Here is a 921,083-nt window from a genome sequence, read left to right on the forward strand (position 1 = left end):
CTCAAAAATGATGGTGTCATGTGCTTATCTAGGTTCCTGATCGATACTGTGACCTTATGCCCCTATTCGGCTATAAAGCCCTTTATTCCCTATATTGGCATAACCGTTCAAGTATGATTTTCTGTAAAGTCATCTCTGGCCTCACACGAGCAGAGCCACAGAGCCACATTCCAGCATGACTCTCTGCTACTTCCTTTGCGACCAATTAGTGCAATGACAGAGCAGCAGTCACTATCTGATATTCCTAGATAACACTCCGAGTTCTTCAACAAGATAAAAACTTAGCAAACCTGGAAATCCCCGCTTGCTATGTTTTGATTAGTAATAGAACTCTAATGAGCAACTGATAGCTGCCACTTCCTAGTGACATCTTTAAATGACGTCTTATGTCCAGCAAACTTGCGTCAAACCCGGCACCTGTCAGGTATAAATATTACCAACGTTGCCTTAAGCAATGAGCGAACATGTTGCTGATGCCAGCTGCCTGCATGACCCCGTGTTGGTAAAAACTAGCACTCTGTCGCTGCAGCCTGCTATCCTGTGGTGGTGAAGCTACTGATTACCATTATCGCCGCTACAGCGCGACCTATGGTGCAGTACGCTTGAGGAGCCGTGCAGCCGTCCTCTGCGAAGACATCCAGCCCAGCTGCCCGCGGACGCTGTCACCCCTCCTTCCTCCAGACGCGCTGAGAGAAGCCGCTGCCTTTCTCGTGCAGAGAAATCCAGTCCCGGCGCTTCCAGTTTACCCTCGCAGGTGACTGGGATATCGAGAGAGACCCCTGAAGGAGATACCAATCCTCCATCATTCTATTCAGAGGTATGGTGTTGACTAAACCCTTAGAAGAGAATTCTTGAAACAAACCTTGGCAAAACCAACTTAACTTAAGCTACTTACTTACTCCCCCTTCTCACGTGTTAGGCCTAGGTCAGGCACACTGGGGTAGGCTTAGTTAGAAGCACCAGTTGAGTATGTTAGCCTAATGTATATATGACTGTATATATGTTTTATTACTTTTTAAACCATTGTATGGCTAAGAAACCATATCAATGCTTTTACAGTTCTATTTTGCTATTCTTATCTTACTGTACGTACTTTTCATAATAACAGTTATTGCAATTGTGGCAATACATTTCTCTTGTACGAGAAGAAAGACTGTTCAATAAATGTTAACCTTTATTGATACACGCCCGTCTCTCTATTCTCTACATACTGTGAAAGTAAACTGCACTAGACTGACTGAGTGAAATCTATGTCTATTGTTTCACACGACCCTAGAGATCGACTCTTGATCTGAGGAGCAAAGTTGTCATGTTGCACGGTTGTTGGAAAGCTGAATCCCTTCTTGTCTGTGCCAAGGAAGCTGATCACTTCCTATGCAGAGAAGAAAGTTTCCAGTGACCTCTGAGCTAGTTGGTAACACAACCCAATTAAGTTTAGCATAGTCAGTGGAGGCCTGGAATATAGCCAGTTCCACGTCGATACTACTGTTTATGTTATTCCAATGCGCAGGGCCTAGTGGGAAACTAGGAACTACACTACATGGCGCCCTAACGTTTGGTAAGGCGATAAACTAACGTAAGACTTGTAGAGTAACTCAGTCGTGCATATTTCACACCCCTTTCTCCCTTAAATACTCCAATAGACGTCTGGAGTGGGTGAAAGGTTAAAATCCGCCCGACCTTAGTAGGAAGAGATTCCTATGTAAAGCTCTGGTTTATTCAACGTTGAAGGATACAGTGTTCCAAAATATTGTGCATCTAATCTTTGTCTCCTTGGAGACCCACTCTGCAAAAACTGCATTTATACAATGTCAGTAGAAAACAACGGCACCACTGGGGCCGCAGTAGATGCGACTCAGCAAGGTCCCGAGTACACAGACCCGGATGCTATTATCATCCCGGTCCAGTTAAGAAGATCTATAACTTTAAAACTTATAGAAAACGGACTGCCACCTCAAGGTGGTACAGTAATTTTCGTGATAGAGGCTCACGAGTATCGGCAGACAGAGGTATTCTATTCATGGATAAACTTTCCAGCGGTAAACGCTATAACACAAGAGTTTCACTATTACAAAATAGAGGAACCTCCGGATGAGTACGCCCCTTTCGAGGAGGTTGAAATTCCACTTAAATTTCAAGAGCACCTGCTCTGGTTTAATGGCGCCCTAAAACACAATGATCACATAACTAGGCTCGGTCCACTAGGTAGACCAGGAGCCACGTGGCCGGTTCTAGCCAGCTACACACCACATCCTGACATTACAAGAATGTCTAGAGAAGAGCTGTTAGCACAGCTAAACACATTAATAAAAATACATAGGCAATTAGTCCAATATGTAATACGGACTGCAACAGTCCAGCCAGCTGTTAATACACCACAGCTGACCCCTCATCAGGGGAACACAAATAAAATTACACCACAGAACATACAGTCATGTCTTGGTAAAACACCCGTAAAACGGGAACAAATTCCTTTCTGGTTAGCCCAGAAAATCACTCAAATAGAGGCAGTATTTCCTGATACTACCCCTATTGAGAAACACAGAATCTTGACCATCTGCCTTCCTATGGGAATCGCACCACACGTGGAGGACTGCGACACTTGGGGTACAGTCTTTGCTTCCATTTACACAAAAACACACGGTGTTCCGTCTATGGCGGTAATACCAGACGTGCTAAAACAGATTCAAAATGAATTCGGTCCAGAACCAGCTTTAAATCTAGGTATGAAATTACTGAAAGACTTCAAGCAGGTCACGGCTATATTATTAGCCAACGTAAAGGGAGAAGCAGCATCTGTGGCGATTCGCCAGAAGTTGAGGGAAACAGATATAAAAGATCCTGTTGAGCTTGCAAAAATCATAGAAAAATGCTATGAAGAATTAGGTAGAGACAGCTTGGGTGGAAAACCAGTTAAGCCCCAACTGCTCGAAAATCCTGAAAAATTATTTATTAAAAATAATTTAAACACTCCTAAAAAGAGCTGGGATGGAAATAAACAATCCACTCCCAAGGAAAAAGTTTTCCAGTCCAGAGGAAGGTCTCCTCGACGGAGGGAAAGAACTCCGACTCGAGAACGCCAGTCTCCCCAACGGGAGCCCTCTGAGAAAAGATATAACCTTAGAAATAGGGATAATCTAAAAAAACCTGATAGATATCAAAGTATTGATACACGTCCCTCTCGATCTTTTCCACAGAATTCGGAAAGAAGAGGACGGTCAGACCCAGGAGAGCACACCAAGTCCAAAGACAAGGAACCTGCTCAAAATAAGAAATCTCAATTTCAGAAAAAGAAGGTAGCCAGTATTAGAGTAATCAACCATGCCGAGAATACTGAGGACACAGTTGAAAAACGGGGAGTGGGCATTGACAATGTTGGACAGTGCAGCAGAAATCAGTATAGCGCGCAAGATCTTGATGAGTCATCTGGAGACAGTGGACACGAATGAATACATTCAGGTTGAAACTGCCGACACCAGGCTTAGCGAGCCCCATAAAATATACGAAATAACATTGCGTATGGAGGGTGATAAGACTAGGAAAATTAAGGGTCTATTTTGGGATAAGCTCTCAAAAGGCTATGATATTCTGTTAGCTGAAAAAGATTGGCCCCCGGAGTTTGTCAGGGAGTGCCCTCGTGGCGAAGAAGTGATTATGCCTGCCTTCTCGAATCACATACCGATTCACAAAAAATACACATATGCAAGGAAATGGGCTGTAGCCCAGGCACCAGCATTGTATAAAAATCACGTAGGATGGGATGAGGATTCACCGCCTCACAAAATCCAACTAAAAAGTGAACCAACTGCCCAACGGCAGTATCCCATAAAGCAAGAAGCTAAAAAACAGGTCAGGGAGATCTTAGATCAACTTGAGTACCAGGGGGTGATTGAAACATGCACCTCTCAAATGAACAATCCTTTGTTTCCTGTCTCCAAGCCAGACAATTCATATCGTCTAGTTTTGGACTACAGACACCTTAATACATGTTGCAAAACCTTTGCAGTACAAAACTCGCATAGTGCAGCCCTAATGAATAATATAGTTAGGAAAAAATATAAAACGACATTAGACATTTCTAATGGTTTCTTTTGTCAAAACATTGCACCAGAAAGCAGATACTTGACCGCTTTCTCCGCATTTGGGTCACAGAAAAAATTCTGTCGACTCCCACAGGGGTTCAAGAACAGCCCAGGACTATTCTCAGCTAGGGTAACAGAGTTACTACAAATCTATGATGATGAAGCATTATCTTACGTAGATGATATTTATCTCACAGACGACGACTTGGATACTCACTTGAAAAGAGTGAACACCATTATACTTGGGTTCGCAGCAGAGGGTTACAAATTCAACTTTAAAAAGTCCCGAATTGCCCACCTGACAGTACTATTCTTAGGGTACGAATTATCAAGTGAAGGGAAAAGCCTAGCGGACAACTTCTTAGAGAAGTGCGCTGTACTCCAAGCTCCAAAAACGCTGAAGAATTTACAATCAATACTAGGTTTTCTGAATTTCGGAAGAACTTACATTCTAAATTACGCAGAGAGGGTTAAACCTCTCTACGAACTAATAAAGCCTGATTTAAAACAAATCAATTGGACTCAAAAACACACAGAAATTTTGAGATCACTGCAAACAGACATGTTAGCAAAAACAAAATTGGATACACGTGACAACACACGTGATCTTGTAATCCGAGTCATCCCAGGAAGATGCGGATTCACGTACCTAACCTCTAATGAGGGAGAAAAGGTACCAATTTCAATTAAATCTCACTTGTACACACAAGCAGAAAAAACATTCAGTCGCACAGAAAAAACTGTGAACGCAGTGCAAATCGCATTAGCAAATGAAAGAGAACTAGCACACGGCAAACGGATTAATATCCTTACAGCGGAATCCGCCTTCGAAGCGCTATTCAGCCCAGTAAACCTGCCTACAGTGTCACTGGATCCAAAATGGATACAGTGCATAGATTCTCTAGCAGCGGAAGATGTGAAATACTATTTCGCCCCGCAATACGAAGAACTGAATGATTTAGAATATGAAGAAGAATATCCTCTGCCAATCGAAATCCTGCCTCTCCCACAATACGCATGTATAATCTATACAGATAGCTTTGTACAGCATTTCAACGTAGAGAGAAAATCCTACGATGCAGCATGTGCGATTATTAAAGGTCGTTGGCTGTGCGGTAAATTCAGACCGAAAGTAACAAAAACTGAATCTGTAAGAAACTGTTCGGTTCAGAGAACTGAAATCAGATCTTTAAAGATGGCGCTCGAAAATGCAGAACGCGAATTCCCCACACTTATAGTGTGCGATTCTCATTTTTGCGTCAACTCTTACAACAATAAACTGCAGAGTTGGATCGAAAACGACTACAAAGATGACACAGGTGCCACAATAAAGCATAAATTGCTTTGGGAACAAGTAGCTCTTTTAAGTAAAGAACTACAAAAGACTCACGTGATTCACGCACAGAGTCTTCAACGTGATGGCGTTCACGTTGCAGGGAATTCATTGGCTAATACAGCCACAGCGGAAGCAACTAACCCGGCTTCCGTAGCCACAAAAAAGCGTACAGATAAGTATATAGACGGGGAAACAATGCTGGCAGTAAAAACGACCGTAAAAGGCGACTGTGCAGCATTACCCGTAAACTATCCACTCAATTATGCATACATAATCGATGCAAACTCCGTTCCTTTTGCTCGAATCCCTGGAGTGGGGGACAGAGTAATTCCAAACATGAACAGGAGAATATTTTTAATAGCGGACGCACACATGGGTTTGGGTCTTAGGCACAGAAAGATCAAGGAATCACTGACTGAATTACAATCAGTATTCTGGTGGCCGGGAATGAGTGTAGAACACCAAATATATGCAAACAACTGTGAAAACTGCAATAGGGATCGCAGTAGCGAACCTTGCTACCGGCTACCAATCAGAAAGAGCGTAACGCTGCCTACACCCCATCCTGCGTCCTATTAACGTTCAAGACGAAATGCACTTAAATAATGAGGCCACCAGCGCTCGGCTGACGCTAGAACGGTTATAAAAGATTAGCGAGTCCATATCGGCATATACGCAATTACCACGTTCCACTCTGACCAGGGTCCTGCTTTCAGCTCTCGAGCCTATAAGAGGGCCATGGCTAGCATGGGAATTGGGTTGCGGTATTCTTGTCCGTCGCACAAGTGTGGTAGAAAGAAAAAACCGGGACATAAAGCAATCTATAACAGCGAAGGTATTAGGTTCAGGCGCTGGGTGGGTCAAACATTTAATAAGTGTCCAGACTAGTCTTAACAACATGCCAAGAAATTCTCTAAAAGGTTTCAGCCCATACGAACTATTGTTCGGAATTAGAATGAGCGTTCAGGACCTCGATAGTCAGATGTCAGTGGTACAAGAAGAAACAAAGCAGTTTGAAGTAAAAGACCGTTTGGCTGTTTTACAGGAACTGAATGAAACAAGAAAATCATTAAGCAACATAAAGTTAAAGCAACAGCCAAGTACCACTGACGAGGCACCACCCGCAACAGCCCCAGCAAGGCCTGTCTGGATTCCAAAGATTGGGGATCTAGTCAGAGAAAAGATCGCGGTTAAGAAGGAATTTGGGCCTTCTTACAGAAAAGCAGTACCTGTCTTAGCAGTCACCGGAACAAGATCAGTTGTGCTACCGCCCCTTGCTGGTAAAAAGGAGAACAGAGTCGTGTCCATCGACCTGGTAAAACCACAAGCATGTGGCCTATAATCAACAGTAGGCCCAGTGGACTCCCAAGAAACAACAGAATACCCAAACTTGCAACAATCCAAGAGGTTCAAACTGAAAGACTAATCACATTCGATCAGCCTGCAGTGCACAATGAAGGACTATGCAATAATGCCATGGAACTCGTGCCTCTTGAAACACAGATTGAAACAGTTCGTCAAGAAACAGCACCAGTCTACAATGATGTGGCATCAGAAAGTGCTACCGAGAGACAGATTGAAAGAACAATCCCATCAATTGACAGAACTGCCTCTGGTTATTTCATCAACTTCGACAACTTCTCTGAAGATCAAAACGATCCCGAAGTGATGCCAGAAACAAAAAAGTCTTTTAAAGAAAAAGCAACGGAACTCTTTCATCAACTGAAGGAAATCTACCTCATTTCCCCTTGGCTAGAGTTCTGGTTCGGTCTAGGTGTATTTTTCCTCCTGCTTTGGCTCATCATGGTACTTTGTTTGGGAAAATTCATTGAAGGAAAATATATTACAATGGACACAGCAAGTCAGAACATCAACCTAGTCCTGAAACCACACAGATCATCCCACGTGAAGAAAAGAGAACTGTCAACAGTAAACGTCACAGCAATTCCAATACCTGGTGGGGTAGTATGGGAGAAAACTGACTATGAGATATATGGTCCAGTCGAAATCCTGAAGTATCCTCATCAACTAAAGGTTTCCTTAAGTGACTTTGTTACACCAAGTACATTCTCTGATGATTGGGACTTTAACAGTATTAATGATATGATGTCTGATTTAGTAATGTCAGCTAGATTCACAGATCATGATTATTTACAAGGTTCATCTAGTTATGAGCAGTTATTCTGTTACACCCACTATGGGGATCATTACTTGCATAAATCTGCACAGCCTAGAAATGTTTTTATGTATAACCAATGGGAACATTGTTCTACACCACCTAAAAGCAGTTCTAAAGCATTTTTTGAGAAATTCAAATATTTTTCAGGGTTTAACACCAGTGATGCAGAAACGTTTTATTATAAACTATTAGATAAAACAGGAATGAAAACAATGCTGACAAATTCTAAATTGATATATTCAGAAGCATTTTATGACAAAATGATGACATTTGGTTTTGATTATTGGAAAACTAATATTGAAACGAAATCAATTTGGGGTACAAAAGATTGGCAGGTGCAAGGCATAGAAGCACTTTTTAGAACCTGCATGATACCGGAACAAATGTTATTTTTAAATGACACTGTACACCAAACATCTTGTCTTGGCCTAGCCAAAAACAAAGAAATGAAAACACCGTCTATACCAAAGCCAATAGCTGAGAATACAACTGCAGATAATGAGTTAGACGTGTCACACATTTTACATTTCAACAGAACACATCCTGATTGGAAAAAGTGGTTAATCTGGCCTACAGACACAAATAGCTGTCAAGATCGATTCCTGAATAAAACACAGGGTTTAAAAATGACCAGATTAGACCCAAGATATTCCCAGAGACAACATCCAGGAATTATAACCACATACAGTGTAGGCAAACTCTGCCTAGAATGGCTAACTACATCCACACTGGCTGAAATTAAGCAACACTTGTCTTTATTAAAAGATGGTGCTGATTTGCGCGATTTCATTCTTGGACCACGCAAACAGCGTCAAAAGCGTTTCATAGCGACCAGCATCTATGCAGCTTACAACGAGGCTTGGAAAGTAAAGCAAATTGAAACTGCTGAAAAGATACGAGAAATTGATCGTATTAATTTGGAAAAATCACTTTCTGTGGTAGACAATGGGTTAATGACTCTGTCTTCCAGAATATATTCTTTGGACAATATTGTATCATCTGCCTTTGATGTGATAGACAGAGATTTGCTAATGTTACAACATGGCCAGTCTCAATTACGCTCTATTATAGAATTAGGCTGGACGCTGCAAAATCTTCGTTCAGGCTATGTGCCTTGGCGTCTGATAAACACAACGTCATTATTTTCCATTTTTAACCTTACTGATAAACAGATCAGTTTGGCACAGAAAGGAGCAGACTATACAATCTTGAGCATCGAGAAACTCGAGAGATTATCATTGACAATGTCAGAGAGCCCTGTCATTGAATGGATAATACACGGAATTATCACAATTCCGATAACAACTTTCCGATTTCATAAATGCCTTGAATACATACCTGCTGGCCAATATGAACAATTGGGTAAGGGATATGTTAAATCCGAATGGAAATTACCATACACTCATTCTTGCTATAGTGACAGCGACAAAAATGTATTTCTTAGTGGTGAAAATTGTAAACACTCACTAAGCGGTATACTTTTGTGTCAGGGTATTAATTTACACGGAGCATGTGATGGCAATGCAAACAACCTTTCATGCCACCAGCTAGTCACACCTGCAACTCAGATAGAGCCCTTCTTTATGCAACTCGCAAACGGGAGTTACATTCTTAGAACGGATCACAGGTGCTGTGGCCTCGCGCCCGGACTAAGTTATCTAGTAGAAGTAACGTCCATGGTCAAATGTTGTATGCAAGCATTGTTTCCGAGCGGGCCTCCAGACACAGTGACTCCCCTCTGGCCTCGTCTGAATCTCTATTCTATACGAATTGATACATTAAGCAAAATGAAATCTGTGCTTTTACAGACAACAGTGCCTATAACGTCATCTAAAGAGACGTATGATCTTCTAGTCGCAAGGACGGCTACTGAGGTCCATGACCTTTTATCAACAAATTGCCCCGTGCATTTCGTACAAATGCTCGAGCAACTCTTTAACATGTCTAGTGCCACGAGCATCCCAGGCATATTTAAGACAGTCTTTTCGGGACTGCTAACACCCTTCCAGGCAATTTTGGGAATCTTTCCTAATTTTGTGCACTCCATCTTTGGTGGTATTCCACTATTTTTTGGACTCATCGCAGGGATTCTATTTTTGACCATCCTGCTACGTTATGGCAAACCTCGGCTCAGACATAGCTCCCATGGGAATGGAAGAAACAATCCTAGCAATGCGCTACAGGGACAGGATAACTAACGTCCTCGGATTGGCCAGGCTGAGAGATTTAAACATGACCTGGTTCCTTTCATTCAGACCAATATGGCAAAATTGCATTTTACCTGTGCTACGGTGTATGCTTTGCGGCGAGGAATGCGTGTTGGACATCTGTCTTTCACTTCCATCAGCAGTACCAATGGACGTCGATACTTTGCTAAGTCCAATAACGGCTCACGCATTGTGTTGTCCCCAGCGGCTACCAATCCTGATGACGGCATTCGTGGAGACTCCTGTACTACAGCCAAGTGGTAACAGTGGAGCGAGTGACAAAAGCAACATCATCCAGGTACAACGTTCTGTGAGCATTGCTGATCCTGCCTTCGATGACAGCAATCATTCTCACACCTGCCAAGTTACAGCGCTATCTAATTTGGTTGAACTATCACCTGATTTTGTAGACCAATTCTTTGCGAGCCTGTCTGATACGATGTTCTCACCAACAGAGAAACAATAACTTTTGAGAAGCTTTCCGACACACGGCGTTCCCATAAACTCTGAATTCGGCCTTCAGTTTTGATCAACAAAAAACTGCCAGGAGCTTTGGTAAACTGATTTTTCTTTGAATTGGACAATTTTTCAAATATTGACCCTTTTCTTTTTGGCACGAACAATTCTTTGCTTAACGTAAAAACTATTCTTAGAGAACAGAAGCTTCACACTTCTATTTCTAAACACATCTAGAGACATCACAACATAACACCAGCCTCTAGCACACATATTATTACAATGCATTTTTATGTGATGATTTATCTCGCATTTCTTCTGTCAGAGATACTTCATGTGTAATTCTTTATGCATAATCGTTCATTGATTTCATATGCAATAATTTTTTGAATGATTACTATGCTTTTAAAACAACGTACAGTACCTAAATTCCATGTATTACAAGTACGCCTATTTCGAATGCATTTATGTATTTTGGGGTGGGCTATGTTATACAATGTTACACATGCATCTAATTGCTTAGTTTTAGTAATTTTGATGGACATGAATTCGTGGAGTGGGTGTCATGTGCTTATCTAGGTTCCTGATCGATACTGTGACCTTATGCCCCTATTCGGCTATAAAGCCCTTTATTCCCTATATTGGCATAACCGTTCAAGTATGATTTTCTGTAAAGTCATCTCTGGCCTCACACGAGCAGAGCCACAGAGCCACATTCCAGCATGACTCTCTGCTACTTCCTTTGCGACCAATTAGTGCAATGACAGAGCAGCAGTCACTATCTGATATTCCTAGATAACACTCCGAGTTCTTCAACAAGATAAAAACTTAGCAAACCTGGAAATCCCCGCTTGCTATGTTTTGATTAGTAATAGAACTCTAATGAGCAACTGATAGCTGCCACTTCCTAGTGACATCTTTAAATGACGTCTTATGTCCAGCAAACTTGCGTCAAACCCGGCACCTGTCAGGTATAAATATTACCAACGTTGCCTTAAGCAATGAGCGAACATGTTGCTGATGCCAGCTGCCTGCATGACCCCGTGTTGGTAAAAACTAGCACTCTGTCGCTGCAGCCTGCTATCCTGTGGTGGTGAAGCTACTGATTACCATTATCGCCGCTACAGCGCGACCTATGGTGCAGTACGCTTGAGGAGCCGTGCAGCCGTCCTCTGCGAAGACATCCAGTCCAGCTGCCCGCGGACGCTGTCACCCCTCCTTCCTCCAGACGCGCTGAGAGAAGCCGCTGCCTTTCTCGTGCAGAGAAATCCAGTCCCGGCGCTTCCAGTTTACCCTCGCAGGTGACTGGGATATCGAGAGAGACCCCTGAAGGAGATACCAATCCTCCATCATTCTATTCAGAGGTATGGTGTTGACTAAACCCTTAGAAGAGAATTCTTGAAACAAACCTTGGCAAAACCAACTTAACTTAAGCTACTTACTTACTCCCCCTTCTCACGTGTTAGGCCTAGGTCAGGCACACTGGGGTAGGCTTAGTTAGAAGCACCAGTTGAGTATGTTAGCCTAATGTATATATGACTGTATATATGTTTTATTACTTTTTAAACCATTGTATGGCTAAGAAACCATATCAATGCTTTTACAGTTCTATTTTGCTATTCTTATCTTACTGTACGTACTTTTCATAATAACAGTTATTGCAATTGTGGCAATACATTTCTCTTGTACGAGAAGAAAGACTGTTCAATAAATGTTAACCTTTATTGATACACGCCCGTCTCTCTATTCTCTACATACTGTGAAAGTAAACTGCACTAGACTGACTGAGTGAAATCTATGTCTATTGTTTCACACGACCCTAGAGATCGACTCTTGATCTGAGGAGCAAAGTTGTCATGTTGCACAGTTGTTGGAAAGCTGAATCCCTTCTTGTCTGTGCCAAGGAAGCTGATCACTTCCTATGCAGAGAAGAAAGTTTCCAGTGACCTCTGAGCTAGTTGGTAACACAACCCAATTAAGTTTAGCATAGTCAGTGGAGGCCTGGAATATAGCCAGTTCCACGTCGATACTACTGTTTATGTTATTCCAATGCGCAGGGCCTAGTGGGAAACTAGGAACTACACTACAATGGCTTAGAAAAATCCTTCGTAGTATGCTTAAGGAAGAGAACCTATGACAATGCTTTAAATTTAGCCAAAAGGTGGGCCTTGGGGTGTGATCTTGAAGGATCGCCCCCCCTCTTACCTCGCATTCTCTTCCCTCTGAGTCTGGCTGACGCCTCCATCAGGCTGACCTTGGAGAAGACTTCGATGGTCACCTCAATGGCCGAGTCTGAGCCATAGAACTGTACAAGGAGGTCCTTGGTGTCAGCCGGGTCTGCTTTCTCAAGGCTTCCTCGTGGGATGTTTCGCTTTCCTTTGAAGTTGATTTCTGATAATTTATTTTTAAATCTTTTGAACTCATCTTCGGTGAGATCCTCCAGGGCGTGGAGCAGGATGTCGCCAGATGTGCTCCCTCTGTCCACCATGGCTCACGGGAGGCTCCGTCTGAGAAAAAAGATGGATGATAAGAAAGAGGCAGGTCACAAACTCAAGAGACACAGAAGTGAGACACATTACAACAGACTCCTCACATCTGCACAATGTCTTTCAATTAGTGGATGAACTCTAACTCTAACTTGGCACCTAAATGGTGGAATGCCCTCCCTTTGGAAGTAAGGTCCCGCCCCACTCTACAAACTTTTAGATCTGCTCTAAAGACCCACCTTTTTACACGTGCATACCCTCAGTGGTGCTCTGCAACTTTTTGATCGGTTTTGATAGGCGCCTTGACACCTTCGGGTTTAGTTTGCGCGATACAAGTTGCTTAATAAATAAATAAATAAATAATGAACTCCACTTAATATAGCGCTATGTTGAGCCCAGTAGGGCATCTTGGAGCTGTAGCAGTTGCCCTGCTCTTAGATATAATCATGTCCTCTCTAATGTAGAGTGCAATCTAGAGCAGGGAGTACAATGTAACTGCAGAAGAGCTTGATCAGTGCTAGATTTTTAGGAAATCCAGATAAGGGAAATAATTAATATCACAAGGAAATTATTTACTTAGATATTCTAAAAATATGGCTTTATACTGCGTTGAACACCCCCAGATGCCATTACAGACACTTAAAAACTCTGCAGCAAAACTTTACAAACTTCCATGTAAAGGTTGGTTGGGAGGCATAAAGTGAGACTCTTAACAAAGTGTGTCGAGACCCTGCCTGAAATCAGGCCAGGAGTCTCACACTGCGACAGAAGACAGACATCTATTTGTAGATTAAGGGTTGACTGTTTTCTGTATGATGAGAGTAGGGAATATTGTTCAAATCATCAGCAGGGAGGAAGGAGGAAGACCAACAGACCCTTCCCTGAGACGTCTCAATGACAAATAAAAAGACATTTGAACCCGGCTTTAACAATCACGAGCCAGCGAATGAACCATGGTGAGTGTAGGCGACACAGAGTTCAATATTTGGTTATTGACTCCTGGCGTAGGGTAATCAAGACCTCTAGAGCTTTGCACTCAGCATCTAGCTTGTGTGCAAAATGACTTTAAAGGCAGTCTTCCCGTTCTAAAGCAATCTGGGAAGCGCAGATGCTGCGGCCCGGTCTGTGAGGACGGCCACAGCAGCAATACGCAGCTCTATTGTACGCTCAGTGGAGGCGGGTGCGTCATGGTGCAGCAAAGAATCGAGGCTGGGGCCCCCCAGAACCACTGTGGACACCACTTCAGAAAATAAAGGTGTTTTCTGTGGGCAGAGATTGACACCGTCGGGAGAGCCCTGCCAGAGACTACCTTAAGGGAAGAAGTACGGAATCCATCTGGCTGAGCCGCCCTACTGGAACGAAGGTACAATACAGGCAGGAGCGGCGGCCTGACCTGGAGAGACCAACAGCCGCCAATGCGCAAAAACTCTTTGTCAGCGGTGTGAGCCACTCTAAGCTGGTCCTGTCCTGGATTGCAGTGGAGACGGGAAAAGGCCCTGACTTCACTGAGAAGACGAGAGGAGCAACAAGGGGAAAATAAGCAGGATTGGAGGAGCTATGGCCCCGTGACAACTACAATGGGCTGATACAGAATGAACAAAGGCTGGCACAGGGCCCCCGCCCGGGTAGGCTATTACTGGCTATTTACCTCTCGGAGCACACCGAACTGTGAGTACTGTGCCCGCCTGGGCCTCACAAGCCCTCCACCACGTATTGCATGAATGAAAGGCTGGTTGGCGGCCAACCGGCCCTGGGTCCCACGGCCTTCTGAGTACACATTATCCCTAGACACCCAGGCTGAATACGGGGGACAAAAAAGCGGCAGGGATTCTTCTTACTGGCGAAATCCTGTTTGGATATTTAAATGAGCCGAGAACAGGGGTGAGAGGTTTGAGAGTGCTTCTCGTGGAAGGAGCGGCGTTGCCTGAGAGGGGTCTATAAATACTTGAATCCACACACTGCGCACTAATTACTGTGGAATATGGGGTGCACCAGGGGGAAGGAAACAAAGCCCCAGGCCTCAGGAGGGCCTGACCATATGGATCAAGATGGTACAGGCAGCACCCCTGACTCAGATTATATACCACTGACAGCAATGGAGGGGCAAGTTGATAAGCTGGACTTGATATTGCAAGAGGTGAGTGACTCCAGAAAAGCAATTGAGCAGCAAGTGAGTGCTCTCACCACGGGTTTCACTCTTTTATAGGCTGACACAGTCCACACCAATAAAATGCAAATTGCAGAGATAATGCCGCAACACAAAGCTCACTCAGAACAACTTGGTCAATTGCGGCAACAGCTCTCGAATCTGCAGGACAGAGTGAATGATCCTGAGGGGATGGCTCGTTGCAATAACTTGTGGATAGCAGGACTACCAGAACGGTGTGAGGGGCTTAATCCCACTCAATATATAGGGCAATGGTTACAGGACACGATTGCACCGGAAGGCTTCAGTGAAGGTTTTTGTAGCACTTGATGACCATGACGTACACTCGATGGGTGTATCGCATGTTTCTTCAGAGGACACTACAGTACACTCGGACTCTGAAAACTGTCTAATCTTCTTCCCTTCTATCATCCCTCAGACAGTGAAAGACTACTTGGCCTGATGTCACTTAGTTTTGTATGCACAGGAACTGGGGAGCCTGCAGTAGGTAGTCAAAATGTTGTACATTACATATGTTGACCCGGGGATGTTTGCATTTGCGTTAGGATCAGACCCGAGCTGGGCCGGCTGCGGTACCGATTCAGTGTGTTACACTCCTCTACGTACTGCTCTCTTGCTCGTATTCTTCATGCTTTTCGGAGATTTGCTCCTCTCCTAGGGCGGCGGCAGCTACCTGGCGGGGCCCGGGAGTCGGGTTCTTTGGGCAGTTCGGGTCACTGGCATAGTGGCCGACTCGCTGGCATCTGTGGCAAGTAACATTGGCTCGGAACCGTGGGCGCATTGGGGGATTGCCCCGGCCGGCCGGGGGCGGGGTGTTGTTAGCGGGAGCGGCCGGGACGGCGTCTCTGCCCCGGCCCTGGCCTCCTCCTCCTCCTCGGGGATGGTGATGACCTTGGTTGGTTCTGTTCTGCTCGTTTGGCCCACTCCGACCCACTCGGGTGCTTTCCCATCGGTCAGCCTCGGCGGCGAGCTGCCGTGGTTCAGTCAATTTACTGTCGAGAAGGTGCTGCCTGAGCTCGACGAAGCAGTTGTTGGAGAGGTGCTCCCACACAATGAGGTTGAAGAGCTGCTCGTAGGTTGTTACGTGGCTACCCTTGATCCATCCCTCGAAGGCTCTGCTGAAATAGTTCACATATTCTACCCAAGTTGTACCCGGGATCCGGGTGCAGTCGCGGAACCTCTGGCGGTACATTTCGGGCGTAAGCCCATATCGAGTGAGGAGGGCGGCCTTCATGTGGTCATAGGACGTCATTTGATGGTCCGGGAGCTGTAGCAGGGCATCGCGGCCTTCATTGACGAACCTCCCCCATAGACCGGCTCCCCAGTCACTTTGATCGATCCGGTGGGAGGTCATGGTGATCTCGTAGGCCTTGAACCACTGTTGTATGTCGTCGTTTCGGTAATATTCTCGGACGACATCTTTCGGGATGTGGACCTTTGGTTCTGTAGCTCCTGGGGTGCGTGGTTGCTCGGGTACCCGCAGGTCTTTGTTCTGCTTCGGCATTTCTATCTCTGCTAGCTTGCGCTCGTGTTCGTATGCCAGTCTTTTTTCTTCGAGTTCTCTCTCTCTTTGCTTTTCTTCCCGCTCTTCTCGGAGCTGTAAGTGTTCTAGGTTTATTTTCTGTTCCGCCAGTTTCAGCTCTCCGTCCAACTTGAGCCGTGCCAACTCTAATTCGTGTAGTCTGCTTTTTTCTCGTTCTTGGATCTCTTCCCGGGAGAGACCCGCTCTCCTTTCTTCGGTCGGAGCGGTGCTTGTCTCTGGTGCTTCGATGTTTTGGTCCGGGGTCTGGCGGCATTTGCTTCTGCCCACGATTCTAGGGCGTGTTTAAAGTCATCTTTCGTGCTCAGACCGGTGGTAGCAATGCCCAGTTCCATACAAAATTGTTTTAGCTCTCGATGGCTGTACTCTTCTAGTTTTTTCATTTGGAATTTCTCTGTAGATCCGCTCTCTTTGGTCGTCATTGTGGTTTAGTCGTGGGGTGAGTTACTCTCTGTACGATTACGCGTTGGTTCGGATCGCGCCGCTGGCCACCAATGTTAGACGGGGACCGGGAGGGTCGGCCGAGGACAAGGGGAGAGGCCTTCGGTGAGGGCCGTCTCCAGCGATCGTACAGACAAGTAACTTCCCCCCCACAGATGGACACCACACAAGGATAAGGTTAACGTTCTTTATATGCAATTCTTGAAGTACGGAGGTACGGTACAATGAGATCAGGACACGAGGATCCTCTCAATTCTAGTCTCTGAAAGGGAAAGGGGGTAGCGGGACAGTCTTTGTTACCAATCTGGTATTGAGATGAATCGATGGGTAGCTCACAATCCTCGAGCTCGGCGTTCGAGAAGGACGGGCCGCGGCAGCGCCAGCAGGTCCCGAGGTGGTCGTAGGTAGAAACGGGCCGCGGCAGCGCCAGCAGGTCCCGACGAGGATGAAGGTTGCAAGAAGGCCGTGGCAGCGCCAGCAGGTCCAACGTGGATGAAGGTTGCAGAGGGCCGCGGCAGCGCCAGCAGGCAGGACGACAGTTCACAAGGCAGGGCTGCGGCAGCGCCAGCAGTCCGTCAAGGATGAGTTCTTCACGGTGTCTCTCGACTCCAGGATACAACTGCCTTCCTGCTCTGGAGCTGCCCCAGTTATAGGTCTGGCACCCTTTGATGTCCGGACCCTCGCACTTGGAGGTCGGGAGGTCTAGGATGAGGGAGTCCAGACATCCAGCAGGGGGTTGGAGCCAGCGCCCGGGGAGGCCGGGGGCGATCGGCACCTGGCGGGGGAGAGCCATCAACACTTCTTTCTCCCATTGACCTGCCAAGTGGTCCGTTCACCTCCTGGGTGGGTGGTGGTGTCGGGATGTCGGGGCCTTGCCAGGCCCAGGGTCGGGGTCGGGCTGAGGCCACGCGGCCTCGTGGTGCAGTGTCCAAGATGGCGGCCGGGCCGGGCAATGGTGCTGACGGTGGCCCGGGCCAGTAATACAGAGATGTCCAGGAGCAGGGGTCCCGTAGGGGACGGTTTGTGGGTTGCTTCTGTGGGTAGCACCTGGAGAGCCGGTGTCCGGGCCCTGTCATGCGGGGAGGGAGCGAGCCCTTCATGTGGCCTGTCCAACACTACACATACACTACAACACTACCCTAAACCCTAAAACACTACACCCTACACTACACATACACTACTACACTACCCTAATTACACTGCCCCACTTACCTCTCTCAGCCCGTGGTCCACTCTTCTCCTGCGAAGTAAAAGATGCAAAGTAATGATTGTTTACCGTCTGGCAACAATGATCTGCAGGACATCGGGGAAGCATCAGCTGCTCCTGCATCAAGAGGTCAGGCTCTGTTGCAGGGAAGTGCGTACCTAGACTGTGCAGGACATCATGGTGATGGGTTCAAACTGGAATGGCATGGTGAGCAAAAAACGATGGATTTAGGCCCAGATCTCTGTACTGGGGTGAATGTATGACATTGTTCTGCATTCTGTCCATCAATTGTTCTTTTTGCATTTGTCACCCCGAGTGGGACGGGTATGCCAAGACGTGTGTCCCATGCTCTCCACACCACTGGAGTCAGGCTATCCTGGCCCATGAGGGCTGAAAGCCAGAAACCGGTCCTGGGATGCTTGTTTCCAGTCCAGGGAAGACCTGGCCTGGCAGTTTGGGCTGGACTGTTTCCCTTGGGCGCAGGGTCAAGACTGATTTGCATATGGCTGGGTCCACACTGGAATGGCATTGTGAGCAAAAAATGAGGATTGTAAATATTTAGGCCCAGATCTCTGTACTGGGGTGAATGTATGACATTGTTCTGCATTCTGTCCATCAATTGTTCTTTTTGCATTTGGTACTGCTCCTGCCTCACAAGGTCAGGTACTGTTGCAGGGATCTGTGTATCTAGACTCTGCAGGACATCCGGGTAGCATCTCCTGCTCCTGCATGAAGAGGTCATGCTTTGTTGCAGGGATGCGCATATCTAGACTCTGCAGGACATCGTGATGACATCAGCTGCTCCTGCGTAACGAGTGTAGGAAGGTGGAATCTAACTGCATGGTTGCCCCCACTTTTTTCGCTGTATTTTGATGGTTTTTGACTTAGTCTGGCTGGGGCCCTGCTATCCAGGTCGCAGCCTATGTGCTTTCCCCTCTAAAAATGATTGCATGTACGTTAGGTACACTCCAGTTTTGTTACTTAGGTACCCTTTTGAGTCCCTAGTATATGGTACCTTAGGTACCAAGGGCATAGGTACTCCAGATGCCTACCAGGGGCTGCAACATGTATTATGCCACCCTTGGGAGTCCTTCCAAAATGGCACCACAGGTCTGCTACTGCTGCCTGGGTAAGGTTGTGCATGCACCCCTTACTAAGATATAGTATACCTATATCTACGTTTAATCACTGACACATATAAATGTATCAGTCACTCCTATGGCAGGCCTTAACAATCCTGAAGGCAGAGTGCCTGGTTTAGTGTGAGAGGGTGCCCATGCATGAGCAGGACCCCTCGGCAGCTTTTGGAGCCTATTCTCTGAGGCTGTTCTGTGATGCAGCCAGACCATATAATCTTAAGTGCATTATATCCTCGCGGAAAATGCTAACTTTGGAATAGCTGCATGGAAACATGTCGTGTTTGGTGTCAAACACTTTGGAATCCTACCCTCCTCGCCAGTCCTGGCGGCGGGGGTAGAATTCCACCCTTCTAGAGGAGAGACATGTACACACTGGTCTGACGGGTAATAGTTTAAAAGTGCCCTGGCATCACAAAATGGATACTGCAGCCACAGAGAAGAGTATGGCCTCCTGCTGCTGACCGAAACTCCTGCAGGGGAGGCCTGGACAATAGGTTTCCTGTCACAGGGAGGTGTAACCACCTCCCAGACAGGCTTTAGTGTATTGGGGCTGGGTGGGTGCACTCTGAGAGTGCTTTGATGTCTGCACTGGGGGCACGTTTTGCGTCCCTGTGCATAGTCCAGTTCAAACCGGTTGCAGGGGCACTTAGCCCCTGCTCTGGCGCGAAACTGGACAAAGGAAATGGGTGTAGCCACCCCTCTTTCCATATCCTCCCAAAGGTGGGTCCCCAGAGTATGTCCAACCCGTTTTCTTATTATATGTATGGGGCCCCTGGCAACAGGACTTTAGATTACACCTGGATGAAACTCTGAAACTGAGTCCTAGAACTTCAACTCTCTAATAACGATTAGAGAACAGAAGCTCCTGCAGGATTCCAAAGTAATTGCAGCCCAGGAAGAGGATTTCCAGACTTCTCGAAAGCTGACCCGAGTCCCCAGCAAAGCTGAGACCCGCAGCCCTCACGAGTGACATGGAACCAGAACGCCTGGACACAAGCACATTTGCTAGTGTATTGACTTCCCAGGCTTTCCAGAAGTTGTGCATTGTGCTACTTGTAGCCCAAGCCATGAGCACCATCTGCACTGAACATTTTGGGCCTACATTTCACAAGTGTTCCGTGAGCCCGCTTCTTGCATTTCCACACAAGGCCACTTCGTGATCCCTGGTCCGTCGACTGGTGGGGCCCCTCGAAGGTAACTTTACTTTTCCTTGGGTTTTCCTGGTTGCTCCAGGCGTGCCCTGACTCCCTACCAAGTGGTGGGTCCCTCAGACCTTGCTGGTCTGCACCGAAGCCAATTTCTGCATGAGTTGCTGTTGCCAAGGCTTGTTGGGTTCAATCCAGAAACTGACACCGCAGCACTCAACATCCTTTGTGGGACAACTCGATTTCAGAACCTGGTCATCGTCGTCACCTCCTGGTCCTTATGGCTGAAGAATCAAGCTTCGCCTTCTTCACCTGCAAGCACCCGACATCGGTGGGCATCCGCCTATCGTCTTCCTGGTAACTGGCATGTGATCCATACTCTGTCATCTCTACTGTCAGGTTCTTCTGATCGTCGATCCCAGCTTGGATCACACCGGACACTTTTCTCTTGGACGCCACAGCACTTTTCAGCAAATCGCCATTGAAAACAACGACGAAACCCGACACAAAAAGACACCTATGCACCCGGCTTCCCTGGGTGAGGTAACTCGAGTACTCCGGTGCTCCTCTGGGTGTTGGCTCTAGAACCTCCTAGTTCTAAAGGGGTTTGCTCCAAATCCTCTTCTAAGTGTCCTTTAACTTTAAAATTCCAACCGCGACTTTCCATATAGAAGTTAATGGTGATTCACTGCTGTGTTTAGACACTGCACGCGTCCCCGTGAGTCCCCTGTATCACTACCTTGGGTGGTTTAAGGTGGCCCCAGCGGTATTACAAGCTCTAGGCCTTGTCTCTATGCAAGTCGTAGATCTTATACCATATAATATCATATCTTAATATATGGCTTGGTACGCCCCAAGGGCTCAACGTATATTGTGCTAATTTACTGTGTGTTATTGAGTTTATAGAATGTACTTTTGCCTCTAGTCTCATACCGAGACTAGATGGAGACTAGATAGAATAAATATATATATTTTATATATATACCTGGTGTGGGTCTCCTTTCATTTGGTCATTCATGAGATTATAGACTGGTAAAACAAGCTGCTTTACATTCCTCCAAGACTTACCCTGAAGGCTGCTCTCCACAGCTACCACTAGGATAGCTTTCTATAAGGTTGACTTTACAACCACCATCAATAAGGGGTTGTTTGGACGGGTGCAAGGCGCCCACTAGAATAGTGGACATCATATGCCAGGCTAACTTCTCACAATGAGGTCAGGCTCTGTTGCAGGGATGTGCATATCTAGACTCTGCAGGACATCGTGATGACATCAGCTGCTCTTGCGCCACTTAGGAATCCTAACTTTACTACTCCTAAATGCCTTTTGTGAATACCGAAAGTTGTAAAGTTAGGATTTTGTCTCAGTTTAGGAGTAGTAAAATTAGGAATCCTAACTTTACTACTCCTAATGGATGTATGTCATGACAACGCAGGCTTTACCCAGCGCTTCCATTACGACGCATCCATTACAACGCAAGTCATTACAACGACTTGCGCTGTGGGCGCTGGATTGTGGAATAGTTTAAATTTCTATTCCAACTCCAGCCCACTTTACAGTAGGGAAGGTGTTGGAATAGAAAATTAAACTATTCCTTTACCAACAGCGCCCTCCAGCGCAAGTCGTTGTAACGACTTATGTTGTAATGACAGCGTTGTAATGGCTGCGCGGGTTAAAGCCCGCGTTGTCATGGCTGCTTAGCCTCCTAAATGCACTTTGTGAATACCGAAAGTCATAAAGTAGGATTTAGTCTCAGATTACTTTTGTGAATTGGGCCTAAAATCTCTAAACTCATATTCGTAACAGAAATACATAATCTACGTTGCCAGGTCTGTCTTACCGAAATGTAACACAGATATTTGTTTGTTTCAAAGTGTATGTGAATTGTCTGTCTTGTAAATTCAAGCATTACGCAAATGTCACTGTTGCTGATACCACATACCTAAATAGACTGTCTATCTTCCGATCAGAAAAAGTAAATCCAGTGCTAATTACTTGTTATTGTCACACGTCAACCAATAATCCCTCTTACTTAAATGATGTTACGTGTCCGCTACTTCTGAGAACAGTGGAATAAAACATCATATCATAGAACGTCAAATATTGCATTCCATATATAGGTGACAATATCTCGAAAGGCGCACTATGCGACTGTCTTCCAGCCAGGCGATGGTTAATGAAAGGTTTGTGTTGTAAGAAAAGAACCATTGGAGTGTCATGTAAGAACACTAATTAAACATTTCCTGTGGTATTTCCTCATACGTTTCAAAACCAGAAACTTGACTTCATTGTGGCACCTTGTGGTCAGATGTACCATGGTTCGAAAGTGTGTGCTTGTCAGACAGGGGTAGTAAAGCCATAAAACACCCTGTTAGCGAAACAATAACAAAAGCTGAAGAGGGAGTGAGCTTCCACAGTAAATAGGTGTGCATGACTCCGCTCTGCCCCCAGTGGACACTTAAGGGAGTCCAGCCCATCAACCCGTCCTTCCATCAGCCCCAGTGATCCTTTAGTTTACCCCAAGTGCCTGTCCCTTTATTAGGTTTCGTCTCGTCGAAAGCTGCGCACTGCGCAGCTTTTCGGCGCAGGCGAAATCTAATGTTACAACAGTGTGGCCTTCGTTCCGCCTCTCTCTTCCATTGGCTAGCTCCATAAATGGAGGCTGGCCATTGGAAGAGAAAACGGTCTGTTATTTCCCGAGGCGATTGGTGGGCGTTCCGCCGATTCTTTCCCTCTCCGCAACGTCATGAAGACGTGGCCACTGTGGGTGTGTACTTTTTTTTTCCCCCCGATGTTTGTGTTCATTGTTCGTCTTGTTCCCTGTCCCGCTGGCTGTTTCCTGACCCCCCCCTCCCGCTGTCCGTTTGCCTTCCAGCCCCCCTCCCGTTGTCTGTATGCCTGCCCGCCCCCCTCCCGCTGTCCGTGTGCCCATCCCCGCCCCCCTCCTGCTGTCCGTGAGCCCGTCCCCCCTCCCGTTGTCCGTGAGGCCATCCCCCCTCCCGCTGTACGTGTGCCTTCCCCCCTCCCGCTGTCCCTTCCCCTCCCCTCGTTAGTCAATGGGTGTCTGAGGCGTGGGCGTGTGTGAAGCTAGCTTGGTGATGGGCCCCTGAAGATGCTTCTCCTGCCTACGATTCACATGGCGGTTTTAGACATGCTTTCTGCTCTCATCCTGGCGTGAGTAATTTTTCTCGTGTTCCATTAGTAGGGCTACAAAAAAATACCCACTCTGTGCGCTAGCCCACAGTGCAATTACATTAATTGAGCACCAAACATGTTCAAAGGGTTACTTACCTTATCGGAGCCACAGTTAACTTCTAATGACTGTCCTGGACACATATGCTACTTTGTTAGTTCGCTGCCCCTTCCTACAGCGACATCTGGGAGGATTGCAAAGGATTCCCACTCCTCCGCCAGCTTCCTGTTAAACCTTGCCGACAGAGCTACAATAGCTACATCTGTTTGTTGAACATATACTGTTTCATCTCTGTTTCACACTTTTTTTCCAGTTTTGATTCTCTTTGTGCATAGTTGCAATTACCTCACAAGCGATCTTCCTTTTTATCAGTGTTCCTACAGGTTCACTCTTTGAAGAGCAGCATTTAATATCGGGTTTGTTTATCCAAATTAAGATATTGAAGATTTACCGCCTGTGCTTTTCCTCTTCTGCTCATGTGCAGAGTCATGGAAACATAACCAGTTTGATATTAATTGAAGTGGCTTTTCCTTAAATGACCTCCACTCAGGTAGCGTGCATTTTCATGTTGACCTCTGTAGCTCTCCAGACCCACCTGCTTGATGGTAAAAAGCTAATTGGCCCCTCTCCACCTGGCTTCTTAGCCTCTTGCGCCTTCCTGGCAGTGTGGGTCTTGGTGGCGAGATCTGAGTCAATGTTAAGGCAGATTCTGTAAGCACGATTGTGAAATCCTAAAGATTCATGTTTTTTTTTAATTGTTTCCAGATTACAATAAATTGACAAGAAAACAATGTAAAAGTGTCCAGTTTGATGTACATTGGTCACATAACTTTAATCCCCTTGTTTGCAAGGGGCCCATAAATCTTTTGGACGTGAAGTTTCTGGAAATAGTTCTTCATAAATGTCTAGTTGTTCGTTGCAAGAAGTGAATTCCGTGAACCTTGCTTTTTACATCTGGGTGCAACCTCATCGCTATTAGTGGGCAACCAAACGCTTAGCAAGTCACAAAGCCAGAGCAGTATACTTTATTTTGGCACATGGTATTGTTTTTATCCATCCCAACAGAGCAACCACCAGGGTCAACTGTATAGATGGGTCCCTGATTTTGTTTTGTAATGTGCTTATCAGATGCAATGTAAAAAACTTTAGTGAATCAAACACAGCCTGCTTCTATGTGGTTTACCAGTTTGCAATTAGCAGTACTTTCCTATTTCATTATTTGGGGGCAGGAATAAATAATTGTATGGCTATTTCGTTTTGCTTTATCTTACTCTACTACAAAAAACAAAACAGCTAATCCTCTTCCAGTAAACATTAAAGTGAACTACAAAACTTAATTTTCCGATGTCCGTGAACCCGTCCCCCCTCCCGCTGTCCGTGAGGTGTAAGAAAAAGAAGGGGAAAATGGATCCACCCGAGTCCGCTGGGTCATCTGCAGGTCTCTAACTTTACCCTTCGGCTTCCCCCGGGGCTCCGAGGAGCAAGGAAGAGTCACGGAGCATACAGGCAGAACAGCGATGTGTCTGCCAGAAGCTCCCGGTGAGTGCGGGCGTCTTAGCAGCTTCAGGGGCATTTTGTTTTCAGAGCCCACGAGGCTCTTCCAAAGCGGGGGCATTTCTTTCGAGTCCGCCACAAGGGACTCCCACGACCGGAGGCATTCGTCTTCAGAGCCACGGAGGCTCTTGGGAGCATATTTTTGCTAGAGCCCATCTCTCTCTCGATCTATCTCCCCTATCCTTCTCTCTTTGCATAGATCCTCTCTCTCACACTATACTAAACTGTCTCTTTTTCTCTCTCCCTGTCTCCTTATCTCTCCTCTCTCTACCCATCTCGTCTTTCTAATTTCTTCTCTTTGTGTAGCTTAGTCTGCATTTTTTTTAAATATCTCTCTTCTGTCTTTCACTGTTTCTCCTCGGTTTCTCTCTTGCATGCAGCTGCAACCTTCCGTTAGGCCTCGTGATCTTACTGGTCACCCCCACAGTCCTATATAGGGTGACCACCTCACTCCAGGTCATCACGGAAACTACATCCCATTTTCCGTGTGCCTCTGTTGCCTGCTGCTTGCGCTCCGGTTTTGCGTGTGCCTCTGTTGCCTGCTGCTTGTGCTCCAGTTTTACGTCTGCCTCTGTTGCCTGCTGCGTGTACTCCGGTTTTGCGTCTGCCTCTGTTGCCTGCTGCTTGAGCTCCGGTTTTGCGTCAGCCTCTGTTGCCTGCTGCTTGTGCTCCAGTTTTGCGTCTGCCTCTGTTGCCTGCTGCTTGAGCTCCAGTTTTGCGTCTGCCTCTGTTGCCTGCTGCTTGAGCTCCGGTTTTGCGTCTGCCTCTGTTGCCTGCTGCTTGTGCTCCGGTTTTGCGTCTGCCTCTGTTGCCTGCTGCTTGTGCTCCGGTTTTGTGTCTGTCTCTGTTGCCTGCTGCTTGTGCTCCAGTTTTACGTCTGCCTCTGTTGCCTGCTGCTTGTGCTCCAGTTTTGCGTCTGCCTCTGTTGCCTGCTGCTTGTGCTCCAGTTTTGCGTCTGCCTCTGTTGCCTGCTGCTTGAGCTTCAGTTTTGCGTCTGCCTCTGTTGCCTGCTGCTTGAGCTCCGGTTTTGCGTCTGCCTCTGTTGCCTGCTGCTTGAGCTTCAGTTTTGCGTCTGCCTCTGTTGCCTGCTGCTTGTGCTCCGGTTTTGCGTCTGCCTCTGTTGCCTGCTGCTTGTGCTCCGGTTTTGCATCTGCCTCTGTTACCTGCTGCTTGTTTATTAAGCATTTAAATTCGTTCACATTTTACTAAAAATTGGACTGGGTCTCATAATGCACCAATTCGACAATATTTTGTTATTTTCTAAAACTCAAACAGACTACATCACCAGCACTATACCAAGGTTAAAAATTCTTAATTACAAATGTTACTCATAATGCCAGCATTTCATATATTTCCTTAGTTCAGGGACGTTTCTTATCAAATTTAGTATATCTCATGGGTAGAAAGTTTCTTTAAGAAGGTCAAGTCTTCTTTATGCATTCTTGAATTAGAATTCTTTGAAACAGAAATTAAATAATCTTGCCTATATTCAGTGTATAAGGGGCAAAACAGTATAAAGTGACTTGTGCTTTGTGTGGAAACTTGATCACAGTGACACAGGGGCAAGTCATGTTTCTAGATACTGTGTTGAGGAAAAGCTACCCTATAGTGTATCTTACATAGCCTAAACCCCCTTGCTGTGCTTGCTTCCCTGCCCCCGGAGTGTGTGTGTGGCTCTGAGTGGGTGTGTGTGGCTCTGGGTGGGTGTGTGTGTGGCTCTGGGTGGGTGTGTGTGTGGCTCTGGGTGGGTGTGTGTGGCTCTTCCAGACAATCCCATTGTCACTTATCGGAGGGGACCCTCCCTTAAAACTCAGATCAGTCACAAATTCCCTGAGCTTGACAAAAAAGAGGATTGGTTGAAATCCCGACCGGGATTTAAACGCTGCTCTACATGTAGAGCGTGTAAGTTTGGGAAAAACACCTCCCAATATTCTACTCCATTCAGTCCGGTTGCTAAGGACATTAAGGGCATATACAACTGTAAGACTGACTTTGCTGTCTATGTCCTGACATGCACCTGTGGCCTTAGATATGTGGGCAGCACGAAGCTACAGGTGCATGCCAGGATACTCCAGCATTTACGTGCCATTGTTAACAATGCTGGCACGTACCCAGTTGCCATGCATTTTAAAGCAATACATAATAGCAACTTACAATGCCTGGAATACTATGTCATTGCCTCAGTTCCAAAACCTAGGCGAGGTGGTGATAGGGAGAAAATGCTTAGGAGACTTGAATCTCAGTTCATTATAGAACTAGACAGCAGATTTCCCAATGGATTGAATGCAACGGAAGACTTACATGTTTTTCTGTAACCATATTTTCTACCTTACCTTCAGTATATGCAATTATCCGTTTTGATCTGTCTCACCCAACCATGATCTGCTACGAATTTCACTTACATCATTTTACACCTTTTCTGTACTCTTTGCACATTCTGTTTTTTCCTACATTCACTGGTTTAGAGGATTCACACTACTTTCCCTACTGTTTTTGGGACACAGACACTATGATTATTTTTAGTTTGTTTTCGTTAGATATATTCTACTTGAATGTATTTTGGAAGTCATCTGATGATGTTGTTTTCGACTTGCATAACAAAAGAAACAAGGAATCGCCACGATTCCTTGCAGTGTGGATAAAGATAACTCGCAATAGTCTCGCTTGCTCGATGCGCATGCGCATCGACAGGCGAGACCTAAAAAACGTTGTGCATCAGCGCTGTGAATATTGCAGTTAAATTTCCAATGCATTTATGCTGAAATTCAACAAACTGCTGATGGGAAACTGATAATGGTTTTTTATGGTTAGATTTTATCGATTAGATCTATTAAATGATGATCTAGAACGATTTTACCATAAAATTATTTATAAATATTTATATATATATATATTTATTTATATGCTGGGTTGCACATAATATCTTGCGTTTTTGCACAATGCATTTGCACTTTATTTGCGCACATTGCACTTTCAAATATCAAGTTGTATATAATGATTTCTGAATTAACGGCAGTTCATCTGGTTCAAGCATTTATGCTGATACAATGTGTCATTTTAACTTGCCAACTACAGCGTTTGTTCTTTGAAATTTCATATTTTGTCAAAATTTGGTTCTTTAAATGATTGTGAGTCATTTATTAATTGACCTGTAAATATTGAAAACCACACTTCCTTTTTTAATTCTATGTACAATATTTATTTTTTTGAAAACAGACTACCTAGGTCAGTTATGTGTAGCCTATCTTCAGTTTTTATTCTTTCATCACATGGTGTTGCAAATGTGAAAAAAACACTAATTGAAACCGTGCAGTATACCATTTATAAAGGGTGTTTGTTCATTAGCCTGACGATCTGTGACCAAGGGCGGACGCCCGAAACGCATCAGATTTGGTAAACTCTCTTTTCGAATAAAACCTGCCGAAAATACATTGGGACTCGCGTGGTCTTTCCTATTCCTGCCTGTTAGGTGGTGACGTGGTGAGAGACTGCTGTTGTCGTGTATATATATATATATATATATATATACACACAAATGTTAGGTGGCCAGAGCACATGTAGGCAAAATAAACCACAAACATTGTAAGCACAGTAATAAAGACGTGTCCCGTGCTCTAACTAATAGAAGGAGCAGACACACAAATGCCCCTCAAATCGTCTGGCTATGGTCCCCATTGTCTGATAATCTTTAATACTGGTTTCTTTTGGATTTACGGCCCACACTATGGTGTTGTTTATTGTTGAGAATGCAGGTATTAAAGTATCCCTCACGTGACTGAACTCATGATGTACCTTGGAAGACCGTGGCTAGTGTTTAAATATACAAAGCAAAGCATTGAGGATTTTCATTACAAACCATTGAGGAAGTTGTATCGTTGGTGTGTCCTTGGCAAACACAGCATGTTAAGCAATCTCCAGTTAAAAATGTTAGTCTGCTTTTTTTTAAAAATGCCCTCTGAAGAAGAATGGACCAAAAGTATTCAATCCACTAAAAAGTAGCCATTAAATAACTTATGAGGTAGACATTTTGAAATATAAACTTAGCCTTCTTGTCCTTAATAGGCTCATCAAACTCCATGTTGAGTTCTGAGAAATCTTCGACCCATTTGGACTAGCTCACTGGAAAGTAATGATGAAAAGTCGATGGCGCCCAGGATCTAGAATGCCCTTCCTCCAGAAATCAGACTCATCTCATCCGCGGAAGTAAAAGCTCTCCTCATGAATTTAGACTAATGTACTCTTGTCACTCATTATGTCTTCTCCAAAGACTAAGTAGAGTTGACCACCTATACACCGCTGCTACCTCACCTTGTTTACATTTGTTTAATTTGTTTGCTCATCTTTGCATTATATACTTGTTTAATTATTATTCCTTTATCTGTTTATCCCATATGTGTGTGTAAAGCGCTCTGATATCCGCAAGGATCTTGTTCAGGCACTATAAAACTTTCAAAATAAATAAATAAATAAATAAATCCTGCTAGAAACTAGAAGTGGGCAAGTCAACAAGTCAACAGAGAGAGCCGAGCCAGAGCCGAGCCAAGGGTCTGGATCTTAGAGCCAAGCCTGAGCCGAGCCAAGGGTCTGGATCTTAGAGCCGTGCACGAGCCGAGCCAAGGGTCTGCACGGATCTTAGAGCCGTGCATGAGCCGAGACAGAGCAGAGCCAAGGGTCTGCACGGATCTTAGAGCCGTGCACAAGCCGAACCAGAGCCGAGCCAAGGGTCTGCACGGATCTTAGAGCCGTGCACAAGCCGAGCCAGAGCCCAGCCAAGGGTCTGCACGGATCTTATAGCCGTGCACAAGCCGAACCAGAGCCGAGCCAAGGGTCTGCACGGATCTTAGAGCCGTGCACAAGCCGAGCCAGAGCCCAGCCAAGGGTCTGCACAGATCTTAGAGCCGTGCACAAGCCGAACCAGAGCCGAGCCAAGGGTCTGCACGAATCTTAGAGCCGTGCACAAGCTGATCCAGAACCAAGCCACGGGTCTGCACGGATCTTAGAGCCGTGCACGAGCCGATCCAGAGCCGAGCCAAGCCAATGGTCTGCACGAATCTTAGAGCCGTGCATGAGCCGAGACAGAGCAGAGCCAAGGGTCTGCACGGATCTTAGAGCCGTGCACGAGCCGAGACAGAGCAGAGCCAAGGGTCTGCACGGATCTTAGAGCCGTGCACGAGCCGAACCAGAGCCGAGCCAAGGGTCTGCACGGATCTTAGAGCCGTGCACAAGCCGAGCCAGAGCCCAGCCAAGGGTCTGCACGGATCTTAGAGCCGTGCACAAGCCGAACCAGAGCCCAGCCAAGGGTGTGCACGGATCTTAGAGCCGTGCACAAGCCGAGCCAGAGCCCAGCCAAGGGTCTGCACGGATCTTAGAGCCGTGCATGAGCCGAGCCAGAGCCCAGCCATGGGTCTGCACGGATCTTAGAGCCGTGCATGAGCCGAGCCAGAGCCGCCCCAAGGGTCTGCACGGATCTTAGAGCCGTGCACGAGCCGAGCCGGAGCTGAGCCAAGGGTCTGGATCTTAGAGCCGTGCACAAGCTGAGCCAGAACCGAGCCAAGGGTCTGCACGGATCTTAGAGCCGTGCACGAGCTGAGCCAGAGCTCAGCCAAGGGTCTGCACGGATCTTAGAGCCGTGCACGAGCCGAGCCAGAGCCGAGCCAAGTGTCTGCACGGATCTTAGAGCCGTGCACGAGCCGAGCCAAGGGTCTGCACGGATCTTAGAGCTGTACACGAGCCGAGCCAGAGCCGAGCCAAGGGTCTGCACGGATATTTGAGCCTGTGCACAAGCTGAGCCAGAGCCCAGCCAAGGGTGTGCACGGATCTTAGAGCCATGCATGAAGCGAGCAGAGCAGAGCCAAGGGTCTGCACGGATCTTAGAGCCGTGCACAAGCCAAGCCAGAGCCGAGCCAAGGGTCTGCACGGATCTTAGAGCCGTGCACAAGCTGAGCCAGAACCGAGCCAAGGGTCTGCACGAATCTTAGAGCCATGCACGAGCCGAGCCAAGGGTCTGCACGGATCTTAGAGCCGTGCACGAGCCGAACCAGAGCCCAGCCAAGGGTCTGGATCTTAGAGCCTGTGCACGAGTTGAGCCAGAGCTCAGCCAAGGGTCTGCATGGATCTTAGAGCCGTGCACAAGCCGAGCCAAGGGTCTGCACGGATCTTAGAGCCGTGCACGAGCCGAACCAGAGCCCAGCCAAGGGTCTGGATCTTAGAGCCTGTGCACGAGTTGAGCCAGAGCTCAGCCAAGGGTCTGCACGGATCTTAGAGCAGTGCACGAGCTGAGCCAGAGCCCAGCCAAGGGTCTGCACGGATCTTAGAGCCGTGCACGAGCCGAGCCAGAGCCCAGCCAAGGGTCTGCACGGATCTTAGAGCTGTACACGAGCCGAGCCAGAGCCGAGCCAAGGGTCTGCACGGATCTTAGAGCCGTGAACAAGCTGAGCCAGAACCGAGCCAAGGGTCTGCACGGATCTTAGAGCCATGCACAAGCTGAGCCAGAACCAAGCCACGGGTCTGCACGGATCTTAGAGCTGTGCACGAGCCGAGCCAAGGGTCTGCACGGATCTTAGAGCCTGTGCACAAGCCGAGCCAGAGCCCAGCCAAGGGTGTGCACGGATCTTAGAGCCATGCATGAGCCGAGCCAGAGCAGAGCCAAGGGTCTGCACGGATCTTAGAGCCGTGCACAAGCCGAGCCAGAGCCGAACCAAGGGTCTACACGGATCTAAGAGCCGTGCACAAGCTGAGCCAGAACCGAGCCAAGGGTATGCACGGATCTTAGAGCCATGCACGAGCCGAGCCACGGGTCTGCACGGATTTAAGAGCTGTCCACGAGCCGAGCCAGAGCCGAGCCAAGGGTCTGCACGGATCTTAGAGCCGTGCACAAGCCGAGCCAGAGCCCAGCCAAGGGTGTGCACGGATCTTAGAGCCGTGCACGAGCCGAGCCAGAGCCGAGCCAAGGGTGTGCATGGATCTTAGAGCCATGCACGAGCCGAGCCAGAGCCCAGCCAAGGGTCCGCACAGATCTTAGAGCCGTGCACGAGCTGAGCCAGAGCCCAGCCAAGGGTCTGCACGGATCTTAGAGCCGTGCACAAGCCGAGCCAGAGCCCAGCCAAGGGTGTGCACGGATCTCAGAGCCGTGCACGAGCCTAGCCAGAGCCCAGCCAAGGGTCTGCACAGATCTTAGAGCCGTGCACAAGCCGAGCCAGAGCCCAGCCAAGGGTGTGCATGGATCTTAGAGCCGGTGCACGAGCCAGAGCCGAGCCATCGGTCTGGATCTTAGAGCCGTGCATGAGCGGAGCCAGAGACAAGCCATGGGTCTGCACGGATCTTAGAGCCGTGCACGAGCCGAGCCAAGGGTCTTGCTCGGATCTTAGAGCTGTGCATGAGCCGAGCCAAGGGTCTGCACAGATCTTAGAGCCGTGCACGAGCCGAGCCAGAGCCGAGCCAAGGATCAGCACAGATCTTAGAGCCGGTGCACGAGCCAGAGCCGAGCCATCGGTCTGGATCTTAGAGCCGTGCACGAGCCGAGCCAGAGCCGAGCCAAGGATCTGCACGGTTCTTAGAGCCGTGCACGAGCCGAGCCAAGGGTCTTGCTCGGATCTTAGAGCTGTGCATGAGCCGAGCCAAGGGTCTGCACAGATCTTAGAGCCGTGCACGAGCCGAGCCAGAGCCGAGCCAAGGATCTGCACGGATCTTAGAGCCTGTGCACGAGCCGAGCCAGAGCCCAGCCAAGGGTCTGCACGGATCTTAGAGCCGTGCACGAGCCGAGCCAAGGGTCTGCACGGATCTTAGAGCTGTGCATGAGCCGAGCCAATGGTCTGCACGGATCTTAGAGCCGTGCAGGAGCCGAGCCAGAGCAGAGCCAAGGATCTGCACGGATCTTAGAGCCTGTGCACAAGCCGAGCCAAGGGTCTGCACGGATCTTAGAGCTGTGCATGAGCCGAGCCAAGGGTCTGCACGGATCTTAGAGCCGTGCACGAGCCGAGCCAGAGCCGAGCCAAGGATCTGCACGGATCTTAGAGCCTGTGCACGAGCCGAGCCAGAGCCCAGCCAAGGGTCTGCACGGATCTTAGAGCCGTGCACGAGCCGAGCCAGAGCCGCGCCAAGGGTCTGCATGGATCTTAGAGCCGTACACGAGCCGAGCCATAGCCGAGCCAAGGGTCTGCATGGATCTTAGAGCCGTGCACGAGCTGAGCCAGAGCCAAGGGTCTGCACGGATCTTAGAGTCGTGCACGAGCCGAGCAAAGGGTCTGCACGGATCTTAGAGCCCGTGCACGAGCTGAGCCAATGGTCTGGATCTTAGAGCCCGTACACGAGCTGAGCCACAGATGAGCTAAGGGTCTGCACGGATCTTAGAGCCGTACACGAGCCGAGCCAAGGGTCTGCACGGATCTTAGAGCCCGTGCACGAGCTGAGCCAGAGATGAGCTAAGGGTCTGCATGGATCTTAGAGCCGTGCACGAGCCGAGCCAGAGCCCAACCAAGGGTGTGCACGGATCTTAGAGCCGTGCACGAGCCGAGCCAAGGATCTGCACGGATCTTAGAGCCGTACACGAGCAGAGCCAATGGTCTGGATCTTAGAGCCCGTACACGAGCTGAGCCACAGATGAGCTAAGGGTCTGCACGGATCTTAGAGCCGTACACGAGCAGAGCCAATGGTCTGGATCTTAGAGCCCGTACACGAGCTGAGCCCCAGATGAGCCAAGGGTCTGCACGGATCTTAGAGCCGTACACTAGCCGAGCCAGAGCCCAACCAAGGGTGTGCACGGATCTTAGAGCCGTACACTAGCTGAGCCAGAGCCGAGCCAAGGGTCTGGATCTTAGAGCCCATGCACGAGCCGAGCCAGAGCCGCGCCAAGGGTCTGGCGTGGATCTTAGATCCGTGCACGAGCCGAGCCAGAGCCGAGCCAAGGGTCTGCATGGATCTTAGAGCTGTGCACGAGCCGAGCCAGAGCCGAGCCAAGGGTCTGCACGGATCTTAGAGCCGTGCACGAGCCGAGCCAAGGGTCTGCACGGATCTTAGAGCCGTACACGAGCAGAGCCAATGGTCTTAATCTTAGAGCCCGTACACGAGCTGAGCCACAGATGAGCTAAGGGTCTGCACGGATCTTAGAGCCGTACACTAGCCGAGCCAAGGGTCTGCACGGATCTTAGAGCCCGTGCACGAGCTGAGCCAGAGATGAGCTAAGGGTCTGCACGGATCTTAGAGCCGTGCACGAGCCGAGCCAGAGCCCAACCAAGGGTCTGCACGGATCTTAGAGCCATGCACGAGCCGAGCCAAGGGTCTGCACGGACCTTAGAGCCGTACACGAGCAGAGCCAAAGGTCTGGATCTTAGAGCCGTGCACGAGCTGAGCCAGAGATGAGCTAAGGGTCTGCACGGATCTGAGAGCCGTACACTAGCCGAGCCAAGGGTCTGCACGGATCTTAGAGCCCGTGCACGAGCTGAGCCAGAGATGAGCTAAGGGTCTGCACGGATCTTAGAGCCGTGCACGAACCGAGCCAGAGCCCAACCAAGGGTCTGCACGGATCTTAGAGCCGTGCACGAGCCGAGCCAAGGGTCTGCACGGATCTTAGAGCTGTGCATGAGCCGAGCCAATGGTCTGGATCTTAGAGCCCGTACACGAGCTGAGCCACAGATGAGCTAAGGGTCTGCACGGATCTTAGAGCCGTACACTAGCCGAGCCAAGGGTGTGCACGGATCTTAGAGCCCGTGCACGAGCTGAGCCAGAGATGAGCTAAGGGTCTGCACGGATCTTAGAGCCGTACACTAGCCGAGCCAAGGGTCTGCACGGATCTTAGAGCCCGTGCACGAGCTGAGCCAGAGATGAGCTAAGGGTCTGCACGGACCTTAGAGCCTTGCACGAGCCGAGCCAGAGCCCAACCAAGGGTCTGCACGGATCTTAGAGCCGTGCACGAACCGAGCCAGAGCCCAACCAAGGGTCTGCACGGATCTTAGAGCCGTGCACGAGCTGAGCCAGAGATGAGCTAAGGGTCTGCACGGATCTTAGAGCCGTACACTAGCCGAGCCAAGGGTCTGCACGGATCTTAGAGCCCGTGCACGAGCTGAGCCAGAGATGAGCTAAGGGTCTGCACGGATCTTAGAGCTGTGCACGAGCCGAGCCAGAGCCCAACCAAGGGTCTGCACGGATCTTAGAGCCGTGCACGAGCTGAGCCAGAGATGAGCTAAGGGTCTGCATGGATCTTAGAGCCGTACACTAGCCGAGCCAAGGGTCTGCACGGATCTTAGAGCCCGTGCACGAGCTGAGCCAGAGATGAGCTAAGGGTCTGCACGGATCTTAGAGCCGTACACGAGCAGAGCCAATTGTCTGGATCTTAGAGCCCGTACACAAGCTGAGCCACAGATGAGCTAAGGGTCTGCACGGATCTTAGAGCCGTACACGAGCCGAGCCAAGTGTCTGCACGGATCTTAGAGCCCGTGCACGAGCTGAGCCAGAGATGAGCTAAGGGTCTGCATGGATCTTAGAGCCGTGCACGAGCCGAGCCAGAGCCCAACCAAGGGTGTGCACGGATCTTAGAGCCGTGCACGAGCCGAGCCAAGGGTCTGCACGGATCTTAGAGCCGTACACGAGCAGAGCCAATGGTCTGGATCTTAGAGCCCGTACACGAGCTGAGCCACAGATGAGCTAAGGGTCTGCACGGATCTTAGAGCCGTACACGAGCAGAGCCAATGGTCTGGATCTTAGAGCCCGTACACGAGCTGAGCCACAGATGAGCCAAGGGTCTGCACGGATCTTAGAGCCGTACACTAGCCGAGCCAGAGCCCAACCAAGGGTGTGCACGGATCTTAGAGCCGTACACTAGCTGAGCCAGAGCCGAGCCAAGGGTCTGGATCTTAGAGCCCATGCACGAGCCGAGCCAGAGCCGCGCCAAGGGTCTGGCGTGGATCTTAGATCCGTGCACGAGCCGAGCCAGAGCTGAGCCAAGGGTCTGCACGGATCCTAGAGTCGTGCACGAGCCGAGCCAAGGGTCTGCACGGATCTTAGAGCCGTACACGAGCAGAGCCAATGGTCTGGATCTTAGAGCCCGTACACGAGCTGAGCCACAGATGAGCTAAGGGTCTGCACGGACCTTAGAGCCGTGCACGAGCCGAGCCAGAGCCCAACCAAGGGTCTGCACGGATCTTAGAGCCGTGCACGAGCAGAGCCAGAGATGAGCTAAGGGTCTGCACGGATCTTAGAGCCGTACACTAGCCGAGCCAAGGGTCTGCACGGATCTTAGAGCCCGTGCACGAGCTGAGCCAGAGATGAGCTAAGGGTCTGCACGGATCTTAGAGCTGTGCACGAGCCGAGCCAGAGCCCAACCAAGGGTCTGCACGGATCTTAGAGCCGTGCACGAGCTGAGCCAGAGATGAGCTAAGGGTCTGCATGGATCTTAGAGCCGTACACTAGCCGAGCCAAGGGTCTGCACGGATCTTAGAGCCCGTGCACGAGCTGAGCCAGAGATGAGCTAAGGGTCTGCACGGATCTTAGAGCCGTACACGAGCAGAGCCAATTGTCTGGATCTTAGAGCCCGTACACGAGCTGAGCCACAGATGAGCTAAGGGTCTGCACGGATCTTAGAGCCGTACACGAGCCGAGCCAAGGGTCTGCACGGATCTTAGAGCCCGTGCACGAGCTGAGCCAGAGATGAGCTAAGGGTCTGCATGGATCTTAGAGCCGTGCACGAGCCGAGCCAGAGCCCAACCAAGGGTGTGCACGGATCTTAGAGCCGTGCACGAGCCGAGCCAAGGGTCTGCACGGATCTTAGAGCCGTACACGAGCAGAGCCAATGGTCTGGATCTTAGAGCCCGTACACGAGCTGAGCCACAGATGAGCTAAGGGTCTGCACGGATCTTAGAGCCGTACACGAGCAGAGCCAATGGTCTGGATCTTAGAGCCCGTACACGAGCTGAGCCACAGATGAGCCAAGGGTCTGCACGGATCTTAGAGCCGTACACTAGCCGAGCCAGAGCCCAACCAAGGGTGTGCACGGATCTTAGAGCCGTACACTAGCTGAGCCAGAGCCGAGCCAAGGGTCTGGATCTTAGAGCCCATGCACGAGCCGAGCCAGAGCCGCGCCAAGGGTCTGGCGTGGATCTTAGATCCGTGCACGAGCCGAGCCAGAGCCGAGCCAAGGGTCTGCATGGATCTTAGAGCTGTGCACGAGCCGAGCCAGAGCCGAGCCAAGGGTCTGCACGGATCTTAGAGCCGTGCACGAGCCGAGCCAAGGGTCTGCACGGATCTTAGAGCCGTACACGAGCAGAGCCAATGGTCTTAATCTTAGAGCCCGTACACGAGCTGAGCCACAGATGAGCTAAGGGTCTGCACGGATCTTAGAGCCGTACACTAGCCGAGCCAAGGGTCTGCACGGATCTTAGAGCCCGTGCACGAGCTGAGCCAGAGATGAGCTAAGGGTCTGCATGGATCTTAGAGCCGTGCACGAGCCGAGCCAGAGCCCAACCAAGGGTCTGCACGGATCTTAGAGCCATGCACGAGCCGAGCCAAGGGTCTGCACGGACCTTAGAGCCGTACACGAGCAGAGCCAAAGGTCTGGATCTTAGAGCCGTGCACGAGCTGAGCCAGAGATGAGCTAAGGGTCTGCACGGATCTGAGAGCCGTACACTAGCCGAGCCAAGGGTCTGCACGGATCTTAGAGCCCGTGCACGAGCTGAGCCAGAGATGAGCTAAGGGTCTGCACGGATCTTAGAGCCGTGCACGAACCGAGCCAGAGCCCAACCAAGGGTCTGCACGGATCTTAGAGCCGTGCACGAGCCGAGCCAAGGGTCTGCACGGATCTTAGAGCTGTGCATGAGCCGAGCCAATGGTCTGGATCTTAGAGCCCGTACACGAGCTGAGCCACAGATGAGCTAAGGGTCTGCACGGATCTTAGAGCCGTACACTAGCCGAGCCAAGGGTGTGCACGGATCTTAGAGCCCGTGCACGAGCTGAGCCAGAGATGAGCTAAGGGTCTGCACGGATCTTAGAGCCGTACACTAGCCGAGCCAAGGGTCTGCACGGATCTTAGAGCCCGTGCACGAGCTGAGCCAGAGATGAGCTAAGGGTCTGCACGGACCTTAGAGCCTTGCACGAGCCGAGCCAGAGCCCAACCAAGGGTCTGCACGGATCTTAGAGCCGTGCACGAACCGAGCCAGAGCCCAACCAAGGGTCTGCACGGATCTTAGAGCCGTGCACGAGCTGAGCCAGAGATGAGCTAAGGGTCTGCACGGATCTTAGAGCCGTACACTAGCCGAGCCAAGGGTCTGCACGGATCTTAGAGCCCGTGCACGAGCTGAGCCAGAGATGAGCTAAGGGTCTGCACGGATCTTAGAGCTGTGCACGAGCCGAGCCAGAGCCCAACCAAGGGTCTGCACGGATCTTAGAGCCGTGCACGAGCTGAGCCAGAGATGAGCTAAGGGTCTGCATGGATCTTAGAGCCGTACACTAGCCGAGCCAAGGGTCTGCACGGATCTTAGAGCCCGTGCACGAGCTGAGCCAGAGATGAGCTAAGGGTCTGCACGGATCTTAGAGCCGTACACGAGCAGAGCCAATTGTCTGGATCTTAGAGCCCGTACACAAGCTGAGCCACAGATGAGCTAAGGGTCTGCACGGATCTTAGAGCCGTACACGAGCCGAGCCAAGTGTCTGCACGGATCTTAGAGCCCGTGCACGAGCTGAGCCAGAGATGAGCTAAGGGTCTGCATGGATCTTAGAGCCGTGCACGAGCCGAGCCAGAGCCCAACCAAGGGTGTGCACGGATCTTAGAGCCGTGCACGAGCCGAGCCAAGGGTCTGCACGGATCTTAGAGCCGTACACGAGCAGAGCCAATGGTCTGGATCTTAGAGCCCGTACACGAGCTGAGCCACAGATGAGCTAAGGGTCTGCACGGATCTTAGAGCCGTACACGAGCAGAGCCAATGGTCTGGATCTTAGAGCCCGTACACGAGCTGAGCCACAGATGAGCCAAGGGTCTGCACGGATCTTAGAGCCGTACACTAGCCGAGCCAGAGCCCAACCAAGGGTGTGCACGGATCTTAGAGCCGTACACTAGCTGAGCCAGAGCCGAGCCAAGGGTCTGGATCTTAGAGCCCATGCACGAGCCGAGCCAGAGCCGCGCCAAGGGTCTGGCGTGGATCTTAGATCCGTGCACGAGCCGAGCCAGAGCTGAGCCAAGGGTCTGCACGGATCCTAGAGTCGTGCACGAGCCGAGCCAAGGGTCTGCACGGATCTTAGAGCCGTACACGAGCAGAGCCAATGGTCTGGATCTTAGAGCCCGTACACGAGCTGAGCCACAGATGAGCTAAGGGTCTGCACGGACCTTAGAGCCGTGCACGAGCCGAGCCAGAGCCCAACCAAGGGTCTGCACGGATCTTAGAGCCGTGCACGAGCAGAGCCAGAGATGAGCTAAGGGTCTGCACGGATCTTAGAGCCGTACACTAGCCGAGCCAAGGGTCTGCACGGATCTTAGAGCCCGTGCACGAGCTGAGCCAGAGATGAGCTAAGGGTCTGCACGGATCTTAGAGCTGTGCACGAGCCGAGCCAGAGCCCAACCAAGGGTCTGCACGGATCTTAGAGCCGTGCACGAGCTGAGCCAGAGATGAGCTAAGGGTCTGCATGGATCTTAGAGCCGTACACTAGCCGAGCCAAGGGTCTGCACGGATCTTAGAGCCCGTGCACGAGCTGAGCCAGAGATGAGCTAAGGGTCTGCACGGATCTTAGAGCCGTACACGAGCAGAGCCAATTGTCTGGATCTTAGAGCCCGTACACGAGCTGAGCCACAGATGAGCTAAGGGTCTGCACGGATCTTAGAGCCGTACACGAGCCGAGCCAAGGGTCTGCACGGATCTTAGAGCCCGTGCACGAGCTGAGCCAGAGATGAGCTAAGGGTCTGCATGGATCTTAGAGCCGTGCACGAGCCGAGCCAGAGCCCAACCAAGGGTGTGCACGGATCTTAGAGCCGTGCACGAGCCGAGCCAAGGGTCTGCACGGATCTTAGAGCCGTACACGAGCAGAGCCAATGGTCTGGATCTTAGAGCCCGTACACGAGCTGAGCCACAGATGAGCTAAGGGTCTGCACGGATCTTAGAGCCGTACACGAGCAGAGCCAATGGTCTGGATCTTAGAGCCCGTACACGAGCTGAGCCACAGATGAGCCAAGGGTCTGCACGGATCTTAGAGCCGTACACTAGCCGAGCCAGAGCCCAACCAAGGGTGTGCACGGATCTTAGAGCCGTACACTAGCTGAGCCAGAGCCGAGCCAAGGGTCTGGATCTTAGAGCCCATGCACGAGCCGAGCCAGAGCCGCGCCAAGGGTCTGGCGTGGATCTTAGATCCGTGCACGAGCCGAGCCAGAGCCGAGCCAAGGGTCTGCATGGATCTTAGAGCTGTGCACGAGCCGAGCCAGAGCTGAGCCAAGGGTCTGCACGGATCTTAGAGTCGTGCACGAGCCGAGCCAAGGGTCTGCACGGATCTTAGAGCCGTACACGAGCAGAGCCAATGGTCTGGATCTTAGAGCCCGTACACGAGCTGAGCCACAGATGAGCTAAGGGTCTGCACGGATCTTAGAGCCGTACACTAGCCGAGCCAAGGGTCTGCACGGATCTTAGAGCCCGTGCACGAGCTGAGCCAGAGATGAGCTAAGGGTCTGCACGGATCTTAGAGCCATGCACGAGCCGAGCCAGAGCCCAACCAAAGGTCTGCACGGATCTTAGAGCCGTGCACGAGCCGAGCCACGGGTCTGCACGGATCTTAGAGCCGTACACGAGCAGAGCCAATGGTCTGGATCTTAGAGCCGTGCACGAGCTGAGCCAGAGATGAGCTAAGGGTCTGCACGGATCTTAAAGCCGTACACTAGCCGAGCCAAGGGTCTGCACGGATCTTAGAGCCCGTGCACGAGCTGAGCCAGAGATGAGCTAAGGGTCTGCACGGATCTTAGAGCCGTGCACGAACCGAGCCAGAGACCAACCAAGGGTCTGCACGGATCTTAGAGCCGTGCACGAGCCGAGCCAAGGGTCTGCACGGATCTTAGAGCTGTGCATGAGCCGAGCCAATGGTCTGGATCTTAGAGCCCGTACACGAGCTGAGCCACAGATGAGCTAAGGGTCTGCACGGATCCTAGAGCCGTACACTAGCCGAGCCAAGGGTGTGCACGGATCTTAGAGCCCGTGCACGAGCTGAGCCAGAGATGAGCTAAGGGTCTGCACGGATCTTAGAGCCGTGCACGAGCCGAGCCAGAGCCCAACCAAGGGTCTGCACGGATCTTAGAGCCGTGCACGAGCTGAGCCAGAGATGAGCTAAGGGTCTGCACGGATCTTAGAGCCGTGCACGAACCGAGCCAGAGCCCAACCAAGGGTCTGCACGGATCTTAGAGCCGTGCACGAGCTGAGCCAGAGATGAGCTAAGGGTCTGCACGGATCTTAGAGCCGTACACTAGCCGAGCCAAGGGTCTGCACGGATCTTAGAGCCCGTGCACGAGCTGAGCCAGAGATGAGCTAAGGGTCTGTACGGATCTTAGAGTCGTACACTAGCCGAGCCAAGGGTCTGCACGGATCTTAGAGCCCGTGCACGAGCTGAGCCAGAGATGAGCTAAGGGTCTGCACGGATCTTAGAGCCGTACACTAGCCGAGCCAAGGGTCTGCACGGATCTTAGAGCCCGTGCACGAGCTGAGCCAGAGATGAGCTAAGGGTCTGCATGGATCTTAGAGCCGTGCACGAGCTGAGCCAGAGCCGAGCCAAGGGTCTGCACGGATCTTAGAGCCGTGCATGAGCTGAGCCAGAGCCGAGCCAAGGGTCTGCACGGATCTTAGAGCAGTGCATGAGCTGAGCCAGAGCCGAGCCAAGGGTCTGCACGGATCTTAGAGCCCGTGCACGAGCTGAGCCAGAGATGAGCTAAGGGTCTGCATGGATCTTAGAGCCGTGCACGAGCTGAGCCAGAGCCGAGCCAAGGGTCTGCACGGATCTTAGAGCCGAGCACGAGCCGAGCCAGAGCCGAGCCAAGGGTCTGGATGGATCTTAGAGCCGTGCACGAGCTGAGCCAGAGCCGAGCCAAGGGTCTGGATCTTAGAGCCGTGCACGAGCCGAGCCAGAGCCGAGCCACGGGTCTGCACGGATCTTAGAGCCGTGCATGAGCTGAGCCAGAGCCGAGCCAAGGGTCTGCATGGATCTTAGAGCCGTGCATGAGCCGAGCCAGAGCCGAGCCAAGGGTCTGCACGGATCTTAGAGCCCGTGCACGAGCTGAGCCAGAGATGAGCTAAGGGTCTGCATGGATCTTAGAGCCGTGCACGAGCTGAGCCAGAGCCGAGCCAAGGGTCTGCACGGATCTTAGAGCCGAGCACGAGCCGAGCCAGAGCCGAGCCAAGGGTCTGGATGGATCTTAGAGCCGTGCACGAGCTGAGCCAGAGCCGAGCCAAGGGTCTGGATCTTAGAGCCGTGCACGAGCCGAGCCAGAGCCGAGCCAAGGGTCTGCACGGATCTTAGAGCCGTGCATGAGCTGAGCCAGAGCCGAGCCAAGGGTCTGCACGGATCTTAGAGCCCGTGCACGAGCCGTGCACGAGCCGAGCCAGAGCAGAGCCAAGGGTCTGCACGGATCTTAGAGCTGTGCATGAGCCGAGCCAAGGGTCTGCACGGACCTTAGAGCCCGTGCACAAGCCGAGCCCTTACAATATGTAATTCATGCAACAACCCATGTAAAATATGATAAAGAATCTTCAAACTTTAAAAACATATATTGCTTTCACTGTGGGAGCTTTGACATAAATAGCCCTGCACGAGAAGCACTGATTAAAAGTGACAGTTTTGCACAGCTGGTATTCTGAACTCACATGCTCAAAAGCGCTTTCATGTGTGATAAAAAAGAGAGGTGGTGAAACAAAATATCGGCCTAAGATCATACAGTTTAAGCAGGGTAGCTGAGATTTATCCTGGTTTCCTGGGTTCACTGTGTACTCATCAGCCAGTAAGTGGGAATCTATTAGTCTTTCCTTATGTTGAGGCTTTGATTTGACCTCTTAGTGCTTCTTTGGCAGTTTTTTAAATAAAGTGTGAACTCGGCTCTAAGTTATTGGAGCGCTTTGCATCAGCGCCAGTTAAGTTGCACAAGGTCACAAGCATTGATGAAGGCATCGGAGATTAAGGGATTTGACCAGAACCACAAGATGTTGAGCTGACACCGAGACTCCAGCTTCCCGACTTCCAAAGACGGCAGTTCTGGCCGTTTGGAGGGAGGCAGAAGCCACAATAAAGCTTGGCTCGTTATGGGCTTGAGGTTCCAAGAGGCCCTCGAGCCGAGCCCAAGCCGGGCTTTTGGCTCGAGCCTGGCTTGGGCTTCAGAGGCTCGAGCCTGCGCCAGGAAACCCATGGTGTCAGTGCGCTATACAAGCACCCCTTACGAAGCCTGGCTCGGGCTTCAGAGGCTCGCCCACCTCTGTGAGAAACGACTGTTAGTGATACCCTTTGCATGGACACAGCAGGGGCCTGATGCTGCGAGAGTGTGCTTAAACCCAGGGCCAGCTTTAGGGACGTGCGACAGGTGCAGCTGCACCTGCTGCTAGCTTTGTTTTTTAAAATAACTTGAGTTTAAAGGCAGGTGAACTTCCTTGTGTGTGGAGCAGTTTCAGGCAGCAATAAAAAGGTGAAGATAACTGGTGATTAATGTTACTGCTGGTAAGAGATCGGACTTCTGTGTAGTGTCAGTTCTGACTGCTCATAAAGTAGTGCCAAAGGATAATGTGCCTGCTGCGGAGAACAAGTACCATGCAGCTCACAGAACTGAGTGTGAGTGCACTGTGAGTAGCGCTTTACAAAATATGAAACGTATGACAGCAGTGCCTAGGGGACCAGGAGGGGAAGGGGGGCGCTGCTGGAGAGAGGTAGGGAGGGGATTCTAGATCGGGGGGGGGGGGGGGCGGCCCTGCATAAACCTCTCTGGCTCCCGCAACAAAGAGTCCCCAAAGTCCGTCCCATCTGAGGGACATTTACCCCAAGACTTAATGAAACAGGAGCCGCACCCCTCCCCCCCAACCCGTCCCCCCCTCCGCCTCAGAGCACCGACCGCCGGAGCCCCTGAGGGTGAAGCGCAAGCTGCTCGGACACATCAGTGGCGACGAAGAAACACAAGAGGAACAGAGGCGACGACAAAAAAGTAGGACACTCACCTGTGGGCTTTGACGCGACTCAGCGGGACGATCCCCGAGGTCCAGAGACCCTGCAGGGAGAGGAGGGAGGAGGGAGCTAGCGCCTCGACAACCCCCGAGGTCCACAGACCCTGCGGAGCCTCGGGCTCAGGAGCAGCCCCTCCCGATGCCAGGGGCCCGGAGGTGACTCGGGTGGGTGGGGCCGCTCACATAGGTGAAATTCAGGAGGAGGAAATGGCGCCAGGGGGGGGGGGGGCAGCCAGGGAAGACACGGCGTCGGGGGTCAGTGACAGGGAAAAGGGGGTCCAGTTCCTCCCGCTCTCCTCATTTCTCCTCGGCCTCAGGTGGGGCCCTGCGAGGAGTGTGGAGGGTTGCAGTGCCAGGCACTGGTGAGCGCTGCACCCACGGCTGGGCCCCGGGTGACTGGTAGTGAAGAGCTGTCTGTGAGGGAGGAGGAAGAGGCGCTATACAGGGAGCAAAGCCTTGGCGCTATGCAGAGGGCCCTGGGGGCAGGTGCCATGAAGGACACACTGGAGGCGGATGCAGTCCTGTGGGCGGGGGACGTTTTGATGCGTTTTTATCTCGTGTGGACTTTACCCGAAGGCGTGTCACGTCAGAGGCTTCACAATGCAATGGTTTCGCCTTTGGAAAAGTTAGAGCTAGTATTGGCATTGCTCATGACATTTCTTTTTACTTATAGATAAATGGCATTGTTATTTACATTGCCAACCTAAATGAAGGTCGAAGTCTCACAATGCCTGTCTCACAAGGCACACAGATACACAGCAGTCACCCACTTCACAAGGCATAACATACACTCAACTTCCGGCATCACAAGATACAAAATGCACAAAGTGATTTTCAACCTATTCTAAATGTACAACAACACAGCAGCATGCTCCACAACACACAACAAGGTAAAGCCAGTACAACATGCAAACGTCCTCCACACAATATAAAATTAAAGAACGATGTGGCACTACAGCCAGAGCTGCTGATCATGGAAATGGGGAGTCAGGTTCGAGTCTTGCTGTCGGCTCAACAGCCTGTGATTCTGGGCAAATCAAGTAATATCGTCCTATAAAATGAATGTGACCTTGTGTAATGTAAATGGTGCTCGTGTGAAGCACTGGGGTCGAGTTTGCGCTATATGAAACAGCAAATAAAGACCACCACAAACACTGCAACCTACCCCTACCATGCAAAAATATTCAAGTGTGCCCTACTAAATACACAACAGCAGGCTTGTATATAGGAAGAGGAGTTCCATGGGACTCAGTACAAGCTGAGAAGGCATGCACTCATGTTTACATGCCTATTGGTTGCAACTCCTTCCCACATCGCGAGCAATCAATAAAGTGTCCACTCCAGAACCAACATCCCTGCTCCTAAAAACATAAGACATAGAAGATCTACACTTCAATATTTTTGCAAATCCTCTCCGTGCTTCTAAATTTAGGGAACTTCAATTACATTTGCATGTGTGATCTGAATTCTTAATGGGGCTGTTTTATGATTGTTCTGAAAACTAAGGCAAAGGAGAGGGTCGAAGAAAGCACAACAAGTACTCCATTGCAACGGCGACCCAATACCCTGTCCACAAAACCAAATGTCTGCCAACCCAATTTTGAGTTGGTGGACTGCAAGCTTTCGCTGACAAGATTAAAATGTATTCAGATGGTGTAAAACTTCCTCCAATGACCCAACAGAGTAGGGGCTGTTGGAGGTAAGCCAACCGACCTGCAGCCAATGGGGTTTGAGAGCCTGACTTTCTTCTGCTACTACACGTGACGGGATCTAACTTGGTTTAGTGTTCATAATGCTGTGCCACCGCGTCAGTCTCTGGATTGCAGCGAGGTTAGCCAATGAATGACAGCCATTGTGCAGGGCCGGTCACAGTCTTGTCTGGCAATCACTGTACAGTGTTCAGGCTCTCAGTCCCTGACTGTCAGTGAGTGCACAACGATCTCACTATCTGCCCTGGATCGACAGCCAGATATATAGTGTAGGGATTTGAAGCCCCTGATTGGCATCCGATGTACGTAGAGTGATTTGTTGGCGCTAGGACGGGGAGGTAAATCACTGCCCCCCCACCCGCTCCGTGGAGCAGGTCTTCAAGGGGACGGCGCCCGGCAGATCCGTGCTCGAAGTTAAATTAAATTAAATCCATTTCATGGCACTTCCATTTTACGGCTCTCCCACAGTATATCCGTCCAGTCGAGGGTTTATGGGCAGGGCATCATTCTAAGGACAATGGAGTCCTGACAGACTGTGTCATGCGTGGTATCACGCCTTGCAAAGATAACTCAGTGGGTTAGCGGGGCTGCTTAAAGAGAAACTTCCAAGGGTACCATGAACCCTCATAAGAAATGAGCGATCACACCCACGGGTAGGTAGAAAAGGACAGCCTTACATAGGGTGCAGAGGACCACTCATAGCTCTGGACGGGTGCCACTGCACCCGCTGCACCCATGCTGCTGCTCTCAGTCTCTGATGCAATATTATTATACCCAATCCACTCTCCGCCACAGAAAACAGCGAGGAGGCAGGCAGTGCACAGGGCGGTACCACCAGGAGTCCCGGTGACCGTACTAACTTCCTGTGCGAATGTTGCCCCCTAGGGGCTGCCGCAAGCCTTTGTGGACCCGAACTAGGGATGCCCCCTCACCCCGTACCCCAAGAGGTGCGAAGTCAACTCTTCCGACAACATCGTTTATTTGCAAAATGCAGGTCGACGACACCCCCTCCCCCTCCCTTAATGGCGTGGAATAACAGAAGATTACACACAAGTCTCACATATCTCAGAGAGTTTATTACAGTACACGAAGGGTCTTATCCGGGCACACGGACAGCGGGAGGGGGGGGCAGGCTCACGGACAGCGGGAGGGGGGCGGGCGGGCGGGAGGGTGCATCCTTCTAGGGCGTGCAGCAGTTTCTCTTTGGTGCTGCACTTTGGCCTGGGGCACATGAGACGGGATAGACGAGACAGGATACACGCACAAACACAGCAACGAGACACACAAAGGGGAGACGACATAAGAGACGAGTAAAAGATGAGCGGGAAAGGCACGGACAGCGGGAGGGGGAGGGAACGCAAGGAAAAACAAGCACTCACCTGGACTTCCTCCGGCGGCGGTCGGCCGCGGAATGGCCAAAACAAACCTGGACGACAAAAAAAAATAAACCCCGCCCACGGCCGCATGACGTTGCAGAGGGAAGAAATCGCGAGAACCCACACGAATCTGGTCCGGCCATGACGGACAGGTCTCTGTTCCAATGGCTAGCCTCCCTTTATGGAGCTAGCCAATGGAACAGAGGGCGGATTCCCAAGCCACATATCATTCTCATTAGGTTTTCGCCTGCAGACGTTAAGTTACATGAATCAAAAGTGACAATTGTGAGCAAACAAAATACAAGAGGAGCAAACGGTACATTACAGGAGAAAAAAGTGATGTGTGCAGGTTACAAAAGCGAACAAATTACAAGTAGAGCTATAATACTGCAATAAATGGCAGACACTCAAACACAAGAAAAAACGTTACGTAGGCAATGGTGGCACTTGTGCAAGAATCGAAGGTAACAAAATGTAAGAGGTAGCATACAGTGTGTTACAAGAGAAAAGTGACGTGTGCAAGTTACAAAAGAGTACCAAACACAGGTAGAAGGATAATACCGGTCCTGCAGGGGGCTTGCGGCTGGGCCGTCAGGATTGACGGGTGCACAGAGACGTGGTAAAGAGAGGTACACAACACCAGTTAGTCAATGTCCTTTCCCCGTTCTCCTTTCTTTGGGTATATGTTTTCCCTTTCTCTTCCCGGAGTACACAACTCCTAACCGCCCCCCTCACATCCATGTTCAAACCTCGCCCCCAGGGGTAGCCTTATCTGTCCGGCACTGACTTGGTGAAAGACCCTGCTGCTCTCACGGGGGTGGGAGGGGGGGGGTTACAAGGCTCAAGTGATGGCGGCATGCCACTGCTGTGATCTGCTAGTCCAGGTAGTGATGGCTGCCTGCCACTGCTGAGATCTGCTAGTCCAGGTAGTGATGGCTGCCTGCCACTGCTGAGATCTGCTAGTCCAGGTAATGATGGCTGCCTGCCACTGCTGAGATCTGCTAGTCCAGGTACTAATGGCTGACTGCCACTGCTGAGATCTGCTAGTCAAGGTAATTATGGCTGCCTGCCACTGCTGAGATCTGCTAGTCCAGGTACTAACGGCTGCCTGCCACTGCTGAGATCTGCTAGTCCAGGTAGTGATGGCTGCCTGCCACTGCTGAGATCTGCTAGTCCAGGTAGTGATGACCGCCTGCCACTGCTGAGATCTGCTAGTCCAGGTACCAATGGCTGCCTGCCACTTCTAAGATCTGCTAGTCCAGGTACTAATGGCTGCAAGCCACTGCTGAGATCTGCTAGTCCAGGTAGTGATGGCTGCCTGCCACTGCTGAGATCTGCTAGTCCAGGTACTGATGGCTGCCTGCCACTGCTGAGATCTGCTAGTCCAGGTAGTGATGGCTGCCTGCCAATGTTGAGATCTGCATTCCAGGTAGTGATGGCTGCCTGCCACTGCTGAGATCTGCTAGTCCAGGTAGTGATGGCTGCCTGCCACTGCTGAGATCTGCTAGTTCAGGTACTGATGGCTGCCTGCCACTGCTGAGGTCTGCTAGTCCACGTAGTGATGGCTGCCTGCCACTGCTGAGGTCTGCTAGTCCAGGTAGTAATGGCTGCCTGCCACTGCTGAGATCTGCTAGTCCAGGTAGTGATGGCTGCCTGCCACTGCTGAGATCTGCTAGTCCAGGTACTGATGGCTGCCTGCCACTGCTGAGATCTGCTAGTCCAGGTACTGATGGCTGCCTGCCACTGCTGAGATCCGCTAGTCCAGGTAGTGATGGCCGCCTGCCACTGCTGAGTTCTGCTAGTCTGGGTAGTGATGGCAGCCTGCCACTGCTGAGATTTGCTAGTCCAGGTAGTGATGGCTCCCTGCCACTGCTAAAATCTGCTAGTTCAGGTAATGATGGCTGCCTGCCACTGCTGAGATCTGCTAGTCCAGGTAGTAATGGCTGCCTGCCACTGCTGAGATCAGATCTGCTAGTCCAGGTACTGATGGCTGCCGGCCACTGCTGAGATCTGCTAGTCCAGGTAGTGATGGCTGCCTGCCACTGCTGAGATCTGCTAGTCCAGGTAGTGATGGCTCCCTGCCACTGCTGAGGTCTGCTAGTCCAGGTAGTAATGGTTGCCTGCCACTGCTGAGATCTGCTAGTCCAGGTAGTGATGGCTGCCTGCCACTGCTGGGATCTGCTAGTCCAGGTACTGATGGCTGCCTGCCACTGCTGAGATCTGCTAGTCCAGGCAGTGATGGCTGCCTGGCACTGCTGAGATCTGCTAGTCTGGGTAGTGATGGCTGCCTGCCACTGCTGAGATTTGCTAGTCCAGGTAGTGATGGCTCCCTGCCACTGCTAAAACCGGCTAGTCCAGGTAGTGATGGCTGCCTGCCACTGCTGAGATCTGCTAGTCCAGGTAGTAATGGCTGCCTGCCACTGCTGAGATCAGATCTGCTAGTCCAGGTAGTGATGGCCGCCTGCCACTGCTGAGGTCTGCTAGTCCAGGTAGTAATGGCTGCCTGCCACTGCTGAGATCTGCTAGTCCAGGTAGTGATGGCTGCCTGCCACTGCTGAGATCTGCTAGTCCAGGTACTGATGGCTGCCTGCCACTGCTGAGATCTGCTAGTCCAGGTACTGATGGCTGCCTGCCACTGGTGAGATCTGCTAGTCCAGGTAGTGATGGCCGCCTGCCACTGCTGAGATCTGCTAATCTGGGTAGTGATGGCTGCCTGCCACTGCTGAGATTTGCTAGTCCAGGTAGTGATGGCTCCCGGCCACTGCTAAAATCTGCTAGTCCAGGTAATGATGGCTGCCTGCCACTGCTGAGATCTGCTAGTCCAGGTAGTAATGGCTGCCTGCCACTGCTGAGATCAGATCTGCTAGTCCAGGTAGTGATGGCTCCCTGCCACTGCTGAGGTCTGCTAGTCCAGGTAGTAATGGCTGCCTGCCACTGCTGAGATCTGCTAGTCCAGGTAGTGTTGGCTGCCTGCCACTGCTAAGATCTGCTAGTCCAGGTACTGATGGCTGCCTGCCACTGCTGAGATCTGCTAGTCCAGGTAGTGAATGCCGCCTGGCACTGCTGAGATCTGCTAGTCTGGGTAGTGATGGCTGCCTGCCACTGCTGAGATTTGCTAGTCCAGGTAGTGATGGCTCCCTGCCACTGCTAAAATCGGCTAGTCCAGGTAGTGATGCCTGCCTGCCACTGCTGAGATCTGCTAGTCCAGGTAGTAATGGCTGCCTGCCACTGCTGAGATCAGATCTGCTAGTCCAGGTACTGATGGCTGCCGGCCACTGCTGAGATCTGCTAGTCCAGGTAGTGATGGCTGCCTGCCACTGCTGAGATCTGCTAGTCCAGGTAGTGATGGCTCCCTGCCACTGCTGAGGTCTGCTAGTCCAGGTAGTGATGGCTGCCTGCAACTGCTGAGAACTGCTAGTCCAGGTAGTGATGGCTCCCTGCCACTGCTAAGATCTGCTAGTCCAGGTACTGATGGCTGCCTGCCACTGCTGAGGTCTGCTAGTCCAGGTAGTGATGGCTCCCTGCCACTGCTAAAATCTGCTAGTCCAGGTAATGATGGCTGCCTGCCACTGCTGAGATCTGCTAGTCCAGGTAGTAATGTCTGCCTGCCACTGCTGAGATCAGATCTGCCAGTCCAGGTACTGATGGCTGCCTGCCACTGCTGAGGTCTGCAAGTCCAGGTAGTGATGGCTCCCTGCCACTGCTAAAATCTGCTAGTCCAGGTAGTGATGGCTGCCTGCCACTGCTGAGGTCTGCTAGTTCAGGTACTGATGGCTGCCTGCCACTGCTGAGATATGCTAGTCCAGGTAGTGATGGCTGCCTGCCACTGCTGAGATCTGCTAGTCCAGGTAGTGATGGCTCCCTGCCACTGCTGAGGTCTGCTAGTCCAGGTAGTAATGGATGCCTGCCACTGCTGAGATCTGCTAGTCCAGGTAGTGATGGCTGCCTGCCACTGCTGAGATCTGCTAGTCCAGGTACTGATGGCTGCCTGCCACTGCTGAGATCTGCTAGTCCAGGTAGTGATGGCCGCCTGGCACTGCTGAGATCTGCTAGTCTGGGTAGTGATGGCTGCCTGCCACTGCTGAGATTTGCTAGTCCAGGTAGTGATGGCTCCCTGCCACTGCTAAAATCCGCTAGTCCAGGTAGTGATGGCTGCCTGCCACTGCTGAGATCTGCTAGTCCAGGTAGTAATGGCTGCCTGCCACTGCTGAGATCAGATCTGCTAGTCCAGGTACTGATGGCTGCCTGCCACTGCTGAGATCTGCTAGTCCGGGTAGTGATGGCTCCCTGCCACTGCTGAGGTCTGCTAGTCCAGGTAGTGATGGCTGCCTGCAACTGCTGAGATCTGCTAGTCCAGGTAGCGATGGCTCCCTGCCACTGCTAAGATCTGCTAGTCCAGGTACTGATGGCTGCCTGCCACTGCTGAGGTCTGCTAGTCCAGGTAGTGATGGCTGCCTGCCACTGCTAAGATCGGCTAGTCCAGGTAGTGATGGCTGCCTATCACTGCTGAGATCTGCTTGTCCAGGTAGTGATGGCTGCCTGCCACAGCTGAGATCTGCTGGTCCAGGTAGTAATGGCTGCCTGCCACTGCTAAGATCTGCTAGTCCAAGTAGTAATGGCTGCCTGCCACTGCTAAGATCTGCTAGTCCAGGTAGTGATGACTGCCTGCCACTGCTGAGATCTGCTAGTCCAGGTAGTGATGGCTGCCTGCCACTGCTAGGATCTGCTAGTCCAGGTAGTAATGGCTGCCTGCCACTGCTGAGATCTGCTAGTCCAGGTACTGATGGCTGCCTGCCACTGCTGAGATCTGCTAGTCCAGGTACTGATGGCTGCCTGCCACTGGTGAGATCTGCTAGTCCAGGTAGTGATGGCCGCCTGCCACTGCTGAGATCTGCTAATCTGGGTAGTGATGGCTGCCTGCCACTGCTGAGATTTGCTAGTCCAGGTAGTGATGGCTCCCGGCCACTGCTAAAATCTGCTAGTCCAGGTAATGATGGCTGCCTGCCACTGCTGAGATCTGCTAGTCCAGGTAGTAATGGCTGCCTGCCACTGCTGAGATCAGATCTGCTAGTCCAGGTAGTGATGGCTCCCTGCCACTGCTGAGGTCTGCTAGTCCAGGTAGTAATGGCTGCCTGCCACTGCTGAGATCTGCTAGTCCAGGTAGTGTTGGCTGCCTGCCACTGCTAAGATCTGCTAGTCCAGGTACTGATGGCTGCCTGCCACTGCTGAGATCTGCTAGTCCAGGTAGTGAATGCCGCCTGGCACTGCTGAGATCTGCTAGTCTGGGTAGTGATGGCTGCCTGCCACTGCTGAGATTTGCTAGTCCAGGTAGTGATGGCTCCCTGCCACTGCTAAAATCGGCTAGTCCAGGTAGTGATGCCTGCCTGCCACTGCTGAGATCTGCTAGTCCAGGTAGTAATGGCTGCCTGCCACTGCTGAGATCAGATCTGCTAGTCCAGGTACTGATGGCTGCCGGCCACTGCTGAGATCTGCTAGTCCAGGTAGTGATGGCTCCCTGCCACTGCTGAGGTCTGCTAGTCCAGGTAGTGATGGCTGCCTGCAACTGCTGAGAACTGCTAGTCCAGGTAGTGATGGCTCCCTGCCACTGCTAAGATCTGCTAGTCCAGGTACTGATGGCTGCCTGCCACTGCTGAGGTCTGCTAGTCCAGGTAGTGATGGCTCCCTGCCACTGCTAAAATCTGCTAGTCCAGGTAATGATGGCTGCCTGCCACTGCTGAGATCTGCTAGTCCAGGTAGTAATGTCTGCCTGCCACTGCTGAGATCAGATCTGCCAGTCCAGGTACTGATGGCTGCCTGCCACTGCTGAGGTCTGCAAGTCCAGGTAGTGATGGCTCCCTGCCACTGCTAAAATCTGCTAGTCCAGGTAGTGATGGCTGCCTGCCACTGCTGAGGTCTGCTAGTTCAGGTACTGATGGCTGCCTGCCACTGCTGAGATATGCTAGTCCAGGTAGTGATGGCTGCCTGCCACTGCTGAGATCTGCTAGTCCAGGTAGTGATGGCTCCCTGCCACTGCTGAGGTCTGCTAGTCCAGGTAGTAATGGATGCCTGCCACTGCTGAGATCTGCTAGTCCAGGTAGTGATGGCTGCCTGCCACTGCTGAGATCTGCTAGTCCAGGTACTGATGGCTGCCTGCCACTGCTGAGATCTGCTAGTCCAGGTAGTGATGGCCGCCTGGCACTGCTGAGATCTGCTAGTCTGGGTAGTGATGGCTGCCTGCCACTGCTGAGATTTGCTAGTCCAGGTAGTGATGGCTCCCTGCCACTGCTAAAATCCGCTAGTCCAGGTAGTGATGGCTGCCTGCCACTGCTGAGATCTGCTAGTCCAGGTAGTAATGGCTGCCTGCCACTGCTGAGATCAGATCTGCTAGTCCAGGTACTGATGGCTGCCTGCCACTGCTGAGATCTGCTAGTCCGGGTAGTGATGGCTCCCTGCCACTGCTGAGGTCTGCTAGTCCAGGTAGTGATGGCTGCCTGCAACTGCTGAGATCTGCTAGTCCAGGTAGCGATGGCTCCCTGCCACTGCTAAGATCTGCTAGTCCAGGTACTGATGGCTGCCTGCCACTGCTGAGGTCTGCTAGTCCAGGTAGTGATGGCTGCCTGCCACTGCTAAGATCGGCTAGTCCAGGTAGTGATGGCTGCCTATCACTGCTGAGATCTGCTTGTCCAGGTAGTGATGGCTGCCTGCCACAGCTGAGATCTGCTGGTCCAGGTAGTAATGGCTGCCTGCCACTGCTAAGATCTGCTAGTCCAAGTAGTAATGGCTGCCTGCCACTGCTAAGATCTGCTAGTCCAGGTAGTGATGACTGCCTGCCACTGCTGAGATCTGCTAGTCCAGGTAGTGATGGCTGCCTGCCACTGCTAGGATCTGCTAGTCCAGGTAGTAATGGCTGCCTGCCACTGCTGAGATCTGCTAGTCCAGGTACTGATGGCTGCCTGCCACTGCTAAGATCTGCTAGTCCAGGTAGTGATGGCTGCCTGCAACTGCTGAGATCTGCTAGTCCAGGTAGTGATGGCTGCCTGCCAATGTTGAGATCTGCTAGTCCAGGTAGTGATGGCTGCCTGCCACTGCTGAGATCTGCTAGTCCAGGTAGTGATGGCTGCCTGCCACTGCTGAGGTCTGCTAGTTCAGGTACTGATGGCTGCCTGCCACTGGTGAGGTCTGCTAGTCCAGGTAGTGATGGCTGCCTGCCACTGCTGAGGTCTGCTAGTCCAGGTAGTAATGGCTGCCTGCCACTGCTGAGATCTGCTAGACCAGGTAGTGAGGTCTGCCTGCCACTGCTGAGATCTTCTAGTCCAGGTACTGATGGCTGCCTGCCACTGCTGATATCTGCTAGTCCGGGTACTGATGGCTGCCTGCCACTGCTGAGATCTGCTAGTCCAGGTAGTGATGGCCGCCTGCCACTGCTGAGATCTGCTAGTCTGGGTAGTGATGGCTGCCTGCCACTGCTGAGATTTGCTAGTCCAGGTAGTGATGGCTCCCTGCCACTGCTAAAATCTGCTAGTCCAGGTAATGATGGCTGCCTGCCACTGCTGAGATCTGCTAGTCCAGGTAATAACGGCTGCCTGCCACTGCTGAGATCTGCTAGTCCAGGTAGTGATGGCGGCCTGCCACTGGTGAGATCTGCTAGTCCAGGTAGTGATGGCCGCCTGCCACTGCTGAGATCTGCTAGTCCAGGTACTAATGGCTGTCTGCCACTGCTAAGATCTGCTAGTCCAGGTACTAATGGCTGCAAGCCACTGCTGAGATCTGCTAGTCCAAGTAGTGATGGCTGCCTGCCACTGCTGAGATCTGCTAGTCCAGGTACTGATGGCTGCCTGCCACTGCTGAGATCTGCTAGTCCAGGTAGTGATGGCCGCCTGGCACTGCTGAGATCTGCTAGTCTGGGTAGTGATGGCTGCCTGCCACTGCTGAGATTTGCTAGTCCAGGTAGTGATGGCTCCCTGCCACTGCTAAAATCCGCTAGTCCAGGTAGTGATGGCTGCCTGCCACTGCTGAGATCTGCTAGTCCAGGTAGTAATGGCTGCCTGCAACTGCTGAGATCAGATCTGCTAGTCCAGGTACTGATGGCTGCCTGCCACTGCTGAGATCTGCTAGTCCGGGTAGTGATGGCTCCCTGCCACTGCTGAGGTCTGCTAGTCCAGGTAGTGATGGCTGCCTGCAACTGCTGAGATCTGCTAGTCCAGGTAGCGATGGCTCCCTGCCACTGCTAAGATCTGCTAGTCCAGGTACTGATGGCTGCCTGCCACTGCTGAGGTCTGCTAGTCCAGGTAGTGATGGCTGCCTGCCACTGCTAAGATCGGCTAGTCCAGGTAGTGATGGCTGCCTATCACTGCTGAGATCTGCTTGTCCAGGTAGTGATGGCTGCCTGCCACAGCTGAGATCTGCTAGTCCAAGTAGTAATGGCTGCCTGCCACTGCTAAGATCTGCTAGTCCAGGTAGTGATGACTGCCTGCCACTGCTGAGATCTGCTAGTCCAGGTAGTGATGGCTGCCTGCCACTGCTAGGATCTGCTAGTCCAGGTAGTAATGGCTGCCTGCCACAGCTGAGATCTGCTAGTCCAGGTACTGATGGCTGCCTGCCACTGCTAAGATCTGCTAGTCCAGGTAGTGATGGCTGCCTGCCACTGCTGAGATCTGCTAGTCCAGGTAGTGATGGCTGCCTGCCAATGTTGAGATCTGCTAGTCCAGGTAGTGATGGCTGCCTGCCACTGCTGAGATCTGCTAGTCCAGGTAGTGATGGCTGCCTGCCACTGCTGAGGTCTGCTAGTTCAGGTACTGATGGCTGCCTGCCACTGCTGAGGTCTGCTAGTCCAGGTAGTGATGGCTGCCTGCCACTGCTGAGGTCTGCTAGTCCAGGTAGTAATGGCTGCCTGCCACTGCTGAGATCTGCTAGTCCAGGTAGTGATGGCTGCCTGCCACTGCTGAGATCTGCTAGTCCAGGTACTGATGGCTGCCTGCCACTGCTGAGATCTGCTAGTCCGGGTACTGATGGCTGCCTGCCACTGCTGAGATCTGCTAGTCCAGGTAGTGATGGCCGCCTGCCACTGCTGAGATCTGCTAGTCTGGGTAGTGATGGCTGCCTGCCACTGCTGAGATTTGCTAGTCCAGGTAGTGATGGCTCCCTGCCACTGCTAAAATCTGCTAGTCCAGGTAATGATGGCTGCCTGCCACTGCTGAGATCTGCTAGTCCAGGTACTAACGGCTGCCTGCCACTGCTGAGATCTGCTAGTCCAGGTAGTGATGGCTGCCTGCCACTGGTGAGATCTGCTAGTCCAGGTAGTGATGGCCGCCTGCCACTGCTGAGATCTGCTAGTCCAGGTACTAATGGCTGTCTGCCACTGCTAAGATCTGCTAGTCCAGGTACTAATGGCTGCAAGCCACTGCTGAGATCTGCTAGTCCAGGTAGTGATGGCTGCCTGCCACTGCTGAGATCTGCTAGTCCAGGTACTGATGGCTGCCTGCCACTGCTGAGATCTGCTAGTCCAGATAGTGATGGCTGCCTGCCACTGCTGAGATCTGCTAGTCCAGGTAGTGATGGCTGCCTGCCAATGTTGAGATCTGCTAGTCCAGGTAGTGATGGCTGCCTGCCACTGCTGAGATCTGCTAGTCCAGGTAGTGATGGCTGCCTGCCACTGCTGAGATCTGCTAGTTAAGGTACTGATGGCTGCCTGTCACTGCTGAGGTCTGCTAGTCCAGGTAGTGATGGCTGCCTGCCACTGCTAAGATCGGCTAGTCCAGGTAGTGATGGCTGCCTATCACTGCTGAGATCTGCTTGTCCAGGTAGTGATGGCTGCCTGCCACAGCTGAGATCTGCTGGTCCAGGTAGTAATGGCTGCCTGCCACTGCTAAGATCTGCTAGTCCAAGTAGTAATGGCTGCCTGCCACTGCTAAGATCTGCTAGTCCAGGTAGTGATGACTGCCTGCCACTGCTGAGATCTGCTAGTCCAGGTAGTGATGGCTGCCTGCCACTGCTAGGATCTGCTAGTCCAGGTAGTAATGGCTGCCTGCCACTGCTGAGATCTGCTAGTCCAGGTACTGAGGCTGCCTGCCACTGCTAAGATCTGCTAGTCCAGGTAGTGATGGCTGCCTGCAACTGCTGAGATCTGCTAGTCCAGGTAGTGATGGCTGCCTGCCAATGTTGAGATCTGCTAGTCCAGGTAGTGATGGCTGCCTGCCACTGCTGAGATCTGCTAGTCCAGGTAGTGATGGCTGCCTGCCACTGCTGAGATCTGCTAGTTCAGGTACTGATGGCTGCCTGCCACTGCTGAGGTCTGCTAGTCCAGGTAGTGATGGCTGCCTGCCACTGCTGAGGTCTGCTAGTCCAGGTAGTAATGGCTGCCTGCCACTGCTGAGATCTGCTAGTCCAGGTAGTGATGGCTGCCTGCCACTGCTGAGATCTTCTAGTCCAGGTACTGATGGCTGCCTGCCACTGCTGAGATCTGCTAGTCCGGGTACTGATGGCTGCCTGCCACTGCTGAGATCTGCTAGTCCAGGTAGTGATGGCCGCCTGCCACTGCTGAGATCTGCTAGTCTGGGTAGTGATGGCTGCCTGCCACTGCTGAGATTTGCTAGTCCAGGTAGTGATGGCTCCCTGCCACTGCTAAAATCTGCTAGTCCAGGTAATGATGGCTGCCTGCCACTGCTGAGATCTGCTAGTCCAGGTACTAACGGCTGCCTGCCACTGCTGAGATCTGCTAGTCCAGGTAGTGATGGCTGCCTGCCACTGGTGAGATCTGCTAGTCCAGGTAGTGATGGCCGCCTGCCACTGCTGAGATCTGCTAGTCCAGGTACTAATGGCTGTCTACCACTGCTAAGATCTGCTAGTCCAGGTACTAATGGCTGCAAGCCACTGCTGAGATCTGCTAGTCCAGGTAGTGATGGCTGCCTGCCACTGCTGAGATCTGCTAGTCCAGGTACTGATGGCTGCCTGCCACTGCTGAGATCAGCTAGTCCAGGTATTGATGGCCGCCTGGCACTGCTGAGATCTGCTAGTCTGGGTAGTGATGGCTGCCTGCCACTGCTGAGATTTGCTAGTCCAGGTAGTGATGGCTCCCTGCCACTGCTAAAATCCGCTAGTCCAGGTAGTGATGGCTGCCTGCCACTGCTGAGATCTGCTAGTCCAGGTAGTAATGGCTGCCTGCAACTGCTGAGATCAGATCTGCTAGTCCAGGTACTGATGGCTGCCTGCCACTGCTGAGATCTGCTAGTCCGGGTAGTGATGGCTCCCTGCCACTGCTGAGGTCTGCTAGTCCAGGTAGTGATGGCTGCCTGCAACTGCTGAGATCTGCTAGTCCAGGTAGCGATGGCTCCCTGCCACTGCTAAGATCTGCTAGTCCAGGTACTGATGGCTGCCTGCCACTGCTGAGGTCTGCTAGTCCAGGTAGTGATGGCTGCCTGCCACTGCTAAGATCGGCTAGTCCAGGTAGTGATGGCTGCCTATCACTGCTGAGATCTGCTTGTCCAGGTAGTGATGGCTGCCTGCCACAGCTGAGATCTGCTGGTCCAGGTAGTAATGGCTGCCTGCCACTGCTAAGATCTGCTAGTCCAAGTAGTAATGGCTTCCTGCCACTGCTAAGATCTGCTAGTCCAGGTAGTGATGACTGCCTGCCACTGCTGAGATCTGCTAGTCCAGGTAGTGATGGCTGCCTGCCACTGCTAGGATCTGCTAGTCCAGGTAGTAATGGCTGCCTGCCACAGCTGAGATCTGCTAGTCCAGGTACTGATGGCTGCCTGCCACTGCTAAGATCTGCTAGTCCAGGTAGTGATGGCTGCCTGCCACTGCTGAGATCTGCTAGTCCAGGTAGTGATGGTTGCCTGCCAATGTTGAGATCTGCTAGTCCAGGTAGTGATGGCTGCCTGCCACTGCTGAGATCTGCTAGTCCAGGTAGTGATGGCTGCCTGCCACTGCTGAGGTCTGCTAGTTCAGGTACTGATGGCTGCCTGCCACTGCTGAGGTCTGCTAGTCCAGGTAGTGATGGCTGCCTGCCACTGCTGAGGTCTGCTAGTCCAGGTAGTAATGGCTGCCTGCCACTGCTGAGATCTGCTAGTCCAGGTAGTGGTGGCTGCCTGCCACTGCTGAGATCTGCTAGTCCAGGTACTGATGGCTGCCTGCCACTGCTGAGATCTGCTAGTCCGGGTACTGATGGCTGCCTGCCACTGCTGAGATCTGCTAGTCCAGGTAGTGATGGCCGCCTGCCACTGCTGAGATCTGCTAGTCTGGGTAGTGATGGCTGCCTGCCACTGCTGAGATTTGCTAGTCCAGGTAGTGATGGCTCCCTGCCACTGCTAAAATCTGCTAGTCCAGGTAATGATGGCTGCCTGCCACTGCTGAGATCTGCTAGTCCAGGTACTAACGGCTGCCTGCCACTGCTGAGATCTGCTAGTCCAGGTAGTGATGGCTGCCTGCCACTGGTGAGATCTGCTAGTCCAGGTAGTGATGGCCGCCTGCCACTGCTGAGATCTGCTAGTCCAGGTACTAATGGCTGTCTGCCACTGCTAAGATCTGCTAGTCCAGGTACTAATGGCTGCAAGCCACTGCTGAGATCTGCTAGTCCAGGTAGTGATGGCTGCCTGCCACTGCTGAGATCTGCTAGTCCAGGTACTGATGGCTGCCTGCCACTGCTGAGATCTGCTAGTCCAGATAGTGATGGCTGCCTGCCACTGCTGAGATCTGCTAGTCCAGGTAGTGATGGCTGCCTGCCAATGTTGAGATCTGCTAGTCCAGGTAGTGATGGCTGCCTGCCACTGCTGAGATCTGCTAGTCCAGGTAGTGATGGCTGCCTGCCACTGCTGAGATCTGCTAGTTCAGGTACTGATGGCTGCCTGCCACTGCTGAGGTCTGCTAGTCCAGGTAGTGATGGCTGCCTGCCACTGCTGAGGTCTGCTAGTCCAGGTAGTAATGGCTGCCTGCCACTGCTGAGATCTGCTAGTCCAGATAGTGATGGCTGCCTGCCACTGCTGAGATCTGCTAGTCCAGGTACTGATGGCTGCCTGCCACTTCTGAGATCTGCTAGTCCAGGTACTGATGGCTGCCTGCCACTGCTGAGATCTGCTAGTCCCGGTAGTGATGGCCGCCTGCCACTGCTGAGTTCTGCTAGTCTGGGTAGTGATGGCTGCCTGCCACTGCTGAGATTTGCTAGTCCAGGTAGTGATGGCTCCCTGCCACTGCTAAAATCTGCTAGTCCAGGTAATTATGGCTGCCTGCCACTGCTGAGATCTGCTAGTCCAGGTAGTAATGGCTGCCTGCCACTGCTGAGATCAGACCTGCTAGTCCAGGTACTGATGGCTGCCTGCCACTGCTGAGGTCTGCTAGTCCAAGTAGTAATGGCTGCCTGCCACTGCTGGGATCTGCTAGTCCAGGTACTGATGGCTGCCTGCCACTGCTGAGATCTGCTAGTCCAGGTAGTGATGGCCGCCTGGCACTGCTGAGATCTGCTAGTCTGTGTAGTGATGGCTGCCTGCCACTGCTGGGATTTGCTAGTCCAGGTAGTGATGGCTCCCTGCCACTGCTAAAACCGGCTAGTCCAGGTAGTGATGGCTGCCTGCCACTGCTGAGATCTGCTAGTCCAGGTAGTAATGGCTGCCTGCCACTGCTGAGATCAGATCTGCTAGTCCAGGTAGTGATGGCTGCCTGCCACTGCTGAGGTCTGCTAGTCCAGGTAGTAATGGCTGCCTGCCACTGCTGAGATCTGCTAGTCCAGGTAGTGATGGCTGCCTGCCACTGCTGAGATCTGCTAGTCCAGGTAGTGATGGCTGCCTGCCACTGCTGAGATCTGCTAGTCCAGGTACTGATGGCTGCCTGCCACTGGTGAGATCTGCTAGTCCAGGTAGTGATGGCCGCCTGCCACTGCTGAGATCTGCTAATCTGGGTAGTGATGGCTGCCTGCCACTGCTGAGATTTGCTAGTCCAGGTAGTGATGGCTCCCTGCCACTGCTAAAATGTGCTAGTCCAGGTAATGATGGCTGCCTGCCACTGCTGAGATCTGCTAGTCCAGGTAGTAATGGCTGCCTGCCACTGCTGAGATCAGATCTGCTAGTCCAGGTACTGATGGCTGCCGGCCACCACTGAGATCTGCTAGTCCAGGTAGTGATGGCTGCCTGCCACAGCTGAGATCTGCTAGTCCAGGTAGTGATGGCTCCCTGCCACTGCTGAGATCTGCTAGTCCAGGTAGTGATGGCTGCCTGCCACTGCTGAGGTCTGCTAGTCCAGGTAGTGATGGCTCCCTGCCACTGCTAAAATCTGCTAGTCCAGGTAATGATGGCTGCCTGCCACTGCTGAGATCTGCTAGTCCAGGTAGTAATGTCTGCCTGCCACTGCTGAGATCAGATCTGCCAGTCCAGGTACTGATGGCTGCCTGCCACTGCTGAGGTCTGCTAGTCCAGGTAGTGATGGCTCCCTGCCACTGCTAAAATCTGCTAGTCCAGGTAGTGATGGCTGCCTGCCACTGCTGAGGTCTGCTAGTTCAGGTACTGATGGCTGCCTGCCACTGCTGAGATCTGCTAGTCCAGGTAGTGATGGCTGCCTGCCACTGCTGAGATCTGCTAGTCCAGGTAGTGATGGCTCCCTGCCACTGCTGAGGTCTGCTAGTCCAGGTAGTGATGGATGCCTGCCACTGCTGAGATCTGCTAGTCCAGGTAGTGATGGCTGCCTGCCACTGCTGAGATCTGCTAGTCCAGGTACTGATGGCTGCCTGCCACTGCTGAGATCTGCTAGTCCAGGTAGTGATGGCCGCCTGGCACTGCTGAGATCTGCTAGTCTGGGTAGTGATGGCTGCCTGCCACTGCTGAGATTTGCTAGTCCAGGTAGTGATGGCTCCCTGCCACTGCTAAAATCGGCTAGTCCAGGTAGTGATGGCTGCCTGCCACTGCTGAGATCCGCTAGTCCAGGTAGTAATGGCTGCCTGCCACTGCTGAGATCAGATCTGCTAGTCCAGGTACTGATGGCTGCCGGCCACTGCTGAGATCTGCTAGTCCAGGTAGTGATGGCTGCCTGCCACTGCTGAGATCTGCTAGTCCGGGTAGTGATGGCTCCCTGCCACTGCTGAGGTCTGCTAGTCCAGGTAGTGATGGCTGCCTGCAACTGCTGAGATCTGCTAGTCCAGGTAGTGATGGCTCCCTGCCACTGCTAAGATCTGCTAGTCCAGGTACTGATGGCTGCCTGCCACTGCTGAGGTCTGCTAGTCCAGGTAGTGATGGCTGCCTGCCACTGCTAAGATCGGCTAGTCCAGGTAGTGATGGCTGCCTGCCACTGCTGAGATCTGCTTGTCCAGGTAGTGATGGCTGCCTGCCACAGCTGAGATCTGCTGGTCCAGGTAGTAATGGCTGCCTGCCACTGCTAAGATCTGCTAGTCCAAGTAGTAATGGCTGCCTGCCACTGCTAAGATCTGCTAGTCCAGGTAGTGATGACTGCCTGCCACTGCTGAGATCTGCTAGTCCAGGTAGTGATGGCTGCCTGCCACTGCTAGGATCTGCTAGTCCATGTAGTAATGTCTGCCTGCCACTGCTGAGATCTGCTAGTCCAGGTACTGATGGCTGCCTACCACTGCTAAGATCTGCTAGTCCAGGTAGTGATGGCTGCCTGCCACTGCTGAGATCTGCTAGTCCAGGTAGTGATGGCTGCCTGCCAATGTTGAGATCTGCTAGTCCAGGTAGTGATGGCTGCCTGCCACTGCTGAGATCTGCTAGTCCAGGTAGTGATGGCTGCCTGCCACTGCTGAGGTCTGCTAGTTCAGGTACTGATGGCTGCCTGCCACTGCTGAGGTCTGCTAGTCCAGGTAGTGATGGCTGCCTGCCACTGCTGAGGTCTGCTAGTCCAGGTAGTAATGGCTGCCTGCCACTGCTGAGATCTGCTAGTCCAGGTAGTGATGGCTGCCTGCCACTGCTGAGATCTGCTAGTCCAGGTACTGATGGCTGCCTGCCACTGCTGAGATCTGCTAGTCCGGGTACTGATGGCTGCCTGCCACTGCTGAGATCTGCTAGTCCAGGTAGTAATGGCTGCCTGCCACTGCTGAGATCTGCTAGTCCAGGTAGTGATGGCTCCCTGCCACTGCTGAGGTCTGCTAGTCCAGGTAGTGATGGCTCCCTGCCACTGCTGAGATCTGCTAGTCCAGGTAGTAATGGCTGCCTGCCACAGCTGAGATCTGCTAGTCCAGGTAGTGATGGCTCCCTGCCCCTGCTGAGGTCTGCTAGTCCAGGTAGTGATGGCTCCCTGCCACTGCTGAGGTCTGCTAGTCCAGGTAGTGATGGCTCCCTGCCACTGCTGAGATCTGCTAGTCCAGGTAGTAATGGCTGCCTGCCACAGCTGAGATCTGCTAGTCCAGGTAGTGATGGCTCCCTGCCCCTGCTGAGGTCTGCTAGTCCAAGTAGTAATGGCTGCCTGCCACTGCTGGGATCTGCTAGTCCAGGTACTGATGGCTGCCTGCCACTGCTGAGATCTGCTAGTCCAGGTAGTGATGGCCGCCTGGCACTGCTGAGATCTGCTAGTCTGTGTAGTGATGGCTGCCTGCCACTGCTGGGATTTGCTAGTCCAGGTAGTGATGGCTCCCTGCCACTGCTAAAACCGGCTAGTCCAGGTAGTGATGGCTGCCTGCCACTGCTGAGATCTGCTAGTCCAGGTAGTAATGGCTGCCTGCCACTGCTGAGATCAGATCTGCTAGTCCAGGTAGTGATGGCTGCCTGCCACTGCTGAGGTCTGCTAGTCCAGGTAGTAATGGCTGCCTGCCACTGCTGAGATCTGCTAGTCCAGGTAGTGATGGCTGCCTGCCACTGCTGAGATCTGCTAGTCCAGGTAGTGATGGCTGCCTGCCACTGCTGAGATCTGCTAGTCCAGGTACTGATGGCTGCCTGCCACTGGTGAGATCTGCTAGTCCAGGTAGTGATGGCCGCCTGCCACTGCTGAGATCTGCTAATCTGGGTAGTGATGGCTGCCTGCCACTGCTGAGATTTGCTAGTCCAGGTAGTGATGGCTCCCTGCCACTGCTAAAATCTGCTAGTCCAGGTAATGATGGCTGCCTGCCACTGCTGAGATCTGCTAGTCCAGGTAGTAATGGCTGCCTGCCACTGCTGAGATCAGATCTGCTAGTCCAGGTACTGATGGCTGCCGGCCACCACTGAGATCTGCTAGTCCAGGTAGTGATGGCTGCCTGCCACAGCTGAGATCTGCTAGTCCAGGTAGTGATGGCTCCCTGCCACTGCTGAGATCTGCTAGTCCAGGTAGTGATGGCTGCCTGCCACTGCTGAGGTCTGCTAGTCCAGGTAGTGATGGCTCCCTGCCACTGCTAAAATCTGCTAGTCCAGGTAATGATGGCTGCCTGCCACTGCTGAGATCTGCTAGTCCAGGTAGTAATGTCTGCCTGCCACTGCTGAGATCAGATCTGCCAGTCCAGGTACTGATGGCTGCCTGCCACTGCTGAGGTCTGCTAGTCCAGGTAGTGATGGCTCCCTGCCACTGCTAAAATCTGCTAGTCCAGGTAGTGATGGCTGCCTGCCACTGCTGAGGTCTGCTAGTTCAGGTACTGATGGCTGCCTGCCACTGCTGAGATCTGCTAGTCCAGGTAGTGATGGCTGCCTGCCACTGCTGAGATCTGCTAGTCCAGGTAGTGATGGCTCCCTGCCACTGCTGAGGTCTGCTAGTCCAGGTAGTGATGGATGCCTGCCACTGCTGAGATCTGCTAGTCCAGGTAGTGATGGCTGCCTGCCACTGCTGAGATCTGCTAGTCCAGGTACTGATGGCTGCCTGCCACTGCTGAGATCTGCTAGTCCAGGTAGTGATGGCCGCCTGGCACTGCTGAGATCTGCTAGTCTGGGTAGTGATGGCTGCCTGCCACTGCTGAGATTTGCTAGTCCAGGTAGTGATGGCTCCCTGCCACTGCTAAAATCGGCTAGTCCAGGTAGTGATGGCTGCCTGCCACTGCTGAGATCCGCTAGTCCAGGTAGTAATGGCTGCCTGCCACTGCTGAGATCAGATCTGCTAGTCCAGGTACTGATGGCTGCCGGCCACTGCTGAGATCTGCTAGTCCAGGTAGTGATGGCTGCCTGCCACTGCTGAGATCTGCTAGTCCGGGTAGTGATGGCTCCCTGCCACTGCTGAGGTCTGCTAGTCCAGGTAGTGATGGCTGCCTGCAACTGCTGAGATCTGCTAGTCCAGGTAGTGATGGCTCCCTGCCACTGCTAAGATCTGCTAGTCCAGGTACTGATGGCTGCCTGCCACTGCTGAGGTCTGCTAGTCCAGGTAGTGATGGCTGCCTGCCACTGCTAAGATCGGCTAGTCCAGGTAGTGATGGCTGCCTGCCACTGCTGAGATCTGCTTGTCCAGGTAGTGATGGCTGCCTGCCACAGCTGAGATCTGCTGGTCCAGGTAGTAATGGCTGCCTGCCACTGCTAAGATCTGCTAGTCCAAGTAGTAATGGCTGCCTGCCACTGCTAAGATCTGCTAGTCCAGGTAGTGATGACTGCCTGCCACTGCTGAGATCTGCTAGTCCAGGTAGTGATGGCTGCCTGCCACTGCTAGGATCTGCTAGTCCAGGTAGTAATGTCTGCCTGCCACTGCTGAGATCTGCTAGTCCAGGTACTGATGGCTGCCTACCACTGCTAAGATCTGCTAGTCCAGGTAGTGATGGCTGCCTGCCACTGCTGAGATCTGCTAGTCCAGGTAGTGATGGCTGCCTGCCAATGTTGAGATCTGCTAGTCCAGGTAGTGATGGCTGCCTGCCACTGCTGAGATCTGCTAGTCCAGGTAGTGATGGCTGCCTGCCACTGCTGAGGTCTGCTAGTTCAGGTACTGATGGCTGCCTGCCACTGCTGAGGTCTGCTAGTCCAGGTAGTGATGGCTGCCTGCCACTGCTGAGGTCTGCTAGTCCAGGTAGTAATGGCTGCCTGCCACTGCTGAGATCTGCTAGTCCAGGTAGTGATGGCTGCCTGCCACTGCTGAGATCTGCTAGTCCAGGTACTGATGGCTGCCTGCCACTGCTGAGATCTGCTAGTCCGGGTACTGATGGCTGCCTGCCACTGCTGAGATCTGCTAGTCCAGGTAGTAATGGCTGCCTGCCACTGCTGAGATCTGCTAGTCCAGGTAGTGATGGCTCCCTGCCACTGCTGAGGTCTGCTAGTCCAGGTAGTGATGGCTCCCTGCCACTGCTGAGATCTGCTAGTCCAGGTAGTAATGGCTGCCTGCCACAGCTGAGATCTGCTAGTCCAGGTAGTGATGGCTCCCTGCCCCTGCTGAGGTCTGCTAGTCCAGGTAGTGATGGCTGCCTGCCACTGCTGAGATCTGCTAGTCCAGGTAGTGATGGCTGCCTGCCACTGCTGAGATCTGCTAGTCCAGGTAGTGATGGCTGCCTGCCACTGCTGAGATCTGCTAGTCCAGGTAGTGATGGCTGCCTGCCACTGCTGAGATCTGCTAGTCCAGGTAGTGATGGCTGCCTGCCACTGCTGAGGTCTGCTAGTTCAGGTACTGATGGCTGCCTGCCACTGCTGAGGTCTGCTAGTCCAGGTTTTGATGGCTGCCTGCCACTTCTGAGGTCTGCTAGTCCAGGTAGTGATGGCTGCCTGCCACTGCTGAGATCTGCTAGTCCAGGTAGTGATGGCTGCCTGCCACTGCTGAGATCTGCTAGTCCAGGTACTGATGGCTGCCTGCCACTGCTGAGATCTGCTAGTCCAGGTACTGATGGCTGCCTGCCACTGCTGAGGTCTGCAAGTCCAGGTAGTGATGGCTGCCTGCCACTGCTGAGATCTGCTAGTCCAGGTAGTGATGGCTGCCTGCCACTGCTCAGATCTGCTAGTCCAGGTAGTGATTGCTGCCTGCCACTGCTGAGATCTGCTAGTCCAGGTAGTGATGGCCGCCTGTCACTGCTGAGATCTGCTAGGCCAGGTAGTAATGGCTGCCTGCCACTGCTGAGATCTGCTAGTCCAGGTAGTGATGGCTGCCTGCCACTGCTGAGATCTGCTAGTCCAGGTAGTGATGGCTGCCTGCCATTGCTGAGATCTGCTAGTCCAGGTAGTGATGGCCGCCTGCCACTGCTGAGGTCTGTAAGTCCAGGTCGGATCGGTGACTGCGCCGGTCAGCTGAAGGTCATTGCCTCACGTATCTAGCAGTTAGTGTCAAGTCTGTTTCGTCACTGAACTTCTGTACTCATGTCTCAACGCTTCACCAGCACGTCCACCCCCTCTGATAGTTCTGCATCCACTTGTGACCTCTCTACTCCAAGGCCCATAAACACTCGAAGGAGGGGGTCCTCTTCGGAAAGAACGCCTTTCACCAAAACATGTAGGGGCTCAAGGAGGGTGAAATATGCTCCACTCCGTTGTCGCGGCGCATTTGTATTTGCTCCCTACATGAGTACGTATGTGGAGCGCAGGAGGGGTTATATAAATAAATACGCATAGTACTACTTCCATTTCAGTGGGGAGGAGGGCCGGCATGAGCCCCTGCTAAGGGACACAGGTGACAGAAAGCCACACATGCTTCCAGAAAAGAGACAGAAAGAGCATCCTACGAGTCCCACTCTCACCACCCAACGGCGACCTAGTTGTCCCAGGGGATCGCCACCCGCGCATGACCCGGCACCCGTCTCCCCCGGTGGATATATACCAGGCCTGTCCAACAATATTCTTTCGAGACTCATTTGCAGAGTTGAACATTGTCAGTTATAATTATTCAAATAGAAGGTGATGTTGGCCATTTGGGGGACAGCATTAAAGTCAAAGGGGTAACACAGGGTCCCTCGCAACCTGGGTATTAACAAGAAACAGCTTTCTGTCGGGGAGAAAGAAATTGTTTAGCATGCAAAACTGGATTAAAAGGATAACGCCAGCTGCGTGGTTATTATAACAGAGGGCGTGCCTGAAAAAACAAAGGGGGGCTTGGCTTAGTGTGGTGCATGACTTGTATTTTGTGTCTGTCATTGCACCGATTTATATGTGTGTCACAAGAAGTAGCAGCATACTGACAAGAGGTCGGGTCTATGGGCTTTGTCAATGGTGGTTAGTTGCATAAGATAAATAAGCAGCAACTAAGGCTTGAGCTAAAGTATGTGGCAAAGTGGAAAAATTATGCGGCAAAAATAAAAATTTAACTATGCAGTATAATGCAGCACATTTGGGGGCATGTGGAGACTAAAGAGGTGCAAGCTGCCGAAAGATAGTGGGAACACAAGTCACACAACTACAGGTGAAAAGTAAAGGGACAAGGGGATGAAGGCACGGGGAGATGATACTGCTCACTGACTAGGGCCATAAAATAACGTACACATGTAACTACAAATGATACTAGGCAAAATAAATAACAAAATAAAAAGCCGCTCCACCAGAACAGTCGGTGTACAGAAAACAGCGAAAGAAAATTAATAAATAATAATAAAAAACATTTTAAAAAAGTTATTCAGCAGGACAAATATCTTTTACTAAGGATGGAGCTACTAAGGCTTCAATAGCGTTGAGGCATGTTGGTCAAGAAACAAAGCAGCCATGCATGAATGGGGGAAGCCATAATGCATGCGCAGACTCCCTCTTACAGCACGGTATGTTAACAGAGGTGTTAAGGTATCTCAAAGAGCTTTGGGTAACTTTCCATGGACAGGGTTGTCCCCCCCTCCCTTACAGGTCACTACAAGGAGGTGTAAGGTAGATAGTTCCCTACGGAAATTGGCCCATGGGGAGGCATATGGCACCAAGAACTCACAAAAAAACTCCCTAGCCGGTCACATGAAACGCTGTCAGGCCAGATAGTAGCAGATACCAGGCAGGAGGAGCGGGCTGAAAAGTGGCGGCTAGTTACATTTGTAAGTGGTAAGGCACAAATATTCGGAATGAGTTCCCTGTGGCGAGTGTACGGGATCGACGGCCATCATAAGGGGGACTCAGCGACAGGGTGGACAAATGGTACATTTTCAAGCGCTGAGAGGGCCGTATCGCTGCTGTCTGGCTGAGGGAGTATCAGGGGGTCAGGATAGGGGATACTGATCAGGGCGCCAATTGGGAAGGCAGAAACGTACTCCAAGTTCGAATGAGCTGGTGTAGTAGGCCCTCAAGTCAAGTCAAGTCAGGAGATTTGTATAGCGCGCTACATACCCATAGGGTCTCAAGGTGCTTGATGAAGGGTGGGGTAGCAGGGTGTGTAAAAGAATGAGTTTGGTATACGGTCCAACAAATGAATGAATTTACGTATTCCATTGATCGCTTTGTATACTTAGTAATAGAAATGGTAGCATTCAAACATAACAATACGAAAAGAACTAGGAATTCACTAAGATTTACCATCCCTGACAAAATATGTTTTTGTGGTTTGTTTTCATAGACTCAAGGGGAGTTATTTTCAAACTTAGGTGCATAGATTGCATGACGGGTGGCGGTGCGGGATTACTAGCTGTGGCGAAATGGGAAGGCAACTCCACCCCCGGCCTTGGGGGAGGGGCAAGGCCCACACCGGGGGTTTGGGGTGGGGGGTGTTGGGAGAATGATAAGCTCCTAACACCCTCTGCCCCCTTCCCCAGCACGCCTCTATCAATGCCGGAGGGTGGGGGAGTACAAGGGTGGCATGGATTTGGTAAAGGGTCAGGGAAGAGGATAGAGCGTTCTTGGTCACACGCTGAGAAGTAGTCCACATGTGTTTGGGGTAACAACATAGGGTTGTGAATAAGAGATTAGGTACTGGTGGTATATATTTAAGTTGGGGTATGCTACCATCAATAGACATGCCTGGGGCTCAACACTAGGGGAATGCCTGTAAGGGGACAACGGTAAAAAAAAAAAAAGTGCCTGTACGGTTAACAAAAGCGACGAAGTCTGGGCACAGGTGGTGAAAATAAGAAGGCTAATATGTTGGTTATAATTTGGATTATAAGTAAAGGAGCCGTGCATTCGGACGGAGAAAGGGGTCAGTAGTGGTGGAGGTCACGGACTGGGCAAAAAAAATAATAATAATAATAATAAAAAATAAAATAAAATAAATAAATATATATATAAAAAGCGAAAAATGTCAATGGTATGGCTAAATGCTTATGTTTCCAAAAGAAAAAGGCACAAATGTGAGATGTCTAGTGGAGCTTGCCGGTACAACGTCTTAGTTTGAGCTAACTACGACGCAGGAGAGAGTATAAATAGATAATACTAGACACAGGGACGGGAGAAACGTAAAATTTGCACATAATACTATAGAAGGTATATGGGAAGGCGTAAAAGGTTCCAGGTTCATGTTGTAAATGGAATTAGGCAGGTACAGGACACGTCTTCAGGTTACCAAGATATATTTATTAAGTTAGATAGAAGATAAGACATCAGAGCAGTAATACCCCACAGCTGACCAGACCAACTGCCAGGGCTGGAATTCCCAACACCACAGATAGAACACACAAAGGTACTATGGGAGATAGAGAAGGTAGGAACACTAAGAAAGGACTACAGACACCAGGTAGACATAAAGATGTAAGTATGAATATACAACAGTTTATACAACAGAAGAAATTTCGCATGGAAGGAGTGTCAAGTTGACAATGTGGTTATCAAAAAGGGCAAACACGATAGCTGAGGAAATGTTAAGCAGAAGGAGTTTTATCTACAGGTTCTTCAATGTTCACATGTTAAAAAAGTTTAAAAAAACAAAACAAAAAAAACCGATTTAGCCTTTAGTTTGTAGGGAAAGAAAGGGCCTGCAGCCCGGAGGCAATTAGCTACTGCCCGGTGAAAAGTGTGAACAGCTGAAGTATGAATTAATTTGTACGGAAAGTAGTTAATTCGGACCTCACAACATCGCCTTTTCATTAAGCCATATAAAAGAGATCAAATGAGCAGGAAACACGGAATAACTGTATATAACGTACAGGGGATGGCCAGCATTGCCCAGTTAGGCTCCTGGCTGGGTACAGGTGATAACAGGCGGGAGTCGATCACTAGGATACATCTTAACCCTGAAATATGTGATGCCAGAAGCTCAAGGGAAAGATGGTGTGGACATCGGTGCAAGAAGTCATGAACAAATGTCATGCTTAAGCGGTATATGAAAGTCATTCCTAAGAGATTATGAGTCACCATTGCTGTGTTTTTGTTCTACTTCACAGAGTGCTGAGCGGTGTTGGGCGATCAAGTACTGTGGCCTTTCCAGGGCTACAGACAGAGCTGGCGGCAATAAAGGGGGAATTCAGCATTGCTTTTCAACTGTCAAGGGTGCACTGCTTAAAGATTAAATAATGCCGCAACTAGTCAACAAAGGCTAATGTTGTGATTATTGAATTCTGTAGGAAATAACTTCCCATTTATAGGAAGGTGCAACTTCTTTCTCGTTATAAAGAAATACATCCAAACTTGGAAGGAGCATGTATTACACAAAGTGGGGTACTCTGAGATTATGCCCTGGAGGTCCCTGGAGGGGGCTCAATGTCAAGGAGGGAGCTATATGGTGGTCAGTTAAAAAAAAAAAGGCCAAATGTTCTACCGAACATATCGGCAATATTTAATACAAAATGTGGTAGGTGTATTAGAAGAATTGCACACCTGTGCGAAGGACCCGAGTGTTATGGCCACAGTTTGAAAGTGGGTAGGTTTAGGTAGCATCAGGCACACCCTGATTAACTTGCGGCAGCCGCACTATTACAGAGCAGATGGTGTGGTGAGAAGTTGGCCTGGTATATGATGTTCAGTATTCTAGTGAACACTTTGCACCAGTCCAAACAACCTTCATGGTGATGGTTGTAAGTCAACCTTATAGACCAGCTATCCTAGTGGTAGCGTGGACAGAACAGTCTTAGGCTAAAAGACTCTTGAGGGCGTGTAAAGCCAGCTGTTTTAGCATATGTAACCCCTTGAATACCAAATGAAAGGACACCACACAGGATATATATACAAAATATATGTATTTATTCACTAACACACTCCTCTGAACTCTTTATGAGGCCAGAGGCAAAAGCACATAACAAGTTACTCTCAGAAATACTTTAAATAGCACAATTTACAGTTAGGCCCTAGGGGCGCGTAAAACCATATACTAAGTAAGTGGTATAAGAACAACAACTTGTGAAAAGGAAAGGCCTAGGGCCTAGGGAATCGTTGGGGCTACACTACCTGTCCCTTAAGTTAGGAGTAGGAGACCCACAGGCGGCGCGTGCAGTGTCCTTACAAACACGCGAGAGTCAATAGAAAGTCAATGGGTACTTAAAAGGTAAGTAATTGAAGATTTAGGACACTTCCGGTCTAACTAGGATTACACAACTAATAAAACTAGACACTAGGATAGTCAATCCCTACAGGAGCACCAAAGTGCTCCTGTACCTCACCCATGGACTGCGGGTGCATAGGTGTCAAAGTGTGTCGGGTTTTCGCTTTGTTTCCTATGGAGCCTTGGAAGAAGATGCTGCAGGCGACCAGGAGGAATATGTCCGGGTGGATCCAAGGGTGGATCGGAGTTGAAGAAGACCTGAAAGCAGAGGGGACAGAGTCTAGGTCAGTAGCCAGTGACCAGGTGGAACCAGGAAGGAACCAGAAGTCGTCGAGGAGCAATCAGGTGCTGTCTTGAAGCTTGTCTTTGCAGCCACGCGGACCAGGAGGCGTCGAGGACAAGCAGGTGCTGGAGAGGAGCTGTCCCACGAAGGTTTTCGCAGATGGAGGGGTCGACTTCAAGATCAGAGCCAACAAGCCTAAGCAAAGGCAACCCACGCAGGATACCCAAAGAGCTTCTGGCGCAGACCAGGAGGGTCTGAGGTATTTCACCTTTTCAGGGAAACAAGTGCCAGTCTGGAGCAACCAGACCAGCGATGGATTTTTAAAAGGATCGTCGCCACAGGGCTACTAGCCAACGGGCCAGCAACCGGGCAACGCGTCGAGCAGAACACAAGCAGAAGGGCCCTACGCAGATCTCGTGGAGTGTAGAGGGCTGGTCTTCGGTGCAGGTGGAGCTCGGTGTCGGGGTGTCTCAGTCCCCAGTGCACAGCTTTGAGGAGGCCTCAGGAGCTGCGCTGCTAGCAAGTTGAAGACTTTCCAAGTTGCCTGGTTCCACGAGTTCCAACGCCTTCCACAGGGCTCAGCTGTGCTGGAGTCGTGCAGTGGGGTCAGAGAGGTCCTGGAGTCGAGGTCTTGTCAGGCTCTGTGCTCGGGTTCCGGCGGGAACGGGGACAAAGCAAGCCGTCGAGTTGCTGGATGGTGCCTGGTTGCCGAGGGTGGTCACTCCTTGGCCACAAGGGAGATTCTTCAGTCTTCAGCTCAGGTGAATGTCGAAGGTCCAGAGTTTCGTTTCAGTTCGATTCCAGTATTAATCTAAAGTCTCCTGGGTGAGCTCCTATCTTTATACAACTTAAGGGGGCTGGTTTACTCACTGGGTCCCTCCTAGGGGTGGGACCAGGAATGGGGGTGGTTACACCCCCTTTCCTTTGTCCAGTTTCGTGCCAGAGCTGGGGCTGGAGTGCCCTAGCAACCGGTTTGAACTGGGGTGTGCATGGAGCACCTAGTGTGCTCCAGACAGCGTCTACTTTCATTCAGCCCTCCATGTCCCAATACACAAAGTCCTGTTTGGGGTGGTTCTCGCACCTCTCCAGGCAGGAAACCTATTGTCCAAGCCTCCCTGACTGGAAGGACTCCCAGCAGCAGGAGGTCAGACTTGTGTCTGTGGCAGCAGCATCCATTTTGTGATGCTGGGGCTCTGGTTAACTTTAACCAGGTACAGTAGTTTTAACATGTCTTCTCCCTCTAGAAGGGTGGAATGCTGACCCCGTCACCAGAATTGGCGAGGGGGTAGTATTCCAAAGCATATGACACCTTACACAACATGTTTGGATAAAGCCAAACCAAAGTTAGCATTAACCGCGAGGATTATAATGCACTTAAGAGTATATGGTATGGCAATATCATAGAACAGCTACAAGGACATGGTTCCGAAAGTTGCAGACAGGCTCAGCTCATGCTAGAGCACCCTATCACATAAAACCAAGCACTCTGCCTCCAGGATTGTTAAGGCCTGCCATAGGAGTGACTATAGGTTACTATGTGTCTATATATAAGATAGGTATAGGGATACTATATCTAAGCAAGGGGTGATTACATGACCTTGCCCCAGCTGAGTGATCAGCCAGTTGTGTCAATTTAGGTGGCCAGCCAGGGGTGGCATAATACATGCTGCAGCCCCTGGTAGGCCTTGGGTGCACCTATGCCCTGGGTACCTATAGTACACTGTACAGGGGCTGATAAGGTGACCCAATATCCAATTGGAGATTTACCTAAGGTACATGGAGTCCATTTTACACAGAGAGCAGATAGCCTGGGGCCCTAATTAGCAGGATCCCAGGCCAACTAAGTTGAAAACCAGCTAAACACAAGGCAAAAAATCTGGGGTAACTATAGTCAGGTATCCACCTTCCTACAGAGTGAACCTATCAGACACGGGAACAGATGTCCTGCTACGGAATATGCTAGCAGCAATGAATGAACGGGGCTGTTGGTAGTTCGTAAGAATGGGGCCGCAGTAATGGCATGGGGGGGCCTCGCAGGCAGCGATCGCTTCCAGCGAGGCATGGCGGTACTTACAAAGCGATCCAAGAATAGTACAAAAAGCATGTTGCGAAGTGGGCACAGTCCGCAAACGGGCAGTCAGGACCCAAGGGGTCACTGGCAAGCTCCCCGAGCCCTCTGTGTTCAGGTGAACTGGAAGTAAACAATTACACAACAGATGGCAGAGCCTGTGACATGGAGGAAGTTGGGGTTCCGGTTACCGGGGCACCTCGCAGCGATGGGTGGGGGAACAGCCAACCAGGTTTGGTGGGCGGGAAGCACATTGGCTTGTCCAGGTAACAAGAGGGTACACACCGGAAGGGAAGAGGCACCAGGCTGGAGTGGGAACAAACGCTTACCCGGAAGGAAATGTGTGGACACCGGAAGTGAAAGGTCACCCGGCCGGGTGGGAACCGGCTGGTTACCCGGGAGTGAGTGGGCACCGGAAGTGAAAAGGGCCATCCGGTTGGGTTAAAGCAGATGCTTACCCAAGGAATGCATGGCAACCGGAGGTAAAAGGTTACCCGGTCGGGCTGGAAGCAGAAGCTTGCCCGGAGTGAAAGGGAAGGGTGTGTCCACAGGTGATGGGTTTACCTTGGCAAAGATAGCTGCACTGAATGTAGGGCACAGTGCAGAGCGGATGGTGTAAGGACACAGGCTCGCCAAAAAAAAAAATTAATTAAAAAAAAAATGGTGTGTAAAGGATCACTGGTAAGTTGGAAATGCCTAATAAACTGCAGCCTCAATTCTTCCATAAAAAAAGAAACGCGTGTGGTCTGAATTTATTGGGTTTCGGGTGGAGCGACCATGTGCGGGGTGCCTCTGCTGAGTTATCTACTAGTAAAACAAAAGGCCGGCACACGATCCAGGCTGTAACTTCACATTACTGTTAACTCGTGTAAGTGATGTTTGAAGACGGTGTTTCACAAAGAAATGGAAACTATTTACAGAGTAAAATAACGCGCCGAGCCGATATAAGCACCTGGAGGTGGCGTGCAGGAAGGAGAGCCGAGGACACAGGGAGATCAAAGGCCTCGTTTTTACGAGAGCCCTGTTGCATTTGAAACAGAGGTGCAGGAATTAAAGAAGGCACAAATGGGAGGGGGTGAGGAGGTGGTTGTGGTGAAAAAAAATTACAGACTGTGGGAGGGAAGGGTTAGAGGCAGAGGAACAAAACAGATTTTACAGTGAAGGGGCTGATAGCCTCGAAAGAATAATAATGACAACATGGCCAGCAGGAGGCGGGACTAAGAAGCTACATACCAATCAGAATGCTCAATTTATAATTGAAGACAATGAAACTTATAGATGGAAAGTGGGCAGAGCTTCCCCCACCTATAGTGTATACTGCATACCTCGCAAAGCAATGACAGCAATTCCACACTACATCACTACGCGAGCCCCGAAAAGGCATAAGAAAAAACACATCAAAAAGAATTGTTATTTTATTTAATTTATTTAAAAAGTTTTATATAGCGCAAACAAGACCAGAGCACTTTACAGAAAGGTAGTTATAAGGGTACAAGAAATATAAATGTCATTAGCACGGGAAGGACCGGAAAAGGACGACATCGGTCACAAAGGTTAAACTTTACAAAAGGAGGGAAGAGTAACAAAGCGGACCCTAGGGTGAGACGGCCAAGAATTCTTTCAGCAGCGCCCTTTGACTGTCTTAATAAGGAAGCAAAAGTTAACATCACAGCTGAACCGGAGAGGACAAAACTACATGACAATGACAATCATTGCAGCACACTTGAGACTAGGGTAATGCAGCACTTTCTCAAGTGGGCTGTGGAGCCAGACCAGAAATGTCTTCATCAGAATCAGTTTGACCTCCCTTTTGAAGGAAGCTGAGGAATTATTCAGTCTTAATTGCGGTGGTAAGGAGTTCCAAATTCTAGGTGCAATACCGGAGAATGCTCGATTGTATGTCTTCATTTGATGGAATTTCCGTGGTTTAGGCAGTAAGGTGCCGGAGCCCGAGAGGATCTGGAGCATGCGGAGAGCTCAGGTTTTTGTGCAAGATATAGTGGGATGTTGCAGTGTAGAGCTTTGTGGGTCAGGCAGGCAATTTTCAGATGTATCCTTGCCTCATACGGACGCCAATTAAGAGCTTTAAGCCCAGACGAGATGTGATGATAACTTTTGCAGCCTGTAATGAGCCTTGCAGAAGTATTGAGAGAGCCATCCTCAATTCCTCAAAACAAAGGGTTGCGCTAGCATGATTCAGCTTAGAGATCACGAATGCTTGCACCGCGGTTTTGAGGTCGTTGTGGGGAAGGAATGGTTTTATTTTCATTAGGATGCTTAACCTCTTCGATGCTCATGAAGAAAAGACCATTGTATTATATCTTTATCGCTACTCAGGCCACTTTCAATCTCGCTCCAGTTTTTCTAGGCATCTAAATTGATGAAATCGGCCACCGTGGAATATCAATTTATTTCCCCTTTTTATGAGGTATTCCATTCGACTAAGCGCTGTTCCGCTACATATATATCTGGCAGAAGTGTAGAGCCGTTTATCATGGTTATATGAAAATGCTTAATCTTTTGTGCTTTTTGTTTTTGCAACCATTGTAGTACTTTGTACCATACTTTTTTACGGTTTTTACACGTCTCAGTAATGTCAAATGTTATATTCTTTTAAAAATGTAATCATAAAAAGTTGTCTATACTGGATGAGCTGGAGCTGCTAATAAATCTATGCGAATTGTGTGCAAAATGTGCACAGTAATATTCCCTAAGGTCAGGAAGCGACATACCTCCTTCCTTGGATAGGATTATATAGTAACATCAGAGCCAATCGAGGTGTTTTATTTGCCCGTATAAAGAATGCGAATGAACCTTCTATTTCTTTAAAAAATGTCATCTGCAATGCATAGGGAATTGCTGAAAATAGAAAAAACAGAGGGGTATGATTGACATATGGAGTAAGGCCACTCCTCCGAATATAGAAAGTGGCATGTGGGTCCAGTTGGCAAATACCTGCTCGACCTTTTGTTTTAGCAGTATTTAATTTAGTATATATAGATCATTTGCATTTTAGGAAATATATATTCCTAAATATTGCTTTGGTCTTGTGTTGATCAAGGTCTGGAATTCGGATAATAAAGTGTCCTGTGTGCATTGATATAATAACATTTCGGTTTCAGCCTTGTCTTGCATCCACCCAATTCTTGAAATTCTTTGTAAATCTCATGGATTTCCTTCTGTGTATTGTCCTCAGGTTTAAGAAACAGAATGATGTCATCTGCATATGGTTTCATATTGGGCGTCCCATTCATTGGTGCTGACCTAGTTGCTTTTCCCCTTATATGTATCACCGATGGCTCTATAAACAAGGCGAAGATTATAGGCGACAGGCAGCATCGCTGGCGCGTGCCTCTGTTTAGTCTACGTGTGCCTATATTCCTGGAATTAATAATTCTATGCGCCATGGCACCATCAAATGAATGGGTTATGATTTGTGTGAGATTTTTCGGAACAGAAATTTTTCAACAATCAGAAAAAGTCTTTCCCAGGACACCAAATCGAAAGCCTTCTCAGCGTCTAGTGCAGCACCTGTGCTGGTATTTTTTTCTGGTTCATATAGTCTAAAGCCTCTATTAGAAAGTTAGTGTAGGAGGCTGGCTTAGTATATGGTGCTCACTTATGTAATTGTAGCGCCTGCACTTATCCAGACGTCCCTTATGGTGATTTTAGTGGTCTAAAGTAACCTTAGAACGCTCTCTAAGTGGTGGCTGTGACGAGCAGCCTTCAGGCTTAGTCCAGAAGCAGTGAAAAGCAGCTTGTTTTACCAGCTCGTAATCTTATGGTGTAGGTTAAGTGAAAAAGAAACACAGGGTGTACTTATAAAAAGAGGTATTTATTACAGACACTCACTAGCACAATGCAGTATCTCCTACCCAAAGCTACAATCACTATAAACACAATACTTTAGCAATAAAACGGGTAAGTAGCACAGAAACACAATGGGCTCCAGGGGAAGACAAACCATATATTAAAACAGAGCAATGCGACCCACGACTGAAGTCAGGAATGGACCCAGAAGACGTAGAAGAGTCGGGACCCAAGGAAACACCCAAGGTACGTATCTAGAAACCGCGCGGAGGCCGTGTGCGGAGTAAGAACATGAGCGCATGCTTAATAGAAGTCAATGGGTATGTCACGTTTGCAGGTTTGAAGGAAGAAGGACCCTTCCCAGTGGACCATGAAGAAACCCAGTGGAAGATGGAATGTTGGAGAGTCACCCCACCTGTGGATACCCCAGGAACCAGGATACCTTCACCAGGGAAGCCGGGTGCATAGGTGGGAAGAGACATCGAAAACCGCCGGGACCACAATGGAGGACTTCAGGAAAGGTGCCAGGGGAGAAGAAGACGAAGGAGTCGAAGGAGTCTGAGGCAACACATGGAGGATTCAAGGTGAGAAGAGCCTGCAAGCAGAGGGGACAGAGTCTACGCCACTGGAGTGACCATGAGGCATTGAAGATAAATGCCCACTGATGTTGGAGATGCAGTAGAGTTGACAGTGCCCTTTAAGTCGCAGCTGTATGGACCAGGCAACTCTGTAGAAGACAGGAGCGATTCACGATCTGTCCCCTGATGGATGTCGAATGCCCGGGGGTTGGTGTCCAGCAGAGGCACCAACAAACCTTAGGAACGGCAGCAGGCACAGAAGTCAAAGAAGTGGCGGTATTGGGACCAGCAAGGTCCTAGTGACTCACCACAATTATGTAAGTCAGAGCAGGCCTGGATCAAGCCGGGGAGCCTTCTGGAATCAAGGAAGAACCTCATAAGGACCCTCTGGCCCGAGGCGCAGGAGTCGCAAGAGGGGCCCAGAGATCTCTGGAGGAGAGATTCGTCAAGCCTTTACAATGGTCAGCCGACACGGTGCACTGAGACTCGGGTCCAGTGGTGCGGGTGAGGGAAACTGGCTTAAGACTCGGTATGAAGACAGTGCAGGCATTGAAGCATTGCAGAACCACCCCCTCTGTTACTTGAGCCTCTCGGAGTCAGTCAGAGTCCAGGATCAGCAAACCGGTCACCTATGTTGCGGTGCCTGGGGATTCAGGGGATTGACTCCTTGAATCCAAGGTAGATTCCTTTGGGTGTCTTCAATGTCTACAGGTCCAGTGTGGAACCTGTATGGAGCACTGACACTCACGGTGCGGCAGACTTGCAGGATGACAAGACTTGGAGCAGTTGGAGTCTTGCCGATCTGGTCATGGTTCCCAAAGCAAAGTCTGATGCGGTCAGTCCGACACAGTTGATACGACGGCGGTCAGAGTGTCCAGACAGTTGAAGATGAAGTGGAGTTGGATCTGAGTCAAATTACATGATGAATCTAGTGACCCATCGAAATGTAAGCCCTTAAAAACCCTAATTTTATTTATTTCTTTATTTATAAAGCGCCAGAATTGACGTCCGAATGGGTATCTCTGCCCTCGAGGCGGGCAGCGTGTGGAAAACTGTCTACTGAAAATCATAAACAAAAGAGGAAGGTCTTAAGCTGTTTCCTGAAGTGGAGATATTCCGTGCACTGTCTTAGTTGTAAAGGAAGCTTATTCCAGTACCGGGGGCCTAGATAGGATAGGGACTTCCCACCTTGTCTGGTCCTTTTAATTCCAGGCACCACAAGAAGAGATTTGGATCCTGAACGGAGAGGCCACCGAGGTGTGTAAGGGATGAATTTATCAGCAAGGTAGTTGGGCCCAGAATTAGACAAGGCCTTATATATGGCACTGCAACCCTTAAACTGTACTCGCTCCGTATCGGGAGCCAGTGGAGCTGATAAAGCAAAGGTCAGGAGGCAGTCCTGGGGAGGCGTTCAGGATCAAACGTACCGCCGTGTTCTGGACAACCTGCAGTCTGTCGAGGGCAGCCTCGTTGGCGGACACCAATAGACCATTACAGTAATTCGGGCGACTTAAAATAAGTGCCTGGGTCGGCGTCTTCCTGCTCGAATCAGGGAGCAGAGGGAGGGTGCGGCTCAGCAAACCCAGTACATGGAAGCAGGAGCCAGCCGTCTGTGCGGCACGCTCCTTCATGGTGAGAGCCTCCTCAAGACAAGTACCTAGATTTGTAAACACAGGTTTTTGGAATGTGGGGAGGGGGTGGGGGGTACCCAGATCAGTAGGCCACCAATCAGGGGTCCACAAGAGTTGGGCCTCGCCAAAAAGCATGATCTCCTTCTTTCTCACATTGCACTGAAGAAAATGACTCCTCATCCACTGTGAGATGCTTCTCATTCCCAAAGAGAGAGTGGCCGCTCTGATGGAGTAACCTGAGCCAATGGGAAAAGCAGCTGAGTATCGTCAGCATATGAGATGGGGGTAAACCCGTAACTCCTCAACAGATTGGCCAAGGGAGCCACATAATGTTAAACAAAGTCGGCATTAGACAGGAGCCCTGTGGTACTCCCTTGGACAGCTCTGTTGGAGCAGAACAATAAGGACCAAGGTTAACCGCCTGAGAACCTGAAGATAGAAAACTAGTCAACCACTGAAGGGCCAAGTCTCTAAGTCTGATCTCGTCCAATTTCCGGAGCAATATCTTGTGGGAAACCATGTTGAACGCGGCGGATAGATCCAGCAGCACCAGAATCGTAGAGTGGCCTCTATCTAGGGTCATCCTGATGTTATCGGTGACCGCTAGTAGGGCTGATTCTGTGCTGTATTTAGGTCGAAAGCCTGATTGAGAAGGATCAAGACTACCCGTCCGTTCGGCATGGTTGGGTCGATTCAGGGGTTCCTCCCAGAGGAGGGGCTGAACAGTGGGGAGGATACTTCCATATCCTTTGTCCAGTTTACCGCCATAGCAGGAGCCAATGGCCCCTTGAACTGGTTTGAGCTGGGGTATGCAAGGAAGGCACAAAGTTGGCCCTTCAATCAGTCTTAGTGGTGCTGACAGGCGCCCCACCCTGTTCCAATCCACTAAATCCGGTCTGGGAGGTGGTCACACCTCCCTGTGACAGGATACCTATTGTCCTACCTTCCCCTGCTCGTGCTCGGCTCAACAGCAGGAGGGCAGAATCATGTCACCGGTCGGCAGCAGCCCTAGCTTGCTGTCCGGTTTGGGAAGACTGGTACCGGGAGCACTGAGGGCCTCCTGAAGGAGCTTTACAGGGCATGGAATCGTACCTCCCACACCGGCTATGATACCAGACATGACCGGGTTCATTACAGGCAGTTTAGAGCTGGTCATTGCATAATGACGCATGGTCCCTCTATACGTCTAGTGGCTGATGCACTTACAACCTGGAGAATGGACTCCGAAGGTTGTAGCGGTGTCCTACTCATGCAGCTGTACCTTCCCACTAGGGACCCAGCACCCTGCCTTCAGGACTGAAAGGCCTGCCCTAAGGGTGGCTAATAGGTTTTGAGTGTAGTGACCTCAGATGTAGGGAAAGCTCTATCTGTCGTAAGTGGTGTTAACACCGGCTTACACAGGCTGCAATGGCAGACCCGGAGTCACAATTAGAGTGGTCCCTTGTGGGTGGCATAACACATTCTGCAGCCCATGGGAGACCCCTGGTGTACCTATGCCCTTGGTGCCTTGGTACCAGATACTACGGACTTATAAGGGTACATCAGTAGCCAATCAGGAAGGTACCAAGGTACTCACTATAGCCAATTTAGGGAAGAAGCTCAGGGACTGGGGTCCTGGGTAGCTGGATTCCAGTAAAAACGAAACGATGGTGGAGGTGCTCCTCCTTCCAATATGTGATTAGCCCGCTTTAAAATTTGTTTATTTAAAATTGGTGCAAATTTCTTATATAATTCTGCTGGGAAGCCATCTTCGCCTGCCGATTTACTGGTGGATAACGAGTTTACTACTCTCTCTATGTCTTCGAGGGTGAATTTTAGTGACCATCCACTGGCCTTGCTCATTTGAAAGACATGGGATAGGAGGTTTGTCTAAAAATAGCCTGAGGCAATGGCGACACTCTGCTGCTGTGCGTTATAAATTGTCTCATAATGTTGCATATCTTTGATGAATATCCGATGATTCATTTAAGTGCGCCTAATTATTATTATTATCATTAGTAGACACTTTCTGTGTCTACTAATGATAAGATCTTATTACTAGCTTGTCGTTCTCTGCCCTGCCATGCCAGTAATCAACCTGTAAATTCGCTTTCTTCATAAACACTTTGGAGATACGCAGTGTTGGAAGTATTTACTTATGTGTAATATTATTCTTGCATGTCTATTTAGGCTTGGTTGAGTAATTGCTTTGTTGCGATATTACTAGTTTTTAGAAATGCAATGCTAGCCTGATTCAGAGCAACTTCCAATTCATGCCTTTTTAAGAATACAGGGGCATATTACCAACAATTAGCGGTATTTATCGCTAAATGTGCTTAGCAAGTTTTTTTTCATCGCCAAGCATCGCCGGATATTATCGCAGAGATAACGTGCTATTAGCAACGTTTATCTCTAAAGCGATACAATATCCGGCGATAGCGGCGAAATGCGTGAATATCGCTGAGAATACAGCGATATTCACGCATTAACGCCAATAGGATCGTAGCCTGAATATTCACCTCCCATTGGATATAATGGCTAAGAAGTGGTCTGAGCAGGCGTTAGCTTTTGGAGATATTCGCGCTTAGCGCAAATATTTCCATCGCTACGCCTGCGTTGATAATAGGCGTTAGCGATGTTAGCGACTTTTTTTAGTGGTGGCTATAGTTAACATTCTTTTGTTTATCATTCCATAATGGACACCCATCTTCCCCCCGAATCTGTCTGCATAGTTCCTATCTGTAAGGGTATATGCTAACCAGTATATATCCCAACACCCCTGTGAGCAGCCCTAGCATTCAACAGACATCACATCCCAGCCCATTCTTGGGGAATTTCACTACAACTGTTTGTGTTTCTGTTCATAAAGTGTGTTTCCTGTAAGAACCCAATATAAGGGGTATGGCCTCTTAGCCAAATGTCGTCTGCCTGAGATGTACACTTATTGTTAAGGCCATTGGCATTAAATGATATTATCCTCAAGTATTCTTTAGACATCCTGCTTTCGTGTGTTTCGTATTTGCTGTACCTTTCCCCCTGCAGTTAAGAAAGAAGTGTTCCTAAATAGCATGTTATTATACATTTAAAGTGTAAGTAAAGTGACTTGTGCTTTGTAATAATTTTATTTTCCCTTATAAAATGCATTGCGTATAAGTTAAAAGTTCAAAAAGTACTTTATTCGGTTAAAAGACAATAACCATAAAAGCAACAGCATGAAAGTACAGTTTACATAGGGATAGTTAAAAGAAAGCAATTATAATTCATCAAGACCAATTGTTTTCCGTAATTTAAAAGCATGTTTAAAAAAGGCTAAAATTACTGCAACAGTTAAAACAGTGTCCATTCTCTGAAATTCTAAAAATGCTGGGCGACATCTATTTAAGTTCATTTCTTTGAGGATTGGGATAATAAATTTCCTATGTGGTAGAATATAAAATTTACAAAAAAATAAAACATGGATGTCAGATTGGGATGAAAATTCATCACACGGGCACAGAGGCAAATCACGCAACCATGAATTCATCTCTGGGAAGGACAAAAAACTAAAAAAAATATTCAATCTAAAACGGGTCAAGAGAAATCGATCATAATTAGTCATCGGCAAAGTTAAATACGGCTGTAATTTATCACCAGTTAATAACAAAAGATGCGAGGTAACTGTCTTTTTCTTCAATTCCTCTCGCCTTCTTTTCTCTTCGAGGTATTCCATACACAGTTTTTTCAACAATTTTCTGGATATATTAACCATTGTGAGTGGATCATCATAATGATGTTGGCAATTGATTTCTATAAGAAAACATTTAACATAATCTAGCCATTTAAATCCACTCACATTTTCCAATTTTCAGACCTCCTGCAACATAACCCGGTTCACGGCACACTCATTTATTTTCCATACCCTATGCCACAAGAGGATAGGCTGTATTCTGATTATATCTGATATATGGGGTTGTCCAAGTTCAGTATGACAGATATAAGTCGCAGCACTTTGTGGTGCTGCTAGAATATCCCTCATGAACTTATTTTCGGCTTTTTGGATTGAATTTATGTTGGAATACCCCCGAGCCCCGAGCCATACAAAGCTACTGATGTACACGTGGTATTATATATAGTTAGGATTTCTCTTATTGGTTTCTTACCCAACTTTTTTATGAAATTCTATAAGGCCATTATTATTTTTAAGAACAAAAAAGTTCTGGCCTTTACAGCACTTGTTGATGTCGGCGCAACATTTCAAGCATTGCGTATAAATAAAGTAGTGTGTGCATTAAGCTGCCTATGGCTCTAATGAGACCTTGGCTGATAGCCTGACATCGCCTAAAGTGCATTGTATAACCTATAGTGCAATCTGTGTCTTTTAAATACTTTTCCATTTTAAACTGGTTTATATATTTTCCATTCACTTCTTTACCTTCCCCTTTACCTTTATCATTGTTACATATTTGCCATGCTTACGACACATATCTAGAAACATCAGCATGAAATCACCATTTTCAATTTGCATCACCCGCATATCCCTGCACCCTGTTTGCTTGAGTCCTCCCCTTTTTCCATCTTCACCCCCAACCTCGACCTGGATGCCATTGTGGTGCATCCCTTCTGCACTCGACTGCTTCTCGTCCGAACTCTCATCCAGAGCCCCCCTCCCTCCACCCCTGGACTGAGATTCAGCTAGTGTTTGAATATGAGGAACAGCCTGAGTCTCATGTTGTGGTGCATGTTGTGGTTTCGCCTGTTGTTTTAAAAAAAAAAGTGTATATTGTTCAGAGCAAGCGGCTGCTGTTTCTATGAAGCCCGTGTTGTTACCTGCCACATCTTTGCTGAAGCCCACGAGAGCTGCCACAACTCCGCCCACGCCGACGCCCGGAACGGCCAGGGGACTTCATCCCCCACTGTCCTTTGCAGCGGACATGCCATGTACCGCGTCCCTGAGCGCCAAGAGGCACTGAAAAGGGGCACGCGGGCATGCTCAGGCCACGACCGGGAAAACCCTGGGTCAAGGGCAGGCCCGTCAGCGCCAGTCAGAGGCCTGGCTGGGCCACCCCCCAGAGCGGCGCTTCTTACGTAATGTGAGTGGCAACCCGATATTGAAATATGGGGAAACGTACTGCTACACCAGGCTCCTGGTGTCATGTTCCACACACTTGATTCGCGGCGGGCGTCTTATTGGTAACCCGGCCAGCCTCGAACTGTTCTTTGTTTAGGTATCTGAGCCAATCGGGAGGCCGGAACTACAACTCCCGGCATGCCTGGCACGGGAGAGACGGAGCGTCAGGCGTCACGTACGTCGGGATGCCTTCCAGGAAGTAAAGGGAGCCGGGTATTCCAGAACGCTGCCGATATTTCTTAGTGTTATGGTGGCATACGTCAAGAAGTCCGGTAAGGCTGTTCCGAATTATTCCTGCCTTGGTTCATGTACTTGTTGTGGTTCGGGATAGACGAAGAAGCAGCATTCTTTGTCCTCCCGCTTTTTGTGGTTACTTTTCTATCGGAGTCGGATATTCACTCGCTCTTTGTTTACAAGGGGGATTGATACTCTTATTGTTCTTGGCATTACCTTGGGCATTCCCGTGCTGGGATATCTTCTCGAGATACTGTTGGCTCTGAGGTTAAGAGTCACATGGGCTGCTGAGCAATATATCTTGCACAAAGAAATGACTAAAGGAGTTCATTGGAAGAGCTCTGATGTAAGAGCTATTTTTGGGTTGATTTCTACAGTACTTCACGTGTTGAACTTGTAAGGAGATACTCAGTGCATTGAGTTCGTGCAGTAAACATTTATTGCTGTACTCTGCGTTGGGTTATGGTGCAAGGACATTTATATGCTGCGCCCTGTGTCTTTGTTACGGAGGTATCAAAACCTATTGCCTCAGATCATCACCAGCAGTTTCATGGTTAAGAAGTATTAACAAAAGAAGCTGCAATTCCTGTTCAAAACTGTTTTCCTGTTTATTTTTTATAGGAGAGAAAGAACGGCAGGAACTGTCAGTGGGTTTGGTTAAGCACTATAACAATGTTCCCAGGTGTGTTTACCAGGTTGATAAGAATCATATATTCAGAGTCCAGTATGTCATACCTATGTTAAACCTCCCACTTCTTGTTTCTCTCATTTCCAGTTATCCAAAGTCCTTGTTCCATCCCTAGAGCTCTCCTAGATATAAGTCCATCGTATCTTTCTTTACAGGTAGGCAGAGGGTAGGAGCTAGCCACAACATAGGGGAAAGGAAATGTGGTTTATTGTATGTATTTAAGATTAAGCATTGTGTTTGAATATCTGTTGCTTGTCGTTCCAGATCTCCCTCCCCACCAATCCCTTCCTTTCCGTCCCGGCTTTCTATCTCTCTATCTTCTTATTTCTCCCTCGTTTGACTATCCCGGTACTCTGTGTATTTTACTTCAGACTCTGGGGCCGTCATGAGATGGAGCCCATAACATCGGTGTAATCCTGAAGAGTCTTGGACCCGAAGCCTGACACCCGGGTCCACTGCCACTATAGACAGTATGCTAGAAAGAGCAGTCAGCATTGTCTCAACAGAGATTGAATTAACAATCCTTGGGGTTACTCGCACCCCAACCTACCTTGTTGGAAGCAGAAGAGTTGGGGGACCCCAGCGGCCCTCCTTTGATACCTAAAATAATTATCAGCACTGTAAGTCATTCACAAACACAGCTGGACGATCAGGAGCTGCCGACCATTGAGGGAAACGAGATCAATGAGGACGCTATGGATTGTGAATCTCTGACTCATGTTAAAAACACCGTCAAAAATGCTGCTCCAGACCCCAAAGTAACAGGAGCTCAAAGGAAAAGAACTGTGGTGAAACCTATTACTACCAAGAGAAACAAACCACCTTGCTCTCAACCACAATGTACAGCCTTGAGCTCATGGATACAGGGCACAGCTGCCACTGTGACTGTGGAATTTTAGTTTGCGATCTAAACATCATCTGCGCCAACTTGTCACCCACGTACGACGTGCACGACAGCCATTTTAGGTATCATGGTCTCCCCTGTCCACGATCGATCGCCAGCGCGCCCCTCTGACCCAGCAAGCATCCTCCGCGCACCCTGGCTCCCCCTCCCTCCCCCTCATGAGCATAACCCTTCTGCATGACCCTGTCCTTGGGAGTCACGCCTGCCCCTGACCAGCACCTCCTCTCCTCCCATGAATGCCCCTCTGTTGATAAACCTTCCCTCCGCGCTCAATTGTCCACGCGGCATGAATACCACTCCATTGATGACCCCTTACCCCGTGTCCGACTGTCCACACAAGTCCGAGGCCATCGCCTAAGCTGGGAGATACCATTTACTGCCCCTCATTGTATGGAGTCGCCCCTCTTCAAAGGACACACTGTTGATCAGGGCCACCCCACCCCCTGGGATAAGATCAGGCGCACACATCCTAAGACTTGGCGAAACACTCAGCTGCGTGATGACCCCCTCCTCTTATCAGCAGGTTGAGGACCTCTATTGTGAAGGTATATGGGGGTGGGATTGGCACGAGGATTATGGGGATGTCTTTTCCTTACTTCACAATGTTCTGATTGTAATAAAGAAAGGTCACATGCCATAAACCAGTGTATAAGAGGCCAGGCCTCCGAGAGGCTGTTAGAGCACCTCGAGATGATACCTTGTTGTCTGATCTGATGTGTTCTGCTCCGTCGGAATAAACTTCTGTTTCCTGCCTTCTGGTCTCCGGCGCCTGCCTCATTGCTTGATAATTCGAATGGTACAGAGGCGGTTAGCACCGGGCAAATCTTGAAAAAGGTCTTAGCCCTACCTTTTTCCACAATTGGCGTCCCAAAGCGTGGGGCCCATCAGCGACACGTGGATCCAGTGGGAGAGGTCCCGACGACAGAGTGAACGACTGCAACGATCGGGAGAGCTCGTGTCCGATAGACCCTCGTCTGACAGCCGATCATCCGACCTTCACTAGTTCCGAACAGACCTCTCTCGAGTGATCTACGGTCCTGACTGGGAACCATCAGGAGTGCCACGAACGTCATGAAGAAGAGAGGACGATCGGGCGCTGGATTCGGAAGACAGGAAACCGTCCATGCGGTCCGGGTAAGGTCGTGTAAAAACGACAAACTGAGAAATGATTGTTTGGTTTGGATAATACTAGTATTACGCTTTGTTGATACCTCTGGAGATTCACCGTCTGCAAACGGAGAAAACAACAGGCTCTCTCTTTGCAAGCAGTGAAGGATAGGTAACGCAGACTTTTGTCCCCATTGTAATCCGTCGTGCCTATCTTCCTCCCCCACTGTTTTCCCGAACTGTCGTTCGTGGATTGTTGTCTGGAGATTCTCTGTCTGCAAACAGGGAAGAACAAGGTCTCTCTTTGCAGGTGGAGAAAGAGTGGGTAACGCAAACCTTTAACACGTCGTACCCACTTATTCTCCCCACTGATTGTTTGATTGACCGTACATTAAGTGTTCGGTATTGGTTCTTTTGAGGTATTCACCACCGACAAACAACGCAGAATAGAAATATTCTGTCTAGTCTTTGTCCGCCGTGATAAGATAGGTAGTGCAGACCTTTGTCCCCGTTATAACCCGTCATGCCTATCTTCTCCCCACTGATTGGTAGCCTGTACAGCCCGGACCGCTTATTAGAGATGAACCATCCAGCCCCACTGGAAGGCACCCCTAATAAGGACATGTTCACTAAGCATGGACTAGTCGCTATAGCTTATACTAAGCTATGGCATAAATATACAAAGAAGAACCCTGAAAGTCAGTGGCCACTGATAGGTTCCTTTGACGAAAATAAAATAAAAACATTGGAAATAGCGCTCCAGAAAAATAAGACCACGCCCACCATGCTCGATAGTATAGGCATGTGGCGCAAAGAAACGGAACTACGAAAGAAAAGAGAAGGAGCAAAAATAGGGAAAGAATTACGAAAGGCAGCCCACCTAGCCGCTAAGCAACTAGAAGAAGAAATAAAAGAAAGAAAAGAAGTTGCACAAAACCAAGAATCAGGGTCGACAGGTCAATGTCCTGTTAGAACCCCCTCTGCGCTCTACCCAGAATTGCCCTCCAAACAACGGGCGAATGATGAGTTACTGCTAGGTCCCCCAATCATCTATATGCCCCCTCCATATGTCCCCTGCCAACAAAGTTTGCAAGCCCCGAGTGCGAGCGAAAGTGACCTTAGCGCTAGTGCACCGGCCCTCACGGCCTCCGCACCAGCCACATTAACAACTTCGCCAGATGACCCCGAGGCTAGCAAGCAACCACCAGCCAGACCAAATAGGTTGAGCAAAGATGAACGGGATGGGATTGACAAAATAGCAAAGACATTAGTAGAACGAAGGGAGAGCGAAGAATACACAATGAACATGTATAACTCACATGCCGACAGCCATAGACGGCATTTCATTTTGCGATTCAGCTACCACACCCTGAACGCATATGAGGATAGGTATCAAAGTAAGGGCCCCGCTAAACTAACAACGCTGTATAGGAAGATTGATGTTGGAGATGGGACTGAATGTGAGGCGACGGAGCTCTTCATGCAGATGCTTGAGGTCTTCCGCCACCTCACGGAACAAAAACCAGAAGCCAAGGTTACAGTCCCTGAAACGACCTCAGTAGAAGTTGCCAATACTATGATGCCCATCAGAGAGGCGGCCCCTTACTGGATCCCGCCACGTGGCCAGGGAACAAGCGGTGATATTAATCATGCAGATGCAAAAGGGAGGGTTGTGTACAATTGGGTTTACCAACCATGGGACCGACAAGATATCCTAACCTTTAAACAAACTCTGCCCGATTTAAGAAAGAACCCGACGGCATTCTATACCGAATTAGGCACAGCCTTGGGTTCGACGATAATGACTTTAGCGGACATTGACTTGTTCTTCGGGTTATGCCTGTCAGCTGACGTGTGGAAGCAAATCCCGAAGGCTGACCACACGGATCTGTTTGGACATACCTGGGACCAACTCAGTAAACTAGATGGACAGAGAGAGCCTGGGAGGAAACCAGTAAAGGACATATTAGAACTCCCAGACAAATTAGTTCAGAAGTTAAAGACACTGATCCCAGAGAAAAAGGTAGATTGGTCGATAGTCACGGCCTGTCGACAGAAACCCCAGGAAGATGTGTCAGAATACTTCTCCCGATTCGAGACAGTGTTCTCCGACTACAGTGGCCAAGACATGACCACCGCAACCGGACAACACCTGTTTGTACAAAACTATGTAAAGGGCCTATTACAAGAGGTCTCCCACAAACTGCAGACGAGTGAGAGTAGTTGGGGGGCCTCCAAACCTGCAGCTATCCTTCAGATGGCTCAGTATTACGAGCACCAAAAGAATGAGAATGATAGGGCGTCCGAGAAAAAGAAGAAAGATTTAAAAGAAAGGGTGATGATAGCCCAGATACAAGGTATAGCGGTAGGACGGGAACTCCAAAGGGGGAACTACCAATCGGCCACCCCCAGAAATCTACCTCCTAAAGACCACACCCCAACACCCCACATTGGATGTAGAGACATTAGCAATGACCAGTGTGCCTTTTGCAAAGGATTCGGCCATTGGAAAACCCAGTGTCCGGTTCTGCTAGAGATAAACAGAGATAGGGACCCTAAGGACGTAGCGGGTGGACCAAGAAATAGGGGACAAGGACGAGGGCACACAAACGACACCAACAATGACAGATCAGGGAGATTGAACACATTTGACCGCACCCGACAGAACCAATATCAACTATCCGACGGTGAGAATGCCCCCGATTTTGCATAGGACTGCCAGGGGCAAGGGAGGGATCCAGTCGAGCTCTGTGTTGACCAGCAAGGTCCTTATGTCACCGCTAAGGTCCTGGGTACAGAGTCTCCATTTTTGGTAGACACTGGGGCGACACGTAGTGTGTTATCAAAACGACTGATTCCAAGGGCACCCTTGTCTGGCTCACACATTACATCGATAGGTTTCGATGGAACGCCCTGCACTAACCCCCTGTCCGTACCTATCACCTTTGACCTAGAAAACAACACCACTGACACAACATTTCTGCTCTCCTCCAACTCCCCTGACGCCATCATGGGCATTGACTTACTGAAACATTTTCGAGCTACCATTAGGTGTTCCCCAGATGGAATCCGAGTCATCCTGTACGACAACCCAGATATGCCTAAATCTTGCCCTGCACGACACATGTGCTCCATAACCGATACTGACCTGTCTTTGCTTGATACCCTGCCCCCGTACCTATGGGCCGAAAATGACTCTGATGTGGGACGAATGATGATTGACCCCATTCATATAACTGTAAGACAGGACGCTATGCTCCCGAAACTCCCACAATATCGGATATCCCCCGAAGGCGAGAAGGCACTGGTAGCGATCATTCAATCTCTGGTGGATGCGGGAGTGGTTGAAGAGGTGGTTAGCAACGTCTGCAACAGCCCAATCCTACCCATTGTTAAGAAGCAAGGCGAAGGAGATGAGAAAGCATACCGCTTCATCATCAACCTGCGAGAAATTAACAAAGTGGTTGTACCCCAATACCCTGTAGTCTCCGATATCACCACCATTCTGACCCTCATCCCGTCCACTGCCACCACCTTCACTGTTATCGACCTTAAGAATGCGTTTTTCTCTATCCCCATCCACCCAGACAGCCGTTATCTTTTCGGCTTCACTTTAAAATCCCGCTGGTACCGATTTTGTGGAGCTCCCCAGGGGTACACTGAAAGTCCCAGCATTTACAGCAAGGCCCTCAAAAGACAGCTGGATGCCTTCCAGCTACCAGATGGAGTGGTGTTGATCCAATACGTCGATGATATCCTTTTGGCGGCCGACACCACCCCCCTCGCAACCACAGCCACCGTCCAACTCCTACACTTTCTTGCAGAAAATGGCCATAAAGTTTCCAAAAAGAAGTTACAGTTCTGTCAGCCACAAGTGACATACCTAGGCCATCTCCTGTCCAAAGAAGGGAGGAAACTTACACCTGACCGAATCCAAACCATCCTAGACACCCCCCTCCCAAAAACGCAAAAGCAAGTCCGCTCTTTGGTTGGCCTAACCTCTTTTTGCAGGCAGTGGTTACCTAATTACAGCCTCATTGTGAAACCACTACTTGCCCTGTTGACTAAAGATGTCCCCTCCCCGCTCCCTTGGACCGCTGAGTGTCAAGCATCCTTTAAGGAATTGCGGGATGCACTCTGTTCAGCACCCGTCCTAGGAACCCCGGATTACTCCAAACCCTTCTCCCTCTTCACCCACGAAAGGGAGGGATGTGCATTGTCTGTCCTAACTCAATCGATTGGTCCTAAGCAGCGCCCTTGTGCCTACTTCTCCGCCACTCTTGATCCTGTAGCTAGAGCTTTGCCTGCCTGCCTTTGAGCAGTAGCTGCCGCTGCTGTCTCTATCCGCCAGAGCGAAGGAATCGTACTTTCAAACCCCCTCACTGTGTTAGTACCCCATGCAGTCGACACCCTTTTGAGCCAGACAAAGACCCAACACCTGACTAGCGCACGACTGACAGGGTACGAGTTGACTCTACTTGCACCCCACATTACACTGAAGAGATGCACGACTTTGAATCCTGCCACCCTGTTGCCCTTGCCTGAAAATGACCCCGACGCGCCTCCCATACACGACTGTGTGACCCTCACGGACGAACAAACTAGGAGTAGAATTGACCTCCGAGACACTGCTTTCACTGACCCCGACGGAGAGCTATGGGTAGACGGCTCATGCATCAAGCTCCCAGATGGCACCACTTCAGCTGCCTATGCAGTAACGACAGCCCGAACAGTAGTTGAAACAGCCTGCATCACACAACGATCTGCCCAGGCAGCAGAGCTGATAGCCCTCACGCGAGCATGCATCATAGCCACAGGGACCACCGCGAACGTATATACAGACAGCCAGTATGCCTTCGGGGTGGTTCACCATTTTGGGCTCCTGTGGAGGGAGAGGGGATTCCTGACGTCCCACGGCACCCCTATCCTCCACGGAGATCTAGTCTCCGCCCTGATTGAAGCAGTTCTCTTCCCCAAACGATTAGCGGTGATCAAATGTCAGGCACACAAAAGGGTAACAGACATAGTCGGACAAGGGAATGCACTGGCATACATCACTGCACGAACCACAGCTGAGAATAGGACGATGACACGCATGTATGTGACCAGGTCACAAGCAGAGAAATGGACTGACGCAAGGGAAATGATCAAAGACATCCAGTCGGCCAGCACCCCTCACGAACTGAGTAAATGGGCCGGGGTGGGTTTGAAGGATGATGAGGGCTGCTGGCGAACGAAGGATGCCAACAGATGGTTGCTGCCTGACTCATACCTGATCCCCATACTGACGATGGCACATTCCCCCGCACACATAGGATCTGCACCCATGATCGAACTCATTTCCAAAGTCTGGCACAACGACAAAATCCCCGATTCAGCCAGACGCCTAGTCCAGCAGTGCCTTATCTGTCTACAACACAACCCCGGGAAAGGAACTGTGGTACCCCGGGGAGGGTTTGGGACCCCCAATCACCCCTTTGAGGTACTTCAGATGGACTACATTCAACTAGAGAGATGCCAAAGCCTGAAGTATGTACTAGTCATCGTATGTGCCTTCAGCAAATGGGTAGAGGCCTATCCAACCCGAGACAACACTGCCATGACTACTGCCAAAGTACTACTGAAGGAATTCTTTCCTCGCTATGGCCTTTGTCGAATTCTATGGAGCGACAATGGCCCCCACTTCATAGCTGAGGTTATCCAACTAATCCTAAAAGGATTGGGGGTGAAACAAAGATTTCACGCAGTCTTCCACCCCCAATCCGCCGGCCTGGTGGAACGCCATAATGCCACGCTGAAGTTGAAATTGTCAAAAATAGTGGCAACCACCGGACTTAAATGGCCAGACGCTCTCCCTTTGGCCCTGCTATCGATGTGCTCTACCCCCACCAAACACCATTTGACCCCCTACGAGGTTGTATTCGGGCGACCGATGAACCTCTGGACTGCTCCCAAGCCAACCTCCATTCATGACGTCACGGACGTCCTACTATCTGATTATTTGTGCAAGTTAACTAAAACGTTGTCTGTCATTCATCAACAGGTGCAGCAGGCCATCCCCGACGCTTCCAAGGGCCCCGGCCACGACATCCAACCGGGAGATTTCGTCCTAATACGAAATTTCCAACGAACCAAGAGTCTGGAACCCCGGTGGACGGGCCCCTGGCAAGTGCTGATTACCACACGGACGGCGCTTCGAGTGGAGGGGAAGAGGCACTGGCTGCACGCACATCACTGCCGGAAGGTCTCTGCAAACCTGACCACGACAGAGAGCGTCAACACCCAAGAAGAGCTCCTGAACAAAGACCGACCGACATTGAACTGTATCCCGATACTGAGGCACTTGAACTTGCTAAATTCTCTGATCCCACTGTGCCATCCAGAGAAGGGTATTTCCTGCGTCGAAAGGAGGGAGCTTCGGCTAAGCAGGCCACGGACTAAGTTGAATCTCAGAACGGTGACCTAAGCACAACCAAGGGTTGCCGGGAGAGAAGCTAAACGAAGTCTGTGGTTCTGCCCGCTACCGAGCCCCTTGAAGGTGATGGAAGCGCCAGATAAGAAGATGATGGAAGCGCCAGATAAGAAGATGATGGAAGCAACAGGAAATACCCACTATAGAAACTCAAAGACTGACAATTTGCACAAATCAAAGACAATCGCCCTCTTTATTGTCCTCCTCTTCTGCCTCCTCCTCATGACCTCCTTCTGGATTCTGGAGGAAAGCACACCGGCTCATGAGGCATTGCTACCTACTGCACAACCAGCACCCCTGAAAGAGCATCTCCTAATCTCCCTATCGCCTCAGCTCCGAGAAGGGCGCAGGGAATTCTGGAACAATTCCTTCGTGCAACTGTTGCACCAACACAACCTTGCTGCAAATGCTACGAACTGCTGGATCTGCGGGTTGCTCCCGCATGCCACTGGACACTCCATCCCCTTCATCCCTTCTCCTTTCTCAGTTCACGGCTCCTGCCTCGCCTGGTTGATCCTCATGCAAGAGAGCCACAAGGACAACGCCACTTCCAGCCAGACAGTGTCGCACTTCTACTCTGGGTTCTGGCTGAACAAAACCGGAAAGACTTCTGCTCCCCTGTGTCCTGCGCTCACAGGCGCCACCTTCCTTAAAGACATTCCAGCCAAAGAACGTGTTAAAGTACAGGTACTCCACAATCCAGCTAGATCCACCTTCTCTCATCTGCAAAAACAAACCACCGCCACTCTGACTGTGGCTCTGTCTGTTATCAATGTCTTGTGTGCCTAGAAGGCCAGGGAACGCAACTGGTGGGCCACAGTTCCTGCCGAATCACCAGGACATTGGGCTCAGTTGACCCCCCTTCTTTTGTTGCTTCTCCAAATATGTACTTTGTGTGTGGCACCAAAGCTTACACCTGGCTCCCGAAAGGTTGGAAGGGTACCTGTTACATTGCCTTCGTTCTTCCCCCCACGTATGTAGCCCCTGCCAACCATCACCGGCAGAAGCGTGCAGACGACATCGGACAAGCCGACTCCACTGGAGCCCAGTTCCTAGATGCAGCAAAGGGACTTGTTCCTCTGTGGGGCCCAATGGCAAACAGCCGCGCTATCCGACACCTGACCCAGGCAGTAGAAACAACGATCAACATCACGGCTGGCATCCTCGCCAACAACACGGCGGAGCTTCAGGCGGTCCGCTTTGTGACCCTTCAAAACCGCCTTGTCCTAGACGTGGTCCTAGCTGACCGAGGAGGAGCATGCCGCATCATCGGATCTAGCTGCTGCACCTACGTGCCAGATAACTCGCCTTCAGTCTACAAAGCCATTGAACACCTCCACAGACTTTCCTCAGAGGTTCACCAAGAGCAGGAAGGATGGTCGCTTGGGAGCTGGTTTTGGGACACTTTGAGGAACTGGGGTTGGAGGTTGTTTTCCTTCATACTGATACCTGTTGTGATATTATGTGGATGTTGCTTGGGTATTCAATGTTTACCCTCCTTGTGCAGCTTCATTTCTACCTGTATGTGCCCAAAGACTTTGGACTTCCGAACTGAGCACATGAGTCCCCTCTACGAAGTAGAAATACGTGGCCTTATGGGGATAAATCCAAACTGACAAGTTGGCGAGACATGTTAAAAGGGAGGACTGTGGAATTTTAGTTTGCGATCTAAACATCATCTGCGCCAACTTGTCACCCACGTACGACGTGCACGACAGCCATTTTAGGTATCATGGTCTCCCCTGTCCACGATCGATCGCCAGCGCGCCCCTCTGACCCAGCAAGCATCCTCCGCGCACCCTGGCTCCCCCTCCCTCCCCCTCATGAGCATAACCCTTCTGCATGACCCTGTCCTTGGGAGTCACGCCTGCGCCTGACCAGCACCTCCTCTCCTCCCATGAATGCCCCTCTGTTGATAAACCTTCCCTCCACGCTCAATTGTCCACGCGGCATGAATACCACTCCATTGATGACCCCTTACCCCGTGTCCGACTGTCCACACAAGTCCGAGGCCATCGCCTAAGCTGGGAGATACCATTTACTGCCCCTCATTGTATGGAGTCGCCCCTCTTCAAAGGACACACTGTTGATCAGGGCCTCCCCACCCCCTGGGATATGATCAGGCGCACACATCCTAAGACTTTGCGAAACACTCAGCTGCGTGATGACCCCCTCCTCTTATCAGCAGGTTGAGGACCTCTATTGTGAAGGTATATGGGGGTGGGATTGGCACGAGGATTATGGGGATGTCATTTCCTTACTTCACAATGTTCTGATTGTAATAAAGAAAGGTCACATGCCATAAACCAGTGTATAAGAGGCCAGGCCTCCGAGAGGCTGTTAGAGCACCTCGAGATGATACCTTGTTGTCTGATCTGATGTGTTCTGCTCCGTCGGAATAAACTTCTGTTTCCTGCCTTCTGGTCTCCGGCGCCTGCCTCATTGCTTGATAATTCGAATGGTACAGAGGCGGTTAGCGCCGGGCAAATCTTGAAAAAGGTCTTAGCCCTACCTTTTTCCACATGACTGCGGGCCCATCATTACTACAACTGATACCACCGTTGATCTGAACACATCAGAACTCATTCTATTCATACACTGTGAGAAGTTGGCCTGGCATATGATGTCCACTAGTTCTAGTGGGCACCTTGCACCAGTCTAATCGACCCTTATTGATTGTGGTTGTAAAGTCAACCTTATAGAAAGCTATCCTGTTGGTAGCATGGGCCAGCAGTCATCAGGCTAAAACTTCAGAGAGCATGTAAAGCAAGCTGTTTTACCAATTATAATCCCTTGAATACCAAATGAAAGGACACCACACAAGGTATATATCAAATATATATGTATGTATTCTAAACACAACCCCTCTGCACTCTTTATGAGGTCAGAGGTAAAAGTACAGTACAAGTTACTCAATTAGCATACGATAAGTTGCACAGTATACGTATTGCCCTAGGGGCCTTACAAACCATATACTAAAATAGTGGTATAAGAACCACGTGAGCGTTAGAAAGCAGGCCTGGGGCCTGTGGAATCGCTGGGGCTACACTAAACAACCAAAGGTTAGGAAACAGGAGGCCCACAGAAGACGAGTGCAGTGTCTAAACACAGTCGCGAGTTACCATTGACTTTCTATTGGAAACAAAGACGTTACAATTATACACTTTAAGGATACTTCCGGATGGACTAGGATGAAACCCTTTTAGACTTAGAGACTAGGAGGGCCAATACCCTCGAGACTACCAGAGTACTTGTGTTACCTCACCCATGGAAGCCGGGTGCAAAGGTGCCTTTTGACGTCGGGTTTCGTCGTCGATTTCGATGGAGAGCTGCAAAGAAGTGCTGCAGGCGACCAGAGGAAAAGTGTCCGGGTGGATCCAAGGGTGGATCGAAGATCTGAAGAACCTGAAAGCAGAATGGACAGAGTCTGGGTCACTAGCCAGTGCCCAGGAAGGAACCAGGAAGGAACCAGGCGATTTTGGGTGATTTCAGGTGAAGAGGTGAAGCTTGTCTCTGCAGCCACAAGGTCCAGGAGGTGTCGACGACAACCAGGAACTGTATTCGAGCTGTCCCACAAAGGATCTAGTTGACTGCGGTGTCGGTGGGGGGAACTCGGGCGGCCTGGTGATCGTGCCCCCGGCGGGAGGAATATAGACACCTACTCGCTACTGGACCCCTCCTCCACGACCACTGGGGACCGCTTGAGGGGACTGAGTAAACAGTGAACGAATCCAAAGAGTGACAAAAGGACGCGCTGCGTGGTCCCATGGTAGGCCCCAGCGGCGATGCCCTACCCCCACTCCCGCTGATACCTGGCGATCGGGGGGCACAAATCGAGCCCCCGGTGTGCAATCTGATACAGCCGGCTCCCACATGCGCGTCGAGGCACTTTGCTGAGGCGGATCAGGGGCTGTTGTGGCCTAAGGGGACCCCACTGGTCAGTGTTTTGGGACAGTGCCAAACGTCACACACCTGTCCTGCTGAAAACAAAAGCGAGCTGCAGGACACCCGCGGACACGGCTCGCTAATATCTTGCCCAGCCACTTTCAGCTGTATCAACAACACAGAACACGAACCCGCAACCACCTTGACGAGAGCGAGGGATGCTGCGCCCGCCCACTCCACTGACTTGGTGCCCTAGTGGGATATTATCAAGACCACTTGCGGCCGAGGGGCCAAGGGGGCGACCTTCCGGACAACGAACAGCGGTGCAAGTCAACCCACACTACACGGACGGACCGATCACACCACAATGTCCAACACTAATCGCAGAGGGGGCCGACCAATTAATGAACTACTCATGAAAACGTCCACCAAAAACGAGAAATCCCAAACACCCACATCACCATCGGCATCGACGGCCACTCCAAACAGGGACGCTGAAGACGCCCCTATTACAAAGTCGTTTCTGGAAACCCTCTTCAATACGCTGCGTGAAGACTTCCAGACTTTAAAACAGGAACTGGTGAGTGAGCAGAGGGAACTGCGCCGGGACCTGGACGGATTGGGGGAGAGAATAGTGGCTGTGGAAGAATCTAACCAAGCACGCTGTGAAGATCTGGTACACCTCCAGCAAGAAGTTCTCCGTCTTCAAGAGCAGCAGGTGGGCCTCCGGGCCCACGCGGAGAACCTTGAAAACCACTCTCGGCGGAAGAACATACGGGTTAGAGGAGTACCATCGAAAGCGGATGGGAACAGCATCACAGAGTATCTCCAATACCTATTCAGAGAGATCCTCAACTAACCTGCTGACTTTCCCATTCGCATTGACGAGTGCACCGAGTGGGATTACCCCGCCGAGCTCCCGCCCCCCCTCCGGACATCTTAGCATTCCTCCCGGACTTTCCCCTGAAAGAGAGGATACTAAGGGAAGCACGTCGGGCACAACCCATCCGCTTCCGAGACAGCCCTGTTGAACTCTTCCAGGATCTCTCAGCTATAACACTTCAAAAGCGCAAGGATTTCAAAGCAGTCGCCATGTTTCTGAAGGAAAAAGGGGTGCCCTACTCCTGGGGCCACCCGTTTTGCCTGATCTTCAAATGGGAAGGTACCCTACATGAACTCCGCTCGCTTCAAGACACCTATGCCCTGCTGGGCCTTGAGCTGCCAGACGACACTTCAGACGGGGACTCCACCCCGGGGTCTTTCCAAGCTAATCGGACACAACCCTCTGGAAGTGGCTGGCAACAAGTACGGAGACGCCGCACACCTAAAAATCACCTCCGCCCGGATCTGGGGACGATCGCCAAAGACAGAGCCGCAGCCATCGAAGTAGTCGTTAAAGACACCGCCACTAAGTCCTAAGCTTGTCTCGGACAGGGAGCCATACTTGATGCACTCTTTTCAAGTGGGGGGGAGGGAGAGGGGTGGGAGGCCACATGGGTCACCACTGCCACGGTCTCCGTTACCTTTTCAACCTGCAGGCCTGAATTGACTCTGGATAGGCCTGGGACTATGAGTTTGGTTTGGGAGCTACAAGTTGGGGTTAGGGTGGGAAAGGGAGGGGGGTGTTGTTGGGTGGGGGGACAGGGACTGTTCCGGGCAGGGGGAAGGACGGACAGTGTACCGTCTGGTGTGTCGTTAGGGTCCGGGGAGGGGAGCAGTTTTGCGGAGGGGACAAGGGTGGGAGTGAGAGAGGGGACCAGTATGCCAAGGGAGGTCGACAGATCTCATGTACTGACCACTGTTCACTGCACGCATTGATGGGTGTGATGCCACGCTTTGCGGAACCCGTCCCACTCCAAGATGTCTGATACACTTAAGGTATTATCTCTCAATGTAAAAGCCCTCAACAATCCAATAAGAAGGTGAGCTGTTGTTTCATATCTGGAACACTCAGGGGCAGACATCTGCTTACTGCAGGAGACTCATCTCCTACCTAAAGACTGGCACAGGATGCGCTCCAGGGCCTTCCCTCAACAATTTTTTTCTTCACTCCCAACTAAAAAAGCAGGAGTGGCCATGCTCGTGTCCCGACGCTTCCGGGGCCGGGTGGGGGTCAAGGTAGGAGAAATTAAAGGTCGCCTCCTAGCATACACCCTCCTCATAGGGAATAGAACAATGACAATCGGCTCCATTTACGCTCCAAACACAGGCCAGGGACCACTTCTAAAAAACGCACTTTCGGAAGCACTACAGCCCTCTAACTCTCACCTGCTCATTGGGGGGGACCTCAACCTGGTTATGGACATGAACACAGATAGGTCCGGACACCGGTATGGGGAGGCGGGGGTGCTATCTGAAGCGGGTGGGTTATGGCTACGGGAAAGGGGCCTGTTGGACCTTTGGAGGGCGATACATCTTAACATGGTACATTTCACATTCTACTCACATGTACACCACACATACACACGCTTGGATCACTTCCTAGGCTCCTCAGAATTAACCACCCACATCACTGATATCTCCATTGTCCCAGCGGCCCTCTCTGACCACGATGCGGTAGAACTGACGCTTACTTTGCCCAAATCCACGCGCACCCCGAGTTCATGGCGGCTTAACGAGACCCTTTTGCCGAGACCGGCCGTCACCAAACAAATCCATAAATGCATTTCGGACTACCTCGCCACTAATGATAACTCTGCAACCTCGATATCGGCCCTCTGGGAGCCCTGAAAGCTGTAGTTAGGGGGGAACTGATCGCAATAGGAGGTGCAGACGCCAAAATCCGCAAAGAAAAAAGGGATGATCTCACAACACAAGTAGCCGAGTTAGAAAGGGTTCATAGCCGCACTGGCGCTCCGAGAATCTGGCGACAGTTGAAGGCCGCTAGGGCTCAACTGGCCAGCCTTGATACCGACAGAGCGGAATTCGCCGCCCTCCGACTCCGCCATTCTTACTACGTCGGAGGCAACCACACCGGGCGCCTTCTAGCTAGTGCCCTAAAAGCCAAGATCCAGCGCTCTAAAATCACCACCCTCTTGGACGACTCCGGGGAGGCCCTCACCGAAGAGGCGCAGGTTGCGGACGCCTTCCGCTCGTTTTATGCTTCCCTATACAGCGAGGATAAAGTGCCGCCCGCCGACATCGACGCATACTTGCAATCAGCGGAAATCACACCACTGTCACGGACGAACGTAGAGGCCTTAGACGTTCCTATTCGCCTGGACAAAGTCCTAGCCGCTATCTCCCGCCTGCGCCGGCTTAAATCACCAGGTCCTGACGGCTTTTCATCAGGTTTCTATAAACTCTTCGGCCTACTCTTAGCACCGGTACTCACGAGATTATTTAACTCGTTTGAAAGCCCGAGCTCCATACCCCCTGATATGCTTGTCGCGGAGATAGTGGTGCTGCCCAAACCGGGCAAAAGCCCAACACATTGCTCAGCGTTCTGTCCCATCTCGTTACTTAATCTAGATTTAAAACTGTTCACAGGGGTACTAGCGGCCCGTCTGGGCCCTTGTCTTCCGGGAATCCTCGAACCAGATGAAGCGGGCTTTGTTCCGAACCGCCAATGCAGCGATAATACTAAACTCCTGCACCTTGTGGATAAGACCCACTTCCAAGACTCGGACTCGGCGCAGCGTTTGACCGAGTCGACTGGACCTACTTGCAAAAGGTCCTACAACGATATCAGTTGGGCAATCGCTTTCAAGCCTGGATAGCGAGCTGCTACTACCACCCTCAAGCTCGGGTTCGCTTGGGAAGTATTAAGTCAGACCCCTTCGAGATACAGTGAGGAACACGTCAGGGGTGCCCTCTTTCGCCCCTCCTATTCGCCCTTTACGTGGAGCCACTTGCGCTGAAAATCCGAGACAATCCTCGTATCTGCGGTATTACCTTCGGCCATGAACCTCACGTGGTGGGGTTGTATGCCGATGATATCATTGCTGCCCTTGACAAACCATCCCACTCTATACCTGCTTTCCTGGAGGAACTGGAGAGCTTTGGGGCAGTGTCCGGCTTCAAATTCAACCGGGGGAAATCCCTGATTCTGCCTCAGGGTAGTAACGCCCACCCTCGCACTCAGGCACCTGACTTTGGCTGCGATTTGCACACATCTGCACAGCTCCCATATTTGGGAATCACTCTCACCTCCTCCACTGACGCAACAGCGTCCCTTAACTATAAAACACTTACCTCCCAGATCCGAGCCGATCTTGCACGTTGGTCGAAACAACCCCTTTCCTTATTGGGCCGCATAGCGGCAGTGAAAATGTCAGCCTTACCTAAGATTCTGTATGTCTTCCAGACTCTCCCGATCCCACCGCCACCTGGTGCACTGACTGACTTACAAGCTGCCTTCCACCAGTTCATCTGGGAAAAGAAACGCGCGCGCCTGCATAAACAAATAGCGCACAGAGCTGTAGATGAGGGTGGTCTCGGAATCCCCAACCTCCTGCAATATTTTCAGGCCTCACAACTCCATTACTTGGTGGAATGGTATAGGCCAGAATCCGAGAAGGGGTGGTTGTTTCAAGATAGGGCGATGGCCTAAACATCACTATGGAAGATACCATTCCTCGCTCGCCAACACAGACCGCAATATCTTCTTCGGTCCCCCATCACGTGAACCATTATGAAAACTTGGAACACGGTAGCGGTCAAGAGAGCCTTAACAACTTTCCCTTCCCCACTCACTCCAATCCTAGATAATCCGGAATTACCACCAGGCAATAACCCTCGTGCCTTTCCACAATGGCGTGGAACGGACTGCCGCTCTGCCTTGGAGGGCTTTCTCCCCCTCATCGATATTGTACAGGACTATGGGGTGACCAAACCTCACATGTTCCAGTACTTCCAACTCCGTCACTGGCTTTCGAGTCAGGAATGCGCTCCCTTAGTAAGTCGGCAACTGACACCATTTGAGAAGTGGCTGGTCACGAAAGATTCGGACCGGCACCTCATCTCGGACCTTTACAAGATGCTATCACCCGTGGTCGGCCCAGGTAAGACGGCGGGACAGAAGCGATGGGAATCGGAACTCGGCAGAGCATTGTCACCCAAGGAATGGGGGGTTATATACTACAGAGCGGCACACACCACTCGTAACACTAATGCCAGAGAAGCGGCGGTGATATTGGCACCTTACCCCGGTCAGACTCAATCGAGGCAATCCACTTCGAAGGGCGTTGTGCTGGAGGGGCTGCGGCGAGAAGGGCACCTTCACCCACCTCCTGTGGGATTGCCGCGCAATCCAAAATTACTGGAAGGCAGTCCTGGATGATATCGACTCCACCTTTCAAACTGAAATTCCACGCTTCCCCGCATATACCGTCTTTGTACTGCCCAACGCGCTTACATTTCCCCTGAGGTCCCCGCGCGGCAAACAGATGGGCATTGCCATGCAAGCAGCGTCACAACATATCCTGTCACTCTGGGGATCAACCACCACTCCTACTCACACTGGATGGCTGCATAAACTATGGTTCATGCTAGGCATGGAACGTATTCAAGCCACAGTGACACACACAACAGATTCATTTCAGAAAGTTTGGCAGCCGCTTTTATCCCTTCTGTACAAAGAATTTCACGAAATCACTTGCCCGAAATATCTTTGCATTCAGGACCACCACAAGATCCCCCATGAGCTCGAATATCCTGCAGCATACAGCTCTAAACGTGTCATACCAGCGGTCCCGAGTAGAAGGCACACTGGTCGGGGTGGGGGGAGGAAAGGGATGTTGGGAAGAGGGAGGGGGGTTTGGTTCCTTTTCTTGTTCTGGTCGGTTGACCCTTTTTACATGGCACCTTAGTCGCAGCACTGGCTCTACATATCTGTGTTGGCATATTGTTCTTGCTTACTTGATGACATTTAGAGAAGACGTGCCTGTCTGTCTCGCTTGCTATTTATGCCTGCTACTTAATTGCTGTTTTGAAATGCCTACTTTCGCTCTTAACACCAATAAAACAAATTTGAAATTAAAACTCACAGATGGTCGTGTTTCGCCGTATCTCTTGGGAGATGCCTAAGTTGGCGCATTGTTTGAAAGATACATTTTTTTATACGTTTTATCTTTACTTTGTGATCTTTTGTGAAAGAAGTCATATTGCTGTCCTTCTGTACATATTGGAGCTTTGGAGTTGTAGTGTAACCTGCCATGGTGGTTGTAAAACTCTCCCATTTCCCAACCTCGCTCACTCCAATTCTCTCATCAAAGTGTAGCTTTGCCATTTCTTGTAGGTCTCCATCTTTTACTACCAAATACTTAATCCTTTTGTAGTTGGTGGTATAAATTAGATCTTTCGGGACCAGCGATTGCTCAAATTTAGGTTTGCTGATGTTAAGTATGATTTCCTGAGGACAGTGGTCGCTGTCAGCTTTTTCCCCTACTTGAAATGAGGCAATGTGACGGAATAAGGATAGTGACATAAGAGTGTAATCCAATATTTTGCTAAATCTTGTTGCATGAAATGTACACGCTGGTGGAATATCTCCGATAAATCTCCCATTTAATGCTCTGAGGTTATAGCACTGAAGATTCTCTAACACCTCCTCTCCTAACTTTGAATATTTGGATGTTTGTGGAGGCTCTTGATACGGTATGTTCCAGGCTATGTTTTGATAGTGATTCTCATCATTTGTTGAGGTTCCCATCAGATTAAGGTTGAAGTCCCTAGTGATCATAACGTCCGTTGTCGGAGTATCGTTTATAATTTCCTCCAGGCTTTTACATAGTTCTTTTACAACCTTTCCTTTCCTTTTTGGGTGCATGTAGACGTTGATCAGTATAAGATTTGTGCCCTTCTTGCCTAGTTTAGAGTGGATAAATTTATTATCTTTAGGTCTGGAGTGATTGATCCTAGTTCCTTGATCTCATAGACACTTGCAGTTGAAACGTAGGTTACTAGGCCCCCTTGTAGATGGCCATATTTTGCTGTTCTCACCGCACTGGTGAAGAAACGTAGAAATCCATGCAGGTGCGGAGGCTCTAATTGTATAAAGAACATAAAAGGGATACCGGAACCTAAAAAGGATAAAGGGGAACAACCCACCAGGGCAATATATAATTAGAACAACATGAAAGGGCAGTTCCCAATAATGTAAAGAACTACACGGTATCAAGAATATAGAATGCCCACAGAACAGCTAATTATATTGAAAATATTTTATTGTCATTTATATTTATAGAGAAATCTCTGTCAGATGTGCAAAATACAAAAAATACATACTTCATTGAATGAGGACTGCATATAATTCATGTAACATCAGCCCACGAACAGGAAGAACAATAAAAAGAAGTACATACATCACTCACTCATTCTACCAATCACATACTCGCTCACAAACCCATACATTCATATTGACTCAACCAACAAGAAACTCTCATCAACCAGACAGAAAAAGCGCTGATGCACGTTTCGGAATAGTGCCACAATAGGGAATTCCTTCATCAGAGCGCAATTCATCGCAGTAATTTGGAAGGGCACAGAGTTCCCAGTATCCAGGTCAGTCAGGTAAGTTCCCGTTCAAAATTTCTGGGCAAGCAAAAGCATATCAGACAGTAAAATCCCCAGAAGGCTGGAACAAAGGAATAATAGACGAACAGCCTTACGAAATGAAATGGTCAATATCGGATACAGGAGGGACTTTCAGAAAAATCTAAATAATCAGAGAGGGATCAGACAGCCAAATGCATTCTTAAAAAAAAAAGGAAGTGTAGGGACGAATCTTCGGCGATCCAAGAAGTAGACTGAACACAATACATACTTAAGTCAGGCGTGTGTTAAATTCGCTTTAGAGACTCGCAGGTCCAATCCACGAAAATAGAAGAGGCCGTCAGGGTTGGAGAAAGATAAAACGATAGCGTGATCCTCGCCAAAGTGACCAAAGGATCTCCACATCCGCACTGCACAGGTCTGTCTCCCGCGCAGACAAGAGGAGGCTCTACTGGCCATGTTTCTTGCAGGGACACAATATCAAAGGATCGTAGATAGCTAACAAATTCTTGATCAGATATTTTAGAGGCAAGACCGTTGATGTTCCATGAGCATATTCTAAATTGGTTTTGCCTGCTTGTTTTTGGGAGGTTTTTCGTTGGTCAATTTGACTGATTATTTATTGTTCTCGAGATCCATCTTAGGTTGAATGAACCTAATGGTGCGCCATCTGAAATGCGGCCCCTGACATTGAGATGTTCCACACTTCTTGCTCCGTCTGTCCCTTTATCCCCTCTAAGTACTGTTGATCCAGACCTATTGGAGGAGTTCTGTTCTCCATCTGTTGCTGCTGGAATTAGTAGATCGGGATATTTTGGTTTTACATAGGGGGCAATTGTTATTCCCCAATTTGTATAGGTTGCAGTTTCTGCCAGTATATTTTGTGCAACTAAAGGTGTTATCCATTTTGCTTTTGTTTTTTCTGCCTCCATTCCAACTTATGTTATAAATTCAATAGAAGCCAAGTCCTGAGTTGTCACACCTGCCAGGGATGGAATGTGAGTTAGCAGCCGTAAGATGTTACCTCTATTCAATATATCATGCTTTCCTTTTGAGATGTAATCTGGGTTAAACCATACAATATTTGTTGCACCTTTTATTGTTTCCATGCTGCTGTTGTTTTTGTTGTCATCATTTCGTCCTTGTAAAAATTAATGTCCTTGCGGTGTTTTCAATAATGCTTGGTCTGAAAAGGGTGTTACTTCATCACTCCCTTCCTGGTGGTGAGTTTTTTGCCCTCCTAAGATTGACTTTGGATTCACATCTCCCTGGTCGTGGAATGCTAATTCAATTCCTGCACCCCTTACATGTGTCTTAGTATCGTCTCTCTGGTTTGCTCTTGAGTCAATAGATTTTGATATTCGTCTGCTAGATACCAGTCCATTTTCATCTGACTCTTTAGGTTCCCCCTTCGTTGTTTTCTGTTGTATATGCTGTGCGCTTTCTCTGCTATGCTTTGTTCAATTTGTTTCAGTAGAGTTCATTGCAGTGACGATGATCGATCGATGTGTGCAGTTCTGCTTTACTGGCTGGTTCTGGGCTGACTCTTTGATTTTATTTTCATTCAATGTTGGCGGAGACGGTCTATTAGTCTCTCTTTGATGCAGAACATCTACTTTTACAATTTTATTTGTTTCCTTTTTGGGCTCCCCTTCTTCATTTTTACTAGTGTCGTCTAAGAATTTGGGTTCACATTCATCCGATTGTGACGTCGACCCGAAGAGACGCCTGAATCTCTCTTGAGCTAGGTTTGTTTTTTGATTTCTACCTTTGCGTTTTTTTGCCCGCCTTTGTTTTGCGTTCAGTTGCTTCTCAGCCTTGTCTTCCATTGAAGCTGCAGGCCGTCGATCATCTGCTGTTATTATATCTTTAGCTTCTTCATTTCGGTTTTTGAAAATCTGTGTGTCCCTTGCCCCCGGACACTCATTTTTCATAATGATTAACGTTCCTGTACTTTTTGTTTTATCAGTTGAATTCGCAGTACAGCTATCAAGGGAATGCTTGTCCGCTTCAGCATCTGCCTGTCTGTTACACAAATGGCTGTCTTTTCTTCGCAAGGGAATTTTTTATTTGTGTACATAGGTCGCTCAACACTGATTGTAGTGTGGCCAGTTTGTCAATAATGGGGCCGCATCCACATCCCACGTTCCTATTTTGGGCTTGGTCCTGCTTATTTTGTAGCAGTGTGTTTAGTGTACCCAGCTTCTCATCGATAGCGACCCGAAAACAGCCAGAGTATCTAAAAGAGTCAGCTGGACGTCCATCTTATCTGACTGATAGTGGAGCGCTTCTACCAATAGTTGCATTGTTTTTAGCAAGCTATGCCACGCCGTTCCCTGGCTAGCATTCTTTGGTGGATCCTCCACACAGGCTGGAATTGTTGTGTCATTTCGATCTTCATTTATTTTTCCTCCCTCAAGTAAATCCTGTGTATATTCAGTTATATTGCCATGAGTTTTGGTATTAAGCCCACTCCTGCTTATATCTTGGCATAGGCGGCCATAAGGCCTTTCCATTCTTCTGTTCCGAGGTATGAGGAGATCTCTATGTCTTCTGTATCTTCGACTGGGTTTTTTACTGTGATCAGCTCATTGATTCCCCCCCCCCCCCTGTTTATCTCTGATTGATGATTTGGTGTTTCATTATTTGACGATGGGTTAGGCAGTGTCAGTTTAAAACCCGTGTCTACCTGCACCTCACCCTTCGTGATTTGGCTAGGGTCAATTCTCATGAGCAGCGGTTTTTCCCCCGGGCTTAATTGGCTGTTGATCGTTGGTGTATTAATTATGGCACAGTTGCCAATTCTGTTTTTGCTCTATTTTGGTCCACTGTCGCCATTCAGTAGCCAGTTTCTTGTGTATCTCGTTTTTTTCCTTGGGCGTCATTGGGCATCTTGTTTTCCTCATTACTTGGACTGTCTCTGTATTTCCAGTTGGCTTTCTACCTGTGGTTTCACAGCTTATCTGTATTTTGCTGTGTTCAGGGGTTGATGTTTTTTGTAAAGGGCTAGTAGCTACTATGCTAGCATTTCTTTTTGTGTCTGGACTTCTCCTTTCGTAAATTGGTTTCAGGTCTTCGATAACTTGTGATGATTGATTTAATCGTAAAGGCTGAAGAGGTGATTGAAGACCTGGGACCTCTCTTGTGTTTGAGAGTAAAGCGTCCCCAGCGTTTTTTAAAAAGCAAAATTTTGTACAAATTTCTGGTTGATAAGAAAACTGCCTTTTTGTTATTTTGTTGCTTGTCTCCAAAATTGGTGTTTGCCCATTCTTTCCTGTCCCAGAGATGTTTCCGTCTGCTGACATTTCTTTGAGGGAACAGTTTTTCTGGGTTGCCAGACCTGTTTCTGATGGTGAATCAGTCCTTTCCCCTTCCAGCATCATGGTTTTGGCTTCTGTTTTTTGTCTCTCTATTAACTATTGTATTGCCCCGGACGCAACCTGACCTCATACTGCCCTCTGCTTGTTTTTAGCTGTATTGACTCTTGTTTTTATTTTATTTTTTGTCACACGCAACTTGCCGTGATAATTTTGCCGTGATAATTTTGCTTAGGATTTTGAACCAAGATCAATATCCAGTATCCTCTCAAGTGCGCCAATCGCCAATCGCGCTTCCCCCGCAGCCCCCAATGCACTGTTTTTGCCCTCTTGTAGCTTGTTTTAGGTGTTTTCGTTGTTTTAGTTGTTTTTAAAATTTGATCCCTCGCCAGCCGTACTGCTCCACCAGCCCCACCGGGCCCGTCACACCCCTGTGTGTAAATGACCAATGTAGTGAGGCCCGGTAGGGGGCCTGAACCTGCGTCCAGTACAGCAGTAGCTTGATGACTTGGTGGCTCTATCGTTCCAGTTAGCCCCACACAAAGTCACAAAAGCCACTTGATGGCTCGATCGCTTCTGGTAGCCCCACGCAAAGTCACACGCAGAGTGCTCGGTACTTCTCCCTCCTTGCCCTAACCAGCTCCAAAAATGGACTCTGTACCCACAACAACAGACTGGATTTCCTCAGTAGTTTAGAACAGCGTAGTAAAGCTCCGAGGGCCAGTTGTGGGTGATAAGTCTGATAAGCCTGACAAGCCTGACAAGTCTGAGAAGTAATCTCCTCGCCTCACTTCATCCCACTCAGCTGCTGCTGTTCCTGTTGCTGTTGTTCCTTTGCTCCTTTTGCTTATTTTCCTCTTTGCCCCCTTTGCCCCTTTTCAAAGAACGTGCTCCCCCTTCTCCTTACCTCCGCCTCATCTGCGCCGTCGCCATTCATTACTCCACAACGTCTTGCCTCCCGGCCTGTCTGCTCAGCTCAGCTCGGCTCCCAAGAGCATGGGGAGAACCGTAAAATCCGCCGTAAAATCCGCCAAACCCGCCAGCCGCCAACCGCAAAACAGGTGAAGCAACGTTACGATGATGCGGTGGGGGGCGGTCAGCTGAGCAGCAACCGTCAGGGAAGGCAGCCGTTAGCGCGACAAGGCAGTGGCAGCGGCACCAGCAACGGGTGGTCCGGGTGGGGGCCAGGAGGGTCCAGGAGGTTCCGGGAGGGTCTGATGGCCTTATTGTCCGATAGCCGGCACGCTCAGCTCGGTTCAGCTCGCTTTCCAGCGCGTACTTCCAGCGAGTTCCACAACGTTTGCGGCTCGTCTCGCAGGTGCGTTGCTCCTCTCGGAGTGACTTATAAGTGCATATGTGTCTATATAGGTATATAGATGTAGGTATACTATATCTAAGTAAGGGGTGATTACACCACCTTACCCAGGCTGTGTGATCAGCCTGTGGTGTCAATTTGGAGGGCCAGCCAGGGGTGGCATAATACATGCTGAAACCCCTGGTAGGCCTTGGATGCATCTATGCCCTGGGTACCTATGGGGCTCACAAAGGTGACCCAATACCCAATATGTTACGTACCTAAAGTACATGGTATCAATTTATGGAGAGAAAGCAGATAGACTGGGGCCCTGAATAGCAGGGTCCAAGTCCAACTAAGTCGAAAACCAGCAAAATACCAGGAAAAACGTGGGGGTAACCATATAGTCAGATATCCACCTTCCTACACAACCCCCTCACCCCCCAAATGAAAGGAGATAAGGCTATCCTTGTCCAGGTAAGCCTATATTGACTAAGTGGTCATATAAGGAAGTACGTGCACTAGCATGTTTTTATTTTTAATTTTTTTTTAATTTATTTATTTATTTTAAAGAGTTTTATATAGCGCTGGCTAGACCCGAAGGTATCAGAGCGCTTTACATGAGAATCAACAGTGTAATAGAGAAAGTTCAACAATTACACAATACATCCCCAAAAAATAGGCAATACAATTTAGGGAGGAGAGAAATGAGAGAGAAAAGTTGTGGAGGGGGTATGGGAGGTGAGAAAGGGAGAATAAGTGAAGAGACAATAAGGAGAGATGAAAAAAAGTCTGTCTAAAGACCGACTGGGTAGGTGACGACCAAGGAGGGAATCCACGGCCCATCTCCCCTATAGCTAAACCAAGTAGCTCCATCGGGCATCAGACAAAATAGTTCAGTCTCAATACATTGATAGAGGGGGGAAGGAGAGACATAAATAGAGGGAGGATGTGGGAGGAGACGACAGGAGAGACGAAAGGAAGTGCAACAATGTAGTTCAACAATATACCAGAAAAAGATCAACAAGTAAACATTATATCAAACAATCAGCAATACATTAGGAGAGGAGAGAAAGGAGAAAGAAAGTAGTGGGGGTAAGGGGAGGAGAGAAAGTGAGGATAAGGGAAGAGACAACCGTAGAGATGAAAGGAAGTCTGTCTAAAGACCGACTGGGTAGGCAACGACCAAGGAGGCAATACCTGGCCCATCTCCCCTATAGCTAAACCAGGTAGCTCCATCGGGCATCAGACAAAATAGTTTGGTCTCAAGTGGCGGGGAAGAGGTTCACAGAAAAACAGGGTGAGGACAAAGGGCAAGGGCATGTGAGGGCAGAGAACAGAAGCTGGAAAGAGTAGGAGCGGAGAGGGGGAGGGTTGGGGGAAGGGAAGGTAAGGGAAGAGAGAGGGGGAAGATAAGGTCAGGAGAGACGCGGGAGCGTTAGCCCGAAGTCCGGCTGGGTAGGTGATAGTCAAAGGACGAAGCCCAAAGTCAATCTCCCCCATAGCTCGCGAGGTAGCTCCACATGGCATCATACAAAAGTAGCTAAGTCTCAGCTTTTCTCCCCGGGGCTGTCATAGTCGCCATCATGGGATGTTTCAGCCTAGATGAGTTTGCAGCATTGGATCTCCCAGCAGGGGTGGTGTACACGCAGGGACACATCAAAGCTGAAATGCGCAAGAGGGTCTCAGGAAATCAGGCCGTATGCGTCAGTTCTCAAGAGTATGGAGACAGCAGGATGTCAATTTCCTCAAGCGGTGGGCCCTCCAACCTGGAAGAAGCCATCAGTCCTAGCGCACAAAACGGGAGTATCGGCGATCGCCGCCATTTAAGTAAAACGTGCCCGCCATATTAGAGTCAGGCAGAGGCGAAGGGAGAAATGTCCAGCTCTCAAATGGATCCCTGTAACTTAACAAATAAAAAGTTTTATGAGGTTGCTTCTCTCTCGCAAAATATTCAGCTTTTGCCTTTTATATTAGATGTTGGGTTTATCCGCAGTGTTACAGCGTAATTATGCAGTAGCGGTTGTGGCGCTCCCCGTGAATTACGAAAATCGCTGCCATTTTAGAGTTAGCCCATTTAAACTTATGGTCACCGAAGATAAGAGCCAGTAAGCATAGTTGCTGCCGATATTGTACCTGATTGGAGCTATAATGAGAACTTTTGTGTCCGAAGTCGGTCCGAGCAGCTCCGGTGTTCCGATATGCAGATTCTGCCCTCAATGCAGAAACTCGATTGTGCAGCCATATGTCTCCGGTCAAATTCAGTTTGTGTGTTGCGCTGGATGGGGGTCGAAGCTACTGACACCTCTACTTCACACATGCAGCCAGAGACTTTCTCCTCAGCAAGCCGCCCCACGGTTACAAATGCCTCCCAGGACACGCACAGGTGATTGGACACCACCGGAGGGCTCCTTCTATGCCCCGTAAGTTCTTTAGTTTGCCATGGTGAGCAGGGACATACACTGACTTTTCTTTCCCTTGCTTCACCCCACCCCCGCCGGCTCGCTCCTCACACGCCAAGCGGTAAGATGTTCGCGCTGCACCCGGGGGTTGCTTACTTAAGTCTCCTTAGACCGCAGGCTCAAACTGTCTTCCTTGCCCCCATGCCCCCGCAGCTAGGGCTCACCATCTGCCCGACCCGCGTCACGATCCTAAACACTCTGCAATGGGCACGGGTACTCCAGGTTTTCAGACGGACGGACAGATGTTCAGCCTTTCACCATCGAACCCAGAGAGTAGCGCCAAGCAAGGTTACCCCATGTCTTATTTCTTATGGTCCACTAAGTAATCCCTCACCCTAAGGGTATCAGAGGGTCTCCACCATTGGGTATGACTTCCTGTGGGGTGTTTTGGCAAAGTAAAAGGCTGGTGCTGGGATGGAGTACTGAAGTGAGGCTCCCCTAAGGTTGGGCTCAGCTTCCTCTCATCACTATCCACCATCTATGCCTTACTTTCCATGACTGAGTTGCACTGTGCTCTCAGGGTCAACCTCTGTCTGCCTACAGCTGGATACTGGGTCCCTTTTGGTTGAACCTCTGGAAGGACAGGTCAGGTTTGGGGCCACTGGGTCCCAGGTTTGCCTGTGCCCAACAGAGTCCATCTGGGGGATGTTCCTATTCAAGGGTAAGGGAAATCCCTCAGAGGGATAAGAAATGTTCACCTGGCTAGGGCTACTAGACTGGGTGCCCCTAATCTGCTGATGGGGGGTTCCTTTGTACAGGAGGCCCTTTGGGGTCCACTGGCCTCCCTGACCTCTACAGCCCTGGGCTGGCTAAGGCAGGGTAGAGAGGGGCAGGTTAGCTGCTCCAGACGGGTACTACCTTGGAACGGTCCACTGACATCAGGGGCTCTGCCAGGCTAGGTCTGACTACCTCTGGGGCACTTCCTTCACAAGGGGTAGGGTCAGTTCCCTGAGGAGGTTGACCCTCACCTAAAGTCTGGTGGGAGGGAGACTTTTCTTCCTCCCCAATGCTCTCTGTCTGAGTGGAGTGATCCATAGTTTCAGGCTTCACAACACTACAATCTGTCTGTGTTTGGGCTGTGACCATCACAGCCCTACCAAGCTTTTCAGGAAGGCCTACCATTTTAGAATGGGTTTCTTTTTCTATCTCAGCCCAGGCTGATATCTAAAGATCATTGCCCAGTAAACAATCTACAAGCAGGTTTGTAGACACTGCCACTCTCTTTGGACCAGTCACACCTCCCCAGCTGAGATTTATTACTGCCATGGCATGATCTGACCTGACTCCATCAGTATTAGTCACCTGGTATGTGAACCCAGGTAAAAGCTGTTCTGAGGGGGCTAGCCTCTCTGTCACCATGGTGATGCTAGTCCCTGTGTCCCTATAGGCCACAGCTGTCTGTCCATTGATGTGGGGCTCCTGTCTGTACTTGCCCAAGGTATTGGGACAAGCAGTGACGTTGCCAAACCCCATGCCACCATCACACACTAGAGTTGCTGTAGTAGCGGACCTGTTTAGGCCAGAGTCCACCTGAGTTCCCCAAGTAAACCCAACTACATTTTTGGGGGCACTCCCACCACCTGGGGGATTACTACTAGTAGCAACAGGAGGTGTCGGAGTATTACTTGGAGGAATATTTTCCTTATTGTTGGCTTTTGGGCAACTGCTGTCAGTTTTCCAGTGGCCAGGTTGCTTACATACATGGCAATAAGGTTTCTTAACAGTAGAGGAAGGAGTTTGGGACCCACCCCTCTCAGATGATTTTTGCGGCCCTGTTGTGGATTTCTCTTTAGATTTATCCAAACCTTTCTCTTGTGGTTTGGTAGAATCTTTCTTCTGGTCACCACCCTGATTTTTAGGCCTAACCCTGGTTCGGACCCATTTGTCTGCCTTCTTACCCAATTTTTGGGGAGAGGTCAGATCAGAGTCCACGAGGTGCTGGTGCAGAAGCTGGGTTTTGACAATTATTAAGGATCTGCTCCCTCATAATCAAATTATACAATCCTGTATAGTCTTGTACTGTGCTGCCCAGTAACCAGCCCTCCAGAGCCTAATAGCACGATCGACAACATCAGTCCAGTCCTGAGTTTGTGTCTTCTGGGTGTCTCTGAACAGCAACCTGTACTGCTAAGTGGTTAAGCCAAACCCATCAATCAGAGCACTCTTCAGAGCTTTGAAGTTGTCAGCATCCACTTCTCTAACAGTAAGGAGCTTGTCTCTACCTTTGTCTGAAAAGGAGAGCCACAAAATTGCTGCCCACTGACTCTGGGGTACCTGCTGTACTTTGAAGGCCCTCTCCAAAGCAGTTATCCACTTTTTTATGTCATCCCCATGTGGTATTCAAATAAAAGCAGTAAGAGACTGACACAGAATTCTGAAATATCAAAGGACAGCTTATTACATTCATATGTGGTGAGGCTGCATCGCCCAAAAGCCATGGCAAATGAATGAGGCAGTCTGAGGAATTCAGAAGGCTGATGCCTTATATACATTTCAGACTTACACAGTAAGCATAAATGAAAAGGGGCAGTCTTGGCTCCTGTGAGCACACAAAGAATACCTAATATGGACATATAGAACCAAGTGGGAGGAGCTAACAGTTTCAGAACGTAGTGAACACATTCCTATGTAAAACTAATCAGTAACAGATGCAGACTCTACCAGGCATTTCTGAGCATACGTTAAAGTGGAGGAGGCTAAATATATCCTGTTACTAGGCAGACTTCAGGCGCAGCTAAAAGGAAGGTAGGACAAAGCACATAGTGAGCACATGGCAGCACATGGTAGACAAGATGGCCTCCAGAAACTAAAATGGCTTCTAAAAAGCGGATAAGATAACTTCTAAACATTAGATGGCTTCTGCTAACGCTAACCCATTATGCTAATTTACAACAGATGGCCGTTTTAGCGTTTGCTGAAGACATTCATATGATCTAGTAGGAACATAGAAAACAGGTGCTCATTAATTTGCACATATGTTAATCGATTTTCCTAATTCATTGCTAGAGAAACATTTTCCATTGTAATCATTTCAGCAAGGGTATGACCAAAAATACTAAAGAACGGGACATTAGGTCATAAGCATACATACAAACAGTAGGAGAAAGTAATGACCACTATTACAGAGAAAATTAGCATTTTCACAACCCTAAGCAATAGCAAATCCTAAAATCTTTCAGAAAACACTATATACTCATGTAAAACAGTGGCAATGCAATCCTTCAATACTCTCAAGTTGGATAAGGATACTGTTCCACAAAGAATGAACTTCTATTCTACCTGTACTAAAAAGAATACTACTCTAAAATACTGCAAGCAAGATAATAAAAATTAATTCCACAACACCCAGTAATTCATTTGTTCAGGAATCTCTTGTATAATCACAACTTATGCCCAGAGTTCAATCACAAGTCTCTCTGGCAGACTTTTAACGGTCATCAAATCTCTTCTTCCATCATCGCATGGGCCTCTTCATTTCAGGCCTTCCATAGAAATGTGTCTCAGCATCCGTTGGAGTGCCCTTTTTGGCAAACACTCATAGTCCAGTCGAAAGTCTCAATGTCTCAAAGCAGTGCAACAGGGTCTCTCATCGGCGGCAGACACTACGGCAGACACTACAAATGATGTGCTCTTCGTGATCAAGGGCACAAAGCATCTCGTGCAGATCCAAACACTATTGCAAAATCAGCAGCACTTTCAGACTCCAACACTCCTTATTCAGTGTCAGGGGACGCTCAAGCTGCTCTTTCATGGGCACCAGAATGTAGTGCCTCTTTGCCAATCTCGAATTCTCCATTTCACTGCTCTTCCGGTAGGCAAAAGGGGAAAAGGGAACGATGTTGCCAAACTCAGGCAAAGACTCAGGCCAAGACTCAGACAAAAGGGCTCAAGGGGCTCAGGCCAAAACTTAGGCCAAGGACTCAGGGGGCTGTACACTGTCAGAGGTTGCCAGTACATAACAGGTAACTTTTGCCCTTTTTCCAATTCAAATTCTGTTGCAAAACCAAATCCTCTTTTCTTCCTGTAGCAAACAAAGGTCTTGGAAATACCATTGATGGCGTGCAGATTCCTTACTGGGTGCTGGGACTATAGACCAAAACTTTCCTGCTTTCATATATGGCTGTCAAGGATAGGAATTAGAATTTGTCTTGGTCATTCGGTCTGCAGGATGTCACTCTCCCTTTAACTCTGGAAGAACCTGCAGGACCTAGTGATGTAGGAGATGTGACACAATTGTTAATTTCCTTCAATTTAGCACAATTCAATATTTAACAAGGGGATTGCAATCAGTTGACCTGCAATCTTTAAGAGAGTGGTCATACGCCATGGGACTATCATAATCTAAAATGCATTATCATTCTCATAGAAGGCAAAACAATGACTCTAGTCTCTTCAATTTGGTTTCCATATGAGAGCATGTCTTCTATCATCTAAGGGTATATAATTACATAAACATTCTATCTGAATGGAAGTCCTTACATATAGGGGCATCATCTAATGGGCTAAACATTTTCCTCAATGAGAAAATCTAAGTGTTCTAAAAAACCCTCATCTTAGAACAGCTCAAAAGCAAAATCACATAACAGACAAAGGCTAATTTATCAAAAATGTGAAAACAGAGAAAATCACAAGCTACAAAACTCTTAGTGTTTCCTTATTAAAACACATGTGGTCTATCAAATATTAAACAGCAGAAGAAAGAACTGAGAACCTAATTAGAATGGGCATTACATTTTTTTCCACATTCAAGAATGAACATACAGTGTCTCCCATTGAGATGGAGAACTTTTCACACTATATTATTAAGTCAGTTAGACAGTCTATCACGAAGCTAACAGTCAGACTGGAAAGCATCCTAAAGAAAAGTCTTAAGAGAAAGAAACAGTCTGGTCAGGTCATACAAAAGGGAATTATGCATAATGTGGTTGTTCCTATTACATCTCTGCAGTCTGGGCACAATGCAACGTCTGAGGAGAAGCACTACACCATATACGGTAATCTCAGCTAATGGTCCAGTTCCTTCTTCAAGGGAAAAATGAAAAATTTAGAAAAATGAGAAATTTAGGTCACCTTTTAACAAGAGCCAAAAATCTATAATTGCATCCTCAGGTCCAATCAAGGATATGTATATAAATCTAGGCCTGTCTGTTCCTTAAGGGAGAAGAGCAGTATCTGTATTGTGGCTTCTTGTATATCTCTTTTATTTTACTTCAATACTATTATGTCCAAATTTTAACATTCACTGGTGAGGCGATGTATTTTCATGATCACAGTATGCAAATATCATGTCTGTGAAATTTAGTATGAACGAAAATATTAACCACGTGGTGTTCAATGACACATACCGTCATACATGTCCCTTCACAACACGGGCAAACTTGTAATAATATCAAAAAGCAGCTAATAGAACAAAACAACATCATGATCAAACCATCAAATATACATGCAGTATAGTAAGCGCAAAAAGCATAGACAAAGCACCATAGCACTTGTAATCAAGCAGAAACGCATGCATTCATGTGTTGGGTGTTTATCTAGGTTCCTGATCGATACTGTGACCTTATGCCCCTATTCGGCTATAAATCCATTTATTCCCTATATTGGCATAACCGTTCAAGTGCGATTTTCTGAAATGTCATCTCTGGCCTCACACGAACAGAGCCACATTCCAGCATAGTTCTCTCTGCCACTTCCTTTGCGACCAATTAGTGCAATGACAGAGCAGTAGTCACTATCTGATATTCCTAGATAACACTCCGAGTTCTTCAACAAGATAAAAACTCAGCAAACCTGGAAATCCCCGCTTGCTATGTTTTGATTAGTAATGGAACTCTAATGAGCAACTGATAACTATCACTTCCTAGTGATATCTTTAATTGACGTCTTATGTCCAGCAAACTTGCGTCAAACCCGGCACCTGTCAGGTATAAATATTACCAACGTTGCCTTAAGCAAAGCGAGCTACTGTTGCTGATGCCAGCTGCCTGCAAGACCCCGTGTTGGTAAATCTAGCACTCTGTCGCTGCAGCCTGCTGTCCCTGTGGTGGTGAAGCTGCTGATACCATTATCGCTGCTAAAGCGCGAACTATGGTGCAGTACGCTTAAGGAGCTGAACAGCCGTCCTCTGCGAAGACATCCAGCAGATTCCAGCTGCCCGCGGACGCGCTGAAGAGACCCGCTGCCTTTCTCGTGCAGAGAAATCCAGCTCCGGCGTTTCCGGTCTACCTTCGCGGGTGACTGGGATATCGAGAGAGACCCCTGAAGGAGATACCAATCCTCCATCATTCTATTCAGAGGTATGGTGTTGACTAAACCCTTAGACGAGAATTCTTGAAACAAACCTTGGCAAAACCAACTTAACTTTAAGCTACTTACTTACTCCCCTTTTCACGTGTTAGGCTTAGGTCAGGCACACTGGGGTAGGCTTAGTTAGAAGCACCAGTTGAGTATGTTAGCCTAATGTATATATGACTGTATATATGTTTTATTACTTTTAAACCATTGTATGGCTAAGAAACCAAATCAATGCTTTTACAGTTCTATTTCGCAATACTTATCCTACTGTACGTACTTTTTATAATAACAATTATTGCAATTGTGGCAATACATTTCTCTTGTACGAGAAGAAAGACTGTTCAATAAATGTAAACCTTTTATTGACAAATGCCCGTCTCTCTATTCTCTACATCTCGTGAAAGTAAACTGCACTAGACTGACTGAGTGAAATACATGTCTATTGTTTCACACGACCCTAGAGATTGACTCTTGATCTGAGGAGCAAAGTTGTCATGTTGCACGGTTGTTGGAAAGCTGAATCCCTTCTTGTCTGTGCCAAGGAAGCTGATCACTTCCTATGCAGAGAAGAAAGTTTCCAGTGACCTCTGAGCTAGTTGGTAACACAACCCAATTAAGTTTAGCATAGTCAGTGGAGGCCTGGAATATCCGCAGTTCCACGTCGATACTACTGTTTATGTTATTCCAATGCGCAGGGCCTAGTGGGAAACTAGGAACTACACTACATGGCGCCCTAACGTTTGGTAAGGCGATAAACTAACGCAAGACTTTTAGAGTAACTCAGTCGTGCATATTTCACACCCCTTTCTCCCGTAAATACTCCAATAGACGTCTGGAGTGGGTGAAAGGTTAAAATCCGCCCGACCTTAGTAGGAAGAGATTCCTATGTAAAGCTCTGGTTTATTCAACGTTGAAGGATAAAGTGTTCCAAAATCTTGTGCACCTAATCTTTGTCTCCTTGGAGACCTACTCTGCAAACCTCGCATTTTTACAATGCCAGAAAACGGAACCTCTGGGGCCGCAGCAGATGCGACTCAGCAAGGTCCCGAATACACAGACCCGGATGCTATAATCATCCCGGTCCACTTAAGAAGATCTATAACTTTAAAACTTATAGAGAACGGACTGACACCTCAAGGTGGTACAGTAATTTTCGTGATAGAGGCTCACGAGTATCGGCAGACAGAGGTATTCTATTCATGGATAAACTTTCCAGCGGTAAACGCTATAACAAAAGAGTTTCACTATTACAAAATAGAGAAACCTCCGGAAGAGTACGCTCCTTTCGAGGAGATTGAAATTCCACTTAAATTTCAAGAGCACCTGCTCTGGTTTAATGGCGCCCTAAAACACAATGATCACATTACCAGGCTTGGTCCACTAGGTAGACCAGGAGCAACGTGGCCGGTTCTAGCCAGCTACACACCACATCCGGACATTGTAAAAATGTCTAGAGAAGAGCTGTTAGTACAGCTAAACACACTAATAAAAATACATAGGCAATTAGTCCAATATGTAATGCGGACTGCAACAGTCCAGCCAGCTGTTAATACACCACAGCTGACCCCTCATCAGGGGAACACAAATAAAATTACACCACAGAACATACAGTCATGTCTTGGTAAAACACCCGTAAAACGGGAACAAATTCCTTTCTGGTTAGCACAGAAAATCACTCAAATAGAGGCAGTATTTCCTGATACTACCCCTATTGAGAAACACAGAATCTTGACCATCTGCCTTCCTATGGGAATCGCACCACACGTGGAGGACTGCGACACTTGGGGTACAGTCTTTGCTTCCATCTACACAAAAACACACGGTGTTCCGTCTATGGCGGTAATACCAGAAGTGCTAAAACAGATTCAAAATGAATTCGGTCCAGAGCCCGCTTTAAATCTAGGTATGAAATTACTGAAAGACTTCAAGCAGGTCTCGGCTATATTATTAGCCAATATAAGAGGAGAAGCAGCATCTGTGGCGATCCGCCAGAAGTTGAAGGAAACAGATATAAAAGATCCTGTTGAGCTTGCCAAAATCATAGAAAAATGCTATGAAGAATTAGGTAGAGACAGCTTGGGTGGAAAACAAGTTAAGCCCCAACTGCTCGAAAATCCTGAAAAATTGTTTATTAAAAATAATTCAAACACTCCTAAAAAGAGCTGGGATGGAAATAAACAATCCACTCCCAAGGAAAAAGTTTTCCAGTCCAGAGGAAGGTCTCCTCGACGGAGGGAAAGAACTCCGACTCAAGAACGCCAGTCTCCCCAGCGGGAGCCCTCTGAGAAAAGATATAACCTTAGAAATAGGGATAATCTGAAAAAACCTGATAGATATCAAAGTATTGATACACGTCCCTCTCGATCTCTTCCACAGAATTCGGAAAGAAGAGGACGGTCAGACCCAGGAGAGCACACCAAGACCAAAGACCAGGAACCTGCTCAAAATAAGAAATCTAAATTTCAGAAAAAGAAGGTAGCCAGTATTAGAGTAATCAACCATGCAGAGAATACTGAGGACACAGTTGAAAAACGGGGAGTGGGCATTGACAATGTTGGACAGTGCAGCAGAAATCAGTATAGCGCGCAAGATCTTGATGAGTCATCTGGAGACAGTGGACACGAATGAATTCATTCAGGTTGAAACTGCCGACACCAGACTTAGCGAGCCCCATAAAATATATGAAATAACATTGCGTATAGAGGGTGATAAGACTAGGAAAATTAAGGGTCTATTTTGGGATAAGCTCTCAAAAGGCTATGATATTCTGTTAGCTGAAAAAGATTGGCCCCCAGAGTTTGTCAGGGAGTGCCCTCGTGGCGAAGAAGTGATTATGCCAGCCTTCTCGAATCACATTCCGATTCACAAAAAATATACATATGCAAGGAAATGGGCAGTGGCCCAGGCACCTGCATTATATAAAAATCATGTAGGATGGGATGAGGATTCACCTCCTCACAAAATCCAACTAAAAAGTGAACCAACTGCCCAATGGCAGTATCCCATAAAGCAAGAAGCTAAAAAACAAGTCAGGGAGATCTTAGATCAACCTGAATACCAGGGGGTGATTGAAACATGCACCTCTCAAATGAACAATCCTTTGTTTCCTGTCTCCAAGCCAGACAATTCATATTGTCTAGTTTTGGACTACAGACATCTTAATACATGTAGCAAAACTTTTGCAGTACAAAACTCGCATAGTGCAGCCCTAATGAATAACATAGTTAGGAAAAAATATAAAACGACATTAGACATATCTAATGGTTTCTTTTGTCAAAACATTGCACCAAAAAGCAGATATTTGACCGCTTTCTCTGCATTTGGGTCACAGAAAAAATTCTGTCGACTCCCACAGGGGTTCAAGAACAGCCCAGGACTATTCTCAGCTGGGGTAACAGAGTTACTACAAATCTATGATGATGAAGCATTATCTTACGTAGATGATATTTATCTCACGGACGACGACTTGGATACTCACTTGAAAAGAGTGAACACAATTATACTTGGGTTCGCAGCAGAGGGTTACAAATTCAACTTTAAAAAGTCCCGAATTGCCCATCTGACAGTACTGTTTTTAGGGTACGAATTATCAAGTGAAGGGAAAAGCCTAGCGGACAACTTCTTAGAGAAGTGCGCTGTACTCCAAGCTCCAAAAACGCTGAAGAATTTACAATCCATTCTAGGTTTTCAGAATTTCGGAAGAACTTACATCCTAAATTACGCAGAGAGGGTTAAACCTCTCTACGAACTAATAAAACCTGATTTTAAACAAATCAATTGAACTCAAAAACACACAGAAATTTTGAGATCGCTGCAAACAGACATGTTAGCAAAAACAAAATTAGATACACGTGACAACACACGCGATCTTGTAATCCGAGTCATCCCAGGAAGATGCGGATTCACGTACCTGACCTCTAATGAGGGAGAAAAGGTACCTATTTCAATTAAATCTCACTTGTACACACAAGCAGAAAAAACATTCAGTCACACAGAAAGAACTGTGAAAGCAGTGCAAATCGCATTAGCAAATGAACGAGAACTAGCACACGGCAAAAGGATTAATATCCTCACAGCGGAATCTGCCTTCGAGGCGCTATTCAGCCCAGTAAACCTGCCTACAGTGTCACTGGATCCGAAATGGATACAGTGCATAGATTCTCTAGGAGCGGAAGACGTGAAACACTATTTCGCCCCGCAATTTGAAGAACTGAATGACTTAGAATATGAAGGAAAATATCCTCTGCCAATCGAAATTCTGCCTCTCCCACAGTACGCCTGTATAATCTATACAGATAGCTTTGTACAGCATTTCAACGTAGAGAGAAAATCCTACGATGCAGCATGTGCGATCATTAAAGGTCGTTGGCTGTGCGGTAAATTCAGACCGAAAGTAACAAAAACTGAATCTGTAAGAAACTGTTCGGTTCAGAGAACTGAAATCAGATCTTTAAAGATGGCGCTCGAAAATGCAGAACGGGAATTCCCGACACTTATAGTGTGCGATTCTCATTTTTGCGTCAATTCTTACAACAATAAACTGCAGAGCCGCTCGCAGTGAGGTTTCCAGAGTGAACTTGCCCTCGGCTACAGGAGTAGCATTTTCCAGTGTTTCAAGCCCTTCGTGACTTTGGTGAGAGGAGTCTAACAGCAGCGAGGCCGCAGAGGAGGTGAGAGGCGCGGCCCCGGGACTGCGAGGATCAGCGTCTAACACCCTCAGCTGTTTCCTCTTCCCGCGTGAGCCGCGCCCCCTCCCAGTGCCACGCCCCCACCAGAGTGCTTTAACACCTCGCGGCCCCCGCTTCGCGGGTGCCGCTCGCAGTGAGGTTTCCAGAGTGAACTTGCCCTCGGCTACAGGAGTAGCATTTTCCAGTGTTTCAAGCCCTTCGTGACTTTGGTGAGAGGAGTCTAACAGCAGCGAGGCCGCAGAGGAGGTGAGAGGCGCGGCCCCGGGACTGCGAGGATCAGCGTCTAACACCCTCAGCTGTTTCCTCTTCCCGCGTGAGCCGCGCCCCCTCCCAGTGCCACGCCCCCACCAGAGTGCTTTAACACCTCGCGGCCCCCGCTTCGCGGGAGCCGCTCGCAGTGAGGTTTCCAGAGTGAACTTGCCCTCGGCTACAGGAGTAGCATTTTCCAGTGTTTCAAGCCCTTCGTGACTTTGGTGAGAGGAGTCTAACAGCAGCGAGGCCGCAGAGGAGGTGAGAGGCGCGGCCCCGGGACTGCGAGGATCAGCGTCTAACACCCTCAGCTGTTTCCTCTTCCCGCGTGAGCCGCGCCCCCTCCCAGTGCCACGCCCCCACCAGAGTGCTTTAACACCTCGCGGCCCCCGCTTCGCGGGAGCCGCTCGCAGTGAGGTTTCCAGAGTGAACTTGCCCTCGGCTACAGGAGTAGCATTTTCCAGTGTTTCAAGCCCTTCGTGACTTTGGTGAGAGGAGTCTAACAGCAGCGAGGCCGCAGAGGAGGTGAGAGGCGCGGCCCCGGGACTGCGAGGATCAGCGTCTAACACCCTCAGCTGTTTCCTCTTCCCGCGTGAGCCGCGCCCCCTCCCAGTGCCACGCCCCCACCAGAGTGCTTTAACACCTCGCGGCCCCCGCTTCGCGGGAGCCGCTCGCAGTGAGGTTTCCAGAGTGAACTTGCCCTCGGCTACAGGAGTAGCATTTTCCAGTGTTTCAAGCCCTTCGTGACTTTGGTGAGAGGAGTCTAACAGCAGCGAGGCCGCAGAGGAGGTGAGAGGCGCGGCCCCGGGACTGCGAGGATCAGCGTCTAACACCCTCAGCTGTTTCCTCTTCCCGCGTGAGCCGCGCCCCCTCCCAGTGCCACGCCCCCACCAGAGTGCTTTAACACCTCGCGGCCCCCGCTTCGCGGGAGCCGCTCGCAGTGAGGTTTCCAGAGTGAACTTGCCCTCGGCTACAGGAGTAGCATTTTCCAGTGTTTCAAGCCCTTCGTGACTTTGGTGAGAGGAGTCTAACAGCAGCGAGGCCGCAGAGGAGGTGAGAGGCGCGGCCCCGGGACTGCGAGGATCAGCGTCTAACACCCTCAGCTGTTTCCTCTTCCCGCGTGAGCCGCGCCCCCTCCCAGTGCCACGCCCCCACCAGAGTGCTTTAACACCTCGCGGCCCCCGCTTCGCGGGAGCCGCTCGCAGTGAGGTTTCCAGAGTGAACTTGCCCTCGGCTACAGGAGTAGCATTTTCCAGTGTTTCAAGCCCTTCGTGACTTTGGTGAGAGGAGTCTAACAGCAGCGAGGCCGCAGAGGAGGTGAGAGGCGCGGCCCCGGGACTGCGAGGATCAGCGTCTAACACCCTCAGCTGTTTCCTCTTCCCGCGTGAGCCGCGCCCCCTCCCAGTGCCACGCCCCCACCAGAGTGCTTTAACACCTCGCGGCCCCCGCTTCGCGGGGGCCGCTCGCAGTGAGGTTTCCAGAGTGAACTTGCCCTCGGCTACAGGAGTAGCATTTTCCAGTGTTTCAAGCCCTTCGTGACTTTGGTGAGAGGAGTCTAACAGCAGCGAGGCCGCAGAGGAGGTGAGAGGCGCGGCCCCGGGACTGCGAGGATCAGCGTCTAACACCCTCAGCTGTTTCCTCTTCCCGCGTGAGCCGCGCCCCCTCCCAGTGCCACGCCCCCTCTCACCCAGATCACCTCATAACAAGGTCACTGCCGCGCGCCGCGGGACGCGCGCGGGTCGCAGCCCGGGGCGAAGCCCGGGCCAAGGGCGGGCCCGTTGTTGCCCGTTAGTGACCGGTAGCGACCGGACCGGACCGGGCCATTCCCTTTACACCTGAAAGCTACCATCAGACTACAAACATGCCTCCGAAAACTAGGAGTACTACCAAAAGCAAATCTAAAAATGCCCAGGAGGTAGCACAAATAACCGGCCCTATTGACTTGTTCATCACCCGTACTCATGAGGTAATAAACCAGAGCATCTCCCTTCTTGAAAAGAGAGTGTCACTGGACCTCATGAATGCGAAGCGATCATCCTTGGGAACTATTGCAACTGCTACATCTCCGATCCACCTCACCTCCCAGAACTGCTCTTTACCTGTGCCATTGTCAGCCTCTGAAACTATCACAGTACCATCCATAGTAGACCTCTCAGTCACTCAGACAGAGTCTGACCTGTCACTATCCTTGGACAACCTTGAGGCAACCCCTGACTTAGCGGCTTGTCAAACCCAAAGTCAAACCCAAATTCAAACCCAGTCAGAATCCCAGTGTAACGTTATCTTACTTTCCCAAGGAGAAAGGGAAGGAGCTATCTCTAAAAAAGGTAGTACAAAACCTACCGACAGTGCGTCAGAAATAGCTCCTAATCCCGACCATGCCACAGTCCATTCAACTCCTGAAGTACAACCCCTCCAACAAAGCATATCACTTCTTTCGGTAGTCAATGTTCCACACCAGGTAACTATGAAAGAGGCAACTCCTAACCTCTGTAAAACATGCAATGTTACATCACAAGTCCTGACAACGGTAAAAGATTTACTGTATCAGTACTTAAAACCCATCCAACTTAGTATTAGAAACCTGGAAGCCCAGATGACCATTCTTTCGGCATCACTTCTTGACACAAACACACGTATAGAAATAAAAGGTCAGCGAAAAGCCCCCCAGTCTTCAAAAAATCATCCACATCCACAACCACCTAAAGCCATAAAACAACCAAATTTGACCATTCCACTCCCTAAAAATAAAACACAAAGTACCTCAAGTCTTAACTTACAGTCTGTAGAGCTCCAACCACACCAAAGCAAAACCATAGTGGCACGAGAACAGCCATCGTCTAGCGCAGGCTCGACAAATCAAGACACACCAGGACCAGCGACCAGTAAATCTTGCAAACCTCACTCAACAAAAAAACCAGCACCTCCTCAGCCAAAGCCAGCGGTCCCCCAGCCTTCTCCTAAAAATAAGCTTAACAAAACACCAGCTAATAGGCGAGCTGCCCACCTGCCCCCAGAAGCCACTCCATACACGTTAGTACTCATTGGCGTACCAGAGCTAACCGACGATACACCTGAAACTGCATGGTCTCTTAAAAACAAGGTCATGCAGTGGTTAAGCATCAATAGGCCCTTAGAACCCCACCACTCGGGAGGGATATCCACAGCCCGCAGAGTTGTATGGGTAGGCAAAACACCAAAAACGACCCGCGGAGACTGCATAATAGTAACTTGCAGAGACCCCTCCGTAGTGGATCATATTTGTGCCTGGCCCGCACTGGAAAAAAAGGGTGGAATTGACGCTCGTCACCTCTCTTTTTTTTACCCTCCTGCGCGGCAACAGCGCTATACTCCACCTTGGAACTGGCACCAGACACCTAGGGAGTCTTGGCGCCATCCTCCAAGAGAGCCTTGGTTTCAGCCGGAGTACACCTTTGACCAGGGAGGCAGAGACCCCCCGAGAGAATGGCCAAGGCAGCACCAACATTGGCAAGATAGGCCTTTACAATCTTATGATGGTTGGCAGGGTTTTCCAACGCAAAACCGTTATGACTGTCTGGAAATGGTCGATTGACCATCCAGGGCTGATTCTAGGAGCACAAACACTTCTATCCCATCACAGCAAACAAATCTCATCCAGCATCAAGCTTCCCCGGAACCAGTTTTCTGTAACAACGGAAACTTAGTTCTAGAAACATCAATCGTTTCCTTCCGTTCCCCTAACATTGTCACCCCTGAAAATTCCCCTTCGGCAACTTCCATTGTTTCCACAAGCAACCCCAATAAAGCTACTGATAAAACCTCCGCAGTTATAGGCAGAAATAACACTGGCTCGCAACATCACCGTATTCCAGTTCCCATAGTTCCTGTAAACTCATCACAGATTGAATTCCGTCAACCACAGACTAGTCTATCCGCAACTATCCCGCCAGTTTCATCCCAGGTCCGCGCAGTCTTCACCAATTTGACCATCTCCATTGCATACTGGAACATTGCAGGCCTGCTATCGAAAATAACACTAGGGCCTTGGCTTGAAACAGCTAGAGAACATCAGATACTGTGCCTGCAAGAAACGTGGTCCACAATTCCACTCCACCTTGCGGGCTATAAAACTTTCTTCACCACAGCAGTACCGGGAAATATGGGTAGACCTAAAGGGGGTCTCACGACGTACGTAGCTAACACTCTCGCCCTTAGATTTAAGTTAATAAAGGAGTCACCAACATTTCAAATCTTTGAATTCACCCACTTGACAGTATCCAAAGAAAATAACAAATACATACTTATAAATTACTATAACAATTTAGGCACCTTGGATAGTTGGTCAAACCTAGAGGAGATTGCCTCAATTTTATCAGAATTCCAAAATGTCAATACTTCGAACACAAACTACATTATTTGTGGTGGCGACTTCAATCTTCCTCTATGTCCAAACTATAAGAACGGCAATTGCGGTCTTCAAAACGAACTTGGGGACCCCATACCCCACTTTTCCCACTCACTATGTGGTAACAAACTTAATGAAATTTTATTCTCTTTTGATATGGACTATGCGAATGAATTGGTTAATCCGCAGCAGGATTTTCAGCCCACTTTCCACGGGCGTGGCCATTGTACAATTATCGATTACGTAATGGCATCAACCTCACTTAAAGGGCATTTAGTGAACTTCGAAACTGGGTCAAATCCAACAAGTGACCACTACCCACTCAGCATAAAAATCAACCTCAAATGGAAAAGAGCCCACACTACAAAATCGAGTTCCCTCAAACAACAAACTCTTTCCATGAATAAACTGAATGGGTACACAGTAAAATGGGCTAAGATCGACCCCGAAGAGGTGACACAGAGGGTCTTTGAAAAAACTGGTCAGTGGCTATCTAAATGCACGTCTCTGAATGCATCACCGCAGACGATTATTAGCAGTTTCCAAAACATCCAGGAAACAATTAGGGATGAGCTATTTGTTAAAATAAAAAACAAGATCCAACATCCTATTGCGAGATGGTTCGACACCGCTTGTCGAAAGGCTCTTTCATCACTGAAAAATGCTTTGCATAAGTCTACCAGGGATCCCAAGGAAATTTCCCATCTGAGGAAGATCTACAACCTAGCAAGGAAAGATCGCAAAAAACAAATTAAAAGAGATCTCTGGCTCCGCCTACATGACAGTGCCCAAAGAAAAGATAGTACTGCATTTTGGCAAACCATAAGATCGCCCTTTCTGGCCAACAACACAGACATTGATCATCTTGATGTGGCTATTTCAGAAGAAAACTGGGTTTCCCACTTTGCCAAAATCTTCAGAACAGCCCCAGGCCCTGCAATAGAAATCACACCACATGAGTAACAACATCTACCCTATTATGATCCATTTTCATCTAAACGAAATCAAAAAGGCAATCAGGGCCTCCAAACCTGGCAAAGCCCCAGGCCCTGACGGTGTTCCAATGGACCTGTTCCTCCATAACGTGGACTTTTGGTCACAGCTAATCACCCGGGTCATGTCAGCAGTATCCAAGATCGGCCTTTTCCACTCGTGGTCTACTTCCATCCTTTTGCCCATTTTTAAAAAAGGAGACCGCAACGATCCCGCTTGCTACAGACCAATTTCCCTTCTGGACTCAATGGGCAAGATTGCAGGTCGGGTACTCCTGGACCGTTTACAATCTTGGGCCCGGGAGAATAACATCCTAACCGATCTGCAATATGGTTTCCAGAAGGGGCTTGGGACCATGGAGCAGGCCTTGAATCTTGTTTTATTGGCTGGCAAATATGTACACGCCAAAGGAGGGAACATCTTCCTCGTCTACGTCGACTTAAGTGCGGCATTTGACTGCGTCCAGCATGCAAAACTCTGGCAGATATTAAGCGACCTGGGCGTGGACCCCTCGTTAATAACTTTCCTGCGAGAACTTTACTCAAACGCTGAAGGCAGAGTTCGGTATGGTACCAGTGGCGAGCTGTCACGCCCATTTCAGATAACGAAGGGAGTTAGACAGGGCTGCGTCCTGGCTCCCTTCCTGTTTAATCTTTATACGAATGGTCTTGAACAGGCTATGCTGGAAGGGAGCCAGGATCTCCCACAAATAAACCATCGCCCGATACCCACGCTGTTGTACGCTGATGACTCAGTGATCTTAGCACGGACCCTAAACCAACTCCAGATCCAAACCAACAAGTACACAGCATTTATGGACTCACTTGGCCTCAGGATAAATATCAAAAAAACCTTCACAATGCACCTCGGCCCTCGGACCAAAATCACAAAACCAATAATGGTAGACAATACCAAATTGGTAAAAACCCAGGTCTACCCATACCTGGGTATCCTGGTCGACGATGCACTGAACTGGCGGAAGGCAATTGAGGCCAGGAATCTCCACCTTCGTCGAGCTACTTCAGCTTTAACATCTTTCTCACGGAAATTGGGGAAACCAGCCCCATCAGAACTTTTGACCATTTACTACGCAAAATGCCATAGCGTGGCCACATATGGTGCTGGCATCTGGGGACATGGCCGTATTGACCAATTACAGGTCACTGAAAATTCCTTTGTAAAGTACATCCTGTCCCTTCCTCAAAGCTCACCGACATTAGCTTCACATCGGGAGCTCGGCATGGAACACATTGTTGACACCATCCGATGTCAGCCCATTCTCTTGTGGCATCGAGTATGGTGCAACCCTGAATGTCATCTGACCCGCTCCCTTATCACGGACTGTCTAGCCTTGGCTAATTGGCGTAAAATCCCTTGGTTAAATTACATATCCAACTTCTTTAAAGACCTGGGCTGCGATTCCTATTTCGAGGAACCACCATCAGCAGAAGATATCTCCAGGAAGCAGTTAAAGGCAATGTGTCTGGATCATCTAAGGGATTTACGGATTCAGACAGAGATTACCAAAACATCCAACGAAAAAATCGGCGCCCAACAAACTGGAAAGTGCATACAGCCTTATTTGACGTATTTTTTATCTAATCATGAAAGGTATCTACTAACAAGACTCCGATTTAATATTTTCTTTCGTTTAGTAACATTCCCCGAAACGAAAAACTGGTCTTCAAAGCTATTGAACTGCCCCTGTGACGGAACCTCTAGACAAACCACGATCCACGTAGTCCTCTTTTGCAAATACTACAAAACATCTAGGAAAAAATGGATTATTCCGATCCTTCGAACTAGCGGTCACAGACAAACGCATGCAGCATATCTATACTTGCAATCTTTAAAGTCAATGCATGAAGCCAAATTCATATCGACCTTTCTTAAAGAAGTTTTAATAATAAGTCGCAGCATTTCTAGTTAAATGAGAATTGAACAGTATTTCAAATCCTATTTTTTCTTTTTACCCATTGTAAAAAACGTTCTTAATATCGTGTTTTTTATTCATGTGTCAAAAGTCTTTTTTCTTTCTTTACTATGTACTTTTTATGATTATTGAAATGATAATCGAATAAAAGTTAATGAAACTAAAAGAAACTAAACTGCAGAGTTGGATCGAAAACGATTACAAAGATGACACAGGTGCCACAATAAAGCATAAATTGCTCTGGAACGAGGTAGCTCTTTTAAGTAAAGAACTACAAAAGACTCACGTGATTCACGCACAGAGTCTTCGACGTGATGGCGTTCACGTTGCAGGGAATTCATTGGCTAATACAGCCACCGCGGAAGCAACTAAACCGGCTTCCGTAGCCACAAAAAAGCGTACAGATAAGTACATAGACGGGGAAACCATGCTGGCAGTAAAAACGACCGTAAAAGGCGACTGTGATGCACTACCCGTAAACTATCCACTCAATTATGCATACATAATAGATGCAAACTCTGTTCCTTTTGCTCGAATCCCTGGAGTGGGGGACAGAGTAATTCCAAACAGGAGCAGGAGGGGCTTCCTCTTACTGGAAGCACACATGGGGTTGGGTCTGAAACACCAAACAATCAAAGCCTCTCTGAAAGAATTGCAATCAGAGTACTGGTGGCCAGGAATGAGTATAGATATTCAATGTTTTGCTCAAAATTGTGAAGACTGCAACAGAGATCGCAGTAATGAACAGGCCAGTGTAGTTTCAGGATCCCTTCTAGACAGCATAAGGCGGTCTATCTGCGCAATCAAAGAAGAGAAGCGCGTCCCAGTGTACACCATTAAGACGAAAAGCACTTAAAGAATGAGGCCTCCAGCGCTCGGCTGACGCTAGAACGGTTATAAAAGATTTGCGAGTCCATATCGGCATATACGCAATTACCACGTTTCATTCTGACCAGGGTCCTGCTTTCAGCTCTCGAGCTTATAAGGAGGCCATGGCTAGCATGGGAATTGGGTTGCGGTATTCTTGTCCGTCATACCCCGGAAGGGAAAAGTGTGGTAGAAAGAAAAAACCGGGGCATAAAGCAATCTATAACAGCGAAGGTATTAGGTTCAGGCGCTGGGTGGGTCAAACATTTAATAAGTGTCCAGACTAGTCTTAACAACATGCCAAGAAATTCTCTAAAATGTTTCAGCCCATACGAACTATTGTTGGAATTAGAATGCGAGTTCAGGACCTCGATAGTCAGATGTCAGTGGTACAAGAAGAAACAACGCACTTTGATGTAAAAGATCGTTTGGCTGTTTTACAGGAACTGAATGAAACAAGAAAATCATTAAGCAACATAAAGTTAAAGCAACAGCCAAGTACCACTGACGAGGTACCACCCGCAACAGCCCCAGCAAGGCCTGTCTGGATTCCAAAGATTGGGGATCTAGTCAGAGAAAAGATCGCGGTGAAGAAGGAATTTGGGCCTTCTTACAGAAAAGCAGTACCTGTCTTGGCAATCACCGGAACAGGATCAGTTGTGCTACCGCCCCTTGCTGGTAAAAAGGAGAACAGAGTTGTGTCCATCGATCTGGTAAAACCACAAGCATGTGGCCTATAATCAACAGTAGGCCCAGTGGACTCCCAAGGAACAACAGAATACCCAAACTTGCAACAATCCAAGAGGTTCAAACTGAAAGACTAATCACATTCGATCAGCCTGCAGTGCACAATGAAGGACTATGCAATAATGCCATGGAACTCGTGCCTCTTGAAACACAGATTGAAACAGTTCGTCAAGAAACAACACCAGTCTACAATGATGTGGCATCAGAAAGTGCTACCGAAAGACCGATTGAAAGAACAATCCCATCAATTGACAGAACTGCCTCTGGTTATTTCATCAACTTCGACAACTTCTCTGAAGATTTAAATGACCCCGAAGTGATGCCAGAAACAAAAAAGTCTTTTAAAGAAAAAAGCAACGGAACTCTTTCATCAATTGAAGGAAATCTACCTTATTTCCCCTTGGCTAGAGTTCTGGTTCGGTCTAGGTGTATTTTTCCTCCTGCTTTGGCTCATCATGGTACTGTGTTTGGGAAAATTCATTGAAGGAAAATATATTACAATGGACACAGCAAGTCAGAACATCAACTTAGTCCTGAAACCACACAGATCATCCCACGTGAAGAAAAGAGAACTGTCAACAGTAAATGTCACAGCAATTCTAATACCTGGTGGGGTAGTATGGGAGAAAACAGACTATGAGATCTATGGTCCGGTCGAAATCCTGAAGTATCCTCATCAACTAAAGGTTTCCTTAAGTGACTTTGTGACACCGAGTACATTCTCTGATGATTGGGACTTTAACAGTATTAATGACATGATGTCTGATTTAGTAATGTCAGCTAGATTCACAGATCATGATTATTTACAAGGTTCATCTAGTTATGAGTAGTTATTCTGTTACACCCACTATGGGGATCATTACTTGCATAAATCTGCACAGCCTAGAAATGTTTTTATGTATAATCAATGGGAACATTGTTCTACACCACCTAAAAGCAGTTCTAAAGCATTTTTTGAGAAATTCAAATACTTCTCAGGGTTTAACACCAGTGATGCAGAAACGTTTTATTACAAACTGTTAGATAAAACAGGAATGAAAACAATGCTGACAAATTCTAAATTGATATATTCAGAAGCATTTTATGACAAAATGATGACATTTGGTTTTGATTATTGGAAAAATAATATTGAAACGAAAACCATTTGGGGTACAAAAGATTGGCAGGTGCAAGGCATAGAAGCTCTATTTAGAACCTGCATGATACCAGAACAAATGTTATTTTTAAATGACACAATACACCAAACATCTTGTCTTGGCCTAGCTAAGAACAAAGACCTTAAAACACCGTCTATACCAAAGCCAATACCTGAGAATGCAACCACAGATATTGAGTTAGACGTGTCACAAATTTTACATTTCAACAGAACAAATCCTGATTGGAAAAAGTGGTTAATCTGGCCTACAGACACAAATAGCTGTCAAAATAGATTCCTGAATAAAACACAGGGGTTAAAAATGACCAGATTAGACTCTAGATACTCCCAGAGACAACATCCAGGGATTATAACAACATACAGTGTAGGGAAACTCTGCCTTGAATGGCTAACTTCGTCCACACTGGCTGAAATTAAGCAACACTTGTCTTTGCTAAAAGATGGTGCTAATTTGCGCGATTTCATTCTTGGACCACGCAAACAGCGTCAAAAGCGTTTCATAGCAACCAGTATCTATGCTGCTTACAACGAGGCTTGGAAAGTAAAGCAAATTGAAACTGCTGAGAAGATACGAGAAATTGATCGTATTAATTTGGAGAAATCACTTTCTGTGGTAGACAATGGGTTAATGACTCTGTCTTCCAGAATATATTCGTTGGACAATATTGAATCCTCTGCCTTTGATGTGATAGACAGAGATTTGCTTATGTTACAACATGGTCAGTCTCAATTACGCTCTATTATAGAATTAGGCTGGACGCTGCAAAATCTTCGTTCAGGCTATGTGCCTTGGCGTTTAATCAACACGACGTCATTATTTTCCAGTTTTAACCTTACTGATAAACAGATCAGTTTGGCACAGAAAGGAGCAGACTATACAATCCTGAGCATCGAAAAACTCGAGAGATTACCATTGACAATGTCAGAGAGTCCTGTCATTGAATGGATAATACACGGAATTATCACAATTCCGATAACAACTTTCCGATTTAAAAAGTGCCTTGAGTACATACCTGCTGGCCAGTATGAACAATTGGGTAAAGGATATGTAAAATCTGAATGGAAATTACCATACACTCATTCTTGCTATAGTGACAGCGACAAAAATGTATTTCTTAATGGTGAGAACTGTAAACATTCACTAAGCGGTATACTTTTGTGTCAGGGTATTAATTTACACGGAGCATGTGATGGAAATTCAAACAACCTTTCATGCCACCAGCTAGTCACACCTGCAACTCAGATAGAGCCCTTCTTTATGCAACTCGCGAACGGGAGTTACATTCTTAGAATGGATCACAGATATTGTGGCCTCGTGCCAGGGAAAAGTTATCTAGTAGAAGTAACATCCATGGTCAAATGCTGTATGCAAGCGTTGTTTCCGAGTGGGCCTCCAGACTCAGTGACTCCCATCTGGCCTCGTCTGAATCTCTATTCTATACGAATTGATACATTAAGCAAAATGAAATCTGTACTTTTACAGACAACAGTGCCTATAACGTCATCTAAAGAGACGTATGATCTTCTAGTTGCAAGGACAGCTACTGAAGTTCATGACCTTTTATCAACAAATTGCCCCGTGCATTTCGTAGAAATGTTAAGCCAACTCCTTAACATGTCTAGTGCAACAAGCATCCCAGGCATATTTAAGACAGTCTTTACAGGACTGCTAACACCCTTCCAGACAATTTTGGGAATCTTTCCGAATTTTGTGCACTCCATTTTTGGCGGCATACCATTATTTTTGGGACTTGTAGCAGGGATTCTATTTTTGACCCTCCTGCTTCGTTATGGCAAGCCTCGGCTCAGACATAGCTCCCATGGGAATGGAAGAGACAATCCTAGCAATGCGCTACCGGGACAGGATAACTAACGTCCTTGGATTGGCCAGGCTGAGAGATCTAAACATGACCTGGTTCCTTTCATTCAGACCGATATGGCAAAATTGCATTTTACCTGTGCTACGGTGTATGCTTTGCGGCAATGAATGCGTGTTGGACATCTGTCTTTCACTTCCATCAGCAGTACCAATGGACGTCGATACTTTGCTCAGTCCAAAAACGGCTCACGCATTGTGTTGTCCCCAGCGGCTACCAATCCTGATGACGGCATTCGTGGAGACTCCTGTACTACAGCCAAGTGGTAACAGTGGAGCAAGTGACAAAAGCAACATCATCCAGGTACAACGTTCTGTGAGCATTGCTGGTCCTGCCTTCGATGACAGCAATCATTCTCACACCTGCCAAGTTACAGCGCTATCTAATTTGGTTAAACTATCACCTGAATTTGTAGACCAATTCTTTGAGAGCCTGTCTGATACGATGTTCTCACCCGTAGAGAAACAATAACTTTTAAGAAGCTTTCCGACACACAGCGTTCCCATGAACTCTGAATTCGGCCTTCAGTTTTGATCAACAAAAACTGCAATAAGCTTTGGAACTCTGTTTCCCCGTTCAAGCATCTATTTTCTTTGAATTGGACAATTTTTCTAATATTGACCTTTTTTGGCATGAACAATTCTTTGCTTAACGTAAAAACTATTCTTAGAGAACAGAAGCTTCACACTTCTATTTTTAAACACATCTAGAGACATAACAACATTACACCAGCCTCTAGCACACATGTTATTACAATGCATTTTTATGTGATGATTTATCTCGCCTTTCTTCTGTCAGAGATATTTCATGTGTAATTCCTTTTGCATAATCGTTCATTGATTTCATATGCAATAATTTTTTGAATGATTACTATGCTTTAAAAAACGTACAGTACCTAAATTCATGTATTACAAGTACGTCTATTTCGAATGCATTTATATATTTTGGGGTGGGCAATGTTACACATGCATCTAATTGCTTAGTTTTAGTAATTTTGATGGACATTAACCCGTGGAGTGGGTGTTGCGTGTTTATCTAGGTTCCTGATCGATACTGTGACCTTATGCCCCTATTCGGCTATAAATCCATTTATTCCCTATATTGGCATAACCCTTCAAGTGCGATTTTCTGAAATGTCATCTCTGGCCTCACACGAACAAAGCCACATTCCAGCATAGTTCTCTCTGCCACTTCCTTTGCGACCAATTAGTGCAATGAGAGAGCAGTAGTCACTATCTGATGTTCCTAGATAACACTCCGAGTTCTTCAACAAGTTAAAAACTCAGCAAACCTGGAAATCCCCGCTTGCTATGTTTTGATTAGTAATGGAACTCTAATGAGCAACTGATAACTATCACTTCCTAGTGACATCTTTAATTGACGTCTTATGTCCAGCAAACTTGCGTCAAACCTGGCACCTGTCAGGTATAAATATTACCAACGTTGCCTTAAGCAAAGCGAGCTACTGTTGCTGATGCCAGCTGCCTGCAAGACCCCGTGTTGGTAAATCTAGCACTCTGTCGCTGCAGCCTGCTGTCCCTGTGGTGGTGAAGCTGCTGATACCATTATCGCTGCTAAAGCGCGAACTATGGTGCAGTACGCTTAAGGAGCTGAACAGACGTCCTCTGCGAAGACATCTAGCAGATTCCAGATGCCCGCGGACGCTGTCCCCCCTTTTCCTCGACGCGCTGAAGAGACCCGCTGCCTTTCTCGTGCAGAGAAATCCAGCTCCGGCGTTTCCGGTCTACCTTCGCGGGTGACTGGGATATCAAGAGAGACCCCTGAAGGAGATACCAATCCTCCATCATTCTATTCAGAGGTATGGTGTTGACTAACCCCTTAGACGAGAATTCTTGAAACAAACCTTGGCAAAACCAACTTAACTTTAAGCTACTTACTTACTCCCCTATTCACGTGTTAGGCTTAGGTCAGGCACACTGGGGTAGGCTTAGTTAGAAGCACCAGTTGAGTATGTTAGCCTAATGTATATATGACTGTATATATGTTTTATTACTTTTAAACCATTGTATGGCTAAGAAACCATATCAATGCTTTTACAGTTCTATTTCGCAATACTTATCCTACTGTACCTACTTTTTATAATAACAATTATTGCAATTGTGGCAATACATTTCTCTTGTACGAGAAGAAAGACTGTTCAATAAATGTAAACCTTTTATTGACAAACGCCCGTCTCTCTATTCTCTACATCTCGTGAAAGTAAACTGCACTAGACTGACTGAGTGAAATACATGTCTATTGTTTCACACGACCCTAGAGATTGACTCTTGATCTGAGGAGCAAAGTTTTCATGTTGCACGGTTGTTGGAAAGCTGAATCCCTTCTTGTCTGTGCCAAGGAAGCTGATCACTTCCTATGCAGAGAAGAAAGTTTCCAGTGACCTCTGAGCTAGTTGGTAACACAACCCAATTAAGTTTAGCATAGTCAGTGGAGGCCTGGAATATCCGCAGTTCCACGTCGATACTACTGTTTATGTTATTCCAATGCGCAGGGCCTAGTGGGAAACTAGGAACTACACTACACATGCACCCCAAAAGCCAAAATACAGGCCTGCTTAATTTGTCAGAAACAAAATCAAAATCAAATTGTACCAAACTTACGCTTTAATTTACTCACACCCCGCTTTTGCCAGGTGATCACCAGTTGCTGGTTATCAAAACTGGCAAATAAACCTTACCGTGTCACTGGTGACACATAGTGAACAGCAAGAACGATTCATAAGGAAAAAATATAAAATCATGAAAAAAACACACAAACATTTCATTTCAAAGAAGTCATAATAAAACCCATCTCTTTGCAACATACTACTAACACAGCGCATAACAGAGTAAATCTCAACTGTTAACCAACCATCCTTCTTTTAAAACATGCTAACCCACTTTAACATTGACTGTCCAAAAATAAAGCTTTTTCACAGACACACTGCGTCCCTTGCACCAGCCTTTCCATGCGGCCCCTCTAGACCCTTGGCCCTCAAGGCCCTGGGAGCCTGCGGCCCCTCATGGCCCTGGGAGCCTGCGGCCCTTCATGGTCCCCCCTCTACCCAAAGCCCCTGAGGGCCTGCTGTTTCCCTTTCTTCAAGGCTGGTCAAGAATGCACTTTTCAAAAACAAAAGCCTCGTGCAACCCATCTAATGTGCAAGCTTGAATTTTCTGTGAGACAGAGAAGCTTGCACCAAGCAGTCATTGCTCCATCTGTCTTCACTTACTCCTAAACCCCCTTCTCACTGACCTTAAGGTCAAACTCTGCCAGGCCGTGCGCTCCTTTCAGGCCCCAGATCCTATTCCCTCACTCAAACTGACAAAACCAGAAACCCTTCCCCACTCATTCTAAGCTACAAAATCAACCTTGTTGAAAAACACATGTTATATAAATGACTTCTTTTAGGGATAAAATTTATTTAGTCCTATATTATAAAACATTTGCTGTGAACAATTTACAGAACAGAATAACATAGCATACCAGCATTATTTTAAAGGTTTGCTACCACCCTATGCAATGGTACTCCTTTATCAACCCTACAAAGATAAAAGACAAAATAGGCCCTGCCAAAAAGGTAGAACCTTCAACCCTGATATTAACCATAAACCTCTGCACTGGGCACAGTGGCTCACTGAGCTATGAAGAACAACCCCGAATAATAACAACCCACAAATTTGTAATAATCACAAATATGCATGTTCTGAAAGCCAGAAACACTGCAAGGCTATGGGAAATGACAAGAGTGCTATGTAGAAAGTCCATTTTAACTGAATTTCGACTCTTGACTTTGGGGCACTTAAAAACAAAAATCCTGAAGTTGCATTACATATTAATCAACCCAGAATGTGCTTTACAAATTACAAAGAGCAAACATGAAGTATCTCGCATGTAATGGCTTAGAAGAATGAGCCTTCAGCCTGCGCCAAGTAAAACCCTAACATGCAAATGTCCGAATTATGCAGTCACACATTACTTTAATCAAATTTTAATTTTAGGAGGTCATAGTATGAGTATTAAGCTTTATGAATATCTAAAAACGATTTTAAAAAACACATATTTTTTTTTCAAATAATTTTTCAATTATTAATAATTTTTTATTTTATTTTTCCTCTAAACCCAATCTTAATTGCTAAATCCATATTTAAAAACCAAACTGCATCTTTTGCCTATCAGTTTAGATGCAGTCATGTATGAGCCTACGCACAAAAGCCTAACTTAGAACAAGACAGATTTTCGCGCCAGAATTTAAAAAAGAGGACATTTGAGCAACAACCCAAGAATATAGTTTGAAAAAAGTATTAAAAGAAAGGAAAACCGCAAGTAAAATGTTTTCCTGTGATACAAAATAATGAACCTTACTTTTGTAACCCTCCAAAACCCTTATTCTGAAATGCTAAATTCAGAGCGTAGGCTAGGCTTCTGGCTGAATAAACATTCCAATGTCATTTATGGCCTTTAAAAAAACAACAGCTGCCGTTCTCAAGGCAGGAAGTGGCCTGCACAAAGCTGACCCCAGAACTTTCAGTCTTACTGAAAACAGAAACTGTTCAGAAACGTGTGTGCCACAAGATGCATTTAAACGTAGCAAAAATTCACTTTAGCTGAAGTTTTAACATTTTACATGTATGAAAATGCATATAAGTAAAAAAGCTACAATTTCGTTTTCCCTACCAAACACACAATTTAATTTTGAGGCCTTTCATGTTCCTAGTGAATGTCAATTTTAACTTTATCTAATTTAAACATTTAACATTTTGCACATATGCGCCTTTGCTTAGTCTATAAATTAAAAAGCAACATATAGCTATTTTAGCAGGTAACATGGCAAATTACTGCGTTCTTATTTAATTTCCACCTAATATCAATTAATCCAACATTTTCCTTAACAGACTGAAAACATCAAGAAATCCACAATGACGCATTGAGTACATTTCACACAGAAACAGAAATATTTCAAACATGCAGGACACACAATACAGCGCTTAAGGCATGTTTTTCATAAATTCGCGCCAACGCTATTCACAAACAGAAATTACACTAACAGGAACAAAAACCCCACATTTAAACACGCATTGAACCCACAGATCCACACATGGGACTGAAACAAAAAACAAGCCACAAACAGATCTTAAACCAAACCAATTGTAAATGCTAGTTGTACGTCATATTTACAAGGAACGTTTGGCAATGATGTTTCAATTCACAAGTTTTGACTGGCAGAGCACCAAAAAAAAAATTGCTCTGCATTCCCCATTCATAAAAGTGCACAGAACAAAGGATCCTTACATGTATTATGGCCATATTTTAATTCCCTGGGGATACAAAATCACCAAGGAAGAAATATGTTTTCACCCCTAAACCTATTTAGGTATCCCTTCTAAGGGAAGCCGGCTCATTTACTTCACATCACATTATGGTACCTTTCACAGAAGCAACACATTTTAACATGTGAGCTTAACCAAAGACAACAGGCATGCCAAAAATAGTGCAATATATACACTATTATCAAAGGTTGAGGAAATATCCTCGCATGACCTGCCTATATGAGTTGCAACACATACATATCAAATCAAATCATATCAAATCATATTCATATCATATTCATCAAAGGTCAAACAAAATCCAAAGTAGACAATTCTATCTCAAATTCAAATATGCCAACAAAGGCATCCAAACTTAGAGCAGGCTCCACAAAATTACTTTTACCAAACATAAGCTGTCCAAATTCTAACTGCCAAGTTTTATCTAATAGTCTATCTTTTTATGTTACATTTTAATACTCACGCCAAAAGTGTTCTCAGTCAGGGGTGACTTCCTGGGGAGGATCAGAAATCAGGAAGGACAGAAACACACTGAGCCGCAGACACAAGGAATCACAAGAAGCGCCGTGCACAGCATACCATCTTTGCAGAAACCAGTCCCATGCTGCTCAGTAGTTTTCTGCCTCCTGGCAAGATGATCACTCCTTCAGATAGCCACCTCTCTGATGACTCCTGGCTGGCTCGCCATTTGTGGTATTCAAATAAAAGCAGTAAGAGACTGACACAGAATTCTGAAATATCAAAGGACAGTTTATTACATTCATATGAGGTGAGGCTGCGTCGCCCAAAAGCCATGGCAAATGAATGAGGCAGTCTGAGGAATTCAGAAGGCTGATGCCTTATATACATTTCAGACTTACACAGTAAGCATACATGAAAGGGGCAGTCTTGGCTCCTGTGAGCACACAAAGAATACCTAATATGGACATATAGAACCAAGTGGGAGGAGCTAACAGTTTCAGAACGTAGTGAACACATTCCTATGTAAAACTAATCAGTAACAGATGCAGACTCTACCAGGCATTTCTGAGCATACGTTAAAGTGGAGGAGGCTAAACATATCCTGTTACTAGGCAGACTTCTGGCGCAGCTAAAAGGAAGGTAGGACAAAGCACATAGTGAGCACATGGCAGCACATGGTAGACAAGATGGCCTCCAGAAACTAAAATGGCTTCTAAAAAGCAGATAAGATAACTTCTAAACATTAGATGGCTTCTGCTAACGCTAACCCATTATGCTAATTTACAACACCCAATCTGATAGGGAGGGACAATCTTGTTCAGGTTTCTATGGTCATGAGACCTTTCCCTACCAATAGGGTTGTTGCTGCTTCCGTACCAAACGTAAGCCTTTCGAAGAGCAGCATAAGGTTCCAACCTCTGATCTACTCTGTCAACACCACCCATGAACTTACTGTAAGCTAAAATGCACACTGGTTTGCGCACTTCAGCACCCTGACCCCAAACAGGCACAGGTTCTGTACTTTCATCGTGGATAGTAGTCAGCATGTACACATCTCTCTTGTCTGAAAACTTCACAGCTAGAAGCTCCCCACATCGCAATGCAGTAGACTGTCCCCGCACAAGCCTTTTGCAAACAAGTTCCTTTGGGAAACCTTTACGGTTACAGCGCATTGTGCCACAAGCAACAGTGCCCACTTTGGCCAACTCCTTCAACAACCGCACACCAGTGTAGAAGTTATCTACATATAAATGATGGCCTTTGTTAAATATTCCTCTACCTAGTTCCCACACAATTTTTCTCAGTCACTCCAAAAGTAGAAGGACAACCAGGAGGGTTAATGCTGGACTCCTTACCAGTGTACACCCTGAAATTGTAGACATATCCAGTCTCAGTGTCACACAGCATATAAAGCTTGATTCCATAGCGTGCCCTCTTACTAGGAATATACTGCCTAAAAACCAAGCGGCCCTTGAACAATAGCAAAGACTCATCCACTGCAATTTCTTTACCATGGGCAAAGATCTCAGAAAAACGATCAACAAAGTGATCAAGGACAGGCCGAATTTTAAACAAACGGTCACAATCAGGGTGATCGCGTGGCAACGCTAAACCATTATCAACAAAAAGCATCATCCGAAGAAGAAGCATATACCGATCACGACTTATGACAGCTGGAAATATAGCTGTTGCCATCAAGGGACTAGTGGACCAATATGAAGTCATTGATGGCTTCCTTAGCAAGCCCATCAAAAAAGTTAATCCCAAAAACTTCTTCATCTCTTCAACATTTGTGGGAGTCCACCGGATTGCTCTAGAATAGGGCTTTAGGCTGGCACTGTTGGCCCTCAAAAAGTGTTCTGCATACAAATTAATTTGATCAACAATCTCTTGCAAAAACACATCGTCAAAAAACAACTGAAAAAAATGTATTGGCAGAAAATTCTCAGTATTCACTCTACACCCAGGAACACCAATGAACTCTGGCAATGCCGGCTGCACCATGCCAGGGGGAACCCAGAGGCCATCCCTATCAACGGGGGGAGCAGCCACCCCAGCCTGCAGCCCAGAAGCCTCTTGCTGCTGTTCACCAATGGGAAGGCTAACAGCCACAGATACTTCTGGCTGTACAACACCAACAGAAGACATGGCATCCCCAGAGGGCTCTTCATGCACTACACCAATGGGAAGCCTAGCAGCCTGAGATGCTTCTTGATGCACTACACCACCGGGGAACCAAGCAGGCCCAGATGCCTCTTGCCGCTCTACACCAATGGGAAGCCTAACAGCCCCAGATGCCTCTTGCTGCACTACGCCAGCAGGAAGACGAAAAGCACCAGATGCCTCTTGGCGCACCACAGCAATGTGAAGCCTTTTGGGCGCAGGCTGCAGCCCACATGCCTCTTGCCGACGTAAAAAGAAAGGAAACCTTGCGGCCCTAGGCAGCAGCACAGATGCCTCTTGGCCCACTACCGGCACATCAATGTCTTCCACTACCATAGGCCCTTCATCAGCACTAGAAGAAGATTCATCATTAGATGATGATGATTCCATGCGAAGAGAAAACTCACTGCCTGAATCTTCTGCCCCTACCTCTGGGTCCGAATCGGACTCAGTATTTGAACCATGGTCAGAGGAAGACTCAAAAAGCAAACCAAGAACCTGCTGAGCAGTAATCCTGCGACTAGCCATTATCCTTACAAAGCAAGAAAACTGCACACACAAGTGAACAACAACCTACACTGTGCAAAGTAAGAAGTAAACAAGGTAAGGCTTTCACACAAAGATCAATACAATCCAAAACAATTTCACTCTTACCAAATATAGCTACACTCACCAGCACCTACTCTGCTGAGACACAGCAAAAAGAAATGATATCCCACTAGAAAGAAAAAAAGAAATGACAGATTATAAAACAAAGTGCACATCAAACACTAATGCTGAAAAAGAAAAAAAGAAACAAAGAGCCACACAAACTGCTATAAGTACAACCTTTTTCAAAAAGACAAACATCAAGGGAAAGTAGTACAAAATACATTCACTTGCCAAGCACAAGCAACTACACAAGCTGCAAACGGACCCGCAACCTACAACAACCCAAACAGCGTAAGCCTGGAACAAGACAAAAATAGAGAAGAAAAAAAAATTACTACCACATTTCACAAACAATATAACAATTAAAAAAACAACACGCAAACTTGCCCCCCAAATTTATATTCGCCCAGATGGGCCATCAAATAGGGCAAAGACCAATTGGGATTAGATGAGGTTTAACATCAAGACACTGGTTAATTTTTTTAATTTTTTTTACTGCCTGACCCCTTTGGTGCCAGTCGGTCTTTTGCTCCTACCAGTACCCCCATCACACGGGGGCAGTAAGGACATTCATACACCTTTCGTACGTGTGACACATACAAAAACATTCACACCGCCAGCCACCAGCGCCATTGAAGGGCACATCACTTTCACACGCCCACATATATAACACAGCAACCACAGAAAATGATGGTCTGCTTAGAGTGTCACTCAACTAGCTGTGTGTGTAGTGACCAACAGAAAGTAACTACTCACACACCGCCAGCCGAGCGCCAGTCCACCCACACCACCATCCAAGCACCAGACCATGCACACCGCTAGCCAAACACCACTCAGCGCACACCGACAGCCAAGTACCACTCCACACACACAGCCAGCCAAGCACCACTCCACGCACACCGCAAGCCAAGCGCCACTCACCGCCAGCCAAGCACCGCTCCACGCACACCATCAAGCCAATTTACACTCCACACACACCGCCAGCCAAACACCACTCCACACACACCACCAGCCAAACCACACTCCGTGCACAGACAACCAAGTACCACTCCACGCACACCATCCAGCCAAGCGCCACTCCACACACACCGCCAGCCAAGCAGCACTCCGTGTACAGACAGCCAAGTACCACTGCACGCACACCATCCAGCCAAGTGCAACTCCACACACACCGCCAGCCAAGCACCACTCCACGCACACCACCAGCCAAGCGCCACTCCACACACACCGCCAGCCAAGCACCACTCTACACACACCGCCAGCCAAGGCAGTAAGGACAAAAAAAGACCAACTGGCACCAAGGGAGGCAGACAGTAAAAAACAACCAAAATTATAACCACCATTGGAACAAAACTCAAATCCTAGGGCCTAGTGGGCCAAAAAACAGGAGGCAAAATGTCAAAAAAACGGGCCGATTTGCCTCAAGGGGGGGCAGAAATTCAAAAACACAATCATGGCCACCTGGAAGCTACCCTTACCCAAGGGGTCGCTTCCCAAAACAAACACATTGCCCCAACAAAAATCCCTGGTGCTAGTGGGAAATTTCTGCCCCCCCGGAGCAAAACGGCTGAAAAACAGGCCGATTTGCCCCTAGGAGGGGCAGAACAACAAAAAATTCATGTAAGGCCACTTGGAAGCGACCTTTGCACAAGGGGTCGCTTCCTAAAAGCTAAAAACAAAATCCCTGGTGCTAGTGGGTAAGCATGGGCGAATTTTGCGAATTCGCGATCCGCGAAGTTGCGGATTTGTGAATTCGCGATCCGCAAAATTCGCGAATTTGTGTGAATTTGCAGATTTTTGTTTTTTTGCATGTTTGCAAGGATTTTTGCGTGTTCGCGGGGATTTTTGCGTCTACGCGAGCCGCTTGCATAGCGAAGTTACCCATGCAGTCGTTTATGGGAGAGGGAGAGAGAGATAGATATATAGATAGATAGATAGATAGATAGATAGATAGATAGATAGATAGAAAGAGAGAGAAAGAGAGGGAAAGAGAGAGGGAGAGAGAGAACGAGAGAAAGAAAGAGAGGCCGGATCTCTGAAGGGCCAGATTCCTGAGTTGCCCCTACAGAACATACAGCTTTTTATTTTAAGCAAAATGCATATGGAAATTGTGCTGTAAAGGTCTCTTTCAGTTTAACCCCTCCTGACAACTCAAAATGGGTGTATTTGCCATCCTCTCCCTTCTTCCTGTTTTTTATATCTGTAAGTGCTTCCTGATGAGGTTTAATTCCTTTGACAGGTGCCTCGTTGCCTACTTGTAACTATTCTCTGACCCTGCTTCAAGGGTCAGAGCAGGGTCAGAGAATAGTTACAAGTAGACAACGAGGCGCCAGGAAGCAATTAGCAGCAGGTGTCCAAGTTGAAGTTAATTTGTTTGTAACCCTTTTGTAAAAGGTTACAAAGAAATTAGGTTCAACTTTTGCACCTGCTGCTGTAACCCTTGCTTGGCTGAAAATTCGTCCCCGCTGATTCGCGGATCGCGACATCGCGGAAAATCAGCAAATTCGCCCGCTAAACGGATTTTACACCCACCCTTACTAGTGGGCATTTTCTGTCCCCCCGGGGGGCAAAACAGCAAAAAAACGGGCCGATTTGCCCTCAGGGGGGACAGAAAAACGTAAACATTGAACATGGCTGCCATATTGCGACTAAAAAACAACCCTGGTGCTAGTGGTGAATTTCTACCCCCCCCTGGGGGCAAAACGGCTGATAAAACAGGCCGATTTGCCCCCAGGGGGGGGCAGAAAAATGAAAAGATAATTGCAGGCCACCTGGAAGCGACCCTTGCCCAAGGGGTCGCTTCCTGTAAACTAAATTTAAATCCCTGGTGCTAGTGGGGGCATTTCCGCCGCACAATCGCGACGTTGTGCGCGATCGTGAGGCAGAAATGCCCTGCAAAGAGAAATCAGGCGAGAGGAAAATCTCTTTCCTCTCCCCTGATGCCTCTTTGCGGCCCCAAACCCCCGCCGGACTCCAGAAACTTACCTTTCTGCACGGCGCTCAGGAAGCAAATGGCTTCCCGAGCGCTGGAAATCCCTGATGATGACAGCGCACGCTGTGCGCTCTGACGTCATCAGGGATTCCTATGGGGAGGGGCAGGGGAAGCAGAAACTCTTCCGCAGCCGCCCCCAGCAAAACGAGCGCGATCAGAGACCCTCGGGGGGAGCGCCAGCGCTTCCCCCGAGGATGGGGCTCATGACGAGCTGGCCTTGTCATCCGCACACGACGGGTGTGCGCCATGACTAGCACAGCTCGTCATCAGCACCGAGAGGGTTAAAGTGGATCATCACCGAATGTAGACAGACCATCACCCATGCACTCATAACGAGCAGAATGGACTACGGCAACGCCCTCGATGCCGGAATCAACAAAACCTGCTACACAAACTCCAGACCAACCAGAACACCTCAGCCAGACTCGTCCTCTGAATCATATTCTAGTATGGGCACCCTCAAATTGAGAGATGTGCAAATAACAGTTTTGTAAATTGGCCAGTGTGACAGAAATTCACAGATGAAAATGTTGTCACAAATTGCATTTTTGTCCTACTCATTTTCAATATTTTGTTATTTCAACAGTCAGCATCTTTGGGAAAATCTTGAGGGATCTACACATATGACCCCTTTCGGAATTCTGAGTTTTGTCTACTTTCAGAAATCTGCAGCTTTCCTGGATCCCCCCCCCCCCCCCCCCCCCCGGGTTACACAGTGGATTCCACCAAAAACTGGAAGAAAGTTGAAAGCAAATAATAGGAAAAATGGGCTAAAACTGTTGTAAAAAATGTTGTTTTGTTCCTACAAGCTTGAGATATGGTGACCTTAGCACAGCAAATGTTCGGTTATGACATTTATAGGAAAAAAAACTGTTTCCTCTGGAGCACTTTTTCCCTATTTTTTCAAAAAAATTTAAACATTTTGCCATATTTTGCCTATTTTCTGGGGAATCCAAAAACCCTGGGTACCTTTACAATCCCCAGGATGTTAGAAATAAGAGGGTGCCAAATTTGCCATGGGTACCTGAGCAGAAACCTGTGCAGGCGTGCCCAGACTCACAACTCCTCCTGAAGTGCAGATGGGGGGGCAGATCAAGGGTCTGAGGGGCGGGGCAAGGGCAGATCTGGGGTCTGAGGGGGGCAGGGGCAGATCTGGGGTCAGATGGGGCAGATCTAGGGTCTGAGGGGCGGGGCAGGGGTAGATCTGGGGTCTGAGGGGGGGAGATCTGGGGTCTGAGGGGGAGCAGGGGCTGATCTGGGGTTTGTGGGGGCAGATCTGGGGTTTGAGGGGGGCAGATCTGGGGTCTGAGGGGAGCAGATATGGGGTCCGAGGGGGGGCAGATCTGGGGTCTGAGGGGGGCAGATCTGGGGTCTGAGGGGGAGTAGGGGCTGATGTGGGGTCTGAGGGGGGCAGATGTGGGGTTTGAGGGGGGCATATCTGGGGTCTGAGGGGGCAGACCTGGGGTCTGAGGGGGGTAGATCTGGGGTTTGAGGGGGCAGATCTGGGGTCTGAGGGGGCTGATCTGGAGTGTGAGCGGGCAATTCGGGGGTTTGCGGAGGTCAGATCTGGGGTCTGATGGGGGCAGATTTGGGGTCTGAGGGGGCAGATCCGCGGTTTGAGGGGGGCAGATCTATGGTCTGATGGGGAGCAGGGGTTGATCTGGGGTCTGAGGGGGGCAGATCTGGCGTTTGATGGGGAAAGATCTGGGGTCTGAGGGGGCAGATTTGGGGTCTGAGCGGGGGCAGATCTGGGGTCTGATGGGGCAGATCTGGAGTCTGAGGGGGAGCAGGGGCTGATCTGGGGTCTGAGAGGGGCAGATCTGGGGTTTGAGGGGGCAGATCTGCCGTCTGAGGGGGGCAGATGTGTGGTCTGAGGGGGGAAGATCTGAGGTTTGAGGAGGGCAGATCTGGGGTTTGAGGAGGGCAGATCTGGGGTCTGAGGGGAAGCGGGGCAGATATGGGGTCTGAGGGGGGCAGGGGCAGATCTGGGGTCTGAGGGGGGATGATCTGGGGTCTGAGGGGGAGATGGGGCAGATCTGGGGTCTGAGGGGGGCAGATCTGTGGTCTGAGGGGGGCTGATCTGGGGTCTGAGGGGGGTCAGATCTGGGGTCTGAAGGGGGGCTGATCTGGGGTCTGAGGGAGGCAGACCTGGGGTGGGAGGGGGGCAGGGGCAGATCTGGGGTCTGAGGGGGGCAGATCTGGGGTCTGTGGGGGTCTGTGAGGGTCTGTATATTAAGGTAGCTGCACAGACAGGCTCCTTCCTGCTCTGCAGCAGGCTGGACACACCAGGAGAGGCAGGAAGTGATGTCACTGCAGCTGCTGGTGCTGTCTCTGCCGCTGCTGACCCAGAAGAGGAAACCCTTCTCCTTCCATCCCATGTGCAGCTCAGTGGGTTTCATCAGCAGGCGAGGATCGCCCTCTGGTGGCCGCTGACGGAACCACCGCCTCAAGGCTTCAGCAGGGAAACAAGCATTGGCGCCTGCAAAGACACAGACATGGGTGTTATTGGAAACAAGCATTGGCGCCTGCAAACACACAGACATGGATGTTATGGGAAACAAGCATTGGCGCCTGCAAACACACAGACATGGATGTTATGGGAAACAAGCATTGTAAAGACACAGACGTGGGTGTTATGGGAAACAAGCATTGGCGCCTGTAAACATACAGACATGGATGTTATGGGAAACAAGCATTGGCACCTGTAAACACACAGACATGGATGTTATGGGAAACAAGCATTGGCTCCGGGAAAGACACAGACATAGCATATGTGTTATGGGAAACAAGCATTGGCGCTTGTAAACACACAGACGTGGGTGTTATTGGAAACAAGCATTGGCGCCTGTAAACACACAGACATGGATGTTATGGGAAACAAACATATGACTCCTGTAAACACACAGACATGCGTAATATGGGAAACAAGCATTGGCTCCTGTAAAGACATAGACATGCGTGTTTTAAGACACTCACAGTACAAGGGCAGGCCTCACCCTGGTATGCTCATGAGAAGCCTCAGATTCAGCCCCTCATGCCAGCTCTGCCCCCTCCCTCAGTGAAATACCAGCAATTTGTTCATTGTTTACACTTCTGCAAAGGAACAGGTATGATATTCAGGAGTGAATTGAAATGAGGACTTGTATTTCATTCAATGTGTGCAATGTAGACACAGCTGCTGCAATGAGGCTGAGCAGCGTTTCTAATGTTCCTGATCCTGGGGGTGATTCTTTATATTCGACAGGGCCGAGAATCCCCAAGCCATAGCTGCCAAGGTTTCAGATTGCTGTGTGTGACATTTTCATAATTCAGTGAAAGTATGAGTGACATTCCAATGACTATGAGTGACACTGTCTTGCGGCGGTCTAAATCAAGTAATGAAGATTAGGGAAACAGATACATATCAGAAATGACCCCCATTTGAGCAACAAGAAACTCTAACAAGGTCTTAAAACTGCAGCAAAGCAGCAGAAATGGAAGGAAGAGCACTAACCGGAGACAACAGCATGACTACAGCTCACAGAGACAGACTGCATGACTGCAGCCCTCAGAGACAGACTGCATGACTGCAGCTCTCAGAGACAGACTGTGTGACTGCAGCCCTCAGAGACAGAGACAGCATGACTGCAGCTCTCAGAGACAGACTGCATGACTGCAGCACTCAGAGACAGACTGCATGACTGCAGCTCTCAGAGACAGACTGCATGACTGCAGCTCTTAGAGACAGACTGCATGACTGCAGCTCTCAGAGACAGACTGCATGACTGCAGCTCTCAGAGACACACTGCATGACTGCAGCTCTCAGAGACAGACTGCATGACTGCAGCGCTCAGAGACACACTGCATGACTGCAGCTCTCAGAGACAACAGCATGACTGCAGCTCACAGAGACAGGCTGCATGACTGCAGCTCTCAGAGACAGACTGCATGACTGCAGCTCTCAGAGACAGACTGCATGACTGCAGCTCTCAGAGACAGACTGCATGACTACAGCTCTCAGAGACAGACTGCATGACTGCAGCTCTCAGTGACAGACTGCATGACTGAAGCTCACAGACAGACTGCATGACTGCAGCTCTCAGAGACAGACTGCATGACTGCAGCTCTTAGAGACAGGCTGCACGACTGCAGCTCTCAGAGACAGACTGCATGACTGCAGCTCTCAGTGACAGACTGCATGACTGAAGCTCACACACAGACTGCATGACTGCAGCTCTCAGAGACAGACTGCATGACTGCAGCTCTCAGAGACAGGCTGCACGACTGCAGCTCTCAGAGACAGCAGCATGACTGCAACTCTCAGAGACACACTGCAGGACTGCAGCTCTCAGAGACAACAGCATGACTGCAGCTCACAGAGACAGGCTGCATGACTGCAGCTCTCAGAGACAGGCTGCACGACTGCAGCTCTCAGAGACAGACTGCATGACTGCAGCTCTCAGAGACACACTGCATGACTGCAGCTCTCAGAGACAGACTGCATGACTGCAGCTCTCAGTGACAGACTGCATGACTGAAGCTCACAGACAGACTGCATGACTGCAGCTCTCAGCGACAGACTGCATGACTGCAGCTCTCAGAGACAGGCTGCACGACTGCAGCTCTCAGAGATAGCAGCATGACTGCAACTCTCAGAGACAGACTGCATGACTGCAGCTCTCAGAGACAGACTGTATGAACGACTGCAGCTCTCAGGGACAGCAGCATGACTGCAGCTCTCAGAGACAGACTGCATGACTGCAGCTCTCAGAGACAGACAGCATGACTGCAACTCTCAGAGACAGACTGCATGACTGCAGCTCTCAGAGACAGACTGTACGAACGACTGCAGCTCTCAGGGACAGCAGCATGACTGCAGCTCTCAGAGACAGACTGCATGACTGCAGCTCTCAGAGACAGACAGCATGACTGCAACTCTCAGAGACAGACTGCATGACTGCAGCTCTCAGAGACAGACTGCATGACTGAAGCTCACAGAGACAGAGACAGCATGACTGCAGCTCTCAGAGACAGACTGCATGACTGCAGCTCTCAGAGACAGACTGCATGACTGCAGCTCAAAGAGAAAGAGACAGCATGACTGCAGCTCTCAGAGACAGACTGCCTGACTGCAGCTCTCAGAGACAGACTGCATGACTGCAGCTCTCAGAGACAGGCTGCATGACTGCAGCTCTCAGAGACAGCAGCATGACTGCAGCTCTCAGAGACAGACTGCATGACTGCAGCTCTCAGAGACAGACTGTATGAACGACTGCAGCTCTCAGGGACAGCAGCATGACTGCAGCTCTCAGAGACAGACTGCATGACTGCAGCACTCAGAGACAGACAGCATGACTGCAACTCTCAGAGACAGACTGCATGACTGCAGCTCTCAGAGACAGACTGTACGAACGACTGCAGCTCTCAGGGAAAGCAGCATGACTGCAGCTCTCAGAGACAGACTGCATGACTGCAGCTCTCAGAGACAGCAGCATGACTGAAGCTCTCAGAGACAGACTGCATGACTGCAGCTCTCAGTGACAGACTGCATGACTGAAGCTCACAGAGACAGAGACAGCATGACTGCAGCTCTCAGAGACAGACTGCATGACTGCAGCTCTCAGAGACAGACTGCATGACTGCAGCTCAAAGAGACAGAGACAGCATGACTGCAGCTCTCAGAGACAGACTGCCTGACTGCAGCTCTCAGAGACAGACTGCATGACTGCAGTGCTCAGAGACAGACTGCATGACTGCAGCTCTCAGAGACAGCAGCATGACTGCAGCTCTCAGAGACAGACTGCATGACTGCAGCTCTCAGAGACAGACTGCATGACTGCAGCTCTCAGAGACACACTGCATGACTGCAGCTCTCAGAGACAGACTGCATGACTGCAGCTCTCAGAGACACACTGCATGACTGCAGCTCTCAGAGACAGACTGCATGACTGCAGCGCTCAGAGACACACTGCATGACTGCAGCTCTCAGAGACAACAGCATGACTGCAGCTCACAGAGACAGGCTGCATGACTGCAGCTCTCAGAGACAGACTGCATGACTGCAGCTCTCAGAGACAGACTGCATGACTGCAGCTCTCAGAGACAGACTGCATGACTACAGCTCTCAGAGACAGACTGCATGACTGCAGCTCTCAGTGACAGACTGCATGACTGAAGCTCACAGACAGACTGCATGACTGCAGCTCTCAGAGACAGACTGCATGACTGCAGCTCTTAGAGACAGGCTGCACGACTGAAGCTCTCAGAGACAGACTGCCTGACTGCAGCTCTCAGAGACAGACTGCATGACTGCAGTGCTCAGAGACAGCAGCTTGACTGCAGCTCTCAGAGACAGCAGCTTGACTGCAGCTCTCAGAGACAGACTGCCTGACTGCAGCTCTCAGAGACAGACTGCATGACTGCAGTGCTCAGAGACAGACTGCATGACTGCAGCTCTGAGAGACAGCAGCTTGACTGCAGCTCTCAGAGACAGACTGCTTGACTGCAGCTCTCAGAGACAGACTGCATGAATGCAGCTCTCAGAGACAGCATGACTGCAGCTCTCAGAGACAGACTGCATGACTGCAGCTCTCAGAGACAGACTGCATGACTGCAGCTCAAAGAGACAGAGACAGCATGACTGCAGCTCTCAGAGACAGACTGCCTGACTGCAGCTCTCAGAGACAGACTGCATGACTGCAGCTCTCAGAGACAGACTGCATGACTGCAGCTCTCAGAGACAGACTGCATGACTGCAGCTCTCAGAGACAGACTGCATGACTGCAGCTCTCAGAGACAGCAGCTTGACTGCAGCTCACAGAGACAGAGACATTTTCCTTCTGAAATAAAACCAAACATAGAAAAAGCTAAATATCAGAAATTGTAATTGTAATTGTAATTCTGAAGCTTATAAAGCGCATGGTTACACTTACCAGTGTGTCCCAACGCTGAGCAAACCGCTGAGGAAACCGTCCTGGCGTGTTCCTGTGAGGCGCCCAACTCCTGGGCACCCCCCTGGTGAAGCCAGGCATCCTTAGCGGTTAGGGCCGGTGTGGAGACTAAGCACGCTATTGCCCAGAGTTGCAGCGTGGGACACCATGATTAGAGTAGGCACCGTGCCGAAAATTATCGGGTCTGCGGACATTTGAGCTCTTTAAATCAGTAATACGCTTTGGAAAGACGTCAAAGCTTGTGCATAGCCCCTGAATTGCAAACTTACTAACCTACAGCCCCTTTCTAAGATGAATCTTACTGGAAGGGGGCCTGCTAGCAGAAGGCATGTGTTTCAAAACTTCATGGGATATAAATTGCACACAGATGATCAATCATGGTAATTAAGAAATCATTTTTAGAACCATTAAATGTGAACTGTAACTCGTCCAAGCATGTTTTTTTTTTAAGGGACCATTTCTCCCTTTTCCGTCTTCATACTGCTCTTCAAAAAAGGTTTTTGTTTTGTCATTTATAAAAACAGAAGAGTTCAGGTCTTACACGCAATATTCTGCTTAGGCCGCATGTGGAGAGCAAGGCACGTGCACACTCCAGCACGGATGACAGCGCTAGGTCAGGTGTAACATGAAAACGAAGTACAGAACTCCCATGATCGCTTTTAGGTGACCTCGAGACGCCACAATGTACTAAAGAAACAGCCCACGGAAAATAAAATACAATTGTTTAGACAAAAACGCAGTCATGTAGCTAAGAACCGGAGTATGTTTCAAAACAAGAGGGTTCCGTATTAAATACACTCGTATCACTGCTAAACAATTCCCAAGCAGGCCTCTGCAACAGTTTATGAAATAATTGCATAACATTGTGATGTGAATGCAGAGCCCGCACACTGCTCAGGTGAACAGAAGGGCCCTGCACACATTTGTTTTCAGAAGTTGCTGTCACGGAGAGCTACTACATAGATACTGAGCACGTGAGCTGCGCTGAATTAAGTTCGCTAGAAGAAACCAAGAGAACCTGTTTACTAAATAGATTAATTCAGTCTAAAAACAAAGCTACATTGGCACAACTTAGCGGAATAGCTTAGACAATTGAGACAAATGAGGCCTCTGTCTTTACAACAATGGAATAAGACACCTACAGTGTATTCGCATGTCTTTTAAAAAAAACAAAAAACTCTGCCACACACGCTAGTTACATGATGAAAGAGAGCGCACAGCGGGAACGTCGTACCACACATAAATCAAGGACAATTTGCAATTAAAGAAATTTTTACTTTTTAAGGACGCTACAAATTGAAGATATTTTCCATTCTTATTGAACGATGCCTCTCCAGTAAGCAAAAACATAGCCGGGACTGCGTAGAAGAGGGTTTCGCTGTGAATAAGCAGCACAACCTTTTACTATTTAGTACAAACAACTCAGGTCACAAACTGGCACTGAAAGTATTAGGAACGGCAGCACTGGCAGCGCGCTAGCGCTATCAATTAAATGTGAAGTTCGCTTCGAAGAAAACCGATACCTCTCGAGGAGCAGCAATTGTATGGGCGGGACCTTGCCGCAATGACTACCTCCGACAATCAACTCTCTCCCGCTGCTTTGCACCACATCAGGGTTTGCATTTCTCTGCTGCTTTCCTGTCCATCACCCCCTTCAGGGGCTCACTCCTAAAACAAGGAAAGAAGCAGGTTGTAGTCACAATAAAGTCATGAGACAGAACCATCAGGTGTGACCCACACAGGGGTCTCTCACTCAGTGGATGGGGTCTGATGGAGGGAGTATTTCACCCACACAGGGGTCTCTCACTCAGTGGATGGGCTCTGATGGGGGGGGGGTGTTTCATCCACACAGGGGTCTCTCACTCATTGGATGGGGTATGAGGACGGAGGGGGTATTTCACCCACACAGGGGTCTCTCACTCAGTGGAGGGGGTCTGAGGATGGAGGGGGTATTTCACCCTCACAGGGGTCTCTCACTCAGTGGATGGGGTCTGATGGAGGGGGTATTTCACCCACACAGGGGTCTCTCACTCAGTGGATGGGGTCTGATGGAGGGAGTATTTCACCCACACAGGGGTCTCTCACTCAGTGGATGGGGTCTGAGGACGGAGGGGGTATTTCACCCACACAGGGGTCTCTGACTCAGTGGATGGGGTCTGATGGAGGGGGTATTTCACCCACACAGGGGTCTCTCACTCAGTGGATGGGGTCTGATGGAGGGAGTATTTCACCCACACAGGGGTCTCTCACTCAGTGGATGGGGTCTGAGGACGGAGGGGGTATTTCACCCACACAGGGGTCTCTGACTCGTGGATGGGGTCTGATGGAGGGGGTATTTCACCCACACAGGGGTCTCTCACTCAGTGGATGGGGTCTGATGGAGGGAGTATTTCACCCACACAGGGGTCTCTCACTCAGTGGATGGGGTCTGAGGACGGAGGGGGTATTTCACCCACACAGGGGTCTCTCACTCAGTGGATGGGTCTGAGGACGGAGGGGGTATATCACCCACACAGGGGTCTCTCACTCAGTGGAGGGGGTCTGAGGATGGAGGGGGCATTTCACCCACAAAGGGGTCTCTGACTCAGTGAATGGGGTCTGAGGATGGAGGAGGTATTTCACCCACACAGGGGTCTCTGACTCAGTGGATGGGGTCTGAGGACGGAGGGGGTTTATCACCCACACAGGGGTCTCTGAGCCAGTGGATGGGGTCTGAGGATAGAGGGGTATTTTGCCCACACAGGGGTCTCTCACTCAGTGGAGGGGGTCTGAGGGCAGAGGGGGTATTTCACCCACACAGGGGTCTCTCACTCAGTGGATGTGGTCTGAGGACGGAGGATATATTTCACCCACACAGGGGTCTCTGACTCAGTGGATGGAGTCTGAGGACAGAGGGGGTATTTCACCGACACAGGGGTCTCTCACTCAGTGGATGGGGTCTGATGGACGGAGTGCGTATTTTACCCAAACAGGGGTCTCTCACTCAGTGGATGGGGTGTAATGGGGGGGTATTTCAACCACACAGGGGTCTCTCACTCAGTGGACGGGGTCTGAGGACAGAGGAGGTATTTCACCCACACAGGGGTCTCTGACTCAGTGAATGGGGTCTGAGGACAGAGGGGGTATTTTACCCACACAGGGGTCTCTCACTCAGTGGATGGGGTCTGAGGATGGAGGGGGTATTTCACCCACACAGGGGTCTCTGACTCAGTGGATGGGGTCTGAGGACGGAGGGGGTTTATCACCCACACAGGGGTCTCTGAGTCAGTGGACGGGGTCTGAGGATAGAGGGGTATTTTGCCCACACAGGGGTCTCTCACTCAGTGGAGGGAGTCTGAGGACGGAGGGGGTATTTCACCCACACAGGGGTCTCTCACTCAGTGGATGTGGTCTGAGGACGGAGGGGGTATTTCACCCACACAGGGGTCTCTCACTCAGTGGATGGGGTCTGAGGACGGAGGGGGTATTTCACCCACATGGGTCTCTCTCTCAGTGGATGGGGTCTGAGGACGGAGGGGGTATTTCACCCACACAGGGGTCTCTCACTCAGTGGATGTGGTCTGAGGACGGAGGGGGTATTTCACCCACACAGGGGTCTCTGACTCAGTGGTTGGGGTCTGAGGACAGAGGGGGTATTTCACCCACACAGGGGTCTCTCACTCAGTGGATGGGGTCTGATTGAGGGGGTATTTCACCCACACAGAGTCTCTCACTCAGTGTATGCAGTCTGAGGACGGAGGGGGTATTTCACCTACACAGGGTCTCTCACTCCGTGGAGGGGGTCTGAGGATAGAGGGGGTATTTCACCCACACAGGGATCTCTTACTCAGTGGATGGGGTCTGAGGATGGAGGGGATATTTCACCCAACACAGGGGTCTCTCACTCAGTGGATGGGGTCTGAGGATGGAGGGGGTATTTCACACACACAGGGGTCTCCCACTCCGTGGAGGGGGTCTGAGGATAGAGGGGGTATTTCACCCACACAGGGATCTCTTACTCAGTGGATGGGGTCTGAGGATGGAGGGGATATTTCACCCAACACAGGGGTCTCTCACTCAGTGGATGGGGTCTGAGGATGGAGGGGGTATTTCACCCACACAGGGACGGTGGCGAGGGCGAGGTCAGCTGACCGAAGCTGGCGGTTCGGGGCATAGAAGCTGAGTCGTCTGTTGAGGTACGCTGGTCCGGTGTTGTGGAGTGCCTTGTATGCGTGGGTGAGGAGCTTGAAGGATATCCTCTTGACGGGGAGTCAGTGCAGGTCTCCCAGGTGGGATGTGATGTGGCTTGGGGGGGGTGTCAAGGCTGAGGCTTGCAGGGGCATTCTGTATGCGTTGTAGTCATTTCTGGAGCTAGGCCGATGTTCCTGCATAGAGGGCGTTGGCGTAGTCCTACCTGCTGGTGACGAGGACCTGGGTGACTGTCCTTCTGGTTCCGGTGGGGATCCATCTGTAGATCTTGCGGAGCATACAGAAGGTATTGAAGCAGGAAGAGGCTACGGCGTTGACTTGCTGGGTCATTGACAGTGATGAGTCCACGATGGACCCCAGATTGCGTACGTTGTCGGTGGGAGTCGGTGCAGCTCCCAGTTTGGCTGGCATTCAGGAGTCGTCCCAGGTGGACGGGGTGCAGTCTTCTTGTCCGAGTGAAGTTTCAGGCGGATGTTCTTTATCCATTCGGCGATGGCCTTCATTCCTTCGTGGAGGTTGGTTTTGGCAGTGGTGGGGGCCTTGGTGAAAGAGAGGATCAGCTGGGTGTCGTTAGCATATGAGATGATGTTGAGGTCATGCGATCGGCCTTTGTGGGTGACAATGCCATGTAGACGTTGCAGAGTGTCGGGCTGAGGGATGATCCTTGGGGAAAGCTGCAGATGATCTTGGTGGCTTTAGATCGTAACAGAGGGAGGCGGACACTCTGTGTTCTGCTAGTGAGGAAGGAGGTGGTCCAGTCCATGGCTTAGTCGTGGATCCTTGCGTTCTGGAGGCATGTGCATAGGGTGTGGTGGCAGACGGTGTCAAAGGCGGCCAAAAGTTACAGGAGGATGAGGGTTGTGGTTTCTCCATTGTCCAGCAGGTTCCTGATGTCATCGGTGGCGGCAATGAGGGCAGTTTCGGTGCTGTGGTTGCTGCAGAAACTGGATTGGATTGGGTCCAGGATGTTGTTCTCCTCGAGGAAGAGGGTCAGTTGCCTGTTGACAATCTTCACGATGACTTTCGCGGGAACAGGAGTAGGGAGATGGACAGGAAGTATTTGAGATCATTAGGGTTCACCTTGGGTTTCTTGAGTAGGGCGTTGATCTCGGCATGCTTCCAGCTCTCCGGGAAAGTGGCGGTCTCGAAGGAATTGTTTACGATCTTGATGAGATGGGGTGCGATGGTGGAGCTTGCTTTGTTGAAGATGTGGTGCTGGCAGGGGTCTGATGGTATGCTGGAGTGGATGGTGTTCATGATTTTGATGATGTTGTCGTCATTGACATGGGTACAGGAGGAGAGCAGGGGGTTGGTGTGGCTGACGGCGGTGAGTCTGAGGTGTCGGGGGGCCTGGTTGTTGAAGCTGTCATGGATGTCTGAGATCTTACAGTGGAAGAAAGCGACTTGGGAGTCACAGAAGTCTTGCAATGGCAGGATGTCGTTAGAGTTGGAGCTGGGGTTGGAGAGTTCTTTCATGATGTTGATGAGCTCTTTGCTGTTGTGTGCGTTGTTGTAAAGCGTTCCTTGAAGATAGTCCTTTTGACAGTTCGAATGAGTTGGTGGAGTATGCGGATGGCGCTCTTTTGGGCTGCATTGCTGTCCAGTGGTGTCTGTTCATGGTGCCACTTCATCTCAAGCCTTCGACAGGTCTGCTCGTATGCCTGAAGGTCGGCGGTGACCAAGATGGATTTTTTGTTGATGCGTCTGATTGAGGGTTTCTTGATCGGGGAGAGAGTGTTGGCGCAGTCATCGATCAATTGCCTGAGGTTGCAGGCCACAGTGTCAGTGTTGGTGGTATCAGTTGGTGGGTTTCGGGCAAGGGTGGTGATTAGTAAGTATGGGCGGAAAATCCATTCCGCTCGCGGATTTTGCGGATTTTCGGTAAATTCGCAATCCGCGAGATTTGCGAATTTCCCGCAAAATCCGCAAATCCGCGAGCAGCGGATTTTATGGCTTGCTCGCACTGTTCGCGTGAGTTCTCGGCTTCTCAGTTCAACTTCGCGCCCCGCGAATAAGCGCTAAATTGCAGAAATACGATCTTAGCAAAACTGAAACTACTTACCAGGTTCAAAAGTTCAAGCTCATCATTAGTAGCCATTTCCTGTAGTGCTTCCTGAGGGGCCCCTCCAGAGTTCAGTTGCCTACTTGCAACTATTATGTGACCCTGCTCTGACCCTCAGAATAGTTACACATATGCCACAAAGGTCCTGAATTACAGCTAAGGGAGACAAGCAGGAGCCAGGCTGGAAGTTCAAATCCAGTGACACATTAATCAGCCCCTAATTCATTATTGTCAGTTGGGGCAGGGCAGGTGTTGTAACTAATTTTGCAACAATGAAAGCACTTAGCAAGTGCAAAAGATCACTAATCAGGAAGCACTAAGGAAGCAGGTGCCAGCTAAAAAAATATTCTGTGACACATTAATCAGCCCCAAATTAATTCAGGTCACTTGAGGCAGGGAAGGTGTGCTTTGCTTTGCCACAATAATGTACACTGGACAGCCAGAGGGTGCTGTGATGAAACAGAGGGTGGCATGGGTAAGCCGGAGGGTGGCATGGGTGAACCAGAGAGTGGCAGTGGTGACAGAGGGTGGCAGTGATGAAGAAGAGTGTCCCAAACAGGCTGGACACGTAGAAACAACAAGTTCGCAAAACTTGCGACCCGACAGGTAAGTTCGCGTTTGCGAAATTGTACAAAAACCCTCGCGACCTGGCAGAAACCCGCGCGAACACAAAAAAAAAATCCGCAAATTTGCGAGAATTCGTGGATTTTGCGGATTGCGAGTTCGCAAATCCGCAAAACTCGCGAACGCGAGATTCGCAAAATTCGCCCATGCTTAGTGATTAGATAGTCTTCGGTGACTTTGCTCTAGCTGCAGCGAGTAGTCCGTTGTGTGCAGTGGTGCATGGTGGGTTTCCCGAAGGTGAAGTGGATGCAGCGGTGGTCGGTCGAGTGGAGTTTGGTGGTGTGGTTGAAGGTGAAGTAGTTGCTGGCGGAGAAGATGCTGTTGAGCATGTGTCTGGTGGAGTGGGTAGGAGTCGTGACTAGCTGTTTGAGTCCAAGGTTGTCGAGTAGAGTAGTAGACTTACTATTGAGGTGGAAGTTCAGGTCTCCGATGCGGATGTAGTCTGTGGATGCAAGGGCGTGCATGCTGACGGCTGGAGTTGCTACACTGTGGCCGGGGGGGGGGCTGTAGATGAGAGTTCCTCTGAGGGTGGTATTTTGGTCTTTGTGGATCTGGAAATGCTGCTGTTCGGCAGCGCTGAGAGTGTCGTCTGTGCTGGTCAAGATTCTGAGGGTGTTCCAGTGGACAATGGTGATTCCTCCTCCTGCTCTTTTGGTACGGTCCCTGCGTGTGATCTTCTAGCTGTCCAGGATGGCTATGGCGATGTCGGGTACAGAGGAGGGGTTAATCCAGGTCTCCGTCAGGGGCTTCGGCATCCCCGGTCTCTGCCCAAGATTCTAGGGCATGCTTAAAATCGTCCTTGGTGCTTAGTCCGGTGGTAGCAATACCTAGTTCGATGCAGAACTGCTTTAGTTCACGATGGCTGTACTCCTCTAGTTTTTCCATTTGGAACTTCTCAGTTGATCCGCTCTCTTTAGTTGTCATTGTGGTTCGTTGTGGGGTGAGCTACTCTCTGTACGTTATGCGGTGATTCGGATCTGAGGTGGTGCACCCTACCCCGGAGGGCGAGGTGAGGGCTTGGAGGCTGGTGAAGCTGCAGCTCGGGGAGGAGAATGGTCCTTGGGTGCGCTTCGGGGTGGCCAGGAAGCAGGTGTATGATTGGCCGGCGTTGAGTGCGTGGAAGGTGCTGGTGTCGTAGTGGCGGTGGGTGTCGTGGCATTCGGGAGGCCAGGGGGTCTGGTGCTGGGAGCGGTCCAGGCACGGACAAGTGCAGGCAGGTTTGCATTTGGCATGCTTTCGGCACGGTGGCCATTAGAAGGGGAGGTGGGAGGGAGGAGCAGCTGGGAGACGGGAGACGGACCAATGGGCAAGCGGGGGTAGGGGTTGCAGGGGACCCGGCGGCGGGAAGGGGAGAGGAAGGCTGGAATGCTGGAGGGCCACATAGCAATAAACGAATGGAAGCACAGAATACAAAGAGAAGAAATACAACAGTGGGAACAAAATAATAAAGCAGCAGAATACTAAAATGCAATACAACAGTGGATAACAGATTTCGCAAAAAGTAATACAACAGCAGAAAAATAACAGGAACAGAGTGAGCCCACAGATACTTACAGCACACCACTGAGCCACCAGGAATGAGGAGCAGGTGGGATCCTGTGGGTGGAGGAGGACCTTGAACTCGTGGCAGAATCTAGATCAGGAACATGGGCACAGACAGGTAAAAATGTGTGGCGTGGGGAGGGACCTGCCTGGATCAGGGTCAAGGGTCACTCCTTTATCTCACTCTTGATCCACCTCATGGCTCTTTATTCAACCATCAGCCACTCTCGGCTCCTTTATCTCACATTGATTCCACCTCATGGCTCTTTAATCCACCCCAGACACTCTTGACTCCTTTATCTCACTCTTGATTCCACCTCGTGGCTCTTTAATCCACCCCCAGACATGCTTGGCTCCTTTCTCTCAGTCTTGATTCCACCTCGTGGCTCTCTAATCCACCCCCAGACACTCTCAGCTCCTTTATCTCATCTTGATTAAACCTCGTGCCTCTTTAATCCACCACAGCCACTCTCGGTTCCTTTATCTCACTCTTGATTCCACCTTGTGGCTCTTTAATCCACCCCCAGACACTCTCGGCTCCTTTATCTCACTCCTGATTCCACCTTGTGGCTCTTTAATCTACTCCCAGACACTCTTGGCTCCTTTCTCTCACAATTGATTCCACCTCATGGATCTTTAATGCATCCCCAGGCACTCTCAGCTCCTTTATCTCACTCTTGATTCCACCTCTTGGCTCTTTAATCCACCCCAAGACACTCCAGGCTCCTTTATCTCACTCTTGATTCCACCACTTGGCTCTTTAATCCACCGCAAGACACTCCCGGCTCCTTTATCTCACTCTTGATTCCACCTCATGGCTCTTTAATCCACCCCCAGACACTCCCGGCTCCTTTATCTCACTCTTGATTAAACCTCGTGCCTCTTTAATCCACCACAGCCACTCTCGGTTCCTTTATCTCACTCTTGATTCCACATTGTGGCTCTTTAATCCACCCCCAGACACTCTCGGCTCCTTTATCTCACTCCTGATTCCACCTTGTGGCTCTTTAATCCACTCCCAGACACTCTTGGCTCCTTTCTCTCACAATTGATTCCACCTCATGGATCTTTAATGCATCCCCAGGCACTCTCAGCTCCTTTATCTCACTCTTGATTCCACCTCTTGGCACTTTAATCCACCCCCAGACACTCTCAGCTCCTTGATCTCACTCTTGATTCCACCCCGTGGCTCTTTAATCCACCCCCAGACACTCTCGGCTCCTTTATCTCACTCTTGATTCCACCTCGATCCTCTTTTATCCACCCCAGACACTCCTGGCTCCTTTCTCTCACAATTGATTCCACCTCATGGATCTTTAATGCATCCCCAGGCACTCTCAGCTCCTTTATCTCACTCTTTATTCCACCTCGTGGTTGTTTAATCCACCCCAGATACTCTTGGCTCCTTTATCTCACTCTTGATTACACCTTGTGGCTCATTAATCTATCACCAGACACTCTTGGCTCCTTTATCTCACTCTTGATTCCACCTCGTGGCTCTTTAATCCACCCCAGACACTCTTGGCTCCTTTATCTCACTCTTGATTCCACCTCATGGCTCTTTAATCCACCCCAGACACTCTTGACTCCTTTATCTCACTCTTGATTCCACCTTGTGGCTCTTTAATCCACCCCAGACACTCTCCGCTCCTTTATCTCACTCTTGATTCCACCTCGTGGCTCTTTAATCCACCCCCAGACACTCTTGGCTCCGTTATCTCACTCTTGATTCCTCCTTGTGGCTCTTTAATCCACCCCAGACACTCTCCGCTCCTTTATCTCACTCTTGATTCCACCTCATGGCTCTTTAATCCACCCCAGACACTCTCTGCTCCTTTATCTCACTCTTGATTCCACCTCATGGCTCTTTAATCCACCCCCAGACACTCTCGGCTCCTTTATCTGACTCTTGATTCCACTTCGTGGCTCTTTAATCCACCCCAGACACTCTTGGCTCTGTTACCTCACTCTTGATTCCACCTCATGGCTCTTTAATCCACCCCAGACACTCCTGGCTCCTTTATCTCACTCTTGATTCCACCTCATGGCTCTTTAATCCACCCCAGACACTCTCAGCTCTTTTATCTCACTCTTGATTCCACCTTGTGGCTCTTTAATCCACCCCCAGACACTCTGGGCTCCTTTATCTCACTCTTGATTCCACCTTGTGGCTCTTTAATCCACCCCAGACACTCCCGGCTTCTTTATCTCACTCTTAATTCCACCTCGTGGCTCTTTAATCCACCCCCAGACACTCTGGGCTCCTTTATCTCACTCTTGATTCCACCTTGTGGCTCTTTAATCCACCCCAGACACTCTCGGCTCCTTTATCTCACTCTTGATTCCACCTCATGGCTCTTTAATCCACCCCCAGACACTCTCGGCTCCTTTATCTCACTCTTGATTCCACCTCATGGCTCTTTAATCCACCCCCAGACACTCCCGGATCCTTTATCTGACTCTTGATTCCACTTCGTGGCTCTTTAATCCACCCCAGACACTCTCCGCTCCTTTATCTCACTCTTGATTCCACCTCATGGCTCTTTAATCCACCCTCAGACACTCTCTGTTCCTTTATCTCACTCTTGATTCTACCTCTTGGCTCTTTAATGAACCCCCAGACACTCTCCGCTCCTTTATCTCACTCTTGATTCCACCTCATGTCTCTTTAATCCACCCCCAGACACTCCCGGCTCCTTTATCTCACTCTTGATTACACCTTGTGGTCTTTAATCCTCCCCCAGACACTCTCAGCTCCTTTATCTCACTCTTCATTATACCTCGTGACTCTTTAATCCACCCCCAGACACTCCCGGCTCCTTTATCTCACTCTTGATTCCTCCTCGTGGCTCTTTAATCCACCCCAGACACTCTCGGCTCCTTTATCTCACTCTTGATTCCACCTCGTGGCTCTTTAATCCACCCCCAGATACTCTCGGCTCCTTTATCTCACTCTTGATTCCACCTCGTGGTTCTTTAATCCACCCCCAGACACTCTTAGCTCCTTTATCTCACTCTTGATTCCACCTCGTGGTTATTTAATCCACCCCCAGACACTCTCGGCTCCTTTATCTCACTCTTGATTCCACCTCATGGCTCTTTAATCCACCCCCAGACACTCCCGGATCCTTTATCTCACTCTTGATTCCACCTCGTGGCTCTTTAATCCACCCCAGACACTCTCGGCTCCTTTATCTCACTCTTGATTCCTCCTCGTGGCTCTTTAATCCACCCCAGACACTCTCGGCTCCTTTATCTCACTCTTGATTCCTCCTCGTGGCTCTTTAATCCACCCCAGACACTATCAGCTCCTTTATCTCACTCTTGATTCTACCTCTTGGCTCTTTAATCCACCCCAGACACTCTCGGCTCCTTTATCTCACTCTTGATTCCACCTCATGGCTCTTTAATCCACCCCCAGACACTCTCGGCTCCTTTATCTGACTCTTGATTCCACTTCGTGGCTCTTTAATCCACCCCAGACACTCTTGGCTCCGTTATCTCACTCTTGATTCCACCTCATGGCTCTTTAATCCACCCCAGACACTCCTGGCTCCTTTATCTCACTCTTGATTCCACCTCATGGCTCTTTAATCCACCCCAGACACTCTCAGCTCTTTTATCCCACTCTTGATTCCACTTTGTGGCTCTTTAATCCACCCCCAGACACTCTCGGCTCCTTTATCTCACTCTTGATTCCACCTTGTGGCTCTTTAATCCACCCCCAGACACTCCCGGATCCTTTATCTGACTCTTGATTCCACTTCGTGGCTCTTTAATCCACCCCCAGACACTCTCAGCTCTTTTATCCCACTCTTGATTCCACTTTGTGGCTCTTTAATCCACCCCAGACACTCTTGGCTCATTTCTCTCACTCTTGATTCCACCTCATGGCTCTTTAATCCACCCCCAGGCACTCTCGCCTCCTTTATCTGACTCTTGATTCCACATCATGTCTCTTTAATCCACCCCCAGACACTCCCGGATCCTTTATCTGACTCTTGATTCCACCACGTGGCTCTTTAATCCACCCCAGACACTCTTGGCTCTTTTCTCTCACTCTTGATTCCACCTCATGGCTCTTTAGTCCACCCCCAGACACTCCCGGCTCTTTTATCTCACTCTTGATTCCACCTCATGGCTCTTTAATCCACCCCAGACACTCTCTGTTCCTTTATCTCACTCTTGATTCCACCTCGTTGCTCTTTAATCCACCCCCAGACACTCTCGGCTCCTTTATCTCACTCTTGATTCCACCTTGTGGCTCTTTAATCCACCCCCAGGCCCTCTCGGCTCCTTTATCTCACTCTTGATTCCACCTTGTGGCTCTTTAATCCACTCCCAGACACGCTTGGCTCCTTTATCTAACTCTTGATTCCTCCTCGTTGCTCTTTAATCCACCCCAGAAACTCTCGGCTCCATTATCTGACTCTTGATTCCACTTCGTGGCTCTTTAATCCACCCCCAGACACTCCCGGATCCTTTATCTGACTCTTGATTCCACCTCGTGGCTCTTTAATCCACCCCAGACACTACCGGTTCCTTTATCTCACTCTTGATTCCATCTCATGGCTCGTTCATCCACCTCCAGACACTCCCGACTCCTTGATCTCGCTCTTGATTCCACCTCATGGCTTTTTATTCCACCCCCAGACACTCTTGGCTCCTTTCTCTCAGTCTTGATTCCACCTCGTGGCTCTCTAATCCACCCCCAGACACTCTCAGCTCCTTTATCTCACTCTTGATTCCACCTCGTGGCTCTTTAATCCACCCCAGACACTACCGGTTCCTTTATCTCACTCTTGATTCCATCTCATGGCTCGTTCATCCACCTCCAGACACTCACGACTCCTTGATCTCGCTCTTGATTCCACCTCATGGCTTTTTATTCCACCCCCAGACACTCTTGGCTCCTTTCTCTCAGTCTTGATTCCACCTTGTGGCTCTCTAATCCACCCCCAGACACTCTCAGCTCCTTTATCTCACTCTTGGTTAAACCTCGTGCCTCTTTAATCTACCCCCAGACACTACCGGCTCCTTTATCTCACTCTTGATTCCACCTTGTGGCTCTTTAATCCACCCCAGACACTCTGGGCTCCTTTATCTCACTCTTGATTCCACCTCGTGCCTCTTTAATCCACCCCCAGACACTCTCGGCTCCTTTATCTCACTCTTATCTATACCTTGTGGCTCATTAATCCACCCCCATACACTCTTGGCTCCTTTATCTCACTCTTGATTTTACCTCATGGCTCTTTAATCCACCCCCAGACACTCTTGGCTCCTTTCTCTCACTCTTGATTCCACCTTGTGGCTCTTTAATCCACCCCCAGAGACTCTTGGCTCCTTTATCTCACTCTTGATTCCACCTCGTGGCTCTTTGGTCCATGCCCAGACTGTTAAAATCTAGATTGCGGCGTAAACATTATCGGCGCCATCTTGTCCCTTTTTCAGGCTCCAACGTGTGCGTAAGCAGCAGCCATTTTGAGTATCATGGCCTCTCTGCCCACTGACGATCGCCAGCGCGTCTCTCTCTCTCTGACTTCACAAGCATCCCCCGCGCACTGACAGCCCCTGCTCTCACATGCTTGGGCCATAAACCACCCCTTCAGCACGGCCCTGCCTCAGAGCCAAATCCCGCACCTGGCTAACACCCCCCCTCCATTCCTTTCATGATCACACATCCTTTGATACATCCCCTTCCTCTGTGCCCGACTGTCCGACCCGATCCCAGGCCATCACCTAGTCCTGCGGATGCAGTTTATTGCCCCCTACTGTAGGAAGTTGCCCCTCTTCAAAGGATCTACGACTGATCAAAGCCCCCACCCCATGAGATCCGATCAGCCGCACACATTCCGGGAATCAGCGGAATGTCCAGCTGCGCGACAGTCATCACCTACTGAGATCGGGGAGGGGACTTCTACTGTAGATATGTGTGGGAACAGGTTTGAAGCGGGGATTCCGAGGATGTCTTTCCGTACATCAAAGTATTGGAATTGGAAGCGGTATTTATAAAGCGCGACTGTCGCTTCGGAAGAAGCATCCTGGCTCTGACTGGAAGGTGTGCAGAGGGGAGAGAATTAGGCAGGATTAGATGGTATCCCGCACATACTCGTCTGATAAACTAAAGATCCATGTTTTCAGTTGTTTCCTGAATTGGTATTCCTTTGTCAGGGATCTCAGATGCTGGGGCATGGCATTCCATGCTTTGGAGGATAGGTGGGTAAGAGTTTTACCCCCTTTGGTTTTTAGGTTGAACTTGACTAGTGTTAGAAGGTTGTTGTTGGAGGATCTCAGGGACCTGTGTGGGTTATAGTGGGGATAGCGTTTGACTAGGTACTTGGGACCGATATGGTTGAAAGCCCGGAAAGCCACGGTTAGGATCTTGTAAAGGATCCTTTTGTGCAAGGGTAACCAGTGGAGGGTTCTCAGGGCGGAGGAGGCGGAAGATCTTCTGGGGAGTTTGAGCACCAGCCTCGCCGCCGAGTGCTGGACACTCTGGAGTTTTTTGAGTGTGGTTTTCTTCACACCTGCCAGGAGGCCGTTGCAGTAATCTATACGCGAAAGGATTAGTGCCACTGTGACCGTCTTTCTTGCTTCAATTGGAAGGAAATCAAACATTTTTTGAGGGATTTGATGATTCCGAAGCAGCTTCCTGCGACTGTCCTGACATGCTGGTCAAAGGACAGGTCTGTGTCGAAGGTAACTCCAAGGTTTCTTGCAGTGGTGACGGTCTGTGGGGGGGCTGTGGAGTCCTTTGGCCACCAGAGATGGGGACAGAAGTTGACGTTTTACCTATGGGGAGGATTTCTGTCTTCCCTGTGTTACATTTAAGGTGGTTGGTTTCCATCCACAGGAAGACATCTTTCAGGCAGTTTGTTAAATTTTGTTCGGCAGTCGTTATGTTCTCTTCTAGCGGGACTATGAGTTGGGTATCGTCGGCGTAGGATGTAACAGCGATACCATATGATTCGATCAGGGAGATGAGGGGTATGAGGTAGACGTTAAAAAGCAGAGGGCTTAAGATAGAGCCCTGTGGGACTCCTGATCAAATCTTTTTCTCTGTGGAGTTGAAGGGTCCTAGTTTCACCGATTGTGATCTTTCGGAAAGGAAGGATTTTATCCAATCCAATGCCCGGTCGGCGATGCCAATGTCCTTAAGTCTGTCTAGGAGTATTTGGTGGGAGATTGTGTCGAACGCTGCCGTGAGGTCCAACAAAATCAGTACGGCGTTTTTCCTTTGGTCTTGGAGGGTTTTTATGGAGTCAGTCAACTCGATCAGGGCTGTTTCTGTTGAGTGCTGGGGACGGAATCCTGATTGTTGGGGGTGGAGGATATTGTTTGCTTCCAGGTGGGCTTTGAGTTCCCTGTAGGCTATTTGTTCTGTGATTTTACCCAGGACTGGGAGGAGGGAGATAGGGCGGAGGTTGGTCAGATCGGAAGGGGGTTTGTTAGGTTTTTTCGTCAGAGGTTTAACAGTACCATGTTTCCATGCACTAGGGACGATGCCAGTACTGAGGGAAGTATTGACTATTTAATTGATGACGGGATTGACAGTGTCAATCAGTTGATGTAGGATGCTAGGAGGACAGGAATCGGAGGGAGAGCCTGATTTGCATGCTAAGATTACTTCCTTGGATTGGGCAAGAGTGACCTGAGAAAAGGCCCTTAGGTGAGCTGAAGTATTGTCTTCTGGTTCCTGTCTAGCTGGTGGCTGGGATCGTTGGTAGGTGGGGAAGTCCTTCTGGATCAGATTGATTTTCTCTTCAAAGAAATCTGCAATTTTGTCGCAGAGATCTTGAGAGGGGGGTATTTCAGACTGTAAAGCTGCAGGATGGGTAAAGGATCTCACTATTGCAAACAGAGTTTTTTGCTTTTGTTTTGCGTCATTTATAGTTCTGGTGTAAAAGTCTTTTTTGGCGTTTTTTATAGTCAAGTGATAGCTTTTCCTTAGTAGGATATAGGAGTTTCTGTCTGTGCTGTCATAGGTTTTTCGCCATTTGCGTTCTCCTTTTTTGCAGAGCAAGTGTGCCTTGGCTACTTCTGGTGTGAACCAAGGGGCGTTTGTTTTAGTTTTAGATTTTGTACCATTTCTCTTGGTGCGTTTGGGTGGGGCACGGATTTTAATTTCGTGGGATATCCAGTTATGGAAGGATTGTGAGTCTTGTTCTACATCTCCCGACATAGTGGGGTTTTGGGTCTCAAAGATGGGATTGAGCTTGAAGGCTTCTTCTACCTTTTTCCAGTTGACCTGGTTCTCTGGAGGAGAGCAAGGTTTGGTTGCGTTTATATGCTGCGGGGTTCTGATGAGGAATGGGATAAGATTGTGGTCAGTCCAGATTTGTGGTACTGGGGTGTGGGTTTCTAAAGAGGGGAGATTGGTACAGATCCCATCTAGGGTGTGTCCCGCTCGGTGGGTGGGTTCCTTGACCTTTTGTTGGAGGTTAAAAATCTCCAGTGTTTGGTGGAAGTTAAGTGTTTGCACGTCCTCTGTGGAATCGAGGTGCAGGTTCAAATCACCCAGCAGGGTGACATGCGGGTATCTGATTAGAAGTTGTCCGAGGGTGTCACTAAGGGAATCTAAAAATTTGGTAGCGGTGCCTGGTGGACGATAGATAAGTCCTCCTGAGAATGAGGTGGACTCATTGAGTTTGATGGAGAATCCTAGGGATTCTGCGCCATTTAGTGAGTCGAGGGTGAAGATGTGGCATTTGAAGGAGTTTCGTAGTAGGAGGACTACACCTCCTCCTCGCCCCTTTGGTCTATCTTGCCTGTATATGGAATAGCCTTGTGGGAGGGCGGTGGCTAGATCAGGGTTACTGTTGTTCGTAAGCCAGGTCTCTGTTATGAAAAGACAGTCGATGTTTGATTCCTGAATGAGGTCAGCTATGTCTTGGCTGTGGCAAGTCATGGATCTTGCGTTGATCAGCCCTCCGATAAAGGGTGGGTTTTCTTCCCTGAGGTTGGCCTGTGGGGCGGAGGTCATGGCTGGGGAGGAGGTCCATCTGCATTGCCTGCAGCTAACAAGAATTAACAAGAATTAACAATTAACAAGAATTAACAAGAATTAACAAGAATGTGTTTCATGCAATAAAGCCATAATCCCGTGTATAAGAGGCCAGGTCTCAGAGATGCGGTTAGAGCACCTCGAGACGATACCTGTTGTCTGATTTGATGTGTTCTGCTCCGACGGAATAAACTTCTGTTTTCTGCCTTCCAGTCTCCAGCACCTGCCTCTTTGTTTGATATTTATCGAATGGTATGAGAGGCGACTAACGCCGGGCAATACTTAAAGGTTATCGGTTGCATCTGCCTACCTTTTACAAGACACTCTCAGCCCCTTTATCTCACTCTTGATTTCACCTCGTGGCTCTTTAATCCACCCCAGACACTTTTGGCTACTTTATCTCACTCTTGATTCCACCTCCTGGCTCTTTAATCCACGCCAGACACTCTCAGCTCCTTTATCTCACTCTTGATTCCACCTCAAGGCTCTTTAATCCACCCCCAGACACTCTCGGCTCCTTTTTCTCACTCTTGATTCCACCTTGTGGCTCTTTAATCCACTCCCAGACACTCTCGGCTCATTTATCTCACTCTTGATTCCACCCTGTGGCTCTTTAGTCCACCCCTAGAGATTCTTAGCTCCTTTATCTCACTCTTGATTCAACTTCGTGGCTCTTTAATCAAGGCCCAGACACTCTCGGCTCCTTTATCTCACTCTTGATTCCACCTCGTGGCTCTTTAATCCTCCCCCAGACACTCTCGGCTCCTTTTTCTCACTCTTGATTCCACCTTGTGGCTCTTTAATCCACTCCCAGACACTCTCGGCTCATTTATCTCACTCTTGATTCCACCTCGTGGCTCTTTAATCCTCCCCCAGACACTCTCGGCTCCTTTTTCTCACTCTTGATTCCACCTTGTGGCTCTTTAATCCACTCCCAGACACTCTCGGCTCATTTATCTCACTCTTGATTCCACCTCATGGCTCTTCAATCCACCCCAGACACTCTCTGCTACTTTATCTCACTCTTGATTCCACCTCGTGGCTCTTTATAACACCCCAGGGTTTCTCGGCTCCTTTATCTCACTCTTGATTCCTCCTCGTGGCTCTTCATTTCACACCAGACACTCTTGGCTCCTTTATCTCACTTTTGATTCCACCTCATGGCTCTTTAATCCACCCCAGACATTCTCTGCTACTTTATCTCACTCTTGATTCCACCTTGTGGCTCTTTATAACACCCCAGGGTCTCTCGGCTCCTTTATCTCACTCTTGATTCCTCCTCGTGGCTCTTTAATCCACCCCAGACACTCTTGGCTCCTTTATCTCACTTTTGATTCCACCTCATGGCTCTTTAATCCACCCCAGACACTCTTGGCTCCTTTATCTCACTTTTGATTCCACCTCATGGCTCTTTAATGCTCGCCCAGACACTCTCGGCTCCTTTATCTCACTCTTGATTCCACCTCGTGGCTGTTTAATCAACCGCAGACTCTCTCGGCTACTTTATCTCACTCTTGATTCCACCTTGTGGCTCTTTAATCCACCCCAGAAACTCTTGGCTCCTTTATCTCACTCTTGATTCCACCTTGTGGCTCTTTAATCCACCCCCAGACACTCTCGGCTCCTTTATCTCACTCTTGATTCCACCTTGTGGCTCTTTAATCCACTCCCAGACACTCTCTGCTCCTTTTTTCTCACTCTTGATTCCTCTTCGTGGCTCTTTATTTCACACCAGACACTCTTGGCTCCTTTATCTCACTCTTGATTCCACCTCGTGGCTCTTTAATCCACCCCCAGACACTCTCGGCTCCTTTAGCTCACTCTTGATTCCACCTCATGGCTCTTTAATCCACCCCCAGACAATCTCGGCTCCTTTATCTGACTCTTGATTCCACCTTGTGGCTCTTTAATCCACTCCCAGACACTCTTGACTTCTGTATCTTGTTTCTGATTCCACCTCGTGGCTCTTTAATCCACCCCAGACACTCTTGGCTCCTTTATCTCACTCTTGATTCCACCTCATGGCTCTTTAATCCACCCCCAGACACTCTCGGCTCCTTTATCTGACTCTTGATTCCACCTTGTGGCTCTTTAATCCACTCCCAGACACTCTCGGCTCCTGTATCTCACTTCTGATTCCACCTCTTGGCTCTTTAATCCACCCCAGACACTCTTGGCTCCTTTATCTCACTCTTGATTCCACCTCGTGGTTGTTTAATCCACCCCAGACACTCTCAGCTCCTTTATATCACTCTTATCTATACCTTGTGGTTCATTAATGCACCCCCAGACACTATCGGCTCCTGTATTTCACTTCTGATTCCTCCTCATGGCTCTTTAATCCACCCCTAGCCACTCTCGGCTCCTGTATCTCACACTTGATTCCACCTCGTGGCTCTTTAATCCACCCCCAGACACTCTTGGCTCCTTTATCTCACTCTTGAGTCCACCTTGTGGCTCTTTAATCCACCCCCAGACACTCTCGGCTCATTTATATCACTCTTGATTCCACCTCGTGGCTCTTTAATCCACCCCCAGACACTCTCGGCTCCTTTATCTCACTCTTGATTCCACCTCGTGGCTCTTTAATCCACCCCCAGACACTCTTGGCTCCTTTATCTCACTCTTGATTCCACCTCGTGGCTCTTTAATCCACCCCCAGACACTCTCGGCTCATTTATATCACTCTTGATTCCACCTCGTGGCTCTTTAATCCACCCCCAGACACTCTCGGCTCCTTTATCTCACTCTTGAGTCCACCTCGTGGCTCTTTAATCCACCCCCAGACACTCTCGGCTCCTTTATCTCACTCTTGATTCCACCTCGTGGCTCTTTAATCCACCCCCAGACACTCTCGGCTCATTTATATCACTCTTGATTCCACCTCGTGGCTCTTTAATCCACCCCCAGACACTCTCGGCTCATTTATATCACTCTTGATTCCACCTCGTGGCTCTTTAATCCACAAGGATCTGTTGCTTCTTGCTCAAACGCTATGGTGGTCTCATGAGCCTATGGATTGGTGGGGTAATCTGGTCTGGGAAAAACGCAAAGGAGACACATTTAGGTCTCCATATAGCTGCACAACCTATTATTAATGAATTGAATGAATTACATTCGTAATCTATTCTTTTTTTTGTTTTTCTTCACTTTTAACATAAGGTCTTCAATATTTTCTTCACTCTATTGTATTTCAATCCATTATATCCATTTGCTTTGGTCATTGGCCTTTCAAAAAAACACAAGAGAATCCATGTTTCCTGATGCCACGTTTTTAATGCAGATCACCCAATGCATTTCGGGAAAATTCCCTTCTTCGGGGTTTTCTAAATTGCAAACAGAATAACACCTAATCAATTTGATGGCAGACATGTTTTATAAAAGCAATCATTTTAAATACCATATATATTCCTGAAGAACTAGCATTAACCTTGTGTTAAAAGTGAAGAAAAACAAAAAAAAGAATAGATTACGAATTTAATTCATTAAATTCATTAATAATAGGTTGTGCAGCTATATCGAGACCTAAGTGTGTCTCCTTTGCGTTTTTCTCTTGTTTGCAGTGCAAATGGGCGGAGCACGGAGAGCGAGCACGCCGACAATGTTTAAAATAGACAGTACAAGTAGAGTAGTAAAATTCAAAGAAGAAAGAAGGTGTGCATCTCCCCACTACCCATGTAATCTGGTCTGGATCATGGTGGTCTCATGTTCCTACGGGTGGGGTAATCTGGTCTGGAATGAATTGTGTAGTACGTGCACACCCTGTTTCTAAAGTATGAACCAGAATGGTATATAAAACTTAAACAAGATAAGCGTGCTGCTTGGTGGGTGGGCAGACAGCCCAGTACAATGAGCAACAGCTAGTGGAAAACCACTGGTATACCAAACGCACGGCTGTGTTTAAAGTATAACATTTGAATAAATAGTACTAGTTGCAAATGTAATACAAGAAAAACAATCAATTTATCACTGGAATAACGTCACTGAATCAATGAGTTTGCAAACATTTCATTATTGAATGTGAGTGACCACTGCACCTTTGACGAGGCCGGGTCACTCCTTCTGACTCCCACGCCTGCCGCTGTCTCCTGCCTGCTTGGAGTGCGACCCAGCCGCCGCTGGGCCGCCCGGATCACCCCTCCTGCCTCCCATGCCTGCCGCTGTCCTGCTGCCTGGGTGAGCGACCCAGCCGCCGCTGGGCCGCCCGGATCACCCCTCCTGCTGCCACGCTTGCCCCCTGGTAGAGCCCGCCGTCCAGTGTTCCCGCCGCTGCCTCCCTGCGGCCCAACCACCACCAGCCCATTCGCCGCCCCGCTCCGCCACCCAGATGACCCGCCCTCCCAGGCTCCTTACTTAAGGGGCCCATGGGGTAGACTCAGGAGTGACCACTGCGCCTTTGACGAGGCCGGGTCACCGCTCCTGCCTCCCACACCTGCCGCTGTCTCCTGCCTGCTTGGAGAGCGACCTAGCCGCCGATGGGCCGCCCGGATCACCCCTCCTGCCTCCCATGCCTGCCGCTGTCCTGCTGCCTGGGTGAGCGACCCAGCCGCCGCTGGGCCGCCCGGATCACCCCTCCAGCTGCCACGCTTGCCCCCTGGTAGAGCCCGCCGTCCAGTGTTCCCGCCGCTGCCTCCCTGCGGCCCCGCCCACCCCCAGCCCATTTGCCGCCCCGGTCCCGCCACCCAGCTGACCCACCCTCCCTGGCTCCTTACTTAAGGGGCCCTCGGGGTAGACTCAGGAATGACCACTGCGCCTTTGACGAGGCCGGGTCACCCCTCCTGCCTCCCACGCCTGCCGCTGTCTCCTGCCTGCTTGGAGTGCGACCCAGCCGCCGCTGGGCTGCCCGGATCACCCCTCCTGCCTCCCACGCCTGCCGCTGTCCTGCTGCCTGGGTGAGCAACCCAGCCGCCGCTGGGCCGCCCGGATCACCCTTCCTGCTGCCACGCTTGCCCCCTGGTAGAACCCGCCGTCCAGTGTTCCCGCCGCTGCCTCCCTGCGGCCCCGCCCACCACCAGCCCATTCTCTGCCCTGCTCCTGCCACCCAGCTGACCCGCCCTCCCAGGCTCCTTACTTATGACGCCTCCAGAGCGACCGCGCAGCGGACGCGTGCAGAGGGAGCACCGATTGAGCGCCGAAGGTGCGCCAAAGGTAAGCCCGTCTGCGCCCGTCCGCACCTGGACCGCGCCCAACGCCAGGGCCCCTGGCCCCCGCAGACCACAGACCACCCGCTGGACTTAGGACGCCGCCACCCTCAGTGCCCTCAACACCGGCCGAATCCCGGGATGCTACCGAGCCACCCCGAGACGCACCCACGGACCCTTCAGCTGCCACTCCTGCAAGTTCACCTGCTTCCGGACCTGCACTGCACCCGCACCCACCAAGCTGAACACCAGCAGCAACCACCTCAAGTGTATCCTGCTCAACACCCGCTCCGTCCACAGACAAGCCGTCAAACTCTGGAACCTCCTTGACACCACATCTCCAGACGTTGCCTTCCTCACGGAAACATGGATGAACGCCTTCTCAGCGCCCGACATCGCCATCCCGGAGAGCTACAAGATCACCCGGAGAGACCGCACCAACCAGACGGGAGGAGGCATCGCTATTATCCACAGGAACACCATTCGCATCACGACCAACACCGACGACACCCTGACAACCGCCGAACACCTGCTCTTCCAGATCCACACCAACCCCAAAACCACCCTCAGAGGCACCCTCATCTATAGACCCCCGGGACCACGCACACAATTCAGCGAAGACATCGCCGACTTCATCAGCCTGCTCGCCCTCCCCTCCGCTGACTACATCCTCCTCAGGGACCTCAACTTCCACATGGAGAACAACAACGACCGCAACACCACCACCCTGCTGGACAACCTCGCCAACCTCGGTCTCAAGCAGCTGGTGACCACCCCCACCCACTACGCCGGACACACACTCAACCCCGTCTTCTCATCCAGCAAGGACATCATCTTCAGCCACGCCACCGGACTCCACTGAACGGACCACAGCTGCATCCACTTCAGCTTCAGAAGAACCATGATCCACCACCACCAGCAACAGGTTACATGAAGAAGCTGGAACAAGATCACAGCCGACCAACTCGCCGCATCCCTGAGCCAGCACCCTCCCGCCAGTTCAGCGAACCCCAGCCAGGCCGCCGACAACCTCACGAAGTGGATCAGCAACTGCGCAGACGATCTTGCCCCACTGAGGACCCCGCCCAGCAGACCCGGCAGCAAGAAGGCCCCATGGTTCACCGACGAACTCAAGAGCTCCAAGAAGAAATGCAGAGCCCTCGATAGAGCCTGGCGAAGAGACCCAACACCGGACAACATGACCACCCTCAAGATACCCACCCGAAAGCACCATCAACTGATCCACGCCACAAAGAAAACAGCATTCAAGGAACGGCTGGACAACAACGCACACAACAGCAAGGAACTCTTCAACATCCTGAAAGAGCTCTCCAACCCCAACGCCGGAAACAACGGCATCACCGCTTCGCCTCCTACTTCCACAACAAGATCACGGACATACACAACAGCTTCAGCACACAACCAACGCTCCCCATGACCGCACCAACGCCCCCCACCACCACCCTTAGTGCCTGGACCCCAATCAGCACCGAAGACACCATCCGCACGATGAACTCCATCCACTCTGGATCTCCTACCGACCCCTGCCCTCACCACGTTTTCAACAAGGCCGATGCTGTCATCGCACCCCATCTGCGGGACATCAGCAACACCTCCTTCGACACCGCCACCTTCCCGGAGAGCTGGAAGCACGCCAAACTCAGCGCTCCACTAAAGAAACCAAAAGCGGACCACACCGAACTCAAAAACTACCGCCCCATCTCGCTCCTCCCGTACCCAGCCAAAGTCATCGAGAAGACCGTCAACAAGCAACTGGCCGCCTTCCTCGAGACGAATGGATCCCTTGGCCTCTCACAGTCGGGCTTCAGGGCCAACCACAGCACCGAGACCGCCCCCATTGCTGCCACCGATGACATCCGAGCCCTGCTCGACAACGGAGAAACAGCGGCCCTCATCTTCCTAGACCTCTCTGCAGAATTCAACACTGTCTGCCACCGCACCCTAGTGCAGCGCCTCAGCAATGTTGGAATCCAAGAGAAGGCACTGGAGTGGATCATCTCCTTCCTCGCTGGAAGGACACAGAGAGTCAGCCTACCCCCGTTCAGGTCAGAGGCCACCGGAGTCATCTGCGGCTTTCCTCAGGGCTCCTCGCTCAGCCCCACCCTCTTCAATGTCTACATGAGCCCCCTTGCGGCCATCGCACGCCAACACAACCTCAACATCATCTCCTACGCCAACAACACACAGCTGATCCTCTCCCTCACCAACGACCCCGCCACCGCCAGAACCAACCTTCACGAAGGGATGAAAGACGTAACCGAGTGGATGATGACCAGCCGCCTGAAACTGAACTCAGACAAGACGGAAGTTCTCATCCTGGGCTCCTCGCCCTCCGCCTGGGACGACTCCTGGTGGCCCCCCGCCCTGGGCACCGCACTCAAACCGACAGACCACGCACGCAACCTGGGCTTCATCCTGGACTCCTCCCTCTCCATGACTAGACAAGTCAACGCCGTCTCCTCGTCCTACTTCAATATCCTGCGCATGCTACGTAAGATCTTCCGGTGGATCCCCACCGAGACCAGGAAGACGGTCACCCAGGCCCTCGTCACCAGCTGACTGGACTACGGCAACGCCCTCCACGCCGGAACCACCGCCAAGCTCCAGAAGAGACTCCAGCGAATCCAGAACGCCTCAGCCAAACTCATCCTCGACATCCCCCGACACAGCCACATCTCCGGACACCTGAGAGATCTGCACTGACTCCCGGTTAACAAGAGAATCACCTTCCGTCTCCTCACCCACGCACACAAAGCCCTACACAACCAAGGCCCGAGATACCTCAACAGCCGCATCAACTTCTACACTCCCACACGCCAGCTCCGATCAACCAGCCACGCCCTCGCCGCCGTTCCCCGCATCCGAAGAGCCACAACAGGAGGAAGGTCCTTCTCCTACCTGGCCGCCAAGACCTGGAACTCCCTCCCGACCCACCTCCGCCTGACCTGGGACCGCATCGCCTTCAGGAAGCAGCTCAAGACCTGGCTGTTCGAGCAGTAGCAGACCCCCCCTCCCCAAGCGCCTTGAGACCCTCCGGGTGAGTAGTGTGCTATATAAATGCCATGATTGATTGATTGATTGATTGATGAATGTTGCTTTGTAGTAGGGATACAATGAAAAAAACAAAAGCAGTCAATAATTGTTTTACATTGTTGGGTACAATGAAATAAAGTGATATAGCAAGAATGCTGTTAGTTTTATAAACATTAATGATCATCACATCTTGGACGAGCCCAATGCATTTTGGGATCACATCCCTTCTTCAGGGGAACTAGTAATGGAAAGAAAAATGTATTTAAAATGCTACTGCGCTAAAAACAATATTGTACCACGATGACACTTTGAGCTTAATAATGATGCAGTACAAAATCAATGGCCTAAGGCCAGCGGTAAACATAGAAAGAAGTTAATCCTGATGTGCCTGCAAATGGTCAAAACGGAATAGTGCACGTAAGAAATACTTTCACCGTGTGTTTCTTTAGTGAGGTATACTGGAAAAGCATATACTGTTAAATGGTGTTACACACAAAGTGCACAAAAAGAGTATTGCTGGTGACAAGAGTATAGAGTAGTCTGAACCACTACGCGTACAATGAATGAAATTCAAAGAAAGTAGTACCCACTTACTAGAGTCCTATGATAGAGAACGCTATCTGCTGCTAAAGACTCAACAGTGGTCAATGTCGAATCTACATGGGAAAAACACAGCTCAAGCTTCAGTATGTGAATTGAAGAAAACAAAGAAGAACAAACTCCAAGAATTTATGCTTAATTTGCGCCAACCAAGCCTACTTCCTCGAGCAACTACCTCATCGCAGTCACGATGATGGAAGGAAAGATGAAAGATCTGAAAAAGTGACCGGAGGCTATCAATTGCTTAAGTGCATTAAAAATGGCACAAAGAACAGACCAGCATGGACATGACCATCTAAATACCTGGCTATTCTGGGAGCTGTAACAGACGAATACCTGTGAACCAGGTGCTGAGATGGCAATGGAATCTGAAAATACAGAAAGCGAGCGCCTACTTTTAGAAAGAGTGTGAAAAATGCTAACGACCTCTAGACGTGATATCAAACCAGAAACCTCGCTCACACCACTTACTGAGGTAAAAAATCTGCTGACGAGGTCACGACTTAAACAGAGTAATGTAATGTGTCTTGTAAAGCGCACTGCTGCCCTGAGGCGTCGTGGCGCTGTAGACCGCTGGGGAACCCGTCCTGGCTATCCCTGTGAGATGGTCCCTACTGGGTATCCCCAAGCTGAAACCAGGCATCCCTGGCGAATGTGGGGGGCCGTTGTAGAGATGAGGCAAGCTAATGCCCAGAGTTGCCGAGTGTGATCCCTGGTTAGAGTAGGCACAGAGGCGAGAATTATCGAGTCCGCTGACCCTGGTCCACGACCCTGCCACGTGGGGAATTGAACCCTGGTCCCGGGCCGTTCTCTGCTTCCGGGTCTGCCACCTCTAACCAGTGAGCCACACCGCTCCACGTGAGCAGTGAGAGTGAGCAGAAAAGCCCTGCGGCGTTCGGAAAATTAATGTACCACATACTGCATAGAGCTAGAAAAGGGACTATCCACGGCGGACATCTTGGAAAGATGTAATACTTCAAAGGATTGCTACAGGTAAGCTCTGTCTCACTTCACAAGAAATGAGCATAAAAATGCACAAAAACCATGCAACCCGCAAATCTCCTAATACTGTGAATAACTGTGCAATGAATGAAACGTGTGATCACTTTAAAGACAGCGCTCTTGCTTTGAATAGTGGAATTGAGTAACCTGAAAAGGATACAGAAACATGATTGCTTGTGACTCAAAGGAAAAAACTGAGAATATGAGGTAGCCAGAACAATAAACCAACACCGAATGTGCCAAAAAATCCATAACCATAAGTGCTCAGAAGTGTGGCGTAATTTGACCTAAAGAGAGGCACATGTACAAAACTGCAGAGAACCGCCAGTGGCACATCAAATAATTATACGGTACAATTATTACAGAAAACATTGCGATTCGATCCTGTCATTCAACCCCCCTGGAGCAAGGGTCTGCAAATATTTTATCCACCATGCTTCTCTTTCAGCTAAAAGTGTGTTCGGGTTCTGACCTGTTTGTAATATCAGTGATTCTAGAATCGTGAATTGTAATTGCGCATTAGTATGCTGATGTTCTAACCAGTGGGAAGCGAAATAGGACTTGATAGACTTAGTGCGGATAGTACTTTTATGCTCTTATTCTGATTTAAGTTTTTCGTGAAGTATTACCCACATATAAGAGCCCGCACAGACATTTTATTGTGTAAATGACGTTAGATGAGTTACAATTCCCGTTGTATTTGAGGGAAATTGTTTTGCCTGAATGTGGATGATGTATGGTATTCCCTGTTATAACGTTATTGCAGTGGACACAATTGTAACATTTGCGCATTCCATGATATGTCTTGGAATGAGAGAATGTCTTTGAAGTTGTTACTGCGAGTAAAGGCGGAACAAATGACTTGGATAAACACGTCCTTACGTAGTTTTCTCACAGTACAATACCCTAGAAGACCTAAGTTTTACATGCTCCCCAAGGTGCACAAAATTTTAACAGATCCTCAATTTCGCCCGATAGTATCCGGCTGCGAATCGATCTTTGCCCCGGCAGGACAACTGATAGACCATTTTTTTAATCTTCTCCGACAAAATGAAGACCATCTTCAAACATCTTGGCTACTGTGTACTATTGATGTTACATCATTGTATACTTCGATACCATTAAAAGAGGGAGTTGAGGCCTGTGAGTGGGCTTTGTTACAACTGCCTGTTATCAGTGTCAACAATTATTTTATTGGAGTTACTTATTTTTTCTCCTTCCTTTTTTTTTTCACCACCCCCCCCCTCGTTCTTCTCTACTTTTTTATTGGCACTGAGTTAGTTGGGAGGTCTATGTCTTTGTCGCTTTTCACAATACTTTGCTTTCTCACTCACTAATTCTTTGCACTATTTTGTGTAGTGCTTGTTAAAACTTGAGTAGTTGGAAATTCGCAACTAAATCTAGGAATTTCCAACTCATGTCAATTTATCTCATGTGCACTGTCGATAACTTAATAACTTTTTAGAGTTCTGTTAAATCCCCTTCGTTTAACTTCCTTTATTCTTCTTAAATGAAAATTGTTCTCTAAAATAAAGTAACCATATCTCTCCATTTACTGATGGGTATACAATGGTTAATGGAATGTGTTATATGATTTTGTTAACAGCTTTGAAAAAGTCGCAAAAAAAATTTATGGTGACGAAACACGTGTCGGCTGTACCTGTACCCATGTTATAATCTAAGAACATCTGTAATGAAGATTGATTGCTGAACAGAATACACTTTATTAAGTTTCTGCATTAAATACGTTTTCTGGTTGTGCTCAATCAGCTATTTACTTGGTTGTCGGCTGTGCTCTGTCTATGTTTTTTAATTGTCCACTATGGTGTGGCCTGCAGTTTACACTATGGGAAATGTTGGGGGACACATTTCGGTTGAGGTGGAATTTTACGCTGCACTACACCTTTCTTCCAATATCATTAATTCCTCCAGTTCTCAGGAATATTCACCATGACTGGTCAGAAGCCATTCTTACCACCCATCACTGGTCGGAAGGGTGTGGTCATGGGACCTTCTGCGCCTCTCCTTGTGGCACCCCCTTCATCTTCCTCTCAGGGAAACATTATTTCCCAATTGGAAAGTCTTGAGATCGAGAGGGGCAGAAAACATATCTCGATCTCCAGAGCCTCCACTTTCAGGCCTGGAGATTGAGAGGGGCAGGACCTTTGCCGCACCCTGCAGAGCCTCCACCTTCATGTCTGGTGATCGAGAGTGGCAGGACCCGCACCTCAGCCTGGAGAGCCTCCACCTTCATGTCTGGACATCAAGAGGGGCAATATCCATACCTCTACCTCCAAAGCCTCCACCTTCATTCCGGAGATTGAGAGGGGCAGGACACGTGCTCGCCCTGCAGAGCCTCCACCTTAATGTCTGGAAATCGAGAGGGGCAGTAACCGTGCTCGCCCTGTTGTGCCTCCTCATTGATGTCTGCTGATTGAGGGGGTGGGACCCGCACCTCACCCTGCAGAGCCTCCACCTTCATCTCCGGAGATTGAGGGGGCGGGACAAGTGCCTCACCCTCCAGAGCCTCCACCTTTATGTCTGGTGATTGAAAGGGCCGGGAATCACGCTTCACCCTCTAGAGCCTCATCCTTCATGTCTGGAGATTGAGAGAGGCAGGAGGTGTACCTCAATCTCCAGAGATTCTACCTTCATATCTGGAGATTGAGAGTGGCAGGACCCGCAGCTCACCCTCCAGAGCCTCAACCTTCATGTGTGGAGTTTGAGAGGAGCAGCACTTACAACTCACCCTGCAGAGCCTCCACCTTCATGTCTGGAAAGTGAGAGAGGCAGAACCCACACCTCACCCTGGAGAGCCTCCACCTTCATGTCTGGACATCTAGATGGGCAATACCCGTACCTCAACCTCCAGATCCTCCACCTTCATGTGTGGCAATTGAGAAGGGCATGACCTGGGCCTCCCCCCTGCAGAGCTTCCATCCTCATGTCTGGAGATCGAGTGGTGCAGGACCCGCGCTCGCCCTGCAAAGCCTCTACCTTCATGTCTGCAGATTGAGGGGGCGGGACCTGCACCCCACCCTGCAGAGCCTCCACCTTCATGTCCAGAGATTGAGGGGGCGGAACACATGCCTCACCCTCCAGAGCCTCCACCTTTATGTACGGAGAATTGAGGGGCAGGAACCGCACCCCACTCTGCAGAGCCTCCACCTTCCGGTCTGGAGATCGGGAGGGGCAAGGACCCACGCTTGACCTGCAGAGCCTCCACCTTCCTGTCTTGAGATCGAGAGGGGCGGAACCCGAGCTCGCCCTGCAGAGCCTCCGCCTTCATGTCTGAACATTGAGAGGGGCAATACCCATACCTCAAACACCAGAGCCTCCACCTTCATGTCTTGCAATTGAGAACGGCATGACCCAGGCCTCCACATGCAGAGCCTCCACCTTTATGTCTGGTGATTTCGGGGGGCGGGACTCGTGCCTCACCCTCCAGAGCCTCAGCCTTCGTGTCAGGACATGGAGATAAACAGGACATGTACCTCAATCTCCAGAGTCTCTACCTTCATATCTAGAGATTTAGAGGGGCAGGACCCACACTCGCCCTGCAGAGCCTCCACCTTCATGTCTGGAGATCGAGAGGGGTGGGACCCGTGCTCTTCCTGCAGAGCCTCCACTTTCATGTCTGGAGATTGGGAATGGCAGGACCCGCACCTCACCCTCCAGAGCCTCCACCTTCATGTCTGTACATTGAGAGGAGCGGCACCCACGCCCCACCCTGCAGAGCCTCCACCTTCATGTCTGTAGATTGAGAAGGCAAGACCAGAGCCTCACCCTCCAGAGCCTCCACCTTCATGTCTGGAGATTGAAAATGGCAGGACCCGCACCTCACCCTGCAGGGCCTCCACCTTAATTTCTAGAGATTGATTGATTGTTTTTGTTAGCTTATTGCCCCCCCCCACCTAGTCAGTCTATTCCGGAAGGTAAACTCATACATCGTCTGGAGTGTTGATCATAACGTGGACCTTTCGAAGGCTCTTCTTTCAGAAAGTTTCCATTGTGCTCTGTCACTGGTCTTGCAGAGTTCAGCAGTAGACAAAGGATACATTGCTGCCCTGTCCAGCATCCCTCATGCAATCTCCATTCATATCCTGATTTTTAAGGGCCTGGCACATATCTTTGCACCTATTCCCTTTCTCATGTGTCAATGGTCTTTGTTGGACTTGGCCCTTTTTGCAGGGTCATCCCTAAACTATTTGCCTCTCTCCTAGCCTTTTTGATGACATGGTGTTGGTGATTTTAGGACTCTGGGCACTTTAGTGTAAAGTGCGTGTGCTCTCTGTGTTACCTATGGGAAGATTGGTCTATACCTATTTGGCCTATTTAATTTACCTGTCAGTCCCTTGTACAGTGGTATCTCATATACCAAGGGCTAGTAAGTTAAATGCTACTGGTGGGGTTGAGGAGCTGATTGCGCCACCCACCAAAGTAGCCTTTTAAACCTATCTCAGGCCTCTGCCATTGCAGGGCCTATGCGCACAGTGTTACTGCTGCTGTGACGTGGCATCTAAAGTGTGTGCCATGTCTGTGACCCCCCTTTTACTACAGTCAGTCACCCCAAAGGTAGGCCCTAGTTAGCCCTGTGGGCAGGGTGCATTGTAGGTAAACGATAGGACATGTATCTTAAGTGAGTGACATGTGCTGGTAGTGACAAACAGCCAATTTGGTTTCTCACTACTGTGAGGTTGCCCTCCCTTAAGAATGCATTGGGGATTCCCTAATAAGTGTTTCAGTGGCAATTCCTGATATGAGAGGAGCAGCGTGGTCAAGTTTGGTATATTTGGAATAGGGATAACAAATGCTACGCAATAATGTGGCCAGATTTATTATAAATATTTTAGAAATGCCACTTTTAGAAGTTGCCATTTCTGGCTGCTATGTGTCTGCCTGCCTGATATGAATTGCATATTTGGCTTTTGAGTGACAGGGCTTGGGAGGTCTGTGTGGATCCAGGAGGGACAGGGTGAGTCAGCACTGGGCTGAATAGGACATCAGCATTTGGAGTAGTGGGAGGTCAGTCCCGACTAACAGAGCGCAATACAAATCAACTATTAACATAACATAACAGTAGTCCCCTGACCCTGAATAGGATTGTGCCTGCCCTAGTGAATACCGGCTCAGCCCCCCGTTTGGTGTGTCTGATGGCCGAGCCCCGATCTCCCAAAGAAGAGTGTGAGCACTGTAAACAGAGTGCTCCAGAACCAGTTCTGGCTGGTCCCCCCATGCCCTGTGCTTTGCAGACAAAGAGATGTGTAGGATAAATACAGGGGCTGTGACCCCATGAAAAGTTGTGCTTTTTGTGCTTCTTTGGGACCTGTTGCTGCTGGGCCCCAGGTGGAATGCCACAAGGGACAGCCTCCCTGCTGGAGAGCCCTGTGTGCTGGCCTGCGTGGGCACAGCTTTGTCCCATGAGGAAATCTTTGCGGGGGCTTAAGTGCTGTGACGATCACCTTCATTCTCCCAGGATAGGAGAACCTTTGGTTGCAGGCAGCACTGGACTGCCTGCATGAAGAGATCGGGAGCCCACCCTGCGTTTGTTTGTGTCTAGGGGCGGGAGCCCCCCGCCTTTATGATGTTTGCAGGAGCCTACCCCGCTGATTTATGCTTAAAAACCGGGAGCACACCCTGCTAAGCATGGGCGAATTTTGCGAATCTGGCATTCGCGAATTTGCGTATTTGCGAACTCGCAATCCGCAAAATCCACGAATTCTCGCGAATTTGCGGATTTCTTTTTTTATTTGTGTTCCAAGGGTTTCTGCCAGTTCGGGAGGGTTTTGTAGCAGTTTGCAATTGCGTACTTACTTAGCGGCTCGCAACGGTCGCGACTATGTTGTTTCTACATCTGGTTCATCATCACAGGTTCCCAGCACCCTCTGCTTCACCACTGCCACCCTCTGTTTCACCCATGCCACCCTCTGGTACATCAATTCCACCCTCTGGTTCATCATCACTGTGGATTATGGGGGGGAAAGCAATTAATTTGGGGTTGATTTATTAATGTGTCACTGTTTTAAAATTCCAGTCTGGCACCTGCTTCCTTATCTGTAATTTGCTTTCTGTTGCAGTGCAATTTTTTTCCCAGGACCTTTGTGGCCTACTTGTAGCTATTCTATGAGCCTGTTGTGAGGGTCAGAGCAGGGTCATACAATTGTTGCAACTAGCAACTGAACTCTGAAGGGGCCCCAGTCAGGAAGCACTACAGGGAATGGTTACTAATGATGAGTTTGAACTTTTGCACCTGCTGAGTGCTTTCAGTTTTGCAAAACTCATTTTTCTGCAATTTCGCGGAATTCTCGGGGCGCGAACGTGCGCGAGATCGAATTTGGACGCTGCAAATTCGTGCGAATATGCAATTTGTTTTTTTGCGGCGTGTTAGTTTGCAAGGTTTTGTGCGTTTTAGCGAGCCGCTTGTAGCGCAACGGCGCGAAGTTACCCTCACGGTCGTTCACGGGCGCGGCCATCTTGTTTGCATGACGTATTTCCGTTTCCGGGCGCGATGTGTAATCTCGCAAAGTGTGCGGCTCGCTAGTACAATTTAGTGTGTGTTCCCGAGGAAAATCTCGCGCGAACTTACCCACTAGGTCGTAAACGGGCGCGGCCATCTTGTTTCTCATTCATTGCTATGGTTCTGGGCATGCTTTTTCTATCCTCTCTGAATCTCTGCCATCCTTTGCTTGTTTGAAGTTTTTTTTAATCTATTTTACTTATTATCTATCCCTCTATTTTTCTAGCTCTATATTTTTGTGTTTTCTGCTACTTTTGGTTAATTTTAAACTACTTTTTTAAACTCTTTTCTTTTCTTCTTCCCTATTCTATTTTCTTTATTATTTAGCTTCCTTTCTGCCCAGACCATAGTAAAGGGAGCCGGGAAGCATCCCGAGAAGGGGATGGGTCCCGCACCCCGTGCCTGGCTCCCGTGCAGGCTTTTGAGGGGTGAGCAGGTCGCACCCCGGGAGATCTTCAGCCCGGAGGAGGTGGCCGCACTAGTTTATTATGTTCAGCGCCGCCTCCCCAAGACCATCATGGCAGGCGGCAAGATCGCTCGCGGGTACGGGATCCAGGAGCGCCGGAAACGGTGGCAGAAGGTGTGCCGGGCCATGTACCAACACTCTCGGGTCCGGCGCGCCTACAACCAGGCCACCCGCCGTTGGACGGATCTCCTGGACCGGGAACGCGATCTGCTCGACCTGCTTGGCCTTGAGATCCCGGGCTTGGTGAGTAGTAGTAGCTATTTCTTTACTACTCTGTTTTCTCCTGCTCTGTGTGTTATTATATTGCAAATTTTCGTTTTTTACCAAGAGCAATAATGCTGCTGATTACATTGTAGGTAAATTATATTTCAAAATGTTCTGTGCATTTCAGGTGCACTGCTCTCCTTCTCAGTAGCGTTGCTACTATGCTTATTTGTTTTCGAATTTGTGTTTATTTCATTTGCCTGTGAAATTATGTATGAGTGTAGTTTAAAGAACTGCGTAATGCTAGACACTAAGGGTCAGATTTTTAATTACCGCCGCATCCCTGCAAAGTAGCAGGGATGCGCCAGTAATTGTGCGCCACGCCACCACCACCCATGGTGCGCCGTATTTACAATGCAAAACAATGCGGCTCACCATTGGCCCAAAACGTCACCAAAGCGTTACGCATCTGTGCCGTAAAGGCGGCGCATTGCTGGAGTTGCGTCGCAACGATGGCGCAGCTCCAGCAATGCTCTGGGGTGCCCTATCTCCCCAATGCTGCGTCAAGCCGTACGTCTGTTTCAAGCAGGCGCAGGGTTTGAGTCACGCATCATTGTCCTTAAAGTGACTGATTGAAATCTTGTAGATTTCCCTCACCCACTTTTAGGATGCGATGCAGGAACGCCCTCCTTTGGGCCGGAACGCCCCCTGATGGCGCAGGGCTTTCCAACATGATGCATTTCCCATATGCGTCACGTTGTTAATATACGCCGCACCATGGCGCCTCTTTTGTTCTGCCGCTGCGTCACAAAAGTCACGCAACAATGGAGCAAAAGAGCTGCAAGGGGCTTCTAAATCAGCCCCTACAGACTCAAGTCCAGTCCTTCCTTTGTACACATGGCGATAAGAAGAAATAGTGGTGGTGGACTGATAGTTTGAGTGTTTTAATGACTGGTTAATGTAGTAGGAAACTTTTTAGTGTTTTTTTTTTTTTCCTTTTTTTTTTTTCAGTTCTCTGGCCCAACTGCTAATTTGTATGTATTTAAATCTAGACAATGTCACCCCTACTCTTTCCCTAAGGGCTTCCCACGCTATCAGGATGCCACCATCAAGTAAATCCCCCCCATCTGGCAAGCCCAGCTGATATTAGAGGGGTGGCCCGAGAGTCTTGTAAGCATGGTGGAAGCCCGGGAGAGTCCCAAATTGGTGCATAATTAGAGTAATACGCCAACCCCACTCTGCGCTTAATTTGTACCCACGTCTTTAATTGCGTTAATAGAATCTTTAACCTCACCTTCTTGAAAAACTTTTGTTCTCCGAACTTGAAAAGAAACCCATCCAATGGGAGGTTTGCCCCTACCAACATTGCTTTAAATAGTTTCCCATTTGAGGTGACATCTGGTGTCTTCAGAAGCATTCTTGAGTGGGAAAGCTGGAACGCCCACGCATAGTACTGAATATCTGGGAGGGCCATACCACCTTTTTCCCTCCTCCTCCTCAATTTTTTCCAAGCCAACCTTTTCGCTTTGTACCCCCATATGAAAGAATTTATTTCTTGTTGACACTTAAGAAGTTGTTTAGAATCAAATGCAATGGGGATTGCATTAAAAATAAAGGTCAATTTCGGGAGGATGGACATCTTTACAATATTAACCCTCCCATATATTGATAGTCTAAGACCTACCCAGGATCTTAAAAGGGCCCTACACTCTTTGGCAACCAAGTCTAGGTTTGATTTTGCTAAATCGTCTATGTCTTGAGTGATTTTAACTCCAAGATAACGTATTGCGTGTGTTGAGGGCGTCACCCCCACACCCGGATTGGCAATATTCCATGTCATCAACTCGGTCTTTTCGGCGTTAATATCGTAGCCTGAGATACCTCCAAATTCTTTGGCTTTTTCGACCACTACGGGGAAAGCATTTGCAGGGTCACTGGTGTATATTACGATATCATCTGCATATAGCCCAACTTTCCTTTCCCATCCACCGAATTTAAATGAGGGAATTCTTAAGTCATCTCTAAAGGATTGTGCAAGTGGCTCAATGTATATATTAAATAATAAAGGGGACAGGGGGCAGCCCTGTCTTGTCCCCCTAGTGATCTGAAAGGGCTGAGTACACACACCATTCACCATGATACTTGCACTGGGGTCTTGATATAAGAGACCAATTGATCTTCGAAAATTTGGACCAAATGCAAATTTCTTCATAGTTTCTGCTAAGTATGTCCAATTTACCCGGTCAAACGCTTTAGTTGCGTCGAGGGTCATAATCGCCAAAGGAAGGGAAAAAGTGGAGGCAATGTCCACTGCCCCGATCAAATCGTATGTTAGGTCCGAAAGTTGTCTACCCTTTATAAAGCCTTTTTGGTCAGTATGAATAATTGACCCAACCTCACGTCCCAGTCTGTTTGCCAGCACCGCCGCAAAGATCTTATAATCGCTGTTTAAAAGTGAAATCGGCCTATATGAGCCGCATTTGGCTGGGTCTTTCCCGGGTTTTGGAATCAAGACAATAATCGCCTCTCCCCAAGACTTCGGAGGAGCCACACCATTTATTAGGATTTCGTTAAAGAGTCTTGTCAGCACCGAAATTATTTCCGGGGCTATGACCCGTAATAATTCGCCAGGGAGGCCATCCGGGCCTGTTGCCTTGCCCCTCATCACCTTTTTAATGCTTTCCTTCACTTCTTCTTCTGAGATAGGCCTATCAAGACACTCGCTTTGTTCAGAACTGAGAGTGGGAAGAGTAATCTTCTCCAACCATCTAAGATTTGAAATGGGGTCCTCCAAAATTTCTTCCTTGTATATTTTTTGAAAAAACTCCAAAAATGCATCCCCAATATCTTTAACAGATGTTTTTTCACTTGCCTCTCCATCTACTTTGATATGTTTTATGTGCTTTTTTGCCTGGTCCGATTTAATTTTCCACGCCAGGACTTTACCTGCAGACTCACCATATTCAAAATTGGAGATTTTACTTACTTTCCATTTTAGGGCGACTCTTTCTTGAAGGATGTTTTCTAGCTTTTCTTTTAACCCCTTACGTTGTTCTTGCTCTGTATTGGTTCCAATTCCGGTACCCATATATTGATCCAATAATGCATGGTCCCTTTCAATACTATTGATCTTAGCTCTGTAGATTTTCCCTCGGTAAGAGGCCCTATTAGTTATGTAGCCTCTCATATAAGCTTTAAAGGCTTCCCATACTGTGTTTAACTGTGTGGAATTAATATTTGTGTCCATGAAAAGTTTTGTTTCGTGGATGAGAAGGTCTGTTTCTTCTTCATCTAGAAGAATAGTGCGGTCAAATGACCACAAAGCCTGAGAGGGTTGCTGGCCCGATTGCAAACAAAAAATTATAGCGGAATGGTCTGATAAGTGTGAAGGTAAATACGTTACATCCTTAAGGTGGTCTCTAAGTGAGTAACTAAAAAGGGCGTATTCAATCCTTGATTTATGATTATATTTATAGTTGTGGTATGAAACACCGAGTGCCCTACCCGCTCTCTCCCTCCATGTATCTGCCAATCCGAGTGTCGACATAACATCCCCCAACACCTGCCTGGATTTTTTAAAGGTTACTGCCCTTGAATTAGGGGATTTATCCAGCCTTGGGTTGAGTACCAGGTTAAAATCTCCCATCCAGATTATCGGACCTTGTGTTGATAATAACTGGTTCTGAATTTTAATCAAATATGAGGGGTCATCCTGGTTAGGACCGTAGTAGCCTACCAAATTGTATATATTATTAACTAGACTGACTCTAGCGTATAACCATCTACCACTTAAATCCTCCTCATATGCAAGAATCTGGGCTTTGATTTGCTTTTTGAAGATGATTAATATACCACGAATATTCGCATTATGATTAGTGCAGATATAACAGTCAACCCATCTGGTTTTACTCAGGATTTCCTTCACTTCATGTTGGAGAAGATGTGTTTCCTGGATGACTATGACCTGCGCCGGTGAGTCCCTCAGGTATTGCAATATTCTATGTCTCCTACTCTTAACACGCAGGCCATTGACATTCCAGGACAGAAATTTTATTACTATCAGCCAGTGACCGGACCCCTCCCCCTACTCCAACTCAATAAAGGATTGTGCCTCCCAGTAAGACTTAAGTGGAGTATAAATAAAAATACACTCAATCGAACTAGTAAGTTTGAGACTTTTTAGTGTTGTCGCTGATCTGCAATCACGATGGACTTTGTCTGTCACTTCGCGTGCTGTGGACTGCTGCCTGCCAGTCCTAGGCGAACCTTTTTAGTATTTTGTTTAGTGAGTTACATAAGAACTTTCCAAGTCGACGGTCCGCAAATCAAGCAATACTAATAACGTAGTAGACCACATGAGAACGGTCGATATATCCTGTGGAATAGTTGTCTATTTGCTATTTCGCCAAAATATTTTGTTATTGTTCTTTTGAAATGTTTGATTTGGTTGACAAATATCATCCATGTTTTCTGGTCTTTCTTTCTTTCATGTTGTACATCAGCTCCCCCAGGGGCAAGAGGACACAGAAGGAGGAGGCTGCTGTTCAACAGGATGCAGGCCAGGAACGGGCAGGCAAGGGCTCCTTTGCTGGCCCCGGTAAGTTTTAATTTTAATATAGAGTACCTATTATTTCCTAGCGTTCCTCATTCGATTTTTTCTAAATCGTCTTTGATCTTCTTGTAGACTGTATCTAAATTCTTATCCTGCCTCGACTATGACTCCCTGTGGTATTACTAGATTATTCTTATTAGTCTGTCTGTGTAGCTTACTAAGATTGCACATTTGGCAATTCCATTGGACTCCCATTCTAGTCAGCAATAGCTCTATTCCCCTAGGAGAGCCTCGGGGAAACATGCATTACGCACCCTTCATTGGCTCCCAATAAAGGAAAGAATCAATTTCAAAACCATGTGCATCACCCACCGTATAGCCCACAAAAAAGCACCTCCATATCTCCAGGACTTGCTTCCAGTATATCGCCCTACACGTCCTCTGAGGTCGATGGGTAGCATGCAATTAGTGGTACCTCGGATACACAGAGCAAGGATGGGAGGACGCTCTTTCAGACTCCACGCCAGCAACAACTGGAACAACCTTCCTATCGAACTGAGGATGGAGCCCTCTGAAACCAGGTTCAGACAGAGGTTGAAAACCCATCTCTTTCCCAGGTTAAACTCAGCATAGTGTATTCTTGCCCCTGTGTCCAGCCTCTTGAGCCCGGCCGAAGAGTTGTAGGTAGGGTTGTCAGCGCGGGGACGCACTGTTCTTTGTGCAACCAAGCGCTTAATAAATGCCATAAACTAAACTAAACTATCTATGCACTGAGTGCAGTCTTCTGGGATTGTCCATAATGTCTTTTCAAGTCTTCTAAATGTTTATGCTTTGACAATTGCCAACAATAGAAAGGTGAATGACGATCAAGAAAGAATAATATACTACTTTACTTTTGGTTTGGATAGGAGGACAATCCATTCTACTAGGACAAATCTGCACAAACAGAACTATGGACACTAAATAATGCATTGCTTAGCTTATCAATTATAATAGGCGCTGTTAGACTTTCCACATACCTCAGTGATACAGACTTTGTAGTTGAACCCCCAATCTCCTTACTTACTAGATAGTGTGGCAGAGTCATTTAGCTCCCAAAGTCACGATGCTTGATCTCCTATGATGATTATTCAACGCAGGACAAGAGTACGGAGTCAGAGTCAAGAAGTGTCAGAGGCACGGACTCATGGTTGCAAACATTGCAAAACCTTTAGCTCAGCCACTCTAGTCTGGAGGACCAAAAACCACAGAGTCTATTTAAGTTTAAAAGCTTTATTAAAAGTAAACACATTTTTTAAAATCAAGTTTGTCATAAAACTAAACGTTTAACTGAAAATGGAAAAGTGCTTAGTGCTGACGATTATTTGAACACATTTCTTGTGGTCGAGCCGAACTCTCACCTGGTTTGAACTTGATCTTGCTCGTGTTCTTAGAAGTCAAGCTTCTGTCTGTTAGGAGAAAAAGTGGTGCGTGTTAAACATAAAAAGCAAGCATTCATCAGTTGTGCCAAAAAGTGCAGCAAGACAATAGCCTTCCCTGGAAAAAGGGACATTTTTACTTTAGAGTAGACAGTCACAAATTATTACATTGTTTTCTGTTTTTTTAACATTTCTTTATTCCTAGACCAAATATTATATAGTAGTGAGTGGTGTATTCTAACATTCTTAAATGTACTTGTAGGTGGAACATCTGGTGGCGAGGCCAGCGCGGAGGTGGTGGTGCTGGATGAGGGGAACACTTCTGGGGAGGATGCGGCGCAAGTCCCAGACGACACCAATGTGCCTGTTGAAGTACCGGGTTTTAAGAACCCAGCGGTGACAGGGTACAACACCCGAAGACGTCGAGTTCTCCTGTTTCGGACTACAGAAACACAGAGTCTTCTAGGTGAAGTCAAAGATCATATTTATTGGCTGCAGCCAGTAACAGGTATCCTAGAAGTACAACAACGTGTATATTCTCAGGAGACTGCTCAATCTTTCAAAGCCAGCGTTCTCTTTTTATACAAAATATTATGCTTTAGGCAAACATTCCTTATTTTACAGTTGACCATTCACATATTTCCACTACAAAGAAAAAGCAGAGTCATGTTGAGAAGCCCATATTTCAGTTTGTCCAACCCATAATCAATTATCCAGCAAGGCCCAGTATTTCCATCAGATATTGACGGACCCCCAATAAAAACGGGCACCTCCTCATCGTAAAGCAAGTCATAAAGAAAGAAACAGAGACAGGTGTGGATGAGATTAGACATAGCTGGTGTGTGATGAAAAGGTTTACGACATGTGCGCCTTGATGCTAATCTCATTTGGCCACTGGGAAAGGAACTGGCCGAACAGGTTTGGCTTCAGGCAGTGGACTCAGCTCGCCTAGGTCACAGAAGAGTCAGCGAAGGTATACGAGTCCTTCTGACTCGATCTCAGCTTCAGTCATTGTGCCTAGGTGAGGGCAATCACAAAATGGCTGCCGCTCACAAAATGGACCCCGAGGGTTCAGGACGGAAAATCTGAATTCTGGGTGACTACGTCACTTGAATATGACGGCAATGCTTGTACATAGTATCTCAATCATTACCGGTCTGCCAATACCAAAATCGTCATGATACGACGATGTTTATAACACGGGTCCAGAATCTTCAGTACTACAGGCCCTCCTTTTGCCCTTACATAGGCAATAACCTATACTCATGCTAATCTGAGTCCAGGTCTGTATTCATAAAGTCATCGAGATGTTGCTGTAGCATCATCCTATTTCTTAGCTCGTTTCTCGATACAGGTTTCCTTACACATGATGTAGCACAGAGGCCACATATTGCAGGAGCACACTGTACACACAGACAAAACAGAAAAAGAATGGCTAAGATCATCCCAATGACTATCAGAATCTTCCATCCCCAAGCAGATATCAGTTCCCAGAACCACCCCATCAATGACCAATCCCCTTTATCCAGATGTTTAGATTCAGAGATCTTATGCAATTTGGAAATGGCCTGGTAAACTGTCGGAGCGTTGTCGGGAATGAAAATACAGCAACTTGATTGGATCACTTTACATACCCCACCTCGGTCTGCAAGTACGACATCTAATGCGACCCTATTCTGAAGAGTCATAAGGTGATCCGACTGGAGCTCGGCCGTCAAATTACTAAGGGCACCAGCAGTCTCATCTATGGTGGATTCAACCACCCTTGTCAATTGCCTTATGTTCCTGCTGTTAACCATAGGTCCCCAAAACGGCAGAAAACCCTTCACAAAATCTCCAAATTCTTGACCCGCAGTGTCTTCTTCACTTATGACACCTCTAACTATCCTTGTCCTGTGGTAATCTGCTGTAGCCTGTAGGTGGGAGGCAACAGGAACGAGACAAAACATGTGCCAGAGAAATCAGGGGGCAACCATGTATAGGCTCTATCATGGCAAATGAAATAGGTACCCTTAGCTGCTAGAAACAGAGGGGAAGTCCGAGACGCAAAAACGTATGTCTCAGTGCAAATGCTTCTCCCCAACTAAGCTCCTAGATTCTTGCCATTACCTTGCAGACATAGGTGACCCTGATGGGGTAGGATCCAAATCGAGGAGGATCTCTTTGCTCGCTGGTTCTCACTCAAAGCAACTCCATATTTCATTATATTCCATCTAACGTAGGCTTGCAACTCATCTCTAGGAATCGTTCTATATGAGTCAATTGTTCTGCTCATATTTGCAATCCCTATTACCAATGCTTTGTTGCTCGAGTTTCTTCTCGTGGAACGCGGAGGATATGGTTCGATGGCATATATGAACATCGTCTGAAACGCCCACAAGGAACCATCGTAGCTAAATGGCAAGACCGAGTATGGGATACCTTTATCCGTCGTATGTGGCATAACACCACACACCCAACAATTAGTCGTATTCACTATTAATTGGTGTTGGTGCAAAAGCTGGATGAAAGAGTTATTGATAAACTCTAATCTTCTAGTAGACTCATGCTCAGGCAGAGGGTGAAAAGAATGCAAAGAAATAGTAGGAGGAGGTATGGGCTGTGTAGTGGATGCAAAGGTCACTTGAAAAGAGAATAAAACATATCCTATCAAAAACATCATTACACTAAGCAACATTAAAATACATATTATCAAAAATATTCTCTTTGTGATTATTGTACACATTCTGGCTTTAAAGTTAATTTGTTTGGCAGGTCTCTCCATCTTGAAAAACTCCATCCTCTCTAAGTGGCGCCCGCGGTGGTAGGGTGTTTCTGCTAAGGGATGCTTCTGTCAGTCCAGGGCAACTCCCTTAGACCAACCAGAACTGTCGACCTAACATCTTCAGCTGCACTCCAAAGACTTGAGCAACCGCGACCCTAGCAGCCGAACCAGATGGCAGTTAAAAAAAAAAATAAGCAAGTTTCTCAGATGAGAGAGCTGCACAATCAAAAAATAAAAAAGAATTTTATTTGTCCATAGTTCTTGGCCTCAGATTATAGCGGTTCTTTTCAGGCTCTGTAGTGTTCAATCGACTTGACGGTGGCACAGTTTCTTGCAGGATATTATCGCTCTCTTGTTCAGAAATTGTTCCTTTTACACGTGCATCGCTAAAAGGCAGAAAACAAATCAAACTCTCAGTCTCAGAATCAGCGATATTCTCCTGGATCCTACGTTCGTACGGGAGAGGCAGTGGGACCCTCTTACAATGTACGCCGTGGACCCAATGCTTTTTGACTTCTACTCGAACAGCTGATCTCATTGAGAGAAGAACAAGATGAGGTTCCGTCCAATGGGGTTGATCATTCTTTGTCCGCTGGAAGTTCCGGATCAGCACCCTTCCAGGATCATAGGATGTCCTGGAGCTTCAGACCGGAGGCAAAGTATTATGGACCTGTTGGTGTAAAACACACAATTTAGCCGTCAATTCGTACAAATAATCAAGCAGTACAGGACGCTCAAGTTCACTGTATTTCTTCGGCCTTGGCACTCCCCATACATTGGCCGGACGGCCAAACACAATCTCATAGGGACTAAGTCCCACACGTGAATGAATAGTCATTCTCGTTGATAGGAGTGCTAAAGGTAGAGCGTCAGGCCATTTAAGGCCAGAACTCGCTTGAATTTTTGCCAACTTCAACTTCAATGTGCCATTATAGCATTCTACTAAACCAGCTGATTGGGGGTGATTTGCAGCGTGGAACTTCTGTTGAATGCCTAGCCCCTCACACACTCTCTTCATCACTCAACCCACAAACTCACTTCCATTGTCACTCCAGACCATTTTTGGCATTCCGAACCTAGGGAAGAATTCCTTGACAAGGGCTTTGGCTGTGGATAGGGCAGTATTATCCTTTAGGGGATATGCCTCTACCCATCTTGAAAAGGTGCAAACAACAACGAGTACGTATTTCAAATTGTTGCACCTTTCCATAGAATGAAATCTAGCTGCAAAACCTCGAACGGATACTTTGGAGGAGCAAAATGACCAGCTTGAGTTGGAGTCCCCCTACCAGGATTGTATTTCAGACACACCATACAGTTCTTCACCAAATTCTTTGCACATTTTGGAATTCCCGCATTCTGCCTTACTGGAGCCAACAACTTACAAATCCCTTTCACGCTAATATGTGCCATTCCATGAGCCATCGTAACAACCTGAAGCACATACCCGTTAGTCAACAACCATCTCTGATGCTCTGACAAATCAATCCAACAACCATTCGAATCCAATCTAACCTTACTTTCTCTCCATTCATTCAACTCTTTCTCTGTAGCTTCAGCTTGAATGAATTTCACACTCTCAATTGTATCTTTACACATTCCAACATCACCAACCCATCTTGCAGGGCCTGCTACATACATTCGATTTGTTACATCTTTTGCTGATTCTTTTGCGATCTCATCAGCAAGTGCATTACCACGACCAACATCATCAGTAACCTTTTTGTGTGCACTGCATTTCACAATCGAAACCTGTAAAGGTAAGGTCAGTGACTCAAGAAGCTCATTCACCAATTGTCCATGCTGAATCTTCGTCCCATGCGAAGTTAAAAATCCACGTTGATGCCACAAACGTCCAAAGCTATGAGCCACGCCAAAAGCGTATTGGCTTTCAGTATATATGGTCACTCGTTTTCCTTTCGACAACACACACACTCTTGTAAGTGCAATCAATTCTGCTGCTTGTGCTGAATTATGTGGGATACGTGCAGTTTCAACAATCGTATGAAAAGTCGTAACAGCATGTGCTGCAGTCGTATCACCATTGGGCAACTTAAAGCACGAACCATCAACCCACAAAGTACCATCACATTCAGAAAGAGGAGTATCCCTCAAGTCTATTCTCCCTTTCGTTTCTTCCTCAGTTCTCAGAAAACAGTCATGCTGTTCTTCACTATCATCATCTGTCTCAATTGAAATCGGCAACAACGTGGCTGGATTCAACGTGTTGCATTGTTAAATGTGCACATGACTCGCTAACAACGTCAGCTCATAACCTGACAACCGAGCACTAGTTAAATGCTGTGTCTTCATACGATTCAACAAGGTATCCACTGCATGTGGAACCATGACAACTAACGTATTGTCCATAACCAAACCAGCAGACTGTCGAATTGAAACAGCCGCTGCCGCCGTAGCTCTCAAGCAACTCGGCAACGCTCTAGCTACCGGATCTAAAGTCGACGAAAAGTATGCACATGGACGTTGCTTATCGCCAAACTGTTGAGTCAAGACTGATAATGCACATCCCTCTCTCTCGTGGACATACGATGTGAAAGGCTTACTGTAGTCGGCAGTACCCAACACAGGAGCCGAACACAACGCATTGCGTAATTCAGAAAAGCTCGTTTGACATTCGTCAGTCCAAGGAATAGGATTTGGAGTATCCTTAACAGTAAGAGCTATCAAAGGCTTCGCTAGCAACGAAAAATTAGGAATCCACTATCTACAGTACGACGTAATACCCAAAAACGCACGCACTTCTCTCTATGACGTAGGCACACTCATTTTCGCAATAGCCTGAATTCTTTCTGGGGTCAGTTTCCTTCCCTCCTTCGATAAGAGGTGACCTAAGTAGGCTACTTCTTGTCGACAAAATTGCAACTTCGAGAGAGAAACTTTATGATGACAATCAGACAAGTGATGCAGTAACGACAAAGTGGCTTCCCTGCAAATCTCCTCAGTATCAGCGGCGACTAGCAAATCATCTACATATTGGATAAGGGCTGCACCTTCAGGTAAAGTCAACAAATCAAGTTGTGTCTTCAAAACTTGACTATAGACGAAGGACTCTCGCAATAGCCTTGAGGAGCGCGTTTAAAGCGAAAACTGCGACCTCCTAAAGATAATCCAAAAATGTCCCTACTCTCCATGGCAATCGGGATGCTGAAGAAAGCATTCTTCAAGTCAATCACTGAAAACCAGGTGGCAGTAGGTGGAATCAGAGTCAACATAGCCGTAATGTCAGGCACAACTGGAAATTGTGGAACAACAATCTTGTTCACTTTGCGAAGATCGATGACAAACCTATATACAGGAGGCTGTAAAGGATCAGTTCTCTTCAAAACAGGCTAGACAGGACTATTGCACACATTACCTCTCATTTCCTCGATGACACCCTTTACGATCAGATCATAAATAATCGCTAAAAGTGCACGTTCACCATCACTCGAGATGCGATATTGCGGAATGCGCGGTAACTTAGCATTCGCCTTCAGCGTCACAACATATAGAGGAATGTCCAATAAACCCACATCATTCGGACCAGTAGCCCACAATGAATCTGGCAAAAGAGACAATTCAGATGGAGGACAATCTTTCGACACGTACATCGGAGAAATCACTCTTTTGCCTGAAGTAAGATGTACTCCTGATGGAGAACAATACAATGTCGCATACAATCTCTTCAACAAATCTAATCCCAACAAATTCTCATTACAACCAGTAGTCAAAATAAGGGGTGCTTCGATCTTACACAGACCAACAGAAACAGACAATGGAGCAGAAATCGGATTCGTAACGGGGGCGCCAGAAAAATCTACAGAAACATTATCAAAGCCAGACAAAGGTGCGCCAGGGAGCTTAGAATGTATAATAGAACTCTTTGTAGCACCAGTATCCAACAGAAAAGGTTCTGACACACCTGATGTAATCACTTCAACATAAGGTCCATTCTGATCTACTGGAACTGAAACAGTTCCCTCTCTTTGTCCATGGCTGTCCTAACAATCATTACCATTCGCTTTGTCGCCTTCAACATAGTAATCGTCCACATAGTACTATGCTGTCCTACCAGACGAACTCTGCTGCTGATCAAAACAATTCATTGAATTCTGCGGAGGCAAAGGACGTACATTCTGTCCGCAACCTCTAAGTCTAGGCACTTGTTGAGCACCTCTACCTCTCACACCAGAAGCACCATTCGTGCGTTGTAACAAAACCGGACAACTATTCTTGTAATGACTCTCTTCTTTGCAATACGCACACTGATTTGGCCCATACGAGAAACGCTGTTGAGAAGGCTCATTTCTTTGCGAGTTTCTCGAATACTGCTGAGGCTGCTGATAATCACGCTGACTAGAAGTACGAGGTGGATAAGCTTGCTGTAGAAGAACTTTAGTCTTCAATTCCTTAGTCTTCTTATCCACTTTCTCTAACTCATCTTTGCGCCTATTTTCATAGTACTGGGCAGAAGCCAAAATTTGGGCTGACGTGGAAACAGCCCAAGCACTTTCAGAATCCTTCAACTCATTGCATAATTCAGGAAGCAAATTATGTACAAACTTGTCAACAAACAATCTCTGACCACCTTCGGTAGCCATATCCTGACCACTATGATCTACGAATGTCTCTTCGAACCTTGTGAAAAAGTCTGACACCGTTTCGTCTTTCTTCTGCTTACATGCAGACAACTTGTCCCAATTGACACGCAATTCGGGCATTAAAGTCTTCATATATGCAATAATTTTCTCAGGAAGTTCAGTAATCAAATCCTCAAGCTTAGCACCGCCTACTTGCCTAATGTCGGCGTCTCTAAGATGAACCCATGTATCACCTAATTCATCCGCATGATCCGTATGATGAATCTTACTCCAAATGGGTTGCGGAACAACATTGCCGAACAACATGTCGATGTCTGCCAAATTCATAATACACGAGCTCACAGTTTGAGTCAACTCTTTATAGTACCCTGCTGGATTTTTGCGTGGATCAGGCAAAGACTGTTTAATAGCTAAAACTTCAGCACTTTTCCACGGAACATGTACCCAAACATGCTGAATATGAGCCGGTACAGCTGGCGGATTATTACCTACACCAGTAGGCACTTCTTCCTTCCACACAGGAGGAACTTCCCTCATCGGATATTGTCGTGCCTTTCTCCCAACTGAAGAATTGGACTCAAACAACTGTTGAGAAGGAGACTCACTCCTAAATGACAACAACCGCTTTCTCAACATCAGATGGACTCACAATCGTTACCTTCGCAAATTCGGAACGTAAACTATACAACTTGTCAGGAGCTTGTCCTACTTCCTCATCCCATTTCTCAACAAGGAAAGCACACATTACATCAAAACGTACCGTTGCTTCGGTGGTTCCCATTGAAGGAAAACATGCATAACACCCTCAAGATCATATCGGGTATCATACATAATCCATCTACGCACCATATGATCCAAAATCGTACACTCATCCATATTTGTCAACTGACTACGTGACTGTCTACGATCAGTAACAGGGTACATACCCAATTGTCACGAAAAAAGAAGAAAAGAAACCAGTAACTGCAGTAGTCATTCGTTGTCTAGCAGAAGGAGAAGGTGAAAGAATAAGAGAAGACTGAACAGTAGCAGGAGAATTTAAAGTCGGAATAGAGGAAACATTAAGAACAGGCGTAGAAGTAGCAGACGAAGAAGGAGACAAAGGTGGCGGCCCCTGAGGAAGCTGCGCCAAAGGAAGAGTAGCCAACGGAAAAGGAGCTGGCTGTGGTGGAATCACAGGTGGCACAACAACTGGAGGTTGTGCAATCTCAACTGGTGGCGGTGGTGCTGTAGCATTCTGTGCATAGGGAGCTGGTGAACTCAAAAGGTGTGACATTAAAGGATCTTTCTCAAGATCTTCCCTTCCTTCCTTGTCTTTACGCGGCAAAACTGGGTAGCATCTATCTACCGCTAATTTGTGCATCCTAAGCATTTGTTCATTTTCCTGCTCTTCCTCATTATCCCTAAACGCAACCGCTGCTTGTACCATAGACATACCACGTTCTCGTTTATTCCTCTTCGCTAATTTAATTTCTTTCTGTTTGGCTTCTTTGCGCCATGTGCGAAAAGAGTCAAACATTGTCGGCTGGACTTTCTTCCTAAAAAGTTTGACCTCTAAATTATCCAAAATCTCAGTCTCGAAACTACCATATTGAGGCCATTTTAAAACACCATCTTTCCTGGTGTATCGGATCCATGCTTCATTATATGCGATAGGGCCTACGCCATGCTTCACATAGAGTTCATACGTTGGAGTTCCAATCGGAGGAACCGGACACGAGTCCTCCAATAGGGAATCCTTATTACAGCCAAAACAAAACATATTTCCAAGTCTGCTAAGACCAGGCATCTACGCTCTCTAGTCTAGGTTCAAACTTCGAAGGATTATCGAATACGATAGTCTCGCGAATACACGAGTCCCTCGGCTTTGGGACTTGCAAATTCCAAATCAAAGTGATCCTAAAAGGATACCAAAACTAAGAATTAAACTAAGGATGGGAGACACTCCACTCATACTTAACTGAAGGTATCGATGACGTCACCAAAAGACTCGTCTACCGTTCTGCTCTACCAATCATCAAGGGTCCAAAACAGGGCGATAGTCAGGGCAGCAGTCCTTCGTAGCTGTCAGGAAGCGGGGAACCTCGCAAGCAAAGACTTTCGGACCATGTCGACATACAGGGGTCGATGAAGTGGCTGGCCTTCCTCCAGAATTTTCACACGAAGCTCCTCACAAACCTCTGGCTTGGACCGGTACCGCTGAAATCGCCCCACGTGGGCGCCAACTGAAGTACCGGGTTTTAAGAACCCAGCGGTGCCAGGGTACAACACCCGAAGACTTCGAGTTCTCCTGTTTCAGACTACTGAAACACAGAGTCTTCTAGGTGAAGTCAAAGATCGTATTTATTGGCTGCAGCCAGTAACAGGTATCCTAGAAGTACAACAATGTGTATATTCTCAGGAGACTGCTCAATCTTACAAAGCCAGCCTTCCCTTTGTTGCGTGTTTATCTAGGTTCCTGATCGATACTGTGACCTTATGCCCCTATTCGGCTATAAATCCATTTATTCCCTATATTGGCATAACCGTTCAAGTGCGATTTTCAGAAAGTCATCTCTGGCCTCACACGAACAGAGCCACATTCCAGCATAGTTCTCTGCCACTTCCTTTGCAACCAATTAGTGCAATGGCAGAGCAGAAGTCACTATCTGATATTCCTAGATTAACACTCCGAGTTCTTCAACAAGATAAAAACTCAGCAAACCTGGAAATCCCCGCTTGCTGTGTTTTGATTAGTAATGGAACTCTAATGAGCAACTGATAGCTATCACTTCCTAGTGACATCTTTAATTGACGTCTTATGTCCAGCAAACTTGCTTCAAACCCGGCACCTGTCAGGTATAAATATTACCAACGTTGCCTTAAGCAATAAGCTGTCGACCTGTTGTGCAAGCTGCCGTGCTGCCGTGCACCCTGTGTGCATCCCATTGCTGCTGCAGGCAGTACGCTGCTGCTGTCCCTTGGTGGTGAAGCTACTGATACCATTATCGCTGCTAAAGCGCGAACGATGGTGCAGTACGCTTAGGAGCTGAACAGCCGTCCCTCTGCGAAGACATCCAGCAGATTCCAGCTGCCACGGACGCTGTCCCCCGCCTCCTCCTCCCGACGCGCTGAAGAGAGCCGCTGCCTTTCTCCTGCAGAGAAATCCAGCTCCGGCGTTTCCGGTCTGTCCTCGCGGGTGACTGGGATATCGAGTGCCCCCTGAAGGAAATACCAGACTTCCATCATTCTATTCAGAGGTATGGTGTTGACTAAACCCTTAGACGAGAATTCTTGAAGCAAACCTTGGCGAAACCAACTTAACTTAAAGCTACTTACTTACTCCCCTTCCACGTGTTAGGCTTAGGTCAGGCACATTGGGGTAGGCTTAGTTAGAAGCACCAGTTGAGTATTTTAGCCTAATGTATATATGACTGTATATGTTTTATTACTTTTAAACCATTGTATGGCTAAGAAACCATATCAATGCTTTTACAGTATTATTTCGCAATTCTTATCTTACTGTACGTACTTTTTATAATAACAAGTCTTGCAATTGTGGCAATACATTTCTCTTGTACGAGAAGAAAGACTGTTCAATAAATGTTAACCTTTTATTGACAAACGCCCGTCTCTCTATTCTCTACATATCGTGAAAGTAAACTGCACTAATCTGACTGAGTGAAATACCTGTCTATTGTTTCACACGACCCTAGAGATTGACTCTTGATCTGAGGAGCAAAGTTGTCATGTTGCACGGTTGTTGGAAAGCTGAATCCCTTCTTGTCTGTGCCAGGGAAGCTGATCACTTCCCATGCAGAGAAGAAAGTTTCCAGTGACCTCTGAGCTAGTTGGTAACACACCCAATTAAGTTTAGCATAGTCAGTGGAGGCCTGGAATATCCGCAGTTCCATGTCGATACTACTGTTTATGTTATTCCAATGCGCAGGGCCTAGTGGGAAACTAGGAACTACACTACACCTTTTGGCGATAAACTAATGCAAGACGTTAGAGTAACTCACTCGTGCATATTTCACACCCCTTTCTCCCGTAAATACTCCAATAGACGTCTGGAGTGGGTGAAAGGTTAAAATCCGCCCGACCTTAGTAGGAAGAGATTCCTATGTAAAGCTCTGGTTTATTCAACGTTGAAGGATACAGTGTTCCAAAATATTGTGCACCTAATCTTTGTCTCCTTGGAGACCTACTCTGCAAAACTTGCATTTTAACAATGCCAGGAGAAAATAACGGAACCACTGGGGCCGCAGTAAATGCAACTCAGCAGGATTCCGACGATATGGTACCGGGTGCAATAATCATCCGGGCACATTTAAGAAGATCTATAACGTTAAAACTTATAGAAAACGGACTGACACCTCAAGGTGGTACAGTAATTTTCGTGATAGAGGCTCACGAGTATCGGCAGACAGAGGTATTCTATTCATGGATAAACTTTCCAGCGGTAAACGCTATAACAAAAGAGTTTCACTATTACAAAATAGAGAAACCTCCGGAAGAGTACGCTCCTTTCGAGGAGATTGAAATTCCACTTAAATTTCAAGAGCACCTGCTCTGGTTTAATAGCGCCCTAAAACATAATGATCACATAACTAGGCTCGGTCCACTAGGTAGACCAGGAGCAACGTGGCCAGTTCTAGCCAGCTACACACCACATCCTGACATTGCAAAAATGTCAAAAGAAGAACTCTTATTTAACATAGGAGAATTAACAAAAGCTTATAGAGAGTTAGTAAAATTATTTATTAAAAATAATTTAAACACTCCTAAAAAGAGCTGTGATGGAAATAAACAATCCACTCCCAAGGAAAAAGTTTTCTAGTCCAGAGGAAGGTCTCCTCGACGGAGGGAAAGAACTCCGACTCGAGAACGCCAGTCTCCCCAGCGGGAGCCCTCTGAGAAAAGATATAACCTTAGAAAAAGGGATAATCTGAAAAAACCTGATAGATATCAAAGTATTGATACACGTCCCTCTCGATCTTTTCCACAGAATTCGGAAAGAAGAGGACGGTCAGACCCAGGAGAGCACACCAAGTCCAAAGACAAGGAACCTGCTCAGAGTAAAAAATCTCAATTTCAGAAAAAGAAGGTAGCCAGTATTAGAGTAATCAACCATGCCGAGAATACTGAGGACACAGTTGAAAAACGGGGAGTGGGCATTGACAATGTTGGACAGTGCAGCAGAAATCAGTATAGCGCGCAAGATCTTGATGATTCATCTGGAGACAGTGGACACGAATGAATACATTCAGGTTGAAACTGCCGACACCAGACTTAGCGAGCCCCATAAAATATACGAAATTACATTGCGTATAGAGGGTGATAAGACTAGGAAAATAAAGGGTCTATTTTGGGATAAGCTCTCAAAAGCCTATGATATTCTGTTAGCTGAAAAAGATTGGCCCCCAGAGTTTGTCAGGGAGTGCCCTCGTGGCGAAGAAGTGATTATGCCTGCCTTCTCGAATCACATTCCGATTCACAAAAAATATACCTATGCAAGGAAATGGGCAGTAGCCCAGGCACCTGCATTATATAAAAATCATGTAGGATGGGATGAGGATTCACCTCCTCACAAAATCCAATTAAAAAGTGAACCAACTGCCCAACGGCAGTATCCCATAAAGCAAGAAGCTAAAAAACAGGTCAGGGAGATCTTAGATCAACTTGAATACCAGGGGGTGATTGAAACACGCACCTCTCAAATGAACAATCCTTTGTTTCCTGTCTCCAAGCCAGACAATCCATATTGTCTAGTTTTGGACTACAGACATCTTAATACATGTTGCAAAACTTTTGCAGTACAAAACTCACATAGTGCAGCCCTAATGAATAACATAGTTAGGAAAAAATATAAATCGACATTAGACATATCTAATGGTTTCTTTTGTCAAAACATTGCACCAGAAAGCAGATATTTGACCGCTTTCTCTGCATTTGGGTCGCAGCGAAAATTCTGTCGACTCCCACAGGGGTTCAAGAACAGCCCAGGACTATTCTCAGCTAGGGTAACAGAGTTACTACAAATCTATGATGATGAGGCATTATCTTACGTAGATGATATCTATTTCACAGACGACGACTTGGATACTCACTTGAAAAGAGTGAACACCATTATACTTGGGTTCGCAGCAGAGGGTTACAAATTCAACTTTAAAAAGTCCCGAATTGCCCATCTGACAGTACTATTCTTAGGGTACGAGTTATCAGGTGAAGGGAAAAGCCTAGCGGACAACTTCTTAGAGAAGTGCGCTGTACTCCAAGCTCCAAAAACGCTGAAGAATTTACAATCCATTCTAGGTTTTCTGAATTTCGGAAGAACTTACATCCTAAATTACGCAGAGAGGGTTAAACCTCTCTACGAACTAATAAAACCTGATTTTAAACAAATCAATTGGACTCAAAAACACACAGAAATTTTGAGATCACTGCAAACAGACATGTTAGCAAAAACTAAATTAGATACACGTGACAACACACGTGATCTTGTAATCCGAGTCATCCCAGGAAGATGCGGATTCACATACCTAACCTCTAATGAGGGAGAAAAGGTACCTATTTCAATTAAATCTCACTTGTACACACAAGCAGAAAAAGCATTTAGTCACACAGAAAGAACTGTGAAAGCAGTGCAAATCGCATTAGCAAATGAACGAGAACTAGCACACGGCAAACGGATTAATATCCTTACAGCGGAATCCGCCTTCAAAGCGCTATTCAGCCCAGTAAACCTGCCTACAGTGTCACTGGATCCGAAATGGATACAGTGTATAGATTCTCTAGGAGCGGAAGATGTGAAATACTATTTCGCCCCGCAATTCGAAGAACTGAATGATTTAGAATATGAAGAAGAATATCCTCTGCCAATCGAAATTCTACCTCTCCCACAATACGCCTGTATAATCTATACAGATAGCTTTGTACAGCATTTTAACGTAGAGAGAAAATCCTACGATGCAGCATGTGCGATCATTAAAGGTCGTTGGCTGTGCGGTAAATTCAGACCGAAAGTAACAAAAACTGAATCTGTAAGACACTGTTCGGTTCAGAGAACTGAAATCAGATCTTTAAAGATGGCGCTCGAAAATGCAGAACGTGAATTCCCGACACTTATCGTGTGCGATTCTCATTTTTGCGTCAACTCTTACAACAATAAGCTGCAGAGTTGGATCGAAAACGACTACAAAGATGACACAGGTGCCACAATAAAGCATAAAATGCTCTGGAAACAGGTAGCTCTTTTACACAAAGAACTACAAAAGACTCACGTGATTCACGCACAGAGTCTTCAACGTGATGGCGTTCACGTTGCAGGGAATTCATTGGCTAATACAGCCACCGCGGAAGCAACTAACCCGGCTTCCGTAGCCACAAAAAAGCGTACAGATAAATACATAGACGGGGAAACCATGCTGGCAGTAAAAACGACCGTAAAAGGCGACTGTGCAGCACTACCCGTAAACTATCCACTCAATTATGCATACATAATCGATGCAAACTCCGTTCCTTTTGCTCGAATCCCTGGAGTGGGGGACAGAGTAATTCCAAACAGGAGCTGGAAGCACACATATGGGTTTGGGTCCTAGGCACAGAGAGATCAAGGAATCACTGACTGAATTACAATCAGTATTCTGGTGGCCGGGAATGAGTGTAGCACACCAAATATATGCAACAACCGTGAAAACTGCAATAGGGATCGCAGTAGCGAACCTTGCTACCGGCTACCGATCAGAAAGAGTGTAACGCTGCCTACACCCCATCCTGCGTCCTATTAACAGTTAAGACAAAAGGCACTTAAAAAATTAGGCCTCCAGCGCTCGGCTGACGCTAGAACGGTTATAAAAGATTTGCGAGTCCATATCGGCATATACGCAATTACCACGTTCCATTCTGACCAGGGTCCTGCTTTTAGCTCTCGAGCTTATAAGGAGGCCATGGCTAGCATGGGAATTGGGTTGCGGTATTCTTGTCCGTCATACCCCGGAAGGGAACAGTGTGGTAGAAAGAAAAAACTGTGACATAAAGCAATCTATAACAGCGAAGGTATTAGGTTCAGGCGCTGGGTGGGTCAAACATTTAATAAGTGTCCAGACTAGTCTTAACAACATGCCAAGAAATTCTCTAAAAGGTTTCAGCCCATACGAACTATTGTTCGGAATTAGAATGCGTATTCAGGACCTCGATAGTCAGATGTCAGTGGTACAAGAAAAAACAACAAACTTTGACATCAAAGATCGTTTGGCTGTTTTACAGGAACTGAATGAAACAAGAAAATCCTTAAGCAACATAAAGTTAAAGCAACAGCCAACTACCACTGACGAGGCACCACCAGCAACAGCCCCAGCAAGGCCTGTCTGGATTCCAAAGATTGGGGATCTAGTCAGAGAAAAGATCGCGGTTAAGAAGGAATTTGGGCCTTCTTACAGAAAAGCAGTACCTGTCTTGGCAGTCACCGGAACAAGATCAGTTTTGCTACCGCCCCTTGCTGGTAAAAAGGAGAACAGAGTCGTGTCCATCGACCTGGTAAAACCACAAGCATGTGGCCTATAATCAACAGTAGGCCCAGTGGACTCCCAAGAAACAACAGAATACCCAAACTTGCAACAATCCAAGAGGTTCAAACTGAAAGACTCATCACATTCGATCAGCCTGCAGTGCACAATGAAGGACTATGCAATAATGCCATGGAACTCGTGCCTCTTGAAACACAGATTGAAACAGTTCGTCAAGAAACAACACCAGTCTACACTAATGTGGCATCAGAAAGTGCTACGGAGAGACAGATTGAAAGAACAATCCCATCAATTGACAGAACTGCCTCTGGTTATTTCATCAACTTCGACAACTTCTCTGAAGATCAAAACGACCCCGAAGTGATGCCAGAAACAAAAAAATCTTTTAAAGAAAAAGCAACAGAACTCTTTCATCAACTGAAGGAAATCTACCTTATTTCCCCTTGGCTAGAGTTCTGGTTCGGTCTAGGTGTATTTTTCCTCCTGCTTTGGCTCATCATGGTACTGTGTTTGGGAAAATTCATTGAGGGAAAATATATTACAATGGACACAGCAAGTCAGAACATTAACTTAGTCCTGAAACCACACAGATCATCCCACGTGAAGAAAAGAGAACTGTCAACAGTAAATGTCACAGCAATTCCAATACCTGGTGGGGTAGTATGGGAGAAAACTGACTATGAGATATATGGTCCGGTCGAAATCCTGAAGTATCCTCATCAACTGAAGGTTTCCTTAAGTGACTTTGTAACACCGAGTACATTCTCTGATGATTGGGACTTTAACAGTATTAATGACATGATGTCTGATTTAGTAATGTCAGCTAGATTCACAGATCATGATTATTTACAAGGTTCATCTAGTTATGAGCAGTTATTCTGTTACACACACTATGGTGATCACTACTTGCATAAATCTGCACAGCCTAGAAATGTTTTTATGTATAATCAATGGGAACATTGTGCTACACCACCTAAAAGCAGTTCTAAAGCATTTTTTGAGAAATTCAAATACTTCTCAGGTTTTAACACCAGTATTGCAGAAACGTTTTATTACAAACTGTTAGATAAAACAGGAATGAAAACAATGCTGACAAATTCAAAATTGATATATTCAGAAGCATTTTATGACAAAATGATGACATTTGGTTTTGATTATTGGAAAAATAATATTGAAACGAAAACAATTTGGGGTACAAAAGATTGGCAGGTGCAAGGCATTGAAGCACTATTTAGAACCTGCATGATACCAGAACAAATGTTGTTTTTAAATGACACAATACACCAAACATCTTGTCTTGGCCTAGCTAGGATCAAAGACCTTAAAACACCGTCTATTCCAAAGCCAATACCTGAAAATATAACTGCAGATATTGAGTTAGACGTATCAAAAATTTTACATTTTAACAGAACAAATCCTGATTGGAAAAAGTGGTTAATCTGGCCTACTGACACAAACAGCTGTCAAGATAGATTCCTGAATAAAACACAGGGTTTAAAAATGACCAGATTAGACTCGAGATACTCCCAGAGACAACATACAGGGATAATAACAACATACAGTGTAGGGAAACTCTGCCTTGAATGGCTAACAACATCCACACTGGCTGAAATTAAGCAACACTTGTCTTTACTAAAAGATGGTGCTGATTTGCGCGATTTCATTCTTGGACCACGCAAACAGCGTCAAAAGCGTTTCATAGCGACCAGTATCTATGCTGCTAACAACGAGGCTTGGAAAGTCAAACAAATTGAAACTGCTGAAAAAATACGAGAAATTGATCGTATTAATTTGGAGAAATCACTTTCTGTGGTAGACAATGGGTTAATGACTCTGTCTTCCAGAATATATTCGTTGGACAATATTGTATCATCTGCCTTTGATGTGATAGACAGAGACTTGCTAATGTTACAACATGGCCAATCTCAATTACGTTCTATTATAGAATTAGGCTGGACGCTGCAAAATCTTCGTTCAGGCTATGTGCCTTGGCGTTTAATCAACACAACGTCATTATTTTCCATTTTTAACCTTACTGATAAACAGATCAGTTTGGCACAGAAAGGAGCAGACTATACAATCCTGAGCATCGAAAAACTCGAGAGATTACCATTGACAATGTCAGAGAGTCCTGTCATTGAATGGATAATACACGGAATTATCACTATTCCGATAACAACTTTCCGATTTAAAAAGTGCCTTGAGTACATACCTGCTGGCCAGTATGAACAATTGGGTAAAGGATATGTAAAATCAGAATGGAAATTACCATACACACATTCTTGCTATAGTGACAGCGACAAAAATGTATTTCTTAGTGGTGACAATTGTAAACATTCACTAAGCGGTATACTTTTGTGTCAGGGTATTAATTTACACGGGGCATGTGATGGAAATTCTAACAACCTTTCATGCCACCAGCTAGTCACACCTGCAACTCAGATAGAGCCCTTCTTTATGCAACTTTCAAACGGGAGTTACATTCTTAGAACGGATTACAGATGTTGTGGCCTCGTGCCAGGGAAAAGTTATCTAGTAAGCGTAACATCCATGGTCAAATGCTGTATGCAAGCATTGTTTCCGAGTGGGCCTGCAGACACAGTGACTCCCATCTGGCCTCGTCTGAATCTCTATTCTATACGAATTGATACATTAAGCAAAATGAAATCTGTACTTTTACAGACAACAGTGCCTATAACGTCATCAAAAGAGACGTATGATCTTCTAGTTGCAAGGACAGCTACTGAAGTTCATGACCTTTTATCAACAAATTGCCCCGAGCATTTCATACAAATGCTAAGCCAACTCCTTAACATGTCTAGTGCCACAAGCATCCCAGGCATATTTAAGACAGTCTTTGCGGTACTGCTAACACCCTTCCAGGCAATTTTGGGAATCGTTCCTAATTTTGTACACTCTGTTTTTGGCGGCATACCATTATTTTTGGGACTTGTAGCAGGGATTTTATTTTTGACCCTCCTGCTTCGTTATGGCAAGCCGAAACTCAGACATAGCTCCCATGGGAATGGAAGAGACAATCCTAGCAATGCGCTACCGGGACAGGATAACTAACGTCCTTGGATTGGCCAGGCTGAGAGATCTAAACATGACCTGGTTCCTTTCATTCAGACCTATATGGCAGAACTGTATCTTACCGGTACTACGATGTATGCTATGCGGAGATGAGTGCGTGTTGGACATCTGTCTTTCACTTCCATCAGCAGTACCAATGGACGTCGATACTTTGCTCAGTCCAATAACGGCTCACGCATTGTGTTGTCCCCAGCGGCTACCAATCCTGATGACGGCATTCGTTGAGACTCCTGTGCTACGACTAGGTGGTAACAGTGGAGCAAGCGACAAAAGCAGCATCACCCAGGTACGACCTTCCGTGAGCATTGCTGCTACTGACTACGATGACAGCAATCATTCTCACACCTGCCAAGTTACAACGCTATCGAATTTGGTTGAACTGTCACCTGATTTTGTAGACCAATTCTTTGAGAGCCTGTCTGATACGATGTTCTCACCCGTACAAAAAGAATAACTTTTGGAGAAGCTTTTCCGACACACTGCGTTCCCATGAACTCTGAATTCGGCCTTCAGTTTTGATCAACAAAAACTGCAAAAAGATTTGGAACTCTATTTCCCCGTTCAAGCATGAATTCTTTTGAATTGGACATTTTTAATATTGACCTTTTTTTGGCACGAACAATTCTTTGCTTAACGTAAAAACTATTCTTAGAGAACAGAAGCTTCAAACTTCTATTTCTAAACACATCTAGAGACATAACAAACTTACACCAGCCTCTAGCACATGTTATTACAATGCATTTATATATGTGATGATTTATCTCGCCCTTCTTCTGTCAGAGATACTTCATGTGTAATTCTTTTTGCATAATCGTTCAATGATTTCATATGCAATAATTTTTTGAATGATTTCTATGCTTCAAAAAACGTACAGTACCTAAATTTCATGCATTACAAGTACGCCTATTTCGAATGCATTTATGTATTTTGGGGTGGGCAATGTTACACATGCATCTAAATGCTTAGTTTTAGTAATTTTGATGGACATGAATACGTGGAGTGGGTGTTGCGTGTTTATCTAGGTTCCTGATCGATACTGTGACCTTATGCCCCTATTCGGCTATAAATCCATTTATTCCCTATATTGGCATAACCGTTCAAGTGCGATTTTCAGAAAGTCATCTCTGGCCTCACACGAACAGAGCCACATTCCAGAATAGCTTTCTCTGCCACTTCCTTTGCAACCAATTAGTGCAATGACAGAGCAGAAGTCACTATCTGATATTCCTAGATTAACACTCCGAGTTCTTCAACAAGATAAAAACTTAGCAAACCTGGAAATCCCCGCTTGCTGTGTTTTGATTAGTAATGGAACTCTAATGAGCAACTGATAGCTATCACTTCCTAGTGACATCTTTAATTGACGTCTTATGTCCAGCAAACTTGCGTCAAACCCGGCACCTGTCAGGTATAAATATTACCAACGTTGCCTTAAGCAATAAGCTGTCGAGCTGTTGTGCAAGCTGCCGTGCTGCCGTGCACCCTGTGTGCATCCCATTGCTGCTGCAGGCAGTACGCTGCTGCTGTCCCTTGGTGGTGAAGCTACTGATACCATTATCGCTGCTAAAGCGCGAACGATGGTGCAGTACGCTTAGGAGCTGAACAGCCGTCCCTCTGCGAAGACATTCAGCAGATTCCAGCTGCCGCGTACGCTGTCCCCCGCCTCCTCCTCCCGACGCGCAGAAGAGAGCCCCTGCTTTTCTCCTGCAGAGAAATCCAGCTCCGGCGTTTCCGGTCTGCCCTCGCGGGTGACTGGGATATCGAGTGCCCTCTGAAGGAAATACCAGACTTCCATCATTCTATTCAGAGGTATGGTGTTGACTAAACCCTTAGACGAGAATTCTTGAAGCAAACCTTGGCGAAACCAACTTAACTTAAAGCTACTTACTTACTCCCCTTCCATGTGTTAGGCTTAGGTCAGGCACACTGGGGTAGGCTTAGTTAGAAGCACCAGTTGAGTATTTTAGCCTAAAGTATATATGACTGTATATATGTTTTATTACTTTTAAACCATTGTATGGCTAAGAAACCATATCAATGCTTTTACAGTATTATTTCGCAATTCTTATCTTACTGTACGTACTTTTTATAATAACAAGTCTTGCAATTGAGGCAATACATTTCTCTTGTACGAGAAGAAAGACTGTTCAATAAATGTTAACCTTTTATTGACAAACGCCCGTCTCTCTATTCTCTACATATCGTGAATGTAAACTGCACTAATCTGACTGAGTGAAATACCTGTCTATTGTTTCACACGACCCTAGAGATTGACTCTTGATCTGAGGAGCAAAGTTGTCATGTTGCACGGTTGTTGGAAAGCTGAATCCCTTCTTGTCTGTGCCAGGGAAGCTGATCACTTCCCATGCAGAGAAGAAAGTTTCCAGTGACCTCTGAGCTAGTTGGTAACACACCCAATTAAGTTTAGCATAGTCAGTGGAGGCCTGGAATATCCGCAGTTCCACGTCGATACTACTGTTTATGTTATTCCAATGCGCAGGGCCTAGTGGGAAACTAGGAACTACACTACACCTTTTTATACAAAATATTATGCTTTAGGCAAACATTCCTTATTTTACAGTTGACCATTCACATATTTCCACTACAAAGAAAAAGCAGAGTCATGATGACAAGCCCATATTTCAGTTTGTCCAACCCATAATCAATTATCCGGCAAGGCCCAGTATTTCCATCAGATATCGATGGACCCCCAATAAAAACGGGCACCTCCTCATCGTAAAGCAAGTCATAAAGAAAGAAACAGAGACAGGTGTGGATGAGATTAGACATAGCTGGTGTGCGATGTAAAGGTTTACGACATGTGCGCCTTGATGCTAATCTCATTCGGCCACTGGGAAAGGAACTGGCCGAACAGGTTTGGCTTCAGGCAGTGGACTCAGCTCGCCCAGGTCACAGAAGAGTCAGCGAAGGTATACGTGTCCTTCTGACTCTATCTCAGCTTCAGTCATTGTGCCTAGGTGAGGGCAATCACAAAATGGCTGCCGCTCACAAAATGGACCCCGAGGGTTCAGGACGGAAACTCTGAATTCGGGGTGACTACGTCACTCGAATATGATGGAAATGCTTGTACATAGTATCTCAATCATTACCGGTCTGCCAATACCAAAATCGTTTTGATACGACGATGTTTATAACACGGGTCCAGAATCTTCAGTACTACACTGTGAGGGTTCACACGGTGGGGGCGGGCAGAGGTAAGCTATATATTCCTTACTTATTGAGATTGAAGACTGCAGAGTGTGCTTTCTGGGGCTCTGGGAGGGGGAGGGGGGGCACCAGCAAGTGCAAGGAGCCTGCGCCCGCTATCTGCACGGGTGTATTATAAATCAACCAGGTAGTAGCCTCCTCTAAATGTACTTCGACTTAGCTGTGAAGTTTTTGGCGAGAAGAATCCCAATCAGATCTGAGATGAACTTGATGGATGGGATGAACGAAAAGCTAAAGAAGGGTGTAAGTAAGTGTGGAAGGACGAGAAATATAATGATGACTGGCAAAGAAGAATGATATGTGTTTGCTTGGTCCCCGAGGTGGCTGTGAAGGAAAGAATATGGTATGGATGGATGACTGGATCATGGTACTATCTGACTTTTAGATAGCATATGTGTATCTAGAGAGAGTAGTCGGTCACTGGATGAACTAAGTGTTACTTTGAAGAGCATGTAACACCGCACCCGCACGTCGGTTCCAGTGTAGGAAAGGCAAGGAAAAGAAGTTGTAATTTTGTCCAAATACTCCCATGAATAGTAGCAGTAGTTTGTATTGCAACTGCAAGCACAGCATATATCCGGTTCTTACGGTGGACACTCCCTACCTCTCTTAATAAATTTAGTTTAGTAGTAGTAAGTCATTCATGTGTGGGTGTATCACTGTTCACTCAATAAAAAGCAAAGCACCTAAAGTCATCCCATATGTAATCAAATACATCCCATGTGAAGTGATAGATAATCATATTATTTAGCTACTTCATCTTCCTTTTCTAGTACTCATTTGCACTGTAGGGTGAAAGTTAAATTAATTAAGCAGTAGCCCTTTTAACAGAGTATTCTCAGTGCCACCCGTAATAGAAAAGTAAGAGCTTCACCACCTGCATTTACTGGACCGGTACAGTAACGCAAGTCTGTCTGAGTCATCATGGTGTGCGTCTGTTTTTCTCGGGTGCAAGTTCACTGCGCTGGCATTATGCCGGCTTGCATAAGATAACGTACCAATTTTGCTAAACAAGAGAGAAGAAGAAGAATAAGACTGGTGTACTGTTATAGTCGACTGTAATGGAAGTCCATAGTGCTCGTAGAATTTGTTCCTTAAACTCCCACTAATGTTAGAGCAAGGATGAAGAAGTGGGAGGTTAGATAGATACTGGCCTCAATAGTTATGTGCTGTGCTTTCAAGTTGCTAGTTGTACTGTGACACAACTTTCTGCTCAATCACTTTGTGTTAATCTTAAGGAGCATTGGTTACAGACTGTGTCTTTCTTTCTTCATATAGTTGCTCATTCCAAATCAACAACACCAACAAGGAAGGAGCGGGCTCGAATGGCCCGGCAACGGAGGCTGGATGCCACTGTCGCCGAATATCGGCGGCTGGTGGCCCTGGAGGAGGAGGACACGCAGTCTACTGGTACAACATCCACTGGGACAGCTGCATCCTCCTCTGGGCCCCCATGGGCAGCAGCCAGCGCAGTGCTCCAGCGGTACGGAGCTGGGGTACCAAAGCCAACCGCCACCGCCGAGCAGCAAAGACAGCAGCTGCCCCCCACAGGAGTTGCAAGGCACGCCAGCACTGCTTATGCCTCAGAGTGTCCTACCTGGAGCAGGAGGTCCTAACTTATAAGACCTAGGTGGAGGGCCTCCACTCCGACCATGCCACCCTCCGCAAGGAGTATGATTCCCTGGCCGCTAAAGTGAACAGCAGCCTGCCGTAGTGACCCTTGCCCCTTTTTTAGAGACTTTTGGGGGGTGGGAATTGGGAGTTGGGTTGTTTTTGGGACTTTTGAAGGACAATCGTTGGGGTTAGGGAGGGTCTTGCGGGAGATTATTTTGTTAAGGCTACACAAATATACTTTTTGAAACTTTATCTGAGCATACCTGTTTTTTACTGCTTTTGAGTCTGGGGGGTGGGGGTTTAACAGTAAGTTTGTTTTCCTGAAACTTAAGTCTGTGTCATTTTCTTCCTTTAAGTGTAAATGGCTAAATGTTTTCAACACTAAGTGCCTCTCACAGAGTAAGTGAATTCAAGAGTCCTAGGACTTTAGTAGTACTACCGTCAATCTCTCGTCTCTCCTAATACTCCATTTTACTACCTCCCACCAAACGCTTATATTACCTGTAATTTCTGTTTGCAAGTAGGGCTAGGCTCAGGGCTGGCTCCACGGGAAATGGCGATTAAGGTTGGAGATCCTGGGCGGATGAAATGTCCTCATTGCGGTGGTACTAGTGGTGTGACACAGTGGCAGTTGCATGCCTATGGAAAAAAAGAAAATGAAACCTGGTTTGTCCTTACTGTAGCATTACAACGATACTATAGAGAATATAGCAGGTGACAGTACACTAGAACAGTGCCACAATGTAGCCTAACAAATGGTAAAATATTGAAAGTATAACTATTACTTGCGTTGAATTTCTTTGACATTGGCTACTACTACAAGAAATAGTACTGAAGCTGAGTAAGTCTAGAATATATCCTCGGATTCCTTCACCAGCCTGTTGCTATGACCTTATCCTCCCCAGCAAGTGTGTGGAATTATTGATGTCATTTAGTCACATATCAATCGAAACCACACAGCCCGGGGGAAGAGGGTTAGGGTTTGGAAAATGGATGGGAATGGGGGTTTCTTTTTGGGTAGGTTTTGTTGAGAGAAGAAAAAAAAAGCACAGCATTGACAAACAATAATTGAAGATAAAGAAATCTTTGGGTACAAAGCTAACCATAAATCTTTTAAGTGACATAAAGGAAGTGCATGCACTACTGCATGCATTGTTACTGAAAAGTAAGTAGTACTTTCGACAACCGTGAATGACAGAATGCGACAGTACAGGGCTGCAGCGTTTTCACTTGCCTATCTCTGCACTCAGAGAAACACTTCTTACATTAAATTAGGTTTAAAAAATAGCCAAAGTAAAACCTATAAAATGGCTGTAGGGATCAATTTAGAACCAGAGAGAGATCCAAGAAATGCAGAGTCACACTCATAGAAGTTCACAGCAATAACATTACTTAAAAAAACATTACAAAAGAATAGATACTGTATCTGTATGTTGTTGTACTTGTCCTGTTGAATTTGGTAAGTAAGTTGCACGCATCAAACCATTCCTCTTATTAGCGGCACTCCTCCATTCCAGCTGACGCTCCGTCCATCAATGTTGGTGACCAGAAGACACCCTGTCCACTGCCTGCCTGGCAGATGCTGCATTGCGGCTCGCAAATGTGAAGCCTGACTTCATCCTTTTTTTCCCATTGCACAGACTGAAACCCGGCCTGTAATTATTGATGGAAAAACAGGAAGTGATATTAGAACACCACTGACAAATAAATATAAGGTATGTACACTGTATAGTGCAAAAAGTCGCACTTTGAGTTTCCTAATAGACAGTACAATATTTTTGAAAACGCGTACTCTGTCTGAGTCTCCTTTTGAAGGATAAATAAGTATGGGCAAATTAATTTAACGGATCTTTCCCCTCAAGCTAGGTGTACTGTAAACTGTGTTTTAGAACAAAATTAGACCTTCCAGCAGTGCTCCCACACAGACCCTTACTAAAGCCAGTCGCAAAAATGTAGAAGACCCCCAATCAGATCTCAATGAACGAGGCCTAGTAGAAAACTGGTGGGGCGTGGCTTGGACGCCGATCGGGATGGCGGCGTGAGCTCGCAGCTCCGCGCGGAATCCCGCTAATTCTCCTGATTCCTGCACCCTGGGCGACCCGTGGTCGACACTCCTGCCCTACGAAGTGTAGGGGGACTACTGGGCATCGATAGGAAGTTGCTGGGGGACAGCTGGCCCCGAGGAGACCCCGATACACGACGGCCGAGGTGTCGCCGAGAGTGTGAAGAAAATGGCGGCGGAGCGGACCGGCAGCTCCGGACATCGACATTGAGCAGCCTTGGTGCCGACTGGTGGGGGGTTCTGCAGCTGTGAGATCAGTGCTGTGGGGACTGTGGCGACAGTCCTGAAGATCGGGGGACAGGGAACCCGGCACCGCCCGGACCTCGGGGACGATTACTGGCCGATATCCCTCCTCCTTCCCCTCCTTCTCCAGACTCCTGAGGGGGCAGGTCGGACGGTGCTAACCCACTTGGCCCTTGGAGCTGCGGCATCGGCGGTGGCACTTGATCCTGCTCAATATTGGGAAGTTTGCGCTGTTCCACGAGTGCCGGGACCAGACGGGTTTCTTGGCCTGTGACGCAGTACCCTAAGATGGCGACTACGGGAGGGCCGGTGGCCGTGGAGCGCGGACAGGGTGACCTATCTGCGCTGTCCCAGGTGGGCGAGACCCCCCCGCCGGTGTTGGACCAGGAGCAGCGACTGAATCGGCGCTTGGATGCCATACTGGACACAATCACCTCGACTAAGGAGGCGTTGCAGCAGGACATTGCGCAAGTAGCCACGGGGCTGTGGCTATTGCGTGCGGACCATGCGAAGCTGGCGGATAGGGTCAAGGACCATGATCAGCTACTAGTGGACCTGAAACCGTCGGTGGTGACCGCAGAGCATAAGATCACGGACATCCTAGCCCGGTTGGATTCGCTGGAACGACGTGCGGAGGATGCCGAAGGCCGCAATAGGAGGAATAACGTGCGGGTCATAGGCCTGCCGGAACGAATTGAGGGGGAGGATGCGGTGGCCTACATGGAGGACTGGTTTCGAACTGTGGTGGCACCGGAGGGGCTTACTCCTTTCTTTACTCTGGAACGAGCCCACAGGATGCCGGCTCGCCCGCCAGGGCTTGGTCGCCCCCCCCGACCGATGGTGGTGCGGCTCCTCCATTACAAGGACCGGGACCTCCTCATCCAGAGGGCTCGGACATCGGGCCCATTTGAGGTGGAGAACAGCAGGGTTACAATCTTCCCGGACTACACCCAGGCGGTCCAAGAAAAAAGAGCATCGTTTCTGGCGGTGAAGAAGGAGCTGCGGGAGGAGGGTATTCAATACTCCTTGCTCTTCCCGGCCAAGCTGCGGGTCATTCTGGATGAGACCACGCACTTCTTTCAGACTCCGGATGAAGCATGGCAGTGGCTGGAGTCATACAGAGCGGGGACGGATAGGTCTCACAAAAGTAGGCGAGATCGGCCTAAACCGCCTCAGGTCAGACAATCGCAACGCATCCGGTCCCGCAATAGGCACCAGCGGGAGAAACGGGAGGCCCAAATGGCTGCGGACAAGAGAGAAGCGCTCGCAGCGACGGCGGCCATTACGAGGTCGCAGCAGGAAAGTGAATTGGCTGAAACGGACTCTGGCGGCGAAGGCAGCAGGACGGGAGAGGACCTTTCGGAAGCGGAGAGCTCGAAGGGGCCGGTGGTGACCCCTCAGACTTCTGATGGGATATTTCACGGCTGAGGCTGTGTTGGGACTTGGACAAGCTCTGATGGTAGGGTGGTATCCTGTTGGCGATGGGTGGGTTGCCGGGTAGGGTGCCGCGTTGGCAGGATGGGATGGGGAGCGCGGGGTGTGGGCTCCGCTGGCTGGGGTCGGCGATAACTCACCCCCCCAGGGCCCTCAAGGCCTTCTGTGGTGGCGACCACAGGTTAGGAGAATGTGTGGTTGGTTTGAGGTTTGGATCGGGGCTGACACTGGGTTTGTAGGCTCTGTCCTGGGGAGAGGGGTTTGGGGTGTTTTTCTTTTCGGAGTTTGTTTCGGGGGGGGCAACTGCTTTGGTGGGGGTGTGAACTGGCATTGTTTGACCTGGACTGTTCTCTGCTGGTATGGGGACGTTACCTAGCTTAAAATGCCTAACGTGGAATGTCCGGGGGCTACGAACAATCGTCAAGCGCCACAAGGTGCACGCATATCTGGTGCGAAGGGGGGTCCAGATTGCTATGCTACAGGAGACCCATCTGACAAAAAAGGAATGTGCTGCGTTGCAAAAAAGATGGAGGGGTCAGGTGTTCGGCACCACTTACTCAGCGTATGCCAGGGGGGTATTGATATGGGTGAGAGCGGGGATACCGTTTCAGGTGCTGAACCAAGTGGTGGATCCTGAGTGCAGGTTTGTGGCGGTGGAGGGATGGTTGTATGGTAGGGATGTGGTTCTCTGCTGTGTGTATGCGCCGAATGCTGATCAGGCCCGATTCTTCAATGGCCTTTCCGGGTCCTTGGCCTCTTTCCTAGCGGGCCCGGTGATACTGGGGGGGGATTTTAACTCGATTAAGGATGTGGTCTTGGACAGGTCTCACCCTCCCCTTGTTGATTCCCCGGTACGCAAGTTAGCCATGCACAGGAAGGATTGGCAGGACAGGTGGGGGTTGCTGGATGTGTGGCGGGAACAGCACAGGGACACCAGGGATTATTCCTTTTACTCAGCTCTCCATGCACTACACGTGAGGATTGATTCAGTGCTCTGTGGCGGGCCCCTGGCCCCATTGATCTCACACACGGAATACTTGGCTAAAACCATATCGGATCATAATCCCCTACTAGTACATGTTCAGTGGCAACGGGAGCGCTCGGCGATTCCAACATGGCGGCTCCGGCCAGACACGTTGGAGGACTCGGTGTTCAGTGAAGCTGTCCAACAGGGCATCGATAATTATTTCGGTGAGAACGAGGGCACTGCCACGTGTAGGTCCACTGAGTGGGATGCGATGAAAGTGGTGGTGAGAGGGGTATGCCTGGGTCGGTTTTCGAATGCTCGTACGACTGTGTTGAATGCACTTGCAAAAGCGGAAGAGACACTAAGAGATTTAGAGCGGCGCAGGCCGGCCAGACCGGACTTGCAGGCCCGGTTGCTGGAAGCGAAGGAGGTGGTCGCCACCGAAACGGAACGGTTGCGGAGCTACGACTATAGGCAATACGCCATCAGAGCGCATGCTGAATGGGATAAGGTGGGCACGCTCCTGGCCAGACTTGCTAACCCTGAAATTAGGGGCTGCCCGGCCCTTAGCATCAACAACGCACTGGGGGAGACGGTATATTCCTAGGTGTTGGAGTGCTTTCGTGTGTACTATGAGGAATTGTACCAGAGTCAGTTGGGAGTGGAGGCCCAGGAAATTGCGGAGTACCTAGAGGCGAGGCAGCTTCCGGTCCTTGACGAGGAGGTCGCGGAAGAGCTGGGCGGGCCGATCACGCTTACTGAAATAAGGGCGGCCATTAAAAATATGGCTCGGAATAAAACACCCGGTGTGGATGGGTTACCGATAGAGTTCTACCAGCAGTTTGTAGATAGCTTGGCACCCAGACTGCTAGTGGTGTACACGGAGGCATATGAGTCAGGGGGTTTGCCCGGATCCATGAGGGAAGCTTTGATTGTGCCGCTCCTGAAACCCGGCAGGGATGCGACGGATGTGAGGTCCTATCGCCCGTTGTCCATGTTAACGGTGGACTACAAGATCCTGAGCCGGATTCTGGCCACCAGGCTGGCTCCACACATGACTGGCCTAGTGCACAGGGATCAAGCGGGGTTTATCCCCACGAGGAGCACGGCGTCGAATATCCGTCGACTGGTTGGGATAATGGACGCTGCCCTGGATGAGGATGGGACCCAGGCGGTCCTATCAGTGGACATTGAGAAGGGATTCGATAGTTTGGAGTGGGTTTTTCTGGATGGAGTGCTGGAGAGGTTTGGCATAGGTGAAGGGTTCCGCCGGTGGACGAAGGTTCTGTATTCCTCGGCGACGGCGCGAGTACGTTTCGGTGGCTTGGTGTCTGCGGCTTACCCGGTGGATAGGGGCACGAGACAGGGGTGCTCCCTTTCCCCCCTCCTGTTCGCCCTGGCGATGGAACCCTTGGCCGTCCATGCTAGGTCGGGAGACAGATATGCGGGGATAGACAGCGGCGGGCGGCTACATCACATCTCGCTGTATGCAGATGATCTGTTGCTGTATTTAGAAGATACGGAGCGAGCCTTGGAAGGATTGATGGACCTGTTGTCAGAGTTTGGCCAGCTGTCGGGCCTTAAGGTCAACTGGGCGAAGACCTGTGTGTTTCCGCTGAGAGCGGAGACGCCCTGCCCTGCTCGTGACCTAGGGGTGGTTTGGGAGCCATCTTGCTTCACCTATTTGGGAGTCCGCATCTACCACGTGACCGCGGACCTATTAGAAGGCAATATTGGAAGGTGCATACGGGCGCTGAGGGGCAGTATGTCCTTTTGGTCGACCCTCCCGCTGATGGTACTGGGTAGGATTGCTCTCTTGAAAATGGTGGCGCTCCCCCGACTCCTGTACTACTTCCGGACGCTACCCATTTGGATTCCTCAGAGGATCTTTAGGGACCTGAGGACTATGGTTATTGGTTTCCTGTGGGGACATGGCCGCCACAGAGTGGCTTTGAGCACGTTGCTATGCCCCAAGATTGAGGGGGGGATGGCTGTTTCCGATTTTGAACTGTATTACTTGGCGGCGCAACTCCAGGTTATCACGCAGCATGTGGCCCGGGTGTTTAGGGGACCGGAATGTGATCGAGAGTTGGGGATACAGCGCCATGTGCTGTCCTATATCGTTATGCAGCAGAGGCTGGAGCTGCGGGGCCTCACTATGGAGGAACGGACGCTCAGGTTATGCTGGCAGAGGAGTCTCAGGAGGGCGAGGGCGACCCGGCCTTATGCACCGGCAATTCCGATTGGCATGCTGACAGCCCTACCACACGGGGGCGATTGGTCCCCTTTGCTGGAATGGGAGGAGGCGGGAATTCAGGTGGTGGGAGACCTGTATGTCGATGGGACTTTGGTGCCCTTCGGAGTACTTCAGGACCAGTTTGGGCTATCTGACGGGGTTTTTCTCTTGCATGCGACGGTGGTAGCGGCCATACAGAAGCATTGGAAGGGAGGGCTAATAGAACCGGACACAACTATGGCATGCCAGTATGTGGTAATGGCAGCGGGCACCTTTAAGGCGGTGACCTGCCTCCATAACAGGATGTTGCACGAGGGACTGGAACCGCTCCAGGGGCTCAAAGCGAAATGGGAGGAGAGTGTGGGTAGGCCCATTCCGGACACAGCATGGAGCCATATTTTACGGCGCACAAGGAAAGGCACGAGGAATGCACGTTTCCAGCAAGTGCATTTCTTTGTGCTACATAGGGCCTATCTGACTCCGGAAAAAATACGGCGGTACTTCCAGGTGCAGGACGCAAGGTGCCCGAGGTGTTCGGCATCGGAGGCGGACATGGATCACTTGTTTTGGGGTTGCCCTCATTTGGAGGTCTATTGGGCAGAGGTGGGGGACCTTCTAAACGAAGTGACTGACAGGGAGGTGGACTTCGACATGGCGGCGTGCCTGTTGCTCTGGTTCCCACACACCAAACACACTAAGGTGACGAGCAAATTTATTGACCTGGGTTTGATACTGGCACAAAGAGAGATTTCATGGCATTGGAAGTCCAGGGGCGGGCCGTCAGTAAGGAGGTAGAAGAATGAATTGCTGCGGTGGTCTGAATGTGAGAGTGTGCTCCGAATGAAGCAGGCTGTCAAGCTTGGTAATGAGAAAGCCTTGGATGCAGCGCGTGCGTGGGAATTGGTGGTGCAAGCCTTGCGTGATTCATCAGTAGAAGATGAGGACTGATTGGATGGGACCTGTGGACACCGCGAGGCATACTAGCTCAGAGTTATCATTGACACTGTAGCGGGACCCATACTACACTTAGGAACAGGACACACACCATTAGCGGTTGCCGGGGAGGGGACACTGGGGGGTTGTTTAGTGGGAGTTCGGGGTGGGTTGGGAGCCAGGGGGTTGATTGGCCGCGGTAGCGATTCTGGGCTGAGAAGGGCCTGTGGGGCGTAGGTGGTGAGCGGGAGGTAGCAGAGGGGAGCGGGTCGGGCATGGTGGGCCCCACAGAGCACGGGGGGTTTCGGAAGCGGCTTGTAGCACTGACCTGCATATGTGGGATGGCTGATGTTGTTATTTGTTGTGGGTGGGGGGGTAAAATGCAGATACGTAAAACGTTCTTTTCGACCATTGTCCTGTAGGGACACTCACCGTGATGCCTTCCTGCTATTTAGGGCACTACGCCGCCCGGCCTCCGGGATGCGGGCTGAATGGCTGTGTATGGTACACGTTTTAACGATTGAAGCGGGGGGACACCTTGAGTGGACTGGTTGAGTAATTGTAATCTGTGGTTTCTAATTATGCAATAAAAACAAATTAAAAAAAAAAAAAAATAGTAGAAAACTGGTGAGAAAACATACTTTGAAAGTAAAAGTAGGCCCAAATACCCCCTTACCCTCCGTGGATTGTATTCAAACCACTTGCAAGCAAGCAAAAGTATCCATACCCAGCATCGCTCCAAGACTCGCAAACCCCCCCCAGAAACAGCCCCCCACCCAAACACATGCAATACAAATACTGCTAACGCTTTCTTGATCTGTGCCAAATCCCCCCTTTCCCACCATGGATTTTCTTCAAATAACTTGCAACCAAAATTACACATTCCCACGAGTGCTCTAAGAAGACCCCAGAACTCAGTTGCAAAAACCTAGAACACCCCGAAACACATGCAATCCTGCTGCTAGGGCTAACCCTAACGAACCCTAAGCTACAAAAAGTGCCAAAAGGCTTTTCGGCAAGGATTTTGTCCAAACCACTTCGATCCAGTATTAGACCTTTCCAGCAATGCCCCAAGACCCGCCAACCCACCCGCAAAAAAGCACAACACCCCCAAAACAGCCAAAAAGGGAAATATCATACTTACAATATTTATCGGCCTTCGGTCCAAACGCGCTGTGCAGCTAGGTCATAACTCCCGTTTTCCACCATGGATTTCCTGAAAAGCAAATGCAATCAAGATTAGACTGTCCCAGCAGTGCTCCCAGACCCCAAAACTCACCCACAAACATGCGTAACCCCCCCCAAAGAGCACCTCAAAGGCAAGCAAGTCAGCAAAAACGCAAAAAATGTTCGCCTCCGATTTGGTCAAAACCACTTTTATCCGCTATTAGAGCTTCCCAGCAATGGCCCCAGAGCCGTCAACCCAGGAGAAAACTAGTAGAAGACCCCCAAACAGCCAAAAAGCAAAAGTACAAAAATGGGGACTTAGTCATTTTTATGGCAATTTCCAAAATCACTCCGCGCGCGCTATGCAGCTAGGCCCTAACTCCCCTCTGCCACCATAGATTTGCTTCAAACCTCTTGCAATCAAAACTATCCATACCCAGCAGTGCTCCCAGACCCCGAAACCCACCCACAAACACCAGGAAGCCCCCCAAACAGGCCCCCGAAAATGCTACATTGAGCAAAATGTCAGAAATAGCAAAAAAAACTTCAGCATGGATTTTGTCCAAACCACTTCTCTTTGGTATTAGACCTTCCCAGCAATGCCCCAAAACACTCCAACCCACCCGCAAAAAAGCGGAGGAGGATAGAGGAGCATGTTCTTGTGAACTAATGAACTTGAGGAATGCAGACTGCGGCACCTTCAAATCAATAAGCAAACAAGTGAAGACAGTTCTGCTGATGGGCTTGTTTTTGTGATTAGGTGATTAAAGTTTTAATTATATTAACTGTGCAAAACAAAGAAAGACAGACACACAGGAATAAAAGTGAAAAAGGACGAAAAAGAACGTTATTGATTCATTGGCTCATTTTCAGGGCTCGGTGTCAGGGAATAAGAATAAGAATTCGTTCTCATACTCTGCGAATTTAGGCAGGAGTAGGTCAGTGTCACCTAACAGAGAACAAATTCCCTCATCTAAGTTGCTGTCCTACTCGTCTTCATCCGGCGTTTGTTCTCGTACGTTGTAATCTGGTGGTATGAGGTGCTGATTCATCTTGATCATTGTTAACCTCTCCACATTTTTGGGCGAGAGGCGGGCCCGTTTGGAAGTTACAATGCAACCAGCAGCACTGAAAACACGTTCAGAAGACACGCTTGCGAGTGGGCAAGACAAGTAGGTTATAGCCAGGTTGGAGATCTGTGCCCACAATTCTTTTTTCCCATGCCAATACGCCAATGGGTCAGCATTAACATAGACCTCTGTTGAGTCATTCAGATAGTCCTGCACTATCGACTCAAGGTCCTCCAAGGTCCCTCCACTTTGCTTACTTTTTGCTGTGACCTTTTGAGAACCAAACCCAAGCCGAGTTAGCCAATCCTCTTCTGCATCCAATGTTTCTGTTGTGTCTGGTGCAGATGATCCGGTTGCCGGTGTCTTTTACGGCTGAGAGGTCACTTGTGCCACAGCCACAGGTGCAGAAGTGGATTCTTTTGACTGGGGATGGCCTGCTGATGCTGATGTACTGCCTTTTCCTTCAATTTGCTGCCGTTCTCTTTCAAACCTCTTGGCTGACAAGGCTAGCCAACGTTCAAACTTTGCAACATCTTCATCACCAAAAGGAAAGAATGCTCTGCCTGCAAGCGCCTTTTTGTAGCGTGGATCCAGAATAGTAGCACAAATGTAATTCTGTTCTGAGTGGATCATTTTAATATGTTCATCACCAAGTAGGCGCTCTAATAATTTCTCCGCCAAAACAAAAGCGTCTTGCTTTTTTTCATCTTTTTGAAACATAGAAGACACTGCCTTCAGTTGGTGCTCCAGCATGCGCAACAATGGGATAGCTTTTCCCAAGTTACAGTCCTCCTTGCTGACTGCACACATGAAGACCTCAAAATGACGAAGCATGTCTGTCAGGCTTTTAACTAGGTTCCATTGCGCCGCATCTAGCCTCAGGTCCTTCTGAGCTGTACCCAGTGTTAAGTAATAGTGATTGAGTACCGTATACTGCTCATACCGACGCTCAAGCATGTAGAAGGTTGAGTTCGAACGTGTTGCCACCTCCTGGATGAGTGCTTTCACTGGCATTCGACGTTCATGTAGCAGGCTCCTCAGATGCTTCCGGGCCTTAAAAGAATGGCTGCAATGGTTGCACATTCTTCAGCAGGTGGCCACTAACTCGCACGCTGGACTGTCTTCATCACTCAAGAATTTTTTAACAACCAGGTTTATACAGTGCGCCAAACATGGCACTCTGAAATATTGACCCAGCTCCATGGCCCTAACTACATTGGCGCCATTATCCGTGGAAACATAACCAATCTGGCGTTTTTTGGAGGACAGCCAGTGAAAGACCTTTGTGTTAAACTCATTCAAAATGTTTTCTGCTGAGTGACGTTTCTCCAAGCCAAACATGGCTAGTGTTGCATGTTTCCGAGCAGCTTTAAAAACTTGGTCCGGGTCAACACCTGCGTTTAGCTTTGCTTTAACCCCTGAAAAAGAGACCCAGTGTGCAGTGATGCACATGTAATCAGCACCTGCGCCACTGGTTCACATGTCTGTTGTCAGATGTATAGTATGAACAGCACTCTTCTGCAAAGCTGCCCCAATCACCTCCAGCACATCTTCGTGTAGTGCTGGAACCGCAACTCTGGCAAAATAGAACCGGCTAGGAACCTTCCATTTAGGGCTGAGCGCTGCCACTAATTCTAGAAAACCAACCCCATCTACAAAAGAAAAAGGGAGAAGGTCCAGAGCTAGCATTTTAGCCAGCTTAGTGTTACACAGACGCGTCAGTGGGTGGTTGCGATCATATGGCGCGTCTGAAAACAACATATTTCTAATGTTGCCCTGGACCAAGCATTTACGGGATGATGATGATGATGACTTCTTCGACCCAGTTACGCTCGCTGATGAACTTTTTCGCATTGGTGTCTCACTCTCTCCCACACTCTTAGTGTGGCTCACATGGGGTGTGCTGCTGACAGGGGTACTGGGTGTAAGTGAAGTGTTTGACACGTCTTCTTCCTCCTCGTCATCATCAGATGAAACATCAACGTTTTCTTGACTTGCAATTCGGGCTTCCTTGATCTCCTTTAGGTGCGCAAACCATTGGACAGCGTGCTGTCTCTTAAGATGACCTCTCTGGCCTCCGGTACCATAGTTGGTACCAAGCTTACCACGACTAACTGCAAGCTTACAAATGCTACAAATGGCAAAGTTTTCCTTTTTTGGGCAAACACTAAAGAAGTCCCAAACTGCGGACTTGAAATGTCTGTAGGAGCCGGAAGAGGCGGCGGTCAAGCTTCTAATGCCAGATTTAGTGGAGGATGTGGATTGCCAAACTTTACTACGTTGTGCACTTTCACCACCACTAATTGAGGTCGAGGTGGATGGAGGTCCCTTCTGGTGAAGAAGAAATATGGAAGCGGTAGGTGTTGGTGTACTAGTTAACTCCAATGATTGTGGTATTTCCATTGCCTCCTCATCGACAACATCATCACGCTCAGCAGCTTCTCAGGCTAGGGTCAAAATGTCTGTTTGCTGCATGCCCGCTGGGGCGGCAGTGACCTTTATGATGACTGGGTCGTTGTTGTGAGAGTCTTCATCAGCAGCAGTATCCGCCACTTATTGTTGAGTCTCATCACACTCCATAACTATGAGACTTTGGACGAGCTTCCTTTTACGCTTAACTACCTTTGTCAGATCATGGTGTGCCTCACTCTCAGACGGCAGTGGTGCTGGTTCCCAATTTTGATCCGTATCATCAGAAGGAGGTGTGCTTGAAGATGTAGATACCACCCTTGATCTCTTCCTTGCTAGGGATGTGGAAGACAATAAATGATCATCAGGAGGAGTGGCTTCCTCAAATGATACCTCGCCTTGATTGTCGATTTCCTGATGTGCCCCTACTTCGGGAGGAACAACTATTGTGGGCACTTGTGACCCTCCATGCACCTCTGCTTGCGCATCTCCTTGCGCTGCCTCTCCTTACACTTGTACTTGGGCTTGTACTTGCACATGTGGTTGTTGTTGCGGCTGTGGTTGTTCAACACTCGTCATATGAGTTACAACAACCTGTGGTGATTGAGGGACATTGCTGGTACTTTCTTGCGATGAGCCAACATCACTCGTCGATGGTGATTAAACAACTAGACTAAGTGCCTCTGCAGCACTCAAGAGCTTGGACTTAAGTTGGCGTGGTGGTGATGGTGGCACTGAGCTCAATGGAGCAGGGGTGCTGCTCCCAGCTTGGTCCCCAGCAGATCCCGCTGCTGCTGCAGGCGTACTTTTTTTTTACTCCCAAAAAATGTGACGGGCGGCACACCAGTCTCCTTGGTAACTTGCTTCTTCTGCTCCTTAATGGCGACTTTCTTGCTAGAGGAGCTACGGGGAACTCTTTTTGGGGCCATCTTCTTCAGAGGTCAGAACATCAGGCCGCAGTTGCACGAGTTGCAGAGTTGTCTGTGGCCAGACGTGACGTCGCGTGACATTATGCTGCACTCACACACCGCTACAGGACTTCTTCATGGCACTGGTTGTTCTCTTGAGTCTTGTATACCTAAAAGCAATGGAAGACAGAGGAACATCAGTTCAGTTATACACCCCAAAAAATCGAAAAACACAAAAAAATCAGCACAATCCCATGCCATCCATGCCCTCCATGAGGTTTAAATTCAAGACACCCCACAGAAAGACTAGGCCCATGCACCACTCACTACCCCTGGTGAAAAGGCCACAACAACAGCCCAAAAAAAATGAAAAACATAGAAAAATCAGCAAAATCCCATGCCATCCATGATGTTTAAATTCAAGACACCCCACAGAAAGACTTGGGCCATGCACCACTCACTCACTACCCCTGGCCATATCGGTTGAAACCTAGGCAAAATGGTTGCAGACCTAAGAACACTGCCTGCATTCAAAATGCCCCCCTGTCTCCCAGCACATGGCCTGCCTGTACCAGCACTCAAAATGGCCCCCACCTACATGGCCTGTCTCCATGAACACCCCAAAAAATCGAAAAACACAGAGAAATCAGCACAATCCCATGCCAACTATGCCCTCCATGATGTTTGAATTCAAGACACCCCACAGAAAGACTAGGCCCATGTACCACTCACTACCTCTGGTGAAAAGGCCACAACAACAGCCCAAAAAAACGAAAAACACAGAAAAATCAGCACAATCCCATGCCATCCATGATGTTTAAATTTAGATACCCCACAGAAAGACTAGGGCCATGCACCACTCACTACCCCTTGCCATAATGGTTGAAACCTAGGCAAAATGGTTGCAGACCTAAGAACACTACCTGCATTCAAAATGGCCCCCTGCCTCCCAGCACATGGCCTGCCTGTACCAGCACTCAAAATGGCCCCCACCCACATGGGCTGTCCCCATGAACACCCCAAAAAAAAGAAAAACACAGAAAAATTAGCACAATCCCATGCCATCCATGCCCTTCATGATGTTTAAATTCAAGACACCCCACAGAAAGTCTAGGGCCATGCACCACTCACTACCCCTGGTGAAAACGCCACAACAACAGCCCAAAAAAACGAAAAACACAGAAAAATCAGCACAATCCCATGCCATCCATGATGTTTAAATTCAAGACACCCCACAGAAACAGTAGGCCCATGCACCACTCACTACCCCTGGTCAAAAGGCCACAACAACAGCCCAAAAATTGAAAATTCCAAAATTGTAGTTGCAGCAACTGTAATGCCCCAAACAAACTTACTGGTGAAATTTCTAATCCAAAAGTGATCCATAGAAAGTCAAAAAGGCCTCAAATCCAAATATCCAGCAGCATCCACAAAAAGTATCCTTCCAGGTCAAGAATCCGAATGAAAGTCACCAGCACATGAAGAAAGCACTGGGAGGAGCCTGCTGGACAGGAACAAGAAGTTGGAGACTGTGGGGCACTTCCTTCCTCCCCCCCCCCCAAAAAAATGGACTCCTTGCAAAAAAATGCAGGCAAATGTCAACCTGAGGAGTTATTCTGATAAAAAACATCATTTTCAGAAGGTTTATGCTGCTTGCTGGTGGATTTCTTGTGCAGAATTTAATATTTTGTAATTTCGCGCGTGCAAGATTGTTGCTGCTCGCCGTATCTACGTGTTCGCAATTGCGAACTCTCGCGATGCGTGCTGTGCAAAGTGGTAAGCCGCGATTACGTAATCGCGGTCGCCTAACTCCCGCGGGATCCCGCAGCAAGATCCAAAATGGCGCAGCACTCGCAAAATATCGAGAAAAACAACTCGGCAAACGCTGAATGACGGTATGTGAACGCCGCACGCCGCAAAATTACCTTTATTTACTGCAGGAGCCCACCCCAAGTTTCAAGAGTGGGTGACCACCCCACAATGGCTTTATCTGAAGCGGTACCCACCCCGCACTTGGCCGAGATAAGACCGGAACCGCCATGGCCCGGAAGCAAGGCAACTTTCCTGGTATGGGGCGGTGTCTTCAAGAGACATCGTTGTCGTTCCAGTCCGGTGGGAGCCCACCCTGCCTTCTGGAGCCGATCGGCAGAGGTCCCGTCAGCAGGAGGAGAGGAGCCCCGAGTGGAGACAAAGCCTCCAAGCCTACGCCAGAGAGAGGAGACCGGTAGAAGAGGCCCCGATTGCTGGGCCGATCCGAGCACACTGCCGGTGCCCGTCCCCAGCCCAAGCGAAGCCCAGAGAGAGAGCCCGGTGAGTGGGGCCGAGTTGAGAGTCCGGTGGGGGGATGTGTTGGGGCCCATTGTTGGTGCCCTCCCTCTGTGGTCGCTCCTAAATCACTGTGGTGCCCATCCCTCTATTTTCCACAGCTGCACCGCCATTGCGGGCAGCTGTACCAAGGGGGGCACTTTTATTTTGACAGAGTCCCAGAGTGGTGCTCATGTGCTCCTGAAGCACGGAGAATGCCCGTGCTTCTTTCTTTCTTGGGGACTATTGTTTCTGAGTCCCAGTGGGACCGCAGGTAGCTGCTACCTGGGGCACATTTGTTTTGCCAGCGCCATCATTTCTTTGGGGGCATTTTGGAGACAGGAGTGAGATACACTCCTCCATGCCCCAACACAATTCAGTTGGCTTGGGGGCAATTTTTAGAGTGTTATGCCCCATGATTAGGGCATACTGTGTTTATGCTTTTGAGGTTGGCGCATAATGTGTTTTACGCCAAATGTGATGCTTATTGCATAATGTGATTTATGTTGCAGGATATAATGCTGAGCGCAGTATTTTGCCAGTAATCACTGGTTGTGTTCTACATTTACTATTTGTGCTTTTTGATGGTTCTGGCAGTGGCCCAATTGGCCCTGTCATGTGTATATAATCCCCTGTAAATATTGCATAGTGCCTGTTGGGAAAGTGTATGTGGTGTGATTACTATTCTAATGTGTTTTGGATAATACAAAGGCTTTTTTTTATATAAAACCTTGTGTGGAGTTTCTGTTGTGTGGTTCCTAGTATGTTGTTGCTGTGAGTGTGTTGCGCAAACGCTTTACACATTGCCTCTGGAATAAGCCTGACTGCTCGTGCCAAGCTAACAAGGGGGTGAGCAGGGGTTATCTTCATTGTGTAACTCCCTTGCCCTGACTAGAGTAGTGGTTTCTGCCTGGCTTAGGCGCAAGCCCTAACTAACCAGAAAATCCATTTCTTATAGACTTTTTCAAACATTTCTGAGCCCCCTCCACAATTACCTGCTTTGGTCACTGATACTGTACACTGTTTTTGTTGTCATCATTTTGATGATATACAACAAACAACAATGCTTTGCTGTAGACTTATTATGAACTAAGACAGTTTACATACCTTAGAATGAAATGGAGTGTCTATAGCGCCTGGAAGTCACTCGAGGAGTCGAGTCATTCGTCTTCACTTTGCCTCTCGATGCACCGCTGACTTCTTTATTCACATGAGCACCTGTCCACTTCTTGCGCACTATATTTCATGATTATTTCTGATCTCCTTTGCTAAATTCTGTGAATAGATTGAATCAAGTGCTATTGCTCTATCTTTGCTTTTCAACTGTATTTTCCAAATTGTCCAAGTCAAATCAGCAAATGCTAAAACAGTACATTTATGGTTAATTGACCGCTCGTGGAGAGCGGCGGCATCCGCACAGTCATCGAGTTGGTATTTTTCTGAAATCCCTCTACAGTGAAGCGTTGTTGCTTGTTATCTGCTGTTTCATCCAGTTCCTATTCTAGCAGTTTTGGCATACCTTTGTTCTCTTTATGGCATCACTTTGTTGCGGCGCATCAGTGAGTTACAGGCACCGAACGTGCGGCCGCACTTCACATGCTTTTTCTTGAAGGAATTATTCCTCAGAACTACATCGCCTCTCCCTCCCAAGGTGGTGACCTCTTTCCATCTGAGGGGATCTGTCACCCTTCCCACCTTCTACCCCCAAAGGAGGCAAGATCATATCAGTAAGAGCCCCAAAAGGAAGTCTTTCTTTATACTGACCTTACGTGTGGACTGTAGAGGCTTCAAGAAGGGCACCTCTGCCCAGAAGAGGACCATGTCTCATTTCATCATCTTGTGCATCACAAAGTAACTGACTGAGGGAATCTGTGCTCAGTCCCCCAGAGCAGAGTCCTCTGCATCAGCACTCCCAGGGGTGTTCCTGTGGATGAGATTTACTGTGCGGTGACATGGGCTTCCTTCCTCCACACCTTCACTAAGCGTTAGTGCATGGATTCAGAGGAGAGGAGGGGTGGCCAGTTCAGACACTCAGTGGGTCAGTGTTGGACTTGGCCCTTCTGGCAGGTTCACCCCTAAACTTTTTGCTTTTAGTATGTGACTTATTGCTGGTGATTTTTGGCTTCTGCGCACTTTCACTGTGTCCCAGTGGAAAATGTGTGCGCACTCTGAGTGTGTGTGGTGAGATTGGCCTGCCCTCCCATAGGAATGCATGGGGAATGTATGTGTCCCTGGTAGTTCCTGATGCGTGGGGTGTGCAGACTCGAGTTTGGTATGTGCGGACTCGTGTGATTAAATGCTGCACGATGATGTGTGCGGCGTGAATGTACCTAGTGTGATGGTGCCACTTCTAGAAGTTGGTATGTCCGTGTATTTTAGATGAAATGTCTGGCTTGTGATTGGCTGGAGCTGGTTGGTGAGCCTGGCTCCATGAGTCATGATGGGTATGCCCCAGTGGTGAGTGGAAGATCTGCATGTTGATAGCCGGGAAGGAGTGCACCTGGGACCTGAATAGGGCTGGGCTTTCACCACACAATGCTGGATCCGCCCCCTGTGGTGCGTCTAATGTCCCTAGCCTGGCCAGTGAATAGAGAGAGGGGCTGAGAAAAACAAAGTGCTCCAAAACCAGCTGTGACTGGTTTTCCCCCACCCGGCACCTAAGGACAAAGGATGTTAATGTATAAAAAGAGGCTGTGACCTCTGGAAAAGGGTTCTCTTGTTCCTGACCTGAAGAGGGGGGCCCTGCTGCTGCTGGGCACCAGGAGGATACCTCCACTAGGGACTGCCTCCCTACCTGGAGGGCCCTGTGAGCTGGATCCTGGGCCCAGCCTTGCCCCCCCTGCCTACCTGCCTAAGGACTCTCCTGAACTTTTTGCCTGGACTTTTGATTTTGTTTCTTGCAGCGCTGGGAGCGCTGTATTTGTCCCCCTAGCGCTGGGGAGTGCTCTCTTTGTCAGGTCACGTATGACATCCCATGGATCAACTAGTCAACAATCTCTTGTGGATCTGAAACCAGTCACAGGCACATACAGCTGCTCAAACTGCAAATCGTGCAAAACAGTTATACAAGGTCCTACTCTGAATTTTAAGAAACAAGTAATCAGACCTACAGATCTCAATAACTGCAAAAGTACAAATGTCATTTATTTAATAATTTGCCCCTGTCAGAAAGGATATGTAGGACAGACAGGACGAGCATTGAATGTCAGGTTGACAGAACATATATCAGCGATTCGAAGCAAGAAGCAGACAGCACCATTGGTCGCTCACTATCTACAAAACAATCATACACCAGATAATATGTCGTGGTATATTCTGGAGAGAGTAAACCACAAGACAGGGTTAGATCCAGATAAAATCAGAAAACTAAGAGAGGTTTATTGGATATTTACTCTGGGGACAGCTACTGATGGATTGAATATAGATATACCTTGGGAACAAGCGATATTGTAACACATACAAGAATTGTGTATAAAATGAACTGTCTAGTAAGTCAAAATTTGTCAATATAGTCACTTCTATTTACTGATTAAAACTTGTTTTAATAGTTGGAAAAAGTGTCTAGTAATTTAACTGTAAATAACATTTGCATGCATACACAGATATCTCATCTTATCCACTCATCAGAAACTACGCGGAAAAATGGTTTTCTCTACAACTTTCCAATTTTCACTCCTCATCACCCTAATACATTTACGCCTGCACCATTCATCTGTTAGGAAGACTCTTCCAGCTTAAGCATGTGTACGCATAGGAATTTTTGACATACAATTACGACACGCGAGTTCCCATCTAAAACCTCGTAGTAACTTTCAACACTTGAAAGTTATAAAAATTGTATTTCATGTACATTATATCAATAAGCTGAAACACATCAGCCCAAGATGACGGTGCTCGACATAGGTATGCAATCGGCTTTATTTTAACTTAGTGCACTACATTCCTATACTAGTTCAAGATGGAGGCTCACATTACGGTATCGTACAAAGCCCACAATTGCATTAGTGCTTGGTAATCTCATCTCGCGATATCAACTAGCTGTAATACATCAGCGTAATACAGCTGGAGGAAACAAGCACTTTCCCATTAGTGCTCTGTACTTGCATACCAGTTTAAGATGGCGGCTTACATCAGCGTATCCTAAATGGCCCGGCATTGACTTGCGTTTTTTAAAATCTCATCTTGCGAGACTTCAGTTTTGTACTCTCTCGCTCGCCCAGACGGAAGAGATACAGGACACAGAAGGGCACGCCGCTCGCTATAAACAAGTAAGTACTGGTCCGAGATGTTCTTGTTAATATTAAACTTATCTAAAGCCTCGCCTCATAATGGGAAATAAGGTTTGAATTGTACCAGATGGGAAGATGCCAGTGTCCCTCGCACAGGCACTATTTAAGATTAAATACCGGAAAAGCACCTATGTGTGAAATTCTTACAGTGTCTTTAAGCATTATCATTCTGCAGACACATTGCATGGTCATGTTATATTTATAGAGCCCGACCATATACAACTTGCCAGATAGATATATTGGTGAACAACATCGAGAACTGACCATTAAATACAGGTCCTTTCATTCTCATTACAATCTTCCTCTGATAATAAAATTAGTTAGTTTGTCAGACACTGTCTAGTTCAATAATATAGGCTAGAATACTTTTTTATTAATTGATACGTTTTTAACATTTACAGACTTCATCATTTCCCACCTGCAAAAGGAAGATATCGATCTAATTTAAGTTTCCCTATGAATCATCTCCCACAGGATATTCGTTTTATCCACTTGTTTATTTTATAAGCAGGTATATGATCTTCTCGCAGCCACCCTCATCACATCTTGTAGCATTCATAACTATTTCAGTCAGGACATGAGTCAGTTTCATTTGTAATGTTTCAGATCATCACTGGTGCATAGTACGATCCCTAGAAATCATCAGGAAAGTTCTTTCCACAATTCAAATCGGGAACACCATAGAATGTCCTATTCAGTCGGCTGATCAAGTAGGTAAATTTCCACGTTGCTTCATTGGTTATAAACCTCTTTAGTTGGAGACACATTAAACAATATATTTTACATTTTTGTATTCATAGTTTTTGTGGAAACATCAACTCCTTAGGATAACAAAGTAAACATCCTGCCGGTTACATCCTCGGAGTCTCTCCAGCTAATAGTAAAGGTCTGTAGAATATGCACCTTTAGCAACCCATTAGAAAGGCTATTGCTCCCTTCCTTACATAATTCCGTTTTCATACAACATCGCATCAATTGTTTTCTCTATGAATCCCAGAGAGGATAATTTATGCAGATGTACTCACATACTCAATTTTATCCGCTGATGAGTCCGTAAGATGAGATTCAAGATGAAAAAGTTTTTAATTCAAGATGCACAATGTTTTGTAAATATTGTATATAATGTAAATATGTATAGTAATGTTCAGTGAGATGTAAATTTAGAATGTGAATAGTGGTATAGTACAGTCATACAAATGCGTGTATTAGTATTAAAATCAGCTAGTTTGATTAGACACAGCTCCCTATGTAAATATCAGTCCAATAGATAATCAAAGTGAATGTAAATAGTGGAATCAGTGAGACGCTGTGAATTGAAATCAAATTTGTAAGATTGATAAACTAAAATCAAGTTTTTTTCTATTATAGTATCAATCTGTTAGGAAGGTTAACCGCAGAAACGCATTGGGGAGGAATTGGTTCTGTATTTCAACAAAAGACTGATCAACTTATTGTGATTTATCTGTGTTTGTAATTCATTAATATTTGCACATGGTCACTTGTAACAGGATACTATTTGTACAGTCAAAAAACATGTAAAGTTTTTAACAAAAATATATAGATACAAAAATGTGAACAAACTTTTTGATATAATAAATAAAATTTAAAACAAAAAATCGATCATACAAAAATTCATTAGTACCTGAATCTTCTTTCAGCGTCTTAACTGTGTGATTTAAATTTTTGCACTTAACCCGGTGCAAATTCCAATTTTTCCTATAAGCACAGGGCTTTTTAGCTGAGGAGAGGCCCGTTGGCCTGGAGACAGTTCTTGTGCTGTGCCCTTGCATGGGGTACATGTTTTTATGCCCTATGTAATTCTTTTTGCACAATTGTGATTTACCTGCCTAATGTTAGTTTTGCGTCATGTATAATGCTTTTTGCCCTACACCCCTGAATGTGTTTTCCCTGTTTAGGAGGTGGTGTGGCCTAGTATAGTAATACTAGTGAGTTCATGGTTAACCGCGTGATTTTCTCCTAAGGTGGTTAGGGTTGCGTAGGTGATACTTACCTTTCAACAGTGGTTACTGGTTGTGTGCTACATTTGCTATTTGGTGCTACAGTTGTTATATGTGCTATGTTCTAAAGTGTTATTACTACAAAGTGCTAATTCTACCAAGTGCTAGTTCTAAAAGTGTTTATTCCTGACAGTGGCGCACGTGGCCCTGTCCCATGTCCATATTCCCATGTAAATTTCGCCTGTGCCTGTTGGCACATTGTAAAGTGTATATTTATTATCTAATGTGTTTTGTACAATACAAAGGCTATTTTTATATATAACCTTGTGTGGTGTTTCCTTTGTGGTGGGCCTTGGGTGTTGTTGCTAGGTGCGTGCGCAAACGCTTTACACCTTGCTTCCGAGATAAGCCTTACTGCTCATGCCGAGCTACCAAGGGGGTGAGCAGGGGTTATCTTGGCGGGTGACTTCCTTGCCCTGACGTAGAATGGTGGTTTCTGCCTGACTTTGGCACAAGCCTTAGCCAACCAGAAATCACATTTCAAAAAGTCAGGCTCTGTAACAATGTTATTAACCCCGTAATTACTCTTGGTGTGGTTCCAGAATCATGGAAGTCTTCCATAACTGTGCTGATTCACAAGAAAGTGGGGAGAGATGACCCCTCCAACTATCGGCTAATTTCACAATTAGACAACATCAGGAAAATCTTTGGGAAACTCTTACAGTCACGACTCGAGACCTGGACAGAGGAGAACAGTATCCTCTCTAACCTTCATGCCGAATCCTGAAAAGGCCAAAGTAGAATTTGAGATTGTACATGATCTATATAATGTACGTGTCCCTGGAAACTCCCCACTCTTCTTGGTCTTTGGAGACCTAAAAACAGGATTCTATTCTGTCGCCGCTCCGTCCTTCGGAGTCTTCTGGAGGAAGGAGGTTCCCAAGCAACTATTTGAGTATCCGACAGGATCTGCCCTCTGGCAATCATTCCAGAGTAAGATTCAGTGTAAAAGGAGAATGCACAGAGAAGTTTGAAATAAACATTGGCGTTGGGCAGGGTTGTTTACTTGCCCCATCTTTATTCAACATTCACTTCAATGGAACAGATTCTCTCAGGAATCTTGGTCTCCATGTTCCGATATTGGAGAAGGAGAATATTCCGCTCCCGCTGGTTGCAGATGATACAGTAATATTAGCGCATACTGAAAAATCAATGCATCGACTTTTGGAAGGCTTTGAGCTAATCTGTAAGGTACAGAAGTTAATAATCAATAAAGAGAAAAATATATGATAATTATTCCTAAATCAAAGGTATTGTTGACATTCAGGATTGATAGTAAACCAACTAAGTGAGTTAAAACATGGCTACCTCGGCATACGAATGGATGAACATTTATGTTGTAAAGCTCATCTGCCGAAGTCGGAAACAAACTTGATGCCACAATTCTACATTTTGCTAACTCAAGTAGCAAGAGACTAATAAAGCTAGCACTGACACATTCAAGACAAATACACGGGTGGCCTGCTCTTATGGTGCAAACTGCGGGATTTTACGAAAGTTCAGGCCCTCCATAAACTGGGAAACATATTCTTGTGACGTGTACTGAACCTGGGTCCTATCACCTCAATGACAGTATTAACAGCTAAGCTGGGGTTCACTGGAGGATCTCAACCCGTAAGACACCGGGTGCGAGTGTGGTCGACTCCAGCTCTTGCCTCATATAGAATGGCCCCGCAGGAACTGCGATAATGCAGGAATTACAATAGTTTACCCTGGTTCAAGCATGCTGAGAACATTCTAACATACACTAGTTGAGTAGAGCAATAGAATAATCTGGAACTGATGAATAAGGCAACCCTAGAACTGGTTAAAAATAAACATTGCCCAATCATGTGGCGCAAGCAAGAAGCCAGGAAAGGCATCCTTGCGACTAATTACCAGAAAGTAAAATATGAACCGCGCTGGGAGCAGTTCAAGGACTTGCTGTTCCCTGCTGGGAAAATGGTTTTATATCTCATGTTCAGATGCTGGACTCTTCCGGTGGGGGCCTTTACTAAATCATGGGTAAAGCCCCTGGAGGCGGATCTAACATGTGTCCCAGTGCATAAGGGGGCCCTGAGTCATATATGCATTTTATGCTGCTGTGTGATATGTCGCTTAAAATCCAAAGGTGAATACCTATGTTCACTTTTTCTAAAACGTAATCTGAGATGCTGCAGTGCAGATCTTTACTTTTGTTATAGAACTGATCGTATGGAGATTTGGCAGGCAGTTGCTTCGTATATGCAGACCTACTACAGACAGCAGCGAAGGAAGTGGGTTCAAACCATAAACCAACTGTAGTGATGGTTTTGCCATTTTTCGTTTATCTCTGGGGGCTGTGGTCGTCCATTGATATATCTGCCCTCATAAACTGGAGTGTGGCTAGACTCAGGTATTAAAGGCACTAGGGCACAATGGAAGACCTGGAATCCCTTATTGCCTGTAGAGCATCGAGAGGTATTGTTGCACATTTCTATTTGCACCTGCACTTTAGAAAATGATCGCTTAGGTGTTGGACGTCTATTGGCCCATATCTGAGGGTTAATTTCCATAGGGCTGTCAGCAAAACTGTAATTATTTGGTCAATCTTCGTTTTTTTAACACACTAGGTAACGTCTGCGCAGCAGGCTTGTGCTCTTCTTTTATTTCTGATGTTTATAAGACAGCTGTCAGGCTTCCTAGGGGTTTACTTGCTCTGAGTAGGCAACAAACAGACGGAGACACCGGTATCTGCACCTTGGTACACGCTTGTTAGCTGGTAGGTTTTGTAAGATCTAATGACCGCTCTATCTAATTGATTGGTTTTAATAGTGATGTACGACATCCGTTTTCACTTGCATATTACATCAGATCATGGATTATGCGCAAAGTGTAGTATTTATATGATCTGTGCTTAAGTCGTTTTAATTAAACAAGAATTGTGATTGTTTTATTACGTGCTGTAAACATCAATGTTTTAGGCGTTATGGCATAAACTGCTGACAATAAACGTCTGCCATCAAGTACCGCACCTGCAGGAATGCTCAGTGGGTTGTGCGCTGCTAGATTTAACATGGACGTCTGTGGAAGTGTGTCCCCCCCAGAAAGCAGAGTAGATCATAAGGGGGTCAAGAAAGGTTTATTTAAGTATCACAGCTACAGAGACCCCATCAATCATCAAGCTAAGACCGAATGACAAATTCCAGCCCACGGCCCAGCACCCATCCCCACATTCCAGAGTATCATGACACAGGACGACACACCTTCTCCCCCTCACACAATCTAAACTTAAAATAAAAGGAAACTTAACTATGAATGCAAAGGATACAAAGAACATAATAGAGAATGCAGTTACGATCTTTGAAGAACTCAACAAAGCGAATTCATAGGCAAGGAGAAAACTGGGGTGCATGGCAAATGGGAAAGAGCTCACTTTAAGAAACACAATCGTGCAAACGGCGGGGAATACATTTCAAGTGAAGTGGCCCAGAGCCCCTTTCTCGTGCAACAGGGTCTTCCACCTCAGAGCCCGAATCAGGCCCACCAGTCGCGGTGTTGATATCAAAACTAGCACTCGCCTGGCACTTCGCCACTCGACTTAGATTCCAAATTCTATGGGCACTCGTCATTATTGCATTTTTGAAAACTATGATTACTTTAAACGGAAGACTGAATTTGGATCTGCCTCTGCCTTTCCCGGGAGACTTAATCTTGACCCAGTCTCCCACGTCGACCACTGTTCTCTTCACAGCCCTCCTTTTATCATTCAAGATCTTTCTTTTTTTCATCACCTCTTTCTCTCTTTCCAGTCCTCAATACTGCCCACTGTTAGACCTGGTAGCATTGGCGTGAGTCTCCCTTCCATTTTTCGCTGTTGTCTCCTCTGTTTTTGATATGTTTTTGCTGGGTTAGATGCTTTGGGCGCTGTGCCACTGCTATTCAGAGCCACCGTGCAAGTGTTCCCGATGGTAAATTGATATGATGGATTAGTGACGCCATGATTGGCTTATTTGATTAACTTGTCAGTCCCTAGTACAGTACACTGCATATGCCCAGGGCCTGTAAGTCAAATGCTGCTCGTGGGCTTGCAGCACTGATGGTGCCACCTGCAGAAGCAGCTTGTAAAGTGTGTCTCAGGCCTGCCATTGAATAGCCTGTGTGCAGTCCAGTACTGCCATGTCGACTTGGTAAGTGCACTCACTGACCAGTCCCTAAACCTGCCCTTTTCTACATGTTAGCCACCCCTAAGGTAGGCCCTAAGGCAGGGTGTATTGTATGTGATAGGTAGGACATGCCCTGATGTGTGTAGCATGTCCTGGTAGTGAATAACAGCCAATTTAGGTTTTCACTATTGCAAGGCCAGAATAGGCAGTTTGGTTATAACACCTTATAATCCTAACTGTCCCAGGGAACATGGTAGAAAACAAATTTAATATACCTGAACTCAGAATGATAAAATACATCTTTTAGTGAACATGGTTTTAACATTGTGTTTGAACTACCACTTTTAGAAAATAGGTATTTCCTTGCCTAACCATCCAAGCCTGCCTCTGCTAGGTTGTGTATTTCATGTCTGGCTTGTGAGTGACAGGGGCTGGGGTGGCTCCAGGAAACAGGGTGAGTCAGCACAAGACTGAATAGACCTATCTGCATTGGGAGTGGTCGGAGGAGTGACACCTGGGTCTGAATAGGTCTGTGCCTGCCTTCCACAATGCTGGCTCCACCTCGTGTGGTATGTCTGATGACCCTAGCCCACACTGACAAAGGAAGAAGTTTTGCACTTGCAGGATGCACCCAGAACTGGTTTGGACCAGGTACAGACACTCACTGCCTTCAGAGACAAGGCATTTGTGTGTATAAAAAGAGGAACCCAGACCCCAGAACTTTAGATCACTTCTGGAAATCAAGATGGACCTTTTGCCAAGGAGAAGAACCAGACAATCAGCAGGAGTTTTTGACTACCCCTATGCCAATGCGTTGTTTACTGGGTTGGCATGCAGTGGTTTCTTTATTGCCAAGGAAAGGAGAAAAGACTTTTATTGAAACTTTCATCATCTTGCAGGAAATATTCAAGGGCTTGAATTTGAGTTTGCCTCCTGTCTGAAGTCTCAGGGATACAGAGACTTCACCCCTTCTGCTTGCCTGCATCTGGAAATTACTTTTCTGGCTGCTACAGAAGGAAATTGCAACACAGACCCCAGCGAGCAATGCCGTAATTTGCAGTGAAGCCATAAGCGCTGCTCCGACTTTCAACGTAGGCCAGACGTCGGCCGCCGTGCCACATTGACGCCAGAGAGCGACATTGTATCCTGCCACAAGCCCTGAGCGCTGCTCCAACTTTGTGAGTAGGCCTGATGCCAGCTGCTGTGCCGGATCGACTCCAAAGTGAACATCATGTGGAGCTGATCCTCGACATGGGTGGACAAGAATCCATCAACATCGTACGGAACTGTGAACCTATAATGTGTAATAAGTGACGTGATGCTACATTGTTTGTTTTCTGTTTTGTTTTTCCATAATAAAATGTTTCTAAAAAATTTTTTTTTTAAAGAATGCCATTTGGACTGACGTCTGCAGCCTCATGAAGGGCATTCTTGGAGGCCTTCAGAGTGTCAAGGTGTATCCAGATAATGTGCTCATCTTTGGTGTGGATTTTGAGGAGCATGATGAGAGGCTGAGGTCAGTATTGGTGATCTCACCCTTAGGGCTGACCAGTGCAAATTTGGTGTCAAAGAAATAGAGAACTTAGGGCATTTTGTGTCTGCTGCAGGCATCAAACCTAAAGACTCATTGCTAAACACCCTTTGTAATTTGTCACCCCTTTGAACAAAGAAGAGTTTGTAAAGTTTCTGGCCATAGCTGAATCTTATCACAAGTTTGTTCTGAACTTTGCAGATAAAAGCTCTTGTTTGACGTCTCTCCTCCAGAAGGGAAGTACATTTGTTTGGTCCAAGTGAGTGCTGTGAGGAAGAGTTTGAGTGCATTAAGAAACAACTGAATGAAACACCTTGTCTATGAAATTTTGACCCCACAAAGGTATCTTATCTCATGACTAATGCCAGCTCGAAGGGGTAAGGAGTAGTTCTTTTGCAGAAGGTTGATGTGGAGGTTAAAACGATTATTTTCTTCTCTAGGCCCTCACGACCAGCACCGACAACACCCTGACCAGCGCCGAACACCTGCATTTCCAGATCCACACCAACCCGAACACCACCCTCAGAGGCACCCTGATCTACCGACCCCCTGGACCACGCACGCAATTCAGCGACGACATCGCCGACTTCGTCAGCCCGCATGCCCTCACCTCCGCTGACTACATCCTCCTGGGAGACCTCAACTTCCATCTGGAGAACAACAACGACCACAACACCAGCACCCTGCTCGACAACCTCGCCAACCTGGGACTCAAGCAACTGGTGTCCACCCCCACCCACCTCGCCGGACACACACTCGACGCCGTCTTCTCATCCAGCACAGACATCGACTTCAGCCACGCCACAGAGCTTCAATGGACGGACCACAGCTGCGTCCACTTCACCTTCAAGAGAACAACGACCCACCAACACCAGCAACACACCGCCCGCAGAAGCTGGAACAAGATCACAGCAGACCAGCTCGCCACCTCCCTGAGCCAACACCCTCCTGCCAGCTCAGCGAACCCCAGCCAGGCCGCCGATAACATCACGAAGTGGATCAGCAACTGCGCGGACGAACTCGCCCCGCTGAGGACCCCGCCTAGCAGACCCGGCAGCAAGAAGGCCCCATGGTTCACCGACGAACTCAAGAGCTCCAAGAAGAACTGCCGAGCCCTCGAGAAAGTCTGGAAAAGGGATCCGACACCGGACAACAGGACCTCCTACAAACTTGCCACCCGGAAACACCACCAGCTGATCCGCGCCGCCAAGAGAACAGCATTCAAGGACCGGTTGGACAACAACGCACACAACAGCAAGGAACTCTTCAACATCGTGAAAGAGCTTTCCAACCCCAACGCGGGAAACAACGACATCACCCCATCGCAAGACCTCTGCAACTCCCTGGCTTCATACTTCCACAACAAGATCGCGGACATACACAGCAGTTTCAACAACCAACCAACGCACACCACGACCGACCAGCCAGCCCCCCCCACCACCACCCTCCACGCCTGGACCCCGATCAGCACAGAAGACACCATCCGCACGATGAACTCAATCCACTCCGGATCACCAACCGACCCCTGCCCCCACCACATCTTCAACAAGGCCGACGCTGTCATCGCACCCCACCTGCGAGACATCATCAACACATCCTTCGACACCGCCATCTTCCCCGAGAGCTGGAAACACGCCGAACTCAGCGCTCTACTCAAGAAACCAACAGCGGACCCCACCGACCTCAAGAATTACCGCCCCATCTCGCTTCTCCCGTTTCCAGCCAAAGTCATCGAGAAGACCGTCAACAAGCAGATGGCCGCCTTCCTCGAGACGAACGGATCCCTCGACCCCTCACAGTCCGGCTTCCGAGCCAAACACAGCACCGAGACCGCCCTCATCGCCGCCACCGATGACATCCGAGCCCTGATGGACAATGGAGAAACAGCGGCCCTCATCCTCCTAGACCTCTCCGCGGCATTCGACACGGTCTGCCACCGCACCCTAATACGGCGCCTCAGCAACATCGGAATCCAGGACAAGGCGCTGGAATGGATCATCTCCTTCCTCGACGGAAGAACACAGCGAGTCCGCCTACCACCGTACAAGTCAGAGGCCTCCGAAGTCATCTGCGGCGTCCCCCAAGGATCATCCCTGAGCCCCACCCTCTTCAACGTCTACATGAGCCCCCTCGCGGCCATCGTACGCAAACACCACCTCAGCATCATCTCCTACGCCAACGACACCCAGCTGATCCTCTCCCTGACCAACAACCCCGCCGCCGCCAGAGCCAACCTACACGAAGGGATGAAAGAGGTAGCCGAGTGGATGACGACCAGCCGCCTGAAACTGAACTCGGACAAGACAGAGGTCCTCATCCTGGGCTCCTCTCCCTCCGCCTGGGACGACTCCTGGTGGCCTCCCGCCCTGGGCACCGCACCCAAACCGACAGACCATGCACGTAACCTGGGCTTCATCCTGGACTCCTCCCTCTCCATGACCAGGCAAGTCAACAGCGTCTCCTCGGCGTGCTTCAACATCCTACGCATGCTACGGAAGATCTTCTGGTGGATCCCCACAGAGACCAGGAAGACCGTCACCCAGGCCCTCGTCACCAGCCGACTGGACTACGGCAACGCCCTCTACGCCGGGACCACCGCCAAGCTCCAGAAGAGACTCCAGCGGATCCAAAACGCCTCAGCCAGACTCATCCTCGACATCCCACGATCCAGCCACATCTCCGGACATCTGAGAGACCTTCACTGGCTCCCCATCAACAAGAGAATCACCTTCCGCCTCCTCACCCACGCACACAAAGCCCTACACGACCAAGGCCCGAGCTACCTCAACAGCCGAGTCAACTTCTACGCTCCCAAACGCCACCTCCGATCAGCCAACCACGCCCTCGCCGCCGTCCCCCGCATCCGAAGAGCAACTACAGGAGGAAGGTCCTTCTCCTACCTGGCCGCCAAGACCTGGAACTCCCTCCTGTCCGACCTGCGCCTGACCCAAGACCACCTCTCCTTCAGGAAGAAGCTGAAGACCTGGCTGTTCGAGCAGTAGCGGCACCCCCCCCCCCCAGCGCCTTGAGACCCTACGGGTATGTAGCGCGCTTTACAAGTGTCACTGATTGATTGATTGATTGATTGATCACGCTGGCACATCGTGGCGCATATAATATAGTAGAGCATAATTTCAATAAGTGCCAAATTTGGCTGGATTCGTACATTTTAGCTTACATTCCAATCAGAGTGCTGTACTGGTTTGGACAGTCAGGTTGCTCATATAATACGTATTCTAAGAGAGAGTTCACGTTCTCCGATTGTAGCTTTGTGTTCTATAACTATCCCCCCTGACCTTTCCACCCTCACTCCTCGACATCCTCCCCCTCTGAGTCAGACATTTCGTCTTCTTGCAGTGGCTCACATATCTCCCCCTGAACACATTCCAGTTAGTCCAGATCTTATTCCACCTATGTGGGCTCGCTCTTCCTGCATATACCGCCCTTTCAGTAATCATCACCCCATCCATATTCCTGCACCATTGTGCTAACGTGGGAGGTTCTGCTGCGCCCCATTTTTGAGCTATGTCTCTCTTCGCTATCAACATGCCCACTGTAGCCCAGATCTGGCTGTGTCTAGTAAGGTCATTCGGTTCTCACACGTTCAAAAGGCACTTACATGGTTCAGGCACTAGGGACAATTCCAACGCCTGGGAGATGGTACGCATTACTTGTCTCCAGAATTCGGCAATGCGGGGGCAGTCCTATATAGTGCGTAGAAATGTTCCCTCCTCGCCGCACCCGCGAAGACAGTAGGGGTGTTGGGCCCGATGGATTTTGTGTAGGATGACTCTCGTATAGTACACCCAGTGTAAGATTTTGAGCTGCACTAGACGGAACTTTGCCGAGATGCCCACCTCCCTGGGAGAAGCCAGGGCCTCGTACCCCTCCGAATCGTCCAACTCCCCTATCTCAGTTCACCATTTCTCTCTTAGTTTCAGGGTAGGGTCTGGCAAGTTGTTGATCAACTTCCGGTATGTAAGGGATGTGGCGCGCTGCTGCGTGTATTCCATGAGGAGGCAGTCCTCAAGGGGCGAAGCCTCCGGGACGTCAGTGTCTGTTGGTATTGCTGTCAATAGGGCATGCCTGATTTGTACGTATCTATATGATTCCGTCGTCCCTAAGTCGTACTGTTGTTGCAGTTGGATAAAGGGAACCGCCGTTCCCTTGTGATGTAAATAATTAATTTACTCTCTTAATTTCTATGCAGATAAGTACTTAATCAATAATAACTCAATCGAAATGAAGGAAAACAGAGTCCGTGGTGTAAGAGTTTCTAAGGGTTTTATTCCTCATAAAGGAATCAGGATATCATGTTCTGACCACCACACAGGATGTCAGAAGGGATAGATGAGCGCGCTGTCGTTTATTGACAATACATAGCTTATATACTTGATTTACATCATAATGTTCAATGTAAGAGGCGTAACAGCTGAGAGAAGACAAGATAACAGTATACACGTGGTGCTAGTACATCATCAAGAGGCGTAAACTAGGCGTGAACTAGGGTGTGTGCTAGAAACGTCACTGATAGGTGACGCAAGTGGGTGGCACCAAGGGATGGTGCTAACAGAATGTTGCAATGTCAGCAGAAATCGGAAGCTTGGATGCGCGCGCAGCTGCATGACGTGTGATAGACGGGGTGCAGGGGACTTGACATTTACACTGGCGGAAAGAGACAGAAGTCTGGCATGTCAGATCAACTTGTGCTTCTATCATATCTGATATCTGATGTTTAGGAACTAAGCTATCTGGGCAGAAAGGTCTCTAGAGCAGAAGCTATTCTATACTTGCTGTGAGTGCGTGTATAAGCGCCTGAGTGTCTGTATGAGAAGCGTGGGGGCATGGGGCCTTCCATGGAAGCATGGCAACAGAGGCTATGAATTACTTGCATAAAGACAGGTCGGCCCTTTAGCCCTGTAGCTGAGGAAGGATGTTTACTGAAGCTAGCAGGCTGGAATGTATCTTCGGGGAGGAAAACAGATAACTCGAAGATTATAGTCAATCTTGGCAGGCAGCAGGCTGAGCTGAGCACGGAGGGCCGCGCTAGAAGTAAGTCAGAGTTCACGGGTACGGGGGCTGCTTGGGCAGAGGCCCTCGCAGTCAGAAGCCAGAAAAGAGGCTCGGTGGCAGAGATTCAGGGCCTACTTTCAGCCAGGCTGAAAAACGTAGGAGTACACTTCAAAAAGACGTTGGCATAGCATACTTAGGAACGGACCATCAAACCCATTCATGGTGGGTCTGAAAGAGGACAAGTTAACGTTGGACGCAAATGTATTTGCGTCTTCATAGCTGGTACAGGAGGGAAGTTACATGCACTTTTAACTCGTACATGGAGTCGGTGGGGTACTCGCTAGGGAACACAACATGACCATAAAATTTATATTACCTCATTCCCTCCTTGTTCCCTACGGACCCTTCATGATATATCGATCCTCATAAATCGATCAGTTTGTTCTTGTAACATTATATGTTCGTCTTTCTTTCTTTGACTGTTTGAGAGGCAACTGGAATGCTCAATGCAGGATGTGGCACACAGTCCACATATCGCTGGCCCACACTGCAGGCACAGGCAACAACTGAATACTATAACAAGGCCAATGCCTAGGAACGATAAGATCTTCCATCCCCAATCTGTTAACGTAGTCCAGAACCAACCGGACCAAGTCCAGGTGCCTGGATTCTGATGTATCTGATTTGCAATTTTATGTAAACGGGTGATAGCTTGATAGACAGATGGTGCGTTTTGTGGAATGAAAACACAGCAACTTGACCCGATGACCTTACAGGCTCCACCTCTATCTGCCAAGATGACGTCAATCACAAGGCGATTTTGAAGGACAACAGTCCGTATAGCAGACTGCTCCTCTGTTAAGTTACCTAGAGCGGAGGCAGTTTCGTTCACTACTGCTTCGAGTGTTCTCGTTAATCTGCGTATTAATTTACTGTTTTGGACAGGCCCTAGGAAGAAAAAGAATCCTTTATTGAAATCAGTGTACTGTTCCCATGCCGTTTCTGTGTAGTCGACAAGGGGAATATCTCTTTTGGGTCTATTCGGTGCTAGATTCGTATTTCTATGGTAATCAGGGGGAGCTAGAAAAACAGGCGGCAGGAGGAAGGTAATGTAACAGGTACCATCCCAATCTGGAGGCAAACGTATGTATGCGGTATGACCACAAACAAAGTAGGAATGACTGATAGCTTTAAAGGACGATTTACCATGGTCACTGAACTCGACCACAGTAGTGCATTTACTATGACCTACGTGTACTGAACCTTTCTTGCTAACACATAATTCACCTGTGACTGGTAGTACTAACATATGGGGCAGAACTGGAGCAGTTTCAGATTCAACAGTGAGGATCATAAGGCTAATTGTGTAATTACCTAATCCATATACTTCATTTTCTAGATCAGTTCCTATTCGAGTGGGAAGTCCCTCTTTATCAGGATAACAGACGTTGAGCAGGACTAAGTTCAAGTTTCCCCAAACCCAGCCCCCATCGAAAACAGCAATATCAGGATCTAAAGAATTAATTATTTTAAACCATGCTCCACAGGAGCCATTGTGAGTGAATGGGTACGGAAAGAGAGGCAGAGCTCCCTTGTAATTCTGGTAGGGAGGGAGTCGGCCACATATCCAACAGTCTGTAGCATTATTTGTCTGATGGGAATGGTGTAACATACTAATGAATGTATTGTTGCGCAGCGCAAGTCTGTAAGAGAGTTCATGTGCGGGAAGTTCACTAAAAGTGTGTTCAGCAGAGACATTGTAAGCAGATTGTTCACGCCTGAAAATAGGCCAGTACATAGGAAGCAGAATGCTGGCAATAATAATTAGAATACTCAGAATAAACATGATTATTAGTGTCACTATGCAGTGACTACGAAGTGATTTGCAATATGTTCTTCTCTTTTCCTCTCTCTCTCTAACTCGATCTAGGGGATACATGTCAGAAACTATTTAACCGATTCACCTAGGGGAGGACTTAAACAATTAAACTGTCTGACTTGCTAGATCGAAGCTTCATACGGTAAAGTTCTTGAGGAGTCTTTTCTCTTTTAGGCACAGTAACGTCTTGTGCTTCAACACAGTCTTTGGTGGGGGTGGACGAGTCAGAGTCCTGTTTCAGTCCGTTTTTTAGTTCATTGCATAGTTTGATGTGACTCGTGTGGACCCACCCCTTTCTCCCCTCGATTTTCACGGCGGTCCTGGTGGTAAGCAGAACGGTCTTTGGAGACTTCCAGCGGGGCTCCAGCGGACTTTTCCGGTCGAAATTCCGGACGAGTACCAGGTCCCCTGGACGGACCTCATGCGCCTTTACATCGGTGTTGTCAGGGAAGGCTGCGGCAACCTGTGAACGACATGATTGGAGTGCAGACATCAAGGAGGCAAGGTAATCTGTCAACATGTTACAATCAATATCAGTGATCTTTTTCGGAACGGGCGTCCCCCACATATTCGGCGGTCTGCCAAAGACCACTTCGTACGGGGATAGCCCTGATCTCGAGTGGGCGACCATTCTCATGTAGAATAGTGCCACGGGCAGGGCGACTATCCAGTCGACCCCTTTTTCCTGACAGATCTTGGCAAGACGGATTTTTAGTGTCTGATTATGCCTTTCTACAAGGCCAGCTGCTTCGGGATGTCGGACACAGTGGAACCTCCACTGATATCCTAGCAAGAGGGAAACTTGTCTCATCAGCTCGGACGAGAACGGCTGTCCGTTATCTGAATACACGACACGGGGCAAACCGTACCGTGGGAAGAATTCACGAACCAACTGTCTGGCAGTGGTCGGAGCAGTGTAGTCTGGGACTGGGTATGCTTCGGTCCAGCGGGACAGAGCACAAACAATTACAAGGACATACTTAAATCCTCTACAGCTATTCATCTGGATATAATCCATCTGGAGGACTTCAAAAGGGTGATCGGGAGGATGAAATCCACCTTGCTCAACAGGGACACTTTTACCTGGATTGAACTGACAACAGATCATGCAAGTACGCACTTTCTGTTTTGCTGCTGCTCGTAAGTGTTTGTTGTACCAGAGATTCTGTAAACTGTCTAACATGGCTTTCTCTCCAAGATGGGCAGGACTATGTGCTGTATTTATCATGACTTGAACCATTGAGTCGGGGAGAAACCATATAGATTTTCCCTTCGTCACCCAACCTTGATCTGTCTGAATCCCTCCTAGTTCAGTCCATTTCTTTATCTCCTCTGGAGTAGCATGTGTCTGGATATCAATTACATCTAGGGCGGGATCTCTAACTGCCATACACTGGGTCTGGACTATTGTCTTTGTCACATCAGTAGTCTGGGTGTGAGTCAGTGCTGTATGTTTTGCTGTCTGGTCTGCCAGGTCGTTACCCTGGGAAACAGAATCTGTGACTTTAGTATGTGCCTTACACTTCATGACTGATATGCCCGAGGGCAAATGTATTGCTTCTAACAGTGCTTGAATGAGGGGGCCATGTTGGATCTTGGCCCCATGGGAAGTCAGAAAACCTCGTTCTTGCCAGAGGACTCCGAAGTCGTGTACAACTCCGAAGGCATAGCGGGAATCTGTGTATATGTTAACATTTCTGTTCTTGGCTAGAATACAGGCTCGAGTCAGAGCGATGAGCTCTGCCGCTTGAGCAGACAGTGTGTCAATACGATGTGTTTCTTTAATTTCAGTTTCAGTGGTCACGGCGTACGCGGCCACTAATTCTCCTGTACTTGTTCTCATGCATGAACCATCCACATAAAGTGTCAGGTCTGGATTTGTCAATGGGACATCTGTTAAGTCTCGTCTAGGCTTAGTTACTGCATTAATTATTTCTATACAATCATGCGGAGCTGGATCTGTCATAACTGTAGGTAACAGTGTTGCTGGGTTCAGGATGCTGCAACGTCTGATTTCTATGTGTGGCTGGAATAGTGTTAATTCATAACCTGTCAGTCGTGCTATAGTTAAGTGTTGAGTCTGGGTTCTGTTTAACAAAACCTCTACAGAATGTGGTACTTGAACTGTTAACTGATGACCTAAAACAATTGAATCACTTTGTCTTATTGCTAACGCTGTTGCTGCTACTGACTTTAAGCACGCAGGGAGTGCTTGAGCTACTGAATCCAATGTACTAGAAAAATAAGCACAAGGCTTATGTGAACCTGCTTGGTCTTGAGTGAGGACAGACAACGCTGTGCCATCACGTTCTGTAACAAAAAGTGTAAACGGTTTGCTGTAACATGGTGTCGCTAAAACTGGTGCTTGGCATAAAACTTTCTTTAATTCTTCAAAAGCTTGTGTGTGTTCCTGAGTCCAAGGGAGGACAGTCGAAGTCGCTGCCTCCTGTGTCGTTAACTGGATGAGTGGTTTAGCTAGAAATGCATACTGGGGAATCCATTGTCTGCAGTACGAGGTGAGGCCTATGAAGGCCCGCACTTCCTTTTGTGTCTTGGGTTGCGGCATGTTCACAATTAACTGAATGCGATCGGGAGTGAGCTGTCTCCCCACTTTGGACAGCAAGTGACCCAAGTACACAACTTGCTGAACACAGAATTGTAGCTTCGAAGGAGACACCTTGTGTCCCTTGTCGGCCAGGAAATGTAAAACTGTCAGTGATGCTTTTTCACATTCGGGCTCACTTCGTGCGGTGATCAGCAGATCATCGACGTATTGTAGTAAAGCGGTGTTAACTGGCATTTGAATACAATCTAGTTGTCTTTTCAGTGCTTGACTATAGATGCTGGGGCTTTCTGTGAATCCTTGAGGTGCGCGCGAAAATTTGAAACTGCGTCCATTTAAACAGAATCCGAAGAGATATTGGCTCTCTGGATCAATAGGCACGCTGAAGAAGGCGTTCTTGAGATCAATTACAGTAAAGAACGTTGCTTCTGAATCAATAGCAGTCAAGAGAGATGATATATCGGGGACCACAGGATACTGTGGGATAATGCATTTATTCAATTCTCGAAGATCAATCACCAGCCGATATACTGGCGGTGCATTGGGATCAGTACGTTTAAGAATCGGAATGATGGGTGAGTTACAGATATTGGAGTCGGTCTCGACGACCACTCCTTGGGCAATGAGCTCTTCAATGATTTTCAGTAAAGCCGCTACAGCATCGGGTGGTAACTTGTATTGTCTGATTCTGGGTAATACAACACCTGCCTTGAGGGTAACGCGGTATGGTGTAATGTGCATACATCCAACATCAGTTGGGCCTTTTGCCCACAAGTAATCAGGTACATTTTTCAATCTGACGTCAAACTCACGAAGGACGTAATGACCCTTGAAATCCCGCAGAAAGAGTCTAACCCCCTCCGGGGAGCAGCATATTATAGCTCCTAGAGCCTTCAGTGTTTTAATTCCTAACAGATTTTCCGGACATGATTTTGTTAGTAACAGGTCTGTAACGCGTGATAATGGACCCACAGCCAGGGGAACTGGTTCTGATACTTCATTTACAATAGGTTGTCCTGAAAAACCAAGGGAAACATTTTGTGAGCCTGAGAGGGGTGCCCCTGGAACTTCGTCATGACTTATTGTAGTGCGACTTGCCCCTGTGTCAATTAAAAACTTTCTATCTTTCCCCAATACTTGACTGTGTACATAAGGACCTTCTTGATCTACAGGAATCTCGATAAGAGGCAAGCCACCTTCCCTCTCTAGGCTGTTTCATGTATATCGGGAATATTCGGGGTAAGTAGACTGGGCATACTGGTACATCTGTTGTGAGACTTGCTGAGTTGCAGCAATGGGCTGTGGCTGTGGTACTGCTACGGTCTGTGCTGTCTGTGCAGATGCATGCATGGGCTGTGTATTCTGTGTAGACTGATGCTGGTTATGGTCTTGTCTAGGCGGATGCGGTCTCTCTTTAGTTTTACCTGTCGCTATGTTATGTTTCAGAACTGCACATTCGTGTACGTAGTGACCTGGCTGCTTGCAATAATTGCATGTCCCTTTAACAGGAGCTGCAGCGTGACTTGTCTGGGTCGTACCTTTCCTGTGACTGTCGGATGGGACCGTCTGGGCTACTAACATTTTCATTTTCGTGTCTTTCATGCGCTTCTGTTCCTGATCTTGTTCTTCCCTAATTCTATTCTGGTGATATTGTAACATTTGTAACATCTGGGATGGCGTATTTGCTTGCCATGTACTCTCGACTTTATACACTCTATTTTTAACTAACGGTAGGGAATTCTCGACTAACTTTGATACAAAAAGATGTGGGTACGACTCGCTACTTGGCTGGAGGCCACTATTGATAATAAAACATTTCTCGAATCTTGAATAAAAGTCGCTAGTATCTTCATCATGTTTCTGTTTACAGGACGAGATTGCATCCCAATCCTCCTTTCTAGTTGTCAATAATCTGGGCAGGACCTGTACTATCAAACCTGGTAATGCTTTAGTTTTGTCCCCAAGGCCTAACCCTGGAACCCGTTTTTTCTCTTCGTCTTCTATTTCTGCCCAGGCAATCTTTGTGTCTCCCACCTCCCATTCCTTTTCCTTTAATTTCTCGAATATACCCGTAGGCAATAATACTTTCAACATTTTCATGATATCATCATATGTGTAGTCCCCCATTAATAACATGTCTTTAAGCTCTCTATGGAAACCTGCAGGGTCTTTATCATGGCATGGTACTAATTTCTTCATTTCTAACAGTTCTAATTTAGTCAGAGGCGTGTGCACATACACGCGTTTCAAAACCTTGTCCTCACCCATAACAGGGTGTACTTCTCGTAAGGGGTTCTGACTTTCAATACCACCCCCGCACTGCATATGGTACATTTTCCTTTCTGGAGGTGGGGCGGGGACATATTCAGGACTTACAAAGGTATCATATCTGCGTCGTTGTTCTAGAATTATTTGAACTAATTTAGTGCTTAGGCCTCTCCATCTATCCATCAGTAGTGCTTCTAGTGTCTCATGTAAGGGACCTGGATCGGAATAATGTTTTCTGTACTTAATGAGAAGGTGCTGAATCATATATATACCTGCTAATTTCTGTTCGTCGGGGGAGAGGTTCAGAAATGTCTGTGCTACGGTGTCATCATTATATATGTCTGCATTTTCGGCCCATGATACCGCTGATCGGGCTAATTCTTGTTCATCCATAGAATTGAGTACATGGTACCCCACTCGATCTCGAAGCCGTTTATCAGTTTCCTGGAACTGATGCTCAGCAGAATTCGGATTCGTTAAGGCAGAGAAGAAAACTCTCTTGCTTTCTGGACGGATACCCTTCCTAAGATAAGTTCCCTTACCTACATATGCTATAGTGCTTGTAGTCGGTTCTAGTTCTTCAGATTCTTCTTCCTCCTCGGAGGGAGCCTTTTCTTTCTCTTTCTCGTGTACTGCTATCACTGCTTTCTTAATCTTTTTATACATGGCCTCTATGCAATTTTGTCTGTCATGTTTTCCATCAGCTATATTTTGACCCCACTTGTTCAATGCATCCAATTCACTCTGATCTGTTCCGGGCCTGTCTCGTTCTCTTATTAGACAATTTATGAGAAATCGTAGTATCAGTGCTTGCATGTTAACTTTCTGTTTCTCCAGGGCATCCTTAATACTGTCGGGGTCCTTTCCCGTTTGAACGAACTCATATATTCTATCTAGGCGCTCCTTCATTCCTGCATAACATAACAAACTATCAGTAGCAGATCTTAACCGTAAAGACGCTAATATCATTAAGTCGTCCTGTCCAGGTTCTGGATCATATCTACAAACTGACATATTTTCTTTTAGTGCATCAAGACGGGATGAATTAGAAGAACGGGGGGATCTGTGCGTAAGAGGACTCTGCATACCTCTGAGATTTAATCTGTGAGTCGGTGGCGGGGTCTGGAGACCCGCGGTCGCACCTCCTGAAGCGGAAACTTGGGCATTATCTCTGTGTGTAGTCAGTATCTGAATTTGTCTTTTAGTAGGATCTGATTGAAGTGGTTTCGGCAGATCAGTTTTAGGTGAGGGAAGTGGCGGAGCTGGCGGAACGGAACTAGTCTTTTTCGGTGTCGGCTGAGAGTGATCTTGGGGGGCAGTACCACCCCCGGCCCTGTCAGTAGGCAGGGCACGAACAGGCAGATTGGTGTAAGCTGGCGCTACATCTTCGAGATATGAATTTAGGAATATGTCTTTAGTAGTCTTATGCATTACTTTAGTTGGAACTAATGGTGACGGCAAATTTTTCGGTATTTCTGAAATGGCGTCAGGGGTACCATCGGCCAAAAGATACATGTTGTTCACTTTGCCATTTTGGATACGATCTATTTGTTCTACTTTTACTCGAATTCCCTCAGTAACTAATTCGTTTTCTTGGGCCTTTTCTGATTCTTTAAGCCTGTCTTCTCTACGGAGTGCTCTATCAGCACGCTTACGTGATTCCTTACGCCAAAATTCTATGGCGTCTTTCTGAGATTGTCTAGCTTTCTTTTTCCGTAATATTTCTTCTACCTTTATGATGCACTCGGCATCCCATGTTCCGTTAACTGGCCATCGGTATCTTTCCTCTAGGTGCTTGGTATAATCTGTCCATAACTCTAGATACAAGATGGCGTCTATGCCATGCTTATTATACATGAAATTACCTGGAGTGTCCCTAGGGGGGATTGGAATCTCTTCCTCTAACATCCCTTTCCTAGTTCCTATCTGCTTTAATTTGTTAAAAAACGGCATTGTGCCTACTTGATACTGAAATGCTTGATCCTTAATACTTAATTTCGCCTGTAACTATTTAAACAAAAAAAACACAATAATGCACAAAACAATCACATTCATACCACGACATTAATCACATGAAACATTTAAAGACATAGCTAACTTCCCCCTACTCTGAATGTACCGCTCAACGATACAGATACACTGCTGTAACAGTGCAGAAATTCGGAATACTTTATATACTGCTAAACAGTACAGATACACTGCCTAAAAACAGTGCAGACCGGACTTGCGTACCCAAACCCGTCTAGATACGACCCAGCAATGGTACTCACCGGGAAGCACGGAAAACAGAAGGCCTCGGAAAACTCGACTGGACTCGACTCGGAACTTCGGAAAACTTCGGAAAACTTCGGAAAACTTCGGAAAACTTCGGAAAACTGGTGGGCCTCTTCACACCTCGGACCTTGCTTCCTTCGGCTGGGCTCTGGTCGGGATCCTCCGCACTCCTCACCGCCTCGTCTGGGCACTGATCGCAGTCTTCGTCACCTCCGTGTGTCAGAGGGGGATGCAGGAAATCCTGCCAGTACACGTGTGGTCCGTCTAACTGATGGCAGGGGACACGGATTGCAACGCACCTTCCGGCGCGTGAGGTGGGGGAGGGGTCCCTATTCGGGCGCCAAAATGATGTAAATAATTAATTTACTCTCTTAATTTCTATGCAGATAAGTACTTAATCAATAATAACTCAATCGAAATGAAGGAAAACAGAGTCCGTGGTGTAAGAGTTTCTAAGGGTTTTATTCCTCATAAAGGAATCAGGATATCATGTTCTGACCACCACACAGGATGTCAGAAGGGATAGATGAGCGCGCTGTCGTTTATTGACAATACATAGCTTATATACTTGATTTACATCATAATGTTCAATGTAAGAGGCGTAACAGCTGAGAGAAGACAAGATAACAGTATACACGTGGTGCTAGTACATCATCAAGAGGCGTAAACTAGGCGTGAACTAGGGTGTGTGCTAGAAACGTCACTGATAGGTGACGCAAGTGGGTGGCACCAAGGGGTGGTGCTAACAGAATGTTGCAATGTCAGCAGAAATCGGAAGCTTGGATGCGCGCGCAGCTGCATGACGTGTGATAGACGGGGTGCAGGGGACTTGACATTTACACTGGCGGAAAGAGACAGAAGTCTGGCATGTCAGATCAACTTGTGCTTCTATCATATCTGATATCTGATGTTTAGGAACTAAGCTATCTGGGCAGAAAGGTCTCTAGAGCAGAAGCTATTCTATACTTGCTGTGAGTGCGTGTATAAGCGCCTGAGTGTCTGTATGAGAAGCGTGGGGGCATGGGGCCTTCCATGGAAGCATGGCAACAGAGGCTATGAATTACTTGCATAAAGACAGGTCGGCCCTTTAGCCCTGTAGCTGAGGAAGGATGTTTACTGAAGCTAGCAGGCTGGAATGTATCTTCGGGGAGGAAAACAGATAACTCGAAGATTATAGTCAATCTTGGCAGGCAGCAGGCTGAGCTGAGCACGGAGGGCCGCGCTAGAAGTAAGTCAGAGTTCACGGGTACGGGGGCTGCTTGGGCAGAGGCCCTCGCAGTCAGAAGCCAGAAAAGAGGCTCGGTGGCAGAGATTCAGGGCCTACTTTCAGCCAGGCTGAAAAACGTAGGAGTACACTTCAAAAAGACGTTGGCATAGCATACTTAGGAACGGACCATCAAACCCATTCATGGTGGGTCTGAAAGAGGACAAGTTAACGTTGGACGCAAATGTATTTGCGTCTTCATAGCTGGTACAGGAGGGAAGTTACATGCACTTTTAACTCGTACATGGAGTCGGTGGGGTACTCGCTAGGGAACACAACATGACCATAAAATTTATATTACCTCACTTGTCCAATAGGTCTCCTACCGTGGAGATGCCAATGTTGTCCCAGCGTGTGAAGCCCTTACTACGTCTCAATCGGCCTAGGGCTTTGGTGTCCCATAGTGGGGTGAGTTTGGTGATTTTTCCTTTCCACCCTAATTTAGCCTGCGCTGTATGCCATAGCGTGGCCGAATGTCTTGTGGACCCCACCATCGTCATGGCCAATCTTTTGTCATATATGGCTGCGAGCAAACTGTTAGTTCCCAGTTGAGCCCTGTCCACCCTATATGCAGGATCATCTTGGGGTGCGTGTATCCATTGATTAATCGTCTTGAATTGCGCCACCCAATAGTAGAATTGCAAGTTCCGTAGTGCAATCCCCCCTTCATACCAACTCGTATTCAGTTTAGCGTGTGCAATACGTGCAGGAAGATTGCTCCATAGCAGATTGGATACCAGTGCTGACACCTGCCTGAAATATCTAGGTGGTACCGGGTACGGTGTATTATCAAGAGCATACAAGAACCTTGGTAGCTCCATCATTTTATTTAGTGCTGCTCTGCCTAGCAGCATCAAGGGTAATGTTGCCCAATGCTTAACGTCTTGTTTCAGACGCTCCAAGGGTGGTTGCCGATTCATTTCAAAGAAGACCGTTGGGTCCCCCGTGACATGAATACTGGTACTTAAATGAGGTCCCAACCAGTCGTAAAGGGCATTTAGTACCCAGAGCGGGAGCCGGCCCCCTAAGCACATATAACACCGATTTCGTCCAATTTATGGTGTAGCCTGAGGTCTTCCCCTGCATGTCGCAGAGAGCCAGGAGCTCCGGTATGCCACTCTCCGGGTCCGTCAAGTACACCAACATGTCATCAGCGTATAGTGAGAGACGATCTTCCCAGCCCTCCACCCAGGTGATCCCCTTCAACAGGGGTGTGGCACGTATTAATTTTGCATGGGGTTCTAAGACGATCGCGAATAATAATGGCGACAGGGGGCAGCCCTGACGGGTACCCAGAGCCAGCGCAAACGTACGGAAAAGATGCCCGTTTGCTCTGACCTGGGCAACGGGGTTGGTATACAGTAGTCGAACCCATGCTATAAATTTAGGGCCAAACTCCATGTAGGATAGGGTCTCAAAGAGGTACTGCCACTCCACCATATAGAAGGCCATTTTCGCATCAAGTGATAATATGGCCGCTGGTTCCGACGGCGAGGGCTCTTTGGCCAGTACTCTGTGTACACGTCGTAGGTTGAGGGCAGTGTTCCTATGGGGCATTAAGCCAATTGGTCAGGATGAATCAGTTGCAGGAGGTGGGAGATTAATGTATTGGCTAACAGTTTTGCCAAAATTTTAGCTTCTGCATTGAGAAGCAAAATCGGGCGGTATATCGCACAGTCCTAGGTGTATTCCTGACTTTAATTTTGTTTGGAACAGCATTAGATTTGACCTTTATCCAATGTACATTGTTTTTGAGACAAACCAGCTCACCAGCAAAGACCTCGGGGAATTTCTTGATCCAGTCTCAATTAGCATTACTAACAACCCTTACTGGTGGTAATTCTTTTACGCAGACAGATCTCATTGTGATCAAGGCAGATATGTAGATCATGCTGTTGGAATCAACTTATGAGAGAATTCCCTTTCATAATGACATAGATTTTACCAGGCTCGACTCTCCCTTTGAAGTCAATCGTGCCCCAGAAATTACCCAGCAACTCAATAGTCACCCCACCTTAACCTTTTGGTCTAATGTGAGGCTTCAACAGGGTGACTTTGCCCAGCAGTTTATGCTCATAAAATGTTTTTGGGACTAGAGTTATCTTGGCCCCAGAGTCGAAGAGCATGCTCACTGGAGCATCATGAATCAAAACTAACTACTGAGGGCCATCACTAGCATTGCCTGTGACTGGGAGAGTATTGATTGATTCCTTCCAATTCTTCTTCATAAAGATCAACTTCCCTGACTTTTTTATGCTCGTGGCCCGTTCTGCAGCATTTGGAGACGGGAACTTTTCTCTCATAAGTTTTGCACATGGCCTTCCAGCCCGGGCGTTTAACCTGTTGAACGCGGTGCAAATTATGCCACTGTGCAAGCATATTAATTAGTGGGCACGGTTCGGAAGGCCCCCAGCCATCTTTCGCGCATGCCCACTGTGACGTCGGATGGCCGGGGGCTGTCTGACGTACGCAACAGGTTAAAGTTGGCCATATGGACAGAGTTGCTACACCTGAAGATCTTCCCCTGAAAATTCTTTGTGTTAAAGAGCTTTGAAGTGGTGCTAAATTTGGGTTCAACTAATCTATCCACCAGCACCTTGACATTAATGTTCTCCTTTTTATCACCTGAACTGTCTTTGTGCATAATATCAACACATACTTTTGAATGCTCGTGACTTTTGGCTATGGTCAGCACTTCTTGAAGCAATGGCGTGTCTTTTTGCCACTGGGCGTCTCTCGTTTTGTCGAGGGGGCATCCCAACATAGACTGATCTCTTAATCGCTCCTCTAAAGCTGCACCAAAATTGCATGTGGAAGCCAATTTGCGCAAGGTAGTCATGTACTGTTCGACCGACTCATCCTGCCTTTGTATCCTTCTCCCGAAGTGATATCGTTCAAGCACAGTACTCACTTTGGGGACGTGGTGCAAGTCCAACTGTTTTGAAGCAGATCTCGTATTCATTAAGAGTGTCGGAGTCGCTATCAGAGAGTTCAGGAAGGTGTTCAAAGAATTCTTGTCCCTCAGAGCCCAAACAATGCATTAACAATGAGGCTTTCCTGTCTGCGCTTAAGGAAATGCCACAGACAGGAGCATAATGTGTGAAACCTTCTTTCACTTCAGGCACGAGAGAGAAGGAACTGCTGGAGATGTCCACAAGAAGGGAGGGGCAGTGACATTTTGCATGATGTACGAGCTATGTTTTCACCTAGTTACTTCTTAAGGGTGAACTTCAGTGATCTGCGTACAGTGCACAATATCCACAAACCTTATAAGCTGTGCGCATCAGCGAAACTACGTGAAACTTCAGCAATTAAACTTTAGGCCAATGCGTACAGTCACAGAAACTGTATTTGCTGTGCGCATCAGCGGAACCATCAGCCCGATTACTGATGACACATATTTATACAGGGAGGAGTCACTTTAGTCTGGTGCTCAATTCCATTTGTAGATGTGAGTCTGGTGGTGCCTGATAACTGAAAGGCACACATTTGTTTACATACAATTTTATATATGTTGATTTATTATTCTTATTACAGCACCTTCTACCTTGAGAAGGCCCATCCTAGACCAGTTTAGGGACAAAATACATGCCGAAAAATCAAGGACACAGGGATTAGTACATTGTCTAGGGACACTAACAACAAATCCTAAAAACCTCAAGTTTAACTGATGGAGAGCTATGAGCGACCTGAAGCGTAATACTGAGAAAAAGTAACCTGGAGATTTGCTGCAAATTAAAGTAAATAAAAAAAAACTAATAAATAACTACATAACAACAGCTGTGGGACCTGGAAGCCGATTGTTTCTCAATAAAGCCCTAGTTTGTGATTACCTTACAGTGCTCACATTATCATCCACGCTAGAAGAGATGGGAGCCTGGGGTGTCTGGTCACAGAAGCTCATTTACATACAAAGGGGGTGACAGCCTGTTCACAACGCACAGCACAACTTGTTTACGTAAAGTGCTAGTACACAGAACAGGTTAAAGTCTTGTGTCTCTATTTTCATTTTCTTTAATATATCCTGCACCTTGCTCTGTTCTTCTCTTTCTCTCATTTCAATTCATCATAAATTACTCAAATTCACTATTGCTTTATCAGTCGGGGGGTAGCCACAGGTCACACTTAGTTATAAGGCCAGAGGCACGAGCTGATCCATCAACCGATAACAGTGTGTAAAAGATGCAGGAAACGTTACTTAAAAACAAGGTATATGCTCTTTTATATCTAAAAATAGGTTATTTCTTGAACACCTGTGCTTTGCTTTAGTTCATTACATATACTGCAGTGGCATTTTGTTAATAGTAAAACATACATTTTAACAATGAAGCTTCCATCTCCAGAGCCCTGACAACATGTCCACTCTGGGTGTGTTGGGATTATTCGTTTTATCTCTAATCCGACAAGTTAGCTGAAAATACTGCTGTGTCGCTTATGCAGGTAGTGTGGTCAGGTGCGATTTAATTTTTTTCTTTGCATCTCTTCTTCACCAAATAAAAATCAACAATGTTTCTTTTCTTTTAGTCCATATTGTGCTCAGCTCCCACTTTGTATCCTGGTGCATCATGTTACTTTGCTATGTAAACGGAAGTGAACAATCACAGAAAACAAACAGTTTTATAATTCTGCAAACACTGTTATCTGTTTTTCTTCTCTAATGCTTGTCGGGTCTTCTATCATCTGGTATTTCAATGTTCCACATAATCTGAATTGTATCTTTATCCGTAATTAATTCCTCTCACAATAACTGCACTGTTCTGCTCTTTTCTATGTCTTCAGAAGGGTCAATATTATTTTTGATGTTCTTAAGTCCTTTCCGGAATCTCTTCATCTCTAGGATTATTTCCATGTGATTTAAATGAAGGAGTGTATTCACTGAGGGCTGTGTGGGATCGAAAATTGACAAAAGCCCTTCTCACTTTCAGTGCCCTTTTATGTTTTCCCCCTGTGTGTTTGCTGATGACTTTGTAGCTCTAATAGTCGACAAAAGCTCTTCCCACATTCATTGCACGTGAATGGTTTTTTCCCTGTGTGTGTTGGCTGATGACTTTGACGGTTTGATAACTGACTAAAGCACTTTGCACATTCAGTGCACTTGAATGGTTTTTCTCATGTGTGTGTTCGCTGATGACTTTGACAGTTTGATAACTGACTAAAGCACTTTGCACATTCAGTGCACTTGAATGGTTTTTCTCATGTGTGTGTTCGCTGATGACTTTGACAGTTTGATAACTGACTAAAGCACTTTGCACATTCATTGCACTTGAATGGTTTTCTCCTGTGTGAGTTCGCTGATGATACCTTAATGCTGAAGAGCTGCGAAAACTACTGTCACATTCACTACAATGAAAGGGATTTTCCCCTGTGTGTATTTGCTGAAGAATTTGTAGTTCTGATAACCTAATAAAGCTCTTGACACATTCACTGCACTTGAATGGTTTTTGTCCTGTGTGTGTTCGCAGATGACTTTTAGGGCTGATAATTGACTAAAGCTCTTCCCACATTCACTGCACTTGAATGGTTTTTCTTCTGTGTGTGTTCGCTGATGTCTTTGTAGGTCTGATAATTGACTAAAGCTCCTCCCACATTCACTGCACTTGAATGGTTTTTCTCCTGTGTGTGTTTGCCGATGAATTTGTCGGGCTGATAATAGACTAAAGCTCTTCCCATATTCACTGCAGTTGAATGGTTTTCCCCTGTGTGTGTTCGCAGATGTGTTTGGAGGCTTGATAAATGACTAAAGCACTTTTCACATTCATTGCACTTGAATTGTATTCCCCCCGTGTGTGTTTGCTGATGACTTGGTAGCTTTGATAATCGACCTCTCTGACTCTGTGAGAGTCGGTCGCTCCCCACGCTCCCTGCCTGGATATCGCTGCTTGGCGCTTGGCTCTCACTGCTTGCCTGCTAAAATATTGCTGCCTTGGTATCGTAGCGCTTGTGAAGATTACACGCTAAGATTTGTGCCTGCTATTGTCCTTTGCATTTAATTTGTGGCGCTCGCATTGCTGGAATTTAAAAATTATTAATTATTGCCTGATTGTGCTTCATCTGTGTGCCCCAATCTCACCCTGTTGGTGCTTTGTTTTCATCAGCCATTTTGTTTGTTGTGCCTCGTAGCCGGCCTCTCCGCCCCGCTCCGGCCTCCTAGCTGCTCCTTCCACCCACGGACTGATTAGGCTCGTCCGGTCGATATCAGCGCTGTGACCTCTGTAACTCTGTGAGAGTCGGTCGCTCCCCACGCTCCCTGCCTAGATACCGCTGCTTGGCGCTTGGCTCTCACTGCTTGCCTGTTACAATATTGCTGCCTTGGTATGTAGCGCTTGTGAAGATTACACGCTAAGATTTGTGCCTGCTATTGTCCTTTGCATTTAATTTGTGGTGCTCGCATTGCTGGAATTTAAAAATCATTAATTATTGCCTGATTGTGCTTCATCTGTGTGCCCCAATCTCGCCCTGTTTGTGCTTTGTTTTCATCAGCCATTTTGTTTGTTGTGCCTCGTAGCCGGCCTCTCTGCCCCGCTCTCGCCTCCCAGCTGCTCCTCCCATGCTCCGCCCCCTCCACTATCCACTTATGACAGATGGTTTTGCGCGCAGCATTCACGCGCAGCGGTCGCGCCCAATGCGCGCCGAAGGTGTGCCAAAGGTAAGCCCGTCTACACCCGTCCGCGCCTGGACCGCGCTCAGCGCCATACCCCCTGGCCCCCGCACTTCCCAGTCCGCCCGCATTACTTATAACGCCGCTTCCCTCTCAGCCCTTAACCCCGGCCGACTCCCAGACTGCTACCAAGCCGCTCCAGGTCACACCCATGGACCCTTCGCCTGCCACTCCTGCAAGTTCAACTGCATCAGGACCCACACCAAATCCACAAACTCCAAACAGAGCTCCGACACTAACCACCTAAAGTGCATCCCGATCAACACCCGCTCAGTCCACAGACACTCCGTTGAACTTTGGAACCTACTCGACACTACATCACCGGACGTCGCCTTCCTCACAGAAACATGGATGAACGCCTCATCAGCGCCGGACATCGCCATAGCCATCCCAGAAGCCTACAAGATCATCCGAAAAGATCGCACCAACCAAACAGGAGGAGGCATCGCCATCGTCCATAAGAACACCATCCGCATCACGACTAGTTCCAACGATAACCTTGCTTCCGCCGAACACCTTCACTTCCAGATTCACATCGACCACAAAACTACACTCAGAGGCACCCTCATCTACAGACCCCCAGGTCCCCGCACACAACTCATCAAAAACATCGCTGACTTCATCAGCCCACATGCCCTCCCCTCTGAGAACTACATTCTACTGGGAGACCTCAACTTCCACCTGGAAAAGAAAAATGACAACAACACTACCACCCTTCTGGATAACCTTGCCAATCTAGGACTCAAACAACTTGTAGACACCTACACCCACTACGCCGGACACACGCTCGACCCTATCTTCACCTCCAGCAGGCACATCTCCTTCGATCACACCATAGCTCTCCATTGGACGGACCACAGTTGCGTTCACTTCGACTACAAAAAACCCATGACCCAGAATCCCCCACTACCTATTCCTCGAAGAAATTGGAACAAAATCACCACCGAACAACTCTTCACATCGCTTCACTAAAACCCCTCCACCAAATCATCGGACCCTAACCAAGCAGCCACTAACATCACCCAATGGATCACCCATAGTGCCGACAAACTAACACCCTTGAAAAAGCATCTAATCAAGCAAGGTAGCAGAAAAGCCCCCTGGGTCAACGATGACCTCAAGAAATCCAAGAAGCTCTGTCGTACTCTCGAAAAAACCTGGAGAAAAAACCCAACCACTGACAACCTAGCCACCTTCAAGAACGCCACCCGCAAACACCACCAACTAATCCGATCCACCAAAAAATCAGCATTCAAGGATCGACTTGACAACAATGCCCGAAACAGCAAGGAACTATTCAACATCGTCAACTAATTTACTAACCCCACCGCCGGCACTAACGACATCTCTCCCTACCAAAACCTCTGCAACTCTCTATCCTCATTATTCCACAACAAAATCGCCGATATACATAACAGCTTTGACAACCAGTCCGAAGACATGTCCACACCACCCATTTCCGATCCAACACCGCCCTCTAACATCCTTTACACCTGGAACCCAATCACCACCGAAGACACCATCCGCCTGATGAACTCCATCCACTCAGGATCGCCAACCGACCCTTGTCCCCACCACATTTTCAACAAAGCAGACTCCATCATCACACCACATCTCCGAGACGTCATCAACTGTTCCTTCAACTCCGCTACCTTCCCGGAAATCTGGAAACATGCCGAACTCAGCGCCCTTCTGAAGAAATCCACAGCAGACCCCACCGAACTCAAGAACTATCGCCCCATCTCGCTCCTCCCTTTCCCCGCCAAAGTCATCGAGAAAGCTGTTAATAGTCAGCTCGCCGCCTTCCTCGAATCCCACAAATCCCTCGACCCTTCACAATCCGGCTTCCGAGCCAAACACAGCACCGAAACCACCCTCATCGCAGCAACAGACGACATCCGAACACTACTGGACAACGGAGAAACAGTTGCCCTCATCTTACTTGACCTCTCCGCAGCCTTCAACACAGTCTGTCATAACACCCTTATAGAACGCCTCAGCAGCATCGGAATACAAAGAAAAGCATTGGACTGGATCATGTCGTTCCTCGCCGGAAGAACCCAGAGAATCCGCCTGCCCCCTTCAAATCAGAAGCTAACGAAGTCATCTGCGGCGTACCACAAGGTTCTTCACTCAGTCCCACCCTCTTCAACGTTTACATGAGTCCCTCGCATCCATCACGCGCCAACACAACCTCAACATCATCTCCTACGCAGATGACACCCAGTTGATCCTCTCCCTCACCAAAGACCCAAACACCGCCAAAACCAAACTACACGAAGGAATGAAAGACGTAGCCAAGTGGATGAAGTACAGCCGCTTAAAACTGAACTCGGACAAAACGGAAGTCCTCATCTTAGGATCATCCCCCTCGGACTGGGATGACTCTTGGTGGCCAACAGCCCTGGGAACCACACCCATACCAACGGATCACGCACGTAACCTGGGCTTCATCCTGGACTCCTCCCTCTCAATGACCAGACAAGCCAATGCCGTCTCATCATCCTGCTTCAACATCCTACGCATGCTCAAAAAAGTCTTCTGTTGGATCCCCACGGAAACAAGAAAGATGGTCACCCACGCACTTGTCACCAGTCAACAAGATAATAACGTTCTGTCTCCTCACCCACGCACACAAAGCCCTCTACGACCTAGGACCCGAATGCCTCAACACGAGACTGTCCTTCTACACCCCCACCCGCCAACTACGATCATCCAACCAAGCCCTCACCGCCATTCCTCGCATCCACAGATCCACCATGGGGGGAAGATCCTTCTCCTACTTAGCAGCCAAGACCTGGAATTCTCTCCCCACCCACCTACGCATGACTCAGAACCACCTCTCCTTCAGAAAGCAATTAAAAACTTGGTTATTCGATAAGTAAACGCTCCTGCCTCCCCAAGCGCCTTGAGACCCTCTGGGTGAGTAGTGCGCTATATAAATTTATGAACTTGAACTTGAACTTAAACTAAAGCTCTTCCCACATTCATTACGCTTGAATGGTTTTTCTCCTGTGTGAGTTCGCTGATGATTCCTTAATGCTGAAGAGTCGCAAAAACTACTGTCACATTTACTACAATTATAGGGTTTTTCCTCCATGTGTGTTCGCTGATGACGTTTTAGGTCTGATAACCAACTAAAGCTCTGCACACATTCACTGCAGTTAAATGGCTTTTCCCCTGGGTGTGTTTGATTATGTCTTTGAAGGCTTGATAACTGGTTAAAGCACTTTGCACATTCACTGCACTTGAATGTTTTTTCCCCTGGGTGTGTTTGATTATGTCTTTGAAGGCTTGATAACTGACTAAAGCACTTTGCACATTCACTGCACTTGAATGTTTTTTCTCCTCTGTAGGTTTGCTGATGAAGCTTGTGTTTTGATGTCAAACTAAAGCTCTTGCTGCATGTGTGTGATTCTTCTTTCTTGGTTAGTGTCTGTGGGTCGGGTATATATTTGTCTACATCCCATGAATGCATTTCCTGATGGGCCGACATGGCTGATAAAGCACTTGTGTTTTTCGCACACATTTAATATGTGTGCGGTATTTTACACGTTTGATTTCTGTTTTAACAATAAAATACAATAGCCACCAAATATTTACCACACTCCTAATACGTAGAAGGTGTCTTTGTAGGTGATTGTGCCTTTAGATTGGATTATGGCTATGCACGATTGCGGGTAATGATGTATCTTCCTTCTGGCCGGTGCAAATTGGGACAGTCTGTTGTAATGTAGATATAAGAACTCCTCTTTCCTTGTGCTCTTCTCTGGTTACTGTGGTTTGGCCACAAAGAGTTTACAATTCACGTAGAGCACGGAATGATGGCCTGTCATCATTTTATAAAATAGAGCACTGCGGTAATCTCACCATACAGATCCCATGATCAAAGCTGGTGTTAGGCACTTGTTTATAAAGGAGGCGGTTTGTTATTGTTGTTGCCTTAATTTTCCTAAAGTCATTTCTTCGTCTTGTGACGTGGAGGTGCACAGCTCAGACTCTTACAATCACTGAACTGCCCTTGATACTTCATCCGGGATCTGTCAGTTTGTGTGCAGGTTCCTCTGTCGCCGACTGCGCTGATGTTTTCCTGAATACTGTATCTCAATATTTCTGCTATTATTGAAGATTTACAGCATTCGCTTCATTATTGATGGTCATTTCACACATTCAAGGCTTGTTTTCTGTTGGATGTAAAGATATTTAAAATTACTAAATTGAAACATAATGGAATGAGAATTCACAATGTTTAACTAGTTGTAAAAGACATTTCAGGGGAAATTTACCAAATCTCCACACAATGCAGCGCAGCCCTCCCCCCGCGAGCCTACGCTGCGTGGCGCGACAGGAAGGGAACAGGAGAGCACCATATTTTCAGAGATATGGCTCTCTCCTTCCCTTGCCCTTGCCCTGGCACTGATTACAGCGGCACTGCATCAAACACACACCTTAGCACCAGAGCGCTAGGGTGTGTGTGTGTGTGAGTCCAGCATCGGTTTTGTACAGGAAGGACACCCTTCCTGTACAAAATACTATGCCTCGACACGAGGGAAGGCTTTTCCCACTCTGTATGCATGTTGCGCAGTGCACCATGCATGCAAAGTCAGAAAAGGAAGAAGAAATTAAATCATTTCTCCTTCCTTGAGTCTTGTTTAAAAGTGTGCAGTTTACTCACGCTAAACCCAATCTATTGATTTTGGTCAAATGGGTTTAGCGTGAGAAATCTTAGGTGGTTGGACGGGAACGCCCATGCACCCCCCTTGGTAGGTCCCAATGTGTGAAGTAATGCAAAGCAGTGCTATGCGATGCTTCACATTACTTTTAAATTATTTCCAGCGCTAAAAAAGTTTAGCGCTGGAAAGTAAATTAGGAAAAAAATATTTTGCGCTGTTCTGTGCCACTTTTATGATGCAAACACGGCGCAAAATATTAGTATATCTCCCTTTTCTTCTTTACTGCCTTTGAAAATTAGCAAGAAATATTTCATCATACACAGATATTTAACTAAAAGTTCTGTTGATCAGGTGCTATCTTATTAATGTCTGAAAAGGAGGTGATTTGGATGAGATGTTGAAGAATGGGTTTATCCAGCCTTCTTCTTTGCCTGTATCCTCTTCCATCTTTTTTATACCGAAGAAGGAGGGTGATCTTGCGTGGACTACAGAGCGTTGAATAAAGTTACAATTAAGAACAAGTACCCATTACCTCTCATTCCGGTGTTGTTAGATCAGCTGCGACATGCCAAAGTGTTTACTAAGCTTGATTTAAGAGGTGCATACCATCTCATTCGCGTCCGAGAGGGCGACAAATGGAAAACGGTGTTCCGCACCAAGTTTGGTTTGTTTGAGTATTGTGTTATGCCTTTTGGTTTATGTACCGCCCCTGCCGCTTTTCAGTTTTTTATTAATGAGATTTTGCGTGAGTTTTTGGATGTCAGTGTGATCGTTTACATTGATGACATTTTGTTTTTTTCCCAGTCCTTTGAGGAACATGATGCTCATGTTTCGCAAGTTTTGTCTAAGTTGTTGGAACACCGTTTATTTGTCAAGCTGGATAAGTGCACGTTTGGTGTGACACATGTTGAGTTTTTGGGATTCTTGATTTCGGTGGATGGTATTAAGATGGATCCCCGGAAGATTGAAGCTATTATCAACTGGCCCATACCCACATGTGTCAAGGATATACAGGTGCTACTTGGTTTCGCCAACTTCTACAGGCGTTTTATCAGCCATTTCTCTGATATTGTTTTGCCTATGACTTCATTGTTGAATAAGGGAGTGGTGTTTGATTGGACGCCTGCAGCACAGTTGGCATTGGAAAGATTGATCTGGCTTTTTACATCTGCTCCTGTGTTGATGCATCCTGATCCTGCCCTTCCGTTGTATGTAGAGGTGGATGCGTCCCAGCTAGCAGTTGGGGGTGTGTTGTCTCAGCGTGACAGTGAAACTGGGTTGATGCATCCAATCGTGTTTTTTTCTAAAAAAAAATACTACCTGCTGAGCAGAATTATACTGTGGCCAAGAGGGAGATATTGGCCATAAAGTTGTCTTTTGAGGAATGGCGCCACTATCTTTGGGGGGGCTCGTCACACCATTACTATCTATACGGATCATAAGAACTTGGAGTTTTTCCGGTCTGCCAGGGCTTTGACTCCCAGGTAGATGAGATGGGTGCTGTTTTTTAATGACTACGATTTTACCATCACGTATAGGCCAGCAGCTCAACAGGGGAAGTCTGATGCATTATCTCGGATTTATGCAGATCCGTCACAAGGAGGGCGGGTAGAGGAGACCCGATTTATGATTCCAAGTAATAAGATTGTTGGTTGTGCCTCCGTTGATGACTTTCTGGTCAAAGTGCAGGATGAAATGAAACAGTTGGATCTGGCTCAGTGACTGTCGGAACCTGGGTTTACGTAAAAGGATGGGTTATTGTATCAGGCAAAGAAGTTGTTTGTGCCCCCTGAGTTGCGTACACTGGTTCTTACTTATTGTCATTCATCGTCTTTGGTTGGGCATCCTGGGGTCAATAAGACCAAAGAGCTGTTTATGCGTTGGTTTTGGTGGAAGTCTTTGGCCCATGATGTGCAGGTATTTGTGGACTCATGCCCGGTGTGTGCTGTCAGTAAGTCCTCGCACATGTCTCCATCTGGGTTGTTGCACCCTTTGCCAGTGCCTCCTTCCCCCTGGCACATGATCAGTATTGATTTTGTGACCGATTTGCCGCCTGATTCAGGGTTTACGACCATTTTGGTTGTAGTGGATTTATTCACTAAAACGGCACACTTCGTTCCCTTGCCAGGGTTACCTACGTCTAGAGAACTGGCTGATGTGTTTATGGCCCAAGTGATCCGATTGCATGTGGTGCCTTCTGCCATCGTTTAAGATAGAGGGGCACAGTTTGTATCACATTTCTGGACTGCCCTATGCCGGTCATTAAAGATGGATGTACGTTTGTCAACAGCTTACCATCCACAAAGTGAGGGGCAAACAGAACGCACCAATCAAACCATGGAGCAGTATTTACGTTGTTTGCTAACGTCACTGACGGGCAGTTGGGTACAATCCCTTCCTGTGGCTGAGTTCGCCTATAATAACAGTATGCACTCAGCTCTAGGTATGTCGCCGTTTTACTGTTCAATGGGGTTCCATCCCAAGACAATTCCCATTCAGCCATCTGAGAGGGTACCAGCAGTGGATTCCCTTAGTAGGGGATTGATTCAAATCTGGAATAAGGCCCAACAGCATCTATTTGAGTCCAAGAAGGTCATGAAGGTTCATGCAGACAGGCATAGACGGCCAGCTCCCCTGTATGCAGTTGGGGATAGGGTTTGGCTAGCAACAAAAAATCTGAAGTTGCCGGGACCAAGGAAATTACAGCCTTGGTTTGTGGGTCCCTTTCCTGTCCAGAAGGTGGTGAATCCAGTTGCAATTAGGTTGACCTTACCGGTTGAGTATGGTATTCATCCTGTATTTCATACCTCTTTGTTGAAGCCATTCAAGAGTTGCCACCTCCTCCTCCTGTTTAGATTGATGATAACGTGGAGTATGAGGCTAAGACTTTATTGGATTCCAAGCGGATGAAGGGGCGCCTGTATTACCTTATTGACTGGAAGGGATATCCCCAGAGGACCGTTCTTGGGTTCCATGAGTAGGGTGCTTGCTGCACAGTTGGTTTGTCTGTTTCGTCGCCTGCACCCTGGGAAACCTAGGCCGGTAGGAAGGCTTTTGCGGGGGGAGGTGTACAGTTGGGGTTCAGGGGGGGCGGTGCCTTCTGTCTAGTTCCCCGTTCATTGGTTTTAGCTCTAGGTGCCAAGTGCATATACAAATTTATGGACGCTCCCTAGGGCTCGCTTTAAACGGGCCTGCCTACAGGAAACAGGTGCTTGGTTTCTTGAATGTTTAACAACAAGGGGTGGTGATGGACAGAGTTTCTGAATTAAGCAGAATACTCTCAACCAGTCAAGAGATCAGGGCTAGATCCAACACAGTTTTTTAGCTCACTGCACCATCCCAGCTCAGAACCTGGCTATATGCAAATTAGTCTGTTCCTGTCCCAGTGCATGATGGGAACAGGGCAAACCAAACTACCAAGCCAATTTTTATACTGGGAAGGAAACAAGCTTCCGGGGACCGGTTTCTGGCATTTCAGCCGTTGTCGGCCCGGCTTGCTTGAATCCTGATGGCGCAATATGCAAGGGACTCACATCTGAGTATACCCTTCCACGCTTAGGGTGGACAAAATATTTAACAACAAGGGGTGGTGATGGACAGAGTTTCTGAATTAAGCAGAATACTCTCACCCAGTCAAGAGATCAGGGCTAGTTCCAACACCGTTTTTTAGCTCACTGCACCATCCCAGCTCAGAACCTGGCTATATGCAAATTAGTTTGTTCCTGTCCCAGTGCATGATGGGAACATGGCAAACCAAACTACCAAGCCAATTCTTACACTGAGAAGGAAACAAGTTTCCGGGGACTGGTTTCTGGCATTTCAGCCGTCGTCGGCCCGGCTTGCTTGAATTCTGATGGTACAATGAGCAAGGGACTCACATCTGAGTATACCCTTCCACGCTTAGGGTGGACAAAATATTTAACAACAAGGGGTGGTGATGGACAGAGTTTCTGAATTAAGCAGAATACTCTCACCTATTCAAAAGTTCAGGGCTAGATCAAACACCGTTTTTTAGCTCACTGCACCATCCCAGCTCAGAACCTGGCTATATGCAAATTAGTCTGTTCCTGTCCCAGTGCATGATGGGAACAGGGCAAACCAAACTACCAAGCCAATTCTTACACTGGGAAGGAAACAAGCTTCCGGGGACCGGTTTCTGGCATTTCAGCCGTCGTCGGCCCGGCTTGCTTGAATCCTGATGGTGCAATGAGCAAGGGACTCACATCTGAGTAAACCCTTCCACGCTTAGGGTGGACAAAATATTTAACAACAAGGGGTGGTGATGGACAGAGTTTCTGAATTAAGCAGAATACTCTCACCCAGTCAAGAGATCAGGGCTAGATCCAACACCGTTTTTAGCTCAGAACCTTTTCTGAATCGTTTTTGGCCACTATAGGTGTGGCAGGGTATACTCAGACATGAGTCCCTTTCTCACTGCACCATCAGGATTCAAGCAAGCCGGGCCGACGACGGCTGAAATGCCAGAAACCGGTCCCCGGAAGCTTGCCTCCTTTCTGGTGAAGAATTGGCTTGGTAGTTTAGTCTGCCCTGTTCCCATGATGCACTGGGCCAGGGACTGACTGATTTGCATATAGCCAGGTTCTGAGCTGGGATGGTGCAGTGAGCTAAATAATGGTGATGGATCAAGCCCTGATCTTTGGACTGGGTAAGAGTGGTCTGCTTAATTCAGACACTCTCTTCATCACCACCCCCTTTTCTGAATGGTTTCTTGAATGGTCCCTTGCCGTGTGTTTCCTGTTCCTGTTGTTCCACCTTGTTCCCTTTCTATTGAGCTCATTTTCAGCGGTTATTTTAAGGGCTGGATTTTGATTTCCCTTTTTCCCCTTTCCCCTGTTTCTTACCTTTGGGCACCTCTGAAGCCTTATTGGGGACCTGTTTTTGATCTTTCGGTGACGTTTTGGGATTAACGGCTGCATTTCCTATGAGTTCTGGCTTCCCGTTATATACCCTTTTTTGTACTCAAACCATCTTGTTGTGTGTCTTTTAGGTGGTTTCACGAAGGAGCTGAACAACGGCCGTTTTTTGCGCTACCTTCGTGTTCTTTTAAAGTCCAGGTTTTTTTGGGTGTCTTTCAAATTCCCTTCACGCCTTTTTTCCCCGGTCCCTTTTTTTTTGTCTTTTCATTGTGAATTCCACCCCCTTTGACATTCTCGGTGTTTCCCGAGGGGGCGTGGTTGGTCTGGGGTTACACAAGAAGGAACCAATACGATTGCAGTGGAAGTATTCCTGTTTCGTATCAAGCCACTCCCCTTTGTTAACTGGGGTAAACAGGGAGGTTGGTGGTTCGTGTGTGTACTTGCTACTGGTATTACTAGTGGGGTGTGTCTATCATTGTCCCCTTTTTTCTTACATAGCGGTCTCGTCTGAGTCAAGCAGTTAGCTGCCGAGAAGCCGGAAGTGACGAGCTGTGGCCCCCAAGACCTTGGGTTCCCTTGTTTTGTTTACCCACTTTCTCCCAATGTCGTGTTCTCCACCACCCGGTTTATTTGTGAGTGTTGGGGGTCACGGCGAGGGTAGAGGATTGGGACGTTCTTCACTCCTGCGGTGTTTGGCTGGTCGGCATCGGAACACGCTAGTGTGTGGTGCGGGGCTTCTATGCGTGTCAACATGCCTCTTGTGTATAAAGGGTCAGAGAGCGAGCAGGGCAGCAGGTGAGGAGAAAGCAGCCTCCTGGTCACAGGAACGGGGATTGCACTCGAGAAACTCAGGGATGCAAAGACCTCCCTCGGGTAATAAAGCTAATTTTCGACAGCAGATATGGGGTTAAAGCACACTTGCCCAGCCTCGACCGTGCTCATTAATGCTTTTGGGCTGATTAAAACATTACTGAATTTGAGCTTCAACTCGGGCACCTGCTTTATGTATATCTGTAAGTGCTTCCTGTTGAGGTTTAATTTTTGGGCCACAGGAAGCACTTACAGAGTTAAGGCAGGTGCCCGAGTTGAAGCTAACTTTGTAACCATTTTAGAATGGCGCCAGCAAGCACTCTGGCAGCTTGCCGGCGCCATTCTAAAATGGTTACAAAGTTAGCTTCAACTTAAGCACCTGCCTTAACTGTGCTTCCTGTGAGGTAAAAAAAATAAAATCCGCCCGCTTGCAAATTTGCTAATTTTTTTGCAATTTCACGAGATTCGCGGATTGCGAAATTGCCGTAAATTTGCACATTTTCTGAGCGGAGCGGATTTTGTGCCCATACTTAATACTCACAAGGCCATGGTTCTCACTTCTACAACACTTATTGTGGCCTAGTTAGGAGTTTGTCCAACAGATTATTGCCTCAAAACTAGGGGTAGGCGAAGAATTCAGCTCCGCCGGCGGAGCTCGCAAATGTTTGCCCAGAGTGCGGAGTTCCAAAAAACTTCAAGAAGTAATGCAGAACTGAGATTTTTGATTTTTTTCTCTAACAGTTCTCCAACGGTAAGGTGGTGAGTGCTTGTGAGAAAATATAATGCACTAGACCTCCTCCTGGCAAGATTTCTCATTGCGGTAGGTCCTGGCAGGTCGCGACCACTCGAGTGTACAAATCTGCCTTTCTCATTGATGAAGCTTCCACTCAATTAGAATATCAATTAGAGCGGCAGAAAGCAGCATCGCCCTCTGGCGCAACGCGTAGTGCTGTTTGTGCTGATTTTACAGTGCGGGTTAAACTCCTGGCACTAAAATTCAGTGAGAGCAGCGCAACTTAACAAACTCTGCCAGTAGCGGAAGTCTGCAGAGTGCGGCGGTGTTTCCTTGGCACTTCGTGGAATTCTGCGGAGTAAAACACTGCAAATGACGCCAAGGCATTATCAAACCGTGACAGATATCCTGCCTGCCTTATTATAATTGCCACAGGATGTAATGCATTCTTAATGGGTCGGGCAGGATACCTGTCAGGTTTGTGTTAGAATAAACCATCATCTGAAATCTAAATCAGGCTTTTGATGTACATTGCGTCCAGTGTGGCTAGCTGGGCTTGACGGATCTTGTGGTTTGTGGCTCTCTCACTGCTTTGAGGTCATCGCCAGGCAGACCTTCTTTCAGCTGTGCCCTGTGCAGATCTTCCTTCCAGGCAGGGGCTTCGGTCAGCTGTGCCTTCTGCAGATATTCCTTTCTAGGCTCGACTTCTGTCAGCTGTGACTTGTGCATATCTTCCTCCCAGTCAGGACCTCTGTCAGTTGTGCCTTTTGCAGATCTTCCTTTCTAGGCAGGACTTCTGTCAGCTGTGCCCTGTGCAGATCTTCCTTCCAGGCTGGACTTCTGTCAGTCGTACTTTGTGCAGATCTTCCTTCCAGGGTGGACTTCTGTCGCTTGCATCTTGTGCAGATCTTCCTCCCAGGCAGGACTTCTGTCAGCTGTGCCCTGTGCAGATCTTCTTTCCAGGCTGGACTTCTGTCAGTCGTACTTTGTGCAGATCTTCCTTCCAGGCTGGACTTCTGTCAGTTGTACTTTGTGCAGATCTTCCTTCCAGGGTGGACTTCTGTCGCTTGCATCTTGTGCAGATCTTCCTTCCAGGGTGGACCTCTGTCAGCTGTGCCCTGTGCAGATCTTTCTTCCAGGCTGGACTTCTGTCAGTCGTACTTTGTGCAGATCTTCCTTCCAGGCAGGACTTCTGTCAGCTGCACCTTGTGTAGATCTTCCTCCCAGGCAGGGTCTTCTATCAGCTGCACCTTGTGCAGATCTTCCTTCCAGGCAGGCCCCCTCTGTCAGCTGCACCTTCTGCAGATATTCCTTTCAAGGCTCGACTTCTGTCAGCTGTGACTTGTGCATATCTTCCTCCCAGTCAGGACCTCTGTCAGCTGCGCCTTGTGCATATCTTCCTTTCTAGGCAGGACTTCTGTCAGCTGTGGCCTGTGCAGATCTTCCTTCCAGGCTGGACTTCTGTCAGTCGTACTTTGTGCAGATCTTCCTTCCAGGCTGGACTTCTGTTGCTTGCATCTTGTGCAGATCTTCCTCCCAGGCAGGGCTTCTGTCAGCTGAGTTTTGTGCAGATCTTCCTTCCAGGGTGGACTTCTGTCAGCTGTGCCTCGTGCAGATCTTCCTTCCAGGCAGGGCTTCTGTCAGCTGTGCCTCGTGCATATCTTCCTTTCTAGGCAGGACTTCTGTCAGCTGTGCCTCGTGCAGATCTTCCTCCCAGGCAGGGTCTTCTGTCAGCTGCTCCTTGTGTGGATCTGCTTTCCAGACAAGGGCTTATTTCCTCAAGGATCAGTTCAAAGGTCGGGAGAGGTAGAACTGGTCTAGGTCATCTTCTTTATTGCAGTTCTACTGGTCAAGCCACAGAGCTCGCGCTCTGAGATGAAGGAGAGTCTGGATTTTCTGAGCTCCGTAGAACATTAAGACAGTTCTACCACATCCAGCACACACTACAAGACTCCAAGAGTCAACTCTACAAGTGCTGCTCCAAGGTTTGATTCACCCACTGTATCTGAACATTCCCTGGCAAATGTCAACTAGAGAATAAACATCCTGCCTGCACCAGCAGAGTGCAGAAAGCTTTTCAAGCACCTGGAGGTATATGGACTTTCTCTATCTGTCGTAACTGAAGATGTTAAACCTTGGTAACATCTATCCACTTTGGACAAGGTCCCCCATTTTGTTATCAGAATGTAACTCATCCTGCGCAGACACAAACCCTCTAGTCCGTATTGCATGAAGCTGGGTGGTTCTCACCCAAAAGAGGGCCCTCCACAAATTGCTGACATTTTTTTACACCCACTGGACAGCCATGGCAACACACAGACCAACTACACCCCCTCAGGGATCACCCGTCCATCTGCCAGGATCAAGACTCAGATCTTTCAACCTTCTCTGTTACCGTGCAGATCTTCCTCCCAGGCAGGGTCTTCTATCAGCTGCTCCTTGTGTGGATCTGCTTTCCAGACAAGGGCTTATTTCCTCAAGGATCAGTTCAAAGGTCGGGAGAGGTAGAACTGGTCTAGGTCATCTTCTTTATTGCCTGTCTCTGGGATTTGTGGAAGCTCCACACTCAGTGAGCTCAGAGTTGCCTTGTAAAACCATCTCATGAGAGTGGAAGAAAAGAACAGTATGTGACACGCACTGCACAGACATGTAAATAAATCTACCATTATCATTCCATGACCCGTTGTCCTACTGCTGATGTTTCGACATGGATGTTTTGCCGTCTATCACAGCAGCTTCTTCATTTAAGATCTTTCTCATCAGTTTGTTTTCTATCATACCTACTTACCTATGTACTGTTTCTGACCCTACAACATCTCTGGCAGACATGCTGTGCTGTCTGTTGCTTCATAAATGGGAAGTAGATTGCTACTGCTGTAGTGTAGTTCCTATATTCCCAATAGGCTCTGTACATTGGAAAAATATATCCTATAGATTAGACGTAGGACTGAGGTTGACTAGGTCTCTATCGAATATACTAAACTTAATACTGAGTGCCAGCTAGCTCAGAGGTCACTAGAAACTTTCTTGAATTCACAAGAAGGGATTAGTTTCTGACAACCGCATAAACATGACAACTTTGTTTCCAAAGAATAACAAACATATCTCTAGAGTGGCGGAAACGATAGATAAGTACTTAATTCAGTCAATCCTGCATGCTTCGTTTCAACAGAGTTTAAAGAGCAATAGAGAGACGGGCATTTTCAATAAAAAGGTTTATTGAACAGTCTTCTTTCTCATACAAGAGAAGTGAACTGCTACAATCGTTAAGCAGACTTCAAAGTATAATGCGTACAGCGAGAATAGTATTTTGAAATAATACTGTAAGAGCATTGCATGTTTTCTAAGCCATATAAAAATACATACATAAATACACAGGCTAAAATACTCAACTGGTGCTTCTAAAATACGCCTACCCCGATGTACCTAACCTAAGTCTAGTACAAGGGAAGAAGTAAGTATTGTGTAGAATAGGTTTAGATTTCTTTGCCAAGAATCTATCCAAGATTTCTCTAGGTTCTAATCAGCTCCATACCTTAGTTAGAATGAAGGAGGTCGGGACTCGATTTCCCAACACCCCGCAAGGGGAGCTCGGAAACACTGGAGCTGGATTCTCGGCAGGAGAAGAGACAGCTTCCTGATCAGTGCTTCAGCTGAAGTGTCGGCTTCCTTCGGCACTTGCTTTAGCGAGCTCCTTCGAGCAAGTAGATAGTCGAACTGCTCCGAACCACCATGTCTTGCTAGAGCAAGTGGAGGTATATTTATACCTTGAAGGTGTCTAGGAATTCCATAGTTTGACATAAAGTCAGACATAAAAATGTCAGGAAAGAAGCCCTAGGGAATAGCTGTCCTTTGCAAAGTACATGAGTTCTTGGACAACTCAATATTGGAGCAAAGGGAAGTTCCCTAACTGCTTAAGCCAATTTTCAAAGAAATCGTTGTGACGTTTGGTACGGGTGGAAGTAGCGATGCCTGTATTTGGTTTCCATGGGATATGTCTAAAGAAGGACTTGATTTCTATGCCTATATAAGGGCAGTGTGAATCATACCTATATAAGGGCATGAATCGGTAAAATTCACTCGGAGCCTAAAACGCCACACAACACTGCAGGAAGAGGGCAGTGTCCTTGCAGTCAGATGTACTTGATTGGGATAAAAGGTATCATGTTTTTTAGAAAAGCTGCAAATATTAGAATAATAACATATTAAAAGGAGCACATATAATGCAATAACAGACCAGGTACTAGAAAAACGTGACGCAAACAATGCAATAACACAGGCCAGTTGTTGTGACAACCTGACGCAAACAATGCAATAACACAGACCAGGCACTAGAAGAATCTAATGCAAACAATGCAATAACACAGGCCGGGCACTAGATGCAAAAAAGGCAATAACCCAGGTCAGGCAGTAGGATTGATGCAAACAATGCAATAACACAGGCCGTGCACTAGATGCAAACAATGCAATTACACGGTACAGGCACCAAGAGAATCTGATGCAAACAATGCAATAACACAGGCCAGGCACTAGAAGAATCTGATGGAAACAATGCAATAACACAGGCCAGGCACTAGGAGAATCTGATGCAAACAATGCAATAACAAGGGCCAGGACCAAGATAATCTGATGCAAAGAATACAATAACACAGGCGAGGCACTGAGAGAATCTGACGCAAACAATGCAGTAACACAGAACAGGCACTATGAGAATCTGATGCAAACAATGCAATAACACGGGCCAGGCACTAAGGTTGAAGCAAATACTGCAAAAACATGGGTAAGAAACTAAAAGAATCTGGTGGACTCAATGCAATATCACAGGCCAGGCACTAGGAGAATCTGATGCAAACAATGCAATAAGACAGGCCAGGCACTAGAAGAATCTGATGCAAACAATGCAATAACACACACCAGGCACTAGAAAATCTGATGCAAACAATGCAAAAACACAGGCCAGGCACTAGTAGAATCTGATGCAAACAATGCAATACCATGGGCTACGCACAAGGAGAATCTTATGAAAACAATGCAATAACACAGGCCAGGCACGAGGAGAATCTGATGCAAACAATGCAATAACACAGGCCAGGCACCAAGATAATCTGATGCAAAGAATACAATAACACAGGCGAGGCACTGAGAGAATCTGACGCAAACAATGCAATAACACAGAACAGGCACTATGAGAATCTGATGCAAACAATGCAATAACATGGGCCAGGCAGTAGGGTTGAAGCAAATAAGGCAATAACACGGGTGAGGCACTAGGAGAATCTGACGCAAACAGTGCAATAACATGGGCAAGGCACTAAGGTTGAAGCAAATACTGCAAAAACATGGGTAAGGGACTAGATGAATCTGGTGGACACAATGCAATATCACAGACCAGGCACTAGGAGAATCTGATGCAAACAATGCAATAAGACAGGGCAGGCACTAGAAGAATCTGATGCAAACAATGCAATAACACACACCAGGCACTAGAAAATCTGATGCAAACAATGCAATAACACAGGCCAGGCACTAGTAGAATCTGATGCAAAGAATGCAATAACAAGGGCCAGGACCAAGATAATCTGATGCAAAGAATACAATAACACAGGCGAGGCACTGAGAGAATCTGACGCAAACAATGCAGTAACACAGAACAGGCACTATGAGAATCTGATGCAAACAATGCAATAACATGGGCCAGGCAGTAGGGTTGAAGCAAATAAGGCAATAACACGGGTGAGGCACTAGGAGAATCTGACGCAAACAGTGCAATAACATGGGCAAGGCACTAAGGTTGAAGCAAATACTGCAAAAACATGGGTAAGGGACTAGAAGAATCTGGTGGACACAATGCAATATCACAGACCAGGCACTAGGAGAATCTGATGCAAACAATGCAATAATACAGGGCAGGCACTAGAAGAATCTGATGCAAACAATGCAATAACACACACCAGGCACTAGAAAATCTGATGCAAACAATGCAATAACACAGGCCAGGCACTAGTAGAATCTGATGCAAAGAATGCAATAACACATGCCAAGCACTAGAAGAATTTGATGCAAACAATGCAATAGCACACACCAGGCACTAGAAACGCTGATGCAAACAATGGAATAACACATGCCAGGCACCAGAAAATCTGATGCAAACAATACAATAACACAGAACAGGCACTAGAAGAATCTGATGCAAACAATGCAATGACACGGGCCAGGCACCAAGATAATCTGATGCAAACAATGCAATAACACAGAACAGGCACTATGAGAATCTGATGCAAACAGTGCAATAACACAGACCAGGTACTAGAATCTGATGCAAACAATGCAATAACATGGGCAAGGCAGTAGGTTTGAAGCAAATAAGGAAATGACACAGGTGAGGCACTAGGAGAATCTGACACAAACAATGCAATAACATTGGCCAGGCACTAAGGTTGAAGCAAATACTGCAAAAACATGGGAAAGGGACTAGAAGAATCCGGTGGACACAATACAATAACACAGGCCAGGCAAGAGGATACTCTGATGTAAACAATGCAATAACACAGACAAAGCACTATGAGAATCTGATGCAAACAATGCAATAACACGGTCCGGTCACTAGAAGAATCTGATACAAACAGTGCAATAACACAGATCAGGTACTAGGAGAATCTGATGCAAACAATGCAATAACACGGGCCAAGAACTAAGAGAGTCTGACACAAACAATACAATAACACATGCCAGGCATGAGGAGAATTTGATGCAAACAATGCAATAACATGGGCCAAGCACTAGAAGAATATGATGCAAACAATGCAATAATACAGGCCAAGCACTATGAGAATCTGATGCAAACAATGCAACAACCCGGGCCAGGCACTTGGATGGAAGCAAATAAAGCAATGACACGGTCCAAGCAGTAGGAGAATCTGACACAAACAATGCAATAACACGGGCTAGGCACTCGGGTTGAAGCAAATAATGCAATAACACTGGCCAAGCAGTAGGAGAATCTGACACAAACAATGCAATAACACGGGCTAGGCACTCGGGTTGAAGCAAATAATGCAATAACACGGGCCAAGCAGTAGGAGAATCTGACACAAACAATGCAATAACAGGGGCCAGGCACTTGGATTGAAGCAAATAATGCAATAACACGGGCCAGGCACGAGGAGAATCTGAAGCAAACAATGCAATAACACATGGCAGGCACGAGGAGAATCTGAAGCAAATAATGCAATAACACTGGCCAGGCACGAGGAGAATCTGACGCAAACAATGCAATAACACAGGCCAGGCACGCATAGAATCTGATGCAAACAATGCAATAACACATGCCAGGCTCGAGGAGAATCTGATACAAACAATGTAATAAAACATGCCAGGCACGAGGAAAATCTGATACGAACAATGTAATAACACAGTACAGGCCGAGGAGAATCTTAAGCAAACAATGCAATAACACGGGCCAGGCGCTAGGAGAATCTGATGTAGGTGAGCATTTAATACCTGGCGGGATCTAGTGTACTGTGTGGACAAGAGGGTGGGAGGGCAAAGACTTGTTTCATATGGACTGAAACATGGGCAAAATGAGCAATATTTTAAGGAAGTATTTACCAAATTGTAAATAATGCTGAGTCCGTTATTTTTGGGCCAGGTACAGGATATTACGTACCAAGGGGTGTCAGAGATATTATAATCTTCCCTTCAAGGGTCATCTGCTTTACAAAGAATTTCAATACAAAGAGTGACTCTAAAAAGCAGCAACGGGCATGCAGTGAGAAGAGAGAATGCAGATTATCACTTACGTTACCAAGATCGGGGTATTTACAACCATCCAAAAGTTGTAAGTAAAACTGTGCTTTTAAAATTGGGCTCAGACTGTGGTGATGCATCTTTAACTAAAGATTTCTTCCAGCGGCTCCTGGAATGTTGTTGTTGATGCTTCGCCAGGAGTGTTCCCGACAGTTACGTTTCTGGTCAGTTGGGTGAGTGGTGAATAAATCTTACCCTTAGCCTACCGATGACACGAGAGTTTGATTACCACATAGACATTGCCTCTGGTGGGGGGGAAGGGTACACAGCGCCCACTCTCATGGACTATTCACCAAAATGTAACATGGCCAAGTTATAACCTTTGGAAAAAGTAGTTCTGTGTTCATCAGGCTTAAACTGTTTAGTACTAGGTAAATCCTACTCTTTCTGTGTCTCTGTCCCCTTATCTGACAATGTATGTACCTCGAAGGAGGCAGGATGGAAAAAATAAACATGAAAGGCAGGTTCCCAGCTCAAACCACCAGCATGGATTTTATTCACTCGTTCAGAGCTGCATAATTGCAGGTCTCCGCACTGCATATCAGCATCTCTAAAGGCAAACACTGTCGAAGCAAAGGGAAGGGGAGAGCCCTATGATCCTCTAGAGCCTATGCCGCTCACTAGGAAACGACAACGAAGGACAGGACTCTAACAGGATAAACCGATCCAACTCAAATATGAGGTCAACGTATTATTTATCACCTTAATGGTGCAAAAGTCACTCTGGAATAAAATCAATACTATTAGAATAATCAATGTTCGATTTATAATAGAGGCATTGCTGTGCTGCAATAAAAGAAATCAGCGGCAACAATAGCTACTCTCCCAACAAAGTGTACTTATTTCAAGTTTGGTTTGCATATTTTACAAGAAGGGGATAAAGCGACAACTGATAGACAACATTATAAAGCTTACCAACTTGCCTTATAAAGGTTACTGGTACTTTTAGAACAACACAAAGATTAAGGAGAAGCAAAAGTATCAAGGTAGACAGTGTATCCGCAATGATGGACAATAAACCCTTATTAATAGTGACCACATACCCACCGTCTCCAGGTAGGATCGCCTAATTACAAAAGACCTGCTAATACGGTAAACGACCACAGTGCATAAAACTGTGACTATGACATTGTTCTATCAAAACATTTGAATTCTGCGTTTGTTCTTCTCGTTAGGTCTTGATCCTGGAAGATATAGGGTTTCGGGCTTGTGCTTTATGAACGCTTCAGGAATTTGCGGAACAAATGTCACCCAAATATCGCACCATGTTGAGGAGGCCACTGGGGTGAGAGTTGGTCGCGTAAAATGGAGCGCCATGATAAAAGAACTGTTCGAAGAAGCACTGGGGTTACCAGCTTCTCAAAAGGGCATGGCCTCTGTTTCGATAGCTGTCCAGAGGGCTAGAGACCTGGGTGGGGCCATCAATGTAAGCAATGGCCCGGAGCCTCCATGGCTAACTTGTAACTCCTGGGTCAGTTTGCTTGTTTGGTGTCGTAGTATGCTGGTATGGTTGGGTTGGGTTGTGAACACGATCCACAAACTGGCAGGTGGGCACTCACTTTGGGATCCTTGCTGCCTGGCAGCTCAAGCCACCCAACGGGATGGACTTTTATAGCTGAGATGTGTGCGCCCAGCCAGGCTGTTCCAGTTGTGCTGGCATCACCGAGCTGTACTAGATGAGTGCAGACAATGGAGCAGACCACCAGAGGGCGCAACAAACCTGGATGTTCGTGGTGACAAAGAGTAATTCTTTTTAAGAATACTGTGAGGGTGTTACCAGTACTTCTTCAAATGCAGTATTTTCATGGAAACCTTAAAAAAAGGTTGACACTAGCTACAGTATGATTGCGGTTACTAAAAATGTAACATCTGATAGCACAGTAAGAATTTACACTTTTTCTTTTTACAAATTATGCTCGACTGATTTTACACTCTGTACAGCCCATCCTATAATTTGTGTAGCCTATTTTATATTTTGTTTAATTCTTTCTTTAAACTATTGGCTTTCCTTTATAAAGTGCTGTCTCTCATGGGCAGACGTCACAGCACTGTAAAAATATACAAGTCACTATTCTCTAGTGCACTAAACCAGAATTCAAATTTGCGACCCTCCAGTTTGAGACGAAGACATCAGAAATTATAACACTAAGCCCAGTGCCCCAAGCGATCTGAACGGCATCCGAGTTGAGCCCATTTACGTAAATGCAGGCCACAGGCTGTGTGTCCAGCAGCTTCATAAATCTCAAACTCCCAGGCGATCTGAACGGCATCGGAGTTGAGCCCATTTACATAAACGCAGGCCACAGGCTGTGTGTCCAGCAGCTTCATAGATCTCAAACTCCCAGGCGATCTGAACGGCATCGGAGTTGAGCCCATTTACGTAAATGCAGGCCACAGGCTGTGTGTCCAGCAGCTTCATACGAGATCTCAAACTTCCAGGCGATCTGAACGGCATCGGAGTTGAGCCCATTTACGTAAACGCAGGCCACAGGCTGTGTGTCCAGCAGCTTCATACGAGATCTCAAACTTCCAGGCGATCTGAACGGCATCGGAGTTGAGCCCATTTACGTAAATGCAGGCCACAGGCTGTGTGTCCAGCAGCTTCATACGAGATCTCAAACTCCCAGGCGATCTGAACGGCATCGGAGTTGAGCCCATTTACGTAAACGCAGGCCACAGGCTGTGTGTCCAGCAGCTTCATACGAGATCTCAAACTCCCAGGCGATCTGAAGGGCATCGGAGTTGAGCCCATTTACGTAAATGCAGGCCACAGGCTGTGTGTCCAGCAGCTTCATAGATCTCAAACTCCCAGGCGATCTGAAGGGCATCGGAGTTGAGCCCATTTACATAAACGCAGGCAACAGGCTGTGTGTCCAGCAGCTTCATACATGATCTCAAACTCCCAGGCGATCTGAACGGCATCGGAGTTGAGCCCATTTACGTAAACGCAGGCCACAGGCTGTGTGTCCAGCAGCTTCATACGAGATCTCAAACTCCCAGGCGATCTGAAGGGCATCGGAGTTGAGCCCATTTACGTAAATGAAGGCCACAGGCTGTGTGTCCAGCAGCTTCATACGAGATCTCAAACTCCCAGGCGATCTGAACGGCATCGGAGTTGAGCCCATTTACATAAACGCAGGCCACAGGCTGTGTGTCTAGCAGCTTCATAGATCTCAAACTCCCAGGCGATCTGAAGGGCATCGGAGTTGAGCCCATTTACATAAACGCAGGCCACAGGCTGTGTGTCCAGCAGCTTCATACATGATCTCAAACTCCCAGGCGATCTGAACGGCATCGGAGTTGAGCCTATTTACATAAACGCAGGCCACAGGCTGTGTGTCCAGCAACTTCATACGAGATGTCAAACTCCCAGGCGATCTGAAGGGCTTCGGAGTTGAGCCCATTTACGTAATGCAGGCCCCAGGCTGTGTGTCCAACAGCTTCATAGATCTCAAACTCCCAGGCGACCTGAACGGCATCGGAGTTGAGCCCATTTACGTAATGCAGGCCATAGGCTGTGTGTCCAGCAGCTTCATACGAGATCTCAAACTCCCAGGCGATCTGAAGGGCATCGGAGTTGAGCCCATTTATGTAAATGCAGGCCACAGGCTGTGTGTCCAGCAGCTTAATAGATCTCAAACTCCCAGGCGATCTGAAGGGCATCGGAGTTGAGCCCATTTACATAAACGCAGGCCACAGGCTGTGTGTCCAGCAGCTTCATACATGATCTCAAACTCCCAGGCGATCTGAACGGCATCGGAGTTGAGCCCATTTACATAAACGCAGGCCACAGGCTGTGTGTCCAGCAGCTTCATACGAGATCTCAAACTCCCAGGCGATCTGAACGGCATCGGAGTTGAGCCCATTTACCTGAACGCAGGCCAAAGGCTGTGTGTCCAGCAGCTTTATATGAGATCTCAAACTCCCAGGCGATCTGAACGGCATCGGAGTTGAGCCCATTTACGTAAATGCAGGCCACAGGCTGTGTGTCCAGCAGCTTCATACGAGATCTCAAACTCCCAGGCGTTCTGAACGGCATCGGAGGTGAGCCCATTTACGTAAATACAGGCCACAGGCTGTGTGTCCAGCAGCTTAATACGTGATCTCAAACTCCCAGGCGATCTGAACGGCATCGGAGTTGAGCCCATTTACATAAACGCAGGCCACAGGCTGTGTGTCCAGCAGCTTCATACGAGATCTCAAACTCCCAGGCGATCTGAACGGCATCGAAGTTGAGCCCATTTACGTAAACGCAGGCCATAGGCTGTGTGTCCAGCAGCTTCATACGAGATCTCAAACTCCCAGGCGTTCTGAAGGGCATCGGAGTTGAGCCCATTTACGTAAACGCAGGCCAAAGGCTGTGTGTCCAGCAACTTCATACGAGATCTCAAACTCCCAGGCGATCTGAAGGGCTTCAGAGTTGAGCCCATTTACGTAACTCAGGCCGCAGGCTGTGTGTCCAGCAGCGTCATAGATCTCAAACTCCCAGGCGATCTGAACGGCATCAGAGTTGAGCCCATTTACGTGAATGCAGGCCACAGGCTGTGTGTCCAGCAGCTTCATATGAGATCTTAAACTCCCAGGCGATCTGAACGGCATCGGAGTTGAGCCCATTTACGTAAATGCAGGCCACAGGCTGTGTGTCCAGCAGCTTCATACGAGATCTCAAACTCCCAGGCGATCTGAACGGCATCGGAGTTGAGCCCAGTTACGTGAACGCAGGCCACAAGCTGTTTGTCCAGCAGCTTCATACGAGATCTCAAACTCCCAGGCAATCTGAACGGCATCGGAGTTGAGCCCATTTACGTAAACGCAGGCCATAGGCTGTGTGTCCTGCCGCTTCATACGAGATCTCAAACTCCCAGGCGATCTGAACGGCATCGGAGTTGAGCCCATTTACATAAATGCTGGCCACAGGCTGTGTGTCCAGCAGCTTCATACGAGATCTCAAACTCCCAGGGGATCTGAACGGCATCGGAGTTGAGCCCATTTACGTAACGCAGGCCACAGGCTGTGTGTCCAGCAGCTTCATACGAGATCTCAAACTCCCAGGCGATCTGAACGGCATCGGAGATGAGCCCATTTACGTAATGCAGGCCACAGGCTGTGTGTCCAGCAGCTTCATACGAGATCTCAAACTCCCTGGCGATCTGAACGGCATCGGAGTTGAGCCCATTTACGTAAATGCAGGCCACAGGCTGTGTGTCCAGCAGCTTCATACGAGATCTCAAACTCCCAGGCGATCTGAAGGGCATCGGAGTTGAGCCCATTTACGTAAACGCAGGCCACAGGCTGTGTGTCAAGCAGCTTCATAGATATCAAACTCCCAGGCGATCTGAAGGGCATCGGAGTTGAGCCCATTTACGTAATGTAGGCCACAGGTTGTGTGTCCAGCAGCTTCATAGATCTCAAACTCCCAGGCGATCTGAACGGCATCGGAGTTGAGCCCATTTACGTGATGCAGGCCATAGGCTGTGTGTTCAGCAGCTTCATACGAGATCTCAAACTCCCAGGGGATCTGAAGGGCATCGGAGCTGAGCCCATTTAACTAAACGCAGGCCACAGGCTGTGTGTCCAGCAGCTTCATAGGAGATCTCAAACTCCCAGGCGATCTGAACAGCATCGGAGTTGAGACCATTTACGTAATGCAGGCCACAGACTGTGTGTCCAGCAGATTCATAGATCTCAAACTCCCAGGTGATCTGAACGCTATCGGAGTTGAGCCCATTTACGTAATGCAGGCCACAGGCTGTGTGTCCAGCAGCTTCATAGATCTCAAACTCCCAGGCGATCTGAACGGCATCGGAGTTGAGCCCATTCACGTAAACTCAGGCCACAGGCTGTGTGTCCAGCAGGTTCATACGAGATCTCAAACTCCCAGGCGATCTGAACGGCATCGGAGTTGAGCCCATTTACGTAAACGCAGGCCACAGTCTGTGTGTCCAGCAGCTTCATACGAGATCTCAAACTCCCCGGTGATCTGAACGGCATCGGAGTTGAGCCCATTTACATAAATGCTGGCCACAGGCTGTGAGTCCAGCAGCTTCATACGAGATCTCAAACTCCCAGGGGATCTGAATGGCATCGGAGTTGAGCCCATTTACGTAATGCAGGCCACAGGCTGTGTGTCCAGCAGCTTCATACGAGTTCTCAAACTCCCAGGCGATCTGAACGGCATCGGAGTTGAGCCCATTTACGTAAATGCAGGCCACAGGCTGTGTGTCCAGCAGCTTCATACGAGATCTCAAACTCCCAGGCGATCTGAATGGCATCGGAGTTGAGCCCATTGACGTAAACGCAGGCCACAGGCTGTCTGTCCAGCAGCTTCATAGATCTCAAACTCCCAGGCGATCTGAAGGGCATCGGAGTTGAGCCCATTTACGTAAACGCAGGCCACAGGCTGTGTGTCCAGCAGCTTCATACGAGATCTCAAACTCCCAGGCGATCTGATATGCATCGGAGTTGAGCCCATTTACTTAAACGCAGGCCACAGGCTGTGTGTCCAGCAGCTTCATACAAGATCTCAAACTCCCAGGCGATCTGAACGGCATCGGAGTTGAGCCCATTTACGTAAATGCAGGCCACAGGCTGTGTGTCCAGCAGCTTCATACGAGATCTCAAACTCCCAGGCGATCTGAACGGCATCGGAGTTGAGCCCATTTACGTGATACAGGCCATAGGCCGTGTGTCCAGCAGATTCATACGAGATCTCAAACTCCCAGGCGATCTGAACGGCATCGGAGTTGAGCCCATTTACGTAAACGCAGGCCACAGGCTACGAGTCCAGCAGCTTCATACGAGATCTCAAACTCCCAGGCGATCTGAAGGGCATCGGAGTTGAGCCCATTTACGTAAATCCAGGCCCAAGCTGTGGGTCCAGCAGCTTCATAGATTGTTGCGTGCTTATCTAGGTTCCTGATCGATACTGTGACCTTATGCCCCTATTCGGCTATAAATCCATTTATTCCCTATATTGGCATAACCGTTCAAGTGCGATTTTCTGAAAAGTCATCTCTGGCCTCACACGAACAGAGCCACATTCCAGCATGACTCTCTGCTACTTCCTTTGCGACCAATTAGTGCAATGACAGAGCAGCAGTCACTATCTGATATTCCTAGATAACACTCCGAGTTCTTCAACAAGATAAAAACTTAGCAAACCTGGAAATCCCCGCTTGCTATGTTTTGATTAGTAATGGAACTCTAATGAGCAACTGATAACTGTCACTTCCTAGTGACATCTTTAATTGACGTCTTATGTCCAGCAAACTTGCGTCAAACCCGGCACCTGTCAGGTATAAATATTACCAACGTTGCCTTAAGCAAAGAGAGAGATACGAACTACGAGTTCGTTGCCTGTTGCTGATGCCAGCTGCCTGCATGACCCTGTGTTGGTAAAAACTAGCACTCTGTCGCTGCAGCCTGCTATCCTGTGGTGGTGAAGCTGCTGATTACCATTATCGCCGCTACAGCGCGAACTATGGTGCAGTACGCTTGAGGAGCCGAGCAGCCGTCCTCTGCGAAGACATCCAGCCCAGCTGCCCGCGGACGCTGTCACCCCTCCTTCCTCGACGCGCTGAGAGAAGCCGCTGCATTTCTCGTGCAGAGAAATCCAGTCCCGGCGCTTCCAGTTTACCCTCGCAGGTGACTGGGATATCGAGAGAGACCCCTGAAGGAGATACCAATCCTCCATCATTCTATTCAGAGGTATGGTGTTGACTAAACCCTTAGACGAGAATTCTTGAAACAAACCTTGGCAAAACCAACTTAACTTAAGCTACTTACTTACTCCCCCTTCTCACGTGTTAGGCTTAGGTCAGGCACACTGGGGTAGGCTTAGTTAGAAGCACCAGTTGAGTATGTTAGCCTAATGTATATATGACTGTATATATGTTTTATTACTTTTAAACCATTGTATGGCTAAGAAACCATATCAATGCTTTTACAGTTCTATTTCGCAATACTTATCTTACTGTACGTACTTTTTATAATAACAGTTATTGCAACTGTGGCAATACATTTCTCTTGTACGAGAAGAAAGACTGTTCAATAAATGTTAACCCTTTATTGATAAACGCCCGTCTCTCTATTCTCTACATACTGTGAAAGTAAACTGCACTAGACTGACTGAGTGAAATCTATGTCTATTGTTTCACACGACCCTAGAGATCGACTCTTGATCTGAGGAGCAAAGTTGTCATGTTGCACGGTTGTTGGAAAACTGAATCCCTTCTTGTCTGTGCCAAGGAAGCTGATCACTTCCTATGCAGAGAAGAAAGTTTCCAGTGACCTCTGAGCTAGTTGGTAACACAACCCAATTAAGTTTAGCATAGTCAGTGGAGGCCTGGAATATCCGCAGTTCCACGTCGATACTACTGTTTATGTTATTCCAATGCGCAGGGCTTATAGAGTAACTCAGTCGTGCATATTTCACACCCCTTTTCTCCCGTAAATACTCCAATAGACGTCTGGAGTGGGTGAAAGGTTAAAATCCGCCCGACCTTAGTAGGAAGAGATTCCTATGTAAAGCTCTGGTTTATTCAACGTTGAAGGATACAGTGTTCCAAAATATTGTGCATCTAATCTTTGTCTCCTTGGAGACCTACTCTGCAAAAACTGCATTTATACAATGTCAGTAGAAAACAACGGCACCACTGGGGCCGCAGCAGATGCGACTCAGCAAGGTCCCGAATACACAGACCCGGGTGCTATTATCATCCCGGTCCAGTTAAGAAGATCTATAACTTTAAAACTTATAGAAAACGGACTGACACCACAAGGTGGTACAGTAATTTTCGTGATAGAGGCTCACGAATATCGGCAGACAGAGGTATTCTATTCATGGATAAACTTTCCAGCGGTAAACGCTATAACACAAGAGTTTCACTATTACAAAATAGATGAACCTCCGGGAGAGTACGCTCCTTTCGAGGAGATTGAAATCCCACTTAAATTTCAAGAGCACCTGCTCTGGTTTAATGGCGCCCTAAAACACACTGATCAAATAACTAGGCTCGATCTACTAGGTAGACCAGGAGCCACGTGGCCGGTTCTAGCCAGCTACACACCACATCCTGACATTGCAAGAATGTCTAGAGAAGAGCTGTTAGCACAGCTAAACACATTAATAAAAATACATAGGCAATTAGTCCAATATGTAATGCGGACTGCAACAGTCCAGCCAGCTGTTAATACGCCACAGCTGACCCCTCATCAGGGGAACACAAATAAAATTACACCACAGAACATACAGTCATGTCTTGGTAAAACACCCGTAAAACAGGAACAAATTCCTTTCTGGTTAGCCCAGAAAATCACTCAAATAGAGGCAGTATTTCCTGATACTACCCCTATTGAGAAACACAGAATCTTGACCATCTGCCTTCCTATGGGAATCGCACCACACGTGGAGGACTGTGACACTTGGGGTACAGTCTTTGCTTCCATTTACACAAAAACACACAGTGTTCCGTCTATGGCGGTAATACCAGAAGTGCTAAAACAGATTCAAAATGAATTCGGTCCAGAGCCCGCTTTAAATCTAGGTATGAAATTACTGAAAGACTTCAAGCAGGTCACGGCTATATTATTAGCCAACATAAAGGGAGAAGCAGCATCTGTGGCGATTCGCCAGAAGTTGAGGGAAACAGATATAAAAGATCCTGTTGAGCTTGCAAAAATCATAGAAAAGTGCTATGAAGAATTAGGTAGAGACAGCTTGGGTGGGAAACCAGTTAAGCCCCAACTGCTCGAAAATCCTGAAAAATTATTTATTAAAAATAATTTAAACACTCCTAAAAAGAGCTGGGATGGAAATAAACAATCCACTCCCAAGGAAAAAGTTTTCCAGTCCAGAGGAAGGTCTCCTCGACGGAGGGAAAGAACTCCGACTCGAGAACGCCAGTCTCCCCAACGGGAGCCCTCTGAGAAAAGATATAACCTTAGAAATAGGGATAATCTAAAAAAACCTGATAGATATCAAAGTATTGATACACGTCCCTCTCGATCTTTTCCACAGAATTCGGAAAGAAGAGGACGGTCAGACCCAGGAGAGCACACCAAGTCCAAAGACAAGGAACCTGCTCAAAATAAGAAATCTCAATTTCAGAAAAAGAAGGTAGCCAGTATTAGAGTAATCAACGATGCCGAGAATACTGAGGACACAGTTGAAAAACGGGGAGTGGGCATTGACAATGTTGGACAGTGCAGCAGAAATCAGTATAGCGCGCAAGATCTTGATGAGTCATCTGGAGACAGTGGACACGAATGAATACATTCAGGTTGAAACTGCCGACGCCAGACTTAGCGAGCCCCATAAAATATACGAAATAACATTGCGTATAGAGGGTGATAAGACTAGGAAAATTAAGGGTCTATTTTGGGATAAGCTCTCAAAAGGCTATGATATTCTGTTAGCTGAAAAAGATTGACACCCGGAGTTTGTCAGGGAGTGCCCTCGTGGCGAAGAAGTGATTATGCCTGCCTTCTCGAATCACATACCGATTCACAAAAAATATACATATGCAAGGAAATGGGCAGTGGCCCAGGCACCTGCATTGTATAAAAATCATGTAGGATGGGATGAGGATTCACCTCCTCACAAAATCCAACTAAAAAGTGAACCAACTGCCCAACGGCAGTGTCCCATAAAGCAAGAAGCTAAAAAACAAGTCAGGGAGATCTTAGATCAACTTGAGTACCAGGGGGTGATTGAAACATGCACCTCTCAAATGAACAATCCTTTGTTTCCTGTCTCCAAGCCAGACAATTCATATCGTCTAGTTTTGGACTACAGACATCTTAATACATGTTGCAAAACTTTTGCAGTACAAAACTCGCACAGTGCAGCCCTAATGAATAACATAGTTAGGAAAAAATATAAAACGACATTAGACATTTCTAATGGTTTCTTTTGTCAAAACATTGCACCGGAAAGCAGATATTTGACCGCTTTCTCTGCATTTGGGTCGCAGAAAAAATTCTGTCGACTCCCACAGGGGTTCAAGAACAGCCCAGGACTATTCTCAGCTAGGGTAACAGAGTTACTACAAATCTATGATGATGAAGCATTGTCTTACGTAGATGATATTTATCTCACAGACGACGACTTGGATACTCACTTGAAAAGAGTGAACACCATTATACTTGGGTTCGCAGCAGAGGGTTACAAATTCAACTTTAAGAAGTCCCGAATTGCCCATCTGACAGTCCTATTTTTAGGGTACGAATTATCAAGTGAAGGGAAAAGCCTAGCGGACAACTTCTTAGAGAAGTGCGCTGTACTCCAAGCTCCAAAAACGCTGAAGAATTTACAATCAATACTAGGTTTTCTGAATTTCGGAAGAACTTACATCCTAAATTACGCAGAGAGGGTTAAACCTCTCTACGAACTAATTAAACCTGATTTTAAACAAATCAATTGGACTCAAAAACACACAGAAATTTTGAGATCACTGCAAACAGACATGTTAGCAAAAACAAAATTAGATACACGTGACAACACACGTGATCTTGTAATCCGAGTCATCCCAGGAAGATGCGGATTCACGTACCTAACCTCTAATGAGGGAGAAAAAGTACCAATAGCTTACAAATCACATTTGTACACAAAGGCTGAAATAAAATTCAGTTCAACGGAGAAAATTCTAACTGCGGTTCAGACTGCTGTAGCGAAAGAAAGGCCCCTAGCACAAGGTAAACGAATAATAATCGTAACTCCTATACCGGCTTTAGAAGCGGTAACTAAAGCAAGCATTCCTAATGCTAAAGCTTTGCATCCGAGATGGATTCAGTGGGTTAATTCTCTTGCTGCAACAGACGTAGTTTACGAATTTGATCCTAACTTAAAAACACAGGAATTTTTGAAATATGAATATGAATGTCCTCTGCCAATTGAAATCCTGCCTCTCGAAGAATACGGAAGTATTATATATACTGACGGATCAGCACAACCCGCAGTTGGGGGTAAGCAAGCTTACAGTGCTGCGTGCGCGATTGTTAAAGGTCGCTGGCACAAAGGAAAATTTAGACCAATGGTCACTAAAACACAATCTCTAGGAGATTGCTCGGCTCAACGAGCTGAATTAGTAGCATTTAAGATGGCGCTAGAAAATACCGATCGCGAATTCCCCACACTAATAGTGTGCGATTCTTTTTATTGCGTACAATCTTATAATGAATACTTGCAGAATTGGGTGGAAAATGGTTTCAAAGATGCAAAAGGTGGCACAATAAAGTATAAAATGCTTTGGGAACAGGTAGTTCTTTTACAGAAAGAACTACAAAAGACTCACGTGATGGCGTTCACATTGCAGGGAATTCATTGGCTGATGAAGCCGCGAAGGCAGCTGTGCAAACGGCTTCCGTAGCTGCGATAACTCGGTCACAAACAAAAATAGACAGCGATATTCTACAAGCTGTCAGTACGTCAGTAAAAAATGTTAAGAAAACACTCCCAAAAGGCTTTCCTGAAAAGTACTTGTACTTAACGGATAAAAATAATGTTCCTTTTGCTCGAATCCCTGGAGTGGGGGATAGAGTAATTCCAAACAGGGAACACAGACTAGGACTAATCAAAGCGGCACACGAAGGGCTTGCTTCTGCACATGCTGGCGTTTCCGCAACAATATCACTATTAAAACAAAGATATTGGTGGCCTCGCTTGAGAATACAAACTAAAAAGTATGTATTAGAATGCGACATATGCCAAAGGATAAAAGTATCAACAGTGAAACGACCAGCGCAGACACCCCTTCTCATCTCGGATAAACTATTTGCATGCGTTTACCTGGACCACTGTGGTCCCCTACAAAGGGACGGCAACTATAGATATATCATGGTAGCAGTGGATTCCTGTACGAGGTTCATATGGATGTGGCCCCAGCGCTCGGCTGACGCTAGAACGGTTATAAAAGATTTGCAAGTCTTTATCGGCACATACGCAATTACCATGTTCCATTCTGACCAGGGTCCTGCTTTCAGCTCTCGAGCTTATAGGGAGGCCATGGCCAGCATGGGAATTGGGTTGCGGTATTCTTGTCCGTCGCACCCCGAAGGGAATAGTGTGGTAGAAAGAAAAAAACGGGATATAAAGCAATCTATAACAGCGAAGGTATTAGGTTCAGGCGCTGGGTGGGTCAAACATTTAATAAGTGTCCAGACTAGTCTTAACAACATGCCAAGAAATTCTCTAAAAGGTTTCAGCCCATACGAACTATTGTTCGGAATTAGAATGAACGTTCAGGACCTCGATAGTCAGATGTCAGTGGTACAAGAAGAAACAACGCAGTTTGATGTAAAAGACCGTTTGGCTGTTTTACAGGAACTGAATGAAACAAGAAAATCATTAAGCAACATAAAGTTAAAGCAACAGCCAAGTACCACTGACGAGGCACCACCCGCAACAGCCCGAGCAAGGCCTGTCTGGATTCCAAAGATTGGGGATCTAGTCAGAGGAAAGATCGCGGTGAAGAAGGAATTTGGGCCTTCTTACAGAAAAGCAGTACCTGTCTTAGCAGTCACCGGAACAAGATCAGTTGTGCTACCGCCCCTTGCTGGTAAAAAGGAGAACAGAGTCGTGTCTATCGATCTGGTAAAACCACAAGCATGTGGCCTATAATCAACAGTAGGCCCAGTGGACTCCCAAGAAACAACAGAATACCCAAACTTGCAACAATCCAAGAGGTTCAAACTGAAAGACTCATCACATTCGATCAGCCTGCAGTGCACAATGAAGGACTATGCAATACAGCCATGGAACTCGTGCCTCTTGAAACACAGATTGAAACAGTTCGTCAAGAAACAACACCAGTCTACACTAATGTGGCATCAGAAAGTGCTACCGAGAGACAGATTGAAAGAACAATCCCATCAATTGACAGAACTGCCTCTGGTTATTTCATCAACTTCGACAACTTCTCTGAAGATTTAAATGACCCCGAAGTGATGCCAGAAACAAAAAAGTCTTTTAAAGAAAAAGCAACGGAACTCTTTCATCAACTGAAGGAAATCTACCTAATTTCCCCTTGGCTAGAGTTCTGGTTCGGTCTAGGTGTATTTTTCCTCTTGCTTTGGCTCATCATGGTACTGTGTTTGGGAAAATTCATTGAAGGAAAATATATTACAATGGACACAGCAAGTCAGAACATCAACCTAGTCCTGAAACCACACAGATCATCCCACGTGAAGAAAAGAGAACTGTCAACAGTAAATGTCACAGCAATTCCAATACCTGGTGGGGTAGTATGGGAGAAAACAGACTATGAGATCTATGGTCCGGTCGAAATCCTGAAGTATCCTCATCAACTAAAGGTTTCCTTAAGTGACTTTGTGACACCTAGTACATTCTCTGATGATTGGGACTTTAACAGTATTAATGACATGATGTCTGATTTAGTAATGTCAGCTAGATTCACAGATCATGATTATTTACAAGGTTCATCTAGTTATGAGCAGTTATTCTGTTACACCCACTATGGGGATCATTACTTGCATAAATCTGCACAGCCTAGAAATATTTTTATGTATAATCAATGGGAACATTGTGCTACACCACCTAAAAGCAGTTCTAAAGCATTTTTTGAGAAATTCAAATACTTCTCAGGGTTTAACACAAGTGATGCAGAAACGTTTTATTATAAACTGTTAGATAAAACAGGTATGAAAACAATGCTGACAAATTCTAAATTGATATATTCAGAAGCATTTTATGACAAAATGATGACATTTGGTTTTGATTATTGGAAAAATAATATTGAAACGAAAACAATTTGGGGTACAAAAGATTGGCAGGTGCAAGGCATTGAAGCACTATTTAGAACCTGCATGATACCTGAACAAATGTTATTTTTAAATGACACAATACACCAAACATCTTGTCTTGGCCTAGCTAAGATTAAAGACCTTAAAACACCGTCTAAACCAAAGCCAATACCTGAAAATGCAACAGCAGATATTGAGTTAGACGTGTCACAAATTTTAAATTTCAACAGAACACATCCTGATTGGAAAAAGTGGTTAATCTGGCCTACAGACACAAATAGCTGTCAAGATAGGTTCCTGAATAAAACACAGGGGTTGAAAATGACCAGATTAGACCCTAGATACTCCCAGAGACAACATCCAGGGATTATAACAACATACAGTGTGGGGAAACTCTGCCTAGAATGGCTAACTACATCCACACTGGCTGAAATTAAGCAACACTTGTCTTTACTAAAAGATGGTGCTGATTTGCGCGATTTCATTCTTGGACCACGCAAACAGCGTCAAAAGCGTTTCATAGCGACCAGTATCTATGCTGCTTACAACGAGGCTTGGAAAGTAAAGCAAATTGAAACTGCTGAAAAAATACGAGAAATTGATCGTATTAATTTGGAGAAATCACTTTCTGTGGTAGACAATGGGTTAATGACTCTGTCTTCCAGAATATATTCTTTGGACAATATTGTATCCTCTGCCTTTGATGTGATAGACAGAGATTTGCTAATGTTACAACATGGCCAGTCTCAATTACGCTCTATTATAGAATTAGGCTGGACGCTGCAAAATCTTCGTTCAGGCTATGTGCCTTGGCGTTTAATCAACACAACGTCATTATTTTCCAGTTTTAACCTTACTGATAAACAGATCAGTTTGGCACAGAAAGGAGCAGACTATACAATCCTGAGCATCGAAAAACTCGAGAGATTACCATTGACAATGTCAGAGAGTCCTGTCATTGAATGGATAATACACGGAATTATCACAATTCCGATAACAACTTTCCGATTTCATAAATGCCTTGAGTACATACCTGCTGGCCAATATGAACAATTGGGTAAGGGATATGTTAAATCCGAATGGAAATTACCATACACTCATTCTTGCTATAGTGACAGTGACAAAAATGTATTTCTTAGTGGTGACAACTGTAAACACTCACTAAGCGGTATACTTTTGTGTCAGGGTATTAATTTACACGGAGCATGTGATGGAAATTCAAACAACGTTTCATGCCACCAGCTAGTCACACCTGCAACTCAGATAGAGCCCTTCTTTATGCAACTCGCAAACGGGAGTTACATTCTTAGAACGGATCACAGGTGCTGTGGCCTGACGCCCGGGAAAAGTTATCTAGTACAAGTAACGTCCATGGTCAAATGTTGTATGCAAGCATTGTTCCCGAGCGGGCCTCCAGACATAGTGACTCCTCTCTGGCCTCATCTGAATCTCTATTCTATACGAATTGATACATTAAGCAAAATGAAATCTGTGCTTTTACAGACAACAGTGCCTATAACGTCATCTAAAGAGACGTATGATCTTCTAGTCGCAAGGACGGCTACTGAAGTCCATGACCTTTTATCAACAAATTGCCCCGTGCATTTCGTAGAAATGTTCAGCCAACTCCTTAACATGTCTAGTGCAACAAGCATCCCAGGCATATTTAAGACAGTCTTTACGGGACTGCTAACACCCTTCCAGGCAATTTTGGGAATCTTTCCTAATTTTGTGCACTCCATTTTTGGCGGCATTCCACTATTTTTGGGACTCATCGCAGGGATTCTATTTTTGACCATCCTGCTGCGTTATGGCAAGCCTCGGCTCAGACATAGCTCCCATGGGAATGGAAGAGACAATCCTAGCAATGCGCTACAGGGACAGGATAACTAACGTCCTCGGATTGGCCAGGCTGAGAGATCTAAACATGACCTGGTTCCTTTCATTCAGACCGATATGGAAAAATTGCATTTTACCTGTGCTACGGTGTATGCTTTGCGGCGATGAATGCGTGTTGGACATCTGTCTTTCACTTCCATCAGCAGTACCAATGGACGTCGATACTTTGCTCAGTCCAATAACGGCTCACGCATTGTGTTGTCCCCAGCGGCTACCAATCCTGATGACGGCATTCGTGGAGACTCCTGTACTACAACCAAGTGGTAACAGTGGAGCGAGTGACAAAAGCAACATCATCCAGGTACAACGTTCTGTGAGCATTGCTGGTCCTGCCTTCGATGACAGCAATCATTCTCACACCTGCCAAGTTACAGCGCTATCTAATTTGGTTGAACTATCACCTGATTTTGTAGACCAATTCTTTGCGAGCCTGTCTGATACGATGTTCTCACCCATAGAGAAACAATAACTTTTGAGAAGCTTTCCGACACACAGCGTTCCCATGAACTCTGATTCGGCCTTCAGTTTTGATCAACAAAAACTGCCAGGAGCTTTGGAAATCTATTTTCTTTGAATTGGACAATTTTTTCTAATATTGACCTTTTTTGGCACAAACAATTCTTTGCTTAACGTAAAAACTATTCTTAGAGAACAGAAGCTTCACACTTCTATTTCTAAACACATCTAGAGACATAACAACATAACACCAGCCTCTAGCACACATGTTATTACAATGCATTTTTATGTGATGATTTATCTCGCCTTTCTTCTGTCAGAGATACTTCATGTGTAATTCTTTATGCATAATCGTTCATTGATTCCATATGCAATACCTTTTGAATGATTAGTATGCTTTAAAAAACGTACAGTACCTAAAATCCATGTATTACAAGTACGCCTATTTCGAATGCATTTATGTATTTTGGGGTGGGCAATGTTACACATACATCTAAATTGCTTAGTTTTAGTAATTTTGATGGACATGAAAACGTGGAGTGGGTGTTGCGTGCTTATCTAGGTTCCTGATCGATACTGTGACCTTATGCCCCTATTCGGCTATAAATCCATTTATTCCCTATATTGGCATAACCGTTCAAGTGCGATTTTTTGAAAAGTCATCTCTGGCCTCACACGAACAGAGCCACATTCCAGCATGACTCTCTGCTACTTCCTTTGCGACCAATTAGTGCAATGACAGAGCAGCAGTCACTATCTGATATTCCTAGATAACACTCCGAGTTCTTCAACAAGATAAAAACTTAGCAAACCTGGAAATCCCCGCTTGCTATGTTTTGATTAGTAATGGAACTCTAATGAGCAACTGATAACTGTCACTTCCTAGTGACATCTTTAATTGACGTCTTATGTCCAGCAAACTTGCGTCAAACCCGGCACCTGTCAGGTATAAATATTACCAACGTTGCCTTAAGCAAAGAGAGAGATACGAACTACGAGTTTGTTGCCTGTTGCTGATGCCAGCTGCCTGCATGACCCTGTGTTGGTAAAAACTAGCACTCTGTCGCTGCAGCCTGCTATCCTGTGGTGGTGAAGCTGCTGATTACCATTATCGCCGCTACAGCGCGAACTATGGTGCAGTACGCTTGAGGAGCCGAGCAGCCGTCCTCTGCAAAGACATCCAGCCCAGCTGCCCGCGGACGCTGTCACCCCTCCTTCCTCGACGCGCTGAGAGAAGCCGCTGCATTTCTCGTGCAGAGAAATCCAGTCCCGGCGCTTCCAGTTTACCCTCGCAGGTGACTGGGATATCGAGAGAGACCCCTGAAGGAGATACCAATCCTCCATCATTCTATTCAGAGGTATGGTGTTGACTAAACCCTTAGAGGAGAATTCTTGAAACAAACCTTGGCAAAACCAACTTAACTTAAGCTACTTACTTACTCCCCCTTCTCACGTGTTAGGCTTAGGTCAGGCACACTGGGGTAGGCTTAGTTAGAAGCACCAGTTGAGTATGTTAGCCTAATGTATATATGACTGTATATATGTTTTATTACTTTTAAACCATTGTATGGCTAAGAAACCATATCAATGCTTTTACAGTTCTATTTCGCAATACTTATCTTACTGTACGTACTTTTTATAATAACAGTTATTGCAATTGTGGCAATACATTTCTCTTGTACGAGAAGAAAGACTGTTCAATAAATGTTAACCCTTTATTGATAAACGCCCGTCTCTCTATTCTCTACATACTGTGAAAGTAAACTGCACTAGACTGACTGAGTGAAATCTATGTCTATTGTTTCACACGACCCTAGAGATCGACTCTTGATCTGAGGAGCGAAGTTGTCATGTTGCACGGTTGTTGGAAAACTGAATCCCTTCTTGTCTGTGCCAAGGAAGCTGATCACTTCCTATGCAGAGAAGAAAGTTTCCAGTGACCTCTGAGCTAGTTGGTAACACAACCCAATTAAGTTTAGCATAGTCAGTGGAGGCCTGGAATATCCGCAGTTCCACGTCGATACTACTGTTTATGTTATTCCAATGCGCAGGGCCTAGTGGGAAACTAGGAACTACACTACAAGATCTCAAACTCCGAGGCGAACTGAAGGGCATCGGAGTTGAGCGCATTTACGTAAACGCAGGCCACAGGCTGTGTGTCCAGCAGCTTCATACGAGATCTCAAACTCCTAGGCGGTCTGAATGGCATCGGAGTTGAGCCCATTTACGTAAATGCAGGCCACAGGCTGTGTGTCCAGCAGCTTCATACGAGATCTCAAACTCCCAGGCAATCTGAACGGCATCGGAGTTGAGGCCATTCACGTAAATGCAGGCCACAGGCTGTGTGTCCAGCAGCTTCATAGATCTCAAACTCCCAGGCGATCTGAACGGCATCGGAGTTGAGCCCATTCAAGTAAACTCAGGCCACAGGCTGTGTGTCCAGCAGGTTCATACGAGATCTCAAACTCCCAGGCGATCTGAACAGCATCGGAGTTGAGCCCATTCACGTAAATGCAGGCCACAGGCTGTGTGTCCAGCAGCTTCATAGATCTCAAACTCCTGTGCGATCTGAACGGCATCGGAGTTGAGCCCATTCCTTAAACTCAGGCCACAGGCTGTGTGTCCAGCAGGTTCATACGAGATCTCAAACTCCCAGGCGATCTGAACGGCATCGGAGTTGAGCCCATTTACGTAATGCAGGCCACAGGCTGTGTGTCCAGCAGCTTCATACAAGATCTCATACTCCCAGGCGATCTGAATGGCATCGGAGTTGAGCCCATTTACGTAAACGCAGGCCATAGGCTGTGTTTCCAGCAGCTTCATACGAGATCTCAAACTCCCAGGCGATCTGAAGGTCATCTGAGTTGAGCCCATTTACATAAATGCTGGCCACAGGCTGTGTGTCCAGCAGCTTCATACGAGATCTCAAACTCCCAGGGGATCTGAACGGCATCGGAGTTGAGCCCATTTACGTAACGCAGGCCACAGGCTGTGTGTCCAGCAGCTTCATACGAGATCTCAAACTCCCAGGCGATCTGAACGGCATTGGAGTTGAGCCCATTTACGTAATGCAGGCCACAGGCTGTGCGTCCAGCAGCTTCATACGAGATCTCAAACTCCCAGGCGATCTGAACGGCATCGGAGTTGAGCCCATTTACGTAAACGCAGGCCACAGGCTGTGTGTCCAGCAGCTTCAGCCGAGATCTCAAACTCCCAGGCGATCTGAAGGGCATCGGAGTTGAGCCCATTTACGTAAAAACAGGCCACAGGCTGTGTGTCAAGCAGCTTCATAGATCTCAAACTCCCAGGCGATCTGAAGGGCATCGGAGTTGAGCCCATTTACGTAATGCAGGCCACAGGTTGTGTGTCCAGCAGCTTCATAGATCTCAAACTCCCAGGCGATCTGAACGGCATCGGAGTTGAGCCCATTTACGTGATGCAGGCCATAGGCTGTGTGTCCAGCAGCTTCATACTAGATCTCAAACTCCCAGGCGATCTGAACGGCATCGGAGCTGAGCCCATTTAACTAAACCAAGGCCACAGGCTGTGTGTCCAGCAGCTTCATACGAGATCTCAAACTCCCAGGCGATCTGAACGGCATCGGAGTTGAGCCCATTTACGTAATGCAGGCCACAGGCTGTGTGTCCAGCAGCTTCATAGATCTCAAACTCCCAGGCGATCTGAACGGCATCGGAGTTGAGCCCATTTACGTAAACGCAGGCCACAGGCTGTGTGTCCAGCAGCTTCATACGAGATCTCAAACTCCCAGGCGATCTGAACGGCATCGGAGTTGAGCCCATTTACGTAATGCAGGCCACAGGCTGTGTGTCCAGCAGCTTCATAGATCTCAAACTCCCAGGCGATCTGAACGGCATCGGAGTTGAGCCCATTTACGTAAACGCAGGCCACAGGCTGTGTGTCCAGCAGCTTCATACGAGATCTCAAACTCCCAGGCGATCTGAAGGGCATCGGAGTTGAGCCCATTCACGTAAACTCAGGCCACAGGCTGTGTGTCCAGCAGGTTCATACGAGATCTCAAACTCCCAGGCGATCTGAACGGCATCGGAGTTGAGCCCATTTACGTAAACGCAGGCCACAGGCTGTGTGTCCAGCAGCTTCATACGAGATCTAAAACTCCCAGGCGATCTAAACGGCATCTGAGTTGAGCCCATTTACATAAATGCTGGCCACAGGCTGTGTGTCCAGCAGCTTCATACGAGATCTCAAACTCCCAGGGGATCTGAACGGCATCAGAGTTGAGCCCATTTACGTAATGCAGGCCACAGGCTGTGTGTCCAGCAGCTTCATACGAGTTCTCAAACTCCCAGGGGATCTGAACGGCATTGGAGTTGAGCCCATTTACGTAAACGCCGGCCACAGGCTGTGTGTCCAGCAGCTTCATACGAGATCTCAAACTCCCAGGCGATCTGAAGGGCATCGGAGTTGAGCCCATTTACGTAAACGCAGGCCACAGGCTCTGTGTCCAGCAGCTTCATAGATCTCAAACTCCCAGGCGATCTGAAGGGCATCGGAGTTGAGCCCATTTACGTAAACGCAGGCCACAGGCTGTGTGTCCAGCAAATTCATACGAGATCTCAAACTCCCAGGCGATCTGAACGGCATCGGAGTTGAGCCCATTTACATAAACGCAGGCCACAGGCTGTGTGTCCAGCAGCTTCATACGAGATCTAAAACTCCCAGGCGATCTGAACGGCATCTGAGTTGAGCCCATTTACGTAAACGCCGGCCACAGGCTGTGTGTCCAGCAGCTTCATACGACATCTCAAACTCCCAGGCGATCTGAACTGCATCGGAGTTGAGCCCATTTACGTACATGCAGGCCACAGGCTGTGTGTCCAGCAGCTTCATACGAGATCTCAAACTCCCAGGCGATCTGAACGGCATCGGAGTTGAGCCCATTTACGTAAACGCCGGCCACAGGCTGTGTGTCCAGCAGCTTCATACGAGATCTCAAACTCCCAGGCGATCTGAACGGCATCGGAGTTGAGCCCATTCACGTAATGCAGGCCACAGGCTGTGTGTCCAGCAGCTTCATAGATCTCAAACTCCCAGGCGATCTGAACGGCATCGGAGTTGAGCCCATTTACGTAAACGCAGGCCACAGGCTGTGTGTCCAGCAGCTTCATACGAGATCTCAAACTCCCAGGCGATCTGAACGGCATCGGAGTTTAGCCCATTTACGTAATGCAGGCCACAGGCTGTGTGTCCAGCAGCTTCATAGATCTCAAACTCCGAGGCGATCTGAACGGCATCAGAGTTGAGCCCATTGACGTAAACTCAGGCCACAGGCTGTGTGTCCTGCAGGTTCATACGAGATCTCAAACTCCCAGGCGATCTGAACGGCATCGGAGTGGAGCCCATTTACGTAAACGCAGGCCACAGGCTTTGTGTCCAGCAGCTTCATACGAGATCTCAAACTCCCAGGCGATCTGAAGGGCATCGGAGTTGAGCCCATTTACGTAAATGCAGACCACAGGCTGTGGGTCCAGCAGCTTCATACGAGATCTCAAACTCCCAGGCGATCTGAACGGCATCGGAGTTGAGCCCATTTACGTAAACGCAGGCCACAGGCTGTGTGTACAGCAGCTTCATAGATCTCAAACTCCTAGGCGATCTGAATGGCATCGGAGTTGAGCCCATTTACGTAAACGCAGGCCACAGGCTTTGTGTCCAGCAGCTTCATACGAGATCTCAAACTCCCAGGCGATCTGAACGGCATCGGAGTTGAGGCCATTCACGTAAATGCAGGCCATAGGCTGTGTGTCCAGCAGCTTCATAGATCTCAAACTCCCAGGCGATCTGAACGGCATCGGAGTTGAGCCCATTTACGTAAACTCAGGCCACAGGCTGTGTGTCCAGCAGGTTCATACAAGATCTCAAACTCCCAGGCGATCTGAATGGCATCGGAGTTGAGCCCATTTACGTAAACGCAGGCCACAGGCTGTGTGTCCAGCAGCTTCATACGAGATCTCAAACTCCCAGGCGATCTGAAGGTCATCGGAGTTGAGCCCATTTACATAAATGCTGGCCACAGGCTGTGCGTCCAGCAGCTTCATACGAGATCTCAAACTCCGAGGGGATCTGAACGGCATCGGAGTTGAGCCCATTTACGTAACGCAGGCCACAGGCTGCGTGTCCAGCAGCTTCATACGAGATCTCAAACTCCCAGGCGATCTGAACGGCATTGGAGTTGAGCCCATTTACGTAATGCAGGCCACAGGCTGTGTGTCCAGCAGCTTCATACGAGATCTCAAACTCCCAGGCGATCTGAACGGCATCGGAGTTGAGCCCATTTACGTAAACGCAGGCCACAGGCTGTGTGTCCAGCAGCTTCAGCCGAGATCTCAAACTCCCAGGCGATCTGAAGGGCATCGGAGTTGAGCCCATTTACGTAAACGCAGGCCACAGGCTGTGTGTCAAGCAGCTTCATAGATCTCAAACTCCCAGGCGATCTGAAGGGCATCGGAGTTGAGCCCATTTACGTAATGCAGGCCACAGGTTGTGTGTCCAGTAGCTTCATAGACCTCAAACTCCCAGGCGATCTGAACGGCATCGGAGTTGAGCCCATTTACGTGATGCAGGCCATAGGCTGTGTGTCCAGCAGCTTCATACGAGATCTAAAACTCCCAGGCGATCTGAACGGCATCGGAGTTGAGCCCATTTACGTAATGCAGGCCACAGGCTGTGTGTCCAGCAGCTTCATAGATCTCAAACTCCCAGGCGATCTGAACGGCATCGGAGTTGAGCCCATTCACGTAAACTCAGGCCACAGGCTGTGTGTCCAGCAGGTTCATACGAGATCTCAAACTCCCAGGCGATCTGAACGGCATCGGAGTTGAGCCCATTTACGTAAACGCAGGCCACAGGCTGTGTGTCCAGCAGCTTCATACGAGATCTCAAACTCCCAGGCGATCTGAACGGCATCTGAGTTGAGCCCATTTACATAAATGCTGGCCACAGGCTGTGTGTCCAGCAGCTTCATACGAGATCTCAAACTCCCAGGGGATCTGAACGGCATCAGAGTTGAGCCCATTTACGTGATGCAGGCCACAGGCTGTGTGTCCAGCAGCTTCATACGAGTTCTCAAACTCCCAGGCGATCTGAACGGCATTGGAGTTGAGCCCATTTACGTAAACGCCGGCCACAGGCTGTGTGTCCAGCAGCTTCATACGAGATCTCAAACTCCCAGGCGATCTGAAGGGCATCGGAGTTGAGCCCATTTACGTAAACGCAGGCCACAGGCTCTGTGTCCAGCAGCTTCATAGATCTCAAACTCCCAGGCGATCTGAAGGGCATCGGAGTTGAGCCCATTTACGTAAACGCAGGCCACAGGCTGTGTGTCCAGCAAATTCATACGAGATCTCAAACTCCCAGGCGATCTGAACGGCATCGGAGTTGAGCCCATTTACATAAACGCAGGCCACAGGCTGTGTGTCCAGCAGCTTCATACGAGATCTAAAACTCCCAGGCGATCTGAACGGCATCTGAGTTGAGCCCATTTACGTAAATGCCGGCCACAGGCTGTGTGTCCAGCAGCTTCATACGAGATCTCAAACTCCCAGGCGATCTGAACTGCATCGGAGTTGAGCCCATTTACGTACATGCAGGCCACAGGCTGTGTGTCCAGCAGCTTCATACGAGATCTCAAACTCCCAGGCGATCTGAACGGCATCGGAGTTGAGCCCATTTACGTAAACGCCGGCCACAGGCTGTGTGTCCAGCAGCTTCATACGAGATCTCAAACTCCCAGGCGATCTGAACGGCATCGGAGTTGAGCCCATTCACGTGATGCAGGCCATAGGCTGTGTGTCCAGCAGCTTCATACGAGATCTCAAACTCCCAGGCGATCTGAACGGCTTCGGAGTTGAGCCCATTTACGTAAACGCAGGCCACAGGCTGTGGGTCCAGCAGCTTCATAGATATCAAACTCCCAGGCGATCTGAACGGCATCGGAGTTGAGCCCATTTATGTAAACGCAGGCCACAGGCTGTGTGTAGAGCAGCTTCATAGATCTCAAACTCCCAGGCGATCTGTAGGGCATCGGAGTTGAGCCCATTTACATAAACGCATGCCACAGGCTGTGTGTCCAGCAGCTTCATACGAGATCTCAAACTCCCAGGCGATCTGAACGGCATCGGAGTTGAGCCCATTTATGTAAACGCAGGCCACAGGCTGTGTGTACAGCAGCTTCATAGATCTCAAACTCCCAGGAGATCTGAACGGCATCGGAGTTGAGCCCATTTACGTAAACACAGGCCACAGGCTGTGTGTCCAGCAGCTTCATACGAGATCTCAAACTCCCAGGCGATCTGAGGGGCATCGGAGTTGAGCCCATTTACGTAAACGCAGGCCAGAGGCTGTGTGTCCAGCAGCTTCATACGAGATCTCAAACTCCCAGGCGATCTGAACGGCATCAGAGTTGAGCCCATTTACGTAAACGCAGGCCACAGGCTGTGTGTCCAGCAGCTTCATACGAGATCTCAAACTCCCAGGTGATCTGAACGGCATCGGAGTTGAGCCCATTCACGTAAATGCAGGCCACAGGCTGTGTGTCCAGCAGCTTCATAGATCTCAAACTCCCAGGCGATCTGAACGGCATCGGAGTTGAGCCCATTCACGTGAACTCAGGCCACAGGCTGTGTGTCCAGCAGGTTCATACGAGATCTCAAACTCCCAGGCGATCTGAACGGCATCTGAGTTGAGCCCATTTACGTAATGCAGGCCCCAGGCTGTGTGTCCAGCAGCTTCATACAAGATCTCAAACTCCCAGGCGATCTGAATGGCATCGGAGTTGAGCCCATTTACGTAAACGCAGGCCATAGGCTGTGTGTCCAGCAGCTTCATACGAGATCTCAAACTCCCAGGCGATCTGAAGGGCATTGGAGTTGAGCCCATTTACATAAATGCTGGCCACAGGCTGTGTGTCCAGCAGCTTCATACGAGATCTCAAACTCCCAGGGGATCTGAACGGCATCGGAGTTGAGCCCATTTACGTAACGCAGGCCACAGGCTGAGGGTCCAGCAGCTTCATACGAGATCTTAAACTCCCAGGCGATCTGAACGGCATTGGAGTTGAGCCCATTTACGTAATGCAGGCCACAGGCTGTGTGTCCAGCAGCTTCATACGAGATCTCAAACTCCCAGGCGATCTGAACGGCATCGGAGTTGAGCCCATTTACATAAACGCAGGCCACAGGCTGTGTGTCCAGCAGCTTCAGCCGAGATCTCAAACTCCCAGGCGATCTGAAGGGCATCGGAGTTGAGCCCATTTACGTAAACGCAGGCCATAGGCTGTGTGTCCAGCAGGTTCATACGAGATCTCAAACTCCCAGGCGATCTGAAATGCATCGGAGTTGAGCCCATTTACGTAAACGCAGGCCACAGGCTGTGTGTCCAGCAGCTTCATAGATCTCAAACTCCCAGGCGATCTGAAGGGCATCAGAGTTAAGCCCATTTACGTAATGCAGGCCACAGGTTGTGTGTCCAGCAGCTTCATAGATCTCAAACTCCCAGGCGATCTGAACGGCATCGGAGTTGAGCCCATTTACGTGATGCAGGCCATAGGCTGTGTGTCCAGCAGCTTCATACGAGATCTCAAACTCCCAGGCGATCTGAAGGGCATCGGAGTTGAGCCCATTTACGTAATGCAGGCCACAGGCTGTGTGTCCAGCAGCTTCATAGATCTCAAACTCCCAGGCGATCTGAACGGCATCGGAGTTGAGCCCATTCACGTAAACTCAGGCCACAGGCTGTGTGTCCAGCAGGTTCATACGAGATCTCAAACTCCCAGGCGATCTGAACGGCATCGGAGTTGAGCCCATTTACGTAAACGCAGGCCACAGGCTGTGTGTCCAGCAGCTTCATACGAGATCTCAAACTCCCAGGCGATCTGAACGGCATCGGAGTTGAGCCCATTTACATAAATGCTGGCCACAGGCTGTGTGTCCAGCAGCTTCATACGAGATCTCAAACTCCCAGGGGATCTGAACGGCATCAGAGTTGAGCCCATTTACGTAATGCAGGCCACAGGCTGTGTGTCCAGCAGCTTCATTTGAGATCTCAAACTCCCAGGCGATCTGAACGGCATCGGAGTTGAGCCCATTTACATAAATGCAGGCCACAGGCTGTGTGTCCAGCAGCTTCATACGAGATCTCAAACTCCCAGGCGATCTGAACGGCATCGGAGTTGAGCCCATTTACGTAAACGCAGGCCACAGGCTGTGTGTCCAGCAGCTTCATACGAGATCTCAAACTCCCAGGCGATCTGAACGGCATCAGAGTTGAGCCCATTTACGTGATGCAGGCCATAGGCTGTGTGTCCAGCAGCTTCATACGAGATCTCAAACTCCCAGGCGATCTGAATGGCATCGGAGTTGAGCCCATTTACGTAAACGCAGGCCACAGGCTGTGTGTCCAGCAGCTTCATACGAGATCTCAAACTCCCAGGCGATCTGAAGGGCATCGGAGTTGAGCCCATTTATGTAAACGCAGGCCACAGGCTGTGTGTACAGCAGCTTCATAGATCTCAAACTCCCAGGCGATCTGAATGGCATCGGAGTTGAGCCCATTTACGTAAACGCAGGCCACAGGCTGTGTGTCCAGCAGCTTCATACGAGATCTCAAACTCCCAGGCGATCTGAACGGCATCGGAGTTGAGCCCATTCACGTAAATGCAGGCCACAGGCTGTGTGTCCAGCAGATTCATAGATCTCAAACTCCCAGGCGATCTGAACGGCATCGGAGTTGAGCCCATTCACGTAAACTCAGGCCACAGGCTGTGTGTCCAGCAGGTTCATACGAGATCACAAACTCCCAGGCGATCTGAACGGCGTCGGAGTTGAGCCCATTTACGTAAATGCAGGCCACAGGCTGTGTGTCCAGCAGCTTCATACGAGATCTCAAACTCCCAGGCGATCTGAAGGGCATCGGAGTTGAGCCCATTTAGGTAAACGCAGGCCACAGGCTCTGTGTCCAGCAGCTTCATAGATCTCAAACTCCCAGGCGATCTGAAGGGCATCGGAGTTGAGCCCATTTACGTAAACGCAGGCCACAGGCTGTGTGTCCAGCAAATTCATACGAGATCTCAAACTCCCAGGCGATCTGAACGGCATCGGAGTTGAGCCCATTTACATAAACGCAGGCCACAGGCTGTGTGTCCAGCAGCTCCATACGAGATCTAAAACTCCCAGGCGATCTGAACGGCATCTGAGTTGAGCCCATTTACGTAAACGCCGGCCACAGGCTGTGTGTCCAGCAGCTTCATACGAGATCTCAAACTCCCAGGCGATCTGAACTGCATCGGAGTTGAGCCCATTTACGTACATGCAGGCCACAGGCTGTGTGTCCAGCAGCTTCATACGAGATCTCAAACTCCCAGGCGATCTGAACGGCATCGGAGTTGAGCCCATTTACGTAAACGCCGGCCACAGGCTGTGTGTCCAGCAGCTTCATACGAGATCTCAAACTCCCAGGCGATCTGAACGGCATCGGAGTTGAGCCCATTTACGTGATGCAGGCCATAGGCTGTGTGTCCAGCAGCTTCATACGAGATCTCAAACTCCCAGGCGATCTGAACGGCTTCGGAGTTGAGCCCATTTACGTAAACGCAGGCCACAGGCTGTGGGTCCAGCAGCTTCATAGATCTCAAACTCCCAGGCGATCTGAACGGCATCGGAGTTGAGCCCATTTATGTAAACGCAGGCCACAGGCTGTGTGTAGAGCAGCTTCATAGATCTCAAACTCCCAGGCGATCTGTAGGGCATCGGAGTTGAGCCCATTTACATAAACGCATGCCACAGGCTGTGTGTCCAGCAGCTTCATACGAGATCTCAAACTCCCAGGCGATTTGAACGGCATCGGAGTTGAGCCCATTTATGTAAACGCAGGCCACAGGCTGTGTGTACAGCAGCTTCATAGATCTCAAACTCCCAGGCGATCTGAACGGCATCGGAGTTGAGCCCATTTACGTAAACACAGGCGACAGGCTGTGTGTCCAGCAGCTTCATACGAGATCTCAAACTCCCAGGCGATCTGAGGGGCATCGGAGTTGAGCCCATTTATGTAAACGCAGGCCAGAGGCTGTGTGTCCAGCAGCTTCATACGAGATCTCAAACTCCCAGGCGATCTGAACGGCATTGGAGTTGAGCCCATTTACGTAAACGCAGGCCACAGGCTGTGTGTCCAGCAGCTTCATACGAGATCTCAAACTCCCAGGTGATCTGAACGGCATCGGAGTTGAGCCCATTCACGTAAATGCAGGCCACAGGCTGTGTGTCCAGCAGCTTCATAGATCTCAAACTCCCAGGCGATCTGAACGGCATCGGAGTTGAGCCCATTCACGTAAACTCAGGCCACAGGCTGTGTGTCCAGCAGGTTCATACGAGATCTCAAACTCCCAGGCGATCTGAACGGCATCTGAGTTGAGCCCATTTACGTAATGCAGGCCCCAGGCTGTGTGTCCAGCAGCTTCATACAAGATCTCAAACTCCCAGGCGATCTGAATGGCATCGGAGTTGAGCCCACTTACGTAAACGCAGGCCATAGGCTGTGTGTCCAGCAGCTTCATACGAGATCTCAAACTCCCAGGCGATCTAAAGGGCATTGGAGTTGAGCCCATTTACATAAATGCTGGCCACAGGCTGTGTGTCCAGCAGCTTCATACGAGATCTCAAACTCCCAGGGGATCTGAACGGCATCGGAGTTGAGCCCATTTACGTAACGCAGGCCACAGGCTGAGTGTCCAGCAGCTTCATACGAGATCTTAAACTCCCAGGCGATCTGAACGGCATTGAAGTTGAGCCCATTTACGTAATGCAGGCCACAGGCTGTGTGTCCAACAGCTTCATACGAGATCTCAAACTCCCAGGCGATCTGAATGGCATCGGAGTTGAGCCCATTTACGTAAATGCAGGCCACAGGCTGTGTGTCCAGCAGCTTCAGCGAGATCTCAAACTCCCAGGCGATCTGAACTGCATCGGAGTTGAGCCCATTTACGTACATGCAGGCCACAGGCTGTGTGTCCAGCAGCTTCATACGAGATCTCAAACTCCCAGGCGATCTGAACGGCATCGGAGTTGAGCCCATTTACGTAAACGCCGGCCACAGGCTGTGTGTCCAGCAGCTTCATACGAGATCTCAAACTCCCAGGGGATCTGAACGGCATCGGAGTTGAGCCCATTTACGTGATGCAGGCCATAGGCTGTGTGTCCAGCAGCTTCATACGAGATCTCAAACTCCCAGGCGATCTGAACGGCTTCGGAGTTGAGCCCATTTACGTAAACGCAGGCCACAGGCTGTGGGTCCAGCAGCTTCATAGATCTCAAACTCCCAGGCGATCTGAACGGCATCGGAGTTGAGCCCATTTATGTAAACGCAGGCCACAGGCTGTGTGTAGAGCAGCTTCATAGATCTCAAACTCCCAGGCGATCTGTAGGGCATCGGAGTTGAGCCCATTTACATAAACGCATGCCACAGGCTGTGTGTCCAGCAGCTTCATACGAGATCTCAAACTCCCAGGCGATCTGAACGGCATCGGAGTTGAGCCCATTTATGTAAACGCAGGCCACAGGCTGTGTGTACAGCAGCTTCATAGATCTCAAACTCCCAGGCGATCTGAACGGCATCGGAGTTGAGCCCATTTACGTAAACGCAGGCCACAGGCTGTGTGTCCAGCAGCTTCATACGAGACCTCAAACTCCCAGGCGATCTGAGGGGCATCGGAGTTGAGCCCATTTACGTAAACGCAGGCCAGAGGCTGTGTGTCCAGCAGCTTCATACGAGATCTCAAACTCCCAGGCGATCTGAACGGCATCGGAGTTGAGCCCATTTACGTAAACGCAGGCCACAGGCTGTGTGTCCAGCAGCTTCATACGAGATCTCAAACTCCCAGGTGATCTGAACGGCATCGGAGTTGAGCCCATTCACGTAAATGCAGGCCACAGGCTGTGTGTCCAGCAGCTTCATAGATCTCAAACTCCCAGGCGATCTGAACGGCATCGGAGTTGAGCCCATTCACGTAAACTCAGGCCACAGGCTGTGTGTCCAGCAGGTTCATACAAGATCTCAAACTCCCAGGCGATCTGAACGGCATCTGAGTTGAGCCCATTTACGTAATGCAGGCCCCAGGCTGTGTGTCCAGCAGCTTCATACAAGATCTCAAACTCCCAGGCGATCTGAATGGCATCGGAGTTGAGCCCATTTACGTAAACGCAGGCCATAGGCTGTGTGTCCAGCAGCTTCATACGAGATCTCAAACTCCCAGGCGATCTGAAGGGCATTGGAGTTGAGCCCATTTACATAAATGCTGGCCAAAGGCTGTGTGTCCAGCAGCTTCATACGAGATCTCAAACTCCCAGGGGATCTGAACGGCATCGGAGTTGAGCCCATTTACGTAACGCAGGCCACAGGCTGAGTGTCCAGCAGCTTCATACGAGATCTTAAACTCCCAGGCGATCTGAACGGCATTAGAGTTGAGCCCATTTACGTAATGCAGGCCACAGGCTGTGTGTCCAGCAGCTTCATACGAGATCTCAAACTCCCAGGCGATCTGAACGGCATCGGAGTTGAGCCCATTTACGTAAACGCAGGCCACAGGCTGTGTGTCCAGCAGCTTCAGCCGAGATCTCAAACTCCCAGGCGATCTGAAGGGCATCGGAGTTGAGCCCATTTACGTAAACGCAGGCCATAGGCTGTGTGTCCAGCAGGTTCATACGAGATCTCAAACTCCCAGGCGATCTGATATGCATCGGAGTTGAGCCCATTTACGTAAACGCAGGCCACAGGCTGTGTGTCCAGCAGCTTCATAGATCTCAAACTCCCAGGTGATCTGAAGGGCATCAGAGTTGAGCCCATTTACGTAATGCAGGCCACAGGTTGTGTGTCCAGCAGCTTTATAGATCTCAAACTCCCAGGCGATCTGAACGGCATCGGAGTTGAGCCCATTTACGTGATGCAGGCCATAGGCTGTGTGTCCAGCAGCTTCATACGAGATCTCAAACTCCCAGGCGATCTGAACGGCATCGGAGTTGAGCCCATTTACGTAATGCAGGCCACAGGCTGTGTGTCCAGCAGCTTCATAGATCTCAAACTCCCAGGCGATCTGAACAGCATCGGAGTTGAGCCCTTTCACGTAAACTCAGGCCACAGGCTGTGTGTCCAGCAGGTTCATACGAGATCTCAAACTCCCAGGCGATCTGAACGGCATCGGAGTTGAGCCCATTTACGTAAACGCAGGCCACAGGCTGTGTGTCCAGCAGCTTCATACGAGATCTCAAACTCCCAGGCGATCTGAACGCATTGGAGTTGAGCCCATTTACATAAATGCTGGCCACAGGCTGTGTGTCCAGCAGCTTCATACGAGATCTCAAACTCCCAGGGGATCTGAACGGCATCAGAGTTGAGCCCATTTACGTAATGCAGGCCACAGGCTGTGTGTCCAGCAGCTTCATACGAGATCTCAAACTCCCAGGCGATCTGAACGGCATCGGAGTTGAGCCCATTTACATAAATGCAGGCCACAGGCTGTGTGTCCAGCAGCTTCAAACGAGATCTCAAACTCCCAGGCGATCTGAACGGCATCGGAGTTGAGCCCATTTACGTAAACGCAGGCCACAGGCTGTGTGTCCAGCAGCTTCATACGAGATCTCAAACTCCCAGGCGATCTGAACGGCATCAGAGTTGAGCCCATTTACGTGATGCAGGCCATAGGCTGTGTGTCCAGCAGCTTCATACGAGATCTCAAACTCCCAGGCGATCTGAACGGCATCGGAGTTGAGCCCATTTACGTAAACGCAGGCCACAGGCTGTGTGTCCAGCAGCTTCATACGAGATCTCAAACTCCCAGGCGATCTGAAGGGCATCGGAGTTGAGCCCATTTATGTAAACGCAGGCCACAGGCTGTGTGTACAGCAGCTTCATAAATCTCAAACTTCCAGGCGATCTGAATGGCATCGGAGTTGAGCCCATTTACGTAAACGCAGGCCACAGGCTGTGTGTCCAGCAGCTTCATACGAGATCTCAAACTCCCAGGCGATCTGAACGGCATCGGAGTTGAGCCCATTCACGTAAATGCAGGCCACAGGCTGTGTGTCCAGCAGATTCATAGATCTCAAACTCCCAGGCGATCTGAACGGCATCGGAGTTGAGCCCATTCACGTAAACTCAGGCCACAGGCTGTGTGTCCAGCAGGTTCATACGAGATCACAAACTCCCAGGCGATCTGAACGGCATCGGAGTTGAGCCCATTTACGTAAATGCAGGCCACAGGCTGTGTGTCCAGCAGCTTCATACGAGATCTTAAACTCCCAGGCGATCTGAACGGCATCGGAGTTGAGCCCATTTACGTAAATGCAGGCCACAGGCTGTGTCCAGCAGCTTCATACGAGATCTCAAACTCCCAGGCGATCTGAACGGCATCGGAGTTGAGCCCATTTATGTAAATGCAGGCCACAGGCTGTGTGTCCAGCAGCTTCATACGAGATCTCAAACTCCCAGGCGATCTGAAGGGCATCGGAGTTGAGCCCATTTACGTGAATGCAGGCCACAGGCTGTGTGTCCAGCAGCTTCATACGAGATCTCAAACTCCCAGGCGATCTGAACGGCATCGGAGTTGAGCCCATTTACGTAAATGCAGGCCACAGGCTGTGCGTCCAGCAGCTTCATACGAGATCTCAAACTCCCAGGCGATCTGAAGGGCATCGGAGTTGAGCCCATTTACGTAAACGCAGGCCACAGGCTGTGTGTCCAGCAGCTTTATAGATCTCAAACTCCCAGGCGATCTGAAGGGCATCGGAGTTGAGCCCATTTACGTAAATGCAGGCCACAGGCTGTGGGTCCAGCAGCTTCATAGATCTAAAACTCCCAGGCGATCTGAACGGCATCGGAGTTGAGACCATTTATGTAAACGCAGGCCACAGGCTGTGTGTCCAGCAGCTTCATACGAGATCTCAAACTCCCAGGCAATCTGAACGGCATCGGAGTTGAGCCCATTCACGTAAATGCAGGCCACAGGCTGTGTGTCCAGCAGATTCATAGATCTCAAACTCCCAGGCGATCTGAACGGCATCGGAGTTGAGCCCATTCACGTAAACTCAGGCCACAGGCTGTGTGTCCAGCAGGTTCATACGAGATCACAAACTCCCAGGCGATCTGAACGGCATCGGAGTTGAAGCCCATTTACGTAAATGCAGGCCACAGGCTGTGTGTCCAGCGGCTTCATACGAGATCTCAAACTCCCAGGCGATCTGAACGGCATCGGAGCTGAGCCCATTTACGTAAACGCAGGCCACAGGCTGTGTGCCCAGCAGCTTCATATGAGATCTCAAAATCCCAGGCGATCTGAACGGCCTCGGAGTTGAGCCCATTTACGTAAATGCAGGCCACAGGCTGTGTGTCCAGCAGCTTCATAGATCTCAAACTCCCAGGCGATCTGAAGGGCATCGGAGATGAGCCCATTTACGTAAACGCAGGCCGCAGGCTGTGTGTCCAGCAGCTTTGTACGAGATCTCAAACTCCCAGGCGATCTGAACGGCATCGGAGTTGATCCCATTTACGTAAACGCAGGCCACAGGCTGTGTGTCCAGCAGCCTCATACGGAATCTCAAACTCCCAGGCGATCTGAACGGCATCGGAGTTGAGCCCATTCACGTAAATGCAGGCCACAGGCTGTGTGTCCAGCAGCTTCATAGATCTCAAACTCCCAGGCGATCTGAACGGCATCGGAGTTGAGCCCATTCACGTAAACTCAGGCCACAGGCTGTGTGTCCAGCACGTTCATACGAGATCTCAAACTCCCAGGCGATCTGAACGGCATCGGAGTTGAGCCCATTTACGTAATGCAGGCCACAGGCTGTGTGTCCAGCAGGTTCATACGAGATCTCAAACTCCCAGGTGATCTGAATGGCATCGGAGTTGAGCCCATTTGAGTAAACGCAGGCCACAGGCTGTGTGTCCAGCGGCTTCATACGAGATCTCAAACTCCCAGGCGATCTGAACGGCATCGGAGTTGAGCCCATTTACGTAAACCTAGGCCACAGGCTGTGTGTCCAGCAGCTTCATATGAGATCTCAAAATCCCAGGCGATCTGAACGGCCTCGGAGTTGAGCCCATTTACGTAAATGCAGGCCACAGGCTGTGTGTCCAGCAGATTCATAGATCTCAAACTCCCAGGCGATCTGAACGGCATCGGAGTTGAGCCCATTCACGTAAACTCAGGCCACAGGCTGTGTGTCCAGCAGGTTCATACGAGATCACAAACTCCCAGGCGATCTGAACGGCATCAGAGTTGAGCCCATTTACGTAATGCAGGCCACAGGCTGTGTGTCCAGCAAATTCATACGAGATCTCAAACTCCCAGGAGATCTGAACGGCATCGGAGTTGAGCCCATTTACATAAACGCAGGCCACAGGCTGTGTGTCCAGCAGCTTCATAAGAGATCTAAAACTCCCAGGCGATCTGAACGGCATCGGAGTTGAGCCCATTTACGTAAACGCCGGCCACAGGCTGTGTGTCCAGCAGCTTCATATCGAGATCTCAAACTCCCAGGCTATCTGAACTGCATCGGAGTTGAGCCCATTTACGTACATGCAGGCCACAGGCTGTGTGTCCAGCAGCTTCATACGAGATCTCAAACTCCCAGGCGATCTGAACGGCATCGGAGTTGAGCCCATTTACGTAAACGCCGGCCACAGGCTGTGTGTCCAGCAGCTTCATACGAGATCTCAAACTCCCAGGCGATCTGAACGGCATCGGAGTTGAGCCCATTTACGTGATGCAGGCCATAGGCTGTGTGTCCAGCAGCTTCATACGAGATCTCAAACTCCCAGGCGATCTGAACGGCTTCGGAGTTGAGCCCATTTACGTAAACGCAGGCCACAGGCTGTGGGTCCAGCAGCTTCATAGATCTCAAACTCCCAGGCGATCTGAACGGCATCGGAGTTGAGCCCATTTATGTAAACGCAGGCCACAGGCTGTGTGTAGAGCAGCTTCATAGATCTCAAACTCCCAGGCGATCTGTAGGGCATCGGAGTTGAGCCCATTTACATAAACGCATGCCACAGGCTGTGTGTCCAGCAGCTTCATACGAGATCTCAAACTCCCAGGCGATCTGAACGGCATCGGAGTTGAGCCCATTTATGTAAACGCAGGCCACAGGCTGTGTGTACAGCAGCTTCATAGATCTCAAACTCCCAGGCGATCTGAACGGCATCGGAGTTGAGCCCATTTACGTAAACGCAGGCCACAGGCTGTGTGTCCAGCAGCTTCATACGAGATCTCAAACTCCCAGGCGATCTGAAGGGCATCGGAGTTGAGCCCATTTACGTAAACGCAGGCCAGAGGCTGTGTGTCCAGCACTTCATACTGTAGGAGAGTAGGGTCGGCAATCCTATGATCACCCAGATTTTTTGCTTTTGTTTCACTGGTTTACGACTTTCTCTGGCTGTGGGCCTGCCAATCAGACCCACAGCCTGGCTGTTCTCTTTCTAAATTACGATATGTACCCTAGGTGCATTTACCAATTGGTACTGGGCCACCTTATCAGACCCTGTCACTCAGGGCATAGGTGTACCCAGGGCCGCCAGGGGCTGCAGCATGTATTATGCCACCCCTGGCTGGCCTCCTAAATTTGACACAACTGGCTGCATGACAGCTGGGGCGAAGTCGTGTAATCACCCTTTGCTTTAGATATAGTAGCTCTATATCTAACCATACAATGGACACCCGAGTCCCTATCAGTCACTCCTATGGCAGGCCTTGACAATCCTGAAGGCAGAGTGCATGGGCTCGCGTGAACTGTGTTCTGGCCCGAGCCGAGCCGGTTGCAGCTTGCGGAGAAAAGACCCAATGGCTGTTCCATGATAACGCGTGCCACATCGGTAACTTCGGTGTCGCGTTATCAAGACATGTCGAGTAAGGTGTCATACGAATCGGGATGCTGCCCTCTCACCAACTCTGGCGACGAGGTTAGCATTCCGCCCTTCTAGAGGGACACGACATGTACGTAACTGTGAACCCCGGTTAAAGTTAACGAAAGCCTCAGCTCCACAAAATGGATGCTGCCACCACAGACACGAGTCTGACCTCCTGCTGCTGGGAGTCCTTCCAGCGAGGAGCGCTTGGACAAAGGGTTTCCTGTCGAGGGCGGTGTTTGCACCGTCCCAGACAGGGTTTGTGTATTCTGGGTAGGTAGGGCTTTTGCGAGAAGGTGACTGCGGAGTGGCACCCCGGTGCTCACTACGCATCTGCCGGTTAGAACCAGTTCCAGGGGCGACAGCCCTGGCCTGGGGAAAGTCCGGCAGGGGAGAGGGGTGTAACTACCCCCCTTCCTGGTCCCACCCTTAGGGCAGGACCTAGTCATGTACCCACCCCTTTCTTTAGGATAAAGGCCGGAGCGGGGACCCTTCCAAATTAGATCATCTTTGAATCAAGAATACTTTCTACGAAAGGACTTCAAGACTCTTCTCAAGATTTCTCCCTTGTGGCTAAGGAGTAGTCACCCTGCATCAGCGGGCACCATCTAAGAACTCTGCGATTTGCTGTAAGTCCTTCCTCAAGGAATCCGACGGCCCAGCTCGACGAGAACCGGCTTCCCTGGCACCTCTGACCTCTACCCCCGTCATCAGCTCAGCTGTGATCTGTGGGTGCGACGAGACCTCGAGGGACCGGCCATCATCAGAACCTGCACGCTCTTAAAAACCAGCACGACCATCGAGGTAACTCTCTGGTGAGTGCTCTGGGGTCCGAGAAGCCCCGACCCTGAGCCGCTCCAGCTCCGAAGTGCAGTCCCCCAGCATCTCCACGATCTGCGTGGGGCCCTTCTGCTCGCTGCTCAGCACGTTGTCTGGTCACTAGCCGCTGGCTTGTGTCCTTCTGTGACGACACCCGAGAATCATCACTGCCGGTCTGGTTGCTTCAGACTGGCCCTTGCTTCCATCTTTTCAAGAAGCACCCCGGACCCTCCTGGTCCACTCAAGACGCCGACAGCGTCATCCGTCGTGGGACAGCTCGCACCTCCACCGTGGTCGCCGACAACGCCTCCTGGTCCGTGAGACTGCAGAGCCTAGCGTCGCCCACTCACCTGGTCGAGGTGACGGCCAACTGGTGCCTTCCTGGTACCCTCTGACTACTGGCTAGTAGTACGAACTTGGTCCCCTCTGCTTTCAGGTTTCATCAATCTCTGATCCAGGCTTGGATCTCTACGAACTATTCATCACTGGTCGCCGGCCAGCAACTCCTTTTCTTCCGGCTCCTGGCTCGTCAGCGAAGACCCCGACGCCTGTAAGACTTGTGCAGCCGCAGCCCTCGTGGCTAGGTAACTCGGCATTTCAGTGCCTGCATAGCCTCCTTACTCTAGGGTCCCGAGTCCCTCGCTTCCGACTTGCCTTAACCTTTCCGTGTCCTCGGACACTTGTTTTATTGTGCACTTAAAGTATTTGCTAAAGAGATTTGGTTTGTGCTAAGTACCCTGTCCTCATAAAGAGTACAGGGCTGTTGTGATTCTTAATAAATATACTGTTTATTTTCATAACACTTGTGTGGTGTCCTTTCACTGGGTGTTCAAGGGGTACATGTGTGGTAAACAGCTGGCTTAACGCGCCCTCTCGAGTCTTTAGCCTTAGACTGCTCGTATCCACGCTACTAGGATAGCTGGTCTATAGGTTGACTTACAACCAAACACCATAAGGGTCGTTGGAACGATACATAGCGGTCGCTAGAATAGCGAACGTTGCATATCGGGCCAACTTCTCACATTGGTGAGCAGCGGTTGGGATTTGAGCTTGCTGTTGTTTTACCACACGTATCCTAAGAATATCTTGTTGAAAGATCGCGCAAGTACTGTTAGTACATATAACTAAAGCTTAGAATACTCTGAGTTCTACTGAACCAGCTGTTGTAGCTCCTCAAGGCTTAGCACACCTTGGCTTCAACTCTTAGCAAGGGATCAGTAGGAAAACACATAGTGTAGGTAGGTGCATCACTTACACCACACTAGAAACAGTATGTCGGGCCAAGGAGGAAACTCTGAGTCTCCCCTTGTGTCAGTTGACCCTCCACAGGTCATCCCTTCAGGATATACTGTGCTGAGCTTCAAGGAGTTAAGACGACTGTGTCACTCCCGGAAGATTCAGCAGGGGTCTAACCCCACAACGTCCTTTCTGATTGGTCTCTTGGAGACTTATGATGCCAGGAGAGCTGAGAAACTTCGTAGCTCTTCTAATCCAGAAGGAGACATGCCTCCCCTCGAGGGAACCCGAGATGATCCTGACCTCATCCACCTCGTAACTGAGAACGAAGAGGGAGAGGAGGACGAGGATGAGGATCTCTCTGGGGACGAGGCAGATAAGGGACAGGTAGAAGTCGTCAGACTAACACGGTCCAACTTAAGCAGACACGATAGTGGTACTGGGGGAACCCCGGCGCTACTGTCGGTTCCGCTTAACCTGGGGAATGGACGAGCCCGATCTCTGTCAAGAGACTCTGGCAGATCCCTTCATACCAACGGCTCTCACAACTCTTCTCAAAGAGGGATGACGTCCCCTCAGAGGAGAGTGTACGAAGCAAAGGAAAGGGCAGCTAATCTAAGGATCGAAAGGGAAGAACTTGCCCTGGCCAAGGAAAAGCTTGCTTTCGCTAGAGAGCAACAGTTAAGTGGGGCAATCCCCACTGGTGGCAGCAATGTACCTAGTAATAGGGAAAAGAGTTTCGATACGAAACACCTTGGGAAGATAGTGCCCCCCTTTAAACAAGGGGACGACATCCACAAATGGATTACTGCTTTGGAGAGGGCCTGCACTGTGCAAGGCGTTCCCCAGAGTCAGTGGGCAGCTATCTTGTGGCTCTCCTTTGAAGGAAAAGGAAGAGACAAGCTCCTCACCACAAGGGTAGAGGAAGCTAATAATTACCAAGTCTTGAAGAATACACTCGTTGAAGGGTTCGGCCTAACCACTGAGCAGTACAGGGTGCTGTTCAGGGATACCCAGAAAACGCAGGCTCAAGACTGGTCTGATTTTGTCGATTGTGCCACTAAGGCTTTTGAGGGCTGGTTGCTGGGCAGTAAGGTTACTGATTACGCAGGATTGTATAATTTGATGATGAGAGAACAAATTTTAAACAATTGTCAGAACCAGTTGTTGCATCAGCATCTTGTCGACTCGGATCTGACCTCTCCCCAAGAATTGGGAAAGAAGGCAGACAGATGGGTTCGTACGAGAGTTAAACAGAACCAGGGCCAGAATCAAGGTGGTCAGAAGAAAGCAGACCAAAAGGGTAAAGATTCTAAGGGGGAACAAAATGACCAGAAGTCTTCGACAGGTCCCCAACAACCCAAAGAGGGTGGGGGTCAGGCTCCCCAAAAGAAGAAAGAAGGCCAATCCAAAAGATGGTGCCAGTACTGTAAAAGTAAATCTCACTGGTTTAGTGAGTGCACCAAGAAAGGAGGAGGGCAGACTCCTGCCACTGCAGCCCCTAAGGCACCTGTGCCCCCTAGTACAGTCAGCAGTGGTAGTGCGCCTCCCAAGGGTTTAGTAGGGTTAACCCTGGGTTCTGAGGGGCGTGACAACTTAGTTGGCACACTCACTCAGGCTGTCCTTGTCAGTACAGGGGACGCGGACGTGTCCCCTGACATCAGTCCCAATACGCTGGGCAAATACCGACAGACGCCTTTCATAAATGGAAAGATGGCTCAGGCCTATAGGGACACTTGTGCCAGCGTCACCATGGTGACGCCTAACTTTGTGGACCCTGGACAGATCATGCCAGGTACAGAATTCCTGGTGACCAATGCAAGCAATGTCACTACCAATCACAGTATGGCAATTGTAGCTTTCTCCTGGGGAGGGGTAACTGGCCAAAAGAAGGTTGGAGTTAGTCCAGACCTCCCAGTGGATTGTTTGTTGGGCAATGATTTGGAGTCGTCACAATGGTCAGAAGTGGAGCACCGGACTCACATGGAAATGTTAGGTTTGCCAGCACATGTGTTCGCTGTGACTAGGTCACAGGTCAAGAAATGCCCCACTGAACAGGTGCTGGATCCTGGAACCACGGACCAGACACCTCCCAAGAAAAAGAGCAGTAGGGTTAAGGCTGCGCCTTCCCCCTTGCCCCAGGTCGAGGATCAAGTCTCAGAGGAGGCTGACCTACAGGAATTGAGGGAAACTGAGCCTAGGGAGTTCGAACTTGATCAAGTTGAATTCTTGGGCTCAGGGGGACCCTCAAGGGAAGACCTGGGGAAGGACCAGTTAGACTGCCCTTCTCTTGAACCCCTCAGACAGCAGGCTGCTGCTGAGGCTGCTGGGAACGCCACAGGTACCCACAAGGTATACTGGGAAGATGGACTCCTGTACACTGAGTCAAGAGACCCCAAGCCTGGCATGACCAGGAGGCTGGTCGTCCCCTTGTCTCAGCGTGGTTTCCTACTTACCTTGGCCCACGAGATTCCCTTAGCAGGTCACTTAGGCCAGACGAAAACGTGGGACAGGCTTGTCTCGCACTTTCACTGGCCTCACATGAATGAGGATACCAAGGAGTTTTGCCGCTCCTGTGTCACTTGCCAAGCCAGTGGTAAGTCAGGTGGCACGACAAAGGCCCCCCTTATACCAATGCCTGTGGTGGGGGTGCCCTTTGAACGGGTGGGGATCGACATCGTCGGTCCCATGGAACCACCAACAGCATCAGGGCACAAGTTTATACTGGTGGTAGTGGATCATGCCACCAGGTACCCTGAAGCTATTCCCCTTAGGACCACTACAGCACCTGTTGTGGCAAGAGCCCTGGTTGGAGTATTCTCCAGAGTGGGCTTCCCTAAGGAGGTCGTCTCCGACAGAGGTGCAAACTTTATGTCGAGCTACTTAACTGCTATGTGGAAGGAATGTGGTGTCAACTACAAGTTCACTACACCCTATCATCCACAATGCAATGGGCTTGTTGAGAGATTCAACAGGACCCTAAAAGGGATGATTCATGGACTACCGGAAAAGCTTCGGCGTAGATGGGACGTCCTGATCCCCTGCCTCTTGTTCGCCTACAGAGAAGTCCCACAGAAGGGGGTTGGCTACAGCCCTTTTGAACTTTTGTACGGGCATCCTGTAAGAGGACCCCTGTGTTTGGTGAAGGAAGGATGGGAGAGACCTCTCAAAAAGCCGGCAACCAACATAGTGGACTATGTGCTCGGCCTCCGCTCGCGGATGGCTGAATACATGGAGAAGGCATCCGAAAACCTTAAGGCCAGCCAAGAACTCCAAAAAGCTTGGCTTGACCAAAAGGCTGTCTTGACTGTTTACCAGCCCGGACAGAAGGTGTGGGTGTTGGAGCCAGTGGCCCCAGCAGCACTCAAGGACAAATGGTCCGGGCCCCACACCATCCTGGAGAAGAAGGGAGAGGTCACCTACCTGGTCGACCTGGGAACTCCCCGGAGCCCCCACAGGGTGCTTCATGTCAACAGGCTAAAAGCATATGTCGACAGGAAGGACATGAGTTTGCTCATGGCCCTAGATGAGGGACAGGAAGAGGAGAGTGACCCTCTCCCCGACCTGCTCACTCAGAATCCTGACGATGGCTCGGTAGATGGTGTTGTCTTTTGTGGCAGCCTCTCCGAACATCAACAGAGCGACTGTAAACAGGTTCTTCAGTCGTTCCGACATCTGTTTTCTCTGACACCCAGTCAGACCGATTGGTGCACCCATGAGGTCGACACTGGTGACAGCTTGCCCGTAAAGAGTAAAATCTACAGGCAGCCTGATCACGTTAGAGACTGCATCAAAAGTGAAGTGCAGAAAATGTTGGAGCTGGGAGTCATTGAACCCTCGGATAGCCCTTGGGCTAGTCCCGTAGTTCTAGTGCCGAAACCTCACACCCAGGGTGGTAAGAGAGAGATGAGGTTCTGCGTAGACTACAGGGGTCTCAATGCAGTCACTAAGACTGACGCCCACCCAATACCAAGGGCAGACGAGCTTATTGATAGGCTGGCTTCGGCCAACTACTTAAGTACGTTTGACCTGACAGCTGGGTATTGGCAAATCAGGTTAGCTGAGGACGCCAAGCCTAAAACAGCATTTTCAACCCCTGGTGGGCATTATCAGTTCGTGGTGATGCCCTTTGGTCTGAAAAATGCACCTGCCACCTTCCAACGGTTGGTGAATCACGTCCTTACTGGGCTGGATGACTTCTGTGCGGCGTATCTTGACGATATTGCTGTCTTTAGCTCCACCTGGGAGGATCACCTGGTCCACCTGCGGAAGACATTGGAGGCGCTGCAAGCAGCAGGCCTCACTATCAAGGCCACCAAGTGCCAGATAGGGCAGACACAGGTTGTATACCTGGGCCACCTTGTAGGTGGAGGTCAGGTTCAGCCACTGGAGAGCAAGATACAGTCAATCAGGGACTGGGCTCCTCCAACCACCCAGACTCAGGTTCGAGCTTTCTTGGGCCTGACTGGTTACTATAGGAAGTTTGTCAGGAACTATGGTTCCATCGTGACACCATTAAATGAACTGACAAGTAAGAAAATGCCAAAAAAGGTTCAGTGGACAGCGAGCTGTCAGAAAGCATTCGATGACCTAAAGCAGGCCATGTGCACGGCGCCTATCCTCAAGAGTCCGGACTACTCCAAACCATTCATTGTCCAAACAGATGCTTCTGAGTTGGGTGTGGGAGCTGTTCTTTCTCAACTGAATTCTGATGGTCAAGACCAGCCCATTGCTTTTATAAGCAGAAGGCTGACCCCTAGAGAGAAGAATTGGTCAGCTATCGAGAGGGAGGCCTTTGCTGTGGTTTGGGCCCTGAAGAAGCTGAGGCCATACTTGTTTGGCACTCACTTCAAGATTCAGACCGACCATAAGCCCCTCTTGTGGCTAAATCAGATGAAGGGTGAAAACCCCAAACTGCTTAGGTGGTCCATTTCCCTACAGGGGATGGACTTCACAGTGGAACATAGACCTGGTACTGATCATGGCAATGCCGATGGGCTCTCCAGATATTTCCACTTAGAACAAGAAGACTCACCTGGTCAAGGTTAGCTAGTTGTTCCGACGTTTGGGGGGGGGTCATGTAGGAGAGTAGGGTCTGCAATCCTATGATCACCCAGATTTTTTGCTTTTGTTTCACTGGTTTACGACTTTCTCTGGCTGTGGGCCTGCCAATCAGACCCACAGCCTGGCTGTTCTCTTTCTAAATTACGATATGTACCCTAGGTGCATTTACCAATTGGTACTGGGCCACCTTATCAGACCCTGTCACTCAGGGCATAGGTGTACCCAGGGCCGCCAGGGGCTGCAGCATGTATTATGCCACCCCTGGCTGGCCTCCTAAATTTGACACAACTGGCTGCATGACAGCTGGGGCGAAGTCGTGTAATCACCCTTTGCTTTAGATATAGTAGCTCTATATCTAACCATACAATGGACACCCGAGTCCCTATCAGTCACTCCTATGGCAGGCCTTGACAATCCTGAAGGCAGAGTGCATGGGCTCGCGTGAACTGTGTTCTGGCCCGAGCCGAGCCGGTTGCAGCTTGCGGAGAAAAGACCCAATGGCTGTTCCATGATAACGCGTGCCACATCGGTAACTTCGGTGTCGCGTTATCAAGACATGTCGAGTAAGGTGTCATACGAATCGGGATGCTGCCCTCTCACCAACTCTGGCGACGAGGTTAGCATTCCGCCCTTCTAGAGGGACACGACATGTACGTAACTGTGAACCCCGGTTAAAGTTAACGAAAGCCTCAGCTCCACAAAATGGATGCTGCCACCACAGACACGAGTCTGACCTCCTGCTGCTGGGAGTCCTTCCAGCGAGGAGCGCTTGGACAAAGGGTTTCCTGTCGAGGGCGGTGTTCGCACCGTCCCAGACAGGGTTTGTGTATTCTGGGTAGGTAGGGCTTTTGCGAGAAGGTGACTGCGGAGTGGCACCCCGGTGCTCACTACGCATCTGCCGGTTAGAACCAGTTCCAGGGGCGACAGCCCTGGCCTGGGGAAAGTCCGGCAGGGGAGAGGGGTGTAACTACCCCCCTTCCTGGTCCCACCCTTAGGGCAGGACCTAGTCATGTACCCACCCCTTTCTTTAGGATAAAGGCCGGAGCGGGGACCCTTCCAAATTAGATCATCTTTGAATCAAGAATACTTTCTACGAAAGGACTTCAAGACTCTTCTCAAGATTTCTCCCTTGTGGCTAAGGAGTAGTCACCCTGCATCAGCGGGCACCATCTAAGAACTCTGCGGTTTGCTGTACGTCCTTCCTCAAGGAATCCGACGGCCCAGCTCGACGAGAACCGGCTTCCCTGGCACCTCTGACCTCTACCCCCGTCATCAGCTCAGCTGTGATCTGTGGGTGCGACGAGACCTCGAGGGACCGGCCATCATCAGAACCTGCACGCTCTTAAAAACCAGCACGACCATCGAGGTAACTCTCTGGTGAGTGCTCTGGGGTCCGAGAAGCCCCGACCCTGAGCCGCTCCAGCTCCGAAGTGCAGTCCCCCAGCATCTCCACGATCTGCGTGGGGCCCTTCTGCTCGCTGCTCAGCACGTTGTCTGGTCACTAGCCGCTGGCTTGTGTCCTTCTGTGACGACACCCGAGAATCATCACTGCCGGTCTGGTTGCTCCAGACTGGCCCTTGCTTCCATCTTTTCAAGAAGCACCCCGGACCCTCCTGGTCCACTCAAGACGCCGACAGCGTCATCCGTCGTGGGACAGCTCGCACCTCCACCGTGGTCGCCGACAACGCCTCCTGGTCTGTGAGACTGCAGAGCCTAGCGTCGCCCACTCACCTGGTCGAGGTGACGGCCAACTGGTGCCTTCCTGGTACCCTCTGACTACTGGCTAGTAGTACGAACTTGGTCCCATCTGCTTTCAGGTTTCATCAATCTCCGATCCAGGCTTGGATCTCTACGAACTATTCATCACTGGTCGCCGGCCAGCAACTCCTTTTCATCCGGCTCCTGGCTCGTCAGCGAAGACCCCGACGCCTGTAAGACTTGTGCAGCCGCAGCCCTCGTGGCTAGGTAACTCGGCATTTCAGTGCCTGCATAGCCTCCTTACTCTAGGGTCCCGAGTCCCTCGCTTCCGACTTGCCTTAACCTTTCCGTGTCCTCGGACACTTGTTTTATTGTGCACTTAAAGTATTTGCTAAAGAGATTTGGTTTGTGCTAAGTACCCTGTCCTCATAAAGAGTACAGGGCTGTTGTGAGTCTTAATAAATATACTGTTTATTTTCATAACACTTGTGTGGTGTCCTTTCACTGGGTGTTCAAGGGGTACATGTGTGGTAAACAGCTGGCTTAACGCGCCCTCTCGAGTCTTTAGCCTTAGACTGCTCGTATCCACGCTACTAGGATAGCTGGTCTATAGGTTGACTTACAAGCAAACACCATAAGGGTCGTTGGAACGATACATAGCGGTCGCTAGAATAGCGAACGTTGCATATCGGGCCAACTTCTCACACATACGAGATCTCAAACTCCCAGGCGATCTGAACGGCATCGGAGTTGAGCCCATTTACGTAAACGCAGGCCACAGGCTGTGTGTCCAGCAGCTTCATACGAGATCTCAAACTCCCAGGTGATCTGAACGGCATCGGAGTTGAGCCCATTCACGTAAATGCAGGCCACAGGCTGTGTGTCCAGCAGCTTCATAGATCTCAAACTCCCAGGCGATCTGAACGGCATCGGAGTTGAGCCCATTCACGTAAACTCAGGCCACAGGCTGTGTGTCCAGCAGGTTCATACGAGATCTCAAACTCCCAGGCGATCTGAACGGCATCTGAGTTGAGCCCTTTTACGTAATGCAGGCCCCAGGCTGTGTGTCCAGCAGCTTCATACAAGATCTCAAACTCCCAGGCGATCTGAATGGCATCGGAGTTGAGCCCATTTACGTAAACGCAGGCCATAGGCTGTGTGTCCAGCAGCTTCATACGAGATCTCAAACTCCCAGGCGATCTGAAGGGCATCGGAGTTGCGCCCATTTACATAAATGCTGGCCACAGGCTGTGTGTCCAGCAGCTTCATACGAGATCTTAAACTCCCAGGCGATCTGAACGGCATTGGAGTTGAGCCCATTTACGTAATGCAGGCCACAGGCTGTGTGTCCAGCAGCTTCATACGAGATCTCAAACTCCCAGGCGATCTGAACGGCATCGGAGTTGAGCCCATTTACGTAAACGCAGAACACAGGCTGTGTGTCCAGCAGCTTCAGCCGAGATCTCAAACTCCCAGGCGATCTGAAGGGCATCGGAGTTGAGCCCATTTACGTAAACGCAGGCCATAGGCTGTGTGTCCAGCAGGTTCATACGAGATCTCAAACTCCCAGGCGATCTGATATGCATCGGAGTTGAGCCCATTTACGTAAACGCAGGCCACAGGTTGTGTGTCCAGCGGCTTCACAGATCTCAAACTCCCAGGCGATCTGAACGGCATCGGAGTTGAGCCCATTTACGTGATGCAGGCCATAGGCTGTGTGTCCAGCAGCTTCATACGAGATCTCAAACTCCCAGGCGATCTGAACGGCATCGGAGTTGAGCCCATTTACGTAATGCAGGCCACAGGCTGTGTGTCCAGCAGCTTCATAGATCTCAAACTCCCAGGCGATCTGAACGGCATCGGAGTTGAGCCCATTCACGTAAACTCAGGCCACAGGCTGTGTGTCCAGCAGGTTCATACGAGATCTCAAACTCCCAGGCGATCTGAACGGCATCGGAGTTGAGCCCATTTACATAAATGCTGGCCACAGGCTGTGTGTCCAGCAGCTTCATACGAGATCTCAAACTCCCAGGGGATCTGAACGGCATCAGAGTTGAGCCCATTTACGTAATGCAGGCCACAGGCTGTGTGTCCAGCAGCTTCATACGAGATCTCATACTCCCAGGCGATCTGAACGGCATCGGAGTTGAGCCCATTTACATAAATGCAGGCCACAGGCTGTGTGTCCAGCAGCTTCATACGAGATCTCAAACTCCCAGGCGATCTGAACGGCATCGGAGTTGAGCCCATTTACGTAAACGCAGGCCACAGGCTGTGTGTCCAGCAGCTTCATACGAGATCTCAAACTCCCAGGCGATCTGAACGGCATCAGAGTTGAGCCCATTTACGTGATGCAGGCCATAGGCTGTGTGTCCAGCAGCTTCATACGAGATCTCAAACTCCCAGGCGATCTGAACGGCTTCGGAGTTGAGCCCATTTATGTAAACGCAGGCCACAGGCTGTGTGTACAGCAGCTTCATAGATCTCAAACTCCCAGGCGATCTGAATGGCATCGGAGTTGAGCCCATTTACGTAAACGCAGGCCACAGGCTGTGTGTCCAGCAGCTTCATACGAGATCTCAAACTCCCAGGCGATCTGAACGGCATCGGAGTTGAGCCCATTCACGTAAATGCAGGCCACAGGCTGTGTGTCCAGCAGATTCATAGATCTCAAACTCCCAGGCGATCTGAACGGCATCGGAGTTGAGCCCATTCACGTAAACTCAGGCCACAGGCTGTGTGTCCAGCAGGTTCATACGAGATCACAAACTCCCAGGCGATCTGAACGGCATCGGAGTTGAGCCCATTTATGTAAATGCAGGCCACAGGCTGTGTGTCCAGCAGCTTCATACGAGATCTCAAACTCCCAGGCGATCTGAACGGCATCGGAGTTGAGCCCATTTACGTAAATGCAGGCCACAGGCTGTGTGTCCAGCAGCTTCATACGAGATCTCAAACTCCCAGGCGATCTGAACGGCATCGGAGTTGAGCCCATTTATGTAAATGCAGGCCACAGGCTGTGTGTCCAGCAGCTTCATACGAGATCTCAAACTCCCAGGCGATCTGAAGGGCATCGGAGTTGAGCCCATTCACGTGAATGCAGGCCACAGGCTGTGTGTCCAGCCGCTTCATACGAGATCTCAAACTCCCAGGCGATCTGAACGGCATCGGAGTTGAGCCCATTTACGTAAATGCAGGCCACAGGCTGTGTGTCCAGCAGCTTCATACGAGATCTCAAACTCCCAGGCGATCTGAAGGGCATCGGAGTTGAGCCCATTTACGTAAATGCAGGCCACAGGCTGTGTGTCCAGCAGCTTCATAGATCTCAAACTCCCAGGCGATCTGAAGGGCATCGGAGTTGAGCCCATTTACGTAAATGCAGGCCACAGGCTGTGGGTCCAGCAGCTTCATAGATCTAAAACTCCCAGGCGATCTGAACGGCATCGGAGTTGAGCCCATTTATGTAAACGCAGGCCACAGGCTGTGTGTCCAGCAGCTTCATACGAGATCTCAAACTCCCAGGCGATCTGAACGGCATCGGAGTTGAGCCCATTCACGTAAATGCAGGCCACAGGCTTTGTGTCCAGCAGATTCATAGATCTCAAACTCCCAGGCGATCTGAACGGCATCGGAGTTGAGCCCATTCACGTAAACTCAGGCCACAGGCTGTGTGTCCAGCAGGTTCATACGAGATCACAAACTCCCAGGCGATCTGAACGGCATCGGAGTTGAGCCCATTTACGTAAATGCAGGCCACAGGTTGTGTGTCCAGCGGCTTCATACGAGATCTCAAACTCCCAGGCGATCTGAACGGCATCGGAGCTGAGCCCATTTACGTAAACGCAGGCCACAGGCTGTGTGTCCAGCAGCTTCATATGAGATCTCAAAATCCCAGGCGATCTGAACGGCCTCGGAGTTGAGCCCATTTACGTAAACGCAGGCCACAGGCTGTGTGTCCAGCAGCTTCATAGATCTCAAACTCCCAGGCGATCTGAAGGGCATCGGAGTTGGGCCCATTTACGTAAACGCAGGCCACAGGCTGTGTGTCCAGCAGCTTTGTACGAGATCTCAAACTCCCAGGCGATCTGAACGGCATCGGAGTTGAGCCCATTTACGTAAACGCAGGCCACAGGCTGTGTGTCCAGCAGCCTCATACGGAATCTCAAACTCCCAGGCGATCTGAACGGCATCGGAGTTGAGCCCATTCACGTAAATGCAGGCCACAGGCTGTGTGTCCAGCAGCTTCATAGATCTCAAACTCCCAGGCGATCTGAACGGCATCGGAGTTGAGCCCATTCACGTAAACTCAGGCCACAGGCTGTGTGTCCAGCACGTTCATACGAGATCTCAAACTCCCAGGCGATCTGAACGGCATCGGAGTTGAGCCCATTTACGTAATGCAGGCCACAGGCTGTGTGTCCAGCAGCTTCATACGAGATCTCAAACTCCCAGGTGATCTGAATGGCATCGGAGTTGAGCCCATTTGAGTAAACGCAGGCCACAGGCTGTGTGTCCAGCGGCTTCATACGAGATCTCAAACTCCCAGGCGATCTGAACGGCATCGGAGTTGAGCCCATTTACGTAAACCTAGGCCACAGGCTGTGTGTCCAGCAGCTTCATATGAGATCTCAAAATCCCAGGCGATCTGAACGGCCTCGGAGTTGAGCCCATTTACGTAAATGCAGACCACAGGCTGTGTGTCCAGCAGATTCATAGATCTCAAACTCCCAGGCGATCTGAACGGCATCGGAGTTGAGCCCATTCACGTAAACTCAGGCCACAGGCTGTGTGTCCAGCAGGTTCATACGAGATCACAAACTCCCAGGCGATCTGAACGGCATCAGAGTTGAGCCCATTTACGTAATGCAGGCCACAGGCTGTGTGTCCAGCAGCTTCATACGAGATCTGAAACTCCCAGGCGATCTAAATGGCATATGAGTTGAGCCCATTTACGTAAACGCAGGCCACAGGCTGTGTGTCCAGCAGCTTTGTACGAGATCTCAAACTCCCAGGCGATCTGAACGGCATGGGAGTTGAGCCCATTTACGTAAACGCAGGCCACAGGCTGTGTGTCCAGCAGCTTCATACGAGATCTCAAACTCCCAGGCGATCTGAACGGCATCAGAGTTGAGCCCATTCACCTAAATGCAGGCCACAGGCTGTGTGTCCAGCAGCTTCATAGATCTCAAACTCCCAGGCGATCTGAACGGCATCGGAGTTGAGCCCATTCACATAAACTCAGGCCACAGGCTGTGTGTCCAGCACGTTCATACGAGATCTCAAACTCCCAGGCGATCTGAACGGCATCGGAGTTGAGCCCATTTACGTAATGCAGGCCACAGGCTGTGTGTCCAGCAGCTTCATACGAGATCTCAAACTCCCAGGTGATCTGAATGGCATCGGAGTTGAGCCCATTTGAGTAAACGCAGGCCACAGGCTGTGTGTCCAGCGGCTTCATACGAGATCTCAAACTCCCAGGCGATCTGAACGGCATCGGAGTTGAGCCCATTTACATAAACGCAGGCCACAGGCTGTGTGTCCAGCAGCTTCAGCCGAGATCTCAAACTCCCAGGCGATCTGAACGGCATCGGAGTTGAGCCCATTTACGTAAATGCAGGCCACAGGCTGTGTGTCCCGGAGCTTCATACGAGATCTCAAACTCCCAGGCGATCTGAACGGCATCGGAGTTGAGCCCATTTACGTAAATGCAGGCCACAGGCTGTGTGTCCAGCAGCTTCATATGAGATCTCAAAATCCCAGGCGATCTGAACGGCCTCAGAGTTGAGCCCATTTACGTAAATGCAGGCCACAGGCTGTGTGTCCAGCAGCTTCATACGAGATCTCAAACTCTCAGGCGATCTAAAAGGCATCGGAGTTGAGCCCATTTATGTAAACGCAGGCCACAGGCTGTGTGTCCAGCAGCTTCATACGAGATCTCAAACTCCCAGGCGATCTAAAGGGCAACGGAGTTGAGCCCATTTACGTAAATGCAGGCCACAGGCTGTGTGTCCAGCAGCTTCATACGAGATCTCAAACTCCCAGGCGATCTGAACGGCTTTGGAGTTGAGCCCATTTACATAAATGCTGGCCACAGGCTGTGTGTCCAGCAGCTTCATACAAGATCTCAAACTCCCAGGGGATCTGAACGGCATCGGAGTTGAGCCCATTTACGTAATGCAGGCCACAGGCTGTGTGTCCAGCAGCTTCATACGAGTTCTCAAATTCCCAGGCGATCTGAACGGCATTGGAGTTGAGCCCATTTACGTAAACGCCGGCCACAGGCTGTGTGTCCAGCAGCTTCATACGAGATCTCAAACTCCCAGGCGATCTGAACGGCATTGGAGTTGAGCCCATTCACGTAAACGCAGGCCACAGGCTGTGTGTACAGCAGCTTCATAGATCTCAAACTCCCAGCCGATCTGAAGGGCATCGGAGTTGAGCCCATTCACGTAAACGCAGGCCACAGGCTGTGTGTACAGCAGCTTCATAGAACTCAAACTCCCAGGCGATCTGAAGGGCATCGGAGTTGAGCCCATTTACGTAAACGCAGGCCACAGGCTGTGTGCCCAGCGGCTTCATACGAGATCTCAAACTCCCAGGCGATCTGAACGGCATTGGAGTTGAGCCCATTTACGTAAACGCAGGCCACAGGCTGTGTGTCCAGCAGCTTCATATGAGATCTCAAAATCCCAGGCGATCTGAACGGCCTCGGAGTTGAGCCCATTTACGTAATGCAGGCCAGAGGCTGTGTGTCCAGCAGCTTCATACGAGTTCTCAAATTCCCAGGCGATCTGAACGGCATCGGAGTTGAGCCCATTTACGTAAACGCAGGCCACAGGCTGTGTGTACAGCAGCTTCATAGATCTCAAACTCCCAGCCGATCTGAAGGGCATCGGAGTTGAGCCCATTCACGTAAACGCAGGCCACAGGCTGTGTGTACAGCAGCTTCATAGATCTCAAACTCCCAGGCGATCTGAAGGGCATCGGAGTTGAGCCCATTTACATAAACGCAGGCCACAGGCTGTGTGCCCAGCGGCTTCATACGAGATCTCAAACTCCCAGGCGATCTGAACGGCACTGGAGTTGAGCCCATTTACGTAAACGCAGGCCACAGGCTGTGTGTCCAGCAGCTTCATATGAGATCTCAAAATCCCAGGCGATCTGAACGGCCTCGGAGTTGAGCCCATTTACGTAATGCAGGCCACAGGCTGTGTGTCCAGCAGCTTCATACGAGTTCTCAAACTCCCAGGCGATCTGAACGGCATCGGAGTTGAGCCCATTTGCGTAAATGCAGGCCACAGGCTGTGTGTCCAGCAGCTTCATACGAGAGCTCAAACTCCCAGGCGATCTGAACGGCCTCGGTGTTGAGCCCATTTACGTAAATGCAGGCCACAGGCTGTGTGTCCAGCAGATTCATAGATCTCAAACTCCCAGGCGATCTGAACGGCATCGGAGTTGAGCCCATTCACGTAAACTCAGGCCACAGGCTGTGTGTCCAGCAGGTTCATACGAGATCACAAACTCCCAGGCGATCTGAACGGCATCGGAGTTGAGCCCATTTAAGTAATGCAGGCCACAGGCTGTGTGTCCAGCAGCTTCATACGAGATCTGAAACTCCCAGGCGATCTAAATGGCATATGAGTTGAGCCCATTTAAGTAAACACAGGCCACAGGCTGTGTGTCCAGCGGCTTCATACGAGATCTCAAACTCCCAGGCGATCTGAACGGCATCGGAGTTGAGCCCATTTACGTAAACGCAGGCCACAGGCTGTGTGTCCAGCAGCTTCATATGAGATCTCAAAATCCCAGGCGATCTGAACGGCCTCGGAGTTGAGCCCATTTACGTAAATGCAGGCCACAGGCTGTGTGTCCAGCAGCTTCATAGATCTCAAACTCCCAGGCGATCTGAAGGGCATCGGAGTTGAGCCCATTTACGTAAACGCAGGCCACAGGCTGTGTGTCCAGCAGCTTTGTACGAGATCTCAAACTCCCAGGCGATCTGAACGGCATCGGAGTTGAGCCCATTTACGTAATGCAGGCCACAGGCTGTGGGTCCAGCAGCTTCATAGATCTCAAACTCCCAGGCGATCTGAACGGCATCGGAGTTGAGCCCATTCACGTAAACTCAGGCCACAGGCTGTGTGTCCAGCACGTTCATACGAGATCTCAAACTCCCAGGCGATCTGAACGGCATCGGAGTTGAGCCCATTTACGTAATGCAGGCCACAGGCTGTGTGTCCAGCAGCTTCATACGAGATCTCAAACTCCCAGGTGATCTGAATGGCATCGGAGTTGAGCCCATTTGAGTAAACGCAGGCCACAGGCTGTGTGTCCAGCGGCTTCATACGAGATCTCAAACTCCCAGGCGATCTGAACGGCATCGGAGTTGAGCCCATTTACGTAAACCTAGGCCACAGGCTGTGTGTCCAGCAGCTTCATATGAGATCTCAAAATCCCAGGCGATCTGAACGGCCTCGGAGTTGAGCCCATTTACGTAAATGCAGACCACAGGCTGTGTGTCCAGCAGATTCATAGATCTCAAACTCCCAGGCGATCTGAACGGCATCGGAGTTGAGCCCATTCACGTAAACTCAGGCCACAGGCTGTGTGTCCAGCAGGTTCATACGAGATCACAAACTCCCAGGCGATCTGAACGGCATCAGAGTTGAGCCCATTTAAGTAAACGCAGGCCACAGGCTGTGTGTCCAGCGGCTTCATTCGAGATCTCAAAATCCCAGGCGATCTGAACGGCCTCGGAGTTGAGCCCATTTACGTAAACGCAGGCCACAGGCTGTGTGTCCAGCAGCTTCATAGATCTCAAACTCCCAGGCGATCTGAAGGGCATCGGAGTTGAGAACATTTACGTAAACGCAGGCCACAGGCTGTGTGTCCAGCAGCTTTGTACGAGATCTCAAACTCCCAGGCGATCTGAACGGCATGGGAGTTGAGCCCATTTACGTAAACGCAGGCCACAGTCTGTGTGTCCAGCAGCTTCATACGAGATCTCAAACTCCCAGGCGATCTGAACGGCATCAGAGTTGAGCCCATTCACCTAAATGCAGGCCACAGGCTGTGTGTCCAGCAGCTTCATAGATCTCAAACTCCCAGGCGATCTGAACGGCATCGGAGTTGAGCCCATTCACGTAAACTCAGGCCACAGGCTGTGTGTCCAGCACGTTCATACGAGATCTCAAACTCCCAGGCGATCTGAACGGCATCGGAGTTGAGCCCATTTACGTAATGCAGGCCACAGGCTGTGTGTCCAGCAGCTTCATACGAGATCTCAAACTCCCAGGTGATCTGAATGGCATCGGAGTTGAGCCCATTTGAGTAAACGCAGGCCACAGGCTGTGTGTCCAGCGGCTTCATACGAGATCTCAAACTCCCCGGCGATCTGAACGGCATCGGAGTTGAGCCCATTTACATAAACGCAGGCCACAGGCTGTGTGTCCAGCAGCTTCAGCCGAGATCTCAAACTCCCAGGCGATCTGAACGGCATCGGAGTTGAGCCCATTTACGTAAATGCAGGCCACAGGCTGTGTGTCCTGGAGCTTCATACGAGATCTCAAACTCCCAGGCGATCTGAACGGCATCGGAGTTGAGCCCATTTACGTAAATGCAGGCCACAGGCTGTGTGTCCAGCAGCTTCATATGAGATCTCAAAATCCCAGGCGATCTGAACGGCCTCGGAGTTGAGCCCATTTACGTAAATGCAGGCCACAGGCTGTGTGTCCAGCAGCTTCATACGAGATCTCAAACTCTCAGGCGATCTAAAAGGCATCGGAGTTGAGCCCAATTTACGTAAACGCAGGCCACAGGCTGTGTGTCCAGCAGCTTCATACGAGATCTCAAACTCCCAGGCGATCTAAAGGGCATCGGAGTTGAGCCCATTTACGTAAATGCAGGCCACAGGCTGTGTGTCCAGCAGGTTCATACGAGATCTCAAGCTCCCAGGTGATCTGAACGGCATCGGAGTTGAGCCCATTTACGTAAACGCAGGCCACAGGCTGTGTGTCCAGCAGCTTCATACGAGATCTCAAACTCCCAGGCGATCTGAACGGCTTTGGAGTTGAGCCCATTTACATAAATGCTGGCCACAGGCTGTGTGTCCAGCAGCTTCATACAAGATCTCAAACTCCCAGGGGATCTGAACGGCATCGGAGTTGAGCCCATTTACGTATTGCAGGCCACAGGCTGTGTGTCCAGCAGCTTCATACGAGTTCTCAAATTCCCAGGCGATCTGAACGGCATTGGAGTTGAGCCCATTTACGTAAACGCCGGCCACAGGCTGTGTGTCCAGCAGCTTCATACGAGATCTCAAACTCCCAGGCGATCTGAACGGCAGTGGAGTTGAGCCCATTCACGTAAACACAGGCCACAGGCTGTGTGTACAGCAGCTTCATAGATCTCAAACTCCCAGCCGATCTGAAGGGCATCGGAGTTGAGCCCATTCACGTAAACGCAGGCCACAGGCTGTGTGTACAGCAGCTTCATAGATCTCAAACTCCCAGGCGATCTGAAGGGCATCGGAGTTGAGCCCATTTACGTAAACGCAGGCCACAGGCTGTGTGCCCAGCGGCTTCATACGAGATCTCAAACTCCCAGGCGATCTGAACGGCATTGGAGTTGAGCCCATTTACGTAAACGCAGGCCACAGGCTGTGTGTCCAGCAGCTTCATATGAGATCTCAAAATCCCAGGCGATCTGAACGGCCTCGGAGTTGAGCCCATTTACGTAATGCAGGCCACAGGCTGTGTGTCCAGCAGCTTCATACGAGTTCTCAAATTCCCAGGCGATCTGAACGGCATCGGAGTTGAGCCCATTTACGTAAACGCAGGCCACAGGCTGTGTGTACAGCAGCTTCATAGATCTCAAACTCCCAGCCGATCTGAAGGGCATCGGAGTTGAGCCCATTCACGTAAACGCAGGCCACAGGCTGTGTGTACAGCAGCTTCATAGATCTCAAACTCCCAGGCGATCTGAAGGGCATCGGAGTTGAGCCCATTTACGTAAACGCAGGCCACAGGCTGTGTGCCCAGCGGCTTCATACGAGATCTCAAACTCCCAGGCGATCTGAACGGCACTGGAGTTGAGCCCATTTACGTAAACGCAGGCCACAGGCTGTGTGTCCAGCAGCTTCATATGAGATCTCAAAATCCCAGGCGATCTGAACGGCCTCGGAGTTGAGCCCATTTACGTAATGCAGGCCACAGGCTGTGTGTCCAGCAGCTTCATACGAGTTCTCAAACTCCCAGGCGATCTGAACGGCATCGGAGTTGAGCCCATTTACGTAAATGCAGGCCACAGGCTGTGTGTCCAGCAGCTTCATACGAGAGCTCAAACTCCCAGGCGATCTGAACGGCCTCGGTGTTGAGCCCATTTACGTAAATGCAGGCCACAGGCTGTGTGTCCAGCAGATTCATAGATCTCAAACTCCCAGGCGATCTGAACGGCATCGGAGTTGAGCCCATTCACGTAAACTCAGGCCACAGGCTGTGTGTCCAGCAGGTTCATACGAGATCACAAACTCCCAGGCGATCTGAACGGCATCGGAGTTGAGCCCATTTACGTAAACGCAGGCCACAGGCTGTGTGTCCAGCAGCCTCATACGGAATCTCAAACTCCCAGGCGATCTGAACGGCATCGGAGTTGAGCCCATTCACGTAAATGCAGGCCACAGGCTGTGTGTCCAGCAGCTTCATAGATCTCAAACTCCCAGGCGATCTGAACGGCATCGGAGTTGAGCCCATTCACGTAAACTCAGGCCACAGGCTGTGTGTCCAGCACGTTCATACGAGATCTCAAACTCCCAGGCGATCTGAACGGCATCGGAGTTGAGCCCATTTACGTAATGCAGGCCACAGGCTGTGTGTCCAGCAGGTTCATACGAGATCTCAAACTCCCAGGTGATCTGAATGGCATCGGAGTTGAGCCCATTTACGTGATGCAGGCCATAGGCTGTGTGTCCAGCAGCTTCATACGAGATCTCAAACTCCCAGGCGATCTGAACGGCATCGGAGTTGAGCCCATTTACGTAATGCAGGCCACAGGCTGTGTGTCCAGCAGCTTCATAGATCTCAAACTCCCAGGCGATCTGAACGGCATCGGAGTTGAGCCCATTCACGTAAACTCAGGCCACAGGCTGTGTGTCCAGCAGGTTCATACGAGATCTCAAACTCCCAGGCGATCTGAACGGCATCGGAGTTGAGCCAATTTACATAAACGCAGGCCACAGGCTGTGTGTCCAGCAGCTTCATACGAGATCTCAAACTCCCAGGCGATCTGAACGGCATCGGAGTTGAGCCCATTTACATAAATGCTGGCCACAGGCTGTGTGTCCAGCAGCTTCATACGAGATCTCAAACTCCCAGGGGATCTGAACGGCATCAGAGTTGAGCCCATTTACGTAATGCAGGCCACAGGCTGTGTGTCCAGCAGCTTCATACGAGATCTCATACTCCCAGGCGATCTGAACGGCATCGGAGTTGAGCCCATTTACATAAATGCAGGCCACAGGCTGTGTGTCCAGCAGCTTCATACGAGATCTCAAACTCCCAGGCGATCTGAACGGCATCGGAGTTGAGCCCATTTAGGTAAACGCAGGCCACAGGCTGTGTGTCCAGCAGCTTCATACGAGATCTCAAACTCCCAGGCGATCTGAACGGCATCAGAGTTGAGCCCATTTACGTGATGCAGGCCATAGGCTGTGTGTCCAGCAGCTTCATACGAGATCTCAAACTCCCAGGCGATCTGAACGGCATCGGAGTTGAGCCCATTTACGTAAACGCAGGCCACAGGCTGTGTGTCCAGCAGCTTCATACGAGATCTCAAACTCCCAGGCGATCTGAAGGGCATCGGAGTTGAGCCCATTTATGTAAACGCAGGCCACAGGCTGTGTGTACAGCAGCTTCATAGATCTCAAACTCCCAGGCGATCTGAATGGCATCGGAGTTGAGCCCATTTACGTAAACGCAGGCCACAGGCTGTGTGTCCAGCAGCTTCATACGAGATCTCAAACTCCCAGGCGATCTGAACGGCATCGGAGTTGAGCCCATTCACGTAAATGCAGGCCACAGGCTGTGTGTCCAGCAGATTCATAGATCTCAAACTCCCAGCCGTTCTGAAGGGCATCGGAGTTGAGCCCATTCACGTAAACGCAGGCCACAGGCTGTGTGTACAGCAGCTTCATAGATCTCAAACTCCCAGGCGATCTGAAGGGCATCGGAGTTGAGCCCATTTACGTAAACGCAGGCCACAGGCTGTGTGCCCAGCGGCTTCATACGAGATCTCAAACTCCCAGGCGATCTGAACGGCACTGGAGTTGAGCCCATTTACGTAAACGCAGGCCACAGGCTGTGTGTCCAGCAGCTTCATATGAGATCTCAAAATCCCAGGCGATCTGAACGGCCTCGGAGTTGAGCCCATTTACGTAATGCAGGCCACAGGCTGTGTGTCCAGCAGCTTCATACGAGTTCTCAAACTCCCAGGCGATCTGAACGGCATCGGAGTTGAGCCCATTTACGTAAATGCAGGCCACAGGCTGTGTGTCCAGCAGCTTCATACGAGAGCTCAAACTCCCAGGCGATCTGAACGGCCTCGGTGTTGAGCCCATTTACGTAAATGCAGGCCACAGGCTGTGTGTCCAGCAGATTCATAGATCTCAAACTCCCAGGCGATCTGAACGGCATCGGAGTTGAGCCCATTCACGTAAACTCAGGCCACAGGCTGTGTGTCCAGCAGGTTCATACGAGATCACAAACTCCCAGGCGATCTGAACGGCATCGGAGTTGAGCCCATTTACGTAAACGCAGGCCACAGGCTGTGTGTCCAGCAGTCTCATACGGAATCTCAAACTCCCAGGCGATCTGAACGGCATCGGAGTTGAGCCCATTCACGTAAATGCAGGCCACAGGCTGTGTGTCCAGCAGCTTCATAGATCTCAAACTCCCAGGCGATCTGAACGGCATCGGAGTTGAGCCCATTCACGTAAACTCAGGCCACAGGCTGTGTGTCCAGCACGTTCATACGAGATCTCAAACTGCCAGGCGATCTGAACGGCATCGGAGTTGAGCCCATTTACGTAATGCAGGCCACAGGCTGTGTGTCCAGCAGGTTCATACGAGATCTCAAACTCCCAGGTGATCTGAATGGCATCGGAGTTGAGCCCATTTGAGTAAACGCAGGCCACAGGCTGTGTGTCCAGCGGCTTCATACGAGATCTCAAACTCCCAGGCGATCTGAACGGCATAGGAGTTGAGCCCATTTACGTAAACCTAGGCCACAGGCTGTGTGTCCAGCAGCTTCATATGAGATCTCAAAATCCCAGGCGATCTGAACGGCCTCGGAGTTGAGCCCATTTACGTAAATGCAGGCCACAGGCTGTGTGTCCAGCAGATTCATAGATCTCAAACTCCCAGGCGATCTGAACGGCATCGGAGTTGAGCCCATTCACGTAAACTCAGGCCACAGGCTGTGTGTCCAGCAGGTTCATATGAGATCTCAAAATCCCAGGCGATCTGAACGGCCTCGGAGTTGAGCCCATTTACGTAAATGCAGGCCACAGGCTGTGTGTCCAGCAGATTCATAGATCTCAAACTCCCAGGCGATCTGAACGGCATCGGAGTTGAGCCCATTCACGTAAACTCAGGCCACAGGCTGTGTGTCCAGCAGGTTCATACGAGATCACAAACTCCCAGGCGATCTGAACGGCATCAGAGTTGAGCCCATTTACGTAATGCAGGCCACAGGCTGTGTGTCCAGCAAATTCATACGAGATCTCAAACTCCCAGGCGATCTGAACGGCATCGGAGTTGAGCCCATTTACATAAACGCAGGCCACAGGCTGTGTGTCCAGCAGCTTCATACGAGATCTAAAACTCCCAGGCGATCTGAACGGCATCGGAGTTGAGCCCATTTAGGTAAACGCCGGCCACAGGCTGTGTGTCCAGCAGCTTCATATCGAGATCTCAAACTCCCAGGCGATCTGAACTGCATCGGAGTTGAGCCCATTTACGTACACACAGGCCACAGGCTGTGTGTCCAGCAGCTTCATACGAGATCTCAAACTCCCAGGCGATCTGAACGGCATCGGAGTTGAGCCCATTTACGTAAACGCCGGCCACAGGCTGTGTGTCCAGCAGCTTCATACGAGATCTCAAACTCCCAGGCGATCTGAACGGCATCGGAGTTGAGCCCATTTACGTGATGCAGGCCATAGGCTGTGTGTCCAGCAGCTTCATACGAGATCTCAAACTCCCAGGCGATCTGAACGGCTTCGGAGTTGAGCCCATTTACGTAAACGCAGGCCACAGGCTGTGGGTCCAGCAGCTTCATAGATCTCAAACTCCCAGACGATCTGAACGGCATCGGAGTTGAGCCCATTTATGTAAACGCAGGCCACAGGCTGTGTGTAGAGCAGCTTCATAGATCTCAAACTCCCAGGCGATCTGTAGGGCATCGGAGTTGAGCCCATTTACATAAACGCATGCCACAGGCTGTGTGTCCAGCAGCTTCATACGAGATCTCAAACTCCCAGGCGATCTGAACGGCATCGGAGTTGAGCCCATTTATGTAAACGCAGGCCACAGGCTGTGTGTACAGCAGCTTCATAGATCTCAAACTCCCAGGCGATCTGAACGGCATCGGAGTTGAGCCCATTTACGTAAACGCAGGCCACAGGCTGTGTGTCCAGCAGCTTCATACGAGATCTCAAACTCCCAGGCGATCTGAAGGGCATCGGAGTTGAGCCCATTTACGTAAACGCAGGCCAGAGGCTGTGTGTCCAGCACTTCATACGAGATCTCAAACTCCCAGGCGATCTGAACGGCATCGGAGTTGAGCCCATTTACGTAAACGCAGGCCACAGGCTGTGTGTCCAGCAGCTTCATACGAGATCTCAAACTCCCAGGTGATCTGAACGGCATCGGAGTTGAGCCCATTCACGTAAATGCAGGCCACAGGCTGTGTGTCCAGCAGCTTCATAGATCTCAAACTCCCAGGCGATCTGAACGGCATCGGAGTTGAGCCCATTCACGTAAACTCAGGCCACAGGCTGTGTGTCCAGCAGGTTCATACGAGATCTCAAACTCCCAGGCGATCTGAACGGCATCTGAGTTGAGCCCTTTTACGTAATGCAGGCCCCAGGCTGTGTGTCCAGCAGCTTCATACAAGATCTCAAACTCCCAGGCGATCTGAATGGCATCGGAGTTGAGCCCATTTACGTAAACGCAGGCCATAGGCTGTGTGTCCAGCAGCTTCATACGAGATCTCAAACTCCCAGGCGATCTGAAGGGCATCGGAGTTGAGCCCATTTACATAAATGCTGGCCACAGGCTGTGTGTCCAGCAGCTTCATACGAGATCTTAAACTCCCAGGCGATCTGAACGGCATTGGAGTTGAGCCCATTTACGTAATGCAGGCCACAGGCTGTGTGTCCAGCAGCTTCATACGAGATCTCAAACTCCCAGGCGATCTGAACGGCATCGGAGTTGAGCCCATTTACGTAAACGCAGAACACAGGCTGTGTGTCCAGCAGCTTCAGCCGAGATCTCAAACTCCCAGGCGATCTGAAGGGCATCGGAGTTGAGCCCATTTACGTAAACGCAGGCCATAGGCTGTGTGTCCAGCAGGTTCATACGAGATCTCAAACTCCCAGGCGATCTGATATGCATCGGAGTTGAGCCCATTTACGTAAACGCAGGCCACAGGCTGTGTGTCCAGCAGCTTCATAGATCTCAAACTCCCAGGCGATCTGAAGGGCATCAGAGTTGAGCCCATTTACGTAATGCAGGCCACAGGTTGTGTGTCCAGCGGCTTCACAGATCTCAAACTCCCAGGCGATCTGAACGGCATCGGAGTTGAGCCCATTTACGTGATGCAGGCCATAGGCTGTGTGTCCAGCAGCTTCATACGAGATCTCAAACTCCCAGGCGATCTGAACGGCATCGGAGTTGAGCCCATTTACGTAATGCAGGCCACAGGCTGTGTGTCCAGCAGCTTCATAGATCTCAAACTCCCAGGCGATCTGAACGGCATCGGAGTTGAGCCCATTCACGTAAACTCAGGCCACAGGCTGTGTGTCCAGCAGGTTCATACGAGATCTCAAACTCCCAGGCGATCTGAACGGCATCGGAGTTGAGCCAATTTACATAAACGCAGGCCACAGGCTGTGTGTCCAGCAGCTTCATACGAGATCTCAAACTCCCAGGCGATCTGAACGGCATCGGAGTTGAGCCCATTTACATAAATGCTGGCCACAGGCTGTGTGTCCAGCAGCTTCATACGAGATCTCAAACTCCCAGGGGATCTGAACGGCATCAGAGTTGAGCCCATTTACGTAATGCAGGCCACAGGCTGTGTGTCCAGCAGCTTCATACGAGATCTCATACTCCCAGGCGATCTGAACGGCATCGGAGTTGAGCCCATTTACATAAATGCAGGCCACAGGCTGTGTGTCCAGCAGCTTCATACGAGATCTCAAACTCCCAGGCGATCTGAACGGCATCAGAGTTGAGCCCATTTAGGTAAACGCAGGCCACAGGCTGTGTGTCCAGCAGCTTCATACGAGATCTCAAACTCCCAGGCGATCTGAACGGCATCAGAGTTGAGCCCATTTACGTGATGCAGGCCATAGGCTGTGTGTCCAGCAGCTTCATACGAGATCTCAAACTCCCAGGCGATCTGAACGGCATCGGAGTTGAGCCCATTTACGTAAACGCAGGCCACAGGCTGTGTGTCCAGCAGCTTCATACGAGATCTCAAACTCCCAGGCGATCTGAAGGGCATCGGAGTTGAGCCCATTTATGTAAACGCAGGCCACAGGCTGTGTGTACAGCAGCTTCATAGATCTCAAACTCCCAGGCGATCTGAATGGCATCGGAGTTGAGCCCATTTACGTAAACGAAGGCCACAGGCTGTGTGTCCAGCAGCTTCATACGAGATCTCAAACTCCCAGGCGATCTGAACGGCATCGGAGTTGAGCCCATTCACGTAAATGCAGGCCACAGGCTGTGTGTCCAGCAGATTCATAGATCTCAAACTCCCAGGCGATCTGAACGGCATCGGAGTTGAGCCCATTCACGTAAACTCAGGCCACAGGCTGTGTGTCCAGCAGGTTCATACGAGATCACAAACTCCCAGGCGATCTGAACGGCATCGGAGTTGAGCCCATTTATGTAAATGCAGGCCACAGGCTGTGTGTCCAGCAGCTTCATACGAGATCTCAAACTCCCAGGCGATCTGAACGGCATCGGAGTTGAGCCCATTTACGTAAATGCAGGCCACAGGCTGTGTGTCCAGCAGCTTCATACGAGATCTCAAACTCCCAGGCGATCTGAACGGCATCGGAGTTGAGCCCATTTATGTAAATGCAGGCCACAGGCTGTGTGTCCAGCAGCTTCATACGAGATCTCAAACTCCCAGGCGATCTGAAGGGCATCGGAGTTGAGCCCATTCACGTGAATGCAGGCCACAGGCTGTGTGTCCAGCAGCTTCATACGAGATCTCAAACTCCCAGGCGATCTGAACGGCATCGGAGTTGAGCCCATTTACGTAAATGCAGGCCACAGGCTGTGTGTCCAGCAGCTTCATACGAGATCTCAAACTCCCAGGCGATCTGAAGGGCATCGGAGTTGAGCCCATTTACGTAAACGCAGGCCACAGGCTGTGTGTCCAGCAGCTTCATAGATCTCAAACTCCCAGGCGATCTGAAGGGCATCGGAGTTGAGCCCATTTACGTAAATGCAGGCCACAGGCTGTGGGTCCAGCAGCTTCATAGATCTAAAACTCCCAGGCGATCTGAACGGCATCGGAGTTGAGCCCATTCACGTAAACTCAGGCCACAGGCTGTGTGTCCAGCACGTTCATACGAGATCTCAAACTCCCAGGCGATCTGAACGGCATCGGAGTTGAGCCCATTTACGTAATGCAGGCCACAGGCTGTGTGTCCAGCAGCTTCATACGAGATCTCAAACTCCCAGGTGATCTGAATGGCATCGGAGTTGAGCCCATTTGAGTAAACGCAGGCCACAGGCTGTGTGTCCAGCGGCTTCATACGAGATCTCAAACTCCCAGGCGATCTGAACGGCATCGGAGTTGAGCCCATTTACATAAACGCAGGCCACAGGCTGTGTGTCCAGCAGCTTCAGCCGAGATCTCAAACTCCCAGGCGATCTGAACGGCATCGGAGTTGAGCCCATTTACGTAAATGCAGGCCACAGGCTGTGTGTCCTGGAGCTTCATACGAGATCTCAAACTCCCAGGTGATCTGAACGGCATCGGAGTTGAGCCCATTTACGTAAATGCAGACCACAGGCTGTGTGTCCAGCAGCTTCATATGAGATCTCAAAATCCCAGGCGATCTGAACGGCCTCGGAGTTGAGCCCATTTACGTAAATGCAGGCCACAGGCTGTGTGTCCAGCAGCTTCATACGAGATCTCAAACTCTCAGGCGATCTAAAAGGCATCGGAGTTGAGCCCATTTACGTAAACGCAGGCCACAGGCTGTGTGTCCAGCAGCTTCATACGAGATCTCAAACTCCCAGGCGATCTAAAGGGCATCGGAGTTGAGCCCATTTACGTAAATGCAGGCCACAGGCTGTGTGTCCAGCAGCTTCATACGAGATCTCAAACTCCCAGGCGATCTGAACGGCTTTGGAGTTGAGCCCATTTACATAAATGCTGGCCACAGGCTGTGTGTCCAGCAGCTTCATACAAGATCTCAAACTCCCAGGGGATCTGAACGGCATCGGAGTTGAGCCCATTTACGTAATGCAGGCCACAGGCTGTGTGTCCAGCAGCTTCATACGAGATCTCAAACTCCCAGGCGATCTGAACGGCATTGGAGTTGAGCCCATTCACGTAAACGCAGGCCACAGGCTGTGTGTACAGCAGCTTCATAGATCTCAAACTCCCAGCCGATCTGAAGGGCATCGGAGTTGAGCCCATTCACGTAAACGCAGGCCACAGGCTGTGTGTACAGCAGCTTCATAGATCTCAAACTCCCAGGCGATCTGAAGGGCATCGGAGTTGAGCCCATTTACGTAAACGCAGGCCACAGGCTGTGTGCCCAGCGGCTTCATACGAGATCTCAAACTCCCAGGCGATCTGAACGGCATTGGAGTTGAGCCCATTTACGTAAACGCAGGCCACAGGCTGTGTGTCCAGCAGCTTCATATGAGATCTCAAAATCCAAGGCGATCTGAACGGCCTCGGAGTTGAGCCCATTTACGTAATGCAGGCCACAGGCTGTGTGTCCAGCAGCTTCATACGAGTTCTCAAATTCCCAGGCGATCTGAAGGGCATCGGAGTTGAGCCCATTTACGTAAACGCAGGCCACAGGCTGTGTGTACAGCAGCTTCATAGATCTCAAACTCCCAGCCGATCTGAAGGGCATCGGAGTTGAGCCCATTCACGTAAACGCAGGCCACAGGCTGTGTACAGCAGCTTCATAGATCTCAAACTCCCAGGCGATCTGAAGGGCATCGGAGTTGAGCCCATTTACGTAAACGCAGGCCACAGGCTGTGTGCCCAGCGGCTTCATACGAGATCTCAAACTCCCAGGCGATCTGAACGGCACTGGAGTTGAGCCCATTTACGTAAACGCAGGCCACAGGCTGTGTGTCCAGCAGCTTCATATGAGATCTCAAAATCCCAGGCGATCTGAACGGCCTCGGAGTTGAGCCCATTTACGTAATGCAGGCCACAGGCTGTGTGTCCAGCAGCTTCATACGACTTCTCAAACTCCCAGGCGATCTGAACGGCATCGGAGTTGAGCCCATTTACGTAAATGCAGGCCACAGGCTGTGTGTCCAGCAGATTCATAGATCTCAAACTCCCAGGCGATCTGAACGGCATCGGAGTTGAGCCCATTCACGTAAACTCAGGCCACAGGCTGTGTGTCCAGCAGGTTCATACGAGATCACAAACTCCCAGGCGATCTGAACGGCATCGGAGTTGAGCCCATTTAAGTAATGCAGGCCACAGGCTGTGTGTCCAGCAGCTTCATACGAGATCTGAAACTCCCAGGCGATCTAAATGGCATATGAGTTGAGCCCATTTAAGTAAACGCAGGCCACAGGCTGTGTGTCCAGCGGCTTCATACGAGATCTCAAACTCCCAGGCGATCTGAACGGCATCGGAGTTGAGCCCATTTACGTAAACGCAGGCCACAGGCTGTGTGTCCAGCAGCTTCATATGAGATCTCAAAATCCCAGGCGATCTGAACGGCCTCGGAGTTGAGCCCATTTACGTAAACGCAGGCCACAGGCTGTGTGTCCAGCAGCTTCATAGATCTCAAACTCCCAGGCGATCTGAAGGGCATCGGAGTTGAGCCCATTTACGTAAACGCAGGCCACAGGCTGTGTGTCCAGCAGCTTTGTACGAGATCTCAAACTCCCAGGCGATCTGAACGGCATCGGAGTTGAGCCCATTTACGTAATGCAGGCCACAGGCTGTGGGTCCAGCAGCTTCATAGATCTCAAACTCCCAGGCGATCTGAACGGCATCGGAGTTGAGCCCATTCACGTAAACTCAGGCCACAGGCTGTGTGTCCAGCACGTTCATACGAGATCTCAAACTCCCAGGCGATCTGAACGGCATCGGAGTTGAGCCCATTTACGTAATGCAGGCCACAGGCTGTGTGTCCAGCAGCTTCATACGAGATCTCAAACTCCCAGGTGATCTGAATGGCATCGGAGTTGAGCCCATTTGAGTAAACGCAGGCCACAGGCTGTGTGTCCAGCGGCTTCATACGAGATCTCAAACTCCCAGGCGATCTGAACGGCATCGGAGTTGAGCCCATTTACGTAAACCTAGGCCACAGGCTGTGTGTCCAGCAGCTTCATATGAGATCTCAAAATCCCATGCAATCTGAACGGCCTCGGAGTTGAGCCCATTTACGTAAATGCAGACCACAGGCTGTGTGTCCAGCAGATTCATAGATCTCAAACTCCCAGGCGATCTGAACGGCATCGGAGTTGAGCCCATTCACGTAAACTTAGGCCACAGGCTGTGTGTCCAGCAGGTTCATACGAGATCACAAACTCCCAGGCGATCTGAACGGCATCAGAGTTGAGCCCATTTAAGTAAACGCAGGCCACAGGCTGTGTGTCCAGCGGCTTCATTCGAGATCTCAAACTCCCAGGCGATCTGAAGGGCATCGGAGTTGAGCCCATTTACGTAAACGCAGGCCACAGGCTGTGTGCCCAGCGGCTTCATACGAGATCTCAAACTCCCAGGCGATCTGAACGGCACTGGAGTTGAGCCCATTTACGTAAACGCAGGCCACAGGCTGTGTGTCCAGCAGCTTCATATGAGATCTCAAAATCCCAGGCGATCTGAACGGCCTCGGAGTTGAGCCCATTTACGTAATGCAGGCCACAGGCTGTGTGTCCAGCAGCTTCATACGACTTCTCAAACTCCCAGGCGATCTGAACGGCATCGGAGTTGAGCCCATTTACGTAAATGCAGGCCACAGGCTGTGTGTCCAGCAGCTTCATACGAGAGCTCAAACTCCCAGGCGATCTGAACGGCCTCGGTGTTGAGCCCATTTACGTAAATGCAGGCCACAGGCTGTGTGTCCAGCAGATTCATAGATCTCAAACTCCCAGGCGATCTGAACGGCATCGGAGTTGAGCCCATTCACGTAAACTCAGGCCACAGGCTGTGTGTCCAGCAGGTTCATACGAGATCACAAACTCCCAGGCGATCTGAACGGCATCGGAGTTGAGCCCATTTAAGTAATGCAGGCCACAGGCTGTGTGTCCAGCAGCTTCATACGAGATCTGAAACTCCCAGGCGATCTAAATGGCATATGAGTTGAGCCCATTTAAGTAAACGCAGGCCACAGGCTGTGTGTCCAGCGGCTTCATACGAGATCTCAAACTCCCAGGCGATCTGAACGGCATCGGAGTTGAGCCCATTTACGTAAACGCAGGCCACAGGCTGTGTGTCCAGCAGCTTCATATGAGATCTCAAAATCCCAGGCGATCTGAACGGCCTCGGAGTTGAGCCCATTTACGTAAACGCAGGCCACAGGCTGTGTGTCCAGCAGCTTCATAGATCTCAAACTCCCAGGCGATCTGAAGGGCATCGGAGTTGAGCCCATTTACGTAAACGCAGGCCACAGGCTGTGTGTCCAGCAGCTTTGTACGAGATCTCAAACTCCCAGGCGATCTGAACGGCATCGGAGTTGAGCCCATTTACGTAATGCAGGCCACAGGCTGTGGGTCCAGCAGCTTCATAGATCTCAAACTCCCAGGCGATCTGAACGGCATCGGAGTTGAGCCCATTCACGTAAACTCAGGCCACAGGCTGTGTGTCCAGCACGTTCATACGAGATCTCAAACTCCCAGGCGATCTGAACGGCATCGGAGTTGAGCCCATTTACATAATGCAGGCCACAGGCTGTGTGTCCAGCAGCTTCATACGAGATCTCAAACTCCCAGGTGATCTGAATGGCATCGGAGTTGAGCCCATTTGAGTAAACGCAGGCCACAGGCTGTGTGTCCAGCGGCTTCATACGAGATCTCAAACTCCCAGGCGATCTGAACGGCATCGGAGTTGAGCCCATTTACGTAAACCTAGGCCACAGGCTGTGTGTCCAGCAGCTTCATATGAGATCATAAAATCCCAGGCAATCTGAACGGCCTCGGAGTTGAGCCCATTTACGTAAATGCAGACCACAGGCTGTGTGTCCAGCAGATTCATAGATCTCAAACTCCCAGGCGATCTGAACGGCATCGGAGTTGAGCCCATTCACGTAAACTCAGGCCACAGGCTGTGTGTCCAGCAGGTTCATACGAGATCACAAACTCCCAGGCGATCTGAACGGCATCAGAGTTGAGCCCATTTAAGTAAACGCAGGCCACAGGCTGTGTGTCCAGCGGCTTCATTCGAGATCTCAAAATCCCAGGCGATCTGAACGGCCTCGGAGTTGAGCCCATTTACGTAAACGCAGGCCACAGGCTGTGTGTCCAGCAGCTTCATAGATCTCAAACTCCCAGGCGATCTGAAGGGCATCGGAGTTGAGCCCATTTACGTAAACGCAGGCCACAGGCTGTGTGTCCAGCAGCTTTGTACGAGATCTCAAACTCCCAGGCGATCTGAACGGCATGGGAGTTGAGCCCATTTACGTAAACGCAGGCCACAGGCTGTGTGTCCAGCAGCTTCATACGAGATCTCAAACTCCCAGGCGATCTGAACGGCATCAGAGTTGAGCCCATTCACCTAAATGCAGGCCACAGGCTGTGTGTCCAGCAGCTTCATAGATCTCAAACTCCCAGGCGATCTGAACGGCATCGGAGTTGAGCCCATTCACGTAAACTCAGGCCACAGGCTGTGTGTCCAGCACGTTCATACGAGATCTCAAACTCCCAGGCGATCTGAACGGCATCGGAGTTGAGCCCATTTACGTAATGCAGGCCACAGGCTGTGTGTCCAGCAGCTTCATACGAGATCTCAAACTCCCAGGTGATCTGAATGGCATCGGAGTTGAGCCCATTTGAGTAAACGCAGGCCACAGGCTGTGTGTCTAGCGGCTTCATACGAGATCTCAAACTCCCAGGCGATCTGAACGGCATCGGAGTTGAGCCCATTTACATAAACGCAGGCCACAGGCTGTGTGTCCAGCAGCTTCAGCCGAGATCTCAAACTCCCAGGCGATCTGAACGGCATCGGAGTTGAGCCCATTTACGTAAATGCAGGCCACAGGCTCTGTGTCCTGGAGCTTCATACGAGATCTCAAACTCCCAGGCGATCTGAACGGCATCGGAGTTGAGCCCATTTACGTAAATGCAGGCCACAGGCTGTGTGTCCAGCAGCTTCATATGAGATCTCAAAATCCCAGGCGATCTGAACGGCCTCGGAGTTGAGCCCATTTACGTGAATGCAGGCCACAGGCTGTGTGTCCAGCAGCTTCATACGAGATCTCAAACTCTCAGGCGATCTAAAAGGCATCGGAGTTGAGCCCATTTACGTAAACGCAGGCCACAGGCTGTGTGTCCAGCAGCTTCAAACGAGATCTCAAACTCCCAGGCGATCTAAAGGGCATCGGAGTTGAGCCCATTTACGTAAATGCAGGCCACAGGCTGTGTGTCCAGCAGGTTCATACGAGATCTCAAGCTCCCAGGTGATCTGAACGGCATCGGAGTTGAGCCCATTTACGTAAACGCAGGCCACAGGCTGTGTGTCCAGCAGCTTCATACGAGATCTCAAACTCCCAGGCGATCTGAACGGCTTTGGAGTTGAGCCCATTTACATAAATGCTGGCCACAGGCTGTGTGTCCAGCAGCTTCATACAAGATCTCAAACTCCCAGGGGATCTGAACGGCATCGGAGTTGAGCCCATTTACGTAATGCAGGCCACAGGCTGTGTGTCCAGCAGCTTCATACGAGTTCTCAAATTCCCAGGCGATCTGAACGGCATTGGAGTTGAGCCCATTTACGTAAACGCCGGCCACAGGCTGTGTGTCCAGCAGCTTCATACGAGATCTCAAACTCCCAGGCGATCTGAACGGCAGTGGAGTTGAGCCCATTCACGTAAACACAGGCCACAGGCTGTGTGTACAGCAGCTTCATAGATCTCAAACTCCCAGCCGATCTGAAGGGCATCGGAGTTGAGCCCATTCACGTAAACGCAGGCCACAGGCTGTGTGTACAGCAGCTTCATAGATCTCAAACTCCCAGGCGATCTGAAGGGCATCGGAGTTGAGCCCATTTACGTAAACGCAGGCCACAGGCTGTGTGCCCAGCGGCTTCATACGAGATCTCAAACTCCCAGGCGATCTGAACGGCATTGGAGTTGAGCCCATTTACGTAAACGCAGGCCACAGGCTGTGTCCAGCAGCTTCATATGAGATCTCAAAATCCCAGGCGATCTGAACGGCCTCGGAGTTGAGCCCATTTACGTAATGCAGGCCACAGGCTGTGTGTCCAGCAGCTTCATACGAGTTCTCAAATTCCCAGGCGATCTGAACGGCATCGGAGTTGAGCCCATTTACGTAAACGCAGGCCACAGGCTGTGTGTACAGCAGCTTCATAGATCTCAAACTCCCAGCCGATCTGAAGGGCATCGGAGTTGAGCCCATTCACGTAAACGCAGGCCACAGGCTGTGTGTACAGCAGCTTCATAGATCTCAAACTCCCAGGCGATCTGAAGGGCATCGGAGTTGAGCCCATTCACGTAAACGCAGGCCACAGGCTGTGTGCCCAGCGGCTTCATACGAGATCTCAAACTCCCAGGCGATCTGAACGGCACTGGAGTTGAGCCCATTTACGTAAACGCAGGCCACAGGCTGTGTGTCCAGCAGCTTCATATGAGATCTCAAAATCCCAGGCGATCTGAACGGCCTCGGAGTTGAGCCCATTTACGTAATGCAGGCCACAGGCTGTGTGTCCAGCAGCTTCATACGAGTTCTCAAACTCCCAGGCGATCTGAACGGCATCGGAGTTGAGCCCATTTACGTAAATGCAGGCCACAGGCTGTGTGTCCAGCAGCTTCATACGAGAGCTCAAACTCCCAGGCGATCTGAACGGCCTCGGTGTTGAGCCCATTTACGTAAATGCAGGCCACAGGCTGTGTGTCCAGCAGATTCATAGATCTCAAACTCCCAGGCGATCTGAACGGCATCGGAGTTGAGCCCATTCACGTAAACTCAGGCCACAGGCTGTGTGTCCAGCAGGTTCATACGAGATCACAAACTCCCAGGCGATCTGAACGGCATCGGAGTTGAGCCCATTTAAGTAATGCAGGCCACAGGCTGTGTGTCCAGCAGCTTCATACGAGATCTGAAACTCCCAGGCGATCTAAATGGCATATGAGTTGAGCCCATTTAAGTAAACGCAGGCCACAGGCTGTGTGTCCAGCGGCTTCATACGAGATCTCAAACTCCCAGGCGATCTGAACGGCATCGGAGTTGAGCCCATTTACGTAAACGCAGGCCACAGGCTGTGTGTCCAGCAGCTTCATATGAGATCTCAAAATCCCAGGCGATCTGAACGGCCTCGGAGTTGAGCCCATTTACGTAAACGCAGGCCACAGGCTGTGTGTCCAGCAGCTTCATAGATCTCAAACTCCCAGGCGATCTGAAGGGCATCGGAGTTGAGCCCATTTACGTAAACGCAGGCCACAGGCTGTGTGTCCAGCAGCTTTGTACGAGATCTCAAACTCCCAGGCGATCTGAACGGCATCGGAGTTGAGCCCATTTACGTAATGCAGGCCACAGGCTGTGGGTCCAGCAGCTTCATAGATCTCAAACTCCCAGGCGATCTGAACGGCATCGGAGTTGAGCCCATTTACGTAAACACAGGCCACAGGCAGTGTGTACAGAAGCTTCATAGATATCAAACTCCCAGGCGATCTGAACGGCATTGGAGTTGAGCCCATTTACATAAATGCAGGCCACAGGCTGTGTGTCCAGCAGCTTCATAGATCTCAAACTCCCAGGCGATCTGAATGGCATCGGAGTTGAGCCCATTCACGTAAACTGAGGCCACAGGCTGTGTGTCCAGCAGGTTCATACAAGATCTCAAACTCCCAGGCGATCTGAACGGCATTGGAGTTGAGCCCATTTACGTAATGCAGGCCACAGGCTGTGTGTCCAGCAGCTTCATACGAGATCTCAAACTCCCAGGCGATCTGAACGGCATCGGAGTTGAGCCCATTTATGCAAACGCAGGCCACAGGCTGTGTGTCCAGCAGCTTCATACGAGATCTCAAACTCCCAGGCGATCTGAACGGCATTGGAGTTGAGCCCATTTACGTAAACGCAGGCCACAGGCTGTGTGTCCAGCAGCTTCATACGAGATCTCAAACTCCCAGGCCATCCGAACGGCATCGGAGTTGAGCCCATTTACGTAAACGCAGGCCACAGGCTGTGTGTCCAGCAGCTTCATACGAGATCTCAAACTCCCAGGCGATCTGAACGGCATCGGAGTTGAGCCCATTTACGTAAACGCAGGCCACAGGCTGTGTGTCCAGCAGCTTCATAGATCTCAAACTCCCAGGCGATCTGAACGGCATCTGAGTTGAGCCCATTTACGTAAACGCAGGCCACAGGCTGTGTGTCCAGCAGCTTCATACGAGATCTCAAACTCTTAGGCGATTTGAACGGCATCGGAGTTGAGCCCATTTACGTAAACGCAGGCCACAGGCTGTGTGTCCAGCAGCTTTATACGAGATCTCAAACTCCCAGGCAATCTGAACGGCATCGGAGTTGAGCCCATTTACGTGAATGCAGACCACAGGCTGTGTGTCCAGCAGCTTCATAGATCTCAAACTCCCAGGCGATCTGAACGGCATCGGAGTGGAGCCCATTTACGTAAACGCAGGCCACAGGCTGTGTGTCCAGCAGCTTCATACGAGATCTCAAACTCCCAGGCGATCTGAACGGCATCGGAGTTGAGCCCATTTACGTAAACGCAGGCCACAGGCTGTGTGTCCAGCAGCTTCATACGAGATCTCAAACTCCCAGGCGATCTGAACGGCATCGGAGTTGAGCCCATTTACATAAATGCAGGCCACAGTCTGTGTGTCCAGCAGCTTCATACGAGATCTTAAACTCCCAGGCGATCTGAAGGGCATCGGAGTTGAGCCCATTTACGTAAATGCAGGCCACAGGGTGTGTGTCCAGCAGCTTAAAACGAGATCTTAAACTCCCAGGCGATCTGAACGGCATCGGAGTTGAGCCCATTTACGTAAACGCAGGCCATAGGCTGTGTCCAGCAGCTTCATACGAGATCTCAAACTCCCAGGCGATCTGAACGGCATCGGAGTTGAGGCCATTTACGTAATGCGGGCCACAGGCTGTATGTCCAGCAGCTTCATACGAGATCACAAACTCCCAGGCGATCTGAACGGCATCAGAGTTGAGCCCATTTACGCAAATGCGGGCCACAGGCTGTGTGTCCAGCAGCTTCATACGAGATCTCAAACTCCCAGGAGATCTGAACGGCATCGGAGTTGAGCCCATTTACGTAAACTCAGGTCACAGGCTGTGTGTCCAGCAGCTTCATACGAGATCTCAAACTCCCAGGCGATCTGAACGGCATCGGAGTTGAGCCCATTTACGTGAACGCAGGCCATAGGCTGTGTGTCCAGCAGCTTCATACGAGATCTCAAACTCCCAGGCGATCTGAACGGCATCAGAGTTGAGCCCATTTACGTAAACGCAGGCCACAGGCTGTGTGTCCAGCAGCTTCATACGAGATCTCAAACTCCCAGGCAATGTGAACGGCATCGGAGTTGAGCCCATTTACGTAAACGCAGGCCACAGGCTGTGTGTCCAGCAGCTTCATACGAGATCTCAAACTCCCAGGCGAGACTATTTTCTCTAGTAGGAGGGATAGCCGAGTGGCATCGCCTCAGGCAGGAATTTATTATCACTGTTACGCAGTGGCAGAGGGCGATAAGATGTACACTTACAGGGTCTTTTCCAACCTTAGGGGGCACTGATATGACTGCGTCACTTATAGACGCCAGCGACACACCGCCCTTCAATGCCTCTGCATAGACCTCCTGGATAGGCCGCACCTCCACTGCACCCCTGGCCCAGGACAGCCTCAACTCCTCTGCACCCCCTGAACAGGTCTCACCTCCTCAGCACAGTACAGGCTCACTGGTTAGAGGCGGCAGACCCGAGAGCAGAGGACGGCCCGGGACCAGGGTTCGATTCCCGGTGCGGCAGGTTTCTGTACCAGGGTCAGCGGACTCGATAATTCTCTCGCCTCGGTGCCCACTCTGATCAGCGATCACACTCGGCAACTCTGGGCACTAGCTTGCCTTATCTTCACTAACGGCCCCACCAGACCGCCGGGGATGCCTGGTCTCACCCTGGATATACCCATTATCTCTCAGGGAAGCCAGGAAGGGTTTTGCAGCGGTCGAAGCGCCTTGGGACCCTACGGGTAAGTAGTGCGCTATATAAATGCCTATACATTTACATACATTTATACATTTACACCTCTTCTGCACCCCCTGGACAGGTGTCATGGTGCAGGAAACAGGAATCAAAGCTCTTCTTTGTCTCGCAGTATCTGCCATTGAACCGGCATTCCAAAGATCACCCGCTCGCAAAATGTCGGGGGTGATCTAAGCGCGGAACCGGGCATTCTCCCCTGTACTACCAACAGGGAGGACCGTGGTGGAAGCTGACGTCTAGTCCTGAGTTCCTGGACATGGGCTGGAGGTCTAGACCAGCTGTGAAGTGCACCGGTTGATTTTAGAACCACACACTCGCCAACGGATTTTCAGAGATTAGTCACCTTCTTTCTGTAGTCTAGTTTGATAGAAATAGTGCAATTTTGTGCCAGGCTTAGGCGCAGGTTAGAGCCCTGCAGTGCGTCTGTTAGTTAGTTCGGTAATTTAGAACTAGGGAGAAATACTAATTTAAAGTAAGTAGGAAAACAGAAATGTAAAGAGAAGAATTAATACTTACCCATTGAATATTTCAGTTCCTGATTTCTTCGTTGCTTGGTTGACGGCGGTGGCTCAAGAAGATTTCTAAGGGAGAAGTAAGAAGAATTCAGAAGATAAGAAAGTAAGGCAGAGAGTGAATGAACGAATGAGTGAAAAAGAATAAATGAACTCACAGAGTTAAAGGGTGCTAAAATGTTGTTTATAATGCAGGTTACCAAAGAATAAAATACTTATAGTGAAGAATAGATGAGGAGCAAAACCATAGGCAGTGACCCTTGACCCTGCTTCAGGGCCGGTCGCTCCACACACTGCATGGACCCCCGTGAGTGTGCCCAGGTCTCCCCGCTACTGCCGCGAGTTCGCCGCTGCCTCCCAGCTGAGGATTCTGGGTCTGGTAGCCCGTGTCTGTTCTGCCCATGATTCGCCGCTGTTCCTGCAGCTGAGGATCCTACGCTTGTTTTCTGCATTTGTGCCTGTATTTACTTTCTGTTTTCTACTGCCTGTGACTGTTATTTTGTTGTATTTTGCTGCACCTCGCCTCTGTTTTCCCGCCTCTTCTCCCCCACTCCCCGCTGCTGTTCCCCTGCGGCCTGCCCCTTTTTTCCTTTCTGTACCCCCATTCGCCTCCCCGCTCCCGCCTCCAAGCTGCTCCTCCCTCCCACTTTGCCATTAATGGCGGAGTCCACGCGAACGCACAGCGAGTGCGCCGATTTTGCGCCGAAGGCGCGCCAATGGCAAGCCCGTCTACGCCCATCCGCGCCTAGACCGCGCCCAGCACCAGGACCCCTGGCCCCTGACAACGCCAGCCCACGAGACGAACGAACGACGCCACCACCTTCAATGCACTCAACGCCGGCCAGAACCCCGCCTGCTACCGAGCAAACCAGAGATGTACCCACGGACCCTTCAGCTGCCAAGCCTGCAAATTCTCCTGCATCCGATCCTGCACATCACCCGCCAAGCCGAGCACCAGCAACAATCACCTCAAGTGCATCCTGCTCAACACCCGCTCCGTCCACAGGCACGCCGTCGAACTCTGGAACCTGCTCGACACTACATCACCAGACGTCGCCTTTCTCACGGAAACCTGGATGAACGCCTCCTCAGAGCCCGATATCGCCATAGCCATCCCGGACAGATACAAGATCACCCGGAGGGACCGCGTCAACCAGACCGGAGGAGGCATCGCCATCCGCATCACGACCAACTCCGACGACACCCCCACCGCCGCCGAGCACCTCCACTTCCAGATACACACCGACCCCAGGACCACCCTCTGAGGCACTCTCATCTACAGACCCCCGGGACCATGCACACAATTCAGCGAAGTCGTCGCAGACTTCATCAGCCCGCACGCCCTCACCTCCTCAGACTACATCCTCCTGGGAGACCTCAACTTCCACCTGGAAAAGTACAACAACAACAACACAACCAACCTGCTGGACAACCACGCCAACATCAGACTCAAGCAACTGGTGAACACCCCTGCCCACTACGCCGGACACACGCTTGACCCTGTCTTCTCCTCCAGCAAGCACATCTCCTTCAGCCACTCCACCGGACTCCACTGGACTGATCACAGCTGCGTCCACTTCAGCTTCAGGAGAACCACGACCCACCACCACCCGCAACAGGTTCCCCGCAGGAGCTAGAGCAAGATCACCGCCGACCAGCTCACCACCTCCCTCAGCCAGAACCCTCCCACCAGCGCAACGGACCCCAACGAAGCAGCCCGCAACCTCACACAGTGGCTCACCAACTGTGCCGATGACCTCGCGCCCCTGAAGAACTCCCCCAGCAGACCCAGCAGCAAGCATCATGATTCACCACCGAAAGAAGAACTGCCGAACCCTTGAGAAAGCCTGGCACCACGACCAGACAACGGAGAACATGACAGCCCACAAGTACGCCACCCGCAAACACCACCAGCTGATCCGCACCACCAAAAGGTCAACATTCAAGGATCGCCTGGACAACAACACCCACAACAGCAAGGAACTCTTCAACATCGTTAAAGAACTCTCCAACCCCAGTGCTTGCAACAACGACATCACACCGTTGCAAGACCTCTGCGACTCTCTTGCCTCGTTCTTTCATTGCAAGAACGCCGACATACACAACAGCTTTGGCGCATTGACCACGCACCCAACCTCCGAACCAGCACCGCCCACCACCACCCTTTGCAACTGGAGCCCGGTCAGCACCGAAGACACTATCCGCATGATGAACACCATTGACTCCGGTTCCCCCACTGACCCCTGTACACACCACGTCTGCAACAAGGCTGACTCCATCATCGCACCCCAACTCCGGGACGTCATCAACAGTTCCTTCACTTCCGCCACCTTCCCGGGGAGCTGGAAACACGCAGAGCTGTGCGCCCGGCTGAAGAAACCTACCGCGGACCCCACGGACCTCGAGAACTTCCGCCCCATCTCGCTCCTCCCTTTTCCTGCAAAAGTCATCGAGAAGACCGTCAACAAGCAACTCTCCACCTTCCTCGAGACCAACGGATCCCTCGACGCCCTCATTGCAGCCACCAACGACATCAGGTCCCTGCTCGACAATGGGGAAACAGCTGCCCTCATCCTCCTGGACCTCTCAGCAGCCTTCGACGCCATATGCCACTGCACACTAATACAGTGCCTCAGTAACACTGGAATCCAAGGGAAGGCCCTGGAGTGGATCATCTCATTCCTCGCTGGAAGAACGCAAAGAGTCCGCTTCCCCCCGTTCCGGTCCGTGGCCACCGAAGTCATCTGCGGCATCCCGCAAGGATCCTCACTCAGCCCCACCCTCTTCAACATCTACATGAGCCCTCTCACAGCCATCGCACGCCAACACAACCTAACCATCATCTCCTACGCTGACGACACCCAGCTGATCCTCTCCCTCACCAGCGACCCCGCCACCGCCAAAGCCAGCCTCCAGGAAGGGATGAAGGACGTCGCGGAATGGATGAAGCTCATCCGACTGAAACTGAACTCAGACAAGATGGAAGTCCTCATCCTGGGCCCATCTTCATCTGCCTGGTGGCCCCCTGCCCTGGGCGCTGCCCCCAAGCCAACGGACCATGTTCGCAACCTCGGCTTCATTCTGGACCCCTCCCTCACGATGACCAAGCAACTCAACACCGTCATGTCATCGTGTTTCAACACCCTGCGCATGCTCTGAAAGATCTTCAGGTGGATCCCCACCGAAACCAGGAAGACGGTCACCCAGGCCCTCGTCACCAACCAACTGGACTACGGGAACGCCCTCTACGCTGGAACCACAGCCAAACTCCAGAAAAGACTCCAGCGCATACAGAACGCTTCTGCACGACTCATCCTGGACATCCCCCATCACAGCCGCATCTCGGCCCATCTGAGAGACCTGCATTGGCTCCCCGTCAGCAAGAGGATCACGTTTAGACTCCTCACCCATGCACACAAGGCTCTTCACGACATGGGCCCCGAATACCTCAACAGCCGCCTCGCATTCTACACACACACACGCCAACTCCGATCCTCCAGCCTCACCCTCGTCACCGTCCCACGAATTCGCAGAACCACCGCCGGTGGAAGATCCTTCTCCTACCTGGCGGCCAAGACATGGAACTCCCTGCCCACCCACCTACGGCTGACCCAGGATCATCTCTCCTTCAGGAAACACCTCAAGACCTGGCTGTTCGAGCAGTAGTGATTCCCCCAGCCCCCAGCTCCTTGAGACCCTAGCGGGTGAGTAGTGCGCTTCACAAGTTTCACTGATTGATTGATTGATTGATTGATTGATAGGCCCTCTGGGTAAGGAAATAGAGAGAGAGAGAGAGAGTAAGAAAGTAAAGAATGAATTGAAGGAAAGTAGTAATGGTGTGATTTTCTGTTAAATCGATTTCAACTCATGCTTGAAGAGAGAGAGGGAGTAAGAAAGGCATAAAGTAGAGTGGAAGAGCCAGAAGGTCGGGCAGTCTCTTCTCTGTCCCATTCCCCTTTCCCTCGGCTGGGTTCGCACGGCCACTAGTTTACTCTTCAGTTCGTGGCTGGGCTGTGGGAAAACCAGTGGTGCAATTTAGAAAATATTATCGTTCTGCTCCTGGGTCTGTCGGCACTGTGAGTAACCACGACACTTGACAGAATGAAGTGCCCAATGTCAATACTCACCCGAGCAGAATGGCTAAAGGGTTCAATTTAAAAAACGTAGGAAATATTCTTAAGGAGATTAAACAAGAGTTGATAGGAGTCAAGGAGAAAAATAAGGTAATCAAATTTGAAATGAAGGCCCACATTTTCTTAACTCAGTGTAATTGTACTCCATGTGTCGGCACACTGTCTTCCCAGAAGCACAATCTCGTATAGCTTTCATTTTGTCGTATCTCAATGGAGACGCAGCTTCATGGTCAATGCCCCATGTCACCCGAGACTCACCAATTTTATATACCTTCGAGAAATTCTAGAAAGAGTTTTTGTGAATTTTTTATCGGCGGAAGGATGCACAGGCTAAGGATAATGAATTACTGGAGTTGATGCAAGGGAATCGAGAGCTTGTCACTTACCTGGCCCAATTTAACAAACTTGTTGTAGAAACTGAATGGCCAAAGGCCAAAAGGGCAACCTTGTTCTATCGGTGTTTGAAAGATGACTTAAAGGATACTTTGTCACAGATCCTAAATCGCCCTACAGAAGTTTCAGCTTTGATTGATTTTGTTTTAGAGATAGTTATTGACAAACGGAAAGAAGGGGTGAAAGACAACGCAAATTTCAGCCCAATGTACCACATTTTGACCAGGTCAGGGCAGAGGTGGTTAAATCTGGTGATAAAGAACATGGAGTCAAACCTATGCAAATTGGAACTATTAGAGGCCCCCTTTCCAAAGAAGAGAAAGAAAAGCATCAACAGAATAATCTATGGCTTTATTGTGGTATCAGCGGACATTTTGTAAAGGAATGTCCCAAGAAGCCAAAAACCTTCAAGAAGGAAAACTCTGTGCACCACCAGTAGAAGGAGTTGGGCTGGTGGTTGCTTACAAGGATACAACTCCAATTTCTCATCAAGTGGTCAATACTCTACAATCTTCCTCTCCACACCTCATTCTGACGATGACCCTAAGATTTTGAGACAGAGTTCTTTCAGGATTGGCCGTGATGCCTGACTCCGGTGCTATGGGGAACTTTTGTCACCTTAAATATGCCTCGAAAATTGGTCTGAGGCATTACCTAAAAAGAGAAGTGAGGCAGTTAGGGCTGTTGAGGGTACAAATGTATCTTCCGGCCCAATAACCAGTCACACGAAAGTTGTGGAACTTGTCTCTGTCGAAGGTCACAAGGAAGAGATTCAATTTAACTTGATCGATGCTCCGCAGTTTGGAATCATCCTGGGTTTGCCTTGCTTAACTGAACACAACCCAACAATTAACTGGAGTGATCGAACCGTGAAGTTTAACTCAAATTATTGTTTGGAGAATTGCTTTGGAGAAAAGCAAAAAGAGCAAGATGGAAATCCAGCAGCTTTATTATGGGAGCAAAATATGATGGTGTGTGAGGTGCATACTGTGAATCTTCAGGTAGAATATCAAGAGTTTGCTGAAGTTTTCAGTGAATTGGAATCAAAGAAGTTCCCCTCATATCGGTTGTATGACTACAAAATTCGATTTGGAACCTGGATCTAACCTTCCTTGTAGCCAAATGTATGCGCTTACTGAAGCTGAAAACCAGCATCTTAAAGATTACATTCAGAAATACTTAGAAAACGGATTCATACGACCAGCACAGTCCCCCGTTTCTTCACCGTTATTTTTCGTTCCGAAATGTGAAGGAGATCTGAAAATGTGTATAGATTATTGTGCCTCGAACAAGATTACAATAACGAATCATTATCCTCTTCCCCTGATTTCAGTTCTTCTAGATCAACTAAAATATGCCAAATCTTCATGAAGTTAGATTTACAGGGGGTGTGCCATTTAATTTGAGTGAGAAGTGGAGGCGAATGGAAAACAGCATTCAGAACAAAGTATGATTATATGAGTACCAAGTGATGCCCTACAGTTTGAGCAACGCTCCTGCAGCGTTCCAGTACTTCATTAATGATGTCCTGAAGGAGTTCATTGATCAATGCATGATTGTTTACATCAAAAACATTTTGATTTATTCCTCATCAGAAGAAGATCAGCAACAGGTCAAAAGAGTTTTGCATTGCCTAAAGAAAAGCGAGCTTTACGTAAAACTTAAAAAATGTGCTTTTGGAGTGAAACCTGTGGATTTCCTTGGATTTGTAATTGCTCCAGAAGGTCTTACGATGGATGCTAAAATGAATGAGCCATTCTTAAATCGGCCTACTCCAACCTCTGTGAATAAAATACAGAGCTTCATCGTGTTTGCTAATTTCTTTTTTTTCAGAACAAAAACCGTTTGCTAATTTCTATCGCAGATTCATTCGAGAATTTTCCCTGAAGGTACCTCCTATTACTAAATTGCTACGGAAAGGAGTACCTTTTTAATGGTCTGCCAAGGCAGAAGATGCTTTCTAGTTAGATGCTTTCCAGTTATTAAAGACAAGTTTTTCCACTGCGCCAATTCTGCTGCATGCGGATCCTATGCAACCGTTTTACCTGGAGACTGATGCTTCTGAACAGGCCATCAGAGGAGTACTTTCACAGAGACACTAAGAGACCAAACAGTTGCATCCGGTGGCATATTACTCTAGAAAATTGCAACCAGCGGAAATAACTGATACTATTTCAGATAAAGAACTCCTGACTTTCAAAGATGCCGTCCAAGAATGGCGACATTACCTTCTCAGAGCAAAATATGTGGTGACGGTATTTACCGATCACCGGAATCTTCAAATTCTGCCAGAACGCCCACACCATGCCAACTTAGGGGGTCCCTATATTTCGCTGATTATGACTTTGTAATAATTATCAGCCAGGAAGAAATAACGGAAAGGTAAATGCCTTGTCTCGCATTGACACGGATGGAAGAAAGATTCCCATTAGAGATTGTTGGACTTAGCCATTTTTGCAGGGTCATCCCTGAACTTTTTGCCTTCCTCCTGTATTTTGGCTGACCTGTTTTTATTGGTTTAATAACTCTGGGCACTTTATCACTGCTGATCACTGCTAAAGTGCATATGCTCTCCCTATTATAAATTAATGTATTAATCAGTGGTTCCATGTTTGGCTATTTGGTTTACTTATCAGTCCCTAGTCTAGTGCACTAAGCGTGCCCAGGGCGTGTAAATCCAAATGCTGCAGGTGGGCTTGCAGGACTGGTTGTGCCACCGACAGAAGGAGCCTTGTAAAATGTGTCTAAGGTCTGCCATTGCAGAGCCTGTGTGAAGTCGGGTACTGTCATGCTGACTGGGCAAGTATACCCACTTGCCAGTCCCTAAACCTTCCCTTTTCTTCATATCAGTCACCCCTATGGTAGGCTCAAGGGAAGGGTGCATTGTATGTATAAGGTTAGGACAAGCCCTGATGTGTGTGGCATGTCCTAATAGTAAATTACAGCCATTTGTGTTTTTCACTATTGCAAGGCTACCCATTCTCTATACGTTACAGAAAAGGGGGTTGAACCCATGCAGTCGCGGGGACCTGGGTGCTATGTGGTATGTGTGAGAACAGGGGTCCCGGCAAGGGAAACGTGTTGTATGAAACACACAATAACACTACTATGGACTAAACAAACATTAATCAAAAAGATTTGTTACAGGTATTGTCCTTTATTTTGCAATACCAGATATCGACTATTATCAAAATTCATTCACATTTAATAAATAGCCCCAATTGGGGAAGGGAAAGAATAGGAAGAAAAGAAAGTGCTCAGGGAGGTGTAAAGTCAAAAGAGAAGAGGCGCAGTCAAAAGGTAGCAAATATGGCAGTCTTTAAATTAAGATCAAGACAAATCAAATACAAAAGGCCCAAAAAATTATTAAGACATCCATTGAAAAGCTGTTAAACTAGAGACATTCAACGGTCACATACACAAATCAGAACTATCAGGGGCATGTGCCGGAGGTCCAGAAAAAGGAAAGAGCCGTCGACGTTTCGACCCCTGTCTGTAGGCTACGTTAAATCCTTTAACGGGGTCTTCATCAGGACATGTGCAGGGAAAGGGGGGATGGGGCGATCCTATCTGTGAATTTAAAACAAGAGGTCAGACTAATACATTTGTAAGACCCGATTACAGTCGTCCTATTTGACAGTACTAGAGTACATTAACTTTAATTTACCATGGAGTCAGGGCACAACCGGCCTCTGAACGTAGGAAATGAGTAAAGCCACATGGGTAGTCGTGGTCAAACTCAGCGATATTAATTCGCAACCACAGAGGAGGAACAGTGTGGGATGGGAACGTACCCCCAGTTGAGAGATATTCTGTCATACAATATTTAAAAACCGGGATCCAACTAACATAAGCTTCAACCAATCAGCCGAATGGTGAATGTAATGTGGATTCCACTCCCAGTTGTCGTTGTCCGAGAGGGACAAAGGTGCAATTGATGTGCACGAGCTGTGGGTTGAAAAAATTGTGGGACTTGTAGTTATGTGCAATGATTTAATCGGGTCCGCCCCTTGCCTCTTTTGACCCTTGGGCTGGTGTTGTACGAGACGATTTTATCACATAGTACACCGTTTGCCGAAATAAAGGAAGATCGGCTCCCCAATTAGTCCTTACCTCGGAGGTATGTTACAGAGTCTTCTATGCCTTAGATTAGGGAGGCACTCCCGTGCAGTCCGTTACCAATGTAGTCTTTGTTGTATCCCTACAGCGACCCACAACGTTGCAAAGTCAGACCAGGAACAGTGTTCCATGGTTAAAGACCATCAGCGCTTTATCTCAGATTGTTTAATGTAAGTGACGAGTTGATTCACATACCACAATGATGGCTCCTGTTGCGACTATAACCCGACAAACAGATGGTCAAACTGAAAAGGCCAATCAAGAGTTAGAAAAGTATCTCATACTGTTTCTCTTGGATCAAGAGCGAGAGTGGCTTGATCTTCTTTGGACAGCAGAGTTTGCACATAATAATGCTAAGAGTGCCTCTACTGGTTTTTCCCCTTTCTACTTGAATTATGGAAGGCATCCAAATTCTGAGGTTTCCTCTCAAGAAGTGTGGGTGCCTGCAGCACAAAACTTTGTACATCATCTTAGCAAGGTAAACGAGTCTGCCACCAAGAACTTAATGAAAGCTAAGGAACACTACAAGCAAAGTGCAGATGAAAAAGAAGCCCTGAACTAGATTTGAGTACAGGGGACAGAGTTTGGTTAAGCACAAGAAACCTAAAGCTTAAAGGAAATAGAAAGTGTCAACCCCGATTTATAGGTCCATTTCTTGTGGAGCAAGTAGTGACTCCAATGACTTTCAAACTAAAACTACCACCACAGCTAAAAATAAACCCAGTGTTTCATGTTTCTCATCTTAAAAAAGGTTTCACCCCATTTGAAAGAATTGAGAAAGAGAGTACCTATTTAAGTGGAAGAATGAGAAGAATTTGAAGTTAAAACAATCCTAGTTTCAAAGTCCATTTGAGGGAAAATCTTCTATCTTGTAGACTGGAAGGGTTTTGGCCCAGAGGATAGGTTGTGGGTGGAACAATCAGATGTTCATGCTCTCTGATTAACTAAGATTTTTCACTCGTAAAATCCTCCCAAACCTCAGCCCGGAGGCTTAACTTTGCGAGTGGGTACTGTCAGGGTGCAGGAAAAAGGAATCAAAGCTCTTCTTTGTCCCTCAGAATCTGCCATTGAACCGGCATTGCAAAGATCACCCGCTTGCAAAAGGTCGCGGGTGATTATACTGCGGAACCGGGCATTCTCCCCTGTACTACCAACAGGGAGGACCACAGGGGGAAGTTGCAGGTCTAGTCCTGAGTTCCTGGACACGGGCGCGAGGTCTAGACCAGCTGTGAAGTGCGCCGGTTGATTTTAGAACCTAGGCACTTCACAAACAACTTTTCAGAGATTTGTCATATTCTTTCTGTAGACTAATTAGCTAGAAATAGTGCAATGTTGTGCCAGGATTAGTCGCAGATTATATCGCTTCGATGCGTCGATTAGTTAGTTCTGTAATTTAGAACTAGGGAGAAATACCAATTTAAAGTAAATAGGAAAAAATAAATATGAAGAGAAGAATTAATACTTACCCATTGAATACTGCATTTCCTGATTTCTTTGTTGCTTGGTTGACGGCGGAGGCTCCAGAAGGTTCCTAAGGGAGAAGTAAGAAGAATTCAGATAAGAAAGTAAGACGGAGAGTGAATGAACGAATGAGTGAAAAAGAATAAATTAACTCACAGAGTTAAAGGTGCTAAAATGTTGTTTATAATGCAGGTTACCAAAGAATAAAATACTTATACTGAAGAATAGAAGAGGAGCAAAAGCCATAGGCACTCTGGGTAAGGAAATATATAGAAAGAGAGAGTAAGAATGTGGAGAAGGAATTGAAGGAAATTAGTAATGGTGTGCTTTTCTTTTACAGCGATTTCCACTCATGATTAGGGATAGAGAGGGAGTAAGAAAGGAATACAATGGAGTAAGGCAGAAAGGAAGAAGTGGAGTGGAAGAGCCAGAAGGTCAGGCAGCCTCTTCTCTGTCCCATTACCCTTTTCCCCGGCTGGGTTCGCACAGCCAGTAGTTAACTCCTCAGTTGGTGGCTGTGAGAAAACCAGTGGTGGAATTTGGAAAATCTCATCATTCTGCTCCTGGGAGTGTCGGCACTGTCAGTAAACACGACCCTTGACAACAGGCCTCACCTCCTCTGCACCCCCTGGACAGGCTTCACATCCTATGCACCCCTTTGGACAGGCCTCACTGCCTCTGCACCCCATTGGACAGGACTTATCTCCTCTGCACCCACTTGGACAGGACTCACCTCTTCTGCACCCCATTGGACAGGACTAACCTCCTCTGCAACACCTTGGACAGGCTCACCTCCTCTTCTCCCCTGGACAGGTGTCACTTCCTCTGCACCCCCTGGACAGGACTCACCTCCTCTGCACCCCATTGGACAGGAATAACCTCCTCTGCACCCCATGGATAGGCCTCACCTCCTCTGCTACCACTGGAGAGGCATCTCCTCTGCACCCCTCAGGACAGACCTCACATCCTCTGCACCCCTGGACAGGCCTCACCTCCTCTGCACCCCCTGGCCAGGACTCACCTCCTCTGCACCCCATTAGACAGGACTAACCTCCTCTGCACCCCATGGATAGGCCTCACCTCCTCTACTCCCACTGGAGAGGCATCTCCTCTGCACCCCTCAGGACAGACCTCACATCCTCTGCACCCCTGGACACGTCTCTCCTCCTCTGCACCCCAGGACATCGTCACCTCCTCTATCCCCCGGACAGGCCTCACCTCTTAATCACAATGAGAAGGGTTTCAAGGATTAGGGGAAATACTGGGCGCTCTGCTCCTGTTTAACGCTTAGGTAGTGTGAAAGTTATGTTCAGGATGGTAGTGCAATCAGGCGAGGGGATAAGCCCTATAACCCCTCAACAGCATGTGTTGACAGGACAACAAGCTAGACATGAACAGTTAAATGCCTGCTGCACACAACAAAAAGAATAGAGTCACTGATGGTGTCGCAATGGACACCTTAATGTTCAAATTCCAGCTGTCAAGGAAATCACAAATGGCTTTTTGGAAAGTATCTTCATTTAATAGTCTACATAACCAGCCGACATGTGTTTCGTCGCATGGGAATGTAATTAAGCGACTCCTCGGGGCTGTAGCTTGGAGGTAGCATGCACGAGGTCGCTAAGCCGGTGATAATTCCGGCCAGGCTCTGCTCGAAACCAGGTTGTGTAAGAAATTCTTTGTGTAGAAGATGCCTCTATGCCGGTTCTTTGTCCTCAATTCCTGAATGTTATGTAGTGTAGACGTTCTCACAGTGTTCGGAAGAATGTTACTCTGAGAGTGTGTTTGCTAGGGTTGAAGTCCGGCAGGTCAATCGATTCTATTTGTGGGAGTACGCGGGCCCCCAGACGTAGGTTAGACCCTATGCGGGGAGAATTCAGTTTGTGTAGCTGCTGCCGGTTGCTGTGAGAGACTCCGTGTTCCGTGTGCGGACCAAACACACGCTTGACCTGCCTAAGTTCAACCCTAACAAACACACTCTCAGAGTAACATTCTTCCAAACACTGTGAGAACGTCTACACTACCTAACATTCAATTATTGAGGTCAAAGAACCGGCATAGAGGTTTCTTCATTCAGGTTCTCATCTTCTACACATGGAATTTCTTACACAACAGGGTCTCGAGCAGAGCCTTGTGTATGCTACCTCCAAGCTACAGCCCTGAGAAGTCGGGCGCATTACATGCCCATGCGACGAAACACGTGTCGGATGGTTACAAAGACTATTAAATGAAGATACTTTCCAAAAAGACATTTGTGATTTCCTTGACAGCTGGAATTTGAACATAAAGGTGTCCATCGCAACACAATCAGTGACTCTATTTTTTTTGTTGTGTGCAGCAGGCATTTAACTGTTCAGGTCTCACCTCCTCTGCTACCCATGGACAGGCCTCACCTCCTCTTCTCCCCCTAGACAGGCTTCACCTCCACTGCTTGCCCTGGACAGGCCTCTCCTCCTCTGCTCCCCCAGGACAGACCTCACCTCCTCTGTACCCCTGGACAGGCCTCACCTCCTCCGCTCCTCCTGGACAGGCATCTCCTCAGCACCCCTCAGGGCACGCCTCACCTCCTCTGCACCCTTGGACAGGCCTCTCATCCTCTCCTCCTCTGGTCAGGCCTCACCTCCTCTGCGCCCCAGGGACAGGCCTCACCTCCTCTGCACCCCAGGGACAGGCCTCACCTTATCTGCACAGCCAGGACAGGCCTCACCTCCTCTGCACCCCTGGACCTCACCTCCTCTGCACCCCTGGAGAGGCCTCACCTCCTCTGCACTACTGGACAGGCCTCTCTGTCTCTGCACCCCTGGACAGTCCTCTACTCCTCTGCACTCCTGGACAGGCCTCACCTCCTCTGCACCCCAGCGACAGGCCTCACCTTATCTGCACAGCCAGGACAGGCCTCACCTCCTCTGCACCCCTGGACCTCACCTCCTCTGCACCCCTGGAGAGGCCTCACCTCCTCTGCACTCCTGGACAGGCCTCTCTGTCTCTGCACCCCTGGACAGTCCTCTACTCCTCTGCACCCCTGGACAGGCTTCACCTCCTCTGCCCCCTGGACAAGCCTCTCCTCCTCTGCCCCCTGGACAGGCCTCTCCTCCTCTGCACCCCTGGACAGGCCTATACTTCTCTGCACCCCTGGACAGGCCTCTCCTCCTCTGCACCCCTGGACAGGCCTCACCTCCTCTGCACCCCTGGACAGGCCTCTCATCCTCTGCACCCCTGGGCAGGCTTCTCCTCATCTGCACCCCTGGACAGGCCTCTCATCCTCTGCACCCCTGGACAGGCCTCACCTCCTCTGCACCCCTGGACAGGCCTCTCCTCCTCTGCACCCCTGGACAGGCCTCTCCTCCTCAGCACCCCTCAGGGCAGGCCTCACAGCCTCTGCACCCTTGGACAGGCCTCACCTCCTCTGCGCCCCAGGGACAGGCCTCACCTTATCTGCACAGCCAGGACTGGCCTCACCTCCTCTGCACCCCTGGACCGCACCTCCTCTGCACCCCTGGAGAGGCCTCACCTCCTCGGCACCTCTGGACAGGCCTCTCCTTCTCTGCACCCCTGGACAGGCCTCTACTCCTCTGCACCCCTGGACAGGCTTCACCTCCTCTGCTCCCTGGACAAGCCTCTCCTCCTCTGCCCCCTGGACAGGCCTCTACTCCTCTGCACCCCTGGACAGGCCTCTCCTCCTCTGCACCCCTGGACAGGCCTCACCTCCTCTGCACCCCCGGACAGGCCTCTACTCCTCTGCCCCCCTGGGCAGGCCTCTCCTCATCTGCACCCCTGGACAGGCCTCTCATCCTCTGCACCCCTGGACAGGCCTCACCCCCTCTGCACTCCTGGACAGGCCTCTCATCCACTGCACCCCTGGGCAGGCTTCTCCTCATCTGCACCCCTGGACAGGCCTCTCATCCTCTGCACCCCTGGACAGGCCTCACCTCCTCTGCACCCCTGGACAGGCCTCTCATCCTCTGCACCCCTGGACAGGCCTCTCCTCCTCTGCACCCCTGGAAAGGCATCTCCTCCTCTGCACCCCTGGACAGGCCTCATCTCCTCTGCACCTCTTGACAGGCCTCTCCTCCTCTGCCCACTGGACAGGCCTCTCCTCCTCTACACCCCAGGACAGGCCTCTGCTCCTCTGCACCCCTGGACAGGCCTCTACTCCTCTCCACTTCTGCACCCCTGGACAGGCCTCACCTCCTCTGCACCCTTGGACAGGCCTCTCCTCCTCTGCCCCCTAGACAGGCCTCTCCTCCTCTGCACCCCTGGACAGGCCTCACCTCCTCTGCACCGCTGGACAGGCCTCTCCTCCTCTGCCCCCTGGACAGACCTCTCCTCCTCTGCACCCCTGGACAGGCCTCTCCTCCTCTGCACCCCTGGACAGGCATCTCCTCCTCTGCACACCTGGACAGGTCTCTCCTCCTCTGCACCCCTGGACAGGCCTCTCCTCCTCTGCACCCCTGGACAGGTCTCACCTTCTCTGCACCCCTGGACAGGCCTCACCTCCTCCGCCCCTGGACAGGCCTCTCCTCCTCTGCCCCTGGACAGGCCTCTCCTCCTCTGCCCCTCTTCTGGACAGGTCTATCCTCCTCTGCACCCCTGGACAGGCCTCACCTGCTCTGCACCCCTGGACAAGCCTCTCCTCCTCTGCTCCCTGGACAGGCCTCACCTCCTCTTCAACCCTGAACAGGCCTCTCCTCCTCTGCCCCTCCTCTGGACAGGCCTCTCCTCCTCTGCCCCTCCTCTGGACAAGTCTCTCCTCCTCTGCCCCTCCTCTGGACAGGTCTCTCCTCCTCTGCCCCTCTTCTGGACAGGCCTCTCCTCCTCTACACCCCTGGACAGGCCTCTCCTCCTCTGCTCCCTGGACAGGCCTCACCTCCTCTTCAACCCTGAACAGGCCTCTCCTCCTCTGCCCCTCCTCTGGACAGGCCTCTCCTCCTCTGCCCCTCCTCTGGACAGGTCTCTCCTCCTCTGCCCCTCCTTCTGACAGGTCTCTCCTCCTCTGCCCCTCCTCTGGACAGGCCTCTCCTCCTCTGCACCCCTGGACAGGCCTCTCCTTTTCTGCTCCCTGGACAGGCCTCACCTCCTCTTCAACCCTGAACAGGCCTCTCCTCCTCTGCCCCTCCTCTGGACAGGCCTCTCCTCCTCTGCCCCTCCTCTGGACAGGTCTCTCCTCCTCTGCCCCTCCTCTGGACAGGCCTCTCATTCAGGACAGAGGAGCCCAGAGTTCATTCCTCCCCATCCAGCGCCTCTGACTCCCCCTGAGCCTCGGGGCGCTATGCACAGGCCCCGAAGAGAGACACTGCTCCCCTGGACAGGCCTCACCTCCTCTGCACTCCTGGACAGGCCTCACCTCCTCTGCACCAGTGACAGGTCTCACCTCCTCAGGACAGACCTCACCTCCTCTGCCCCTCCTCTGGACAGGCCTCTCCTCCTCTGCACCAGTGACAGGTCTCTCCTCCTCTGGACAGGCCTCTACTCCTCTGCCCCTCTTCTGGACAGGCCTAGCCTCCTCTGCTCCTCCTCTGAACAGGCCTCTCCTCCTCTGCCCCTCCCCTGGACAGGCCTCTCCTCCTCTGCTCCTCCTCTGGACAGGCCTCTCCTCCTCTGCCCCTCCCCTGGACAGGCCTCTCCTCCTCTGCCCCTTCTCTGGACAGGCCTCACCTCCTCTGCCCCTCCTCTGGACAGGCCTCTCGGTGAAGGATTCTCATTAAGGACAGAGGAGCCCAGAGTTCCTTCCACCCCATCCAGCACCTCTGACTCCACCCTGAGCCTCGGGGCGCTATGCACAGGCCCAGAAGAGAGACACTGCTTACCTGGACCTGTCCAGCGCCCCGGATGCAGCTGCGGCTCGAGGCGCTTTAATCCCAGGGTCTCCAGCATTGTTCAAACACTCGGTTTAAAGCTCCCTCCAGATACGAGGCGATACACACTGACAGGTGTCACTCAGAGTGATGGAATGACAGAAATGTCCCGATTAAGCCCCGGGCCCTGATCCCTTCAATGAATGACCCATCCCCAAAAGAGTGACCTCTGACCCCTCAGTGTCCTCTCTGGGGGGGGAGGGGGTGGCAGATCTCTGCTGTGGCTTGTGCAGCCATTTGATCCTCATGCCATTTGGTCTGGAGGCTACAACGTTGCTAATACAGTTGTTATCATTAGGTTGTTTATTTCCCCAGCATAATAATATTATGATTAAAATATTATCAATGTTAGTGTTTGCATTCCTGCCTGTTAATATTATCCCTATTCTTATTGCAGCTCAACATATCCAGGTTGTATTTAGCTAATAATTTATTAAAAACCGTACCGTGGTTGGAGTTTGGAAAATGGAAGTCGTCGCTGACCTCCCCGTTACCAATCTCCTTCCTAAGGCCACACGAATTGCTCATGACCAGAGGGCAGGGTTTGATGTTAAAATCTCCTGCCCAGAGGATAATGGCCTGTTTTCCAGACACTGCAAGAGCCTTAATAATTTCGTTCTGTAATGGGTAAAGAATTTTCCCGCTACTAATATCAAAAATATTATTATAATATTTAATCAATATTAGATCTTTACCTTTACTAAATTTTAATCGTAGCACCTGGCTGTTTGTGTCTACTGAGTATAGCTTCTAATTTTACAGTATTAGTACTGGGGGTCTCTAGTTGGCAGGGGTAGGTCCCAGGGCCGGACTGGGAACCAAAACCGGCCCTGGGGAAGTGCTCCGTTACCCCCCCCACCTCCCCGCTTTGCTAGGGCCGGTTTTCAGCCGATTTTGTTGCACGGCCGATTTTGCAGCTATGCTGCAAAAACGGCACTGTAACAAAATTGGCCCCCTGGGGCTCAAAACCGGCCCCCACCCTTGCGGCCCACCGGGGGATTGCCCGGTGCCCGATATGGCCAGTCCGGGCCTGCACTGTCCAAATAGGGACCCTTGCTTCTAGTCAGGGTGAGGAGGAAACCCTCTGAGATAACCCCTGCTCACCCTCTAGGTAGCTTGGCACGAGCAGTCTAGGCTAACCAGAGGCAATGTGTAAAGTATTTGTACCAACACTCACAGTAACACAGTGAAAACACCACAAACTGACTCCACAACAGTTTAGAAAAAGAAAGGAATTTAATCTAAACTACACAAGACCAAAACGACAAAAATCCAACATACACAGTTCAAGAATATGGTTTCAAAAGAGTTCTTAAGGTTTGCGATAAAGTTCTTCAGGTTGCGATAAAATAATCCACAGATGCGTGAAAAGTTCACAGTTGTGCCATGTTTACTCACAGTACCTTTTAGTTACGACAAAGTTCCAAAAGCAGAAGCTGATGGGGTGGAAAACAAGCGATGCGTTGCTCCTGAGACCCTGGGGAGGCGTTTGCGACAGCCCCACTGCAGCAGCGGGCATGTTGCGACGAATCCGGTCTGTATGGGAAGGAAGGCCACTTGTATGGATTCCGGTGCGTAGGTTCCGTAGGAAGTTTGTTCTCGCAAAGGCACGATGCGACGATCTCGTAGGGGCTGCGACGATCTCCGGGGCGATGATGCGCGGTCCAGCGGTGATCCTCTCTCTCGCAGCTCCTCGATGCAATGGCTCTGCGACGATGCTCGCTGCGACTTGATGCGGTCCGCAAGCAAGCGGTGCGGCGATCTCACCCAGCGACGACAGGCTCTGCGACGACACTCGCAGCCATGTTTGACTTTCCCACACCGGTCTGGTGCGTCCCGCAAACGAAGGATGCGACGGCTCTGGCAGTGGCGTCAGGCGCTGCGACGATCTCGGCCTTCGTAGCAGCGGGAAACTTCTTGCACTGTTGGGGATGCGCTCCGCAAGCGAGCGATGCAACACTTTTCAATTTCAAAAGTCTCTCAAACTTAGTTTCAAGATACCAGCACAGGTAAAACTTCCAGAGGTCCCACAACTGGATCAAGCACTCTAGGAAGGACAGAACCCTCTCAGCAGAGTTCAGGAAAGCTAAGGGTGAAGTCCTTTTGTTCCTGGGACTTCAGAACAGGGAGCCAGCTCTACTCAGACCCTTGGAGATTCCTTCAAGACAGGGAACACAGCTCAACAGCAAAGTCCTTCCCTTCTCCTTGGCAGCAAAGCAACAGGTCAGTTGCAGACAGCAGAGCAACAGCAGGACAGTCCTCCTTCTTCAGAGTCAGCTTTCTCCTTGGCAGAGGTTCCTTCTTGATTTCAGAATGATCTAATTTTCTGTTGTCAGGGGTCCTGTACTTATACCCCTAAAAGTCTTTGTTCTCTTTGTGCATGTGGGCCCTGAGCCCGGTCTGGACCAGTTCTGGGTGGATCCTGAGCACCTTGTTTTGCTGGCTGCATCTTTCCTTTCAGAGTGAGGGGCAGGGTCGTCAGCCGCCCAGCAGGAGGTGGAGCAAGCATTGTGGAAGGCAGGCACAGCCCTATTCAGGCCCAGGTGCTAACTTATCCCACCACTCCAGTTGCAAATGCAGTCATTCAGCCTAGGGCTGACTCAGCCAGCCTCCTGGGGAATCCCCAGCCCCTGTCACTCTCAAACCAGACAGTCAATACACAAACAGGCCAAGGCACACAGAAGGGTCAGACAAGAGAACAGCAACTTTCTAAAAGTGCTTTTCTCAAACACAGGATTTAAAAACAACCTTCCCTAAAAGATGTGTTATTAAATTCTGAGGAGTTCAGGGATACTAGATACTTATGTCCTATCTTGTTCCTATGGGAAGAAATGCTGTTAACCACTGTAGCCAGCATCCCCCATGTTAATCTATGGAGCAAGATAGCCTTAAAATAGTGAAAACAAAAATGGCCGCCATTCACTATCAGAGCATGTCACCTGCACTAGTACATGTTCTACCTTTCACATACACTGCACCCTGCCCAGGGGGGTACCTTGGGCCTTCCATAGGGGTGACTGATGCGCAGAAAAAGGGAAGGGTTAGGCATGGTCAGTGGGAACATTGACCAGGAGGACTCAGCAGTTCCCAGACTGCACACAGGCACTGCAGTGGCAGGCCCGAGACACCATTTTAGGGCTACTAATGTGGGTGGCACAATCAGTGCTGCAGGCCCACTAGTAGCATTTGTCATCACCAGCCCTGGCACACCCAGTGCACTTTACTAGGGACTTTGTGGTGATACAAATATGCCAAACAGGTACATCCAATCAGAATAACACTTTACATAGGGAGCACTTACACTCTGGCACTGATCAGCAGTGACAGCGTGTCCAAAGCATCTAAACCAGCAAAAACGAAATCCCGCACAGCATCAAAAATACAGGGGGTAGAGGCAAAAAGATAGAGGAAAACCACGCCAAAGATGCCAGGTCTAACATACAGGTAACTAGTTTGTTTGATATTAGCAAAAGGAGACCGCCTTTGCTCTTCCAGCTGCCGAGTCAACCGCATTTAACCAATGTGAGGTATAACCCTCTATATAAATGGGCTCCTTGCACCATGTCTCCTGGAGACAGATGATGTCATAACCTGCAATGATAAAGTCCCTCTAGAATGGTGTTTTCAGCAGGGTATGCTCAGACGTGAGTCCCTTGCTCACTTTGCCACTGGATTCAAGCAAGCCGGGCTGAAGACGGCTGGAATGCTAGAAACCGGTCCTCGAAGCTTGTTTCCGGTCCAGGGAAAGACATGGCTTGGCAGTTCGGGCTGGACTGTTCCCATGAGGCACAGGGTCAGACTGATTTGCATATAGCCTTGTCTGAACTGGGGTGGCAGAGTGGGCTAAAGAACGGTGATGGATTAAACCCAGATCTTTTGACTGGGTCCGAGTGTTTGATTGATTCAGATGCTCCGTCCATCACCACCCCCTTTTGTACCGCTTTTGGCCACCATAAGTGTAGGAGGGTATGCTCAGACGTGAGTCCCTTGTTCACTTTGCCACTGGATTCAAGCAAGCCGGGCTGAAGACGGCTGGAATGCCAGAAACCGGTCCTCAGAAGCTTGTTCCCGGTCCAGGGAAGACATGGCTTGGCAGTTCGGGCTGGACTGTTCCCATGAGGCACAGGGTCAGACTGATTTGCATATAGCCATGTCTGAACTGGGGTGGCAGAGTGGGCTAAAGAACGGTGATGGATTAAACCCAGATCTTTTGACTGGGTGTGAGTGTTTGATTGATTCAGATGCTCCGTCCATCACTACCCCCTTTTGTACCGCTTTTGGCCACCATAAGTGTGGCAGGGTATGCTCAGACGTAAGTCCCTTGCTCACTTTGCCACTGAATTCAAGCAAGCCGGGCTGAAGACGGCTGGAATGCTAGAAACCGGTCCTCAGAAGCTTGTTCCCGGTCCAGGGAAGACATGGCTTGGCAGTTCGGGCTGGACTGTTCCTAAGAGGCACAGGGTCAGACTGATTTGCATATAGCCATGTCTGAACTGGGGTGGCAGAGTGGGCTAAAGAACGGTGATGGATTAAACCCAGATCTTTTGACTGGGTCCGAGTGTTTGATTGATTCAGATGCTCCGTCCATCACCACCCCCTTTTGTACCGCTTCATTAACAAAGAACACCTAACTAAACTCCAGGTCCTCCAAAACACGGTGGCCAACTGGTATTAAATTTACAATCTCGATCTCCCTCTACACCAAGCCTGAAAGCTCTCCACTGGCTCCCGGTCAGAAAGCTGTCTGATCCACAAATCCCTCTATGGACTTGGCTCTCACTATTTTGCTAATATACTGATCAGAACCCTCTGAACTGCTAATAAACATCTTTTCTTCCCTTTCAATATCCAGGAATGGAGGAAGATCCTTTTCTTATCTTGCCCTCTACTATGGAACTCACTCTCCCTTCATGTACGTACAGAGACCGACCACAGAAGGTTTTGTAAGGCTCTCAAAACCTGTCTGTTCTGAGTTCATTCTTCTTTTCAATCTGCGCCGTCCTCCTTTTTTCCATTGTTCCCTGTGACAGGCTGGCGCTTTAAAACCTTTGGGTGAAATGTGCGCTCAACAAAATCCTATCAAAGAACATATAGAGGGTACAGGCTCCAATCACCAATGCCGAACCTAATATAACAAAACCACAAGGAAATACCAATACTGATAATCCATTACAATTTTACTTCAATAGTGCCTAGAAAAAAATATATAGCATCATTAGGCCACCTTTTGCTTAATTTGAATTTATTTAAACAATTTTAACACTGAGGTTCAAAATGATTACTTGTTTTTGAATGTACCAACAAAATCCTATAACATAATAAAACATCAGTGTGAGAAGTTGGCCCGATATGCAACGTTCGCTATTCTAGCGACCGCTATGTATCGTTCCAACGACCCTTATGGTGTTTGGTTGTAAGTCAACCTATAGACCAGCTATCCTAGTAGCGTGGATACGAGCAGTCTAAGGCTAAAGACTCGAGAGGGCGCGTTAAGCCAGCTGTTTACCACACATGTACCCCTTGAACACCCAGTGAAAGGACACCACACAAGTGTTATGAAAATAAACAGGATATTTATTAAGATTCACAACAGCCCTGGACTCTTTATGAGGACAGGGTACTAAGCACAAACCAAATCTCTTAGGAAAATACTTCAAGTGCACAATTAAAACAAGTGTCCGAGGACACGGAAAGTTTAAGGTCTCGGGCGGACCCGATAAGGCAAGTCGGAAGCGAGGGACTCGGGACCCTAGAGTAAAGAGGCTATGCAGGCACCGAAATGCCGAGTTACCTAGCCACGAGGGCTGCGGCTGCACAAGTCTTACAGGCGTCGGGGTCTTCGCTGACGAGCCAGGAGCCGGAAGAAAAGGAGTTGCTGGCCGGATACCAGTGATGAATAGTTCGTAGAGATCCAAGCCTGGATCAGAGATTGTTGATACCTGAAAGCAGAGGGGACCAAGTTCGTACTACTAGCCAGTAGTTAGAGGGTACCAGGATGGCACCGGTTGGCCGTCACCTCGACCAGGTGAGTGGGCGACGCTAGGCTCTGCAGTCTCACGGACCAGGAGGCGTTGTCGGCGACCACGGCGGAGGTGCGAGCTGTCCCACAAAGGATGATGCTGTCGGCGTCGCTGGGCCCAGGATGGGGCAACAAGCCTTGGCAGATCTCAGGGCCACGTGGTGGGCCTAAGATGGCGTCTTGAGTGGACCAGGAGGGTCCGGGGTGCTTCTCGCAAAGTTGGAAGCAAGGGCCAGTCTGGAGCAACCAGACCAGCAGTGTTGATTGTCGGATGTCGTCACAGAAGGGCACAAGCCAGCGGCTAGTGACCAGACAACGTGCTGAGCAGCGAGCAGAAGGGCCCCACGCAGATCGTGGAGATGCTGGGGGACTGCACTTCGGTGCTGGAGCGGCTCAGGGTCGGGGCTTCTCGGACCCCAGAGCACTCACCAGGGAATCGCTTCGATGGTCGTGCTGGTTAAGAGCGTGCAGGTTCTGATGATGGCCGGTCCCTCGAGGTCTCGTCGCACCCACAGATCACAGCTGAGCTGATGACGTGGGTAGAGGTCAGAGGTGCCAGGGAAGCCGGTTCTCGTCGAGCTGGGCCGTCGGATTCCTTGAGGAAGGACTTACAGCAAACCGCAGAGTTCTTAGATGGTGCCCGCTGATGCAGGGTGACTACTCCTTAGTCACAAGGGAGAAATCTTGAGAAGAGTCTTGAGTGTCCTTTCGTAGAAAGTAGTTCTTGATTCAAAGATGATCTAATTTGGAAGGGTCCCCGCTCCGGCCTTTATTCTAAAGAAAGGGGTGGGTACATGACTAGGTCCTGTCCTAAGGGTGGGACCAGGAAGGGAGGTAGTTACACCCCTCTCCCCTGCCGGACTTTCCCCAGGCCAGGGCTGGTGCCCCTGGAACTGGTTCTGACCGGCAGATGCGTAGTGAGCACCGGGGTGCCACTCCGCAGTCACCTTCTCGCAAAAGCCCTACCTACCCAGAATACACAAACCCTGTCTGGGACGGTGCGAACACCGCCCTCGACAGGAAACCCTTTGTCCAAGCTCTCCTCGCTGGAAGGACTCCCAGCAGCAGGAGGTCAGACTCGTGTCTGTGGTGGCAGCATCCATTTTGTGGAGCTGAGGCTTTAGTTAGCTTTAACCGGGGTTCACAGTTACGTACATGTCGTGTCCCTCTAGAAGGGCGGAATGCTAACCTCGTCGCCAAAGTTGGCAAGAGGGCAGCATCCCGATTCGTATGACACCTTACTCGACATGTCTTGATAACGCGACACCGAAGTTACCGATGTGGTACGCGTTATCATGGAACAGCCATTGGGTCTTGATTCCGCAAGCTGCAACCGGGCTCGGCTCGGGCCAGAGCCTAGTTCACACGAGCCCATGCACTCTGCCTTCAGGATTGTCAAGGCCTGCCATAGGAGTGACTGATAGGAACTCATGTGTCCATTGTATGGTTAGATATAGGGCTACTATATCTACAGCAAAGTGTGATTACACGACTTCGCCCCAGCTGTCATGCAGCCAGTTGTGTCAAATTTAGGAGGCCAGCCAGGGGTGGCATAATACATGCTGCAGCCCCTGGCGGCCCTGGGTACACCTATGCCCTGAGTTACAGGGTCTGATAAGGTGGCCCAGTACCAATTGGTAAATGCACCTAGGGTACATGTCGTAATTTAGAAAGAGAACAGCCAGGCTGTGGGTCTGATTAGCAGGCCCACAGCCAGAGAAAGTCGTAAACCAGTGAAACAAAAGCAAAAAATCTGGGTGATCATAGGATTGCAGACCCTACTCTCCTACATGACCCCCCCCCCAAACGTCGGAACAATAAGCTAACCTTGACCAGGTGAGTCTTCTTGTTCTAAGTGGAAATATCTGGAGAGCCCATCGGCATTGCCATGATCAGTACCAGGTCTATGTTCCACTGTAAAGTCCATCCCCTGTAGGGAAATGGACCACCTTAGCAGTTTGGGGTTTTCACCCTTCATCTGATTTAGCCACAAGAGGGGCTTATGGTCGGTCTGAATCTTGAAGTGAGTGCCAAACAAGTATGGCCTCAGCTTCTTCAGGGCCCAAACCACAGCAAAGGCCTCCCTCTCAATAGCTGACCAATTCTTCTCTCTAGGGGTCAGCCTTCTGCTTATAAAAGCAATGGGCTGGTCTTGACCATCAAAATTCAGTTGAGAAAGAACAGCTCCCACACCCAACTCAGAAGCATCTGTTTGGACAATGAATGGTTTGGAGTAGTCCGGACTCTTGAGGATAGGCGCCGTGCACATGGCCTGCTTTAGGTCATCGAATGCTTTTTGACAGCTCGCTGTCCACTGAACCTTTTTTGGCATTTTCTTGCTTGTCAGTTCGTTTAATGGTGTCACGATGGAACCATAGTTCCTGACAAACTTCCGGTAGTATCCAGTCAGGCCCAAGAAAGCTCGAACCTGAGTCTGGGTGGTTGGAGGAGCCCAGTCCCTGATTGACTGTATCTTGCTCTCCAGTGGCTGAACCTGGCCTCCACCTACAAGGTGGCCCAGGTATACAACCTGTGTCTGCCCTATCTGGCACTTGGTGGCCTTGATAGTGAGGCCTGCTGCTTGCAGAGCCTCTAACGCTTTCCGCAGGTGGACCAGGTGATCCTCCCAGGTGGAGCTAAAGACAGCAATGTCGTCAAGATACGCCGCACAGAAGTCATCCAGCCCAGTAAGGACTTGATTCACCAACCTTTGGAAGGTGGCAGGTGCATTTTTCAGACCAAAGGGCATCACCACGAACTGATAATGCCCACCAGGGGTTGAAAATGCGGTTTTAGGTTTGGCGTCCTCAGCTAACCTGATTTGCCAATACCCAGCTGTCAGGTCAAACGTACTTAAGTAGTTGGCCGAGGCCAATCTATCGATAAGCTCGTCTGCCCTCGGTATTGGGTGGGCGTCAGTCTTAGTGACTGCATTGAGACCCCTGTAGTCTACGCAAAACCTCATCTCTCTCTTACCACCCTGGGTGTGAGGTTTCGGCACTAGAACTACGAGACTAGCCCAAGGGCTATCCGAGGGTTCAATGACTCCCAGCTCCAACATTTTCTGCACTTCACTCTTGATGCAGTCTCTAACGTGATCAGGCTGCCGGTAGATTTTACTCTTAACGGGCAAGCTGTCACCAGTGTCAACCTCATGGGTGCACCAATCGGTCTGACTGGGTGTTAGAGAAAACATATGTCTGAACGACTGAAGAACCTGTTTACAGTCGCTCTGTTGATGTTCGGAGAGGCTGCCACAAAAGACAACACCATCTACCGATCCATCGTCAGGATTCTGAGTGAGCAGGTCGGGGAGAGGGTCACTCTCTTCTTCCTGTCCCTCATCTGGGGCCATGAGCAAACTCATGTCCTTCCTGTCGACATATGCCTTGAGCCTGTTGACATGAAGCACCCTGTGGGGGCTCCGGGGAGTTCCCAGGTCGACCAGGTAGGTGACCTCTCCCTTTTTCTCCAGGATGGTGTAGGGCCCGGACCATTTGTCCTTGAGTGCTGCTGGGGCCACCGGCTCCAACACCCACACCTTCTGTCCGGGCTGGTAAACAGTCAAGACAGCCTTTTGGTCATGCCAAGCTTTCTGGAGTTCTTGGCTGGCCTTAAGGTTTTCAGATGCCTTCTCCATGTATTCAGCCATCCGCGAGCGGAGGCCAAGCACATAGTCCACTATGTTGGCTGCAGGCTTTTTGAGAGGTCTCTCCCATCCTTCCTTCACCAAACACAGGGGTCCTCTTACAGGATGCCCGTACAAAAGTTCAAAAGGGCTGTAGCCAACCCCCTTCTGTGGGACTTCTCTGTAGGCGAACAAGAGGCAGGGGATCAGGACGTCCCATCTACGCCGAAGCTTTTCAGGTAGTCCATGAATCATCCCTTTAAGGGTCCTGTTGAATCTCTCAACAAGCCCATTGCATTGTGGATGATAGGGTGTAGTGAACTTGTAGTTGACACCACATTCCTTCCACATAGCAGTTAAGTAGCTCGACATAAAGTTTGCACCTTTGTCGGAGACGACCTCCTTAGGGAAGCCCACTCTGGAGAATACTCCAACTAGGGCTCTTGCCACAACAGGTGCTGTAGTGGTCCTAAGGGGAATAGCTTCAGGATACCTGGTGGCATGATCCACTACCACCAGTATAAACTTGTGCCCTGATGCTGTTGGTGGTTCCATGGGACCGACGATGTCGATCCCCACCCGTTCAAAGGGCACCCCCACCACAGGCATTGGTATAAGGGGGGCCTTTGTCGTGCCACCTGACTTACCACTGGCTTGGCAAGTGACACAGGAGCGGCAAAACTCCTTGGTATCTTCGTTCATATGAGGCCAGTGAAAGTGTGAGACAAGCCTGTCCCACGTTTTCGTCTGGCCTAAGTGACCTGCTAAGGGAATCTCGTGGGCCAAGGTAAGTAGGAAACCACGCTGAGACAAGGGTACAACCAGCCTCCTGGTCATGCCAGGCTTGGGGTCTCTTGACTCAGTGTACAGGAGTCCATCTTCCCAGTATACCTTGTGGGTACCTGTGGCGTTCCCAGCAGCCTCAGCAGCAGCCTGCTATCTGAGGGGTTCAAGAGAAGGGCAGCTTAACTGGTCCTTCCCCAGGTCTTCCCTTGAGGGTCCCCCTGAACCCAAGAATTCAACTTGATCAAGTTCAAACTCTCTGGGCTCAGTTTCCCTCAATTCCTGTAGGTCAGCCTCCTCTGAGACTTGATCCACGACCTGGGGCAAGGGGGAAGGCGCAGCCTTAACCCTACTGCTCTTTTTCTTGGGAGGTGTCTGGTCCGTTGTTCCAGGATCCAGCACCTGTTCAGTGGGGCATTTCCTGACCTGTGACCTGGTCACAGCGAACACATGTGCTGGCAAACCTAACATTTCCATGTGAGTCCGGTGCTCCACTTCTGACCATTGTGATGACTCCAAATCATTGCCCAACAAACAATCCACTGGGAGGTCTGGACTAACTACAACCTTCTTTTGGCCAGTTACCCCTCCCCAGGAGAAAGCTACAATTGCCATACTGTGATTGGTAGTGACATTGCTTGCATTGGTCACCAGGAATTCTGTACCTGGCATGATCTGTCCAGGGTCCACAAAGTTAGGCGTCACCATGGTGGCGCTGGCACAAGTGTCCCTATAGGCCTGAGCCATCTTTCCATTTATGAAAGGCGTCTGTCTGTATTTGCCCAAGGTATTGGGACTTATGTCAGGGGACACGTCCGCGTCCCCTGTACTGACAAGGACAGCCTGAGTGAGTGGGCCAACTAAGTTGTCACGCCCCTCAGAACCCAGGGTTAACCCTACTAAACCCTTGGGAGGCGCACTACCACTGCTGACTGTACTAGGGGGCACAGGTGCCTTAGGGGCTGCAGTGGCAGGAGTCTGCCCTCCTCCTTTCTTGGTGCACTCACTAAACCAGTGAGATTTACTTTTACAGTACTGGCACCATCTTTTGGATTGGCCTTCTTTCTTCTTTTGGGGAGCCTGACCCCCACCCTCTTTGGGTTGTTGGGGACCTGTCGAAGACTTCTGGTCATTTTGTTCCCCCTTAGAATCTTTACCCTTCTGGTCTGCTTTCTTCTGACCACCTTGATTCTGGCCCTGGTTCTGTTTAACTCTCGTACGAACCCATCTGTCTGCCTTCTTTCCCAATTCTTGGGGAGAGGTCAGATCCGAGTCGACAAGATGCTGATGCAACAACTGGTTCTGACAATTGTTTAAAATTTGTTCTCTCATCATCAAATTATACAATCCTTTGTAATCAGTAACCTTACTGCCCAGCAACCAGCCCTCAAAAGCCTTAGTGGCACAATCGACAAAGTCAGACCAATCTTGAGACTGCGTTTTCTGGGTATCCCTGAACAGCACCCTGTACTGCTCAGTGGTTAGGCCGAACCATTCAACGAGTGTATTTCTCAAGACTTGGTAATCGTTCGCATCCTCCACCCTTGTGGTGAGGAGCTTGTCTCTTCCTTTACCTTCAAAGGAGAGCCACAAGATAGCTGCCCACTGACTCTGGGGAACACCTTGCACCGTGCAGGCCCTCTCCAAAGCAGTAATCCATTTGTGGATGTCGTCCCCTTGTTTAAAGGGGGGCACTATCTTACCAAGGTGTTTCGTATCGAAACTCTTTTCCCTATTGCTAGGTACATTGCTGCCACCAGTGGGGACTACCCCACTTAACTGTTGCTCTCTCGCAAAGGCAAGCCTTTCTTTGGCCAGGGCAAGTTCTTCCCTTTCGATCCTCAGATTAGCTGCCCTTTCCTTAGCTTCGTACACTCTCCGCTGAGGGGACGTCATCCCTCTTTGCGAGGAGTTGCGAGAGCCATTGGTTTGAAGGGATCTGCCAGAGTCTCTCGACAGAGATCGGGCTCGTCCATTCCCAATGTTAAGCTGACCTGATAGTAGCGCTGGGGGTCCCCCAGTACCACTATCATGTTTGCTTAAGTTGGACCTGCTTAGTCTAACTACTTCTACCTGTCCCTTATCTGCCTCATCCCCAGAGGGATCCTCATTCTCATCATCCTCCACATCTTCGTTCTCAGTTGCGAGGTGGATGAGGTCAGGATCGTCTCTGGTTCCCTCGAGGGGAGGCATGTCTCCTTCTGGATTAGAAGAGCTAAGACGGGTCTCAGCTTTTCTGGCATCATAAGTCTCCAAGAGACCAATCAGAAAGGACGTGGTGGGGTTAGACCCCTGCTTGATCTTCCGGGAGTGACACACCTGTCTTAACTCCTTGAAGCTCAGCACAGTATATCTTGAAGGGATGACCTGTGGAGGGTCAACTGACACAAGGGGAGACTCAGAGTTTCCTCCTTTGTCCGACATACTGTTTCTAGTGTGGTGTAAGTGATGCACCTACCTACACTACGTGTTTACCTACTGTTCCCTTGCTAAGAGTTGCAGCCAAGGTGTGCTAAGCCTTGAGGAGCTGCAACAGCTGGTTCAGTAGAACTCAGAGTATTCTAAGCTTTGGTTATATGTACTAACAGTACTTATGCGATCTTTCAACAAGATATTCTTAGGATACGTGTGGTAAAACAACAGCAAGCTCAAATCCCAACCGCTGCTCACCAATGTGAGAAGTTGGCCCGATATGCAGCGCTCGCTATTCTGTTTTATAATGCCATAGTAAGTGGGTTCAGTGATCATAACCCGGTGTCGCTAGTTATGAACGGCTCTCTTGGTCTAAGCAAAGGGGCCTTGATGGCCACTTTTGTGAAGGATGTAAAGAGCAAAGACCAGGGAAGGCGTCTAAAATGGTGTAAAGTTTGTCCTGAGGACTTTTTAGGTCTAATTGAACAAAAAATGGCAGTGGAACTTGTGACATGTAGGGATCTAGACATGGGGGGGAAGGAGGTAGTTACCGCTTTTGAGGCTATCTATGCTAGAGTGGAAGAAGAGCTCACAGTAAGACCAAAGAGGGGTCCTGCCCCAGCTTATGGTTGGTTTAATCATACATGCTCCAAAGCACACTCCGCTCTGTTAAAAGCGCTTAAACATTCCCCCAGAGACAAGTCACTGGTAGCTCAATTGAGGAAGAAATATGCTGAGGCGGTAAAGACTCGGAAAAAGGTCATTAAAGAAGAAGCCTGGGATTCTTTAATGGATTCTTCTACCCTCAAACAAAGTTCCAAATTCTGGTTTATAATTAATAATCCTTTATTTGCCCAATCAAGTAACATAGATCTTGAAGTAAATATTCCTGAAGCAGAGTGGCTTAAACATTTCTCTAATATATATGGGAGTAATGAAATTGTTGAGACATTTCATATGCCTTGCCACTCCGATTTGCTACCCAAATTAGATTTTAGTGTAACTGAAGTTGAGGCTGCGATAAAAGGTTCTGCTGAGACTAAAGCCCCTGGTCCGGATGGGGTTCCTTTGGATCTTTATAAATTAAATTCAGCGATGTGGGCAATGATACTAGCGAATGTTTTTAACTGTGTTCTTGTAGGGGGTTTTCCAAAAACCTGGGCATGCTCAATCATAGTCTCTATTTTTAAAAAAGGCCAAAGAAGTGACCCCAAATGCTACCGCCCTATATCCTTGTTGGATTCTTCCATGAAGGTCCTGGGTAAAGTATTGCTCGCTAGAATTAATAAGTGGTCATTGGATAATGATATCTTGTCTAATGCCCAGTACGGTTTCCGTTCAGGAAGAGGCACAGAGGACCAATGTTTAAATCTACATTTGATAATCTCAAAATATACAACGGCAACAAAAGGGTCAATTTTTGTTGCGTTTATGGACCTGTCCACGGCCTTTGATTTAGTTAACAGAGCTCGGCTGTGGTCCATGCTGCTAAAATTGGGACTTGACCCATCTCTTGTCCACTTCCTGGCTGAACTCCACAAAGACTTAAAGGCATCGATTAGAATGGACCAAGAAGGAAATCGCACAGCTTGGTTTAAATCGAGCAGGGGTGTACGGCAAGGCTGCATCCTTGCCCCCATGCTGTTCACTTTATACATAAATTCATTAGAGAAAAATCTTTTAACTGCTACTTTGGATACACCGCGTGCAGGGGATACTCGCATCCCTGTTCTCCTGCACGCGGATGATGCTGCTTTAATAGCTCAGACACATTTAGGCCTGCAGAGACTTTTAAATGCATTTAGTGAATTTATGTCCTCACTTGACTTGGTGGTAAATAATTCTAAATCCCATGTTATGGCATTTGGGGCTGTCAAAAACAATCGTTCTATTGTAATGGTGAAGTGATCACTAATGTCAAAGTTTTTACTTACCTTGGTGTAATTCTTGATACTAAGGGTAGCTGGATCCCTCAAATTACAGCCAAAACAAAAGCGGTGAGGAGCTCGGCAAATGCAATTATAAGTTTTTCAAGGAGACTTGGAGGGAAGCCGAGCGGTGCATTATTAAGCTTGTACAGGGCAAAAACACTGGCAATAGCAAGGTACGGAGCAGGTCTGTGGGGTTACGCGAAAAGTGAAACTATCCAAAGGGAGGAGAATAAGTTCCTCTGGTCTATTCTAGGGCTCCCTCAGTCGACAGCCACATTTTCAGTTCATCAGGAGCTTGGAGTAGGGTATATTACCGATATCCTTTTAATGGCACCTATTCTCTTATGGATTAGGATTTGGATCAACAACAACCTAGGTCTGAATCACAAAATACTGATGGATTGTTTAAAACTGGACAAATTTAAAGATATTGTTTGGCTATCATATATTTATAAATGTTCTCTGGAACTTGGTCGCCCCGAGATATTTTCCTCCCCTCTGGGTTTTAAAAAAAGCTGATCTAGATTGGGTCAAGCTTAACTTTTTTAAACTGAAGAGCTTGGAGAGAGAGGAATATCAACTTACAAAGCCCACGGTTAGAGCCCATTTTTTGACGATTACTTGCCTAGCTATTCAACCGTATCTTGCCATAGTAAACATCCCTTTTCACAGGTGGCTTCTGGTTAAATTTTGGTTTAATCAGATTTATACGGTTCTTTTTGACAGCCATGGTTGGTACAAGCAGGAGGATGCACCTGTGTGTAATTGTGACAATTTTTCACTGCAAGATAATATGCACCTAATGCTGTTCTGCCATTTCTACAATATGCCTAGACAGACGTATTTGGTGCCTTTATTGAAGGACAAAGCTTTTCTTCAGGCAAAACCAGCTCTCCTGTATTTACAAATGCTAGAATCACCTTTGGTTATGTTTAGCGTGGCTAACTACCTTGTTGCTGCTGTCAGGATTAGGAGGAGGTGATTGCAAATGTAATATAGGGGTCTGTACTGGAGGATGAAATGTGTTCTTTGTATCTGTAAAATTTTAGCTAATAATTACTTTTTTTAGCTGTTTTTAAACTGTGTATATATATTGCTATTGCTGTATGAATTTTTTTTTATGAAATTGAATTGCCCTTATTTAATTGATTGTAGTATGCTTTTATGATTTTTAACTAAATCGAATAAAGTGGTTTTTGACTTCAAACCCGGCGGTTCCTGCCTCTTATCTCTACAGCTGGGGGTGGCGGGTGGGGGTCCTCGGCAGCACAGGAACCACTAAAGGAGCATTGTCATGGTAATGCTCCAGCTCAACACGCCCAGCACTCTCTGAACTCAACACAAGACTAGAGTTATGGCTGTGGACAGAGCTGTGCGAAGCACTGTCATAACAGCAGGGAACAAGTTTACAGTGAGAACAAAAGTCTGAATAAAAAAAAAACAACGGCTTGTCAAAGAAACGCACATAAAAGTAGCAATTGTGCTCCTGAAATGAGGCAAAGCCTAGTGCATTAATCATTAAATATTGACAGCAGCCAGTGTCTGCCCGGGGAGCCCTCGTCGTGACCAGCAGCTGCAGGTTGTATCAGCTGGACACAAAGCGGGCGCTGGTGAGCGTGCAGCGGGCCAACATCAGGGCCGGACTGAAAACTAAAACCGGCCCTGGCAAAGTGCTCGGCCAGCCCCCTGGGGGTGCGACCGAGCTTTTTGCCCGGGCCGCTGCAAAAACGGCCCTGTAACAAAAACTGCCCCCAGGGCCCAAAACCGGCCCCCACTCCTGCGGCGCACTGGGGAATTGCCCAGTGCCCGCAACGGCCAGTCCGGGACTGGCCAACGTAAAGGAAAAAAATTTCCGACCCCTTTTTGCGGCGCCATTATTTAATGTGTACAAAAAAAAGATTTTGGACAAGCTGCGCAGCTCGTGGCACTAGTGGCGGGTGTGAAATTAAAAGTGCTGATGCCAGCGCATGGTCGTGTGCCAAGAGGCCTCTCGGTGCGGCGCTGTGCACGTCTGTTGCTTGTACAGTCTCAGACATGCTGAGAGTCTGCCCTGCACACCCCATTTCTGAGAAAATGACATACCTTCCAGAATGTCAGTTAGAGATAAGCCGAGACAGAAGGAAAGCCGGCAAGCACACTATAGTTTCAATAAACGTATGCCAACCGTGCAGCTCCAGCCACCGGGCGAGTGAGAGTTTGTTTGCCGCTACCTCCTGAGTCAATTGCCCCCGAGGCTGAGTGTGCAGCTGCTACATTTATGTGTGATTTAATTATGAATAAATTAAACTTCAATAAATAAACAGCCTTGGCTAAGAGCAGGAAGCTGCCAGATATCAAAATGCCAGCGGCAAAGAAAAAAAGTAGTCCCTAAATAAAAAGATATCAGGCGGCAGCCTAAGTTAACTGTAGTTGATCCATGCTGCTTCCTCCAGAAACCAAAGAATCGGGCACAAGCCAACAATGAGCAAGATAAGAACAGCAATGCCAGATTCCACCAATGGCAAGCGACAAAACAAAGGCAAATGCAATGGGTGGAGTTTCAGTAGTAATACTAATTACTCGATGCCTCGGCGAGGCAGCGCATGCGCTCTCTATACGAGACCTAAAAATGGCGGTGCTACGCAAGCAAGAAAACGTATGCAAGAGTTTGTTCAAGGAGCTTGGGTAGCGGCAGGAGCTGTAGTATCAGTTTGGCGATTGACAGACAGGGCACTGTGTCCACAGGTGCAGGGCATGCCGGGCGCAGTATACACAAGTGCAGGGCAGACAGGGCGCAGCATACATAGGTGCAGGGTACACAGGACACTGTGTCCATAGGTGCAGGGCATGCAGGGTGCAGTATACACAGGTGCAAGGCATGCAGGGCGCAGTATACACAAGTGCAGGGTACACAGGTGCAGGGCATGCAGGGCACAGTATATACAAGTGCAGGGCAGACAGGGCGCAGGATACACAGGTGCAGGGCTGACAGGGCACAATATCCACAGGAGCAGGGCAAACAGGGCGCAGTATACACAGGTGCAGGGCATGCAGGGCGCAGTATACACAGGTGCAGGGCAGACAGGGCACGATATCCACAGGAGCAGGGCAGGCAGGGTGCAGTATACACAGGTGCAGGGCATGCAGGGCGCAGTATACACAGGTGCAGGGCAGACAGGGCACGATATCCACAGGAGCAGGGCAGGCAGGGTGCAGTATACACAAGAGCAGGGCATGCAGGGTGCAGTATCCACAGGTGCAGGGCAGACAGGGCACAATATACACAGGTGCAGGGCAGACAGGGCGCAGTATACACAGGTGCAGGGCATGCAGGGCGCAGTATACACAGGTGCAGGGCAGACAGGGCACGATATCCACAGGAGCAGGGCAGGCAGGGCGCAATATACACAGGTGCAGGGCATGCAGGGCGCAGTATACACAGGTGCAGGACAGACAGGGCACGATATCCACAGGAGCAGGGCATACAGGGCGCAGTATACACAGGTGCAGGTAATGCAGGGTGCAGTATACACAGGTGCAGGGCAGACAGGGCACGATATCCACAGGAGCAGGGCAGGCAGGGCGCAGTATACACAGGTGCAGGGCATGCAGGGCGCAGTATACACAGGTGCAGGGCAGACAGGGCACGATATCCACAGGAGCAGGGCAGGCAGGGCGCAGTATACACAAGAGCAGGGCATGCAGGGAGCAGTATCCACAGGTGCAGGGCATGCAGGGCGCAGTATACACAAGAGCAGGGCAGACAGGACACAGTATACACAGGTGCAAGGGAGACAGGGCACAGTATCCACAGGTGCAGGGCATGCAGGGTGCAGTATACACAGGTGCAGGACAGACAGGGCGCAGTATACACAGGTACAGGGCAGACAGGGTGCAGTATACACAGGTGCAGGGCAGATAGGGCACAGTATACACAAGTGCAGGGCATGCAGGGCGCAGTATACACACGAGCAGAGCAGACAGGGCACAGTATCAACAGGTGCAGGGCATGCAGGGTGCAGTATACACAGGTGCAGGACAGACAGGGCGCAGTATACACAGGTGAAGGGCAGACAGGGCACAGTATACACAAGAGCAGGGCATACAGGGCACAGTATACACAGGTGCAGGGCAGACAGGGCACAGTATACACAGGTGCAGGAAAGACAGGGCACAGTATCCACAGGTGCAGGGCATGCAGGGCGCAGTATACACAGGTGCAGGGCAGACAGGGCACAGTATCCACAGGTGCAAGGCAGACAGGGCACTGTATCCACAGGTGCGGGGCATGCAAGGTGCAGTATACACAGGTGCAGGGCAGACAGGACGCAGGATACATAGGTGCAGGGTACACAGGGCAGTGTGTCCACAGGTGCAGGGCAGACAGGGCACAGTATCCACAGGTGCAGGGCATGCAGGGTGCAGTATACACAGGTACAAGGCAGACAGGGCGCAGTATCAACAGGAGCAAGGTAGACAGGGCACAGTATACACAGGTGCAAGGTAGACAGGGCGCAGTATACACAGGTGCAGGGCATGCAGGGTGCAGTATACACAGGTCCAGGTAGACAGAGTGCAGTATACACAGGTACAGGGCAGACATGGTGCAGTATACACAGGTACAGGGCAGACAGGGTGCAGTATACACAGGAGCAGGGCAGACAGGGCACAGTATCCATAGGTGCAGGGCAAGCAGGGTGCAGTATACACAGGTACAGGGCAGACAGGGTGCAGTATACACAGGTGCAGGGCAGACAGGGTGCAGTATACACAGGTGCAGGGCAGACAGGGTGCAGTATACACAGGTGCAGGGCATGCAGGGTGCAGTATACACAGGTGCAGGGCATGCAGGGCACAGTATACACAGGTGCAGGGCAGACAGGGCGCAGTATACATAGGTGCAAGGTACACAGGGCACTATGTCCACAAGTGCAGGGCAGACAGGGCACAGTATCCAAAGGTACAGGGCGCAGTATCCACAGGTGCAGGGCAGACAGGGCACAGTATCCACAGGTGCAGGGCAGTCAGGGCACAGTATCCAAAGGTACAGGGTGCAGTATCCACAGCTGCAGGGCAGACAGGGTACTGTATCCACAGGTGTAGGGCGGACAGGTTGCACTATGCACATGTGTAGGATAACAAAGGTGCAGAAGTAGGGCGGAAAGCATGCCGAAATTAGCAGGAGTCAAATCAGTGAAGAGTTTGGAACAGAAAATATTCACCAATGGCCGCCTTGTTGCTGACGAAAAAGGACGAAGAATATGACAGAAAAGATGCACTTGTTTAGTTCTCGCTGGTCTGCCTGGAGAAGATATAAGGTGGGCATATGTACTACTGGCAACCTCAAGGATAGAACATATTAATCTGCCCCTGGAGCACAACAATCAGCTGCTCAAAACCAGCCAGATCTGTAAGTAATGGATCAATGGAGACCCCCAAAGAGTCTGAGAGGATCATCGCTCCTGAAAAGGGCAAGCTACCCAAGTCTGACCATCCAGCTCAGTGCAGGGACCCTGCATCAAAGGGAACGGGCAGGAGTGAGCTCTATTTCTAGCATACAGCGCATTCTTGTCCTTTCCTACTGCGCTGGTGCCGTTTCATCAGCCTAGCGCCAAAGCAGGCACTCTGGTACCATGGTGCAAGGGTGTCTGTGTTGTAGGTAGGATTGTTTTTGTGCAGGAAGGGGCATCTTCCTGCGCAAAAAAACAATCAGTTTTCCTTTTTCTGTGTGCTGCACGAGAAAAAATAAAGATATTTCTCCTCGTTGCTCCTCCCCTCAGAAAGCTGCTCTTCGTGGCCTCATCATATGAGTTAAAGGTTTGCGCCGCTGTTGCATCACAAAAAGTGCAAGGGGTTCATAAATATGCCACTCCATCTCGCCTGGGCATGTAGTTGTGCATGACAGTACATGGCAGTGTGATGGTGAACAATTGTTTGTACTTACCAGCCTGCACCCCCCGGGTATTCCTGTGAGACTCTCTGGATGCAGTATGGCAAGCATCTTCTCCTCCCACGTGGTGAATGTTTTCAGTGGAAGGGGAGGGCCACCGCCAGTCCCATCAGCCAGCTCACGGTTCTTGGTCCTCTTTTTATTGAGCATGATCTTCAGGTCATGCCACCTCTTCATTACTTTGTTCCTGTTGCGCGGGGTGGTCCCTACTGCACTGACCTTCTGGACTATCCTTCCCCACATTTGAGGCTAATGGTGTCTTTTGGACCTGGTTACCAAACAAATGTGGTTCAACTCTGATTATCCCATCAGCCATGACCTTCAACTCACTCTCAGTGAATTTAGGCATTTTCTGTGATGCCATGGTGTATGATGTGGTAAGTGATTGTGGGTGCTGAAGTGTGAGTGGTGGGTGTGGTAGTGATGTGTATGGTGTGTGATGTGCAGGGGGTTAGTAGTGCAAGTGTGGTAGTGATGGTGGTGTTGGTGGTGATGTGTGCGTGCTGTGTTTTGTTGTTTTGCCTCTCCTCTTTGGTGTTTGCCCTTCACTTCTGAAGTGTTGCAAAGGATTGTGGTCAGGGAAGGGGCTGGTCTCATACTCAGCTATGTGTGTGTGTCCAAATGGCGTATTGGTGTCAGGTGTGTTTTGTGTGCTGTCCTGGGACTTGTCTTAATTTTTGCAATGTGGTGGTGTCATTGGGGTGTGTTTGTGTTTGGGTTGGATGGCATGACTAGTTTCCTGTGTGCACTTTTTTGCCTTATTGTGTTTTTTTTCATTCATCCGCCATTTCACTCACGGATCGTCCACATCGGTGGCTGTGCTGCAGCTTTTCCGCTGGCTCCCCATTAATCCCTGTGTGCGACCGCAGCAGTCATAAACCATGGAACATACTGTGGGACCATCAGGGATATCCCAATTTCCCGTGCGGTGTCTCCACTATAATGGCTGTGGGTTGGTGTTCTTCCGATGCAAATCTGACCGCCGCGGACTGGTTTTGGCCATCTCTGCAAGCAACGATTGTTTTTTCTTGGCCCCGTTCCACTGTGGTCGGTGTTTTTTGGCAGTTGATCCTAATTTGGCTGCCGATTTTTCCCCGGTGCCGGCGGATGGTTATTTTCCGCTTCCATGGCGGTCGGAGTGGTTTTCTGACCCCCATCCTAATAGACCAATAAGTTTGGTTAAGATTTCCAGACCATAGCCTTTCATGCACAACAAACATAAAATCTACATCTAGTGGAGAAAATAAGTGAACTTGGACGAAACATTACTAAAAGGCAATAGAACAGATGGCAACCTATAAAAACATGATGTCTGCTGGCTAAGACTAGGGGGTTCAGTGGAGGTGTCAATTTTGGATGCTCCGAGGATACCGTAATCACTTTAGAAAGATTCCTAGGTGCTCTGCAGGGACGTGGGAAAGGAGACAAGCAAACCTTGTGGTGTAAAGGTGAAAGACTGGAAAGGGGCTGCCTTGGAAACAATGGCTTTTAATGATGATCAGTCTGGAGCCTGGAGAGCCCTTGATTCTCACAGAGGGATGAGGCCACCGGAGAAACACAGACCTTTAATGATGATCAGTCTGGAGCCAGGTGAGCAGCCCTTGATCCTCCCAGAGGGATGAGGCCCCCGGAGAAATAGATACTTTTAATGATGATCAGTCTGGAGCCAGGCGAGCAGCCCTTGATCCCCCCAGAGGGATGAGGCCACCGGAGAAACACAGACCTTTAATGATGATCAGTCTGGAGCCAGGTGAGCAGCCCTTGATCCTCGCAGAGGGATGAGGCCACCGGAGATATACAGACTTTTAATGATGATCAGTCTGGAGCCAGGCGAGCAGCCCTTGATCCTCGCAGAGGGATGAGGCCACCGGAGAAACTCAGACTTTTAATGATGATCAGTCTGGAGCCAGGCGAGCAGCCCTTGATCCTCGCAGAGGGATGAGGACACCGGAGAAACACAGACTTTTAATGATGATCAGTCTGGAGCCAGGCGAGCAGCCCTTAATCCTCGCAGAGGGATGAGGCCACCGGAGAAACACAGACTTTTAACGATGATCAGTCTGGAGCCAGGCGAGCAGCCCTTGATCCTCGCAGAGGGATGAGGCCACCTGAGAAACACAGACTTTTAATGATGAGCAGTCTAGAGCCAGGCGAGCAGCCCTTGATCCTCGCAGAGGGATGAGGCTACCAGAGAAAGACAGACTTTTAATGATGATCAGTCTGGAGCCAGGCGAGCAGCCCTTGATCCTCGCAGAGGGATGAGGCCACCTGAGAAAGACAGACTTTTAATGATGATCAGTCTGGAGCCAGGCGAGCAGCCCTTGACCCTCGCAGAGGGATGAGGCCACCGGAGAAACACAGACTTTTAATGATGATCAGTCTGGAGCCAGGTGAGCAGCCCTTGATCCTCCCAGAGGGATGAGGCCACCGGAGAAACACAGACTTTTAATGATGATCAGTCTGGAGCCAGGTGAGCAGCCCTTGATCCTCGCAGAGGGATGAGGCCACCGGAGAAACACAGACTTTTAATGATGATCAGTCGGGAGCCAGGCGAGCAGCCCTTGATCCTCGCAGAAGGATGAGGCCACCGGAGAAACACAGACTTTTAATGATGATCAGTCTGGAGCCAGGCGAGCAGCCCTTGATCCTCGCAGAAGGATGAGGCCACCGGAGAAACACAGACTTTTAATGATGATCAGTCTGGAGCCAGGCGAGCAGCCCTGGATCCTCGCAGAAGGATGAGGACACCGGAGAAACACAGACTTTTTATGGCTATCAGTCTGGAGCCAGGCGAGCAGCCCTTGATCCTCGCAGAGGGATGAGGCCACTGGAGAAACACAGACTTTTTATGGCTATCAGTCTGGAGCCAGGCGAGCAGCCCTTGATCCTCGATTAGGAGTGGACTTCCTTGGAAAACAAATGCTATTGGACGGTGGGTGGTTGGAGAGTCGCATCAGTAGCTTCATGCCTGAGGGAGTTGGTAACACTCAGACTGCTGCTCAGACGGGGCCCACACTCTCTAATGCAGTGTTACGTGGCTGTAGGATAAGCCTGATGTCTTGGGCCGAGAGCGATGACTATGTTCCCGCTATCATTAAGAGTGATGCCAATATCCATTGCGGTGTAGAGTTTGATGACCATGCTCCCCACGTCATTGGTCAGAAGCCAGGTTTTCCTCTCCCTGATCACGGATATACACAATTTGGGAATTAGTGGGTGTTGGACTTGGCCCCTCTGGCAGGTTCACCCCTGAAAGTTTTGCTTTTAATGGTGACCTAGTGGTAGTGATTTTTGGCTTCTGCGCAATTTCACTGTGTCCCAGTTGAAAGTGCGTGCGTACTCTGAGTGCATGTAGTGAGGTTGGCCTGCCCTCCCATATGAATGCATGGGGAATGTATGTGTCCATGTTAGTTCCTGATGTTTGGGGAGTGCAGGCTTGAGTTTGGTATGTGCGGACTCATGTGATTGAATGCTGTGCGATGATGTGTGCGGCATGATTGTGTCTAGTGAGGAAGTGCCACTTCTAGAAGTTGGCATGTTTGTGTAATTTGTGTCTGGCTTGTGATTGGCTGGAGCTGGCTGGTGGCCTGGCTCCATGAGTCATGATGGGTCTGCCACGGTGGTGAATGTTGAGATTAGCGTGAGTGATGTGAGGGAGGAGCACACCTGGGACCTGAATAGGGCTGGGCTTTCCCCACACAATGTTGGCTCGGCCCCCTGTGGTGCGTCTAATGTCCCTAGCCTGGCCAGTGAAAGGAAAGGGTAGCTGAGGAAAACAGAGTGCTCCAAAACCAGCTGCAACTGGTTTTTCCCCCACCCTGCACCCTGAGACAAAGGGATTAAGTGTATAAAAAGAGGCTGTGACCTCTTACAAGAGGTTCTCTCCTTGAATCCTTTCCTGAGGGGGGCTGCTGCTGCTGGGCGCCAGGAGAACCGCCACTGGGGGATTTCCTTCCTGCCTAGGAGGAACCTGTGAGCTGGATCCTGGGCCCAGCCTTGCCCCCCCCCCCACCTCCTGAAGGACTTTGTTGCTAGACTTTTGGGCCACTAGCGCCTGGGAGCGCTTTATTTGGCAATAGCGCTTTAGAGCGCTTTATTTTGCACTAGCGCCTGGGAGCGCTTTATTTGGCCCCTAGCGCTTGAGAGCGCTTTATTTTGCACTAGCGCCTGGGAGCACTTTTTTTTGCTACTAAGCGCTTGGGAGCGCTTTCTTGTTACCCTCGCAGGAGTCCACCCTGCAGGTTTGGCCGCTTTGGATATTTAAAACCTCCCAAGCGGCTGCCCACGTCGCATATTTTTCCTCTATTTTATTATTAGAATGGATGCCCACCCCGTGTTGAGCCCGTGAAGATACAGCACTGTGCCTCGCTGTGATTGGTCAGGGTTCCCGCCGCATCATCCTGGGGCCGCGCAGGGATTGGTCTGACCTCGAGGGCTTCCCCACGCGCACCCAGGAAACAGCATGACCCGGAAGTTCTGTGGGCCCGGCAGGAAGCGGACGGGAGACCACCCCACACTCCTGCCCTGTGAGGAAGCAACAGAGAAGCCAGCGTCCCCCCCCCCCGGGCTCCCAGAAGTGAGAGAGAGCCCTGGGGAGCGAGCGAGGATAGCGGAGGGAGAGAGCCCCGAGGAGTGGGAGCTCTTCTGCCGCCGCCGCAGGAAAGACCCGGTGAGTGTGCATCTGCACGGGGGAGAGGGGGGCGTCGGGGCACATTGCCTGTGCCCACCCCCCCAGTGTTGTGAGCTGATCTTGGGGGCAGTTTCTGGTTGCATAGAGCAGCCCCAGGTGACAGTGGGCCCCTCCAACATCATTGGGGACATTTGCCCATTATAGAGCATACAATCCCAGGGGCCTTTCTGTTTTAGAGCCCCCAAGGCTCCACCTGCAAGAGGGCATTGGTGTTTAGAGCCCGCAAGGCTCAAGGGGCATTTTGGTGTTCGAGCTGAGATGCTCAAGGCGGCATATTTGTTCTACGAGCCCTGAGAGGCTCTTGAGTGCCACAATTATTCTCGAGTCCCCCGAGAGGGACTCCGACTTCCGTGGGCATTCTTCTGTCGTAGTAGAGCGGCCCCGGAAGGCACAGGGCCACTCCCACTTGCCCCACAGTTGTTGTCAAGCCCTACGAGGCTCACAGGGACAAGATTGCTTTTGGCCAGGGCCTACGAGGCTCCACCGTGTTGGCCACATCATCCCTACAGCTGCCCAGCACGTAGTGGGCAGCTGCTTCGTTTAGGCCCCCCTGACATTTGGGACACAGGGCGTCCTAGCCCCAGAGAAGCCAGTTGGCCTGGGGACAGTTTATGAGTTTATGCCTATGTGATTTCTGCGCAATTGTTCTTTGCTGCACCTTTGAATGTGTTTTTAATGTGTCATGTGATTTTCTCTTCACCGCTGAATGTATGTTTATGCATCATGTGTTTTGTTTTCATGCCTACACCTCTAAATGTATAGTGATACTTAGGTGGTTGTTCTTCCTAGTGCAGGTGTTGCTAGTGAGGTCCTGGGTTGGTTCCCTGCATAAAATTCTCCTAAGGTGGTTAGGGTTGCGTAGGTGGTACTTACCTCTTACCAGTGATTACTGGTTGTGTGCTCTATTTCCTATTTTGTGCTACAGTAATTATTATTCCTACAGAGTGCTAATTCCTACAAGTATTCTAGGACTAAAAGTGCCTTTTCCTGACAGTGGTCCACGGGGCCCTGTCCTGTACATATCCCCTGTAAATTCTGCCCGTGCCTGTTGGCACATTGTTATCTAATGTGTTTGCTACAATACAAAGGCTATTTTCATACATAACCTTGAGTGGAGTTTCCTTTGTGGTGGGCCTTGGGTGTTGTTGCTGGGTGCACGCGCAAACGCTTAACTCACATTGCCTCCGAGTTTAGCCTTACTGCTCGTGTCACGTTACCAAGGGGGTGAGCAGGGGTTATCTTGGCGTGTGATTCCCTTGCCCTGATGTAAGAGTGGTGGTCTCTGACTGGTTTTGGCCCGAGCCTTGGCTAGCCGAGGATCCCATTTCCAACAGTGGGTCACTTTCTTGGTTTGATTTTGGTTCCTGACCTGTCTGCAATGCTCCAACCATCTCTCTTCCCCTCGTCTTCAATTTCTCAATCTGTGTCTTGTGGCTATCAATAGCCAACTTTTGGGATTATAACAAGGATATTAGATATACTTGCTGCTGCTCAGACCTCCAGATTTTTAATCAGCATCTATCACACCCATACTCTGAACTGGGAATCTTTTCAGCAGTGCTACACTCCCTGTTGTTCTCACTCCATCGTGTACTATTCGTGTATCCCCCCCTGGGGCAGTCAGTCCCTAAGGACAGCCTTGGAGATCCCTAGAGTGTGTTACAACCACAGTGGTTTTTGCCACCTTTCTTGAGAATTACCTGCAACAAATGTCTAGTCTTTGGATATCTTAGTATTATAACAATGTTTATTTGAGATCAAATCCATAAAACACAGCCAGAGTACATAGTGTAAATAATCAAACATGCATTTAATTTAACAAAAAACTATAAAATCAAAATTCATCAACACGCATCATAGTCCTAGGCACAGCAGGACTAGGTCATGAAACCATTTTAAAACCAATAAACTCAGCGAAAAATGAAAATACTTTGGAATTGCTAAAATCTTGCTACTTGTGGGTAAAATGTCTTCTATACGATCCACACAGAGGTGAAAGATTTGTCCAGACTATGAGGATGAGACCGTCTATACATGCCACTCTCTGAGGGTCGTTTTTCACACAAAATGCCACCCCACTTTTTTTTGGTTAGCTCTTAGTTATAAGCAACACATCAACCTTAGTTAGATATGTTAGGTATATTTATTTTTACCTTTTCTTTCAAATCTTTTTTCGAAAAATTCTTAGATTACATCTGCATGTGCATGTGTGTAAGGGAAAAAAAGAACACTGTTTCAGTGTCGATTCCCAGGGCCTCATTTTATTATTCCGCTTCTAATCTCCTATATTTAAAGTCCATGTTACCTTAATTGTAGCCGTGGTTATCCTATGTCTGGTTCTGGGTCTTTTGAGCTGCAGTCTAAAGGACATTAAAAAATCCCATTTAGAGCCAAACTCAAGAAGTGACCGTAGGGCGAGTACTGAAACAGTGTTCTTTTTTTCCCTTACACACATGCAGATAGAAGTGACAAGGCCCTGAGGAGAACCCATAACTGCTGTATGGAGTTCGAAACGCGTCGGCAAGAAAGGAGATAAAAACTTAACAATACCAATAATAACTGACTCGTAGAATTAATGTGTCGTGATATCTCCTTTTTAACTGTGACTTTGTCTACTACTGTTCCTGATATTCCGAATTACTGATGGTTAATGAGGCTAGAAATTGTGACTTGCCTTTTGGAACAGTCTGAATTAGATATAGATGCTTTGTTGTGTATAGTGAATGTATTTTGATGTAATGATGTTTTCTTTTCTTGGTAAATGTTGTGTTTAAGTTGATGTACATATATGTTATATTTGTTGTGTTCTCTCTCTGACATGTAATCTAAGAATTTTTCGAAAAAAGATTTGAAAGAAAAGGTAAAAATAAATATACCTAACATATCTAACTAAGGTTGATGTGTTGCTTATAACTAAGAGCTAACCAAAAAAAAGTGGGGTGGCATTTTGTGTGAAAAACGTATATATAAGGTCCAGCCTTTCCCACAGCCCAAGGACCAAACTCCTTTACACTAAAAAGTTGAGGGCGGGTGCATACTCGCGAGAGTAGAACACGGGCATTGTAAGTTGAGCCCTAACTACTTATCATAATAATCGCGGGGGGATCCTGAGGTCCTCCCGAGCTAATGGCAGAGAAAGACACTTTGTCCTTCTCGGAAGCACACATTCAGAACCTATGTGCCTCATCCGCTTTTGATAACATCATTCTGAGCACCTCCGCTCAACAACAGAACGAGTCGGATAAACTTATTAGACTTAAGAAAAAACATATCCGGACAGAGCTCCACGGACACTTTCTCCTGAAACACCTCAGGGGTGGGACCATCCCATGGGGTCTTCAGGTTAAAAACGTCCCTGTGATATTTACGGAGGATAGCGAATACAAACAAGGTTTTAGTTGTATAAACACCAAATGTAGCCAGGACCTGATGGTCCATACCATTGAAACAGCCCAGAGACTTTGTGTCAAGGAACTAGAAGAAATTAAGGTTCTCACAAAGAGTCTTCAGGAAAGCCCGGCGGTCACTGATGCAAAGACACTGCTTGAAAAAATTGAAAAAGACATCCAAACCTTTAGAGACATTACCATCAATTCTAAATCTGCACAATACGAGAGGGACTCAAAAGCTTTCACACTAGAAAGGGCCTACCCATTCCTCAAGGAGGATTATTACACTCAGACAGAGTCACGTGGAGCCCTATACAACTTTCAGGGACGATCGAGAAACCGATTTAAACCCTTCTCTGACACATCCTCCTCCTCAAACTCATCAGGACCAGAGGAAAGAGGGAATAATCCAAACAAGAAGGGGCCTTTTTTAGAGAAAGGCCAACAGGCCAAAACCCGGTTCAAACCCCAGTGGGAAATGCGCACTCGGAGAAACTTTTACAAATCCTAGCACCCACACCATCGACAATAGTGAACCTTTCCACGAAAGTACTGACTAGGGACGAGGAATCTGTCCTCAACGTAGGTTTGAAATTTGTTCCCAGCCAGCGAACTGACTTTACGAGACTCAAACTAGAAACCATTGCCTTCGGCAGAAAAATTCACCTACGAGCCTTTTTTGCAAACAAACCACCTGTTCTTGACGCGGAAGTAACAGGTCTGAGGAATAAATCTACCTTCATTCCTTACCAAAATATCCCCAAGCAGGTTGTGGCGTTTGAACAGATCATGCTATCATCAATTAATAAATTAGAGAAGAGCAAAAAATATGTCAAACCAAACATCACTAAAGGCCAACGTACAGCCATCAAAAGTCTTAAAGATGACCCGTCGGTCGTCATCAAGCCCGCGGATAAAGGCGGAGCAGTGGTTATCTGGTCTAAGGATAAATATCTCAAGGAAGGGGCTACACAGGTGAATAATGTCGAGTGGTACAGAGAACTCCCTGAGGACCCAGTCCGGGCCATTCAGGGACAAATCTGTGAAATAATAAAGAGTGGTGTGGAGGATGGATTTGTGGGGCAGAAAGAAAGTGAGTTCTTGATAAAGAAATTTCCAAGAACGCCCATTTTATATTTTTTACCTAAAATCCACAAGAACCCGGAGGAGCCCCCAGGACGACCAATCGTCTCCGGGTGTGAGTCTTGTTTGGAGTCACTTTCGAAATATATTGACTTCTTTCTGAAGCCCTTTGTGGGTGGTGTAAAATCATATTTGAAGGACACCACCGACTTCCTACTAAAAATTGAGGGAATGCAATTTGACCCAATGACGGAATTGATGGTGACAATGGACGTCACGTCCTTGTACACCCAAATTCCTCAAGATGAGGCACTAGAAGTACTGGAACTATACCTTGAGAAGAGGGATAGGCGCCATCAGGTCCCCACCTCGTTTATCCTGCAATTAGCTGAAATAACGCTAAAAAAGAACTACTTCAGGTTTAATGACCGATTTTACATGCAGATCAAAGGTACGGCCATGGGCTGTCCGTATGCGCCGGAGATGGCCATACTCTACATGGCGGAGTATGAGAATAGATTTATCTACTCCAACAATCCCTTCAGCAAACACATTAAACAATGGTTGAGATACATCGACGACGTGTGGCTCCTGTGGCAGGGGAGCCACACGGAGTTGGTGGACTTCCATTTGTGGGTCAATAGCAGGCACCGTGACATCAAGTTCTCATTGGAGTCCAGTAATGAGAAGATGACATTTCTAGACCTTGAAATAAAGTGCACGGATGGGGAGTTGAAGTCTTCCCTTTTTCGAAAAAAGACGGACAAAAATACGATCCTTCACCATCGAAGTGCACACCCGAGAAGCCTGAGGGATAACCTGCCGTACGGGCAATTGCTTCGGATTCGAAGGAATTGTTCGGAGGTAACTGAATATGAGAAACACGCAACCAGGTTTTGCGAAGAGATGAAGAATCGAGGGTATCCCAAAAAACTGCTAAGTAATACTAAGAAGAGGGCACACCAAACCCCTCGGGAGTGCTTACTTGAGAGAAAGGTGAAACAAGACATGGACAGGTTAGTATGTGTGACAACTTTTGGACCAGACACACACAGAGTAAGACAAATGGTCTTGAAAAACTGGCACCTGTTAGAGGAACTTGAATGCTCGTTTCCGCGACCGTTGTTCACCTACAAGAAAAATAAGAGCATCGGCCAAAGTGTAATTAGAGCGGATGTACTAACTCCCAAGCCAAAAAGTGATCTACTCTCAATATAGGGCATGAAGCCAATTGAAGGGCACCACAAGTGTGGAAATTGCATATCGTGTGATTCCACAATTGAAGGGTCTGAGTTTGAACACAGGGGAGTAAAATGCAAAAACACCAGTTTCTCGAATTGCAAGACACGAAACGTGGTCTATGCTATCATTTGTGCCTGCCAGAAGATGTACATAGGTAAAACGACACAACAGGTCAACAGCCGGATCACCCAGCATAGGTCAAGAATCAAAAAGAGGGTCGTGAGCGCTCCAATGGTCCAACATTTCTTGGATTCTAACCACAGTGAAATGGACTTTAAATGGACTGTATTGTGCACAATTGTGCCAACAGGTAACAAAGGTCCGATTGACATTGAAGACACACTCCTTAGAAAAGAGGCATACCTGATTCTGAAATTTAATAGTACGCAAAACGGATTAAACACTCTCTCTGAGGTGTCTAGATTGTAGTGGAAGAATTGTGTGGGGCTCCACGGGGGTTTGATAGTCCCCCTTGACTGAAGGGTACAGTATTGGGGAGGCCAAGTGGAACAGCTATGTTGCCGAAACGTGTAGGGCTAGTCCACAGGTATTCGCGTACTCTCAACTAATAAACTACAAATCCCAGAAATCCTACGGTCATGAGACCATCATAAGTAACCAGGCAACCTGGCCGCCGCCCTCCACAGTGAACGAAGCATTAGTGAAAGCAAGCTGTACAGAGCAAGGTGAGCCGTAAGAGGGTTTGAGCCTGTGCACGTAGGACTGGTCCATGTAATGGGGAACTAATACGCACTCCGGTCTATCTTTCAAACAGTGTATGATACCGGAGGACAACACGAGAGTAATTACGCGGTACACTCAACCAGAGTCCGCAGGACCGTGTGCAAAAAGTTGATCATGGAGTGAGTCGCCCCCGAAGCCCGCGGTGCACCAAACGAGGTAGGAATGTTACAACAATCCACCTTACATGGCTGAGATGTGACATGAGCCCAGTAGTAGTAACCCCCTCCTTGTCCTCCCCCAGGTCAAAAAGCATCACCGTGCCATAGGGAGACGCCCATACACGGACCTAAAAGACAGTTTAAGGTACGTTCTGCAGTGTTTTTGCAAGAAGTGACTGTAGGGCGAGTATTGAGTTTGGCTCTAAATGGGATTTTTTAATGTCCTTTAGACTGCAGCTCAAAAGACCCAGAAGCAGACATAGGATAACCACGGCTACAATTAAGGTAACATGGACTTTAAATGTAGGAGATTAGAAGCGGAATAATAAAATGAGGCCCTGGGAATCGACACTGAAACAGTGTTCTTTTTTTCCCTTACACACATGCAGATAGAAGTGACAAGGCCCTGAGGAGAACCCATAACTGCTGTATGGAGTTCGAAACGCGTCGGCAAGAAAGGAGATAAAAACTTAACAATACCAATAATCACTGACTCGTAGAATTAATGTGTCGTGATATCTCCTTTTTAACTGTGACTTTGTCTACTACTGTTCCTGCTATTCCGAATCACTGATGGTTAATGAGGCTAGAAATTGTGACTTGCCTTTTGGAACAGTCTGAATTAGATATAGATGCTTTGTTGTGTATAGTGAATGTATTTTGATGTAATGATGTTTTCTTTTCTTGGTAAATGTTGTGTTTAAGTTGATGTACATATATGTTATATTTGTTGTGTTCTCTCTCTGACATGTAATCTAAGAATTTTTCGAAAAAAGATTTGAAAGAAAAGGTAAAAATAAATATACCTAACATATCTAACTAAGGTTGATGTGTTGCTTATAACTAAGAGCTAACCAAAAAAAAGTGGGGTGGCATTTTGTGTGAAAAACGTATATATAAGGTCCAGCCTTTCCCACAGCCCAAGGACCTAACTCCTTTACACTAAAAACTCTCTGAAGGTCGTCAGGGCTCCTAAGTGTTGCCCAACCCCCCCAGCTGGAGGCACATCTATAATATTATCAGTGTCTGAACTCCAGCCAGGACTGCAGACTCATCTGCTGCCCCCCTCGGTACTACAGAGATGTTCTAAGCATCCTTCGTAGCCTCAAATCTCAGTGTCAAACATGTTTGTGTTCATATGGAGCAGCGGTCATTGAAAGCTTCTTCTAAATTGTAACTTTACTGGACACTTGTATGTAGTGTTCAGGAATACAGCGCTGCTTGACTGTGTGATGCCGAAATGATAACAAAGGACATGTGCAGGGGGAGACGTCCATTTCAGACAAGATGGCTGACAACCACTGACTGAGGCCGAGTGAACACGAGCCAAGAAGCACACTCACGTGAATGCTGATGCTCCTAGTCTGATGTCACTGATGAGAGCCCTGAGCACCGACCTTCACGGGGAACAGAGAGTGTACTGACCCATGCAGGCCCCAGAGTGGGGGCCCTCTCACCCAACTGCATGTGCACCACCCCCTGCTAGATGCCTTTTGTTCACGTTCATGGATGCAGCAATCACAAGACAAGAGCCAAGAATCTGCTGCAAGGTCCAGGTAGGACCACAACCAACATCCAACATCCCAACATCCCAACATCCCAACATCCCACATCCCACATCCCACATTTCACATCCCACATCCCACATCCCACATCCCACATCCCACATCCTAGATTCCACATTCCACATTCCACATCCGACATCCAACATCCAACATCCCACATCCATCATCCCAAATCCAACATCCCACATCCCACATCCAACATCCCACATCCCGCATCGTACATCCTACATCCCACATCCCACATCCTAAATCCCACATCCCACATCCAACATCCAACATCCCACATCCAATATCCCACATCCCACATCCCACATCCAACATCCCACATCCCACATCCCACATCCAACATCCCACATCCCACATCCCACATCCCACATCCCACATCCAACATCCAACATCCCACATCCAACATCCCACATCCAACATCCCACATCCCACATCCAACATCCCACATCCAACATCCCACATCCCACATCCATTTTGTTGCAAAGTAACCCTAGCAGGTTTTACACTACATAAAAGTGGTTTGTTTTGATTTATACTCTTTATTTTACCTGGACGAGGAAGTGATCAATTGATACACACTCGCAAATCCTGAAGTGGACAAGATGTCATACAACCACTACTGAACCACGTGACAATACCCAGTCAAGTATGGGAAATAGAAACCATTTTTAGGGCCTGCGAGAATTTTCTCTCCATGCAAAGTATTCAATGATATTAGTGAACTATCACACAAAGTACTTTGTGAGAATGTCTGTAGGGAAGGGGACTTCCGAAGTGCTCGTATCATTTCTGAGAAATTGTTTTAATTGAAAAGGGGATTCCTAGGAACATAGTGCTGGGTGATGGAAGACAGCTGTATTGACAGAGAACTGGGGACAAGTATGAAAGAATGGCTTTGTAGAGACCTCAATCGAAGTGTCTGGTTGAGAGTAAACCCAAATGAGAAGGGAAAGTTCCGCGATCGAGAGCGAAAAGGGAATCTTGAGAAGCCTCTGTACCAGGATAGACCCCTTTGGTGTCACTGAAGAGCAGAGAGCCGGTCCCTAAGGAATCACTGATAGGATGTGCCTGTCAAGGATCAAAGCATCATCAAGGAATGACTCAGACATGCATCCTATGGGGACATTAGTCTGTTTCATTCTTGGGTTTCTGGTGCTACAAATCCTCATGCAAGACAAACATGTGGAGGGCAGAGTCTGTGCTCATAGTCGATAAATATAGAGGAAATCAGAAAATGCAGATGTTACAGAAAATCCCCCCCCTGTTTCTTACTCGATCCTCTGCAGCCGGGTGTCTGTGTGCTTCAGGGTGTCACGGATCCGGGTCGCACCAGCGTCACCCAGTTCATTCCTATTCAAGATCAGTTCCAGAAAAGAGCGGTTGGAGCGAAGGGCAGCAGCCAGAGGTGCACAGGAAGCACTGGTTAACCCACAGTAATAGAGGCTAAGAAGGCACAAGAAAGAGAAAGAGAGATGATTAAAACATTAACAATTCTAAGGATGTATTACTTAAAGTATTCAAAACAAGATAAAAATAACCACAACAGCAGCTGTCATGGCCCAGCACTCTCAGATCTGAGGTGCACAAGAAACATTTTAACTCCTCCCACTGTCACGTGGCTGGTCTGTCAGGGGCTGTAAAGCTTTCTCCTCTAGTAGAGAGAATAGTAAGTGAATCAGGTCCATTGCAAAGACATCCTCCTTGTTACACCCCTGGGTACAGTACGGATGCTTGGTGTTATAGTACTGGGTCTCAGAGGGCAGCCCACCCAGGTACAGTACAGATGCTTGCTGTTATAGTACTGGATCTCAGAGGGCGGCCCATCCAGGTCCAGTATGGATGCTTGGTGTTATAGTACTGGGTCTCAGAGGGCAGCCCACCCAGGTACAGTATGGATGCTTGGTGTTATAGTACTGGGTCTCACAGGGCAGCCCACCCAGGTAGAGTACGGATGCTTGGTGTTATAGTACTGGGTCACAGAGGGCAGCCCACCCAGGTACAGTACGAATGACTGGTGTACACACACAGGGTCTCACAGAGGGCAGCCTACCCAGAGACACGTAAACATAACGAACCACAAGACACATGACAAAAATCAATAAATAAAGGGTTTCTTATCCCAGAGCTTGGAACAGCACATGGCTATCGACGCTGCTAGAAACACAAGGTCAACCATGGGCTCAACCCCTGTGCCCAGCTCTACGTCATATGTGGGAGGGCATATTAATGTGTCACTGTAAAGTCCTGTGTGTGGGTGAACACAATTGTAGTTTCAAATTCCACAGACTGTGACTGCCCAAGATTGCCATGTGTGAGAGCGGTGAGTGAAGGATGGAAGCAGGAACTCAGTCATACATCTCCCTTGGTGGGAGGGGCTAAGAAAGATTAAAGGTGATCACATTTCATCAGTAATGTTAATCACATGTATGTGGGTGATATGTACATATCTGCAGCTACAATCATGGGCAGCTCCTGTACACACATTAGGCCTGTCGCTATATTTCATGAAGTGTAGTCACTTTTAGTCTGGCATCTGTGTTGGAAGGTAATAGGTACTTGTGTAACATATGTTCAGCAGCCTTTGATCCTGATGGAGTAAGTACATACAGTGTTATCTTTGAGGATCCCCCTGTGGTGGCATCAAGCGTCACTGTTCTCCCACGTTGCCTGAAGATGCTTTATTTGGGAATGGTCTCTGTTCGCCTCATTGTGCTCTGTAAACATACAGTGCAGTCTCATGACTGGTGGTCTTGTTGGACCAGGAGGGGCATCCAAATTGCTACCCTCACAGAATGGAAGGCTAAAGCCTTCACCAGGAGTTAAGCAGCACGAGTGGGGTGGTGGCAGCATTCAGTGTACTGATTAGTAGTAGTAAACAGGACCTTTTAATCCTACGTCACTGGAGTGAGGCCTACAGGCTCAGTCAACTTTTGAAAGTTCTGCAGTTGTTTGCTTAACTCACCCATGGCCTACATCAGGTAGATGTGGAGTGCTCCGCAGCGCAGGAGTTGTTGTGTAGTTCCTATATATTCCTATACAGAATCTGCACGTTTGGATAACATAAAATTAGGTTTGGTGGCGGACTGGTTTTGAGCACCCCCACCGAGCATGTTAGCCTGTTTGCATTAGCTAGCTCACAGTGCCACTAGACTCTTCACTTAATGGGGAGAGAATAGTTTCTGGCAACCATAGAACATGACAACCCTGATCCTGCAGAATCGTGGGAACAATGTTCTACCTTTCGCTCAGTCACTCGTGCTCACTTATTCAGTCTCAGAGAGTTACACAAAAAAAACTGTTGGGCGGGTTACAATAAGAATAATTGCACAGTTGTTCTTCTAGTGTAAAATAGATGTGCTGCAACAACCGTTAGACAGTAGCAGATATATATGATTAGCAGTACAGTGAATTTAAAAGGATAGTATAGTTCTACCATCTTGCAATTATCACACATACATATATGAATATAAAATGCAGGATAAAAGAAAGACTATGATGCCCATCTAGATGTACCTAAGTGTACCTAGCATGGGAGTAGGTGTAAAGCCAAGAATCCCTATAAGTTTAGTCTAACCCCATTACCTGAAGCAAGAGAGTGTGGGAGAACATCCCAGTCTTGGGCTGGACACCACGCAAGGGATGTGTTAGAACACTGTCAGCTGGAGCTTCTGCACGCAGGAGCCTCAGTGTCTTTGGTCAGGTTGTTGGCCTGGAAGTCTCAGTTCCCTCTAGTTAACACTAGCAAGAGGTGCTGTATTTATATTGAAAGTAACTAGGGTTTTGCCCCTTGTTTCTTGTATTAGCCATTGTTGGATAGGAAGATGGCGTGTGTGATGACTCTTGTACGAAGATATTATGCAGGTGTCAACGCCTAGGGCCAACAAGCAAATCACAAGGTGTTACCATGCTTTAAGCAGTTCAGTCATTCCCCATCCTCTCTTAAGCTCCTGAAAAAACACAACACTCTACAAACCTGCCCATTTGACCCGTTCTTCTTACCATCCAGTCACTCAAAGGCCCACACGCAGATGTTCAGTGCATTGCCAATTCTCATTTTGAGAGATCCAATGCCAATGATAAATCTGGTGGTGGTTTTGCTCTTTTTGGGCCAAGGGTATCCCCCAAGGAGGAAGACCGAGGGTGTACAAGGGATCGCCTGTGAAGTAATTTCATTATTACAGTTCATTACTCCCTTCCAGAACCCCGCTAAGGACGGGCAGGACTATACCGTATTGAACATATCTGCCCCCAACTCCCCAAATCTCAGACATTTCACAGCAGCAGTTGCATAGAACTTATTGATCTTGACTGGTGTAAAGAAAAGTCTAAGTTTATGTAAAATTTAATTAATTTGAACCTGGAATTTCAAGAGAAAGAGGGTATATATTCTATCTGGAGTTCTAGGTCTGTCTCCCATTTCCCTTTCAGATCAGCAAGGGAAGTAAGAACGTTAGTGCCAATCACACAATATAGGCTAGTGACAGCTTTTACACAATCTGTCGTTGTACAGAGTAGCTGGCCCACTTGGTGTGTGATAGACTCAGTGCCTCCATTACCCCAATGATTCCTAATTGTGGCGACCAGTGCCCTGTGCATCCAGAATCAGCCACCAAGAATTCCAATTCTTCAGAAAGGTGCTCAAACATGAAAAATACTCCATTCCGGTACAAATCCATTACACGATTAATAGGCCTGGGCAGTAAATTCCGTTCCGCTTGCGGAATTTGCGGAATTTGAGTAATTTCGCTTTCCGCTGAGAACTCAAAATTGCCCTAAATGCTGCATTCTGCGACTTCACAAAATGTTTTGCTTGTTCGCGTTCTCTAGGTGCATGTTCGCGAGATATTTTTCCCTGAGCAAGCAAACACCCATTGTGAACAGTAAAAAAGCAGCTCTAACAAGCAATTCCGCGTGTTTGCGGAATTTCTGCATGTTCGCAGAGATTTTTTTACAGTTTTGCGAAGATTTGCGTATCGCGATTACGCGAACCACGCCCACCCCTAATGATTAACCATGTAGTCAGCCCACCCTTCTATCACTGCCAAACCTCATACACAACGCATTATCTTTATCTACTTTAGAGGAAGAATGGCCGAAAAGGGCACTTGGATATGGGTTTGCTGTAGGGAACATCACCAGCACTGCAGTATCACTAGGAGCTCCTGAGAGGCCACAGGTAGTCTCCGCCGGGGAACCAAGAGAACCTGCAATTAAATAGCACAAGTCAGGCGGAGAGCCAATGACACCTTAGTGTGGATTCATCCTACAGTAAACCCACTTGTTTAACACTTTCAGTGCGCTCATCGGCCAACGGGCGTAACAAGGACTACCTGGCTAGTGCTGCGCATGGCCGTTGCCTGACGCGTCAGCACCCACTGATTAGAACTCCAAAACCGCGGTGGAATTTGCGCCGCCGTTAAGGAGTTAACCACTTCAGTTGAGCAGCCAAGTAATATGGCTCAAGGTCAGGAGCCGCCAGCCCATCCTCCACCACAGGGTTCAGCAATGTTGTTAGAGCAACCTTATGCCTGCATGTCCCCCAAATCAGGTTCAAAACTAGCCATTCCAGGTCCCGGTAAACCTAGCGAGGCACCACCAGTGGCAGCGTGGTGAAGAATTAAAGCAATCCCGGGAGCAATACCATCTTAGCCAGCCACAGGTAATAGCAATGTCGCCCTAAACGTTATACTAGTTGGAAGTGCTGTGATGGCTGACCCAATATTATCATCTACTAAATCTTGCTGGTTATGATATAACACCTAAACATTGATGCAGGTTGGGCTCCAGGCAGGCCCACACAGTTTCTGAGGTGGAGCAGTAATGCCACTGAGTGGAAACAAATGGCATTACAACCAATTAATGGGCAGTTGGACGTGAAGCAGCATCTCCACTGAGTGGAAACAAAAGGCATTTCTGCCAATTATTGGGCAGGCAGAGATGGAGCAGCATCCCCACTGAGAGGGAACAAATGGCATTACAGCCAATTAATGTGCAGGCGGAGGTGGAGCAACATCTCCACTGACTGGCAACAAATTGTATTTCTGCCAATTAATGTGCAGGCAGAGGTGGAGCAGCATGTCCACAGAGTGGAAACAAATGGCATTTCTGCCAATTAATGTGCAGGCGGAGGTGGAGCAGCATTTCCACTGAGTGGAAACAAATGGCACTTCTGCCAATAATGTTAAGACGGAGGTGGAGCAGCATCTCCACTGAGTGGAAACAAACGCCATTATAGCCAATTAATGTGCAGATGGAGGTGGAGCAGCATCTCCACTGAGTTGAAATAAATGGCATTTCTGTCAATTAATGTGCAGGCTGAGGTGGAGCAGCATCTCCACTGAGTGGAAATAAAATGGCAGTTCTATCAATTAATGGGCAGGCGGAGGTGGAGCAGCATCTCCACTGAGTGGAAACAAATTGCATTACAGCCAATTAATGAGCAGGCGGTGGTGGAGCAGCATCTACACTAAATGGAAACAAATTGCATTACAGCCAATTAATGTGCAGGCGGAGGTGGAGCAGCATCTCCACTGAGTGGAAACAAATGGCATTTTTGCCAATCAATGGGCAGGCGGAGGTGGAGCAGCATCTCCACTGAGTGGAAATAAAATGGCACTTCTGTCATTCAATGTGCAGATTGAGGTGGAGCAGTATCTCCACTGAGTAGAAACAAAAGTCACTTCTGCCAATTAATGTACCGGTGGAGGTGGAGCAGCATCTCCACTGAGTGGAAACAAATGGCATTACAGCCAATGAATGTGTAGGTGGAGGTAGCATCATCTCCACTGTGTGGAAACAAATGCACTTGTGTCAATTAATGGGAAGGTGTAGCTGCATCTCCACTGAGTGGAAATATAATGACACTTCTGCAATTAAATGTGCACTAGGAGGTGGAACAGCATCTCCACTAAGTGGAAATAAAATGGCACTACTGCAAATATTTGTGCATGCAGAGCAGGAACAGCTTCTCCACTGAGTGGAAGCAAATGGCACTTCTGCTATTAAATGTGCAGGCGGAGGTGAAGGAGCATCTCCACTAAGCAGAAATAAAATGGCACTTCTGCGAATAATGTTCAGACGGAGTTGGAGCAGCATCTCCACTGAGTGGAAACAAATGCCATTATAGCCAATTAATGTGCAGACGGAGGTGAAGCAGCATCTCCCCAAGTGGAAACAAATAGCACTTCTGCCAATTAATGTGCAGACGGAGGTGGAGCAGCATCTCCAATAAGTGGAAACAAATAGCACTTCTGCCAAATAATGTGCTGAGTGGAATCAAATGGCACTTCTGCCAATAATGTTCAGACGGAGGTGGAGCAGCATCTCCATTGAGTGGAAACAAATGACACTTCTGCCAATTAATGTGCAGACGGAGTTGAAGCAGCATCTCCCCAAGTGGAAACAAATAGCACTTCTGCCAAATAATGTGCAGGTGGAGCAGCATCTCCACTGAGTGGAAACAAATGGCACTTCTGCCAATAATGTTCAGACGGAGGTGGAGCAGCATCTCCACTGAGTGGAAACAAATGGCACTTCTGCCAATTAATGGGCAGGAGGAGTTGGAGCAGCATCTCCACTGAGTGGAAAAAAATGGCACTTCTGCCAAGTAATGGGCAGGAGGAGTTGGAGCGGATCAACACTGAGTGGAAACAAATGGCACTTCTGCCAATAATGTTCAGACGGAGGTGGAGCTGCATCTCCACTGAGTGGAAACAAATGGCACTTCTGCCAATTAATGTGCAGGTTGAGGAGGAACAGCATCTCCACTAAGTGGAAACAAAATACATTACAGCCAAATAATGTGGAGGTGGAGCCGCATCTCCACTGAGTGGAAACAAATAGCACTTCTGCCAATTAATGTACCAGTGGAGGTGGAGCAGCACCTCCACTAAGTGGAAACAAATGTCCCTACAGAGAAAGTAATGCACAGGCGGAGATGGAGCAGCATCTCCATGGAGTGGAAACGAATGGCATTACAGCCAAGTAATGTGCAGGTGGAGGTGGAGCAGCATCTCCACTGAGTGAAAACAAATGGCATTGCAGCCAATGAATGTGTAGGCGGAGGTAGCAGCATCTCCACTGTGTGGAAACAAATGCACGTGTGTCAATTAATGGGCAGGTGGAGGTGGAGCAGCATCCCCACTGAGTGGAAATAAAATGGCACTTCTGCCATTCAATGTGGAGGCAGAGGTAAAGCAGCATCTCCACTGAGTGGAAACAAATGGCACTTCTGCCAATAAATGTGCAGGCGGAGGTGAAGGAGCATCTCCACTGAGTGGAAACAAATGGCACTTCTATCAATTAATGTGCAGGCAGAGGTGGAGCAGCATGTCCACTGAGTGGAAACAAATGGCACTCCTGCCAATTAATTGGCAGGAGGAGTTGGAGCGGATCAACACTGAGTGGAAACAAATGGTTCTTCTATCAATTAATGTGCAGGCAGAGGCGGACCAGCATGTCCACTTAGTGGAAACAAATGGCACTTCTGCCAATTATTGGGCAGGCGGAGGTTGAGCACCATCTCCACTGAGTCGAAAAAAAATTGCACACCTGTCATTCAATGTGGAGGCAGAGGTGAAGCAGCATATCCACTGAGTGGAAACAAATGGCACTTCTGCCAATAAATGTGCAGGCGGAGGTGGAGCAGCATCTCCACTGAGTGGAAACAAATGGCATTTCTGACAAATATTGTGCAGGCGGAAGTGGAGCAGAATCTCCACTGAGTGGAAATAAATGGCACTTCTGCCAAATTAATGTGCAGACAGAGGTGGAGCAGCATCTCCACTGAGTGGAAACAAATGGCACTTCTGCCAATTATTGGGCAGGAGGAGTTGGAGCGGATCAATACTGAGTGGAAACGAATAGCCCTTGTGTCAATTAATGGGCAGGCGGAGGTGGAGCAGCATCTCCACTGAGTGGGAACAAATGGCATTACTGCCAATTAATGTGCAGGCGGAGGTGGAGCAACATCTCCACTGACTGGAAACAAATGGTATTTCTGCCAATAATGTGCAGGCAGAGGTGGAGCAGCATGTCCACTGAGTGGAAACAAATTGCATTACAGCCAATTAATGTGCAGGCGGAGTGGAATAGCATCTGCACGGAGAGGAAACAAATGGCATTTCTGCCAATTAATGTGCAGGCGGAGGTGAAGCAGCATTTCCGCTAAGTGGAAAAAAATTGAACTTCTGCCAAACAATGTGCAGGTGAAGGTGGAGCAGCATCTCCACTGAGTGGAAAAAAATGGCACTTCCGCAAATAATTGTGCAGGCGGAGCAGGAACATCTTCTCCACTGAGTGGAAGCAAATGGCACTTCTGCCAATACATGTGCAGACGGAGGTGGAGCAGCATCTCCACTAAGTGGAAATAAAATGGCACTACTGCAAAAAATTGTGCAGGCGGAGCAGGAACAGCTTCTCCACTGAGTGGAAGCAAATGGCACTTCTGCCATTAAATGTGCAGGCGGAGGTGGAGCAGCATCTCCACTAAGTGGAAACAAATAGCACTTCTGCCAAATAATGTGCAGGTGGAGCAGCATCTCACCTGAGCGGAAACAAATGGCACTTCTGCCAATAATGTTCTGACGGAGGTGGAGTAGCATCTCCACTGAGTGGAAACAAACGCCATTATAGCCAATTAATGTGCAGACGGAGGTGGAGCAGCATCTCCACTGAGTGGAAACAAATGGCACTTCTGTCAATTAATGGGCAGATGGAGGTGGAGCAGCATCTCCCCTAAGTGGAAACAAATAGCACTTCTGCCAAATAATGTGCTGAGTGGAAACAAATGGCACTTCTGGCAATAAAGTTCAGACGGAGGTGGAGCAGCATCTCCACTGAGTGGAAACAAATGGCACTTCTGCCAATAATGTTTAGACGGAGGTGGAGCAGCATCTCCACTGAGTGGAAACAAATGGCCCTTCTGCCAATAAATGTGCAGGCGGAGGTGGAGCAGCATCTCCACTAAATGGAAATAAAATGGCACTACTGCAAATATTTGTGCAGGCGGAGCAGGAACAGCTTCTCCACTGAGTGGAAGCAAATGGCACTTCTGCCATTAAATGTGCAGGCGGAGGTGTAGCAGTATCTCCACTAAGTGGAAACAAATAGCACTTCTGCCAAATAACGTGCAGGTGGAGCAGCATGTCCACTGAGTGGAAACAAATGGCACTTCTGCCAATAATGTTAAGACGGAGGTGGAGCAGCATCTCCACTGAGTGGAAACAAATGACATTATAGCCAATTAATGTGCAGGCGGAGGTGGAGCAGCGTCTCCACTGAGTGGAAATAAATGGCACTCCTGCCAATTAATGTGCAGGTGGAGGTGGAGCAGCATCTCCACTGAGTGGAAACAAATGGCACTTCTGCCAATTAATGGGCAGGAGGAGTTGAAGCCTATCAACACTGAGTGGAAACAAATGGCACTTGTGTCATTTAATGGGCAGGCGGAGTTGGAGCAGCATCTCCACTGAGTGGAAATAAAGTGGCACTCTGCCATTCAAAGTGGAGGAGGAGGTGAAGCAGCATCTCCACTGAGTGGAAACAAATGACACTTCTGCCAATAAATGTGCAGGCGGAGGTGAAGGAGCATCTCCACTGAGTGGAAACAAATGGCACTTCTATCAATTAATGGGCAGGCGGAGGTGGAGAATCATCCCCACTGAGAGGGAACAAATGGCATTACAGCCAATTAATGTGCAGGCGGAGGTGGAGCAACATCTCCACTGACTGGCAACAAATTGTATTTCTTCCAATTAATGTGCAGGCAGAGGTGGAGCAGCATGTCCACTGAGTGGAAAGAAATTGCATTCCAGCCAATTAATGTGCTGGCGGAGTGGAGCTGCATCTCCACAGAGTGGAAACAAATGGCATTTCTGCCAATTAATGTGCAGGCGGAGGTGGAGCAGCATTTCCACTGAGTGGAAACAAATGGCACTTCTGCCAATAATGTTCAGACGGAGGTGGAGCAGCATCTCCACTGAGTGGAAACAAACGCCATTATAGCCAATTAATGTGCAGATGGAGGTGGAGCAGCATCTCCACTGAGTTGAAATAAATGGCATTTCTGTCAATTAATGTGCAGGCTGAGGTGGAGCAGCATCTCCACTGAGTGGAAACAAATGGCACTTGGGCCAAATAATGTGCAGGTGGAGCAGCATCTCCACTGAGTGGAAACAAATGGCACTTCGGCCAAATAATGTGCAGGTGGAGCAGCATCTCCACTGAGTGGAAACAAATGGCACTTCTGCCAAATAATGTGCAGGTGGAGCAGCATCTCCACTGAGTGGAAACAAATGGCACTTCTGCCAATAATGTTCAGACGGAGGTGGAGCAGCATCTCCACTGAGTGGAAAAAAACGCCATTATAGCCAATTAATGTGCAGACGGAGGTGGAGCAGCATCTACACTAAATGGAAACAAATGGCATTTCTGCCAATTATTGTGCAGGCGGAGGTGGAGCAGAATCTCCACTGAGTGGAAACAAATGGCACTTCTGCCAATTAATGTGGAGGCAGAGGTGAAGCAGCATCTCCACTGAGTGGAAATAAAGTTGCACTTCTGCCATTCAATGTACAGGCGGAGGTGGAGCAGCATCTCCTCCGAGTGGAAACAAATGGCACTTCTGCCAATAAATGTGCAGGCGGAGGTGAAGGAGCATCTCCACTGAGTGGAAATAAATGGCACTTCTATCAATTAATGTGCAGGCGGAGGTGGAAAAACATCACCACTGACTGGAAACAAGTGGTATTTCTGCGAATTAATGTGCAGGCAGAGGTGGAGCAGCATGTCCACTGAGTGGAAACAAATTGCATTACAGCCAATTAATGTGCAGGTGGAGTGAAGCAGCATCTCCACGGAGTGGAAACAAATGGCATTTCTGCCAATTAATATGCAGGCGGAGATGAAGCAGCATTTCCATTAAGTGGAAAGAAATGGCACTTCTGCCAAATAATGTACAGGTGAAGGTGGAGCAGCATCTCCACTGAGTGGAAACAAATGGCACTTCTGCCAAATAATGTGCATGTGGAGCAGCATCTCCACTGAGTGGAATCAAATGGCACTTCTGCCAATAATGTTAAGACGGAGGTGGAGCAGCATCTCCACTGAGTGGAAACAAATGCCATTATAGCCAATTAATGTGCAGGCGGAGGTGGAGCAGCGTCTCCACTGAGTGGAAATAAATGGCACTCCTGCCAATTAATGTGCAGATGGAGGTGGAGCAGCATCTACACTGAGTGGAAACAAATGGCATTTCTGCCAATTATTGGGCAGGCGGAGGTGGAGCAACATCTCAACTGACTGGGAACAAATGGTATTTCTGCCAATTAATGTGCAGGCAGAGGTGGAGCAGCAACTCCACGGAGTGGAAACAAACGCCATTATAGCCAATTAATGTGCAGATGGAGGTGGAGCAGCATCTCCACTGAGTGGAAACAAATGGCACTTCGGCCAATTATTGTGCAGGCGGAGGTGGAGCAGCATCTCCACTGATTGGAAATAAATGGCATTATAGCCAATTAATGTGCAGACGGAGGTGGAGCAGCATCTACACTGATTGGAAATAAATGGCATTTCTGCCAATTATTGTGCAGGCGGAGGTGGAGCAGCATCTCCACTGATTGGAAATAAATGGCTCTTCTGCCAATTAATGTGCAGACAGAGGTGGAGCAGCATCTCCACTGAGTGGAAATAAATGGCATTTCTGCCAATTATTGTGCAGGCGGAGGTGGAGCAGCATCTACAATAAATGGAAACAAATGGCACTTCGGCCAAATAATGTGCAGGTGGAGCAGCATTTCCACTAAGTGGAAACAAATGGCACTTCTGCCAAATAATGTGCAGGTGGAGCAACATTTCCACTAAGTGGAAACAAATGGCACTTCTGCCAAATAATGTGCAGGTGGAGCAGCATTTCCACTAAGTGGAAACAAATGGCACTTCTGCCAAATAATGTGCAGGTGGAGCATCATCTCCACTGAGTGGAAACAAATGGCACTTCTGCCAATACTGTTCATACGGAGGTGGAGCAGCATCTCCACTGAGTGGAAAAAAAAGCCATTATAGCCAATTAATGTGCAGACGGAGGTGGAGCAGCATCTACACTGATTGGAAATAAATGGCATTTCTGCCAATTATTGTGCAGGCAGAGGTGGAGCAGCATCTCCACTGATTGGAAATAAATGGCACTTCTGCCAATTAATGGCAAGGAGGAGTTGAAGCGGATCAACACTGAGTGGAAAAAAATGGCACTTGTGTCAATTAATGGGCAGGCGGAGGTGGAGCAGCATCTCCATTGAGTGGAAATAAAGTGGCACTTCTGCCATTCAATGTGGAGGCAGAGGTGAAGCAGCATTTCCACTGAGTGGAAAAAAAGTTGCACTTCTGCCATTCAATGTACAGGCGGAGGTGGAGCAGCATCTCCTCCGAGTGGAAACAAATGGCACTTCTGCCAATAAATGTGCAGGCGGAGGTGAAGGAGCATCTCCACTGAGTGGAAATAAATGACACTTCTATCAATTAATTGGCAGGCGGAGGTGGAGAATCATCTTCACTGAGTGGGAACAAATGGCATTACAGCCAATTAATGTGCAGGCGGAGGTGGAACAACATCACCACTGACTGGAAACAAGTGGTATTTCTGCCAATTAATGTGCAGGCAGAGGTGGAGCAGCTTGTCCACTGAGTGGAAACAAATTGCATTACAGCCAATTAATGTGCAGGCGGAGATGAAGCAGCATTTCAACTAAGTGGAAACAAATGGCACTTCTGCCAAATAATGTACAGGTGAAGGTCGAGCAGCATCTCCACTGAGTGGAAAAAAATTGGCACTTCTGCAAAAAATTGTGCAGGCGGAGCAGGAACATCTTCTCCACTGAGTGGAAGCAAATGGCACTTCTGCCATTAAATGAGCAGGCGGAGGTGGAGCAGCATCTCCACTAAGTGGAAACAAATAGCACTTCTGCCAAATAATGTGCAGGTGGAGCAGCATCTCCACTGAGTGGAAACAAATGGCACTTCTGCCAATAATGTTCAGACGGAGGTGGAGCAGCATCTCCACTGAGTGGAAACAAACGCCATTATAGCCAACTAATGTGCAGACGGAGGTGGAGCAGCATCTCCATTGAGTGGAAACAAATAGCACTTCTGCCAAATAATGTGCATGTGGAGCAGCATCTACACTGAATGGAAACAAATGGCACTTCGGCCAAATAATGTGCAGGGGGAGCAGCATTTCCACTAAGTGGAAACAAATGGCACTTCTGCCAATACTGTTCATACGGAGTTGGAGCAGCATCTCCACTGAGTGGAAAAAAAAGCCATTATAGCCAATTAATATGCAGACGGAGGTGGAGCAGCATCTACAATGAATGGAAACAAATGGCATTTTTGCCAATTATTGTGCAGGCGGAGGTGGAGCAGCATCTCCACTGATTGGAAATAAATGGCACTTCTGCCAAATTAATGTGCAGAGGGAGGTGGAGCAGCACCTCCACTGAGTGGAAACAAATGGCACTTCTGCCAATTAATGGGCAGGAGGAGTTGGAGCGGATCAACACTGAGTGGAAAAAAATGGCACTTGTGTTAATTAATGGGCAGGCGGAGGTGGAGCAGCATCTCCATTGAGTGGAAATAAAGTGGCACTTCTGCCATTCAATGTGGAGGCAGAGGTGAAGCAGCATCTCCACTAAGTAGAAATAAAGTTGCACTTCTGCCAATAAATGTGCAGGCGGAGGTGAAGGAGCATCTCCACTGAGTGGAAATAAATGGCACTTCTATCAATTAATGGGCAGGCGGAGGTGGAGAATCATCTCCACTGAGTGGGAACAAATGGCATTACAGCCAATTCATGTGCAGGCGGAGGTGGAACAACATCACCACTGACTGGAAACAAGTGGTATTTCTGCCAATTAATGTGCAGGCAGAGGTGGAGCAGCATGTCCACTGAGTGGAAACAAATTGCATTACAGCCAATTAATGTGCAGGTAGAGTGGAGCAGCATCTCCACGGAGTTGAAACAAATGGCATTTCTGCCAATTAATGTGCAGGCGGAGATGAAGCAGCATTTCAACTAAGTGGAAACAAATGGCACTTCTGCCAATAATGTACAGACGGAGGTGGAGCAGCATCTCCACTGAGTGGAAACAAATGACATTATAGCCAATTAATGTGCAGGCGGAGGTGGAGCAGCGTCTCCACTGAGTGGAAATAAATGGCACTCCTGCCAATTAATGTGCAGACGGAGGTGGAGCAGCATCTTCACTGAGTGGAAACAAATGGCATTTCTGCCAATTATTGTGCAGGTGGAGGTGGAGCAGCATCTCCACTGAGTGGAAACAAATGGCACTTCTGCCAATTAATGGGCAGGAGGAGTTGAAGCCTATCAACACTGAGTGGAAACAAATGGCACTTGTGTCATTTAATGGGCAGGCGGAGTTGGAGCAGCATCTCCACTGAGTGGAAATAAAGTGGCACTTCTGCCATTCAAAGTGGAGGCAGAGGTGAAGCAGCATCTCCACTGAGTGGAAACAAATGACACTTCTGCCAATAAATGTGCAGGCGGAGGTGAAGGAGCATCTCCACTGAGTGGAAACAAATGACACTTCTACCAATAAATGTGCAGGCGGAGGTGAAGGAGCATCTCCACTGAGTGGAAACGAATGGCACTTCTATCAATTAATGGGCAGGCGGAGGTGGAGAATCATCCCCACTGAGAGGGAACAAATGGCATTACAGCCAATTAATGTGCAGGCGGAGGTGGAGCAACATCTCCACTGACTGGCAACAAATGATATTTCTGCCAATTAATGTGCAGGCAGAGGTGGAGCAGCATGTCCACGGAGTGGAAACAAATGGCATTTCTGCCAATTAATGTGCTGGCGGAGTGGAGCTTCATCTCCACGGAGTGGAAACAAATGGCATTTCTGCCAATTAATGTGCAGGCGGAGGTGGAGCAGCCTTTCCACTGAGTGGAAACAAATGGCACTTCTGCCAATAATGTTCAGACGGAGGTGGAGCAGCATCTCCACTGAGTGGAAACAAACGCCATTATAGCCAATTAATGTGCAGATGGAGTTGGAGCAGCATCTCCACTGAGTTGAAATAAATGGCATTTCTGTCACTTAATGTGCACGCTGAGGTGGAGCAGCATCTCCACTGAGTGGAAACAAATGGCACTTCGGCCAAATAATATGCAGGTGGAGCAGCATCTCCACTTAGTGGAAACAAATGGCACTTCGGCCAAATAATGTGCAGGTGGAGCAGCATTTCCACTAAGTGGAAACAAATGGCACTTCTGCCAAATAATGTGCAGGTGGAGCAGCATCTCCACTGAGTGGAAACAAATGGCACTTCTGCCAATAATGTTCAGACGGAGGTGGAGCAGCATCTCCACTGAGTGGAAAAAAACGCCATTATAGCCAATTAATGTGCAGATGGAGGTGGAGCAGCATCTACACTAAATGGAAACAAATGGCATTTCTGCCAATTATTGTGCAGGCAGAGGTGGAGCAGCATCTCCACTGATTGGAAATAAATGGCACTTCTGCCAAATTAATGTGCAGACGGAGGTGGAGCAGCACCTCCACTGAGTGGAAACAAATGGCACTTCTGCCAATTAATGGGCAGGACGAGTTGAAGCGGATCAACACTGAGTGGAAAAAAATGGCACTTGTGTCAATTAATGGGCAGGCGGAGGTGGAGCAGCATCTCCACTGAGTGGAAACAAATGGCACTTCAGCCAATTAATGGCAGGCGGAGGTGGAGCAGCATCTCCACTGAGTGGAAACAAACGCCAATATAGCCAATTAATGGGCAGATGGAGGTGGAGCAGCATCTCCACTGAGTTGAAATAAATGGCATTTCTGTCAATTAATGTGCAGGCTGAGGTGGAGCAGCATCTCCACTGAGTGGAAACAAATGGCACTTCAGCCAAATAATGTGCAGGTGGAGCAGCATCTCCACTGAGTGGAAACAAATGGCACTTCTGCCAATAATGTTCAGACGGAGGTGGAGTAGCATCTCCACTGAGTGGAAAAAAACGCCATTATAGCCAATTAATGTGCAGACGGAGGTGGAGCAGCATCTCCACTGAGTGGAAACAAATAGCATTTCTGCCAATTATTGTGCAGGCGGAGGTGGAGCAGCATCTCCACTGATTGGAAATAAATGGCACTTCTGCCAAATTAATGTGCAGACGGAGGTTTAGCAGCACCTCCACTGAGTGGAAACAAATGGCACTTCTGCCAATTAATGGGCAGGAGGAGTTGAAGCGGATCAACACTGAGCGGAAAGAAATGGCACTTGTGTCAATTAATGGGCAGGCGGAGGTGGCGCAGCATCTCCATTGAGTGGAAATAAAGTGGCACTTCTGCCATTCAATGTGGAGGCAGAGGTGAAGCAGCATCTCCACTGAGTAGAAATAAAGTTGCACTTCTGCCAGTCAATGTACAGGCGGAGGTGGAGCAGCATCTCCTCCGAGTGGAAACAAATGGCACTTCTGCCAAATAATGTGCAGGTGGAGCAGCATCTCCACTGAGTGGAAACAAATGGCACTTCTGCCAATAATGTTCAGACGGAGGTGGAGCAGCATCTCCACTGAGTGGAAAAAAACGCCAATATAGCCAATTAATGTGCAGACGGAGGTGGAGCAGCATCTACACTAAATGGAAACAAATGGCATTTCTGCCAATTATTGTGCAGGCGGAGGTGGAGCAGCATCTCCACTGATTGGAAATAAATGGCACTTCTGCCAAATTAATGTGCAGACGGAGGTGGAGCAGCACCTCCACTGAGTGGAAACAAATGGCACTTCTGCCAATTAATGGGCAGGAGGAGTTGAAGCGGATCAACACTGAGTGGAAAAAAATGGCACTTGTGTCAATTAATGGGCAGGCGGAGGTGGAGCAGCATCTCCACTGAGTGGAAACAAATGGCACTTCAGCCAATTAATGGCAGGCGGAGGTGGAGCAGCATCTCCACTGAGTGGAAACAAACGCCATTATAGCCAATTAATGTGCAGATGGAGGTGGAGCAGCATCTCCACTGAGTTGAAATAAATGGCATTTCTGTCAATTAATGTGCAGGCTGAGGTGGAGCAGCATCTCCACTGAGTGGAAACAAATGGCACTTCGGCCAAATAATGTGCAGGTGGAGCAGCATCTCCACTGAGTGGAACAAATGGCACTTCGGCCAAATAATGTGCAGGTGGAGCAGCATTTCCACTAAGGGGAAACAAATGGCACTTCTGCCAAATAATGTGCAGGTGGAGCAGCATCTCCACTGAGTGGAAACAAATGGCACTTCTGCCAATAATGTTCAGACGGAGGTCGAGCAGCATCTCCACTGAGTGGAAAAAAACGCCATTATAGCCAATTAATGTGCCGACGGAGGTGGAGCAGCATCTACACTAAATGGAAACAAATGGCATTTCTGCCAATTATTGTGCAGGCGGAGGTGGAGCAGCATCTCCACTGATTGGAAACAAATGGCACTTCTGTCAAATAATGTACAGGTGAAGGTGGAGCAGCATCTCCACTGAGTGGAAAAAAATGGCACTTCTGCCATTAAATGTGCAGGTGGAGGTGGAGCAGCATCTCCACTAAGTGAAAACAAATAGCACTTCTGCCAAATAATGTGCATGTGGAGCAGCATCTCCACTGAGTGGAAACAAATGGCACTTCTGCCAATAATGTTAAGACGGAGGTGGAGCAGCATCTCCACTGAGTGGAAACAAATGCCATTATAGCCAATTAATGTGCAGGCGGAGGTGGAGCAGCGTCTCCACTGAGTGGAAATAAATGGCACTCCTGCCAATTAATGTGCAGATGGAGGTGGAGCAGCATCTCCACTGAGTGGGAACAAATGGCATTACAGCCAATTATTGTGCAGGCGGAGGTGGAGCAACATCTCCACTGACTGGAAACAAATGGTATTTCTGCCAATTAATGTGCAGGCAGAGGTGGAGCAGCATCTCCACGGAGTGGAAACAAACGAAATTATAGCCAACTAATGTGCAGATGGAGGTGGAGCAGCATCTCCACTGAGTTGAAATAAATGGCATTTCTGTCAATTAATGTGCAGGTGGAGCAGCATCTCCACTGAGTGGAAACAAATGGCACTTCGGCCAAATAATGTGCAGGTGGAGCAGCATTTCCACTAAGTGGAAACAAATGGCACTTCTGCCAAATAATGTGCAGGTGGAGCAGCATCTCCACTGAGTGGAAACAAATGGCACTTCTGCCAATAATGTTCAGACGGGGGTGGAGCAGCATCTCCACTGAGTGGAAAAAAACGCCATTATAGTCAATTAATGTGCAGATGGAGGTGGAGCAGCATCTACACTAAATGGAAACAAATGGCATTTCTGCAAATTATTGTGCAGGCAGAGGTGGAGCAGCATCTCCACTGATTGGAAATAAATGGCACTTCTGCCAAATTAATGTGCAGACGGAAGTGGAGCAGCACCTCCACTGAGTGGAAACAAATGGCACTTCTGCCAATTAATGGGCAGGAGGAGTTGAAGCGGATCAACACTGAGTGGAAAAAAATGGCACTTGTGTCAATTAATGGGCAGGCGGAGGTGGAGCAGCATCTCCACTGAGTGGAAACAAATGGCACTTCAGCCAATTAATGGCAGGCGGAGGTGGAGCAGCATCTCCACTGAGTGGAAACAAACGCCATTATAGCCAATTAATGTGCAGATGGAGGTGGAGCAGCATCTCCACTGAGTTGAAATAAATGGCATTTCTGTCAATTAATGTGCAGGCTGAGGTGGAGCAGCATCTCCACTGAGTGGAAACAAATGGCACTTCAGCCAAATAATGTGCAGGTGGAGCAGCATCTCCACTGAGTGGAACAAATGGCACTTCGGCCAAATAATGTGCAGGTGGAGCAGCATTTCGACTAAGTGGAAACAAATGGCACTTCTGCCAAATAATGTGCAGGTGGAGCAGCATCTCCACTGAGTGGAAACAAATGGCACTTCTGCCAATAATGTTCAGACGGAGGTGGAGCAGCATCTTCACTGAGTGGAAAAAAACGCCATTATAGCCAATTAATGTGCAGACGGAGGTGGAGCAGCATCTACACTAAATGGAAACAAATGGCATTTCTGCCAATTATTGTGCAGGCGGAGGTGGAGCAGCATCTCCACTGATTGGAAATAAATGGCACTTCTGCCAAATTAATGTGCAGACGGAGGTTTAGCAGCACCTCCACTGAGTGGAAACAAATGGCACTTCTGCCAATTAATGGGCAGGAGGAGTTGAAGCGGATCAACACTGAGTGGAAAAAAATGGCACTTGTGTCAATTAATGGGCAGGCGGAGGTGGAGCAGCATCTCCATTGAGTGGAAATAAAGTGGCACTTCTGCCATTCAATGTGGAGGCAGAGGTGAAGCAGCATCTCCACTGAGTAGAAATAAAGTTGCACTTCTGCCATTCAATGTACAGGCGGAGGTGGAGCAGCATCTCCTTCGAGTGGAAACAAATGGCACTTCTGCCAATAAATGTGCAGGCGGAGGTGAAGGAGCATCTCCACTGAGTGGAAACAAATGACACTTCTGCCAATAAATGTGCAGGCGGAGGTGAAGGAGCATCTCCACTGAGTGGAAACAAATGGCACTTCTATCAATTAATGGGCAGGCGGAGGTGGAGAATCATCCCCACTGAGAGGGAACAAATGGCATTACAGCCAATTAATGTGCAGGCGGAGGTGGAGCAACATCTCCACTGACTGGCAACAAATGGTATTTCTGCCAATTAATGTGCAGGCAGAGGTGGAGCAGCATGTCCACTGAGTGGAAATAAAGTGGCACTTCTGCCATTCAAAGTGGAGGCAGAGGTGAAGCAGCATCTCCACTGAGTGGAAACAAATGACACTTCTGCCAATAAATGTGCAGGCGGAGGTGAAGGAGCATCTCCACTGAGTGGAAACAAATGGCACTTCTATCAATTAATGGGCAGGCGGAGGTGGAGAATCATCCCCACTGAGAGGGAACAAATGGCATTACAGCCAATTAATGTGCAGGCGGAGGTGGAGCAACATCTCCACTGACTGGCAACAAATGGTATTTCTGCCAATTAATGTGCAGGCAGAGGTGGAGCAGCATGTCCACTGAGTGGAAAGAAATTGCATTCCAGCCAATTAATGTGCTGGCGGAGTGGAGCTGCATCTCCACGGAGTGGAAACAGATGGCATTTCTGCCAATTAATGTGCAGGCGGAGGTGGAGCAGCATTTCCACTGAGTGGAAACAAATTGCACTTCTGCCAATAATGTTCAGACGGAGGTGGAGCAGCATCTCCACTGAGTGGAAACAAACGCCATTATAGCCAATTAATGTGCAGATGGAGGTGGAGCAGCATCTCCACTGAGTTGAAATAAATGGCATTTCTGTCACTTAATGTGCACGCTGAGGTGGAGCAGCATCTCCACTGAGTGGAAACAAATGGCACTTCGGCCAAATAATGTGCAGGTGGAGCAGCATCTCCACTGAGTGGAAACAAATGGCACTTCGGCCAAATAATGTGCAGGTGGAGCAGCATTTCCACTAAGTGGAAACAAATGGCACTTCTGCCAAATAATGTGCAGGTGGAGCAGCATTTCCACTAAGTGGAAACAAATGGCACTTCTGCTAAATAAAATGCAGGTGGAGCAGCATCTCCACTGAGTGGAAACAAATGGCACTTCTGCCAATAATGTTCAGACGGAGGTGGAGCAGCATCTCCACTGAGTGGAAAAAAACGCCATTATAGCCAATTAATGTGCAGACGGAGGTGGAGCAGCATCTACACTAAATGGAAACAAATGGCATTTCTGCCAATTATTGTGCAGGCGGAGGTGGAGCAGCATCTCCACTGATTGGAAATGAATGGCACTTCTGCCAAATTAATGTGCAGACGGAGGTGGAGCAGCACCTCCACTGAGTGGAAACAAATGGCACTTCTGCCAATTAATGGGCAGGAGGAGTTGAAGCGGATCAACACTGAGCGGAAAAAAATGGCACTTGTGTCAATTAATGGGCAGGCGGAGGTGGAGCAGCATCTCCACTGAGTGGAAACAAATGGCACTTCAGCCAATTAATGGCAGGCGGAGGTGGAGCAGCATCTCCACTGAGTGGAAACAAACGCCATTATAGCCAGGTAATGTGCAGATGGAGGTGGAGCAGCATCTCCACTGAGTTGAAATAAATGGCATTTCTGTCAATTAATGTGCAGGCTGAGGTGGAGCAGCATCTCCACTGAGTGGAAACAAATGGAACTTCAGCCAAATAATGTGCAGGTGGAGCAGCATCTCCACTGAGTGGAAACAAATGGCACTTCGGCCAAATAATGTGCAGGTGGAGCAGCATTTCCACTAAGTGGAAACAAATGGCACTTCTGCCAAATAATGTGCAGGTGGAGCAGCATCTCCACTGAGTGGAAACAAATGGCACTTCTGCCAATTATTGTGCAGGCGGAGGTGGAGCAGCATCTTCACTAAGTGAAAACAAATGTCACTAAAGAGAAAGTAATGCACAGGCGGAGGTGGAGCAGCATCTCCACGGAGTGGAAACGAATGGCATTACAGCCAATGAATGTGTAGGTGGAGGTAGCATCATCTCCACTGTGTGGAAACAAATGCACTTGTGTCAATTAATGGGAAGGTGGAGCGGCATCTCCACTGAGTGGAAATATAATGACACTTCTGCCATTAAATGTGCACTAGGAGGTGGAGCAGCATCTCCACTAAGTGGAAATAAAATGGCACTACTGCAAATATTTGTGCATGCAGAGCAGGAACAGCTTCTCCACTGAGTGGAAGCAAATGGCACTTCTGCCTTTAAATGTGCAGGCGGAGGTGGAGCAGCATCTCCACTAAGCAGAAATAAAATGGCACTTCTGCGAATAATGTTCAGACGGAGTTGGAGCAGCATCTCCACTGAGTGGAAACAAATGCCATTATAGCCAATTAATGTGCAGACGGAGGTGGAGCAGCATCTCCATAGAGTGGAAACAAATGGCACTTCTATCAATTAATGGGCAGGCGGAGGTGGAGAATCATCCCCACTGAGAAGGAACAAATGGCATTACAGCCAATTAATGTGCAGGCGGAGGTGGAGCAACATCTCCACTGACTGGCAACAAATTGTATTTCTGCCAATTAATGTGCAGGCAGAGGTGGAGCAGCATGTCCACTGAGTGGAAAGAAATTGCATTCCAGCCAATTAATGTGCTGGCGGAGTGGAGCTGCATCTCCACGGAGTGGAAACAAATGGCATTTCTGCCAATTAATGTGCAGGCGGAGGTGGAGCAGCATTTCCACTGAGTGGAAACAAATGGCACTTTTGCCAATAATGTTCAGACGGAGGTGGAGCAGCATCTCCACTGAGTGGAAACAAATGCCATTATAGCCAATTAATGTGCAGATGGAGGTGGAGCAGCATCTCCACTGAGTTGAAATAAATGGCATTTCTGTCAATTAATGTGCAGGCTGAGGTGGAGCAGCATCTCCACTGAGTGGAAACAAATGGCACTTCTGCCAATAATGTTCAGACGGAGGTGGAGCAGCATCTCCACTGAGTGGAAAAAAACGCCATTATAGCCAATTAATGTGCAGACGGAGGTGGAGCAGCATCTACACTAAATGGAAACAAATGGCATTTCTGCCAATTATTGTGCAGGCGGAGGTGGAGCAGCATCTCCACTGATTGGAAATAAATGGCACTTCTGCCAAATTAATGTGCAGACGGAGGTGGAGCAGCACCTCCACTGAGTGGAAACAAATTGCACTTCTGCCAATTAATGGGCAGGAGGAGTTGAAGTGGATCAACACTGAGTGGAAAAAAATGGCACTTGTGTCAATTAATGGGCAGGCGGAGGTGGAGCAGCATCTCCATTGAGTGGAAATAAAGTGCCACTTCTGCCATTCAATGTGGAGGCAGAGGTGAAGCAGCATCTCCACTGAGTGGAAATAAAGTTGCACTTCTGCCATTCAATGTACAGGCGGAGGTGGAGCAGCATCTCCTCCGAGTGGAAACAAATGGCACTTCTGCCAATAAATGTGCAGGCGGAGGTGAAGGAGCATCTCCACTGAGTGGAAATAAATGGCACTTCTATCAATTAATGTGCAGGCGGAGGTGGAAAAACATCACCACTGACTGGAAACAAGTGGTATTTCTGCGAATCAATGTGCAGGCAGAGGTGGAGCAGCATGTCCACTGAGTGGAAACAAATTGCATTACAGCCAATTAATGTGCAGGTGGAGCAGCATCTCCACGGAGAGGAAACAAATGGCATTTCTGCCAATTAATGTGCAGGCAGAGATGAAGCAGCATTTCCATTAAGTGGAAACAAATGGCACTTCTGCCAAATAATGTACAGGTGAAGGTGGAACAGCTTCTCCACTGAGTGGAAGCAAATGGCACTTCTGCCATTAAATGTGCAGGCGGAGGTGGAGCAGCATCTCCACTAAGTGAAAACAAATAGCACTTCTGCCAAATAATGTGCATGTGGAGCAGCATCTCCACTGAGTGGAAACAAATGGCACTTCTGCCAATAATGTTAAGACGGAGGTGGAGCAGCATCTCCACTGAGTGGAAACAAATGCCATTATAGCCAATTAATGTGCAGGCGGAGGTGGAGCAGCGTCTCCACTGAGTGGAAATAAATGGCACTCCTGCCAATTAATGTGCAGATGGAGGTGGAGCAGCATCTACACTGAGTGGAAACAAATGGCATTTCTGCCAATTATTGTGCAGGCGGAGGTGGAGCAATATCTCCACTGAGTGGGAACAAATGGCATTACAGCCAATTATTGTGCAGGCGGAGGTGGAGCAACATCTCCACTGACTGTAAACAAATGGTATTTCTGCCAATTAATGGCAGGCGGAGGTGGAGCAGCATCTCCACGGAGTGGAAACAAACGCCATTATAGCCAATTAATGTGCAGATGGAGGTGGAGCAGCATCTCCACTGAGTTGAAATAAATGGCATTTCTGTCAATTAATGTGCAGGTGGAGCAGCATCTCCACTGAGTGGAAACAAATGGCACTTCGGCCAAATAATGTGCAGGTGGAGCAGCATTTCCACTAAGTGGAAACAAATGGCACCTCTGCCAAATAATGTGCAGGTGGAGCAGCATCTCCACTGAGTGGAAAAAAAAGCCATTATAGCCAATTAATGTGCAGACGGAGGTGGAGCAGAATCTACAATGAATGGAAACAAATGGCATTTTTGCCAATTATTGTGCAGGCGGAGGTGGAGCAGCATCTCCACTGAGTGGAAACAAATGGCACTTCTGCCAATTAATGGGCAGGAGGAGTTGGAACGGATCAACACTGAGTGGAAAAAAATGGCACTTGTGTCAATTAATGGGCAGGCGGAGGTGGAGCAGCATCTCCATTGAGTGGAAATAAAGTGGCACTTCTGCCATTCAAAGTGGAGGCAGAGGTGAAGCAGCATCTCCACTGAGTGGAAACAAATGACACTTCTGCCAATAAATGTGCAGGCGGAGGTGAAGGAGCATCTCCACTGAGTGGAAACAAATGACACTTCTGCCAATAAATGTGCAGGCGGAGGTGAAGGAGCATCTCCACTGAGTGGAAACAAATGGCACTTCTATCAATTAATGGGCAGGCGGAGGTGGAGAATCATCCCCACTGAGAGGGAACAAATGGCATTACAGCCAATTAATGTGCAGGCGGAGGTGGAGCAACATCTCCACTGACTGGCAACAAATGGTATTTCTGCCAATTAATGTGCAGGCAGAGGTGGAGCAGCATGTCCACTGAGTGGAAAGAAATTGCATTCCAGCCAATTAATGTGCTGGCGGAGTTGGAGCAGCATTTTCACTGAGTGGAAACAAATGGCACTTCTGCCAATAATGTTCAGACGAAGGTGGAGCAGCATCTCCACTGAGTGGAAACAAACGCCATTATAGCCAATTAATGTGCAGATGGAGGTGGAGCAGCATCTCCACTGAGTTGAAATAAATGGCATTTCTGTCACTTAATGTGCACGCTGAGGTGGAGCAGCATCTCCACTGAGTGGAAACAAATGGCACTTCAGCCAAATAATGTGCAGGTGGAGCAGCATCTCCACTGAGTGGAAACAAATGGCATTTCTGCCAATTAATGTGCAGGTGGAGGTGGAGCAGCATTTTCACTGAGTGGAAACAAATGGCACTTCTGCCAATAATGTTCAGACGAAGGTGGAGCAGCATCTCCACTGAGTGGAAACAAACGCCATTATAGCCAATTAATGTGCAGATGGAGGTGGAGCAGCATCTCCACTGAGTTGAAATAAATGGCATTTCTGTCACTTAATGTGCACACTGAGGTGGAGCAGCATCTCCACTGAGTGGAAACAAATGGCACTTCAGCCAAATAATGTGCAGGTGGAGCAGCATCTCCACTGAGTGGAAACAAATGGCACTTCGGCCAAATAATGTGCAGGTGGAGCAACATTTCCACTAAGTGGAAACAAATGGCACTTCTGCCAATTAATGTGCAGGTAGAGCAGCATCTACACTGAGTGGAAACAAATGGCACTTCTGCCAATAATGTTCAGACGGAGGTGGAGCAGCATCTTCACTGAGTGGAAAAAAACGCCATTATAGCCAATTAATGTGCAGACGGAGGTGGAGCAGCATCTCCACTGATTGGAAATAAATGGCACTTCTGCCAAATTAATGTGCAGACGGAGGTGGAGCAGCACCTCCACTGAGTGGAAACAAATGGCACTTCTGCCAATTAATGGGCAGGAGGAGTTGAAGCGGATCAACACTGAGTGGAAAAAAATGGCACTTGTGTCAATTAATGGGCAGGCGGAGGTGGAGCAGCATCTCCATTGAGTGGAAATAAAGTGGCACTTCTGCCATTCAATGTGGAGGCAGAGGTGAAGCAGCATCTCCACTGAGTGGAAACAAATGACACTTCTGCCAATAAATGTGCAGGCGGAGGTGAAGGAGCATCTCCACTGAGTGGAAACAAATGACACTTCTGCCAATAAATGTGCAGGCAGAGGTGAAGGAGCATCTCCACTGAGTGGAAACAAATGGCACTTCTATCAATTAATGGGCAGGCGGAGGTGGAGAATCATCCCCACTGAGAGGGAACAAATGGCATTACAGCCAATTAATGTGCAGGCGGAGGTGGAGCAACATCTCCACTGACTGGCAACAAATGGTATTTCTGCCAATTAATGTGCAGGCAGAGGTGGAGCAGCATGTCCACTGAGTGGAAAGAAATTGCATTCCAGCCAATTAATGTGCTGGCGGAGTGGAGCTGCATCTCCACGGAGTGGAAACAAATGGCATTTCTGCCAATTAATGTGCAGGCGGAGGTGGAGCAGCATTTCCACTGAGTGGAAACAAATGGCACTTCTGCCAATAATGTTCAGACGAAGGTGGAGCAGCATCTCCACTGAGTGGAAACAAACGCCATTATAGCCAATTAATGTGCAGATGGAGGTGGAGCAGCATCTCCACTGAGTTGAAATAAATGGCATTTCTGTCACTTAATGTGCACGCTGAGGTGGAGCAGCATCTCCACTGAGTGGAACCAAATGGCACTTCAGCCAAATAATGTGCAGGTGGAGCAGCATCTCCACTGAGTGGAAACAAATGGCACTTCGGCCAAATAATGTGCAGGTTGAGCAGCATTTCCACTAAGTGGAAACAAATGGCACTTCTGCCAAATAATGTGCAGGTGGAGCAGCATCTCCACTGAGTGGAAACAAATGGCACTTCTGCCAATAATGTTCAGACGGAGGTGGAGCAGCATCTTCACTGAGTGGAAAAAAACGCCATTATAGCCAATTAATGTGCAGACGGAGGTGGAGCAGCATCTACACTAAATGGAAACAAATGGCATTTCTGCCAATTATTGTGCAGGCGGAGGTGGAGCAGCATCTCCATTGAGTGGAAATAAAGTGGCACTTCTGCCATTCAATGTGGAGGCAGAGGTGAAGCAGCATCTCCACTGAGTAGAAATAAAGTTTCACTTCTGCCATTCAATGTACAGGCGGAGGTGGAGCAGCATCTCCTCCGAGTGGAAACAAACGGCACTTCTGCCAATAAATGTGCAGGCGGAGGTGAAGGAGCATCTCCACTGAGTGGAAATAAATGGCACTTCTATCAATTAATGGGCAGGCGGAGGTGGAGAATCATCTCCACTGAGTGGGAACAAATGGCATTACAGCCAATTAATGTGCAGGCGGAGGTGGAACAACATCACCACTGACTGGAAACAAGTGGTATTTCTGCCAATTAATGTGCAGGCAGAGGTGGAGCAGCATGTCCACTGAGTGGAAACAAATTGCATTACAGCCAATTAATGTGCAGGTAGAGTGGAGCAGCATCTCCACGGAGTGGAAACAAATGGCATTTATGCCAATTAATGTGCAGGCGGAGATGAAGCAGCATTTCAACTAAGTGGAAACAAATGGCACTTCTGCCAATAATGTACAGACGGAGGTGGAGCAGCATCTCCACTGAGTGGAAACAAATGACATTATAGCCAATTAATGTGCAGGCGGAGGTGGAGCAGCGTCTCCACTGAGTGGAAATAAATGGCACTCCTGCCAATTAATGTGCAGATGGAGGTGGAGCAGCATCTTCACTGAATGGAAACAAATGGCATTTCTGCCAATTATTGTGCAGGTGGAGGTGGAGCAGCATCTCCACTGAGTGGAAACAAATGGCACTTCTGCCAATTAATGGGCAGGAGGAGTTGAAGCCTATCAACACTGAGTGGAAACAAATGGCACTTGTGTCATTTAATGGGCAGGCGGAGTTGGAGCAGCATCTCCACTGAGTGGAAATAAAGTGGCACTTCTGCCATTCAAAGTGGAGGCAGAGGTGAAGCAGCATCTCCACTGAGTGGAAACAAATGACACTTTTGCCAATAAATGTGCAGGCGGAGGTGAAGGAGCATCTCCACTGAGTGGAAACAAATGACACTTCTGCCAATAAATGTGCAGGCGGAGGTGAAGGAGCATCTCCACTGAGTGGAAACAAATGGCACTTCTATCAATTAATGGGCAGGCGGAGGTGGAGAATCATCCCCACTGAGAGGGAACAAATGGCATTACAGCCAATTAATGTGCAGGCGGAGGTGGAGCAACATCTCCACTGACTGGCAACAAATGGTATTTCTGCCAATTAATGTGCAGGCAGAGGTGGAGCAGCATGTCCACTGAGTGGAAAGAAATTGCATTCCAGCCAATTAATGTGCTGGCGGAGTGGAGCAGCATCTCCACGGAGTGGAAACAAATGGCATTTCTGCCAATTAATGTGCAGGCGGAGGTGGAGCAGCATTTCCACTGAGTGGAAACAAATGGCACTTCTGCCAATAATGTTCAGACGGAGGTGGAGCAGCATCTCCACTGAGTTGAAATAAATGGCATTTCTGTCAATTAATGTGCAGGCTGAGGTGGAGCAGCATCTCCACTGAGTGGAAACAAATGGCACTTCGGCCAAATAATGTGCAGGTGGAGCAGTATCTCCACTGAGTGGAAACAAATGGCACTTCGGCCAAATAATGTGCAGGTGGAGCAGCATTTCCACTAAGTGGAAACAAATGGCACTTCTGCCAAATAATGTGCAGGTGGAGCAGCATCTCCACTGAGTGCAAACAAATGGCACTTCTGCCAATAATGTTCAGACGGAGGTGGAGCAGCATCTCCACTGAGTGGAAAAAAACGCCATTATAGCCAATTAATGTGCAGACGGAGGTGGAGCAGCATCTACACTAAATGGAAACAAATGGCATTTCTGCCAATTATTGTGCAGGCGGAGGTGGAGCAGCATCTCCACTGATTGGAAATAAATGGCACTTCTGCCAAATTAATGTGCAGACGGAGGTGGAGCAGCATCTCCACTGAGAGGAAACAAATGGCACTTCTGCCAATTAATGGGCAGGAGGAGTTGAAGCGGATCAACACTGAGTGGAAAAAAATGGCACTTGTGTCAATTAATGGGCAGGCGGAGGTGGAGCAGCATCTCCACTGAGTGGAAACAAATGGCACTTCAGCCAATTAATGGGCAGGAGGAGTTGAAGCGGATCAACACTGAGTGGAAAAAAATGGCACTTGTGTCAATTAATGGGCAGGCGGAGGTGGAGCAGCATCTCCACTGAGTGGAAACAAATGGCACTTCAGCCAATTAATGGCAGGCGGAGGTGAAGCAGCATCTCCACTGAGTGGAAACAAACGCCATTATAGCCAATTAATGTGCAGATGGAGGTGGAGCAGCATCTCCACTGAGTTTAAAATAAATGGCATTTCTGTCAATTAATGTGCAGGTTTAGGTGGAGCAGCATCTCCACTGAGTGGAAACAAATGGCACTTCGGCCAAATAATGTGCAGGTGGAGCAGCATCTCCACTGAGTGGAACAAATGGCACTTCGGCCAAATAATGTGCAGGTGGAGCAGCATTTCCACTAAGTGGAAACAAATGGCACTTCTGCCAAATAATGTGCAGGTGGAGCAGCATCTCCACTGAGTGGAAACAAATGGCACTTCTGCCAATAATGTTCAGACGGAGGTGGAGCAGCATCTCCACTGAGTGGAAAAAAATGCCATTATAGCCAATTAATGGGCAGGAGGAGGTGGAGCAGCATCTACACTAAATGGAAACAAATGGCATTTCTGCCAATTATTGTGCAGGCGGAGGTGGAGCAGCATCTCCACTGATTGGAAATAAATGGCACTTCTGCAAAATTAATGTGCAGACGGAGGTGGAGCAGCACCTCCACTGAGTGGAAACAAATGGCACTTCTGCCAATTAATGGGCAGGAGGAGTTGAAGCGGATCAACACTGAGTGGAAAAAAATGGCACTTGTGTCAATTAATGGCAGGCGGAGGTGGAGCAGCATGTCCACTGAGTGGAAACAAATTGCATTACAGCCAATTAATGTGCAGGTGGAGTGGAGCAGCATCTCCACGGAGTGGAAACAAATGGCATTTCTGCCAATTAATGTACAGGTGAAGGTGGAGCAGCATCTCCACTGAGTGGAAAAAAATGGCACTTCACCAAAAAATTGCACAGGCGGAGCAGGAACAGCTTCTCCACTGAGTGGAAGCAAATGGCACTTCTGCCATTAAATGTGCAGGCGGAGGTGGAGCAGCATCTCCACTAAGTGAAAACAAATAGCACTTCTGCCAAATAATGTGCATGTGGAGCAGCATCTCCACTGAGTGGAAACAAATGGCACTTCTGCCAATAATGTTAAGTCGGTGGTGGAGCAGCATCTCCACTGAGTGGAAACAAATGCCATTATAGCCAATTAATGTGCAGGCGGAGGTGGAGCAGCGTCTCCACTGAGTGGAAATAAATGGCACTCCTGCCAATTAATGTGCAGATGGAGGTGGAGCAACATCTCCACTGACTGGAAACAAATGGTATTTCTGCCAATTAATGTGCAGGCAGAGGTGGAGCAGCATCTCCACGGAGTGGAAACAAACGCCATTATAGCCAATTAATGTGCAGATGGAGGTGGAGCAGCATCTCCACTGAGTGGAAACAAATGGCACTTCGGCCAAATAATGTGCAGGTGAAGCAGCATTTCCACTAAGTGGAAACAAATGGCACTTCTGCCAAATAATGTGCATGTGGAGCAGCATCTCCACTGAGTGGAAACAAATGGCACTTCTGCCAATTATTGTGCAGGCGGAGGTGGAGCAGCATCTCCACTGATTAGAAATAAATGGCACTTCTGCCAAATTAATGTGCAGACGGAGGTGGAGCAGCACCTCCACTGAGTGGAAACAAATGGCACTTATGCCAATTAATGGCAAGGAGGAGTTGAAGCGGATCAACACTGAGTGGAAAAAAATGGCACTTGTGTCAATTAATGGGCAGGCGGAGGTGGAGCAGCATCTCCATTGAGTGGAAATAAAGTGGCACTTCTGCCATTCAATGTGGAGGCAGAGGTGAAGCAGCATCTCCACTGAGTGGAAATAAAGTTGCACTTCTGCCATTCAATGTACAGGCGGAGGTGGAGCAGCATCTCCTCCGAGTGGAAACAAATGGCACTTCTGCCAATAAATGTGCAGGCGGAGGTGAAGGAGCATCTCCACTGAGTGGAAATAAATAGCACTTCTATCAATTAATGGGCAGGCGGAGGTGGAGAATCATCTTCACTGAGTGGGAACAAATGGCATTACAGCCAATTAATGTGCAGGCGGAGGTGGAACAACATCACCACTGACTGGAAACAAGTGGTATTTCTGCCAATTAATGTGCAGGCAGAGGTGGAGCAGCATGTCCACTGAGTGGAAACAATTGCATTACAGCCAATTAATTTGCAGGTAGAGTGGAGCAGCATCTCCACGGAGTGGAAACAAATGGCATTTCTGCCAATTAATGTGCAGGCGGAGATGAAGCAGCATTTCAACTAAGTGGAAACAAATGGCACTTCTGCCAAATAATGTACAGGTGAAGGTGGAGCAGCATCTCCACTGAGTGGAAAAAAATTGGCACTTCTGCAAAAAATTGTGCAGGCAGAGCAGGAACATCTTCTCCACTGAGTGGAAGCAAATGGCACTTCTGCCATTAAATGAGCAGGCGGAGGTGGAGCAGCATCTCCACTAAGTGGAAACAAATAGCACTTCTGCCAAATAATGTACAGGTGAAGGTCGAGCAGCATCTCCACTGAGTGGAAACAAATGGCGCTTCTGCCAATAATGTTCAGACGGAGGTGGAGCAGCATCTCCACTGAGTGGAAACAAACGCCATTATAGCCAACTAATGTGCAGACGGAGGTGGAGCAGCATCTCCATTAAGTGGAAACAAATAGCACTTCTGCCAAATAATGTGCATGTGGAGCAGCATCTCCACTTAGTGGAAACAAATGGCACTTCTGCCAATAATGTTCAGACGGAGGTGGAGCAGCATCTCCACTGAGTGGAAACAAACGCCATTATAGCCAACTAATGTGCAGACGGAGGTGGAGCAGCATCTCCACTGAGTGGAAACAAATGGCACTTCTGCCAATTATAGTGCAGAAGGAGGTGGAGCAGCATCTCCCATAAGTGGAAACAAATAGCACTTTTGCCAATACTGTGCAAATGGAGGTGGAGCAGCATCTCCACTGAGTGGAAACAAAGGGCACTTCTGCCAAATAATGTGCAGGTGAAGGTGGAGCAGCATCTCCACTGCGTCAAGGACACCAGAGATATTATCAACATTGTGGAATCACTTACATTTGATCCTGACAGACAATGGTTGGCCACTATGGACATAGAGGCCCTATATTCCAACATTCCTCAACCGGGAGCCATTACAGCTGTCTCCTGGTTCATCGATACCTATGAAATTGATTGCCCCAAAAACTTTATCTTGGACTGACCACATCAAGGACACCAGAGATATTATCAACATTGTGGAATCACTTACATTCGATCCTGACAGACAATGGTTGGCCACTATGGACATAGAGGCCCTATATTCCAACATTCCTCAACATTCCTCAACCGGGAGCCATTACAGCTGTCTCCTGGTTCATCGATACCTATGAAATTGATTGCCCCAAAAACTTTATTTTGGACTGTTTAAAAATAGTCTTATCAGAAAACACCTTTGATTTTAATGGTTCCCTTTATCAACAGACAAAGGGTGTCAGTATGGGGGCTTCGTGTGCACCTACGGTAGCCAATATATATATGGCTGAATTTGAATCCAAATTCATTTACAATGAAATTGCCCCCTTTAGCGAGTCCATTTCATCATGGGCTCGCTATATTGATGATATTTTCTTCATCTGGACCTCGGAAACAGAACCCTTGTCTACCTTTGTGTCGTGGCTAAATTTATGTGATGAGAATATACACTTCACTGCTACATCTAGCCAGACACATGTGGAATTTTTAGACATCAATATCACCAACAATAATAACCATCTTTGTGTAGATCTGTATGTGAAGCCCACTGCTCGCAATACACTTCTACACTACACTAGTTATCACCCGAAAACCCAAAAATCCAGCATCCCCTTCAGTCAGTTCCTTCGAGTTCGAAGGAATTGTTCCTCTGTGACAGACTTTGATCAAAGAGCAGCCGAGATGAAACTCAAATTTATATCTCGCGGATACCCCAAGCGCCTAGTTCGTGACTCATACAAAAGAGCAAGGTTCTTTGACAGACAACACCTATTAACACCTCACATCAAAGAACCCCAATCCAAGATGGTCTTTGTGACCAGACATTCTACCATGAATGCAAAACTTCAACATATCGTATTCTCAAATTGGCATATCCTTAATGCCACGAAAACCAAAGAAAGTCAGTTTCCTAAGCAGGTGTTTGCATATAGGAAAAACAAAAACCTTAAAGATCTGGTTGTAAGATCGAGAATGGAACCCAAGAAGAATTCTACCACACAAAGAGCCCTCACTGATATGACACCAGTGGTAGGCAATTACAAGTGTCTTAACTGTACTGCTTGTGAATTTGCCATCGAAACTAGAGAATTGAGTTTCAATAATAGCATCCTTCGATCTCAAACTTTGACCAATTGCAAAACCACTAATGTGGTTTATCTCCTACTATGCCCATGCAATATGGGATATGTAGGAGAAACAGCACGTATGATGTCAACTTGCTTATCTGAGCACAGATCAGCTATCCGCACTGGCAAAAATCAAGCCCCGCTAGTTAAACACTATCTAGAGGCCAAACACAAACCTAATGACATTCGTTGGTTCATCCTCGAAAAAATACGGAAATCATCAGGTACACTAAGTATACAGGTACGGAAATGTCGAGAAGTGTACTGGATTTTCACTTTGGACACTTACACCAAGGGGATGAACAACGAAATACCGTGGGACCAAGTCCTTAAATATAACTATGGCTAAAAATATGCATTCGTCGATTCTCTACATCAATTACTGCTGAAACTGTGTGCCATCTTAAAAACGGCATATTATGCAATCGTTGAGAGCCTACAGCAATTATCTCTAATTTTTCATGTCCCGCCAATTATGATATGAATTTCAACAATACCCGGTACAAGTGGGTGTTGTTTAATCTCTTTTTCCCCATTCCAACATGTCTGCCGTTTTCCAGCACTGTCCAGTGATGCTTTTCTATATAGTCCGTCCTTCACCTCCATCACAAAATGCTCAAGCATCAAAATCTTGTTCCCGCATTCGTTCCTCCGTGCGAGCACCTCCCTTAAAACCCACCCCATTCCATTTGACCACCTTTACACCTGGTCTCATCCATAGAGACGTCGACAGACCCCCCCTATCGGAAGGCAAGCGGAAACTCTGTATCAGGTATGCATCGGTTCCCGACCCTCGCCGTTATTGTTTACTTAACAGCGTGCTTAGCCGTTTCTCATCATATTCTAACTTATACCACCGACTCTACCGTCTCTTTGGTTTGTAGATCCCTTCCGTGTCAGTACCGCCATGACGGCATCCGTCCCGTAAATGCCAGCGTTCCTAGAGACGCCTACAGACCCCAGATTGGAAGGCAAGCGGACATAATTTAACAGGTATCCACCTGCTCTTTAAACTTCAGATACGGTCCTTTCCACTAGTATGTGTAGCCGCTTTTCAGAATAGCTCCACTAATTTTGCAGTCATTATTGTTTTTAACACGCAGATCTTTTCCGTATCATTCCCTCGATGACGGCATCCGCACAGTAGTTTGCAGCTCATCCATCTTCGTAGGACTAATTTGACAGGTACCTTTCTGTTCTATCCAACCCTACAAATTAGGCAGCGACTGGGCGCTAGTCTGTTAACTATACTCTTATCACACGCCCTTCTGTATCTGGCAGCTCCCAACCCTGGCCGGATCCACAGACATCAGAAAATCCCACCTCAGAAAGGCAAGCGGAACCTTTATCACAGGTAACCATCCGCCTTGGGCCCCCCTGTTAAACTTATACAACTTAAGCAAAGAGACGATCACACCCTGGTCTCTTCATCATTTTTATCTCTGCCCCCAGGCTCCCCCGATACTATTTAATCGATGAGAGCACTGCATCTGTGACAACCAGCAATTTTACCCAGAAAGGACCCTCCGCATTTCTCCAAGGATCATTTACACGGATAATTAGTCTGTCAAATCCAATATGGCAATTTAAGACAGGTAAACGCCTTGTTCCCTTCAGTTCCTCCCAGATACTGGGCATGTTCAACATTCATTATCTGGTACATTAACACCTTTTACTCATACTCATTTTCTTATCTGCCATCCCCTACCAGTACTTCCAGGCAGTCAGTCTCACTTCCCGGACTAATCTTACCTTTGTCTCCGTGAGAATCTGCACTATCTCCACTAAGGTATAATGCTGTTTCCCAATTAAAACCTAAACCTTTTCCCCTTACTTTCCTTCCCGGGCTTTTCCCCCCCTTTCTCTTTTTTCTTCCCCCCCCCCCCAAACCCCCACCGGCTTCCCTTTCCTATTCTCCCTCAGAACCCTTTTCCTCTCTTCTCTTTCCTTCTCTTCTGTTTCCCCCCCCTCCTTTTCCCTTTTCCCCCCTTCTTTCCTCCCTCCCTCCCTTTGGTAAAAACAACCCCCCCCCCCATGTGTATCCATGTGTACAGTCAGTTAGGATCAATTTCAAGGTATTGTGTATATAATCATGTATATATAAGTCAGAATGGGCTACACATTGTATATAACTGTAAATATTAGGACAGGCATGAGCATTTATAGGACATTGTTGTCCCTTTTCCATCACTGTATAAATGCACCGTATGTTTTTTCTTTGTTTTTAACATGTGAATATTCAGGACAATATACTGACACTGACATGCTTTACTATTTTTTTGTGTGCATAGGTTCATTTGGATATTTGCATGGCTTCCTGATGAAGGCCCTCAGCCGAAACGCGCGTAGTTGTTACATTTAGCCATGTTTTTAAATTACAACGATCAGTGTGTTTAAACAAGCTTCCATACAGTTCCTAAATAATGAATGTCTTCGAAATGTATTGAACTGTACCGTGAACAAAATTGTATATTTTTGTATATATGTAGATTTACCATCACATGTATAGTGGAGGCATACACACAGAAAAACATAAAACAAAAGAAAAAATGTTTGTATTTTAACCACAAAGAAACCGCTTTAATTTAATTAAATAAAACTTATACATTTTTGTACCATGCACGGTGTTCATCTATAGTTATTGCTGTCTCATGTCAGGTCTTGTCCTTTAGTTAAACCAGTTCCTAATTATTCTGTCTTTTCAAACACTGTATTTATCCCGAATTAGGAACTCTAGTCGGGGATACCCCTTCCTTTTTGCATATATTTTCTCCACAGCCTGTCTGTGCGGGGGTTTAGTTAGTTTTAGTTTTAGTTCTAGTTCAACCTCTAGTCTCATACCTGTACCTATTCTTGCATTTTTGTATTGTGTACTTTGTCTATCCATTGACTCCACTTTGCACTCTTCCTACCCTCTGACCCTTCACTCACTTACTATGGACAAACTACTCACGTTCGGATTCTCTGACGAGGACTTTGTGTCCATGGTAGGCGAATTAGCTGCTACGGAAAACCCAGTAAACACTAATTTACAAAACACTGACTAACAACAACTATTAGCTCTAAAGAAAAAAACAAAAAGAATAGAACTGCATGGTCACTTCATGCTTCAATATTTAAAAGCAGGAGTCATTCCCCAGGGCTTACGAGTTAAAAACATCCCTAGGCTTTTTGTACAGATAAGAAGATTCCTAGAAAGATGGTCCCTCATAGCAAACAGATGCTCGAGGGATCTTATGATGCTGATAGTTGAAACTGCCAAGCATCTAGTAGAAGCTCTCCTAGTAGAAATAGCAGACTTGGAGCTTAAACTTAAGAACAATACAGCCAAAGATGACGCAGTAAAGAAATTAGAGGAGATGGAAAAAGATCTACAGTCATATAATGACTACCTCCTAAAGAGAAAAACGGACAAACTAAAAAAAGACATCCAATATTTCAGCAACGAAAAGGTCTACCCTTATCTAGCGGAAAACTACTATCAACCAGAACCATTGGGGGATGCATCCTATGCTCCTAACCAACACTCTATCCCCAAAAAAGTGACCACTTTCTCCAATACATCAGGGTCTGACAATGAAAGTACTAGTAGCGACCCAGACCAAGGATTACAACAAAGAGGAGGACAAAACAGAGGCAACAGGCCTTTTTTATCCAGGCGAGGGAACCCACAGGGACGCTGGAAACCCAGATATCAACCACGATACAGTGGCAACTCACAACAATACAATCAACACTATCCCCCGCCCCCCAACCCCCAGTATCCAGGTCCATTGATGCATGCTTACCCTCCACCTCAGAATTACCAGGAAGCTCCTGCAATATACTCCAATCCCAATCAGTTCCTAGTGACTCGCCATGCACAATACTGGCGCGACTAGAGGAAATACCCATCTTTAACCTGAGTAGTAAGCCTCTCACCTCGGCCACTGAAAAGTTACTAACTAAAGGGCTCTCTTTTGTCCCCCATTGCAACATCAACAAATTTGAACTCTTCAAAGACCTCATGAATTTCTTTAGAAAGATCAGACTTCAAAATTTCTTTGAATCGATTACCCCAGAAGCAGAAGATAGCATTATTCTATCAGGTCTAAAACCAGCATCCACTTTTCTACCTACTCTGGAACAAGTATCTCCAGAAATTGCCACATTTGAGCATGTAGTATATAATAAACTTACAGCTGCCACCAAATACATACCGCCTCCTAGTTTCAACATTTCATATGAGGAACAGCAAGCCCTTGCAGCACTAAAAAACGACAAAGATGTTACGATTAAATGCTGCGACAAAGGCGGAGGTATAGTGGTAATAGATACCAACCAATATATACTGAACATGGAGAAACTACTACATAACACCAACCATTATATCCCAGTCCACAAAGACCCCACAAAAAGAGTCCAATCTGCCATTCTGTCTCTGACCACCAAAGCTCTCGATGACAATATCATCTGCGAAAAGGAGTGGCAATTCCTTAATGTCCACCAACCTAAAATGGCAGCAATATATGGAGTCCCCAAGATACACAAGAACAGCCATGATCCACCCTATAGACCCATAGTCACCACTATTGGGTCTGTTACTGAACCATTATCCAAATACATTGACACCATCTTAAGGCCACATATCCCGAGAACCAAATCCAACATCAAGGACACCAGAGATATTATCAACATTGTGGAATCACTTACATTCGATCCTGACAGACAATGGTTGGCCACTATGGACATAGAGGCCCTATATTCCAACATTCCTCAACCGGGAGCCATTACAGCTGTCTCCTGGTTCATCGATACCTATAAAATTGATTGCCCCAAAAACTTTATCTTGGACTGTTTAAAAATAGTCTTATCAGAAAACACCTTTGATTTTAATAATTCCCTTTATCAACAGACAAAGGGTGTCAGTATGGGGGCTTCGTGTGCACCTACGGTAGCCAATATATATATGGCTGAATTTGAATCCAAATTCATTTACAATGAAATTGCCCCCTTTAGCGAGTCCATTTCATCATGGGCTCGCTATATTGATGATATTTTCTTCATCTGGACCTCGGAAACAGAACCCTTGTCTACCTTTGTGTCGTGGCTAAATTTATGTGATGAGAATATACACTTCACTGCTACATCTAGCCAGACACATGTGGAATTTTTAGACATCAATATCACCAACAATAATAACCATCTTTGTGTAGATCTGTATGTGAAGCCACTGCTCGCAATACACTTCTACACTACACTAGTTATCACCCGAAAACCCAAAAATCCAGCACCCCCTTCAGTCAGTTCCTTCGAGTTCGAAGGAATTGTTCCTCTGTGACAGACTTTGATCAAAGAGCAGCCAAGATGAAACTCAAATTTATATCTCGCGGATACCCCAAGCGCCTAGTTCGTGACTCATACAAAAGAGCAAGGTTCTTTGACAGACAACACCTATTAACACCTCACATCAAAGAACCCCAATCCAAGATGGTCTTTGTGACCAGACATTCTACCATGAATGCAAAACTTCAACATATCGTATTCTCAAATTGGCATATCCTTAATGCCACGAAACCCAAAGAAAGTCAGCTTCCTAAGCCGGTGTTTGCATATAGGAAAAACAAAAACCTTAAAGATCTGGTTGTAAGATTGAGAATGGAACCCAAGAAGAATTCTACCACACAAAGAGCCCTCACTGATATGACACCAGTGGTAGGCAATTACAAGTGTCTTAACTGTACTGCTTGTGAATTTGCCATCGAAACTAGAGAATTGAGTTTCAATAATAGCATCCTTCGATCTCAAACTTTGACCAATTGCAAAACCACTAATGTGGTTTATCTCCTACTTTGCCCATGCAATATGGGATATGTAGGAGAAACAGCACGTATGATGTCAACTTGCTTATCTGAGCACAGATCAGCTATCCGCACTGGCAAAACACAAGCCCCGCTAGTTAAACACTATCTAGAGGCCAAACACAAACCTAATGACATTCGTTGGTTCATCCTCGAAAAAATACGGAAATCATCAGGTACACTAAGTACACAGGTACGGAAATGTCGAGAAGTGTACTGGATTTTCACTTTGGACACTTACACCAAAGGGATGAACAACGAAATACCGTGGGACCAAGTCCTTAAATATAACTATGGCTAAAAATATGCATTCGTCGATTCTCTACATCAATTACTGCTGAAACTGTGTGCCATCTTAAAAACGGCATATTATGCAATCGTTGAGCGCCTACAGCAATTATCTCTAATTTTTCATGTCCCGCCGATTATGATATGAATTTCAACAATACCCGGTACAAGTGGGTGTTGTTTTATCTTTTTTTCCCCATTCCAACATGTCTGGCGTTTTCCAGCACTGTCCAGTGATGCTTTTCTATATAGTCCGTCCTTCACCTCCATCAGAAAAAACCTCAAGCATCAAAATCTTGTTCCCGCATTGGTTCCTCCGTGCGAGCACCTCCCTTAAAACCCACCCCATTCCATTTGACCACCTTTACACCTGGTCTCATCCATAGAGACGTCGACAGACCCCCCTATCGGAAGGCAAGCGGAAACTCTGTATCAGGTATGCATCGGTTCCCGACCCTCGCCGTTATTGTTTACTTAACAGCGTGCATAGCCGTTTCTCATCATATTCTAACTTATACCACCGACTCTACCGTCTCTTTGGTTTGTAGATCCCTTCCGTGTCAGTACCACCATGACGGCATCCGTCCAGTAAATGCCAGCGTTCCTAGAGACGCCTACAGACCCCAAATTGGAAGGCAAGCGGACATAATTTAACAGGTATCCACCTGCTCTTTAAACTTCAGATACGGTCCTTTCCACTAGTATGTGTAGCCGCTTTTCAGAATAGCTCCACTAATTTTGCCGTCATTATTGTTTTTAACACGCAGATCTTTTCCGTATCATTCCCCCGATGACGGCATCCGCACAGTAGTTTGCAGCTCATCCATCTTCGTAGGACTAATTTGACAGGTACCTTTCTGTTCTATCCAACCCTACAAATTAGGCAGCGACTGGGCGCTAGTCTGTTAACTATACTCTTATCACACGCCCTTCTGTATCTGGCAGCTCCCAACCCTGGCCGGATCCACAGACATCAGAAAATCCCACCTCAGAAAGGCAAGCGGAACCTTTATCACAGGTAACCATCCTCCTTGGGCCCCCCTGTTAAACTTATCCAACTTAAGCAAAGAGACGATCACACCCTGGTCTCTTCATCATTTTTATCTCTGCCCCCAGGCTCCCCCGATACTATTTAATCGATGAGAGCACTGCATCTGTGACAACCAGCAATTTTACCCACAAAGGACCCTCCGCATTTCTCCAAGGATCATTTACACGGATAATTAGTCTGTCAAATCCAATATGGCAATTTAAGACAGGTAAACGCCTTGTTCCCTTCAGTTCCTCCCAGATACTGGGCATGTTCAACATTCATTATCTGGTACATTAACACCTTTTACTCATACTCATTTTCTTATCTGCCATCCCCTACCAGTACTTCCAGGCAGTCAGTCTCACTTCCCGGACTAATCTTACCTTTGTCTCCGTGAGAATCTGCACTATCTCCACTAAGGTATAATGCTGTTTCCCAATTAAAACCTAAACCTTTTCCCCTTACTTTCCTTCCCGGGATTTCCCCCCCCTTTCTCTTTTTTCTTCCCCCCCCCCCCAAACCCCCACCGGCTTCCCTTTCCTATTCTCCCTCAGAACCCTTTTCCTCTCTTCTCTTTCCTTCTCTTCTGTTCCCCCCCCCTCCTTTTCCCTTTTCCCCCTTCTTTCCTCCCTCCCTCCCTTTGGTAAAAACAACCCCCCCCCATGTGTATCCATGTGTATCCATGTGTACAGTCAGTTAGGATCAATTTCAAGGTATTGTGTATATAATCATGTATATATAAGTCAGAATGGGTTACACATTGTATATAACTGTAAATATTAGGACAGGCATGAGCATTTATAGGACATTGTTGTCCCTTTTCCATCACTGTATAAATGCACCGTATGTTTTTTCTTTGTTTTTAACATGTAAATATTCAGGAAAATATACTGACACTGACATGCTTTACTATTTTTTTGTGTGCATAGGTTCATTTGGATATTTGCATGGCTTCCTGATGAAGGCCCTCAGCCGAAACGCGCGTAGTTGTTACATTTAGCCATGTTTTTAAATTACAACGATCAGTGTGTTTAAACAAGCTTCCATACAGTTTCTAAATAATGAATGTCTTTGAAATGTATTGAACTGTACCGTGAACAAAATTGTATATTTTTGTATATATGTAGATTTACCATCACATGTATAGTGGAGGCATACACACAGAAAAACATAAAACAAAAGAAAAAATGTTTGTATTTTAACCACAAAGAAACCGCTTTAATTTAATAAAATAAAACTTATACATTTTTGTACCATGCACGGTGTTCATCTATAGTTATTGCTGTCTCATGTCAGGTCTTGTCCTTTAGTTAAACCAGTTCCTAATTATTCTGTCTTTTCAAACACACAACAAATGGCACTTCTGTCAATTAATGGGCAGGTGGAGGTGGAGAATCATCTCCACTGAGTGGGAACAAATGGTATTACTGCCAATTAATGTGCAGGCGGAGGTGGAGCAACATCTCCACTGAGTGGGAACAAATGGCATTGCAGCCAATTAATGAGCAGACGGAGGTGGAGCAGCATCTCCACTGAGTGGAGACAAATGGCATTTCTGCCAAATAATGTGCAGGAGAAGGTGGAGCAGCATCTCCACTGAGTGGAAATAAAATGGCACTTCTGCAAATTAATGTGCATATGGAGGTGGAGCAGCATCTACACTGAGTGGAAACAAAGGGCACTTCTGCCATTCAAAGTGGAGGCAGAGGTGAAGCAGCATCTCCACTGAGTGGAAACCAATGGCACTTCTGCCAATAATGTTCAGACGGAGGTGGAGCAGCATCTCCACTGAGTGGAAACAAATGGCTCTTCTGCCAATAATGTTCAGACGGAGGTGGAGCAGCATCTCCACTGAGTGGAAACAAACGCCATTATAGCCAATTAATGTGCAGATGGAGTTGGAGCAGCATCTCCACTGAGTTGAAATAAATGGCATTTCTGTCAATTAATGTGCAGGCTGAGGTGGAGCAGCATCTCCACTGAGTGGAAACAAATGGCACTTCGGCCAAATAATGTGCAGGAGAAGGTGGAGCAGCATCTCCACTGAGTGGAAATAAAATGGCACTTCTGCAAATAATTGTGCAGGCGGAGGTGGAGCAGCATCTCCACTGAGTGGAAACAAATGACATTATAGCCAATTAATGTGCAGGCGGAGGTGGAGCAGCGTCTCCACTGAGTGGAAGCAAATGGCACTTCTGCCAAATAATGTGCAGGAGAAGGTGGAGCAGCACCTCCACTGAGTGGAAATAAAATGGCACTTCTGCAAATAATTGTGCAGGCGGAGCAGGAACAGCTTCTCCACTGAGTGGAAACAAATGACATTAGAGCCAATTAATGTGCAGGCGGAGGTGGAGCAGCGTCTCCACTGAGTGGAAATAAATGGCACTCCTGCAAATTAATGTGCATATGGAGGTGGAGCAGCATCTACACTGAGTGGAAACAAAGGGCACTTCTGCCATTCAAAGTGGAGGCAGAGGTGAAGCAGCATCTCCACTGAGTGGAAACAAATGGCATTTCTGCCAATAATGTTCAGACGGAGGTGGAGCAGCATCTCCACTGAGTGGAAACAAATGGCACTTCTGCCAATAATGTTCAGACGGAGGTGGAGCAGCATCTCCACTGAGTGGAAACAAACGCCATTATAGCCAATTAATGTGCAGATGGAGTTGGAGCAGCATCTCCACTGAGTTGAAATAAATGGCATTTCTGTCAATTAATGTGCAGGCTGAGGTGGAGCAGCATCTCCACTGAGTGGAAACAAATGGCACTTCGGCCAAATAATGTTCAGACGGAGGTGGAGCAGCATCTACACTGAGTGGAAACAAATGGCATTTCTTCCAATTATTGTGCAGGCGGAGGTGAAGCAGCATCTCCACTGAGTGGAAATAAATGGCATTTCTGCCAAATTAATGTGCAGACGGAGGTGGAGCAGCATCTCCACTGAGTGGAAAAAAATCGCACTTCTGCCAATTAATGGGCAGTAAGAGTTGGAGCGGATCAACACTGAGTGGAAACAAATGGCACTTGTGTCAATTAATGGGCAGGCGAAGGTGGAACAGCATCTCCACTGAGTGGAAATAAAGTGGCACTTCTGCTATTCAATGTGGAGGCAGAGGTGAAGCAGCATCTCCACTGAGTGGAAATAAAGTTGCACTTCTGCCATTCAATGTACAGGTGGAGGTGGAGCAGCATCTAAACTGAGTGGAAACAAATGGCACTTCTGCCAATAAATGTGCAGGCGGAGGTGAAGGAGAATCTCCACTGAATGGAAACAAATGGCACTTCTGTCAATTAATGGGCAGGCGGAGGTGGAGCAACATCTCCACTGACTGGAAACAAATGGTATTTCTACCAATTAATGTGCAGACGGAGGTGGAGCAGCATCTACACTGAATGGAAACAAATGGCACTTCTGCCAATAAATGTGCAGGCGGAGGTGAAGGAGCATCTCCACTGAGTGGAAATAAATGGCACTTCTATCAATTAATGGGCAGGCGGAGGTGGAGAATCATCTCCACTGAGTGGGAACAAATGGCATTACAGCCAATTAATGTGCAGGCGGAGGTGGAACAACATCACCACTGACTGGAAACAAGTGGTATTTCTGCCAATTAATGTGCAGGCAGAGGTGGAGCAGCATGTCCACTGAGTGGAAACAAATTGCATTACAGCCAATTAATGTGCAGGTGGAGATGAAGCAGCATTTCCACTAAGAGGAAACAAATGGCACTTCTGCCAAATAATGTACAGGTGAAGGTGGAGCAGCACCTCCACTGAGTGGAAAAAAAATGGCACTTCTGCAAAAAATTGTGCAGGCGGAGGTGGAGCAGCATCTCCCATAAGTGGAAACAAATAGCACTTCTGCCAATACTGTTCAAATGGAGGTGGAGCAGCATCTCCACTGAGTGGAAACAAACGCCAATATAGCCAATTAATGTGCAGACTGAGGTGGAGCAGCATCTCCACTGAGTGGAAACAAAGGGCACTTCTGCCAAATAATGTGCAGGTGAAGGTGGAGCAGCATCTCCACTGAGTGGAAATAAAATGGCACTTCTGCAAATAATTGTGCAAGCGGAGCAGGAACATCTTCTCCACTGAGTGGAAGCAAATGGCACTTCTGCCAATAAATTTGCAGGCGGAGGTAGAGCAGCATCTCCACTAAGTGGAAACAAATAGCACTTCTGCCAAATAATGTGCAGGTGGAGCAGCATCTCCACTGAGTGGAAACAAATGGCATTTCTTCCAATTATTGTGAAGGCGGAGGTGAAGCAGCATCTCCACTGAGTGAAAATAAATGGCACTTCTGCCAAATTAATGTGCAGACGGAGGTGGAGCAGCATCTCCACTGAGTGGAAACAAATGGCACTTATGCCATTCAATGTGGAGGCAGAGGTGAAGCAGCATCTAAACTGAGTGGAAACAAATGGCACTTCTGTCAATTAATGGGCAGGCGGAGGTGGAGAATCATCTCCACTGAGTGGGAACAAATGGTATTTCTGCCAATTAATGTGCCGGCTGAGTGGATCAGCATCTCCAAGGATTGAAAACAAATGGCACTTCTGCCAAATAATGTGCAGGTGAAGGTGGAGCAGCATCTCCACTGAGTGGAAAAAAAATGGCACTACTGCAAATAATTGTGCAGGTGGAGCAGGAACAGCTTCTCCACTGAGTGGAAGCAAATGGCACTTCTGCCTTTAAATGTGCAGGCGGAGGTGGAGCTGCATCTCCACTAAGTGGAAATAAAATGGCACTACTGCAAATAATTGTGCAGGCGGAGCAGGAACAGCTTCTCCACTGAGTGGAAGCAAATCGCACTTCTGCCTTTAAATGTGCAGGCGGAGGTGGAGCAGCATCTCCACTAAGTGGAAACAAATAGCACTTCTGCCAAATAATGTGCAGGTGGAGCAGCATCTCCACTGAGTGGAAACAAATGGCAATTCTGCCAATAATGTTCAGACAGAGGTGGAGTAGCATCTCCACTGAGTGGAAAAAAATGGCACTTCCGCAAATAATTGTGCAGGCCGAGCAGGAACATCTTCTCCACTGAGTGGAAGCAAATGGCACTTCTGCCAATAAATGTGCAGACGGAGGTGGAGCAGCATCTCCACTAAGTGGGAATAAAATGGCACTACTGCAAAAAATTGTGCAGGCGGAGCAGGAACAGCTTCTCCACTGAGTGGAAGCAAATGGCACTTCTGCCATTAAATGTGCAGGCGGAGGTGGAGCAGCATCTCCACTAAGTGGAAACAAATAGCACTTCTGCCAAATAATGTGCAGGTGGAGCAGCATCTCAACTGAGTGGAAAAAAATGGCACTTCTGCCAATAATGTTCAGACGGAGGTGGAGTAGCATCTCCACTGAGTGGAAACAAACGCCATTATAGCCAATTATTGTGCAGACGGAGGTGGAGCAGCATCTCCACTGAGTGGAAACAAATGGCACTTCTGCCAAATAATGTGCAGGTGGAGCAGCATCTCAACTGAGTGGAAAAAAATGGCACTTCTGCCAATAATGTTCAGACGGAGGTGGAGTAGCATCTCCACTGAGTGGAAACAAACGCCATTATAGCCAATTAATGTGCAGACGGAGGTGAAGCAGCATCTCCAATGAATAGAAACAAATGGCACTTCTGCCAATTAATGTGCAGACGGAGGTGGAGCAGCATCTCCACTGAGTGGAAAAAAATGGCACTTCCGCAAATAATTGTGCAGGCCGAGCAGGAACATCTTCTCCCCTGAGTGGAAGCAAATGGCACTTCTGCCAATAAATGTGCAGACGGAGGTGGAGCAGCATCTCCACTAAGTGGGAATAAAATGGCACTACTGCAAAAAATTGTGCAGGCGGAGCAGGAACAGCTTCTCCACTGAGTGGAAGCAAATGGCACTTCTGCCATTAAATGTGCAGGCGGAGGTGGAGCAGCATCTCCACTAAGTGGAAACAAATAGCACTTCTGCCAAATAATGTGCAGGTGGAGCAGCATCTCAACTGAGTGGAAAAAAAATGGCACTTCTGCCAATAATGTTCAGACGGAGGTGGAGTAGCATCTCTACTGAGTGGAAACAAACGCCATTATAGCCAATTATTGTGCAGACGGAGGTGGAGCAGCATCTCCACTGAGTGGAAACAAATGGCACTTCTGCCAAATAATGTGCTGAGTGGAATCAAATGGCACTTCTGCCAATAATGTTCAGACGGAGGTGGAGCAGCATCTCCACTGAGTGGAAACAAATGGCACTTCTGCCAATAATGTTAAGACGGAGGTGGAGCAGCATCTCCACTGAGTGGAAACAAATGCCATTATAGCCAATTAATGTGCAGGCGGAGGTGGAGCAGCATCTCCACTGAGTGTAAATAAATGGCACTCCTGCCAATTAATGTGCAGATGGAGGTGGAGCAGCATTTACACTGAGTGGAAACAAATGGCATTTCTGCCAATTATTGTGCAGGCGGAGGTGGAGCACCATCTCCACTCAGTGGAAATAAATGGCACTTCTGCCAAATTAATGTGCAGACGGAGGTGGAGCAGCATCTCCACTGAGTGAAAACAAATGGCACTTCTGTCAATTAATGGGCAGGAGGAGTTGAAGCCTATCAACACTGAGTGGAAACAAATGGCACTTGTGTCAATTAATGGGCAGGCGGAGGTGGAGCAGCATCTCCACTGAGTGGAAATAAAGTGGCACTTCTGCCATTCAAAGTGGAGGCAGAGGTGAAGCAGCATCTCCACTGAGTGGAAACAAATGACACTTCTGCCAATAAATGTGCAGGCCGAGGTGAAGGAGCATCTCCACTGAGTGGAAACAAATGGCACTTCTATCAATTAATGGGCCGGCGGAGGTGGAGAATCATCCCCACTGAGAGGGAACAAATGGCATTACAGCCAATTAATGTGCAGGCGGAGGTGGAGCAGCATCTCCACTGAGTGGAAATAAATGGCATTTCTGTCAATTAATGTGCAGGCTGAGGGTGAGCAGCATCTCCAATGAGTGGAAACAAATGGCACTTCGGCCAAATAATGTGCAGGTGGAGCAGCATTTCCACTAAGTGGAAACAAATGGCACTTCTGCCAATAATGTTAAGACGGAGGTCGAGCAGCATCTCCACTGAATGGAAACAAATGCCATTATAGCCAATTAATGTGAAGACGGAGGTGGAGCAGCATCTGCACTGAATGGAAACAAATGGCATTTCTGTCAATTATTGTGCAGGCGGAGGTGGAGCAGCATCTCCACTGATTGGAAATAAATGGCACTTGTGTCAATTAATGGGCAGGCGGAGGTGGAGCAGCATCTCCATAGAGTGGAAATAAAGTGGCACTTCTGCCATTCAATGTGGAGGCAGAGGTGAAGCAGCATCTCCACTGAGTGGAAATAAAGTTGCACTTCTGCCATTCAATGTACAGGCGGAGGTGGAGCTGCATCTCCTCCGAGTGGAAACAAATGGCACTTCTGCCAATAAAAGTGCAGGCGGAGGTGAAGGAGCATCTCAACTGAGTGGAAATAAATGGCACTTCTATCAATTAATGGGCAGGCGGAAGTGGAGAATCATCTCCACTGAGTGGGAACAAATGGCATTACAGCCAATTAATGTGCAGGCGGAGGTGGAACAGCATCACCACTGACTGGAAACAAGTGGTATTTCTGCCAATTAATGTGCAGGCAGAGGTGGAGCAGCATGTCCACTGAGTGGAAACAAATTGCATTACAGCCAATTAATGTGCAGGTGGAGTGGAGCAGTATCTCCACAGAGAGGAAACAAATGGCATTTCTGCCAATTAATGTGCAGGCGGTGGTGAAGCAGCATTTCCACTAAGTGGAAACAAATGGCACTTCTGCCAAATAATGTACAGGTGAAGGTGGAGCAGCATCTCCACTGAGTGGGAAAAAAATGGCACTTCTGCAAAACATTGTGCAGGCGGAGTAGGAACAGCTTCTCCACTGATTGGAAGCAAATAGCACTTCTGCCAATAATGTGCATGTGGAGCAGCATCTCCACTGAGTGGAAACCAATGGCACTTCTGCCAATAATGTTCAGACGGAGGTGGAGCAGCATCTCCACTGAGTGGAAACAAACGCCATTATAGCCAACTAATGTGCAGACGGAAGTGGAGCAGCATCTCCACTGAGTGGAAACAAACGCCATTTTAGCCAATTAATGTACAGACTGAGGTGGAGCAGCATCTCCATTGAGTGAAAACAAAGGGCACTTCCGCCAAATAATATGCAGGTAAAGGTGGAGCAGCATCTCCACTGAGTGGAAATAAAATGGCACTTCTGCAAATAATTGTGCAGGCGGAGCAGGAACATCTTCTCCACTGAGTGGAAGCAAATGGCACTTCTGCCAATAAATTTGCAGGCGGAGGTGGAGCAGCATCTCCACTAAGTGGGAACAAATGGCATTACAGCCAATTAATGTGCAGGCGGAGGTGGAGCAACATCTCCACTGAGTAGGAACAAATGGCATTACAGCCAATTAATGTGCAGGCGGAGGTGGAGCAACATCTCCACTGACTGGAAACAAGTGGTATTTCTGCCAATTAATGTGCAGGCAGAGGTGGAGCAGCATGTCCACTGAGTGGAAACAAATTGCATTACAGCCAATTAATGTGCAGGTGGAGTGGAGCAGTATCTCCACAGAGAGGAAACAAATGGCATTTCTGCCAATTAATGTGCAGGCGGTGGTGAAGCAGCATTTCCACTAAGTGGAAACAAATGGCACTTCTGCCAAATAATGTACAGGTGAAGGTGGAGCAGCATCTCCACTGAGTGGGAAAAAAATGGCACTTCTGCAAAACATTGTGCAGGCGGAGTAGGAACAGCTTCTCCACTGATTGGAAGCAAATAGCACTTCTGCCAATAATGTGCATGTGGAGCAGCATCTCCACTGAGTGGAAACCAATGGCACTTCTGCCAATAATGTTCAGACGGAGGTGGAGCAGCATCTCCACTGAGTGGAAACAAACGCCATTATAGCCAACTAATGTGCAGACGGAAGTGGAGCAGCATCTCCACTGAGTGGAAACAAACGCCATTTTAGCCAATTAATGTACAGACTGAGGTGGAGCAGCATCTCCACTGAGTGAAAACAAAGGGCACTTCCGCCAAATAATATGCAGGTAAAGGTGGAGCAGCATCTCCACTGAGTGGAAATAAAATGGCACTTCTGCAAATAATTGTGCAGGCGGAGCAGGAACATCTTCTCCACTGAGTGGAAGCAAATGGCACTTCTGCCAATAAATTTGCAGGCGGAGGTGGAGCAGCATCTCCACTAAGTGGGAACAAATGGCATTACAGCCAATTAATGTGCAGGCGGAGGTGGAGCAACATCTCCACTGAGTGGGAACAAATGGCATTACAGCCAATTAATGTGCAGGCGGAGGTGGAGCAACATCTCCACTGACTGGAAACAAATGGTATTTCTGCCAATTAATGTGCAGGCAGAGATGGAGCAGCATGTCCACTGAGTGAAAACAAATTGCATTACAGCCAAGTAATGTGCAGGCGGAGTGAATCAGCATCTCCACGGAGTGGAAACAAATGGCACTTCTGCCAATAATGTTTAGACGGAGGTGGAGCAGCATCTCCACTGAGTGGAAACAAATGGCACTTCTGCCAATAATGTTCAGATGGAGGTGGAGCAGCATCTCCACTGAGTGGAAACAAATGGCACTTCTGCCAATTAATGTGCAGATGGAGGTGGAGTAGCATCTCCACTGAGTGGAAACAAAGGGCACTTCTGCAAATAATTGTGCAGGCGGAGCAGGAACATCTTCTCCACTGAGTGGAAACAAATGCCATTATAGCCAATTAATGTGCACACGGAGGTGGAGCAGCATCTCCACTGAGTGGAAACAAATAGCACTTCTGCCAAATAATGTGCTGAGTGGAAACAAATGGCACTTCTGCCAATAATGTTCAGACGGAGGTGGAGCAGCATCTCCTTTGAGTGGAAACAAATGGCAATTCTGCCAATAATGTTCAGACGGAGGTGGAGCAGCATCTCCACTGAGTGGAAACAAATGCCATTATAGCCAATTAATGTGCAGACGGAGGTGGAGCAGCATCTCCTCTAAGTGTAAACAAATAGCACTGCTGCCAAATAATGTGCAGGTGGAGCAGCATCCATTATAGCCAATTAATGTGCAGGCGGGGGTGGAGTAGCATCTCCTCTAAGTGTAAACAAATAGCACTTCTGCCAAATAATGTGCAGGTGGAGCAGCATCTCCACTGAGTGGAAACAAATGCCATTATAGCCAATTAATGTGCAGGCGGGGGTGGAGCAGCAGCTCCACTGAGTGAAAACAAATGGCATTATAGCAAATTAATGTGCAGGCGGGGGTGGAGTAGCATCTCCTCTAAGTGTAAACAAATAGCACTTCTGCCAAATAATGTGCAGGTGGAGCAGCATCTCCACTGAGTGGAAACAAATGCCATTATAGCTAATTAATGTGCAGGCGGGGGTGGAGTAGCATCTCCTCTAAGTGTAAACAAATAGCACTTCTGCCAAATAATGTGCAGGTGGAGCAGCATCTCCACTGAGTGGAAACAAATGCCATTATAGCCAATTAATGTGCAGGCGGGGGTGGAGCAGCATCTCCACAGAGTGGAAACAAAAGTCACTTATGCAAATTATTTTGCAGTCAGATTTGATTTGATTTGATTTTTATTTCTAAAGTGCGTAGCTACCCGTAGGCGTCCCAGCACTGTCACTCACTATGCTAGATCCAGGCAAAGTTTACGAAAGACCAGTAGGTTAGTTTCTCTACGAGTATTGAGGGGTAGGGCATTCCATAACTTAGAGGCATTGTAAGAGGAAAGACAACCCCCCGAGCGTGCCCTTTTTATTCTGGGGACGCTGGCCAGGGAAAGGGTGTTGGATCTAAGCTGCCTATTGCCTTTTTGTAGTATAAAAAGAGAGGACAAAATTTATTTATTTATTTATTTATTTATTTAATGCCATTTATAAAGCGCGTGCAATTACCCGTAGGCATCTCGGGGGGCCTTTGCCGTGGAAGATCTTATGAGAGATGCTGAGGGTTTTAACCCCTTCCATGCTGATGACGAGCTGGGCTCGTCATGGCGTAGCCTCCTCGCACGCTGATGACGAGCCCAGCTCATCACGTAAAGTGTGGTTTTGAAAAACTCAGCACAGGAGCAGAATTGCGCTAGCGCGCATGCCGTTAAAGATAATTCTTTCTTGGAATGGGAGCCAATGTAAGAGTTTGAGGGTGGGTTTTGCTGAACATCTTGGCTTCGTCCCGGTAAGGAGCCTGGCTGCTTCATTCTGGACATGTTGGAGCTTGTTAGTGACCAGTTTTGTGGCCCCCAGGAGCAGGGCATTTCCATAGTCCAATCTTGAGATGATAAGGCCCTGAATGATGAGTTTCTTGGACTGGAGCGGAATCAGGGGGAGGATTTTGTGTGCCATGCGCAGAAGGCCAAGACATGTTCCAGCAGTTTTTCTTGCTTGCGTCTTGAAACTAAGGTCCTGGTGAAGCCATATACCAAGACTCTTTATTTCCTTTTTTGGGGAGGGGGGTTTTCCCATACAGGTTGGCCACAAAAGCCTAGTGGGGTGTTTGGAAGGCTCATCCAGTAGTAAATTCTCTGTTTTCTCCCCATTAAGTTTTAGGAGAGAATCGCTCGTCCATTTTGATTTGTCCTGGAGACAAGCGGCTAAGTTGTTCAGGCATTGGGCGGATTGATTTAAAGCTACAACAAGTTGAGTGTCGTCGGCATACATGACTACCTTCATGCCGAAAGGTGCCACGATTTCTTACAAGTGAGACATGTACACATTAAAAAGTGTGGGGTTCAGGGAGGAGCCCTGAGGAACCCCACACTGAAGGGGCATAGCTCTGGAGTGTACACATCCATCAGCCACCTCAAAAGTTCTATGATCCAAAAAAGATTTAAGCCAAGCCAGGGCAGGGCCAGTAACTCTGACCCTGCTTAATCGATGGACAAGAGTGGCATGATCCACCGTGTCGAATGCCGCACTAAGGTCCAGGACCATCACTGCAACTGATCCCCCTGCATCCAAGATGTTTCTCGCTTTTTCGGCCACTGCAACAAGGGCAGTGTCAGAGGTGGAGCAGCATCTCCACTGTGTGGGAAAAAATGGCATTACAGCCAATTATTGTGCAGGCGGAGGTGGAGCAGCATCTCCACTGAGTGGAAAGAAATAGCACTTCTGCCAATTAATGTGTAGGCGGAGAATGAGCAGCATCTCCACTGAGTGGAAAGAAATAGCACTCCTGCCAATTAATGTGTAGGCGGAGAAGGAGCAGCATCTCCAGAGAGTGGAAATAAATGGCACTTCTGCCAATTAATGTGCAGACGGAGGTGGAGCAGCATCTCCACTGAGTGGAAACAAATTGCACTTTTGCCAATTTATGGGCAGGAAGAGGAGGAACAGCATCTCCACTGAGTGGAAAGAAATGGCCCTTCTGCCAAGTAATGTGCAGGTGGATGTGGAGCAGCATCTCCACTGAGTGGAAGCAAATGGCACTTCTGCAAATTAATGTGCAGGAGCAGGTGGAGCAGCATCTCCACTGAGTGGAAACAAATGGCCCTTCTGCCAATTAATGTGCAGGTGGATGTGGAGCAGCATCTCCACTGAGTGGAAGCAAATGGCACTTCTGCCAATTAATGTGCAGGAGCAGGTGGAGCAGCATCTCTACTGAGTGGAAACAAATGGCACTTCTGCCAATTAATGTGCAGGAGGAGGTTGGTCAGCATCTCTACTGAGTGGAAACAAATTGCACTTCTGCCAATTAATGGGCAGGAAGAGGAGGAACAACATCTCCACTGAGTGGAAACAAATGGCCCTTCTGACAATTAATGTTCAGGTGGAGGTGGAGCAGCATCTCCACTGAGTGAAAACAAATAGCACTTCTGCCAATTAATGTGCAGGCGGAGGTGAAGGAGCATCCCCACGTGGAAACAAATGGCATTACAGCCAAGTAATGTTAAGGTGGAGATGGAGCAGCATCTCCACTGAGTGAAAACAAATAGCACTTCTGCCAATTAATGGGCAGCCGGAGGTGGAGCAGCATCTCCACTGAGTGGAAACAAATAGCACTTCTGCCAATTAATCGGCAGCCGGAGGTGGAGCAGCATCTCCACTGATTGGAAACAAATAGCACTTCTGCCAATAAATGTGCAGGCGGAGGTGAAGAAGCATCTCCACTGAGTGGAACAAATGGCACTTCTATCAATTAATGGGCAGGCGAAGGTGGAGCAGCATGTCCACTGAGGGGAAAAAATTGGCACTTCTGCCAATTAATGTGCAGACAGAGTTGGAGCAGCACCTCCACTGAGTGGAAACAAATAGCACTTCTGCCAATTAATGGGCAGCCGGAGGTGGAGCAGCATCTCCACTGAGTGGAAAGAAATAGCACTTCTGCCAAATAATGTGCAGGCGGAGTTGTAGACGCATGTCCACTGAGTGGAAACAATTGGCACTTCTGCCAATTAATGTGCAGACGGAGGTGGAACAGCATCTCCACTGAGTGGAAACAAATAGCACTTCTGCCAATTAATGGGCAGCCGGAGGTGGAGCAGCATCTCCACTGAGTGAAAACAAATGGCAGTTCTGCCAAATAATGTGCAGGCAGAGTTGTAGAAGAATGTCCACTGAGTGGAAACAATTGGCACTTCTGCCAATTAATGTGCAGACGGAGGTGGAGCAGCATCTCCACTGAGTGGGAACAAATGGCATTGCAGCCAATTAATGTGCAGGCAGAGGTGGAGCAACATCTCCACTGAGTGGGAACCAATGGCATTACAGCCAATTAATGTGCAGGCGGAGGTAGAGGAACATCTCCACTGACTCGAAACAAATGGTAATTCTGCCAATTAATGTGCAGGCAGAGGTGGAGCAGCATGTCCACTGAGTGGAAATAAATTGCATTACAGCCAATTAATGTGCAGGCGGAGTGGAGCTGCATCTCCACGGAGGGGAAACAAATGGATTTTCTGCCAATTAATGTGCAGGCGGAGGTGGAGCAGCATCTCCACTGAGTGGAAACAAATGGCACTTCTGCCAATAATGTTCAGACGGAGGTGGAGCAGCATCTCCACTGAGCGGAAACAAAATGGCTCTTCTGCAAATAATTGTGCAGGCGGAGCAGGAACAGCTTCTCCACTGAGTGGAAGCAAATGGCACATCTGCCATTAAATATGCAGGCGTAGGTGGAGCAGCATCTCCACTAAGTGGAAACAAATAGCACTTCTGCCAAATAATGTGCAGGTGGAGCAGCATCTCCACTGAGTGGAAACAAATGGCACTTCTGCCAATTAATCGGCAGCCGGAGGTGGAGCAGCATCTCCACTGAGTGGAAACAAATGGCGCTTCTGCCAATAATGTTCAGACGGAGGTGGAGCAGCATCTCCACTGAGTGGAAACAAATGGCACTTCTGCCAATTAATCGGCAGCCGGAGGTGGAGCAGCATCTCCACTGAGTGGAAACAAATGGCACTTCTGCCAATTAATGTGCAGGTGGAGGTGGAGCAGCATCTCCACTGAGTGGACACAAATAGCACTTCTGCCAAATAATGTGCTGAGTGGAAACAAATGGCGCTTCTGCCAATAATGTTCAGACGGAGGTGGAGCAGCATCTCCACTGAGTGGAAACAAATGGCACTTCTGCCAATTAATCGGCAGCCGGAGGTGGAGCAGCATCTCCACTGAGTGGAAACAAATGGCACTTCTGCCAATTAATGTGCAGACGGAGGTGGAGCAGCATCTCCACTGAGTGGACACAAATAGCACTTCTGCCAAATAATGTGCTGAGAGGAAACAAATGGCACTTCTGGAATAATGTTCAGACGGAGGTGGAGCAGCAGCTCCACTGAGTGGAAACAAATGGCACTTCTGCAAATAATTGTGCAGGCGGAGCAGGAACATCTTCTCCACTGAGTGGAAGCAAATGGCACTTCTGCCAATAAATTTGCAGGCGGAGGTGGAGCAACATCTCCACTAAGTGGAAATAAAATGGCACTACTGCAAAAAATTGTGCAGGCGGAGCAGGAACAGCTTCTCCACTGAGTGGAAGCAAATGGCACTTCTGCCATTAAATGTGCAGGCGGAGGTGGAGCAGCATCTCCAATAAGTGGAAACAAATAGCACTTCTGCCAAATAATACGCCGGTGGAGGTGGAGCAGCATCTCCATTGAGTGGAAATAAAGTGGCACTTCTGCCATTCAATGTGGAGGCAGAGGTGAAGCAGCATCTCCACTGAGTGGAAATAAAGTTGCACTTCTGCCATTCAATGTACAGGTGGAGGTGGAGCAGCATCTCCTCCGAGTGGAAACAAATGGCACTTCTGCTATTAAATGTGCAGGGGGAGGTGGAGCAGCATCTCCACTGAGTGGAAACTAAAGGCACTTCTGCCAATAATGTTCAGACGGAGGTGGAGCAGCATCTCCACTGAGTGGAAACAAATGGCATTTCTGCCAATTATTGTGCAGGCGGAGGTGGAGCAGCATCTCCACTGAGGGGAAATAAATGACACTTCTCCCAAATTAATGTGCAGACAGAGGTGGAGCAGCACCTCCACTGAGTGGAAACAAATCGCACTTCTGCCAATTAATGGGCAGGAGGAGTTGGAGCGGATCAACACTGAGTGTAAACAAATGGCACTTGTGTCAATTAATGGGCAGGCGGTGGTGGAGTAGCATCTCCACTGAGTGGAAATAATGTGGCACTTCTGCCATTCAATGTGGAGGCAGAGGTGAAGCAGCATCTCCACTGAGTGGAAATAAAGTTGCACTTCTGCCAATAAATGTGCAGGCGGAAGTGAAGGAGAATCTCCACTGAGTGGAAACAAATGGCATTACAGCCAATTAATGTGCAGGCGGAGGTGGAGCAACATCTCCACTGAGTGGGAACAAATGACATTACAGCCAATTAATGTGCAGGCTGTGGTGGAGCAACATCTCCACGGAGTGGAAACAAATGGCATTTCTGCCAATTAATGTGCAGGCGGAGGTGAAGCAGCATTTCCACTAAGTGGAAACAAATGGCACTTCTGCCAAATAATGAGCAGGTGAAGGTGGAGCAGCATCTCCACTGAGTGGAAAAAAAATAACACTTCTGCAAATAATTGTGCAGGCGGAGCAGGAACATCTTCCCCACTGAGTGGAAGCAAATGGCACTTTTGCCAATAAATGTGCAGGCGGAGGTGGAGCAGCATCTCCACTAAGTGGAAATAAAATGGCATTACTGCAAATAATTGTGCAGGCAGAGCAGGAACAGCTTCTCCACTGAGTGAAAGCACATGGCACTTCTGCCTTTAAATGTGCAGGCGGAGGTGGAGCAACATCTCCATTAAGTGGAAACAAATAGCACTTCTGCCAAATAATGTGAAGATGGAGCAGCATCTCCACTGAGTGGAAACAAATGGCACTTCTGCCAATAATGTTCAGACGGAGGTGGAGCAGCATCTCCACTGAGAGGAAACAAATGGCACTTCTGCCAATAATGTTCAGGCGGAGGTGGAGCAGCCTTTCCACTGAGTGGAAACAAATGGCACTTCTGCCAATAATGTTCAGACGGAGGTGGAGCAGCCTTTCCACTGAGTGGAAACAAATGGCACTTCTGCCAATAATGTTCAGACGGAGGTGGAGCAGCATCTCCACTGAGTGGAAACAAATGCCATTATAGCCAATTAATGTGCAGACGGAGGTGGAGCAGCATCTCCACTGAGTGGAAACAAATGGCACTTCTGCCAATAATGTTCAGGCGGAGGTGGAGCAGCCTTTCCACTGAGTGGAAACAAATGGCACTTCTGCCAATAATGTTCAGACGGAGGTGGAGCAGCATCTCCACTGAGTGGAAACAAATGCCATTATAGCCAATTAATGTGCAGACGGAGGTGGAGCAGCATCTCCACTGAGTGGAAACAAATGGTACTTCTGCCAATGATGTTCAGACGGAGGTGGAGCAGCATCTCCACTGAGAGGAAACAAACGCCATTATAGCCAATTAATGTGCAGACGGAGGTGGAGCAGCATCTCCACTGAGTGGAAACAAATGGTACTTCTGCCAATTAATGTGCAGACGGAGGTGGAGCAGCATCTACACTGAGTGGAAACAAATGGCACTTCTGCCAATTAATGGGCAGGAGGAGTTGGAGCGGATCAACACTGAGTGTAAACAAATGGCACTTGTGTCAATTAATGTGCAGGCTGTGGTGGAGCAACATCTCCACTGAGTGGAAAAAAAATAACACTTCTGCAAATAATTGTGCAGGCGGAGCAGGAACATCTTCCCCACTGAGTGGAAGCAAATGGCACTTCTGCCAATAAATGTGCAGGCGGAGGTGGAGCAGCATCTCCACTAAGTGGAAATAAAATGGCATTACTGCAAATAATTGTGCAGGCAGAGCAGGAACAGCTTCTCCACTGAGTGAAAGCACATGGCACTTCTGCCTTTAAATGTGCAGGCGGAGGTGGAGCAACATCTCCACTGAGTGGAAGCAAATAGCACTTCTGCCAAATAATGTGCAGGTGGAGCAGCATCTCCACTGAGTGGAAACAAATGGCGCTTCTGCCAATAATGTTCAGACGGAGGTGGAGCAGCATCTCCACTGAGTGGAAACAAATGGCATTATAGCCAATTAATGTGCAGGCGGAGGTGGAGCAGCATCTCCACTGAGTGGAAACAAAAGTCACTTATGCAAATTATTTTGCAGTCTGATTTGATTTGATTTGATTTTGATTTCAAAAGCGCGTAGCTACCCGTAGGCGTCCCAGCGTTGTCACTCGCTATGCTAGATCCAGGCAAAGTTTACGAAAGACCAGTAGGTTAGTTTCTCTACGAGTATTGAGGGGTAGGGCATTCCATAACTTAGAGGCAATGTAAGAGGAAAGACGGCCCCCCGAGCGCACCCTTTTTATTCTGGGGACGCTGGCCAAGGAAAGGGTGTTGGATCTAAGCTGCCTATTGCCTTTTTGTGGTATAACAAGAGAGGACAAAATCGGGGGGCCTTTGCCCTGGAAGATCTGATGAGAGATGCAGAGGGTTTTAAAGATAATTCTTTCTTGGAATGGGAGCCAATGTAAGAGTTTGAGGGTGGGTTTTGCTGAACATCTTGGCTTCGTCCCGGTAAGGAGCCTGACTGCTTCATTCTGGACATGTTGGAGCTTGTTAGTGACCAGTTTTGGGGCCCCCAGGAGCAGGGCATTTCCATAGTCCAATCTTGAGATGATAAGGCCCTGAATGATAAGTTTCTTGGACTGGGGCGGAATCAGGGGGAGGATTTTGCGTGCCATGCGCAGAAGGCCAAGGCATGTTCCAGCAGTTTTCCTAGCTTGCGTCTTGAAACTAAGGTCCTGGTCGAGCCATATACCAAGACTCTTTATTTCCTTTTTTGGGGAGGGGGGTTTTCCCATACAGGTTGGCCACAAAAGCCTAGTGTGGACTTTGGAAGGCTCATCCAGTAGTAAAATCTCTGTTTTCTCCCCATTAAGTTTTAGGAGAGAATCGCTCATCCATTTTGATATGTCCTGGAGGCAAGCAGCTAAGTTGTTCAGGCATTTGGCGGACTGAGTTAAAGCTACAACAAGTTGAGTGTCGTCGGCATACATGACTACCTTCATGCCGAAAGGTGCCACGATTTCTTCCAAGGGAGACATGTACACATTAAAAAGTGTGGGGCTCAGGGAGGAGCCCTGAGGAACCCCACACTGAAGGGGCATAGCTCTGGAGTGTACACATCCATCAGCCACCTCAAAAGTTCTATGATCCAAAAAAGATGTAAGCCAAGCCAGGGCAGGGACAGTAACTCTGACCCTGCCTAATCGATGGACAAGAGTGGCATGATCCACCGTGTCGAATGCCGCACTAAGGTCCAGGAGGATCACTGCCACTGATCCCCCTGCGTCCAAGATGTTTCTCTCTTTTTCGACCACTGCAACGAGGGCAGTGTCAGAGGTGGAGCAGCATCTCCACTGAGTGGAAAGAAATAGCACTCCTGCCAATTAATGTGTAGGCAGCCGTTGTCAATCAATCAATCAATCAGTGACACTTATGGGGCGGGGGGGGGGGTGCCGCTACTGCTCGAGCAGCCAGGTCTTCAGCTTCTTCCAGAAGGAGAGGTGGTCTTGGGTCAGGCGCAGGTCGGGAGGGAGGGAGTTCCAGGTCTTGGCGGCCAGGTAGGAGAAGGACCTTCCTCCTGTAGTCGCTCTTCGGATGCGGGGGACGGCGGCGAGGGCGTGGTTGGCTGATCGGAGGTGGCGTTTGGGAGCGTAGAAGTTGATCCGGCTGTTGAGGTAGCTCGGGCCTTGGTCGTGTAGGGCTTTGTGTGCGTGGGTGAGGAGGCGGAAGGTGATTCTTTTGTTGACGGGGAGCCAGTGAAGGTCTCTCAGATGACCGGTGATGTGGCTGGTTCGTTGGATGTCGAGGATGAGTCTGGCTGAGGCGTTCTGGATCCGCTGGAGTCTCTTCTGGAGCTTGGCGGTGGTACCGGCGTAGAGGGCGTTGCCGTAGTCCAGTCGCCTGGTGACGAGGGCCTGGGTGACGGTCTTCCTGGTCTCGGTGGGGATCCACCGGAAGATCTTCCGTAGCATGCGTAGGATGTTGAAGCACGCCGAGGAGACGTTGTTGACTTGCCTGGTCATGGAGAGGGAGGAGTCCAGGATGAAGCCCAGGTTGCGTGCATGGTCTGTCGGTTTGGGTGCGGTGCCCAGGGCGGGAGGCCACCAGGAGTCGTCCCAGGCGGAGGGGGAAGAGCCCAGGATGAGGACCTCCGTCTTGTCAGAGTTCAGTTTCAGGCGGCTGGTCGTCATCCACTCGGCTACCTCTTTCATCCCTTCGTGCAGGTTGGCTCTGGCGGAGGCGGGGTCGTTGGTAAGGGAGAGGATCAGCTGGGTGTCGTCGGCGTAGGAGATTATGCTGAGGTTGTGTTTGCGTACGATGGCCGCGAGGGGGCTCATGTAGATGTTGAAGAGGGTGGGGCTCAGAGATGATCCTTGAGGGACGCCGCAGATGACTTCGGAGGCCTCTGACTTGTACGGTGGTAGGCGGACTCTCTGTGTTCTTCCGTCGAGGAAGGAGATGATCCATTCCAGCGCCTTGTCCTGGATTCCGATGTTGCTGAGGCGCTGTACTAGGGTGCGGTGGCAGACCGTGTCGAATGCCGCGGAGAGGTCTAGGAGGATGAGGGCCGCTGTTTCTCCATTGTCCATCAGGGCTCGGATGTCATCGGTGGCGGCGATGAGGGCGGTCTCGGTGCTGTGATTGGCTCGGAAGCCAGACTGTGAGGGGTCGAGGGATCCGTTCGTCTCGAGGAAGGCGGCCATCTGCTTGTTGACGGTCTTCTCGAGGACTTTGGCTGGAAACGGGAGGAGCGAGATGGGGCGGTAGTTCTTGAGTTCGGTGGGGTCCGCTGTTGGTTTCTTGAGTAGGGCGCTGAGTTCGGCGTGTTTTCAGCTCTCAGGGAAGGTGGCGGTGTCGAATGATGTGTTGATGATGTCTCGCAGGTGGGGTGCGATGACAGCGTCGGCCTTGTTGAAGACGTGGTGAGGGCAGGGGTCGGTCGGTGATCCGGAGTGGATGGAGTTCATCGTGCGGATGGTGTCTTCGGTGCTGATCGGGGTCCAGGTGAGGAGGGTGGTGGTGGGGGGTGATTGTTCGGCCATGGTGTGCGTTGGTTGGTTGTTGAAGCTGTTGTGTATGTCCGCGATCTTGTTGTGGAAGTATGAAGCGAGGGAGTTGCAGAGGTCTTGCGATGGGGTGATGTCGTTGTTTCCTGCGCTGGGGTTGGAAAGCTCTTTCACGATGTTGAAGAGTTCCTTGCAGTTGTGTGCGTTGTTGTCCAACCGTTCCTTGAATGCTGTTTTCTTGGCGGCGCGGATCAGCTGGTGGTGCTTCCGGGTGGCAAGCTTGAAGGAGGTCCTGTTGTCCGGTGTAGGTTCCCTTCTCCAGACTTTCTCGAGGGCTCGGCAGTTCTTCTTGGAGCTCTTGAGTTCGTCGGTGAACCACGGGGCTTTCTTGCTTCCGGGTCTGCTGGGCGGGGTCCTCAGCGGGGCGAGCTCGTCCGCGCAGATGCTGATCCACTTCGTGAGGTTGTCGGCGGCCTGGCTGGGGTTCGCTGAGCTGGCAGGAGGGTGCTGGCTCAGGGAGGTGGCGAGCTGGTCTGCTGTGATCTTGTTCCAGCTTCTGCGGGCGGCCTGTTGCTGGTGGTGGTGGGTCGTCGTTCTCTTGAAGGTGAAGTGGACGCAGCTGTGGTCCGTCCATTGAAGCTCTGTGGCGTGGCTGAAGTCGATGTCTGTGCTGGAAGAGAAGACTGCGTCGAGTGTGTGTCCGGCGAGGTGGGTGGGGGTGGACACCAGTTGCTTGAGTCTAAGGTTGGCGAGGTTGTCCAGCAGGGTGGTGGTGTTGCAGTCGTTGTTCTCCAGGTGGAAGTTGAGGTCCCCCAGGAGGATGTAGTCAGCGGAGGGGAGGGCATGCGGGCTGACGAAGTCGGCGATGTCCTCGCTGAATTGTGTGCGTGGTCCAGGGGGTCGGTAGATCAGGGTGCCTCTGAGGGTGGTGTTCGGGTTGGTGTGGATCTGGAAATGCAGGTGTTCGGTGGTGGTCAGGGTGTTGTCGGTGCTGGTCGTGAGACGGATGGTGTTCTTGTGGATGATGGCGATGCCTCCTCCCATCTGGTTGGCATTGCGGTCCCTCCGGACGATCTTGTAGCCCTCTGGGATAGCGATGGCGATGTCGGGAGCTGAAGAGGCGTTCATCCAGGTCTCCGTGAGGAAGGCAACGTCAGGGGCTGTGGCGTCTAGGAGGTTCCAGAGTTCGATGGCGTGTCTGTGGACGGAGCGGGTGTTGAGCAGGATGCACTTGAGGTGGGTGCTGCTGGTGTTCGACTTGGCGGGTGCTGGTGTGAGGCAGGTCTGGATGCAGGTGAATTTGCAGGCGTGGCAGCTGAAAGGTCCGTGGGTGCGTCGTGGTGTGGCTTGATGGCATTCTGGGAGTCGGCCGGAGTTGAGAGCGATGAGGGTGGCGGCGGAGTACGTCAGGTGGGTCGGTCGGGGTCTTCGGGGGCCAGGGGTCCTGGCGCTGGTCGCGATCCAGTCGCGGACGGGCGCAGACGGGCTTACCTTTGGCGCGCCTTCGGCGCACAATCGGCGCGCCCGCTGCGCGTGACCGCTGCGCGTGACTGCTGCGCGTTCGCACGGTCGCCATATAAAGGCGAAGTGCGCGGGTGGGCGGAGCAGCTGGGAGGCGGGAGCGGGGAGGGAACAGAAGGAAAAAAGGGGCGGGGTCTGCGGTGGTGGCGGGAAGTGGGGAGCGGGGAGGGAAGACGGAGGGCAGCGAGGTAGGCGGGCAAACAGGAAGGACACAAGCTGAAAAATAAACAGGCACTAATGGAAAACAAAAAACGCTAACACGGGCAAAAATACAGTTTAACAAGCACAAATGGCGAACAAAACAAAAACAAAACAAACGACAACAGAATCAGCCGGCGGCGAGGCAGGCAGCGCGGCAGGGACAAGGCTAAGGGGCACACGCAGCAGCTGGTGGCCGTGCAGCGCGGGGGTGTCCCACAAGTGGGTCACCGGAGAAGGAGCAGGCGGAGAAGGAGCAGCATCTCCAGAGAGTGGAAACAAATGCATTACAGCTAAGTAATGTGGAGGAGGAGGTGGAGCAGCATCTCCACTGAGTGGAAACAAATGGCATTTCTGCCAATTAATGTGCAGGAGGAGGTGAAGCAGCATCTCCACTGAGTGGAAACGAATGGCACTTCTGCAAATTAATGTGCAGGAGCAGGTGGAGCAGCATCTCCACTGAGTGGAAGCAAATTGCACTTCTGCAAATTAATGTGGAGCCGGAGGTGGAGCAGCATCTCCACTAAGTGGAAACAAATAGCACTTCTGCCAATTAATGGGCAGCCGGGGGTGGAGCAGTATCTCCACTGAGTGGAAACAAATAGCACTTCTGCCAATAAATGTGCAGGCGGAGTTGTAGAAGCATGTCCACTGAGTGGAAACAATTGGCACTTCTGCCAATTAATGTGCAGACGGAGGTGGAGCAGCAGCTCCACTGAGTGGAAACAAATAGCACTTCTGCCAATTAATGGGCAGCCGGGGGTGGAGCAGTATCTCCACTGAGTGGAAACAAATAGCACTTCTGCCAATAAATGTGCAGGCGGAGTTGTAGAAGCATGTCCACTGAGTGGAAACAATTGGCACTTCTGCCAATTAATGTGCAGACGGAGGTGGAGCAGCAGCTCCACTGAGTGGAAACAAATAGCACTTCTGCCAATTAATGGGCAGCCGGGGGTGGAGCAGTATCTCCACTGAGTGGAAACAAATAGCATTTCTGCCAATTAATGGGCAGCCGGAGGTGGAGCAGCATCTCCACTGAGTGGAAACAATTGGCACTTCTGCCAATTAATGTGCAGACGGAGGTGGAGCAGTATCTCCACTGAGTGGAAACAAATAGCACTTCTGCCAATAAATGTGCAGGCGGAGTTGTAGAAGCATGTTTACTGAGTGGAAACAATTGGCACTTCTGCCAATTAATGTGCAGACGGAGGTGGAGCAGCAGCTCCACTGAGTGGAAACAAATAGCACTTCTGCCAATTAATGGCCAGCCGGGGGTGGAGCAGCACCTCCACTGAGTGGAAACAATTGGCACTTCTGCCAATTAATGTGCAGACGGAGGTGGAGCAGCAGCTCCACTGAGTGAAAACAAATGGCAGTTCTGCCAAATAATGTGCAGGCGGAGTTGTAGAAGCATGTCCACTGAGTGGAAACAATTGGCACTTCTGCCAATTAATGGGCAGCCGGAGGTGGAGCAGCATCTCCACTGAGTGAAACAAATGGCACTTCTGCCAATTAATGTGCAGCCGGAGGTGAAGCAGCATCTCCACTGAGTGGAAACAAATAGCACTTCTGCCAATTAATGGGCAGCCGGAGGTGGAGCAGCATCTCCACTGAGTGAAACAAATGGCACTTCTGCCAATTAATGTGCAGCCGGAGGTGAAGCAGCATCTCCACTGAGTGGAAACAAATAGCACTTCTGCCAATTAATGGGCAGCCGGAGGTGGAGCAGCATCTCCACTGAGTGAAACAAATGGCACTTCTGCCAATTAATGTGCAGCCGGAGGTGAAGCAGCATCTCCAATGAGTGGAAACAAATGGCACTTCTGCCAATTAATGTGCAGGCTGAGGTGGAGCAACATCTCCACTAAGTGGAAACAAATTGCATTTCTGCCAAATAATGTACAGGCGGAGATGTAGAAGCATGTCCACTGAGTGGAAACAAATAGCACTTCTGCCAATTAATGGGCAGCCGGAGGTGGAGCAGCATCTCCACTGAGTGGAAACAAATGGCCCTTCTGCCAATTAATGTGCAGGTGGATGTGGAGCAGAATATCCACTGAGTATAAACAAATGGCCCTTCTGCCAATTAATGTGCAGGTGGATGTGGAGCAGCATCTCCACTGAGTGGAAACAAATGGCACTTCTGCCAATTAATGGGCAGGAGCAGGTGGAGCAACATCTCCACTGAGTGGAAAAAATGGCACTTCTGCCAATTAATGGGCAGGCGTAGGTGGAGCAGCATCTCCACTGAGTGAAACAAATGGCACTTCTGCCAATTAATGGGCAGGCGGAGGTGGAGCAGCATCTCCACTGAGTGGAACAAATGGCACTTCTGCCAACTAATGGGCAGGAGGAGTTGGAGCGGATCAACACTGAGTGGAAACAAATGGCACTTTAGCCAATTAATGTGCAGCCGGAGATGAAGCAGCATCTCCACTGAGTGGAAACAAATGGCACTTCTGCCAAATAATGTGCAGGCGGAGGTGGAGCAGCATCTCCACTGAGTGGAAACAAATGGCCCTTCTGCCAATTAATGTGCAGGTGGATGTGGAGCAGAATATCCACTGAGTATAAACAAATGGCCCTTCTGCCAATTAATGTGCAGGTGGATGTGGAGCAGCATCTCCACTGAGTGGAAACAAATGGCACTTCTGCCAATTAATGGGCAGGAGCAGGTGGAGCAGCATCTCCACTGAGTGGAAAAAATGGCACTTCTGCCAATTAATGGGCAGGAGTAGTTGGAGCAGAATCTCCACTAAGTGGAAACAAAAGGCACTTCTGCCAATTAATGTGCTGGCGGAGGTGGTGCACCATTTCCACTAAGTAATGTGCAGGCGAACGTGGAGCAACATCCGTACTGAGTGGAAACAAATGGCATTACAGCCAAGTAGTAATGAGAAACGACGAAACCTGACACGAAAAGACACCTATGCACCCGTGGGTATTGACTCTTCTAGTGTCCTAGTTTAAAAAGGTTCCATCCAAGTCCATCTGGAAGTGTCCTCAATCTTTAACTTTGTAACTTTTATGAACACCATAGAAAGTCAATGGGAACCCGCGCCTGTGTTTAGACACTGCACATGGCTCCCGTGGGTCTCCTACTTCCTAACAACTGGTTGCTTAGTGTAGCGCCAGCGATTCTACAGGCCCTAGGCCTGCTTTCTAACTCTCACGTTGTTCTTATACCCCTCTCTTAGTATATGGTTAGTGAGGCCCCTAGGGCATAACGTATACTGTGCAACTTATTGTGTATTAACTCTGTGACTTGTATTGTATTTTTACCTCTGACCTCATAAAGAGTTCAGAGGGGTTGTGTTTAGAAATAAATACATATATATTTGATATATACCTTGTGTGGTATCCTTTCATTTGGTATTCAGGGATTATATATGGTAAAACAACTTGCTTAACTCGCCTTCTGAAGTCTTAGCCTAAATACTGTCATATAGAGTACGTTTGCTTTTCTACTGTGTTAAGTTAGCATGGCCTTTTAGATGCTTAAACGCCATTTTTATTCTTTCTGTTGCTTTGCACACGGCACATGATATTATAGAGCCTTGGAGTGCCGCAGAGTGTTTTAATTTACTCGAGACTATTATGTTTTTCATACATTATTATCTAGCTTGGTGAGAGATGTCTGCACAGCGAGTGCTGCTGACCCTCAAGGTTGTTTTCACACAGTAGTTGCTTTCTGGTTTGATTGGAGCACTCTGTAGCCATAACACATAGGCAGCTGTGGGTGACGCGATTGCAACATGTTTTGATATGGCGCTGCACGGAGCAGCTGGCAGCCTTCTGACGAACCGTTGTATGCTGAGAGCTGGAATTAGGATATGATGTGATCTCATTCTACTAGAACCAAAGGTATGGGGCCGCCCTGGTAATCCCAAGAGACCTTCTTTAGATATAATACTATATACTAGCAATGGAGGGTAAGAAGTATCTTCTGACAATTAGCATTTATCATGCTTTCTCCCTTCATATTTTATGGAATTGTAACAATGCTGATAACCTTACTTCTGATAATATGTTTGCTTGTATTATCTAAGATACTATACCTACAAGGACAGCTTTAGTAATACATATTACCATATTGCACGTTTCCTCTTTTACTCTCTGTTTTGGACTAAGTAGTGAGTAGTACGAAAGAGTTTTCATGTGTTCCACGTTTCCTGAGGTGTACTGAGTTCATGTTCTGGGTTGTCTAACTATTGGGGATTCGTAATACCAAATAAGACACTGATTGCCAGCCAGGTAGGGGGTACTGGATACTAAGGTGAGTTTTGGATCATCCTAATTCACTGAGGTTCCGTCTCTCTGTGCACAGTTCTGCTACAGAGCAGTTTACCTGCGACAAGACTGCCGGTCCATGCTACCACTAGGATAGCTTTCTATAAGGTTGACTTTACAACCTCCATCAATAAGGGTCGTTAAGACTGGTGCAAGGTGCCCACTAGAATAGTGGACATCATATGCCAGGCTAACTTCTCACAGCAGGTAGTTCATTTGATGGAGTCCATTCCTTTCTGCCTGACACTGATCCAGGGTATCAATAGGGCAGAAGTGGCCAAGACACTGGACTTCACTTGTGGACAAACGCAAAAGAGGAGGGTTTCTTGTGTGGCAGAAGATGGCGCCAATGAAGTGTGCGCAAAATCAAAATCTGTCTGATGCAAGTTCATCGGTGCAAACAGGTGAGGGAGAACACCCTAAGCCCTCCAAAGTAGACCCTAGGGTCGAAACATGAATCCAGCAAGCCTATGCACGCGCTAATATTCCAATGTTCAAAAGGACATTTGTACAAATTCTTCACAGAATCAAAGGGTACATGTATCATACAAATGAGATCAAAAAAAGTACTGGTGTGATTATCTTGTCTCCTTTAATCCAAACAATTTCCCAGCCAACACGTGTTTCTTCTGGGGAAGAACCCCCCGACTTCACTTGTGGACGGTCACAAGGATCTGTCCCTCCCCACTCTGTTCAACAGATGCCTCCACGAGTCTTGGTTAAAACCAGGACTTCACTTTCAAAGCTGAGGTGATGACCGCCAGCACTAGAGATGAAGGCAGGGCGAGGGGGCGAGGTCTTCTTCAGCATTCAGGGATGGATGAATAGAATCTGTTTGAGTTTAATTTATTCTACCTGACGCTCAGTTTATCACCCATCAAATGATAACCAGTCATTACATTGTGGGGTTTGCTTTCTCACCCTCCCGCCTGCCCAAACATGTTCTTAGTATTCTAAAGGTCCTCTTTTTATTTCTCTTACTGTTGACTCTGTTTTCCATTGTGTGTGAAGGCTGGCTGGTTTTATTCCTTCCATGTCTCTACCACAAGCCATCTTGTTGTGAATTCTAGCTCTTCCTGTAAACAGATGAGGCATACAATCTTCTGTGCTGTGCTCTGACATCCAGGGAGCCTGGTCAGCATTCTCAAAATGCAAATGCAACAAAAAAATCAATGTGGGTATAGGTTTATTCAAATTCAGTAACAGAATGTACAACCTTAGTTTTACTAAATGTTCATCCACTTTCAGTTCTAATGTTGTTGGAACACACGGCCAGCATTCATTCGAGGTAATATTGTATCTTCGACTACATTTACACCCCTCCCCCACCCACCCTCTGCTGCCACTACAACCAATGAATAGATGCAGCTGAACGTAGGCATCGAATTATCTATAAGAAATTAAACTTATGCGAGCAGGAGGGGAGACTCCATAAAATCTGCATCCTTTGGGGACATTATTCTACTCTGGATGCTGAGACCACCTCAAGACAGCACACTGTTTCTGCTTAGGAAGGGACTTAATCAAAGTCCATCAACTCAGAGTGAAGGACAGAAATGCAGATGATTCAGAAAAGCTCTCCCCCCCCCCCCTCCCCATTCCTTACCTGATCCTCTGCAGCCGGGTGTCCGGGTGCTTCAGGGCGTCACAGAGCAGGGTCGCACCAGCGTCACCCAGTTCATTGAAGTTCAAGTCCAGATCCAGCAAAGAGCGGTTGGAGCAAAGGGCGGCGGCCAGAGCTGCACAGGAAGCACCGGTTATCCCACAGAGACCGAGGCTAAGAAGGTGCGAGAAAGAGAGAGAGAGTGGATTAAAACATTATTAATTTTAAGTATTTATTACCAACACTAAACCAGTTATAAACAAGGTATAAATAATCAGACCAACAGATGTCATGGCCCAGACTCTCAGATCTGAGGTGCACAAGAAACACTTTAACTCCTCCCACTGTCACGTGGCGGGTCAGTCAGGGGCTGACACACTTTCTCTTTGAGTAGAGAGAATAGAAGTTGAATCAGGTCCATTTCAATGACATCCTCCTTGTTACACCCCCCGGTACAGTATGGATGCTCGGTGTTATAGTACTGGTTCTCACAGGGCAGCCCACCCTGGTACAGTACAAATTCTTGGTTTTATAGTACTGGGTCTCAGAGGGCACCCACCCAGGTACTGTACAGGTGCTTGGTGTTACAGTACTGGGTCTCAGAGGGCAGCCCCCCCAGGTACAGTACAGATGCTTGGTGTTATAGCACTGGGTCTTACAGGGAAGCCCACCCATGTACAGTACAGATGCTTGGTGTTATAGTACTGGGTCTCAGAGGGCAGCCTGCCCAGGTACAGTACAGATGCTTGGTGTTATAGTACGGGGTCTTACAGGGCAGCCCACCCAGGTAAAGTACAGATGCTTGGTGTTATAGTACTGGGTCTCACAGGGCAGCCTACCCAGGTACAGTACAGATGCTTGGTGTTATAGTACTGGGTCTTACAGGGCAGCCCACCCAGGTACAGTATGGATGCTTGGTGTAATAGTACTGGGTCTAACAGGGCAACCCACCCAGGTACAGTACGGATGCTTGGTGTTATAGTACTGGATCTTACAGAGCAGCCCACCTAGGTACAGTATTGATGTTTGGTGTTATAGTACTGGGTCTCAGAGGGCATCCCACCCAGGTACAGTACGGATGCTTGGTGTTATAGTACTGGGTATCAGAGGGCAGCCCACCCAGGTACAGTACAGATGCTTGGTGTTATAGTACTTGATCTCAGAGGGTAGCCCATCCAGGTACAGTATGGATGCTTGGGTTATAGTACTGGGTCACAGAGGGCACCCACCCAGGTACAGTACGGATGCTTGGTGTTATATGACTGGGTCACAGAGGGCAGCCAACCCACCCAGGTACAGTATGGATGCTTGGCATTATAGTACTGGGTCCTAGAGGGCACCTAACCCACCCAGGTACAGTACAGATGCTTGGTGTTATAGTACTGGGACTCAGAGTGCAGCCTACCCAGGTACAGTAAGGATGCTTTGTGTTATAGTACTGGGTCTCACATGGCAGCCGACCCAGTTACAGTAAGGATGTTTGGTGTTTTAGAACTGGGTCACAGAGGACACCCACCCAGGTACAGTACAGATGCTTGGTGTTATAGTACTGGGTCACAGAGGGCAGCAAACTCACCGAGGTACAGTAAAGATGCTTGGTGTTATAGTACTGGGTCTCAGAGGGCACCCACCCAGGTACAGTACAGCTTGGTGTTATAGTACTCGGTCACAGAGGGTAGACCACCCTGGTGCAGTACAGATGTTTGGTGTTATAGTACTGGGTCTCACAGGGCAGCCCACCCAGCTACAGTATGGATGTTTGGTGTTATAGTACTGGGTCTCCCATAGGGTAGCCCACCCAGGTGCAGTACAGATGCTTAGTGTTATAGTACTGGGTCTCAGAGGGTACCCACCCAGGTACAGTATAGATCCTTGGTGTTATAGTACGGGGTCTCAAAGGGCAGCCCAACCAGGTACAGTACGGATGCATGGTTTTACAGTACTGGGTTTCCCATAGGGTCGCCAACCCAGGTACAGTACATATGCTCGGTTTTATTGTAGTGGATCTCAGAGGGTACCCACCGAAGTACAGTATGGATGCTTGGTGTTATAGTACCGGGTCACAGAGGGCAGCCGACCCAGGTACAGTACGGATGCTTGGAGTTATAGTAATGAGTATCACAAGGCAGACCACCTGGGTACAGTACGGATGCTTGGTGTTATAGTACTGGGTAACAGAGGGCAGCCCACCCAGGTACAGTACGGATGCTTAGTGTTATAGTACTGGGTCACAGATGGTAGCCCACACAGGTAAAGTACGAATGCTTGGTGTTATAGTACTGGGTCTCAGAGTACAGCCTACCCAGGTACAGTACGGATGCTTGGTGTTATAGTACTGGGTCACAGAGGGCAGCCAACACACTCAGGTACAGTACAGATGCTTGGTGTTATTGTACTGGGTTTCACAGGGCAGCCCACCCAGGTACAGTACAGATGCTTGGTGTTATAGTACTGGGCCTCCCATAGGGTAGCCCATCCAGGTAAGTACAGATGTTTGGTGTTATAGTACTGGGACTCAGAGGCACCCACCCAGGTACAGTATGGATGCTTGGTGTTATAGTATTGGGTTACAGAGAGAAGCCCACCCAGGCACAGTACACATGTTTGGTTTTATAGTTCTGGGTCTCTGAGGGCAGGCCACCCAGGTACAGTACAGATGCTTGGTGTTATAGTACTGGGTCACAGAGGGCAGCCAACCCACCCAGGCACTGTACAGATGCTTGAAGTTATAGTACTGGGTCAGAGAGTGCAGCCCACCCAGGTACAGTACAGATGCTTGGTGTTATAGTACTGGGTCTCCCATAGGGTAGCCCATCCAGGTAAGTACAGATGTTTGGTGTTATAGTACTGGGTCTCAGAGGGCACCCACCCAGGTACAGTATGGATGCTTGCTGTTATAGTACTGGGTTACAGAGGGGAAGCCCACCCAGGCACAGTACACATGTTTAGTTTTATAGTTCTGGGTCTCTGAGGGCAGGCCATCCAGGTACAGTACAGATGCTTGGTGTTATAGTACTGGGTCAGAGAGGGCAGTCAACCCACCCAGGCACTGTACAGATGCTTGAAGTTATAGTACTGGGTCAGAGAGTGCAGACCACCCAGGTACAGTACAGATGCTTGGTGTTATAGTACTGGGTGACAGAGGGCAGCCCACCCAGGTACAGTACGGATGCTTGCTGTTATAGTACTGGGTCTCAGAGAGCAGCCAGCCGACCCAGGTACAGTACGGATTCATGGTGTTATAGTACTGAGTCACAGAGGGCAGCCCACCCAGGTACAGTACAGATGCTTGGTGTTATAGTACTGCATCACAGAGGGCAGCCAACCCACCCAGGTACAGTACGGATGCTTGGTGTTATAGTACTGGGTCTCAAAAGGCACCCACCCAGGTATAGTACGGATGCTTGGTGTTATAGTACTGGGTCACAGAGGGCATCCCACCCAGGTACAGTACGGATGCTTGGTGTTATAGTACTAGGTCATAGAGGGTAGACCCCCTTGGTACAGTACAGATGCTTGGTGGTATAGTACTAGGTCACAGAGGGCAGCCAACCCACCCAGGTACAGTACTGATGCTTGGTGTTATAGTACTGGGTCTCAAAAGGCACCCACCCAGGTATAGTACGGATGCTTGGTGTTATAGTACTGGGTCACAGAGGGCATCCCACCCAGGTACAGTACGGATGCTTGGTGTTATAGTACTAGGTCATAGAGGGTAGACCCCCTTGGTATAGTACAGATGCTTGGTGGTATAGTACTAGGTCACAGAGGGCAGCCAACCCACCCAGGTACAGTACAGATGCTTGGTGTTATAGTACTGGGTCACAGAGTGCAGTTCACCCAGGTACAGTACAGATGCTTGGTGTTATAGTACTGGGTCACAAAGGGCAGCCCACCCAGGTACAGTACAGATGCTTGGTGTTATAGTACTGGGTCTCACAGGGCAGCCCACCCAGGTACAATATGGATGCTTGGTGTTATAGTACTGGGTCTCAGAGGGCACCCACCTAGGTACAGTACCGATGCTTGGTGTTATAGTACTGGGTCACAGAGGGCAGACCACCCAGGTACAGTACAGATGTTTGGTGTTATAGTACTGGGTCTCAGAGGGTACCCACCCAGGTACAGTATAGATCCTTGGTGTTATAGTACGGGGTCTCAAATGGCAGCCCAACCAGGTACAGTACGGATGCATGGTTTTACAGTACTGGGTTTCCCATAGGGTCGCCCACCCAGGTACAGTACATATGCTCGGTTTTATTGTAGTGGATCTCAGAGGGTACCCACCGAAGTACAGTATGGATGCTTGGTGTTATAGTACCGGGTCACAGAGGGCAGCCGACCCAGGTACAGTACGGATGCTTGGAGTTATAGTAATGAGTATCACAAGGCAGACCACCTGGGTACAGTACGGATGCTTGGTGTTATAGTACTGGGTAACAGAGGGCAGCCCACCCAGGTACAGTACGGATGCTTAGTGTTATAGTACTGGGTCACAGATGGTAGCCCACACAGGTAAAGTACGAATGCTTGGTGTTATAGTACTGGGTCTCAGAGTACAGCCTACCCAGGTACAGTACGGATGCTTGGTGTTATAGTACTGGGTCACAGAGGGCAGCCAACACACTCAGGTACAGTACAGATGCTTGGTGTTATTGTTCTGGGTTTCACAGGGCAGCCCACCCAGGTACAGTACAGATGCTTGGTGTTATAGTACTGGGTCTCCCATAGGGTAGCCCATCCAGGTAAGTACAGATGTTTGGTGTTATAGTACTGGGACTCAGAGGCACCCACCCAGGTACAGTATTGATGCTTGGTGTTATAGTATTGGGTTACAGAGGGAAGCCCACCCAGGCACAGTACACATGTTTGGTTTTATAGTTCTGGGTCTCTGAGGGCAGGCCACCCAGGTACAGTACAGATGCTTGGTGTTATAGTACTGGGTCACAGAGGGCAGTCAACCCACCCAGGCACTGTACAGATGCTTGAAGTTATAGTACTGGGTCAGAGAGTGCAGCCCACCCAGGTACAGTACAGATGCTTGGTGTTATAGTACTGGGTCTCCCATAGGGTAGCCCATCCAGGTAAGTACAGATGTTTGGTGTTATAGTACTGGGTCTCAGAGGGCACCCACCCAGGTACAGTATGGATGCTTGGTGTTATAGTACTGGGTTACAGAGGGGAAGCCCACCCAGGCACAGTACACATGTTTAGTTTTATAGTTCTGGGTCTCTGAGGGCAGGCCACCCAGGTACAGTACAGATGCTTGGTGTTATAGTACTGGGTCAGAGAGGGCAGTCAACCCACCCAGGCACTGTACAGATGCTTGAAGTTATAGTACTGGGTCAGAGAGTGCAGACCACCCAGGTACAGTACAGATGCTTGGTGTTATAGTACTGGGTGACAGAGGGCAGCCCACCCAGGTACAGTACGGATGCTTACTGTTATAGTACTGGGTCTCAGAGAGCAGCCAGCCGACCCAGGTACAGTACGGATTCATGGTGTTATAGTACTGAGTCACAGAGGGCAGCCCACCCAGGTACAGTACAGATGCTTGGTGTTATAGTACTGCATCACAGAGGGCAGCCAACCCACCCAGGTACAGTACGGATGCTTGGTGTTATAGTACTGGGTCTCAAAAGGCACCCACCCAGGTATAGTATGGATGCTTGGTGTTATAGTACTGGGTCACAGAGGGCATCCCACCCAGGTACAGTACGGATGCTTGGTGTTATAGTACTAGGTCATAGAGGGTAGACCCCCTTGGTACAGTACAGATGCTTGGTGGTATAGTACTAGGTCACAGAGGGCAGCCAACCCACCCAGGTACAGTACTGATGCTTGGTGTTATAGTACTGGGTCTCAAAAGGCACCCACCCAGGTATAGTACGGATGCTTGGTGTTATAGTACTGGGTCACAGAGGGCATCCCACCCAGGTACAGTACGGATGCTTGGTGTTATAGTACTAGGTCATAGAGGGTAGACCCCCTTGGTATAGTACAGATGCTTGGTGGTATAGTACTAGGTCACAGAGGGCAGCCAACCCACCCAGGTACAGTACAGATGCTTGGTGTTATAGTACTGGGTCACAGAGTGCAGTTCACCCAGGTACAGTACAGATGCTTGGTGTTATAGTACTGGGTCACAAAGGGCAGCCCACCCAGGTACAGTACAGATGCTTGGTGTGATAGTACTGGGTCTCACAGGGCAGCCCACCCAGGTACAGTACGGATGCTTGGTGTTATAGTACTGGGTCTCAGAGGGCACCCACCTAGGTACAGTACCGATGCTTGGTGTTATAGTACTGGGTCACAGAGGGCAGACCACCCAGGTACAGTACAGATGTTTGGTGTTATAGTACTGGGTCACAGAGGGCAGCCAACCCACCCAGGCACAGTACAGATGCTTGGTGTTATAGTTCAGGGTCAAAGAGTGCAGCCCACCCAGGTACATTATGGATGCTTGGTGTTATAGTACTGGGTCACAGAGGGCAGCCCACCCAGGTAGAGTATGAATGCTTGCTGTTATAGTACTGGTTCTCAGAGGGCAGCCAGTCCACCCAGGTACAGTACAGATGCTTGGTGTTATAGTACTGGGTCACAGAGGGCAGCCAACTAACCAAGGTACAGTACAGATGCTTGGTGTTATAATACTGGGTCTCAGAGGGCACCCACCCAGGTACTTAACAGATGCTTGGTGTTATAGTACTTGGTCACAGAAGGTAGACCACCCTGGTGCAGTACAGATGCTTGGTGTTATAGTACTGGGTCTCACAGGGCAGCCCACCCAGGTACAATACGGATGCTTGGTTTTATAGTACTGGGTCTCAGAGGGCACCCACCCCAGGACAGTACAGATGCTTGGTGTTATAGTACTGCATCACAGAGGGCAGCCAACCCACCCAGGTACAGTACAGATGCTTGTTGTTATAATATCGGGTCACATAGTTCAGGCCACCCAGGTACAGCATGGATGCTTGTTGTTATAGTACTTGGTCTCATAGAGCGCAGCCCACCCAGGTACAGTACGGATGCTTGGTGTTATAGTACTGGGTATCACAGAGGGCGGCCCATCCAGGTACAGTATGGATGCTTGGAGTTATAGTACTGAGTATCACAGGGTACAGCACCCTGGTAGAGTGTGGATGCTTGGTGTTATAGTACTGGGCATCACAGGGCAGCCCACCCAGGTACAGTACAGATGCTTAGTGTTATAGTACTGAGTATCACAGGGTAGAGCACCCTGGTACAGTACGGATGCTTGGTGTTATAGTACTGAGTATCACAGGGTAGAGCACCCTGGTACAGTATGGATGCTTATAGTTATAGTACTGACTATCACAGGGTAGAGCACCCTGGTACAGTACGGATGCTTGGTGTTATGGTACCTGGTCACAGAGTGCAACCCACCAAGGTACAGTGCAGATGCTTTGAGTTAGAGTACTGAGTATCACAGGGTAGACCACCCTGGTATAGTATGGACACTTGGTGTTATAGTACTAGGTCACAGAGTGCAGCCCTCCCAGGTACAGTACCGATGCTTGGTGTTATATTACTGAGTATCACAAGGCAGACAAACCTTGTACAGTATGGATGCTTGGTGTTATAGTACTGAGTCAAAAAGTGCACCCCACCCAGGTACAGTACGGATGCTTGGAGTTATTGTACTGAGGATCACAGGGTAGACCACCCTGGTATAGTATGGACACTTGGTATTATAGTACTGGGTCACTGAGTGCAGCCCACCCAGGTACAGTACCGATGCTTGGTGCTCTATAACTGAGTCACAGAGTGCAGCCCACCCAGGTACAGTATGGATGCTTGGAGTAATTGTACTGAGTATCACAGGGCAGCCCATCCAGGTTCAGTATGGATGCTTGGAGTTATAGTACTGAGTATCACAGGGTAGAGCACCCTGGTACAGTACGGATGCTTGGTGTTATAGTACTGGGTCACAGAGTGCAGCCCACCAAGGTACAGTACGGATGCTTGGAGTTATAGTACTGAGTATCACAGGGTAGACCACCCCGGTATAGTATGGACATTTGGTGTTATAGTACTGGGTCACAGAGTACAGCCCACCCAGGTACAGTACCGATGCTTGGTGTTATAATACTGAGTATCACAAGGCAGACAGCCCAGGTACAGTACGGATGCTTGGTGTTGAAGTACTGGGTCACAGGGGGCAGCCCATGCAGGATACAGTACAGATGCTTGGTGTTATAGTACTGACTCACAGAGTGCAGCTCACCCAGGTACAGTACGGATGCTTGGAGTAATAGTACTGAGTATCACAGGGCAGCCCATCCAGGTACAGTACAGATGCTTGGAGTAATAGTACTGAGTATCACAGGGCAGCCCATCCCGGTACATTACGGATGGTTGGTGTTATAGTACTGAGTCACAGAGTGCAGCCCATCCAGGTACAGTATGGATGTTTGGAGTAATAGTACTGAGTATCACAGGGCAGCCCATCTAGGTACAGTACGATGCTTGGAGTAATAGTACTGAGTATCACAGGGCAGCCCACCCAGGTACAGTACGGATGCTTGGAGTAATAGTACTGAGTATCACAGGGCAGCCCATCCAGGCACAGTACAGATGCTTGGAGTAATAGTACTGAGTATCACAGGGCAGCCCATCCAGGTACAGTACGGATGCTTGGTGTTATAGTACAGACTCACAGAGTGCAGCCCACCCAGGTACAGTATGGATGCTTGGTGTTATAGTACTGAGTCCCAGAGTGCAGCCCACCCAGGTACTGTACGGATGCTTGGAGTAACAGTACTGAGTATCACGGGGCAGCCCATCCAGGTACAGTATGGATGCTTGGTGTTATAGTACTCAGTCAAAGAGTGCAGCCCACCCAGGTACAGTACGGATGCTTGGAGTAATAGTACTGAGTATCACAGGGCAGCCCATCCAGGTACAGTACAGATGCTTGGTGTTATAGTACTGGGTCTCAGAGGGCAGACCACCCAGGTACAGTACGGATGCATGGTTTTATAGTACTGGGTCTCCCATAGGGTAGCCCACCCAGGTACAGTACATATGCTTGGTGTTATTGTAGTGGATCTTAGAGGGCACCCACTGAGGTACAGTATGGATGCTTAGTGTTTTAGTACCGGGTCACAGAAGGGAGCCCACCCAGGTACAGTAGGGATGCTTGGAGAAATAGTACTGAGTATCACAGGGCAGCCCATCCAGGTACAGTACAGATGCTAGGAGTAATAGTACTGAGTATCACAAGGAAGACCACCGGGGTAAAGTACGGATGCTTGGTCTTATAGTACTGGGTAACAGAGGGCAGCCCACCCAGGTACAGTACGGATGCTTGTTGTAATAGTACTGGGTCATAGATTGCAGCCCACCTAGCTACAGTACGGATGCTTAGTGTTATAGTACTGGGTCACAGATTGAAGCCCACCCAGGTTCAGTATGGATTCTTGTTGTTATAGTACTGGGTCACAGAGTGCAGGCCACCCAGGTACAGTACAGATGCGTGGTGTTTCAGTACTTAGTCACAGAGGGTGGCCCACCCAGGTACAGTATGGATGCTTGGTGTTAAAGTACTGGGTCTCATAGAGGGCAGCCCACCCAGGTACAGTACGGATGCTTGGTGTTATAGTACTGGGTATTACAGAGGGCGGCCCATCCAGGTACAGTATGGATGCTTGGAGTTATAGTACTGAGTATCACAGGGTAGAGCACCCTGGTAGAGTGTGGATGCTTGGTGTTATAGTACTGGGCATCACAGGGCAGCCCACCTTGGTACAGTACAGATGCTTAGTGTTATAGTACTGAGTATCACAGGGTAGAGCACCCTGGTACAGTACGGATGCTTGGTGTTATAGTACTGAGTATCACAGGGTAGAGCACCCTGGTACAGTATGGATGCTTATAGTTATAGTACTGACTATCACAGGGTAGAGAACCCTGGTACAGTACGGATGCTTGGTGTTATGGTACTTGGTCACAGAGTGCAACCCACCAAGGTACAGTGCAGATGCTTTGAGTTAGAGTACTGAGTATCACAGGGTAGACGACCCTGGTATAGTATGGACACTTGGTGTTATAGTACTAGGTCACAGAGTGCAGCCCTCCCAGGTACAGTACCGATGCTTGGTGTTATATTACTGAGTATCACAAGGCAGACAAACCTTGTACAGTATGGATGCTTGGTGTTATAGTACTGAGTCAAAAAGTGCACCCCACCCAGGTACAGTACGGATGCTTGGAGTTATTGTACTGAGGATCACAGGGTAGACCACCCTGGTATAGTATGGACACTTGGTATTATAGTACTGGGTCACTGAGTGCAGCCCACCCAGGTACAGTACTGATGCTTGGTGCTATATAACTGAGTCACAGAGTGCAGCCCACCCAGGTACAGTATGGATGCTGAGTATCACAGGGCAGCCCATCCAGGTTCAGTATGGATGCTTGGAGTTATAGTACTGAGTATCACAGGGTAGAGCACCCTGGTACAGTACGGATGCTTGGTGTTATAGTACTGGGTCACAGAGTGCAGCCCACCAAGGTACAGTACCGATGCTTGGTGTTATAATACTGAGTATCACAAGGCAGACAGCCCAGGTACAGTATGGATGCTTGGTGTTGAAGTACTGGGTCACAGGGGGCAGCCCATGCAGGATACAGTACGGATGCTTGGTGTTATAGTACTGACTCACAGAGTGCAGCTCACCCAGGTACAGTACGGATGCTTGGAGTAATAGTACTGAGTATCACAGGGCAGCCCATCCAGGTACAGTACGGATGGTTGGTGTTATAGTACTGAGTCACAGAGTGCAGCCCATCCAGGTACAGTATGGATGTTTGGAGTAATAGTACTGAGTATCACAGGGCAGCCCATCTAGGTACAGTACGATGCTTGGAGTAATAGTACTGAGTATCACAGGGCAGCCCACCCAGGTACAGTACGGATGCTTGGAGTAATAGTACTGAGTATCACAGGGCAGCCCATCCAGGCACAGTACAGATGCTTGGAGTAATAGTTCTGAGTATCACAGGGCAGCCCATCCAGGTACAGTACAGATGCTTGGTGTTATAGTACTGACTCACAGAGTGCAGCCCACCCAGGTACAGTACGGATGCTTGGTGTTATAGTACTGAGTCCCAGAGTGCAGCCCACCCAGGTACTGTACGGATGCTTGGAGTAACAGTACTGAGTATCACAGGGCAGCCCATCCAGGTACAGTATGGATGCTTGGTGTTATAGTACTCAGTCAAAGAGTGCAGCCCATCCAGGTACAGTACGGATGCTTGGAGTAATAGTACTGAGTAACACAGGGCAGCCCATCCAGGTACAGTACTGATGCTTGGTGCTATAGTACTGGGTCTCAGAGGGCAGCCCACCCAGGTACAGTACGGATGCATGGTTTTATAGAACTGGGTCTCCCATAGGGTAGCCCACCCAGGTACAGTACATATGCTTGGTGGTATTGTAGTGGATCTTAGAGGGCACCCCCCGAGGTACAGTATGGATGCTTGGTGTTATAGTACCGGGTCACAGAGGGGAGCCCACCCAGGTACAGTACGGATGCTTGGAGTAATAGTACTGAGTATCACAGGGCAGCCCATCCAGGTACAGTACAGATGCTAGGAGTAATAGTACTGAGTATCACAATGAAGACCACCGGGGTAAAGTACGGATGCTTGGTCTTATAGTACTGGGTAACAGAGGGCAGCCCACCCAGCTTCAGTATGGATGCTTGGTGTTATAGTACTGGGTCACAAAGGGTATCCCACACAGGTACAGTACGGATGCTTGGTGTTATAGTACTGGGTCTCACAGGGCAGCTCACCCAGGTACAGTATGGATGCTTGGTGTTATAGTACTGGGTCTCAGATTGCAGCCTACCCAGGTATAGTGCGGATGCTTGGTGTTATAGTACTGGGTCACAGAGCGCAGCCAACCCAGGTACAGTACGGATGCTTAGTGTTATAGTACTGTGTCACAGAGGGTAGCGCACACAGGTACAGTACAGATGTTTGTGTGCTAAAGTACTGGTTCTCACAGGGCAGCCCACCTAGGTACAGTACAGATGCCTTGTGTTTTAGTACTGGGTCTCAGAGTGCAGCCTACCCAGGTACAGTACGGATGCTTGGTGTTATAGTACTGGGTCACAGAGCGCAGCCTACCCAGGTCAAGTACGGATGCTTGGTGTTATAGTACTGAGTATCACAGGGCAGCCCATCCAGGTACAGTACAGATGCTTATGAGTAATAGTACTGAGTATCACAGGGCAGCCCATCCATGTTCAGTACGGATGGTTGGTGTTATAGTACTGAATCACACAGTGCAGCCCACCCAGGTACAGTATGGATGTTTGGAGTAATAGTACTGAGTATCACAGGGCAGCCCATCCAGGTACAGTATAGATGCTTGGAGTAATAGTACTGAGTATCACAGGTGTTGGACAGGCCCCAGAAGGGGGCTCGCTCCCTTCCCGCATGACAGAGCCAGGACACCGACTCTCCAGAAGCCACCCCCAGAAGTAACCCTTAACCCGTCCCACACGGGACGCCTGCCCCCGAACATCTCTGTAACACCGGCCTGGGCCTACACCAGCACCAACGCCCGGGCCCAGCCGCCATCTTGGACACTGCACCACGAGGCCGCGTGGCCTCAGCTCGACCCTAACCCTGGGCCTGGCCAGGCCCCGACAGCCCGGCACCACCATCCACCCAGGAGGTGAACGGACCACTTGGCAGGTCAATGGGAGAAAGGAGTTTCGATGGCTCTCCCCCTCCAGGTGCCGATCGCCCCCTGCCTCCCCGGGCGCTGGCTCCACCCCCCTGCTGGGTGTCTGGACTCCCTCATCCCGGACCTTCCGACCTCCAAGTGCGAGGGTCCGGACATCAAAGGGCGCCAGCCCTATAACTGGGGCAGCTCCAGAGCAGGAAGGCAGTTGTATCCTGGAGTCGAGAGACACCGTGAAGAACTCATCCTTGACGGACTGCTGGCGCTGCCGCAGCCCTGCCTTGTGAACTGTCGTCCTGCCTGCTGGCGCTGCCGCAGCCCTCTGCAACCTTCATCCTCGTCGGGACCTGCTGGCGCTGCCGCAGCCCGTTGCAACCACCATCTTCGTCGGGACCTGCTGGCGCTGCCGCGGCCCGTTGCCGCCTACGATCTCCTCGGGTCCTGCTGCCGTTGCCGCGGCCCGTCCTCCTAGAACGCCGAGCTCGAGGATTGTGAGCTAACCATCATTTCATCGCAACTACCAGATTGGTAACAAGACTGTCCCGCTACCCCCTTTTCCCATCCAAGAGACTAGAATCGAGGGGACCCCTGAGTCCTGACCTCCTTGTACCATTCTACCGTACTTCAAGATTGCTTATAAAGAACGTTAAACCTTATCTTTGTGTGGTGTCCATCTGTGGGGGGGAAGTTACTTGTCTGTACGATCGCTGGAGACGGCTCTCCCCAGAGACCTCTCCCCTTGTCCTCGGCAGACCCTCCAGGTCCCGTCTAACATTGGTGGTAGCGGTGGGATCCGAATCAACGCGTACGTAGAGAGAGTAACTCACCCCACGACTAAACCACAATGACAACCAAAGAGAGCGGATCCACAGAAAAATTCCAGATGGAGAAATTGGAAGAGTACAGCCATCGTGAGTTAAAACAATTTTGCATCGAACTAGGCATTGCTACCACCGGTCTGAGCACGAAAGACGATTTCAAGCACGCCATCGAATCTTGGGCGGAAACCGGGGCCGTCAGACCCCCGGACCAAAACGTCGCAGCATCAGAGATCAACACCACTTCTCCCGAAGAACGGAGAGCGGGTCTCTCATGGGAAGAGATCCAAGAAAGAGAAAAAACCAGACTACACGAATTAGAGTTGGCACGGCTCAAGTTGGACGGTGAGCTAAAACTAGCAGAACAAAAACTGAACTTAGAACACTTACGGCTCCGAGAAGAGCGGGAAGAAAAGCAAAGACAAAGAGAACTCGAAGGAAAGAGACTGGCATACGAACACGAGCGCAAGCTAGCTGAAATAGAACTACGAAAACAAAACAAAGAACTAGGGGTGCCCGAGCAACCGCGCACCCCGGGCGCTACGGAACAAAAAGTCCACATCCCCAAGGACGTCGTCCGAGAATACTATCGGAACGACGACATACAACAGTGGTTCAAGGCCTATGAGATCGCCATGACGTCCCACCGGATCGATCGAAGTGACTGGGGAGCCGGTCTGTGGGGTAGGTTCGTCAATGAAGGCCGCGATGCCCTGCTACAGCTCCGGGACCATCAGATGACGTCCTATGATCACATGAAGGCCGCCCTCCTCACTCGATATGGACTCACGCCCGAGATGTACCGCCAGAGGTTCCGCGACTGCACCCGGATCCTGGGTACAACTTGGGTGGAATATGTGAACTACTTTAGCCGAGCCTTTGAAGGGTGGATCAAAGGTAGCCGAGTCACCACCTACGAGCAACTCTTCAACCTCATTGTATGGGAGCACCTCTCCAACAACTGCTTCGTCGAGCTCAGGCAGCACCTCCTCGACAGTAAATTGACTGACCCTTGGCAGCTCGCCGCTGAGGCTGACCGGTGGGAGAGCACCCGAGTGGCCCGGAGTGGGCCAAACGAGCAGAACCGAAACAACCAAGGCCCTCATCGTCCCAGAGGAGGAGGAGGAGGCCAGGGCCGGGGCAGAGATGCCGCCCCGGCAGCTCCCGTCAACAACACCTTGCCCTCGGCTGGGCGGGGGAACCCTCCGATGCGCCCAGGGTTCCGAGTCAATGTCACGTGCCATCGGTGCCAGCGGGTCGGACACTATGCCAACGACCCGAACTGCCCCAAGAACCAGACTCCCGGGCCTCGCCAGGTCACGGCCGCCTTCCGAAGAGCATGAAGAATATGAACAAGAACAGCCCGAGTGGGAACCTGCCGCCATGGTCCTGGCTTGCCTAGGGGGAAGAGACATGGTCCCGCGGGTCCCCCTACCCGCAAACACCCGAAAATACAGCCAGTGGGTGAACATCAACGGACGCAAGGCCGAAGCCCTGCGTGACACCGGAGCCAGTGTGACGGCCGTCCGCTGTCACCTGGTGACCCCAGAACAAATCCTGCCAAACGTCCTTTGCCCTGTCCGATCAGCTGACAATTCTGAGAGCCTATGTCGGATGGCTTGTGTCCCCTTTGAATGGGGAGGAGTGTCCGGCATGCTGCAGGTGACTGTCCGCGATGATGCCCCCGTGGACTGCCTCCTGGGAAACGATCTCGAGAGTTCCGCGTGGGCGGCCGTTGAGAGAAGAGAACACCTGGGGATGCTGGGCCTCCCAGACTGGGCGTGCGTAACAACCCGGTCCATGGCCGCCCATGCCATCCCCAGACCCGAAGAGCCCGAATGGCCAGCACCTCCTCCCCTGATCACTCCAGAGGAAGACGCCGGCCGCCCTGACCCCCAGACCAAGCCCCGGAAGAGCCCGCTCAGCCTTAGGACCTTCCCGACCTGGCTCAGTGGCGTCAAGAGGGGGGGCCCACCCAAGAACAATTTCGGCAGGAGCAAAAGACCTGTCCCTCCCTCGAGGGACTCCGACAGCAAGCCCTCGCCCAGAGCGCGGGAGACACCACAGGGGCGCACTGGATCTACTGGGACAACGACTTACTGTACAGCGAGCAAAGAATTGCAGAATTGGGGGCCAGTCGGGTGCTGGTGGTACCCCTCTGTTTCAGAGACTTCCTTTTAAACTTGGCCCACGATGTCCCCCTGGCTGGGCACTTGGGGCAAGATAAAACCTACAACTGCCTGGTGACACACTTTTACTGGCCCAAGATGTGAAATGACGTTTCCAACCACTGCCGGGCCTGCCCCACCTGCCAAGCCAGCGGCAAGAGCAGCCGAAAACTCAAGGCACCCCTGCAACCATTCCCGGTTGTCACCACCCCATTCGAACGGGTGGGAATAGACATTGTGGGGCCCCTGGACCCCCGAACAACACAAGGGCACCGATTCATCCTGGTCCTGGTGGACCACGCCACCCGTTATCCCGAGGCCATCCCCCTTTGAACAGTGACAGCTCCAGTGGTAGGCCGAGCCTTGATGGGGATCTTCTCGCGAGTGGGCTTCCCCCGGGAGGTCGTCAGTGACCGGGGCACAAACTTTATTTCGAAGTATATGAAATCCCTCTGGCAGCAGTGCGGGGTCACCTACCGTTTCACAACACCCTATCAACCGCAAGGAAACGGACTGGTCGAGCGGTTCAACCGCACCCTCAAGGGAATGATTATATGGCTGGAGGAGCCCCTACGCCACCAGTGGGACGTGCTACTACCGTGCCTCCTTTTCGCCTACCGAGAAGTCCCCCAGAAGTCCCTCGGTTTCAGCCCTTTCGAGCTCCTGTACGGGCACCCTGTCTGAGGGCCACTCAGCCTAGTGAAAGAAGAATGGGAGATGGCCCCCCTGAAAACCCCTTCGGATGTCTACAAGTACCTCCTGACCCTCCGCAACCAGACCAGGCGATTCAGGGAGATCGCTAAAGCCAACCTAGAGGCCAGTCAGGAGGACATGAAGAAATGGTACGACCAACATGCCTCCTCCATTGAGTTCGAACCTAGTCAGCAGGTGTGGGTGATGTCCCCCACCGAACCTTGTGCCTTGCAAGACAAATGGACAGGACCCTTCAAGGTGGTCGAACGCAAGGGCCCTTTCACCTATCTCATCGACATGGAGTCCCCCCGAAACCCCCTCCGGGTCCTCCACGCCAACAGACTCAAACCACACTTTGTGTGCTCAGAGCTCAGCCTCCTGATGGCTACAGACAGTGGGGCGGAAGAAGACTCCGAGCCACTCCCTGACCTGCTGAGGACCCGTGAGAGAGATGGTTCCGTGGATGGGGTCCGGCTCTCCGAGGCCCTGACCCCGGAGCAGCGCCACGGCTGTCGGACCCTCCTGTTGCAATTTGCGGACCTGTTCTCCCTCACCCCCGGGGTCACCCCCTGGTGCCTTCACGACGTAGATACTGGGGACAGTCCCCCTATTCGACACCGAGCCTACTGAGTTCCGGACCGGGTGCGCGCCTGCATCCAAGAAGAGGTCACCAAGCTGCTCGCACTCGGGGTCATCGAGCCCTCGGACAGCCCCTGGGCCAGCCCGGTCGTACTGGTACCCAAAGCGGCCGCCCCGGGCACCACCCTCGAGCTCCGGTTCTGCGTCGACTATCGGGGTCTGAACGCTGTCACCAGAAACGACGCTCATCCTATCCCCCGAGCAGATGAACTGGTCGACCGCATGGGGGCTGCCCGCTACCTAAGCATCTTCGACCTGACAGCGGGCTACTGGCAGATCGGCCTCACCCCCAGGGCTCAAGAACGATCCGCTTTCTCCACCCCGGATGGGCACTACCAGTTCACCGTGATGCCCTTCGGTATGAAAAACGCTCGAGACACTTTTCAAAGACTTGTGAACCAGGTATTGGCGGGCCTCGAAGACTTCAGCCCCGCCTACCTGGACGACATCGCAGTATACAGCCGCCACTGGTCCGACCACCTCTGCCACCTCCGAGAGGTCCTGCAGGCCCTTCAGCGAGCTGGCCTCACCATCAAGGCCAGCAAATCCCAAATCGGCCAAGGGTCCGTGACCTACCTTGGACACCAAGTGGGGAGCGGTCTGGTGGCCCCTCTCCAGCTCAAGATCGCTGCCATCCAGTCCTGGCAGCCCCCCGTCACCCAAACCGCGGTACGAGCCTTTTTGGGGCTCACCGGATACTATCGGAGGTTCGTGAAGGACTATGGCAGCATTGTGGGGCCCCTCACGGAACTCACATCCAAAAAGCATCCCAAAACGGTCAACTGGACTCCAGACTGTCAAGCGGCCTTCGAGAAACTGAAGGCCGCCATGTGCACCGCCCCGGTGCTCCAGGCCCCCGACTACAGCCGCGAGTTCATAGTCCAGACCGATGCCTCGGACCATGGCATTGGGGCCGTCCTCTCGCAACTTAACTCCGAGGGGGTCGATCAGCCAGTGGCCTTCATCAGCCGACGCCTACTGGCCCCGAGAACAACGCTGGAGTACAATCGAGCGGGAGGCCTTCGCAGTGGTGTGGGCCCTCAAGAAACTCCGGCCCTACCTCTTCGGTACCCACTTCCGGGTACAAACAGACCATCGCCCCCTGCAATGGTTAATGCAGATGCGGGTGGAGAATCCCAAACTGCTGCGGTGGTCCATCTCCCTGCAAGGGATGGACTTCACTGTAGAGCATCGCCCTGGTCAAGATCACGCCAATGCGGATGGCCTGTCCCGCCTTTTCCGCCTCAACGGAGAGAGTCCCCAAGAGGATGGGTAACTCTCCCCGCCTTCAGCTGGGGGCGACGCATGTTGGACAGGCCCCAGAAGGGGGCTCGCTCCCTCCCCGCATGACAGAGCCAGGACACCGACTCTCCAGAAGCCACCCCCAGAAGTAACCCGTAACCCGTCCCACACAGGACGCCTGCCCCCGAACATCTCCGTAACACCAGCCTGGGCCTACACCAGCACCATCGCCCGGGCCCAGCCGCCATCTTGGACACTGCACCACGAGGCCGCGTGGCCTCAGCTCGACCCTAACCCTGGGCCTGGCCAGGCCCCGACAGCCCGGCACCACCATCCACCCGGGAGGTGAACGGACCACTTGGCAGGTCAATGGGAGAAAGGAGTTTCGATGTTTCGATGGCTCTCCCCCTCCAGGTGCCGATCGCCCCCGGCATCCCCGGGCGCTGGCTCCACCCCCCTGCTGGGTGTCTGGACTCCCTCATCCCGGACCTTCCGACCTCCAAGTGCGAGGGTCCGGACATCAAAGGGCGCCAGCCCTATAACTGGGGCAGCTCCAGAGCAGGAAGGCAGTTGTATCCTGGAGTCGAGAGACACCGTGAAGAACTCATCCTTGACGGACTGCTGGCGCTGCCGCAGCCCTGCCTTGTGAACTGTCGTCCTGCCTGCTGGCGCTGCCGCAGCCCTCTGCAACCTTCATCCTCGTCGGGACCTGCTGGCGCTGCCGCGGCCCGTTGCAACCACCATCTTCGTCGGGACCTGCTGGCGCTGCCGCGGCCCGTTGCTGCCTACGATCTCCTCGGGACCTGCTGGCGCTGCCGCGGCCCGTCCTCCTAGAACGCCGAGCTCGAGGATTGTGAGCTAACCATCATTTCATCGCAACTACCAGATTGGTAACAAGACCCGTCTAACAACAGGGTAGCCCATCCAGGTACAGTACGGATGCTTGGTGTTATAGTACTGATTCACAGAGTGCAGCCCACCCAGGTACAGTACGGATGCTTGGAGTAATAGTACTGAGTATCACAGGGCAGCCCATCCAGGTACAGTGCAGATGCTTGGAGTAATAGTACTGAGTATCACAGGGCAGCCCATCCAGGTACAGTACGGATGATTGGTGTTATAGTACTGAGTCACAGAGTGCAGCCCACCCAGGTACAGTACGGATGCTTGGTGTTATAGTACTGAGTCACTGAGTGCAGCCCACCCAGGTACAGTACGGATGCTTGGAGTAACAGTTCTGAGTATCACAGGGCAGCCAATCCAGGTACAGTATGGATGCTTGGTGTTATAGTACAGAGTCAAAGAGTGCAGCCCTCCCAGGTACAGTACAGATGCTTGGAGTAATAGTACTGATTTTCACAGGGCAGGCCATCCAGGTACAGTACAGATGCTTGGTGTTATAGTACTGGGTCTCAGAGGGCACACACCCAGGTACAGTATGGATCCTTGGAGTTATAGTATGGGGTCTCTGAGGGCAGCCCACCCAGGTATAGTACGGATGCATGGTTTTTTAGTACTGGGTCTCCCATAGGGTAGCCCACCCAGGTACAGTACATATGCTTGGTGTTATTGTAGTTGATCTCAGAGGGCACCCACCGAGGTACAGTATGGATTCTTGGTGTTATAGTACCGGGTCACAGAGGGGAGCACACCCAGGTACAGTATGGATGCTTGGAGTAATAGTACTGAGTATCACAGGGCAGCCCATCCAGGTACAGTACAGATGCTTGGAGTAATAGTACTGAGTATCACAAGGAAGACCACCTGAGTACAGTACAGATGCTTGGAGTTATAGTACTGAGTCACACAGGGTAGACCACCCTGGTATAGTATGGACACTTGGTGTTATAGTACTGGGTCACAGAGTGCAGCCCACCACGGTACAGTACGGATGCTTGGTGTTATGGTACTGGGTATCACAGAGGGCAGCCCATCCAGGTACAGTACGGATGCTTGGAGTTATAGTGCTGAGTATCACAGGGTAGAGCACCCTGGTACAGTATGGATGCTTGGTGTTATAGTACTGGGTCACAGAGTGCAGCCCACCAAGGTACAGTACGGATGCTTGAAGTTATAATACTGAGTATCACAGGGTAGACCACCCTGGTATAGTATGGACATTTGGTGTTATAGTACTGGGTCACACAGTACAGCCCGTCCAGGTACAGTACCGATGCTTGGTGTTATAATACTGAGTATCACAAGGTAGACAGCCCAGGTACAGTACAGATGCTTGGAGTAATAGTACTGAGTATCACAAGGCAGCCCATCCAGGTACAGTACGGATGCTTGGTGTTATAGTACTGAGTCACAGAGTGCAGCCCACCCAGGTACTGTACGGATGCTTGGTGTTATAGTACTGAGTCACAGAGTGCAGCCCACCCAGGTACTGTACGGATGCTTGGAGTAACAGTACTGAGTATCACAGGGCAGCCCATCCAGGTACAGTATGGATGCTTGGTGTTATAGTACTGAGTCACAGAGGGCAGCCCATCCAGGTACAGTACGGATGCTTGGTGTTATAGTACTGAGTCACAGAGTGCAGCCCACCCAGGTACTGTACGGATGCTTGGAGTAACAGTACTGAGTATCACAGGGCAGCCCATCCAGGTACAGTATGGATGCTTGGTGTTATAGTACTGAGTCACAGAGTGCAGCCCACCCAGGTCCTGTACGGATGCTTAGAGTAACAGTACTGAGTATCACAGGGCAGCCCATCCAGGTACAGAATGGATGCTTGGTGTTATAGTACTCACTCAAAGAGTGTAGCCCACCCAGGTACAGTACGGATGCTTGGAGTAATAGTACTGAGTATCACAGGGCAGCCCATCCAGGTACAGTACACATGCTTGGAGTTATAGTACTGAGTCACACAGGGTAGACCACCCTGGTATAGTATGGACACTTGGTGTTATAGTACTGGGTCACAGAGTGCAGCCCACCACGGTACAGTACGGATGCTTGGTGTTATGGTACTGGGTATCACAGAGGGCAGCCCATCCAGGTACAGTACGGATGCTTGGGGTTATAGTACTGAGTATCACAGGGTAGAGCACCCTGGTACAGTACGGATGCTTGGTGTTATAGTACTGGGTCACAGAGTGCAGCCCACCAAGGTACAGTACGGATGCTTGAAGTTATAATATTGAGTATCACAGGGTAGACCACCCTGGTATAGTATGGACATTTGGTGTTATAGTACTGGGTCACACAGTACAGCCCGTCCAGGTACAGTACCGATGCTTGGTGTTATAATACTGAGTATCACAAGGCAGACAGCCCAGGTACAGTACAGATGCTTGATGTAATAGTACTGAGTATCACAAGGCAGCCCATCCAGGTACAGTACGGATGCTTGATTTTAAAGTACTGAGTCACAGAGTGCAGCCCACCCAGGTACAGTACGGATGCTTGGTGTTATAGTACTGAGTCACAGAGTGCAGCCCACCCAGGTACTGTACGGATGCTTGGAGTAACAGTACTGAGTATCACAGGGCAGCCCATCCAGGTACAGTATGGATGCTTGGTGTTATAGTACTGAGTCACAGAGTGCAGCCCACCCAGGTCCTGTACGGATGCTTAGAGTAACAGTACTGAGTATCACAGGGCAGCCCATCCAGGTACAGTATGGATGCTTGGTGTTATAGTACTCACTCAAAGAGTGTAGCCCACCCAGGTACAGTACGGATGCTTGGAGTAATAGTACTGAGTATCACAGGGCAGCCCATCCAGGTACAGTACACATGCTTGGAGTTATAGTACTGAGTCACACAGGGTAGACCACCCTGGTATAGTATGGACACTTGGTGTCATAGTACTGGGTCACAGAGTGCAGCCCACCACGGTACAGTACGGATGCTTGGTGTTATGGTACTGGGTATCACAGAGGGCAGCCCATCCAGGTACAGTACGTATGCTTGGAGTTATAGTACTGAGTATCACAGGGTAGAGCACCCTGGTACAGTACGGATGCTTGGTGTTATAGTACTGGGTCACAGAGTGCAGCCCACCAAGGTACAGTACGGATGCTTGAAGTTATAATACTGAGTATCACAGGGTAGACCACCCTGGTATAGTATGGACATTTGGTGTTATAGTACTGGGTCACACAGTACAGCCCGTCCAGGTACAGTACCGATGCTTGGTGTTATAATACTGAGTATCACAAGGCAGACAGCCCAGGTACAGTACAGATGCTTGGAGTAATAGTACTGAGTATCACAGGGCAGCCCATCCAGGTACAGTATGGATGCTTGGTGTTATAGTACTGAGTCACAGAGTGCAGCCCACCCAGGTCCTGTATGGATGCTTAGAGTAACAGTACTGAGTATCACAGGGAAGCCCATCCATGTACAGTATGGATGCTTGGTGTTATAGTACTCAGTCAAAGAGTGTAGCCCACCCAGGTACAGTACGGATGCTTGGAGTAATAGTACTGAGTATCACAGGGCAGCCCATCCAGGTACAATACAGATGCTTGGTGTTTTAGTACTGGGTCTCAGAGGGCAGCCCACCCAGGTACAGTACAGATGCATGGTTTTATAGTACTGGGTCTCCCATAGGGTAGCCCACCCAGGTACAGTACATATGCTTGGTGTTATTGTAGTGGGTCTCAGAGGGCACCCACTGAGGTACAGTATGGATGCTTGGTGTTTTAGTACCGGGTCACAGAGGGGAGCCAACCCAGGTACAGTACGGATGCTTGGAGTAATAGTACTGAGTATCCTAGGGCAGCTCATCCAGGCACAGTACGGATGGTTGGTGTTATAGTACTGAGTCACAGAGTGCAGCCCACCCAGGTACAGTATGGATGCTTGGAGTAATAGTACTGAGTATCACAGGGCAGCCCATCTAGGTACAGTACGGATGCTTGGAGTAATAGTACTGAGTATCACAGGGCAGCCCATCCAGGTACAGTACGGATGCTTGGTGTTATAGTACTGATTCACAGAGTGCAGCCCGCCCAGGTACAGTACGGATGCTTGGAGTAATAGTACTAAGTATCAGAGGGCAGCCCATCCAGGTACAGTACAGATGCTTGGAGTAATAGTACTGAGTATCACAGGGGAGCCCATCCAGGTACAGTACGGATGCTTGGTATTATAGTACTGAGTCACAGAGTGCAGCCCACCCAGGTACAGTACGGATGCTTGGTGTTATAGTACTGAGTCACAGAGTGCAGCCCACCCAGGTACTGTACGGATGCTTGGAGTAACAGTACCTAGTATCACAGGGCAGCCTATCCAGGTACAGTATGGATGCTTGGTGTTATAGTACTCAGTCAAAGAGTGCAGACCACCCAGGTACAGTACAGATGCTTGGAGTAATACTACTGAGTATCACAAGGCAGCCCATCCAGGTACAGTACAGATGCTTGGTGTTATAGTACTGGGTCTCAGAGGGCAGCCCACCCAGGTACAGTACGGATGCATGGTTTTATAGTACTGGGTCTCCCATAGGGTAGCCCACCCAGGTACAGTACATATGCTTGGTGTCATTGTAGTGGGTCTCAGAGGGCACCCACCGAGGTACAGTATGGATGCTTGGTGTGATAGTACCAGGTCACAGAGGGGAGCCGACCCAGGTACAGTACGGATGCTTGGAGTAATAGTACTGAGTATCACAGGGCAGCCAATCCAGGTACAGTACAGATGCTTGGAGTAATAGTACTGAGTATCACAAGGAAGACCACCGGGGTAAAGTACGGATGCTTGGTGTTATAGTACTGGGAAACAGAGGGCAGCCCACCCAGCTACAGTATGCATGCTTGGTGTTATAGTACTGGGTCACAAAGGGTATCCCACACAGGTACAGTACGGATGCTTGGTGTTATAGTACTGGGTCTCACGGGGCAGCTCACCCAGGTACAGTATGGATGCTTGGTGTTATAGTACTGGGTCTCAGAGTGCAGCCTACCCAGGTACAGTACGGATGCTTGGTGTTATAGTACAGAGTCACAGAGTGCAGCCCACCCAGGTACTGTACGGATCCTTGGAGTAACAGTACTGAGTATCACAGGGCAGCCCATCCAGGTACAGTATGGATGCTTGGTGTTATAGTACTGAGTCACAGAGTGCAGCCCACCCAGGTCCTGTATGGATGCTTAGAGTAACAGTACTGAGTATCACAGGGCAGCCCATCCATGTACAATATGGATGCTTGGTGTTATAGTACTCAGTCAAAGAGTGTAGCCCACCCAGGTACAGTACGGATGCTTGGAGTAATAGTACTGAGTATCACAGGGCAGCCCATCCAGGTACAATACAGATGCTTGGTGTTTTAGTACTGGGTCTCAGAGGGTAGCCCACCCAGGTACAGTACAGATGCATGGTTTTATAGTACTGGGTCTCCCATAGGGTAGCCCACCCAGGTACTGTACATATGCTTGGTGTTATTGTAGTGGGTCTCAGAGGGCACCCACTGAGGTACAGTATGGATGCTTGGTGTTTTAGTACCGGGTCACAGAGGGGAGCCAACCCAGGTACAGTACGGATGCTTGGAGTAATAGTACTGAGTATCCTAGGGCAGCTCATCCAGGCACAGTACGGATGGTTGGTGTTATAGTACTGAGTCACAGAGTGCAGCCCACCCAGGTACAGTATGGATGCTTGGAGTAATAGTACTGAGTATCACAGGGCAGCCCATCTAGGTACAGTACGGATGCTTGGAGTAATAGTACTGAGTATCACAGGGCAGCCCATCCAGGTACAGTACGGATGCTTGGTGTTATAGTACTGATTCACAGAGTGCAGCCCACCCAGGTACAGTACGGATGCTTGGAGTAATAGTACTAAGTATCAGAGGGCAGCCCATCCAGGTACAGTACAGATGCTTGGAGTAATAGTACTGAGTATCACAGGGGAGCCCATCCAGGTACAGTACGGATGCTTGGTATTATAGTACTGAGTCACAGAGTGCAGCCCACCCAGGTACAGTACGGATGCTTGGTGTTATAGTACTGAGTCACAGAGTGCAGCCCACCCAGGTACTGTACGGATGCTTGGAGTAACAGTACCTAGTATCACAGGGCAGCCTATCCAGGTACAGTATGGATGCTTGGTGTTATAGTACTCAGTCAAAGAGTGCAGACCACCCAGGTACAGTACAGATGCTTGGAGTAATACTACTGAGTATCACAAGGCAGCCCATCCAGGTACAGTACAGATGCTTGGTGTTATAGTACTGGGTCTCAGAGGGCAGCCCACCCAGGTACAGTACGGATGCATGGTTTTATAGTACTGGGTCTCCCATAGGGTTGCCCACCCAGGTACAGTACATATGCTTGGTGTCATTGTAGTGGGTCTCAGAGGGCACCCACCGAGGTACAGTATGGATGCTTGGTGTGATAGTACCAGGTCACAGAGGGGAGCCGACCCAGTTACAGTACGGATGCTTGGAGTAATAGTACTGAGTATCACAGGGCAGCCAATCCAGGTACAGTACAGATGCTTGGAGTAATAGTACTGAGTATCAAAAAGAAGACCACCGGGGTAAAGTATGGATGCTTGGTGTTATAGTACTGGGAAACAGAGGGCAGCCCACCCAGCTACAGTATGGATGCTTGGTGTTATAGTACTGGGTCACAAAGGGTATCCCACACAGGTACAGTACGGATGCTTGGTGTTATAGTACTGGGTCTCACGGGGCAGCTCACCCAGGTACAGTATGGATGCTTGGTGTTATAGTACTGGGTCTCAGAGTGCAGCCTACCCAGGTACAGTACGGATGCTTGGTGTTATAGTACTGGGTCACAGAGCGCAGCCCACCCAGGTACAGTATGGATGCTTAGTGTTATAGTACTGTGTCACAGAGGGTAGCCCACACAGGTACAGTACAGATGTTTGTGTGCTAAAGTACTGGGTCTCACAGGGCAGCCCACCCAGGTACAGTACGGATGCTTGGTGTTTTAGTACTGGGTCTCAGAGTGCAGCCTACCCAGGTACAGTACGGATGCTTGGTGTTATAGTACTGGGTCACAGAGCGCAGCCTACCCAGGTCAAGTACGGATGCTTGGTGTTATAGTACTGAGTATCACAGGGCAGCTCATCCAGGTACAGTACAGATGCTTGGAGTAATAGTACTGAGTATCACAGGGCAGCCCATCCAGGTACAGTACGGATGGTTGGTGTTATAGTACTGAGTCACACAGTGCAGCCCACCCAGGTACAGTATGGATGTTTGGAGTAATAGTACTGAGTATAACAGGGCAGCCCATCCAGGTACAGTACAGATGCTTGGAGTAATAGTACTGAGTATCACAGGGTAGCCCAACCAGGTACAGTACGGATGCTTGGTGTTATAGTACTGATTCACAGAGTGCAGCCCACCCAGGTACTGTACGGATGCTTGGAGTAACAGTACTGAGTATCACAGGGCAGCCCATCCAGGTACAGTATGAATGCTTGGTGTTATAGTACTCAGTCAAAGAGTGCAGCCCACCCAGGTACAGTACGGATGCTTGGAGTAATAGTACTGAGTATCACAGGGCAGCCCATCCAGGTACAGTACAGATGTTTGGAGTAATAGTACTAAGTATCACAGGGCAGCCCATCCAGGTACAGTACGGATGCTTGGTGTTATAGTACTGAGTCACAGAGTGCAGCCCACCCAGGTACAGTACAGATGCTTGGTGTGATAGTACTGAGTCACAGAGTGCAGCCCACCCAGGTACTGTACGGATGCTTGGAGTAACAGTACCTAGTATCACAGGGCAGCCCATCCAGGTAAAGTATGGATGCTTGGTGTTATAGTACTCAGTCAAAGAGTGCAGACCACCCATGTAAAGTACAGATGCTTGGAGTAATACTACTGAGTATCACAAGGCAGCCCATCCAGGTACAGTACAGATGCTTGGTGTTATAGTACTGGGTCTCAGAGGGCAGCCCACCCAGGTACAGTACGGATGCATGGTTTTATAGTACTGGGTCTCCCATAGGGTAGCCCACCCAGGTACAGTACATATGCTTGGTGTCATTTTAGTGGGTCTCAGAGGGCACCCACCCAGGTACAGTACGGATGCTTGGAGTAATAGTACTGAGTATCACAGGGCAGCCCACCCACGTACAGTACAGATGCTTGGAGTAATAGTACTGAGTATCCGCAGGGCAGCCCATCCAGGTACAGTACGGATGATTGGTGTTATAGTACTGAGTCACAGAGTGCAGCCCACCCAGGTACAGTACGGATGCTTGGTGTTATAGTACTGAGTCACAGAGGGCAGCCCACCCAGGTACAGTACGGATACTTGGAGTAATAGTACTGAGTTTCACAGGGCAGCCCATCCAGGTACAGTACAGATGCTTGGTGTTATAGTACTGGGTCTCAGAGGACACACACCCAGGTACAGTATGGATCCTTGGAGCTATGGTATGGGGTCTCTGAGGGCAGCCCACCCAGGTACAGTACGGATGCATGGTTTTATAGTACTGGGTCTCCCATAGGGTATCCCACCCAGGTACAGTACATATGCTTGGTGTTATTGTAGTGGATCTCAGAGGGCACCCACCGAGGTACAGTATGGATGCTTGGTGTTATAGTACTGGGTCACAGAGGGGAGCACACCCAGGTACAGTACGGATGCTTGGAGTAATAGTACTGAGTATCACAGGGCAGCCCATCCAGGTACAGTACAGATGCTTGGAGTAATAGTACTGAGTATCACAAGGAAGACCACCTGGGTACAGTACGGATGCTTGCTGTTATAGTACTGGGTTTCACAGGGCAGCCCATCCAGGTTCAGTATGGATGCTTGGAGTTATAGTACTGAGTCACACAGGGTAGACCACCCTGGTATAGTATGGACACTTGGTGTTATAGTACTGGGTCACAGAGTGCAGCCCACCACGGTACAGTACGGATGCTTGGTGTTATGGTACTGGGTACCACAAAGGGCAGCCCATCCAGGTACAGTACGGATGCTTGGAGTTATAGTACTGGGTCACAGAGTGCAGCCCACCAAGGTACAGTACGGATGCTTGGAGTTATAATACTGAGTATCACAGGGTAGACCACCCTGGTATAGTATGGACATTTGGTGTTATAGTACTGGGTCACACAGTACAGCCCGTCCAGGTACTGTACCGATGTTTGGTGTTATAATACTGAGTATCACAAGGCAGACAGCCCAGGTACAGTACAGATGCTTGGAGTAATAGTACTGAGTATCACAAGGCAGCCCATCCAGGTACAGTACGGATGCTTGGTGTTATAGTACTGAGTCACAGAGTGCAGCCCACCCAGGTACAGTACGGATGCTTGGTGTTATAGTACTGAGTCACAGAGTGCAGCCCACCCAGGTACTGTACGGATGCTTGGAGTAACAGTACTGAGTATCACAGGGCAGCCCATCCAGGTACAGTATGGATGCTTGGTGTTATAGTACTCAGTCAAAGAGTGTGGCCCATCCAGGTACAGTACGGATGCTTGGAGTAATAGTACTGAATATCACAGGGCAGCCCATCCAGGTACAGTATGGATGCTTGGTGTTATAGTACTCAGTCAAAGAGTGCAGCCCACTCAGGTACAGTACGGATGCTTGGTGTTATAGTACTGAGTCACAGAGTGCAGCCCACCCAGGTACAGTACGGATACTTGGAGTAATAGTACTGAGTTTCACAGGGCAGCCCATCCAGGTACAGTACAGGTGCTTGGTGTTATAGTACTGGGTCTCAGAGGGCACACACCCAGGTACAGTATGGATCCTTGGAGCTATGGTATGGGGTCTCTGAGGGCAGCCCACCCAGGTACAGTACGGATGCATGGTTTTATAGTACTGGGTCTCCCATAGGGTATCCCACCCAGGTACAGTACATATGCTTGGTGTTATTGTAGTGGATCTCAGAGGGCACCCACCGAGGTACAGTATGGATGCTTGGTGTTATAGTACTGGGTCACAGAAGGGAGCACACCCAGGTACAGTACGGATGCTTGGAGTAATAGTACTGAGTATCACAGGGCAGCCCATCCAGGTACAGTACAGATGCTTGGAGTAATAGTACTGAGTATCACAAGGAAGACCACCTGGGTAAAGTACAGATGCTTGCTGTTATAGTACTGGGTTTCACAGGGCAGCCCATCCAGGTTCAGTATGGATGCTTGGAGTTATAGTACTGAGTCACACAGGGTAGACCACCCTGGTATAGTATGGACACTTGGTGTTATAGTACTGGGTCACAGAGTGCAGCCCACCACGGTACAGTACGGATGCTTGGTGTTATGGTACTGGGTACCACAAAGGGCAGCCCATCCAGGTACAGTACGGATGCTTGGAGTTATAGTCCTGGGTCACAGAGTGCAGCCCACCAAGGTACAGTACGGATGCTTGGAGTTATAATACTGAGTATCACAGGGTAGACCACCCTGGTATAGTATGGACATTTGGTGTTATAGTACTGGGTCACACAGTACAGCCCGTCCAGGTACTGTACCGATGCTTGGTGTTATAATACTGAGTATCACAAGGCAGACAGCCCAGGTACAGTACAGATGCTTGGAGTAATAGTACTGAGTATCACAAGGCAGCCCATCCAGGTACAGTACGGATGCTTGGTGTTATAGTACTGAGTCACAGAGTGCAGCCCACCCAGGTACAGTATGGATGCTTGGTGTTATAGTACTGAGTCACAGAGTGCAGCCCACCCAGGTACAGTACGGATGCTTGGAGCAATAGTACTGAGTATCACAGGGCAGCCCATCCAGGTACAGTACAGATGCTTGGTGTTTTAGTACTGGGTTTTAGAGGGCAGCCCACCCAGGTACAGTACAGATGCATGGTTTTATAGTACTGGGTCTCCCATAGGGTAACCCACCCAGGTACAGTACATATGCTTGGTGTTATTGTAGTGGGTCTCGAAGGGCACCCACCGAGGTACAGTATGGATGCTTGGTGTTATAGTACCGGGTCACAGAGGGGAGCCGACCCAGGTACAGTACGGATGCTTGGAGTAATAGTACTGAGTATCTTAGGGCAGCCCATCCAGGCACAGTACGGATGGTTGGTGTTATAGTACTGAGTCACAGAGTGCAGCCCACCCAGGTACAGTATAGATGTTTGGAGAAATAGTACTGAGTATCACAGGGCAGCCCATACAGGTACAGTACGGATGCTTGGAGTAATAGTACTGAGTATCACAAGGAAGATCACCGGGGTAAAGTATGGATGCTTGGTTTTATAGTACTGGGTAACAGGGCAGCCCACCCAGCTACAGTATGGATGCTTGGTGTTATAGTACTGGGTCACAAAGGGTATCCCACACAGGTACAGTACGGATGCTTGGTGTTATAGTACTGGGTCTCACAGGGCAGCTCACCCAGGTACAGTATGGATGCTTGGTGTTATAGTGCTGGGTCTCAGAGTGCAGCCTACCCAGAGACAGTACGGATGCTTGGTGTTATAGTACTGGGTCACAGAGCTCAGCCCACCCAGGTACAGTACGGATGCTTAGTGTTATAGTACTGTGTCACAGAGGGTAGCCCACACAGGTACAGTACAGATGTTTGTGTGCTAAAGTACTGGGTCTCACAGGGCAGCCCACCCAGGTACAGTACGGATGCTGGTGTTTTAGTACTGGGTCTCAGAGTGCAGCCTACCCAGGTACAGTACGGATGCTTGGTGTTATAGTACTGGGTAACAGAGTGCAGCCTACCCAGTTCAAGTACGGATGCTTGGTGTTATAGTACTGAGTATCACAGGGCAGCCCATCCAGGTACAGTACAGATGCTTGGAGTAATAGTACTGAGTATCACAGGGCAGCCCATCCAGGTACAGTACGGATGGATGGTGTTATAGTACTGAGTCACACAGTGCAGCCCACCCAGGTACAGTACGGATGCTTGGTGTTATAGTACTGAGTCACAGAGTGCAGCCCACCCAGGTACAGTACGGATGCTTGGAGTAACAGTACTGAGTATCACAGGGCAGCCAATCCGGGTACAGTATGGATGCTTGGTGTTATAGTACAGAGTCAAAGAGTGCAGCCCATCCAGGTACAGTACGGATGCTTGGAATAATAGTACTGAGTTTCACAGGGCAGCCCATCCAGGTACAGTACAGATGCTTGGTGTTATAGTACTGGGTCTCAGAGGGCACACACCCAGGTACAGTATGGATCCTTGGAGTTTTAGTATGGGGTCTCTGAGGGCAGCCCACCCAGGTACAGTACGGATGCATGGTTTTATAGTACTGGGTCTCCCATAGGGTATCCCACCCAGGTACAGTACATATGCTTGGTGTTATTGTAGTGGATCTCAGAGGGCACCCACCGAGGTACAGTATGGATGCTTGGTGTTATAGTACCGGGTCACAGAGGGGAGCACACCCAGGTACTAAGCATGGGCAAATTTTGCGAATCTCGCGTTCGCGAATTTTGCGGATTTGCGAACTCGCAATCCGCAAAATCCGCAAATTCTCGCGAATTTGCAGATTTTTTTTTTGTGTTCGCGCGGGTTTCTGCCAGTTCGCGAGGGTTTTGTACAATTTCGCAAACGCGAACTTACCTGTCGGGTCGCAAGTTTTGCGAACTTGTTGTTTCTACGTGTCCAGCCTGTTTGGGACACTCTTCTTCATCACTGCCACTCTCTGTCACCACTGCCACTCTCTGACTACTCATGCCACCCTCTGGCCCACCCATGCCACCCTCTGTTTCATCACAGCACCCTCTGGTTGTTCAGTCAGTGTACATTATTGTGGCAAAGCAAAGCACACCTTCCCTGCCTCAAGTGACCTGAATTAATTTGGGGCTGATTAATGTGTCACAGAATATTTTTTCAGCTGGCACCTGCTTCCTTAGTGCTTCCTGATTAGTGATCTTTTGCACTTGCTAAGTGCTTTCATTGTTGCAAAATTAGTTACAACACCTGCCCTGCCCCAACTGACAATAATGAATTAGGGTCTTATTAATGGATTTGAACTTCCAGCCTGGCTCCTGCTTGTCTCCCTTAGCTGTAATTCAGGACCTTTGTGGCATATGTGTAACTATTCTGAGGTTCAGAGCAGGATGCAGTAGGGTCACCTCTGTTACTTATGTTGAGGATGCATCAACATAAGTGACAGAGGTGACCCTGCTGCATCCTCAATATAAGTGACAGAGGTGACCATGTTGCATCCTCAATATAAGTGACAGAGGTGACCCTGCTGCATCCTCAAAATAAGTGACAGAGGTGACCCTGCTGCATCCTCAATATAAGTCAGAGAGGTGGTCCTGCTGCATCCTCAATATAAGTGACAGAGCTGGTCCTGCTGCATCCTCAACATAAGTGACAGAGGTGACACTGCTGCATCCTCAATATAAGTGACAGAGGTGACCCTGCTTCATCCTCAACATAAGTGACAGAGGTGACCCTGCTGCATCCTCAACATAAGAGACAGAGGTGACCCTGCTACATCCTCAACATAAGAGACAGAGGTGACACTGCTGCATCCTCAATATAAGTGACAGAGGTGGTTCTGCTTCATCTTCAATATAAGTGACAGAGGTGGTGCTGCTCCATTCTCAATATAAGTGACAGAGGTGACCCTGCTGCATCCTCAATATAAGTGACAGAGGTGGCCCTGCTGCATCCTCAATATAAGGGACAGAGGTGGTCCTGCTGCATACTCAATATAAGTGACAGAGGTGACCCTGCTGCCTCCTCAATATAAGTGATAGAGGTGACCCTGCTGCATCCTCAATATAAGTGACAGGGGAGACCATGCTGCATCCTCAATATAAGTGACAGGGGAGACCCTGCTGCCTCCTCAATATAAGTGATAGAGGTGACCCTGCTGCATCCTCAATAGACGTGACAGAGGTGGTCCTGCTGCATCCTCAATATAAGTGACAGAGGTGACCCTGCTGCATCCTCAATATAAGGGACAGAGGTGACCCTGCTGCATCCTCAATATCAGTGACAGAGGTGGTCCTGCCGCATCCTCAATATAAGTGACAGAGGTAACCCTGCTGCATCCTCAATATAAGTGACAGAGGTGACCCTGCTGCATCCTCAATATAATTGACAGAGGTGACCCTGCTGCATCCTCAATATAAGTGACAAAGGTGGTCCTGCTGCATCCTCAATATAAGTGACAGAGGTGACCCTGCCACATTCTCAATATAAGTGACAGTGGTGGTCCTGCTGCATCTTCAATATAAGTGACAGAGGTGACCCTGCTGCATCCTCAATATAAGTGACATAGGTGATCCTGCTGCATCCTCAATATAAGTGACAGAGGTGATCCTGCTGCATCCTCAATATAAGTGACAGAGGTGACCCTGCTGCATCCTCAATATAAGAGACACATGTGGCCCTGCTGCATCCTCAATATAAGTGACACAGGTGACCCTGCTGCATCCTCAATATAAGTGACAGAGGTGAACCTGCTGCATCATCAATATACGTGACACAGGTGGCCCTGCTGCATCCTCAATATAAGTGACACAGGTGACCCTGCTGCATCCTCAATATAAGTGAAAGAGGTGGTCCTGCTGCATCCTCAATATAAGTGACAGAGGTGGTCCTGCTGCTTCCTCAATATAATTGACAGAGCTGACCCTGCAGCATCCTTAATATAAGTCACAGAGGTGACCCTGCTGCATCCTCAACATAAGTGACAGAGGTGGTCCTGCTCCATCCTCAATATAAGTGACAGAGGTGCTCCTGCTCCATCCTCAATATAAGTGACAGAGGTGACCCTGCTGAATCCTCAATATAAGGGACAGAGGTGGTCCTGCTGCATCTTCAATATAAGTGACAGAGGTGACCCTGCTGCATCCTCAACATAAGTGATAGAGGTGACCCTACTGCATCCTCAATATAAGTGACAGAGGTGACTCTGCTGCATCCTCAATATAGGAGACAGAGGTGACCCTGCTGCATCCGCAATATAAGTGACAGAGGTGACCCTGCTGCATCCACAATATAAGTGACAGTGGTGACCCTGTTGCATCCTCAACATAAGTGACAGAGGTGGTCCTGCTCTATCCTCAATATAAGTGACAGAGGTGACCCTGTTGCATCCTCCATATACGTGACAGAGGTGGCCCTGCTCCAACCTCAATGTAAGGGACAGAGGTGGTCCTGCTGCATCCTCAACATAAGGGACGGAGGTGGTCCTACTGCATCCTCAATATAAGTGACAGAGGTAGTCCTGCTGCATCCTCAATATAAGTGACAGAGGTGACCCTGCTGCATCCTCAACATAAGTGACAGAGGTGACCCTGCTGCATCCTCAATATCAGTGACAAAGGTGACCCTGCTGCATCCGCAATATAAGTGACAGAGCTGACCCTGCTGCATCCACAATATAAGTGACAGAGGTGACCCTGTTGCATCCTCAATATAAGTGACAGAGGTGGCCCTGCTGCATCCGCAGTATAAGTGACAGTGGTGACCCTGTTGCATCCTCAACATAAGTGACAGAGGTGGTCCTGCTCTATCCTCAATATATGTGACAGAGGTGACCCTGTTGCATCCTCCATATACGTGACAGAGGTGGCCCTGCTCCAACCTCAATGTAAGGGACAGAGGTGGTCCTGCTGCATCCTCAATATAAGTGACAGAGGTGGTCCTGCTGCATCCTCAATATAAGTGACAGAGGTGACCCTGCTGCATCCTCAACATAAGTGACAGAGGTGACCCTGCTGCATCCTCAATATAAGTGACAGAGGTGACTCCTCAACATAAGTGACAGAGGTGACCCTGCTGCATCCTCAATATAAGTGAGAGAGGTGGTCCTGCTGCATCCTCAATATAAGTGACAGAGGTGGTCCTGCTACATCCTCAACATAAGTGACAGAGGTGACCCTGCTGCATCTTCAATATAAGTGACAGAGGTGGTCCTGCTCTATCCTCAATATAAGTGACAGAGGTGACCCTGTTGCATCCTCAATATACGTGACAGAGGTGACCCTGCTGCATCCTCAACATAATTGACAGAGGTGGCCCTGCTCCATCCTCAATATAAGGGACAGAGGTGGTCCTGCTGCATCCTCAACATAAGGGACGGAGGTGGTCCTGCTGCATCCTCAATATAAGTGACAGAGGTGGTCCTGCTGCATCCTCAATATAAGTGACAGAGGTGACCCTGCTGCATCCGCAACATAAGTGACAGAGGTGACTCTGCTGCATCCTCAATATAAGTGACAGAGGTGACCCTGCTGCATCCTCAACATAAGTGACAGGCGTGACCCTGCTGCATCCTCAATATAAGTGAGAGAGGTGGTCCTGCTGCATCCTCAATATAAGTGACAGAGGTGGTCCTGCTACATCCTCAACATAAGTGTAAGAGGTGACCCTGCTGCATCTTCAATATCAGTGACAGAGGTGGTCCTGCTGCATCCTCAATATAAGTGACAGAGCTGGTCCTGCTGCATCCTCAGCAAAAGTGACAGAGGTGACCCTGCTGCATCCTTAATATAAGTGACAGAGGTGACCATGCTGCATCCTCAACAAAAGTGACAGAGGTGACCCTGCTGCATCCTCAAAATAAGTGACAGAGGTGACCCTGCTGCATCCTCAATATAAGTGACAGAGGTAACCCTGCTGCATCCTCAATATAAGTGACAGAGGTGGTTCTGCTCCATCCTCAATATAAGTGACAGAGGTGGTTCTGCTCCATCTTCAATATAAGTGACAGAGGTGGTCCTGCTCCATCCTCAATATAAGTGACAGAGGTGACCATGCTGGGTCACCTCTGTCACTTATATTGAGTATGCAGCTGGGTCACCTTTGTCACTTATGTTGAGGATGTAGCAGGACCACCTCTGTCACTTATATTGAGGATGCAGCAGGACCACCTCTCTCACTTATATTGAGGATGCAGCAGGGTGACCTCTGTCACTTATATTGCGGATGCAACAGGGTCACCTCTGTCACTTATATTGAGGATGCAGCAGGGTCACCTCTGTCACTTATGTTGAGGATACAGCAGGGTCACCTCTGTCACTTATATTGAAGATGCAGTAGGGTCACCTCTGTTACTTATGTTGAGGATGCATCAACATAAGTGACAGAGGTGACCCTGCTGCATCCTCAATATAAGTGACAGAGGTGACCATGTTGCATCCTCAATATAAGTGACAGAGGTGACCCTGCTGCATCCTCAAAATAAGTGACAGAGGTGACCCTGCTGCATCCTCAATATAAGTCAGAGAGGTGGTCCTGCTGCATCCTCAATATAAGTGACAGAGCTGGTCCTGCTGCATCCTCAACATAAGTGACAGAGGTGACACTGCTGCATCCTCAATATAAGTGACAGAGGTGACCCTGCTTCATCCTCAACATAAGTGACAGAGGTGACCCTGCTGCATCCTCAACATAAGAGACAGAGGTGACCCTGCTACATTCTCAATATAAGTGAAAGAGGTGACCCTGCTGCATCCTCAATATAAGTGACAGAGGTGGTTCTGCTTCATCTTCAATATAAGTGACAGAGGTGGTGCTGCTCCATTCTCAATATAAGTGACAGAGGTGACCCTGCTGCATCCTCAATATAAGTGACAGAGGTGGGCCTGCTGCATCCTCAATATAAGTGTCAGAGGTGACCCGCTGCATCCTCAATATAAGTGACAGAGGTGACCCTGCTGCATCCTCAATATAAGTGATAGAGGTGACCCTGCTGCATCCTCAATATAAGTGACAGGGGAGACCATGCTGCATCCTCAATATAAGTGACAGGGGAGACCCTGCTGCCTCCTCAATATAAGTGATAGAGGTGACCCTGCTGCCTCCTCAATATAAGTGATAGAGGTGACCCTGCTGCATCCTCAATAGACGTGACAGAGGTGGTCCTGCTGCATCCTCAATATAAGTGACAGAGGTAACCCTGCTGCATCCTCAATATAAGTGACAGAGGTGGTTCTGCTCCATCCTCAATATAAGTGACAGAGGTGGTTCTGCTCCATCTTCAATATAAGTGACAGAGGTGGTCCTGCTCCATCCTCAATATAAGTGACAGAGGTGACCATGCTGGGTCACCTCTGTCACTTATATTGAGTATGCAGCTGGGTCACCTTTGTCACTTATGTTGAGGATGTAGCAGGACCACCTCTGTCACTTATATTGAGGATGCAGCAGGACCACCTCTCTCACTTATATTGAGGATGCAGCAGGGTGACCTCTGTCACTTATATTGCGGATGCAACAGGGTCACCTCTGTCACTTATATTGAGGATGCAGCAGGGTCCCCTCTGTCACTTATGTTGAGGATACAGCAGGGTCACCTCTGTCACTTATATTGAAGATGCAGTAGGGTCACCTCTGTTACTTATGTTGAGGATGCATCAACATAAGTGACAGAGGTGACCCTGCTGCATCCTCAATATAAGTGACAGAGGTGACCATGTTGCATCCTCAATATAAGTGACAGAGGTGACCCTGCTGCATCCTCAAAATAAGTGACAGAGGTGACCCTGCTGCATCCTCAATATAAGTCAGAGAGGTGGTCCTGCTGCATCCTCAATATAAGTGACAGAGCTGGTCCTGCTGCATCCTCAACATAAGTGACAGAGGTGACACTGCTGCATCCTCAATATAAGTGACAGAGGTGACCCTGCTTCATCCTCAACATAAGTGACAGAGGTGACCCTGCTGCATCCTCAACATAAGAGACAGAGGTGACCCTGCTACATTCTCAATATAAGTGAAAGAGGTGACCCTGCTGCATCCTCAATATAAGTGACAGAGGTGGTTCTGCTTCATCTTCAATATAAGTGACAGAGGTGGTGCTGCTCCATTCTCAATATAAGTGACAGAGGTGACCCTGCTGCATCCTCAACATAAGTGACAGAGGTGGTCCTGCTGCATCCTCAATATAAGTGTCAGAGGTGACCCGCTGCATCCTCAATATAAGTGACAGAGGTGACCCTGCTGCATCCTCAATATAAGTGATAGAGGTGACCCTGCTGCATCCTCAATATAAGTGACAGGGGAGACCATGCTGCATCCTCAATATAAGTGACAGGGGAGACCCTGCTGCCTCCTCAATATAAGTGATAGAGGTGACCCTGCTGCATCCTCAATAGACGTGACAGAGGTGGTCCTGCTGCATCCTCAATATAAGTGACAGAGGTGACCCTGCTGCCTCCTCAATATAAGTGATAGAGGTGACCCTGCTGCATCCTCAATATAAGTGACAGGGGAGACCATGCTGCATCCTCAATATAAGTGACAGGGGAGACCCTGCTGCCTCCTCAATATAAGTGATAGAGGTGACCCTGCTGCATCCTCAATAGACGTGACAGAGGTGGTCCTGCTGCATCCTCAATATAAGTGACAGAGGTGACCCTGCTGCATCCTCAATATAAGGGACAGAGGTGACCCTGCTGCATCCTCAATATCAGTGACAGAGGTGGTCCTGCCGCATCCTCAATATAAGTGACAGAGGTAACCCTGCTGCATCCTCAATATAAGTGACAGAGGTGACCCTGCTGCATCCTCAATATAATTGACAGAGGTGACCCTGCTGCATCCTCAATATAAGTGACAAAGGTGGTCCTGCTGCATCCTCAATATAAGTGACAGAGGTGACCCTGCCACATTCTCAATATAAGTGACAGTGGTGGTCCTGCTGCATCTTCAATATAAGTGAAAGAGGTGACCCTGCTGCATCCTCAATATAAGTGACATAGGTGATCCTGCTGCATCCTCAATATAAGTGACAGAGGTGATCCTGCTGCATCCTCAATATAAGTGACAGAGGTAACCCTGCTGCATCCTCAATATAAGAGACACATGTGGCCCTGCTGCATCCTCAATATAAGTGACACAGGTGACCCTGCTGCATCCTCAATATAAGTGACAGAGGTGACCCTGCTGCATCATCAATATACGTGACACAGGTGGCCCTGCTGCATCCTCAATATAAGTGACACAGGTGACCCTGCTGCATCCTCAATATAAGTGAAAGAGGTGGTCCTGCTGCATCCTCAATATAAGTGATAGAGGTGGTCCTGCTGCTTCCTCAATATAATTGACAGAGCTGACCCTGCAGCATCCTTAATATAAGTCACAGAGGTGACCCTGCTGCATCCTCAACATAAGTGACAGAGGTGGTCCTGCTCCATCCTCAATATAAGTGACAGAGGTGCTCCTGCTCCATCCTCAATATAAATGACAGAGGTGACCCTGCTGAATCCTCAATATAAGGGACAGAGGTGGTCCTGCTGCATCTTCAATATAAGTGACAGAGGTGACCCTGCTGCATCCTCAACATAAGTGATAGAGGTGACCCTACTGCATCCTCAATATAAGTTACAGAGGTGACTCTGCTGCATCCTCATTATAATGGATAAAGGTGACCCTGCTGCATCCTCAATATCAGTGACAAAGGTGACCCTGCTGCATCCGCAATATAAGTGACAGAGCTGACCCTGCTGCATCCACAATATAAGTGACAGAGGTGACCCTGTTGCATCCTCAATATACGTGACAGAGGTGGCCCTGCTGCAGCCTCGATATAAATGACAGAGGTGACCCTGCTGCATCCTCAATATAAGTGACAGAGTTGCATCCTCAATATAAGTGACAGAGGTGACCCTGCTGCATCCTCAATATAAGTGACAGAGGTGACCCTGCTGCATCCTCAATATAAGTGACAGAGGTGACCCTGCTGCATCCTCAATATAAATGACAGAGGTGACCCTGCTGCATCCTCAATATAGTGTCAGAGGTGACCCTGCTGCATCCTCAAAATAAGTGACAGAGGTAACCCTGCTGCTTCGTCAATATAAATGACACAGGTGACCCTGCTTCATCGTCAATATAAATGACAGAGGTGGTGCTGCTCCAACCTCAATGTAAGGGACAGAGGTGGTCCTGCTGCATCCTCAACATAAGGGACGGAGGTGGTCCTCCTGCATCCTCAATATAAGTGACAGAGGTGGTCCTGCTGAATCCTCAATATAAGTGACAGAGGTGACCCTGCTGCATCCTCAACATAAGTGACAGAGGTGACCCTGCTGCATCCTCAATATAAGTGACAGAGGTGACCCTGCTGCATCCTCAACATAAGTGACAGAGGTGACCCTGCTGCATCCTCAATATAAGTGACAGAGGTGACCCTGCTGCATCCTCAACATAAGTTACAGAGGTGACCCTGCTGCATCCTCAATATAAGTGAGAGAGGTGGTCCTGCTGCATCCTCAATATAAGTGACAGAGGTGGTCCTGCTGCTTCCTCAATATAATTGACAGAGCTGAGCCTGCAGCATCCTTAATATAAGTCACAGAGGTGACCCTGCTGCATCCTCAACATAAGTGACAGAGGTGGTCCTGCTCCATCCTCAATATAAGTGACAGAGGTGCTCCTGCTCCATCCTCAATATAAGTGACAGAGGTGACCCTGCTGAATCCTCAATATAAGGGACAGAGGTGGTCCTGCTGCATCTTCAATATAAGTGACAGAGGTGACCCTGCTGCATCCTCAACATAAGTGATAGAGGTGACCCTACTGCATCCTCAATATAAGTGACAGAGGTGACTCTGCTGCATCCTCAATATAGGAGACAGAGGTGACCCTGCTGCATCCGCAATATAAGTGACAGAGGTGACCCTGCTGCATCCACAATATAAGTGACAGTGGTGACCCTGTTGCATCCTCAACTTAAGTGACAGAGGTGGTCCTGCTCTATCCTCAATATAAGTGACAGAGGTGACCCTGTTGCATCCTCCATATACGTGACAGAGGTGGCCCTGCTCCAACCTCAATGTAAGGGACAGAGGTGGTCCTGCTGCATCCTCAACATAAGGGACGGAGGTGGTCCTGCTGCATCCTCAATATAAGTGACAGAGGTAGTCCTGCTGCATCCTCAATATAAGTGACAGAGGTGACCCTGCTGCATCCTCAACATAAGTGACAGAGGTGACCCTGCTGCATCCTCAATATCAGTGACAAAGGTGACCCTGCTGCATCCGCAATATAAGTGACAGAGCTGACCCTGCTGCATCCACAATATAAGTGACAGAGGTGACCCTGTTGCATCCTCAATATAAGTGACAGAGGTGGCCCTGCTGCATCCGCAGTATAAGTGACAGTGGTGACCCTGTTGCATCCTCAACATAAGTGACAGAGGTGGTCCTGCTCTATCCTCAATATATGTGACAGAGGTGACCCTGTTGCATCCTCCATATACGTGACAGAGGTGGCCCTGCTCCAACCTCAATGTAAGGGACAGAGGTGGTCCTGCTGCATCCTCAATATAAGTGACAGAGGTGGTCCTGCTGCATCCTCAATATAAGTGACAGAGGTGACCCTGCTGCATCCTCAACATAAGTGACAGAGGTGACCCTGCTGCATCCTCAATATAAGTGACAGAGGTGACTCCTCAACATAAGTGACAGAGGTGACCCTGCTGCATCCTCAATATAAGTGAGAGAGGTGGTCCTGCTGCATCCTCAATATAAGTGACAGAGGTGGTCCTGCTACATCCTCAACATAAGTGACAGAGGTGACCCTGCTGCATCTTCAATATAAGTGACAGAGGTGGTCCTGCTCTATCCTCAATATAAGTGACAGAGGTGACCCTGTTGCATCCTCAATATACGTGACAGAGGTGACCCTGCTGCATCCTCAACATAATTGACAGAGGTGGCCCTGCTCCATCCTCAATATAAGGGACAGAGGTGGTCCTGCTGCATCCTCAACATAAGGGACGGAGGTGGTCCTGCTGCATCCTCAATATAAGTGACAGAGGTGGTCCTGCTGCATCCTCAATATAAGTGACAGAGGTGACCCTGCTGCATCTGCAACATAAGTGACAGAGGTGACTCTGCTGCATCCTCAATATAAGTGACAGAGGTGACCCTGCTGCATCCTCAACATAAGTGACAGGCGTGACCCTGCTGCATCCTCAATATAAGTGAGAGAGGTGGTCCTGCTGCATCCTCAATATAAGTGACAGAGGTGGTCCTGCTACATCCTCAACATAAGTGTAAGAGGTGACCCTGCTGCATCTTCAATATCAGTGACAGAGGTGGTCCTGCTGCATCCTCAATATAAGTGACAGAGCTGGTCCTGCTGCATCCTCAGCAAAAGTGACAGAGGTGACCCTGCTGCATCCTTAATATAAGTGACAGAGGTGACCATGCTGCATCCTCAACAAAAGTGACAGAGGTGACCCTGCTGCATCCTCAAAATAAGTGACAGAGGTGACCCTGCTGCATCCTCAATATAAGTGACAGAGGTAACCCTGCTGCATCCTCAATATAAGTGACAGAGGTGGTTCTGCTCCATCCTCAATATAAGTGACAGAGGTGGTTCTGCTCCATCTTCAATATAAGTGACAGAGGTGGTCCTGCTCCATCCTCAATATAAGTGACAGAGGTGACCATGCTGGGTCACCTCTGTCACTTATATTGAGTATGCAGCTGGGTCACCTTTGTCACTTATGTTGAGGATGTAGCAGGACCACCTCTGTCACTTATATTGAGGATGCAGCAGGACCACCTCTCTCACTTATATTGAGGATGCAGCAGGGTGACCTCTGTCACTTATATTGCGGATGCAACAGGGTCACCTCTGTCACTTATATTGAGGATGCAGCAGGGTCACCTCTGTCACTTATGTTGAGGATACAGCAGGGTCACCTCTGTCACTTATATTGAAGATGCAGTAGGGTCACCTCTGTTACTTATGTTGAGGATGCATCAACATAAGTGACAGAGGTGACCCTGCTGCATCCTCAATATAAGTGACAGAGGTGACCATGTTGCATCCTCAATATAAGTGACAGAGGTGACCCTGCTGCATCCTCAAAATAAGTGACAGAGGTGACCCTGCTGCATCCTCAATATAAGTCAGAGAGGTGGTCCTGCTGCATCCTCAATATAAGTGACAGAGCTGGTCCTGCTGCATCCTCAACATAAGTGACAGAGGTGACACTGCTGCATCCTCAATATAAGTGACAGAGGTGACCCTGCTTCATCCTCAACATAAGTGACAGAGGTGACCCTGCTGCATCCTCAACATAAGAGACAGAGGTGACCCTGCTACATTCTCAATATAAGTGAAAGAGGTGACCCTGCTGCATCCTCAATATAAGTGACAGAGGTGGTTCTGCTTCATCTTCAATATAAGTGACAGAGGTGGTGCTGCTCCATTCTCAATATATGTGACAGAGGTGACCCTGCTGCATCCTCAATATAAGTGACAGAGGTGGGCCTGCTGCATCCTCAATATAAGTGTCAGAGGTGACCCGCTGCATCCTCAATATAAGTGACAGAGGTGACCCTGCTGCATCCTCAATATAAGTGATAGAGGTGACCCTGCTGCATCCTCAATATAAGTGACAGGGGAGACCATGCTGCATCCTCAATATAAGTGACAGGGGAGACCCTGCTGCCTCCTCAATATAAGTGATAGAGGTGACCCTGCTGCCTCCTCAATATAAGTGATAGAGGTGACCCTGCTGCATCCTCAATAGACGTGACAGAGGTGGTCCTGCTGCATCCTCAATATAAGTGACAGAGGTAACCCTGCTGCATCCTCAATATAAGTGACAGAGGTGGTTCTGCTCCATCCTCAATATAAGTGACAGAGGTGGTTCTGCTCCATCTTCAATATAAGTGACAGAGGTGGTCCTGATCCATCCTCAATATAAGTGACAGAGGTGACCATGCTGGGTCACCTCTGTCACTTATATTGAGTATGCAGCTGGGTCACCTTTGTAACTTATGTTGAGGATGTAGCAGGACCACCTCTGTCACTTATATTGAGGATGCAGCAGGACCACCTCTCTCACTTATATTGAGGATGCAGCAGGGTGACCTCTGTCACTTATATTGCGGATGCAACAGGGTCACCTCTGTCACTTATATTGAGGATGCAGCAGGGTCACCTCTGTCACTTATGTTGAGGATACAGCAGGGTCACCTCTGTCACTTATATTGAAGATGCAGTAGGGTCACCTCTGTTACTTATGTTGAGGATGCATCAACATAAGTGACAGAGGTGACCCTGCTGCATCCTCAATATAAGTGACAGAGGTGACCATGTTGCATCCTCAATATAAGTGACAGAGGTGACCCTGCTGCATCCTCAAAATAAGTGACAGAGGTGACCCTGCTGCATCCTCAATATAAGTCAGAGAGGTGGTCCTGCTGCATCCTCAATATAAGTGACAGAGCTGGTCCTGCTGCCTCCTCAACATAAGTGACAGAGGTGACACTGCTGCATCCTCAATATAAGTGACAGAGGTGACCCTGCTTCATCCTCAACATAAGTGACAGAGGTGACCCTGCTGCATCCTCAACATAAGAGACAGAGGTGACCCTGCTACATTCTCAATATAAGTGAAAGAGGTGACCCTGCTGCATCCTCAATATAAGTGACAGAGGTGGTTCTGCTTCATCTTCAATATAAGTGACAGAGGTGGTGCTGCTCCATTCTCAATATAAGTGACAGAGGTGACCCTGCTGCATCCTCAATATAAGTGACAGAGGTGGTCCTGCTGCATCCTCAATATAAGTGTCAGAGGTGACCCGCTGCATCCTCAATATAAGTGACAGAGGTGACCCTGCTGCATCCTCAATATAAGTGATAGAGGTGACCCTGCTGCATCCTCAATATAAGTGACAGGGGAGACCATGCTGCATCCTCAATATAAGTGACAGGGGAGACCCTGCTGCCTCCTCAATATAAGTGATAGAGGTGACCCTGCTGCATCCTCAATAGACGTGACAGAGGTGGTCCTGCTGCATCCTCAATATAAGTGACAGAGGTGACCCTGCTGCCTCCTCAATATAAGTGATAGAGGTGACCCTGCTGCATCCTCAATATAAGTGACAGGGGAGACCATGCTGCATCCTCAATATAAGTGACAGGGGAGACCCTGCTGCCTCCTCAATATAAGTGATAGAGGTGACCCTGCTGCATCCTCAATAGACGTGACAGAGGTGGTCCTGCTGCATCCTCAATATAAGTGACAGAGGTGACCCTGCTGCATCCTCAATATAAGGGACAGAGGTGACCCTGCTGCATCCTCAATATCAGTGACAGAGGTGGTCCTGCCGCATCCTCAATATAAGTGACAGAGGTAACCCTGCTGCATCCTCAATATAAGTGACAGAGGTGACCCTGCTGCATCCTCAATATAATTGACAGAGGTGACCCTGCTGCATCCTCAATATAAGTGACAAAGGTGGTCCTGCTGCATCCTCAATATAAGTGACAGAGGTGACCCTGCCACATTCTCAATATAAGTGACAGTGGTGGTCCTGCTGCATCTTCAATATAAGTGAAAGAGGTGACCCTGCTGCATCCTCAATATAAGTGACATAGGTGATCCTGCTGCATCCTCAATATAAGTGACAGAGGTGATCCTGCTGCATCCTCAATATAAGTGACAGAGGTAACCCTGCTGCATCCTCAATATAAGAGACACATGTGGCCCTGCTGCATCCTCAATATAAGTGACACAGGTGACCCTGCTGCATCCTCAATATAAGTGACAGAGGTGACCCTGCTGCATCATCAATATACGTGACACAGGTGGCCCTGCTGCATCCTCAATATAAGTGACACAGGTGACCCTGCTGCATCCTCAATATAAGTGAAAGAGGTGGTCCTGCTGCATCCTCAATATAAGTGACAGAGGTGGTCCTGCTGCTTCCTCAATATAATTGACAGAGCTGACCCTGCAGCATCCTTAATATAAGTCACAGAGGTGACCCTGCTGCATCCTCAACATAAGTGACAGAGGTGGTCCTGCTCCATCCTCAATATAAGTGACAGAGGTGCTCCTGCTCCATCCTCAATATAAATGACAGAGGTGACCCTGCTGAATCCTCAATATAAGGGACAGAGGTGGTCCTGCTGCATCTTCAATATAAGTGACAGAGGTGACCCTGCTGCATCCTCAACATAAGTGATAGAGGTGCCCCTACTGCATCCTCAATATAAGTTACAGAGGTGACTCTGCTGCATCCTCATTATAATGGATAAAGGTGACCCTGCTGCATCCTCAATATCAGTGACAAAGGTGACCCTGCTGCATCCGCAATATAAGTGACAGAGCTGACCCTGCTGCATCCACAATATAAGTGACAGAGGTGACCCTGTTGCATCCTCAATATACGTGACAGAGGTGGCCCTGCTGCAGCCTCGATATAAATGACAGAGGTGACCCTGCTGCATCCTCAATATAAGTGACAGAGTTGCATCCTCAATATAAGTGACAGAGGTGACCCTGCTGCATCCTCAATATAAGTGACAGAGGTGACCCTGCTGCATCCTCAATATAAGTGACAGAGGTGACCCTGCTGCATCCTCAATATAAATGACAGAGGTGACCCTGCTGCATCCTCAATATAGTGTCAGAGGTGACCCTGCTGCATCCTCAAAATAAGTGACAGAGGTAACCCTGCTGCTTCGTCAATATAAATGACACAGGTGACCCTGCTGCATCGTCAATATAAATGACAGAGGTGGTGCTGCTCCAACCTCAATGTAAGGGACAGAGGTGGTCCTGCTGCATCCTCAACATAAGGGACGGAGGTGGTCCTCCTGCATCCTCAATATAAGTGACAGAGGTGGTCCTGCTGCATCCTCAATATAAGTGACAGAGGTGACCCTGCTGCATCCTCAACATAAGTGACAGAGGTGACCCTGCTGCATCCTCAATATAAGTGACAGAGGTGACCCTGCTGCATCCTCAACATAAGTTACAGAGGTGACCCTGCTGCATCCTCAATATAAGTGAGAGAGGTGGTCCTGCTGCATCCTCAATATAAGTGACAGAGGTGGTCCTGCTACATCCTCAACATAAGTGACAGAGGTGACCCTCCTGCATCTTCAATATAAGTGACAGAGGTGGTCCTGCTGCATCCTCAATATAAGTGACAGAGGTGACCCTGCTGCATCCTCAACATAAGTGACAGAGGTGACCCTGCTGCATCCTCAACATAAGTGACAGAGGTGACCCTGCTGCATCCTCAATATAAGTGACAGAGGTAACCCTGCTGCATCCTCAATATAAGTGACAGAGGTGATTCTGCTCCATCTTCAATATAAATGACAGAGGTGGTCCTGCTCCATCCTCAATATAAGTGTCACTTATATTGAGGATGCAGCAGGACCACCTCTGTCACTTATATTGAGGATGCAGCAGGGTCACCTCTATCACTTATATTGAGGATGGAGCAGGACCACCTCTGTCACTTATATTGAGGATGCAGCAGGGTCACCTCAGTCACTCATATTGAGGATGCAGCAGGACCAAGCCTGGATCAGAGATGGATGACACCTGAAAGCAGAGGGGACCAAGTTTGTAACTACTAGCCAGTAGTCAGAGGGTACCAGGACGGCACCGGATGATCGTCACCTCGACTAGGTGAGTGGGCGACGCTAGGCTCTGCAGTTCCACGGACCAGGAGGCGTTGTCGGCGACCAGGATGGAGGTGCGAGCTGTCCCACGAAGGTTGATGCTGTCGGCGTCGCTGGGCCCAGGATTGGAGCAACAAGCCTTGGCAAATTTCAGGGCCACGTGGTGGGTCTAAAATGGCGTCTTGAGTGGACCAGGAGGGTCCGGGGTGCTCCTCTCTCAGAAGGGAGCAAAGGCCAGTCTGGAGCAACCAAACCAGCAGCGTTGGTTGTCGGGTGTCGTCAAGAAGGTCACAAGCCAGCGGCTAGTGATCAGACAACGTGCTGAACAGCAGAGAGCAGAAGGGCCCCACGCAGATCGTGGAGATGCTGTGAGGCTGCGCTTCGATGCTGGAGCTGCTCAGGGTCGGGGCTTCTCGGACCCCAGAGCACTCACCAGAGGATCCCTCGGTGGTCGTGCCGGTTAAGAAATCGTGCAGGTCTTGATGATGGCCGGTCCCTCGAGGTCTCGTCGCACCCACAGATCTCAGCTGAGCTGACGACGTGGGTAGAGGTCAGAGGTGCCAGGGAAGCCGGTTCTCGTCGAGCTGGGCAGTCGGATTCCTGAGGAAGGACTTGCAGCAAACCGCAGAGTTCTTCGATGGTGCCTGCGGATGCAGGGTGACTACTCCTTAGCCACAAGGGAGAAATCTTGAGAAGAGTCGAGAGTTCCTTTCGTAGAAAGTATTCTTGATTTAAAGATGATCTAATTTGGAAGGGTCCCCGCTCCTGCCTTTATCCTAAAGAAAGGGGTGGGTACGTGACTAGTCCTGCCCTAGGGGTGGGACCAGGAAGGGGGGTGGTTACACCCCTCTCCCATGCCGGACTTTCCCCAGGTCAGGGGCTAGGCGCCCCTGGAACTGGTTCTAGCCGGCAGATGCATAGTGAGCACCGGGGTGCCACTCCGCAGTCACCTTCTTGTAAAGCCCTGCCTACCCAGGATACACAAAACCCTGTCTGGGATGGTACGAACACCGCCCCGGACAGGAAACCCTTTGTCCAAGCTCTCCTCGCTGGAAGGACTCCCAGCAGCAGGAGGTCAGACTCGTGTCTGTGGTGGCAGCATCCATTTTGTGGAGCTGAGGCTTTAGTTAACTTTAACCGGGGTTCACAGTTACGTACATGTCGTGTCCCTCTAGAAGGGCGGAATGCTAACCTCGTCGCCAGCATTGGTGAGGGGTCAGCATCCCGATTCGTATGACACCTTACTCGAAATGTCTTGATAACGCGATACCGAAGTTAGCGATATGGTACGCGTTATCATGGAACAGCCATTGGGTCTTGGTTCCGCAATCTGCAACCGGGCTCGGCTTGTGCCAGAGCCCAATCCACACGATTCCACGCACTCTGCCTTCAGGATTGTCAAGGCCTGCCATAGGAGTGACTGATAGGAATGCGGGTGTCCATTTTAGGGATAGATATAGGCATACTATACCTAAAGCAACGGGCGAGTACGCCACGTTGCCCCAGCTGTCGCGCAGCCAGTTGTGTCAGATTTAGATGGCCATCCAGGGGTGGCATAATACATGCTTCAGCTCCGGGTAGGCCATGGGTACACCTATGCCCTGAGTTACAGGGTCTGACAAGGTGGCCCAGTTCCAATTGGAAATGTACCTAAGGTACATGGAATCCATTTTAGAGAGAGAGCAGTAGGCCTGGGGTCCTGATTGGCAGGGCCCCAGGTCAACTAAGTCGGAAAACCAGCAAAACACCAGGCAAAAAGTCAGGGGTAACCATAGTCAGGTATCTACCTTCCTACACAACCCCCCCAAACGAAAGGAGATAAGGCTATCCTTGTCCAGGTAAGCCTATATTGCCTGAGTGGCCATATGAGGTGGTACATGCACTGGCATGGTTACCCCCTGTATCATGGTCCACTCAGCAACCCCTCACCCTAAGGGTATCTGAGGGTCTCCACCATAGGGAATCACTACCTGTGGTGTGTTTTGGCAAAGTAAAAGGCTGGTGTGGGAATGGAGTACTGAAGTGAGAATCCACTACTGTTGGGCTCAACTTCCTCCAATCACTATCCACCATATGTGCCTTTCTTTCCAGTACTGAGTTGCTATGAGCTCTCAGGGTCAACCTCTGGCTACCTAAAGCTGGAGGCTGAGTCCCTCTGTTTGGCTTACTGGAGGGACAGGTCAGGTCAGGTTTGGGGTTTTAAGGCCCCAGGTTTGGCTGTGCCCAACAGTGTCCAGCTGTGGGAGTTCCCTTACTAAGTTTAAGGGGGATCCCTCAGGAGTTTGTTTTATTTTCACTTGGCTAGGGTTACCAGCTTCAGTGATCCTAATCTGCTGATTGGGAAGTTCTTTTGGACAGGGGGCCCTTTTGGGTCCACCGCTGGCCTCCCTGACCTCTACAGCCCTGGGCTGACTGAGGCAGGGTATAGAGGGGCAGGGTACCTGCTCCAGACTGGGTCCCACCTGGGAAGGTTCCACTGTCATCAGGGGCTCTGCCAGGCTAGGCCTGACTACCTCTGGGGCAGTTCCTTCACCAGGGGAAGAGTCAGTTCCCGGAGGAGGCTGGCTCTCACCTAGTGTCTGGGAGGGGGAAGACTTTTCTTCCTCCTCAATGCTCTCCGTCTGAGTGGAGTGATCCATAGTTTCAGGCTTCACAACACTGTTATCTGTCTGAGTTTGAGCTGTGGCCATCACAACTCCACCAACCTTTTCAGGAAGGGATTCAGTTTGGGTTTGGGCTGTGACCATCACAGCCTTGCCAACCTGTTCAGGGGGGACTTCTGGGACTGGGGCTGTGGCTATCACTGCCCCACTAACCTTACCATGGAGGTTTACCATTTTAAAATGGGTTTCTTGCTCTACCTCAGCCCAGGCCGAGGTCTCTAAATCATTCCCCAGTAGGCAATCTACAGGCAAGTTTGGGGACACTGCCACTCTCTTGTGACCAGTGACACCTCCCCAGCTGAGATTTACCACTGCTATGGGATGATCTCTCTGCACTCCATCAATGTTCACTACCTGGTATGTGGCACCAGGCATAAGTTGCCTTGAGGGGACTAGGCTCTCAGCCACCATGGTGATGCTAGCCCTTGTGTCTCTGTAGGCCTCACCTTTTGAACCATTGATGAGGGGTTCCTGTCTGTACCTGCCCAAAGTGTTGGGACAGGCTGTGAAGTTGGCAAACCCCATGCCAGTCTCTCAGACAAGAGTATCTAAGTCAGGGGACCTGGTTAGGCCAGAGTCCGCAGGCACTCCCAAAGAAAATGCACCCAGATTCTTGGGGGCACTCCCACCACCTGGGGGATTACTACTAGTAGTAACAGGAGGCTGGGAAGCTTTATTTGGGGGTATGTTCTCCTTATTGTTGTTGGCCTTGGGACAACTGCTGTCAGTTTTGTAATGGCCCACCTGTTTGCAGGTGTGACAATAAGGTTTCTTTTGGGTTTTGGGAGAAGTTGGGACCCACCCTTTTCAGAGGAATTTTGGGGCCCTGTGGTTTGATCAGAAGATTTATTCCCACCCTTCTCTTGAGGCTTGGTTGATTCATTCTTTTGGTCACCACCCTGGTTCTTAGGCCTGACCCTGGTTCTGACCCATTTGTCTGCCCTCTTACCCAATTCTTGTGGAGAGGTCAGATCAGAGTCTACCAGGTGTTGGTGTAATAACTGGTTCTGACAATTACTTAAGATTTGCTCTCTCATAATTAGATTATACAATCCTTTAAAATCAGTAACCTTACTTCCCAGTAGCCAGCCTTCAAAAGCCTTAGTGGCACAATCAACAAAGTCAGTCCAATCCTGAGACTGAGTTTTCTGGGTGTCTCTGAACATCAACCTGTACTGTTCAGTGGTTAAACCAAACCCATCAATCAGTGTATTCTTCAGGACTTGGTAATTGTTAGCATCCTCAGCTCTAGTAGTGAGGAGCTTATCTCTACCTTTACCTTCAAAGGAGAGCCACAAGATAGCTGCCCACTGACTCTGGGGTACGCACTGTACAGTGCAGGCCCGCTCCAAAGCAGTAATCCATTTGTGGATGTCGTCCCCTTGCTTAAAGGGGGGCACTATCTTACTCAGGTGGCTAGTGTCTAAACTCCTGTTTTCCCGTGGGGGAATGCTGCCACCAGTGGGATTTGTCCCACTCAATTCTTGCTCTCTAGCAAAGGCGAGTCTTTCTTTGGCCAGGGCAAGTTCTTCCCTTTCGATCCTCAGATTGACTTCCCGCTCCTTAGCTTCGTACACTCTCCTCTGAGGGGATGTCATCCCTCTTCGAGAAGAGCCTCGAGAGCCATTGGTTCGAACGGATCTGTTAAAGCCTCTCGACAGAGACCTAACTCGTCCATTCCCAATGTTAAGCTGGCCTGAGAGGGGCCCCAGGGGTCTCTTGGTACCATTCTCGTGCCGGCTTAAGTTGTCCCTAGTTAGCTGGCTAACCACTACTGGACCTTTGTCTGCCTCGTCCCCAGATGTCTCTAGATCCTCATCCTCCTCTTCGCCTTCTGCGGAGAGAGGGATAAGGTCAGGGTCACCTGCGGTTCCCTCGAGGGGGGGCATATTCCCTTCTGGATGAGAAGGGTCGGTGTTACCCACCCTCCTAGCATCGTAAGTCTCCAAGAGACCAATCAGAAACGGAATGGTAGGGTTTGCACCCTGTTTTAGCTTCCGAGATGTACAGATTTGTTGCATCTCTTGGAAGCTAAGTGCAGCATATCTGGAAGTGACCTGTGGAAGGTCGACTGACACAAGGGGAGACTCAGAGTTTCCTCCTTTGTCTGACATGCTGCTTCTAGTGTGGTGTAAGTGATGCACCTACCTACACTATATGTTTACCTACTGATCCCTTGCTAAGAGTTGTAGCCAAGGTGTGCTAAGCCTTGAGGAGCTACAACAGCTGGTTCAGTAGAACTCAGAGTATTCTAAGCTATGTTATATGTACCTGGAGTACTTATGCGATCTTTCACAAGATATTCTTAGGATACGCGTGGTAAAACAACAGCAAGCTCAAATCCCACCGCTGCTCACCAATGTGAGAAGTTGGCCCGATATGCAGTGTTCACTATTCTAGTGATCAATATGCATCGGTCCAAACGACCCTTATGGTGATTGGTTGTAAGTCAACCTTAGACCAGCTATCCTAGTAGCGTGAATACGAGCAGTCTTCGGGCTAAACTCTAGAGGGCGTGTTAAGCCAGCTGTTATACCATCACATACCCCTTGAACACCAAGTGAAAGGACACCACACAAGTGTTATGAAAATAACCAGTGTATTTATTAGAATCACAACAGCCCTGTACTCTTTATGAGGACAGGGTACTAAGCACACAACAAAACTCTTAGGAAAATACTTCAAGTGCACAATCAATACAAGTGCCCGAGGGCACGGAAAGTTTAGTGGTCTCGGGCGGACCCGATAAGGCAAGTCGGAAGCGATAGGGACTCGGGACCCTTAAATAAAGAGGATATGCGGGCACCGAAATGCCGAAGTTACCTAGCCCAAGGGCTGCGGCTGCACAAGTCTTTACAGACGTCGGGAGTCTTCGCTGACGAGCCAGGAGCCGGAAGGAAGGAGTTGCTGACCGGCAACCAGTGGAAATAGTTTGTTGAGATCCAAGCCTGGATCAGAGATGGATGACACCTGAAAGCAGAGGGGACCAAGTTCGTAACTACTAGCCAGTAGTCAGAGGGTACCAGGAGGGCACCGGATGATCGTCACCTCGACTAGGTGAGTGGGCGACGCTAGGCTCTGCAGTCTCACGGACCAGGAGGCGTTGTCGGCGACCAGAATGGAGGTGCGAGCTGTCCCACGAAGGTTGATGCTGTTGGCGTCGCTGGGCCCAGGATTGGGGCAACAAGCCTTGGCAAATTTCAGGGCCACGTGGTGGGCCTAAAATGGCGTCTTGAGTGGACCAGGAGGGTCCGGGGGGCTCCTCTCTCAGAAGGGAGCAAAGGCCAGTCTTGAGCAACCAGACCAGCAGCGTTGGTTGTTGGGTGTCGTCAAGAAGGTCACAAGCCAGCGGCTAGTGATCAGACAACGTGCTGAACAGCAGAGAGCAGAAGGGCCCCAAGCAGATCGTGGAGATGCTGGGAGGCTGCGCTTCGATGCTGGAGCTACTCAGGGTCGGGGCTTCTCGGACCCCAGAGCACTAACCAGAGGATCCCTCGGTGGTCGTGCCGGTTAAGAAATCGTGCAGGTCTTGATGATGGCCGGTCCCTCGAGGTCTTGTCGCACCCACAGATCTCAGCTGAGCTGACGACGTGGGTAGAGGTCAGAGGTGCCAGGGAAGCCGGTTCTCGTCGAGCTGGGCAGTCGGATTCCTGAGGAAGGACTTGCAGCAAACCGCAGAGTTTTTAGATGGTGCCTGCGGATGCATGGTGACTACTCCTTAGCCACAAGGGAGAAATCTTGAGAAGAGTCGAGAGTTCCTTTCGTAGAAAGTATTCTTGATTCAAAGATGATCTAATTTGGAAGGGTCCCCGCTCCTGCCTTTATCCTAAAGAAAGGGGTGGGTACGTGACTAGTCCTGCCCTAGGGGTGGGACCAGGAAGGGGGGTGGTTACACCCCTCTCCCATGCCGGACTTGCCCCAGGTCAGGGGCTGGGCGCCCCTGGAACTGGTTCTAGCCGGCAGATGCGTAGTGAGCACCGGGGTGCCACTCCGCAGTCACCTTCTTGTAAAGCCCTGCCTACCCAGGATACACAAAACCCTGTCTGGGATGGTGCGAACACCGCCCCGGACAGGAAACCCTTTGACCAAGCTCTCCTCGCTGGAAGGACTCCCAGCAGCAGGAGGTCAGACTTGTGTCTGTGGTGGCAGCATCCATTTTGAGGAGCTGAGGCTTTAGTTAACTTTAACCGGGGTTCACAGTTACGTACATGTCGTGTCCCTCTAGAAGGGCGGAATGCTAACCTCGTCGCCAGCATTGGTGAGGGGTCAGCATCCCGATTCGTATGACACCTTACTCGACATGTCTTGATAACGCGATACCGAAGTTAGCGATATGGTACGCGTTATCATGGAACAGCCATTGGGTCTTGGTTCCGCAAGCTGCAACCGGGCTCGGCTCGTGCCAGAGCCCAATCCACACGATTCCACACACTCTACCTTCAGGATTGTCAAGGCCTGCCATAGGAGTGACTGATAGGAATGCGGGTGTCCATATTAGGGTTAGATATAGGCATACTATACCTAAAGAAACGGGCGAGTATGCCACGTTGCCCCAGCTGTCGCGCAGCCAGTTGTGTCAGATTTAGATGGCCATCCATTGGTGGCATAATACATGCTTCAGCCCCTGGTAGGCCCTGGGTACACCTATGCCCTGAGTTACAGGGTCTGACAAGGTGGCCCAGTTCCAATTGGAAATGTACCTAAGGTACATGGAATCCATTTTAGAGAGAGAGCAGTGGGCCTGGGGTCCTGATTGGCAGGGCCCCAGGTCAACTAAGTCGGAAAACCAGCAAAACACCAGGCAAAACGTCGGGGGTAACCATAGTCAGGTATCTACCTTCCTACAGAGTGCATATGCTCTCCCTTCTGTAAAAGTCTATACATTGATTGGTTTCCATGATTGGCCTATTTGGTTTACTATCAGACCCCAGTAAAGTGCACCAGGAGTGCCAGGGCTGTTAAAATACAAATGCTGCTGGTGGGCCTGCAGCGCTGGTTGCGCCACCCACAGAAGCGGCCTAGTAAAATGTGCCTAAGGTCTTCCATTGCTAGACCTGCAGTCTGGTACTGTCATGTTTACTGCGCAAGTGCACCTACTTGCCAGTCCCTAAACCTTCCCTTTGCTTCATATTAGTCACCCCTATGGTAGACCCAGGGGCAGGGTGCATTGTAAGCATAAGCTAGGACAAGGCCTGATGTGTGCGGCATGTCCCAATAGTGAATTACAGCCATTTTCGTTTTTTACTATTGTAAGGCTACCTGTTCTCATAGGCCAGAATGGGCTGTTGAATTATTACACTCTATAATCCCAGTAGGATCAGGGAACATGGTAGAAAGTCAAGTGCCATATATCTGAACTCAGAATAATAAAATGTTTCTTTTTTTTTTTTTATTTTTTTTTTTTTGTTGCAAAACATAAATAGTATCAGTATCATCATCAGTCACATAAACATATACATTCGTAGGGTCTCTTCAGGACACAAAGTAAATGGGAAACGGTAGGCATTGTGACATTACCCCGCAGGTACGTTGTGAACCCGGCGAGCTGAGTGACTTGATGAACAGGAACATACATGTATCGTAAAAATTACAGTTTGCGTTTTATGTTTTTTCTTGTGCTTTGAACAATAGCGAACTTAAACCAGAAAAAGTGCACACATAAATCGGCATGTCCGTGAGGTAGTTTCGACAGTATCTAGCATCACAGTCTTCCTATATAGGGACCAATCAAACATTCCTATGCCCCTCGCCCCACTCCATCCCCCCCTACCAAACTCCTAGCGCAAATCCATCCCGCTCCCGTGTATGTCGCCCAGCAATCACCCCCATACCCAATCAGTGGTCTTCTTCACTCTCAGATCCCTCAAGATCTTCCTCATCCAGTGGTTCACACATGTCCCCCCTATAGGAGTTCCAAGGCTGCCAGACCCCATTCCATTTACGCGTATTATCCCTCAGTTTATACACCGCCCTTTCAGTCAGCATGAGCATGTCCATGTTTCGGATCCACTGAGCCAGCGTGGGGAGATCAGCCGACCCCCACTTCTGCGCTATATCCCGTTTTGCCGTCACCAGCCCCACTGTAGTCGCATAAAAGGTGAGGTCAGTCGGCCCCCAGACATTCAGCAGGCACATCCGCGGGTCTAGAGTAAGTGAGGTGTTTAGTGTTTGGGCTATGGTGCGCAAAACTCGTTGCCAGTAGCTAATAATCAGTGGACATTCCCAGATCGTGTGTATAAACGAGCCTTCTGCCCCGCAACCCCTGAGACAATAAGGATGATCTGCCCTGTGCAGTTTATGTAGTGTTGTGCGAGTGTAGTAAATCCTATGCAGAATCTTTAACTGTACCAGGCGGAATTTGGAAGATATGCCTGCTTCACGTGGGGACGCCATGGCTGCGTTCCACTCGGTCTCATCTAGATCTCCTACCTCCAGCATCCATTTGTCTTTCAGCTTCCCCAGTGGGTCAGGCATATTATTAATCAATTTGCGGTATGTCATCGATGTCGCCCCTTCCTGTAGGTAGTCAGTGAGTAGACGGTCTTCTAGAGGGGAGGATTCTGGTGGGGATGTGTCTGGCGGAATCGCCGCTTGTAGGGCGTGTCTAACTTGTATGTACCTGTAAAGTTCAGTATCCCCCAACTCATATTGCTCCTGCAGAGTCTCAAAAGGAACCACTCCCTCCCTCGTCCACAGGTCCCCCACAGTTTAGATCCCGATGTTGTCCCACTGCGTGAAGCCCTTGGAGCGCCGCCGGTGGCCCAATGCTTTCGTGTCCCACAGAGGCGTAAGTTTTGTGATGGTCCCATCCCATTTCAATTTCGCTTGTGCCTTGTACCATAGACGAACAGTATGTATCGTGGGCCCAGTGAGTTTTGCCGCAATACCGCGGTGGTACAGTGGGGCCAACAAACTGTTCGTACCCAGTTATGCCCTGTCTGCTTTAAACGCTGGGTCCTCTTGCGGGGCGTGTATCCACTGATTAAGGATTTTAAGCTGGGCCGCCCAGTAGTACAGCTGTATGTTGGGCAGCGCAATGCCTCCGTCGTACCACCCCTTATTTAATTTTATGTGCGAGATCCGGGCTGGCTGGTTTCCCCAGAGCAGGCCTCTGATCTGTGCCGTTATTTTTTGGAGGAAGCTATCCGGTACCAAATGTGGAGTATTTTCAAGAACGTACAGGAAGCGCGGCAGAGCCATCATTTTAAAGAGCGCTGCCCTTCCCAGTAGTGTTAAGGGGAGTTCTTTCCAATGTTGCACATCACTACGGAGGCGGAACAAGGGAGGCTGCAAATTAAGTCGTGTGAACTCTGCCTCGTCCAGGGTAATATGGATCCCCAGATACTTAAAAGAAGTGTGCGCTAGCTCTAGTGGACAGGAATCCGGGAGTGGCGGGAGTGGTCCCCGTAGCTCAAAAATTATTGACTTCGCCCAGTTAATGGTGTAGCCCGAGACTCGCCCATGTGTAGTACAGAGAGCCAGGAGGTTAGGAAGGCTGTCCTCCAGGTCAGTGAGGTATATCAGCATGTCATCCGCATATAGGGACACTCTATCCTCCCACTGCGGGGTCCATTGGATACCTTTCAGGAGCTGCGTGGTGCGAATAGTAATTGCCAACGGTTCCAAAACCAGGGCGAAAAGGAGGGGTACAAGCGGACACCCCTGTCGCGTGCCACAGCCTAGATGTATGGTTCTGGAAATGTGGCCGTTAGCCACCACTCTGGCTATGGGGTCTCTGTAAAGCATGCGTATCCAGGAGATAAACACCGGGCCAAAACCCATACGTGCAAGCACTGCAAAAAGATAGCTCCACTCCACCATGTCGAATGCCATCTTGGCGTCAAATGAAAGGATCGCGGCCGGTTCCCTTAGTAGCGGGAGTCGCGCCACTACCCCATGCACCCTGCGGAGGTTTAAGGCGGTACTCCGGTGTGGCATGAAGCCGGATTGGTCCGGGTGAATCAATTGAGTTAAACACGGCAGGAGCCTATTCGCCAACACCTTAGCGATAATTTTGGCCTCTGGGTTCAGAAGGGAAATAGGTCTGTACGACGAGCATTCACTGGGGGGTTTACCAGGTTTTGGTATGGCTACAATAGTTGCCATCCGTTGATCCGGCGGCAGTATTCCCTTCAACCTACATTCTTCATACATGTGAAGTAGGGGTGTACTCAAGGACTCTGTCATAATTTTAAACCACTCGATGGGAATTCCATTGGGGCCCATGGCCTTACCCGGATGAAGGGCGCCAATGGCTAGTTGAATCTCTTCCACCGTCAAGGGCGCGTCGATGTCCCTTGACGCCTCTTTCGTCAATTTCGGCAGGGGAACATGCTCAAGAGCAACACGGACCTCATCCTCCCCCACCACCGTCGTTGGGGTGTACACTTCATTAAAATAATCAGCAAGGACCTCCACTATCTCGCCAGGGTGGGTGTGAACGATGCCGCACGAGTCAATGAGCTGTAGGATGTTCCTCCCTCCCCCCTGCCTCTTGTCTAACCACGCCAAAAGTTTACTAGCTTTGTCCCCGATGTCGTAGACCCTGTGTTGCGTCGCCGCAATGTCCGACACCGTGATCCTCCGTAAGTGGTCGGTGAGGCGACGCTGATGGACCTGTAGATCGTGGAGCGTGTCGTCCGAAGGACTTGCCATATGGGCGGTGTTGGCCCTCTCGAGTCCCAATTCCAAGTCCAATGCCTCCCTCCTGTGAGCCTTTTTATGGTTCGCAACAACGGCAATGGCCTGGCCCCTAAACACGGTCTTGTATGCTTCCCATAACGTAGAGGGGGAGTCTACCGAGGACCGATTCTCCTCAAAGTAAAGCCGTGTTGCCTTCTTCAGGTCCTTGGTGATCTGGGGGACTTTAAGATAACCGGGGAAGACCGGGAACAGCCTCTGTCGTTTAGTGTCTGTGGTAGAGATCGTCAGGGTGAGCGGAGAGTGATCCGAGATGCCCCTCGGCTGTATACTTGTCTCGGCCACCGTAAGATGCCCATTGCCCAATGTGAAGAAGTAGTCTATCCTAGAGAGACAGTTATGTGTGGCCGAATATTATGAGTATTGCTGCTGGCTAGGGTGTAATGTGCGCCATATGTCCACCAATCCCTGTGCATCTAGAAAGGTCTGGAGCCTGCTGGGCCCTTCTATGTGTGTGCGGGGGGGAAACCGGTCGAGGGTGTCCGTGAGTGCCATGTTGAAATCCCCACCTATAAGTAGGTCCCCATCAGGGAGGTCCAACAAGAATCTGCCGAGGTCCGGCAAGGCCTCAGAATGTAGTGCTGGTGGTATGTATACGGAGACTACGTTTAACAGTTTCCCCTCCCACTGGCCATGAACTGCCGCGAAGCGGCCATGGGCATCGACCGCTGTTGACTTCACAATAAATTGGGAGGATTTCTTCTGCAAGATACCTGTACCACGGGACCCTGAAGTGAATTCCGCATGCACTATCATGTGATAGCCTCTCCTGTCTAGGGCCTTCGTGGCCGCCCCCGTCAAGTGTGTTTCCTGTAGGAGGATGAGAGCAGGCCCCTGTCTTCTAATTCCCTGTAGCACCAGCCCCCTCTTGATCTTATCCCCTAGACCTCTGACGTTCCATGACATTACGAGCAGAGGGCTCGGTGTGGTGCGACTAATCGTTCCAGCCATAAGAAAAACGGTGAACCATTATGAAGCCTCTTCGCCGTAGGCGAGGTGGCATGCGGAGACAGATGTAGGGCAAGTGTGACTCTATCCAACATTCCATTCCCTCATCGCCCCAAATAGACCAGATGCTCTCAGTTGCGTGAAACATGCCAATGTACATACGTGTGCTTAGAACAAGAACTTGCAGGACCAGGGGGTCCCGTAGTGCAAACTTACCCAACTCCCACTCCGCCCCCTCCCTGCCCCCCTGCTGCACGGACTCAAAACTGCCCGCCCCCCCAACTGAGCAGAGTGCATACCCCATCCCCCAAACAGTGTACTTGCGCATTGGGGTGAGGGACTCTCCGCTGCCGGCAGTCTCTCATTCACACCCTCGGAGGCCCTTCACCCAGTGTCCAATGGCGGGAAGCGCTTACGCAGCATTAAAGTGTCAATAACAAAAGAATGTCAGATGGTCATTGTTCCTCGAACTCTTCCTGGCCGCCTTCTGCTCCCAAAGAATCACTGTTATCTGGTCCCCCTCCCGAAGCCTGGGAGTCCTGGCGGTGGCCTCCAGTTCGGTCCTTCTTGGGTCGATTTGTCCGTCTCTGGTTCTGTCCCGGTCTCCAGCCTTCCAACCATTCTTGCACGTTTTCAGGGTTGTCGAAGAACCACGTTTTGTTCTCCGCTACCACCCTCAGTCTCGCAGGAAAGAGCATGGAATACGGTAGCTCTCTGGACCTCAGTTCTTTTTTCACCTCATAGAACGTTAGTCGCCGATGGGCGACCTCCGCTGTGTAGTCGGGGAAAATGGCGACAGTAGCGTTCTGGATCTTAAGAGGAGGAGAGGTTCTGGCCGCCTGCAAGATGGCGTCCCGGTCACGGAAATTAAACAAACGGGCCACTATGGGCCGCGGAGCTGCCCCCGGTTTTGGTTGACCTCCCGGCACCCGATGGGCCCTTTCCACTGAAAAAAAGTTAGACAGCCCTTTTGGCTTCAGTTCATCCGTGATCAGGCTCTCCACAAAAAGGTCCATGGCCTTTACACCTTCCGATTCCGGCACCCCAATAATGCGGATGTTGTTCCACCTCGAACGTCCTTCCTGTTCATCCAGTTTCTCCCGGAGCATTCTATTGTCCTGCGCCATCTTCCCCATTTCCCTTTGAACTTCGGAGACGTCCTCCACTAGAGATTTTGTGATCACCTCCATGTTCTTGACTTTCTCCGACATTTTGTGGAGGTCCGCTCTGAGTAGAGTGACATCCGTGGAGATTGCGCCCACGGTCGTTTGTAGCTGGGCCAGAGCGTGCATGACATCGTCTAATGTCGTCTTCTTCCCCCCTGGGGTTTCGGTCGTCTTCCCTCCCAGGTCTTTCCCCGCTGGGGAGACGGTTGACTTGTCGGAGGTATACCGTTCGATGCGGGTCTGTGTGGCGCCGCCCTTGGGACCTTTCCCCGCCATGCCGCTGATTGTCGTGCTCCTCGTGCCCCTACGCTCCAGGATGTGTGGAGTGGTGTGGACACCCTGCCCAGACCAACTCGACAAAGATCAGGTCTTAGTAGGGTGAACCGGAGGGCGAGAAGCGTCGATTATTGCCAGGTGCGCAGCGTCTTCTTCGATTTAGAAAATGGCGGACGCCCCCTTCGTCACCGGTTCCTTGACTTTCGGTTCCGCTCGTGTCAACTGCAGGGACGGTCGGAACGCCAGCGACAGTGCTGTTGTCCACCACACCTCCGAGGTCCGTGCGTTTCGTTGCGTCCGACCGTCCAGTGTGCACTCGTTCTGTCGTCTCCTGCGCCCTACGGGCCCTTCCGGTCCAGGTCCCCAGGTCCGCCTGTACTTCCTGCTGGGCCGCTCAACCAGGGGAGGTCCCGGCTTAGGAGGTCGGGGTAGGCCGATTCGTGGCTCCGACGTATCTCAGTCATCAGACGTCGGATCTTGTCGCCGCTTGTCGCTGCTTACTCCACCCGGTCCTGGGCTCTGGTACCCTCCTGTAGGGCTTAAAAATGTGACGGATTATATGTCGGATTGACGAAGAGGCTGCTTCAGCTGCGGAGCTCGTCCCTTATGCTGCCGCCATGATCGGCTGCTAGCCACGCCCCCTAAAATGTTTCTTTTAGTAAATTTTATTTTAATATCCTGTGTTCGCAAATGCTACTTTGAGAAAGTTAGCATTTGCTTGCCTGACCATTTCAGCCCGCCTCTGCTCTTTTGTGTATCTGCTGTCTGGTTTCTGTGAGTGACAGGGATGACAGGTGGTGAATGGAAGGGATTACACCAGGATGGGTGGGGGAGTGCCCCTGGACTCTGAATAGGGCTGTGCTCTGCCACCTCAATGCTGGCTCCGCCCCCTGGGGAGCGACTGATGACTCTGCCCTGCAGACTGAAAGGAGAAACCAGAGTCTGCAAAACAAAGAGCTCCAGAGCTGAATTGGACTATGCAAAGTCCCCCCTGGCCTGAAAGAACAAAAGAAACTGTGTATAAAAAGAGGAGCTCTGCTCCTAACAAATCAGATCCCGTTTTGACCACAAAGAGCCAAGAGAAGGACCAAGAGAAGCTGAAGGAGGAGAGACTGTCCCAGACCTGAAGGACAGGCCTGCAGTGGTGCCTTACTGAGGAAGGAGAGGAAAAGACCAGAAAGGAATTTGTCATATTTGTGCCTGAAATGATCTCCAAGGGCTTGATCTGAGCTTGCCCCCTGAACTGAGCCCCAGGACCAGTGGGCTCATTGTGCCTTCGCTCGTATTTGACCAAGCCGTGTGCTTCCTTCCTGCTTGAGCTGTGACCTTGCCCCCTCGCCCCCTCCTAGGGCCTTGACACTCAGGAGCCTGGCCGCCCTTGCCCGCTGAGAGCCCCGCTCTTGCTGAGTTGCTCTCTCCCCGTCGGGCCGGGCCGCCTGCTCCCCTGTCCCCTCGCCTATTACTGTAGCGCGTGGTGTGCTCCCTCGCCCCTCCCGCCGGAATTCAGAGCGGAGCACGATCCTTCGCCTCGGATGGCCGCCCGTACATTGGAATGTACCCGGCTGCCCCGCTTTGCACTCCAGCACCTGAGATAGTCCGCGCCGCACCATGAAGAGACTCCCAGTACGGTCATTACTGGAGGCCCTGTGCCGCGCCTGCCTGCCGGAAGCCGCCACCCGTCAAAGATCCGAAGGTATGCTTGTCCGTCGGTGCGTACTACCAGGTACGCCGTGTGGACCTGAGCGTCATACCTACCACGCCCAAGCCAAGGTACTGTGATCCACAAACTCGATAGCGAGTGCACAACGGACTCTGGGTCTGCAACATTCTGTTTTCCCTGTATCGCTGTTCACCTCAACCCTCACAGCGCTGGACACCTCGTAAGATTCTACCGTGAGATGCGTTAAAGTTCAAACCCCTTTGTCGAGCTAGCGAGGTACGCCTCGCATGGGAGGGCAACGACGCGCACTCCATTGTGAGCCCATAGCGGTGTATGCCTTGCACCAAGCGCCGCGCCTCGGACGAATGTGTCCGCAAGGCGCATGAGGGTTGGTGAGACTGCTTCTTGATCACTGTATGCAGCGTACAGGAGCGCTACCAAGTGCCCAGCCGTGAGAAGCAGTGCTAAATCATAATAGAACTTTACCTTACAGTTTGTGGAGCTGGTTTAAGCCATCTTTAAGAACTTTGAAAGAACACTTGCCCCTTTAAAATCTTGTGGCCTCATTTTTAAACGTTATATTGGTCTTGTGATAGTAACTGCATCATACCCTATATTTTTACATAAAGCTTACGTATTTTTTATCCAAATCTTATGCCTGGTGTCCGTTTATGGTGGGTCAGTGGGTTTAATGTATGTGGTAATAAATGCTTTACCAACTTAGCGCCCTGGAGATTAGCCTTGTCTGCTTGCACCATGCAACCTAGAGGGTGAGCAGGGGTTATTCTTAAGGGGTAGTTCCCTTGCCCTGACTGGAGGAGAGGGTCCCTGTTTGTCACAAGTGTACACCTGTGCCAACCAGAGAATTCTAACAATTGCTTTTTTCCCCCTCCTGCATGCCCAAAAATGCTCTAATTATTCCGAATTTCCAGATTCTGTTTCTTTGACTCTGTTTCCCATCCCCTGTGAAGGTTGCTTGTTTTTATTCCCTCCATGTCTCGACCACAAGGCATCTTGTTGTGATTTCTAGCTTTTTCAAAAAACAAATGATGTATACAATCTTCTGTATGGTGCTCCGATGTCCTGAGAGCCTGGTCTGTGATATCAAAATATAAATCAAATTACAAAAATGAAGGTGGGGATTGGTTTTACAATTTCCGAAATAACATCTACAACCTTAATTTTACTAAGAGCTCATACCTGATGGTGTTGGAACGCAGGGCAGCCCTCACTCCGCATTCCTCATTTTACACTGACCTGTTTGGTAGATGGTTTGACGGTAATGTTTCATCTTGGGCTAAATTCACACCCCCTCCCAACCTGATAGCGCCTCAAACAGGTTTCTGGGAACTAACCTTGAAAGTCGCATGTAACATATGAAGGAGAGAAGCTGCTCTCAGAGTCAATGAATACAGAGGAAAATACAAAGTGCAGATGAGACAGAAGTGCCCCCCCCCCTGCTCCTTACTCGATCTTCTGCAGCCGGGTGTCCGGGTGCTTCAGGGCCTCCCATATCAGGGTCGCACCAGTGTCACCCAGGTAATTGTAACTCAATTCCAGGTCCAGCAAAGAGCGGTTGGAGCGAAGGGCGGCGGCCAGAGCTGCACAGGAAGCACCGGTTATCGAACACCTATAGAGGCTAAGAAGGGGCGGGAAGAAGAGAGGTAAAACATTAATAACTCTAAGGATTTATTGCTAAGAGAATCAAAAAGAAGGCAAAAATAATCAGAATAGCAGCGGTCACGGCCTGGTCCTCTCTGATATGAGGTGCACAAGAATGTTGTTGGAACGCAGGGCAGCACTCACTCCTCACTCCTCACTCCTCACTCCTCATTAATCACTGCTCAATACTCACTCCTCACTCCTCACTCCTCACTCCTCACTCCTCACTCCTCACTCCTCACTCCTCAATCCTCACTCATCACTCCTCACTCTTCATTAATCACTCTTCACTAATCACTCTTCACTAATCACTCTTCACTAATCACTCCTCATTATTCACTCCTCACTCCTCATTATCCACTCCTCACTCCTCATTATTCACTCCTCACTCCTCACTCCTCACTCCTCACTAATCACTCCTCATTCCTCACTCCTCATTAATCACTCCTCACTCCTCATTAATCAATCCTCACTCCTCATTAATCACTCCTCACTCCTCATTAATCTCTCTTCATTAATCACTCCTCACTCCCCACTCCTCACTCCTCACTCCTCACTCCTCACCCCTCACCCCTCACTCCTCACCCCTCACCCCTCACCCCTCACCCCTCACTCCTCACCCCTCACTCCTCACCCCTCACCCCTCACCCCTCACCCCTCACTCCTCACTCCCCACGCCTCACGCCTCACTCCTCACCCCTCACCCCTCACTCCTCACTCCTCACTCCTCACTCCTCACCCCTCACCCCTCACCCCTCACCCCTCACCCCTCACTCCTCACCCCTCACTCCTCACCCCTCACTCCTCACTCCTCACGCCTCACCCCTCACGCCTCACTCCTCACCCCTCACTCCTCACCCCTCACTCCTCACTCCTCACTCCTCACCCCTCACTCCTCACCCCTCACTCCTCACCCCTCACCCCTCACCCCTCACCCCTCACCCCTCACTCCCCACGCCTCACGCCTCACTCCTCACCCCTCACTCCTCACCCCTCACTCCTCACCCCTCACTCCTCACTCCTCACTCCTCACTCCTCACTCCTCACTCCTCACCCCTCACCCCTCACCCCTCACCCCTCACTCCTCACTCCCCACGCCTCACGCCTCACTCCTCACTCCTCACTCCTCACTCCTCACTCCTCACTCCTCATTTTACACTGACCTGTTTGGTAGATGGTTTTAATATTAATGTTTCATCTTGGGCTAAATTCACCCCCTACCCCAACCTGATAGCGCCTCAAACAGGCTTCTGGGAACTAACCTTGAAATCTGCATGTAAAAGAAAATATGAAGGAGAGAAGCTGCTCTCAGAGTCAATGAATACAGAGGAAAATACAAAGTGCAGAAGAGACATAAGTGCCCCCCCCCCTCCCCCCTGCTCCTCACTCGATCCTCTGCAGCCGGGTGTCCGGGTGCTTCAGGGCGTCACAGATCAGGGTCGCACCAGCGTCACCCAGGTCATTGTTACTCAAGACCAGGTCCAGCAAAGAGCGGTTGGAGCAAAGGGCGGCGGCCAGAGCTGCCCAGGAAGCACCGGTTATCCCACAGTACCTGAGGCTAAGAAGCGGCAAAAAAAAGAGGATTAAAACATCAATAACTCTCAGCAGGGCTTTAAGTGGGCTGAAAAAACTGTGGGGGGGTCTTTCAAAGGGCGTGGCTGATGTAATTAAGGGCGTTTTTGAAAATACAACTGTGCCTGGTCTCGAGTTTGATGCTGTTTTTATTATTTTACAGCGGATCAGAAGCTTCTGATTAATCAAAAAGCTTCCATGATTTATTAGATGTTTTGTCTCTTTTCACAATGTTTTTTTTGAACTGATACGAGGTTTAAACACAAACTTTAACAAAAAATATTTCTGACATTCAGTGGAATACAATTATACTCAAATTAGACAACATTTCAAATACAACGTAAACAAAATACTCATTTTGGACAATGTAAAGAAAAACAAGTTGATAGGGTACACCAGAACAAGTTATCACAGTCCTATTGGCCGAATTTCTTTTAGCTATTTAGGACTGGGGTCACCATAGGCTTTTTTTTACTGAAATCGGGTCCCACAGCCTGGGACAGATATTTAATGCCTTTGGCGAGAAGAAGGGATAAATCCTTTGGGAAAGCCGACGCGTTTCCAAACCCGGACCGTGAGTTTACGGGTTTTTCGTCAGGGCTACCTGGGTACCTAATGGTGTGAATAATAAAGAAAGCTTCTTTTAGTGCCTGCTCCTGTTTAGTTAAAACTGAGCTTAGCGCTATAATGGACATAGGAGTACCTTTGTGTTCCAGCGCTTCGGTTTCTTCTATTTTCAAGGGAGAACGGTTTTCAGACCTGTATTTAAAAAAAAAAAGACTGTTTGACCTTTTTTCTGAACGGGGGGCATTTCTTGTTATTACGTAAGGGTGAGAATCACTACTTACTTGAATTTAGGCTTCTGATGCAGTTCGATTTCACTGATTCATCTGTCTTTAATTTGGCACCGCCTGTTGAAGGGAGGCAGGTTTTACTTATAAATGAATTTTATATGTATTGAAAAATGCAAAGCTGATTCGAAATGGACCACACTGCTTACTTTTTAAGACGCCGTCTTGTTAATGGCGGTGCATCTCCATTGCTTGAATCGGCAACCACGGGACTTTTCTCCTGCTGGATTAATGGACAAACCTGTGTTTAGACTTTTGCTTATAGGGTTTACTGGGGCTAAAACTTATTTAGGTCTTTAGCTTCTCACCTTATAGCAAATTCGTATTTTCTGCTACGCTTTCTCCTGTTGCAGTTCGGTGCGTGTCTCCACTGTGTTTGGATCAATCACGGAAGTGTTCCGTTTGATCATGTGATTTTATGTGGAATTGGGATTTCTGGGACTTGTAGTTTGAAAGTGAAATCGAGCTGCATTTGGATCAACAATCGGTTATATTTGTTTCCATGCTACTATAATTTTTGACTAGCAGGGAGTTTGGGAGTGTCGGTGGTGTGCAATGAGGTCAGTGGATGTTTCTCTGTAGTTCAGACAATTCGTTCATACCATCATTCACGCAATTGAACTTAAGTATCAGATATGCTTCTCTCTGCATGAGTAATGCATCTATGTCTCCTCCACGTATGGGAGTTTTGAATGCAGATAACACTGTCCACTTGAAATCCTTTTTGGTGTGCCCTTTTTGTTGAGAGTGTTGCACCATTGGAGCTGTTACTATGTTTTGTTTTATTCGAGAGCGGTGTTGGGCTATTCGCTGATTTATTTGTTGTGTCGTTTTACCTATATACAGTTTCGGACAAGGGCAGGTGATTGCATATACCAAATTGCAGCTTTTGCAATTTGTAAATTCCTTATGTGTCCATGTGATGGCATTGTGCTGGAATTCAGTGCCTTCCACTGTGTTGGCACATGACACACATGTGCCACATTTATGGTGTCCTTCTATTGGTTTTAATCTCCATAGGGTATGTAAATCAGATTTGGCCTGACTCATTCCCAAGTCTGCCCGAACTAACTGTTGCCCTAAACTTTTATTTTTTTCTGAGGGCAAAAAGAGGTTTTTCAAAGGGAGTATCTAGCCCTGTCAACAAGTGCCAATTTTTTAAAATGATGGCTTTAAATTTATTAGTGTGTGGCCCATATGTCGTCACACACACCAGCTTTTCAAGTGGTGCTTTTTGTTTTTTTGTCAACAATTCTTCCCTGGGAGTGTTCCAGGCTCTTTTGGTGGAATGTTTTAGCATTTTGCTAGGGTAACCTCTTGTTTTTAACTGATTACTTAGGATTTCAGCATGGGCTTCAAACTCCTCTTTTCTTGAACAATTTCTCCTAATCCTCAGCATTTGGCTGTAGGGGAGATTTGCTTTAAGATTTTGGGGATGATGGCTTTTGTAGTGAAGGATTGTGTTTTTATCCGTTTCTTTGCGGTGGAGAGTCGTGGTGAGTTTTTGATTTTCTGGAACTACCTCTACGTCTAGAAATGTGAGGCGTGTGTTACTGGATGAAACTGTGAATTTGATATCGGGGTGTCTCGTATTGAGCCAATCATGGAATTGAGCTAAAGTTTCTATTGAGCCGTTCCATTGACATCAAATATCGTCAATGTAACAATACCAAGTTAGAATGTGCTCGCGGTACGGATTGTTCCGATACACGTAGCGCTCCTCATACAGGGCCATGAAGAGGACCGCCATTTCCGGGGCATAAGGACACCCCATGGTGGTCCCCTTCACCTGCATGTAGAACGTGTCCATGAATCGGAAGTAATTCCTTTTCAGTGCAATCCTAGCTAAGTCCACAATGAATTGGGTGGGCACTCTTTGTGGTTTTGGGCGTGTTTCTAGAAAATACTCTAGGGCTTCTAAGCCTTCCTCCTGGGGGATTTGGGTGTATAAAGAGATTACGTCAAAGGACACCATCAAATGCTGGCTGTCATCAAACGGTAATCCCTCAATTTTATTTATGAAGTCCATGGTGTCCCTCAAGTAAGATTTCACTTGGTCCATGAAAGGTTTTAAGAACACGTCCACGGACTTCGCTAGTGGCTCTAATACCGAATCACACCCGGAGACTATATGTCTGCCGGGGGGTTCGGTGACACTTTTTGTAATTTGAGCAAAAAGTAAATTACCGGGGTGAGTGGTTTCTTTTTGGTAAGATACTCGAACTCTTTAGGACCCAAAATTCCTAGGTCAAAACCCTCAGTCAATTTTATTTGTATTTCTTTTTGGATTTGAATAGTCGGGTCTTCATTCAGTGGTCTGTTCCATTCAATTTGGTCAATATGTTTGTGTGCTTCCAGGACATATTTGTATTTAGCCCATACCACTAGTGCTCCCCCCTTGTCGGCGGGTTTTACCACTATTGAATCGTCATTTTTTAGATCCATCATGGCTTTGTGATGATCTCTGGAGATGTTCTTTTTTATGTACATTTTTTGTTTGCCCAATTGCGTGATGGATGAAAGAACGGCCTGTTCATACGCTATTATTTCTTTGGGAACTGTTTGTGCTGGAGGAATGAATGTGGATTTGTTTGCCAAGCCGGACGGCTCACTAACTTGTGTGTCTTCTTTGTTGTGAAAAAAAGCTTTTAATCTGATTTTTCTACAAAATTTCAGTGCCTCGATTTTTAATTTGGTTAAATCGGTGGATAGCCCAACACCGCTCTCGAATAAAACAAAACATAGTAACAGCTCCAATGGTGGAACACTTTCAACACAAAGGGCACACCGAAAAGGATTTCAAGTGGACAGTGTTATCTGCCATCAAAACTCCCATACGTGGAGGAGACATTGATGCATTACTCATGCAGAGAGAAGCATATCTGATACTTAAGTTCAATTGCGTGAATGATGGAATGAACGAATTGTCTGAACTACAGAGAAACATCCACTGACCTCATTGCACACCACCGACACTCCCAAACTCCCTGCTAGTCAAAAATTATAGTAGCAGGGAAACAAATATAACCGATTGTTGATCCAAATGCAGCTCGATTTCACTTTCAAACTACAAGTCCCAGAAATCCCAATTCCACATAAAATCACATGATCAAACGGAACACTTCCGTGATTGATCCAAACACAGTGGAGACACGCACCGAACAGCAACAGGAGAAAGCGTAGCAGAAAATACGAATTTGCTATAAGGTGAGAAGCTATAGACCTAAATAAGTTTCAGCCCCAGTAAACCCTATAAGCAAAAGTCTAAACACAGGTTTGTCCATTAATCCAGCAGGAGAAAAGTCCAGTGGTTGCCGATTCAAGCAATGGAGATGCACCGCCATTAACAAGACGGCGTCTTAAAAAGTAAGCAGTGTGGTCCATTTCGAATCAGCTTTGCATTTTTCAATACATATAAAATTCATTTATAAGTAAAACCTGCCTCCCTTCAACAGGCGGTGCCAAATTAAAGACAGATGAATCAGTGAAATCGAACTGCATCAGAAGCCTAAATTCAAGTAAGTAGTGATTCTCACACTTACGTAATAACAAGAAATGCCCCCCGTTCAGAAAAAAAAAAACAGTCTTTTTTTTTTTTAAATACAGGTCTGAAAACCGTTCTCCCTTGAAAATAGAAGAAACCGAAGCGCTGGAACACAAAGGTACTCCTATGTCCATTATAGCGCTAAGCTCAGTTTTAACTAAACAGGAGCAGGCACTAAAAGAAGCTTTCTTTATTATTCACACCATTAGGTACCCAGGTAGCCCTGACGAAAAACCCGTAAACTCACGGTCCGGGTTTGGAAACGCGTCGGCTTTCCCAAAGGATTTATCCCTTCTTCTCGCCAAAGGCATTAAATATCTGTCCCAGGCTGTGGGACCCGATTTCAGTAAAAAAAAGCCTATGGTGACCCCAGTCCTAAATAGCTAAAAGAAATTCGGCCAATAGGACTGTGATAACTTGTTCTGGTGTACCCTATCAACTTGTTTTTCTTTACATTGTCCAAAATGAGTATTTTGTTTACGTTGTATTTGAAATGTTGTCTAATTTGAGTATAATTGTATTCCACTGAATGTCAGAAATATTTTTGGTTAAAGTTTGTGTTTAAACCTCGTATCAGTTCAAAAAAAACATTGTGAAAAGAGACAAAACATCTAATAAATCATGGAAGCTTTTTGATTAATCAGAAGCTTCTGATCCGCTGTAAAATAATAAAAACAGCATCAAACTCGAGACCAGGCACAGTTGTATTTTCAAAAACGTATATAGTCCAGCCTGGCCCCGTAGGACAAAACCCCTTACTTGATACAGTAATTAAGGGCGTGGCTTAAAAACACGTCATGTGAAAATCTGTGCCTAGCATATTGTGCCGTCTGCCTTGTATTTTGCTGTTTTTGTCAGTGCATCCAGATATATTATACAACAAGTGACATCACACCTACAAAAAGCCTCCACTTACAGCCCTGGTGACACCACAACAATGTTGCAGCTCCTGAGATTCAACAAGAGAAGGAAATCTAGACATAAAATGACTCTTTAACCCCTTGCGTGCGGCGGGAATTCCCCGCCCATGCTGACTCCGCCTTGCGCGGGCGGAGTCATGACGGAACGGTTCCGTCATCAGCACAGCTCACCCGTAGCTGATGCCGGAACCGCTCCGTCATCAGCATGCAAGGGGTTAAAGGATTTTCCTTCCCTTACAAGCCCCCCTGTCATGACGTCATGCTGTAACTTCTCCACTAGTGAGAAGTGAGCAGTGTGAGCAGCGCACATCGGTGTGCTCACCTGGCATGACGTCATGCTGTAACTTCTCCACTAGTGAGAAGTGAGCAGTGTGAGCAGCGCACACTAGTGACAAGTGAGCAGTGTAGCAGCGCACACTAGTGAGAAGGGAGCAGTGTGAGCAGCGCACACTAGTGACAAGTGAGCAGTGTGAGCAGCGCACACTAGTGACAAGTGAGCAGTGTAGCAGCGCACACTAGTGAGAAGTGAGCAGTGTGAGCAGCACACATGATGTGAGAAGTGAGCAATGTGAGTAGCGCACACTAGAGAGAAGTGAGCAGTGTGAGCAGCGCACACTAGTAGGAAGTGAGCAGTGTGAGCAGCGCACACTAGTAAGAAGTGAGCAGTGTGAGCAGCTCACACTAGTGAGAAGTGAGCAGTGTGAGCAGCTAACACTAGTGACAAGTGAGCAGTTTGAGCAGATCACACTAGTGAGTAGTGAGCAGTGTGAGCAGCTCACACTAGTGAGAAGTGAGCAGTGTGAGCAGCTCACACTAGTGAGAAGTGAGCAGTGCGAGCAGCGCACACTAGTAAGAAGTGAGCAGTGTGAGCAGCGCACACCAGTGAGAAGTGAGCAGTGTGAGCAGCTCACACTAGTGACAAGTGAGCAGTATGAGCAGCTCACACTAGTGAGAAGTGAGCAGTGTGAGCAGCTCACACTAGTGACAAGTGAGCAGTGTGAGCAGCTCACACTAGCGAGAAGTGAGCAGTGTGAGCAGCGCATACTAGTAAGAAGTGAGCAGTATGAGCAGTGCACACTAGTGAGGAGTGAGCAGTGTGAGCAGCGCACACTAGTGACAAGTGAGCAGCGCACACTAGTGAGAAGTGAGCAGTGTGAGCAGCGCACACCAGTGAGAAGTGAGTAGTGTGAGCAGCTCACACTAGTGACACATGAGCAGTGTGAGCACCTCAAACTAGTGACAAGTGAGCAGTGTGAGCAGTGCACACTAGTGACAAGTGAGCAGTTTGAGCAGCTCACACTAGTGAGAAGTAAGCAGTGTGAGCAACACACACTACTGACATGCGAGCAGTGTGAGCAGCTCACACTAGTTACAAGTGAGCAGTGTGAGACCCTCACACTAGTGACAAGTGAGCAGTGTGAGCAGCGCACACTAGTGACAAGTGAGCAGTTTGAGCAGCTCCGACCAGTGAGAAGTGAGCAGTGTGAGCATTTCACACTAGTGAGAACTGAGCAGTGTGAGCAGCGCACACTAGTAAGAAGTGAGCAGTGTGAGCAGTGCACACTAGTGAGAAGTGAGCAGTGTGAGCAGTGCACACTAGTGACAAGTGAGCAGGGCACCTTAGTGGGAAGTGAGCAGTGTGAGCAACGCACACTAGTGACAAGTGAGCAGCTCACACTAGTGAGAAGTGAGCAGTTTGAGCAGCTCACACGAGTGACAAGAGAGCAGTGTGAGCAGCACACATCGATGTGAGAAGTGAGGTGAGCAGTGTGAGCAGCTCACACTAGTGACATGAGAGCAGTGTGAGCAGCGCACACTTGTGACAAGCGAGCAGTGTGAGCAGCGCACACTAGTGACTAGCGAGCAGTGTGAGCAGCGCACACCTGTGACAAGCGAGCAGTGTGAGCAGCGCACACTAGTGAGAAGTGAGCAGTGTGAGCAGCTCACATCGATGTGAGAAGTGAGCAGTGTGAGCAGCTCACACTAGTGACGAGTGAGCAGTGTTAGCAGCGCACACTAGTAGGAAGTGAGCAGTGTGAGCAGCGCACACTAGTGACAAGTGAGCAGCTCACACTAGTGAGAAGTGAGCAGTTTGAGCAGCTCACACGAGTGACAGGAGAGCAGTGTGAGCAGCACACATCGATGTGAGAAGTGAGGTGAGCAGTGTGAGCAGCTCACACTAGTGACATGAGAGCAGTGTGAGCAGCGCACACTTGTGACAAGCGAGCAGTGTGAGCAGCGCACACTAGTGACTAGCGAGCAGTGTGAGCAGCGCACACCTGTGACAAGCGAGCAGTGTGAGCAGCGCACACTAGTGAGAAGTGAGCAGTGTGAGCAGCTCACATCGATGTGAGAAGTGAGCAGTGTGAGCAGCTCACACTAGTGACAAGTGAGCAGTGTTAGCAGTGCACACTAGTGAGGCAGTGTTAGCAGCACACACTAGTGAGAAGTGAGCAGTGTGAGCAGCGCACACTTGTGACAAACGAGCAGTGTGAGCAGCGCACACTAGTGACAAGTGAGCATTGTGAGCAGCGCACACTTGTGACAAGCGAGCAGTGTGAGCAGCGCACACTAGTGAGAAGTGAGCAGTGTGAGCAGCTCACATCAATGTGAGAAATGAGCAGTGTGAGCAGCTGTTAGACCTGGCACCTTGGCATGAGTTTCCCTTCCACTTTTGTGCTGATGTGCATAAGATGTTTTTGCTGGTGTCCGCTGCTCAGGGCTCAAATAACGATGGATTTGGGCCCAGATCTTTGGACTGGGGTGAGTGTGTGACATTGATCCACATTCGGTCCATCACCTGTTGTGTTTGCATATTCCGCACTAAGTGCGCTGGGGATGCCCAGACGTGGGTCCCAGGCACTCCACACCACTGGAGTCAAGCTAGCCGGGCTGATGAGCGGTGTTGCCTCGAAACCGGTCCGGTCCTCGGATGCTTGATTCAGTTCTGGGAAGGGCATGGCTTTTGTAGTTCGGACTGGACTGTTCCCATGGGGCACAGGGTCAGAGCTGATTTGCATATCGCCATTGTCTAACCCAGGGTGGTGTGGAGTGCAAAATAACGATGGATTTGGGCCCAGATCTTTGGACTGGGGTGAGTGTATGACATTGATCCACATTTGGTCCATCACCTGTTGTGTATGCATATTCCGCCCTAAGTGCGCTGGGGATGCCCAGACGTGGGTCCCAGGCACTCCACACCACTGGAGTCAAGCTAGCCGGGCTGATGAGAGGTGTTACCTCGAAACCGGTCCGGTCCTCGGATGCTTGATTCCGTTCTGGGAAGGACATGGCTTTTGTAGTTCGGACTGGACTGTTCCCATGGGGCAAAGGGTCAGAGCTGATTTGCATATCGCCATTGTCTAACCCAGGGTGGTGTGGAGTGCAAAATAACAATGGATTTGGGCCCAGATCTTTGGACTTGGGTGAGTGTGTGACATTGATCCACATTCGGTCCATCACCTGTTGTGTTTGCATATTCCGCCCTAAGTGCGCTGGGGATGCCCAGACGTGGGTCCCAGGCACTCCACACCACTGGAGTCAAGCTAGCCGGGCTGATGAGAGGTGTTACCTCGAAACCGGTCCGGTCCTCGGATGCTTGATTCCGTTCTGGGAAGGACATGGCTTTTGTAGTTCGGACTGGACTGTTCCTATGGGGCACAGGGTCAGAGCTGATTTGCATATCGCCATTGTCTAACCCAGGGTGGTGTGGAGTGCAAAATAACGATGGATTTGGGCCCAGATCTTTGGACTGGGGTGAGTGTGTGACATTGATCCACATTCGGTCCATCACCTGTTGTGTTTGCATATTCCGCCCTAAGTGCGCTGGGGATGCCCAGACGTGGGTCCCAGGCACTCCACACCACTGGAGTCAAGCTAGCCGGGCTGATGAGAGGTGTTACCTCGAAACCGGTCCGGTCCTCGGATGCTTGATTCCGTTCTGGGAAGGACATGGCTTTTGTAGTTCGGACTGGACTGTTCCCATGGGGCACAGGGTCAGAGCTGATTTGCATATCGCCATTGTCTAACCCAGGGTGGTGTGGAGTGCAAAATAACGATGGATTTGGGCCCAGATCTTTGGACTGGGGTGAGTGTGTGATATTGATCCACATTCGGTCCATCACCTGTTGTGTTGGCATATTCCGCCCTAAGTGCGCTGGGGATGCCCAGACGTGGGTCCCAGGCACTACACACCACTGGAGTCAAGCTAGCCGGGCTGATGAGAGGTGTTACCTCGAAACCGGTCCTGTCCTCGGATGCTTGATTCCGTTCTGGGAAGGACATGGCTTTTGTAGTTTGGACTGGACTGTTCCCATGGGGCACAGGGTCAGAGCTGATTTGCATATCGCCATTGTCTAACCCAGGGTGGTGTAGAGTGCAAAATAACGATGGATTTGGGCCCAGATCTTTGGACTGGGGGGAGTGTGTGACATTGATCCACATTCGGTCCATCACCTGTTGTATTTGCATATTCCGCCCTAAGTGCGCTGGGGATGCCCAGACGTGGGTCCCAGGCACTCCACACCACTGGAGTCAAGCTAGCCGGGCTGATGAGAGGTGTTACCTCGAAACCGGTCCGGTCCTCGGATGCTTGATTCCGTTCTGGGAAGGACATGGCTTTTGTAGTTCGGACTGGACTGTTCCCATGGGGCACAGGGTCAGAGCTGATTTGCATATCGCCATTGTCTAACCCAGGGTGGTGTGGAGTGCAAAATAACGATGGATTTGGGCCCAGATCTTTGGACTGGGGTGAGTGTGTGACATTGATCCACATTCGGTCCATCACCTGTTGTGTTTGCATATTCCGCACTAAGTGCGCTGGGGATGCCCAGACGTGGGTCCCAGGCACTCCACACCACTGGAGTCAAGCTAGCCGGGCTGATGAGCGGTGTTGCCTCGAAACCGGTCCGGTCCTCGGATGCTTGATTCAGTTCTGGGAAGGGCATGGCTTTTGTAGTTCGGACTGGACTGTTCCCATGGGGCACAGGGTCAGAGCTGATTTGCATATCGCCATTGTCTAACCCAGGGTGGTGTGGAGTGCAAAATAACGATGGATTTGGGCCCAGATCTTTGGACTGGGGTGAGTGTATGACATTGATCCACATTTGGTCCATCACCTGTTGTGTATGCATATTCCGCCCTAAGTGCGCTGGGGATGCCCAGACGTGGGTCCCAGGCACTCCACACCACTGGAGTCAAGCTAGCCGGGCTGATGAGAGGTGTTACCTCGAAACCGGTCCGGTCCTCGGATGCTTGATTCCGTTCTGGGAAGGACATGGCTTTTGTAGTTCGGACTGGACTGTTCCCATGGGGCAAAGGGTCAGAGCTGATTTGCATATCGCCATTGTCTAACCCAGGGTGGTGTGGAGTGCAAAATAACAATGGATTTGGGCCCAGATCTTTGGACTTGGGTGAGTGTGTGACATTGATCCACATTCGGTCCATCACCTGTTGTGTTTGCATATTCCGCCCTAAGTGCGCTGGGGATGCCCAGACCTGGGTCCCAGGCACTCCACACCACTGGAGTCAAGCTAGCAGAGCTGATGAGAGGTGTTACCTCGAAACCGGGCCGGTCCTCGGATGCTTGATTCCGTTCTGGGAAGGACATGGCTTTTGTAGTTCGGACTGGACTGTTCCCATGGGGCACAGGGTCAGAGCTGATTTGCATATGGCCATTGTCTAACCCAGGGTGGTGTGGAGTGCAAAATAACGATGGATTTGGGCCCAGATCTTTGGACTGGGGTGAGTGTGTGACATTGATCCACATTCGGTCCATCACCTGTTGTGTTTGCATATTCCGCCCTAAGTGCGCTGGGGATGCCCAGACGTGGGTCCCAGGCACTCCACACCACTGGAGTCAAGCTAGCCGGGCTGATGAGAGGTGTTACCTCGAAACCGGTCCGGTCCTCGGATGCTTGATTCCGTTCTGGGAAGGACATGGCTTTTGTAGTTCGGACTGGACTGTTCCTATGGGGCACAGGGTCAGAGCTGATTTGCATATCGCCATTGTCTAACCCAGGGTGGTGTGGAGTGCAAAATAACGATGGATTTGGGCCCAGATCTTTGGACTGGGGTGAGTGTGTGACATTGATCCACATTCGGTCCATCACCTGTTGTGTTTGCATATTCCGCCCTAAGTGCGCTGGGGATGCCCAGACGTGGGTCCCAGGCACTCCACACCACTGGAGTCAAGCTAGCCGGGCTGATGAGAGGTGTTACCTCGAAACCGGTCCGGTCCTCGGATGCTTGATTCCGTTCTGGGAAGGACATGGCTTTTGTAGTTCGGACTGGACTGTTCCCATGGGGCACAGGGTCAGAGCTGATTTGCATATCGCCATTGTCTAACCCAGGGTGGTGTGGAGTGCAAAATAACGATGGATTTGGGCCCAGATCTTTGGACTGGGGTGAGTGTGTGATATTGATCCACATTCGGTCCATCACCTGTTGTGTTGGCATATTCCGCCCTAAGTGCGCTGGGGATGCCCAGACGTGGGTCCCAGGCACTACACACCACTGGAGTCAAGCTAGCCGGGCTGATGAGAGGTGTTACCTCGAAACCGGTCCTGTCCTCGGATGCTTGATTCCGTTCTGGGAAGGACATGGCTTTTGTAGTTTGGACTGGACTGTTCCCATGGGGCACAGGGTCAGAGCTGATTTGCATATCGCCATTGTCTAACCCAGGGTGGTGTAGAGTGCAAAATAACGATGGATTTGGGCCCAGATCTTTGGACTGGGGGGAGTGTGTGACATTGATCCACATTCGGTCCATCACCTGTTGTATTTGCATATTCCGCCCTAAGTGCGCTGGGGATGCCCAGACGTGGGTCCCAGGCACTCCACACCACTGGAGTCAAGCTAGCCGGGCTGATGAGAGGTGTTACCTCGAAACCGGTCCGGTCCTCGGATGCTTGATTCCGTTCTGGGAAGGACATGGCTTTTGTAGTTCGGACTGGACTGTTCCCATGGGGCACAGGGTCAGAGCTGATTTGCATATCGCCATTGTCTAACCCAGGGTGGTGTGGAGTGCAAAATAACGATGGATTTGGGCCCAGATCTTTGGACTGGGGTGAGTGTGTGACATTGATCCACATTCGGTCCATCACCTGTTGTGTTTGCTCAGGGCACAGCGCCACGGCCAATCCGTGCCGCAGTGCATGTGCTCCCAATGTAAAGTGTAACTGTGATTGATTTCCATGATTGGTTCATTGGATTTACTGTCAGTCCCCAGTAGAGTACACCAGGAGTGCCAGGGCTTGTGAATGCCAATACTGCTGGTGGGCCTCTAGCGCTGGTTGCGCCACCCACAGAAGCAGCAGAAGCAGCCTTTTAAAGTGTGTCTAGGGTCTGCCATTGCAGAACCTGCATGCAGTCTGGTACTGTCATGCTGGCTGGGCAAGTGCACACACTTGCCAGCCCCTAAACCTTCCCTTAACTTCATATTAGTCACCCCTATGGTAGGCCCAAGGGCAGGGTGCATTGTAAGTGTAAGGTAGGACATGCCCTGATGTGTGTGGCATGTCCTAATAGGGAATTACAGCCAAATTTGTTTTTCACTATTGTAAGGCTACCTACTCTCCATAGGCCAGAATTCATTCTGATTTTGGCCGACCTAATGAATTAGTTTTTGACTCTGAAGCCCAATATCTGGGGATAACGATTTCATCCAAGGTCGATGAGATTGTACGCTTAAATACTGAACCTGTCCTGAACTCTTCTAACAAAACTTTGGAGAGATTAAATAATTTACATTTCTCTTTTTATGGCCGAGTCAATATAATTAAAATGTTAATCTTTCCAAAGTTTTTATATTTATTCCAAACCATACCGCTTCTGTTTCCGGCATATTAATTGATAGAATTATCTCCAGATTCCTGTGGGGGTGTCATCGCTCTCGCCGAGCGTTGAAATCGTGTTTCTTGCCCAGGTTGAACTGGGGGTGGGGAGTCCCTAATTTTCAGTTGTACTATTGGCTTATTTCTTTAAGATTTATGGGTATACTCCTTTTTTTCCGATATTGTCACTGAAGAATCCATTTATCCCTCAGTCTATGAATTACTGTTAGGCAAGGCAGCTCCTCAATGTTTAGCCAAAATCATTGAACCCAGTTATTACAAAAAAAACAAATTTAAGATAATTTTAGCCTGCGCTACAATTTGGCGACAATTTAGGAAAAAAATTCTCGGTCTGGGTGAAATTAGCTATTATTCTCCAATGTTTAATAATCTTGCCTTACCTCCCCTTTTTCATGACCAAATCACAAGAAAAATGGCTCCTTTTAGAAATACAGATTTTGGGAGACTTATACGAAGATGCTCAATTCTCTTCATTTTCAGCTCTCCAAACTAAATATGGTCTACCACAGCATCACTTTTTCAAGTATCTCCAGATCCGGAGTTGTTTAGAATCGAAAGGCCTTCTTACTCACTCCTGTATGAACCCTAATAAGATATTACGAGGAAAGCAAAGAAAATAGGCCCAGTATATCAAATGACTATTAATCAATTTGAAGACGATTTATCTTCTGTGGAGAATAAATGGCAAAGGAAGCTAGATTTAGTAAATATCGATATGGGAAGATCAATTGAGTTATCCATTAAGGTACTCTTTAACGGATCCCTTCAAAGCTAACATTATATGTTACATTATATGTTGATTTTCGATCTTTATTACTCTCCCGCTAAGATAGCTAAGTGGAAGGTTGGAGGTGAATCAATATGTAATCGTTGTGATGAGGTGGATGCGGACTCCATTCATATGTTTTTTTAAATGTGAGAAACGTTCTTGTTTTATTATCGATATTGAATCTTTTATTAATAATAATTTAGGGATTGTTGTGAAATTTTCTCCCAACTGGTAATTTTTGGTTTTCAAGCAGATCAGTCTGGGATAAGAGCTACGGCTGAAGAAGCATTCCTGTTTATCTGTATGTCTGTTTTCCGTTTCTGCATCACTTCTCGCTGGATTGATAATGAACCCCCATCCTTTCATCAGTGGCAATGTAAGCTGCTCTCTATTTATCATTTAGAAATGGCTATGTATAGGCTTAAGGGGATAAGGAAAAAAAGGCAAGGATCAAAAATCTGGGATCCAGTTACTAAAATGGATTTAAGATACTCCCCCTATTTGTGTATTTTCCCTTTGTCTGTTTCTCATTTATATTATTTCTGCTCCTTTTTACATTGCTCATTTTTCATTGTGTGACCGCTTGTTGAAGTAAAACAATAAATACAATTTTTAAAAAAAAGGACATGCCCTGATGTGTGTGGCATGTACTAATAGCGAATTACAGCCAAATTCATTTTTCACTATTGTAAGGTTACCTACTCTCCATAGGCCAGAAGGGGCTGCTGGAATTATTACACATAATCCCAGCAGGCTCAGGGAACATGGCAGAAAGTCAAGTTTAGTATGCCTGAACTAAGAATAATAAAATACTTCTTTTAGTGAACTTTATTTTAATATCCTGTGTTTGCAAATGCTACTTTTAGAAAGCTAGCATTTGCTTGCCTAACCATTTCAGCCCGCCTCTGCTAGTATGTGTATCTGACTGTCTGGGATATGTGAGTGACAGGGCTGGGGGATGACAGGTGGTGAATGCAAGGATTACACCTTAGTGGGAGGTGGGAGTGCCCCTGGACTCTGAGAAGGGCTGTGCTCTGCCACCAAAATGCTGGCTCCGCCCCTGGGGAGAGACTGATGACTCAGCCGGCACCTGGCCCAGGAAGGGCGAAGCACTGTCAACAAGGTACTCCTGGCTGCCCCTGTCCACACAATGCTGGCTCCACCTCCTGTGGAGTGTCTGATGTGCCTGCCCCTCACACTGAAAGAAGACACCAGAGTACACCCAACAAAGTGCTCAGAGACTGAATGAAGTTATGCAGAGGCCCCTCTGGCCTGTGAGAACAAAGAAAATGCTGTATAAAAGTAGGAGCCCTGCTCCTTGTAAATCAGAATCCTGTTTCCCACAACGAACCTCTGCCCAACTAGAAGGAGAAGAAGCCGCTGGAAGGACTGGCCTGCCGATTGCCTTGCTGAGGAAGGAAAAGAAAAGACCTGCTGAAAAGACTTTGCTTACTTGTGCTAGAAACTTTCTCCAATGGCTTTCAATGCACTCTTTTGGGGTACCTTCACGCAGTTCTCATCTATCTATGCACTTCCCAGCGTTCCTGCACGCTTCTGGCTCGACTTGACTTGACCTGAGCCACAGGACCATCTGGCTTAACCTGCTCTCTGCTCATCTGCGGGTAATTGTGAAGATTCCTGCTCCCGCCGGAGCCGTGACCCTGGTGCCCTCCAGCTCCTCCTCGAAGCCATGACCAACTGTGTTTCCCTGTCCCTGCCGAGGAAGAGCTCCGCTCTGCCGAGCCGCTCTTCCCCCGCTGTGGGAAATCGATGTGTCACCTCGCCATTTGGAGGCTCGCTGCCTTGACCTTAGTCACCCCAGCCCCTCCTCGAGGCCGTGATCAACAGAGTTTCCCCGTCCCCGCCGAGGGAGAGCTCCGCTCCTCAGAGCCGCTCTCCTCCGCTGAGGGAAACCACGATATCACCTCGCCATCGGAGGCTCGCTGGTGCACCTCCCACCCTCCCGCCTGAAATCTTCGCCGGATCCCAAAGGACCCAGAGGACAGACCCGCCGAAGCCTGGACGCCTCGGGCACCAGCCTCGCTCTGACCTGGAGCCGCTGGGCGCCTCGCATCTGCCTTCGCGGAGGATCAACGCCAAGACGTCTTCTCCGGGCTCGGGGCCCGCCATGTTCTTATTTCCCCGCACCGCCTTCACAAAGAATCCCTGAGGTACTGTAAACCAGCTGCTGTACGAACTGCCCTTCCAGCAAGGCTCGCACCGCTCTTTGACCAGCTGCAGCCCCCGTGAGCCCCGCAGCATGTGCCTCGAGCCGCGGTACGAGCCGCCCTGCCAGCGAGGCTCGCACCGCTCATTGTCCCCTGGGCACCCCTGGTATGCTCCGTAGCCTGTGCTCCCTCCAGTGCGAGTCGCACACAGCTGTACGACTTGTACTCCTTGACAGACCCGGCCGTGCCGTATGCGCCTCACGCGAGAAGCGTGAGCTTTGGCAGGTCGGGCCCGTATCACGAGCCAGAAGCGTGCAGGAACGCTGGGAAGTGCATAGATAGATGAGAACTGCGTGAAGGTACCCCAAAAGAGTGCATTGAAAGAACTGTGGCCTCTACAGAAGACTGAATCCATATATTTGAACTATAAACAAAGAGAACATTGCCTATTTACCAACTGTAGCTTAGGAACACGTTAGTGATGGTCTTGTGATAAAGTCTTACCTGCATATATATATTTTTACATAAAGAAGATGTATTTTGATATAACTACAGCCTGGTGTCCATTTGTGGGGGGATTGGTATGTTTACTGTGTGTGTCATTACAAATGCTTAACTAATAACGCCTGTAGATTAGCCTTGGCTGCTCACGCCACGCACCTAGAGGGTGAGCAAGGGTAATTCTAAGGGGTCATCCTTCGCCCTGACTTAGAGGAGAGGGTCCCTGCTTGTCACAAGTGAATACTTGTGCCAACCAGAGACCCCCAATTCTAACAACAGCGCACACTTGTGACAAGCGAGCAGTGTGAGCAGCGCACACTAGTGACAAGCAAGCAGTGTGAGCAGCTCACACTAATGAGAAGTGAGCAGTGTGAGCAGCGCACCTCAATGTGAGAAGTAAGCAGTGTGAGCAGCACACACTAGTGAGGAGTGAGCAGTGTGAGCAGCGCACACTAGTGAGAAGTGAGCAGTGTGACCAGCGCACACTAGTGAGAAGTGAGCAGTGTGAATGGCGCACACTAGTGACAAGTGAGCAGTGTGAGCAGCGCACCTCAATGTGCCTGCTGTCACTGCAGTCTGCCTGTGCCAGGGCACAAAACAGAGCCCGATAGAGACCAATTTTGAAGCCCTCTTTAAAAAACTGCCGGTGTTCAGCACCAGCGAGACCCGGCCCACTTAAAGCCCTGACTCTAAAGAATTATTGCTGAAACTATTCAAAACAAGACAAAAATAGTCAGACAAGCAGCTGTCACAGCCCAGAACTCTCTGATCTGAGGTGCCAAGAAACACTTTAACTCCTCCCACTGCCGCCTGGTTTCAGTCCTGATCTTCTTGGAGGGCAGGGCCGCACTCACTCCTCGTTTTACACTGACCTGTCTGGCAGATAGTTTTGATAGTAATGTTTGATCTTGGCCTACATTCACCCCTTTCCCCCTGCTGCAACCAATGAATAGACGCAGCTGGATGTAGGCACCCGTAATCTAGAGGAAATAAAACTTATGGCAGCAGAGGGAGACTCCTTAAAATCTGCATCCTTTTGGGGACATTCTCCTACTCCGTGTACTCAGGGTGCTGATAGCGCCTAAAACAGGCTTCAGAGAGCTGACCCTAAAACCTGCATGTAAGACAAAGATATGAAGGAGAGAGGCTGCTCTCAGAGTCACTGAATACAGAGGAAAGTACAAAATGCAGATGAGACCGACAAGGCCCCCCTCCATTCCCCCTGCTCCTTACCTCATCTTCTGCAGCCGGGTGTCCGGGTGCTTCAGGGCGTCACAGATCAGGGTCAGACCAGCGTCACCCATGGCATTGAAGCTCAAGTCCAGGTCCAGCAAAGAGCGGTTGGAGCGAAGGGCAGCGGCCAGAGCTGCACAGGAAGCACCGGTTATCGAACACCGAGAGAGGCTAAGAAGGGGCAAGAAAGAGAGGGAATTAAAACATTAACGATTCGAAGGATTTATTACTAACAGTATTAAAAACAAGGTATAAATACAGAGAACAGCAGCTGCGCTGGCCCAGGACTCTCAGATCAGAGGTGGACAAGAAACACTTTAACTCCTCCCACAACATGAACCTATGGAGGACTTTGGGTCCACTTATAAAAGCGCATATACCATCTCTTAGTAGGGCAGCTCATGGGATAGATTCCTTTAGTAGACGTTTAGGTCACAGTCATAGTAAATCAGTTATACACATTTACAATGCAAAGTGCTTCCCCACGGTGGCGTTTGGTGTGGAAATGTGTGGAAATCTGGGGATACAAGCCTTGCCGTTCAATTCAAGTTCCTGAAAACAAAATGTAAAGAAAGCTATCAAGGGGAGCCCTGTCTAAATCTTTGGGGGCATTTTTTATCCTGCGGAGACCTTACCTGAACCCTGCCAAAACAGCGCGGAGCACGGAGACTCCTCCATGCATTGGCTACCATGCTTGGGGGACTTGGGACCACAACTCCCGGCAGCACCAGCGGAGCGCACACCGCCACCACGCACAGCCAGCGCCAGGAAGCGCTTGAAAGTCATACAGAGCTCCGGTGAAGCGGGAGCCCTGTCTAAATCTTTGGGGGCATTCTTTATTCTGCGGAGAACTTACCTGAACCCTGCCAAAACAGCGCGGAGCACGGAGACTCCTCCACACATTTGCTACCACGCTTGGGGGACTCGGGACCACAACTCCCGGCAGCACCAGTGGCGCGCACGCCGCCACCACAGGCGCTTAAAAGACATACAGAGCTCCTGCGTCGCGAAGCCCGGGCAAAGGGCGGACCCTCTTAGGCCCTCAGAGGCCAGAAGAGACTGGGCTGGGCCACCCCCCCTGGATCTACAGAGACTTCGACAAAGGTGCCTCTTTATATTTCCAGTGTATATATTAATTTCACTTGCTTCTTTAATTGTCCCATTTTAATCACTCTGTCTGTATATAAACCCTGGGTGGCACTCTATAGAAGGGTCTACGTATAACTATACTATATCAAGTCACTTTACCATCAAAATGAGTAAGAGCAGAAGTACACCTATGTCGACCCGTTCCACTTCAAGGAAAAGGCCTCAAGTTACTACACCTCTCCCAAGCATTACCGCGATTGATAGAATGCTCGCTAAGACCATAGGGGTTGTCGTCAATGCGATAGAGAGCACGGAGAGGCGCCTTTCATTACCTCCAAGTATGTGCCTTTCCACTCAGCCAACCCAGGATCTGCATACGCAGGTTAATTCATCCACCCACACTGCATATTTTCAAGATTCTTTCCTTATGGAATCTTATGCAGGCTTCCCTGACACAGAGAACAAACAGCTAACCCCATCATCTCAAATTCTCCCACCTGACTTTGTCACTCGGGAAAGCAGGTTGTCCCTGACCCCTTACATGCTTGACCAGGGGGTAACTGTGAGTTCAGCACAGAGAGACTCTAACACCGTAGTACAAACTCCCAAATCAGTAGAACAAAGTCAGCTGGCAGCCTCTGAGAGTAGTATAGCCCTTGAGATCATTGATATTGACACTAGCCCGATCAACAAGACAAGTGATGACAACACTTTTGAGGAGACTCTCATGCCAAAAATAGAACATTTAATGATGTCCCTTATATTACCTCTATTACAAAGAGTAATCGTGTTAGATGAGAAATTAGAAAAGATGGGGGAAGTTCACCTGCGAAATAATGAAATTCTGATGAAGTATGTCAAAACTTTCCAAACCCTGAACCATCATAAAAACAAAGCCAAGCTGATGTGCCCTCTAATTAATAAGAACACCCCCGTAGCCACATCAGGCACGTGGAAATTGGCTAAACAATCACAGTTACCAAAACTTTTAGATAAGGGGCATAAAGAACCCCTAATAGTTCCTCCAGTAATAACGGGTGGGGCACAGATGAGACGGTCCCCCAAAGTGTGCTGCCTAGTAAGGCAGGACCAGAAACTACAGAGGGGGGGACGAGAATGAGTGGGCAGCTGAGGGTTTAAATAACGATAACGTCAATAGCATTAGTCGGCAGGTTCAACCCGAAAGATCGGCACCAGTTAGTAAGGCACCAGTTAGCAAGTTTTCACGCATTGACTTACCCCCGGATTCCCATCCCTTCATGGTGGTAATGATAGGAGTACCCACACTAGATACAGGAAAGTTTGAAGGTCATTTAGAATTAAAAAACAAGGTTAGTCATTGGCTAACCAGACATAGGCCAATTCCCCCCCTTTATAAGCGGACAAATCCTACATGTTAGGAGATTAAACTGGGTAGGACAGAGGAAAAAGAATTATGAAGGTGACTGCATTGTAATAAACTTTAAAGACCGGCGGGTGGCAAACTGCATTAGCGGTTGGAGGGAAGGCGACCTAGAAAGCAGGATCCAGACAGTAGATCTCAGCTCCTTCTATCCCCCGTCCCTCCCGGCTCAAAGAAACACATATCGCCAGCACACAGACAGACCCAGATATTATACCCATCATGATAATTTTTCACTGGCCAATGATATCATGCACCCAAATTATGCTTTTGGAAGTGGTCACTATGATTACTATTACACCCAGTATAGGGTACCCACTTACAATCGCTTTGACTCCTTCCATCAGCAGGAAGGCCTTGAGGGAGTAGATTGACATCACGAAAAGTCCCTAATATGAACAACAGATACCCTTCCAGTCTCACGTTATACTGTTGCAAACAGGGATAAGCCGCAGGAGGATCTGGCTCACGTTTTAGCACGACGGGTCGCTTCAAAACAACTGCTGAATGTTAAATCAGTGGAAATAAATGGTATTAAGGAGCTTATAGGACCCGTGATGTCAGCCAACGATCCGCTGCCATATGTTGAGTCAGCCGTTGCTATGCCGGCACAGACTTGTGAACTAATGCAAATGCCAACAAGGAAACGGATCATTAACCCTGATTCAGAAATAGATGCAGGGGATATTATCGAGGCAAGTTCTGTGGTTCTACCTGGAAAAGATACAGGGGATGAAGTCCTGGCCCGAACAGAAGCAATTACAAGAAGGCACAACATAATATACAGCGCCAAGGAACCTAATGGTGTTAGTGCGCTCAACAAATTAATTTAACATAACATAACATAACAATATCATGGAACATTGCTGGACTAGCGGGTAAAATCAACGACCCAATGTGGGTGACTTTTATAAAATCTTATCCAGTAATCTGCCTACAAGAAACATGGCTGGTAGGACACAACACATTTATAGAAGGGTACAAAAGCTTATTTGTGCCAGCTGCGCCGTCCAGGAGTGGCAGAGCTAGAGGGGGACTGGCTGTGTACATTGTTCTAGCACTAACATGTTCTGGTATAAGATTTTCTTTCATCCAAATACTGTCTGTCAAAAATGGGAAAGATTCAATAACCGTGATTAATTTTTACAATTCTGTTAACAAAAAAGGGGATTGTAAGATTGCTGAACTAGGCAGTTTCCTTAGGGATACCTTGGAGAGATTTTCACCCCAGATTGTCATCGCAGGGGATTTTAATTTACATCCCTGTGGGAACCCAGCAAACACTGTAGCCGGTCTAATGGGTTGCAACAGACTAGAAGGTTTTCATTTTGATCATACCCCACGGGGCAATTTGCTGAACAACTTTATGGATGAATTTGATCTTATCACTGCCATGTCCCAGGTGGACGATCATATTCTTCATGAAGTTCCTGCATATAAAGGCAGTGCGGGGGCTCCTATATTGATCACATACTTCTTTCTAGCACTCTCAGCACTCATGTGTCAGGTTTTAAAGTTCTTGAGAACTCATTTAGTGACCTCAACCCGGTCTGCATTCATCTAGGAGGCAAGATTCTAAATGTACAAAAAAAAGGGTGGATGGTGGGGTCCTAAAATGTACGGATGGCAAAAGACGCCTAAAATGGGTCAAGGTGAACTCGGCCCAATTGTACGAACAGATTAATAACACGTGCAATATCGAATTATCAACCTGCGTATTTCCAGTATGTTCAGCCCAGGAAATTCTCTTAGCCTATGATGGCATTGTCTCAAAAGTTGGGGCAATGCTAACCATACCCTCCACAGGTCGGGGATGCAGTGACCCTAAATGGCTTGATCACTCTTGCTCGAGGGCAAGTCGTGACCTAAAGACGGCGTTAAAAGCCAGACCGAGGGATCTGCTAAGTATCAGGGTAGCCTGCCTTACCTACAAAAAGGCTCTGACTGTACGTAAAGCAGAAGTGAAAGCTTCCACCTGGGAAAAGCTGTCAGATCCCATAACACTCGGAGTGCAAAATTTTGGGGAATCATTAACAAACCCTTGTTTGAATCCCCAGGCGACTCTTCTATAGGTACGCGCATATTAGAAGAAGAGTGGGTCTCCCATTTTAGTTCCATTTTTAACAGTGAAACGCCACAGCCAGAATATAAAGGAGGTGATCAAGGTGACAACCCTCTGCTATTTTCTATTTGTGAGGCGGAAAAAGGTATATTGTGCCTATCCAGTAATAAAGCACCCGGGCCTTTTTAAATCTATGGTATCATTACAAACACGGATGCCCTAAGTCTTGGGGGGTATCCACAATAGACCCAGTTTTTAAAAAAGGGGATCGAAATAGCAAATAGCACGACCTGCTACAGGCCAATATCCTCAAGCGATTCGGTGGGCAAAGTAGTGGGAGGTGTAATTTTGAACAGGTTGAGTGGAACGTCCTGATTGAAGCCCACAAGATCTGTGTATTCCAGGAGACCTGGAGCACCGAGCCACTGTATCGAGTTGGGTTTGTTACCATCTTTGCACCAGCTGAAAAACCTAAGCATAGGAAGGGGCGTCCATCAGGGGGGCTTATCATCTGGGTAAGCATCTCGCTCAATTGTCGAATAACCATCAAGCGGACAGATAACCCAGATATCCTTGGCATTTCTCTATCTGGCCATCGTGGGGGACTAACAGTAGATCTCTACGATGTCTATGCTAGAGGTTCCAAAAATGGGTGTATTTCACCCATAAAATCTGAGCTTGAGGCCCAACTTTGGGATCATAGAGAACCTGATCACATCATAATAGCAGGAGATTTTAACTGTACATATGAGCCACTTCCCCTGGATGGAATCCCTGATCTAGGAGAAGAGGACAGTAGGTGGGGTATTCCCACACTCTCTATCCCTCCTATTAAGCGCTGGACTCGTAGTGCAATACAGCTTAATGCATTGACTCTAGAGTTCGGACTAAGAGCAGCTAATGGCCGCACACCTTCTGACCGGATGGGTGCCCCAACATTCAACAGAGTTGGTCATTCCTCGAGGATTGACTATATTCTGTTGGACCGGGGGCTTTGGAGTTCGGTCATTGACATGGCTATTATTCCGACCATAGAGAGTGACCATAACTCACTTTCTTTATCCTTAATGAATCCCTGGTCCTCCGGAGTGCCGTTAGTACCACCGAACTGTCCACAGGGGGTTACTGTCTCCTCTTGTGGAAGACGCCTAAAGTGGAATAAAATCTCGAGTAATGTTGATAAACTCTCCACTATCGAAGAAGTGCTTAAAGGCTCACAAGAAGAAATCAGTTCCATAGACCTACTTATGGCAGCAGATAGGGTAACAGCTATCTATGAAGCAGCCGTAAAAACAATAGGGGACGTTTTTTGGGTAAAAGGGACTGCAGGGAAAACCATGCCCCAAAGCAAAACCAAGGGGAGACACGACTGGTACTCTGCATCATGTAGGAAAGCCAAAACACGCCTAATTGAGGCAGTCAAAGGAAAGTCCCAACTATTAATACAAACGGCTAGGCGAGAACACAAAAGAGTTCTGGGGCTAGCGAAAAGGGAGTGGGAAGACGCCTACTGGTCAACTCTCAAAGAAGCTAGCTCGAAAAAAGACTCAAAATGGTTCTGGGATACCATAAGAGCTCGCAATAGACCAGACAGCGATCTGTTAACTTGTAATATCCCAAGCCAGGCGTGGGTTGATCATTTTTCTAAACTTTATACCTGTCATGATGATTTGGATGAGGGTGGGGTGGCTCTACCTTCGTTCACTCCAAATCATGTAATCTGCCATACTGACTTTGATTTTACGATCAAGGAAGTGGAATACGCAATAAGCACTATTATTCCACAAAAAGCGGCTGGTCCCGATGGCATTCCTGGCGACCTCTTAAAGGCTGATAGTGCAAGATGGGGTAAATTGATCCATTCTCTCCTTGTTGCCATCTGTAAAGGTGCCCCTATTCCCTCATCGTGGAAGGGGGCCGAGGTGGTCCCTATCTACAAGAAAGGATCGAGGGCTGATCCATCCAACTATAGGCTGATCAGCTTGTTGGACATTGGCCAAAAAGTTGTCGGCAAAGTCCTGTTAGTTAGAACTCTAAACTGGGTAGAAGAAAATAAAATCCTTTCTGACTTTCAGGCAGGCTTCAGAGTGGGCACTGGGACGATTGAGCAAGCCTTTAGGCTCATGATGGTGTACTGGAAGGTGGTGGCTATAGGCAAGGGCAGTCTTTATCTCGCGTTTATCGATTTAAAGACTGCCTTTGACCTTGTACCTAGGGAATCACTTTGGAAAGTACTCGCTGACATGGGGCTGCCACACTATTTACTATCCCTACTAGTTAGGTTGCACCAAGATAGCTTTGCCCAAGTCAGGTGGGGCCCTGGAGGGGAGGAAACGGGTAGTATTCCGGTTGAGAGAGGTGTCCGCCAGGGATGTGTTCTGGCTCCCACCCTTTTCTCTCTTTACATCAATGGGGTGGTTGAGCATCTCTTTAAACATCCTTCTGACGAACCATCCCTGGCTGGTGAACGCATACCAACCCTCCTCTTCACGGATGATACGCTTTTAATTTCTAAATCCCCAATGGGACTCCAGAGACTTTTGGACAACTTTCAATCCTTTTGCACCAAACGAGGTCTGGTATTAAACACAAATAAAACGAAGTACCTTGTGCTGAATCCACCGAAGCAACATGTGCGTTCTCCCACCCTGAATGCTGAGCTCCTGAAGAGGGTAAAGGTCTTTGACTATCTTGGGATACGCCTATCGCACAAAATGGACTGGACGCCACACTTAGATAAAATGCTGTTGAGTCACAAAAGGATTACAGGAGCCCTTTTGAAAGAGCAACAATCCAGTTCAACAAGGCCTATAGCCACAGTCCTCGAGATTTATTCAGCTAAAGGTGTTAGCTCTGCCCTTTATGGGGCTGAACTTTGGGGCTCATCCACCACTGATGCTCTGCAGAGATCTGAAAACAAATTCTGTAGAGCAATTATGTCCCTCCCACAAGGCACCCCTACACTTCCTTTAATGTTGGACCTAGGCTGCCCCCAGATCGACGATATCGCAAAATTCCGTCTATTATTACTATGGGCACGCATCTGGCGGGAGGAAGAACTAAGTGGATATGCCAGAGGCCTTGAAGAAATCATGTCATCGCCAAGTTGGCATAAAATCAAATGGCTAAAAGACATGAAGAGCGTACTAACTAAGTTGGGACAAATTGAATCATGGTCGAATAGAACTTCACCCCCGAAGCAAGTCCTCAAAAAGCTTTACTGGGACTGGATTTGTACACAAAGAAATTCTAGTACCACCTTGGGCAGGCTTACAGAGGATTTTTTGAGGTTTAAAGATTGCCCTAGACGGGAACTGTACCTTGATGCAATTGGAAAACCCTTTGATAGGGCCTTGTACTTCAGGTTCAGAGTGGGAACCCTTCCACTTAATTCTTTCACCGCAAGATGGAAATCCCACATGTAAATGTCTGAGTTATGCCCAGCTTGTCTTGCCAAACCGGAATCATTGGCACATTTCATGTTCGAGTGCAGCGAGTACGCAACCCCAAGGAGGGTCTGGCTCAAAAACCTATGCCGCCAGTTGGGGACTAGGAGCCATGACGTGGCAGTTAGCATACTCATATCCGATAGTAGTGTACCCTATGCTTGTGCCCTAGCCACATTTCTATCATGGGCTTGGGCTATCCGAGCCAAAAGGCTAAAACTAACTGTTTAATTCTATTTTTATAAAATGTCTTGACTGAATGAACTGCCATTTTTTCTTGATTAAGAAATCTGTAAAAATTCAATCAATTAATTGGCTAGTTTATGATTGTACAAACATTATTACTGAAACTACTGTCTTTTTTAAATGTTTTGTACACAGACAAAAATCTTTTTAATCTATTACTGTTTTTACTTGTAATATCTGATCTACTGAGCTGCTTTTATGATAATTGTTTTATCGAAATAAAGCTTTTTGACTGACTGAACAGGTTAACAGCCTGGGCTGAAGAAAACATTATAATTTCCCCGATTCAGTATGGTTTTAGATCAGGTCACTCCACCATCTCACAGTGCCTCAACCTGTACATGGTTCTGGGAAAATATACGTTGGCACGTCAGGGCACAATATATATGGCCTTTATGGACCTTTCCTCGGCCTTTAATTGTGTCAACCGGGCCAAGTTATGGGAGGCCATGGGAAATATGGGGGTAGAACAGAACCTGATCAACCTTCTGGCGGATCTACACCAGGACACCCGGGCTAATGTTCGATATTCTCAAGACTTGCAGGTAACCAGGGAATTCGGAGTACACCCGGGTGTAAGACGAGGCTGTATCTTGGCCCCGTTTATTTTTAACTTATATATTAATAATTTAGAGAACAATCTTTTAAATACAGGCGCTGATTATCCTTATGTTGGGCGCAAAGGGTTGCCGGTCCTCCTTTATGCGGACAATGCCATTTTGTTGACTAGGACTGCAAAAGGTCTCCAACTGTTGCTTGACATTTTTTTCAGTTTTTTGAAAACCCGGGATCTTGCCATTAATAACTCAAAATCCTTCGTAAATAATGTAAAGGACATAATAAGACCCTCCCATTTCATGTAAACGGGGAGAAAATCCCTACAACAAAAACCTTCTCATACCTGGGGGTCCTGTTTGACAACCAACTAAAATGGGGACCCGCCATACAGAGGAAAAAGGGGGATATAACCCGGGCTAATTCGGCCATCTTTAATTTTGCAAGGAAAATGGGCAAACGGCCAATTGCTGCACTGCTGAAAATTTATCAGGCCAAGAGCACGGCGATAGGCTGTTATGGAAGTGAGTTATGGGGTATATAGCTAATAATGATTTGGTGGTAGCTGAAAATATTTTCTTGAAACAGCTGTTGGGGGTCCCGAGGGGAACTGCTAACTTTATAGTGCACAAAGAACTAGGTTCTCCCTATTTAAGTGACATCATTGCACTACGACCTTTAACATGCTGGTTGAAATGTTGGCTTAACAAGGATTTATAGTTAAACCACCAGCTTTTGAGAAAAGCTTTATCATGGGACAATATGTTAAAAATCCCATGGTTAAAATACTTGAAAAATTGCTTCCTGGCTTTAGGACGCCCTGAACTTTTTCTGAACCCTGACTCTATTACCATAGCTGATGTAGAGTTTGTAAAGAACACCTTTTTTCTCATGCAGAACCTACAGCGTGAGGAGGTTGAACTAAACAAAAGTAGTGTCCGAAAATATGTTGTTTTACAAACCTCATTCTATATGGAACCCTACCTGTCCTGGCCAATGTCAAGCTTTGATCATTTCCTGTTAATTAGGTTTCGTCTGGGTATTTTTAATTTACAGCTAGCAGTCCCAAAGGGTAGCAATCAAGGCCAAGTGCTACCGCCCAGCGTCTGCGACCATGTGTCTCCGCAGGACTTGGTGCACTTTTTATTTATTTGTTCATTTTATGATACAACTCGGAGGATTTATCTCAAACCTCTTCTTAAAAAACTGGATTTTACCCAGGTTAGACCTGCACTTTGCTATTTACAGCTGCTAAAAGATGAATGCACTTTATTTGTAATCAGCTTTTTAAAACTAGCCCTAAAATTTAGAAACAGCATGGAGGGTTAAAATGCCTAGAAACTTGTAAATCTTTGTACCAGATCAAATGTGTTTATATTTCCGGATAAGAGGTTTTTAGATATCCGGTTTTATGATGATGATGTTTTTACTAAATTGTGCTTTTATGGTTGTTTTGTGTAAATAACCGAATAAAGATTTTTCTGATTCTGATTCTATCAAGAATACCCCAGAGTGTCCCAGAGGAAATTGTCCATGAAGAAATGGGAGCAGATTTTATAACTGATTTTGTTTGACTCCGTCCAAAACTTCTTTGGCTCTCAATATGGCTTAAGAGTGAATTGGAATTTAACAGGATGATTGGGACTCATTGGATAAATTTGGAACTAAGTCATCGCATTCCTTGAGTAAAACAACTCTGGGGGGGTTGGGTAAACCACAGATGTTTAGTCCCCCAGAGCCAATTAGTAAATCAGACATAGGTTAGGTGGAAGAGGCTTTTAGATTAACTACTGGTGAAGTGAGGCTACAAGTGGCCCAATCCAAAGATGGTTATAAGCACTTTATAATCGTGAAATCCCATTGTAGAAGACTACAGTAGGAGGCTGGCTTAGTATATGGTGCACACCTATGTAAGTGAAGCACCCTGCACTAATCCAGACAACCCTTACGGTGATTTTAATGGTCTTAGACAACCTTACAAAGCTCTCTAAGTGGTAGCTGTGGAAATCAGCAATCCGGCTTAGTCCAGGAGGAGTGTTACGCAACTTGTTTTACCAGAACTAATCATATAGTGTAGGTTAAGTGAAAAAGAGCCACACAGAGTACTTATAAAAATATGTAATTATTATAAACAGTCATTAACACGTTGCAATATCTCTTACCTGGAGATATAACCTCAATACACACAGTGCTTCAATAATAGAAAACATTAGTAGCACCAATACGCAGTGGTCTCCTGGAGCACCAACAAGCCTTGGCAGCGGCAATAAAAATAGCTGATGGAATAGGTACAATGTCGGGACCGTCAAGGTCCAAGTGACTCACCACGAGCAGGTAAGTCAGAGTAAGCCCTATACAAAGAGGGGAGCCCACTGGAACCAAAGATGACCCTCAAGAGGAACCCCAGGCTGGAGACACAGGAGTCACAAGAATACCTCGAACAGCTCACCAATGACGCAGGCCCACGGTGCAGAGGATGTAGCAAAGACACAGATCTTGGTATCAAGAGATGCTGGAGGCTGGAGAAACTCGCCTGTTGCAGTTACCAAGCCTGTAGCCTTGGTAACTTCAAGTCTATGCGGCACAAAGGGGTATTGCTCCAGCAGTTCTGACAAGGGATACTGCCTCAAACTTGCTGTGAAGACAGTGCAGGTATCAAGAGACTTGTAGAACCACCACTTTGTTGCTGAAACTTTCAGAGGTTGTGGGAGCTCAGGCAGAGCAGACCAGTCAGCTTCATTGCGGTGTCTGCAGATGCAGGGAAGTGAATCCTTCAATCCATTGGAGATTCCTTCAGGTGTCTTGGATATCCACAGGCCTGGTGAAGAACCTGTATGCAGCACAGGCACAGATGACGGGGAAAATCGACACAACGATGGGACGAGGAGCAGCAGGAGTCTTCCCAGTTGCAGTTTCGGTTTCCAAAGCAAAGTCCAATGTGCCCAAACGGTTGAAGAGGAAGTGGCTTCGGATTATTTGAATCTTGTCTCATGATGAATCCGAAAAGCCACCCACATGTAAGTCCTTAAGTACCCTATGGAAAGGGTTGGTACGATTCCGGGGTCCCTCCCAGAGAGAGGGGCTGGGCAGAGAAGAAAATACTCCCATGTTCCTAGTTAGGTTTTGGATCAGAGTGGGAGCCAACGGCTCCCAGAACTGGTTGCAACAGGAGTATACAAGGAGGGCACCAAATGTGCCTTTCAAAGCAGTCTGGTGGTGCTGGGTGTACGAGAGTAGGGTCTGCTTCCTATGGTCACTCCCACATTTTGCTGTGATTTTCTGTTTTTTTTAATTTAGACTGACTGTGGCCCTGCTAATCAGGACCACAGCCTAGCTGTTCTTAGGTACAGACCATATTGGGTATTGGGTCACCTCTGTGAGTCCCTGTATAGTGTACCATAGGTACCCAGGGTATAGGTGCATCCAAGGACTACCAGGGGCTGCAGCGTGTATTATGCCACCCCTGGCTGGCCCTCCAAACTGACACCACAGGCTCATCACTCAGCTTGGGTAAGGTTGTGTAATCACTCCTTACTTAGATATAGTATCCCTATATCTACCCTTATATATACACCCATATACACCTATAAGCCACTCCTATGGTAGGCCTCGACAAACCTGGAGGCAGAGTGCTTGGTTTTATGTGAGAGGGTGCCCTAGGATGAGCTGAGCCCCTCGGCAGCTTTAAGAACAATCTCCTTATAGCTATTCTATGATATAGCCATACCATATACTTTTAAGTGTATAATCATCGCGGTTAATGCTAACTTTGGTTTGGCTTTATCAAAACATGTTGTGTAAGGTGTCAAACACTTTGGAATACTACCCCCTGCCAGTTCTGGCAGCGAGGGTAGCATTCCACCCTTCTATAGGGAGAAGACATGTTTCTAACTGTTAAACCCGGTTAAAGTTAAACAGAGCCCCAGCATCACAAAATGGATGCTGCTGCCACAGACACAAGTCTGACCTCCTGCTGCTGGGATTCCTTCCAGCGTGGGAGGCTTGGATAATAGATTTCATGCCTTGGGAGGTGCGAGCACCACCCCAGACAGGCTTTTAGTGTATTGGGGCAGGGAGGGCTGCACAACGAGATACTGCCTGGGGCACACAAGGTGCTCCATGCATAGCCCGGTTCAAACCAATTCCTGGGGAACTCCAGCCCCGCTCTGGCGCGAAACTGGAAAAAGGGAAAGGGGTGTAACCACCCACTTCCCAGCTCCACCCATAGGAGGGACCAAGCCAGGTAGTCCAGCCCCTAAGATTAGTATAAGTATAGGAGCTGTGTCCCTAGGAATTTAGATTATCCTGGACAGATCTTTTGAAGACATATCTTGGACCTTCGACGTTCCATTCCGACTAGGAGACTGAACACATCTCTCTTCAGATTCGTGGAAACAATAGATAGTTATTTCACTCAGTCAATCATGCATGCTTCGTTTCACCAGAGGTGCAGAGAAATGAAGAGCCGGGTGTTTTCAATAAAAGTATTTATTGAGCAGTCTTCTTTCTCATGCAGAGGAAATTAACTGCTAAAATCGTAATAAAGGTTGCAAAGTACAGTGCGTAGAGTACGAAGAGTATTATAAAATAATACTGCAAAAGCATGGTATGGATTCTAAGCCATATAAAATAACATACATAAATAACAATGACTAAAAGTACTCAACTGGTGCTTCTAAAATACGCCTACCCCGGTGTACCTAACCTAGGTGAAGTACAAGAGAAGAAGTAAGTGAGGTGTAGTACAAGTTTAGTATTCTTTGCCAAGAATCTTAACCAGGAATTCTGTATGGGTCTAATCAGCTCCGTACCTTGGTTTTAAAATGAAGGAGGTCTGGTATCTGTTTTCCTAGCAACCCGCAAGGGTAGACTGGAAACAATGGAGCTGCATTTCTCGGCAGGAGAAAAGACAGCGTCTCTCAGTGCATCAGCTGGAGGGTCGGCTTCCTTCAGCACTTGCTGCGGCGAGCTGTGTCGTGGAGGTAGATAGTCGAACTGCTCTAAACCACCGTTTTCTTGCCTAGGCAAGTGTGGGCATATTTATACCATGATGGTGCAGAATGTGATGTAAGTCTGGACATAATAACGTCATCAAAGACTTCATTCTTTAAAAACTCCATGAGTTCTCGGATAAATGAATATTCATGCAGGGGAAGTCCCTGACTGCTGAAGGCGGGTTTTTCCAAGAAATCGTTGTAGATTTTCGGAACTGGTGAAAGTAGCCCTGCTGTATTTGGACTGCATGAGCTATGTCTTCATATGGTTATGATTTCTATGCCTATAAAAGGATAGGGTGATTTATACCTATATGTGGGCAAGAATTCGGAAAATTACACTAGGGGCCTAAAATGCTCCACAACAGGGTACTACAATACTTGTGATCCCACCTATCCCAACTCAAAAAACTTTGCAAACATTCGAGAGAACTATTAAATCAACCCAATGCTTCAATCGCTGGTGCACATTAGGACACATCTAAATAAATACAGTGAGACGGCAGATCAGGAGATCTGCTATTTGTTTAAGCGCTGGTTGGCCCGAGCATATGGGGAGGCAGGGAGACCTGGGCGCAGTTTAGAGGCAAAAATAAAAGGACCATAAGATATTCCACAGATACTGACTCTCACCATGCAGAAGGGAGCACGCCATCATGACTCCCACGAAATCCTAAAATGCTCTGTTGAATTTCATGCCAAACCTTAAGGTAGGCATCAGTCTGCGTAGCTGCACAAAACGAACGTGTATCTAAATGACCTAGCGCTTGCATGGCTTTCGCCAGGGCAAAGGGAGTTTTTGGCACAACCAATAAAGGAGTAAGCGGTTGGTGATGCCATCTGCTCCTAACCCAATGGGATATCACCTGGAAGCGTTGGCATTCCAGGTGAAATTTATAAAGCCTTCTGGTATTTATTAATGCCTCACTTTCTAAAAATGTATCAGGAGGCGTATGACAAACAATCTCTTCCTCCTTCTCCCAGGGAGGCACTACTAATCACATTGTTGAATCCCCGGACACCGCCCGAACAAGTGGATTCCTACCGCCAGTTATCACTAATTAATACTGATGTTAAAATTCTGGTAAAAATCATTGCATCCCGGTTTCAACCACTAATGTGTTCCCTATTATTTGCCATACCAAGCAGGTTTTATAACCTCTAGGTCCACAACGCATAACATAACGCATAACCATATTTGCATATTTGCTGTAATTCGCCAGCTGAATGCTCCGCTGTCTGCTGCGGTGGTCTTTCTGGATGCCGTAAAGGCATTTGACTCTATACAATGCCCTTATATGTGCATTGTACTGGCCCGGATGGGAATGCCACCAGTTTTTTACAATTGGATTTGGCAGCTCTACACAGACCCGGTTGCCTGCGTCTGAGTAAACGGTGAAATATCTGACCCAGCACAAATCTGCAAGGGAACGCAGCAGGGCTGCCCGCTCCCCCAAATTTGTGTTTGCACTTGCATTGTAACCACTTGTTTATATTATAAGACAAAAGCACTCGTCCACAGCTTCATGATTCCGGCAGCTGCCGCTTGCTATATCACTCTATGCAGATGGTAGTGTTTGTCAGAGAGCCACGAGCAAACTTAGAACCTATGGTGGGGGAATATATCAAATTCAAATGGTACTCTGGACTAAGCATTCTTTGGAATAAGTCAACGGAGTTCTCATTAACACCGGACACTGTGCCTGACGCGTTAGAGTACCCGCTGTTGTATGGCGATGTAGATTCTGTATGAATGATCCCAATTCATGCCCGAATATAGGTATTTTTTACATTCCCCTAATATAGGCATATAAATCAAGTCCTTATTTAGGCGTAGCCCACGCTACCCAAATACAGGCATGGCTACTTCCATCCGTTCATCTACGTCACAACGATTTCTTGGAAAACTAGACTCTTAATCTGTTAGGGACTTACCCCAGCCTGGATATTGATTTCTCCAAGAGCTTATTTATTATGCATGAACATCTATTCCTTAGGGGTTCATCAATGACGTTCATATGCCCGACTTTATGTCAAAGCTGGCATTCCTAAACACCTTCAAGGTATAAATATACCTTCATTTGCTATGGCAAAGCACAGTGTGATTCGGTGCAGTTCGACTATCTACTTGCACGACGCAGCTCGCTACAGCAAGTGCCAAAGGAAGCCGACTCTCCAGCTGATGCACTGACCAAAAGCTGTCCTTCTTTCTGCTGAGAATCCAGCTCCAGTATTTCTGACTCCCCTTGCGGGGTGTTGGGAAATCGAGTCCTGTGAAAGAGATACCAACCTCTCTCATTCTAAGGTATGGAGCTAATTAGAACCTAGAGAAACCTATGGCAATTCTTGGCAAAACTAAACTTAGCTAAAAGACAGCACCCAATACTTCCCTTGTACTAGACCTAGTTAGGTACATTGGGGTAGGAATATTTTAGAAGCACCAGTTGAGTAGTTTAGCCTGTGTTATTTATGTATGCATTTTTATATATGTTATAGCAATAGACAATGCTATTACAGTTTAATTTTATATTACTGTTTATGCTGTACGCATTATACTTCACATTCTAATGATTGTAGCAGTTCATATCTCTTGCATGAGAAATAAGACTGTTCAATAAACCCCTTTTTATTGAAAACACTGTCTCACTATTTCTCTGCAACTCTGTAGAAACAACGCATTCATGATTGACTGAGTGAAATAGTTATCTGATGTTTCCATAATTCTGAAGATATTTGTTCCAGTTCTAGGGAAACAAAATTGTCATGTTTATGCAGTTGTCAGAAACGAATCCCTTCTTGTTTAGTCGAGAAAGTTTCTAGTGACCTCTGAGTTAGTCGGTACACTTAATTAAGTTTAATATACTCAATAGAGACATACTGACCTCAGTCCTATGTCAAATCTATAGTGTATATTATTCAAAGCGCAGAGCCTATTGGGAATATAGGAACTACACTACATGACGCTCAGTGGTTTGGAAAGGAACTAATTTAACGCGAGATACTGAAGTAACTTAGTCGTGCTTTTCTCAGAGACCCCTTTTCCCATAATACTCCAATAGACGTCTGGAGTGGGTGAAGGATAAATATCCACCATAGCTGAGTAGAACGAAAATCCTATGTATTAGTTTTCGGTTTGTTCAACTTTGAAGGATACAGTGTTCCAAAATATTGTGCACCTTATCTTTGTTTACTTGAAACTTGCTCTGCAGAATTTCATTAAACAATGTCGAATAACGGCAACAACACCGAAAACGGTGGAGCTGCGGCTGATCCAGCCGATCCAGCTCTTAACTACACAGGTTTTCAAGAAACCGATGAGGATGCTATAGCAATCCCTCTAAATTTAAGGAAAGCCTTCACTATAAAACTTATAAAACATGGCCTATCATCGAGAGGTGGTAGAGCGGTTTTTGTGATAGAGGCACATGAATATCACCAGACAGAGGTATTCTATTTATGGATAGTGTTCTCAGAAGCAAATCCAGTAACACAAGTGTTTCACTTCTATAAAGAGGATGATCCACCAGAGGAATACGTTCCTTTCGAGGATATTGAAATTCCACTCACATACCAAGCGCATGATCTCTGGTTTAACGGCGCTCTAAAGCATTTAAATCACATTACCAGGCGCGGTCCACTAGGTAGACCAGTAGCAATATGGTCGTCCCTAGCCGGCTATACATCTGACCCGGACATTGAAGCAATGTCGGATGATGAATTATTTAGTAATTTACAAAGATTAGTAGAATTGTAAAGTGAAACCCCAACTGTCTGAAAGTCCTGAAAAAGTCTTTACTAAAAACAATTCTACCTCTTATAAAAAGAAATGGGAAAATAGCAAACAACCTTCCAAAGAGAAGCAGTCTCAATTCAGAGGTAGGTCTCCTCAAAAGGAGCCCTCTGAAAGGAGGTATAACCTCAGGAATCCGATAATTTGAGAAAACCTGATAGATATCAAGATACTGATACACGTTCCTTTCGTACCTTTCAGACTTCGTCATAGAAATCCGAAAGAAGAGGACGGTCAGAAAACAAGGAAGAACGCGTGAAGTCCGAAGACAATCAACAGGTTCAGAAAAACAAGAAACCTCAATTTACCAAAAAGAAGGTAGCAGGTCGAGGATCTTGAGGACACAACTGAAGAATGGAGAATAGGCTCAGACAACGTTGGACAGCGCAGCAGAAGTCACCATAGCTCGCAAGAACTTGAAGGGACTTCTGGAGACAGTGGACTTGAATGAGGACATCCAAGTTGAAACTGTAGATACCAGGGTTAGTGTTCCACATACGTTATATGAAGTAAGTCTCTGGATGGAGGGAGATATACCAAGAAAAGCAAGAGCACTCGTTTGGGAGCCACTTTCTAAGGGTTATGACATTCTTCTAGGTCATGGGTACTCACAAACTTTCTGTCGGGGGCCCAAATTACAGTGTGGCTTACGGCCAAGGGCAGCACCAGTAGGGGGGGGGGGGGGTCAGAGTTAGTGGGGGGCAGAGCTAGAGTAAAATGCTATATTTAAAAAGTAGATGTAACTACAAGGAGCATATATTCCTATTAGCAGACAATAGCAATCTAAAGAGGCATTGCATAGCTTCATACACACTTTGACCCCAATTCCATCAGTCTCTTTCTCTCAGTCAGTGCCTCTCTCTCTGTCAGTGTCTCTCTCTCACTCAGCCAGCCTCTCTCTCTGTCAGTCTCTCTCTCTGTCAGTCGCTCTGTCAGTCAGTCTCTCTCTCTGACAGTCGCTCTGTCAGTCAGCCGCTCTGTCAGTCAGTCTCTCTCTCTGTCAGTCGCTCTGTCAGTCAGTCTCTCTCTGTCAGTTAGTCGCTCTGTCAGTCAGTCGCTCTGTCAGTCAGTCACTCTGTCAGTCAGCCGCTCTGTCAGTCAGTCGCTCTGTCAGTCAGTCGCTCTGTCAGTCAGCTGCTCTGTCAGTCAGCCGCTCTGTCAGTCAACCGCTCTGTCAGTCAATTGCTCTGTCAGTCAGTCGGTCTGTCAGTCAGTCACTCTGTCAGTCTCTCTCTCTCTCTGTCAGTCTCTCTCTCTCTGTCAGTCTCTCTCTCTCTGTCAGTCTCTCTCTCTCTCTCTCTCTCTGTCAAGTCTCTCTCTCTCTGTCAGTCTCTCTCTCTCTGTCAGTCTCTCTGTCAGTCTCTCTCATAGTCAGTCTCTCTCTCTCTCTTTAAGTAGCAGTATTTCTCTACTATAAACAGACACACAACAGAACCTAAAAATAGATTTTAAGATCGAACTACGGTGATATATATACACATAGCTGACATGGATTTCCTGGTTACAGGGTTTTTAGTGTGATGAAAAACCTGGGGGGTCTCTCAAAGAGCCATGACCGCTAAAATTAGGGGTTGGCTTAAAAACATGTGAACACAAATCTTTGTTCATCATAGTGTGCCACCCTACTGGTATATTGCTGTTTGTCATTGGATTCAGATATATGAGATACAACCAGCAACATAATACCTGCAACAAGTCAGGACTATTGGCTTTGCCAATAGTGTTTAGTTGCATGAGATAAATATGCAACAACTATGGCTGTGTTGTATATAAATTATAATATTCAAAATGCGTCAGATCTGAAAAGATGAGACTGTGAAAGAAGTAACACCAGTCTATTTGAAATGACATCAAAATCTTTGAGCAATGATGTTGCTACTGAGGTGAGATTTTTTTTGTTCACCCGGAGGGCGAAAATGGAGACCCCGATAGTTAGTTGTATAAGATAAATAATCAACAACTATGGCTTTGTTGTATATAATATATCAAATTGAAAATGGCGAAAATGGAGACCCCAATAGTTAGTTGCATAAGATAAATAAGCAACAACATATAACATTGAAAATGCTTTCGTTCTGAAATGATGAAACTGTGAAAAACTTAAACGAGCCTATTTGGAATTTCATCAAAGGCTTTGAGCTGCTGTTGAGTTGAGATTTATTTAAGGGCGAAAATGGAGACCCAAGAGGTTTTTAGCTGCGTAAGATAAATAAGCAACAACAATGGCTTTGTTGTATATAGTATTGCAAATGCTTCAGGTCTGAAATGATGAGACTGAAAAAATGAAAGAAAACATGTTGATTTGAACTGACAAAGGCTTTCTGAGCAGTAGTGCTGCTACCGAGTTAATATATATATTTTTTGCCACCCTGAAGGCAAAAATGGAGCCCCCATCGCTACCCGTCTCAGCACCTGCTTTGAAGCACTTGGCCCACTAAAAGCCCTGCCTGTCAACTCCGGGAGAACAAACTCGAATAAAAAGTAAATGTAAGCTGATGATTAACTCACAATTGGTCACAACAGAGCATCTACTGTTGCATTCACTTAATATGCAAAACCACTCGCAATAATAAAGGGCAGATAAAGAAAGGCAGCAACCTGCGTGCCTTCTTCTGGAATCCTCACCTGCCATGACCCAAGCCTAGGAACTCCAGTGGCAGATGAGGGCGGGGGCCGCAGGTGAGCATGCAAGACACTTCATGTCTGCGCATGCCCCTTTGACCTCTTCTCGGCAAATGCGGCAAGAGGAATTACAACAGCAGTAATGCCGCTGAGTCCCTGACTGCTGCTGTTTTCCATGGGGGCTGCAAGGGAAGGTCTGGTGGGCCCCAATTGGCCCGCGGGCCGTACTATGAGTACCACCGTTCTAGGTGAAGAAGACTTGCCAACACAATTTGTCAGGGAGTGTCCACATGGCAAAGACATCATTATGCCAGCTTTCTCCAACCGCATTCCAATTCATTTAAAATATACTTATGCCAGGAAATGGGCAGTTGGCCAAGCTCCAGAATTATACAAAAATCATGTACAATGGGATGAGGATTCTTCTCATCATAAAATCCAACAAAAAAGTCAACCAACTGCACAAAGGCAGTACCCAGTTAAGCAAGAAGCTAAAAAACAGGTCATGGAGATATCTTAGATCAACTTGAATACCAAGGGGTGATTGAAACATGCACCTCATCAATTAACAATCCTTTGTGACCTGTATCCAAACCAGACAATACATATCGTCTAGTTTTGGATTACAGATATCTAAATTCTTGTTGCAAAACTTTTGCAGTGCAAAATGCACATAGTACAGCATTAATGAATAACATTGTGCGAGAAAAGTACAAAACCACATTAGATATTTTTAACGGTTTCTTCTGTCAAAACATTGCACCGGAAAGTAGGTATTTGACCGCTTTCTCAATAATGGGAACACAGCGTCACTACTGTTGTCTCCCTCAAGGATTCAAGAATAGTTCTGGGTTATTCTCAACAAGAGTAACAGAGTTACTACAAACTTATGATGACGAAGCATTATGTAGTAAACTCCCATTGCTATATGTCTCTTATGTTATGGCGACGAGTTGGAGACTTATCTACGCTCAAAAGAAGGTACAAGTGGCAAAAGATACATCACCGTGCCTTCTGCTATATGCTGGAGACTATATTCCAGAAGTAAATGATGACTAAACAAACCAAAAGGAACAAGATGCGACAGAAAAGACATTCACAAGGCCCAAAGGTACCTTTTTTAAAAGACATTAAGCTACAAATGAAACATAGGAAACAAGCCCAAAGACAGCGCGCAGTGCAGTCCCACCGGTGTCCATCAGACCGGACATCCCCTACCCAAGCGTGCTGGGCTGTGTTCACCTTGGACATATGGACACAATGTGTGTTTTCAAGAGAAGTAAGCATAATTATGCTACTTGTATTTGGCTCAGTCATATCACATGAACGCTGCGCAAGAACATGTTTTTGGTGTGACGCATTGTTTGACAAGAACTGCGATTCTAGTGAAGTGAGAATTCTCCATTTAGACACTACACATGTCAACTCTAATTAATTGCTGCACAGTTTGAAATGTTAAGGACTACCTTACAACAAGTTTTGGCGAAAAATGATTCAATTTGGTTTTGCCATTGTTCGATGACAACTATTCAGTGTAAACATGTCTATTTTACAGTAAACTGACAGCCTTTTCTGTCATCTGGATGCTGTACTCGTTGAGAAAGGTGCGACATTTCAATTTTAATGAAACGCCTGTGCACCACAGACTTTCTCTTGTTTGTGTTTCCCTTCCATCTGGATGCTGTACTCGTTGAGAAAGGTGCGACATTTCAATTGATACAAGCCACTGTGCCCCACATTAGTGTATTATAGTGCAGCTTGAAGGTCAGTTGGTAGAGTCTGTATATTTGTGACATTTTCGCTGTGATAAATGTTTTTACTGGCGATTGGATGGGGCCATTTTCAACTGAAAAGTAAAATTATCTAAGCTTTCATGAATCCAGGGAAGTTAACGGTCATCAATTTAACTGACACTATCATTTTCAAAAGTCTTCGCTGGAGCCTTTCCAGGCCCATGCGCAGCTTACCTGAAGTCGCGTGCTGCATTTTTGCGATGTCGGAGTGTTCTGTTTTTTTTCTGGGTGATGTCAGTTAATTCCTTAACCCCTTCGATGATGATGACGGAACCGTTCCGTCATGACTCCGCCCGCGCAAGGCGGAGTCAGCATGGGCGGGGAATTCGCGCTGCACGGATGCGGTTAATCAGAGGCGTGCCGTGAGCCTCCCGGCATCGCGTCACATAACGTGCCGCGATCTTAGTAGCTGGCACCAAAGAATTCAGTTTTGCATTGCTTTCATAGTCATTTGCCATCCACACACACACACAATTTGCCAACCACGTTTTTTTTAACTACTGCGTTGTCTAAAAACAGAGTTGTTGGGAGCATAAAGACTCATGTGGATGTCGAGTTCAAGGCGAATGAACATGAGGCTATTCCTTTCTTCGACGGTGGTGTTTCTCAAAGTCACTGTCATCCAGTTCAAATATTTATATTTCTTCTTCATGTTCCACACCGGGATTTGAAAAAAAAAACAGTAACATGAAAAATTTTCCTTATCGTAATGGGCAAACATACATGGAAGGATTATCGCAGCATTTCTTCTTAGGAGTGCAGTAGGATTATTCTAATTTGTGAAATCTTATTTTTCATTGTACTGTGTAATGCTGCCATCTAGTGGCTATTTTTCACTTATCAGTTTACAGTTTTTCAGTTGCAGTTTCACTGTTCAGTATCTACATAGTGATGGAGCGAGTTTCAGAAATGAATGTATTCTGACTCCTGAAGTCATATTTCCATAATCAATAATTATATTAATGTGTTTGTGCATGGTTTTCATTAACCAACCTAGAATAAAATGTGAACAAAAGCACGTGGGACTAATACTATCTGCTTTATGTTGCATCTGCAAGTACGTTTAAAAATAATTTATTAACCTTGTCTAATGTCCTTGTCAACCTTAATGCGGCTGATTAATTAATAGCTTGTGCTTATTTTATATGTGCTTTTGTCTATGTCGTGTCTTTTTATTTTTGCACAGGTTCATGAAAAATCCTTAAATAAAACTGCTAAAGATTATGCTGATAAAAGTTTCTTATTAAAATGCTCTTTATTTGAAAATAAAAAGATTTAAAAAATCAAGCTGGCCTTGATTATTTTAGTTGTTACCATCAGTTAATCTATCGACCTGTGTGGCTTAATTAAGTGTTTCCGTTATTTTTACCATGGTTATAATGATGATAAACTGCAGTTGTATAAAGTGTATATAATTTTTAGATAGGTTTGATTAATTAGGCCACATGATTCAGTTGCCAAAATATCTGTCTCAGTTTCTTATGGGCCTTGTGAGAGTTTATAAATAATGGTGAGTATTGTGGTGTAGGGTAGTGTAGTTGAGACAGAATTTCTTTAGTGGCGCTGGATCAATAGCAATATTGAATTTTTTATTTCAATTACAGCTTTTCAGTTTTTTAAAGTTTTTCCCTTACATTCGGGATATGTAGTTTTCTTTACAAGAGTTTACTGCACTTCACATGGCCTCTACACAGGGGTGAACCCTTACTGGTAGTTCGATTCTTGAGACGGAAAGCCGGGAATCAAGGGACGCTTTTTAAACTATGTCAATTGTATTTGGCACTCTGCATCTAAACTCTTGTGTGTTGCTATTTTATCTGCCGCATCCACTTACCCTACAGGTCTCGCGTTCTTCAGCCGGCCAATTTAGGGCTGACTGGGGACAAGGGATCTGTCTCTTCGCAAGCACATTTTTCGTGGGCGCCATTTTGAGTGAGTGCAGGTTGGCGGGCTAGTGCTCAGGGCTACACTGGCCATAGAGTACTTAAGGAGCCCATATCGCCATCGCTCACTCCTAGTTCGATTCTTGAGGCGGAAAGTCAGGAATCAAGGGCCGCTTTTTAAACTATGTATATTGTATTTTGCACTCTGCACTTAAACTCTTGCTCTTTTATCTGCCGCATCCACTTACCCTGCAGGTCTCGTGTTCTTCAGCTGGCCAATTTAGGGCTGACTGGGGATAAGGGATCTGTCTCTTCCTGAGCGCATTTTTCGTGGGTGCCATTTTGAGTGAGTGCAGGTTGGCGGGCTAGTGCTCAGGGCTATACTGGCCATAGTGTACTTAAAGACTATCCCAATGCGTAAGCGCAGAGGATGCGCGCAGCGGGCGCGCCGATCAAGCCCGTCTGCACCCGTCCGCGGCCGGCCGGGGCCTGAACAGAACCCCTGGTCAATCTCAGCACGGTTTGATGAATGCAGGCCTCAGCAAGGCCTGAGAGTGCGAAAAGAGTTCGCCCTTCTGTACGATAAGTCCTCAGACTACATAAGAAATTGGCACGGAAACTGGAAATACAAAAACATAGTTTAATAAACCTTTAAAGGTGGTACTACAGCCTACACAACACTCTACAGTATTTTACAAGGTAGCACAAAGAACTCGGACACACGGTCCCCTTTTATACACAAAGAAGGGGCTCATAAATGGGTGGTTACAACTCAAAGAGCATGATTTACTTCCATATATAGATATTTCGAAGACATGATCGATACATGGGAGGAGTTAATGGTTCATGGGACCCCTCGAATGCACATTCCAATCCCCTCTAACCAAGAACAGATGTTACATATGCTGGGCATGCGCTAGATAAGCAGGAACTATTTATAGCCTGTTGCTGGGCAAACTCCAGGGGTAGCGGTCAGTGAGGTAGAACTTGCCTCGAGGCGAGCACATGGCACAATGTGACCTACAAAATGGAGGCCAGAAAACAAAATGGAGTCCGGCCGTACATTCAAGGATGAGCGGGAAAACTATACTAAAGACACAATAGCATGTCTTCAGCGAATGCTTAACATTATCGCTGTTTTATTTACAACAGAAGGCCTTTTCAGCATTTGCTGAAGACATTCGGTTTCCTTGGATAATCTAAATACTCATTGATATAGATGCTCATCATGTCCGCTATCTCTCTAGTTATAGTTTTCTTATGGGCAGTGTGAGAAGTTGGCCTGATATTCAGTGTTCACTATTCTAGTGATCACTCTGTATCAGTCCAAACAACCCTTATGGTGATTGGTTGTAAGTCAACCTTATAGACCAGCTATCCTAGTAGCGTGGATACGAGCAGTCTTCAGGCTAAACTCTAGAGGGTGTGTTAAGCCAGCTGTTATACCATCACATATACCCCTTGAACACCAAGTGAAAGGACACCACACATGTGTTATGAAAATAAACAGTGTATTTATTTAGATCACAACAGCCCTGTACTCTTTATGAGGACAGGGTACTAAGCACACAACAAAACTCTTACGAAAATACTTTAAATTGCACAATTTACACAAATGCCTGAGGGGCACGAAAAACCATATACTATGGAAGTGGAATGCGAAATTAGTAGCAGGTAAGTATTGGACTAATAGGCTTTGGAATCGCTAGGACTATGTTACTGAACCTTCAGATTACTAGTAGGAGGCCTAGGGGACTCGGGTGCAGAGTGTGCACTCACACGCGGGATGCGGGACAAAGTCTATGGAGGCTAGTAAAAGCAAAGTTAGTGTTCTCGGGCGAACCCGATAAGGTAGGTTGAAAACGAAAGAGGACCTGGACCCTTGGATAGTGAGGCTATGCTGGGGCACCGAAATGCCGAAGTTACCTAGCCCAGGGGCTGCGGCTGCATAGGTCTGAAAAGACGTCGGAAACCTTCGTTGACGAACCAGGAGCCTGAAAGAAGGAGTTGCTGGCAGGCGACCAGTGAAGATTGTTTGGTGGATCCAAGCCTGGATCGAAGATGGAAGACACCTGTAAGCAGAGGGGACCAAGTCCTGAATCACTAGCCAGTGATCAGATGGGCACCAGGATGGCACCGGATGGAGTCACCTCGACCAGGTGAGTGGGCGACGCTGGGCTCTGCAGTCTCACAGACCAGGAGGCGTTGTCGGTGACCAGGATGGAGGTGCGAGCTGTCCCACGATGGTTGCTGCTGTCGACGTCACTGGACCCAGGATTGGGGAAACAACTCTTGGCAAATTCAAGCCCACGCGGTGGACCTAAAATGGCGTCTGGAGTGGACCAGGAGGGTCCGGGGTGCTCCTCTTTTGGAAGGGAGCAAGGGCCAGTCTGGAGCAACCAGACTAGCAGTGGTGATGTCGTCGGTCGTCATCAGGAAGGCCACAAGCCAGCGGGCTAGTAGCCAGACAACGCGGTGAGCAGCCAAAAAGCAGAAGGGCCCCACGCAGATCTCGTGGATGCTGGGTGGCTGGTCTTCGGTGCTGGAGCTGCTCAGGGTCGGGGCTTCTCGGACCCAAAGCACTCACCAGAGGATCCCTCGGCGGTCGTGCTGGATAGAAGTCATGCAGTTCTGATGATGGCCGGTTCCTCGAGGTCTCGCCGCATCTACGGTTCTCAGCTTAGCTGTAGAGGTAGGTAGAGGTCAGAGGTGCCAGGGAAGCCGGGTCTCGTCGAGCTGGTCAGTCGGATTCCGGAGGAAGGACGTGCAGCAAACCGCAGAGTTCTTAGATGGTGCCTGCAGATGCAGGGTGACTACTCCTTAGTCACAAGGGAGAAATCTTGAGAAGAGTCGAGAGTTCCTTTCGTGGAAAGTAGTTTCTTGATTTAAAGATGATCTAATTTGGAAGGGTCCCCGCTCCTGCCTTTCTCCTAAAGAAAGGGGTGGGTACGCGACTAGGTCCTGCCCTAGGGGTGGGACCAGGAAGGGGGGTGGTTACACCCCTCTCCCATGCCGGACTTTCCCCAGCTCAGGGGCTGGTGTGCCCCTGGAACTGGTTCTAGCCGGCAGATGCGTAGTGAGCACCGGGGTGCCACTTGCAGTCACCTTCCTGTAAAGCCCTGCCTACCCAGGATACACAAAACCCTGTCTGGAATGGTGCTAGCACCGCCCCTGACAGGAAACCCTTTGTCCAAGCTCCCCTCGCTGGAAGGACTCCCAGCTGCAGGGGGTCAGACTTGTGTCTGTGGTGGCAGCATCCATTTTGTGATGCTGAGGCTTGAGTTAACTTTAACTGGGGTTCACAGTTACATACATGTCATGTCCCTCTACAAGGTTGGAATGCTAACCCCGTCGCCAGAATTGGCGAGGGGTTAGTATTCCAATTCGTATGACACCTTACTCGACATGTTTTGATAAAGCGATACCAAAGATAGCATTTAATCGCGAGGATTATAATGCACTTAAGAGTATATGGTATGCGTTATCATGGAACAGCTATTAGGACTTGGTTCCGCAAGCTGCAAACGGGCTCAGCTCATGCCAGAGCACCATCTCACACGATTCCAAGCACTCTGCCTTCAGGATTGTCAAGGCCTGCCATAGGAGTGACTGATAGGAATCTGTGTGTCCATTTTAGGGTTAGATATAGGTATACTATATCTAAAGCAAAGGGTGATTACACCTCCTTGCCCCAGCTGTCGTGCAGCCAGTTGTGACAGATTTAGATGGCCAGCCAGGGGTGGCATAATACATGCTGCAGCCCCTGGTAGGCCCTGGGTACACCTATGCCCTGAGTTACAGGGTCTGATAAGGTGGCCCAGTACCAATTGGACATGTACCTAAGGTACATGGAATCCATTTTACAGAGAGAGCAGTAGGCCTGGGGTCCTGATTGGCTGCGTCCCAGGCCAACTAAGTCGGAAAACCAGCAAAACACCAGGCAAAAAGTTGGGGGTAACCATAGTCAGGTATCCACCTTCCTACACAGCATCAGCAACAGCTTGTTTATTGGGCACACAGAATGAAACACATAACGAACATATCATAGGACTAATTTGGATGCATACACAGCAGGTGAATAATATAGCAACAATTATACATAGTCCAGTAAGAACCTTCCAACCCCATGTAGAAATCAGAGTCCAAAACCACCCAGAGAAAGTCCAAGACCCATTTTCTTGATGTATATCAGCCGCGATTTTGTTCAATTTGTCAATGGCTTTGTACACAGAAGGAGTATGGTCAGGTATAAAAACACAACAACTACTTCCGATAATCCTACAAGCTCCACCTCTATCTGCTAACATAACATCGAGAACCATTCGGTTCTGCAACGCAACAATCCTAGTAATTTGAAGCTCTTCAGTAAGGTTCCCAAGAGCTGCAGCGGTTTGATTAGTAACAGTTTCCACTACTCTTGTTAATCGTCGTATTTTCCTGCTATTCAGGGCAGGTCCCACAAAGAAAAACAGTCCTAAATTGAAGTCTATGCACTGTTGCAGACTAGTGTCCGTCTGATCGACATCATCTATAGACAGAGTCCGTTTGAATCTGGTCACAGTTACATTATTCAATAATTTCAAATCTTTATGATATGAAGAAGGTGCCAAGAATACAGGTGGCAATAGGAACGATACATAACATACTCCAGACCAACCGGCTGGTAATCGATAATAGGCCTTATTCCCACATACAAAATAGGTATTATGTGAAGCAAGGAAAGTACTGTTATTCAGGCCGTCTATATTCAGTACGACAATACAATCACTAACACCTACAGGAATATGGTCTACACTCTGTACACATAAATCAGCTTGCGCTTGGGCCACCGAAATCACAAACTTTTCTTGCCCAACAGTGTCTCTAGTGTTCGTGAAGATATAAGGAGTCGATTCATTGTCCGGTCGATATTCTTCCCATTCCCATATAGTTCCGTTGGCTTGTGGATAGCCATCTTTGTCTTGATGACATTCCTTATTCAACTTGAGAATCAGTCGTCCTACAGTAGGTTTTCTTGTAGCAAAAAGCAAAGTATACCATGCTCTACAAGAGCCATTGTGAGAAAAGGGAAGCGGTATGAACAGCGTTCCCCCTTTCTTTTGGTGAGCTGGCATCATCCCGCATATCCAACAGTCTGTGGCATTTGTAGCAACGTGGGTATGATGCAACATTTGAATGAAAGTGTTATTCAAATATGACTGTCGATGTTTCAACTCTTGATATGGGAGTGTATAGAAAAAGTGCTCATCAGGTACTGGAGTAGAAACAACATACAGTTCACGGGCAGGAGCTTTCTCCTCAATGAACCACATGACTGTAGCAATGACTGCTATGACGAGAATGAACCCTACAGAACCAAAAATCTTTCTCTTATTCATCTCAAGCAAAGTACACAGTATCTTCCTGAAACTAAAGTGTTGTCAGAACTCTTACCCCTGAGGTAGCCGTTGTTTTCTTCACCATCGGGCCAAGACGGGTGTCACTACTCTAATGCATGGCTGATCCCCCCCTTGCCTCATTGGCTCTCCGTTTCACAAACCCAGGGACCGTTCTGACAACTTCTCACACGATTGCAGCTTCTTTCCTTGGTCGCAGATTGTATCTTCTAGATGCAGGCGTTGTTTGGTCCGGGAAGAACTCCTCAGAATCATCAGGTACCACAGCACGGCCTCTCTCCGTAGTCAGGATGTCTCGATGGTCAGTCAGTACAGCAGGTTCCACCAAATCAGGTTGCACTTTCCGGCAATGAACAGAGTGGATCCAGTACCTGTGGTTCGTCACTCAAACTGCTGCTCTTGTGGCCAGGAGGACTTGTTCAGGGCCACACCATCTCGGTTACAGACTGTTCGACCTCTCAAACGATTTCACGAGGACGAAATCGCCAGACCGGAGATTATGACCTTCTCCTGTGGACCGATCGGGGAGTGCTTCTCGAACCTGTTGATGAATGGAAACCAAGATATCAGTTAATTGTGCCAAATAGTCATTCATTAAAACACAAGGTACATCATACACTGAACTCGGTTTGGGCACCCCCCATATATTCATGGGGCGCCCGAAAACTATCTCATAGGGCGTTAAGCCCGTCCGGGAGTGTGGTACCGATCTGATAGACAATAACGCCAAAGGCAGAGCATCTGGCCAAGTCAGAGAAGTAGAAGCCTGTATTTTTGCAATCTTTAATTTGAGTGTGCCGTTATACTTTTCCACCAACCCTGCTGATTGAGGGTGGAACACTGCGTGGAACTTTTGCACAATGCCTAATCCCTTCAGGACATACTTAATAACGTCCGCCACGAAATGGGGCCCATTATCACGCCACAGCAATCTACAGACACCGAAACGAGGGAAAAATTCCTTCAAGAGCACCTTAGCAGTAGTCATGGCAGTATTGTCCTTGGTAGGGTATGCTTTAATCCATTTACTGAATGCACAAACCACAACCAGGACGTACTTTAGATTATTACAGCGTTCCAGCTGAATATAATCCATTTGCAATACTTCAAAAGGTGCAGTAGGTGTTGCAAATCCTCCTGCTGGAGTTCGTGTTTCTTTTCCTGGATTGTATTTAAGGCAAATCATGCAGGTCTGTACCACTCTTTTAGCTGTGCTAGCAATTTCTGGATGCTCCCAAACTTGCGTAAGCAACTTCACAATTGCCAAAGCTCCAACATGTGCTAGCCCATGTGCCATCTGAACCATGGGTTGTACGAAGGCTGTGGGTAACTTCCACTTATCCATCTGCTTATTCCTCCAACAACCCTCATCGTCCAATTCTCCATCTTTGGACCATTGTTCTCGTTCTTTTTCAGTCGCAGTCTTTTGTATTTCTAATACTCTCTCCCTAGCATCATGCCACCATTCAGCTTGTGACTTCACAAGATACATTGAAGTGGAGCCAGGCTGCATCGCAGTTTCACGTGCTACTCGATCTACAAAAGCGTTTCCTTGTCCCACTTTGTCTGTCACTTTCTTGTGTGCACTACATTTCACTATAGCTATCTTCTTAGGGAGCGTCAGTGCAGTCAAAAGCTGTTGTACTAATTCTCCATACATGACCTGGGTTCCATGTGATGTCAAAAAGCCCCTTTCCTTCCAGAGCAGGCCAAAAACATGCGCTACTCCGAAAGAATAGTGGCTGTCTGTGTAGACATTCACACATAATCCTGCACTAAGCTCACAAGCTCGTGTCAACGCTATCAGTTCTGCTGCCTCGGCTGATTTCTGTGGTATGCGTGCTGTCTCCACTACCGTGTGCAATGTGGTAATTGCATATGCTGCAGGAGTCGTTCCATCTGGCAACTTTAAACAAGACCCATCCACCCACAGCTCTCCATCCACATCTGTAAAGGGCGTATATTGTAAATCAATACGATCCTTTGTCTGTTTCTCGGTCACAAAGATACAGTCATGTGTCTCTTGCGCCTCAGGCTGAGTTGCTGGGAAGGGTAACAACGTAGCTGGATTCAATGTTGCACATCTCTTCAACGTTCTGTGAGGAGCCAAAAGTGTCAGCTCATATCCTGTCAGATGAGCACTAGTTCAATGCTGCATCTTTGTCTGATTCAAAAGGGCATCGACAGCATGGGGGACCAACACCAACAGCTTATGAGATAAAACTATCCCTTCACTCTGGCGTATTGACACAGCAGTCGCCGCAACTGAACAAAAACACCCAGGCAACGCTCGGGCAACAGGATCAAGTACTGCCGAGAAGTATGCACAAGGGCGCTGCTTATCGCCGTGCATCTGTACTAACACTGATAACGCGCATCCATCTCTCTCATGCAAATACAATGTAAAGGGCTTTGTATAATCAGGGGTGCCTAATACCGGTGCCGAACAAAGGGCCTGACGTAATCGGTGAAAAGCATTCTCACATTCATCCGTCCATGGAAGGGGAACTGGGGTATCCTTTGTCAACAAGCCTAACAATGCTTTAACTATGTATGAAAACCCCAATATCCACTGTCTACAAAAGGAGGTGAGACCCAAAAAGGCTTGATCTTCTTTCTGCGTGGAGGGTACTGGTGTGTCGGTGTCAGCGGCCAACAAGATTTCATCGACATATTGTATGAGCGCCACACCGTTGGGTAAAACAAAGGAATCCAATTGTCGTTTCAATGCCTGCCTATAAATGCTGGGACTCTCAGTATAGCCTTGGGGAACTCTACAAAATCTGTACGATCTATTATTCAATGTGAAGCCGAAAAGATATCGTCTGTCAGGATGAATAGGGATCGAAAAGAAGGCATTCTTCAAGTCTATAACAGAGAACTTTGTTGCAGTTGGCGGGACCAAAGTAAGGAGTGTCGTAATGTCAGAAACCACTGGGTATTGAGGTATCACTATCTTGTTAACCTCCCTCAAATCGATAATAAATCGATAAATCCTGGTATCAGTGTCTTTTTTCAAAATCGGTAGTATAGGACTGTTACACACATTATATGGAACTTCTTCAACCACCCCTTCTTTAATCAAGTCCTGCACTATCTGTATGAGCGCCTCCTCCCCCTCCTGTGAAATCCGATACTGAGGCAGGCGTGGCAGCACAGCTCCTTCCTTTACACTGATGTGCACCGGAGGGATAATCATCTGTCCACATCGGTATCGGACGTGGCCCACAAAGATTCAGGCAAAGAGGCCAGTGCAGCCTCTATGGTAATCATGTACACCCTCTCCATTAGTGGATAGTTGTCATTCAAAATAACACGTACTCCCTCAGGGGAGCACCGTATCGTGGCCCGAAAATATTTGAGCATATCCAGGCCAACGATATTATCAGGAGTGTTTGGGGAAAGTAGGAATGGGCATGGTGCAGCAAACTGATCTACATAGAGTGCAAGAGGTTGTGACAGTGGGCTAACAGAAGGCGTTCCATCGAATCCTATTGACGTAATCGTTGAGCCAGACAGGGGAGCCCTCGGAACCAATTTTTTGGACAAAGCGCTACGAGTAGCTCCGGTATCAACCAGGAACCTATCAGTAGAGCCCAAAACGTGCTGTAACATAAGGACCCCTCTGATCTACTGGCACTTCAACTGGTTCCTTACCCTATCCTACGCAATCCTATGCATACTGCGAATCATGCTGTTCGGGAGGTGTATAGTCAGACATTTGGTACTGATTTCGTCGATCAAAAACTTTGGACCCGTCTCGGGGCTGCACATTAGAATCAAATCTAGCTCGGTCATTAGTGCTATTTCTAGGGCCTGAAAAATTTCCTCTACCCCTTATAGACCCCTGCCCACGCTCCTGGCGCTGTGCACGCAACACCGGGCACTCATTCTCCCAATGGCCTTTCTGTCTACAATATGCACATTGATCCCGGGCCAAGTCAGTACGACTGGAAGGAAAATTAGAAACATTCCTGCCACCCCGATCGTTACCTCTACGGGGCGACCCATATACTTGTGATAACATAACCTTCGTTTTCAGATCTTTAGATTTCTTTTCCTCACTCCCCTTTGCCTCTAGTTCTTGGCGCTCGTAATACCGAGCCATCGTCAGGAGGGTTTGCTGGTGTCAAAGTTGTCCAAGAACTTTCACTCGCTTTTAATCGAGCTGCTATACTTGGTAATAAATTCGAGACATATTTATAAACAAAGAGATGTCGGCAAGTATCGTCCGTGATCGACAGGCCGCTAAAATCATGGAACGTTTCCTCAAACCGCGTGAAAAAATCCGACACAGATTCATCTATTTTCTGTTTACAGGACGCTAACATAGTCCAATCAATCTTTTTATGGGGAATACGTGTTTTTAATTTAGTTACAATAGCAGTAGGAAGATCTAAAATGGACTGGGACGGCTTCTGTGCTGGTTTTCTCTCCCTGTCCTCATCCTCAAGATCTCCCCATCGAGCTTTGAATGCCTGAAGATCGTCAACCTTTCGTATTGATCTCCACATATCTGGTGGTAATATAAGCCCGAAAAACAAATCAATATCGGCCAAAGTCATAGTACAAGAATTCAAAGCCCCCTCAACTTCCTCATAAAAAGCTGTGGGATTCTTCCGAGGATCAGGCATTGCTGCTTTCAATGCCATAACGTCTGCTCTATTCCAAGGAGTATAAACCCAATTATAGATAAAATACCCTTGAGCATCAGGAGATCCTCTATCCGTACTAGTACCCGCTCCCTTAGGGGGAACATACAAAGGCGCCGCCTCCCACATTGGTTTAGCATGCACTGCATCGATCTTATCTGAATAAAAGATGGATGACTGCTTCCCATCGCTGCTCGGATTCGTTTGTCCCTCGTCAGCTTTCCGTTTCCGTGCTTCATCCTGTAGCCGAAACATTTCATCCCGCAAAGCAAATAGCCGTTGAATCGCATCGGGTACCTGAGGGGAGAGAAAAAGACCTTTACGCAGTTCCTTTGCATCAGCTATCACATCCGCTGGTTCTAAAACATCGGAATATTTCCAAAAGGCTAACACTATTTCAGTAGAAAGATAATCAGTAAAGTATAATTTCTCCCTATCTTCCCATGACTCTGGCTCCGTCAACAAATCAGCGAGAGTAATAGAATCCTTATTAACCCGATGGGCAATCTTACGAAGCTCAGTCATACGGTCGGTCGATAACATAGACCGCGTACCTACCTTCTGTCCGGGCGGTCTACAATCCCGATCTCCTCCTCTCGGGGCAGACGGACCAACGTACGGCGGTGGTGAACGATCTAATAACGAAAATCATCATCCGAATTATTAGAGACAGGATAGAGAGGCTGACGAACAGGGTACTGGCCAGATATTTGCAACCAGCGTTCTTTCTCCTGCTTCTCTTCTAATTCCTTTGCTTCGCGTTTTTTCGCTTCATGTGCTTTCTCACGCTCACTCTTTCGTTGCTCTTTCTCAATCAGTGCTTTCTCACGCTTCTCTCGCTCTCGCACTTTCACCCACATTCGTATACATTGAAACATATCTTGCCTCACTCGTCGCTTACACATACACTGCTCTACATACTCAATTTTCCTCAAGTCAAACGATCCATACATAGGCCATCGTAACTCAGGATCCTTTTTGGTATATTTCCGCCACAACGTGCTGTACATTATGGGGGAAAGACCAAATTTTACATACATATCCCTATTCGGCGTCCCCTCTTGGGGAGCCGGCTGTGATTCTTCAAGTACCAACCGGTCATTTCCAAAACAGCAGCACCACTTACGGAGTGCACTAAAAACAGGCATGTCTAGAAATAATGCAGAATATGCAATATTATAATTAAATTGCACTTAAACGTTGCGCCGCTCAAATTCACAGATCAGGAGAAATATCCCCACATTGCCTGCCTATATGGGTTGCAACACATATATCACTCTCATAGGCTCAATAATGACTAGTCACCACCAAGCAATCAAACAAATTAGTCGGGGCAAGCGTATCCTAAAACTGCCTTGCCAAACAAGACTATCAAAGGCTCGGAGCAAGTATCGTACAACGATTTTTACCAATCAAGAGCGTTCAGATTCCAACTGCCGAGTTCCAAATTCGCCCAAATGGCCACTACACAGCAAACAGACAGAAGAGGTCTCAGTCGATGACCGGCGCCACCCAGATGGTCAGATCGGAAGGGAAGGAAGAATACCTCGGGATGCCAGAACTAAAGCGCCGCTGGCAGTGATCACGTCACCGGCAAGGTTCCAATCCTTTGTCACGACCAGTCCTTCAAGCATCCGAGTCGCCGATGAGCCCCACGTGACGGGCGCCAATTGATGAATTCAGGCCTCAGCAAGGCCTGAGAGTGCGAGAAGGGTTTGCCCTTCTGTACGATAATTCCTCAGACTACATAAGAAATTGGCACCAAAACTGGAAATACAAAAACATAGTTTAATAAACCTTTAAAGGTGGTACTACAGCCCAAACAACACTCTACAGTATTGTACAAGGTAGCACAAAGAACTCGGACACACGGTCCCCTTTTATACACAAAGAAGGGGCTCATAAATGGGTGGTTACAACTCAAAGAGCATGATTTACTTCCATATATGGATATTTCGAAGACATGATTGATACATGGGCGGAGTTAATGCACATTCCAATCCCCTCTAACCAAGAACAGATGTTACATATACTGGGCATGTGCTAGATAAGCAGGAACTATTTATAGCCTGTTGCTGGGCAAACTCCAGGGGTAGCGGTCAGTGAGGTAGGACTTGCCTCGTGGCGAGCACATGGCACAATGTGACCTACAAAATGGAGGCCAGAAAACAAAATGGAGTCCGGACGTACATTCAAGGATGAGCGGGAAAACTATACTAAATACACAATAGTATGTCTTCAGCGAATGCTTAACATTATCGCTGTTTTATTTACAAATGGGCTCGCTGAGATACTCCCGGGAGGCCCTTCTCTCTCTCCGATATAGTCACTGTACAAAGGAGGCACCCTTAAACTGTGATCTGAGCCCTTTCTTCTCTCATGGCTGTGGCTTTCCATCACTACCCCCCAGATTGAAAGTAAAAATAGGCACTGCAGACTTTGGGCAGTCCACCACCAAGGATCTAGTTTTTATTTTCTTTAGCCTTAATTGTAGGGCACTTCAAAAACATAAATGAGACATCTTTGACCTACTGTCAGGCTCACAGCCAGACACTGTCTTTCGTACAGAGACATGGTTAAACGAGAGCTCCGGCCCAGATATTGCCACTGCTCTCCCTCCAAACTACACTCCTATGGGGAGAAACCGCGTTGGCAAAGAGGGAGGAAGGATAGCTATCATTTTAAAAAATATATATACATGTAAATGGGATGATCTTGTTCTCCCTGAATGTGAGGCGGGTCTCTTTAAACTACTGCTCTCTCCTAATTTTACCAAGTCTGGTACCCTCATCTATCGCCCCCCAGGACCAGTGCGTTCCTGGGCTGCTTCATTCTCCGAGCACATTGCCCAGCTCTTGCTTAAGGCTTCCAACTTTTTGATCGTGGGCGATCTTAATATGCATTTAAATGACACTTCCTTAGCCACTATTGCCAATTTTATCACGGATTTAGCAGCGCTTAATATCACTCTTCATAATTCTGGCCCTACTCACAAAGCAGGTAATCTGCTCGATCCGATTTTCTCCAATTTTACTACGGTGTCATGCAAATCTACTGTCCCCATTCTTTGGTCTGATCATTTTTGGGTTGAATTTCAAATTAAATATGGGCAATCTCTGGAAAATTCTTCTGCTATTTCTGGGCTCTTTGCCTTGAGAATACAAGACCAGTGACTTCTATTACCACGGTGGAGGAAGATGCGGTCATTCATCATTGGCTAGGTTCATCCATAGACTCTTGTTGTCCCCCGGTGAAGAAAAAACACACTTATTGTCATCCACCTGCTCCATGGTTCTCTGAAGCTCTTAAGCAAGAAAAAACTAAATGCAAGAACCTTGAAAGACAATGGCGTAAATACTATGATCCTAAAATCAAATCATTGTATAAATCTGCCCTTAGTAATTATCATAGACTTTGTAGTGACGCCCGAGCAAGGCACGTTAATTCAACTATTCTTGAAGCTCAGAACTGTACCAAAGTACTTTTTATGGTTGCTAAGGAACGCTCCGGATCTGCTTGTCAGCCAAAACCCCCCTGTCTTGATTCCAAACAGTGCAACGACTTAGCTGAGTTCTTCATTAATAAAATTGCTACTATTTATGCTGAGTTTGATAAACAGGCTGATATTCCTTCTACAGTCTCTTTAACCAATGGTCCTTCTAATGAAGACCCTCCTCAGATCTCCATATTAACTGATGTTACGAGTGGTCTAGATAAATGGACCCCACTTGATGCCACCACCTTTTGTAGCATCCTGAGTGGCATCAAATCAGGATCTCCAAATGATCCATGTCCTCTGTCAGTTTTTCAAACTTTGAATCAGTCTTCACTGAAGTTAATCATAGAGCTATTGAATATGTCCCTAGCTGAAGCTACAGTCCCGGCAGCATGGAAACATGCCATGATTGTGCCCTTACTGAAGAAAGCCAATTTGGACCCCGAGGAACCATCTAATTTTCGTCCTATTTCTCTCCTCCCCATTTTCTCTAAAATTTTGGAGAAGCATATTAATACCCAGCTCACCAGCTTTGTGGAGACTCATGATGTCCTGTATACCTCTCAATCCGGTTTTAGGGCAGGATTCTCCACGGAATCCACACTGCTGGGTGTTACGGAAAACATCCGTTTACAGGTAGATAGAGGAGAAACAGTGGCACTTATTCTTCTTGATTTAAGTGCTGCATTCGATACTGTTTCTCATACCATCCTTCTAACCACCCTTCAATCCTATGGTATTACTGGACTTGCACTTAAGTGGCTTTCTAGCTTCTGACTACAAAAAACCTTTCAGGTTTTTTCGGCGACTTCTAGCTCCAAAATCCATGTCTCCCAGTATGGAGTCCCTCAGGGCTCCATACTAAGTCCCCTACTTTTCAATATTTATGTAAGTCCACTGGCCAGAATAGCGGAGCAAGCTGGGCTCACGATATATTCCTATGCCACCCAGATTATCTTCTCACTGTCGGCTAAAACTAAGCACGATACATCGGGGCTCTGTGTAAGGCTAACAAGTATTGCGGATTGGATGCACACCAAGAAACGGAAGCTAAACGGTGGGAAAACCGAACTTCTCCTTTTCAGTAACAACAAGTCCCTCTGGGGCCGTCAACATTGGCCATCCCAGATGGGATCACTCCCACTCCCAGTACAATCGGCCCACAATCTGGGCTTCATTGTCGATGACCAGCTGACAATGAGGCAACAGGCAGTTAAAGTAGCGTCCACCTGTTTTGTCATTCTTAAATGGCTTTGGAAAATTCTATGGATGCTTCCATTGCCCACCCAGAAAACTTTAGCCCATGCTCTTATATCATCTAGACTGGACGATGGGAATGTGTTATATCTGGGTGCAAGCAAAGAAGTATTACATAGGCTACAGATTGTACAAAATTCTGCTGCCCGACTGCAATCTCTGCCTCATTGCATGATCTTCACTGGCTGCGGATCATCTATCGTGCTAAATGTAAAGCGCTGTGCTATATGCACAAGATTAACTCTGGCAAATCACCTCACTACCTTAAGGCCTAGGTTCATCAATACCGCCCCTCCCGAACACTTCGATCTTCCAATCAGCACCAATTTAAAATTCCTAGGATCAGACGAGTCAGAATGGGTGGACACTCCTTTTCTTGCTTAGCTCCCTTGCTCTAGAACTCGCATCCTTTTCACTTACGCACAGAACAACATTACTTCAAATTCCGTAAGGACGTAAAAACTTGGTTGTTTAATCAATAACTTCCTTTTAAAATAAATAATAAATAAATACACGGGGTGAGTGTTCCCTTACAAGAGGGTTAGCCTTACGTCAGGGTAGGTTTTGGGATTTTATGTCCAATTTTATGCTCTATATTACATTTTTACCGTTACGTGAGGGTGGTCTTCTTGACTGGTTGCAGGGGTGGGTGCCTGTGTGCTTAAGATGCCTTGCGCCGCACAATTTGCTATGTCTTCAAATTGTTTGCTTCCTCTCATTGGATAGGGTGTAAGTCCCTATGTTCTCATGATGCTTTTATTTCAGGTTGTCCCTTTTAGTTCCCGGGGGCAGGACATAGGGTTTAAGTCTCTCTTGTCCACATTTACTTATACGTTGTCCCCTGATTAGGGTGGGGGCAGGACATGGGGTTCCAGTCCCTCTTTCCACACTTTTACATGGAGTTTTCCCTACAAGTTATTATACATTTTTCTTTTTCATTTTAAGAGGGGGAGATGGGTATTTTATATGTTATATTAGGTACCTTTTCTCTTCTCTCTTTATCTCTTTTAGTCGCTATCCCTCTTGTGATGCTATTAATATCATCCCTGGGTTCCTCACTATTTTACTTATCTTTTGATTAAATTCACTTATCTTATGCTGGTATGTTTTCAGTTTTAAGATGTTTGGTGTATCTATTTAGCTTCTACTATGTGGTAACTTTTCCATTGTTATCTATCTACTATGTTAACTTGTTTCTGGCTGCTCAGCCTGTGTGAGGGTTCTGAGTGGAATGTTTGGTGTGTGGGCCGTGAGGGGAATGTTTGGTGTGCGGGCCGTGAGGGGAATGTTTGGTGTGTGGGCCGTGAGGGGAATGTTTGGTGTTTGGGCCGTGAGTGGAATGTTTGGTGTGTGGGCCGTGAGGGGAATGTTTGGTGTGTGGGCCGTGAGGGGAATGTTTGGTGTTTGGGCCGTGAGTGGAATGTTTGGTGTGTGGGCCGTGAGGGGAATGTTTGGTGTTTGGGCTGTGTGTGGAATGCTTGAATGACTGGAGCTGAAGGACAATTGGATGGATGGGGCTGAGCAGCAAGCAGGCTGCTCCCGGTGGGACTACTTATTGATACTTAGGACTGTTGAGGGACCTTATTACCTGCTTTATCTACTTGACTTCATCATCACCTGTGTTGTCCAGATTACTACAGATTATCATATATGGATGACATCTATCTGACAGACGATGACTTGGGCAGGCACTTGAACAGAGTGAACACCATTATACTGGTCTTCGCCTCTGAAGAGTACAAATTCAATTTTAAGAAATCAAGACTTGGCCATCTGAACGTCCTTTTCCTAGGATATGAGTTATCAAGTGAAGGCGAAATCCTGGCAGCCAACTTTTTAGAAAAGTGTGCACTGCTCCAACCTCCAACAACGCTGAAAAACTTACAGTTGATTCTAGGATTCCTGAATTTCGGAAGAACATACATACTAAATTACACAGAGAGGTTTAAACCTCTCTACAAATTAATTGAACCTGATTTTAAAACAGTAAATTGAACACAAAAGCACACAGAAATGTTTCATTCAGTACAAACAGACATGTTAGCAACTAAACATTTACAAACACTCGTAAGCATACGCAACTTGGTGAGCCGAATCATTCCGGATTATTGCAGAATCACGTACTTAACTTTTAACGTAGGTGATAAAGTACCAATTGCTTACAAATCATATTTGTACACACAAGCAGAAATGTTCAGCTGTTCATGCTCCTTCTATCATAAGAGATGAGTCTCCAGAGCTTGAGGTAGAAGCCACAGTAGACTCTAGAGGAGCCATAGTAGACTCTAGAAGAGCCATAGTAGACTCTATAAGAGCCATAGTAGACTCTAGAGGAGCCACAGTAGACTCTAGAGGAGCCATAGTAGACTCTAGAGGAGCCATAGTAGACTCTAGAGGAGCCATAGTAGACTCTAGAGGAGCCATAGTAGACTCTAGAAGAGCCATAGTAGACTCTATAAGAGCCATAGTAGACTCTAGAGGAGCCACAGTAGACTCTAGAGGAGCCATAGTAGACTCTAGAAGAGCCATAGTAGACTCTAGAAGAGCCACAGTAGACTCTAGAAGAGCCATAGTAGACTCTAGAGGAGCCATAGTAGACTCTAGAGGAGCCATAGTAGACTCTAGAAGAGCCATAGTACACTCTAGAAGAACCATAGTAGACTCTAGAGGAGCCACAGTAGACTCTAGAAGAGCCATAGTAGACTCTAGAGGAGCCATAGTAGACTCTAGAGGAGCCATAGTAGACTCTAGAAGAGCCAGAGTAGACTCTTGAAGCGCCACAGTAGACTCTAGCAGAGCCACAGTAGACTCTAGAAGAGCCACAGTAGACTCTTGAAGAGCCACAGTAGACTCTAGAAGAACGACTGCATCCTGTCATCCCTGTATCTACGGTTAAACCTGTCAATAAAACCTGCAGTCCCTCCTCCTTCTATCATAAGAGATGAGTCTCCAGAGCTTGAGGTGGAGCAATAGTAGACTCTAGAAGAGCCACAGTAGACTCTAGAAGAGCCATAGGACTCTAGAAGAGCCACAGTAGACTCTAGAGGAGCAATAGTAGACTCTAGAAGAGCCATAGTAGAATCAAGAAGAGCCACAGTAGACTCTAGAAGAGCCATAGTAGACTCTAGAAGAGCCATAGTAGACTCTAGAGGAGCCATAGTAGACTCTAGAAGAGCCATGGTAGACTCTAGAAGAGCCATAGTAGACTCTAGAAGAGCCATAGTAGACTCTAGAAGAGCCATATTAGACTCTAGAAGAGCCATAGTAGACTCTAGCAGAGCCATAGTAGACTCTAGAGAAACCATAGTAGACTCTAGAAGAGCCATAGTAGACTCTAGAAGAGCCATAGTAGACTCTAGAAGAACAAGTCTATCCTATCATCCCTGTATCTACGGCGAAACCTGCGTCCATAAAACCAGCAGTCCCTCCTACTTCTATCATAAGAGATGAGTCTCCAGACCTTGAGGTAGAATCCACAGTAGACTCTAGATGAGTGAGAGGACAATTGCAGTGTTTGGTGGCATGGAAGGGATATCGCTCTGCAGTGCATTCTTGCGGGCCAGGTTGGGTTGTCCATGCTCCCAGGTTAGTAGACTCAGTCATTTCATAAAACTTTCAGAAGAAGCCCGCAGCAAGAAGAGGCCACTGAGGGAAAGAGGGGGCACTGTCAGGACTCTGCCGGGGACGGGGAGTTTGAGACCTCCTGCTCTAAGACTGTGATGGACTGGCTTTTGGAGGCTGCAGTGCTGAGACGTACAAAGCCTCTACGTTTATGAGCTGTTCATTTCTAGGTCTAGGCTGGCGATGGTAATACATCTGCTAGGCAAATGGGCACTGCCTGGCAACTTTCTGAGTTGAATTGACTATCTTGATGTAGAGTTGGTTCTCCTTTTCAGGTCTCACCTTTTTTATTCTTCTCCTGTTTAATTCTCTTGTAAATCCAGACCTTTGGATCTAGGACTCGAGTGGTTTTCTAGCGTCCCTGTATTTCTCCTTGACCTACTCTTTCCCCTGCGCAGTTTCATTTGCTTGCTTACCTGCTCTTTTACTGGATTCTTCCAGTTTGGCTTAGGAACACTGGAGCCACCATCCTGAAGCTGGACAGTGATTTTAACACCTTAGCAAGTTCCATGTTTTAATTCAAAAGACAAAATTCAGTAGAGATGTAACTACTGTTGAGGGAGTGGAGGGTGGTTTTGATTGTCAACTGCAGCAGAAACTCCTAAGGAGCCAAACCCACCAGTTTATCTATTAGTTTTACCGGTGCTACAATGTCTACCGTACAACAAACAGTCCAATTTTAGACAGTGAGGGCTGATGAGAAAAAGGAATCCCCAAGACGCCATAGACAATTATTTCATTTGGATTTTGGTTGTGAAGAGAGCGAGAAAAACTGCAGATTGATTATTCTCAGAGGACTAACTTAAAACGTCTGACCTCAGGCGGCTGATCTGATGAATTATTTAAAATTATGCCAAGTAATGGATCCTTCTTGTCTTCTTATTTGGGTGCCAGAGTGAGTTTGTAACCCTAGCACCCAGTTGTATGCTCTACCACCCACTCCTCAAGGGAGGTGAGAGGGTGAGCCCAACTGAAAGGGCTGGGAACAAGCCTGCGGCAGATCGTGGGAGCATATTGTGCTGAGGTATGGATCCTTCTTGCCTTATCCATGAATAGATGCAGCTGGATGTGGGCACCCTGTAATCTTCAGTAAATCAAATTTAAACCAGCAGAAGGTAAGATTTCTTAAAATCTGCATCCTTTTCGTGACATTCTTCTTTCAGAGTACTCACACCTCCTCCAACAGTCTTCTGAGAACTAACTTTCAAATACACACGTAATACAAAAACTGTTACTGTTTCTGCTCGGAAAGGGATTTAATCAAAGTCCATAAACACAGAAAGAAGGACAGAAATGCAGAAGATGCAGACAAGCCCCCCTCCATCCCCCCCTGCTCCTTACCTGATCTTCTGCAGCCGGGTGTCCGGGTGCTTCAGGGTATCACAGAGCAGGGATACACCAGGATCGCCCAGTTTATTCTCACTCAAGTCCAGGTACAGCAAAGAGAAGTTGGAGCGAAGGAAAGCAGCCAGAGCTGCACAGGAAGCACCGGTTATCGAACATCTTTGGAGGCTAAGAAGGTGCAAGAATTAATAATCCTATTGATAGAGAAATCCACGCCCCTCCGCCCCCGACCCAAACCTCTGCTCCTTACCTGATCTTCTGCAGCCGGGTGTCTGGATGCTTCAGGGCGTCACAGAGCAGGGTCGCACCAGCGTCACCAAGTTCATTGATGCTCAAGTCCAGGTCCGGCAAAGAGCGGTTGGAGCGAAGGACAGCTGCCAAAGCTGTACAGCAAGCACTGGTTATCTCACAGCCACGGAGGCTAAGAAAGTGCGATAAAGAGAATGTAAATGTAAATGTCATGGTACTTATAGAGCGCACTGTCATCAGACGGTCACCTTGCGGTGTCGCCTATTTGGCTTCCTGGTGCTGATACTCATACCGCTGGGAAACCCCTCCTGGCTTTCTCTGTGAAGTGTCCACTCCTGGGCACCCCCAGGGCGAAGCCAGGCATCCTTAGCGCTGTTGGGGCCCATGTGGATATCATTAAGGGTGAGGGGGTCCCAGAGAGGGAAGAAACATATTATTTAAAGGCTATTTGAATAAATCTTAGTCGGAAAAGAATACCTCTACAATGTTTTAATTCACATTATAGGAAAAAGCAGTAATAAGCATTTATAAAGCATACAAAAATTGTGGTGGTGCAAGTGCCCCTGGGGGTGGGAGGGACGTGATATAGTGAGGGTAGGGTGAAGGGTATTCGTGACAATAAAAACACGATATTGATGAAACAATATTATCAGTTAAATGCCAAATATTCAATGAAGCAGACGGGGCCCGTGTGGAGGCTAAGCAAGCTATTGCCCAGAGTTGCAGCGTGGGGCCCGTGATTAGAATAGGCACCGAGGCGAGAATGAACAGGTCCGAGGAAATTGGGCCCGAGACCCCGCCGAGGCTGGATTCGAACCATGGTTCCTGGACAGAACTCTGCATCAGGGTATGCCGCTCTAACCATTGAGCCACACTCCTCCAGAGAGTGATGGAATGAAAATATGAACATTTGAACAGAATTGTTCATATGAAAATATGAACAATTCTGAAGATGTATTGCTCAAAGTACTAAAACAAAGGTATAAATAATCAGACCAGCAGCTGTCATGGCCCAGTACTCTCAGATCTGAGGTGCACAAAAAACTATTTTACTCCTCCAACTGTCATGTGGCTGGTCAGTCAGGGGCTGTCAAACTTTCTCTTTGAGTGGTGAGAAAAGCAGATGAATAAGATCCATTGCAAAGATATCCTCCTTGTTATACCCCCGGGTACTGTACGGATGCCTGGTGTTATGGTGCTGGGTCTCAGAGGGCACCCCACCCAGGTACAGTACTGATGCTTGGTGTTATAGTACTGGGTCTCACAAAGGGCAGCCCACCCAGGTACAGTACGGATGCTTGGTGTTATAGTACTGGGTCTCAGAGGGCAGCACACCCAGATACAGTACGAATGCTTGGTGTTATAGTGCTAGGTCTCAGAGGGCACCCACTCAGATACAGTACGGATGCTTGGTGTTATAGTACTGGGTCTCACAGGGCAACCCACCCAGGTACAGTATGGATGCTTGGTGTTATAGTACTGGGTCTCAGAGGGCAGCCCACCCAGGTACAGCAAGGATGCTTGGTGTTATAGTACTGGGTCTCAGAGGGCAGCCCACCCAGGTACAGTACAGATGCTTGGTGTTATGGTACTGGGTCTCAGAGGGCAGCCCACCCAGGTACAGTACGGATGCTTGGTGTTATAGTACTGGGTCTCAGAGGGCAGCCCACCCAGGTAAAGTACGGATGCTTGGTGTTATAGTACTGGGTCTCAGAGGGCAGCCCACCCAGGTACAGTACAGATGCTTGGTGTTATGGTACTGGGTCTCACAGGGCAGCCCACCCAGGTACAGTACGGATGCTTGGTGTTATAGTACTGGGTCTCAGAGGGCAGCCCACCCAGGTAAAATATTGATGCTTGGTGGTATAGTACTGGGTCTCACAGAGCAGCCCACCCAGGTCCAGTACGGATGCTTGCCGTTATAGTACTGGGTCTCAGAGGGCAGCCCACCTAGGTACCGGACGGATGCTTGGTGTTATAGTACTGGGTCTCAGAGGGAACCCCACCCAGGTACAGTACGGATGCTTGTTGTTATAGTACTGGGTCTCGGAGGGCAGCCCACCGAGGTACCGTACGGATGCTTGGTGTTATAGTACTGGGTCTCACAGGGCAGCCCACCCAGGAACAGTACCGATGCTTGGTGTTATAATACTGGGTGTCACAGAGCAGCCCACCCAGGTACAGTACGCATGCTTGGTGTTATAGTACTGGGTCTCGGGGGCACCCCTCCGGGGTCTCATAGGGCAGCCCACACAGGAACAGTACTGATGCTTGGTGTTATAGTGCTGGGTCTCAGAGGGCAGCCCACACAGATACAGTACGGATGCTTGGTGTTATAGTACTGGGTCTCAGAGGGTAGCCCACCCAGGTACAGTACTGATGCTTGGTGTTATAGTACTGGGTCTCAGAGGGCAGCCCACCCAGGTACAGTACGGATGCTTGGTGTTATAGTACTGGGTCTCGGGGGGCACCCCTCCTGGGTCTATAGGGCAGCCCACACAGGAACAGTACTGATGCTTGCTGTTATAGTGCTGGGTCTCAGAGGGCAGCCAACACAGATACAGTACGGATGCTTGGTGTTATAGTACTGGGTCTCAGAGGGTAGCCCACCCAGGTACAGTACTGATGCTTGGTGTTATAGTACTGTGTCTCAGAGGGCAGCCCACCCAGGTACAGTACGGATGCTTGGTGTTATAGTACTGGGACTCAGAGAGCACCCCCCTGGGTCTCATAGGGCAGCCCACCCAGGTACAGTACCGCTGCTTGGTGTTATAGTACTGGGTCACACAGGGCAGCCCATCCAGGTACAGTATGGATGCTTGGTGTTATAGTGCTGGGTCTCAGAGGGCACCCCACCCAGATACAGTTTGAATGCTTGGTGTTATAGTACTGGGTCTCAGAGGGCACCCCACCCAGATACAGTACTGTTGTTTGGTGTTATAGTACTGGGTCTCACAGGGCAGTCCACCCAGGTACAGTACGGATGCTTGGTGTTATAGTACTGGGTCTCACAGAGCAGCCCACCCAGGTACAGTACAGATCCTTGGTGTTATAGTACTGGGTCTCAGAGGGCAGCTCACCCAGGTACAGTACGGATGCTTGTTGTTATAGTACTGGGTCTCAGAGGGCAGCCCACTCAGATATATTATGGATGCTTGGGGTTATAGTACGGGGTCTCAGAGGGCGGCCCACCCAGGTACAGTAGGGATGCTTGGTGTTATAGTACTGGGTCTCAGAGGGCTGCCCACCAAGGTACAGTACCGATGTTTGGTGTTACAGTACTGGGTCTCACAGGGCAGCCCACCCAGGTACAGTACGGATGCTTGGTGTTATAGTGCTGGGTCTCAGAGGGCAGCCAACACAGATACAGTACGGATTCTTGGTGTTATAGTACTGGGACTCAGAGAGCACCCCCCTGGGTCTCATAGGGCAGCCCACCCAGGTACAGTACCGCTGCTTGGTGTTATAGTACTGGGTCACACAGGGCAGCCCATCCAGGTACAGTATGGATGCTTGGTGTTATAGTGCTGGGTCTCAGAGGGCACCCCACCCAGATACAGTTTGAATGCTTGGTGTTATAGTACTGGGTCTCAGAGGGCACCCCACCCAGATACAGTACTGTTGTTTGGTGTTATAGTACTGGGTCTCACAGGGCAGTCCACCCAGGTACAGTACGGATGCTTGGTGTTATAGTACTGGGTCTCACAGAGCAGCCCACCCAGGTACAGTACAGATCCTTGGTGTTATAGTACTGGGTCTCAGAGGGCAGCTCACCCAGGTACAGTACGGATGCTTGTTGTTATAGTACTGGGTCTCAGAGGGCAGCCCACTCAGATATATTATGGATGCTTGGGGTTATAGTACGGGGTCTCAGAGGGCGGCCCACCCAGGTACAGTAGGGATGCTTGGTGTTATAGTACTGGGTCTCAGAGGGTAGCCCACCCAGGTACAGTACTGATGCTTGGTGTTATAGTACTGGGTCTCAGAGGGCAGCCCACCCAGGTACAGTACGGATGCTTGGTGTTATAGTACTGGGACTCAGAGAGCACCCCCCTGGGTCTCATAGGGCAGCCCACCCAGGTACAGTACCGCTGCTTGATGTTATAGTACTGGGTCACACAGGGCAGCCCATCCAGGTACAGTATGGATGCTTGGTGTTATAGTGCTGGGTCTCAGAGGGCTGCCCACCAAGGTACAGTATGGATGCTTGGTGTTATATTACTGGGTCTCAGAGGGCAGCCTACCCAGGTACAGTATGGATGCTTGTTGTTAAAGTACTGGGTCTCAGAGGGCAGCCCACCCAGATACATTATGGATGCTTGGTGTTATAGTACTGGGTCTCACAGGGCAGCCCACCCAGGTACAGTACGGATGCTTGGTGCTATAGTACTGGGTCTCAGAGGGCTGCCCACCAAGGTACTGTACAGATGCTTGGTTTTATAGTACTGGTTCTCAGAGGTCAGCCCACAAAGGTACAGTATGGATTCTTGGTGTTATAACTCTGGGTCTCAGAGGGTAGCCCACCTAGGTACAGTACGGATGCTTGGTATTATAGTACTGGGTCTCACAAAGGGCAGCCCACCCATGTACAGTATGGATGCTTAGTGTTATAGTACTGGGTCTTACGTAGGGCGGCCCACCCAGGTGCAAAACAGATGCTTTATTGTTATATTACTGGGTCTCACAGAGGGCGGCCCACCCAGGTTCAAAACGGATGCCTTTTGTTATAGTACTGGGTCTCACAAGGAGCCCACCCAGGTAAAGTACGGATGCTTGGAGTTATAGTACTGGGTCTCACAGGGCAGCCCACCCAGGTACAGCAGGGATGCTTGGTGTTATAGAACTGGGTCTCACAGAGGGCAGCCCACCCAGGTACAGTATGAATGTTTGATGTTATAGTACTGGGTCTCAGAGGGCAGCCACCCAGGTACAGTACGGATGCTTGGTGTTATAGTACTGGGTCTCACAGGGCAGCCCACCCAGGTACAGCATGGATGCTTGGTGTTATAGTACTGGGTCTCACAGAGGGCCGCTGTTAGAAATGGAATCCCCACCTGGCCTAGGGTCGCGCCACGGTCCAGTAGGAACCCCACTCCCACGTAACAGGAAGGGAGGTGCCCTTCCCAAAATGGCGCCTGCTCCCCTTAGGAAGACGGTAGCTAGGGGAGGCAGGCTTTTTTTCTAGTTGGCGTGCCAAGCATTTCGGACTGCACGTCGTGGTAATAGACGAGACCCACTACACAATACACATGACACAAAGTTATAGGAAAATATTGGCTTCTTTATATAATTCTCTCAGCAGGTAAATAACCATACAATCAGCACCGTACCTCGCGACGAGGCCGTGGTTCTCTCTTTAAAGTTTGTGGCGCACCAGCGGTGCGGCCTGGAGTAGGCTTTGTACTCGCGGGTCTGTCCTCAAAGTTTGTGGTGCCCCCAGCGGCGCGGCAGGAGTGCTGAACGCACTCGACGTTGCCACCGGTGGGAAAGTGCGGATGAACAGTGTCAGCAGGCTCCAGTGATGATGAGGACTTGGAGCCGTGACAGCGTCTGCAGGGCTCAGGTGGTGGTGGGAGCTTGGAGCTGCAACAGTGTCAGCAGGGCTTAGATGATGCAAGGACTCAGGTGGTGCAATTACTTGGAGCCGCGACAGCGTCAGCAGGGCTCAGAAGATGCGAGGACTCAGGTGGTGCAATTACTTGGAGCCGCGACAGTGTCGGCAGGGCTCAGATGATGTGAGGACTTGGAGCCGCAACAGCGTCAGCAGGGCGCAGATGATGCGAGGACTTGGAGCCGCGACAGAGTCAGCAGGGCTCAGGTGATGTGAGGACTTGGAGCCGCGACAGGGTCAGCAGGGCTCAGGTGATCCGAGGACTTGGAGCTGCGACAGCATCAGCAGGGCTCAGATGATGCGAGGACTTGGAGCCGCGACAGCGTCAGCAGGGCTCAGATGATGCAAGGACTTAGAGCCACGACAGCGTCAGCAGGGCTCAGGTGATGTGAGAACTTGGAGCCACGACAGCCACAGCAGGGCACAGGTGATGCGAGGACTTGGAGCCACAACAGCGTCAGCAGGGCTCAGATGATGCGAAGACTTGGAGCTGCGACAGCATCAGCAGGGCTCAGGTGATGCGAGAACTTGGAGCCGAGACAGTGTCAGCAGGGCTCAGCTGATGCGAGGACTTGGAGCCGCGCCAGCATCAGCAGGGCTCAGGTGATGCGAGGACTTGAAGCCGCGACAGCGTCAGCAGGGCTCAGGTGATGGCGAGGGGCACACTTGTCGTGCCTTCGGAGGGCTCATGGGGGTACCTTTTCGGAGGTTCCCCTAGCAGATCTGATTCTCTAATTCCAGTGCCTTCTTTTATCTCCGAAAAAGTCTTTGATGTCCTTTCATGTAGGCAGGGGGTTAAACATGGGCGGAAAATCCGTTCCGCTCGCGGATTTTCGGTAAATTCGCGATCCGCGAACGCTCGCGAATTTACTGAAAATCCGCATATTCGCACGCAGCAGATTTTTTTTTCTTGGTGATATAATTTTGCTGCGTAAGTTCGCAATTGCGAACATGTAGGTGCGGCGGGCAGCACCAATCTCGCACTCGCAAAATTACAAAATTTGCAATTCTGCACAAGAAATCCACTAGCAAGCAGCATAGACCTTCTGAAAATGATGATTTTTATCAGAATAACTCCTCAGGTTGACATTTGCCTTCCCTTTTTTGGATTTGAGGCCTTTTGACTTTCTTTGGATCACTTTTGGATTAGAAATCAACTTTCACAAGTAAGTTTGTTTGGGGCATTACATTTGCTGTTCTGCAGAAAAACGAGTTTTGCTAAACTGAAAGCACTCAGCAGGTGCAAAAGTTCAAATTCATCATTAGTAACCATTCCCTGTAGTGCTTCCTGACTGGGGCCCCTCCAGAGTTCAGATGCTAGTTGCAACAATTGTATGACCCTGCTCTGACCCTCACAGCCGGGTCATAGAATAGCTACAAGTAGGCCATCAAAGGTCCTGGAAAAAAAAACTGCACTGCAACAGAAAGCAAATGACAGATAAGTAAGCAGGTGCCAGACTGGAATTTTAAAACAGTGACACCTTAATAAATCAACCCCAAATGAATTCATGTCAGTTGAAGCAGGGCAGGTGTGCTTGCTTTTCCCCCCCATAATCTACAGTGATGATGATGAACCAGAGGGTGGCATTGATGTACCAGAGGGTGGCATGGGTGAAACAGAGGGTGGCAGTGTTGAAACAGAGGGTGCTGTGAACCCGTGATGATGAACCAGACGTAGAAACAACATAGTCGCAACTGTTGCGAGCCGACAAGTAAGTTTGCAATTGCGAACTGGTACAAAATCCTCGCGAACTGGCAGAAACCCTTGCGAACACTATAAAAACAAAAAAATCCCCAAATTCGCGAGAATTCGCGGATTTTGCGGATTGGGAGTTCGTAAATACGCAAATTCGCGAACGCCAGATTCGCAAAGTTTGCCCATGCTTACCGGGGGTTTCCCTCCCCTGGGCCTGGTTGGGGGTGGCTCCCATTAAGGGCCACCTCATCCTTTGAAGCAGGTAGGCAGGGTCGTCAGCCGCCCAGCAGGAAGCGGTGTCGGTATTGTGGAGGACAGGACGCAGACCAAAACTACTCCTCCCCTCTAATCTAAGGGCAGACAGCAGATACCAGATGTCAGCGTTTCCCCAGGCCCTGTCACTGTCTCCAGACGGGCAATACACATCCTGGCAGTATCCTCCTGCAATACCGCATAGAGAACAGTCCCGGCCCAGAAGTCCTATTTCTAGACCTAGGAGGTGGAGAGCACTCTTCCTAACTAGTGTTTGGAGTAATTTTATGTCTAGGGATGTTAGTCCTGTGTTTCTCCCACGTTCCCCGGGTCAGATAACTCCTAAGGGGTATGACACGAACAGCTACTAAAAGGAAGATGGCTGCAAAATACTACGAGGTCATACCACGCGCACCTAGGCAGGCCCTACCCTCTACTAACAATGCGTTCTGTCCAAGGGTCGACTATAGAGGTGCAGGGTAGGACGAAAAAGGGAACCAAAATAGGTTTGAGAACCGGGTAAAGGTGTCGTACAGTTCAGGGGTTCGTTTTGGCAGAAGGGCCAGATCCAGCACAACCCCTTCCAGCCAAACATAGGGGGGACAAATCACTACCAGGATGGGCTTCCCTGTGGTGGGTGATAGAACATGGGACCTGGCCCACAATAGCCTACTCCAGTCCTAGGCCCCATGTAACCCGTATTATCCCTGGGGGAAATCATCTGGGTCAAACCTAATCCTTGGTTGCATAGAGGGGTATCCCCCCACATCGATAGTACACACACAGCTAACACCAGGGCGTGGCCTCTTCCACTCCCGGTCAAACACGACAACCCACTTGTAGTGTAGTTCCTATTTTCCCTATAGGCCCTGCGCATTGGAATAACATAAACAGCAGTGTAGACGTAGGACTGAGGTCATCTAGGTCTCAACTGACTATGTTAGACTTAATTTAGGTTTGCGCGAATTAGCTCAGAGGTCAGTGGAAACTTTCTTGACTGAATAGGAAGGGATCAGCTTCCCTAGCTCAGACAAGAAGGGATTCAGCTTCCGACAACCGCATAAACAGGATAACTTTGCTCCCTCAGAATAAGAGTTAATCTCTAGAGTCGTGTGAAACAATGGACAGCTGTTTCACTCAGTCATATGTGCATTCTTAGTTTCACCAGAGTGCAGAGAATAGAGAGACGGGCGTTTTCAATAAAAGATATTATTTATTGAGCAGTCTTCCTTCTCATGCAAGAGAAATGAATTGACACAATTGCAATACTTAATGTAAAGTAAAGTACGTACAGTACAAGGAGTATTATAGAATAATACTATAAAAGCATTGATATGATTTCTTAGCCATAAGACACTTTAAAATGGATAAAATATATATACATATATACATAGGCTAACGTGCTCAACTGGTGCTTCTAAAATACGCCTACCCCGGTGTACCTGACCTAAGCCTAATACGTGTGAAGGAGTAAGTAAGTAGCAGTTTGAGTTAAGTAGGTTTTTGCCAAGAATCGGACTCAAGAATTCTCTCTAAGGGTTTAGTCAGCACTGAACCTTGGGAGTAGAATGTAGGAGGTCCGGTATCTCTCTCTCAGGACTCGATATCCCAGTCACCTGCAAGGGTAGGCTGGAAACGCCGGAGTGGGATTTTCTCAGCAGGAGAAAAGACAGCGTCTTTCTCAACACGTCAAAGAGGAGGGGCAACGTCCGTGGGCTCTCCGCGTCTGCTGGGCTCTCGGTAAGTAGATTAGCTGCTCTGCTCCAGAACCACCACCGTGTGTTTGCTTAAGGCAACGTTGGTATATTTATACCTGAAAGGGGCGGAGTTTGACGTAAGGTTTGGACATAAGACGTCAATAAAGATGTCACTAAGAACTGGCCGTTCTTACAGTGCTCGCAGGAGTTCTATTACAAATCAAAACAAGGCAAGCAGGGATTTCCCAGGTTGCTGGAGGTTTGGTGTGTTGAAAGAACTTGTTGTGCTTTCTAGGAATCTAAGGAAGTAGCTTTTGCCATGCCTTGGGCTGCAAGGGCGATTTACTGAAATATGGATCTGTTTCTTTTGCCATTATAGGGATATTTATTGAGTATAGCCGGGTAAGGGCATAAAATGGTAATATTGATTCAGGTTCCTAGATAAAAACACTACACCCACTCCACGATTTTATGTCCATCAATTACTAAAAACTAAGCAATAAAGATGAATGTGTACTCCAACCCACCCCAAAATACATTTTGCATTCCAAATGGTGTATGTGAAATACACGGAAGGTTATAGGTACTGTACGTTTTTAAGCAGTGTAATCATTCAAAAAAAGTTGCATATATCTTTAGCTGAACGATTTGCGAAAATTACACATGAAATGTCTCTTAATTACAGAAAAGAAGGTCAAGACTATTTCATCACATATAAATGAAATTGCTTGCGAGTGTGTGAGAGGCTGAGGTAATATATCGTCTCTAGAATTACTAAAAATAGAAGCTCTGTTCTTTATGAATAGTCCTACTGTTAGCAGAGTACACGTCCCAAAAAAAGGTAAATATTTTGGAATTTGGAAAAAATAATTTTGTTTACAGGGGAAAAAATAGTTCCAAATGTTTTCAGTAGCTTTTGTTTTTCAAAGCTGAAGGCCGAATTCAGAGTTCATGGGAACGCTGTGTGCCGGTTTGCTTAAAAGTTATTCTTTTGGTTCAGGGGAGAACATTACTTCAGATAGATACGCAAAAAAACAGTCTACAGCTTCAAGTGAAAGTTCGACCATGGTTGAAAAGGCTGTAACTGGGCAGTCTTGAGAATTATTGCTGTCATCGGTGTCGGGATCAGTAATGCTCACAGAAGGTCGTACCTGGGTGATGTTGCTCTCATTTCTTGCTTCACTGCCACCACCTAATTGTAGTGAAGAAGTCTCAATGAATGTCGTCATCAGGATTGGTAACCGCTGGGGACAACACGATGCATGAGCCGTTACAGGACTTACCAAAGTATCGATATCCATTGGTACTGTTGATTGTAGTGTAAGACAGGTGTCCAACACGCATTCTTCTCCGCATAGCATACATCGAAGCACAGGTAAGATGCAGTTCTGCCATATAGGTCTGAACGAAAGAAACCAGGTCATATTCAGATCTCTTAGCCGGCTAGTCCAAGGACTTTAGTTATGCGGTCCCGGTAGCGTATTGCTAGGATCATTTCTTCCATTGTTGCTGGAGTCATGTCTGCATTTTGGCTCAGAGCAGAAGGGTCAAAAATAAGATTCCTGCCACGAGTCCCAAAAGTAGTGGTAGGCCGCCAAAGACCAAATGGACAAAATTGGGAAAGATGCCCAGGACTGCTTTGAAGGGTGTTAACAGTCCCGAAAAAATTGTCTTAAATACATGTGCCATACCACTGGCATCTGACATATTTAGGATTTGGCTTAGCATTTCTACGAAATGCACGGGGCAATTAGTTGATAAAAGTGTATGTATCTCTGCCGTTGTCCTTGCAACTTGAAGATCATACGTTTCTTTTGATGACGAAATAGGCACTGTTGTCTGTAAAAGCACAGACTTCATTCTGCTTAAAGCATCAATTCGTATAGAAGAGATATTCGACGGAGGCCAAATAGTCGCCTCGGTATCAGTAGGGACGGTTGGATACAATGCTTGCATACAGTAAGTGACCATGGAGCTAACGCTTACGAGATATGCTTTTCCTGGCACCATGCCACAACAGCTGTGGTCCGTTATTAGAACGTAACTGCCGTTAGAAAGTTGTCTAAAGAATGGCTCTATTTATGTTGCAGGTGTGCCGTGCTGGTGGCATGAAAGGTTATTTGAAGTCCCCTCACAGGCCCCATGTAAATTAATACCTTGGCACAGAAATATACTGCTTAGTGATTGTTTACAATTATTACCACTAAGAAATACATTTTGGTTTTTGTCACTATAACATGTATGTGTATAAGGTAATTTCCATGATGACTTAATGTACCCTTTACCCAACCTTTCATACTGGCCTGCTGGTATATACTCTTGGCATTTTTTAAATTGGAAAGTTGTTATCGGTATTGTGATAATTCTGTGTATTATCCATTCAATGACAGGTCTTTCTGACATTGTCAATGGTAATCTCTCAAGTTTTTCAATGCTTAGAATAGTATAGTCTCCTCCTTTTTGTGCAAAACTGATTTGTTTATCAGTAAGGTTAAAGATAGAGAACAATGACGTTGTGTTGATTAAACGCCATGGCACATAGCCTGAACGCAGATTTTGCAATGTCCAGCCCAGCTGTATAATAGAACGTAATTGGGACTGACCATGTTGTAACATTAGCAAGTCCTGATCTATTATATCTATAGCAGATGATATAATACTGTCCAGTGAATATATTCTGGAGGACAGAGTCATTAACCCATTGTCCACAACAGAAAGTGATTTTTCCAAATTAATACGATCAATTTCTCGTATTTTCTCTGCTGTCTCAATTTGAGACACTTTCCAAGCTTCGTTGTACGCAGCGTATATACTGGCCACTATGAAACGTTTTTGACGCTGTTTGCGTGGTCCCATTATGAAATCGCGCAAGTCAGCACCGTCTTTAAGTAAAGTCAGGTGTTGCTTAATTTCTGCCAGTGTGGATGTTTGTAGCTATTCAAGGCATAGTTTCCCTACACTGTATGTTGTTACTATCCCTGGATGTTGTCTCTGGGAGTATCTAGGGTCTGGTCTGGTCATTTTTAACCACTGTATTTTGTTCAGGAATCTATCTTGACATTTATTTGTGTCTGTTGGCCAGATTAACCACTTTTTCCAATCAGGATGTGTTCTATTTTGATGTAAAAGTTGGGATACGTCTATCTCAATATCTGTGGTTGTGTTATCAGGTATTGGCTTTGGAGTAGACGGTTTGTTTAAGTCTTTGATCTTGGCCAGGCCAAGACAGGTAGTTTGTTGAATGGTGTCATTCAAGAACATTATTTGTTCTGGGATCATGCAGGTTCGAAATAATGCTTCTAGGCCCTGTACTTGCCATTCTTTTGTACCCCAGATGGTTTTTGTTTCAATGTTGTTTTTCCAGAAATCAAAACCAAATGTAATCATTTTTTCATAAAATGTTTCCGAATAGATCAATTTAGTATTTGTCAGCATGTTTTTTGTCCCTGTTTTATCTAACAGTTTGTAATAAAATGTTTCTGTATCACTTGTGTTAAACCCTGAGAAGTATGGGAATTTCTCATAGAATGTTTTTGAACTGCTTTTAGGTGGAGTTGCACAATGTTCCCATTGATTATATTTAAAAACATTTCTAGGTTGAGCAGATTTATGCAAATAGTGGTCTGCATAGTGGTTATAGCAATACATCTGTTCATAGTTCGATGAACCTTGTAAATAATCATGTTCTGTAAATTTTGCTGACATTACTAAATCTGACATCATATTATTTGCGATTTCAAAGTCCCAGTCATCAGAGAATGTACTTGGTTTTACAAAGTCACTTAATGAAACCTTAAACTGATGGGGATGTTTCAAGAGTTCGACCGGTCCATATATTTCGTAATCCGTTTTGTCCCAAACTACCCCGCCGGGTATTGGAATGGCTGTTACATTCACTGATGACAGTTCTCTTTTCTCGATGTGAGATAACTTGTGTGGCTTTAGGACCAAGCTGATGTTCTGACTTGCTGTGTCCATTGTACTGTATTTTCCCTCAATTAATTTTCCCAAACAAAGTACCATGATGAGCCAAAGCAGGAGGAAAAGTACACCTAACACAATCCAAAATTCTAACCATGGAGGAATAAGATAAGTTTCTTTGAGTTGATGAAAGAGTTCTGTTACTTTGTCTTTAAAAGTTTTTGTTGCTGGCGTTACTTCAGGGTTGCTTTGATCTTCAGAAAAGTTATCAAAATTGATGAAGTAGCCAGATGCAGTTCTGCCAATTGTTGGGATTGCTTTTTCAATTTGTCTTTCATTAGCACAGTCTGAGGCTACATCGTTGTAGACTGGTGTTTCTTGATGAACTGTTTCAATTTGGGTTTCAAGAGGCACAGGTTCCATGGCATTGTTGCATAGTCCTTTTGTATTCACTGCAGGTTTATCAAATGTGATTAGTCTCTCAGTTTGAACCTCTTGGATAGTAGCACATTTTGGTATTCTGCTATTTCTTGGGAGTCCACTAGGCCTACTACTTATTGTTGGCCACATAATTGTGGTTTTAACAGGTCAATGGATACAACTATGTTATCCTTTTTACCAGCAAGGGGCGGTAGTGCGGTAGTACAACTGATCTCATTCTGTTGACTGCTAAGACAGGTACTGCTTTTCTGTAAGAAGGCCCAAATTCCTTCTTCACCGCTAATTTCTCTCTGACCAGATCCTCAATCTTTGGAATCCAGACAGGTCTTGCTGAGACAGGTGGTGTGTCTTCAGTGGTTGTTGGCTGCTGTTTTAACTTTATGTTGCTCAGGGCTTTTCTTGTTTCATTTAAGTCCTGTAAAACAGCCAAACGATCTTTAATGTCAAAGCATTTTTCTTATCTACTACCACTGAAGTATGACTACCTAAGTCCTGAACATACATTCTAGTTCCGAACAATAGTTCGTACGGGCTAAAACCTTTTAGAGAATTTCTTGGCAGATTATTAAGACTACGTTGGACACTTGTTAAATACTGGACCCACCCATCACCCGAACCTAATACCTTTGCCATTATAGATTGCTTTATGTCTCAGTTTTTTCTTTCCACAATCCCGTTTCCCTCAGGATGGAAGGGACAAGAGTACCGCAACCCAATGCCCATACTGGTCATGGCCTCCTTATAAGCTCGAGAGCCAAAAGCAGGACCCTGGTCAGAATGTAGCATGGCAATTGCGTATGTGCTGATAGAGACTCGCAAATCTTTTATAACAGTTCTGGCATCAGCCGAGCACTTGGGCCACATTTTTAAAGTGAATTTAGTCTTAAAAGAAATTAATAGGACGCAGGGTTTAAGTATAGATAGCCTCATGCTAATTACAGAAATGGCCATGGCAATACTCCGGTTGGCTCGTTACTGCGATCTCTGTTGCAGTCTGGACAGCTTTTTGCAAATTTGTAATGTTGCAGGCTCATCCCCGCCACCAGTATTCTGATTGTAACTCTGTCAGTGATTCCTTCATCTGTTTGTGCCTCGACCTTCACCCATGTGTGCGTCTGTAATTAATAGCACTCTCCTGTTCATGTTTGGAATTACCCTATCCCCCACTTCAGGTATTCGAGCAAAAGGAACAGAGTTTGTTTCTATTACGTATGTATAATTGAGTGGATAGTTCACGGGTTTGTGCTGCACAGCTGCCTTTTGAGGACGTTTTTACCGCCAGCATGGTTTCCCCATCTATGTATTTTTCTGAATGCTTTTTTGTGGCTACGGAAGCCAGTTTAGTTGCTTCCGCTCTGGCTGTATTAGCCAATGAATTCCCTGCAACGTGAACATCATCACGTCGGTGACTCAGAGTGTGTATCACGCGAGTCTTCTGTAGTTTTTTCTGTAAAAGAAGTACCTGTTCCGAAAGCATTTTATGCTTGATTGTGGCACCTGTGTCATCTTTGTAATCGTTTTGAACCCAGTTCTGCAAATCATTATTGTAAGATTTGACGCAGAAATGGGAAACGCACACTATTAGTGTCGGGAATTCACGATCGGCATTTTCAAGCGCCATCTTTAAAGATCTGATTTCAGCTCGCTGAGCCGAACAGTTTCTCAGTGATTCAGTTTTTGTTCTTTTCGGTCTGAATTTACCACAGAGCCAGCGACCTTTAACAATCGCGTACGCTGCATTGTAGGATTTATCATCTACATTGTAATGTTGTACAAATCTGTCCGTATAGATTATACAAGAGCACTGTTGGAGAGGCAGAATTTCGATTGGACGAGGATATTCTTCTTCATATTTCAAATCATTTATTTTTTTCATGTTCGGGACAAAATAGTATGTCACGTCTTCTGCAGCAAGAGAATTTTCCCACTGTATCCATTTTGAATCCAGTGCCACCGTTTTTAGATTAACTGGGCTGAATAATGCCTCAAAGGCTGATTCTGCTGTAAAAACAGTTATTCTTTTGCCTTCGGCTAGGGCTCTTTCTTTTGCTACAGCTGTCTGAACCGCCTTCACAGTATTTTCTGTAAGACTGAATGTTTTTTCTGTTTGTGTGTACAAATGTGATCTGTAAGCTAGGGGTACCGTTTCTCCCTCATTAGAGGTCGGGTACGTGAATCCGCATCTTCCTGGGATGACTCGGATTACAAGATTGCGTGTATTATCTCATGTTTCTAATTTTGTTTTAGCTAACATGTCTGTTTGCAGTGATCTCAACATTTCTGTGTGTTTTTGAGTCCAATTTATTGGTTTGAAATCAGGTTTTATTAATTCGTAGAGAGGTTTAACCCTCTCCGCATAATTTAGAATGTAAGTTCTTCCAAAATTCAGGAAGCCTAGTATCGATTGTAAGTTCTTCAGCGGTTTTGGTGCTTGGAGTACAGCACACTTTTCTAAGAAGTTGTCTGCTAGGCTTTTGCCTTCACTTGATAATTTATATCTTAAAAATAGTACAGTTAGATGGGCAATTCATGACTTTTTTAAAGTTGAATTTGTAACCCTCTGCTGCAAACCCAAGTATTATGGCATTCACTCTTTTCGAGTGAGTATCCAAATCATCGTCTGTGAGATAGATGTCATCGACATAGGATAATGCCTCATCATCATACATTTGTAGTAACTCTGTTACTCTTGCTGTGAATAATCCTGGGCTATTCTTGAATCCCTGTGGGAGTCGACAGAAATTTCTGTTACCCCATTATTGAGAAAGCGGTTAAATACCTGCTTTCCGGTGCGATATTTTGACAAAAGAATCCATTGGAGATGTCTAATGTTATTTTGCATTTTTTGCGAACTATGTTATCCATTAGTGCTGCACTACGCGAATTTCGTACCGCAAATGTTTTGCAACATGAGTTAAGGTGTCTGTAGTCCAAGACTAGACGATATGAATCGTCTGGTTTGGAGACAGGAAACAAAGGATTGTTCATTTGAGAGGTGCATGTTTCAATCACCCCTTGGTATTCAAGTTGATCTAAGATCTCCCTGACCTGTTTTTTAGCTTCTTGCTTAATTGGGTACTGCCTTTGTGCAGTTGGTTGCCATTTTAACTGGATTTTGTGAGGCGGAGAGTCCTCATCCCATCCTACATGATTCTTATATAATGCAGGAGCTTGGGCTACTGCCCATTTTCTGGCGTATATATATTTTCTATGTATTTGAATATTATTATTATTATTATTATTATTATATTTCTTATATAGCGCCAGAATCGACCCCCGAAGAGGTATCTCCGCGCTTGCCTTGGGAACCCGTCCTGTTTTTTCCCTGTGAGATAGCCCCTACAGGGCATCCCCAAGGTGAAAGCCAGGCATCCCGCCGCGGGGGGGCCGTTGTGGAGATTAAGCAAGCTTAATGCCCAGAGTTGCAGAGTGTGAACCCATGATTAGGTCAGGCACCGAAGCGAGAATTATCGAGTCCATGGACATTTGAGCTCAAGACCCTGCCGCGTCGGGAATTGAACCCTGGTCCCGGGTCTGACCTCTGCTTCAGGGTCTGCCTGCTCTAACCAGTGAGCCACACTTCTCCACAATGATTTGAGAAGGCAGGCATAATCATTTCTTCGCCATGAGGGTACTCCCTGACAAACTCTGGTGGCCATTCTTTCTCGGCTAACAGGATGTCGTAGCCTTTTGAGAGGTTATCCCAAAACAGACCCCTTACCTTCCTATTCTTATCTCCCTCTATACGCAATGTTATTTCATATATTTTATGAGGTTCGTAACTCTGGTATCTGCAGTTTCCACCTGAATGTATTCATTCGTGTCCACTGTGTCCAGATGATTCATCAGGATCTTGCGAGCTATGGTGATTTCTGCTGCGCTGTCTAGCATTGTCTGTGCCCACTCTCCGTTTTTCAGCTTTGTCCTCAGTATCCTCAGAATGTTCGATTATTTTAATACTGGCTACCTTCTATTTTGGAAATTGTAATTTTTTATTTTGAGCAGGTTCCTTGTCTTTGGACTTGACGTGCTCTTCCCTGTGTTCTGACCGTCCTCTTCTTTCCGATTTCTGCGAAAAAGATAGAGAAGGAGGTGTATCAATATCTTGATATCTATCAGGTTTTTTCAAATTATCCCTATTTCTAAGGTTGTATCTTTTTTCAGAGGGCTCCCTTTGGGGAGACTGGTGTTCTCTATTCGGAGTTCTTTCTCTCCGCCGAGGAGACCTTCCTCTGGACTGGAAACCTTTTTCTTTGGGAGTGGATTGTTTATTTCCATCCCAGCTCTTTTTAGGAGTGTTTAGATTATTTTTAATAAATATGTTTTCAGGATTTTCAAGTAGTTAGGGTTTTACCGGTTTCCCACCCAAACTATCTCTACCTAGTTTTTCATAGGATTTTTCTATGATTCTGGCAAGCTCAATTGGTTGATCTGTTATATCTGTTTCTTTCAATTTTTGGCAGATCGCCACAGATGCTGCTTCTCCTTTTATGTTGGCTAATAATATAGCCGAGACCTGCTTTTGTGTAAATGGAAGCAAAGACTGTGCCCCAAGTGTCACAGTCCTCCACATGTGGTGCGAATTTTAATTAGCAATTTTAGCTGGGCTAAAAGTTCCTTGTCTGACATTTTATCAATGTCAGGATGTGGTGTGTAGCTGGCTAGAACCGGCCACGTTGCTCCTGGTCTACCTGGTCGACCAAGCCTGGCGATGTGATCATTATGTTTTAGGGCGCCTTTAAACCAGAGCAGGTGCTCTTGGTAATTTAGTGGAATTTCAATATCCTCAAAAGGAGTATATTCATCCGGAGGTTCCTCTATTTTGTAATAGTGGAATTTGTGTGTTGTAGTGTTTGCCGCTGGAAAGTTTATCCATGAATAGAATACTGATATTCGTGTGCCTCTATCACGAAAATGACTGTACCACCTTGTGATGTCAGTCCGTTTTCTATACGTTTTAAAGTTATTGTTTTTCTTATGTTTGCCGGGATGATAATTGCACCCGGTTCATTAAACCCTGTAGCATCAAATCCCCGTTGATTTGCATCTACTGCGGCTTCATCGGTTTCGTTGTTATCGCCGTTTTCTGACATTGTTTTAATGAAAGTTTGCAGAGCAGGTTTCCAAGGAAATAAAAGATTAGGTGCACAATATTTTGGAACACTGTATCCTTCAACGTTGACTAAACTAAAAACTCTACATAGGAATCTCTTCCCACAAAGTTCCGGCGGATTTTAACCTTTCACCCACTCCAGACCTCTATTGGAGTATTTACGCGAAAAAGGGTCTTCGTGAAAAAGCACGTCTGAGTTACTCTAACGTCTTGCGTTAGTTTTATCACCTTACCAAATGTTGGGCGCCATGTAGTGTAGTTCCTATTTTCCCTATAGGCCCTGCGCATTGGAATAACATAAACAGCAGTGTAGACATAGGACTGAGGTCATCTAGGTCTCTACTGACTATGTTAGACTTAATTTAGGTTTGCGCCAGCTAGCTCAGAGGTCACTGGAAACTTTCTTGACTGAATAGGAAGGGATCAGCTTCCCCGGCTCAGACAAGAAGGGATTCAACTTCCGACAACCGCATAAACATGACAACTTTGCTCTCTCAGAATAAGAGTCAATCTCTAGAGTCGTGTGAAACAATACACAGCTATTTCACTCAGTCAGATGTGCATTCTTAGTTTCACCAGAGTGCAGAGAATAGAGAGACGGGCATTTTCAGTAAAATATATTATTTATTGAGCAGTCTTCCTTCTCATGCAAGAGAAATGAATTGCCACAATTGCAATACTTAATGTAAAGTAAAGTACGTACAGTAAAAGGAGTATTATGGAATAATACTGTAAAAGCATTGATATGGTTTCTTAGCCATAAGATACTTTAAAATGGATAAAATATATATACATATATTCATAGGCTAACGTGCTCAACTGGTGCTTCTAAAAAACGCCAATCCCGGTGTACCTGGCCTAAGCCTAATACGTGGGAAGGAGTAAGTAAGTAGCAGTTTGAGTTAAGTAGGTTTTTGCCAAGAATCAGACTCAAGAATTCTCTGTAAGGGTTTAGTCATCACTGTACCAGTCACCCGCAAGGGTAGGCTGGAAACGCCGGAGCTGGATTTTCTCGGCAGGAGAAAAGACAGCGTCTTTCTCAGTGCGTCAAAGAGGAGGGGCAGCGTCCGTGGGCTCTCCGCGTCTGCTGGGCTCTCGACAAGTAGATTATCTGCTCTGCTCCAGAACCACCACCGTGTGTTTGCTTAAGGCAACGTTGGTATATTTATACCCGAAAGGTGCGGAGATTGACATAAGGTTTGGACATAAGACGTCAATAAAGATGTTACTAAGAACTGGCTGTTCTTACAGTGCTCGCAGGAGTTGTGCTTTATAGGATTCTAAGGAAGTAGCTTTTGCCTTGGGCTGCAAGGGTGATTTACTGAAATATGGATCTGTTTCTTATGCCATTATAGGGATATTTATTGAGTATATCCGTGTAAGGGCATAAAATGGTAATATTGATTCAGGTTCCTAGATAAAAACACTACACACTAAAGGGGCCAACGGCCGCTATCAGGGGGAGTACCAGTCCTCCCACACCGTATTTTCCCTGGGGGACATCAACTGGGTGATACCTAACCCTGGTTTGCATAGAGGGGTATCCCCCCACATCCATATTACACAACAGCTAACACCGGGGCGTGGCCTCTTCCACTCCCGGTCAAACACGACAACCAACTAAGGTGACCAGCGGCCGTTATCTGGGGTGAGAGCCCGTCCTCCCACCTGCCAGACTTCCCTACTGCGGGAGGGGTCAGAGAGAGGGGGGCAGTAGCCCCATGTGCCGGGCACCTTCTTTCCACTCCCATTCCTGTTTGGTTATCTGCGACCGCCTGGCACCCACCGACCGGCCCTGGGCCCTCACCCAGCTGCCCTTTAGGAGGCTGAGGTGGGTGGTCCCACACGCTGGTTCTCTTTTTGCGGGGGTTCTGTACCCCCCCACCCGGAGAGATGCCCCTTGAATCTAATTCACTCACTAGTTCGGTATCTTCCTCTTGTAATGAAACCATTAACCTGGGGTCCAAACCCCCACGTGCAAATAGGGGCAGAGGCCAGGCCTCCCTCCCTCTGCACCCCCTTCCAGAAGCTGGAGCCCTCCCCATTGGAGCGGGACTGCTGGACATTAGATCTATGGGGGCTCTGTGTATGGGGGCTTCATATCCTCCTATTCCCGGGGGATCCCCCCCCAGGGCATCTCCAGATCCTTCGGAATTCAAAATAACGGTTGATGCCGGGGGTTTCCTACGGACAGGCAACTCGTTTTCTAACAGGGGTTTGGCAAGGCTATGGAACAACAGTACTCAAGCTATGTTAGTTGGTATCTACATCGGGTTTTTCCCCTGAGCTACCCTTCACCCCACTGGGTAGGGTTCCTCCAATATATCCTACACTGCTAACCTGGTAGTGGTGGAACAGTTCCTGGCCGTTTCTTGACACACTCTCTTCTGGGCTGACCTTCCTTTCTGGTACCAGACCCGCAACCAAGGGTGAACCTTTCTCTCGGGCCCTCTCCTCGGAAGTCAGTCGGGTGCCCCCATTCCTTGTACCATCAACTCTTGGGTCAGTCCCTACCTCCTCCTCTAGTATTCGGCGTCCTACGGGAGCTATCCTATCCTCTCGTTTTCCCTGTGGTCTGTTGCGCCCTTCCCTCGAGTGGCTGGACCTACTGTTCCGATGCCGACCAGCCAAACACCGCAGGAGTGAAGAACGTCCCAATCCCCTACCCTCGCCGTGACCCCCAACACCCACGCATAAACCGGGTGAGGAGAACACGGCACCGGGAGAAGGTGGGTAAACAAAACAAGGGAACCCAAGGTCTTGGGGGACACAGCTCGTCACTTCCGGCTTCTCGGCAGCTAACTGCTTGACTCAGATGAGACCACTATGTAAGAAAAAAGGTGACAAGGTTAGACACACCCCACTAGTAATACCAGTGCAAAGTACACACACAAACCACCGACCTCCCTGCTTACCCCAGTTAACAAACGGGAGTGGCTTGATACGAAACAGGAATACTTCCACTGCAATCGTATTGATTCTTTCTTGTGTAACCCCAGACCAACCACACCCCCTCGGGAAACACCGAGAATGTCAAAGGGGGTGGAATTCACAATGAAAAGACAAAAAAAGAGACAAGGGAAAAAAGGCGTCAAGGGAATTTGAAAGACACCCAAAAAACCCCTGGACTTTAAAAGAACACGAAGGTAGCGCAAAAAACGGCCGTTGTTCAGCTCCTTCGTGAAACCACCCAAAAGACGCACAACAAGATGGTTTGAGTACAAAAAAGGTTAAATAACGGGACGCCAGAACTCATAGGAAACGCAGCCGCGAACCCCAAAACATCACCAAAAGATCAAAAACAGGTCCTCAATAAGGCTTCAGAGGTGCCCAAAGGTAAGAAACAGGTGAAAGGGGAAAAAGGGGAATCAAAATCCAGCCCTTAAGAGAACCACTGAAAATGAGCTCAATAGAAAGGGAACAAGGTGGAACAACAGGAACAGGAAACACAGGGCAAGGGCCCATTCAAAAAACCAAGCACCTGTTTCCTGTATGCAGTCCCTTTTAAAGCGAGCCCTAGGGAGTGTCCATAAATTCTCATATGCACTTGGCACCTAAAGCTAAAACCAACGAACGGGGAACTAGACAGAAGGCACCAGCCCCCCTGAACCCCAACACCTACCTCGTGATGGGCGTCTGATGCCCCCTGCTCTGCTTGCTACGGGGCTGTGGCCCTTAATTGGTCTGAGCTTCTGGAAAAAAAGTTCACTGCGTCTTGCTGGGCTGAAGTCGTCCTCGAGCTCAGTATCCAGGAATACAATTTCGCGACTACCAGCTGGGTAGTAGTTCACTACAAAGTCAACACTCCTGGGGGAATTGCTGTTGTTGCCAACAAGACAAGCCTCTTCTTCCAGCTCCTTGCTGGCCAGTGAAGGTTGATTGCTGCTGGCTGAAGCGTACATCTTGTCAACATTAGCGCGGGGAAAGGGGCCATTGCAGCAGTCTGCTGCGGCAGACAAGTTCTCCGCCTCAGCAGGTAAAAACGTGCACTCTGTTTCCCACTCAGCACAACGAGGGGAACGTTCGCTGTCCTCTGCTGTGCGGGGCTCAGTCTCCCCCTCCGCCGTGCTCATGGGAGGAGTTGCAGAAACTTTGATTTGTCGGGCGGCGGCCCACCAGACCTCCTGCCTATGTCGCTCCCAATCAATTTCTTTCATCTCTAGTTCATGCGCGATTCTCATCTGCTCTAGTTTTTTCTGAGATTCCTCCTTCAGTGCTTGGAGGCGGTTGCCACTCTCTATCATTAGGGTTGCCATTGCAATCTGGTGTTCTTTGTCTCTCTCTCTGTCTTCCCATTCCGCAGGAGACAGGTCTCTGGCTAGAGGATCACTGATGCCGGGTGGGGAAGAATCCCTCCTCCCCTCTGAGCCCAGGCGCCCATGTAAGTTGTCCGTAAAGTTGTTTTGGAATTCATCTTTCTTTCAAGCACCCATGCTAGGTACCATGGACTCGGTGATTCTCCTGGTCAGCGACTGTTCGCGGTTCCTCATGAACTTAACAGCTGGCATCTCGGAAACAAACGTCTCACAACATCAAGCGTGGTAGTTTGGAGTTTGTACTCACTCGGTAATAGTTACTGTTTCCTGGTACATGGAATCTTAAAGGCACTTCTGTCTCTTCGAAGTCGGAAGTTCGTATCCTAACCGCTGCCACCAGTGTTAGAAATGGAATCTCCACCTGGCCGAGGGTAGCGCCCCGGTCCAGTAGGAACCCCACTCCCACGTAACAGGAAGGGAGGTGCCCTTCCCAAAATGGCGCCTGCTCCCCTTAGGAGGACGGTAGCTAGGGTAGGCAGGCCTATTTTCTAGTTGGTGTGCCAAGCATTTCGGTCTGCACGTGGTAGTAGACAAGACCCACTACAGAATACACATGACACAGAGTTATAGGAAAATATTGGCTTGTTTATATAATTCTCTCATCAGGTAAATAACCATACAATCAGCACCGTACCTCCCGATGAGGCTGTGGTTCTATCTTTAAAGTTCGTGGCGCACCAGCGGTGCGGCCCGGAGTAGGCTTCATACTCGCGGGTTTGTCCTCAAAGTTCGTGGCGACCCCAGTGGCGCGGCAGGAGTGCGGAACGCACTCGACGTTGCCACCGGTGAGAAAGTGCAGACGAACAGCGTCAGCAGGCTCCGGTGATGATGAGGACTTGAAGCCACGACAGCGTCTGCAGGGCTCAGGTTGTGGTGGGAGCTTAGAGCCACGACAGCGCCAGCAGGGCTCAGATGATGCAAGGACTCAGGTGGTGCAATTACGTTGAGCCACAACAGCGTCAGCAGGGCTCAGATGATGTGAGGAATCAGGTGGTGCAATTACTTGGAGCCGCGACAGCGTCAGTAGGACTCAGATGATGCGAGGACTCAGGTGGTGCAATTACTTGGAGCCGCAACAGCGTCAGCAGGGCTCAGATGATGTGAGGAATCAGGTGGTGCAATTACTTGGAGCCGCGACAGCGTCAGCAGGGCTCAGATGATGTGAGGAATTGGAGCCGCGGAAGTGTCAGCAGGGCTCAGATGATGCGAGGACTTGGAGCTGCGACAGCGTCAGCAGGGCTCAGGTGATGTGAGAACTTGGAGCGGCGACAGCCTCAGCAGGGCTCAGGTGATGCGAGAACTTGGAGCCGCGACATCGTCAGCTGGGCTCAGGTAATGCGAGAACTGGCCCTCTCCTCGGAAGTCAGTCGGGTGCCCCCATTCCTTGCACCATCAACTCTTGAGTCAGTCCCTACCTCCTCCTCTAGTATTCGGCGTCTTACCGGAGCTATCTTATCCTCTCGTTTTCCCTGTGGTCTGTTGCGCCCTTCCCTCGAGTGGCGGGACCTACCTCGTGGTGGGCGTCTGATGCCCCCTGCTCTGCTTGCTATGGGGCTGTGGCCCTTAATTGGTCCGAGCTTCTCTTTTAGTTCTGTATGGAACAAATCTTCACTGCGTCTTAGTGGGCTGAAGTCGTCCTTGAGCTCAGTATCCAGGAATACAATTTCGCGACCACCAGCTGGGTCGTAGTTCACTACAAAGTCAACACTCCTGAGGGAATTACTGTTGTTGCCAACAAGGCGAGCCTCTTCTTCCAGCTCCAAGTTCTCCGCCTCAGCAGTTAAAAAATGTGCACTCTGTTTCCCACTCAGCACAATGAGGGGAACGTTCTCTGTCCTCTGCTGTGCGGGGCTCGGTCTCCCCCTCCGCCGTGCTCATGTAAGCCGGGGGTTTCCATCCCCTGGGCCTGGTTGGGGGTGGCTCCCATTAAGGGCCACCTCATCCTTTGAAGCAGGAAGGCAGGGTGGTCAGCCGCCCAGCAGGAAGCGGCGTCGGTATTGTGGAGGACAGGATGCACCCCGAAACTACTCCTCCCCTCTAATCTAAAGAGCAGACAGCAGATACCAGATGTTGGAGTTTCCCCAGGCCCTGTCACTATCTCCAGATGGGGAATACACATCCTGTCAGTATCGTCCGGCAATAACGCATAGAGAACAGTCCTATTTCTAGACCTAGAAGGTGGAGAGCACTCTTCCTAACAAGTGTTTGGAGTAATTCTGATTCTAGGGATGTGAGTCCCGTGTTTCTCCCACATTCCCCGGGTCAGATAACTCATAAGGGGTATGACACGAAAAGTTACTAAAAGGAAGATGGCTGCAAAATACTACGAGGTCATGCCACCCGAACCTGGGCAGGCCCTACCCTCTACTAACAATGCGTTCCGTCCAAGGGTCGACTATAGGGGTGCAGGGTAGGACGAAAAAGGGACCCAAAATAGGTTTGAGAACCGGGAAAAGGTGTTCAGGGGTTTGTTTTCAGGGGTTTGTTTTGGCAGAAGGGCAAGGTCCAACAGCAGCAGAGGGCAGCCCACCCAGGTACAAAACGAATGCTTGGTGTTATAGTACTGGGTCTCACAGAGGGTAGCCCACCCAGGCACAGTATGGATGTTTGGTGTTATAATACTGAGTCTCACAGGGCAGCCCTCCCAGGTATATCACGGATGCTTGGTGTTATAGTACTGGGTCTCAGAGGGCAGCCCACCCAGGTACAGCACATATGCTTGGTGTTATAGTACTGGGTCTCACAGGGCAGCCCATCCAGGTACAGTACGGATGCTTGGAGTTATAGTACTGGGTCACAGAGGGCGCCCACCCAGGTACAGTATGGATGTTTGGTGTTATAGAACTGGGTCTCACAGGGCAGCCCAGCCAGGTAGAGAACGGATGCTTGGTGTTATAGTACTGGGTCTCACAGGGCAGCCCACCCAGGTTCAGCACGGATGCTTGGTGTTATAGTACTGTGTCTCAGAGGGGAGCCCATCCAGGTACAGCACGTATGCTTGGTGTTATAGTACTGGGTCTCAGAGGGCAGCCCACCCAGGTACAGCACGGATGCTTGGTGTTATAGTACTGGGTCTCACAGGGCAGACCACCCAGTTACAGTACGGGTGCTTGGTGTTATAGTACTGGGTCTCACAGAGGGCAGTCCACCCAGGTACAGTACGGATGCTTGGTGTTATAACGCTGGGTTACAGAGGGCAGCCCACCCAGGTACAGTACGGATGCTTGGATTATAGTACTGGGTCTCACAGAGGGTATTTCACCCAGGTACAGTACAGATGCTTGGTGTTATAGTACTGGGTCTCATGTAGGGTAGCCCACCCAGGTACAGTACGGATGCTTGGTGTTATAGTACTGGGTCTAACAGGACAGCCCACCTAGGTACAGTATGAATGCTTGGTGTTATAGTACTGGGTCTCACATGGCAGCCCACCCAGGTACAGTACGGATGCTTGGTGATGTAGTACTGGGTCTCACAGGGCATCCCAACTCTGTACAGTATGGATGCTTGGTGTTATAGTACAGGGCCTCACAGGGCAAACCACCCAGGTACAGTATGGGTACTTGGTGTTATAGTACGGGGTCTCATAAAGGGTAGCCCACCCAGGTACAGTACAGATGGTTGGTGTTTTAGTACTGAGTATCACAGGGTAGACCACCCTGGTACAGTACAGATGCTTGGTGTTATAGTACCGGGTTTCAGAGGGCAGCCCACCCAGGTACAGTATGGATGCTTGGTGTTATAGTACTGGGTCTCACAGGGCAGAAAACCCAGGTACAGTAAAGATGCTTGGTGTTATAGTACTGGGCCTCTTAGGGCAGCCCACCCTGGTACAGTACAGATGCTTGGTGTTGTAGTACTGGGTTTCAGAGGGCAGCCCACCCAGGTACAGCATGGATGCTTGGTGTTATAGTACTGGGCCTCTTAGGGCAGCCCACCCTGGTACAGTACTGGAACTTGTTGTTATAGTGCTGAGTATCACAGGTCAGACCACCCTAGTACAGTACAGATGCTTGGTGTTGTAGTACAGGGTTTCAGAGGGAAGCCCACCCAGGTACAGCATGGATGCTGATTTGCGAATCTCGTGTTCGCAAATTTTGCGGATTTGCGAACTCGCAATTCGCAAAATCCGCGAATTTGCGGATTTTTTTTTGTGTTCGCGCGGGTTTCTGCCAGTTCACGAGGGTTTTGTACAATTTCGCAAACGCTAACTTACCTGTCGGGTCGCAAGTTTTGCGAACTTGTTGTTTCTACGTGTCCAGCCTGTTTGGGACACTCTTCTTCATCACTGCCACTCTCCGTCACCACTGCCACTCTCTGACTACTCATGCCACCCTCTCGCCCACCCATGCCACCCTCTGTTTCATCACAGCACCCTCTGGTTGTCCAGTCAGTGTACATTATTGTGGAAAAGCAAAGCACACCTTCCCTGCCTCAAGTGACCTGAATTAATTTGGGGCTGATTAATGTGTCACAGAATATTTTTTTAGCTGGCACCTGCTTCCTTAGTGCTTCCTGATTAGTGATCTTTTGCACTTGCTAAGTGCTTTCATTGTTGCAAAATTAGTTACAACACCTGCCCTGCCCCAACTGACATAATGAATTAGGGGCTGATTAATGGATTTGAACTTCCAGCCTGGCTCCTGCTTGTCTCCCTTAGCTGTAATTCAGGACCTTTGTGGCATATGTGTAACTATTCTGAGGTTCAGAGCAGGGTCACATAATAGTTGCAAGTAGGCAACTGAACTCTGGAGGGGCCCCTCAGGAAGCACTACAGGAAATGGCTACTAATGATGAGCCTGAACTTTTGAACCTGGTAAGTAGTTTCAGTTTTGCTAAGATCGTATTTCTACAATTTAGCGCTTATTCGCGGGGCGCGAAGTTGTACTGGGAAGCCGCGAACTCACGCGAACAGTGCGAGCAAGCCATAAAATCCACTGCTCGCGGATTTGCGGATTTTGCGGGAGATTCGCGAATCTCGCGGATTGCGAATTTACCAAAAATCCGCAAAATCCGCGAGCGAAACGGATTTTCCGCCCATACTTAGTTATAGTACTGGGTCTCACATGGCAGCCCACCCAGGAAACAGTATGGATTCTTGGTGTTATAGTACTGGGTCTCACAGAGGGCAGCCCACCCAGGTACAGTACGGATGCTTGGTGTTATAGTACTGGGTCTCACAGGGCAGCCCACCCAGGTACAGTACAGGTGCTTGGTGTTATAGTACTGGGTCTCAGGGGGCAGCCCACCCAGGTACAGTACGATTCTTGATGTTATAGTACTGGGTCTCACAGGGCAGCCCACCCAGGTACAGTACAGGTGCTTGGTGTTATAGTACTGGGTCTCACAGAGGGCAGCCCACCCAGGTACAGTACGGATGCTTGGTGTTATAGTACTGGGTCTCACAGGGCAGCCCACCCAGGAAACAGTATGGATTCTTGGTGTTATAGTACTGGGTCTCACAGAGGGAAGCCCACCCAGGTACAGTACGGATGCTTGGTGTTATAGTACTGGGTCTCACAGGGCAGCCCACCCAGGTACAGTACAGGTGCTTGGTGTTATAGTACTGGGTCTCAGGGGGCAGCCCACCCAGGTACAGTACGGATGCTTGGTGTTATAGTACTGGGTCTCACAGGGCAGCCCACCCAGGTACAGTACAGGTGCTTGGTATTATAGTACTGGGTCTCACAGAGGGCAGCCCACCCAGGTACAGTAGGGATGCTTGGTGTTATAGTACTGGGTCTCACAGGGCAGCCCACCCAGGTACAGTACAGGTGCTTGGTGTTATAGTACTGGGTCTCAGGGGGCAGCCCACCCAGGTACAGTACGGATGCTTGGTGTTATAGTACTGGGTCTCGCAGGGCAGCCCACCCAGGTACAGTACAGGTGCTTGGTGTTATAGTACTGGGTCTCACAGAGGGCAGCCCACCCAGGTACAGTACGGATGCTTGGTGTTATAGTACTGGGTCTCACAGGGCAGCCCACCCAGGTACAGTACAGGTGCTTGGTGTTATAGTACTGGGTCTCAGGGGGCAGCCCACCCAGGTACAGTACGATTCTTGATGTTATAGTACTGGGTCTCAGAGGGCAGCCCACTCAGGTACAGTACAGATGCTTGGTGTTATAGTACTGGGTCTCAGAGTACAGTCCACCCAGGTAGAGTACAGATGCTTGGTGTTATAGTACTGGATCTCAGAGGGCAGCCTACCCAGGTACAGTACGATGCTTGGTGATATAGTACTGGGTCTCAGAGGGCAGCCCACCCAGGTACAATACAGATGCTTGGTGTTACAGTACTGGGTCTCATAGGGCAGCCCACCCAGGTACAGTATGGATGCATGGTATTATAGTACTGGGTCTCAGAGTACAGCCCACCCAGGTAGAGTACAGATGCTTGGTGTTATAGTACTGGGTCTCACATCGGGTAGCCCACCCAGGTACAGTACGGATGCTTAGTGGTATACTATTGGGTCTCAGAGGGCAGCCCACCCAGGTACAGTACAAATGCTTTGTGTTATAGTACTGGGCCTCAGAGGGCAGCCCACCTACGTACAGTACAGATGCTTTGTGTTATAGTACTGGGTCTCAGAGGGCAGCCCACCCAGGTACAGTACGGATGCTTGGTGTTATAGTACTGGGTCTCAGAGGGCAGCCCACCCAGGTACAGTACAGGTGCTTTGTGTTATAGTACTAGGTCTCAAAGGGCAGCCCACCCAGGTTCAGTATGGATGCTTGGTGTTATAGTACTGAGTCCCATAGGGCAGCTCACCCAGGTACAGTACGGATGCTTGGTGTTATAGTACTGGGTCTCAGAGTACAGCCCACCCAGGCACAGTATGGATGCTTGGTCTTATAGTACTGGGTCTCATAAAGGGCAGCCCACCCAGGTACAGTACGGATGCTTGGTCTTCTAGTACTGGGTCTCATAAAGGGCAGCCCACCCTTGTACAGTACGGATGCTTGGTGTTATAGTACTGGGTCTCAGAGGGCAGCCCACCCAGGTACAGTACGGATGCTTAGTGTTATAGTACTGGGCCTCACAGAGAGCGGCCCACCATCCAATAGTCAGCAGCAATTTTGCTGCCTTTTTTATACGTAATGTTGGGGGCTGCCCAGAATGGGCATCCCGATGTCCCCACCCACCTAAACAAAATAGCCACAGTCTTTCTGTGCCCCCTTGGAGCATGTTGGGGCAATAGCCCCCAAGGTAACCCTCTGCCAGGGGCAGCAGAAAGCTCACTAGGCACAGACTTTTTTGCAGAATGCGCCTACCTCTGGGTTTTGGGTCTTAGCGCAGTCTTCCAATGAAAATGGTAACTCACTTGCATGGTTAGGCCATGTGCCCGCGACAGGAAACGGTCGAAACCGCAACATGGAGACACCACATTTTTACAGTGAATACTGACCCTTTGTTTGCAAAGTGCCTAGCAGTAGTTTTTTAACCCTAGCTCTGCCGGCACCTTGGGAAACTAAGCAGTCCTATAAATCTTTTTAAACTAGACTCCTAGGGAAATCCAGGATGGGGTAACTTGTCTGGCTCTCACCAGGTTTGGTTACCCAGAATCCCTTGCAAACCTCAAACTTTGTAAAAAAACACATTTTCCTCACATTTCTGTGGTGGAAAATTCTGGAATCTGTGTGGATCCAAAAATGTCCTGCCATCCAGCGTTCCCCTAGGTGTCCCGATAAAAATGGTACTTCACTTGCGTGGGTGGGTCAAGGTCCCGCGACAGGCAAGGGCCCAAAACCTATTGAGGAGACATCAAAATTACCTATCACAAAATAACCTGGTTTTGCATGGGGGTCCCATTGTTATTGTTATTGTTATCTGAGGTTTGTATAGCGCCAAATCACCATCAGGTCTCTAGGTGCTCATGACAGAAGCAGTAACAACAGCTGAGTAAGTGAACAGAAGGTAGAGATATAACAACATTACTCAAATGGAACAAAAAGCTTCCCTAAACAAAAGCGTTTTCAGTGACTTCCTAAAGTGCAGAAGATTTACTTCTCTACGGAGAGACTCCCGTAGTTTGTTCCATATCTGTGGGACTTGGACAGAAAAAGAACTCCCTCCCTTGGTTGCCATTTTGAAACGCAGACAAGACAGCAATTGGGAGTTGGAAGACCTCAGCGCTTGTTTGGGGTTATAGACCTCAATCCATTCTTTTATATAGGCAGGCGCATGCCCATAGATTGCCTTATGGGTGAAGCATAAACTTTTAAATTCCACCCTTTGCTTTATGGGGAGCCAGTGTAGCCAGCGCAGTAATGGGGAGGCATGGGCCTGTATAGGTGATCTAAAGATCAATCGCGCTGCATCGTTCAGAATGACATGCAGGCCGTTGATCAAACCTAGGTAGAGCACGTTCCCAAATCCAATGAGATTTTGGCCCTGGGGTCGGCGGTCATCTAGAGACACCTTTCTGAAAACTAGACACCCGGGGGAGTCCAGCGAGGTATGACTTGCATGGATCCCAAACGTTTCCCTATCCAGAATCCTCTGTAAACCTCAAATTTTGCTGAAACAAATTACACATTTCTGTGTGGGAATGTTGTAGGATCAGCGGGCGGACACAAATTATCTATCACCCAATGTTCCTTCAGGTCTCCCGATAAAAATGGTTCCTCACTTGTGTGGGCCGGCATAGTGGCTGCAACAGGAAAAGGCCTAAATCGTACGGTGGGGACTTCAAAATGACCTATAGCAAAACTACTTGGCTTTAAGGGGGGGCACCTGGTTTTTTATCCCGGGCTCGCCGCCATCTAGGGAAACCTACCAAACCCACACATTTCTGAAAACTAGACACCTGGTGGAGTGCAACGCGGTATGGCTTGCGTGGATCCCTTAATGTTTCCCAACTCAGAATCCCTGCTAACCTCAAATTTAGCTCCAAACAAAGCACTTTTTCCTTATCGTGCCAGCACATATGTATACATGTAGGGATATGTTGGGGATCCACGCAAGCCATACCTCCCTGGACTCCCCCGGGTGTCTAGGTTTCAGAAATGTGTGGGTTTGGTAGGTTTCCCTTGATGGCTGCCGACCCCAAGACCAAAAACGCAGATGCCCCCTATGATCCGAAAATGACCTGGTTTTGCAAGGGGGGGGGGGTCACATGCAGTTGCTTTTGACATGAGAGAGACATCCAGTAAAGTTCTGAAGAACTGAAGTCTAGTTAAAGACCACACTGTTTCTTCTGACTCAAAAAGACATTTAATATTTACTTGAGTTACTGAATCAGAATCAGAAACCTTTCATTTCCAAGAAATGAATTCTTACAGGAATGTGAGATACTTTCACCTTCCACAAATACAACAAAGAGAACATTCATATCATTATGAATAAATACTTATACAAGAACATCAGTACATCTACTACATTCATGAAAAGGAGAGAAAAATGTGCTTCTAAAAAGTAATCTTAAAGAATTATATCATGTAGCAATCATCACACAATTATTTCCAGCCTGTTAAGTTATTGCACAATATCTCAATTACATCATTGCATAGAGAAAATTAAAATACAGGGCCATTCTAGCCCAGATACTATGGACAATTGAAATTTCTGCCACATAAAATTGGATTCTTGTACACCTCGTCAGCCAGATTATCAGAGCCTATATCAAATTGTGTACCCCTGATTGGCTCTATCAAAATATACTCCAAAGATCTTGAGTTACTGTATCTAGATGATAGGCCAGCCCTCTTGGCTTTGTCAATGCTTGTTTAGGCATTAACTTTCTCATGGGATATAAATAGTGATGTGCATCATGTCAGTAGTATGTTTGTTGAAGATGAGGAATGATGAAAGGCTGCCATGAACTGATAGTGATTGCATGAAAGGAGGGCCGCATGTGAACATGGATGAAGCTGCTAACAACATGTGAGCCTTGTTCAGAACCTTCTTTATTGATGTCTCTTCTATCCTCACTAGAATAAGAGCTCACGACCGGAAGGTTGAGCACAGTCCCCTGGGATAGGTACATTTGCTCGCTGAGCCATCTCACCAGAATAGGAGCCTGTGACCGGAAGATTGCAGACAGACCCCTAGGATAGGTGCATTTGCTCGCTGAGCCATTTCATCAAAATTGGAGCCCGTGACCGGAAGGTTGAGCACAGTCCCCTGGGATATGTGCATTTGCTCACTGAGTCATCTCACCAGAATAGGATCCCGTGACCGGAAGGTTGAGCACAGTCCCCTGGGAAAGCTGCATTTGCTCGCTGAGTCATCTCACCAGAATAGGATCCTGTGAGTGGAAGGTTGCAGACAGTCCCCTGGGATAACTGCATTTGCTCGCAGAGTCATCTCACCAGAATAGGATCCTGTGACCGGAAGGTTGCAGACAGTGCCCTGGGACAGGTGCATTTGCTCGCTGAGCCATCTCACCAGAATAGGAGCCCGTAACCGGAAGGTTGAGCACAGTCCCCTGGAATAGGTGAATTTGTTTGCTGAGTCATTTCACCAGAATAGGAGCCAGGGACCGCAAGGTTGAGCACAGTCCCCTGGGAATGGTGCATTTGCTCTGTGAGCCATCTCACCAGAATCGAAACCCGTGATCGGAAGGCTGAGCACAGCCCTCTGGGATAGGTGCATTTGCTCGCTGAACCATCTCACCAGAATAGGAGCCAGTGACCGGAATGTTGAGCATAGTCCCCTGGGACAGGTGCATTTGCTCGCTGAGCCATCTCACCAGAATAGGAGCCCGTGACCGGAAGGTTGAGCACAGTCCCCTGGGATAGGTGCATTTGCTCGCTGAGCCATTTCACCAGAATAGGAGCCAGGGACCGCAAGGTTGAGCACAGTTCCCTGGGTTAGGAACATTTGCTCGCTGAGCCTTCTCACCAGAATAGGGTCCCATGACAGGAAGGTTGAGCACAGTCCCCTGGGATAGGTGCATTTGCTCGGTGAGCCATCTCACCAGATTAGGAGCCCGTGACCGGAAGGTTGAGCACAGACCCCTGGGATAGGTGCATTTGCTTGCTGAGCCATCTCACTAGAATAGGAGCCCCTGAGCTGAAGGTCGGGCACAGTCCCCTGGGATAGGTACATTTGCTTGCTGAGCCATCTCACCAGAATAGGAGCTAGTGACCGGAACGTTGAGCACAGACCCCTGGGATAGGTGCATTTGCTCGCTGAGCCATCTTGCCAGAATAGGAGCCAGTGACCGGAAGGTTGAGCACAGTCCCACGGGATAAGTGCATTTGCTCGCTGAGCCATCTCACCAGAATAGTAGCAGGTGACCGGAAGGTTGAGCACAGTCCCCCGGGATAGGTGCATTTGCTCGCTGAGCCATTTCACCAGAATAGGATCCTGTGACCGGAAGGTTGAGCACAGTCCCCTGGGATAGGTGCATTTGCTCGCTGAGCCATCTCACCAGAATAGGATCCCTTGACCGGAAGGCTGAGCACAGCCCTCTGGGATAGGTGCCTTTGCTTGCTGAGCCATCTCACCCGAATAGGAGCCAGTGACCGGAATGTTGAGCATAGTCCCCTGGTATAGGTGCATTTTCTCGCTGAGCCATTTCACCAAATTAGGAGCCCGTGACCAGAATGCTGGGCACAGTCCCGTGGGACAGGTGCATTTGCTTGCTGAGCCATCTCACCAGAATAGAAGCCCGTGACCGGAATGTTGAGCACAGTCCCCTGGGATAGGTGCATTTGCACGCTGAGCCTTCTTACTAGAATAGGAGCCTGTGACCGGAAGGTTGAGCATAGTCCCCTGGGATAGGTGCATTTGCTCGCTGAGCCATCTCACCAGAATAGGAGCCTGGGACCGGAAGGTTGAGCACAGTCCCCCAGGATAGGTGCATTTGCTCGCAGAGCCATCTCACTAGAACAAGAGCAGACAGGTGGAAGTCACTGCATCTTATAATAACTGCTGCTAAATGCAGAAGAAAGGTTAACATTTTATACCCTTAAGAAGAATCTCCTACGTCTGAACTTAACATGGTCTCGGTGAGAATGATGTAACCCCCCCACCTTCCCATGGACATTGATACTGAACTCACCTGAGCTCCTTGAGGCGGCTTCGCGGATCCCTCAGCACCTCACACAGCAGAGACACCTCTGGCTCCGGCTTCTCCTCGAAAAAGGGGAAGGAATAAGATGGAATAACCTCTTCCCACATCTCACAGCTGCTTAATCTGTGGAGGAAAGAGCAGCCATGAGCCTCACAGGTGGGTGCAGGGGTCAGTGCAGGGATAAGGGGCTCAGTGCAGGGGTCAGTGCAAGGGTCAATGCAGGGGTCAGTGCAAGGGTCAGGGCAGGGCTCAGTGCAGGGGTCAGGGCAGGGGTCAGTGTAGGGGTCAAGGGCTCAGTGCAGGGGTCAGTGCTGGGGTCAGTTCAGGGATCAGGGCAAAGGTCAGTGCTGGGGTCAGGGCAGGGCTCAGTGCAAGGGTCAGGGAAGGGGTCAGTGCAGGGTCAGTGCAGAAGTCAGTGCAAGGGTCAGTGCAGGGGTCAGTGCAGGGGTCAGTGCTGGGGTCAGGGCAGAGGTCAGTGCAATATTCAGTGCAGGGGTCAGTGCAGGGGTCTGGGGCTCAGTGCAGGGGTCAGTGCAGGGGTCCGTGCAAGAATCAGTGCAGGGCTCAGTGCAGGGGTCTGTGCAGGGGTCAGTGCAGGGGTCAGTGCAGGGCTCAATGCAGGGCTCAGTGCAGGGCTCAGTGCAGGGGTCAGGGGCTCAGTGCAGAAGTCAGTAGAGGGGTCAGTGCAGGGCTCAGTGCAAGGGTCAGTGCAGGGCTCAGTGCAAGGGTCAGTGCGGAGGTCAGTGCAGGGGTCAGTGCAGGGGTCAGTGCAGGGGTCAGTGCAGGGGTCAGTGCAAGGGTCAGTGCAGGGGTCAGTGCAAGGGTCAGTGCGGGGTAAGTGCGTGTAAGTGCAGGGCTCCGTGCAGGGCTCCGTGCAGGGGTCAGTGCAGGGGTCAGTGCAGGGCTCAGTGCAAGGGTCAGTGCGGAGGTCAGTGCAGGGGTCAGTGCAGGGGTCAGTGCAGGGGTCAGTGCAGGGGTCAGTGCAAGGGTCAGTGCAGGGGTCAGTGCAAGGGTCAGTGCGGGGTAAGTGCGTGTAAGTGCAGGGGACAGTGCAGGGGTCAGTGCAGGGGTCAGTGCAGGGGTCAGTGCACAGGGGTCAGGGCAGGGGTCAGGGCAGGGGTCAGGGCAGGGGTCAGTGCAGAGGTCAGTGCAAGACTCTGTGCACAGGGGTCAGTGCAGGGGTCAGTGTTATGTTATGTTATGTTATGTTATGTTATGTTATGTTATGTTATGTTATGTTATTTTATGTTAGATCAATTTCTATACCACACAGCTGCCCCAGCAAAGGGGCGTCGCAGCGCTTTAGCAGAAAAGACGAAGCGGCCATCAGAAGGTAGCAAGCAGCAGAAGCGGAGTAAAACAGTTATATCCTACGTGGGTACAGATAGGTCTTAATCGCCTTCCTAAATGAAAGAAGGTCATTAAGCGCTCGGATATTGGTCGGCAATGAGTTCCACTATTTTGACGATCCATATCCAACCCAGTGCAAGGCTCAGTGCACAGGAGTCAGTGCAGGGTCAGTGCAGGGCTCAGTGCAGGGGGCAGTGCAGGGGGCAGTGCAGGGCTCAGTGCAGGGGTCAGTGCAGGGCTCAGTGCACAGGAGTCAGTGCAGGGTCAGTGCAGGGGTCAGTGCAGTGCTCAGAGCAGGGCTCAGTGCAGGGGTCTGTGCAGGGGTCTGTGCAGGGGTCAGTGCAGGGGTCAGTGGAGATATCAGGGCAGGGGTCAGTGCAGGGGTCAGGGCAGGGGTCAGTGCAGGGGTCAGTACAGGGCTCAGGGGCTCAGTGCATGGCTCAGTGCAGGGGTAAGGGTAGGGGTCAGTGCAAGGCTCAGTGCACAGGGGTCAGTGCAGGGGTCAGTGCAGGGGTCAGTGCACAGGGATCAGTGCAGGGTTCAATGCAGGGGTCAGTGCAGGGGTCAGTGCAGGGGTCAGTGGAGAGATCAGTGCAGGGGTCAGTGCACAGGGGTCAGTGCAGGGGTCAGTGCAGGGGTCAGTGCAGGGGTCAGTGCACAGTGCACAGGGGTCAGTGCACAGGTGTCAGTGCACGGGGGTCAGTGCACAGGGGTCAGTGCAGGGGTCAGTGCAGGGGTCAGTGCAGGGGTCAGTGCACAGTGCACAGGGGTCAGTGCACAGGTGTCAGTGCACGGGGGTCAGTGCACAGGGGTCAGTGCAGGGGTCAGTGCAGGGATCAGTGCAAGGGTCAGTGCAGGGGTCAGTCAGGGGTCTTGTTAGAAATGGAATCCCCGGGGCGTGACTTGGATGCCGCGCAAGATGGCCGGCTAGGTGCGGAGCTCCGCTACACCGTCACACCTCTAAGCTTTTTTCCCGATGTGAATGGGACTGCTCTCACCTCTTATCTCCGAATTCACCTAGCGGAACCTTGGGAGAACAAGCGGAGCGGCTTTGCGGCTTTTGGAGTGCCGCGCTTCACCCGTTTCCGCGATGTTTCTGCCGCTCCTCACGGAACCGCCATTTTGAAGGTTCCTCAACTGCCGGACCTCTGCCTACGCATCACAGCAGAACGACCTCAACTGCCATGTACCACTTAGCAGCAACAACCTAGCGGGTGAGCAACCTAAATATGTGGTGATTTCTTCATACGTCTATCTGCATTTCCCTACTCTGAGGAATCCTTGCTCAGACACTTGGTCATGGCGTTTCCTCTGTGAGACCCGCTCTCTTCACCTCTCAGCGCTACTCCTTGTACACGCACTACTGCTGCGCTTCATGGCTTTTTACTGAATTCTTGGACTTTCTGTGCATTTTATTAACCCTCGGCTGCCTCATGACGCACTTTTACTAACCGCCATCCTCAGCGTCCTCTCCATTCAATTTCCTGGCGCTCTTTTGTGTATTTACTAGCGCTTCCCTAGGAGATAACTTCATTTTCTCCTCTTCATGTGCTGTATTTTTTGGAACACTTTGTATTATATGGGCGCTTCGCTCACCTTATACTAAGAAGATTTTCTGAAACATTTTCAGCACACTTTTTATACTTCTCAGGAAATTGAGATTGGTTATTGGCAGCAGTAGACATTTCTATGGTGAAACTACGCAAACCTAAATTTGTCTTTACTTCCTCTGCAAATAATTCTGTGGGTTCGTCAACTGGTGCATCTAAATCGACTCATTCTATAAAAATGTCGAATTCTTCCTCTCAGAAAGCCTCTTTGGCTCACTCATCTTCCAGTAGACCCTCTCCACTGACTCCTTCTGGCAAACGTCTCAAACAGAACTCTCCTACACCGGAGGATAATGCTTCCTCATCTCCTATTGATCAAATTTTAGAAGAGCTTCGTGCAATGCGTCCTTTTGTCGAGGAGACAAGCAAGGATATGCAGCTTCTGAAAGACAAATGGGAGTCCATGGATGCTCGCATTTCTTCTGTGGAGCTACAGATTCCTGCGGTTCAATCCAACTCGCAACGCATTGATACATTACAAAAGACTGTCCTTTCTCTACAAAAGCATACGGAAGATTTGGAAAATCGCAACAGAAGAAACAACCTACGTATTTACAATCTACTGGAAAATCTTGAGGGGGACAATCCAGGGACTTTCTTTACCACCTTCCTACCGAAACTTTTGGATATGCCCCCCTCCACAACCATCAGTATACAGAGAGCTCATAGACTAGGCGCAAGAACAGACTCATCTTCTAAGCCCCGTGGAGTCATTATCCTATTTTTGAAGTTTACAGATCTTCTTTTGATTCTTTCAGCAGCAAGGAACAAAAAACAATTGACTTGGCAAGGTCAACGAGTTTACTTCTCCCAAGATGTCTCTAATGCCACTGCCTCCAGACGTAAAGAGTTTCTAGCAATGCGTCCTTCTCTGCGTTCCCTGGGAGCAAGATATGGATTGTTTCACCCTTGTACCCTCAGAGTCACTTATCGGAATAAAACTTGGTCATTTCAAGAGCCTGGTGAACTACGAAATTTCCTCTTATTGCAGAGTGAAGAAGGGATGGATGCCTCCTCCTCTACTTCGAACAGTGGCTGAAATGTTTTTTGTTGTCTCCATGTACTGCTTTCTACTAGTGTCTCTCTGATTTCATGTACTCTTCCATACTCCTTATCTTAATCTTCATCTTCTCATCCTCTTTATCTTCTTCTTTTTTCTTATGTCTCCCTGCGTATGTTATAAATGCTTTTTCTTTCTAATTTCTGACTATATACTTTGTGTCACGTGTTCCGTATGTTAACAATTTCTCCTTTTTTCCCCATGCAGATATGTGTCGGATGCTCCCTTCACCATTTTGTTCCATCCTTTGTTCCTTTTTGTGAGGTCTCGGTGTGGTTCTGCTCCTGGTCCTGGTCCACCCGTCTTGTAATGCATCACCACCTCCCCACCTACCCCCTTTGTGTACCTCCCCTTTCAGGTATGTTCATTACAGTCATCCTTTTGGATTTGTGCTGTCTTCTATGCCTCCTCTCTTTTGTTCCTTCTCCTTCTTTTGCTGACCTTCTCTCCTTTTCCTTACCTCTTTCCCTATCCCCTTCTCTTTTTCCTCCTCCGCCTATCCTTCCTTCTACCTTTTTAATGACTTTCATAGTTTTTACCTCTCTAAAGTTTGAATTACTATTTGTACAGTATGTATTTGTGTTTTTCAATTTTGAACAGTTTATTACTCTTTCACCTTCAAAGTTGTTTCCTGGAATGTGAAAGGATTTAATCACCCTATCAAACGGCAGAGAGTACTCTCACACCTATCGTCTTACAATCCTGATATTGTTCTTATTCAAGAAACCCATCTCTCAGATTTTGAATCCTTAAAGCTAAAAAAATTGTGGGTTGGTACTGTTTTGTTCTCTCCTACCTCTCATAAAAAGAACGGGGTTGCTATCTTGATTCATAAACGGCTTCAGTGTAAAGTTCTACTTGAGGAAAAGGATGATGAGGGTCATTGGATTTTAGCTAAACTACTCATTAATGCTATCCCACTTACTGTGTTCAATGTTTATGGCCCTACATGCTTTGACTCCTCTTTTTGGCCCTCCATTACAGCAAAATGCATTCAATATAAGGATGATTCTTTCCTATTAGGTGGAGACTGTAATCAGATTATAGATCCCTTTTTGGATCGCAGATCCTCTGTTCGTTTTTCTCCTCACAAGCCCCATAAACAGTTTCTCGACACTATCAATCAGGCACATCTTGTGGACTCATGGAGACTCACTCACCCAGATATTATAGACTTCTCCTTTTTCTCTCCCCCTCATGCCTCTTTCTCTCGTTTAGACTACATCTTTCTATCCTCATCTTTATCTCAACACCTTCTCTCCTCTTCTATTGAACCTATCGTTATTTCTGATCATGCTCCAATTATCACTGTATTTGATCTTCTTCCTCCTACTCCTAAATCTTCTCGCTGGCGCTTTAATTCTTCTCTTCTTACTGATCCTATTTTTTCCTCCTCTTTTCGCTCTTTCACTTCTGAATTTTTCCAACTTAACTCTAACCCTGATACCCCTCCTCATGTTCTTTGGGATTCCTTCAAGGCCACAGCCCGTGGTTTTATTATCGATTTTGTCTCTAAAAAGAAGAAAAAGTTCCTTCAAAAACGTAAACTTACCCTGGCACACATTAAGTCGTTAGAACATCAATTCTACACCTCTTCTCCGAATCATATGTCTCCTGAACTTCTTAAGGCTAAAATTGCTTTTAATAAACTTACTACCAATTCAGCTTCCTCCTTTTTTCTGCGGAGCAGTGCACGATACTATGGGGGTCGCAATAAATCCGGTAAATTATTGGCTAATTATCTAAAATCGCGTAAGGAACGTACTAACATTGACTCTATTTATTCCCCTTCTAATGTTCTTGTACATACAGATGCAGAAATTTTGGAGCAATTTCACTCTTTTTATGAATCTTTATACTCTCCTGAAAACCCCTCTTCCCCAGAGCTTATACAATCTTATTTTGATAACCTACCCAAGCCAGACACTTCCCAACTTAATTTTTCGGACATTGATACGGATCTCACCATTTCTGAATTATCCACTGCTTTGTCCTCTCTTACTAAAGGCAAAACTCCAGGACCTGATGGCTTTCCAGTTGAATTTTACTTGCACTTTTCTGATCTCCTTTTACCCAAACTTCTCTCTCTTTTTCAGTCTTTTTGTTCTACTGGGTCAGCCCAAGGCTCATTTCAGGATGCTACCATATGCCTTATCCCTAAAGAAGGTAGAGATCCTAAATTTTGTAAGAATTATCGCCCTATCTCTTTAGTTAATGTGGACTATAAGCTTTGCAAAAATTATTAGCCCTCCGCCTTGATCCGTTCATGCCACATCTCATCGGGAAAGAGCAATGTGGTTTTGTTAAGGGCCGTCTTACTTCGGACAATTCCAGACTCTTCCTTAATGTTTTAAGTAAAGCCCCTTCGTTGTCGATTCCCATTGATGCCATCTCAGTTGATGCTGAGAAAGCCTTTGATTGAGTTGATTGGTCTTTTCTCATGGCTTCCCTGAAATGGCATGGCTTCAATCCTAAGTTTATCTCTTATATCTCTTTAATATATTCTATGCCCAAAGCTTCCGTTCTAGTCAATGGTCACCTCACTTCCCCATTCACACTTCAACGTGGAGTTCGTCAGGGCTGCCCTTTGTCACCTCTTTTGTTTATTTTAGCACTTGAACCCTTTCTCTCTTCTATACGCAACAATCCCTCCATTTCTGGATTCCCATATGGGGATCATCATCTTAAACTATCTGCCTATGCTGATGATATCCTTTTATTTATTTCAGACCCGGTTACTTCTGTTCCCGCCTTATTAAGTGAATTTGAAAAATTCTCTTTGGTTTCAGGTTATAAAATAAATTCTGATAAAACAGAAATACTTCCTTTAACTAAATTTTGCCTTCCTCACTTCTTCACTTCTACCGGCTTTGCTTGGAATTCTAAAAAAATAAAATATCTTGGTGTCCTTTTCTCTAACTCTATCTCCTCCTCTATTCAACTTAATATGAATGCAGTCACCTCTAGGATAGATTCTTTGCTCTCCTCTTGGAATCCTTTATTTCTTTCTTGGTGGGGTCGTCTTGACTCCATTAAGATGATGATTGCCCCGATTTTAATTTACTTATTGTCAATGCTCCCAATTCGTATTCCAGCGCTTTATTTCTGCCGCATTGATTCTGTTTTGTCCAAATTTCTCTGGAAACAGAAAAAAGCGCCTATATCTCTCTCAGCTCTTCGTAAATCTAAAATTAATGGTGGGACCAATATTCCGGACTTTCGCCTCTACCATAAATCCTTCTCCCTTCGACAAGCTTCCCGTTGGTTATCACAGGAGACCTCCCCCTTCTCTCCCCTTTGGCTCTCGGTTGAACAGGAATTATTGATGCCTTATTCTTTCCAGGAGGTAATTCGTTTCACTGCTAAAGCCCCATGTCTTAATCCCCTGCTATTTAAACACACTTCCTCCCTTTTGCGGCCTTTAGTCTCTTCTGTCTCTATCTCTCAGGAATCCTTCTTATTACTACCTATCTGGTATAACTCACTAATTTTAATACATAATAGACCCGTCGCATGGCCCTCGTGGAGATCGAAAGGTATCATCTGGGTACATCATCTTTTTGATGGTTCATCTCCTTGCTCGTTTCCTCATCTTCAATCTCAATTCCACTGCCCCCCTTCTTTTGCAAAGAAATTCTTCATACTTATGGAGACCATTCTTGATCGTTATTGTTCTCTTCCCTCTGAAGGTTTACCAGCCTCGTCTCCCTCTTTACTTACCATCCTCTCTACTATCCCTAAAGCTTCCCTTATTTATCGGTATTTCTCAGCCCCTGACCCGGAGCGTCCCAAATCGAAATTGGAACTATCTTGGGAGAAAGACTTGGGTTCATCTTGGTCAATCTCTCTTTGGGACAAAATATGAGCCAGATCCTTGAAGATTTCCCGTACTGCCTCTCTTACTCAATCCCTATTTTTCTTTTATCACAGACTCTACCTTTCACCTCTTTCTATTTCTCGCTTTCAACCCAATTCTGTAGCTAACTGTTGGACCTGTAAAGCTCCCAATGCTGATCTTCTACACCTCTTCTTCCTCTGCCCCTCAGTTCGCCTTTTTTGGAATAGAATATGGTCCTGACTCTCCCGCATTTTCAACATCTCTGTCCCCTTTTCCACCTCTCTTATTTTTCTAGGTAGCCTTTCAGACAATTTAGAACTCCCTCCACATTCTCATGGTCTCTTTGATCTTATGTTGGCCCTTGCATTGCAACATATTGTTTCCAACTGGAAATCCCTGAATACTCTGTCCCTAAACTGTTGGTGGAATCTAGTATGCCATTCACATAGACTTGATGTTGCTTTTGCCTCCTCCTGCAAAACCTCCCGAAATGTTGAACTCTACTGGTTACCTCTCACCCTATATTTGGATCACTCTGCCAAAAAGATATATTCTCCGCTTTCCTCTGAGAATTTCAAACCCCCTTGAGCATAGGTACTCCTGCTTGTAATTTATGATATTTTTCAATTTCACTAATGCAGTTTTATAGCTTTATTCACGTTTTCCTTTTAACTAAGGTTCTTATTTTAGGTAATTGCTGAATATTGTGTATTTACTGTACTTTTGACTGACATTCATTGTATTTCTATCTTTATTCATTTTTCTATGATATTACCATGATTTTCTTTCCCTCCCTTCCCTCTCCCCCCTCCTCCCCGTAAAATAATTCAAAATGCTTTGCTTTTTCTTTCTGATATTGGCTGCTTCTGTTTAGTTTCTCCCAACTTTTAAAATTTCTCTTGTATTTTGCTGATGTCACCTTATTGTAATATCTAGTTTTACTCTAATAAAGCTTTCAAACATAAAAAAAAAAAGAAATGGAATCCCCACCTGTCCGAAGGCTCGCGCCCCGGTCCCATAGGAACTCCACTCCCATGTAACAGGAAGGGAGGTGCCCTTCCCAAAATGGCGCCTGCTCCCCTTAGGAGGACAGTGGCTAGGGTAGGCAGGCTTATCTTCTAGTTGGCATGCCAAGCATTTTGGACTGCACGAGGTAGTAGACGAGACCCACTACAGAATACACATGACACAGAGTTATAGGAAAATATTGGCTTCTTCATATAATACTCTCAGCAGGTAAATAACCATACAATCAGCACAGTACCTCGCGAAGAGGCCGTGGTTCTGTCTTTAAAGTTTGTGGCGCACCAGCGGTGTGGCTGGAGGTAGGCTTCAAACTCACGGGTTTGTCCTCAAAGTTCGTGGCGCCCCCAGCAGCGCGGCAGGAGGGCGGAACGCACTCGACGTTGCCAGTGGTGGGAAAGTGCGGATGAACAGCATCAGCAGGCTCCGGTGATGGTGAGGACTTGGAGCCACGACAGCATCTGCAGGGCTTAGGTGCTGGTGGGAGCTTGAAGACACGACAGCGTCAGCAGGGCTCAGCTGATGCGAGGACTCAGGTGATGCAAGTACTTGGAGCCGCGACAGCGTCAGCAGGACTCAGATGATGCGAGGACTTGAAGCTGCAACAGCGTCACCAGGGCTCAGACGATGTGAGGACTTGGAGCCAGGACAGCGTCAGCAGGGCTCAGATGATGCGAGGACTTGGAGCCGCGACAGCGTCAGCAGGGCTCAGATGATGGCGAGGGGCACACTCGTCGTGCCTTCAGAGGGCTCCCAGGGGTACCTCTTCGGAGGTTCCCCTAGCAGATCTGAATCTCTAGTCCCAGTATCCTTCTTTTATCTCTAAAAAAGTCTTTGATGTCCTTTCATGTAGGCCGGGGGTTTCCCTCCCCTGGGCCTGGTTGGGGGTGGCTCCCGTCATGGGACACCTCATCCTTTGAAGCAAGAAGGCAGGGTCATCAGCCGCCCAGCAGGAAGCGGCATCGGTATTGTGGAGGACAGGACGCAGCCCCGAAACTCCTCCTCCCCTCTAATCTAAGGGGCAGACAGCAGATACCAGATGTCGGAGTTTCCCCAGGCCCTGTCACTATCTCCAGACGGGTAATAGACATCCTGGCAGTTTAGTCCGGCAATATCGCATGGAGCACAGTCCCGGTCTAGAAGTCCTATTTCTAGACCTAGGAGGTGGAGAGCACTCTTCCTAAGGATTGTTTGGAGTATTTCTGATTCTAGGGATGTTAGTCCCGTATTTCTCCCACGTTCCACGGGTCAGATAACTAATAAGGGGTATGACACGAAAAGCTACTAAATGAAGATGGCTGCATGTTAGACGGGGACCCGGAGGGTCGGCCGAGTACAGGGGGAGAAGCCTCCGGTGAGGGCCGTCTCCGGCGATCGTACAGACAAGTAACTTCCCCCCCACAGATGGACACCACACAAGGATGAGTTCAACACACTTTATATACGAATTTTGAGGCAAGGTGATAACGATACAGTGGAACCAGGATACGAGGATCCTGCCAATTCTATTCTCAGTAGGGTAGAGGGGTAGCGGGACAGTCTTAGTACCGGTCCGGTACAGGTGCGGTAAGAGGGAAGCTCACAATCCTCGAGCTTGGGGGTCCACAAAGATGAGCCGCGGCAGCGCCAGCAGGCTAGGATGATGGTTCACAGCGAGGAGGGCCGCGGCAGCGCCAGCAGGCTAGGACGAAGGTTCACAGCGATGAGAGCCGCGGCAGCGCCAGCAGGCTAGGACGATGGTTCACAACGAGGAGGGCCGCGGCAGCGCCAGCAGGCTACGAAGTTGGTGCACGACGAGAAAGGCTGGGGCAGCGCCAGCAGGCCAAGACGATGGTTCACGTTGAAGAGGGCCGCGGCAGCGCCAGCAGGCCAAGACGATGGTTCACAAGAAAGGGCCGCGGCAGCGCCAGCAGGCCTTCAAGGATGAGTTCCTCACGGTGTCTCTCGACTCCAAGATACAATTGCCTTCCTGCTCTGGAGCTGCCCCAGTTATAGGTCTTGTCTCCTTTGATGTCCGGACCCTCGCACTTGGAGGTCGGGAGGTCCGGGATGAGGGAGTCCAGACACCCAGCAGGGGGGTGGAGCCAGTGCCCGGGGAGGCCGGGGGCGATCGACACCTGGCGGAGGGGAGCCATTGGCACTCCTTCTCCCATTGACCTGCCAAGTGGTCTCTTCACCTCCTGGGAGGATGGTGGTGCCTCGATGTCGGGGCCTGGCCAGGCCCAGGGTTGGGGTCGAGCCGAGGCAACGCGGCCTTGTTATGTAGTGTCCAAAGATGGCGGCTGGGCCGGGGCAGTGGTGCTGACGGGGGCCCGGGCCAGCCGATACTGGGGTGTTCGGGAGCTGGAGTTCTGTTGTGGATGGGTCGTGGGTTGCCCCGGGGGGTTGCCGGGATGGTTCTTGTCTTGGATACAGGGAGAGCCGGGGTTCCGGCCTCGTCATGCGGGGAGGGAGCGGGCCTTCCACGAGGCCTGTCCAACAAGCATCCCCCCCAGCTGAAGGCAGGGAGAGTCACCCATCCTCTTGGGTACTCTCCTCGCCGAGGCGGAAGAAGCGTGACAGGCCGTCTGCGTTGGCGTGGTCCTGGCCTGGACGATGCTCCACAGTGAAGTCCATCCCCTGCAGGGAGATGGACCAGCGCAACAGTTTTGGGTTCTCTCCCCGCATCTGCATCAGCCATTGCCGGGGTCGGTGATCTGTCTGCACCCGGAAGTGGGTACCAAAGAGATAGGGCCGGAGCTTCTTGAGGGCCGATACCACGGCGAAGGCCTCGCGCTCGATGGGGGTCCAGCGCTGTTCTCGGGCCAGCAGGCTTCGGCTGATGAAGGCCACTGGCTGATCTACGCCCTCGGTGTTGAGTTGAGAGAGGACGGCCCCAATGCCGTGATCTGAGGCGTCCGTCTGCACTATGAACTCCCGGCTGTAGTCGGGGGCCTGGAGCACGGGGGCGGTGCACATGGCGGCCTTCAGTTTCTCAAAGGCCGCTTGACAGTCCGGAGTCCAGTTGAAGGTTTTGGGGTTCTTCTTGGATGTGAGTTCTGTGAGGGGCCCCACAATGCTGCCATAGTCCTTTACAAACCGCCGGTAGTACCCGGTGAGCCCCAGGAAGGCTCGGACCTCGGTTTGGGTGACAGGTGGTTGCCAGGCCTGGATGGCAGCGATCTTGAGCTGGAGGGGGGCCACCAGACCGCTCCCCACTTGGTGTCCCAGGTAGGTCACGGACCCTTGGCCAATCTGGCATTTGCTGGCTTTGATGGTGAGCCCGGCCTGCCGGAGGGCCTGCAGGACCTCCCGGAGGTGGTGGAGGTGATCTGCCCAGTGGCGGCTGTATACAGCAATGTCGTCTAGATAGGCGGCGCTGAATTCTTCGAGGCCCGCCAGTACTTGGTTCACGAGTCTCTGGAAGGTAGCTGGGGCGTTTTTCATGCCGAATGGCATCACCTTGAAGTGGTAGTGGCCATCCGGGGTAGAGAAGGCGGATCGCTCTTGGGCCCCGGGGGTGAGGCCGATCTGCCAGTAGCCCGCTGTTAGATCGAAGATGCTCAGGTAGCGGGCGGCCACCATGCGGTCAATCAGCTCATCTGCCCGGGGGATGGGGTGAGCGTCGGTTCTGGTAACGGCATTCAGGCCCCGATAGTCCACACAGAACCGGAGCTCGTGGGCCACGCCCGGGGCGGCAGCCTTGGGGACCAATACGACTGGGCTGGCCCAGGGGCTGTCAGACGGCACGATCACCCCTAGGGCCAGCATTTTGGAGACTTCGTTCTGGATGCAGGCGCGCACTCGATCTGGCACTCGGTACGCCCTGTGTCGAATAGGGGGGCTATCCCCGGTGTCCATGTCGTGAAGGCACCAGGGGGTGACTCCGGGGATGAGAGAAAACAGGTCTGCGAATTGTAGCAGGAGATCTCGACAGTCTTGGCGTTGCTCTGGGGATAAGGCATTGGAGAGTCTGACCCCTTCCACCAAGCCGTCCTGCTCGAGTGTCCTCAGTAGGTCAGGAAGGGGCTCGGAGTCTTCTTCCGTCCCACTATCGGTAGCCATCAGGAGGCTGAGTTCTGAGCGTACGAAGTGGGGTTTGAGTCTGTTGGCGTGGAGGACCCGTAGGGGGTTCCGGGGGGACTCCATGTCGATCAGGTAGGTGACGGGACCCTTGCGCTCTACCACCTTGAAGGGCCCTGTCCATTTGTCCAGTAGGGCGCAGGGTTCAACCGGGGACATCACCCAGACTTGTTGTCCCGGCTCGAACTCGATGGAGGAGGCATGCTGATCATACCATTTCTTCATGTCCTCCTGACTGGCTTCAAGGTTGGCCTTGGCGAGTTCCCTGAATCGCCGGGTCTGGTTGCGGAGGGTCAGGAGGTACTTGTATACATCCGGAGGAGTCTTCTGGGGGGCCACCTCCCATCCTTCTTTGACCAGGCTGAGGGGACCCCAGACGGGGTGTCCATACAGGAGTTCGAATGGGCTGAAGCCCAGGGATTTCTGGGGGACTTCTCGGTAGGCGAACAGGAGGCACGGGAGCAGCACCTCCCATTGGCGACGTAGGGGTTCTTCTAGGCCCATGATCATCCCCTTGAGGGTGGGGTTAAACCGCTCGACCAGTCCATTTCCTCGCAGGTGATATGGGGTCGTGAATTTGTAGGTGACCCCGCACTGTTGCCAGAGAGACTTCATGTATTTAGAGATAAAGTTTGTGCCCCTGTCGCTGCCAACTTCCCGGGGGAAGCCCACCCGAGAGAAGATCCCCATCAGGGCTCGGCCTACCACGGGCGCTGTCACGGTCCGAAGAGGGATGGCCTCGGGATAGCGGGTGGCGTGGTCCACCAGGACTAGGATGAACCGGTGCCCTTGTGCCTTTCGGGGGTCCAGGGGCCCCACAATGTCTTTTCCCACCCGTTCAAATGGGGTGGTGACGATGGGGAAAGGCTGCAAGGGTGCTTTGATCTTTCAGCCACTCTTCCCGCTGGCCTGGCAGGTTGGGCAGGCCCGGCAGTGGTTGGATACATCATTACGCATTTTGGGCCAGTAGAAGTGGGTTACCAGGCGGCTGTACGTTTTCTCTTGCCCCAGGTGTCCGGCAAGGGGCACATCGTGTGCTAGGTTCAAGAGGAAGTCTCTGAAGCGGAGGGGGACCACCAGCACCCGGCTGGCCCCCAGCTCAGCAATCTTTTGCTCACTGTAGAGCAGGTCATTGTCCCAATAAATCCAGTGGGCCCCCGAGGCGTCTCCTGCGCTCTGGGCGAGGGCTTGCTGCCGGAGTCCCTCGAGGGAAGGACAGGTTCTCTGCTCCTGTCGGAATTGTTCCTGGGTGGGGCCACCCTCTTGACGCCACTGGGCCAGTTCGGGAAGGCCCTGGAGCCGATCGGGTCCTTCTTCGCTGGGTTCCGGCAAACTGGTTTCCAGGGTGGCTTCCTCTTGGACGATCGGGGGAGGAGGCTCTGGCCATTCGAATTCTTCCGGACTGGGGATGGCGCGGGCGGCCATGGACCGGGTCGTTACGCAGACCCATTCAGGGAGGCCCAGCATCCCTAGGTGCTCTCTTCTCTCAACGGCGGACCAGGGGGAACTTTCTAGGTCGTTCCCCAGGAGGCAGTCCACGGGGGCATCATCGCGGACAGTTACTTTCAGCATTCCGGATACTCCTCCCCACTCGAAGGGGACGCAGGCCATCCGACATAGGCTTTCTGAGTTGTCGGCCGACCGTACGGGGCAAAGGATATTTGGCAAGATCTGGTCCAGGGTCACCAGATGGCAGCGGACTGCGGTCACACTGGCCCTGGTGTCGCGGAGGGCCTCAGCCCGGTGCCCATTAATGTTGACCCACTGGCTGTACTTCGGCGTGTTGGCGGGAAGGGGTGCCCGCGGAATCAGGTCTCTTTCCCCTAGGCAGACCAGGGACATGGCGGCTGGTTCCCATTCGGGCTGGTCTGGCTCGTACTCCTCAGTGTCTTCTTGGGTTTGCTCTTCTCCCAGGGCGGCGGCAGCGACCTGGCGGGGCATAGGGCTCTGGTTCTTCGGGCAGTTGGGATCATTGGTGTAGTGGCCGGGTCGCTGGCATCGGTGGCAGGTAACGTTGGCGCGGAAACCTGGTCGCATCCGGGGGTTCCCCCTGCCGGCCGGGGGCGGGGTGTTGCTGGCGGGAGTCACTGGGACGGTGTCTCTGCCCCGACCCTGGCCTCCTCCTCCCCCTCGGTGGCGATGGAACCCTTGGGCGGCTCTGTTCTGTTCGCTGGGCCCGTTTCTGGAAACTCGGGTGCTTTCCCATCGGTCAGCCTCGGCGGCGAGTTGCCGAGGTTCAGTCAGCTTGCTGTCAAGGAGGTGCTGCCTGAGCTCGACAAAGCAGTTGTTAAAAAGGTGCTCCCATACAATAAGGTCAAAGAGTTGTTCGTAAGTGGTCACCTTGCTGCCCTTGATCCACCCCTCGAAGGCTCGGCTAAAGAAGTTCACATACTCCACCCAAGTCGTACCCGGGATCCGTTTGCAGTCGCGGAACCTCTGGCGGTACATCTCGGGCGTGAGTCCGTATCGAGTGAGGAGGGCGGCTTTCATGAGGTCGTAGGATGTCATCTGATGGTCCGGGAGTTGCAGTAGGGCGTCTCGCCCTTCGTTGACAAACCTCCCCCATAACCCGGCTCCCCAGTCGCTCCAGGGAATCCGGTGGGAGGTCATGGCTACCTCGTAGGCTTTGAACCATTGCTGGATATCATCGTTCCGGTAATATTCTCTGACAACATCCATGGGGATGTGGACCTTGGGGTCCGTAGTGACAGGGGGGCTCGGGTGCCCGGGGACCCCGAGATATTTGTTCTGCCTCCGAATCTCTAGTTCCTTCAAGTTGCGCTCATGCTCGAAGGCTAGCTTTTTCTCTTCTAACTCTCTCTGCCTTTGTTTTTCTTCTCGCTTCTCTCGGAGCCGTAAGTGTTCCAAAGTTATTTTTTGTTCCGCCAATTTGAGTTCTCCATCTAATCGAAGTCGAGCTAGTTCCAATTTGTGGAGCCTGCTCTTTTCTCGTTCTCGGGCCTCCTCTGGCGAGAGACCCGGTCTTCTTTCTTCTGTCAGCGTGGTGCTTGTTTCGGTTGTCTCGAGGCTTTGGTTTTGGGGTACGGCCGTACCCGTCTCTGCCCAAGCTTCCAGGGCGTGTTTGAAGTCCTCTTTCGTGCTCAGTCCTGTGGTAGCAATGCCCAGTTCTATGCAGAATTGTTTTAGTTCTCTGTGGCTGTATTCTTCTAGTTTTTCCATCTGGAATTTTTCCGTTGTTCCGCTTTCTTTTGTTGTCATGGTGGTTGTGTGTCAGGGGGTGAGTTACTCTCTGTACGATTATGCGTTCGCTCGGATCGCGCCGCTGGCCACCAATGTTAGACGGGGACCCGGAGGGTCGGCCGAGTACAGGGGGAGAGGCCTCCGGTGAGGGCCGTCTCCGGCGATCGTACAGACAAGTAACTTCCCCCCCACAGATGGACACCACACAAGGATGAGTTCAACACACTTTATATACGAATCTTGAGGCAAGGTGATAACGATACAGTGGAACCAGGATACGAGGATCCTGCCAATTCTAGTCTCAGTAGGGAAGAGGGGTAGCGGGACAGTCTTAGTACCGGTCCGGTACAGGTGCGGTAAGAGGGAAGCTCACAATCCTCGAGCTTGGGGGTCCGCAAGGATGAGCCGCGGCAGCGCCAGCAGGCTAGGACGATGGTTCACAGCGAGGAGGGCCGCGGCAGCGCCAGCAGGCTAGGACGATGGCTCACAGTGATGAGAGCCGCGGCAGCGCCAGCAGGCTAGGACGATGGTTCACAACGAGGAGGGCCGCGGCAGCTCCAGCAGGCTACGAAGTTGGTGCACAACGAGAAAGGCCGCGGCAGCGCCAGCAGGCCAAGACGATGGTTCACGTTGAAGAGGGCCGCGGCAGCGCCAGCAGGCTAAGACGATGGTTTACAAGAAAGGGCCGCGGCAGCGCCAACAGGCCTTCAAGGATGAGTTCCTCACGGTGTCTCTCGACTCCAAGATACAACTGCCTTCCGGCTCTGGAGCTGCCCCAGTTATAGGTCTGGTCTCCTTTGATGTTCGGACCCTTGCACTTGGAGGTCGGGAGGTCCGGGATGAGGGAGTCCAGACACCCAGCAGGGGGGTGGAGCCAGCGCCCGGGGAGGCCGGGGGCGATCGACACCTGGCGGAGGGGAGCCATTGGCACTCCTTCTCCCATTGACCTGCCAAGTGGTCTCTTCACCTCCTGGGTGGATGGTGGTGCCTCGATGTCGGGGCCTGGCCAGGCCCAGGGTTGGGGTCGAGCCGAGGCCACGCGGCCTTGTTATGTAGTGTCCAAAGATGGCGGCTGGGCCGGGGCAGTGGTGCTGACGGGGGCCCGGCCAAGCCGACACTGGGGTGTTCGGGAGCTGGAGTTCCGTTGTGGATGGGTCGTGGGTTGCCCCGGTGGGTTGCCGGGATGGTTCTTGTCTTGGATACAGGGAGAGCAGGGGTCCGGGCCTCGTCATGCGGGGAGGGAGCGGGCCTTCCACGAGGCCTGTCCAACACTGCAAAACACTACGAGGTCATGTCACCCACACCTGGGCAGGGCCTACCCTATACTAATAATGTATTCTGCCCAAGGGTCGACTATGGGGGTGCTGTGTAGGGCGAATAAGGGAATCAAATAAGTTTGAGAAACAGTAAGGGGGGACCAATCACTACCAGGATGGGCTTCCCTGTGGTGGGCGATAGAACATGGGACCTGGTCCACAACAGCCTACTCCAGTCCCAGGCCCCATGTAAACTGTATTCTCCCTGGGGGGACATCAACTGGGTGATACCTAACCCTGGTTTGCATAGAGGGGTGTACCCCCACATCCATAGTACACACACAGCTACCACCAAGGCGTGGTCTCCTCTACTCCCAGTCAAACTCGACAACCAACTAAGGTGGCCAACGGCCATTATCAGGGGGGAGCCAGTCCCCCTGCCTGCTTGACTTCCCTACTGTGGGAGGGGTCGGAGAGTGGGGGGCTGTAGCCCCAGGTGCCGGGCATCTTCTTTCCTCTCCCATCCCTGTTTGGTTAGGTGCGACCGCCTGGCACCAACCGACCGGCTCTGGGCCCTCATCCAGCTGCCCTTTAGGATTAGGAGGTAGCTGCCCTTTAGGAGGCAGAGTTGGGCGGTCCACACTTTGGTTCTCTTTTCGTGGGGTTTCTGTACCCCCCCACCGGGAGAGACGCCCCTTGAATCTAATTCACTCACTAGTTCGGTATCTTCCTCTTGTAATGAAACCATTAACCTGGGGTCAAAACCCCTACGTGCAACTAGGGGCAGAGGCAAGGCCTCCTTCCCTCTGCACCCCCTTCCAGATGCTGGTACCCTCCCCATCGGAGCGGGACAGCTGGACATTAGAACTACGGTGGCCCTGCATAGGGGTGCTCCACATCCTCCTATTCTCAGGGGATCCCCCAACGGCTTCTCCAGATCCTTCGGAACTCAAAAAAATAACTGCTGCTGCCGGGGGTTCCCTAAGGACAGGGAACTTGTTTTCTAACAGGGGTTGGCAAGGCTCTGGAACAACAGTACTCAAGCTATGCTCGTCCGTATGTACATCAGGTTTTTCCCCTTAGCTACCCTTCACCCCACTGGGTAGGGTTCCTCCTGTATATCCTACACTGCTATCCTGGTAGTGGTGGAACAGTTCCTGGCCGTTTCTCTCTTCTGGGCTGACCTTCCTTTCTGGTACCAGACCTGCAACCATGGGCGAACCCCTCTCTCGGGCCCTCTCCTCAGAAGTCAGTCGGGTGCCCCCATTCCTTGAACCATCAACTCTTGGGTCAGTTCCTGTCTCCTCCTCTAGTATTCAGCGTCCTACCAGAGCTATCCTACCCTCTCGTTTTCCCTGGGGTATGTTGCGCCCTTCCCTCGAGTGGCGGGACCTACCTCGTGGTGGGCGTCTGATGCCCCCTTGTTAGACCTGGCACCTTGGCATGAGTCTCCCTTCCACTTTTTGCTGATGTGCCTCAGATGTTTTGCTGGTGTTCGATGCTCAGGGCACTGCGCCACGGCCAATCTGTGCCGCAGTGCAAGTGCTCCCAATGTAAAGTGTATGTGTAATTGATTTCCATGATTGGCTTATTTGGTTTACTATCTGTCCCCAGTAAAGTGCACAAGGAGTGCCGGGGTTTGTAGATACAAATGCTGCTTGTGGACCTACAGCGCTGGTTGCGCCACCCATAGAAGCGGCTTCGTAAGGTATGTCTCGGGTCTGACATTGCAGACCCCGCGTACAGTCCCGTACTATCACGCTGACTGCGCAAGTGCCCACACTTGCCAGTCCCTGAACCTTCCCTAACCCTCATATCAGTCATCCCTATGGTAGGCCTACGGGCAGGGTGCATTGAAGCGTAAGGTAGGACAAGCCTAGAGTGTGGCATGTCCTCGTAGTGAGTTACCGCCCTTTTCGTTCTTCACTATGGAAGGGCAACCGGTTCTCTTAGGCCAAGATGAGATGTCGGAACTATTACACGCTATAGTCCCGGCAGGCTCAGGGAACACAGTAGCACGTCGAGTTTAGTATGCCTGAACTCAGAATAATAAAATACTTCCTTTAGTAAGGTTTATTTTAAAATCCTGTGTTTGCATATGCTACTTTTAGAAAGTTAGCCTATGCTGGCCTAACTGTCCGCCTCTGCCAGGATGTGTATCTGCTGTCTGGGTTTGTGTGAGTGACAGGGCTAGGGGAATTCCCGGGGACAGTCTTGGCCCCCAGGTGGTGAATAGGGTGCTTACACCAGGATGGGTGGGCGGAGTAGTCCTTGACTCTGAGTATGGTTGTGCTCCACCACCACAATGCTGGCTCCACCTCCTGCTGAGCGTCTGATGTCCCTGCCCTGCACCCTGAAAGAAGACGACAGCTTCCTGTAAACAGAGTACTCCAAAACCGGGTTGAACCAGTCTCAGCCCCATGGCCTGCAAAGACAAAAGAAACGCAGTATAAATATAGGAGCTCCGCTCCTTACAAATCAGATCCAGTTTTGACCACGGCAAACCTCTGCCTGACTAGAAGGACAAAGAGAAGCTGAAGGACTGAAACCAGTCTGTATCCTGCAAGACTGGCCTGCAGTGGTGCCTTGCTGAGAACGGAGAGGAAAAGACCAGATAGAACTTTGTAGACTTGTGCCTAAAACGATCTCCAAGGGCTAGATCGAGAGCTTGCTCCCTGAACGGAACCCCAGGACCATTGGGTTCTAACTGCTTGTGCCCATCTGCTGTTGGGCCTTAGTTCTTATTCCCTCGCCAGAGTTGTAACTCGGGTGCCTTTGCCCCCTCCCAGGTAGTGACAGCAGGAGCCTGGTCGCCCCGCCGATAGAGACCCGCTCATTTCTGAGTCTCTCTCCGCTTCAGTGCCGTGCCGCCCGCTCTCCTGTCACCTTGCCGCTAACGGAGCGCGTTGTGCACCTCTCATCTTCTCCCGTCAGAATCTGCACGGAGCGCCTTCCATAGCCCCGGATGGTCCGTACGTCGTAACGTACCCGACTGTCTCGCTCTGCCCTCCTGCATAACAAGACCCGTGCCGCACCTCAAGAAAGGCATCCCCGTACTGTTGAGGTGCCGGGTTTCTAGAGACCCGGTGGTGCCAGGGGACCACACCCGAAGACCTCTGAGTTCTCCCTGTTCTGGACTTACAGAAACACAGAGTCTTCTAGTTGAAGTCAGTGATCGAGTTTTATTGGCTGCAACCAAGTAACAAGCGTCCTAGAAGTACGACAACACGGGCCGTAAGTTCTCAGGAGACTGTTTGTTTTTACAGAACCAGCCTTCTCCTTATATACATAAATAACAGCTGTAGGCAAGAATTCTTGAGTTTATGATATGGCTATACAAATATTTCTACAATAATACAAAGAGCGAAGTCATGCTGGTCAGCACATATTTTAGATGTCCAGTTTGTGATGGATTACCCCGCCAGATCCAGAACTCCCATCAGATATCGATGAAACACCAATAAGGTCGGGCACCCTCCCATCATAAAACGGGTCATAAACAAGAATCATGGACAGGTGTATGTGTATGGAAAACAGGGTCTGTATGTAGTGAATGGTTTATGACATGTTGTGCCTTGATGATATCTTGCTCGGCCACTGGGCGAGGAGCTGCCCAAACAGGCTTGGCTGGAGGCAGTAGAGACAGCTTCGGCCAGGTCATGGGGAAGTCAGCTACGGCGGACGTGTCCTTTTAGATCAAACTCGGTCTTAATCAATTGACTATATGAGGGCAAATCATAAGATGGATGCCGTTTACAAAATGGAGTCTGAGGAATCGGGACGGAAACTACGATTTAAGGGTGTTAGCATCACTCAATCGTGACGCAAATGCATAGGGATAATGTCCTAATAATTACCGGTCCATAGATACCAAATTCGTCATGGTACGACGATATTTTGTGACACGAGTGTTGGACCTCGATATCTGTGAAACAGCAGGGTCCGGATTTGCAGTACCACAGATCCTCCTTTTGCCCTCATATTAGGCAATAACTCATGCTAATCTGAGTCCAAATCTGTATTGATGAATTCACGGAGATGCTGCTGTAGCATCATTCTGTTGCTCAATTCGTCCCTTGACACAGGCTTCCTTACACATGAAGTGGCGCAGAGGCCACATATTGCAGGAGCGCACTGCACAAACAGGCAGAACATAAACAGAACGGCTAAGATCATCCCGATGAAGATCAGAGTTTTCCATCCCCAGGCAGAGATCAGTTCCCAGAACCACCCTAGCAGAGACCAGTCTCCTTTCTCCATGTGAAGGGAGTCAGAGATTTTGTGCAATTTGGAGATGGCCTGGTATACCGTCGGAGCATTATCGGGGATGAAAATGCAGCAACTAGATTGGATCACTCTACATACACCACCACGGTCTGCAAGTATGATATCTAGGGCAACCCGGTTCTGAAGGGTCATAAGTCGATCCGACTGAAGCTCAGCTGTCAAGTTGCTAAGGGCACCAGCCGTTTCAGTCACGGCGGATTCAACTATTCTCGTCAATTGTCGAATGTTCCTGCTGTTCACCATGGGCCCCCAAAATGGCAGAAAACCCTTTGCGAAGTCTCCAAACTCCTGACCCGCAGTGTCGTCTTGACTCACGACACCCCTAACTGTCCTTGTCCGATGGTAATCTGCCCCGGCCGTGTAGGTGGGTGGCAGCAGAAACTAAATAAAACATGTGCCCGAGAAGTCAGGGGGCAACCATGTGTAGGCTTTGTCATGGCAGGCGAAATAGGTGCCTTTAGCCGCCAAGAATTGAGGGGAAGTTCGGGAGGCAAACACATGCGTCTCCGTGCATATGCTCTTCCCCAACTGCGCTTTGGGATCCCTGCCAATACCTTGCAGACGTAGGTGACCTCGGTGGGGCACTATCCAGACTGGGGAGGATTTCTTTGATTTCTGGCTCTAACTTAAGGAAATACCATACTTGGTGATGTTCCACCTGCTGTATGGGGTAAACTCATCTTTGGGAGTTGCTCTAACCGTGTCAATATCTCTACTCATATTTCGGATCCCTGCCACTAGTGCCTTATTGTTTGAGTTCTCCCCTCGAACGTATGGTTCAAGGGAAAACAGGAACATAGTCTGGAAAGCCCACAGAGAACCAAAATAACTAAATGGCAGGACAAAGTAAGGGATGCCCTTATCTGTAGTGTGTGGCATGAGTCCGCATATCCAACAATTCGATGTGTTCATTATAGACTGGTGCTGGTGTAGGAGCTGGATAAAGTAGTTATTTACGAATTCTAGTCTTCTGGCAGACTCGTGTTCAGGTAGAGGGTGAAAGGAGTGTGTGGGAACAGTAGGAGGAGGTGCGAGCTGTGTGTTGTGTATGAATGGAACTCGAAAAATGGACAGAGCATAGCCAGTTAAAAACATTATTATACTACACAATATTAAGATGCTTAACACTAGAGTTCGTCTTTTTGCCATTACAGTACATATTTTCTTTTCAAAGGTCATGTGTCTAGCAGGTCTCTCAACCCCTGGAAACTCCATCCTCCGGTTGCTGCCCGCGGTGGGAGGTTGCTTCTGCCAAGATGTGCGCTCTGTCCAGTCCGGGGTGACTCCCTCAGACTTTGGATCTGCTGAGAGGGTTTAAGGTATTCCAGATTAAAGAAGGCGCACAGCCGAGTAGCCGTAGGGTATTGTGGTGTAGTAGGGTATGAGTTTCCAGGCAATGGGGCGGGCGGTAATCCCTCGTAACCGCTCAAGGGTGGATCAGAAATCCACACATAATGCACAAGAACAACAGAAGCCCCTGCTCTAGGATAAAGGTAATTAGAACTCAATGGTTTCTGTTTAGTGTGTCAATATTGACTAAAGCACATAAACCATGTTACAGAGTCAGTACAATGTGCCCAGAAAGAAATTTCGCAATGGAGTAGAATTCTTCTTAATGAAAACACTTTATTGTTCCTCTTGTTGTGGCCAACACGTGTTTCATCGCAGGGAAACAGACTGCGAATCTTCAGGGCTGGGTATAGATACAAGAAATACATTTGTATGGTTGTTCTTTAAGAGCGAAGCATTAAAAGTGGTGGGTGAACCCTTGGTGATACTACACAGGCATGCCATTGGGTGACATAGTGTCATACAAGTGTGACTTGGAATCTCGTGGTTATGGTGACTACAGTGTTTGTGAATGGTGATGTCTTTTATAATGTGGTTATGCAGAATGTGTGGAAGTGACTTCGGATAATCTGAGACTAAAACCTTTTTTATATATTTAATAAAAAAGGGGCAAACATAATGACCAGTGTGCGCATTTGTGACATTCATTAAATAGAATTTCGACAACAATTTAACAGTAGGTGACAAGTGGAAATGAGTGAATAAGTAACTGTGCTAGTGAACAGGTATACAGACCATTGTAACCTGTAGTGACTTCATTGGTGAGTCCGTTATATCTAAGTGATTGATAAAGGCAGTCGAATTGGAAACATAGATAATTACGTGCTGTTAAACTGACAAAAATGGAATATCCTATCATAGCTACAAGAATATATTCTCCTATCATATATCATGTCATAGCTATAACCATGGGTGTAATATGATTCCATAAAGTTTAATTTTGAAGAACATTGTAAAGATACGGGATGGTGGATCCCGACGGATGAAGCATTGATGCTTATCACCTGGTATTATGGACACGTAAAACTTGTCTAATTCATGGTTTGTAGTACAACTTCGTGGCGGTGTCTACATCTTGTGAGGAAACTAACAAACCTTCTATGTGCCACTGGTCAGTATGAGCGCCGGCACGGAAAAGGGAGGGATGGGATAATAGTTTTTTATTTCATTGCAGAGGTGTACATTGTTTAAAAACCACTCTATTTGATTTTACATTTTCTTTTTAATTTTCACATCCGAACATTGCACGTGGGTCCTAGTGTATTCTTTCAATACACGCATTTCATTCTTAAGTTGGAGCACGCTTTAGGAATAAGTGTCGTCTAAGATTGCGCGAGGATCGAGTCCTCATCTATGTTAGAATATAAATATACATAAGTTAACTCACCCCTTCTTGCGAGAAAAGACAGGATTTAAGTTTTGCGGCCAAGCGCCCTGGAGGGCGAGAGTATGGGGAAAGCGCTATAGGCGCGTGGTTTAGTTCATACCTATGAGTAAGCAAAAAGTGAAAATTCGAGAATTCAGATTACGCCGACCCTTATTAAAGTTAGTTTCCGCGAGAGAGAGAAAAATGTAGAGAGATCATCGTACCTTATTGGACTCATAAGGGGGCCATAACCGGGAGGAGACTTGAATTACAGCTGTTACGCTCGGAAGCGGGATACAGGCGGGTGCACCTGTAGGGGGAGTAAAAAACAGCCAAGCGGTGTTTTAACACTCTTCTGTGATATTTTAGTGTTTACAGAGTAGCGATTTTGCCGGAAAAGGGCGGATAGACCATTTACCTGGTTAGGCTTGTTCTCCCTCTTGTGGTTCCCGGCGCCGTTTGTCGTAGACGGTCACCTGACCGGAAGTAGGGAGGGCTATTTATGCTTTGTTTCCGCTGTCATCCCAGCGTTTAAAGAGAAGCTAGACCGCGAACTTGTTATCCATTTTGGTTTGTGTAATGGCCGTTTTTAGAAGATATACTATAAGTGATATATACATGAAGGGTGAGAACTTGATGGTACCTTTGGGGATTATTCTTAATATTGCTAATACTGATTAGCCAGTGAGTGCTCTTGTGGACGGTGTTCTGATGGACATAGTGAATTTGAATATAAGCTCCGAGTTTGAGCTTGGTTATTATCTCATAGGCGTTATGGTGAACGGTGTTCTGATAGAAAAGATGAGTTAGAATGCAAATAATGAGTTTGAATGCAAACTCTGAGTTAAGACTTAGTTGTTGGTTATAGAAGAATGAGTTTGAATACAAACTCATAGTTTGAGCTTGGTTATTAGTAAAGAGATGTTGGGTTTAAGCTTCTTAGTTCAAATGACACAAGTTGCATCAATCAGCAGGCGATTTAACAATAAAATACATTAATATGAAGTACAGTTATAAACCAAATACATGTGAAAACATAAGTATGATTCTAATAAACATTACTAACAAGGCGTGGCGGTGTGTTGTTACAAAAGACACATTATGAAAATATAACTAAAAGTGTTACATTATGAGAATCGGTTTCTTGAGTAAGTACATGCTGTAATTGTCTATGTTGTTCCTTTTGCTTTTTAACTATTTTACTTTCCAATCAGTCCCCTAGGAAATATTGCATCTCAGGGTCATAGTTCAAGCCGAATTCAATACTGCGCAGACGCATAATCCAGGTTGCTTCCTTGCGTCTCAACGCAAGTTCTCGGTTTCCACCCCTTATATGAACGGGTACCGTGTCAATGCCGTAAAAGCTGATACGGAAGTCTTCAGTGTTTGGCTGGCATTTGGCTACATGTAGGGCGACAGGATATTTAGGGTCTTGCTTCTGTATAGCTCTCACGTGTTCTGAGAGCTTATATTCAAATTCACTATGTCCATCAGAACACCGTCCACAAGAGCACTCACTGGCTAATCAGTATTAGCAATATTAAGAATAATCCCCAAAGGTACCATCAAGTTCTCACCCTTCATGTATATATCACTTATAGTATTTCTTCTAAAAACGGCCATTACTCAAACCAAAATGGATAACAAGTTCGCGGTCTAGCTTCTCTTTAAACGCTGGGATGACAGCGGAAACAAAGCATAAATAGCCCTCCCTACTTCCGGTCAGGTGACCGTCTACGACAAACGGCGCCGGGAACCACAAGAGGGAGAACAAGCCTAACCAGGTAAATGGTCTATCCGCCCTTTTCCGGCAAAATCGCTACTCTGTAAACACTAAAATATCACAGAAGAGTGTTAAAACACCGCTTGGCTGTTTTTTACTCCCCCTACAGGTGCACCCGCCTGTATCCCGCTTCCGAGCGTAACAGCTGTAATTCAAGTCTCCTCCCGGTTATGGCCCCCTTATGAGTCCAATAAGGTACGATGATCTCTCTACATTTTTCTCTCTCTCGCGGAAACTAACTTTAATAAGGGTCGGCGTAATCTGAATTCTCGAATTTTCACTTTTTGCTTACTCATAGGTATGAACTAAACCACGCGCCTATAGCGCTTTCCCCATACTCTCGCCCTCCAGGGCGCTTGGCCGCAAAACTTAAATCCTGTCTTTTCTCGCAAGAAGGGGTGAGTTAACTTATGTATATTTATATTCTAACATAGATGAGGACTCGATCCTCGCGCAATCTTAGACGACACTTATTCCTAAAGCGTGCTCCAACTTAAGAATGAAATGCGTGTATTGAAAGAATACACTAGGACCCACGTGCAATGTTCGGATGTGAAAATTAAAAAGAAAATGTAAAATCAAATAGAGTGGTTTTTAAACAATGTACACCTCTGCAATGAAATAAAAAACTATTATCCCATCCCTCCCTTTTCCGTGCCGGCGCTCATACTGACCAGTGGCACATAGAAGGTTTGTTAGTTTCCTCACAAGATGTAGACACCGCCACGAAGTTGTACTACAAACCATGAATTAGACAAGTTTTACGTGTCCATAATACCAGGTGATAAGCATCAATGCTTCATCCGTCGGGATCCACCATCCCGTATCTTTACAATGTTCTTCAAAATTAAACTTTATGGAATCATATTACACCCATGGTTATAGCTATGACATGATATATGATAGGAGAATATATTCTTGTAGCTATGATAGGATATTCCATTTTTGTCAGTTTAACAGCACGTAATTATCTATGTTTCCAATTCGACTGCCTTTATCAATCACTTAGATATAACGGACTCACCAATGAAGTCACTACAGGTTACAATGGTCTGTATACCTGTTCACTAGCACAGTTACTTATTCACTCATTTCCACTTGTCACCTACTGTTAAATTGTTGTCGAAATTCTATTTAATGAATGTCACAAATGCGCACACTGGTCATTATGTTTGCCCCTTTTTTATTAAATATATAAAAAAGGTTTTAGTCTCAGATTATCCGAAGTCACTTCCACACATTCTGCATAACCACATTATAAAAGACATCACCATTCACAAACACTGTAGTCACCATAACCACGAGATTCCAAGTCACACTTGTATGACACTATGTCACCCAATGGCATGCCTGTGTAGTATCACCAAGGGTTCACCCACCACTTTTAATGCTTCGCTCTTAAAGAACAACCATACAAATGTATTTCTTGTATCTATACCCAGCCCTGAAGATTCGCAGTCTGTTTCCCTGCGATGAAACACGTGTTGGCCACAACAAGAGGAACAATAAAGTGTTTTCATTAAGAAGAATTCTACTCCATTGCGAAATTTCTTTCTGGGCACATTGTACTGACTCTGTAACATGGTTTATGTGCTTTAGTCAATATTGACACACTAAACAGAAACCATTGAGTTCTAATTACCTTTATCCTAGAGCAGGGGCTTCTGTTGTTCTTGACTCCCTCAGACTGACCGGAACCGTTGACCTAGGCGTCCCCGGCTGCACTCCTCAGACTTCAACCGCGGCCCTAGCAGCAGAACCGGATGGCGGTTCGAAAAACCAAAAATGAGCTAGTTCCCTGGGCGAGAGAGCTGTGAAGTCAAAAATAGTTCATGGGAAAAAGGGGGAAAATCGCACAAATTCGATTATGTCAGTTCCTTGGTCTTGACCTCAGATTATATCGTTCCTTTCCAGGCACTGTGTGATCTTCAAACAATGTTTCAGGTTCTGTAGTGTCCAACTGCATCGACGGAGGCACAGATCCTTGCAAAATACAATCGCTCTCTTTGTCGGTACCAGTTCCTTTTAATCGTGCATCGCTGAAGGAGACAAAACGAGGTGTAAACTCAGTTTCAGAGTCAGCGACTCCTTGCCGGACCCATCGGTCATATGGAAGGGGAAGCGGGACCCTTTTGCAATGGGCGCCGTGCACCCAGTGTTTCTTCCCGAGGACACGTACTGCAGAGCGGGTGGACAGCAAAACCTGGAAAGGTCCGGTCCAGCGAGGCTCCTCCTTCTAGGTTCGTCTGAAATTCCGAATCAGGACCAAGGATGGCGTGGCCTGGATCGTCAGAGGCCGGGGGAGAGGAGCTGTGGACCTGTTGATGTAAAGCATGCCGTTTAGTTGTCAGTTCATGCAAATAGTCAAACAGTGCAGGGTACTCTATTTCACTGAGCCTCCTGGGTCTCGGTACTCCCCATATATTTGCTGGGCGCCCGAACACGATCTCGTGCGGGCTAAGTCCTAATCTGGAATGGACAATCATCCTGGTAGACAGGAGTGCTAAAGGCAGGGCGTCTGGCCACTTGAGACCTGTGCTGGCTTGGATCTTGGCCAATTTCAATTTTAACGTGCCATTATAGCACTCTACCAATCCTGCCGATTGGGAATGGTTTGCAGCATGGAACTTCTGGTGGATGCCTAGACACTCACACACTCTCTTCATCACTCGTCCCACGAATTCACTTCCGTTATCACTCCAGACAATTCTAGGCATGCCAAATCTAGGGAAGAATTCCTTGACAAGGGCTTTGGCAGTTGACAATGCAGTGTTGTTCTTAAGGGGGTACGCTTCTACCCACCTGGAGAAGGCGCAAACAACAACAAGGACATATTTCAGATTATTGCACCTCTCCATGTGAATGAAATCGAGTTGCAAGACCTCCAACGGGTACGTTGGAGGTGCAAAATGACCAGCTGGGGTTGGGGTTCCCCTACCGGGATTGTGCTTCAAACACACCATACAATTTCTGACCAGATTCTCCGCACATTTTGGGATACCACTATTCTGCCATACTGTGGCCAACAGCTTACATATTCCTTTGACACTGATGTGTGCCATTCCATGGGCCATCGTTACCACTGCGAGCACATAGGCATCAGGTAACAACCATCGCTGATGTTCTGACAGTTCGACCCAACAACCATTCGCGTCTAACCTACCCTTGCTTTCTCTCCATTCATTCACCTCTTTCTCGGTAGCATCAGCTTGTATAGACTTCACGCTTTCAATGGTGTCCTCACACATACCCACATCAGGGGTCCATCTAGCAGGACCTACAACATACATCCGACTCATTGTGTTCCTTGCAGTCTCTTTCGCGACCTCATCGGCAAATGCAGTCCCTCAGCCAACATCATCTCGGATTTTCCTATGCGCGCTGCACTTCACAAACGCAACCTGTGGGGGCAAGGTCAGTGACTCGAGAAGGTCGTGTACTAGCTGTCCGTGTTGGATTTTCGCACCATGTGACGTCAGGAACCCACGTTCACGCCACAATCTTCCAAAACTGTGGGCTACGCCAAAGGCGTACTGACTATCAGTGTATACATTCACTCGTTTTCCTTTCGCCAACACACACGCTCTTGTGAGTGCGACTAACTCTGCTGCTTGTGCAGAATTCTGGGGGATGCGAGCTGTCTCTACAATCGTGTATAATGTTGTCACGGCATATGCTGCAGTCGTATCACCATTCGGCAACTTGAAACATGAACCATCAACCCATAAATTATCATTACATTCAGGGAGGGGGGTGTCCTGTAAGTCTACTCTCCCTTTTGTCTCTTCCTCTGTCCTAAAGCAGCAATCATGTTTGTCGACCTCTTCTGTCTCTGCTGGTGGAATGGGTAGTAACGTAGCAGGGTTGAGTTTATCACACCTCTTTATGTGAATGTGACTTGCTAACAGGGTCAATTCATAGCTGGATAGTCGGGCACTAGTTAGGTGTTGCGTTTTCGTCCTGTTTAGTAGGATATCTACTGCATGTGGGACCATAACGGTCAGAGTATTATTCATGACTAACCCAGCCGACTGTCGAATACAGACAGCCGCTGGGCAGTGGCCCTCAAGCAACTTGGTAATGCCTTAGCTACAGGATCTAGAGTCGCGGAGAAATATGCACATGGGCGTTGTTTGTCCCCAAAGTGCTGCGTCAAGACTGATAATGCGCAACCTTCCTTCTCATGGACGTATAATGTAAAAGGCTTACTGTAGTTGGGGTTTCCAAACACAGGAGCCGAACATAATGCCTCACGCAACTCATGGAAACTCGCCTGACAATCTTCAGACCAAGGCAAAGGATTGGGAGTGTCTTTACGCATTAATGCCAGCAAGGGCTTGCCCAACAGTGAGAAATTCGGTATCCATTGTCTACAGTATGATGCAATGCCCAAGAAGGCACGCACTTCTCTTTGTGTCCTTGGGACACTCAATTCTGCAATTGCCTGTATTCTTTCTGGGGTCAGTCTCCTTCCCTCCTTCGATAAGATGTGACCTAAGTAGGTTACTTCTTGTCGGCAAAATTGTAATTTGGAAAGAGAAACCTTGTGCTTCATGTCACATAAATGACGCAGCAGTGACAACGTAGCTTGCTTGCAAACCTCTTCAGTATCTGCAGCGATCAGTAAATCGTCTACATACTGAATCAGAGTCGCGCCACCAGGTAGAACAATCGTATCTAGTTGTGTTTTCAGAGCCTAACTGAATATTGATGGACTCTCACAGTAGCCCTGGGGAGCGCGTCTGAAGCGGAAGCTTCGTCCTCCTAAATTGAAGCCAAAGATATCTCTGCTCTCCTCGATAATCAGGATGCTGAAGAAGGCATTCTTCAGGTCGATCACTGAAAACCAATTGGCTGAGGCTGGGACCATTGTCAATAAGGCAGTAATGTCGGGGACGACTGGAAACTGCGGTACAACGATCTTATTCACTTCCCTTAGAACGATCACAAATCGGTACACAGGGGGCTGTGAAGGATCGGTACGCTTTAAGACAGGCAAAACAGGACTGTTACAAATGTTGCCTGTAGTCTCTTCGATGACATCTTTCGCAATTAGATCGTGGACTATCTCTAGCAAAGCCCTTTCACATTCTTTTGACATTCTATATTGGGGAATACGTGGCAACCTGACATTAGCTTTCAATGTTATGACATACGGTGCTATCTCCAAACGACCTACATCATTTGAACCATTCGCCCAAAGTACATCTGGAAGAGATGACAACTCAGTCGGAATTCTTTCCTTTGACAAATACATCGGGGAAATCACTATCTTACCAAGGGTGAGTTGTACTCCCGAAGGAGAACAATACAAAGTCGCATATAATCTCTTCAGTAAATCCAAACCTAACAAATTTTCGCCACAACCTGTTGTAAGGATGAGGGGTGCTTCTAATTCGCATGTGCCAACAGAAAGGGGCATGGGACTGGAGATCGGGTTTCTAACAGGGGCGCCAGAAAAACCTACTGAAACATTCATTTCGCCGGACAAAGGTGCGCCAGGAAGTTTTGAGTGCATAATAGAACTTTTTGTAGCACCAGTATCCAGCAGAAATGGCTCCGACACTCCGGATGTAATTACCTCGACATAAGGTCCATTCTGATCTACTGGAACTGAAACAACTCCCTCTCTTTGTCCATGGCTGTCCTAGCAATTATTACCCTCATTCTCGTTTTCTGCGTAATAGTCATCTGCATAGTACTGAGCTGACCTGGAAGATGCATTATTCTGTTGGTCAAAGCTATTCATGGAATTCTGAGGCGGAAAAGAAATGGTATTCTGGGAGAAATTTCCACGGCCCCTACCTCGAGGAGCCTGTTGAACACCTCTACCTCTTGCGCCGGAGACACCGTTTAAACGTCGTGCAAGAGCTTGGCAATTACTTTTGAAATGTTATGTTATGTTATGTTAAATTGCGTTTGTATAGCGCTCGGCTATCCTAAAAGAGTGTCCCGGCGCTTTCCACAGGCAGCTCAAGTGTAGAACAACATAACAAGAAAAAGCAGACTCAAAAGAAAAAGAAACCCACCTAAGCAGAAAGATTAAAAAGCCAGGTCTTCAGATTTTTCCTGAATTGAAGCAGATTGGGGATACTGCGTAGTGCCAACGGGAGCGAATTCCACAGCTGGGGGGCCTTGAGGCTGAAAGAGCGCCCCCCCAATGCGGGCCTTCCTCACACGAGGAATCACAGCAGTGAAGAGGGATTCAGAACGCAGTGAACGGGCAGGGCGATAGAAAGCCAGTCTCTTCTGCAAATATCCGGCGCTTTTGTGCTTTGTGCACCAGCGTCAGAGATTTAAACATGATCCGCTTCCGGATAGGCAACCAGTGGAGCGTCTGCAACAGCCCAGAAACTCGTGCTCGCCTCTGCAGACCAAAAATCGCACGGGCTGCAGAGTTCTGTGCCACCTGCAAGCGTTGGACCAAGTAATCCGGGAGGACTAAGAAAAGGGCATTGGCATAGTCTATCCTGGATCCGATGAGCGCCTGCACCTTAATCCGCCTGTGCTCCGCAGATAAGAAAGGAAGGAACTTGCCGAGCATCTTCAGAATGCCGAAACAAGTGCCGGACAGGCCGAGAACGTGCGCTCTCAATGAGAGCTTGTTATCCAGCTTAACACCAAGGTTCTTGGCAACCAGAGAGGATTGTGCCGGGGGACACATGGCAGCCGGCCACCATTGCCGCCACTCGGGGTCGGTGGCACAGCCGAAGAATAAAACCTCCGACTTACTGGAGTTGGCCTTCAGACTGTTCTGCTGGAACCATCCGAAAACCATGCCCAGGCACTCCCGAATTCTCTCCCCATCAAATGGCTGATCTTTGCCACATGTGAAGAGGAGTTGCGTGTCATCGGCGTAGGACACGATCTGGGCTCCGTAAGCCTCCACCGCTGCCGCCAGAGGGGACATAAAGATGTTAAACAACGTCGGGCTCAACACAGAACCCTGTGGAACCCCGACTCCCAATGGCGGCATCTTGGCGGAGCTCTGGGAAACCCAGATTGTCTGGCGGTAGCCATCCAAAAGAGATGTGAACCATTTGAGCACCGTCCCCCTTAGGCCGATGTCATAAAGCCTGGCGAGGAGCGCCTCGTGGGGGACGGTGTCGAAGGCCGCCGACAGGTCCAACATGACTACCATGGCCTTGCCACCCACATCCATCCTCTTCTTTGCAATATGCACATTGATTCGGGCCATACGGAGAACGCTGGTGGGAAAACACGTTCCCTTGCGCGCTTCTCGAATACTGCTGTGGTTGCTGATAATTGGGCTGACTAGGAGTGCGAGGCGGATAGGCTTGTTGGAGAAGGACTTTAGTTTTTAGTTCTTTAGTCTTCTTGTCTGACTTATCTAGCTCGTCTTTGCGTCTATTTTCATAGTACTGGGCTGTGGCTAAAATCTGCGCTGACGTGGAAACAGCCCACGCACTCTCTGAATCTTTCAATTTATTGCACAATTCAGGAAGCAGATTATGTACAAATTTGTCTACAAACAATCTTTGGCCACCCTCGGGAGCCATGTCCTGACCACTGTGATCGGTGAAAGTCTCCTCAAACCTCGTGAAAAAGTCAGACACATTCTCATCTTTCTTTTGCTTGCACGCAGATAGCTTGTCCCAATTTACACGTAATTCAGACATCAACGTTTTCATGTACGCGATAATCCTACCGGGAAGATCTGCTATTAAAGGCTCGGGTTTAGAACCACCAACTTGTCTAGCATCTGTAGCAGTAATATTAGCCCATGAGTCACCTAGTTCTTGATCATGATCTGCATGACGGATTTTACTCCATAAAGGATGCGGAACAACATTCCCAAACAACATGTCTATATCTGCTAAATTCATTATACATGAGCTGGCGGTCTGTGATAATTCCTTGTAATATCCTGCTGGGTTTTTACGGGGATCGGGTAGTGTCTGTTTGAGTGCTAAAACTTCGGATCTTTTCCAGGGGACATGTACCCATACACGCTGGAAATGCGGTGGAACAGGTGGTTGTGCATTCGCATCACCTTCCCTCCATACCAGAGGAACCTCTCTCATGGGGTACTGTCGCGCCTTTTTCCTACCCGACATGTCATCCTCATTAAAAGATCTAGAGCTGTTTCCCTTACTCCTATAAGATAACAACAGATCCATTGCTTTTTCAACATCTGCACCTATAATCATGCCTTCGTAAAATTTGAATCGCATGCGGGCTAGTTCCTGCATTCTGCGTTTTGGGTCATTGTCTTGTAAATCTTCCCAGAGGTACACACACATTTCTTCAAATACATATCTTTGAGTGGATGAATCCCACTGACGGAAGACTTCCATAACAGACTGAACATCATATCTTACAGTATCAGTAACCCATTTGCGTGCTAACTCATTCAGTACTCCTCTTTCCTCGTAGTCGGGTAGTTGACTACGCAACTGTCTACGTTCTGGTTTAGGGGTCGTTTTAGGCAACCCAAAGAAGGGCGAGAATAGACCAGTGACAGTACTTGCCACTCTCTGTCTGACAGAAGGAGAAGCTTGCGGCGAGGCAGATGCGCCAGAAAAGACAGGCTGATGTAAAGAGGAAGTCGAAGCAACAGCAGAGGAAGTCGAGGAAGTAGCAGACGTAGTATCATAGTGAATAGTTGGAGCAGTAGGCAAAGTTGTAGAAGTAGATGGAGTATGTAGCAAAGGCGGCGGCCCTTGAGAAGGCTGCGCTGGAGAAGTAGGAACCAGCTAAAGAGGAGCTGGTGCTTGTGCAAGAGCTGCTTTTCGTGCGCCAGGGCGTGGTATAACAATACGCCTCGGTGGTCCAACAATACTCGATGTATATGGGGGTGGTGAGTTCAATAAATGGGACATTAATGGATCTTTCTCGGATGTTCCCTTTGAGTCTTGTCCCTCATGTGGTAACATCGGGTAGCATTTATCTATTGCTAGTTTCTTGCTTCTGAGCATTTGTTCACTTTCCTGCTCTTCCTCATTATCCCTGTATGCGATGGCAGCTTGTACCATCGACATGCCTCTTTTATTTTTCTTTGCTAATTTTATTTCTTTCTGTTTGGCTTCTTTGGGCCATAAGCGAAAAGAGTCAAACATCGCCGGCCGAGCTTTCTTCTTGAACAATTTGACCTCGAGGTTATCTAATATTTCTGAGTCAAAACTACCATATTGGGGCCATTTTAAAACACCATCCTTGCGGGTGTATTTTATCCATACCTCATTATATGTGATAGGACCTACTCCGTGCTTTATATATAACTCATATGTTGGAGTTCCAATCGGAGGAACCGGACACGAATCCTCTAATCGGGAGTCCTTACTACAACCAAGACAAAACAAGTTTCCAAGTCTGCTGAGACCAGGCATCTTCGCTCACTAGTCTAGCTTCAAACTTCAAAGGATTATCTAATTATGATATTGTTGTGAATACACAAATCCCTCGGATTTGGTGCTTGCAAGAATCAATACAAACCGTATCTCTGGGATACCAAAACTAAGAACCAAACTAAGAACTGGGAGACGCTCCACTTATACTTAACTGAATATTGAAGATCGGTGACGTCACTAGAAGACTCGTCTATCGTTTCGCTCTACCAAGGATCACTGGGTCCAAAACAGGGCGATAGTCGGGGCAGCAGTCCTTCGTAGCCGTCGGGACGCGGGGAACCTCGCAGCAAAGACCTTCGGAACCACGTCGAAATGCAGGGGTTGCTGAAGTGGCTGGCCGTCCTCCGGAATTTTCACACGAAGCTCCTTACGAACATCTGGCTTGGACCGTCACCGCTTGATATCGCCTCGAGTTGGGCGCCAACTGAGGTGCCGGGTTTCTAGAGACCCGGTGGTGCCAGGGGACCACACCCGAAGACCTCTGAGTTCTCCCTGTTCTGGACTTACAGAAACACAGAGTCTTCTAGTTGAAGTCAGTGATCGAGTTTTATTGGCTGCAACTAAGTAACATGCGTCCTAGAAGTACGACAACACGGGCCGTAAGTTCTCAGGAGACTGTTTGTTTTTACAGAACCAGCCTTCTCCTTATATACATAAATAACAGCTGTAGGCAAGAATTCTTGAGTTTATGATATGGCTATACAAATATTTCTACAATATTACAAAGAGCGAAGTCATGCTGGTCAGCACATATTTTAGATGTCCAGTTTGTGATGGATTACCCCGCCAGATCCAGAACTCCCATCAGATATCGATGCAACACCAATAAGGTCGGACACCCTCCCATCATAAAATGGGTCATAAACAAGAATCATGGACAGGTGTATGTGTATGGAAAACAGGGTCTGTATGTAGTGAATGGTTTATGACATGTTGTGCCTTGATGATATCTTGCTCGGCCACTGGGCGAGGAGCTGCCCAAACAGGCTTGGCTGGAGGCAGTGGAGACAGCTTCGGCCAGGTCATGGGGAAGTCAGCTACGGCGGACGTGTCCTTTTAGATCAAACTCGGTCTAAATCAATTGACTATATGAAGGCAAGTCATAAGATGGATGCCGTTTACAAAATGGAGTCTGAGGGTTCGGGACGGAAACTACGATTTAAGGGTGTTAGCATCACTCAATCGTGACGCAAATGCATAGGGATAATGTCCTAATCATTACCGGTCTGTAGATACCAAATTCGTCATGGTACGACGATATTTTGTGACACGAGTGTTGGACCTCGATATCTGTGAAACAGCAGGGTCCGGATTTGCAGTACCACACTGTGGTACCGGAAGCCTGGTGTTGCACCCGTCTTCCATAGAACGTGACGCCCCTCACAGATCCACGAGTACGACCCGGCGTGCTAAGAAGTAGTACGTCCCGCAGGCCTGAACGGGGCCTCGCCCCGTGAGCTGCATCGACCCCGGATCGCCACAATCCTCCACAGTCCTGCTCCCCGGCCTTGCACCTGAGGGGGCCCCAAGCAGAGAGATCCTCTGGAGAACTGTTGGCCTCATCCTGAGTCCACCCACACCAGTAGCCGTGCCTGAAACACCTCGGACTTCCACAAGCAAGGTACACTTGAACTCCGTCCCGAGTTCATATCGGATCCAGGGTCCGCAACGTTCCTATTTCCCTGTCATCGTACCTTGCTGAACAACGAACCTTTAAAGACTAATCTTGCCTATTATAATCTGGTGGCCTCCAATCGCTAAATGTTATTTGGTCTTGTGATAATCCTGCTTGAATCTATCTTTTATATAAAGTATACGTATTTTTGATACAACCAGAGACCTCCGATTCCAACACCCCTGCTCTGTTTGCTTTGGGGCTGCGGCCCTTAATTGGTCTGAGCTTCTCTTTCAGTTCTGTATGGAACAAAAGTTTGCTGCGGTTTGCTGGGCTGAAGTCGTCCTCGAGCTCAGTATCCAGGAATAAAATTTCGCGACCACCAGCTGGGTCGTAGTTCACTACAAAGTCAACACTCCTGGGGGAATTTCTGTTGTCGCCAACTGGGCGAGCCTCTTCTTCCAGCTCCTTGCTGGCCAGTGAAGCTTGGTTGCTGCTGGCTGAAGCGTACAACTTGTCCACCTCAGTGCGGGGAAAGGGGCCATTGCCACGGTCTGCTGCGGCACACACGCTCTCCGCCTACGCAGTTAAAAATGTGCACTCTGCTTCCCACTCAGTACAACGAGGGAAACGTACGCTGTCCACTCTTGCGCGGGGCTTGGTCTCACCCTCCGCTGTCCTCATGGTGGGAGTTACAGAAATTTTGCTTTGTCAGGGGCGGCCCACCAGGCCTTCTGCCTTTGTCGTTCCTGATCAATTTCTTTCATCTCTAGTTCATGCGTGATACTCATCTGCTCTAGTTTCTTCTGAGATTCCTCCTTCAGTGCTTGGAGGTGGTTGTCCCTCTCTATCACTAGGGTTGCTATTGCAATATGGTGTTCTTTGTCTCTCTCTCTGTCTTCCCATTCCGCAGGGGACAGGCTTTTGGCTGGAGGATCACTGATGCTGGGTGGGGAAGAATCCCTCCTCCCCTCTGAGCCCAGGCGCCCATGTAAGTTGTCCGTCAAGTGGTTTTGGAATTCGTCTTTCTTACAAGCACCCATGCTAGGTGCCATGGCCTCGGTGACTCTCCTGGTCAGCGAGTGTTCAAGGTTCCTCCTGAACTCAACAGCTAGCATCTCGGAAACAAACGTCTCGCAACATCAAGCGTGGTAGTTTGGAGTTTGTACTCACTCGGCAATAGTCACTGTTTCTTGATACATGGATTCTTAAATGCACTGCTGTCTCTTCTAAGTCGGAAGTTAGTATCCTAATCGCTGCCACCAGTGTTAGAAATGGAATCCCCACCTGGCCAAAGGTCGCGACCCGGTCCCGTAGGAACCCCACTCCCACGTAACAGGAAGGGAGGTGCCCTTCCCAAAATGGTGCCTGCTCCCCTTAGGAGGATGGTAGCTAGGGTAGTCAAGCTTATCTTCTAGTTGGCGTGCCAAGCATTTCGGACTGCACGAGGTAGTAGACGAGACCCACTACAGAATACAAATGACAAAGAGTTCTAGGAAAGTATTGGCTTCTTTATATAATACTCTCAGCAGGTAAATAATCATACAATCAGCACAGTAACTCTTTAAAGTTCATGGCGCAACAGCGGAGAGAGATGGTCCCCGGAGCCCCCTTGCCCGACAACACTAAAAAAGTACCGTCAACAGGTGACATTCAACGGACACCGCATAGGGGCCCTCCGTGACACCGGAGCCAGCAACACCACGGTGCGCTGTCACCAAGTCACAGAAGACCACATTATACCCCACGCCTCCTGCCGGGTGATTTCAGCCGACAATTCCGTCCGCACCTGCCGAGTATCTCAGGTCCCGTTTGAATGGGAGGGGGTCTCCGGGGACTTGCGGGTAGCGATCCGCACCAGCATGCCCGTGGACTGCCTACTGGGCAACGATCTGGAGAGCTCCCTGTGGAAGCAGGTGGAGCAGAAGAGATGCTCGGCCTGCCCGAATGGGCCTGCGTGAGCACACAAGCCATGACTGCCAGAATGTGCACCCCCGCGAGGGTGGAGCCTTAGACCCCTAGCCAGGTCTCTGACGACCCGGAGGGTAGCAAGCGACCCGAGGTCCTTGAGCTACCCCCCGGTGAAGAAATTGACCCCGACGCAGGTCCCCTGGGCCCTCCCGTCGAGCAGACCCCTATTTTGGATGACCTCTCTGAGCTAGCCCAGTGGTGCCAGGAGGGGGGACCTTCCCGAGAGGAGTTCTGCCTGGAGCAGACCTCCTGCCCTTCTTTAGTTGGACCACGGCAGCAGGCCATCGCCCAGGCTGCTGGTGACCAGTCCGGCTCCCACTTGGTCTAGTAGGAAAATGGCCTCTTGTACAGCGAACAGAAGTCCCCCGTACTAGGATCAGGCCGGGTACTGGTGGTACCCCTACATTTCCGCGGCTTCCTCCTGAACCTGGCCCATGATGTGCCCCTGGCGGGACACCTGGGCCAAGACAAGACCTATCACCAACTGGTCACCCATTTCTATTGGCCCCGTATGCGCGCCGATGTGTAGACCCACTGCAAGTCCTGCCCCACATGCCAGGCCAGCGGGAAGAATGGATGGAAGCCAAGGCTCCTGTCAGGTCGTGCCTAGCCACTAGTCAAAATAGTGGGAAAACCCCAAAAATCAGGTCAAGAGGTCAGACGCAAAGTAAACACTCACGCTGGAAAAGACGTCATGTGGTTCCAATAATTTTCCTTAAGCGGTGTCTAATTGAACTCCAAAATAGCAGCGTAAAAATGGTTGAAGGAACGGGACGCGGCAGAATGAAAAGTTGCCGGTCTAGTGTTTCTCGCTCCCAACCAGTGCAGCTGGCAAGGCGCGCGTTCTAATAACGAACTGCGCACTTCAACTGAAATCGTCCTCGAAGCCAGAGTGAAGTTCCAGAGTTCCGAGTTTTCCAGAGAAATCTTCAGTTTTCATCCGAAAAAGGTTCTACATTCGCATGCGCAACGAGGGACCTTAAGTAAGATTCTTCAAGCCTAATTCTAATCCGAAATGAACTGCTATTGACGCACCTTGCGTCCTATAGTCAAGGCGTTATCAAGTGACTGAACTTATATGCCAGAAGCTGTTTTCTTTCTACTATAGTTTACTCATAGCTAGGGTATTGTGTAATTCCTGGAACACTATTTTATATTTGATTGACAAGCCACGGAATGCTACTTTAAATGGACTTAGTTACAGAACGCACCCCAACTCTGTCAGGTACATTTATCATAAAATCTATTATAGAGTCACCCTAACTTCATCTGTAAAATATTCTCGATAGCTAACGATACTGTGTTTTGCATAGGTTAATTAAAAACCCGAGTTCAGTTGAAAAATTAATAGGAGAGAAGCAAATGCCTGTGGTTTAAGGGTAAGCGTTTTTGCTAGTGTAATAAATGATTCGCATGTAATGTAACTGCTTGAAATTAAATAGGATTTCTGTACAGGTCAAAAAACAGAAGACCCCGAAGACCAATACGAAGAGTGTTCTTCAACTCTCGAGGGCAGTCTCTCTTCTCTTTTGTTATTTTATCCACTTCCCCTTTCCCTTCTGTTTTAGCCGTTACCTAGACATAGTTGTGTCGGGTGATTTCTGAGGCAGAGGGGCGTTGGGACTAAGCGTCGACTCCTGTGGATTCATCTGGCCTTCCTGACAGATTGAAGTGCCAATAATATCCACCCGAGTCGACATGGCTGAGGGGTTAGATTTAAAGGCGTTAGCAGGAATTCTAGAAGGGTTACAGAACCAGTTAACCCATTCAGTTGAGGAGAATAGAGCCTTAAGAGAGGAGGTTAAACGTTCCCAACAGGAGACTCACCAAATTAAACTAAAAATGGAAGAGTTGTTGGCAGGTACCACCCCTTTGCCTGGAATCCATTCTAGTATGAGTTCAGCCTCTGAAGTAGCCACTCAAGTGGTTCACTCAGTAGCCCCGGTAGTGCCATTGGCAAACCCAGAGAGATTTAGTGGGGATCCACATAAGGCCCAGATTTTTCTCACTCAGTGCTCTTTATATTTTCTATGTCGGGCAGTGGTGTTCAAAGAAGATCAAGTCAAGGTTGCCTTCATGCTGTCGTATTTGAGCGGTGATGCCGCTGCCTGGTCTATGCTTTTGGTCTCACGCAATGACCCAGCCCTGTACAACTTTGATCTTTTTAAAAAAGAGTTTTTGAGAATTTTTGACAGAAGAACCGCAAATCAAGCTATCGACAACGAACTATTAGACCTAAAACAAGGGAATCGAGACCTGGTGGCCTATATTGCGCAGTTCAACAAATTAATTGTGGAAACGGATTGGCCAGAAGAAAAGCGCTCAGCAATTTTCTATCGAGGGCTCAAGGATGAGCTGAAAGACGTTTTAGCTCAGATACCGAAGCGACCGCAGGATATTTCTGAATTAATTGATTTAGTCCTGCAACTTGACCATCGTCAATTCGAAAGGAGGTCCGAGAAAAAGAAAGATTTTAAACCCTACGTTCCTCGTTTAGACCGGATCAAGTCGGAAGGCAACAAGACAGAAGTCAACACGAGTGAAGAACCTATGCAGATAGGCTCCATCAGGGGGCCCTTGTCTAGAGAAGAGAAGGAGAAGCGGCGCAACAATCAGCTGTGTATGTATTGTGGTACTTCAGGGCATTTTGTACGGGAATGCCCGAAAAGACCAAAGACAAGTCAAGGGGTAAAAGACAGATCCCATCAGTAGAAGGAGTTGCCCTGGTGGGATGTTGCAACGAGTCAACTCAGGAACCACAACAATTGATTAATACGTTACAGTTGACAGCGCCTCATCTCACGGTTTCTTTCACGGTGAAATTCGGACTCAAAGAAATCCAGGGAGTCTCGGTTATGATCGATTCTGGGGCCACCGGAAACTTTTGTGATTTACACTATGCACAGGAAATTGGAGTCAGAACCGTCAAGAAGAGACATCCCGAAATAGTAAAAGCTGTAGATGGTACTAATCTCACCTCCGGCCACATCATAAATGAGACAGAAACTCTGGAATTGGAGGGGTTTCAAGGCCATCGTGAGTTCATAAGATTCAATCTTATAGACGCTCCACAATTTCAACTCATTTTAGGATTGCCTTGGTTGTCTGAACACAACCCTTCCATAGATTGGGAACGAAGAACAGTGAAGATGACTTCTGAATATTGCCAAAAGATTTGCTTTTCGAGAGTTCAGCCTAAAGGTGAAGGTTCCCCGGCTTTTCAGCTTGCTCAACTCGACAACAGAATTTGTGCTACCATAACCCAAGAAATTCCCCAGGAATATAGTGATCTTGCTACTGTGTTCGACAAGAAAAATGCGGAGCGACCTCCACCTCATAGAGAATATGATTGCAAAATTGAGCTAGAACCCTTAGCTGTGTTACCTTGTAGTCGCATTTATGCGTTAACAGAAGCCGAGAATGTATACCTAAAGGAATACTTGGACGAATATTTGAAGATTGGTTTTATCCGGCCGTCCCAGTCTCCTGTGTCATCGCCTCTGTTTTTCCGTCCTAAGAAGGATGGCAGCCTGCGGACCTCCATTGATTACAGAGCGTTAAATCAAGTTACTGTAAAAAACAGATACCCCCTTCCTCTAATTTCTCAGCTGTTGGATCAAGTTAAGGGGGCTAAAATATACACCAAACTTGACCTTAGGGGCGCGTATCATTTGGTAAGAGTGGCCGAAGGCGATGAGTGGAAGACGGCCTTCCGGACTAAATACGGCCTGTTCGAGTATCAAGTGATGCCTTACGGATTAAGCAACGCCCCAGCAGCGTTCCAGCAATTCTTGGACCGAGTTGCGGTCGTCTACATCGACGACATTTTGATTTTTTCAGATAACGTCGAGGAACATGTGCAACACGTACGTGCTGTTTTACAGAAGTTGCTAGAGAACCATCTCTACGTAAAGTTGGAAAAGTGTTCTTTTCATGCTGATCGTGTGGAATTCCTGGGTTTTGTGTTGTCCGCCGACGGTGTGGAGATGGATGACTCTAAGGTTCAAGTCATACAAGAATGGTCATCTCCAAGAAGTGTAAAGGAAATACAAAGTTTTATTTGGTTTGCTAATTATTATCGCAGGTTCATACCCAATTTTTCAGATAAAGTTTCACCAATCACTCGACTATTAAAGAAGGGAAAAAAATTTGAGTGGTCGGATGAGGCAGAGAAGTCGTTTCAGACTCTCAAGAAGGCTTTTGTTACGGCTCCAATTTTGAAACACCCTGACTCTGAACAACCATTTTATGTTGAAACAGATGCGTCAGACTTTGCCACGGGAGGCATATTATCTCAGAGAGACAAATTAACGGGGCAACTCCATCCAGTAGCCTACCGATCGAGAAAATTGTCAGAGCCTGAATGCAATTACTCCATAGCCGACAAGGAGTTGTTGGCGGTAAAAGAAGCTTTTCAGGATTGGCGTCATTAGCTGCTGGGGGCTAAACATTGTGTAACTGTATTCACAGATCACCGCAATTTGCAGTTTTTGAAGTCCGCCAAAACTCTCACGCCACGACAGCTAAGATGGTCTCTGTATTTCTCGGAGTTTGACTTCGTAATCACCTACAAACCGGGATCCAAAAATGGCAAGGCCGACGCTTTGTCAAGACTGAATTCTCCGGAAGAAACTAAAACTTCACGTCCTGAATTAATCATTCCCTTGGAAAAGGTAATAGGAGTTATCCAGCTGGAAGAAATCACAGAAGAAATTTTGAAGAATCATTCTGCTGAACTCTCAAACTGGGCCATGTCCGACGACAAGAAAACATTGGTTAATGGCCTACCCTTTTATGATGGCAGACTGTACCTGCCGTCCAAGGAATTGCAGGAAAAGGTCTTAAAAAACTTTCATGATGATCGTCTTGCTGGGCATAAGGGGGTCAAAAAGACTCTAGAACTAATAAAACGACATTTTTGGTGGCCTGGCATGGCAGCTCAGGTGGGACAGTATGTGGCAACCTGTGAAGTGTGTATTAAAGGGAAATCTAATCGAAGTGCTCCTCAGGGCTTATTACAGCCTTTACCTAATGCTCCAGGCCCGTGGCATACTGTGTCATTAGATTTAATTGTAGATCTTCCACCTAGTTTGGGGCATACAGTCATTCTGGTGTTCGTTGATTCCTTCTCAAAGATGGGTCACTTCATTCCCCTAAAAGCTGTCCTCACTGCTCCTCAGTTAGTTCAACTGTTCAACCAAAATATTGTACGAGCCCATGGGATCCCACAAATCCTCATATCAGATCGGGGTACGCAATTCATATCCAAATTTTTGAAAAAATTCATGCATAGCCTTGGAATTGACACCCGATACTCGACCAGTTATCATCCAGAAACAGACGGTCAAACGTAGAGAGTCAATCAAGAACTAGAACAGTATCTACGGCTCTTTCTGTTGGAACAGGAGGGTAATTGGTCTGAGTTGTTGTGGTCGGCAGAATTTGCCTATAACAATGCTGTGCATGATTCCACTGGGTATTCCCCGTTCTATTTAAATTCAGGAAGGCACCCGAGACTAGTTTTGGGCAAAATGGATACAACAGTGCCTGCAATCACTGAAGTCATAACCGACTTAAGGGTTGCATATGATAAGGCCCAGAAGAATCTAACCAAAGCTAAAGAGTCATACAAAAGGCAAGCAGATAAAAAAAAGAAGAGCAGGGTCAAATTATGAGGTGAATGATGAGGTGTGGCTGTCCACTAAACATTTGAGATTAAAAGGCAACAGGAAGTTCCAACCCCGATATATTGGACCATTTAAGGTGCTGAAAATCATAAATCCAGTGGTAGTTAAGTTACAACTTCCAAAATCATTAAAGATACACCCAGCCTTCCACATTTCCCTACTTAAAAAGAATCCAAAAAATGTTAGACTTAAGGAGGCTCCTTCTTCCATAGACGTAGAATCTGGGGAAGAGTTTGAGGTTAGCAGGATTCTAGACTCTAAAATTTCCAGAGGGAAGTTACATTACTTAGTGGAATGGAAAGGTTATGGCCCTGAGGAGAGATCCTGGGAGCCTTCTTCAAATGTACATGCTCCAAGTCTAGTCCAAACCTTTCATAGAATGTATCCTACAAAACCAAAATTGGGGGGCCCTACCTTGGAGGGAGGTACTGTCAGGTCGTGCCTAGCCACTAGTCAAAATAGTGGGAAAACCCCAAAAATCAGGTCATGAGGTCAGACGCAAAGTAAACACTCAGGCTGGAAAAGACGTCATGTGGTTCCAATAATTTTCCTTAAGCGGTGTCTAATTGAACTCCAAAATAGCAGCGTAAAAATGGTTGAAGGAACGGGACGCGGCAGAATGAAAAGTTGCTGGTCTAGTGTTTCTCGCTCCCAACCAGTGCAGCTGGCAAGGCGCGCGTTCTAATAACGAACTGCGCACTTCAACTGAAATCGTCCTCGAAGCCAGAGTGAAGTTCCAGAGTTCCGAGTTTTCCAGAGAAATCTTCAGTTTTCATCCGAAAAAGGTTCTACATTTGCATGCGCAACGAGGGACCTTAAGTAAGATTCTTCAAGCCTAATTCTAATCCGAAATGAACTGCTATTGACGCACCTTGCGTCCTCTAGTCAAGGCGTTATCAAGTGACTGAACTGATATGCCGGAAGCTGTTTTCTTTCTACTATAGTTTACTCATAGCTAGGGTATTGTGTAATTCCTGGAACACTATTTTATATTTGGTTGACAAGCCACGGAATGCTACTTTAAATGGACTTAGTTACAGAACGCACCCCAACTCTGTCAGGTACATTTATCATAAAATCTATTATAGAGTCACCCTAACTTCATCTGTAAAATATTCTCGATAGCTAACGATACTGTGTTTTGCATAGGTTAATTGAAAACCCGAGTTCAGTTGAATAATTAATAAGAGAGAAGCTAATGCCTGTGGTTTAAGGGTAAGCGTTTTTGCTAGTGTAATAAATGATTCGCATGTAATGTAACTGCTTGAAATTAAATAGGATTTCTGTACAGGTCAAAAAACAAAAGACCCCGAAGACCAATACGAAGAGTGTTCTTCAACTCTCGAGGGCAGTCTCTCTTCTCTTTTGTTATTTTATCCTCTTCCCCTTTCCCTTCTGTTTTAGCGGTTACCTAGACATAGTTGTGTCGGGTGATTTCTGAGGCAGAGGGGCGTTGGGACTAAGCGACGACTCCTGTGGATTCATCTGGCCTTCCTGACAGCTCCCCCGTTGTCAGTACCCCCTTTGAGGGGGTGGGAATAGACATCGTGGGGCCCCTTGACCTCCGGACCTCCTTAGGTCACCGGTTCATCCTAGTCCTGGTGGATCATGCCACCAGATACCCCGAAGCCATTCCCCTCCGAACGGTGACGGCCCCTGTAGTCGGACGGGCCCTCATGGGGATCTTCTCCCGGGTGGGATTCCCATGAGAAGTGGTGAGCGACCGAGGGACGAACTTTATTTCCAGATTACATGAAGTCCCTGTGGCAACAATGTGGGGTGATGTACAAGTTCACCACCCCATACCATCCCCAAGGTAACAGCCTGGTTGAGCGCTTCAACAGGACCCTCACAGGAATGATCATGGGTCTCGAGGATCCCCTGAGGCGTAAGTTGGACATCCTCCGGCCCTGCCTCCTGTTCGCCTACCGAGAAGTCCCCCAGAAATCCTTGGGGTTCAGCCCATTGGAGCTGCTCTACGGGCACCCCGTCCGGGGACCCCTCAGCCTGGTCAAGGAGGGCTGGGAGGCGGTGTCCTAGGACCCTCCCCCAGATGTGTTTCGATACATTCTGGCCCTCCGGAACCAGACTAGGAGAGTCTGGGAGCTTGCCGAGGCAAACCTCGAAGCGAGCCAAGAAGAGATGAAACGCTGGTATGACCAAAATGCCACTCTGGTCGAGTTCCAACCCGAACAGCAAATTTGGGTGATGGCCCCGGTGGAACCTTGTGCACTCCAGCACAAGTGGACCGGTTTAGGTGGTGAAGGTCAAGAAGTGATAGAAAACTTGCTGGATTTATCTACAGAGGAACAAAGAGGATTAAATGAATATGAGATATGCATTTTACAGTTGGATGAACACTATTTGCCCAGAGTCAGCACCATCATGGAAAGATACTATTTTGGCCTAAGGGAACAAGGGAAAGAAGAAACAGTAGAGGATTTTTTTAACTGATTTAAGGAAGATAGCTTCAAGGTGCAAGTTTGGGGGTGCCAATGAAGAAAGAATCCGAGATCAATTTGAGTTAAAATGTAGGGAGGATAAAATTAGGGAGGAGTTATGGTTTAAGGACAAACCTCCTTTGGAGGAAGTAGTTACAATAGCTAAAAGGGTTGAACACAGGTTAAAATATGTTAACGAATTAAAGTGTGAAAAAAATAAATGTCAACCCACTGTGGAAGAAGTACAAGAAAGTGTATGTCTTGTCAAGAATGTGAAGCTTGGTACTAAAGAGTTAGTTAAAGAAGAATCTGCGAAAGATACGTTTGAATGTTTTCGTTGTGGAAGGTCTAGGCACAAAGCTAATTCAAAATCATGCCCTGCTTTGAGTTTTGGATGTCATGGTTGTGGCCTGGTTTGTAGATCTAAACAAAAGAAATTTCAAAATAAGGATATAAAAGAAATAATTTGTCAAATTGGTGACAGTGAATGTAACAATCATCCCATAGGAAGTGTTAAGGTTGATGGTATCAATCTTGAGATGAAATTTGACTCATGCTCACATCTTACCATAATTTCAAAAGATATATTCTGCAAATGGTTTCAATATAAAAATAATCTATGTAAGATGGATGTAAAACCAAGAGGTTATGGTGGTCAACCCATTAGTATGTTAGGGTATTTTAATGCTTGTATAGAAATGGAAAGGAAATTAATTGTTGGGAAAATGTACGTTTAAAAAATAGGAGATAGATTACCTGGCGGGCCACATCAACGCTTGTTGGGGGTTACATTGAATCCTAATGCAGAACCTCAAGTTCAGATTCAAAAGATTGAAGGTAAAATAAATCACTTTGTGTCTAAATTTCCGGGTTTGTTAAAAAATGTATTAGGTTGCTTAAAGGGTTATAAACATTGCATCAAACTTAAAAATGGAGCTGCATCAAACTTAAAAATGGAGCTGCACCATCCGTGGCCAAAGTGAGAAGGATTCCCATGGCCCTACAAGAAAAGGTGGAACAGGAGCTTGATAAGTTACTCAAAAAAAAAATCATTTCTTCTGTGGAATTTTCTGAGTGGTTAGCACCAGTTGTTGTTGTAAACAAACCCAATGGTGGAATGCTGCAGCCAATAAATGCCACTCCCGTCCCTTCCCCATGCCCCCTCCCCTACACATCCCTCACGAGTCCCAGGGTCTTAGACCCTCAAACACCCCCTCAGTTTCGCAGCCCTAATCAAGAACACTTATCCATATGGTATCTAAATACTCATTCTCTGGTCAAACACCAGCTCAAGATCTTTTATCTTTTAGACTCCATCAAGCCAGACATCTTGCTTTTATCAGAAACATTGCTTACACTAGAATCCACTCCGGATATACTGGCCGCCATCCCAGACAACTACTATATCCTCCAGGCTAACAGGCCAGAGGGGAAAGTAGGGGGAGGAGTCGCTGCCATTATCTCTCATTCCTACAAATTCACCTCCATTACCACCCCCAAAATCCCCTCGGTGGATTTCTGTTGTTCAAACTCGACTCCAATAGTCTCCCCTTAACCTGTGCCCTCTTCTACAGGCCACCTGCCCACCTACCAAATTTTCTCCAGTCATTTAGTAGCATGACAGCTGAGCTGGTGATAAACTATGCCAAAATCCTCATCATAGGGGACTTCAGTTACTGGCCTGAGGATCAGCGCGAAAACACTTGCCCGATGGACTACATGGACTCACTAAATGGTCTGAACTTTACCCAGCAGATTAAAGTGGCCACCCACATCAAAGGACACATCCTCTCAATCAATCAATCAGGAGTTTGTTAAAGCGCAACTACTCACCCGTAAGGGTTTCAAGGCGCTAGGGGTGGAGGGGGGTGGGAGGTGCAGGTTCCATTCCATCAAGGAGGGGGTCTGTCGTTTTGAGGTTTCTTGCGAAGATGGGGAGCGATGTTGTCTGTCTGAGGTGGAGCGGAAGGGCGTTCCATGCTTTGGCAGCGAGGAAGGAGAAGGAGCGGCCTCCCAATCTGGTCTTTCTGGTGCGGGGGACCACGGCGTAGGAAAGCTCGGCTGATCGTAGGGTCCTTTGGGGTGCGTGGAATTTGAGCCGGCTGTTCAGGTATGCTGGTCCGTTGCCGTGGAGGGCCTTGTGTGCGTGGGTGAGCATCTTGAAGGTGAATCTCGCCTCGACGGGGAGCCAGTGGAGTGTGCGCAGGTGCTGGGAGATGTGGCAGTGTTTTGGCAGGTTGAGGACCAGTCCTGCGGCGGCGTTCTGGATGTTCTGTAGCTTGCGGATGAGGTTTTTGTTTATTACGGCGTAGAGTGCGTTGCCGTAGTCGAGTCTGCTGGTGACCAGGGCGTGAGTGACTGTCTTTCGGTGTTTGAGGGGGATCCATTTGAAGGTCTTACGAAGGAGGCGGAGGGTGTGAAAGCAGGAAGATGAGACAGAGTTGATCTGGCGGTCCATTTTGAGCTCAGAGTCCAGGATGATTCCCAGATTGCGTGCGTGGTCTGTGGGGGTTGGCGGGTTTCCGAGGGCGGTGGGCCACCAGGTGTCGCTCCAGGCGTCGGGGTTTGGGCCCATGATGAGTACTTCTGTTTTGTTGGTGTTAAGTGGAAGGCAGCTGTTTTTCATCCATTTGGCGACGTCTTCCATGCCTTCTCGAAAGTTGCATCTGGCGGTGTTGGGCTCGTTGGTTAGGGAGAGGATGAGCTGGGTGTCGTCTGCATACGACACGATGTTGAGTCCGTAGGTTCTGACGATGGGGGCAAGTGGAGCCATGTAGACGTTGAAGAGCGAGGGAGGAGCCCTTGGGGACTCCGCAGGTGATCGGTGTGGGGTCCGAGAGGAAAGGGGGGAGTCTGACCCGCTGCGTCCTGCCAGAGAGGAAGGAGCAGATCCAGTCGAGGGCCTTGTCCTGGATTCCTGCATCGTAGAGTCTGCGTATTGGGGTGCGGTGGGAGACTGTGTTGAACGCCGCTGATAGGTCGAGGAGGATGAGGGCTACTGTTTCTCCTTTGTCCAGTAAGGTGCGGATGTCGTCTGTTGCGGCGAGGAGGGCGGTTTCCGTACTGTGGTTTTTTCTGAAGCCGGATTGGGAGGAGTCGAGGATGTTGTGTTCTTCAATGAATGTGGCAAGTTGGCTGTTGATGGCTTTCTTGATGACTTTCGCTGGGAACGGGAGCAGGGAGATGGGTCTGTAGTTTTTGAGGTCGGTGGGGTCCGCTGAGGGTTTCTTTAGGAGGGGGTTGACCTCGGCATGTTTCCAGTCGTCGGGGAACGAGGCGGTCGCCAGGGAGAGGTTGATGGTTTGGCGGAGCATGGGTGCGATGGTGTTGGCGGCTCTGTTGAAGATGTGGTGGGGACAGGGGTCCGTGGGGGCCCCTGAGTGGATTGACTTCATTGTCTTCAGTGTGTCTTTGGTGGTGAGGGCTGTCCAGTCATCAATCGCTGGTTTCCGGGTGTCGGGGGTGGTTGGTGAGGGTTCAGTGTGTTGGTTGTCTTCGTCGAAGTTGTCGTAGATGCTCTTTATTTTGTGGTGGAAAAAGATGCTGAGTTTGTCGCAGAGGTCTTGTGAGGGAGGGATGTCGGTAGACTCGCTGGTGGGTTGGGCGAACTCCTTGATGATGCTGAAGAGTTCCTTGCTGTTGTGTGCGTGGGTGGAGATTCTGTCTTCAATCGCTTTTTTCCTCGTTTCTCTGATGAGTTGATGGTGGGCGTTGGTGGCGGCTCTGAAGTTGTTGTGGGCTTCTGTGGATTTGGTGTTTCTCAAGGCCTTTTCAAGGCCGCGGCATGTGCGCCTGGACTCTCGAAGTTCGGTGGTAAACCATCTGGCTTTCTTGGCACGGGTATTGTTTTTCTTGAGGGGGGCTATGGTGTTGGTGCTGTCTGAGATCCATCTATGCAGGGTTTGGGCTGCGGTGTTGGGGTCGTCGTTTTCCGCGATGGTTGGGGTGGAGTTGTTGAGTGAGGAGGTGAGCTGGTCATCGGTGAATTTGGTCCAGTTTCTTTGTGGAAGCAGGTGCTGGTGTCTGTGGATGGTGGGTGTTCTGAAGGTGAAGTGGACGCAACGATGGTCGGTCCATGGGAGTTTGGTGGTGTGGCTGAAGGTGATGGAGTTTCCTGTAGTGAAGAGGGGGTCGAGGGTGTGTCCTGCTGAGTGCGTGGGCTCGGTCACGATCTGGCGGAGTCCAATGTTGTGGAGGTTGTCTAGGAGGGATGTGGTGTTGGGGTCCAGTTGATTGTTGAGGTGGAAGTTGAGGTCTCCCAGCAGGGTGTAGTTGGTGGATGCGATGGCCTGCGGGGAGATAATGTCTGTGATGGAGTTGGCGAAGGGTCCGCGGGGTCCAGGTGGTCAGTAGATGAGGGTTCCTCGGAGGGCGGCGGTGGGGCTGGCTAGTATCTTGAAGTGAAGGTGTTCCATCAGTTCTGTGGACTCGTCAGGGAGTGTGCTCAGGCGGAGGCTGGATTTGTGGACGATGGCGATTCCTCCTCCTGGGTGGATGGGGCGGTCCTTCCTGGAGATCTTGTATCCTTGGGGGATGGCGATGTCCGGTCCCGAGGTGGTGTTGGTCCAGGTTTCGGTGAAGAATGCTACGTCTGGGGTGGTGCTATCGAGGAGGTCCCAGATTTCTGTTGCGTGTTTGTGGAGGGATCGGACGTTGAGGAGGATGCATTGCAGGGTCTTCGGTTTGGTTGTGTTCTTGTGGGCGGGGTGTGCTGGATCCGTGTTCTTGGCGGTGCTGCAGGTGTACGGGCAGCGGTGACAGCTGAAGGGTCCATGGGTGTCGGCTGGTGATGCTAGCTTGCAGTTGTTGTTGCAGCCTGGGTTGAGTGCGTGGAGTGCTGCTGGGTCGTAGCGTTGGCGGGTGGGAGGTCCATGGTTCCTGGTGCTGGTTGCAGACGGGTCGCAGACGGGCGCAGACGTGCTTGCCTTTGACGCGCCTTTGATGCACCAGCGGCGCGCCCGCAGCCCGTGGCCGCTGCGCGGCCGCGCTGTGGCCGCCATTAAGTAGGGGTCGGGGAGGGCTGGACAGCTGGGAGGCGGGGAGGGGAGCTGGATTGGGCCGGTCGTGCTGGGGGGGGGGGGCGCGGGGGCAGCAGCGGCGGGGAAAGGTAAAGGGAGGAAAGAAGGGATAAAGAAAAAAGGGAAAATAAGCAGAAATAAGGCACAAAAGAGCAGAGATGCAGAAAAGAGCATTTAGACGTAAATGGCTAAGACCTATGTGCCTCCAACTGGGTATTCGTACTGCTTATGATTTCATTGAAGCAATGCTTAATCCCCCTGATGAAATGTTTTGTTTTAAATTATTTTATTTCTTCAAATGCTTCTTAACATTATATTGATTACTTAATACTATGTATATTTCCTTTGTATTTTTTATGGAAATTTGTTGTATGACTTCATGAATTCTTATGTGGATCTCTTTTGAGTTCCGTTATCATAATAAATAAATTTGAAATTTGATAGAAAGGGTAAAAAAACGAGTGAAAACGAGTGAAGGAGCAGAGGGAGAGAAAGGGAAAATGGGCAGAAATAAGGCACAAAAGAGCAGAGGTGCAGAAAGGTGAAAGATAGAAAGGGAAAAAAAACGAGCGAAAACGAGTGAAGGAGCAGAGGGAGAGAAAGGGAGAATGGGCAGAAATAAGTCGCAAAAGAGCAGAGGTGCAGAAAGGTGAAAGATAGAAAGGGGAGGAAAACGAGTGAAGGAGCAGAAAGAAAGAAAGGAGACAGAGGTCCACTGGACCACCAGGGATGAGGCGCAGGGAAACCTGCGGGTGGAGGAGGGCCTCGATCCCCAACACTGAAGAGTGCAGGGGCAGGGGCACCTCAATTAATGGTGGAGCTGCGAGGGTGGGAGAGCAATTTCACTGACAATGAGTCAGTGGTCTTGCTCCTGGACCAGGTCTGGACCTCAAACCTGGACATCACTAATCTCCAGATTTCCCACTGTGCTTGGTCTGATCACTTTTTATCTCTTTCTCCATCCTTAAACCCACCACTACCAAACCCCTCACCACCGATCATCTCATGATCAGGAACTGGAGTCGGGTAGACATCCCTACCCTGTGTGCATCCCTCGCAACGTCTATACCGAGTCCCCCCCAACCCTCTGGACCACCACCCTCAGTTCATACACAGGCTGAAGACCTCAATACCTGGCTGGTCCAGGCAGGAGACATCTTTTCTCCTTTGAAAAAACTCACAAACGGCCCCACGATGCCCAGCTCTGGTTCACTAAGGACCTTAAAGATAGGAAACTCGCTCTACGCCAAACCGAGCGTAAGTGGAAACTGGACTACTGTCCCCTCAAAAAAACCACCTTCCTCGCTGCCTTAAACGACTAAAAATTCGCCATCCTCGTAACTAAAACTGAATACTTTTCCTCTAAAGTCCTGAACTCATCCTGTAAAGCTAAAGATATCTTCTCAATACTTAACAAACTAGTGAAACCTGAGCGTGTCACTATCAAACCGCTGCCATCACAATCCCTCTGCCACTCCCTCAACAGTTATTTTGTTGAAAAGATTACTAAAATCAAAACTAGTATCCCAAGGCCGTCCCACCCCCTGATCTTGGTGATGCACCCCGTAACTCCTCTCTCTTCCCCAACATTCCCCTTGATCACTCGGTAGGTTTTTTCCCTCTTCAGGAAAGTTCGCTCCGGCTCTCCACGGGACAACTGTTCCCCTCATATTGCCCGTGAGATCTTTCTTAACATCCCGACCCCCCCCTCCCCTCTCTCTTCTTAACAACTCCCTTACCTCTGGCGTGGTCCCCAACTCTTTAAAAACAGCGGTACTTTCGCCCATCCTTAAAAAACCAAGAGCTGACCCTGAGGCACTATGTAATTTCCACCCCATTTCGTTTCTCCCCTTCTTGGGAAAAATTTTGGCGGCCTTTGTAGCAAACTGCCTTAGTACTTTTGTGGAAAACTCCCACTACTTAGTTCAGTTCAGAAAAAACTTTATTTCGGTCATTACGACCTTTAAAAGTGCAGCACTAAAATATACAGCAACATGATTGATCTCAGTTATCAAAATAGGGGATTAGGGGGGGGAAACAGCACTAGAACCTTAAAGTTTTGAGTACCAGATACAATACAGAAGCTATGATACGGATAGTCGAGCTATACAATATAAATCTGGAGATGCATGATAATAGATAAATAAATAATTAAAAAATAAGCTAATCTAGGGGGGACGTTCAAAACAATAGCACAGTATAAAACCTAGGACATAATTTAAAATCGACAATTAAAACCAGGTCTGAAAAAATCATTGCCACATACCCTAGACCTCATTAGATAATTTCAATAGGGCCCTTCGAGTGCAGCACATGGAAAACAAGAATCTAGAAACTGAAAACACAATCGGTATGCTGAGATCAGATTTCAATATCCAATATGATTCCAGATAGTTCCTGGAATCAATGTTTCTGCAAATATGTACCAGCCATCGTTTCTGGGCCTTGCGGTAGCCAGGACAGGCGAAGAACACATGCTGCACTGATTCGTCTGAAAAACCACAGGCAGGGCACTGAACCTCATGGTCCTTACTCCACTTTGCCGTATAACAGCGGAGTGGAAGGACCCCAAACCGAAATTGTAGAAAAATCTTTCTTGCCTCCACTGGTGTAATCATGTCTAGTATTGGCTCAAACTGGGAGATATCCTTGACTTCCAAAAAAGCCATGGATAGTTTACCAGTCCTGGGGCAAGAAAATAGTTGGGCCCTTCTGTATTATTCATACCGAGATTTGACATGTTTGCTTGTGGTTTGGGTGCAGGCACGTTCAGGGTCCGTCCAACAGTCGCTCAAGCCCAAATTAGTCAGTACAGATTTTACATGTACAAGCCAAGGAAGGTTACATGCACCCCGAGCTGACATAACCTCTGCTAACTCCTCCCTATATGACGCTAGTTCGGGAGTGGACCAGAGGTGCCGCCAGTATAATGTCGGTATCAGGCTTGAAGTATGTGTTATGGCCATTAGTCCTGAGTCTAGTCGTAGCGAGATCAGCGGGGTACTCACAGCTGTCTAAGAAGTTGGTTTTCTACCTGTAAAAGGGAATCTAGTTTACAATGACCCCATAATTCAGCACCATAAAGTACTCCCCCACGAGCTTGGGTATTATACATTTCTAGGGCTGCACTAAAAGCTTTCCTACTTGATTTGCTATAGACCTTTATTATTCCACCAGTCGATTGGGCTAGTTTTAATGTGCTCTTGGTGATATGAGCCTCCCATTTCATGTTTCAGCAACAGTAAGACCTAGATAAATAAAAGATGAAACTCTCCAAGGGATTCCCATTTAGTTGTGGGTTAGAACGAGAATTGTTTGGGTTATTGAACGCCATGTATTTAGTTTTCTGTAAGTGATGTCTAGACCTCTTTCCTTACAGAAAAATTCAAATTTGTTCAAAACCCTCTGAATCCCCATGAGTGATTTTGAAACCAGGAGAGTGTCGTCAGCGAACATCATTGCTGAAATTTGACGGAACGCTAACTTGGGAGTATCTGGATCTTTTATCGTTGCTAGTTTATTAATTAGCCCTTTATTATAAAGGCTAAAAAGAGTTGGTGCTAAAACGCATCCCTGGCGTACACCACAATTAATGGGTATTGGAGCTGTAGGTAGGCCGTCCTTCCCAAATCTAATTTGGGCATAATTATCTTCATGCAATCTCCTAAAGAGTTTGATGAGATATGCCGGGGCTCCCATTTCAAGAAGACCATAGCTTTTTCCGTGGCACCAGGTCGAATGCCAACCTCAGGTCTACAAAGATCAAATATAAGCTCCCCCCCTGGAGGCGGACAGTCTTCCAGTATAAGAGCTGAAGCCTTAGTATCTGGTCCAGGGTTGATATTGTTTCCCTGAAACCCCACCTGGAGGGGGGACAGAACCCTTTTTTCTTCCATCCAGGATTGTAGCCTGGCTAGCAAGACCCTTGCAAATATTTTTTGAGATATTAATATATTAGGCTTATGGGTCTGTAGTTTGTTGGCAATAGTAGGGATCATTTTTTGAAGATTGGGATAATCTCCGCTACCAGTCGGCTATATGGAATCTTCATACCCTGGGTTAAGGCGTAAAAAAGACCAAAGAAATACGGGGTCCAGATGGCTGGTTCACTCCTATATAAGTCCCCAGGTATCTTATCCAGGCCTGGGCCTTTACCTGGAGCTATTTTTAGTAGGGCACCCTCGATCTCCTTTAGAGTTATGAATAGACTTGTGCTAATACCTTGGTTTACTACATGATCTAGATTGCTAGCAGTACCATCCCCAGGGAGAGCCAACTTTAGAGGTGGCCGAACTGTTGGATGTCCTTGACAAGGCTTTTCAACGGTGTAGAGAGTTTTAAAATGCTCCCGCCATACCTCTTCATTCAGGTTTGGTTCAATTGCGGTTTTAGAAATGGGGGCACCTGTATTAACAATGCTCCAAAACGGCCTCATATCCCTGTCCCCCAGGGCCGTTTTAAGTAAATCCCAGTTCTCCATTTCTTAGCGCTGTTTAGCCTTTTGGATCGTTTGTTTATATGACTTTCTTAAGTTATAAATAAGGGGATGGTTTTTACTTTTAATGTAGTCCAAAAGTGCCTTCTTAACCCTGCGACAATCGCTGCTGTACCATGGGTGACTGGGGGGCCTACTAGATCTGGGGGGAACTTCCGGGGAAAAAAAGTTAATGATGCCTCCATTCAATTACTGTAATTTATTTCTACAGCTCCCAAATCTAGGATCGCATTGCTGTAGTGCAGTAATGATGCCTCTTCAAACAAAGGAATGAGCGCTTCATATAGATGGCTCATCCTGTTTTTCCTTTCTTCCTACAATTAGAAATGGTTATGGCTAGATTATTCGGACCCTCTATGGGAGTATTTTGTGGATTTATAGCCTTTATTTCCATTATTAGAGCATGGTGGTCACTATCTAGTCGTGTTGCAATTTTAAAATAAATTATCCTATCCCAAGAGTTAGCATTTATTAAAATATAATCCAGTATAGACCCTCGCTTCTTGCTATAAAAGGTATAGCCTTTAGATTAGTCTGAGCGTGATCTCCCATTACAGAGACAATTCAACTGGGTTGCTAGGGGGGACCAATATTTAAATAAAGGACAATTAGTTTCTGGAATTGCCAAAGAGTGGTCCTCGTCCCCAAAGTTTTCCAGGGACAAGCCCTCAAGGGGCTCGAACTGACTATTGAAGGCCCCCCCCACAATAGTCATTTGGTTTGGGTCTATAAGACATAAGAAATCAGATAGGATCTCTACCATAGTAGATTCTTTACCCCTGGGGGTTGGTCTAGAGTATATGTTAATTGAGATAACGGGACGATTAGAAGGGAACTGTAATTGGACACAGAGAATATCAATGGAACCTGTTTCAATTTGTACAACCTTACATCCCAGGTGGATCCCTATCCAGGTCATAAGCCCACCAGACGGTCTCCCTACTTTACCTTTTGTGGCCGGGATACTAAAAATAGCATAACCTGGATTGATTGCCTCTTCGTACAGGCCTATAAAAGCCCCCCAATCGGGATCACCCAGTTTGTTTTTAATTCCTGCCACGTTCCAAGACAAGACCTTAGTTATTTGTCTGTCTTGTGGTGGAGATCTAAATGGCATTATAATAGGTGTCTCCGTTATGGAGGTTGTTAAATCAGTATTGGCTTCAGCTTGAGACCTCAGGGTTGACTGTGAATCCGGTATTTCCCGCTGGGCACAGACTCCTCTAGGGATAGTATTACTATTGCTAGGGGAGCCGCTCAAGCTTCTACTAGCAGGTCCATCCCTTTTACGAGAAAATGCCCAACTGCGATTAGTGCCCTGATCCTGGGATGGAGGGGGATTGCTCTTCTTGTTATAGGGAGATGCTCTACTTAGTCAGTCCACCCAGTCTAGTGGGCTGAATCTATTACCTGTCGGGATATAAAAACAGGGATAGGTTGTCCAGTGGTGTTCATGTATGGTTGGTCTAAAATGTATAGGAGAAAAATTCCTACCCATCCTCTGTTCGTAATTAAGTTTACGTGGTCTATTGGGGGGATAGAAATAACTTACATGGAGGGGTAAAATGTTACTCATGGTCCTCCCGTGCTCGTGTGCTAAAATGCATTGTGCTATAAAGGGATTTCTAAAATTAATTATTATGCATTCCCCCGATATGTCTTTCCTTCGATCACCGCTCCAGCCCACTCTTCTGGTTGTTAGGATCTCTTCTGAAATCTCGTACCTCTGGGTGATATTATTCACTATCCAATCTACGCATTTGTTTTTCAATTCTTGGTGGGTTTCCAACAGGCCTCCTCTTACAGATGGTAAGCAAGCACCACTACATATTGGGATGAGGCCGGTGGGAGGTTGATAGTTGGCGGTACATAAGTTTTGTTTTTTGGGTGCAAGGGTAAACCCTTTCCTTGGGCATTCATTCTTGCTAGTTTCTCAACTTCCCTGTTGGTCGTAAGCAAAGGTTGACTAACGTTCACTGATCTTGCCTGTACCACAGGGGATGCAGGGGCGTTCGACCTCCTATCCTGTTGTACATTAGCCTGGGTTGTAATAGGAGGTTGGTCTATAGCTATTGGGGCAGGGTCATCCAAAAGAGTGTCCCCATTAACCTGATGGCATGTACTGATACCTCTATTAGAAGCAGCCACATTTGGCTATTTGGTTTTTAGGAAGTGGTCCACCCTTACGACTAACCCGTCTATCCTATCCATTAGATTGCAGAGTTCCTCCTTGATAATGGCCCTCACTTGCATGTGTAGATTGTTTACCAATGTTGATATCCACCCGGGCTGTTTGCTAGTAGGGTCGATGGCTACCCCTGCGGTATCATCGGGCGTGAGCCCTTCCACTGGAATGGGGACTTGAAGTTGTTTTTTCGCTTAGTCAATGGTTTAGCTTTAGACTGTGTTCTAGATTTATTCCTTCTGCCCGGTTGCTTCCTGGTAGCAACCTCAGGTGACTCAATGCTAGACTCTATATCTACTATTAGGGTATTAGGAGGGTCTGGAGATGTAACCTCTGTATCTGCAGTGAGACTATGGGTCGATGTTTCTAGATAAAGGTTTGGCGTAATGGATAGGCGTCTCTCTGTCCTCTCCATTTCTGTAGTGACTACAAGCAAAGCTTTCGCCAACATCTGATCAATAGAAGTGGGTTTCTGAATTGTTTTTTGCGCAAAAGCCACTTGCTTTATTCCGCCCATACCCTTTTCCCCATTTTACAAATATCTTGCTTATATGTTGATACAAAATATTAGCCCACTAAGGGGATTACTCGGGGTATGGCCACACACTGAACCTTAAGTTACACAAACTACAATGCGGCCAAACACTGGTAGCAGGATTTTAAGTCACTAAATGTTCGCCTTACGAATTGTAAACAGTACCTTTTTGTCCAGGGCATGCAGAGCAGTTGTTAGAGGTGGACCAGCCCAGCCTCTTCCTGCCACAGGCACCATAGACAGCTCCGCCCTTGGCCCGGGCTTCTCCTGTGCGTCTCCCGCGATGCAGGGGCTCTCCTTTGATTTTATGCACCAGCGGGAGCGTGGGCAGCATCAGCGGCGTCCCAGCCGCAAGCATCGCCGGGATATGCAGTCCTCCGGCAGGCGGTCACCTCGCAGATGGCCCGGTGGTCTGTGCAGGGCTGATTGTGACCAGGGGCAGCAGGGGAGTAGGAGCGTCGTCCTCCGGTGAGTGCCCCCACTCCATCCAGCGTCCCCCGCTTCCCCAGGGCTCTCCTTCGATTTTATGCACCAGCGTGCGCGTGGGCAGTGTCAGCGGCGTCCCAGCCCACAAGCGTCACCGGGATATGCAGTCCTCCGTCAGGCAGTCATCTCACAGATGGCCCGGTGGTCTGTGCGGGAAGGGAAGCCTCCTCAGAAGACAAAGAAGAGGAAGAAGCCATGGAGGACAACATAGAATTTACCGTAGGAACCTGAGGAAACTGGACATAAAACTCTGCCAAATGATACCTCTTGCCCAGAAAGCGAGAACCCCCCGGCTTGTTGACCTCAATACATTCCTTAGGCAGAATATCCTTAATGACATCATGTAAAGGCAAGTCATCCACCATTGAGGTACTATATTGGGAGTAAAACCCATCATCCACCAAAGACTTAGGATCAAACCCCCGGACCTCACGAATATGGGCCAACATGTCCACAAAAGCTTTACCCTGGATATATTTCCCCTTAGGAGGATTGTCCATGTCCTCCTCCTCCTCCCCTTTAGATTTCTTGGCAGAAGATTCCAGAAGCGCAGCTTGAACAGCAGAATTAATCCAATCCTGCAAATCTGACCTAGAACAGGTCATCCTCACGCAGGTCCTGCACATTATTCCTCTTAGAAAGAGATCTGGCAGGCACTGGGGCGAATCCTCTTCCTCCATGGCTAAGGCAGAAAGCACCATCACCATCGGGAACCATTAGAGAAAAAACAAAATGACCAACAACTCCCCCTAAATACCACCTCCCAGCTGTCGAGTCTCAAAATCCACGAGACTTGAATTGCTAAAAAGACAGCCCGCTGCCTTCCCCAAAGCCATATACACACAAGACATGGCCGCAGGAGCCATTTGCTGCTGGAAGTCCTCGGCCCCAGAGCGACCTGTCAACTGAACGCAGCAAAAAGCTCCCTGCCCCAGCAAAGCACAGGCGCGCGTCTGAAAAACAGAGCAGGGACGCGACCGACTGGAACACTGGTATGGCCAGTGTCTAAATCATATAAATAATTACAAACAAATCTTTAAACAGAAGAACTCACTGCATCACAGTCCTGATACGGAAGGAGAAAAAAACAGAGCTCCTACAGCACGTCGGGCAGGAAAATAAACAGGCATGGTGGAGGGAGGGGTTTATATAATAGATATTAAAAAAATACTAGCGGTTTAGACTAACCTGTCTGGAGGCGGGATTGCCTCACTTGTGTTAAGGACTGGGACGAGGAGCACATATGAGGGGATAACGAGCAAAGAGATCTTAACAGAGTGGAGACAACAGGCCGTGCTCCATTAAAGTTTCTTGAAGCTGATGAAAGAAGAACCGTGAATAATTCAGAGACTGCAGCAATATAACGCTTGAAACGTGAGGAGAAACTGGTACCTTTTTAAATCGAACAGTCCTTCAGAAACAATTGCAATATGGAGAAACTTTGATCTGTCCCATGACGTCCGACAGGAATGGAAGCCGGAGGATCCTGTGAGTAAAGTTGCATCAGACTTCACAGTGCAAGTCCCAATAAACAGACCTGTGCACTGCAGCCTTGTGATACCAACACACAAGTCTTTTTGTGTTCACTCAAAGGATTGAATGGCTTATATGGTTGCAGGGTGATTATGTGCTCGGTAATAACTGCAGCAATACTTCATGGGAATGAACTTTTCTGAAAAGATGGGACATACACCAACCATTAGCCAATCAGAGGCTACAGTTTTTAAATGACACGTTAAAAAGCCAATTCAAATCATGGGAGGAGTCAGACTCCACAAAACAGATGCAACAGATCACCTAACAGTGCACGCACTGTAGAGCCACACACCTAAACATAAAACATTTATTATTAACATACAGAGGCACATACCTGAAAGTAGAGCAATTTATCATCCCAGGCCTCATGATTTCTTGAGCTTTTGGTCCGAAGTTTATGCCTAACATTTTTAGAGTCTTGTCTCCTTGGCAATGATTTAAGCAAAATGAAATTGCCTTCAAATTGACTATACTATAATCGAACTTTGTTATTTTAATGCTCTGAATATTGTTCATGGCTCTGGAAGTGATCTCTTCATCTTGAGACTCATGCAAGCAGTGGAAAACCTCCAGTAGCAGTCTTTCCTCTTTTGGCTCTTGAAGCCATGCAACCAGGCCAGCTCTGGTGCTGTGAGATATTTTACACCCTAGAAATTTCCCTAAAAGCCAGCTGTTCTTTATTGGCTTGTGAAGCCATGGTACCAGGCCAGCTCTGGTGCTGTGAGATATTTTATACCCAAGGATTTTCTCTAGATGGCGCACTTGTTCCTTGTTGATCAGGCCAAATAAGAATCGCACCGTTAGCATCAAAAGGCCTGTTGTCTCCTTACTATATTCCTTCAATAATTGTTTTAAATCTCTCTGAGGGTTTAGTGAGCCCACATCCAAGTCAAGGATGTAGAACAGGGCTGCAAAGAACTCCTGAAAGCTGAGGTGTATGAAGCTGTAGGCTGCGTAGACATCAATGTCTCGCTGGAAGATGGTCTGATTGAGAAAAAGAGACTGGATGTCTGACACTTCGAGGCCAAACTTTCTAAGGTCGTCCTCATCGAAGAGGATTTTCTGCTCAAAGATGCCATTGAGTGCCAGCGAGCAGAGCTTCTTCAGGCTCCTTCGCATGTTCTGTAAGGAAGCACCACTGTGGTCCCTCAACAAAGTGGACAAGAAGAACAAATAGACTGAAGTTGCGGTCTTTGAAGAATTAGTAATGTCCTGGCGTCTCTCCAGCTGCTGCTTCATGACAGTGCACACGATCCAGCAGACGATGGGGAGAAAGCACATGGTGTACAGGGTGTCATTGTCTTTCACCACGGAAAGGGCTCGGGATGCCTGTTCATCACTGGTAAAGAAACCACTGAAGTAAGCCTTCCTGTGCTCTTCTGCAAATCCTATTATCTCAGCGCAAAGATCAGCCTTTATGCACCGCTTGAGCCGTGCCAGAGTGGTCAGACGTGTGGTGATGATGATGGAGCACCGTTGCAGGATATTTCTTCTCAACAGGTTAATCAGAGTGACTTCCACAGGATTCCTCTGAGACGGATCCCTGCAGAGCTGGTCCTCCTTCAAGTCGAGAGAGAACCTGAGCTCATCGAAGCCATCAAGGATGAGCAGTATCTTGCTGGGATCCGCCAGAAGTGCGCTCGCTGGTACCGTCCTGTCCGGGCACCTGTCTCCAATCACATCTACGAGGCTTCTGTGGCTTTTGACTTCATTGATTTCTCTGCAGCTGAGGTAGAACACGTACTCAAACACTCCCTGGTAGATGTCTCCTAGAGCCCAGTCCAGCATGAGTTTTTGGGCTGTGATGGTCTTCCCGATGCCCGCTGGCCCCTGCAGGACTACGGTCCTTGGTCTTTGCCCGTCCTCCATGGAATCGAAGAGAGTGTCTAAATGAATGTAGTGCTTGGAATGCGCCAGGCCGTCCATCATCGCTGTGTGCCTCCTTCCATGGGACATGACCTCGTGCTGACGCTCCTCCCCGTCGCGATGCTTCTGGACAATCAGCAGCTTTGTGTACCTTTTCTTCAGTGGGACCCTCTCACCCACCCGGGCGTTCCTGTCTTCTATCAGTCTGCACTGCTCTGCAACATGCTCCATGTATCTCCTCCTGAAATCTGAGAATCAGAACATGGTCAATATCTCATGGACACAGATTCAAAATCATAAACATCAGCAAAGCAACTTGTAGAAGGATATTTCAGTTTATTTATGTATAGAAATTTACAGAGCACAAACTGCTGCCCCCAAAAAACTCCTGGCGCCAGCAAAGACAGAGCGGACAGGAATTAAAAGGCAGAACCATCCTAGGTCAGCGTTTAACAATTCAATTTACAAGGGACTGTGATGCAAGTGATGCAAATGTAGGAGGGAGCACATTCTCAGCCTTTGGTGCCCAATGAGAGAGAGCTCCAAGGCCGGCAACCATGAGGAGGCTTCTGGGAACATCAGCAGGTCGGGATGTGATGGGCTCAGTAAACAAGGACAGCAGCATCACTTCAGCTTCAATAGGAGAAAGGCAGGACCCGCCTGAGCCTTGAAAACACATCTCTTGGCCTCAAAAGACAATGAGTATTTTAGGCGTATCCAGAAATAGATATGTGGCAGAATTTTCTTTGCTCTACAGGTGACTTAGGAAAACTCTGAACCTCCTTGCAGAGGAAAATACTAGAGCCAAAGGGACAAATGTACCTGCAGGGATCACAGAATTGCAATTAAGGAATACCCCCCATCCATTCCTATGGGCCTAGAGGCCCATAGGAATGAATGGGAAGACATTCTTAATTTGCGATTCACCATTAGAGAATCGCAAATTGAGAATTCAATTTCAAGGGTGCAGGGGTGTCCAAAGGACACCCTGTTGCACCCATGAAATCTGCCTATAAGTACATTTTGCACACACACATGCCCCAAGGGCATGTGTGTGTGTAAAATGGAACTTTGAAAAATGCACTTTAGTGCATTTTTCAAAGTTTTCGCAAATTACCATGAAGGTCAACTTCATGGTAATTTGCTCCCCTTATTTGCGAATTTGTACATTTTTTAAGCTTGATGCATTGCATTTAAGGAATCTCAATTTGAGATTCCTTAAATGCAATCGCAATTTAGAAAATCGCAGTTTTGCGATTTCTTAAATTGCGAAAATTACAACAATGATAATGCATCCCAAAAATTGGAATTGCATTCGCAAACGGCTGAATTTTGCGATTAGCACCATTTGCAAATGCAATTTCCATTTATGCATGTGCCCCTTAGTGTTTAAAACGGAGACCTGAGGATTTAGGCAACTAATGAGGGCCTGATGACGAGTTCTTATGTGTCATAAATGTAACATATTTTTAAGGCATTCCTTTCTTTCAATCAGTAAGGCCGGACATATGCAGAGCAAATGTGCCAATGTTTCTTCGGCGTGATGGCATGAGGTTTACCCCACCCCCTTTCCTGTTTCCCACCTCGAACGGGGCCGCAAGAGGCAACAGGAGGCCAAAGTGACAGGACTTTAAACTGTGGGGCATATTTACAAGAAACTGATGCATCTCTAGAGATGCGTCAGTTTCTCTGTGCCAGGCTGCGATACCCTTGCACCCCCATGGTTGTGCCGTATTTACAATACGCCACACCATGGCACAAGGATTAATGGATGCGTCAGAAATTCTGACACATCTGTTAGGCTAAAAGTCACGCATTGCTGGAGATGTGTCGCAAGCACGACGCAAGTCCAGCAATGCATGTTGAGGCCTATTCTTAATGTACTGCATCGCTCCTTACACCTGCTTGAAGCAGGTGTAAGGTTTTGACGCAGTGGCGTCCTAGAAGTGACGCAGTTAAGTCATGTAGATTTCACTGCATCACTTTTCAATGCTTTCCTGCGAGGGAACGCCCACCCCTGCATACATTGTACCTAACGCGGGTATAGTGTGACACAGGGTTTACGAAGTGACACATGTCCCTAGATGCACCACGTTGTAAATTTACTGCATTTTTTACGCCACTGCTGCATCCCAAAAGTGACTTAATGGTGGGGCAAAAGTGTCGCAAGTAGGTTCTAATCAGATCCTGAGTATTTAGGACCATCAGGGGTGTGCTGGTTGCGTCAGTGCCTGCAGATACCGGCAGCTCCACAGATCCTGTTTTATTCAGGAGTTTTTTAAAAACCTGTGAAGTTACTGGGAAGATGTGCGTCACAGCTGGTTATTTCAGCCCACAGCAGTTTATTTCGAGACTGTTCTTGTGTGGAGCTAAGCTTGACACCACATTTTAAGAAAGCTCCATGCCTTGGTACATCTTGCTTTGTTTTATAGCATGTTAGTGCACCTAGTGTAATTTTCCCGATTCATGCCCTTATATAGGCTTAGAAATCACAGCCATTTTTAGACAAAGCCCATGCAGTTCAAAAACAGGCATGGATACTTCCACTAGTTCCAAAAATCCACAACGATTTCTTGGAAAACTCAGCTTCAGCAGTCAGGCACATCCCCTTTCTTGAATATTGATTTGCCCTAGAAATCATGGCATTTTAAAAGAACAACCATTCCCTCGGGGTTCTTTGATGACGTTATTATGTCGGACTTTACATCAAACCAGGCACCTTCAAGGTATAAGTATGCCCACACTTGCCCTAGCAAACACACAGTGGTTTGGAGCAGTTCGCCTATCTACTTGCCCGACGCAGCTCGCTACAACAAGTGCTGAAGGAAGCCAACCCTCCAGCTGACGCACTGACAGAGAGGCTGCCTTTCTCTTGCTGAAATTCCAGCTCCAGTGTTTCCAAGCTTCCCTCGCGGGGTGTTGGAAAATCGAGACAAGATACCAGACCTCCTTCTTTTTAAACCAAGGTACGGAGCTGATAAGACCCCAAGAGAAATCTTGGATAGATTCTTGACAAAGAATACTAAACCTATGCTATACCATACTTACTTCTTCCCTCGAACAAGACTTAGATTAGGTACATTGGGGTAGGCGTATTTTAGAAGCACCAGTTGAGTACTTTTGGTGTTTGCTATTTATGTGCTTTTACAGTATTATTTCATAATACTCTTCTTGCTGTACGTGTTATACTTTACAGCCAGTATTACGATTGTAGCAGTTCATTTCTTTTGCATGAGAAAGAAGACTTTTCAATAAACCTTTTACTGAAAATGCCAGTCTCTCTATTCTCTGCATCTCTGATGAAACAAAGCATGCACGATTGACTGAGTAAAATATCTATCTATTGTTTCCACGACTCTGAAGATACGTTTTATTCTTGGAAACAAAGTTGTCATGTTTAAGCGATTGTCAGAAACTAATCCCTTCTTGTTTATTCGAGAAAGTTTCTAGTGACCTCTGAGCTAGCTAGCACTCACAATTAAGTCTAATATATTCGATTGAGACCTAGGTCGACCTACGTCCTACGTCAATTCTATAGGATATATTATCCCAATGCGCAGAGCCTATTGGGAATATGGGAACTACACTACATGGCTCCCAACATTTGGTAAGGCACTAATTTAACGCTATATACTAGAGTAACGCAGTCGTGCTTTGCACAGAGACCCCTTTTTCCCGTAAAATACTCCAATAGACATCTGGAGTGGGTGAAAGGATAATAACCACCATAACTGAGTAGGATGAAAATCCTATGTATTCGTTTTTGGTTTGTTCAACATTGAAGGATACAGTGTTCCAAAATATTGTGCACCTTATCTTTGTTTCCTTGAAACGTGCTCTGAAAACATTCATTAAACAATGTCACTTAACGGCAACAACACCGCAACCAGTGGAGCTGCAGTAGCTTCAGCTCGACCAGGCTTTGACGTTACAGGGTTTTAATGAAGACGACCTGGATGCTATAGTTATCCTGGAAAACTTAAGGAAAACCATCATTCTAAAGCTTATAACAAATGGCCTATAATCAAGAGGTGGTAGGGTAATTTTTGTCATAGAGGCTCATGAATATCGGCAGACAGAGGTATTCTATTAATGGATTATCTCCCCAGAAGCAAATCCATTAACACATGTGTTCCTCCTCTACAAAGTGGAGGAACCTCCAACGGAATACACTCCTTTCGAGTATGTTGAAATTCCATTAACATACCAAGAGCATGCGCTCTGGTTTAAAGGCGCCCTACAAAATCAAAATCACAACCAGGCTTGGTCCACTAGGTAGACCAGGAGCAACATGGCCGGTATTATCCAGCTATACACCGCATCCTGCCATTGAAGAAATGTCAGGTCCAGAACTATTAGTTCAACTAAAACAACTAATCAAAATACATAGACAATTGGTTCAATATGTCATGCGGGCTCTAACAATCCTACCTCCTATAAGGATTCCACAACACACCCCTCACCAGGGGAACACTAATAAAATTACACCACAGACTATACAATCAGTCATTGGTAAATTGCCCGCAAAAAGGGAACAAATTCCATTCTGGATTGCTAAAAAATAACTCAAATCCAGGCAGTATTTTCCGACAGTACACCTCATGAGAAACAAAGAATTTTAACAATCTGCTTACCAATGGGGATCGCACCACACCTGGAGGTCTGCGACACTTGGGGTACAGTCTTTCCTGCAATCTATACAAAAACACATGGTGTTCCATTTATGGCTTTTATACCAGACATCCTGAAACAGATTCAAAATGAATACAGGCCGAGCCTGCCTTAAATCTGGGTATGAAATTACTAAAAGATTTTGAACAGGTCTCGGCTATACTATTAGCCAACATTAGAGGTGAAGCAGCATCAGTGGTGATCTGTCAAAAAATAAGAGAATACGATATAACTGAGCAACCATATGAACTGGTCACAATAATAGAAAAATCCTATGAAGAACTAGGTAGAGATAGTTTGGGTGGGAAACCAGTAAAACCCGAACTAACAGAAAGTCCTGAAAAGGTCTTTATTAAAAATACTTTCACTACTCCTAAAAAGAAGTGGGAAAACATTAAATAGACACTTTCTAAAGAGAAGCATTCTCAATCCAGAGGTAGGTCTTCTCAAAAGGAGCCCCCTGAAAAGAGATATAACTTCAGGAATAGGGATAATTGAGAAAACCTGATCGATATTAAGATACTGATACACATTCCTCTCGTACCTTTCAGACTTCCTCACAGAAATCAGAAAAAAGAGGACGGTCAGAACACAAGGAAGAACGCGTGAAGTCCAAAGACAATAAACACATTCTAAAAAATAGGAAAACTCAATTCACCAAGAAGAAGGTAGCAGGTCTAAAAATCAGACATGCCGAGGATCTTGAGGACACAACTCAAGAACGGGGAGTGGGCCCAGACAATGCTGGACAGCGCAGCAGAAGTTACCATAGCTCGCAAGATTCTGAAGGATCATCTGGAGACAGTGGACTTGAATGAGTACATCCAAGTTGAAACTGCCGATACCAGGGTTGGTGTACCCCATAAGTTATATTAAATATTGCTCCGGATGGAGGGCGACATCAATCAATCAATCAAACCATTTATAGAGCGCACTACTTACCCGTGAGGGTCTCAAGGCGCTGGAAGGGGGGGGTGCTACTGCTGCTCGAAGAGCCAGGTCTTGAGGTGTTTCCGGAAGGCAAGATGGTCCTGAGTAGTTCTTAGGTGTGCGGGGAGGGAGTTCCATGCTTTGGCCACCAGGTAGGAGAACGATCTTCCTCTGGCGGTGGTTCTATGTGACTATGGTGCTGCTGTAGACGTTGGTGCTGTAGCTCCAGCCTTCCAGGCACTTCTCCTGCGCACCTCGCTCAGGTCCACGTCCAGCCCTGGGGTCATTCCAAGCACCGAGAAGTTGGTCAGAAGCGCCAGCTGGTAGCGGCGGCACCTGCTCTGTGCAGGGTCCGGTCCGCCTGCTTCTCCAGCGGCAGACTGGCATTCCTCCAGGGGGCACTGAGGTTGGCGCCGGCGGGCACCAGGCAGCGATGCTCGGGAGTGACGGAGAAGAAAACCGCAGAGAGCCCATTGAAGCCGCTGGGGATGATGCTGGTGCTCAGCAGGAAGAAGATAATGTAACACTCCGGATGGATGGGGACATAACAAGGAAAATAAGAGCTCTCTAAGGGTTATGACATTCTTCTCGCTGAAAAAGACAGGCCACCTAAATTTGTCAGTGAGTGCCCACAAATGGCAAAGACATCATTATGCCAGCCTTCTCAAATCATATTCCAATTCATAAGAAATACACACATGCCAGGAAATGGGCAGTAGCGCCAGCTCCAGCATTATATAAAAATCATGTAGGATGGGATGAGGACTCCCCTCCTCACCATAAAATCCAGTTAAAAATTCAACCTACTGCTCAGAGGCAGTTTCCAGTTAAGCAAGAAGCTAAAAAACAGGTCAGGGAGATATTAGATCAACTTGAATACCAGGGGGTGATTGAAACATGCACCTCGTCAATGAACAATCCTATGTTTCCTGTCTCCAAACAAGACAATACTACAGACATTTAAACTCATGTTGCAAAACCTTTCCAGTACAAAATGCACACAGTGCAGCAGTGATGAATAACATTGTACACAAAAAATATAAAACAACATTATTTGCACCGAAAGCAGGTACTTGACCGCTTTCTCAAATATGGGGACACAGCGTCACTTCTGTCATCTCCCCCAGGGATTCAAGACTAGTCCAAGGTTATTTTCAGCCAGAGTAACAGAGTTACTAAAAATGTATGATGATGAGGCAATATCTTATGTCGATGACATCTATCTAACAGACAATGACTTGGACAGGAGGAGGAGTCTGGCTCAATGGTTAGAGCGGCAGACCCTGATGCAAAGACTTAGCGAAAATCCTGGGTCTCCTATCCTCTACTATCCAAGCCATATTCTCCGTTCCACTCTATTATCGAGCCCTACAAAGACTAGAAAAGACTAGAAAAGAGATGCCTTCACACAAATCAATCATACTCTCTAATCTTGTCCTTAGATCAGGTCTCAAGGGAGGAATTGGAATGGTGGCTCAAGAACGCACAAGCTTGGAACGGGAGAGCAATCTTCGGGGAGGAACCTGAATTGGTAATAGATTCAGATGCACATCTAGAGGGTTGGGGGCGAGATACAGAAACTCTTCGACAGGGGACGTTGGTCAGGCCAAGAGAGGAACATGCACATAAACGGGCTCCTTTGCAGTCCGGAGTTTCACTCAAGAAAATACTAAATGTTGTGTAATGCTTCGCAAGGACAACATTTCAGCAGTCCAATATGTGAGCAAGAGGGGAGGTAACAGGTCATCAATTTAGAATTCGGTACAGCGAACATAGATCAGCCATCAGAAGAGGCAACACAGCATCCCCCATGGTTGAACACTGTATTGAACAGAACCACAATGAAAATGAGCTAGGATGGCTCATTTTGGAAATAGTCAGAGGCATCGCTAGAAAAACCATGGAGCAAGTAAAGAAAGGTCGAGAGACTTTCTGGATTTATACCCTCAACTCAGTTAGAAAAGGTTTGAATAAGCAGATAATTTGGCAAATAAGTTTGAGCTATTTGCCAGCCAGATTATTTTTAACCAGCTCCTCTATGGTATGTAATAAGCGATTAGAAGGTCTCTTTCTACCCCATTTATGATATCATCCCTGACTAAATATGTTAAAAGATATCAGAAGACAGAGAGTCAGGATAACATGTATCTTGTTCCATGCCTTTTTAGACCCCTTGCCAACAGACAATTGTGTGATATGTTACTAAGCATCAGCAAGGTTCAGGCAAACTGTATTGTATTATATTTATTTAAACAAATAATAGACGTGCCACCAACTTGGGGATTTATTTATTCCCAATCTGAGCAAAATGATTTCATAAAAAACAGTCTTTAATAATATGTAGCATGATCTATGAGTATACAACTTCATAATTGCATATTGTGTGTGGCAAATGGCCGTGTATTGATATGATATCTATCTGCGCATTTATAGAAATACACCCCGAACGAAGCATGGTGTGCACATGAAATTAAGGTTTTTCTTTTCATCATGGCGCTACGTCACGAGGACTAAAGCCTAGGACGTACTAGGGGTTGTAATCACATTACCCTATTAGTTTCTGATAAGCAATCTGCGGCAACAACATGATTCAGGGCACACATCATGTGGCCTGGCGATCATTTTAATATGGTGCAAGGCTAAATGGAACAATAGTGAAACACGTTCTAGTCTGCCCTGCATAGATACAATATCTGCCTCAATAGTGTATTCATGCATATATATAGGGTAAGAAGCCGAGCTTTCTAAAGAAAACAAAACAATTTTCCTACTTCAATATGGGGCAAGCATTGGACATCAAAACAAAGAACGTTTACCTGTTGGTCTATTACGGAAATGACATCAATTTGAATAGGCGCAGCCATAACAGTCCTGTCAAGTATCATGCATCAGGTGTGATGCTCACGCATTTCAGTGCGATGTTCAGACCGGCATAAGCAATAGCACTTATGCCTACTACTAACCTAAATAGACAGGAGTGTGGAGGAGCACTGAGAGTCCAACGTGCACATAAGAGATACCTGTGGCAACTCTTTAATCGAGTTAATTGCTAGCAAAACCTATTAGACAATTAAAAAGATATTAGTCTTATGTTTTTATATATTTAGTAAGGTGAAGGTTTCGCTCATATTTAACTATTCTCTACAAGGGGGAGGTCTAATCTGGACCCTAATATCAGCATATGTTCGAGCTAGCTATTTATAAGCCAAGCAGTCTTGCACTCATTCGGTAGCAGGCGACTTAATGGAACTATTAAGCAAGCTGGCGTGCATACATAAGGGAGCTCCGCGCGCCGGAAATCTACACTGGGCGAATACCATCCTGTATCGACACGGGTGTAATCTCCTCCTGTGCCCCCCGGGAGGACCCTGGCGTGTTTTGGCAGATTGCTGAATCCTGGGACCCTGCGCATCACCCCCGATTCCAACGCAACTGTGGCCTGTGCTGGCGATGAGAAAGTGGCAGCGGCCGCTCGAACTAGCAGCGCGACCCTGATTTGAGCGGAACCTGTGAGGGGCGGCCTGGTGCTCGCACCGCCCTGCCTGGCGGACACGGAGCAGCGGCAACCGAAGTCCAGAAACGCTGTGGCCAGGTGGAGGACAGAGGCGAAATGTCTGGAAAGCGCCCTGAAGGGCAGCGCACTGTGTCATCCGAGAACCACGGTTTCGAGACAGCTGATTCGGGCTCGCCCGACGTCGGAGGCGGTCAGGAGAGGTGATGCCTGGCCCCCCGGACTGTGCAGTAGCTGTACTGGGGCACGAGGTCGAGCCTGCATGTGGACTGGCGAGGTGAGTGGGGTGCTGCGGAAGGCCTGGTCTACGGGGGTGCGTGGTGCAGGGCTGGTGGGGTGGAGCCCCCCCGACCCCATTGGGTGCGGCGGCTTCCTGCGGGCCTCGTGCGGCAGGTCCTAGGAGTGTCGGGGCTGGAGTGGTGCTTCGCGCTGCGGCAGCCTGTGTGGGAGGTGGCTCTCGGGCCAGAGGGTTGCTCCCTGTTGGCCATTTTGTCTGCCCCCCGATTGGTTTGACCGGGGGGCCGTGGAGGGCCTCGTTGGGACCCTGAAGTGCCTTGGGGTGGCCTTTGACTAGTAGCTGTTGGTGTGTACTGGCTCTGGGGCCAGGTGAGGAGGTACGGCGCCACCCTATCGAGGGCGACAGACAACGCTGCTGCTGGTGGGCTGAGGTGGCATTGTGAGAAGCGCGGCTGGCTCTTGGGTGCCCTGTGCGCTGTCGCGCTCTGCCACTGTGCCACATTCCGATAGGCCCCCTGAGGTGCCCTGCGAGTGGGTAGATCTGTGGACCTGCTGAGTTGTGGCAGACACCTGGTTGGGCTACAAGGACTGGTCACTACGTGCACTATAACAACCGGGCCTGACGGGCGTGCTGTGATGGGGAAGTCGGAGCCCAAGCAGGCGAAGCTGACCTTCGAGAATAAGAGGTCGACGTGCAATGCCAACGGCACGGCCGACCAGAGCGACACACGCGGTTTCTCGAGTTACCAGGAAGACGCGGAGGATGACAACAGGACAATACTCTTGGAACTGCGCGCCGGGATGAAATCCATTGACAGCAAAATTGATGCCTTGGCAACTGGCTAGGACATTGTTAAAAAAAGTGGACAAACACGAACACCGTCTGGATGTTTTCAAGAACAGGTGTCGGATGGACATGACTCAACCGCGGAGGCGCGCACGCAAATCCAACAAATGGAGAAGATTCTCGAAGTCATAAGTGCAAAGAATGAGGACTTGGAAGCCAGGTCTCGGCGGAACAATGTCCACATACTTGGGCTATCGGGGACAACACCAATCTCGAAAATGGAGCCCTTCATTGATGGCATGCTTCGTGAGCACGTCGGGCCTGCTCTCTCCAGTGTCATGATAGTGGAGAGGGCGCACAGATCCTTGGGCCCTAGGCCCAAGCCTGGAGCGCCGCCGTGCCCAATCATCGCTCGCTTACTGAACTATGCGGATAGGGACGCTATTCTCAGAGAGGCGAGAGCGAAGGAGCCAGTGGTATATAAGGGAGATACTCTGTCCTTCTTTCCGGACTACACGCCGGCAGTGCCGTCTGCTCGAAGAGAGTTTGTGCCGGTAAAAAGGCTGCTGAGGGAGGCGGCGGTGCCCTACGCGATGTTATATCCGGCGAAACTGAAGATCACACATGAGGAACAGTCCCCCTGGGTTCTGGGCCATAGGCTTCTGATAGAGGGTACTCTAGGGTGCGATGGCAGATAGTTGTGTAATGTTGACATGAAATGTCCACGGCCTCAACTCCCCTAAAAAAGTGAGACAAACGTTGGCGTACCTAGATAGACACGGCGTCCACCTTGCATTATTGCAGGAAACGCACTTGGCGCTGCGCATGCCATGCGGTGCTTTGGGTAGATGGGCCTGCTTTAGTCTCTCAGCGTCGTTCTCTTCTTATGCTAGAGGTGTGCTGATCCTGGTCAAAAAAGGCATGGATTTTCAAGCCCTTCACACTTACATGGATGAGGACGGTAAATGCGCAATGGTGTGTGGGAAACTGCGGGGCCAGCTGGTCACAATTGTAAACATGTATGGACCTATAGTTGATGACCCGTTGTGTGTCGATCGTATTTGTGAGCGACTGAGGGAATGGCCGGCTGCCCCTGTCATCTAGGGTGGGGACCTGAACAGGTATCAGAATGTTGAGCTTGACAAGTCGAATCCTGAGACAAACCGTACCCCGAGAGTTGCTGTGCGAGTGTTGAGGGCTATGGAAGAGTTTGGGCTGCAAGTTGTATGGCGACAGTGGAACCAATAAAAAAGGGAAGGCACACATGCGACACCCATGCATGGTAGTTGGTCGAGGCTTGATGACTGGCTGATTGATCTTGAGCTGATGGACTGGGCAGTGGACGTGGAGGTACTGGCGCGTACGCTTTCGGATCACAACCCGCTGAAACTGACTGAGAGACCTGAGGGGTGTGCGCCGTCCTTTCACGTAGCGGTTTAGAGCGGGGGGGCTTCTGGACCCTGTATATGAGACAGCTATACACGAGGCAATAATCCAGTACTTTGCATTAAATAGAGGCACAGTGGAACAGGCAGGGATACTATGGGATGCATTCAATGTCACAATAAGAGGGGTGTGCATAGGGACGGCTGCTGGGATACTACGCAATATAAGGATGCAACTACAGAGGATAGAGAATGAACTGAGATGATTGGAGTATGACAATGAGAGGCAGCCTGGGGCGACCACGCTGGCCCGGATGCGAGAGCTGTTGGGGGAATACGATTAATTCGCGGAGACTGAGGTCAAATATCTGGGCCGTAGGCATGCAGCCAGGCGCTATGGAGAGGCAGGCAGGCCGAGTCTCACACTTGCTTTCAAGATTCAGACTCGGTCTACACAGCAGAGGGTGGATAGGATAGTTGATGAAGAGGGCGGGGAGCACTACACCCCAGAGGCCATTACTGAGTGTTTTTGTTCGTTTTACATGGATCTGTACAGCAAAAGGGGGTCGCCACCAGCGGAGGACTTTGATGCCTTCCTGGACGGAATAGCATGTGCCTGGCTGTCGGACGCGCAGCGTCAGTATCTATGTCTCCCCATAGACGAGCAGGACATAAAACTGGTGAATACGGCACTTCCCAATGGTAAGGCGCCAGGCCCCGATGGGCTGACAGTTGAGTTTTACAATCGGTATGCTGACCTGATTACGCCGCACCTCTTGGAGGTTTACACAGAAGCGTATGACTCGGGACAGCTATCTCCGTCCCTAAGGGAAGCGCTGATTGTCATTTTACTGAAGAAAGTCAAGCCGGCAGACTGCTGTGAGTCCTATCGCCCACTGTCATTAATTAATATTGATGCCAAGATACTGGCGAAGATACTTGCCACCAAGTTGCAGCCACTGCTTCAGGGGTTGGTGCTGCCTGACCAGTCGGGTTTCGTGCCCGAGAGGTCCACCTCCCATAAACTCTGCACGCTGTTCTCGATGTTTCATGTCTTAGACCCTGATTTGGAGGCGTCGGCAGTGTTGTTGGACGACGCCAAAGCGTTCGATTTAGTGGAATGGCATTACATGCAGCGGGTGCTACTGCACATGGGTTTCCCTGCAATGTTTATCCAATGGGTAACGGTGCTCTACACAGCACCATCGGCGAGAGTGCGGGTGGGCAGACTGACGTCTGATGCACTGCAAATCGAAAGAGGGAATCGGCAGGGGTGCCCTCTTTCATCTTTATTATTTGCGATACTCCTCGAGCCGCTGGCCTGTGTAATTAGACAACGTCACAGGGTGACGGCACTGGGCTTCATGCATCGACCGGTGTTGATCTCTCTGCATGCGGACAATATGGTTCTGTTCGTCCGAGGGCCGTCCAGATACCTTGCGCAGTTGTTGAGGGAGTATGTCCGTTTCAAGCTTATCCCAGGCCTACACATTAACTGGGAGAAGTCCTTCGTGATACCGCTCACGGCGGGCACAGCTCGGCTTGATCTGGAGTACCCACTGCAGTGGACGGCGGACCCGGTTAAGTATCTGGGTGTCTGGGTACACCGCGACCCCACGGTGGTGGTCCGAGTGAATTATGGTAGGGCATGCACGAAACTGGAAGCCATGGTAGAGTCTTGGATTTTATTACCGTTGTCACTAGCAGACCGTATCGCTCTGATCAAGATGGTGGTGCTACCTAGATTTCTGTATTTGTTTGCAAATGTTCCAATTATGCTTAATATGGACTTTTTTAAAACCCTTCGGGCCACTTGATTAGACTGGTCTGGGCGGGAAAGGCAGCGCGAGTGAGGTGGGCTACTCTCACCTTGGAATATGAGAGAGGTGGTTTTGCGGCACCGGACTTCTATGTCTAATGTCTTTGTGCGCAGGCGCAGTATCTCTATTTTTGGTACAGACCGCATGCTTTCATTCCGCATGTCGCGGTTGAGGAGGCCGACGCGGCTCCTGTTCCCGTCCATAGTGTGATCACTCATGTCTCGCTGGGCACATCGAGATCGGAAATAAATACTGTTGACACCACGGTGGCGGCGTGGCAGAAAATAGGGAAGCTGGCTCAGAAGCTACCGTTGTACGCGCCGGCCATGCGCTGGAGCACCACGTGTGCCTGTCCGTTACGCATGAGACAGCGTCTCTGAGGGGGCTTAGGGAGGCAGGCATCACTCACATGAGAGATGTTTACTCACACAGTGCTTTTGTAGAACAAGAAGATCTGAGGCACATCACCAATCATGTCGCTATTATTTTGTTTTGCTATTCACAGGCTGCGTCATGCGGCTAAAGCACATTACCCCTCTTTCCCGAATGAGCCGCCGGCTCTGCTTTTCAAGTCAAGTCAAAACAAGCCTTATTCAAGATTGTATGCTCTTGTCAAAACTGAAACGGTGGTGGTAGCAGATAAGAGCTGGGAGAGATGGAATGACATGTTTGCCTGAGCCTCTATCTGAACCTAACTGGCAGCATATTTGTAGTCTAACTGGAAAACTCTGTATGAATGGCAATTTGAAGATCATTCACTTTAAGCATATACACCAAGTATACTACACGCCGGCACGATTTTGCGGATACGGACTGCGTGAGTCTGCATGTTGCGACAGGTGTGGTCAGGACGAAGCCGATTTCATGCATCTTGGGTGGGGCTGCGGGGCGGTGGCGCAGTTTTAGGGAACGGTGGTGGATAGCCTGCAGAAGATGGTCGATGTGGACCTACCTTGCACCCTGCTGGTGTGCCTTCTGTGTTGTGTGCCGCATGTGAGGGGAATAACTGACAACTTCGTGCGATTGGCGTTGCTGATGGCTGCGCGCAAGGTGGCGGTCACTTGGGGGAGGGGACGCCGGCCCGTCATCAAGGACTGGCTTACTGACCTGGTACACTGTAGGGATCATTTAAATGTGTATGCGGAAGAACTACCACTTAGATCAAGACCACAGGACATATGGGAACCGTTAAGACTATATCTGCTAAGCACGACTGAGTAGACGATGGCTACTCGTGGATACCCAGGGGTGACGGGAGTCTGTAAGGGCCGGCAAGATCTGGAGAATGCAGCTGAACAGGTGCACAGTGGTTGGCAGTGGTATGCAGTGGGCGCGACATACTGACTGTTAATGCACAATGCGTTTTGGGTATAATTTCTGTTTTCTTCCTTTTTGTATGTGCTTATTGTGTTTTTTTGTGTTTTGGTACATACTGTTCGCCAGTTTATTGGTTAGGTGGCCACAGTCGCGGACGTACACGACTCCTCTCAGTAGCTGGGAATGTTCATAGAAAGGAACTGTGCGATTAGTCCACAGTGCGAATATGTGCCTCATTATTGCTGAAAATGTACCTTGTCTTTTCTTTTCCTTCTGTAATGTCCTTTTTGGGAACATAACTTTCATAGACTATACAGTACTGAATGGCTGCCTGCCTCAGCGTTGTTTGCTAAATAGCAGTGTAAGTTTTGCGGAGATCAATAAAGGTTTTTGAATTGCTCAGCCGTCTGAAGCTGAACTCGGACAAGATGGAGGTCCTCATCCTCGACTCCAACCCTTCAGCCTTGGACAACTCCTGGTTGCCGACGGCACTGGGGGCAGCCCTGACACCCACCGACCATGCACGCAACCTGGTAATCATCCTCTTCTCAACGCTCTCAATGACCAAGCAGGTCAATGCCGTCTCCTCCTCCTGCTTCAACACCATCCTCATGCTCCGCAACATATACAGATGGATCCCGACAGATACAAGAAAGACAGTCACTCAGGCCCTCCGCAGCAGAAGACTCGACTACAGAAACGCCCGCTATGTGGGAGCTCCAACCAAGCTCATCACACAACTCATCCAAAACGCCTTGGCATGACTGATCCTCGACATACCACACACGGCCACATCACCCCCCAACTGAGAAACCTGCACTGGCTCCCCGTCAACAAGAGGATATCCTTCAAGCTCCTCATCCACGCACACAAGGCACTCCACAAGACCGGCCCAGCCTACCTCAACAGACGGCTCTCCTTCTACATCCCCAACCGCCAGCTACACTCCGTCTACCTCTCACTAGCCATGGTCCTGTGCATCCGAAGAACAACCACCGGTGTGAGATCCTTCTCCCACCTCGCCACCAAGACATGGAACACCCTCCCACTGAGCCTACGACAGACCCGAGACCTGCTCACCTTCAGGAGGATACTCAAGACCTGGCTTTTCGATCAGTAGCGCCCCCGTGCCTTGAGACCCTCGCGGGTATGTAGTGCGCTTTACAAATGTTTGATTGATTGATTAGTAACTACATTTTGAGACTAATGATTGACAAAATATATGCCTCCTCATACATAGATTTATCCTAATATACAGAACATTTTTTGAACAATTTGGATAACTAGTCATTAGGTTAGGTGTGTGCAAAAAAGATTAAGTATACAATGACCCTGTGGAAGCCAGTGAAGTGAGCTTTATGCTTCTATCCCCCCTCTATACTATGAAAAATAAATATGTCCAGTGCGAATGCATATGTTAAATTGGCCCACAGGAGCTACTCTTTGTAGATAAGTGTAAATATGTTTTATATTCTGGTTCTATACCTCACCTTCCTCTATACCTTGCAATTTATGGTGTCTCACAAAGCAGATAAGGATCAACACTTACTGTCACTGAAAATAGATGGAGAGGTATTGAGATGACAGTTATTTTCCATTGGCACATTTGTGTTTATGGTTCTTAAATATGAGGTTGAAGAAATGTATAGATATCTCCAAGGGCATTGCAAAGTACTAATTCTCATTTTCCTTTACTATTACAGAAATTTAATAAAACCCTTTCCTTCCCCCCCACCTTCAACCCGATATAAAGCAATTAAATAACAGGTCCTGAAGAAGATGGTTTCTAAACAATTATAACATTGAAACATACGTCGACCGGACAGAGTGTGACACTCCAGCTACCAGCACAGCAATCGAGGGTTGATTGCATCACCCGTGGTTTTCCATCGGTGAATGCAGTGTTGTTCTGGGGTGTACAGTGTGAAAGTATTGAATGCAAGGGATATGGATGTAGAGTTGAAAAAGGTGTGGGTATGTGTGGAGATGTATTGAATTCATGTTGTATGATTTTACTGAGTATGACTTTTATAGTGTTTAACATTAACTGTATCTTTGGTACAGCATTATTTGGAAGATGATACCAGTTATGTGTTTGAAATGGAAAATAAGTAACATCATAAGATATGAAATATAAATAAAAAAATTAATAAAATATGTAAAGAAAAAATAATCCAATTGTGTGCAAAATATAATTGTGCCCTGTGTTTTGAGCTTTTAGAGGGCATTGGTTAAAGAAATATAGGTCATAAGGGACTGTTACTTGTGTAACTTGCATTGAGCAAGATGGGAGGCACACACTCCAAAGACTTAGCGGAACTAGCAAAGGATTTTTGGGGGTACAGCTCAAGCAAAGGAATTTCAGTTGTAGCTCCACACACTCCTGGACTGAGCAATGGGGCAGCCGACTGGTTCTCCTGAAGTCTCAAAGACTCCAGCAATTGGAAATTGAACAGGGATATATTCCTATACATCCATCACACATGGGGACCCTTCAACATGGATCTCTTTGCAGACAGGCTGAATTCTCAACTGACTCAGTTTTTCAGCTGGAAACAAGACCCTCAAGCAGCTGGGATGGATGCTTTCCTATAAGACTGGAGAGGTTAAGGCCATATGCCTTCCCGCCGTTTGTCATGCTGCCCAGGTTCCTCTTACATACATGCAGACTCATGAAAATAATAAAAGTGGTAACTCCTCTTTAGAGATCTCAAGCTTGGTTCCCTGTAATCCTAGAAATGCCAATAGACTTCCCCATACTAATTCCCCACTTCCAGACCCTACTCCTGGACCCTCGAGGGGAAATATATAATTGATAGAAGAAAGCTCCCTCACTCTGATGGCATGGAAGATTTCTGGAGACAGTGGGAAATCCCTGGCCTTTCGCCAGATGCTTTCACACTCATATCCTAGTCATGGGTTTCAGGCACGAGAAGGGCATATATACTGGCATGGAATACATGGATTTGCTGGTGTATTCAACGGGATATAAATCCCATTTCAACTGATGTAGTCTATGTAATTAATTACCCAACATAATAATTTAAATCTGGTTTATCCTATAGAACAGTAAACATCTATAGATCAGCCATATCAGCCGGTCATTCCTTGATTGACAGACTACCTGTCGTTCAAAATGTTTTGTCATGGAAGATTATGAGAAGCATTAGGGTCCTTAAACCACTGATACCTAAATACACCTCTTTTTGGGATGTTAAACTGATCCTTCAAGTGTTAGAAAACTGGGGTGATGATCACTATTTACCACTTAATAAACTCTCTTATAAACTCACAACCCTTCTATGTCTTGGTTCATTTAGACGTACATCTGATATTAGAGCTTTAGATGGCACCAGTAGAGCGTATCAACCTGTAGGACTTTGCTTCTATATGAAAAGAAGAACTAAGACTCTTTCCTCAACCATTTTCTACCCTTACTTCTCTGGAAACCCTAGACTGCGTGTGGTGCAATGTTTGAAAGAATATGAAAGGAGAACCCTTAATTTGAGGAACAACGTCACACAACTTCTTATATCTCATAAAAGACTTCACAAAGCCGTTTCTCCCCCTACCTTAGCTAGAGGAGTGAAAGATGTCATGATTGAAGGGGGTGTGGACACCTCTGTTTTTGGAGCTCATTCACTTAGAGGTGCTTCAGCCTCCAAAGCTTTCACCTTGGGAGGGAGTTTACAGGACATTTTAAGAGCAGCCGACTGGTCTAACGAAAGCATGTTTAAAAGCTGCTATTTTAAACCAATGTCTAATGTAATTGATGATATATTGAATGCACTGTGAACTTGCATAATATTGGCCTCCGTGTCATGCCATAAAATGTAGATTTTCCACAGCCTGCTGAAAAGAAAATCTGGATTTTATTAAGGACACGGAGACTAAGATTATCTCACCACTAATACCCACCCGGGTAGACTAACTGTGAGACCAGTCAGCCCTAGGGTGGTCTTTTCCTATTTTTTTCGCCCTTGCCTCGTTTTTTCCCACCTTCTTTTTGTTGGCCTTAGGTCTCCGGGCACCTTCCCATTGCTAAACAATGCTAAGGTGCAGGTGCTCTCCCCTACCAATATGGCTGTCACAGGCCCCTGCTACTATGGAGTGGACTTGATAGTAGCAGCCTAGTTGCCAGGAGCTGGCTGGAACCCTTAAACATTATTGCCATACCAGCCTGCCTTCCCTGCCCATAGCTAGAGTGAGGAAGCTCCTGGAACCTTCAGGAATAGGGGAGTGGTCACCAACTGGCATCTGAGAGAGTGGTCACCTGACCTGGGACTATAAAAGTAAACGGAGGGAAACTTTCCAGTCAGTTGGGGCATCACTGACCTGGGGGACCCTGCGCAGGAGACTTAGGCGGTAGGGTCAAGTCAGAAACCTATACCACTGGGGGTGACAGGGTTTAGGCGCTGCCCACCAAGCTGTATGAGGAACACTGAACTAGCCCACTGATCTGGCCCGGCGGGAGGGGAAACCAGGGACCACCTACAGTGACCTGATGAGGAAACCTGTCAGCAGCCTTCAACTCAACCCCCCCTCTTCAAGCAACCAAGAATCGGCTTCCACAAAAAGGGCGCCAGAACCACCAAGCGCTAAAAGAAACCTAACTGACCAGGATTACTGGGGATCAACCAGGTACTGGGCTGTGCCATCTGTGCCCCCTTTGCTTGCACCTGTGGCCCCTGCGCTGTCCTGCCTTCACTGCCTACCCAGCGCTCCCCTACTGTGCCCCCTTGAGAAGCGCTGAGGTCCTGGAAGCTATTGTGCCTTGAAGCGATGTACCTGAGAAGCGCTATTACTCAGACTGCCTGTCCTGCGAGAACTGCTGTGACTGCCCCCATAGTGTGTGTCACCCAAGCGCTGGGCCCCCAGGAGAAGCAGTGCGAAGCCTTGCTAGCTCTGTGCTTTGAAGCTCTGAGGAGAAGCGCTGGTGGCCCCACTCACCGCCGCCACCCTTGCCACCCCGCCAGAGCCTCAGGCGCCGTTTGCGGCCTCTGCCAGCCCAGAAGCGCCGACCTCATCATCCCCACGGTGGCCCACGGGGGCCAGGAGAGGGCTGCCGTAAATATTAGTCAGGCTACGATCTGAGGAGAGAGCCGCGCTAGGCCCTGAAGCCTGCCTCCACCATCACGTGACGGTGGCGTCAGCTTGGATCCCGCCCCCGTCAGTTTTAATCTAGTATATGTTAGTATTGATGTATATAAGTGAGTATATGTGAGAGTGAGAGATTGTAAGAGTTCCTGTTTAAATAAGTATGTGTTTCTATAAGTGATTGTTTAAGAGAGTAAGTATGTGTAAGTTTCCTTAGAAGTAAGGTGGTAGTGTGTGTATAGCTGTATATGCAAATAAATGGATGATCAATAGTTTATTTGCATGTGTGATTATGTGTGTGAGTAACTTTTGGATGACTGTCGATCTGTAACAGGATGTATAGGTGTTTCACTACATATGATGAGTGAATATATGTATGAGTGACTATACATAACTGTTGGTGAATGAGTGGATGTGTATATAGATTGTGGTATTACTGAATTGGTTGTTGAAACTGGTATGGGTATCTCTATTTTTTTGAAAATTTTAGTTTCTATTTTTGAATATGTGTTTCAAGGGTTACATTACACTGAAAGGAGATATGTCACACTGTCACAAGGATGGTGTCATCAGTGATGTCATGAGTGATGTCACTGGCCATGTCATGAGTGATGTAATATGTGACGTCATCAGCAGTGCATTGCAGGCGCGCAAGTTATAATGAGTCCAACTAACTATAATGTGGGAATTTCAATGGTTTTATGTCAGTAAAATTTCCAGCTAACTATAACTGGTGTGAAACCTATGTTTTTTTTAGTGAATTTAGTAGGTTTTTTAAATGCTAATTCCTAACTATAACTAGTGTGAAACCTATGGTTTTTTCAGTGAATTTCAAAGGTTTTTTAAATGCTAAATCCTAACTATAACGTGTGTGAAACCTATGGTTTTTTCAGTGAATTTCAAAGGTTTTTTAAATGCTAATTCCTAACTATAACGTGTGTGAAACCTATGGTTTTTTCTGTGAATTTCATAGGTTTTTTAAATGCTAATTCCTAACTATAACTAGTGTGAAACCTATGGTTTTTTCAGTGAATTTCATAGGTTTTTTAAATGCTAATTCCTAACTATAACTAGTGTGAAACCTATGGTTTTTTCAGTGAATTTCATAGGTTTTTTAATAGCAAATTGTTGAGCTACATCTGGCTGATATTTGGGCTACATTTGGTTTTTTTTGTCTCTGGTGGCCATCTTTGGGCTACATTGGGCTACATTGGGTTACATTTGGGCTCTAACATATATATAGCCCAATGTAGCCCAATATATATTTTTTCAAAGTTAATTTTCGTAAAAACCACTGGAGCATATATCTTGAGACATAGCAAAGGCACATCGGGGTACCAGTCCCTACAATTTTGCCAAGTTTGGTGGAAATCCATTCAGCCGTTCGGGCTAAAAGTGAGTTCGACCGCCCTATGGAAATTAACATGGGGAAAACACGTTTTGAGACCTCCCTTTTATCCGAGGGATCGGATTTACTCCTGCCCACCTCCTGCTCACCTCCGCCCACCTCCGCCCAGGACGAAGCTATGGATGTTGCCTGAAATGGACCGTGACTTCACGAGGAGCCAGGTGCACTGTCACTGTGACTCGCATCTTGCCAAATCCAGTTATCGGGGGTTGGAGCTTAAGTTGACTTCATGTATTTTACATTAATTTTGCTGTACAACAATTTTGCGGTACATATGAAGTTGGTTAACATCGAGCCCTACTGTCTAAAACAACACAATGTTGACGTGACCATTCCAACATGTCTGCCATTCTATTCACTCATTTTTGTTTAAGAGTCCTATGTTTATGTTGAATGTAAGGCACACAGTCAGTAACTAGTCAGGACTAATACTTAACAGTATTTACTCTAGTTTTTGTATTATACATTAATTTTGTTGTACATTAATTTTTCTGTACATATGGAGTTAGATATTTAGCGTATACTGTCTAGAGCAATACGATGTTGACGTTACCATTCCAACATGTCTGCCATTCTTATTACTCATTTTCGTTTACTAGTCCTATGTTTATGTTGATGGTGATTGACAACGCTGAACTTTTGTTTAAATACCGGAGTCATTTGTGTTGGTTTACACGTGAACAAGGCTGTTGAGCTGAAACGCGTTGTGTAAATAAAACCGCTTATATTACACTTTGGATTCCATTGCCTGATTGCCTGAGAGCGCAAGACGAACTTTGTTTTCCTTGGATATATATATATATATATATATATATATATATATTCACTGAAAAAAACCATAGGTTTCACACCAGTTATAGTTAGGAATTAGCATTTAAAAAACCTATTAAATTCACTGAAAAAAACATAGGTTTCACACCAGTTATAGTTAGCTGGAAATTTTACTGATATAAAACCATTGAAATTCCCACGTTATAGTTAGTCGGACTCACTATAACTTGCGCGTGCAATGCACTGCTGATGACATCACATATTACATCACTCATGACATGGTCAGTGACATCACTCATGACACCATCCTTGTGACATAGTGACAGACCTCCTTTCACTATAATGTAACCCTTGAGACTCATATTCAAAAATAGAAACTGAAATTTTTAAAAAAATGGAGATACCTATATCAGTTACAACAAGCAATTCAGTAATTCCACTATCTATATACACATCCACTCATTCACCAACAGTTCTATATAGTCACTCATACATATACTCACTCATCATATGAAGTGATACACCTATACATCCTGTTACACACCGACATTCATCCAAAAGTTACTCACACACATATTCACACGTGCAAATAAACTATTGGACATCCATTTATTTGAATATAGAGTTATACACACACTTCCACCTTACTTCTATTTAAAATTACACATATTTATTCTCTTAAACAATCACTTATAGAAACACATACTTATTTAAACAGGAACTCTTACAATCTCTTACTCTCACATATACTCACTTATATACATCAATATTCATATATACTAGATTAAAACATATGTAGTTACTGATAAAGAACTAGTGAGACAGTCATTCACTCACTAACAAACACATATAGACACTCATCCACCCATACAGTCCTGTACATATGTTGTCTTCAAAACACATACAAACAAAGAGTCAGTCACTCATGCATCTATGTGCTAAGTAATACCCCCACCAAACCATATAGACACTCATACTGATACTAATAAAAATATCTAATAACCCATATACATACACATGAGTGGATGTGTATTAGATGGTGGTAATACTGAATTGGTTGTTGTAACTGGTATGGGTATATCCACTTTTTTGAAAATATTAGTTTCTATTTTTGAATATGTGTTTCATGGGTTACATTACACTGAAAGGAGGTCTGTCACTGTGTCACAAGGATGGTGTCATCAGTGATGTCATGAGTGATGTCACTGACCATGTCATGAGTGATGTAATATGTGATGTCATCAGCAGTGCATTGCACGCGCAAGTTATAGTGAGTCCGACTAACTATAACGTGGGAATTTCAATGGTTTTATATCAGTAAAATTTCCAGCTAACTATAACTGGTGTGAAACCTATGTTTTTTTCAGTGAATTTAATAGGTTTTTTAAATGCTAATTCCTAACTATAACTGGTGTGAAACCTATGGTTTTTTTCAGTGAATTTCATAGGTTTTTTAAATGCTAATTCCTTACTATAAGTTTCACTTTATAAATAAGACTGTTAGCACTCTAGTTGTTCTTTTTAACACTCTGGTACATTCTGTCATTGGGCTACAGTTGTGCTACATCTAGTTGAATTTTGGGCTACATTTACAATTTTTGATCTCTGGTGGCCATCTTTGGGCTTCATTGGGCTACTTTGGGCTACATTTGGGCTACATTTTGGCTCTAACATATATTAAGCCCAATGTAGCACAATACATATTTTTATAAAGTTAATTTTTTTACAAACCACTTCAGAATAGGGCTACCTGTCTCTACAATTATCCCATTTTTTTTTTTTTAATTTTTGGGGGGAGCGCTCCCAGAGCGCGCCCCGGAGTGCGCCCCGAAAAGCGTATTTCTGAAAAGCGCCCCCGGGCGCGCTCCGGGGAGCGTCTCGTGAGCGCCAATATCGCAAACGAAAACATGATCGTGACGTATCGCGTAGCCGCGACCGCGTGATACGCACGGCGTAAGCGCACCCGGAAGTACTCGAACGAATACGATCGCAAAACGTAAACTTCCGACGCGCTTACGCTGCGCGCCCCCGTGCGCGTAGCGTAAGCGCGTCGGGTCATGTGAGCAGAAAATAACACTTTTCATGGGTTCATAACAGTTTTAGTTTCATAATGATGAAGCCCCTGGTCTTGTGACCTGAAAATAACACTTCTCATTGGTTCAGGACAGTTTTGTTTTCCAAATGATGAAAGCCCCCACCTTTTTTCCTTATTCTGACTTTGTCCTTTGACTGAGGAAGATCTGTTTGGAACTCTCTGTACCTTTTTGTACTTTAAAATGGCTTCAGTAGCAGCAGCAGCAGGTGCATCTCAGCCACCACCACCACCACCACCACCAAGAGGACCAGCTCCAAATTATATTGGTGGTCAAGAACAGGAGGAGGAGGAAGAGGAAGAGGAGGAGGGGAGAAGAAGATGGCTGCCTGAAGAAAACACACCTTATAAACCCAAACCACACTTCATTTGGCAGTTTTTTTCAATCCCAGAGGGGCAAAAAAAGGTGAATGCGCCCAAAGTCACTTGCCTCATCTGCAATGATGAACTTTCACGGGGCAACCCAAATAAGAAATATTCTTTTGGTAACTATACCATGATTCGGCACATGACAAGAAAGCATCCAAACAACTACTCTCGCGCAGAGTTCCGGGAACTGGCCAGTAACCTCCCCCAGTCATCAAGGACCCCCTCCCAAAGAAAACAACCCTCTTCCTCGCAACCAGAAACATCTGAGGTGATGCCTTGCATTCAGCCAAGATTTGCTGATTTTAAAATTACTTGTAAGGCTTGTGGCAAGCTTATCTCCTATGGGGAACAAAGTGTTAAGCTCATCGTCCTTGCAGGTGATAATCACAAGTGCCCCAAAAAGAAATAATTTTTTGGGTTTTTTGTTTTTTTGCTCCAGTTGAGCCAGTTTCAATTCCCTTTTTTTGTTTCTCCCCCTAAAAAATACAAAAAAAATATAAAACTGTTTTGAAAAGCCAAAAAAAGTTTAAAAAGTTCCAAAAACACAAAAAAATATAAAACAACAAAAAGAAGAAAAAAAAAAGTTCTTTTAAGAACTACCTCCAATTTCTAAATGAAAACTTCATTTTTTTAAAACTCTGTCATCTTTTTCCCTCATTTTACGCTCCCCGGTGCGCTACCTGGTGCGCGCACCGAGCGCTTCCCCCGCGCAAAACGAAAAAAAAAAAATATTTTAAATGCCCCGCGGGGCCCTTTTATAGCCCCCACATCAAACCTAGGGGGTCAAAGGGGTCTATCCCTGACGCCTTATGGTCAGTTCCCACTTTGTTTTAGCCACCTCTTATGTCTCGATTTTACCGAGACACAAGATGGCGCCGCTCTGGACTGTTTGGAATGTTTACAGACACCCGAGAGCCAATCAGCTTTCCATGCGCACCTCGCGTGTCGCGCCTGGAGCGCACTCCGGTGCGCGCACCTGTGCGCTGCTATAGATATATATATTTTTTTGGACCTAAATTACTCAAAATCCACTGGAGCACATATCTTGAGACATAGCAAAGGCACATCGGGCTACCAGTCCCTACAATTTTGCCAAGTTTGGTGTAAATCCATTCAGCCGTTCGGGCTAAAAGTGAAATCGACCGCCCTATGGAAATTAACATGGGGAAAACGCGTTTTGGGACCCCCCTTTTATCTCGGCCCCCGCTTATTGTATCCCCGCCAAACTTTCAGGGAAGGACCGGAGCTCGACGAGGCCATTTTCCTGAAATTTTCAGGCAGATTCGTCAACCGGTGCCAAAGTTATTCCAAATAGAATTTTGAGATTTAACATTGAAAAAAATCCTAACTATAACTACCTACTGGCGACCGCCAGTAGGTAATATATATATATATATATATATATATATATATATATATATATATATGCATTCCAGGAGGTGCCCAAAATGAGGAAGTCACACCCGGAGGGGTGAACGCACACAGTTGCAGGCAGCAGCCTGCGCAGCTTCTCTCCTTCCTGCCACCCTAAACGTAATAGCCAGACGCGTTTCAAGCGGTTATCGCTCTTCCTCAGTGGCTGTAATGAACACAGAAGCAGCCGCATGTAGTGGAAGGCTTTTATTATATTTTGCAGTCCCGCCCCTTTGGGCGCATGGCATCCTGGATATAGTAGTCCAAAAAAAATGGTTGCCAAGACCTTGGTTTCCATAGCATACCCCAGTGGGTGCCGCTGCCTCTGGTCAAGTGTAAACAATGTCTCTCCCCCAGTGGTGATGGCACATAGAAGAAACTCTGCGCTGCTGCCAATGTTTCCTCGCAGCTTGGCCCCCTCCGCTCCTTACAGAGTTCGCATTTGCGAGCTCCTGGATCCGCCCTGTGAGGCAGCGGGACCTCCTCGCGGCCGGACTAGCCGATAAACATGCATTCCAGGAGGTGCCCAAAATGAGGAAGTCACACCCGGAGGGGTGAACGCACACAGTTGCAGGCAGCAGCCTGCGCAGCTTCTCTCCTTCCTGCCACCCTAAACGTAATAGCCAGACGCGTTTCAAGCGGTTATCGCTCTTCCTCAGTGGCTGTAATGAACACAGAAGCAGCTGCATGTAGTGGAAGGCTTTTATTATATTTTGCAGTCCGGCCCCTTTGGGCGCATGGCATCCTGGATATAGTAGTCCAAAAAAAATGGTTGCCAAGACCTTGGTTTCCCAGTGGGTGCCGCTGCCTCTGGTCAAGTGTAAACAATGTCTCTCCCCCAGTGGTGATGGCACATAGAAGAAACTCTGCGCTGCTGCCAATGTTTCCTCGCAGCTTGGCCCCCTCCGCTCCTTACAGAGTTCGCTGGGGTGTGAAATTGCTATTTTGGGAGGGAGAGCGGAGCCCACTGGGGGCATGTATAGACTTTAGGGAAACCACAAGTACCAGGACACACCTGCGCACACGCCCATTATGGGCGGGACATTTTAAATGCGCGTGATTTTCCTCAAACTGCTCTCTTCTCCTGCCAGTGAACAAGGGCGATGGAATGCCCGAAACGCGTCTGGCTATGAATTTGGTGCTTCGAGAAGCTGGTTATGATGCTGTGTTGCCTCTCTGAATAAAAGGACTTCAAACTTACCGGGTGTGGCAATCTCTGTTGGAGGCAACTCGTGGAAAGTATATATATATATATATATATATATATATATATATACACACATAAGTATACTATATCTAAGTTTGGTGTGCTTACCCAGGCTGTGAGTACAGACCTGTGGTGTCAGTTTGGAAGGCTAACCAGGGGTGGCACAATACATGCTGCAGCCCCGGGTAGGCCTAGGGTGCACCTATGGCCTGGGTACCTAGGGTACACTATACAGGGGCTCACAAAGGTGACCCAGTACCCAATCTGGTATGTACCTAAAGTGCATGGTATCAATTTAGAGAGAGAACAGTTAGGCTGTGGGCCTGATTAGCAGGGCCACAGCCAGTCTAAAGTAAAAAAAACAGAGAATCACAGCAAAAAGTGGGGATAACCATAGGACGCAGACCCTACTCTCCTACACTGTAGTCAGGGGTTACTACTTTATACCCAAGGAAGGGGTGAGATAATCTCTGGGGACCCACCTGCGGGAGGGTCACTACAGAGGGGTGGCTACACCCATATCCTTTGCCCAGTTTTCCACCAGAGCAGTAGCCAATGGCTTCTGCAACCGGTTTGAACTGGACTAGGCACAGGGACACCAAATGTGCCCTCAGTGCAGACTTAAAACACTCTCAGAGTGCACCCACCTAGCCCCAATACACTTAATACTGTCTGGAAGGTTGTCACACCTCTCTGTGACAGGAAACCTATTGTCAAGCCTTCCCCTGCTCGAGCTTGGCTCAGCAGCAGGAGGGCAGACCAGTGTTTGTGGCAGGCAGCATCCATTTTGTGATGCCCAGGTCGAGAAAGCTGGTACCCGGAGTCCCTCTGGAAGGGTGGAATCATACCTCCCATACCAGTTACTGGTGTGGGGGTATGATTCCAAGTTGTTTGACACCAAACACAACATGTTTACGTACAGCCTTTTAAAGTTAGCATTTACCGCGAGGTTATAATGCACTTAAAAATATATGGTTTGCCGCATCACAAACAACCCCAGAAAATAGGTTCCAAAGGGTGCAGGTGGGCTCTGCTCATGCATGGGCACCCTCTCACATAAAACCCAGAATCCTGCCTTCATGATTCATAAGGCCTTCCATAGGGGTGACTGATAGGTTTATATGTGCAGTGATTTAGAATAGATATAGTGGACCTATATCTAATTAAGGGGTGCATGTACCACCTTACACAGGCTGCAGTAGCAGACATGTGGTGTCAGTTTGAATGGTCTCTCAGGGGTGGCATAATACATGCTTCAGCCACTGGGAGGCCTCTGGGGTACCTATGCCCCGAGTACATAGTATACCATATACTAGGGACTGATAAGGGTACCTCAGTATTCTGGAGGTTACCTAAACTACATGGAATCAATTTAGAGGAGAAAGCAGCTAGACCGGGGACCTAAATAGCAGGATCCCAGTCATTTTAAGTCAAAAACACTAAAACATCAGCAAAAAGTGGGGGTAACCATAAGAAGCAGATTCTACTCTCCTACACCGTGCATTGATAGTGGTTGTTCCCTACTAAGAGTGTCAAGAATCTTTGATACTCCACCTCAGTCAGGATATGGAAGAGGGAGTCTTACAGATATATGTTGAAGAACCAATCTTCTCGATGGAGCTGAAGGTAGATATGATGAAGTGGTAGCATCTTGTTTTTTTCTTTCTGTATTTATTTGCAGTCTTGAGATCAGGAATGGATTTGAGTTAGCGACTTGGTCCTTCCATTTCTACCAGAAAGTAGCAGGAATACAATCACTTTTGTTCGTGGGAATGAGGGGCCCTTTTTATGGCCTGACTCTGAAAAAGGGTGCTGACATCTTGGTACAGACAGTCCTGTTCGTGCTCTGCTCACTTCTTCTGCTGTATCACCATGGGAGGGAAAGGGGCTATTTACATAATATTCATGGGAGGGAAAGGGGCTATTTACATAATATTCATGGGAGGGGAAGGGGCTGTTTACATAATATTCATGGGAGGGATAGGGGCTATTTACATAATATTCATGGGAGGTGAAGGGGCTATTTACAAAATATTCATAGGAGGGGAAGGGGCTGTTTACATAATATTCATGGGAGGGAAAGGGGCTATTTACATAATATTCATAGGAGGGGAAGGGGCTGTTTACATAATATTCATGGGAGGGGAATGGGCTATTTATTTACATAATATTCATGGGAGGGGAAGGGGCTATTTACATAATATTCATGGGGGGAAGGGGCTATTTACATAATATTCATAGGAGGGGAAGGGGCTATTTACATAATATTCATGGGAGGGGAAGGGGCTATTTACATAATATTCATGGGAGGGAAATGGGCTATTTACATAATATTCATAGGAGGGGAAGGGGCTATTTACATAATATTCATGGGAGGTGAAGGGGCTATTGACATAATATTCATGGGAGGGAAAGGGGCTATTTACATAATATTCATGGGAGGGGAATGGGCTATTTACATAATACCATAACAAAGAGAGAGCGAGGATTAGACGGCGGTGCTTGTCCGTCTCCCCAGAATATATAACAAATCAAAAAGGACAAGACCTAAAACAGGTACTTTTTCAACAGATTACACTTGGTAATCACCAGTATATTTATAAATCTGTCTAGTAGATGGCATGCTTCATCATCGGGGCCCAGTTGGAACACCGAATGTGAACCAACTGTGCTGCAACGCCTGTCTACAGCGGAGCGGGATTTGTTGTGTATAAGTGAACAGTGCTGTGTGAAGTGATTTTTCTGGGTTAAAAATGCCTATGGGATCTACCCTTTTAAAAGTTTTAATGGAAGGGTCCCATGGCATAGGTAAAAAGAAGTATTTTTTTGGGTATATATGAGGATATAATGACCCTCTATATCCAGAAAAATAAAGGTCGACTAGTTTCAGCCTTTGTCGTCAGTCGGGAAGCTTTCTTCAGGATCAAAAAAGTTGCAGGGTCAAAAAGGATCATTACCCCTGCAGTGTAAATATATATCAACGCACACCCTAAAGTGCGTTGTGTGTGTAGTGGGTCAGCATACTTACAGATCCCATTCGTAAAGTGTTCTCTTTACGATATTAAGGCTGAATGGATCCTACCCCAGATAAGGAGAGTCAAGGGACCGTTTGTCGCCTCGACCTGGAGCCCCTAACCTCGGGCTGGGTGCAGGAGCATAATAATATTCAGTTCTCATCTGTCTTTTGAGGCCTTTGCCCACTCTTCTCTGTGATTTGAGATGCTGCCCTCTACTTGAAGTTGGATTGCATCCTGTTGTTGGGGGGTGGGGGGTTCCCCTGTGCTGGTAACCTTCTGTACCTCTTGGCAGACGCCTCTGTAGTTGGTATTACTGCCTCTGCTTGTGTTGTTGCTGCTGGGGCTGCTGAGGGACTTCAACCTTGTGTTGGGAGTAGCAATGTTCAGAAGTCTAGTATACGTATTTCCGTGTTCTTCTCTAGTTCAACAGCCTTTACTAATTTTGTCTACAAAGACCACGGAGTGTAAAGAAGCAAAACAAGGCAGCAGGCCTCATCCATCCTTATACCCAGGGACAGATTTATCAAACTTTCATGCAACGGGAGAAAGAAACCTGGCTGCGCTGATGTGTGTGAAAGAGCGCGGGCAGGAATGAACTATTCATGCAACACAGCAGGACAACGGGCTGCGCTGCCGTGCGGGAACGAGAGGGCAGGAATGAACTATTCATGCAACACAGCAAGACAACTGGCTGCGCTGCCGTGCAGGAACGAGAGGGCAGCAATGAACTATTCATGCAACACATCAAGACAACTGGCTGCGCTGCCGTGCGTGAACGAGAGGGCAGGAATGAACTATTCATGCAACACAGCAAGACAACTGGCTGCACTGCTGTGCGTGAACGAGAGGGCAGGAATGAACTATTCATGCAACACATCAAGACAACTGGCTGCGCTGCCGTGCGTGAACGAGAGGGCAGGAATTAACTATTCATGCAACACAGCAAGACAACTAGCTGCGCTGTCGTGCGTGAATGAGAGGGCAGGAGTGAACTATTCATGCAACACAGCAAGGTAACTGGCTGCGCTGCCGTGCGTGAAAGAGAGCGGGCAGGAATGAACTATTCATGGAACGGGAGAAAGACAACAAGCTGCGCTGAGGTGCGTGAACGGGAGAGGGCAGGAATGAACTATTCATGCAACACAGCAAGACAACGGGCTGCACCGCCGTGCGTGAACAGGAGAGGGCAGGAATGAACTATTCATGCAACACAGCAAGACAACTGGCTGCGCTGCCGTGCGGGAACGAAAGGGCAGGAATGAACTAATCATGCAACACAGCAAGACAACTGGCTGCGCTGATGTGTGTGAAAGAGAGCGGGCAGGAATGAACTATTCAAGCAACACAGCAAGACAACTGGCTGCGCTGATGTGTGGGAACGGGAGAGGGCAGGAATGAACTATTCATGCAACACAGCAAGACAACGGGCTGCACCGCCGTGCGTGAACAGGAGAGGGCAGGAATGAACTATTCAAGCAACACAGCAAGACAACTGGCTGCACCGCCGTGCGTGAACAGGAGAGGGCAGGAATGAACTATTAAAGCAACACAGCAAGACAACTGGCTGCACCGCCATGCGTGAACAGGAGAGGGCAGGAATGAACTATTAAAGCAACACAGCAAGACAACTGGCTGCGCTGCCGTGCGGGAACGTGAGGGCAGGAATGAACTGTTCATGTATCACAGCAAGACAACTAGCTACGCTGTCGTGCGTGAATGAGAGGGCAGGAATTAACTTTTCATGCAGCACAGCAAGACAATGGGCTGCGCTGCCGTGCGTGAACGAGAGAGCAAGAATGAACTATTCATGCAACACAGCAAGACAACTGGCTGCGCTGCCGTGGGTGAACGAGAGGGCAGAAATGAACTATTCATGCACCACATCAAGACAACTGGCTGCGCTGCCGTGCGTGAACGAGAGGGCAGGAATGAACTATTCATGCACCACATCAAGACAACTGGCTGCGCTGCCGTGCGGGGATGAGAGAGAGCAGGAATGAACTATTCATGCAACACATCAAGACAACTGGCTGCGCTGTTGTGCGTGAACGAGAGGGCAGGAATGAATTATTCATGCAACACACCAAGACAACACAAAATAATTCTCCGAGGCATTTTCCTCTTTCTGAGTGCGCTGCAGAAAAGAGGAATCAACGAGGAGAAATAAAGATATTTCTTGGCTGCATCTTTCCTGGGAAGGCGCAGCATTTTGATGCCGTCCCAGTTTACCAGTTTACCTACAGAGATACGGCTCTCTCCTCCCATCACCCTCGTGCCAATGAAGACATTTGCTGCCGAGCACCACGCACACCCCTTTCTGCCACAGTGGAAGGGTGTGTGCATGAGTCTTGCCTTGGTTTCCTACTGGAAGGCTCCCCTTCAAGTACAAAATACTAGGACTACACAAGTTTTAAAACTTGTCTTACTTTGTACGTGTGCTGTACCGGGCCGCACATATGTAAAGTCAGGAAGAAAGGAAGGAGAAATTAAAATATTTCTCCTTCAATGCCTGCTTTCCAGCAGCCTTACTGTTTTGCTAAAGCACCCTGTCTTTTAATGGTACTAGATAGGGTTTGCATCTAGGAGCATGAGTGGGGGGGTTGCCTGGAAATGTCCTTGTATCACCAATGGAACGGCCCCCTGCCTCTAAGTGACACAAAGCAGCTCTCTGCCCTGGTTTGCATTACTTTTCCTTACAAACCAACGCAATACCAATGTACATTGGTTTGTAAATCCCCAGAAAGGTTTTGCATCTGGTTTGCAATGTAAATCTGCCAAGATCTTGACATCGCCTCCTACGAGTCAAGTCTTTAAGGCTCGTCCAAGACAATCTAGAGAGACAAAAAGACCAACTTTCCAACTTAGAACTAAGACCCAGAATTTTGGTAATTAAGGGGCATCTGCAATGTGACCTCTGATAGCGCCGGGAGGTCGATACCACTTTACGGATGTGGGAAAAGCACAACAAGGCCTTTTACAGCGCTTCACCTGGGATTGCATGACGGTCGATACCACTTTACGGATGCAGGAAAAGCTCAACAAGGCCTTTTACAGCGCTTCACCTGGGATTGCTTGAGGGTCGATACCACTTTACGGATGCGGGAAAAGCTCAACAAGGCCTTTTACAGCACTTCACCTGGGATTGCATGAGGGTCTACACCACTTTACGGATGCATAAAAAAGCATAACAAGGCCATTTACAGCGCTTCACCTGGGATTGCATGAGGGTCGATACCACTTTACGGATGCGGGAAAAGCACAACAAGGCCTTTTACAGCGCTTCACCTGGGATTGCATGAGGGTCGATACCACTTTACGGATGCGGGAAAAGCACAACAAGGCCTTTTACAGCGCTTCACCTGGGATTGCATGAGGGTCTATACCACTTTACGGATGCGGGAAAAGCACAACAAGGCCTTTTACAGTGCTTCACATGGGATTGCATGAGGGTCGATACCACTTTACGGATGCAGGAAAAGCACAACAAGGCCTTTCACAGCACTTCACCTGGGATTGAATGAAGGTCGATACCACTTTACGGATGCGGGAAAAGCACAACAAGGCCTTTTACAGCGCTTCACCTGGGATTGCATGAAGGTCGATACCACTTTACGGATGCAGGAAAAGCACAACAAGGCCTTTTACAGCGATTCACCTGGGATTGTATGAGGTTGCCCCACTCTTCTCAGGATATTTGATGGAGTTCGATCAATCACCAGCAGAGGTAGCGATGGGAGGGGCAACTGCACCACAAAAGCCCTCAAAAACAACAAAAAGCAGGCTCCAAAGAAGACTTCCTGAGGTGCTTACTGCTCAAATCAGACCAAATACACTTTCAAGGAGTTCCAATGTGAAATCCTCAAAAATGTTGGCTTAGAAAAATCCTTTGTAGTATGCTTAAGGAAGAAAACCTATGACAATGCTTTAAATTTAGCCAAAAGGTGGGCCTTGGGGTGTGATCCAGACGGATCACCCCCCCTCTTACCTCGCTGTTGCTCCTCTCTGAGTCTGGCTGCCGCCTCCATCAGGTTGACCTTGGTGAATCCTTCGATGGTCACCTCAATGGCCGAGTCCGAGCCGTAGAACTGTACAAGGAGGTTCCTAGTGTCAATCTGGTCTGCTTTCTCCAGGCTTCCTCTTGGGATGCTTCGCTTTCCTTTGAAGTTGATTTCTGATAATTTATTTTTAAATCTTTTGAACTCAGCTTCGGTGAGATCCTCCAAGGCGTGGAGCAGGATGTCGCCAGATGTCTTCCCTCCGTTCGCTATGGCTCACGGGAGGCTCCGTCTGAAAAAAAAGATGGGTGATAAGAAAGAGGCAGGTCACAAACTCAAGAGACACAGAAGTGAGACACATTACAACAGACTCCTCACATCTGCACAATGTCTTTCAATTAGTGGATGAACGCCATTTAATATAGCGCTACTGTGAGCCCAGTAGGGCATCTTGGAGCTGTAGTAGTTGCCCTGTTCTTAGATATAATCATGTCCACTCTAGTGTAGAGTGCAATCTAGGGCATGGAGTACAATTTAACTGTAGAAGGGCTTGATCAGTGCTAGATTTTTAGGAAATCCAGATAAAGGAAATATTTATAATTAGAAGGAAATTATTTACTTAGTTACTTAGTTACTTAGTTACTTAGAAGGCCCCATGGTACACCGACGAACTCAAGAGTTCCAAGAAGAACTGCCGAGCCCTCGAGAAAGCCTGGAGAAGAGACCCAACACCAGACAACATGACCACCCTCAAGCTCGCCACCCGAAAGCACCATCAACTGATTCACGCCCCCAAGAAAACAGCATTCAAGGAACGACTGGACAACAACGAGCACAACAGCAAGGAACTCTTCAGCATCGTGAAAGAGCTCTCCAACCCCAACGCCGGAAGCAATGACATCACCCCATCACAAGACCTCTGCAACTCCCTCACCTCCTACTTCCACAACAAGATCGCTGACATACACAACAGCTTCAGCACACAACCAACGCTCCCCACGACCGCACCAACGCCTCCTACCACCACCCTCAGCGCCTGGACCCCAATCAACACCGAAGACACCATCCGCACGATGAGCTCCATCCACTCCGGATTGCCAACCGACCCCTGCCCTCACCACGTCTTCAACAAGGCCAACGCCGTCATCGCACCCCACCTGCGGGACATCATCAACAACTCCTTCGACACCACCACCTTCCCTCTGAGCTGGAAGCACGCCGAACTCAGCGCTCTACTAAAGAAACCAACAGTGGACCCCACCGGACTCAAGAACTACCGCCCCATCTCGCTCCCCCCATTTCCAGCCAAAGTCATCGAGAAGACAGTCAACAAGCAGCTGGCCGCATTCCTCGAGACGAACGGATCCCTCGACCCCTCTCAGTTGGGCTTCAGGGCCAACCACAGCACCGAGACCGTCCTCATCGCCGCAACCGATGACATCCGAGCCCTGCTTGACAACGGAGAAACAGCGGCCCTCAACCTCCTAGACCTTTCCGCGGCATTCGACATTGTCTGCCACCGCACCCTAGTGCAGCGCCTCAGCAACGTCGGAATCCAGGAGAAGGCACTGGAGTGGATCATCTCCTTCCTCGCTGGAAGGACACAGAGAGTCCGCCTACCACCGTTCAGATCAGAAGCCACAGAAGTCATCTGCGGCGTTCCTCAGGGCTCCTCGCTCAGCCCCACCCTCTTCAATGTCTACATGAGCCCCCTTGCGGCCATCGCACGCCAACACAACCTCAGCATCATCTCCTACGCAGACGACACACAGCTGATCCTCTCCCTGACCAACGACCCCGCCACCGCCAGAGCCAACCTACACAAAGGGATGAAACACGTAGCCGAATGGATGATGACCAGCCGCCTCAAACTGAACTCAGACAAAACGGAAGTCCTCATCCTGGGTCCCTCACCCTCCGCCTGGGACGACTCCTGGTGGCCCCCCGCCCTTGGCGCTGCACCCAAACCAACAGACCACGCACGCAACCTGGGCTTCATCCTGGACTCCTCCTTCTCCATGAACAGACAAGTCAACGCCGTCTCCTCGTCTTGTTTCAACACCCTGCGCATGCTACGTAAGATCTTCCGGTGGATCCCCAAGGAGACCAGGAAGACAGTCACCCAAGCCGGAACTACCGCCAAGCTCCAGAAGAGACTCCAGCGTATCCAGAACGCCTCAGCGAGACTCATCCTCGACATCCCCAGACACAGCCACATCTCCAGACACCTGAGGGACCTGCACTGGCTCCAGGTCAACAAGAGAATCACCTTCCGTCTCCTCACCCACGCACACAAAGCACTACACAACCAAGGCCCAAGTTACCTCAACAGCCGCCTCAACTTCTACGCTCCCACACGCCACCTCCGATCGACCAGCCACGCCCTCGCCGCCGTCCCCCGCATCCGAAGAGCCACAACAGGAGGAAGATCCTTCTCCCACCTGGCCGCCAAGACTTGGAACTCCCTCCCGACCCACCTCCGCCTGACCCAAGACCACCTCGCCTTCAGGAAGCAGCTCAAGACCTGGCTGTTCGAGCAGTAGCGGACCCCCCCTCCCATAGCGCCTTGAGACCCTCCGGGTGAGTAGCGCGCTATATAAATGCTTTGATTGATTGATTCTAAAAATATGGCTTCATACTGCGTTGAACACCCCCAGATGCCATTAGAGACACTTAAAAACTCTGCAGCAAAACCTTACAAACTTCCATGTAAAGGTTGGTTGGGAGGCATAAAGTGTGACTCTTAACAAGGTGTGTCGAGACCCTGCCTGAAATCAGACCAGGAGTCTGACACTGCGACAGAAGACAGACATCTATTTGTAGATTAAGGGTTGACTGTTTTCTGTTTGATGAGAGTAGGGAATATTGTTCAAATCTGCAGCAGGGAGGAAGGAGGAAGACCAACAGACCCTTCCCTGAGACGTCTCAATGACAAATAAAAAGACATTTGAGGCCGGCTTTTACAATCAGGAGTCAGCGAAGGAACCATGGTGAGTGTAGGCAACACATATTTCAATATTTGGTTATTGACTCCTGGCATAGGGTAATCGAGGCCTCTAGAGCTTGCACTTAGCTTCTAGCTTGTATGCAAAAAGACTTTAAAGGCAGTCTTCCCGTTCTAAAGCAATCTGAGTACCAGGTGTTTCAGTTGTAGAGCTCACTTGATAGAAAAACGAACAACATATTTTACCCTCAGGTGATTCGATCTCTTGATCCACAGGTCGAAAACAAATGTCAGCGGGTTTTGTTAAATTACACAGCTCTTTTTACGGCACCTATATTAATCTGCACTGTTGTGCGTATTTCCTTCCGTATTTAGAGTGTCTAGGTTTTGGTTCCCATCCTACTGTGTTTGTCAACCCCGTGATGCTAAATTTGCACAAGGTATAGATTATGGCATACATGGACATTGCTACTGCCGGTATCATCGCTGTTGTGCAGGTATAGATTATGGCATACCTTGACATTGCTACTGCCGGTATCATCGCGGCCGTGCAGGTATAGATTATGGCATGCATGGACATTGCTACTGCCGACATCATCGCGGTCGTGCAGGTATAGATTATGGCATACGTGGACATTGCTACTGCCGGTATCATCGCGGCCGTGCAGCTATAGATTATGGCATACATGGACATTGCTACTGCCGGTATCATCGCTGTTGTGCAGGTATAGATTATGGCATACCTTGACATTGCTACTGCCGGTATCATCGCGGCCGTGCAGGTATAGATTATGGCATGCATGGACATTGCTACTGCCGACATCATCGCGGTCGTGCAGGTATAGATTATGGCATACGTGGACATTGCTACTGCCGGCATCATCACGGTCGTGCAGGTGTAGATTATGGCATAATTAAACATTGCTACTGCCGGTATCATCGCTGTCGTGCAGGTATAGATTATAATATACGTTGAAGTTATATTTATGAGCATTTACATTGTCATATGGGCACAGGTTATGGCATACCTTGGTATGTGTTTATCAGTCGCCTCATTGTTGGGCCTGCACACATCATGGAACTTACTGACATGTTACTTACCTATTCCAACAGAATGCATGGAGCCCAGTAAGGGGGGCCGTGGTTAACCGCCAAGCATCGTGGATGTGTCTTAGCCGAGCTCCAGAGAGGATTCATATTCCTGATCATAACTGCGCCATTGCCGGACCAACCGACCCGCTGGTTGGCTTGATTGACCACCGTTAACTCCAGTTTGACTCTGCATGGACGAGATGGGGGTGCAGCATACACGTATCCTGGACTCGGCTGGAAGCGCAGATACTGCGACCTGGTCAATGAGGACGGCCACAGCAGCAATACGCAGCTCTATTGTGCACCATGGTGCAGCAAAGAATCGAGGCGCGGGCCCACCAGAGCCACTGTGGACACCACTTCAGAAAATAAAGGTGTGTGATGTGGGCAGAGATTGACACCGTCGGGAGAGCCCTGCCGGAGACTACCTTCAGGGTAGAAGTGCAGAACCTGTCTAGCTGAGCCGCCCTACTGGGGCTAAAGTACAATACAATACATAATGGTCAATTGAGGCGACAGCTCTCGAGCCTGCAGGACAGAGTGAATGATGCTGAGGGGATGGCTCGTTGCAATAATGTGCGGATAGCGGGACTACCAGAACGGTGTGAGGGGCTGAATCGAACTCAATATATAGGGCAATGGTTACGGGACACGATTGCACCGGAAAGCTTCACTGAAGGTTTTTAGTGAGGGGAGAGCCCACAGAATACTGCACGATCCCCTCCCCCTCGTGCCCCGCCCGGGCAATAATAGCACATATCCTAACTTTTAAAGACTGGATTACCCTACTCCATGCAGCCCATGAAAAGGCCCCGATCCAATTTGAGGAGAAAGAAATCTCTCTGTACCCAAACTTTAAATTAACGGTTCATAGAATAGGTGCATCGCTCTAGGAAGTTAAAAAGCAACTAAGAGGCCATAACTTGAAATATGCTCTCCTCTTCCCAACCAGCTTAAAAGTAAGAAATTAGCAGAAAGCCCACTTCTTTGAAAGACCAGAGGAAGCAGAGGAATGGATAGAGGTTACGTTGACACCATGCCCATCGGAAAATGTATCTCAATTTGTGAGGTCATAACCACACAAATCCCTAAAGACTGGCTAAAGCAAGAGGTCGCAAAACAATCGCAGTGTCCAGATTCTACAACAAGCCGGTCCTGAGAGCAAATAATAGAAAGCCAGAAGTCATTGAGTCTAGTGGCTGCAGCACTTGATGGCCATGACGTACCCTCGACGGGGGTATCGCACGTTTCTTCAGAGGACTCTGAAAACAGTCGAATCTTCTTCCCTTCTATCATCCCTCAGACAGTGAAAGACTACTTGGCCTGATGTCACTTAGTTTGTATGCACAGGAACTGGGGAGCCGTGCAGTAGGTAGTCAAAATGTTGTACATTACATATGTTGACCTGGAGATGTTTGCATTTGCTTTAGGATAGGACCCGAGCTGGGCCGGCCTCGGTACCGATTCAGTGTGTTACACTCCTCTATGTACTGCTGATTATGGTTTTCACCACCTCCCCTATTGCAACTGCACCAATGTTTCAACTGTTAGATGTTACAATTGTTGAATATTATCATAGTTTGGTGCTCTGCCGTTTGGTGGCGGAACCTAGTATTGGGCATTGTTATTGTTATGGGCAGACTCACTTGTGGGAATAATATCGGACACCAAAGGCCTGGTGGAGGAACGTATGACACAGCAATACAAGTTACTACATGGCGACAACCGGGAACTACAAGATTTTTACCTAGAATGTTAGGGGGATGGGGTCTATCTATAAGAGACATAGGATTCATGCTCAGCTAAACAGGAGGAAGGCTCACATCGTACTAATCAGGAAACACACCTCACTCACTCAGAGACTGCTAAACTAAGGAAAACATGACGGGGCAACTGTTCTGTACGTTCTACTCTGCATTTGCAAGGGGAGCTGCTATATGGATGAGGGGTGGTACCCCCTTTGTAATCCTGGAACAGAAGATCGATGTAAAGGGCATATATGTACAGTTCTGGGGTACACTTGACAAGGAACACCAGATACTTGGTAGTGTACAGGTTCCCCATGTGGAACAGGCACATTCTTGGGGTTATTAAATACAGTACTGGCAGACTGGGAGGGGTGTCCCTGGGTTGTAGGAGGGGATTTCAATGCAGTGCTAAATATAGACCGTGATCGCTCCCACCCCCAAAATCAGGTGCTAATAGTAAGAAACAAACTGAAGCATAGAGCGGCTGGGCGGCATGGTGGAGACTTGAAGATGCATGGGGGGTGCATAACTTGACACACCAGGAGTACTTGTTTTATTTCCCACCACACATGTTACATACGCGCATTGACAGGGTGTTCTGCTCTACGTCATTATTGGCACACATCACCCACACTACTTATCTTGGGAAGACACTGTCGGATCATAATCCCCTCGAGATGATGCTTTAATGTGGCAGGATTCCCACACCGATGCCAACATGGCAGCTGAGGCCCATCACCTTAGAAGACTCAGTATTGGTACTACCCTCTCAACCGCCATATCCAATTACTTTACAGAATACACAGATACTGCAAGCTTGCAGCAAGTGCATGGGAGGCTTTCAAGACGGTCATCCGGGGGGGGCCATTGGCGCTCAAGAGGCATCCAGGCTACAGTAGCCAGAGAGCTGCGAGAGCTAGAGGACCGACTGGGAGAGCTTGAACGGGCCGTAATAGTGGATGATGCGAACTAGGCGGCCTTACAGGAATCACATATAAAGCATGCTGAACTGTTAGAGCAGTTGAGAACTATTGATTACTGCACCTACACGCAGAAACAGAAAGCAGAGGCTGCTAAAGCGGGTGCCCTCCTGGCGAGGATTATCCAAGACACGCCGTCCATTGCCCCTATTCACGAGGACCACACGCTGGAGGGAGCTGCAGTAACTCACCATTAGGCATTAACATTGCATTCAAGAAATACCATGAGGAATTATGCGCCCCACCTGAGGAGCTCCGAAAGGAGGAGATGATCAGTTTTCTTGATGGGCTGGAGTTCCCCCAACCATCTTGAAATTAAAAAAAAGAGAAATTATACCATGCAGCTCTAGAGACAGGTTTCCTGCCCCCCACCACAAGACAGGCCTTGGTTGAATTTCTTCCAAAACCAGGCAGATATCCCACAGACCTGTTAGGATACCGTCCCCTTTCTTTACTAAACATGGACTATAAGATCCTAAGTAAAATTCTAGCCTGCACACTGCTTAGCTATTTACCGAAGCTGATACACATAGATCAGTGCGGCTTTATCCCAGGTAGGAGTACATCCCTTAATACCTGACTCCAGCACCAGATACTTACTTCGATGCCGGTGGACGATGTGAAGGGGGGTTGTATTTCACTCGACCCGCGACCTCCGTTCGATACTCTGCACTGGAGCTATATGCTACAGACGCTTTCGCTGTTTGGAATACCTAGTGAATATGCGTCCTGGATCTCACGTCTATTTACAAATCCCACAGCACAGGCCAGAACAGGAGTCCATATCTTGCAGGCCTATCCGACAGCTAGAGGCACAAGGCAGGGTGGCCCCCTGTCACCCCTATTATTTGTATTGACGCTAGAGCCACTGGCTGTTAAGATATGGGCAGTGGTAGGGAATAGGGGTATTAAGTTGGGGGCCACTACTCCTATTCTCTCGGCCTACGAGGATGACATCATACTATATCTCAATAACCTGTGGCGTCTCAATGAGCCAATTCCCTCAGTGTTTCAGCCCTTCCAAATGCTCTCTGGACTAGCCTTCAACTAGTCCCAATCTTACGCTTATTATTTTAACGACACTGCACTTTTGGAAGCTGTTCACTTTGCTTACTTGTCAATTTCTGTGTCACCCGTCATGTTTAAATATCTCGGCATACAAATCAGGGAGCCACAAGACCTATTGGACAGTAATTTGGGCCGTGCAATTAAGGCGTTAAAAACACAAATATCATTCTGGACTTACCTGCGGCTCTCAGTGGCAGGCAGAGTGCCCATTTCTAAAATGCTCCCTAGATTGCTTTATTATTTCGTTTACCTAGCGATAGTGATCCCTGAACATATATATTCAAAACACTGAACATGATGCTAACTGAATTAATATGAGGTAAGGGACGCAGAAGAGTAGGACTTTCAAAACTACAGTTTAATACGGATCAAGGAGGCCTAGGTGTTCCAGACTTCCAGGCATACTGTGTTGTCAGCAAACTCCAATGACTCTTATACTGGGCAGCTGGGTGTCTCAAGAAATAGGAATGTCACAGAGAGAGGGAGGGGGTGCATTGCATACCTTGCTATGGCTAAAAAGTTGGCCCCTACTGTCAGCGTCACCACTATTAAAAGTGACTAATTTTTCTTTTTCTTTAGATTCCCTAACTTTGTTGTCTTCTTTCAGATTCCCCAACTTTGTTGTCTTCTTTCAGATTCCCTAACTTTGTTGTCTTCTTTCAGATTCCTTAACTTTGTTGTCTTCTTTCAGATTCCTTAACTTTGTCTTCTTTCAGATCCCTTAACTTTGTCTTCCTTCAGATTCCTTAACTTTAGTGTCTTCTTTCAGATTCCTTAACTTGCCCTTTTCTTTCAGATTCCTTAACTTTGTTGTCTTCTTTCAGATTCCCTAACTTTGTTGTCTAATTTCAGATTCCTTAACTTTGTCTTCTTTCAGATTCCTTAACTTTGTTGTCTTCTTTCAGATTTCCTAACTTTGTTGTCTTCTTTCAGATTGCCTAACTTTGTTGTCTTCTTTCAGATTCCTTAACTTTGTTGTCTTCTTCCAGATTCCTTAACTTTGTTGTCTTCTTTCAGATTGCCTAACTTTGTTGTCTTCTTTCAGATTCCTTAACTTTGTTGTCTTCTTTCAGATTCCCTATCTTTGATGTCTTCTTTCAGATTCCTTAACTTTGTTGTCTTCTTTCAGATTCCCTAACTTTGTTGTCTTCTTTCAGATTCCCTAACTTTGTTGTCTTCTTTCAGATTCCCTAACTTTGTTGTCTTCTTTCAGATTCCTTAACTTTGTCTTCTTTCAGATTCCTTAACTTTGTTGTCTTCTTTCAGATTTCCTAACTTTGTTGTCTTCTTTCAGATTGCCTAACTTTGTTGTCTTCTTTCAGATTCCTTAACTTTGTTGTCTTCTTCCAGATTCCTTAACTTTGTTGTCTTCTTTCAGATTGCCTAACTTTGTTGTCTTCTTTCAGATTCCTTACTTTGTTGTCTTCTTTCAGATTCCCTATCTTTGTTGTCTTCTTTCAGATTCCTTAACTTTGTTGTCTTCTTTCAGATTCCCTAACTTTGTTGTCTTCTTTCAGATTCCCTAACTTTGTTGTCTTCTTTCAGATTCCCTAACTTGTTGTCTTCTTTCAGATTCCTTAACTTTCTCTTTTTTCAGATTCCTTAACTTTGTTGTCTTCTTTCAGATTCCTTAACTTTGTCTTTTTTCAGATTCCCTAACTTTGTTGTCTTCTTTCAGATTCCTTAACTTTGTTGTCTTCTTTCAGATTCCTTAACTTTGTTGTCTTCTTTTAGATTCCTTAACTTTGTTGTTTTCTTTCAGATTCCTTAACTTTGTTGTCTTCTTTCAGATTGCTTAACTTTGTTGTCTTCTTTCAGATTCCCTAACTTTGTTGTCTTCTTTCAGATTCCCTAACTTGTTGTCTTCTTTCAGATTCCTTAACTTTGTCTTTTTTCAGATTCCCTAACTTTGTTGTCTTCTTTCAGATTCCTTAACTTTGTTGTCTTCTTTCAGATTCCTTAACTTTGTTGTCTTCTTTCAGATTGCGTAACTTTGTTGTCTTCTTTCAGATTCCCTAACTTTGTTGTCTTCTTTCAGATTCCCTAACTTTGTTGTCTTCTTTCAGATTCCTTAACTGTGTCTTTTTTCAGATTCCTTAACTTTGTTGTCTTCTTTCAGATTCCCTAACTTTGTTGTCTTCTTTCAGATTCCCTAACTTTGTTGTCTTCTTTCAGATTCCTTAACTTTGTCTTTTTTCAGATTCCTTAACTTTGTTGTCTTCTTTCAGATTCCTTAAATTTGTTGTTTCCTTTCAGATTCCTCAACTTTGTTGTCTTCTGTCAGATTCCTTAACTTTGGTGTCTTCTTTCAGATTCCTTAATTTTGTGGTTTCCTTTCAGATTCCTTAACTTTGTTGTCTTCTTTCAGATTCCCTAACTGTGTTGTCTTCTTTCAGATTCCTTAACTTTGTCTTTTTTCAGATTCCTTAACTTTGTTGTCTTCTTTCAGATTCCTTAAATTTGTTGTTTCCTTTCAGATTCCTCAACTTTGTTGTCTTCTGTCAGATTCCTTAACTTTGGTGTCTTCTTTCAGATTCCTTAATTTTGTGGTTTCCTTTCAGATTCCTTAACTTTGTTGTCTTCTTTCAGATTCCCTAACTGTGTTGTCTTCTTTCAGATTCCTTAACTTTGTTGTCTTCTTTCAGATTCCCTAACTTTGTTGTATTCTTTCAGATTCCTTAACTTTGTTGTCTTTTTTCAGATTCCCTAACTTTGTTGTCTTCTCTCAGATTCCTTAACTTTGTTGTCTTCTTTCAGATTCCTTAACTTAGTTGTCTTCTTTCAGATTCCTTAACTTTGTTGTCTTCTTTCAGATTCCTTAACTTTGTTGTCTTCTTTCAGATTCCCTAACTTTGTTGTCTTCTTTCAGATTCCCTAACTTGCCCTTTTCTTTCAGATCCCCTAACGTTGTGTCTTCTCATCTCCACAGATTCTGTCTTCCTTTTGAAGCTACTTGCTCCCCTGTGCATCGCCGCTGTCCCACCCAGCTGTTCTTCCCTCTCCTGCCTACCTCGCATCACACCTAGCGCCCCAACCCCCTCCCGGGTAACCTACTGCATGGAGGACCCAGCGCAGTCCCATCAAGCAGATGCCTGGGTCAGCCCTCTCTCGTTTGCCTTGACTCTGCACGATCTGTCCCTCAGCTTACTCCCCACTGTTTCACTTCTCTGTATCTCCGCCTAACAGCTCATGTTTCTGCCTCCTTCTCGCTTTATTATCTTCCTCATTCCTCGCACTCTTTCTGTCTTCCTTTCATAAACCTCTGGTTTTCTCCCCACAGATTCCCTAACTTGTCTTTTTCTTCCAGATCCCCTAAATTTGTTTCTTCCTTTTCCACAGATCCTCTCTTGTTTTTTTAAGAAAGTCACTACCCTCTGCATCCCCACTCTTCCACCCAGCTGTTCTTACCTCTTCCGCCCCCCCACGCCCAGATCTGTTGACTGGGGTTGAGTGTTTGATTGGTTCAGATGCTCCGTCCATCATCCCCTTTTGTACTGCTCTGTTCGCCCTAAGTTGGCAGGGTATGCTCAGACGTGAGTCCCTTGCTCACTTTGCCACTGGATTCAAGATAGCCTGGCTGATGAGGATTATGAATCCAAAACCAGTCCCAGGATGCTTGTTTCTGGTCCAGGGAAGCATGGCTTGGCAGTTCGGCTGGACTGTTCCCATGAGGTACAGGGTCAGACTGATTTGCATATGGCCATGTCTGAACTGGGGTGGCGGAGTGAGCTAAAGAATGGTGATGGACTAAACCCAGATCAGTTGACTGGGGGTGAGTGTTTGATTTGCTCCGTCCATCATCCCCTTTTGTATTGCTTCCCTCCACGCCCAGCACCCCCTGGTAACTTATTAATTAGGGTCCACAGCGTGGCTGCGCCTTGCCAAGGCACCATAGGCAAACCTGTCTGCACCCTTCCATGCCTGGACAGCCCGCAGTGCTCAGACCCCTGTTCCCCATTTACCCTACCACAGACACTCACGGAAATGAACTCCGAAACTCCAACATCCATTACTACTGCGCATCCCCACACCACACGGCTGGACCATTCTCCTTCCGCCACTCGCCTCTCCTGCACAGAAATTCCCTCCTCACCGACGTGGCACAACTCCGCTGTCTACTCATCAACATCCATTCTCTCCACAAACAAACCAATAAAATCTGGGGCACCTTAACCTCTCTCATGCCAGATCTAGTCTTTCTCACCAAGACATGGCTAAAACCCGTCATCAGCACACGTCACTGCTGCTTCTGTTGTCAGGATCCTCCAAAAGCGCCTACCATACCATTGAACTACATCTCCCAGAATCCTTAGAAGGGGCGTGGTTCTATATAGGTAGGGAGGACCATCCCCACTTTGTTCGTGATTTTGTAACCTTAGTACTTTGGAACCACCTCTGTGAGATACTGTGCTGGATTATTCGGGGAGTCAAAGAGAGAGTTTGTTTTTTCCCTGGCGTTATTGTTTGCCTGCGCAAGAGGAGCAGGAGAAAGCTTGGGATTTTGTTTACTCGAATTTTGATCGAGTAGAGCGTTGGACGCGCAACTGGTGTATTCTTTTTGGTTTCCTCGGAGATTCAGTGGTTTGCCCGCCACGGAGACGAGAAAGGAGAGCCTTTCGCTAAGAGCGGACAACGGACAGAGAGACGCCAAAAAGCGGATTCGTAACTGTGAGTTAATGAGCGGCGTGTGTGATCACAACGCGTAGCTCGAACAATTGAGCAGACTTTCCTAAAGGGACATTTGTGCACGGCGCATCGTGTTTTGGATTAAAAGTGAGAGCGGGGTGAAGTGGGAGTTATCCTCCTGCTCGCTGCCGTTACGAAGAGAAACACTAGTGTTTATTTGTGGAAGTGCCAAAGCGGAGGGCAGTGGGATAAGCCTACACCTTGCCGTGTTTGGAGCTTGTTATCCAAGGAGAGAGATATTATAATTAAGATCGGAAGTCAGTAGTAGGAAGCTGCAACTTACCGTTTTTACTTAAGGATTATTGTTTGGGCATTTCTGAAGGAAGGAATCAGCCTTAAAGAGACAGACTTTGGTTTTTGATTCACAATTTTGGAACTTGACACTTGTTTTTCTTTGAGCACTGAAACACACAAGGCAGGGTAGGTGTATAAATACTAGAGGGCATTAACCACATGATCTTATGAGCAACTGTGAGTAACTGGTGTTATTTGTTTCATAGGGACTATCATTGTTGTTCTTCATATCAGAAAACACAGGGGAAGGTGGAGCGCATAGCTTCAGGAAAGGTGAAACTCTTTTACCAGTTGTGATAAGGCATACGAGAGTAGGGAATTTCAGTGAGCATTTATAACCAGTGTGCCTGTTGTTTTTTGTCTTTCAGCCATCCTTTCCCTGCAGTCCCCTTCCGTCCCCTCCTTGTTTTGTTTTCTTCTTTATTCCCTCGCTCTATCACTCGAACCCGCTGTGTTATATGTACTGGCGTGTTGGTGAGATAGGGAGGTGGAGTCATATGTGCTACGACCGGATCCTGCAGCGTGGAGTCTGACATCTGTTCCCACTGGATACAAAATCATACACCAAGACCGCACCAACAAACATTGTGTTGGAAGAGCCATCATTCACAAAGATTCATCAACTGCACATCCACCACGGACACCATCACTCCCATCAGAGAAAACCTAAATTTTCAGATCAAAGCTAAAAGCAAAACCACACTAAGAGGCACCCTTGCCTACCACCCTCCCTTGGAGCCAGCCCGTCTTATGCAAGGACATCACATAGTTCATCTCCCCACTAGCTATCAAATCCTAGGAGTTCCTTCTCCTAAGGGACCTAAACCTCCACCTGGAGGACCCCTCTGACCCCAATATTACCAACCTCTTCAAGACCTGGAAAACCATGGACTCTCCCAGCTAGTAACCAACCTCACACACACCGCCGGACACACACTGGACTCCATTTTCTCCACTAGCAACAAAATCACCTGCAGTCACACCAGAAAAATCACCTTGCCTGACCACTCTATAATACCCCTCCTCATCTCCATCTTACCAACCTCTCTAGCACCCCCCACAGACGTTATAGCAAGGTATTTGAGGACCTATGGACACACACCCTCGACACAGCACTACCTCCCCCCTCTCACAAACCTGACAAAGCCAACAACAGCTTCAATACCTGGATCACCCACTGTGCCAAAGACATCACCCCCACTAAAACACTCTGGATCCTGCAAATCCCCCCACCAAGCCAATTGGTTCACAGAGGAATTAGTCAACACCAAACAAAACTGCAAGACACTGGAAAGGACCTGGCATGCCAACAAATCCCTCTCCAACAGGGAAAACCTCAAAAGAGCACCAAACAAATACCTCTACTAACTAATGAATGCCAAGAAAGAGGCTATCTTCAACTGCCTAAAAGCCAGCTCCAGCTACATTGTCATGTAGTTCACCAGCCCAACAGGGAATGCCTTCACCACCTCCCAGGACCTCTGCAACTCCTTCCACAACAAGATTGCAACAATATATGAGCACTTTGACCCCCAACCTCCCCTTGATACCTTCAGCACTCTGTACACCAACAAATACAGCACCCCAGTCACCATCTCAATCTGGGAACCCCTCATAATGTCGACCACCGCCACCCTCATGAGCTCTGTCCACTCCATAACTCCAAGGTGCCCCTGCCACACCACATGTTTATTAAAGGAACTTGCTCCATCAGCAAGAAGCTCCCCCATCCTGAATATCTCAATCACCCAGACCTACTTCCCCACTGCATCTAAGCACGCAGAAGTCAAACCTCCTCAAAATAAAAAACCTCTGTGGGCCAAGCAGACCTAAAAATGATTACGGAGCCATCTCACTCCTATCCTTCCCAGCTAAAGTCCTAGAAAAAGGAATCAACATTCAACCAACTCTAAGCCAACAAATTCCTGGATCCCTTGCAATCCGGATTCTGCGTCAACCAAAGCAAAGAAACTGCAATCATAGCAGCCAAGGACGACATCAGAGCCCTCATGGACAAGGGCAACACTGCTGCCCTCATCCTCCTCGACCTCTCTGCAGCCTTCAACAGCATATCAAACTACACCCTCCTCCATGGCCTCCACCAGATAGGCATCCAAAGAAATGCCCTCAAATGGATCATCTCCTTTCTCAAAGGCAAACCCCAAAGCATCCACCTTCCACCCTACTCCTCAGCTCCAAAGTATATCATCAGTGGAGTCCTCCAAGGCTTCTCACTCAGCCCCACCCTCTTCAACTACTGCATGGGTGCATGACGAGCATCGCCAGTTGGATGCAGTGCAAAAGCATCAAACTTAACACTGATAAAACTGAGTTACTCATCTTTGGGAGCACTGCCTCCCCTGGGACCACACCTGCTGGCCCACTGAACTAGGACCCCCTCCTTAGACCACAAACATGCTTAACATCTAGACATTATTATCAACAACAATTCATGTAAAAGAAAAAGTGAATGCCGTCTCTAAGCATGCTTACATATCTTCTGCATGACGAAGAAAATCTTCAAATGGCTCCTCAGACACACCTGAAGCACCATCACCCTTGCATTCATCGCCAGCCTCCTGGACTACATCAATGCCCCGTATGTTGAGATCAACACCCAACTCCAAAACAGGCTCCAGACAATACAGAACACGGCCGCCGGCTCGCCCTCAACCTCTGAAGATGGGCCCACACGACGCCCACCTAACAGCACTGCACTGCCTCCCCATCTGCAAACAATGACATTTCAAACTCCTCACCTACACTTACAAATGCCTCCACAATGAGGGCCCAGCCTACTTTAACCTGAGAATGAACTTCTACCAGCCCACAAGACAGCTCGGCACCTCCTCCCTCCACCTCGCCCGCTCTCCTCGAATGATCAGAAGCTGCGGTTGATCCTTCTTCCACCTTGGCTCCAAACTCTGAGACGACCTCCCCCTACCTCTTTGATCAGCACTGACACTACTGGAGTTCACAATGAGAATGAAAACCTGTCTCAATAGCAAATTGCTCGGAGCATAATAATTTCCACCCCCCAGCACCTGGAGACCCTCACAGGCGATAAGTAGCGCACTATAAATCACGTTTGATCGATTGGTTGACTGATAAAGGTTGTGTCTAAGGGTGGACGGTAAACCCCGCTCAGCCGGGAATGTGCAGGGAGGAGGCGGGGGAACATCTACCCATGCCGCCTCGCTGGCTGGAAACCGACCTGGAACTCCGAAGAGGGCGTAAGATGGCAGCATTAGGCCACCTTAGGGGGAATCGCAGCATTGGCAGCTTTTTTCGCCTGGAGCCGGCCCAGAGAGGAGAGGTTACGCAGGAGGGTAGCAGTAAGGCTGGCGAGGCAGTAGCTGCCGCAGGTACAGATACATTGGGGCGAGGCACAAGGGGGAGGTTAGAGGCCCGGAGGTAAGTTTCTCCATTGGGGGATCATCTGCAAGTGATTGGGGCCGCTGGCAGTCAAACCACTCGAGCCTCTAGCAGCACACAGGAGGTTAATACACCCCAAGCAGTGGCCTTAGCCATTACTATTACCAGAAAGGGGCAAAAGAAACCAAAAACGTTCACAGTGAGTGGAAGGAGGGCTAATATTAACAGCAAAATCATCTCTGTCAGAACAGACGCCCCACGGGATACCGGCGAGCAATCCCAGGATTTGACCACTGTTGGCTTTATTTCAGCATCCCCCACCCCACTACTGGAATGGTGCCCTCAAGCAGCGACTCTCGTTCCAGGTATACCAGGTTAAAGGGAGGCCAATAAAACCAAAGAAGCAAAAGAGCACGTCACCTAACAGCTTGGGCAGAGTGACTCCGTCTTTGCGCTCTTACTTTAGGGTTCAACCAGAGGTACAGGTTATTAGTGCAAGAGCTGAACGTACAGGACAGAGTCCAGGACAGAGCCCAGTAATTTTCAATACCTCTATAGCACCAGCACCAGCACCAGCATTTACATCAGTCACGACCTCTGAGCACAGTATGGAAGCAGGCTTGGATATCGCCCTACAAGTGATCCGGGGGAGGGCTCTTTGAGCTGTTCTCCGAGTCACCCACAACTACAGTCACAGCTACAGCCACAGTCACCGTCAGCGCTTAATAACAGCCCTGATGATGAACATGATGTGGGGTCCCTAGCAGCACCATTGTCGTCATCTTTACCCTCAGGTTGGGAGAGTCTTTTCGCTACACTTTCCGAGGATATTAAAAAAGGCTTTGCAGTATACACAGTGAATCAAGGAGAAATTAGGAATTTCTGCAAATCCTTGGAAAAGAAAGTAGACCTAATAAACTCTAGGACTGTAGCTTTTGAGAGTACTGTTGGCGAACTGAAAGAAGATTTGGGGCGGGTAAAATCTGACATTCAATCATTAAAGACAGGTCATGTCGACCTTAGCGACAGAATGGAGAGGTTTGAGAATAACGCACGCAGGAATAACCTGCCCCTACTGAACATTCCGGAGGGTCGCGAAGAATCTGACAACCGTTCCTATATCGTCTCCTTACTCAAGACTTCTTTACAGCTTGAAGGCTCAGAGGAAGAACTCAGCCGGGACATACATAGGGTTCACAGAGACTCTTTTCGTAGGGACCCTGACAGACCTAAACCTAGGAAAATCCTCATTAATTTCCTAACTTTTTCTTTAAAGGATAGAATTCTCAATTCTGCATTGAAGCCGAAAACAGTTCGAGCAAAAGAATTCTCGTTTGAGATCCGGTCTGATCTCTTGAGGAGTACTTTGGAGAGGCAGTGGGAGCTGGGCAGGAGGATGGAAGATTTTAAACAATTGGGCGCAGTAGCTCAGCTAAAATTCCCGGCCTTCTTAAAAGTAATGCACAACAACACAATGAACAACATAAGATCCGTGCAGGAAGCGGATGAACTGCTTAATAGCATTAGTAAGGGAGGCCGATAATGGTCAAGCTTGGATTAAGGAGATAGCTAGGGGCAATAGGGGCAATATGGGCCCTCCTGTACAGAACATTGAACAAAACTAGTTATTGCTGAATTGATAGAGACTATAGAGATTAGAGGTTAGCGACACTATTATCAGAAGAGATAGAGTATATATTTTTTTATTGTACATCTTTCTCATTCTGATTAGATGTCATTTGATTCGACTTCATTTAAGTTTGCCAATATAGTGTCTCCCTCGTATCGGACCTCTCCGTCTCCTTAGGTATCTTTTTTTTCCCTAAAAGTAGTGGCTGGGTGGGTGCCTCCGGGATGCATTGCCTGTACTACACCAGTCCAGATAATTAGGGAAAGGGTTCCCAGAGGTGAGGGGTGGGTTTGGGGAGGGCACGGGGTAGGGGTTTGGGATGGCTGTAGCAAAAAAACAAAAACATATTCTCATTCGGCTTCTTTCCTATTCTTTGTTCACACTTGTACTCCCATCATTCTTATGGATAGGGTTTTGGGACGGAGCTGATCCAGATGTTGGTGCGGGTTGCTTCAATTCATATCTCCAGTCTCTTGTGGGGCGTTTAGGCTGACTTAAGATGAGCCTTGTACAGATTTTGTCTTTGAACGTCAATGGGTTGCGAACCAGACTAGGAAGGGACAAGATTGTACAGTATCTCCAAGACTTCCCGGCTCAGGTTTTGATTTTTCAGGAGACGCATCTTCTTAAAGAAAAGTTAGGCTCTCTCCTTAATATTAAAAGATGGGTGGATTGACTCTTATGTATGTACGAATCAGACAGCAAACATTAGACGAGTCCTCTTCATATTTAAGAAATCAGATAATGTACACATTTTACAGCAACTGGTCGACCCAGCTGGCAGATGCGTCATCAGTAAAGTTATGATGAGAGAGACTCAGTTCACTCTAGTGGGGTTTTATGGACCTAACCAAGATGACCCCTCAAAGCCTTAAGACCATCTTCTAGCATATAATATATTTTCCTGAACCGATAATCTTAGTCGGGGAGTTGGATAAAACTCCCAACTGTAGAGCTATGGTTTCTATTGCAAACAAAACAGGTGATGGACCGAATGTGGATCAATGTCACACATTCACCCCAGTCCAAAGATCTGGGCCCAAATCCATCGTTTTTTTGCACTCCACAACACCCTGGGTTAGACAATGGCGATATGCAAATCAGCTCTGACCCTGTGCCCCATGGGAACAGTGCAGTCCGAACTACAAAAGCCATGTCCTTCCCAGAACGGAATCAAGCATCCGAGGACCGGACCGGTTTCGAGGTAACACCTCTCATCAGCCTGGCTAGCTTGACTCCAGTGGTGTGGAGTGCCTGGGACCCACGTCTGAGCATCCCCAGCGCACTTATGGCGGTATTGCAAACAAAACAGGTGATGGACCGAATGTGGATCAATGTCACACATTCACCCCAGTCCAAAGATCTGGGTCCAAATCCATCGTTTTTTTGCACTCCACACCACCCTGGGTTAGACAATGGCAATATGCAAATCAGCTCTGACGCTGTGCCCCATGGGAACAGTCCAGTCCGAACTACAAAAGCCATGTCCTTCCCAAAACGGAATCAAGCATCCGAGGACCGGACCGGTTTCGAGGTAACACCTCTCATCAGCCCGGCTAGCTTGACTCCAGTGGTGTGGAGTGCCTGGGACCCACGTCTGAGCATCCCCAGCGCACTTATGGCGGTATTGCAAACAAAACAGGTGATGCCTGGGGATGCCCAGACGTGGGTCCCAGGCACTCCACACCACTGGAGTCAAGCTAGCCGGGCTGATGAGAGGTGTTACCTCGAAACCGGTCCGGTCCTCGGATGCTTGATTCCGTTCTGGGAAGGACATGGCTTTTGTAGTTCGGACTGGACTGTTGCCATGAGGCTCAGGGTCAGAGCTGATTTGCATATCGCCATTGTCTAACCCAGGGTGGTGTGGAGTGCAAAATAACGATGGATTTAGGCCCAGATCCTTGGACTGGGGCGAGTGTGTGACATTGATCCACATTTGGTCCATCAGTTGTTGTATTTGCAATGGTTTCTATTGCAGGCAATGAAGGAATTTGCTTTTTTGGATATTTGGAGAGAGAGATCGGGTCTGCAGCGGTGGCGTTTAATTTCGAAATCACAAATATCGGCACCAATCTAGGATAGATTCCGTGTTGATAAGTAACTTGCTAAAGGGCAGAGTGAAGGAGATCCCGTATCTGGCCAATCATCTTTCATATCATTCAGGTGTTTACCTAGGGTCCGCTCGGACATGGTCCTTTGACTGTTCCTTTCTTCTGGAGGAGAAAGAGAAGTTCTTCCTATTACGAGAAACAGAATGGTTTTTGGAAGCAAATTAGGGGCCAACTTCATTGATTAATGTCTTGGATTCTCTTAAAGCTTTTTTGCATGGCCAAATTACAAGCAGGGCATGTTTTAGAAATAAAAAATACGAGGAGGAGGTAAAAGGGAAGCTGAAGGAAGTAGAGGCTGATTTAAATCTCCAAGCCCCTCTTGAACTTCAGCGAGACCAGAAAGCTGAGTGGGACAGCTTAAAGAGGCAGTTAGAGACCATTCTACACTCTATGTTAATGCGTAAATGGGAGGCCAGCAAAATTGCCCACTTCGAGTACTGTGAAGGTGCTGGCAAACTCCTTGCATGGAAATCCAAGGTTGACAGGGTAAGGAATCATATTAAAGAGACCATTAATGGTAACGACACTTTCTCCTCAGATGGGGAAATTAGTCAGGCTTTTCAGACCTATTTTCAAGACATCTATTGTGAAGACAAAAGTCTGGATGACCAAAGTGTTAAGAGCTGGTTGGGGGACATCGCCCTTCCTTCTTTGGGGTCTGAACATCAACCACAACTGGACAAGGTCTTTACTCAAATTGAGGTCAGAGAAGCCATCCAACGCTGCAAGAATGGGAAAGCAGCGGGTCCCGACGGTCTCCCAGGGGAGATCTATAGCTGTTGGGTGATAAAATCATTCCCACTCTTACTCTGCTTTTCAACCATGCGCTGGAATCCAGTCTCGGACTCCCTGCGTCATAGATTTATGCTTTAATAATCCAGATTTTGAAACCAGGGAAATCCCCATTGAGCTGCGAGTCATATAGACCTAGATCATTATTGAACGAGGCTATAAAATTTTTACTTCAATTTTAGCAGCAACATTAGGCCTTATGGTGGGGGACATCCTTCATTCAGATTAAAAGGGTTTTGTTAGGAACCGGCAGCTTTCGGATCTCACCTATGACTTTTTTGGAGCTATCGATCTGTCGACATATTGTCTCTCACTGGCCTCCATGACTTTGGATGCCACCAAGGCCTTCGACAGAGTGAATTGGATCTACCTGTCGGAGGTCTTGAGGATGTTCAACGTGGGAGAGAAATGTTGCCAAATGGTCCAGTTGATCTATCAAAATCCAACGGCTAGACTTTTGGTTAACTGGAACATCACGGACCCTTTTAAGATCACAAGAGGGAGTAGGCAGGGCTGCCCACTCTCCCCTCTTCTTTATGATCTTTACATTGAGCCACTTTCTTAATGGCTTAGGGATGAGACTAACATTCAGCCCTTTAAGTATGGAGAGTGTGAGAGGAAGGTAGCCCTGTATGCCGATGATATTCTGGTCTTATCCGCCAACCTACTGTCAGCTTTCCCAGCGGTCATTAGTCTAGCCCAGGAGTTCGGCTCTGTCTCAGGATATGAGATCAATGCTTCAAAGATGGAGATCATGACTTGGAACCTTGGAGAGACCCAGCATCGAGGCCAGCTTAGTCCCAGCCTAAGATACTTGGGAGTTCATGTGGTCCAAGACATCACTAAGATTGCCAATACCAACATGACTATAGTGGCAAGAGACTGTCAGAGGCTAATGAGATCTTGGGCCCTGGTACCTCTCTCCGTTTGGGTAGAATAAATCTGATTAAGATGTTGATACTTCTGAAGATTACTTTTCTCTGTAATTGTATTCCTCTGTATTTTGAAAAATCTTCGATTGATAAGCTGCAGAGTGAAATTAATTAATTTGTCTGGGCATCCAAGTCACCTAGGATCGCTTGGAAGAAGTTGAGACAGAGGAGAGAAAAGGGTGGCCTAGCTTCACCAGATCTTCAGTTGTATGCCTGGGCCTTCCAACTATCACATTCCCGCATGCTATTGAGAATGCCCGTGAATACAGGTGCTGGAGGATGTTTCTTGCTATGCTATGGGGTGCTCATTTATCAGATGAGGGTTTTATTGTTTAAATTTGGGGAGTCAAAGTTAAAAAAAAGTTACGCTGGATTTACCATTGGGGCACCGACGGACAGAGCGGGGCCTCATACTCCCGAGCGGTCGCCGGGTGAGGTGAGGTCTTCACCCACACAAAGCTGGGAAGAAGACGTTCTTCTCCCCTTCCAGTGGGCATTCATTTGTGATGACTCCGGGTAGATATGTAACTTTTCTAGTACATTTTGTGTCCTTTTCACTCAACACATTGTTCATAGTTGCAGTAGCGTGTTTCATATGGTCCTGAAGAAAGCCGGGGCAATGCCCCTCAGGCTGAAACATGTCGACCCTTCTGCACAGCGCCTTGGGGTAGTCATACTACTCGGCGTGTTTTTAACTAATGGCACATAGTTTGCGTTTTGAATGTTGTACAGCGCCTGTGTAGTCAATTTTAAGTTTTAATTTTTTCACTGTCACCTTAGCACTGCACTTTAGGACACACCACTTTACAATGGACATCATGGCTAGATCACTGACATCCAATTCCACAGCGGCACTACATGGTCGTTTGTGATATGGAATGATCAGTAAAACATCCCACATGACGTAAAATCCACCATAAAGGGTGGTCTGATGGGAGTTTTCCAGCCTATGTTCTCAACAGCATATGTTCACACACGCACCCACTGTTGCACATTCGCTAGCACAGCTGAACCGCCTTTTTTTCAGACCTAGTCTGCTCTCTTGTGTATTTTGTATCAGGTGTAGGGGAGCGAGCAGAGAGGTCATTAAATATTCCCCTTGACCCTCCACATACATGTTTTGTTTTCTAGGGTTCTTTACTGGCCCAGGACTGTGTGAAACTATGGATGGAATCTTGTAAGACCTTACACAAAGTTGTCAAAGCAGCTTGTTTAAAAAGAAACCACCTGTTCACCATCCACAGGGCCTACTTCGCTCCCCATCCTAAAGGGCCACCAGTGAGTTGTAAAAAATGTGGTCAGGTTGCTGCCACGGATATCCACATGTTTAAGGCGTGTCCATCCCTGGTTGCCTTCTGGGGAAGTGTGGGTGAATTTTTAACAAACACTTTGGGATGCCCCATCAACATAGACTTACACCTAAGCATATTTGGCTCTGCAAAGAATGTTCCCGGCCCCCCGGGAGTTTTGCTGTTCTATGCTATCTTACTAGCCAGGAGGTAAATTTGCATGAAATTGACAGATTCATCTCCTCCCACCTTCTTGGACCGTCAGTCCTCAGTCTTGGCGGTTTCCAAAATGGATCTTGCATAAGAAGAGAGAATTTTGGAATCTTTTGCAAGCTCGATGGGGTTCAGAGTCGTTGCATTAACAGGGTTTCTTTTTTTTCCCTAGAGTCCTATGATTAAGCCATTAACACTCTTTGGGCTAGATTGGCGAATGCCGGATTTCATGGCAAGATTCTCGGGCGGAAGTTATCTAGCTCTTAGAGCTCGGCAGAAGAGTTATCACAGTGGTTACCTCATTGATCCCCCAGATGTTCTGGTACTAGTAGGTGGGTCCCCCTTTCCCTAATCAACCTACGCCCCCCAGTTCTCTGGGGGTGAGTACAGGCATTTAGGGTGTGATTTGAAGGGGGATTGGTGGCGAATGATGACAACATTTGTTTTTTTACATTTCGCAACACAATAAATACAACAGTAAGGAAAACGTAGTGAGTGCAACAAAAGTGAAAGGATTGGATAGCAGAAAAACTAAAATTACTAATAACATTTCTACAGTTGAAAATATTTATGTATTCTTAAAAATAAATAATTAATATTGAAAAAAATGCCATTAAACATATTAAACATATACAAATAAGACATATTATAATGTCAATTACATAAAATAAAAACCTACAAATATGATATTAAAAACATAATAAGAAACAGTTATAAACAATATTAATTTTAAAAAACAAATATTCACAAACAAACTAGTAAAAACATGAATGTATTTCTTTTATTTCCTACCACTATTTCCACTCCAGTGAGTGAAACCGTAGGGAAAGCATTGGATAGCGTAGGGATAAAAATTACTATTCCCACTCCACAAAGTGCAACAGTAGGGAAATCGTTGGAGAGCGTAGGGGTAAAAATTACTATTCCCTCTCCAGAGAGTGCAACAGAAGGGAAAGCATTGAATAGCGTACGGGTAAAAATTACTATTCCCACTCCAGAGAGTGCAAAAGAAGGGAAAGCGTTGGATAGCATGGGGGTAACAATTACTATTCCAACTCCAGAGAGTGCAACAGAAGGGAAAGCGTTGGATAGCGTAGGGGTAAAAATTACTATTCCCACTCGAGAGAGTGCAACAGTAGGGAAAGCGCTGGAAAGCGTAGGGGTAAAAATTACTATTCCCACTCCAGAGAGTGCAACAGTAGGGAAAGCGTTGGATAGCAGGTAAGTAAAAATTACTATTCCCACTCCAGAGAGTGCAACAGTAGAGAAAGCGTTGGATAGCGTAGGGGTAAAAATTACTATTCCCACTCCAGAGAGTGCAAAAGAAGGGAAAGCGTTGGAAAGCATGGGGGTAACAATTACTATTCCACCTCCAGAGAGTGCAACAGAAGGGAAAGCGTTGGATAGCGTAGGGGTAAAAATTACTATTCCCACTCCAGAGAGTGCAACAGTAGGGAAAGCGTTGGAAAGCGTAGGGGTAAAAATTACTATTCCCACTCCAGAGAGTGCAACAGTAGGGAAAGCGTTGGATAGCAGGTAAGTAAAAAATACTATTCCCACTCCAGAGAGTGCAACAGAAGGGAAACCGTTTGATAGCGTAGGGGTAAAAATGACTATTCCCACTCCAGTGAGTGCAAAAGTAGGGAAAGCGTTGGATAGCGTAGGGGTAAAAATTACTATTCTCACTCTAGAGAGTGCAACAGTTGAGAAAGCGTTGGATAGCGGGAGGGTAAAAATCACTATTCCAACTCCAGAGAGTGCAACAGTAGGGAAAGCGTTGGATAGCATAGGGGTAAAAATTACTATTCCCACTCCAGTGAGTGCAACAGTAGTAAAAGCGTTGGATAGCGTAGCGGTAAAAATTACTATTCCCACTCCAAAGAGTGCAACAGTAGGGAAAGCGTTGGATAGCGTAGGGGTAAAAATTACTATTCCCGATCCAGAGAGTTCAACAGTAGAGAAAGCGTTGGATAGCGGGAGGGTAAAAATTACTATTCCCACTCCAGAGAGTGCAACAGTAGAGAAAGCGTTGGATAGCGTAGGGGTAAAAATTACTATTCGCACTACAGAGAGTGCAACAGTAGAGAAAGTGTTGGATAGCGTAGGGGTAAAAATTACTATTCCCACTCCAGAGAGTGCAACAGTAGAGAAAGCATTGGATAGCGTAGGGGTAAAAATTACTATTCCCACTCCAGAGAGTGCAACAGAAGGGAAAGCGTTGGATAGCATAGGGGTAACAATTACTATTCCAACTCCAGAGAGTGCAACAGTAGGAAAAGCGTTGGATAGCGTAGGGGTAAAAATTACAATTCCCACTCCAGAGAGTGCAACAGTAGGGAAAGCGTTGGATAGCATAGGGGTAAACATTACTTTTCCCACTCTAGAGAGTGCAACAGTAGGGAAAGCGTTGGATAGCGTAGGGATAAAAATTACTATTCCCACTCCAGAGAGTACAACAGTAGAGAAAGCGTTGGATAGTGTAGGGGTAAAAATTACTATTTCCACTCCAGAGAGTGCAACAGTAGAGAAAGCGTTGGATAGCGTAGGGGTAAAAATTACTATTCCCACTCCAGAGAGTGCAACAGTAGAGAAAGCGTTGAATAGCGTAGGGGTAAAATTACTATTCCAAACTACCCCAAATCCAAATCAACCCTAAAACGTAATATTCTCCATTACTTACCTTATAATGCGTTGTAATGGCAGCCATTTGTACGGGAAATCCGCCAGTCTGGCAACACTGATCTTCAGGACATCGGGGTAGCATCAGCTGCTCCTGCGTAAAGAGTTCAGGCTCCGTTGCAGGAATGTGCGTATCTAGACTCTGCAGGACATCGAGGTCATGTCAGCTGCTCCTGCATGAAGAGGTCAGCAGGGGGTTTCAGTGCCTGGAGTGGTGTGGCACACATCTCCGGTCACCTGAAAGACCTCCACTGGCTACCCGTCAATAAGAGAATCACTTTCCGACTGCTAACTCACGCACACAAATCACTCTACGACATCGGACCAGAATGCCTCAACTCACGACTGTCCTTCTACACCCCCTCCCGCCAACTACGTTCTTCCAACCAAGCCCTCGCCACTGTACCTCGCATCAACAGGACCACCATGGGAGGCAGATCCTTCTCATACCTGGCTGCTAAAACATGGAACTCACTCCCCGCCTACCTTCGCCTCACCCAGAACCACCTAGCATTCAGAAAACAACTTAAAACGTGGATATTTGACAAATAATCCTCCTCCCCTTTCTAAGCGCCTTGAGACCCTATGGGTAGGTAGTGCGCTATATAAATTCTCTGACTTGACTTGACTTGAATTCCCAACACGGCAGGGTCGTGGACCAGGCTCAGCGGACTTGATAATTCTCGCCTCGGTGCCTACTCCAACCAGGGATCACACTCTGCAACTCTGGGCATTAGCTTGCCTCATCTCTACAACGGCCCCCCACATTCGCCAGGGATGCCTGGTTTCGCCTTGGAGATACCCAGTAGGGACCATCTCACAGGGATAGCCAGGACGGGTTCCCCAGCGGTCTACAGCGCCACGACGCCTCAGGGCAGCAGTGCGCTTTACAAGACATATTACATTACATTACATTACATGATGCTGCGAGAGGCGCTGTGCGTAGAGTGTGCTTAAACCCAGGGCCGGCTTCAGGGACGTTCGACTGGTGCAGCTGCACCTGGTGCTGGCTTTGGTGGGGGCACGGGTTTTTAAAAATAACTGAGTTTAAAGGCAGGTGAACTTCCTTGTGTGTAGAGCAGTTTCAGGCAGCAAAAAAAATTAAAGATAACTGGTGTTTAATGTCAGCGTCGGATTTGTAACGTGGGCATCCGGGCAATGCCCGAGGGGCCGGTGTCTGAGTGCTGCTTTTTTGAGCAGTCCTGGGTCCGGTTTGGGCACCGTCTCTATTCGAACAGGCAGCGGCCCAGTGGGTGTCTAGGTGGCCCTTCTAGAGGCGGATTGGCGTTCACTGGCAGAGGTGTCACTCCCTGTGTCTGCTGACCGGCCCATTAATGTCTGCACATACTGAGTGAGGGGGCAAGGACCTGACTGGAAGTGGCCTCACTTGTTTCCAGCCGAAGCAGTCATTTGAGGAAAGGCATTATGCAAATGAGGGCCTATTTTCAATCCCAATCCAACCCTGATTAATGTTACTGCTGGTAAGAGATCGGACTTCTGTGTAGTGTCAGTTCTGACTGCTCATGAAGTAGTGGCAAAGGATAATGTACCTGCTGCGGAGAACAAGTACCGTGCAGCTCACAGAACTGAGTGAGGGCACTGTGAGAGGCGTTTTATAAAGTATGAAATGAACGACAGAGAGGGAGCATGGGGAGATGAGGGGCGCCGACGGAGAGGGGTGGGGAGGGGATTCGTGGTCATGGGGGGCGCCAAAAAAGACCGTCGGGCCCAGTCCTAAAGCCGGCTCTGCATGAATCACTCTGGTCCCCAAAGTCCGTCCCATCAGAGAGACATTTACACCAAGACTCAATAAAAGAAGAGCCACCCCCCTCCCCCGGGCCCCGGGGGGGGGGGGGAGGGGCGGGGGGGACACAAGCGCTTCGCGGACACATCAGTGGCGACGAAGAAACTCAAGATGGACAGAGGCGACGACACAAAAGAAGGACACTCACCTGGGGCCTCTGACACGACTCAGCAAGACGACCCCCGAGGTCCAGAGACCCCGCAGGGAGAGGAGGGGGCGGCTCGACGACCCCCGAAGTCCACAGACCCTGCAGTGCCTAGGGGCCCAGGAGCAGCCCCTCTCGATGCCAGGGGCCCAGAGGTGACTCGGGCGGGTCTCTGCAGCTCCTGAAAGTGAAAGGCAGGTGCAGGAAGAGCTGCCGGTCTGACCGCATTCCTCCCCGAGAGCCAGAAAAACTGCATTTGTGCTCAAGGTTTCTGCGCTCCTTGTGCTTCAAGGCGGACATAAACACGCACAAACACACCCACCTGACGCCATCAAATGTCTCGAGACCGAGAGGCCCCAGTGCAGCAGGTAAAGCAGGCTCCGCCCCTTTACGTCACAGAGACAGTATATACACGTATTCCCGGTGTGAATGAATCATATTAATCTGCACATGGACCCTCTCTCCCTCGAGGTGTTTGCACTGCAGGAATCAGCGCCTCGGACTCGGTGCACGTCATGGTTTCACTCGTCTTTATCTCAAACCAGAGATCTGTGCTTCCTCGTTACACTTACATTTAAAGGCTCCGGTTCAATGTCGCATGTATCAGAGCTCATGCAGGTCACGTGCCACGTGGAATGTATGTCTTTGCAATGTCGGGCACTGGGCCCGCATTATGGTAATGAAGAGATACAACAGACACAGGGATAGTTGGCTAGTGAATGGCCTCGAGCACGTGCGCTCGGCCCCCTTTATTGACCAGGTCACCTGACTCGTGACACCTGTGGTGGGTGGGTCTATAGTGTGGGTACAGTTACAAAAGTGACTGGAACGTGACATGCGCTCGGCCCCCTTTATTGACCGGGTCACCTGACTCGTGACGCCGGTGGTGGGTGGGTGTACAGTGTGGGTACAGTTACAAAAGAGACTAGAACGTGACGTGCGCTCGACCCCCTTTATTGACCGGGTCACCTGACTCGTGACGCCGGTGGTGGGTGGATGTATAGTGTGGGTACAGTTACAAAAAGAGACTAGAATGTGATGTGCGCTCCGCCCCCTTTATTGACCCGGGACACCTGACTCGTGACGCCGGTGGTGGGTGGGTGTACAGTGTGGGTACAGTTACAAAAGAGACTAGAACGTGACATGCGCTCGGGCCCCTTTATTGACCCGGGTCACCTGACTCGTGACGCCGGTGGTGGGTGGGTGTACAGTGTGGGTACAGTTACAAAAGAGACTAGAACGTGACGTGCGCTCGGGCCCCTTTATTGACCCGGGTCACCTGACTCGTGACGCCGGTGGTGGGTGGGTGTACAGTGTGGGTACAGTTACAAAAGAGACTAGAACGTGACGTGGGTACAGTTACAAAAGAGACTAGAACGTGACGTGCGCTCGGGCCCCTTTATTGACCCGGGTCACCTGACTCGTGACGCCGGTGGTGGGTGGGTGTATAGTGTGGGTACAGTTACAAAAGAGACTAGAGCGTGACATGCGCTCCGCCCCCTTTATTGACCCGGGACACCTGACTCGTGACGCCGGTGGTGGGTGGGTGTACAGTGTGGGTACAGTTACAAAAGAGACTAGAACGTGACGTGCGCTCGGGCCCCTTTATTGACCCGGGTCACCTGACTCGTGACGCCGGTGGTGGGTGGGTGTACAGTGTGGGTACAGTTACAAAAGAGACTAGAACGTGACGTGCGCTCGGGCCCCTTTATTGACCCGGGTCACCTGACTCGTGACGCCGGTGGTGGGTGGGTGTACAGTGTGGGTACAGTTACAAAAGAGACTAGAGCGTGACGTGCGCTCCGCCCCCTTTATTGACCCGGGACACCTGACTCGTGACGCCGGTGGTGGGTGGGTGTACAGTGTGGGTACAGTTACAAAAGAGACTAGAACGTGACGTGCGCTTGGGCCCCTTTATTGACCCGGGTCACCTGACTGGTGACGCCGGTGGTGGGTGGGTGTACAGTGTGGGTACAGTTACAAGAGAGACTAGAACGTGACGTGCGCTCGGGCCCCTTTATTGACCCGGGTCACCTGACTCGTGACGCCGGTGGTGGGTGGGTGTACAGTGTGGGTACAGTTACAAAAGAGACTAGAACGTGACGTGGGTACAGTTACAAAAGAGACTAGAACGTGACGTGCGCTCGGGCCCCTTTATTGACCCGGGTCACCTGACTCGTGACGCCGGTGGTGGGTGGGTGTATAGTGTGGGTACAGTTACAAAAGAGACTAGAACGTGACGTGCGCTCCGCCCCCTTTATTGACTCGGGTCACCTGACTCGTGAAGCCGGTGGTGGGTGGGTGTATAGTGTGGGTACAGTTACAAAAGAGACTAGAACGTGACGTGCGCTCGGCCCCCTTTATTGACCCGGGACACCTGACTCGTGACGCCGGTGGTGGGTGGGTGAATAGTGTGGGTACAGTTACAAAAGAGACTAGAACGTGACGTGCGCTCGGCCCCCTTTATTGACCCGGGTCACCTGACTCGTGACACCGGTGGTGGGTGGATGTATAGTGTGGGTACAGTTACAAAAGAGACTAGAATGTGATGTGCGCTCCGCCCCCTTTATTGACCCGGGTCACCTGACTCGTGACGCCGGTGGTGGGTGGGTGTATAGTGTGGGTACAGTTACAAAAGAGACTAGAACGTGACATGCGCTCCCCCCCTTTATTGACCGGGTCACCTGACTCGTGACGCCGGTGGTGGGTGGGTGTATAGTGTGGGTACAGTTACAAAAGAGACTAGAACGTGACGTGCGCTCGGCCCCCTTTATTGACCCGGGTCACCTGACTCGTGACGCCGGTGGTGGGTGGGTGTATAGTGTGGGTACAGTTACAAAAGAGACAAGAACGTGACGTGCGCTCGGCCCCCTTCATTGACCCGGGTCACCTGACTCGTGACGCCGGTCGTGGGTGGGTGTATAGTGTGGGTACAGTTACAAAAGAGATTAGAACATGACGTGCGCTCGGCCCCCTTTATTGACCGGGTCACCTGACTCGTGACACCGGTGGTGGGTGGGTGTATAGTGTGGGTACAGTTACAAAAGAGACTAGAACGTGACGTGCGCTCGGCCCCCTTTATTGACCCGGGTCACCTGACTCGTGACGCCGGTGGTGGGTGGGTGTATAGTGTGGGTACAGTTACAAAAGAGACTAGAACGTGACTTGCGCTCGGCCCCATTTACAGACCCTGGTCACCTGACTCGTGACGCCGGTGGTGGGTGGGTGTATAGAGTGGGTACAGTTACAAAAGAGACTAGAACGTGACGTGCGCTCGGCACCTTTTATTGACCCGGGTCACCTGACTCGAGACGCTGGTGGTGGGTGGGTGTATAGTGTGGGTACAGTTACAAAAGAGACTAGAACGTGACGTGCGCTCGGCCCCCTTCATTGACCCGGGTCACCTGACTCGTGACGCCGTTCGTGGGTGGGTGTATAGTGTGGGTACAGTTACAAAAGAGATTAGAACGTGACGTGCGCTCGGCCCCCTTTATTGACCGAGTCACCTGATTTGTGACACCGGTGGTGGGTGGGTGTATAGTGTGGGTACAATTACAATAGAGACTAGAACGTGACGTGCGCTCTGCCCCCTTTATTGACCCGGGTCACCTGACTCGTGACGCCGGTGGTGGGTGGGTGTATAGTGTGGGTACAGTTACAAAAGAGACTAGAACGTGATGTGCGCTCCGCCCCCTTTATTGACCCGGGTCACCTGACTCGTGACGCCGGTGGTGGGTGGGTGTATAGTGTGGGTACAGTTACAAAAGAGACTAGAACGTGACATGCGCTCGGCTCCCTTTATTGACCCGGGTCACCTGACTCGTGACGCCGGTGGTGGGTGGGTGTATAGTGTGGGTACAGTTACAAAAGAGAATAGAACGTGACGTGCGCTCGGCCCCCTTTATTGACCCAAGTCACCTGACTCGTGACGCCTGTGGTGGGTGGGTGTATAGTGTGGGTACAGTTACAAAAGAGACTAGAACGTGACATGCGCTCGGCCCCCTTTATTGACCAGGTCACCTGACTCGTGACACCGGTGGTGGGTGGGTGTATAGTGTGGGTACCGTTACAAAAGAGACTAGAATGTGACGTGCGCTCGGCCCCCTTCATTGACCCGTGTCACCTGACTCGTGACGCCGGTGGTGGGTGGGTGTATAGTGTGGGTACAGTTACAAAAGAGACTAGAACGTGACGTGCGCTCGGCCCCCTTTATTGACCCGGGTCACCTGACTCGTGACGCCGGTGGTGGGTGGGTGTATAGTGTGGGTACAGTTACAAAAGAGACTAGAACGTGACTTGCGCTCGGCCCCCTTTATTGACCCGGGTCACCTGACTCATGACGCCGGGGGTGGGTGGGTGTATAGTGTGGGTGCAGTTCAAAAAGAGACTAGAACGTGACGTGCGCTCGGCCCCCTTTATTGACCCGGGTCACCTGACTCGTGACGCCGATGGTGGGTGGGTGTATATTGTGGGTACAGTTACAAAAGAGACTAGAACGTGACGTGCGCTCGACCCCCTTTATTGACCGGGTCACCGGACTCGTGACGCCGGTGGTGGGTGGGCGTATAGTGTGGGTACAGTTACAAAAGAGACTAGAACGTGACGTGCGCTCGACCCCCTTTATGGACCGGGTCACCGGACTCGTGACGCCGGAGGTGGGTGGGCGTATAGTGTGGGTACAGTTACAAAAGAGACTAGAACGTGACGTGCGCACCGCCCCCTTTATTGACCGGGTCACCTGACTTGTGACGTCAGTGGTGGGTGGGTGTATAGTGTGGGTGCAGTTACGAAAGAGACTAGAACGTGACGTGCGCTCGGACCCCTTTATTATTTATTTATTTATTTATTCAAGGAATTTATAGAGCGCACCTGTCACCTTACAGGTATCCTGGCGCTTAAGCATGGGCGAATTTTGCGAATCTCGCGTTCGCGAATTTTGCGGATTTGCGAACTCGCAATCCGCAAAATCCGTGAATTTTCGCGAATTTGCGAATTTTTTTTTTTGTGTTCGCGCGGGTTTCTGCCAGTTCGCGAGGGTTTTGTACAATTTCGCAAAACGCGAACTTACCTGTCGGGTCGCAAGTTTCGCGAACTTGTTGTTTCTACGTGTCCAGCCTGTTTGGGACACTCTTCTTCATCACTGCCACTCTCTGTCACCACTGCCACTCTCTGACTACTCATGCCACCCTCTGGCCCACCCATGCCACCCTCTGTTTCATCACAGCACCCTCTGGTTGTCCAGTCAGTGTACATTATTGTGGCAACGCAAGCACACCTTCCCTGCCTCAAGTGACCTGAATTAGTTTGGGGCTGATTAATGTGTCACAGAATATTTTTTTAGCTGGCACCTGCTTCCTTAGTGCTTCCTGATTAGTGATCTTTTGCACTTGCTAAGTGCTTTCATTGTTGCAAAATTAGTTACAACACCTGCCCTGCCCCAACTGACAATAATGAATTAGGGGCTGATTAATGGATTTGAACTTCCAGCCTGGCTCCTGCTTGTCTCCCTTAGCTGTAATTCAGGACCTTTGTGGCATATGTGTAACTATTCTGAGGTTCAGAGCAGGGTCACATAATAGTTGCAACTGGCAACTGAACTCTGGAGGGGCCCCTCAGGAAGCACTACAGGAAATGGCTACTAATGATGAGCCTGAACTTTTGAACCTGGTAAGTAGTTTCAGTTTTGCTAAGATCGTATTTCTGCAATTTTGCGCTTATTCGCGGGGCGCGAAGTTGTACTGGGAAGCCGCGAACTCACGCGAACAGTGCGAGCAAGCCATAAAATTCGCTGCTCGCGGATTTGCGGATTGTGCGGGAGATTCGCGAATCTCGCGGATTGCGAATTTACTGAAAATCCGCAAAATCCGCGAGCGAAACGGATTTTCCGCCCATGTTTACTGGGGCAGAGGCTTCACAAAGTGGCAAACAAAGAGTGTAACAGGGAAAGGAGTTCAGCAGGTTAAACCTTCGGAAACAGCCAAGTTTTAACACGTTTCCTAAAAAGGAGAAGTTCCTCCGTTTGACGAATCTCCAAGGTAGACTGTTCCAGAGTTTAGCAGCAGCAACTCCGAAAGATCTGCCCCCAGCCCTGACCCTCCTAAACCTGGGTACTTTCACCAAACATGCAGTTGCTGAGCTAAGTGCTCTGTTTGGGGTATACCTGACAAATTTTGTTTGCAGAGAGTTGGGACCGAGTCCATGCAGGGCCTCGAAGACAAGGCAGAGGGATTTGAAGGATATTCTCTGCTTCAGCGGGAGCCAGTGGAGCTCAGCCAGCGCCGCCGATGCAGAGGGTCTTCTAGGCCAGCCAAAAGGGTCTTCTAGGCCAGCCAAAAGCCAGCTTGGCGGCAGCAGACTGCAATCTTTGAAGTCTATCTAGCAGCAGACCCAGTGACACAAGCACGAGGGCGTTACAGTAGTCGAGTCTGCTCAATATGGTGACTCTGACTACCAAAGCTCGGGCCTGTAATGGAAGTAGCGGTAGGATCTTTCGAAGAGACCTAAAAAGGGCAAAGCAGCTGGACACCATTTCGTCATCTGAGCTTCCATGCTCAACTTATTGTTCAGCATAAGGCCCAGATTGCGAACAGTAGTGACAAGTTGAGTTTTTATCACTGTTTCTGGAGGCCAAAATTTGTCCGGAAAAGGGCGAGGAATCCGACTACCGTCACAGAACAACACCTCAGTCTTGCTAGCCTTGAACTGCAGTGAGTTATTATGTAACCAGCTTGAGCGGGTCACCTGACTCGTGACGCCGGTGGTGGGTGGGTGTATAGTGTGGGTACAGTTACAAAAGAGACTAGAACGTGACGTGGGTACATTTACAAAAGAGACTAGAACTTGACGTGCGCTCAGCCCCCTTTATTGACCCAGGTCACCTGACTCGTGACGCCGGTGGTGGGTGTGTGTATAGTGTGGGTACAGTTACAAAAGAGACTAGAACGTGACGTGCGCTCTGCCCCATTTATTGACCGGGTCACCTGACTTGTGACGCCGGTGGTGGGTGGGTGTATAGTGTGGGTACAGTTACAAAAGAGACTAGAATGTGATGTGCGCTCCGCCCCCTTTATTGACCCGGGTCACCTGACTCGTGACGCCGGTGGTGGGTGGGTGTATAGTGTGGGTACAGTTACAAAAGAGACTAGAACGTGACGTGCGCTCGGCCCCCTTTATTGACCCGGGACACCTGACTCGTGACGCCGGTGGTGGGTGGGTGAATAGTGTGGGTACAGTTACAAAAGAGACTAGAACGTGACGTGCGCTCGGCCCCCTTTATTGACCCGGGTCACCTGACTCGTGACACCGGTGGTGGGTGGATGTATAGTGTGGGTACAGTTACAAAAGAGACTAGAATGTGATGTGCGCTCCGCCCCCTTTATTGACCCGGGTCACCTGACTCGTGACGCCGGTGGTGGGTGGGTGTATAGTGTGGGTACAGTTACAAAAGAGACTAGAACGTGACGTGCGCTCCCCCCCTTTATTGACCGGGTCACCTGACTCGTGACACCGGTGGTGGGTGGGTGTATAGTGTGGGTACAGTTACAAAAGAGACTAGAACGTGACGTGCGCTCGGCCCCCTTTATTGACCCGGGTCACCTGACTCGTGACGCCGGTGGTGGGTGGGTGTATAGTGTGGGTACAGTTACAAAAGAGACAAGAACGTGACGTGCGCTCGGCCCCCTTCATTGACCCGGGTCACCTGACTCGTGACGCCGGTCGTGGGTGGGTGTATAGTGTGGGTACAGTTACAAAAGAGATTAGAACATGACGTGCGCTCGGCACCCTTTATTGACCGGGTCACCTGACTCGTGACACCGGTGGTGGGTGGGTGTATAGTGTGGGTACAGTTACAAAAGAGACTAGAACGTGACGTGCGCTCGGCCCCCTTTATTGACCCGGGTCACCTGACTCGTGACGCCGGTGGTGGGTGGGTGTATAGTGTGGGTACAGTTACAAAAGAGACTAGAACGTGACTTGCGCTCGGCCCCATTTATAGACCATGGTCACCTGACTCGTGACCCCGGTGGTGGGTGGGTGTATAGAGTGGGTACAGTTACAAAAGAGACTAGAACGTGACGTGCGCTCGGCACCTTTTATTGACCCGGGTCACCTGACTCGAGACGCTGGTGGTGGGTGGGTGTATAGTGTGGGTACAGTTACAAAAGAGACTAGAACGTGACGTGCGCTCGGCCCCCTTCATTGACCCGGGTCACCTGACTCGTGACGCCGGTCGTGGGTGGGTGTATAGTGCGGGTACAGTTACAAAAGAGATTAGAACGTGACGTGCGCTCGGCCCCCTTTATTGACCGGGTCACCTGACTCGTGACACCGGTGGTGGGTGGGTGTATAGTGTGGGTACAATAACAATAGAGACTAGAACGTGACGTGCGCTCTGCCCCCTTTATTGACCCGGGTCACCTGACTCGTGACGCCGGTGGTGGGTGGGTGTATAGTGTGGGTACAGTTACAAAAGAGACTAGAACGTGACGTGCGCTCCGCCCCCTTTATTGACCCGGGTCACCTGACTCGTGACGCCGGTGGTGGGTGGGTGTATAGTGTGGGTACAGTTACAAAAGAGACTAGAACGTGACATGCGCTCGGCTCCCTTTATTGACCCGGGTCACCTGACTCGTGACGCCGGTGGTGGGTGGGTGTATAGTGTGGGTACAGTTACAAAAGAGAATAGAACGTGACGTGCGCTCGGCCCCCTTTATTGACCCAAGTCACCTGACTCGTGACGCCGGTGGTGGGTGGGTGTATAGTGTGGGTACAGTTACAAAAGAGACTAGAACGTGACATGCGCTCGGCCCCCTTTATTGACCAGGTCACCTGACTCGTGACACCGGTGGTGGGTGGGTGTATAGTGTGGGTACCGTTACAAAAGAGACTAGAACGTGACGTGCGCTCGGCCCCCTTCATTGACCCGTGTCACCTGACTCGTGACGCCGGTGGTGGGTGGGTGTATAGTGTGGGTACAGTTACAAAAGAGACTAGAACGTGACGTGCGCTCGGCCCCCTTTATTGACCCGGGTCACCTGACTCGTGACGCCGGTGGTGGGTGGGTGTATAGTGTGGGTACAGTTACAAAAGAGACTAGAACGTGACGTGCGCTCCGCCCCCTTTATTGACCCGGGTCACCTGACTCGTGACGCCGGTGGTGGGTGGGTGTATAGTGTGGGTACAGTTACAAAAGAGACTAGAACGTGACGTGCGCTCGGCCCCCTTTATTGACCCGGGTCACCTGACTCATGACGCCGGGGGTGGGTGGGTGTATAGTGTGGGTGCAGTTCAAAAAGAGACTAGAACGTGACGTGCGCTCGGCCCCCTTTATTGACCCGGGTCACCTGACTCGTGACGCCGGTGGTGGGTGGGTGTATATTGTGGGTACAGTTACAAAAGAGACTAGAACGTGACGTGCGCTCGACCCCCTTTATTGACCGGGTCACCGGACTCGTGACGCCGGTGGTGGGTGGGCGTATAGTGTGGGTACAGTTACAAAAGAGACTAGAACGTGACGTGCGCTCGACCCCCTTTATTGACCGGGTCACCGGACTCGTGACGCCGGAGGTGGGTGGGCGTATAGTGTGGGTACAGTTACAAAAGAGAATAGAACGTGACGTGCGCACCGCCCCCTTTATTGACCGGGTCACCTGACTTGTGACGTCGGTGGTGGGTGGGTGTATAGTGTGGGTGCAGTTACGAAAGAGACTAGAACGTGACGTGCGCTCGGACCCCTTTATTATTTATTTATTTATTTATTCAAGGAATTTATAGAGCGCAGCTGTCACCTTACAGGTATCCTGGCGCTTAAGCATGGGCAAATTTTGCGAATCTCGCGTTCGCGAATTTTGCGGATTTGCGAACTCGCAATCCGCAAAATCCGTGAATTTTCGCGAATTTGCGGATTTTTTTTTTGTTTTCGGGCGGGTTTCTGCCAGTTCGCGAGGGTTTTGTACAATTTCGCAAAACGCGAACTTACCTGTCGGGTCGCAAGTTTCGCGAACTTGTTGTTTCTACGTGTCCAGCCTGTTTGGGACACTCTTCTTCATCACTGCCACTCTCTGTCACCACTGCCACTCTCTGACTACTCATGCCACCCTCTGGCCCACCCATGCCACCCTCTGTTTCATCACAGCACCCTCTGGTTGTCCAGTCAGTGTACATTATTGTGGCAACGCAAGCACACCTTCCCTGCCTCAAGTGACCTGAATTAATTTGGGGCTGATTAATGTGTCACAGAATGTTTTTTTAGCTGGCACCTGCTTCCTTAGTGCTTCCTGATTAGTGATCTTTTGCACTTGCTAAGTGCTTTCATAAGGCCCAGATTGCGAACAGTAGTGACCAGTTGAGTTTTTATCACTGTTTCTGGAGGCCAAAATTTGTCCGGAAAAGGGCGAGGAATCCGACTACCGTCACAGAACAACACCTCAGTCTTGCTAGCCTTGAACTGCAGTGAGTTATTATGTAACCAGCTTGAGCGGGTCACCTGACTCGTGACGCCGGTGGTGGGTGGGTGTATAGTGTGGGTACAGTTACAAAAGAGACTAGAACGTGACGTGGGTACATTTACAAAAGAGACTAGAACTTGACGTGCGCTCAGCCCCCTTTATTGACCCAGGTCACCTGACTCGTGACGCCGGTGGTGGGTGTGTGTATAGTGTGGGTACAGTTACAAAAGAGACTAGAACGTGACGTGCGCTCTGCCCCATTTATTGACCGGGTCACCTGACTTGTGACGCCGGTGGTGGGTGGGTGTATAGTGTGGGTACAGTTACAAAAGAGACTAGAATGTGATGTGCGCTCCGCCCCCTTTATTGACCCGGGTCACCTGACTCGTGACGCCGGTGGTGGGTGGGTGTATAGTGTGGGTACAGTTACAAAAGAGACTAGAACGTGACGTGCGCTCGGCCCCCTTTATTGACCCGGGACACCTGACTCGTGACGCCGGTGGTGGGTGGGTGAATAGTGTGGGTACAGTTACAAAAGAGACTAGAACGTGACGTGCGCTCGGCCCCCTTTATTGACCCGGGTCACCTGACTCGTGACACCGGTGGTGGGTGGATGTATAGTGTGGGTACAGTTACAAAAGAGACTAGAATGTGATGTGCGCTCCGCCCCCTTTATTGACCCGGGTCACCTGACTCGTGACGCCGGTGGTGGGTGGGTGTATAGTGTGGGTACAGTTACAAAAGAGACTAGAACGTGATGTGCGCTCCCCCCCTTTATTGACCGGGTCACCTGACTCGTGACACCGGTGGTGGGTGGGTGTATAGTGTGGGTACAGTTACAAAAGAGACTAGAACGTGACGTGCGCTCGGCCCCCTTTATTGACCCGGGTCACCTGACTCGTGACGCCGGTGGTGGGTGGGTGTATAGTGTGGGTACAGTTACAAAAGAGACAAGAACGTGACGTGCGCTCGGCCCCCTTCATTGACCCGGGTCACCTGACTCGTGACGCCGGTCGTGGGTGGGTGTATAGTGTGGGTACAGTTACAAAAGAGATTAGAACATGACGTGCGCTCGGCCCCCTTTATTGACCGGGTCACCTGACTCGTGACACCGGTGGTGGGTGGGTGTATAGTGTGGGTACAGTTACAAAAGAGACTAGAACGTGACGTGCGCTCGGCCCCCTTTATTGACCCGGGTCACCTGACTCGTGACGCCGGTGGTGGGTGGGTGTATAGTGTGGGTACAGTTACAAAAGAGACTAGAACGTGACTTGCGCTCGGCCCCATTTATAGACCCTGGTCACCTGACTCGTGACCCCGGTGGTGGGTGGGTGTATAGAGTGGGTACAGTTACAAAAGAGACTAGAACGTGACGTGCGCTCGGCACCTTTTATTGACCCGGGTCACCTGACTCGAGACGCTGGTGGTGGGTGGGTGTATAGTGTGGGTACAGTTACAAAAGAGACTAGAACGTGACGTGCGCTCGGCCCCCTTCATTGACCCGGGTCACCTGACTCGTGACGCCGGTCGTGGGTGGGTGTATAGTGTGGGTACAGTTACAAAAGAGATTAGAACGTGACGTGCGCTCGGCCCCCTTTATTGACCGGGTCACCTGACTCGTGACACCGGTGGTGGGTGGGTGTATAGTGTGGGTACAATAACAATAGAGACTAGAACGTGACGTGCGCTCTGCCCCCTTTATTGACCCGGGTCACCTGACTCGTGACGCCGGTGGTGGGTGGGTGTATAGTGTGGGTACAGTTACAAAAGAGACTAGAACGTGACGTGCGCTCCGCCCCCTTTATTGACCCGGGTCACCTGACTCGTGACGCCGGTGGTGGGTGGGTGTATAGTGTGGGTACAGTTACAAAAGAGACTAGAACGTGACATGCGCTCGGCTCCCTTTATTGACCCGGGTCACCTGACTCGTGACGCCGGTGGTGGGTGGGTGTATAGTGTGGGTACAGTTACAAAAGAGAATAGAACGTGACGTGCGCTCGGCCCCCTTTATTGACCCAAGTCACCTGACTCGTGACGCCGGTGGTGGGTGGGTGTATAGTGTGGGTACAGTTACAAAAGAGACTAGAACGTGACATGCGCTCGGCCCCCTTTATTGACCAGGTCACCTGACTCGTGACACCGGTGGTGGGTGGGTGTATAGTGTGGGTACCGTTATAAAAGAGACTAGAACGCGACGTGCGCTCGGCCCCCTTCATTGACCCGTGTCACCTGACTCGTGACGCCGGTGGTGGGTGGGTGTATAGTGTGGGTACAGTTACAAAAGAGACTAGAACGTGACGTGCGCTCGGCCCCCTTTATTGACCCGGGTCACCTGACTCGTGACGCCGGTGGTGGGTGGGTGTATAGTGTGGGTACAGTTACAAAAGAGACTAGAACGTGATGTGCGCTCCGCCCCCTTTATTGACCCGGGTCACCTGACTCGTGACGCCGGTGGTGGGTGGGTGTATAGTGTGGGTACAGTTACAAAAGAGACTAGAACGTGACGTGCGCTCGGCCCCCTTTATTGACCCGGGTCACCTGACTCATGACGCCGGGGGTGGGTGGGTGTATAGTGTGGGTGCAGTTCAAAAAGAGACTAGAACGTGACGTGCGCTCGGCCCCCTTTATTGACCCGGGTCACCTGACTCGTGACGCCGGTGGTGGGTGGGTGTATATTGTGGGTACAGTTACAAAAGAGACTAGAACGTGACGTGCGCTCGACCCCCTTTATTAACCGGGTCACCGGACTCGTGACGCCGGTGGTGGGTGGGCGTATAGTGTGGGTACAGTTACAAAAGAGACTAGAACGTGACGTGCGCTCGACCCCCTTTATTGACCGGGTCACCGGACTCGTGACGCCGGAGGTGGGTGGGCGTATAGTGTGGGTACAGTTACAAAAGAGAATAGAACGTGACGTGCGCACCGCCCCCTTTATTGACCGGGTCACCTGACTTGTGACGTCGGTGGTGGGTGGGTGTATAGTGTGGGTGCAGTTACGAAAGAGACTAGAACGTGACGTGCGCTCGGACCCCTTTATTATTTATTTATTTATTTATTCAAGGAATTTATAGAGCGCAGCTGTCACCTTACAGGTATCCTGGCGCTTAAGCATGGGCAAATTTTGCGAATCTCGCGTTTGCGAATTTTGCGGATTTGCGAACTCGCAATCCGCAAAATCCGTGAATTTTCGCGAATTTGCGGATTTTTTTTTTGTGTTCGCGCGGGTTTCTGCCAGTTCGCGAGGGTTTTGTACAATTTCGCAAAACGCGAACTTACCTGTCGGGTCGCAAGTTTCGCGAACTTGTTGTTTCTACGTGTCCAGCCTGTTTGGGACACTCTTCTTCATCACTGCCACTCTCTGTCACCACTGCCACTCTCTGACTACTCATGCCACCCTCTGGCCCACCCATGCCACCCTCTGTTTCATCACAGCACCCTCTGGTTGTCCAGTCAGTGTACATTATTGTGGCAACGCAAGCACACCTTCCCTGCCTCAAGTGACCTGAATTAATTTGGGGCTGATTAATGTGTCACAGAATATTTTTTTAGCTGGCACCTGCTTCCTTAGTGCTTCCTGATTAGTGATCTTTTGCACTTGCTAAGTGCTTTCATAAGGCCCAGATTGCGAACAGTAGTGACCAGTTGAGTTTTTATCACTGTTTCTGGAGGCCAAAATTTGTCCGGAAAAGGGCGAGGAATCCGACTACCGTCACAGAACAACACCTCAGTCTTGCTAGCCTTGAACTGCAGTGAGTTATTATGTAACCAGCTTGAGCGGGTCACCTGACTCGTGACGCCGGTGGTGGGTGGGTGTATAGTGTGGGTACAGTTACAAAAGAGACTAGAACGTGACGTGGGTACATTTACAAAAGAGACTAGAACTTGACGTGCGCTCAGCCCCCTTTATTGACCCAGGTCACCTGACTCGTGACGCCGGTGGTGGGTGTGTGTATAGTGTGGGTACAGTTACAAAAGAGACTAGAACGTGACGTGCGCTCTGCCCCATTTATTGACCGGGTCACCTGACTTGTGACGCCGGTGGTGGGTGGGTGTATAGTGTGGGTACAGTTACAAAAGAGATTAGAACGTGACGTGCGCTCGGCCCCCTTTATTGACCCGGGTCACCTGACTCGTGACGCCGTTGGTGGGTGGGTGTATAGTGTGGGTACAGTTACAAAAGAGATTAGAACGTGATGTGCGCTCGTCCCCCTTTATTGACTCGGGGCACCTGACTCGTGACACCGATGGTGGGTGTGTGTATAGTGTGGGTACAGTTACAAAAGAGACTAGAACGTGACGTGCGCTCTGCCCCATTTATTGACCGGGTCACCTGACTCGTGACGCCGGTGGTGGGTGGGTGTATAGTGTGGGTACAGTTACAAAAGAGACTAGAACGTGACGTGCGCTCGGCCCCCTTTATTGACCCGGGTCACCTGACTCGTGACGCCATTGGTGGGTGGGTGTATAGTGTGGGTAGAGTTACAAAAGAGACTAGAACGTGACGTGCGCTCGTCCCCCTTTATTGACCCGGGTCACCTGACTCGTGACACCGGTGGTGGGTGGGTGTATAGTGTGGGTACAGTTACGAAAGAGACTAGAACGTGACGTGCGCTCGGCCCCCTTTATATATTTATTTATTTATTTAAGGAATTTATAGAGCGCAGCTGTCACCTTACAGGTATCCTGGCGCTGAGGCTTCACAAAGTGGCAAACAAAGAGTGTAACAGGGAAATGAGTCCAGCAGGTTAAACCTTCGGAAATAGCCAAGTTATAACACGTTTCCTAAAAAGGAGAAGTTCCTCCGTTTGACGAATCTCCAAGGTAGACTGTTCCAGAGTTTAGCAGCAGCAACTCCGAAAGATCTGCCCCCAGCTCTGACCCTCTTAAACCTGGGTACTTTCACCAAACATGCAGTTGCTGAGCTAAGTGCTCTGGTTGGGGTATACCAGACAAATTTGGCTTGCAGAGAGTTGGGCCCGAGTCCATGCAGGGCCTTGAAGACAAGGCAGAGGGATTTGAAGGATATTCTCTGCTTCAGTGGGAGCCAGTGGAGCTCAGCCAGCGCCGCCGATGCAGAGGATCTTCTAGGCCAGCGAAGAGCCAGCTTGGCGGCAGCAGACTGCAATCTTTGAAGTCTATCTAGCAGCAGACCCAGCGACTCAAGCACGAGGGCGTTACAGTAGTCGAGTCTGCTCAATATGGTGCATCTGACTACCAAAGCCCGGGCCTGTAAGAAAAGTAGCGGTAGGATCTTTCGAAGAGACCTAAAAAGGGCAAAGCAGCTGAACACCATTTCGTCACCTGAGCTTCCATGCTTAACTTATTGTTCAGCATAAGGCCCAGATTGCGAACAGTAGTGACCAGTTGAGTTTTTATCACTGTTTCTAGATGCCAAAAATTGTCCGGAAAAGGGTGAGGAATCCGACTACCGTCACAGAACAACACCTCAGTCTTGCAAGCGTTGAACTGCAGTGAGTTATTATGTAACCAGCTTGACTGGGTCACCTGACTCGTGACGCCGGTGGTGGGTGTGTGTATAGTGTGGGTACAGTTACAAAAGAGACTAGAACGTGACGTGCGCTCTGCCCCCTTTATTGACCGGGTCACCTGACTCGTGACGCCGGTGGTGGGTGGGTGTATAGTGTGGGTACAGTTACAAAAGAGACTAGAACGTGACATGCACTCGGCCCCCTTTATTGACCCGGGTCACCTGACTCGTGACGCCGGTGGTGGGTGGGTGTATCGTGTGGGTACAGGTACAAAAGAGACTAGAACGTGACGTGCGCTCGGCCCCCTTTATTGACCCGGGTCACGTGACTCGTGACGCCGGTGTTGGGTGGGTGTATAGTGTGGGTACAGTTACAAAAGAGACTAGAACGTGACGTGCGCTCGGCCCCCTTTATTGACCAGGGTCACATGACTCATGACGCCGGTGGTGGGTGTGTGTATAGTGTGGGTACAATTACAAAAGAGACTAGAACGTGATGTGCGCTCTGCCCACTTCATTGACCCGGGTCACCTGACTCGTGACGCCGGTGGTGGGTGGGTGTACAGTGTGGGTACAGTTACAAAAGAGACTAGAACGTGATGTGCGCTTGGCCCCCTTTATTGACCCGGGTCACGTGACTCGTGACGCCGGTGGTGGGTGGGTGTACAGTGTGGGTACAGTTACAAAAGAGACTAGAACGTGACGTGCGCTCGGCCCCCTTTATTGACCCGGGTCACGTGACTCGTGACGCTGGTGGTGGGTGGGTGTACAGTGTGGGTACAGTTACAAAAGAGACTAGAACGTGACGTGCGCTCGGCCCCCTTTATTGACCCGGGTCACGTGACTCGTGACGCCGGTGGTGGGTGGGTGTATAGTGTGGGTACAGTTACAAAAGAGACTAAAACGTGACCTGCGCTCGGCCCCCTTTATTGACCCGGGTCATCTGACTCGTGACGCCGGTGGTGGGTGGGTGTATAGTGTGGGTAAGTTACAAAAGAGACTAGAACGTGACGTGCGCTCGGCCCCCTTCATTGACCCGGGTCACCTGACTCGTGACGCCGGTGGTGGGTGGGTGTACAGTGTGGGTACAGTTACAAAAGAGACTAGAACGTGACGTGTGCTCGGCCCCCTTTATTGACCCGGGTCACGTGACTCGTGACGCCGGTGGTGGGTTTGTGTATAGTGTGGGTACAGTTACAAAAGAGACTAGAACGTGACGTGCGCTCGGCCCCCTTTATTGACCCGGGTCACCTGACTCGTGACGCTGGTGGTGGGTGGGTGTATAGTGTGGGTAAGTTACAAAAGAGACTAGAACGTGATGTGCGCTCGGCCCCCTTCATTGACCGGGGTCACCTGACTCGTGATGCCGGTGGTGGGTGGGTGTACAGTGTGGGTACAGTTACAAAAGAGACTAGAACGTGACGTGCGCTCGGCCCCCTTTATTGACCCGGGTCACCTGACTCGTGACGCTGGTGGTGGGTGGGTGTATAGTGTGGGTAAGTTACAAAAGAGACTAGAACGTGACGTGCGCTCGGCCCCCTTTATTGACCCGGTCACCGGACTCGTGACGCCGGTGGTGGGTGGGCGTATAGTGTGGGTACAGTTACAAAAGAGACTAGAACGTGACGTGCGCTCGACCCCCTTTATTGACCGGGTCACCGGACTCGTGACGCCGGAGGTGGGTGGGCGTATAGTGTGGGTACAGTTACAAAAGAGAATAGAACGTGACGTGCGCACCGGCCCCTTTATTGACCGGGTCACCTGACTTGTGACGTCGGTGGTGGGTGGGTGTATAGTGTGGGTGCAGTTACGAAAGAGACTAGAACGTGACGTGCGCTCGGACCCCTTTATTATTTATTTATTTATTTATTCAAGAAATTTATAGAGCGCAGCTGTCACCTTACAGGTATCCTGGCGCTTAAGCATGGGCAAATTTTGCGAATCTCGCGTTTGCGAATTTTGCGGATTTGCGAACTCGCAATCCGCAAAATCCGTGAATTTTCGCGAATTTGCGGATTTTTTTTTTGTGTTCGCGCGGGTTTCTGCCAGTTCGCGAGGGTTTTGTACAATTTCGCAAAACGCGAACTTACCTGTCGGGTCGCAAGTTTCGCGAACTTGTTGTTTCTACGTGTCCAGCCTGTTTGGGACACTCTTCTTCATCACTGCCACTCTCTGTCACCACTGCCACTCTCTGACTACTCATGCCACCCTCTGGCCCACCCATGCCACCCTCTGTTTCATCACAGCACCCTCTGGTTGTCCAGTCAGTGTACATTATTGTGGCAACGCAAGCACACCTTCCCTGCCTCAAGTGACCTGAATTAATTTGGGGCTGATTAATGTGTCACAGAATATTTTTTTAGCTGGCACCTGCTTCCTTAGTGCTTCCTGATTAGTGATCTTTTGCACTTGCTAAGTGCTTTCATAAGGCCCAGATTGCGAACAGTAGTGACCAGTTGAGTTTTTATCACTGTTTCTGGAGGCCAAAATTTGTCCGGAAAAGGGCGAGGAATCCGACTACCGTCACAGAACAACACCTCAGTCTTGCTAGCCTTGAACTGCAGTGAGTTATTATGTAACCAGCTTGAGCGGGTCACCTGACTCGTGACGCCGGTGGTGGGTGGGTGTATAGTGTGGGTACAGTTACAAAAGAGACTAGAACGTGACGTGGGTACATTTACAAAAGAGACTAGAACTTGACGTGCGCTCAGCCCCCTTTATTGACCCAGGTCACCTGACTCGTGACGCCGGTGGTGGGTGTGTGTATAGTGTGGGTACAGTTACAAAAGAGACTAGAACGTGACGTGCGCTCTGCCCCATTTATTGACCGGGTCACCTGACTTGTGACGCCGGTGGTGGGTGGGTGTATAGTGTGGGTACAGTTACAAAAGAGACTAGAACGTGACGTGCGCTCGGCCCCCTTTATTGACCCGGGTCACCTGACTCGTGACGCCGTTGGTGGGTGGGTGTATAGTGTGGGTACAGTTACAAAAGAGATTAGAACGTGATGTGCGCTCGTCCCCCTTTATTGACTCGGGGCACCTGACTCGTGACACCGATGGTGGGTGTGTGTATAGTGTGGGTACAGTTACAAAAGAGACTAGAACGTGACGTGCGCTCTGCCCCATTTATTGACCGGGTCACCTGACTCGTGACGCCGGTGGTGGGTGGGTGTATAGTGTGGGTACAGTTACAAAAGAGACTAGAACGTGACGTGCGCTCGGCCCCCTTTATTGACCCGGGTCACCTGACTCGTGACGCCATTGGTGGGTGGGTGTATAGTGTGGGTAGAGTTACAAAAGAGACTAGAACGTGACGTGCGCTCGTCCCCCTTTATTGACCCGGGTCACCTGACTCGTGACACCGGTGGTGGGTGGGTGTATAGTGTGGGTACAGTTACGAAAGAGACTAGAACGTGACGTGCGCTCGGCCCCCTTTATATATTTATTTATTTATTTAAGGAATTTATAGAGCGCAGCTGTCACCTTACAGGTATCCTGGCGCTGAGGCTTCACAAAGTGGCAAACAAAGAGTGTAACAGGGAAATGAGTCCAGCAGGTTAAACCTTCGGAAATAGCCAAGTTATAACACGTTTCCTAAAAAGGAGAAGTTCCTCCGTTTGACGAATCTCCAAGGTAGACTGTTCCAGAGTTTAGCAGCAGCAACTCCGAAAGATCTGCCCCCAGCTCTGACCCTCTTAAACCTGGGTACTTTCACCAAACATGCAGTTGCTGAGCTAAGTGCTCTGGTTGGGGTATACCAGACAAATTTGGCTTGCAGAGAGTTGGGCCCGAGTCCATGCAGGGCCTTGAAGACAAGGCAGAGGGATTTGAAGGATATTCTCTGCTTCAGTGGGAGCCAGTGGAGCTCAGCCAGCGCCGCCGATGCAGAGGATCTTCTAGGCCAGCGAAGAGCCAGCTTGGCGGCAGCAGACTGCAATCTTTGAAGTCTATCTAGCAGCAGACCCAGCGACTCAAGCACGAGGGCGTTACAGTAGTCGAGTCTGCTCAATATGGTGCATCTGACTACCAAAGCCCGGGCCTGTAAGAAAAGTAGCGGTAGGATCTTTCGAAGAGACCTAAAAAGGGCAAAGCAGCTGAACACCATTTCGTCACCTGAGCTTCCATGCTTAACTTATTGTTCAGCATAAGGCCCAGATTGCGAACAGTAGTGACCAGTTGAGTTTTTATCACTGTTTCTAGATGCCAAAAATTGTCCGGAAAAGGGTGAGGAATCCGACTACCGTCACAGAACAACACCTCAGTCTTGCAAGCGTTGAACTGCAGTGAGTTATTATGTAACCAGCTTGACTGGGTCACCTGACTCGTGACGCCGGTGGTGGGTGTGTGTATAGTGTGGGTACAGTTACAAAAGAGACTAGAACGTGACGTGCGCTCTGCCCCCTTTATTGACCGGGTCACCTGACTCGTGACGCCGGTGGTGGGTGGGTGTATAGTGTGGGTACAGTTACAAAAGAGACTAGAACGTGACATGCACTCGGCCCCCTTTATTGACCCGGGTCACCTGACTCGTGACGCCGGTGGTGGGTGGGTGTATCGTGTGGGTACAGGTACAAAAGAGACTAGAACGTGACGTGCGCTCGGCCCCCTTTATTGACCCGGGTCACATGACTCGTGACGCCGGTGGTGGGTGGGTGTATAGTGTGGGTACAGTTACAAAAGAGACTAGAACGTGACGTGCGCTCGGCCCCCTTTATTGACCAGGGTCACATGACTCATGACGCCGGTGGTGGGTGTGTGTATAGTGTGGGTACAATTACAAAAGAGACTAGAACGTGATGTGCGCTCTGCCCACTTCATTGACCCGGGTCACCTGACTCGTGACGCCGGTGGTGGGTGGGTGTACAGTGTGGGTACAGTTACAAAAGAGACTAGAACGTGATGTGCGCTTGGCCCCCTTTATTGACCCGGGTCACGTGACTCGTGACGCCGGTGGTGGGTGGGTGTACAGTGTGGGTACAGTTACAAAAGAGACTAGAACGTGACGTGCGCTCGGCCCCCTTTATTGACCCGGGTCACGTGACTCGTGACGCTGGTGGTGGGTGGGTGTACAGTGTGGGTACAGTTACAAAAGAGACTAGAACGTGACGTGCGCTCGGCCCCCTTTATTGACCCGGGTCACGTGACTCGTGACGCCGGTGGTGGGTGGGTGTATAGTGTGGGTACAGTTACAAAAGAGACTAAAACGTGACGTGCGCTCGGCCCCCTTTATTGACCCGGGTCATCTGACTCGTGACGCCGGTGGTGGGTGGGTGTATAGTGTGGGTAAGTTACAAAAGAGACTAGAACGTGACGTGCGCTCGGCCCCCTTCATTGACCCGGGTCACCTGACTCGTGACGCCGGTGGTGGGTGGGTGTACAGTGTGGGTACAGTTACAAAAGAGACTAGAACGTGACGTGTGCTCGGCCCCCTTTATTGACCCGGGTCACGTGACTCGTGACGCCGGTGGTGGGTTTGTGTATAGTGTGGGTACAGTTACAAAAGAGACTAGAACGTGACGTGCGCTCGGCCCCCTTTATTGACCCGGGTCACCTGACTCGTGACGCTGGTGGTGGGTGGGTGTATAGTGTGGGTAAGTTACAAAAGAGACTAGAACGTGATGTGCGCTCGGCCCCCTTCATTGACCGGGGTCACCTGACTCGTGATGCCGGTGGTGGGTGGGTGTACAGTGTGGGTACAGTTACAAAAGAGACTAGAACGTGACGTGCGCTCGGCCCCCTTTATTGACCCGGGTCACCTGACTCGTGACGCTGGTGGTGGGTGGGTGTATAGTGTGGGTAAGTTACAAAAGAGACTAGAACGTGACGTGCGCTCGGCCCCCTTTATTGACCCGGGTCACCTGACTCGTGACGCTGGTGGTGGGTGGGTGTATAGTGTGGGTAAGTTACAAAAGAGACTAGAACGTGACGTGTGCTCCGCCCCCTTCATTGACCCGGGTCACCTGACTCGTGACGCCGGTGGGGGTGGGTGTATAGTGTGGGTACAGTTACAAAAGAGACTAGAACGTGACATGCGCTCCGCCCCCTTTATTGACCCGGGTCACCTGACTCGTGACGCCGGTGGTGGGTGGGTGTATAGTGTGGGTACAGTTACAAAAGAGACTAGAACGTGACATGCGCTCGGCTCCCTTTATTGACCCGGTCACCTGACTCGTGACGCCGGTGGTGGGTGGGTGTATAGTGTGGGTACAGTTACAAAAGAGACTAGAACGTGACATGCGCTCGGCCCCCTTTATTGACCAGGTCACCTGACTCGTGACACCGGTGGTGGGTGGGTGTATAGTGTGGGTACCGTTACAAAAGAGACTAGAACGTGACGTGCGCTCGGCCCCCTTCATTGACCCGTGTCACCTGACTCGTGACGCCGGTGGTGGGTGGGTGTATAGTGTGGGTACAGTTACAAAAGAGACTAGAACGTGACGTGCGCTCGGCCCCCTTTATTGACCCGGGTCACCTGACTCGTGACGCCGGTGGTGGGTGGGTGTATAGTGTGGGTACAGTTACAAAAGAGACTAGAACGTGACGTGCGCTCCGCCCCCTTTATTGACCCGGGTCACCTGACTCGTGACGCCGGTGGTGGGTGGGTGTATAGTGTGGGTACAGTTACAAAAGAGACTAGAACGTGACGTGCGCTCGGCCCCCTTTATTGACCCGGGTCACCTGACTCATGACGCCGGGGGTGGGTGGGTGTATAGTGTGGGTGCAGTTCAAAAAGAGACTAGAACGTGACGTGCGCTCGGCCCCCTTTATTGACCCGGGTCACCTGACTCGTGACGCCGGTGGTGGGTGGGTGTATATTGTGGGTACAGTTACAAAAGAGACTAGAACGTGACGTGCGCTCGACCCCCTTTATTGACCGGGTCACCGGACTCGTGACGCCGGTGGTGGGTGGGCGTATAGTGTGGGTACAGTTACTAAAGAGACTAGAACGTGACGTGCGCTCGACCCCCTTTATTGACCGGGTCACCGGACTCGTGACGCCGGAGGTGGGTGGGCGTATAGTGTGGGTACAGTTACAAAAGAGAATAGAACGTGACGTGCGCACCGCCCCCTTTATTGACCGGGTCACCTGACTTGTGACGTCGGTGGTGGGTGGGTGTATAGTGTGGGTGCAGTTACGAAAGAGACTAGAACGTGACGTGCGCTGGGACCCCTTTATTATTTATTTATTTATTTATTCAAGGAATTTATAGAGCGCAGCTGTCACCTTACAGGTATCCTGGCGCTTAAGCATGGGCAAATTTTGCGAATCTCGCGTTCGCGAATTTTGCGGATTTGCGAACTCGCAATCCGCAAAATCCGTGAATTTTCGCGAATTTGCGGATTTTTTTTTTGTGTTCGCGCGGGTTTCTGCCAGTTCGCGAGGGTTTTGTACAATTTCGCAAAACGCGAACTTACCTGTCGGGTCGCAAGTTTCGCGAACTTGTTGTTTCTACGTGTCCAGCCTGTTTGGGACACTCTTCTTCATCACTGCCACTCTCTGTCACCACTGCCACTCTCTGACTACTCATGCCACCCTCTGGCCCACCCATGCCACCCTCTGTTTCATCACAGCACCCTCTGGTTGTCCAGTCAGTGTACATTATTGTGGCAACGCAAGCACACCTTCCCTGCCTCAAGTGACCTGAATTAATTTGGGGCTGATTAATGTGTCACAAAATATTTTTTTAGCTGGCACCTGCTTCCTTAGTGCTTCCTGATTAGTGATCTTTTGCACTTGCTAAGTGCTTTCATAAGGCCCAGATTGCGAACAGTAGTGACCAGTTGAGTTTTTATCACTGTTTCTGGAGGCCAAAATTTGTCCGGAAAAGGGCGAGGAATCCGACTACCGTCACAGAACAACACCTCAGTCTTGCTAGCCTTGAACTGCAGTGAGTTATTATGTAACCAGCTTGAGCGGGTCACCTGACTCGTGACGCCGGTGGTGGGTGGGTGTATAGTGTGGGTACAGTTACAAAAGAGACTAGAACGTGACGTGGGTACATTTACAAAAGAGACTAGAACTTGACGTGCGCTCAGCCCCCTTTATTGACCCAGGTCACCTGACTCGTGACGCCGGTGGTGGGTGTGTGTATAGTGTGGGTACAGTTACAAAAGAGACTAGAACGTGACGTGCGCTCTGCCCCATTTATTGACCGGGTCACCTGACTTGTGACGCCGGTGGTGGGTGGGTGTATAGTGTGGGTACAGTTACAAAAGAGACTAGAACGTGACATGCACTCGGCCCCCTTTATTGACCCGGGTCACCTGACTCGTGACGCCGGTGGTGGGTGGGTGTATCGTGTGGGTACAGGTACAAAAGAGACTAGAACGTGACGTGCGCTCGGCCCCCTTTATTGACCCGGGTCACATGACTCGTGACGCCGGTGGTGGGTGGGTGTATAGTGTGGGTACAGTTACAAAAGAGACTAGAACGTGACGTGCGCTCGGCCCCCTTTATTGACCAGGGTCACATGACTCATGACGCCGGTGGTGGGTGTGTGTATAGTGTGGGTACAATTACAAAAGAGACTAGAACGTGATGTGCGCTCTGCCCACTTCATTGACCCGGGTCACCTGACTCGTGACGCCGGTGGTGGGTGGGTGTACAGTGTGGGTACAGTTACAAAAGAGACTAGAACGTGATGTGCGCTTGGCCCCCTTTATTGACCCGGGTCACGTGACTCGTGACGCCGGTGGTGGGTGGGTGTACAGTGTGGGTACAGTTACAAAAGAGACTAGAACGTGACGTGCGCTCGGCCCCCTTTATTGACCCGGGTCACGTGACTCGTGACGCTGGTGGTGGGTGGGTGTACAGTGTGGGTACAGTTACAAAAGAGACTAGAACGTGACGTGCGCTCGGCCCCCTTTATTGACCCGGGTCACGTGACTCGTGACGCCGGTGGTGGGTGGGTGTATAGTGTGGGTACAGTTACAAAAGAGACTAAAACGTGACGTGCGCTCGGCCCCCTTTATTGACCCGGGTCATCTGACTCGTGACGCCGGTGGTGGGTGGGTGTATAGTGTGGGTAAGTTACAAAAGAGACTAGAACGTGACGTGCGCTCGGCCCCCTTCATTGACCCGGGTCACCTGACTCGTGACGCCGGTGGTGGGTGGGTGTACAGTGTGGGTACAGTTACAAAAGAGACTAGAACGTGACGTGTGCTCGGCCCCCTTTATTGACCCGGGTCACGTGACTCGTGACGCCGGTGGTGGGTTTGTGTATAGTGTGGGTACAGTTACAAAAGAGACTAGAACGTGACGTGCGCTCGGCCCCCTTTATTGACCCGGGTCACCTGACTCGTGACGCTGGTGGTGGGTGGGTGTATAGTGTGGGTAAGTTACAAAAGAGACTAGAACGTGATGTGCGCTCGGCCCCCTTCATTGACCGGGGTCACCTGACTCGTGATGCCGGTGGTGGGTGGGTGTACAGTGTGGGTACAGTTACAAAAGAGACTAGAACGTGACGTGCGCTCGGCCCCCTTTATTGACCCGGGTCACCTGACTCGTGACGCTGGTGGTGGGTGGGTGTATAGTGTGGGTAAGTTACAAAAGAGACTAGAACGTGACGTGCGCTCGGCCCCCTTTATTGACCCGGGTCACCTGACTCGTGACGCTGGTGGTGGGTGGGTGTATAGTGTGGGTACAGTTACAAAAGAGACTAGAACGTGACATGCGCTCGGCCCCCTTTATTGACCAGGTCACCTGACTCGTGACACCGGTGGTGGGTGGGTGTATAGTGTGGGTACCGTTACAAAAGAGACTAGAACGTGACGTGCGCTCGGCCCCCTTCATTGACCCGTGTCACCTGACTCGTGACGCCGGTGGTGGGTGGGTGTATAGTGTGGGTACAGTTACAAAAGAGACTAGAACGTGACGTGCGCTCGGCCCCCTTTATTGACCCGGGTCACCTGACTCGTGACGCCGGTGGTGGGTGGGTGTATAGTGTGGGTACAGTTACAAAAGAGACTAGAACGTGACGTGCGCTCCGCCCCCTTTATTGACCCGGGTCACCTGACTCGTGACGCCGGTGGTGGGTGGGTGTATAGTGTGGGTACAGTTACAAAAGAGACTAGAACGTGACGTGCGCTCGGCCCCCTTTATTGACCCGGGTCACCTGACTCATGACGCCGGGGGTGGGTGGGTGTATAGTGTGGGTGCAGTTCAAAAAGAGACTAGAACGTGACGTGCGCTCGGCCCCCTTTATTGACCCGGGTCACCTGACTCGTGACGCCGGTGGTGGGTGGGTGTATATTGTGGGTACAGTTACAAAAGAGACTAGAACGTGACGTGCGCTCGACCCCCTTTATTGACCGGGTCACCGGACTCGTGACGCCGGTGGTGGGTGGGCGTATAGTGTGGGTACAGTTACTAAAGAGACTAGAACGTGACGTGCGCTCGACCCCCTTTATTGACCGGGTCACCGGACTCGTGACGCCGGAGGTGGGTGGGCGTATAGTGTGGGTACAGTTACAAAAGAGAATAGAACGTGACGTGCGCACCGCCCCCTTTATTGACCGGGTCACCTGACTTGTGACGTCGGTGGTGGGTGGGTGTATAGTGTGGGTGCAGTTACGAAAGAGACTAGAACGTGACGTGCGCTGGGACCCCTTTATTATTTATTTATTTATTTATTCAAGGAATTTATAGAGCGCAGCTGTCACCTTACAGGTATCCTGGCGCTTAAGCATGGGCAAATTTTGCGAATCTCGCGTTCGCGAATTTTGCGGATTTGCGAACTCGCAATCCGCAAAATCCGTGAATTTTCGCGAATTTGCGGATTTTTTTTTTGTGTTCGCGCGGGTTTCTGCCAGTTCGCGAGGGTTTTGTACAATTTCGCAAAACGCGAACTTACCTGTCGGGTCGCAAGTTTCGCGAACTTGTTGTTTCTACGTGTCCAGCCTGTTTGGGACACTCTTCTTCATCACTGCCACTCTCTGTCACCACTGCCACTCTCTGACTACTCATGCCACCCTCTGGCCCACCCATGCCACCCTCTGTTTCATCACAGCACCCTCTGGTTGTCCAGTCAGTGTACATTATTGTGGCAACGCAAGCACACCTTCCCTGCCTCAAGTGACCTGAATTAATTTGGGGCTGATTAATGTGTCACAAAATATTTTTTTAGCTGGCACCTGCTTCCTTAGTGCTTCCTGATTAGTGATCTTTTGCACTTGCTAAGTGCTTTCATAAGGCCCAGATTGCGAACAGTAGTGACCAGTTGAGTTTTTATCACTGTTTCTGGAGGCCAAAATTTGTCCGGAAAAGGGCGAGGAATCCGACTACCGTCACAGAACAACACCTCAGTCTTGCTAGCCTTGAACTGCAGTGAGTTATTATGTAACCAGCTTGAGCGGGTCACCTGACTCGTGACGCCGGTGGTGGGTGGGTGTATAGTGTGGGTACAGTTACAAAAGAGACTAGAACGTGACGTGGGTACATTTACAAAAGAGACTAGAACTTGACGTGCGCTCAGCCCCCTTTATTGACCCAGGTCACCTGACTCGTGACGCCGGTGGTGGGTGTGTGTATAGTGTGGGTACAGTTACAAAAGAGACTAGAACGTGACGTGCGCTCTGCCCCATTTATTGACCGGGTCACCTGACTTGTGACGCCGGTGGTGGGTGGGTGTATAGTGTGGGTACAGTTACAAAAGAGACTAGAACGTGACGTGCGCTCGGCCCCCTTTATTGACCCGGGTCACCTGACTCGTGACGCCGTTGGTGGGTGGGTGTATAGTGTGGGTACAGTTACAAAAGAGATTAGAACGTGATGTGCGCTCGTCCCCCTTTATTGACTCGGGGCACCTGACTCGTGACACCGATGGTGGGTGTGTGTATAGTGTGGGTACAGTTACAAAAGAGACTAGAACGTGACGTGCGCTCTGCCCCATTTATTGACCGGGTCACTTGACTCGTGACGCCGGTGGTGGGTGGGTGTATAGTGTGGGTACAGTTACAAAAGAGACTAGAACGTGACGTGCGCTCGGCCCCCTTTATTGACCCGGGTCACCTGACTCGTGACGCCATTGGTGGGTGGGTGTATAGTGTGGGTAGAGTTACAAAAGAGACTAGAACGTGACGTGCGCTCGTCCCCCTTTATTGACCCGGGTCACCTGACTCGTGACACCGGTGGTGGGTGGGTGTATAGTGTGGGTACAGTTACGAAAGAGACTAGAACGTGACGTGCGCTCGGCCCCCTTTATATATTTATTTATTTATTTAAGGAATTTATAGAGCGCAGCTGTCACCTTACAGGTATCCTGGCGCTGAGGCTTCACAAAGTGGCAAACAAAGAGTGTAACAGGGAAATGAGTCCAGCAGGTTAAACCTTCGGAAATAGCCAAGTTATAACACGTTTCCTAAAAAGGAGAAGTTCCTCCGTTTGACGAATCTCCAAGGTAGACTGTTCCAGAGTTTAGCAGCAGCAACTCCGAAAGATCTGCCCCCAGCTCTGACCCTCTTAAACCTGGGTACTTTCACCAAACATGCAGTTGCTGAGCTAAGTGCTCTGGTTGGGGTATACCAGACAAATTTGGCTTGCAGAGAGTTGGGCCCGAGTCCATGCAGGGCCTTGAAGACAAGGCAGAGGGATTTGAAGGATATTCTCTGCTTCAGTGGGAGCCAGTGGAGCTCAGCCAGCGCCGCCGATGCAGAGGATCTTCTAGGCCAGCGAAGAGCCAGCTTGGCGGCAGCAGACTGCAATCTTTGAAGTCTATCTAGCAGCAGACCCAGCGACTCAAGCACGAGGGCGTTACAGTAGTCGAGTCTGCTCAATATGGTGCATCTGACTACCAAAGCCCGGGCCTGTAAGAAAAGTAGCGGTAGGATCTTTCGAAGAGACCTAAAAAGGGCAAAGCAGCTGAACACCATTTCGTCACCTGAGCTTCCATGCTTAACTTATTGTTCAGCATAAGGCCCAGATTGCGAACAGTAGTGACCAGTTGAGTTTTTATCACTGTTTCTAGATGCCAAAAATTGTCCGGAAAAGGGTGAGGAATCCGACTACCGTCACAGAACAACACCTCAGTCTTGCAAGCGTTGAACTGCAGTGAGTTATTATGTAACCAGCTTGACTGGGTCACCTGACTCGTGACGCCGGTGGTGGGTGTGTGTATAGTGTGGGTACAGTTACAAAAGAGACTAGAACGTGACGTGCGCTCTGCCCCCTTTATTGACCGGGTCACCTGACTCGTGACGCCGGTGGTGGGTGGGTGTATAGTGTGGGTACAGTTACAAAAGAGACTAGAACGTGACATGCACTCGGCCCCCTTTATTGACCCGGGTCACCTGACTCGTGACGCCGGTGGTGGGTGGGTGTATCGTGTGGGTACAGGTACAAAAGAGACTAGAACGTGACGTGCGCTCGGCCCCCTTTATTGACCCGGGTCACATGACTCGTGACGCCGGTGGTGGGTGGGTGTATAGTGTGGGTACAGTTACAAAAGAGACTAGAACGTGACGTGCGCTCGGCCCCCTTTATTGACCAGGGTCACATGACTCATGACGCCGGTGGTGGGTGTGTGTATAGTGTGGGTACAATTACAAAAGAGACTAGAACGTGATGTGCGCTCTGCCCACTTCATTGACCCGGGTCACCTGACTCGTGACGCCGGTGGTGGGTGGGTGTACAGTGTGGGTACAGTTACAAAAGAGACTAGAACGTGATGTGCGCTTGGCCCCCTTTATTGACCCGGGTCACGTGACTCGTGACGCCGGTGGTGGGTGGGTGTACAGTGTGGGTACAGTTACAAAAGAGACTAGAACGTGACGTGCGCTCGGCCCCCTTTATTGACCCGGGTCACGTGACTCGTGACGCTGGTGGTGGGTGGGTGTACAGTGTGGGTACAGTTACAAAAGAGACTAGAACGTGACGTGCGCTCGGCCCCCTTTATTGACCCGGGTCACGTGACTCGTGACGCCGGTGGTGGGTGGGTGTATAGTGTGGGTACAGTTACAAAAGAGACTAAAACGTGACGTGCGCTCGGCCCCCTTTATTGACCCGGGTCATCTGACTCGTGACGCCGGTGGTGGGTGGGTGTATAGTGTGGGTAAGTTACAAAAGAGACTAGAACGTGACGTGCGCTCGGCCCCCTTCATTGACCCGGGTCACCTGACTCGTGACGCCGGTGGTGGGTGGGTGTACAGTGTGGGTACAGTTACAAAAGAGACTAGAACGTGACGTGTGCTCGGCCCCCTTTATTGACCCGGGTCACGTGACTCGTGACGCCGGTGGTGGGTTTGTGTATAGTGTGGGTACAGTTACAAAAGAGACTAGAACGTGACGTGCGCTCGGCCCCCTTTATTGACCCGGGTCACCTGACTCGTGACGCTGGTGGTGGGTGGGTGTATAGTGTGGGTAAGTTACAAAAGAGACTAGAACGTGATGTGCGCTCGGCCCCCTTCATTGACCGGGGTCACCTGACTCGTGATGCCGGTGGTGGGTGGGTGTACAGTGTGGGTACAGTTACAAAAGAGACTAGAACGTGACGTGCGCTCGGCCCCCTTTATTGACCCGGGTCACCTGACTCGTGACGCTGGTGGTGGGTGGGTGTATAGTGTGGGTAAGTTACAAAAGAGACTAGAACGTGACGTGCGCTCGGCCCCCTTTATTGACCCGGGTCACCTGACTCGTGACGCTGGTGGTGGGTGGGTGTATCGTGTGGGTACAGGTACAAAAGAGACTAGAACGTGACGTGCGCTCGGCCCCCTTTATTGACCCGGGTCACGTGACTCGTGACGCCGGTGGTGGGTGGGTGTATAGTGTGGGTACAGTTACAAAAGAGACTAGAACGTGACGTGCGCTCGGCCCCCTTTATTGACCAGGGTCACATGACTCATGACGCCGGTGGTGGGTGTGTGTATAGTGTGGGTACAATTACAAAAGAGACTAGAACGTGATGTGCGCTCTGCCCACTTCATTGACCCGGGTCACCTGACTCGTGACGCCGGTGGTGGGTGGGTGTACAGTGTGGGTACAGTTACAAAAGAGACTAGAACGTGATGTGCGCTTGGCCCCCTTTATTGACCCGGGTCACGTGACTCGTGACGCCGGTGGTGGGTGGGTGTACAGTGTGGGTACAGTTACAAAAGAGACTAGAACGTGACGTGCGCTCGGCCCCCTTTATTGACCCGGGTCACGTGACTCGTGACGCTGGTGGTGGGTGGGTGTACAGTGTGGGTACAGTTACAAAAGAGACTAGAACGTGACGTGCGCTCGGCCCCCTTTATTGACCCGGGTCACGTGACTCGTGACGCCGGTGGTGGGTGGGTGTATAGTGTGGGTACAGTTACAAAAGAGACTAAAACGTGACGTGCGCTCGGCCCCCTTTATTGACCCGGGTCATCTGACTCGTGACGCCGGTGGTGGGTGGGTGTATAGTGTGGGTAAGTTACAAAAGAGACTAGAACGTGACGTGCGCTCGGCCCCCTTCATTGACCCGGGTCACCTGACTCGTGACGCCGGTGGTGGGTGGGTGTACAGTGTGGGTACAGTTACAAAAGAGACTAGAACGTGACGTGTGCTCGGCCCCCTTTATTGACCCGGGTCACGTGACTCGTGACGCCGGTGGTGGGTGTGTGTATAGTGTGGGTACAGTTACAAAAGAGACTAGAACGTGACGTGCGCTCGGCCCCCTTTATTGACCCGGGTCACCTGACTCGTGACGCTGGTGGTGGGTGGGTGTATAGTGTGGGTAAGTTACAAAAGAGACTAGAACGTGACGTGCGCTCGGCCCCCTTCATTGACCGGGGTCACCTGACTCGTGATGCCGGTGGTGGGTGGGTGTACAGTGTGGGTACAGTTACAAAAGAGACTAGAACGTGACGTGCGCTCGGCCCCCTTTATTGACCCGGGTCACCTGACTCGTGACGCTGGTGGTGGGTGGGTGTATAGTGTGGGTAAGTTACAAAAGAGACTAGAACGTGACGTGCGCTCGGCCCCCTTTATTGACCCGGGTCACCTGACTCGTGACGCTGGTGGTGGGTGGGTGTATAGTGTGGGTAAGTTACAAAAGAGACTAGAACGTGACGTGTGCTCCGCCCCCTTCATTGACCCGGGTCACCTGACTCGTGACGCCGGTGGGGGTGGGTGTATAGTGTGGGTACAGTTACAAAAGAGACTAGAACGTGACATGCGCTCCGCCCCCTTTATTGACCCGGGTCACCTGACTCGTGACGCCGGTGGTGGGTGGGTGTATAGTGTGGGTACAGTTACAAAAGAGACTAGAACGTGACATGCGCTCGGCTCCCTTTATTGACCCGGTCACCTGACTCGTGACGCCGGTGGTGGGTGGGTGTATAGTGTGGGTACAGTTACAAGAGAGAATAGAACGTGACGTGCGCTTGGCCCCCTTTATTGACCCAAGTCACCTGACTTGTGACGCCGGTGGTGGGTGGGTCTATAGTGTGGGTACAGTTTCAAAAGAGACTAGAACGTGACATGCGCTCGGCCCCCTTTATTGACCCGGGTCACCTGACTCGTGACGCCGGTGGTGGTTGGGTGTATAGTGTGGGTACAGTTACAAAAGAGTCTAGAACGTGACGTGCGCTCGGCCCCCTTTATTGACCCGGGTCACCTGACTCGTGACGCCGGTGGTGGGTGGGTGTATAGTGTGGGTACAGTTACAAAAGAGACTAGAACGTGACATGCGCTCGGCCCCCTTTATTGACCAGGTCACCTGACTCGTGACGCCGGTGGTGGGTGGGTGTATAGTGTGGGTACAGTTACATAAGAGACTAGAACGTGATGTGCGCTCGGCCCCCTTTATTGACATGGGTCACCTGACTCGTGATGCCGGTGGTGGGTGTATAGTGTGGGTACCGTTACAAAAGAGACTAGAACGTGACGTGCGCTCGGCCCCCTTCATTGACCCGGGTCACCTGACTCGTGACGCCGGTGGTGGGTGGGCGTATAGTGTGGGTACAGTTACAAAAGAGACTAGAACGTGACGTGCGCTCGGCCCCCTTTATTGACCCAAGTCACCTGACTCGTGACGCCGGTGGTGGGTGGGTGTATAGTGTGGGTACAGTTACAAAAGAGACTAGAACGTGACATGCGTTCGGCCCCCTTTATTGACCCGGGTCACCTGACTCGTGACGCCGGTGGTGGTTGGGTGTATAGTGTGGGTACAGTTACAAAAGAGTCTAGAATGTGACGTGCGCTCGGCCCCCTTTATTGACCCGGGTCACCTGACTCGTGACGCCGGTGGTGGGTGGGTGTATAGTGTGGGTACAGTTACAAAAGAGTCTAGAACGTGACGTGCGCTCGGCCCCCTTTATTGACTTGGGTCACCTGACTCGTGACGCCAGTGGAGGGTGGGTGTATAGTGTTGGTACAGTTACAAAAGAGACTAGAACGTGACGTGCGCTCGGCCCCCTTTATTGACTCAAGTCACCTGACTCGTGACGCCGGTGGTGGGTGGGTGTATAGTGTTGGTACAGTTACAAAAGAGTCTAGAACGTGACGTGCGCTCGGCCCCCTTTATTGACCCGGGTCACCTGACTCGTGACGCCGGTGGTGGGTGGGTGTATAGTGTTGGTACAGTTACAAAAGAGTCTAGAACGTGACGTGCGCTCGGCCCCCTTTATTGACCCGGGTCACCTGACTCGTGACGCCGGTGGTGGGTGGGTGTATAGTGTTGGTACAGTTACAAAAGAGTCTAGAACGTGACATGCGCTCGGCCCCCTTTATTGACCAGGTCACCTGACTCGTGACGCCGGTGGTGGGTGGGTGTATAGTGTGGGTACAGTTACATAAGAGACTAGAACGTGATGTGCGCTCGGCCCCCTTTATTGACATGGGTCACCTGACTAGTGATGCCGGTGGTGGGTGTATAGTGTGGGTACCGTTACAAAAGAGACTAGAACGTGACGTGCGCTCGGCCCCCTTCATTGACCCGGGTCACCTGACTCGTGACGCCGGTGGTGGGTGGGCGTATAGTGTGGGTACAGTTACAAAAGAGACTAGAACGTGACGTGCGCTCGGCCCCCTTTATTGACCCAAGTCACCTGACTCGTGACGCCGGTGGTGGGTGGGTGTATAGTGTGGGTACAGTTACAAAAGAGACTAGAACGTGACATGCGCTCGGCCCCCTTTATTGACCCGGGTCACCTGACTCGTGACGCCGGTGGTGGTTGGGTGTATAGTGTGGGTACAGTTACAAAAGAGTCTAGAACGTGACGTGCGCTCGGCCCCCTTTATTGACCCGGGTCACCTGACTCGTGACGCCGGTGGTGGGTGGGTGTATAGTGTGGGTACAGTTACAAAAGAGTCTAGAACGTGACGTGCGCTCGGCCCCCTTTATTGACTTGGGTCACCTGACTCGTGACGCCAGTGGAGGTTGGGTGTATAGTGTTGGTACAGTTACAAAAGAGACTAGAACGTGACGTGCGCTCGGCCCCCTTTATTGACTCAAGTCACCTGACTCGTGACGCTGGTGGTGGGTGGGTGTATAGTGTTTGTACAGTTACAAAAGAGTCTAGAACGTGACGTGCGCTCGGCCCCCTTTATTGACCCGGATCACCTGACTCGTGACGCCGGTGGTGGGTGGGTGTATAGTGTTGGTACAGTTACAAAAGAGTCTAGAACGTGACGTGCGCTCGGCCCCCTTTATTGACCCGGGTCACCTGACTCGTGACGCCGGTGGTGGGTGGGTGTATAGTGTTGGTACAGTTACAAAAGAGACTAGAACGTGACGTGCGCTTGGCCCCCTTTATTGACTTGGGTCACCTGACTCGTGACGCCGGTGGTGGGTGGGTGTATAGTGTTGGTACAGTTACAAAAGAGACTAGAACGTGACGTGCGCTCCGCCCCCTTTATTGACCCGGGTCACCTGACTCGTGACGCCGGTGGTGGGTGGGTTTATAGTGTGGGTACAGTTACAAAAGAGACTAGAACGTGACATGCGCTCGGCCCCCTTTATTGACCAGGTCACCTGACTCGTGACGCCGGTGGTGGGTGGGTGTATAGTGTTGGTACCGTTACAAAAGAGACTAGAACGTGACGTGCGCTCGGCCCCCTTTATTGACCCGGGTCACCTGACTCGTGACGCCGGTGGTGGGTGGGTGTATAGTGTTGGTACAGTTACAAAAGAGACTAGAACGTGACGTGCGCTTGGCCCCCTTTATTGACTTGGGTCACCTGACTCGTGACGCCAGTGGTGGGTGGGTGTATAGTGTTGGTACAGTTACAAAAGAGACTAGAACGTGACGTGCGCTCCGCCCCCTTTATTGACCCGGGTCACCTGACTCGTGACGCCGGTGGTGGGTGGGTGTATAGTGTGGGTACAGTTACAAAAGAGACTAGAACGTGACATGCGCTCGGCCCCCTTTATTGACCAGGTCACCTGACTCGTGACGCCGGTGGTGGGTGGGTGTATAGTGTTGGTACCGTTACAAAAGAGACTAGAACGTGACGTGCGCTCGGCCCCCTTTATTGACCCGGGTCACCTGACTCGTGACGCCGGTGGTGGGTGGGTGTATAGTGTTGGTACAGTTACAAAAGAGACTAGAACGTGACGTGCGCTTGGCCCCCTTTATTGACTTGGGTCACCTGACTCGTGACGCCGGTGGTGGGTGGGTGTATAGTGTTGGTACAGTTACAAAAGAGACTAGAACGTGACGTGCGCTCCGCCCCCTTTATTGACCCGGGTCACCTGACTCGTGACGCCGGTGGTGGGTGGGTGTATAGTGTGGGTACAGTTACAAAAGAGACTAGAACGTGACGTGCGCTCGGCCCCCTTTATTGACCCGGGTCACCTGACTCGTGACGCCGGTGGTGGGTGGGTGTATAGTGTTGGTACAGTTACAAAAGAGTCTAGAACGTGACATGCGCTCGGCCCCCTTTATTGACCAGGTCACCTGACTCGTGACGCCGGTGGTGGGTGGGTGTATAGTGTGGGTACAGTTACATAAGAGACTAGAACGTGATGTGCGCTCGGCCCCCTTTATTGACATGGGTCACCTGACTAGTGATGCCGGTGGTGGGTGTATAGTGTGGGTACCGTTACAAAAGAGACTAGAACGTGACGTGCGCTCGGCCCCCTTCATTGACCCGGGTCACCTGACTCGTGACGCCGGTGGTGGGTGGGCGTATAGTGTGGGTACAGTTACAAAAGAGACTAGAACGTGACGTGCGCTCGGCCCCCTTTATTGACCCAAGTCACCTGACTCGTGACGCCGGTGGTGGGTGGGTGTATAGTGTGGGTACAGTTACAAAAGAGACTAGAACGTGACATGCGCTCGGCCCCCTTTATTGACCCGGGTCACCTGACTCGTGACGCCGGTGGTGGTTGGGTGTATAGTGTGGGTACAGTTACAAAAGAGTCTAGAACGTGACGTGCGCTCGGCCCCCTTTATTGACCCGGGTCACCTGACTCGTGACGCCGGTGGTGGGTGGGTGTATAGTGTGGGTACAGTTACAAAAGAGTCTAGAACGTGACGTGCGCTCGGCCCCCTTTATTGACTTGGGTCACCTGACTCGTGACGCCAGTGGAGGTTGGGTGTATAGTGTTGGTACAGTTACAAAAGAGACTAGAACGTGACGTGCGCTCGGCCCCCTTTATTGACTCAAGTCACCTGACTCGTGACGCCGGTGGTGGGTGGGTGTATAGTGTTTGTACAGTTACAAAAGAGTCTAGAACGTGACGTGCGCTCGGCCCCCTTTATTGACCCGGGTCACCTGACTCGTGGCGCCGGTGGTGGGTGGGTGTATAGTGTTGGTACAGTTACAAAAGAGTCTAGAACGTGACGTGCGCTCGGCCCCCTTTATTGACCCGGGTCACCTGACTCGTGACGCCGGTGGTGGGTGGGTGTATAGTGTTGGTACAGTTACAAAAGAGACTAGAACGTGACGTGCGCTTGGCCCCCTTTATTGACTTGGGTCACCTGACTCGTGACGCCGGTGGTGGGTGGGTGTATAGTGTTGGTACAGTTACAAAAGAGACTAGAACGTGACGTGCGCTCCGCCCCCTTTATTGACCCGGGTCACCTGACTCGTGACGCCGGTGGTGGGTGGGTGTATAGTGTGGGTACAGTTACAAAAGAGACTAGAACGTGACATGCGCTCGGCCCCCTTTATTGACCAGGTCACCTGACTCGTGACGCCGGTGGTGGGTGGGTGTATAGTGTTGGTACCGTTACAAAAGAGACTAGAACGTGACGTGCGCTCGGCCCCCTTTATTGACCCGGGTCACCTGACTCGTGACGCCGGTGGTGGGTGGGTGTATAGTGTTGGTACAGTTACAAAAGAGACTAGAACGTGACGTGCGCTTGGCCCCCTTTATTGACTTGAGTCACCTGACTCGTGACGCCAGTGGTGGGTGGGTGTATAGTGTTGGTACAGTTACAAAAGAGACTAGAACGTGACGTGCGCTCCGCCCCCTTTATTGACCCGGGTCACCTGACTCGTGACGCCGGTGGTGGGTGGGTGTATAGTGTGGGTACAGTTACAAAAGAGACTAGAACGTGACATGCGCTCGGCCCCCTTTATTGACCAGGTCACCTGACTCGTGACGCCGGTGGTGGGTGGGTGTATAGTGTTGGTACCGTTACAAAAGAGACTAGAACGTGACGTGCGCTCGGCCCCCTTTATTGACCCGGGTCACCTGACTCGTGACGCCGGTGGTGGGTGGGTGTATAGTGTTGGTACAGTTACAAAAGAGACTAGAACGTGACGTGCGCTTGGCCCCCTTTATTGACTTGGGTCACCTGACTCGTGACGCCGGTGGTGGGTGGGTGTATAGTGTTGGTACAGTTACAAAAGAGACTAGAACGTGACGTGCGCTCCGCCCCCTTTATTGACCCGGGTCACCTGACTCGTGACGCCGGTGGTGGGTGGGTGTATAGTGTGGGTACAGTTACAAAAGAGACTAGAACGTGACGTGCGCTCGGCCCCCTTTATTGACCAGGTCACCTGACTCGTGACGCCGGTGGTGGGTGGGTGTATAGTGTTGGTACAGTTACAAAAGAGACTAGAAAGTGTCCAGCACAACAGTATATTACTCCCAAACTTTAATGAAAATTAAAGGAACAAAGTCCGAACCTGCGGGACGGAATACACACACAATATACTGTTGTCACAATTCTACCAAAGTCTCTTCAGCTGCTTGACGCATGACGACGGTGCAAACTTGCAGCTGGAACTATGGTGACAAACCGTCCGTTGCTCAAAACTTTGCTGTGCACAGCAAACAAAGCTATCTAGGATTGGCTTGAAAGCCATCAGCCAATTCTAGAGCTCGCTGGTACACTACAGGAACGTTCTCGTTGGCCCTGATTCGCATCAGGCCCAATGAGAACATGTTTAGGATACCCAGCCAGCCACTGTTCTTCTGAACGTCGAGTGTGAGTGCATCGTGACTCGTGAACAAAGTGCTTGAGGTACATGCCTTTCCTGTACGTGTGCAGAAAGACTGACTCGTGTGCACTGGGTGTGAAGAGTGAGGCCTGTACTGGTGTGGGTTCAGGGGAAGGTGGTGTCTGTGATAGCGCAGGATGAGAGGGGTGCTTGTGAGTTCAGGGTACACAGCTTGTTATTTCAGTCCAGCGGGATGGTGCACCCATGTGAGTTCTGGGTAGGTAGTGTGTCTCTGTTAGTGTAGGGTGAACAGCCTGTTGAGGGGGTGGCCTGTCTTTATGAGAGGAGGATGAGTCGTGTAACTGAGTGATTGCAGCCCATAAAAGCCAAATCTACTGCCTTTGACACTGCTCATTTTGGTAATAATGTCAAAGCCAAAGAATGGCTTCGAAATGTTTCACATGTGGATACCACACACGCACATTTATTGCGCCACATGCATGAAGTTTCTATTTGAGAGGCGTTCTTACTCTGAGGCTCTCATCACAAAGTAGAACTAAATTAAGAGTAATACCACAACAAAGCAGTTACATTACTGTAGTTAAGATATATATATATATATCTCAATATATAAATACAATGTACCTCATAATATAGGGTATTAGGGCTGTATGGCCCATAAATGACTAAATAGGAGTGATGCGTTGACAATAGATTTACAGATTAAGGCACAAAAGTTACAGGAACCTTTTGCAGGTAAATGACAAGCTTTGTGTTTTAACAAAAAACTATAATGTAGTTTTGTCACATTTCAGTAAATTATTAACAGCAAATGTACTCTAATTGGAACACGCTAATATGCAGCAATTCAAAACAACACATATGTGGGGCTTTAAAAACACTCTAAATGAAGGTTTATAGACAGTGATATGCTGTTGATGCCCTCATACTGCAAAATACCACAAAAACACTTACTTTTGACAGAAATGCTTTCTTGTATTCCTTTTGCAGTTTTATATAGTGCAAACATTACCCAAGAGCATGGTAGCACTTTACATGACCACCAGATTAAATTACACCAGGATAGATTTGTTTTTTTTAGGGTCAGGGAAATTAATTAATTTTCCCAGGATCATGGACCCAGTTACCAAGGGCAGCTTTGTTCACTCTGTAACATGGCCTCCCTTTCACCAAATAACAAACAACACACGTCAGCGCTTTGACACTAGAAAGAGGGAGATTTTGAATAAAAAATCAGGAGTTTTCACCCCCCCCCCATTGACTTGAAGAATTTAGACAGGAGACTGCTAAAATAAAGCCATTTTTTCTGAGAAAATTGGGAGTCTCCTGCCTAAATTGTGGCTGTTGGCATGTGTGAAACAATCGCCGGATGTTTAGTATTCCCCTTAGGGTAACCAACCGTCCGTAAATTTCACAGACCGTACGTAATTTGGATCTCACATCCTTTGTCCGTGATGATCCCTTTTACGGACACCGTTTGTCCGCAATTTTGGACATTGCAGGGACAACACTGTTCCCCTGCATGAAGCCTCAACTCCGTGATGTCTCATCATTTTACAACGGATACATTTTCAATATTATATTCAAGGAAGCCATGATTGCTGCTTTTTTACTTTATGCAACTAACAACCATTGACAAAGCCAATAGTTCTGGCTTGTTGTAGGTGTAACGTTTCTTGTTGTGTTATATATCTGGATATAATGACAGAAGAGGCAAAATACCATCTGGCGGCACACTATGCTAAGCACAGATTTTTGGCTTAGATGTTTTAAGCAACGCCCTTAATTACATCAAACACCCCCTTTGGAGAGCCCTCCCCAGTTATTTCATCTCACTTAAAGTCCTGGTAACAACACCTTGTCACAGTCACCTCACATCCTGGCACTGTGCATCATGCATGACTCATGCCTTCCACTTTTCAGATTGCCTGTGTGCAGGGGCATAGGGAACCCTGCCCCCACCCCCTGCTTTAGGAACTACAGGGAGGGTGACATTCTTTATGGGCCTCTTCTCTCTGCAACTCTGCAGACAAAGGCTCAGCTCATAATTAAAAAGAAAAATGTGGGCAAGTGAGTAAGTGAAGGGATGGGCGGATGGCTGAATGGATTACTGAAAGGGTGAATAGATGGATGATGAGAGAAAGGATGGATGGATGACTGAGTGGAAGGATGGATGAGAGAAAAGGTAAATTGATGGATGTATGGGTGGAAGAGTAGATGGATGGGTAAAAGGGTGGATGGATGGATGATTGAAAGGGTGGATGATGGGCAAGTGAATAGGTGGATGGATGAGTGAAATGATTGATGAATTGATAGGTGAAAGGGTGAATGGATGGACGGATGAGTGAAAGGGTGGATGTAAGGATGCATGAGTGAGTGAAAGGGAGGGTAGATGGACAAAAGGTCGGATAGATGAGTGAAGGAGTAGATGGATGAGAGAAAGGATGGGTGAGTGATAGGGTCAATGGATGGATTCATGAGTGGATGAGTAGATGGATGGGTGGGTGGGTGGAAGGAAGAATGGCTAAGTGAAAGGGTTGATGGAGAGAGAAAGAGGATGGATGGATGACAGAAAGGGTGAATGGGTGGAAAGATGAGTGACTGGGTGGATGGATGAGTAAGTGAAAGGATGTATGGATGGGTAAATGGCTGGATGGATGAGTGAATGGATGGGTGGAACAGTGGATGGATGACTGTACTGATGGATAGGGTGAAAGGGTGGATGGATGGATAATTGATGGATGTGTAAAAGGGTGGATGGAGGAATGGATAAGTGATGGATGGAAGGATACATGATGTATAGGTTTGCAAATGGTTGAATATGTTTGGATATGGATGGGCTTACTTATATACTTTGCGCAACCTCCTCTGATGTGTCTGTAAAACGTACCTTTTGTCCTGAAGTTTTGTCCTGAATTTTGACCTCCTGTCCTATATTTTTGTCCTGAATTTTGACCCTTTGTCCTGAATTTTTACACTCACTGTCCTGAATTTGCACCCATGCCAGTTGGTCACCCTAGCTGGAACTACTAGTTCACATGGGCACAATGTCCTGGTGCTCCGGGGATGTGCCCTTCTGGACTCTCAGCCTCGCTCTTGTGGTGGCAACAAAGATGACAAAATGATATATTTGATGGATGTTGTTTTCTACCATTCAGTCCTGGCTTCTTTAGTGTAGGCAGCGTGGCTTCTCTTTGCAAAGGAGGGAGTAGCTGAAAGACATCCCTCTCACTAGGACGCCCCTCTCGCGGGTATTCTTCTGCCACAAGATATTCCGGAGGCCCTCTTCATCAGGTTTCCACTGGGCCGGGTGTTCTCCGCAGCGTTGTTCCACCTCCAAAGTCTGCGTGTGAATGGAGGAGGCGATGAGAGTGTCACCACAAAGTCCATAGCTCCATTTGGAGGATGGTTGTTGACTCCTGCCTTTGCGTACAATTTCCTCTTCTTCCCTGGACGTGCAGGGTAGACAGCGATGAATCCATCTCTCTTGTCGGGACCCGCTGCCACCGGTGTCCCTGAGGCCTTTGCCCCTTGCATATCCACGGGCTGCTGTGGAGTGGTCATTTCTCCTTCTGCCGGATGCTTGAGCGCTCTCCCCATCCAGACTTTTGCTCAATCCCAAAGGTAGGTGTTGCCAATGGTCCGACCTGTTCATTCCTGCAGCCGACAGGTTGTCAGAGGGCTTGTAAGTAGATGCCTGTTCTTCTCCTCGTGCCACTGATATTCTCCTGGACATGTATGTCACTGTGCTCCATGTTGTGGCGCATGTCACCTCTTCTTCTGGTGTGTGGGTTAACCTGCCACACCTCTCCTCATCTTCCTGGACGTTGTTGTTTCTGATGGTGTTCTGCCACTTGACTCCTTTCTTCTTTCCACTTCTTCTTCGAGGCATTGTGCCACTCGTTTTCCATATTCCTGGATGCTGATGTTTCTGGCAGCACTATGCCTTTTTATTCCTTTCTTCTTTTCTTTTCTTCCTCGCGACGTGGTCCAGTCATCTTGCTGCTCTTGTCCTCCTGATCATGCTTCTCCGAGCGGCGTGCCCTCCATCCGTTTCCTTCTGGTCTTGTCCTTGCTCGTGGACACTGTCTTCTTTCCACTTTGTGACTGAACCGGTCGCCGCCGCCTTCTTCCATTGACTGTGTTACTTCTGGTTCTTGACGATCAAGGCCCGAGCTACCTCAACAACCGCATCAACTTCTACGCTCCCTAACGACACCTCCGATCAGCCAGCCACGCCCTCGCCGCCATCCCCCGCATCCGAAGAGCGACGACAGGAGGAAGGTCCTTCTTCCACCTCGCCGCCAAGACCTGGAATTCCCTCCCGACCAACCTGCTGTCATATGGATACTTCGTTACATATATTGCGTTAAGTTAGCATGAGTGCATTACATGTTTAAACAGCCTTTTTTCCTTCGGCTTCAGTTTTGCACACGACACATACTTGTTGTTGTCGCCTTCACCCTAGAAGCGGTGAGGTGGTTTATTTGAGAATAATATGTTATTTCTATGCTATCAGCTTTGCCTGGTACACTTGGTACAACTGTCTGCACACTGAGAGCTGCACACTCTGAAATTAACCTAACACAAGGTTGCTGGGAGGCTTGATCCTCGCACCACATTAGACATAACACAAATAATGTTGATGCCAACATTTTGGGCTCTACGCGGGTTTAAGATAGAGTTACACGGAATGAACGTAGACACTTGGTGCTGCGCATGAAGAGAGCTGGTAGCGGTTGATGTGAACTGCTCCTACTGACATTGAGAGGTATGGGGCCGCCCTGCTAAAGCCCGAATGAGACCTTCTTAGATATAATATAATATGCTAGATAGGGTGCGCGAAATATAGGTGATATAGATTTCTATAGAAATTGCATTATAACATGCTAGCACCTTTTGCTTACTATGGATTAGTGACTATGTTGCTGACTCTGATTTTTATAATCTGCATTTTGGTATTATACAAGATACTGCGTTTGAGAACTTTGCATTGAATAATAAATATTTCAAACTTGCACTTGTGTTCTTTGACTCTCAGTTTTGGTTTGAAATGATTATATAACGAAAGAGTGTTCATGTGTTCCACGACTCCTGAGGTATTCTAAAGATCATGTTCTGGTTTGTCTAATACATGGATCATTCCATAATGATCCATGAGACACTGTAGCTAGCTAGGTAACGAGATTTCTGACACTGAGATGAGTTTTTGGATCATCCTAACTCACTGAGGTTCTAGATCTCTATGCACAGTTCTGTGGGAGAACGGAAACCCTGCTACACTGCGACTGACCCAAGACCACCTCGCCTTCAGGAAGAAGCTCAAGACCTGGCTGTTCGAGCAGTAGCAGCTCCCCCCCGCCCCCTAGCGCCTTGAGACCCTCTGGGTAAGTAGAGCGCTCTATAAATGTCTATGATTGATTGATTGATTGATTGATTGATTGATTGATTGACAGGTGTCACCTCCGTCTTCTTCTGGTCCTCCTCGTGGATCTCTTGTGGGTCCTTCTCCGGACATCCGCTCCACGGACTTCTACTTCTTTTTGATCAGACCTTCTGCCAGGTCTCTCATCGCCGGCGACCATCTTGCTGGTCGGATCCTTCTTTTCTTCATGGGCGATCATCTGACATTACCTTCCTTGCGACCAGCCTGGGTGGTCTGCTTTCTCTTCTTTGCAACCAGACCGGTGGTCGACTTTACCTTCTTTGCGACCAGACTTTAGTGTAGGCAGCGTGGCTTCTCTTTGCAAAGGAGGGAGTAGCTGAAAGACATCCCTCTCACTAGTACGCCCCTCTCGCGGGTATTCTTCTGCCACAAGATATTCCGGAGGCCCTCTTCATCAGGTTTCCACTGGGCCGGGTGTTCTCCGCAGCGTTGTTCCACCTCCAAAGTCTGCGTGTGAATGGAGGAGGCGATGAGAGTGTCACCACAAAGTCCATAGCTCCATTTGGAGGATGGTTGTTGACTCCTGCCTTTGCGTACAATTTCCTCTTCTTCCCTGGACGTGCAGGGTAGACAGCGATGAATCCATCTCTCTTGTCGGGACCCACTGCCACCGGTGTCCCTGAGACCTTTGCCCCTTGCATATCCACGGGCTGCTGTGGAGTGGTCATTTCTCCTTCTGCCGGACGCTTGAGCGCTCTCCCCATCCAGACATTTGCTCAATCCCAAAGGTAGGTGTTGCCAATGGTCCGACCTGTTCATTCCTGCAGCTGACAGGTTGTCAGAGGGCTTGTAAGTAGATGCCTGTTCTTCTCCTCGTGCCACTGATATTCTCCTGGACATGTATGTCACTGTGCTCCATGTTGTGGCGCATGTCACCTCTTCTTCTGGTGTGTGGGTTAACCTGCCACACCTCTCCTCATCTTCCTGGACGTTGTTGTTTCTGATGGTGTTCTGCCACTTGACTCCTTTCTTCTTTCCACTTCTTCTTCGAGGCATTGTGCCACTCGTTTTCCATATTCCTGGATGCTGATGTTTCTGGCAGCACTATGCCTTTTTATTCCTTTCTTCTTTTCTTTTCTTCCTCGCGACGTGGTCCAGTCATCTTGCTGCTCTTGTCCTCCTGATCATGCTTCTCCGAGCGGCGTGCCCTCCATCCGTTTCCTTCTGGTCTTGTCCTTGCTCGTGGACACTGTCTTCTTTCCACTTTGTGACTGAACCGGTCGCCGCCGCCTTCTTCCATTGACTGTGTTACTTCTGGTTCTTGACGATCAAGGCCCGAGCTACCTCAACAACCGCATCAACTTCTACGCTCCCAAACGACATCTCCGATCAGCCAGCCACGCCCTCGCCGCCGTCCCCCGCATCCGAAGAGCGACGACAGGAGGAAGGCCCTTCTCCCACCTCGCCGCCAAGACCTGGAATTCCCTCCCGACCGACCTGCGACTGACCCAAGACCACCTCGCCTTCAGGAAGAAGCTCAAGACATGGCTGTTCGAGCAGTAGCAGCACCCCCCCCCCCTAGCGCATTGAGACCCTCTGGGTAAGTAGAGCGCTCTATAAATGTCTATGATTGATTGATTGATTGATTGATTGATTGACGGGTGTCACGTCCGTCTTCTTCTGGTCCTCCTCGTGGATCTCTTGTGGGTCCTCTTCCGGACATCCGCTCCACGGACTTCTACTTCTTTTTGATCAGACCTTCTGCCAGGTCTCTCATCGCCGGCGACCATCTTGCTGGTCGGATCCTTCTTTTCTTCATGGGCGATCATCTGACATTACCTTCCTTGCGACCAGCCTGGGTGGTCTGCTTTCTCTTCTTTGCAACCAGACCGGTGGTCGACTTTACCTTCTTTGCGACCAGACTTTAGTGTAGGCAGCGTGGCTTCTCTTTGCAAAGGAGGGAGTAGCTGAAAGACATCCCTCTCACTAGTACGCCCCTCTCGCGGGTATTCTTCTGCCACAAGATATTCCGGAGGCCCTCTTCATCAGGTTTCCACTGGGCCGGGTGTTCTCCGCAGCGTTGTTCCACCTCCAAAGTCTGCGTGTGAATGGAGGAGGCGATGAGAGTGTCACCACAAAGTCCATAGCTCCATTTGGAGGATGGTTGTTGACTCCTGCCTTTGCGTACAATTTCCTCTTCTTCCCTGGACGTGCAGGGTAGACAGCGATGAATCCATCTCTCTTGTCGGGACCCACTGCCACCGGTGTCCCTGAGACCTTTGCCCCTTGCATATCCACGGGCTGCTGTGGAGTGGTCATTTCTCCTTCTGCCGGACGCTTGAGCGCTCTCCCCATCCAGACATTTGCTCAATCCCAAAGGTAGGTGTTGCCAATGGTCCGACCTGTTCATTCCTGCAGCTGACAGGTTGTCAGAGGGCTTGTAAGTAGATGCCTGTTCTTCTCCTCGTGCCACTGATATTCTCCTGGACATGTATGTCACTGTGCTCCATGTTGTGGCGCATGTCACCTCTTCTTCTGGTGTGTGGGTTAACCTGCCACACCTCTCCTCATCTTCCTGGACGTTGTTGTTTCTGATGGTGTTCTGCCACTTGACTCCTTTCTTCTTTCCACTTCTTCTTCGAGGCATTGTGCCACTCGTTTTCCATATTCCTGGATGCTGATGTTTCTGGCAGCACTATGCCTTTTTATTCCTTTCTTCTTTTCTTTTCTTCCTCGCGACGTGGTCCAGTCATCTTGCTGCTCTTGTCCTCCTGATCATGCTTCTCCGAGCGGCGTGCCCTCCATCCGTTTCCTTCTGGTCTTGTCCTTGCTCGTGGACACTGTCTTCTTTCCACTTTGTGACTGAACCGGTCGCCGCCGCCTTCTTCCATTGACTGTGTTACTTCTGGTTCTTGACGATCAAGGCCCGAGCTACCTCAACAACCGCATCAACTTCTACGCTCCCAAACGACATCTCCGATCAGCCAGCCACGCCCTCGCCGCCGTCCCCCGCATCCGAAGAGCGACGACAGGAGGAAGGCCCTTCTCCCACCTCGCCGCCAAGACCTGGAATTCCCTCCCGACCGACCTGCGACTGACCCAAGACCACCTCGCCTTCAGGAAGAAGCTCAAGACATGGCTGTTCGAGCAGTAGCAGCACCCCCCCCCCCTAGCGCATTGAGACCCTCTGGGTAAGTAGAGCGCTCTATAAATGTCTATGATTGATTGATTGATTGATTGATTGATTGACGGGTGTCACGTCCGTCTTCTTCTGGTCCTCCTCGTGGATCTCTTGTGGGTCCTCTTCCGGACATCCGCTCCACGGACTTCTACTTCTTTTTGATCAGACCTTCTGCCAGGTCTCTCATCGCCGGCGACCATCTTGCTGGTCGGATCCTTCTTTTCTTCATGGGCGATCATCTGACATTACCTTCCTTGCGACCAGCCTGGGTGGTCTGCTTTCTCTTCTTTGCAACCAGACCGGTGGTCGACTTTACCTTCTTTGCGACCAGACTGGGTGGTCTGCTTCCTTTCTTGGCGACCAGACCAGGTGGTCGGCTTCCCCTTCTTTGCGACCAGACTGGGTGGTCAGCTTTGCCTCCCTTGCGACCAGACTGGGTGGTCGGCTTTGCCTTCTTTGCGACCAGACTGGGTGGTCGGCTTTGCCTTCCTTGTGACCAGACTGTGTGGTTGGCTTTCTTCTCCTTGTGACCAGGCTGGGTTGGCGTCCTCCTGGTGTGTCTTCATGCTTCCAGTGATCTGCGTGATCACAGTTCTTTCTGTTGCAATGCTTTTGCTTTGGCGCGCTTTTGTCTGCGCTCTTCGTGTGCTTCGCTGGCTTCGGAGGGTTACGTCACTGCTCCTTGGACCTTCTCTTGGGCACGCCGTCATGCGTGCTGATGATGGCGCTCTTGTTGCTGTGAAACGTCGCTGCCTCACTCTGGCACCTTTGTGCGCTGTCTTGTGGTGTTGGTGTGTCGCTGTGCAACGCCACTCTGTCTGTTGAGTGACCTCGCATCACTCTCTCACTGACTGTCCGTGTGCGTGGAGTTCTGGTGCTCCTGGCACGTTCCTGCGCAGTGCTGTGCTGTCCTGGTGTGTGGGTGTGGAGTTCTTGCACTTCTGGCGCGTCCCAGCGCTCTCATTCATTGGCGTACCTCTGTGTGCTCAAAGGTCTGTGATTCCTTACATCACTGTGCAGTGACCCTTGTGGTTACAGTCCTCGGCTTGCATTGCTGCCGGCTTGCTTTAGGATGTATCCTTCAATTGTTTTGTCCAAAGCTTGTTCTTTCCAGTGCTGTAATTGTGGTGGCCAGTAGGTGGCAGTGCTGCTTCCTTTTCCAGGCCTGCCTTCCTTGTCCTCGGCAGTTTCTCCTCTGTTTCCGGTTCCTTGCCTTTACCCCTCGTGGACGGGGCCCTTTTCACGGATGCCTGCTGCTCTGGATGCATAGGGACCGCTCCTCGGGGAACGCGCATACAGGCACCACCAGGGACAGCTCTTGACTTCCGGTGAGCTACTTTTGTTTTCTGCCTCCGTCGGGTGGCTGCCAGCTGCCTCCTCCATGCTATCCCTGCCCACAGCAGCTTCTCCGCTCACGTGCTGCTTGGGAGGGGGTCTGGGGGCGTCTGCATTGGGGCTCCTGTGTTTGCGGGTCGCACTGTCCTCTGTCCTTTCTCTACACCACTCGCGACAGCCTCTCTTAGTTCACGTGCTGTGCGGGTGGGGGCAGTAGCTGCAGTCGGAGACACCCGGCATTGTTCAGGGGCAGTGTGATTGGCACGGTAATGTGGTTGTGGTGTTCACTGTGCGATTCGACAGCGGATCTCCACACGCTGCGGTCACCTTGCTGCCGCTTTGCTCCCGTGGCTGCTCCTAACGCTCTCTTGCTGCCCCTATTGCGGGCGGAACGGGCGCTCTCTTTGAAGATTATTCACCCCGCCGCCGCAGCCTCACTTGACACACTCTGCGCGGCGGGGGACACGGGACGCTGCAGGCAAGCCGCAGGTGGGCTCCGCTGGCCTCGTTTCGCTATATGTTTATCTTTGGCCGCATCGCGCCCGGCCAGGCGCCATGACTATGCGGGTGGGCTCCACTTTAATGTACTATCATAAGGGGGGTCGCTTCGGGCTTGCAAGGCCCCCTAGGCATTTCTCAGCGCCCGGGCTCACCTGCGGCCTACGGGCCTGTTAAACCACGCGGGTGGACTCAGCGTTGGTCACTCCATGATGGGGGCACTCTGATGCGGCCGATGCAGATGGGCTCCACACGGCTCACTTTCATGGTGATGTCTCTTTGTTGCGGCCGACGCGGGTGGGCACCGCTCGGCTCACTCTTCACCACACATGGGAGGCAGTTCACGCTGGGCTTATAAGGTGTGGGGTGGGCTCCCGTTTACCTTCTTATCTCCAGGCAGGCCTGGGACTCTGCACACGCCCTGCAGGCCTCTCGGCGGCCGGCGCCGATCTCGAGAGGGTGTCCTTGAGGCAGGCAGCTCACTCCCCTTTTCCACAATGTTTTTCTGTCAGCTGTGGCACGCGTGGCACAGCTTCTGTCTCGTTGCCAGTGTAATATCGGGCACTAGGCCCATATTATGGTAATGAAGGGAGACACCAGACACAGGTATAGTTGGCTAGTGAATGGCATCGAGCACGTGTGCTCGGCCCCCTTTATTGACCCGGGTCACTTGACTCGTGACGCCTGCTGTGGGTGGGTGTATAGTGTGGGTACAGTTACAAAAGAGACTAGAACGTGACGTGTGCTCGGCCCCCTTTATTGACCCGGGTCACCTGACTCGTGACGCCGGCTGTGGGTGGGTGTATAGTGTGGGTACAGTTACAAAAGAGACTAGAACGTGTCCAAGACCAGAGCGCTTTACAGAAAGGTAGTTATAAGGGTACAAGAAATATAAATGACATTAGCACGGGAAGGACCGGAAAAGGACAACATCGGTCACAAAGGTTAAACATTTCAAAAGGAGGGAAGAGTAACAGAGCGAACCCTAGGGTGAGACTGGTATGTTATGTTATAGGGGGATTTATATTGCGCACTGCTACTCAAGAGTGTCCTGGCGCGGGGGTACAGAGACAGAACAGGCAACAGAGCTACATTGATTGTTTGAACAGATGAGTTTTGAGGAGTTTTTTGAAAGTAGAGAATTCCTTGGTATGCCGCAGGGCATCTGGCAAAGCATTCCACATGGTGGTAGCCTTTACCACAAAGGACTGCCCCCCAAGCCGTGCTCAACAAAATCTGGGAATCACCAGTCGTCTTTGAAGGGCAGAGCGAAGAGCACGGTTAGGGAGGTAAAAGGCAAACCTTGAGCTAATGTAGGCAGGGCATGGGCCGTGGAGCGCCTTATGCGCCATAGTCAGAGCTTTAAAGTGAACTCGCTGGGCCAGGGGGAGCCAGTGCAAGCTGTTTATGTACGCTCAGTCTCCTTGGGATGTTAAACAGACGCATTCTGAATAACCTGCAGCTTTCCCAGAAGGTACCCCGGGATGCCGATGTAGAGGGCATTAGCGTAGTCTAGACGTGATAAAATGAGCGCCCTGGCCACCGTCTCTCTGGCCCAGCGAGGGAGCAGAGGAAAGAACCTCCTTAAGGCTTTAAGTGTGTCAAAACAAGTCCCTGAGAGTCGCTTGATCTGTTCGTGGAAGCCCAGATCGACACCGAACCATATTCCCAAGTTCTTGGCGACACCACAGTCCCCACTGGGGCATGGGAACCCAGAGGGCCAGAGGGATTCTCTAAAAGCCGTGGGGAATTGGCCATAGATGAGCACCTTGGATTTACCTTCGTTGCACTTCAGGCTTGCCTGTGCCAACCAAGAAAATACTGATGACAGGCAACGATGGGCCACATTGGTTTGAAGATCAACGCCCTTCCAAGTGAAGAGGAGCTGGGTGTCATCGGCATAAGCCATAATTTTGGCACCCAACTTCTCTGCCAGATAGACCAGGGGGGTGAGGTATATATTGTAAAGAAGGGGGCTCAGAGTCGACCACTGCGGAACACCGATGGCCACTTTACTGGAGGATGAGGAGAAGGGGGGCATCCACACCTGTTGGGAACGGTTGTCCAGAAAGGATTTAACCCAAGCCAAGGCCATACCAGTAATGCCGATGTCAGACAGGCGGGAGAGGAGCTGGAGATGGGGTACCGTGTCGAAGGCGGCAGAGAGGTCCAACAGAATCAGAGCCGCCCTGCCGCCCTCGTCCAGGCATTCCCTGATAGCCTCCATAATCTCCATCAGTGCTGTCTCAGTGCTGAAAGATGTCCTAAACCCGGATTGAGATGGGTGAAGAGCACCGGAAGATCCAACAAATCTCTCCAGCTGTTTAAAGGCCACCTTTTTGCACACCTTAGCTAAGGCCGGAAGGAGGGAGATGGGGCGATAATTGGAGAGGAGAGTGGGATCAGCTGAGAGCTTCTTGAGGAGAGGGAGGAGTTTGGTGTGTTTCCATTCCACCGCAAGATCGCCGACATCCACAACAGCTTCGGCGTTCCACCCCCGCACCCATCAACCGAACCTACACACCCCGCCGCCATCCTCCAGACATGGACCGAAGTGACCCCCGAAGACACGACACGCATGATGAACACCATCCACTCCGGATCTCCGACCGACCCATGCCCCCACCATGTCTTCAACAAGGCCGCCTCTACCATCGCTCCCCACCTCCGAGACATCATCGACACCTCCTTCGACACAGCCACATTCCCGGATAGCTGGAAGCACGCCGAGCTCAGCGCACTACTGAAGAAACCAACAGCGGACCCGACCGACCTCAAGAACTTCCGCCCCATCTCGCTCCTTCCCTTCCCTGCCAAAGTCATCGAGAAGATCTTCAACAAGCAACTGGCGCCTAAAATAAATAAATAAAATAAATAAAAAAAATAAAATAAATAAATATCAAAAATTATATATTATTATTATTATTATTATTATTATATTATTTATTAAAATAAATCGGCGCCTGCATCAAAATCATGCAGGCTCAGTCAGCGCAATTCCAACAATGTCTGAAGTTGTTGGGAAAGCCTAAATGAATAATACCAAGAATTCTTTCAGCAGCACCCTTTGACTTTCTTAATAAGGAAGCAAAAGTTAATATCACAGCTGAACAGGAGAGGACAAAACTACATGACAATGACAATCATTGCAGCACACTTCAGACTAGGGTAATGCAGCACTTTCTCAAGTGGGCTGTGGAGCCAGACCAGAAATGTCTTCATCAAAATCAGTTTGACTCCCTTTTGAAGGAAGCTGAGGAATTATTCAGTCTTAATTCCGGTGGTAAGGAGTTCCAAATTCTAGGTGCAATACCGGAGAATGCTCGATTGTATGTATTTTATGGAATTTCTGTCACAATAATACATGTGTCTGCCTGAGTAGAATTCAAGGCAGGGCCCTACTCACATGGATATGTTGCTTTGTTATTCACAACTGCTCTTCTGCCTTTTTGATAGGTTTGTGCAATACACATGCCACATACATACATATGTAAATACATCAAACGAAATCATTTTTGACTTCCAATTTATTTACTAGAAATCAAACTTAAGCTCATATGTTCACAAATGATTCAAGATTTGTTTTAGGAAAAAAATGCTGGCAGAGAATGGTAGTAGGTATATGTGCATAACAGTAACTTTTACAGAAGGCTGAGATAAAACATTACTATTGTATAATACTTGTATTGTTATTATTATTATTATTATTATTAAATGGAATTTGTGGAGCGCGCTGGCACCATGAGTTTCCTGGTGCTATGGGAAATCGAATTCCGGAACTGAGGTTTAGCAGGGTGGGGGAAAAAGAAAAGTTTTAAGCAACTTCATGAAATGCAGGAGGGAGCTGCTTGATTTGATGTTCAAGGGAAGGGAGTTCCAGAATTTCGGAGCCAAAGAGGCAAAACTTCGTCCACCAAATTTGTTAGTTCTGGTTTTGGGTGTGATAAGTGATTTAAGATGGGTAGAGCGAAGGTTGCGGATTGGACAGTAGGGAGTGATAAGGGAGATCAGGAAGGCAGGACTGGGGCAGTTGAGGGCTTTGTACGTGAGACAGCCCAACTTGAAGGCCACCCTTTGTTCAATTGGTAGCCAGTGAAGTTTGTACATCATGGGTTTGGCAGATTGCCATTTTGGAGATTTGAAGATGATCCGGGCTGCCTGGTTTTGGACCACCTGAAGGCAGTGGAGGAGGGTTTTGGGAAGTCCGTGATAAATGCAGTTGGAAAAGTCCAAACGGGAGAGCACAAGAGAGATGATAACCTGAGTCAAGGCAGGTGTGGGAAGCAGGTAGCTGACCTTCCGGATCTTTCTGAGCTGGAAGGAGCAGGATGAGATCACGAAGCCGATATGAGGTCGGAGGGAGAGTTCGGCGTCGGTAATTACGCCGAGGCTTTTTACAGAGGTGGAAGGGGTCGGCGGGGAGCCCAGTTCGGAAGGCCAGAACTGGGTTCCCCAGGAGGAGAGGCTGGAGCCCGGGAGGAGGAGCTCAGTTTTCCCGGGGTTTAGCTTCAATTGGTTGGAATTCATCCAATCTTGGATGTGGAGCATGGCAGAGTGAAAGTTGTCTATTGCATTGGGGGAGTTGAGTGGGAAAATGATCTGCAAACCGTCGGCATAGTTAAAAACTGTAATGTCCCACTTGCGGAGTGAATGGAGTAGGGGCCGGAGGTACAGGTTGAACAGGAAAGGTGACAGGGAGGAGCCCTTGGGGACTCCGCAGGTTGTGGGGGTCTTGGGTGCTGTGTAGGGGCCCAGGCGGACGGCTTGGGATCTGTCAGACAGAAAAGAACGGATCCAGCTGAGAGCGGAGTCCTGGATGCCAGCCTGTTCGACACGGTTGAGCAAGATGTTGTGGTCAACCGTGTCGAACGCGGCCAAGAGGTCCAGGAGGACGAGAGCCTGGGGGGTTCCTGAGTTGGCATTTCTCCTCAGCGTGTCGAGGACAGCTAGGATGACGGCTTCAGTGGAAAATGAGGGCTTGAAGCCGGCCTGATTAGGCTCCAAATAGCAGGAGGACTCAATGAAATTGGAGACACATCTGGTAACATGTGCTTCGAGGAGTTTTGAAAAAGTAAGGCAGAAGCGATATGGGGCGATAATTGGAGAGTATTGTATTAGTGCAGAAGATAAGTTCAACCATAACCATAATGCCTTACTAACAAGGTAGAAGTTTTCCTTTGCTGTCATGTGGTATAATGGTTACATTATTAACTGCGGGTGCTGGATACAGACTGGACACAGCATCCTGTTCTGCCCTGGGGACCGCCCTTTACTAGTTAAATCCATTGCAGATTGGTGCAGTGTGACAAATCCTAGAGAAGAAGTACGCTGTCCTGTTTCAGAAGTGAAAGGTGGACTGTCCGTATAAACCAGTTTGTGACTACACCTAAGTGCCTGGGTCTCTGGGCTCCTGTGGCCACCTCATGAAGGGTTCGCTTAAGGTCCACACTTGCTTTACCCCTCCTCATATGTGGTGCACAGTCATTGCAGCTTCTGATAGCTTCTTTGCCCCTGTGCATGCATCTATATCATGGTATTTGTGCAAGGTCAAAGGTGATCCCCCATGTGCACAAGGTCACGACCATGTGAATGAGAATGCCTTCCTGGGCCAGAGCTAGCACGCTTTTTGCAGTGGTTCGATAAACATTACAAAAAGCTGCACCCTTTGTAATACCAAAGTGCCCCAAAGGCGCCTAAATTGGGCACAAGCGACTGTTGCATTTTCTGTGCACTTTGTGAAATATGTTCCAGAGCTTAATGTGGTTTTCTCCATGTGAGTGATCCATGACATGGTACCTAGAGGCGATTCAGTTCTCAGTATGTGCTATGAAACAAAAACATTTTTTGATAGATGGACATTTGTTCATTTTAGATTGCTTCCCCTACAGGTATTAATATTCTCTGGAACCGGTCTACCAACCAATTCGTGGTGCTGCTGCAAATTAATGACGTGTTGACAGTGAGCGTGTGCTTTCATTCATAATGTGAATACACACCCCATGGTCTGCAGTAATAGTTGAGAAAATAATGTAGAAAACATTTTATAATGCATCGGCAAAGTATTTTTAGTTCCTTTGGTCATTGCTTACTTTTAAATAACACAGGCATATACAATGTGAAATCACAGAGTAAAATTAGGAAAAGGGCTTCCTGCCGACATGCCTGCATTAAACTGGAATCCCTCCAGGGGCGTAGCTTCCATTGGTGCAGCAGGTGCAGTGGTGTCGGAGCCAGAGGCCGAAGGAGCCTACTAAACACTTCTTATTCTGTATTTCAGAGTTCGAACAATGACCTGCGGAGAAAGGGCCCATAATACACTGTCTAAGACCATTGAGTCACATCAAAGGATATGCGTTGTATCGCGACATTTATACAGCACTTACTTCCCATATATAGGGAGCTGATGCGCTTGCCTACATGAGTAGCATGCTTCACCGTGTAAGGTGTGTGTATGGTAGGATGTCGTCTATATTTTGATCCAACATGGACGTGTTTCCATGTCATGTGTGATGACCACTGAGGTGTGGTGATCATGGTATGGGACGCAGCACTTAGCAGTGTCATAGATGAATACGCGTGAGAGACAGGCGCTTCATTTGTCGTTTTCTGTAAGCTGAAAGCTTTGAGCAGCTCTTAGGTCCCTTATGGCATTTCTTATTTTAATAGTCCACTGCACTGGGCTGTCCATTCTTAGAGATTCTGTTTCAGGTTTATTGTCCTGAGGAGGCATAGATTGGAGGTAGACATGGGTCAGAGACCTGCTGGGATGGATGGGGATGAGGCACTGATAGATGGCAGGTGAATGAGTTACATGAGAAGTTGAGATCTTGAATATGAGGTGTGTGCAATTTGTAGGGATACAATAATAGGGATTAAGGCAAACATGCATGTGATTTATAGTAGGCTGTGCTCAGAGAAAGAGGCATTCAGAGGATGGAAAGGAAGGAGAGAGTTGTTTGAAAGAAAAGAGAGAGTCCAGAATTGAAGTTTTAAGGCAAAACCAGTTTTCATGCTGGGTTTGTAGGAATATTTTGGAGGTTTTTTGACAATGTATGCAAACCCGTAGAAAGAAATAAGATGATTTGCATGTGTTGGGATATAATTTTATACCAAAAGGGAGTCACCGTTCCTAAGTAGAGAGAGAAAAAAAGAAGGGAAGTAAGAGGTCCAGAACATATGCCCACTAGGGACATATAGTTACCCAGCTGCCAAGGGACATAATACCCCTTAAAGCAGCACCATACACTTTCTTTTAATAATGACAGAGGGCTCACCTTAGTAAAGATTAATCACTCTCCCTCTAGCCATTTTTTAATACACCATCTACGACTTCACTGCCGCTTACACCTACGCACCCATCAAAAAATCTCCAAAAAAGAGACCCTGCGGGGGACCCCTGGGGCATTGCAGCGCCGGCCGATGAGGAGCAAAAGCCCAATGATGAAGCATGACATCCTTCGGGGTGTGTGAAGCATCAAGATGAGGACACACTGCCCCCACAATTAGAGTAGCACACGACAAGAGTACCTCTTACTTCCCTTCTTTTTTTCTCTCTCTACTTAGGAGCGGTGACTTTGGGCGCACGGGTCACCGGATCTTTTGAATAGCTCCTAGAGTCCCTCCCTTTTGATTAATATGGAGTTATTTTAGGCTTTGAGACACCACTGAGCACCCACACACTCCCATCACCCCAGGGTCACAAGAATTAAAATAGGTATGGTTTCATTTTCCCATATAATCCAACGGAAGGAAAACACAAAACAGGAATGTTGTACTTATAGTGTTTGTGCTAGACATACACCTCCCCCTTCCCTCTGATGATCAGTGTGGAATGAAGAAGAACAGTTGTTTTAGAGAATTTGTGTAAAGTATTTCTTCTCAGGCCAGGTAGCACTGGGGCTGTGGCCAATCTGGAGCGCCCACATCACAGGAACAATGAAGTGTGAGATTTTGCATCTGTTTGTCATTCAACCTTCCTTTAGCAGTAATCAGACATGTAAAAGGAAGGGCCCTGCCTTCAAACTTCCTCACATGAATGATAGAACGTGTAGCCCCACCCTTCACACCGCTGCTTAATTTTAGCTGGTGGACTCTGGGTTGGGGGCATATGTGGGAGGGGCACTCAGCCAAATTTGTAGGGGCAGTCACTTTTTCCCCCCCATCAGACATTACCAAGAGCAAGAGAGGAAAATACACACAAATCAGAAAGATGGAGGAAGAGAAAGATGGAAAAACAATCACAAATGGAGAATGCAGGAACTTGCAGGAGTGATATAAATGGGCAGGGAGTGTCTGGTGGTGGATTAATGTGGCATGAGGTGGATTTAGGAATTGAAGACTACCCAGCCTTGGTATTTTGTATCCAAATGTTTAGCTGTACTGAGTGCAGGCTTTTCCAAGTTAAGCACTCCCTCACACTATGTACCAAACCTTCATGCTGAGGGCAACAAACCTCAGCTTTTTCCCTCAAGGCCTCCATTTCCTCTCTTCAGAAGCTGGTCTGGTGCTCTGTCTCCCTTCTCTACTCTCTAAGCAGGATACTATGTCCCTCCTTCTGTCCCCTCGATGCACCATTCAGTGGCTAAGAAGGCACCCTCGACCATAGAAGGAATGGCCAGCCAGCACCCCAGTGGAGGTAATAGTGAAGGGTAGCGGGAGCTTTTGCCAGAAAGAGATCAAATGCGTTAGGAAGTCTAACAATGGGAACATATTCACTCCGGGAATTTCAAAGATCTCTAGAGAATTGCCAATTAGTCGCAGAATATCCCTAACTTGTGCTATTGAAGGCGCCCCTGAAGCAAGAATTGAACTCAACAGGTACACTACTTCAGAGCTTTCCTCAATATTGAAAATGTTTATTGGTGACAGATTTAGACCCGGGGTCTAAGGATTCAGCACTTTCCAAGCACAAAATGTTTTTCTGTCATGATATCTGAGATAACACCAAATGGTAAGAAAATAAGGTCATACGTCTGTTAAGTTAAGAGTATCTATATGAAAGTAAACTGTCTAGGTCTTGGAGCATAATCAAGATGTACATTACATTAGGTAAATAATTGATACCTTTCATCTATGCATTAAAAAAAGGAAAAGTGTTTGGGAAATATATCAGATAAGCACTAGGACTTCCATCATAACAATCTAACATATGTACAGCTGGAACATCTTTACTGTGAATAAAAAAAAACCTGGCAAAATGCAGAACAGGTGTCACCTAAACCACAAGACTATCTACTCTGCTTCCTTGTGTTAGACCAGGTACGGCAACGCTGCCAAAGATTCTGGTTGACTCTTGGAAGGAGGCAGGTTACAGACAGTGAATGGGCAACTCAGTCACCGTAAGACCATTGATGGGAAAGCAAGAACCAACTTTTAATTTTGGTTTAATCCGGTTAGTGTAGTGTAATGTGTCCAGTTGTGAAGTTATATAGTCTTGTGCAGTGCTATGGTTTTACTCTCACGGGTCATTATCTGCCGGTAAGTTCTGTGTTCCTGTTAGACACGCACCATTCTTCCAATCACTAAGTGTATTTGCAACCACTTTGTACAGTGGACAAAAGATATATTGTTAGAAACTGGGTTTCTGGTTGGCAGAGGTATGAACCATGCCCAAGGAGGAACCACAATCCTAGTCAGGGTACGTGTGGTACACGATAAAAGTTTACCTGTGCTCACCCTCTGGTATCTTGAGCACAGAGCAGTCAGGTTAAACTAAAGAGGCAATGTGTGAAGTATTTATGCACACAGTAACACAGTAAAAATACCCATAAGTACTACACATCAGTTTAGAAAATAGCAAATATTTAACACAAGACCAAAACAACAACAATCCAACAGACACAAGTCAAGATATGTGTTTTGCAAATTAAACCAAAATGCAGTGCTTAGAAATCAATAGCTCCAACTGGGGCTATCTGGTCGCACTTGACTGTAACAAATCCAAAAGTTCAGTCCGACCGCGATGGAGCGCGGGCCGCATACAGCAGTCACTCAGACCTGCAGACTACTTTGGATGCATCAGAAATTGAAGACAATGCGAGACACAGAGGAGGTGAGGTGTCGCAGATGCAGGTGATGCATCGGTCCTTAAAGGTAGTGCAAGGTCATTGAAGCTCTGATGCTCGGGGACGATGGGGTGTGCATAGGAGGTGATGCATCAGTTGCAGGTGCTAGGCCTCAGTGCCTGAAGGAGACACAGCGTCGATGTTGTGTCAATGTGAAGAGCATGATGCATTGATTCTTCGGTGTTGATGTTGAACCTCTGGGCTGAGGGCGCTCTATCGGTTGAAAGCCATGCAGGGCCAGGGTTGTGCAGGGTTGGAATGGTGCATCACAGACTTTGGTGAGGCCGTGTTCAAAACTCTCGCAGTGGCGGTTCTTCAGCGGTTTTGTGACAAAGTCGGGGCTGTGTTTCAAGTCGAGGTCGATACATCACACTCTCAGCGAGCGGGGACCATGGCTTTGGCGCAGACAGTGGCTATGATTTGATTTTGCAGGGATGATCCGGTTCCAAAATGATGCTTTGGAGCCGATGCGTTTGTCTCTTGATTGCAGCACCAAAACTCACTTCCAAGGGCACAGGACTGGATTTGGCACCACTTGGTAGAACAGGACGCACAGCAGAAGATCCCAAGCGCTGGTAGCAAAATGTAGGCAAAGTATTTCTTTTCCATGAGACTTAGGGGAAACATTGTTTACAACGCACGTGTTACAACGCGTGTCATTAAAACAATTGTTTTACAATGCGAAATCCATTACAACACATGTCATTACATCGCATAGTCCATTACAATGTATTCCCCAAAGTAACGCCCCAGCAGAGTTAGAATAGTAATTGTGTTGTAATGGATAATGCTTTGTAACGACATGCGTTGTAATGGATTTTGCGATGTAAATAATGCGTTGTAATGACACGCGTTCTAACGCGTGCATTTTAAAGTGTCATGTTCGAGACTTGGGTGTACAGAGTAAAGTCCAGTGCTCTCCTCTCCCAGGCAAGAGTCAGGAGGTAGCAGGCCAAGACAGCAAGGCAAGCAGAAAAGTGGCAGTCCCTGCTGGGAGCACCACAGCTTTTCTTCCTGGTAGAATGTCCTCAGTCCAGAAGTGTTTTGAGTATTTCATTTTAGAGGTCCAGTATGTATACACATTTTAGACTTTGAAGTAGGGAGACTTCAAAGGAAGGCCTTTGTAGGGCACAGAAACCCCGCACTTCCTGGCTCCTATCACACTACCTCGGATTATGTAGCTCTTTCTGTGGGAACAGGCACAGCCCTATACAGGAACAAGTATCAGCTCCTCCCGCCACTCTAGCTTAGAATGGCTCAGCCTGGTGATGGCCCATCAGGATATGCAGGGCACACCTCAGCTCCCTTTGTGTGTGACTGTCAAGAGTGACCTCACTAAGGGCAGCTTTCAACCAACCCAGACGTACATTCTAGGGACAGGCAGAGGCACAACCTGGTTAAAGAAGGAAAATGCCAACTTTCTAAAAGTGACATTTTCTGACCTGCAATTTAAAATAACAACTTCTCAAAAAGCTGTGTTTTTTAATTGTGAGTCTAGACACACCAAATTCCCGTTTTCTGTCTGGTCCCAATTGGAAGTTAAAGTTGTAAAGTGTTACAAGGCAGCTCCAATGCTAACCTATGGAAGAGATAGGCCTTGCTGTAGTGAAAAATGAATTTAACCGTTTTTCACTACCCAAACGTTTAAAACTCAAACGTACATGTCCTACCTATAAACTACACTGCACCCTGCCCAGGACTACCTAGGGCCCACCCTAGAGGTGCCTTACATGTAATAATGGGTAGGTTTTAGGCCTGGCAAGTAGGTGAACTTGCCAGGTCGAAATGGCAGTGTAAAACCACACTCACAGGCTCTGCAGTGGCAGACCTGAGACATGTTTGAAGAGCTACTCATGTGAGTGGCACAATCAGGGCTGCAGGCCCACTAGTAGCATTTGATTTACAGGCCCACGGCACTTACAGTAAACTGTACTAAGGACTTATTGGTAAATCAAAAATGCTAATTATGGAGAGCCAAACGTCATTACATTTTAGATACGGAGCACATTTAGTGAAAAAGTGCCCATTGTCATAAAACCAGCATAAATAAAGTCAAAACAGAGGAGGAAGAAGGCAAAAACATTTGGGCTAACCCAGTAAAAAGGGCCATTTCCAACAGATATAATGAAAAACTCTTAATGAAAAGACAAAAATCGAAGCCCTTTGATCGCACAATCCGGGACTTTGTTTGCGTACAGCACAGTGTTCACATGCACGCATGTCTTTCAGCCAGTTGTATTTGCATTGATTTGGGTTTTCGCTCCAAAGGTAACCAGCTTACTCTAACAATTACATTTCTTGTGACTCAGTGACTCCAATCTGGCAACTCTTGTTATTTGATTCACCCAGTATTTTTCTGGTGGTGAAAATTATCATTCCAATAGATATATATTCCATGCTGATAGTATGCTGATGGACTACATTGTTTTTAGTTCTTACTAATGCCATGTCTGAATAATTTAGATTGATAACTATGCATTAGTGTTAAAAATGTTTGGGATATATGATAGACTTGTATATTTCAATCTTGGTATTTCACCACATGAAATAGATATGCGTGCATCTTCTCGTCATTTCATACACACATTGAATATTTGACACTGTCCAAAGTAGCTTTGTGAAGAAGGTGTTAAGTTACATTTGTGAAGTCTGCACACAAGTTTGTGCACAAAAGAGCCAGTCCTTCCATTTTGGAGACAGATGCGGCATGATCTAATTTGTCATTACCAACATTATAGTGTCAATGTAATAATTTTTGTGTCCCTGGGTGAGAAATCATTTGAGTGACTTTGTGTGTAGCAACTTTACATTTCTATCGGATTTTCAGCTAGTTCAAGTTCTCATGATGCCAAACAGTATTGAATTATATATCGAGATGGGGCACATAAAACCAGCTGAAAGCTTAAGGAGCACTGCTTATACCAGCCAAAGAGACCAAAAGAAAGCTTTAACAAGCATGGACAAAGTCATTTCTTTTTGTGCTTGAACCTAGATTTTATTTATCTTGCAGCAACAATATTTTATGTAGAATTAAGTGTCTACCAAAAAAGAATTTTTCTAAGAGGGTCAAAGGAAATATATTTAACGACCTGTCATCTCACTTCCCTACTATAATCATATCAAAATACAAGACAAAGATGACCGGTCAACTGTGTATACTTCTGTACTAGTAACTAAGAACCAACATGATTCATGCAAAGAAAAAATGAGTTACATCTGGCTGAGAAATTCCCATCAGCCCACCCTTCTGGCGGAATCTCATCATGTGGGATTTGTTAATCAATCCAAACACCGCCCAAACCATCAATTGACGTGCGGATATGGATATTGGAAAGAAACTCTAGCCAGAATGTTGCTCAGAAGGTGATGCTAAAGGCGTGCAGTGCCGTGTTCTAGTGAAGTGATAATTAAAATTAACTACTTGGACAAAAAATTTGTTTAATGAGGATTGTCCAAGTCTCAAAGTTAAAACCACGCCTGGTAGTCTAAATCTATAACTACACTGTGGCGCTGTGCAGAATGGTCAAAATGTTTCAGCCAAATGGAAACTCTATCCGGCTTTCTTCAGGACCTTAGTGATAGTAAGCTACTGCAGCATATGAAAAATCTAATGTGATAATAATGTGCAAATAAGAATTAAATAATATACTTTGCAATACTTATGCCTACCAGGAACTTGGAGCCCCAATGTACACTGGAATAAGTAGAGTGTCTTTCTCCTGTTGGAAAAACATACAAAAACAAGCACATATTTACATGTATATCCACATAGTTACAAAGAAACTGTACAGACAACACAGCTGCGTAAGTATTTTATACTCCGCTTTATCATGAGCATAGTAGCTCTATCACAGAAAGGAATTGCCTCTCCGTAATACTCACCTAGCTTTTTGTGGGAGACGACCTCACCTCACCCGGCAACCGCTCGGAAATATGAAAATTTGCTAGTAGGTAAGCACAAGTGAAATGTTAGTACATGTGGCCCATTGTGTTTAAAATGTCACCTTTAATTGCCAGATATTCATAATCCTAACTAAATCACCCTTCACAAGTGACATTCTCTCTGCACAGGGAAAATAAAAGCACTGCTCAGAGATTTTTTCAATATGAGTGAAATCTGACAATTCTTTCTTTATTCTCTTTTCTGGTCTTTTGCCCCCTGTCCACCTTTTCCAATTATACTTCTGTAGCTAAATTAGCTAGACATTGGCTATTGAGTAAGAGGAAATGTTGGGAGGTTGAGAGAGGACAAGGATATAGAGGTAAAGAGAATAGAATAGTGAGGGAAGTGAGGTAAAGCGAGAGCATGGAGACAGAAGATAGAGTGGAGGTAGCAAGATATGGAGAAAAGTAGGACAAAGAGAGAATGCTGAGGTAGCCATAAAGAAACATATAGAGAAGTAGAAAGAGGAGGAGGTATAGTGAGATGGCGAGAACTAGAAACAGAGACAATAAAATATAAGGAGAGTGAGAGACATAGTGGAAGAGAGGCAGCTAGGCAGAGAAGTGAGGCAATGAGAGAAGTATAAAGAGATGCACAGTAGAAATAGTAGTGAGATAGAAATATGGTTAAAGGATAAGAAAATGATAAGATGTATCTAAAGGTATATAATGACAGATCAGAATAATAGAGAAGCAAGGTAGAGAGGTTTTGAGCAAAAGAAAGAAAAAAGTGTAGAGAGAAATGTGATGAATGAAGGATAGATAGAAGTGCAGAAGACTCATCAAATCCGCAAAGAACTTCCTCCAAGACACAATCCTCTGCAATTCCCACAGCTCCAAGGAACTCTTCTCCTTCATACAGGAAGTTGCCAAACCCAACAGCGAAACAACAGACGTCCCTCCCTCCCAAGACCTCTGCAACAGACTCTGAGCTTTCTCTCACCTGAAGATCAGGACGATCTACAACAACCTTGATGACCAAAACCTCTGCACAGGCCTCAACCCCCAGCAACAGCAACCAACAGACACTACTTACTTGGACCCCACTCACGACTGAAGACACCCTAAAGACCATGAAGACCATCCACTCCTGAGCACTTTCAGACCCCTGCCCACCACACTTCTTCCACAGGGCCGCCACAGCCATCGCACCTAAGCTGCATCAAGCCATCAACTGCTCCCTCGAGACAGCCACATTTCCCGACTACTGGAAGTACGCTGAAGCCAATCCCCTTCTTAATAAACCCTCCGTAGACCTAATGGACCTCGAGAATTTCAGGCCCATCTTGCTGCTTCTTTTCACAACCAAAGGTCATCGAAAAGACTGTCAACACCCAGCTAGCATACCTCACTAAAGCCATCAACATCCTAGACACCTCCCAAACCGGGTTCCGCAGCACCCACAGCACCAATACCGCCCTCCTTGCCGCTGCAGATGACATCTGCACCCTCCTTGACCAAGGCCAAATGGCAGCCCCCATCCTTCTGGATCTATCAGCAGCCTTCAACAAGGTCTCCCACCACACACTAGTCACCAGACTCCATGACGCCAGCATCCAAGAAAAGGCCCTAGATTGGACGAACTCATTCCTCACGGTCAGAACACAGAGAATAAGACTCCTGTCCTTTCTCTCAGAACTGACAGAGACCAGATGGGGAGTACCCCTAATGATCCTCCATCAGCCCCACCCTCTTCAATGTCTACATGGCCCCCCTCGCAGCCATCATCAGAAATCCTGGGCTCAACATCGTCTCCTACGCCAATGACACCCAACTCATCCTTTCCTTCACCAAGGAACCCAACATCACCAGGAACAACTTCCAAGAAGGGATGAAAGCCATCGCTCCCTGGATGAAGATCAGCTGCCTGAAACTCAACTCAGAAAAACCAGAAATTCTCATCCTTGTCTTCAACTCTTCCACATGGGAGAAAACTTGGTGGCCCCCCCCCCATCCTCGGTAACCCATCCACCCAACACACCATGCACGTAACCTCTGCATCATACTGAACTCATTACTCACAATGAATCACCAGATCAACACCGTCTCCTCCGCGTGCTTCAACACCCTCCGCATAGTACGTAAATCATTCAAATGGGTTCACTCACGCCCTCATCACCAGTACACTGGACTATGGCAATGCCTTCTACGTCGGAATCAACAAAAACTCCTCCACAAACTCCAGACCGTCCAGAAAGCCGCAGCCAGACTAAATCTCTATATCCCATAGCACAACCAAGTCACCCATCACCTCTGCAACCTCCACTGGCTCCGCGTTGAAAGAAGAATTTCTTTCAAGCTACTCACGCATGCCTAAAAGGCCCCCCACAACATCGTACCTCAAAACCTCAACAAGCACCCCTATTCCACGCCCCCAAGTGGAACCTCCGCTCAGCCGACCTCTCCCTAACCACCGGCCCACTCTTCTACAGGAACAGAGCCCCAGGAAGGTCCTTCTCATACCTCGCCACCAAGACCTGGAATGATCTTCCCCGTCACCTCCGGCAAAGCCCAACACTGCACCAATTCAGGAAAAACCTCCAGACCTCGATCTCGGAATTACCTCAATGGAGCTGCCCCCGAGCACCCTGAGACCCTTCTGGGTGAGTTGGGCGCTTTACAACCCCTTGATTGATTGAATGATTGTAGAGAAAGAGATGCGCTTGATTGAGAGGTAGAAAGACAGGGTGACAGAGCTGCGAGGTAGAGAGGCAACAAAAGAGGAGGTAGACAGCTGTTTCAAGAGAGGAAGAGAGAGAGGTGTGTTGAAACAGTACAGGGGAGGTACAGTGGAAGGTTTGAGGTACAGAGAGAATTAAGGTAGAGGTGAGGCACAGTGGTAGAGGGGGCACTGAGAGTAGTAGGAAGGGATTAGGTTGTTTGTGAGAGAGGGGTTCAGTGTTGGCGTAGAGAGATATTGAAAGTGAGAAACATACTGTATGTGATGTAGAGAGAGTTGATATAGATAAGGGGTAGATTTATAGAGATGTAGAGAAAGACGGGGTAAAGACAGAGAGTGGAGTAGATGAGGTGAGAGGCAGTAAGGTGGGAGAGATCGAAAAATTGCTTTTATTTTATTTACAACAAAATGCTGGAGAGGGCGATGGCTGGACATACCCAGCTGTCAAATAAAAAAAAAATCAGTTTTGTATGCACACTATTAGTGGTTATCAGGGGGCCCCCTGAAAAGTTGGGGTTCTTAGCAATTGTTAGAGGTTTATAAAACTTATATAATTTCTCTTTGCAAAATTAGTCTAAATTTCAGGAAAATTATTTGAAATTACAGGAACAGATGAAAAAGGCATTTAGAGATTTTATTTTAGCATTAACATAACATTCTCTGAGATTTCTCACTAAAAAAGGGCTAAATCTCAAATGGTCCAAAGAAAAAAGTTCCACAGCGGATCCGACAGCCAGCACCTCTATATTCCGATGTCCCTCAAATGTCCAATTTATTGTTGTGCTGATAACCTCCAGGACCTGCTGCGGTTTGGTCCTACTGGAAACCCAGACGAGAACTTTAGAAACAGAATGGAGGCAGCACCAATTATGAAGTAGACCAGGACCACGTTGTATCAAAAATATATTTTCTTTTATTTTTTCATTTTTAAGACAGCCAACGCGTTTCGCTCCCCAACCATGGGAGCTTCGTCAGGGCTGAAAACAACACAGAAATAATACACCAATATTAATAACACATAATAATATTACATATACAACAAGAAGACAAACAAAGTTAAAAAATACATTTAAGTTGAACTTTTTTTTCCTCCGAGACGAGATGGCAACAATTGAAAGGGTCACAATATCAGTCCTATGTTTTAAGAGACATCTTGCCTTTACATCTAAATATACACTAACAACAATGGTGCAGCTGGATGATTGTATAAAACATTGGTAGCCAGATCCAGATACAACCAAATGTAGAGTGCCTCAGGTCAGACAAATGAACAAGAATGAGAGAGCCGCCAAGCAGAACCCAAGTAAGCAGAGGAGAGAGAAAAGGGAAACAAGAAGGGGCAGCCCCTACAAGAGCCCACACCACTAGGTTACCCCATGTGGAAAGCACACACATACACCCACGCACCAGTGACCGGGCTAAAGTAGACACTATAAAAAAAATGGTCTCACCAAAGATGTTATTAGATCTTGAAGCGACGGAATGACGTCAGTGAAAAAGTTTGACCAAAACAGTATGGATGCTGAAAAAATGACACAAAAGGTATTTTTAATATATAAGAGATTGTCCAGAGATCAAACCCTAATATATGTATTAAGGCGCTAGAGCTCCTTACCCGATATCAAAATACTGATATCCGGATAATATTATAGACACGTCACGGGCTTATGGGTAAAGGGCACGATTTGTCCAAGAAGATAATATTTCCACTGTATCAAAAAGGAAAAAAAGGGGGAATTTCAGTCAATGTGCGTCAGTGGTTAATGTTCAAGTGCTGATATTTAATAAGCCGTGCTGAGAAAGCTAATCACAGAGACAGTATTACTTTATGTACATAGAAAGGGAAGATTCTAGTTCATCACAAATCAATAATATAAAGTTACTCACAAAAATAATGTAAAAAAAATTTTTTTTTTTTTTAGGCATCCAAAGACAGGCACGTGCGCAGACCTTAATAAGCTGCTACCTCCAATGCTGTAATGGAAAATAGAAAAAACGGGGGTTGTATATAAACAAACATGTAGATCACGCCCCCACACAGTACTTTTCCATTAATCCACACTGTAGATTCAAAAATAAATCAGTCACTACTAGTCGGCAGGAAATTTTGCTTAAGTAATGGTCCTGTTGCAAGCACATATCACATATGTAGTCCTATGCAAACAATGTTGCTATCATAATAGTTTAGAAAAACGGACCGTGTGTGAGAGCGAATTTGCACATATACAATCCTATGCAGGAGATGTTATCAGCATGGTTTTGGAGTAATGGGGCTTGATAAGATTATTAATACCAGTAAAGAGAGTGTCATAACACATGTTGCATATCTATATAATATGCATTCCCAATATTTCTCCAAGTGGGAGCGTTTCAATGTCACCCAGCTAGTCCCCCTCCAAAGTGAAGACTAGCATACATAAAACATACGGACCAGCAAAAGAATATAAGCAGCCAAATTGCATTCCATTTAAAAAGGCTGCAGAGCACGGCAAATGGTGGCAACAGCAGTTTTCAGTTCCCTCATGTTGATTCATGCCTTTGCTATTGGACTTTTCTACGAATGGACGGAAAATTATGCAATGTGGTGTAATGAAAACATTTGGGGCTTTAGATGTAAAAAGCATGACCCGCAATGATGGAAATGTTGTGGGATTATATCATGTAAAGAAAATTTCAGCTAGGCCTTGTAAAATCCCTCTTTCCTTAAACATTCGAAGAGGTCTGTGTAAGAGCGGGGTGACGATAGAAGAGATAAGAGGCAGAAGCGTAGAGTAAACTCAATAAGACTTTATTGAGTACAGCAGTGACGACCCCATCGAGCATCAAGCCCTGCAAGTGTCAACTGACCAGTTGCTTACATTCTATGCTCCTTCGCATTCCACATTCCAGAACTGCAACATAGCAACAGTGAGGCAGCTTTGGCTCCAGAATGAGGACACTACATCACCTACCCCTCTCAATGGAAAGCAAGAAAACTAAATAAGCCTTAGACAAACTAAGTAAGAAAAACCCAAAGCAAACTCACAGAACACAAAAGAAGGTTCTGCACAACTTCAAGATGACTAAACATAATCTTGGACTTGGCTGGCCATTGAAGCACTCTGCAAGGCCTGCGAGACATTTGTTGTGGAACAACACTAGAACTTGCTGACACTTCTGTTGGTTGCCACTTAGCCACTCTGTTTAAGTTCCATACCGTATGGTCACTGGTCTCAATGGCGTTCTTGAAAACCTTTATTACTTTAAAATGTACACTACATTTTTGTGTACATTTTTACCCAAGCGAGGAGATATTATTTTCACCCTATCACCCACAGAAACCACTGTGTGTTTATACGCCCTCCTTTCATCATACCATCTCTTTCTTTTCTCCTTAACAGCACACTCCCTTTCTCTCCAGCCTTCCACACAATCATACTTTTCCTCAACCAATAGTCTCTTGGAGGAAACCCAAGAAGGACAAACTTCCGCGTTTGCCACCCTCTCTTTGAATAAGCGAAAAGGGGATGCACCCGTGGAAAAGTATGGACTAAATCTGTACTTTCGCACCTTCTTTTTTATGGCTTCATCCCAGTCAATTCCATTCACTACACTCTGTTGCATAGTTTCTTTCAACACTTTCACAAACTTCTCAACAACCCCATTACTTTCAGGATGGTAGAGGGCTGCTTTCTTGTGTTTAATGCCCCTAGAGGACAAGAACTCTTCCACCATGGTCGAGGTGAATTGCACACCATTGTCAGAAACCAAAGAAAGGGGAAAACCTTCCCTTTTAAAAAGACCATGCAAAAACTCAATCACCACAGAACATTCATCCGAACACACCACCTCAACTTCTGGCCAGCGTGAGTACATGTCCACACACAAGAGGACATGCTGATCATGAGGCCCCAAAATATCATTTGCAATGTCCAACCAAGGCCCATCAGATCTCTCTCAATACCATCGGTTGGGTTCTATACTTCAAAACTTTATCGTTGCACGCAGATTCTGTACACTTCCTAACCTCACTTTCAGTCCAGACATCCATGGCTGACCACCAATTAGCCTCTCTTAGCCTCTCCTTGGTCTTAACCATACCCATTTGTCTGGCACGGGCACTCTTCAATAATCTATCCCATAAGGTATGAGTAGACCATCCACGACCGACAATTCATTCTTAACCTGCCAAAAACCCATCAACTCCAGATCACAAACTATGGTCAACATCCTTTGCTAATGCCTTTCTCCAACCACCTTCAGAAACAATAAGATCACTAATTAAAAAAACATCAACTTCTTCTTCGAACTCTTCACCACCAAAACTATTGCACTCTACCACATCTTCTTCGAATTTATTGAGATACAAAATCAATTCCTTTCTTTGCAAAAACCTATTTCAACGGTTTATGATCCGTGAGTACTACACATTTTCTTCCCCAAAGAAATGTACAGAATTGCTGACAGCCCAATAAATAACTAGGGCCTCCTCTTCCACAACGGAGTAGTTGAACTCTGCCCCTCTCAAAGGTCTGGACATGAATAACACAACCTTTTCTACTCCCTTGGATTTCTGAAACAAGACCACACCCAAACCCTTAGAAATGGCGTGCCACCATCAAATACGACTCCTTTCTTGGGTCAAAACTGCCTAGATCTTGCACCTTACTAAGACACTTTTTAAGATGTAAGAACTCCTCATCACAAACACTCGACCATGCGAACTAACATCATTTTTTTAGAAGATCTCTTATATTTCCTGTGCCCCCTGCGAAATTAGGCACAAACTTGTGATAAAATTCCGCTAGTCCCAGGAATTTTACAAGTTCATCTTTTTTTTGGGGAGCTCTGAGATTGCAAATGGTGTCAACCAAAGCAGCCTTGGGCTTAATTCCACTCGCAAAGACTTAGTGACCCAAATATTCGATTTCAGCTAGATCAAATTTGCACTTATTAGCCCATAAAGTTAATCCAGCATCATTCAATTTCTTCAGTACTAATCTCAACCTAACATTGTTCTCTTGAGAGTCCACACCAAGCACCAGGACATCGCCCTGATATATTTTGACCCCTTCAACGCCCTTGAGGATGCATTCCATGACCCTCTGGAGACCGAACTACTGAGATTAGGCAAAAACCAATTGATGGACAGAATGCAGAACAATGTCATACATTCACCCATGTACAGAGATCTGCGTCCAAATCCATCGTTTTTTTGCACTCCACACCACCCCAGTTCAGACATGGCCATATGCAAATCAGTCTGACCCTGTGCCTCATGGGAACAGTCCAGCCCGTACTGCCAAGCCATGCCTTCCCTGGACCGGAAACAAGCATCCTGGGACATTAGTAACTAGAAGAGCAGCAACAAACTCAAAGTAAACAGCAGTAAAATGGACATCATTCAGTCTGGCATCCCTGAGGTATCTTGGTCACATGAAAGGTGGCAGCTGGAACTGTGCTCCTGTCCCCCTTGCAAACATGCGATCTGAGAGCTACGCCCAACAAAACAACATGCCCTGTCCCGGACAAAGCTCGTCAGCCAGGTAATTGTCTTCTGCTACGGGTTCATGTGTAAATTATGGTATATCTTCAAATGCCATCCTATTGAAGCAAGGAACCCTTTGCTGCAGGGCTCAGATATGTACAGTTACACATACAGGACACACACACACCATCCCGCACACAGTCGCTGCTAACATCTCTCTGACTGACTACACCTGTGATGGCCTCATACATGCTAACATCCTCTGTGCCTTGCCACCCTTACTGGCATGTGGTCATTCACCATCACATAGTAATGTCAATGCAAGTGACACACAGGAGACCTCAGTCCCATATCTGGTCTTCACACTACAAATATGTGTTCACACCTCAATGACAACGTGACTACTCACTCCAACTGTCACTTCATGGAGCTATACAAATAGGTTTATTTGCATTTACTACTCACACACCTACTGCACTGTAGTGCACAAAGGGACAGTATAACAGGTAATGGTGCTGTCGCGTTCTAATCTAGGACCCCGATCAATACTGTGACCTTATGCCCCTATACGGCTATAATCCATTTGTACCCCTATAATGGCATAAACGATCAAGAGTGATATTTCAGAAACTCGTCTCTGGCCTAACACGATCAGAGACACATTTCAGAATTGCTTCCTCTGCAGCTCATTAAAGCAAATGACACAGCAGAAGCCACTATCTAAGATTCCTAGATTACACTCCGAGTTCTTCAACAAGATAAAACTCAGCAACCTGGGAAAGCCCCGCTTGCTATGTTTTGATTAGTAATAGAACTCTAATGAGCACTGAGAGACGATCACTTCCTAGTGACATCTTTATTGACGTCTTATGTCCAAAAACTTACGTCAAACAAGGCACCTTTCAGGTATAAATACTACCAACGTTGCCTTAAGCAAAGGCTGCCTCAATGACATCGGCGAACGATGGTGTGGTGAACATAGGAGCAGAACAGCTGTCCCTTACAGATCCCAGCAGATACAAGCTGCCCACGGATGCTGCCCCTCCTCCTCCTCGACGCGCTGAGAGATGCGCTGTCTTTTCTCCTGCCGAGAAAATCCAGCTCCGGCGTTTCCAGCCTACTCTTGCGAGTGACTGGGATATCGAGTCCTGGAAGGAGATACAAGCCCTCCAACATTCTATTCCAGAGGTATGGTGTTGACTAAACCCTTAGAGAGAATTCTTGAAGCAAACCTTGGCAAAACCAACTTAACTTAAACTGCTACATACTTACTCCCTCCCAAGTATTAGGATTAGGTCAGTTACACTGGGGTAGGCGTAGTTAGAAGCACCAGTTGAGTACGTTAGCCTAATGTATATGAATGTATATATGTTTTATTCATTTTAAACCATTGTATGGCTAAGAAACCATATCAATGCTTTTTCAGTATTATTTCGCAATACTCATTTCACTGTACGCACTTTATATAATAACAAGTCTTGCAATTGTGGCAATTCATTTCTCTTGTACGAGAAGAAAGACTGTTCAATAAATAATACCTTTTATTGAAAACGCCCGTCTCTCTATTCTCTGCATATTGGTGAAAGTAATCTGCACAAAATTGACTGAGTAAAATAACTGTCTATTGTTTCACACGACTCTAGAGATTGACTCCTATCTGAGGAGCAAAGTTGTCATGTGTATGCGGTTGTTGGAAAACTGAATCCCTTCTTGGCTGTGCCAGGGAAGCTGATCACTTCCTATTCAGTCAAGAAAGTTTCCAGTGACCTCTGAGCTAGTTGGTAACAAACCCAATTAAGTTTAGCATAGTCAGTGGAGACCTGGAAGATCCGCACTTCTTCGTCCATACTACTGTTTATGTTATTCCAATGCGCAGGGCCTATTGGGAAAATAGGAACTACACTACATGGCGCCCAACGTTTGGTAAGGCAATAAAACTAACGCAAGACGTTAGAGTAACTCAGTCGTGCATTTTTCAAACAGACCCCTTTCTCCCGTAAATACTCCAATAGACGTATGGAGTGGGTGAAAGGCTAAAATCCGCCCGAACTTAGTAGGAAGAGATTCCTATGTAAAGCTCTGGTTTATTCAACGTTGAAGGATACAGTGTTCCAAAATATTGTGCACCTAATCTTTGTCTCCTTGGAGACCTGCTCTGCAAACCTTGCATTTATACAATGCCAGGAGAAAACGGAACCGCTGCACCCGCAGAAAATGCGGCTGAGCAGGGTCCCGACGGTACTACTGAACCGGGTGCGATAATCATCCCGGCACATTTAAGAAAGTCTATAACGTCAAAACTTATAGAAAATGGACTGACCACACAAGGTGGCACAGTCGTCTTCATGATAGAGGCTCACGAATATCGGCAGACAGAGATATTCTATTCATGGATAACACACGAGTTCCACTACTACATAGGAGGGGACCCACCGGAAGAGTACGCTCCTTTCGAGGAGATTGAAATTCCATTAAAATTCCAAGAGCATCTGCTCTGGTTTAAAGGCACCCTAAAACATAATGATCATATTACCAGGCTCGGTCCACTAGGTAGACCAGGAGCAACGTGGCCGGTTCTAACCAGCTACACACCGCATCCGGACATTGCAAAAATGTCTAGAGAAGAACTTTTAGCACAGCTAAAAACATTAATTAAAATACATAGACAATTAGTCCAATATGTAATGAGGACTACAACAGTCCAAACAGCTGTAAATGTACAACAGCTGACCCCTCATCAGGGTAACACAAATAGAATTACACCACAGAACATACAATCATGTCTTGGTAAAAGACCCATAAAACGGGAACAAATTCCTTTCTGGTTAATCAAATAGAGGCAGTATTCCCGAATACTACCCCTATTGAGAAACACAGAATCTTGACCATCTGCCTTCCAATGGGGGTCGCACCACTCGTGGAGGACTGTGACACTTGGGGTACAGTCTTTGCTTCCATTTACACAAAAACACATGGTGTTCCGTCAATGGCGGTGATACCAGATGTGCTAAAACAGATTCAGAATGAATACAGTCCAGAACCTGCTTTAACTCTTGGTATGAAATTACTGAAGGACTTCAAGCAGGTCTCGGCTATATTACTAGCCAACATAAAAGGAGAAGCAGCATCTGTGGCGATCCGCCAGAAATTGAAGGAAACAGATATAACAGATCAACCAATTGAGCTTGCCAGAATCATAGAAAAATGCTATGAAGAATTAGGTAGAGACAGCTTGGGTGGAAAACCAGTAAAGCCCCAACTACTCGAAAATCCTGAAAAATTATTTATTAAAAATAATTCAAACACTCCTAAAAAGAGCTGGGATGGAAATAAACAATCCACTCCCAAAGAAAAAGTTTTCCAGTCCAAAGGAAGGTCTCCTCGACGGAGGGAAAGAACTCCGAATCGAGAACACCAGTCTCCCCAGAGAGAGCCCTCTGAGAAAAGATATAACCTTAGAAATAGGGATAACTTGAAGAAGCCTGATAGATATCAAAGTATTGATACACGTCCCTCTCGATCTTTTTCGCAGAAATCGGAAAGAAAAGGACGGTCAGACCCAGGAGAGCACACCAAGTCCAAAGACAGGGAACCTGCTCAAAGTAAAAAATCACAATTTCCAAGAAAGAAGGTAGCCAGTATTAGAGTAATCGAACATGCCGAGAATACTGAGGACACAGTTGAAAAACGGGGAGTGGGCACAGACATTATTAGACAGCGCAGCAGAAATCAGTATAGCTCGCAAGATCCTGATGAGTCATCTGGAGACAGTGGACACGAATGAATACATTCAAGTAGAAACTGCCGACACCAGAGTTAGCGAACCTCATGAGATATACGAAATAACATTGCGTATAGAGGGTGATAAGACTAGGAAAATAAGGGGTCTCTTTTGGGATAACCTCTCAAAAGGCTATGACATCCTGTGAGCTGAAAAAGACTGGCCCCCAGAGTTTGTCAGGGAGTGCCCTCGTGGCGAAGACATGATTATGCCTGCCTTCTCGAATCATATTCCGATTCACACTAAGTATATATATGCAAGGAAATGGGCAGTAGCCCAGGAAACAGCATTATACAAAAATCATGTAGGATGGGATGAGAACTCTCCTTCTCACAAAATCCAGTTAAAAAGTCAACCTACTGCACAAAGGCAGTATCCCATTAAGCAAGAAGCTAAAAAACAAGTCAGGAAGATTTTAGATCAACTTGAATACCAGGGGGTGATTGAAACATGCACCTCTTAAATGAACAATCCTTTGTTTCCTGTCTCCAAACCAGACAATTCATATTGTCTAGTTTTGGACTACAGACACCTTAACTCATGTTGCAAAACATTTGCAGTACAGAATTCACATAGTGCTGCACTAATGAATAACATAGTTAGGAAAAAATATAAAACAACATTAGACATATTTAATGGTTTCTTTTGTCAAAATATTGCACCAGAAAGCAGATACTTGACCGCTTTCTTAGTAATGGGGTCTCAGAAAAATTTCTGTAGGCTCCCACAGGGATTCAAGAACAGCCCAGGACTATTCTCAGCCAGAGTAACAGAGTTACTGCAAATATATGATGATGAGGCATTATCTGACGTAGATGATATTTATCTCACAGACGATGACTTGGATACTCACTTGAAAAGAGTGAACACCATTACACTTGGGTTCGCAGCAGAGGGTTACAAATTCAACTTTAAAAAGTATCGAATTGCCCATCTGACTGTCTTATTTTTAGGATACGAATTTTCAAGTGAAGGAAAAAGCCTAGCGGACAACTTCTTAGAGAAGTGCGCTGTACTCCAAGCACCTAAAATGCTGAAGAACTTACAATCGATTCTAGGCTTCCTGAATTTCGGTAGAAGTTATATTCTAAATTATGCGGAGAGGGTTAAACCTCTCTACGAACTAATTAAACCTGATTTTAAACCAATCAACTGGACTCAAAAACACACAGAAATTTTGAGATCACTGCAAACAGACATGTTTGCAAAAAGAAAATTAGAAACACGTGACAACACACGCAACCTTGTAATCTGAGTCATCCCAGGAAGATGCAGATTCACGTACCTGACCTCTAATGAGGGAGAAAAGGTACCAATTTCAATTAAATCTCACTTGTACACACAAGCAGAAAAAACATTCAGTCTCACAGAAAATACTGTGAAAGCAGTACAGACTGCAATAGCTAATGAGCGAGAACTAGCACATGGCAAAAGGATCAATGTCCTCACAGCGGAATCCGCCTTCGAGGCGCTATTCAGCCCAGTAAACCTGCCTACAGTGTCACTGGATCCGACATAGATACAGTATGTAGATTCTCCTGGAGCGGAAGATGTGAAATACTATTTCGCCCCGCAATTCGAAAAACTGAATGATTTGACTTATGAAGAAGAATATCCTCTGCCAATCGAACTTCTGCCTCTCCCACAGTACGCCTATATAATCTATACAGATAGATTTGTACAGCATTTCAACGTAGAGAACAAATCCTACGATGCAGCCTGTGCGATTGTTAAAGGTCGCTGGCTGTGCGGTAAATTCAGACCGAAAATAACAAAAACTGAATCAGTGAGAAACTGTTCGGCTCAGAGAGCTGAAATCAAATCTTTAAAGATGGCGCTTGAAAATGCAGAACGTGAATTCCCGACACTAATCGTGTGCGATTCGCATTTTTGCGTCAACTCTTACAATAATAAGTTGCAGAGCTGGATTGAAAATGATTACAAAGATGACACAGGTGCCACAATCAAGCATAAAATGCTTTGGAAACAAGTAGCTCTTTTACAGAAAGAACTACAAAAGACTCACGTGATACACACTCTGAGTCATCAACGTGATGGCGTTCACGTTGCAGGGAATTAATTGGCTAATACAGCCATAGCGGAAGCAACTAAACCGGCTTCCGTAGCCACAAAAAAGCGTTCAGTAAAATACATTGACAGGGAAACCATGCTGGCAGTAAAAACGTCCGTAAAAGGCGACTGTGCAGCACTACCCGTGAACTATCCACTCAATTATGCATACGTAATCGATGCAAACTCCGTTCCTTTTGCTCGAATCCCTGGAGTGGGGGATAGGGTAATTCCAAACACAAACCGGAGAAAGTTATTAATAGCAGAAGCACACATGGGTGACAGTCCAAGGCACAAACAGATGAAGGTATCTCTGACTGAATTACAATCAGTATACTGGTGGCCAGGAATGAGCCTGCACCACTATAAATATGTAAAGAACTGGCCAGACTGCGACAGGGATCGCGGCAGCGAAAGAGGCGGAGTAATGCCATGGCCTGGTATGTAGCTAGCGTAATGCTGTCTATATACAATCCAGCGTCCTATTAATCATTTAAGACTATACTCACTTAAAAATGTGGCCCCAGTGCTCGGCTGACGCTAGAACGGTTATAAAAGATCTGAAAGACTTTATCGACACATACGCAATTGCCACGTTCCATTCTGACCAGGGTCATGCTTTCAGCTCTCGAGCTTATAAGGAGGCCATGGCAAGCATGGGCGTTGGATTGCGGTATTCTCGTCCGTCACACCCCGAAGGGAACAGTGTGGTAGAAAGAAAAAACCGGGACATAAAGCAATCTATAACAGCGAAGGTATTAGGTTCGGGTGATGGGTGGGTCAAACATTTAATAAGTGTCCAGTTAAGTCTTAACAATTTGCCAAGAAATTCTCTAAAAGGTTTCAGCCCATACGAACTATTGTTCGGAACTAGAATGCACATTCAGGACTTAGATAGTCAGGTATCAGTGGTAGAAGATAAGAATAAAGACTTTGACATCAAAGATCGTTTGGCTGTTTTACAGGACTTGAATGAAACAAGAAAATCCTTAAGCAACATAAAGTTAAAGCAACAGCCAGCTACCACTGACGAGGCACCACCAGCCCCAGCAAGGCTTGTCTGGATTCCAAAGATTGGGGATCTAGTCAGAGAAAAAATAGCGGTGAAGAAGGAATTTGGGCCTTCTTACAGAAAAGCAGTACCTGTCTTAGCAATCAACGGAACAAGATCAGTAGTACTACCGCCCCTTGCTGGTAAAAAGGAGAACAGAGTTGTATCAATCGACCTGGTAAAACCACAAGCATGTGGCCTATAATCAACAGTAGGCCCAGTGGACTCCCAAGAAACAACAGAATACCCAAACTTGCAACAATCCAAGAGGTTCAAACTGAAAGACTAATCACATTTGATCAGCCTGCAGCGCAAAGAGAAGGACTATGCAATAATGCCATGGAACTCGTGCCTCTTGAGACACAGATTGAAACAGTTTGTCAAGAAACACCAGTCTACAACGATGTGGCATCAGAATGTGCTACCGAAAGACAAATCGAAAAAACAATTCCAACAATTGACAGAACTGCCTCTGGCTACTTCTCAACTTCGATAACTTTTCTGAAGATCTAGGCAACCCCGAAGTAACGCCAGGAACAAAGATTTTTAAAGAAAAAGCAACAGAACTCTTTCATCAACTAAAGGAAATTTATCTTGTTTCACCATGGTTAGAGTTCTGGTTCGGACTAGGAGTATTCTTCCTCTTGCTTTGGCTCATCATGCTACTTTGTTTGGGAAAATTCATTGAGGGAAAATACAGTTCAATGGACACAGCAAGTCAGAACAACAACTTAGTCATCAAACCACACAGATCATCCCACATGAAGAAAAGAGAACTATCAACAGTAAATGTCACAGCCATTCCAATACCCGGCGGGGTAGTATGGGAGAAAACTGACTATGAAATATATGGTCCGGTCGAAATCCTGAAATATCCTCATCAATTCAAGGTTTCCTTAAGTGACTTTGTAAAACCAAGTACATTCTCTAATGATTGGGATTTTGAAAGTATTAATAATATGATGTCTGATTTAGTAATGTCAGCTAGATTCACAGAACATGATTATTTACAGGGTTCATCTAATTATGAGCAGATGTTCTGCTACACACACTATGGAGATCATTACTTGCATAAATCTGCTCAACCTAGAAATGTTTTAAAGTATAATCAATGGGAACATTGCGCTACTCCACCAAAAAGCAGTTCTAAAACATTCTATGAGAAATTTCAGTACTTCTCAGGGTTTAACACCAGTGATGCAGAAACGTTTTATTATAAACTGTTAGATAAAACAGGGTTGAAAACAATGTTGACAAATATTAAATTGATATATTCAGAAGCATTTTATGAAAAAATGATGACATTTGGTTTTGATTTTTGGAAAAATAACATTGAAACAAAAACCATCTGGGGTACAAAAGAGTGGCAGGTACAAGGCCTAGAAGCATTATTTCGAACCTGCATGATCCCAGAACAAATGCTGTTTTTAAATGACACAATTCACCAAACAACCTGTCTTGGCATAGCTAAGATTAAAGAACTTAACAAACCGTATATTCCAAAGCCAATACCTGATAATGTAACCACAGATATTGAAATAGACGTATCACAAATTTTACATCTAAACAGAACACATCCTGTTTGGAAAAAGTGGTTAATCTGGCCTACTGACACAAACAACTGTCAAGGTAGATTCCTGAATAAAACACAGGGGTTAAAAATGTCCAGACCAGACCCTAGATACTCCCAGAGACAACATCCAGGGATAGTAACAACATACAGTGTAGGGAAGCTGTGCCTTGAATGGCTAGAATCATCCACACTGGCTGAAATTAAGCAACACTGATCTTTACTTAAAGATGGTGCTGATTTGCGCGATTTCATTCTGGGACCTCGCAAACAGCGTCAAAAACGTTTCATAGCGACCAGTACATATGCGGCTTACAACGAGGCATGGAAAATTATGCAAATTGAAACAGCAGAGAAAATACGAGAAATTGATCGTATTAATTTGGAAAAATCACTTTCTGTAGTGGACAATGGGTTAATGACTCTGTCCTCCAGAATATATTCACTGGACAGTATTGTATCATCTGCCATAGATATAATAGACAAAGACTTGCTAATGTTACAGCATGGCCAGTCACAATTGCCTTCTATTGTACAGTTAGGCTGGACGCTGCAAAATCTTCGTTCAGGCTATGTGCCTTGGCGTTTAATCAACACAACGTCATTGTTTTCTATCTTTAACCTTACTGATAGACAAATCAGCTTGGCACAGAAAGGAGCAGACTATACAATCCTGAGCATCGAAAAACTTGAGAGATTACCATTGACAATGTCATAAAGTCCAGCCATTGAATGGATAATACACAGGATTATCACAATTCCGATAACAACTTTCCGATTTAAAAATTGCCTTGAATACATACCTACTGGCCATTATGAACGATTGGTTAAAGGATACATTAAATCAGCATGGAAACTACCATACACACACACATGCTATAGTGACAGCAACAAAAATGTATTTCTTAGTGGTGAAAACTGCAAACATTCACTAAGTAGTATACTTTTGTGCCAGGGTATTAACTTACACGGAGCCTGTGAAGGAAATTCTAACAACCTTTCATGCCACCATCATGTCACACCTGCAACGCAGATAGAGCCTTTTTTTATGCAACCCGCAAATGGGAGTTACATTCTAATAACGGATCACAGCTGTTGTGGCCTTTTGCCAGGAAAAGCCTATCTCGTGAGTGTAACTTCCATGGTCAAATGCTGTATGCAAGCATTGTTTCCAAACGGCCCTGGAGACACTGAGACTCCCATATGGCCTCGTTTGAATTTCTCTTCTATACGAATTGATACTTTAAGCAGAATGAAGTCTGTGCTTTTGCAGACAACAGTGCCCATCACGTCATCAAAAGAGACGTATGAACTCCTAGTTGCAAGGACAACATCAGAGATTCATGACCTTTTATCAACGAATTGGCCTGTGCATTTCACAGAAATGCTTAGCCAGATCCTTAACATGTCTAGCGCCATAGGCATCCCAGGCGTACTTAAGACCATTTTTACGGGACTGCTAATAGCATTCAAAGCAATTTTGGGAATCATTCCCAATTTTGTCCATTCAGTCTTTGGCGGCATACCCCTACTTTTGGGACTTGTAGCAGGCATTTTATTTTTGACCCTCCTGCTCCGATATGGCAAGCCAAAACTCAGACATGACTCCGGCAGGAATGGAAGAAACGATCCTAGCAATACGCTACCGGGACCGAATAACTAGAGTCCTTGGATTGGCCAGGCAGAGAGATCTGAACATGACCTGGTTTCTTTCATTCAGACCTATATGGCAGACCTGCATCTTACCTATACTTCGATGTATGCTATGCGGAGATGTGTGCATGTTGGACATCTGTCTTGCACTTCCATCAGCAGTATCAATAGATATCGATACTTTGCTAAGTCCTGTAACGGCTCACGCATTGTGTTGTCCCCAGCGTCTACCAATCCTGATGACGGCATTCGTTGAGACTCCTGTACTACGACTAGGTGGTGACAGTGGAGCGAGAAATAAAAGCAACATCACCCAGGTACGACCTTCTGTGAGCATTGCTGATCCAGACTTTGATGATAGCAATCATTCTCACACCTGCCAAGTTACAGCACTATCGAACTTGGTCGAACTGTGACCTGATTTTGTAGACCAATTTTTTGAGAGCCTTTCTGATATGATGTTCTCCCCTGAACAGAAACAATAACTTTTGAAAAGCATTCCGACACACAGCGTTCCCATGAACTCTGAATTCGGCCTTCAGTTTTGATCAACAAAAACTGCTAAAAGCATTGGAAGACTATTCCCCCGTTCACCATGAAAATTCTTTTTTTGAATTGAACATTTTTTCGAAATACTTACCTTTTTATGGCACGAAATTCTTCGCTTAAAGTAGACCTATTCATAAAGAACAGAAGTTTCTATTTTTAGGTAATTCTAGAGACATAATAACTTTACATCAGCCTCTAGCAACATGTCACAGCAATTGCATTTCTATGTGATGAAATTATCTCGCCTTTCTTTTCTGTATTAAGAGATATTTCATGTGTAAATTTTTTGCAATATCATTCACTGATTACATATGCTATAATTTTGAATGATTTCTATGCTTAAAGACGTACAGTACTAATATTACCATGTATTTCAAATACGTCATTTCAAATGCGAATATGTATTTTGGGGTGGGTAATGTTACACATGCATCTTATTGCTATAGTTTTTAGTAATTTGATGGACATAAATTTGTGGAGTGGGTGTCGTGTTCTAATCTAGGACCCTGATCAATACTGTGACCTTATGCCCCTATACGGCTATAATCCATTTGTACCCCTATAATGGCATAAACGATCAAGAGTGATATTTCAGAAACACGTCTCTGGCCTAACACGATCAGAGCCACATTTCAGAATCGCTTCCTCTGCAGCTCATTAAAACAAATGACACAGCAGAAGCCACTATCTAAGATTCCTAGATTACACTCCGAGTTCTTCAACAAGATAAAACTCAGCAACCTGGGAAAGCCCCGCTTGCTATGTTTTGATTAGTAATAGAACTCTAATGAGCACCGAGAGACGATCACTTCCTAGTGACATCTTTATTGACGTCTTATGTCCAAAAACTTACGTCAAACAAGGCACCTTTCAGGTATAAATACTACCAACGTTGCCTTAAGCAAAGGCTGCCTCAACGACATCGGCGAACGATGGTGTGGTGAACATAGGAGCAGAACAGCTGTCCCTTACAGAGCCCAGCAGATACAAGCTGCCCACGTACGCTGCCCCTCCTCCTACTCGACGCGCTGAGAGAGACGCTGTCTTTTCTCCTGCCGAGAAAATCCAGCTCCGGCGTTTCCAGCCTACTCTTGCGAGTGACTGGGATATCGAGTCCTGGAAGGAGATACAAGCCCTCCAACATTCTATTCCAGAGGTATGGTGTTGACTAAACCCTTAGAGAGAATTCTTGAAGAAAACCTTGGCAAAACCAACTTAACTTAAACAGCTACTTAATTACTCCCTCCCAAGTATTAGGCTTAGGTCAGGTACACTGGGGTAGGCGTAGTTAGAAGCACTAGTTGAGTACGTTAGCCTAATGTATATGAATGTATATATGTTTTATTCATTTTAAACCATTGTATGGCTAGGAAACCATATCAATGCTTTTACAGTATTATTTCACAATACTCATTTCACTGTATGCACTTTATATAATAACAAGTCTTGCAATTGTGGCAATTCATTTCTCTTGTACGAGAAGAAAGACTGTTCAATAAATAATACCTTTTATTGAAAACTCCCGTCTCTCTATTCTCTGCATATTGGTGAAAGTAATCTGCACAAAACTGACTGAGTAAAATAACTGTCTATTGTTTCACACGACCCTAGAGATTGACTCTTATCTGAGGAGCAAAGTTGTCATGTTTATGCGGTTGTTGGAAAACTGAATCCCTTCTTGGCTGTGCCAGGGAAGCTGATCACTTCCTATTCAGTCAAGAAAGTTTCCAGTGACCTCTGAGCTAGTTGGTAACAAACCCAATTAAGTTTAGCATAGTCAGTGGAGACCTGGTAGATCCGCACTTTTACGTCCATACTACTGTTTATGTTATTCCAATGCGCAGGGCCTATTGGGAAAATAGGAACTACACTACAGTGCATCCCACAAAATCAGCAGGGAGGCAAGAGTAAAGGTGCCCCATGGCCCAACTCACATGATGAGCTGCATTTCCCATGCTGCACACCATGCTTCAAAAATGGCACGGACTCGTCAGGCATCTGTGCTGTAAAGGCGGTGCATTGCAGGAGTCGTGTAGCATGTGCGGCGCTGCTCCAGCAATGCTCTGGTTGGCCTGATCTTGTCAATGCTGCGTCAATCCTCATGCCTGCTTCAAGCAGGCCCAGAGTTAAGACGCAGCATTGGCATGAAAGTGAATGAGGGGAAACTCAATAGATTTCACTCTGTCACTTTACAGGGGTGTTCCTGTGTATGAATGCCCTCCCCTGGGCCAGTGAAGTTAAAGGTGCAGAGCTATACAATGTGACGCATCTCCCAGAAGTGTGAAATAGTACATACCCTGCACCATGGCGCATCTTTAGCGCTGGCGCTATGTCACATAAGTTATGCAACTGCGCCGCTAAAGAAACCCAAGGGGCTTGTAAATCAGCAAAAATTTGCCTGGAAGTGGGAGTCCTAATTAATCCTAACTGATGTGAATCATGTGCAAATCACATAGGCAAATGACATTGTCAGCAACACTTTGTCACAGTATCACAGTAACGAGGCAGCATGTACATGTCATACAAACATGTCACACACGTAACTCACTTACATAACATTTGAACATTGACGTGAAAAAATGGCTTTTGTACTTACCACCCTGTATGCCTGTCATCACGCCGGTGTAATCTAGAAGGTCGGCATCCCGCGCAGTCATGTCCTGCCAGCAGTGCTTCCACTGGTGCACGGTAGTTTTCCATTTGGAGCGTCACCCGCTCCCAGCGCACATTCCGTACCCCCACAGCATACCCCTGCAGGATCCGCCCCCCCCGCCTCCAACATAGATGGAAGATAACATTTTATCATCCATAAACCCCCCACCCCCAATGCCTCCTCACTCATCCTCCCTGACCTCCCAACAGCAGGCATCTCCCTGACCCCCGTAATCCACTTAAAACTAATAAATGATAACCCACTTAACTTACTATCTATATAAAAATAACAACTAACCCCAAAACAAACTCTACAAAACAGAGGACAGTAGACACACAAACTGTTTAAAATACAACAAATACAAATAAGAGACACTGCAGACAAAACAGAGGACAGTAGACACACAAAATGTTTAATATACAAAAAATACAACAAACAGACACTTCAGACAGGACACAGCACGCAGCACCATTCTCAAAATCCAACTCCCAACACAGCAACCACCATACACCTCCTCCTCTCAGCACATGCACCAGCAATGTGCTGAAAAGAGAAAGTGAAAGTAGAAACAACACCCATGTGACAGGAAGCAGTAATACACCACTTCCTGTGTTTGCTGCAAAAAATTCTGACTTAGCGACAAAATTTATAGCATTAGCGACGAAAATCGGGTCAGAAATACGTCACTATGTCAGACATCCGATTGTGATGGAAATGCGGCCCGTTTTTCTGATCAGCGACAAAAAAATACTCGCTAAAGGTCGCAAAGCGACAAAATATTAATTTTGTTTTTCCAAATTAATCAATTCATGGATTTGCATCAAGGAAAAGTAAAAAATACATAAAAAATTAGGAAAACATAAGGACAATATTAAACCTAAAAAAATTTTTAAAATCAGATTAATAGGTGGAAACAACAATAACAATAATAATTATTAGAAAACAAATGTGTACACAAGAGATAGGGGGTCAGGGAACGTGATCATGCACAGATTTCATACGGGACCAATGTTACAACGGAATGCTACAATGCTGTATCATCATGGTAATGTTGAAAAGTATGCCAGGACGTTCAAAGAATCACTTCCAAATGCATTTTAATAGATGTTACTGGTCAATATCTTTTTTTTGCCTCTACATGTCATGCATTGCGTGTTACGTCAAATACCAGCATGCAGACGTTGAAAGGCAACACACAATAGGGGAAATCAGAACACCACAAACCATACATCATGGTGCTGATTTACAAGTTCCTTGAGCCTCTTAAAGTCTGCGTCAGCGTAACATTTTGTGCGCCAGCTGTGGTGCAAACCATGTGCAGCAGATGTGGTGCAATGGATGCCCACTGCTGTGGCCTACCCTCAAAGTCTTGCCTCATAAAGATATGTACAGTAACTAAGGGCTGCCACCGGGGGTGGCAGACATGCACAGGAGGTAGTGTACTGGTGGTGCTACGCGTCATTCCATTGGCTGATGTAATATTGATAGATACCAGCCACTCACCCTTTGTCCAATGCTGCGTCCTATTCCTGCACTTGCATTCAGCATGCGTGACGCTTCATGCAGGGTGGTCGTGGGGGCACATGGTGCTTTCATTGATACCCGGGTGCTATTGGTCATGTCTTGTGCCTCTGGTGGTGCTGGCTCGTACTAGTCTGGTGTTTGATTGCTGACTATGCCTTCTGTATATCCCATGGTTGCTTCGTTTTGCCTGGCCTCTTTCTGCCTTTGGTCCTCCTGAGGATGTAGATGTTCCGGTCACACTGTGTGATGGTGGTGTGTTATGCCATCTGTGTGCTTTCCTCCCTATGGTGCTGGATTTGTGGATCCTGCTGCAGGTAGGACTGGCTCGAGCCTCCTTTGTGGGGATGCATCCAGTTTCGTTGGGGTGGGTTTGGCTCCCTCCATTGTGTTTGGCAGTGGGGCCTTGCTGCTGATTGCCGGAGGTCCCTTGTTGTTTCACATCTGTCTCGGGATGTCTTGTCTGCTTGTGGGGTGGCTGTGGTGTGTCTGGACCTCCTAGCGTTGGCCTGTCCTCCAACTGTGGGTGAGTTTGTATCTAGGTTCGGTAGCCCTTCGCCTCTCGGGTCCCATGCCACTCATTTTGTAATTTTGCCTGGATTGCTGTCCGACACGGTGTGTATCTGCATTGGAATCCGGGGTGTGTTTAGGATTATGTGGTGTTTGGCTTCAACTAGGGTAGTGCACTGTCCTCCCTGCAAGCTCTGTGTGTGGCAGTATGGCCCTTTGGCGGTTTGTGGGTTGAGCATGTGAGCCCCTTGTTGTCCAGATGGACCTGGAGATAATTCCTCCTGGGGCAGGTCTTTGCTTCCTTTGCTCACTGTCAGAGTATATGGTTCTACTATTGGTCTGTTGTGTACCTCTTTCTGATGTATATGTGCAGGTGCTCTGGTTGGCGTTTGTGCAGCCTCTGGAGGTGTGCCTTCTTCCTGCTGTGCCTTTGTTGTAGGGTGGTTATCCCTTTTGGTTCCCATTGGCCTGGCTGGTCATTATCTGTGGTCTTCTGTGGCTACTCTCGATCAGTGGCTGTGTTGGCTGTGGGGCCTGTGTTTGGGCTTGTGGTGTGTTGGCACATCGGTTGTTTGGAGATTGCTTGCGTTGGGTGTGGCAGATCATTGGGCTTGCTCCTGGAGGGAATCCCTGGCCATGTTGTGCATGGATGCCGCTGTGTGTTCTCAGCACACTTTTATGTCATGTGGTCATAGGGTGATGTGTGGAACTGTGTCTCCTGGCTTTGGGTACGCAGTGTTGTTTTATGCTTGGGTTGTGTAACTTTCTGCTTGTGCTGCTTCAGTCTGTTTAGCTACTGTGGGAATCCAAATCTTGTTTTGCTATCTGCACAATTGTAAGGAGTGGTACGTGGAGGGCTATGACTCGGAGTGATGTTCATTAGCATTGAGTAACCGGACAATACTACTCCCCAACCTGCATATGTCAACACCCTGCAGGTACTTCAACTTGTGCCAGAGCCTGGCTGACTTGCACTTGCAAACACACTCCAGCAATGCCACACATTTATGGCATAGATGGCACACACATAATGTTAATTTCTGGCCCAGGTTGCACAACATTGTATACGCATCACATCCAGGCAGGCTGCGGCGTTGTGCACAATTACTGTGGCATCCCTGCAGACATGCAGGGAGCCAACAGTTATCGGAATTCTGCACCTTATTGTCGGACACTGTGGGCCATAGGAGACATGTAGTACGCTATAACGTAATGCATGTAGCCAAGGCATGGGCATTGTGGCTAGCTGGACACATAGCAACTCCCCTAGTGGAATACGGATTTTAGAATAGTTGGTAGGCTTGCAGTAAGGCATTATTACACCGGGACATGTATCAGCCTTCCATTACTCAGTCCACACTAAGGATGTGGCTGGTGCGTGGAGATAGGTATCTGTAATCCAAATGCCATACAGCATGAACCGAAAGCAGAACTAAGATGAGCCACCCACTAAGGGGGAGGTGAGGTCAGTGACAGTATTGTGTGGAATTATGAGCATATGAGATGAAGTCCCACAAGGGCTGCCAGATTGCAAGTGTAAATATGCATCACAGGCCAAATAATCAAGCATTGGTTAACATACACTCCACACTCAAAAGGCTATTACCTTGTGCTAAAGCAGAGCCATTTTGGTAGGTCACATTTTAAATAGGGCACTGTGAGCCCACCATGTACCACTACTACTTCTCATGTGAAATCTCCTCAGATCATTTGCCATTAGTCAGCCACAAGTCCTTTCCTCGAAACAAGTACGATCAGACGATGTCCTGCTGTATCAAGGTGTAATTGACAAATGATTGTTGGTGACAAACAGGGATGTAATTCATCTCCCTTGTCACATCGCAGAGGCTGAGACTGCACCTCCTGAAGAGCAACCTGGCCTGGCACCCACTGATGACACGGACGTCTATGCTACCATCGACATCGACGACCTGCAAATCCTGCTCAATGACATTGCCTCCCCAGCCTCCGGTGCAGGGCAACCCAGTAGCCCTCGGCAGAGCCCACCCCCTGCTCACACCACTGAGCAGCAGGCATCCACCACCCCAGCCATTTCCCAGGGGCCAGATCCCACCACACGTGCATTCCAACAGCGGATCATAGAGCTCCAGGAACGGTTGGGGCATAGGGTGGAGGTGGGCTTCCAGCTCATGGCAGCCGAACTCGCAGGGCTACGTGGGTGTCTTACTGACACCCACGGCCCCTTCCATGCTCTCCAGCAGTCCATGGCTGACATTGCTGGAGTCATGATCCAGAGACAACATGCTTTGTCTGCTCAGGGTGGTTCCAGCAGTGTCAGCAGGGATCTGGACAACATCAGGATGATCCTGGAGAGCATGGAGCGGATGGAGGCCCATCATCTGGCTGCCAGGGCTGAACACATGTGCCAGGTTACTGGGATTTACACCGCCCTGCACCTTCTTGTCGCTTCCTTGCTGCCACAGGGTTGTATTTGCATATTCCGCCACAGGGTTTGGGGCAGATGAATGCTGCAGCGGCCTCCACATCCTCAGCTCCAACACCAGGGGTTTCAGTGCCTCACATGGCTGCTGCCACAACACCCACTGACACCAGTGAGGCACATGACACCGATGATGATGGAGATGAGGATGACAGCACATTGCTGCTGAGGAGGAAGCGGTAGTATCCCTCTGTGCCAAAGCCCCAGTTTCTTTGGTTTTGCTGCACTCTGAATCGTGCAACCCATGAACCTCTTGCACTCACTTTCACTGTCCCCTGGAACATCCTTGGACCCCTTATGGACTGCCATATGACCCCATTCCTTGTCACTTCAACCAGCCTGTGGAGTGAACTATGCCTCTTCCCTTGGACCTGATAACATCAATAGTCTCCGTCCGGCCATCCACTGGGCACCCTCTGAACTAGCCCTATATGCTCACTACGTGTATATAGTGTAAATAAAATTATATTTTTCTGTTGCATATGTGTTTTGGTCAAACGTTGCAAAGGTACTAACTTGCTATTTAGGGTCCGGACACTGATACCTTATGAATGTACAACAATGTAAATACGAGCAGTGTCCCTCTGGAGACAGATCCAGAGATGGTGGCAAATAATGTAGATATGTGTAAACATGTGTTGCCACCTTTGCATCAATAACATGCTATGACCTTGTCACAATTTCAATGGGCCATCAGGTAAGGTCATCTATTGGGACATGCCAGTGAGCATTTATTTGCTACATGTGATCTGAGAGCGCGCCCTGGTCCATGTTTGGATGCAGCAAGGCAAGTACTACTGTCCGCATGTCTAGTATGCCATGCACTGCTAAATACCACTGGTTGACCTCCATATTGTCATCTACAATTTGAAAGGGTACACACAGTCTGAATCAATGTTTGTTCCACTCCTGCATACACTGAGTATTCCCTGCCCTCACACTGTTATGTGTGTAGTCTGTGAATCATGAGTCTGTGGCTCTGAGGTGCAATGAGCATGGCTTTAATCAACATTAAATTAGGTGGAGGTCTGAAGCAGGTGTGTAGTTGGGCCACCACTCACCAACATGGGCAGCAGCTCTGCATTCTACATGTGTATGTACAAGCATGAAGGTAGCTTCAGGCAGCCCCAAGCCCGTCTGTACTATTTGTACACTTAGCCACCACACATGCTACGTCATGTTGCCATTGCTCACAAGTGGTCCATAAGTAAGGATAGCCTCGTCTTACATGTGCTACTCACCCATGGTGGACACGTGACATAGGGCCATCACTTCCTGTAAACTTCGAGGTGTGTGCACCTGCATGTGTAATGTCAGATGTTGATGTTACAATGTCGCGTAGTGGTTGAAATGCAATGACAGATGTGTCTAACTGGTATCTATGAATGAGCCAGGGGTCAGTGTGTATCCACATATACTTGTCCGTCCAGCTGTAGGAGGTGTCTTCACCCAGCCATGTTTATTTTTTAGGATGTTGCTGTTATGCATGTCTTGGTGATGGTTGTGGTCCATTGGTTCTGCAAAGTAGCTGCTCAGCATAGTGATGTTAGGCCTTGTTGATCTGTAGGTGGTAGTTGTTTCCGGGCTGATGTCTTGTGACAGACAGATAAATGTTGTACCCACATTAGATGCAACATCAACGTGTTACTCTAATTTCTCCCATAACTTTTATAGTGGCCAAATTTATAGTCCCTTTTCCCTGTTCATATGGCGCCAATTTACACGGGCCATATCAACATTTCGGGCCATTACATGTGCTATTTGCAGCTCTTAACCCATTCCACGCATGCATCTTTGTTGCATATGTTCAGGAACCTCATTGACAGTATGGCCATCTGTGCAGATATGTACTTGACATTATACAGCAACAATGAGCTTGGTAATATGCAGGATATGTATCGTATACGGGCCCTGGTTATGTATCCGGCACATCTTGTGCGTGCTTATATAGGAAATGATATTGGTTGATAATCAGGAACATTGTCCACATCTTTAGGGTCAGTTTAGCGCTGCTACGACGTACATGTTTTGGACAGGTGTCTGGATGATTGGCACCATTGTGTATTGGGATGTTGCAATGACTATTGGCATCATGCACACCATTTCACACACTACTAATGTGTGTGATTCACACAACATACCCAAGCCATTATACATGGTTTGGGGAAATGTAGTCAGAATAGGAATGTCATTCTCATCACAAACAGCGCCCTAGTTTGCTAGTATTTGAAGCATGTGACACAACCATTGCACATAGTGTAGCCTACGTAGCACCTTGACAAGTAGAGTGTCATACATTTGATACAGTGCAGGGCATTACTGTACTGCGTACACATTCCCAACCTCCATGAATAATTGTTTTCTCTGACCACTCGTTGGGACACTTAACTGTTTAATGGGTACAGTGCCCGTGTCAGACAGTAACACATAAACATGTAATGTTTTTGGACAATTTTATTTAACAGACTGACTCAGTCAAAATAATTGTTGATGATGCGGTTCCACCGTGCAAGTCCAGCAGCATTTGGTGTGGGGTGTACAGCACCAGCCTCTTCGACTTCCTCATCTTCATCAGGTGGGTCTGGCACTTGGATCCATGGTGCTTTGGTACGGACACATATGTTGTGCAACACACAACATGCCAGGATAATTTTTTTCACCATTTCGGGTCTGTACAGCAGGCTGCCACCTGAGATATCCAAGCACCGGAACCGGGACTTCAAGACACGAAATGTCCGCTCAACAATGGGCCATGTGCGTTTGTGTGCCGCATTGTACCGCCTCTGGCCTGGGGTGGTGGGGTTTCGTACTGGTGTCATCATCCATACTCCCAGTGCATATCCCCTGTGACATACAAGGGAAAGCGGAATTAGTCATTGGTTGTGCTGGATGTGTTGTTGATGAGCATGGATTTGTGTGTTGGGATGGATGTCAAGTTGTTTATCAAGTTGCCCATGTGTTTAAGCCGAATGCTGTAGTGCATGTTTGCATGTGATAATGGCTCTCTGCTGTGACTCCATCCAACATAATTTTATTGTGCAGATGAGTTGCATGTGTGGCTCTTCTCCCATGTGCCACTGACAGTGATCCACCTACTGCACTGTAATTTACATTAGCCATGTTGGTGGCATGATGACACACAACACACACTTGACCTACTGTGCGGCAGCATTCAGCAAGCCTACTGCAGAACACAACGCATGCTTATCACGGTCATGGTCTGAACCAAATCACCAGTCAGCTACCTGTTACATGCATGGACCATTGGGGCCTTGTTAGGTTCACCAACGACATCAACTTCAGCATGTGCAACACCATCCACTACCTGTTCTGTGTGCTCCTTCCTGTTTTGGACTCAAAATCTAATGACATGAGTGCTCAGCAGACATCATCAATGTTGCAATATCACATCTCTTCTGTTTTAAATCATGTTGTATAATTACTTTTTATTAAAATCAAATACATACTAAACAAAACAAAGGTGCCATTATAAATTAAGGGAATCCACTTTCAAAGTTAAGATGAGAATGGACAAGTATGCAATAAGTAATGAAGCACATGGACCCCCATCAGTTTTGATGCTATCATGCCCAGGCCATCAATGAACCACAATCGTGCATGAATACAGGTTCATAATTCTTAAACAACGCACCATCGTTGGTCCCGCACATTGACCATCAACTCCCATCCCACCCATCCCTGCCGCAGGTGCTGTTGTGTAAAATATAAGTGTTGCAAAAATAATACTAATGTGTGTCATGTAGCAATGGGTCATCGTACGCTCCATAGTCGCATTCTCTATAACCTCCTAAGTTGCGGGAGCCTCTCACTGTGCTAGTCCCTCTCTATCCGAATGGAGCCACTCATGCATGTCCCACCCCCACTGAGGACACAGAACTGGTATCCTCCTCCCTGTCTATTAGCCAGAGTTCCACCACCAGGGACTCCCATGCACGTGAAGCTTCAAGCACTTTATCATTATGGGACCTATGCGCCTGCTGCATTCTGATGGAGCTCTCACTCCCCGCCCATTGGAGTATCGCTGCCTTCCACCTAACAAAGCTGGGGCCAGACGCTGCCTTTCCACAGGATCGGAAATATGGAATAATTTTAGCAGATGTGAGGTATGCCCTATGTAACACGGAGAAATGGATCAACAGGATCCTAGCATTCCTAGTACCCTTCCACGCCCTTCGAACGATCTGTGACCAGGCCGTCTCCGGGATGTCCCTCCCAAGGTTCTCTGCCCATTGCTACCTCAATCTTTGTTGCGGGGTAAGCCCATCCCCTGACATCCATTAATAGAGGCTGGTAATTGCCTTGTATGTGCGTGCTGACATCACCACATTTTGACATACTCTGCTCAGCGGGGGTTCCAAAAGACCAGCACCCCAATGTTTTTGCTGAGCGGCACTCAAGGCTACGGCCATCAGAAAGTGGCCTTGCGGAAGGCCCAAGGCTTCTTGCTGCTCACTGTAGGGAAGCATTTGACCAATAGGCGCATCAGCAGGCAATGTCCCCAAAACCAAACAAATCCCAAACCCAAAACAACCCACACCCCCCACTGAACCTCCCACCCCCCCAAGAACAGGCACCAACACAGTGAATTCCATCCACACTGGCACAAATGCACAGGTCATTCAAATTCAAGGCAAACCAACCATTACCATCCGATGGGGGTTAGATAGGGCCTAGGTCACAATCTGCGACTAATCAAATGAACACAACATCCAATGCTGCCCCCCGATTCCCCCAAATCATCCTGCCTCCCAGGACCTCCCAGAGGCCATCACCGTTCCCCGCCCCCACTTCACCCCCAATTGCTGATGAAACAGGCCCTCACCGCACCCCATGTGAATCATCTCTGCCATCTTCAAACAACTAATACCAACACGTCAACATTATTACTCAAATCCAACGTCCCATCTCCACAGACACTCCAATAGCTACTCATCCAACAATCCGTCAGCTGTCCCAGGGGTGAACAATGGCAGTCCCTGGTTGTCCGATACAGAGGATCCACCCTCAGAGTGTTCCTTTCCACTCCCATGGCAAAACTCTTACGACGCAGTGTTTAGAAATTTCCCATAGATCGCCACCACCGCAGCCAGGGCTGCCTTTCGTTCCATGGGGGTGTGCGAAGCCAATGGTTTCCGCAGTCCACACCTGCGGCGCCGTAGTCGTTGCGATCCGCAAGGCTGCGAGTCGCAGACAAGCTCACGCGCCTCCGCCTCCTGGCCATCCTTCCCTGCTTTATGGGACTCCAACCATTCCCAGCCCTCTTCGGGTGTATCATGGAAGTGGGTCACACCGTCCAATACTATGCGTAAATTAGCTTTGAATAATTGAGAATATTGGATCCCTTCTGTCCACAGTTATTTCTTCACAGCTTGGGAAGACATACGATGCCGCTGCGTGTCAAAAGAGTAGTCTGGAGAGAGAGTGACGTTGCTGTTGTCCACTTGGAAGGGGCCATCGCAGCGGGCTTTCCGGAGAAGCAGGTCGCGATCTTGAAAGTGCAGCGACCGCGCCACCTCTGGTCTTGGAGGACGGCCCTGTACCGGCAGTCTAGCCGGAACCCGATGCGCCTGTTCCAGAGTGTAAAAATTGAAAGCCCCTCAGGGGCCACAACAGACCGGAGACAAGTCTCCAAATACGCATCCATGTCCGACCCCTCAATTTTATCAGGCAGGCCCTCCATGCGGATGTTATTGCGCATGTTTCAGCCTTCCACTTCCTCAGCTTGCCGCTCCAATACTGAGAGACAGTCCAAGAGCCCTTCCATTGATGCAGATAGTGCTGCTGCGATGGGACTACCTCCTGAAGTGTATCTTCAGTCTGTTTTACTGGGTCTGCGAGTTTTGAGTGGTCCGCATGCAGTGAGCCTAATCCAGTCGCAACTTGGGCAATGTCCTGCAGATGAGCAGTGCGAGTATCCGTGATGGCCACCAAGATCTAGTCAAATTGATGCAAAATACCGGCATTATGCAGGAATTCCAGTTCAATCCTGTCTTCCACCGGTAGGGATTCTACGTCTGACGGCGGTGTGTCCCCCTCCTTCCGACCTCGGGGCTTGGCCATGGTTGCAGCTGGCGATGTACTCCAATCCTGCGCCCCGTGTACTCACACCCACTGCGCAGTCCTGTTAAGCTGCACCTCCCATGCGTCTTATTCAGACATCCCGGCCTCCTCAGGAGCAAGGTCACCCTGCACTGGCCCCTACGCTTGCGTCCACAGCTGTGGGGCCCGCTCCGCAGCTCTACCATCGGTAGTCCCTCGCTCAGTGGGCTGTTCCGGGTGTGCACCCGACCTCTCTGCAGTGCAGATTGCAGCAGCACGCCACCACTGGGAGATCTCACTTCCTCAAGAAACTTCCCACACCTCTATCCGGGGCCGTCGCTGGCTCTGCCTCCTTTGCGCCCTTTTCAATTGGCGCTCAGTCCGCGCACCAATCCACAGGGCAGTCCAGTGTCATCACCAGCCTAGCCCTCCCTCAATCCACAGTGCGTTCACACAGCTCCGATATTGCTAGAGATGGGGGTAGGGTCTCCAGCTTCTCGAGGGTCCGTCACCCTCCAACCTGCGCAGCTTTAACTCAGTTACGTTGGGGCAGGGGTGGCTCCCACCCAGGCGCCAGTCTACAGCCCAGCTCGCTTCACCCTACAAGAAGTCCAAACCCCACCTGATCAGCCTCCACAGTTGTGATCTGCTGTTTCAGGGCAGGGGCAGTCAGTAGCAAGCTTCAGATGCGCCCCACTGCACTCACCGGGGGAGCCTCTGCAACGTCCGCGGGGCATATCACGGGGAGGGACGAGCAGTGTAGGCCGCAGTGTGCTTGCTCTGCTCTTCAGGGCACCCGCCTGCCTCTCCCTTCACCAGCGCATCCCCAGCTTGCGGCCAGCCGCACCAGCCACCTCAGGCCCTGCCCCTATCTCTGCTGTGCCGGAGGTCCAGTCACTGTCAGTGAGGGAGGGTGTCTCTCGGAGCCCCGTCCTCTCTCGGTGCCCTCCTTGCTGGGGCTCCGCAAAAGACGTGCGATCAAGGCTCCACAGTCAGCAGTCGCCGAGCTGTGATCTACTTCAGGGCCCACCTCTATTTCCAGAGGCGGGAGTAGCTGCACACATACCCCAGGGTGTGGCTGCTCCTATTTTTGCAATCGAGGTGCCGTTCCTGCTGTTGGCAGCATCACACTGCCCCCCCCCCCTGTCATGAGAGGGTGCCAGTGCTCCCCGGGCAGCCGGGAGCAAAGCCGCAGGTCCGTGCTTCCATTTAGCCGCGTCACAGCTGGACACAGCCATAACCGAGACAATGGGACCGCGCCATATGAATGTGGGTGGCAGCTGGTACCCCGCTCCGTCACACGGTTAGTGCAGCCCCCACTCACTCCTCTCTGGGCAAGTCTCTGTGCCCCTCTGCGCCAGGCCGCCCCCGCTCATGTGGCTCTGGTTGTGGGGTCAGGAGGCATCAATCCTAGGATTACTACCGAGGATTATGCACGGAGCTCAGCGCTCACACAGCCTTCCCCATCGGCACATGAACCATGCACCTGTTGCCATATCACATCTCTAACATTAGGCTGACCACCGCCATCACCACATGATCCACAATGCAGGCAACACCTTAGAGTTGGCATTATGCACAGCTCGGGCCATCACCTTGGCACCTGTCTACGCACAGCCCGGGCCATTTCTAAAGTAACATGCAGGTCATACACACCATCAGAGCATTGGGTACACAGCCCATGAACTGCAGAGCAGGGCTGCAACGTTTGTACATGTATGTCAGCATTGGTGAAATGTAGGCAAGTGTACTTTATATGGTGGACATAGCAACAATGACATGACACATTTGATTATGGTCACACAACTTGCTAGAGACCTGTCCTTCCGGAAGGTGAATCTTCTACACATTAGCTTCCATGATTCTGTAGGCCACACCATACACAAGGGACACAAGGCAAAGTGAGATGCACATTGCCAAGACGTTGCTTGTTAATTCTTCCACCCCTGACATCCTCAATGCTGTCTGTACCTGGAGGCTATGGGTTAACAAGTTCGGATCATGTGCGACAAGGAGGGATGGTCTAGCAATGTCTTCGAGACTTAATTGCACATGCCAAATGTGATAGGGTGCCATGCAAAGTTGTTGAGGATGTGTATCCACACTCAACATCATTGATGGAAATTACACAGTATGCTTCCTGAGTTGCAACCCCACTGGGCCTGGATCTCACGTGAGTTAATTGGCTGTAGGTATTCATTAATCTACATTGAGGGACACATTGCAAAAAGTTCCTCATCCCAGATTATCTGTACATACACTTTGTATGATTTGGGAATACAGGGGTACCATTATTGTGTGACGTGCTCATGGTGCAGCACGTGAAGCAAATTGGACATTTCTCACACACAACAAGCACTCCACTTCCAGTTTGCATTCTTCACTGACATGACTACCATAGAATTGTTTTTGCTTATGCCCATTTCCATGGTCCTACCAACATAGTAACCCTTTTCATATGCCATGTCTACTTGTAACACCATGCAAAACCAACAAACAGTGACCCACCGGCAGTGGGATGAATTATGACCAGCACATTTGGTTGGGGTTTACATGATTGTGAAAGCATGTGAATGAATGAATGAATGAATGAATGAAGGATTATTTATAATGCGTGAACTTAGCCCGAGGGGCATCAAGGCGCAGACTAAAACATAAAGTATATATATAAAATTACGTAAACAGACAGTGAATGTAAAGTTTAGTAATAGGCCTGAGAGAAGAGCCAAGTCTTCAAGAGCTTCCTGAACATAATCAGGTTGGTTGGAAAGCTCGGGGGGGAGGTTATTCCACAGTTTAGGGGCCAGAGTGGAAAAGGCTCTTCCTCCCCATTTCGCCTTTTTAAATCTGGGGACGATCGAAGGGTTCTATTGGGAGAGTAGGGAATGACCAGAGCCTTTATACCATCAGGGCCAGAGCCGAACACGGCTCTGTGCGCCAGACATATAAGCTTAAAGGAAATCCTGGCATGTATGGGCAGCCAGTGGAGATGCTTTCTGGCCTGAGTAGCGGATGATAGCTTTGCGAGGTTTAGGACCAACCTAGCAGCAGAGTTTTGAACCATCGGAAGATGATGGAGGGCTTTCTAGTTTATGCCCCCATACAGCGCATTGCAATAGTCAAGCCTGGAAGATGCCAGGGCAACAGTTGACTGCTTGCGGGCGTCAGATGACAAGTAGGGAGCAATCTTTTTTAGCATGCGGATGGTATTGCAGCAGGTGGATACAGTTCTATTTACCTGACGGTCAAAGGAGAGGGCCGAGTCAAAAAGAACACCAAGGTTCCTGGCCGAATTTGTGGGTTGGGGGCAATCTCCTAAAGAGGGAGGCCACCAGTCCTTGGACCAGATGTCGGGATTTCCTCCAAACACTAGGACCTCTGTCTTCTCACCGTTGAGCTTCAAGTAATTGCGCCCCATCCACTGAGAAACCTCCTCCATACAGGTTCGAAATTTGAAAGCGGCCTCAGTGGTAGGTGAGGTAGTAGAGATGATAATTTGGGTATCGTCTGCATAAGACAATATTTGGTACCCAAAAGATCGTATCACCTCGGCAAGTGGGTTTACATAGATGCTGAATAACAGGGGACTCAGGGCAGAGCCCCGAGGAACCCCACATTGCACCTCTTGGGAGGAGGACAGAAAGCCACCAAGCTGGACCCTTTGCTGTCTCTGCGAGAGAAAAGAAGATAGGAGATTCAAGGCACTTCCGCTCACCCCTATCCCCTTCAACCGGTCGACCAGGATAGGAGGGGACAGGGTATCAAAAGCTGCTGTGAGATCGAGGAGCTCCAGCAGAGTTGTCCGACCTCTGTCAACCTCAGTGCGGATGTTATTAGCCACGACTGTGAGGGCGGACTCGGTGCTGTGAGCGGCACGGAACCCATGCTGGGAGATGTCAAGAAGACCCGTTTTTTTCTAGATATGTGGTCAGATGAAAGTTGAGGTGGGCTTCAAGCATCTTTGCCGGGGCTGGGAGCAGGGATATTGGCCGGAAGTTTTTTAAGACTTCTGGATTGAGTGAAGGTTTCTTTAGAAGGGGCTTTACAACTGCAGATTTCCAAGGAATTGGAAAAGATCCCTCGTCAATGGCCATATTCATAACTTGCAGGAGGGGAGGGAAGACAGACTCTTTACAGGCCTTCAAGAATTTTAGAGGGCAGGGATCAAGAGGAGAGCATGATTTAGTGGCATCAAGAAGGTGATTTAGTTCCTCATGAGACAGGTGAGGGAAACTGGAGACATTTGGCAGGGAATCAGAATCAGTGGTTTCGGTGTATGAGGGGGAAGAAGGGGAAGGCAGGGATGTACTGTTGACATCTAGTGAAGTATTAAGGGATTTGAGAGACATGTAAATGTCCGAGATTTTAGAGTGGAAGAATCCTGCGATATCGTCGCAGAGTTCTTGCAACTCATTCACTGATTCAGTTGTTTTGGGAGTGGCCAAGGTGTCAATAATTTAAAAAAGTTCCCCAGAGGATTTCAATCAGGTGGTAATTTTGTTAAAGTAGTTCTTTTTTTCTTCGTCAATAGCTTTTTTGTATTCTCTCAGGGCGGACTTATGTAGGTTTTTCATCAAAGGGTCCGGGTGGGCATACCAGACTCTTTCCTTCTGTCTACATTTCTGCTGCAGTGAACTTAGATGTTCCGAGAACCAGGGTGACGAGGCGCTCTTCCTGGCTGAATAGTGTTTTTTAAGGGGTGCTAGCGAGTCCAAGGCATTAGTAAGAGCGGCAAACAGAGCCACAGCGGCCTCGTTTGCATCAGGCCGAGAGACGGTATGAATATCAGTCAGAAAAGGAGCGAGTCTAGTATTAGATATGTTATTATAGTTCCTCCTAGTCTCCCATCCTTTTTTATTGGTTAGATCAGAACAAGATGGAGTAATGGTGAGATGGAAAGGAATAGCCGAGTGGTCAGACCAGGACAGGGGAATTGGAGTGCCGATCCCCAGTCTGGTATCGTTGGAGAAAATGCCCTCTAGGGTGTGTCCAGCAGCGTGAGTAGGACCATCGACTAGTTGGTTGAGTCCACAGAAAGTTAGACCCTCTGTTAGAACTTTAGTGTTGTTATCCTCTAATAGTTCCAGATGGAAATTAAAGTCACCTAGGAGAGTGAACTTGGGCTTGCTAATAAAAGGTTCTAGTAAGGTAAGTAAGTTATGACAGAAATTGGTCCTTGGGCCTGGGGGCCTATAGCAAAGGATACCAGCAAAGGAAACAGAGGGAGCTAACTGAATGGTGAAATGTAATGCCTCATAATTCTCCTTGGGGGATGAGAGGGGGTTGATACGGCAGGTAAACTGGTCTTTACACAGTATTCCCAGACCTTCACCCCTACGTTCGATACGGTCCATTCTAGTCAGGGCATAGCCATCTGGAATAGCCTCTACTAGATCAGGGCCGGCCGAGGTGGATCCCCAGGTCTCTGTAATGAAGACACAGGAAGGTTTCCTTTGTACCACAAAATCATTGAAAGCAATTTTGTTTTTGATCAGGGATCCGGCATTGATAAGAAAGCCAGTTAAGTTTTCCAGATGTTCAGAGGATTTAGCCTTGGCCTGACGTTTTCTAGAAGGTTTAGGGAGGAGTTACAGCCACAATTGGTGAGAGATATACCCCCTGGAGGTAATGTGTGATGACATGGCAATGGTGGCGGTCTTAATGAGAGCAGAGTGGTGAGAAAACCTGAGTCTTGATTGGTGAGAGAGCAGGGGAGCCCGTCCAGCCCGTCCTGCAGCGCGTCCTCAGCGCGGACGGGCGCAGACGGGCAGGACTCTGGCACGACTCCGGCACAGGTCCGGCACATCCGCTGATCGCGTCCGCTGCGCAGAGACATATCCGTTCCCTTTTATGTGCAACTAGAGCGCGAGAAATCACTAACACACTCAATATGGCCGCCGTAAATCTGTACCCGGGACCAACTCCACAGCGTCAGTACTCGGCTGAGAGTTGCCCTGGGCAGCGAAGAGGAGGGAGAAGGTGTGAGCAATAAAAATCTTCTTAAATCAAGCAGTTTAAGGCAATTTTAGTTTACGGCATGTTAGTTCCAGACATTGACATTGCCTACAGAGGAGTATACACCTGGTTCACATTGGCACACAATGAGTTGGCACCATGGTTCACTGACAATGTCAGGGCAGCTATGATGTCTACACACAAAAACAACATGTACTCACAGTAGGTACTGGCAATGGTGCAAACACTGACATTGGCATGTGAGAAGGGTGGTTTCAAGTCCGCTACATTTGTATGTCTACGACCTTTGTGGCAAACACAGTATGCATACAACTGGGTATAACCACATGCCTTTACGCCTCATGTAGCCGTAGTAGACAGGGATGCATGTCCTACCCCACTAGTGAGCGTGCTTACACATGTGAACAGACATACTCACAAAAAACAGGTATGATGACAATAGACACCACTATAGCAGCGTGTCACGCGATTGCTAAGCGGAATAACAAAGTACCATTATATGCACCTGCGCTCCCCCTGCCATGTCACGCAGCACTGTCCATTACACAGGATTAGGGTCCTTTGGGGTCTCTCCAGGAGGTTTGCATTGTGCAGATGGGGGACTTATATCCTGAAGGGCACTTCATGACAGACAATGACTTAGGCTGTATCCATACGCCCTCTCCCCTTTTTCACTATTCCTGCTTTTGCCTACAGTGGCCTATACATGATCAATACCCAGACTTCCCCTCAGAATCACCAACACTACAGGCCCTGCAGTTGCTCCTAGTCTTTTCCTCAATGAAGTAATTAATTACCTACATTTAGGAGGTGGTGCAGGAGTAGACGGGCAGGGGGCCAGACAAAGGCTTACACAAATGGAATACCGTATTGTATCAGCCTGTATCTGAGGAGGAGTGGGTAAAAGTCATTCAAATAAATTTGTAGTGCACGCTACTCACCCGTTAGGGTCTCAAGGCGCTGGGAGGAGGGGGAGCCGCTCCTGCTCCAAGAGCCAGGTTTAGAGTTGTTTCCTGAAGGAGAGAAGGTCCTGTGTCAGCCGTAGGTGGGTGGGGAGGGAGTTCAATGTCTTGGCTGCCAGGTAGGAGAAGCATCTTCCTCCGGCAGTGGCTCAGCAATTTCGTGTGACGGTGGCAAAGGCCAGGCTGGCAGATCAGAGCTGGCGGGTGGGTGTGTAGAATGTGAGACAGCTGTTGAGGTATTTGGGGCACATGTGGTGGAGAGACTTGTGTGCGTGGGTGAGGAGTCTGAACCTGATCCTCTTGCTGACGGGTGGACAGTACAGGTCTCACAGATGGGCAGAGATGTGGCTGTGACGGGGGATGTCCAAGATGAGTCGTGCAGAAGCGTTCGGTATGGGCTGGAGTTTTGTCAGGAGTTTGGAGGTGGTTCCAGTGTGGAGGGTGTTCCCATAGTCCAGTCAGCTGGTGACGAGGGCCTGGGAGACCGTCTTCCTGGTTTCGGTGGGGATCCACCGGAAGATATTTCTGAGCATGCGCAGGGTGTTGAAACAGGATGATGAGACGGCGTTGACTTGCTTAGTCATCGTGAGGGAGGAGTCCAGGATGAAGCACAGGTTGCATGCGTGGTCCGTGGGCTTGGGGGCGGTGCCCAGTGCAGGGGGCCACCAGGAGCCATCCCAGGCAGAGGGGGAGGGTCCTAGGATGTGGACTTCCATCTTGTCTGAGTTCAGTTTGAGACGGCTGAGCTTCATCAGGCACAGGCAGTCAAGGGGGCCAGGCAGCAATGATGCAGGTGAATAAGCGTCGATCTGAGGAAGGGGCAAAGCTGAAAGAGCGGACAGGGCAGGCGGAGATGCAGCAGTGGGTAACCGACCTATCCAAGGGTCAAGGGTCGCTGTCTCCACCGCACAGCGGCTGCCAAATAAGGGGAGGAGGGGTCCGCTGGGAGGCAGGAGGAGGGTGGCGAGGACAGCAAATGGGATCCAGGGGGCGGTGCGGCACGGGAGGCAGCGGGGGGAATTTCAAGCCCGGAGGCGCTAGCAACAGCGAAGTGTGCCAGCTGACACGCTGCCTCACCCCCAATGGCAACTTTCTGATAATTAATTTACAATTTGTGCACCAAACATGCCACCCACCTGTTGAGCCCCATAGAATGGGTTTCAGGGGAAATGATCTTTGCAAGTGCTGTGTATAATCCGGGCAGTCTTTATTACTTTGTCCTGGGGCTGTATTCCTGGTCATCTATACTAGGAGGTAGTATTGAGATACTTGCACACCACGATGGGTTTGCAGTTGCCGTGTACACCCCTGGTTTGGCTACTTCATCATACTCTGCACATTAAGGGGACGGTGTCCATGTTGGTCAGAATTGCTCTCAGACTGGATCTACGCCACATCTTATTTACATGGGATAGTAGGGCGAAGCCAGGTATGGAGTGCTGGCTGGTAGACTTGGATTACTGTAGGGACCCTGTCAACTTACGCTGGGGAAATGCAAATGACGTCTAAACCCAAGTACAACTGGGGTCCACTGGTGAGTTTCCTTTCTCCTCCATCGCCTGTAAGTGTCACCAAACATTCTTCTACGAGTCACTACTTTCCATAGTTAATTGTAAACCGTGGTTGATGCGACACCTATGTTAGAATGCAAGAAATAATATAAGGTATGAACCTTTTGTTTTTGTGCATGCCCGTGCTGTATTATCCACTGACGTCTCTTGTTTTTCAAGTATGTACTGCCGTAGATTGCAGTATTACTGTGTTATGTTGTGACCAATGAAAATAACAATGTAATGAGGAAACAGTCCTGTATCCGCTCCATATTTGAGGGTCAGTCTCCATATACCTAGAGGTGTACCAGGTGGTCTGCATCTGCCTCGCATGCCTCAGCGTCCTTCATGCAGCCTTTGCAAGTTAGCACACATTGTAGTGTGCTACTGGGTCACTGACTGTAAGTGACATGGAGCAGTACTACACTTTCACACTAAATGGCAACATGTCAGTCTCTCCTGTGGTATTCATCCTGCCTGTCCAGCACAGGACATGCACAGTGGAAGTTGTGTCACAAGTTTGTTTGTGAGTGATGTTTCTCCCTCACACATGCATGTTTCAGACATCTTGTAACTTTGGGGAGGGGGACAGGGGTGTACAACTTGCTGTGATTTTGGTCTATGTATCTGGCTCCAGTGCCCACAGTTCATGGTGTTAATGTGTCTGGTGTGGGGTGATGTTTTTGGACATCTTGGGGCAGATTTACAAGCCCCTTACGTCTCATTTACGCCACCGTTGCGTCACTTTTGTGACGCAGTGGCGGCGCAAATCCTGCTCCATGGTGCGGGGGTACTTACAACATGACGCATCTGGGAGATAAGTCACGTTGTAATGCCCTGTGCCACATGTAGGCGTTCCTGTGCAGGGGGGGGGGGGAGGGGGGGGTCGTTCCGGTGCAGGAACGTCTCCTATAAGTGGCTGTGTGGAATCTACAAGATTTCACTCAGTTACTTTTAGGCCCATGCTGCGTCAAAACCCTGCGCCTGCCTGAAGCAGGCGCAAGGCTTGATGCAGCATTAACTAGATAGGGCCCCCAAAGCATTGCTGGAGCTGCGTCACGCTTGCGACGCAACTCCAGCAATGCGTCACTTTTACGGCACAGATGCGTCACGCATCTGTGCCATTTTTGCACCATGGTGCGCCGCATTGTAAATGCAAACAAAACAGGTGATGGACCGAATGTGGATCAATGTCACACATGCACCCCAGTCCAAAGATCTGGGCCCAAATCCATCGTTTTTTTGCACTCCACACCACCCTGGGTTAGACAATGGCGATATGCAAATCAGCTCTGACCCTGTGCCCCATGGGAACAGTCCAGTCCGAACTACAAAAGCCATGTCCTTCCCAGAACGGAATCAAGCATCCGAGGACCGGACCGGTTTCGAGGTAACACCTCTCATCAGCCCGGCTAGCTTGACTCCAAGTGGTGTGGAGTGCCTGGGACCCACGTCTGAGCATCCCCAGTGCACTTAGGGCGGAATTTGCAAACAAAACAGGTGATGGACCGAATGTGGATCAATGTCACACATTCAACCCAGTCCAAAGATCTGGGCCCAAATCCATCGTTTTTTTGCACTCCACACCACCCCGGGTTAGACAATGGCGATATGCAAATCAGCTCTGACCCTGTGCCCCATGGGAACAGTCCAGTCCGAACTAAAAAAGCCATGTCCTTCCCAGAACGGAATCAGTGACAGGACTCCTTCCAGGGGCCTCAGAATCAGTGATCACAGGTGAACCCTCCACAGTGGAGGCCTCGAGGGCTCAGTGACGGGACTCATTCCAGTGGCCTCAGAATCAGTGATCACAGGTGAACCCTCCACAGAGGAGGCCCCGAGGGCTCAGTGACAGGACTCATTCCAGTGGCCTCAGAATCAGTGATCACAGGTGAACCCTCCACAGTGGAGGCCCCGAGGGCTCAGTGACAGGACTCATTCCAGCGGCCTCAGAATCAGTGATCACAGGTGAACCCTCCAAAGTGGAGGCCCCGAGGGCTCAGTGACAGGACTCATTCCAGCGGCCTCAGAATCAGTGATCACAGGTGAACCCTCCACAGAGGAGGCCTCGAGGGCTCAGTGATAGGACTCATTCCAGGGGCCTCAGAATCAGTGATCACAGGTGAACCCTCCACAGACGAGGCCCCGAGGGCTCAGTGACGGGACTCATTCCAGGGGCCTCAGAATCAGTGATCACAGGTGAACTCTTCACAGTGTAGGCCTCGAGGGCTCAGTGACGGGACTCATTCCAGGGGCCTCAGCATCAGTGATCACAGGTGAACCCTCCACAGTGGAGGCCCCGAGGGCTCAGTGACAGGACTCATTCCAGCGGCCTCAGAATCAGTGATCACAGGTGAACCCTCCACAGTGGAGGCCCCGAGGGCTCAGTGACAGGACTCATTCCAGCGGCCTCAGAATCAGTTATCACAGGTGAACCCTCCACAGAGGAGGCCTCGAGGGCTCAGTGATAGGACTCATTCCAGGGGCCTCAGAATCAGTGATCACAGGTGAACCCTCCACAGACGAGGACCCGAGGGCTCAGTGACAGGACTCATTCCAGCGGCCTCAGAATCAGTAATTACAGGTGAACCCTCCACTGTGGAGGCCCCGAGGGCTCAGTGACAGGACTCATTACAGCGGCCTCAGAATCAGTGATCACAGGTGAAACCTCCACTGTGGAGGTCTTGAGGGCTCAGTGACGGGACTCATTCCAGGGGCCTCAGAATCAGTGATCACTGGTGAACCCTCCACAATGGAGGCCCGAGGGCTCAGTGACAGGACTCAATCCAGCGGCCTCAGAATCAGTGATCACAGGTGAACCCTCCACAGTGGAGGCCCCGAGGGCTCAGTGACGGGACTCATTCCAGCGGCCTCAGCATCAGTGATTACAGATGAACACTCCACAGAGGAGGCCTCAGTGACAGGACTCATTCCAGGGGCCTCAGAATCAGTTATCACAGTTGAACCCTCCACAGTGGAGGCCTCAGTGACAGGACTCATTCCAGGGGCCTCAGAATCAGTGATATCAGGTGAACCCTCCACAGAGGAGGCCTCGAGGGCTCAGTGACAGGACTCATTCCAGGGGCCTCAGCATCAGTGATCACAGGTGAACCCTCCACAGACGAGGCCCCGAGGGCTCAGTGACAGGACTCATTCCAGGGGCCTCAGAATCAGTGATCACAGGTGAACCCTCCACAGTGGAGGCCCCGAGGGCTCAGTGACGGGACTCATTCCAGGGGCCTCAGCATCAGTGATCACAGGTGAACCCTCCACAGTGGAGGCCCCGAGGGCTCAGTGACAGGACTCATTCCAGCGGCCTCAGAATCAGTGATCACAGGTGAACCCTCCACAGTGGAGGCCCCGAGGGCTCAGTGACAGGACTCATTCCAGCGGCCTCAGAATCAGTGATCACAGGTGAACCCTCCACAGAGGAGGCCTCGAGGGCTCAGTGATAGGACTCATTCCAGGGGCCTCAGAATCAGTGATCACAGGTGAACCCTCCACAGACGAGGCCCCGAGGGCTCAGTGACAGGACTCATTCCAGCGGCCTCAGAATCAGTAATTACAGGTGAACCCTCCACTGTGGAGGCCCCGAGGGCTCAGTGACAGGACTCATTACAGCGGCCTCAGAATCAGTGATCACAGGTGAAACCTCCACTGTGGAGGCCCTGAGGGCTCAGTGACAGGGCTCATTCCAGTGGCCTCAGAATCAGTGATCACAGGTGAACCCTCCACAGAGGAGGCCCTGAGGGCTCAGTGACAGGGCTCATTCCAGTGGCCTCAGAATCAGTGATCACAGGTGAACCCTCCACAGAGGAGGCCACGAGGGCACAGTGACAGGACTCATTCCAGGGGCCTCAGAATCAGTGATCACAGGTGAACCCTCCACAGAGGAGGCCTCGAGGGCACAGTGACAGGACTCATTCCAGGGGCCTCAGAATCAGTGATCACAGGTGAACCCTCCACAGAGGAGGCCACGAGGGCACAGTGACAGGACTCATTCCAGGGGCCTCAGAATCAGTGATCACAGGTGAACCCTCCACAGAGGAGGCCTCGATGGCTCAGTGACAGGGCTCATTCCAGGGGCCTCAGAATCAGTGATCACAGGTGAACCCTCCACAGAGGAGGCCACGAGGGCACAGTGACAGGACTCATTCCAGGGGCCTCAGAATCAGTGATCACAGGTGAACCCTCCACAGAGGAGGCCTCGATGGCTCAGTGACAGGACTCATTCCAGGGGCCTCAGAATCAGTGATCACAGGGGGCACAGTGACAGGACTCATTCCAGGGGCCTCAGAATCAGTGATCACAGGTGAACCCTCCACAGAGGAGGCCCTGAGGGCTCAGTGACAGGGCTCATTCCAGTGGCCTCAGAATCAGTGATCACAGGTGAACCCTCCACAGAGGAGGCCCTGAGGGCTCAGTGACAGGGCTCATTCCAGTGGCCTCAGAATCAGTTATCACAGGTGAACCCTCCACAGTGGAGGCCACGAGGGCTCAGTGACGGAACTCATTCCAGGGGCCTCAGAATCAGTGATCACAGGTGAACCCTCCACAGAAGAGGCCCCGAGGGATCAGTGACAGTACTCATTCCAGCGGCCTCAGAATCAGTGATCACAGGTGAACCCTCCACAGTGGAGGCCTCAGTGACAGGACTCATTCCAGGGGCCTCAGAATCAGTGATCACAGGTGAACCCTCCACAGAGGAGGCCCCGAGGGCTCAGTGACAGGGCTCATTCCAGCGGCCTCAGAATCAGTGATCACAGGTGAACCCACCACAGAGGAGGCCTCGAGGGCTCAGTGACGGGACTCATTCCAGGGGCCTCAGAATCAGTGATCACAGGTGAACCCTCCACAGTGGAGGCAACGAGGGCTCAGTGACGGGACTCATTCCAGCGGCCTCAGAATCAGTGATCACTGGTGAACCCTCCACAGAGGAGGCCCCGAGGGCTCAGTGACGGGACTCATTCCAGGGGCCTGAGAATCAGTGATCACAGGTGAACTTCCACAGTGTAGGCCCTGAGGGCTCAGTGACGGAACTCATTCCAGGGGCCTCAGAATCAGTGATCAGAGGTGAACTTCCACAGTGGAGGCCCTGAGGGCTCAGTGATGGGACTCATTCCAGGGGCCTCAGAATCAGTGATCACAGGTGAACACTCCACAGTGGAGGCCCAGAGGGCTCAGTGATGGGACTCATTCCAGGGGCCTCAGAATCAGTGATCACAGGTGAACACTCCACAGTGGAGGCCTCAAGGGCTCAGTGACAGGACTCATTCCAGGGGCCTCAGAATCAGTGATCACAGGTGAACACTCCACAGTGGAGGCCTCAAGGGCTCAGTGACAGGACTCATTCCAGGGGCCTCAGAATCAGTGATCACAGGTGAACCCTCAACAGTTTAGGACTCGAGGGATCAGTGACAGGACTCATTCCTGTGGCCTCAGAATCAGTGATCACAGGTGAACCCTCCACAGTGGAGTCCTCGAGGGCTCAGTGACAGGACTCATTCCAGTGGCCTCAGAATCAGTGATCACAGGTGAACCCTCCACAGTGGAGTCCTCGAGGGCTCAGTGACAGAACTCATTCCAGGGGCCTCAGAATCAGTGATCACAGGTGAACCCTCCACAGTGGAGGCCCAGAGGGCTCAGTGATGGGACTCATTCCAGCGGCCTCAGAATCAGTGATCACAGGTGAACCCTCCACAGTGGAGGCCCCGAGGGCTCAGTGACAGGACTCATTCCTGTGGCCTCAGAATCAGTGATCACAGGTGAACTCTTCACAGTGGAGGCCCCGAGGGCTCAGTGACAAGACTCATTCCAGGGGCCTCAGAATCAGTGATCACAGGTGAACCCTCCACAGTGGAGGCCCCGAGGGCTCAGTGACAAGACTCATTCCAGGGGCCTCAGAATCAGTGATCACAGGTGAACCCTCCACAGTGGAGGCCCAGAGGGCTCAGTGATGGGACTCATTCCAGCAGCCTCAGAATCAGTGATCACAGGTGAACCCTCCACAGTGGAGGCCCCGAGGGCTCAGTGACAGGACTCATTCCTGTGGCCTCAGAGTCAGTGATCACAGGTGAACTCTTCACAGTGGAGGCCCCGAGGGCTCAGTGACAGGACTCATTCCAGCGGCCTCAGAATCAGTGATCACAGGTGAACCCTCCACAGTGGAGGCCCCGAGGGCTCAGTGACAGGACTCATTCCAGCGGCCTCAGAATCAGTGACCACAGGTGAACCCTCCACAGAGGAGGCCTCGAGGGCTCAGTGATAGGACTCATTCCAGGGGCCTCAGAATCAGTGATCACAGGTAAACCCTCCACAGAGGAGGCCCCGAGGGCTCAGTGACAGGACTCATTCCGGTGGCCTCAGAATCAGTGATCACAGGTGAACCCTCCACAGTGGAGGCCCCGAGGGCTCAGTGACAGGACTCATTCCAGCGGCCTCAGAATCAGTGATCACAGGTGAACCCTCCACAGTGGAGGCCCCGAGGGCTCAGTGACAGGACTCATTCCAGCGGCCTCAGAATCAGTGATCACAGGTGAACCCTCCACAGAGGAGGCCTCGAGGGCTCAGTGATAGGACTCATTCCAGGGGCCTCAGAATCAGTGATCACAGGTGAACCCTCCACAGACGAGGCCCCGAGGGCTCAGTGACAGGACTCATTCCAGGGGCCTCAGAATCAGTGATCACAGGTGAACTCTTCACAGTGTAGGCCTCGAGGGCTCAGTGACGGGACTCATTCCAGGGGCCTCAGCATCAGTGATCACAGGTGAACCCTCCACAGTGGAGGCCCCGAGGGCTCAGTGACAGGACTCATTCCAGCGGCCTCAGAATCAGTGATCACAGGTGAACCCTCCACAGTGGAGGCCCCGAGGGCTCAGTGACAGGACTCATTCCAGCGGCCTCAGAATCAGTGATCACAGGTGAACCCTCCACAGAGGAGGCCTCGAGGGCTCAGTGATAGGACTCATTCCAGGGGCCTCAGAATCAGTGATCACAGGTGAACCCTCCACAGACGAGGCCCCGAGGGCTCAGTGACAGGACTCATTCCAGCGGCCTCAGAATCAGTAATTACAGGTGAACCCTCCACTGTGGAGGCCCCGAGGGCTCAGTGACAGGACTCATTACAGCGGCCTTAGAATCAGTGATCACAGGTGAAACCTCCACTGTGGAGGTCTTGAGGGCTCAGTGACGGGACTCATTCCAGGGGCCTCAGAATCAGTGATCACTGGTGAACCCTCCACAATGGAGGCCCGAGGGCTTAGTGACAGGACTCAATCCAGCGGCCTCAGAATCAGTGATCACAGGTGAACCCTCCACAGTGGAGGCCCCGAGGGCTCAGTGACGGGACTCATTCCAGCGGCTTCAGCATCAGTGATTACAGATGAACACTCCACAGAGGAGGCCTCAGTGACAGGACTCATTCCAGGGGCCTCAGAATCAGTTATCACAGTTGAACCCTCCACAGTGGAGGCCTCAGTGACAGGACTCATTCCAGGGGCCTCAGAATCAGTGATATCAGGTGAACCCTCCACAGAGGAGGCCTCGAGGGCTCAGTGACAGGACTCATTCCAGCGGCCTCAGAATCAGTGATCACAGGTGAACCCTCCACAGTGGAGGCCCCGAGGGCTCAGTGACAGGACTCATTCCAGCGGCCTCAGAATCAGTGATCACAGGTGAACCCTCCACAGAGGAGGCCTCGAGGGCTCAGTGATAGGACTCATTCCAGGGGCCTCAGAATCAGTGATCACAGGTGAACCCTCCACAGACGAGGCCCCGAGGGCTCAGTGACAGGACTCATTCCAGCGGCCTCAGAATCAGTAATTACAGGTGAACCCTCCACTGTGGAGGCCCCGAGGGCTCAGTGACAGGACTCATTACAGCGGCCTCAGAATCAGTGATCACAGGTGAAACCTCCACTGTGGAGGCCCTGAGGGCTCAGTGACAGGGCTCATTCCAGTGGCCTCAGAATCAGTGATCACAGGTGAACCCTCCACAGAGGAGGCCCTGAGGGCTCAGTGACAGGGCTTATTCCAGTGGCCTCAGAATCAGTGATCACAGGTGAACCCTCCACAGAGGAGGCCACGAGGGCACAGTGACAGGACTCATTCCAGGGGCCTCAGAATCAGTGATCACAGGTGAACCCTCCACAGAGGAGGCCTCGAGGGCACAGTGACAGGACTCATTCCAGGGGCCTCAGAATCAGTGATCACAGGTGAACCCTCCACAGAGGAGGCCACGAGGGCACAGTGACAGGACTCATTCCAGGGGCCTCAGAATCAGTGATCACAGGTGAACCCTCCACAGAGGAGGCCTCGATGGCTCAGTGACAGGGCTCATTCCAGGGGCCTCAGAATCAGTGATCACAGGTGAACCCTCCACAGAGGAGGCCACGAGGGCACAGTGACAGGACTCATTCCAGGGGCCTCAGAATCAGTGATCACAGGTGAACCCTCCACAGAGGAGGCCTCGATGGCTCAGTGACAGGACTCATTCCAGGGGCCTCAGAATCAGTGATCACAGGGGGCACAGTGACAGGACTCATTCCAGGGGCCTCAGAATCAGTGATCACAGGTGAACCCTCCACAGAGGAGGCCCTGAGGGCTCAGTGACAGGGCTCATTCCAGTGGCCTCAGAATCAGTGATCACAGGTGAACCCTCCACAGAGGAGGCCCTGAGGGCTCAGTGACAGGGCTCATTCCAGTGGCCTCAGAATCAGTTATCACAGGTGAACCCTCCACAGTGGAGGCCACGAGGGCTCAGTGACGGAACTCATTCCAGGGGCCTCAGAATCAGTGATCACAGGTGAACCCTCCACAGAAGAGGCCCCGAGGGATCAGTGACAGTACTCATTCCAGCGGCCTCAGAATCAGTGATCACAGGTGAACCCTCCACAGTGGAGGCCTCAGTGACAGGACTCATTCCAGGGGCCTCAGAATCAGTGATCACAGGTGAACCCTCCACAGAGGAGGCCCCGAGGGCTCAGTGACAGGGCTCATTCCAGCGGCCTCAGAATCAGTGATCACAGGTGAACCCACCACAGAGGAGGCCTCGAGGGCTCAGTGACGGGACTCATTCCAGGGGCCTCAGAATCAGTGATCACAGGTGAACCCTCCACAGTGGAGGCCCCGAGGGCTCAGTGACGGGACTCATTCCAGCGGCCTCAGAATCAGTGATCACTGGTGAACCCTCCACAGAGGAGGCCCCGAGGGCTCAGTGACGGGACTCATTCCAGGGGCCTGAGAATCAGTGATCACAGGTTAACTTCCACAGTGTAGGCCCTGAGGGCTCAGTGACGGAACTCATTCCAGGGGCCTCAGAATCAGTGATCAGAGGTGAACTTCCACAGTGGAGGCCCTGAGGGCTCAGTGATGGGACTCATTCCAGGGGCCTCAGAATCAGTGATCACAGGTGAACACTCCACAGTGGAGGCCCAGAGGGCTCAGTGATGGGACTCATTCCAGGGGCCTCAGAATCAGTGATCACAGGTGAACACTCCACAGTGGAGGCCTCAAGGGCTCAGTGACAGGACTCATTCCAGGGGCCTCAGAATCAGTGATCACAGGTGAACACTCCACAGTGGAGGCCTCAAGGGCTCAGTGACAGGACTCATTCCAGGGGCCTCAGAATCAGTGATCACAGGTGAACCCTCAACAGTTTAGGACTCGAGGGATCAGTGACAGGACTCATTCCTGTGGCCTCAGAATCAGTGATCACAGGTGAACCCTCCACAGTGGAGTCCTCGAGGGCTCAGTGACAGGACTCATTCCAGTGGCCTCAGAATCAGTGATCACAGGTGAACCCTCCACAGTGGAGTCCTCGAGGGCTCAGTGACAGAACTCATTCCAGGGGCCTCAGAATCAGTGATCACAGGTGAACCCTCCACAGTGGAGGCCCAGAGGGCTCAGTGATGGGACTCATTCCAGCGGCCTCAGAATCAGTGATCACAGGTGAACCCTCCACAGTGGAGGCCCCGAGGGCTCAGTGACAGGACTCATTCCTGTGGCCTCAGAATCAGTGATCACAGGTGAACTCTTCACAGTGGAGGCCCCGAGGGCTCAGTGACAAGACTCATTCCAGGGGCCTCAGAATCAGTGATCACAGGTGAACCCTCCACAGTGGAGGCCCCGAGGGCTCAGTGACAAGACTCATTCCAGGGGCCTCAGAATCAGTGATCACAGGTGAACCCTCCACAGTGGAGGCCCAGAGGGCTCAGTGATGGGACTCATTCCAGCAGCCTCAGAATCAGTGATCACAGGTGAACCCTCCACAGTGGAGGCCCCGAGGGCTCAGTGACAGGACTCATTCCTGTGGCCTCAGAGTCAGTGATCACAGGTGAACTCTTCACAGTGGAGGCCCCGAGGGCTCAGTGACAGGACTCATTCCAGCGGCCTCAGAATCAGTGATCACAGGTGAACCCTCCACAGTGGAGGCCCCGAGGGCTCAGTGACAGGACTCATTCCAGCGGCCTCAGAATCAGTGACCACAGGTGAACCCTCCACAGAGGAGGCCTCGAGGGCTCAGTGATAGGACTCATTCCAGGGGCCTCAGAATCAGTGATCACAGGTAAACCCTCCACAGAGGAGGCCCCGAGGGCTCAGTGACAGGACTCATTCCGGTGGCCTCAGAATCAGTGATCACAGGTGAACCCTCCACAGTGGAGGCCCCGAGGGCTCAGTGACAGGACTCATTCCAGCGGCCTCAGAATCAGTGATCACAGGTGAACCCTCCACAGTGGAGGCCCCGAGGGCTCAGTGACAGGACTCATTCCAGCGGCCTCAGAATCAGTGATCACAGGTGAACCCTCCACAGAGGAGGCCTCGAGGGCTCAGTGATAGGACTCATTCCAGGGGCCTCAGAATCAGTGATCACAGGTGAACCCTCCACAGACGAGGCCCCGAGGGCTCAGTGACAGGACTCATTCCAGGGGCCTCAGAATCAGTGATCACAGGTGAACTCTTCACAGTGTAGGCCTCGAGGGCTCAGTGACGGGACTCATTCCAGGGGCCTCAGCATCAGTGATCACAGGTGAACCCTCCACAGTGGAGGCCCCGAGGGCTCAGTGACAGGACTCATTCCAGCGGCCTCAGAATCAGTGATCACAGGTGAACCCTCCACAGTGGAGGCCCCGAGGGCTCAGTGACAGGACTCATTCCAGCGGCCTCAGAATCAGTGATCACAGGTGAACCCTCCACAGAGGAGGCCTCGAGGGCTCAGTGATAGGACTCATTCCAGGGGCCTCAGAATCAGTGATCACAGGTGAACCCTCCACAGACGAGGCCCCGAGGGCTCAGTGACAGGACTCATTCCAGCGGCCTCAGAATCAGTAATTACAGGTGAACCCTCCACTGTGGAGGCCCCGAGGGCTCAGTGACAGGACTCATTACAGCGGCCTTAGAATCAGTGATCACAGGTGAAACCTCCACTGTGGAGGTCTTGAGGGCTCAGTGACGGGACTCATTCCAGGGGCCTCAGAATCAGTGATCACTGGTGAACCCTCCCCAATGGAGGCCCGAGGGCTTAGTGACAGGACTCAATCCAGCGGCCTCAGAATCAGTGATCACAGGTGAACCCTCCACAGTGGAGGCCCCGAGGGCTCAGTGACGGGACTCATTCCAGCGGCTTCAGCATCAGTGATTACAGATGAACACTCCACAGAGGAGGCCTCAGTGACAGGACTCATTCCAGGGGCCTCAGAATCAGTTATCACAGTTGAACCCTCCACAGTGGAGGCCTCAGTGACAGGACTCATTCCAGGGGCCTCAGAATCAGTGATATCAGGTGAACCCTCCACAGAGGAGGCCTCGAGGGCTCAGTGACAGGACTCATTCCAGGGGCCTCAGCATCAGTGATCACAGGTGAACCCTCCACAGACGAGGCCCCGAGGGCTCAGTGACAGGACTCATTCCAGCGGCCTCAGAATCAGTGATCACAGGTGAACCCTCCACAGAGGAGGCCTCGAGGGCTCAGTGATAGGACTCATTCCAGGGGCCTCAGAATCAGTGATCACAGGTGAACCCTCCACAGACGAGGCCCCGAGGGATCAGTGACAGGACTCATTCCAGCGGCCTCAGAATCAGTAATTACAGGTGAACCCTCCACTGTGGAGGCCCCGAGGGCTCAGTGACAGGACTCATTACAGCGGCCTCAGAATCAGTGATCACAGGTGAAACCTCCACTGTGGAGGTCTTGAGGGCTCAGTGACGGGACTCAGTCCAGGGGCCTCAGAATCAGTGATCACTGGTGAACCCTCCACAATGGAGGCCCGAGGGCTCAGTGACAGGACTCAATCCAGCGGCCTCAGAATCAGTGATCACAGGTGAACCCTCCACAGAGGAGGCCCCGAGGGCTCAGTGACAGGACTCATTCCAGCGGCCTCAGAATCAGTGATCACAGGTGAACCCTCCACAGAGGAGGCCTCGAGGGCTCAGTGATAGGACTCATTCCAGGGGCCTCAGAATCAGTGATCACAGGTGAACCCTCCACAGACGAGGCCCCGAGGGCTCAGTGACAGGACTCATTCCAGCGGCCTCAGAATCAGTAATTACAGGTGAACCCTCCACTGTGGAGGCCCCGAGGGCTCAGTGACAGGACTCATTACAGCGGCCTCAGAATCAGTGATCACAGGTGAAACCTCCACTGTGGAGGTCTTGAGGGCTCGGTGACGGGACTCAGTCCAGGGGCCTCAGAATCAGTGATCACTGGTGAACCCTCCACAATGGAGGCCCGAGGGCTCAGTGACAGGACTCAATCCAGCGGCCTCAGAATCAGTGATCACAGGTGAACCCTCCACAGTGGAGGCCCCGAGGGCTCAGTGACGGGACTCATTCCAGCGGCCTCAGCATCAGTGATTACAGATGAACACTCCACAGAGGAGGCCTCAGTGACAGGACTCATTCCAGGGGCCTCAGAATCAGTTATCACAGGTGAACCCTCCACAGTGGAGGCCTCGAGGGCTCAGTGACAGGACTCATTCCAGGGGCCTCAGAATCAGTGATCACAGGTGAACCCTCCACAGTGGAGGCCCCGAGGGCTCAGTGACGGGACTCATTCCAGCGGCCTCAGCATCAGTGATTACAGGTGAACCCTCCACAGTGGAGGCCTCGAGGGCTCAGTGACAGGACTCATTCCAGGGGCCTCAGAATCAGTGATCACAGGTGAACCCTCCACAGTGGAGGCCCCGAGGGCTCAGTGACGGGACTCATTCCAGCGGCCTCAGCATCAGTGATTACAGATGAACACTCCACAGAGGAGGCCTCAGTGACAGGACTCATTCCAGGGGCCTCAGAATCAGTTATCACAGGTGAACCCTCCACAGTGGAGGCCTCGAGGGCTCAGTGACAGGACCCAATCCAGCGGCCTCAGAATCAGTGATCACAGGTGAACCCTCCACAGTGGAGGCCCCGAGGGCTCAGTGACGGGACTCATTCCAGCGGCCTCAGCATCAGTGATTACAGATGAACACTCCACAGAGGAGGCCTCAGTGACAGGACTCATTCCAGGGGCCTCAGAATCAGTTATCACAGGTGAACCCTCCACAGTGGAGGCCTCGAGGGCTCAGTGACAGGACTCATTCCAGGGGCCTCAGAATCAGTGATCACAGGTGAACCCTCCACAGTGGAGGCCCCGAGGGCTCAGTGACGGGACTCATTCCAGCGGCCTCAGCATCAGTGATTACAGATGAACACTCCACAGAGGAGGACTCAGTGACAGGACTCATTCCAGGGGCCTCAGAATCAGTGATCACAGGTGAACCCTCCACAGTGGAGGCCCCGAGGGCTCAGTGACGGGACTCATTCCAGCGGCCTCAGCATCAGTGATTACAGATGAACACTCCACAGAGGAGGACTCAGTGACAGGACTCATTCCAGGGGCCTCAGGATCAGTGATCACAGGTGAACCCTCCACAGTGGAGGCCCCGAGGGCTCAGTGACAGGACTCATTCCAGCGGCCTCAGAATCAGTGACCACAGGTGAACCCTCCACAGAGGAGGCCTCGAGGGCTCAGTGATAGGACTCATTCCAGGGGCCTCAGAATCAGTGATCACAGGTAAACCCTCCACAGAGGAGGCCCCGAGGGCTCAGTGACAGGACTCATTCCGGTGGCCTCAGAATCAGTGATCACAGGTGAACCCTCCACAGTGGAGGCCCCGAGGGCTCAGTGACAGGACTCATTCCAGCGGCCTCAGAATCAGTGATCACAGGTGAACCCTCCACAGTGGAGGCCCCGAGGGCTCAGTGACAGGACTCATTCCAGCGGCCTCAGAATCAGTGATCACAGGTGAACCCTCCACAGAGGAGGCCTCGAGGGCTCAGTGATAGGACTCATTCCAGGGGCCTCAGAATCAGTGATCACAGGTGAACCCTCCACAGACGAGGCCCCGAGGGCTCAGTGACAGGACTCATTCCAGGGGCCTCAGAATCAGTGATCACAGGTGAACTCTTCACAGTGTAGGCCTCGAGGGCTCAGTGACGGGACTCATTCCAGGGGCCTCAGCATCAGTGATCACAGGTGAACCCTCCACAGTGGAGGCCCCGAGGGCTCAGTGACTGGACTCATTCCAGCGGCCTCAGAATCAGTGATCACAGGTGAACCCTCCACAGTGGAGGCCCCGAGGGCTCAGTGACAGGACTCATTCCAGCGGCCTCAGAATCAGTGATCACAGGTGAACCCTCCACAGAGGAGGCCTCGAGGGCTCAGTGATAGGACTCATTCCAGGGGCCTCAGAATCAGTGATCACAGGTGAACCCTCCACAGACGAGGCCCCGAGGGCTCAGTGACAGGACTCATTCCAGCGGCCTCAGAATCAGTAATTACAGGTGAACCCTCCACTGTGGAGGCCCCGAGGGCTCAGTGACAGGACTCATTACAGCGGCCTTAGAATCAGTGATCACAGGTGAAACCTCCACTGTGGAGGTCTTGAGGGCTCAGTGACGGGACTCATTCCAGGGGCCTCAGAATCAGTGATCACTGGTGAACCCTCCACAATGGAGGCCCGAGGGCTTAGTGACAGGACTCAATCCAGCGGCCTCAGAATCAGTGATCACAGGTGAACCCTCCACAGTGGAGGCCCCGAGGGCTCAGTGACGGGACTCATTCCAGCGGCTTCAGCATCAGTGATTACAGATGAACACTCCACAGAGGAGGCCTCAGTGACAGGACTCATTTCAGGGGCCTCAGAATCAGTTATCACAGTTGAACCCTCCACAGTGGAGGCCTCAGTGACAGGACTCATTCCAGGGGCCTCAGAATCAGTGATATCAGGTGAACCCTCCACAGAGGAGGCCTCGAGGGCTCAGTGACAGGACTCATTCCAGGGGCCTCAGCATCAGTGATCACAGGTGAACCCTCCACAGACGAGGCCCGAGGGCTCAGTGACAGGACTCATTCCAGCGGCCTCAGAATCAGTGATCACAGGTGAACCCTCCACAGAGGAGGCCTCGAGGGCTCAGTGATAGGACTCATTCCAGGGGCCTCAGAATCAGTGATCACAGGTGAACCCTCCACAGACGAGGCCCCGAGGGATCAGTGACAGGACTCATTCCAGCGGCCTCAGAATCAGTAATTACAGGTGAACCCTCCACTGTGGAGGCCCCGAGGGCTCAGTGACAGGACTCATTACAGCGCCCTCAGAATCAGTGATCACAGGTGAAACCTCCACTGTGGAGGTCTTGAGGGCTCAGTGACGGGACTCAGTCCAGGGGCCTCAGAATCAGTGATCACTGGTGAACCCTCCACAATGGAGGCCCGAGGGCTCAGTGACAGGACTCAATCCAGCGGCCTCAGAATCAGTGATCACAGGTGAACCCTCCACAGAGGAGGCCCCGAGGGCTCAGTGACAGGACTCATTCCAGCGGCCTCAGAATCAGTGATCACAGGTGAACCCTCCACAGAGGAGGCCTCGAGGGCTCAGTGATAGGACTCATTCCAGGGGCCTCAGAATCAGTGATCACAGGTGAACCCTCCACAGACGAGGCGCCGAGGGCTCAGTGACAGGACTCATTCCAGCGGCCTCAGAATCAGTAATTACAGGTGAACCCTCCACTGTGGAGGCCCCGAGGGCTCAGTGACAGGACTCATTACAGCGGCCTCAGAATCAGTGATCACAGGTGAAACCTCCACTGTGGAGGTCTTGAGGGCTCAGTGACGGGACTCAGTCCAGGGGCCTCAGAATCAGTGATCACTGGTGAACCCTCCACAATGGAGGCCCGAGGGCTCAGTGACAGGACTCAATCCAGCGGCCTCAGAATCAGTGATCACAGGTGAACCCTCCACAGTGGAGGCCCCGAGGGCTCAGTGACGGGACTCATTCCAGCGGCCTCAGCATCAGTGATTACAGATGAACACTCCACAGAGGAGGCCTCAGGGACAGGACTCATTCCAGGGGCCTCAGAATCAGTTATCACAGGTGAACCCTCCACAGTGGAGGCCTCGAGGGCTCAGTGACAGGACTCATTCCAGGGGCCTCAGAATCAGTGATCACAGGTGAACCCTCCACAGTGGAGGCCCCGAGGGCTCAGTGACGGGACTCATTCCAGCGGCCTCAGCATCAGTGATTACAGGTGAACCCTCCACAGTGGAGGCCTCGAGGGCTCAGTGACAGGACTCATTCCAGGGGCCTCAGAATCAGTGATCACAGGTGAACCCTCCACAGTGGAGGCCCCGAGGGCTCAGTGACGGGACTCATTCCAGCGGCCTCAGCATCAGTGATTACAGATGAACACTCCACAGAGGAGGCCTCAGTGACAGGACTCATTCCAGGGGCCTCAGAATCAGTTATCACAGGTGAACCCTCCACAGTGGAGGCCTCGAGGGCTCAGTGACAGGACCCAATCCAGCGGCCTCAGAATCAGTGATCACAGGTGAACCCTCCACAGTGGAGGCCCCGAGGGCTCAGTGACGGGACTCATTCCAGCGGCCTCAGCATCAGTGATTACAGATGAACACTCCACAGAGGAGGCCTCAGTGACAGGACTCATTCCAGGGGCCTCAGAATCAGTTATCACAGGTGAACCCTCCACAGTGGAGGCCTCGAGGGCTCAGTGACAGGACTCATTCCAGGGGCCTCAGAATCAGTGATCACAGGTGAACCCTCCACAGTGGAGGCCCCGAGGGCTCAGTGACGGGACTCATTCCAGCGGCCTCAGCATCAGTGATTACAGATGAACACTCCACAGAGGAGGACTCAGTGACAGGACTCATTCCAGGGGCCTCAGAATCAGTGATCACAGGTGAACCCTCCACAGTGGAGGCCCCGAGGGCTCAGTGACGGGACTCATTCCAGCGGCCTCAGCATCAGTGATTACAGATGAACACTCCACAGAGGAGGACTCAGTGACAGGACTCATTCCAGGGGCCTCAGGATCAGTGATCACAGGTGAACCCTCCACAGACGAGGCCTCGAGGGCTCAGTGACAGGACTCATTCCAGGGGCCTCAGCATCAGTGATCGCAGGTGAACCCTCCACAGACGAGGCCTCGAGGACTCAGTGACAGGACTCATTCCAGGGGCCTCAGCATCAGTGATCGCAGGTGAACCCTCCACAGACGAGGCCTCGAGGGCTCAGTGACAGGGCTCATTCCAGGGGCATCAGAATCAGTGATCACAGGTGAACCCTCCACAGACCAGGCCCGGAGGGCTCAGTAACAGGACTCATTCCAGGGGCCTCAGAATCAGTGATCACAGGTGAACCCTCCACAGACGAGGCCTCAAGGGCTCAGTGACAGGACTCACTCCAGGGGCCTCAGAATCAGTGATCACAGGTGAACCCTCCACAGACGAGGCCTCGAGGGCTCAGTGACAGGACTCATTCCAGGGGCCTCAGAATCAGTGATCACAGGTGAACCCTCCACAGACGAGGCCTCAAGGGCTCAGTGACAGGACTCACTCCAGGGGCCTCAGAATCAGTGATCACAGGTGAACCCTCCACAGACGAGGCCTCGAGGGCTCAGTGACAGGACTCATTCCAGGGGCCTCAGAATCAGTGATCACAGGTGAACCCTCCACAGACGAGGCCTCGAGGGCTCAGTGACAGGACTCATTCCAGGGGTCTCAGGATCAGTGATCACAGGTGAACCCTCCACAGACGAGGCCTCGAGGGCTCAGTGACAGGACTCATTCCAGGGGCCTCAGCATCAGTGATCGCGGGTGAACCCTCCACAGACGAGGCCTCGAGGACTCAGTGACAGGACTCATTCCAGGGGCCTCAGCATCAGTGATCGCAGGTGAACCCTCCACAGACGAGGCCTCGAGGGCGCAGTGACAGGGCTCATTCCAGGGGCATCAGAATCAGTGATCACAGGTGAACCCTCCACAGACCAGGCCCGGAGGGCTCAGTAACAGGACTCATTCCAGGGGCCTCAGAATCAGTGATCACAGGTGAACCCTCCACAGACGAGGCCTCAAGGGCTCAGTGACAGGACTCACTCCAGGGGCCTCAGAATCAGTGATCACTGGTGAACCCTCCACAATGGAGGCCCGAGGGCTCAGTGACAGGACTCAATCCAGCGGCCTCAGAATCAGTGATCACAGGTGAACCCTCCACAGAGGAGGCCCCGAGGGCTCAGTGACAGGACCCAATCCAGCGGCCTCAGAATCAGTGATCACAGGTGAACCCTCCACAGTGGAGGCCCCGAGGGCTCAGTGACGGGACTCATTCCAGCGGCCTCAGCATCAGTGATTACAGATGAACACTCCACAGAGGAGGCCTCAGTGACAGGACTCATTCCAGGGGCCTCAGAATCAGTTATCACAGGTGAACCCTCCACAGTGGAGGCCTCGAGGGCTCAGTGACAGGACTCATTCCAGGGGCCTCAGAATCAGTGATCACAGGTGAACCCTCCACAGTGGAGGCCCTGAGGGCTCAGTGACAGGACTCATTCCTGTGGCCTCAGAATCAGTGATCACAGGTGAACCCTCCACAGTGGAGTCCTCGAGGGCTCAGTGACGGGACTCATTCCAGTGGCCTCAGAATCAGTGATCACAGGTGAACCCTCCACAGTGGAGGCCTCGAGGGCTCAGTGACGGGACTCATTCCAGCGGCCTCAGAATCAGTGATCACAGATTAACCCTCCACAGAGGAGGCCCCGAGGGCTCAGTGACAGGACCCAATCCAGCGGCCTCAGAATCAGTGATCACAGGTGAACCCTCCACAGTGGAGGCCCCGAGGGCTCAGTGACGGGACTCATTCCAGCGGCCTCAGCATCAGTGATTACAGATGAACACTCCACAGAGGAGGCCTCAGTGACAGGACTCATTCCAGGGGCCTCAGAATCAGTTATCACAGGTGAACCCTCCACAGTGGAGGCCTCGAGGGCTCAGTGACAGGACTCATTCCAGGGGCCTCAGAATCAGTGATCACAGGTGAACCCTCCACAGTGGAGGCCCTGAGGGCTCAGTGACAGGACTCATTCCTGTGGCCTCAGAATCAGTGATCACAGGTGAACCCTCCACAGTGGAGGCCTCGAGGGCTCAGTGACGGAACTCATTCCAGTGGCCTCAGAATCAGTGATCACAGGTGAACCCTCCACAGAGGAGGCCCTGAGGGCTCAGTGACAGGGCTCATTCCAGTGGCCTCAGAATCAGTGATCACAGGTGAACCCTCCACAGAGGAGGCCACGAGGGCACAGTGACAGGACTCATTCCAGGGGCCTCAGAATCAGTGATCACAGGTGAACCCTCCACAGAGGAGGCCTCGAGGGCACAGTGACAGGACTCATTCCAGGGGCCTCAGAATCAGTGATCACAGGTGAACCCTCCACAGAGGAGGCCACGAGGGCACAGTGACAGGACTCATTCCAGGGGCCTCAGAATCAGTGATCACAGGTGAACCCTCCACAGAGGAGGCCTCGAGGGCACAGTGACAGGACTCATTCCAGGGGCCTCAGAATCAGTGATCACAGGGGGCACAGTGACAGGACTCATTCCAGGGGCCTCAGAATCAGTGATCACAGGTGAACCCTCCACAGAGGAGGCCCTGAGGGCTCAGTGACAGGGCTCATTCCAGTGGCCTCAGAATCAGTGATCACAGGTGAACCCTCCACAGAGGAGGCCCTGAGGGCTCAGTGACAGGGCTCATTCCAGTGGCCTCAGAATCAGTTATCACAGGTGAACCCTCCACAGTGGAGGCCACGAGGGCTCAGTGACGGAACTCATTCCAGGGGCCTCAGAATCAGTGATCACAGGTGAACCCTCCACAGAAGAGGCCCCGAGGGATCAGTGACAGTACTCATTCCAGCGGCCTCAGAATCAGTGATCACAGGTGAACCCTCCACAGTGGAGGCCTCAGTGACAGGACTCATTCCAGGGGCCTCAGAATCAGTGATCACAGGTGAACCCTCCACAGAGGAGGCCCCGAGGGCTCAGTGACAGGGCTCATTCCAGCGGCCTCAGAATCAGTGATCACAGGTGAACCCACCACAGAGGAGGCCTCGAGGGCTCAGTGACGGGACTCATTCCAGGGGCCTCAGAATCAGTGATCACAGGTGAACCCTCCACAGTGGAGGCCCCGAGGGCTCAGTGACGGGACTCATTCCAGCGGCCTCAGAATCAGTGATCACTGGTGAACCCTCCACAGAGGAGGCCCCGAGGGCTCAGTGACGGGACTCATTCCCGGGGCCTGAGAATCAGTGATCACAGGTGAACTTCCACAGTGTAGGCCCTGAGGGCTCAGTGACGGAACTCATTCCAGGGGCCTCAGAATCAGTGATCAGAGGTGAACTTCCACAGTGGAGGCCCTGAGGGCTCAGTGATGGGACTCATTCCAGGGGCCTCAGAATCAGTGATCACAGGTGAACACTCCACAGTGGAGGCCCAGAGGGCTCAGTGATGGGACTCATTCCAGGGGCCTCAGAATCAGTGATCACAGGTGAACACTCCACAGTGGAGGCCTCAAGGGCTCAGTGACAGGACTCATTCCAGGGGCCTCAGAATCAGTGATCACAGGTGAACACTCCACAGTGGAGGCCTCAAGGGCTCAGTGACAGGACTCATTCCAGGGGCCTCAGAATCAGTGATCACAGGTGAACCCTCAACAGTTTAGGACTCGAGGGATCAGTGACAGGACTCATCCCTGTGGCCTCAGAATCAGTGATCACAGGTGAACCCTCCACAGTGGAGTCCTCGAGGGCTCAGTGACAGGACTCATTCCAGGGGCCTCAGAATCAGTGATCACAGGTGAACCCTCCACAGACGAGGCCTCAAGGGCTCAGTGACAGGACTCACTCCAGGGGCCTCAGAATCAGTGATCACTGGTGAACCCTCCACAATGGAGGCCCGAGGGCTCAGTGACAGGACTCAATCCAGCGGCCTCAGAATCAGTGATCACAGGTGAACCCTCCACAGAGGAGGCCCCGAGGGCTCAGTGACAGGACCCAATCCAGCGGCCTCAGAATCAGTGATCACAGGTGAACCCTCCACAGTGGAGGCCCCGAGGGCTCAGTGACGGGACTCATTCCAGCGGCCTCAGCATCAGTGATTACAGATGAACACTCCACAGAGGAGGCCTCAGTGACAGGACTCATTCCAGGGGCCTCAGAATCAGTTATCACAGGTGAACCCTCCACAGTGGAGGCCTCGAGGGCTCAGTGACAGGACTCATTCCAGGGGCCTCAGAATCAGTGATCACAGGTGAACCCTCCACAGTGGAGGCCCTGAGGGCTCAGTGACAGGACTCATTCCTGTGGCCTCAGAATCAGTGATCACAGGTGAACCCTCCACAGTGGAGTCCTCGAGGGCTCAGTGACGGGACTCATTCCAGTGGCCTCAGAATCAGTGATCACAGGTGAACCCTCCACAGTGGAGGCCTCGAGGGCTCAGTGACGGGACTCATTCCAGCGGCCTCAGAATCAGTGATCACAGATTAACCCTCCACAGAGGAGGCCCCGAGGGCTCAGTGACAGGACCCAATCCAGCGGCCTCAGAATCAGTGATCACAGGTGAACCCTCCACAGTGGAGGCCCCGAGGGCTCAGTGACGGGACTCATTCCAGCGGCCTCAGCATCAGTGATTACAGATGAACACTCCACAGAGGAGGCCTCAGTGACAGGACTCATTCCAGGGGCCTCAGAATCAGTTATCACAGGTGAACCCTCCACAGTGGAGGCCTCGAGGGCTCAGTGACAGGACTCATTCCAGGGGCCTCAGAATCAGTGATCACAGGTGAACCCTCCACAGTGGAGGCCCTGAGGGCTCAGTGACAGGACTCATTCCTGTGGCCTCAGAATCAGTGATCACAGGTGAACCCTCCACAGTGGAGGCCTCGAGGGCTCAGTGACGGAACTCATTCCAGTGGCCTCAGAATCAGTGATCACAGGTGAACCCTCCACAGAGGAGGCCCTGAGGGCTCAGTGACAGGGCTCATTCCAGTGGCCTCAGAATCAGTGATCACAGGTGAACCCTCCACAGAGGAGGCCACGAGGGCACAGTGACAGGACTCATTCCAGGGGCCTCAGAATCAGTGATCACAGGTGAACCCTCCACAGAGGAGGCCTCGAGGGCACAGTGACAGGACTCATTCCAGGGGCCTCAGAATCAGTGATCACAGGTGAACCCTCCACAGAGGAGGCCACGAGGGCACAGTGACAGGACTCATTCCAGGGGCCTCAGAATCAGTGATCACAGGTGAACCCTCCACAGAGGAGGCCTCGAGGGCACAGTGACAGGACTCATTCCAGGGGCCTCAGAATCAGTGATCACAGGGGGCACAGTGACAGGACTCATTCCAGGGGCCTCAGAATCAGTGATCACAGGTGAACCCTCCACAGAGGAGGCCCTGAGGGCTCAGTGACAGGGCTCATTCCAGTGGCCTCAGAATCAGTGATCACAGGTGAACCCTCCACAGAGGAGGCCCTGAGGGCTCAGTGACAGGGCTCATTCCAGTGGCCTCAGAATCAGTTATCACAGGTGAACCCTCCACAGTGGAGGCCACGAGGGCTCAGTGACGGAACTCATTCCAGGGGCCTCAGAATCAGTGATCACAGGTGAACCCTCCACAGAAGAGGCCCCGAGGGATCAGTGACAGTACTCATTCCAGCGGCCTCAGAATCAGTGATCACAGGTGAACCCTCCACAGTGGAGGCCTCAGTGACAGGACTCATTCCAGGGGCCTCAGAATCAGTGATCACAGGTGAACCCTCCACAGAGGAGGCCCCGAGGGCTCAGTGACAGGGCTCATTCCAGCGGCCTCAGAATCAGTGATCACAGGTGAACCCACCACAGAGGAGGCCTCGAGGGCTCAGTGACGGGACTCATTCCAGGGGCCTCAGAATCAGTGATCACAGGTGAACCCTCCACAGTGGAGGCCCCGAGGGCTCAGTGACGGGACTCATTCCAGCGGCCTCAGAATCAGTGATCACTGGTGAACCCTCCACAGAGGAGGCCCCGAGGGCTCAGTGACGGGACTCATTCCCGGGGCCTGAGAATCAGTGATCACAGGTGAACTTCCACAGTGTAGGCCCTGAGGGCTCAGTGACGGAACTCATTCCAGGGGCCTCAGAATCAGTGATCAGAGGTGAACTTCCACAGTGGAGGCCCTGAGGGCTCAGTGATGGGACTCATTCCAGGGGCCTCAGAATCAGTGATCACAGGTGAACACTCCACAGTGGAGGCCCAGAGGGCTCAGTGATGGGACTCATTCCAGGGGCCTCAGAATCAGTGATCACAGGTGAACACTCCACAGTGGAGGCCTCAAGGGCTCAGTGACAGGACTCATTCCAGGGGCCTCAGAATCAGTGATCACAGGTGAACACTCCACAGTGGAGGCCTCAAGGGCTCAGTGACAGGACTCATTCCAGGGGCCTCAGAATCAGTGATCACAGGTGAACCCTCAACAGTTTAGGACTCGAGGGATCAGTGACAGGACTCATCCCTGTGGCCTCAGAATCAGTGATCACAGGTGAACCCTCCACAGTGGAGTCCTCGAGGGCTCAGTGACAGGACTCATTCCAGTGGCCTCAGAATCAGTGATCACAGGTGAACCCTCCACAGTGGAGTCCTCGAGGGCTCAGTGACAGAACTCATTCCAGGGGCCTCAGAATCAGTGATCACAGGTGAACCCTCCACAGTGGAGGCCCAGAGGGCTCAGTGATGGGACTCATTCCAGCGGCCTCAGAATCAGTGATCACAGGTGAACCCTCCACAGTGGAGGCCCCGAGGGCTCAGTGACAGGACTCATTCCTGTGGCCTCAGAATCAGTGATCACAGGTGAACTCTTCACAGTGGAGGCCCCGAGGGCTCAGTGACAAGACTCATTCCAGGGGCCTCAGAATCAGTGATCACAGGTGAACCCTCCACAGTGGAGGCCCCGAGGGCTCAGTGACAAGACTCATTCCAGGGGCCTCAGAATCAGTGATCACAGGTGAACCCTCCACAGTGGAGGCCCAGAGGGCTCAGTGATGGGACTCATTCCAGCAGCCTCAGAATCAGTGATCACAGGTGAACCCTCCACAGTGGAGGCCCCGAGGGCTCAGTGACAGGACTCATTCCTGTGGCCTCAGAATCAGTGATCACAGGTGAACTCTTCACAGTGGAGGCCCCGAGGGCTCAGTGACAGGACTCATTCCAGCGGCCTCAGAATCAGTGATCACAGGTGAACCCTCCACAGTGGAGGCCCCGAGGGCTCAGTGACAGGACTCATTCCAGCGGCCTCAGAATCAGTGATCACAGGTGAACCCTCCACAGAGGAGGCCTCGAGGGCTCAGTGATAGGACTCATTCCAGGGGCCTCAGAATCAGTGATCACAGGTGAACCCTCCACAGAGGAGGCCCCGAGGGCTCAGTGACAGGACTCATTCCAGTGGCCTCAGAATCAGTGATCACAGGTGAACCCTCCACAGTGGAGGCCCCGAGGGCTCAGTGACAGGACTCATTCCAGCGGCCTCAGAATCAGTGATCACAGGTGAACCCTCCACAGTGGAGGCCCCGAGGGCTCAGTGACAGGACTCATTCCAGCGGCCTCAGAATCAGTGATCACAGGTGAACCCTCCACAGAGGAGGCCTCGAGGGCTCAGTGATAGGACTCATTCCAGGGGCCTCAGAATCAGTGATCACAGGTGAACCCTCCACAGACGAGGCCCCGAGGGCTCAGTGACAGGACTCATTCCAGGGGCCTCAGAATCAGTGATCACAGGTGAACTCTTCACAGTGTAGGCCTCGAGGGCTCAGTGACGGGACTCATTCCAGGGGCCTCAGCATCAGTGATCACAGGTGAACCCTCCACAGTGGAGGCCCCGAGGGCTCAGTGACAAGACTCATTCCAGCGGCCTCAGAATCAGTGATCACAGGTGAACCCTCCACAGTGGAGGCCCCGAGGGCTCAGTGACAGGACTCATTCCAGCGGCCTCAGAATCAGTGATCACAGGTGAACCCTCCACAGAGGAGGCCTCGAGGGCTCAGTGATAGGACTCATTCCAGGGGCCTCAGAATCAGTGATCACAGGTGAACCCTCCACAGACGAGGCCCCGAGGGCTCAGTGACAGGACTCATTCCAGCGGCCTCAGAATCAGTAATTACAGGTGAACCCTCCACTGTGGAGGCCCCGAGGGCTCAGTGACAGGACTCATTACAGCGGCCTCAGAATCAGTGATCACAGGTGAAACCTCCACTGTGGAGTGAGGGCTCAGTGACGGGACTCATTCCAGGGGCCTCAGAATCAGTGATCACTGGTGAACCCTCCACAATGGAGGCCCGAGGGCTTAGTGACAGGACTCAATCCAGCGGCCTCAGAATCAGTGATCACAGGTGAACCCTCCACAGTGGAGGCCCCGAGGGCTCAGTGACGGGACTCATTCCAGCGGCTTCAGCATCAGTGATTACAGATGAACACTCCACAGAGGAGGCCTCAGTGACAGGACTCATTCCAGGGGCCTCAGAATCAGTTATCACAGTTGAACCCTCCACAGTGGAGGCCTCAGTGACAGGACTCATTCCAGGGGCCTCAGAATCAGTGATATCAGGTGAACCCTCCACAGAGGAGGCCTCGAGGGCTCAGTGACAGGACTCATTCCAGGGGCCTCAGCATCAGTGATCACAGGTGAACCCTCCACAGACGAGGCCCCGAGGGCTCAGTGACAGGACTCATTCCAGCGGCCTCAGAATCAGTGATCACAGGTGAACCCTCCACAGAGGAGGCCTCGAGGGCTCAGTGATAGGACTCATTCCAGGGGCCTCAGAATCAGTGATCACAGGTGAACCCTCCCCAGACGAGGCCCCGAGGGCTCAGTGACAGGACTCATTCCAGCGGCCTCAGAATCAGTAATTACAGGTGAACCCTCCACTGTGGAGGCCCCGAGGGCTCAGTGACAGGACTCATTACAGCGGCCTCAGAATCAGTGATCACAGGTGAAACCTCCACTGTGGAGGTCTTGAGGGCTCAGTGACGGGACTCAGTCCAGGGGCCTCAGAATCAGTGATCACTGGTGAACCCTCCACAATGGAGGCCCGAGGGCTCAGTGACAGGACTCAATCCAGCGGCCTCAGAATCAGTGATCACAGGTGAACCCTCCACAGAGGAGGCCCCGAGGGCTCAGTGACAGGACCCAATCCAGCGGCCTCAGAATCAGTGATCACAGGTGAACCCTCCACAGGTGAGGCCCCGAGGGCTCAGTGACGGGACTCATTCCAGCGGCCTCAGCATCAGTGATTACAGATGAACACTCCACAGAGGAGGCCTCAGTGACAGGACTCATTCCAGGGGCCTCAGAATCAGTTATCACAGGTGAACCCTCCACAGTGGAGGCCTCGAGGGCTCAGTGACAGGACTCATTCCAGGGGCCTCAGAATCAGTGATCACAGGTGAACCCTCCACAGTGGAGGCCCTGAGGGCTCAGTGACAGGACTCATTCCTGTGGCCTCAGAATCAGTGATCACAGGTGAACCCTCCACAGTGGAGGCCTCGAGGGCTCAGTGACGGGACTCATTCCAGTGGCCTCAGAATCAGTGATCACAGGTGAACCCTCCACAGTGGAGGCCTCGAGGGCTCAGTGACGGGACTCATTCCAGTGACCTCAGAATCAGTGATCACAGGTGAACCATCCACAGAAGAGGCCCGAGGGCTCAGTGACGGGACTCATTCCAGGGGCCTCAGAATCAGTGATCACAGGTGAACCCTCCACAGAGGAGGCCACGAGGGCTCAGTGACAGGACTCATTCCAGGGGCCTCAGAATCAGTGATCACAGGTGAACCCTCCACAGAGGAGGCCTCGAGGGCACAGTGACAGGACTCATTCCAGGGGCCTCAGAATCAGTGATCACAGGTGAACCCTCCACAGAGGAGGCCCTGAGGGCTCAGTGACAGGGCTCATTCCAGTGGCCTCAGAATCAGTGATCACAGGTGAACCCTCCACAGAGGAGGCCCTGAGGGCTCAGTGACAGGGCTCATTCCAGTGGCCTCAGAATCAGTGATCACAGGTGAACCCTCCACAGAGGAGGCCACGAGGGCACAGTGACAGGACTCATTCCAGGGGCCTCAGAATCAGTGATCACAGGTGAACCCTCCACAGAGGAGGCCTCGAGGGCACAGTGACAGGACTCATTCCAGGGGCCTCAGAATCAGTGATCACAGGTGAACCCTCCACAGAGGAGGCCACGAGGGCACAGTGACAGGACTCATTCCAGGGGCCTCAGAATCAGTGATCACAGGTGAACCCTCCACAGAGGAGGCCTCGAGGGCACAGTGACAGGACTCATTCCAGGGGCCTCAGAATCAGTGATCACAGGGGGCACAGTGACAGGACTCATTCCAGGGGCCTCAGAATCAGTGATCACAGGTGAACCCTCCACAGAGGAGGCCCTGAGGGCTCAGTGACAGGGCTCATTCCAGTGGCCTCAGAATCAGTGATCACAGGTGAACCCTCCACAGAGGAGGCCCTGAGGGCTCAGTGACAGGGCTCATTCCAGTGGCCTCAGAATCAGTTATCACAGGTGAACCCTCCACAGTGGAGGCCACGAGGGCTCAGTGACGGAACTCATTCCAGGGGCCTCAGAATCAGTGATCACAGGTGAACCCTCCACAGAAGAGGCCCCGAGGGATCAGTGACAGTACTCATTCCAGCGGCCTCAGAATCAGTGATCACAGGTGAACCCTCCACAGTGGAGGCCTCAGTGACAGGACTCATTCCAGGGGCCTCAGAATCAGTGATCACAGGTGAACCCTCCACAGAGGAGGCCCCGAGGGCTCAGTGACAGGGCTCATTCCAGCGGCCTCAGAATCAGTGATCACAGGTGAACCCACCACAGAGGAGGCCTCGAGGGCTCAGTGACGGGACTCATTCCAGGGGCCTCAGAATCAGTGATCACAGGTGAACCCTCCACAGTGGAGGCCCCGAGGGCTCAGTGACGGGACTCATTCCAGCGGCCTCAGAATCAGTGATCACTGGTGAACCCTCCACAGAGGAGGCCCCGAGGGCTCAGTGACGGGACTCATTCCCGGGGCCTGAGAATCAGTGATCACAGGTGAACTTCCACAGTGTAGGCCCTGAGGGCTCAGTGACGGAACTCATTCCAGGGGCCTCAGAATCAGTGATCAGAGGTGAACTTCCACAGTGGAGGCCCTGAGGGCTCAGTGATGGGACTCATTCCAGGGGCCTCAGAATCAGTGATCACAGGTGAACACTCCACAGTGGAGGCCCAGAGGGCTCAGTGATGGGACTCATTCCAGGGGCCTCAGAATCAGTGATCACAGGTGAACACTCCACAGTGGAGGCCTCAAGGGCTCAGTGACAGGACTCATTCCAGGGGCCTCAGAATCAGTGATCACAGGTGAACACTCCACAGTGGAGGCCTCAAGGGCTCAGTGACAGGACTCATTCCAGGGGCCTCAGAATCAGTGATCACAGGTGAACCCTCAACAGTTTAGGACTCGAGGGATCAGTGACAGGACTCATCCCTGTGGCCTCAGAATCAGTGATCACAGGTGAACCCTCCACAGTGGAGTCCTCGAGGGCTCAGTGACAGGACTCATTCCAGTGGCCTCAGAATCAGTGATCACAGGTGAACCCTCCACAGTGGAGTCCTCGAGGGCTCAGTGACAGAACTCATTCCAGGGGCCTCAGAATCAGTGATCACAGGTGAACCCTCCACAGTGGAGGCCCAGAGGGCTCAGTGATGGGACTCATTCCAGCGGCCTCAGAATCAGTGATCACAGGTGAACCCTCCACAGTGGAGGCCCCGAGGGCTCAGTGACAGGACTCATTCCTGTGGCCTCAGAATCAGTGATCACAGGTGAACTCTTCACAGTGGAGGCCCCGAGGGCTCAGTGACAAGACTCATTCCAGGGGCCTCAGAATCAGTGATCACAGGTGAACCCTCCACAGTGGAGGCCCCGAGGGCTCAGTGACAAGACTCATTCCAGGGGCCTCAGAATCAGTGATCACAGGTGAACCCTCCACAGTGGAGGCCCAGAGGGCTCAGTGATGGGACTCATTCCAGCAGCCTCAGATTCAGTGATCACAGGTGAACCCTCCACAGTGGAGGCCCCGAGGGCTCAGTGACAGGACTCATTCCTGTGGCCTCAGAATCAGTGATCACAGGTGAACTCTTCACAGTGGAGGCCCCGAGGGCTCAGTGACAGGACTCATTCCAGCGGCCTCAGAATCAGTGATCACAGGTGAACCCTCCACAGTGGAGGCCCCGAGGGCTCAGTGACAGGACTCATTCCAGCGGCCTCAGAATCAGTGATCACAGGTGAACCCTCCACAGAGGAGGCCTCGAGGGCTCAGTGATAGGACTCATTCCAGGGGCCTCAGAATCAGTGATCACAGGTGAACCCTCCACAGAGGAGGCCCCGAGGGCTCAGTGACAGGACTCATTCCAGTGGCCTCAGAATCAGTGATCACAGGTGAACCCTCCACAGTGGAGGCCCCGAGGGCTCAGTGACAGGACTCATTCCAGCGGCCTCAGAATCAGTGATCACAGGTGAACCCTCCACAGTGGAGGCCCCGAGGGCTCAGTGACAGGACTCATTCCAGCGGCCTCAGAATCAGTGATCACAGGTGAACCCTCCACAGAGGAGGCCTCGAGGGCTCAGTGATAGGACTCATTCCAGGGGCCTCAGAATCAGTGATCACAGGTGAACCCTCCACAGACGAGGCCCCGAGGGCTCAGTGACAGGACTCATTCCAGGGGCCTCAGAATCAGTGATCACAGGTGAACTCTTCACAGTGTAGGCCTCGAGGGCTCAGTGACGGGACTCATTCCAGGGGCCTCAGCATCAGTGATCACAGGTGAACCCTCCACAGTGGAGGCCCCGAGGGCTCAGTGACAGGACTCATTCCAGCGGCCTCAGAATCAGTGATCACAGGTGAACCCTCCACAGTGGAGGCCCCGAGGGCTCAGTGACAGGACTCATTCCAGCGGCCTAAGAATCAGTGATCACAGGTGAACCCTCCACAGAGGAGGCCTCGAGGGCTCAGTGATAGGACTCATTCCAGGGGCCTCAGAATCAGTGATCACAGGTGAAACCTCCACAGACGAGGCCCCGAGGGCTCAGTGACAGGACTCATTCCAGCGGCCTCAGAATCAGTAATTACAGGTGAACCCTCCACTGTGGAGGCCCCGAGGGCTCAGTGACAGGACTCATTACAGCGGCCTCAGAATCAGTGATCACAGGTGAAACCTCCACTGTGGAGGTCTTGAGGGCTCAGTGACGGGACTCATTCCAGGGGCCTCAGAATCAGTGATCACTGGTGAACCCTCCACAATGGAGGCCCGAGGGCTTAGTGACAGGACTCAATCCAGCGGCCTCAGAATCAGTGATCACAGGTGAACCCTCCACAGTGGAGGCCCCGAGGGCTCAGTGACGGGACTCATTCCAGCGGCCTCAGCATCAGTGATTACAGATGAACACTCCACAGAGGAGGCCTCAGTGACAGGACTCATTCCAGGGGCCTCAGAATCAGTTATCACAGTTGAACCCTCCACAGTGGAGGCCTCAGTGACAGGACTCATTCCAGGGGCCTCAGAATCAGTGATATCAGGTGAACCCTCCACAGAGGAGGCCTCGAGGGCTCAGTGACAGGACTCATTCCAGGGGCCTCAGCATCAGTGATCACAGGTGAACCCTCCACAGACGAGGCCCCGAGGGCTCAGTGACAGGACTCATTCCAGGGGCCTCAGAATCAGTGATCACAGGTGAACCCTCCACAGTGGAGGCCCCGAGGGCTCAGTGACGGGACTCATTCCAGGGGCCTCAGCATCAGTGATCACAGGTGAACCCTCCACAGTGGAGGCCCCGAGGGCTCAGTGACAGGACTCATTCCAGCGGCCTCAGAATCAGTGATCACAGGTGAACCCTCCACAGTGGAGGCCCCGAGGAATCAGTGACAGGACTCATTCCAGCGGCCTCAGAATCAGTGATCACAGGTGAACCCTCCACAGAGGAGGCCTCGAGGGCTCAGTGATAGGACTCATTCCAGGGGCCTCAGAATCAGTGATCACAGGTGAAACCTCCACTGTGGAGGTCTTGAGGGCTCAGTGACGGGACTCAGTCCAGGGGCCTCAGAATCAGTGATCACTGGTGAACCCTCCACAATGGAGGCCCGAGGGCTCAGTGACAGGACTCAATCCAGCGGCCTCAGAATCAGTGATCACAGGTGAACCCTCCACAGAGGAGGCCCCGAGGGCTCAGTGACAGGACCCAATCCAGCGGCCTCAGAATCAGTGATCACAGGTGAACCCTCCACAGTGGAGGCCCCGAGGGCTCAGTGACGGGACTCATTCCAGCGGCCTCAGCATCAGTGATTACAGATGAACACTCCACAGAGGAGGCCTCAGTGACAGGACTCATTCCAGGGGCCTCAGAATCAGTTATCACAGGTGAACCCTCCACAGTGGAGGCCTCGAGGGCTCAGTGACAGGACTCATTCCAGGGGCCTCAGAATCAGTGATCACAGGTGAACCCTCCACAGTGGAGGCCCCGAGGGCTCAGTGACGGGACTCATTCCAGCGGCCTCAGCATCAGTGATTACAGGTGAACCCTCCACAGTGGAGGCCTCGAGGGCTCAGTGACAGGACTCATTCCAGGGGCCTCAGAATCAGTGATCACAGGTGAACCCTCCACAGTGGAGGCCCCGAGGGCTCAGTGACGGGACTCATTCCAGCGGCCTCAGCATCAGTGATTACAGATGAACACTCCACAGAGGAGGCCTCAGTGACAGGACTCATTCCAGGGGCCTCAGAATCAGTTATCACAGGTGAACCCTCCACAGTGGAGGCCTCGAGGGCTCAGTGACAGGACCCAATCCAGCGGCCTCAGAATCAGTGATCACAGGTGAACCCTCCACAGTGGAGGCCCCGAGGGCTCAGTGACGGGACTCATTCCAGCGGCCTCAGCATCAGTGATTACAGATGAACACTCCACAGAGGAGGCCTCAGTGACAGGACTCATTCCAGGGGCCTCAGAATCAGTTATCACAGGTGAACCCTCCACAGTGGAGGCCTCGAGGGCTCAGTGACAGGACTCATTCCAGGGGCCTCAGAATCAGTGATCACAGGTGAACCCTCCACAGTGGAGGCCCCGAGGGCTCAGTGACGGGACTCATTCCAGCGGCCTCAGCATCAGTGATTACAGATGAACACTCCACAGAGGAGGACTCAGTGACAGGACTCATTCCAGGGGCCTCAGAATCAGTGATCACAGGTAAACCCTCCACAGTGGAGGCCCCGAGGGCTCAGCGACGGGACTCATTCCAGCGGCCTCAGCATCAGTGATTACAGATGAACACTCCACAGAGGAGGACTCAGTGACAGGACTCATTCCAGGGGCCTCAGGATCAGTGATCACAGGTGAACCCTCCACAGACGAGGCCTCGAGGGCTCAGTGACAGGACTCATTCCAGGGGCCTCAGCATCAGTGATCGCAGGTGAACCCTCCACAGACGAGGCCTCGAGGACTCAGTGACAGGACTCATTCCAGGGGCCTCAGCATCAGTGATCGCAGGTGAACCCTCCACAGACGAGGCCTCGAGGGCTCAGTGACAGGGCTCATTCCAGGGGCATCAGAATCAGTGATCACAGGTGAACCCTCCACAGACCAGGCCCGGAGGGCTCAGTAACAGGACTCATTCCAGGGGCCTCAGAATCAGTGATCACAGGTGAACCCTCCACAGACGAGGCCTCAAGGGCTCAGTGACAGGACTCATTCCAGGGGCCTCAGAATCAGTGATCACAGGTGAACCCTCCACAGACGAGGCCTCAAGGGCTCAGTGACAGGACTCACTCCAGGGGCCTCAGAATCAGTGATCACAGGTGAACCCTCCACAGACGAGGCCTCGAGGGCTCAGTGACAGGACTCATTCCAGGGGCCTCAGAATCAGTGATCACAGGTGAACCCTCCACAGACGAGGCCTCGAGGGCTCAGTGACAGGACTCATTCCAGGGGCCTCAGGATCAGTGATCACAGGTGAACCCTCCACAGACGAGGCCTCGAGGGCTCAGTGACAGGACTCATTCCAGGGGCCTCAGCATCAGTGATCGCAGGTGAACCCTCCACAGACGAGGCCTCGAGGACTCAGTGACAGGACTCATTCCAGGGGCCTCAGCATCAGTGATCGCAGGTGAACCCTCCACAGACGAGGCCTCGAGGGCTCAGTGACAGGGCTCATTCCAGGGGCATCAGAATCAGTGATCACAGGTGAACCCTCCACAGACCAGGCCCGGAGGGCTCAGTAACAGGACTCATTCCAGGGGCCTCAGAATCAGTGATCACAGGTGAACCCTCCACAGACGAGGCCTCAAGGGCTCAGTGACAGGACTCACTCCAGGGGCCTCAGAATCAGTGATCACAGGTGAACCCTCCACAGACGAGGCCTCGAGGGCTCAGTGACAGGACTCATTCCAGGGGCCTCAGAATCAGTGATCACAGGTGAACCCTCCACAGTGGAGGCCCCGAGGGCTCAGTGACAGGACTCATTCCAGGGGCCTCAGAATCAGTGATCGCAGGTGAACCCTCCACAGACGAGGCCTCGAGGCCTCAGTGACAGGGCTCATTCCAGTGGCCTCAGAATCAGTGATCACAGGTGAACCCTCCACAGTGGAGTCCTCGAGGGCACAGTGACAGGACTCATTCCAGGGTCCTCAGAATCAGTGATCACAGGTGAACCCTCCACAGAGGAGGCCCGAGGGCTCAGTGACAGGACTCATTCCAGGGGCCTCAGAATCAGTGATCACAGGTGAACCCTCCACAGACGAGGCCTCGAGGGCTCAGTGACAGGACTCATTCCAGGGGCCTCAGAATCAGTGATCACAGGTGAACCCTCCACAGTGGAGGCCTCGAGCGTGAGTACATACATTCCATGTGGCTCCTGCATGAGCTCTGATACATGCGGCATTGAACCGGAGACTTTAAATATAAGTGTAACGAGGAAGTACAGATCTCTGGTTTAAGATAAACACGAGTGAAAACCATAACATGCACCGAGTACAGGCCCGGACTGGCTGTTGCGGGCACCGGGCTATCCCCCGGTGGGCCGCACGGGTGGGGGCCGGTTTGGGGCCCCTGGGGGCCGTTTTTGTTACAGGGCCATTTTGCAGCATAGCTGCAAAAACAGCCCTGTAACAAAATCGGCCGAAAACCGGCCCTGGCAGAGAGCGCGGCCACCCCACCTCTCCCCTGGGGTGGGGGGGTGGGGCCTGCTGAGCACTTTGCCAGGGCCGGTTTTGGTTCCCAGTCCGGCCCTGACCGAGTACAAGGCTCTCATTCCTGCAGCGCAAACACCTCGAAGGAGAGAGGTTTCATTTTCAGATTAATATGATTAAATCACACTAGGAATAAGGGAATATATTTGGGCGATTCACAGAACTAATTTAAGACAAAATCCTAACTTAAGTCCGTCTTAAGTCTGTCGTAAGACAAATTTAAGACAAAATCCTAACTTCTTTGAATACCAAAAGTAGTAAGTTTAGGATTTTGTCTTAAGTTAGTTCTGTGAATCGGGCCCCCTGTCTCTGTGACGTAAAGGGGCGGAGCCTGAATTACCTGCTGCACTATGGCTGAAGAGTCAAGAATCTGCCTTGAAGTAAAAAGAGAATAGAAACTTTGAGCACAAATGCAGTTTTTCTGGTTCTCGGGAGGAATGCGGTCAGACCTGCAGCTCTTCCCTCCACCTGCCTTTCACTTTCACACGAGTCACCCCCGCCCTCCTGGACACCTCTCTGGGACCCGGGCATCTGGAGGGTCTGTGGACATCGGTGGTCGTCTCGCTGAGTCGTGTCGGAGCCCACAGGTGAGTGCTCCTCTTTTGCCTCGTCGCCTCTTTATGTGGCTGGTGTCTCATGGTGTACGCCCCCTCTGTCCCTCTTTTGATTCGTCGCCTCTTTATGTGGCTAGTGTCTCATGGTATGCCCTCTGTCCCTCTTTTATTCAGTCGCCTCTTTATGTGGCTAGTGTCTCATGGTATGCCCTCTGTCCCTCTTTTGATTCGTCGCCTCTGTCCCTCTTGTGTTTCTTCGTCGCCACTGATGTATCTGAGCAGCTTGTGCTCCCCCCTCCCGGGGCTACGACGGTCGGTGCTCTGAGGCAGAGGGGGGGGGGGGGGTAGGGGGGGTAGGGAGGGGGCTCCTCTTTCATTGAGTCTTGGGGTAAATGTCCCTCAGATGGGAAGGACTTTTAGGGCTCTTTCTCTGCTGCGGAAGGCAGAGAGGTTTATGCAGGGCCGGATTTAAGGCTGGACCCGAGGCGTAACACAGGCCCCCGCAGCCGCCCACGCGTTGAGGGGGGCCCTCACGCTCCAGGGGCCCCCTCCCTGTATTTATTATGACAATGATTTTCGTGTGCACTGCACGCCCGACCCGACCTCAATAAATTAAAGGGTGCACACGGCAGTGGCGTAATACATTTGCGGGGGGGGGGGGGGGATGGGGCCCGTGCTTCAGGGGCCCCCTCATTGACTTTATTTATCATGCTTTTAATGGTGCGCAGTGCGCACAGCACACCCGGCCTCAATGCATTAATTAAATGGTGCACACGGCATGCACGCTCTTCTAATTAAATGGTGGTGCGCGCGCCGCCCCTTGGCCCTCGGAGGCTCGCTCTTTGATTTTGATTAATTTAATGTTGTGCGACTGCTATGCAGTGCGCACGCCTGGGCCCCGCCGCGCCTCAGTCATTAGTGCGCGGGTGCGCGGCGCGCAGTTGCCTGCGCGGGTTTCAGGGTGGGGCACTGGGGGCAGGGGCTGGTGTCGTCACTTGTGACCAATACACTGAATACACTACTGGTGCCGGGCATGCTAACATGCTTACGGCAATTAAAAGTGCAATTACAAGGGCGGCATGAGCCGAGATCCGATCCAAGGTGAGACGGACCAGGCAGCAGCCCCGCTACCTGGGAAGGACCGTCCGAGGTCCGATGTCCGTCCGTCCCCGACTGGGCATCATTTTACATTATTATTAGCCAGGGCCCTGCCTGGCTAGCCTTGCCCAGTTGCCCTGCCGGGCCCAGTGCCTTTTCTTCTCTGTTAGTCTGCTGGCTGAGGCTGCAGACCGGGCCGGGCCCAGCCCAAGGTCAGGCGAGTCAGCCCAGAGGTCATGCGAGTCAGCCCCGGTCCGAGCCGAGGCAGGACTGCTCGGGTCCCTGGTGTCAAGACCTAGCTGCATCGGCAGTAATTGCATAACTTACAGTTATTTGTACTTTTTATTTGGTGCAAATGTCGGTTCATGACATGTAAATGTGTGTTGTGCCACGTTGGTTCAGTTTGCATTATCTGCTTCGTGTAAGGACTTTGCGCATGTGTCCTTCCTTCGTCCCGGGAGGAGGCGCTGTTCTCGTTGGTTCCTGCCCCCTTGCTACCCTGGTCTCTGCTGTGGTTGTAGTATTTACTGTCATTCGTTATTACTTTGCTGTTCGCATGTAACTAAAATAATGCGAGATATACAAGGAATGTGAGAAAGCCAAATCTAATTTGGCAGATAAATATATACATACATTTTTTAATAAGAGTTTAAAGTTTAAAACTTAGATGTAAATGTTATATCATGGTAGTTAACGCCAGTGGAATCCCGCAGTGCACTCTAGAGCCATGATGCCAACATGTTGGGTTTGTGAGATGCATTTTCAGATGTCGCAGTCCACCTCGCATCCCTTTAAATATATATGTATTGCTATGATAGTGACGTAGCAGGATTAGGAACTTTGGTATGAGGAGCCTGGTGTTCTCAGATTGTGGCTCAACTAGTTTTTTGATTCATCAATACCATGAAATTGTTATTGTTTGAAAACGGTGGAAATGAAGCACATAAGGCACCTATTTTTCAATTTGACTGATTTTTACAGATAAATGTTCCTTAAACATAGGCATATGTTAATATGTCTTTGTAGTATAATGCTAATATTCAGCAGTGGGTGCAGTGTTTGTTATAAGTGGGTGTTTAACTTGCTAAAATGCGACAGGCATCCACACATGAGTGCACATGTAAGAGTTAAATACATGTGGAAATATGCCATTTTAATGCCCCATTTATCTCAAAACACAAAATAAATATGGATAATTATCAATAAGATGTCATAAAAATGAATGTGATTAAGTACAGATGGAAATGTTGAAAAAGATGAATGCCATAAAACCGGGAGCCCCGATCAAACACGGTACTGTCCGGGCTCAGGTAGTATTCTGCAGCCTGTGGGCACGAGGCCTGTCTGAGCCTTTGTGGGCAGCACCTCTGATGCGATCCACTTGCGAGTGGAATGGCACAAGAAGGGGTGAGAGGAGAACAAGAAGTGGGGTATTCTTGCCCATAGACTCTTGTTGCTGCAATACCCGCTCTCTGACTCCTGCCAAGGCGGACTCCTGTTTGGATTAACCTTATTGACTGGGACCAAGAGGAAGGAGCACATGGGACGGATCGGAGTCTTAAAAATATGGATTTATATTGAAGCCTAATCATTGAAACAGGTAATACTTCCTCCTTTTTCAACTGGAGGTTCAGGGTCCACACTTGTTGGTAAAGGGGAGGATTCCGAGCACTTCAAGAAAGTGCTCCCTATTTCTCTTTAGGTTGTTGTTTGTACATAAGGCATTCAAGAGATCTACCACCAGGAGGAAGTAAATATCTGGAGATGTCTGAGGGATGAAGCACTGTGTGTTCGGCATGTGCAGAATTGTAGGGGGTGGTCGTTATGCCTGCGAGGATCTTTCATCAACCGTGAACATATTTCATTAGGTGAGAGGTAAAGTAACATATATTATTTTTGCAGTATTCGGATTATTGTACCCGATCAATTTTTGTGGCCTGTGCAAACCCAAATGGAGCATGCCCATCACACAATTGCACCTGCCAGTGCATATGTGTGTGTGTGTGGAGTCCCAGGGGCGAAACACAGGCCCCCGCGGTGCTGGGGGCCCTGCGCTACAGGGGCCCCCTCTGGGACAGCGTAGCCAGCAACCACGTAGCACTTCGCACATCCGCTCCGTCTCGGATGCTGGGAGTTACGTAATTACACTACGCTCGACGTAGTTGCAAGCGCAGGGGCCTCATTCTGAATTAACTGGTGCGCAATTCAAAGTGCGTGTGAGGTGAGGCGGCTCAGAGGGTCCGTGCGGCCCAGGACGGACTGGTGCGGCCTTAATTTAATTATTGTCAATGCTAACCGTGCCTGGTCTTCTGACGCCCGTTCCCACCTGCCACTGAAGCTGCAGGCGAGGCCTCAAGTACCACTGCTTACTCTTAAACAAGCATTAGCATGGCCAATAGGTCTCGGCAATGCAAGAATTGGTTTTGCCAATATGTTTTAGCCCTGTTGTACACAAGGTTGGCAGCTGTTCAGCATGGCTAAAAGACAGTTAGCGGTGTGAAGGAGACTGGTGTGGTGGGAGTGTCGTAAAGCAGAGTGTTGTGGAGTAGAGTGGGCTGTTATGGAGTGGCGTAGAGTCATCGAGTGGTGTAGAGTAGAGGTGAGTGGAGTGTCATGGAGTTGCTTAGGGTGGACTTGCATAGTGTTGTGGAGTGTCATGGAGGTAGTAGAGTGTCGGGAGGGTGTAGAGTGTATTAGAGTCTCATAGTTGAGTGTTGTAGAGTGAAGCAGAGTGTCGTAGAGTGGAGAGGCATGGAGTGTGCTGCGTAGAGTGGAGTGCAGTGGTGTAGAGCGGAGTAGAGTGGAGTAGAGTGGCATAGAGAGGAGTAGTGTAGTAGAATGAAATGGCATAGAGCGGAGTAGATTGTTGTAGAGTGGCATAGAGTGTCTGAGTGGAGTAGAATGGAGTGTGATGGACTTAGAGTGGAGTAAACTGGAGTGTACTGTAGAGTATAGTGGAGTAAGATGGCATGAAGTGGTGTAGAGGGAGTAGCATAGAGCATCGTAGAGTGGAGCAGTGTCACAGAGTGGCATAGAGTGGATTAGAGCATCATAGAGCGGAGTGTTGTAGAGTGGATTAGAGTATCCCAGAATGAAGAGTGGACTGGCATAGAGTGGAGCGTTGGTGAGTGGGTTAGAGTGTCCCAGAATGAAGAATAGACTGGCATAGAGCGGAGCGTTGGTGAGTGGGTTAGAGTGTCCCAGAATGAAGAGTAGACTGGCATAGAGTGGAGTGTTGGTGAGTGGGTTAGAGTGTCCTAGAATGAAGAGTAGACTGGCATAGAGCGGAGCGTTGGTGAGTGGGTTAGAGTGTCCCAGAATGAAGAGTAGACTGGCATAGAGTGGAGTGTTGGTGAGTGGGTTAGAGTGTCCCAGAATGAAGAGTAGACTGGCATAGAGCGGAGCGTTGGTGAGTGGGTAGAGTGTCCTAGAATGAAGAGTAGACTGGCATAGAGCGGAGCGTTGGTGAGTGGGTTAGAGTGTCCCAGAATGAAGAGTAGACTGGCATAGAGCGGAGTGTTGGTGAGTGGGTTAGAGTGTCCCAGAATGAAGAGTAGACTGGCATAGAGCGGAGCGTTGGTGAGTGGGTAGAGTGTCCCAGAATGAAGAGTAGACTGGCATAGAGTGAAGCGTTGGTGAGTGGGTTAGAGTGTCCCAGAATGAAGAGTAGACTGGCATAGAGCGGAGTGTTGGTGAGTGGGTTAGAGTGTCCCAGAATGAAGAGTAGACTGGCATAGAGTGGAGTGTTGGTGAGTGGGTTAGAGTGTCCCAGAATGAAGAATAGACTGGCATAGAGTGGAGTGTTGGTGAGTGGGTTAGAGTGTCCCAGAATGAAGAGTAGACTGGCATAGAGTGGAGTGTTGGTGAGTGGGTAGAGTGTCCCAGAATGAAGAGTAGACTGGCATAGAGTGGAGAGTTGCAGAGTGGGTTAGAGTGTCCCAGAATGAAGAGTAGACTGGCATAGAGTGGAGTGTTGGTGAGTGGGTTAGAGTGTCCTAGAATGAAGAGTAGACTGGCATAGAGTGGAGTGTTGGTGAGTGGGTTAGAGTGTCCCAGAATGAAGAGTAGACTGGCATAGAGCGGAGCGTTGGTGAGTGGGTTAGAGTGTCCCAGAATGAAGAGTAGACTGGCATAGAGTGGAGTGTTGGTGAGTGGGTTAGAGTGTCCCAGAATGAAGAGTAGACTGGCATAGAGTGAAGTGTTGGTGAGTGGGTTAGAGTGTCCTAGAATGAAGAGTAGACTGGCATAGAGTGGAGTGTTGGTGAGTGGGTTAGAGTGTCCCAGAATGAAGAGTAGACTGGCATAGAGTGGAGCGTTGGTGAGTGGGTTAGAGTGTCCTAGAATGAAGAGTAGACTGGCATAGAGTGGAGCGTTGGTGAGTGGATTAGAGTGTCCCAGAATGAAGAGTAGACTGGCATAGAGTGGAGTGTTGGTGAGTGGGTTAGAGTGTCCTAGAATGAAGAGTAGACTGGCATAGAGCGGAGCGTTGGTGAGTGGGTTAGAGTGTCCCAGAATGAAGAGTAGACTGGCATAGAGTGGAGTGTTGGTGAGTGGGTTAGAGTGTCCCAGAATGAAGAGTAGACTGGCATAGAGTGGAGTGTTGCAGAGTGGGTTAGAGTGTCCCAGAATGAAGAATAGACTGGCATAGAGCGGAGCGTTGGTGAGTGGGTTAGAGTGTCCCAGAATGAAGAGTAGACTGGCATAGAGCGGAGCGTTGGTGAGTGGGTTAGAGTGTCCCAGAATGAAGAATAGACTGGCATAGAGCGGAGCGTTGGTGAGTGGGTTAGAGTGTCCCAGAATGAAGAGTAGACTGGCATAGAGTGGAGTGTTGGTGAGTGGGTTAGAGTGTCCCAGAATGAAGAGTAGACTGGCATAGAGCGGAGCGTTGGTGAGTGGGTAGAGTGTCCCAGAATGAAGAGTAGACTGGCATAGAGCGGAGTGTTGGTGAGTGGGTTAGAGTGTCCCAGAATGAAGAGTAGACTGGCATAGAGTGGAGTGTTGGTGAGTGGGTTAGAGTGTCCTAGAATGAAGAGTAGACTGGCATAGAGTGGAGCGTTGGTGAGTGGGTTAGAGTGTCCTAGAATGAAGAATAGACTGGCATAGAGTGGAGCGTTGGTGAGTGGGTTAGAGTGTCCCAGAATGAAGAGTAGACTGGCATAGAGTGGAGCGTTGGTGAGTGGGTTAGAGTGTCCTAGAATGAAGAGTAGACTGGCATAGAGCGGAGCGTTGGTGAGTGGGTTAGAGTGTCCCAGAATGAAGAGTAGACTGGCATAGAGTGGAGTGTTGGTGAGTGGGTTAGAGTGTCCTAGAATGAAGAGTAGACTGGCATAGAGTGGAGTGTTGGTGAGTGGGTTAGAGTGTCCTAGAATGAAGAGTAGACTGGCATAGAGTGGAGTGTTGGTGAGTGGGTTAGAGTGTCCTAGAATGAAGAGTAGACTGGCATAGAGCGGAGCGTTGGTGAGTGGGTTAGAGTGTCCTAGAATGAAGAGTAGACTGGCATAGAGCGGAGCGTTGGTGAGTGGGTTAGAGTGTCCCAGAATGAAGAGTAGACTGGCATAGAGTGGAGTGTTGGTGAGTGGGTTAGAGTGTCCCAGAATGAAGAATAGACTGGCATAGAGCGGAGTGTTGGTGAGTGGGTTAGAGTGTCCCAGAATGAAGAGTAGACTGGCATAGAGTGGAGTGTTGGTGAGTGGGTTAGAGTGTCCCAGAATGAAGAGTAGACTGGCATAGAGCGGAGCGTTGGTGAGTGGGTTAGAGTGTCCCAGAATGAAGAGTAGACTGGCATAGAGCGGAGCGTTGGTGAGTGGGGTAGAGTGTCCCAGAATGAAGAGTAGACTGGCATAGAGCGAAGCGTTGGTGAGTGGGTTAGAGTGTCCCAGAATGAAGAGTAGACTGGCATAGAGTGGAGCGTTGGTGAGTGGGTTAGAGTGTCCCAGAATGAAGAATAGACTGGCATAGAGCGGAGCGTTGGTGAGTGGGTTAGAGTGTCCCAGAATGAAGAGTAGACTGGCATAGAGCGGAGCGTTGGTGAGTGGGTTAGAGTGTCCCAGAATGAAGAGTAGACTGGCATAGAGCGGAGCGTTGGTGAGTGGGTTAGAGTGTCCCAGAATGAAGAATAGACTGGCATAGAGCGGAGCGTTGGTGAGTGGGTTAGAGTGTCCCAGAATGAAGAGTAGACTGGCAGAGAGCGGAGCGTTGGTGAGTGGGTAGAGTGTCCCAGAATGAAGAGTAGACTGGCAGAGAGCGGAGCGTTGGTGAGTGGGTTAGAGTGTCCTAGAATGAAGAATAGACTGGCATAGAGCGGAGCGTTGGTGAGTGGGTTAGAGTGTCCTAGAATGAAGAGTAGACTGGCATAGAGCGGAGCGTTGGTGAGTGGGTTAGACTGTCCCAGAATGAAGAGTAGACTGGCAGAGAGCGGAGCGTTGGTGAGTGGGTTAGAGTGTCCCAGAATGAAGAATAGACCGGCATAGAGTGGAGCGTTGGTGAGTGGGTTAGAGTGTCCTAGAATGAAGAATAGACTGGCATAGAGTGGAGCGTTGGTGAGTGGGTTAGAGTGTCCCAGAATGAAGAATAGACTGGCATAGAGTGGAGCGTTGGTGAGTGGTTTAGAGTGTCCTAGAATGAAGAGTAGACTGGCATAGAGCGGAGCGTTGGTGAGTGGGTTAGAGTGTCCCAGAATGAAGAGTAGACTGGCATAGAGTGGAGTGTTGGTGAGTGGGTTAGAGTGTCCCAGAATGAAGAATAGACTGGCATAGAGTGGAGCGTTGGTGAGTGGGTTAGAGTGTCCCAGAATGAAGAGTAGACTGGCATAGAGTGGAGTGTTGGTGAGTGGGTTAGAGTGTCCCAGAATGAAGAGTAGACTGGCATAGAGTGGAGTGTTGCAGAGTGGGTTAGAGTGTCCCAGAATGAAGAGTAGACTGGCATAGAGTGGAGTGTTGATGAGTGGGTTAGAGTGTCCCGGAATGAAGAGTAGACTGGCATAGAGTGGAGTGTTGGTGAGTGGGTTAGAGTGTCCCAGAATGAAGAGTAGACTGGCATAGAGTGGAGTGTTGCAGAGTGGGTTAGAGTGTCCCAGAATGAAGAGTAGACTGGCATAGAGTGGAGTGTTGGTGAGTGGGTTAGAGTGTCCCAGAATGAAGAATAGACTGGCATAGAGCGGAGCGTTGGTGAGTGGGTTAGAGTGTCCCAGAATGAAGAGTAGACTGGCATAGAGCGGAGCGTTGGTGAGTGGGTTAGAGTGTCCCAGAATGAAGAGTAGACTGGCATAGAGCGGAGCGTTGGTGAGTGGGTTAGAGTGTCCCAGAATGAAGAATAGACTGGCATAGAGTGGAGCGTTGGTGAGTGGGTTAGAGTGTCCCAGAATGAAGAATAGACTGGCATAGAGCGGAGTGTTGGTGAGTGGGTTAGAGTGTCCCAGAATGAAGAGTAGACTGGCATAGAGCGGAGCGTTGGTGAGTGGGTTAGAGTGTCCCAGAATGAAGAATAGACTGGCATAGAGCGGAGCGTTGGTGAGTGGGTTAGAGTGTCCCAGAATGAAGAGTAGACTGGCATAGAGCGGAGCGTTGGTGAGTGGGTTAGAGTGTCCCAGAATGAAGAATAGACTGGCATAGAGTGCCTTTGTTTTGAGTAAAGTGGCGTACAGTGCGTTGGCGTAGAGTGGTGCAGAATAGAGTGGAGTGGAGCGGAGCAGAGTAGACTGCAGTGCGTAGAGTGCAATGGCATAGCGTGGAATGGTGCAGGTAGTGTCATAGAGTGACAGAGTGGAGAAGAACGTCAAAGAGCGGAGTGTTGCAGAGTGGAGTAAAGTGGCCTAGACTGAAGTGGCATTAAGTACATTGGTGCAGAATAGATTGGCATACAGTGGATTGGTTTTGAGTAAAGTGGTATCGACTGCATTGATGCAGAGTGCATTGATGCAGTGAGGTAGTGTAGAGTGACTCAGATTAGAGAGGTGCAGAGTGGAGTGGAGTGGTGCAGAGTAGACTGCAGTGGAGTAGAGTGTAGTGGCATAAAGTGGAGTAGCGTAGAGTTTGGGCCTTCACCGCAGTAATTGTGGCGCGCAGCGGCCGCATGGGTGCACCAGTTGCCTCATATCAGTCCCGCGGCCAGGCGCCTGCCTCATACATTAAATGACGCGCTTCTGGGCCTCACAATTGTGAAGGTGGGTTGGCCCGCCCTCTCGCCTGTTTACCAGCCCAGCATCATCGTCTTTGTTGTAGCACATTCTGATGACCAAGTTATAGATAGAGCTACACAACTACAGGATTAGCAATGACAGGTTATGTTACATTGGTTATGTTTATATAATGCAGTCTATGGAAAATATAACCCACTGCCCAAATGCCATGTCTTTGCTTCGTTAGGTTGAAGCAAAATGTTCTATTTAAGTTGTTGTATTGGAGGTTTGTGTGTGTTCCATGCTATTGAAAAGTGCTCTTCGGGCCACATATGCATGCTGCTGTATAGTATATCTGAGCTATGTGGGGTGTTTGCAAGGTCTGTCCAGGGCGTTCTGTTTGATGCTTGTGTGTGTTTTAAACTACTTACAATGCTCTTGGGAGCTGCGTGCCATCCAGCGATATGGTATTTCTGAGCTATGTGCTGTATAAGCTCTACCCAGTGTGCGCTATTACATGTCTGTGTGTGATGTACATTATTGAAAAGTGTTGTTGGGTGCGACAGTGCAACACAACAGTCAGCTGTACGCTCTATCTGAGGTGCACAGTCAACATACCTTTGTAAACTGGTTACCAAAGCTTACTTTTTTTCTGGTTCCAGCACCCCCTGGCCCCCCACTCTGCCTATTCCTTGCATTTGAAATGTACATTTACTGCTGTAGCGTGAGACTGCATTTCATGAAAAGGAATATAAAGAAGGGTTGCCAAAAGTTAAATGCCAGCCATGTGTTTAAAGAGCCTGGAAAGACCTCGTCTTGGCACGAAATAGGGTTATAAATAAAAAAGTATGTATTCATTTTTAATATGACTTTTCTGTTTTTGTTCCCTTTAACTATCAGTCATCAGTATCTCATCATTCAGGCAGCCCTAGAACACAATTAAAGTGCATTCTATTTGTTTTTGCTGTATGAAGTATGCACAGATGAGTGCTTACAATACGGCTTTAGGTGACTGCTTATTTTTGTCGTTGGGACAAAGTGGAAGGTGGTGGGACGGGCCGCTGGGGGGCCCCCTCAAGTTTCGTTACGCCACTGCCGCCCGAGGGTCTTTTTTGGCACCTCCCCATGACCTCCAATCCGCTCCCAACCTCTCTCCAGCAGCACCCCCCATCTCCCCATAGTCCCTCTCTGTCGTACATTTCATATTTTGTAATACGCTACTCACAGTGCCCTCACACTCAGTTCTGTGATCTGCATGGTGCTTGTTCTCCGCAGCAGGCACATTACCCTTTGCCACTACTTTATGAGCAGTCAGAACCGACACTACACAATAGTTCTATCTCT

The 921,083-nt window shown here is 48.8% G+C and overlaps 1 protein-coding gene across 1 annotated transcript; it reads right to left on the minus strand.

Moving 5' to 3' along the window:
* Positions 1-272,700: 272,700 nt before the first annotated feature.
* Positions 272,701-759,772, minus strand: LOC147659051 (NACHT, LRR and PYD domains-containing protein 12-like). The gene is made up of 17 exons (XM_086952007.1): positions 759,697-759,772; positions 744,382-744,660; positions 724,425-724,463; positions 708,833-710,612; positions 708,524-708,535; positions 684,841-684,850; positions 646,961-647,028; positions 611,907-612,077; positions 611,654-611,824; positions 568,009-568,179; positions 549,985-550,155; positions 548,404-548,574; positions 483,950-484,120; positions 415,350-415,520; positions 374,649-374,713; positions 364,542-364,606; positions 272,701-273,537 (listed from the first exon to the last, which is right to left on the minus strand). The coding sequence occupies exons 1-16, from the start codon at positions 759,770-759,772 to the stop codon at positions 364,554-364,556; spliced, it is 3,579 nt and encodes a 1,192-aa protein (XP_086808133.1). The 3' UTR covers positions 272,701-273,537; positions 364,542-364,553.
* Between the last annotated feature and the right edge of the window lie 161,311 nt (positions 759,773-921,083).

This window comes from Lissotriton vulgaris, unplaced genomic scaffold, assembly GCF_964263255.1.
Source record: "Lissotriton vulgaris unplaced genomic scaffold, aLisVul1.2 SCAFFOLD_787, whole genome shotgun sequence".
In the NCBI taxonomy this organism is placed as follows: domain Eukaryota; kingdom Metazoa; phylum Chordata; class Amphibia; order Caudata; family Salamandridae; genus Lissotriton; species Lissotriton vulgaris.

Excerpts from the sequence above, each read along its gene's own strand:
- LOC147659051 (XM_086952007.1), bottom strand. The coding sequence starts at position 759,772 with ATGAATGCAAGGGTGATGGTGCTTCAGGTGTGTCTGAGGAGCCATTTG. Across the intron at positions 744,661-759,696 it reads CTTCGTCATGCAGAAGATAT|CGAACGGAGGGAAGACATCT; the intron begins GTAAGCATGCTT and ends CGTGAGCCATAG. Across the intron at positions 550,156-568,008 it reads ACCCGGCTGCAGAAGATGAG|CCTCAGGTACTGTGGGATAA; the intron begins GTAAGGAGCAGG and ends GCCGCTTCTTAG.